At 41.5% G+C, this 897,978-nt stretch overlaps 7 protein-coding genes and 1 long non-coding RNA gene across 26 annotated transcripts; 6 read left to right on the top strand and 2 right to left on the bottom strand.

Moving 5' to 3' along the window:
* Window positions 1-54,475: 54,475 nt before the first annotated feature.
* TMX4 (thioredoxin related transmembrane protein 4) lies at window positions 54,476-80,166 on the top strand. 3 transcript variants are annotated; one of them, XM_064446813.1, is made up of 8 exons: window positions 54,476-54,711; window positions 63,453-63,568; window positions 67,767-67,812; window positions 68,922-69,050; window positions 70,023-70,068; window positions 72,228-72,329; window positions 74,640-74,703; window positions 76,035-80,166. In XM_064446813.1, the coding sequence occupies exons 1-8, from the start codon at window positions 54,515-54,517 to the stop codon at window positions 76,319-76,321; spliced, it is 987 nt and encodes a 328-aa protein (XP_064302883.1). In that variant the 5' UTR covers window positions 54,476-54,514; the 3' UTR covers window positions 76,322-80,166. The 3 variants fall into 3 exon arrangements, with proteins under 3 accessions (XP_064302883.1, XP_064302884.1, XP_064302885.1); XM_064446815.1 differs by lacking the exon at window positions 54,476-54,711 and adding an exon at window positions 62,170-62,277; XM_064446814.1 differs by lacking the exon at window positions 72,228-72,329.
* A 977-nt stretch (window positions 80,167-81,143) lies between these two features.
* LOC135312545 (uncharacterized) lies at window positions 81,144-89,166 on the bottom strand. Of its 3 annotated transcripts, none has more exons than XR_010372124.1 (4): window positions 89,127-89,166; window positions 88,254-88,489; window positions 87,797-87,887; window positions 81,144-83,173 (listed from the first exon to the last, which is right to left on the bottom strand). It is a non-coding gene; the product is annotated as an uncharacterized LOC135312545 (long non-coding RNA). The 3 variants fall into 3 exon arrangements; XR_010372122.1 differs by having other exon boundaries at window positions 81,144-83,833; XR_010372123.1 differs by having other exon boundaries at window positions 81,144-85,029.
* On the top strand, window positions 85,847-506,570 carry HAO1 (hydroxyacid oxidase 1). Of its 5 annotated transcripts, XM_064446809.1 has the most exons (24): window positions 85,847-86,021; window positions 93,977-94,128; window positions 102,996-103,251; window positions 106,667-106,842; window positions 107,780-107,871; window positions 111,035-111,193; window positions 111,477-111,546; window positions 111,938-112,271; window positions 139,331-139,498; window positions 152,068-152,202; window positions 153,213-153,362; window positions 161,357-161,434; window positions 172,254-173,689; window positions 178,936-179,146; window positions 322,807-322,979; window positions 444,379-444,425; window positions 448,127-448,211; window positions 450,175-450,314; window positions 454,192-454,583; window positions 456,910-457,072; window positions 464,684-464,807; window positions 503,006-503,152; window positions 504,556-505,093; window positions 505,575-506,570. In XM_064446809.1, exons 1-8 carry the CDS (start codon window positions 85,885-85,887, stop codon window positions 112,006-112,008), a joined length of 1,113 nt encoding a protein of 370 aa, XP_064302879.1. In that variant the 5' UTR covers window positions 85,847-85,884; the 3' UTR covers window positions 112,009-112,271; window positions 139,331-139,498; window positions 152,068-152,202; window positions 153,213-153,362; window positions 161,357-161,434; window positions 172,254-173,689; window positions 178,936-179,146; window positions 322,807-322,979; window positions 444,379-444,425; window positions 448,127-448,211; window positions 450,175-450,314; window positions 454,192-454,583; window positions 456,910-457,072; window positions 464,684-464,807; window positions 503,006-503,152; window positions 504,556-505,093; window positions 505,575-506,570. The 5 variants fall into 5 exon arrangements, with proteins under 5 accessions (XP_064302879.1, XP_064302880.1, XP_064302882.1 ...); XM_064446810.1 differs by lacking the exon at window positions 139,331-139,498; XM_064446812.1 differs by lacking the exons at window positions 111,938-112,271; window positions 139,331-139,498.
* On the bottom strand, window positions 427,853-551,401 carry BMP2 (bone morphogenetic protein 2). 7 transcript variants are annotated; one of them, XR_010372121.1, is made up of 7 exons: window positions 551,312-551,401; window positions 549,999-550,357; window positions 547,250-547,487; window positions 475,328-475,462; window positions 441,179-441,319; window positions 431,194-437,302; window positions 427,853-429,785 (listed from the first exon to the last, which is right to left on the bottom strand). XR_010372121.1 is itself a non-coding variant. In XM_064446807.1 (5 exons), exons 2-5 carry the CDS (start codon window positions 550,348-550,350, stop codon window positions 429,764-429,766), a joined length of 747 nt encoding a protein of 248 aa, XP_064302877.1. In that variant the 5' UTR covers window positions 550,351-550,357; window positions 551,312-551,401; the 3' UTR covers window positions 427,904-429,763. The 7 variants fall into 7 exon arrangements, 6 of the variants coding, with proteins under 6 accessions (XP_064302877.1, XP_064302878.1, XP_064302874.1 ...); XM_064446807.1 differs by lacking the exons at window positions 431,194-437,302; window positions 441,179-441,319 and having other exon boundaries at window positions 427,904-429,785; XM_064446808.1 differs by lacking the exons at window positions 427,853-429,785; window positions 431,194-437,302 and having other exon boundaries at window positions 440,979-441,319.
* Window positions 551,402-752,733: 201,332 nt separating this feature from the next.
* On the top strand, window positions 752,734-776,158 carry FERMT1 (FERM domain containing kindlin 1). Of its 4 annotated transcripts, none has more exons than XM_064446820.1 (16): window positions 752,734-752,824; window positions 753,147-753,295; window positions 756,550-756,722; window positions 759,536-759,769; window positions 761,308-761,454; window positions 762,005-762,218; window positions 763,232-763,334; window positions 764,883-764,990; window positions 765,884-766,015; window positions 766,164-766,213; window positions 768,835-768,959; window positions 770,282-770,388; window positions 771,127-771,348; window positions 772,515-772,639; window positions 774,285-774,426; window positions 775,711-776,158. In XM_064446820.1, exons 3-16 carry the CDS (start codon window positions 756,572-756,574, stop codon window positions 775,882-775,884), a joined length of 2,034 nt encoding a protein of 677 aa, XP_064302890.1. In that variant the 5' UTR covers window positions 752,734-752,824; window positions 753,147-753,295; window positions 756,550-756,571; the 3' UTR covers window positions 775,885-776,158. The 4 variants fall into 4 exon arrangements, with proteins under 4 accessions (XP_064302890.1, XP_064302889.1, XP_064302888.1 ...); XM_064446819.1 differs by lacking the exon at window positions 753,147-753,295 and adding an exon at window positions 753,350-753,480 and having other exon boundaries at window positions 752,735-752,824; XM_064446818.1 differs by lacking the exon at window positions 753,147-753,295 and adding an exon at window positions 754,924-755,023 and having other exon boundaries at window positions 752,750-752,824.
* Window positions 776,159-781,144: 4,986 nt separating this feature from the next.
* On the top strand, window positions 781,145-790,864 carry LRRN4 (leucine rich repeat neuronal 4). Its single transcript, XM_064446821.1, has 5 exons — window positions 781,145-781,482; window positions 783,216-783,939; window positions 785,161-785,365; window positions 786,904-787,041; window positions 788,210-790,864. Exons 2-5 carry the CDS (start codon window positions 783,252-783,254, stop codon window positions 789,540-789,542), a joined length of 2,364 nt encoding a protein of 787 aa, XP_064302891.1. The 5' UTR covers window positions 781,145-781,482; window positions 783,216-783,251; the 3' UTR covers window positions 789,543-790,864.
* Window positions 790,865-800,043: 9,179 nt separating this feature from the next.
* CCT4 (chaperonin containing TCP1 subunit 4) lies at window positions 800,044-807,700 on the top strand. Its single transcript, XM_064446824.1, has 14 exons — window positions 800,044-800,355; window positions 800,747-800,799; window positions 801,043-801,132; window positions 801,858-801,966; window positions 803,290-803,432; window positions 804,083-804,204; window positions 804,293-804,425; window positions 804,786-804,925; window positions 805,224-805,320; window positions 805,619-805,729; window positions 805,990-806,120; window positions 806,227-806,461; window positions 807,054-807,167; window positions 807,481-807,700. The coding sequence occupies exons 1-14, from the start codon at window positions 800,238-800,240 to the stop codon at window positions 807,493-807,495; spliced, it is 1,611 nt and encodes a 536-aa protein (XP_064302894.1). The 5' UTR covers window positions 800,044-800,237; the 3' UTR covers window positions 807,496-807,700.
* A 130-nt stretch (window positions 807,701-807,830) lies between these two features.
* Window positions 807,831-823,008, top strand: FAM161A (FAM161 centrosomal protein A). 2 transcript variants are annotated; one of them, XM_064446822.1, is made up of 7 exons: window positions 807,831-809,671; window positions 811,021-811,268; window positions 811,705-812,889; window positions 813,297-813,464; window positions 816,507-816,606; window positions 817,647-817,801; window positions 818,391-823,008. In XM_064446822.1, the coding sequence occupies exons 1-7, from the start codon at window positions 809,552-809,554 to the stop codon at window positions 818,857-818,859; spliced, it is 2,445 nt and encodes an 814-aa protein (XP_064302892.1). In that variant the 5' UTR covers window positions 807,831-809,551; the 3' UTR covers window positions 818,860-823,008. The 2 variants fall into 2 exon arrangements, with proteins under 2 accessions (XP_064302892.1, XP_064302893.1); XM_064446823.1 differs by lacking the exon at window positions 813,297-813,464.
* Window positions 823,009-897,978: the final 74,970 nt, after the last annotated feature.

The raw sequence follows: 897,978 nt of genomic DNA on the forward strand, positions 1-897,978 counted from the left end.
AAAGCATCAGATGACATAGCAGCATGCAAGATTTCCAGTTTTTCTGTAGAGGTTTCCAATTGACCCTCACGACTGAGAAGCAGCAGTCAAACTTCTACTATAGACAAAGCCAACGATGTAGAAAGAACGTCTTTCAAGAAAAATTGATGTAGTTTCAGAGGAATGATGTTTCAAAAACTTACTAGGTAAAAATATATACAATCGGAGTAGAAGGATGTTCTTTTTTTCATTAAAAAGCTACAAAAGTGGCATATTGGACTCCCGCTTCGCTCTCACTGTTCGTTACAGAGTTGTTAAAGCTCTTCCTCTGGGCCCCTTCCAACTTCTTCCCCTTCAAAACGAGACTTTTCATTGCCTTTAGCAGGAGCTGAATCTGCTCCTTTCCAATAGTCCATCCAGGCAGCATACCCCTTCCAAGCCAATTAATCCATTTGAACTATTCTTTATTCTTATCAACCTTCCATACAAATGCAGGTGTCACATCAGTCAGGATGGAAGTCTGCTCTCTATCTCTCTGCTGTGCTTTAATTTCTGTTCATTTGCCATGGCTTAAAGAAACAACAACAAAGTTGGGGTTTGGCTGCACTGATGTAGGTGCAGAATTGCTTTATCATGGGCTAAGGGACAGATTTTCAGTACCATTTTCACAACTGCCTTTTCATCCCGATATATGGTATACAAAAGAATAAAAACAAAATAATAATATTAAAATCCCCCAGAAAATAAGAGCAAAGAGCACTGACGCTCCAGTGCTTATCCATGATCCTGAAGCACTTGTATTCCCAGCAGTCTACTGAAATCAACTGTTTGGAAGCTGTAAAACTGCCATGGGTGGTGGCACCTCGGTGGCATTTTTTCAATGAGTCCACTATATATTTTCACTTGGCCTAGCCTTCTTTACAGTCTCTGTCAGGGAAAAACATCACAATTCGTGATGATACCTCGTGATCCCTGATGAAACCATCGACTCCTGGCAATCTTTTAGCCTGAATGTGGAGGGGTGATCCTATGGATCAGTGGAGGCTCTCTACTGGTATCTGGTATTTCAGATAAGGATTGTTTGGAGTAATTTTGTGGCTTTTCAGACTTAAGTATTTTAATCTGATGGTATTTGGCTGAAGAGAAACATGCATTTTCTATAGCAGATATCTAATGGATTTTGCTTCAAAAGGAAGAGGAAGCACAAAAGGACATGGCACTATGACTGTGCCTTTTAAACAACAGTTCTGAAAAGTGCTTATGATTCAGCTTTGCTGAAATCCTGGGCTCGGTGAAATCAGTGGGACTTTTAGTTCCAACCCAGATAACTAGCTTACGTGTTATCACTGTTGCTTAATTAGCATCTGCTCCAGCTAAGAATACATTTCTTGGTACGTAGTACATATTGCAAACACTTAAATTCAACGTGCATCTAAATTCAAGCTTTCTTTTCCAGAAAGCATGGGGTCGCTGACCTGGAAGCCAGCTACACTCAGTGGGATCGCTATACCTGAAAAGATTGAGTATCTTATCATTAGATGATTGGACCAAGACCTTTATCCAAATGTGCAATAAGCCTCACTAAATACCTGAAGTATTATGCTTATCTTCTGTTTCTTCTTGACTCAGCCCCTTTTAGTTCCAAGAAATAAAAGATGTACTATTAGTAATAACTCGGCACAGGGCTTATTCAGGTAATTATTCAAAATTGTACATATCCGATGCAATACATACTGGTCTTATATTGCTGCAGGAATTGATTTCTGTATGTTTTCATTTTTGTAGGTTCAAAACTCTCAGCCTGGACAGTAAAATGATCGCCTTGTGCAAATAATACACATTATTTGAATGCAATATACCTGTAAAGCATTATTTTTTATATAATGCCCTTAAGTACCAGTATTTCATTTCCAGGGGATTAAACTGAGTACACAACGTTTTAGATTCACATGTGGAAATGGATGTGGACAAATCGGAGGAAGGAGCAATAATGGATTTAAATAACAGGTGGCATTGATCAAAGTCAGGTTAACTGAAGACACGGCAAAAGCTATACTGAAAGACTGTATTATGAGGTGATATAAGAAACATTAAAAATAAAATCTACTCTTTTGAATTTTATTTCAGAGAAATAAATATGAAATATTTCAATGTTGCTTGCTATCCTGAGTTTATTAGTGTAAGTCCACATTTTTAAAAGAAGTGGTGGCCTCAGCCTTGAAAATGCTTCAATGCAATGATGCATCTACCATAGGAAGAGTTAAAAATAAGTGGCAGTGTTTGCAGGATTTGAGATTAAATATAAACTCAGCTTCACCAGAAGTATATCATCCTAACTGCATTTTAAATTGGGCCAAATTATAATTCAATTATCAGTGGGAGCGGGATCATTAAGTGCTACGGAACAACTCTCTGGAAAAGAACTGTAGAAAATTTTACCCTATCTTTCTGATAAAAGCTCAGTCATTCTGAGAAAAGTACCTTCCAAATCATGTAGACAGTAGAACACAAATCTTACCAATGAGAGACAAGTGCCACAAGGTGTAGTGAAACTGCCTTGTGTATGACTGTCACATTAAGAAATTAAACCTACCAGATACAGTAGTCCCAAGAGAGGTCCTAATTATTTTTTATCATTTACTGAATTCACCTGTTAAATTAGTACTTCCATAAACCCACAGCCAGTGACCATTGCAATATGTTTCTATTCAATTTGATCCATTTACAGATGTCACACGTACATAATGACAGCAGTCAGATACACCCTTTATCTTCATGAGTGAGACTGATAACTTATGTGGCACAGCCACTCAATCAGGTGACTCTTGAAGAGTGAATATAAAATTCTGGCACACAAAAAACCACCATAGCAACAAAGACAGCCTGGCAACAGCAGCTGCTGCACGAGAAGAAATTGGAATGGGAGGGGGAATCTTGTGCAAAAGTCCATTTCCTGTCAAAATAATTTTTTCCTTTTTCATATCAGCATCACAAATGCCTTTTAAATACTGGGAGAATAAAGATTAATGTACAACATTTGAAATTACAACACAAATAGTGTCTTTGTGTGTATGGAATGACCCAGTCACTGCTACGCTCACTGGGACCATATTTTACTCTGGATGGATGGACCTGCTACGCAGCTGGCACCTATGGATCTCTGTGCCACAGGAAACAGTCCATGTTTCTCCATACAATGCCCTGTATGAGGAAGAACAAACCCCTGATGGTCTGGACAGAAGATGCTGCCGAGCAGAATTCCTCACCCACTGACACCTGAAACCTCCACCATGACTCTTTTCGTGTCATGGTAGGATTAATCCATTACTGTGGCAACTAGCAGAGCTCTGCCCACATGCTTTTCAGAGGTGTGTTTCACATGCAGAACTAGAAGCTGAAACTGGTCTGGATGGAAATACTTTACCTTTTACTCAGAAACTTTTCTACCCCTCAGCCTGTCACAGCCCTGAGGGCACTAACAGGCTATGATGGTCCTGATCAGTTCTTCCCTGGGGGCTGCCTATGGCCCAGGACCCCATATCATCTCAGCCTGAGGCCATCAGTCCCTGCCTTAGAGATGCTGCAGGATGCTGGTCCCCAGCTCCACCATAGCCCTGCCCGGCCATGGGCCCACAGCCCTGAGCCTGCCCTCAGCCCAGCCCCATCACCACAGCCCTGCCATTCTGGGGCTGTGTCTGACCCTGCTTCTTCTCATGGGGCCTGATCCTGACCCACACACACAGGCTGACATCCTGCCTCAGCCCCATGAAGGTGCCTGATGTCCTGGTCTGGGGGCTGTCCCCTCAGCCTGGCCTGCTCACTCACTGGGATGGACCCCAACTGGTAAGGTCCTTCCCTGGTGCCCCTCCATCCCATGGGACCCCACCATGGCCCACAGCATTCTGGCCCTTGCAGTGCCCCAACACTCCCTGCCTCATCTCTACATTAAAAATACTATTACCAGAAAATACTAAATTAATGCAATACTTGCACAGTTAGAATCACAAGTCAAAATGTCGGTAGGTGCATTCCCTAGAAAGTGTTAATTCCCCCTTTTTTATGTAATATAACCTGTTCTTGCTTCCCTGTTAAGTTTATAGCACATTACATTTTTGCAGATTGTTAAAACCAGTCCATAAAACATACAATACATTTAAGAATGCTCAAGTTAACTGTGAAAGGCTTCACGGCCTACCAGCTTTGTTAAATCACTGCTGTTGTAAACTGTCAAAGGTCCACTGACTTCAAAGCTGTGCATTTATTTATACCAGTGTAATGTCTGCACCTTTGCCTTTTTTTTTTTCCCCCTTCTAGCTCTTAACTATTGTCCCAGCTGTGTAAGACAGATTAAAACCAACTGGAATGCAGACTATATCACCTGCATTTATGTACATCAAAGTTTAGCCATGAGTTCAACTAAAAGACAAAAACATTAAATGGGTAGCAAAGCAGAAATTGCCTGGAAAAAATCCCCAACTCTTTTGGAAAACAAAAATTATGTGCTCTGGACTCTAGCTGTCAAATGAACAGGACCTCCGTGCTTCATGCAAAGAGGAGGCTGCATGGTTTATGCTTTTCTTGCAGTGCCTTAAAATTACAGAAATCCACTCATAGTGTCTTTTGGAAGCATAAGGAGAGACTCAGTGTACGCTTTCTCTGGATTCCTCTCCATAATTCCCACAAAACTATTATGCGTATCACTATAACAGAGCAATATTCTGCTTCTAGGAAAAAGGAAAATATCCCTCAGCTGTATTTCCCATTACCACAATGGAGTCATGTCCCATAGAAGATAAGGGATTTAGGCCTAGGTTACAAGTTTGGTACAGTTTTAGAAAAATTAATATAGGAAAACTGGAGACAGGATGGTTTGTCTTCAGAAAGGATGTGAGATTATGGGTCTGAAAAAGTGAGTTCTATTCTCAGGTCTGCCCTGGTCTTCTTTCCTTAAACTCAAATTAATTACTTAATCTTTCAGGTCCCCCTAGGTGATTCTGTTGCCTATTTAGTACCTAAAGGCAAACAGCCCAGCGTATGTGTGTCCTGGATTTCTAGAGACCACCAGAACACAAGGACTTGGTTTAAATAGCTTAAAAATGAAGGGTCTGTACATCAGCAGATGCACTTAATTTCCATTAGACATTTATAGAAAGGGTTTTATAATTCTTTCAGATAAATAGTTAAGGAGAAATTTTGTGTTGAGTTAGTTGCATTGGCAATTTGTCTTTTTTTTTTTTAAAAAAAAAAGATTTCCCAATTGCTGTTGTGCCTTTTGGTACGGCTCACAGATTAAGCCAAAAAGATTTTGATGGAATACCTTATCTTGAAATAAAACAGCTAATTTAAAATTATATGTCTTGCTATAATCCACTAATGGTTTTCTCTATTCTTTTTTTCGGAAGTATTCTTATAACACACTATTCTGAATCATCACAGTCTCTCATGCCCATTCTGGCTATTTTACAGAACTTGGAGTTGTAAAGGGTGGAATTCCACAACTGACAAAACATTAGTCACAAAGCAACAGAACACCATTTACGTAGTTGAAAACATTTGCTCTAAACTATATTTCTATAGTTGTGATGTAAATCTTGAGCCACAGTATCTCTTGGAATGAACTGTAAATCTTAATGGCAAAAAAAACCCAACTCCCAGTTACATTTCAGAGAAGCTGATTTAAATTTAATTCAGTTCTTAACGTTGCTGATCTGATCACTAATAACATATCTAATGGAAAAGAGAACTAGTTAGTCTCCTACAACCTACTAGCAGCCTAAGCATGACTTCCAAAGTCAGACTAAGAACAACAATGTCCTTTATGGCCATAAAGCTCATGCTGAACCAAATAAGCTAAAGGCTATTATGGCCTATCCAAACTCTTCTGCTGCCTAATCATTAATATTTTTAGTAAGGATTTTTCAAGATTTACTGCATTATCTAGAAAAAAAAATAGACCACTATTCACCAGGAACTAACAGTAGCTGCTGCAGTAGTCCAGGATTTAGGTAAAAGCTATGAAGCTAGAAATACAGGTTCAATGAATGGTTTGGTTGTTAGTACTATCACTCTGTGGCAAGGAAAAGAACTAGCAGGTAAAAAACTTGACTGTCTGGGAGGCAATCTGCTCTAACAGGATGCCTGCTGAGCAATCAGAAACGTTTACCAACCTCCCAACCAGAAGACATTGTTAGAAGCATAAAGACGTTGTCAGAGCAATGTAGGAGGTTAAATGGAGGAGAAAAATGCCTTTTTTAAAGAAGACCACAGGCTACATCATGGTATTTAGGAGCAAAACATAGCTAGCAGGAAGAGGAGAGGAAGAAACAGCCAACATCTGCCTATTCCATAGCAGTACAAGATCACCAACAAACAGTGCTGGTCACCTTGCTCCCATTTTCTCTTTTGTATCAGACAAAGCTCCACAATACCCAAAGTCTTCTTTGAAGATGAAGATGAAGAGGACTAAAGGGTCAAACTGAAAGGGCTCAGTCACCTTTCCGTTGAAGTCATTCCATCAGCCTTGATGGGAGTTCAAACGGGCCCTTTGAAAGCAAAAAAATAACAAATTATTTTGCAATTATCTTTTTATGAGATTATGCACCAGTTTTGATGAAACAGCTAATGATTAATTTAGGATTCAACAACAATTTTCCCAGTAGTCTTGTAAATATATAAAAGGTCATGACATAAAATTTCAAATAAGGAAGAGCAATTATTGTAAAGACATCTCAGGTTTCAGAGCAGCCAGCAGATACAGAACTGCGAGCAAAACAAAGCTAACAGTGAACATTACAGGCTATAATAAGGAATACCTCTTGACTTCTCTCAACACAGTGAGATTTGCAGTAGTTGTAAGGAATATCTGGCACATGCACTGATTTGAATTAATATTCCCACCGTCAGTGTGGCCAGTATTTCACAGATCACCTGCATGCAGACTGGCTGCTTACAAAACTAATCTTAATGTAAATGCGAATTAAAGAAAGTATATTTTTTAATTATTCAACAGAAGAACCAAGAACAATAGACATTATTTGCTTTTAAAGTGCCAAGAATGTGTTAACTTATTTATAATCTTGTAATACACCAAGAATTCAACCGTGAGCATAGCCTCATTTTGCACATACACATTGTTAGCTGTTTGGACGCGGGCTGTTCATTACTATCTAAGTCAGCAACATTGACAGAGAGAGGAAGTGTGCTCAGAGTGAGTATTTTCACTCCCCTAATAGACCACGATCTTACAAGAAATCTTGGAAATCTGGACTCAGTTCTCAGCTTGTCTAAGAAACCTATCAAATACTGTTTCTCTGTTCTCCTTCATGCCTCACAGCACTGATAAAAACACACAGATGTTTTAGATATGATGCAATAGTAAGAATTAACAGAGCAGTATAGGGTGGGGGAAAAGTTCTTGTGATTAATGTTATATGAACATCAATCGATGGTAAGCATTTAATATTATTTGGTACCAGGTTTGTCAATAAATTCTAACCATGGATACTATCTCAAAGCTAACATAACAGGATTTATTCTTGAAGAAGTATTTCAGTTGGAACACAGCTACTGTGCAGACTATTTCAGGAAAAGTATATAAAAGAAAGCAGAGGAGAAACACAGAAATGTGACTTCAGCTTGGTATTTTCAAAGTCACCAAAAATTCCCTAATGTGAGCTCATCACTACAAATCCAGAGCTGCATTAGTCCCACTTCAAGATAGCTTCAAATCCAATTGCCTGATCACACACAGCACTGATCTCCTTTGGCATTTCACTGATTTCCATTGAGCTGTAGGTGCTGATTTCTTCTTGGAATCAGTTCATAAAAGGTGATTTTCACAGACAGAAATGGGATAAGGGAACTCAAGAGGCCCTTCGCACGGAGACTGTGTCTGTTTAAAAATCCAGACTTTTACAAGCAAATTAATGATGGGCACCTATTTTTGAGAGGAGACACAAAATGCTAACATATGACTATATTTGCACAAAGGTAGGCTCTATACTCTGTGAAGCAGACATTTCAGAGTCAGAGCTCCTGCTTCTTTCCTTACTCTACCACTATCCATCAGTAAAAACCCCCTCCTACCTCAAATTACTGATCTAACAAATGGACATGGGTATTACCTGATAATTGCACCACAGAACGTTGCTAAAAGAATGCTAGCTTTATTGTAGAAAAATATAAAACACAGTAAATTTTGGCAGTGGAGACAGAGGCACTGTTTTGGGATCAGTTTGCTTCCCTAGCAGAACACTGTTTCCCTCTATTTTGTGGAAATGGTCAGGCCTTTTAGTTACATAACAAAAAGTAGAATACGAAGGTGACAAACCCAGTCCCCAGATTCTGTGCCTTCAATATCAACTCTGTGTCTTTGTCTCTACTACAGGGAAATTCTCCACATCAAAGATCTCCCTACATATTTTTTCACCATCTTCCTACACCAGGGAAGAACATGCGCATCTCAGACCATCCCCATGCTCCAATATTTGGCATAAGATCATTTCATTTTGTACTAGAAACATTTTAAATACCAGACTGTTAATACAGGTGAAGAATTCCAGTTATTCTGTGTGCAAGCATGGAAAAACTTTGTAGTCAACAGAAAATGCAATGCAGCCTGCAAAGGAGACAGAATCTCAAAACATTATTGCAGTGATTGTAGAGAAAAGTTCATGGATAGATTATTTCCTTTTTGCAGTGTGTCTTAACAACATGCATCTCAGACTGCTGTATATGAAAGTTAGTTACATTAACAGGTAATACGAAACATGATCAGAGTTTCTTAATGCTGTGGCAACACATGCAGAAGGGGAGGGGTTTCACTAAATGGAAGCAATAAAATAATAAATCTTGTAGCATCCGAGCAAAACTGGATGGGGGGCGGGAAACAACAACAACAACAAACAGAACAAAGATCTGTAGAAAGAGTTTTGCAGAGCACCCTGAAACATTTAGGATCACTGAAAGACTAGCAAGTTCAAACCAAACTGCAAAGACACAAGAATGACTGATTCATATATAGCCCCTAGCAGGATACCCCAAAAGGGATCTGCTAGGAAGTGGCTGACTTCTAATATGCTATGGAGATGCCACGGTTTTCACACTTTCCTTCCTGAACTGCTTTGGAAGAGAACAGTTCTCCTCAGACTTGGACAAGGTTGGAAGGGCTGATGGGCTTTGAAATCTTCCATTCTTATTTGGCGGGTGAATCACTGTTCCTCAGTGCTGTACCGGCCTGAGCAACTCCTTATTCACGTTTCCTGCCAGATGGGATTCCATCTCCCTGGGGAGAGTAGGCATTGTGTTTGATAAGCTGTAGGAAACACTGGTTTGCAGGCACTGCGTACAGTGGCCTGGGAGGGATGGGCAACAAATTTCCAGTGCGATTCCTTTCTTGTTTCTGGCAAGATGGTGTATTGTGTACTCTCAAATATCTTCACATGTTTCTGAATGCTTTCCACCGAAGCTAAAAGTGTAATAATGTTAGAAACACAGTTTACTCCTCCATATAGAAAAAGAGCATTTCATGTAAGACTAGACTGTGTTCCTGTTTAGGTTGCTGAACAATTTTTTTTTTCAGCATTCTGTTCTCATCTCTTATAAGAGTTAGCATTTTGGGATAGTATTTTCTCAGCCTACTGGGTTGGTTTTTGTTTTTTTTTTTTAATAAGAACATTGATTATGAGCACATTTTTAGGTAATTTCTGAGGTATGAGAAAGGGAATTGATAAGCCTTTTTCCCTTCATGTGGATAAAATAAGTGATATAGCTATGTTGTCTATGCATGCACACATTCCTACTTACATTGAACTTAAAAACGTTGTGCTTGGAACACAACACACCTTTATGGAGAATTAGGCCTCCTGCTGCAATTTTTTTTTTCATTTTCTAAGTCAAATTATTTGAAATATTATAAATCTTCAATAGAAGGAATACTTCTTTTCCTCTGCAGCACTTAAATCCTCAAGCCCAATTACAGCTCCTTTTGCCAGCCTCTTAAAACTCATTTCTGCCCTTAAAGAACCAGCCTGCTAGACTGCAGTATAGACAAATAAATCACAGCTGAGAGCAGTTTATGAGGCTGTCAGTTTAGAAAACTGCTAGCCACCACTTCCCAAATGAAACAAAATCCATCAGTTCTTCATTTCCCTCCTGTCTTTAGGAGGCAGCAACTCACCCTCGCCATGGCCACCTCTTACTGGGGCCTGCACCTATCACCTCTCAGGACCTAGTGAAAAAAACTGGAATTTATATGTGGCCATGCTCTAGGCATAGTGGGGAGGTGCTGGGATTGTGACTTTGCAACAGTCTGCTGCACCCAGCTTGGTTCCGCTCCACTTCACCTGTGCGCTTGTCACTAAAAAAGGCAATCGATCTGAAACCATGCATGCAGCAGGCAAAGACAATTCATATATGTCAAATATTAGCCTGGTGATCAGAAGGCAGGCCTGGCTGAAGCACATGGCAAATCTGTGAGGCATGGAAGGTGCACGTTCTTCAGAATTCTGGATGCTGCTGCCAAAACGTGAGTTTGGCCCCAATATATGATCGAGGTTTGGTGGCAGGAGAAATGAATTAGCCTTGCCTTTTGGTACTTCAAGCTGAGAGATTGTCATGGTTTAGCCCCAGTCAGCAACCAAGCACCACGCAGCCGCTTGCTCACTCCCCCCTGGTGGGATGGGGGAGAGAATCGGAAGAGTAAAAGTGAGGCAACTCATGGTTTGAGATAAAGACAGTTTAATAGGTAAAGCAAAAGCTGCGCACAGAAGCAAAGCAAAACAAGGAATTCATTCACTACTTCCCATGGGCAGGCAGGTGTTCAGCCGTCTCCAGGAAAGCAGGGCTCCATCACATGTAACGGTTACTTGGGAAGACAAACGCCATCACTCCCAATGTCCCCCCTTCCTTCTTCTTCCCCAGCTTTATATACTGAGCATGACATCATATGGTATGGAATATCCCATTGGTCAGTTGGGGTCAGCTGTCCTGGCTGTGTCCCCTCCCAGCTTCTTGTGCACCCGGCAGAGCACGGGGAGCTGAAAAAGTCCTTGACCAGTGTAAGCGCTATGTAGCAACAACTAAAACATCTCCACATTATCACCGCTGTTTCCAGCAAAAATCCAAAACATAGCCCCATACCAGCTACTACAAAGAAATTTAACTCTATCCCAGCTGAAACCAGGACAGAGATGGAGGACAAGACTACTCTCAAACTCACCAGGAGGTAGTGTTTTAATCATACCGATGCACAACTGTTATATTTTCAAAGTTAATGCTGTATTTCCAAATAAAGGTTTCCTTGTCTGACAAATCAAGTTAAAGTCTGAGTGAGAGGATGCCTGTTAAGATAACTGGGGAATGTATTTGGAGATACTTGACATTCTGGCAAAAGAGGAAGATTCATGCTAGGGTAGCACATACTATATATAACAGCTATTTGTATTTGGCTGTACTGTTTCCAACAGTTTAGCTTCAAGAAGCTTTTCTGCATAACTCATTTTTTTAAAACATCTTAAAAGCTTAAAAAACAGATAGGAGTTAGATTTTTTTGCTGGAATATATATAGTTGCGAACTCTAATGAAGAGTCTTAACCCCTGTGGAAGACTTCCTTCTTTCTAAGAGATGATACAGACAGGCATAGCTCACCTCTAATGGTAGCATTTCTATGGTCTGAGAAAAGGCTATTAGGAAGATACTGCCTTACAGTGCTATAAAAATGAGTTAAAAGCCATTTTGCTTCTAGGTGTTTTAGATCTACAGCTACTCAGAAAGAAACCTGTCGTCTGTTATAAATTTGAGAGACGGAAACACGTACAGCACATCTTTATAAGTAAAAAATGAAAAAGGTTGGTTTATGTATAATGTATAAGACCACTGACAATTTTCAGTGTATGAAAATACTATTAAATATTTAAAGGGATATTATGTGTGTCCCTTAATACCAAATGATGCAAGATGAGCTGTGCATGAAAAATAATTACATTCTCAAAGCAAACTGTATCTACTGAAGATATTGTGTAACTGTTTTAGAGTTGTCTTTGGAGATATTTTCATTCCAACTTCCTGATCTTGGGTGTTTAGTTGTCTGCAATAAACACCCTTTGGCATGACATTTCTCTGCCTTTCCTGAAGTTAGACTTTCAGAAATGGGCATGCTACCTGCATAGAGACTGTTTTGCTCTCTGGGGGACTTTGTTATATTGCATTATTTAATCCATGAAGACTCTCTAGGGCTAGCTAGGTTTGACACAGTGGCAAACGGGTGCTTTGTCTGTGCCATGGTATACAAATGAGTTTCCCCAAGTACACTAAGAAATTGCTACATTGTGTTTGTGATCATTTCCCATGGCATTACTATTCATCCTTGATTTGCTCTGCTTGCTTTACCTGTATCACACATTTGAGTCACAAGTTCATTTCATATTGCAGGTAAGCAACTTTGTGGATAGATAAATATTAGTGAAGTGTCTGCAAAATATACTCACATTCCCCCTCCATCTATAATTTAAAAGCCAACTGTTCTGGCACAGTTGTAGCCCACATGGAACAAAAAGAGGCTACCAAGCAAAGTACATACGGAGTGCTGCCAGAAACTTTGTGAGAAATTGTATAGCATCTCTACATCTCCATCTGCCCATCCCCACATCAGTAAGCAAGAGAAAACTTCATGTTCTTCTGTGGCAACCAGTATAACCTGCCACAGTACACAGAAACTGGTTTAGATACCAGAGATAAAAGGGAGGTTGCATTTTGAAGCCCTTACCCTCTTACAAGCTAAGCTTAAACTGCCCCAAATGCCCTCTAAACCATCCTGGCTGGGTGTGCCAAAACAGCTCTGGTGCACTCCTAAAATACATCCAGGTGACACTGCTGCAGCAAAAGCTAAAGAGCTAGGCCTTAAAGATGTGCCTGATTTAGCAAAATAGTCAAACATACACACTGAAGCATAACAGTAGTCACCCAGTGAACACAATTCACAGGCTTACTAGTAAACTGCTAAATAGCCTAGTGATTAAGGAACATAGTGATCCTCATACCCTTGTGCAATAAAACACCCTAGTATTTGTCTAAATTCAGGAACCTGCATGTTATAAATGTAACTGCCATGGTTTGTGATCCGTTAGTGAACTATTTTATATAAAACACCATGATAGCTTTGTGTTTTACACACTATTTAACTCTTTTTCTAACAGCAGTATTTTGGCAGCAATTTGCTTGTTCAGTGGAAAACAATTTTCTTGCAGTCAGTAATTGCCACATCTCAAATAATTCTAACGTTTTAGTATTGATTTTAAGAGAACTTTATGAGGAGTTACATATGAATATTCAAGAAGTATTGTATTATAACTATAAATGGTGGAGTACAATATATCAGATTAAAAGAGAAAGATCCTTACACATTACAGTATACTTCTAAAATACAGCAATAATAATTCCTTTTATATTTCAGAAGTAGGGCTCCAAGCACTGACACTTGGATTTAAATCAAATTTATTCTCAAATGATCAAAATCTTTGTAGTATAATTCTGGCATGTATTATTTTTAGGTTGCATTTGTAATATGCATTTTCTTAACTCCAGGTTTAGCCTTGATGATTTTCATAAATCAGTTAGTCCTTCAGCTGAAAGTTTCCTTAATGACAATAGAATCAGAAGCTAATGCATATTTATTGTGAATAACTTGCCAGCCAACAGGCATTTACAACAGACAAGTCTTTTGCATAGGAGAACTGCAAAGTGTAAAAGAAAGGATGGATAACCAGAGCTTGTTTCCATTAATGGGACAAGTTTCTCAACTGTTTAATCAGGCTGTACCCCAGGTTTTGTGGCTTCACGTGACAAACTCCTCACAAATGTATTCTTTTGAGAAGCACGGGAAAAGTGCAAAAATGGAGTTTGTAGAGACAGAACTTGTGCAAAAGGACCAACTCCAGAACAGTAGCTTCACAATTTGCAAGATTATAAGATGGCAAGAGCAAAACCACAAAGGGGTACTGAAAGAACTGACTATAAAAGTGTATAGTAAATGCATGTTTAGTAAAGGCTTGCTGACATCTGCAAAGCACATACAGCCTTCAAAATTTCATACAGAGAGGAAAGCAAGAGGTGAGAGCATGAGCATTTACCACAAGTCTTCTCCCAGTAATATTTTAGATCTTTCTCCATTAAAATTAATTTGCCACTTAGAAGTAAACCAAGACCCTCAAGTGATACAAACTGGTACAAAGCAACAGAGCAGTACTAATTCATAAACACCCAGAGATCCAGGAAAAATCTAGCTAGTTTTAGTCAATAAAAGCTAATATTCTTACAAACTTTCTTACAAAATATTCCCAATGATTACACAAAAAACCTTCTGAGACAAAACACAACAGTTAAAAAAAGGGCAGAAGCTGAGACTTAACATTTATGGCAATAATTTGGAAAAATTATTAAACAGTTGTGATCAGCATACGAATCATAAATAGAAGCACCATCTGTTATTGGGACAAGAACAGTAGAAGGACCACAATGCCGTGATGACATGTTCTAGCCCATCTTTTACTCATTTATTACATTTGGAAGAACACCACACACTTTAGCATGTGTTATTATCTAAGGGATAATTTGTACGATATCCTGAAGCTAGAAACTTATATGTGAACAGAGATAAAAGAAGATATCTATATTGATAAACAATCTTATTTGGAACAACATTTGATAACTGATATTGCTTTTTCAAAGAGATGTCATAAAGATGACAAAAAATGCAGGATATGCCTCTCAAGGATCCATGCTTGCATGGAATATCAAGACATTAGTCAGTAGCTAATCCTATAAATTACTGTTTCTGTTTAATGCTGTTTATTAGAACAATATCACCAACTGGCAAAGCAGCATAAGCATGATTACAGATATTCCTGTTCTACTGTCAGCTACTAAAGATACTAATTTTATTCCCTATTTTATGTGTTTGTGCTGACATGAATAAGCAATGCATTCTAATATACCAATGATTTCACCTTTCTCTTTCTTAAGCAAATAATTTTGAGACATAATTACAAATAAACATTTAAAATTTTCTTAGAATATAAAGAGAGTTTAAATGTATAAATACACAATTAAAATGTTTAATGTTTCTTTACATTAGATACTTCTGAACTTACCATATTGCAAAAAGTAAAACAAATTCAATTTCCCGATCCATTTCAATGTTATTTAGGGAGACACAGAAAATTTCCCTCTAAAATTTGTTCACATGGCATGGATTAAATAAGCACAAAACCTGCTGTAATTACCATAAGACAGCTGAAAATAACGATCTGCCTGTGTGTAGCTAAGTAGGATTAAGTAAGCACTGGACCAGATCTGCACATGCTCTGTGCATGTAACCAGATCAAGACTTTCACAAGACCTCTGATACCCAGTAAGGGATGTCCTGAGGTCTGTATCTTCGTGAATACTCAATGCTGAAACATCCATTGGAAAACACTGCCAGGTATTTATCTCCCTAGGCTGTAGAGAGAAATTCGGCTCTGATTTGGATGCTGAGCTAGTCTTTGAAAATGGAGCTCAATAAACTATTCAACATCTCTGATTTGACACTCTGCCTGCCACAAGGATGGGAACAAGTAGCTAGAATTCAACTTAAATTTGCTTTAAAGTTCTCTGGGTTCTAGAATACTTTTCCTGGCTTTCACATTCCAGTGGCTGTGTTTTCACAAGTAACACAACAGAAAACCACAACAGAGTACTCACACATATGCCAACATGCACACACACATCCAAGAGGGGGTGTCCCCTACTTCTGCGCTCTGTACTGGCAGTGCCCTATCTTGATGCAGGCTGCTCCTGACGTCCATCACAGAGGGTACTTGGCCAGGCCCAGGTGGGCAGGTCTTCATGCCACAGGAAAACTTCTGGCAGTGCCAAACCCAGCTCTGAGAGCTGCTGTTTCCGCTTCAAGGTCTCTTCCCCACTGTTGCAAGTTTTTATGCCTTTTTTTTTTTTTTTTTAACACTACTTTTAAAGCTGCTGCCTTTATTTCAGAACTTTCTTGATAATTCAGACTGACAGTTGTCTTCTGCCTTCATGAGAGCAGTTTTGGACAGGTGTGCTCACATCCCTTTTGTGAAGCCCAGTCACACACCCCATTTATGCTGCTGCTGCTACCTTGTCAGGTTGTGTTATACAGGCTGTTTGCCATGGGTAGGCTGAGCCAGCACACTGTGTTTTAATTTTTGTGGATACAGACATTTACAGGCAAACATCAGTTAGGTGAGGTGACTTATTCTACAGGCAAGAATGGGGGAAATGATGATTGATTAGTTTAATTTTTTGATAAAAATCTACAGATTTTGCTCAGTGAGCTTTCTGTGTAGCTCAGCCTGTTTTGAACAGCTAAGTAACACCATACTTAATATCACAATACCACAAAATCCTGCATGAATATCCAAGGATCTGTTATTGGTTTTGACAGCAGAATTGGAGCTTTTCTTTCTTTTCTATAGAATATCTAGTGACCGTTTTGAAGTTTGACAGTCCTTCTGTACCACAGGTATGCAAATCTGAGAATCCAGGAAACTCTTCCCTTGCAGTCACGCTTCAGTTCTTTCCCCTCCTCCCACCTTTATTTTATCTACTAAAATGAATATATGCCTTGTTCTCAGAATGCTTGCTCCTCACACAAAAGTGCATAAAAACCGATGGGAATGCTAAGTAGCATGTGAGATCATCTTTGAATAAGATTGAGTCTGAAAGCTCTTCAGAAGTTCAGACTTACTCTTATAGGAAAAAGAATATAAAATATGTCAGCCCCAGCTACTGTGACCACTCATTTATGCTAATGGACTTTGATGGGAACTTCTCTCATCAACAATTTTTAATGCCTCTTCAGAGTGTTTCAGATTCTTAATAGGCCTAATAATGTGGGGAACTGAAAGACATCCAGATGAATTATGCTTTCACTGTAACATTATACTGTCATTCTCTCATTGTTATAACTTCAAAACAGTACTTTGGGTTAGAGTGACCTCAAATGCACATCAGATCCTAAGCCATTTTGAGATCCTTTTAGCTTTCATTACAATTCGGTTTATCCTGCAGACACAACTTATTCTAAAGTCTAATCTAGTAAGGAAACAGGAACTGGACTTTAATGTGAATATGAATAGCCACAGCAATGTTGACTGGAATAAATAGCACTTAACAAGGAAAAGACATTCATCCTTTAGAACAGCCAATGTCCTCACGGGATGAAGAGACTGTCACAAAATGTTGAGACAGATCCCAGAACAGTCAGCTTAGGCTGCCCCATGCTTTAAGAGGAGGAAAACTACCCCTTCCTACGATTCCTAAAATGCACAAAGCAGCACATAGGTAAAGAGAAAGACAACAGATCTAAACTGCACCCCTGCAATGCTGGAGTCAGGGCAGGACTTTCAACTTGCTCCAGATCTCTGAGCAAGGGCCGAGCAACAGCTCTACAGAGATGACTGCTTCAGCTCACTGAGAATTGTGCCAGGCCAGAGCAAACAAACTAGCAAGCTAAACAAAGTTAAATTTATCCACTTGGGGTAGTATTTCTGTCTTTCTTTACTGATTTTTTTATTATTACTACTACTACAGAAGTTGGGGACAAAATTTGTTCTGATTTGGGTTTATTTTACGTTTAGGGTTCTTTTGCATCTTCCTGTGGAGTATCTGCCTGTTGCTTGGTGTAGGGGAAAAGACAAGAGCATCCCAATTTTCCAAAGATATGTTGGCTTAAAAGTGAAATACAGACTCTAAAAGAATTGCTCAAAAGCTCTTTTCCTGCACAATTTCACAGATGAAAAAGGAAGAGGAAAGTTTAGAGGAGCAAGCACAAATGTTATCATAACCCTTACCAATGTTTACAAATAAGTAGAAACCATGAGAGAAACAGAAAATGACAATGTATATAAATAATAAGGTCAGAAGAATCCATGCAAATCAAATCTCTGAGCCAGAGATATTTTTTTTTAAACTAAAAATCAAACCAAACTAAACCCTTGAGGGAAAACAAACTGTCTGCTTCCTGAAGGCAGAAAGATACTCGTGAAAAAACCAATCAGGCAGTTATGGAAAGCTCAGCAGAAGCAGATATACAGTATACACAAAGGACAGGCAAGTGATTACTTCTATTCCTGCAAGCTTGGATATGCAAAGAATAGATGGGTCAGAGATAGGTGCATATGTGCAAATTTAGAAATGTACAAATGCTGAGAAAGGAGCCCATGATAGTTTGCGGCACACAGCAGCAGAACCTTACCAGGTTGGTGTTTGGCGGCTAATTCCTCTGAACACAGACAGAACCACTACATACTGATACACAAATCTTATGGATCTATACATGCTAATGGGGAGAAGGTTTGAATTAAGAACACTCAGGAAAGAGCACCTTTTAATACCCAGGGTTGCAAGCCATGAAAAAGAAATAATGAAGCAATGTGCTTATCTATTGTACACATATTAACGTATTGAAATCCCTCATACGAAGGATGCAAAACCTAGCTTTAAACAGTGTTCCAGCATGGGTAACAGAAGCCACAAAGTAACTGGGGTTGTATGTGTAATGCAGAGAACCTAACTAAGCGCTAGATGTCACTTAATTTGTGTCGGTGTTTTTTACTGGTTGGTTCTAGCACTTCACAGCAGCTTGGGAAACACTGGGATTTAGATATGGGTTAGATCAGGCAAATCTGTGCCATCGGGTCTAATCGCATTTATTCAATCGTGTCTTACACTGAAAATACACCCTGCAACATTGAAATATCAAATAAGAATACCAGGTGCAAGTGCATTCAGCCAGTGGAATCACACAGAAAAAGAGGTCGGAGATTCTGATGCCAGTGCAGAGTCTACAGCATGGCAGTTTTGAGAAATGCATTGTTTTTAAATAAAAAGCTTTAAGAGTTTCCAAAAAGGACACTCTACCCGCCCTCTGAAGAAGGCAGGTCTTCTGGTAGCAAGCACAAAGAAAACAGAGCCGTCTAGGTTCTAAAGATCTGAAGCTGTTCATTCTCACTTTTGTAGTATGGGGCTACAAGTTTACGCATTAAAACCATAACTGGTGTTTTCCCAAGAAAGAGAAGAGGAATTGGCTTTGTAAGAGGTGCATTCCTACAGTCATAGGTAATTAGCAAACAGAAAACTGTCAGAAGATTTTGGCAAGCCCAGGCAATAATGACTCACATCAACAATTTTTTTTTTTTTAGCCGAGACGCTTTTTCTATACCTTGTCATTCCCTCCTTTGCTATTTTCAGTGTGGCTTTCAACTTTTCACTTGGTCACCTGCAATTGCTTGTCTCATATGTGTTTGAGGAGTACAAAAGTCGACCAAGTAGGGTAAATTTATAAAGAACAAATAAAACCCCACTCCCCTGGCAGCTGTGGGTCCTTGCTAAGCAACAGCAGGGCATTCTCAGTGTAAGACCTGATGACAGGATGCTTCCATTTGATATTTACTTACTCACCTCTGTCATCAAACTGTAATATCCAGGGTGTAAAGCCCTCAAATAAGCCAGAACACACTTGGATTCTACTAACCCAGTCCTTGTTTTAGCAACTCTTTATTAGACATAAAGGAAGGCCTATTAAATTGATCACAAGGCAAACAGTAAGCAATTTGAGGTTTAATTCTGGCTTTGGTATTAACTTTGAAAAAAATCACGTCTTGTAACTGTATTTCACATCTGTGGTAACAATTGTGCTCTGTAGATTTGCAAGGGTTAATGAGTTATAATTCCCCTTGAAAAATGTAATGTGCTACATAAGTGCTAAATACCATAATTTTTTCCAATAATAAATTGGCATAATTCCTAGACCTGACCACAACTTGTCCAAAAACCATGCATAATGCATATGTACACAAAAAGGCACATCATCCATTATATGTGACCTTGAGCAGCCTAGAGAAAGGATATTAGCCTAAGTAATCCACTAAGTAGTTTGCTTTCTCTAAAACGGTCCAGAATTAATAGATTGTAAAATATATAGCTTTATTCACCTCTAACTTTGCTTACAGTTAGTATGGTAAAAGTTGTTTCTTTAATAGAATATGAAATATGAAAAGTTCACATGCATCAAAATTAAATTGGCATTCATTCAGTTTGGACAAAATGAAAAAATAGTTAAGAAATAATACTGCTGTTCTGATTATAGAAGTTGTATGCAGATACTACAGAGCAATGCAGCTTGAGAGCCTTACAGCAGTTAACAGATTACATCATCCTTCTAAAAGGGTATGATCCCCATGTTTACAAAGAGTAAAAGAAAAGGATGAAGTGAACTAAATTAATTGCCCAAGATGAAATAAGGGCCAGACTGAGCTAGAAAACTTGGTCAGTCTCCTAAGTTGTTGGTTAGCAGTCACACCTCCAGCTCTGTCTTATCAAAGGATTTCCTTTTGGATTAGCTATTGTTTTTTCTTGTTATTTGTCAAGAACCGAAATTTCCAGAATGGTCACATGGAGATACATAACTGAAGGAAGTAGCTATTAGTATTTTAAAAAGCAGACAATGTAGTGGAAAAAAGGTAAAGGAAACAAAACACACCAGACTGAATTTGCAACAACAGAAACATAAATGTTTGTGGGAAGAAGTCCCTAACAGTAAGTTCCCTGGATTGCCAAGACCAATCCAAAAAAAACAGTCTTGGAAGAGAGGAAGCATAGTCTTGAAAGCCGTGATTTTATTTCACTTGCATAATACCACAAGAAAATCTGGTGCGTCAACCATGCACAGTAACTTTTGTATTTATAATTGCAGACAATAAGGACTCTGGCTTCTGGGAGAGACTCAGCTTCTAAAATAAGACCCTAGACATTTGTGGAGCCACGCAGTGGGTATATTTCCTCAGCCAACTTACATTTCTCTCTTTGAACAGCTAGCACTGCTAGGAAATTTTGGGAGAGATTGTCCTGACTCAGCTTCAGCTCTGGGCTTGCTTCAATGAGTGATATTTCTTTAGGACTCTCATCCACATTAGTTGTAATGAAGAGCACAAGGTGACAGAAGGCTCTTGTCATCTTTGCCACTGCATCGCAATGCCTCATGAGTTTCAGGGAGCAAGTCATTCTGAATCCCTGAAAAGGAAGATCAGGACACAGGAATCCTCCTCCCGGGCTTACACTACCTGAGCCTGTAAACATGAGAGACCAGCAAAAAGCTACTTGCCTGTTTGCTGTCCTGTTAGCAGAAATGGGTCAGAAATGAAACTGCATGCCTCCTCCATTCCTCTGCTCATTAGTCCCCACCTCTGATTTTGTTACTGTAATTAACAGCTACTACATGCTCAGACTGAGGATGTTAAACCTTAAGAACAGGAAGTATATGATTTAGGCATATCTGTTTCAGGCCCTTCCTAAATTACAGTTGGACTGGTGCAACTTGTAAGCTGTCCTCAGACTGCCTGCAGCTCTTAAACCTTTGCCTGAGCTGTCAATGCATTTGGCAAAGTAAGTATCACTCCAACCTGACTCTTATACTCAGAAAATAATATTAATCTGTTAGTGTCATGCCAGCTGCCCAGAACACCTTCTGCAGATGGCAACACAACCTTTCCCACCTTCTGGCAATGAACTACACCCTGACCTGGACACTGCTGCTTGCCATGAAGGCAATTAATCCTTCATGACTATTTGGTCCTTGGCCTCTCTGAGGTTTCCACAAAATGTCAGGTAATGCCAACTACACAGCTCTTCTAAGATATGCCACTTGCCAGCTAAGAGAATGGACTTGATTCTCGCTATTTTCAGGAAAGACTCTCAAATAATACTTTAATTTGCTTACAGCTTGCATCTCAGTTCAAACCAGAGCCAAGAGAAGGCACTGGAGAACTCTGCCTACCCTGTTAGCAGCTCTGAGTCACTCAGATTGCTCTGAACCCTGCATCAGAACTGTTCATAGAATCCAGCTTTATTAACATGCATCTGGTGAGAATTTGGCAGACAACTTTGCCCAGTGGCAAAAGGAAAAAAATCTATTTAACCCTTGGAACATCTGCAGTCTCCAGACAGCCGACCAAATGAATACTTAGATGCTTTTCCTGAATATGCGTTTGTTGGTGGTTTCCAAAGGGTTAAGGGCTAGATCTAATTGCTCATAAAGTTGAGCAAAATGTTGTCAAGGGCATTAATGGGAACTGGTCCAGGCTCCAAAACAGTTAAACCAGTTTTTAATTAAAGAACATTTAATAAATAGCATCTAAAACAACTGAGCTGCTATATCAAGGCTTATTAAGTAAAGGCTGATTCTTAAATTTTTATATTTTTTTGCAGACTTACTGGCTGCATCACAGAGGAGGTTGGACTGAGCTTTTATAGTAGAATAAAGCATTTATCTTAGTGAGATCAACCTGGCTGTGACAACCCAAATGAAATCAATGTTATGCCAGATTTGCAGCACATCAGAATATTTGATTATTTTATAGTACTATGAGCTGATCTCAATGTAATAATGTGAGAGGCTCTTGCTTACATATAGACTTTCATATTAGTACATCTTCAAATGCAGCATGTTGAGACTGTTAAGCTCTTGGAGCTGGGACTGTCTTTGTTCTGTTTGTGCAGCACCTAGCAGAGTGCAGTTCCAATACATAAATAAGGCTAATGGCTATTCCAGTAATACAAACTATAAGTGATTTGCTTACATTTCACATGCCTTCACATCACAGAACAGATGCTTCTTCTGCCATGGGCAAAGGGTTGTATGTAATATACTTCTGACTAAGCAAGTGTGAAAGGTGTCAAAGACCCACCTGATGAACCATATGGCAGATTTATTTATAGAGTAGTGTACTTTCACATGTACTGCCTGAGAACACACTTGTCAAACAACTGTGTGGTCTACAAACACTCAATAATATTAATGTGGTGGGAAGTGTAGATAAAATGCATCCAGACTCCACTACTCTCGCTGACTCTGAGTACCTTACTCCACCACAGTCCCACTGAAATTAGCTATTCAGTACACCAAATGACTGTATCACCAGTTGGTCATTAAGTGTGCTAATTCTGATATTACAGCATAAGCCATCTTAATCTGCTCGCCCTGGTCATACCTACTGGTATAATTTATGAGTCACTGCCATGCTAACTTCCCTAATTATGACAATCGCTGAAGAAAGTGGGATTATTATCTCGGAAGCCAGCGCGCTGCCCAGGCCATGTGAGCTGCCGCCATTGACTGGGACCTGCTCAGAGCTCTCAGCAGTGATCAATGTCCTAGTGACAATATTTCAGTTAAAATTTGTCAACGAAGGGATATGTCTTTTTTAAAGTTTTAAAACATCAATGGTCTGAAAAGGGTACTAAAAACCACCAAAAGAAATTAGAAAGAGAATAATTCTATTCACACCACAGAAACAGCATAAAACTTCATTTTCTCCCCATAATACATTTTTTCCTTCTGATAAATGGGTTATTTAGTACTGCAGACATAGAAAATTTAATTCAAAAGGTCTATTTAACCATGCTAAGTTTTCATTAGTGCAAGTAAAACAATGATTTGTGTACATTCAATACCAGAGCAAAATTCAGTAGACCTAGTGCATATTCTATTGGATTGATGACTGCTCTGCACAATGTGCAAGGAGCGAGCATTTCGTGAGTTAAAAGCAAAATGGAATCCCAGGAATTTTCTTCCTTTTTATTTTCTGCCTATTTACTCAGGATCTTGATGTCAGGGCCTAGAGCAATCTCTCTCCCCCCTAAATTTCTGAAGGCTAGTGAGCTGGTAAGCTCTGTGGAGAAAGCCAGGAGTTGCCTCAATAGCTCTGCTAACATATCTGGGTGGGGGTTCCTCCCTTCCTCCCTTGTAAGCTGAAGCTCTCACCCTTGTCCTCTGCCTGAGCCATGTCTCAGCTGTGTCACAGTCACACCCGTGCCTGGCCATGCATCCCCTTGATCCAGACACTGATCCATAGACTGATTTCCCAGATGACCTTGGCCTGTCCCCAGAGGGGCCTGATATCCCGGGCCAGGGGCTGCTCCCCTGGCCTGCCCTGCTCCCTTGCTGGGGGCAGTGGCACAGGCCCTGGCTGGCAAGGAATGCCCAGGAATCCCCTGCAGCTCCTGGCTCCCTGGATAGCTATCAGCCCATGCTGCACCCTGATATTTCGTATTTAACAACTGTATGTCAACTTACTTAAGTTCTAGGAAATACACATTTCTTAAGTCTTAAAAATAAGCTGAAAGGAAGAAAAGTAAAAAGCACCCAATACAGATATGCATAGCTTCCTAAGGGGCTGGGGCAAATATCTTTTTTAATTGACACTTTAAACTTTAAGAATGAATTAATAACCCAATTACAACGCTTAGTATCTTAATACTTTCATCTGAATCCTATCCCTAACAAAAGTATGGAGGCTGGGATTTATTGTTTCCAGTTGAAACCTGTTGTGATTTGCAGTCAAAACAACATCCATTCCATCAACCATCCTAACCGCAGGCAGAAGAGGTTCTATTCCAGAGAAAATTACCTTTACATTCGCTTTAGTTGTGAATGGCCAAGACACTAAAATAGTATGCTCTTTCTGGTGCAACAGGGTCACAGCAGAGGTTTCAGAATGGACAAGACATTAATAGGCCATTTCTGCTTGCCTTCCTAACAGAAAAGCAGTTACTGAAGGCATGTTCTTCACAAGGAAAAAAAAAAAATCAAGACGTTCTTGACCTAATGCAATAGTACTTTTTCTCCTGCTCGCAGATTTAGGCAGTTACCTTACAACCTTCTCAAATTATTCCTACATCTGGAAAGCATAGTAAACATTCAGATATCTCCTATTACAGAATAGCTGGGAAAGCACAATAAAGAGGAAGGTTCAACAGTGGAGAGTATCACAGAAGCTGCAGGCTCTGTAAATAGTGTCTGACTAAGGGACTGCCCATCACTGCTGGAACACACTTTAATTTACTTTGGAAACCGAAGGGCTTATTTGACACCTGAAATAGTCAATATCCTCATAGCCCTTCAGAGAACACTGGCTAAATTCCTATTCATGCATTTGTTCTGGTCACACTCAGTGCAGGGCTAGATGACAACCACCTCACAACAGTCAGTGTAGCAGTTTGCTTAAAAGAGACCTGCTTTTGCAATTCTTTGCTTCCTAATGACATTTACCCAGTTGATGGCAGAGGCAGCCATACCGCAGAGTGGACAAGCTATACTGAAACTCTTCCCGCTGCCTCTACGCAGGCATCGTTTGAGTCAATATTAGTGCCTGCATACAAGCACTTGTCATTGACTAGTCTTTGCCTCTTACAGACACTCACCCCGTGGCTCTGGTTAGCACCCACCCAGCAGCAGGGTCCAATCACTGGCAGCCACACATGTCCAAATGAAACATCTGCAGCCACCCACCAGTGATGGCTGCTAGACTGAGGGGACTTGCTTCTCCATTTAGAAGGGTAAAGAGGGCCAATTGCTGCAGCAATTCCTCAGTGCTACATTGGATATTTTTACCAGTGGCAATCCTGCCAATCTCAGCTTGGCAAGCCCTGTTTTATAGCACTGTTCCTCTTTAAATCAGAGAATGTATTGCAAAATCATATACAGGCATCTGAATAGGTAGCGTGAATTTCAGCGAAAGGTTGATAAAGTTTCATTCTAAAGTGACATCCACTCAAGCTCATGGAATGGCCTTCATGAGTTTCAACAAGTACTGTATCTACTCCTCTGTCACCTTCACACTCCGCCTGTTAAAGACAGATCTGAACAAACACTTAGAGATGTGTTATGGTTTAGCCGGCAACTCAGCCCCACACAGTCGCTCGCTCACTCCCCCCACCGGTGGCATAGGGGAGAGAATCAGAAGGGTAACGCTCGTGGGTTGAGGTAAGAACAGTTAAATAATTAAAATAAAACAACAAAAATGCAATGGAAAGGAAGACAATGAGAGGCACGAAACCCGGGGGGGGGGGGGGGGGAGGGGGGAAGGAAGGGCTAATAAACCACCAAAACAAACCGCACACAACGCAGCATCTCACCACCCGCCGACCCGGTGCCACTACTCCCCAAGCCGCAACCACCCCCACGCACCAACTGCTCTGGTAATATACTGGTCATGGCATCACATGGTATGGAATGAACATCCCATTGGCCAGTCGGCATCAGCTGCCCCGGCCGTGGCCCCGCCCCTCCCAGCCTCCTGCCGACGTGGCAGAGCGCAGGAAGCTGGAAAGGACCCTGACCACCATAGGCACTACAGTGAAGAGAATTAACCCCTTCTCAGCCAGAACCAGCACAGGTGTGAGAGCTGTGCTGTGAAAGTCACCATGGATGCCAGAAGAGGTATACAAATGCCCCAGTTACTAGCCTTTCACCACACTATTCATACACAAGGCTGGGGATATTCTGGGTGCAATACCTAAGCACTGGGTGAGGGCCAGCCAGTGCTGCTAGAAACAGGTCAAGGCAACCCCAACTTCAAAGGTTTTATTTCCAAGATTAATATCAACACTTTGAAATGCATCATTCAGAAATCATGGGTTGATTGGGTAAGTACTGAGAAGTTTCTGACTTCGTGTGTCGAAGACATCACAGAAACTCAATAGTGACTTGACAGAGAAATGAAAAAATGGGGCCTCAATACAAGCAAAGACAGTAATATTTTTCAAAGCACCGCTTCCACTAAAGGCTCATTAAAAAGGGAGAAAAAAAAATATTTGTCAGAACTAATGGTAATCTGGGAGCACCTTCAGATCAGATATCTTTGAGAAAAAAGCATTAAAAATATTTGAGACAATCCTCAGATCATCCACCAGGAACTACAGGGATAACTTCATTTCAGAATTTTAACTAGTTGCTAAATGTGCTACATCTTGGGAACTCTTTGGATTCCAAATGGTTGATGCTCAAATAAAATTTAGATAACCATTAATTCAAATGCTCCAGATTCATACTCTATATTTTTACCTAACTTTTCCTGAAAGTAGTCAATGAATAATCTTACATTAGCATGGCTACATATACGTTTTTCACAGAATATACTTCAAGTTGTTATTGAAGAACAAGCTTTCTCCCTCTACCCAAAAGACATATGTAAGATACACAATTTTATAGAAAGTCTCTAAAGAGCAAGCTATTTTCAAAAAATTTGAGATCTTAAATCAGATGAAAATTAATTGCATGCAAATGTGTGATGCAACTCCAAGATTCAGCTCAGCCCTCTTGTATCCAGCTGCAGTTGATTTTTGTCCCCTTCTAGGTAGTCAGGAAATTAGCCTGAAGCATGCTGCTAATACTTCAGTTGGGATTTTAGGTTTTGAGGCTAGCAAGTGAATAAATCTTTGATGTTTGATATATCAAGCATGGGGCTTGAATCACTGAAGTGATTAACTTTTTCCATCAAGGCAGCCCTAAGCCTTCACACTGAGCTTTTAAACTTGTGGAATGGAGAATCAAAATAGGACAAAATACTTAATGCATAGAAATAACTGGTAGTACACTGACAGCACAAAACTTTGAGTCAACACACCTCTCTGTAATTCACAATAGAGTTCTCTAGCTTTATTAACTGGGTTAGTAGTGTCATATCCTGGGACTGAAGACTTTCAGAAGTCAAGCTAAAAAATGCCAATGTCTAGGAACAGGTATGCTAGAAAAGCTAGGCAAAGTCTCGGTGGTGGTGTAGCTGACAGGACTACACATTAGCAATTGCACTGTTGTTCAGCAGTTCTGTCTGAGCTTCTAAGAGGAAAGTCTAAGGGGAGAGGGCTGCAAAGAGGATAAGGAGGATTAATTCTAAATGTGCATTTTATCTTTTTACTCAGAAAACCAATGTTCAAATAATAACATCTGTGCTTAAAAGATAAAGGTAAAGCAGCAGAGAAAAGCCAAAAATCTATTAGTACAATGAGTACTTCCAATTTTAGTAGTAAGAACCAGAGCCCGTTCATACAGAGGTTAGCTAAACAGTTATTTTAAGGACTCACTGTCCTTAGTGGAAAATTAATAGAGCAAGTGTCAAAAGCCTTTTATGATTTTAAAAATTAGAACAGACTGTCTCCACTGGGTATCCATCCTGCACAGAGAGCTTTCATCTACTGAAATGTAGAGTGTGAAGTTTATTCAGCCCCTAGAACTTAGCACAGCTGTCCTGAAATCAGAATATCTACGTATCTCAATCACACATGGCATTTAATGAGTATACTGGCTACCTAGAGCAATACAATTCCTCTGCTCAAGTAATTTACATCATTCACAGCAGTGGAAAATTTAAAATACAGTCACTTAGAGAATCACAGCACACTTCAGAAACCTCCCTTTCTGGAGGGAAGAACTGGGGGCATAAGCAGTTATTAAAGATACAAAAGAAAACAGTGGAGGAAGGAGAGTGAACGAAGCACGAACATTTGCCAAATTTGAACTTAAAATCAAAAACCCAAAACCTGAAGTTCTGCATTTTGTCAGGCACTGAAAGTTTTGCTAATCTTTTTTGGGGGAGTCACATAGGTATACTTTAAGGTAGAACTATGTTTTTAACATCCATGCTCAGAGGATCACTTGATGCTCGCTTCTACACGTCATTTGACTTTTGCAAGAAGCTGAACACACTTGTCAGTCAGTCCCCCAACCTGCAATGGCAGTTTTCACTTGCTGTTCAGCCCAACATACGTAAATTTAGTTTTGGACCCCAGCTACCATCAACTCCTACTTGTCTGTGGGTGGTCTGCCCAAGTTATAAATCAACCGTGACCTATTGCACATAGGTTCTGATGCAGACATGAGATTTGTCTCTGGGTGGGACTAGCTCATGTTCAGCACGGTCCTTTAGTAGAGGTGCAGTGCTGCACAAAGTACTTGGCTTCCAAAGCTGCCACTGTCTTTGAAACAGAGCACCAGTCATGGCCCCAACTTGGATCTAACAGGGCTCGTTTACTCTGGTTTTAACCAATTCCACTGGTCTTTCATGGGTTCTGGAAGAAGCCACTCAGTCCCTTTATACTGCTTTTCCCAGCATGTCCCCTAGTGACAGGATCATCTAGTTATAGCATTCTCCCCTTATATCAGGCAACAGAGAAACACCCTGCACGCTCTTGCCAAATTTCTGACACAAGTTTCTGATTGCTTTTCCAGCAGTCTATTAGAGATGGGAATTTAAAGGTATGAGAGATAAAGGAATGCTGAGCCCTTCCAGTATCTTCTGTCACAGGGCAAGCTCAGCTGGTTTTGTCCATAATTGCAACAACAGAAAAGAAGGAAGAAGCCCTTTCCTGTGCTGTGGCAGACTAAGAAAGTCCTGCTGTCTCCAGAACTGTCCCCTTATGGCTGTTGTCCCTGGGTCTGTCACATTTACTGCCTGCTCTGTCCCACTAGGCACTGTCAACTGCCCAGGGACCATGATCCCCCCAAGCATAACACTATGCTCAATAGCCAAAGAGCAGGCACTAACAGGGTCCTGTTGTTGGAAAGCCAAATAAACCTCCGTCAATTTCTTTCCCTTATGTACACAGGCAACCACTTTCTTTTACATTTTATCTCCTCATAACTCTTCTACTAGCTACTGTCGTGTATTTCCTAGTCGTTCGGTTACTCTACCCAACCAGAAAGCCTACTCACAATCACTGTTCATTAGCAGTAGTGCTACTACAACAATGCATTTAACTGATGCTGTATATTTTTAAGCACTATACCATGACCATTCCTATCCTGCACATCCTCACCCCACAATATTACAGGTAGCTTGCATGGACCTCTTGTCTTATTTCTTCAACAGGCTACAGATATTCTAGTCTATTATCCAGCTGCTCTCAGCTGTACTCTCACATTCCGTATTACACCATCAACAAAACTGCAATAACATTTATTTTTCAGGCCTACCCCGAGCACAGCTTTAATCCTTCCACATCAGTGCAAGAGAAGGCCAGAGCCTGCATCCCAAGCGGTTCTGTTTCTTTCAGGTCTGGGCTCTGATGCATACGTACGTGATGAGGATAGGGAAAAGGAGAAGAAAAGGTGCTCTCTTGTGGCACTACTATCCTCAAGGCTGTATCTATTATCCAATATTAAGTAGTTAGTTTTAACAAACTGAATGGAATTGTATTTAAATCTTAATTAAGCTCCTCAGGCAGAAGGAAAGGTATAGTAAATCTTTCTCTTGCCTGTCCTTATCCCTCACCCACTGACAGTAGTCAAGATTGACTGGAAAATAAACTGGAATTGTTCCTTTTAGTAAAAATTTGAGTTAATACCTTATTTTGACAAATCAATACTTGCCGAAGTTATTTGGAAAGTACTTTTTTATAAATAAAAAATAAAAGAAACAACAGGTTCCAAATTGTTTTTCAGACTCAGGTATATATTCAGCTTCACTCAATGTTTATAAGGAGAAATGATCAGGAATGTTATATGACAGTACACTCAACTTCACCCTGATGAACGTGACTTTATAGGTAATCTGATTATACAGATTGGCTAACAAGTGCAAGCAGAGGAAGACGTGTTATCATTAAGTCTCTCTTTCTTGTTCCAGCATCCAAAAAGAAAAGCCCCTTTCCCTTATAATCTGCTTGAATCTTCACATATCTGTCATCTAGCTTTTGGTAGTAAGTAGTGCTTCATTTTAACCTCTGATCAGACATACGGACAAGATTTTTTTAGGCTTGATGTTCCTTAGTGAATCTTTTATTTATTTTTGTGCATCATCTCCACAATAACCTATAGTTTTTTAAATTCTCATAGGAAACTAACATTGTTGGCATAACTGTAATTTAGATTTAATGTTGTTGGGGAAATTGTATTTCACAACAAAGTGAATTTTCGGATATAATAACTATTTGTATATTAAAGTCCAAATGCCAGTGTTATGCACAGCTGCACTCCAAACCCATTTTCGTTCAATTACTCAAACAATTTAAGTCTAAGACAACAAAACCAGCAAAATCCCCACTTTTAAAGAATAAGCCTCAAGAATTCTCATTGAAAGTTAACCTTGAAAACAGTTTTACAAGTATTTTGAATTAGATTTCTATTTAGCAGCTAAAATAATTTCCCATAAATTACCTTATGGCAAATGTGGTCTCTATTGCCTTTTTAATGGCAGAGAACTTATGACTAAACTAAGTGAGAGAATTAAAGGCTGTAGTGTGCTACAAAATGGTTCCTGGGGGAAACTAATAACTTACTGTGGAGCTGGAAACTAGAATACTTTTTTTTTTTCTTGACCCCACGTCTTTTTTCCCTGAAAGAACAGCAGTAACTATGCATCCTGGGGATACTCTGCACTTGTTTCTTCTGAACTAAAAAAAAAAAAAAACAGGCTGGATGAGCATGTGATGAAATTGCTCAACACTAAAGAACAGCACATACATTCTTTGGGATCTTAAAATAATCTCCCAAGGGAACATTGTGGTAGTTCTTTGAGGCTGAAGACTACATAAATGCCAAATAAAGTTTCCTAATCCACTAGCTATCTATCATTTTGCCGGCCTGCTTCCAGTTGTAATTCCCTTTGTCTTTTCTTGGGCTGACTGAACCACTCTTTGTCCTTTGGAGCTACTACATACACATCAACAACAGGTTTTCCTCTTGGGGAATCCCCCATTAAAAGACAGTGGCCCCTCTTCTACCTTTAATGCCCACGTAACAGCCTTACCCCCAGTATTTTCAATTTGAGCTATTTTAAGCATTTAGATGCTGCATTTCTCCATGCGTAGCTGTGAAAAGATAACTTAAGTGAGGTGTATGAGGCTCTGGAAAAAAAGCTTTCTAACTGTTCATAATACATATGGAATAAAATTTCTCCTATTTCTAGGCAAGACAGTTCTTCAACTAGAACTACAACTGCAGTGGCTTTAGTTAAAATAAAAACCCCACACTGTATCATAAAAACATACAACATTGAATAGTCTCACTATTCCAAAGGAATAGATCGGCTGTGACTCATGAGCTGGCAGAAAATTTATCAGAAGGTAAATTTTTCAAGGGAAAGCCAGATCTTTAAATAAGATCTTTCATGGAGACTTTTTTTGGCAAAATTTCAGTTTCTGAATAAACACTGAATACTTGAATCGTGGTAAATATTAGCCCAAAATTAAAATACAAGAGAAAGTTCCACTACGCATCTTTGATTATATAAAAGACCAAGGAGAGATAACTTTGAGGCTCTTTGGTGACAATTCATAGCTTAAATATATCATTTGAGTTGAAATCTTTTTATCACATCTCAACTTCCCTTGTGAAGATAGGCCTAATTTACTGATCTTCAAAGCACTATTTTAAATCCTTATAGTTTTGGCCTCTACATTTTCTATGAAGTGATTTTTAAACTTCTTAAAGTTCACCATCATCTCTACGTGAACCAAAAAAAGCAATAAGAAAGTCACTCCCCCAAGTCCCACACAACTTTATATTAACTGCCAGAATCTTAGAATCTTTTTTTTTTTTTTTATTAGGTCTAATTGATTATAAGTTCAATGCTTCAGAGCACAGTGGTCTTAAATGCTAGGTTTTGATCCTTTCAGGGATTGTGAAAAACTAAGAGAACTGTAGTCTAAAACACCGGCAGGGCAATGGCCAATTGAACTGTGCTGCAACTGTTGCCCACAGTTTCTGACAGTGATATCCAAAATATTAAACTCTTTGAAAACTCTTCTTATATGAATGTAGCAATTGCTAAGAATTTAAACTGGTATTTGTGGATATACAAACATAGAAGGCAGGAATAAAAGCAGCCAGAACATATTTCAATTCTAAAAAAATACTATTCTGGAATTTTGAATATTATCACGCCTATAGTATTCATTGAAGGTTCAGCAAAGTCAATGAAAGCAATTGTTCTCAATTAACTCTGAACTGGATCCCAAGCATTGTCAACAGCAACTACTAAAAATATAGGTAGGAGGCAGTAAACAAAATGCTGTGTCAATCTGATTCTACTGTAATTACCTGCATTCTTGGATTATGGCAAATTACATGAAACATCTTCATAGTTGACATACATACATAATTTAGAAATTAAAGACCCTGCTGTCAGACCAGAGCACTTTCCCCTTGTCGGAGTGCAAATTGGGGGAATTAAGTAGTTTAGCTGGCTAAGTCCAAGGGCAGTTCCTCTGCTGATAAAAGCTGTTGTGAAAAAAGCTAGAAATGAGGGCCTGCCCATCCTTTCCTTGCAAAGTGATTTTAAGCAGAGGCTTTGCTGGCCCCAGCCTCTGCTCCATCCCAGCTGTGTATCTCATCCCATCCGAGACTCACATCTCTGTGACTCTGACAAACACCCACTGCCCAGGTTTCTTGCCTCAGACCTGCCCTGTCACAGCTGGTGGTCACTGGTCTCTCTCTGACCCTGATCCCTCCTGGTCACTCCTCCTGCCTGCATTATCATCATGCTTCGCTCCTGGCTCCTCTCTCCCTGTGGAGCAGCCGGTTCTCGCTGCTCCCTCACACCAGCTTGGAACAGAAGGGTTAGAACATTCTTAAACTTTAGCACTGACAAAAGTAAAGCCATTTGTGGTTTTTAGAATCCTCTATTTTTCCTGCTGGAAATCTTGGGCCACTCTTTATGCCTATACACTGCTAATGTATTCCCAATACACAAGAAATGGAAGAAGCCTGCTGCAAAAAGGAAAAATCTAGTTTAAGAAGTAAAGCCTTGAATGTCAAAAGTTGTAAACTTGCCCATGTTAGTGCACTGTAGACTGCATTAGCTCTTAAGAGTAGATTTGTAAAACACATTTTAAATTAATTTGTCTATTTCTTCCCCTCAAATGCATTTCTCCCATCCAAAGCTTCAGAAGTATCCAATATCCAAAGAATTAAAAAAAGCTGTATGTACTCAGAGCTTTAGTTTTTCCTATGCATTTTGAATCCATTTCTCCTTTTCCTAAAATTAATGGCAGTCTTGCCAGAGTGGGGCTGGGATCAAATCCTTTAATTAAAACCAAGCATTTATTCACTTAGGTTTGGCAACAATTAATACTTTCATATTCCCATTTGCATGGGCTAATTGCTTTATGCACATAAATTAATACATTCCAAGTCAAAACAGTATCCTATGTTCCGCTGCCCTTTTCCAAAGATAATGTGATCTATTAAAAAGGACTTGTTTCTACAGGAGAGCCAGTGGTGGGACAGATTTTCATTGCTGGCTTTCATTTCTCCTTGGATGTTCAAAGGGAACATCCCTCTTCTTTCCACCTCTTATTCATTTTTAAGTACCTCTCAACAGTTTGCAGGAACTTGTGTACATCAGCAAATCAAGTAGAACTGATAGTAGTGAATATGCAAAAAGTGCTCTAAAAGGAAAAGATTAGCATTTTTCAGTACTCCTTTCATTTTAACATCTGCATACAGCATTTCACTGGAGTGGATGTTTCTCTATTTTTCTACCATGAATCCAGCATTTTGCCACAACTATCAGTCCCAGATTGCTCATGTAAGAACATACTACTAAGGGAACTAGTGACTATTTGTCTTTATTTAATAACAATGAAAATTGAAGAGCATAGAGCGATAGGGGATGAACTGTACCATCCATTTCCAGGAGAGAGGCAGCAGGAACTCATTACTTTTTACAAAGAGTTTCAGTTTTCAGAAGATAAAGAGCCTAGCACACTGTCATTCAATAAGTACACTTGTACATTTATTCGAAAAGTTGTTTGCAATTTTCAGAGAAAGCTCTTTTTAAGAAATTATTAATTTCTATAGGATGCTTTGGGCATTGGTATGTCAATGAAACAAACCAGGAATACATAGTTTTCTTAGTATTTAAATAAAGTTACTCTGCACTGAAGCTTTTAAAAATAATTTTTCATTAAGGTATTTCAAGAACGATGATAGTCAAATTAGCATGCCATCCACAGACAATCACACTAGTTACTTAAAGAACATCCTGCACACCTACCTTGAAAATGCCAAGCGACTATATCACTGCTACTTAACTATACTCTTCCTAAATCAAAAATACAAGATCTAAGTGTAAGGGCAGTAAAACCTTTGGGAGTATATCATTGTTCTCTCATGTATCTTTTACAGAGAGCTTTTTATCTGCAGTCCTCAGTCCTTTTGCAGACAGGGAAGCAAATGCACCAGAAAGTGAGGTAAATCGTTCAGAGTGGCAGCAAAGGGACCAGAACCCGTTCTTCTCGCCCAACTGGTAGCTTGATCCCCCCTGCTGCACACTTGAGATGATGCAAGCTCAAAGCTAGCATCAATTCAATTAATACCTGTCCTGGTTTCAGCTGGGATATAGTCAATTTTCATCCTAGCAGCTGGTACAGTGCTGTATTTTGGATTTAGTATGAGAATAACACTGATAACACACAGATGTTTTAGTTATTGCTAATTAGTGCTTACACTAGTCAAGGACTTTCCAGCTTCCCAGGCTCTGCCAGCAGAAGCTAAGAGGAGGTACAGCCAGGAGAGATGACCCCAACTGGCCAAAGGGATATTCCATACTACATGACATCATGCTCATTACACAAACTGGGGGGAGTTGGCTGGGGGCAGCAACCACTGCTCAGGAACAGGCTGGGCATTGGTCAGCAGGTGGTGAACAACTCACTGTGCACCACTTATTTTGTATATTCTTTTATCATAAATATTATTTTCCCTTCCTCTTCTGTCCTAGTAAACTGTCCTTATCTCAACCCACAAATTTTACTTCTTCCCCAACCCCCAAAGAGATTCTCTCCCCCATCTCACTGCAGGGTTGGGGCAGCAACAGAGAGGGCAGTGAGCAGACAGCTGTGTGGTGTTTAACTGCCTGCCAGGTTAAACCACACATATCTTAACAGAAATGGGCTAATTTTATCAGTTCTCTTCTTTTAAAATATGTACATGTGTTCCATTGTATGGTCTGACATTCAAAGCTGACTAAATTATACAGGGATCTGAAGGTATTTTTAGTAACAGTTATTTTACAGCTGGAACATGCCTCACAAGTAGCCTGCAGAAGCTTTTCAGCTCAGACCTTATTGTAGTCCCCAATTTTTTTTTTTTTTTTGACTCCTTCTTACCCTTTATGTCCTTGTGTAATATATTCAAAGTCAACTGTGTTTGATTTTTAAAAAAAGAAATTTAAATTAAGAATCCAAATTCACACAGGAAAAAGCTTGATTTCTAATGCTCAGCCTGAGTACCTTTCTAAACCTGGCTAAGAGCCTAATTCTCTTGGGTTTCAATAAGATGCAGGATGCAGAGTGCTCAATGTTCACTGAGCTTTTTAAAAAACACAGATTATATCTGTAAGAGCTTCCTGGTTGTTCACCCACCTTTGGGCCAGAGGATAGGAGAAGAATTTGAAGATCTGCTTATTATGTCCATGCTCCTGGAGCAAGAAATAGGCAAGCATGCTTGCTGCCATGCTTCCAAGCACATAGTAGAAGCTGGTGGTTGAGAGTGAAGGGGCATTTTCACTCCTTCCAAGACTGTACAATAATTCAAGTCTCAATCTGTCACCATGCCTTGCAGAGTTTTAATGTTCCTTTTTTAGCATCTTTTTTTTCTTTTCCTTCAATTTATTGTAATGGAAGTAAATGCATTAAGCAGCAATGTTTTGACAAGAAATTCAAGACAAAACTATAGAACTGTTCCTTTTAAAATAATTATCAAAGTCCAAATTCATTTTAGTAAGGAAATCCAAGCTTTAACCTGGTAATTAATGGAGATTATTCCAGAAAATAGACTCATTTTTCATATGAGAGATCTTGTTTTCCATAAAAAATTTGAGAAGGCTTGTGAGCATTCTGCTAGGTTTCAGGCAACATAGATTGTTTAACACCAAGGCCTCCAAAAAGTAATTTTATTTCCTATTTTTATGTGCAGCTGAATTTTCTCCAGGTCAGAGAGTATAGGCTGATAGAGCACATTTTGCCATATTCAGTTTACCCACCCTGTTTTTTAAATAAGAGAAAATGTTGCTGAATGTGCAGGAAGATAATTTGGTTTGTGTTATTTTGTTTTATTATTAATTGGGATTGTAATTTATAATGTGTACAAGGGCATAAGGTAAAACAAGTTCATTACTTCTGTAGAGGCAGCAAAAGAGTTTTCTAAATACACATTGGAACAACAGTCATCAACAGTCCAGTAATGAGCTCACACATGTCCCAGGAAGAAAGCAGCAGGTTATTAACACACTATTTAGTTTTAATAAGATTTTCTTACATCTGTCTTTATCACTGAAGTCATCAATAAAGTTTAACTGCATCGCAAGGCCTACATGGAGCTGTCCCTTACAGTTTCTACTCTCCAGAACACACAAGTGGGTAAACAACTGGAAAAAAGCTGAGAAGAAAATTCTAGTCTATATGAGAATTCAGGTCTAGTATATCTAACAATACTGACCTCACTGCTTCGATGCCATTAAAAATGGCAATGTTAGAAACCAGTCCACTGCAATCAGTGGATCTCCATCAAGGTAAAGTGTCTCTGAACATGGGGTTCATCAACCACCCAGCATGACACAAAGATCATTCAAGTTTATACCTGTCCTATAGCAATTCTCCTGGACTGGAAAAGTCCCATTAAAGTAAATTGCCATAAAGGACTGGGGAAGAGAAGGAGAGGAAGGGAGAAGACATCAATAAAGTATTCAATAAAGATTTAATTGTGTTGCATAATTCTAAAGTGACTTGAAATGAGGTTCACCACCACATTTCTCTCACAAAAGCAAGTCAAGACAGAAAATTTCAAAACATTAAAAAGCTCAGGTCAGGTCTCTGAATGCCTAGAATGATATTGTATTTTTCTTGAATCAATGGATCTTGAAAGATATTTAGGGCTGTATCAGGGGTTATTTTATCCCTGAAGGAGAGTATGCTGATATCTGTTCAATATGCTTTCATGTGAGCATACAGATATTACGCTTTTAATTGCTTCACACTAAGCCTTCTGAATAAGTCTTAAACGTTTTGGGTCATATGAACTATTGTAAGTAAACTCTTAGCCTGTTTCCCTTCAATATTCCTTCCAGCCTCTCTGTCCTATACTATTCCCTAACAAAAGGGGAATGTAAACTGTACATAGCAAGCCACGTAAAGGAGATAAGCAACATGAATAGTGACAATAATCACACAGATGGTAACTCCTGCTTCTGCCCTCAGCCATGCAGAGCTTGTGCATGTGCAGAGATTGAAGGATGGATGTGAAAGGCTCTCTAGGCAGCTTGGCCTTGAGAGCCTGCCTGAACTCCAGCAGCATCTCCAAACCCAGATATGGGTTGCAGTGATGCTTAGTGTTAACAAAGTTCAGCATTCTGCCTCCAGCCTATGATGATGCTTTTTACAGTGCAGCGTATGAGGAGAGTCTCCATGGGCAGCTGCCATTCCAGTTCCAGGCTTGAGAAAGTTTGCCCCCTCCCGCCTCTACTCTGGCAAGATGGTGGAGAGCAAAAAGGCAGTGGACTCATCTTGAGCCCATGCACTCAATTTATACTAGTGACCTACAATTCCTAGACAGAGGAAGTCAGGAAAGCCATCTTTCCTTTGTACACACAATCAGTTAACAATGTTCTCACAGGAACCAAATGGCCTCCCAGGAGGCCTGGGCGCTAATGCATACCTGGGAAAAGTGAGCATTAAATGCTGCCTTCCTGATTTGGTAGTGGTTTTTTTCCCCCCTCTCTACTTTGTTGGAAATATTGGCCATAGCATTAGCCCATACAGCTCTCATTGCCTTGCACTAAGTGCAGAAATGGAAATTTCCAGAGTTTATTACTATTTATCCTTAAAGCACTCTATGCTTCTATTTGTCTTTTATTATAAGGTAAGGAAATGCACAGTCAATTGCCTGGTACCTGACTCTTGCAGAGAATTGGATCCATAAGTATACACTGTAAATACTACAAATAAATAGAAGATGCTAGAACACAATCTGGCCACATTGGAGCACAGACTAGAAAAAACAAGCATCAACTTAACATCAGAAAACAACTAAATGAAAATTTAAAGGGTGTCTAGAAATATAGGTATTTCTTAACAGTGTTTTGGAAGCAAGCATTCACAATGAAGGGAGAAAGAGCCAGTCATTCTACTTGCGGCTATAGAGATGCCCCAGGTGCATCCTAAACAGGCAGCTGAACACTTGGGAGTAAAGCCTTGTGGAAACAAGGACAAATAAAAGTACTCAAAAGCCTACAGTTCTGCTGAAGAGAAAGCACATATGCCAGTCACGTATGAGCTTACAACACACAAGAAAGCTCAGTCAAGTTCAAGGCTCCCCAGGGATGTGGTGGAGTCACCATCACTGGAGGTTTTCAAAATACAACCGGACAGGGTGCTAGATAATCTATGCTCCTTTTTCCATGAAAAGTTGGATCAGATGATCTTTTGAGGTTCTTTCCAACCTAGACTGTTCTATGATTGCATGATTAAAACAGCCCCTTCACTTTCCATGAAGCAGAATATTTTCCCACAGGTTACAGTGACTTAAGGTTTGATTTGTCACTGAGACACCTCAGGGCCAGCATTAGTTCCTTGTCATTGTGAAGGAAAATTGAGAAAACCTTCAGAGTCTCAGAAACTGCAACAAAGCTGCTGTTCAGACTGAGGCTCTGCACAGCAAGAGAGGCTAGCAATACCAGCGAGGAAACCAAGCTCAGTCTGGAAACAGAATATCATTACCAAGGTGCTGATATCCCAAAAGAAGCAAAATCTACTTAGCAGGAGGTGCTATCTTAATTTTGCTATTCTGTAATCAGCTGTTGACAAACTGTTAATTGACTGAGCACAGCATCCACCAACACAAGCACATGTTGAGGAGGACATGGGTTGTCTAACTGGATGCATTCCCAATCTGTCATCATGTTTTCTAAAGATAAGTACACAACTGGTTCATCACACAGAAATGGAAATCACACCTGCTCCAAGCTGTCATTAACATACTACAACACCAAGTAACTGGTAGAGAGGTAGAAAATGCAAGTTGCATTTGCATCTAGAGCAGGCATTTGCTTTCACTTTGTAGATCAGCAGCCCAAATTCCACCACAGCCAGTGGAGCAGCACTCAGCCTGCAGAATCCTAAAAAGGAGGGGAAGGACAAGTTTGTTATCTATTTCTCACAGTACTAGATCTAAGAGGCAACCCACTGGTTATGAGTCTGTAGATCTTAAGCAAATACAGAAACCACTTATGCAATAGGAAGCATAATTAAGTTGTGGAACCTACTGCTAAAAGATCCAAGAACTATGAACCAGTTCAAAGAGGGGACAAGCAAATTCACAGAAGTCCATTGCTGACAATTAAAGATAAATTAAATGCTCCATAAACCCCTAGTGCCAGGCATTTCCGAGATAGAAAAGATGGTGCACACAGCCTGAGCCTGTATTCTTTCTCTAGGTATTTTTTCCTAGCCAGTGTTGAGACAGAACCCTTGGTTTGACAGAAATTTGTCTGATCCAGCCTTGCAATTCTTATCTTTAGGTTTAGTCAGATGAGAAAGAAGAGTCTGGTCTGAGAGTCCATGAAAAGGTAACTAAAGGAAATTCCACAAATTCATTTAATCTTAGAAACTTTTTTCTTTCAACTCCGTAGATTCAGGATGAGCTGTCACATGGTAGTTGCTCTACTTTCCAATTGGTAAGCAAGTACAGCAACAGTATTAACATCCCTCACTAGGGGTACTCACTAGGGTATTCTGGTACACAAATGTTTCAAAAGGCACCCACCTGTACAAAGTGTTAGTGATATGTAAAACATTAGTGACCAGTAGGAATGAAGGGGAGGTAGTAAAAAAAAAACCCTTAGCTCTCTTTTGATATCATACAGCTTGTCAAGTACATCTGAACCCAGAGGTAGAACACTCCCAAAAAAGCCAGTGTGTTTCAAGCCAAACTACTACATCTGTCAGGAAAATCTTTCATAAGGAGGAAATAAAAAATAGGCTGCAAAAATCCTATTAGCAAACACAACAGTACATTTGCCCTTACATGAAGAATGGCTATTTGGAGATTGAAGAGGAGTAGGTATTTGTTTCGTCCAAATAAATAAAATACTGAGAAGACATGCAGAAAATACTGAGTTGTTAGAACAATACAATGAAGGAAGCAGATTTAACTCTGTTCTACTCAGATGAGCTTGGTGACCCTGGGCTACATTAGTCATTCTCTATCTGCATCAGTTTCACTAACCTGAGATATTCAGGATAAAAATAAGTTTGGGGTGTACATACAGTATTATGTGTAATAGGGCTTACACAGGCCTTTTCAAGCCTTTTAAAACCAGAAACCACAAAAGAAACTTTGATTAGCCCCTTTATCTTCATTAACATTAAACCTATCATAATGCTACTCTTACCTAGATGCCCTGAGAAACAGACAACTAAACAGGGACTGCAACGCAGCTCAAAGATAGCAAGACATACTGAAAACTGCTACAAAACATCAAGATGTACTGTAAAATATGCTGGCAGAGGGAAAGATATTTGTTTCAAGTCAGAAAGGAAGGAAAGTTTGATTGGAAGAGACTTTTTTACTGAGCAGTCATCCTTAGAAAGTAGATGAGACTTGCACATTCCCATTGTTTTCTTATGCCTCAGGAAAGCTCAGAAGTCCAAACACCCCCTCTAACTTTTTTCTTCCTTCAGCTTGTATTAACAAACAGCCTTCCATTTCTTCAGAACAAAAGTAGGTTGACAGTTAAAGCTGTGAAAGCAGCATGGCAATCTTATTAAGCATGTCAGCTTTGCTATGCTACCCTGCAGAAAAATACAGTGACACTAACTAGAAGCCAACCATAAGTAGCTGAGTGAATCCAAGTCAGTAAGTACTGAAACTGCAACACTGCCAAAAGCTTTAACTGCATCTGGCCTAGGCACAGCAGTATAGATACTTTTCTTATCTGATTACTCCAGGAACCTGCTGCTGGCCATTCATGGAAACTAGATACTCCACAAATGGGTGTTTGATCTGAATGAGACACTTATATTCATATTTTCTGGTCAAGCATACAAGATATGCAAAAAGCTCTAACTATAGACAGCATTAAACATCTCACTTCTCATCCCTCTTCTCTTTGAGGAAGAGACAGTAATCTCCATGTCTCTCCCGGCTAAAAGTAATAGGTTCTTTCAGAAGATTAGCTTAGCATCCAGTAATCTGTTTCTCTAAACAGCCTATCCTGAACTACAGAAGCAAATCCCACTCGCTGTAATCCTGTTGGTTTCATTGACAGGAATCTGTGACGAGCATACATCCTATTGTAACAAAATACCATGCAGCAGTTGCCGTTTGACAAACAGTACTTTCCTCCTTTGCTTCTTAAGCCAACTAAACTAAAAAAAAAAAAAAAGTAACAATGGGTTGCCCATTTCTAGAGAATTTGAAAGCAAGACTAGATGCTTCTCAGTATTACTAAAATCTCAAAAAATTCTAAGTTTAACTGTTAAACATTACACTAACTTTTGCTCTCTGTAGTTTCATGCCAGCCTAGTCTACCCATCTTCCCACTCAACACATCAGGTAACAGCAAAAACAGTGCAGCCCCATGAGCAGGGGTGAGACAGGACCCAAGGGTGACCCCTGCACAGACCAAACCAGAACACCACCCTGCAGGATCTGAACATAGCACACAGTACCAGTTGCAGACAACAAGATCCAGCAACAGCCCCAGACACAGCAAAAGGACGAACCAGGCCCATGGGCTATCCAGGCAGCCCAGACAGAAGCATCAGGAGACAAAACTGCAGTACAAACCCTGGGAACAAGCATAACATGCAGCTAGAGACTATCACTACCTCAGCACAGCTCAAACCAGTATATAACACCCAGGCTTGAGCATAAATAGGGCCTATGGGAAGGGGTGTGGGTAGGGGGTCTCAGGTGATGCTGGTCAGAGCTAACAGAGCCCCAGCATTGCTGTTTGTAAGAGAAAGGCTTTTTAGAGTAGCCAGTTATCGTAAAAGTTTATAAGTACATATACCTGAAAGGTTTTTTTCTATTTGGGGAGAGAAGTTTTAGGCATGCAGGGAGCAGTTCCATGTATGGTGGGCTAAGGCTTATCACAGGTTCTTGATTTGCTTTGTTGAAATGTAACTGAAACTTGCTTTTTTATAGCTGTGTTCACTATTGCATCCAGTAAACTTTTACTTATGTCAGTAGCTATGAACTCCTGCCAACAATCTTAGTTCTCACTGTTGGATGTATGAATATGTAATTAATTTTATAACTCTGAGAATGAAAATGCTATTTTCTAACTGCCATGGCTCTTCACTGTATCTGTTGCAACAGCTTTTAACATTAGGGGTTTTTTTAGCTTGCCCACATATTGCAGTGGTTTCTACCTTTCTATGGAAGCCTGGATTAACAGATAATGCTCTGCACATTTGGTGTCTGTAATTCTAAGATTCTCTACCTAGTCAAGCAGACCTCAGGAAACTAAAAGTAGTGGTTGGAGTAATTTGTTCTTAAGCCCCTTCTGTAACATACCTTTTTTTCTATCTATAGAAGGTTCTGGTGCTTATTTTGCTGATAAGCAAATAGAACATAGAACATGAGAATTAACCCTTTAAAAGCCATCTGTACTTCTTTCAATGACCATTGGAAAATAAGGACAGAATGTAAAAACAGCAGAAGATTGGTGCTGCAGTAACCTTGTAGGAACGGCTACCCCTTCCCTGCAGTCCCGAAGTATTATTGATATTTTATATTTTGTTTTATATTTATGTTAAGGGATAGTACTGGGCCTCAAAAGAAAACCCCCAATTCTTCTTGGGCAGAGGAAGCAGTCAGCACCTGTTAGCAGCCAAAAAGTGGTTCTAATAGTCTGGCCTTTTTGTTCACAGAACTGATTTTACTGGTAAATAACTGAACCACAGGTAGTAGCAAATGGTAGGCAGACCATTAAGAGGACTTGCAAAAATGTCTGTTATGTTCCCAAATGGCAGCCCTCTGTTTTGGAGAATGACAGCAGAGCTCATTTCTTGGGGTGTGGTGGGACTTGGGTGATTCCCTGCACATTCTTATGGCTTTTTTCTGCCTTCTGCGGCAGAAATAATTTGGTTGCATTTAATAAATTGCTTGAAGCGTTCATCATTTAAAGTAATTTTTGCTGTTTTCTAAACTGCAATGAAGTATTTTTTTTTCTTCTACCTCAGTGAGGCACATAATTCAGCTTCTTCACAAAGATGTGTGAAAGGAGAGACAAGAGTGTTGTTGTGTTAGGAGTTGTGACTTAGCAAGACATATTCCATGTGTATGGATCTGTATTTAGATCAAAACGAAAGAGGTAATTTATAGCTCTGTTCTAATAGCTTGCCAAAAGTACAACTCTCTATGAAGCCAAATCAGAAAGTAATCTTCCTGTTATTAAGGCCAAAGTTCTGTCAGTGTTACAAGTATAAATGTCTTCTTGGCCATTTAAAGCGGCTGTTTCAAGATACCTTTTGCTTCAGTTGCCTTCAGGTTTAGTCTCGGTGGTTTTCTTACATTAATGTGTCTCTGAGACAGAAGCAAAATGTCTGCCTGTGGGGTTTTAGGTATAAACCAAGAAGTCATATTAGGTCATCATTGTCTTATGCTTTCCCATTTTTACCTATTCATTTATCAGGGAAAAAAAATCACAGAAATAGGAGAATGAAATGTAAAATACCAGCTTAAAGAATATCCTATCTCTTGTGCTACAGAAGCACTTGGATCAAAAGCTGTTCTGTTAGGCAAGGCACAGAAATATGAATTCCACCCTTTCCCAGTGTTTTGAGCAGTGGGACAGTAACATTCCCACTGGGTAAGAGTTGCGACATGAGCCAAATGTATGCCAAATGGTATATTTCCTTGAGGGACAGGCTGTAGGGGTGACTGGAGAGCCAAAGGACTTGGATCTACAGTCTCCCTGCCAGAGACAGGAGGGTCTAAAACCAAGGCAGGCTTGCTTTGGTGGTTGCTGCTTAGCAGATCTCCACTTTACAAACTGCCTTTTTCTCTGTGCTTAAGTGTATGCCAACAGCAGGTTATTATAGGTCAGGCCTGAGTCCCGTAAAATTACTTTTCAGTAACTTTGATATAATAAACTATGTACCCTTTGCAAAGCCAGATAACTTGTTTCTTACTCAATCAAGTTGATACAGATGGCAAAAAAAGACGTTTGAGGATAGGTCAACCATTAAAAGCGCACAATGTATTTCAGGTTTCCCTCAAGGGGAAAAAGGCATCCAGGAAAGCCTGGTGTAAGAGTTTATGGATGAAGCTCAAAGACCAGAAACACTTTTCTTGAAACAGTTGCCACACAGAAAGCTGCACCATGGCTAGGAATATTTCAGCAATAAAAATGAACTTTCAGTCTAGGGCTCTTCTGGAATAAGCCTTTTAAGACTGCATATTTATATCCTTAAAGCATCCTTTAGATTGTTACCATACATAATCCATTTTTTTTATTATATCTGGTTTATATTTTCCACTTGTGGAGCTGAACAGTACTTAACAAGAAAAGACTGGCAAACAATGCTCTGAGCACTTACCAACTTCAACATTCATATTCTGTACAAAATATGCTATTTCCAGATATCTGCTAATGCATTCTTTGGCAAAAGGGTAGCGCTGAAAAAAAGCTTTAAATAAGCCCTATCATCATCCCACACTTTAGATAAATGTGCACCCCCTACAGTTTTTCTTCTTTCTTTCAAAAGAAAAATATTATCTTGACTTTGTGCCTGACACAAAGTATTCTAGGGCTGGATCACACAGGATCTGCACAGGAACCCCCCAGAGAAAAATCAATAATTTTCTTTACACTGATCACCTTAATTATCAAATGACATCTCTGAAAGTTGCAACAGGCTTAAATATTTATGGACATTTTGGAAATCACATGTAATCACAGGATGATAACTGGTCGCTCATTGTCTTTGTACATTTGAAGACTTTTGTGGCCTTGGCAAACAAAATACTAGAATTTCAGCTTCCTGGAAGCTTGATCAGTCTGAGAAAAAGACAATGTGCTTTTAACAAGACCTCTGCTTTCATATGTCCCAGCAAAAAGAAACAATTTTCCAATCTAACAAACTGTAGCCTAATCAAGCAGCAACCCTTCAAGCAAACTCCTGCCACATCTAAAAGAGTTTTTCCTGAATAGGGCCTACCACAGCAGGCCCACGATCACTGTCCCACTACCTGAAAGGCAATTGCGACTCCCAGGTGACAAACTGCCTAAAAGGGGTGTCCAACAGCAGCAGCGTATGGGCCTCTGGGGGCTGTCACAGGCGAGGAGCTGCCCAGTGAGCTATGGGGATGCTCTTTACCAGGTGAAGACTAGGCTGGAAGAAGAGTTATCGGGATGGACCATTTTCTTTGGCAACTGTAAGACCACTTAGTCACCAACAGCAGAGGCCCATTCATAAATATGTCCTTGCAGAGGCTTATTGTCACCTCTTAGAGCAGAAAGAAATATTCCTATGGCCACATAAATCACTGTGAAATGTAAACTATCTTCTCATTCCATTTTGCTGCAATGCTGCAGAGACAATCCAGCCTGTCAATGGTAATAAAATCTCCTTGTTTTGGCTGGCTCTTCATTCACCCGGAGTTTTTGGTTATGAGAAAGACACTGCCAGGACCAATAATTTTGAACTCAGCCTGCTTTAAATTTGTATAGAATCCAATTTTCATTCAAGTAACTAACCTCTCTAAAATCAGTGGGGTGATTTTATGACTATAACTGAAAATGATGTTGTTCCTAATATTCCTGGAACGATTTGAGATCATTGTCCAAAGAATAAATGGTCTGAAATGTCTGTTGGATGCTAGTGATGCAAAATGAGTGATGACATAAACTCAGATCATATTGCATGTAATTCTTCTTTCAAGTGACTTACTTTAAACTGTCCCTGGGAAAGGGAGAGCAAGGAGAACTACAGTGGCAAAGATATGACAGAATGCAGTTACATAATTACATGTCTTACAATTATCGTACATTTTAGTAAGTTTCTCTGTATAGGTAGATTTGTTCAGTGCCTTGCAATGTCTTGTGTATTTGTTTACCTTCTTTAAACGATTGCCAGGGGAAAAAAAAGGGCGGGGGGGGGGGGAAGACTGAGCACTGCTGATCCATTTTCTTTAGCCTACATAATGCACAGGTCAGTGGAAAAGGAACAGGAGAAACATGTGCAGGGTTGTAGGTAATCATTGGTAAAACAGGAGGTCCAGGATAAGGATTTTAGACCTGTTTTGTAATACTGAAGGAGACAGGTGAATGTCACTTTATTAAAACTTGAAAATTATTAGAAAATACTCTTCCCACAGAAGTCTCAGAAATACTGGCATGCATATCAGGCCAACATACCAACTAACTGTTCAGGTGGGGACCAGAAATGTTATTTTTTCACTGCATTTCGATGAAGACATTTTTTCTTACTGGGGGAGAGAATGAATACAAACTCTGAAAAGGTAGTGCAAATATAGTGATATGTTGGAAAATACTTCTTCATTGTTTCAAGTTTTTCTTGGTTTCATCAGAAGTTGCTTATCTCAGCACTAAATTCAGATTAATATATAAAGATATTTGCAAAGGTTGGAATTTGTGGAAGCTTGGCTTGAGAACTACGTGCAGTGGCATCTGGATTTATGCCTTTGCTGCAGTATGTCTTTGAGACTTAGGCAAAAATTGACTACAAGTAAGATCTTAGCTTATGATATGACTAAGTTTGGTTTATGTTTTCTGAAACATGCCATCTTTTCAGGTGAGCTTTTATTCTTTTCACAGGAAGTCTTGAAGTATTGCAACCTTTAAAAAAATTACAGCATGTATTTTGTGTGTTACAGAGTGCACAGTAGATACTCTGCCATAGAACATCTGTGAGCTTAGCCTGGGTTTTTAGCATGCCTTTGGGCAGCTTGCTTCACTGCTGAGCTCCTGAAGCATTCCGAGCCAGTTTAAAATGAGTATGACATACTGTGAAGAGAGCTGCCTACTGTTAGTGGGATTATCACTCTGCCTGGAACAGAAAAAGCACTTGCTGTGTTTGCAGTACCTAGTGCAGCTTTCAGATACCCAATTCTTGTGCAGTCATTAGAAGATCTCCATGTCTACCTGACTTTAACACAGTTTGATTCACCACTTTACCTCAGCTTGCAGCTCAAGAAAGGAGCCAAAAGAGGGTTATTTTTGAAGCAAGAAATCACTGATGGTAAAAAAGCCATATATAAATAAATATCCATGCCATAAAGTCTTGCAATAAAGGCCTGAATTTTTGAATTCATGTATTGTTATTCTTCCTTATACTCCTTTGCCTTTAATAGCATTATTTCTGATTTAATTTGGGAGAACAATCAGAATTATTCTATGTCAATGACTGTTTGTGTTGTAAATCATGCCCTGTGTACAACCCCTGCCCTTCCGACAATCGATAGAGGGGAACCAGTATCACAGTAGAGAGGAATACTGACCACAAACAGCAACGTGTATGAGAGCAGAATTTGGCCACAGATGTTTGCACTAGATTTACTGGCTGACAAGCCTAGCCAGCTTGAGCTTGCATCATAATCTAATAAAAACCTAATAATACCTTTCCATCTAACTCAGCCACATATATCAGGCTTTGGAGGTGTCAGGTCTAAAAAGACAATTGTACTTCTGCCTTGGACATATTTTTATTACTGAGGAAAAATTTATTCAAAGAAACAGTTTCTTACACAGCAGGAGAATTCCACCTCAGAAAAATAAAAAAAGAAAGAGAAGTCAGGCAATAAAAATTCATGTTTCTTATCAGATCTGTCCTGATCTGTTGCACTCAAATGTGAAAGCTGCTTCTCCTATCTCTTGCAACTTCTTTCTTTTAAATTCTGAAAAGGCTTGACAGGCAGAAAATGAACAGATGCACATTAGAGGTGGGAGATAATCTTGTAGGAGGTCTATGCTTGAGTTATGCAAAGATAAGGATGCGGAGGCATGCCTGCATGGTGGAGCGCTGTGTGGGTAGAGACATCCCCCAGCATGCACCACATTATGGGACTGGGTATTACATAAGGCTTGCAAATTACTTGTGCCTTTCCATTTTGTACCTTGGAAGACATGTAAAGATACCAATATGGAGACGTTTCACCAGAAACAGGCTGCACTTAAGCTTCTGAATCTCATTTTTCTGTCCCAGTTTTCCTGCTGAGCACTCTTCAAAGCCAGCAAGCAAGCTATTCCTCTAGCTCCCATGCAGGCATTGTACATTTCCTGAACCAGGTTGCCTCTGGCATCTCTGCTCCCTGGAGGTTATGGATGCCTCTGCCTGCAGGAAGCACTCTGAGCACTATTGTACTCTGATGCACTACTGTTCCAGCCTTTGTAAGACAAACTACATCTTGGTAGCCAAGTGTCTTCTGTAGATGAACATGCAGGCAAGATGAAAAAGCGTATTCTTTATATTATCTACTACTACAAGATCAAGAGCAGCCATGCAGGAAGGTAGGACAGAACTGTTACTGCACACTAACGTGCTTATAGCAATGCACATTAACTTCCCTGTATAAGAAGCATAAACAACACATTAGCAGTGAGGTTTTTTTATAATAAGCTACATTTTTCAACGCTAAATACCTTTGATAACTTATCTTCAAATAGGAGTGCTTGACAGGACAACTCCAGTTCTTCGCATTTACTTAGGGCAGCAAAACTCGAAGTTAGTCAGAGATGTTCTCAAAAACTACATTTAGCTAGAATTATGGATACAGTATCTGCACTGGCTTTCTTTATGAAGATGCAAAATACCATTTCCTCTTGTCATTATATATCTATCTTTTTGGCGGGTGCTCATTAGATTCATATGAACAAGAAAGATCTTGATATATTTCTTTAAATATTCCAATGAATTTTGTAGTCTTATTTATGAAGGACAAATATGAACATTCCTGGTCAAAAGTCAAACACTTGTATAAAAGTTTTTGTTACTTTTAAATAAGTATCAAAGGCAGGGCCATGGTGAGTTTACAACAGCTAGTTACAGCACACTTCCTTACAGGCTAAGGAAGTGTGGGTTGGATGAGTGGACAGTGAGGTGGACAGAGAACTGGCTCAACAACAGAACTCAGAGGGTCATGATCAATGGGGCACAGTCTGGGTGGAGGCCTGTCACTAGTGGTGTTCCCCACTGGGCCCAGTCCTTTTTAATATATTCATCAATGAGCTGGATGATGGGATAGAGTGTAACCTCAGCAAGTTTGCTGATGATACCAAGCTGGGAGGAGTGGCTGATACACCACAAGGCTGTGATTCCATCCAGCGAGACCCAGACAGGCTGGAGAGCTGGGCCGAGGGGGACCAGATGAAATTCAACAAGAGCAAGTGCAAGGTCCTGCACCTGCGGAGGAACAACCCCATGCACCAGTACAGGCCAGGGGCTGAACTACTGGAAAACAGCTCTGTTGAGAAGGACCTGGGAGTGCTGGTGGACAACAAGCTGACCCTGAGCCAGCAATGTGCCCTTGTGGCCAAGAAGGCCAGTGATATCCTGGGGTGCATTAAAAGGAGCATGGCCAGCAGGTCGAGAGAGGTTACCCTCCCCCTCTACTCTGCCCTAGTGAGGCCACATTTGGAGTACTGTGTCCAGTTTTGGGGCCCCAGTTTAAGAAGGCCAGGGAACTCCTTGAGCAAGTCCAGTGGAGAGCTACCAAGATGATCAGCGGACTGGAGCAACTCCCATATGAGGAAAGGCTGAGAGACGTGGGTTTGTTTAGCCTGGAGAAGAGAAGGCTGAGGGGGGATTTCATCAATACCTATAAATATCTAAAGGGTGGGTGTCAGGATGATGGGACTAGGCTCTTTTCAATAGTGCCCAATGACAGGACAATGGGCACAAGTTGGAACACAGGAAGTTCCACCTCAACATGAGAAAAAACTTCTTTCCTGTGAGGGTGACAGAGCAGTGGCACAGGCTGCCCAGAGAGGCTGTGGAGTCTCCTTCCCTGGAGACATTCAAAACCTTCCTGCACAGATTCCTGTGCCCCCTGCTCTAGCTGTGCCTGCTCAAGTAGGGGGTTGGACATGGTGATCTCCAGAGGTCCCTTCTAACCCCTGCCATTCTGTGATTCTGTATTTACTGATCTATCTACTTTAAACTACACCCTTCTCTTTAAATATAACAAGATTTAAGGTTAATAAATCCATGTTGGAGAATGCATGCAACACTTATTTCTGGCCATAGATTGTTATTTTCACCTATATTCTACAGTCTTAAATTATAAACCAAGTTTCAAATTCTTTCACCATTCACATAGTGAAAAATCTATTGCAACTATTATTTCATTAGGCAAATGTACAGATTAAATTAAAATTCGAAATATCAAAATTGCTATTGTCTGTGTGATAATAACTTCTTATTTTCTAGTTTTACCAACAATCCATCAAAAGAAATTCCAAAAGTTTAGGAGGGTAGTTCTGGTATAGAACTGAAAACATTGCATAGATGGTGATATTAGGAATTTTAGGATTTTAGGAAAATGAGTGTTACAATAATTTATTCTGCTCTAGGCAATGTCTTGAATCCATCGTGGCACACAGTGAAAGAAAACTCATCAAGAATGCTGGCATACTTTTCTTTACCATGAGACACCCACACAAACTAATAATAGGACAATGTTCCATAAAGTAGAAAATAAACCTAATAAAAACAAACTTACAGAACGGTTTCTAACTACACACCCTATATCACACACCTAAAATCAATGAGTCTTAAATTCCCTTCTTTTCCCAGTGAAAAGCCACACTATCACAAGAGGCTAAATTTTAGTTCAGTGTCTAAGCTTAGAGACTTGACACAGGGAAAATGCCCATGAAGCATAGAGCAGTCTTCATGTCCTTCAAGAGAAACACTGAAATTACTCCTAGGGAAGCTAGGAAATAATGTACTTTGGTGGTGTCCTATGTGCAGAGCAGGGACTGGTCACCAAGGTAAATTATCATTCCAGTATAGAAATATTTGTGCCATGAGTGCCTGTAGTATCACAGAACCGGAGAAAGATACATTGTTGGCACCTCTCATTCAGGGCTGCCATGCTTACTTCTTTTTCCATACTAGAGTTGAACTTTCCATTTTATAATTAAGATTAAAACAAACAGCTACAGAATTGAACCCATAAATTTTTACTGCCAAATTCTGTCCAAAACTTAACTCTGGCTAATGGATACACTTCCATCAACAGCTGTCAAAACCTAAACCAACAGCTTCACTCCTATCCTTTTCTGTAACAGAAGTAGAAGCATGGAACTTGGAAAACTACAACTCTCAAGATCTATGCAAAGCCAGCAGAGCAACACACACACACATAGGGTAAAAGCTGAAGATGCGCAGGTTTAACAGAAGCCCAATGAAGCTAAAGGAGAGTAAGTTTTGCAAGGGACAGGGTAATTAATGTAACCACCAAAGTAATAAATGGTCTGGCCCAGACAGTTCTCTAACTGCCTGTCCTTGTTTTCTCTTTTTATCCATTTCTCATTTCATGCTCCTAATCAGGTTCAAACTAGGTGTACCTTCTCCAGCTTTGCAAGCCTGACCTATTTCAGAAGGATTAGCAGCACTATGAAATGTCTCCCTTGTTTTAGGAACGCTCTGTTCTGTTTTAGGAATGTTTGCCTGAACTGCAAACATCCTCTGTGTTCAATATGGCTAGAAATTACTTATAATTTACTTATAAAGTAAGTCTTTTGCTCTTTTCATCCCCAGCTCTTTCTTTCCTGGTCCTTTGGAATTCACAGGAATGCTCCCATGCATTTGGAGTCATCATTTTACATGTTCCTTCTCAGCCACTTCATGGAGATCTGTTTTGCCACCCCTTTCATTCACATGTTCTTTGAGGACACAAATATTCAGCACCTTGTACCACACAATAAAATATTCTTCGACCTTCCCTTTCGCACATCAGCTCTTTGTCAAATAAATTCTCCTAATTTGGCTCCACCTGATCTCAAACCTCTCTCAGTTTTGGCCAATCACTCTGCCCCTGTCCCCCCCACAAAGAATCTATAGAAAACCTAGCATGTTTCCCCAGTTCTTACTGAGCAGCAGAAAAAAGTCCTTTCTTTGCTATCTCCTTACAAGGGAACTTCAGCCCAGTGTCTTCTCAAATAATTTCTACCACTGTATTTCTTTCTCTTCCCTACATATCTCAGGTCTAAATGTTGCTAAAATACCACATCCAGTTTTCAAATTATCCATTTAGGAAGGGCACTGATAAATTAGGTTTTTTTACAAACCACAAGAATAGCTAAAGGATTAGAAAAATTGTAATATACTTTGAGGTTATGTGTATCACATGGAAGATACTAGAAGATATATGTGTTCTGTGATGTTCTTACTTAATCCTCAGCTGGCATTTTGTGGTAGCAAGAAGCTTACAGCTCAGAAAGGCAGGAATCTCTACCATACTGAGAAGCTGTCAACAGAAATCTTTGTTGGTAATGGCAGGTACTGTTTGAATACCTAGTGAGGAGAGAAGAGAATATCACTGAGTCACTGGGAGAGGTGACCGGCTCCTGAGAGGTAGCAAATGAGGAAAGTGGCTGTCACTGTTTCATTTCTGCATAGTGTGAGTGGTGCTGCAGGCAAGCCTGTCTCCCTGCTCACTCAGTAGAAGCCCATAGCTGCTGCTAATCTCCTGACTAGAAGCAATCTTCTGCTTCTGTCCCCAGATATAATGCTGAGTCTGCTTCAGTGTCAATAAATAAAGGCCTGACCTATTCTCAGGCTTTAAGGAATGGTTTGATCAAAGCCCAGATTCCTATGGAGAAATATGGGAGTAATCTAAAGAAGCCTTGTAAGACAAACTGGCCAAGTGTGACAAAATCCATGACTCCTACTGTTCCCTCTGCTGGAGAAGGGGTGGGGGAAGCATGTAAATATTTTAACAACAGGGCTTATTAACTTCTGTAGTAACTTGGAAAAATTAATCACAAGTTACTTCCAAGCCAAGATAGTCTTTGGCAACAAGAACTAATTTCCCTATCAGACAGGAAGGCAGCTCAGATCTGTACTGTGATTTCTTATTTTTTCTGGTCAATTTACCAGGTTAAGTAAGGAAGTTGACTGTCCTAATTACCATTAGTTGAGAGTGCAGTCATTCCACTCAAGGCCAGGGCTGCTCAGAGGGGCCTGGGCAAGCCAAAGGAATGGGGCTGAGAGAAATCTCATTGAAGTCAAGGTAAAGCACAAAGTCCTGTGTCTGGGATGGCTAAAGAATGCATAGGGTTAGACAGGCTGCCTGCCTGGGGCAGTCACTTGAGGCCTTGGTGGACGCTTGATGAAGCATGATCCCTCAGTGCAGCCCCACAGGGCTGGTGGCTAACAGCATCCCAATTGCCAAAGAGGCAATTACTGCTTTTTATTCAGCACCCATAACCCAGCCCCTTAAACGCGGCATCCCACTACGGGCACCGCAGTACAAGAAAGACTCGTAAACCTAACCGAGCGAAGCCACCACCATGGTGGGGCCGAAGCACCTGCCCTGTGGGCTGTACCCCTGGGCTTCCCCCGGGGCTGTAGCAGCAGAGCTCTTCCCCGTGACGAAAGGCAGAGCCGGCGGTGGGCGCCTCGTGCCTAAAGACTCCCGCCCAACGACGCCGGCCCCGCCCCCGCGACGGCCGCTCGCGCCCTCACTTCCTGGGGCGGGTGGGTTGAAACATGGCGGCGGGTGGCTGGCGGCGTCTTTCTGACTCCGCGGCCGTGCTGCTGTTTGCGGCAGTGCTGGGTCCTGCCGCCGTCTCCTCTTCCTCCTCCTCTTCCCGGGCGGGTAGTCCCGGCGAGCCGCGGAACAGCGTGCAAGTGTTGAGCAGCTCCAACTGGAGCCTGGTGTTGCAGGGCCAGTGGATGTTGGAGTTGTGAGTAACGGCCGCTTTCCCTCAGAGGCACCGGGATGGGGGGGTGGCCTGTGCTCAGCGCCTGCCCCGGGGAGGAAGTAAGGCCGGTAACGCCTGCCCCGCAGAGGGGCCGGGGGTGCTGGCTTCCCTGCTCCGCGCGGGGAAGTGCGGGAGCGGCCCCGCACCCTCCCCGCCCCTGCAATGGCTGCTCCGGGGCGTGGGGACATGGGAGTAAGCCGCCGGGCCGCGCTCATGCAGGGACACCTAGCGCCCGTGGTCCCCTTTTTCACCAAGCCCTGTGGTCCTTTGGCCTGCGGGCACACGCTCGTATCACGTGAGGTGGACTGATAAAGGTAACTTTCCTTCAGGTGCTGGTGGTTCTGTACGGGCACGGAGCCCGTGAGCGCCCCAAGGTTAAACTGGGCACGTCTCAGTAAGCCCTGGTGTCACTGATGACATTTAAGCGCCGTTATTCCAGGCAGCTACCCGCTGGGGAGCAGCGTTAGACACGGCGCCTTCCGCTGCCGACCTGTTTGGGACTTTCACTGGGTCTGTGCAGGCTAGGAATCTGGTAGGTAACGTTTAGTAGGAGTAGGCTTCCAGAGCAGTGTTACATAATATCCTGGTACACCCTCGTTTCCAGCTGCCTTGCTCCTAGAGTTCTTGTTGTTCGAGGGAGATGCATCAGATTTCATTAGCTTTTCAGTGCTGCCTTATGCTGGTGACAGATACAGAGGTTTGTCTATTGCAGGCCAGGGTTTTAAGTGCTGTTAACTAACTGTAGTGGTGTCATGGCTTTGCTTGTGACATGATACTGTTCTTGAAATGCCTGTGACGTTTTGTGTGTGGAGGCTAGCTCACCTGCTTGTATCTAGAAGGGGGAAAAGAAACTTGAGGGTTTTTCTAAGATAGCAGTTAAATAAAAATAGTTTCAGTGGGCTATATGCTCACATGGTATGTGTGCTGCGCAGCTATGAAATGGGATTTTACTGTGGTATGTGTACTACTCCTCTGTGGCAGTGCTTGAGTTTGAACAGGTTGAAACAACTAAGTTGCCCATCAACATCTGGACTCGTGCTCCCTCATAAATACTGACCCAGCTGCTTTAAATTTTTAGTATTGAATTTGAGTTATCTGTGGTATCTTATTAGGGGAGGGACTGTCACTTCCTCTACGGCTTGACTGCTCAGGATCATACTGGGCACCTGGTGTTAATCAGTGAATAGATGGGAACAGTCCTGAAATAGCTGATTGGGAGACCTGGGGCTGCCCACTGTTGTGACTAACCATTTGGGGTTGATTTTTGAGTCTTTTTTTTCCCCTTTTCACTTATTGTGTTCTAAAAGGTGGGGGAAGAGATGATCTTGGAGTTGGAGAAAATAAATTTATTATATTCTAAATTGAAATTTTTCCACTTCTGACGTCCTAGTCCTATGTGGAAGCTATTGTAGGAAAGTTACCAATTCATACACGAGTTGATGATTCTTAAGGAGGAAAAAAGGTTATTTATGGTGACTCAAAGTTTTTATTTCTAAGAGAAAATATTTAAATAACTAGTGGTGCATGCCCCTGCAGAAGAAAGAATAGAGGAACTGACTGAAATCAAAGTGGTTGTGATAGCAAACAGTTAAAATACTTTGAGTCTTTATTCCACTTGAAATGTTGCCATCTGGTTTGGAGTGACAGGTAGCTGATAGTAGCAATGGTGGAAAAATTAGCTTTAGTGCTAGCTGAGTATGGTACATGTTGCTACATTGCTTAAATTAGACTTATTTTTATGTACAGTGTTTAGTGTGTAAAAGGTCCTTGGTTCTCTGTTCTGCTTTCTGTTTTATGTTTCTAGTACTTTCTGCTTCTGCGGAGAAGGAGCTTTTGATGTTATTGAGCATGCTAACTCAATGCTGCTGTTCTTGAGTTAGTGAGAGTTTGAGATTCCCAACTGTGTCTAAACAGGAGTTTGAGATCTAGTATTGATTTCTTATGATTCTTGCATCTGTTTTCATGCTGATGGATTTTTGGCTTCTACTGATGCTTATCTGGTTTAGAGCTGGTGATCCGGACAAGAGTCCTGCATGTCAGTTCATTGATTCCTTCTGTACCATGTGGTAGGTCTGTTGGCAAGACTGCAGTATTGTTTATCAAAACCTCGTTTGCTCGAAGAACCTTCTGTTTGTTATAAGACCTTTGTTTTCCAAGGAATACTTGGGGTTTTTTTTGATGCAAATGTTGTTTATAGGATCTTTATGGAAAAAATACTTATTTTGGTCCCCTGCTTTAGTTTACTGGCTTGAAGCTTTCTGCCCTGGTAGGAACAGGTACTGCTACTTCTGTTTAATGTCAGTGTTTCTATTTGTGAAGGTAGTGTAGGCAAATTTACTGCATGCTACCATTCTTCTGTTGTTCTCAGGTGCACAAACAGAGAAGATTAAGTCAGAAATTACTTGTGTGGGATTTGTAGTGGAAATCAGCTTTTTCTTCCTTCATCCCTCTAGGCTGAAGTGTGTATGCTTGGCTGACTTTTTGTAAATATTTGGTTATTCACAGCTGGCAAAATTGCAGGCACTGGAAGCACTGCTGTATTTCATTGATAAAAATGTTCTGGATAACTTTTGTCTCTGAAAGACATTACAGTGCTTTTTGCTTACTGTTGTTATCGCAGCACACAGATCCTTGCTGAAGGAGTGTGATGCCTGAATGAACTGTTATAAAAGATTTCCTTATTGACTTATTTCTAATCTGTAGCTGCATGATAATAATTCATTAATATGAGGTACTACTTTGTCTTTATTTTTAATATTGTCTATCCTGAATATTGAAAACTAATTTCTGGTCTGTTTATTTAAAAGTGCATTTCGCATTTGTAAACACAGCTTGTTCCAAGCTTGACTGATCTTAACTTAACATCTGCTTCTTTTTGAAGCAGATAAAAACACACACAACCCTTCTCCCCCGCAGTAGTACTCTTGTTGTCTTTATGCTTCTGGTTACAAATGAAACTATTTAATATGTTCCTGTTGCACCTGCAGTACTTCAGGAACTTGCACAGCGAGAAAATCTCTAGTTTAGTTCCTACACAGGACATTAAATGTTTTGGTTCCCGTTTGTTTCAGCACAGACTTAGTCCTGCGTGCACTGAAAATAAAAGAATATCTTAATTTTCTATTTGAATTCTAGCCAGGTGAAAATTGGGGTAATACTGTAAGTAATAGTCATGTTTTCAAGGCTAGCGTATCATACCTGTAGCATAGGCTCATATTTCATTTTCTTATTATCTTTTATCATTAAACATTGTCCTGCTATCTAGTAGTTCAGGTTATTGCAAGAGCTTAGTCCTCCCACTGGCACTTTTCTCTGTAGTTGCAAGGGAGTGAGCTAAAAATCTAGCTGTATGTTTTGATATTTACATGTTTTACTGCTTTTAAACACTTTCTGTAAATAAACTCCTGAAGAATTCCATAAATTATTTCACAATGACTGTAGCTTAGATCGAGAGTTCAGTAAGATTCAGAATTTTCTGTTACTTATGAGAGTATAGGCTCCTACTTCCTCTTGATTTGTTAGTATCCAGGCTTTTCTTGGTCCTTTTCTTAAAAAAAAAAAACAAAACAAACCCAGAAACCAGAACAAATAAACCACACACATAAAAAAGCCAAAACACAAAAAGCAGGGGGGAAATTAAAACCCTGTAGAATGATGGAACTTAATCTGCTGAAGTTCTAGAAGATTTCACATAATTTTTCAGTGATCGGCTTTCTATTTTAAAAATAATTTCTCCATCTTTAAAAAAATATTCTTGTGAATGGAAAGTTGGGGTGTCCATTTTTTATTGCATATGGTACGTTTACCCTTTCCTTGTTTTTGAAACTAGAGAGCTGAAAGATTACGATATATCCTCCGTTGTTTCCTGTCTTGTTCTTGGAAGTTTAAAATGCATTTCATTACTGAGCTGTAGAACAAGTGGAAAGTAGCTCTTGAATGTTGTCTTAGAGAATACAATTTGTTTGGCTTCTAGTGCATTACACCCAATGATACACCATTACTCTCTCCCTTTATTCAGGTATTATTGGAAAAGATATGATGTCAGGTTGCTCAAGTAGGTACAGTAGCATGGGAATTCATAAGGTTGAGCTTGCACCCTGAAACAAATTCCTCAGAACATTACCTCAGTGTATTGTCACTTCAGCAGCCTGTCTGTGATTAAGGCATTTGAGTGAAGCTTTGCAGAGGAGAATGCAGGGAAGAAACCTCCTTTACTTGCTCTTTGAGATAGCTAGGGCTTTAGGGGTTGTACAAAAAACAAAACCAAACGCACCCTCAAAATCTCCCACCAAACACCCCCCCATTCCCCCCACCCCCCCAAAAAAACCAAACCCCAACAAACTTGCTTAGCTGATGTGGAGCAGCCGTTTTTGGGTGGGGAAGTATTGGTAGATTACAGGGACTAACTTGTATCTTTGGCTACCACCTGCCCACTTGAAAAGTAGACTAAAACAACATAGTTGACTTTCTGAAGCTTATCTTTTGTTGAAGTTACAACAATGCCTATCCTGCCTCAAGACCTCTCTGTGTTTAGAAACAAGATGAAAGCCTGATAACACCCAAAGACGAAAGGCACTCTTTTTTTGTGTTTATGAACTCTGTAGCAATAAGGCAAAACTACTTAAAAAAAGAAAAGTAATTATTTCGTTCTGATATTGTTTTTACCATTCAATTAGGTACTGTCTCAATATTTGCACCTCTAATTTTAATACTACTCCCAATCTGAAATCCAGCAAACAGCTTTGGTTTAATGTAAGCAGTACCTTTTATAAAGTTGTGTCTTGAATTGAGAAAAACTGGAGTAAACAGGGAAACTTCCATCTTACCTATTTTGCTGTTTTCTCTTCAGCAAATCCTCTGACGCCTGTATCTGTAAGCTGTTTTTCCTTTGTTCCTAGATTCTTGCAACTTTGTGAAATTTCTATCAGAGCAAAGTGTAGAATGGTATTGGAGGTTACATCTGTTCAATGCTGAAAGTTACTGACTGTGGTAGTAGATAAATGGAGTCAGTTGCATTCACTTGAAAATGAGTGAAGTGGTGAATTCCCTAGCCAAGCAGTTACAAGAGAGATTGCTGGCTTGGAATTAGAAACTGTGTATCAGTGCACCTTATTAAAAAAATTCTGTGTTTACCAATGACTTCTGTAGTGATATGACTGAATGGCACGTTTGCTTAAACTGGTTTTAACTTCAGTATTTATTTATGTTGTATTGCAGTCATCAGGGAAGTTGCTGGTGTTTGAAAGCCAAAGCTTGGTCTTTTATGCTTTAGATCAGAGATAGACCAAGACTTTGCTTTTGACTTTTTAACAGTTTAAGATTTAGTGTTTGGATTGTTTTCTTTACACCCTCTAAAAAAGCTTCAGGTATTGTAATGACTTGGAGTAGGAACTAGAACACACCTGTCTACTTTGAAATAGTGATTTGAATTCACTTATGTCAACTGATCTTGCAGAGGGCCTGACCAGCAGATAGATGTGAGTTGCCTTATTTATGGAGGGTAGTGCATGAGGATATTTCAGTTGTAAAACTTAGTGCTATGTAATGGCACAAAGGAGGTGTAAGTTGAGAGATATGTGATACATGCTTGCAGTGAGTAACCTGGCAGTGTGTAATTTATAGGTATGTGGTGTTTCCAATCTGATATTTTTAATGGTGGAAATCAGTAAATTGCTTTTTAATATGTGACAGACTACTGAAAACTTTCTTTCCTTAATTGAGTGCCCAGGTCTTGGTTTAAATTCGAGTGGACTTTGATTTTTAAATTGGAAAGACCTCAGTGCTGTTTTCTTGGCACACTTGTAGGGTGTAGGGCACAGCACAAACAACAAGTTAACAGTTAAAGGTACACCCTTGTGCAAAGGGAGAAGCTAGAGGAGTAACAGCCCTAATTTGGTGGTGTTAACGAGGTGCTAATTATTTCCTGGTCTGTCTGCAGAGTATGGCAGAAAAAAATTTGATTACATCTGCTTTTGTAACCTGGTCATGCATCTTGTGACTTGCTGAAATGTAGTGAAGACAGGTTTCATGGCACACGTGGATTTGCTTTCGTGCTCCTGCAGTTCTTTTCTGGGGAATATGAGTGGTAGTTGTACCACGACTCCTGTACGAATACAGATCAGCCACAGTTCTAAAAGATTGATTAGAAGCCTACTCGAAAGTGTTACCTCCTCAGGCTTCAGTTCTTCACGGTACAACAAGTTTTTTGAAACTTTTGCTAACCTAAGTGTGAAGTATTTTACTCTTCTGTATCTTAACAAAAGAGAAGGTGTAAGGGGTGTATTGTAAGACTGAGAGTGAGACACAATAAAGCTTTGGCAATAGAATATTTTTGGTATTTCCAGGAGGCACTCCTGAATCCCATAGTGCTTCAAATGCTGTGTAACGAATGCAGACATTAAAGCTTCAGAAAAGTGAGGATGTTGCAATAAACAGCAGTTAACTCTTGCAAAAGTCTGTTGTCTGTTGCAAGTTCTCTCTTGTATATGTGAGGACAGGGTGTTTCCAGGTTGGCAAAAAATGGATGTGTGATTTCAGGAATGTAAAGCAAATATTTTAATCCTGATTGTCTGTGCCAGTGTTCAGCCTGAGTGGCTGGATCTTGTAGCGTTGTATATGACTGTTGCAATCCCACATCCAATATGGGTAATAAAAACTAGGAAGCCAACAACTAAGGCTTTTTGTGAAGAAAATACATAACATTGTTATGTTCTGTCACTACCAAACTGTGATATGGTAGATTTTAATGCAGCTTTGACTTAAAGAAACTATTTATAGTCGTATTCATATTAGCCATGTGTAGTGAATTATTTCACATCATTTCATTTAGGAGAAACACTCATGAATATCAAATGTAAACATAAATATTGATAGGGCCCAAATTTCTATTTCATGATCAGGTAGCACCTTAAACAGGCTAAAGGGTGTATTAGTCTTAAAAATTGCATGGCATGAATTTGACATATCTAGAGAAGCTGAATTTAGACAACATTCTAACTTCTGTCTTTAATTTTAGACCAACATCAGCAGTGTTACCTGATGGATGCATGCAGTATCTTACTGATAAGCCTTCAAGCTACTGTAATAAAATAATACTGTTTGTAAAGTGCAGTATCTGTCAAACTATTATTAAAACACCCCTGTAGGCCAGCAGCACAATGGAAAATAGCACTGTGTGTGAGACTTGTTTCCAACATCTTTTTAAAAGATACGGAGGGTCTGTTTCTTGGCAGCATAAGATTTATGTACTTTTTTCAGATGTTCTCGCACAGAATAATGCTGATTCAAAAACCCAGGATATTGGCTTTCATACTTACAATCATAAATTGCTAGTACAGTTAAATACAGTACATATTTTTAAATCGTATCTTTTTGACTTCCAAATGACAAGATTTCTTTTTTTTAAATACTTAGGTTTCAAAACTACCATGAAGCACTCAGACTAATTTTCATTTTACCTCTTCTGTGAGAAATTACCTGTTTTAGGTTCAGTCAGTACATGAAACATCTGTGGGTGGCTGGGGAGATTTGTCTGCAGCCAGTAAGAAAGTAAGTATTCCTCATCAGAAGGCAGCCAGAGAATAGGAAATGCTACTCTTTAGGTCAGATAGTAGTACTGGCAGACAAACTGAAAGAGTAAGGGAGCTCCTTGTAGAGGTTCCCAGTTAGAATGTAGTGTTATGTTGGCTGTAACGGATATGGGACTCTGCCTATGAAGAAATTTGTTTTGATTGTTAACAATGGATGAGTGCGTATGGAGTACTTTGAGAAGTAGTGCATCTCTAGACCCACTACTTCTGGTATCAGAAACCTGCATATCTACATTTATACTTCCACCCCCACCAATAAAAGCCATGTAAAGGTCCCTGTTCATTTGTAAAAGGGTAAATCTGTGTATGGGCAATTGCCATGCTGAGTTACACACTATACCTAGCTGTTCTGTGTTACCTTGATTGCATATATAACAGACCATTGCAAGCTGCACAGGTTTGACACAGTCTTTGTCAACCAAGTGAGGGTAAAATGCATAATGATGGCAAATAAACACTTACCAACACTTAAGTGTTATCTGATTTTGTCTTTTCATATTAGCTGTCTCCCCGCTGATATTATCAATAACAACTACAAACTTGGTTTGATTATTGCAGTTGGTAGTGTAGAAAACTCAGCTCTTGAAACATGGTTTCTTATTTTGCTGAAATTAATCCTGAGGGAAGAATAAAAAACCCAAGACTTGAGAAAGACAATCAGTATGAGTAGTAGGAATTTGATGTGCATTCTTTTTAAATCTTTAAAAAGGGCGTGCCTTGATGTATTGAGTAGTGGGCTAAGGCAAATGTAATTTATAAAAGTTCTGAGGTGTGGGAAATAAATACAGAATGTTGCATTGAAGGATGCTGCTTCAGAGGACAGCCTGGCTTCAGTAGTTCAGATAGCTGCTATGGAAATGGATTTATTTCATATGTAAATAGAAAAAAATCAAAAGTGGTTGTGGGTTTGGATATGAATTTCTCAAATCTGGAGATATGCTTTTGTTTTAATAACATGAGCAGGAATGTAGGGATGGATTAAAAAATGCTACTTGATTGTCTTAGTAGACTTGATTAAGAAAGACTGTAGGCTTTTTTCCTTTGTGATTGATGTGTTTGTATTTTCTCTGTATGGTAAATAAATTTGAATGTCTATAAGAATATTAAAATATTTAACCTATTTTCCCACTTTAGCTATGCTCCTTGGTGTCCAGCTTGTCAACAGATTGAGTTGACATGGGAGAGTTTTGCAAAGGAAAGCGAACGCCTAGATATCACTGTGGGAAAAGTGGATGTCACTCAAGAACCAGGTATAGTATGAAATAGTGTGTTTTAATAAAAGGAACTATTCAATATAAGTACTACTTAATATCTGGGAGTGGAGTGTGTTTTATTTTACCGGAGTACCTGGGATACCAGGCAAGTCAGAAAAGAAGTTTCTAAATCAAAATAACATTATCCACATTTGTTTCTCCATATAGTTCATAGCTGTGAGCCTAAGTTTATAAATTCAATCTGAAGGATTGGGGGAGTGATCTGGCTTAATACTGTATTAAAAGGGACTTATTCTCTATTTTAATCTACTTCACTGAAAGCTGCTGCCTGTCTCATTCCTCTCTCTTCCAAACTGTCTGGAAGAATCCAGTTCTGTAGCCTCCAGTTAGTGACAGTTTCAGGGTGTGGTAGCATTACCACAGTGTGAACCTTCTTAAATAAGTTCTTAACTGTTCCATGATGGTGCTGGTTTGTCTTGTTTAACTGTAGTACTGCTTTAAAGTACAGACGTTACTGTTTTTTTGATGCTTATGCACATATGCACAGATGCATGAATATGATGGTTTTTATTCCTTTTAGTGACTCCCTTCAAAGTTTTGAACTTGTGTTTGTGTAAGCAGTACCAATATTGTTTAAACCTCTGCATCTCTTGGGACGGCCTCATGCTTGTTTTGGCTTTGAGAGGATAAAAGATTTTATCAGAAATCTGCCTAACAGAGTTAGGCAGAGATGTTACTAGAATAAAAAGGCTAAGCTTTACTGAATTTTTTTTCTCTTCTCCTCCTTATAAAATGTGAGGAAGATGTAATAGTTACTCTGGAGTTCAGGCTGCAAATGGGGATCCATTATAATCCTATCCTGTTATTTTCTCCCAGTTAGACAGAGGTTCTTTTGCTTATGCAGTGTTCATTTGGATATGACTAACTTAAAAATGCACTTTCAGAAGCGAGGCTGTAAAAATAAATACTTGAGATCTCAAAAGAGTTTTTCTTCCTGGTAAAAACCTTCAGTGGCAGTGTTGGGACCTGAAGGGGTCTCTGGACTAAATTTGTCTAACTACTGAGTGATCCAGATTCTTAAGATCTTAGAAGTGACTTTTAACCAGAAGTTCCTTAAATATTTCAATTTCTAATGTTGATGAGAGTCTTGACTTCTGAAGGTGTTTGACTTTGCAATTCAAAGAACTCCCCCCAAATGAAGAATTTGTACCAAAGCATGAGGAATATACCTACAATACTCAGTTCAGCACAAAGCATGAGAACTGTAGCCACTTCTAAAGCTAATGAATACTCAGACTGGAAAATGAAGATTTATTACATAGTTGCCATTTAGTGCTGATGTAGTTTTGAACGTATATAAGCTCCTTTGGAAGCTTTCCAAAGTTATTGAGGTATTTTTACTATAGGCTTATGTTTCAGCCTTTCGGTTGGCATGCTTTAAGTGCTCTATCTCCTGTTCTTGCTTGCACAATGGGTACCTTAATTAGCTTTGGTTATGTAACCGCTTCATCAAATTGAGAGTAGTCAGAATGTGTTAAATTAGGGGAAAACCACCAGATGAGTGCAGAGTTGCGTAAAATTGGACTTAAAATCTGCAGGAGAAACTAGCCATTCATGGTGCTTAATTACGGCAGATGCCCAAAGAATGAATCCACCAGAGCCTTAAAGGTTTTGCAGTGTATCTCAGTCACTTGATGAGGAAAGAAGCAGCACTTCAGTACATCTTTTCTATTGAAACATTCAGTATTTCAAGAGCAAGTAATGGAGATGCTTCTGGATCTCAGTTTTGTATATTTGTGATGCCTTTCTTAAGCTCCCTATCACAACATTTACCTGTGATTTAAAACAAGACTTCCTGGATCTTCCGTAATCATCTTTGAGTATTCGTTTGATGCAGGCAGCTGTATTTTTAGATGGCACCTATATTCTTTAGTCTTTGGGGTTTTTTTGGAGGTGGGGAGTGGGTGGTGCAAATACGGAAGTTTTTTCTCTGATTAGCTGTTGACTTCATAATAGATGTATGTCAGTTTTTGATTTGCAAAGACAGATGCTAAACTGTGTTTCAGTTCAAGTTTGTATTAAATATGCAGCAGAACAATTTACTGTCTGTTCTTAGCTATCTGGATTTACTGTTCTAAGGAGGTGCCTTAGATAAGCAACAAACCTCCAGCTAAAGTGTTGGGGATGCCTAGACGCATTTTGGAAACAGATTTTATATTTTATAGATTTAATTGTTCATTCTGAGACCATTGGTATTTGTTCTAGGATAGACAAGTGGTAAGAGAGATTTAAGCTAACCATCTTGTTTTTTGTTTCTCTGACTAGCATTTTTAAGACCTTTGGAGAGTCTTTCAGTGTTCCCATGACTTTCTCTGCTCTTATGCTTATGTTCCTTATGGCTCTCCACCTAGTTTTCCTTGTGCAGCTGTGCTTTCTGCTTGATTAATTGTACTGTTGCACTTGTGTTTTTGTTTACCTTATACCTCCCTGTGCTAGTTCAGCTTTTAGCTGTTTTACAAAGTTTTCCACCACCCTGCCTCTGATAGCAATAAAGGCAGAAAGCTGAAGAATTGAAATTAGGAAGACTTAAAAGATGCCAACACTTGGTTTGATTTAAGCATCTTCAAAAAGAAAAAAAAACCAAAATAACAAAAAAACCCCCACAACCCTTTTTTGCCTATTCCATAGGGGAACTCACACTAGGAAAAACATTGCTACTGAAACTTAAAAATACTTGGCTTAGTTCAGTATCGCTTGTCTTTGTCTCTAAAGGCAGAAACTCTGCTGTGACAGTACTTTTCCATGACTAACTTCCTGGTGCCAAAAGATGTTTGCTTTATTGAAAGCCAAATAAGGACTTAGTTTTCCAAAAGATTTTCACAGAAATTTGTAAAAGGAGAAGTAATTGATTTGTACTCTTTACAGTGATACATTACATGACTGGCAATTGCCAGTTAGAGGAATGTAACCCTTACTGATGGAGGTAGTGAAGAATAAGGTAAGCTGCAGAATGCAGCTCTTTTCCAATTAAGCTATGCACTGGGAGATCTTTGATGGTGTACCTAACAGCAGTGAAGCTGGAAGCACTCGCACCTATTACTCTGTAGCAGTACTTAGTGGAAGGCCAGAGAACTTCCAACACCAACTCCCTATACAAGCTGCTTTTTGATTATTTGGATAATTTTTCTGTCCTGTGAGTTCCATTATGTTGTCACTGTCTAGGGTGATGCTTGAAAAAAAAATAAAATTACTTTAGATGTGCCAGTCAGTGAAACACCGACTTTCAGAGTAGGGATCAATTCCAGTCTGCCTCTTGAAGCACTACTTCAAACTTTTTGGCCTTTCTTCTGTCTTAGTCTGATGTTCAAAATGCTGATATGCCCCACCCTTATAGATGATGTTAAAAATTATTCTTGTGGCTTAAACTTGGAATATTTTAGAGAACAGAATCCTGAGACGTCCCAAGCTTTATTATCAATCTGTTGGTATACCATTTGTATTTACCTGTAGAGGACTGATGTATGGGAAGGAAGAAAAAGAAGCTAGGAACATCCTAAACATTGTCTTGCTCCAGATATGTTTATGAGAGGGACTGAGCCTTCCTACAGGATATAAGAACAGAGTGGTTGTGCAGTGTATGTGAATTATTTGGAAGAAACAATCAAATGCAAAGATTATTTAATGACTTGAAGTACTTGAGATCTGAAATGTGTGGCGCTCAATCATTTAAAATCAGCTAGACGATGAATTAAAATTGGGGCCAGAGTTTGTAAAGTTTAAGTCATTGCTATCATCGTTAGTGGCCCAACCTTCTAGGTGAAACAAAGGTCATCTGGATGAAACTACACGCAGATGCAAGGACTGGAATATGGGTGCATTTGTGTCGTTCTTTTTTCTCTTGGTTGGAGGGGCACACTGCTGGTCTGGTCAAAAACTTCAGCTGTGTGCAAATATTGATTAGTGAAATCCATGTAGAAAAATTACCCTGTAGTAAGCATTCTTCAATGTAAGCATTTTCCCCTAATTTGTCAAGAGTATTTAATATCTATTACTATTTGTAGCATTTCTGAAGACAAACTGTAAGCCTGTATTTACAAAACAGTGGTAAAAGCTATGTGGTGTGCTGCTTTCTAGTCAACAAATACAGATCTGTAGGTATTTATAGATAAGTCAGAATGCTGAGAAATTTCACTTTTACTTAATGGTTTGATGTGGTTTTTTTCCTCCCTTCTAGGCTTGAGTGGTCGTTTCTTTGTCACAACACTTCCTACAATTTACCAGTAAGTGTGTCATACTAGAAGGAGTTGTCTGTTTCAGTATGTATTCTTTTTTCCTGTCCCGTTCAAACAGTGGCATGGAAGATATAATGAACAACTGACTTATTTCACTTCTGTCAATCTCTAAAACATTTCTCAGGAGCTCAAAGCATTTAATGAATGTCAAGTATGTATTTTTGACTTATGGTGGAAGGTTCTCCTGACAGTTTTGTACCTAGATAAGTGATGTTTTTTCAGTCTGGAAACATTTAATAGCATTTGTAAAAATCGGTGCAAGTTTGCCGTATTGGCTTCTAGAAACCTGACTGTATGTGAGCAGACATGCTTGACCTTATGTAAGTGTCACTAAAACTTCTCATTTGCATAACTGACTGCATAGGTTGCATGTAAAACAGTACAGAAACTTTCCACTGTTGTACAATCGTAACAATGACAAACACAAACATACATTATCTTACTGCTAGAACTCTTCATGTGTTGACTAGGTACCAATATGTAGCTGTTGACTCATAGTTGTCACTTGTTTCAAACTGTAACTCTGAACTGTGAATGAAAATGAAGGTATAGTGACTTTTTATTTGACTTGAGGTTATTGTTTAGAGCTTTGCATTGATTATATTGAAAAGTCCTCATCTGAGGCTCTTTAGTTTAAGTGACTTTACTCAGTTCCTCTGTTATCAATACTGTTAAAAACAGATCAGGAAAGATGTTTTCTATAACTCTTATCCAATAAAAAGATATCATCCTTTGAATATTCAACCCTTTTTTAAGTCATGGTATTCTGAGTTGTGCATGTATATACACACACATATGCACACTTTTAATTTTGAGTTGTGTTTAAAAAAGGATTTAGTTGTTAACCTCATGTGCTTTGTATTTGCTGTAGTGCGAGTGAATTTTTATTTAAGAAAAATAGCATGTTTTAATAAATGGCAAAAGCTCATGCTGTTTAAAAGCTGAGACCTTCCATTGTGGATTACATGATGCTTAGGTGTTCAACTTGCTTAGAAAGCCAAATACATAATGTTTGTGAATTTTGGGGGTTTTTTTTGCTTTTTACCATAGATGCAGTTTAAAGGATGTCTCTGTTAATGCGTATTTTTGGTTTTTAGTGCAAATGATGGAGTATTTCGCAGATACCGAGGCTCACGGACATTGGAAGACCTTCAAGGTTATGTTTTAGAGAGAAAATGGGAAGCTGTGGAGCCTGTAGCAGGATGGAAGTCTCCATCTTCTATAATGTAACACTTCGTTTTTATTAACAACAAACATGCTTTATAGTTCATTATTCATTAAGGGTGCTATTTTGACAGCTTAGAGACAAAAGGCCTTTATTCCCTAGATAGGTAGGCTTTGCAGAAGCAATCTATATTGACAGCCTGCTTTCCAGATTCTCACCTTCAAAAGCAGGTTGTTTTCTACACTTGCTTTTGTTCATGTTCATAAGGCTTGTTTATATCATCTTTGAAAAATATATAAAGAAAAAAGTACAGCCATTGAGCACCATGTAACTGTCAGTTTCAGTATCTTTAAAATGTATATTTATGTAGAATTTTACTTCATGACTTCTGGCTACTTGGGGCAGACAGCCTTTAGCTTTAAGAATTTCTTGCTTCTTTCTTTACAAGGAAGTCTTTTGTACTCCCTTGGAATAGGAAACATTGTAGTGCTTACACAGTATATCCGAATTTGTTTTCAGAGCGTTGGATTTGCTTTGAGGTAGTGTAGAATAGGTTGCAAGATGTAAAAGATGAACCAGAGATGTGTAATGCCCTGCATTTCATTCTGGCTGAAGCTGTTATGTGTAAACTCATGTCAAAGATACAGTGGGTATCCTTATTTTTCATCTGAGGATGAGGAAGAGCTGTAGGATATTTAGTAATGGGCAGAGGAGCTACAGGGCTGCATACTGCCGTGAGCTGGGGAAAAGGTGGTTATGGCTGTGCAGGGTTAAGCTGTGGAAAGGGTATTTCTTGATTATGCTCAGATGTTGTCTTTCAAGTCACTGTTTCAGTGCGTCGTGTTGAGCTGGCTTAAATTAATATAATACAGAGAAAAACTACCTATTTACAGTAACCTTCTGGCAATTACTAGGGGATGAATGGCATTGAAAGTCCATAGATGGAATCTTTTTCTGGTTTCTGGGACATTTGCTGTGCGTCACAACTTCTGTCTGTCTTAGAACCTGTTCCTTCCTTTTCTTTGTTTTCTAGGATGCATGGCATGGCAGGACTATTTCACCTCTCTGGATGGATCAGGGTAAGTAGCTGTGCGGTAGTGTTTTCCATACCTCCTCTTTATGCTTAGAATAATCTATTTAAAAGTCAAAACCTACCTGAGTATTTTCATTATCATTTTGAGAGTTACATTTTCCTTACATTTACTGTACATTGGGTGTATAGTATCTTTGCACTATAAATTCCATAGTACTAAGATTATGGAAAAATGGTGGTTTGATTGTAAAGAGTATCATCAATCTGAAAAATACTTACACTCTTATTTTCTTGGTATAGCTAAAATGTTCTATCAGACTGTGCGAACACAATAAATTAGGTTTTTTAAGAGCTGCTGCAAAAATGATTGTAAACATCAGGAACGCATTTAGTATCTACCAGGTTCTCTCATTTAATACTACTCCTAAAAATTATACCCAGGTTCATTTTAAGAGTTGCAGATGGACTGCAGAAGAGCATAATATACATATAGTGTGTCATGCAGGAGAAGAAAGGGTAATGGTTTTATTTTTCAGTAAGACTTTATGCATCTGGATTTTAAACTGTCAACACCATTCGCATAGGAACATGACAAATTTGGACAGTGGGGTAATTATCAGAAGTAAAGGAGAAATGCTTACCATACACTGAAGTATGCTTTGAGCTTAAAAATATTTCAAGACACTTTTGTTTGGGAGCTATCAAAGTTTTTCCTGTCGCATGCAGATGCTGATAATTTTCAGAGCTTTCCAGTTTTGGTCAGAAAACATACTCCTCAAAATCTTGAAGTATAGCCAAGATTGAGAGACTCTAATTGTAGCAAAAGGTCTTAACATGGTAACGTGCTACAAAAAAATGAATGTAGTAGTTTAAACTGAGTCTGTACCGCTTCCAGTAAGCATATAACTAACCCAGAACCAAACAAAACTTCCAGTTATTAGGTTTCCTCTGTGAGCTATCTTTGATTCCTTCTTTCATTGTATAGTTTTAACTTTTCATAGCCTTCTGGCCTTTCTCTTCCATGGTTGCTGTGTAACGTAATGCTGTTGTCTCTGTCTAGTTTCCTTCCGGAAAGATTAAATGCTCTGGGAAGAAACCTTCTTTAATTTGCATTCTGCTTTGATGAATATTTCAGCTGTGCATTTCCTCAGTCGTCTTGCTGTGCTGTCCTTGCATGTACTCCAGTAAATGTTGGAAGCTGTTCTGACATTTAAAAAAAAAGACCCTGGAATTTCAATATTTAAACTTTTGTAAATGTTGATTGTGGTTTGTTTTCTAATGGATGTACTCTTGGAAGAGATCTAATGTTGTAGCTTATTTCCTATCAGACTATCTGATTCTGTGATGCTTGGTTAAGTCACTTGAATTTGCAGGTTTTAAGAACACTTCAGTTTCAAGTGAATCTTAATATTGTTTTTGGATTATTCTCTTTAGATTATAAATGAAATCACTTATTCAGTATCTGCTTAGAATGGGTGGCTCACTTAAGAACTAAAGAGCTTGACTAAGAGCTAAATGGCTCAATTCTAGTTAACAAATTAATTCCCAAATTTAAGTATGTATTTAGATCTTGTGCAACTTTAAGCATCTACCACTCTGCTTCCCAGATGTGATTATGGGGATAAAGCTCTGCATGAGGTTATGAGATTTTTTCCCACTTGGTGATGTGCTTGTGAAGGGGGTATAAAAGGACACTTGCTTTTAACCTTAGTTGCTTTTTTGGTTCTGAAATGTTGAACGGTCTCCTTTCTACAACAGAGGCCATAACAGATGTGCAGATCTTCATGCCATGGGTTCATCAAGCCCAATAGCCTGTCTCCAACAGTTGCCACCCTCTTACAGAATATAAGGATCAAGAATGTTGTGATACTTTCCTGTATGCTCTGAGCCTTCCTCATACATTAATCCGCACTAAGATTATGTATGGCATTTCTAATGCTGAGTACCTTAGCAAGAAGGAATTGGGCATCCTTTGCTTAAAAAGCCTTTTAACGTGAACAACTTGGTAAAGAAAAACAAGATTTAATGTATCAAAAGAATTATAGTATCACTTTGAAGGATGACTAGGGCTTGAGAGGGAAGACTTTGGTATAAATACTGTTAAATGAAAGGTCTTGGCTAGCTATCAATTCATATAATGGTGACAGCAGTATAAATCATAAGTGGTGTTAGGTGTGAGGTTAAGTATGTTGTTCTCATTTCCAGCAAATTCATAGCTACCTCACTGGTACTCTTGGAGTTCATGCCTGGATTTCTTATGCAATCTTCATCTTAGCTACCTTATTGATTGGCCTGTTCCTGGGTTTGGTAAGAAAGCATTTTACTTTCTTTTTCTGAGTTACCCTGAACTTTTGCTTTGCATTAACTTGTGGAAAAAAAAGAGAATAAACTTCACTGATAAGATGTACCAAAGTACCTTATTTTAATGATGTAGCTCTTCTCCCTGATATCCAGTGATAGGATGCATGGGAGTGGTTCAGAGCTGTGCCGGGGAGGTTCAGACTGGACACGAGGAAGCATTTCTTTACTGAGAGGATGGTCAAACACTGGAACAGGCTTCCTAGAGAGGTGGGTGATGCCCCAAGCCTGTCACAGTGTTTAAGTGGCATTTGGACAGTGCCCTCAATACCATGCTTTAACTTTTGGTTAACCCTGAATCGGTCAGGCAGTTGGACGAGATGATCATTGTAGGTTCCTTCCTACTGAAATTCTCTAGTGTATTCTCTTCTATTAAAATTACTTAAGTATTCAGTACTGCACATCTGCTCTCTAGTGTTGTAACTTACTTCTGGTAAAAGTAAAGACTGGTTCACTCAGATAAGTTAACCTTTTTATGACATTCATGCTTCATATTAGACTTGTTTAGTCCATCCACTAAACAAGTGATTTTTATATTGGCCTTTTATATCCAAGCCTTTTCTACTTAAGGCTTGAATGTGCATGGTCAGACTTGTGTAAAGACTCTAACTTTCTCAAAACAATGGCTTTGTGGAGAGATTTTTATTAGCTGGAGTGGGATTGTATTTGTGGGAGTTAGCAACATAAGTATGCTGCTGCACTGTTACACGAAAAGATGAAAATATTTTTTGAAAGGCTTTGAAGGTTTGGGGGTTTCATTGATTTACTCTCTTCCAGGGCATAGCTTTGTGGTTACAGCTTGGTTTTAATAAAATCTGACTTCACTTCTTTCTCCCCTGTGTTCTTTTCGTTTGAGTTCTCATTAGCAATTGAAAAATCTGACCTTTCTTGTTACTAACCAGAACTGGTACATTCCTGTATCAATCTTCAAAACATCAAGGTTATTCAAACAAACCTGTTAGCTATATATGTGAATGTTAAGGAACATATCCTAAGCCCTATGTTGTTTCATCAGTGGAAACAGTTCAAAGTTGCTCTACTTGTGGAGCTGGCATTATTTCCTCTCAGAACATTTGAATGATGTGGCTCTATGACCTCTCCAATATCAAAATCAAATGAGAAACTGAGCTGGAAAAGGAGCTATAGATGGGAATAGAAGTTCTTTCAGATTAGTTGTTTGGTCCACAAGTGTGTTATACAACTGCAAAGACAGTTTAAAACAGTTATGCTGAGAAGTGGTTTAACTGACTACTAAATTGCTGGTCCATGTAGGAAGTGTAAAGGTTGTTTCTGGCACTTGGATCTCTGCCCTTCAGCCCAAATATTAGCATTAGTGAAATAAAGAAAAACTACATGAGTGTTTCTCGATAGTACAGAGAAGTGATTTAAAAGTAGAATGTGTGTATTTAGGCAAAACCACATTTTTATACACAATATGTGTACAGAAGTTACACATGAGCAAATGGCTTTCATTATACAACTTAAGCAGCTCCATTTTTCTGGATGGTAGATTTTTATCAGCAAAAATGATTGCAAATCAAGTTAATGTAACTAGGAGCAAATTAATATGATGATTTTAAAAAAATCTGTCCTCCTTCCTCCTTCACTAAAAAATCCCAAGCCTGGAGAAGCTGAAAAAAAGTAAAGTTAATCTCTCAGCTTTTTAGAAAAGCTTTTCAATGATTGAAATATATTTCTTTAACATCATCTGTCTCTCTTCTTTCCTTTGCATTATTCTTAGCACATGACAATGAGACACAAATCTTCCTTGCATTTTGACTGTATGTGTTCTACACTAGGCTGCTTTAAATAACAACAAAACCCTAAAAGACAGAATTGAGCACAAAAGGTGGAAGTGCACATCGTGTATTGGGGAGATGGGGTAGGAATTGAATAACATCGCAAAATATAGAAAATCTTGACCAAGAAGGTTTCATAAGTTCTAAATAAATAAAAATTCCTCAACTGTGTTCTGGGCTTCTTCTTAAGGTGCAAGCCATTTCAATACTGAATAAACTTACGGAAGTAGGGGGCAGAAAACTTGAAGAAGGCAGAGAATGTTGGTTGGTATGCACTGAGAACATGTGTCTCTTCAGTGTTTTTATTTAGCTCCTTAGGACAGCTCTTATCTCTGAGCAAGATAATACAATTTTCTAAATTTTTTAAATGTCTATCTAAAAAGGATGAGTAGGAAAATACTTAACAGCGCAGGGGCTGCTGGGATGGTTTGCTAATAAATGCCTTTTTTCCTTTACACAGATACTGGTTTTGATTTCAGACTGCCTTTGCCCATCCAAGTCAAGATACAGAGCTGAAACATCTGGTAAGAATTCTTAAGTTTAAACGTACACTTGTAGGAGGGAGAATTTAGATGTGAACCAATGACAAGAAATTCTTAGTTGTCAAGAAGTTAGATGTGAACCATTAATCAGGTATTCATTTTAATCACACTGATAAGGATTGATATGTTGGGCTCTAAAATATTGATGTCAAAGCACCCACCAGGAGAATAGCAAAGCAGGGAAGAAGAAAAACCAAAAACCCACAAACAAACCCAAAAACACAAACCCCAAACCGATAGTAATTTGTTCTAGCTTCCACAACTGTGAAGAGGCTAAATGCATTCCAGATGAGGAACTCGGGGGGGAAAGATACTGGGATTTGTGCATATTATGCAGGTGCGTATTCACTAGACCTGTTGCTTAAATATGGAAAGGAATTTGCTTTGGCAGGATACTTCCACATCCTAATATACACTCTGTATACTGCATTAGGAGATGCAACATCCTGAACCTGCAAAATTCTCTACATAATTTGTGGTTGGGGAAAGGAGAAGTTAGAGGGAAACAAATTAACCTAGAGACTGCAGGTGTGGGGACAGGAAAAGGTGTTGCATCTCCTTCAAATAAAAGAAAACCTATACCTTTCTGATCCTTAGTGAGAGGGCATCTGCATAGTATTCTGCTCTCCATGAACTTGGGAGGTAAAAACTTGCACATGAAATCAAGTTGCTTGTCAGCACCAGATGTGTATTAAGCTCCAGAACTCCTTTTGGTATGTTTGTGCTATTAAGTGAGAGTCAAAACTTAACTGTAATTTAAAAAATTGTTTTATTTGTGTGTATTTGTTTGCTGTTGAAGATGAAGCAGCATCTGTGACACTTGTCAACAAGACTTTAGCCAAATTAGAATTCATAAGGGTGAAAAATTATCGGCAAAATCTTAGATATTCATCACTATCAAAATAACAAGTACACATACGTGTGTTTTCAGTATGCTATCCAGCTGGCTGGTGGACTCAACAGCAGCTGTTACCTGACAGAACTTACCAGTATCGCTTTCCCACTGATTTGTTTGATAATGATACCTCTTTAAGGAGCCAAGTAAAACTGATCTGTCTTTAGTTTGTAACTTAGCTTTGGTTTTGTTCCACCATCTATGTCTGATATGCAAGAAGACCAAATGAAAATGGAGGAGAAATACTACTGAAGGTTTATTTGAAATAATTGGAAAAAAGGAAAATACAGTCCCATACAAGTCTTCAGTAATAATGTTAATGAATATTTAGAATACATACATGGTGATGTAACTTTTAAAAAGACTTTGTTCTGAGATTCAGTCTAACTTCAGTATTTGAAACTCTTCTTTCATTTAGAGGAAGCCATTACAAAGGATAATGTGGAGAATGCAGCATTAGAAGAACCGGAGGAGGCTGCAGAGCTTTCCGCAGAGGATGTGGAAGAGACTGCAGATGTAAAAGATTTCTCAGAAGGAGAAGATGCAGCAAATTCAAGTGCTGATGACTCAGAGGAGGATTTAGCACTTGATAAAGAATCAGGGGAAGAAGAAATGGAAGACTTAAGTGAACAACCTTTAGCTGATTCAGAGACTGAAAGCTCACTAAGACAGCGTAAAAGTCAGGTGGCTGATAACAGACTATAATTGTTTTGGTGGCGTGTTTTGTACACTTGGACCAAAGAAGTGTCAGACCCTGTGTCTGAAGCTGAAGCTTACACTTGATTTGTCATTTGTGTTTACGCAAAACCTCTGCTCTGTCAGCAGGCTTCTGTTTTTTTAAGCTAATACTTGCTCATTGGGTTTGTTTTATAAGCACATATGCTGTGTTGTACGACTTTAGCCGTGACAATCAAAAAAAAAGTGTATCTTATCGGTTTGAAGTCTTCTAAGAGAAAAGGGGTGGAACAGAGTCTCAGTTCACCAGCTATAAAATGTGCATCTATGCTTGTGTTCCTTTGTAAGTAGTAATTTAAGCAAGATCAAAACTTTGAACTCTTTGCAGTAGCTTGGCAGGACTGTGGCTTTTCTGTCTGAAAGTGTGTTTCCAAATGCCACAGGAACACCAGATAGTGATACAGTAGTGAGAGAAGGCACCTTACTAGTCTTCTATTAAAAATGTGTACGATGGGCTTATTTTTATCGCTTTCTACTGAAGCACCTTTCTCTTTCATTTTATTAATATTTGTTTTGAAATTTTATCATACAGTATGCCCCCAGATTTTTCAGTTTTTGGTAATTTGGAGGCATGCTGCAGAGCTCAAGCTTGCCAGCTGAGTTTTTTTGACTCAAGGAGTTTGAGTAATTGAAAACCTCAGGCTGAGAAAGAGTGACAGCTAAATGTTTAAAATACGTTTGAACTTTTAGAAGGTTTAAAGGACATCATTTTGGTCAGGGTTTTTTTTTTTTGCCAAAACATGATTTTCACCCCCCTCCCTCTACAAGAGGTTGTAGCAAGTCACTTTGCAGTCTGTAAGTTGTATATTTCTTGCCAGTACGAGCTTGTCATATGCAATGCGGTTCTTCCATTTCCAGCTCAGAATACTTTTGGCAGAACTCAAACTGCTTTAGTAATATTAACTGAAGAGGCAATTAAGGTTTTACCTTTGATCACTTTTCTACTGGAATTGACATGCCACTGGAATTGACATATTAGGAAATGAGGAAGGCACGGGTGGGTAGTGTTGGAGAAGCTTTTGGTTTTGCTACTTATATCAAGATAAATGTCTATTGAACTGTGTAAAGTGAAAATGGCTTGCCAGGTAGACAGCATTAGGTATGGTTAGCAGACTTAAGTCATTAAAAATATCAGTATTTACCTCCTCTGACTTGGTTAACATATAAGGCTTTTTTTGTAAGGAATACCTAGAGTGAGGTCCTGAAAATCCCTATTTTGTTGATGTGTGATCATGTGCGTAAGATGTATCTTAATCTTGGGGTTTTTAATATATATTGCATAAACCTTGCTAACATGCATGAATTTCATCTTGTTCTTCAAGAATAAACAGATGAAATAATCTCATGAGAAGAGACAAGTTGCAAGTGCAAAATGCTGGTTTCCTTTGAGACCGAGATCAGTAGGGCCAATTTGTGTTGAAAGTTGTTTTGGATTTTTGTTTTGTTTTGGTTTTAAATGCTCATAAAGAGCATATTTACTAAGAAAGCATATCTTTTCCTGTCTGTGTTCTATTGTATATTTGTGTCTTGGAACCATATGGTAGAAACTTTGCATTTGTCTGTTAACAGCTGTGCAAAGGACAAAATTGTGCTGCATACATTGAATATGAATTTTCTTAAGGGAAGTTTTTAGTCCGGAGCTTGAATTTCATGTAGTGGACATGTAAATATGCTTTCACATAGTGCAAACATACAGTTGATAATATATGTTTTCTGTTATTTGGGCATTGTCCCATGTAACTGAGCAATCGTAGAAGCTTCCTGACAGCAGAACTCAGGAGCAGTTGAAGTACATAGCAGCTTTTAAAAAAAGAAAAGTAGAAAAAACCCCAAACTCTAGCTAAGCTTTTATTTGCAGAAAGAACAGAACTGTGGCCACTGTAGTCTGCAGGGAAGAACTGTGCACATAAAAGCACAGAGTACAGATTTGTTGTTTCCATGATGTATTTGCTTTTTTTATCTGTGCATCAGGAGCTCATAAAAGTCTATGGTTAAAATCTTGTTTGCATTTTATTTCATGAGATGGGCAGCAGTCGGTGTGTATATTCAGTTATGTGCACTTGCGTAAGACAAGAATAGGCATATCCCCTCAGTCATGGATCCAAAACTGAGATGCTAAAAATATGTGGGACTGTATCCAGCACAGATTGAGGGCAATGGTGACTTTGGTTACGTACCGAAGAGGATATTTTTATACTCTATAGGGTCTTGTGATACTCTGTGTAGGAAGGAGCATGTCAATATTAAATTCTGTTGCAATTTCTCTTTGCTTTTGTAATAATGTGGAGCTAGTAATCTAAAATCATCTTTTAGCTGTTTAAACAGGTTTTAACTTTAAAAGGCACAGAACATCCTTGTATCTCATGGTGGCTTTGTTTGTATGCTGTTGGGAGTATGAAGTATTAAAAAGTCAGGTATACCTCTCTTCAGTGCTCAAGATGAGGTATTTGAGCTTTCTGAATGTTCAAACAAATAAGGTGCTCTCAAGAGTTGAATTTCATTACAGTGTCTTTGAATTTTAAAAACCCACAAGTTATACTTTGTCCTACAAGATACAGGGTTTATGAGGTGCTGTGGGAAAGATCAGAAGCTCCTGTGTGTGGTGATTCTCTTGAGTGTCTGCTTACATTTCCTCTGTTTTTGCATGTCATTTAAGTTTAGATTATTTCAAGTGAAGATATTAAGAATTTTCCATCCTAATAGACCTAACTGCAAGATCCCTCTCTGATGGGCAAGGATTAAGTAAGCAGGTGGCAAGTCACAGCAGTTTCTCTTCATAGATCAGTCTTGTGAATATGGAAATGAGCAATTTTAGGCTTCCAAGGTTTCTTGAACATGTGTATGTCATTGCTCCTGTGTTTTTATGAATAAAATAGGGAATAATGATGCTACCTTGGGTTTGACTGTATTTGACGTGTATTGGAGTATCTGATTACAAAGATCAATAAGTTGTGATTAAGACTTTAGAAAAACAGGTGCTATGCAACCATTGGTATCTCCAACTTAGTTGAACATTTGTAGGATAAATATTGTCGCATGATACTGGACATAGTCAAGTGTGACTAACACTTGTAGCAAATGCTGTAAATGCTAAATTTGTGTTGAACAGAAAGACCACTAGCTATGCAGTGAGTGTGGTGTTACCTTCCAGAATTAGGGTTATTTTTCCCCTAAAACATATTTTAATTGAATCATGCAAGTATGGAACTAATTAGAGTATTACAATAGTATTAAACTTGGTCTGTTTCAAAAAAAAGTCGATATCAACCTCTTTTGCAGTCTGAGTCTCTCTGCCCTCTGTTATGATTAATTTTTAAAAAATGGAACTTGTTCTTGCAATCTCAGTATAGACAAAAATGCCCTTGGAGAAGCTGCTGCTACCACTGTTCAAAATGTTTTGAGTAAGGATAGGGCTGTAAGGCTTGTAAATTAGAGCTGTAAGTCAAAACTGACTTAAGATTTTTGAGAACCGATTTAAATTTCAAATGGGATGCATGCCACTCTGAAAACCACTCCCTGATGGAGCTGAACACGAATGCTTAAAAGCAAGTAATTAAAAAGATCCAGTGGGTTACTTTTTAAAGAGGCTAGAAATACATATAGCCTTTCAAAACTCCTGTCCTTGGTATTTGTGTGAAACTTGCAAGTGTGTCTTGGAGTACTCTGTATATGCTGCACCTGTGCTGGGCAGCACTTGTAATGTGGGCTTTCTTCGTGGAAATGTTATACAGGCTTGTCTTTCATATGAAAGTGTTGCAAATTTATACTACTGGTATTTTTACCAAAATTCCATATAAATTTTGTATTTATGATCATCTTGTAGTTAGTTTTCATTTTCTCAGTGTGTAGATGGCTCATCTGTGTAATTAACAAAAGGTATTTTTTTAATACTGGTCTTCTAGTTAGTAGTAGAGTCTGACTGGTGAAGGTTCCTTAAACTCTCTAAAAAAAAAAACCAACCCCAAAACAGAGAAATCCACCCAACAAAAAAATAACCCACCCCAAACGAACACCCCTGTTTTTTAATGAATTAATGGTAATGTTAATGTAATTGCTTCTTCCTTATGTGAGTGAAAAAAATGCTTGGAAGAAGCATACCTAGACTGATGGTTTCACTGTAGTAACTATGGGCTGAGCAGTACACTCTCAAAGGCATAAAATGCAGCTGGGGCTCAGATGCAGGCTGCCAGGCAAAATCGTGTAACTCTAAACCCTTGAGGGCTTCGCCTCTATACCTCTGTGTTAGGTTAGTTTTTCCCCCGCCTTGAGAAATCCACTAACTCTGCAAGTTGTGTGCTGAGTCCCTCTGGGATTTTGAGGAGAGCAGTACATTTCTCCCTACTGATGTGGTTAAAAAGAAGTGTACAGATCTAAATGGCACATCTTCTGATTGTAGTTCACAGCAGGCAGTCCTTGCTAAAAGAAACAGACCTTAGGGTCAAGTGTGCTGGGAGAAGTGACTACCAGGAACCATTGCTGTGATGCCTTTGGATGATGTGAACAGCTACTGGATCCAGCACACAGATTCATTCCCTTGAGGTGAGCTTCCTCAACTGCCTTTCACTGTGAACAGGACTGCTGCATGGGTTGGGTGATTTTACATTCACTTTGGTTTTCTTCTTCTCTGTTGTATTGATTTCCTGATGTAAAGTTGAAGGGGGAATGGTATCGAATGAAGCCCTTGCGAGCATTTAGTTGTTTTATTATTTAAACAGCTGCTTCTTGTTCTGTCTCGTGATGTGAGTATATGAAATTTTCCCCATGAAAACAGGCAGGCACAATCTAATTGGGTTTTGAAAATTACTTTAATCAGACGAACACAAGCTCTATTTTTTAATAGAGAAAAATATGAAGATAACTGATGGCTGTACTGGAGTGGTAGAAAAGCTTGCGTTTCTACCTTGGAATTTTGAACTGGACCAGTGGTAACTCCCAGCTCCAGCACCAGGGCTGCTGAGTAGTGTGTGCCTCCACCTATGAGCTGATCAGACATTGAAAATGAAAAGCTGCATGGCTTTGCAGCAGGTCTTTTGGCTGCAGTATGGTAGTGGGAAGGCAATGGATCCCTTCCTTTTCCCTTTTATGGGTACTGCCCCCCCCCAAGAAAATATGGGGATGCTTGGCTGTGAGGGGCTGCCCGGGTGGGAACGGTGCATGTCTCGTGATGCTTTTGCAGCTCTTCCTAGGAGCTGCCAGCTTTTTCTCCAATTTTCTGCTTATGTTTCCACTCTTAACCCATCACGCACCAGCGGTTCCTTTGTAAGCTAGCTTGCGAGGGAACCGAGTCTGCTGATGCCTTTCTTGTATTGCCTTCCCTACAGGGGAATAGAAAAAAATGTTGCTTTACTTTAATGAAGACTGTGGTGACTACTTTTAACCAAATATCTTCACTTCTTTCCCAGTAAAAAAAAACCAAACCAAAACCACCACTTGTGAAACTGTGCTTTACTTCCAAATTGTCTTTCCTAAGGAGAAAGGAAAGCTCTATATTTAAACATACAGGGAACAAATGGGGATTTAATAAGCAAACATTTTCATTTAAATTTCCATTTTTATATGGAAAGGCCATTTTTCTTGGCTTATTATAATTTCTCAGAGCCTGCTAGTACTTTAGACTTTCACCCTGCTGGAACAGATTGACAGATGTGAGAGTGCTGAACCTAGGCACCGCCAATCGTCTTGGCACAGGCTGTGCCAGCAGCTCATGTGCTTGCAGACAATGCAGAAATGACAGTGGTTGTTCAAAGCATTTGACCGTCAGTCCCCCATCAAGGACATGCAAACATCATGCTTGATAAGGGCACTTTTTTCTGTCTGGTTATTGCTGTGTGGTGGGGGGGCAAAAATGGTGCTGAGACCCTCTCTGTAGATCTCCCCTGGATTGTTTTCATTGTACTCAGTCATCTGGATCCCCCCAGAAGCACTGTTCCTCTGTTGAATGCTCCAGCCTCCCTCCACCTCAGTGGTCCCCAGACTTCCCAAACACACTCTTTGGGGCTTGTTAGATAACACCTGCTCACTGTTCATGCTGAATGGTCAAGAAAGTGTCCTTATCCATGCAACAGGTCCATCGTTTTTGACTTGGTCTCATGCTGAAGTCACAAATATTTTCTGTTGATTCCTCTGACTGACTTGGAGAGGCCCAGGTAAATTGGTTCAGCTATGATTGATGCAATCTACTCACTGAAAAGGTTTCGCCATACAGTGTTCACAGTCTGTAACTAGGTATTTTCTGACTTTATTTGGAGAAATTCACAAATGCTGACAGGTAATTTGGAAGTCAAAACAGCCACTTACGTAAGTAATGTTACTTGATAAAGTGGCTCTGCACAACAGTCTTGAGAAATAGGTAATCATTGGGACATTGAAATATTTTAGTTATATCCTGCAGTTAACTTTTCCAGTTAATCTTTACTGCAGTTAACTGAAGTGAGAAAATCCCAGCTGACTCATCCTTCACCTGTGGAAGTTTTTGGATGTTGACAGGAGGCTGTCAATGTTGTCTCTGATCCTGCAGTAGGACACAGTGGTTTGGACTAAAATGCTGTGTAGAGACCCCCTTCTCTCTAGCAAATAAGATATGTAAGAATAAGCATGTCATGGAATTTCTTAGAACACTTTTTTGGCTTTTGATTGGAGCACTTCCTAAGTCAGAAGCTGAATCTCTGTGTTTAATAGCCCTCTGGGGTTTTTCCTCTTGGAATTTGCAATACCCTTTTTTTGAACTAAAGTGCAAAGAGTTTCCTTAGCAAAGTCTGGTTCAGCTGACCTCCAGTTAGATGGACACAGTTATCCATTCTCTGTTGGCAATTCCTTGGTGACCTGCCAAAGGAGCAAGTGAGAAGCAGTAGATATGGGAAAGGATGTTAATGCTACCCTGATTGTGTTGGGTGGGCTGTTTGTTTTTGTTTTTTTTCCCCCCCTGTGCTCTCATCACATCTGAATGTTTCAGTTGAATCCTGCATTGACTTATCAATGAGGTTTGCCGTGGCTGCTTCGGCAAACTCTTTGCTTTTAAGTCAGATGTTATTCTTTTGCTTCAAGGTTAAAGATCAGACAGCTGATGCCTCATTAAGTGGCTGGATGAAACCTCTCATCCAGAGAGATTCATTAAAATGAGGAGCTAATTACTTGGAGGGAAGCTGTGTCAGAGCTGGTCTGTATGTCAGTGTCAGATGTGTTGGGGAGATGTTTGCTGTGCTCTCCTAGGGATTATGCTTACACTACCTGTAAGAGGCCAAATAGTCCTAGTTCAGCAGTGGATTAAACTTCTTGTTTTGCTGCTGTTGTGCTGATATTGGCAGTTTCTGCCACACCCCAGCTCATAAAGCAACCAGCAGTGGGGAAGGGAGGGTATCCTTCTGGAACAGGAGTCCCCAGCTCCTGGTGGATTCATGGGCTGTGGAGGTTCCATGGGCATGTTGGCTGGGTAGCAGCAAGAAGTCAGTGTCCCCAGATGGGCTTGGCATGTGGTTGGCACATCTGGGGGGGATTCGAGAAGGGTGGTGTGTGAGCAACTTTGTGATAGGGGAGGGAAGAGAAGCTTTCAGCATGAGTGGCAAATAATCACCAGTAAAGTAAAAGTGGTCTGATGTCATGTGAATGTGGTACATGAACATATAAGTAGAGAGAGAGAAAGATCAAGGTGGGAAGTGTTTTGGAGAGTTTAACTTTTTTTAAGTGAATATAGACATTATAAAAGGGCGGGGGGAGATACTGGTGCAACAGTAGTGTTCCCTTCAATTTTTATTCAACTCAGCAACACTAAAAACTTTTGAATTCATTAAGGTTAAATTCAGCTGTATGTATTAAAATACTTAGCTGTCATGCAATGCTTACTCTCTCATGCTCTAGGATAAATACCTGGTTTTAGCACAGGCAATGCAAATTTTCAATAAATGAAAGCAGATGTGTGCCCAGTTTTGTGCTGGGAGGGCAGAGAAATGTCAATGTTAAGCCAGTTTGCATTTCAATTGTATCTGATGTGTGATAAATGCCTCATAGTGTAATTGTATGTATATTGATATGCCTTTCCAGTAATTCCTCCCATGAATTTTCTGACCAGCTATAAAAATAACCCCAGACACACCCCGTACATTTTAATCTGAGATGCCTTCATCTGGGAAAGCAGTTAGAGAAATGGCTGCAAATCTTAGTGCCATCATTCCTTTTAAACGATTCCTGAGACTGAGCTTACAGCTGGCACCATCCTTCCTGCCTTAGCCCCTAAGATAGTTCTCCAAAGATATTTGATGATCTCCTTTGAATCTTAAGCATCTTTTCCTCGCTTTCTGCAGAATATTATGTTCCTAGTTGTTACTTTTCAAACAGCAGCAAGGAACATGGCTGTGGTTTTCAGAGGTATATGTGTACTTAACTTGATGTTATCTGAGTTCTTCAGCCTTGCTGAAGAATAATAAAAATCAGCTCACTTACTGAAGAGGGTGAGGGATGGCCATACTTCTATTGTATTGCATTTCTTCTTCTCAGTGCACCACAAAAAATGAGCAGTGAGCAAAATACAGGCTTTCTGCTCTGCTTGCACCAGAGAGGCGTGCAATGGGCACAGTGCATGCTACTTTGCTCTTGTACACGCTGCAAAGTCTGCCACACCTTGCACTGTGCTTTGGGGGATTTCTTTCTGATGAAAGCATCAATTTCCCGTTTCCTCCCAAAATCTGGTTTTAATAAAATGACCTTGTTAATAATTGGAATGTGCACAGCCGGAAAACTGAATCATATATACAAATGATGTACTTCTAAGTTTTCCCTGTCAAACAAATACTGCATATCTGTTGCAAATCATGTACATTTGCTAAATTTTAAGTCAAGATTCAATCAAGAAATCTTAACCAAGACTGTTAGATTTTAGATGAGTGTCATCTCATTGATAAGCTACTTTTATTTCCAGCTGGTGAGTACATCTCACTTCATAACGTTTTAAGAACAACTAGCACTCTCTGGGATGTGGAATTGAAATTACCTTGAAATCAGGAGCTGTTTGCCTGAGGACATACTAGGTGCTCAAGCTGCCTGGCAGCTGGGTCCTTGCAGCTTGACTTGATATCCAGGATTTTAATGGAAATAACACTTAACACAAGTGAGTTTCCAGTTATCCTAAATGCCAGTCTGGGACCTGCTTTTATAAATATCTAAATTAGATTTTGCTTGTTGGACACAGTATCTTTCTTGTCTGTCTCCTGCATATTTTGGATGATAAAGGCATACATCAGAGACAGTACATTCCTCTTAGTGCAGGTTTAAGTCATGCTTGCTGCAGCTACATATTTCTGTCCTTGCTGATTAGTTTTCTTTTTGCCATTTTTTACTCCATTATTGTCTAGGTTGGCCTTGGCCACATGAAATGAAATGTGGTGCTGAAGTCCAATATGACACAAGAAGTTGGTGCATTTTTTTAGTATGTAGGTAAGTTAAATCCTGATGAGGTCCTATATTAATGATTTACAGACAAAAATACAGGGTTTAAAAGAGAGGGAAGTTAGAAATAAACTAGCCCTGTGAGATCTGCAAACATGTCTGGAAAACCAGTTTGCATTGCTGATTTTGAAGAGTATGCTAAAAAATTCCTCCCCAAATCAGTATATGATTATTACCGATCTGGAGCAGATGACCAGGAAACACTAGCAGATAATGTAGCAGCATTTTCAAGGTAGGAGGATGATTTAAGGCTGGAGCGGGAGGGGGAGTTGTAAATTCTGCATTATTTGTAGAAGTGGTGCAATATCAAATTTTTCTGTGAGAACAAAACTCAATTTTTTTGCAACTTGTTTGGTTTTTATCAAAAAGACTCTCTAATTCCTTTTCAGAAAAACTCTCCCCTTTCACTCCTCCACCTAACATTTTCTGTCGAAAAGCAGTCCCTAAAATCCGTTAGCATCTTTTTAGCTTTACCTGCATTTTCTTTTGTTAACATAAATTCTTTAAAGGGTCTTTTGGCTGCAATATTTAATCAACTGATGAAACCACCATTTCTGCATTTTGGGCTGTAATGCTGGCAAGGAATTCTTGTGGTGGGGTTGTACCTTTTAGGTCCTGAGTCAGTTTAGCCTTTTGCTTGTTCTTCCTAGACTGGATTAGTTACACAGCCTGCCCTGGTAAGTGCTTGTGCAACACTGCTAGATCAGAGCTGCATAGCCTAGCAAAAAGGAGTTGCATATCCTAGCTGTGGAGTGAGCTGTGAAAGCCAAGGCTCACTACTGGGTGGCCAAGCAGTCTTGGGTGGGGTCTCCAGCTGAAGGTCAGTGCTTCACCAGGAAATACGGTAAATAATGGGAACTATTATAAACAAGTTTTTACTTAGACTGGCCCAGTGTACTGTTGTCAAAACCTGAACTTGGGTCCCCCTTGCCTCAGAGGTACAAAGTCAACACAAAGTAAGTCAGCATTTGCTGTCAGATTCAGTGGAAGTGTCAAAACTTGCATCAAGTCAGTTGGTTCCCCATCCCCTCAATGTCCACTGTTGCTCTACCCCCAGAGCATCAGCCCAAGTGCTGCAGAGGAAAGGAGGCAGCTGGAGGCTGATTGCTTCAGCCTGGCTGAGCCCAGTCAAACTGCTTAAACAGCTGTTGGCTTCCCTTTCCTTTGGGTGCAGTGTTGGTGCAGACATTTAACCCCCCTGCTAATCTCTAAAGGCTTTGTCTTAAATCACTCTAACAAACTAAAACATGTTTTTTTCCAATTTGTCTTTAGTCCTTCTCCCTCCCTACTTTGCTTTTCTGCTGTAGAGCAGCAATCCTACTTATCGCTCCAGTTGCCTTTCCATAGGCTATAAGCAGCTGGAAAATCCTATGCAACTTTAAGGTTGTAGCAAACGCAGTGATAGCTCATTTAGTGGGATTGCAAAGGTCAGATTGCAGAAATTAGCTCAGAACCTTAATTCTAGGGACACACATATAAAGGCTTTTTAATCTCAGGAGAAGAAAACTAAACCTCCACTGTGACCACTTATTCCAGGCAGAAGCCCCCATCACAGACTGGAAACCCCTTGTGCTTGGGGCTGCTCAAATACAAGCCAAAGGACCGCTCCAGCTCCAAGGAGTAAATGGGAGTAGGAGAGGATGGAGTAGTGCTCACCCACTCTTTTAATGTTTCTACATGCTATGATGTTATTTGCTCTCATAAAACCAAAATGAGATGTTAAGGAAAGGGCACTCGAAGGAAGTGCTCAGAGGCAATAAGCTGTAGAAGTAGAGAACTTACTACTAACAGCTAGAGCTAATCATGATTAAACAGAAGTTGGATCTAAACTGCCCAGAGAAAGACAAAAAACTGGGTATGTCCACTTGCTGTTTTGGCATTAGCAGGGCTAGATGTTAGCGGTGAGATAAGAGCAGCTCTGCTCTGAAGCTTTTTCTACTGCAGGGGCAAATTCCTCTGATAAGATGCCCCCACATAGGGCTGGTCACCTGTGGCATCCACACTCACCTCATCTTTCCTGGAATCTGCTATCGTATTTTCAATAAGAGCCTCCAGTTTTAGGTGTTCAAAACCGTGGAGATTGCAGGCAGCCTGGAAACTGAAGGAGATATTAATTAGCAGTGTCTTGAACAGCCTGACATTTTAAAAATAAATGAAAATTGCCAGGTCCTGTGTGGCTCAAAGGCCCTCAGTTGCTGGGTTCCTGCTCCTCAGCAGTGAAGGTATGCAGGGGATGGAAACTCTGTTTCTGTTTCTGCTCCCCCTCCCTTTGTATATTTGTCTTAAGAAAGCAAGAGCTAGTTTCTGCAGTAGCTTTAGGCCATTTAAGTCTTCCAAAAAGGCGGTTAAAGTCTAAGACTTGACAGTGGGGTTTACTCTATTAAATCATCAAACAACAGAACTTGTTGACAGTGAAAGAGAGGTCGCAGGGCAGAAATGTTGAAGTCAAAGCTTTGCTTGTTACCTTTCCGTTGCTGTACATCTGTCTCATTCTGGGTGTCCACCAAAGTACAGAAAAGCGTGGTGATGTGCTGATGGTCACCCAGCAGGTCAGCAGGAGAGCTGGGATCAGAGCCTGAGATGCAGCTCCCCTGGTGAGGCACGTGGTCCCTCTTTTCTGGTCGCTGCAGCACTAGCACAGCTCTTCCAGTGAGGGTGGGCATCGCAGCTGAGTCGTCTGCTGGGGCTTACCATCTTTACCTGTATGAAGTGGAAAGGATGCAGAGCTGGAGTGTGGATATAATAACTTACAGCTTCATGGACAAATGTGCTTTTATATATCCATAACAACAGGGAGATGATACAAAGGTGGTCAGAATTAAAAATAGCCCTTATGTAGCACTGAAAAACATAAATTATTCTCAACGTTTCCAGTGCCTTCCTGTACCTGTCTATTTGCAAACTGAAATATTTTCAGTAAGCAGTGTGCACTTTCTGCCTGCAGCCAGGTGGATCTCCCTCTCTGCAAAGGTGACCCCCTTTAATGGACTGTTGAACCTCTTTGCAGCTGTTGAGCACAGGACTCCGTGGACTCTATCTTGATAGCTACAGTGGGTTCCCACTTGTCACTGCTGAGGGACCAGAAATGATGGTGGATTCCTATTTTCTCTGCACATGGGCAGTTATGGTCAACGGTTTACTAGACCATGTTTGCAATGGCTTCTTGGCAACACATGTAGAAAAGATATAAACCTGGTATAAAGACTTCACAGTATTTTGATTTATACAACCTATTTGACACAAGCAGCTTTAAAAAAGGAGAATCTTATCTTTTTTTGATGCTGCTGGGAGAAGCATGGCCATTAAGGATGCACGACTGCTGCCCACTCTGGCTCACCTAGTCCCTGTGTGTCTCTGAGCACATTACTGCTTTTTCCTCCCTGTTTCCGAGCAGAGCTTGTGGGTAAATATAAAGAAAGATGGACTTTACACCCCTGAGCCACAAAGATCACAGTCAGATGACTTTGTGAAAGAAACAAGTACGTTCAGTTTCATGTCCCATTATTTTCTGCTGTCAGAAGCTCAGTTGCAGGGTTCAGCCCAGTTTAAAATGTTTATAGTTTATTTAAATACTTACATATATGTGTAAATGTTTAAATGGAAGAGAAGAAAGCACAAAACTGAACCAGAAGCATGGATTGTTAGCCCATACTTTTGTGGTGCAAGATTATTTGGGTGAGTGACGCTCGTAGGACAGATTGTATTCGGAGAAAATCAGTGTTGGGTTTGTCTGTGAGCATATGTTTGTTTTTTTTTCCAAATAAATCTTGCATTTATGGAGAAATAAATAGATTAAGGACTGATCTAGCAAATGAGTGGTAGTTTTGATAGATTCTGGAATACCTTTGGAATGGCCCATACAGTTTTTGGTGCAGTGCAATCCATACTTATTAGATAATAAAATGAATGTCCTGGCCTTTTGACAGCACAGGATTTTGAAGTACTTTGGACCTGTGATCATATACTAGAGCATAAAACGTCTCCAAAAGGCCAGTGTTTAAGATGAGGCCGATGCCAGATACAGTAACTCCTCTCTAGCTTCTGGCTCTGGGATTGAGGGAAGAACCAGAGCTCATGTTTCAACATCAGTGTGTTCCTGCTAAGGCCAGATAATTATGTTTTTTTATTTATGGTTTTCAAATGACATGGAGATGGCACTGGGGTAAGTGAGGGGTTAAGGCCAGAGATGATTTGGGATGTTGGAGCATATATTTATTCTCTATGGCTTCTGACTGCATTCACCTTGCATTTGCTCTGCGTCCCAAAGCATTGTGTGTCCTTCCTGCACTGTGTTGCCTGGTGATTAAATTCACACTCAAGTTGTCAAGGAACCAGGGGGCCTGAGTGGAGAATAGATTTTATGACAAGGTCGGGACGCCTTTAGCTTGATAACATCCAAGAAATCAATCTGAAATCTCCCCTCTTGGCACTTTAATGAAGGGGTGTGGCTGTGTATAGGAACATGTTTCTGCTAATCTGCTGTGACACTTTCTGCCACTGACTCCCTGGTGGCCTTTAGGGAAGATGCGCTTTGTTGTCGCATATGAGGAACAGTAGTCGCTTGTTTATCAGTGACAGCATAGGTGCGTATTTTTCTGCAGATGTATTGTTGTCTTGTAGCTAGGTATTAAGGGTGTTAAAACAACTTGGTGCATAAATAATTTAAATATTGGTTAAAATAGCAAGGCTGAGAATGTGATTAGGGTCAAACAAGCATGTGAAGTTGTAGGAGGGAGAAAAGGAAAGGAATGCTTGCAATAATAAGGCGATTATGTTTCTGCAATGTCTTTCACCTTGGATTCAGAGTGCAGCAATAAGAATCACTGTGTGGATGGCAAGACACCCTGGGAGAAAGAATCTATTTTCCTCAAGGAAAAGCAGCTGTTGTTTAGCCTTGCACAGCACTAGCGCCTGCCCCTTGTGATGGGAAGTGGAGCTGTAGGGGAGACTAAGGTAGCAAAAGGGGTTGGAGTTGGGATGGAGGCTGCCTGAATGGTGGGTCCTTGCCCAAATGCGCCACTTGCAATGCAGCACAAAGGGATTATTTAGCACAGACTTGGAAGGGAAACAAGAACAACTGCTTCAAAATGTGTTGCAGTTTGAAAAACTCAGCATTTTTCACAGCTGAAAATGAGAGGGGAAAGCATTGAGTGCTTCCTTCTTACCCAACTGCAGGATAATTTACATTCTGAAATATTTGAATAGAGAGTGAAAATGGGGGGACACACGAATCTCCCCTCCTTTCCTTTCATCCTTCTTTCAAAACAACATTTAGCTGAAGTTGCCAAAATCAGGAGGGCTCACTGCCTTCCCCACTGCGGCATCTCCCTGCTTCCAGCTGGGAAGAAAGATGCCCTTGCTTGCAATTACTGATTGTAGCATGCGAGTGGGGACATGGCTGGAAAAAAATACAGGTGATGAAGAGAAAATTAATTCAAAAAATTTACAAGGTTTTTACAAAATATCCAGGAAATCTTTTCACTCAGACTTGGAGGAAGCAGGTGGTGTGTCACAATCTGATGAATGCACACTATGATTGGTGGGAAATACTGCTCTTGGGTTTTGCTTGCTGTTAAGGGCATTTCCCTATGGCTCATCCAGAAAATGTCTCGCTTCAAGTGTCTGGGAAACTCACAGCTGAACACACCCATGTTTCCAAAGCAAGATCGGGTTTTATTTAAAGAGTATAATACAAAGGCAGCAATCCATTTTGGTGTATTTTATGGGACCTAGTAAATGCTCAGTTCTGAGTATCAGTTTGATGTTGGTCTAGAAGACACAACCTGATAAGGTGTGAGGAGAAGACTCATTTAAAGTCTGAGGCTAATGAGCCTGAGGACCCCCAAAAGCTCATGGATGGAGTAGTTTGATGGTACATAAAGGTGAGTGGTGAGGAGGCTGTTTATTGATGGTTGAAACAGCATCATTTTTCTTGTATTCGCTATTGGGAGGATTTTTGCTGTTTCTGTTTTTTTTTTTCCAAGCTGAAAGTACTAAAGGGATGTTGGTACCTCAGGACTGACCCTCGTGCCTATGCATTGAGATGGCAGTGGCATGCACCAGGTAAAAATCTGACAGGCCCAGGACAGTAGAGAAACTGGGAGGCTGGGGAAGAGCGATATACTTCACATCCTTATGCTTTTGAGTTTTAGCTTAAAAATGAGCAAGGCTATTAAAGGATTGTTTTCTTTGCTGGGAAAAGATATCTCAGAGCTGGGAGAAAGCCTTTGGAATGAGGGTTAGGAAGAAAGGAGGGGGGGAAAAAGTCATGTTTTCTTTGTCCCACCCTCAGCCCATCCTCCCCTGAAAAATAACAAACTGGTACAATAGCCTGAAAACAAGTCTGAAGAGACATGCTTGCAGTGTGTGTCTTGGCATCAAGTAATACAGCTGACTTCCATAACTACATGTCTCCTTCCAAGCTTCATAACCACCCTTCTCCTCCCTGGGGAGCGCTTCCTGAAGAGCTGGCATGACCCAGTGCTCAAGGGCTGCAGAAATTTGGGTTTCATCCTGGCTCCATCACAGGCTTCTTAGGGAAATGTCTTTTGATCTTTCTATAACATGGTGAGATTGTGTCTTATAGTCTTTCTTTTTTTTAACTTGTCAGCTTAATATATGCAAGCTCAAGCTGACCACTGCATGTGATCAGAGCATAGCCCAAGGGTAAGTGTCTTAGGTTGCTATCTCCTTGCTAGTAATAATACCGCTCTCAGGCTTTCTAGTGCTGAGCAGGTAGCCAGGTTCAGCAGTACTACAGCTTAAGCTTTTAATTACTGTCTATTGAATTTTAATTACAGAAATAATCTAAAAGTTGCAGAGCCCTTTCAGAGGGAGGGATGCCTTAGAGAGAAGTCGAAGCGTACCCTACCACTGCTTGCGGAGAGGGTTTGGCCTGGCTTAGTGCACATCCCTGTGGAGAAGCAGCCCTGACTATTGCACACCCTCTTGTGGCTTGTAGTAGCAGTGTCTGTGCTGCAACGTCCCCTGGATGGGGAGGAAAAACTCCAATTTCACAGATACCGCCAGGAACGCAACCCTACTAAGACAGATTTGGATATTGTGGTGTCTTCTAGTTGACCCTGTAATAGGGATCATGATCCTGTTATGCTGCTGTTGTGGGCAGGAAAGAAGAATTTCTGCATGTGCAAGTGTGTGATGTCCAGCCTGACCACAATAAATTGTAATTTCAGATTAAGTGTTTTAGTTTGCTCTGTTTTGGAGTCAGCTTCTGTTTGTACCTGGGCTCAAGACCCCAGTGGAGAATAAAGCCCATCTCTAGGTTGATGTGGTTTCTGGAGGATGTGTTGAAGGCAAAGCAAGGCCAGGAATGGTTGAGCAGATGCTGGGCCACATCATTCAAGGACTAGATTGTAATTTGCCGTAGTGGGAAAGCAGATGTGCTACTCCGGTCTTTTCCTGCACCAAATTAAAGTGGCTGCATTTGGTCTTTTCCTGGAAGTGTGGAGTCCCTGTGGTATGATGGGCTGTCCCTGGGGCTGCCTGCAGCTGTAGTCCCAGGGACTATGTGTTGCACAGCAGCCGGTGACTTCTGGGGATGGGACCTCTCTGAGCAAACCAACTCTGTGCCAGCAGAGATGTGGTGCAGTGGATTTGCATGCCCTGCTGAGCTGAGGAAAACCAGGGCAGCCATCCTGCTCACCTACTTCCCACATGGCAGCTCGTTTCTGTGCAGTCTTACTGCAGAGACCCCTGGCACAGGGACAAGGAAGGCTATGCATGCTGGCCAGGCACTTTTATCCCAAAATCCCATGTCTTTTGGCTCCCTAGTCCATAGTAGGAATAGCTGAGTGGGGCTGATGACTACTTCTGTTCCTGCGCACCCTCTGTCATCCAGTTCTTCCCCAAGACTTTTGAGGAGGCCAAGACTTACTATGAATCTTACTATTTTGCAGGTCCTGTCTTTTCTTTCAGATGATACCCATCAATAATGTTCAAAGGCTCTTTGCCTTTTTTGCTCTCCATGGACTTCAGTCCCTCCTGGCTTTATGCATTTTGTGGTTCATGCTGCAGGTTTGGGTCATGCAATGAGGTTCTGCTCCAGCACAACACAGGTTTCACCATGTTTCTCCTGACAGCAGGCTGAAATCTGCTCTTGCCCATTAGGAACTGTAAATAACCCCAGTGATGCAGGCTTTTTATTTTCTTAATTTGTCTCTGTGCCAGATGGAAGCTGTACCCTCGGGTGCTCAGGGATGTGTCCATAATGGACCTGTCAACCTCAGTCTTGGGGCAGAAAATTAGCATGCCAGTCTGCGTTGGAGCGACGGCTATGCAGCGCATGGCTCATGCTGATGGAGAGACAGCTACTGCTAAAGGTAAACCGTGCAAAGTTCCCCCTGCAGTGAGTTAGAGATGAGTAGAGTAATGCTGTGCCTGCTGGTTGTGCAGCCTGGCTTGGTTTCTTGCTCCTGATACTGTGGCTAGGATAGGTTTGAGTTGCTGCTCAGAGTAATTGGGTTTACTTTTTATTTTGGGTTTTTTTCTACTGTTTTCCTTTGCCTGTTTTGTGTCTGGGTTCTGCCTCACCATGAAACAGGGATGAGAAATGCAGTGTGTAAGAGGGGAATAATTTGTTACAAATACAAGACTGCAAACTACCTCTATATCTTTCCATACATTCTATAAATATAGCTCTATATATTGTCATGGCAACATTCATCCTGTTACAGAACTGCCTCTAGAATTTCAGAAGCCTTTGTTTGTCTGGGAAAAATAGTTGCTTTGAAAAGAACTCTTTGAGTGCATCCCAGGGAGCCAGTGCGATAAGGGCCCCTCTGGGCTAGCTGCTACACAGAGATGTTGCCAGCATGGAGGCTGCAGCCTAAAAGGCTGTGAGAAATGGGACATTAACCAGAATTCAGCTGTGAAATGGTTTCTTGCTCCTTTAACCCGAGCTGCAGAATGACACAATCTGAGAAGGAGGTCACACGGTGTGCCTGTTGCATACAAAAGGCATCAGGCTATGTGTTTCAGTGCTCCAGCACTGAATGAAAAAGGATACAAAACCTAAATAGGTAATAGTAAACAAAAAATAATCCTGTGCATGGTTGAGTGTCGTGGTTTAGCCCCAGTCAGCAACCAAGCACCACGCAGCCGCTCGCCTGCTCCCCCCTGGTGGGATGGGGGAGAGAATCAGAAGAGTAAAAGTGAGGCAACCCATGGTTTGAGATAAAGACAGTTTAATAGGTAAAGCAAAAGCTGCACACAGAAGCAAAGCAAAACAAGGAATTCATTCACTACTTCCCATGGGCAGGCAGGTGTTCAGCCATCTCCAGGAAAGCAGGGCTCCATCACATGTAACGGTTACTTGGGAAGACAAACGCCATTACTCCAAAACGTCCCCCCTTCCTCCTTCTTCCCCAGCTTTATATACTGAGCATGACATCATATGGTATGGAATATCCTGTTGGTCAATTTGGGTCAGCTGTCCTGGCTGTGCCCCCTCCCAGTTTCTTGTGCACCCGGCAGAGCACGGGGAGCTGAAAAAGTCCTTGACCAGTGTAAGCGCTACGTAGCAACAACCAAAACATCTCCACATTATCACCACTGTTTCCAGCAAAAATCCAAAACATAGCCCCATACCAGCTACTACGAAGAAATTTAACTCTGTATCAGCTGAAACCAGGACATCGAGGTATTCATCTAACAGTGTTTTCATGACCAATGCAGCAAATGCTAGTGTGAAGTGAGACTACTTACCTGCCCTGAAGTGGGAGCCAGTCACAATTCTCATTAAAAAGGCACATTGCTGCAATGTGCACTGTGATGGGCCGCAGCACAACTCCAGCAGCAATTTCTCTCAAAACAGATTTCTCTAACTTTATACTCTGTTTGGGGATAGATTACACACACACCCTTCCCAGGAGATTTATTAGGAAGCCAAAGATTTTATACCTTTTGTATGTGCAGGCACATTCCACACGATGGAGCTCCAATACCTTGAATTGGTTTGTGAAGTGACGTCCAGTGGGATGCCTTGGTGCTGTCCTGTCCTTTGGCAGCTCTTGTAGGTTATTTTTGGTCCCGGTTATGCTGGGAGGAAACTCTGAAGCATTATGCTGTAATGTTAAATGCAAACATATCAATGCAAAGTTAAGAGTGAGATTTGAAACGCAGAGAATTCAGGATGTTCCTCAACAAAAATTCCCACCAATACCATGGCCCGGCCACGTTTTAAGGCATAAATCTAAAATGGCAAGTAAAGTTGAGTGGTACGATAAGGCTGACTACCTGAGTTATGGCAGTGGTAGATAATTTTGGAATTTCCTGGCTCTTGTGCACTTAAGTTTTCAAACTTTAACATATTACTGCATTTAATGTTCTTGGGTTTTCTAGCTAGGAGATCTTGGTGTACTGACAATGGTTTGAATGTGCAGTCAAATAAACATATCCGTGGGAGTTGGTAAATTTTTCATTGCTTTCAAAGGAGAGCATAATTAAAATCACACCCTCTGTATTGCATTAGTGTTTCTTGTAGAAACAATACAGCTTCGTTTTTGTGCTCGGTTAGAGGTGGAGTGGGGCATTCAGTGCCAAGCTTTTCATCTGACCTTATAAGATGACAGGAATTAGCTGTAAAGTACACGTTTGGCTTAAAGGTTTCCTTAAAATTGGGACAGTTGGGATCGGGGGTTTGCCACACCCAACTTCTCTTAAACTCTGCCATACCTCTGAAATACAAGTGAGCAGATTGTTTGTTGCTCTAATTCAGCTTTTGCTTCAGCTGCACCAATTCATGCAAGCCAAGAAAGTCTGACCTGTAGTCTTGTGGCTTTTGCAAAACCTGGTGTATTTTGTAACCTTGACTTTTGGCTCAAGTACGTAGGAAGTGACGTATGTGGTGGTGCCTCTGCTGTTGTGATGGTCCCTGAAAGCATGGCATGGTCTGAATCATGCCCCTTCCCAACCAGGGAAGCAGGTGGTGGGTGCTTGGGCTTGCGTCAGGGGGCACAGCAGCTGCACAAAGGAGCACCCACAGTGTGCACATGTGCATGCGTGGGCACTGCACAGCAGGTGCCACAAGCCACATGCCTGCCTGGTTGGGGTTAAACCCCAAGAGACAACCTTGGCTTCACATTGTGCTCACCTGCAGAGCAGGGTGGTGCAGGTAGCAATAACAACTCCTTCGCCTACGTTTTTGTATTTTGAGAACGGTGCCTGATCCTGTCAAGGAATTCCCTTAAGCAAACCCCCCTCTTCCAGTGGGTTTGCCTGCAGGTTGCAGCATACATGTCCGCTCTAGGGACAAGGGCATGTCATGGGGTCGCTTGTGAGGTGAAACTCCCTGCCCTCATGACCCCTTGCTTTGGAGCTTGTCAGGGTTTTAGGAGCTTCTGCCCTCACTGCTGCTCCTCTGAGGGATGCTCTCCTGCAGCAACTAAGCTGGTGGAAAGGAGCTTCATCTTACCCAAAATAGGGTAAAGTCTGTCAGCTTGCCTTAAACACACCTTCACTGACAAATCTGTTCATTAGCAAAAGATCTTTTTTTGGTAAACACGTTCAATGGTAGTTTTAAAAGTTGCTGGTGACAGGCCATCCAACACGATGTAAGTTATTCCAAAGGTTAACTAATTCCACTCTGAGCAGAAAAAGCTGTAATCATGGTCAAAACTTGTTCAGCTTAAATCCAGATGTTGGATTTACTTATAATTCTGTTAGCTGGACTTAAATTAAAACATTGTCCGTATAGGCTGTAATAATGTTGCTCTTCAGTTTTCTTTGACGTGTCTAAATGGACCTGGAGTCCTTCCTTGTAAAGAAAGCTCTCTTGTCCTTGAAACAATTTCATGGACCTTGGCAGCTGTCCCAATTTTTTCAAGTCTTCAAGTATATTCCCTACCATTTTAGCTGTAGTTCATCAGTGTAAATGGTAATTTTCCAAATAATAATTTTCTGTTCAGTAGAAACTGAAAAATTGGGAGGAAGATTGTTTCGGATTAACAGAAATGTTTAATTTGACCCAAAAGAGTGTTTTGTTTCACTTTCCTACTAGCTAATGCTTTTAGCCATAGTTCTGTTCTGAAACAAAAGTGTTAGCTCAGAAGAAAACATTTCCATTTTGAAAATATCAACACATGACATTTTGACTTAGGTGAATTTTTCTCATCCTTCCCACTCCAATTTCAACCTCTTGAACTAAAATATTTGCCAAATTTGATGAATAATCTTAGCCACCAGTAAAGAGCAAAGGGCTGTTCTCTAAACAGTTTTCAGCAGAACTCGTGTGATTCTACATATTTTTCTTGTTTGTCCACCAGGAGATTCACTATTCCCCCATACAAAGACATTCATTTGCCATCCCAACCTCATGCTGTGCTTGCAAAGCAATGTGATCCCCATGTCGTCTTCAGTCAGCACTCCCTGCAAGTGCAGTAATACTTGTGCTCCTGTAAATAGGACCCACCTTCAAGTACACAGAAACAAAATCTTGTGCACTATCCAGCTGCTTAGCAAGAAATAGCAATTTTTTAAAACCTTAATTGATTATAAACAGATATGTAGCATAATTTTGAGATTTCTATTCTGTTTATATTGCTGCTAATTACGTAATGCTCTCTTGCTGACCGATTACCTTACACCCTTGTGTTTTAGCCCAGAAGCAGTATTGCAATACCTGACTTCTCTCTGACTTGCTGAAAATCAGGCTGGACAGCCTGACTCTGTTCTTGGCCAGATCTTTTGAAAACTTAGAATAATAGTTGTTCAGATCTGATGTTTTTATGTTTACCCTTTGCAATTGCTCTCAAACAACTTTGAGTTACTGCTGACGCAAGAAGGGTTTCACCATCACCTGTGATGTGACTTGCACCATTTGCTTTGCCAAATAGAGAATAGGAATATTGACTGAAAAGCTTCCCCCCCACCTCGTTTTAGTTGAGTTACTGGCAGCTTTATCATTTCCATTAGAGAGGGAGCAATGCCTTTGTTCCTTCGGCTCTTAACAGACTTCTCCAGTGTTTTTTGTCTGCTTTGCGGCTGAGCATCTGAATTCAGGTTCCATGCGCTCAGCAGACATGCCCATGACTGCAAAGGAGGGATTTTGTGATCTGTTGCTTTTTGCTCGGCCATGTTGAAAATAGCAGGACTTTGTACCCATTTTTCACCTGTTATCTATGTGGGGTTCCAAAAAAAAAAAGTTAATTCTGAGCTACAGATACTCCAGAGTCATTGAGAGGACAATATTCACATGGGACATGGGCTGGATTGGCTTGGCCCTGAGTTCCCCCAGAGACAAGCGTGGCCAGAGGACACTCTGATGCAAGTGTACGCAGGCAGTCTGGCGTGACAGTGCTCCTAGACCAGCCAGATCCATTTTGTCCACGCGTATTTTTCCCTGCTGGCTCCAGCCTTCCTGTACAGCTGACAAAATGCGTTGTGTCGACAAAATGTGTCGTGTCAACAAAATGATCGTAGGCGCAACTCGCACACAGCATTTTGTAAGGGGTAAATGAGGTTAGGCTGGGTAGGGGATTTCTCAGCCAAGTGTGTTTCGTCAAAAGAATAATGTTAAGTACTTTAAACAATCCTGTTTCTTAGGAGATGCAGCTTCAAGAGCATAGCTACTTCTCTTGAGAAATACCGCCATGCCAAAAGGACATCGTGTTAATCCCAAGTAATGTCCTCTGGCCCCTAACCTGGGGACAGTGGATGTGGGGGAGAATGACCACAGTGGGGCAGTTTGGCTGCTGTGCTTTGGAGATGCTCCTAAAAGGGAAACGATGGGAATTTGCACAGCTAGAGGAAAAATAGCCAGAGTTCCCATTCCCATACAAGGTAACCATGACAAAATATGCAAGCTTAAACCGGGCTTTTCTCCAGCCTCCTCCCCTGAAGTATGTTGCCTCTGGGTTGCCCACAGGAACACACTCCATACCCTTCCCATACCAGTTAATGGAGTAATGTCCCGTCAGAAGCAGGAAGGAGACTCTGAGGTTTCAGAATGAAAAAAAGAGCTAAAAATGTTATTGCTCTGTTCTCCTGTCGACTTCCCAAGTGGGTCCTGTCCAATGGTCAACCTTGATTTGCTGCTATGGTAAAATACTTCAGTTGAATGCCCCAAGAATGAGGAAAGCCCCATTTTATTGAGGTTTATGTTCTCTGGTGTGAAGATACACCCTTGCTCAGGAGTTCCCTGAATAAAGTACAGGCAGGTAGCAGTAGCAGTGGGGCTGAGGCACCTGTACCTGCTGAAGGCAGCTGTGGAGCAAAGGCTGTGAAGCTCCCCTTTCCAAGACACCCCACCATATCCCAATTTTAGTTGTTTGGCCCTGAAACAAGGTAGAGTACAAATAACTCAAAGCTTTATTGTCCTGATATGAAAAACTTCTCCAGCCTCCTGTGTTTGGCTAACACCATGCTCTCTGAACTGTCATTGACCTCAATGGGAGCCTCCAGTGTCTACAAAGGTAAATGTATGCTTTGGGCAATGCTTGGGATTAAAAGAAGACCTGGTGGGGGGGTGGGTGGACCAAACCAAAACAAAACCTAAAAGCAATCTGAAATGGCATGAGGAAAGGCTGTTTTACAAAAATCTGATGTTTAAACTCTGGCAAATGTCACATATTGCTGCAACAGTGTCCCATGGGAATATGGATCCAGTACTGATTAAGAATAACATTTGCAGCACCCCAAAATTGAAGTGTAAAATATAGTTGTTGGAGGAAATTAATTGCTTCTGTGTTTTAACTGCAGCTAAACATGGAATAAATGGGAGTATAATTTTAGCAAAACCTGATGTGATGTAGGAAAAAAACCCCAGAACCTGGTAATACTTCAGGACTACGTATCACAGTTTTTAAAAATCTAGAAGGTTGTCAAAATAAGCTTTTAAAATTATCAAGGTAAAGTACTGATCAACAAAACTGGAACTTGGGATCTCTAAAACTTTGAAAAACTATTAATTTGACCGTGCAGGTTCAAAATACACACGTTGAGCTGGTGCTTCACCAGAGAGTTGTTAACTTTACACAATAGACGAGGAATTTTGTGAGTATGCTTTTGTGAAAACACCATAATCCAGTTTGGGATAGTTGAACTCTGATTGAGCCAAAGCCCTTAAATCTAAACTTAAATAAGAGGAAAGCAGTGTCTTCTCTATAGCCACGTATGCAGGTAAGTTGAAAGGATATAGTGTTATTTTGTGTTTTAAGTCCTCCATTCACTGAGTATATTTTTCTGTGCAGTTTCTATTTTAATTTTTGCCTTTGCAACTTTTCTTGTGTCCATAGGGCTGTAGAGGTAGGCTTGAGAATAAAAGTAAAAATGGAGATAAATGGATACCTAAAAGCAGATTGAACCATAACATTTACATTTTTCCCCTTATCTGATCTGAGGGTTTTGTAATTACTGGGTTAGCAACTCGCCCTCTCATTCATGAGTTCATGTTTGACAGAGCAAAAGGAATGCGGATCCCTTGTTTCGTAGCATCACTTAATGGACTTGATTTGGCAAATCACTTATTATGGGATTTGCAATAACCCACTACAGCTGATTTTAACAGGACTTTAGGCATTCAGTATTCATGGGTTCTTCAGAAGAAACTAATTTCTGGTACTTAATCTGCGAGAGGGAACTCTCTTCAGTAATTTTAAGGGAGCAAATTAAATGGCTGAAACGTAGAGCATTTTGGTTCATTGCTACTGTATTTTCACTGCTTGAAAGCTGCCTGGTGGCTGTGGGAGGGTGTAACTAACTTGTTTGAATAAGCTGTTCATAAGTTTCCACTCTGAGAGACCTGTAATCCTTATTTAATAAAATGTTGTCATAAAGACCACTTTTTAATTCCTTGATGGGCTGGGGATGATGTTTTGAAACAGAGGTCCATTTACATTAAAAATATGCATACTGCGGTAGACCAAGAAAAATAAGGCTTTATATAATATTTGAGTTTTACAGTGTGTTTTCCTTTATTTTACATTAAGTGACAGATTACACCAGAAAGAATAAGTGATAGATTCATAAAAATATAGTTGTATGAGGTTAGCTGGTTTGTAGTGCAGCCCAGGTTGGAAGTCACCCCCGGGGAGGCAGCTGGTACAGAGCCTCCAGCACCTTGGTCCCATTTGGAATTGTTCAGTGACATTTAACCTTGGGGCTGCCCACACCTTGGGAATGATTTCACTCGCAGATTTTGAAGGTAAAAATGGTGGTCTCAAAACACACAGGGCATGAGCACCCATCCCTTTGGTCTCAGTGAAGACTCTGGGGACTGCTTGGCTGTTGTACTGGCTCATCATTGTATTTATTTTGGGGTCTCCTGGGTGGGGACTGCCACCTGGGATGTGTTTCTCCCACTCTCAGTGAGATCGCAACTCCTACTTTTTGTTGGCAGAAGTGTGAAACTTTGTGTGGGATCACACAATGGAAGTGGGGTGCCTCTCCTTCCGGGCTCGAGACAGGCACCAAAAGTGTTGAAGCAAAGTGGAGCTTCCCTCTCGAGCCTTTAAATAAGGGTGTCTTCCAGACTGGGTCCTTCTGTTTTATTATGCCACAAAACACTCTGTAGGGATGACAACAGGCAGTTGCTAGAAGAGCATTTTAAGAAACATAGGTTTAATGCTAGTGAACATTTTGGTGGTGGGAGAAAGCAGCCAAAATGCCATGATCAAAATGCTCAAGGGAGAGTGTGTGGCAGTGGTGAGGAAGACTGAAGAGCAATGTTGAGAACGACAGACCTGAAACACTGATCTGCTAGCAGTGTGGCAGTGTACAAAAAGTTGGAAGCCTTAAATGCATTTTTCTGATTGTTTAAAACTTTGCACATATGTGTATGTCCTTAAGCACATGTGCCAAAATTTCTGACAAATGGTAGCCAGACACTAGGGGCTTACAAAGAGGCTTCCCATAGGATAAAGAATTAATAATATTGGTTAGGCTTTGTTTGATTATAATCTCTCTTCTTTCCAGTATTGGAGCAGGGATCATCCCAAACATGGTGCAGATAGCGGTCATCAAAAATTTGCCTATAAATCCAGAGAATAAGCCAGGGAGCTCTCATAGTAGCCCACTGCTGTTAGTAACTGCTAACTATTAATGTAGCCTTCCCTGGAAAGCTGAAAATGTGTTAAGAACGAGGAAAGGCAGTGTGGAGTTACAGGCACCAACACACCCTGGTGAGGCAAGTGATCCTGCTTAGAGAAGCCTCTGTTTTGGATAATCTCAGATAGACCTTGTGTTCCTCCAGCCTGCCAGGCAATGGGGACAGGGATGATGCTGAGCTCCTGGGCCACCTCTACCATTGAAGAAGTGGCTGAAGCAGCTCCAGCTGGCCTTCACTGGCTGCAGCTATACATCTACAAGGACCGGGAGGTTACCAAATCTCTCGTGAAGCGTGCGGAGCGAGCAGGCTACAAAGGGATCTTTGTGACTGTGGACACGCCATTCCTCGGCAGGCGCATTGATGATGTGCGCAACAAGTTCCAGCTTCCTCCCCACCTCAGGTATGTGCCCGCTGGTGGGATGTGGGACAGGTGTGTGGCAGTGCCGTGGTCACCATGAGGTGCTGTGAGGGAAATTTGTCTCTGGCACAAGGGATTTGTCCCAGGTGCCACACACCGCATTGGGCTATAACACTGGGGAACTGAGCATGTGTATCTCACCATGCTTACGCGATGATCTGCTCTGGGACAAAACTAGGCTTTCTTGACCGCAAACTGTAGAAGACACTGCCAGGCAATATGAGGCTGCAGACTGACAAAGTTAGAGAGATGGGGCATTTCTTTGTGGCTCTGTCTATATATTCTTGGATGTTTTAAACTCAGCTAGGCACAGCCCTGTGCAATGTTCTCTGACTTTGAACTTGAATCCAGCTGCAGAGTTGGCTGTGCTCTGAAGGGGGCCCTGGACTAAGTGGGCCCAAAGGTCCCTTCCAACCATCATTATGGTCCCTTCTAACCTATGTTATCTTGTGACCTTGCACTGGGTCCAGGGCCATGTTGCTACTGATCAGAGCTCCTTTCCAAGCAACTTCAGCTCTTCTTTTAGTCAAACACAGAAACACATGGGGATCAGCCTTTCTAGATTCTCCATGAGGGCAATTCCACACACCCACCCCCCACCCCCAACCTGTGTTTTGGGACATTTTCTGTATCTCAGAAGAATTTGTGGCCTCGTGATTGACTTCAGTACTAATTCTAGTTCTCTACTGCAGGGCCTATGGAGCATTTAATTTTAAGCGAGTTATCCTGTGGTATTGCAAGGACAGTGATTTCACAAGCCTTTTGCAAATATAAATTGGTAGACTGTAGAGACCAACCTGATAAACATATCCTGAAGTGCTGGCACAGTGTTAGCAGCCAAGGAGTGGCTAGAAGAGTATTTAGTGGATGGGATATCTGGAACTTGGGTTTGCAAAATGGAGCTAAAAATCTTGTGAGAATCTTGCAGATGGGTCTTGGTAGTGACCACAGTCTGCCATGGCATGTATTAAGACTACTGTGTTTGCTCTTATTCAGAGCCTGCAGATGAACACAAAAATGGAGAGAAAACAAAGGATAGCTGAAAGTATTTTGAAGCAGATTAACTTTTATTTTAGTTCTTTGTGAAAGCTAGTTTTGAATATTTTCAATGGATCTGAAGTGCTCTTCCTATGTCTCCTAAGTCTGTTATGTTATACTATGTCCATACGGTACATAACATGTACACAGCAAGAAATATAATATCACATCCTAAGGTCTTGCTTCTTTTTTGTAATATTCAAATTGAAGGTAAGCCATGGAACTCTGCAATGAATCTGATTCTTCACCTCACAGGCAAAAACACCTCCAGAGCTTGGGGTGTGCATCTTCCCCATATGCTTGTACTTGAAGCTAATAGATGATAGTTTGGAGGTTGACAGAGCAACCTTAACGCTGCCTATGATTTCCATATTAAGTATGATCTTAGAGGAAAGCACCAGAAAACAAAAAATCCCTGAAAAATTTAACATTAAAATATGCCCCATATGGTAATCCTGCTGAAGATCTATGATTGACAAAACATTATTAATACATACTGTCCTTTTACATTAAAAAAAGTTAAACAATTCTTTAAATAGCTTTTTTAAGGGGCAGTGTCATTTTAAGGCCTGGGGTTAGAGTTTTTGAATGTGAGTCAAATAACCCAAAAATATTTGAGGAAAGTGATAGACCGTTTCTGAAACACTTTGATGCCACCTCACTGAACTGTAACAAGGTTTTGAGTGAACGGTGTGAAATAATATGAAATTGCATTAATCTTTAAAGGTTCAAATTAATCACTTGAGATCTCAGAATGACCCTCGGACAGTTTTGTTGCAGAGTCGGTGGTGAAACTCTCCTAGCATGGGGTTCTGCTCAGTTATGTGATAACTTTTTCTTGGCTTCAGGATTTCAACAAAGTTTCAAAGCAACAACAAGGTGCCATTGTGCTCAGAAATGTATGTAAGGCAACATTCATTCAAGTGTTGATCTGCATTTCACAGGCCAAGAAAAACAACAGTTATTTATATAATCTTATCCACAGTTCTGTTTTTCTCTGGGTACCCCACCCTCTGCAAACCAACAGCTGAAAAGCTGGATCTTGCTGACAGCCTGTGCCTTTCTCATTTTCTTCTGGGCTTGGAGCTGAAGAAAAAAGCCATGTGAAACACTGCTTGTTGCAGGCATGAAGTCAGCAGTGAAACTAGCCAGTTCCCATGCAAAAAGCCCTGTGCCTTTCCCAAAATGTGGAATATGAGTATGAAACAGTACAATGTGGAATGAGACTCTGTTTCCAAAGAACAGAGCAATTAGCCTCACATGGGGCATGGTGTCCTTGGCAGTAGTGGTGTCACCGATTGTGGTTTAATGCTTGTGAGCACTTGGGGCTGCTTCAGCTTTCTAATACAAGCACAGCCTAAGTTTCTCTATTCATCCTTCTTTCCCCCTTCTGCTTTGTCCAGTAAGTCTGTGAACTCTTTAGTGCAGGGACTGTAACTTACCATTCAATTCCTAGAACCTGTGAGATCAATTTGATGCTAAAGAGCAAATAATAGCTAATGTTTTCATATGAACTTCATTTCCCCCCCTACATTTTACAAGGAGACATACAAAAAAGACACAAGGAAAACTGGCTGGATGTTAGTCTTGTTGGACAGATGAAACTTCTGAATTCTTTGCAAGGCTTCATGTAGATCCATCTAATTCACAGAGCTTAACAATTTCCCTTCCTTCTCTCTTCCTACCTACCCACCCAATCCCCTATTCCTCCAGTAGCTGAATCCCCTGGATTTAAAAAAAAGCAAAACCACATTTGCTGCATGAAAGGTAAGGGGATTTGTGCTGGTAAGTAGAGGTGTGCCTCTTGACTTCAGTGGGTCCTGGGTTATGTCAAGCAAGATTGATGCTCTCTTCTCACATCCAGCCTGTACTGCTCTAGGGTCTGAATGTCCCACAGCCTCTGATGATCCTGCTCCTGGCAGATACTTTTGTTCCTCTTTTATGATGGGGAAACTGAGGAACAAGCAGTGGCTAAGTGTGATGTCTGAAGTCACACAGGTCTGTGGGAGGATAGATGCTTGAGCCCAAATTAGTGCTCTCGCTGCTGGGTTTTCCCTCCTGATGGTAGATTTGACACTGAACCTGTAGATTTTTGGACTTAATCCTATTTCTTTTGAAAGCACTAGGACTGTTGTCTTGGGTCAGAGAAACCTGCACCAATGTTATCATAATGCTTTGCCAGCCAAAGGTTTTGGCTTACTAATGGGTATGATCTGATGTTGGGATAGGCTTTTTTGCTCCTGCCCTGCAGCACAGCAAAGGTTTTAACACAGGTTTATGGAGTGCTGGTGTTAGGGATGGATTTGTGCCTACAATGAATCTTTCTCAGACTATTTTTCTGTGTCTTTTGTCATTTTAGATTAAGAAACTTTTCAAGCAGTGACCTGGCATTCTCCTCAGGGAAAGATTTTGGAGAAAATAGTGGACTGGCTGTGTATGTAGCCGACGCAATTGATGCAAGCATCAACTGGGATGACATCAAATGGCTTCGAGGGCTGACCTCGCTGCCCATTGTCGCGAAAGGAATCCTCAGGGGTGTGTAGCTCTGCTGCTTCCCATGGGGGAGGCACCAGGGAAGGAAAAGTGCTTGCACTGGGGCAACTTCTGTAGAATTGCATAGAATTACATTACTTTTTAAGGGCAAGCATCTGCTTTGCTCATATGGAGTATGGTGGGATACACGTTCATATTTCCGTGCTGTGCTAAGCAGGAAAGAGTTGCCAAAACAGAGCCAAAAACAATCGAGGGGGGGAATCTTCTTTCCCATGCATGGTTAGGAACCTAGCACCAGCAACCAGACACTTGCAGAAGAGCTGCTTAAATAAGTACCTGGAGCTGTCAGATAGTTTGTATGGCTGTGCTGCAGGGTGTGTCTACCTTGATGTTCATTAGGTAGTGACCTGAGCCACTGATCACTAAACTAGTCAGCTGACATCGCATCAGTTATATCTGAAATCGGATGCAGCTAGGAAGATTGAACTTGCCCTGTTCACTGTGCCTGTAAACTCTAACTCTGATCTGAGCTGCATACTACTTAAAGGAAAGCTGGATTTCATTTCTGTGAAAAGAGCACTGAGCACAGTGAAGTGGTTTGGTTAAGTATGGATTATTGCTGTAATCACGCCCATAATCTTGGCTTGAAGAAAATCATTTAGCAAAATAATTTCTTAGTGATGAGTTGTGGGACATGGTAGAGAAAATAAAGGCTAGCAACCAAAGTGGCTGCTAATCCAAAGAGGTAAAATGTTCTGCTCCAACATTTCAAATTACTTTTCTGATCTTATTGCTTAAAGATAAAACTTTTTTCTGTGTTAAGATGGGGCTTTGGAAGGATGAAGCTCTAAGGTGGTTTTACATGAGCTGGTAATGTTGTTTTAGTGATCCCAAAATTTCCCTCATTATGTTGTTGTTAAGCTCCCAGTAATGGAAGGGCATATCTTGTTTGTTTTGGAGTTCCTCTTTTTCTCTTTAGCTGATGATGCCAAAGAAGCTGTAAAGATTGGGGTCAATGGTATCCTGGTGTCAAACCATGGAGCACGACAGCTTGATGGGGTCCCTGCAACAGTAAGTACCAGTGCAAATATGCACCAGCAGTCTCTGGTTTTCTCTACCTTTTGACTACTTTTTTGCTTTCTCTGAGCACATAGTAGCTGGAGGAAAAACCTGTAAATATATGTTATGCCTTAACCCATGAGCAGTAATCTCTCTCCACTTCTCTGTATGTCCCATCATACTCTGAGTTAGATGCAGTCTCCCCTTGGTCAGATCAAACAAAAAAAAACACAGGAAGGTTTACATATTGCTGTTTCTTCAAGCTGCCTGGGCACCCTGTCCTTGGCTGCAGCACCCTGCATGGAAATCTAGAAGAGCAATTTCAGATAGTGTATTATTGTCAGTTAAATGCTTAGAAACTGGGAAGCCTTCAAGAAATTTTTTGAGTCTTTTTTTATTTCTCCTTTCTCATCTTTTTTTGAAAACCCCCTGTTGCCATTTGCAGTTCACTGAAGGTTGTACTAGAGCTGTTTTTTCCCTTTTAAGAAGTTCTTCAGAGACTTCTGAAAAATTAGAGTTACAGAACAGCTAAAGATAAAATGAAACTCTCCATTTTTCTCCTTTCAAACATTCTCACCTTTGGAAAATGTACAGGGTGGTTAAATTACAGTTTTTTCCTTTTTCTTTTGTTTGTCATGCTACCCTGTGCCTTTTCCAAAGGTGAAAATGGACTTGAGGTCTCAATTGGGGAAAAAAGAAAGAAGTAAAGGCAAATGAAAAAGTATGTGTTCAGGCTGAAGGAAAACCCCCAAAATTCCAGTCATCACTCATCCTTCTTCATATGGTGTGGGAAAGTTGAGCAAGTAAAAAGAGAATGAAAAGGATGAGAATCTAAGCCCAGTTGTGACTGTTTCAGTATTCCTAATATGTCCTTGATGAAAACCCTCCTGTCTTCCATTATTTTCTGAAGGGAGAGGGGGACAGGTAAAACACTGCAGAATGTTTTGCATGTGAGGTCTTACCTGCTCAGCTCTGCTGTCTCCCTCGTATGTCCCCTGCTGTCCTGGAGCGCTTCTGCTTTTTGCTTATCTCCTTGGGGGCAGCTGAGGATTTCCTTAGCCAAATTCCTTCACCCAATGATTTTCTGAGGTCTTCATGTGGACCCATTGGTCTCCTGGTTTCGCTGGCTACTTCTTCACCAGCCAAGCCCTGCAGTTGGGAGCCAAAGGCCAGCACAAATGGTTTTCTAAATGTTTAATGAAGTTGAGACGTTATCCTCTGAGGTACTCCTAGGGACTAGTTGGAAGAAGACCCCCTGATGGCAGGACTTCTTCAGTTTCCAAAGAGACACTGAGTTTTCTTTTTTCAAATGTGATTTTGTGCTGTTGGAGAGTTGGCAGCTATTCAATTTTAGACACCTTAAGAGGAACTGAATTTTCAGGGTGTGGATGCCTAACAGTTCTGAAATTAATTTTTCTTATTTCCCTCCTCTTCGTTGTCTTGTCACCTTTTGAGAATGTATTCCCCAATTTCACTAACAGTATTTGAAAATCTTGGGCAAGTCTGTGTCTGAGGCGATCCAACTGGAAGAATGTATGAGGATATTAAAAACATCATTTTAAGAAATAAGAAAGCTCAAGAAATATGAATTGATTTTTTGCCAGCTGCAGTAGAACAGAAATTAAACTTGCAAACTACTTGCTACAAATTATTCCTTTGCAACACCACAGTGCAGAGAAGGCACAATTAAAGCTGATGTGTTCACTGGATTTCATTGTACAAAGAACTACATTTCACAGCGCAGTTTCATAATGTAAATATCTGTATCGGATCATGGTAAATGTTTCTGTTTTAGAAACATAATTTGCTTTAATTTCATGGGTTTTCAGAACGTGAGCTGAACCCAAGCTGGTTAATATTTCCAGTGTCTAGTTACACATTGAGGAAATCTGTTTTAATTATGGTTTGCATCATACTTTAGTTATTATAGCACTTTAATGCTGTTACAGTTTGTCAGGATGTACAAAGTGGCCTCTGTATATGGAAATAAATCCAAAGTATGTTTGGCAAGAGAGCAAAACCAAAGGGGGGGGGGGGGGGGGGGCGGGAATCACAGCAAGTGCCAAACTTCAAGAAAATTTTAATCTAAATCTAAAAACAAACTGCACTTTCAAGTTGTGTCCCCCCCATCTCCTAGTCATTTTTTATCCATTAGAAGGGAAATTAATTACATCCGTATTCGAAAGACATGAGTTTGTGTGCCTTTTGTCTTACTACCACACACTGTTTCCAGTCTCCTTAGAACTTGGCTTCCAGTTCTGTGTCTCCTGATTTTTCTTGAATAGGAACTATTTAGGCATTATAGGAACAGTTAACGCTTGAGGCTTGGATTCAGGAGGCTTGTATCTTTGTTGGGACCTCTTGCATGGTGTGGACATGTTACTTAGGTCCCTGGTTACTTACTTGTAACTTAGGAACAGTAAAAGTCTTTTTCTTCCTTTCCTTTATCACTGGTGTAGGGGATAAGTAGAGCTTGGTGAAAGTAACATATCTGTGCATTAAAAGAAAGCATTTCCTCCTTTGCTCAAAACTCAGAGGAAAGCTAATTTTTTCTCATATGAAGAAGATTCCTCTGCAATTATTCCTGTAATCAAGATGTATTTTCAAAAGGGAAAATACATTCATTAAAACTTGTTAGCCAACTCTAAGTTCCTCAGGGCACACCTTTCCCTTACTCCATGTCTACAGGTACAATGACTTCCTCTGAGCCTCTGGATGCTAGCTGGTCCTTAGTATAAAAGAATAATAAATTGAAGATGGTTATTTAAAAAGTGACAGTGATTCAGTTTCATCCCCAGACTAGTGAACACTGGAAGCTTGGGGGGTGATATCAGGGAGAGGCCTCTTCTGTGCTTGCTGTTATCTTATTTTTCCAAAGTATCTGGTACTGGCCTGGTTTGGATACATGTCATGGGATCAGATGGACATTTTGTGTGACCCTGCTGATTCTTGTTCTATTTGTGACCCTCCAAATAAATTTAACCTTTGTGTATATCTGCTAACATGCTAAGTCACTACTGTTTTTCAATACAAAGCTGTGATATTTCTGCATAGTTAGGCATGCAATTACTCATTTAGCTTCTTTAAAGCTTGGATCCTGTATATGAGAGTCCATTCAAAAAATAAATAAGGTTACAGAAGCAGACAAGCTGTATTCCTGGTTTCACTCTTTTAGATTGATGTCCTGCCTGAAATCGTTGAGGCTGTGGAGGGGAAGGTGGAGGTGTTCCTAGATGGTGGTGTAAGAAAAGGCACAGACATTCTCAAAGCATTAGCTCTTGGTGCCAAAGCTGTATTCATCGGAAGACCTCTCATCTGGGGCTTGGCTTATCAAGTAAGTTAGAAAAAGCTCCAATTTCTGTTTTTAGATGGCTGGACTCACTGTTTAGGCTTAGGGTGTGTGTGTGCATATATGTGCACATAGAGGGTGCATGTATGATGGTGTCTGTGTGTATCCAGACCATCTAATCTAAAATTTGTTGTAAGAAGTACTCAGGAGTTATGCTTGAAGATCTCTTGTGGAAGAACTAAAACTTTTTTGGCAAATGTATATGTGTGATCTACACACATGAGCTATATGTACACAGAATAGTACATATTGTCTCCTAATCTCCTAGGGTGAAGAAGGAGCAAAAGAAGTTCTCCAGATGCTGAAGGAAGAGTTTTGCCTGGCAATGGCACTGACAGGTGAGACATCAATGTTTTATCTTGGTAATAATCACCTCTGTCTCACATTTCCCCATAGATTTTGTTTGCCCTAGGCAAGATGCTACAGTAACCTACAGAAGGGAGATGGAAATGTTTGCAATATAAACAGATTAGGCTATGGAGAGGTGGGAAAAGGACTACTTGTTATTTCTGTCTTATAGATGGGGTACTGAGTAGTTTCAGTAAAAAAAAATAAAAATGTTTTTCACAAGGAAAGCAATAAATCTGTAGAAAAGTAGCAGCAAATCCTTGGTCACTAAGGGGTGGGTTTCATCTGATAGAATGTAGATTTCTATGGAATACTAAAAGAAAAGGCTTAGAGTGGGATAGAAAAGCAGGCCTTTCAACAGATATGTAACTTCTCCTCCAGGATGCCGGAGAGTAGAAGAAATCAGCAGGACGCTGATACGAAGACATCAAGTATTATTTTCCAAGATTTAGTTCTGAATACTATTGCCTCATGTGTTGCCTGTTGTATGGAAAGTATGCTACCAGACAAAAAGCAACTGAGTTCACTCTTGGAGCCTCATCCTACGATCCAGACTGGGAAGGGGTGGTCTGTAGGAGGTCACTCACTGAAGAAAGTACTTGAAGCAAAATTTACAGGTGTTTCCATATTCTCTGAGGCTCTTAAGGAAAGCTGCTCTACTGGGAGTTGTGATTAGAGCTGGGCCTTCATACAAGACCAACATAGAAACTTCGAGGTGTGTTGCAACAAATGCTAATATCAACTGAAATGCCTGGAAGTAACTTAGCTGTTAAAATGAAACTATAAACAGAAATGTTTTGATAGCAAATGGCTATCAAGATGCAGAAATTCAAAATGTAAGAGATACTTCTTGCTGACCATTTAGAGAAACTACACTGTAGATTGTAGAGATTAACCCTTGCTTTCTTATGAACATAGTGTCATTTCCCTAGCAACTGTGTGCTATTACTTTATAAGCATGTGGGCTTGTAGTATGTGGGGTGTAGGAGCTCAGAGGACTCTTAGTTGTAAAGAACTGAACAGCAAAGCAAAATTGGGGAAATTTTGCTGTTGAAGTGATACAAACCCCTTTGCAGTCGGACACCATTATGTATGTGTATTAGGTATAGGTCCGATATTTGGCTGGTGCAAAACCTCATAGCCCTATTGCATTCACCAGACTGCCGACTGCACGCAGCTGGAGACCTGAGTCCCATTTTTTCACCTGGATTCATTTGCTGACAGTAGCAAGTGAAGGCTGATAGTACCTGGGAGCATCTGTAGGACTTGTAGCCATGTGCAAAAGAGAAACTTGAATACTTGAGGTATTAACTCATGACTTGGGAAGATCCTAGTAGCTCTATGCAGTTTCCATGAACACCCTTCAGACAGGTAAATCTTATGAGTGTGATGAGGATAGAGACATACAGGATCTGCTCCTCTACTCTCTGAACAGTCCAAATACCTGCTGAATTCAGGAGAAATTTTGCAACTGTAAAGAACAAAGGAATAGCTTCATAGCTTCTTATTGCGAAGTGACCTTTCCCGAAGTGAGCAGGCAGAGGAGGTATTACTCTACTAATCTCATCTTGGATAAAACTAAGGGCGGCTCTTCATCTGTCTCACTTCAGTCGCAGGTATAGCAATGTTACTAGGAGCAGGGAAAGGCCATTGAGGGAAGGTTTTGAAAATCTTGTGGAAATTTAGTGTTCGTTTTTGAGGATTAAAAAAAAGTGCCTTGATTTCACTGTTACACTGTCACTGACATCACTGGCTCCACCATTTGTTTCCCATCAATGTCAGGAGGACTCATGCATTCTGACTCTCCCTTTTTCTCTGTTTGAAATATCCCTTACTGAGCTCCAGAGGCAGCTTTGTAATAAATGATAGAATATTACAATGTGAACTAAAGCTGGGGTTGGAACTCCAAATGGGGAGAAACCCCAAAAGGCCACATGCTTGCCCTTCAGTTGTAAAATTTGTACTCTTATTTACTGCAGAATGTAGTATGTTGTGTGAGGGTTGCATAGCAACAAAATAAAGTTTATGTGTGTAAGGAAATATGAATGTTTCTCAGAGCATAGAGAAGCATAATTTCTGCTGTTTACTGCATTTATCATATCTGTTGCAATGTGGACTGTGTCAGATGTCAATTACAGGCTAACTTCAGAAAGACTGTTTATTTTAGATAATATAAATGTTACTTAAAAGATAGGGACATAATATCTTATGTTTACATGTTTAAGATCTATTTCTAAAGTTTAGAAGATGCAGTTTCCTGTCTTTGCCCCAACCAGATTCAAGGAAAGTTCTGTAACTCTGTGGTCCAGGATAAATTCTGATGGTGAGGAAACTGGTTTTGTTACTTTTGCGTAATTAACTATTTCTAGTTCCTCTGGGATAATGGGTTTACACTGTTTTTTCCTGCTTGTTATCTGAAAATTGTCTGACTGCCTTCCAGTTCGACCCTAGTAAGAATAGACATGCATTAAAAAGCACAATTAAAGCCAAATACTAACAGGCCGTGAGATGGCATTAACAGAAACGAAAGCCTGGTTGACTTCTGTTTTTAAAATATTCCACAGTGAAGAGATTTTCCCTTGATTTTGAGACATCCAAACACAACTGCTTCTGGAAGTTATTTTTAAAACCAAACAGAATTCCTGCCTTTTTTTATTTCAGGTTAGAAAGCAGAAAGACTGAGTGCCCTCAACAATTTTAAAAGCTGAACAATGTCCAGTCTAAGCATAATTCTACCTCACAGTTCCTTTGCCTGAAGAAGCTGAGAAGAAAATGTAGCACACATAATAGGTGGTGGTAGTGGTAGGTCTTTTTGCAGTTTGAGGGTGTTTCTGAAGAGAATTAAGCAATATAACAGGAGAAAATAATAGGTCTTTGGGATGTGTTAAGTAAAAAATACAGTATTTGCCCCCAAAGTAACAAATGAACACAACAAACTCCTGGGAACAATAAATTGCAGTCTTCAGATCAAGGCATAGAAGTGGGGGTGGGGGGACAGAAGGTGTATTTTGCATTTATGATACTCTAGTATATCTGCCTATCTGTATGACAGATAACACAGTGTCTCAATGGTTTTAATTGTGAAATTATCCTGACTTTACCTTGGCTCCATATTAAGCCATGGATCCCAGGAAAAAATGTGTGTATAGAAAAAATCCTAACAAGGCAGGAACGTTAAGCGATATTTATCTACTCAGAAAGACAGCTCTTAACTGATGTGCTGGGTGCCTAGAAATTACCAACCCATTCGGGAGGCTGGTTCCTGAACAGCAGCTGAATGGGGTTCCCTAACCACCTCTGAGGTAGACCATGAATATTTCTTGGAAAAGGAGTTTGCAACTCTTAATGAAGGAAGACTTATCAGATCTTTTGTGGAGAGAGAAGACACCAAAAGCAAAACCTGAGTGTGTTGAAGAGGAGGAGGATCCTGAACTTTTTAGGAGAAAGTAGTATCTTCCAAGAGGATAAGATGTGAGGCTGGCTTTTACATGATGATGTTTCATATTTAGCCTACAATGTTGGTTTCTCTGGTGCTGTCAGTTTGGAAGATCCCATTTTTAGAATCATCCCCACTGGGGTGTCTCCTTGGCCTCTGTAAGCCTGTAGAAGATTAAATCCAGTGAAGAGAATATGGAAGAGAGCAGCATTCCACAGAGGATGTGTAGAAACCACGTGGGAGATTTGGAGAAGCTTCAGCCCTGGTTGGGGATCTCAACAACTGGACTCCAGAGACTCTTTTCTAGCAAAGAGTTCTAGGGAAGACAGTCTGTGTCTAAGTGACAGCATCAGTGAAACAGCCTGTGACATTGGACATCTGAGAGAGCACATAAAGGCTAGAAATGCAGGGAGCAGGATCTTCCTAAGAAAAAATGTGTCTGCAAAAGATCCCTTTGAGCTGCAATGCATTGGCGGTCTGGGCCTGGAGGACAGGTTTGGCTGCCTTGGGAACATATTTGCCATGAGAGCCTGGCAGTTAAATACAGTAGAGGAAGAGCACCAAAGCGTGGAGGTGCAGGACTGCAGGCACAGCAGCCTGGTGAGCAGAGGGCAGCAGACAGTTGTGAGTCCATCTGATCTTTCAGATAGAAAGTGGAGTAGGAGGTTAGTGTAGCTTTGGGACAGATTTAACTCTCTCACTTATCCTGTCAGCTCTTTGAAGCAGAGACCTGCTGCTTTTTGAATGCTTGGAGCCTGCGTACAGGGTGGGAAATCCAGTAAGTAAATGATAGGAGTCATAATTCAATGACCTGAAGCTGAAGAGCTGTGAAAGACATGATATGTTTTCTTGTGACCTCTACCTCTCACTGTGACTCTGGGTCAAGTTATTGTGTTTTATTTTCACTAGTGGCCAAATCAAACAAATGCCTCTGGAACTGGTAAGAACTCCACCTCCATCCCCAATTTTTCAGGTTAAGTACGAAACTTGTCTGTTTTACTAGGAATTTCTGAACATAAACAAACAGACACTTACAGTAATTCGCTTTGATGAATGGGCAGTGTAGGCTTGGGCCTGTTGGATATGTAGGCGACTCAAAGATGAAGCAGAGCTGGGGAAGTAGGCAGGAATGGTTCTGCTTTTCTTGGCTTCTCAAATGGCTTTCAGGCTGAAATCAAATACTTGAGAGCACGAGGAAAGCTGGTTTCTGAAGTCATGATTTTACTGAACCTCACTGTAAGGATATCTCTTATAAAGCTACTTTTGATGTGGAAATTTGGCTCCAAACCACACTGAAGGCCATTATAAATAACCACTTCATCACAGGACACACAGAAGTTGGCTTCCTTGAACACTCCTAGAAAGCAAGTCTAACCTTACTGAGCCATAATCTCAGCTAGTGTAAATCAGAGAAGCTCCATTACTTTGTTAGTTTATACTGATTTACACCAGCTGTGACTGTGACCCACAATGCAGCAAGATATGTCAGCTTCTAAATTCTGTCACTGAGTGTTGAACAAAACTGTTTTAAAAACAAGATTGGCAATCCCAAATTTAGATACTAATGAGACACAGCACTGTAATTGTTTCATGATGCCTATATGCTCCATTTTGTTTTCATTTTGCCTTGCTTCTGTTTTTCTTATCTCCTGCCAAACAGAGGGAGAGTACCACGTACGTTAAATTCATAACAAAGATGCTTTGCTGCTTTGAGGACATGTCTTCCAGATGCAAAATGCCTTTGGTGTAGTTCAGCTTGCTTCTTTGCATAGGTACCTTGGTTTTGTGCTAATATAAGAATGCCCTTGAGCTCCAGCTGGGACAGCCTCTGGGTACCCCTTCAGAACTTCAAAGATCTGATTCTCCCTTAGGGCTTTTCAGCTCCCGAGTCATAATTTCAGATGGACAGAATGAATTGTGTTCAGGAGCACCCTGATAGGAATGCCCTGAGACCATCAATACATCTCCTGTCACAATCCTGCAGGGTTCTCATGTAGTTAACCATATTGAGTAATCAATTGCACTGGTGGCACCTTTATGGTAAGCAAGGCTTGTAGATACATACAGTTGGTTTGTTCAACCAAGGGGAAAATGTTCATACAACTAGACTGCCAATGATTAATATTCATTACTATTTTATGAGAACAGCAGCTCTTAGTTCTGCTCAAGGTAGCATTGTGCACTGCAAAGGTGTTTTTCTGCAAGCAACGGTCTTTACTGATCAGAGTCTGAAGTGTAAATTGGCAGGCATAGAAACAGAAAGTCTCCCTCTAGAAAATGAGGATAGAAACAAACAGATTTCCCAAGTTAAGTCCCTTAAATTTCCATTCCACTGCCTTAATTATAAATCATATTGTTCTTCCTGAAGCAGGTAACTCTGGGGTGGACATCATGTATCACAAATACCCAACAACCATGGGAAAGGTCCATAGATGAACTACAGAGTAGAGGTAAAGTTGGGCCACAGCAGAACCTTTAACCTGTGTATATTTCCTTGCAAAAGGGGAAGCTCCTTGGACAACTGACGCTATATCTTATGCTCTGTCAGGTTGCCAGGCAAAATCTAATTTTGGTGGCTTTGCAGTATGGAAACGGAAGATCTCTTATTTCTTGCTGGTTATCTAAAATTCAACAGTATAATGTGATTTTACTTGGGTTCTCCCCAGGCCCCTCAGTATACTAACCCCTTTAATCCTGTATACTCTATATTAGATTTTCCAGTTAGGAAGACTGAAAGTAGTGGATTTAAACAGTTGTCATTAAAAAGGTTCCTGCAGACCAGGTACTCATGGTTAGGCTTATTTCACATGAGATTTGTCTGATTTTAAAGAATGGTCACGAAGACTTCAAAGGAATGTGCAAAAATCCTACAATAAGGCAACATGGCATAAATTTAGCTCTTATATGAATTCAGGATATGTATTGTACACATTTGTGTTTGGTTAACATAGAAGTTCAGCATGTATTGTTGCTGGACCCAGAAATGTAGCATGGATGTGAGATAAATGATCTTTAGCAGGTGAGACCTGAATGCTGACTAGAGGTGAGAATTTGAATAGCTGGATCATCTCATGTACCTAAGCTTTCCTCTGCATCTGTATGCATGCTCTATCAAAGATAAGATAGCCTGGTGTGTTGAAGGGTGTAGGTGGGGTCTGTATTACAATTTTAATACAAACTCTCACTGCCTCTGGAGTTACACATCTACATCAGGTAGTTAACAGCAGCAAAAAGTACTGAATTTGGTACAAGCAAATTCCTTTTTGACAAGCTTATGTCTCTACCCAGGAACCTGGAAAAACTAAAAAAGTGCCCTTCATACAAGAAACTCCACTGGCAAGCTCTTTGAAAGAGTTGCAAACACAGAAATTCATATTAGGAAAAGAAAACTCTGTCACAGTCTTAGGAAAGTACAACAACAGAATATATCTGCAAAGAAAGAATAAGAGCTGGCAATAATCCACCTCATTTCCTTACTGCCTACTGGTGAGTTTGTTCCACAGCTCCTAATCCACGGCTGCAGGTCTGGGGTGCCAACATCCATCCCTGCTTTGTTGTGGCATTGTAACTCATCACATCCTGCATATTACCGCTGTGCCTGTACCAGGCTTTGCTGCAAAGTCCTTGGTTTTGATCTCACAGGGAAGCTGGAATGAGAGAGATGCCTGGGACCTTTGGCCAGAGTGTTTGCTGTTTGGAAATACTTTGAAATGAGGTGTGGGTGTTGGTGAAGGGCTTTTGGTCAGAAGGTAAGAGCTCTTTTTCATTTTTCAAGAGTCCCTTACTCAGGATTAAGGTTGAAGTCTAGTTATAGTGGTGTGCCAGGTGGGACAAGGGAACCTGCATAGGTGGGAGTTTGGTTTAAGCCACAGGTGGCCTATGGTGCTTCAGCAGCATTTTATGTCAGTAGGGAGAGCACAGAGTGCCTCCTCAAGGCAGAGAATCCCAGTCCCTGGGTTCCCAGGCTACACACCACCTATAGTCATGGTAAAGAAGTTAAAAAGGAGGCTAGTGAAGACCTTAAAGTCTCTTGCCTACATCATGTTACTTGTAGTGTTAGCTTAGTAGTGTTGACCTCGGGCCAAGGAGGTTAGGGCTTGCTATTCCAGAATTTCTGCTGTAAGGGTCATGCATTTGAGTAAATAAAGAAGCCCACCACCATTACAACATTCTTTCCACTTCATCTGTTTAGATGCTGATACGATCTTTGTACAAAATGTTTAGGGCCAAATCATGAGCTAGCATAGCTCTGTTGCAATCTGTAGAGTTGTACTGATCTATGTCAGCTGAGAATCTGAACCTACAGGCTCCTCTCTCCCTGCCCTCCCAAGAAGCCAAAGTTCTCATTGGTTTCACTGGAAGTTTTGAGTGCATCCCATCAGGCCCATAGAATTTGCATTTGTGGGACTTGTAGCTGTTGCACAAGGTGCACGATTGTCACTTTTATCAGGAATTTTGAGACAGCAGCTGGAGGGAAGAAGCAAGTTTTGCTGCAAGGCCGTGATGAATGTTCTTAGTTTGGCAAGGCTTGTACAGTTACCTTGTTAATGCTGCTATATTTCCGAGCCAAAGTTGTCCTGTTACTGAGTTGAATACCGAGTATCAGACCACCTTGTGTGATTGGAAAAACGAACAGCCCTGGTGCATGACATACACACTTTTATGTATAAATAAACAAGTACTTCATGACTTCCATACTTCACTCTCAATGGTATCTACCCATAAGCTATACCTTACCTGGATTCAGTCTCTCAACCTTTGTATTTTATGTGCTTGCTGCTAGCCTGGAAGATTGCCACAGCTGTACAGCAGGTCCAAAAGACTTCTCTGATAGTTCTAGCTCCAGCTTCTTTTCTGGTTATTCAGTGGTGCCAAAGGAACTCGGAAGACCTTGTGGTGCATCATTAACAGTGTCTTCTCATGTTAGTCTATGAATACTTGCAAGTAGTTATGTGTATGTTTCTAACTGCTGCATAACAGACTACAAAACCACACTCAGCCTAAATAATTTGCTGGCATGCTAATGAACAGTCAACCCAGACAGTTCAACCATCTGCCTGCTCTGCTTTTTATCAGTTTCAAGTGTGTTGGGTTTGGGTGTATGCGTCCTTCCCCAACATAAAAACACACTTTTGATCTATCACAGAAAGGCCCATTTACCATAAAGATAAAAAGATAAAAAAGTATTCCTTTTGATTCTCAATCCTTTTTCCATTATTGCTCTGATATGGATGGGAGTTGTATCATCAAGTTATTAGAGAGGATGTAGAGTGTGTTCAAAGACCATGGAACTGTAGAGTACATCCAGCCCACAAGCTCATTTATTAATTTGTGTTGCTGTTTACTGATGTGTTTGGAAATCTTCAGTACTATATGATGAGCAAAGATGTTGGCCACAACGTAAAACATCTCTAAGCCAACACTGCGTGCTGCTGCCATGATCTCTAGAGCTGTGACTGCAGCACAGTCATGGAGAAAGATTTCATTCTGACCGAATCTTCCCTGCAGTGCACTGGATGATCTTCCTTGGAGGATTTTTATTGCCTCTATCAGAAGCTTTTTGGTTATTAATACAGAAAAGTAGTATGTATATTACTACATATATTAATCCATGGGAAATCCAGGAGAGAATATCCTGAGCTTTGTTGCTTTTGATAGTTAGAAAAGGTCAATGACTGATTGGCATTTTCCAATAATACTGATATCTTTATAAAAGCCAAGTATCTGCATGTCATATAACATGATGTATCAAAGTAAAGTTGTCTGGTTTTTTTTTTGCACAGGAGATAGCCCTGTTAAGTAATATTTCTTTCTCCATAGCTAACCATTTTCAGTCTCACCTTCCCACTCTCTTGAGAAAACAGCTAAGGAGAAATTCCTTGAAGTTTCTCTTTGCTTTTGTACTCAGCATTGCTGTATGTTCCCTTCCCCACTGCTTCATGAGTGGTAGAAAGGTGTCACTATGTTTTTTTTCTCCTTGTTTTAGTTTCTAGTGCTGTCAATAGTTAGACTGTCCTGTGGTGCAGCATCATCATGGTAAATGCCAGAAGAGTTCATCTCAATGTTAATATGTTCAATGAAGTATGTCAATTAATTATTCTTCACTTACGCTGTCACAAAGACACTTCCATTGCTGCAATAAGATGCTTTTAAGCAGCATGATAGTATGTAAACAGCTGATAAAAATGGGGTCTTTAACCCTGCAAGAACTTCAGCTTTTTGGGTGTAGTGTAATTTGCTGCAAGAAAACAGTCAGTCTGTAACTTTACGGGGCATTTGGCGTCAAAAGCAGCAATTCCTAATACATTATTTTCTCTTTGTGAATTAAAATCTTCCAGGTCAAGTGATCCTGAGTCAATTACAGCAGGTGATTTAGGTCTGCAACACAAAATTTTGCACATGTCTGGCTAAGGGGCTGCCTTTTGATCTTACATGTATAAATACATCCCAGACGTGCACACACAAAGTGGTTACTTGTATGTGGAAGCAAAGGAGCAATGCTAAGCTAATGTCTGCCTTAAAATTTTTCCTGTCCTGATCATGGCTTTTTGGAAATCATTTATGTCCATAGTTGAATGGCTCTAAAGAGTAAAGCCCTAGCCAACATGCAGCTCCTTGGGCTTATTGGTTTTACTGTTCTTGAGGCACATTAGCTAAAGGCTGCCCGAGGTCCTTACTTGAACCTGCTGGTGAACTTGCATCTGATATCATGGAGAAGAAGCCTGCTTTCTGCCTATATGTGGAAGCCATGCAGGACCTCATATCTTTGCAGGCTTTGTTTCAGTGCAAATATAGCAAGAGTGTACATAGCTGATTATTAAGAAGGTGGAGAGAGTACTTGATCTTGGTTTGGAGGTACCAGTGAGATGATTTTGGGTCTCTTTCATCTCAAAACAAAGATATACAGGATCCAGTGGCTGAAAGCTGAAGGTATTAGGAACAAAATGTGGGGGTTTTTTAGCAGCAAAGTTTATTAGTATTGGAATGTTCCCAAGGGATGTGGTAAATTGTCCTTTGTAGTATTTAAATGAAAAATAGATATATTTTTTGAGAAGATATACTCTCTTTTGGCCACAAAATATTGGAGACTTGTCGGGTGAAAAGTTTTGGCTTTTTCACGGTTAGAATCAGATTAGATGATTGTAACATCCCCAAAACTTACTAAGCCTATCACTTTCCTATCACTTTCTTTTTAATGTTTTTGGTGTGGGTGTTTTTTTGTTTTGTTTTAAATTTGTGGCTGAACCTATGTGAATCAGGCAAGATAGGATAGTTTGCATGATTGGTATGTGCCACCCAAGCTATGAAGAGCTGTACCTGTTCACTGATCCTGCAAGCTATCCATCAGTACAGCTCTTTTGGTTGGATTGGTACGTTGCTGAATTAGACTCAGAAAGGCTCTGGGCTGTTCTCTTGTTTCTCTGACATCTCTGCTTTTGACTTTGCTGGTGTGGATACGTCAGATGCCTCTCTGTCTTGCTGACCCACAGTAGGTTTGAGAGCATAATTCCAGGCTTTGTAAGAAGGGAACATTTGTAAAGCAGCAGCCCCTTGCTAATCTGTAGAGGGAAAGCACGTATGACAGGCAGTGGGGATTCCATTTTTCAGGATCCAGGGTTTAAGACAGGCTTAAAGGAGTCTTATTAAAAGTGTTTTCCAGTGCATGTGGCTCCTTCTGACAGCACCCAGGTGGCTAAGAAACCAGCATTAAGAATAAAAGCTGTTTCTCTTTTCTGCACAACAAATGGTTCAAGTGTCTGGTATTCGATTCAGAAAGGAAACCTGCAGCAGTCATGTCCCCTGAAATAAACCCACCAACATTTTGAGCTGCCAACACTTCTGTCTATTACGTCAAGGCATTGCAAAGTTTAAAGCTTAGAAAAGTAATATATATATATTTTTTCAGTAATCCCAGGGTAAATATTAGGTAGACAGTATTTCTGCTTTGTGCATTAAAAACCGGACTGAATTTGAAAAGCCTGCAAGTGTACTTTGGGGATTTTGGAAAGTGTCGTTTGGCCATGAGCTAAGACCAGAAGCTGCCATTTTGCAGATGGGGCAGGAGGGAAAGGCGTTTGGCCTCATTCATAACTTCACAGCTACTGCAAATATCAGCTGATGAATATTTATGTTATGACTGGCAGAGGCCCGAAAGGCAAACGGGGGGAGGAGCGGAGGGGGAAGCTTAAGTTAGGAAAATGGTTGTCTGAACTCTGTGGGATTTCTTTACCAACACTTTCCATGCTTGAACAGTAGCTGCTGAATGAAATCATTATGTACTGAGCCCCTGTGCAGGAAAACAAGGTTTGTCAAGTCTCTGTTCGTTAGCACCTCGTACTTTGTTTGAACCTTGGACATTTGCTGGGCCCTGTAAAGGGAAACTTTTTTCTTAAAATCAAACGCACTATACAGCTAGCCAGTTTTCTTCTGTCTAGTCATTGCTGTGATGGCACTAGTTGTAAAACAGGATCTTATCATTAGGAAAATACAGGGCCAGACAGGAATGTGAAGTTTTACAGGGTGATGTAGGTACTGCGGAGGTGCTGCTGCAGATATTGGAAGGGTTAAATTAGAGGTCATTATTGAACAGACCTGTAGTGCTTGACTGTGCCCAGCTGTGTTGGTGTCTGTAGGTTCATCCCCTGAGCCAGGAAAACATTTGAAACTGGACCTCTGCCATAGAAGTCACTGCACAGCTATTGATAAGCAGCGGAGATGAGAGGAAATGCAAATTAATTATTTGGGCACAGAGCTGGGAGAGACTAAAAGCCAGGTATGCTTTCCTCTTTGCACCAATCCTCAGCACAGAAGTTGTGGAGCATTTAACTGCTGCAGGCAATAAATGTTTGGTTAAAATGAAAGTTGTGTTTTTTTGCAAGACAGTAGTTCCCCAGTAATTCCTATATGTATCAGCAGTCACCAGTGGTACTGGTTTAGTTAGTATTGCACTTGAATTTTAAGGAAACAAGAGGCGAGTGTCCTTCCTCTATATAACATAATTTCAAAGTAATGTATTTCTTCATATTTATATTATCTCAAGTCACTCACTGAGAGGGGAAAAAACCCCAAATCTCTTCGTTTTGCCTTCACCAGGCTGTAAATTAACAGCAAGGAGCAACTTTCAATAAAGTTCATGAACATGACTTCACTGTTGGGATGAATCGAGCCCAGGAAGGAAACTGGCTGAAATAAGTAACTGCTGAAAGCCAGCTAGGGCTTACTAGTGTGACGGTCAGCTGTGGGTAGCCAGGCTGAGCCCCTGTCACAGGACCATAGGGTCAGAAAGCAGCAGCTTGGGACTTGATGAAATGCAAGCGCCTTTAAAGGCAGGGAGCCTGAGTTAGGTATACAGAAAAAAACACAAGTGCCCAGAATTGGTTGGTTGCTTCAGAAAATCATTTCCCAAGGGCTCTGCAAAATTACCAGGCTCTGCTTTAGAGGAACAGGGGAAAGCCTAGATTTTGCGTATTGTACTTCTTCAGAGAAATCCCTAAACTCGGCACTAATTTGTCCATTGTTTCTCTGGGAGGTAGCTTTTCTTAGACTGCTTATTTAAAGGTACCTTAATTCCTTTACAAAGAGGGAAATTTTCAGGAAATGCACACGTGCAGGAAACTACAGGGGCCTTGCACCCCACAAAAACCACTTGCGAAGCCCTTCTGCTCCTTCTCGCCCTGTAGGGAGATGCCCATGTGTCTAATTTACAAAAACCAGCAGATGGTGCTGCAATACATCAAGTATTTATTTCCCTGGACAGGAAAAACTTGGGACAGATTTGCTAGGGGCTGCCGTGGCCACCCCCAGCCCCTGAGGCAAACCGCTCTCCCCCCCGCCTCCCCCGGCAGCCTTGTGCAATTGCAAACGCAGACGTTGCAGCTCCGTCTCCCGCCCCGGAGGAGGGAAGCCCCGTTCTTATTTCCAAACATGCAAAGCGGTTTCTGATGGGGAAACAGGCTTCTTCCAGATTGATCTTCCCTCATGAGAAGCGAGATGGGGTGGCCATGAGGGTGCCGAGGCAGGTTGGGTGAGGGGAAGGTGGGTGCCTCTCCTCAGAGATGGTTGGTGTGGGGATGGCAAGGCAACCATGATCCCCTGGCACTTTTCCCAGCTTGGACTTTCACATGGTGAGCGGTCTGCCAGGCAGGGAAGGTCCTCGTTTGGCAGGTGTCCCTCAGAGCAGGCAGCAATGGCTCAGAGAGGGTGGCCATGGCTCACTCCTTCCTTTTGTTGGTGCCAGGTTTGTGCCCACAGCTTAGAGTGGAAGTGCTTGGGGCATAGGGAAAGGCCTGGTTTTCCTAGAAAAAATTAAAAATACCTCAAAAAATCCAAGAAACAATGGTGATTTTGTGCCCAGAACTGCGGCTCTGCTGCCAGCCCAGACCAGAGCCATGGAACCTTCTGGTGCCTCCCCTCTCAGGGCAGCAGGGGCCACCCAAATGCTGTCTCCATCACCTGCCTCCAGCCTCTGCAGTGAAAATAGTAAGGAAACCCCGCCCCAAAAAAGGTCAGCAGAGGTACAGGGGGAGTTTGGACTGAGGTGTAGAAATGCATGTGATGCACGCCGAGCAAGCAGGGCATGTTTACGTGCAGAGGGGCCTCTGCAAAACATGGCAGTGTAGACTAGGACTGGTGTGGATGCAATGCATTATTTTTCCCCTCCCGTGTGGAAAAAGGGAAGTTCTCAAAAAGTTTGCTGTTTGTTTGTGAGATTGGCCCTGGCAGCCAGCACCTGGTGCCCTGCAAACCAATGAGGAGAAGGGCTGAGGAGCTGCTAACTGGCAGGCAGCAGCAGCAAGGACAGGGAGAAATATGCTTGGGGAGGGACCCAACAATGCTGTGCAGCTGTTTTTGTTATACCACCGAGCTGTAAAGTTGAAAAATGATTTGAAAAGCAAGGGATGTGCCGGGAGTACTGGCGTGTCCCACTTATGGGCGCTTGGGGCATTCTGTGTAAATTGAACTTTTTTCCCCTGTTTTTTTGGATGGCTTAATATCGCAGCAGTGGAAGGGAAGAGCAACAACACACTTGGAGTGTGGAGCCTCTTCCCTGATCCCTCTGGCACCAAACTGCACCAGAGTGAGCTGAGGACAGAGGTGAAGCCTGGCTGCTCCCTGTCTTTTCGTTGCTCTAATCCAAAATGCGGAGGTTATTTCAGTGCGGAGGTTGCACATGAGAAGGCGCTCAGTTTCTTTTATTAAAAAAAAAAAAATTAATCAGCTGGGACAAGGAGAATAACTTGCGTGTGATTTACCGGACGGCAGGGGAGTGAGTGAAGGAACCTGGCACAGAGTGGAGGGCCCTTGCTGGATATGGAGCCATTTGCATGGGGGGAATGTCTGGCCCATCAGCTGTACCCAGCCATTTGTACGCTGATGCTCTGCAGACTGCAGTCATAGACCCTGGGAGCGAGACTGCCTACATACCTTTCACAAGTAAATAGCAATATGCAACTTTTTGCTGCAGGATTATTTGATGATTGTAAGTCAGGGGTGCGTGTTGAGATTTCTGGGCTTGGTTGTTTTTTGTCTGCTTGGTAGCCTTTTTGGAAAGTGTTTCTAACCAAAAGCACCTAGGAAGACCTGTCCCCTAAGAGGAGTTATTCATCTCAGTGAGAGGAAAGGGATGGAAAGACAACTACTGTGTCTTGTGACTAATGTAACATGTGACTCAAAACATTAAGCAAGAGTGCTGACATGATAGTCTCTTGCCCACAACTTGAGTTCAGTGTTAGAGGCGGCAGGTTGAAATGTGAAGTAGTTCCCCTGAAGCCAGGTTGCTCTGGCTTTGTATCCAAAGCCACTGGAGTTGGAAGTTAGTCCATAACCTAGGGAAGATAGAACTGTTTATGGGGCTTATTCCTATTACAAACACAAAATTTAGAGTTCTCTGGTGAAGTCTTTGTGTGTTGATTTAGCAAGTAGAAGGTGGATGTTATGCAAGAAAGCAAGAGGGTGCTGTGGCAGTGAAGCAGCCTCATGGTGTCAGAGCTTGCGACCTTACTTGGAGGCTCCTGCTATGGCTCAGGCAAAACCTGCAAAGCAATCTCATCTCTTCCTCCTCACCAGCCTGTCCCCTGTCATTCTTGGATTTGTTGTACAATGCAGATTTAGATTTCATCTCTGTGTGGGAACGAGTGCTGGTGTTCCTTTTGCAGGAGAAGATGGCTGTGAGGTGGGTTTTCTGCCCTTTTCTGATGTGCCTGTCCATGTTTCTACTCCAAGAGGTTTGAGGAGCTTTGAATCAGACTGTGAAAGGATGGTTCCTTGCAGGGAACTCCTCATGTGCAGAGTCTGGAGAAGCTGAGCTCTGTGGAAAGGACAAATAATTCATTTAACTTGGCATTTTTAGATTTCAGAATGGCTTTAGGCCAAGTCTGAATGACAATAAAATAATTATATGAGAAAATTGGACAGTTAAGGGAAATTCAGTTAATCTCCTAGAAAACTGAAGTTTATTTTGACAAAATGAAAAAAAGAAGGGGGGAATTGGTCTTTTTTACCTTTGTGTTGAAATTAGTAAAGGGAAAAAAAAAGAGAAACAAAAAGTTACTATGATGACTTATTTTTTGATGCATTTTTCCTCTAGGAAATATCAATATAGAGAATTCTTATGCTACTAGGGGAATCTTCTCTTCCTGTTCTGCACATGAGCAAAATCTTGATTAAGCTGACTTGTTCCTTTAGGATATTCTGTCAGTGGTATTCCTCCTGGAGAGCAATTGCCTACTGTGGTTGGCTGGATACTTCTTGTGAAAAGCGATGCTGTAGTCCTGCTGAGGCAGGGACCTATTGCTACTTAAATATAGTACTATCAGTTGGAAGAGGATATTCATTGAGAAAACAAAATGCACTATTGCTGCTGTTAACGGCTCAAGTCCGTGTTCATGTTCAGGAGTGGTTTCCCTTGTTCCATCTGTACTGCACTGTCTCACTGAAACATTATTACCAATTTTATTGGTGGTATGTACTGAGGTGACCTTGCTATTGGAACTGTCTGCATGCACTTGGTTTCTCTCCATTGTGTGCAATGATGCACTAATCTGGGTGACGCTTCTGACACTTTGCATATAAAAAAAAGCATAGCTGATACAAATGCGTCCTGCAACACATAAGGTTTTTCAAAATTACGTGTTGTAAACAGTTTAAAAGAGGTAAGACATTCGGGCTTGAAAAGGATGTGAATTACAGAAATGTCCCCCTTTGTCATTACTTTCTTCCTTAGCTCACCTCTTCCCTCACTTCTTCAAATCATGCATTTATGGTTTTGGTCTCTGAGCTTGAGCACAGTTATCTCATTTCTTCAGGTAGCAGATATGGAAGGAAGCAAAACTTTAGATTGAGAAACATTCATTTTGTTGTGGAAACCATGCGCTGCCTTGTGGCAGCACGCTGCAGAAAGTGCCTTAGAAGAATGCTGGCTAGATCATCCTGCCTGTGGGAGAGCTGCCAAGCGGCTGAGCTCCTCAGCATGGGGTTAGAGGGATTGCGGTCTGACTCAGGAGAAACCAAAGGTGAGAAAGCCCATCTGTGAGCTGATGTCCCATAGAAAAGAACGTGCTTCCTCCTGTCCCCAGAATGTTTTGTGACTGTTTTCACTCTTACTTCAGAGCCAGTCACAGGATGTAGCACATTTGTGTGACTCTGGTTGCATTGTACTGCCCTAGATGATGTTTTTTTAATGAAAAGTCATTTCCCAAAATACGTTGTACTGCGTTTTGCAACAGGGTGGCAAATACTGCTTTGTTTGTCAACTATGTACTGTGGATGGCAAATGATTCATTGCCTAACATGCAAGAGTTTCATTTGTAAGAAATGTCTTTAGTTTGGCTTTAAGAAATCTGTATATTTTTTTGTACAGAAGTCTTGTGAGGGTGATAAGAATTTGGGTGAACTTTCACGAAGGTAGTTAAGGTAAGTGGGAGATTAGGCATCTAAAACCTTGGCAGATTTGGCCATAATTTTGTGCAGTCACTTAAAAAAAACGAAAACAACCCCTCAAACAAAACAAAAAACCAAAACAAAACACAACCAACCAACCAACCAAACAAAAAACCCCAAAACCAAAACCCAACAAAAAAAACCAACATAGCTGTGATTTTGTTTCTGACTTCAAGGAAACTTAATTTTATACTGTGCTTTGGGATGTGACATCCCTGAAATTGCGCAGAAGCAAAGCAGATGGGTCTGCCTTGGAAGGGATTTCAGTTTTCTTTTGGAAGTCTGTGAACTTTAGCAGATTGCAATATACACACAACGCTTTCCTGGATGGGAGGGTTTGAGGTTTTATTATAGACTTTTTCTACAGCTCCACTCAGGGTAGATTCATGCTTAAATGGAAGCCCAGCAAGGCAAAAGCCAGGTGTTTAGGATGTGGCATTGGTGACTCAGTAGGTGGTACACTTCCTTCTCTGTCAACATTAAACAAGTGCCCTTGTGTGGTAACAAGGATGGGTTATTTCTTGGCTGACATGAAAAAAACCAAGGTCACTACTAAGACTTTGGGACTTGTACAGGAAGGTCTTCTGTTCTCTGTAGTGAATGGGAAATTAGCCTCAGGATCACTTCAGCTGAAAAGACCGACATCCTTTAAAAATGAAAGCTGTAAGTGTTGCATTGCGATAGAAGCAAGAAACCCCAGCTGATGTCAGGGTCCCATCGTGCCTCATGTTAACATAAGGATGGGTAAATGGGGAATTCTCCCTGCTCTTGTTCAGATGGAGTGAGCACCAGAGTCACCTGAAAGGGCACGGGTAAACTTGGAGCCGGGATCTCTGTGGGGTACATAAGCAGAGCTTTACTTTTCCTGTCTCTGAGCAGGTATGTGAACAGTATGGTCCACCCAGTTATCTATCACTTAGATGTTTGAACTTGAACTCATTGAATTGGATGCTGCCTCTGCAACTTGCTATTTGCTACCTATTTGGGGACTGATTTGCCTGGCAGAAGGATAAGGGAAGAACAGATACTATTCTGGATGTTCAGTTGTGATGTGGCTGGGCTTCGTGTGTCTGGGAAGTGAGAACTGGATTTTACTGTACCTCTGAGCTGCACCTTTGGGCCAGTCTTGATGGTGCTACCATTCAAAGTCCCCTGGTGCTGCAGTGCTTGCACCCTGTAGAGAGGCACAGGAGAGGTCCCTTCAGCTCTCAGAGGTCTCCCTGCAGCAAGCCTGAGATGCAGGAATAAAACTGCATATCCCACAGTTTCAAACCTCTCTGAAACCTGCCAGGGCTCACAAATGACCAAAGCATGCATGACTCTTGTTCTGCTTTAAAAAAAAAAAAAAGTAAAAATCACATCTTGGAGCAGTAAAAATGAGGGGTTTTTATTACCTTTAAAGATTGTTATTTCAAAGGATGTTTTCTTAGTGACTGGAAAAGGAACTGGAAATCCCATATTATTTCTCCTTCACTCCCTCAGCCAGGTCCTTTCTGTGCCCAGAATTGTATCTGGTGTGAGCAAAAGGCTCCCTGGATAGACTGTGAGATGTTTGAAGACAGAGCGTTTAGGTGGTGTTTGCCACCTAGCCTGAGCACAGCTAGATGGCTGCGGCAGTGGTTGGTTAGACGTGAGATGGCGTATGCATTGCAGATGGCACAGTTAGGTGTTTTCTTTTCCAAACTCTGCTTTAAGGGACAGAGGGGAAAATCTTTGAGAATTTAACTGTAAAATGGAGAGAACAGTGCTTCTGAAGTAAGCACATCAAGTACAGAAAAGTACAGGGATAGGTCAGTGCTCTGTTCTTGTTCCCACAGACAGTGAAGTACACCATTGTTTCTCTTTGGCTACAACTGGACCTAGAACATGGAATTAAACAGCAAAATTTGGAGTCCTGACAAAATGAAGAACTTTTCTGTGCTCAGTTCATATTTAAAATCTGCCTTATTGTAGCACAGAAGCCAGAAAAACATCATAAAGAAAATCTCTGATTCTACAGCACGGTTCTACAGCAAATAGCACCTTCTGTATCTCCAGAGTTACAACCTACGCAGGCTCTTAGTCTTGTTAGAAAGATCACAGCACACCTTTTCAGCATAAGGGTTTAAGCCTATTTGCCTGTCAAGATTACAGTAGATATGTGTTTCTTTTTCCTGTGGAAATGACATCTGCATTATTTTTTTTACTACATTTAATCATTACGTGGGATTATGTAGCATTACATTAAGCAGTTTCAGGAAGAGGTATATGTCTTTCTGAATCCTTACATGGCCTCACTGGTGTTTCAGTGGCAATCTAGATGCCCTAAATGTTTGTGTTATCAAAGAGAGTTAGATCCTTAACCTCTGTAGGGACCTTTGAAAACACCGTTAAGTGTCTATTTGTGCTTAAACAATTTTGAAAAGCTGATCCTTAATCTCTCTGCGCCTCACTTGCATTGTTCTGTAGTAACATAAAAGAAATACTTAGGCTAATATTGTTCAGTTCTTTCTTAGAGCTAGCGTCTTCTTGACTTCCTTGAAATTGCCCACAGAGAAATATTTGCTGATGAGTGGAAATAAACCTGGTACCTTTCCCCTGTATTTTATAAACAAAATAACATGCAGTAGTTGTGCAGCTTGAAAATATTTACAGAAATACAGGAAATATTTTTTTTCCTACTTTCAGACAGCCAGATGAGAAGCAATATTATCATTGAAATGTTGCAGGAGTGTATCATGTGGCTCTCTTTTAAGAAAGAGGAGTGGTAAGTTACTAATCTTGGGGGTTTTGCCATCCCAGGTGGTGGGGGTTAAAAGGTGATACTCTAATTTAGTGGGAGTTGAAAACCTGTGTCATGGTGGAAGCCAGGCTCATTTGAAAGGCAGACCAGGAAAACAGGGCATGAAAGAAGGTAATATAGAATCAGGAAATGCTGGTTGTGATGACTTTTGTCACTTGTTGGTTCATAGCTGGAAACAGCTCTTCTGGAAGCACTAAATAATCAGTGGTACCTGCTATAAGCTGTTACAGTCAGGATGGATAGGAGGAAAGGAGCATGTGTGCCATTACCAGTAACAGTAGTTGCTGGAGTAATGTTACCACTATAATGTAACTGTCTGTACAGCCTATATTTTAAAAAGAGAGGGTAGGAAAAAATACCTTGAGTTATATCCTGATTAGTCATGTACAAAGGAACAAATGCTGAGGAAAGTTTTCACTGAACTTTGCTTACTCACAGTGGGTGTTATGATTTCTTAGCTGGAGGCTCAGCTGGGGATTAGTGCTACAGAGAGACACCCAGTGTATGACTACCAAGGGAAACAGTGGCCTGATTTGTCTTGGGCTTCCAGGCAATTTGTACCTGGTGCTGATGTTGGACATATTTTATTTTTCTAGGGAACTGTTGTCTTTTTGAAAAGCTGAAAAAAATCTTTCTGCTGGGTGGATTTTTAGCTCTTCTGATGAAAATTTGCATTTTGCTATTGAAAACAAAGCCTCTACTTGGAGAGAACTGTTCTGATGGACATACGTGGTTTAGATGGAAAAATTTCCTACCAGCTCCACACATTCAAAAGAAACTGTTCCTGAATGAGCTTCCCTAGTGACAGTGAAGGTATTCCAGTAAGCTTCATGCAGGCAGAATGTCTGTGGATTGGCACATGTCCAAGTTACTTTTAAGACAAGTGATTTTCATTCTAGGACTCTCTGCATTGTGCAGGAGCAGCACAAAACACCTTGTTTTCAGTAACAAATTTACTGTGATCTATAGTAACTCCTGTAATGTGAGGCATTATATTGAGCTATGTGATCTAACAGCTATGATTGCTAGGACCTACAGTAAACAAAGTGCTAGTGGGTTTTTTTTTGCAAAGAATGAAACTGATTCATAGCAAAGTTTTATGAGTTTCTGCATGCTCTACTGGTGATGATTTGAAGATAGTTTGTGAGCTTTCACTCTCACTCAAATTTAAATGCTTCTCAAATTTCCAGCAGAATAATTTTTTACATTTGAGTAGTGATAGACTCAGTTCTTTAAAGCTTACAGGAGCTGGGTAATTTGAGTGGCAGCTGAACCTCCCTTCAGTAGAGAAAAAGGAAGGTGAACTCCAGAGGATGCGAAAGTAATGTAAGATACTAGCAAGCAGTACATGGCAGGAAAATCTTCTCTCAGGTTGGTTTGGCTGTCTGGGGAAGTGCTGGAATACAAACGATGAAAGACATAAAGGTCTTAAACAACTGGGATCTGCAGGAAAAGAAGGTTGGAAGGTGAGGGGCGGTGAAGAAGCCAGTCCACCAGGGAAGCCTCACTGCCATAAGCATGGCTGTTTTCTCCTTACACTCTTTCCTTGCCATCATTCAAAGCAGATGTGTCTGTTTCTCCTGGCCTACTTACTTTTCCTCCTGAAACTGCTAGGGTCACAGCTGAAGAGCTGTTGCTGAGGATGTGCTATCTGTACTGGGCTCTAATCCCAGCCCCTGCTGACGACAAAGGGCCTCATGGCAATCACAGTTATATTACCATCAAAAGAGAGAGCAGAGGTCAAATGAATGCCTGGATTAACCCAAAAGGCTCTCACACGGAAGCAGCAAGAGTGGTGTCCTGGCGTGTTGTGAACCTGGATTTACTTTTAAATTTTCCAGTACTGCATGAGCTTAGTATTGAGGTAGTGCTCACCTTACAGAGCACAGTGAGCCCATCCGGTGCAGGCGAGGAGTGTTGGGTGGAGGTGGATGGGGGAGAAGGGATGGGAGCCCATAGCTGACAGACACTGCGCAGCTGCAGGTTTTCCTATCTTCGTCTCAGTCATCTGTTTGTGGTGTTGGTGATTCCCATGACCTTGGGATTTTGCTGTGAAATGAAAGTTTTAAAAATTACCGTCATTTATAAATAGTAATAAAAACAGAGACAGTTTCTGGGCTCAGTAAATTCCTCGCAGCAGGATTCCCCCTTGACACTGATTTCTGTTCCAGGCTGCCCTCCATTCCCTTTCTGCACTAACCTTTCCCTCTTCCAAACAGTAACCCTGTGTTGCTCCCAGTAGCTCAGCTGCACCATAGTGCACCATGGTGTTGGTCCCACTGTCTCTCCTACTCCAAGGCCTCCTGCATTATTGCTGTGGGGAAGGATTTTAAGCAAGAAGAGTCTGGAATATTTAAATTAATCCATAAATTCAGTTCAGAGAAGTGACCCCCAAATTCTACATATTTCCAAACAAACTGTGTATTTTCTCAGAGATTTCAAAGCAAGCTTTGTAGGCTGATTATGGCAAAAATCAGTGGGATCAGCAAATACCAACCTTTATGATAGAACAGGATATTAGCTTCAGTAATTGTGGCCTGGGTCAGGTGATCTAGAGCTGGGAAGAAAATAAAGTTAATTTGCCTCTTAATGTGATCTGATATTTCTTAACATCTGATGTCTAGGAATGAATGTCATGTCATAAAATGACAAAGTTTTGACCAGAAAAATAGCATGGAGGTTTTAAAGTAAGTGTTTTTCTTCCTTCACTTTGACCAAAACCTTGTGATATTTTTAAAACAAACAAACAAACAAAAGCTATTTTAAGTATGTGGTAATATGGATCTAATAACTGCCTGGAACAAGGAATCAGATCTCAAATGCCTTGTACCTGAGTTGTTACTTTGAAAAGCATACGGTTGGTACATATGTTTGAGCTTTACTGATTCACACCAGAAGAGAATCTGGCTGTTTAGTGGTTTGGGCTTTTTGGCTGAGTTTTGTTATGAGTGTGAAAGATAAATAGTAATATTGACTCAGTCAAGGCATTGTATAAGCCTTCCCCTGGCCCCTAGATTTGTTAATATGTGTTAGTCTGAACATTCTGGGAGTGACTGACATGTCTCGTTTTGATATTCGTCTGGATTTTTTAGGACTAGATTCTTTTAATTGAAGTAATTCATTTCTACCTTAGAGAGCAGACCTGGGATTCTTGCATCATTTTCATGGGAAGCCCTACCAGTGAGAGTCCACCAGTAATCAGAGCAGGTTTGCCCAAAATAGAAAGGGTGGGGAGGACTCTCCTCCCTGAAATGAATGTATCTTGAGCTTTATCAGCTTTCATTTTTAATACTTAAACCTGCACACCCTCAATATTCATTGAAACTACCATCCTTTAAACATCAGGCAGCTCTGTCAGCCAGTACAAGAGGCTGCCTCTAGATAGATTTTTGGCTTCAAGCGCATCATCAAGTTGCCAGTCATCAGCTGAGCTGTAGCAACCGATCACATGTGTTTTCTTAGACAAATGCTTACAATTAATATGAATGGGAACTGCATGTACAGCTTCCCCAATGAGACTTGGACTTTTTGTCCAATTTTAAAATATTTTTTATTTTGTTCATTTTACTCTGGAGACATCTGTTTACTTTTATTCCAATGGAAATTAAAGAGCTAACCTTGGTCAAAGTTTAAATTTGTTATTAGTGTTACATTATATTTTCAGAAATTTAATCAAGCCTAAGTTCACTCAAGGAAATCAGCTCCTCTTATTAGCTCCTCTTATTAGCCTAGCCTCCTTTTACTCTAAGTTCCTAATTGACAAGTTGTGTGGCATTTTAGTGGGCAGAATTAAAATTAACCTCCTATTCATGTGAATTCAAGACAATGCAGAAGCTAAGGCAACACAACTTCATACAATCTTGGAACTGGTTTTGGGAACATATGTTTCTAAGCCATTTCATTTATTGCCCCATAGTATCTGTCAGCGATGGTACTCATGCTTATGTGATGTTCCAATTTCAAGGCCCCTCCAGAAGAAAGGGGAAATATTGGATTGGATTGATTTTAATTCTACTGAAATGCTTTGCCATTCTTTTTAATTGTCAACATCTGGATGTCTCTGGAATTGTCACTGGTGGAAAAAGAAGTTATTTCTATGGCTGCACAGAAAGAGTGATTTTAACACAGGACTGAACTGAATTGTTTAAGTATTGTACAACTGGGGACTTCCAGAAATGCCATTAAATTTTCTGGGTGTATGGATGAGCTGAGCGTTAAAACAACTCTCATAGAATAATAAACACTGGTTTTTGAAATTAAGAAAGTCAGTCAGCCGATGGAGCCCATAAATGGAAGATGGGAAATTCACTCTGTATAGCTCAGTAAACATGGATCTTGCTGTGTATTACTAAGAATATGTCTTTGCAGCTTAACATGTGCACTTCTGAATTCTTACATCATACATCTTCAGCGTTTCCTCTATAAAAGGGTCAGAAACTTCTGTTAGAGCTGTTTGCTTTGAAATAAGTTATTCAGTCTGGCATCCATCTAATCGAAAGCTTTTCCATCAACACTAGACTGAAAGTTTCCTGTTCTTTGGTTTTCTGTGGTCTACCTTCTTACTCACCGTAACCTCTTGACTGCCAGGTCGTGCATGACTTGTAAGTTCAGACTTGGGTTTGATTATAATATGAGCTCCTAAAACCCTTAATTTGGTTATGAATTCCATTGGGAAAGACTGAAATATGACTTTGAAAACAAAATGTTATCTATTAAAAAGCCTGTTTTACTAGTATATAAAAAACCCATCCAGTTCTATCTAAAACCAGCTTTTTTTTGTCTCAGGATATAACATTCTGGTGACATCAGAGACACGCTTACTATATTATTTTTGGCCCATTCACAATGGCTTTAACTCTCTGTCTTGTCTCAGCCAAAATTGTGTCAAAAGGGGTCAAAAAGGAGGATATAGTAGCCACACTAAGAAGGTCGTTTTTGCTTAATATGTTGGGTGTGCTCACTTAAACCCTGGGGCTTATCTGAAGAACATTTGATTAGCTTGGATCAAGTACAAGTGCTTCTATACTGGAAACTAATCCTGATAGATTTTACAGGATGTTTCAAGTTACTAAAACACAAAACTCTGGATGACAGCAAATTAGAGGGAAGGAGGACCCTGCTGGGCTTGCCTCTGGAAGAAACGTCAGATGTATAACGACTCATTTGCTTTGAGGAGGATGAGTGAGGGGGCATTGGGACACTGACTAAGGCTGACAGACCCTTGATGGCTGGGGAGATGGGAGTTACATACTGTTGCCATTATGTTAAGGTCAACTTAAAACCACAAATATCAATCTTTGTAACTCTCCCTGCTCTGCATAGCTTTCTAGCAGCTAAATACAAGTAACAGCCTAGCTGCCGTGTTCCCCCTTCCCAAACTCTGTGTGGCACTCTGCTTTTAAGTTATGCCTTTTAAGGTAAGTCCCCACCACTGGATGGCAGTGAACATTATGGGCAGTAGGGCACATATGCTTCATACAAAATAACGTGAAATCTTGGCGAAGGCTATAAAAACCTTCCTGTCGCTCCCGCTGAGAGTTCCTTGAGATTGGGAGTGATTGTTGCAGGGGAGATGTTAGAAACAATGTGATAGACAAGGGAGAATTTTTAGGTTTGTGAGAGGAGAAGGAGAACTGGCTGAAGCACATGTGATGAAACACCACCAGAGATGGAGTGAGAAAGAGACGTGTAGACCAGGAGCCTGCTGCTGAGATACCTCTCAAACTGTATTTTCTCCACATGATTCTTTTTTTGGGAACCTGCATGGGCTTCTCTATCTGGTGAGTTGAGAAGGCAGAAAAATGCAGCTGTGCACTGGAAAGCTCATGCTGCTTGCTTGTAAAGCAGTGTGTGGCAAAGACATCCCTTCTGTTTTTAAATATGATCAGTAATGAAGTCTTGATGTAAACAACACATTAAATAATTCACTTTGACCCTGTTTCAGATCTACTTTAAAATCTTTGAATAATTGATGTTCATTGGTGTATTTCCACTAAATTTTTTCCTTCTACTAAAATTTTCCTGAGCTTTTTTTGCCATACTATTATTCCTATGTGTATATTTAATAAATTAGGTAACAAAATATTAGGACTCTCAACTATCAAAATTCACTAGAATTTGAATTATGCTAGAAGAGGATGAACAATATATTTCATTTTACTTGCTACCTACTATTTGCTTGTTCATCATCTCAGGCTGTATTTGGATAGAATTTGGAATTAAACTGTAAAACACAGAGACCACCAAAATGTTCTGTTAGTTGTTTAAAATATCTTAAAGTTCCTGACTATATATGAAAGAAATTATCTGAAGATATTTTGCATGTGAAACTAACCTGTAAAACACAAGTGTAAAGAAATTAAATGGTCAGCTTCTGGTAATCATGTTCTTCAATGTTTTGGAATTATGAGGCAGCATCTTCTCATAACTATGTTTTATTTATGTCTAAGAGGAAACCAAGCTTTCTTGTTCATGGATGGATTATAAGAGGAAAAGACACTTTGCTTCTTTTTCAAATCTCAATCTCTTTACCAATTCTGAATGAGCTAGTCATTTTAAAGAACTGATTAAATGGACAAGAATATTTCTTCTGGTTTTTTATGGAAGAGCTCTGTCCTGGTTTAGCCCCAGTCAGCAACCAAGCACCACGCAGCCGCTTGCCCACTCCCCCCTGGTGGGATGGGGGAGAGAATCAGAAGAGTAAAAGTGAGGCAACTCATGGTTTGAGATAAAGACAGTTTAATAGGTAAAGCAAAAGCTGCGCACAGAAGCAAAGCAAAACAAGGAATTCATTCACTACTTCCCATGGGCAGGCAGGTGTTCAGCCATCTCCAGGAAAGCAGGGCTCCATCACACGTAACGGTTACTTGGGAAGACAAACCCATTACTCCAAAACGTCCCCCCTTCCTCCTTCTTCCCCAGCTTTATATGCTGAGCATGACATCATATGGTATGGAATATCCCGTTGGTCAGTTGGGGTCAGCTGTCCTGGCTGTGTCCCCTCCCAGTTTCTTGTGCACCCGGCAGAGCACGGGGAGCTGAAAAAGTCCTTGACCAGTGTAAGCGCTACGTAGCAACAACTAAAACATCTCCACATTATCACCGCTGTTTCCAGCAAAAATCCAAAACATAGCCCCATACCAGCTACTACGAAGAAATTTAACTCTATATCAGCTGAAACCAGGACAGCTCCTGCTATCAGAAGCTAGCTATCAGTTTAGTAAGTGTTGGCTGCAGTGATGTCGGTCTACTCAGTGCTTTAACTTTCTATATGGGTTTGATAATAAATACATGTACCTCTTAATACTATTTTAAAAGTGTAATTTTAAAAATTTTAATAATTTTTGGGTTTAGGCTTTAGTATGCATTTGTCATTATTAGATAAATATTTCTTTTTAAACAGGAAAAAATATTTCAATGACATTTAAATGGCCAAATTGGTCTTATTTTATTTTTAAATGGCTTTCAAGTCCTAAAGGACAGCATCAAAACTAGGCCTAGTGTTGATGTAGGCCACTTTATCATACAGGGGATTCAGAGCTAAACTCGCAGGCTTTTCCTGCCAGTGTGAATGTCAAATGAAACGATTCTTATGTTTGTGCAATGCTTTTCTCACCAGGGTTCCTCTGAATCTGCTGTGGCGTTTGTGGCTATTGTCGTAAGCCTTGAGGGTCTTCCAATCTGTGTGTACTTTGGTGTGAGGATGGAAGCCTGTTCATTGAACTCTTGAAGTAGAAAATCAGGTCTTCCTTCTAACAGTCTTTGGATGGCCCACCTAAGCAAGTAGGTAGGTTTTTGAAAGAGTTTAGAAATATATTATTTTCTCCTTGGCTTTTGTTACTGGTAACTGGTGGTTTCAACACCACTTCAGTAATTTCATGAGCTCTTGTGTTACTGATGCTCTGTTTGCCAAATGGTCAGTTTTAGGTGCCATTTTATTTGTTAATAATTCACCATCAAATATAACTTGGCTCGTGGTCTCCAGATTGTGAGCCGAATGCTCATTCAGAGACTTTTCTGCAAAGGTCCTTCTACTCCTGCTTTTTTTATGTAATGCCTCAGTGAACAGATGGAAGCAGCATGATTTTTAAAAATTATTTCTATTTCTGTTAGTGCCAGATCTGAAAAGAGCAAAGATCAATCAGATCTCAGAATTTGTGAAGTGGGAGTCAATGAAACTGAAATCTTGTGTGAAAGAATATGTTCACATTATAAGTTTGGAAAAAACCTTAACAACCCCCTCCCCTGAAAACTCTGATTTCTGTTGTCTTTTTGCTTTGAAACAGTTATGTATAAGATCTTATACTAAATTCATTCAAGTTGGTTTCAAGTCTTGTACTGATCTCAGCTGAAGAATCAGGCCGTAGTGAAAATAATAACATAAACAATGCCTCTAGGAATAAATGCCGAGGAAACAGGAAAAGAGGGCTAAATTTCTGCGTCTTTGAATTAGGTCAGGAAGAAAGAAAACAACAGGGGCAGTGTTCTTTTCACAGAGAAATGGACAGGAAGCATGAAGTGTGAAATAAGTCAATTATGTATTTCCATTGCTGTTTATTGGAAAGCAGTGAGAACCTTTTTCCTGCCTACTTCACCATGAGGAAGGAAGGGCTGAACTAGAACTAAAAGAATTTAAGTTTTAACTTCTAGCTTTTTTACTAACCTTTTATGTGACCTTGAGTGAGTGATCATTTTTTTAGCCTCACTTGTTCTTATTTGCAAAATGAGGATAGGAAGTCTTTTTTTGTTAGCCTTAAAAATAGGATTTTTCTTATTTAGCACTAGTCATTGCTAAATGCCGAAAAAACCTAAAAAAGTTAAGTTTTTGTCTAAGTTACTCTCTTCCTAGAGAGCAAAAAGAGATAGCACCTACAGAGCCGAGCCATCCCATCCCATGGATGGGATGACTTGTCATTTGAACATGCCCATTTCCTTTGACTGTACAATGAGACTTTATGACCAGTTCTTAGTCAGTGACTCCTTTTTACACAGGGGACTGTAAGCATGGACTCTCTCTGTACAACACCTAGCATGTCTGGGGACCTGTTTTTATTTGTGCTAAGAAATATGAATTGGAAGAAATTATGTCATGGGAGGAGTAGTAGACCCTGTCTGGGTAGCTCCTAAGACTTATGATTTCCTGGGATCAGTAAGACAGGATCACTTGTTGTATGATACTCTCATTAAAAAATGAATTCAAATATTCACCCACAAGATTTGCAGACACTTGGACACTAGAAGGTTAATGAAAAAGCATTGCTGGAATCAGACTTGTTCTCAGAACATTTTTTTTTTTAGGCCAGTTTTAGCCAGCATCATTTTGCAGGTAATTTGCACCGCTCTGTGCATGTACAGTGTGACGTGTTTCCACGAAGCCCAGACCTGTTTCCATTTCTGTGCTGAAATCGTGTCAAACACATGGTTTGGCACAAGTCAAAGTGAAAGCATGAAGTGGGTAACCAACTGGCCTTCCTACCTTGTAGGTTAATTCAACTGGAGCTGAATAGGCTTGCTGTTTTCAGAAGACTGCTTTTCTGAAGAGAGTACTGTATAAGAGTTGTAATGAAAGACAGAAAAAGTTTAAGCCCTCAGCTTTGCTTGAAATAATAGGAATTAGACCATAGAGTCACCACCAGCAGCTCTATTGACTAGGAATGCTGGGTGACATGGTGTCCCTGCAGCAGTCTAAATATCCTCTGTTTAGTGGCTCAGGATTTCACCCACCTCTGACCGCGTAGCTGCAATATTGAATCAACTTGTGTTGTCCTAAGAATATTTACAATTGCAGGAGCAGAAATCTTAAAAACAAAACAAAACAAAAAAACCCAAAACCCAAGCTGGGATTTTCTTCTGTGTATGTGTATTATTTCTGGCTACCATGACATTTTTCCTATGAAATTTGGCTTTGTTCAGTTGATAGTATCACTTTGGTCAAACCAACTACATTTCCAGACCTGGGCTGCACAGACCATTACTGAGGTGAACAAAGGGGTTTTTAACAAATAACCTTAAGCTGTTATGCTTTTTGCTCAGCAAGAAAATGTTCGATGTGCAATGTCACAGTTCTCTGGGGTCCTCAAACCAAGTGGAATTTGCCCACCTTTTCGTGAGGTGCTTTTTTTTCTCCTGTCACGTGTTCTGGGCTGTTTACCACACATGAGTTACAGATGGTAATTTTAATTTAAAAATCCAAATGTAATAAATTCAACAGATTACTATTTGGCCAGGATTGAGTGCTGAGATTGTTCAATTGACTATTATGGAAAACACATCAGCCAACCTCATCCCTGACCAGAGAGCAGTGGTTCCATCCCCGTACAAACAAAGCCTTTGTTTTGTCTTCCTTGCACTGTGACTCTAGTCTCTACTGTGCATTTGTTTCCAAAGCAAAACAAAGAATTCATAATCCTTGGCAGTTTGAATATTTCAGCTTGGATATTCTTGTTATACATTTTACCTACTAGCTGATTGAATATAAAAGATTACCTCACTGCTGAGGAACAGTATGTTTTCAGATGCCTTCAGCCTTATTTGTTTCTAGTGCAGCTTTAACTAAGAGAGAACAGTAAAGCAGAGTCTAAGGATCAGGGTGCTAGTGCTGCTACCCCACGCTCTATGCTATAGAAGGGTTCAAGCCTGCTCATTTGGATATAGTTTTCATTAAATCCCAGAGTTTGGCACTCTGTGGTTAAGGCCTGGGTTATAATGCTGTTACACATTCAAGAAAACAAGAGCTTTTTCTTTTCTTGGTAGGTTTGGAAAAATTTACTTGTTATTTTCATTTGGAGTTTTCAAACATAAATAGGATAATATATATACATGCACAAATATTTATTACTAGATACATTATAGTCTATTATTTAGTTACATTTTACAAACATGAACATACATAAATGCATTATTTATATTCACTGTGATGAAACTGTAGAGGGGTATGGATAATCAACATGCATCATACAGCTTTTGACACTTTTAGCTATATTCAACCTATTGCTTTCCTCCTGGTTATTTATAACATGTCTAGATTTCTATCAGATTTAATTAAAAAAAAATCATAATGGCAGCAAAGATTTAATTTCTCCTCCAAACGTGCACCAAACTGTCCCTGGCTTGGAGTGCAGGATGAACACCTTCCTGCAGTGCAGACAGTCTGAACATCCTGTCATGTTGCAGTATATGTACTAGGGAGAGATTTGTGTATTTCAGTGTAACCCTCACAAAGCTTAATTTTCCAGTGATTTGTGTGATATCATTTCCTTATTATTTTTACCATTCTGTTTAGACAGGTTTATAAGTGTTTCAATTTTTATCCCCGGGAATTGAAAATGAGATCCAAGATGTAGGAGAAAACGTTTTCTGTCTTTTATCAGTGTAAACTGCATGATGTGTTAACTGTTGGTCATGATGGGGTCTTCAAAAAAGCAACTATTGATTTAGAAAGTGGGTAGCCTACCCAAGTAAGGACTGCACTGGTATAAGGCCTGAAAGATGAGCAATGAATGACACTTACTTTTGGGATTAATATTTGTAGGATTAACATATAAAGTTGAAAGTTGAATGCAAGAGAGGAAGTGAAAATGGAAAGAATGACAATTCTGTACTAGCTTCTCTGCCAACCATTTGGTTTCTCTGAGAATGTATTTGTTGACATTTAGTAACAATTACTTGGTTTATTTTGTGTTTGAGGATGTCAAGGCCCTGACCAAGACTGGGGATTTGTTATGCATTACACCCTGCACACATAGGGAGAGCTCTGCTCATAGAAATTGCAAAGCATAGGAACAGAAATAAAGACACACAAAGGTGCTATTTGTTTCCACTGGGTGATGGAAAAGGTCAAACAGCAGGTCACTGGCATAGCCAAGAGTAAAGCCCAAGTGTGCTGACTCGTGGTCTTGTGTCCTGCTTACTAAACTTTGCCTCCTTTAGCAGGAAAATGGCAGCCAAAATGCTGCAATAGTCTGGGGTGGGAACAGGCGTGGGAAAGATGAAGAGAAAAAAACATGTTCAGCTTTTTATGAAGCAACCATATTCATGATTTGTCACTAGCAGTGAGAAAACTGCCTGTGCAGTATTTATCTATTGAGTTCTGCTCTTCACCCAAATTTGTTAGTGGGTCTTGACTTCTCATACTCCCTCTGTTTCAACATTTTCTCTGTATGGTGACTATACAGTCTGATACTTCATTTGATTGTTTTATTACTTTCCACTGATGAATAATGTATATGTCCAATAGCAATATATGAAATTAGGCATCTTTAAGTGGTGAAGTGATGGAAATTTAAAGTCTGGCAAATAATCTTTTCAGGAACAGTTGGACAAACGTTCCGTCTGTTCTCCTGAAGCCTTTGCATGCTGGCACAGGTACAGTTTTATTTGAACTGTTTTTCCATTTCTGACAGCGAACAATACCATGGTATCTGCAGCATTCATTGTGTTCTCTGTAGGAAATGGATAAAGCACACTATGTGTACAGTAATAGAGCTAAGTGCCTCCCAGCTCCAAAGATGGCTCTTAAAAGTACTGGATGGGTAAGAATTAACTTGCTCAGAGTGTGGTAGGAGTGTTGGGCTCAGAGCTGTTCTCCTGAACAGTGAGTTGATTTAACTTTCACCATTTACTACTGAGACCTCGATTTATGTGTTTATAGTCATTTCTATGTCAATACATCAGTGCTTAATGTGGATCAGTTCCCTCTGAAGTAGACAGGAATGAGCAGATTTCCTCTTTACTGTTGGGTGAACTGGAGCCACAGAAAGACTTCATGATTTGTTCGCTCAGCCAGCCAAGATGAAACAAGGGATTCCCAATTCCCAGTTTGTTGTTCTAGTGATTGGTGGGGTCTGTTTCCATTCCCAAGCAGTAATGTCAGTCCTAAACCCATTAAGAACACTCCTTCCTATTCTATATTCCAAACTAGAACAAACTGTACTGATCTGACCCCGGTTGTGAAGTTATAAATTTAATTTACAAGGTCATTTATATGGGAGGCGAAGTAGTGTCAAAATACAAGAATCTATGCAAGGAGAAAACAGAAGAGGCATAGATAACCCCTATAAAATGTCTCCACATGTGATTTGTGTGGAAACAGTTGCTCTGAGATCAGAAGGAAATCTGTTGCGTTTGGCAAAACTGGTAGTTCTACAGCTCAGTGGTTATTAGGGCCTCTCTGTGATACTTTCTGAGCTATGGACTTATCTTAAAGACTTCCTGATTTCAGCTTTCAGTCCTGTCAAGATGCATGCCTTAGCGTGATTCAGGTCTGTTGTTATAAAGATACAAGACTTGCAAAAAAGTGATAAAAGATTAAAAGATAGCATGATACCAAGTATAAAGGTGGAGATAGTCTGGAATGGAAAGAAGAAAAGTACAGAAGAAAATGTCAGACTGGATTTTGATTTAACAGTATTTTTGGCACTCCATGTTTTCTGTAATGCTGTCAGCCCAGTGAGCCTATCTTCCCCATAACACTTGTCAGCACTAAAAATCCCTTTTCTAACCGTCAGTCAGCTGTTGTAGGGCAGCATGGTCCAAAACAACTGCAGGAGATAGACGTTACCAAATTAAATTTATCAGATCTGAAAAATATTGACAAAGTCATTAGAGAAGTAACTAGAGGATATGATATCTAAAGGTCTTCTGTGCTAGGTGCTGCCACAGTTCAGTATGCACACAGAGATGGTCTATTCATTGGTAGCCACTCTAAGTGATGTTAAGATAGGGAGCAACCATCTCTGTTCTAAGTTGTGGGCCCACATGGCTTGTTGTGAAGCTAATAAAGACAATTCTAGCTTCATTCCTGTGGAACTGGGGAGAGAGCTGAAAAATAAACTATTAATTGGCGAATGGATCTGACCACACAAGGTCTTCCACAGGCAGTGAAGGGTCTGACCATCAGTGGGAAACACTACAAAATCTTCCTCTTTGAAAAGCGTGTGAAAATAATACAATGCTGACAGTATCCTATCTCAACCCTGCCCAAACCCAATCTACCTCATACTAAATTATAATGAACAGCCATGAAATACATTGTTCTTAAAATCACAAATCAATGCACTCGAGGAAAAAATGTCAAACCCAAGTTCTTAACTCCCAAAGACAGGGCAGATAGAAACCCACCTTCTGCGGATGCTGGGTGTGCTTTCAATTTTGGTCAATTTTATGCATCAGGGTACTCTGGTGCTACTGAAATTTGGCACCATAAAACAGAGAGATCAAGTAAATAGCATTGAAAAGCACAGCAGAACCAGGTATTTTACTAGCAGTGCTTGAGGTGTTGGACAGCACTTTGTGTACAGGTTCAGCTTTCTTTCCTGAGTAATGCAGCATGCATCTCAAGGAAATAGATCCAGGCATGAATAGAGTTCTCATATGAGGTTTCTCCACACTCTAAAGAAAACACTAGCAAGCTAGGGAGAGAATGGGCAATTCCCATTGATCTGCAAGGCAGACCAGAAGGGGCATGTCACACTTGTACGAGCTCTGTGTTAGAACCAACAGAAATGTTAAAAGATGAAATTGTTTCTGGTGGAATGCACACAGAATGGAACACTCAAAGCAAGAAACCTGGAAGCAATCTGCCCTTCCATACAGCATTACACTCCATAATTAATACGCGATGCAGCACAACTCTAGTATGGACCTAAGTAGCACGTGGGCAACTATTTTCTCCAAAGCCACAAGTGATGACCGGAGTAGTTGATCTAAATTCAAGCTGTTCCTTGTGAGGCTACAGCTTCCAGTCTGCTTGGCAATGTCTTTGGTAAAAGACGCACGCTTCAAAATTAAGACTTCTAATGCCTCTAAATGATGACAGTTACGCTATTTTACCTGTCTGTAGAAAGAGGAAAAAAAAGCCCAACAAACCCACTTAGAACTGCTGCTTTTCTACGCTTCCTTTTCTTAGCTAGGAGATATGAGGAGGCAAACCTTGGTTCTGATGAAATTTGTGGGACTTTGTCTTCCAAGGGGCCAAGATTTTTACCCAGGCCTCAACAGCAGGCAAATCTGAAAGAGAAGGTTCAACAGTGTAGGCAAGCACCAGCCTGAGCTAGCTGATCTGGGCATACTTCAGTATTTCTTCTCCAGCCACTGGAAGGACCAGGAATCTTCAGGCTGTTTTGGAAAGTGGAGTTCTGACTTAAATGTCCAAAATAAAAAACAAAAGTGTGAGTGGATGAATGAATGATGGACTAGCTCATAAACTTACAGTTACTCACCTGGTCTCCTCCACAGTATCAAATCACCTTCCTCCTTTCAGTGGCAGGTTTTGTTGTTGCATGTAGTTAATAGTCTAATTAAATAAACATAGATTTGACATGAAATTTATGCTGGCCTCTCACATTCATGGAATAAGTGGAGAGATACCTATCTGACCTGGCCCTATGACACATGGGACCAATCAGTCAAAGGGTTTGCTTTATAGAACAGTTGTTTAGATAGCAATTCACAAGATTTACAGAGGAGATAAATTAGACTGGACTCCAAACCACACCATCTCCTTTGCTTAAGGTCAAAAGGGGGAAAAACATTTACTACCATCCGGTAGTAAATGATCTGGATGGGAGCTGAACTCTTCCGCCCACTCTGCCACAGAAGTACTTGTATGTATGGTTTAGGTTGCATTTATAGCTGGTTTAGGCTGCATTTACATATATAGGAATCAGAGACTTCTGGCTGCGCTGCTGAATTTGGTGCAAGCATGGACACTAAGAAAGGTGCTGATTTAATAACTCTTGAACTCTGTAGAGGTTCTTCAAGGGATGATGAAGCAGCTTTGGAAAAAACTGGTTTATTTCTGTTGGTTTTGGGAGAAGAGAGTTTCAGTGGCAGCAAACATTCTGTAATAGACTGGAATTTTTTTGTGTGTGTTTGAAAAAAAAAAAGGAGAAAAATCTCTGTTTTGAGCTGTTATTAATTGTCACTGTGCAATTGAAAGGTCAAACCTGTTGTTCTTGCTCAAGCAAAACCTTTCTCAAAGCTAATGGAGTTTTGCCTGAAAAAATACTGCATATATGCATGCACAAATGTCAGCATTGTGACTGGATTTGAACTGTATTCAGGCACTGGTTAAGAGAGTTCCATAATAAGCTCTAAATTTAGAAAAAATGCTATCTTTAAAGGGTACTTTTACATAAGAAATATGTGGTGATAACCTCAATTTACAAACTCTTAGGAAGGAGAAGCAAGTGGCTGTAATTTATAGCTCTGTTCCTTTGGTCCTAGAGGTGCCAATTGTCAAAGTGTTAACAAATAAGTCTAAGGTCAGTCTAAATGCTACTCCAAAATGTGCCAGCTGCCTGTCCACATCCTGACCCTGTTCTCCTCTCCTGAACAGGTGGTATAAGGCTGACTTTCAATTCAGGTCTGTTCACAATGCCTTTGCATCCATTTTTCTTGAATATGCATGAAGCAGCAAGAGTATTTAGTGTTATTATCACTAGATGATGCAGCAACCAGGAAGGGACTGGAAGAAGCAGGGTTTCATTTGTTTAGCAGCTGCACATGCAGCTTTACTGCTTGTCTCTTTTCATCCTGAGCTTACGGTCCCACACCAGACCGTGTGCCTCCTGCTGTCTGATCTCTTCTGCTGTGATACTTATTCTGTAACATTCACAAGATCATTTTATGTGTGACTACTAAACACTGGCTGAAACACTTCTTATTTCTGTGTAAAGTTCTTAATTTGACCTTCGCAGATCTAGTCTAAGCAACTAGTCATGGGACAGAAAAAGTAATGACTAATTTTTGTAAACAACTTACACAATGCAGTGTACTAAATTAAATACCAAATGTTAACAGTAAGCTTCTTGTAAGTTATTTTGGGAGGGAAATGGCAAAGTAGTTCACAAATCCATTCAAATAAATCTAAGAATATCTCAAGCTATTCACAAACAAGAAAAGAGATGGAGATTTCCCAATAAATTTATTTTACTTCTCAACCCTATTCCTGTCCAAAAGTTTGAAAATGAACAGTTACTTCTTGCTTTCACAGTTTTAATTTCTGAAGAGGATGGGATGCAGAGTATTGAGTAGGCTGCGGGTATTCCTGCATTGAGTGATGCCTTCTGGAAGCAGAATCAAATGTCTGCAAGTCTCCTATCATCATGATATCTATGAACAAGATGCTGAGTGTCCATATTGGTATTTTATCTGCTTCAGTTATGTTGGAATGCATGATGGATGGAGGTGAAGGCATATGGAGGGGTTCTTGACTCTTAAAATAATATGAATAGTAATGATAATATTAAAGGCTGGCAGGACTAAAACCAGATGTCATCTATCCTTGCGGTAAAGCATGACATAGTCTCTGTATAAAGACTATTTCCATACACTGACTATTTAAAAGGCGAGATAAAGTAGAGTAAATAACAGTCCTTTGCACCAAAAGGTGAAAGAACTTCAGGCTCTTCACTTTACTGAGAAGTGCCTTGCTCACAGGGTACAATTTTCTAACAGTCAAAAGATGGTAATTGTGGAGTTTTCTTTACTCTGACAGAAAAAGGTATAAAAAGAGCCAACAAATAGAAGGAAGATCCATTCAAAGTAGGGGTAAGGCTACATTTTTAACAATGAGATTATTTAACAAGTTTGAAAAAATTTATCCAGCAGCATAGTGGATCTCCATCACTGGAAGTCTTTAAATCTAGAATGGATGTCTTTCTGATGATTGTCCTTGTCGCCGTAGCAGGAGTTATAGGCTTTGAAATTCCACAGCTTGTGTCATCCAGGAAGCCAGACTAGATGATTGCATTTTATCCCTAGTGACCTTCTAGTCTCCACAAAGCTTTCAGCTGGATTGCTACTTGTAGCATGTGTGGAAGAGGAAAAGCAACATTTCTCATATCTGGACAATAGATGACAAGTGGTTTCTACTGGAGTTACAGATCAGGTTTCCTTTCATTTTCCAGGCAGTGCACTAATTTTTCAGGGAATAAGGAAACAGGCAAAGGATTCTTTGGTTATTTTAAATTACATTATAGCAGCTTTTCCACTCCTTCCACTTGTCCTCCCCTACAAACTCAGTGTAGAGATAAACAATACATAGAAGTGGTGTACTGGTCCAAATATGAAAACACTGGCACTAAATATCTGTGTTTGCGTTGGGCATCCTTTAAATGACATTAATAAAAAGTTGAGTGAATTTCTCTGAGTGGTCTGAAATGAGTTTTGAAAGAAAACAGCTTTCAACAATTAAAAAAAAAAATTCATTTGCAAATGGCATGTATTAACTGAGGTTGGCCATAATATTTATGAATAACCATAGAAACATGATGAACAGGATCTGCACAGTTACTTCCAAACTTCATTGCCAGAATCAGTATATTCATATAACACTCTTAATCTCATACACCGGGTAATGGCAAATATTACATACACGGAAGAGAAGAAACAAACAGAGGCATTCCTTAGCAGTGGTGTTCTGCAAATAGACCAATATTATGCACACTCTTTGAGCAGATCATAGCCAAATAATTAAACCACTGAATATCTGCAAATATTTACTTGATTGCTGTGGTTTTAAAAAGCTGTAACAGTACATAAAATAGATTTGCTTTACATTTCAACAGACTTATTGGCAAGAGTTAATGATAGAAAAAAAGAGGAAAAAGCTAAAATGAAAACAAATAGATTATGTTTCCAAAATCCTACCAAATATGTAATCCACAGAAATTATCGGATTGTTAACTGCTTGTAAATCTGCCTAGACTGGGGTTGTGAAATTATTTTTATTATGACAGCAGAAACCTTTCTAACGCTACCATTGTGGCACTGTGTCAGCTGAGTAAGAGGCAGCAAAAATGGCGTAAGTGTAAGCTGGGCAACCTCAGAACAAGGCAGTTTAGCGATGCAAAATTTTCTTTCCAAACAGAGGAAGAAGTATACTGATGTAATTGTATTTACAGCCTGTGAACTTCTGTAATCCTAGGGAGAGTACATCTGAGGACAATGCAGTGGCTTCACATAGTCCAACTAGCGGCTACATAATTTTTGAAAAGGAACATCAAGAACTCTTGCTCAGCTGCTTCACAGAGTGTGTTAGAGCTCTGCTGTCCTTAGTGGAAGGGGTCTTTTCCCAGCACAACAGTTTGGCACCCATCATTGCCAACCTCAGCATCCCCCTGCCAAGTCATATGTTATACCTCCATAAATTGTAAACTTGTTTCAAAATGAAAGAGCTTCAGATAAATGTCTCACAGTTATTTTTGTTTCCTGTCTGTTTTGCGAATTTGATGTTGGTAGGGAATAAGATTTTTGTGGTCTCCGATATATACTTTCTCCTGTAGGAGCTTTTGCATAACCCATGTATCAGGCTGAGGCATGGTGGCAGCAAGGAGGACTTTCTCTTTGAAAGAGGAAGAAGGCAGGAGATGATGTTGTTGTGGAGGTGTTCTGGTGATTAGGAAGGCTTTACTGCCCTCAGCTGCCTTTTGTGTTTTCAGTTCCTGTGTGAACTACTCTACTGTTTCCACTGAGTTGTATGGACAGCTACTGGGTACATATTAGGATTTTAGAGGGATTTTTTATGGCACTGAGGAAAAAAATGGTGGACTGCAGAAGTTCAGCTGTAGAAGACTCAACAATGTTGACACAGACTGTCATCTTCTGGTTTCAGATTTACTCCACCAGGGTGAGAGACAGGCGTTCAAATCTCTCAGATCTATTGTTTCAAGGTATCTACAGACTAGCTTACATTTTTATGGTTTTGCTTGTAATCACAGAAGGGGAAGATTGAATTTTTGAGTGTTGATTTCAGTGGGAACAGAAATGCAGAGGCACTTTGGAAAATCTTGTCTGCAATTTATTTTAAAAGTAAATCTTTAGGGTTTTAATCTCAGTTCTGTGAAAAATGTCAAAGGTGGAAAAAAGTATTAGGCCCTGTGTATGTGCAGAAATAGATATGACAGTTCTACCTGATTAACTCTGAAGAAAACCAGTATAGCTTTATGCAAATGAAATTGCTCAGAAGTATATGAAGGCCTGAAAAATTAAAGTAAGGGAGGTGAAAACTGGCTTTTGAACACTAAACTAAAAACAACTTCTTACTTAACTTTACATCATAACAGTTCATTTCTCCAAGCTACTCAAACAAATTGAGCTTCGTCTTCCAGGCTAATGGAAATATATTATATGGTGCTGTTGCAAAGTGAAATGGCTTCAGCGACTTTATGGAAAGAGGAAAGGTTCCCAGGCTTTCTGTTCCCAATCCAGTTTAATTCCAAGTCTCATGCTTAGTTTCACTTTCAGAGTGCCCTAAGAGAAAATGTAATTTACACTAGTGCTGCATTCACAAGTTAATGGCACTGACTGTTATCCTTCAAAATGATGGATACTGATATTTTTCCCCCTTTACAGGAGGAATTGTGTTTCTCAATGTCACATAAGGAAAAGAAACATGCAGAAACAGCAACTGGCTCTCAAATGTTTGAAGATACAGTTGTGTTTCCTAAGCTGAAGTAATTTTCCTGCCAGAAATCCCCATGACCTAAGGTGAGAACTCCTGTATCTGTGCCCTTTGTACTGTGTTGACCTTGTTAAACATACAGTTCCATGTATTACAGAAAAAATGGGAATAGCGGGGGAAGCAGAGAGAACATCAAGCAGGCTAGGGTTTGTCTCTTGAGGTAAAGAAAAAGCTTAGACACAAAGACTGGCTTCTGTTATGCGTCTCGTGTTCTGCATGTTGCAAGGTATCAGCATATGTTTGAACACGAGTATTTATTGGTTTTGACCAGTTTTGCAGTATTGTATCTGCTTTTGCTTTATTTTGCATATTTTTTTCTTTACTGCTGTTGCTTTGCTACATATTCACAGCTGTTCTATGCACACAGAGGTCCTTGCTGAGAGGTGATAACCTCAAAATGTTATTCTTCAAGAACCTTTGAGTGTAAGAAATTGATGTTTTTGCCTGAAACAGGTGGGTGGAAGGATGATGCAGGCCATTCTGATCTCCGTCTGGTAGTACAAACACTAGTAGCAAGAAAGGAGACCTAAGAGGGATCTACCTTTCACAGACAATACGGGGAAGGTTATTTCACTTAGACTAATCAAACTACAGACCTCAACTCTGCATCTCTGCGAAGCTGTGTCCTCTGTTGGAGCTAGATGGGGAAGGTCATTCTATCTCTTTGAGACTATCGGATGGGCACAGTCCTCACTCCTCAAGCTCAGCACCATCAAACCAACAAGGGTCAGAAATCCCTACAAACATTGAAAGCAAGAGCTGGTAGAACAGCAGCATGTCTCTCCTGGCTAATAAAAGCAGTCAGAAACAGCTGTGTGTGCTGCTAAGGGAACTGCTCAGTGTCTCCTTCAAAGAAGGTGCACATCAAACTCATGGATAAATATAAGTGTTTAGCCACTCAGACTATCAACACTCAATCCTAATGGACTAAGAATCATTAAGTCTTTGCAATGCGAGGCATAACTCAGCTTTGACTGGATGCTTGTTGTACTCAGAACTAGCTATTAGAGTCTTCACCAGCTTATTTCTCTTCCAGATGACAGTTATCCATTCAGCGTTAATAGAAGCAGCATGCCTGGAGACAGTTTTGTGTCACTATACAGTGTCTTATGGCCACAGACAGAGCTGAAACCTCTGTTCTTATGTTTCTGGACTTTGCTGCATCTTCATCAGAGTGAAGTACAAGGTATTACTATTATGATATAGTAGGGGCAGTATCCCCAAGGATCTGGACAAGAATATTAACTGGAATAATATTAGTAGCTTCTCATGCTCCTTTTGGTGCTGGTGTATCTAGTCTGAGGCATATCCCATTGTAGTAAGGTATTGCAATACTAGGAGGAGGCCTGGCACTGTCTGTACATTTCCCTTATATGTGACTGCCATGATCTGGAGGGGACAGAAGGGGTGAAATAATCAGGTGATTTTCCTGGGCAGTAACAGGCATTGGGTTTTGTTGATGTTTGTTCTCTGCTCCTCTCAGGTGCCCCCCTCCAGAAATCTTCCCTTACCTGTAGGTTTGTTCCCTTTAAACAGGCAGGGAATAATACCAGGAAAATCATAATAAAAGGAAGGCCACTTCTTTTTTTGGTGTTTTGGGGAACACTTTTGTGCAAAGCCTTTCAAAGTTTTTTTTTTTACCTTAAAACACAGGTGATTGACAAACAAGCTAGAGTAGGTTAGTGGATTTTATCAAGATGTGATGAATTAACATTTGGTGTCATGTCTCCATTAATCAAAAGTATTCTGGAGGAAATTCTTCCTGGTTCATTCATCCACAAATAATTTACACTGGGAGCAGTGGGTCTAAACCTCTTTGGCAGACTAAAATCGAGGAGCATGATAAACAGCTAGCCTGGCTCCTGAGTGACCAGACACCAACTGCTTACCAGGGGTCTCATTTTTTTTCAGACATGCAGTTAGTCTGTTGTGCCTGGAGGGAGCTCACAGTAGATATTTGTGAATGATAAAATAAAAAAGGGCTGAGGGCCCGGGGACTCAACAGATGATCTTACGTGAAAGAAAGCGCAGTTGTTAACCTTCCTGTGCCTGATATGTGGTTTGTCAATTAGGCAGCAGAAGCTGAGTTGGTTGTATATTGACCTACAAGCATTAAACAACTGGCTGGGAGCCATATCCTGTGAAGAGTGTACTGTCCTTTTGATTTGAAAAGCAGCACCACAGTTGTGGTTCCACTTAGGGCTTTTGAAAAGCAGGCTTTAATAAAAAATAAAAAGAAAAAAAGAGGGGAAGAAAATTATTTTTCACCAGGTGCACTTTGACTACTTATTCGGAAAAAAATAAAAAGGATTTTGCACAGAAGTATCAGTAGTTTTCCAAGGGTTATTAACATGCATAGCCATGCCTGCCTGGCTTGACTGTGCAGTATGCTCCTAGACAGAATGACAAAGCTGGAAAAATGAAGTCAAGGAAATATGAGCTGATTTATTTTTTATGTGTAACAAGCTAAACCTTGATCCAGTGCATCTGTGGAGCAAAAGAATATTTATTCAGTTCCACGATTGAAAACACTGAGAAACACATGAGGTGAGTGTGAATTGTCTCAGCTGAACTCATGTATTCTCCAGATATAATTAAATACTGGCCCAATTTTTAATGTGGGCTACTTAATTGGATGTCAGAAATTCCACATTTGGAGGTTCAGTTTGACCTTTAGTTACATAAAAGAAGCATTTAAGAGTCTCCAGTGAGTGTCAGTGTCTGAACGCAGATGCCTTATTTGAAAACTGTGCTCCTTTACAATGATGCATTCCAGGAGGAGAAAGCCCTGATCCTGCAAACAGTTTGAAGCAGGCTTCAGCTTGCTGCCACTGACACCAGCTTGCTGGAATCCACTCGTTCCAGGGAATGGTACGCTAGTAAAGACAAGTGCATGTGGAAGTGGTTGCAGAGTTCAGGTCTAAATTAGCATGAGATTTTTCTCCCATGTAAGTGCACTATAAATTTGAGAATATGCTTTAATTTCAAGGTGGAGATTCAGAAATGAAAGAGAAAGTGCTCAGATAACCACCTTTCTCAAATTCCAGAGGATTTATAGAGAAAACAACCAAATCAGTTACAATGAGACTTTCAGTAAGTGGTAGAGCTTGCTAAAGATGGTGTGACGGGGTGAAAAGGGGACTTTGATATGCACACATGATAATTTTTAATCCAGCCAGCCTGGAGAAGATAAACAGCACTGAAACCTGGCAAGATCACCTGTAGCTCACACCATCCACCTAGGAAAGAAGCAAGGGATGTAGACAGGTATTCTTGTGCATAGCTATTGGAGAAGTCAGTAATCCCTAGTGAAGTGCTCTGAAGGAACACTTGTGGAACATGGAAGTCTTAAAGCATCTGAAGCTGTTTGCTCAGTGAAGCTTTATCTGTGCCCCAAGACCTGGAGACACTCTTGCAGCTCCTGCTGTCTCAAGCTTGACCTCCATCAGTACGTTGCACAGCAGAGTTAAAGCTAAGTGAAATAGGCAGTCTGCACACTGCTAACACTGCTCCAGTAGGTAGGCTCATATAGGCTGTGGCTCCCTTTCTGTGATTCCCTTTCTGTAGAGTAAAAATTAGTGATTAACTTACAAAGGGAAATTGTTTGCTCACTAGTTTTGAAATCTGTGAGCTGCTTACAAGGTTTAGGAATGATGTGAGAATCTCCAGACTTAGCTTTGGTTTCTGATATTGCTTGGATGTGTATGTACAGGTCCCCATTTACTATGACATTATTCTGAAACATGCAAACTGATGCTCTTGTTCCCGTATTGATTTGTGTGGTCAATTAAATTAATGTAAAAAAAAAAAAGTAATTTTAAGGGTAAAAATGTCACCAGTAAAAGGCATTGCTCAATGAAATGTGTTCCTCACTTGCCAGCTACTACTTGGCAGGAGGAATGAACAGACAAGGTCATTAGTTTGGTACTTTCTGGAGAAGGATGCAATGTACCTCATACAAACTGCAAAATCCAGGGGGATGCCAGACTACCAGCGTAGAGTTACTGTGTTTGCCGAGCTACAGGGGATGTTAAAAACCTGTAGATAACTTCTACACTTTAAACAAGTGTTCTTACTGTGGATGGCTTGCAATTCACACAGGACAGGTGTCCACAAGAAAAAACTGGACTGTCAGCACTGAATGTGGTCCTCTAACTTGAATTACTTCCACAGTACTTGCTAGTGCAACTGTATATATGCAAGACAGTTTAAGCTGGCTGGTCTAAGTGTATAAAGTAATCTAGCAAATGGAATTCCCCAGGATAATTGTGTTTGTCTTTAGAAGCAATTCTTTGTCTCATTGTATTTATTTAAAAAAAAAAGTTTCACAGATAAAGAAATGGAAGTTCTTTCCAGAGAGAAAAAATATTGCATAATAAATAGGTGGATTGGATAGTTCTAGTGATTTGGATCGTACCTTGTGGAATATACAAGGGAGTGACCTACAATCTTTTTATTTCTAGTGGTTCTTAAACCACAGGTAACCCTTGCAATAGGCTTCAAAAGGAAAGCCTGTTATAAAACATTTTTAAGCAAAAATAACTTAGGGTTCATGTTTCCAGATTTTTATCTGTAATTCTGTGGACTAGTAGCTAAAAGAAAAGGAACACTGAAGTTCTCAAGATTCCAGGAGCTGGGTCTTTCTTTACAATTTTCTTTTTATAAAAAGCCCACCCAGTATCAGAATAAGTAGCAGAAAAATAATGAATGTGGCAGTCCTCTTGTCACACTGAATTTCCTGCACTTTTTTTTTTTAAACAAATGATGGCCCTAGTGAGAGGGTGAGACTGTGTACAAATGTTTGTGGTTTAGAGCCCAGTTTTCCAAAGCAAAGTCCAGAATACACAATACGTCACCTGTTTGTACTCCAGCTCCATGAGGCAACTAAAACAGAATTATACACCGTTTCCAGATCAGCTCTCCCATGGGTCTTTAAAGCTGAGTTTTGGTCTCCACAACACACAAAAATGTTTCCCCACATGAATTCAAATATTACTTCTTGGCTGTACAGCATGCTACAGGCTTTATCCACTGGTGTTACACTTTTATACTGTTTTAACCATTCTCAAACTAAGGTGGGGAGCATGGGTTTGCCAGAGTAGTATTAGTCTGCCTTTGGCTAAGGAAGTATATGCATTTCTTGCTATTACTGCTAAGCAGATTATTCACTGTTTATGTGAAGAAAATTTATAATGTCTTGCAAGGTTGTAATATACTTAATGAGAGACAGAGGGGATTTTGCCAAGTGGGGTTCTTCCACCTCCAGTTTGATCCACTTTTATGACTGACTTTATGACTGAAATCAGACCCTGTGTGGATGTTTTGATTTGATGATATGTGAGTTTAGAGCCCAAGCGAATACCTGGGCATGGCAAAAGAAGGATTGCCGTTGTCTTCAGTAGCATTGGAAGATATCCAGTGATTAGTACCAACAAAGACTTTACTGAAGTTAGGACTGATGCTGGCATGTAGCTCTTCCTCTGTGCCTTTCTCCTAGAGCTTCCAGTCTGTGAAGGGAAAGCTTACCCAGTGAGAATGAAAAATGTATGATGGTACACAGGTTCTCTGTGCTGATAGTCAGCAGGAGAATCGGCCAGTGTCAGAAGTCCCAATGGGTATGTTTGTTCTGTGCCATGGTCATCTGGATTGGGGCATTTATTGGCTCCTTTCCCACTTGTGGTCCCTTGGCCCTGCTCTGGAGACATACATGACATGTAGGCCAGGTGCTGACTCCCAAGACATGGAGTAAGTCCAACAAAGGTAGACTTCAGTAATCCTTCTCCTCTGTTGGATTTCTGAATACAAAATCAGAAGGAGCACAGGGCATGACTGCTGCATATAGAAATTAAGAAGCTGGCAATAGATAGCTCAGTTTTTTATTACAGTTTTTATCCACTTACGTATCGTGTAGTTCCGTTGATTATTACTACATTTTTAGTTTTGACAACTATTTCTAGTTCTTTAGTTGTAAAAGGTCTTTGGCCAGGTGGCTTTAAGCTCTAAAGTAATATTTATATTAGAGACAAGCCACGGTCATATTTTCAGACACATTGTGGTCATATTTTCAGTCAGGAATTAGTGCAAGAGTAGGATTATTCTTCTCCCTTCTATAGTTATAAATGTTGGATAGAGGTATCTTTCTGGTGTTGTTTCATGTTTGTTCATTTTGGTATGGACAATGGATAGTGTCAATCATGCCGCTGTGTCAGTAGAGCAGAAAAACTAGACAAGGAGGGGAATTGATGTGCATGCTTAGACTCAAGGGGACTATATACAGTGCAAATAAATGGAGAAGGCAGGCTACTTGGAGGCACTGAGTGTTCCCTTTGTACATCAGATTGTGATTTTTGGCTTTTGAAGGCAAGTAGGTGGGCAAAATAGAGCAAAGGAGAGGTTTTTCACTAGCTAGCTCCAAGCTCACCTTTGCCAAGAAAATAAGTGCAAACGGAAACCCAATCATATACAACTGCACTTTGAATTTCAAGGGATGGAAATGTTGTGTGAGAGTCAGAGTCCATGTTTGCTTTCTTGGTGTGGTTTTTTCCCACTCTTTTGAAGAGGAGAATGGAATTTAGAGTGGGGGAAAGAGCAAGCTGGCAGAACTGATAAAGCAAAACATATATTGGCACTACCTGACAATAATATGCATTTAACTGCCAACAAAGGGAACACTAAATAAATACGGAGTGCTTACCAAGTGCTGCTGGCTAGATTTATTTTGGTTTTGTGTTTGGATTTTTTTTCCCTGCCCTCAGTGTTTTTGCTAATTATAAGTTGCGGCACCAAGAATATTTAATTTTGTTGAAAGGATGTGTGGTTTTTTGGGTGGAAGTAGCCAGTCGTACTACAGAAGTAAAATGTCCTAAAGTAAAGGTTTTGAAGCATTCCCTGTCCATCTAAGCAAGCACCTTATGGTGTTGGAACTTTATATATATATCAGCTTTACCACTGAGGCCATCTTTAGGGTGTTCTCTGCACATACCCTTATAGTTTCAGTGATAAAACTTCATAGTTCAGCAAGATGGATTCAGTTATGCCAGGGTAAGTGTCCTTATTCCAATTACATTTATTTTGCTGATTTATCTTCACTGATTTTAAAAAATAAATGCAGAATGCTGTTATAAAAAACCAGTGACCCTCATGAAAAGCTGTGGAGTCTGGACCTGCGTGGATATCTTTGTTGAATACCCTTTTTCCTATTGTTCTACACTGTGGTCACATCTATCTGATTCTGGAGGCATCTGCTGTAGCTTAGAGGAGATTTCTGGTGTAAATGGGGGGCCTCAGCTTTTCTGTCAGCCTCTTTGGGAACTTCAGATATTTCTTAGAGCAGAAAGGGAAGGAGAAAGCTGGGACACCTCTGAGTTTTCAGCAGATGTTTAAGCCATATGAAGCCTTAGGCAGCTGATCTGCTTTCACATCCTTTATACAATTTTCAAGGCTGAGACTGGCACTGGATGCTCTGGGAGCCTGAACTGGCCCTTTTTTTCCCTGCCTCCATCTGGATACCAGACAGGAGTCCTCCTGAAAGGATGGTCCGTAGCAAAATAAGTCGGTCTTAATTCACTTGGCTCATTCCACTGCAGCCAGTTGAATCACTGTGAAAAGACAACCTGGAACGAGTCACATGGGTACAGACTTCTTGTGAAGTGCTGAGAGACAAGGCCCAGAATCTTATACCCTGCTGCCCCCTTATTTTTTTACCTGGAAACTCCTCCAAAGACTTAATGTCAGAGAAAAACTTATTCTTTCAAGGTTTGCTTTTTTAAAAAATCTATTTATGACTCCTTAGATAATGCATGTACAGAGCTTATCTATTGGCAGGAAGCAAGACAAAGTTCTCAATCTCTTTATTTTAATTCTTGTTTTATTTGTGGGGAGGTGGCTGCAAAGAAGTAATGTGGCTTCTCCAGTGAAGGTGTGTGCTTTGGGATTGCCTTCAGGAGTCCCATTAGTTGCTCAAATTAAAGGTTCTGGTGTGTTACTAGGAACAGCTCTTCTTATTAAACTCATTCATTCAAGATAAAAATGAATCAGCTTTTAATCTCATCTGTTGATCAGTGACGAGTCAGCAAATTCATTTACGGTACTACCAGCTGAGGTGAAATGTGTGTTTGCTGCTGCTAACAGAGTCAAAAAAACAATGGAGAGGTTTTCTTTATTGACTTTGAATTATTCTCCAAACTGTGAAGTGGTTCCTGTCCCAGACTCATTTTGTGTCTCATCTATCATATATCTAAAGGCAATGTTATAGGTCACAGGTAGCAATCGTTACGGCTTATCAATAACCTTGGATTTTGTGGGGACAGGACTTGGGCATATCAGTTCAGGAGAGAGTCTATGGCATGTAGGGATCACAGTATTCTGAGTGTTAGAAGTGCTGACACAAGACTTATATTTTTTAAGTCCTTCTATGGACTTGCCATGTAATTCTTTCAGGCTTCAGTACCACAAGAGCTGCAGAGCAGTTCTCACAGAAACTCCCACTGAAATACTTGCTGGCAGAACATATTTCTGTTGTAGGACAAATTAAATTTCTGTTATAACTGTGTGTGTATAGACAATGATCTGCTGTTGGTGAGTAGTAATCTATAGTTATAAAGCTAACTGAACCAGCTGAGCCAGGATCCCTGTAGTCCAGGAATTCTTCTATTGTCAGAGAGAAGTATCTCCAGAGAATATCTCAGGTGGTAGATGTTGTCTGTCCCCCTGCTGACTACAAAGGGATAGGACGCTCCAAACTTAAGCGTGTCCTTTACAAGTTTCTAACCGTAATAGCATGAAACTGGAAATAGGGTTTTCTTTTTTTCTCTCCTTTTTTCTCCTTTTTAATGTAAAAAAAAAAGTTTTTTTAAAAAAAGAGACAGTATTTTCACAACTAGCAGCCAAATTATAATAGCATTTTCTGCTTTCTCCTGCTACTGTGAGGAATAACACAATTTCTTTTTCTTTGTACAATGGACATGAAGTTAAGCAAACATTAAGTTTAGAGCAACTATGGCTGGAACATGTAAGAACCAAAGTCATGCTGACCTTTGGGATTCAGATTTGGAAGGAAAATGGGATGACACTACTCACAGCCTTGGCGTTTCAGAATCAGAACTGTGGTGTTTTAGGGTCACATCTGCTCAAACAATCTTCAACTAGCATGTTAACAGCATTGGTATTTGTATTTTCCAGGTTGATTCTACCTTTGATGGCCTGTTTATCTCTACCTGTACAGTCAGGAAAAGACAGCCCTGCATCGCTTCAGATTTGGTAAGTTTTCTTTGGGATGGAAAAAACCAAAAGCCTTAAGCTGAAAGCTTAAACCTAACATGAATCTATACCAAACCAAATAAATGCACTGAGACAAGTGTCCATCTGTATCCTGATATCTCTGAAGAACGGCAAAAAAGTGGAATATCTTGGATACAGCAATCCAGTGAGTCTGTTGTATCTAGGTAGGTTTTTATATGACCGACCAGCTTCATGGTGTCTTGGTGCCTTTTCAGTTCCCACAGATCTGCTTAAAGTTAAGGCTGGTATTTAAAAAAAACAAAACAAGGCAGATACTGATCTGGTGACACACAGTACAGCGTTTATTCTGCCAGCATCTTGTCAACATAAAGGCTTTCAAAACAGTAGGCCTGGAAATAGATGTTTCTTTCATCTTAGCAGCGCTGGGTGGTCTGACTCCTGAACATTTGTTACCCATTATTGAAGACCACTGAATAAAGGTGAGTGTCCACAAAAATGAAGTACTGGAGCTTACACTTCCTTACATAAAAGTACACTTGTTTATACACTTTATAGATTCCCTACATGGTTAGATTCCCTGCATAGTTAATAGTAATTCCCATATATAATGTTTAATGGTTTGGGTTGCTGGAAGTCCACTGAAACCTGGTCTTCAAGGTTAAAGGGCTAAAGCAGAGCTGGTACATTGTCGTCATTATTACCATTATGTTGTCTCTAAAGAAAGCTAGCATCACTTTTATAGCTGAAAACTATGCTTTGCATGGTTATAAAGACTGCATATAGGGCTGGTTAAAGAAATGGGAGAACACTTTTGGGAAGCAATTTAAAATTCCAGAAATGGAGTAGTGGTGCTTTTTTCAGGGTTTTACATAGAACTGTTATCTTGCTATTCCTTGTTTGGGAAAGGTACCCCAAACTAAGTACCTAATAAAATGTAGATATTGAACCAGTTTATAGTTTTTAAAACTTCAGTAACCATGAAAATTGGGAAATGTTAGATATGTTTTTGTCGAATACATATGTTTGTACTGGAAAATTCTGCCAATTTTATATTTATGTATGTAGAGAAATACATGTAATGTGTTTGCATTGATATCGATGCATACAGGCACTTTTGAGACCTTATTTGTTATCCTAGTAATGGGTATAGCAGACCAACTTAGGAGAGTCAAGTATGAAAATATACTTGTAGTGGCACAGTGACAGCTTACTATCACTTTGCTCTGCAGCATTAAGGCATAGTGGAAGAAGCTACATGTATAGACTGTGTATGTTATACAGGAAACATAATCTAGCCAAAGCTGAATCATCTAAAGGGTTGGAAGTGACCTAAAGTGGGAATGAATAAAGTGGGTATGCTTTCCAAAAAAGTCTACTGAAGTTTTTCTCACATCAATTGTCATGACAATAGGTGGCACCCTTATGCCAAAAAACCCCACCTTTTTTAACTTAACTAGACTTCCTTGGACTTTATCTAGTGGAATTCCTTTAACCAAAATTGTTGGAATTAAAAGCAAAAGCAAGTCATCAAAGCAGAATATTCATTAGGGAAATTGAGGACATGCCTGGAAAACAAAAGTATAAACTCCATTCTGACTGTTGAGTTTAACACATGACTTAACAACCAGTACTGCTCTGTTGAGAAACCTGAGAATTTTGAGTATGAGCATATATTGAGTGAAGCAGACAGACTGTGTAAATTTATAGTTTAGAACTGAGGATTTTGAATTCTTTGGGATTACTTCAGAGTGCAAGAGAAACAAAATGTGTCCTGTTTTATTTGTCCCGGTGCACAAACCCTCGGGTGCATAGGTTATCTAGACGATCTGAAACTCACACCTGTGTAAAATCAGAAAGGGAATCTTATAAGAATGGATTTCTTTCAGTGGAGTTTTTGTCACTTTTACTTCCAAAGTGAACCAAAACCTGGAAAAAAATGTTAACCAAACTTTGTCAAGCCACAAGCATTTTGGCTTGCAGTTTGGATAAATGTTCAGGACACTTCTTACTATAGCCTGAACAGACCTTATTCACTGCTCCTCTGCTGAGATTGGAAGGAGATTAGGAAGAGGCAGAAGCAAGAACATTAAAAATGCCTAAATGCGTTGTAGAACGATGAAAGGCCACCACATATTAGGAGTGTGAAAAGACAGGTGCTTTTATTGTATACTGATTTTGCTGGTATAATTGGGTATAAGAAGAGAAATTTTGCTAAGCATAAATTTTATGCATATTTTATTTTCCCAAATATAACATTTAAAGATCTGGTGTAATTCTGAGGTCATAAATTGTCTTAGGCCTGCAGATAAAATTTGCAAAGCCTCAAACATTTATAATGGAATTGTATCAGAAGCAGCTTCAGGATTCATTGAACTTTGATAGTCTTGGCAATGTCTCTGTTATGCTTTTGCTGGCATTTTGTTTCATCTTTATATTGCAAAACATTGCAAAAGTAATATCTTAGGGTGGTAGTGCAAAACTGAAGGGGAAAAAGAATTTTGAAAGAATTGATGGAGCTAATGAAATTCCATTCTAATTTATGAGACTTACTTAACACAGCTGTTCTCTAAAAGTTTGCTGACGTAGCTATGATGCTGGGAAAATTAAAGTTTCCAGTGTTTCATGAAATGTTATTTATTTGGACCTCTCTCCATTTCCTTTTCATCATCTCATGCTGATTTTTGCAAAGTTTTTTTGCAAAGCAGTTTAATACCTGGACAAATTGTATTGTATTCATTGTGTTGTATTCATTAGGATGAATGCTGTCTCCATGCTTTGGTGCCAAAATGGAATTGTTGACTTCTGCGTAGCATTTGCTCCTCAGCAGCAACGGATCTGGGTTTAAATAGGTGGTTACAGAGCCAATAGGACCAAGAGACTATTGCAAGTCAGTAAAGTCTATAATATTGCACTTAAATGACATTAAATGAAGATGATTTACCAAACACTTTCATATGCTCATCTTGGACAGACAAATATTCTCTTGCCGCTGTTAAGTGTTTCTAGTCCTTGAATTTCACAGATGGGAAAACTCATGGGTAGAAAATGAAGTATCTTGTAACACTGTCATATTTTGCAACTTCTTATGAAAATACAAATCCTAAGCCTGATTGCTTTATGTTTTTTAAAAATATATCTTTTTTTTCACCTGCAAGTTCTGTTATAGCATAAAACCAGCTTAAGAAACTGTACCCCTCCCCAACACTTCACATGTGTGACTCATCACGTGCGTGTGAACATGCTCATCCTGCAGAAAAGATGCATGTTTCTGGATAGAAATCCTTGTAATACAGTTTGAAGCCTTTGGTATTATGCTTTTTAAACTATCTTTTCAGTATCAGTGCGAAAGAAGGTAGAACTCCTTGATGGAAGGTCTGTGTCAAAGTTGCTGATTGGACTCCAACTTGTTTGGAGACCTGTGCCAGCAGTAAAGAAAAAAATATATTTTTTTTTTTTTTTGTTACCCTGGTTTTAGGGTAGGCAGAAGCCATTTCAATGCAACATGTATCTTTGGGGATGGTGGTGGGAAAGGCTTGCCAATCCAAAACTCTTCCAGTGAGGCTGTCATGTGGTAGAAGTATATTCTGCTTTTTTGTGGGCAAATAAATGAAATTGAAAAAGAAAAACCTCAATTATCTTTTAATCGTTCATAAACTAACTTTAGAATATTTTCTGAGAGCATAAAATGTTATTCATCCACAGCTTCTGAAACAAAAAGGAAGAAAAAGTACGCTGCATATTCAGAGAACTGTGCAATGGATCTGTATGGAAGAACCCTCCCAATTGCATTTTGCTTTGATAACTAGAGTTCTATTTATCTGGCTATGATTATTTCCCGGGTATTTTGCATATAAAATCATTCATATCTGGCATAAGCTGTGAGAATCCTGAAAAGCAGCGGTAAAAAGTGACTTTGGGCCAGAAGGTGCCATCTGTCTTTAAATAACACTTTTCCTGAAGAAACTGTCTCTTCATACCAATGTATGATGAAAAGTGCACCAGTCATGCACTTGTTTTAAATTTCCTGTACTGTCTTGGTGGTAGAAGGACTGCCAAAGCAGTGGTGACAAAGTCATCAACATGTGGAATACTTAGTTTTTGGTCCTGGAGAATCACTTACTGTGTGGTCCAGGAACTTGTCCTGTTTCCACTGGAAAAAAGAGCTTCTGGCAGAAGATGTCAATTGAAAGGCAGTTTAATTTCTGGTCTGCCAACTGTTGATAATGAGGTGTAGGTTTAAATTTAGACCTCTGTGCTCCTTACTGAGTGGACAGTGGACTCTGACCTTGATTTTTGATATATATGATATATTAAATTTTTATTATATCTTTGTGTCTATATAAATATATCCCAGAGAATGAATCCCTGAGGTTCAAGCTGAATATTCTAAGGTGACCTGTGTGCACATTGCTATGGGCTAAGTGCATGTACAGCTGACTTTCCATGTTCTCATCATGTGATGAGCACAGCACTTTGTTTTGGGCTTTATATTGTCTCTCTGCGGTCCAAGACATTGCAATTACTTATTGGTATTTTTATAACTCAAAATGTCTTAAATACTGTATGTAGGGGCTGTGCTGCAGCCCACCAGAATGAGGTTCTTAAAGCATGAAATTTTCACGGATCCTGGTACCTGCAGTGTTGTCCAAGGATAGAAATGTCACTGGAAAAATGGAGCCCTACATAAGGGACTGAAGTCCATGAAGTGAACTGTAGCCAGTTAAACCTGGATTTTGTTTCAGAAGGAATTAGTCAGCTGACTCCAGGAGACAGCCTGGAAGGAAGCTGATGTTTATAAAATTTGTGTGATTGAGGAGCAGGACTTGAGGCTGAACTGGGAATTCTTTATTTTAATGTGTACTTGTACCCAGTCAAAGCTTTAGATAAGCTCAGTGAAGCAATGGAGCACTGCTATTTCAAGGGACAGGAGAAAGGAAGAAATGTGTTCCCATTACAACTGATAAGAAATGAAATATTGTTTGCATTAAGCAAGATATTGTTGAACTACAGACTGAGTTCTGGGAGGGTAGAAGAACAAAGGCTCTTAAAATCTGTACTTTCTACATGGCTACAGAAGCACTCTTTGCAGTCCTCCCGATTTTAATAGTTTTTAACTGAAGTCCACTAGGAGTTGAGTCCAGAAATACGTGATTGTTTGTTCAGATGTGTAAGTGAGGTATCACTTGTCAGAGCTACATAAATACTCTATTTTATACAGGCTTGGAAAAGTCAACTGGTTTTGAGGGACCTTGCTCTCTAATGGTTCAGATATGGGACAAATAGGCGGATTATTTTTTTCTGTATAACACCTTCTCTAAAGCTTGTTTTTCCTAATCTCCCAAAGTAAATCAGTATCAGAACAGTATATTGGGGATAATTTGCATTATTTCACAAATGTTTTAGAATTTATAAAATCAGGATCCTGCCTAATCTAATGGATTAAGCATTAGAATTACAAACAATATGGTGGTTCAAAATACTATTTTTGACCTTGCTCTCAATGGGACAGAATTTAGGATTTAGAGCCTATTGCATGCTGACATTGTCCTCTGTCATTTTTGTAGGTGCTTTATAGATATATAATTCATATATACATTCATAGATACATTATTTAGATTTTTCACAATGCAGTAATCTTTTTTATTTTTTTTTAAATCTCTGAACATAGACTAAAAAAATTTTACTGGTTACTATATGAAGATTGTTCTAAATTACAGAGTCCAAAGTTTAGGAGTAAAAAATATTTACAGAAGTAAATGCCCTGGTGTATCAAGCACTTGAAGAACCTTTCTTCATAAGAAAGAAAGGGCCTATTTACAACTCACTTGTACATACACAATGTATGAAGTATTCTGGCTCACTGGTCAAATTTTATAATACAGAAAAAACAGATTGTGTGGTTTGCAGGGAGTTGCAATACTAAATGAAGCACATTAAAAATACATTTCTGGCCTAATTCCATTTTCCAAATCCACATATTAAACATGAATATAATAGCCCACGTTTCAAAACCGACAATGTTCTCCTTAGAACCCAGCATCTTTTTTTTCAGAGTGTTAGGAGTTTCCATGAGTTATGCTGTACTCATAGCACACAGAGATGGGTGTGGGTAGTAGGACACTGGCCCTCATGGAGTGTTCTGAGAACCCAGGAAATTTTGAGCAATATGAAGGTTAGAGATAACGTCCATGTTTGCAAGCTTCAGTACAAGTTTGTCAAGGTTTTAAGTTTCTCAGCTGGGGGCTTAGATTTAAATTCCAGCCTAGACTTCTAGGTACTTGTCTAGAAATAGGTCTTAATATCACTGTGACTCACCTCTCTGTTTTCTGCTTGTGGGCTGTGCCCCTTTGCCTGCTGAGACAGTAAGTTATTTGGAGCATAGTCTCCTCCTGTGGATACATACAGATCCCTGTGTAAGGGACTTCTGAGCTCATGGGGACAGGCCCTCAAATTTTTTCTGTCTCATTGAACATCTCTCTCTGGTAGAAAAATGGAGATGTAAGTCAGCCAAGTGTGTCCCGGTTTTCAGGCTGGGACAACCTGCTCAAGCCTGGAAGCATTGCAATGATATGAATAAGTAGTTGTGGGAGATGCCTAATTACCTGGTGAAGTAGTTGCAGGAGTGAGGTATGCTTAGCCTTTTGTAAAGAGTATACAGCTTCTGATGTGCTTAGTCAGGCAAACTTTTGGCTTTTCCTTATTTTGTTTCTAGCAGTACAGCAGAGATGCTAAGTACTTTGTTGACGCCATGGAACTGGTCACGTCTTAGTATCTCCCCTTTCTGTTACCTCCATGTTTAGCAGCAAATGGTTAAATAAGGCATGATAGCCTTGCTAATCTTCAGACAACCCAAGCACCTTCATGCATCAGACGTTTCCACAGGACCTGTGGGGAGAAAACAGTAGGGTTGACCACTAAAATGTGCTATTTTATTGGACGTGGGCAAACAAATATGGTTTTGGTCAAAGTGGTTAACAAAGACCAAACTGGTCTCACTCATTTTTCTGAAAGTTTTGTGTGTACTAGGGAGCTTTGGGCTTAGCTGGAAACCTTGGATGTCGTTAATGAGCCGCCATGCTTTATTTACAAGCCTTCCATGTAAGGTTGGAAGGTGAAAGAAAGAAATCCCAGACCTGTGAACCATGCTGCAGAATGCACATATTTATCATGCATGGATCTCTGGAGAAGTCTTCCACCAAGCTGACACTAACACTGACAGCCAGATGTGCAATTCGGAGAAAAGCAACAATGAAAATAGACTGTGGTTTACAACTGCTTGCAACAATAAACAATGCATATCAAAGGATCCCCCAAAACACACTTTCTCTGCAGAAACCTACATGGTTTTATTATTCTAGTTTATAAAGCATTTTTGTAATTTTTTGTAGAAGAATTAAATAGTTGCAGATTCCTACCAGGGACAATTGTCAAGGACTGGACTGGGCTTACTGGTCAACCACATCCATCCCAAAGAGACTGGGTGCATAGTCAGCAAAAACTTCCTTAAGGAAGATGTTACTTGCCAAAATCGACATTCTTAAATCTGCACTGCATTTTTATAGGGGCATTACTTACATAAGGCTCTTCCACTGCCCACTGCAAATTGTTACAGATGTCATTTTATGTAGTGTCAGTTGGACTGTGCAACATTCAGTTCTTCTCTTAACTGATGGTGAGTTCACCTATATGGCTAACAGGATGAAACAGGAGTGTCCGTCCCCTCCAAGCACTCATTAATTGCTTTTTACAGGTAAACACAAATATCACAATCTGGCATGACAAAATGCCATAAGAAGCCTTTGAAACACATTTCAATACGTAGCCATTTAAAATGCGTAGGGTGTAAATTGGAAGTGTTGCCCGGTAGAAAAATTTATTCAGCTTTGCAAACTGATCTGGAAGAACTGACATGTGAACAGGAAAGTGACAAAATCAGCTTTACTATGAAAACAAGTAAAGCCTCTGTTTCAGCTTGCTTTTTCCTGAATCTATTTTAAATCTTTAGCATTCTTTTAGCCTCCAGCTTTCTCTAAAGTTGAAAGATGCTCTGTTCTCCAAGGCGCTCATCACCTTACTAGGAAAGCCATAGAAGACGACTCATAATGTCTTCTATTATACAGCTATATCTTTACTTAATGTTGAGATTAAATTCTTTGTTAAAGTTCTAGCAATAAAGTTGCAGAAACCTATTCCCTATATTGTTTCAGCTGATCAAGCAATATTTGGAATTCTCTCTGTGTCCTGAAACTTCAGGAAGTTAATAGTTTGTGTTATCCTAACACAGTCAAACTCTTGTCACTTTCCTGGAATCTTTGTGGGCTGAAATACTTGGGTAGTTTTACTTTTGCAGACATCCGCAGTCTACCATGGAATAAAATGTGAGAAAATTTTAGTTGTATTTTATTACTTCAGAATAGTTCTAGGTGGAAAAGAGCAGACAAAATAATTGTTCTTGGATTTATTTCTTCTATTCTGGCCATTCCCTTTTAACCTTGGTATATTACTTCTCCAAGGTTCTGTATTTTCCTAAATCAAGCTAGGAATAGTCATCAGGGAACAAAATATATAGGTGATAATTTCACTCATGCATGCTAGGTCTTCAGATTTCAAATAACTATGCACAATGTCATCATTTATTTGCTTCTTAGAGGTCACAATTTGAGAAGCCAGTTGTTAAGGAAGGATATCAGAAATGGAATGCCTGCAAAGAAATCTGTGAGTTCACTGAGTTACAGGAGAATTAAGGAAGGTTTTGAGCACATTGCTGAGAAGCTGAATGATATTCCTTGTAGGAGCCTTTGTCTCAGGTGGATATTACCCCATGATAGCTAATCTGAACCTGCTCTTCTCTAACACTAAAGATGAAGTTTTCTAAGAAGGCGAGATGCAGGAAAAAATAATAAAAAAATAATAAAAGCAATCAAAACAGATCTGCCCATCAAAGTTGGTGGCTGTGAAATTCTGGGTGTGGACAACTGTGACCTTTTGAGTTTTAAGATGAGATTAAAATATTCAGAAAGTTCAGACAAGAACTGTGTGCCCTCCTCTCCAGGCTATACAGACACTTTTGTTTGCTGTCCTGAAGACCCAGAGAGCTTGACACCCTTTGTTGCACAGTGGCAGGGCTACAGAAAAGAGGAGAGTTAGTTCTGGCTGCAAAGTGTGAATATAAGCTTAAACACGACACTGAAGAAAACCTAGAGCTTGTGCCTCCCACTTTCTGGGACTATACTGTTCCTGGTGTCACCTGTGAGAAGGGTAGATAGTATTTGCTTGGGAGTCTTTATCATCGTCTGCATATTTAGCATTACTGCTGTATGTAAGCCAGTAGCTGTCCCACTGTGGCCCTCTTTTCCCAGTATTTCTGATAGACTACAGACTCTTCAATGAGTGGAAGTGGGGTGGAAGCTGGAGTGCTTTCCTAATTCACTGGCTGGTCTTTACATGCTGTAACGGACAAGCTCTTGTGGTAATGGGATTAAAATGTTACAAGCTTTGTTTTGAAACAATGACAGAAGGAATGTTTGCAATGATTCCTTGTGCAGTGGTCTGTGATTTAGCTCATGTCTGGGAACCACAGTTTCTAGATTGCAGGACAGCTCATAGCTTGGGAATTTCCAAAGCAGCTATTAACTGGAATGTCAGTTTATATAACCGTGTCTGTGTAAGTTCAAGTTTTGTCCTCTTACAGGTGGCAGCAGTGCTGGACAAGGGAAGGGAGAACAGGAGAAAAACTCTTACTGTTCATTTTGTGTGGGTGCGGTGGAAATTCAAACTTTGACTTTCACCCACCATGTCTGGAATTAATCTATCTGGCAAACCAAGTACAATCATGGCAAGAAATTATATTTGCTACACTGAAGCCTTTCTTAGGGGCTGATCCAGCTTCTTATGAGGTCAATGGAAATGCCTTTGTAGGCTCCAGTGGCTTTCCGAAAAGCTCTACGTGGGCTCTGTAGGTTCTTAAAGTCTTATATGGATGCAAGGGCCTCTGCTCCATTCTGAAGTTCATTCTGAACTAGACACTGCCAAATGGATAGGATCAGAAAGCATGTAGGAGGGTGTTGAGACCATTTGCTGAGAATGAGAAATACCACCTCTGTTGTGTCTTGGTCATATTTTTTATTCAGTGATTACCTAAGGTGAAACAATTAGAGAGTCCTTGGAGAATACTGTGAACTAAATATGTAACAGCAAGAAATTACTTCAGTCTGACCCTATAGTCCTGTAGAGGAGCCTCACTGCATCTGTACGTTAAGTACCTAACCTCAGGCAGGAGGTACGGTTTCAGACACACCTCCTCAATTAAATGGTTTGCACAGTGGCTGTTAGAAATCTCAGGTTAAGATCTCTGCTTTTTTTTTTTTTACTTCACTGTCATTGTATATGAAACTAAGGTGCAGCTTCAGCACCATAAATGCCAGCCTACACAGTGGTGCCCAGCTCTGCTGTTTCCTTATTGGATACCTGCTGAAGCAAACCCACACAACTTCAGTTCTGCAGAACAGGCCAGCTTCTTAACATGGGACCACATAAGGTCAAAGATTGAGAATGAGAGACCGTTATTTGCTGAATACACCATAAACTGCAAGAAAATGTGGACACTCCCCAAAACCCTCGTCCACATTCAGAGCATGTCCGAGCTGACTGGGCACTAATGAGTGAGGAAAAAAACATTAGGAAGGAATGACAGGCAAGAGACTGTGTTCAGAATGTACTTCCTTTGCTTTGTTTTGCTTTGCTTGGGTCAGTATATCTCCGAGATGAAGATGAAAGATTCTTCAGGCACTCAAAGGTGTGTGTTTTTCTTCTTTCATTGCCACTTTTTTCCTGACAGGAGTGACGTCTGCTGCAGATTTGGTGCTTAGGAAATGCAACAAAGAAGCCAAGAATAGATACAGTACTGAGGCACACTTAGATCGGTGGAACATAATGAACTTGTGGAGGAGGTGCTTTCAGAGGACCAAACACAGTAACCTGGGGGAGACCCAGCTGTGGGCGAACACACCAGGATAAGAATTGCTAACCTGAATTTTTCCAAAGTTGTATTCCCAGGCTCTCAGAAGAGCAATACTGGCCTCAATATTCAGAAATACGAACCATAATATTACCACTGAATTATTTTTATTTGTCTTCTCATCTCTGTCATTTGAAGGTGGCTAATTGTGTGTTGTTTTAACCCTTTTGGAACTGAATGCTCTTGGACTCCCATACAAGAGGAATACCTAGCTTTCTCTAGTGCCTAATTAGTGCCTTTTTCTTTAGTCACCAATGATTTGAATTTTAACTCATATCTATCATGACTAGAAAACTATGCTTGAAAGGTGAAAGTTCTGATTGCAGTTTAGTGTCTTTGACTGGCAGTGCCAAATCTTTTCAACAAGAACCACAAAAATTGAAGGATTGCTAACACAGTGGTGAGAAATGTTAACATTACAGACATGTTTACTGAAAAGCGGTGCAAGTGTAGTAAAAATGGGTGGTGAAAGCTAATGAACCCTGCTGTAGAAAATTAAAAGCTGCATTCATAGTTGAGACCTCTGTGTCAGGAACTGTGGTGACATGCTTTCTTCATAACCATGAGTTAGCAGAGTTTACAGCAACCTACTTCTGAACCTGGCATAGATATTTTCCAGAGATAAACTGCTGCTCAGACTCTGTGAATCTGAAGGTTATTGGAAAAACAGGAACAGCGATCCTTTCTTCTGAGTAATCTTAGATTACTTTGTAAAATGCAGAATTGTGCTGATACCTTAAATGTAAGAAAACAAAATGAATGAAAGGATTTTGAGATGGATTTTATCTCAACAAGTGAGTTATGCAATTTAATGCACCATAAACATGTAACCCTCACCTCTTCTGTATTACGTTTTGTTTTCAGTTTACCTCCCACCCTCTAACTGTTGTTCTGTTTTCCATTACTACAACTTGCAGTGTAACAACAGAATCATTGAATCATATGAGAAGGGTCCAGCAAACCTTATTTGTTCCACCAAAATTCCTTCCATGTGTTGAAGCTTCCTTTTTTCTTTTGCTAATTTTTGTAATGTGCTTAATTTTAGTCATTTCTCCCACACATTGGAGACCAGCATCCTTCCCTCACCACTGACAGGTTTCAAGGCCATACAAGAAGTAACCAAAGCCTGTTGGACTTACCACATCGTTAGAAGAGTGTGATCACTGTGCATAACTAAAATCTGCTCTCAAAAAGAGGGGAGAGGAGAAGTGCAAAAAAGAAGAGCAAAAAAGAAAAGAGGGCTTGGACCAGAGAAGGTAATTGGTGATTCAAATTAGAGATGCTAAATGGTATAAGAGAGGAGCCAGCCCTCTCTTCTCCTCCTCACATTGGAGGAACATATGATTTCAAAATGGCTAACAAGATATAAAATCAATTAGCTGAGTTCAAATGAGGGGAAACATTGCACCTCCAGGATAAACTGAGCAAACTCATGGGAGAGTGCAAGGCAGTGTGGGATTTTAAGCAAGTTTCTGCAGTAGGCCCTTTGAAGTCTCTCAGCTAGAGCTCGGAATCATGCAGGATTTCATCATGAACTACTGTGTGCTTCATTTGCTCAACAGTGCATTTTGTGCATAAATGTTTGGGGGCAGGTTTCCAAACATTTAATACCTCTTTCTTTCCTTTGGGAAAGGATAATTTGGGTCATTGGTCTCTAAAGATCTCTTTCCAACAATGGTTTTGATTTGCTCAAGGAAAGTGAATGGGAATTCTATTAGAAGCAAATGCATAGCAGAGGCATCTACTACTGCCCTTTAACTGCTGGAGACTTTGCTCTTGTGTGTTTTATTCACCTCATAAAAAAAAGCTTAGAACCTTGTAAAAAATATATATCACAGAAAAGATGTGAGACTTAGCACAAATATATACCACACACATAGGGTGGTCTTTTCTTTGCGTGTATCCAATAAAATTTATTTTTTTTCATGTTGTTTTTGCCAACTTCCCATTGTTTCCTCGTATATGAATTTGCTTTGGCTTGGGCCATGCTACCTCCACTGTTGTCATAGGCTTTTTCTCTCTCTACAAATTTATAGTTACCCAATAAAAAACAGAGTGAGGATACACTTTGTTAGCAGAGCCAAAGTATGTAAATGTTTATAGGAAGTGATGCTTACATTAATCTTAAGTAAACTGTAAGTATTTATAAAACTTAAAGGCTTAATACTTTCTGGAAACTACATTTTGGTACAGGAGTAGAACTTTTTCTAGCCAAAATGCCAAGGAGTAGAGAACTGGAGCTGAGATCCAGTGCTGTCCCATATAGGTTTTGAATATGGAGGCTTTTTAAAGCAGTGTTTGGAAAAAGTATTTGAAAATATTTGGTGCGTATTCATAGCCAGCCCCCAGAGGGATGTTTGCATTCTTCCATTGGGTCAAAGGCCTATATTCAGAGAGGTGGAGGCCTCAATGTGCTTCCCCACGGCTAGTCATCCATCAGTACAACTACTGTCCTAACTGTCTCTGCAGTTGCTGTTCCTCATTCACATTCTCACTGGAGGAGCCAGAGACTCTGGAATGTGGATGCTGAAGCATGGTCTAAATTATCTGTCTTTTGCAAGGCAGAAGTTTGCTTTTCAGCACAGTCTTTAGTTGCACAGAAGAAGCTAGGCAGAGTATTTGCACCAGCATGCTACTTATTATCAATATGGTTTTCATTTGAGAATTTTTTTTTAAATCTATTTGAGAGTACTCTCCTTTTTTAAGACGTTGGACTTTATTTTCTTAATCTTAGGATCATTTCCTGTAGAGGAAGAATTTATGCATGACCCTACTCTGTCTATTTTATTGTGCTGTTTCTCATATGACACGAATTTGTAGTGCTGCCTTTTAGTATAAAGGAAAGCTTCCAAGGGTCAGAAAAGCCCATGAAAATCACTATTTTGACCTGCTGGGTATTACTGGCCTTTGAACATCACACCTATAATCCTTTCTGGGCCCAATAGCTGCAGCTAGAATAAAACATTCTGGAGAAAATTATAGTTTGACCATTAAGCCTACGTTACCATTCTTATGAAGCACTGCAGCAGCCTCTGTAAATGGATTTTTTATTTTTTATGCTTTTTTTTTTCCTGAAAATGATTTTTTTGTTAGGAGAAAACACTTCAAATGAAAGTTACTACTTTTTCAGTTTTGTTGCAGTTTTGTGTGTGTGTGTACAGGGAAATGCTATTTGGCCTGTCCAATTAGGTGTCCTTTGCATAGCCTGTGTCTGAAGAAATAGAGTGTTTACTGAATAAAGGTTTCAGCAGTTTCTGTTTCATATCAGGACATTTGGAACTCTGTTTCTACATTTAGAAATAGGGACATAAAGACAAAAAAGTGCATTTCTTCCTCCTTTCTCACCTGTCAAGTTTATGACTGTGTATTTCACTAAAATACAAATGAATCCCAGTGAGTTTTTTAAAGAAGTTGGTAAACTGTGATTTTTCAAAAGTTAGTGGTATTTACTATGTTTACTTCTGAAGTAATGATTTCAATAGAAACTTCATGGGCATTTTGAAAACATTGCTGCTGATGATATTGAGAGATCTGTAAAAAAATGAAGGAGTTAAATGAGGTTTGATGATGCACTGGTGCAATATAAAGTGAGATCAAGGAGGCCACAGAGCAGGTTGTAACATGGAGGTTGAATACTTATATGAACAGCACAAACCGCTGGTTGTGAATAGCTGCTTTCCCAGTAGCCACTGCTCTGTAAAGCTTTTTGGGAAGTAGCCTGCTTCCATGGGGTTCCTCTTCACGGGGTGCTGTAGTAGCTTTGCGCTCATGAGTTAGTTCTTATTTGTCTTAGCAATGACATTTCCATCTCATGACAACTTCCAGGTGTCTGAAATTTCTCTTTATTTTGCCTTGGAATGAAGACAAGTCCACCCAAACCAATGGCTCTTTCACATGCTTTCACGAGAAGCAACGACTTCTGTTTCAAATTGAAAAACTGAAGTTCTCAAAGAAACTTTCTCTTTTTTCTGAAAGTGACTAGAAATCCCTCCTGCATGTTAGGAACATTACTGTCAAAATCTCTTTCCATGGATCATTTTACAGAACTGTATTCTTTTATGAAGAAAAGCTCTGTCAAAAATATTCTGACCGTCTCCTGTAAATGTTTCACAAACAGTTTTTAGGCATCTTAGTTGGATTTGCACTTTCTTCTGTCAGGGTTATGTGTCTGAAGTGTTCTGTTATTCCTTTGGACAGTTACTGTTTCTGTATCAAGATAGTAGTATTACAGCCTTTAAAGAACTATCTGAATCCCTCTTGCGCCTCTTCTTACCTCTTTCAATTTAAGCCTTTCTTTATTGCCACCAAGGCAGTCCCCACAATGAAACCTGTCTGTCTTTATCCATCACAACTTAATTTCCATGAGATCTGTACTCCTGTGTCCAATTCAATTGAAATCAGCCAGTGGGTTCAGAAGTTCCTGGTGGGGGGAGAACAGACCCACGCCCACAAACACAACATGCTCTCATCAGCCTCATTTCCTTTGAAAACCGGCTAAAAACCACAGAAATGCAAATTACTGCACGTGGTGAAAGGCCTGGACAAAAAAGGCCCCATGGTCCAGTCTGTACTCTGAATCACGTTAGTGTCAATGCAGATGAGCTGCAGAGACATCAGGGAGTCCAAGTCCAGGTCCCACAGACTCAGGAGTAAATCTGTGGCCTTGGGGGTTAAGGTTATGACAGAAGTTATGACAACTCCTGGACAAGCAGCCCACATGTCTTTGGCCTTGTTGGCAATTTATGCTAGTCTCCGTGCAATTTTTGCAAAGAGTTAACCCTTTCTGACTGCAGAAACACTGTTAAGACTTGAACAACATACTGACCATTCCTTGCTTGGGTTTTTTCTCAGTGTTCCTGTCTGTCCTAAACACAACCAAGGGAAAGCTGGTTTTACTGAAGCTGAACTTTGAGATCTTCCTTACTTAAGTAGGTTTGATATTGATTTACAGTCAGATAAAAAAGAGTTCACAAATGTCCACTAATAATATTTCCTTTTCACTCTCCTCAAGCTGTAGTTGTGTCTCTTTTACAGCCTGTTTCTCTTTGGTGGTCTTAAACCCAGAAGACTCCTTCCAGAGCTCTGCTGCTCACGCCAGATGCCTGCAGAGAAATTCAAGGGTGGTAGGAATGGGCTCCAGCCATTATACAACCACAAAAGTCTCCTGATGATTCAGAAATTTCATCTAAACAATAAAAAGCAGGGTATAGATATCAGAGAAAAGAAGACAAAAAAAGATGCAAATGTCTCTCCCCTTTACATTTCATAGCCTACATCTGTTGTAGCTAAAGATTTCATTAGTGCAGCTGTTGTCTTGCACTGTCTACTTTATACTTAGTTCTTCCTATGAAAACGAAATACACTAAATCCAGGCTGACTGTATTAGATGCCCTGTTCGTAAGATACTTGGATGACTAGGGAGTGATTCTGTCACTTAATACATCAGGCTATTATCTGTGTAGAGCTTTATAGGATATCTAGCAAAAAAGGGGTCGTGGTGGAAGGAAGTTACTTGAGTCAGCAGCTGTGGGAAAAAAAGAATAAAATATTGGAACACTTCTTTTTATATGCTTGGCAATGAAACTGAGACCAAAGGCCAAACTAGCAGCTGCTCATTCTCATTGAGATGTAGATATTTCTTGGGGGGATCCTGAGTCACATTCTCCCCCTGTGACAGCCACACTAATCCACTGATTTCAATGAAGGAGGCATCTGACTTTGTGACTTTTCATTAGCGATGGCGTGGCCACAGAACTTACAAGAATTGCCCCTCTAGTGCAGGAATCCTCCCCTGAACACTCAAAGATGTGCACAACTTTGTTGATAATGCCTGCGTTACTGTCATTTTAAGTCAGTCATAACAGAAATGGGAGACTTAGCGTGAATCAGATCCACAACTGCTGTGAGTCAGTAGTTTACCTAATCGAAGGTGTAGGTTTGCTGCACAAACTAGTGGACTGAAGGTAACCAGCTCAAAGTTTTCTCTTTCAGCCTTTTTTGTGCACATCTGTTGATGTGAAGGAAAGTCTTGATGGTGGGAAAGGGAAATCAGAGCACAGGAAAATTGCAGAAACTTCAAGTCAGTAACTGCCTGATGCTGGAGAATATTTCATGGATAATCTTAGTGAAAGAGGCAGGTCTGATGATGATGATGAAATGACAGGCTTTTTTCTAAATTAGGAGGATAACCTTGGTCTTTCTAGTCTTCTGCAACCTGTGCCCCTTTCTTTGTTATTCCTGTTTCAGATGCAGCTATTAGAGCCCCTCTGGTTGCATTTTCCAAGAAATAGCTCACTATGTGCCCCAGTGTCAGTTGTGAGCAAGATGTCTTGTGAGTCATTGTCATGACTGTTCACAGTTTGGAACAAATATTTAGACATATAGAGAAGCTGGTAACGGAGTGTTATAAACCTGCAGAATTAGCTGTCATATGACCATGAATTTTGATGTGAAATTTAGGTCAAATGGAAGTTAATTGCCTAAATCCTTTTTCTGGCTCTAGCCTTGGTGCCCCAACTCCAACTGAATTGGTTGCTTGTGCTCCTTTGAAAAACCAAGCTGATGACTGTTAAAAGACCTGGAAATGTTTTGCCTATGCAGGAAAAAAATATTCTGAATGCTAACTTAGAGCTTTGTGTGCTGCTATCAAGAATGTTATCACATAATAATTCAGGGAAATTATCTCCACTCAAAGCATCTTCAAGTGACCACAGGTATGTTCTATCACGTTCTTTGGTACATCTTTAATGTGTTAGTGGACTTTTATATCCCATTCCATTTGTGCCTTTCCCCTTGGCCTGTCACGAGATTCTTTTGTTTCATCTTATTTTTCAGCTAGCAAACAAGGTTATAAGAACAAGATTTGTAAAACTATTTGCTGTTGGGAAGTAAGTTTTAATCAGTCAAATGCCTTGCATGTATAACAACTGTTTTAAAATAAACAAAAATTTATGGGGAAAATCCACACAAAAGTAATGCTGGGCTTCAGTTTATGTTCCTTATTCAATTGAAACACCACTGAAGTAATTCATATTTTTGCTGAAGTGAGAACACAGAATATCAAACTTTGGTTCTTGTAAGTATGGCTTTTTACCACATGAACAGGAGCATGTCTTACTTTGATATTTAGGTTCTGGTGAAATAGTGTCAATTGGCAGCAATGTAATTAAGGAAAAGAACAAATAAAGTTCTCTACAAGCTTACCACAGGCTTTGGAGAAGGCATAGCAACGATAAAAACTTCTCTACTCAGCTACATCAATATAAAGCATGATGTATGTTTGCTGCTGTAAATGGAGTTCATTCACATCTACCTTGTGCACTGCATGAGGTTCAAATGTCCTTGAAGAACTTACCAATCAGACTCCTTTACCATCCCAATATATTTTTGGCTAATACAATGTGAAAGTTACCACATAAAGTGAATCTGAAAAGTTTTCAGGCAGATAGCCTTCTAAAGGCGTTATCTTCAGTGGGATCTAGGAGAGAGAGCTCATGGCTCTTTTCCTTATCCTTAGAACCTCAGTGCTTATAAAAAATTAGCTTGAAAACACCCTAATCAATTAAGAAGAGGACAAAGCAGGAATTTTTCAGGGAAATATAATTTCAAAATGCTGATTTTTTTTCCAAGCCAGAACAACTTCCAGAATAAAAGTCAGTTTCAATTAGTTTCTGATTTTCACACTCAATTATGAGCAAAAACAGCAAGAAGTTATACTTTTGGCATTATTTAAATGAATTTTTTTGTTTTCCAGGGCTAAATGACTATTTAAGATGCAAACTCCTGTTAAAACAAAAAGTTAAAAGCTCAACATTGAAATATTATGTAACCTAAAGAAGTCCTTTGATTGAAAATTGTGGAGAACCTTCACATTCATTCAGACCTAGACAGTAGCAAATAGAGAAATGGAAATCTTATGTATTAGTAAATAGCAAAAAGTTATATCTTGCTGCCATAATTATTCCCATTTTTCAGATGGGAAGATGGAGGCAAAAGAGGAGAAATTATTTTTTTCCTAATGCCTAAAGGAGATAGGAATCAAAAGGTTTGTCAGTAGGTTCATTCTATTTGTATCATATCCTGACCAGAGGAGCAGCAGTTCTGCAAAACTGCTGAGAGAGAGGGTATATTTGCTTGGGCACAGCTCTTGGAGAACAGGCAGATGAGCTTGTATTTCCTTGTCTGAGTGTAGGTAGCAGTACCCTGTAGAAGTTGCGCTGTGACCCACAAGGGTTAAAAAGATGTTGTCTTTTCCACCCTGGTGCTTATATTTGGACTGCTGATAGCTCTAGAATGGGTGTACTTGTCTGGAAGCAAAAACAGCGTTAAGAGTTGCAACTTAACATCTATTTGTCTAGACCACAGAATAATGACTGCACAGGGACTTCTGGAAGTCATCTGGTCTAACCTCTTGCTCAAAGCAGGTCAGCTTCAAAGTGGGATCCACTTCAGAGTTAGATCAGGTTGCTCAGGGGACAGAACAATTTACAGGTTTTGGGTGATGCTTTAAACAGATTTGTACTCCAGCTCTGTGCTCTTGGAGAGAAGACATTTTACAACTAATTTGAATAATGTGTGCAGTAGTGTTTCAATAGTAAAGAGTAAAAGTCTTGCAAACTTTGCCATTTGAACTTCTGAGACTAAGAACGGAAGTCATCACTGTTCAGGCCAATATGTAATATCTATGCAGGCAGACAACTGACAGAGCAACAACAAATGCCACAATAAATAGCAACAGCTGATTTGCCAGAAGGAGATACAACATGGACAACACTGGCGGACAGTGCAACAAGCAGTGGCCATAATGCAATGTGTGGTGATGCTGCCAGCAGCCTAGCACAAGTGTTAACTGGATTAGTGAGCCTTTTAAAGATGGGGACTACCAGAAGTATACTTTGTTCTCTGTGTACAAATGGTGGCATTAGCTAAGCCACTCACTGATGAGATGACCAATCTCCCTGTTACTTATGTGGGGCCCAGCCAGGAGCAGGCATAGCCCTGACCACATAGCTGTGATGTGATGCTGGAGCCTGGCACCATACCAAGTGGTCATGAGTGGGACCAACCACCCCCTAGAGCATCTCCTCATCTTTTCTCTGGTCCGCCTGAAATTGTGCCCTCCTGTTCAGGCTGGCCATACTGAACTGATGTGGCCTAACCGAAGAGATGCTCTGACAATGATTCCAGGAAGAGACAGATCCCTGGGGAAGCTGGTTGTATATAATGGCTTGTGACCTCTGGCTGTGGTTGAAGCTGAAATGTAGCAGGGTGTGGGTTGCAGAGCTCATGCTTGTGGAACAATCTGCTCATGCAGTCCTGGCATGGGATGGGGATTTAGCACTGAAGCACCATGTTGAGATGATAACTGGCTCACGGGGAACTATGCAACGCCTGTGGCAGCATCTGGATTGCCTCAAGAAAAGTCACAGGAAGCTTGGGAGGGGGTGAGAAGATTTGTCGTTTGCAGGCATTGTCATTGTCCCTGGTTGTGCAAGCCTCTCTGGGGCCTGGCAAGCTTGTGGCTTCTCTGCTGATGGCAGCGGTATCCTTGTGGCTACCTGAGCAGCTGCCCCGCCTGCTCGCCTCCCCACTTCCTGGAGTGGGGCAGGAAAGGCCAGCAGGGACTAGCAAGGATCAGATGCAGCCCAGAGCTGGGTCTAGAAATGAGAAGGCTATGAGGAAGCAATCCACCAGAAGTTCAGGATCTGGTTTTGTGTCTTGGTATAAAGGGGGCACCTATTGCAAATAGCCCCTGCAACGTGTGCTGCTCTGGACATTGGGCCATGCCCCAATGGCTGTGGTGGAGCTAAAAAAGAATGAGCTGAATATTTTTCTTTTAGAAATGTCCTAGAGGATTAGTTTGGTTTGTGGTGATGGTAATGTAAGTATTCAGAGACAATTGCTGGCAGAAGGGGAAGTAAATGCAGCCCAAAGCATTAGGAATTTCTCCTTGAGGAGAAAACGCACACATTTAGTGATCTTGAGGCTGAATTAAAATCTGCTAGGCAGTAAAGGATGCAAATAGGAAAATTATCTGTAGCCTCTGAAAAGTACCAACAGGACAAGCTCTCAGGCATTAGAAATACATCTGCAATTTTAGATAGTGTGATGGTTAGGGTAATATTAATAGTAATATGAAATACCTGATCAGAGGGGCTGGTTGCTTACTTTCTCAGAAAGGAAGGCAGGGATTGATTTAGATAGGTAGGAAAGGATTTTATCATAGCATACATAATGAAACTGGAAAACCCTGTGCAACCTATGGGACATACAAAGCCACAGCAAGCTGTGTCTAGCAAGTGCCGTGATCTACTCATAAAGCATTTGGTCTGCTGATAAGTAAGTACTGATATCAGTACCTTGATATGTTTCAGCAATGTCAAAAGGTGGGACTGAAGGAGAACTGAAAGAAATTTAACATTACAATCACTCACAGATACTTACATGAGTTTAATAAGTTGTTGCAGGAATTCTGAATATTTTCTGGAGACTCACAGTAAATGTGTCACCACTTAGCACAGGATAACCTGTACTGAGTGTCAGCACTGGCAGAAATAATGCTGAAAATGTATCAGTATTAGAGAAAGAGCTGTGAAGAGAGAAAGCAAAGGAATTAATGTTCTACCGAATCATTTTTTGTTTCCTGGAGATGAGAAATAATGTCTGGGCTAGAAACAGTGTCTTCCCTAGGGAGGGAAGGTGGAATCATGGAAACGGAATACAATCAAGCCATGGAATACAAAAGAACTGTCAGCGTATTTCTTGTATAGGATAATGTCACATGTTTCTTCCAGAGCTTCAGCCTTAGAGTCCTCGTGTCAGCTTCTGAGGAAGGAGACAGGAAACGTCTGAAAAGCTATTTGAATAGTTTAATCTCCCTGGTGGCTCTCTGCCCTAGACAAGGATTTAATCTGTTGTGTGGGGCATTGCCTGGAGGGTAGGGGTTGTCGTGTCACACTGTTGGAGCAATTTCAGAGAATAACAAGCTGGATATGCATCCAGATACTGACTAAAGCTTGAATGGAGCAACTTCCAGAGAGAAAGAGAGCATCTGTGTTTCATTTGGGGGAAAAAAGTATACCCTACAATCTTCCATCTCTGCCCCCCACCACCCCTGAACACTGTCTGCATGGGAAGCCTTCTAGTAAAATGACAGAGATCAAAACAGCTGTGAACTTCTCACCAGCCCTAGCATCCTCCTAGACATATTGCTGAACTTCTATCTTACTCAAGAGGGACAACAGCACAGAACATGGGATGCCAGTCTTGACGCCATTGGCTATATTTGTACAACAGGTAAGATGGAAAGTAAATTCATGAAACGCTGAATGGTAAAAGCTTCCCTGAAAAGTGAAGAAAAGCCAAAATCCTCTCCTTCCTTGGATCTGGCAGCATCTGCTACAAGGCTGGGAAAGCCTGGTAAGGGTGAGACATTTTGTGAAACATGAGGTACTGTACTTCAGTGGGATGGGATCATGTTTTCACAGGGTTATGTGAAGTATATCCTGCATTTTTTCATGTAAAATCTTTGGCTTGGAGCTATTTAGGTCACCAGAAAGATCTATAAAAGAATAGTGAGATGTAATCAGTGTCACCAGTTATGCCAGCAGATCATCATGCTACAATTTGTGTTCTGTGGAAATGGCCTGGACATCTGTGATTGAAAGATAAACACTCAGTAGCCTTCTTCCTGGGAAAACAGTTGGTTTTAATCAGCATATACGCACACTTGAAATAAGTAAGAGTATGTAACAACTTTCACTTTGGAAAAACTCACCCATCTTCTCACCAACCATGGGCATGACACTCACTGAGCAAAAATGAAATTAAATCTATAGAAAATTTCCATGTCATCCAGATTGAAATTACTAGGGAGGGATAATCTTTATAGTGGAGATGAAAAATAAATGATTAATGGGAGCTCGGACATGATTTATTTGGAAGGCTATAAACCCAGCCCAGATTTTGATAGGAAGGAAAGTTAGGTTCTCAGCATGCAAGTGGGTGTGTAAAGGAAGTAATCTTTTGAAAAATAGCCCTGGGACTTATACCAGAGACCAAAAGTTGTTTCTGAAGTTGGGTCAATCACTAGTAGAAACTCAGTTTCTAGGCTGGATGCTGGAATGGCTTGGATTCCTGGCTGTTAGTGATGATCACAAGATAGGTTGATACCAGGATTTCTTGTGAATTATGTAGGAAAAGCAGACTCTCTGCACTTGGGTGGTGGCCATCTGTGGGAACAGAGGCCAAGATGAGATGACATTATTTTGGGAATGTCCAAATCAGACACATCTAGACCCGCTCTGCCAGAAGATTGCCTGAAGTAGGCCTCTTGGCCTAAGGACAGATCCAGTGGCTGTGTTGAGGCCCTGCCTTTTGAAAGAGATGTCTGGAGGTAAATGTAGAGAGGAGGCATCAAGTAGAATACTCATGTTATCCAGAGTATTGCTGTGTTATCTAGAGTATTACAGAGTGGTGCCATGCTTTGTTCCTCCCACGTTTACCTTCTGTTTTGCAAGTGGAGCCTCAGCTTCTCCTTGAGGCACTGCTGAGAAACATGATGCTAAGGTCCTGCCTGGGGTACTCTGAGGGAGAACTTACGGAGAGAAGGTGGGCTGTTCAGATGAGATTTTGTGCGTGTGTGTGTAGGGTGCCGTTAAACGAATAAATCTCATTGCTTGCTCCGTAACTGAAAAACAATCTCAGAAAAAGGTTTGTCAACAGGGAAAGAAGAATCATTTGGAAGAGCAAGAAAGGTCTAAGGAAGGCCTCCATCAAGGAAAAGAAGGTAGTCAGCTTGCTGAGATCAGAGGGTATCTTTAGTTAGGGAACGCTGAGTAAGGAAGTCCCTTTCTGCATGTCCAGTTTTGGCCATGCCTGTGTTTTCCTAAACCTTTTCCCTGTGCCCTGTATAAATAGAAATGGTCCTCATGTCAACTGGAGGTGATGTTATGTGCTGATCAGGTGGCAAGTTAATACACGGGAGAAGGCAAATTCGAGCACGGTGCTTTCTGGAGCTGAAACATGGCCAAAGTTCAAGTGATTTTGGTATCCTTCTGCTGTTTCATTTTTTACACAGATGAATTGCATATTCCAATTGCAGGCTTCTGCAAAACTGTCAGTGTGTAGCTTGTGCACAAGGCAAGGTGGAGGTGGCCTTGACAAATACAGTCTGCTGTGTATAGATTCTGTCTGTGAATGGTTCGTGTTCACTGAGTTCTGCCTCACTTAGACTCCCAATGAAGAAGCATCTGGCTATTTCCTCTAGGGGTGTGCAGTATGAACTGACCAAACCTTACCTTTTGTCATTTTTAAACAAAAGAAGCCTTTACACAGTGTGTTACAGGACATTCAGGAAGGAAATCTGTGAGAAATGTGTGATGACTACTCATGATGTTCAGGGCAGGAGAGTACAGACAACCAGCTGCTGCAACAGTTGGCAAATAACTGGAAAAGCATATTGTTTACTATAAAATAAATGAACAAAGTACAAAAGCCATGACCTGCATGCGTAGGAGTAACTTTGACTTTTTAAAGCCTGCTTGCAGAATTCAGCCTGACACTATGTAAGCTGAACATCTATTATAAGATTTAATGGATTTTCTTCAGTGTTGTCATAGTTAGCAATAGCAGAACTGGCTTTATCAGGGAGAAGGCTGTATGTGAGCACGTAGTGAGTGTACTGCTGTTATCACCTTTGCCTCTCCTCTCACAGGCCCTCTGGAGCTGTCCAGCAGAAGTCACACAGGTGCTTTGTGGCCATGTCTGGTAGGAGGACAATCCTCCAGCTGATCTCAGCCAGGGCACCCATGGTTGTTTTCATGCTCCTTATGCACAGAGGAAGCCCTAGCATACTTCTGTTTAGACCATCATTTATCTTTCATGACAGCTAGCAAATAGAGCTGAGTAACTTTCCTCAGGATTTCCATCTTGAAGAAGTCCTGAGAAGCTGGTATTTGTTTCAGTTCCAAATCTGAATAGACAATATAATGGAAGTTTTTTTTGTGGATGAAAAGCTTGAGGAGTTTTCATGAGAAATAACTATTTGACAGAGTGAAGCAGTTTAGTCAAAACCAGTCTGTCCTCCCACAAACTTTGAACAAGTCATGGGCAGCTGTGGATTCAGGGCCGTTAACTTATTATTTTGCTTTTCAAGTCACAGTCTTGGTTTTGTTGATGTATCTTTTCACGTCTGTCATTTCCATCTTTGGCCTTATCTCCAGACAGAAGTGTTGTTGGTGTGCAGTTTTACTATCATGAGCTCTGTACAAATCAAGACTCACTACGTTACTGACAGTACAAAATGTTTTTTTTAAACACATAAAATGAAACTAGACTGAGAGCGCTTTGACTTTCTCTTCTGATGTTACAAAACAGATGAATGCAATTCATCCTGTAACTTTGTACTTGAACAATAAATGAGGTCAGAAAAGACAATTCAGACTGAATATTTCCCCATCAGAAAATGGGATTTAGTTAAAATAGAAATAAATCTCTACATCTGTTTTGTGGTGTTGTCTCATGGGAGCCATAGTTCCAAGCCTCTTGTGTTTTATTTTCTCCCCCAGGACCTGGATGGTATCTGCATTACACTGCAGGATCTGCTCTGATATTGCACTCTTTTATAAGTGATAAAGTCTGGCAAAAAAAGCAGGTTTTAGGGATGCAGATGCTGTAAGACACCCAGAATTACTCACCTCCAGCCATAGAAGGGATTCATTTATTCAATGAGATGGATGTGGACATCCTTAAAAGTATTTGGGTATGATTTTTTTCCCTGATGAGAATTCTATGGCAGTCAATTCTTTCCTGCAGAATAAGAATGGAGTTACTGCTTATTTTTCAATGGAAAAAAGAATTAATTGGTTTTTTTTCTAATTTGTTATTATTTGGATTGCAGTCACACTTACAGGTCCTTGTATTTGATACTCATTTCCCTAGGCACTATGCATCTTCTCAGTAAGAACCAAATGAAAAAGCAGAGTTTGGGAGGGACTGAACACATAGGCCTTTTACATTTCCTTTCTGAAAAGAATATGTAAGAGCTGGATTCAGAGTTATTATAGCAGTAACAGAAACTGAGGCATTTGCACCAGGTGTTCTACGATCTTAGGTAAAATAAATTGTATTTATTTAAAATAAACTGGTTTCAGTGACATTTTCTCATTTGTCAAATCACAGAATCACAGAATCACAGGTTGGAAGGGACCTCAGGGTTCACCTAGTCCAACCTTTCTAGGAAAAGCACAGTCTAGAGAAGATGGCCCAGCACCCTGTCCAGCCAACTCTTGAAAGTGTCCAACGTGGCCAAGTCAACCAATTCCCTGGGGAGATTATTTCAATGGTTGACTGTCCTTCCTGTGAAAAATTTCCCTCTGATGTCCAATCAGAATCTCCCCAAGAGCAACTTGTGTCCATTCCCCCTTGTCCTCTCCATGTGACTCCTTGTAAAAAGGGAGTCTCCATCTTCTTTGTAACTACCCCTTAAGTACTGGTACATGGTGATGAGACCCCCTCTGAGCCTCCTTCTCTCAAGGCTGAACAAACCTAGTTCTCCCAGCCTGTCCTCATATGGCAGGCTTCCCAGTCCTTTGATCATCTTGGTGGCCCTTCTCCGGACCCCTTCCAGCCTGTCCACATCCTTTTTGTACAGCGGGGACCAGAACTGTACACAGTACTCCAGGTGTGGCCTGACAAGCGCTGAGTAGAGTGGGATGTTGACTTCTTTCTCTCTGCTGGCGATGCCCTTTTTGATGCAACCCAGCATCCTGTTGGCCTTCTTGGCCGCAGCAGCACACTGTTTGCTCATGTTGAGCTTTCTGTCCACCGGGACGCCCAGGTCCCTTTCCACCGAGCTGCTCTCCAGCCAGGTGGATCCCAGCCTGTGCTGTACTCCCGGATTATGTTTTCCCAGGTGCATGACCTTACAGTTCTCCTTGTTGAACTTCATAAGTTTCTTGCTGGCCCACTCTTCCAGCCTATCCAGATCTCCCTGCAGAGCAGCTCTCCCTTCTGGAGTGTCTACTTCCCCACTCAACTTGGTGTCATCAGCAAACTTCATCAGGCTACACTTGATGCCATTATCCAGATCACTTATAAAGATATTGAATAACATTGGGCCCAATATCAATCCCTGGGGGACTCCACTAGTGACAGGTTGCCACTTGGAAAGGGAGCTATTTACCACTGCCCTTTGGCTGCGGCCTGTCAGCCAGTTCCCCACCCACTGCACAGACCTCTTGTCTAGGCCATAACACATTAATTTCTCCAGGAGGAGACTATGGGGGACCGTATCAAAGGCCTTGGAGAAGTCCAGGTAGACAATGTCCACCACCCCGCCCCATGTCAACCAGGCAAGTCACTTTGTCATAGAAGGCCACGAGGTTTGTCAAGCACAATCTGCCTTTAGTGAAGCCATGTTGGCTTTTCCCAGTCACGGGCTTCATTTGACTTGTGATGGCCCCCAGGAGGATTCATTCCATAACTTTCCCAGGGATTGAAGTAAGGCTGATGGTCCTATAGTTACCTGGATCCTCCCTCGAGCCTTTCTTGTAGATAGGGGTAACATTTGCCTTCCTCCAGTCCCCTGGGACATCCCCCGTTCTCCACAACTTCTCAAAGATTATGGATCTTCACTCTGGACTGGAAGTTTCTGCCATCCAGCTCACGACATTGGTCTTTGACCAACCCAAATTACCCCAACAGCTGCATGCTCCTGCTAATGTCTCTCTTTTCAGATATGCCAAGATAGGGCAGTTTCTTTACCTCCCTCACAGTGAGGAAACCCAGAGTGCTAGAAATTCTGCAGTGGAAGAAACCAGCAGGGGCTGGTCAAGTGATTGACCAGCTTTCTTTCTGGGTTACTTGTGTCAGGGACAGATTGACGTTAAGAACTGAGAAAGGATGCTGTAACGTGCCTGAAAGGGGAGGGTGAAAAGATTTTTTAGGTTTAGGAAAGAACGCTAAAACCTCTACATGCTAAGCTACACTTTATCAAGCCTTGAAACCTTACAGTGCTCACTCTTTACTCCTCATTACTCAACAACATGTGAGGCCTGCCTGTTTTCTGTGTTGAGATGATGAAATTATTGGTACTGGGCAGGCTGCTGGAGATAACTTGCCTCCTTCTCATAAGCTTTCTTTGTTCTAGTATGTGTGCAGTCTTGGCTCAGTATTAAACCTATTTAGAAAGTGATTATGTAGCTTTGAAATGTGATTGGATGATATTGCTCATTTCGTGTGTGCTTGAAGGGGGAGAGGGAAATAATTGGCTACTCTGTTAGGTCTTGAGGAACTGGAAATGAAATTGCTTTGACTTCTGCCTAAAACAGCTCAGACCTGTTTTCCCAATATGCTGATATAATATCAAAATACCTCTGTTGAAATCAGTATTTCAGAACAGTCAAATGAAGGCAACCTGTGGGTAACCAGTTTTAAGTATATAAGGTACAGGCAATTCCTGAAGGAAGATAAGTCTTTAGTGAAATGTAAATATCTCAGTATTCCTTATTCTGCACTGTTACCAAATTCTTCTCAGTTGTGATTTCTGTGGAAGGCTGATTTTCTTGATCCCCTTCTCCAACAAGTTACTATTTTCATTCACCCTAAGAAAATAAACTCAATGGAAGTATGTATAAACATTTGCTTCAAGCTACTCCAGTAGAATGCAATCCAGTACGTACAGAAGTCTCTCTGGTGGCTGCAGTTTGATCATTTGCATTCAGTCCTGTAGTGAATGACAGTTTAATTTAGAAAAAAAGAATAGGAAGAAGGCTTTGGTGAAAACCAGCTTTTGGTATTTGTAAAATGAATCAAAGTGTAGCTGTTTTTCTGTTTGGTTACATGTTGTGTTGTGTGTTGTACTTCTGGCAGTTCACGTGTTCAGAAATATTGATCTGCATTGAATCCACTTTGATTTTATCTCCAGCTGCTTGTTACTTACATACCTATGTAAATTCTTCACAAGAATGATTTAACCTACTTGATTCCTAGCAAATTATTGCTTTCTCTGACTGCATCAGGTTCTTGCTATTTTGCAAGTGCATATGCAAAGGCATCCGAACAAAAGCATATAATAAAAGCGATCTTGAAGAGTCATTGTTAAGTCTGCTGGGTTCATAGGGCACAGTTCTTCCTTCACTGGCACTGTGTAAGTCAGGTCCACATCGTGTGATACTGATTTTGAATGAGGGTAATAAAAAGCCAGATCAGACTCCTCAGCTGTGCAATGAATGGCTTTACATGGTCATGTTTTGGTTTGCTTGTGACACGAATACATAACTGTACACTTAATCAATACTTCTGAATTTCCATGACATAAATGTGCAATTACTTGAATGCGGCACCAATAGAAGCAGACTGCATGAGGAGTTAGACATATCAGCAGACTCACTCATCCTCCATCTCAGGATAAATAAACCCATGTGTCACCATGGGATGAGACAGCTCAGCCTCTTACTTCATGCTCTTAAGCTGAAGCCTGAGCAGGACTGTGTGCTGCAACTTGTCACGTTCTGTGGCCAGGGGAGCACCAAAGTGACCCTTGGAGTGACAAGATCTTTCTGTTGCGGTTGCTGTACAGATTGTCAGTTGAGCAAAACCCAAGTAGCTACAAAGTACACCATGTGTAGGACTGGTCCCATTAGATTAGACATCTAATTTCTCTTCCTGCCTTCACATTAATCTCATAGGGCTTCTTCTCTACATGCCAAATGTTTTGCTTTGGATCTCGTTCTTTGCCAGTCAAACCAAGACTATACAAACTCCATGTCTGGGCAGGTTCTCTCTTGACAATGTGTCGTGGAGCATGTCCCTTTGCTCTAGCCAAGCTCAGATCATACGTCAATCATAGGGAGTTAAAAAAATATATGGTTGAACCACAAAACCAATTTCCAAGACAGAAAATAAAAAATAGAGATGTTGCAGAATGGGATGCCAAAATATCCAGCCATCTGGGAAGAGGCCGTTGGGCAAATTAAAGAGAAATTTTCTGTGGACGTGTAACAAATGGCAAGTGTGTTGACCTTGATTTGGGTGAGTGATGGACTGGTCTTTGAGTGGCTGTTTGATATCCTAATTATTTAGAAAAGGTAGCATTGTTATTTCCCAATGATCTTTGCTTAAGTGTTGCTTTTTGGTTGTGTTGTCACTCACATAGGAGTTATTTGTGTGGAGTGAGAGCACTAATACACAGGAAACTGGAAGCATCTGGTGTATATGTTTCTCCTTACCCTCCCTGCTGCACATGTAGAAGAAAACGGCTTTTAACTCTGGTGTTAGCTGACAGTAGTGAACAATTGCTGCCTGTATTGCTGATTCCCAAGGCTTGGTCCATTGTCAAGATGATGGGACATATATTCACTGCAATGTCCCAGTATCCAGAGAACAACTGAAAAAAAACCAGTCAACAATTCAAAAGGAAGTTTCATTGCTCTTTTTATCTTTGCTGACTATCGGAAGTGTAAGATGCCATTTTTCATCATGCCATTTTTTGTCATGCCTTGGGCATTAGGTGTGGCGATCTGTTTAATAGCGCTGTTTTTTAAGAACACAGTCTAAGGAGAATGATCCTTTGGTATAAATTGGTTATTAGAAATCATTTCACTGATTTTGCTAGTGAGAGAATAATTTGTATGAAGTGAGTATCGTACTTACAGTCTGTATTCCCAAAGATCACAAGTGTATGCCAAAACACCTGAGCCTTTTGTGCTCATAGTTGGTGCAGAGGTCTGAACACTGCAGCGTAACTAGGCTGGTTTAAGAGGACATTACGTTCAGAGATGTGGACATACCTGAGTAGGCTCAGGCACATTTGTGGATTGACGGAAGTATCCCAAGATTACTGAGCAAGGAAAGACTCTATAAATCTGTCTACTGGACTCCCAGTTTTAAAAGAAATGTCTGAAAATCTGGTTCAGTTATGTGTCTTTGCCAAAGGAAAAATGGACCTGAAAATTACATTGTGCTGAGACTTTCTTCCTTCTTCTCCTTTTACCTGGAGCCTTAGAATGGGTGATATAAAAATGTTGTGCCAGAGCTACATGAAGTTTTTGCTGTCTCTTCTGGGTTAAAACAACCCAAGAGGCTAAGCTCGTGTATCTAAGGGAGACCTTCCCCTTATACACACAATTCCAAAATGCTACTTTTTCCTTTAGAATTCAGTATATCTGAGAGGGAAGAGGAAGGGTGTTATTTCTCACTAAGAAGAGCACAGCTCTCAGCAGTATTGGCTTTTTTTCATCAGAAGAAGCCCAGGGTAAGATGAGCACCAAGTTAAAGGAAACAATGGGAGTATAAATGTCATTTGAACATATACATCTGCAAGCCATTCTCTCCTGAATGCTTGGAAAGTTTGCTGTCTAAATATTATTTTTTCTTACTCTTTCCCTGCTCTGTCTAGCTCTGATTGTTCTCAGCTTCAAGACAGAAGTTGGGTGTGGCACACAATACCATGCAGCGCACCACTGCTGCAGAAGTCTTTAAAGTCCAGATATCACTCTGTGCAGAAAAGTTGAAAAGCTCTGCCATTAAACAGGCAGGTGGAAGCCTCGGCAAGGAGCCCAACATGGGAACTAAACCATTGCATGCATGGCCCCATTAAAGTACCTTTCAGTTTGGAAATGAGAAAAATGCCTTAGGCAGACCATTCTCAAAATAGCATTGCGGACACAAAGCCAATATAAACATTAGAAGCTCTTAAAGTGCATTTGTTTGAATCATGGGTTTGAATTGACTCCTTCACCACTGACAGACAGTGCATATATCTCACTAGCAGCTCTCTGGAGAGTTCTCACCTGTTTGCATGGAGGGACTGTTCTTTGGGGATGTTTCTGTAACATGGCTGTTTCCAGAAGGTAAAAGGTCAAAAGCAAAGTTCTAGAAACCTAGCAAATAAAATACTATGAGAGCCCTGCCCATCATCTGTGTTGACAGAATTGTCCTGGAGTTATTAGTGTTATTTATTTGTTTTTACAACAGCAGCACTCATGTATTTTTATTAGAAGCCCCAGCTGTGGTTGGGATTCCATTGTTAGAATCAGTGGAGGGTCTGTGGTTCTGTGAATAGGCAGGCCCTCTCTGAAATACTAATGCTTTATTCTGAGCAGCAAAACAGTGTATGGGAGGTAAGAGGGATTCTTCTTCCTATTCTACAACTGGAAAATGGTGACATGCAAAATTTCACAAGTTGTCCAAGGCCAAGGCCAAGACCACCCACAGTCCAGAAACAGTAAGCTGGGGATTGTAAATCTATCAGCTTTAATGAGGTGTCTGGCTAGAGAGAGTCTCATATGAATCTAAAAAAGAGAAAAAGCACTGAAAATGTACTATAGCGAGCATATCACGTGCATGGTCAGTACTGCTGAAAGCAGTGAAACATGTCCATGTACTCAGAATGCACATATGTGTACACTCACCTTGATCTAGACTGAAGCAGAAAAATGGAAGATTTCAACAGAGAGAATAAAGTTTGCTGAAAATGCAGACCATACAGGTCTGAAACTATGTCTGCCTCCTTTCTCAAAAATGAAACAGTTATAACCACTTTTGCCACCATGAGTAGAATTTCTGGCATGTCCCTCCACCACTGCAATGACAACGAACTTTGGCTGCTTTTCCAGGGCATAACCGGTCTTCGTATTGTAAATCAGTGCGGAGTTCCTTGACCCACTGAGTTAGGTGTTTCCCCTCACACCTGCAGCAATGCAGGTGCTTGCAATTAGTTGAATAATGTTTCCTGACTTTCACCAGGAGGTCAAATACAAAGTGCAATGAGAGGGAAAATAGCGTAGCATATGGTGGTAGAAGGGGCAAAAAGGAGTGGAAATGAAAATTATTTCCATTCTGAAGCAAAGAAATTTAAAAAATTAGTTTATGAACTCTTAATGGCTGGATATTTCCTGTCCCCTCTCATTCCATATTTTCTGAAATATGAAGATAGGATGTTCCAGATGGAACAAAGTCACGAGGACAATGGAAGGTTCTTTGTGCAAACTGAAAACGTTAAATGTTTTTCTTTCTTGGGCTTAGAAGGATGGCATTCCTGGGTAGCATTTGTGTTGCTATGACCCCCTGAAGGTCTAAATTCCAAAAGTCACACAGATAATCACTGATGTTGTCCCACTTTAGTTACTGATCAGCTAGCTTAAGCTACTGCATGGGGAAAAGCAGCAAACTGAATAGGAGAAAGTCTGTTTTCCCCCAGAAAGAGGGCAGAATGCTATAGAGTGGAGCTGCACTACTGAAGATAAAGGAAGTCTAATTTCTTCTATCGCCTTTCATCATTCTCCATTCCTTTAATGGCAGTATGAACTAATGATGTTAGGGTAAAGATGCTATCACAGATTTCCTAACACATGATTCTAATGCTTTAAGGCTGATAATGAATCTGAAGGGAAAACAAGGAACTCTTCTAAGGTTGAGCCTGATTTATTGCCAAGGGAAGTCAGTGAAAGACTTCCATCAACTCCAGTTAGGCGTGGTTTTGAGTGTCATAATTAAATGTACGTTACAGTTCTGCCTTTCTGCTTTACCTTCCAGCAGAAAATAATCCTTTAAAGTTGCAAGCATTCCCTTTACTGCCAGTGCTGCTGTTGTTGAGCAGGATAGGAAGTGCAGGCTTGGAGTTTGACTACATCTGGCCACTTGATGTTACCTGACCAGGAAGAGACTTTAGGGCAGGCTGCCATGACCCTGCCATTCCTCTCCACTGTGCAAGGACCATGTGAATGATGAACGCTTCTCTCTGTAGCAGTTACATTCAGTGTGATCTGAATGCAGGTGTCCTCTGCACATTAGCAGAGCATCTTGTCACCAGGGACATGTTTGATCATGGACCAAAGCACATGCTTGTACCTATGGCTGGACAGCTTTTGTCTGTATAGAGTGGGGGTGCAACTGAATCTCCTAGAAAGAGGCAGAATAGCTTGAATGATTCCTCACTGTTAGCATCTTGGGGGCCCTCGGGATATAAGACTACAGAAGAGAAGCAGGCTGAGAGAGCTGGAATGGCAGCCCAGCCCAGGTCTACGGCACGCAGATTAGCCACCTACATGCAACCTACCAAAACCCTTGATACGATAAATAGGGAATACATCTTGTATTCTCCATCTTGTCTGTATATACTATATTAACAATTCACATTGCATAGAAAGGAAGATACTCCTTTAATTAGGTGCTAAAGCAGGCTACTTCAGGCCAGTCCCATGCAATTGGAAACTTTGTTCATCACTATCTAGTTTTCCTTGAACTATTCATCATGTTTGTTCTTGATTCTTTGCAGCTGTTAAGTAAAGGAACTCCTTCAATTTTAAATGAAGAACATCCTGAAAGTAGCTTTGATTCCTATGACTCAGAATACTGCCTAAAACATACCCAGATAGACTTTCCCCCAAATTCATTATGTTAGTGGGCTCTGAAAGCAAATCCCCTGTAGTCACCGGTAGGATATGGGAGGTGTTTGCATCTTTTAAGCTGTGGCCAGCCCTGCTCAATTGGCCACAAATGCACTAGGTTTTTTTAGGAAGGAAGGGGCTAAGCTTGTAGGGGAAGGGTGCTTTGCAAGTTCCTGCTGCTTTTATGGAGAGCTGTAAGATATGGAAAGGCTAGACTGGGAATATACAACTCTTACAGAGTTGTAGTAGTTCTGAGCTTGGGGTAGAGTTTTTTTATAGGGTGAGGATGTCAGCTGAGGAATATAGCCTTGTATGAAAGCTGTTGCTGTGAAGGTGCCTCCTGAGGAAAAGGAAACAGGGTGAGGAAGCAGTGAGGACTAGGGTTCAGCGGCTGTGCACAAGTTTTCCTGAGAACTTTTTTTCCCCTTGGAAAAGGAGAGACTCCTGAGGGTGTTGCTGAGAACAAGGAGTAAGAATGAAAGACTCGGCAATGTGGTTGCAGATCTGGTCCTCCAGTGAGTCTGGTGGCAGAGGAATGAGGCTTGGCAAGCTTGCTGCATTGCCTGGTGCAGCTGAAAGGCAGTAGCAAAGAGTCAAAGTGAACCCTGCTGAGCTGGGCTGGGTGAGAGATCCAAGGTTGTGGTTTTTTTTCTTGAGAATATCCTCCTTTGAAAGTCTGGGGACTTGACTAATTTGCTTGCTGTTACCTGTTTACAAATGGCTGGCAGATGAGATCTACTTCAGACACGGGCAGCTTGTAGAAGTGATGCAGTATTAGAAGGTGCTCCAGAATAGTGGGGGCGTCCTATGGGACCTGTGTTGGGTCTTAAAGTGCAAATGGCTTTCAAAGGCTTGTTTGGGATATCACAGTCTATAATACCCTTGGCAGAGATGATGGACCCTGGATAGCATTATTTCATGTATATGCATACAAGAAGGTACATGACAAGCTACTGCAGAGCTGTAGTGAGCCTGCCTACTTGCTTTACGTGGCTGTGTGTGCCCTCTGTAGCTCACCAATGTACATCCTCTGCAGCTGAGGAGGGAAAAGAAATAGACTGACTCTTGTGATGCAGGCTGATATCTGAAACTTTTTGTTAAACTGATGGCATGCTGTTGGGGTAATGTCTGTGAAGTTAAAGGTTTTATCAGAACAAGCAGTGGTGCTTTGATTTAAATACAAGGAGGATGTTTTAAATTCTGGAGTATTGCAGGTTCAGGGAAAGAGTGACAGGTTAGACCTGCTTTTTAAGCAGGTTTACCATAATCTGCAGACACTTATTGGTTCAGATGAGCTTGCAAGTGGCTAATGTCTGACCTTCATTTCTTTTGCTCTTTGAAGAACTGAGGCAGACATACTGTTGTTATTGACTGGAAGGAATGGTTTGCAGTCCTTTGTTCTAGGATGTGAAATTTCATTTTCCTTTTGTTGCCAAGGCTAGTTAAGACACACATAACTCCTGGAACATCAACTATGGCTTAACATATAATGTGCAAAGTGATGGCCAATGTGTTGCTGTGCCACAGAAAAGTCTGAAACTTGCATAAAGCTTTTATGTACCTTTCCAACTGCTTGTGCCTAAACTGATTTATAGGAGAGTGGTAGCAGTGCAGGTGCTTAGCGTTTTGCTAGATCACCGTGAAACATCACCCTTACATCAGTAAGGGAGCTCTTCCTTGCCCAAGCCAGCTGCAGATCCAGACTGTGTTGGGCTGATGTGTGTTATGTTAGCAGCAGACTAATCAGTGTATGAGATTTGCCTTGAATAGTCCCTTCTCTGTGATCATTTGAGTAATCAAACTAGTGAGGGTGGTGGTTATAGCACTGATGAACTTACTAGCCTTCTCTGTTTCTGTGCTTGGCGAGATAAACAGAATTCTTCCCAGTGTTTCACATGCTCAGCTAAGGATGAGTCTTCCACACCTGATTTTTGTTGCAAGTCTGTAAAATGTTGCTAAATTAATTTTTGGCTGCTGCTTCTTCGTAAATATCCATCCTTTCATTATAAGATGAGGGGTTGGAGTTTGAGGAAACCAAAGAGGCATTTTAAAGCTATAAGATCCTCCTCTTCATTCTATTTAATTGATGTTGGCTACTGGTATTTAGCCATACCTTCCAACTAATGGGTCATGCAGAGTGATGCCTAACAGTCCAAGGAGTGCTAGCAATTATGCTGTGCAGTCCAATGTCCAGAAGAGTGAAAATACTAGTAATGTTTTGCCTGCTCTAAGTGATGCCTGATTAAATTAATCCCTCCTTTTTGAAACAGACTGTGGTTTGGGCAGGACAGGGGGGTAGAAATTGTTTATCAAATCCAGCACTTTTTGAAGTTAGTCTGTTCCCTCATGTATGTACAAATTGGGACAAAGGAAGACTTACCATTGGTTGAGAAAGACTGGGTCAGAGATCACCTACGCAAACTGGAACCTCGCAAATCCATGGGCTCCAATGGGATGCACCCGCGAGTGCTGAGGGAGCTGGTGGATGTTCTTCCCGAGCCACTCTCCATAATCTTTGAAAGGTCGTGGAGGACAGGAGAGGTGCCCGAGGACTGGAGGACAGCAAATGTCACTCCAATCTTCAAAAAGGACAAGAAGGAGGACCTGGGGAACTATAGGCCAGTCAGCCTCACCTCCATCCCTGGAAAGGTGATGGAGCAGTTCATCCTGGAGGTCATCTCCAGGTGTGTAGAGGACAAAAAGGTTATTGGAAAGAGTCAACATAAATTCACCAAGGGAAGATCATGCCTGACCAACCTGATAGCCCTCTATGGTGACGTGACTGGCTGGGTCGATGAAGGGAGAGCAGTGGATGTTGTCTATCTTGACCTCAGTAAGGCATTTGATACTGTCTCCCATAGGCTCCTCACAGGCAAGCTAAGGAAGTGTGGGCTGGATGAGTGGACAGTGGGGTGGATTGAGAACTGGCTCAACAACAGAACTCAGAGGGTCATGATCAATGGGGCAGAGTCTGGGTGGAGGCCTGTCACTAGTGGTGCTCCCCAGAGGTCTGTGCTGGGTCCAGTCCTGTTCAACATATTCATCAGTGACCTGGATGATGGGATAGAGTGTAACCTCAGCAGGTTTGCTGATGATACCAAGCTGGGAGGAGTGGCTGGTACACCACAAGGCTGTGCTGCCATCCAGCAAGACCTGGACAGGCTGGAGAGCTGGGCTGCGGGGAACCGGATGAAATTCAACAAGAGCAAGTGCAAGGTCCTGCACCTGGGGAGGAACAACCCCATGCACCAGTACAGGCCAGGGGCTGAACTACTGGAAAGCAGCTCTGTTGAGAAGGACCTGGAAGTGCTGGTGGACAACAAGCTGACCCTGAGCCAGCAATGTGCCCTTGTGGCCTTCATGGCCAATGGTATCCTGGAGTGCATTCAAAGGAGTGTGGCCAGCAGGTCGAGGGAGGTTATCCTCCCCCTCTACTCTGCCCTGGTGAGACCACATTTGGAGTACTGTGTCCAGTTTTGGGCCCCCCAGTTTAAGAAGGCCAGGGAACTGCTCGAGCAAGTCCAGCCGAGAGCTACGAAGATGATCAGCGGACTGGAGCAACTCCCATATGAGGAAAGGCTGAGAGACGTGGGTTTGTTTAGCCTGGAGAAGAGAAGGCTGAGGCGGGATTTCATCAATACCTATAAATATCTAAAGGGTGGGTGTCAGGATGATGGGACTAGGCTCTTTTCAGTAGTGCCCAATGACAGGGCAAGGGGCAATGGGCTCAAGTTGGAACATAGGAAGTTTCACCTAAACATGAGAAAAAAACTTCTTTCCTGTGAGAGTGACAGAGCAGTGGAACTGGCTGCCCAGGGAGGTTGTGGAGTCTCCTTCAGTGGAGACACTCAAAACCTACCTGGACACAGTCCTGTGCCCCCTGCTCTAGGTGTGCCTGCTCAAGCAGGGGGGTTGGACAAGATGATCTCCAGAGGTCCCTTCCAACCCCTACCATTCTATGATTCTGTATCTGCAGGGATGCTGAACAATGTGTGCATGGTCTAGAAGCTGTTCTATCATCTGAAGTGATCACTTACTGGCTTGTCTGGAGTTCTGTGGTGGCCAGGATTTCTCAGTGGATTTTTTTGTTTCTTTTTAGTTTTTGCTTTCATTCACAGTAATGTTGTGGTCTGTTAAAATTGGGTCCTGCTAAACTCTGATTGGAGCAGGTGATAATTCATGCCTGGAGACCACTAAATCTACTTGAAGAGAGCAGGACTGGGCAGGTAACATCTCATCAGGGGCATAAGAAACCTGCTTCTCAAGGAGAAACCACTGCTTGGGAGTAGCCAGCCAAGATTAAGACAGCAGAATGGAAGACATTCCTAGGGTCCTGGGCAGAACTTGTAAAACCTGTTCTAGAGGGGAAGGGGAGAGGAGGAAAGGTTGGTGTACAAATGTCTTGGTCTTGTATGGAAGTTCTCTATAGGAGATAATCTAGAAGCCAGACTGGATGGATCAGGTGCCTGCCTCTTGCTATTTCCCTCCAGGGTGGTGGTGCTGTATCCCAAGACCTGCAATCCATTAGGAAGTTCCAAATCCTTCACTGAAAATGTATGTTCATGTCCTGTCTTACTTTATGCTTTTTTTTAAACTAGTGCTTTGGCTCAAGTGATGAATTGTCTGGTAGGAACCTGTCTTTTCTTCCTGAGGGAGGCCTCTGCAAAGAATTTTTTCATCAAATATTTTTTCTGAATCTCAGCAGAACAGCTATAAGGAACAGAAATGTTGGGGAGTAGTAAATGTAATTTGCATGTGGTAATGGAAGAATAATGTTGTTTGACACTTGCAATTTAAAAGGAATATTTTGTATAACCTCCTGACTTAAATTTTGTGGAATTTGTTCTTGGAAATGTTGAAGACTCAACTAGACAAGTCCCTGAGCAACCTGGTCTAATTACACCTGCTCTGAACCAGAGGTTGGAGTAGATGACTTCCAGAGGTCCCTTCCTACTTAAAGTATTCTGAAATTTTAATAAGAGTATCCCATACATTGGTATCTTTCTGTGTGTGGTGTGTGATATATGCTACACTATTTTGGTGGGGATTTGCTGATTCATTCAAGTCCTTCACACTGAAATAATCTTTGAAAAGTCTAATAAATATTAGACCACACTATATCATTTTACCATGTGTGCTACTCTTAATATCAGTGCTTGGCTGAATTTGTGGCTGCTGTAAATCACTTCAGCCATGTGGATAGTTAGTTGCAACACTTTAATTTCTTTTATGTATTCACATCTGAGAGTTGTTTTTCTTAGTACTGTGTCCAATGTGCGGTGCTTAAAAGGAGAGATTAATGTTAGGGAGTTATCTATTAGTTTTAGAATTCATAATGGGCCTTCTTTCTAACTTGGGCTAAGTCTCCTCAGGGGCAGCCAAATAAAATTAACGATTGCTTCTAATCTTATTGCTACTATGATTTAAAAGATCCTCTATGTACATGAGAACTGGGCCCTAGAATGCTTTCTTTTTAAAATAGGAGTCCAAAGTACGTACTTAATGTTAACCGCTTTCAAGCTGGTGAAATGTCACTGATTTTTATTGGCAGAGAATTTGGCCTATTCTGCAGTGTTTGAAGGTTGACAGATTGAAGATCCAACCTCTGCCAGTTGGCTAGGAGGGAACATCAAGCCTTGGATGCACATAATCTTGTGGGAACAGTCTACTTATGGAAATCAGGATATATTTCCTTAAACTGCTGATTGCTGGGAGACTATACCACAGGAAGGATAATTCACTTGCTTTGTTTCTGTTTCTAAACAGCTGTTTCCTGGACATGGCTAGAAACAGGGTGCTGGACTAGAAGGACCTTTGATTTAACTCATTATGGTTGCTGTTATTTCTCTGTAAAGTATTATAGCTGCTTGGAGCTATGCCTAGTAAGGGTTGGTAAAGGAGGACCCAGACAAATGATACAGCTGGGGATTAAGGGAGGTTGCATTGATGAAGAGTGATGGAGGTGGTCATACTTGACTGTTGAAATGAGGCTTAATTGCTGCTGTTCAACAAATACTGCTGCTTTTCAACACGTGTTGCTGGCTAAAATCTCCCTTGATTTTAAGGTCTTAATCATATTGCCCTGACAATCAGCAAAATGGCCATATTATGTGGACCACAAGATGTCAGCAAGACACACCCACTCTCCACATTTGGCAGCTTTTTTAAAAAAGTGAAATAACAAGCTCCAAGAGAGCCAAACCAAACCAAAATGAAGACAAAACCAGAAGGACCATCCAAATGGGTGTGACACTGTGTCTATTATTTGAAACAGACCTTTTTTCAACAGGTCTCATGACACAGTTGTCCCAAACTGTGGACAAACAGGACAAGTCATCAAGTTCATGGTAACAAATGATTCGAAGTGAGCAACACTGTATCCTTCTGTATGTTCAGGTTTCTTTAGATTTCTATTGTGAGATGAAGGAGGAAATCTGTGGTTGTCTAACCTCAAACCTCTAATCCAGAATTTCATTACTAGTGATGGATAGTGTTGGGGGCATACTAACTGCAAAATATATTTATTAGGTCGATGCATGTCTTAATTCAGGGTTGTCTCAGACATACCTGGGGCACCCAGGTCACTCTTCTAAAGGTTTTAATGGAGGCTTTCAAAACATGAAAATCTCATCGTGTCCTAAAATATAAGGACTAAGATGATCAGGGAGCCCTTTGAAAATATAACTATGTTGCCGAACACTCTCTGCTTACTCTTTCACCTACTGCATGACTATAAAGATGTATAGGCAGTTAATTCTTTATAACCTTCCTTTTCATGCACAACTACCTATGTAGAACTAATCATTTAAAATTAAACATTCTTGTTTATTACTGAATATTTAAAGACATTTTAATGAAGTATTCCAGAGTAGAAATCAATAGTTTAGTTGTCCATAAACAAAACTTGTTGTTAGATATTATGAATGGAGGAGCTTTTGAGTTTTTCCTCTATATTGAAATATCAGCTAGAACAAAAATATCTGCTTAGCTTTTTTAGTTCAGTCTGACTACTGTAGTACTTTATCTGGCTTTCCAGATCTGCTGTGGTCAATTAAGGTTCACAGCTTATTTTGCTTATTTTGAGTGAAATTTTGGAGCCTATGGGTTATTAGAAGTGTGGGTTTTTCCTCTCTCATATATTGGTGTCATGGATGCTACTACTGTGTGCTCTCCACATTTGGTCATAGAGAACAGAGTGGGTAAGCAAAACTTTCCATCTGTTTATGACATGCGGTCAAAGTTGCATTTCAACATGCACTAAACAGATCTTATTCTGTTTAAGTTGGTTGTCATTCAGGGATGGAAATAAAATTATAAAAATGATCCCTTATATATATATATATGTTAAAGATGTTCTCTTCTGCTATAACTTCAGAAAGGATGTTAATGTTTAATAGTACGCTATGTGTTAAAGCAGTGACAGCTCATCTGAAAATCCTATCCTATCTGAAGGAGGATAGAGGTGATTTGCTCTAAGCACACACTCAGGACTAATATGTAAGCAAGGCACTTTAACTGTTTTCACATATTGAAGACTTTAGGCAAAATTTGAATCCGTCGACAGCAAAATAGGTTGTGGGTTTTTTTCTTCTGCAGAGGAAAATTTCAAATTTCTGTTTTGCAAAGTTCTTCTCTGCAAAGCAGATGGTATTTCACAATTAATTCCCATACATTTCACAATTATACCATTGAACCTCAAATTCTGTTTCTCCAGTACCATTTCTTCCTATACTAAACAATTTCATATTTGTGATTTATAGATGTTAAAAAAAAATGGTAGGCGTGCGTGTGTGGTACTTTTCTAGAAAACTACTCCCTAAAATACGGCTTCATGGGTTTAAAAATATATTGCAGAAGTGCCTGTGGGACTGTATCACGGTCTAGGATCCCTTCTGTTAGGTGTCATGTAAGTACAGTTCTAAACAGTGATCCGAGTGGAATGTCCTCCATTGAAGGATGTGGTTTTAGTCTTTCCTTTTGAATTTTCCTACTAGGTCTTTTAAAATAATCACTAACAGCCTAGCTCTTTTCCCATGTACGTTACTGGAGACATCTTGGTTTTTAAGGACTTCACTCTAGCTTCTGCATACATAAAAAAGAAACTTGTTTAATTAATGAATAACATCAGTGTCTTTTACTCATTTCGGGTTAGTTTGTGAGGGTTTGGGGGTGGATGGGGGAGAGATTCTACTAGACTCTGAGATTTTTTTTATTTTTTTTTTAAGGTCCTAGCAATATTCACATCTTATTTCTCTTCCTATTCCTTTTCCTGCTCTGCTCCCTAAGGAAACCAGTGATAGTTATCCTTCAAAGGGAGACGAAATACACTCCTCAGCCTTGATTCCCTTTCTATCCCCTCAAATGAAAAAGACACTAAAGAAGGCTAGAAACAAAATCTTCTGGATTTGACCATCCTTCTCACTTGGAAAGGTGGAGGGGGAACAAGGATTCTGAGAAGATATGATTGAAAATAGAGACATCTAATCAAATTTCTAATATTGGTAGTCTTTTTGCTCTCTTACAGCACAGGTTATACTGAGTATGTATATAGGGTGACTTAGTGACAACCAACTCAAAGCTGTTTCCATAATGTAAAATTATGATAGTGCAGGAGACAGTGCAGTACTTCCAGTGTTGATCCTTAGTAGATTTTCAGAATCCAACTACCTTTTAGGTGTTGTGGTGTCCTTTGGCATAGAAATTAAGAAAACTTCCCTCATTGGCAGCAAGGCTCCCTGTGTTTTATAGATGAAGGATTAATCAGTTGCAGTGGCAGGGTATCAGAGTAAATATGGATTGGAAGCTATCCTGGCTATCTCAGAAAAGGGTCACAAGATCTCAACAACCTATAGGAGGTTAGTAAATGGACTGTGATGGCATACACCAACAGTGACAACTTTATTTTTACGTGATTGGCAAATCTTTAGGAAAGCTGAAAGAAATGTCTTTTTAATAGTGGAAAGAGTGGTTTTTCTCTTGCACTCATTACCTTTGGTGGATGAGTATGTATTTCCTTAGGAAGATGCTCTGTATTTGCAGACTAGCACGTTTGCCAAGTACTGCTCTAATTAGAATAGTAAATATTTGTTTTTGATTGAAAGCCCAGTAAATATTTGTGTATAACCCATAAAAATGGCTAGAGGCATTTTATAGCTACAGCTGAGCAGACACAGCCCTGCACTGGCCTTTCCAGAAAGTTTTCCTCTTTTTCTGAGAATTTTCTGAGAATTAAGTCATATATATTCATAGGATAGAACCAGAAATAGCTGCCATGCTCTTCACCTTCCAGGGAACTGGAGATGGGGTCAATGAAAAGAACACATGAATAAAGATGATTCCCTAATGTTCAAACTTGTCTGAACTTTAATGTTGAGAGAAGTCTTGATCCAAGTCTCCGCACCCCAGGCCCATCTCTAATTTTAAGATTACTTTGCACAGTACAACTTTAAACTGTTGGGATTTTTTTTTTTTCATGGGGAAGGAAAGCAGTAGGACTGAGGGGTCCTTTCTTTATGATGAAAGGGGTGGTTGCTCCTTATTCCTTAGTTCACTCTGGGAACTGTGGTTCTTTCACTCTATTTCCTTGCCAAAAGTAGGGAGATGCATCTCTCCATCACTATTTTAGTAACCAGGGTATGGTTATTTTTGTGTTTTTCAAAATTAGCACCTGGGTGACTTATGTATTAAAATTTAGCAAGAGTTTTTGTATTATGAGATAATTAATTACCCTCATAAAAATTTCAAGCTCTTTGTTCAGACTTGGCACTTTGGATCCAACTCTCTAGAGTATTTTGGTTTTTGAGTTGGAGTCTTTCACTGATGGCAACATGAAGAAAATATCTAGCCTCTGTATTACAGGACTTAAGTTTTCCTGAAAGACTTCTGCTAAAGGTGTTACAAAATCACTACTCAGTGTCTCTTCCTATGGATTTATCAGCCAGTTCTGAATGAAAATAAAATAATTTTTGCAGTATTCATTACCACAAGGTCATTAAGGCAAGACATTTAGCATGACTTTAAAAAAAAAAGGTGCAGGGATACAATACACCTGTGGATACAATGGATATCTTGAGTCATCTTATGTTACATACGAATCTTGCTTACCCTGGATGCTTGAAAGGTAAACTCTGTTCTCTCAAACTTTCAGAAATAACTGGCTGGAAGGTGTAATGTAACAATAAAACATTTATCTTGAATATGCTTGTGGTGAGACTCTTCCTCTAAACGTAGGGTCTGGAACCAGACCTGAGGAAAACCTGAACCCAGAGAGTTTTCAGGTACATTAACTTTATGAATATTTCCATGATGTGGACTTTGTAGGTAACCAATCTCTACAGAAATGAAAGAATAATAAAAAAATGCAGCTGAGAGGAATGCGGTTCTTCCAGGGCATCATCTGACTGTGAGCAGGAACAAATCAAACCATGTCACTCTTCACAGATTTTCTTGTAACCTGTCCTTAATTCTCCTAATGGTGGATGTTCTGTCCAAGGAAAACATTCCTGTGCTTCACTTCCAATGTTTTTCTGAATATGTGTAACTTAATCATATTTCTGTTTGTTCTGACCACCATGGATTCTTCCCCTTTTTTCAGCAGCCCATTTCTCTTCTCTTTAAGCAACCCTAGTTTCTCAGTCTTTATTGGCAGCTCATGATTTATGAACTTCAGACCATTCCCATGATTCTTCTCTGGAATTTCTTTAAATGGTCCAAATGTGGACATAATTATTCAGCTGAGGTCTTGCAAAAGCTGAACGAAGTGGGCACTTCATAAGCCTCACAGTTTTTACTCCTGGTTATTGGTTCCAGGATGATGGTTACAGCTTTATTTAGCCAGAAGTCTGGTTCCCTTCATGCAGCCAGCAGTTCTGCACCTCTTCTAGCTGTAAGTGAGTATTCCTGCTTCACTGTAAAAATATTGCACTTATTGAATTTCCTCTGACATTGTTTTCACCACATAATTTATTAATATAATTTAGGATTCTAGTCCTGTCCTCCAAAGCAGATTTACCTGTAGGTGAGATATCACCTGTCTAAGTTATGCTGTGTAGGCCAGAGAATCTGCGTAAGTTAATGCCAGCTTAAATCATAGAAGAAAACCAAAGAATGGGTTGGGTTGGAAGGGACCTTAAAGACCATCTAGTTGAAAGCCCCTTGCCATGGGCAGGGACACCTTTCACTAGATCAGGTTGCTCAAAACCCCATCAAACTTGGCCTTGAACACTTCCAGGGATGAGGCATCCACAACTTCCTTAGGCAACCTGTTCCAGTGCCCCACCATCCATCTTCTAAGGAAGAATTTCTTCCTTAGATCTAATCTAAATCTACCCTCTTTCAGTTTAAAGCCATTACCCCTTGTCCTTTCACTACATGTCCTTTTAAAAAAGTCTCTCTCCAGCTTTCTTGCAGGCCCTCTTCAGGTACTAGGTGGCTGTTATAAGGTCATCTTGGAGCCTTCTCTTCTCCAGGCTGACCAACCCCACTTCTCTCAGCCTGTCTTCAAAGGACAGGTGCTCCTGCCCTCTGATCACCTTTGTGGCCCTCCTGTAGACTTCCTCCAACAGGTCCATGTCCTTGTGGGGAACTGTGGTTGAACTGCACTTTAAAAGACCCATTTTGAATTAAATTCCTGGCCAGTCCCTACAGGAAAGGTATACTAAGAGATCTGCACCCCATTCTGAAGATGAGAAAACTAAGGCCCAGAGGAATTAGCAAGTTGTTCAAGGTCATGAAGAAAGATGGCAGGGGAGCAGGATCCAGTCTCAGCTGTGTCAACTCCCTGACCAGTGCCTTAACCACAAGCCCATCTTTCTACCCAGCTTTCCAGTCTTTCTGTCTGCCTCCTGGGAAAAGCCCAAGACCTTGGTGAAAGATCAAGATACAGTGTAAGCAAACTTGTGTTTATTTTAAAATGTGGTACTCTGTAGGCTCTCAGATAGTCGGCATGGCTGCTGAGCTGCTGGAGATGTTGGTATGCATCATGAGGTTTGTGCTACATTGGTATGTGCATAAACCCTGTGACAAATACCAGTGTAGCCAAGGCAGGCTTTAGGAAGCAGGAGGCACCTCAGCTGGAGTTGATTACCACTTCTGTATATCCTGTTGGCTTGGGGAAAATCTGGCAAATACATGTTGGGAAGAGTGGATAGTGAGAATAAGAAGGAATTAGTGGTCATAGAGAGGTCAGAGTGAGTGGCACAGTGGGTTAATATTAGTTCTGAAGCCAGATGGGCTCATTAGATATATTGACTTTGGGAAAGGTGAGGAGTACTCCATTTGGATACCTCTCCTATGGATTCACTCTGAGATTTGGCTAGACCAGCTTCATAACGATCCCAGCTGTCTTGCCGTAACATGTGTCCTGCCCTTTTTTGTTTTTTTTTTGGCTAGTTATCACAGGAAATGTATACCTACTTCACTCATGGCCTGTTGTGCAAATATTGTTGAAGTCCTGGGCCCTAGAAGGGTCAAGCAGATGTCAGTGAAGGATAGAGTTTCTGATTAAGAATGGCATCTCTTGTAACTAGGTTAATTCTGTTGTCAGGGGATTATCTTTGAGAAAAAGGGACATCTACTTCAAAGAATATCACCCGGTTTAGTCTACTTGGATATAAATCCAGAAAAAGAAGGCCATCTCTAAGAAGAAGCATCTAGGAGTGAAGTGATTCTCAGGAAAGATCCTTTCCTAGCTGACTTAGTCATGGATCAGGCATCTCTGCATTACCTAACTATATAAATTGTGAGGATTAAACTTGTGCTGCACGAGTCATGAGTGATGTTGGAGTGTTCAAAATGGTAAGAAAGAGAGATAATGATTTTTGTGGGACATGCTGTGATGTTTAGAAGTGTCTATGCTCAAAGATCCACTGAGCAGGAGAAAGAAAGAAAGGGTTAATGTCACTTGTGGGGAAACAGGAAATGTCCCAGCTGGAACTGATTAATCTGCTGCGTAGCCTAAGCTGTTCAGATGGGAGACACATGGCAGAGTAAGATGTGTTACTTAACTCCAAGAATATGCTATCAGTAAATGGGCCTTTTGCATTTGTTAGAAGCCTCCCTCCGTGGAGATGGATCTTCTGGGCTGTTGGCAAAGTGTCACATCACGTTTCCACTGCCCAAGAAGAGGTGTGTGAAGTAAAAGATGCATGTCTTTCTGCCTCTGGCCAGCAAGCCTGCTGCTGTGTGGTTTTAGAGCCACCTAATGCCTTGCTATCCCTGCCCATTTGCCTCTATCTAAAGGTAAAACGATGACATGAATTGGAGAGACAACATGGAATATTTAGAGATGGGAGCATGACCCAGGCCTACTGACAGACAGGCTCATAACTTGACAACTGCTGGGGGCATGTTAGTTATGGCTGTATCTAATTAGCAGGTCATGTGACCCCTGCACAAAGTCCTAGTTCATAAGCAGTTACAATATGTACAAGTTTCTTCTGAGTCATTACAGCAAGCCCATGCTTCTTGTAAAACAAATACAGCCATGGGCATAATCCTGTGTCCGGTAGTGGTTAGTACCAGAGTCTGTGCATAATGCTTCCTAACGAACATCTGTGGGACAAGCCATCTCCAAAATACTTGTTTGTGGCTATTTGGGTTTTTTTAAGAAGTATTTGTTACAGAATCTATCCTTATTTTCTTTTTTTTTTTCCTGTTTTTACATGTTGTAGTGCTGAGGCAGGAGTTTCTAGAAGCATTCCATGCCAGGCACCTGCTTGGCTAATTTTCTCCATCTTTACAAGGTGCCTTGCAACCTCTGTCAGATCCTGGAGTTTTTTCTTGGACTCTGTATGCAGCAGCTGGGGAGCATCAAGGCTCATGCACTAAGGCAAGGCTTTGATGTTGCTCCAGTGATACTGTTGATAACACCTGATTGTTTTCCATCTAGACCTCCTCAGGAATTGAACTTGATCGAACACATGTTAGGCCCTGTAAAACTAGACAAAAACTTCTCCAGTGGGGCTAAACCAGCAGTTGCACAGCTTTGCATTTTTCTTTAATAAACTATTTTTCCTTTTTTCTCTCTTTTTGCTGTGGGGGTGGGGGAAAGAAGCAGATGTGGGGAGAGACAGTTCACACTGGGAGAGAACTGATCGCATTCCTGATGATTAGAATGCATAAAGCAAGTCATGTTTTTATTTGAGTAGGAACTCTGGAATTACTACAAGAAAACTGCAGCTGAACACTATTCAGTGGCCCGGACAGGTTTGACTCCACTTTTATAGCAGAAGGGCTCTTTTACCAAACTGTTTCCCCGTTCCCTAGAGAGCTGTGTCCCTAATGATTCAGGCTTTGTGTCAGACCCTGGCAAACTGGGAAGCTAGTGAAGATTTGCATTTTGAGCACACCTGATGAAGTCCTGGGACTGAACAGATTTGAGCAGGTACAGTTTTTCCTTGATTCTGGGAAACACAATGAACACCTATTCTTGCAAAGGAGGGCATTTGTCCCACAGCTTTAATAACTGTAATAGCCAGAGGCAGTTGTTCCAGCTGATATCGGTGCTGAATCTGACCGTGGTATAAAATGTGCCTGTGTAACCACAGCTGGGGACAAATTGGTGCATTTTTTCTTTTTAACTTGAGAGTATTTTTGAGGTGACATTTAGCATTTACACAACACTAACCATAGAACTTCAGAGTCCTTTCTCCAGAATGAAACCCACATACCTATGGTCTGAGGAGGCTTTCATACACATGTGATAGTCTTTGTTTCTCTTATCCCTCATGTTAAAATTGAAAGGGTGGAGAAGATTGCACACATGAGGATTTGACGGGAGACTCCAAGTTTGCCACAGACAAGGGAAATGGTTTAGTGGCCACATAAAGGTCTCAGAGTGGAGGTCTTGCTACCAGCCACCCAAACCCAATGGGAGGATGAAATCCTCCCCTGAGCAGGGGGTGGGCACTTAGTCTATTTGCCACTTAAAAGGGCTGAGTTGAGACAGAAGTGATCCATACACCCTGCTGCTCAAGGGTGGATGATTCCTACTGAATGGTACTACTCATGATAATTCAAGGTGGCAGCGCTGGTCCCATTTGACTTTCATCTACCCAAGCAGTTCATGATGTGTACAGCTTCAAACCCTGCAGTAGTTCAATTTACTTGATCCTGTGCTGCTGAAACCAATGGCAAAGCTCCCATCTTGACTTTCATTACAACAGGATCGATATTTGTGGGAGCCCCTTGGGATATGAAATGCAGCAAACACTGCATTAGTGGGAATTACTCCTGCACTTGTGAAATACAAGTATGTGTACTATAGTGCAAGGCTAATGCTAAAGTTTCCATTTTGTTGTTCTGACCAAGAATTCACATTAGATTTGTAATAAATGGGAAGATAGCTGGCAGCACAGGAGACAGTGTCTATACTGCTCTGTTCATTTTTAGTCTGCAGTAAAGTCTGAATACATGACTCCAACTTTTTCCTCTGGTGGAGTTTGCCTTGGCTTGGTGACTGGGATACTTATTCTTCTCTTCCCTGTGAGTTTTATCAGGGCTCCAATGCTCTGGCAAATGCATCTGAAATATTTGAGGGTCTTGAAATTTTTCTTATATTTGTTTAAGTGTGATGACACAAATGATGTAAAAGCTTTTACTAGGTAATTATTTGAGCCTTAACATCTTTAAGTGTTTTCTGATGTTCTGCAGCTCAGTATACAACTTGATTTTTTTCACAATCTGATTTTATGGAGATCTTGACATCCTCTGCTCATGACGAAACAAATCTGGAGGCAGAACGTGAATCTTTACAGAAAACATGTTTGGTTCCCTTGATGATGATTTAAACAGCACTGAGAGACAGCATCTAAATGACTTGCTGGAGTTCAGAGCAGGTCTTCAAAAGACCAGCAGCACTAATGATTGAATGACTGTTCCTATTTAAATAATATGCAAAAATATACTAGTTAATAGATTATGAGAAAACACCTGAAACTTTTTAAATAGCTTTTGGGACTTGGTGCAAGAAGAGCATGTACCCAAAATATGGTCTATGGAGTGTCTGCCCTTGCACAGTTGCAGTAGAGCTCTGCTAGGTGAGTGACACAAGCTGGAAGAGCAACCTGGCTGTGAGCAGGTGTAAAGTGAAGGTGGTGTGACCTCCTGGCTCAACCAGATCAAGGAGGGGAGGTGATGATCTGAGCTACAGGCTAATTTTCTCACCACCCACCCTCCCCCTCTTCTCTTGTCTGCTGCAGTAGCATTTGATTAACAAATCTTGCTGCTAAAGCCAGATGAGACTGTAACACACATGGGAGGGAAAGAAGGAAAATAATTCCATTTTGAGTTCTCACATATGATTAGTCCCACAAAATGGGAGGGAGGAGGAGCTACTCAGTATAGCTTTACCTAATCATAGGTAACTGAGGTACTCAGTGGTCTGGACAATTGTAATGGAAAGAAAAATATCATCAACTTTTTAGCTGATCTTATTCCCCATTTGACAAGAAAGTCCTTTTCTCTACAGATAAGCAAACCCCAGTCCAAAACAGGGAATGCATTTCTGCATAAATGTGGCTTAAAGGATAAGAGAATGTAACATTTTATATGCGATTCAGCATTCTGGCTCCCAAAAGGTTATTCAGCTAGTCTAAAATATAATATACTTGGAACAATGACAGCACCCCTTCTGTTATATTGTAGAAACTTTTGCTGTATTTTGTTAAGGATCAGTGAAAAATGAAACATTACTCCTTAATCCCTAAAGAGTCATCTAGCAGAGCAGTTGAAATGCACAAGGAATAGTTATGAAGAAGAAAATAATGGACTGGCTGTTTCATCCAACAGAAAGCTTTAGGTGGCAACTCCTGTTTTGCTATGAATAGCAATTTCTCTGTAGCCTTTTTATTTTGCATTGATGTAGGTTAGTAAAGCAGCAAAACTTTATACACAGCCAGAGCTCATACTGATAGTTATATACATAAACAGAAGAGGTTTGCTTTCTATCTCTGCACTCATAAATTATGAAATGTTTTACATTGAGAAGATCAGCCTTAGTGTATGGAAGTAGAAGACCTATATTTCTGAGGCCATCCTATTGGAAAGGAAAGGCATTATCAGTACAGTGATCATGAACATCTCTTGTATTTTCTTTTGGATTCACTAGCAAGGAACTAAGCAGATACCACTGGCCTACTGGTCCTTATAGTGTGCAGATGTTGCACCTGGGGAAAAATATTCAAATCTGCATAAGGTAATGGGGTAGATGTTTCTTGCCAAGGTTACCTTGGGGATTGGCATATCTGGTTCTCCAGGTGGCTCTGAAAATTGTACCCTAACCAGCAAACATATGCCTTCTTTCAAGAGCTGCCGAGATCTATAATGTACCATAAAATATTAACAGAGGCAGGACTTTAGGATGGGTTGCATTTGAGGAATATATTAGAAACATAAGCTCTAGTGATTTATTTTCTGCCCCCCCCGCCCCCTTCCCCCCACCCCAGCACAAGCACTCCTAAATCATTTATGTGCTTAAAATTCTCACCAGCAGCCTATATGTGGGGTTAAAACACTGCTGTACCTTATGCTGCTGCCACAGTTATCAAACCCTGGGACAGGGGAGGAAGCAAACATTAAACACTGGCTTGGTGTTCCTCTTGGGAAGAGCTATGGGCTGTGCAGATCAGTGTCCAGAGGAGCTGTCGTCAGCTTAATAAACTGACTAATGCTATCTCCCTTTTGCCTTGAGTGGACTCTGGGCTGGAGGATCATGTATCCAGACCATGCCTAAAAGTCAGTTTTGAGCCTGTGCCAAATAATTAGTGTTCAAAAGGCAATTCCTTACTCCCACAAACTAAGAGTATCGCATGTTGTTCTGCCACTTTTTTAATAATATCGTGGATCTCATTAAAAGGTAAACCAATATCATACCATGCTGTTGACTTACTGTGGTATGTCCTATATTTAGAATGGATGCCACAGTATGGTATTTGTGCTGTATCCTGGCCAATGTTTACTTTTAATGATGCCATCTGTGCTTCAGTGTTGCTGTCTCTCAAATGCTTTTAAAATGAGTGAAAGAAATTCAAAGTAGAAACTGGTAGTTAAAAATTAGTTGCAAAGTCTTTGACATACTACCCATTACCAAGGTGTTTGCAGAGTTGTGGAACTCAAGACACAGTGATGGAACAGACTATAAACTCCAGAGAATTAACTCAGCTAAAGGAGACCCTGGCAAGAAGATAACAAAAATAAGTAATCAACAGTGGTTTTTGCTTTTAAACAGAAAAGTAAAATCACAAAACCTTCCTTTCCCAAATGGAATAAAAATCATTGCAAAACAATCAATAACAAAAATGCAATGGTTACAAAGGGGTCTAGACAGCTAAGAGGAGGGAGACAGAAACATGTGTTAGAGTTCAGTATGTACAGGCATGGTCTTCTGGCTGAACGCATCCTTTAAGGAATCTTCTGCTCACATGAGCAGTATCTGCCATTCTGGGGACCATACTGCTGCTTTGGCAAAGCATTGCTTGGAAACTGGAGGGAAGATGGACCTTGTAGATTTATGATTTTGGGACAAGCAGCTCTTAAGACACTATAGGGTTACCTCCAAGTAATACCACTAAGGAATGTAGTGTGTATAAACTCCCCCATGCCACCCTGGATGTTATCCAAAGTCTGTTCCCTCCTTTGACTTGAGTTGAGAGAGTGGTCAGCGGGTGAAAAGCTGAAGGTGCGTCTGCTAGTTCCCATAGCAGAGTTCTCTGCACAGCGCTACTCTGCTGATTGTGCTGTGCAAAGACAACCTAGGGGAGAAGTGAATCCAGCCCAGGGTATGCATCATGGTGAGGAAGGTTGAAGAGGTTTCATTTTTCATTTTCATTTTCATTTTCATTTTTGATGTGGTCTGTGCTAGACAACAAATACCAGAGTTGCAGCACTGGGAGGTTTCGACTGAGCACATAGCTTGCCCACAGCCTCACTGCATTGGTGGATGCAAGATTTACCTCAAGGCACATAAAGTCTTGGAGCCAACATAGCGGATGACTTGACTGGGCCTCTATCTGAATACCCAACAGCAAATTCTTCCAAGAAGGAAATGCAGCAGGCTGTCAGGATCTAAGTGCTCTGCCAGATGCTTGCAAAATGCTTCTGGGTATACAGCTGTTTGCAGCTTAAAGTGGGAGAGACCACTTTTCAGATACTTCGAGTTGGCAAGTCATGGAAGACCAAGGCTTGCTCCAAATGAGAGTATGGATTAAAACATTGTTACCTACAATTGATTACTTAATGAATCTCCTGCTGAAATTTATGTATGATACTGGTTTGTATGCTGCAATGTTTTAGTACTTTGATCCAAAACTGTAAATGGAAATGTGAGTTTGTGTATGGTATCATGTAAGTGTACTGTTGTTCCTTCTGATTTTGAAATTATTCAGTTTTGATTAAAATATTGTGACTTATCAGATGGATAATAAATAAGCAAGCTGATCATGTTGACCACCATTTTAGAAAAAGACATAACTCTGGAGGGGAGACATCTCCAGAGTCTTGTCCAGCTGCCTGTTAAAATTTTCAATGGTGCACAGAAACTGCAAATAATATTTAAGACTGATACTTTTTGCAGGCACTGAAGAGGTGTCCCATGAGTTGCTTACCAGAGAAGAGAAATGTTACGCTGGCAGAATTCTAACACAAACACTGAGTTGCAGTGGGCCAACGCTGGACAAGTCTTCAGCTATTTGTACACCTTCTTGGCTTTATAGGTGGTCTAGATCTATGGTTAGTGTAGTATAACAGTAACAATTATGATATTTTTGTCTTGTAGATCTTGACATAGGTGGGAAAACCAAAGAAAAAGGGCTCCTAATGCTTGCCAGCAAACTAAACGTGCTTATGCAACTTATCCTTTGAAAACCAGACTTGTGCTAAAGAAAAGGGGGTGTAAAATGCTAGTCAAAGATCTGGTCAGGAATGTTCTCAGGTGGTTAACCAGAAATATACTTCTTAGCTGTTTTTATTTATTCATTTGCTGAACAGAGTGAATAACTGCAAGTTTTCAGGGCTGGAAGGAGAAAGAAACTAATTCTGCTTTCTGTAGATAACACTTCTTTGATTTGCTGTGCTCTGCCAGACTTCTGGCTTCAAATGGAGTAGAAGGACTGTGCACCATGTGGTAGCAAATCCTTTAGTGGCACAGGTTACATGGAAAAAACCCATGTGGTCTGCAAGGGTATGAGAGCAGAACTTAACCTGGGATCACCACCACAAAGTCTCACTGGTATCTTGTTCATGTAATTCCCTTCCCCTGCTATATCTCCAAGACAAATTGCATTGGCATGGCTGGTGTCTTTGTTTGGAGACAAAGAATTGTTGAAGTGTCACTGTTCCAGTGTTTGCAGTTTTTTCTCAAGAAAACTTCATCTCCTGGAAGGCAGTACTTATAAATAATTATAAATAAGGAGAATCTCTCAAGAAGCAAAATTAAACTTTCTTATGCTTCTTACTTCTGTCTTCTGATTGTGCCAGTGGTTTGGTGAACCCTGGACACAGGGAGGTTAAATTCTTGAATCTCTGTGTCGCAGAATATGTAATACTGAGCAACAGGCTGAAGCTCACTTAAAATGCTCTTGACATGGAGTTAGGCTGACTAGCTTTGACCATGTGAAATGTTAAATTGTACCATGCTCTGCTAGGAAATGAAAACTAATGGAATTGATAAAATTTGGAAAGGATATGGGATAGCAAAAAGAAGTGAGCATTTCCTATTGCCTTATATCCTATTAGTGGTGAAATATAAGCTGCTGCTGAAAAAGGAATTTACAGGAGGTCAGCAGATCACATGTAGCTACTGCAGATAGACTCAGTGCTGCTTAACGGTAGATGATGGGGAAAAGTGAACTTCAGAAAACCCCTGGCTCCTTTCCTAAGTGTTTAGGCAGCTGAGTTACTGGACCCTTGCTAGAGGCTGGCTGTACATCAGACCCCAGTGGGTGAAAAATTATTCATTCAAGTTACTTCCAAGAAACTTCACACTTTGCAGTGCTCCCTGTTTCTTTCTGTACCAGAAAAATGTGAATTAACTCTGATTAAACATTGCTGATGGTATCTAAATTATGAAGTGCCTTGTTAGATTCATTGGGCAACTTGGGCAATGGAACTGATGGGAGTTTCCTTCTGAGAGAGGCCTGAGGCCTTCAAAACCAAGGGACTTTTGGCAGGACATCCGGTGTATGTCTTAATGGGCTTTTGTATTTTAGAAAGCTAATGAAAGAAATGAGCATAGGAACAGCCCTAAGGACTTTGTCACTTACTGGATTTGATTTGCTGGAAAATAAAATTGTAAGGGTTGATCCTAGGCCTACATGTAAGAAAGGATATTTAGGTGAGTAAGGAGACAATGAGGGCTCAGCCTAGGTGATTTTGCTCTGGGCAGAACTTGGGAATGCTGGTGGCTATATGCAAATCCACTTTTGGTGGCCAGCAACGATGGAGCAATGAGTGTGCTTCCCATTAGCATCTGTTGTTACACAGAAGACAAATTGCTGCTTTGGCAAATGACATGGATCCTCTGCCAAAGAAAAAGTTTTGTTCTACATCAAAAACTGAGACATTAATACATTTTTTTCTTGTATGTAAAAAATTATAATTCCTGATTTTTCTTTGCTATAAGGTTATTTCTAGCACCGGGCTTTGACATGGAAGGCCCTGTAGGACTGGACAGCTAAAACAAGACCTATTTTTATATAGGCCTCTTGTTTATCCCCACCTCTTTTTGGAAGATCGTGATGGTCCAATGAAAGTTTTGTGCCAAAACATTTGCAGTTCAAATTATCATCCATGATCTAAAAAGAATTAATAGGAAGGGTAGCAAAATCACCTCTGATAACAAAGCTTATGCAGACAGTCAAAACTAACACTGTCAGTGGAAAAAAAGGAGCAGAAAGATCTTAAGACAGTGACTGACAAAGTAAAGTCAAATATAAATAATAGGTCCTCTGCTACTGACTGCTATCCTGCAGCCTATTCCAAACAGGTCTTTTTTCCCTTCCCTAAGGAGCCAGCTCTGAAGAAGAGATGCTAATATAGTGTTTAGCATCTCTTGCACCTAATTCCCTTTGGTCTTGCAGCAAAGTTCCCAAGATCCTGCTCTGTTGGTGGAAAGTGAGAAGGCCTCTCCAGGCCTGAAGCTGGCAACAAAACATACACCAGCTGCTGACACAAAGTGTTATCAGCTGCCCTATCAGCCAGGTCATGTGCCTTTCCACAAGCATTTAAGCGCTAATATTTTCTGTGGCTTGAAATGCAACTTGTGGGAAGTTGTGGTTGATATCTCTGTTGCTGGCAGTTTTGTGGCTGTTGCTAAGGCCAACATCGCCATGGAAGAGGTGGTGGGGTCAACCATAATTAACCCTTTTCCAGGAGGTAATGCTTTTAATGCTAGCATTGGGAGGAGGAAAAGACGGGTGTTTGGCAGCACTGCCATTGATGATGATCGTGCTGCCTGTCCTGCCAAAGCTAGCTCATGTAGTTGGGACAAATGCGTACTTCTATAAGCAGCTCAGAGAGCTCTCAAGGCCTGAAATAGGACCCATGGCATTTGTATGCTCCTTTATGTTTAGTCTAACCTTTGTGTGAATTACATTATGTCTTGCTTTGATTTTCTTCCTTCATCCCGGTACAGGATGTTCAAGATGTTTAAATATAATGTAATGTTACTGGGTTTTTTTAGTGCTAGAGCCTTGTCTTGTTGCAGATTTTGCTAATGTCACTTTCTCTTGCTGGCTGCTGTTGAGACTTCTGACCAGCTGCTGATAGACACAAATCTCGGCATGATTTGTTACAACGGCTGGACTTAATTCAGAGCAGAAATAGATCTCAAAGAATTGTTGTTTCCCCTTGTTCCTAATAAAGAATGTAGAGCTTCAAATGCCCAAGAGCACGTATGGCTTCTAACCGAACAACATCCTGTTTGGATCCATCCTCACTATTGATGGCAAATCCTGTGGCTGCTGCTACTGTGGTATGTTTCCTTCTCACTCCACCCACTCCAGGCTGCTGCTGGTGGTCTCCAGCTCCATACTTTCTTCATCAAAGACCAAAATGTCCATGTCACAGATGGTGTTAATAATAGCAATTGTGCCTCCAACAGTGCTAATGGCCATGGGCTTCCTTTCATCCATCTCAAATGGTTGAAATCCTCTTCTAGCACTGACCATCCCTTTTTCAGACAGCTCAGTGGGGCGGTTTTGGCTTATGTCAGGAATACCAGTGGGCATACTGATGATGAAACAAAATCTTAATTGCAGTACCGCACAGATTCCCCATTTCCACTTCCTCCTCACTGCTAGCTGTGGAACGAGATAGCAGCTACGAAGCAAGGTCTTAAATTATGGACACAGGAGTGGCCCGTTGACCATGTTGGCCCATCAGATGTGAGCTCAGAAACTTGTTCCAAGGTTTTGTTTGAAAAATGAATTTAGTTCTAGGTTTTTTATGTGCTACAGGGAAAACCCGGAAAATGAATGGAAACTTCCAACTGCACTTTTTAAAATGAAGGTCACATCTTGATTTAGGAACAAGCTTTTCCATTTTAATCCTTTTTTTTACTGTTCTTCTGTTTCTCTGATGTATTCAATCTCTCTAAAACCCATCTTCTGTTTTTCCAGTGTGTGAAAATAAGACTGGAAGGATGGGGAAAGTTGCTGACCCTTTCATGAAAAACAGCAGGTTTTGAAAGAATAACACTCCAGTGATAAAGGCCAACATGGCCTGCAAGTCACAGAATACTCCAAGTAAATCAGTAAATGTGACATTCCTCTGTGCTGGGTCTGGATCAGTGCACAGCACTATAGGGCCTTCCTCTGGGCAACATTTTTCAGCCCCCAAACCATTATGGGAAAACATGAGATAGTTCTTGGAGTTGTCTCATAGAAAATTGGGCCAGGACTCAGCCGACCAACGTCTTATTTTAGGCTTTTCCTCTGCTCTGCCTGATGTTCATATGGCTCGTTTTCTGTCTACTCTTGCCCATGCCTCCTGAATTCTGTCTGGTTTCATAGTCTCATCTACTTTCTGGTTTACTTTTTTGGGCTGCTGTGCTGTACCCAGTGGACTGGTCAGGCTTTCAGGTGATACCAAGATGATATCACAGACTGAACAAGAATAACTTGAGAGTACAATGCCGAAAGCATACTGGAAAGTAACCCCAACAAAAATCCAAACAAACAAACCCCTTTATTTTCTGATTTTCACAGTATCAGGATGTCCCTGATTCAGATTTTATGGGACTTTATTGAGACATATTGGAGAAGGGAGGTTTTTTAAAATTAGGTAAGAGAAATACCATTTAATGATTTCTGTGAACTTTGAAACTACTGAAAGGTAAGCATTACAGGTCTCAGCCTTAATCACAGAATCATAGAATGGTAGGGGTTGGAAGGGACCTCTGGAGATCATCTTGTCCAACCCCCCTGCTTGAGCAGGCACACCTAGAGCAGGGGGCACAGGACTGTGTCCAGGTAGGTTTTGAGTGTCTCCACTGAAGGAGACTCCACAACCTCCCTGGGCAGCCAGTTCCACTGCTCTGTCACTCTCACAGGAAAGAAGTTTTTTTCTCATGTTTAGGTGAAACTTCCTATGTTCCAACTTGAGCCCATTGCCCCTTGCCCTGTCATTGGGCACTACTGAAAAGAGCCTAGTCCCATCATCCTGACACCCACCCTTTAGATATTTATAGGTATTGATGAAATCCCGCCTCAGCCTTCTCTTCTCCAGGCTAAACAAACCCACGTCTCTCAGCCTTTCCTCATATGGGAGTTGCTCCAGTCCGCTGATCATCTTCGTAGCTCTCGGCTGGACTTGCTCGAGCAGTTCCCTGGCCTTCTTAAACTGGGGGGCCCAAAACTGGACACAGTACTCCAAATGTGGTCTCACCAGGGCAGAGTAGAGGGGGAGGATAACCTCCCTCGACCTGCTGGCCACACTCCTTTGAATGCACTCCAGGATACCATTGGCCATGAAGGCCACAAGGGCACATTGCTGGCTCAGGGTCAGCTTGTTGTCCACCAGCACTTCCAGGTCCTTCTCAACAGAGCTGCTTTCCAGTAGTTCAGCCCCTGGCCTGTACTGGTGCATGGGGTTGTTCCTCCCCAGGTGCAGGACCTTGCACTTGCTCTTGTTGAATTTCATCCGGTTCCCCGCAGCCCAGCTCTCCAGCCTGTCCAGGTCTTGCTGGATGGCAGCACAGCCTTTGGGTGTATCAGCCACTCCTCCCAGCTTGGTATCATCAGCAAACATGCTGAGGTTACACTCTATCACTTATGGGGACTTTGATTTAAAATATATATTACCCCCTTTGTTTAATCTGGGCACTGTGCTTTCTTAAAGCTTTTGTTTGCCTTGGAAAATAGGTTTCAAATGAGGATGTGTCTTCTGAATGTTGATTGCAAATGCTAACCTTGGTTTGAAATAATTGCAAATTGAGAAAGAATGAGTCGTCCATTTTGAATCGCAAACTATTTACAGGAAAAGTAGTAATAATGCTTTCAGTATTCCTTGGTGACCCCAAAGCTTAATACAATCAAGAAATATTCTGGTCAAGGACATTTGTATAATGAATTGAGTTAAGCAAACTCTCCCTGGTGAAAAATGGGAGGGAGGTGACATACAGAAAGATCCCACCAAGGCAATGGTGAGTTAGGGCAAACTGTTCAGGAGCATTCAAAGCAATCCTTTTCTTATTTGAAGTTTGCAACAGTACTCCTTGCAATGCAGAATATCATTTCCCAGTTAACTGGAAGGTGAGGGATAGGCTGGATAGAGACACAGAGAGCATGGAAAGATATGTATGTAAGTGTGTATGCATTTACCTGGCCTGCAAAGCCCTTGCTGTCTTCTTCCATGAGCTTCTAGTTTCGTTGTTTTGCCTTGGATCTTCACATCCATCATACGAGGCTTAAATCTACAGGCCAAAATACCAAGCAGTGTAAAGAATGGAGTTTCCTGAATAAGGATTTGAATGGTGCCTCTTCAGGGAGGAAGACTGGGTGTTAAACTGCTGTCCCTCTGCAGGGGCTTTACTAGAGCTGTGAATTTCTATGCTCAGTAGTACCAGCCTTCATGGGATTTCAGACTCAGCTGTTACAAAAGACAAATGACCCTGATTTGAACTTCCTCTAAGTCTTCCCCTTGTTGTTCGAAAGCCTTTATTCCAACCAACTGAACAACAGTTCAGTCCCACTCCTTCTCCCTCAAACACTGCTTCAGTCTCTGAAAACGCTCTTTTGCATCATATTAGATACAGTGTACATTAGATATCTTGAATTGAATCTTGCTACTCCTGGCATTTCTGGTAGAAGGGCTTCTTGATTGGTGTGTGAATAGTGCCCAAGTTTTGCTGCTGCTGAAGGAGAGGTGCTCTGAGAGCCGCCTCATGAGCAAAGATTTCACAGCAAGGATGTGGAGTTTTCAGAGCCAGATGGCAAAGATTGCTAATCTCTTCGGGGCTTGCCTGGGAGAGGGAATATGAAGGTATTCCTGTTAACCCCCTTGGATATAAAGGTTTAATAGAAAGAAATGATGCTATTTCAGTCTGCTCCCACATCTTATTGTGGGCATTGACTCTGCTCCTGCTCCAGGTTTTTTTAATTATTTCTGTGGTCCCAAAAAGTCCTCCATTCTTGCTTTTCGCATTGCCCACTACTGTTGGTTTATTCTTTCTTTATGTGAGATGGGGCTACAGTTTAACTGAGCCATGTTCACATTTCCTTCACAGCTTCCCCTGAAGTATACTGGGACATGAACATCTCCTTTTCACAAATGAGTATCTGTGGCTTTCCTCCCTCTTTCTAGCTTCAGCAATCCCTATAATAGGCACCTAGATCAACCCTTTTTAATCACCATCAAACACCATCAGCTCTATTGGATATGGCTTTTGTCTGAGGGCATTAAAGTGACAGGATGGGAGCCTATTTAGTCCTTTATTTTATTAGGTCTTACAAAATCTCTGATAACTGGAAGCGAAGAATCTACAAGTCCATTGTGAAACTGCATAAATTCAGAACTTAATGAATTGTAATTAGTGGCATCATAATGGGCTCCATATGTTAGTAAGTCATTTAGGAAGAAATACAGTTGTTTGCCACTCTGCACAGCTCTGACAAATTAGGATTCAAACCATACAAGCCTCTGTCTTTCATGGATCTCTTATACAATATGTTTGTCAAGAATGTACTAATATGAAATGATGTGCAAAGCAGGATGCACAGAACTGTTCTGTCGTGTTTCCATGTTGCCTCGTTGTATGTGAGAGAATCAAGGATGTGCATGCCTGGTTCTGTGTTGCAGGAGGTTCAGATCATCTTAAGGCTTGGATAAAGGAGTGCTCAGACATAGGTTGCCTTCTATATTTCAGTACATCCTGGACTTAGAAAATAACTGCTTCCCAGGGAGGGAAGCATTGTCTAATAGATTCGGTTGTCATGCCTGAAGGTGCTGTATAAATGACAAACAGACATATGTTTGTATAATCTTCATTACTTATAACACAGCTCAATATAATTTCACAAAATGTTTCATTTATTTTTATTTCAAAGATTGTGACAGTTAGGATTTTGAAGTACAAGTTGCCATCTGCAATCAATTTATGATCTCTCCCTAGTGCAATTGTGGAAAAAAAGAAGAGGGAAAAAAGAGAGAATTATTTAGAGTAAAAAGCATTGAAAAACAAGTAGAGTGGAGTAATAGCACATCTGTTTTCGTAAGAAATCATGGAACCTGGACTTTTTTCAGTGTGGTATTTTACTACCACATGGCTTTAATCCTACATCTGGGCCTGTTGTTTTATGAAATATTTCCCACAGATGATGTCAATTATAATTTTTGTCCTGCTCGTCAATTTACGGACTTTTGGAATAAGACAAAATGAAACAACCAGAAAAAGAACAACTTATGTGGTCTACTCTCTGACAAAATTATAGCTGTGTGATACACTTCTAAAATCAATAACTCTGTTAATGATTAGCAGAAAACATTGCTTAGTTTATGAGCAGAGATGTGGCCCACACTCGCCAGATGTTTGGCTCTAAGTTGCATTCTTGTTTGCTGTGTATTTACCAGCAGATGTTCAGCAGTTTATTTAATACCTCTTGTATGAGCCAGTAGTAGGTCTAAGTCTGTGTGACATTTATAAGCCATCTGCCAGCAATACAGGTGGAATGCTTTTATGATTTTTCTCTTCCCTCTCTCTCTTTTTTTTTTCCAGTGATGATCTATCAGATCTATCAGAGGTAAGTCTTTATCGATTTATATAGCTATTAGGAAATAGAATGCTTATCTTTGTAGAAAGACCCTAAAATGTATATACCTTGGCAGATGTATTTTCGCCTGTTCTTTAGTTATTATTTTTACACTTAACCTGCAGTACTACAGGAAAGGACTGATGAAACTCTCCTCCTCAGAGATATTCCAGCTGTTTTTTAAGTTTTGACCCTGATTCAGGTATGAATGTTCTGAAGGCTTATGCTTATTGGAGTCTGAACCTTTTTTGAATTGGCCTTTGAAAGAAGGGCCTGGGCAAAGTAAAGATCCAGCTTGTGTTCCTGGCTTCCCAGAGCTGAGGAGTATTTGAGTTTAGGGTTTACAGTGAACTAGACTCAAATTGTTTCAGTGCATGGGCATGCACAAATTCCAGTGCTGGTTTTAGTTGGAAATGCTCATGGGGTCTGATCCAAATCCTATTGAAGTGAAAGACTCTTGCTGACCTCAGTGGGCTTTGGATCAAGTCCATGGAAAAGTGTTTCTATGAAAAGAATGCATTTACTGTGGCCCTGATTCAGCAAGGTATTTGAGCATGCACATAGTGTTTCAACACGTGTATGGTCCCGTTGGTATACACGTGTTTATTGTTATGCAGAGCCTTGCATTTCTTCTTGAACAGAGGCCCTCAAGAGCCTCTACCCTGTCCGAGTTGGGCAAAGATTCCCCTGACTCCCCCCATAGGAGGGGTCAAGAGGCTTAGGCCCAAGCTCTATAGAGCTTCAGAAATCAGCTCTATATAAGGGGAAATCCATGCAAAAAGCTTGCATTCCTGGCTCAAGCCTATCCTGACTGGCTCTCCAGAAGCATAGCTGGAGTAGGTAATAGGATATTGTCCTGGTTTTCATGGTATGTGGACTAGACTGTACTTCAAGAAGATGCTCCTATGGGAGAGGTAGTCAAGGGAGTACAGTCGGGCAGGGCAGTCCCTGGTGCATAATAAACTGGAGGTCCATAAGATATCCAAGGCCAAAGCTACCAGTAAACTGCAGAATTATATCACAAATTACACTAGTACATGAATTTAATTTCTAGGCTGTGTATTAATATAACTTGGATATGTGCTCCTCCTGAGTGTTTGCTGCAGTATCCAAAGCTGGTGCATAAGGAACTACTTTGGTATTGCATTAAAAAAGGTTTATTGCTCTATTGGAGGAAGAAATATCAGAAGTAGACTGAGTAAATAAGGGTAGCAGACAGAAATAGAGTAGACATTCAAAGGTATATGGTAATTGGAACAGTCATTGATATTATCACTGGCTGTTGCGTATTCTGGTTGTGTAAAGTGTTGCAGTGTTTTCTGAACTTCGTTCCTTTCCTTGTCTTTACCGTCTTTGTGCCAGCCCTGGTCAACCCCAAATCAGTTGGATTGAAAAGGAATACTTGAGTTTTCAATAAATAGTTTAAGGTTGGTAGAAACCATCTGCTGGAGGTGGGAAGAGTGTGATATGCGAAAATACTTCTAAAATATTTCTTAACCTTTTTCGAATTAGAAGTGTCATGTCAGTTAACTAGTTTCCACATTAATGAAGGTACAAACTTGATAAAGCTTTCAACTTCTGTACTTGGTTCAGTTCTGTGGCAGGTGTGACCTTTGAGTGTATACAAAAGTGTATAACGGCAGTGCTTTTGCTTCTCTATGCCACATTAAGACTTGCAAGAGAGCCATGTCATTATGTTCCTTCATGAGTATTCAGTGTAATAATTTTCAGAGAAAGTCTCAAAAATTAGTCTAAGTCTAAGCATGGGACTTTTAGATCTCAATTTATTTAGCTATCACAGATGAAATTGAGGTGCCTCAAGCATCATGTAGATATTTACATGTGAAAAGATGCTGGGATGGTTCTGGTTTGCTGATGTGTGCAATGAGATATAAAGGCTGGTCAAAGTCAGACTGCTTCAGCCTAGAGTGAAGGAGAAATTTTATAACAGTGATGTAACTAAGCCCTGGAACAAATTAAGAAAAGAAAAAAAATGTTTTCTCAGCACTTAAGGTCCTCAGAGTGGGAATAGGGACTTGATTCAGTTTCTTACAGACAGAACATCTCCAAGTCACTTAGGACCTAAGGTCTCAGAGATCTGCCTGAGACTGGTCTGAAATAGGACTGTAGGTACTCATGCCCTTCTGGAGGAGCAGAAAATGAGATCCCACCTACCCCCCTCCCCAGCATCCAAAATAGCCCTAAATATATCCATGCAATGGAAGCAAAACTTACATGTCTGTCTGAAGGATACCGATACTTTAATCCAACTACAGAGAGAAATTATTTGGTATGTGGTAGTATTCATTCCCTTCTTAGGGAGAACAGGAAGATCTATACTGGTTTCAGTGCGTTCCTAACCCTTTTGAAATGGAAAGCTGTAACCAAATCTCATGTTTCAGGGCTTCAGCCTGCAGGACTTGGGAAGGATTTATTGTTTGCTTTCCTCTGAGGCACCAGATTTTTCCCAGCTGGAGACATGACACTGGAGGTAGGCCAGTGCTTGGACGTGGTACATAAAATCCTGTTTTTGCAGATGACTGGCTGGTCAAACTGATTTGATTACCAGATTTGGGAATAAATTTTCTTCTGCATCACTTGGTAAGGCCCAGAACCATAACAAGGCATTTTGGTTGGAAGGGCAAAGCAGAGAAGGCCCCATGGTGTGACAACTTAAAGGAAGTAGCTGAGCCCACTGACAGAAAGTCTCAGTTGTAGACAGGACTTCCAGGGGAGATGGTCAAATTCAACCCAACTATGAGTTCAGTAAAGTATCTCCCAACCTTCTCACCTTTCCTGTCCCTAGGAAAGAATCTATAGGCTGGGCTTCACTTAGAGTCCAAGGCAAAGTTTCTAGCACTAAAATTAATGGCTCACAGAGACGGTGTACTTCCCCCTGAGGGGCCTCTTGGATGTCCAAGATTGTACTGGTTAGTTTACCTGTTGCTAGATAAATGATTTGTTTCCCTTCCTCCTCTGGGGAACGAGTCTCTCCTAGCTTGCCATGCAGTGGCATGAAGAGGTAAGAGCCTCAATAAAGGTATAAAGAAGTTCATCTTCCTCTACGTCCAAAAGCTTCCTCAGCAACCAGGGAATGCTCTGGGTTCTGTTGGCAACTCTGTGTGCCACGAGGTAAATCAAGGCTGGTGTTTACTTAGATTGATAAGCATTTTAGTCACTACTACTCAAAGGCATTGGACTCAGTGCCTTGGTAGATGCCTAGTACCAGACTAGATTGCTTGGCATTGCCCTGTCTGAATAGCAACAGTGGACTGAGATAGTGCCGCCTGCAGGATTGGGATGTTAATTTCAAAACTCACAGAAATGGAGTGCCCAGATCTTCTAAAGCTTTGGAAGTCTTACTGCCTATAGCTAACTGCACTCAAGCTGTATGGAAATCTGGAATAAAGCTCAACAGCAGGATCTTTTCAACCAACTGAAACAAAATAGCTGTCTTAAAACTGCTTGTTGACAGAAATCACAGGTTTTCAATTAAGCTTACCTTGAAAAAAGGCTTGCTTTCTAGGGAAGCCTTTTTCTTGAAACCTATTTCTTGAAACCCAAAATGTTTCCATCTGGATAAGCTGAAGCAGTGGTGTGGGAATTTGTTGGTATTCCGCAGCCTCAGATCCCCATTCATTTCTCTAGTGTGTGTGTCCCACCAGGAATTAGGAAATACAAATTTGGTGATGCAGCAGCTCGTCTGGAAAAGAGGAAATCAGCTGTATCATGGGGTAGAAAGGGAAATGAGAATATGAGACCTGGAATTCCATCTCCCAGGGCACCACACAGCAGCATTTCCTAATGGAAATATTTTGGGTTTTGGTTGAAACATTTTGGTATTTGAGTTTCAGCCAAAACATTGAAATTTTTCCTTTGAAAAATTGAGATGAAAACTATTTTGTATTTCCATTGAAGTTTTGCCCAGGAAAAATAAAGTACTTTCTAACCAGCTCTACTGAAAATCACAAAAATCACTCTCCCTTCTTTTTTTTACCCATTTAAGCAGCTGTTAGAGGATTAAGGTGGATGCTACAAGCAAGAAAAAAATTGAAAAGGCAGTCTATCAAAAAATAATGACTGAATGTTTTTTAGAACAGTGCTTCAGCTGTGTCAATGAATTGTGTATATAAGTGCAAAGCATCAAATGTGCCTCCTAAATAGAAATTAAGCAGTGAAAGGTTATGAAGGCTTGTCTGCTTTTTCTGTTTTGCATATGCTACTATTTGTAAGCAGTCTGTGTCAAGATACATACACTTCAGTATAACTTGGTTTTTGAGAATGTGGGCCATCTCACCTAGAGTACTTCCTGGATCCCCTTTTCCTCAGCATTACCAACTAAAGAAAAGATCAGAGGCTTAAACTCTCAGCCTTACACCTATAAGTTTTACCTTATCATGAGAACGTACCTGCCTGCTTACAATACCAACAGATCAGCATGGCTACTGTTTTTTCTCCTTGTGTACATTCCTTGTATCTTCGAGTACCAGTCAAGTAAGTGTTAGAATAGATAAGTGGAATAAAGCCTAAAATATGAACATCTCTGCTTTACTATCTGAGTCAGTTCATTACAAACAGAGGGGTACTTAGCAATGCTAAGAGCGAGTGACCCATCCAGGCCCTGACACAGGCAACAGAAATTGTACAATGTTCCTTAAGTATGTTTTGACTTGCCTAGTGATTCTTACTGCTCTGCACTCAGGCATGAGCCGAAACAGCAGCAGCTCTGTGTGTGTGTGTGTGTGTGTGTGCACTGCTCTGATGTGTCATTTCATACGTACCTCACAAGCAAATAGCTTGCACTCTCTAAGAGCAGGGGTTTTGCTGTGTCAAGGGTAGAAGGTGCAGGAAAAGGGAACTGAGGAGAGGATTCTTTGAGGGAAAAGGTTTAGAAAGAGCTCATCATTGTGGGATATTTGAGTGGAACTATAGTTGTATAACTTGTGCAGCTGCAAGTCCTTGTGTGGACAGCTTAGTTCCAAAATAAGTCTTTTTCTGCTTAAGGCATGTCACCAGTATACAAGGAAAAACACTAATTTTTCAAAGCTTTAATGATACATTGTGGCCATACCATTGATCATTATGGTCTACATAAATCCTGAGACAAGGTTGAAGTTATCCTTAAGGCACCCGGACCACAAAGCATGTCACAATGATACTCCTTTCTGAATATGGTCAGTTGTTATTATAGGTTTTTACCTAACATAGCAACAGCAGTTCATCCTGAGCAAACTGCTGCACAAGAAAATGAGATGGTATCTATCCACAAATGCTCGTGACAGTGCAAAGACACAAATGTTGTCTGAGATGTTCCATGTGGTTTCAGTGCACCACTGTCTGCATTGTGGCATCTCCCCATGAGAAAGACTAAATAATTTTATATGGCAGAAGGCTTCTTGTCTTGGGCTTTATATATTTCTTTTTTGTGGTGTAGACCATCATGAAATTGATAGAAAACACCTGAGATTCCACTAAAAGGTTAAGAATTATAACTCTGCTCACAGGGGAAATGCTCTACAACCATGCAAAATGACCAGCTCTTCCTTGTTATCCTAGGCATAGGGGCACTTGCCACAGGTGTAGCATGACTAGAGACAGGCAATATTCTGTGGTCACTGTTAGAAGACTGAAACAAGAATGTACTAGCCAGTGATGGTTGCATTTTGTGCCGCCACTGATGGAGAAAAGGAAGGGTACGGATCTAGAGACAGTATCCTGGGTTGTGCAGCTTGAAGACTGGTAATAACAGAAGCCAGCCTACCCAGAGCTGCTCAGGTTATGTATCTTACAAGAAGTATACATAAGCTATTTGGGACTTGGAGACTGATATAGGTATGTTAGAGCACTTACAAGAGGTGTATTTTTGAATCTGCTTGATGCATGAGTAATGTGCAGGAATTCAGATAGTCTTAGCTCAGAAGACGGAAGAGTTATGGCAGCTCAGATAAAAAAAATTTACAGTGATTTACCCTCTAAAGGATCCCAGTTTGCTGTCTGCTCTGTGAAACATCTTGCATGATCTCTTTTGTAACTGCTGCAAATGGATTGACAGGTATATCCTAATAATCTGTGCTATGGGATCTGCTGCAGGAATTCAGATAATAATATTACAGATAGCATGACAGTGTATTCGTAGGTCATAAATTAAACTCCTGCCTGGACTTGCTTTAGCATGATTCACAGAGGTACACTGGGTTTTTTTTTATTGTTTTGTGCTTTTTGTCTTAGAAAAGTGACTTACTGGGCACAAATAATTGCAGTTGGTGGTAGAGTTCTTTTAAAGGAGAAAGGTCCTGAGGTAAATTGAGTAACTGCATCAGACTTATCCTCTGAATATTTAGAAATGGCATTGAACAGGTGAGTGTTTGCAACACCAGCTATCAAGCACAATCTCAAAAGGACCTTCTACATCAGTGCTGTGTCTTCAAAGCGTGGAGCATATGGTAGTCACCAATGGTGATGGGATATTGCAAGTGAACCTCTGCTATGGTAGAGACCAAATGCTACAGAGTAGAATTTTTATTGAAAAAGCTCCACTACTAAGTGCAGGCACTGCTCCGCATGCCTGTGAGACATTATTTAGACAGAAGTCATCATTCACCTCTTGGAATTAATTTGTGGATGAAAATAGTAATGCACTTGTAACTTTTTTTAGTTTTTCCATTAGGACATAAGGAAAATGTAGACTAGGTAATAGCTGGGTACCACAGCTTCACCTGCATCATAGGCCCTCTGGGACACTGCTCTGTGCTTCCAAAACCAAGTGGAGCATTTCTGTGTTCATATCTGCATGTAGACACGTAATAGCGCCGGTGTGAATTATTGAAGTGTGAGCAAATTTTAGTGATTTTTATAGTCTGCAATACTTTTTCTTGCTCTGATTGCCTTGTTACTACTTAGTATCACTAAAACTGCCTTTTGCTTTTAGTCCCTTTTGGTTCCTCCTTACTGATCAAGATCAAGCTCCTTCTGCTTGCCCTTGTTGCCTTGCCTGGACACTGTACTTGTGGAAAGGTAGCAGTACAACAGATGTTCCAAAACATACCAGGATGTCTTAAATGCCCCTTTGGGCAATCTTATACAACTAGAATCTTTTACAAGTAGAATTTCAGAGGGGAAAAAAGCCTCTTCAATGTTACCTTCAAAGTTTAGTATTTAGCAAATCCAAACCATGGTTCTTACCATTTTTCTTCCTGTTTTATCCAGTCTTTCAGCAATTTAGTCTGTGTTTCTGAATAGACTTTCTTTTCCCCTGCTTGTTGTTCCTGAATAGCCTGTATGTTCAAAGTTAATTTTCCAGTCATGAGCTATTCCATTATATCTGTTATGCCAACTAACCTATAATTTTGATTATGTACTGATGCTTTCAGTTCCTCCTTTTCATTTCCCATACTACTTGCCTAAACATGCAGACATCAGCAAATCGACCCTCCATTTCCCTTTCTGTCCCTTGTACAACCCTGTTATCACTACCCACATTCCCTTCCCAAAGGTTAGGCTTTTTTCCAGGTCACCACGTTCTCCCTGGTTGCCCCGACATTACTTCAGCAGTCAGTCATACATGCAGAACCCCAATCCAAGCAATCACTTTGCTGAACTACTCAGTAAACTTTTTTTTGCTTGATGGTTCTTCCCACCCATATACTTTGGGAGGGACTGAAGAGTCTGAGAAGGAAAACAGAATTGAGGAATGAGCCAGCAAGCTTAAGAAAAATCATTGGGGTGGGTGGGAGGAATCGATAGTTCAGTGTTAACCAGTGTTTGTGATTTGTTAGGCGAGCTGCTGTATTTAGCCTGAGTTATTGGAGTGCTGTAGTGTACCATTACCACTGTCGAGTATGTCTGCTAGTAGGTCTAGGAGGTTTTATAGTCTGTCTTGCACCTAAATTATTGCAAGTGACATAGAACCCCTTTAAACGGGGCATTTGCTAGAGGACTAGCGCTAATGACATGGGTGGTCTGGGGATTACTAAAGTGACTCTGAGTCATTTTAATTTTCCCTTTTATGTCTACCTGTGTGGCCCTACAGGAAGGAGAATAATGAGGGAAGCACTCATTAAATGTGGAAAATGGATCTAGTTACTCATTTTCAGGTGTGTCGACATGCGTAGATCCTATATGGAAAAGTCAATGTAGAAAGCAAGGAAAAATACATTAAACATGAAATTTTAAAATTCTGCAATCCTTGAACCTGCCTTGCAGTGTAACATGTGACAGGCAAAGGGGAAAATTCACTGAATTATGCCAATAAAACACTTGAAACCTGAAACAGTAGTAAGAATTTTTATGCATCAACAATCCCTGTACCGTAGGAGTTTGCTAACTGCTTGGGGAATGGGGCTTTTTGAAACCAAGGGTTTTCCACATGTCTAGTAAGTGTGTGACCTCTGTTACTCTAGTACAAGGACTCGCAGCAGTGTTGCTCATGGTCCTCTGCAGGCATCTTGGTATGGGAGTGCCAGTGTCTTAACTTTCTCTTTTGCAATGTGAGATGGGGAGAAATGAAGTGACGTGACTTATCCAAAATTAGCTATGCAGGTGTTTGGAGGTGTTGGGAGTTTCTCACATCAGCTAAGGCACTGCGACTGTCACCCATGTGCACTCGTTTGAGACGGGCACTATTCATGCTGAGACCTTTAGATGCTGCTAAAGTGAAGACATATGATTCCTGGGCATATATACTTTCCATGTGCTTCTATCAATGCTTCCCCTAACTTTTTTAAAAGGGACAGTCATAAGGACCACATTTAGCATTAGCAAGAAGTTAGTTCACCCCTTCGCAAGTATTGGCTCATAGTAAGAGGGTAGCATCTCCTGTATGATACATATTCTAATCCACATACAATATTTTTTCATGTTTTTCACATAGTTCTCACTGCAACAATTTAATGTACCTACATTTTATGAGTCTACCCACACCATCTGTCCCTTTTAAAGCTCCTCTTTTCCTTAGTGGTGCAGGATCAGGCACCCTCTGTGATGAAGTATGCCAGCTACAGTTTCTATTCTATGGCTATTTCTGCATGGAAATGCACCAGCAGGTAACACAATAAGTGAACGCATGGTAGGAAAATTGTCCAGTGCACAAAAGAGATCCTGGATGACATTAAACAAATGGCCTAAAGTAGCTTTAGAAATGGTTTCATGCATCTTGGGCTGTTAGCTGTTTTATGTTTCCTGTCTGGAACGAAGAGAAAGACAGGGCAAAAGAGTCGGGGCCTTGTTTATGCTCATGTGTTTATTGTATCAGAGACATTTAAGTAGGAGGATATGACAGGTTTTCGAGGGGACAAGGTATGACTCAAATCCAGGTGCAGCTTATTTTCCATCAAACGCATCACTAGCCTATTAGACATAGATTGGCCAAAACAAATCTTGGCAAAGTTGGCATTCTTCTTACCGTAAATGAATGGCATCTCAGCTTGTTATTGTTATTTTACAAATATAACAGGTGTTGCTGATTTCTGCTTGATAACCTACTGTTTGAGGGGAATTATTTAACTTAAACCCACAGATAAGTGGGCTGCTAAACCAAATTCATCCCAGGTGTAACTGCAACAATATTTTTTGTTCCTAAACTACATTCCTATCCCAAATCTTATTTATTAGAACTGAACGGATGTTACTGTGTTCTCCTTAAAATAATGGATTTTGAGGTGTGTGTGCTTCAAGGAATTGAGCTTTTTGCGCACACACACTCCCCACACACACTTCCTCCACTCATTCTGGTGCCTTCTATTTGCATTTACTCAGGAATAAATGTCATGCTAAGCACATGAAAGCGTATATCAGAACTTCACATTCTTTGAAAAATAGACATTGTACTGTGGACATGCCAGGAATCTAAGTCACAAATGGGATTTCAGGCTGCAAATGCTCCTGTACTGTGTAAGGTAAAAGAAAGATTATTGGAAGAACTTGGAGGAATTAATTTGGATCATAAATATGGTTTAGAAATTGGTGTCCTTTGAGAGATTAAGTTAACATGACCTGTTTAAAGAAGCACCCAAGCTACTGCAATGTTTTAAAACTTTAGCTAATGAAGAACTATCTATAGACCTTAGTGATTCTTTTGGGGGGGTGTGTAGGGGGGGACGACACACACGGGGACACACAACGACAACAACGCCCCCAACAAACAGTTCTTTAAATACTGGAAGTTAAATCCAAGGGAATGGTATTTCCAGGTAGCCTGCCAGCATTGGGTGCTTCATACAGCACAGCAGATAAGATCTGCTACACAGTTTAAAGATATTTGAACACTCCCAACATTTCTGCATGCTTCCAAAGAGAGAAATACCACAGACCTGAGGTTATGGGTGTCTGTGTTAGGTTTGGTGGGAGGGAACAGATTCATCCAGTCACCCCACGGCACTGAATCATTATTTCCAGAAATGTTACCTCCTGAGTCAGTCAGTAATTTGGGGGTATCCACAAGTCCATGCCTGTAGGTGGGTATGTAAGTACCCACTCACATCTAGTGTAAATACCACTGGCTGGATAACTTTTGCGTGAACTACTATTCAGTAATCCTGTAGAAGCTCAAGAGTTAGTGTTGCCTCAATGGGTCCTTGGTTATGCTAAAAACTGTCCCCCAATTACTCCCATCTGTGGATGGAGACAGCCTGACTAATTTACTGTTTTATAATCTGAATCATGGTAACAGTTTTACAATTATTTTAAATTCAATCTCTGACATGATTCATCAAAACGGCGTGCAGTGTAGCCCCACATGATGATGTTCCTGGCTTTTGTATCTCTTGGTACAGTTCTGACTATGATCATTGGTCTTTCCCATAAAAGTTTCTTAAGGTTTTTTTCCCAGAAGAAATGAAAGTGGAAGAGACATGTCTTTTAGCGCAGCTTTGTGAATGAACGTATGCTGCTGCTGCAGGCTGCTAGATCAGTTTTGTTGTTGTATGTGCTTTAAAACATATACCATAGATAAGGGAGGCTTGATTGGTTTGTTTTTAAGGGGCAGACTCCAGATGATATGGTAGCCTCTCGTGCTTGATGCTGTATTTATAAAATTGAGAATGGTTCCTGGGCTCCGGAGCTTTATAAACTCAGTAGATAAGACAGACAATATGATGGAAAATACTATTAGCCCCATTTTATAAATATGCAGAAACCTTACAAGACAAAACGGCTGGCCAGTAGGTGACACAGAGAAACTGATTTTAGAAATGAGAGGAAATTTGGTCTTTTACTTAAGTAGTCACAGGTTTCATGCTTTACGTTCTGAGTCAATATTTTGGTACTTACTGATAAAACATAGCTTCTCTGGTGAACTTCTAATAGGCCAACAACAAATAGGATGCCAGCAAGAGCCTTGAGGCAAGTGTATCCAGTCACGCTGGATATGCAAACATAAAAAACAGTTAATGAAGCAGAAACTTTTTTTTTTATTCCTGAGCAGCCCACAGAATACCTGATCCTAATATCTTTGTTGCATTTAGTGGTTTGTTGCATTGTGTTGTGTTTACTGGTGTAGCATTCCAGTACCAATTTTTACATCTCTGTAAACAAATGTGTAATATATATTAATATGTAAATAAACATGTAAAAATAAATGACCATATTATCAGTGATATCTTATGGGATCTCTTCAGGAGAGTGATGTATGGCTTTGGATTCTACTCTCTGTGCCAAGTGACTAACTGGGCTTTTCAAATTTGTTTCTAATCCCTGATTTACCCCAATGTGTTCTTGCCCTCGTTAATCCTCTTAGGACAGTGAAGAGTGAAGGGAAAAGTATTTGTATGGTTGCTGTGTTCTCTTAGCTCCTTCTTGGTGTGCTCTTTGAGAACAGATGTTCAAACTCTGACTTTGTATTTGGACTGGGAGAAGTGTGTGTTCTGGTAGGGATCTTGAGCTACTCCCACATGAGAGCTTCCCACCCAGAGGCAGCTCTTGTGGTGATGTCTGCAGCTTTTCAAAAAAGCTGCCTCCAGGCTCAGACACCCAGCAAACCCAGCTTGAATTCCTCATTCTATGTCAAACCATAACTAAATGGGTTTGGGTGTCTCTGTGAAATGACCTGGCAATTCAGTTGTGGCAAGCTGTTTTCTTTTCCTATGTGACTAATTTGGCTATTTTCCCCCACTCCCCTTGCAAATTTATAATGGTTTCCCAAATAACTTTTCCCTTATTGCTTCTTACTGCCAACGTTTCTCCTGCACTCCTTGTGTATTGGTGATATACCTACCCCCTTAGACAAAAACTGAGGTATTGAGGCTGACTTCAGATGCTCTGCTTACTTGGTAAATGCAGCTGTATAAACTAGAAGCAATCTTTTCCTTCCCTGAGACATTCTTTGGGTTCTACATCTCTCTTAGAGACAGCTGTTGTCCTTCTCTGTACCTTTAATCCAGTTGCTTCTTGCTCTGGGAGCTGCCTTTCTCAGACAGGCCTTTTTTTGCATGAACTCAGAGTTCATGTTGCAAAATATGCCTCCGTGAGACATACTGTGCAGATGGCAAACAATAGCTGTCTCCAGCCGGGGAGGAAATCCATTTGTCACTGTTTCATCATCAATCCCCATTGTGTTGCCTTCAGACAAACCCATTCATCAAGACAAGTTCCAAAGTGCTGGTGTTTAGCAGAGACACTGCACAAACCCAATCTGTTTAAATGCAAGTCGTCCCTCTGCATTTTCTAGCATTGCTATTTATTTGTGTTAACAAGGCTGTCTAGAAAGACTACCTGAGGTCAGTAACCTGTTTGAAGGTGATGCTTAGGTTCGAACCCAGAGTGGGTTGTCGGCAATAGGGACAGAATCTGGGACATTTTCCTGATAGTGTGTTCAGCCTAGGTGAGAATAGGTGGCTTATTGACTAACATGAAGTAGAATGTGAACTTACATGTGCCATCCTCTACACGTTGCCCACCATACCTGCCAAATACCTCACTGAAAAAAACAACCTTGCAACCTTTGTGGAGAAGATGTCTTTGTGTTTATCAGGGTAACAACAGAGCTGGGACTGGACCTAAGTTCTTCTTTTCATGTCCCATCCACTCCTTAAAGCTTTCTTCTGAGACTGGGTTCTTACCTGCAGATGTACTGATATCTCCAGACAAATGCATGCTCTGAAGGCCAGGAGGAACTTCTGTGGTCATGTAGGCAACCTGCAACACACAGAGCATAGGACTGGATACTGCAGATAGGGAAAGCAGTGTCCAGGATCAGGTGGCTGTGTTGCTAGACCCAGTAATAAATGCCAAGTGCCCAACAAGCTCAGAAGGGCTGGTGGGTACTGCAGTGTCTGTCCCGCTACCCCATAGGATCTGGCCCTTCAGCTAGGGACAGGGCTTGGCACTGCATGCGGAAACATTTTTGCTGGCACCAGATGAGTCTGACATGTAAGTCTTTGGTCTTGCAAGCTTGGCTTGTTTTGATTTGAGGCATTTTCAGCCAAATTTCTACCATTTGTGGGGTAACAGTGAGAAGTTGCCTGCCATGGAGAGACTGAAAAGAGACTAAGAACTGTTTGGAAAAAATGTTCTTGAGATGGCAACAGCAACCATATAAGCAAAATCAGGTATTGAAAAAAAGATGTAAGAAAGCTGAAAGCATTCAGTTTTGGGTGACTTGAAATCATGAGAAGGAGCTAGAAGAGGAAGGCTGTGGAGTTAATGCACAAAGCCAGAGTGTGCTGGGGTGGGAGAGTTTATCCGGATATCGAAGCAAGGATCAGTCAAAGACTGAGGGTTATCTAGGAACACTGGTGTGGGGACTCGGTCTCAGAGGCACTGAATTAAGGGTTTTCTGGCCAGGGTGTTTAGTGAAGGAGTGTTCATAACAGTAAGCAAGCGGATGCTGTTAATCAGAACAATATGGAGCAGGCGGGTACCCTTTGTACTGCAGGGCTTTTCTTTTTCCTTTCTTTTTCCCCCTCTCCTCTCCCTCCCTAACCTGTATACCATATACTATATAGCGGCTTGGTGGTTTGAAATCAGCGAAGATAGGCTGCATTGTGAGAGCTGAGGATATGGCACATGTAGACTTAATTATGAAACCTGCATATAAAAGAAGTGTTCTGTATACCCGAGAAATCACGGAAAGGGTTAGTGTTTCACCAGGAAGCTGACAGCACCACAGTGGACCACAATTAAGACTTCAAAATATGTAACAGCATTTTTATGACATCAAAGTACTGTTGCCGCACAAGGCAGCGTTTATGAAAAGACCCCTGCTCTTCACCCTACAATCATGATGTACATATTGGCAATAAGGAAGTCAGCAATAGCTATTTACTGCTCTCCTGCAGCTGTGGACTTATAACTTAGGTCCCTAATTAAGTAGAAGCAGGGCTAACCACGAAGCACACCACAGTGCCTTAAAATGGCTTTCATACTGCGGAAATCTGGTGTTTGGTTACTCCAGAGAGTGTTGTTTTTTTTTTTTTCCCTTGAAAACTATATTTGCACATTCAGAAATAATTATCTGAAGATTAAAAAAAAAAAAGCTGTCTTGATGCACCATAAGATCTAAAGAGCTTTTCATGGAAAGCATTTAAAAAAAAAAAAATCCCATTCTATATGGAGATATTGACACCAGCCCCATCTTTGTCATCAAATGTGAGTGATTGTTCGCAAAGAAACTAGTCATGCTGCACAAAAGAGATTGCAGTGTGTCCCTAAATCTGCATAACCTAATTGACTATCTTGGGAACGTGATCTTCAGCTGTAAAAACCCGCTTTTGACAAAACAATAAAGTTAAAAAGGAATGTCCCATCATTATGTTCCTTAAATGTCACAGGAACTGCAGTAAGTGCATCTTGGCAGAGGCGAGCCTACATCATTAGTTCCTCTCCTGGTTGCTTTTAGGTTTTTTGTTCCACATGGCCTGACTTGACAGGACAACAAATAGGCCTTTGCATCTGTACACATTTATTAGTGGATTTTATCATTGGACATCAAGGAAATTGAGTCTCATCTAAAGGTTTATGACTGTACACATCTGTGGATTTTACTACCCTCCTTTCAAACAAACAAACAACAGCACCAGAAAATTATTTTTGGAAAGTACAGTTTAAGATTTAATAATCATTTGATGTTCTGAGAAGTCCTTGGCTGTTTGTCCAAATATTTGCTGAACATTTGCTGAGTGCTTCAGTTATTGGGGGGTGGGTAGGGAGCTAGGGGGGGCAGGTTTGCTTCTGCCTTGCATGAAGATGTGGTTTGTGTAATCACAGCCTTCCTCCCTACCCCAGCATAGCTAGCTTTTGTTGGATTGTGTATAGAAATGATTTATCATTGGGAATAACCACCTTTGTACATACAGAAATTCTGTCTTTAGCTGATAACACACAAAGGAATCCTGGGGGGGTTAAACTGGGGCATAATACTGCCCTGTGCTGCTTTTGCTCTTGTCTGTTAATAAGTAAGATTTCAACATGTTCCAACTCTGGTGGTTGACAAAAGAGAGCCTTAAATGTAGGTAAGTTAAAGCAAGGCCTGAACAGTCTGCATGCCTTGCTCATTTAAATTCCTGATGAAATTAGTGGGCTAAAGGATTTGTTCAAGATTTCCTCATAATCAGTATTGCACAGTTCTTATGCTGGGAACTTCACACCCAGATATAGTCTGAGCTGACACATTTGAAAAAATAAAATTAAAAACCAGAATCCTGAAGCAAATATTGGAAGCAGCAGCTGGGTGTAAAATGAAATGGTGCACGCTTAACATTTTAAATGGGCTTAAAGAACAATTTTAAGTGAATTGCTGCCTATTTTTGCTAAATGCTATCTTTATGCGGAAACCTAATGATGACAGCTTACAGGCCAACAGTCTGAAATATTTTGCTGATAATAATTTGAGGGTTGTACCTCCCTATCGTGTTTCATTGGAAGAGCATTGTCCAAGGTGAAAAATGAGGTCTTAAGTTAATGGAGCCTGTTTTGATGAATTTTGCTTTGTTCATGAATATTTTAATAGCTTACATAAGGGAGGACTGGAAGTTGTTTTTGTTTAACTCCGTTTTTTCAGACTGGGAAGCTAGATGGAGAAGGAATTTTGCCTGACAGGAGATTCTTACTATCTTACACAAAGAGTGCTGTTTCATGAAAACACGTTCAACCTACTTTATTTCACCTCATGTTTCAGCTGAGATTAACTTTTTAGATGGAGAGATTGATGGGTATAAAGGGTCTGAGAAGATGGTGCTTGTTATTCATTATTTTGTAGTGAGGAAATAGGACTCTCAGTTGACCTTACAGATTGATTCTATGCTGATGTATTCACTTTGAGGTAGGCTTTCATACACCAGTTCTTGGAGGAAGTGCCTGGAGAGAGAGATGGGATGCTGGGCTACACAGTGCTTCCCTGAAGAGAGGACTCTCATCTCTTCCTGCTGTTCTCATGGTGACTCTGTTTTGAGGCCCGCTTTGGGACAAAAGCCATGTTCAGACTTGCTCCTATGCAACTGTCCAAAGGTTGTGACAGAGCCTGGAGCAGGGCCAGGGCCTCCATACGGACCTCCCAAGTCCCCGTACTGCGGCCTGACCTCAAGACCAGATTGCATTGTCATTGTTCTGTTTAAACAGTCTTGTCTGGAGAAAGAGAAAGCTGCATGTAGGACTAAAATAATAATAATCTTAGAGGAACTGATGGGTAAACATCTTCATTGGACCCAGCAAGGAGCCCCAAGAGCAAATCTTCAGGACAGAGGATGGGGCACTACTTATTCCTTTTGGTGAGCTATTGCAGCCAGCTCACTTAACAGTTATGTAAAGGCAAAGTTTAAAGAAATAGTTGCTTGCTGGGAAGAATAAATATATGTTTTCTTTATACCACACAGGGTAAGGGAAACTGCCACTGAGGTGAAGAAAGCCTGTGGCAGTCCCACTTCTCAGTCATCTGTAAACCTTTGAATGAGTTCCCAATGTGAATTGTTACTCCGCTCTGTAGTGGGCTACTTTTTGACCAGCCCAAAGAAGCCCCAGAAAATATTGCACCCATATGCGTTTTTTTTTTTACATTCTCATTAAGTTTATAAAACCCACAAATTTAGACCATCTGTCCTATAAATGTTTCTAAACTACACCAAGATGAAAAAGCTGTTCTAGCTTTTTGATATAAGCGGTCAGCAAACCAAACACAAAACCAGAGCAAAGCAAATATTTTCTTGTCATACATGCTTCCCAACCGTGACGGATGAACTGTTATTTCTGATGTGTGTTTGGATCCAAATTTTGGAGAGAAATGCCTCCTAGATATACGCACTTAACACCAAACCAGCTTGATATGAAGAATTCTTGTTGGGGAGGGGGAAACACAGGGAAAGTTGCACCACATGCTGCCAACGGACTATATTAAAGAAGCTGTTTCTTCAATTATTCCTCTTCCAACCGCCCTGCTGACTATTAAAACAAAACTATCCCAAGCATGGACTATGTCAGCCCATTCTCAGGGTAAAGTGTTCACGCTTCTATTCAACCCACCTCTCTCTTGGATGTTAATCCAGGAATATTTAATGCCTCCATGTGAGACTCCAAAGTGGGGTTGGAACATGATTTTGGCAGGACTGTTGATCTGTTTGAGGGTAGGAAGACTCTGCAGAGGGATTTGGACAGGCTGGATCGATGGGCTGAGGCCAGCTGTATGAGGTTCAACAAGGCTAAGTGTCATCTCCTGCTCTTGGGTCACAACAACCCTATGCAATACTAAAGGCTTGGGGAAGAGCAGCTGGAAAGCTGCCTGGCAGAGAAGGACCTGGGAGTGCTGGTCAGCAGCCGGCTGAACGTGAGCCAGCAGTGTGCCCAGGTGGCCAAGAGGGCCAACAGTATGCTGGCTTGTATCAGGAACAGTGTGGCCAGCAAGAGTAGGGAAGTGATACTGCCCCTGTGCTCAGCACTGGTGAGGCTGCACCTCGAATACTGTGTTCAGTTTTGGGCCCCTCAGGACAAGACAAACATTGAGGTGCTGAAGTGTGTCCAGAGAAGGGAAACAAATGTGGTGAAGGGTCTGGAGAACAAGTCTTGTGAGGAGCGGCTGAGGGAGTTGGGGTTGTTTAGTCTGGAGAATAGGGGGCCCAGGGGAGACCTTATAGCTCTGTACAACTACTTGAAAGGAGGTTGTAGTGAGGTGGATGTCAGTCTCTTCTCCCAAGTAACAAGCAATAGGACAAGAGGAAATGGCTTCAAGCTGCATCAGGGGAGCTTTAGGTTGGATATTAGCAAAAATTTATTCACAGAAAGGCTTGTCAAGCCCTGGAACAGGCTGCCTTGGGAAGGGGTTGAGTCACCATCTCTGAATGTATTTAAAAAACGCATAGATGTAGTGCTTAGGGTCATGGTTTAGTGGTGGGGTTGGCAGCGCCCACCATGGGTTAATGGCTGGACTTGATGATCTTAAAGGTCTTTTCTGCCCTCAGTGATTCTGTGATAAAGAAGAGAGGCTGTTACCAGCACTTGGCTGACAGGTGGGATTAAGCCCTGGTCCTTGTTCACAGGCAAACTCAACAGCAACCCATGTAATGAGAAAAAACTCAGTAAAGTAAGTGGTAGAAAGTGGAAGTCTCCCTTGAGGTCCTTTTTCCTGCTGTTTCCATGGACAAGGCAAATTCCTAGTCTAAACCTGCTAGGAGTGAGAAGGCACTGTTTAAATTGTACGCTCTGGGTACAATCCTGGGTTTAAGGAGGTCTTGTTCTGTAGGATATACCCTGATTTTGTATGCAGAGATATTCTCACCTGTTTGCTTTAGGTATATTACAACACTTACTATGCAGTTCCTGCAGGCTTAACCTATTCCGGTTAGTATGGCTATATCATGATACGCCACTTCATATTCATGGACATGAAGTGGCCTATTATGGAACAGCTGTGGACCTGTCTTACTGGTGTGCTGAAGAACCATGAATGGAGCAGTTTCAGGGGACCCGTGAGCGCTCAGTACACCTGGAAAGCTGTGTCGAATTATCATTTAAGTCTTTTTTGTGGATGAAGAGGAAGACGAAAATGGTGGCTGAGCTATGCAAACAATGAGGGATATATTGTTGTGTGTGTGAGCAGTGCTGGCTTTTTGGTGTCACTGAATTCATCTTGCCTACCTTCGGCTATTTTCTGTGCAGATATCCACAGCTGACACAGTCCTTTGAGCCCTCTTTGTGATCAGTAGGAGTTATAGGCAATACTTAGGCACAGTTCATCTGACTTCTTTTAATCCTCTATCTTGGAGGTGAAATGTGACTTAAAAGCATATTGTGCTGTGATTGTAGGAGCAATTCAGATAAATGGCGTGTAGATGCTTAAACTTGTGCTGAAGAATGCAGCCTACTTGTCACTTCTTCACTGTACTGCTGTCCATGAAACTGATGCAAAAAAACCAAAGTCCTAGGTAAAACAAGATAAAAGCTGAGCAGTGTTCAACAGTGCCATGACTTCCTGACTCTTTCATGGTATTTGAAGTTTCTCTATCTTTGCTTGCCCAGCCCAAGTGTTCCAAAATGCTTTTCTTCCAAACCTTTCCTGACAGTTATCTGTAGGTTAAACATCCTGACTTTATAGCTGCTTTACTCCAGGAGAGCAGGGACTAGTGTTGTAGGACACACTAAATCATTTCCATGCAGCAGAAGGTATGGTGTGCCAACTGCAATGCAATTAGCGTTGGCTCCAGAGGAGCTGCCTGCCTGTACATCCCTAGGGTTGGTGGCCCACATTCATTCCTGCTATTTGTGCAAGACTCTTGCAAAGAACACACAAATGAAAAAAAACCAAAAACCAAAACCCCTTCTCCCATTTCAATACGCGGGATCACCAGAGACAGGTGAATAATATTGACTAATTATTTAAATTCAGTAGCCATTTGTGTGATGAGTAACATAGTTCTGTGTCAGCAGGTGAATGAGGGGAGTGCATCCACAGTGAGCGCACTCCTTTTAAAGGTAAAACAAGGTGTGAAAGTTTCAGTGTTGCTGTTTGCCTTTTTGGAGTTTTCCCACTCTGCTCTGCTTTTCCTTTAAAAAAAAGAAATTAATGAATGGGGAGAAATTGTATCATTTCTTCTAACTCTTTACCTGTTGTTGCACATGCCTCTGGGTCCTGCCTGCTGATCTGGGAGGCACCAGATCCCCTTGGTAGGCTGAGCACCCAGTCCTCTTGTGCTGGAAATGGCTACCAGGGAGTGGATAGATGAGCACTGCGACTACACTTTGCAGGTAAGATGCCTGGCAAAAATGTGCTGGCCTCTGTCAGAGCTCAGCTGGAGAGTCTTGCAAACACAGCACCAGTTGTTTTCTTCCATCCTTCCACTGCTGTGATATTTTAGTCTGGTCTTTAACCCCAGGGTACTGCTCTACCTGATTGTCTCAGAAGAAAATGGCATGGTTCGTAGGCAAGCAGCAGTATTCCTCTTTGTAAAACTTTGCGGTTTTTTAGGAAAATGAAGGTTTATTTTTCCATCCTGGGTTCAAGCCTTAATGTGTGTTTCAGTATGTCAGCTGAAGTGTTTGTTGAGCAAAACAGTTACTTCAATGAATACCAGATCTGCTGAAATGGATGCATTCTCTGTAAGGTTGGGACAAACTGGTAAAGTATTTTGGTTAAAAGCCCTGTGTGGATGGAAGAGATGTTGAAACTTTCAGTGCTTTATCACTATACCTATATTTTTGGAAATTTGAAGTGTCTAATATAGGTTTTACCTGCATAGAACTTTTGGCTTTTTAATCTCTATATCAGATTTTGAACATATAAAGGGACCTAACTAAAGAGAAGAAAATTGTAAAAGGTTACAGAACAATTCCTTTGGAAAACTTAGTTTTGTCAAATGCAAAATTTGATGTTTGTAGTCTAAAGCAAATATTATTTGGAATCCAATATTTTAGGATGATTGGGAATGATTTTTTTTTTCTTTTCATAAACCCCAAAGTTTACATATGACACTACCAAGCTAAGCTTTCTTCCCCCCACCCTGGTCACCCAATGGAAATGTTCACTATTTCTGCAGCCTGAGTTATAACTGCTGTGGAAGAAATGATGCATTCTGCATTTTGGCTCTGTTGACAGAGAGGCTGTGCAATGCATTGAGGAATGATATGTCCTGTATGATATGTCCTGTTTCCTACTGGGTGCTCCAAGATCTATAGGAGTCTCTGTGGTGACATCAGAGGATTTTAGATTTACAACTTGGTGGGAGTTGCATAGAAAATCTGATTTCTGTAGCCTTCTGTGTATTTCTTCTAGTGTTTTATAGGAACTGGAATTGCATCATCAGGCTAAAATTGTGGACTTAAAAGTTATATATACAAGGCATTAAAAATTGTAAACTAATGTACATGTATATGGAAACTTTACATGCGCATATATGCTCACATATCAAACAAAGATCTGAATTCACTACTGAATTGCCTTACTAATCTGCCAGACTCAGCAGCCAATCAGCAGCTCTTGATAAATCAGGTTAAAAAATAAATAAATAAAAATTTTGGAACACACAAAGAAACCATTTTGCAGAAGATTTGGAGAAATCATTAACTCTGCCCTTTTTCTCCCATCTTCCCCCCAAAAAGTTGAAATACAAATTGTCAGTGTTCTTTTCAAAGGTTTGCAAAAGTTCAGTGTGTTAGGCTAGCTGGTGAAACTTTTCATTCATTTTCAAAAATAAACAGGAAATTTTGCATTTTCATTCCATCCAGCAAAACTCCATTACAGAGCTTTATTACCAAGCTTTATTACTTTTACTGATTCCTCCCCCCGCATCTCCAAGAAAAGGTGCATGTAGTATTCAAACAGTACTCAAACAGCTCAAATGAATGTTTGAACTTGAAGTGGGGTCATTTATGTGAGTGAGAGTATCACCTTGGTTTTTTTCTAGCCAGACTTCTCCAAAGCAATATAGCTGACTTAAATCCCAGGTTCAGATCCAGATGTGCAGTCATCCCAGTGCCTTGTGCTCTGTGGAGCATCCTTTGGACTTTGGCGACTTGGGGGGGGGGGTTTCCAGAGGAGGCCTGGAAGGGAGGAGGAGCAGAGGTGTAGCATACTCTGTCTGCTTATGAATAGCTTAGGAATCTGGGACACCAGGGAAGCTGTCCAGCTGGTTGTCAGTGATGTCAGCTAATATCTTTGCAGTAATGCCAACTAGCTGTCTGCTGTATTTCTGATGCATTGACAGACAACTTCTAGCAAGCTGGATTTCATTTTTTACAGCATGTTTCTTTAAACAAGTAGAAAACTATTTTATTTTACTGCAAGGGGGAAATATCCTTTTTAAAAAGAACTCAGCTACAGTAAACTAATACTGTTGGACCAGGAAAGCATGAAAAAATGAGTCTTAGGAGCTGGATCCAGTTGTTGTCTTGTCCATTGCATTCATGTGCCTGCAACTGATTCATTTAATTGCTTGTCCCTGTGGCCAAATACTAATGTTTGTATTCTGCAGATCCTTATCATTACTCCTCTGCCTAATTGTGTTTTACAGTGAGAAGGATGCTTACTATATCTGTTGTTTATATCTGTTTTACTTCTCTCTTGAACCTTAGATGGCCCTAATTTCAATGCGTACAATAAATCTTAGTTGCTGAGTTTGAATTTTTCTTCTGTTGTGCTGCAAGAGAGCAACAAGATGTGTCTGTATATGTGCAATTAAAGCAGAGGCATGCTGAATTTTTTCCCGCTTGTTCCTCACCTCCATTGTGGACATAGTTATGCTAAGCAGATTTGTGCTTGAATAGTTATTCCACTTCAGTGAAATGCAGTAAGATATCCAGGTGTTTGAGGTACCATATGAAAACAGAATGAACTGGTATGAAATGTTGTACTGTAATATTTAAATATATGAGTTAATCCACATAGTTGAATTGTACAAATGAAGATGCAATTCTTTCGGCTTTTACATTGCTTTGTGTCATAGCAGCATTTGACTACTTTGCACGGAAATCAGTAGCTCTGGCAAAGCCCTAGAATAGTCTGTCGTGTCTGATGCAAAGTTATTTCCTCATCATGGGCAAAAGTCAGTTTGAGCTGCAGGTTGTCTTTAGCTGTTACAAGTTTGCACTTGTGTGCCCTGGAGACATGGGGATAGGAAGTCATAACCCTGCAGCTAGTTCCCCATGATCTTTGGACCTTCTGAGCCATCAGGTACTGTATGCTTGGACAAAATCAAACTTCTGTGGCAGCACTTTCACTCCAAGTACCACAGAGACTAGCATTTATTAGTTATTAAGTTGCTTGGAATTGTCTGTGCCCCCTGTCTGTGGTGTTAGGTGAGCAAACCAAAAACAGGTATAGTTTTTTTAGTCACCCTCAGAAGAGTATTACTAAAAGTATTGCTATTAATAAGGAGAAATAATGCAAAATTTTGGTTTCTATTTCTTTCTGAACACGTTTTCTCTCAACAATGCGTTTGGCTGCACTAGTTTCTGCACTAGCGGAGGACCAGGCTTCTTGGTTACTGGATGTATTTCCAGTTACTCCTATCTCCAACGCACAAGCATCATTTCAGTTGCCAAACACAGGAATTGATCCAAAGGTCAATTAACAGGCTGCATTTCTGTTAACTTCAGTGAAATTTGTGTCAGACTTTTGCTTCAGAAAGGCTGTTTTGTTTTCCTTGCCTCCCAAAAATAAAACAGGTAACTGTTGCGAGCAGCAGTGATAGCTCTCGTGCAGAACTGAGTCTTCTCCAAGAGGCACACTCTCTGCTGGCTGATCCATCCTCCAGTGAGAGGTGGTTCTATCACTTTTGTTATATCTGCAGCGTTTGCTTTTTGCAATCTTTGTCTGTATATAGAAAGCAGTGGTTTCCCTGTCACATGTCAGAAGAGGACCACCAACTGACCCTGTTGTATGTGGTTTTAAAGAGGCAATATTATTGGTATGCAAGCTTTCCTATTGACAGAATAACATCAGTTCACTCAATCTTATTTACAGTGAGTTAGATAAGCAGAGTTGTAAATAAACGTAGTAGTTAAAGTGTTTCACTAGGACACAAGCCTAGCAATTTTCTGAATTCAATATGATTTTTCAGCTGATGAGAAACTGTGGGTAACAGTGGTGGATAATGTATCCCAGTAATAACGTTTCCTATGCTGAATACCTCTTAAATATAGTCATCATGCCTTTGCAGGTCAGCAGGTAAAGGATTCAGGCTGTGATGTGAATGAAGTTCACAAAGAGGTTAATAATTTTATAATTAGCAGAGGTTGGGAGATAAGCAACTTGGCATTCAAATATGCAAAGTAGAGAGGAAAAAATCCTGTTGGACTTATCAGGGCTTATTTCTTTGCCTTTTTTGATGAGGAACAGCTGTGAATTAGCACAGGGTAATTGGAGACAGTAGACAACCTGGTAGGGTCATTGTGCACTGCTCCTTTGAAATGCTCAAGTTTATGGGGTGTCAGAGCAAGCCGGGGCATGAACCGGCTGGGCTGAGTTATAACAGCAGTTTGAAACGCAAAGGGCTGGACCAATAGCTGGTGGACATCACTAGAGCTCTGCAGCGCAGATAAATTCATTTCTTCCAGGTGGGGACTGGCCCCCAAAAGCTTTATCCTTGTACGAGTCAAATTTCTCTCAGCACAAGATTTTGATGTGATCTTGGTTGGGTTTGGTCCTACAGTCACCCCAAATGAGTGTCTCTGTAACAGAAAGGTTTTAAAAGGTGACCATGCTGAGCCATGAACTCGCTTTTAGAAATAAGCAAAGACTGCTGGTTTTGTGCAGGCTGTGTTTTGAAAAGTGACTTGTTTGGATTTTTTTCCCTAAATAGGAAATTACTTTCTGAAAAAGATAATTTCTTCTTTAACTGATATATGAAAAGTGAGTATTTTCACTTCTGGACTTTGTGTTGCAGGGTTTGTGGGTTTTTTTTTGTTTTGGGGTTTTTTTTGTTTGGTTTGGTCTTTTGGTGGGGTGTGTGTGTAATTCCTCCAGTTGTACGGTTTTACTTTTTTTTTCCTCCCTTCCCACAGGTTGCTCTTTCTGGTTTGTCTTTTTTAACTATGTAAATTGAAAAAGAGCAGTGGGGGGAAAATGTAGAGAAAAAGGAAAAAAATATGGAAGAAGAGAACCCTAAGAATGTTTTGAAGGGGGTGGTGGGAAGCAAAATTTAACTAAAATACCAAAACAATACTGATCAGTTAAAGAAAAAGTAATTGTTAAAAGCCTGTCACTGAAAGTATATTCTGATTTTTCCACTAGGTCTACTTCCAGTTTATTTTTTGCACAGAAAATATGAAACCTTGCCTATGAGTGTATGATCCATTTCAACATTTTCAAAGTGTTTGTGCATTGCTTACTCTCTGCCATGTCCTCCTGGGATTCAGTGTTTTGGTTTCTGTTGTTGGGTTTGGGTTTTTGGTTTTTGTTGGGGTTTTTTTGGGGGGTGGTTTTGGTGGATTTTTTAATTTTTTTTTTTTGTGGGTGGGGGGAGTTGTTTGGGTTTCTTTTAAGCTCATTAAGTACTCATTAAGTTCAGTGGGAGTTGTGTGAAAAAAATTCCTAGACCAGACTGAACATCTCAGCTAAGCACTTTTGGAGATGAACCAAATTTATTTAGTGTTGTTGCCTCCTTGTACCAGGTTATGGACCCTGAGGTTCACTCCTCCAGGATGTGCAGCAAGTTCAGGAACAAGCCCAGTCTGTTAACACAGGGCTTCTGCATTCACTTTTGTTTGGTTTCTCTCACCTAAATAAAACCACAGATAAGTGGGTTAAAATGCATAGGGACCTTTCTGTTCCTTTTCCAGCCATATTTGAAATTCTGTGGATTTGTCCCAGTATGGAACAGGAATAGTTTTTAAATCATTAAAAAAAACCCAAACTTCTCATTAAAAATGGACTTTGATTAGAAATTCCGTTTCTGGTGGAAATTGTGACAGGTTTGATACACTGGCTTTTCTATCATAGCTTCTCCCATGTTAGCTGTCTTAGGCACCGAGGATCCATTCTGAGGGTAGACTCTATTGGCTTTCCTTAATAAAATTCAGGTCTTTTTATAGATACTGCAATGCTCCATGTTTTCTGTGACTCTCTGTCCAGCCCACCATGTCATCAGTCTTTCCTGTCTCTGGATAGTGAGAAAGGAAGCCAGTACAGAGTTGGAGGCTTTACATTGATACTTTGGTGAGAATTTGCATTTCCGTGTCTGAGCTTTCAACAACACAACTTTGCCAGACTTCCTCAGCCTTATTTCAGGGTTTAGTGGCCAAAAACTACATGTTCAGATCTTGTTTCCTATAAGATTGGAAGGAAAAGTAATCATAAAACATTGGTATTTTATTTACAGTTGGCTTGATCAGAATCAAAGTCGTGTTTCCTTTTAGCTTAATGAGTCCACATCTGCCGTCCAGCAGGCAGATCAGTCATGTTGGAGCAGGAGTAGTGCTGATAAGGGGAAGAGCTAAACAGCCATGTCTCATGTTGGGAGTAAGGTCAAACGCTGGGACATTTGCTGTCCCCTACTCACTGGAGTTTCAGCTCTGCAGAGAGGGTGATGTTACCAGTGCCTGTGCAGAGGCTCTGAAATCCCTCCCGGTCCAGTAGCATAGTGTAACAGGAGGTTCACTGGTGAAAGAAAGTGCAAATTCTGGGTCGGACTGTGTCAAAGTAAAGAGGATAAAATGAACAGGAATGATGGCCAATCTTTTGAAGGAGATTCTCAACTTGTGTGAATTCATTCTAAGTTTCTTCTGGTTGACACCAGCTAAAGATCTTGTCCATGGACACCTTTTGGGCACATCTGAACAGAGTGGTCCTTTCTTTCATGCAAAATCGGGGCTTTGGGAAGAGCCATTTGCAACAGTTGAGTAAAGATTTGGCTAAGCTTTCTCCAACATCTCCTGCTGTTATCTTTAGGAAATGTACCAAAAGCTGAATTTCCCATACACCACTTCAGAGTCCTATTCTGAAAAAATCTGAATTATAGCCTGGTAATTTAAAAAAAATATTTTTTTTCTTGTATGCATATTATGTGGGGTTGTGGTTTTTCAAATTAGCTACGGCTAGCCATGGGAATTTATGTGCTCTTAAAACTAAAATATAGAAAGAACTGAAAGCATCCCAACTATTGTTATTGTTATTAGGTTAATATGCTAATTGAAATGTCAGTATTGTCTCCTATAACTAGTACTATAGTTTGCTTATTCTTTTTTTCTATTGCAAAACTTGTAGTTTATGCAACCGATGTCAGTGGAGCTATGCTAATTTATGTCAGCTGGTCTGATATTTTTGCTTATGATTTTTGCCTTGGCAAAACACATCTATAATATTGTTTTTCCCAGAAGATTGGCTGAATACTCTAAAAGTCATTATTGACTAATACTGGGGTTAGCCAAGTAGGGCTAAGATTTCTTTCAGTAGTGGAAACATCTATCATTAGGGTGAAACAGAGTGTATTTTGCTGAAAGAAAAGCTACTTCTGTTTATTTGTGAGGCATAAACATCCCGTAGGTCTGTTTAGAGTTATAACAGTGTAAATCCATTATAGCTGAGTGGAGTCTCAAGTCCATTATTTTTCAATGAGTGATATTCACCTGTTTGCTTGAATGATGCCAGGTGGACAGAATCAACTTTTATAACAAATTTAAACTCTGCAAAAACAGAGCTTTAACTTCCTCTCTTCTTTGATTTTGTACTGCAGGCCTTGAGAATGATGGGGACATCTGTACCTTTGTGGTGAGGCATAAGAGCAGGTGAAGGAAAAATCATTAGTCCTTATCCTCACCTTATTGAACAGATTTGCCTGCTCATGAGATCACAGATCATCTGAGGGGGGAATTAATTACATTAATTTTTGAAAAGTTAACAGTTTCTAAAACTCGAAACTCAAAGCCTGGCCCCATTTTGCCCACAAGACCCTTTTGCAAACAAGTGGCCTGAACTTCAACATGTGTAATTGCCTTCTGACTCCTCTGAGCGATGCTGATTTATAACAGTGTGATCACGTAACACACAAGCTGGTGTGAGTTTGGCCGTACTGTGGTGGAGCAGGATATGCAGCAGGTAAGAAATCTGGACAATAGATGGAAGCAGCACTATTTACCATGCTGTGGATGGTGATGATGGAGAAATGGGTATTGGGTGGAGAAAAAGGCCAGGTATAGAAAATCACAGTAATTTGGATGTTGGTGTTAGACCTGTCTTCTGAATTCATCTGAGGGTACAGAGTAATGAGGAAAGGTGATTATGAGAGTCTCTTTTCCTGTTGATATTTCAGAACAGCATCTGGCTGAAGTCTGGCATCAGTATTTTGATTTTGCGGGGCATAGGTCTGACTTGTTCTTTAAAGTGCCAGATATTCCTCTCACAGTAAGGTCTTCAGCTTTATTCTGGGTGAATTGAAATTTCTGTAAAAATAATAAGACTCAGGAGAAAGAATTACAGTAATCCTTCCTGGCTGTGACAGAAACAGGTCCAACTATTTCCAGGTCTGCAGAAGCCTGGCAGGATTAAATGTTAGCCAGAGTCCTAAAAAGAGAGCAAGCTGTTTCAGTACATCTTAGTATCAGGCTTCCGAACAGAGTTGTGGTTCCAAGGTAGACTCACATGTTTCTTACAGATGTGCAGACAGGTAGTTAGTCTTCTCCAGAAATTGCATACAGCAACGTTCGGGTTAAGCGATGTTTTATCTATGTTCTAAGTTTGCACATCTGACCTTTACTGTCTGTTTAAAAATCAAATGGAAAATTGATGTACAAGCATCCTGTCCACACAATTGTGTGAAGGTCACCCATTCATGCTCAGAAAAGCTGTCCAGTTATGATGTCTTTCCTGTAGAGTCCTGATTTTGGCAGATACTGTGTGGCCGGAACTCTATTCTTTTTTGGTGCGCTCTCATTCTTTCAATCAGGACTTCTTGATTAATTCCTGAATTCTGGATGCGCCCCCTTTACTCCTTCTGTAACCTGGCCAGTGTCTTCAGGTGACAACGCACAACCTAACCCAGTGTAAGCTGTGAATGTTCTCAGTTAGATTATTTTCGGGGCTTTTCCTATGCAATGAATGGAAGTGAAACAAAGAGCCAGACATCTCAGAAATCACCCCCTGGTAGGCTAATAGTTTTTCAGCTCTTCCTTTGACATATCCACAAGCTAGGCTATTTGACAGGGAAAATTCAGTGGTGGTACAAAAGACAAATCCTTATCTGACACCCCCATCTGCCCTGTCTGGTGTTCCTGTGTACTCTGGCACTGTGGATGAGGTTTATGGGATCTGTTGCTGTTGGGAAAATGTAGCAGCTGCTCCTCTGAACCCATCCAAGACTGCTGCCATGCTCCTGGCTGCAGGAGGAAAGAAAGGCTTCTCTATTTAATAACCTATAAGCTAAGATGAGCCAACAGAGTGGGGATGAGCAGAAAGCCACTAACCACATCTCTTTATTTAGGCTCATGTTTTAATTTAGGACACAGTGCATTTTTGCCAGTTCCAGGGTATTCTCACTCAACCCATTTTGGGGGCATTTAGAAAACATTTTGTTCCAGCCATGATCAGGAGGTGTCATTATCTGATGTAAATCTTTGGCCAGGCAAACTGGTTTTGGTGCAAACAACTGGTCTGTAATAAAGCACACTTGACCTTCTTTGAATTCTTCAGATCAAACTGCTTAGATGTTTTTCATTCTTCTTCCTGCCTTTTGGTGGTAAGATAACCAGCATCAGACTGTTCTGTACAAGTTCATAAAACTCCTGGTGTCCAAATGGATTATTTTTATGGTTGATGTGATGTTGTCAGCAGTGCTGACACCAATTTCAGCAAGCCAGGAGTTTACCCAGTGCAAAGTCCATGATGACCATGCAAAGTCAGGTCTTACAGGCAACAGTTGATAAAGGCTGATGAAGGCCTGACAACAATCCATGAGAACTGGAGTTTCTAGCAAGGACAGCTTCCCAAAGGAAACTATCTGTCTCCCCTTATGTTGTCCTGTATGCTATGCTCCACTCCAACTCCAGTGCGTGTAGCTGATGATTTCCTATCACTCCTGCAAGGTGTCCTGTATGTTGAGCCTTGGCAGCCCATGCCATCTTTACATGGTAGATGGATTTGGCTGGAAGACTATGGCTTACTTCTGTTCAGGTTTCTTGTACTCTAGCTTTCCATAATAAATGTCTTACTATAAATTCTTGGCTGACCAAAGGAGTTTGGCTAATCCTAACTTCTGGATGCTTATCAAAACCAAAGTTTGAATTTCATCCACTGTGAATCCTAGTCTATTTTTAATGCTGCTGTTTGGGAGCATGGCTCCATGTGCTCTTAATAAAGTAGTGGAAACAACATGCGGCAATTTTGTAAACAAACTTAAAAACTATTTTTTTTTAAGAGAGCCAACTTATTTGTAAATAATTTACACCAGATGTTGGCCATGACATACATTTCCAGTATTAATATCTTTTTATATGGCCTTGGAGAAATCACAAGTCTGTGCCTCGGTTTCCCAGCCAAAAAAAGGTGTGGTAGCTTCTGAGGACATTAATGCTTCAGGAACAAGGGTTATTTAAATAACTAAGAGACATTTGTGCTTAGGCTATAGTGATGAGTACTGGAACCTAGAGGCTCTTAAAAGCATATTTCTAATACTTACACAATTGCCATGATTGTAGGACTTGTAGAAAAGGCACAGCACAGTCCAGTCTATGTGTATATATATTCAGTATAATTTTTGGATACTGCTACTTGTAGTTGTGTTGAATTCACTGGGCTAATAGCTGGGACCGAGCTGGCTTATTTACGCTTACAGGTTGGCTTTTCTAGAAAGAAGCCGAGGTACAATTACTTGGAATATTTCCAGGATGTAATTCTTATTTAAGGGCAAAATTTTCCAGAACTGGAGCCTGAAGTCAAGATGCTGGGTAAGATTTGCAAAGAGACATAGATTTCTTCACCATCAAAAGGTGCCAAGCTGCCAAGCTGGTTAGAGATTACATGCTTTTTAGGGTATTGGACCTAATTACCTCAGTTGTCAAAGGCAACACCATGGTGTTGCCCCAGCTGTCAGTCAGATAGGTGAGCAGCCATAAGTATTTTCAGCTCAAGGTTAGTGGCAAAACCCTGTTGTTTGCTTAAGTGTCATCCTGGGGCTGCTGATCCTCCAGTTGTAGTTGTGTTGTAGTAGTGACATTGAGAAGCAACAGTGGAAAGGAAATATATATTATTTCTGCAGCTAAAAAATTAATCATACAAGACTAAGTTTTCTTAGATCTCTGCTGTCCCTCTGGCAATGCAGGAAGAGTTGTGTCCAACCTTCTTGCAGGGTTTTGGGGCCTTCCTCCCTGAAATAACAAATAACACATTTCCAAAATGGTCAGTGCAAGTTCTGCTCCACTCACCAATGGGATCTCTAAGGCATAAAGTGAGGCACTAGCTTGAATGCATGATTTAAAAAAAAAAAAGTGTAAGTCTAAATCAGTATCTTCTTTTTTTAGTGAAAGTGTCAGTACTTCTGCATACCTTGCAGCACTTGTGCTGGTTTTATTGCTGAGCATTCCTTTCACATAAAGAGCTTCTCTGTATTCTTGTAATATTGAAAATATCAAAACCTTATTCTAGTCTCCTTTCAGAGCTGACTTGGTTTTTATTTCAGAATAGTTTTTCTTACTTGCTTTTCCAACACTGTATGCAAAAATGCATGAAAACTAAAGGAGGACAGACCAGATTTACAGATCAGCTCTAATATAAAGCTTCCCAGCCCTGAAGTCAGCAGGACCAAATGTATCCGACAGAGCAGCAGCTGAGCAGCTCCCCTCCAGCATCCCTCAAGGAGAGATAAAAGAGCCTCTGGATTGTTAGGCAGAGTTTTTTAAACTCCCATGTTTTCATTCATTACCACAAAAAGCAGTGGCATGGACTGTAGCCGCACACCTGCAGCTGTGTTCCAGTTTGACCTTTCTTGTTATCCCTGCCAAAAAATAGATCGTGACAATAAATTCAGAAGAAGCTGGTACAGTTTAGAAAACAATAGCAGTGTCTCATTTCTCCTTTATTATTTCCACATCTGAGGGCTGAGTGTGAAAGAGGAAGCAAAGCCCATGTGCAGGTGGAAATAGAATGGGTAAGATTTAGCAGTATGCATGGTGGAGCAGGTTGGATGTAACTTGCTTCATTTCTGAGGGCTTTTTCTGCCTGAACTAAGCAGTCGTCTTAACAGGGGGACATTCTTCCTCATAGTATAGCCTGTGGCCACTTTTTTCGCTTTCACAGTTAAGTGCAGTGTGCTGAAAAACTTTCAAAACTCTTTTTTGTTTCATTCGTACCATGGACATTTTTTGTTAAAGCATAAAGTGCTGACAATGGCTATTCCTATTAAAAAGTGTTTCCTGGGGGCAAGAAAATGAATGTTGCCTAAGCACTCCTAAGCTGCCATGCTTTTAGGCCTTATTTAAAGTGTATTTGCAGTTGGATTTTTCTCCTTTTTGGGACAGGGGTGAGGAACAGGATGCAAACACTGACGCGAGCTCAGGACAGGTTTTCTAGAACTGGTACTCAGAAAGGCTAGCAGCAGCAGATTATTTCAATCTATTTACTGATAATTAAACAGCTTAAGAGGGACCGGGCTGCATCCTTTCCCCTGGGGTTTGAGTTGGGATGCAGGGAGGTACATCTGGCTCTGTGCATCCAGCACTGCAGAGCGCACAGGGGTTTAGGGAGCATGGTTTGGGGCAGGTCTGTCTCCACCAGCAGTGCTGCTGGCAGGTGGCTCCAGCGAAGGGCTTACCTAACAAAGGATATGTGTATTTCCTCCCCTTTTGATGGTTGTCTCTGGTTACTGGATCCTCCATTGCTGAGCCAATCCAGACAAGCTGCCTGCACTATTTCTTTATCTTCTTGCAGGACCATGCCATTTTTCCTCCTATCATGACTCCATCCCTCAAACATCTTTCAAGGCTTCTTCCATATGTGTTTGCTTGCACTTAGTCCTGTTTTTTTCCTGTGTCCCCTCTCTTCTCAGAATATAGAAGAAAGAAAGGCTCAGTTCTACCCCTTTTATTTCTAGTGTGCAAAGTTGCATGTCTAACCTTAGCTCAAATTTTATACAAAGCCTGCTGGATTCAATGAGTCCTTGGCTCACATTGTGAATTGCTTGAATTCCCCCTCTTCCTTTCTCCTAGCTACCACCTCTCTTTTACCCCTTACAGCTCATTGTGTCCTGACCATATCTGCAGTGTCTGCTTCCCAAAACATATTCATTAGCTGTGGTGGAACATATGCAGAAAGTTTCAGGAGCCATGCAAGAAAAACATTAATAATAAACTCTACTAATGGAATTCTCAATTAAACATAGGTCTAATTAATCTGTGAACAGGATGAAGTCCTGAACACAAGATTGACACCTGGGGTCATCATATGGTTGCCACTGAGACAGGTTCCCCTTGGAACAGAACATAAAAAACAGATGAAAATTGCCTCTGTATTTTGCACACCTGCACCAGTCCTGGTTTATGGTGAAGCATGCCCAACCTGTAAGTAACTTTACATTTTCAGAAACAAGCCCCTTTTGCTCTTGTTGTATTTGTAGTACTTTAGCCTCAAGTAAAAGTTGGATTCAGGCTAGGTCTGTTATTTTAGTGGTCTGGACTGAACCCTTTGTTCCCATCTTTGTCATCTATACAACCATATACAGCACTGGAGGGACTGGTTTTGCTCTCGTTGAAGTCTGTGAGACTGTTACTATTTGCAATAGTGGAGCTGAGTTGGGTTTCTTGCTCCTGGATTGAAAGCACTTAGTGATCCTGTTTTTACAACAGAGGTTTGGCTTGTGTCTCAGGCTGCCTTCAGGAAGGGTCATATGGATAAATATTAAATCAGTGAAGGTCTGCCTTAGATACCATCCACAATTTCAGAGCAGAAATCGTCTTGTTTGTGTCAGCTGGAGAATTATATCTGAGGTCAGGGAGGAGAAGAATGGGCTGGCTTGTACCACGGACCAACCCTTTCCTTGGGGAGGGAAGCGTTCACCAAGTACTAACATACTTGAGTATTTGATTTGATTTTTCAGTGTAATTTTCAGACTTTACCGCACTCCTTATCTCAACATTTTCAGGAAATCCAGCCCTTTATTTCAAAACATAAATGTAGAAAAACTTCCCCCTTGCTCTCACTTATCTCTCCCCCTGCCTCGTTTGGGCAAACAGGAACATTGAGGTAAAACTTTCCCAAATGAGCTTTGTGACTAGAAGAAAAAAAAATGTTAATTGCTATGTTCAGGGAAAATAGACATTTTCCTCTAATTAAAAATCCAATTTTCCATGGGGTTGGGGGGAAAGTAAAGTTCAACATCTCTAGTCACAGTATGTGCTTGAAGTGCATGGAGAAAATTGCACAGATGGCAGCTCTGTGAATGAGCAAGTGGAGACAGCTAGAAAGCTCAAACTTTGCAGGCTGCATGTACATAGAATGTTTTTAGCATCCCTTGGAGATGTTATTATTTGGCATTTCCTCCTTTTCCTTTTCTATCCCTATTTAGATAATTTAGAAAAAATGTGAAAAAGACAGGGATAGCAAGGTCAAATAAAACTTAATTATTTTTGAACCAGCTTCTTATTTTATTTTGAAACTTTCAGAAAAGACTACTCTCCTGTGAAGATCTATACTGGCCACCTGTAACTGTGCTAATCCAACATCTAGCTGCCATAATAGTCTGCCTGATATGCGGTAGAGTTTCAGGTGATTTAAAGGTGTGAACTTGGCTCTGAAGTTTCAGAATACAGATACAGAGCCAGGTGAATGACGGAAGTGACCACAAGATCTAGTGAATAACCACAGCTTCCCTCCATCCTGCTATGTGTGTTCATGGCTAAGACCTTGGTTTGGAGGGAAGAGCAAAGGCACAAAGAATGTTCTGTAGCTTTCACAGTGGTTGCCCTCTTTCAGGGTGGTTTTTTGCTGCTCTGAAGGCATATTTCATGGGACACTTCACAGAATCAATGCAACTCATCAGCAAATGGGTGCTATGTGCACCAGGCCTGTAAGAGGGCAGGCATTTGTTTTCACTGCACATCAGGGCCTTTCAGCCCTGCACCAGCTCTGAATGTCTCGTCCTTCTGCAGATCAAGAGAGGTTTTTGCACAACCCAAAATTGGTGCAGCAGATCGGAATTTATTCTATAGATACAGTTGGTACTTATCTCTTATTAAAATCCTGGCAGAATATTTTTTGATTCTGCCAACATTGCAGGCCACAACTGATTGATAAACATCAGGTGTTAAAGTTCAGAGATGAAACTCCATTGATGACAGGCTGAATTATCCTCTTTCCTATTTATTTTTTCCTACATGTCTGAATGTGTATAAAAGCTCTGGCAAATGCACCAGTTTAGCATTTGGAGATAACATTTGTTTAAAACACTTCAACTACCAGCTCCACAGGGTAGGCTTTCCTTTATAAAATAAACAGCCACCAATTTGATAACTATTAGTGCGTAGAAACTTAAATACAAGAAACTTGCAAAACCAGGCCAGTGCACAGGCTCAGGCAATGCATGGGTGTCTGTGCCTTGCGCTTTGGTAGGAATTCTGCCTGTGTTACAGAGTCGGCCTCAGGCTTTCTAGTACGTTGGATCAGCCCCCAGCAGCCCTGAGAGATTGGCTGATGAAACATGAAAATCTTCTAGAAGTAAGAGTTGGGGGGGGCTCACTCTTTGTTTTCCTCTGCCTTCTGAGCCTTTTGGGTAGGGCTTGCTTTTGTGTTCTCTATAGTCCCAATGGCCAGAGATCCATTTTTCTACTTACTGTGATTGGAAAATATTAGAAGGGCCAAAAGATCTGACTAGAATGTGTCCAGCAAGAGGAACAGTGCAAAGAATTGCACTACCATATGATCAGGCTGTGTGCGCCTCAGTGGCCAGTGATGTTACGTCAGCTTGCAATCCATGGATGATCCACAATTGGATCATTTGGTTGGGTTTTGTTACCTAAATTCCAACTAATTTTTAAATAATAATAACAACATTATTATTTTTGTTGTTGTTGTTGTTGTCATTATTAATTTATCTAGCCCTGTATCAGTACCTTCTTTCCAGGTATATATTTTCACTGACTTAAGCATGTGAAAAGGAGGGCCAAATAAGTTGTTCTGCATGCATATATAGCAAAATGAGTACAATGTAGATATTTCTCCCCATCTTGTCTGTTTTAATTGTTGACTTTTTGTAAACCTTCCCCAATATGTTTTATTTTGATGGGTTTATTTTTTTATGATGCTTCTTTCAGTAGGAGCATTCTATCAGTTAGGACCTCTAGGAACAGCTGTAATATAAATATCAGTAAACAGAAATGTGGAGAAAGAAGAAAACTGACCTACAAATGGACGCAGGCTGGAATTTGAAGCTTCTGTGGTTCATGTGGTTTGTTGTCATCTAGGGAAGTGACTATGTTCTTCTGTTGCCCCAGCTCCTGAGTCACATCTGCTTTAGACTTGCATGTGGCAAATGCAGTGGTGTCTTTTATTTTAAAATACTTTTCTACTACTTGAGAAAAAGCTTGCACAGACAGTGACACCAACTAAATCACACTCTCACTGGCAGTTCAGGGAATGATATGTTATTTTGCTGGTTAAACTTGTTCCTCCTCTAGGAGGGTTTACTTCAGTTGTGTTCCTGGCACAGCTTTTTATTACTGACTTCTAAATGTAGATAGTGTTGCCTAACCTCATGTTAAGGAAACCAGACCCCAGCTGATTCCAGGTAGTATAGAGTCAGGGGACTGTAGTCTTAATCAACACACACTAACTGATTATCTGGTCTCTGCCAGCTTGAAATACTTTGTTCTAAATGGCTTATCAAAGATTAAATAACTAGGTAGTAACAGGCTAAGGAATGAAGCCTGATCTTTAGTCCTCTGTTTTTGTTGCTCAGCAAGACAGTCTGTCTTAAAAGGAGGATAATGTAGACAGAGCAACAAAGCAAACTACTAGAGACAGGTATAGTAGAGACACTGTCTCTAGAGACTAGAGACAGTATTTTCTAATATATCTGTGTATGGAAAGCCAGCAGGAGAAATTCTGCCCACATTTACACATATGCAACCCAAGTTTGCAGTTAACTGAGTGTAAAATGCTGTCCTGCATACACAAATATATTAGAAAACGTGTGTTTTATAAGGATCATACTACTGGTTTTCAGCATGGTTTCAGTTAATGAAAGTTAACATGATATATGGTAATTGTTTGTGCAGTTATGAGTCTTTGTTGATGTAAGCATGCAGTCATGAACCTACTTCTAGCACATGGTTTTAATTTCTTCTTCCTTTGTTTCTTAATTTTTCTTTTTCACTTTCATGATTTGACACTCTTAGCCAAATAAAATATTTTTTGAGAATTGATTAATGAACATTCCCTGATTTATAACAAGACTGATTTATAGAGCATTAATAAAGAATAACAAAGTTTACCCTAAGATGACTTAGTCTTTCATTTCTGGTCGCTTACTAATGCGGCAGGTGGTAGAATATAGCGAAAATATTGTAGAGAAAAAGTCACAGCAGAATTCCAGATTTGTTCCACAGGAATCCAGGAAAGGGAAAACTCTTACTATATATTCTAATGCTTGTGCAGCCCCAACTTTCAGATGACTGCAGCAGGTCTGAGTAATCTGCTACAGAAATAGTAGTTGTCATTCTTTTAATGCAATTTTCTAGTGGTGCCTAACAGTGTAGGTGACTTGCATCTTGCCTGTGATGGAAGTGAACTCAACTTGGTCATCTTATGAACCTTTGTAAACTGGCAGCGTTGTTGTCTACACATGTGCCTTCACTGAGATGGGGAGAATTAAGCAAAATGAGACACCTCATGATCTTCAGAAATCAATGCATACTGCAGCTGGCACAGCAGCAAACAAGTACTAGTCTAATAGCTTTCTGGCATGCTCCTTCTGTAGACATGACGTCTGTGGAAATGTAATTACATGCCATAAAAAAAATTACAACAGAATGGAAAAGAAATGCCGTGAATAAAGAAAATCTCCTGTAAGGCTGAATAATAACCATGTTAGTATCAATTATATGATAATTCTTACTGTAGTCCTGCTTTTTGAGTGTCTTATCAATTTAACTATGTAAAAAAAATTCATTATTTTGATCCTTTTCTTCCTGCAGCAATCAAAGTTTTTTCTTGAATTTTTGTGCCAGATGACCAGCTTAATTTGTTCATGTTGCAGGTTTAGCAGACTACAATAGTGTGAGCTTCCTCCATGTGCCTCTTTCTCAGTGTGCCTTCATCCCAACTTGGTAAAACATCCCAATCTCAGTCCAGCACTATGCCCAGCTAAAATGAAATTACTATAGATAACTGAGATTTTGGAGATGTTTCTACCTGTCTGTTATGGTCTGGGCTGACAGTGATAGCTCATGTCACAGGAGCCAGCTGACATCTGCCAGATGGCAATGGCTCTGTCCCTATCACTTGGGTTAGATTCAAACCAGTGACCTACAGCTGAAAAGCAATGCAGGCTGCAGCCAGCTCCTTAGTTATGCAGACTTTCTGTACAGTGGGGAGTGAGCTTATAAACTCTTACTTAAACTTACTCACTTTTGCAGTCTCATTTTCTTGCTCTGTGCTTTTGGGCAAAATTCGTAAGCAATTTATGCTCTGTCTCATATCACCAGACTGAAAATATCGCTAGAGATTTCTGCTAGGGTAGCAGTTCTCTAACTTGCTGTTTTGCCGCTTCTCCCATTTTAAACCATAGAGAAGCTTTCATTTATTTATTGTAAAAAATCAAGGTTTCAATCCTCAGAAGATGCTCTGGATGAGTCTGAGACCGACAATTTCAGCTGCAAATCAGTTCTCTGTGTTGGCTCAGTTATGGATGGGGGGAAGTATCTGAGTATAAGCTATAAACACTATCTTACACTGGGGTTAGTTAGAGCCATGCAACCACCTGCCTTCAGATATTTGCTGAGGTTGTGATGCCCAAGACAGCCATTCCCCCGGCTCAGGTTCTCTGCCAGCTTTCTCCTGGCCATAGGGAAGATCTAGCTATGAGCTGCCTCTTCAGGGCAGCAGGTGATTTCTCCAAGTGAACCCTGCACCTTACACAGCCCATTTGTGAGGACAGATTCATTATAATGCTCAGCACTCAGGCATCAGTAGAACGTCCCATTCCAAGCCAAAGTGTACTCCTTGACACTGGTTTCCAAGCTTCACTCTCTGCCTAAGGAGGGATTATTCCACTAAGGCTGCTTGTCTCTCTGTGGTGGCATAACTTTCAGGTGTTAGCCTGGTTCTGTGCCATCAGAAATAGGTTTTTATCTTGGCTTGCTGTGATTTCTGGTGTTTCAAACAATATAAACCTTCTGAGGTGGAAAATGAAATATCAGGGAGAAATGCAGAGGTGAAAGAGGATACATGTTTAGGTCTTTCCTGGAGGGCTTATTTCTAAATACGGGGCAAATCAAAGTCACAAAGCCCCTGTGTAGATTCTGAATGCTCAAAGCGTTAATAGCGAAGCATGGAAGGGCTGTTTTCAGGGCTTGCATCCTGAAATGGCTTTGCGTTGGTATTCGTTAGACTGCAGCTCTGCCTTTTCAGAGCACTGAAAGCCTGGGGAAGTAATTTAGGTCAGCTGTTGACCAAAGAGCCACAATAGGCTTCACTGTGATGCAGCCTGTTCTGCCAACTCGTGTGCCCAAACCCAAAAATACCCAATGGAAAGATCAGTGTTTCCTCACATAAGACAGCCTAAGCAAACCAGTAATATTAAAAGTAAAAAAAAAAAAAAAAAAAAAAAAAGTTAATATAAAAGTAAAAAACCCACTACACTCATACTGCACCACAGGCGGCATGTATTTACTCACTCAACAGTCTGTGTATTTACTTGCTCTGTGCCTCAGTTTCTCATCTGTGAAGTTATTAGAGTAAGACCTCTATTGCCTTGTCTACTTAGATTTTGAGCAATTCTGAGTGACCTGTGCCTTGTATGAGACTGTGCATAAGCTGGAAGAGAAGGGCCAGGCTCTTTCTGGGTGCATGGTGGTGCAGGTGGTTGTACTTCTAAAACAGATGCAGCTGAGACCTGTGGTTGTGTTACCCAGCTTGCTGGTTATGGGCAAGCTGAATGCAAATGCCGAATCATGCAGCAGTGTACTTAGGCGTAGCTCCAGTGCTGATGTTGAGAAGGGATTTGTAGCACTGCTCGTTGTAACAAGGATTACAATTATCAGCATAGCAGAACACCTACTTTTCATCTCAAATTGCAAAACTTTGCTATAAGTGGCTATTGTCCCTTTACACATGCTTGGTTCTCTCTGGCATTAAATTCTCTGAGCAGCAGTGGAATAATAAACTTTGGTGTATGTATTCTGCATTAGTCCCTATTCAATGCTTAAGACATAGCCTGGAAATAAGCCAAAAAGAAATGTGAATTTGTGATCTGGGTGATGGTTTCTCTTTTTTCTTTTTTAATAGCTTCCCCAAACAACTACTTGCTCAAATTTGAGATTCATCTTCCATGTCTGTGTTTGTCTGTTTGGCATAATTGGCATGTGAATGCATGCTTAGAGAGCTTGTAAACACTGCAGTGTGATGAGAAGAATAGAGATACAAGGTGCTAACAGATTTCAAGAATAATGCTTGGAAAAACGGTTCAGCTTGACCTACTTTTCATCAGCTTTCTTCTTTAAACACAAAGCAAAACTGAAGACTCAACTATTATTTAATTTTCTGAAGCACATGAAGTGCCTGAAACATTCCATCTGAAATGGAAACGAGGAGAAAATGCCTGAAAGCCTGACCGTGTGATACAGAAAGCAAGCATATGATGGTGATCATTAGTCAGAACAAGTGAAATAATTATATAAAATCATCCAGAAAATAAAATTAAGAGATACTGTATCATCGATTATAATAATAGTTGCAGTCCATGACAAAGAGTATCACACCTAAGTTACTTTCAATTGCTGTTTGATACGAGTAGAGCAATAATATACTAAATAACATTATTCTGTTATTAACAGATATGATTCCAGACCTAAAATATCATATGGTAGGCCTCTCAACAGGTTACCATAGAGCAGTCATAGGAAATATCAGACTTTGCTTACTTTTTGGATGAGAAAGTTTTCAAAGGTGCTTGGTATTCTTGCTAGAAGACATTGCCTGAGCACTGGGTCTACTACCTCCAGGACCTCAGCTACTTTGGAAATTAAAATACTACATCTGCCATCCAGTGACAGGCTTACCACCACACTAAAAATGCAAAAATTGGCTAGAGTGCTCACTATAGAAAAGTGTCTGAGTTGCTTAATTGTTTTGTTGCCCTAAGAAAGCAATCATGGTAAATTATGTACAATGGTATGGGAAAGATATGGGGGTCTTTGCTGTTGCTATAATTTCTGAATGAACAGAATTAAGTGCCAAGGGAGTCAATAACAATAGAAAACCTTAAGTAGGTTGTTTTTAATGCTGTAGGAGTTTACAACTCCTCCAAAGGCAGAGCTGATCCAAGGGATAGTGGAAACACCAAGAAAGTTCTGAGTCAGCAGGGCTTTGAATGGCTGCTACATCAGACATAGACCCAACCATATGAAAGCACTTAAACAAGCATGTAGTTGTTAGCACATGAACAGTTTTGATAATAAGGATAAATATCCTTGTAATGCTATGTTGAGGCCTCATGAGATCTCAGAAATGTTTTACTGAAGTTGAGCATTTCTTTAGTTTTAGTATTTGGGCTACATCTCTTGAGCCTTTCCTACCTGTGTCCCTAGCAAACCTGCCTGTTACAGGATGGAAAAAGGCATAAAAGGCATTTCCAGACTTGCCTCAGCCAAGTGCTGGCAGCACATGTCTTGGGAATGAAGACAGTAAAGCAGAGGAGCAGAGTGTGCTGGACCACCATCTATAGTAGCTGCTTCCAGTTTACTGTTTTGAAGCATCTCCAGCCCAGCCCTGCAAGAATGACTGGAAGCATGAGCTGTCATGGAGGCAGGTGTTGATAAGATTGAGCACCCAGTTGAGAGAAACCTTCTCTCCTGACTCACATAGAGGTCAGGATGCATAGAGGAATTTTTAGGTTTTCTGCCCAGCACTGCTCCCATCCTGGGAAATGGTGACAGTATAAGGAGTGTGATCCAGAATTACAAACAATAGTAGAAAGGAGGAGGAGCAAGAAAGAGGATTGACAAGGGAAAATGTGAAAGGTGGGATTACTAGGAGAGAAAAAGAAGAAATCAAGAGAAATTAATCAACTGACAAACACACTCCAGGGGTCTGAAGGGAGCCAGTAGGTGCTGTCTTTCTGCTCTGCATGTTCACAGGGCTCCAGTCCAGCTAAGTGCTGTCCTCTGCATACCACCACGTTACAATTACTGCTTAGAGTGGCTGTCTCTCTGTACGTATGTGCATGTATATGTACAAGTGAAATCAACTTCCTTTTGTTTCCTTTTCTTTTTTCTTCTGAGGTTGGATGCAAATGTGCAGAGCTGGGTGAGAACCAGCGCTGAAGGGTGGACTGTGCTGCTCCTTTGTAGTGGTCGCAGTGCTGTGTACTCAACTGGGATGGGGCGGGGGAAGGCACAGACAAGGCAAATGCTTGGCAGTGATTACTGCAGTTCTAGACTAGAGACCTCAGCATTACAAAAAGTTCTCTGGATGTTGTGCCGTCCTCTTGACACTTGCACAAGTGCGGGATATCCGGCATTCCAGTTTGCTGATGGAGAAACTCAGATGACCTATCTCGTAAGTGAAGGTCCCGGGGACAGTCAGTGCTGTGTTAAACAAAAACCTGTTCCTCAAGTTAATGTCCTAACCCCTGCATATTGCTTCCTACTAAAGAACAGATATGATGCTCGAGTGAGCCGAGCTGTTATCTTCCAGGTGTCATTTTGTGTATTGGTATCCTTAAGAGACCTAATTTTCCACTCTTGGGGAAATGCTTTTCCATGGGTATTGGCATGGAGCAATGAAGACATCCGGTGGCTGGTTGTGTTAATGGCAGGTGAGTGCATGGTACTCTTGGGGAACCTCCCTGAGGTTTTATATAGCCAAAGGTGCTGCGCCAGATCTAGTTTCATGTTGCTGCCACCCACCAAGGCTGGAGGCACACACCTCCCATGTACAACACTGTGTCCTACCCCATGGGGTCTGAGTTACCAAGCTGCCTCTCTGTCCCCCGTTCCTGTATTCCTGAATCTACTCGTATACAAAGGGGGTAAGAAGTTTCAAGGTTACTGTATTTTTAATCCCTGTCCCCACCTCCCCCTGTGGCTTTTAAGCAACAGCTTGTGAGGATTTCTCCTTGAAAGCTGGTAACCAGCAGACCAGATGCTCTGATCTTTTCCTCTGGGACTCACCGATACAAGTGCTACCAGTGACCTTTGAGGATTCCATAAAAAAAACCAAAACAACCAAACCAAACCATGCACTGTTTTCTCATAGACCGTCACTGTGGAAACTACAGTCTTTCTTTGTGCTTCATTCATTTTCAATTTGGCCAGCCATGCCACTGGTATATGGACAAATGAGGAAGTGGCAGAAGAGAAAAGAATACTTGACAGAGGAGACCGGCAAATAAAAACTGTTACGTTATGCTGTCAAGCTCAAGTGTGAATAGTGCTGCACCTGGAGAGCGCTGACAAAGAGGCTGCATTCATGCCCAGTCCCTCGTGTGTGGGAAGCCAGCAGACGTAAAGGAGTTGCTGTGTCGAGAGCATGATTCAGAAGACCTTCCTTGTTTGGGATTAATCATATAAAAAGGAGGCATGAGTAAAAATATCCTGTTCACAAGAATATCCTGTCGGCTGGATGTACGTATTGATATTAGCTGAGCAGAGCTGTGGAGAGGTCCGAGACATCTGGGACATGAATCATTCCATCCAGAACTGGAGCAATTAGCTACATTTAGACCAGCAAAAGGCCTTGAAAGGTGTCTAATTGAGTGGCTTGCAACTGCGCCAGGAAACAATGTGGATTTGACAAGAATCCCACAATTAATCGCTGTATTGACCTAGTGAGACACCATTTGCTAATGTGGACAGATTATCCTAGATAACTAATCCAATTCTTACAGCATCTACTGCAGACATAAATGTTCTGTTAACTAGAAGGAAAGTAAAGAAGGTAGTTAATGGCAAGTCTTTCTTGCAGCCCATTATTAAATCTGTGACCATTTAAACATAAAATGGAGTTTTTGGCAAGGTCAAGGCCATAGGTTTCTTGGAAGCATAAAGTTCAAAACTCCACCCTGGCAGCCCCAATGGTTTTGAACCACCGTGTTAAACTATTTTAAACAAGCACACATTTACTCGAGGACAAATTTAGAACTTTAATAAAGGAAGACATGTCAAATCCAATTTATAGGTATTAAAGAAAATAGAAGCTAATTATGTTCTAGGTAGGTGTGCAAACTTAATTTCCCAAGAAAAATAGCAATCACTTCCTTCATAAATACTAAAAATAAAAGCTTTTGAGCTTACTTAAAATATTTTTTTTATCAGTGACAATATTTTTTAAACATCAGTCTTTATTATATGGAATTGCAATGTAAGTACTAAAATTCCTGCTTTTAGTTGGACTAAAAATGTGATGGCTAGACTTGAGAACTTGTTGGAAGATTATGATTGGCAAGATTAAGCCAACATTAATCTGTGAAATCCAGAGCTTCACAATTTATTAGTAATTATCTGTGTTTGTGTATGTGCAGTGGTCCCCAAGAGGAGCAGCTTTTTATATAAGAAGTCAAGAAAATAAATAGTAGTGTTCTGGGGAGAAAGGTCTAACTCAATAAGCAGGGAGGCAGAAATAGGTTCCTTTTAATGATGGTGACTTTTGCTTTCTCCTTGGTGGTCGTGTTAGAGGAACACTATAGCTTAACTAATCCTGTTGGACCTGTGGCTTTCCTATCAAACCCCTTTTCTGAACAAAAGAAGTTTGTATACAATTGGCCCTTACAAAGCAGAGAGGCTTGTAGCTGCTCCTTCACTGTGACCAGATGCAGAGATGGTGTGCAAAGCAGCGTGAGTTACCTTTGGATAAGTAGATGCCAACAGGCCAAAACTCATTGTCTGAGCCAAATTGTGAGTGAATAAGCTGGAGAGGACTATCCTTGTGATAAGTTGCAAGGGAGGTACCTATTAATACAAGGGATGGCTTGTTTTGTTATTTCGGTAAATGCCAAGAAGCCCTAAGGGATATCTTCCCTCCCACCCCCATCAGCATGAATGCAAACTCTCCTGAACCCCATCAGACTCAGCCCTGAGTCTGGATCCACTTCTGCCAGCTCAGTAAACTCTGTCTTTTGCTCAAGGTTTATGGCAGTAGTCATGATTTGAGATAGTTCTGTGTTTTACTTTAGGGAGGAGGATTAGGGAGGAAGGTTAGTTTGATGACAGAAGAAGGATTAACAGGATTATTAATCTAAAGGTTTATTCCTGAAGCAATTACAGATGAATACATGGCAGATGCTTCAAGGTTTAAAACCAGCCCTGCTTCACACCTTGCAAACAGCTTGGTCTCACTGAGTGTTTAACCAGCTCTTTGCCTGTGCATTACAGCTTGGAGTGTGATGAGGGTCACTGCTCTTTTTGGTGCAGCCACGTGCAGATACTGCTGCTGCGGGGCAGTTTCAGTCCTGAAGAACTTGGACATTCAGTAGACAACACAGAGTACTGAGGGGGAGGCAAAGGGGCAAGCTGGAAATCAACCTCCTCTCCAGGGCAGAGCTCATCCCTACTCACCCCTGGGTCTGTCTGCTGAACATCTTTTCAGTTAGGACTGAATCTTCCCCTGCTTTGCTGCAGAAGGCAATGAGGAAGAAAGCATGAAGTCCAGAAACTTTTTTTAGAGAAAAGCCATATTTGATTTTGACAGGAGTCAAAATCTTCAAGGAAGAAGTCAAATTTTGGAGCAGCTTCTATGCAGTATGTCACTAGGAATATCAGTTTGGAGTGTTTTGCAGAAATTTCAGTATGAAGTGGCAAGGCCAGTCCAAACAGCAGGAAAGGCTGGAAGGCTGCTGCATTAGCTTGTGTTTACCAAGGACTCCTGACTCTAGATAAAATCTACTCTGTTCTGAACAAATGCTGAATTTTAGTGACAAGAGCTGCATAAGTAGAGGGTCTATAATGTTTTCCTCTGGAAGATTTTTTAAGGTAGTACAGCTTTCTGACACAGAGGATATTTCCATTAAAAAAATGTCATTTCCCCTTTTCCTCCCCCCAACCACCCAAAAATGAAAGCCTTCAACGCTCAAGAACAAACAAGAGCAAGTTCTTGGGTCTTGTGTTGCCTTTAATTTGTTTGTTTAGTTTTTCTTTTAAAATAAATTATTTCATCTCGCAGGTCGAAACAACAGAGTTGCTCTAGAGGGGAATAATCCCTTTTCCTGACTTGAGCGGCTCTTTTAAAAGGTTGTTCACTGGACCAGGACACAATTCATTTAAGTGACCAGATTGTTTTTGACATCCCTAATATATAAGCTTATAAAAGGAAGTCAGACTGATTCCTGTGACAATTGGTTGGGCCCCAGAGAATGGGATGGCAGCTTGTTCCTGCTGAGGAGTGGCTGACAGAGCATTTTGGGGCCAGTAGCACTGGTGGTATTTTGGTATTATTAATGTGTTGGGGGATTATGTATACAATGCAATGGTGAAGTTGCTCTTGACTCTAAGTAGTTTCTGTTAGCAGCAACCAGAGAAGAAATTAAGAATGAAGTAGCCATAACTGGTTTGAGTCCAACGAGTAGCTGAGGCACTTGGCCCCAAAGACAAATTTCAGCCTTAGCATGTGTCCTTCTGTAATGCACAACACTAACATGATGTCAGAAAAGTGTTTACAATTTATTTCCAGTTATTTATTTTAATTATTAAAGTGGAAGTTTGGAGGTTTGCTTGCTTGTTTTTTAAGCAAGCAGTTGTAAGTTGAAATTTAGTGGAGCTAAGTGAGGGCAGCCAATAGGGCAGGTGTTATTGCTGTACACAGCAGGAAAGCTTCATTTCATCAGGCTCTGGTAATGCAGCAGCAGAAGGTTGGCAGAAATAGGCAAGATTTCTGTTGTACCCAAGCAGGTTCTGAATTTCTTGGATATGAAGAAGAGATAAAAAAAAATAAGTACTCATGCATGTAGTTGTTGAGTTTCTGCTTAATATAGTGACAGATATAACGTAAAGGGTCTGGCAGGTTTTACTCCATTAGATTTCAGAAGGACCTTCCCCATGACTGCTGTGGACTCTGGATGTGGTCCCCAGCTCTGTGGTTAGCTGTGCTGAGGACACAAAATGAGTAAGAGGAAGAGATTGTGCAAGATCTTCTCCATTCTTCTCTCCATGAGGAGAGAAGGGATGTGAGCTTGTTTGACTTGGGTAGACAAGTAGCCCACTTATTTTGCTGTAAGGACAAAGGCTGAACTTCTTTTGGGCCCAGAAATGACACAACAGTTCTCCTGGAAATCCTGATGAAAGAATTAATTCACAGGCTCTCAGTCCTTCAAGACAGCTCAGCTGGGCTGGGCTGCTCTACTAGCTGTGTTTTAATGGATCCAGGAAAACTTTGTTGTCCTTCCTGCTTCCCAGCAGGATTTATGGGAAAACACTGGAGAATTAGCGGTACTCATCGAGTCATTTCTCAAATGTCTTGTCTGTGGGCTAGCCAAGGCAAGCTAACAAGCCCACCCATTTAAGTTAAGAATTCCTCTTCTGTGTGAGGTGGTAACTCAAGTTACAGCATGAGCTAACTTAGCAGTGAAAAAGTGTTTAAAAGGAATTTTCCTAAGGCCTTTCAGATTTTGGAGGAAACATTAGAAATAGGTCACTGCTTCCTTTCACAATGAGATGATATATGTCAATAATATTACTAACCAAGCTTGTTTAGATGAAATAGGAAACACAAAATAAAACAATTGCATTTTGATCATTCATACTAACAGCTGCAGAAATGATTGCAAAGCGTGGGTTTGGTCCATTCTTGTGTGAGTAGACTTTGTGATGATATCTGTTTGTCCTTCATGTACAGGAAGAAATGTCCAGGAGTGTGTTTTGTAATACTCCTGAACTCTTGGTAATGTGAAACCTCCTTAAAGCAATCTAGTAAATCTTGGCAGAGAAGGGGGAAGAGACCACTGCTTTCTGTGTGTGAATTATGAGGTGTGCGGCTTAGCGATGGGAATATTAACGAGGTTTTACTGTACTACTTCACACAGTGTGTTAGTTATCCTGTCAATCTTACTCCTGTGGGAGGATACCAAGTCAAATTTGTGAGCAGACTGGGAAATGGGATGGGTGGCTCTTCTACTACAAGAGTTGAAGTTTCCTTAAACTTAGCTTTCAAATTGCTTGATGCAGGGCATCAATGAATAGCTTTGATTCCTTGCCCACTCACCCCCCAGTCAAGCACCTGAATCAAGGCACTTCAGTGGAGCTGTCATTTTATATGACAGTTATTATAAAACTTGTCAAACAGCTTAAAAAAATAGCAGTTTTGGTTTTCGAGTCCTATGTGATGCTCTTTATTGTCTTCCTAAGGGCAGAGCTACTGGAAGTTCTTACTGAATTTAGAAGTGATAGAGCTGAAGGCTGTCACTTGGTGGATTTAGGAGACCAATTCAAGCTGCATGTCTCTCAAGTATCTTCCTGGAGGTCACTTGGTCTGAAAGTCTGAGAGTACCCCTGTAAACTGAGGCAAGCTGGTGAATCCCAAGAGTTGTCCTCCAGAGGCTGAGCCGTCCTTTGTAAGAGCTCACATGTTATCGCTAGCAGTGCAGATATTGCTCAACCCACAGGTACAATTCTCTGAGCTATTTTGAGCCAGCTTAATGGGAATCTGTATCAAATAACTAGTAATGATGGCTAGGGGGGGAAAAGAAATTATTTGCCTGACAACTGAGTCATCTTTGTTTCATCTTCCCACAGCTATTAGTTTGCTTAAATTCCCCTCATCCTTTGTATGACAGTTGTCCTCCCACCTCTGCTATTGATTCCCATATGTTTTACCCCTGGACTGGAAGTCCACTTGTATACAGTTGAATTCTTTTTCTTCTTTCTTTGCTGCCGGGAAAATGAGGTTGTTCTTGTAGTTAATTTATTGTTTCTTTTCACCACATTATATCATCTACTTCCAGATGTCTTTTTGAGTAGATATCAGTGATTCAGTCCTATCTAAAATTGGCATCTGAGTCTTCCACACGTGAAAAGGAGCGTGCACTGGGAGGCATCATCATCTGTTCATAAGACTTGAGTAATCTTCCGTGTGCTTGGCTTTTGTTGTCCTACAGTTAGAATCCTTTCTTAAAGATAATAACCTAATTACAAGCTTTGCTTCAGCAGTTCAGTGGAATATGTTCGTGAATCATGGGTGAAAGGGGCAGAGGAAAATTCTGCAGATATACAGGTAAAAGGTTGGGATATGACAATCAAATACCTTTTCCCTACCTCTTACCTTTTCTCCTTGATTGTAGTCCTGTCCCTGCTTGTTGTGTTCCTGGGAAGAGATTAGTGTGACTTTCCTCAAAGGCTAAAAATGCATTTAATGCATCATTTCCCTTCACTGTTTATACAAATTGTGTCTAATCGCAGAAATATCTCTAACATGTATCTTATAAAAAGTAATTGTGTGTCTTCTGGCTCTGTGGACAACTTTTCAATATAAAAAGCAAATGCAAGTTACCAATTATTTATTTTGTGTTTGCTTTGGGATTTTATTGCCAAATTGTTATTCTGATTTGTCATGGAGAATGCATGAAGTTATTTCTCTAGCCTTAGTCAAAGAACAGCTGTCATAGTGGTACTCATGGCATGCTAGTTCCTACAGGAGCTGTATTTAATGCACAACACTAGAATCTTCTTGAAAAAGTGACTCTGCTACTTCTCATATACTTCCAGTTAGCATCAGTCATCTGCATTTGGACAGATCTGTCCCACCCTAAAGACAGACAAGTGTGAGAAAAGAAAGGGAGGAAAAGAAAGAAAAAATATTTTCTCAGGGTCACCCAGCAGGGCTGGGAAGATAACTAACCTGTCCTGTTTGCAGGGGCTTATTTCTCCTGGAGTTGCAGATATAAATCCTGATCTGTGGGAGGAGGAAAAGTGCAGTTATACACATTCATCTGACAGGCTTTAGGGCTCACAAGCTAAAAGGAAAGTGAGACCTTGGCAGGTGGGGCTGGTAGGTGTGATTTCAGGTGCCAAACTGCACTAAATGATTGAGAAAACAGACATTTCTAGAGCTGTACATCTGCTGGACACTTCAGTTTCTTTTGTGCCTGCATGTTGGATCTTAATGCTTCCCTGGGTATGTAATATTAACTTTCTGAAGCACAGAAATGCTTGTGGATTTAGAAGCCCGGGTCTGTCTTTAGCCAGTACTAGCTTATCTTTGCTCTGGATTGCTCTGAGGTGTGCCCAGCTTTCCACCTGTGTATACCTCCTTTCAGGGGCTTCCTCCCCTGGCTGCAAAAGTGAGCCAGAGACCTGATTTTGTCTCCTTTAACTGTCCTGATAGATCTGGGCACTTGTTACTTAGGAAATAGTAATTTGCCTAAATTCAGGCCTCAAGTGACAGGTCTTGGCAATCTCTAAAAACCCCTGCTTGAAAACATCCAAACTTTTCCAGCTCTTGTACCCAGTACACTCTACAGCCAAGATCATATTTCTGAGAAGGTATATCCTACACGCACAGCGTAATGCAATGTTTATCATGGAAGATAAAACACATTTGGGCTTTGTCTTCTGTTAACACACTCTTAAGCAGGCTAGATCCTCACCTGATATAAATTAAAGTAGCTCTGTGCAAATCAATGGAGAAGTGCCAGTTTATACTGGTTAGGTAATACCTGTGCTTTATTAATCAGGGCTTAGATAATGGTTGTAGAAACTTCATTCCTCAGCCAGAAGATGAATAGCTAAATAAGATGTAAACCAGTAATGAGTGCAGTAGGCCAGAAATACATAGTGATGTGGAAATGTCTGAGATGTAATTGTTGGCTGGGATAGTTTCCTTTCCTAAAGGCCAGGTGGTACCTCCAGGCACAGGAGGTTAGTTCTGGGATTCAGGGTCAGCAACCCATTGCAGGCAGCATCAGGAGGTTAAATCTTAAGGTTTGTCTATGCCTGGAAATTAACCAAAACACCATTCCAGAGTTTCTGGAATAGTAGTTTTGGTGTGTTTCCAAGTACAGGCTGCTTTGAAATGCTAATGCTTGAAGCTGTTTAACTTTTACTTACAGTAAGAAATAAAGATAACAGCCTGCTAGAAACTTGAAGGAACGGGTGGATATTTGGAATTAAAAAAAGATCAGGGGTGGCTTTTATTTTATTGCAAACACTGACTGAGCATTGCTGGTTCACAGAAAGGGATAAGATGACACTGTGGCAGTGAGTTTTCTGGTTGTGCTCTGGAGGTTAATGGCATTCTGTAACAAGGATCTTCTACCAATATATAGGCTTTTGCAGAACAAGGAGGGGGAAATTCAGTTCTCGTAGCAGGTAGGACAATTAGTGGTGAGATCAAATTACATCCAAAAAGAGTCAGGCTAAGTAGCAGGATGAACTTTCTGGCATTAAGAACAGTACGCTGCCAGGTGGTCTGCCAGGGAGGCTCCATATATAAGAACTGCATGTATTTGAGAACAAGACAGAAAATAACTTTTTCAAACAACACAGGAGCAATGATTCTGCCTTGAGATAGTGAATGGGTGCAGAGTTGTGCTAGCACTACTTTCTGGGATCTGTCAGGTGTATCTGGGCTATGGATGTGCCCTGCAAACACAACATAGGATGTCTTGCAGTATACTCGCTATCTGAATACATCTGTCCTGGTCCACCTGTATGCTTAGGGTAGATGCCTGCAGAAGAGGCCCCCAGGGGCTGTGGGGATGGGAAGAGGACCCTGCCAGTTGAAGATGCGCTTTTGAGTGTAAGACAAGATGTTCTACAGAGAACTTGTTGTGACCACTGGGACATCCCAGGAAGCTGCTGTAATAAAGGCTCTAGGAATAACTGAACTATTCTGCAAAGACCCTATGGGAAGGCAGCAGGGTCCCACCTGTCTGTGTGCTGCTGACAAGGGGCCATAGCTGTCTCTGTCATCCAGCTCCACATCAACAGCAATCTGCAAGGGGTTGATCATCCAGAGCATTGTACAGGCCAGTCTGCAGGGACTAAGGGCTATTTCTCTTTTGGACAACTGGAATGCACCATTTCAAACAGATGGATCTATCTTCTGGAGGTATTTACTGACAGTTTCTTTGAAACTCTGATTTGAATGGGCATAAGAGACTTAAATTTCCAGCAAAATCCTCACTTCAACCTGAAGGAGGGCTCTGAAACACTTAGTCTATGTCTTTCCCCTGAAATGGGGGTTTTTATATTTGTCAAACTGTGTATTCACAGCTCTCTGAGCAGACCACACATGGTAAAATGGCTGCTGCCATTCCTGCAGCTTGACTAAGGGGTAGCCCAGGCCTGAAATTCCTGCTTCACCCAGGAAACCTGTAGCAGGGTGCCTGGAGTCATGCTCGGGCTGGCCAGGGGTTGTTCCATAAAGTCAGTCTGTGCAGGATGCCCTGTGGGTCTGTTACTGCCCGTGAAGGCTTTTTCAGCATCCTGGGTGGGACAGGAGGAGAACTGGCAGGCACAAACTCCTACAGCATCCTTGCGCCCTCTTTGGAAAGATGCGTGGTGGCTCAGTCCTTCCTCAGCTGCAGATCCCCAGCCTTTGGGGAGAAGGAGAACAAGCGTTAAAAGGACTATCGGCTAAGGTAAGTGTTGACTGTAGCAGATACCGTAATGATGAATGGCATGAATGGCCAATCACTCCTGCCATGGCAAATAAATCCTGTCACATGGAATCCAGCATTTTCCAGGGAAATCAGCTTTCACTGCGGGCTGCCAGCACCAAATGAGCTTCATAAAGCACCTGCAGATCTGAGCGTCAAGCAATTATTCCACTATATTGCCTAAAAACAAAAAGGGCCCTGCCCTTCGGTCACCTCCGCCCTTTTCCAGCTAACATAAACTAATACTTGCAGCAGGGGGAGGAAGAGGGGTAAAACCCACCACCCCAAACCTTTCTGTGGGTCTTGCGGGGGGCTGTCAGCAGCACTGCTGGGTTTGTGGGGTGTCTTGCGTCTCCTTCTTCAGCTCATAATGCCGGGGAGCTTGTTTGCCCAAGCGCTCAGATAGATCCGGGGGTGCTGAGCCCCATCCTGGAAGGAGCGGGGCTGGGAGCATGGCTAAGCCCCAGCCGCCCGAACAAGAGTGCCTTTGTTCAGCATCACTTAGCAGCAATTACAGCCCGTCAAAACAGTTTTTGTTTTACGACAACGTGTTAATGGGCCCACGGTTGGGTGTGAGAAGTAACCCAAGCCGCATGCACTGAAGCAAGGTTAGAGGTTAATTGAGACTTTCTAACACAGCGCATGAGATTTTTGCAACCTTTTGCAGTGAGGGAAGTGGGGAACAAAAAGGAGATAATGTGATACAATTAGTTGGAAAGCAGGAAGGTCAAAATTCCCAGATGGAAAGGAAAACTGGCCAAGTGAATCAGGCCAGATGGGCCACCTGGACCATAACGAATGCCAAAAATAGCTTCGGTCCTTCATCTGGTGGACGAGGCAGTAGGTGGTATGTCTGTCCTTCACAGTAGATTTTAAATTTAAAAGAAAAAAAAAAAAAAGACAAGTTCAACATAAACAGCAGCAGCCTGTTGCAATTTGTATTCCAGATCTATGATCAGTAGTGTGAATCATATTTTTGAATGTATTTTCATTATTTCAAATGCATTCGATCCTAACCCAGTAGCCCCCTTCAGACATGCTCGTGGTATTACTGTGCTGATAAACTGAGATTTCAGTCACTTGTGTTTCTTTCCCCTGCATGAACCTCTGGAGTGTTATTAACTAAAACATTTAACACTTGAAGACAGGTTTGGCAGCAGGGGTTCCCTGTGGTCAGTGTAAGAATGTTTTGGTGTACACAAGGTAAGCACCTGCTCCTCACTCACCTTCCTCTGCAGCCAGTGACCGTGTGGACACCGCATCAGGAGCTGGGGATGATACTGGTTATGGTGCCCAGAGATATGCCTCTGGGTCTGCCTTCCTTGGAACACCACTAGGGCTGATACGCTCATCCTCTTACTTGGTGCTGCTTCAGCTGCTTCCTTCCTTCTCTGTACTTTGTACAGTACTCTGTACGGCTTTCAAGACCTCTGCAGGGTGACATGGATAAATCAGGAAAAAAATTTCTTGTATTTGCTTTCAGCTTGCACTGGAAATGAACTGCAAGGTGACTGGAAGTGCCAAGTCATTTTTGGCACCTGTTCACCACTTATTTGTTTTCCTAGAGCCAGTGTGATTAGTTTCCTTCACAAACTCGAGACCATATAAGCTTCCTCTATTGAGGGTGAATCATCTGCTGCAGGTGCCTGCAACTCCTTTTCTGTGTCACATCCTAATGTTTGGGGAAACCGCACATAATGAGTATGACATGCAGGAAATGGTGCTACCCGTGTGTCCGTTGCATATAGCTGCCTTTTCCTTGCTGTGTCAGCAGCTTATACATGCTGGACTTGACAGCCCTCGGTTGCTGCCTTCACCCTCCAGTGGGCTGAATGAGGCTGATGTCTAACGAGAAGCCTCTGCCAGCCCTGGGGTACCTGGTACAAGGTCAGTGAAGCCCAGCTGGGCTTCATTAATGAGGACTGGCCTGGTGGAGAAAGGGTGTTGGCAGGGGATAATGGCCCCGTGCAGCCTTCAGAGCCCAAATCACCAGCTCAGCAGCAAGGGAAAAGCAGCAAGTTAGTAGGGCAACTTAGTTAGGATTGCCAAGACTGAGCCCAAATTTGCTGACCCCACCCCCTCTCCTTTTCCATCTCTCCTTACCCCTTCATATGCCCAAAAGCAAATGTGGAGAGGACAAAGGGGTAGGAGGAGAAACGGGGATGTAGAAAAACTCAGGCAAAAGTGAAAGGGGGTGACAGAAGTGGGAGAAAATGGATTACATTTTATATCTGTGGATTACCTAATGTGGCTGGTCTAATTCCCAAGTGGCCAGTTACTGCACAGAGAGAAAGAGTAAAAACAGGAGGCTTGAAATAAAAGCAGGGCCCAGCTATTCAGAAGGTTTAAATGAGAGAAGTGACTGTGATTTAGATGAGCCTGGCTATGCCCTAGCAGTATCTCACTGTGTAACCAGAACATTGCTAGGTGTTAGAAGTTATATGTATCAACCAGACAGGTCTAGGAATGAAAATCAACAGGAAAGAAAATAAACCACTAAGCTTTCATGGAGGACCTCAAGCAGACAAATCTTGTAACTCTATGCTCATCCAGGATCCTTTCCTGTGCTGTAAATGTTGCAGAGAACCCATTGCAAGTGTAATTACAGTACATAATGTGTTAGAGCCTGTGCTCACCATAATTACTTTTCTGCCCAGGTGCGAATCTCAAATGAACACTATCCCTGACTCTCCCCCTGCTCCAGCTTGTGCTAGTAGTCGTTTATAGGGCAGTACCTACCTGGTGACTGGGGAAGCCACAGCAGAATAAAGCTAAGGGAGCTAAAAAGGCAAGCTTGAATACAATACAAGGCAAACTTGACCACTTAACCACTACTGCAGGACAGTTCTTGTCACTGAGCATCTCTAAAGAGGGAGTGGGGAAAATACGGGGAAGAACCCAGCTGCAGCTTCTCATACCGACACGCTGCACATGCTAAATACTGTGTATGCGGGAGCACCGGCTGGGATCATCTGCCTTCACCTGGGTCACAACACAGGGCAGTGGAGGTGTACTTTTCCCCTTCAACTCTACTCTGCCACTAACAGCAATGCTTTTATCCCAGGTACTGTATGAGATCTCATGACACTGCTTCAGAAGATACTCAGAGAATAGAGTTCAAATGCATTATTTTTAATTCTATTAAGGCAGTCCTAAGATTGCCAGCGTAGCTCACAGGAATCAGGAAGACTTTCTTTTCCTTTCATTTGAACAGTACGGCTTCTGTTTATTGTTCTTGCTGTTGTTGTTGATGGTTCATTTGTTGTTTTATTTGTGGGTGAGGTTTTTTTCCCCTTCTCTTTGAAGCATCAGAGATTGGCTCCAGCTGAAGGTAGGATGTTGGGTGACTGATGTGTGCTGGTGTTCCTGCTGTTCCTGATCAAACTTCCCAGTATCTGTCTTTGATATGTCTTACACTCTTTTGGCAGTACTTGGTACTATTCTTGGTTTTGTGGTAGTTTGTACTGAAAGCATTAGATTTTTCTTCATAATGCCAGGAGGGTTCTAGGTCTTTTGGCACGTGGGACAAACCTTTTGGGGATTCCTCTTGACTCGAGTCCACACTTGGCTGCAGCGTTGTAGGTCTGCAGGAGATTGTCCTCTTCAGTCTTTTGTTCCTTTCACCCACTAATTTTACAAATACAGTAAAAAAATCCAAACCAAACCACTTTTGAGCAAATAGTTTGGGAACTTAAATTCTCTGCTGATCCTGGCTATTATCACAGATCACTTCAACTTTCTTTTCTCTAAATGTCTTTTTCCAAGGTCAACTGCTTTTCCTTTGTGATTTGTCATTCTTTACTGCATTAAAAATCTCTTCAGTGTTTCAGCCACCAGTATAAAAAAGAACCAATGCCTCATGCTCTACCAACCTATCTGAGTAGATAGGAACGTCATGCCTATATTGAAGATCAGATTGAATTAACACTGTGAAACACAGCACCTATATCTTCAAGTTGAGTAGCAGCTGGAGGTCTGGCTCCTAGGAAAAATATTGCTTGGTTTAAGCTAGTTCATCCCATGATTTCTGGCTGGTACAAATTGGCTAAAATATTACAATATAGAAAACCAAAACTTCTCTGAGGCTGTTGTGTTTCAAGCATAGTTTGGCACTAGAAATGGGATTAGTTTAAGATACAGCTACTGCAAGATATGGTGTAGCTTTGAGTTTGTTGGCTGGCTGTTGGAATTGGAAGAAATTGTGTTTAAACATGCTGGTGTGAAGTGCTTTAAAAACATGCTTGCAACAGCTATGGTGTGGATTGCTTGAGGGTCCATCAGAAAATATATCCACTTATCATGAAGGTCATGCCTGTTGATTGCAATGGACATGCCTCAGGAGAGGACTGTAAATAGCTGGTCTCTGTATGTGTGTGTACAAGATGGGAAATACTCCAACTACTGATCCTCTTGGTTTTGTACCCCAGGACTGAGCAGTCATAACCTGGCGCTGCAAACTGGCAACTCAACTGCAATTCCTTATCTTTTGGATACAATAACTTGTATGTTGGTTTTCTTTTGAATAGCTCTTTAGGTATTAAAGCCATATGATTTAGTTCATTTGTCATCAGTAAAGGTTAAGATTGTTGCTTCAACAATAAACTAGTTCAGATAACTTTTGAATCTGGAACAGAGCAGTGAAGTAGGATTAATGGTCAGCTCACTTTTTCTGCTGTGAAAGTTCAATAGTAGCTGAAGATTTCCAACGGTAAATATCTGGTTTTAAAGTTTGGGGAAAGCACAACAGGGAATAAAAATAAGGTTACTTAACCAATGAAACACAGATCAGTCATAACACTTTTAAGTACAGGAACTACAGGAATACTTCTCTTGTCCTTGAGTTGCCTGCTTCTGGAATGAAGGCTCAACTCGATGAGAGTTACTGTAACCAAGTGCTTGTGCTACCTTTTATCTGAACATCCTTTTGAAACATTTCTTGGTTGCCAGCATCAAAAATAAGGTGAAATTTAAAATTTGAGATAAATTAAAATTTATCCTGCTCTGACAGGATAAATACAGAAAGGGAAAAAAATCTCCACACAAAAGAGTGCCATTGACTTTTTTGTTTAGTGGTTGGTTGTTGGGTTTGGGGTTTTTTTTCAGTTATTTTTGTTAATTTGGGATATTGATGGCCTTTTATTCCCCCAAGATGATGATCTGGCTGATTTTAACAGAGCTATTCCACGCTGATTGTGCTGTAAATGAGGGGAGAGGCAGGCATATCACTGGAGAGAGAGAGAAGAAAAAATAGGCAAAGTGGTTCTGCTATCCAGCACTGTACAGTGAAGCTCCTCCAAGCAGTGGGTAGGGATGCTGCACCTACAGCATTGCTCATGCATTCAGCATAGGGATCTTCTGTGGAAACTCTTTCTTGAACTCCTGAAAGCTGGGTGTAGGATAAAGAACAAGAAAAGTACATTTTCTGAAAGGTAAGGGGTTTTGAGTTTGCCACCTCAGTGAAGTCACTGACAGCTGCACTGTTAAAAATCCCGGGCAGACCTGACAGCCCCAGTGCTTTAGTTTGAGGTGTTTCCAAACACACCATTCCCTGCCTCTTGCCTCAGAGGGAACAGATGGAAAGCGTTACCAGTAAAGCACGTTTTCATAGGCTTTCTGGTTCTCTTTAGCAAAAGCCTTACAAAAGTCTTCAGACAAATTAGTGCCTGAAGGTAGAGGAAGTCTTTAGCAGTGCTGTAGAACTGCTGACTCAGCCTGTTCTCAGAGCTGTGTCCAAGGGGACCTGCTTTCTGCCTTCGGCATTTCCACTATGGATAGTGACTCCTTCAGAATCAATTACGTTACTCTCAAATGTCTTCTTAATTTTAATGAGTCCACTTAAATCCAAAGAGTTACCTGTGAGCCATAGTTCAACTAATGGCAGGCACAGCCAACAAAAGTCAATATATGACCGAAGGAAAGATTGTGTCAGATAAGCCTGATCTCAGCTGGGATGTGTGCCCCTCCATTTTTCTTCCTTTTAATCTCACCCTTTCCTGTCCTGCTTGTTGCTGGGCCAGACCATATGTGTGCCAATACGGGGCATAGAGGTGCACGTTTTAGCTTGGCCATGTGTTGACCTGTTCCCATTCCTGGTTCAGGAGCACATCTTCCCCTGCCACAGGTCTGTGCAAGGACCAGGAGTGTGACTGCGCTGCCATAGCAGAGTGAAGGGCTTAATGGGTGGTTAAATGCATACATGTGTCTATTTGTGTGACCATTTGAACACTGTTAGCTGTAAAAGTTCAACAGAGTAATGTACATACTTACAAAATACAGAGTAATTTAAACTACACTATTTTAGCCTATTTTGCATTGTTTGGGCTAGATACTCAATGAGCAGAGTTAGCATCAGTGTAGCTAGTCTGATGGATTTGTTCTTAGATGGTTTATTTTCACCTGTGCTGTGCTGAACATCATCTTCTCCCATTCTCTGGGAGGGCAGGTCTTCTCTCAAGTTTGGTGATCCCTGCTTGGAGTGACTCCACTGGTGCTTTAGGCTGTGTGTTTGTCATGGCAAACACAAATACATGGATATATAATGAGGCAGGGCCAACAGCATCTCTGTCACCACCTGCTCCTTGCTTTGATTTCATCAAAAGCCCAGAGATGCCATAAGGATGATCTCTGCTGGTTTGTTTGGGCTTTGGAACAAAAAAAAAAGAGTGAAATTTCTGACTCCTGTGTGGAGTTACTTTAACACTGATACTACTGTAGCATGAATATTGCAAGGCCATACATAATATGCTGTGAAAGAAGGTGTGGTAGAGGACATGGAGACCCATAATCGGGACTGTCTTGGAGAGGCACAGGGAGTGGTTCACCATTTCTCACAATACTGCAGTGATATGTCATCTGCGGTGAGTTCAGGGAGTCCTTGCCTGGGCCACCTGGGACAGAAATATTTCATCTTGGGGCTAAAAGGATTTCATATCTCCTATTTGATTCTGCATGCAAAATCCAGCTTGCAGCTGCAATATATGGCATCCAAGAGATTCAAACCCATGCTTTGCATACCCAGAACATAATTTTAAAACAATAATTATTTAGAAAAGGGTTGGGTTAGTGGTTTTTTTTTGTTTGGTGGGTTGGTTGGTTTTTTTTTTAGGGTTTTATTTCAAACTGGGAAAATACTTAGTCTGCTGTTAACCACTTGGCAAGTCCAGGTTTGAAGAAACAAAGCTGGTTTTAAATCACATGAGAACCAAAAGAAGAAAACGTCTGGAATCTCTTAATATATTCTTTGTATGATCTATAAAAGTCAAATATAGCTGAACTAAATTTTTCAAAATATGTTAAAAAATTTGTTTCCAGGCTTGAATTGTCTCTGCCAAATCTCATCTCAGAATGAATTTCTATCCTGATGTTGATTTAGAAACACATTTAAGCAGATGTACTAATTTAAGCATTTTACGTCATGGGGACTATGCATGTGCTGAAAATCAAGCATGTTTTTAAGTCTCTGGCTATGATAAAAGGGAAATGTTTCATGCTGATGAAATTCAGCATTCAGAAATGCATGAGAATTTTTTTGAAAATAAATATCCTGAATTTCCACACCTTAATGTTGGAGGGGTCTGTTTCTCCGAGAAAATAAAATGTGAGGTAATTAAAGCTTTTTGCATAGTGGAGTAGTACCACTAATAATTAGAGAAATAACTGGTCAGGATCTTGTTCTCTCTGATTTATAGCCAAATGAATATAGCTAAAGGGAACTGTGCCTGGAGGTATGCCTCTCAGACTATGATTTCTTGTGGTACTTAGAATATGCTTAAATTTCTTTGTGTAAATAGTTTGATTGAATGGAAGACTTCAGAAAGATTATCCTTGCCTTGAAAGTTTAGCACCTACTTGATTTGAAGCACCCCACTGATTTGAAGACCTTAGTCTCTGGAGACAGGAGAGAGCCCAGTTTTTCATGTGAACTCACTAGAGCCAAATCAGATCAGCAAAAAGAAGGTTAGAGGTGGCTGTTTTATGGAAAACAGGGCACATATAAATGGAAGGGTGTTTGTTTCGTAGCATGTGACTAATCAGGGAAGATTTTAAAGGTAGATGTTTGAAATCAGTATAATTCAAAGCCCACTGAAGTATCTTTGACTTTAAAAAGCTTTTGGTGGAGCCCATAGTGAGCACACACCTGAGCTGTGGAGCTTGGGTGCTCATGCTGCAGAATCTGCAGCTTCTTATCTCAGAAAATGTGGTCCCACACTCCAGGCACAGAGCTGGTGCTTCTGGGAATGCCTTGGGTCAACCACTGGGGTACCAGAGTTTTCTGGTACCTTGCCTAGAGCTGTTACTATAATAACTGGATCAGACTTCCTTTATTTATCCAGGCTGGTGGAATGCAGCATCTAGTGAGCAGCCTATCTGGTTTTCCTGGTCATCTCTGCCTTCTGTGGAATTTTGTGAAACCATTCATGAATAAAGCAGTACAATATTCCGTGGTTTGCAATAGCTTAAGCTAAGTAGGGTACTTACAAGGATTTAATACATATTTCCCCTTTGCTGATGGATTTTTCTTATGTTGAGGGAAAGAGATCTTGGTGTTGCAAATGCACTGTATCTGCTTAGGTGATTCTGATATTCTCATTTCTGTATGGAGGGTGGTATCACATGCCATTTTTTCTTTTGTCATTCTGTAACGCTTCAAAATTTACCAAGATTTGCAAAAGTGAAATAGGCAAGTACAAAACACAAAAGCAATTTTGCAGTTTTAAGTATTGTCAGGCTTTCAAAAACCTCAGAGCTGTTTGAAATACTTAAAGGAAAAATCCCTGAAGAATAGAGCTGAAAAAGCGGGGAAAGACAAGAACAGTATTTGCATTAGCTGAGAAAAGGAAAAAAAGTGGGGAAAGGAAAAAAGAAGCATGCATACTTTCAGAAACTGGGATTTATTTCTGGTTTCAGCCTTTAAGGAATAGAAACAGCTTCAACATTTTCAACATTTTTTTTTTTGCCTCCCTGATGTGCACTCGAATCTTAGGGAGGCAAGAAGAGAGGGACTGACCCTGACCTGCACAACAGGGCTGAATAGTAGAGCCAGTCTTGTGATATTGATACCAGACAGCACAAAATCAGTTTGCTGAATCTTTTAATCTGCATCTATTTATTTCAGCTGCACTGATGGTCTTTAAAACAAGACAGGATGTATTTTTAAAGGTCTTCTGTGGCTCAGCTGTCTAGCATGGGTTTGATGCAGGAACGGTGGGGCAAGCTCCTCTCTTTTGAAAGATATCAGATTGACCCCTCCTAACCTCAAAACCTTTTTAGCTCTACCAGCCACTGAAAAGTCTCCAGATAATGCTGACTCCAAGTGGTACCATCTGGACGTCATTTGAATCAAAAGTCAGAATGGAAAATCCTTGGTAACTGTCGGACCCAAAAGCCAAGGCTGGAAAAACAGAACCCACCACACTTGCAAGCAGGCAACTATTCCTGTGCCTGTGAGCACTGATGTCTCTCTGTTACTGGTGAGAAACCACCCACAGGTTCAGAAGTGTTTCATGTTTGGGTTTGTTGCCCCCCCCTCCCCTCCCAGGGTAGCCAGAAAGGCATGTGTGGATTATCCTTATAATAGAGCAGTTGGCAGAAACAGACTTGTATATATTTAGCAAATAATGTATTTTGAAATTAAACATAATGTATTTTTAAAACTCCCACTTAGATTTTTTTGCTAAAATCGGCAATTAGAGCACATACTGATTTTCATGGTCAGAAAAGAAGTTTAAAATATTTATTTTCTATATCCTTCTCTTTGGAGGTACAGCTAGCTGGTGTTTATGTTTTAGCTCTGTTAGTTAAGAAAAAATAAAAGGGTGTGATTGGAAACTGAACAATATTACTGAACTGCATGAATTAATTATTCCAAAGAGGAGATGTTTTCTTGAATGCCAGTCCCTGTGGGTTTCCTCGGTAGCTAAGAAAGGAAGTGTTAACCAATGTTTGCAGCAAGTCAGGTCCTGTGTGCTCACTCCTGACATTGGTAGGTTTCTATGCACTGTTTACATATGGTTATATGTAGAGATGGGTGGACCTCGAAAGGTTTTGGAGATTCAATTCTAATTATTATAAGCACCTGAAAGGCTGAATGCTTATCTGAAGCACAGCAAAACCTCAAAGCCAGCTGGGAGGCTTCTGGGCAGAGCCTTCTGCTTGCCCCCCAGCTCGTACTGATGTGTAGTGCTCTCCAGACCTCCTGGGAGCAGCAGAATGTCTTTTGGGAAGGTTCTGTGGAGCAGGAGCAGGATGTCTTTGATGTGGGTCTTCGTGGTGTGGCTTGTTGATGGAGGCTGCTAAAGGTGGTCACACAGCTGTGTTGCTGAGCTAGGGCAGGTGACAGGTCTGAAGGGACAGAAATGGATCTCCTTAAGTGTTTGTTATAGGAAGTGTTGCAGCTAAGGGTAGTTATTAGGGAAAGGAAAGGGTTTCCTGGCCCTTCCTCCCACCCTTAGCGATGGCCTGAATTTGGATTATGCTGGGCTACAGCGTCATATTGTTATGCTGCTGTAGGACCACCAATGGCTCATTTCAGTCTGCCTGTACCTCTGGCTTTGGCCAGGCTGAGAAACAGACAAGATGAGTTGCAGTCAGTGTATGAAATGAAGCTGTTGAGTAAGCAAGCACGGCTGATCTTTACAAAAGTGTCTTTGGTGAATAACTGGTTGTGTTCCTCTTCCTTAGCATTAGCAGATCATTATGGAAAGTTACTTAATTCTGTGAGTTCTTTTCTGATACACTTGACTACACCACCTTTGTTGCCACTTTCAGATGAAGAACATGTATTGCAGTCCTGGTCTTTAGAAATGAAGCTGGACTTGTGTTGCCGAACGCTTGGGAATTTGGGATGTCTCTAATGGTTTACTTAGATGCTTTCTCTTTGTGATAATTATGACTCATTTTTCAATAGGAGTTGGAGGTTTTGTCTGAAAATGAGGATCCCGTAGCGTACTGTCAGTGGCATCCAGACCCACTTCACAACCATGCAGTTAAAACAGATCATATAGAGAGAACAGGAGCATTAGTCAGAGCCTTGGGATGGGAGTGGAGCTGGGAGTACAGTCCATGTCTGGCACAGGGATGCTGCTGCCGAGCTGGGAAATAAAGTCACTTTTCACAAGACTGTCCTTCCTCTTGATGTTCCAAGTATTATAGAAAAATATCAACGTAGTAAGTGTTGGTGCTGGTATCCCTTTGTCCAGCACACAAATAATCTTGGCTGATTCTTAAAAGGCAGAAAAAAACAGAGTAAAGTATTTTTTTCTTGTTTGCTTTTATTTTATAGTAGAAATAAATCTTCAGCATCTTTCATTTGCATGATGTAGGTTAAAATAACACCACCATAGCCAGGAAGTTTTCTGTTAATGTGTGAGAGTTATTTCAGGAGTATTATGTTATTTAAACATAACCAAAATGTGCGGGTTTATTTTTATCTAAGCCTATTGTTTCTGTGCACTGCTCTGCAGAGTAAATACTGTTCAAGAATTTAAATATTATTTTCCAAGAGAGAGACTTTAGAAAACTTTCCTAGTCATTCCATTCATTTTTTGATCTAACACTTTTCTCACCAACCTTTTCTTAATCTGCAGTGGTTTAGGTATATCTAGCATTCTGATATTCTAATATAGTTTTACAGCATCCAGGTAACATTGGGTCTCTTTTATGGCCAATACCATTTCTGCGTCATTTCTAGTTGAGTTAGGAAGGTCAAGGCAGAATCTAATCCCAACCATAGCCACAAAATCTGAAGTAATGACATAGATGATGTTGTTCTGGGCCAGCTGCATATTGAGCTGAGCAGATTCTGACTGTGAGTCTCTGACTGCAGATGAATTTTTGTAGTGGAGTTCCTGGAGACTCCTCTGTAACGTCTGTGGGTCTGTTGGCAGAATTTCATGAAATCTGTCTCAAGTGGTTCCCCACCCCACCCCCTCCTCCAACCTGGATATTTGTTTCTTGCGGCAGGGTTTGTGTGGAGCATGTTTTCCTATGCTTTAGTATGCTGAGAAGATAAAACAACTGGGGACAATATTGCATGTCCTTGGTTGCTTGGTGTATTGAGTGATAGACACCTACCAGTGGAGGCTGTAAGTAAGATGTTCTGGCATTTGCATGACCCAGTGCAATAGCATGCAGGATGACAGTGGCAAAGGAAGTGAGTCAGCATCCTGGGGAACGATGACCCTGATGGTGGTTCAGCACCATGGGAACAGTGCACTTTAGGATGTCATCTCCAAAAGCACCTCATTAAGTAGACCACCAGAGAATGATGACAGCAGAGGCAATATTTTCAATTCCCTAGAGGAAACACAGCTCCCACAGAAAACCTCCTTGCTCTCATTTATAGAAAAAATATCTTGATCAAGATTTTGCTTTAGCACAGGATTTCTGATCAGTTCTCCTGTCTTCCAAGCCTAAAATGCCCTCTTGATCTGGGATCCCAGTGACTCTGTGCCCCTGGAATAAATGCCACCTAGGAATATTGTGCTTCCTGCTCTGGATTTGCGGCAGCACTGCTGTGAATGAGGATCACAAATCCAAGAGCAGCTGTTGCTCAGTGCAGCAGAGCAAGACAAGGCATTGGGTTTGGTCCAGACCTGATGTAAGCAAGTCTTGCAGGGCTTGCAGTATTGTTGAATTTGGCCTATTATTCTTGTTCAGGAATGGACTGTGCTGCCTACTTGGCTGTCCCAGTCCTTCATCCTGAGCCAAAGGAGGCTAAGACTATTTGTGGAATCTGAAACTGAAATCCTGGCCCTTTTCAACTCAAGGGGCATTTTGGTGTTGACTTCAGCAGGGCGGGAATTTCACCCTCAGTATCCCAGATGTCAGGAATACTTTCTGTTTTTGTGATTCTTTGTGGAAGATGTTAGATGATGTTTTCCTTAGCTCTGCTTCTCTGCTCGGGCATAAGGGACCTGCTTGGATTATTGTAATTGGCAAATACATTTTTCCAGTGTCTGTGGCAGAAATAGCTCAGTGCTATTTCTAAGTGCCAGGCTAAGTAGCTCCTGTTAAGTAGCCCCTCTGCAATCCTGCAGTTAACACTGGTTGTTACTGCCAGACCACTCTCTGTGGGTTGTGTAATGTCCAAGTTTTTGGTGGCTGCTGCTGTTCTACTGTTGGTTGTGGGTTTTTTGGTTCCTGGAAGTATAGCCTTTGTTTTGGGGGTAAAACAGGAACAGTGGTGCCAGCATAGGTGAAGGCAAAGCTTCTATGGGTTGAGGCAGGATAGTAAGAATTTTATCTGAGAAATCTGAAGGGAGCAAACAGGCCATATTACAGTCCTGATATGTGCTAACACTTGATGTTGTCTCTGCTGGTGTCAAACCAGGAAGCATCAGGTGTGGGGGGGTTTCCAGCAGGGAGCTGCATAGAACTCCAGAGCTTTGAAGTGTTTCCATGCTGAATTCAGTATAGAAAGGAGGATGTAGTCTTTAGGAGTAAGTAAACTAGTTTTAGGTATTATGCTGGGCTCTGGGAGAGCTGGATTCATTCCTGGTTCTCACCTGGACTCCTGATATGACTTAGGGCAATCACTCCAGACTAGAGTTTTTGCATAGCATATGTGACTCTGTGGACACCTCAGAGGTGACTTAGAATCCCAGCTCATAGAAATCTGAAGGTTTTAGAAATGTAAACGTTCCTGAAAACCCTTGAAGAAGTCTTGTCTCCTTCTTACAGCATTTAAATACCTTTAGATGCTTAATATATCTACAGAGCTGCCTTCTTATCCCTTCATTCCACATCTGTGAATGGGAGATCTTTTGCTTCTTTCATCCCATGTTTGCCAGGTCCATGCTAGAAATAAAATGGTCCAAAGGGGTCTCATCTGGTTTTGAATGCAAGTGGTAAATCAGCAGCTCACGTCTGTGTAACTAACACTCCCCCTATAAAAAACCGAAACTGGCTCAGGTTCATATTGCTTATTGAAAGTGGTCAATAGCCCATGCTGTTTGTGTTTTCCAGATGGCTGCAAAGTGTCATGAGGCAGGACCTGCCCCCAAGCAGACAAGCATGCAGGTGTGTAGGCAAACACTTGCAGTGCCAGGGCTTTCGGCCCTCTTGGCTTCCTAGCAGTGGTGTAGTCTTTGTAAACCCTCAGGGGTAGGTCTGGGCACACGAGCAGAGGGGTAGGGAGAGCCACTGCCTCAGCAGAAAAAGGGCCATCAGCTTCCATAGTAAGAGTTTTGCTGATATTCTTAGTGTAAGAGAATGTGGCTGCAATATGGAAATATTCGGACATGAGAGTTTCCCAGAATATTGGGTTTTTTTCTCCAGTGCAAGTCTTACTGTTCCTAAAATTTCCCAGAATATATATCTACTGTAGGAATACTGTTTTTTTTGGTAGCTGTGGTTTAATTGTAAAGTCATTTTCCTGACTTGAATATGCAATCTGTTTATCAGCCTTTTGATACTTCTGGCTGGGCATCAGGGTGGTCTCTTAAAGAGTTTGAAGAGTCCCTATGCTGCAGTTATTGCATCCTATTCTATAAATATTCACCTGGAGACATAGAATTGTTATTATTATCAATTTTTAGGTCACAGTGCCCATTCCACAAGGTTTTGTGTGCCCAGTTTCCAGATGAATTAAAGGTTCCTTTTCTATTTGGTAATGTTTTGTAGCAATTAATCTTATTTTTTTAAACATCAGCACCTGTTCCGTGACAGCTTCCTTGCTTCCTCCCCCATTTCTGACAGAAGTAATTTATTTATTGAGGTTTTATTGTATTTCATAGTTGAACTTAACTTTGAAAATTTGTTGGAGAGGACCTAAATAAATCAATAGTCCACTCAGCAACAACATTAATGTGGTTAATAAAACAAATTTTATAAATTTGTTGCAGACTTTGAAAGTGGTGCCAAAATGTTTTAAATCCAAAGCACTACTTTTCTTCCACACAGCCCTCCTGCCACCCTGGACACATTTTCTGTTTCTGCAGCAGGGTGGCTACAACACTAAAGGCAGATTTTAATTCTTCATAATATAGTAAATATACAAAGCCCTAGGTCTGTTGCCCAGATGCCAACATCCTGTAAAACCTGCCAACTTCACTTCTTTAAAACAATTTGTGGTCTTTAATTGAAGGACTGAATTGAACTAAGTAATTATTAAAACAAAAAACCAACCAAACAAACAACCTCTTCTATTGTTTTTAACAAAAAAGAAAGTAGAATTTTAGGTCTTGTTCATTCATTAATATTGTACTTTTTTTATGGTACAGATAACAGCAAGCCCTTCATCCAGGCTCAGTTATTCCATCTGAGAGTATTTTTGCAGAAATAGCTGTTTCCTGTGAGGGAGGGGAGATCTCTTTGCTGAGAGAGTTGAGTCCATGCTGCAGCCTGTCCTAGTGTAGTGATGCTGATTAGAAATAAGAGGCCACAACCCTAAATAAACCAGTTGTAGCATTATGGAAAGTGTATGTGCTGTGGAGGACCCTTGTAGAAAAGGATTGATCTCTGCAGTCAAAATTAAGAGTGAAAATCAGGGATCAGGCTTGGGCATGTTGACATTATTTTTGCCTTACTTGTAAGATGTGCATCATCTGCTTGTGCTAAAGTCATCTTAGCACAAGAAGATTCTCTTTGGGGTTGACACCAGTCTGTAAAAATGCATGTAAAGGCTGCCAGGGACTTCAGCTTGAATAGGGAGAGGTTTTCATGAGCAGTTCATATCTTATGTACCCAGCCCAAGCCACCTGGTTTAGAGCAGAGCCCTAACTGGAAGTTGAAGATCATGAAGATGAAATTGTGTATTTCAGGACAATAATACAACCTCTGTGTGGCTGCTGTTCCTTGCCATGCAGAAGTGTTTTCATTTGCCAGTCCAAACTCTCTCTGTGGCTCATTTTCAGCTTCTCCTCCAGTCAGTTGAAGCTGTTCTGTAGCTGGCAGGTCACTTTGCAAAGCCCTGGGTGTGATGAGGAGACTGGAGCTGTACCTTGCTCCTCCAGTCTTGGCGCTCGTTTTGGAAGTGCTTCCATGCATGTCTTTGCAGAGCTTTGTGTGGTGTTTTAGAGTGTCTTTCCACCAGTTTCAGTGGGAACTGTACTGTGTTCATGGATGGCAGAAGGAGGCCAATAAAGTCTACAGCAAAATCTCAGGTGCAGACAGTCAAAGACATTATTAAGAGGCAACTTGAACTGTACCTTCAGAGTGGACTGGGGCAGTCTGCGGAGCTCCCCTTAAGGCTCTTACTATCTGAATGGCTCTAGTGTTATCTCTTTCCAGTGCTCCATGCCTGCTCCATTAAGAATTGTGTGTCTTTCCACTGAACAGCCAGCTGATCATAACCAACAGGATTTTATTTTAATTTCCCAATAGAGTTTTTGTTTTTCTTGAAAAAATGACTGAGACCAGAAGGATTTTCCAGCTGGAAAATAAGACCTGTCTATTGGAAATTCTGATGAGATCTAAGTAGACACCTGTATAATACTTTGGATGTATTATGTGGCTGGAAAGGAGTGTGAAGGTGCAAGGAAAATGGAAGGGGCAGGAGAAGAACTTAGGAGCCTGTTAAGTTCATAGCTGTTTTGCATTTTTCCCTCTCTAAATAAGACTTACCTTTAGGGAGGCTTAAAAAAAAGGTCAAAGGAAAGTAATAGTGACCACAATAAATTGAAATATTGAGTGACAATGGAATTTATGCTGGACCGTAGCATGTGCTGATGCTGTGCTGAAACCAGTAACATCCATGTGGTGCTGTTGCTATGGCAGAGGGAGATTTCAGGAAAAGCCCCTGGGACTCAGTTATTCCTTTAGGTCAGTGGACTTCCACATTACAGGGCATTACCATTAACTGACAGCCTGCATCAGCTCAGCTATTTTGGCTAGTTGGGGAGTGGAAAAGAGTGTATGGAGGAAAACTGAGGTTAATTTACCTCTTCATCTACCTCCCCTTTTCTCACTTTTCTCCAGTGGGTTTTGTTACCTCTCCTGGTTCACAGTATTATACATGGAGGACAGTGTTTTTATCTAAGGAAAATGCAGATATGAAAATGTGTGGGTATTTTCTCCATGATAACTTTTTTTTTTGAATGCAGGTAACATTTTTTGTTGTTGTTTTTAATTGAGTATGAAATAAAACTGTATTTTAAAAGTCTGTTGGTATCACTAAAACTACTTCAGATCTCGCTGAGTTCTTCCCTTTAAGTTTGATGAAAAAATAATACAAGAATTTAGTAAAAAAATATCATAGTGGAATCCAAGCTATGCTTTACCTGCCCAAATATTCATGTTGGTCCTGAAGATTAAATTTACTAAATATGTTGCCTGCTTTGTTAAGGTTCCCAGAGATATTTAGGTGAACCTGGGGCTTTCCTTTATCGGTGATGCAGGTAAATGGTACAAAATTCATCTTTGCTAGTTTTACTTCTGCATGACTGAAGGTTTTTTTATTAGTTTCAGTGTTTGTTTGAAACTGAAATGGGGAGACAATTTGGGGATTCAAAAGGATTGTGGACTGAAACTGAAGGAAATATTTGTACAGCCTGCTGTGACCTGAAATCCATTTTGGAGTCTATTATGTTCAGACATGAATATAAAACACAACCTCTCAAGTGCATGTCCCAAGAATGAAGAATTAGGCATTTAGGGAATGTGTTCCCAGCAAATATTATTTATACCTTTATTCATCAAGAAAGAGAAACTAAATTAAAAGTCCGGGCTGAGATTTTTTGTCAGTTTGTACTCAGGTAGTAAGTTTATGATGTTTGAGAAACACAGCATGGAGGGCAGGGGGGCAATTTCCTCAAGTCCTTGCACTGGTGCTGGAAGAAGGGCTGTTTCTTATCCTGTGCCTGTTATCCTGAGTCTCTGGTTGCAGCTGGGGCCTCTCACTGAAAGTTGTCCTCATCCACACCCAGAACAAAGCTAAAAATAATTGTACATGGATAATGGATTGTGAAATAATTATAAAACATTTTGAATTATAGCAAAATCAGCATGGGTCTAGAGATTAGCTGTGGTGCAAAGACCTAAAACAACTGGAATAATCTGGAACGAAGACCCTACTTTAACTTGTTATTTCCATGGTTTAAAAATACACCTTCTGACTGCTGAGTCTTTGGTGTTGGTGGTTGCATTGCATCCTGTTGTTAGCACCTGGAGCCAAGCTGAGAAAATCTAGCTCTTGGCATGTAGAAGCTAATGCTTTGCATTGATGTGTCATTGCCAAATTACATGGAAATCATTCTCCTGCCAGGTCACTAGAAATTAGATTAATTGTAACACGGAAACCACAAGGAGGGAGAAAAAAGTAGTGGTATGCCTCTGAATATCACTGTACACCTTAATTGTACAACAGGAGAGTTAGTCTGAAACAGAAACACTGAGCAGCATGCACAGAAGTATTTTGCCTGTCTTCCAGGCTCTTCAGTGGTGGGATTCAGTATGGAACTGATGAATGTGCTGGTACCAGTAACCACAGGGACCATTAAGCAGGATGGTAAAAAGGGGTATGCTTGACATAAGTAGATATTAATCAAGTTTCCCACTATTAGTTTATTGTTCACTCATAGTGTAGATTGCATCTGAGCTGTACTCACCGGGACTAAACATGTGAAAATAAGCATTGCTCCCTCTGACAACATCACTTTAAATTATGTTCTTTTTCTGAAATAAATTTGTGCTCACAGACCACACGCCATAAGTGCTCCAGCTACAGCCTCTTAGAGGAGGTCAAAGATGTAGCCAGGCCAAGGTCTTTGGGAAAGTACAGAGCTGTGTTGTGCCTAGCCCTTGTTGAGGGGCACAACTGTGGAAATGTCCTCACATCTCACATTTTCCATGGTGCCATGTTGCGCAACTCTGCAGGAGATGGACATCGTTTTCCAGCAGGTCTGATGTTCTCCATATGACCTGTCCAAACACCCTGAGTCTCAGCTGCCCTACGCAGGGCAGAGTGCAAGGGTGTTCAGCTTGGCTGCCTGAGCAAACCTTCATCACTGAGATACAGAAACCAGGGTGTAGAATAGTCGTCTTCTTATCCTTTCTGTTTTTGTATGTGAAAACGTAAAATTTCATTTTGGGCTATAGCCTCTAGGCAATTTTTACCAGAGGTAGTTAATGCAGTTGATCAGACAAACACCTCTGTTGCAGAATATTTCCTCAAGTGGAGGAGAAGTCACTTGTGGATTTTTCACCAACATTGACAGTTTCTTGTGTACTAAGAGTGATGGTTTTCAGGTGTGTTCAGCTTCACTGCCCTGAGCTTTCCCATTGTTTTTTCCAGGATTAAGTTTAGGTTAAGTTCAAGTGCTGCCGTATGGGCTCTTCACCAAGACAGTGGTGAAGTGGAGAGGTGGCAGGTGAGCATGCTGAGCTGGGAGGCAGGAGGCTGTTAGCTTGAGTAAGAACTTGAATACTTAGCTTACACAAGTCTTACCTTAAATAGCAAGATAAAAACAGTCTTTAGCCAAATTTAACAAAGAACAATTTTTGAGGAATCTTCATCTATTGTGGCAGACTAGTGTAATTGTTTTGAGGGCACAAAGGGGAAAAGCTTTGGATGAAAGCTCTGGCCCCAGGCCCGCAAGAGCAAGTCAGTCACTATCTCTGCTTTGTATGAGGAAGCTAATCAGGCAAAGTAGTTCAAATAAGATTTATTTATTTATTAGATGTGCTTACAGTGTGGATTGCTTGAGAACACAGGCTTCATTTTACCTATGTGTATCTTGAAAGAAATCTAACTACTTTCTGTTGACTTTGGCCACGAGCAGTACCTGTGGAGCAATCTCTCTAAGTCATGCCTCCTGCAGCTGCAGAAAATCCCTCAAGGTTAGCAGCTTTCAGATGCTTAAATGCTGTAGGATGCCTTTGAAAAAACAAATGGTTGTCCAAAAGCAGTCAGCATATGGGTATAATATTAGAGCAGAGATGGGAAGAGAGGAGGATTCTTCAAAGAGGACCCTTATATTCTTCCCTATTTTCTGCAGAAAATATTTCCTGTGCTATAAAAAGACAGAATGCCTAGTGTGTAACATAAACCCATAATAGAACAAATACTTCAAAGACACCTTGGGCCTGCTAGCAAATTCATGCTACCCCTTGTCCACGACAGTAGTTGAGAACATTGTTGAGCAGTTTACATCCGCACATGCTTATCCTTTTTTGACATCAGTCTCTGGTTCAGGAAGCTATAGAAGCACATGCCTGATTTCCAGTACATGAAAAGTCCCATTGATTTCAGCCTGCACTATAAAACTAGTAACTATCATAACGGTTATGATGCATTCCTGAGTCCTAGATGTTCAGTGATTTATCATCTAATGTGCCCAACTATTTTTCACATAAGCAGTTTCCTTCTTGCAAAGAAAGCACAATAGCTGATTTGTTGCCTATAAATATAACTAGTTTGTTATTCAAAACTTTTCTTAGGTCTAGTTATTTAAAGGTCTAGCTGATCACCTCTTGCATCCTATTAAAAGCAGTCTGCAAAATGCCAGCTGTGTGGATAAAATCACGTGCCTTTTTCACTTCCCGCAGGTTTCCTCTAAGTCTTCAGTGCAAGTGAAGTAATAACATGGGCTTAAATTTGGTCGTTGTTTTCTTATGAGGATAGAAGCACTCTGATGCCTCCTGCATAACAGATGATGCTTCTGTATTGTTGCAGGACGTTAATAATTAAAGCGTGCGTCATGTCTTAACCGTTGCAGTTTTAGAGAAGGGGTATATTTGTGGCTGAATACTTTTCTTAGCTGCAACATAGAAAATGCATGTGCAGTAGACTTGGCAAATAAGTTCAAAACTTCGTAATTAACTGGCTGTCAAAAATTTGGAAGCAAAACACAGGAGGTGGTTAGGAAATCAAAGTATGATATGTTTTTAATCACAAAACACAAGGAAATTTTAAAAATTTATGAGTAATAAATCTATATTGTTGGTACCAAATGGCTCCCTTTGCAGTCCTTTAATGTAACACCTGCGCTTCCTCTCTGTGAGTAACGACCCATTTTTTGACTGCCTGAGGAGCAGTGCAAGAGTAGGTTTGCAGGCTCAGGAGAACAAAGCCAGGTTCCCAGACTGAGCTCTGACTGCACTTTAGGATTCCGTTTACAGTCTGTTTGGTTTGTAATTCAAATAGCTCCAGACCAGAGTTAATGTTTAGACCACAGCCACCTGAAATTTGCTTCAGGGCTGAAGCCCAGCCAGATTGCAAATGGAGGAAACATTTGAGGTTTGCTAAATACAGTTAATAGGGGATTAGAGGCTGTGTTTTTTATGGTAGCACAGGGAGGTCTGTAATAGAAAAAATATTAAAATGCAAATATACAACTTCAGCTGTGCTGAGCAGGATGCAACTGATTGCACTCTAGCCAACAAGTAGCTATTCTTCCTTTCATTAAGCAAAGGGAAAATGAGAGGAAGAAGATAACAGGGCTCTGATATAGTTTTTGGCGAAGAATGGTCTATTACAGCCAGCAGATGGGAAATGGCCCAGTGGCTGGGTGACTGGACTATGAGTTATAAGATTCTGGAAATGATACCTGTCTGTCTGCTGCTAATTTGTTCAATGCGCAGACTTGAGCAAATCTTTGATTTTGTTTTCCATTTGCCTTTTAGACAGCCATGCCAATTTAGCTCCTTGGGCTCCTTTCTGTGTGTGTGTGTGTGTGTGTTTTCAACACCTCGTGCAGTGAGGTGTGGGTGTACCCATCGTACAAATATTTACCACTGCTCTATAAATCACAGTTGCAGAAACAGAGAGCTGGATGAAACAGGATCAAGTATAGCTAAACCATACCTACCAGACATTTGTCTTAACATTTTCTTTAAAACTCCAGAGAAGGAAATTCCACATTTCTGGGTTGCCTGTTCAAATGGTATTTATCTAAACTTTGTCTGCATAATTTCAATGGAGGAGATTCTACAGTCCTAGGTTGCCTGTTCCAGTATTTTACTGCTGTAGCTGAAAAGTTTTTCTAATATCTGACCTAAGTTGTATTTGCTAGAGATTATGCTGATTCCTCCTCTTTCCCACTGACTATGAAGAACAGTCAATCATTCATCTCTTCTTAAAAGTCCTTACACATTGGAAGACTCGTTGTCACATTCATTCCTCAGTTTCCTCTCCTCAAGACTAAACAATACCCAAGTCTTTATCCTCCCCTCAAATGGCCAACTGAGAACTACAGCTGGCCTTTAGAGTGATTTCCATATTGCCAAAAACGTATGTAGCCCTTAGTTTTCTCTCCAGAGCCAAGAAGATTTAGCTTTCTGGAACTCTGCAAATCTGGTCCTGAGATTAAGAGGTTCAAAAGCTGTTGTGAATGTAGGAGAGACCTCACAGTTGATATGGTTAGAAAAGGAACATCAGAGGACTCTGGGCAATTCCACTGGTTTTAGGGCTTGTATGTGAGTGAGAAAGCATGTGTATGTGTGTATGCAATCAGTTTTTAATGTGACAAAACTAGATTTTAAAGGTTTAATTTTACTTAAAAAAAAAATGCTTTCCTGAAAGGAGGAACATGGATAGGAAAGGGCTGACCACTTGAGTTGGGGAGGGGAGCCAAGGGCTGGCAGGGATCAGAGGGGACACAGGTGGGGTGTGTCTGTGAGGATCACCTTGGAGATGTGCACTTGCTCTGAAAAGCCCTTGCCTGCCACAATTCCCAAATTGAGAACTGGAGGAGTTTGAAGGCCTTTATTGGCTTGTTTGCTCCTTTCCTCTCTCCTCCTTGCCTTGCAGCTCAGTTTGTTATTTTCTGGTCCTGTGTGTGCAATTTCACAAAACCAGAAACTCCAAAAAGAACCAAAACTTCCAAAATTCCAAACTTCAAGGACCTTTGTTTCCAAATTTTTGCTCTCAGGGAAAAGAAGGACTGTAAATCTCAGACACGATTCTCACAATCCCAGTCTGACTTTTTTTTGTGCTTTCTAGAAAAAGGAAGACTTCTAACTGAAAAAGAAAGCAAACAAAAAAGCCTCAAATCTTAAAGGACTCCCCCAAAATCTAGACAAGATGGCCAAAGATGAAGTGGTCGATGTTTTTTTTTTTCTCTGAAAGTCATGTTGCTGCAAAAGAATTTTTCTTGTCAGGAATCATGTTTTGCTTTAGAAGAGAGATTTGCTCAAAAAAATTTTTATTCAGAAAAGACCGTAGAGAGCTTCTGAGCCACTTTCTTTGGAAACTGCAGGCAGGTAGCATGTAGCATTGGAGATGTGGGACAGGAGCTTGGCTCTGCCATTCCATCCTGTGGGGGCAGACTGTCATCACAATGTATTCCTCTTTCTGCCAGAAGAAGAAAGTAGGGGAGGCTTTTCTGCACCTGCAGCTGACTTGGTGTATCTCCTGCTAAGTACAGAAGCAGCCAACAAATTTTATGGGGCAATGGCTTGGCTAGGTTTTTATTCTTTCTTTAAGTCCAAGAGAGGAAATATGCAAAGCAGGATGCACATATGCATCTTCTTTGATATCCATGGGGAACGCTCATGCCTTCTGCCCGGCGCTAAGGACATTGGCATAAGAGAGAGGATGGTACTGCAAAGCCCTTAGCTGTCTCCTCAGTCAGCTTTTGAAGAAATCTGGATGATAGGCATGATTTTATATGCAGTTTTAGCATGATCTCAGTTTTTCATACAGTGAAGGTGGGCAATGTCCTAACTTACGTGTTGCCAAACTAAAACACTGGCTCTGTAGGATCTTGTGACTGACCCACCTTGTCCATGAAATTGTGGGAAAACCAAAATCAATCTAAGGAAAAGACAAGATTCAGCACCTATCATCCCACTACTCTACACACTATTTAAAAATCTTCATTTTCTCTAGAGGAAGATAGCAATGAATCACAGCCAATGCCTTACTCATCCTAGTACTAAACAACAAGCTCCTTCTGTGGTTAAAGCAGACCTGTAAGTGTAGTATTCTCAAGCTAATGTCAACCTAGAACAGTGTTGTGAGGTGGTTTTGTGCAGCACAAATTTATAGCTCTGTCTTCCAGCAGGGTTAACAAGCCAGCTTTCATGACTGTCCTGATACAGTTGTATTATTTAAGTATCAGAACTGATTACTGCTTATACCCCTTATATTGGGGACCGCTGCCCTGTGCTTTAGTTCACAGTGGAGAACTGGCTGGAATTGTATGTTGTTAGAAACATCCACCTTTGGAAGCTTCATCTTTGTGCATGTCTCTGATATCTCTACCCTTGTGACCTGTTAGATGGATGATCTTCATTCTTCCAAAGACTTCTGAATATCTGAAACGAACCTGGCAGAAGTAGCTGAAAAAATGTCTCCCCTGCTGTGTGTAAAATATATGGTAAATCCCTGGTATCTGTTTAAAGAGAAACCCTTACCTACGGTACTGACACTGAAGTTGATTGCTTTGTACCACAGTAAAAGATTGGAGCCAAGAGAATTCCTAAAATCTCGCTTGTGAAGTGACTTAGGTTTCAAATACCTCATTGCTCTGATGATATTCATGCCCTCCTTCACTGCTTGCAAACAGGGTTTAAATCAAACACAGGCACACACTAATTACTACTGTTGTTGATGATGGCAGTGAATTCAGAATTCCTCAGGGACTAATACAATTGTCCACTTTGACCTGCGGTGTAAAACTAGCCAAAGAATTTGACCTTGCTATTTTTACATTATTCCCTACCAAATACATGAACTATCAGTGACATTAATCTGTAACTGAGCCATGAGTGCATCTTTTGGAAAGGCATCCAATCTTGATTTCAGATTCCAAGTGATGATATAATTACAACACCTAGGAGGAGTTACTCTTATGTGTTTAAAAAAAAAAAAGTATTTCCTACTTTAACAAGATGAGCTTCAGCTTCCCATCAGGAGTTCTGCATGTCCTGTTTGCTAGAATACACATCCGATTAACAGCAGTTCTCTGATTTAGCTTTTGTAGAACGTGAAAGAATTGTTCTTAAGAAAAAATCTTAATGAACTCTAAGTGTTTCAGAAAAGATAACTGTTGATATTGGATTTTTTTAAAAAATTGGCTTTCTAAATACTTTTTTTTTTTTAACTGGAGTAAAAAATGCATGACATTTCAAAGAAAAGGTACGTGCCCTCGAATGTTTTAACTTGAGAAAGCTGTACTGAAAAATTACAAAAGAGAAATTGCGTCCATTTTAAACATTCTGAAACAAAAAATATATTTGATACCTTTTAGCTGTGCTGAAATCCTTCCGATTTTAAGCACATTCAGACTTCCTGGTTATCTGTCACAACTTTAGATTCTAAAGCCCTTGTACAAAAGGATTACCTTATTAAACTAATGCCTATATGAATACTTTCCTCTGTATAAAAAAGATGGGAGACAATTTCTTTGTGCAATATGAACACTGGTGATTTGCATGGATTTAAATGATGTAGAAAAGCCTCAGAAATTTTAGAAGTGCTAGAACTAACAGACAAGTTGCCATTTCCCTCAATTGTGATTTTCTTTGGAGTTTCTGTACTAACTTTAGAGCATCCTCGTTGTACTTCTCTATCTGTAAACAACCTTCAGATTTTTCTTCCTGAAAGCAGCCACTGCAACTTGAAAGCTTTAATCAGTGTGATGAAGTAAAGCCCAAAATCCGTATGGTGAGAAAACGGACAGTTGACTAGAAAGTGGGTGTTTGTAAAATACAGATGCAAATCCCAGACATTTTCCTGTTTTGTTCTGCTGTTGGATTTTCAGAAACTACTTTTCTAGCTATTTCCTTGCCCATTATTCTTAATAAAGATCTTACTGGATTATGGACTATTTTCTTTGGGCCAGGTGAAAGGTGCTAAGATGTTTCCTCTGGAATTTAAAGATTCTTTTTTTCTGAGGGTAGGTATGTTATTCTGCACTGAGTGGGAAGTCTGATTGGGAAAAGCTTACAACTAATTAATTTGAGGAAAGGTAAAATATTGTTTACCCTTTGATTGACTCCTGGAAGAGGGGAGGCAAAAATACATCAAAACATTCCACTCTGTGAGTTCTGGCTTTTATGGATTTCCTATTGGTAATGTTTCACTTTCTATGGTTAAGGAGTTTGTGTAATGAAGTAGGTTAATATATATAGGAAAGCATTTAGGCTGACAAGGTTTGCTTGATCCTGGACCAGTAAACACAAGGTTTTCTGTTTAAGCCATCTGTGCCAGCCACCCCTTTTAGACTGTCTATTTCACTTCCACTGCAACAGCTTCATTTAAGCTGTACCTGCCAACTTGTGACTGAGATCGCAAACTTTAGCATTAAACCAGAAAACGAGAAACTTCCATGGCTGTTGTTGCTCTTTACTTTTCCCATGTTTTCCCATGGTACCAAAAGGAGAAAGTGGACAGGGAATCAGGAAAAAAACCATGCGGGGTGTGCATGTGTGCGTGAGAGGGATGTGAGCATGGAGCAGGGCTGTTGTGCTTCCCAGAGCTGGGGCCAAGCCTCCTGCTAGATGTTGCGCTACCACCATCCACTATGCTGTTGATACACAGTACCTCTTAACTGACTTTAATATTCCTCTGCTCTGACCGCCTTATTAGATGGACTGATTTTCTTGTAAAAGTAGGGGAATGAAGGAATAAAAAAGCAGAGATAGCCTTCTAAACTGCTGATTCTTCCTGGCAGGTATATAACCCACTGCCCAGAATTCCTCTAGCACTGGTGTCTGTTGAATTCCTCATATTCATAGTCCAAAGAAAACTGCTGCTGTTGTCTTCAGCTGTTGCCTCTCTTGGAGGTCATCATAGAGAAGCCAAGGGCCGGAGTGAATAAAGTCTTGTAGTTGAGAAATAGATTGCGATTTCTGGGCTCTTTTCTGGTCTGTGCCATTAAATCCCTACATGCATTATATTCATAAAGTATATATGAATAGAAATGTAAATACATTTGTGTAAATAAAAGTACATGTAAATAATATAGGTGTATTATAAAAATAAGAGTTGAAAGAACTCAGGCCTCTTCCTCCTGAGCTAATGCTGAGGCACACACATTTCTTTTGAGGTTCATCAGGGAAAACTGGAGGAAGGCACAAGTCAGTCCGTCCATGTGATAAAATTTCTAGGATGCCACAGCCACATTTTCTCAAGTGGGAAAGTGACTAATAATGCTGAGGATCCAAATCCAAACCCTTTTGTTGAAGTTGCTAATGTCTTAGCCAGTTGCTAATGCTGATGGTGCCAGCATCTTAACTCAGCAGAACTGGGTATGGAGTGATCTCTTTCCCTGTCAGGTCAGGATTCGTTTGAGTCCTTCCTTCTCCTTTTATCTCTCCTTCAACTATATTTGTGCAATGAAAGGATTTTTCTGGGAATCACTAGTAGGCACACTTCCTTGTAATCTTCCAAGGCTTGCTCATTTGTGTTATTTTGTAAACATTACGCAAAGTTTCAAATATATTGAGTTGTCCCTAGGTTGTTGATGGAGAAACTGTCACAACCAACAGGGAAGTGTTTTCCCTTCATCTCTTTCTGGTATGTCCCTTAATGCAAGATTGCTTATGGGGAAATAGGCCTCAGTATTTCCTTCAAATTTAGTCAGCTTTGCCAATATGGTGTTCTGGATTACGGGTATTTGAGGGCTGATGTATACAGTGTAGATCCCGGACATCACTTCTAGTGTGGTGAAATGTGGTGCATGTTGGGAGACAAACAGGACTGTAAGATACCTGAGGTAGGCACTACACTTTTAGTTTGTGTTTATTTGGTGGCTAACACAATGGGTATCTTGTCTGTGAAAATGGTTCCAAGGACTCACTTAGATATATGTCATGCTTAAAATATAAGAACCTTTCCTTAACCTGAAGCTTTTCAAAGGCAACACTTTCTTCAAAAACAAAAAACTAAATTATTTTCCCAGCAGCAGTTTACAAAATTTCTTTTTTAAACAATGGATACTGCAGTATTAAATCTACACTGTAGTGCTGTCGAATCACTGTATTTTTTCTAAAAGACTTTTAATCCTTTTCCTAGTACTGAGCATCATATAATAATATTTTACACGCTCTTCTTTGAACCTACAGCACAGAAAATTAAAGTGTAAATATGCACGCAAACCACCCAGAAGTCATAATAAGATTATATGAATGTCTGCAACCACACAGCAGGAACAATGGGGTTGCACAACTCCTCTGCTCAGGCGCTGCTGAATTTTAATGAGGGATAGTCAGTACATGCTGATACTCCTATAGCTACCCTGGAGCCAGTAGAGTGATTGAAGATGCCAGCAACATAGTGTGTAGGTGAATCTTAGCCGTAGCGTGCCTAGGAGAGTAAAGCATGATATAGCAGGCTGAAAAAATGGTAGGGAAATAAGCTGATTAAATTAGAGTGAGAAATGGGACTGGTAGGAGAAAGAATCACTTAAAATTGCCAATCACCTGTACTGCTTTCATTGGCTGTTTAGCTCCTGTTGCAGAGAATATGACACTGTACACCAATAGGAATAATAGGAATAACCCAAATAAAGAATATATGTTGTCGTGAATCAAAAATCTCATGCTGCAGGGTTTAAAGCAATCTCTTAAATATCAGGGATTAAGAGGGGAATTCAGTGAAGTTCTGTTACCTCTCTCCCATGCCAGAATTTGTTTTTATCTTCTCTATAATACCACTGGTAACCTAGGTACACCTGGGAGCCACTTGGAAAGCATTAGCAATAGGTGTACCTCTCAAAATACATACTTTTCAGATATGAAGATATCCCCCTCGATTGCAGCTAATCTAAGAATAAGCATTGCTTAGGGTGAGTTTCTTTTTGGGCAGGCTGGCCGTGTTCCTATTGCACACCATAGGGTCCACATCTCCTCTGCGTCCCTGTAGGCTCTTACAAATATTTGGAAGAATGTACATGTGTTCCTCAATGCAAAATGTTTAAAATAATGTGAAAGGTGTGTTGGGGTTTATGAGGGTGTGTTCGCATAGCACAATGACAAGGAGAAGTATGATACAGCCTGGGATGTGGGAGGGATGTGTCCTGGGACATGGAGGACAGTGGGGGTCAGACCTGCCCTGCTTAGGGAGAGACCCTGAGCATGAACTATCATAAGAACCGGAGCAGGGATTAATCTTCTGGGGAACCTGTTGATTCATTACAAATGAGGGTTTTGGCCAATTATGTGTTGTAATTTTTCTTGTTATTGGAAATTGTTTTCTGTGACTTTGTGTTTGAGCTTACAGTCTGTTTTGTAGTGTCGAAGGAGGAAATCTTTTCACCAGTAGCCAAATCTTTTCTCCTTCCATTTCAAATCTCCTTGTGAACAGATCCTAGATGGAGATGTAGCCGCAGTACATACTCCCATAATTCTCTCAATTACGGGAAAGTTTCTCACAGAATTATCATTAGCGTTCAATATTTTGCTTGGAATAGTAGCTCAGTTTCATATGGGAATTTTATTTTGCTAATACCAGGTTATGAAATCTCACTGAAGTTGTGAATTCTTCCTTGATTGCATCCTTTCCAGAAGACAAAAGCTTTGACTTTTTGAGGCAAGGTGGTGGGTTTTTTTATATCAGGTCCTGTGTACTGGATCTCATCAGTTGTTTTCACATTGTTCTCATAATATCATGCCAGAATATGATTTTGTAGCCCAATTGTAGCTGTACTCACCTGTCCTTCACAAATGTTTTCACTAAAACAACAAAAGTATGTAAAAATCGCCCTTGTCAGTTGTTCTAAGTCAAGTAAACCACAGAAAATTGGACTGACAGCTCCTGCCTTAAATCTCTGCCCAGGAGTTAGAGAAGATTGTGTATCCACAACCTGGTCTGCCTTGAACAGTAATGTTTAGTAGCCTTGACCAGGGATTGCTGTGCTCAATTAACCAAAACCAGAAAAAAAGATATTGCTCATCCTAAAGGTGCTGCCCACTATATAATTTATAGAATGTGTTACATTTTGATGAGATGTCCTCTGTTGATACTGATACCAGCCCAATCTGCACACTGTGTGAACATTTTTCAAAGATGAAGCAATTGAGCAAACGTCTCTTGAGTTTCTCATAAATTAGATGGGACAAACAGTTCCTTAATTAATCTAGCCTGAGTTTGCCATTCCTTTCCCCTCCCCCCTCCACTAACTAAGAAAATGTCAGCCCTTTTCTAGATACCAAAGACAGATTTAAATCTGTAGCATGGTTGACTTAAAGTTTTAAAACTACTTGATCCTTTCTTAAAGACTACTAGGTTATTTTATGAGGTTATGTGAAAGGGATTTCTTTTAACAGATCTTGAAAGGGAAAACATTTTTTTAACTTGGTATTTTGTGCATAGGAGCAACAAAACAAAAGATCTGTTAATCATGGTCAATATGTGCATCTGGCTTTTCTTGGGGTTAGAAGCTGCCTTTCTGAAACACATCTTCCTACCAAGAAAGGAAGGAAAAATTCTGGTAAAAGTACAGCCACGCCTCTAAATTGATTATTCTTGTAGGATTTGCTCATTCTATTTTGGCTGTGTTATAAAACGCAACGGGAACAATTCTAGCTCAAGCACATCACTTCAGCGTCAAGCAGCCCATGATGTCACAAGGAATTCCTTGTCGTAAGGGATGTCCCCCAAGGAGTGTGTTTGCTCTGCTGGAAAATGGCCATCCACCCACATGCTTGTCTCCACCCAGATGCTCCATCCAAATAACCAAACCAAAGGGAGTGCTTTGACTAATCGAGTGAGTAGGAGTGATGCCATGACAATACAATAGTGTGTCTGCTGTAGACTGTTCTTGATTTGCATTTGATTGTTTGCAGTCCTACCCATCTGTAGCCAAAGGCAAGAAGTGATAACCTGTCATGTTATATAAAAACATGTTTGGAAAAAAGTGCAGTAATGCAAGATAAATAACGTATGTTCTCTGGGTCTGTTCTTCCCAAGCAGTTCTGAGCTCATTCCACAAGTTGCTGGTTTCTCTTTTTACTGAAGGATTTCTTTCCAGATAGTTTCCATCTGGGGGGGGAAGGGTGGGGGAGGTAATTTGAGTGAAAAAAAGCACAGCCTATTGCAATTTGAAAAGAATTACTAGGTGGAGCATTAACACAGTATCAGGCCCTTAGCAAATGGACAGGAAAGCAAAAGAGTAAGTGCCATCAGTCACTCAGCAGCTGGACAGAAAGACTTCTGCTAATTTGAGGCAGTAACCTGCCTGTATACCTTAGCTTATGTCACACGGACCACCTCTGCCTTCTCCTGTTTCTGTGGTGGTGTGACACTGAACACTTGAGCTGGAAACAGCAGAGAATTGTGTTGTATGGCTTGAAAAGTTCCCCTCTGTTGTTCGACATATCCTTTGTTCTTCTATAGCTGATTGTCGGTTGTTTATGTTATGCAATATAATTAACCTACAGATAGCAAAATCTTGTTGTCTCTGTTTAAGCTCATTTTGTTAGGATTTTTAAGAGGTTTTCCCATCATGTGTACAACATAATCTCAGAGGGAGAGGGCTTTCTGTCCTATAAATACAGAGATGCAAAAATATAGTCTGGAAAAGCCCTTGACAAATGGAGGATTAAATACTCCCAGATCTCAAAATTACCTCTAAGAGTCATGGTATCTTAGGGGAGATAAAAGGTAATAGGGTCAGTCAAAGTGTAAAACATGGAAAGTCTTCAGTGAAGAGAATGGGAGCCAAGCCTCACTTAAAGGTAAATACTTGTACATCTAACTTACTACTGAGCTGTCCCTCTGTTTTGGACTGAGTCCACTTCACCAACAAGCCTGAAAATATGAATTCTTCTCTCTGAATAGAGAGCATGGTGTAGTGTGACAGCCTGAGGACTCATTCTCCATGAGGATACCCCGTGTGGGCCTTTTCACATTAATCCCACTGTGTTGAGAGGTTTTCTCTAGTGAATTTGTTGCAGTGTGGTTTCCTTTACTCATCCTTCCCACACTCCATGAGGTCCCTCGTCACTGCTGTCCCAGCAGAGCAGTGATGAAAGTGGAGACACATAAACCTGCACTGCTGATGGTCCTGTTTTTCATACACACTTGTATCCTGCCCAGGTTATTTCATGATGGCTGGCTGTACTGTAAAGCTGCCTAGTGAGCCTTCATTTCTTTGGTGTCAGACCTGTAAAATACTAACTAATTATGATAGGAAGACATGGCTGAATTGATGCTGGCAGATGCAAAGGAGCTCAACCCATCATTTGGACTTGTTCCAGTCTTATTTGTACATGGTATCACCATGTTAATGCTGCCTGCAATCCAAGCAAATCCCTGTTGAAAGACAAGATATTTTAGTTTAAGTATGGCACTGTGTGAACATGACTTGCCAGCTCCCAGTTTAGACCTAGCTTGCATCTAGCCAATGCAGAATGCAAAGCTGAAGAGCTGTAATTATCAACTAAATGGGGGTCTGCACACTCATATGCACGTGAATGACATGTTAAGGTTTAGGTTCCTCTGAGCTGCAGCTCTGGTGCCAGCTCATGGAAGCCTGAGAGACATCAGCTTATTCATCTTTGTTCTGAAGTATCAGATTTCTAATCCTTCAGTCTGAGAAGAGCAGCCTGAAAATGCAAGTTACTTTTAACTGCTATGGAGAGACACAGGCAATTCTCATCCTATTTGATGAACTGTGCTAACATCTTGTGTGGCCATTTTGGCTCTGAAATTCACATAGGGACTTTTGCTTTAGCTTAACCTCCTCCAAACGGGCTGAGCTAAACCAAAACCTAATCCTTCTGATGCAGTAAGAATTTCATTAGATCTCCATCAAGACAGTTTTAACAGTCTAAATTTACATCTCAAGTTGTTCTGATACAACTGAGTTCTGCAGATGCCTTGTGTGTGTTTAGATAGTTTGAAAGCATAGCCATAGGTGTGGGATTGTCCTCTGCATGAGAAATGAGTGTTGGCTTCAAAATCCAATTTTCTTGGGGCCGTGCCAAGTCAATCCTAATGGAGTTCCAGGTGTATGGTTGTGTGTATGAGCAAACGTATGTGCATGCGTGTGTAGAGACTTAAAGCTGAAAATAGAGATGGGCAAGGAATGCAAATAACCTTTGAAAAAGAATTTTGCTTTTGCTTTGTTTGGAGTGAAACCTCACAAATTGGTTAATTTCCCCCAGATAATTCTCTGAGAATAAAACCATCAATCAGGAGATATTTTGATTTTTTTTCCTTTTAAAAATTGTGACAGTTTTTTATACTATAACATGTAATGCAAAGTTATTTTCAAGTTCTTAGATATTCCCACCACCCTTTCTTATACACCTCAATGAAATGTATGCAACATCAAAACTGTATTTTCTGGTGGCCCTCCTCCTCTGATTGCAACTGCTTTCTAGAGGGATAAAAAGTGTCACCTGACCCTCCTTTCCTTGACGGGAAAGGGAAGACAAGAGGCCAGCTTTGGTCAAAGGAATGTTCAGGAGGGGGCTCTGGAAGGGCGAAAAAAGGAAAATTTTTCTCCTCTGAAAACAAAGAGGGCAAGGGAGCTGCAAGTGTCCTGTCTGCACCAGCTAAGGCAGAGCAGTGAAAAACCCAGCAGACCTGTCGGTGGTGGGGCACCAGATGGCACTTTGCTTCTCCTACCTGGGGAGGAGGCCTCTTCCCAATAGAGGGAGGCAAAAGACAGACAGCGGAGAGCTATTGCTTCAGTGGGAAAGAAGATGTGTGTGGGTGTATAATGAGGGGACTTTACAGATAATTCCTTGGTGATTATTCATTTTAAAGGGACGTTCAGTTGCCCTAGAGATATCCCATGGAGCACTTAATGTCTGGAGAATTCTGGAGAATACAGGATTTTGATTCCAGTGCTTTTTTGTTTCCTGACCAATGGCAAATAAATTTCTTCATCTGCCCTGGGGATTGCAGTATGTCTAATACACTGGTTGTGTACACAGCCCATTTTGAAATACAACTTTTTGCTTTGAAACTGAAATTTTTCTAAGTAATAATACCTTCTCTTCAGATTTTCATTTTTCAGAAGTGACCCACCCACTATTGAATAATAGAGCTTGATAACCATAGTTTCTCAGATAACATGCAATAGGCTGCCAATACTGCTTTGGGATTAAATCAGGAAACCACTGGCTGGTGTTATGGAGGAGTCAGTTATCCAAATGGGATCATCTACCCTTGAAATCTTAAATAAGACTGTGGGTTAGAGATCACCGTTTTTTTAAAGTTATCCTGGATTCATAACAAAATGATCATACAGATTTAAAGAACAGAACAAAACACATCCATTTCCAGTCGAGAAAAACTGTCTTTCAGTCCAGAGTAAATTAAAATCACACAGTTATGTGAAATCTGCAATAAAGAAGGTTTATAGTGGAAACATTGACTGACCTTTCACAATAGCAGCGAGGCCAGCTCTGCTGTAACAACAATTGGAAGTAACAGGCAGTAGCGTTACAAGGCTATACAGGCTAGGGAAAGGTCTTTTTCTTAATCTATCCAGAACATTCAAAGAGAAAATCCCAGAGTGGTTGACTGAATCTCATATTTTTTCCATTAATTGGCCACGGCATAGTACTCTGAAGTTGACCGAAATAACTGCTGTGATATTAGCCCAAGTCTAAGCATTGCCAAGACATTTTATTTCAAACTGCTCTGAATTACAGTATAATTTCCTATATTGCTTACCTAAGAGACAAGGAAGTTGGCCATCCATCTGCTTAGCAAAAGGCTCCTAGCTTTATATGACATAAAACTTTATTTCTCCTCTCTGTGGGAAAATGAAGTCAGGGGACATCCAGCTAGGAGAGGATATGGGATGGTAGATTGAGCTTAGAAAGATTACAGTGATCCAGTTTTTGGATTCAGGGCCCTGGCTGCCACTGTGAGCATCTCCTGGAGACTGCACAGCTGGAAACAAAAAGATCCAGCTCCTGGATCTTCTTGCTCTACACCACCCTTGCAGGTAGGCTCTTCCTTTCCTTTCTCACCAATGTGTGGATGGTGTGAGGAAGCAGAGACAAGCTATGTGAAAAACATGTGGTGACATGTAGCTCTCACATGGTAGGATAATTTGAACTTTAGACAGGGGCCACAGTTCAGATCTTTGTGGTATTCCTGGCTCTGGAGTGTGTGATGCTGCAAGAGATACATCAACAGTCCCACTCCTGTACAAGCCTCAGGCTCCTGAAGGCAAGGTTGTCTCCTGCTCAGTGGCTGCTGCTCCCTAGCATAATGGATCTCAGAGCTGCAGCTGACAGAAAATAAGTGACAACACTGATGTTCCCTGATTACAATGGAACTTCAGCTTTTTGTGGTGATCTAGATTAGTGTTCCTTGTGATAATTTAGAGGCAATACATACGTTTCCGTAGCAGAGCTTGCTCATTTTTTGGGAATCTGTTGGGCTATTCCACTCATTTAGATGTTTAATATTGTTAGTGACCTGTAGCTAAGCCTCTCAGACAATTCTTGTAGGACTCACTCACCTTGTTTCCCCAAGAATATAAAGTGCTATGTAGTCAGTACTGTTCCAAGGGCCAAACTCAGAGGTGAATGTAAGTGAGTTTAAGCAAGTTGAAATTCAGAAGACATCTAGATTAGTGCAACCTAATGCTTTACCTGAAGACCTTTAAATTATGTGTTCAATATGTGTATCTCTCAAATCTTCAACTTACTGAGTTAGACTCTTTTGGATTCACTCAGCCAAATTAAAAGCTGTTATATCCATTATTTTAATTTGTTGCATTCATTTCCACTTCCCACAGCTACTTCTGTACCAAAAGCTTCAAAGATATGAGATGTAGTATCTTCTCCCCTAAAAGAATTTATACTTTTATTTTTTATGCAACAATTTAAATTCCCTTAGATGCTGGTATAGTGCTTAGCTATAAAGGAGTTTAAGTTAAACATTATCTGAAAGTGATAATGCTAGTGCAATATGAAGCTTACTGTTGTGTTGACTCCATTCATTATTACTTTAGCAAGGAATCCTTGAAGTCAGAGGTATGGCTTGATCAAAGAGATTAAATGCTACATCTCAGCCACCTGTCGTCCTACACTGTCTCCTTCCATCAAGAATAAGTTAAGCCCCTGTGATTAAAATGAGTTTAGGCGTAAAATATTACAAGGCTTTTTGTAAAAGGCAAAAATTAGAGAAGTCTGGACTGTATGTATTGCAGAATACTTGAACGTTACCTCAAACATTTGGGTCTTTTCTGTCTTTTGATAGAAAATTAATTGAGAACCTAATGGTTTGAAAAGTAGGTTAAAAAAAGAGAAAAACATGCTTAAGTTTTCAAACTTGCATCCTGATTTTGCATGTCTTCATTGTTGCTTGGCCATTCTGATGGACATCAACATATTACCATATGATGCTGGTAGCAGCTTGTCCCTCAGACTCAGGACTTTTTAGTTTGGATACACAGGGCACCACAACAATTATGACTAGGAATGCTGTCTGTATTTTTAAGCAGCAGAACACTATGTTTAATAACATATGTTACTTTAAATAATTCTCTCTTAAGTGGATATTCTTTTGTTGTGGATAGAAATCCTGAAGCATGTTGAATTTTATCTGAACGTTAATACTTGATAGAATGGTAGTGTTTCTGATCTCATTTAATAATGTTAAATATCTTTATATCTTAATACATATTATTAAGATAGCTGCTTTTTCCAGTAGGAGTATTCCTATTTGTGCATGTTACATTTACCTTACTTTGTATACCTCATTTTTTTTATACCAAGAATGTCAGCTCACCTTGAGAAAGCAATCGGGAACATCAGTGGATAAATATAGTGTGATACAGACTATAGTGCATGGGATTTTATGTCAAAAAGATAATTCTTGCAGGAAGCAGTATCACATTCTAATACAATTTTAGAAATTACTACTCAATCACTCTAAATATTAGTATCATAGAACACCAGTAATGAAGTTTTAGGTTTTTTGAAAAACTATGTGCATGTACATTTTCTGCTGTAGATATAATGTTTAGACTGAACAAGGAATTTAAATCAAACCAAAATAAAATAAACTGAGAATTGGCCATTGAACATCATACACTGATATTTTATCTTCAGTGTTTATTGCAATATTTTCCAGGTCTTTTCTCTAACAAACTAGGCATAGTATAAATTTTTTTCTTGTTTTCTTGTGGGTGCTTGAGTAACTTTAAGATAAGAGACCATTTCCAAAGGACCAATGAATTATATAAATTTAATATATTACAATAGAACACACAGTAGGTAGTGGTAGGTGTACGGTAGAAAAAAAGCAGTCTTCGTTCCATATTGGGATTATATATACATATATGCAAACACACGTATCTACAAATGTACAAACATATATATATATAAAAGATTATTCTATGAGTAAAGTGTTCCAAAGTCACAAAATAAATGCCTATTTTTTAGATCAACAGCTGTTGCACAATCATCAACAATTTATGTAACTCCCACAGGCTTTCACTAGTAAGATACAAGAGTAGATGGAAATTATTTGTCTGATTCCAGTCTTTCCAGCTACCTTGCTTGAATGCAAGCCAGAAATATTGAGAAAAGAGAATTATTCTGGGCATTTTAACTTCTTGCCAGAATCGAGAAGGTGAATGGATATAGGAATTTGAAATAAAAGCAAGACAAATTTAATTCTTCTGACCATGCAGTTCTGTTCCAAGTTTAGGGCACAGATTTAAAATATTCTATTGTCTGAACTCTTATCATCTGGTCCCTGGAAGGTAGCTGTTCTCTACATTGCATCTGAAAAAAATATTTAAAAAAAAAAGAAAATTGAACTGGCAATAATTTACTCATTCAGATCCTAGTCACTTTGGTAGTAGGATTGTCATTCAGGTGCTATATGAGTGCTGAGTCTTTTTACATATGAGAAAAGTAATAGCTGGAAGGAATTCATGCAGCTCTAAACATATTTGATGTTGAAATCTCTCAGCTCTGTCCAACTGGGCTAAACACAGAAATCTGAAATGGGATCCAGTGTTCACCCTTAAAAGGTGCAAAAGAAAACTTCTGGTCCAAGAAAACATATACAAAGGTTGTATAGTATTTCTGAGCTTTCCTACACTTCTAATCCTGGATTGTGCATAAAAGTCATCAGTGGCCCAGGTCTCTGGGTTGTGCAGCTGGGAAAAGTTGATGAATTAGCTTGAATTAAATCAGGGATAATCCAAACTGAGATCAAAACTGATCTGAGATTAAAGGAGAGTAGGCAAGTAATTGCTAGTGTTTTGGAGCACCTCTTCACTTTTTCACCTGGACATGATTGTACTATTTCTTCAAAAAGCAGGAAGTACAAGATAAACCTCACATGAGAACCTCTTCCTCTGCAATTTCTAAACTAATTTTGTTGACAAACCGTATGTATACATTCTGACTTGGAAATGTCAAAAGGTTTATTTTTCAGTCAAAATGTTTCAACATTTCAGACTAAAAACATGTTCTGAACTTTTGATTCTGTGGGGCAAAAAGGTCTGTGCATTTAATCTTCATTTGAAATGAAATTCATAATTTCATGAGGTGGACACCTTGATTTTTTATCAGCTCTATTTGGTGCTTTATTGAACTACTGTCCCTCAGATGTGTGCTCTCAAATTTCTGCCATGTAAGCTGAAAAATTTATGCATCTGCTTAGTGTTGTGCAAATGTGGGTTAGACATGTCCTGTTGGGTGACTACTCAGTTTTGTGAATAGTCAAATAAATAATAGGCAGCTGAAAGGCTGATTTCAGGCTGACTGAGCATCTAACCAGTAACTGAAGTTTAAAAGATGCCAGAGTCTTAAAAACTTACATGTGTTAAAGCTGATTCTGATCTAATTTATACCTGTTTATAAAAGCTTTAGATCCAGTTATATTTTTTCAGTTATTCTAGATTTACATTACCATAAATGAGACAAGGATTTGGCCTATTTTTTCCCCCCCTTGTTTAAACAGAAACTACTTTCTCTTCTTTCTGGATGGGATAGGTTGCTTTCTGACTTGATTAAACTGATTGTGTTTGGGTTGAGAGGAAGTCTACATTTCCATGACTGGGTACTTGGGGTATTTTTAGCAGTCTACCCACAGAAGCAACCCCTTTGAGCAACAGGCTGAGGTCTGGGATAATTAGGCAGTGCTAAGGATCCTTACTTCAGGATGGCTCTGGCTGGCTGAACATCAGAGTGGGCAGTGCAGCGCTACGCTGTTGTAACAGCAGCAGAGATGTGTTAATTATGGCCTTCAGATCTGAACTTTCTGGAAGGACATCCTTTTCTTTGTAAAAACCCCTTCTGTGAATGACCTGGAGTTTGCCTCTTGAATTCATCATTTGTGGCCGACATCAAAATGGCAGAGCCAGCACTGTGTGTTAAATAATACGATCTACAGGGCACAGGCTGGACAGGGAATACTGAGATGCCAGCAGAGGAAAGGCCTTTGCTATGGTGTGCTCGCAATAGGGGCGATTTTCAGCGAGCGAACGCTGTTGTAAACATTTAGGAAGGAATGGGCAGCATGCCAGCAGGGTTTGTGAGTGATATACAAGGTACACACTCAGCTTTTGGCTTTGATTAATGTGTCAAGAGATATAGGCAATCAATTGCTGTCATGCTAATATTAATTAATGAGCAGCAATGCCTAGCTCACAGTGTCTGATAGTGGAGACCTGTTGATTCACTTACTCCCAAGGTTTGCTTTAGCAGATGGAAAAGGATTATTTTACCATATTTTCAATGGCAATTCAAGTCTATTTTTATCTCTCTTTTGGCTTGCATGAAAGGAGACTGCCACCTGTTTTTTGCAGGTTGTTTTCAGCACTGCAAGCCAGATTAAAAATTGGCCTATTTAGTACTTTATGGAAAACGAATTTGCTGCTCTAGCACAGAATGATGAAAGTATCCAGGGCCAATGCTGGCGACTGGCCCTCTGTAGTTGTGTGAACTCCAGCTCCAGCTAGCTCTTCTGGGTCATCAGGATCCCTACTGCCCGTAGTACTGTCCGCTCCATAGGCTGCTCCTGCTTCCTGGTTTTGACATGAAGTGCAAGAGAACAGGACGCTTGCGTTACTGTTTGCATGGCTCCATTCAGTACTGACTTAAATGTCTGGGAGAGTAAGGATGATTTAGGAGAAGATCTAGAGAGTTATAATGACATTTGGGAACATTAAAGTTTTTAGGCAGACAGCCTTTAACAGGGATTTACTCACTTTCAATCTCACTTGGGTTTAACAGTGTCTGGTTTTAGATTTTAACATTCTTTTCTCTTTATGTTAGTGAGGACTGTAAATGAATAACCCTTAGTTTTCCTTGCCTACTTCATCACCAAGACAGTGGAAGGCTGTGTTTTGCTTCAGCTTGCGTAAGTCAGACAGGCCCAAGTTCATATCCCCTTCCACAGCCTCAGGTAGGTGGCCACCTTCTCCAGCTGCTCATAGAGCTCCTCATTATGCCTTTTGAGAAATTTAAGAGCAAATAACCTTCAAAGCGACTTGTGATGTTCTTGCTTGAATCAGGAGCTCTTATAGTTATTTGGGAGGTTCACAGCCTCTCTAAGATATATTTAGATCATTTTCCCTCTTTCAACTTTCACACTGATTTGGTAGGCGTGTTACATATGGGTGTATTTACAAGCACCTGACTCAGAGCTCCTTTTATTCATTACCAGGAACTCCACCAGAAGAGCTACATCAGAGCTCGGCAGTGATGTTATTTACTCTGGCTTCTTTCATGGTGGCTTTCAGGGTGGGTTTTTTGGTTTGTTTTTGATTTTTTACTATTCAATTGTTAAGCTCTTTTTTCAGTTTGTACTTCTGGATCTACTGAAGAAGTATGAGCACCTGTATATTATGGGGTTTAGGCCCTCTTGCACTAGTTAACTTGTAACTTTATATTCAGTTTTGCTAGATTTGGTACTTATTTTGCTGTAAACACCCATTTGTTCCACTGGGTAGCACAGCTCTCTGAACATCTGGGAATCATCATGTGTCACGAATGACATGATGTATCCTCACTGTTAGACTAGCACAATGCTAGATCTGATGGATGGAAGAAATGTGTCAGGGTGAAGATTAATATACACTTTGGTTTGTGACTTGTGACTCACAAGGTAAACTTCATTCTCTCTTTGATTGTATGAATCCAAGGTCTCCTTTTTTCCTCTCCCATTTTGGTCCTGGTTTATAACACAGAAGCTTGCACTAATGAAAATAGAGTTTTGCTAGCTGGATCAGAACCCTCCACTTTTGTCTGGACCAACACATCTAAAAAAAAATCCTCTCTTTGTATGCTGCAGCTATGCACAAGGCTCTCCTCTGTAGGTGGTTGCCACCCTTAGGCGAGGGTGAGAATTTGGTGATATTTGCTCCTTGCTGTGCCTTTGGAAGTGCACATGGTGCAAAATCCTCTTTGAGAGCCCTCCAGCTGGAGGATTAAAGAACAACCTATTCTAACAAAACAGGGCAAAACAAAGGCATCAATATTTGATTTCTCCATTAAAGTTTCATAGTGATATCTCTCTAAAATGCCTCTTTGTTTATTGTCCTTGCACACCCATGCTTCAGCAATGTCATGAGAAGGCCCCTTGGGAAACAGCAGGATGGTATCTTAAAGGGAGGGCTTTAACTTACCTTCCTAAAACATGTATAGATACAGGGGATGTTGTAAGAAGCATATTTTTATAAGCATAACTGATACCATAGGAAAGAAAATACACAACTTCTGGGTGCAGAAGCACTTCTTCAGGCACACTAGATCTAGGCAGGGTTTTTTGCTGCAGTCACTGGTTGCCTGTCAATTGTACCATGAAGCAGATTCGTGGCACCTCCTTCAAGAAATATTCATATATATTGCCTTGACTGGGAGAAGAGCAACCCGGAATATGGATCAAAGCCTCTCATGAGGGCAGTGACTACTTGTGCAGGCACATGTGGGCTGCCCTCTGCCCAGGACCATGGGTCCGCAGGTCCAAGTAGAGAAGGGATTTTATTTTTTTCCTGGTTAGTGAAAAGTCATTAAGCTCCAAGTACATCTCATGAGGAAATAGAGACAGCAGCCAGGGAGAGCCTGAGGCAGGGCTAGAGCTCAAAGAAAGCCTGGAGTTTCAGCAGTTTGTCCCCAGACTGGCTTGAGCAAGAGCTCCAGTCTGACCAGTGGCAGCACCAGGAGCAATGAAGAAAGTCAATGCTGGGTCCCCTCTACATTTCACAAACAGAAATTAGGGACTGAGACAGAATATATGGGCTCTGCAAAGCTGAAAGGTGCAGAAACAGGTGCAGAAACATTCATAAATTTCCAGATGGAAACTCTGGGAATGTTAGAATGTCAGTGTCTTCAGTTATACTCTTGTTGGGCGTGGGGGTTCCTTTTCTTTCTCCTCATTCCCCTCACCACTCCCACCCCCCCACCCCCCCCCTTATAACTTTTAGCTGGACTTCTGGATTTTTCTTATTTGATTTAACTTTTTAAATAAGATTTCCCTTTCTAGGTCTACTTTCAGTCTGCTGGATCACTATTCATTATTACATATTTGGTGAGCAGTGAGCAGGAAAAAAATTGAGAAATTATTAGAAGCTGTTCAGAGTTGGAACTGTTGGGATGGTCATTAGAAGGGAAATGTGGCATTTTGTCTGAGAAGTTTGTCAGAATGAGGCCAGGGACAAGTGAGCAATAATGAGGCTCTTGAAACCGGTCTGCAGGTGCGTAGTGGTAAAATAACAGGCAGGTGCAGAAAGCTAGTCTTTAATCAGAGTCTTGGCAGGGATCTTGTTCAGGATCTGCCATGTTTGGCTTCTGTGCAAAGAAGAAAATTCAGTGGCAAAGGACTCAAGTACAAACTGCAACTTATGCTTGTGCATCACAGAAAATTCAGGGTTTTTTTTTTCTATTTTCTTTGTAATGCCCTACCATCCTAGAAAGCTGAAAGCTTGTTTCTTGTAGCAGGAATAAATTAGTATGGCTCCTTGTCCTTCTGAGCATAGCTGGCTCTAATTCTAGAGACGAATGCATATGTCAACATTTTCCATAAATACTGCAACTTAAAAAAAAACAAACTGTTTTCAGAGAAATTTGCTTTAGCAACAGTTGTGATTTATTTTGGGTTCCTTACCAGTAAGTATTTGAGCAGGTGAAGCAACCTTTGTGTCTCATTCAAGGACTATGCAAGGTCCCAGACAGCCTTGGAAATGGTTGGAAAAAAAGGCAATTTTAACATCACAAAAATGCAGTGTTTTGTTTAACAAGTGTATACCAAATTAGGACAAAGAGTAAAAGTATTGATATCTTCTGTGTTCTGGGAAAAGTGAAGGGGTTGTAAGTATGCAGCAAGAAAAGATTGTGGCATATCATGGGAGATACAGGGCAACAAAACATACAACTGATCCAGAACTGCATTTTCTACAAAGCTTCTTTGTGTCTCAAGATGCACCTCTGATTTCTGAGCTGAAACAAGCAGCAATCTTTCCTGACCCCCCTAGCAGAGCTGTCCCACCACTTCCAGTCTTTCCTCTGAAAAATGTTAAGCCCTCTCTCTTTCCCCTCTCAACTGCCTCCTTTCACCCTGGATAAAATTCCAGTTTCTAACAAGGAAAATTTCTGTTTGAGGCAATGAGGAAATGAAGATTAGCTCAAACCATAAGCTCCTGTGCCAAAAATTCAGAACGTACTGAAAAAAACTATACCTATAGCTTGTGTGTCTGGCCAAAACTAACCATCCCAGCACTAGAGCTGAATTTCAGCAACCACAGCCCAGACATACTGGCTGTGGTGAACTTTAAGACAATAACTACGTTTAGCTATTACCAATCACAAAAATTTAATTAGTTACTGCTCATTTTAAGACACCTGCGAGTCACCTGTGGAAAATTTGTAAAGAGAAGAATGATGAATTGCCCTATTCATTTATTCAGCTCAATCTCCATAGCATGTCAGTCTGCTGCCTTCAGGCACCAAACCTGGAGCCTCTGCTGCAGCAGCAACTTGTCTTTGTTGACCTGAAGGTTCAGATGCAGGACCTATGAAGGGTGATGTGCAAAAATTTGTCACATATATACTGCTGTCACAAAGCCCCTCTTTTGATGCTTTCCATTTCCATCAATTTTTTCATGAGTCCACAAGTTTTTGTTAGTGAAGCTCCGTAGTTAAACTGCTCAAATCCCTAGATCTTGACTCCACTATGCTACTTGGTGACCTGACAACACTAGGGCTTTTAAACCAGATATTTTCCCTTCCTTGCTCACTTGTGGGCATCTTCAGAGTCTTCTAAAGTTGGATGTCATGATGGTTTCTATGCCCTATTTAGTCATCCAAGGGGAGATGCAGTTTCTTGCCTTGGGGAATGACTAGGGTTGAACCCCACCCAGCTTGCTGTGAAGCAGCATCCAGGACCCAAGACTTTCACAGTGGCTAGGAGACTCCCTTTACTGGCAACCTGTTAGGTACTGGGGTGTGAACTTTCTCTCTGCTACTCTTAGCTTTGAGGAGGGCATGTTGCAAGCTGCAGCAAAACTAATGTGGCTATCTGATTGACAGAGATGATCCACAGCTCTACACCCATCCATATGGGCACAAAACTCACTGCATGCTTTGCATGGGGGATTCTTGGAGCTGCTGTGAATCTGTCTAAGCAGCAGGTAGTTCAGACCCCCTACATCTTTAAGCCCAAAGGACACTGCAGAAATCTTCTGTGTGGTCTAACCTCTACAACATTATTTGTAGGGGTTATACTTGTCCTTCTGGCCTGTTTGCAGTAAAAACTCTGTGGTCTCCGAAGCACTTTTTGAAATTAACCTGGAGTCACAAGGACACAATTATGATGAGCTCAGAGAGGCTGATGACAGGTGAAGCTAGAACATTTAGGAGTATAACTGGTCTTGGTGCTTACTGCACATATCATGCAGAAAAGACAGAAAAACACATGATAAGTTATAGCCATGCCTGAAAAGTAGCATGTAAAAATATTTTAGTTGAGGTTAAATTTCTGTTAGGCAACACCTCTCAGAGGCAGAGAAATAAAAGCTTGGAGTACCTACACCTGAACTATACCAGGCTACTGGGTGCTTGCTATGCATTTTGGGCAAGAGGACGAGTGTGAATATCCAGCAAGGCTGGAATTTAAAATCTTTGACTAGTTTTGATTTCTTCATGTTCAGCTGGTTAAAGTGTAATACACATTTTTAGATCCCCACTCTGCTCCAGAATTTCTGGCATCTCCTGGGAAAGTCATTAATCTTCTCCACGTCTCAGTGTTTCATGTTAGATGAGGATTTCAGCACCACAGTGGGCCAAAAACTCTGAGGTGTTCACACTAAGGTTATGGGAGCTACAAAAATGTTAAATACTTTGGTTTGTATTATTTTTATGTTGCTAAGGTGAATGTATTCATCAGTCACATCAGTACTCAATTTAAATATATAGTAAATGATAATCACTCTTCAAAAGAAGACTTCCAGTAGGGCCAACTTGTGATGGGCTCTCAATTATCTTTACTGCTCTGTCCTGGTACTATACCATGGCTCATAGATCCCATTGGATCCAAGTAGTTCCTTGGCAAACTTAAGGAAAGGGAAATTTGGATGTCTCAAGAGAGGTAAAAGGTGTTTGTGCGGCAGGGGGAGAAGCAGAGTGATTTGCTGAGAGGGATTGATTATAACAGCAGAAAGGAAGCTACTTTATTCCAAGAATAGTATTGGAAGGATGCTGGTCCTGCAGTTTCAGACAGAGAAGCACTTGGAGGGATTAAGATAAAATGGGATTATTTGGCCCACTTCCTACAGACAAGCAAAAGGAAGGAGAAAAGTTAGCAGTGGCTCTTGAACTTTGCCAGCATGCAGCCTAGTTACACACAAGGGGGAAAACACTTCTATAGCTATCCCATGCAGATTTAGGAGACCTCATCAAAAATATACAACTTAGAGTCCATGAAGTTTTTGATTAGTGTTTACGAGGATAAATTAAAGAGTCTACAGAAAATGGTCTTTCCTATGAAAGTGAAATACAATATTTTCCCTCCATTGCTATAGTTCTCTAATCTGTCTGATAACCCCCTCTCTAAAAGCTGCCTCTCCTACCATGCTGTACAGAGCATATGAGTGTAGAAAGTAATTTTTTTCTTTATAAGTGCAAAGTGAAGCTTTCTGTTATAGATTGCTTTGTAAGGTAACCTCAGGAAATGACAGTGAGTATTAATAAAACCTGCTTAACTGATATTAGCATAAATGCAAAGCCAAATAATATTATAGCTATCAATGCTGGAACAGTTCCATCACGTGCTCTTCACATCTCTGTTTATCTCTTTTAGGTGATCTCAAAGGAGAACACTCGGGGAATTCAGGGACCAGAGATTTAATGGTTGCAGTTTTATAGTCTTTATCAGACCATCAAGGCTGTAATCAAAAGATAGGAGTTATCACCTCCAAGAGTTCTGTCATGTAAATCAACCTTTGAGGGAAAATCATAGCAAGAGAGCCTCTGGTAAGTCTATGAATTAATCCAGATTTGGAGAATGTTATATAGTTGTGTTATGTTAACACCTGCAAGCTCTATTCACAGATCAGGAATTTTCTGTGATAAATACTCTAAGAAAACAAAATTATAATAAAGTCCTTTTCCCAAAAACAAACCAGCCAAGGAACCAACCCAAAAGGGTGGTGTGTTACCTAGGCCATTCTCACATGTGTTTGTTGCATAACATGATTACAGTAAGCGTAGAGTCAACCTCATCTTTGCAGGGAGCTAGAAACTCTGGAAATTGTGATAATCCAGGCTTTTCCTGTGGAACAGAGGACTTGGAGAATGTACATGTCAGCATGTATCTGTGGTTTGATTAAGAGGGAAGCAATCATTGGGCCTAGAGATGATTGGTCATTAGGAATGTCTGTCTTTAATCTCCTTTCCTGACAACATGTACTAAACACTGTTATGTGATGAATGCTCACTGTGGACCTTAGTACAATAACCATTGATCTGTAGATTTAATTCATTTCCATCTGTTTATCTAATATAGTGGGAGGAGGTTGAAAAGATATTAGAAAGTGGAGCGTGGCTGGGTGTCTGTGGACTTTGCAACCTTGGCCATTAATGTTGTACCAGAGCACTTTTGGAAATCCTTCCTCAGCTGTGCCTGATTGTCTAAAATAGAACATGAGCTAATTCAAGTTGTGGCCAGCAACAGCAGAGAGGGAAAAGGCAGTTCAAAGGATCAGTCCTGCTCAAGCATTATCTGTGATTAGGTACTACATCCCCTGTATTAGCCATCTGAAACAGATGTCTGCTCCTATTGGAAGTGTCCACGTTGATAGCGAGGTTGCTGTGGGAGTATGCTTACCGTGCGCTCAGCTGGGTATTGCACATCTGGTCAAGGTCTTGAGCTTTATTTCGCTTTCGCCTGATTTGGGACTTCAGAAGCATATACTCAGTATTAAGCCAAAGGCTGTCTTTGTTCCATGAGGCTTCCCCAGCTGGAACCTGTTGCTGGTTGACACAGTCAGATCTTATATTGAGACTATTATATTCTTTGGCATATTACACTGCGTTTACATCTTTTAATTTACCCCAGTAAACAGATGGGTTGTTTTAAGAACCATGTGTGAGAGCTTTCATTAAAACCATTACAGGACACCAGATGGGGATGCAGAATAGTCAGCAACAGGGCTGCTTGCTACCATGTTGGACTTCCTGTGACATGTTCAGAAGTGCATGGCTCTTCTTGCTGCTCAACTTGTCTGCTTTCCTGCATCGTGGTGACCCAAATATTTCTGGGTTTGAGTTATATTTCTATGCACCAGTTGCCAGTCTTTGCCAAGCAGGGTGAAATGCATCTGGATTTCTTCATCTGAGTTTTCCAGATCACATAATTTCTGAATTATGTTTGCTATGGCAAATATGATTTCAGAAGGGGTGTTTTACAATAAAGAAATGTTAAATGAAATGAAAATTACAGTTTTGTCCCAAAAGATTAATTATTAAGTTTTGCTTTTAAGTATACAAACAAGAAAGGATTTGGCTGAGGATTTTCAGTGCCAGAGTAACTTAAGAGACAAGACTCATCAAAGAAACAGTGTCACTGAGGTGTTCTCATGTAAACTAGCATCTTAAGTATACTAGCATCTTAAGTTCACTAGCATCTGGAGAGTATGCCAATGGTCTTAAAAAAAGAGTGATATATTTCAAAAGGGAAATAGATCAGTGGATCTAGTAAATCTTGTCCTATTTGGTTCAGATGTTTAACTGAAACAGATTTTAAAATCTCTGATCTGTAGGGTTTGGGCTGGAAGTCATGTGAACTAGATTCTCCTGTTAGGTGTTCTTCCTGCTGCAACAGTTCCTGAGAGAGTGCCAAAATCTTTGTGACAGTAGTTGGATTTTTTAAAAAATAAAGCATCTGACATCTGCCAGAGTGAACGCAATAATTAATTAATAGTAATTTTTATAATACTTGTGCTGAATAACAGAATTCCTAAAAAAATTAGGTTCGGGGCCACAGGGGCTATATCTGAAATCAGGTCACTTTTCACAAAGAGATTTAGGGCACATTTAGAAATATCAAAACAGTTCATTTCTCTCAGATGTCAGTCTTCCCTGTAGGTTAAAACACAATATTTTGCTTCAATATTATCAAAAGATCATGTGTAGTCTTTTGTTTTGAAGTTATTTTTACCTGAAAAATGATGCCAACTTTAAGAGGTTTTCAGAATGATTAAGTAACCTGAAAGGAAACTAAATAAAACAATTGAGGCTCTGAACATGAATTTATGTTAACATTTTTTCTGAGTGGAAAAAATAGTGTTTTGGTTCAACAACTGAATCCCTGAAATCTGTCCTAGCCCAAGGGATAGCATGGCTATACTTTCCTATATCTACAAATACTTGCTTCAAATTTCTTTATAACTTCATAATAAAATGCTTCATTGTACTTTATTTTAATTTATCCATCTAATTGATGGATAATACAACCACCTATTTATGTTAAAATTTGCAAATTCCGTAAATTAAACCTGTTATAGCTGAGAAGAGAAAAATTAAGAGTTTCTATTTAACATCCCTATCGCAAATAAAATCTGAGTAGTTCAGCATTCAGTGGAACTGGAATTCTGTAAATTTTTTTTATCTGAAATTCCCTAAGGATAGGGATGAAATACTGAGATTCTTCAAATCAAAATATTGTAGTTTTGTTTGTTGATATGACTAATGCATTTTCAATCCTGTGAGTTAAACTGTATTTAGCCATCTGTATTTAGGGGTATGCCAAGTCTTGAGGCAGCTTGAGAGTCTGATCAACTCATTCTTTCCTATAAGTGTGGTTCACTGGCTGGTCTTTCCCCTATACACACACCCAGCTGATTTATGTGACACCCAACATCAGAGTTAACCATCCCTGTGTAGCCTCACGGGAGGCAGTGTGCTCTATGGATTCCAGCCTGGTAGGAAGAGAAATATTAAAATACCTGTTCATTATAGATCTGCAATTTAATAAATCAATGAACTTTTAGGTTTTAGCTTTAAATGAAAATCTGTAGTACATTTCAGAAGCTTACAATACTGAACTATGTGACCTTTTCTAAAGACAAATCTTCACCCCTAGCAGTCACCTATTTTGCCCATCAGACTGTTTTAACTGTTTTTGTAACTCTAGATGCTCTCTCCTTGCAACATTATCTTAAATTCCTGTCTATAGACTAGTCCTGGCAGTGTGAACGGAGAGAGTCCCAGCTGCTCTCTCCCCAGGAACACATCAGTGGAGATCTGCATCCACAGGAGCAAGCGCATAAACACAAAGGTTAGCGCACAAACCTTGCCTCCCAGTCAACTCTGCTAATTTATCCCTGTTCTAATTTTTCTCTTGTGTTTCCCTTTTTCTGTGATTTCTTCCTGTAAAGCCTGTGTGGGCTGGCTTCTAGTTCCCATTCAGTGCAATCTTGTAATACAGCAGTTTCACCTCCAGCTTTGAACATAAATCAGCAGAAAAGTCCCACAGGTTCCTTGTGTTCTGTTTGGGAAAGGAAGGAGGAGTAGTGCAGATACTGAGCTAATGCTATCAAGCTGCCTAAAGCGAGAGAAGAGATTGATAAGAGAAAGCATTGTATTTATGGTTTCTGGCATATAGCACAGCACAAGTCCTGTTTGAATTCTTCAGAAATTAGTATCAGATGACTTAGGAACTTCTGGCGTATTTGAATCTTAAGTGGTTACAGATAGTTTTGCTCAGACTTTCCTTCAGTAGTTATATGTGCTACTTTTTTCTGTTTGTTGGAAGCAAGTTGGGAGAGTCTACAAATTCTCAGGAGAGTGGAAATAAATTCTGCTCTTGCTGAGGCTGAATGGCAACAGGGAGGCAGATCTACCTGAGATCAGTGGTAGCCTCCCTTCTATATATGCGTGTGTGTCTGTGTGAGATCACGCAGAGAGATTTAATCTGCATGTTTCAGTCTGATTCAGTCTGATGTTGCTTTTACTTTCCAAATATGCCTGATCTTGCAGCCACCATGATGTGTACATGGTAGACATGTGGTCAGGTAAAAGGTCAACTTCGAATTAGCAGAGTTTTTGTCTTCAGAAATGGGTTATTGTATGAAGCACCTGAATGAATAGAGAAAATGAATAGAGTAGAGAAAATGAAAAACATAAAATAAAAATTACTTTTAGAAAATTTAAGGCATTTTTTTCATGAAAGCATCATGAAAAGCATGGTGCAAAGGGTGCCCCAAGATGCCTCTCAATGGGTGAATCAGTGCCTAGGCAGAGACTAGAGAACAGAGGGTGCCCATGCATTCTGTGGGAATGGAAAGGTGTTTTTCCTCTTAGACCCATCTACATACTACCATGAATGTGGCTCAGTGGTTGGGCACACTCATTCTACCACGAGGAGAACAGCTCAGAATGCTTCCTTCCTTCTTTTTTTTTTCTTGATTGAATTGCCTTCATCTGGGCTGAGACCTAAGTCTGCACCCTGATGGGCAGATGCCCACTCCACCAGGTGTTTTGGAATTGAAGCCTGTTCCACTTCTGCTCTGCTCCCACCCAGCAGCAGCTGAGGCCCAACCTGTCTTCCCAGGGGCTTGCAGAGCAGTTCGGTGCACCCTGCCAGCACCCTACACTGCCAAAGCAGCCCTGGTCAGCCAGATCTACTGCAGGTTGACATGCTAACCAAGCTGTCTGCTGTGAGTCCAGCCCCTGCCACTGCCTGTGTTATGGAATAGCCTGCATTTTTCTTCTCCAAGCACCTATGTGTTTGTGCAGGAGCAGCCTGGCTCAGACCAACATTTCACCAGGCCTCCTGGCGAACCTCCACTGTACTCCAGCTGCAGCTGGCACAGCAGCTCATCCTACAGCCTGCCAGCAAGCAGGCAGTCCAAATGGCCAGGAGCACTCTGGGAGCCTCAGCAGATGGGGAGAGAGCAGGCTGTGATCATGCATGGCTGTGCAAATGCTGCGGGAGGGACCACCTGACTCCCGCCTTCCCAGCCACCCACTCTGTGGCCTCACTAGGCTCCCACAGTTTCCAACCCCAGCTTTGGCAAAGGATGCTTCTCTGCCTGTTCACTGCGGTTATGGGCTGGGTCATTTGTAGAAGGAGCAGAGCTTTTCAATCTCCCTGAGGTCTCTTGAGTCCTAAGGGAATAATAATTCATTGGGGTGGTTGGAGCTTGACAGGGACCTGGAGGTTTATTGCTGTAATTCCCTGGCAGTATCTTTTACCCTTGGGGCAGGACAAGTAGGAGTTTCTCCCACAACAGGAGTCAGAAATCTTCTCCTACAGGAAACACCCAGGCCAAGAGGCCTCTATCCAAGCTAGTTCTTTTGGAGCAACATGCTTCTCGTTATTTTTTTAAGGGAATCTCTAAGCTAAGTAAGAAAGAGATCTGCTAAATGGATTTCTCACTTGTAGACTCTTACAGCTGTATCATTACCATTGCCACTGATTAAAAGATCAGATGCAAATGCAAATAAAAGTAAACAAGTGAATAGATCTTTGTGTTTAGAAATAATGATGGTTGGAGAAATCCCCTTCTATTCTTAATAATCAACCCTAAGAGATTTTGAGGCTGATTCTCCTTGACATTGAGTCAGTGTTATCTCGACACAAAGGCAGAGAGAACAGAAAGTTGTTTTTAAGCGTATTTTATATCCATCCTGGGCTGTCGTGGCTGATGATGAGAACTACAGAATCAGGGTGTCTTACTCTATTTTATGGAAATACAGATCTTGTTCTCCTAAAAATTAATTGTTACCATACATAATTTCACTATATTACTCAACTCTCTTTACTATAAGTGCAGGTTTTAGTTATGGTAAAAATAGCTATAAATATATTGCATTATCTCTAAAAATTGGATCTTACATGGTTTCAAAGAGAGCTCTACTGTCCTGATGGAAACCAACTCTGTCTGCAGCAAGGCTTCTGAGAGATGCACAATATCTTTTTCATTATTATCTCACTCAAGGATGTTTTCTCATGCGTCTAAGAAAATGTTTTGCATTACATAGTCTGTAGGGAAAGAGGAAGCCTTTTCTCAGGCCCTAAAGTGGAGGCTTTACACAGGTGAATGCAAGTACGCAGTGGTCAGAACTGCCGGATGATGTTCTGCATATCATAATAAATACTATAGTTCAGATTATCAGTTCAGACTTAATTTTTTAATATTCTGATTTCTGGTTGCTTACTTCCATGCGTTCAGGTAGTCTTTTAAAGTTGTCTGTTGATTCAGTGTTACAGATACCACTACCAAGGGACCTAAGTCATGCAGGGACCTGCACCAGAAGCCACTTTAGGGCTAAATCTTATTGCTGTGTTTGGTGACTTAAATTGTGACAACCCATATCCTTGATGCTCTGGTGCATAATCCGTGTTGGAAGTTGTGCCCAAATCATTCTCAGTTAATTCCTTAAAAAGTTCCTAAATACCTTATGGACATCTGAAGAAATAATCTCTGTTCAATGCATTCCTTCAGTTTCTTTTAACGAGAATATTAATATAATCCATGTTAGAGTCCAGTGGAAGTTATGTGGCTTGCTCAACAGCACATGTGCATAAATGTGTATATAATTTGCAGCAGAAATACAGATTGTTTACAATATGCATTAAAATACATGTAACTAGTAACTTTTTTGCATTTTCAACTGTTGTGCAAAAAATATCTATTTTATATGTATATATATAGTGTGTGTGTATGTGCATTTTTACTAGGAAGTTATCCTTCAATGTTTCTGTGCATTCAGTGGGTTGAATGAAACACCCATGGAAGCTTGCCAGCTATGCTGACGCAAGCTCCAGGCTTGTCCTGTAAACATTTACGCTTCTGAGTAACTTCAGTCACGTACAAACGCTGGGACAAAAGAGACCTCATGGGTCACTGATTCCAGTCCTGTGGTATGACAGGCAAGGCTCAGAACTCTTCTCATAAAATGGCCAAATTTTATTGTAGAGCTTTCTGAGTTTTCGCCTGCCACCCTTCCTGCTGGAAAGCTATTTCTTTACCTCGTTCAGTTGATGGTTAAAAACTCTTCCCTCATTTTCAGCCTCAGGTTAGTCATGGATGGTTTCTACCGATTTGTTCTTATGTCAATATTGTAAGTACCTCTTCTTCCTCCCTGATGTTTACCCAATGAGACCAGTCGCGCAGCTGAAGTTATTTATGTGCATTTGCAGCTTTGGGTCCTTGGGGGTGGATGTCCGCATGTATTTTACTTACGTACAGATAAACAAGCAGAATGACTTTACAAGCCAACCCTGTCAGAGTGATTAAAACAAAGCAGGATCCTGAAGTAAATGAGTCTCAGGTTGATAAGGACTGTCTCTGAGACAAGTGTCCTTCGGCGTGCAGCTATTCCTGAACAAATGCAGTCGGCTGGCTTTGGTGTTCTGTGATTTATATCAGGACAAGTCTCTTGCTCACATAAAACATAGGATGCCACAGTCCAGTATAGATCTGTTCATCATGAAAGAGGATAGCTGAGTCTGTCTTTTATTTTTCTAGCAGTAAATTATACGGAAGCTAGCAGAGCCATTCATTTCCACTTTGGGTCTGAACTGAAGGGACGGTTTGTGCTTTCGTATTCTTCAGTCCAGTGCTGCACCAAATGTGCCATGCTGGTATTCATCCTCTGCTAATTAACTTTACAAAGCATTTTTTTCTTTCTTTTATGACCCTGCAATTTTCTGTATCTTCTAGAACTGAGACAAGTAGGATTTGGAATGTTAATTTAAGGTCAAACGTGTTTACTGGGAGCAAGGCAGAATGGGCTACGGGAGAGTTGGATCCCCTTTCCCCTCCTTCCCTTGGCTGGTCACTCTCAGCAGCATCCCACACAGGCAGACTGCTGCGACTTGTGGCACACTCTGGACAAGGAGGAGAGGAAGGCAGACACTGTATTTCATATGAATTGGCCACCCAATTTCTCTGTCCCTTCTCTGGGAGTTACAGTGATGTGAGAACATACAGGACAAGAGCTGGTGAAGCAGGGAGTGACATGGGAGGGAGAAAGACATCTGAAGTGTTACAGGCAGGGGAGTAAAAGCTGCCATGGGAGATCATGTAGATGTGGAAATCACATCAGCTAACAAACTTAACAAGGAAAACAAAGACTGAATGGGACACAGACACATCTTTTTGAGGATGCTTTTCATAAAGCAGGGTTGACTTGCCATCTTCCGGCTTGTGCCTAATACCTGGTTACGTTTGGTCTTACTCTAAAAAACTGCTGCACTAGCATATTTAGCTGGCATTAAATAACTCAATATTAAAGAAGAAGGAATTCCTAATAAACCAAATACTTCTTAAATTACTGGAAACTGAGCTGAAATATAACATGGATAGAAAGCTGTTTTGTTGTAAGAGGACTGAAGAAAGAAACTTCCTCATAGCTAGCTGTATCAACTCCGCTGGTCGCCCAGATTCAATTGTGAGAAGAACTCAGAAGCAGAAAATTGCTGGTAGTGCAGCAGTACTGAAGGTGGCAGTTTGGACAGCACTACAATACACTCAGAATAACCTCATAATTGAAATAAGATTTTCATAAGAATGGTAGCATTGCAAACCTGCTCTCTGTAGCTCTAGTAGAAAGGTTGTTGGCAGCCTCATCCCGCAGGGCCAGATGATTTGTGCAGAAGCCTGTAATAACAGTTAAGCAATGAAATCAGGTGCCCTTCCCTGAGGCTACAGATGAATCACTGAATTACAGGGAGGGAAATGAGACTGGGAGTAGAGTAGACACACACCAGTGAAGAAAGGAGATGGGAGAAGCTGGGGTGGACAGTCATCACTGAACCCAGCGAATGCGTCTCAATGTTTTTGTTTAAGCAAAACGTAACTAGTGGTAACTGGAGGATAAAGATCAGAATCCCATGTCAGAAATTGTTTGGGCAGGTGTCAGCTGGGAGTAGCTTAGTGGATGGATGCTAGCAGAGTTGCGCTGATGTAACATTCTGTGCGATCGGAAGGAGGCCCGAATTGTTCCCCTCCTCGTTACCTGGTCTCTAAATGGAGCTTCCTTTGTCAGTCACCCGTAGCTTCCCAATATTCATAGTTTAAGACACGTGAATAAAATTCAGTTTTGCCACTGTAAGTGTTGGTTAGTATTCACAAGGGTTTATCATAACTGATTCTTAGACATAGCTAGATAACATAGAAAACATCCACTGTATTTTTCCTCCACATGCTTACATAGTCTGGGTTTTCCTGACAGATCATGCAGATGTTTTTCAAAATGTGACCTGTGATCTGTGATCTGTGTTGTAACATCACAGCATAAGATTCACAGGATGGGATATTTTAAAACTATTTTGCACTCATACCACATTGTCAAATGACTGGTTGTGACACACTTAATAAATCCAGCCCTGCTGACACTCTGACAATGATCCCTGATGTGACTTAACAACCAATACAGCCTCAGGCAATGAAGTAGGAGGACGGAGGCTGGAGCTGAAGATGGGCCTGGGTTTTCTAACTTGGTGCCTAAAGTTACGCCTCCAAGCATGTCGTTGCACACTTTCATTTAAGGCTTCAGAGAGTGAAGTTTCTGTATTCTGTTTGGGGAAAGTGTGTGAGAATTGGTTCACTTGATTAAAATGCAGCCACCAATGGCAATAGAAGCACTGAACAAACAAATAAAATCTGGGATGATTGCCTAGACCAGGATTTTCTCAGAAAAAAATAGCTAACAACTTCATTTTGTCCAACCCTGCACCAATGTGCCTTCCCACCACGAGCAGGTGATTTGTTATATGTTTCTACTGATAGAGTACAAATCCAGAGCCTGGTGCTCTAATGTTTTACCCAGTCATTCAGTCAGGTTTGATGTACTCAGGAAGGACAGCATCTGTTGGACGTTCTGCCGCCTTCTCCCAACAGTCTGCCAGGCATTGGGCATTTCGCTAACCCTCCTGTCCTTAGTTGGTTGGTAAGATCTGGTTGTATCAAAGGTGGAGATCCTCTGGCCCATCAGTATTTGTAATGAATACATGTACAGTCTTTGAAGTGTAAATCATCCTAGAAACATACTGATGTGCTTTATTATGCCCACTGTATTTCTTACTTAGGCAAACCACATATTTAATAGTTTCTGGTAGAAAAAATGATGATTGCTTTTTGCTTTTGGTAGCACTTTCAATTTGTCCATCACATCTGATATAGTTTCCTAGAATAAGTTTCAACTCCTATGTACTGAAATGAGAAATCCATATAAAGCATGAATGATAAACATTTTTAGAAATTAAATAGGTAACATTTATGCTCTTGAGTCCATGTTCAGCATGGCATTTAGGCTCAAATTCTTCATTACCAAGGTTTTCCTCTTTGATATGTGTTAAAAGTTGTCCAGTGGTTTCAAAAGTGACTGTCTTTATTTTGTGTTCTTTGTACCGGTTCCACATGTCAGCCCTACGTTCTCCTTTAAACATCATCAGATGTTAGGCCTCAATTCAGGAGACACTCACTCAAGTTAAGCATTAAGAGGCAAGGAATAGAATCCAAACTGCCAATCTGATGGGTAGATGTGTGGAAAACTATTAACAGAGGAGTAGTATCTTTAAAAATAGTGGGAACAGTGGTTTCTTTCATCAAAATTTACAGAATAGGCGTTTAGGTTAAAAGGAAAAAAATACTGTAGCCTACAGATATTACTCTTTTGTCTCTGCAAAAGATAGTTTTGTTATAAATAAATTACCTGCTTTGCAATACGGTGGCTTCATTCAAATATTATTCTTTAGCATAACTGAAAATCAAATGCCTTATACAGTAGCTACAGAGTCACCTCTTTTTTTTATTTAATGTTATATTGATCTGTAGGTACTGTGTATTTCTATGATACGTATGAGGTGAAATGTTCATAAGAGCCTACAGGCTCTCATTCAAACCAGCTAGCACCAGTTGAGTAGTCCTCAGAGCTCTTGCAGCTATTGTAACAGCCCTCCCTCTACAGATTTCCTATCCAAAATAAGGTACTGTACTTTCCTTTTTCATTGATAAGATATTTTTGAGAAAGTTTTCACATCCCAAGTGTCTTTGCAAATCATTCTTGGAAGTTATAAATTTTTTTTTTCTAAATACTCACAATGATGTAATACTGAAACAACTGAGCCATTGGCAAGAGATGTAAATCTGCACATCAGTGGCAATTCTGAATAGGGTCTGTATTATTCATGCTATAATTAAATGAATAAGAAAAACCTCTGCTGATGAGTGTCCCTCACTGAGAACAGGGATTTCATAACTGGGTACTCTGTGGGTTTAAGGTAAGTCAGAGTAACTTCATGATGAACAAAACTGCAAATCATAATGAGAAGTGTTACTAGTGGCAAGGTTAGTTCATTTAATCAACTCCAGTTTACCAAGCCCCATCATAAGTACACGTAGATCTGGTTTCCTTTGGTAAAATAAAGCAGGAAGTAATTTTTGAATATTTTCTAAAATATGTCTAAGAGATAGGGTGTGATGATATGTAGATAAAGCTGAGCAAAAGGGATACAGCTGGTTCTCTGTCTCTTGCAGTGGACTAAAAACTGAATTGCTACCATGGGGAGGTCACTCTGGTGCTCTGAAAGTGGGTTGGGACTTAACATCAGTTATCCAGATGTATCTGTAATATTCCATATATCATTCATCTTTTTATGCAACAAAAGGAGCACATTGAAGTAGACATGATGTGAAATTAGAGCTATTGGGAGGCTCTTCCAAAGAACAATAGGAAATGTTGCTTTTATTTCAACAGGACTGAAATATATCCCATTTCTTATATGAAAGAGCAGCAAATAATATTTATTATCCTTTTGATATGGAGCCATTACTGGAAGCCATTATCATCACATTTCAGGTTACTTAATCAGCTCTGTGAACTGATAACCCACATAAATAATTGCCTCACTGCTGCCAATAGTACTCTTGGCACACTATGAAAATAACATTATTCCTTATGAGTTAAACCACAGTGAGATTTTAACTGACAGATTAAAGGCTTTCTTTAGGTACCTTGAATACTTCCAAACTGAGCAAATGAGACCTACCATTTTGCAGGTATGCAATATAGGTGAACTACAGTTGAGCTCCCTGATGGCACAGAAATGAGATGCATGTGTCCAAACATGCCAAGCAAATGCAGATGATGAAAAAGAAAGATTAAGTGCTGAAGAGCCACCTGCTCTTCAGAGCATTCCAGCTATCAGGCACACCCCAGCTGATACTGTAATGCTCGGCAGTGTATCCGCAGGACTTCAGGCAGGGACTCCATTATCTCTTTGGCTCCTTTCCTTTCCTGTGCAGAGCAGCTTACATCTATGGCGTTGTGCAAGATGTTCATGTTTCATTAATATCCCCCACTTCTGCAATAATTTCTTTTAGTTTGAGCCTTTTCCCCTCCTCTTCTTCTTTTTGGAAATGTCCAAAAAGAAGCCAAGGCTCAAGCAAAATGATTGGTCCCAATTATTTTTTGATATTGCATTATTTAGTTTTCTTTGAGTGGATGTGTGCTAGTAGCCTGCCTTTCACTGCTAGAGGTGAGAGATAGCATCTGTCCTGAAAGAAGTTTTGATACATCAGTATTTCTTCTCATCCTAAATTATGACAAGAAATCAGGAGATGCCAGTCTTCCTGGCACTACCAAAATCTGTCCATGGATAGGAGCTATGAGACACTTAATGTATATATAAGGCAGCTGAGGAAAGGTAAACTCTGCTGTGGGGATCTCTAGACAGGTGGGACAAGGTCTTTCCAGAAAAGGCAGCCACTCTATTTTTGAACAGCCTGGTCTGAGTGTCACTGAGGAATGACCCAGCAATGTAACCCAGAGAAGTTCAGCTTGATGCATTTGCTTTCGTAGCAGAAGGCTCAAACTCCCCATGGATGGGCAGGGAAGCTGACTTGAAACCCTCCCTGCACCACGCGGGTCTCAGGAGCCACAAGGGTGAGAAGTTCCTTGAAATTTCAAATTGGACGTGGCATAGTATATTTGGCCGCTTGTTTTCACTAAAGCAAGATCAAAAGATGGAATTTGTGACTGGACTTAAGTCCTTTTTATGTTACACCATACTCTTGTATGAAATCTCACCATCTTTTGTGAGTTGTAGCCCAGGTGTTTCAACCCTCCTTCCTACCTTGCATTTATGTGGCTTTTCTGATATTTTGTGTGGGAAAAAGAAGAGACACTTGATAGTTTGGGAGATGAGATCTGGCCAGACCTGCAGAAGGGAATGAGGAAGGAGACACCTGAACTGAAGCTCACTGCAGAGAAAAGTGATTTCATACTTGACTCAAGTGGAAAGATTTCATTTAAACTTTTTCACTTTTGTTTTGCAACACTGTGTGGGAGGTTCTACAGAAACTAATTTTTCTCTGAAAACTTTCTGGCCTAATCTACTTGTTAAAATCTGTATTTCATTCCACTCTCATGGTGTGTTCAAGCACTACCTATGCTGGCAAGTGAGATGTCAACACTTAGGGCAGGTACCTGAACCTCAGTAGGCAGTTGCCCCAGTCATCTTAAGGAATTACCTCTAGATGTCACTCATGAACCCTTCTCTTATTTGAGGGATTTAAATAAGTAGTTAGGATACCACTGACAAAGAAACCCTTCAATCACTCTGCTTGCTTACCAAAATGTTTGCATTCTGTTCTCCTTTTCTGCACCAGTAGAGTCAGGTATAGGCTGAAGGCAGAGAGGGCACTTCTTCAGCAGTGCAGAGGTGCCTTAGCTCACACAGAAAATGAATTAAAAGTATTGATTAGAAGAGAGAAAAACTTAACCTTAGTCAGAATATCAGAATAAATAAAGACTTCTGTAGTCTTTCATGCTGATTGAACATGTTGGGAGAGCTTAGTATGAAGTTGATAGTCTGTTGATTTATTTAGATAACTATGTCCTGTTAGTACTTGCTTAGCAATGGGTACAGATGCTTGGTATAACATTTTCTAGTCCTCTATTAAAATTAAGTGGCAATTTCCACACTTGGTAAGGCTCAATAGAGCAGATCCCCTCCAAAAGGTAAATAATTTATCAGATTATTTCAATGGATTATCATTTTTTTCTTAAAACCTGAAAATTCTTTGCCTGCTTCTTTTTAGTAATTAAAAAAATAATCCATTCAAACAGATCTATGCTATGCCTTCAATGTGGGGAGAGTGCTCGTATGGAAAATGCATCTCTATATAAAAGAAAGAAAAATGTCAATGGGAAAATTTTGGGCACCTTTAGCAGTAAGTATGGTTTCTGAGGTTTTGACAACCTTACCCATAGTAAGTAGAGCTTTATTCTGCAAATAATTGAGCTGAAACCAGAGAGTCTCCTAATGGAGTAAAACACTTCTAGTGTGTATAAGAGTCTGTGAATTCTCATACGAGCTGTGGCTGATAACTGTTCCAATTTATCTCATGTTTGGAAAAAGTTTGGCCTTACCATTGTTCCTGTTCAAATGTTGAGTGAGTGATGTGGTTTCCCACAAAACCTTCATTAAAGCTTTTGGGGGTTCACTTAGTCCTGAACTACCTAAAGGACCTTTTCTTCAATGTATCACATCGTTAATATCCACTTGCCATTGAAATCAAAACTAATATGTCTGATGTCTGTGTTGCAGCCAGGACTTCCAGAGGGCTGGCAGTCAGAATGGACGAAATACTGAAAAGATTCCTATCACATAGTAAACAAAGCTTTTAAAAATAAATAGGGGGTAATAAATGTCTGACAGCATAAAGCAAACACACTTGCAGATCATGTAACAATAAAGACAATTTGAGTTTATCGCATAATTAACCTCTTCATGTGTGTAAGTGGGTATGTATACATTTATATAGATATAAATAAAGGTGTTGATTGTTGCCTTTTTTATAACCATCTTGCTTTGAAAGACAAGGTACTATATTGAGACTTCAACAGCTTAATAATTTGGTTAAAATGTACTTTCATTATTAGAAGTGCAAGGGAAAATAAAACACTTGCAACTGTACTTGAGCTGCTTATGGCCAACAGGTTTTACGAGTGTGATTTAAAAGTAACGGAAGCTGCACTTTTATGTCATCAACATTTCAAACTGACTTAGGTTTTATCTGTAAGGCAGTAAAAATATTATATTGGATTGAGAGCATCTATAAAAATCTTCAAAATATTTCTAAAGAGTTAATCTTACAATGTTTATATCTGTATATAAATATAACCAGACTTTTCTAACAATACTGTGGAGAACAACAGCAGCATTTCTCAAGTGTTGAAAAGTGGTAAATATTTGTCTGTGCCATAGGAAAAATTTGAGACGTGTTGATGGATTAAGCCAAGCCTTTTGTCTACCTGTGTCAATGCCCCCAGTCAGTTTGTTGTTGTGCCAATCTGGTAACTAGGAGGTTACCCATAATGGTTTTAGGACCAAAGTTAATTTGATCTTTTTTTTCTGGTTTGATTATTGTACACCCAGTCAGGCATTTGCTGTTATGTTTATATTCCCAAATGTGTTTGTAGGCCCCTCTATGGCAATGGCAGGATGTTGCATATGGCTGAACAAGGATTTTTGGAGGTATAACAGTTTGGCAGAAGGCTTCTTTGGGGCTTGAAGACTCTCACTCACTGCTAAAACCCCCAAGGCAGCTATCTGATTTCCTAGGGTCCACAGGGAGATGGTAAGAGTTTTTATTGCTGCTGGGGAGAAGGATGGAGTGATATCATCTTCCTATAGCTGCACCTGGAAGAGAGGAAGCTGTCATGGCTGTTTTCTCAAGCACAGAGACAGAGGGAGAATTATCACTTACAATAGGCAGATCCACAGATTTTTTTTTTCTGCAACTTCACCTCTTCCATGTCTGTTTTTTTGCTGCTGTTGTATGGCAAACACTGGCTCTGGTCCCTAAAGATGCTTGGCTGCTTTGCTCACGACAGTGTGAGTTAGGCACCCAAAACACCTCTGGGTCTTAGTCACTAAGTGCTCACAAATCAGCTATGGCAGCATGAAAAGCAGAGGAGTCCTCCATCCGTATTCCCGAAGACAATAAATTGTTAAAGAGGTATTAAGCATGGCAATACACAAGTACCTGTCTTGCAAATTATACTGATATCGCTCTACTTCAAAAAAACATAGGTGTAAAGAGAAATTTGGCAGGAATTAGAAGTCTGATGGTTAAAATATCATACATTAGTTAAAATAAGAGCAAAGTAGAGGTAGACCTTGGAGGTACAGACCCGGTCTGAAACTTAGGAAAAAAATCAGTTCATATCTACCCTGCAGGATGCCAGTGTGATGTGAGAGAATTTATATTCTCTGTCCAGGGAGGTGCCCCCATTGCTGAAATGGTTCCTTCTTCCTGCTTCCAGAAATGGTTTGCTCTGTCTGGGTTTGACGCAGGGAGGTGGAGGCTTGAGCATTCACAGGGGAATTGTGAGGTCTTGAGGATACGGCAAGGAAAGTTAGTTCATTTTACTTTTAAAAACCTGGAAGTTTAAGTATACAAACAAATGCCATGCTGGAAAAATATTTCATTTGCAAAGTTAAGTGCTCCAGATTTAGGACATTCCTGAACTCCACAGGATTCATCCTTCTCTGCTATGACTGATAAATGGCCAAAGGGTGTGTGAAGAATGCACTAAGGAGGATGAAACTAACCAAATTAAAAAATAAAAACTCTGACAACAAAACTATCTGTTCATTCCTGTACCACAGAAACGATTAGAAACTATTTCCAGGTTCCTGGCATGATTTCTTTTTGGAAAAAAAAACCAAAACCCAATCTGGAAATAGTACAAATCTGGTTCACTATCTTATCATAATTATGCAGTTACTCAAAGGATGAAAACTGGTTCTGAAATGATTTGTTGACGCAGCAATCTTTGAGGCTTTTGCTGCTGTGCAGGGATGCTGGGTTGATTTTAGCATAGGAAGCTGAAGAGGCCAATCAGACACCCCAGGAAAAACCTTAAATAAAAAGGGACTATGTAATTAGAGAGTATATCACATGAATGTGCACAGAGGGGACAAAATTAACCTGTGTGCCATCACATGGGCTTGAGCCACTTGACTGTCTAAGTGTCCCCAGTAGGTTACTGGGGAGATAAGCAGCTGTGAGCAGCAAAGTGCTTGGCAGGGGAGGGGATTCACGGGTCTCTGCTGAGCCAAGAATGGTGGGATTCAAGGTCTCAAGGTCTCAAGCCACTAGAAACATGCAGGAGGGGACAATTTTGCTTATTCTTTTATGGCTGACACTTCTGTGCTCCTCCTCCCTCCTTTTTAGCCTGTTTCACCCTTGCCTGTCCCACCACTGGTGCCCCTTCCCAGTGTCCTCCATTCCCAGACTTCCCTTATTACACTGACATTTAACAGTGCTTGGCTGTTATCACTAATGCAATGGAGAAATCCTGCGGTGGCACAAAGCCAGGTCATACAGGGGTGGAAAGGGAGAAGGGAGGTGAATTTTGTATTCCAGTGCAACCAAAAACCATGGTTACTTGTATGCAAGCTCTGAGCGGGTACATGGAGGTTCCAGTGGTGGAGGAGATGCTGGACATGCTCTTGCTGGGGTGCTGGCAGGGGTGACATGACGAACCCAAGTTGGTTGTGCTGCCATAGAAAGCATTGACGATAAGCACAGCCAAAAGCAGGAAGCGCCTGGCTGCATGCCTCAGGCATGTACTGGGGATGGCACTGTAACCCGTGTTCCTTCAGCCCTCCCAGCCTTCCGGCCATGCCACATCCCTTCTCTGCCCTGTGATGTTGTGAATGAGGTGGTGGGTGTGTGAGATGGAGGGCACGGGCCTTCTGCACAGCATGTGGGGTTACACCCAGCGTTCCAGCTTTTGGGAATATGCACTAGCAGCATGCGCTGTGCAATGCCACTTCAAAGCAGGCTCTGGCAGCGAGGCAGAGAAATGTCTGGTGGGATTAAACCACATTGGAACCATTTTGGAAAGGGTTTGAGTCTTTGATTCTTTCATATACAAATCTGACATCAAAGCACCGTCCTGGTGTCTGTCAGATATGTCCTTCATCTCTAGATAGAGATAAAACAGCCTCCTGTCAGTCAGATAACATGATAATTAGACAGTGTGATAATGCATTTATCCTGGTGCTTACAATCCTTGATCATATATTGCAATTATGTATACAGACCACAGCAGCCAGTGTCTTTAATTATGACCTTGATGACAAAACAATAGGAAGAAGGAATCTTCCTAAGGGTAGAAAAATTAGTCTTTTAATTCATTTTTATAGATCCTCAATGAATATAATAGAAGGGATTAATATGAGAGTCTTTAATGGAGTGTTTGTGTGAACTGACAAATATGTGTTTATAAAGAAACAGTGGTGTGTGGATATTACATTAATATAGGCCAGATATTAGAGCAATATGAGATAGGTACCACCCTAGATAGTAACAGCAGATAGCACAACATTTAATTTTTATGTTAATCTTCTGCCCAGAAAATTCATTTGTAAGTGCATATAATATTATTATTGAGATTTATTAAGGGTAGGTTTTCAAAGATAAATAGGAGACTTAAACAAAGATTTCTCATTCATTTAACCAGTAGCTCCTAAGTTGCTTTGCAAATCTCAGCTAGAGAAAACCAAGTAGATTATATTATCCCTGCTGCAATCCCTCTGTACCTGAGTGGATAAGGTTCCTGGACCAGGAACCTGACAGCTTGCACCTAGTCTAGAGTGTGTTTTTTCTTGCATATCATTTAACTGCAATTATATTTTTTGAGTTATTAATGCATTGTGAAGCCCTTGATTGAAATAAAGGAAGCAAGGGAAGGCAGTGGGTGTTGGGAAGAAGGAATTGGTAAAAGGTGTCGGTCTTTGAGCCCATAATTCTGGTGCTTGAGGTTTATCAAATTTCCACTGCTCAGTGTTTGGAGTCACAAAAAACCCACGGAGTGGTTCCTGTCTGGCTGCTGGTCCAGCCCAGATTCTCCTCAAAATCCATTTCTGTTCTCATACAGAAACATGACCATGTAACAACATCCTTTGTGTAGGGTCCTGATGAGCATGCCTGGGAGAGCTCCAGGACTGGAGGCACCAGAGCCTGGACATCTGTCTCACTCTCAGGAACAAAGGGCAGAAAGATAGAGGAAAGGGAGAAATGTAAAGTGAGGATTTTCCCAAGGGACCGGTGGAAGAGCCACTGCTGGTTCTTTTGGATGCCGAGTAGCTGAGAAGTCTCAGCTGTTAGGAAGTGCTGAAAGGTTACACAGTGAAAATCAGGCCCCTTAAAATAAGATACTCCAAAACTGAAACACATGGGAAAAATGGTCGCTTTGAGAAAACTTAAGTGTAGGTATAATCAGCTCATTACAGAAGGCAACTAAAGCACGTCTAGATATGTTAAAAAATGAACTTACCTGTGTCAGTACAGGAACTACGTCTGAAGCTATAGGCCCCCATTAGCATCTTCACTCCTGTAACTGTCCCAGCGCAATTAGTATGTTCAGCCACAGATAAACGCAGTGCAAGGATGGCGTTAACTAAGCAGGATGAAAATAAATCCTCTTGGCTGTGACTGTGCGTTTGCGTAGTAATGATCAGCACTGAGAGTTCTATTGGCATTGTTTGTTTCTTGTGTGTCAGTACAGAACTATGTGTTTATCAGACTAAAATGGCCCCTCAAGCACCCCATCAGGGGTTGGGGGGTCCTTCTCTGTGTCTTTTATTCTTGCAGGGCCACTCCTCTCTCTCCTTATGCCACTGCAGGGCTTTTCTCTATAGCTTCCCCTTAGGCCTTTCCTAGCAATATTGTTCTCCAGCTTATCCTCTATGCCTGCTTAGTGCCCAAATAATGTAATTCCTCATAGTCAGCAAACGAAGATGCATGGCATATTTGGGAAATCAGGCTTGCTAGGCAGTTGAGCCCCTACTACCCATGCCTCAAGTCCAGATTCCCGGTAGGTGACTGCTTCAGTAATTTGCTACCGCTCCTTGAATGATCAGCAGATCTGAGGAGCCTGGGTTGCTAAGCATGCACAGTCAGAATAGACACATGAAATACACTGTATGTTTGCAAAACAACTCTGCCAACATGGTTAATAAGGCTTGTGCATAGGAAAACCCTTTTCAGGTTGAAGGGTCAGGATTTGGACCCTAAGGACATACAGATGACACCATTGACGGTCTTGCAGTTCTTCTGCAGCAGTCCTTTCTTTCTCCCATCTTTCCACCCTAAAGCACCAGCCAACGTGTCTGCAGAACCTCAGAGGAGATAAAGATTCCCATGGCAAATCTCTGTGGAAATCCCCCTCCAAAATTAGGAGATTAGTCTCTGTATTAGAGCTACATACATGCATGGGAAGAAGCTATAAGGCTTTTCTTACTGTCTTACTCCGTTGGTGTATTGTTGGAAGCATTTTCTCCTAGAGTTTAATCTTACTGTTGTATTGCACTACCTAAAAGATAGTGGTCACATCATTTACTTATGTAAAATTTCCTTTTTTTAATAGATTAAAATGGCTTATGTAAAAAAAAAAAAAGAAAAGCCTTTCAACCTCAGTGGTTTCTTTCTAGAAGTTTCTATTATAAAACCCTAACCTTGTCTTCATGCTACTGGCAACCTAGATTAAAATTTAAAAATCAGCTGAAGTACACCACTATTCAGCAGTCAAGAAACCAGATGAAAACACATGAAAATCAGAAAATGTTTGGGGCAAGGGACATTTATTTTGGGGGAGAAAACCTGAAGCAGACATTGCAAATTTCTATTCTATGAAAAATAGTGATGGGAATTCTTTAAGTAGGTGCATATTTTGGTACATTATTGTTGACTCCTTATTGCAATATCAAAGTGTCAAGTGGATTCAGCCAACTAATGTAACTTTGTACGCCACCTATAAGTATGTATATGTAAATATATATGTAAATATACACACATATACATAAAAGCAACTGGTAAATGCAGTATTTCATGTTACAAGTCGTTCTTTCAACCATCCATTTCAATAATACTCAATGCTGCAAATCATACAGAATATTCTTACTTGGATGTGGGTGTTGCCTTGCCTTGCAGTCATGGCCCTGCAGGGATGGATTAGCCTTCAAATACAAGGAGCTGCAGGGAGAACACCACAGCTTCAGCTCTCGAAGTGAAGCAATGGGATATTTATCTGTAGCTTCCATGAGGTTAGAAATTGCCTCATGAATATTTACATGTGAAAAGAGATAAACTGTGCAAATGTATCCAGGACACCAATTTACCACTCTGGCATCTCTCTTGATTTGAAATAAACAGAAAGCTCCCAGACAGGAGAGCACTGTTCCTGGTGGAGGTCAAAAGAGTGAGAAAACTAGCATGTGAGCATGCCAGAAGGAGGCTGGAGTAGGTGTTAATGCAGGGGACGCATTTCCATTGCTCCTGGAAGAACTGGAAGAGGAAGAGGTAGCAGCCATTTGTGAAGGCAACAGCAGATGCAGTCATAGCTTGAAGCAGCTGCAGGGGGTACAGGGCATAGCTCCAAAATGCTGCTCTATATATAATATAAAAATAATGATAGTAGTAACAACAGAGTAAAGCCAGGGAAATGTTCAATTATGGGGCTGTAATTCCAACAAGGGCTTCTGGGTGACTTAACAGGCAGTGGAGTTGTGGTTCTGTAGTTCATAGCTGCAGATATGAGTTTTTAATATGAATCTTTCCTTTTTTGCTTGGCAATCACTTAGTAGAGATGACCTGCCATTATACAATTAGGTACAAGCTGCACAGCACCACCTAAAAGAAGGTACCTCTATTTTACTTGCACTTAAAACCGGTAAGACATACCTGGCATCTTGTGGGCCTGTGCAGGACTATAAGCTTTGTTCCAAAAGCACTACAGTATGGCTCCATGCCTACCCTAATTAGGAGTAATTAGCTCAAGCACTGGTGCAGCTTTTTGTGTCAGAGCTACACCACATACCTTTTTTACCTCTGTTTTTGCACTGATGCTCCACTGTCTCCCATTTTGCAATGTGGACTCTTCCATGCACAGCTGGGTATTTGCCCACCAAAGCCTTTTTGCACCTCTTTGCATTCCTGGGAGGAGAGTGCACAACTCTCAGGCCTTTCAGTCACAGCTTTCCTGTCCTCTGCCTGGGGGTGGAGAGGCTGGAAGGGGCCAATTCCACATCAGAGCCATCTGGTGAATTGTGATAAACCATCAGACTATTTACCTTTATCATTCCTCTAAGCTGGATTGCATGTGTTCTTGGAAGTCACCATATTTATATTTAATTGGAGATGAGAAGGATTAAATAAAGAGCGGTGGTGGATTTTTAGCCCTGGTAAGAAGATCTGTGGGGCTAGAAGCTTTCCTTCGTCTGAGATCACGTGGTCTTCTCAGTTAGGCATGTATCTTAAGTAACCATAAATCATTTGAAAATGGGATCTGTCCCTCAGTACGCTACTGCTTTCAGTTACTTTTTGCAGAGTTCAGCCTATCTTTTACATCAACCAAACAAATCACAGTTGTCCTGAAAAGCTCCAGGTTTTGCTCAGCACTCTGTGAGCATGTTCCACCAGCCCTGGGGGCCTCTGAAAGTGGAAAAGCTTTGGCACCAGCAGCTGTTTTCCCAGAAATACTTTAGGTATTTCCTCTTCTCCAAGCAGTCTTAGACTCCAGACCCTTTCCTTTTTTAACTGCAGTACTTTAGAGCTTCTCTACTCCCCTTGCCTTTCTCATTACTACTTGTTGCTACAGGCTCTCTGAAGCCTGCTGTGTTTAAGGAGGATCTTTGTGTTTAGAGCCCCTCTTCAGCAGCCTTTCCGCCATTGCTTTTTAAAACATGTTTGCTGAAGTTGATCCAAGGCTAAAGATGGACATGAAGAAGAACAAAGTCCATCCCAACCAGCAAATACATCACAGGTTAGTTTTCCAAGTCCAGAGATGCACGCACTTGGATTTTGTTGCATTCACAGCTTGGACAAGTTGTGAATCATCAGGGAAAGCTCTGCTGTTGCTGCGCAGCCCCAGGAATGTGCAGGGGAATATCACGTGGCTTCACTGTTTGACAGCAGATGCCTCCAGAGCAGTGTTCAGAGAGGCCAGGAGAAGGAAGTGGGTCAGCTCCTCCTTGTGTGTTAGGGCCTTAGCTGGAAGTGAGGGCAGCTAGCAGGGAGTTACGCTGTAAAATGAGAGTTGGTAATGTCCATCAGCTTCTGTGAGGATGTTGAGCACTTTCAGCAGATCCTCAGGAGTGGTATTCCATAATGGGAAAGGACTCCTATTCAGAACTCGCCAACATTTCAGACATTATTGAATCTGGTTTTTTGTTCGTTTGTTTGTCTGTTTTGCTTTAAAATGCTTAGGTGACTAAAAAATTCCAAATATGTTTCAAGAAGCAAGGCTAATTAAAAACAGGCCATATTTAGATTTCATTTTTATCTGATCCTTATAGGTGCAGATGTTTCACATTTCACAGGGGAGGAACTTTGGTACAGGCTATTTTGTTAGGCATGCTACAGAAATATGAAAGGAAGGTTTGGCTAGGTGAGAAAAAGTGGTTTTGAAGTCAGCTAGCTTGCATCTCTTGAACATCAAGTGGCAGACCTCTAAACAAATAAGATACCTCCTGTTTGAACTTCACAATAACTGGTCGTATTGCTTTGTGGTACTCTTTAATGTATCACAAGTCAGAAAATCAAGGCTTACAGCAATACCAACATGACAAATCGGGGCCTTCGGCATTTCTACAATTGCCTTTTCCATGTTTCTGTTTTTTAAAACAAAATTTATATTTGGAGCCCAAGCAAACATGACAGCATCCCTTAATCACCATTCCAATCATTCCCTTTAAAAAACGATTCCTTTCATTTCATCCTCCAGTCAGGAGAATTGAGTTATAAAACAGCTTAACACTAATTCTTCTTACTTTGACAAGGGCTGATTAAATTCATACCTCTTTGAGTAAGCTGTTAAAAGACACAGTTAATCAATGTTTTGGCCGATACTTCCTCATTAAGAAATGTTATTTTTACAAAAAAATAAACCACACTCCTTAAAACCAAGCACATAAAGTGAGCACACACTGATTTGCTTTTGTGATCTTCACTGGAGTCAGAGTACTTACACAGCACATAGTTCACCTGGAGTTGTGTGAAGTGGTTTATTCTGCTGAAAATGTACTTTGCCTATGATTCTTCTAAGAAGAGGATTATTGCCCATGGGGCATTGTATTAGCGGGCCTGAGACATCCTGATTCCAAACAGTCATTAAGCAAATCGGAGGTAATTTATACTGTGGTGAGCAAGCTAATGCAAAGCCTGCCAGCTGTCTGGCCCTTCCAGTATGCCTTCAGACAAAACTTTGAAGGTTGGTTTGGGAGCATTTTCCCTTACTTTGCATTGTTGTTCTGACTAGAGGAGGACAGTCAAGTTCAGAGCCAGGCCTCGATCCAGCAGAAGTTTAAACATCTGCATAGTTTTGAGCATGTGAGCAACCCCATAGGAGTCAACAAGGCTACTTTAAATGCTTAGAATTAGGCATGTGCTTAAGAGCTTTGCTGGACAGGAGCCACAGTAAGAACCAGCCCCAACTGCGACCTAAAATTAAAACTGGAGCACTTTAAAGATTGATTAAGGCCTTGTCTACATGGGAAAAATTGTTCATCGTGGCATGAGAAACTTTCTTCCCATGGCGTTTGTGGCCCAACTGGATTCAGACCATTTACAGTGGAGTCGGCTCTTATGAGGTTTCCTGACCGCATCTGGGAGGTGTTGGAGAGTTTGGGAACGGACCCAATGTTTGGAAGTGAATCTTTCATTCGCCAGTGCACATGAAATTTGTATGCCTTTATAGTCATTTTTATGATAGTATCACCCTTTCAACTCTTGGGAAAATGGCACAACCATTCCAGTAGTCAGAAAGCAAACAAACAGACACATTACACACCTCCATTCTTCACCACAACTATTGAAAACCCTAAATACCGCAAGCCGGAACTATTCTCCTTTAAAAGCTTAAGGATTTGAGGGCTTTGGAAATCTGTGGATCTCATTCTCTTTCCGAGAATACATCTTCTTTGGCACTCCAGAGGGGTGTAAAGTAGACATGAATTACACCTGCATCACTTTGTTGCCCCTTTTGACTGCCAGAAGAGAAGGGGAATTGGTGTGTATGACCACAGCATTATGGATTAATAAACATCATGTCCCAGCAAAGGAGAAAATCACTTCATGCCTGTGCCATACTTGCAAGTCCATTCAGCAAGGGAATGATGGGGAAACAAAGATACCTGTACCTGCAAGAAACCATTAAGTATGACAAAAAGGTTTTTCTTTTGGTCTTGGATAGAAAGGACCTCAACAACTCTGAATGGGAACAGAGAGTTTTGTACATGGTGTTTTCAGCTCTCCTACCATTTTTTTCCATGGGAGGACTAGGCCTCATTTTGAGTGTCTTTACTGTAAAAACTGAAGTCAGCTGTTTCACTGTGGCATGGACAAGGAGCCTTCTTCCTTCCCTGTGGTAAAGGAGTACTGTGTCAGTGCTTTTTGGGGAATGGTATGTGTATATCACTTCAGCATTCAAAGAAAGGCAGAAAGTATTTAGTGGTTGTGTCTGTTCTGATTAGAGTACATTGGAACTTTGTTTCTTGGAGGTGGGGCTCTTTCATCTGTATCACAGCAGAGATGGACAAATCCGCCGGAGTGGCCAATGGCCTCCCTTCACCTTTAGAGACTAAACATTTGCTCACAGACAGGGCTAAGTCATCCTTCAGCTGAAGAAGCCTCTCGACCTGAATTAGCAATTCAGCTCTGCTCTGGCCTGAGACAGCTTATGAAAGAAAAGGAGTCTCTGGATAGCTGAAACTATATGTGTTTGTATTTCCAATACTTTTATATTCGTTTCTTTACAATAGTTTGGCTATTAGCTGGTATGAAAAAGCCAGCTAGTGGGTAAGTAGAGAGAAATAATGATACTTAGTGCTCATGTGCTGCCTTGCATTTGTAGTGTTTTGCCGACCCGAGGAATAATTAATCTCTGCTGGCTTCCATGTGTGCGTAAATCTCAAATCACTTTGTACAACTCATGTACAATTTCATCCACTAAATAAATGGGTCTCAACTGTGCCATTTAGGCGGTGTTTCCTAGAGGGGGCTGGAGGTGGCAAATGGAGCAGTTTGCTGTGAGGTTACAGAAGGGCTGAGTTCACCTTTCTGCTGTATATCCAATAGACAGAGGGTCATACTCCCAGCTTTTACTGCAGACCTCATGGGAACTTTTTCTGTCCCTAAATTTCCTACAGTAAAGGCTGGCTGAGAGTTACATGAGCTGTTAAATGCCCTTGTAAGGAGGCAGAAGGCTTCTTATGGTTCTGCTACCTGCTCTGAATTCGGATCAAGCTATTACACCACCTCCCACACCTTTTGTCTCACCACTAACAGTTAGAAATGGAGAACACCTGAAATAACTCAAAAAAAGGAGGACTGCAAATTCTTCCTCGCTTTCGTCCCTTACCCTTCCTACAGTTTGCCTGCATAAAGGCTAGGGAGACTGAATTTATGGGAATTTAAAAAAACAACCAGCCAGGCAATGGAGATAGTCCAATAGACAGCCAGCTAGTGATTTTTTTCTTTTGCATTTCTAGCCATAACATTGATGGACTCTAAAGCTGCATACCAAATACACCAGGTTGGAAAATTATGTATTTTATATTATTTCTGTTTTGATTTTCCTGTAGAAAATGGCAATATTTCATTAAAAAGTGCAAAGTAAAAATTGGTGAAAACTCAAGTACTCTCAGCTTGAAAGCTAGATTGAATTGTCCATTTGGGCCAAAACATTAGAGATTTTCATTTTCTGATGAAATAAAAAATATGGGGACAGATTGGTAAAAGGAGTCATGTTCTGCACATGTTTTCATCTAGTTAAAAATAAATGGTATTAATCTAAATGTGGCTCAACTTTTCATCTGCCTCTAATGCTAAAAGCCCCGTATGTTGTGCAGGACCGGTGTTTTCTACGTGCTCTGATCAACTACTTAATTGTTAAACCAGCATTCATGTTACTGATGGCTATTTGAGAACAGAGTTTCCAGAATATGTAGGAAAGTCTCCCATCACGCATGGGGCTAAAAGTAATGGAAATTAACATCAAAAGGAGAAAAATTAGTTAGGCAGATTTGTTTATATAAATGGTTACACCCAGCATTTTGAAAAATAAGTATGCTGCTCAGACCCAAAAATGAATTAATAGTTAATTGAAAACAAACAAACAGGCAAACTAGCATAAATAACTTCACAGGTATTGAGGATTAAAATCTAAGCCTGTCTGAAAAAGGAAGGTGGATAAACAGGCTTGGGTGAAATAAAAACCTATGTGAACCTTTGTCTAAAATTCAAATTCAGTCAAACTCAAATGTTTTAAGGTTCAAAAAGATCTTTTTGCCTTAATTATCACATGTGTCTCCATTCCCTGGCTTAAGTTATGACTAAAAGCCATGAGAAGGCTAGTCATGAAAATTTTCAGCTGTTTCTTTGGTGTTAATACAACGCTGGTGTCTTTCAGCAACTGCTTATTTTCACATCCATGCCACTGGCCAGGCAAGTTTCCCTAAAGAGGAACATCATCTTAGTGGTGCAGACGCCCAATGCTACCTCTGCAGTGGGATTCAACCCACGGCCACCTTGTGAGACACCAGCTCTAGGTACAGACTGACTGTGACTGTCAGCCTTTGGCAATGTGGAAACAGGAATTTTTTGTCACATAGGATACATAAGTGGTGCCCAGCTTACGTGCTACAGTCTCACTGACTCTGCAGTTCAGGTTAGTTGTGTTTCAGCAGTTGTTGATTCACTGCATGTAGGTGCTGGAGGGTCCACCATAAATGGGTGGGAATATTTTGCAAACCAGAAAAAGACTTTGGCATGTCTGACACTGACCTACTTAGCAAGAAGTCAGCATTAAAATGGAATAAAATGGAGGTACCTTGACCTCAATTAAGCAATACATTTAATTATGTATGTCAGAATCTGACTTTTAATGGGAATTACGTGTTCTCAGTGAGTGGCACTTGCTAGAGCACAGAAGAGTCTTCATTTGTGACTGGAGACAGGTATCTATTGAATGGAAGAAACAGTTGCAGGAAGGTGTGATATAGCTTTACCTTGTTTTCCCTTTGGTGTTCTTCCATGGGGACAAACAAAACACAATACAGCAGAAAGCATATTGGCTAGGAATACTTTGTCAGTTATTTAGCTTTCTTGTTTCAGAACTGCTTCTGACTAGACTTTCATTTTCCCATTTTTTGGCATTACCTTGAAATTATTGGACCATTTTAAATGCAAGGGGGAAAAAGGGTGGTTTACTCCATGTATCCCTTTCTGTTCCTTTTGACTCTCTGGTGTTGGTGGTATATTTTCAGTTTTTTGGGTCACTGGGTGTTGCTTCTATTTCTTGACTGAATCACTGCAACTGTTAAGTGTCAAATGAAAGAAATCAAAGGGATTTAAAATATCAACACAAACTTCCAGGAAGGATTTGCCTGACAGTTCAAGTGAAAAACATGGCACTCTGGTCATGAAAAATGAGAAATAAGTTCACAGGTATGAGTCATCTTGGAAAGAAAAATTGTAAATTGAGCCTTGAATATTGCTGAGGCAAACCTGTGAGTGTGGGGTCCTTGTGGCTGTTTCTTGCTATCCATTAAGGAGCTTCAGTCAGATTTTCAGTGGGTATCAAAACTGCTAAGCAAATTTACATCAGCTGAGGATCTGCCCCCTTATATGCTGTAAGGAGGAGTGTGGAGAAACTTTAATGGAGGATTAGGGACAGGATAGCATTCAGCAGATTATTTGCTTATTAAGCAGATTATTTGCTTTCTACCAAAAATGGGGAAAAAAAAAAAAAAAAAAGACCAGGTAGGAGTGATAACATTGGCAAGCCTGAAACCAAAGCACACAAACATTAATTCAAGATTTACCATAGATTTTGTGTGTTATGATAAAGTTATGTTTTCCAACCATGTATTTGTACTTACACGTGAGTTTCCAAGACCAACATTTTTAGAGGTGCAAGGACAAATGCGCTGAAGCCTGGGTAGCTTTAAAAACATCTCTGCCTATCAGAAGGTTTTGAGCATGGGGGCTCTGACACAAGCTTTTCAGTATTTCATAATTCTGGAAAAAAATGAACCCTTCACCTCTGCATAAAAGACTCCATTCAGTTTACATTCCTGTTTGGTTACCTTATTGGTTCACTTTTTTCCTTGACCTATTTGCACATCACCGGAACACTCTCCTGTAGCTAATGCTATGCATCAGTTTTGCTAAAATGACTGCGTTTGAGGCACTCAGTAAATCTTCCAAGCAGCTCAGAGGTCAAATTATAAGAAATATCTGAAATAGCTCTCCAGAAAATTGAGAAGAACTCAGAATGTGAGAGCCATAACATTTATCTCTGGCAACCCATGCTGTTTTGTTTCTTTCTGCAAGGTGTGTCAAAATAAAGCATATGAGTACTTTGAAATGAAGATGTAAATTACCATCCCTCTGCTATTCCCCCTGCCCTCCAGTTGTTTTTTGCTTTGTTCTTCTTTTTCTTCTTCTTCTTTTCATTTTTAATTTCCCCCTGCCTTCTCCTTTAACTCTCCCTGCCAAGGGGAAGGTTGCTAAAATTGCCAATCCATACTGTATATGCAGCTTTTCCTATTGCACTCCCCTTGCTTTTGCACAGAACCCTGGTCTGAAGCCCATCGCAACTCCAGGGGATTCTTTCCATGTGCTTCCATGGGCTTGAGATCAAGTTGAGTAAGGAGAATTTTTTCCCAGTGTACATCTTTCAGCTTTTGCCCCACCTGTTTCCCACCAGACCCCATCATGGGTATTAAATATAATTCATGTCTAATTATTGGTATTTACACCTTGACCTCAAAGCCATCTGCTTCCACCTGCACCCTGGCTGCCGTGGGCTCAGTGAGCGGGCAAGCGGCAAGCCGACTGGCAGCAGGAGTGACACAGGAGCAGCTGTGTTTGTTTGATCTCCTCGCTGCCAGGTCTCTGCGTTTGGGGCTGGAAGAGCGGGCGGAAGCTACTAATAGAGGCAGAACTAAAGAAACATACAGAGCAGCTCCAGTGTTACCAAGTACACGTTCACTGTTCAAAACAAAAGAATGAGAACAAGAGGGAGAGAGCATGAGGAAAAAGCCCAAGGAGGCTCTGGTAACTACAGTGTAAATACAAACAGACCTTGTGTTGCTATGTGTTCCCTTTGGTTTCCAAAATGTTGAGAGAGCTTGGCTGTAGGCTTTCACTTCCTCTGAAGGCAGGGGAAAGGAACCACAAAAGGGCTAAGGTGTTTCTGCAAAGACCGAGGCTTTCTGCGTGAGGAAGGGAAAACCATGGGGGCCTCCCACAGTTTTGGGTAAGATGGTTTGAGACAGCAAACAAGTGCAAAACAAATGTAAACAGGTTATGTGGGGGAGGTTTAGTGGGTCTGGAATCAAGAGATTCTTTTCAGGTGCAAGACGTGGTGGCCTTGGGGATTGCTTTGAGCTACCCAAAAGGGCTAGGGGATGAAATATGGAAATGTTTAGGTTTTTTCACAGGGAAGCAGTGACTGGGCTTCACATACAGTCAGAGGGAGGTTTATGGACTCAGTAACTAAATACCAGCTGCTGCTGCAGAGCTTACCAAACTACTATAGCTGTGACTTTCCACCTGTTTCAGTACCTGTAGGCACCTGGGGCTGCTCAAACCTGACTTGTGAAAGCTAGAGTAAATAAATCCATTTATTTGGGGACCATATTTTCAAACCTAGCTCCCTTAAACTGGGTTCCTAATCTTTGCATTTATAAACTTCATTTTAGAAGTCTTAAATTCTGGGATGAGACTCTTGAAAGTGCTCTGCTGTCCAGGCATTTGGGGTGAGCACAAAGGGACAAAAGAGCAAGGGAATGGTCATACTGGACCTCACCAAAGGTCCAACAGGAGCTGTCTGTGGATGCTCAGAGAGTCAGCAAAGAAATGCTGTTTAGTTTAGGTATTCCTGAAGTTGACTATATCACTTTTAAGTCAAGTTGGGGAAAACCCGTGGTTACATACATGTAAACCTAGTGTCATCACTGGAATATTGTCCAGTGATTTACACTGCAGTCCAACTGGTGAGAAAATGCAGAATTGAGTTCTCCCAATGAAATTTTTTATCTGTTATTCACCAAATGTCACCAAAATGTAGCAGGAGTTGCCCTTAGAGTTCCTGCTGTCATATATGCTTATTTTTCACAAAGTATCTCAGCTACCAGTTCATATTTAAATATTCCTAGCAAGTTTGAGAAAAGAGCCAGTAATTTAAAAAGCAAAGGAAAGTTATGAAATACATTGTTGGTTACGCAAAGTTTTGTTGAGTGTCTTTCCATTTAAGTGAACAATTTTGATGATTTAGAAACATGGACATTTTTCCTTTTGTTTCCAATTTTCAAAACCCTCAAAAATATCAGGAGAAATGCAGTAGGGAAATTAATGTTTCCCTGCATTTTTGCATGGAGAAATGTATCTATCAAAGTGTGACAATGGTAGTTGAATATCTTGGAGGGATCTCAAAGGAAGTGTTGTTACCCCTCATATTTTACAGAAAGGGGAGAGAAGTGCAACGCACTCACAACCTTCCAGATCAGGAGGTTGTGGAAAAAACCCTCTGTGTCCAACTGCCTGTCCATGCTGGCAGAATGATGCACCTTGATTACTGAAATGAGAGGCACTTTTGAAACCTCTTTTTTGGTGAAGCACAAGAGGGAGGCAGATGTTTCCCAGGCTTGGTCTGGCAGGGAGTGACAGACTCATGATATAGAGGGCACATCCAAAGAGCCTTGTCACTTATCCTAGGATGGGATGAGGACTTGGAAAACCTCAGTTTATCCTTTCCACTTATAAATCTCTGATCAGATTACATGATGGTCCTAGCCCTACCTAACTTGCTGAGCAGAGGGGTGATGAGCCAGAAGGAGCTGAAATCCAACTGCAACCATTGCAGAAAATATCACTTTTCTTCATCTCTCTTTCTGTAGCATGATTTCCACAGCCATGTGTTTCTACAGCGCTCTACTGGTGTCTTTTTCTCTCTATTACTGAGAGGAGGGAAGGGAACAACAACAAAACTCACCTGAGCAAGGTGTTTCTTGGAGGGATACAGGTGCTGTTACCATGACCTGAAATAGACTCTAGCAAGCTCAGAGCCCAAAAAACAGATCAAAGGGAAAATGCTGGGAAATACAAATGTATGGCCTGTTTTTGGCAGCCTCGCACCACACCAGCTAGCACCTCCGTAGCTGACACAATCAACACTGAACTGGAGGCACATCCTACACAGATGAGCAAGGTCAGAAATAGCAACTCATTACTGTGAATGGTTTTTAATAGGAGAGAAAAATTCAAGTAGCAAGTTGTCAAGAGATTTCAAGGGATCACAACCAACTTTCCAGAACCAAAATTTAACTTGCAGTTCTTTTCTTCTATTTTTTTAAGAGTGTTTTCTCATTGACTGATTATGATCTTTCCAAAAGGGAAAAAAAAGGGGCCCTGCAGCACACTTGGTCTGAAGGGCTCAAATTAGGAGTTATCAAGAATCTCCCTGTAGCCAACCAACTAATTTCAGCAGCAGAACAAGAGGGCTTCTGTTAACATGCTGCACTGAACTCCTGCTGCTCTTTCCATGGCAGATGTGGGCCCAATACCTGTTTATCAAGAGTCTTACTTATATAAAAGTAAAAGGTTCAGGAAACTAAAAAATCTGAGTCACTGTCTGCTAAACTCCCAAATAAAATAATTTTCTTTTCCAACCAACCCAGTTTTCCTTATTTAAGCCCAAGGAAAAGAAAGAAAGAAAAAAAAAAACTTGCTGTGAACCCTGACCTTTGGAGGTGTATTCCCCCCTGAGTGATTCATCTGTTTACCTTAGGACAATTAAATGTGAGTCAGTTTAAATAAACTTTAAAACCAAAGGAAAAATATGCTAAAAACAGACCTGAACCCACCCCTTCTCCTACTAGGGACTAACTTAGCAGTATGAAAAAATGCAATACAGATCACATTTTCAGGAAAATCTTAAGGAATCTGGAGCAAGGCAGCAAGTCACGGTGGCTCTTGTCCCCAGCCAGGAGATGGAAGGTGCAGATGCACCAGGATGGACCATGCAAAGGCTGTCCCCACGCTGTCACCAGCAGCAACTGGCCACCGCTAATAAGCTAATGCAGGGGCCATCAGAGTCATTAACCCCAATGAAATATAGTTAAATGCTTCACCTTTAGGCTACCTGTGGCTTCGAGGAATTTTGGTTTAGTAATGTCCTGACAGCTTGAAATATTTGGCACTGATAGCAGCTCTGCTAGCTGGGTAAGTACAGCAAGAACCCAGAGTTTTATAGCAGATGAAAAGGGAGATAAAATCCCCAGAGAATTATTAACTGAGGCTGATGGGGAAGAGCAAGAACAAACCCCCCTTAAATAAAGCAGCGGTAAATGCTAAGTGTCAGGGTTTATGCCTGCAAGAAATGTGGCAGCTGCAGGGTGCAGCTCTTAAGAGGCCATTAATGGAAAAAATCAAAGCTGCTCTCAAACACTTCAAGCAGGATTGCCAGTGCTGTTAACAGCCATTGTCGGCTCTGAGACTGCCCTAAAAGTGGTGGGATTAAACAAAAATAACCCTATATTTGGGGAAGTTTTTAACTGACTTTTGTTTTCTGAATTGTTAAAGTACCTTCAAATCACATTAAGACTAAAGAGAAAAAGTGAGTGTGAGAAAAAGCAGCAATATTCTGGAGGACCTCATCCTATGGGTCTTGAAGGAAAACACCAACCACTCTCTGAAATTCATAGTGCGACCCTGAGAACTGGGGATGTTGCTAGGAAGAAATGTGGCCTACCCTTCTTTCACCACAAACAGGTAAAGGCTTGAGCAATCCCTCTCTGTTGCTCTGAGCGTGGACATCCTGCAGTGCCTCTACTTGGAGAGGGACACATGGCTTCTCCTCTCCGAAGCATCCAGAAGTGGCAGCAGGGAGATGTTTCACACAGGCAGGATGCAGGTGGGAAAGAGATCCAGAGAACATTCTTACCTTGGTCAAAACCACTCTTTGTATGGAAAGAGATCAGACTGTTTTCTGCCAGGAGGATTTAAAACAGTCCAAGGGGTTTTTTCCATATTATTGACAAAGGTGTCTCTAATATGTCAATTGACTTAAGGATGATATCTGCTGGGTGGTTCAGTCCTGCATTGCTTCTGACATTGTGATGAGTTTTGTGCTTTCCACTGACCTTGGGGTGTAGAGACTCTTCTGGCTGTGGCCACCAGAAGTTGCTATCAGAAACTTTGTACCATGTACATGAAACAGAGAAGCAATGAGGACCCACCAGCGCTGGCCGAGGCTCTTCCAAAATGCTTATTCCTCATCTCCCCACCACCACTTCATGCTAGAGAGGAGCTGCAGGAAAGTAGGATGAGAAGGAGGTGCTCATAAAGAAACTACATGAAAAATTATCTTTGGGAGTCAGATCTGTGTTTTTGTTTTGCTGTTGTCCAGTTACTTAGGGAAGTAGGACCCTAACTTGCGCCTCGGGTTGGTAAATGTTCCAATGAACCAACACACAAAGATTGTGGAGGTGTTTTCAAATCACAGACAAATCTGAGAAAATGTATCATGGTTTAATACCAGCTGGCAACTATGCACCACACAGCTGTTCACTTGCTCCCCCCCTGCTGGGATGTGGGAACGAATCAGAAGAGTAAAAGTGAGAAAACTTCTGAGTTGAGATAAAGACAGTTTAATAGGCAAAGCAAAAGCCACATGCACAAGCAAAGCAAACTGAGGGATTAATTCACTCCTTCCCATCAGCAGGCAGGTGCTCAGCCACCTCCAGGAAAGCAGGGCTCCATCACAGGTAACGGTTATTTGGGAAGACAAACACCATCACTCCGAATGTCCACCCCCTCCTTCTTCTTCCTCCAGCTTTATCTGCTGAGCATGATGCCATATGATGTGGGACATCCCTTGGGTCAGCTGGGGTCACTGTCCCAGCTGTGTCCCCCCCCACCTCCTTGTGCCCCCCCAGCCCCTCACTGGTGGGGTATAGTGAGGAGCAGAAAGGGCCTTGACTCTGGGTAAGCCCTGCTGAGCAGTAACAAAATCATCCCTGTGTTATCAACACTGTTTCCAGCACAAATCCAAAACACAGCCCCATACTAGCTACTGTGAAGAAAACTAACTTTAGCCCAGCCAAAATCAACTCAAAATGGCAATCTGCTGGTGGAAGACGTAAGCATAGAGAAAGGAATAGCTTTGCAAATAGGATTCTGGAGCTCTCTTGCAAGGTTTTTGCAACACTAATGCACATTGTTCGGGCTTAGCAGTGGTGTACATGCACTATAACATTTATGCTCCTGCCCTCTCATCCCAGAATATGAAGGTGTGGGTTGTGATGGCATTTCACATGTCACAGTCACAATAACCTCATTGACTCCCCAGAAGGCTACATATTCCTACTTGTCAGTAGATGGCACTCTTTCTATTGCCTGTCCATAAATATGGACACGTCTCTTTCCTAGAGCTCCCTGTAACGCTGAGGATGAGGGGGGAAATAAAGCTCCTCCAGGGAACCGCATTTCAGGGACCTGTGGCCAGGGCTGCTGGAGACAGGAAGGCAGAGGGACCAAGTGCAAATGGAAATCCCCCTTCTAAGAGAGCCACACTCTCGTTTCAGTTTGTTTCTGTAGCTGGTAGCCTGTGGGCCATGTGGATGAGGTGCCTCTCTTGGGAGAGCGCTGCCTCCAGTGCAGTCAAATGAGAGTGTTATGATTTCTATCTGGAGCAAAGCAGGATCTCAGGAGCTTAAGCAGACAAACGAAGGCTCCCTGCAGGCAAGCAAAAGGTACCAATGCTGCTCTGTGCCCATCCAGCCACACCATGCTGGGCTGCTGTGATTTCACCCAAAGGAAAGACCACTAGATACCAGGAACCTTCAAGGTTCCCAAGAGGGTCTCTGCTCAGCATCTGCCTGTGGTAGGATCCCCTTGAACTTGTGCTTAGGACTCCTTCCCCACCGTGCTGGCTCAAGGATGTGAACTAAGGCAGACTTGTGGGCCCACGCATGCCCGTCCTGCAGATGTCAAAGCAATCACAAGGGGCTTATGTTCGGATAGTTTCAAGGTGCCAGGTATCATCAGGGAGGCTACAAAATAAGATATTTGGTCCACCTCTGTGTGCAAATGAGCTCAAATTCATCCCTCAGCATTTTCTCCTCTAAGTTCCTTTATGCTATTCTAAAAGTATATAATTTGCTGTCAGCAGCTCCTCGATTTGTTGAGACTCCACACTAGCATTACATTTGAAAATTGTTTCAGGCTATTTGCTCATCATCACTTATACAACATGGATCCCAGCTCCTCATCTACAGAACTTCCAAGTATGCAGGCTGTACAGCTTGCTGCTTCTGAGCACATAGCCCAATTTGCAAAGGTGTGAGTGTGTGCAAGTGGATAAAATGGAGCCCTGAATCTTGGATTGCTTCCATGCCCTGTGGGTTTATGATGCACATCTAGCAGAGTGACTCCCAGATGGGTCTATGGACTGCATTGTAATGTGTTCCCTTACCATTCATATTTACTGTGCCGCATTAAAATAGTCATCCTCTTAATTGGAGATAGCATCCTGGGATTAAAGCCCAAAACAACTATTGGACTGTTATAAAGCTCCTTTAAATAGTCCTACCCCACCATTTCTTCATTAGGTAATGACTAGCTAGAATGTTCCTGCCTTCGTTTTCAGACCTCATCATTAATGACCTCAAAACAGGTGAGACTGCAGCTTCATGAGATATGGGAGTTTTAACATAATCGTTTTGCACTCAGCAGCCATTAGGTCAACAGAGCTTTACTAACACACTGTGTGTTTACACAGCTTCCAACAGTTCAAAAAGCCTAAGGAGGATCATAAGTCTATCTTCAAGACAAAGGGGGAAAAGATTGACACAGGGTTGTAATCATCAGTGTCTGAAAAAAGCCTTCTCTTCTGTTTTTAAGCATGTTCAAACAAGACATGACTCTTCGTACAACAGGGGTGCAGGGAAGGTGGGCAAATGCCATTCTTGTGGTTTAATTAAGGACCTCAATGAGGATCTAACAAATGCAATGCAAGTTGTGCCTAGTGGGTCTCACATGTGTGTCAAGAGGGAAGGAGGGAAGGAGGGGGGATACCGGGGAGGGTGGAAGGGGTGTGGGATGTGAAGGACGGTGTGTGGCAGCTGTTCACAGCAAACACTATTCTAGCTCATGGCTATGTGTTCCAGGCCGGTTGGAAAATTACATCTAAATAACAGATCACGAAAGAGCAACCCTGACAAGGCCTGTAATTTAGTCCCAAGAGGAAATTCTTCATTCATCAACTCTACAAGAGACTAAATAAGTTCTCTGCTGGACGAGGCTTTGCTGGCAGTTTGCTCTGTGGGCCAGTCCTACCTTCAGAGCAGGTCCCACTAGGGAGCCACTCTTGTTAGGGACAAACCCGCTCCCAGCCCATCATACCTAGAGGGACGCAACTCTCCAAGCCCGGGCAAAGAGCTTCATTCTCACATGTGTTTTGGGGCAGTAACTGGCACTGTCTGACGTTGTTGAACAAGCGGGTTGCAGTGAGGGTGACAGTGTCTTGCCCAAGGTGGAGTATCACCAGCTTGACAGTGACTCTCCCTTCCCACCCAGAGCTCCTTGCGGTGGACTTTGTTGCTCAGGTTAAAAGGAGAAGGAAGGATGCTCTTCTGCTATAGCAGGGCTGTCACTGGAAAGCTCCTACGCAGCTCAGTGCATGCGCTGGTGTAAGATCTCTGCTTTCTCGTGTTGTCTGGACAGGGAGTGGGCACCCAAAGGGTCTCCTGGCCAGAATAGCCGGTACAACACAGACCTCCATAACCTCTCGGGCTCCATTCCTAAACATGTGGATAGGCACAGAGATACAGGTGTGTTTCTTTTTCTCATTGTGATAACAAGTTTTAAAAAATGACGACTCAGTAGATATCCCATGAATGTTTCCCTTGCACGTGAAAGCAACGTTTGTTTAGTTTCTTCCTTTACAGCAATCGCTATATTTGAGGTGCAGTTAGCAATTCTCCCATTTCCAGAGGCCTGAGGTGTGGGTGTGGGAAAAGAAATCAAAGAGATCCAGATCTGTAAGAGGTTTATTGGGCAGTTAAAGTACATCAAGCGTACTTTTTTCCTGTTTGTGCTTTGAATCTTGTTCTGCCACTTTTCACTCACGCTAAGAAGTATCGTCCTCCAAGAGTCATCCTCTTTGTATCAGGAACTCAGGAAAGCACCATGGAAAGTCAGGAAGTTTTACGATCAGTCCCAAATTGTAACCATATTACAGAAGCACAGAGTACATTAGTGCAAGAGGCCTAGCTGTATCTGGTCAGATATTGGCGAAATGCTTCCCCTGTACCTTAAGTTCCCTGTGTTTAGAGACATTCTGCTATTCTAATGCAAGTCACGGGCTAGTTTGTATGTTCAAAAGTTTATTCTTGATAATACTTTCTTCACCATCATCATCAATAATGTTCAGTACTTATGCCCAATATCTTCGTTAACCTATTAATCAGTTCCAGTTGTTTTCAGGATAGTACAAAAAAACATATAGATAATTATGGATGATTTCTGCCAGCCTATGTTTTGTTTGTGTCTGGAAATATGGAGACTTCTGTCTGCTTAGAAACAAGTTGGTCATCTGCATGCCCTTTTTCTTATAGCTATTGAATCCTGTGTTGATGGTCTCAGTATTTGGTCATGGTTATTTTCTGTAGCAACACATCTTCCAGGTTAGCTATAAATGAAGGCATTGCCTTTTCTAATGTTGTTTTCTTTTTTTTTTTCCTTTCTTTTTAGTTTCACTGAATACTTTTTTGCCCTTGTGTTAAGGTATGCAAAATGCGTATGAGGTGCTCCCCACCCCCTTCCACTCTTTAGAGGAATATTTCTTTTGCATCCCCACTTATTTGCTGTATTTACAAATGAAATACCCCTACACTTTTCAAACTCTCTCTGCAGAAACTTCTCTGCTGCTTGTCATTTTGTTTCTCCTTCCTGAACTCCATACCTCTTTTGCATTTATTACTTGCTTTTCTTCAGAGATAAGGGTGTGTTAGCAAATATAGTGAAGAGTTTACCTTTTGGTCTGAGAGGTAAATCAATATTTAAGGCCTTGCAGCATTTATTCATTTAGGAGGAGAAACACAAGCCAGGTATGCACCTTGACACAACCTGTTTATTTGCCAAGAATGCTCGTGCCTACTTGAGCCCCAAACACAACAGGAGCAAACAGTGGAAAGTCCTGTTGCTCACCACATTTGAGTCTGTTCTGCCAATCATTTCAGAGCTGAAGGGAGCTCTGCTGTCCTGCAGCCCATCATGTGTTGGGTTTACTCCTTCCTCTGCCACACACCCCCTCCTAGGGGTGTGCAATGCTTGCATCCATTCAGTTGCAGTCGAAGTAACCACCTCTGCCCAAAGGTTTGTCTCCAGATCAGACCTTGGCAGACACAGCGACTCCTATTGTTTTCAGCTACCTCCCTGCATAAATTAATTTCTCCTTTCAGACAAACAAAAAAGAGACATCTGACACTCAGTAGTTTTGCGCAAAGCAGTTATTTGCTATAGACCAATGACCCAGTTGAAGGCAGCCACTAACTCCTTTCTCATTAAAGTAACCCTGTTACTAGAATACGTTCCGTCTGGTTTCCTGTCACATCCTTCATACTTCTTAATACTTTATTTACTTATTTGGCTTACTGTACCAGGTATGGCAATTTTTGTTTCAGCTGTTTAAGCTTAATTCTCCCTGGCCACAAGCAATGACAGATAATGTATATGCCAAATGCAAGTATGAGCTATTTTTCATTGTACTTTGTAGTAGGCATTACCTACAGTTGTCATCAGTGAATTTTGTCTCACCATTCACCTGCTTGTCTCAGACTGTTCAGTTTCCCTGTAGTTTTCACTGGTGTTAATGATACTAAACCACTGGTTCCCATCTGCAAATGTTGCTATCTCAAGGTTGACCTGTTTTCTGGAGAAGCTATGACTGTATGAAAATACACTAGCTTTGCCTGGAAGTCCATTTCTGGGCAAAAGTAATTTATAGGACTATTCTCTCTAGGCCTGAGGCTAAGTCCAGGGCCCTTCTGATGTGCAGTGAGCTGTGTAATGGGACCCTTTCTCTGCTCAGATAACAGAGGAAAGCTGTTTTGTCAGCATAGTGCAAGGGAACAGCAGTGAAGTCTCAGGAGGCAGGAGGTGTTCAGATCAACTCCACGGCCCAGTCACTTTGTGGGACTTTGCAAAGTCCTGCTGTAGTTTCTCAGCCCATTCCCACTTCTCCCGTCTCGTAAGGTTGTCCTGAAGCTTAACCATGGGAGGGACATCGTTTTCTTTTGTACTAAAAGAATCTTAATTATGTCTACATGAAAGAGTCCAAGGTGGAACAAAAGTGACCTATATGGGACTGTATGGTAGCATTGCAGCACTGAGGATAAGTTATAGTGTCACTCAATGCCTGACAGTTATTATAATGCTTTCTAAATGCAAACAATTATTATTACTACCGACGGAGAGGGCAACAAATCCTCCTGTGTCCTCAAAGTTACATTGTTTTTGTATTGTCTCATACCTGGCAAATCTAACTGTAGTACCTTATGTTGCTTGCTTTTTTTCCAGAAGTATTGGTTGGACTATGAAAAATGTCGTGGTTTCAGCTGAAGGTCAGGCAGCCCACAAAGCACTGAGAAAGTGCTTCTCAAATTCAGTTCTTTACCACATTTACTGCACGGAACTCACTTTCATTTTTGCATTGGCCATTCAGGAGAAAATGAACATCCCATTTCATAAAACTGCAATCGAGGGCACAATTCTTGCCTCTCAGAGTTACTCGATAGAGTCATAGGGTGCAATAGCATCATCACAGAATATTAAAGTAAAATGGTAAAGGCATGTTTTACTTTTTAATCAAGAGGGAGTAACTGAGTCCTGGGATTCTAAGACTTGTGCTGAAGGTCACATACCTTCTTGTCACAGGGCTGAGACCAGATCTCCTAAGTAATGACCTCTGCTCCCACCACAAGAGCACTCTTCCTTTCGAGACAAGAGCTGGTGAAAGCTTATTTCACACATCCAGGTGAAATTGTTACCAAGCAGCTCCTTGGAAATATGAGTTACTCCTTTTGCTGGAACAACTGAGGGTAATACCTGGATTTTGTGCTGTTCTTTTAGTATTGAAATTGAAAAAAAAGACGTGGGAAACTGTTTAAGCTGCTGACTCATAACCATACCCATTACATGGCTAGCAGCTTTCATTTCAAATTGCTTTACAGTGTGGACCAGATGTTGTACTCAAACTGAGGCCTGAAAAGTAAGCACCTCTTGCTAATAGATAGAGCAACACCAAAAACACCAGCAACCCCAACACTTTCAGAGCAGCTCATCAGTGTGTGCATTGCCAGTGGCCATAGGAGCAGCAGCCAGGCATCTGATATCCACAACCAGGAGCTGAGCTCTGCAGGGTTGCCTCAGTGACTGTCTCTGCACTGGCATGTTATTTCATGGTATGGCTTCATCTCAGGTTTTCTTCGTTTGTGCAAAGAGTGACAACCTCCTGGAGTGTAATTTACTTTATAAAGGCTGAAAAGTGCCCAGCTGGTGTCAGCTCTGGGCCTTGGCCAAGAGGGAGTTCATGAACTGGTGAGCTCGTAACTGGCCCCAAAGCCTGTAAAAATGCTATGCAGAAATATGGTCTGTGTGCTCCTAGCAGTTGAACTACATTTTACCATTAGGCAACTAAAATTTCTTTTCCTTTCTTCCTCTTCTTTTCATCCCAGGACACTGCTATGCTTTTAATTGATTGCTTAAAAAAGGTGGCAAGTCAAATCCCTGAGGTGACATTTCTGGCTCCAAGCTAAAAGGCCATCAGCTGGGACGTGTGCACAGCACTTCAGGGACATGCATAGATCTATTCGTACTTGGTTATTTATGCCTGGAGGAGTGAACTGTCTCATAAGAAGTTCTCCAAAGGGATGCAGCAGGAGGGATGCTCCTGAAGAGCTTATAGTCCGTGCACACCAGGGGGACTACAGCAGTCATGTTGCTTAAAATGTGGTGGAATAGGCAATAGTAAAAATCTGTGACAGTGGGAACTTGGAGAAAGATTTTCTGTCCTTGCATCTGATAATATGACCACAGCCTTTTCTTTTAAAACCCTGAACATATGCAGTAGTTGCAAAGGATAAAAGGGTATCTGTTGCCTTCAGCTTAGAGTGAAAGTTTCTCTGGGCAGTACTTACAGCATCTAAATTCGTGAGAGCTCACTTCAGCTTCTGGGTGGTAAAACAGCACATATGTGATTTCCTGAAGGAGATCTGAATGGCTTACAGGGAATCATGTGGGGAGGGACTAAAGGAACTCCAGTGTTTTGCTGAACTGGGATTCCCATGCTCTTCTCCCTCCCTCTTTTGCCACACCACTGCAAATGTACGTAGTAAAAATAATAGTGATGACTGGGGCCATGTCTAGAATAGAAACGCTTTACAACATGTGCTATAATGGTCCAACACTCCTCGCCTGAATGCAGCTATACAAGGAAAGCTGTACTTTGTAGCTGCACACAGTGAAACCACCCTGCCACCCACCATCAAGCACAACTGGCTGCAGACTGGCTAATGTGCCTTAGCCATAGCTGTCGTCTGCATAGGGGACGGGGCAGCACAGCACAGCCCAGGTGCTGACCTCCCTGCCTGGAGCAGGGTGCTGCTGGGGTTTGGAAGTACAGCTGTGCCAGAGACAGCCAAGCCAGGCTGGTCACATCCTGGTCAATTGAATGATCACTCTGGCAAACAAATCCCCTGAGCAGCTTGAAAAAAATCTCAGGTAACTCATTTTTTCAAGAGTTGCTATGACACAAATGCTGCCTTTACCTTTTGGGAATAAAGGAGGTAACCATATCTGCTTGCATATGAAAGGCATAGAGACTCTGGACTTATAATTGCATGTACTCATGTTTAGCATCATTATCTTCTCTCATTTTATCTTTTTTTTTTTCCATGAGAGCTTACCTCACAGAGCCTTTCCACTGCCAGATCTGTAGCATTTGTGTTAAAGCACTTTAACAAGACAGAAGTATGTGTCAATATATGCAGGTTGGATTGCAGTGACAGCTCTGGAGGGACTGTACTCTCCTATCTCCTCTTGTGATCCCATATGTAAAACAGTTTTATATATATATATATAATGCATGGCATGAATCAGCCACGGCTCTTTCTCAGCCAGGTCTCTGTTTCCTTGGCACGTGAGGACTAGATCCCTAGGCTAGGGTGTTTGTCTCTGTGGTGACTCAGTAACTTAGAGCATCCCAGGGTATTTAGGCACGCACCTCGCTTTGATTTCAGGGAAGGAGAAGCCTAGTTGTTTTGGAAGGACTTGCACCGTGTTTCTCTTGTGAGCATGCTTCAGAAAGTTTTTGTTCCACATGAGCATGTGGAGAAGCTGATGTTTGTCAGAGTCCAAAGATAAGTTGGCTTTGTTGCTGATTATCTCAGATTCACTTTTTAGAGGATGGATTACAGCCGTAAGAAGAATATTACTGCCGGTTGTTAAAATAAGAATGGAGGGGAGGGGACTGTTGCCTTTTGGGGGAACAAGATAAGTTTCCTCTACTGATGTCGATGGTTCAGGCAGACTTTCCTGTGCACACTCTATTCATATGCATTTCCATGACCGTAAAGAAAAAAAGCTTTATACATACAAAAAGGCAAAGGGTGAGGTAAAAATTTTGCCAGCTGTCATTTTCCACTTGATTTCCTTATTTCCAACATCACTGGCTAGATAAGCCTGTCATAAATATGCCTGTGTTTGCATATGTGTATGCATATATGCACAATTTTTGTATTGAGCCCCAGAGGCTTTGCTAAAATCTTCAGGGTTTACCACCAGATTGCTTGCTTTTGAAAGAATGAACTGGTGTACCAACTGGAATCTGCTCTCCATCCCAGAGACATCACTCATTGTGTAAACAGTTAAGAGATAAGAGGAGATGATGTTTGGATGCCAGTGCCTCATAATTTGGGGATCAGGAAAGGCACCAAATGTAACTTTTCTCCCTAATCAGGCTAAATATAAATGTTGAAATAACAGAAATTTCCAGTGTTTGGCTAGTATTTTAAGCCTGTCAGAAAACAAATTTTGTTCTCATGTCTGTCCTTGCAATCCACTACCTCTAGCAGGATAAATGAATTAATTTGAGAACAAAATCTAGTCTTACTTCAAATGAGTCCTTTAACCTAACTTACTGGCAAAGCCCAGGACAATAAAGGTGAAAATTTGGGTATTTTTCAAATTTGGGTGTTTTTCAATTATTATTCTTTTCCTTGTTATCATTAATGAGAAATTATTAGTGCACCCTGGGGGAGGAAACCTGACTGTACAGTTTGAGATTACATTCATTCCTTCGCAGGGCCTACAGAGAATGGGGCTGTGTGGTTCAGCCAGGGATGCAGCTGGCCAGGAGCCACCCCTAAGAGCAGTCAAGAGAAACCATTTCGGGAGAGGAAAGGGTGCAATAAGCACATAAAAGTTAAACCATCCCCAAAGCTGTAAAATGTAGATTTTATGCCCTGAAGATTCAAAGGTTTTATGCATTCAAAAGCTTTTGTTTACTTTTTAAATACTTAACTATTTGTAGCTATTATATTTCTATAATATTACCCTTTGTATCTATTCCGTTTATTATTTTCCCAAAGATAGAGGTTTGGCTGCTTTTTTTTTTTTTTTAATTTTCACTGCATTCATGATGGCAAGGCTCATTGCTCATGCTATACAAAAAAGAATAAATAGTTGTCCAACCTACTTTCCCTGTATGGCTCCTTTTTTTATTTATCTCCTTTTATTATCTTCTCATTCATAATGTCCCTACCTAGGAAGTTACGGGCATTTGACATTGCTGGTATATGAAAAGCTAGGCAGCCCTCTTAGAGTAGATGTGGGATACATTCCAGGATGCCTTTTTTCCTCCATCTGGAATAGGTTAAGCCAATATAAAGCAATTAAATATATTTAGAAGTTAGGCTTTAAAGTATGAATCAGTTTTAAGAGAAATATCTACCAAATCTCTTTAGGTTTTCTTGATGTTACCTGCATAAGCTATAGAATTAGGAAGCCTCCTTTTCACCAACAGAAACCAGAATATCTATTTCTGCTACCAGAACCACGGGACAATTTAGGCTGCAAAACAGAGATACGCATGAATCTTAGACCAAGCTTGTGAAAATATAAACAGTATAAATTAATCGAGTTAATTTCAGATTTTAGAGGTTCGTTATTTTTAGTAAAACTTTTGTTTGCACTTGGGCTTACAGGTAGTGCTTCATTAGGCTTATTCGTAATAATAAACAACATATGTACGCTTATGGGTTGCACACATCTATGTGCCTCAAAAGTGTTCCTGGTTTTGAAAGTTTTTTAAAGGCTTTCCATATAAAGAAAGCAGCAGAATAAGTCTAAAAGATGTGCAAAAGCAGCAGTTGTTAATAAGTACTATCACCAATGAACATGCTTCTTCATGAACCCTGCAGTGTCCACAGCTTGGAGGAGCAACTAATGAACCTTATCTTTGCGTGAGATAATGGTTAGGACCAAACAGGGGAGGTGGAGGGGAATTTGACCACCCACAGAACAAACACCATTATCAAAGTGCAACTTATGCCCCAAAGCGAACTTTACTTGCTGGAGTGACATTTCTTCTTGGCATTTCATCTGCTTTGCTAGGTGAGGATTGGGTAGGAGGAGGGGAAGGAGAGACGGAGGGAGGTGTAGAAACAGGAGTAGAAAAATAGCCCAGCTGACATTTCAAGCAAGTAAATAACCTCTGTGGGAAGCCAGCTTGCATCATGTTTCCACGCGAAACGTGTAATTCACATGCCACTTAACGCAGGTCGTGCAGAGCTGGGTGCAGAGGAAGGTGAGCAGGGCACCGTCCCTGTCCCTGGGGTGGGCTGGGGAGCCTCTTGGCAGAGCCGGAAATCGGGGATCAGCCTTGTCAGGTCATATCTCATCAACAGCAAGGAATTGCAAGAACAGGGATTTCGTTCCCACTGAAGATGCCATTGATTCCTGTGCCCCTTGGAACATGAAATCAGCTCAATTGAGGGAAAAAAGCAACACGTCCTTGCACTGCAAAAGGCCGGGATTCAATCACCCATGACTACTTCTTGCATAACCAGAGAAGCCAGCATTGAGAAGTGCTAGCTGCTTCAGGAGGGAAAAAAAATGAACACTTCAATCTTTCTTGGAGGTCCTGTAGGATTATGAGAGCATTTGGTTTCCCTGTGCATGTTCGAAAGGAACGTCCGCTTGTTTGTACCAGCCTAGGAATCTGCCTCTATCTTCTGGTATCTCTTGAGAGGATATGTGCTCTTATGAAGCAAAATATTTAAGTTGTGATCAGTTACCCATAACAATGCAAAAGATGGAGATAAAACAAGGTATCGTTCCTCAAGGCACTCAAAAGAGCATCTCGCTTTTGTCTCAGAAATGCACATCTAGATATAGCACCGTCATGTTCTCCATGAGCCTGAGTCAGTTCTCAAATCCACTGGGCATGAGATTTTCTTGCCTTGACTCCCACGAAACTGCAAAAAAACGATTGCAAACATATGCCATAAGAAATCACAATATCAGTTTTCTGTGCAAACAGATAAGAAGGAAAATGAGGCTTAAGCTCTCAAAACACCATCAAAATAAATATGAGATTAGGGTTATACACAAGATTACTTGGCGGTATGTGTTGTCTTAAACACATAAGTATTAATTGCTGTATGAGCAGCAACAAGGCTCAGCACAGGTGAATCTGAGGATATTCTGCAGGAAATGTGCCCAGTGGCAGTACAGTACTGTTGTCACTCACATTATTTCTGCTAAAATAGTGCCCTGTCAACTGCAGCTTCACAGGAAGAGTGGTAGCGATGCAGCACTGAAGAAAGGAAAAAAAAAAGTATTGATCCAAAAAAGAAAGTGGACTGGGAATAGACGGTCTATGTGCTTGGTACCACATCTGGCTTCTGCCTCCGGTTCCTCCGTGCTGCTTGTGGACATGTAGGTATTTGCCCACTCCCTTATTACAGATTTCAATAACATGAATATCAAATCAAGCTGAAATTTCTAGTGCATCTCATTGCCTTTAGATTCTAAACTCTGCCATCATTCAGTTGCTTATAATGTTAAAGGGCTGCAGCAGTATTTTAGTGGGATGTAATTCTATTCTTCACCTTTGTGAGTTTTATCTGGACCACAGTTGCCTGCTGTTATGGCAGTCAGCTCATGGATTTGGGCCCCAGTGATTAATATTGCTTCAAAATAAGACATAGTCTGTATCCCAGAGGCCTTCCACTGGGCCATGCCATGCCCAGTGCTCTGTGAAATGTCATGATATGTGGTACAGTGTCATAGGAAGTCACTCGCCAATGGGCTTGCTGAAGTGCTCATTGTGGAAGTTACTGCGAACTGATTCTCCTTCATGGATTCATGCAGTTGTCATGAATCATTCTTTACTTGAGTAAATGTTTGTGATAGTCAAAGGTCAGGAATTATTTTCTGAATCTTGTTTAATGTCCTGTTCTGTGACAGTTTTAGAGTTACTTGAAATAACCTTTAATTGAAAATAGTTGTAAAAACTGGTAGTTTTCAATGTTTGCTTTCTCTTTCTATGAAGCAAAAAAATGTGCTTATAAAATAGTTTCAAGCTTTGCTAAACATTCTTGTACAATTCTAGTTGTTTTCCATTCATTCTTTCACAAATTATGGTCGTTGTCCATAGTAATGGTCAAACTGTTTTCCACCAGGAATATATTGACCCACAGGGCTTTGAGAACTAAGATTACTCTTCATCTCAGTGCAAAAATCTTACCTTTATCAAATAAAACAACCACCACTAGTGTTTCGTCACAGCTATTACTCAGAAATAGCCTGTAAATGAGCATACCAATTCATGTATGAAATGTTTTTGATGAAGAAGTAAGAATAATCATCAAGGAATCCGCTGAAGTATGTAGTACCAATAAAGACTGTAACCTGCTGCTAATTTTTTGAAAACGTGATTGAATGAGTTATCACTTGGGAGAAATAAACTTCATTTGTTATGTCTGTTAGCTATCTTACAGCCTCCACTACCCCAGTAGCTGCAAGTATGTTATAGTTTAAGAAAAAATATACTTTCACAGGACAGATTTCAAATTAATCTTGACTGCAAGGAAATTGGGCTTGTTGCATTTCTGCAATTCTTCACCCTTGAAAGGCAGCAATGAGAATATAATGAAACTCTCTTCATCTCTCTAATTAAACAGCTTGCGACCAAACAAGGGAGAGGTAGGAGTGGAAATACCCAACCCAGTTAGGTAATTACTGATAATCACAAACCTGCTCTCTGTGCTTGAAAAACTGCAGGCTGAGGGCTTAATACCTGTGCAGCAGCCTGGGGCTGCGTGGGACTAGTTATCTCATCCACATTCTGCAGCCTTGCGTGAGGGTGAAAGGGAACCACCACCCTGCATGCAGAAACACAGCCCTTCAGGGAGATAACGAGGTATCCGCCAGATGAAGAAAAGCCTTTGTGCTCCTGTGGGAGCACAGGAAGGCTGGGACATGCTTGTATTGCCCACTCCGCTGTTGACCAACCATGGGGCTCTGAGGGCTGCATGGCATATTAGGCAGTCTCTACTTTTTAGGTCCAGAGGTATGTTTTGCAGATGGGCTGAAAAGCTATGGTTACAAATGATCAGGTCTACAGGAATTTGAATGGCTGGGGATCTTTGACACACCATAGTGGTTTCCCAAGAAAGGTGAATGCGTTTGGGTATGTGTTTGTAGCCTGTGATGTTGCAGTGTGCCACCTGGCTCTCCAGGATGGCAGGGCAGCATAGAGGATTATAGATGTGTTTGTGCCTTGCAGCCAGCAGAGCTGCTGCACTAGATAAAGAGCGAAACAGTAGTGTCAGACATTTGACCAGTCAAAGTGATTTGTAGTCTTACCCAAACTGTTAAGACCTTCAGGCCGGGAACAGTATGTTCACCTAAGGTGGGAGTAACTCTGTAGGAATTATTTACAGGCATTCTGTAAACAAACACAGAAAATTACTCTAGATTTTTTATCTTTGTTTCCATAAGCATCTTCCCATATTCCATAACTCTGTAGCAGTTACATTAGGAGGAAACACACTGTCCAGGACATTTCTGCAGTGCCAGTAAACATCTTTATGAATCCTCAAGCAGAGCTGCTAAACTACACAGTGCTGAATGCAAAAAAAAAAAATCTAGTTTAGCACATCTAATTAAGAAACAGGGAGAAGGTGCTCTTGGCAGGTCATTCAGGCCCTAATGATGCTATTCCCTGCACAGGATGGACACAGAGGTCCAGATGCTGCTGTTTTCACCAGTCAGTTGACCTGAGCAAGACAGATATGACCATTTTGGAAAGGAGCTTTCTGCAGGGCTTTTCCCAGCAGTTTTGCTCAGTCACCAGAGGGCAGATATCTATAGCTCCCCTTTATTCTCCATCATCCTTCTCATCCTCATGCAGGCTCACCAGGGCAGGTTGGTGACTTGTCAGCCATGTAATTTGAAATGAGAATGTGAATCTTGAGAAAGTCAGCAATAACCCCTTCCCCATCATTTCTGACCATTTCTGGTGAGCCTGTGGCATTGAATGAGAAACCATTGATCCTAGCGAGGGAAGGAAAACCCCTGTCCTCTCCAGAGTGGTATCATAGTGGCAATAGGGAGACAGGTCTAATCATCTGTATAAATCAATGTGGTTATTAAGTAGATCCCTCTCACTATGTTAGTCTGTTAAATATCCTTCAGTTGAGCACAGAAACAACAGTTCTTGGTGTTAGAGAAGACGAGAAAATATCAAAACTAATAACGAGAGGTTTTTTGTTTTCCAGCATAAATGATTTTCATCGCACAATTGGCGCTGAATGTTCTGTATGTCTCAGAGACATTTCATTGACTCCTTTATCTGCAAAATTCCTTTAAAGTTTAACAATGCAGAACTAATTTGGATGACTCAGTAGCATGAATATTGTTATTTTAAGTGCCGAAAAGGTATTTTCCCTGTGGATTTTCTAGAACTGAGGCAACATTCTGAATGTTTTGACTGCTACTTTGGCTGACAATGTAAACAGACAGGAATAATTTAATGATTAACTCGTTATCCTTGATGCATGCCTTGATGTCTCATCTTGTTATTAACAGTTTGTCCATGTTTTGAAATATATATAATATGAAGCAGAGCTAATATTGCTCTGGAATGCTCCTTAATGCCATTCCACAACTTTTTCCACCCACCAGCTGAGCTTGGTCAGTGAAGACACTCTCTGTTAACATCGCAGCAACTCACTCCGGCACTTTCTGCTGGATAAAATTAAACCTGCTAATAAGAAACTGTTCATCAAAGAACTTGAATATGTGCATAAGTCTGGTCTTATTCAGCCTACTATTTAAGCATATGCTTAACTTTACTACCCACTTGCAAATTTTGCTTAAAGCAGCCAGACTCTATTTTGCTGGTTGAGTCTTTGAAATACTTCCTGGCATCATATCCTCTTTCTGTCATCTTTAATAGTTACTTGTCTATCATTGCCACTTCCACATACATTCCTCCTCGAAAAGCCTTTTGCAGAAGACTGCAGCCTGATATAAGATCTTGGAAAAATCAAGTCTGTCTTTGAGCACAAGTGCCTTCTTGTTTTCTGTACAAACTGGAATGTCAAAAAAATAACAGAACACTTTTGCCGTCAGGGAGAATTTTTAATGCATTTTGTCCCCAAACTTTCAGTGTGATAATACCATTATGTGCTGGGGTTTTTTTTCATATTCGTTGCATTTATGAGATGAAGTGTGCGCTGCCTGTGAAGCACTGAGTCTATTTTAAATATTATCAATTCACCACATTAGCATCCAAACAGCTAACTGGATAGGCTACATTAACAGAGCCTACACTGTGAGTGACACAAAAGAGCAGGAAAATCCTAAGAATCTCTCTTCCCAGTCCTTGTAAAAACATTTTAAAAACTCATCCTCTGCTAGTACTGTATGAATTGATGCACCTGAAAGCAATCAGTATGTGAAAAATGGAAACTCTGGCATTAAAACCAGCAGTAAAATAATCATAAAAGCATAATAGGTAAAGCCCTAACATACATATCCATTTCCAGCAGATGGTGGCGTTAGCAATTTCTGTGTGCACTACATTGTCTTCCAGTGGAGAATTGCCCTGGTCCTGACGTCAGCTCTCTCACTTTATGTGAATTCAAACTGGTGAAACAAATAATAGTAGCATGGTTATTAGCACATTTCCTCCAGAAGCCACTAATAAAAAAATGCTTCCCCTGACATTTCCATTCTACACCAACCAACTTCACAACTGTTAGAGTAACTCAGGCGAGTAAAATGAATGACCCAGCTTGATTTAATTCCTATCTGGTGACTGCCAGGCAATGGCAAAAAGAAAAAAATTTAAAAGGTAGAAAGATAAATACTGCTGAATAGTTGAGAACATGTTGCGTCTTTCTCCAAACACACTGTGGTACCATTATCGGTTGTCAAAGCAGCACCTGCTCTTATTTTGTGACATCTCAGCTAGGTTCTTCTCTTATGCTATTAGGATTTCCCCTTTCCTTTGGTTTCCTAATAACTCAGGTTGATAAAGATGTGTCTTTTCTGCATCTGCTAAATATCTTCACAGAGAAGATGAGGTACCATAGTTCCTTCCTCTGTGCAGACAGTAGCACTGCACCTTGGGGGTGGCATGTGGGTCTGATAGAGGGAAACCTCTCTGCCTAGGGAGGATGAAGAATTCATTATTTTTATTTTCTCTTGTCTACATTATGGAAAACTCAAAGTAAAAGGGAAAACTACACAGGCAGTAAGCACCAGCCCCTCCATCCACAGGTATCGTTATCTGTAATTGAAATGAATGCATGAATATGAATATACATATATTTATATTTCCAAAGTTTGCCCAAACACCCTTGATTGGAAAGTAGGAGTCTCGTATTCCAAAAGCACTTTTCCATGGCAGATATCAACATCTGCTGCAGAAATGTGGAATCACTAAAACTTTCTTGATTTAAGATGAAACGTGAAGTCTCAGCTACCTTTTGGCAAGAAACCATCAGAGACCTGGTACCTTTTAAAAGACATTAAAGGCAGTTCAACTCTGTGGGAACATTAAAGGAATTTAAACTGTGCAGGAACTGTGGAAAACCACATTCAGTGCATCTTCTTCAGGCACGTGCTGTCTTCTCCAGCATCAGGCTTGAGCCCCTCGGTATGCTTAGTATCTCTGATGGCTCTCCTTGTCCTTCTTGCCAGCCTAGGAGAGAGACCTGGGGTGATGACTGGGTGCAAAGCCCCTCTCTGGGCCAGAAGTGCTGGGCAGAGGAGCAGAGGTGCTAAATGTGACCCTGTGCCAGATCAACTCCGACTGAACTGCTCCTCTCTCTGCAGGTGGGAAGATGGTCTGTCACAGACAAAGCCTGATGAAAATGCATCTGGGGTAGCTGAGTGTTTGTATTGCATTAGCTTCTGGCACAGCCTCTACTGTATTTATTCTTCCGCCCACCTACCTTCCACAGAATAGGGATGTATGCAGTCACCGATCTTATCACCGCCAGACTTTGATCCAGCTGGGATGTTAGGGCCTTTGGGAATTCCCCACGTTTGATAATTCCTGATAGTTACTTTAAAAAAAATACCAGCTGAAGGATGGGGAGGGATTCTTCAAATTCCACAATGTGAGTGAATGGTGGAATTTATCAGGAGTCCGAGCCAGATTTCCTTGGAAAGAACACTTTTTTTTTAAGTGTCACATTTTCATTGTATTCTGCAAGAAATATCACTTAAGGCCAAAGAAACCCAGTCAAACAGGACATTACTAGCATTTTTAATAAGCACAGGAGCCAGCCCTGATAAAAACATTATGAGACATATTTAAACTATGAATAGCTAAGGACCTGGTTTATCCCAAGTGGTAATTCATTACCCCTTTATGTTTAGCTTTCAAAATACCACCTTGAGAGAAACTTGACCCCAAGGAAATCTATTTCAGGAATGTGTGTGGCCCCCAACCCAGCAGGCTATGACTGTCTTACCACCTTTATTGTTTTTTTCTCACAACCCCCATGCGAGGTACGGCCCAGGCATTACCCCTACTTTACGAAGAGCAAATTGAAAAACGCTCATGCATCTCACTCTCATTAACATCTAAATTGTGGTGGTAAAGCGACTTTCCCAAGGTCGAGGAGGAAGTTCATGGCAGAGCAGCTCATGAGACCTGGTACCTGGTGTGCTCTGTGCCTGCCCGAACCCAGGGGTAATTTTCTACTCACAGGGTGTGGCTTCCCACTCCCCAGTAGAAGCCAGGTTATGGGGCTGTCAGAAGGTGTGTGTGTTTGTTTGTTTTTCCACGGGTAGCATCAGGAGAAAATATCCATCATCTCCTGAGACCAGAGGCATTCCTGAGTGAAAGTGTGGGCGGTTGCAATGTCACACCGTGGCTCTGGGGAGGCGTTTGCTGTGGGTTGTGCTGAAGCTGTGTCCAGCTGGGCCCATGGCAGGTTTGGGCTTGCAGATGTGGAGTATCTCATTGTGGATTTGTCTGGCTCTTTGGGGGGGTGGGGGGTGGGAAATCAACTCTACAGCTGCTTGTAGCTGGTCTGTTGATCTTGTCAGATAGATGCTTAAGACGCAGATGAACTAATTCAGAAGATTTAAGACTTGAGCCGATCATTAGGAAGTCTGTTCTGACCTCCCAAGAAACAAAGGGTTTTCTGCCGTGTAATTTCTGGGTGAAATCTCTGGTGGCAGGAGTGGCTTTGGGTTTGTGTCCCCCGCACCTGCCTTCATGCTCCTGGCTGCTTTGTGGACTTTCCTATATCCTGGAATGTGGGAACTGGGCATTCAAGTAGGAAAACTTGATTTATTCTGATAAAGACAAAGTGCTATGGGGAAATAAGATAATTGGAGGAGTTGATTAAATACCACATACAAGAAAAAAAAAAAAAAAGAAAAATACTCTGAATTTTAAAGGGCTTGTTTTCATGTCATTCTTACCTTTGTTAGCGCAACATGCTCAGGAGCACTTAGTGCTGGTCTAGCGTCTTCTCTGAGAGTCAGTGCTTTTTTCAGGAGACGACTACATTCGAGCAATTGAAAAAAATATTTATTCCATCATAGGTGGCAAACAAAACAGGGATTAGAGACACACCAGAGGAAAGAAGAGCAGGTAGTGGTGAAGCAGGATGGAAGGATAGGTTTGCACTCGTTGTTTGGTGGTCGCAGCTATACCAGACAGCAATGACTGGAATATTTGCCTTTGGTACTTTGGTTATACTCACCATCAGCTCCTGCCTCACCTAGGAAATATGTCTGAGAAACTCCTTCCCACCAGGGAGCAAACACCTATAGTCCTGTTCATTAGCGAAAAGAAAACAGAACCATTTCACTTTGTGTACATATATTCCCACGCAATTTAAGCATTACCTGTTTATAATTGCTTGAGAAATGTTTTACAAGCATCTGCACCAGGTGAAACATCTTTATTGTGGGAGTCTTTTATGAGGAGACTTCATGTGCTGCTGATCACAGGCCCTGCTTTAAAGCCCACTGCAGTCCATGGGAGGGATGCATCTTTCCTGTGACTCCAACAGCCACTACATGAAAACGTTGTATGACACCCTGAAGTCTCTTCCTCCGAGGCATGATTTCTGCATATGCTGGACCAGATACTCCCAGCCCCACATTGTGTGTGGTGAATGCTCCATGAGATGCCCAAGAGCAACCACAACCAGTGAACAATGTGTGAGGCAGGTGCATGAGGTTAAACCTAGATACTCTACAAATGCTGCAGTCATGGAGTAGCCCCTTCTAAACACGTGAGGCATTTGAAAGTCCTGCAGCTCTTTGGCTGGGCCACAAGACATGGAGTACGTTGGGTCTGCATCTCTGCCCTTCTGGGTAGGGCTGCAGCTGTGCTGTGGGTAGGTTGTCTTCTCTCCCTTTCTCCTTGGAGGCACTGCGTCTGAGGCAGGGTAGTCCAGGAGCCTGCCGGTCCATGCACATGTGAGCAATTTGGCAGTACCAGCTGCCCTGCCAGGAGCCAGCGGCTCAGGTGCCTGGGTTTTCTGCTTGCTCTTGCTTTTCTTCTTGCTCAAGCCTCTTGCCTGCTCCCAAGTACTGGCAGATACCAGGTCAGCCTCTGGTATAGTAGATGGGGGAAATTTTTTTTGCCAGCATATTTCACTGTAGACCCTTGGTCTACAGTGCTTGCTGCAGCTGGAATCAAGGGGGGATGGAGGAGTAGCTCATCTCCAGGATCGCGACCTGGGTGCAGGAGAATGCATGATCCATTGCATGATTTCCCACTGACTTGGAGACAAGTGAAGCTTTAAGGATGTTCCCTAAAAAGCTACGGCACTGTCCAAAGCTGGATGTGCCACTTACCTGGTATAAATCACTGAGGATTTGCTGGTAAGGATAGCATTCATATCAAACACACCAGAATTTTTTTGCAAATACTGCAAAACTCCTTTCCACAACTAGAATTACTCATGCTAAGAAAATGTGTGATGTCCCAAGGACTGACTAATTTGGCATCCAGAGCTTCTAGCCCAGTATCTCTCCTGCCAGGACTTTTATATTATCAGTTCCATTCATTCCTACTGAAGGCTGATGGGGTGCGATAAAGCAGATGGCCAAAGTCCCAGACAAAGGCCAGGCAGAACAATTAATGACAAGCCGACAGCCCCACAAAGGGCATGAGCCTGGGATAATGCTAGCTCTGGACGGCTGCTGACAATAACATAAAGCCGCTCCCCTCACAATGGGGAGATAAGATACAGTACTGTAATAGGAAAGCAATCATCACAGAATGCCATCAATTATATAAAAGCTGCAACAGTGGGGAAACTGCTTAAATATGGCTCTGTTGATGCCTCGACATACCTTTGCTGCGCTTTTTGCGTGGCTTCTCACAACAAGTCTGGTTGGACACTGGAGTGGCTGAGGCTCCCTTACCCCAGTTCTTTCATCGGTTTTTGGCTCATGAAATTACACTGAATAATATGCTTATTCAGGTTTTTATATCTGTGCACCTATTTTATTACCTTTTATAATGCATACAGGGTCAGATCATCTTGCAGCAGAACAAAGCTAATTACACCTTTCATTACCTAAATATAGCATAATGACAGAGTGTCATTCAAGTGTGGCATTGAGCTGAGAAACCTCATGGCAGGCCAGGACAATGACAGAGGGTATTCAGCTCAACCTGAATTGCTGCTGGTGCAGCAAGAGTGGGGCAGGGTTAATAGACAGGTCACTACATAAATTACAGTATCGTATTGAAGCAGTGAACTGTTAACACTGCTCTCATCAGCAACTGTATCTTCCAGAGTTAGTAACCTCCAGAGCGAGTGTTAACCTCTTGTGTTCCTCTTGTTTTATACATTTGTGTGTATATATGTGAAGCATATGTTGTTAATTGTAAGACCTGAGAACAGAACAACCCATTTACATGCTCTGTAAGAAATACATAGTGCTATGTTGCACACCAAACCATTCATGTTTTGGATGGTGTATAAGCACCGTGTCTTTTCAGTGAGGCAGGACAGCTGGTAGCCATTACTAGCATGGTTGGTAGCCATTTCTAGCATCAGCTCCAAGTCTATTATGGTATTCTTTAAACTTAATTAAAGGCTCATACCCTTAATGTTTACCATTGCAGGAAATTCTCAGCCATAAGCTAGCCAGTGGACAAAAGCTCGAGGGGCCGAGCACACAGGTAATAGCGGTGGTGTGGTCCCCATCCCCAGCCAGGTTTTCCTTGCCCCCTGCAGCTAACTAGTAGCCACTGCCTCTGCAGTGAAACTCCATATTAGCTGCTGTTGGAGTCCTGCCAGTTGAATTTTGCCCTCAGTGACATGACAGGGTTTTTCTCCTGCTTTGATTGGAGGCCACCTCCTTTACATTTCCGCTATCCGTTGATGTCTCATGCAAACAGAGAAGGTGATTTGCTTTTAGCTTGTTTCTTTACACATCTTTTAATAAGAGGCTTCCCTAGTTTTTAATAAAGTAATGGTGAGAGCAAAGGCCGGTAAAAACAGTGTTCATAAAAATTATTATCAGAAACTATTTCATTTCTGCCAAAGCAAGCAAATCACAGAAAGTTTCTACTTTCCTTGGAGTGTTTCTGTTTTTCATCAAAACCAGAAAATGAGACATTTTAATTTGCAGATATCTTCAGGAGTTGAATATTCATTCCAGTTTTCTTAGGTTCTTGCTGAGTATTTGTGTTGCGGTTAATGTTTTTCTTTTTCCTTATCTTTTTGGCTGAAAAAAAAAAAAATTTCTGTCTCAAGTCATCCTTTCTGTCCCTAGTTTCTTCCTGAAAGGTGAAATGCTCTGCCGGGCTGTAATTCCACTGTAGCAGTGCTGCCTACATGAAAAATTGTTAGGGCCACAAACCTACAACCAGAGACAAATGAGATTGTCTTATGCCTTGCATGAATTTCCAGCTCCATGAAGAGAGACGTGATCTCCAGTACTTCAAGAGCTCATGCTGATACTGGTTTCATTTCTGAGCACGGTAAAAATGTAGTATATTCTCTTTTGATGGACTGATATTTTTTTGACACATTCGTTATTTTGTGATTTTCTTTATACGGGTTGTAACATTAGTGTTGAAGCCATTGGTTCCCAGTTCCTGCTCCTCTATTTCTAATGTACTAATACTTCTCTTTACTAGGAATTTTATAGTATAGGGGAGGATACTTGAGTCAAAGACGAGTTTGACATGCTAAAACAGATGCTCTGCTTCTACCTCCTCCCTTCGCAAAGATGCTGGTGAGGTGCTTGAAAAGTCCTAAATACAAACTGAACTCTTTTGAAATGTCATCATTTCTTTGGTGTTTGAGGGTCCAGAACTTCCTTCAAAAAGCTGGAAGATAAAGTTTTCAGTGGCCACAGGACTAAGCAATACATGACAATTCCTAATATTGATGTTATACCCACCTTTAATGTCTATCAGAATAGTCCCGTGACCACTGCTTACATTGAGATATTGCTTCTCATGCAAGCTACATCTTCTTAGTTCTCCTTGATAGTTGTTTATTCTTCCTCCTGTATGCATTCCTCTGTATTACTCAGATTGCTCCTTTGCTTAGGGCTGGACACAAAGCAGGACTGAGGTCAGCACAAAGATCCTTGACTCTGTGGTTGTAGCACCAGGATCATAGCTGAAAGTAAATGAAATATATTTTGCAGAAAACCAAAATCCAAGGTTTGGAGGAGCTGAGTACTTTGAACAAGGCAGCAGAGAAAGTGTCTGATGGGGTAAAAACTGAACTCAGTTTTCCAGAGCTGTGGATTAGCACCCCAACAGCTGCTCACATCTGCAGGAGATGCCAGAACTGTATCTCTGACCTGAGCCAGCTCAAAGTGTTGCACAAATCTGTCTGCTGCCATCAAAGTCCACATCTGGATACAGCCCCTCCCTGTCCATAGCACGGCAGCCTCCACCCTCCCCAAGTGGTTTGTTAGGCTCTGGGGAGGATCCAGCTTTAGAAAAGTAGGAGTTTATCTCCTTTGTTGACTCCCCTATAAAAAACAGTGTCATATCTCATTCATTCACCTCTGTGCTTCCTCAGTGCAGCAAAGAAAAACCTCATACACATGCTTACATGCAAACTTTGAAATAGCTTCAGAAACTTTCTTGAATTTTTAATTATCAGGCTAGACACTTGGGCTTTTTTTTTTTTTCTGGTGTAACAAACTAAGAGGGTCCTTTCTGCCCCTCCTGCACCTCCATGAAGCTCAGCAGGGTCAAGCCCCATCCCCGTGAGCAAAGCAGGCACCCTCCAGCCAGGTCCCCGGGGTTAGGGTGCCTCTCTGTTTGGCTCCCCTCTGGCACCTGGCACGGGAAGCACAGGGAGTCCACCAGCTCTTGCCCTCATGTGCTCCAGGGGCCACTTATTCCCCCATCTCCGTTTCAAACCGTGACTGACTTTGCAGTTGCTTTTGTGAAAGCCTGGCTGGATCAGGGGACGCTGGTGGGTTTGGCAGGTTTTCATGCTCACTCTCTGAGCTTTAAATCAGCAAGGGAAATCCCACCGGTTCTGAAAACATACATAAACTCTTTTTTTTCCCCTTCCTTTCCTCTTTTTTCCTTCCCTCGGTCTGCAAAGGCCTCCCAGCCTCCTTTTTTCATTTCCTTTTCTGCTTTCACCTTTATCTCTCCCCACTGTTGTAGTTACATCCTCTGATGATAGCAGCAATGACCCCATGGGGTGACCCTGGAATATTATTACATTAGCTGTAAATTTTGAACCCGGGCCAGCCAATACAGTAGGGATTGCAACTCCCATCCTTTAAGTGCAGGAGGATTAACGCTCGGGAACATAAATACGTTAAACCACTCTACAGACACTAGTGACCATTCCTTTCTCTGCATATCTTTGTATTTCTGCCTTTAAGACCAGTTGGGGAATAGATCTTTGCTATTTATGTTGAGGTGGTGAATGGGAAGAAAAAGACAGCATTCATGACAGTCGGGGCAGAACTGCATTAAATAAAGCCTCCATCCTTCATTCTTAAGCTCAGCTCTAGGTCCTTGATGAAGACAGATTTTTCAATTAGACAGGCAATGTTTGTTCTAATATTTTATATATGAACCGCTCAGCTGACATCTTACCCAGATTTATGAAGGAAATCGAATACAAATGGGAGTTTTAATATAAATTTATTATTCAAATTTATCACATATTTCCGCAAATAAAAATTATGGTTGCCTCAAAGAACACATTTAGAAAAAAGAAAGAAAGAAGTTGATAAAGTTTCTTTCTACCCAGTGAATAACAATATTGTAAGTTAAGAAAGATCTGTCATAATATAAATTATAACACACATGGAATACATTTCCCATTGAAGACAATATTTCTTTCTTATACAAATGTTGCACTCCTTCGTTGGACTGAAAGGAAGTTCAGGAAGGTTGGCAAAACAAAGTAGCCCATTTTTAACACTATACAGAACAAAGTGTATTCTGCTGCCAATTACCCTTAACTGAAAATGACTGCAGCTTCTGGGAGAGACAGCCAAGGGTCATGGGTGGTATAACTGCTCCCCAAAGAAAAAGAAATGTCAAGCGACATTCACACTTCAGCTATTTAAAGAAAAGGATGAAGAGAATTTAGGGGAATAAAAGACCATGCAACACCCATTTTTAGCCATGGGGAAATTACTGCAATTAATGCTAGGCCATTTATAGCACACGCTTCCATAGCTTTTTCCTTTGCAGATGGCATACCTAATCAAGAAGAGAGTAATACCGCAGGAGTTTTCATCTCCCATCAGACTGAGAAGGAAATGTAGGAAAACTTTTCTTTTTTTTTTTAACATGAAAAGTTAAAATTAAAGATTTATATATTTTGGTTTCTATAAACTGAAACATTTTAGCTTCCTTATTCAGCTAAACCTTCCTTATTCAGCTAAACCATTGCCATGGTTTAGCTGCGTTTCCAGCCTCTTATATTTCATTTAAGATTTCCCTGTTTTCCGGCTTTCTTTGAATGGAAAACAGTATGACATGTGAAAGGCAATCAAAACACATCAAAATACTTCCAATGTTTCTGCATTTTCGAGATGAAAAAATAAAATAGAGGTGGGGAGAGCATGAAAGATCCTAGTAATAATGTAAAAAACATTTGTATTCAGTGTTTCAAAACCTGAAAGGAAATGCAAAATCTCAAATAATGTTTTTTTGACAGTCGACATGTTTCATTGGATTTCTATTTTTCATTGAATTCTGTTCTAATACACACAGGCATGCATATATGTGTGTATTTACAAGTTGCTGTGTCTGATGTACAGGTATTTCCATTAGAAGTTTCAACCAGCTCTACCCATACTATGAAACAACCTTTGGTGCCCCAGTAAACCAAACACCAAGGAGTCACATAGGAAGACAAAAGGTCATATATTAATGGGCATTTCCTTGTGTAAAAACCAACGGTAGAGACTGGTTGGATATCCAAAGCATCAGGGTGGCTAACCCTGCTTGATTTCAATGGGATATGGTACCCCTGCAGAAGGGACAGAATTTGTCTCACCTAAATTTATCCACTTATAGAGGCTGATCCCCTGAGACACATGTCACTATGGTGCTCCTGGTGCAGAGACATGGGCACCATTTGAGCTCACCCTAAAATCGGTCAAATGAAGCCTTCTTTTGCTGGCCATGAAGGTCTACTTTGGGTGAGGTGGCTCCCACTTGATTATCCTATCTATAATTAGTTGTATCAGTGGGCACTTAAATGAATGAATGAACAGGCCCAAAGTTTCTGTCCCAAAGAGTACAGATTTTAGGTCAAGGTGAGCATTTTCTCTTTGCTGTTTTAGATGCATGCCCTTCAGTACCAGGGGGAAATCCCACATGAGGTCCCTGAGCCACATGTTTGGGTATTCCCTGCTCAGTGCTGCTAAGTGTGAATGCCACCTTTCCTGGCTGTGTAGGGGGAGATTTTCAGCAAGTTCCTAAGTCCAGATCCTTCAAGGGACTGAGTCTTTGAGGTTTTTATGCCCAGCACCAGTTTGTTTCATGATTTAAACCTCCTGATTCAGAGGAAGCATCCAAAGATCTTTGACAATCTGGGTACTAACTCCTACCGAAAGCAATGAAAGCATTGTTTGAGAAGCTTTTGAAAATCGTATTTACCTTCAATTTACAATTGTAGTTGGTCAAACATCTTTAAAAACACCATCTGAAAATCTGGGCAGCACAGTGCTGAGCTGCACTTGCTTAAGTACCTGTAAAATCCTGGAGGATATGCTTAACTTCAAAGAACAAGACTATTCCTGGTGAGGTTTAGTAGTTTTAAATCAATTTCTGTTGTCTGTGCTACATTTTATCATATATTTTTTTGTACAGGAACACTTCTAATGTCAGTTGCACCCATAAATCAGAGAAGGCTATTGCTAAATCAATATGCTGAGGTGTGACAGGCAATGTGTGGCTGCAAAGCCAGACCTTCTGCCCTGAGATAACAACGTAGGAACAGCAATGAGAGGATTAGAGGTCTCTCAGCTGTTTCTTTCACTCTGAGATGTGCTGTAAGGCATAGCAGGGAAATAGAAAAAGAAAAGAAAAAAAACCAGGGAAGTAGACTATATAGTTGTTCGGTTGTTTCTGCTTATCCCATTGCATGGCCTTGAGGTTAAAGGCTTGGCTGAGAAAGGTGAGGGCCTCTGTTCTGCTCAGATAGAGGATTCAGAGAGCTCCCTATCAACCAAGGAGAATACACTGGGAAGGAGGAGGGGAAGGGAAGGTGGGGGTTTCTTTCTCCTCTTGCTCCTTCTATCCTGTTGATGGAGACAGAGCAGTAGTGCAGCACTGAGCATGGCTTCGCAGTGCCAGGGGATGAAGGAAAAGGGGTGTGTAACGCAGCACCCAGGGCACACAGCCAGCAGGTAGGATTCCTGGCTTCTCATCCCAACTCCAAGATTATTTCGCTTGGGTTTTGTTTTGTTTTATCCCAAGACTGTTTATTGTAAAATACATAAACAGTCCTGGGAGAGCTTCCCCACACACAGCTGAGAGATTTGACCACGGGATGGTTGTGCAAAAGGCAGGGCATTCCCACCCATGTCTGTCTGCACTTGGGAAAAAGCAAGCCATAAATACTGACCCTCCCAAGAGGACTCTGGGTCTGAAGTAGATGGTGACACCTCCCTGGCTGCTCTGACTCAGGCGCCTTCGACACACCGGTGGGGTGGCAGTTCACACACAACTCTGTGCTCAGTATTTTCCATTGACTAATCCTGCAAACTTGCCAAGGCTGGAAGGACCTCTGGAGATCACCGTGTCTACCCCCTTACTCTGGGCAGGTACAGTTAGAACCAGTTTCCCAGGCCCATGTCCAGCCAGGGTTTGAACACCTGTATGGATGGAGACTGTGCAACATCTCTGGACAACCTACTCTGGTGTCTGGTCACCCTCTGTATTCCTCCCAGGTCACCTGTCCCTACTTGCACCTGTTGTACACTTCTTTTTTATGTCTCAGTTTTGTCAGGAGCTCCCTGATCATCCATATAGGCTCCTGCTGCCTTTGCTTGCTTTTCTACTTGGTGGGATAGACCATTCTTGAATGTGGAGAATGTTGTCCCTGAAAACCAAATAGCTTTCCTGGACTCCTTTTCATTCCCAGGCAAGACCTCCTGTCCTGCTCCACCCACTCCCAACAGCAGCCACCTGTGTGCCCTCCAGCAGCAGATCTTGCCTTACCTTCAAGGGTTACCACAAAACCATCACTGCTGAGAGAACAAGGCAATTGCATCTTTTGACTAACTCCAACCCCCAAAAAATCAGGGTTATCATAGTATTTTTTAATCTCAGGAAGGATTTACTCTTGAAATACCTGAAAATTAGAAACCCATCTATCTTTGGGCCAAGCAGCCTTGAGCTTTCTTTGCTGGGCTGGCGCCTTTGCGCTTCAGCAGCAACTATTTGTCATCCAAACAAACTTAATGTTTTCGTGTCTGATATTTGCCAGGCAAGACTGGTGGCTGAGGTCAGGCTGCAGGAGCTTCCCTACACCCATCTCACTGCAGGGCAGGAGTTGTTTACTGCACTGTTTTGACTGCCAGCAAAGCCCCAGCTCTTGGAGAGCTGTATTTTACTAGTGCCGGATGAGTGGTCTTCAAAGCTACGTGACATTGTGTGTTTTGTCAGGCTACTCATCTGCATTATTTCTTCAATGTCTATAAAATTCATTATCATTGTAGCTCTAGCTAATTAGCCCATAAATGTTCCAACATAGTCAATAAATTACCCTGGCCTTGAAGGGCTTATCTGGTTGGTGTAATAAGTAGGTCTATACACTTTTTTTCTATTATAATAGAGTATTATTTATATGACTGGGACTGAACTATGCCTGAACTATGGAAGAAGGACTACACTATAAATAAAGAGTATTTTACTGTCCAAAGACTTTAAACCTAGTTCAGAGCATGTTAGCATCTGCCTAAACCATCTAATTTTGCTCACTCTTTGCTCTAAACAAGTAGAGGGTAGACTGACAAAGTATATCCAGAAATACTAATATATAGCAATCTACTGTACAGACAGACAGTGTTAAAGGTTCTGAGGATATTTTATATTTTGAGAGGTCAGTGCATGGACAATAGCATGCTAGAAGGTTTCTAGAGCTAAGTAGGAGCTGCTGAATTTTGTTGTGGAGCTATACCATGTATGGTTTAACATATACATATTTTGCCCTCTCCTCTGCGTTGATCTGTAACTAATTTGGGAGGAAAGGGAGTTCTATTTCTAAAAACATGAAGGAAAAAATGATAAACATTTTTAAAGCAGATTGTTCTAAAGTTAACACTTGTTAAGTGGTTAAAAATATCAACTCTGGTCACATATGGACCACAATGGCTTTATTTTTTTCTTTCAAAATAAACACTTCCAGCCAATTCCATTATTTTAATGTTTTAGTACTTTAATGGAAGGTAATTTTAAAAGGTTTTCATTTATTTATTTGTGTGAAAACAGCATTTTAAAGGGAGTTTCTCTGAGACATCCAAGGCATGCTCCAAAGCCCAAATCCAGATGCATGCCTAGGGAAGCACACAGTAAGGGAGAGAGGCAGGTCTCTGGCAGTGCCCTGGCTCATTTGCTGCTCTCATTAGAAACATCTGCACTCACTATGCAAAGAGTCACCTGTGCACCCACCCACACACCACAGGTGCAGGACACTCACCTCCACATTAAACAGTGCTTAAGAAAAAGCCATAGCAACCAGCTATATTGCTGTGCCTTTAGGACAAATGTCTGGGGCTTAACCCAGCAGAACAAATGTACCTAACTAGATTTGGTGTTTATTCAGCAGCTGATCTCAGAGCAGTTGAGAAATCACCAGCAAAGGCATGTGCATAGTTAACTTCTACAGGTGGCATAGTGTAAGGCAATTTATTAGCCCATGGCCAGGGGTAACCCCGGGAGTTTGTGCCACTGATAAGGCTACCTGCAACAGCAGCTTTTTCTTTCTTGTTTTCTTCCTTCTTCTTTTCCTTTTCATTCTTTTCCTCCTTTGTTTTTGTAAGAAGACTGAAGATCTGTCCTGCTACCAAAACCAAAGTATGGTGCAGACACTGATACTCAAGGTATTGTGCTACAGTGGGGGTACCATGAGCGCTTGTGTAAGGTGTAATATTGATGCTCTCTCTAAGGTTCTATGGAGGGTAAAGGGGAGCAGAAACAAAGTCAGCATGTACAATCCTATAACATCTCTGCCTTAGAATAGTTGGTACTTTGGTGACAAGTTAATAGTGTGAAGGGATTTTCATCTGATTTTATTGATGCCTTTACCAAGGCAGCTCAGCCATTGCGAGAGCTCAGGTGAGGCCTGATGCATGTGAAGTGTGTGCTGGACCATGGCCTGTGGTGATTAATTGTAGGCTTTTAAATAGCATTTTGTAACTGTAAGGCTTTTTAAAATAAATTAAGTGTTCCTGGGATGTAACAGAATTGTACACTACAGGTGTATTAAAATACTTGCCCACTTTTGTGTCTTAAACATAGGAATACTGACCCATGTTGCCTGTCTGAGGAATACACTCCACTGTGTATACACAAATAATGCAGAGAGACGGATTTTATGCAGACATGGCTCTTAGCTCTGAGTCATTTCTCTACCTAGTAAAAGCTTGTTTTCTGTGGTGAAGGCAATGCAATGAGACTTAAGAGGGCTGGGGTTTGCTCTTTTTTCACTTCAGACAAGTTGTTCTCTACTCTGTGTTTTATTTCTCCATTGATAAGATGGCAACAGTGATGCTCCCCCACCCACCACTTGTCTGCTTTAGGTAGTGAGGTCTTAAGGTTACTTGTTACCTATTGTTTGCACTGCAGCATCATGCGTAGTGCTCACTTGCTCAGGCAAGGCTGGGGAATTTAGGTATCTGTGCACTAGACAGAAATAACAGCAAGTCTGTCTGTCACCTGCTGGGAATTATTGCTGTTCTTTTAATTTCATTTTAAAAGGCTGAAAAAAGGTAATTTGTAGGAATATTCATGTGGGGGATAGTTTTGCTCTTAAAAAAAATCAGTTTTGAAAACAGCTCAACATTGCTTTCTCAAGTGTTTCCTCTCTTTCCCTCCCGCTTTCTTCTATCCCTCCTTTTGACAAAATCACCCCAGACTAAATGAGGGTAGAAAACATAAGACTGAAGTGGAATATGTTTCACAAAGCAAAAGTAACAGTATCACAGAAAGTTGGTTTTTTGTTTTGATTTTTGATTTTTTTTTTTAAACTGGTACTCGAAAGCATGCATATTTTGTAGTGTACATTTGTAGTTTTGCAGCTACAAGCAGCATCTCTGCACCCAGAACTTACTAGCGTTTGCACAAAGCTTGTGTTGTGATATGTCTAGGCCAAAAGCTATAGGGGAAACTGCATTCAGCCATGTCACCTGCATTTCCTGTGTTGTTACTGCTTAGCTGGGTGCATGTATCATTGCATTGGGACAGAATTGATACATGTAGTTTGAGACTTGTTGGGGTTTTTTTGTGGGGTTTTTGTTCTTGTTTTGAGGTGAGAAGCTAAAGAAAAAGACTGACAAACACACAGAGCTCTACTAACACACAGCACTGAGAAGAATCCACCTCTGCCTTGCTCAGACTGGGGTAAAGGAAACAGTGATGTGTTTCTTACCATCACTTTTCGTGGTCTAAGAGTGCTTAGCTGTTACCAGCACAATTCAACAACCTTCCTTTTCTCAAATATTAACTAATTTTACTTCTGATGAGCACAAGATTGTTCGTGAACAGTGATGTCATTTTAGTGTAGTGGAATGTGTTTTCTGGTCATATATATTAGCATTCCAGCATCTCCTGCCTTGCAAGATGAACTCTGATTCTGCATGTTCTTGCCTCTGTGTGTTGGACTAAAGTGATTATACATTAAGCTGGTCTTAGGAGTTGTTGATCAGAAACACGCAGAACTTTTTTGACTTCAGGCCTCAACACTACAAAAGAAGTCAGGTTTGGAGAAAATCATTTGAGCAATGTAAATTCACGAAGGCAGATTTTACAGGTGGGGCTTTTAATTATTTGTAAACAAAACCAGGTGGTGTATCTCTGTTCAAGTACGCATCAAGTAGCAAAGATTCATCTGTGGTTGTGCAGTTGGTGATATTTAAATAGCTGTGAATTTTGGTAACTAGAAAGAATTTATTTTCTTGAAGCAAACCAAGTCTGGATTCTTCTATGAGAGACCAGGTCGTGGCTCATTCAAAGTCCACTGTTGTTTTGTCTAAGAAGTTGGTAGGTGTTAATTTATCATAGTTAGGAATGAGGAAGACTTACCAGGGTTATGTTTAATATGCTCTGTTCCTGTGATGTGAACAATGACATTTATGGTTCGCAATTTAGATGCTGGATTATGTCTATTTTCTGGCAATACTATTCACTTTAGAGCTACACTAAATATTAACCTTTTCACTTCAAATACTTGGACGTGATCATAATGACATAAGTATTTATTCTGTATGTGACATGGTCAGCTTCTGAACTGGCTTGGCTGGGAGAAAATTACATTTTGCAGACCCCAGAGAAATTATATTCTAGGTTTACTTTTCTCCTGTATCTCACGAACAAAAACAAACTCTGTGTATTTTCCATCTGTGCTGCACTCCAGCGGAGCCCTTAGCAACTTTTCACAGAGAACAACTGTCACCTAAAACTGGTCCTGGGTAGATGTTTCCCAACATGTCTCAGCAGTGAATATGGCTATGAATTATAAATTCTTACTTCACAGAAAGTATTTTAATTTTAAGAGTGGCAAAACAATACATTAAAGCTATATGCTCTGATTGCCACACCAAAGTCACTCTCATTCCTTTAGCAGGAGATGGATAGAACCCTTATTTTTTGTCAGAGGATTATGAACTGACTTTAGCACTTTCCCAATCTTTGAATTCATGCAAAGACAGTACCATGGGATTGTTCTGAAACAGTGTGGATAGATTAATTGCTTTGGTTTCATTTCCTTTTGTTGTTCCCTTCAATATCTCTCTGTTCTGAGCATCTCTTCTATCTATTCTTTTCAGATGCCATTGTGTTGTCAAAAGAGACTTTTCACAGGACAACGAGTCACCAAGTCCTTGAAGTGAATTAAGTATATTTGCTTTCAAAAGCCTTCAGCAGTGTCCCCCCACCCACCACCACACAGAGTAATCTAGTCTCTAATAATACAGGAATTTCTCTAAATTATCAGATTTGTCTTTCCATTCTCTTTTGGATGACACATTTATGGAGATTCCTTCAACCTGTTCACCTCCCCTGGGCTTGCCAGCATGTTGCGAGCCTGCGAACAAATCACCTCTCTGGAGGGGTCACTGATCCCTGACAAGTGGCTCCAAACAGACCTGGGAGGCTGGAATAGGATCTGGTACTGGGTTGCTGCCCTGACATCCAAAAATGTAACTGGTGAAATCCCAGACCTGCCTGAAGCCAATGGGAATTTTGCCATGGGCTTCAGCAGAGCCAGGATTTCACCCAATATATTTCCCAGCCTCCCGTCACACGAGTGCGTGAGGTCAGACTCTCATCGCGGTCACACCATGCCACGGTCTGGAAGCCATTTACTGAGCCTAGTGGAATTGCTCCTTGTTCTCGGTAATGAAATTCAGCGGGAAACCTTGCCTGCATTTTCATGGGTAGAAACCAGCTCTTGGCCGATCAGCACGGCTCCCACTGTACGCACGGAGGGTGGATTTGGAGGCTGTGGAGGTGTTTACTTCTTTCAGAATGCTCACCCCAGTGGGGATTTTTTTGGGTCTTATTTCTAACAGCTTCTTTTGGAACCTGCATATGCAGAGAATAAGAATTTGGCCTTTACAACAAACCTTAACTCTTGCAGGGTATGTGCATGTGCACTGCCCTTTTTTTTTTTTTTTGGGTAAATAGGCTTGATCCAAAACACTTGGATGCTGGAATTTGGATGCAGCTGTAAGTGAAGGAACTGGCTTGGGAGGGGTGTTGATCCTGCTTGCTCCATGAGCAGCCATTAGCTGACTCTTTCCTCACCTCTTGGAGACGTTCACAATGGCCAACTTGTAGGGTTATTGTCCAGCTCTCCCTGTTGATTTCTTTAATAATATTGAAAATTCAGTTTAAAATATTGTTACTTTGACCAAGAAACCAGAATCAAACTAAACCAACAAAAACAGGAAAGTTCACTCTGAACTTCTGGGATGAGAGCCAGTTCTCAGCCACATGTTGTAACTGTATTATTTATGTTCTTATTTATTGACTACATTGGCACCTAGAGTTCCCCATCTCTGCCTGAGGCCCTGTTGCGGTACATGTGAGAAACATAATAAGAGTGAGTCCCTTGCTGTGAAGACTGTACAAAAGATGACAAATGCACAAAAAAAATGCTACTAAAAATTCCATTTTACAGAGCAGGAACTGAGGCTTCTCTTCTGCAAGGTTGCACACAGAGATGAGAGAGCAGGGGAAACCCAGGGTGTCCTCCTGCATCCCAGGTAGGGGCTTTTGAGACAGTTACAGCTGCAATAATACTCTTCCCCCTCTCTTCTTTTTTCAGGAATAAATCTCTCTTCAGTTTTTCCCCTGTACCCTGCTCTTCATTGTCAGAAGCAGTGCCACCTCTGGCACTGTGGCCAAGAGGATTAAGGGAAGGGCAACGTCCCATTCTGCGTTCCCTTGCTTCAGTGGTTGAGGGAAAATGTTAGTATTATATAAAAATAGTTTCTGGAGTTGAAGCTAATTTTTCAGTCAGACTTCAAATACATTGGAAGAAAAAAAAAAGATGGACACCAGCTATTGTGGATTGCAGTTTGGAATTGTATTTCCTATCACTCGGGTACCTGCCATTTCTTTTCCCCCTTGAGGCTTTCAGCCTCTTTCAGCTCAAACTAGTAAGGTATGAACTTGGGTTTCTTCTAATAGCGAAATACAATACTAAATTGGGAAGCTTCTTGAAAGGCTTGTAAGGGAAGTGCACAAACATCTGGTTGACATTTAATCTAGAAATGTCAGGCCTCAGCATTTCCAACCCAGGCTGACAGTTCCTTGGGTTGAACACCAGAACATACTTATTGAGAAAATATAGGGAAGAGGTAGATCAGAGACCAAATATTAAATTGGAAGACTTTTTTTTGTTGTTGTTTAAAAAAAGTAAGCATAATCTCTATGTGTGGAAACCCTTGTGCATTCTTGATTGTAATCAGCATATTATTAAAGGAAGGCAGTTTTCTGTGAAGAAAGCTGGGCTTAGGCTTTTTGCTAAGAAAAGAATTACTGGAGGTCTTCCTTGCATCATTTGAATAAGTCAAACCTTACAGCAGCTGGCCAAACCAGACCTTAGGGCTGAGAAGAAGGTCCCAAACCCTACCTGCTATACTCAGACACTAGGCATTGTAGTGTGCTTGTGGTACCTCATGGGACCAATTTGTGCCCTGGTGTATGCTAGAGTTTTCAGTTTAGCAAAGGATTGATTGAGATAGATGCAGAGCCTGCATTTCACTAGTGCTCAGGATTGTCTCAACACAACCTGATGGTACTTTCCGTCTCCCTAAATCCCAGGGCCTGCTGTTTTCTATCTGCTGGCTGTGTGCTTCTTGAGGCACATGGCTGGTATGGGACACTTCGCTGAGCTTTTTTGGTGGGGCTGAAGACATTTAGTTGTCCAAGTCCTGGAAAAACCCAACTTTAAATGCTTATTTTACTCCCAGTTAAACCCATGAAAATTAAATATATGTCTAGAAAATGCACTGCTTGCTTGCTTTTGAGACCTGGCATGGATTGAGGATGTCAGGTTTCAGATCTGATTGGAAAGTTCAGCAAGAGTTTCTCAGCCTTAGAAAAGGACAGAAGTTTCCTTTTCTCAAAAAAAGTAAAATAAAAATAAAAGTAAGAAAAACCCTCTCCTAGGAAAATACTGTTTTTAGAAGAGGCTAATTTTTTTTCAAAAGGACAATTCTTTTTACATTATCTGCTGAGTGCATTCTTCTAGTTTTTCTTTCTACACCTCTGTCTTTAATTCCTTCCAATCTACTTCATCTTAAGGAAAAAATGAACAGATGTTCACATATTATTCCAGATGAGGTTCCACTATCCGCCTGTGACATAACCAGGTTTGTGTTACTTTACTATCTAACCTCACATTCCCTTGGCTCTCCTTGTTCTTGCTGCCATGGAGCAGAGATGCTTGTCATGCTGCAGACAGGGATGCCTCACTCCATGTCCTGAGCTTGATTTTAACTCTCCGCTACATATAAGTCGAGACAGTCCCCTCAATGTGCTGTATCTAGCAACAATCAGCAACAGACCTTCTCTTCCACTACACCATTCACCTTCCTTTGGAAAGTCTTTCTACTTAATGCTGTGTCCTGGTCCTGAGTGAATTAAATAATTGCATGAGTAGTTTTCTTCTGCCCACATCAATGATGCATGTTGCAAACAATATCCCAGGGCATATTGTTGTGTTACTTATATCTAGCCATGGTAAAAACAGCAGACAGGCTGATTTTTGGAAGTAAAGATATAGAACCTGATCTGGTTTTCTTTATTGGAATTGGTGGTCAACTTCCTACTTCAGCAAAACTCATGACTTGTGCGTGCCTCACAGCATTTGCACTGAGTTAAGACAAAAGTCATTAGAAAATGTACCTATTTTCCTCTTTAAATACACATTAAGAGATGTAATATTTGAGGGAAGTGTTGTTAAACTGAGTAAATCTGATAGGAGACCATGTCACCGTGGGTTTTAAAGGATGCCTCTGAGCCTTTGTTTATTGTTGAGCTGATCAATAAATGGGCTTGGTTTTGCTGGAGCAGTAATGGTGGGGTGAAGAGAGGGATGGAAGGGGAATAAAAACAGTTCATTTCAGGAAACAGTTTCATGTAAGCTCAGCTTGTAAGAATCACAAATTGAAAAGTTCACATGACTGGAAGGCAAAATATTCTGGCTACATGCCAACTAGGGAAATGAACAGTGTTTGCTGGAGGAACTTAACCCTATTTGGGGACAGGAGGAGTGGCTGTTGGGGAGATAAGCACGTACTCTCTGCACCTGTCTGTGTTTCTACCCTTCTGAACCCACCTTGCTGCCTCTCCTCCCAAGGACGCTGGATATCTTGGTGATGATCCCAAAGGGTGCTGTTTTGCACTGTTATTTGGGGCTGTGTAGAGACTCCTTACAGAATGTGTTGCTCAGACACAAGCCATCGACATCCTGTTCAGTTGCTTGAGCATGTCCCTTTCCAGGTAGTACAGAAATCTGAGAGCCATGCAGTGCTGGTAGCTGTGGGATAGGCCCTGCTGTCAGCTGGTGCCATCATAGCCCCATAGTGCTCCTGCACACTTGAGCTGGGGCTGAGCAAGACATCAGGCTGATGTTTTGATGTCTGCAGAAAGATGGACCTTTCCCTGATCATGATCGTCCCCTGGTGCATGTGGCATCCTGTTCTCCCTTCAGCAAGGACAAAAAAAGGCTGGAAGGGCTGGAGAATGGAGGGGCCATTCCCTCTCCTTGTCCCCTAGAGTGTGTAGGCTGTTAAAATAAAAAGATTAAGTTGGAAATGTGTAATGGCCTCCAGCAAAGAGGGGTAAAGGAATTCTGAAAAATGTTCAGGTTTAGTTCCTGTCTTTCAATCTTGGGTTGGACAGGAAAGAAAGAAACTGGAACTAACTTTCCATGTAAAATTCAGTTGGTGGTTAAAATTTTCACTTTGGGGTTTTGTTTTCATTAAACTCCCAAGTTATTGATTGTAGTCAAACCTCCAAAACTAAAAGGAATTAGAAGCTGATTACAGAACATGGAAGAAAATGTTGGGGGTATTTCTTTGTATCATCAGCAACACATTAAAAAAGAATTCCCAAAAGAGGTATATTTTTAATATATTAAATAAAAGGAGACATATCTCCTTTTAACTTCCACACAAAACAATTCTAGTTTTCCAACCAATGATACTCCAGCTGTTACACTAGAAGCATTTTTTAATTTTGCCCTGAATTCCATGTATATGTTGATACAGGATTCAGTCTGACAAGTCCAACCTGTAAAAGTCATAGACCCAGGTTTAAGTTTGTTTTCAGAATTTGGATGTATTTTGACGGGGAGCTGGATTGAGCCCAAGCTCCAAGCAATATCTGCCATATGGAAGTATTTGCAGATGCATGTTGGAGAATGTAGAGCTCAACCATGGCTCCAAATCGAGGAGAACTGCTGCCTGCTGAGCATGTTTAGATAGATATCCAGGAGTTTACTTGAGTAAGATATCTATTTTCTAGATCAAAAGGATGCATAATTTGGCACCCAGCTCTGGTGGAAAGTCATGGAGAACTGGTTTCCCACCTGCCCTTTGACACTGAAAATATCTCCTCGAATGACTGAATTCAAGAGTTTAATGTTAGACTTATGGGGGGTTTTTTTACAATCTTGGCCCAAATCACTTGCATGAAGACACCAAAGGGTGGGTGTCCTGGGTCAGTGCCAAAAGGTAGAGCTAGGCGAGAAGGTGTCAAGATGTCACAAGAAGTTGGTGTGTCAGCACTTAGTATAGCCACAGCAGACAAAGCCTCTGGACACATGCTTGTCCCATGCAAACCTACTTCTCTTGCCCTGTGTGTCTCTGAACTGTCAGTTACCATGGAATATGGGAAATACAACTTCTCTAACACCAGTTAAAGTTTAAACCCCATCCTTTCAGTCCTGCATATATCCAGCTTTGCCATATGCGAAGCATAATACATTACCAGGTACTTCTTTCTCTTTTTCATGCTATATACTGGTGATATACAGGTACATCCAGAGAAAGTGCTTTTAGGGGCAGGGGGAGTTAGTAAGGGTGTTCTTGATTTGTGAGTCCTTTGAGATGCACAGGCTAGAGAGAGAGAGACTTTGCTGGGCAGCTTAGACAGACTTGCTTTCTCAGTCTCTTTTGCAGACTCAGTAGCTTAAGATTGTGAATATGCACTTTAGCTGAAAAGCTGCTGCTATAAGGCAATGATATGTGATGGTAACCTGTGGTGTGTGAGGAAGGTGTCCTTCAGGAGTCTGCCTTCTTGAGCATGCAGCACTTAATAAAATTGTTTGCTTAAATGACTTTAGAGATATGAAGTGAATATTGTTAATGTTCCTGCAAGAATGTACCCAAGCTTCTTTGATCCTGAAATCAGTGTAGAGCTGGAGAAGCACCACATCTTATGTCATGCTTGCTTGTGGCTTAAATAACCAGAGGTGGTTTGCAGCAGTTAGTGAAAGAGGTAGAAGAATGAAGAATTAGACCCCTATGGCTAAGCTGTCTGAGCAAGGTTAGCACTAGATATAGTACTTAGGTCTGTTCTCTTAAATGCACAAACAGTGTTATTTCATGGAAGATCCTCCACACATTTTCACACTTGCATGTAAAATTTCCACCCCTTTGGCAATGGTTAGGCTCATGCTGTTTGACAACACGCACACATGCAAAATCACCATGTACTGTGCAAAACCAACCGGGGGATGCTATTTGTGTCTGGTTGAATGTATTTAATCATTTTCCCAAAGATATCCACCTGATATGAATGGTAACAGGATGTTTATAACAGAGATAAGGCTGGGGTGAAATTCTATCCCTCTCTGGGAGCTAATAAAAGCAAAGATTTGGAATTAAGTATCACTTTCTCTGAGCTGCACACCAATGAGGAAATGGGGTCAGAAGGGCAAGCTGCAACATTGTAGGCACTTTATCTAAAACATAAACATTACTAGAGTGCATTCTGACCAAATTAACTCTCTCAGATCTGCCATGTTAGCATTCCTGTAGTACTTAAGCCTGCCAGCTTTACTGCTCCTCTGACTGAGGGTTGAACTCCAAGTTGGGGTTGACACTTGCAAACAGGGCTCTGAGTGGGGAGGGTCTGTTGAACCCTTCCACAATTAAATATCTTCCAAAGAAATGCCAATGTAATTAAAAAAAAAAAAAGTAGCATTTTCTTTGCACAGCCACTAAAACCCAGGAGTATTTGCTTTGCTACTGTTCACTGCAAAGCACTTGGATTGGAGAGGCTGGGTCTGAAATCCCAGCTGCCCTTCAAGTCCAAAGTGAGCCTTTTAGTATCAGACTGTGTGGTTTAGCCCTGTGTGATGTCAAAAGCTTCCCAAAATCAGGACAAAACTTTGGGGTGAGAACAGTTTGTCAAGGCTGTTGGGGCAGCTCTGCTAAGTCAAAATCATCTACGTTTCTTAAGAGATGTCACGCAATTCCTGTAATAGCTACTCACAGATGCTCAAACCAAAAGCAAGATCCCATTGTGCCAGGCAGCATCCTGATATCTCATCATAAAACGCAAAAAGGACAGGAAGCGCATGCTATCCCTGTACGTGCCACAAGGGATTGGTGGATCTGATGTTATCTCCACCATGAAATAGAGGAGCAAAGTCCTGGAAAGAGGAGGAGGAATGTAATATTAAAATTAGCACCTCCCAAAGATCAGACAAGTGCTTGGGAGCTAAATTGCTTCCTTGCTGTGGGGAGGCAGCAGAGGAGAGCAGAATGTGCTCTACACCTTTACGTGGACCAGATGGCTCCCTGCAAAATTCACAGACCTCAGTCAGGAGGAATGGGGAAAGGTCAGCTCCTTCCAGGCCTGGCTGCAGTTGGTTGGGTTTGAAGTATCTGTTCCACTTGAAATTCTGCCCTGTTTTTTTTTTTTTTTTTTCAAGTTTTCATTCTGATTCAAGATTTAAAAAAAAAAAGAGTGTTTTCAAATCTTACTGGGTAAGAAGTTTTCTGCACCGTTTTTACAAAAATCAAACCATGCCAACTCTTTGGAGAGAAGGGACTGCTTAAGTTTGGGGCTTTTTTGAAGGAACAGATCCTCAAGCTGTCCTAAATAGCTCCACGGTAGAGTCCACTTTGCTACCTTGAATTTTGCAAAACCCCAAGGTTGGCCCAAATCTTGGGTCTTCCTGGGATCCTGGAAGCGTTACAGCAGAGAGATTGATAGGGCTGGCATTGCCACCTCCAGGACAGTGTGCATGTGGTGAGGATGCCCTGGAGGTGTGAGACTGAGGAAACCAGACATCCTCACATTTCCCCTTGTAGGCACCTGAAAAGCATGGCAATTTTCCTCAGTTCAGCAGCGTTGTCTACAGTGGATTTTCCCAGAACCTATCCCGGGTATCAGAAGAAGGATATAAATTTGAAATTACTTCTGTAAAAAGCCCTTGTTTCAATAGAATGAGATTTTGTGATGATAAAATTATTTCTTATGTTACCATTCTTCAATTTCCAATCACCTCAGTTCTCGTAGAACTGAGAGCTGTAATGATCCAGAGCTAAGTGAGTTGCCCAGAGTCCCACAGGCAACTGGAAGAGGGACAACCCAGACTCAAAGTCCCAGTCCCTGCTTTTAAGCCACTAAAACTACCTTTCCCCCAGCTCCTTCCTGAGAAACCTCTTGAATTGGTAAACCCCCTGGTTGGGGCTGTTTTTTAACACAGTCACTTGAATTCTTATCATAATTCCTTATCTATGGCAAAGAGCAGTGTAAATACCTAGAGTAAGATCTCAGCTCTTCTGGGAACAGTTAGTCCTTTTTAGTTCATGGTGGTTTATGTTGTAGACAGCACAGCTATCTGAGGAGCCTTTATACAGCAGCAGGTCAAAACAAGTCATCCCTTTGTCAGCTGAGGTCCTTCAAAGCCCTCTGGAGGACTTTGCTGCTGGAGCACCCCCTGGTAGGGCACCAATGTACCAGTGCAAGGTGCATTGGCAGGAACTGGGGCAGTGATCACCCTGAAATCTGACCTCTGCAATGCTGTGAATTAGAGGGGAGTATTGTCTCCAGTGGGAGCTGCCAAGGAATCATGCTGCCAGCTTACTCTTTTCCTCATTTTGTTTCCCAGCAGACCAGCTTCCAGCTGGATCCCAGCCCTTCAGAAAGGGGAGGAGACAGAAGGCTGTGATTTGCTAGAAATCATAAAGGGGGGGGGGTGTGTGAGAAATGAGTGGGGCAAAAAGAGCTGAAATAATTTCTGCAGGTAGCATAAAGCCACATTGCTGTCTGGAGATGGTGCCAAGCACCCTGCAGGGTAGGACCAATGTACAACTATCCATTTTCTCGTGTTGTTTGCTCTGGTCTAGCATCAGACACTCTGAAACAGAGACAGATAGGTTGGTTCACACCAGCCTTTTATTTTTTCAAGGGCACAAAGAGTTCCTAATGTTTAAAATCATGCGGTGAAGCTACAAAACTTCCCAGGCTTGTCATGAGCTGTGTAACAAAGCTGCTGGTATTCAGGAGGATTCACAGTGTGTTAATCCCTAGCACCTGCAGGGGTCTTGTTAGGCTATATCTGCTCCCCTTTCAACATGTTCCTTTCAGATTTTTCAAATCACATTCAAAACTCTCCTGTATTTTGTTTGAGATTTATAACAGCCAGTGATACATTGGTTTCATGTAAAGGGCTTCTGAGCAGGGGACTGTACATCTGCTAAACTACTTAGGGCCAGTTGCCCCTTCCTGATGCAAAGCCCCTGTGAGGAGGCTGTGGGGTTTCCACTGTAGCCACCCTACAAGGGGAGTGAAGTGGTCCTGGTGCTTCCAACAGTGCTGGTGCTTTGGGGTCTCTGGTGAGCTGAGTGAGGCTGCTTAAATGGGGAGAGCCAGCTAGACTGGGGCAAAAGCCTCTTTCCCTTTAATTCCATGGCTGGGGTAGAGACCTGGACTCCCAGCCACATGCCCATGGAAGTGTCCACCTCCTGCCAGTGGTTCCTCAGGCTGTGGCATGTCTGGTGTGTTCTGGGCAGAATATCTGGTGTTCAAGGTGAACCTGAGGAACGCAGTCTTGTGTTACACCAGTCTTCGTTGAAGTATCTAATATTTTGCAACCCCCCTTGAGGGGGCATTAAAGAAAAGGTCCAGTATAGCTTCCCAGCTTGCCTGGAAGGTGTGTGTAGGGTGAGGTCCCCATGCCCTTGTCTCTGATCTGTCTTCACTCTCTCCTCGGCAGCTCACTTTCCCATTTGGATCCCTGTGGCTTTGACATAGCATGGCATGGTGTTCCTCAGAGGAGCTGTCAGGAAGTTGTTTTGGAACTTGGCAGTGCTTTGGGTAGGAAGCCAAGCTCTGTGTCTGAAATAATCAGTACAGTATTCTGATAAAGAGGTCTGATGGTGCTTCTGTATTTAGGTTCCTGTTCCTCATGGTTGCACAGAAATGCTTAAAAACATGCACTGTAGAGACCAACAAAACATAAATCTATCTTATTTAAAAATTGCAACTGGTAAGCCAATCTCATCCTTCAGTGGCTAAGTACGGATTTTTGAATGCATCGTTCTGGCAAAAATGAATACCTTATTATAGCTTCAGCAGATAAATTTACACCAGCCTACCCCAAGTGACTGAGTTACCACAAAGGTCTGCAAAAACTACTTTGATTTTAAAAATAATTAAACAATAATTTTAAAAACTGTGCAAATAACATCGTTTTATTTAACTGGTCTGTGTTGCATGACACATTTTCCACCCCAACCACCTTTTTGTAATAACAGTGGGGTATTTCAGTTTGAGTATGTCTTGCAGATATTATTCTCTCCTCCTGAACCACATTCATGAAAAAGTTAGTTTACATGGGTGGAAATTGTGCATGGAACCCTCTCAGTCTAAACAGTGTTGCAAATGATTCTGTATTTATTAGTTTAAAACTGTATAGGTACCATGGATTTAATGGAAATTGACAAAACTCCGCTGGCTTCACATTGTGAAATCAGCTGAGAGATCAGGCCCCAAGGTCACACTCTACCAAAAGAGTTAAACTTGGATGGAGGGTGCATAAAGTAAAGGTAACCAGAGGTAGTGGCAACTAGGACCCACTTTGTCGCTTCTACAAGAATTACCAGGTAACTTGTGCTAAGTGTAGTTATACTTGACCTAGAGTCTATTTTATCCCAATCCCTTTTGGGCATTTTCTCTGCAATAATTAACTAAGTCCTCGTTAGGCAAGAGAACTGGGTTTGGCTATGCGCTAATTTCTGCACAGAAGTTGTTTAGTCAGACAACGCTCTCCTTAGAAATGGTGCGTACCCATGGTATCATACTGCTGCTTGACAACCCTGGCTGGCAGTACCAAAAGTGTCCATCCAGCAGTCAGATGGCCTTCATCCATATTTATTTAGCCTGAGAGCACCTCAATTGTTGTGGAAACACCTCAGGGTGTTTCCTGATTTGGTCACTTGGGCTGAAGATGCACAGCTTTCCCAGACTGTAATGGGACTGCATTGATGCAACTCTAAGGAGAATTTGACCATATGCACATTGGAGATCATGATACTATTTTTCATGTTCAGCATCATGTGTACCCTCCTCCTTTGGAGGATAGGTGGTTGCTGTAGAGTGCTGAGAAGGAGGTCTGGGCTCAATTCCCATTTCTGCCACTGGCTCCCTGTGCAATTTTTCATCAGTTGTCAGAGGTCATGTTCCCTAGAAGAGTGCAAGGGCAGATGACCGAATGCTCAGCTCTCCATTGTTGGCCTCCCTGGCCTTTGTTTCTCCCAGCGTAAGAAGGGGCCTCCCACCTGTAGATACCTTTTATTTGTATGTATGGGACAGTGTTTCAGATTAAGGCTCTGTGGTTTTCTGTTTTCATACAGTACCTAGCACAGAAGAGATCTAACTGTAGCAGAGAAACCTCGGTCCTGCCATTAACGGCAGCAGTAATGATAACATGGGAATTGAGACCCAACTTCTTAGTGACAGGTTATCACTCCCTTGTAGTTCTTTTCCTGAACTATTTCCAATTATTTTGGCTAGGAAAAAGTCATTAATGTTTATATGTGCTGTACAGTTTTGGACCCATCGCTTTTCTTCTCTTTGTCTAAATGCACATTTATTTAAAAGTTCAGTGTGGGTATAACAAGCCAAAACCCTGACGTGTGCTCCAACTGAATGTGCTGTAAACATTTCCCTAATACACTCTAAGGTGCCCTTTCTATCTGGACTTCAGAGCAGGTAAATTTCCCAGAAAATATTGTAATTGATGAGGTTTTACATCACAGGGTCTCTCTCACACTCCTTTCCTGTGCTTTTTTTTCTCTTTGCCTTTTGAAGTGGAGACTGTATTCATTTTTAAAGTAGATATGTGCAGTCAGCAATGATGAAAATGAAGGTAACTGTCAAAAATCCTGCCAGAAGGGATTTCTCCACTTTAATTTCTGCTTACATTATTAAGACAAGTAAATTATCTTTTCATGGAATGTTTCCTTTTTTTTTTCTGGAAACACTACTGATAAATGATGTAATATTTGAGGCCCCTTCTCAACAGCTGTTGGAAGCCCAAAATTTCTATTCCCTACACTACAAGAGATACTGATGCCAAGTAAAACCTTAACCTGACTTTCATGATTAAACATGATGGTATCACAGAGGGAATAAGGAATCTACAAATATTATTCTGAAAGTAATGGATTGATTGAGCTCTTATATTTTTTTCCTGGCCATTTTTAGGAGCTTGCCATTTTTGTTACAGGGATTAGGAAAAAGCCATGCAGAGTCCTGAAATAGCTGAGAGGGGCTTTCTGTAGCTGTGACCTGAAATACTATTTTAAAACCACCTTGACAGAAACAAGGTATAGCTGTTGTGTCAAAGAAGAAAGCTGCTATTTTTATCACTGAAATTCTAACCTGTTCTCAGGAAGGGAATTCTTTCTATGCTGCTTTCAGATTGTCACTTTCAAAACTTGGAGGATTTTTATTTTTTAATATATAATTGAGGAAGATGGAGTACCCCAGGCAGAAAAACCTCATAGACTGGCAAGATAGTATAGTGCCTTTTTGTGAGAAAGGATCCCTTTGCTTTCTTTTTCCTCCCCTAAGCTGTCCACTGAAATTCAAATATCAGGGGCCACTTTTGCTCTGTATCTTAAATAATTTAAGTCAGTTGTTGACATTTTAGCACAAGTAGCTTATCTTAGGGGTAAGAGCTGCTTAACCCATTGCAAGGGGGAAAGAATACCTTCCCCACCACCCCAATATAAACAGTCCCTGGACTGTTTGGAAAACAGTGTTTGGGAAGTTCTCTTGACATCTGACACTGTGCAATTTACTACTCTTGTCAGGTGAATAGGTTTGTCCCTGGTGACCAACACTGGTCCCCATTGCTCTTCTTCTGTGGACAGAAGCACCGACTGCCTGGGCTGTGGGGGAGTCATCTCTGCGCTGCTCGAGGGCTTTGCCCTTCTGCTTCAAAGATCAGGAGAAAAATGATGCCATTTAATCTTTATAATTAGTTCGAGCCTCCTTGTTTTTCTCTTTTGTATCTAGATAAGCAACCTTTAAGAGGCAAGATGATTTGTAAACTCATAGTATTTTAAGCCTAGGAGTCTGTTATGGCCACAGAGTAATTAATAGATGTGGGATCACCTAATAATTCTCATATTGATGTGAGGAGAGAGTCAACCTGTCTCTGGTTGTTTTTCACATTGAAAACATGCAGCTATGCTGAGTTCACATCCCATCACTGGAGTTCTGCCTGCTAAATGTTAGCTATATATTGTCAAAGGGGTTCTGGCAGGGCAGAGAATTTTAGACCAGGATTCAAGTGCATAAATAGGGTGACTTTTAAGTGACCTGTAATTGGTTAACCTTTACTGTTGTTCCTCTTAACATTGCTCAGAGGAATGGATTCTTACTTCTAAATGTGGACATTAAACTTGAGGGAGTGGGAAGGATATACAGAAGCAATTACTGAATTTTAGGGATTCAGAGCTAGGTAAGTTTTCTCAGGTTAACTAGAAATTACCCCAGCTAGGAAGAAAAACAAGTATTACTTTTCTCTGCTATGTACACAAAAGACCTTCAGGTTCCAATCCAAATACACTGGTAGGACATACAAATGAGAAGCTTTCCCAATACAAAAATGTATTTTTTAACTACTTAGGCTTTTGGCTAACATCCACAACCTTCACCCCACTTTTGGCCACATGCAGTTAGTAAATTGCTAAAAGCAAATGCAGCAACATACCCCAAACAACAAAAGACCATCTTGAAGCATTGCAAGTGGAAAAAGGAGAGGTCTGATTTTCAGATGATGATGCTGCTCTGTGCAGGCAGAAGTAAGAGAGTGTTTGAAAATTGGGGAGCTTTGCAAGGGGTCTTCTCAGACTTGTGTCAGAGGTGGGCAGCTGCTCCATCCAATTTGATTTTTAGTGTTGTTGATGAGAAGCCTGCAAGGAAAACCAGTTAACTAGTCTGTGTGCACATACACTGTGCACGGCACAGTAAAAAGGAGGAAATATGGAAGTGACCGACTTCTAGTAGGAGCTGCAGAAGACTGGCAGTAGGCAGAAGTGCTTCGTTAAAACATTACAATGACATGGGAAAATGCATGTGGGTTTTGCTCTGCAGGTTAGTACAAACGGGAGAGGAACTGCTCAGTTATTTAGAACTTAACCAAGCATTTCCAAAGTACCTGTTTATGTGAGTGCTAGTTTTCAATACGAAAATGTCATTTGTGTGGGTAAAAGGAGGAGGAGGGGATAGGTTGTTATTGTGATAGGCTTCTCTGGAAATATCTAAATCTCACTCATAGCATTCAAGATGCCACGCAAAAAAATGCTGCATTTGTTCAAAAGCAAATACTCGACTTCCCCAAGGCACCAGACAACCAACTTCTGACAATTAACACCGTTCAGTTGCTGTGCTTTGGGAGGTAGTGGCCTCCAAAATATTTGGTCTTGTATGAAATGTACTCAGGACTAATTAAACGCCAGCTTTTCCAAAAGCAAAACAAGAGATGCTAAACATATGTGTGATTCATTGTGCTGAGGGAGCCCGACTTAAATTTGGGGTTGGACACGGCTGGTCTAACTTCCTGGTGTGACAGTGCTCCCCAAGAAAACTACGTGTTCTAGGTGGAGGTGCTGATTTCAGTGCATGAAGTCAAGTGATGTTTAGCAACAGTCTTTGGGAGCAGGACAGCTTCTGTCAGATCCCGAAGACATTACCTAACCATCTGCTTTCTAAATTCCTGGGAACTGCCCAGCTAAGGACTAATGGAGCCAGACAGACACATGCACACACCAAAAATGGGTTTCGCTAAACACCTGGGGCCAACACATCAGCTGATGTAAATGGGCAGCAATGACACTAAGCTAATTTATAGCAGCTGAAGATTTGGCCCAGGAATGCTATTATTTTTCTATTTAGAGCAGTCCTAGCAATTTGCAGGAGTTTGTTATTAGGAATGGGCCAAATATTTCAGAGGAAATTATGGAGTAATAACAACCACAGAACCTAAATTAGTTGTTTTTAAGTTATAGGAGCATAAAGTAATAGCATCTGACACCACTAACCACTATTCTTTTTTGCACTCCGTAAAACTTCAGATGCCCTTTGCCAAACCAATTGTTTCCAAATTCTGACAGAAATATTGTCCTTGGGCAGAAAGCTTGGATGCTAAATTTCAACCCAGAATGATTTTTATGGCTGAGTGACAGAAACCTTGAAAAGGGGATTTATAATGAATACAACCTTAACTACTGTGGCATGAACAGTGCTGCAATTCTCATTAGCTGAGCTGCTTTTTCCCCCTTTTTTCTCAGAATTTCAGAGGGTGGGGCCAGCCATAGGAAGTAGTTGACTTGTGTGTATGCTTCTGTCATGGCAGGAAAGGAACTCAGCAGCTTCATTTCCCCTTTCATCTCTGGACATCTGTCTGGGTTCAAAGACTCTTGTGGATCTGAAGCAATAGGATTTCAGCATGGTTTTTCATGCCGTGGCCATGAGCGTGGGCAGGTGGTGTGACTGTGGCATATGAGCTGAGAGGTTTCGGCACCAGGAGTTGACTCCTGTCCTCCTCTTTAATGAGGTTTATTCACTGGGGGATGGTGGAAAGGCTTTGAACATGAAAACAAGCCTTAGCAAATGAGAAGGCAGGAGGACCAGCAAGCAGAGGATGTGCCAGGTTCGTGTCCTGCTCAGCTTTATTGCTAAACTCCAGATTTCAGGTTGTGGGAAAAGGAAAGATATTCCCTTTGTATATGTTAAACACCAGGTGTGCAGGGTTGGGAAGTGGGAGTGGAGAGCTGGCTGGAGGATTTTTTTCTGTGTATTTGGACTTTTGTTTCCCATGAGCAGCGAGTGCTCTTGTAAAGCTCTTGCAAGAGGCAGTACAGCTGCATCCTCCATTTTAAGGTATTTCCTCAGCATGGCACAACATTCAAGGCAAAAAAAAAAAGCACCTTTAAAAATTGTTTGCTATAGAAACACAAAGCTTTATGGCTGCACATAGCCCTGAAGTAGGATTGTGACTCTTCCTTGAGAAGCTCCCAGTGTAAATATCGCCTGAAGTTTCCAACTTAAAAGCTCTCAGGTTGGGACCTTGGCCGTGGTGGTGAAAACTGCATGGAAACCAAAAGATCTAAAATAATAAATGAGTTATATAGTCCACTGGATCTCCCCAGCACAGTATCCTGGGGTTGGAAGATGGCACATGTGGTGAGTAATATCATAATCATCCCAAAGTAGAAAACAAACCCAAGTAAAAGGTCTTAGAAGTCTTTCATCTCTACTTTCCCAAGCCACAAATGGTGAAATCTTCACATGGCTTGCTCAGATTGCTTTTGAAAGATGAGAACTTCCGTCCTAGCTGGGAGAGGCAGAATGGGACTCAAATTGCCTTGTTAATGAAGAAGCCATTAATAATAACTGACTCTGCTAGAAGCTGTTCTCTTGGTGCCTTTGGTAGTTATGGAGAAGATTTTGATGAACCTACAAGGTCTCCCCTGTCTCACTTCAAAACTGTTCAAATTCATTTAAGATGAAGAGAAAGCACTCCCCCAAAATGAATATCCCAGTTCACAGCTTCATTGTGCATGTGCTTTGTAGCAGATGGTTTGAAATGTTTTATCTGGCTGCTGGCACACTGCCTTTCAGGAACCATCTCTTTTTTTTTTTTTTTCTTAATTGCTTTTTTTGTCTTTAAAAAAAAAACAACAACAACAGAGGAAGCTTTCCTTGCATCTATTTTGCGGGTGGCTGGGATATCACTTCATGCAGTTATATGCAAATGCTTGCCACGGTGAAGCAGCTCCCATAGCCCAGTACAACACTGATGTATTCAGTTCAGGAACTGTGAAATTTTTATTTATTTTATTTTTAGCTGGGAATGGTCATTTAACACATGGGTGCACCCCTTAGTCCTCAGCAATTTTCTGTCTTCAGGGCCTGACCTGGTATCTGGGTGATCTCTGTTTGACTTATTAAGGACAGATTAAGAGAAAACACCTGCCAGCATAAAGGTGTCAGCTACACGTGCTCTGTCTGGGCTCTTCTTTTGGACCTCCTTTTCCATCCACCCTGCGTTTGTGTAATCCAAAGAAAAGGCTGCACCAAGCCAATGCAGGGCAAGGGGAAGAGAATAAACACAGTCATGTTTGTTTTCCATCCTCTTACTATCAGATACAAAGAACAACTTCAAAGCAATACATAACTAAGTTAAGTGATACACCAACAATAATTAAAACGCCCCTGCAGGAAGTCAAGTCACTGAAAAAACCCAACTGCTTCAGAAAGCAATAATATTTTTCTGCCAAAGGCATGTGAAACTACTGTATCTAGGCCGTGACTCAAAAAAACCCAAAACATTGGCACTTGCTTTAGCCTATCCCTATTCAGGACAATTGAACTTAATTCTGAGACTGAGATGGTTACAGTGGGACAAAATGAAAGCACAGCTAGGACAGAGTGGCTTTGAGCCATCTCTGAGCAGAGGGGGGTTATGCAAAGGAGGAAAAAAGGCTGTTGGAGATGATCTCTATGGGAGAGCCATGCACGGGCAGAGCACAGCCTTTGCAATTCTGTTGTACTCTGCAGTTTTATCAAATCTTGTGTCACTCGTCTCCTACATCCAGGTGGTACCCCTGCAAGAAAAACCAGGGCACTGCACTTCTGAAATGCAGGAAAAACTTGGGGCCAGTGGAAGGGTGGTGTGACCCCTGTCTTTGCTCTCTGAGCACAGAGGAGGATAACGGTGAAGTGCCGTTATGGCGCGTCTGCGTCATAAATCAGGGATGTTCAGGTGGAAAATGTATGTAGTTGCCCCCCATGAAGCACCATATCAGTGATGATTGGTGCAGAGGCAAAGGCATCCCTCCGTCTGTGCCAACACTGGTCATTTCAGCATGATACCAACTTGCTCAGGTCTTTATCACAAGCAAGACCCAGAGCTCACTAAAGCCAACAAAAAGACCCTCCCCAGCTCTGGATCATGCTTTTGTGTATTTCTTGTAGCTAGAATAAATGTTTTTTTCATAATTATTGTGGGGTTTGCTACTATTAAAAACACATCTGCACTGCCTGCTTTATGGCCTGTATAGCTGCTCTCCTCTGTAGATGCTGCAAATGTCAGTGGTGTCCTCAGTGCTTTCTTCTTTCTTTTTTTTCTTTTTTTTATAGTTAGGATTGGAAAGGATAAATGTTGCCAAATGATTATTAAGCTGATGTTGGAAGACTTTAAAGTCAAGTTACAGTATTTAGAGAGTAGTAATTCAAAAATGGAAAAAAATTGCTGAAGGGATTATCTGTAGGAAGAAGAAAAAGCAGATGCTGTTGTTTTCTAATTTATAAAAGTAGCTTTAAAGCATAGATGCTTTAAAAAAAATCCACCAAACCAAAAACCCCAGAAAACCTGAATACATGCCACTTTGAAGAGAGGAGTTATTCAGAACTGGAGCAATAAGCCCCAACAATGAAGTTAAGTTACAGACAAAACCCATGTTTTATCAATCAACTGCTACTTTCAAGTTTGACAGCTTTTGTAAGCAGGAAAATGTCAATTACATAAGATATTTGAACCTGTGGAAATAGCCCATGGAAACACAAAATGTCCGTTCACACATCAAAATGATCCAGACTTGAAGGAAGTTAAAAACCAGAATGCACTAAGGAATTATCTGATGGAAAAATGGAAACTTTGTTATGAATTTTCAAGAAATATTGGCTAATTAATTTCTTTGGTGAGTTTATAAGGTTATTTAGGATTGGAGAAAGTGAGGTAACTTCCCTATTTTTCCTGATGTGTAACAGCTATGGAAACACTTTGAAACCAGTGTCCCATCATTATGAATTCATTTGGTTATCCTTTAATAACAATGATCAAACTCAGGCTTTTTATATGAACGTTACATCCCATCTTTCAGGTGCTGCTTGGTCACTTCACTGAACACTTGTCAGCTGGGTCTTATTAAATTCCCATTAAGGAAGGAAGAGCTAAATACCTAGTAACAAAATTGAAAGGGCTAAAAAATCTTAAAACCATGTAGGCTTGGTCCTGGAAAATTAGTTCTTAAGGAGTAGAAAATGATCTATTTAAGTGGACAAAAGCACTGAAATTTACTGCTACCATCTATTTCTACGTGCAAAAAAAAAATTGTCAGGAACTTGATTTTTGCAAAGCACAATCAATTTATTCAATGCTCATTTTCTGCAGCAAGATGTGATCTTTTGTAACGTGTTTTGTTACATGGAGCTGATGTAGCTAGAAAAAGTAGACAAAAATATCCAGGCTTATGAGTTCTTCAGGTCTGAAGAAGTGTGTGATTTAATGTAATGCATTTTGGAAAGCATGTTAAACCAAACTACCAGCGTTTCCTAGGGCCAAGTAAGATTGTCCACATGGGGACCTAATAACTAGTAGCAAGTTTGCTTGACTCTGAATTCAGATGTCACTTCACGTTGCCTTTAGTTTATGAGTTAAGATTAACAAATTGGGATGATTTTATATTTGCACAAATGGCCATACAGAGTTTTGATGCTATTTTACTGGTCTGATGAAAATAAGCAATCTCTTGTTAAAACTCCAGACTTACAAATGTTAAATTAGTGCCCAAAATTATATAGTCAAATGAACATGTTTCCAGCAGTAAGGAATACAGCTTGTTGCTTATTAACATATCTGGGAAACATTTCTTTTTTCCATGGAAAATTTAACATTGTCATTAAACACTAAACATTTTTAGTCTAACCTGGAATGTTTTCAGCACGAGGCTGAAATGGGGAAGTTTTCAGCCAAATCTTCTTCGTGTTGTAGAATTTTTTTTATATATTTTCTGTGAAATATTTCATTTAGCTAAACAAGACATTTCCTGTCTAAACCCAGAAATAATAGCCTACTTAAGATTACTTAGTTTAGGAGGGCAATAAGCTAGATGGGCTGAGGACCCTCATGTTGCATGTGACTCAAGCATCACTGTTCACCAAAAACTGGCATTCCTGCCTTTTTTGCCTCAAATTTCCTTCCTGCCAAGGGAACAGTATTATATTGCCAAAATCTTTTGCAAACCCCTGGCAGCCCAATGACACATGAGTGACTGAATGTAAAACAATTAAAATATTGTGTTGTTAACACCAAATATTTCACAGTGAAATTAAGACATTCCTGGAGTAAAATTCCTGACTGCCCAAGACATTATGTCTTTCTTGTTGAGCTGGTTGTTGCACAGTGCCCCCTCCACCAGCAGGAGCACAGGGCCAGCATGGTTTTGCATAGGTGCTGTAAGTGGTGTAATGTAGAGTGCATCAGAGCTGTCCCCACCTGTTTCTTAGGCTGATGGAGACAGCAAGGTCTAAAGGGTGTAAAAGAACAGCTCCGCATCTGATGAAACTGTGCAGCAGGCGCTACTCGGAGGGGTTGTGGCAGCTCCCAGGGCTCAGGGGGGAGAAGCAGCACTTCAGCCCTGCCTTCTGCATTGGCCTGCCCAGGAAGGGTGGTTGCGGGGCCACACTCAGCCTCTGGGTTTCTCAAGAAGTGACTTAGAAATTATGCTGGGAGCCTTGGGCTAGTTCATGCTAGTGGAGCACCCCTGCACCAGGAGCCCTTTCATTACCTCTTAAAGTAAAATATCTCTATGGCTTCTTACCCTTGGTGACTGGCATGAATGAGACATTGTGCCCATTTGATTTATTCAAGTGGTGCAGCTCTGCTGAGCACAATCTCCCGTAGTGTAGCTCATGTGTGTTTCAGTGGGGAGGGAAGCACCAAGGGCTAGGCACTTGCTGGGGCGCTCTCAGTCACATGAGCAAAGGGCCCTCGCATGGAGCAAACCCCAAGATCTTAGTGGATGAGCTGCATTAATGGGATTTGCAGAATTAACCCTGGTGGATTATGAAATATCCCAGATTCTTGCTCTTGTTTATGGTGGTATTAACTAGCCCTCACTATCACATAGACAAATGCACTGTGAGGCTGTTGCTACCTGGGGGATAGCCTTTTTATGATCATGGAGCGCCGGCTCAGATAGGCATCTTAAAGCGAGTTCCCATCAAGCTGCCTGACATCATTGGATACAATTACTGACACCTGTTTAGTAAATAATAAAATTACATCAGATCTTTTCAGCACCAGGTTGTTAAGAGAGCTTTACTGCAGATGTAACCTGCAGCATGAATAGGAGAATTCATTAGACATCAAGGTCTTTAAACTCATCAGAGTTAAACAGCAATTTACCTCACACCATAACTGTTAGCAAGTGATTTAGTGACAAGGGATTGACAAGGTACATTTCCCTGGAGGGCACAATAAATAATTTTTTTCATCCCAAAGCATTTTTGCAGAAATGTTTATGTATTTGGGTATTCAAAGTTAATTAATTTTTAGTAGTTTGACAGAGGGCTTTTTTTAATGACCAACAAAAATCTTGTATGAGTTCATCTCTTTTTTACAGCATTATTTGGTGAACTTTTCCTGCATGATCTAATCCCACAGTAGAAAAACAAATAAAAATTTATTGGTAAGCAGGAATGAGTTCACTAGCCTGCTCAGCTGGCATTATAGTTGAAGACAATGCTTTGATGTTTTGGAAACAGTACTTTTCCTTGGTTTTTGAAGCCATGACAGTCATATTGAGCAAATCATTAGCAGTGTTTATTGAATTGTGCCATAGCTGTCCTTGGGCAGACCATCATTATGATCTTAGCTGATCTTCAGACTTGCCATTTCTATTGCAAATTTAAAAAAGAACCCTTCATCTTTTCTGATTGTCACACAATATTTTTTCCATTACTGTATAAGAATTTTCTTTATCATCTCTTAGGGGGGGTTTTTTTTTTTGGCACATTTCATCAGGGGCTTGTTCAGGTATGAGCGATAATGAGAGGTCACTATGAGGCAAAGACATATTCCTCCAAACATCTTCCAAATGGCCCAAGGTAGGAGGATTTTGGTGTTGCCTCTTGGATAGTCCAAGCAAAGAGCCCAGTTCACCAAAAAAAAAGCAGATGTTTTAGTGATCAAAACTTAGATTTACATCAGGCAATATGTCATCCTAGATGAACATACCTGTGTGGGTTTTTTCCATTAATACTGAACTGATTAAAAATGAAATCTTTTTGCCTTAAGGTGTTTTTCTGTGATTTTTAGAGTTAACAAAATGGAAATTTTCATGGAGAGAGTTTTTCAGCTTTCATCACCCCAAAATTTCTCCCAGTGGAGCATTTCCAGCAAGCTCTAGCTATTAATATATGTTAAAGCAAATGGCAGATTGAAAGGTATTTTAAACACTCATGTTAAGTTTTCAGTCCTTAATTAAACAGCGCTTTACTGTGTGCCATTAAATTCAAATAATGCCACTCTGACCACTGATCTAAGGCTTTTAAATGACAAAGTGTTTGGCCTGCAGCTCGATTTGTGGTTGTTAGCAACTTCACTTGCTGCTCTCCCTTTCAGAACTGTTTCGGACTTCAGAATCCAAGCCCTTTGGGTTTCTCTTTTCAGTTCAATTTTTCTACCTACCCATGCTGCAGACTAACCTGCTAAGTCCTTTACTAAAAAGGACATTAATTTCTCCTGCTTTTCGGTTACTTTTTTAAGCGATTGGGATTTATGGTAATTTCTGCCAGGGTATAAGCTATGTTGATCTTTGCTAGGATGTTGGCATAGCAACTCTTCCTATTCACAGCAAAGGATTTCAGCAGTTAATTTCTCTGAATTATAATGGCAAGAAATTGGAGGATGGTAGGGTCTTAGGAACAGGTCTCTTGCACACAGCTGGAGTTTTAACTGTGGCAACAGCCTCTCTGAAAATTGTTTTAAGGCAACTATGTGCAGGTTCCATGGTAGCACAACTGTCTCCCAGGGTAGGTCTAATGCAGTACATCCTGGTTGAATCACTTGGGGGCGGGGGGGGGGAGAGAAAGAAAACTGTAATCCTATTTAACCAATGTGGGCTGAAGCCTCTCATTCTCTCTGCAACTGTTTGCTGAATTGAATCAATAATTTTCCTGTACTATGTGAATGTCCTGTTCCTTCATAGAGTTTTGTGTACAAGCTCAGTCTTGGGGCTGACGACTTTTGTGGTTTCTTTATGGGCAAAGAAGTTTGTATGTTAATTGTTTCATACACATGCAGTAAGTTATCTATGTCCTAAAGGTATAGCTCTGTCCCATTATCATGGTCTCTGATGTTGCTGCCAGTCTGGGATCTCAATGTTTCCCACCTTAGTAATTATCAGACTTAAGATATCGCTGTTTCAGCTCATTTTGTCTGGGAGGCCTGAGTGAAGGTGTAGGGGTTATGCTGGAGGAAATGTGTTTCACAGGGTCTTTTGGTCTCCCGCAATAGGTGTTGTAGCAGGAATTTCTCTTTTCGAAATTCACAATCAATGACTCATTTCCATTGAAAGCTGCACTTTCAACAGCCAGCCCCTCAAATGTACTGAGATACCTAAATCACTTTGTGGTGACTAAGCCCCTTTGAAAGCAGGATTTAGACTTTTTAAGCCATGTAAGTGTTTCTGCAAATCACATGTTGGTTCATGAAGTAATGGGTTCTGATGCTTTCTTTGGCAGTCACGCTGATGGTCGTGTTCAGAAAGCTTCAGCCAGTTGTTTTCCAATCCTCACTAATATTTTGGGTCAACAGTCATGTCTGCCAAGCCTGTCCTATAGCACTTGCAAGCCTGAAATACTTTGTACAATGTTAATGAGGATGGGAGAGGACTTTTCCTGTGCTGGGAACAGACTTAGCATAATAGTTTTCTTGTATCCATGTAAGATCTGTTCTGCCAATGGGGTGGAAAGAAAAAGGCAGGTGCAAAAATAGTGGTTTGATTTTTGCTGCTTTCTCTGTGCACATCCCAGTGGCAAATGATGTCTCTCCAAATGAAAGCTCATGGTGAAAGAAGTAAGCAAGAAAAGCACCAAGGTAATTCCTTCTTCCATGAGGGAGGTGTTCTTTCTTCCACAAGGCCTGTCTAAATCCCTGCTGAAATACAGCGTATCATGTTTTAATCCCTAAAGATTTCCTGCACCGTGTTATTTGTGTAGGCTGTTCTTTTCCAACCCACAAGAAAAAAAGAAAGAAAACACAGGCTGCTGCTCTTAGAAGCTTTGACTTTTCCCAAGAGTTTGGAGATTTTGACTGGGACAAACTTCCCACTCAGTTGACACCCCCTTATCTGAAGGCCAAGTGCTTGGGTGGAGGGAGGGGGAGCTGGCATGTGAATGCAAAGCACAACACTGTCCAGAGTGGATGGTCCCGCTCAGCTGTCTTCTGTGGATTATTTAATGGCTTTTCTCCCAAGTGGATTAAGCTGAATGCGAGAAAAGTGCTATCAGTATCCACCCATGCAGATATTGATAAGTACCTGTCCCACGATAGCTAGCCTAATTGGTTTTCCAACTGAGACAAGCCTCAGGGTGAAGACTTTTGAAAGCCTCTGAGAGGTTTAGCAACACATAAGCTGTTTGATTTTATTTTTTTTTTTCAGCAGGATTCATGGTCCTCTAAAGATAGGTGAAGATGATGAAGTGAGAGTTTGCAAATATTCATTCTAGTTCTGGACAGCTATTCCAGTCGAGCACTTTGTGCCTTCTTTCTTGCTCAAAGTGTTATTTCTGGTTTATGAATGTTTGTGGAATTCATACCAAAACCCATGCCTTCACACCAGCACCCATGGTATTGTGACACTCTTTCCTAGCACTCTGGTGGCTAGCCAGGGGTTCAGTAACTAATAATGAATAGCCAAAGTAAGCAGTTCATTAGGATCCCGTAAGGTGTAACAGATAAAATACCTGACAAATGCTTATGAATCAAGTAGGATTTATTTTCTTACTTTTCTAAGGCAGATAAAAAAGAAATGAGGAATTGAAATGAAATGTCCAAAATTCTTGTCTTTACTGCATTTGCATTTTTCTCATATACTAGAACCATATGGATATACTTAGCTGACATTCTGAAAATTAATTCTCTTAACTGAGATGGGAAAAATAATGTCTTTTTAAAGCAAATTGTTTCCTTTTCTTTAATTGCTTGCTCTTAAAAAGAGCATTTACTCAAAATATAAATTTGGGAAATAATTGAAAAAGAGGCAGAATTCCACTGGTTGTTGTTTGTTTGTTTTTTTTTTTAAATTAACCAGCTCTGATAAATTAGAAGTCATGTGTCTAGGAAATTATGCATTTAGGCTTATTTTTCCCTCTAAAGATGTAAATTTTATTTCTTCTTACAGGTCCATTCATAATAATGTATTTACTATTTTTTTGCAGTTACTTAGAGTTGCAACCAGTCCATATAATTGGAAATTAAACTTCTATGGCTGAGTTACTTAATATTATATTTGCTTTTCACAGGCATCATTTTGGAAACGTAGGGCACAACTGGAATGCAACCAGGCCCTCATTTCACTGTGTAGGAGTTAGTGGCCCTGACTTAAGCCATATCCACAATTTTTCTATACAGCACCTGCTGCAATGTGGCTACCACTTTGTGATGGCACCATGATGTAGTGCCTGTACAATCTTAATATAACTGAGGCCATTGTCTTTACAGTATTTCATAGAAATTTTCACCTTGCATATAATTTTCAGTGTAATTAGCAGGATTAGCCAAAGGCCAAAATAGGATTGCAGGTCACACATGCCAAAATCAGCTGATTTTGAGATGCATGCTTGGCCATAAATGAGAAAAGGAAAAGAAGTCTGTAAAGAAACACCAAGCATAAATTGTTTGACATCTCTGGAGCAATATGGCAGTGTAGCACCATGAATACCTGGAGGCAGTTGTACTGCCTGCATATGGCAGGATTGGGCCCGTGGAGTGGCAGAGAAAGAGCTTTGTGTTTTTACTCCTGGGGCACTACATCTGCCGTGCTTTGTCTTCAGTGATTGGTCTATGATAAAACCATGTTTAATATAGCTGGGCCTGAGTGCACTTATTTTTATGAAGCAAAAATTCTGTCGTAAACAGGTTTTGATTGTTGTGGGTTACAGCCACAGTCGAACGTTTGCTCAACAATTGGCTTTGCTGCCTCTCAGCTCTTTTTATATAGCACTGCTGAGGTTCAGTGCTTGCGTGGGTTATACCAGGTCAGCTTTTAATTTCTTTCTTTTTCTTTCCCTTTCTCAATTTTTTTTTAATCAAAGTTTTTTATTGGTGCTCTGGAAAAACAAACACAACACACTGCTGTAAGTTTTGTAACTCAACCAATAAAAAATGAAATTCACTGATGGATTCTTTAATAGCAGTAAGTAAGCCCAGTTTCTAAATGGGTTTTATATTGTGCCGTGGTGTATAGACAACATGCAATGCGATAGCCCTGTGCTGAGGGGGCTGCACCAAGGCGAGTGCCCCAAGGATGGGGGAGCCCTTCCAGGCCTCTTGTTCCTTGTCCCAGGGGGTTCAGGTGTGCTTTTGGGTTAAATAAGCTGAGGAATGGAAGTTACTGAGCCCAGGTACCCTGACCCCACTTCAAAGCTTAGTGTATGCAACCTGTCCCATTTGGTATCACCTTTAGTGGTTGCTTTCCATGTGCCCCGCTTGCGTCTGCTCAAGGTATTGCTTTCAGAGCCTCAGCAATTTTTATAAAAGCAGTTTTGAACACTTCCACTTAATGAAACAGTCCCAGAGAAAACATTAGAGCAAGGTTTTCAATGCCATTTAGGAACCTCTAGGCAAGTGAAGTTGCCAGCCTGGACTCTTGAAAGCATTGTAGCATTTTGTTCCCCGTCATTTCTTTGACGCCAGTTCCAGAGCTCAGTGAGGGCAAGGGACAGGCTCAGGTTGACTTCAGGGGGACAATCTCTCAGGACCAACGCTGAGCAACACCATCACCTTGTACTGGACCCTATCCTTGGCCAGAAGATGCCTATGGGGAGCTGGTGTGCCGGGGCCCTCCTGCTTTCCCCGTGGCAGAAAAGGCAGTTCTGCCTGCTCCCAGGCATCAGGACATGGAGCACGACAGTAAGTTCCTGGACATGTGTTGTCTGGCTCCAAAACAGAGAGATTTTTGTAGCCTTTAAAAACCAGTGTAAGATCTTGCTCCACCAAGTGCAGTGGAAGTTGCAAAAAGCACTGGCTGGCTGTTGGCAGGGCTGGTTTATAGGAAAATAACTGAGGATAAACGCGACTGTAAGTCCGTCTGTCATTTCTGTGGTCCAAGGCTGGGCAATGTTGCCTCGGAGACTGCGGCTTTGGGACTTAGGTCCATTCACTCTTTTGGTGTTTCATCCCCTATGTGTTTCATGCTGAAAGGTGCCAGCAGGGATCTGGGGAAGACCTGGAGCAGTTCTGCCTGTCCTCTCCAACTCACCTGGGGCTCAGGTTTGGAGAGTGATGGGCAAACGGCAATGCGCTGAAGATGGTGTCTTGCCCTAGAGGACCTGTGTCAGATGGAGGAAAAGGGCCCTAAGGAGAGGTGCTCATCTGTCATGGAGTGCACTGGATGTCAGGAAGGGGAGATGTCAAGGCTATGCTGCTGACTTGATTATGCAGCGCTTATCTGCCCAAAGTTCGGGCTATTATCTGCACTGTGTTTTGCTCAGGCTTGGTCCAAAAATAATACATAGAACAGCTGTGGGGCTGTGAAAATTATTTTCATCTGTTTGGCTTTTAAAAATGAATTTACATCAATCTTTCCATGGTTCCCTCCCACCCACACCCTCCCCTCTCGTCTCAACTATTCTTTCAGAGAGTCGAAGCAGGAGAGCTGGTCCAGGGGAACATCCCCATCCTGCTCTTTTTCTGTGTCACACCCAGAAAATGCTAAATGTGTTACCAAGGCTGCTGAGGTGGGACCTGTGCACAGGCTCTAACAGAACCGTAATTCTCCTGTCTGGCAGGATGGTATAGCTTTTTCTGGTCCTTTTTAATCTCCCCTGTGCAGGGAGGAAAGTAGTGAATATGTTGAAGACCTCTTGCTGACGCTGCAGGACTGGACCAGGGAAGGCAGTGCTGTGGCTTCCACTTCTGTCTCCCTCGTCAGCAAGGAGATCCAAAGCAGAATGTGTAATGCCCAGAGGAGCTGCTGCAACCTCTCTAATTCCTTTGACCCATTGTTTGTCGGGTCTGTTCCTCGGGGGTGGTTCTAGGGGGTCTGTTCTGCCCTGATCCAGTTACGTATCAGCTCTGCTGGGTATTAAAGTCCTTCCTTTGCATCACTATGCAGCAGCCACTGCTCACCCTGGGGCTGCTGAGTATCTTTTAAAAAGAATAGTCCCTGTGGCTTTGGATTATTTCACAGCATTTTTGTCCTTTTTGAACAGCATATTTTTTTCTTTGTGCCCTTAAACCAGTGAGAAGAGAGCTCTTCTACCCAACTCCTGTAAAAGATGGCTGCGTGTGCATGCATGTTTGCACGTGTGTGTTGCACATAAATAATCGTAGCCTGCAGAAGTACTGCTGGCTTCAGGGAAAGCCATGCTTTTGCTCATGGCATTATTGAAATTTATCTGTGGATTGTAATTCCTAGAATCCTAGGGAGGGAAGAGAAAAATAGTATCAGGTGGTTTTTCTTTTTATTCCTTGTTAGAAGACCATTTAATCTTTGTTGTAGGGTGAGAAGGTGAAGCACCAGACCTCAAAGTAGGCTGCAATAGGATCCTGGCAAAATTCCCACATTATTAAATCCATCCATAGGCAATGCTCGTTTTGTGCCAAGTTTGCTTAGCTAAAAATGACTGGGCCCAAGTTTCAAAAATGGATATTTGGCAACAACTAGTACTATATTATTTTTGTCTTAGCAAGGAGAAAAGTCACCTTGTGAACAACAAGGAAAAAAGTGTTGGTGTACCTCTTTCTGGGTGAATTGGTGTGACTTTATTTCTGTGATACTGACCTCTCTTGTAAAGTGTTTTTATATCCCAAGATGAAATGTGTAAGATAACAGCCTGGTATTACTATCATGAGGCAGTAATAGTAGCATGCTCGTATTCTTTATGCAGCGCTCATCGCCCTGCTCTCTAGGATCAGTTGAAGTCCGTGGAGTTCTGCCAATTTTCCTTGGCTTATCTGTCTTCCTATCTTGTTCCCCAATTAGAGGAAGTAAATGATCCTTTTGTTTTCGTCTCCCCTTTCTTTGGGAAATTTTAAAGAAGGGTTCAAATTGCAGTGGAGCTGCATTGCTGGGGAGCCAGATGGCCAACGAGGGATCTGGAGATAATTCAGGGGCTCAGAGCTGATGACTGGCTGGATGTGTGCCGGGGTTACTGGAATCTGGATTTCTTGCCTGCCCACTTCACTACAGGTCTCCAGCTTTGCAGTCTTGCCGTGAGCTGGAGCATTGGAAGTGGAAGAATCAGGTTCAACTTCCTTGCTCTCCTTGCAATAACACCTGTCTACGATATTTGGCAAGCTCCAAGAGTTGTGTTATATGTAAACTTTAGTCTGCCTTCACAAGTATCCTTAATTATTTATTAAAATAATAAATGAATAAGAGGAATAAGTGAGTAGGTGCTGGCCCTTACCACATGTCACCCTCAGGTTATGCCATCTTCTAAAGCATTCAGTATAACCCACTCTCGGAGAAACTTTCAACAGACTTCCCCATAGTGATAGCTGAGTTAGGTGAGGTAATTGAGAAGCAGAATAAATTAGCTCCAAGTCTCTGTGGCCAGATTGCTCCCAGTACCAGAGCTAGGCTTTCTGAAAGGAACTGGTGTGCCCCGTCGCTCTCATTGCTGAACAAGGCACTGTCAGTTGTGGTTTTTCCTTTCCTAATAATGAATGACGTTCCCAGTATGCCAACAGATTTTGGTGAATGCCAGGAGCTTTCCCACTGCCTTGAATGGGAGTTTACTCTCAATGTACTGAAAAGGATATGAAGGGCAAGACTTTCCATGGCTAGAGATGTGGGGTACTTTAATTTTAAGACAAAAATGCATATTTTTAAAGGAGGCACAACCTGGGGGAGGGAGGGCAGTTGTTCAAGTCTTGTTAAAACCTCATCCTGCTGTAGGGTCTCAAGTCTGGCATTCAAAATCATTAGCACTCTTTAAATTTGGCCTAAAAATCCCTATGAAAAGTTACAGCACGTGCTGAGTAACTACTTTTCACAATGTAATAACTTGGCCCTTTCAAAGAGTAGGTTTTAGAAGCATATATTACTGACTAAAGGCTTGCCAAATTTCTTTTTTCCTTTCCAAACTCCAAGTAATTATTCATGGAGACTCATTGATTTTGTTTCTAATAAGGTGCTGCTCTCCTGTTCATGAAGCTAAGGGGAAACAGAGCAACATTTTGAAGAAATATGTTTTGTCTAGGACTTGAGGCATCTAAAGCAATACACGAAAAGCGTTTTGAGATTTAAAAAAAAAACACCACATGGTGTTATGTTAAAAATTGTATTTTAATGTGAATTTAGCATTTGCAGAAGTTTCAGGTTGATTGCCCTGAGGTCTATCATCCTCTATTTGCAAGGAGGTAAATCAACTAGCTATCTGCTAACACACATGTACCTTGTGTGTGTGTACATGTGTACCCATCACACTCACCTGAACAACACTAACAGTGGGCTGGGCCCACTGATGAAAGTCAGTGAGTTCATTCATGGTTTACTCATTAGTAAAGAGTTATTCATTAATAAAATCACTGTAGCGTATGATAGACCAAGGACAGGCTCATCCTGAACAAGCATGGCAGCATCAGGCCCCTGGTGCCAATTCCTAGCAGTGCCTGCCTTATGGGATGTTTCTCGGAGCAATCAAGTGCTGGAGCATTACCTCTGTATGGATTAGATCTATCTGTTCATCTGGGCTGGGGCTTGTGCTCAAAAGGAGTCCAGAAACATCAGAACCACAAAACACACGGAGGTTAAATATGAGCAAGTTCAAAAACCCCTTTAGTTCCTCTGTGAACTAGCCATGGTTGCTGCAAAGAGAGAGCCTTCTTTCTCTCAGTGCAAAGAGAGAGACTTCTGTCTTTCAGTGCTTTTTCTGATAGCTCTAAGAACGATTACTTGAGATAAGAGTCCAGCTCATCATCATGTCCTCAATCCTTTCAAGGCTCTGTTAATGAAACCTGACCCAGACCCATGCAGCTTGCTGCTCTATTCTCCAGAGTCTGAAAAAAGACCGAGTCTACCTCGCTAGCAATCTTTTTTTTTCTAAGTCTGTGATCAGCCGGGCAGTTTACTTCAGGGTATGATCAGATTCCAAGCCACAGTGCGAAAATGTCAAAGGTCCCTGGAAAATATGTAATTACATTTCAGATTTGGAGGAAACAATTAATGAAATGGAATTTCTTGGCCCTTTGCTCTGTCGGATGATATGTAGTAGCTTGCCTGTGAGCCGAAGCCTGAGTACACTTATGGCATAGAAGAGTTTTTATCATTTTAAAACTTAATTATATAGGCTGTAATTAAGCTATATACAAAATGTCTGGTTCTTTGAAGTATATTAATTTTGGGGAAGTTCTCAAGCACCCAGTAGCTGCAGAACAATCATGAAAGAAGACAAGGCTTGAATAATGATGACAGTTGCAAGCCACAAATAATAGGAACAACCTTTCCAAAACAAAGGGTTTCACATTTTCCAAAAGTACGAGCATTATTATTTGTGTGTATTTGCAATTTGTACATGCCTTGGAGGGACTAACCTCAACTATAGTGCTTGAAATAATTGTGGGATGACATAAATGGGCACTTTTCTATTGAGGCAATCATTTTTCTCACAGCATGCCAGTTTTTGTTTACTATTCAGCAAATCAAAGTCTCTGTCTAAGCCTAAAATAATCAGAACAGGGTATAGGGCGTAAATTAATTTGGTTTGGGTTTTTTCCTTAAAAAAAGGGAGGCTTAAGTGGAAGTTTTTTGCATGTATTTCTCTAATCTTTGCAGTGATTGAGTGGTTCAGGGGGGCTGCCTGTTGCTGGTTTTCTGTACAGTACCTAGGAAAAGTGATGTTCCTGCAAGGGACAGAAATATATCTAAAGAGTTTATCACTGGAAACTAAAATACCTTCTCATTTGTTTCAGCATTTACTATGTGGCCTGTATTTTAATAATAAGTCCCCCAAAACACTTCTAGGCTTAGGTCTATATGCAGTTGGAGATGAAGGACTTTATTTCTTTATTTAAAGGGCTACTGTGAGCTTTAAAATAAATACAACTCTCCCTGGAAACTTTAACTATTTCTTGTCCCTTCAACTTATCAATGTGCATCTGGCAGGCCACCATGTGTGGCCCAGAGTCAGGATTTCAGAATCTTCAAGTTTATCACCCGCTGTCCTTCAGTGCCAGCTCCCATCTCAGCACATCTTCCTTTTTCCAGACTGGTTGACAACAGTGAAATTTAAAAGCCTATCACTAAGTTTCCACATGCCAACCCCTCTGGGGAGCAGAGGGGAAAGCCCTGCCTCCCTGAATAAGAGAGCCGTGATGCAGGCAGACGCTCATTTTGCAAATATCTGTGCTGGTTGGGACACAGCTTCCCACTCAGGCTGCTTATTCCCACTCGCTGCTGGAGGTTTGCAGTCCCATCAATTTGCTAGTGGAAGAAATCAGTTGTGATTTTCTTATGCTGTGTCAGGCAAAATCCTGAGCTTAACTTGTGTGCCAAACAAAGATGATTTGCGGGCCCTTGAATATTTCTCTCCATGTAAAAAAGCTTCCCAGGCGCACCCAGGATCCTTCCTGGGATTCAGCTTCCCATTGCCAATATTCGTGAAGCCTTCTCTTTACCTACTCCTCTCCAGAAAGATTGACTTAAAATAACTTATTTTCATTTTACTTCCTCTGAAATTACTGAAAAGTTTTGTTTAGCTGTGGGCTTTATAAATAGTTCCCACTGTAAAATCAAAAGCAAGTTTTTTAGTCAAATAGACTCCTTAAAACTGAGCCCAGGTATGGAGTGAGGAGTCATTCCTTTCCCCTTCTGTCTGGGGGAACCATCGCTTTTTCTGCTTGCTCACAGCAATGGGGAAGTTAATGGACTATTCCTGGCTTGCTTTGCCATATTTCCTAAAGGCAAGTTATAGCCTGGGAAATTGGCTGTCAAGCCAATAAAATCATATGGTTGCATTAGGCCTTTCTGCATTTACACAGGCTTAGAAGCAGACATTTATGTTTCTTTATTTTTTCTTTCTTCCTTTCCTTTCTAAGGGAATTCTGGGGCCTGCGTTGATATAGAAATGGCAGGATACTACCCAAAGCTTTGACTTTAAATTAGAAGGGTGAGGTCCTGGGGATGCTTATGTGAACTCAGGTCATTGCCTTAATATGCACACCTCCAAAGAGAAAAAATATTGTCAAAGCAGAAACTTAAATAATCTCTTCACCAAAAATGCCCATCAGATATACTTCCATGGATTTCAAAGTCCGTATATGTTAACTTTATTAAAACAAGCAGGTCTGCAGTACCACACTGGAGGTTTATTGTACATTAAGAGTTGCATCAGGGCAGCTGTCTGCATGTGACCCAAGTAGGAATGCACTTTTATGTTTCCAATTACAGACAATGAGCAATTAATGTGCTGAAATGGAATGAAAGGGAGGGACTATTTACAAAACCCCTGCTTCTTTCTCTCCCTATAACCCATAAATCACTTTTAAAAATTGAGGAACAATTCAAAAATTGTTCAGAAGCTGGAGGAAATTAATAATAACGGGTCTGTGCGCCTTGCAACAAACCTCTGTCATGGCAGCAAGCAGGAATCCTCAGACCCGGGTACATGTCCACCAGCAGTGTCCTGCAGTGTGTCTCTTGGGCTGTAGCAAATAATCCAATCGTTTAGATGAGTGTATAAAAATATCCAAACCTTTTTAGCTCCCCCACCCTCCCTCAAATTTGGTTTATGTAATTTTAGTTTAATTGAGGGAGGTTTTGAAAGGGACAAATAGAAAGCAAGCACCCTTTCTTTTTTTTTTTTTTTTAATTGTCTGCAATATATTGTTACTTCTAGAGGTAAAAACCAAGCTTAAAGTCTTGCTGTGCCAGGAATGTCTAAATACACAGTTAAAGCAGTGGTGTTGTGGTAGCCTGGACTGTCTACAGACATAAGGCAGGCAATGCTCTCAGGTACAGGTAATCTTGTTAGGTCAACTCATACAGCTGGAACAGCTTTTGGGCACACAGACCCACATAGAAAAGGCTCGTGTGTCTGAAATGTGATTATTTTTTCCAGCTGTTCTAGCTCATCTAATTAAGGTTTGTGGGGAGAGTTACCTTCTTTCTCTGGCAAACAGAAAGTAGAAGTAGATAATACATTTTTTTTTTAAATGTTAGGAAATATCTAGCTGGACAATCCATATTTCTGGCCTACTGAATTTCATTAGGTATTGGAGCACAAGGCTTGTAACAGTGTGTTTGACTGCAGTGCATCATCCAGAAAATGCCTCCTTGGTTTTGCTTCAGGACATGTGACTCCGGGGATTCAGGCAGTGAATCCAAGAAAGGGGCTGTTTGCTCTCATTGCTAAGACCCTTGTCTTCATCTGAATGGGTCTTGTCTTGCTTCTACCCAGTGCTTCTCGCTCACCCCACTGACAAGGATTAGTATAATGACATATAATAAATCAGGAACTGAGCCTGTGAAAACTCATCATGCAATGTGTGTTGATTTTTCATTAAATATATAGATGATGGCTTTTAACCTGCCTTCCTCATTTTCCATTGTGTTTCTTATGGTTTTAATTGAATGGCATGAACTTATGTGACTTTGTAAATGCCTGATCTTAACTTAGAGCTGATCTTCATCAAAAATTCTATCAGCAGTTGGAAGAAGAGACTATTTCTAATAGCTTTACAGGAAATTTATTCAGGGGTTTTTGTAAAGGCTTGAAGGACAGGGCTAGGTTGCTAGCTCCACCAAGCAGAAGGCTAGAAGTGGGTTTTCTGTTGAGACAGCAGCTTGCGTGGGGGACAAAGGGATTATTGGCATGCGGCAACCTAATACTGGATCCATCCCTAGTGATCTCAGAGCTGGAAGGGAACAAGCAAAGAGCAGTACAAGTTCATAGCGACTGCCCAAGTTTGATTGAGTTGGTTATTTTTTTTTCAAAGTAAATGTGTTGTACTTGGAAAATGCTGATGTGTCAAATCTGAAATGCCGTACAAGGAAGGCTCAGCTTCAGTCAATTTTTCATCTGAAGGCAAAGCAAGGTAGCAAAGTTCAAAATTGTCAAACCAAAAAAATTTTTGTATTGTTTAGATAAATGTTATGGGTTTCCTATCTAAAACAATACATTGTACAGAAATATATTCTCATTGTAGTAAAAATATTTAAAAATAGTTTTATGTCCAAATCCTGATGAAACATTACAGAAATGAAATATTTCCGTTATTTTAAATTATTTTTTTAAACTTTCACAGTACACAAAATTACCAAGGTTTTCATCAGAACTCACGATGGGGAATCTTTTCAATGCATTAAACATTATACATTCAGTGAAAACTGATTCTTAGCATGTTCAAGGTCATCTTGTGGCATTACTTGTTTCAATCCAACAGTACAATGTTAGCTTGAGGTTGGCAATGTCAGAAGCTTCTGACTTCTGGACCTTCTGTTTTGAGCATGCTCTGGCAGCAGGGAAAATCTTTGTCCTATCCTAGTGGTGTAGGTCTTCACTGTTTTAAACCTGCTGTCCTTGCAGGCACAGCGCTTCAAGGGCCTGTTTCTGATGCCAGGTAGAAAGAGGTGTAGATCACTTCTCTGAAGGGAAAGGGCCTACAATTGCCAACAGGAGCCATCGGGGCCACAACCTGCTTTGCTCTTTGTTCCTTTCCTGCTCTGTAGACACTGAAGCTGCTGACTTGCAGCACATGGTTGTCATCCAAGCTGCCAGTGAACATCCTCTGTGTCCTAACCCCGAAGCAGATTTCTTTTTCCCAGTGGCTAACGTTGTTCATGCAAGGAAGAAACATTAGAGAAACACACAGGTTTGAAGCAGTCCACTTGGCTGACAATGGAAAGCTGAAGTCAGCCAGGGAGAGGAAGAGGAACCAGATGGTCTTGGGGATTGCATCCCACTGAGCGTGGAGCTGGGAGGAGAGGAGAACCACCATGTCTGGTCATCGGGATGGGGGCAGACCTGTCACTCACAGTTTGCCCTCCAATAGATATTTTAGCAAGTGGAAGAGAAGTGGGATATAGCTGCAAAGGCAGGTTCCTCTCTTGTACTTTTTTACCTGGCCAGGTGGGATAGGTGAGCATTGTCCCCAGCAGGAATTGCTTGGGTTTGGCCTGTTGAGCCAAGCTTTGACCTTGGTAATGCACACAGAACTCAGCTTTGGGGGTGGTTCTTTGCAGTTTCTCTCTTTCCAGGTCTAAGTCACCAGAAAAGGGGTGGTTTTGTTCCAAATAATAACCTGGTAAATCAATAGCTCTTCACTCTGAACCAAAAGTGAAGGTTAAGTAAAAGGGTCGGAGTGGGGAGTGTGTTTGGGTTTTGTTGCTTGCTCTCGCAATGCCAAATTTAGCTAGGACAGACATTTAGTGGTTGTCTTAAGGGAAAATGGTCTGTTAAAGTATCTCAGGAACATTGTTTCACTATAATCAGTTACACAAGTTTAATAGCTAGAAATGGTTTCAATATTACATTTTTTATTTAAATAATAAAACCATATGTTAGAGGGATAGCATCATAAGGAGATAATTTGGTGCAGGGAACTGTTACTTTGTTTTGGAATTAGATTAAGTCATAAATAAATACTACTTTGTCTTTAAGTTAGAAAATCGTTCCCATCCAAACAGCCTCTTAAGACATTTTCCACCTGTTAAAGGACATGTAGTATTGGGAGTCTTTCATAGCAGTGGAAACTGGCTCAAATTTTCAACGGGTTTGTAAAAAATAAACCAGCATTGATTTATGGGTTGAACTACGACAGGGAACATGTAAGCAAATAAAAACAATGAACTGAGAAAAAAGCAAATATACTGTTGATTTGGCACCACATGAATCATACAAGCAAATCTGAGAGGAATAGGAGGAACGAGCTTCGGAGTGATGGATTGGGAAAGGGGATCTGATCCCTGGGTAATGAAATGTGAGGGGGTCTTGCCTTATGCTATTGACCTAGAGGTAGCCTGGAGGAAAGTGATTCCTTCTGACTATACAGTGTTAGTTAAAACAATCCCCTGGGCTCAAATATCAGCTATTAAAATAAATTCAGGAGACAGAGGAAGCAATGTTTATAAGTTGGAAGTTTGAGCTGCTTTTTAAACAATTGTGGATCTACAAATTCTGAACTGGAAATGTGATATGGCGGGAAGAGGGCAAGAGGAAATGACAAGAGGGTAAACTGGGGGTGAGGTGGTAAAAAGCATGGAGTTGAGAGGAAAAGTGGTCTTTCAGGGGTGGAGGGAAGAGGTGTTCTTTCAGGGCCAAGCAGAGAAACTCCCTACACAGATTCTTGCTTCACCTTTCTCCATTCAAAATACCATGGCTGTATGTGAGGGCCCCACAAATACTCGTACATCCCAAAGATAACGAGGGCATATGCAGTACATCTGGGTGTGTTTGGATTTTCAACCATGATTATAAGAGTTGGTCACTATTTTCCAACAGAATGTTTTTCCTCCAGAAATGATTTTCATTGAAACTGAGGTCTACCATGGAAAAATGGATGTGGCTTAGTTCTGGGGGAAAGAATTGAACTATTTATTTAATCAGTAATACAAACAAGGATGTTAACATCATAATAGAAACCTTTCCATTTAATTGCAGCAGCAGCAACACCACCACCAAAAGAAATCTCTAATAACAAAAGAAATCTTTCAGCTGACCACCAACCAATTTTGGTTTTGGAACGAGCATTTTTTATAATAGCGGCATTTCCCTTAAGTAATCACTTGAGTTTCTGCACTACTCCCAAGTATTTTTGGAAAACTGAAGCTCTAATTTGGGTAGCAGCATGACCCAAGCATTATGGCGATGCACTTGAAATGGCTTCGCCTCTCTTCTCTGGCATTACTCTGTGATCTGATATTCAAACAAGTGGCTTTTCCTGCTGTTCCTATTTCTTCTAACCTGGAAGCTGATTAAAACGGAGGATCTCTCTTCTGCTGAGCGAATACAGTTATGCAGTACTGATCTTGGTTTGGTTTCTAACTACTATATGTAGGTTTATAAGTCTATATTACATAAATGGTAAAAATGTAGGTAGGAGATGTTATTAGTGGGTTTGGTCCGCTTACAGTTATTGTCTTGCTTCTCTAGCAGGTGGCTTTGATTGTTATTCTAAATAATACAGTGAGCCTCAGAGTGTCAGAGCTTTCTTTTTCTTCTCTTGATGCTAGAGGTGTCCCATGACTTTTCCAAATGACCTTTCACCATTTAAGATCTTGCTCATGTCTGATAATGACACACAAGCAAATCCCCATCTGTTCACATGCACAACCCTGTCGTATCTTTTCTTGTATTCAGTATTTCCACACAGTTGCTCCAGCAGGAGTGTCTCATGCTGAGACTCACCTCATGTATTCCTCTGCAATTTATGAGCAGGATTGGTGCCTGGAATTTCCCGAATCTCTGGGTGAAAGATAGGCTCAGAGACCCTTGTATACAATTCTGAAAAAAAAAAAAAAAAAAAGTGAAAGGCAATGAAATCTGAGCTCAGGCTTTCAGAGACAACTTGACAAGTCAATTGCCCTGTTAGGAGCTGACAACAGTGACCCTGATAGTAGAAATGATCCGTTTCCTCTGGTTTAATTTATCACTGCAGGATTCTGAGTGGTCGCTCAGTAGCACAATCTTCAGATACTGATATAGCGTCAATCCCAAATGGGACATTTTGTGAAGGGAAAATTTACAGTCCTCCCCCCACCCACCCCCAAAAAAACAACCCCAGAAAAAAGTGCCCCAGGAATGCAAAACATGTTTATTGCTCAAAGCTGAAACTGATATATGTGAAGCCTTGTGTTTTAAAATTCCTTGCAGAATATTGGATGCTTGTCTTTGTTGCTCCCTCTTTTTAGGCATTTCAAGCAACATGCTCATATAATTTCATTCTAGAGACACAGAGAGCAATGGTCTCAATTATTCAGAACAAAAGGTGAACGAAACAGTCCTTACATAGTATATCTGGGGAAGAATACTCAAATAACAGAATTTGAATTTGCTTCAGTAGCATGCACAGGCTACTTCTTTTCATTTCAAAAACACCAATAGGAAAGATGTTTAGTTTTGGGGGCCTGTTCATGAAGCTCAGAAAATTTGTGTCAGTATTTTCAGAAACGACACCAGAAATATTTTTGCAGTCACACTGCATTCTCAAGACCCTAGGGAGAACTAACAGGACAGAGAAAAAAAGAAAAAAAGCAAATTTATAAAAAGGTACTTGAAACATTTTCCTTTTATAACTTTCGGGTTTGTTTTTTCTTTTTTAAATCAGAAAGTAGATAAAATTTTTTCATTATCATCTGTGATTTAAATCAGAACTTTGGCCTTGTGTGTTGTCTCCTGCATCTCTCCTGAGCTGCTAGACCAGGAGACTGGTGCTCAAGCTCAGTTTGGGTACCACTTTCTTCATATTGCTAATCTAGGACATATTTCATGAGTGACAAACTGAGCCCCAAGGACATCAGAAAGGCAGAGGTGATTTAGAAGTCTGCTTTAGGCTCCTAAATTAGGAACCTATGCTCCCTATATGGTGGGTGAGTGCACCACTCCTGGAAGTGCTCCGAGTCACCCCAGCCTAGCTCACTCCACTGGTATAATGGAATCCTGAGCTCTTAAAGTAGGCATTGAAATTAGATGTTTTGAGTTAGATGGGTGAATACCTCCCCGCCTCCCCACCCCGTGCAGTGCGTCCAGATTTATACAGGAAGTCTGTGGCAGAGGCAAGAATTGAACCCAGCTTTCCTGTGACCATCTTTTTATTCCCAAGCTTCCAGTTAAACTATAATCCATCTTGAACCACTTACTGGAAATAGTTCCCTAAAAATAAATTGAAAGTCTAAGTGATCAGGAAGTTTACCTAAACTTCAGAGGCAGGTTAATATGAGAGTGCTTTGTACTGACTCATTGGACTGGGTGTTCTTGCGGAGTACAGAGTGTTAAGGGCACTACTGCTCCTCTGCAGGATTACTTCATTAGCCTGCTCCTGGAGATCAATCGTTCCTGCAAGATAGACATCCTTCGAAATTTCACTCATTTGGCCTCATGAAAAAGAGATATTAGTGAGGTTTGGGCAAATGATTTAAGAAAGAAAAATAGAGGGTCTCGGATGAGAGAGGGCCACTTTGCATAAAGTACCTAAAAGCTTCTATTCTGAAATACATAGCAAACAGATTTAATTCTTCAACAGCTGTAGGAAGACATTTTTTGCAGCTCACGCATAGCAGCTGATGGGAGAAGTCTCTCTATAGCCAGCAGGAGAATGATGTTTCTTGCCAAGCCCTCATGACCAGAAGGGAGGTTTGCAGCCTGTCTTCATGTTTCTCTAACAGGAGAAATTAGCCCATATCAAAGGTCTAATAAATTTGAAAGGTGATATGGCCTCTCATACTTGTGTTGCTTTACTCCTGAGCACAATAGGTGTGCTACTAACTGAGACAAGACTGTTAAATAAGGTGACAGGACAGAAGTTAGCTGACATAATTAAACTGCTGTAATTTTTACAGGTTGGGGATTTTGGTTTGTTGTTGGGGGGTTTTTTTGGGTGCTTTTGTTGTTTTGTGGTTTGGGTTTTTTTGTTTGTTTGGTGGTTTTTAATTTAGCTTGGCACAGACTTGGAGCAAATGCAGGCAGGTGTGTATTAGCAGCACAACAACCTGGCCTGATGTGGAAGGTGCTGAGCTTGCAAATGTGATGCCGCTGGTCGCAAGCTCTGCTCAAGTGATCTTGGGTCTCCCACAAAGCCATAGCATGAGCCTGCGGTGGCCCCTGGGACTGGTGCTTGTGGTGGGGTTAGGAATGTGGGTTCGAGGACTCCCTGTGGTCCAGGAGAAATCCTGATGCCTGTTGGTAGTCTGTCGGTTGCAAAATACATGGAAATCATGGATCTATGCTGTGGTGTTTGCTGGGTGACATCAGAATGTGATTCCTTTTGGGGCCACTGATGGGAATGCAGAGAGTGAGAGCTGCTGAACCAGCTTCGAGCAAAGAGCATTACGGGTCATCCACTTTCTCAGAAAGGATCCCTGATTGTCAGTGACATAATACATTATTAATATGTATTTTGTTTTGACATTACACATGCATGTAGACATGCTTTTTGACACATGTGTGGGTGCAATATGTTAAGATTACTGAATACAAAACATCTAAAAGTTTAAAATCCAGTGAGGACACCAATTGCATTGCATTTTATGGTTCCTGTCTGGAAGGGAATCGTGGATTTTGGCTATACAAGGGAGAAAATTGTCACTTTTTCTTCATCCAGAGGCAGAGCTGTCCTTTTTAAAAAGAAAATTCTTAAACCAACTCCATCTAGTCTGAGTATATAAAGTCAGATGTTGCTTAAAACCGGTTGGAAAACAAGAAAAGGGGCTTTTTTCCACCCTAATGTGTGTAAAATCTCCATGGGAAAGTTTACATTAGACAAGTTCCTGCCAGCTTTACTAGGACAGCTAAATCCCTTTTGGGGACTTTGTGTACCACTGAGCATATAGACTGAGACAAGTTCTCAGCAAAGTATGATGCAGAGCCTGTTTCTTAGGTTTAGGAAGCAAAGTGGCCCTGTTCTCAGGGATGCTACCTGTTGCTGTCTCCCAGGGAGATCTGGAAAACGGAGTGGGAAGGTGGGCTTTTTGCAGATTATTCAACATGATGTGATGAACCCCATCCTGACAACATACAAGCCCCACTAAAGGTAGTGTGAAAACTACCTGAGCTGGAAATCTCCTGAATCTGGACCAAAAAATGCCATTCCCTGTGTATCCTCCATGGAGAGATGTTGTAAATTTTTTTATTTCCTATGCTTCTCCCAAAGGGAGCACATGGAGAGCTGTGACCAAGCTCCCCAAGGGCAGCCACAGCTGGCACCCTCCATCTGACAGGAGTGGGACTTTGGTCAACAGCGTCTGGCTGTGTTTCCCTGTGCAGCAAGTCTGTTGCTACCCACTTGTACAAAATGGAGAGATGTGCTAATATTGCCTGGTGTTTCCCTACCACTCTGTTTTGGCAGAATTGCAACATGTACACACCCAACAGGCATTAGATGGGCTTCATTATCACTGAGTGTTTGTAGGTAGCCGTATGAAGGAGTTAGCAGCGTTGTGTGGTGCTGCTCAAAGCATGTCTGCTTCTAATCAAAGGCAATGGCCCACTTGGAAAATATCCCCTTTTACCCAGCAAGCAACGGCATGGGTCAGGACTGCAGGAAAAGTCTGCATGTAAGACAGAAAGATGCAGGTGTGGGGTCAGTGGAGAAAGAAGAACGATTAAAAAGGAATAAGGGCAGTGATGTTTAACCGCAGCTATAGGAGTAACTCTCCAGAGACAACATCTTTTTTCTAATCTTAGACTTCCTTGGGAGTTATATATGTCTGTGCGTCTGTATGTATAGGTATATGCACAAAAGTACACTCATATAAAAAAGAAAAAGCACCCACAGCACTTACCAACCACTCTGCTGAGGGCTGTACACAGCTGTCTTCTGAGGTTTAAACCTGCTCATGATAAATGTGCTGTTATTCTGGCTGCAGATTTTTATTTCTGGGGATATCAATTGAATTCTTATTATGAAAGCAGAAAATTGGAGTTACATCTGGTGACTGACGCATGTGACAGTATCACTGCGAGGAATTCTAGTTTCCTGAAGCTTTTCAATTAACTCAGTGCACTTTTCCTCAGGTGCTATGCACTCGGTTTTTCAGTGTGTGCCTGCTTCCAAGTTGTAAATCAACGAGTAGGTTATTGTACTTTCATAGGAGCTCTTGTGCCAGTAAAATGAAACAGCAAATAATAAACCCCAAGGAGATTTATATAGCCTGAGTTGATGAAACGATTACTTTCTCATTCCTAGGCTTGCTCAGAAAGGTGGGTTAAAATAACTGAAAATTTACAAGAGCCTAAAACTGAATCTGAAAAGTACAACCTCAGCAACTTATTGGGCTCAGTCTAGCAAGCGCCAGATTTACTGTTTGCAATTTCTTCAACTTGTTTGGTCATTTTTATTTTATTTTTTTTTTCAACTGCCCCCTCCCCAATTTGATGACAAGCCTTGGCAAAAACATCTGTGCAAATAAAGCAGGGGAAAGAGTGAAGGAACCTGGCAAAGAGACCCCCTGTGACTGCTGTGGCAAAAATGTTTGATAAAGCATCCTTTCCCCCAATAGCCTGAAGTCTCCAAGGGTCACAACTCATGTGGCCGATAAAGAGCCTGCTTGAGTTACGGGTGCCAGGGACCTCAGCTGGGCTTCCCCAGTTTTCTCACCACAGGTAAAGTTTCAGCAAGGGGCTCAGAAACTTTCCCTGCACTTTCAGAGGTGAATGAGGAGTCTGAACTCCAGGTAGGGTGGTGACATCTCCCCTGCAGCTCCAGTCCCTGTGCCCAGCACTGTTAACGGCTTGTGCATTGTGGTGGTTTTTGTGCTAAATGCCTGTGCAATGATGGGAGCAGAGACTATACCTGTTCTCTGCAGAGCTGTCCCCACCTGAGCCTGACCAGAAGCAACTGAGCCTGACCCATGGAGCCCTAGTGTGGAGAAGCAACTGATGTGAAGGGTGCATGTAAGGCTTTACATGGCAGGGGCCTAACGCTCTGACAGCAGGAACGTACAGCTAGGGCATCAGCAAAATGCTTGCCATCAGCACGTCTAGGACCAGGGCAGGGCAGAGGGAAATAAGCAGTGATTTGGGAGTGACGGGAGGACTAACCGCATTGCTCTAAAGGACGCATGTTGTTTTTATTCCTACCTGATACATTGGCTTGATAAATGCTCTGCTGACAGCATCAGGATTAAGCTGACAGCACTTTCCATTCAGAACATGCAGGGAGGTCCCACATTCGGCTGGAGCACTTGGGGTCAGAAAGCAACAGGTCAGTGGCTGTATCCCTCTATCCCCACTGATGATGGCAAAGCCCTGAAATACTGCATTGCCCCTGCTTTTTGCTCTGCTGCTGCTAGTGAATAAACTCAGCAGCCTCTCCTCTTGCACAACTAAAATGCCTTCGTGTCCTGGTTGTCCTCTTCCTCCATTCGAGCTTCCTGAGTGCCTGAGAACAAGTCAGTCCTCTTCATGAGTCATTCCTGACTCACTGCCACGCCGAGGGCATACCAGGTCCCCACGCACCCAGAGACAAGCAAAGGCAGTTGCCTTTGTGTGACCCCCACAGACTTGATCAAGGGGGTGCAGGCCCCTTGGAAGCCACCTCGTGTTCTACTCCCTGTTGAGACCACCTGAGGAAACGATGACATGCTCCAAAGCTCCCTCCCCTTCAGTGAACAGCTTGGGGTTTTACGGACTTTAAACAATGTTTGGTTGGTTTTTTGGTTTTTTGGTTTTGTTTTTTTTTTCTCCTGGAAGATGTGCAGGTGAATAATGCATTCCAGGTTGATGCAGTGAATCCTGCCCCTCCAGCCCTGCGTCACACCATGTCCCATCTTGTACCTGTGATCCCAGCAGGACAGACCATGATGGGCAGCCAGGACACCAGCACCTTCCCATCACCGGCGAAAACCTTGAGTCTACATTTTCCTGTACAACTTCGGTAGAGTTCATTCCAAAGGCAGAGGGGAAATGAAGATATTTGTTTGTCTTCCAGCCACAGAGATATTTTTGTCACAAATCAGGAAGAACAAAAGAACATTAAAGTGGGCTTTTAGATGGAGGTAGGACACTTTGGTCCTTCCAAGGGAAAGTTCTTTCCCCAAAAAAAAGACATTTCTACAAACACGTTTGATTTTTTTTGTTTGTTTTTAAAGACACTGCTTTTAACTGAGAACAGTGTCAACACGTTGCTTTCAGCTGGCCCTGTGACTTCCCTGGTGTCGTGCTCCATTCCCCAGAGAGGTTCAGCCCTCCCCAGCTGGAGGGTGTTCCCCAGCTATTGTCAGTCCGCATCTGTCAGTGCCACAAATCTTCAAATTAAAAATGGTGGCTAAAATAAATAATGATACGCATTTTAATGAGCCAATTACCCTCTGAAGGTTTACATGTGATTCTTATTTTCTGTGTTATATAAAAGCTAAGGGTGGGATTTTCAAAACCACTCAGTGCTGGCCTAATTCCGCTCCCATTGAAGTCAATGGGGCTTTCTTACCCTTAACTGTAATAGGAGCAGAGTTAAGCCAGCGCTGAGTGCTTATGAAAACCACATCCTAACTATGCTCCCAGACCTCACCCATATTTCTGCTTTCATGGCATGAAATTTGTTTTCATCATATTACATGTGCTGGAATGCTGATGTCTAAGGGAAGCTACTAGGGATTGAGTTCAATATTAATTCTGACCGGGCTGGGCTTTGTGGGTTACAGCTAAAGCGTTCCTGTAAGTGCAGCATAGAGGCTCATCACACAAATAAAGTCAGCAGTGTCAGGACAAGTCAGAGCTGGGCCAGGCCCCAACTTGTTCCAGGTGCTCAGGGTTTAGGGAAGGCACAGGAGGCACCTTGTCCTCCAAGCAGACACCTCCTGTGAGGACCAGACTCCTTCACCAGCCATCTCTGTACCTGTGTCCTTGCTCCTGGAGGAGGCAAGTCTGCTGGGAGTGTTTCTGGGTGGACTATGCCTGAAACATGCTGCCATCCTCATGGAAGTCAGCGTCCCAGATCTGTTTTCCTGAGATGAAGGTCCTCGGCCATGGGTCCTTGGAGCTCTGTTGGCTCGGGGCAGGACCGGCCTTCTGAGAACAATGCTGGGAAACAATTTCTGCAGGGTTTATTTTTTTAAGATGTTTGGACTTACCTTCTGTCCAAATGGTACTGTGTGGAATCTGTTTCACTCAGAAATGCCAGCTCTTCATAGAGTAGTGCTAGATTGTTACTCTTTGTGAGCTTGGTCAATTTTTTTCTTTTTGTTTTTTTTTTTTCCATTTTCTCTTCTTCTTTTGTTTTTGATGTGAGGATGTCGTTTGCGGTTGCTATAGAAGTTCTACTTTGATTCTCAGATTCTTGATGAAAAGTTGACCTCTATTCTACTCTTTTATGGGAAGAAAAAAGAAAAAAGGAAACAACAACAAAAAAAAAACCACACAACAAAACAGTTCCCTAATCTTACCCCTTCATGTCACTATAGCACATCGCCCATCAGGAATTCTGGCAAAATCCTGTATTTTGTGCTCAAGTTAATTTGGAAGTGTCTGTGCAGGGGGAAGGTGGCTGTGCCAGGTGATTTGTTTGTGTGCAGCAGCAGATGGGGTGTGATGGATCCCATCCCAGTGACCTCTGCCATCTTGGGATTTTGTTGGGAACCTGGTGGAGTCTAAAATGACTCCACCATTGAAAACTCAGCATAGGGAAGAGGTCCCACCCCAGCCTCCATATCTCAGAGATGAAACCAACTGGAAAGAGCTGCAATCTCTTTCTCTGTGGCCAAGAGAGTCATTTTGCATTCCTTGCACAAGCTGGGCTGAACTTGGCCCATGGACGATTGTTGCTGTCGATCCAAATCTCCCAAAAGGCTGGTGTATTTTCTTGCTAATAAATGTTCCACAAATGTTTTGAATTTCTGCACTCATTAGGGCTTAGGGAGGCTATTTGTCAGGACCAAAGACGTCTTCTACAATAAAGCAGCAGCTGTCTGCAAAGGGTGAGGAGACATTTGTTGCTGTGAGCTGAGTCTGCTGTCAGCAACCAGGCCCCTGACCAGCCCTAGTAAATGTTTTATTGATTTAATATTAAATTAACTGCCTGGGCATAAGGAGTGCATTATTTTTAATGGCATTCTGATATTAGGGACTGCAGTTTGCTAGAATGCACCTGTAAAATTAGTATCCCCTAGTATTCTGCAGGAGCCATAAAATGTAATGCTCTTTGTGTGCAGCGCTCTGAAGCTCGACATGGGTAAAGGTACATGGCATTTGCTTGCGGCCTATCTGATGGCTGCACAATTTCTGCTGTGAGAAGAGGAGAAGTTAAGTCATCTTGGAAGGCTTAGTCCAAGTTCATCTCTCCTTTACTCTGGAAAGGGATATATGGAGCCTGTGAAGCCTGGGTCCTAATTCTAGAGTATGGTGTCTGCCCAGGCACAGTAACTCACAGCAGTTTGCCTGCAGGGCACTCGGAACAGCAAGAGTAGGACATCAATGTTGGAGCAAATTATTTTCCCCAAGTTATTAGTAAATGAAAGAAAGGGGGAAAAAAATTATAATTAACAAGTATCACTTGTTCAGCCCCAAATGTGCCACCTCGGAATTTGCCTCTTTTAGTGAAAGAAAAGGCATTTGGAAACTAATGTCATTCAAAACTTAAATAAACAAAACACATTCTTTAGTGTAAGAAGGAAAATATTTGTTAAATCCAGAATTCATGTCCCTTTTTTTTTTTAGCTGGACTATGACATTAACAGAGGAAAAATTTCAGCCCAAACGAAAAATTGTTCAAATAATATCACCCAGCTGTCAATCATATCATTCTTCACCTCTGGAAACTGGGCCATAAAGAAAGCAAATGCATCACCAGGAGCACACTGCTCTCTTCCCTGTGGGTAGGGCACAGCAGCCACTGCTGCCTCCCTCCAGCAGTGGCGCTCAGAGTAGCTGGGAATGATCCCTACAGCAGTGTTTTTAGCTCAAGCAAACACACAATGGATGTGTCTGTGCATCAGTTTTACCTAAGTCCACAGCAGTTTAAGTAAACTCAGGGCCTTTTATGAGTGCTCAGATCATGGTAGATGGAGATGCTTTTTGCATAAGCTTTGCTATCTAGTGAAAAAGTTGCTTTTGGTTCCTGCTAAGCACTGCAGCCTCTTTCCATGTGGTGATCCCATGTTTTTGTCAAGCTATCCTATTCAAGTACAAAAAGAGAATTTTTCTTATGCCAATAGCGTGCACCTTGCTGCTCTACAATTACTGTTGGTTTTGCTTAAAATTACAGTGATTGCTGTTTTGCTCTAACAACCTTTTTTTTTTGTGTGTTAAAATGTGCACCTAGTAAATGTTGCATTTGGTTTTATTAAGGTTGTAAAAATGCCACATTTGAGATATTTATATTTTTTTAACTCCCTCAGAAATGGTTAATTACAAAGTCAGATCTTCTTAAATGGCATTCAGATGGGGATTCTTAGAAATCCCAAGATTTCTGAGAAGTTTGTTTCACATTGATTTCACAGCTATGAATCACAATGCTGAAACAAAAATGGATCCAAGACAGACCAACAAGCTTAAAACCATGACTTTAGTACTTCTAAGTATTCAGTTATAAAAATAAAAACCTTAAATTAGAAGTTCGAAATGTCAGGGGATGAGATAGGATACCAAATTTTGTATGTTTTATCATTAAATTAAAGTTGCTTATAAAAACTGGAGAATGAAGGGGCTCGACATATAATTGAGTGACCAAATTAATTTCAAGCAGCAACTGTATAGGTAGGACAGCAGTCTTAGTGGGTTGATTGTGATCAAAATGGGCACAATGGCAGGATCTGATACAATGCACTTCTCAACAGCTTCATTAAATGAAAGATCACTCTCTTTGTAAATCTTGTTTGTAAAGCCCCTAATGATCTCTCTTCTGACTGCTTTCTTGGACGTATCAGTGAATGAAATCCATGTTTTATTACTCCTATGGCAAATGTTGACAAGAAATGTTTTGGGGTGGGTTTTTTTTGTTGTTGTTGTGACTGTTCAGCGGAAATACAAGCTTCCTTCCAAAAAAATTTCACTGAACTTTTTCTTTAGAGTTTTTGAGGACAAAAAATCAAATACATCTTTTTTAGGAAAAAAGAGGGAAGACAAGACAGAAAATTGAAACATACTTTAAGAGAATTGTCATTGTCTGCAGATATTGTGAATTCAACAGACATAGTTTCTGTAGGAAATTTCAAAAGAAAAAGGCTCATGAGCTTTCCCTGTGAGAAAGCTCTTTTTTTTCTGATAGCTGTGACCATGTTATAACAAACTTCCCAGAAGACAACGTCTACCCCACACCTCTCCAGGGCTCTGAACCATGGGGGTGAACCAACGGCATAGAGAAAACCATGTAGAGTAGATCTGTGTAAAGGTTACTGTTGACTTCAGTAGGTGCTAGATCAAGACAACCTCTAGGTTTTCTTATTGTAATGTCAGTGTTGTTGTTCCCACTCTTCTGCCTGTTTTCCCTTGCACTGTTTGATACTAATTTGCCACGTTTCATGGAATATTCAGAGATGGGTGCTTTGTAAGGGGGCCCAAATTTTGCATTTTGGGCCATTTGAACAGGCTTTGCAAAGACAGGGGAGCTTAGTGCTGGTTTTAGGAGCTCTTTATGTGAGTGACCTGCCCATTTTGTGCTGGCTCTCAGCTCAGCTATGAGACTGAAAATTCAGAAATTTGGAAAAGGTGGGTGTCTGCTGGATGATCACTTTTTAGTTGACAAATACAGATAATTCATTGCCCAGGCAACTTGGGTTGACAGAGTCAAGCCATACTTTTTTCAAAGGATGTGGTGGATTTACTTATTCCTGTTTCTGTGTTTGATTTACTACCACATGATTTCATTAAATAAGAACATGGGGATTTCTGCCAAGCAACTTTAGGCAAGGCCCATATTCCACAAATCCCAAAATTTGAGGGTGGTGGGTGGGGGAATCATCGTATTTTTCTAGCAGATGTCCATTCTGCCTGTGGACTAGAGTTTGGGGTGGTTTGTTACTACTGTTGTTGCTTTAGAACCCTTATAAAATGATGCTTATTTTCCTCCCATTAGATAATGAACTTTAATTTTTCCATTCTGTGAAGGTGATGATAACTTTAATAACTATTAATTCACTAATTAACAACAACGTGGGAGAGAATAAAGGAGAAACCTTCAAACAGGCAATGTTTCAGGCTTGAACTGGTTTCAAATTCAGACAGGGTTACTTGGAGATCTCTCTTACCCTTATCCAATGTAAGGCCACACAGCACGTGTTTGTTGGTATTTCTAAGTAGATAAAAGTGTGTAAGGAAGTTCCTCCCTTTAACTACCGGAAAGAAAATCCATATCCTGGTAGCTTAACTGTCCAGGTCATGTTAAATTTCTGTGGAAGAAAATGAGAAAATGCAAAGAAAAAAATGCCGAAGAAAAGAATTATGTAAGTTGGCCAAGAAATAACCTACACTTCTTGGCCCAGGCTCTGAGGTGGTATAAATCATTACCACACAGTCTTGGTGTAGCCATTCTACTTCACTGAAGTTTTCAATTTGACCTGTTGTCAACTTTGCTTAAAGTGATAATAGTCAATTACACCAGCCCCAAAGTAATTTTGCCCACTTTTGTATGCTGATCTTCATCCTCAAATGCTATTTTTGTCCTAGTCCTCAGCGTTAGGGTGAATATGATGCAAACTGAGATCACAGGAGCAATGCCACTGCTGAAGGTCTGGCTTGGGAGAAAGGAACACCTGGGGCAGATCTGGGTCTCCATTTCTGAGCTAGATAACTCCTCTGCTTGAGAAGGATTTCTAGATAATACCTATCAGTGAGAGGTTTGAGGCATTTTAGTGATCCTTGTCTGCTTTGAAATGCTTCAGATGAGCCTCTGGAGTTGTTTTTGGGAGCTGCTTTTTGGAGCAGCCCACCTGAGCTCAGGGGTCCGGGCCAGTGCATACAGCCCCTGACCAGAGCAGGCTGGGAAGGCAACCTGCTAATAGTTAGCCTTAGTACTTCTTTTTTTCTTCTTTATTCTGGTCTCCTTTCTTGGCTACTTCAGGTCTCAGCTTCAGGTGACAGCACCATCAACCATCTACCATCCAGCACCTCATGCTGCCACTCGCCTTTGAAACATCTTAAGTATTCTGGTCATTGCCCCAAGAAATCTTGTTTACATCACCTCTGAGAGACATTCAGAGTTAAGACAAAAAATGGCCAAAACAGCTTAATGCTTTTAACTTATTGTTTGAATATTTAAAGACATTGCATCTGGAAAGTATTCCATTAATTTGTGGCTAGCACCTATATATCAAATCCATGAGTTTCTAAGTAAACAGCTGTCGCTGGAGCCGTCACAGAGGGAAACTGGCACTGTTAGCTTGTGGTGAGCAGAGAGGGAACACGCTGGTACAGACTAATCCAAGGAAGAAATATTAACCCAGATGTGTAGAGGACAATGAATGAACTGTTCCTTAGAGCTTCTCAGCTTCTCAGCTGTATTAATATGAAACACAATGAAGGCCTCATACTATTATATTCACTCACATTCATAGGCACATACATAGCGTCATAGCCAGAGGTGGGGTTTCATACTATAACTATATACCATAAAGCAGCCTCTGAGTGATCCCCAAGCATATGGGGAGGGGGACATATGTTTGAGAGAGAGAGGAGACTGTCCATGTGGATGGTAACCTGTCTTTAGGTTGGTTGGATCACATAGTCATCTTTTGATGTTCAGACAGCTTTGAAACACCAATGTTCATGGCTTCCTTGCGTTCCATCCAGGCATTGGTGGAGCAGGGGATGCGTGGCATGCTTGGAACAAAATTTAAGATGCTTTGGGGCTGTTGGCAGTGCTGGCAGCCTTGTCTGGAGTTGTGATTTCACATACAAGCAGCTCAGGGTGGTGCACAAAGTTCTACCTGAAGCCAGGAGAAAGCGCTGAGGCAAGGACTCAGCTTCAGTTTTCAAATGCTGCTGTTGCTGGCAGAGCTGTTTGTTGTGCAGCCCAGGGCAGTGGGGTGGGGGCTTTTTATTTTCAATTACATGTTTGATCAGTCTGTTTTCCATGCACTGCTCAAGTAAATTAATTAATTAAGAGGAATTGTATACATGGAAGTGGAACAGAAATGACATCGCTATTTACATTTTCTTAGGAGGGGTGTTAGAGAAGTGTTGAAAAATCCCATGGCAAGATCAGGGTCTCTGGTGGCAGGTGCTGTGGGGCATCTGGGGAGCTTCCAGCTGAAGTGGAGGAAGGGCAGCAAGAACTGTTTCTCATCCTCTTTCCGGAAGGGAGGATGTGAGGCCGAGGGAGATGAGGTGAGTCCCCGGAGGAGATGGCCACGTCAATCCCAGGAGAAGCATGGATGACATGGGACAGAAGGGGAAACCTTTTCCCACTTCTGCCCAACAGCTGCTCTGGCATCTACTCTAGATGCTTGGCACTCCACTGGACTCAGGTTTTGCCTTCTGTTTACTAACCAACCCAAAGTGGGTTTGAACTGGTGACCTAAAGGTGAAAGGCTCTGCATCTTATTAGAATTACTGTGAGCTGCTGAATGAGTCCCCCATGGCAGTTAAGATTTGATTATGGTTCTAGAAAATGTTCAGCTTTTACAATTAGTGTCAAAGCAGTGGTAAGCCCCTCTTTGATTCCTGGGTGTAGGCTCGTGCTTTTCTTAACCTCACACATATGCTGGCATATTTACAGTAAGTGCTCAGGGGTTTCTTTTTTTTATTATTATTATTTTTTATTTTTGAATTAAAAATGAAAGTTCCCTAGGGAAATTATGCAATGGGAAATAGCCACTTCAATAAACTTGACTCACACATTTTATTGATTACGGTAAATTTAATTATTCCATTTAAACCTTGCTTACACACAAAAAAAACTTTATTCTTTTCTTCGTACATGTTTTTTCCTGGTTTTGTATCCCTCTCTACAGACCAAAGGTATACTATATATTATTTTAAATATTTTAGAGAAGAAATACTCAAGGCTACGCTTGTCCCCCATAATTATAAATTAAAAATTAGGAAACATACCATAAATCTTATTCAAAACATCTTCAAATAGAACTACTAATTATTAAACAGCAGTAATTATAGCTTTTAAATACTCTTTTCCCTCTGCCATATATTATGTGCACCATTTTTGCTAAGGGAGACGATTATTCAAGTGCAAAAGATGTTTAAAAGAATAAAAAACCCCAAAGTATAGAGCAAAAGAAGTAATTTTCCTAGTGAGTACTTCGTTAGGCAATACTGTTCGTTCTCTTTGTACTTGGATAATACCCAGAGGACTCAGTCTTGTTTGGAGACCACCGCACCGAGGTCGTTAGAGGCTACAGTCCAAAAGGCAGTGAAAGAGCTGCAGGTCACTGGGTCTTAACCTCATTTCCCTCCAAACCATTACTAGCGGGTGTCCATCTTTCTCTTTCAGTGAGCTGCTGCTCCTGCTTCTGACCTACCAAGCTATGTTCAATCCAGGTAAACATCTTTCTTCTTAAACTTAGGAGTGGTTTCTTCTTCCTGGGGGAAATACATTCATTCATTACCTTGTGACTGTTCACATGGATGGGGAATGTTCCCATGGATACAGGTCTGTGGGAGTGAGGGCAAAGAAATTCATTGCGGCTAGAAATTAGGACATGGGAAGAGGGATTAACACTAGAGATGAGGAATCAAAAGTAATTCACAAAGTTGGTACTCCCTCTTGTATGGGTGGACTATGCAGAGCCAGACCATCCTAGCAATGAGGCAAATCATGGTTGGTCTTCCACCCTGAAGCTGCAAAATTCAGTCTGTAGAGGGGCTATTTGGGGTTCTGGAAGCTGAGGCTTCCAGAACATTTTGAAAGTTGACATGGGGTCCAGGGTTTGTTCCAGGCTTTGTTGCTTCCAGATACATCTTTCATCCATTCATTATGGGGCTGTCAGACTTGGGCTTGTTGGAGTCCCATGGCCAAATCCACATCTGGTATAATCTGAAAAGGCCCCATTTATTTTAAGGGAGCTGCACCTCCTCAGTCACTGGGGTCAGTCTGGGAGAAGCGAGAGCTCAAGGATGCTGAAGGAGAAGCAACAGGGCTGGGATGTTGGAGGTTCTGGAGACTGCAGGTGAGCAATGTGTCCTTCATTTTCCTCCAGTTTCTCACCTGGTAGAACATTTGACTGACATTGCCCTTAAGCATAGTGACCAGCCTAGCACCCTTCTGGATGTTCTTTCTTGGCAAAAGATGGACTGGGGAATACTCCTCCATGGAGACCTCGATGCTGTTTATATCCTTGGGTTTCCTGCATTGCAGTGTGATTCAACATAGGCAGTATTTGTCCCATGGCTTGGAGGGGGGGGGGGGGGGGAAGCACCTATGTATCCTGGTAGGTTTCAGATTTATTTGCTTTATTCAAAAAGTATAGCTGGAAATAAGTACTTATATATTTCTAAATGACCTACCCTTAAAAATAACCACAATGAGATGCAAACTGGCAAGAGTCCCTTGAATTAAATTGATTCACTCCAATTTGCACCAGATGAGGATTAGGCCCCAAGATTCATGCAAGCCCAGTTGTGATGACCTTGAAAAGAACTTAGATTAAGATGAGTTTGGAAGCAATCAAACCAAATCATAAGCTTGGCTGATTTCATCCATTTTTCTGGCAAGTCCTAGTTTTCTGAGGATATGACTTTGTTGCAATATGTATTACACCAAATCCTTCACTTAATGAGCCCATTGCCTCAGATGTCACTCTCCATGCCATAACTCCCCAAAACATTTCAATTTTCTTCCCTGTAACTGTCACCACGCTTGCTCTGGCTGCCACGGGGAAGGAACTTAGCCATGTAGCAGATCCCAGACTCAGCTTTTGGCCTAGATGACATGCAGGAGAATTATTTTGCAGATGGGCCAACCTAAGACACATGTTCCTGCTGAGATCGGTGCTCTGCTTTCCCCCTTGCTGCTTCCTTAATGAGTGTGCGGAAGCTCGAACTAACAGCCAACTCCTCGAATGGCAGCAAGAAAAACCTCCCAGCCTGACTGAAAGCAGAGTAGAAAAGGGGATTTTCTGCAGAGCTGCAGATCACAGAATCACAATATACAGCTCGTCACCTAGTGCTGTCAGCGATGCTCTCTGTTAAACTATAAAAATCACCTACTTGCTCCTTGACTCAGTTTCCACAACTGTGGGCCACAGGCTCTGTGAGGATTAGTACACCAGGAGATGTGATGTGTGGCTTCTACAGTGATGGTGGTAATATAGAGACACATATAAGCAATACTTCAAATGGAATGCCCTGACAGGAAGGAATTTTGAAATTTTACTTAAGAGTTCAAGAATTACCCCAGGAAAAAAAAAAATTCTCTTCCACCTTCCCTCCCAAAACGTGACCCCCAGTCTGTTGTCTCCATTCCTGCTTTTTGCAGTCTTGCATAATAATCTACATGAAAACCTGAAGGTGAAAAAGCCAAATGCTTCATGATCTAGATTTTGAAATGGCACAATTGCAGTGTTCTTGGCATTTTTGGTTTTTTCCTCTGGATGTTTTCATTTTAAAGCAAAGTGCAGTCAGAAAGGGATTTGCTTTTGATAAGTGATTCCCTTTTGGTAGAACAGCATATTCTGAAGAAGTATATGTGTGTTCCTTATACTTAACCTATATAACCACAGACATATATGGTTCTTCTGAAGTATTACCAACCATTTCTATTTACTGCTTCTTCAAAGAAAGTAGAATCAAGTGTCTTGTGGAATGCTTGCTCTCCCAACATACACAGACCTCAAAGTTGAAAGGAAGTTGCAGTATTATTTCTTCCCCTGCCTATTATTATTGTTGTTGTTGTTGTTGTTATTATTATTACTACTGGCAATAGCATGTGCTGGTCCAGTGAGGAGCTGCATACCTTCATCTCCCATGGCAGTTCCTGACAAGAACAAATCTTTCCATAAAAGGTATTTGCCTGTGATGTACAGGCACTCTGGTCAATCCTAGCTGCCTTCCAGCCCTCCTCCAAACACAGGAGGAAGAACGGATTGCACAGAGGGGAGACCTCCAGGGGGAAAGGTGCTCCTCATGGCCAGGGGATCCCGGGGTGCTTTGGGAACAGGTTTAAGTAGAATGTTTTCTGCAATGCCTTAACCCTGGTTAGTGCTGAAGATGCACAGACACAACACGCTGACCACCTGTGGTCACACTGGCACCATTGCACTTCTCTTAGAATAAATATTTCCTCTCCCTCTCTTTACAGGAGTCCCATGATTTCATGGGGGTAAAAAAGTCTTGATTTTTTTCCACATCTCTTCCTTTAGCCGGTTTGATTCACTGATTCATTTTGTACACTGGGAGAGATGTGTTCAATTTTTAAGCTTTATTTTTTTCCCTTTTTCTGTTTATTTTTACTGTTTTTGGTTAGTTCCAGAAAAAGCAGCCTGAATGCCTTATCTGCCAGAATGCACGTGTGCATGGGTTTTTTTGCCAGAAGATTTTGTTACATTTGCCTAGAATTTAATCTGTAACATACACTGCAGAGCTGGTCCCAAGGCAGTGGCTCATCACTTGACATCCTTCCTCTTAAGATCCTGATTCCTTCTGCATAGCCCCAGCTAGATGGGTTGGAAGAATGGGTTCCCCTGCTGTGCTAGTTTGACATAATCACTGTAGTGCCACTGAGCAACATGTGGCAAACAGCTTTATCACTGAGGACAGCCCAGCAAGCTGGGATGCTCCTTCATATTTTAAGCTAGTCTTTCTTGTAGAACTGGAAAAGAGGAGATTGGGGTGGGTTTTTTCCCTCCATGTAACTCTCTGATGTTTGTAGTTGCACAGAGTGACACCAAAAATCTGATTTACAAAGTTGTCCTCCAGGGTTATCCTGATGATCTCTTGATCACTGAAAATGCCCAAGAAAGCCTCAGAGTCCTCATGTCCCAGCAGCTGATCTGAAGCAAACCTAGAGAGGACAACCCCGTGTCCTCAGAGCCCTCACCCAACCCCCTTTGCCATTGAGACATCACAGCTGATTTTTCAGTAGTACAGAAGCCGTGTCTGTCTCACTACGGAGCTCAGGCATGCCTTGAGACAAGAGTAACTAGTCATGTCCCATCTATCTTATACACTCTTTTTCTGAGCACCTCCCAGATTTTACTACGTTTATCCTCTTAGCACCTCTGTAATTATCTCTCTTGTAACAGATGAGCAACAGAAGAACATGGAGGTTTTGCAATTTGAGCTGAGCCATGCAGGAGCTTTTTGGCAAAAGAGATGGTCTCCTGAGGGGTGAGTAATGTTCTTTTGACAATCCCATTAGACTTCTGTTTGTATCCTCACATACCTAGATACAAGCCCAAAATCAAGCCCAAGGTGTCTTCACAACGCAAAGTCATTCTTTGAACCTGACTCCTCTGGGACTGATGGTGGGCTTTCACCGCTGTCCTTCCCAGTCCCATCACAATTCCCAGAGACCAGATCTGCACAGCAGTTCCACACTGTTTCAGTTTGAAGGATGAGGTCTTATTTATGCAAGCAATACAAACATCATTTTAGCTTGACAAATATACAGAAAATTGAGAACAGCTGCAACCATTGTATGCAGTGTCCTGCAGAATAATTTTGTCCAAAAGCACAGAGTGCACTCGCAAATGTGTTTTATCTGGTGTGACTGACAAAGTGACTCAGAATGGCACTGGGTTTCAAATGCTTATGGCCAGCCTTATTAACCAATTAAATCAATAAGAACTTTACCATGAACCTGAACATAACTTTAAACCCTGAATCGGCAGCGGTAGTTGGCTGTAAGAATTGCTGAGTGGAGAGGCAAACTGACAGGGGAGCGTGCTTCAGGGGAGGCACATGCTTCACTGAATGGGAGGCTCTGGGTAAAACCAGGTGGTACAGTGGAAATCAGATCGGCAAGACAAAGTCTAGCTGATGACCATCCTTCCTGGCATGTGAGTCAGCAGCAGGTTAATTAGGCATAGCTATGCAGGGAGCAGTGGTTATGACAGAAGAGACTTTAATTGATAGGATCATTTTCAGCACAATAATATTAATTAGCAATTGCGATAGGGTACATGAAGGCAGGCGGAGCACTTTCTGTCAAGGTATTTTTATAAGGAATTAGCCTGTATAAACACCCATTGTAAATACATTGTCCTTGTTAGGTGTAATAACTGCCTTGGCACATAGCATCTCTTCTCAAAATGGAAGGCTAATTAAAGACACAGTTGCACACTACCGTGTTTCTCCCAGATGCTAATTGTGTCACTGGAGAGATCTACACAATTATATTAGGAAAACACTGGATGACTGTTAATAGTAATTTCCAGAATGCAGACAATAAATAGAGAAAATGCTGTGAGTTTTGAGCCAGCCTTGGAAAAAGCTAGAGGAAAATTTGTATTTCTGAAGGGAACATGGAAATTTTAAAGGGGAGTTAGGTGCCCAAACATCTTGGAGGGACTTAGACCCTGAGCTTACTGAAGCCAAATCCTGCCCTAGCCTACAAATAATTTCATATTTTACAGCCTTCACATTTTCCTCATATGTACATTGTCCTTAAAAGCTTAAACAAGGAAGGCCAAACCCTGAAGACATACTTAAAGGAAATTTCTATTCATGTCGCTGAATATTTGCTACTGATAATCCTAGTAATAATTCTCAAGAAAAACTGCGTTATATTACCTGTTGCATTTTATTATGTATAGCATATATAATATATTGTATAACTATATTACCAGTCTACATTACATACCTGTAATATTACGCTTTGGTAATTAAGCTAATTAAAGTGCAGTTATGAGCTCATTAAACCCAAGAAATATGAGCTGTCAATCAATTCAGTTTTTATCTAGATAAAATTCTTATCAAAGCCAAGCGATTCAGTCCTTAAAACCAAGTGTGTTTTTATGTCTGTTCTCCACTTATGACACATAGATACTCACAACCCAGAAAATGTCTGTATAAGCATATGTGATCTGCATGCACAGTTCCTATTGTGGAGCAAACTGCTGCTGGATAACTTTACCTCTTTTGTTCCCATGATACGTCTGAGTGGGCTATTCTGTTACAATCATAACATTTTTAATATTTAATAATATTCTTTACCAGTTTTTACAAATCTAGTATGGCAATACATAGTCCTCTGTCAGGTATTCAGGTTTTGAATGTTGTCTCTCAGAGGATGCCAGAATGGCTTAGACATGCCAAGTTATCCTGATGTGGTCAGATGCCTTTTTTCCAGGTGCTGCAGTCCCTAAACTCGTCACACAATCACAGAGTCACAGAATGGCAGGGGTTGGAAGGGACCGCCAGAGATCATCTTGTCCAACCCCCCTGCTTGAGCAGGCACACCTAGAGCAGGGGGCACAGGAACGCATCCAGGTAGGTTTTGAATGTCTCCAGGGAAGGGACTCCACAACCTCCCTGGGCAGCCGGTTCCACTGCTCTGTCACCCTCACAGGAAAGAATTTTTTTCTCATGTTTAGGTGAAACTTCCTATGTTCCAACTTGAGCCCATTGCCCCTTGTCCTGTCATTGGGCACTAATGAAAAGAGCCTAGTCCCATCATCCTGACACCCACCCTTTAGATATTTATAGGTATTTATGAAATCCCCCCTCAGCCTTCTCTTCTCCAGGCTAAACAAACCCACGTCTCTCAGCCTTTCCTCATATGGGAGTTGCTCCAGTCCCCGATCACCTTCATAGCTCTCTGCTGGACTTGCTCAAGGAGTTCCACGTCCTTCTTAAACTGGGGAGCCCAAAACTGGACACAGTACTCCAAATGTGGTCTCACCAGGGAGGAGTAGAGGGGGAGGATAACCTCCCTCGACCTGCTGGCCACACTCCTTTGAATGCACTCCAGGATACCATTGGCCATGAAGGCCACAAGGGCACATTGCTGGCTCAGGGTCAGCTTGTTGTCCACCAGCACTCCCAGGTCCTTCTCAACAGAGCTGCTTTCCAGTAGTTCATCCCCTGGCCTGTACTGGTGCATGGGGTTGTTCCTCCCCAGGTGCAGGACCTTGCACTTGCTCTTGTTGAATTTCATCTGGTTCCCCTCAGCCCAGCTCTCCAGCCTGTCCAGGTCTCACTGGATGGCAGCACAGCCTTCTGGTGTATCAGCCACTCCTCCCAGCTTGGTATCATCAGTGAACTTGCTGAGGTTATACTCTATCCCATCATCCAGGTCACTGATGAATATGTTGAACAGGACTGGACCCAGCACAGACCCCTGGGGAACACCACTAGTGACAGGCCTCCATCCAGACTTGCTCCATTGATCATGACCCTCTGAGTTCTGTTGTTGAGCCAGTCCTGTTGTTGTTGGTCCTTGCAGAGTTGGCAGGCCCAGCTCTCCCTCTCAGCTCTTACGGGCTAAGAGGTGATCCCGAATTAGCTCTTTTGAAGTCACCCAGGACTAGTGCCAGCCTGCCTGGAGCAGAATATTATACTCTGGAATAAATGTACTCAGGGCAGAAATCTTCATCCCACTCAAGTCCTCCCATGGCTCTTACAGTGGAGACAAGATTTTTGGCAAAACCTCACTGCCATCCCAGTCAGTTGCTAGGATTGTGTTTCCTGGAGCTGAGCGATGGCAATTCTGGGATTTGCCCCTCAGATTAAGAGAAGGCATTTGGTACAGCCATTCTGATGACCAGCAGAGGCTGCAAAAGGAATAATTCAAATTATGCAGAGAGGCAGCAGAGGATTGGCAGTGACACAGGATTAACTGAGCTAGGTTCTGGTTCGCACACTGCCAGTGTGCCTCACCCAATGCTCTGCACTCCGTTTTGTGTCTGCATTGGTCAGATATGTTTCAGGCTGTTGAGGACAGCCTTCTCGCTATCTCTGCACAGCATCTGAACAGTCATCAAGCCTTGACCTTGGCTATCAATCATCTCCAAGGGGGACCCTAGCATAAGCAATAATAATAACAACTAATATCAGTAATACTGATGATAGTTACCCTTTAATATGGTCCAGAAAAGCCCTACACTCCAGGTTCAGCTCATCCAGAGCAGAGAAGCTGTTTGCATTTTTATTGGTTTTCTGGTAGGAGGAGAGTGTTCATGCCCAGAGTTGGAGAGTGTGGGGAGAAGAGAGAATTATGGAAGGATATTTTTATTGTGCCTAACATGATTATGATCAGAAAAAGGAGGAGGGAGAGAGGAAAATGTGGATGATGATGTTATTACCAAAATGAAAGAATTTTAATAAAATCACAGAAGTTGGGGATACGTGTTTTTAAAGACCTTGAGAGAGGTCATAACAAGAGTTTACTTTGTAGATCTAATCACAGTTTACAAGACTGTATGCCAGTTCCCAGTGGTGACCCTAGTGAACAGCAGGACACCAGTAGTTTTCCAGATGTGACTTCACCACCAGAAGAAGAACAAAACCAGTGAGAAGAACTGGAGTGACCCAGTGCTGGGGGAGCCTCTGAACTCCTCTACATCTTCTGTCTGGGATGCCCTCATGGGCAGTTTGGTTGTTGCCTGGTAACATTGGCATAAATTCTTCTACAATGTGACTGAGCCCACAAGAGAGAAGGAGAAACTTGGAGCGGGATCATAGGATCCCATTTTATGGAAATGTCTTCATGAAACAGGGATGAAGCATAATTACCATGACATCTATCCCAGATACCTGATGAGTATTTGGGGCCACATCAGTAGTGGAGGCGAGGGGAAGGACATTGGGGGCCAACAGGCCATTACTACATTGTGAAACTGCTAGTGCAGAGATCGTGGTCTCAACTTCTGCCCTAAGCTTCCTGTAACTTATGTAAGCACTTGCATATTTGGGCCCCTTTGGTCAGATCCTTTCACCATCCACCCTTGGGTCTCAGCATTGCCCCAATTGCACTGCACCATGAGCACTTCCCAGATAAGAGCACGCCAGCAATGGGAGAGCTCACAAGGGACTGTGGAATCACCAGATCTCCCTTTTTTTTTTTTTTTGAGAAAGTAGTTGTTGTGGATGCCTTTCTTTTCGAAGGGTGGACTCAAGAGGAAAAAGATGTCCTGATGAAGGTGAAAAAATTATGTTAAACAGGAAAGGAATCTGTGGAATCGTTTGATCTCTCTGGAGGTTGTTCTTGCAGCCATACACCCTTGCTCCAGGTTGCTCTTTACCTCTGTCTTGTATGCTTTGTCCCGTTTTATGATTGACATTAGCTTGGAGAAAGGAATTGTCATGCTCTGTTGATAACACAGAGGTTTCTGATGTCTCCTGTAACTGATTCATAGCTTACTTTGGAAGATTAGGGAACAGACTAAGATCCACCAGAAGAAGCCAAGTGCCTGCACAATATCTTCAACTCCGTAGGCTCTAGCTGAGGTCTAGGCATTGCTTGTACCTTCAGTATCAGTGAACATATTGTCATTTCCACTAAAAAAGCATAGATTGTGATAGCCAAATCTTTATGCAGGAGGAAGAGGTGGAGTTTCCTAAAGAGCTGGAAATGGAAGGAGGAAATTTTAGTCAGCGACACTGGTCATCTCAGAGCAATAACACATCAGAAGACACCGAGGCCTCGCTTTGCTTGCCAAACAAGCTGCCTGCCCTCGTTGCCGAGCACAACAGGAGCTGATGAATCAAACAAGAGCATGGCTCCAGCTAGGGCTGTGCTGAGGAGGAGTGTGCTGCTATACACATTACTAAGGATTGGTTGAGAGACTTGGAGAAGAAAAGGAAAAAGCCCTCATGGGAGATGGTCTATTTTTAATGAGCCCAAACCTCTTCCACAAATTAAGTGAAATATTTTAAAAGGAAACAATATTACTTTGGTTTTATTTGTTTCAGCTACTTAGTTACAGCTCCACGTGGACACAATTAATGGAGGAAATAGAGTATTTTATAAGCCCAGGACTCTGAGATACCTATTTTGTGACCATGTGAAATTCTTTGCCCTAATCACCACACATTCCTTGAAAGAAGGTTGTATATTGCCGAAGATTATTAACCTTCGTTCCAAAAATGTTGTGTCTAGTCATTGAATGTCAAAGGTCAAAAATTGTTATGGCATTACTCAGAGGTGAATTTTGCTCTCCATTTTTCAGTAAAGTCCCTGATGTCCACCTCTGGCTCAGGTCTGTTCTAATTCTGTTCAAAGTATTACCCTGCAAGAGAGAGAGAAATGACCTTTCAACTGAAGCTAGTTTTATTTCCCAGATCCCTTTCAGGCTCCCCCTGTGACTTCATGTAAATCACTTGGATGTTCAGTGCCTCATTTATCCTTTTTTTTTTTTTTTAATAGAAAGAATATGGTTTCCCCTTTATTTCCCTATTTACATGATTAATTTCTCAGGAAAATGAGTCATCTCATTTGGGTGGTTTTGAACATCAACCCATCTAATCTTTGCTGGTCAAAGAAGAAAAACAGACTGAGGTAAAACCTGGGGATGACTGTTGTTTAGATGAAGAGTTTAATTTGTGCCCTGCCCTGCTTTCTTGATGATAGGAAACATCGAAGAAGTCACCCTTAGAAAAAAATAATGTTTTTTCAGTCTTCTGGGACTGCCTGAAATATCAGAGACAGGATCCATAAAATACGAGGTCTGGGCTTTCTGGTAGGAGTGAGTGCGACAGCAGGGTGTGATTTCTGGATTTCTGAATGGAGACAATTGATCAGTTGCTCAGATGATACAGGTACCTCGTTAATCAGATATCCACTTCTCATAGATAGGCCTAAATGTTTTCCTTTTTTAGCTCTCAGACCAGTGCTGCTGAGAAGATTTCATTGTGGTAGGCTATTACATGGAGGTAAACAACATCTCATCAATGCAGTAATCTGTACAAATATCCTGATAGCTAAACACAGTGGTGGAGTAAATAAACCACCCCAAGGCCTCTTCCCCTCCACCACGCCAATAAATATAGTTTACTGTACACATCATTCTTCAGGGCCGTGCAGGGATGGTGTGAATCCATTAGTAGGGCAAGGGTGAGTGACTTCTGACTTCAGTGACCCTTAAAGTTAATCCAGCATTGTAGGGGCAGAATTAAACGTGATGAGCTCAGAAAGTGTGATAAAACCAGATTTAAGTGCACAGCTGGGCAGCAACCTATAAAGGCAGAATTTAAAACCGTAATAAAAACTTTGTAATCTAATTACGATGGTAAAGTTAAAGGTGAGGTATTTGCAGAATGATTCACATGCACCACGGCTAACCTCTGACATCTTGAATATATTATGTGGTTTCTTCACTACAGGAGTAATTTCTGAGTTATTGTCTCACACTACATGGTTCCCTACATTTTATTCTCATGCCCTGTCTTTGGAGGTTGCAGGACAGGACAAAACTTCAGATCAGCATTTTGCAAAGCATCTGCTTTCCTGTGCTTCTTGCTTGCAGCCTCTTAGAGCTGTACCTCCCCATGATCTGAGCACCAGGCATGCAGGCAGGGATTGCAGCAGGTGCACAACTCCTCCAAAAAAATGCAGCTCCTAAGAGAGTCTGAGGAGAAACCACAGAAAGAGCAGTCATGTCACAAGCTGGTTTTAGCCTAGCTAGTCTTTATACCAACAGGAGGGAGGATGCAAAGCAGGTCTGGCTTGGACACAGGATAGACAGCCAGCTCCTGTTGAAGCCCATGTTGTCATGTCTTCATTGCAATTGGCACCTAATTAACGCTACCTCAGATATGCAGACAACTCTGATTTCAGTGCTGGCTTGTACAAAAACCAAACTCATGGGAAAAAACAGCCCTATGAACCCTGCCTGGTTCTCCTTCACCCCTGCCAGTGGACAGGGCTTGTTTTGGCCAGCTGGTGGGGTTCAGAGTACTCTCACCAGGATGGACACTGTCAAGTATGACAACAATCTTAGATCCAAGGCTAACACCTTTCAGCAGAAAGACCACACAGGGCTTAAATATTCTAAAATAAAGGTGTTTTTCCTGGGCCCCATTAAGTGTTGTCCAGCATCCCAAGAGAACTGCATGTATGGGGGGGTGCAGTGGTGGGATTCAAACAAGTTTGCTCAAGCTGGTAACAGCTGGGCAGTTGCTCTAGGAAAGGCAGCTGGGGAGATCACTCTGTCTTCAGCCAGCCTGTGTCAAGACAGAAATTTCAAGTCATTTTGAAATCTACCCTATGTGATAGTTCTGACTTTTTTCCCCTTACATCCCAAATGGCAATTAAAAAAATGGAGCAGAAATGTCAGAAGAAAAACTTGTTATATGAAGCCTGAAAAATTCTATATTGTTGGTTTTTTGAACTAAAAGAACTTGGTGCCATTTCTGAAATCAAATCACATTTCATTTCATTCTGTTTGAGTTTAACCAAAAGGCTTCCTTTTAAGTCTGATAGACACCAAGCTATATTTCTATAGTGTAATGCTCACAGTTGTTGTTCAGGGCAACGTTGTTTGGAGAATCAGCATCCCAAAATAAACTATGTCCTTCCCCAACTCAGTGTGAACTCAGCTAATAAATCTCCACAAATGTTATTCTTAAACTGATGAAATATTTACCATGTTTGTGAAATCAAACTAAAACAGATGTGTTGCTTAGGTTTCCTCAATGGGGAATCAAATAATATTTTTTTCTGAAGGAAATTAATAATTTTAAAGATACTGCATTTCAGAACCTGTCCCCCTTTTTCCCCTTTTATCTGGCTTGGAGGGAACAGCAGCAGCATTGAGGACACCCTCTGCAGGGTTCACAGTGATGGGAAGAGGAGGGTATGAGAGCCATTGGCTGAAATAGATGATTGGTATCAGCACTGGGTGGGAAAGAGGTGTAGGGTGCTCTTGGAAAGGGACTGCTCAATGTTTCCAAGGGCAGCTTGCATTTGTGATTGTGTGCTTATCTCAATATTGTTATTTAGAGAGACAGAGAGATGCCTTCTATTTTGGAGAGAGAGAAGAAGACGTTGTGTATATATATATATATCTAGAGAGAGAGAGGCACAATATACACTTCTGCCATTCCTGAAATAACTTCTTCCCAAACTATCTTTCTCCTCATATAGCTGTACAACAGCTACACCAGGGTAGAACCCTCCACAGGAGAAAACAGCTTTCAAAATGCAATCAGGGACTAGCAGAAAACACTACAACAAATGCCCCAAAACACAGGAAGGATCCCACCAGCTGCAGAAAGCCAGCATCAGGATCAAAAGAGCAACATCCCAGGTACAAATGGGGTGAGATCCTATCAAGCCCAGGCCAGCAGCCACCCACTGCGTGCTCCAGTGGGATTAGAAATCCCATCCTGTATAGCAGCTCCTACATGCTTGAACTCACTGTACCACAGAGAGAGTAAGGGAGCGTTTAACACCCTCAGTCTGCGAGGCACAGGCAGGAGGTGGTAAATACCTTGATAAGGGAACGAGTGAAAATACAAGCTTTAGGCAATCCAGATTTTATCAGGGAAGCATGCATGGATGAGTAACTACCTGACATGCAGATGTGCCTATGCACAGTGCCAGCAGCCTGCCAGTCCACACATCTGGCCTCGGGCATCATGCTCGTGTTTTCAAACACATGTGATTTCAGGGCATGGTGAGGGTGTATTTTTGCATGGGATTCTCACACAATGGCAGTACCTAAAATGACTTTGCAGCTCTATGTCTGGAAGAATGTATAGATTTAACAGTGGAGACCTGTTTTTTTCTGCTGTAAGAAGCTCCTCAGCTTCTCAACAAAGGTTATTGCTCTGCTTGTCAATGACGTGTATTTCATTGCATGGATATCCACGTGTGACATGTAAAAAAAAGACCCTGGGATCCAAGGGCTCAGTGAAATCACAAAGAAATTAATATTGCATATTACTCAGTGAATGGATGGTAACTCACGGGCAAATGCTATTGCTGTCGGCATGGAAGCTAGAAAAGACCTGTCAAAGTCTCTGCAATAGGAATCACAAATTTAGCGAGGCTGGTTGGAAACTGAAGAACTGTGACTGGCACAATGTATACGTTCACGCCTGAGGAGATGTGGGGATGGTCTTATACAGGCAGTTTGGAGAATTATTGCCAGGTCTCTTACTCTTGCTCTGGACCCCAATATAAGACTACAGAGCTGCCTGTTGGCCATTGTCCCTCATGCTTTGGATTGCCAGGGAAGTCATTGCCTGGGTTGTCATCAACTAAGGTAAGAAATGTCTGTTCAGAGATCCACTTCCGGCTCTGACAGTGCTCTTTGGGTGTTGTACAGGCTCTTGGACTTTTCTGTTTGGTTTTTTTTTGCATTGTTTCTTGATCAAGTTTACAATACAGCAGTACAACCAGCTCTATGCTTGGTAGGAAGAGAAGAGTAGGAAGAGCTTGGCAGCTCAGAGGGATGGCCTGGAAATATGAAGAAGGAAGAAAGACTGTAACCTCGCTGGAATGATAAGGGGTTGGGGCAGCGCTTATAGCAAAGCCACACCAGGGCTTGGCTGCCAAAGGGGTGGGGTTGGTCTCTTTCTGGGGGTGTTGCTTAGTGTGGCTAATGACAACCATAAGTAGGAAAAATATGGACTCTTATTGGAGAGAGAGGCCCAGAAATGGATAAAGAATAAATTGGCTATGCTGCATACAGAGAGGGCCAAACAGATGTTGGGCCTGATCCAGAGCCCATTGAGTTAATGGAAAGGCTCCCTTTGGTTTCATTGGATACTGTCTCAGACCCATTACAGCTTCACAGGAAGCGGTGGAGACCAAGAGTAATAACTTGTGGTAACTGCAGTGGTGTGTGTTGCATAGGTGTGGGCTCTAAGGTTTTCATGGTGAAAACAGATGGGTCTTACAGATCCATCCATTTGGCCTGGGTAACCCTCCTATCCCCTTGCTCCCACCCAATGGTAAGAAGTCTCATGTCGCTTTTGTCCTCTAGCCAACCTTTTGGCCTGATTCTGTGCAGAAGTGCCCTTCTGCTTTCTGTATTCCCCCTCCTACTCAAGGACGTTCGGGTGTGATCTCACATCAGCCCAGGATTTAGAAACCAGTGACATGAGCCATCCATAGAGAAGGAGGAAACGAGGCCTGCTGAAAACTGTTGACCAGGGAGGAATTTTGTTGTGGACCAGCAAGAAAAATAATGTAAAGCAGGTGTTTCTGCAATTGTGAGACATTTGTAAAACTAATGTTGTCCAACAATTCTCCCACTCACATTCTCATCCGTGTGATACGCAAGGTCTCACATGAAGGACCACAAATAGAAAACATCTCTCTGTACTAGCTGGCGTACAACCTGCACTAGGGTCTCCCTCCCCTTCTGCTGTCTGTGCTTTTCTGTTTATTTAGGTGTGTGTCTTTGTTTCTGCTTTTACATTTAGCACAAGTAGAAAGGAAATGGGATTTCATACAGCTTAAGAGACTAGGAGCTCACCATGCTTTGGAGCATGAGCCTTTATTTGTGCTCACACCACAGGTGCGTTTGCAGGCCAGATCCTCCACTAGTATAAACTGCCCCAGTCTCCATAAAAGCTTCATCCTTTTAGCCAGCCTGTTTGAGGAGGTTTGTGATATCCAGAGATGCAGTCACAGGCCATACTCAGGCCAAGCTGGTCTCAGGTTTAGGAGCGAGAACTTGAAGCCAAGCAGGAACTGTTTTCTCCTGGTGATGCTATCAGGAGGAATGGATGGACCACTGCACACAAAGATGCAGCAACAAACAACAGATGCCGTTTCATTCAGGGTCATGCCTTTGATGGAAATGTAATTTGGGGAACAGTTTAATTTAGTCGAATTTAGGCCAACTTGTAGAGAGGCAAAGAAGTAAGTTATAAGGGTAATTTCAAGGTTGTTCTCAGGACCACGCCTACCTAAATGTAGATAGCTTTGTCCTCTCTTTTCCTGTTAAAGAGGGAAATCCTCACAGTGGAGTGGGATTGACTCTAGTATTGCTGAAAGAAAAACTTTGTCTTTCTCCTGTGAGAAATTGCTCTGAAAGGGTCTAATAGTTCACAAAGCTAGTGTAAACTAGCAGATTTTGCTCAGTATCAGGACAATTATACTGATTTATTTTAACCGAAGACCTACCCTAGTTTCCCTCGACACCACATCAAGCTCCTTGCAATCCATCTCTGGATTTTCAATCGTCCATCAGCAAAGCAGCCACTCCCCAGTCTTTTGTATCTTTTGTAAAAGCTATCAGTCTCATTCACCTCCAGGTGTATTCATATAAGCTTCATTCCCCTGTTCAGGTATTCCCTTATCCATGGTGGCAGTAACATGTACAGGCTACAACAGTGCCAATCATAGCACAGGCTGAGCTGGATTTTAGGTACTTAACACTTTTAAAGTCGTGACCCTACAACACCCAATCTCCAAAATACAATTTCTCACTCTTACTGATAATAATGCACTTCTAGCCCTGAGAAGAAGTTGATACTGAAAGAAGCCGCTGAACTTTCTGTGTGAAGTAAGGGTCACTTTACAGCAGGATAAATTGCCTGGCAGGAAGGTTGTGTGGCAACTTGGCAATTGTACCGTAACACAGCTGAAGGAGAACGCCTGAGCCCTGTCTTCTAGTCCTCTTTTTAACCATGCCAGCTTGTTTACATTTGGGTGGTAGATGGGTGGAGCCGTTATTCCAATTTTTGGCTCTTATCCGTCCACTTGGATGTCAGTGTAAACTGCTGCAATTATATAATAATCATGTCCTGCTATTGGAAATGATTAGTCTGTTCATTTTCCGTAAATACTGGCTGGCTGGCTTCACCTGGCAGTGGCTGGGAATTGTCATGGCAGATATGAAAGCCCAGAGAATATAGGGATTCATAACTTCATGTGAGTTATGGTGTTTTCCAGATGGCAAAGTCTAACAAGACTATGCTATTAGATTTAGATATAAACAGGATACCAGAGGAGAAATGTCAGTTTTTAGACTAGGATTCAGGTAGTAATAGAGAAAGTACAGGTATTTTGAAACAAGGGCGGTCTTACTGTGCTATTTTAGTCAGAAAGTTAATTTCTTATTAAAATAAGCCCTAAACTAATGGAGGAACTTTTAAATTTCAGATGAAAGTTCAAAAATATTTAGGCTTTGTAATTAAATAGCACTTCCCATTCCAATGTCCATACCATGGCAGCTTTGCTCTTCCATACCCACCAGTTCTAGTGGGTGGAACCAAATTAAAATGTAGCCCAGTGTGTTAACTTCAAGACTGTTTATTCTACAAGTGGGCTCTAATTCCAAATAACGCTGATGCCAACCTTTTTTTTTTTTCTCCCAGGACTCAGGCATACAACACACTTTCCTCTGTTGGAGCTCATCATTCCATAACTCCAGAAATTGCAATATAAACCTTGGCTACTATGCACACTTCTACTTGAAACATAGCAGTGATCTGGGATTTTAATTCAAGCAAATCTGAAAGTGGATTAGAAATAGTATCCAGCTGCATCTCTAATAGTCAAAAGAAAAATTAGCAGAACATTGGAGCTGAAATAAACTCTGTCTTTCTTTTAGCTTTTTTCCTCCCTTTTGCTTTAGAAGAGGAATTGCATAGACCTAAAATACCATAATTAAATTGTCATCTGTCCCTTGCCCTGGTAGAAGCTCTGCCCAGGCGAACACATCTCAGTTTCCATCCTAAGCATTTACCTACAGCACAGGGTTGGGGGATGAGGGGTTTATTACTTGTTTTAAGAAATTAGAAATCAGAGGCATGCATAGTCTGTCTGTTATAGTCTTCAGCAAGTGTGTTGCCAGGCTCTACAGGTTATACATCATTAGCACACAGAGTGTCCAGGAGAGCCCAAAGCTTGTGCAGGTGTGTTGGCAAAGCTCGCACCACTTCCCTCCCTCCTCCCTCTCCACTGCACTTCCAGCAAGCTGATACTTGAAACTCGATGTGGCAAAATCACAGAGCTCTTCTAAAGTTTGTTAGCTCGAAGCTCACCCAGCAGACGTGACTATAAGATGGCGCGTGGAACCTGGAAGGGACTCGCTGGAAAAACAAAACCATTGAGTCAAAAGCTTAGTGTGTTTTTCCATGATTGTATGAAAAAAAGTGCATGTGTGTTTTCTTAAGCCCTTTCAGATATTAGAAGTTTAGTGAACACAGAGACAGCTCCTTTTTTTATTTTTTTTCTTTTCCCCTGCCCTTGAACTTTTGGAATGACTATAGGGAATATATTCCAGCCTGTTTTCAATGACCCATTCATATGGTGGTTTTATTTCAGCTTTTCCCAAGAGGGAGCAAGCTTCATTCGATCTCTGCTCCTGGAATTAGCTGCCATTATTTGCGCATCCCACTCAGATAATCAATAAAGTGGATGGCATCTGAAAATAATTATACGCACAGCTCTTCTCCAGCTTCCAAGACAGAGACAGAAGCTGGGAAAGGAACCTTTGCATATTCAGCATTTGTTAAAGGAATGAACTATAGCACTGTGTGTTATTGTTGTGTCCTGCAACCTGGGCATTCGGCAGAAGTTTCTTTTGACATTGCATAGCACTCTGGCCACACAGCACCTGATCACAAAGCTAATCACCTTCCTCATCTTTCCTGGCTTTGGTAGAAAAGTTCTCTTGTCTGCTTGTACAGTGCACCAAAGGGCAGGAACTGTCAAATGGGTTGCAAATACAACAGTGGCATCTGTGGTCTCCCTTAGGGTGGAAGGATCTAGCTGAGTTCAGTATCCCCTTTGTTTAGAGGACACTGCTGCAGTCGCATTTTAACAGCCAGAGGCCCTGGCCCCAAGCTAGACTGTGGTGACAAGTGGGTGGCCTGTGCAAGGCACGGTGTCTCTCTGTAGCATGGGATGAGCTTTTCCAGACAAAATTGTGTTCAACCCCCCTAGCTAAAATGGCAAGGCTCTTTCTTTACACTGCTCATGGGAAAGCCGCTTTCAGATGTCCGAAAGGCTGTCATTGCCTACTGAAGAACATGATCAGGTTCTTCATCACCTGATAGAGTCCTGCCAGCCAGAAAAGTATGTCAGTCATCTTGGATTAGAAGATATTTAATGACTGTTTTAGGAGGTTTGCAGCTTCAGTCTCCCCTCTTGCACCGGCTAAAATGAACCATTGGCATGAATCCAAGCATTTCCACTGCAGCCTACATAAACAGCAGCTGCACCAGGCACCAACACAGGGCCTCTGAACCAAGCAGGTGGTAGAAAAAGGAGAGGCACAGATTTTTGCCAGGGCAAGTTGCAACTGCAGAGTAAGGCTTTGTCCTTCAACTCCTGCAGCTCCGGAGAAGCTTTGCACAGCACTGTCACAGTGGGGACTAGACCCTGGCTATGACCCTACACAGGTTTTAATGGCCTTTTCTAAGAGTCTACTCAAGGTCTGCATTGAAGACAAGAAGAGGGGTGAGGTGGAGCAGTGGCCTGACCCGGTGTGGCCATTCCCACATATTTCATTTATACCTTTCTCTCTTGAACTGCAGAGCCAGGAGGAATGCTACGGCTGTACAGCCTGGGAAAAAACCTGTGATGCCTGTAAGAGCTAGGGACATCCAGACTTTGGCAGCTGCCTCCCCAGAAATGAGCTAAGGACATCAAGAAACTCCCTGCTCCAAGCTGTTGGGTGCCAGGAGGGCTATTTTGCATATCCAGTTAGCAACAATTACAGGGGAGCGATTATTTTTGGCCACTACTACAGGGTCTTTGCTATCTCCTGATCTAGGCAGCAAGCAGAAGTGTTTGTTCATGGCCTGCTCCATTATCCATCCCTAGCTTTTCTCCATGGTGGTACATTGTTTGCGATGCTGTTTAAATCCTCCTGCCAGCCCCAACAATGCCTCGTGCAACCCCAACAATGCCTCGTGCAACCCCAGCATGTCGGGAGCTTCCAGGCCACAGAAAAACCTATCCTGCTCAGCCCAGCTCTGTTTGTTGCAAAGTATTTGTTTAGTGATTAACTTGTGCACAGACATACACAGCCACAAATCTCTAGGTTGTCTCACAGCCTTTTAATTCAATTAAGTCTGTTGACTTAGTCTCATTTTGAGCAGTAACTGGATTTAGATAAGGCAGTGGAAACCAAAACATCAATTGTGTGATTTCTGGCCCAGCCGGTATGCTGATCTGAAGGGAATGTTTGTGCGGGCGATAACTGAGGTAGTGCAGTAATTAGGATAAAGTCATTTAGTGTAAAGGCTTCTATAAGCTAAACCACTTTGCATTAAGTACAAGCACTGGCCAGAGGAAGCAGAGGGAGCTGCCTGCTTCCACAAACTCCTTCTTTGCTCCACTTGATGTGCCATGCTGTGAACAGCAGCCAGTGATGGAGAGGTCGTGGTCTGTCTGAAGAAGCAGTCATGGTTGGGCTGGGGCTGGCAGCTCCCACTGGGTGAAGGGGCTGTGCTGGAGCCTAACTGATATAAACAGGACCCCTCCTCTGAAGCCAGCAAAGCTCCACAGGGATGTAATAATTTGGGATTTAGCCAGTTACTTTTTGTCAGCAGTAGACAAAAGTTATTTTGGGATAATTTCTCCTCGTAAGCCATAGGACATGAATTTACACTTAGTTCCTTAGGGGCTTGATTTGCCAAACATGAACCAGCCCGCATCGCACACAACCCTGGGAAGAGGAACTGCAGGCGGCACACCATCAGCATCTCCACTCATTAGAAGACAGGTGCCCCAGATGGAAAAATCCTCTATACTCAATGGCTGATATTTCCCTGTATAAGCAAGATAAAAGAAAGCTCTTCTATTTGCAAGCATACATTTTTGTGATGTGCTCCTGTGTCTTCTACTGCTTACACATTATAGTCAGAAAACACATTAGGTAACACATACTGTTATGTATTTGTCAAAAGCACATTTCAATGCATGACTTTCTTGGTCACCTCTTTTCCAGATAACTCTTAAGCTAACGGGGACCACAGGGCATTCCTGACATCCTGCAAATCTTCAGCAAGGAACATGGAAGAGTGCAGAAAAAAGCAGCGAGAAGACATTACTTCCTATGCACATGAGATAAGGTACAGCATTGGAAGATAGCAAATGCATTACTGACTTTTTCTTTTTCTCATAGTAGGGAGGGTTTCTTCCTCAAATTGTCCTTTGTTTCCTTCTGACATAAATCTGTGACATAAGGCCATCATTCTAGCTTGTTGCACCTTGAGAACTGCTGATGGACAGTGAAAGGGGACAAATACATTGTTGCTGGTTCACAATGAGCTGTGTGCAGGCTTGGCACATATATTCCTCAGAACAGCATGGTTTCACCACTGGAGGAAGAGGTGAAGGTGTTGCTTCAAAGGACTTTTCTTCCCAGTTCCTCCCACACTACTTATTTTCCTTTTGGGCCATGCAGCACTTTTCATAGAGGTGACATTGGAAACAGTGTAAAACCAGCATTTATTGAGAGAAGTCCTGTGCCCATGTGCATCCCATGGGACAGTGATGGGGAGGAGGTGCTAATCACTTCCAAACATCAAGCCAATATTTCACATCATCACTCCTGGTTTGGAATAGCAATCACACGAACCAGCCTCAGCGGTAATACGCTGCTATGTGCACTTACGGTCCTGCTCCTTATTTGATCTTCCTATACGGAGTGCACTGGCACATGGGAAGCCCACATTTTAGTCCCTTCAGACACTCAGATTCAGTATTTCTATCAGTGACTTCGATGGCAGAGTGCTTTCTTGCTCCAGGACATTACAGGAGTGGTGGAAGTGCATCATGCGCTGCAGACTCACCCACTTGCTCCCCATGCAGACACCCTTAGCCTGTGACTCTTTCTGTCACAGCTGCTGCCACTGGAAGCAGAACAAGCATGTTAAAATTTGCTTCCTTTGAGCTGCAAAGGCAGTAGCTACTGTGGTCCTGTCACCCAGCAGCACAGGGCCCCACGATGCAGCTGAGCACACAGCAGCGTAGCGGTGCCCAATGCAGTGCTCTGCTCTGGCACAGTGGATTAGTGCAGTACAGCGTGCAGGTCCTGGGACCCGAGCAAGTGGCTGTGCGTGTGTCTACACACACACACACACACAAACACTTAATTGCTGGCAACTTAACATGTATTAAACGTCTTCTGGTAGCGATGAAAGATGGCATCCTCCCAGAGTTTTGCATACCTGTGAGCTAATCTGCCCTTTGTGTGAAAGCGTAGGTGGGGACTCTTCTAACAATGTGAAGTTGATTAGCTCATCTTGGCTTTAGGGGCATACTGATGTGCCCATCCTGCCTACAGAGCTATGAATAATTCGGCTTAGCTGCTGTCCTCTTATGAAAAAAAAAGAGAGAGTGTAGTTTTAGGGCTTGGTACTCAAGCCTGTTTCTCAGGACAGGTGATGAGTAGGTATTTGCCTATTTTTCACTAGTATCACTCTTGGCTTCAGGTCTCCTTTGGAAAGCTGTTAGTATCAGAAATGATATTTATCTGACAGAAATAATTGCTGTGTTTCAACCATTGATTGGAATTACATCCTTGAAGATTAGGCATGAGTGAGTCACTGTCAAAGTGAGAGGACCATCAACAAAAGTCTGTGCTAGTCATGGTTCATTTAAATCTCTGTTAACAGTGTGGACGGTGGAGCACACAGGACTCTTACAGTAGGTTAAAACAACTAAATATACTGGGATTCTAACTTCGAGAGATGAGGGAAACTTATTTTAAATGTTCTGAATAAACTTTAGAAATACTCTTGCATGAAAGAGGAAGTGCATAATTAGAATACACATAAGGAACCAGCTTATGGTACTGGCAATATGCTAGGGGAGCTGGTAGAGGACAAGCTCAAATATAAGTCTACCATGCGATGCTGTGGCCAGAAAGATACTTGTTATTAGAAGAAGTATTAAGAACACCCTTTATGTGGAGGGCATTCTGGTGCTGGAGAGGCCAAGACCACAGATCGGCACTCTATACTTCAAATAAAGATGTAAACACAGGTGGAAGTCTGGAGGAGAGCAACAGGACTGATAAGAGGTTTCAGAAAACATGACCTGTAAGGAATTTTTTTTTTAATTGGCTTCGTTTAGTCTGGAAAAGACTGAGGACAGCTATGAGAGACTTCATGTGTGATGACAGTAGCTGAAAGGGGTATGGTAAAAGGGTATGGTGATCACTGGGTCTATTTGTGTGGGGAAGGACAAGATCTAATTGGCTTTATTTGCAGCAAAACAGAGGAGGTGAGCGTTTAGGAAAGCTCTATCCATAAGGAGAGGGAGATGCTGGAACTGATGGCTTTGGGATCTCCGTTACTGGGAGTTTCCAAGAGTTTAAACTGATATGCAACAGGAGTGGCATAGGCACGGGCACAGAAAGATGCAGGAGGGTCTCTACTTATCTACATGACTTTGCTTAAAGCCATTCTTCAGGGTTTGTTGCTTTGGCAGCGGTAGCAGAAGGCATGTTGGACTCAAGTTTGGTTGCTAAAACGGAAAACATGCTGATAGGTGGGTACGTTTGCACAGAAAATGTTGATAAGAGGAAAAATTATATCGTTGTCAGAAACAACAGCCAAAAGTTTTAGATGTTCTGCTTCAGAAAAGCATATTTAAGGAAAACAGATCCTTTGGCAAAACAGTCTTTCATCAAACAAAAGATTTAGATGGGAAATTTTGCAACGAGCTCTGTTGATTAGCAGCCCGGCTAAATCCCAAGATATCTGAAGTGTTATTACTGAGCCTGGAAATGGTTGCTTTTTGCCATTCAGGATTAAGCAGATATAACACAGCACCTCTGTGTGCAATGGAAAGATGGGTGAAGAGATTGTCAGGGGAGCCTGAGAGTAGTTTCACCTGCAAAAATGGCAGTACATGAATAAGTATCCAGAAAGGCCCTGTGCAGTAACTTGCCAAATTAGGAGGGAAATGGTGTCTCTCACAAAGTCAAGGAAGGACTGTGGTTAAGGGATGAGAGTCAGAAACCCAGCATTCAAAAACTGCTAGATCTCACAAAGCCTGCACTTATATGTACTCAATCCAGGAAACTGGTTAGTGGGATGAGAGACTACCATATGTTTTTGCAGATGCTACAAGTATGTGTGCTTTCCTTATGTATATATGCTTTATACCCACTTTTGAAAATGGGTCAAAGCCTTCCAGTGCTCCAGGAGGAAAACTCTTGAGAATTTACAGATCTGAGATGATGTGATTAATGTTTCTGGACAGCAATTTCACTTTCCTCTATTGAGGCTTGGAAAAACAAAGGAGAGTGCAACAGGAGATCCACACCAAAGATCAAGGCAGACACATCTGCCTGGCTGTCAGATTTCACGCCAACAAATTGGAAGAAAATTAAAAAACCCAGGCCAGATCTAGTCCTTGCTCTGGGAGTGCAGAGAGGTCTGAAAGACTCCTACACAGGTATTTATGCTTGGCATAAAACCACCACAGAAACTCCTGGGTTTCTCTCTCTGCTTTTGCCACCCCTTTAACAGAAATACGTCAAGTGAATATGAAGGAATGAGATCTTCTTGTTAAAATAGTCTTGAGTTTGTATCACTTCAGTTAAGAGGAGGTTGCAATGTCCACCTCTGCCCACCACAGCTCATCAGCTGCCTTCCAAGTTGTAGCCTCACAGCTTAAATCAACAGTCCTGCAAGTGCGGGAGGCGGGGGTCCATAAATGCTCAAAAGTAGGGTTTTTTTCCCCAAAGCCCCAAGGAGATGTGTGCCCTGAGACACCATCCTTCTGTCAGGTATGGAGGATGAGCTACCTTCATCATTGTGTTGCTCTTAATTTAATATCCAGTACAAAAAGCCCCAAACCACTCCGGAGTGGGGGCAATAAGACACTGCCAGATGATTACACATTGCCTCTTAATACAAAGCCAATTGTGTTTTTACTCCACTACTTAGTTCCAAATTACAAGTCTTATCTCACAGGAAGCTTAGGATGGCTCTATAGTTTCAGAAACCTCATGGTAAAAGGGTCAGTTTTTAAATATAGTGTTTTCCAGAAAGACAATCTTAAAAATATAGTGCTGTTCAAATCCTCTGCTTCCTTTAATGCTATTTTCAGGTTGTTTTTTTTTTTTTTTTTCAAATTAAACATTAGGCTTAGCAACATGCATGAGATGTTAGATTAAAGGGACAAGGCTTGGGTTTTCCGTGTTCGTCCAGAAATAGCTATTCCCTGGGTGGGCCAGGTGAAGTTCAGCAAGGTTGTTGTTGCACGACTTCCCCCAGCTTTCTGGGTGGGGGAGAGAGAGAGATGTGTCTGGCTGCTTGCAGAAAAATCTGGCCAAAAGCATTGGGCCACATCCTTTGTGGAGGTAAATCAACATTGTCTGAGTGGCACTTCTGGAACCATGACTATTTTCATCAGAATCAGGCCTTTTACATATGGTGAGGAAGTGGTAAAGATCACAAAGGGAGGGAAAGATATACATGCATGGCAATAATTGCAAAAAGCTATGGGGTTTTCCTATGTAGGTGGTGTCATTTTCTCTAAAGAATTAAAGCGTGGCTTTCCCAGCACTCTTCCCCTTTAAGCAGACATGCTGAGCAGCGCGTCCTGATAAGACAACAAACCCAGATGCCCAGACGAAGAACAGTGCTGTTGTGAAGACACAGGCCCAAAAGACAAAATGTCTGGATTTTATTTGCAGCTCTGCCACAAACTTCCTGAACAATCGTAGCCAAGTTAACCAGGTCCATTTTTTTCAAGCGGCGCCTGTGCCCTTTCTGCATATGCATGAAGCATACGTTCACCATTCAGGGCTTTGTGCAAAAGTCCAAGAAATGCAAAGCTGCAAAGAAACACTGCCGCCTACACACTGCCCTGGTTTCCCCAGGCAAAAGGGTGATGATCTAGTGAAGCTGCTGGATCCCTGCCAGCAGGGATTCAGATCCAGAAACAGGCAAAAGCATCACAGCAGCTGTGCTGCTCTGAATCAAAGCCCACCTTGCCTGATGGCCCATTGCTGGCAGATGGTGGAAGTAGGCACCCAGGAAGGAAAGCAAAATCGGGGTGAGCAGAGCTGGACTCATCTGCACTGTGCTTTCCCAGCCTCTAACCATTTGAGGCACAGGGACTGCCAGAGCTAGGAGTGGTTCGTATGAATTTAGCAACCCTCAAAGGATTTCTAAACCTGGGAGCGTGAGTAGTCCAGGACAAGCTCTCAGGGAACCTTGGGATTTTTAGCTTCCTTGGAGCAGGACTCATTTCTCCAGCTCTACATCAGACTTACTGGGTCACACAAGGCTTGTGTAGCTGCTACAAAGGCCAGCCTTCCCATCACTGTCAGCTCCCTGCCTCTCACAAGGAAGTGATGCCACCTGCCAGGGAGTTGAGGCTAAATGCACTGATGTTTCCTCATGACTTGGAAGGAAAGAGAAGTCTGGAGAGAATTATTGTTCTAATGTATAGGAGCTTTGCCAGTACAATGCCCTGTAATAACAGCTACTCTTCCTTCAGGTCACTAAGTTACCAATTTTTTTAGCACTCTCACTTATGACAAGTAGATCTTGAGTTTAAAGAGATGCTTTCCTTCTGTTTCCTTTTTCCTGACTTACTAATACATTGTGGAGATCTTCTTTCTTTATGGCAGTGTATCCAAATATCCCTGTTCAAATCATCATCTTCCAGATCTTTCCTCAAAGGAGCCATAAGGCTGCAACCAGATAACCAACACATTTGTGCCCTGTCTCCATTGCTTACTGAGCACTGAAGCATGAGGAAATACTCTGAGGGGCACTACAGATGATGAAATGGATTTAGAGTAAGGTCTATCTACTCTCACAGACAGTCTCACATCTGCTTTGTCCATGCCCCATGAGCAGGCCACACCCTGGAAGCCACAGAGCTAAGTTAGAGTGGTGGTAGGTTGAGCTTTCACCCTGACTTGTGGAGAGGTTCATACACCTGGACTGAGGACAGTGTTAACGTGGCTTCACAGCTTCCTTCTAGAGATGGCTTTTGTCCAGTTGGCTGAGAAGGGGGCTGGATTGACAAGCAGCTCTTTGCATCAACCGGTGTAGACATGCCCAAATTCTCCTGATGTACTACTGGAGGGTACTCAGATATTACAGTGATGAGGGCAGTCTGAGAACATGTTTAGACCAGAATATGGGTTTCAGTGGCAGTTTTCTGGCTGATTAATTGGGTGACTTTGTGCAAGTCTCAACTTGCTGTTGCCCTATCCAATAAATGGGAATAGCAGCATTTGCCTCCCTTCATAAAACACTTTGAGGTCTAGGATAATCCTCCTCCTTTTTCCCACCCATGATGATGGGACCAAGTGGAATCTTACGACACATTGAGTTTCTGTGGTCTAGGGTTTGCCAAGCATTTGAAAATGACTCTTTGGCTTGAGTTTACAATGTCTGTGATTGCCACGTGATTTCTCATGGAAGCTCCTAGTTGAAATCAGGTCACTATACAACTGAAAATGCATGGGATTACGAGAGAAACTGAAGTAGTGTTTAGGAGTATACAGCCCCATGATGACCTAAGTGCCCTTCCTGGGGCACCCTGCAGGCAGTAACCACACACATCAATACTCTCATCAATAACCTACTACAACATTTTGTGGTTCGAAGATCTGCAAACATTTAAGAGCGGAAAACTCTAAGCAAGAGAAGATTCCTCTTGACTACCACATTGCTGTTTCCATTACCCAATAAGCTGTGCATGCAGTAGACAGAGCCAGAGAAATACATCTCCACTGGGCATTTGGAGATGTTCTCACAGCATAATGTTCAACATTTTGAATTCAATGACCTTGCACTGCTCTGGACAACTGATATTATAGCACAGAGTTTCTTCTTTCCCTGGATTTTGCTTGGCCAGGGATGTTTTCTCCTACACTGGTTTTAAGTCCATCTGTAGATCTCATCCCTAGCAGGTACCAAAGGGATGTGTTACAGAGGTTATGCTGCTTTTTACAATGACCCAAAAGAAAGCCTAAATCATTGCAGATAAACCTTACAAGTGACTTGGGAATTGAACAAAAGAGTAAATAGTTAAGAAAACAGGTCACCAATATACAGAGATCTCCCCAAAGACCATTGCAAGGCTATACGAGCCTTGAAGAACTAGGAAACCAGCTGAGATTTGTATCAGGAAGCACGAGCTAACGAGCTTACAGAAGAGAGGCTAAGGGATGGCTTGATCACAATCTCTAAGTACTCACAAGAGGAAGAGAAATGTGGAAATAAGGTAGATTTTTGCAGAAATCTTATGGATGAAACTTCAAGCTGACCAATTTTCTACTTTTTGTGGAGAGGGGGAACAGGAGCAGTAGCTAACTTTACAATAATGCTCCAAAGGCTTCTATAATAGCTCCCGTAGTCCCCAAGCAGCTGGGGGCAGGTGTTTTAAAAAAATAAGCTGTAGTTCTAAGAGGAATGAACTGGACGGTGTCCAATGGCCTTTGCCATGTGAGGTACCAGATTATGTGGTCTTCCTGAGTCCTGTAGTTTGTGAACCAGTGTTTTGGATTTCTTCAGCCACAGTAACAAAAAACAACTCCATCTTCACATCTTGCCAACACTGAGAAGAATTAGTGATGGTGAAAGCATTTGGGAGGGAATAGCATTTTAAGACCCCCCCTCAACTCCAAAAAGCATAAGCTATTTGGGGTAGTTTGAGCTACCTCTTATCCTGTCCTTTGCCTCTACTGTATCATTACAGGGTGACAACATCAGAATTACCTGCTCACATATCTCCCTTTAAATCAGAAAAAAAACAAGTAACATAAAAAGAGACCATCAGTGAGTGCAAATAAAAGGCTGCTCTATATGCTGCTGCAATTTCCCAGAGCAGCACTCAGGGTCTGCTCCTCAGACCAGGGGTGTGAGGGACTCGGCAGTGGGCTGGCCTGGACCCAGTGGCTCTGTATTTCATGAGTCCTATCAGATATAATCTGTCCATACACAAGCCATGTTTTACTTATAAAGTAAATTACATTACATGGGCTGTAATGTACATTTTCAAAGGGGACCCACCTTAAAAACATTTTGTTTAATAAAATAACTTAATTAGAAGAGAGCTTCTGGCTGATGTGGTTGAGGCTGTGATAATTTTTCCTTCTCAAATAATTTTCTGTTTATTATACTTAATTATAGTGTAATTATGTATCCATCCTCTAGGCAAATTATGAAATCAGAAAATGTGAGTGGTTCACTTGCCACTGCTGTTGGGACCAGTGTTTACATCCCTAGTATAAAATATGAGCATCATTTCTATTATTTATAGTATATACGTATATACATATATAATAAAAGATGTTTCACACAGAATGAAGAGTTGGTGTAAATATTTTATTGGCAGTCATTTTTGCATCATGCACCTAATTCATTTGTGGCCTACTAATAATGAAACCATCCAAAGCTCAGATAGCTAAAATCTTTACACCCCACCATGAATTTTATCCAACACAAAACATACACAGCTGAGGAACGTGGAAGATCCACAATTTAGCTTTACTTTTGGCAGGAGGATTATTTTTACTTTCAAGAGCTTTTTTTGCATTTCACTTTCTAATATTCTGGCCAGAATTTCTTAGCACAAGAGAGAAAGGAACCCCACAATGATCGGTTATGGGGTGTAGACTTGTGTTCAAGTTGTGGGTTCAGACTAATCTTTTTTCTCTTATGTGCTTCATGAATTTTCTAGCTATGGCAGAACTGACTTTTACAGGCTAGGCTATTCTCCCTCTTGTTTTTCTTAATGGGAATTGACAGATCGTGTTCGAACATAGTGAAAGGTGAAGCCAAATGCCCAAATCTTGAAAACCCTTTTGAGACTGATGTTTTCTCCTTCTTTGGCCAGCTCTCAGTGTGAATACAAACCGGATTCCCACTTGGAAATTTCAGCTTCTTTTCATGCACTTATTTTGCAGAGATGAGGCCACTCACACCAATGGGGCAGGCAGGGAAAAAACATATCTGTTGGTGAAGCTCAGCCCAGCACTCTTGGCATCAAGTGCCCATGTTTATTACAGTTGACAAAGAGGTGAGCCATCCATGCTAAATGGCAAGCCTACCTAACTGTCACCTGGCCAGCCCTGCAGCTGATGGAAACCTGGATAACTATTTGATCTACCCCCATTCCCCCCTACCTCGCTGGGGAGCTGGCCCTGCCTTTCACAGAGTCGTTCATCTGCATAGCACTCTCCACCAGTGTCTTGCAAACATGCCTTTGCAGGAAATAAAAGGCCTCGACGTGGTCTTGCTTCCCCTCGTTCCCTCTAGGCGAGGTGGTATTTTTATGAAGAGCCAATGTTTCTCAGCCTCATAGGCAAAAATGAATTTTGCCACACCGCAGCTGAAGGGCCAGGACTTGCCTGGGGAGTGGTGGGGAGGCTGGGGTAGAGCTAGGGTGGCACAGCTCAGTTGGGAAAGCTAGGAATGGGGGACCTGGGGAGGGGGGCAATGGAAGAGCCAGGAGTAGTGGTCCCCCAGATGGAGTTAGCAACCCAAGCCAGGAGAAATAAGATGATCCCTGATCATCCTCACCAGCCCTGCAGCTCTCCCATGCAGAGAGTGGCCTCAAACAGCCTTTCCCTCTCCCCAACCTCAAAACACAACCACTGCCCCATTCCTCCCTCTCCCTGAGAAGAGAGCTGTCAGTTGTGGTCTCTGAGGGAAAGGCGCTACCCCAGCCAGCCTGGGATAAAGCTATGGAGAGGAAAATCAAAGCCCAGATCCAGGCAGATACTTTGTGGTAATCTAAGATCCAATAAAAATCCAGGGAGATTTTTCAAAGGAGCCAGTGAATACTCCCAAGTAGGTGCTGTTGCTCCATCCTGACCCACTGGGGTGGTTGCATGTTAGTTCACATACACAAGTAGGCCAAAACAGCCAAAACAGGGTGGAAATAGCTAAGCCACTGGTTCACAGTGTTGGCTGTAAAGTTCTCGCACGCAGCAGATAGATAGGATGAGACATGCCAATACCCTCAAGTCTGAAAGCACCCAGTAGCTCCACAGAGTGCTGAAGGACCACAAGACCAGGGACTGGCTCAGTCCACAGCAAGTAGGCATCGCCCCAGAGTGGGATGAGATGGGAGTAGCAGGTATGTTAGGTGTTCTGGGTTTTTTCCTGATGTTATCCCTATTTTCCCAGGTCCCACCTTCAGACAGCTGTCTGCCATCTGCTTTTGCCAGGCACCAAGATGCTAGCTAGCAATTGCCTGGCATTACTGTCGTGAGCAAAGGTACAGTGCTATGAACTGTCTGAACCTTGTCAGCCTTTTCCCACAGTGATTTTGCATGGTGGGAAATAGGTTGGGACTCAGTGAATGGTGCTCTGAGTGACCGGCCTGCTGCCAGAGGAGGATTTGTCCATTACAGTCTCACTTGCTTTTTGGGTGTGGCCTGAAAGGGAGGATTTGAGCCAATATTTGTTGGGGTTTTTCCATGCTTTGTTATGAAACCTTTGGTTTTCTCATGCCTTAATTTTTGGAGTATATGCCTTAAAAAGCAATATGACAAGTGCTTAGATCCAAAGCAACACTTTCCACCTGTTGGTTTGTAAATGCTAAGAAAAAAATTGTGTATTTAACTATATTTGAGTGATGGGGAAGCTGTGATGCAATTTACCTGAGGTCAGGCAGTAGTCTCAAGGAAGGGCTTGGAGCAGGAGTCAGACTGCTAAGTCCGCAAGCAGCGTGCCAGGCACAAGCAGGGCTCCTCCATCCCTTCCATCCTTCCCTGGTTTTGTTACCCCTTGCGTTCCTTAGGGAAAAATGAAAAAGGGGAAAATTAAATGTGGATTATAAACTCCAGTATCTGTGCTAGGGAAGTCTGCAGCCAAGTGAAAGGTGGCTGAATTTGGTCCAGTACTGTCCGCTGATTCTTAAAGAACTTATCACAGAGTGAACTGCTTCAGAAATCAGCCCAAAAGCTGCTAACCCACAGCTCTGAGTGAGAACAAGGGCCACCATTTCTAATCTGAGATTTAATGTGCTGAATTTCAGTTATCAAGAATACAAAAGGGGAGCCTGACATATTTTTATATCTTGCACTATTCCAGTGAAAGCTGCATCTGAGAGAAATTATATGTGGGTATGAGACCTGTGTGATGTCCTTTTTAAAGCCTTCAGATGATCATGTAATGCACAAACCAAAGCGATGAGTGGCTTGGTTATTTTTTGTATGGATTGATGACATTATTAGTGAAATTAAGTCTGTGCATCCCACCTGTCAGTGGGTTCGCACAACAGGCAAGAAGGGGGCCAATCTAGCAAGGCAATAAGAGAAATATTCACTTCTGTATGTGTTCTTAATAGGTGTTAATGCTGTGCTGAGGAGCTCTGCTCATGGACTAGGACTATTGTGCAAAATAATTGTGCAGTCATGAAGTGGAGAAAATATTTTCATCCCCCCCCTCAGGATGGGTATGTCTGTGCTGCAAACAAACTTGAGATTGAGAGGGCTTGCAGCCAGTCGGTGTGGGGCAGCAGAAGCTCCCTGGGAAGGCTTAGCCTCAGAAATATGGCCCAGTGCTGCTTCAGCACACGCTGAGCTTCCTGCTCCCAGGGGAGCATTGCACCGATATCTGAACTGTAATAAGTTAAAGCCAGCAGAAGCAGCTTTCCATTCACACCTTCAGTTTTCATGTCAACATGCCATAATGACATGAGGCAGCAGATGGATGCAGACCAGGACGAATATTGGGACATATTAGGCAATGGGGATTGGTTTATTTAGCTTACACACCCCCACTGTTACTCCATCTGAGAGATCACAAGTCAGTGGCCACAGCTACAAAGGACCAAACTGAAAGCTTCTCCTAAGTGAGAAGCAAAATGGGCATCTCCCAGGTTTATTGAACATTTTATTTAAACCACTACCTCCTGGCCCAGATTACAGAACCTAAACCCTGATGTTATAAATTACTGCTCCAATTCTGGTTTGGTTCCCGGTCTTTCTGCTCCCTCTCAGAGGCAGAGCTGACACCTCTCACCTCTGGGGAAGGGTTGAACGACAGGCATCCAGCTGAAATCCCATGTTACCAGCTAGAAGTAAAACATGCCTTTCAGTCAGCTATGGGACATGTTTCCCAAATGCTCTGGTATCTCCGGTCCCCTCTACTTTGTGAAACTATTACTTTGCATAATAGAAGGGAGAGACACTCCGACCATCTGGTAGGCAACGCCATGTATAATTTAGGTTGCTTCACTCACTCTCCCATCAACAACAGGATGTTGTTTCCCTTGATCTCTTAGCCCTTTGCTAGAAATGCAAGGTCAAAAGCAGCTGTAGGGGAGTACACTGTATCCTGAACTGGGTTACAGAGTTTTGAGGGATGCCTCTACTTGTGGGTGACACTCCTTCACAGCCAGGTCATTTCTTGATTCTGTGTGAGCAAAGGGATAAAGAACTCACTACATCCCAGTCAGGAGAGGACAGCTGGTATCATCACATACACAAATGCCCCTTTCCCCTCCAGGGAAACCTGGTTCCCCTCCAGGAAAGCCTGGGGACTGGAATCACATCTGGGCATTGCGCTCTGTGGAATCACCACCAAGGTCAATGTCACTGTGGTCAGCTAATCAGCCCCTCGCATGCATCCATCAGGGAAATTGTGAGGGAGGTGGACGAGTCTGCTCATGCCCAGCATGGAGAGAGCTCCATCCCCAAGTCACCCCCAAGGCACCACTCATCTTGGGGGCCGAGCCACCTTTTCATCCCCATTGGTAGCTCTCTTAGACAGAAACCTGCACCAGGGAAACTACCATTTGTTGCTATTCCTCTACATCAAGAGGAACATCTCAAGCTTATCCAGACCTGTACTCCTGTTTATCCACTCTTGGTGAGCAGAGTCAGGTGGCTAAGGCCCTGATGCTGAAGTTTATGGCTTAAATCAGTGGGATTATTCATGAGTTCAGAGATAACCATGTGCTTTTATACTTGGCTGGAATGGCGTCTAAAGCTGACAGCTGGGAGTCAAAAGCTCTGAGTCACCAGGTCCCTCCTCTCCTTCCTGTGTGACCAGTCTACCTGTGTCTGCTTCCTTGCCTGCCGCATAAGGAGGATGACAATTGCTTTTATCTGATGGTTACTTTCAAATGGCCCTAAAGGCCTCTTTTGCTCTGAGGAAAATTCAGTAGGAGCTGGACTAGCATAGAAAAGACAGGAGGACATTTAACTAATGAAAGCACTGGAGCTCAGGAAGGCAATTACATTCATTCTTCCTCCCCACATTCCCACACAGGTTAATTGGCAATTGCTGCAAAACATTCTACAGGCAGAGAGGAGAGGGAGGCCATGAAAAGGTTGAGACAAGTCCCTTTGAGCCCCTGGAAGGCTCACGTGGGGTGGTGGTTTGGGTGCCCACTACAGCAGATCATTATGCTAGCAGGTTCTCAGCAGTGGTTACACCTTAAAAGAGGCCCAGTTCAATTAAAAATGGTGACTTTAATTCTGCAAACCTCTTCTTCACCTATGTGGTTTGTTAAACGAAAGCATGCACAAAAACTAGAGAGAAAGAAAGAGACAAAGCAAGGACTAATTGCATATATTTTACACCCCAATATCCAGTAAGTCCCCAGGGAAGCAACTGCAAGGGCTTTCCACATTTGGCATGTACCTCTTTAAATAAAAGATGATTTTAAATATAGACTCCACTGATTATCCTACTGTTCCTTTCCCGTGTCAGCCAGTGATGCTCTGGGATTTCTCTCCTCTTGGACCTGGGCAAAGCAGGCAGGGCAGCACTGTCTAGTGGCACACAGTCAGTGCTGAGTTTTAGGCGAGACATGCTGCCCAGGATGCAAAAGGCTGAATGGATCAATGGCTGATGACCGGCACCTTTGCTTGGTCAAAGTGTCCCTTTGGCACCATTACTGGGAGGAGAAGTTGCTCTTGCAATGCTGCTTCAGTGCACCCACGTTTTGCGGGGGGAAGCTGGCTTTGACATGCCTTTAAGATAGGCCAGTCTACACCTCCCTGTTGGTTAACAAGTCAAATAGGATCATCTACCTGGCTAGTGTGAGAAACCCTGTGCAGCGCAGTGTACAGCTGCTGTATCCATGTGAATATGCAGGCTGAAACCCTGCAGAGGAACTGTGGGTGCTCCGTGCTTTTGCAGGCATTTGTAAATACAATTGCTCTCACTTTCAATTGATAGAAATCAAAAAGCAATTAAGAATCAAGCTCTTCAAATTGATAGGTCTCCTGAATTTGAAACATTTTTCATTCTTTGGCTGGTATCACTACCTAGATTAGATTATTTTTTAAAGGGAAGATTAAAATAAACAGTATTTATGGTTTAATTATTTGAATGACTAAGAAGCTCCAGCTTTATTTTAACTTCACAGAAGACCAGGAGATGTTTTTAATGATATGTTTTACTCACATAGCATCTTTCATCCAAGGATCTCAAACTGCTTTTCAAATAATTAAATAATCCTTGTACCTCTCCATGAGACAGTTATTATCTCTGATATTACTGACGGGTAAACAAAGGCACAAAGACGTCAAGGCACAAACTGTTTTCCAAATATTAATTAACTAATTCTCACACCATTCCGTGAGACTGTTACTATCTCTGCTATTACCAATGGGTAAACTAAGGCACAAATTTGCAAGCACCTCGCCCGAGGCCATGCAGGTGAGTCAGTAGCTGAGCTGAGAATAGCATATGACCAGTCTAGGTCTTAGCTAATTGTTTCTAGCAAGTACTACGCTGTATTCCTGAAAATGGGCAATGCAAGCCCCTACGTGAAGCACAGCTGAAAACAGCTGGGTTTCTGTAAATATTTCCTCCGATCTACCTTCACCCACTGGAGATCATGTTTGCCCACGTTAGTTTGCAGCTTCTTTTGAACTCATCATGACTGGCGGAAGCCAATATAACTATGACACGAAATGGTTGGTTTAAAGTATCTGAGGAGTTTTGAGATACTTCAGTGATAGTGGCTGTCCAACAGCTCGAAATTTCGCTAGAGTTTATCCCTGGACCCATTCTGTGTGGCATTCTCAGGCCAGGCACAGAGTGCTACACAGGCACAAGATGATGCCATCACTCCTCTCTCCTCCATCCAAGCCTGCAGCCCTGGAGTGAGCACATGCCCCAGGGCAGCAGTGTGAGAGCAGGGATGGCCCCAGGTGTACTAAGAGGAGCTGCTGTAACTGTGTGTGTACCTTCTTCCTTTGGGCCATGACAGGGTGTTATTTCTAAGGGTCCATGCAAGAGGTCTCTGGAGGAATGTGGAGACCCTGCAGAGCAGGGCCCCTCACCAGCCAAAACCACCTTGCCTCCTTGCAATCGATCAGCTCAGACTTCAGCATGTATTTATACCACGGAGCAAGGGCTTTCTGTCCTCCCTATGAGGAAAAGAAAAAGGGAGGAAGCTGAAGGCACTCTGCCCTCAGGTAAGGTGTCCTGTTTTCCATCCAGCTGTAGAGATTCTCTGCACAGGCACCTGAACCCTTACCACGCGCACATCCCAGCTGAGCTATTTCAAACATGGGCTTGGCCTCATCAAATGCAGTCTCATTTCCACATGAAAGGGCTGGAGGAATATGAAGCCAGCTCATCTGTATTGATAAGAATTTGGCATTACTTTCCCTCAGTTATCTAAGCTTTCTGTGTACATTAATCACAATGCAAAAACTGGGAGGGGGGATGTGTCTTCTCAGCTGTATTCCGTGAGCTTAGGCAATAATCTGGTGTTGGTTTTTTGTGGGTTTGAGGGTTTTTTTGTTTTGTGGGGTTTTTTTTTGGTTGGTTGGGTTTTTTTCTTTTTTTCCTAAACTTCCTTTTTCCAGTTCCACTCTGCTGGAGTCTGATTGTCCCTCCCCTCTGCAATTTGGATGCCTCACTCTTCTTGCTACAGCTCTGATGCAAGCACTCTGTTGCCCTGTTTGCCAAACCTGGCATGAGTACCCACTGCTAGTCTAGACACCAGTCTAACTGTAGCACTAATGCTAGGGTTTAACAGACTGATCTCGGCATTTGTCATAGCTCTGCCCACGGTCATCGCTTTGATCTTTATCCTTGAAAACCACAGTCATTGACAAAGGTAAAATGAATTTCTGTCTTTGAAAGACTTTGATGGCATTCTCTTGTTTTGTTTTGTGTTTTTTTTTCCTCCTCTCCTTTGCTCTTCCAGCTGAACTTCATCATAAAGCTTCTGATTACAGCTGCAGCTCCAGGACCAGATAGAGTTCATGCTTTCTTGCTTTCTGCCATGCAGCTGTTTAAAAATCTAAGGGAAAAACCCTGGGATGATACTTCTGAGAGAAACTGCCAGTGACTGTAATGTAAACTTTGATGGGAATCAGAGAGAGAGGGCCCTCTGGATTTGGTCTTGTACCTTCTTAAAAAAACCAAAACAAAACAAAATCATCTTGAATAGGGCCAAGTGCCAAAAGCAGGAGAGAATGAGAACTATTTGGTATTAGATTTCTAGTTTGAAATCTGAAGTCTGCCAAGTACTACTATTTGCCTTCATGTAGTACCTAGAGGTTGAGCTGAGACAAGGGCCTTCTATTAGACATTGTATAGACATGTTATAAGAGATTGCCTCTGCCTGGAGGTGTGCATAATTTAAATAAACATGATGAGCAAATCAAGTGTTACTAGCTCCATCTTCTAGAGCAAGGAGTGTATGCACCTTGTCCAAGGTCACACAGGGGACCTGAAGTCATTGTAGGGCTCCAGGTTGCCTTCATGGCAGCGATAATGTCATCTTCACTGGTGAGCTCAGGGCTCCAAAAGTGACGGCTGGGCCATCAGCACCCAGCTAGATAGAGGTGTCTCTTGTTTGCAATGATTTATGACACTTTTTCCTGCTTTGAGTTGTAGGGTTTGGCTCACTGAGGGGGAGTGCTACAGATCTCTTAGCAGCTCAGCCTCTGCTAGAGGAAAAGTCAACAGCTTTTGAGCCAGACTTCTGTTTTTTTTCATAAGGTCAAAAAAGCCAATTGTGAGATGTCTTATCCCTTCGAATTTGCTGTAGGAAGCAACCTACATGAGGGACCTTCAGCGAGGTACTTCCACCAACCTTGATCAATTTCAATGGAAACAGAAGTGGGGGGGCTTCCACTGGGTCTGAAATAAGAGCAGGAATTTAAAGAGCTTGAGTTTAATATCATGCACAGAGTAAAAGTAAATAAACTCAATAGGGGAGGCTTTGATTACGGGATATACACAGTGTGTTATTTGGACATCTGTAAAAATCTTCCAAGGACTAGGGGTGACATCCAGGTTCATTGAAGTCAGTGGGACTTTTGCCATGGATGGCCATGGGGCCAAGCTCTCTCCCTAAACGCTTGCACAGAACTCAGCAGCTGCTGGAGTGAAGGGCAGTACACCAGTGAATTACAGCAGCTCAGTGAGAAGTCCAGAGGACTTAGTGATGGTAGCAACTCTGAAAGCACCAACAGTGATGTGCCATCCCAAAGCCCATCCAGAATGGCTTTCAGAGAGGCCATTGGTCAAAATGGGTTTTGTTAAGCAAACAAACAAACAAACAAATCTGCCTTCAAAGTGACGGGCTCAAAACTGGACCTGTCTGGGAATTTTCCTGTTGTCATATATAAATATCACATATACAAACACACATAGTTGGCAAGTGGAAAACTTTGTATATAGGTAGTATGTATATTTTAGATAGAAAGATGCATCTATTTTATGTGTAGATACACACATAGATATATATTCCCAACATCCATAAAATTGTATTTTGCTCATTTTTCCAACTATTTCACCAGTTGATTCACAGATGTCAAATGTTGACACAATATGCTAAATAGAAATGTTGACAGTTTCCTGTTAAGAGTTTTCTGCAGTCTTGGAGAAGCCCTACTCAACATTTCTTTTGAGATTCGAAGGAATTTGATTAACATTTTGCTGTTGCCCATTCCTGACTATTCTGAGTTCAGCCAGGACTCGAGGAGCACTTGATGGGTAAGGCTCTTTTGTTATTTACAACCTCAACAAAACAATTAAGTAGCAGGAATCTCATTGGAAAGCAATGTATCACAGCATTTTTCAAGATTATTTCCAAATCAAAGATGACTTCCAAGGAGCAGCAAGGGTGTAATCCTGGAGCCAATCAAGCCAATGGCAAAAATCCCAATTTCTGCACAATATTCTTAATGGAGCTGCTGAAGTTTTGGAGCTTCATATATTATGGCTAAAAAGTCCTGTCCAAATTCAGCAACTGTGTGCCTTACAGAGGCACGGCCCTAAAAAGAAGTGATGAAAAATGTCTATTTTAAAAACAAATATCCCGGTTTATAATGAGACCAAAGGGAAAATGAAGAATTCAGTACTTAATACTGATACCTGCCACTTGCAAAATCTCTTCACCACTAGAAACATATATCTCTGAAAGTTTGAAAAATTTTGGTCACTCATTTTTTTCCTCCTTTGCTTCCATTTCACTTGCTGGTATGTCTGTCCAATAACAGCACTGACATTGCTAAATATCATGCAGTGAAGTTGAAGTTTCTTCATGTACTGATTCCAGGTGAGATGGCAACAGGAACAGCTATAATTCTTACCAAATTGAAACAATGCAAAATAAGACAAAAGAAGAATTTGCAAATGTTTTTGGATATAGTTGTTAGGTCCCAAGCACAGAGATCAGTCAGAGTATCAATAAAGATCACTGTCATTGAACTCTGATTTCCAAGTTCTTCACCTCAAATACCCACCTGCTGTGAAAACCCAGTTGAGCTCTGGCTGCTGAGCTATAAACTCCTTCTGGGCTTTGCTCAGCTGTTGGCGCAACAGCCACGGGTCCCTGCCAGTGCAATTGGGAGAGCATTTCAGGAGGGGAAGCAAGAGGCACATCCCATACAGTGGTAGGGTAGGATTTACAGTACACTGTATATCATATGGTGCAGGTGACCCCTTCAATCTTCATTCCTGTTGTCACAGCCTCCAGTCACATCAGTAGGAAGGGGTCAGTCCCCAGTGTGACAGAGGAGATGTGGAGGCTGGCAAACTACCCAGGGCAAGTCCCATAAAAGCTCAGGTTAGTTTTTGCTCTTCTCTGCATGCCCCTGTTGGAAACCAAGCTAGACAGATTCTTGGTCCCAATAAATATGGCAGTTCTGACACTATCATGTAAGAAGATCCAGTTTCCCTAGAAAACCTCAGACAAAATAGCCAACCCAAGATATTTATCACTTTGGACCATGTTAATGCAAACAAAAACAATGCATGCCACAATAAATCCATTGGTGAGTTTTAACAGAACAAACTGATACTCCTACATGACTGATTTCAAGCTGGAAACGTTTGGGGTTGGGTTTTTTCTGTTAATGCTTTTTTGTGATGGAGAAGATATTCTTCAATTGAATGAAAAGTTTTGCCTCCAAAAACATCCAGTTTCATTGAAAGATTTAAAGGTTTTGGTACCAAAAAAACGAGACCAGCAATTCAATTATTGCCTGAGTGAGAGGTTTCTTCAGTATTACCCCTGTCCCCATCACCTCAAAAAAATTAAAAAGTAAAATATTAACTGAAAGAACAAAATCCATCCACATCACCAACATTTTTAGTGGGGGGAAAGCAGTGGTCCCTGGCTACTTCCATCATTTACTCCTTATAATTAAATCTGGTTTTGATCCACCCGGGACAGCAGCACCCCAAAGCCACACAGGGCTGGATTCGGAGTTGAGCACAGACTCCAAGCAGACCACTGCAGCTCAATGCCATGCATTAATAAAAGTAATAGCAGTATGCTTAGAGCCTATTTAAACCCAAAATTAGTTCGGCTGAGCTGGAAATCCCACCAACAACGATACCCCTAGTGATGTATATGAATGCACAGCATGGGACTTGGTGCAGTCAGCTTTAGGCTGGGCCAACACAGGAGAAAGTCCATTGGCTTTGCAAAAGTGACCAGAGCTCAGCATATTGGGGTAGAGAAAAAGCACAGCTGAATAGCACCATTTAAGCCTCCAAGGAGCGCCCAAGTGCCAGCCAGCACAAGGAGATAAGGAGCACCCCCGGAGAAGGGTACAAAGGTAGCACTAATGAGCAGCGCTTGGCTTTGCTCCCACAGAGGTCACAGCTGGGTCCTCTATTAACTTTTCTCAACACAGCATTATTGAGAATTATACCAAGCTACTTGATAGTAATGCCTCCCTCCCACAGACCTTTCACAAGAAAATATAAGTATTTGACATCCCCAGCATAAGCAAAGACAGTCAAAGGCTCTGTTATCTTCTTTTGTAAGCTGGAGAATTTGGCTATGAGTAGACAAAGGTCCATGTCTAGCAAAGCATGTGGGTAGTATCACTTATGTGAGTAAACTGATGCATGAGCCTGCAAGATTTGTCTAAACAGATCTCTGAAGGTGTTTCCTGGGCTTAGCTACAAGAGCCTCCATCTGAAAATACAAATAATTGGTAAAAATATGTCTACACTGACTTAAAAAAGAATATATCTATATTAGTACAAGGGGAAGTTCTTCTTTATTACTGTTTCATTACCAGTATCCTTTCAGAGCTGATGTTCCTGTGTGCACACGCAGCATCCAGGTTTATCAGACAACCAAATCTTAAGCATGGCAAAGTTGTTCCCATTCATTTCTCTGTTTATTTTCAATTTCGCATCCTATCAGCTCAAATGAATTAAGGTGGGAGGAGGTAAAGCAACTAGAACAAGCAGCTTTTAAGGCTGCACTGCATAGAAGGTAAGAAAATATCATAAATTTTATTTCATGCCTTCTTGCCAATTGTTAGAAATGTGCAGTCCATATGAATTCATATAACAAGGAGGGAAAACCAATAAAGATTTTGTGGTCTTAACTATAATGAATGTAGTTTGATATAGAGTCTGTTTTTCACTGCATGGCAAAATGAATCATAAAATACTGGACCTTGAAACTCCTGCATTTTTTAACAATAGCCTGGGGACAGTTTACAGTGTAATGAATTGTAATTAACCCACCTTCAAAATCTTTTATGAGTATTTTGCCAATTAGCTTCGCATGCTTGCTAATGACTCATGGCCAGCGCATGTCTTTACAGAGCAGGCTTTTACAGCACACACTAGCCTGTTAAGTCAGCAGAAGTATGCAGGATGGTGAGGCAGACACAGGTAAGACCCAGCCGGTCCTAGCAACCTACATATTTCAACATTCAAAGAGCCCTTGCTGGTCTCTCAGACCCAAAATAACAGCAATAATGTATAGCAACGTCAAAAGGCTTTGGTTTCCAAAGGATTGCGAGGAATGCAAAGGGCTCAAGTCCTGACATCTGTTGTTACTTAGTACCAACATATATAATGCTGCTAATTGCTGAGCCATCTTTGTTTTCCTTACTTAGCACTAGGGTTAGAATTATTTTATTTTTGTGGTTCATGGCTTCCTGCCACTTGCAACACAAAGTCCACTCTAAAGGAAATAAAAGAACTACCAGGCTGCCTACTAACAGTATGTGGAGGGCTGGGGTTGTTTCTTCCCCCTTTTCTGTTTTCAGTTGTGTTTTGGTTTTGTTTTCTTTTTTTTCTTTTTTCTTCATTAAAGAGGAGTAAGAGCGAAATGCCCCAAACAGACCCAGCAGAGCTGGGACCTGACCAGTGTCACACCAAAAGGCCACATGGGCCAGTATCCCCTCTCCCAGTATCCTGTCTCCCAGCATAGGCAGGAGAAAATGCAGGAGGAGGAAATTCAAGGAGGAGGTTCAGCGCAGTCCCTCCCCTGCTGTACCCTCCTCGCTTCAGGCAATCCGTGGTTTATGGACTTCCCAAATCAGAGGCTGCCTCCAGACCAGTGTGTTTTAACAGCCACCCATGGATCTATCCTCCTCAAATGTTTTTGATCCATTTCTCAAGCCATTTATAACTTTTGGCCTCCGCAACATCCTGTGGCAACGAGTTCCACAATTTAATTATGCTTTGTATGAAAAAGTACTTCCTTGTGTTGGTTTAAAACTTCTTGTGCAACAGCGTCATTGGGTGCCCTCTAATTCTTACAAGAAGCAGTGAACGACCGGCTTCTATTTGCCTTTTTCTATGTCAGTCATGACCTGCCAGGCCCTTACTGTACCTCCTGCTGCTGTCATCCCTTTCCACCCTGCTTATTTTCCACCTTTACAGAGGCTGTTGGCCATCTCTCCTCATCCTGATAGCTTTCCTTCCTGTGCTTTCTAGTTCAGCTCAACTCTTCTGGTGTTAGATAGCCAGAAAACACACTACCATGGAGATGTAGTTTCATCAAGGAGTGCTATAATGATGTTTTTCTGATTTGTTTCTGCCTCTTTGCCAAACAGTTCTTAACATGATAGTTGCCTCTTCTGATGAACTTTAAGTAATATTTGCAGAGGCCTCCAAGCTCTCTTTGCTAATTGTTACATTTAGGGCTCATCTGTGTTGAAGTATAGTTAGGGTGAGTTTGCTGCATGTGCTCGGCTTTTGTCGACACTGCACTACATCAGTCATTTTATTGCCCAGCCACTCAGGATCATGAACTCTTTCAGCAGTGCTTTGTGGCCAGATTTAGTTTTACAACGCTGAATAATTTGCATCATCTGCAAAATTTCTCATCTCACTATTCATCCTTTTTACTGGACTATGAATATGCCTGAACACTATCAAATTAGTATTTCAACGACCTCAGTTCTAAGTAATGCACAAAAACCTCTCTCTTGCACAAAGATGTGTGGCAGACATTCTAGCCAAAGCCTTGAGGGGACTCACCACTAACCTCCCACAATTGTGAACAGAGCTTTCTACCCATCTCCCCAAAAGACAGCTTTTAATTTCTTATAACTTCAGGAAGGAACTTTCTTTTCTCATCTTTTATCATGAAGCCTTGTTCCAGACAGTTTTTAGGCATTTGTTTTATTGGCATGACTCTCCTGACTCCTCTGAGCATGTTATCAGTATTGAGTGGGTAAGCTGGAGAAATCAGTGATAAGAAGGCCCATCTGGTGTGTCAAGTATTTAATTCCCCAGCCAGGGATATGTCATTTGTTGGCCTATTATTTTTAATAACTGTCAGATCATCTGTCCATGATGATCAGGGTTTGTCTGTAAACCATGCAGACCATCAACTGGAGGGACCTCAAGTTGGTAAGAAAGACTCAATTTCAACAATGGCTTTATTTCCCAAATATAGACTCACATTTACAGGTGCGTCGCACACCTTTTGCACTGAATTTCTATAGTTTATCAGCCAAAACCACAGAATCTGTCCTTAATGCCCTATTGAAAGAGACCACAGCATCCTGAATGGTGGGCTTGGTTTCATGTGTCTGAACAATACCTGTTGCTGCTCTCAGCTGCCCTCCTCTTGGGGAATTCTCAGCTACACTGAAGAGCCAGTTCATCTGAAATTGCCCTGCTTGTACACACCAGCTGAAGAGATTTTTCTCTTTACCATACCTGAGTATAGAGCCAGTTCTCTTGGAGGATTAACACTCATGGCAGTGTGAAACCCAGCAAGGCAGTTAGCATTAGCAAGCCATTTCCTTGTTTCACAAAATATTGCCACTTCTCTGTTGTCCTGGATCATTCTCACTCTCCCGTCAGTCAGCTGTCAGAGTGGTTTAGCAGGAAGGGCCAAACTTGTGATAAACTTAACCTGAGACTTAACCTGTGCCTCATCCTGGAAAGCTGTGCATTTGTGAGGCATCCCTGTGGCCTGTGACTCAGGTCTCCCTTGGCTCTGTTGTGGTGCAGGACCTGCTACATGAAGTTATCAGGAGTTTCTGAGTGTTACCCCTCTGGGCGTTGTTCTGTGCACCACTTTGCACCTGGAAAACTTGTTTGCTGGACATACAGGTAATCCACTGCAGAAACTTGTCATAAACATGAGAGCCTGGCACTTACGGAGAGCGTAGCTGGAAGGGGAGCCAACCCTTACTGCAGGAATTGTTCAGTTCTTGCTGTGAATCTTCAGGGTTGAGATGCATGTTTGGACCACAACTTTTTTCCAAACAAAAACTGCAACAACTACATATTTCAGAACTGCACTGATCATGCCATACTGACCTTAATTGCAACTACAAAGTTTCAAACTGTTTTATTTGCTTCTTAATTCAGCGGGAGCTTTGCCTGTACTATGCAGGACTGGACCATCTGCACGTGTCCAGGTTGTGGAAAAATATTATTTCTGTACCAAACAAGTGCAACATGTCCCCAAGCTAGAGAGACTGTATTTACAGTCCTGGCTACTTCTACACATAGTGTGGACTTTTCTTCAATGGGGGCCTAATCCTGAACCAGTTAGGTCAGTGGGACTGGTGGCACTAAATTCAATCAGAGCAGGATAAGGCCATATGTTATTTTAGCCAATCTAAAATGCCACAAAGAATGTGTTGAATCATTTTTTTTTTTAAAAAAATGAGAAAAATAAAACATATGGTTAGATAATCAGTGGGAATCACTAGACACCTACACAGGAGAGTTGCAAGCTTGGAAATACTCATATACGTATTTGAAGTTACACCACAAATTTCTTGGGTGGGTTTTTTTTGCCCTGCTACACTATGTCTGGACAAATAATTTGGATGTTGATCACTCAGGTAATGTAATCCGAAATCTTGTTGCCTGTGCTGCAAACAGAAGTGAGAGAGAGAACATTTCATTCCTGTCTAACACAAAGCAAAGTTCACAGCTGTGGCATTTCATTCCAAGCAACACCAGTGCCTGTAACACAGCAAGGCGTGCGTGTGTGTGTTGGCGGGGGGGCATTGAAATTATTGCTCTTCTGCCAAAGAGCTAAGGCAGGACTATTTTTTTTTTACTCTTTTTTTCCTTCTCATTGACTCTAAAGCATAAAAGCAAGCAGTGTTCCTATACTGCAACAGCAATTGCACAGCCCATTCACTCTATGTAACACCAACATACTGCCATGCTTGGAGCCATTATTTTTGTGCACAGTTGAAAGAGAGGGAGGTCTACCGTGCTAACTGGCTGGGAGGCGATGGATGTGCAAAGGACTTTCAGACTGGCCAGCTAAATTTTCCCAGCAGATGTGTTCTGCTGCTCTGTATGTCTTTCATCAGCTGCAGGACAGTGATCTGAGGATTGAAGCCAATCCAGGTATATTGAAGATGGGCTAATACTTACAATCCTATTCAAACTCTTAAGGCAGATGAAATCCCACCACTGATTAACATCTCTATCTTCTTTAGCACTTAGCCTCTAAAACTTGGTGGAAATTCGAAAGACTGGAAGTGGCCATTGCATCCTTGAGTAAAATGCTGTCCATTTTACAACAGGCCAATTCATGCATTTGTCTGTAAAGTCTACAGTGGCTTTTTGTTTAAGTGCTCACTCCTTCTTTAGGATTATTCACTATAGTCTTGTATTCTTGACATCACCCACAGTTTTAAAAATAAAACTTCCTCCATGTTGACAAGCTGTATGTGAAGCAGCTCCTCAAGCTGGGGCAGCACAGTGGCTCCCCTTGGGTGGTAACGCTCAAATAAGGACAGTTATTTGGCGGGGTGGTGGTGGTGGTGTGTTGCGCTGTTATTTAGCTGCTGTCAGCCTTGCATGATAAATCTGACTGCTTCTGGGTACAGGGCGGTTATGAGGCTGAGAAGTTGTGGGGGCACCTCCCCACACACAGGAGCACATTTCTACCCTTCTCTCAGAGTGACTTTCGGTTCCCACCCACTCCCCGCATCACACACAGGCAGGTTGAAATCTCGAAAGAATACCCTTCTGAGCAGCCCTCTCTGCTAATCTGGATGTTTGAATGTGATACAGACAAAACCACACAGCAACATCTCCCCTCTGATTTCCCAAAAAGCATTTAATTTCTTCATTGTTACCTGCATTATTTTGGTTTAAGCACACATTTCTTCGGCAGAAACATACTTTTTATATAATCCCTATCTTTTTTCCCTGATAAACAGTTTTTCTGGTGTCCTTTTCCAGACCAAGAGACAACTGCTGAGAGCCCACAGGTGTGATTCCTTTTGGGCCTTGCAGCTTAAGCAAGAAAAGATTCACAGCATTGGAGTGTTTGTGCTTGCTACCACCAGTAGTTAGGAAATCTTTCTCTAATTCTCATTTTCTTTCTCTAATTTCAGCCTAAGTCCATCCATGGCAGGTTATATTATCATTCTCGTACCACTGCACCCCATTGCCTAAGAAGTTCTTAACCTTCTTTAATTTTTAGCTATGACATAGTTATAGGTAGAAATCTCAGCTATTGCTTTTCTCAACTCTTCCCTCCCAGTCTCCTCTCCCAAGACAGGCCCACCTGTCCTTGCCATCTCACCAGCACTTTTCTACTATTTCTCCTGCTTCAGCTCATCTTCCTTGTTTCTTGGTGAGCAAAGTAATGCACCATGCTCAGGCCAAGCTCTCATGTGCTTGGTGCGCTGTCACTGTCTCATCTGTCACCTTGGATTGTGCTTCCCTTTCCATGGCTACAAGGTAGCTGTGTGTCAAAGTCACCCTGTGACTGAAGTTCACCAAACTCTTCTTCCTCCCTGAGCAACTCTGAGTCCATGATTTGTTACAGAATGTTTTCTTAGTAACGTTACCCAGCTTTGTGGTGATTTGCATTAGCTACGGGTCTGGGCTCTCCAGAAGAGCCGGGACTTTGCCAGTTGACGCTAACAGAAGAACCAGCTCTTGGTATTCAATACATTAGGGGGGAAAGAAAAAAGTAGCAAAAGAGAGACTGAGCTACAGCATATTCTGATAAGTTACAGCACTACCAACCAACCTAGGGACTTTGCCTGCCAACTTGGAAACAAGATACGAACTAGAGTGTTTCTATTTTTGCATTAAAATGGAAACAGGTGGGAAGGACGCATGGGATTTATCAAGCCAAAGAAATACTTTTTTTCATGTTAAAATTTGAATGGAATGGAAATTATAATCTTCCATTGTAACTGTGGAGCTGCAATATTGGGTTTCCCCTTACTCAGCGTTTAGCAGTAAGGAACCAGCTGCAGTGGAGTTGGAGTTTTGGAGTTTGCTTTCTAACCCAATCTAACTCTCACCCAGGTCTGCCTTATTTTGAATTGTAACACCACCTGGCACAGGGTATGTTATTGACTCTGGAAAGAAGAGTCAATTTTATAATAATTGTATTATAGATTGCTAACTGAAAAATAAGAACAAAAATGAACTGCTGGATAGCAGAAACCAGTGCTTTATACTATTCCTACCTAATTCACTGCAGTGAACCTCCACTCCCACACTAATTTAGGTGCTTTGGCTCAGCTCAGGTATTTATTCTGTGTCAGCACCAAGCCCGGGGGGTGGTAGAGAGACTGGAGCCACACCAAAGCCACGCATTTTGAATCAGATTGCTCCTACCCCTGTCCTACCTCCATGTCAGAACAAGGGCAACTGAAGCTGCCCAGAATCTGAGAGAAGTGACCCAACTGAGGTGGGACATGTTCTTGAGATAACATATTAAAGTAAAACCCAAATCCAAAAACTTTTTAAAAATGATGATGTAGTATAAATGGGACAAGCTTTACCATAAACACTTGGTAATTCATTGCATAGAGGGTAGGACCATCTGCAACACTGGTTGGACAAATAGGTAATAAAATGGATTGACAGATAATGTAAGAGGCTCTTGATTGCCTTCACTTACCCTTAATTATTTTTTAATCGTTTCCAGTAAATATCCCTGACTCTGTAATTATTTTAGAGCAGGAAAATATTTATTAGTCCAAGTACTGAAAGGTTACCATCACCATTGCAACAGACTTATTCATGCATGCACAATCCCACTGAAATCAAATGGATTTGACTAACTGCATTCGTTCAGTTAAACCCATTTCACAGGACTACATAACCTCTGCAGTGTTACGTGCCATAGACATCAGGGCAGCATGCTACTGGCTGTAAGCTCCTGGTCTAAATGAGCTTAAAAATGGACTGAAATATCTCTTATTTTCTCAAACTACTTATAAGTTTCTTTGCATTTTTATTTTGAATGAAGAACACTTTTCTGTTATGTTACGGTTTGGAGGGTTGGGGGGAGCATGTGTATATTTATTTATTTATTTATTTACAGTTTTGTGCTTCTTGGTTTGAGACAGAATCAGAAATCCAAAGAGCAAAGGATTTGCAAAAGCTCTATGGTTTGAGAGGTCTCTGAACTCCTTAAAACCAGGAGCAGATGAAAAGCTCACAAGACAAGTTGCTCTCTTGAGGCTCTCAGCTCATTTACCAGTAACTGAGGCAGGTTGAGTGCATTCAGGAGGATGGACTGAGGGAGGAAACATTCAGGTACCTTTCAAATATGCAAACAATCAATCTGAGGTTTGCCTGTCACTTGTCTAGACACATGTTTCAAAAGGGAATAAAATAAAAGAAAGAAAAATACTCTGTCTGGGAATTCTTACCCTGTGATTGTTGTGCAGCAGAAAAGCTGGGTAATTCTCTTCAACTGAATAAACATAGGAGGGAGTCTGAGAGCAATTTGGCTCCAGAGCAAATATTGTTACCAAAGTCTTTGCACCTGCAATGGTCAGGGAAATTACAATACCCCTCTCCATGTCTTCCTATACCACATTTTGGAAAGCAGCCATGTAGTATCTCACTTCTGCTACAGCATAAATGTTTGCAAGAGCTGGGCTTCGGGCACGACCCTGGTGGTAGGGTTACAGCGCGTGCCACAGCCCAGCCCACGAAACCCACTCTCATCTGAACCTCAAATAAATCTGACACCTCTTGACAGCAGCTCTACTGCTGCCAGGGCCCCTGCAGCACTGACAGCTGCTGTGGCAGGTATTCAGGTGGTACTGCACCAGCTTTGCACAGCACAGCCCTGCACCGTGGCACAACTTCGCCAAGTTTGTCACAGCATTCATTGACTAAGCAGGTTAAAAAGACAAAACAAAAGTTAATGGCTTTGGCTGCCATAGCTTCTGGTACTGTTCTTCCAGCATAGGCACAGATACCCAGAGAGAACACATTTTTCCTAGTATACTATGACTTGCCTTGGACTAGGTTTTATTACTGGTACAGAATCAGGGTACTGAGGCTTTAATCCTCTAGTGAGGAAGTATCCCTATTCCAGCTGTGCCCTCAACCTGCACCTTCAGTAGCAAAGGCACGGTGGAGATGGGAGTGTGTGGCAGCTCTGGTCCCACTGACACCATGGCAGCAGGAGGAGTCAGGAAACGGGAAAAATGGCTCAATTCAGCCACCAGACCCTTCAGCTGGACCAGCAAGCCAGGGGCACATCTGGGAACAGAAAAAGGCACATTTATGCTCCTTGCACAACACAGGGAGGCAGGTAGGCATTTGGATTGCTACCATGGGTGAGATGATTTTTCTTGCCTGTTTCTTGGGACACATAGGTCTGTGCCTAGAGGAGTGCAGTGCCTTGTCTATAAAATGGAGAGCATTCCTATCCCCCCCATCTTGTCACACTGGTGTGGGGCTTAGTACAGCCACCCACCAAGAAGCAGCTGAGAGTTGGAGCCAGCAAAGCAGAGCAACACCAGCAACACCATCCTGGAGGGAAAAGGCCCCCATTTGTGTGATAAGCTTCATACAACTGGGCTGAAAGAGAAATGAAAGGGTTGGGTCAGACTCACAGAGAGGAGCTACCTCCACTCCTGCCATTGACGGCCTCCTTGAACAGGGATTTGAGGACAAAGCAAATGGAATGGCTAAGGAAGACATGAGATGTGAATAACACCACAACGATGGCTGACACCTCAACATATCACCTCTGTGTGTGTGCATAAATTTGAGTCCATCAGCTCCATGGTTTCTCAGCTAATAAAGCCTCAAGACAAATAAAAAATAGGGGATAAATTGTAATACTTGTAATATTTTAAAACGTTCCTGCCGTAGAAGTATTTTTTTCACTGGGACAATCTTAGGCAGAAATCCAATTGTCTTATAAAGAGTTCTTGCATCACACTTGGAGATTGAATTCAGTCCTGAGGCACAAGTTACTGGTTTTATGCTAGTATTTGAAATATTTGATTGTATTTCCCTTAATTTTTAGTAACTGCTGTACTTCTTTCTTGTGTAGAGAACTTTTCAAGTTATTTTGTATTTATCAAAAGCACAGAAAAAATGGGCCAGCTCTGTGTTCCACTGGAATGGTTTGTCCTCAGTACATCAAACTGTTAGCATCATAATTTGCCATCCTGCATCACACTAGCCATAGAATTCAGCCATTTAGTCCGGTACAAAGCCCAATAATTTGCATTTAGAACAACTACCCCACACCCCTCGGCTGTTCCCCCCTATAAAGCCCTGCATTAACAATTGCTGTGGGTTTATCAGGAGGTGAAGGAGCCCTGGGCAAGCACACATAGTTCAACAGGCTAGTATTGAGTTAGCTTCACTCATAGTCCCTGGACTTCCGCTCAGTAAAAATGTTTCATCTCCATGGGAAGTTCTACAGTGTGAGGAACTCACTGTGTAATGCACTCACTGCATTAGAAGTTTGTGTTGTTTTTTTTTTTAATTATACATATATACACATGCACAGGGGTCCTGCCATCATGCCTGGACCATGTTTTTAATAAGCTATATGAATTATTCTCCTCCATCTTTGCAACAGCAGGCAGGTTTAAGAACAGGTGACAACAAAGCAGTTTGGGCACTCACTGGGAAATAAATGTAAGGTAAAGAAGAGAAAATTCACCACAATGTGAAGACAGCGATCAGATTATTGGTAAAGAGAACAAAAAGAGGAGACAACACTGAATTACAGAGCCCAAATTCAAATGAATTATGCCAATTTCTGCGAGCTAAGTAGCTGTAAAGACTACCAGATATTTCCTTAAGATTACTAAGCATATTAACTGATAATTATTGGTATCTGTCCATGAAAATTAACCTCCTTCAACAGGACAGTTTAATCACTGCAAATTCGGATTGGCAGAAAAAGCGTTCTGGTTTTTGTATCATTTGACTGAGCTTAGTAAATGAAAACACAGGAGATTTAGCTGATCCTCCACAAAGTTTTTGGACATGACGTGATCAGAAAGGAACAGGACAGTCTTGTGATTAGGTTTCAATTGCAAGATAGTCCTGTGCACTAAACTGGACCTGTGAGCTGTGCTACTTCCAAGCCCAGCTGTGCCACGTCTTTGCTGTGGTGGTTAATGAAACCCCTTGACTCCAAGATGAGTGCAATCCCTCTTTGCCTGTTTCATCCATTTGGACAAGGAGAGGTCCTGCCCTGGCAATGTATGAATGCAGTGCCTGCAGCAGCACACAAATAATTCAGGCATGAACCTGAACAAAACCTGACATTTTTGCTCCACTAGGGATGACATGGAAGGCTCTCCCCCAAACCCCAATGCATCAGAAAGTGTTTTGCTCCTCTCACCACACTAACAGACCCAATCAGCCCCAGTAATCTTATCCACCCTGGTACACCCAGCCATTAATTTCTGCTGAAGACAAATGCCCACAAAGGCACAGAGTAAATAGCTGAAGCGTCCCAAGCCAGCGTTGTACCATTGCCCTAAAGGAGCAACCCCATTAGCAGAGCCTCTGTTATATTCAACCCAGACTTCCTAACAGTATCACATCATAAAACCATCATGCATCTGGCCCAAATTTAAGGCACAGTTGGCAGCATTTGATACGAGAAAGAAACCAAGGACTGAATTAGTATCCCACGAGGTTGTTTTTTTTTCAAGTCACAGATGAAGTGCAGAGCCATGTGGAGAAGTCCTCCATACGCCTACAAACCCTTCTCAAACGAAAGAAGGGCTGTCTAGGTTTTATGTTCTTTGAAAATACCACGTCATTACCTCCCTTTTTTTGTTGCCAAGAGAGGTTAACAAAATTACTGAGGGATGAAACATTTTTTAAACATTCTTTCTGGATCATCAAACAGGATTAGCATACGAATTACACTGGGTGGTGCAGCACACCTAAAGGAGATGAGGTGATGGGGCTGCACGCTCACCTTGTCCTTCTCTTATGTTAACAAGGAGGAATTGCAGTGCGTGGTGTGTGCACATGTGCATGCACGCACATGTGGCTTGTTGGTCACTGGCTTGGGTCTTTGGAGGGGAGGAAAAGGGAAAAAACCAACCAAACAGAAGTGCTTGCTGCTGAGGGCCTGAATGATGGTGTTGCACTTCACTGCTTCTCAGTGCATACTTTGAGTCTTGGTTTTGGCAAAGGCTTGGCTGGTGCCACTCCAGCCATGCCTTGGGTGGCACACACAGTTAGAAATCTTCACCAGCACATGCCTGAATAGACTCGCCTAGCTGCAGAAGGGCCAGGTAAGACAGCAGGCCAGAGCTACATGCTTTGGAGAAGCTCAGCTCTCCCCGGTCCTTTACCTCCTCCTGGGAAAGTTCATGCTCCTTTGCAGCATACTGACATGACAACCAAGCAGTGATAACCTTCAGCAGGGAACAGCTTGGTCTGCCTTCCCCTATGAAAAATGGTGTTTCCAGCTCCCCACCAGATAAGGACTCTTCTTATGGATTTTTTTTTTTTAACCTATCAATAAACTGCACAGATTATCAAGAACCTTCACATTTTATGTAGCACAGGATCCCACCAACCTTTGCTCTTCCAATGTCCTGGCAGGGCTGCCTCACCTACTGTTACCAGTGTTCTCAGCATGGTAGGTTTCTTTTCCTTCTTTTTGTCTTTACTTTCTGATCTGCTGCCGCTACTGGGTTACAAAAATAAAGCCCTGCATACATCTAGGCATAAGAATAATAACCTTGCATGTAAAAAGCATTTTAAAACAGCACATGGATCACAGTCAGAAACTGCTGTTGCACAACAAGATGGCATGGTAAGTTTATTCTTCTGGGTTAGGATTTCTGATAGGCACATGAAAACCACACCAGCACAAGCCAGAGTATCCACTGTGTTCAGTCAGCACTGTTCCCTGGGTTCTGAGCCACATTAGGGGTTGGTGGGAAAAGTCTGTAAATTCAGCACAGAAGAAAAAGCACCTTTATGAAGATGGCCCACACACAACTTAGCAACAGCTGGTTCCAAATTCAACAGCATCAGATCAATCCTCAGTTTGATATTTCAGGGTGAGCATCACATCTCCTAACCAGTACTGTGGGATATGTACGAGAAATGTCTTCTACCTTCAGCTTCTTTTTCCCTGAAAACATTAATTTGTGAACTGAGCAGGACTGTTGCAGATGCAGGGATCCTGTGCAGCATCTGTACTCCATGCCAAACATCCACATGCTCCTGCAAGTCTCCAAGTATCAGTTGGGACATGGGAGACTGAGCCTTGTCAAATAGGAGGCAAGAGGAAAATAAATGCAACTAAACATCACATTGTACTCTTTCAACTCATTTAACTAAATCAACTGATGATTTTAAAACATTAAATTGTCATTCAGTCCAAGGTTCAGGCTCAATTGTTTTGCTTGTGCAAACTGCATGGTTTGGTTCTCCCTATCTTTGTATTTGCAGTAACATATCTACTCCACCGACCAAGTGGCTGAGCACTGAAAACAGGAAAGCAGGGATTATCAGGAATAGGACAGCTAAAAGAGATCAATAAGAAGGAGGCCAGACTCAAAACTGATGTCAACCAAAATCTCCCTGTTGCTTCTAATCACCAACTGGAAAACAAGGAGCATAAACCACTTCATCCTCCTTTTCTTCTGTCTGCTTTGTGTATTGTTCCACTATAAACACTTCAGGATAGGGATTGTCTTTTACATACATGTGCACATCTCCCAGCACAAAAGATCCCAAACCATGCTCAAGGCTTGAGGCTGAACTGCAATAGTAATCACTTGATTTCAAGGGTTTAATTCAGGTGCACCAGCTTTCCAGTGATGTCAGAGAAAGTATTGCAAATCGCTGCTGCCCACTAAGAGGAGACAAGCGCTGGTTAATCTATGGCATTTTTCACTGTCTTGTGGATTTTTGTGGTGTGTGGTTTTTTTTTAGTATCTCACTTCTCTTTACTAAATCGTTTAGCAAGTTCCCTTGCTGATTAAAATTATTTAGACCACCCAAAACATTTACAGTCATTGTAATTTAAATCTCTTTGTTATAGTCTTCAGAATCTCTAAAAACAGACATTAAAACTAGAGGGAAACACAAATGTTTTCTAGATCATATGCATGTCTTTACAAGATAGTAGCCAGCTAAACAGAAGGTAAGGGAAAAAAGCAGAGATCAAAATCTAGGTCAGAACAAATGCTAGACAAGAGCCCACGCTGTCAAGTCCCAGGCATCCCACAAGAGAAAGAATGAAGGAAAATTAAAAAAAAAGAAATAATTTTCTTTTTTTTAAAGGAGGAATAATAGCCTTTTCAAACATCCCATATTATGGAAAAAAAGACATTTCGGAAACACTATTGCTCCATTCCATCTGTTTCTAGGACAACCATTATTAGCCACTACTTTTACCAATGCTTCGTTACTTGTGTCACTGGCTTGTGCTTGCCTGGCCCTGCCTCTCCTTCAATCCCAGCCTCACCTCAGGCTTGCTCCTCCCCAGTGCACATCTCACCTGGTCCAGACGCAGGAGAGAGCCACAGAAGTCCAAGCCCCACAAAAACAAAACAAAAGCCCCTGTCCCTTTCCTCCAGAGCAGCCAGACTCTCGTGTTCCCATCCACAAGTGGTCACCAGCGGCAGGACCTGTTTGCCCTCCATATGCTTTTCTTTCTCATTTTTTAATAAGCCATATAAGCACAACAGCTCTTTTGTCAGATGCCAAATATTCAGGCGCTGCAGGTTTTATACCAGTTAACCACACTGAAAAGGGAAAATGAGCTTTATGGCTACAGCACAGGATTGACCACAGGAAGGCTGTCAGGACCCCAGCAATTGCTATGGGGAAGGGTGCAGGTTATCAGTGTGAGTAAAGGCAAAGCCCAGACACCAGCCCACACCTCTGCCAAGCCCACTGCTGCCTTCAGTTGAAAGCATCATTAAATGCAAGCGCTGGCCTTTCAGGTGAGAAGACAACAGCCACAGCCATATAATACTGAGGTGAATGCTTCACTGAAGTCATGTCCTCAGGCTACATTTTTTCAAAAGCAGCAGCATTATTTTAAAAGCTTCACTTTCAGAAGTAACTTAAGCACTTAAATGGTAAGTCTTATTGGCTTACAGTGAGGTTTACACCCTTAACTGCCTTAAGTTACCCTTGAAATAAGCTCTAGGCTCCAGCCATTTCACTACTTGTCTGATTGAACTACCAGATCTTCAGGACAGGGACTGCCATCTCTCACTCCATGAGGTTGGGTTTTTATGCCCATGCCTAAATCACTTGCATCTTTGGGTGCCAACATGTTCAAAGTAATAGATGGGCTTTTTATTTAATAGCTGGGCTTTTTGTTCTGGGGCTGACACTGCATTCCTCGTGGAGTTAAAGCTCCCTTTACTTTTGAAAGATGCAAAGAAAAGCAGCCCACCACCTTGTTGCCAAATCATTCTCCATGGGAGATTTGATTTGAAACTCACAGAATACCAGGATTTATGAGAGGAACTGGCCACAACGTGATCATAAGTACATACCAATGTTGTAGTTCCCCACCCTTTGATCTCGGCACTTTAATGATTAATTAGTGCTAAAGTACTGGAAAAATACCTTACTTGAGGGAGTTTAAAGCTTCTCTTTGTATGGATGAAAACTATGACTTACATAAAAGGATAACCCGGAAATGCAAGACCGAGAGGGTAAGATTAAAGCAGAAGCCTCTGTTCACATGCAGATGTTTGCCCAACAGGACAAATTAGAGAATCTGTTCGCTTTAGGGACTGCTTCCATTAAACTGCCTAGATTTTCCAGTCCATGACTTGCACTGCAATAAAAGCTAACTGTCAATAAAGGCTAACTGTCAATGTGGAGGGAAATTAATCCCTTAGAAAGATATGCATGTGTTTAAGGAGGCCTGAGCTTTAAGAACCATCACATCCTATGGCAATTTGCAAAAAAGTAATCCTTGCCTCAAGCATTTGAGGAGAAGTCATTTCCCCCTTCTACTGTCGCAGCTGCATGTTTAAATGCTTCCAAATATGCTTTGGGATGTAAGGCCCACTACCACCAGTGCTCAGGGCAAAGCATAACATGGGAGGGAAAGCTTTTCCTTGCTTAATCCTGCAGAGTTTACAAGTACTGCACCAAAAATCTGGTGCTGACCTTATCAAAGGCAATGTACCCAGTGATAACACTGGCTCTCAGCCTTCTTGTTTGGCAAACTGCCTATCCCTGTGCATGCAAACATTGAGGGATGCAGAAGAGGACAAGACTACTCAATCTAATAAGAAACGGTTTATGTGCCTCCTCAGCCAAATACAACTGCAATGGGAAGAGTCAAGAACCAAAGCTGACTGTAACCTGCCTTCTTTTAATGACCTACAGGCCAGATCCCACCAGCACAGGGCCTGGGACAGGGCACTGCCTCCAGGTTGGACTTCCACCGCTGCCTGCTAGTGTCAGGAGTCACAGCTTCCTGGAGAGGGACCTGTGTGCAGCAGCTGTACTTGGCCTAATAAACAATGAGACTCTTCTGAAATAAAGTAATACATAGCTCTTTCCTTAACCTGATTCCAGTTGAGTCCTGCAAACACCTGATTTATGTCAGATTTGTAACAGTACGCATGGAGACTGCTGCTTGCAATATGCAAGTGGAGTTGACTTTTTTCAGGGACAAATTTCAGGAAAGGTTTGTTTGAGGTCTCTTTTCTATACAGGAATTTTAAAACTAAGCATTTGACTTTACCCCACTATAGCATTAAAGAGCATTTTCCAAAGATTCCATAACACCAATAACAGTTTGGATACTTTGCACCTCCATCACCAGGCTACTGCACCTCAGAAGCAGGCACCATCCATTACGGCACAGCCCAGAGCCTGGCAGTGCAGGGGACCAGGAGGTATATGCACAGCACACAGCACGAGCGGTATAATGTCATTTGGCCTGATTTTGAGTCTAACTGATACACAACTAAATGCTGTGACATTTTCCGGGAATATTTTTTTCTTTTATATACTGTGTTCCATAAACACATCCACTATAGCAAAATTTTGGTCTTCCGGATGGGGAAGAAAACAAACATTGATATATCTGACTTTCTCAGAGGGACAGAAATTCCAGTTTTCACACCCAGTTTGCCAGTGATTTTAGGATTCCTTTCTCCATACATTCAGTGTTTCCATCCATAGTATGGGTGTGGGATAACCCTTAACTGATTTGCTTTGAGATCATCACATCAAAGGTGCCCTTGAAGTACAGATCATTAGTGTTGTATTGGCAGTAAATAGATTGTAATATTAACTAGCATAGCTACTGGAAGTGCTTTTGGTGGAACCTGACAGACCGAAACATTGGATAGGCTTTGCGTTCATTACAAAAACTGAAACTGAGCACAGGTCCAGTAAAAGGGCAGCTAAACCTCTGAGGTGAATCACAGCCCATGGTTAGGTAACCTAGAGGCAAGGCCAAATATATTATTATACACCCGCGTCACATGAAACAGGAAAATTGTTTTATGGTTTTGACATCCAAAACCACTTGGCTTTAGATGAATTCCACACAAGCCCCAAATTGAATCAAAATCTGAGGTAGGAATACAGAATTCATAGCCTGTGTAATGACAGATCTCTGCTCCCAGAGCTTTGATCCTATCCCAGTTAAAGCTGAGGGGAAATGTTGATATAAATAGCATTAGCTAGAAAATAAGAACTCCAGCTAGGAGGATTTCTGAGCATGGAACATTAGGTGTCCTGTGAATTTTGGAGAGAGCAAGGATCCCTTTTTCCCTCAAAACAGGAACATTAGGTGTCCTGTGAATTTTGGAGAGAGCAAGGATCCCTTTTTCCCTCAAAACAGGACATTTGCCTGGGAGAGGTGGATACCCAAGGCCAAGTCACTGATCTCAGTCAGCAGGGTCATTGCTTGGACCCTGAATTCCCACATAAACAGGCATGTCAGACACCAGGCTGGTGCCTACTCATATACAGAAATATAGGGATAAGAAAGGGGGCATCCATCTGCTTGTGTGTATAGGTCTCTCTATCCCTTCTTTTCCTCTCCTCCCTCAGTTTCACCTTGGACTAAAGACTTTATCCCTCCAAACAACCTGTCAATAAACAAACTCCTTCTAGGTAAAATTTAATCTTGAGTGATTAAATTCTCTAAAGACAAGAGAAAGAAAGACGCTTAAGAAGTCTAGGACTAAAGACATGAAGATCCTTATTATTATGTATAGAATAGCAGCCGCTAGAGCTCCCAAACCTGGATGAAAATTGCAGGATGGAAAATGCAATGCACAGATTAATAAGAAGCAGTTGTCCTGCACTGCAAACTAAACAAAGCAAACAAGCCAAGGGAGACATGAAGTTATGCACAACATTAGCCAGCGGCTTTTGTATCTCCCTCATCACAGACCAGGAGCTCTGTCGCTTACCAAAGAACCTACAGAAGAAACAGTTACCTTCAAGCTTGATTAACACCTTACAAAAGCAGAAGATGCCTGTACAGAACCTACAGAGCTTTTGGAGGAGAAGAGCAACAACAATGGACACCCGCAAAGGTGAGTGGCAGCACAAGGACCATGCAGGGTATGCTCACCTTGTCCTTGCAGGTCATGGCTGCTTGCAGTAGTCAGGGGAGGCCACCAGCTTGATCAGCTTCCAGCTCTCCTGGCTACAAGGTGCTGATGGGGCAATACCTCCTGGCCAAGAGTTGGCCTTTGGAGTAAGGCTGTGCATGGAGCCCAGCATCAGCCCCATTGCTTGTTGCCTTCACTTCCAAGCTATCCATTCCCATGTCCCCTTGGTAGCTCCTTCATTGACTGTGATCTGAGCTTTGGGTCTGGAGTGAAACCTGAGGTCTTGGCAAATTCCTCATTCTTCTGGATTTCAAAGAGGACACCTCTGCAGGTCTGGGAGTCAATACTGAAAACTGGCCACTGCTAATAAAACAGTGAGCAGCGCATACAGAACTAGGGTAAACAGAGACAAAGCTTCTTAATTCAGCTCTGAGCATTGTTTACCCCTTAGGATATCCAATAATGTTTCCTTCCAGGAGTAACTACTAGAAGATATCCACACATCTGCCTGGCTTGCAAGGATGTCAGGAGAAAAGCTCTCAACAAAGAGCTGTATCTTACATCACACCCTAAATGCAGGAAGCCTCAGGGCTTTGGCATACCTTTGTGAGGAGCAAATTCCTAAGTCGAGGGCTCTCTCTGTGCAGGAACACCCTATCCTCCAGCATCGACACACTTAATCCACAGCCCCATCAGCCAGAACTTCCCACCACCCACAATTCCCAGGTGATGGAGTGAATTCTGTTTATACCCAGATACACCACTGGCAACCAACTAATCACTTCTGTGTAGCCCAGCAGCAAAAGCAATGGAGCGAGATTCAAAAAGATGCATTTGTGGCTGTGTCATACCGGCACACTTTTCAGTGCTGTAGTTCCCCATATCTCTCTCTCTTAAGGGGGGGAGGGGGAATTATTGCATGCATAGCACATTTGTGAAGTGCTCTGAGACTTACAACTGAAAGCCTGGATCCACTTATTATTTTTCTTTTCAGAACTTAATAAACTGGGATCTGCCGGTATTTCCAGACACAAAAATCCAAACACTGAATCTTTAGCTCAGTTTTGCAGTTCTGGTGTTTCATATTCTAGGTGTTCTTGCATATTTCCTTGTTACAATTTCAGTTGAATAGTCCCCTTTCTTGTCCTGGTTGTCTTCAAGAGATTTATCAGAACAATCCAGACTAGTTTTGTAAATTTAGGTACATATTGATGAGGCAAAACAACCTCAGCTGGACACAATTTTTAGAAGGGGGGGATTCCATTTTCTTTTTTTTTTTTAAGGCTCATTCAAAAAAGAAAGCCAATCCCAGCCCCATTTTGGACAGGTGGAAGAGAAAAATAGATATATCTTTAAATGGACATGTACCAAAACATGTGCTGCAGGAACCAGGCTTGTTTTTTCTGGCCGGAGGCTCTAGAGCATCTGAAAAACCAGAAGGGAAGACCTCCAAGCCCACCAAGAACAAAACCAGGAAAACCATGGCTGTTCAGCTCCTGGGTGGACCTGATACTGGGAAGACGCTGGAGGCAGTTCCTCACCATTCCACACCTGCGTTACCAGAGGTCTCAAGAGCGACCTGCCAGAAGGTACCACAGGCTACCCAAAAAACCCAGTCTGAAAGGCAAGAGCCTCAGAACACTCCTGCCCTGTCACACCAGCAAGAGTCCACTCTCTGTTTTGAACACCCTGCGTGCAGGTGTTGGCGGGGAAGAGTGCGTTGCCTTTGGGCTGTGGCAGGCAGACAGGTTTGGTGACCATTTCATTTGCTTTTCCCTGGCCCCTGCATGCCAGGTGCTGCCCCTCATAATCCTAATCTGTCCCCGCACTGCAGTGCCCCATCCCACCTTCCTGCACAACAGTGCAAGCAGCTTCTGTGTTTTCACTATGATCAAGAGAAGAAAGATGATCTTATGGCCGCAGGTAAGGATTAGAGGTTGGTATCTCTGTCCTATTTCGGGCTATGCTGTTGGGCAAATTATTTAAGCTTTCCCTACTGCCTTGTAAGGAAACTTTACATTTAGAGATGAATAAATTATCATACTTCCTTCCCTCTTAGAATTAAATATCTGTCAATTCTTTGTGAGATGCAAAGGGATCAAAATCCCACACAAACATGCCTGCAGATGCTTTTCACTGGATTCTATACCTAGAAGGTCCCATTGAAATGCAAATACCCGACTCTTCCCAATTAAGCAAGGTACTTGTTCCTATACCTCAGATAACCTAAGCTAAAGGAAGTGGAATAGTCTCTATGGAAATAACCATCCTATTCAAAACTCTGTCTGTTAAAACTAATACCTTTCATTGCACCTGGAAAGGAACTGCAGACTGCAAAGCACCAATGTAACATGAGGCCAGAGGGAAATGCCTCTTGACAAGTGCGTTTCTGTGCTGTCTCAAGGTCTCAGGAGTGCTTGAGAGGGACCAGCACAGCCATAACCTGCTCTGAGCTGGAAGAGGAGATGGAGGACCCCAAGCACCACAGGTGAAGGGAACAGTCACAGCTATCGTAGCTCTCTCAACAGTGAAAGCTAATCCAGTTAAAACTGCTTCATCCCTCTGTGAACACCGGTGGTGCGGCTGGACATGGCAGAGGCACAGGCTGAAGCCTGCCTGCAGAAGTCGGGAGACAGGTGAAAAATCTGCTTTCTGTCTCCTGTCATCGAAACTGTGTCAGAAAACTGGGTTTGTGTGTGTGTTTATCTAAAACACAAAGCCAGCACATGGATGCAGCTCTGCCAATCCCGTTTTAGCCCATTTAAGAGTCCAGCCAACAAAATCACTTTTGATTCAACTTATTCCTGGAGCAGTGTGTGGGGCACTGACCACAATATCTCAAAGGAAAGTCACTACTGTTTTGCAAAACCTGGGCTCATTTTTTCCAACTGGTGTCCCATTTCAGCTATAGAAAATTGCTGTCTAAAGGTGCAAATACCATTTTTTTTTGGTCAGCGTAACATCAAACAATGCACAGTTGTAGCTCATTTAATTAAGGGGGCTAATTTCCCTCAATTGTCTGTTAAGGCATCACACAGGTGTTCCATTTCAGAGCATGCTGCTCTAAGCCTAAAAGCTGATTTTTAACTTAACCTAAAAATGTCAGTAATAATGACCTGTGATTACTGCCTTGTGAATCAGAACCTATGATACTTAAAATGATTAGCATCAAAGCCTAACCAGTAGCTTGCTAAATTCATTATCAGCCATAAACCATCATCACTGAATTGAACTTTAAACTGAACATTGGCCATGGGCTCAGCCCACCTGTTGGAGGCAGCATTTTAACAAATTTAATTTGGAAATGTAGTTAAAGTTTTGGTCACCAATCTCTTCTTGAAGGATGAAACTGTGGTATTAGCACAAAATACAATTTGATTAAAAACAACAAGCTATTTTATGTGGTCCCTGTTGTGTTTGGAGCACACATTCCCCCAGATTGGAGAACTGCTACAGGAATTACTACACTGATCCAAACCCTTGGCAACCCCATTAACCTCTCAGTAATCATCACTGGGGGCTTCAGAGGGTGACAGCAAACAAGCCGGCTTAAGCAAAGCAAGCTTGGGTAAGCCTTGACACAGAAGATTCCTCAATGCCTCTTCACCCCAAGAGGTTATCCTCATATTTTTTACATCCCTTCTTGACAGTCAGCCTGCCCACCAAGGTCAGATGGAGACTCAGCTGTCCTTTGTCTCTGGAAAGGAGATACCCATTTCTTAGGAGGTGACTGGTCACTCTTGGTGAGCTGGCGAGTGAAGGAGTATGAACAGAGCCCTGCTTGCACCAGGGACAAGCTCAGATCAATAGCTCCTCTTTAATAGCTAAAGAAGAAGCATAAACCTTTCCCAAAACAAAGTCAACAGCAATGAAGGAGAGAGAAGCGCTTTGAAGTGTAGCTCTTCCTCTTGAGTAAAGTGGGAAGAGGTGGGATCACAGTGAGTGCCTATAAGCAGCCAGTAATTATGGACATGAAAGTGGGATGACTTGGAGGAGGTCAGGAGCCCTTGGCTCCCTCACTAGCATATGGTTTGTAGACTTTTCCCCAGCGACCCTCCAGCTTGCCCATAACTATCTCATTTTGTGGCTAACGCGTCTGTTGCTAATAGCTGCAAGTCTCATTTGATGCTCAATGTCCACCACCACAATGGAGGGGTTCGGAGGCCGCACCCTACCCCTGACAAACAGACACATGACCAAGGCTGGTGACTGCAGCATCCATGCTGGCAACTTCAGCTGGGAACCAGAGAACAAACGAGAGGTGAAGGCTACCCTAAACTGGCAGGAATCACTTATCCTGTACATGTGCCACTGAGCAGAGCAACCAGAACACCAGTCCCTACGTAACAAACAATATTTCACGTATTAATAACATGTAGAATAGCTGCACTGATGAAAGATTTGTATTTATTATTAATATATGTTCAGTCCAAGCTGAGACCTGAAGCTCGGTCTGCATTTGAACCTTCTCCAGGTACTCAGGTTTCCTGATTTAGATCTGCCTGACAAAAAACAACAACAAAAGCCTGAAAACATGTTGTTGATTTGGAGAATTTCCTCCTTGCACCTAGGAAAGTTCAGAGAAGAAAATCGCTTGACTGGGATGTATAGCTGTTAATACCTTCTCACAAGCTTTCCCACCCACAGAATGAATAGCAAAAACCAGTTGGCTTTGGGGTATAAACCAAATTAGAAACAGGGAAGGGAAACCTACCAAGTGCCCACAAGAAGTTTGGCTAAAGAACTGTGATGCTTCTGAATATTTGACTTGATATTCTCCCACAGAAAATCAGAGGGAGGCCAAAGCCTAAACATTCAATTGCTTTTAAAAATGCTACTTTAGGCCTTTAAGCCAATTTAGAAGATTTTTAAAATTTTGTCCTGATGCAATAAAAAAAACCCAAAAAAAACAACAAAATCCCTGGTGCCAATCACATTGGAATTCAGATGTCCTAAGTGTCCTCTGTCTACTACTTATCCCAGCTGCCACATTATCATAGCCTGATGTGAGCGAGTCTCTCTAAGACCAGTACCTGGGAGGACGATCCTTGAAGAAAAAAAAAATCTCCTGGACTAAAAAAGTCAGAAAATATTTTTGGTGACTTGATGCAAGATTCTGTAGGTCATTCCCAGTTTGTAAGGGCATAGCATTGCTACAGGAGGCTCTGGCTGTGCTGCAAAAGGCTCTCTGAGCTCGGCTGTGTTCATGAAAGATCCTAGAGGATCTCATTAATTTTTTTATATGATTATGAGCATCTTAGCCAATATTCACCTTGGATTATTAGAATTTTATTTTGTTTCTATCATTAGTTACATTTTTTACTATCCTTTATACCAGGAGAAGTTTTTTGCAACCTCATTTGAAACAAACAAACAAACAGTAAAAATAAAGTCCTTTGCTGTTATTCAAATGAGAATAAAGTAAGTCTAGTAAGTTTTCAACTCTTTCCTCTTCTGTTATGGTTTTGGGCTTTATTCAATACTTTATACTCTTTTGCCAGCAAGAAAAAAGATCTGGGGTGGGAGGGATGCAGAGGAGGAGAAATGATAGTCACTCTCTTTAATAGAATATGAAAACGCCTTTGTGGAGATCGGTTATCAGTACCTCAGAAAACTGCCCAGCTAGTTTTGCCATTTTCCTGTTCCTTCACACTTAGCAAAAAAGGTCCTTTAGTAAACCCTGCAGCTTGTCTCCTAAGGCTGAGAAGTAACAAGGACACCGCGTGGGCTGACAGGGCCAGCATAACTCACCGATACCCTGGTATCGCTAAAAAGTTGCAGTGCTGCTTCATGGGCAGCAGCTGCTAGACAGGCATTTCTCCCCTGGCCCAATCTTTCACTGGCATTACAGGACTGACTGTGGAAGCCAGGCTCCGTGCCTGCATCTGGGTTTTGTCCTGGGCTGACGTGAGATGAAAATTTCTGCTAAGGTTAACAACATAATGAACATGAAAATGAGACAAAGGCTGGTGACAACCTTTGTATGGTCCTATCTTGTTTTTTTTAAATACTATAGCCATTTGGTCTGATTTGTTTAAGTACCAAAGCACCAATCATTTTAAACAAGCGGGAAAACCCACTGGCAGTGTCCACAGCTTTCAGCCCAAGCTTCCTGCACAGCCCTGACTGCTCCAAGGTTTCCTTCCCTCCAGACCTGTCTTCTGCAAAGCCTCTCAGCCAAGGAGGTCCTCCACCTTCCTTGCTACTAGGTGGAGTTTAGAGCATTTCACCTGCCCTTACAAGTCAGCAAGCAGTAAGTCTGCAGCTCCCTGGCAGGGCTCTAAAACCTCCTGCAAGGGTGGAGCAGGAAGAGACTCCTGCAGTTCTCCTGCCAGCCACCAGGAGAGATGTGCAGCACAATGAATGACAGTCGGGCAGCCGTGCATGGGGAGGGAGAACAGGTGCTCAGAGGAAGACAGATGAAAGGAAAGGAAGGGGAGGAAAAGGAAAGGAAGGAATAGAAAGAGAGACGGGGGAAAAAAATCTGGGGCAAAAGATTTTAGGTATTATCTAACTACTGGAACACGCTTCTGCAGGGTTTCATAGGGGTGGTACATGCAGAACAGGAGTAAGTATGCTATGAAAACAGCATGAGAGCTACACTACAGAGGAAAATGAAGACCACATCTCTGGTTCACCTGGAAGGAGGACGGTGCATAGGCACTTAGGTAGCCTGTGGGAAAGAAAAAATCTGCCTCTGAAGCATTTGGCATCCTCTCCTCTATACCTCCACAAGCGGATTTCCAGTCTTCCTGTAGAAATCTTTGCATCCTCCGTATACATAGCCACACCATGAGTTACATGCAGGACTCTTTGGCAGCCACACAGTTCATAACCCCATTCCTCTTCCTCCCAACAAGATGATGTAACCAAAAGGTAATTCATTGCAAATCTGTAGGATTTTACTCAGCATGAAATGAAAATCATTTAGCAGAAACGTAACAACTTCCATCAGTAAGAGAAACTGCCCACGGAGATGACTTTGCTCAGGGTTTTGTTCTCTGGGCACCAGGAGAAATGGGATGGGGTCTGGGGAGAAGAAAGTACTGTCCACAAGAGTTAGTGTCATGTTGCTAATCTTCATCTTCAAACTCATCTTTGAATAGCAGTCTGTGGGAGAAACTGAATCACGGGACAAAGCCTCATGTCTAAGTAAATAACATCAACAACTGAGGCTTTTAAATGATGTCTGGCATTGGCCAGCGATGAAGGATTTCACTGCAGCCACAAACCTGTTTTCCACCTTGCTCCATACACACACATATGCACAAATACACACACAGAGTTTGGTGGCTAATTCTTACAGGTTAGCCCATGCTCTCCCCTGTCACCCATGTTCCACAATGTCATTGCCTGGCTTTTGAGTCTGCACCTGACCCCAGCGCATGGTGGCTCTCAGCTGCTGTCTCAAGGAGGAAAAGGACCAGGCTGCAGCTCTCTGGGCTACACCTCCCTCCCAAGACTGCCCTGAAGTGCTTAGGCACCCGTCTTCATTTAACCTGCCAGCACTAGATCAACCTTCACAATGCCCAGGGCTCAGATCCTCAGGAAGGGTGACCTGTTGCCACCTTGCTGAAGAGCTATTTTGATGGCTCCATGACACGGTGCTGGTGCGAATGATTCTTCAAGAATCCTTTCAGGTGCACTATTCACAAGGAAACCTGTTGATAGATTTTCATTGCATAACACAGCCAACCTTAGGACCAAAAATGAATGGAGGTGTTTAATCAGAACAATCCTCTCTAGTTCCCACGTCAAGGGGCCGAGCCAAATCTATATCTGAACTCTGCAGCTTGGGCCTGCTCTTAGCTCTGATACTCAGCAAGCCAAGGGGACTTGGGAGGTTCTCCATGTTGCTTATAAGCATCCATCAAAACTACTGTAAATGAGTTATGTTTCAAGTATGCAAGAACTTGCTTCTCCATGCCAGAAAACGATTAGTGTTCTCAGGCTTCCAGCAATGCAAAGCAGAGTCTGAAATGTCCTGATGAGAGATATATGAATTTCCTCTTAGACAATTAATATTAGGGGTGGGTTTTATTGCTATTCTTTTTTATGTTGTTAACATCCTGCCCTCTTTCCTGGTTCCTCCCAAAGAGCTACAATGTAATTTGCAAAACTCCCCTTTGTAAGATGTAAACATTTACTAAACATTGTCTCTCCACTTTGTATTATGACAAAAGAATAGAAGGCAAGATGTTAAATATATTTCTGTATTTGCATCTGAAAGCCCCAGGCCTTCCTGAACATACTTGTAGATAACTTCCATTGTTTAAAGCATGTTACCTTTTCTGTAGATCATCATCTCCATGAAAATCCAAAGGCGAGGTCTTTGCTGAAACACTGCATAGGACCCACTTAGTACCCAGTGCCTTACAAATATATTAATGCCATATGATGATCACCCATGTTATCCCACCTTATTATTTAATATTGAGACATACACAGCCTGGCTCACAAACACACTGCTGGGGATTAGAAACGAGTGGCTTATTCTTCAGTGCAATTATAGCTAAATCAGAGGTTGAAACTGAATGCAGAGGTCATTCCTAGAGCTGTCACGCGCTTTGGCAGCAAAGCCTTGGGTGGTTAGAGTGATCCACCTGTCTTTGGGGGTGGGTCAGGCTATATCAGCACTGACGGGGTTTGTGCCTGCTGCAGAACAAACTCACGTGCTGCCCAAGCAGCCTGGGAGGGCAGCGAGTGCTGGCGAACCCCGGGTCTAGCATACAAACCACCAGCAAGCTGAAAACTCTCCCGAGTTTTCTCTGAAGCCAGAAACACCTGGAAACACTTCAATCACCTCCCTCACATCTCCACTAGATAGAAGAAATCCAGTGGCTTCATCAACTCTGCCTTTGCCAAAAGCCTTCATAATGAAATCAGGACCTTAAACCTAGTTTTGACAAAGTGTGAAGTACCCAAAGCCTCCTTTTCCAGCCTTCTTGTTAAATACCTATCTGTGGCCCCAAGCAGACCTTGGCCACCTCAGCAGTACACAGCGGCAGACCCAGACCGATCTTGTTTTCTCTCCTTCTGTGTTTGTTTCTCTCTCTGCTATAAACACAGTCCTGTATTTCACAGATGGTAAGAAATGGCTTTACATTAATTAATGTTGTAACGTTCACCAAGGGCTTAAAATAAAACTAGTTTTCAGAATTGCATTTCATGTCCATAAGCAAATGCTTTTCCTTTTCCTTTCTTCCCCATTATTTTGTGCATCTGTGTGCACACGCTTTTTTTCACAAGTAAAAAGCACGGTTTACCCCATTGCACACACATACACACACATGCATGCACACACACACAAATTCTATAAGCGTAATTATTTGGAAAATTTCCAGTTAAAAGTCCCACTAAATAAGTAAACATCATTTAAAGAATTGCTTAGTGTCACTTGGTATTTCATTTCAAACAATATGAAAATCCATGGGGGTGTAAGAAGAGATGCCAAGAGTGACTCCCTAATACAGATGTGACTTTGGGATATGAATTTGCAAAACTGATTGAGAAAATGGAGCAAAGTCTAATTTTTTACTAAAGGTATAGGAACAGTTTCAATGCAAACCTGCTTAAATCTTTTTAAAATCATACTACCACCACAGGGGCCATCTTCATGAACTTTTTGGAGGGAGGTGGGGCTATTTGTTTGTTTAAAATAGCCTGTTAACCTCATCTTCTGCTGCAGACAAAGCCTTCAGGCCAATCCTGCAAACACCTCTGGTATTGTTCAGAGCAGTCGCTTTTGCACCTGCCAGGAAATTTGTAAGATCAGACATGCAGATCCACCTCCTGCAACCTCTTTGCCTTCCTGGAAACTCCCCCAAAATAGCTGACTGTGTAGGATTAGGCTCTTGCTTTGGAAGTTGATTATGTGATCTCTGTTTCTTTCAGTCTTGCCAGCCAGGGCTTACCTCCAGATGAGTATTTCAGCACGTGCTTATAGTTAAGTATAGGCTTAAAAATTTTGTTGGAAGCAAATCACAAGCACATTCTTACATACTTCTCTGGGCTGGACCTAACCATAGTTCCCCCGTTAAAACAGTCTGGGTTGTTTTTTTTCCCCAACGCTTACCCCACCACTGTAATTTCTCTCTTCAACTACCCTCTCCAACTGCTTCATTCCAGTGAAACCAAGGGGAAATGACATTTTCTTCTATGGCAAGTAAATCATAATTGACAACAATCCATTAGATTGAGCACAAATTTGCAGGACGAGGTAATATCTTTTATTTAGATCAACTAACCCAGGCTAACTATACAGATGGGCCTGTCCAAGATCTGGCTCTCCCTAAAACATTGCCTCTCATAGATCTTGTATTCTCATAGCGCTGCACACACTTGTGCTTTACCAAGGTTTTATGGGGTTGGGGGAAGCTGCCTATTCTGCTAAGAATCTGGGAAAACAGAAGGAATGCAGTGTACTGCTCCTGCTGCGTTGGGCTGCCTAGCAGAGAGTTAATATCATTGCACATGAGCCATTTCACCTACAGCAAGAAGTGAAAGCATGCGACTACACCCAACAAGTGATCACAGAGCACCCTGCAGGGAATTTGCTTCTATTTCAAAGGGAGAGATCAAAACCCACATGGGGGTGGGGGTGGGGGCAAGGAAAGAAAGGAAATAAAAGAAAGAAAGGAGGAAGGGAAGGGAGGGAAGGAAGGAAGGGAGGAAGGGAAGGGAGAGAAGGGAGGGAGGGAAGGGAAGGGAAGGGAAGGGAAGGGGAGGGGAGGGGAGGGGAGGGGAGGGGAGGGGAGGGGAGGGGAGGGGAGGGGAGGGGAGGGGAGGGAGGGAGGGAGGGAGGGAGGGAGGGAGGGAGGGAGGGAGGGAGGAAGGAAGGAAGGAAGGAAGGAAGGAAGGAAGGAAGGAAGGAAGGAAGGAAGGAAGGAAGGAAGGAAGGAAGGAAGGAAGGAAGGAAGGAAGGAAGGAAGGAAGGAAGGAAGGAAGGAAGGAAGGAAGGAAGGAAGGAAGGAAGGAAGGAAGGAAGGAAGGAAGGAAGGAAGGAAGGAAGGAAGGAAGGAAGGAAGGAAGGAAGGAAGGAAGGAAGGAAGGAAGGAAGGAAGGAAGGAAGGAAGGAAGGAAGGAAGGAAGGAAGGAAGGAAGGAAGGAAGGAAGGAAGGAAGGAAGGAAGGAAGGAAGGAAGGAAGGAAGGAAGGAAGGAAGGAAGGAAGGAAGGAAGGAAGGAAGGAAGGAAGGAAGGAAGGAAGGAAGGAAGGAAGGAAGGAAGGAAGGAAGGAAGGAAGGAAGGAAGGAAGGAAGGAAGGAAGGAAGGAAGGAAGGAAGGAAGGAAGGAAGGAAGGGAGGGAGGGAGGGAGGAAGGAAGGGAGGAAGGGAGGGAGGGAGGGAGGGAGGGAGGGAGGGAGGGAGGGAGGGAGGGAGGGAGGGAGGGAGGGAGGGAGGGGAGAGGGGAAGGGAAAGGGAAAGGGAAAGGGAAAGGGAAAGGGAAAGGGAAAGGGAAAGGGAAGGGAAAGGGAAGGGAAAGGGAAGGGAAAGGGAAGGGAGGAAGGAAAATGCTCCCAGCCTGTGCATAAAATCAGTGTCTGGCCCAACCTCAGAAGTTTTCTAAGAGGAAGGGAAAGATATGGATGGAAGAATCACAGAGCACCTTCAGTGCCTGATTATTTATGTGCTGGGGGTTTGATCCTACCCACCGAAATAAATGGAGGTTTGCCACCAACTTCAATGGAAGCAGAAACAGGTCCTATCACCTTGAGGTTTATTGGCTGTCTGCAGAAAGTTTTAAAATTTATATAGAAATTAAACAGAGGATAATTTGACAGCTTAATGGTGACGTCGTGGTTTTTACATTAAAAGAGACACAGATTTATCCTTTGGGTTTTATGGGTAATTATTCCTGCCTGTTGGTTTTTTTTTGAAGAAAAATTCTCATGTTTCAAGGGAAGACTGATAAAAATAGGATATTCCTGTGCATAAGAAAAAAAGAACTTAAAGCTTAGTCTTGTCTTCCATCCTTCACTCAAGGCGCAGTTGGCATTAGCTGTAGCAGCAAATTAGCCATCCTGTAAGTGCTCCACTCCTGCACCAATAATAAAAAAGGCTGTCCTAATTTGAACTATGACAAATAGGGCATTTGACCATAAAAAATTACTTTAAAGAGCTGGAAAAAAAAAAAAAAGAAAAATTTGCTGTAATCAAGTCCTGTGTTTGGCACCCATCAACTGGTCCAAAAAGTGAGGATTCTGCCACCCAGGGCAGATTCCCTCCAGCTCCTTGGGCATTCCAGACCCAAACTCATGTAGGAATGCCTGAGAAAATGACTTTCCAGCCCCTTGGTAAACTTGGTCACTTAATCATTAATTATTAAATTAATTCACTCACTGAAGCCAGTTAATGCCAGTGCAATGAGCTGGTCCACTCTGACTGAGTTTGGGCTCGGAAGCCTGGTTGCAAATATTTAAAGTTAGGGCAATGATTGCATTTCCATCTATGAAGCTTAATAAAATTATCTATCTTAACCTGATTTGGTACATTTCTTTGGAAAGCCAAAGTACTACAAGTGGCAGCTCTTTATCTCCAAGCAGATCGAGACAGGACCTGACAGTCCAGCAGCTGTAATGCATAGGGAGGGCAGATGGGAGATGATGGAGCTGGTGAGCAACGGGAGAAACATAAGAGCATAACAGCTACCCAACACCACCAGCCACTTTAAGATGGCATTTTCCAGCCATCCTTGAAGACCCTTTGTTAAATAAGTCATTCATTGGTCTCTGCTCCAGTACTTGCAGGGAGGTGGCTGTGCCCATAGCTCTCTTACCCCAGATCCCACCGGGACATCTCCCTGCATCTGCCTTCACACATGGGAGAGCTCAGTCCTGGAGAAAACACTAATGGCTCATTAGCCTCTGAGGTGTGGGTGCAGACCCTGGAGGAATGGCAGACAGGAGGGAAGGGTGCAAGAGGGACGGTAGAAAACACTTGAGGTTCACACAGGAATGAAAAGCTTCTGGTTCTTCCTTCTCCCACAATAAGCTTCCACCACCTAGGATTGTGATATTTCTTAGGAAAATACAGGAGAATCCTTGGTCTGGGCAACAACAACAAAAATCTTTAACTGTGAAAAATAGTTTGACCAAAACTATTGAATTTGTGCCATGTTCTGTGATGAGGTTTTTTGGGTTATTTTTTTGATTGCCAGTGCAGGGGAGGAAGAAAGAGGAAGAACAGCAAAAACTTTTCAAATCGACTTGAAAGGACTATTTTTTCCCCTCCTGAGATTTTTCCATTTCAGTCAGTGTGCTGGAGAAATCGCTCACTCCCATAGCCCTGCCACTTTGAGCCCCCCGGCAGCTCCAAGGGTTTTCTAATGCCGAACGGCTGGAGCAGACACCAGCCCCAGGGCAGCGGGGCCGGAGCTGCCCTCCATGGGCCACTGCGTTCAGCCCCCAGATTTCCCTGCCAGAGGCCTGGGCTCCTTGGGCAGCAAGCTACAGCTGGTAGCTGCTCCAGTAAGGAGACAAGCCTCTGCTGCTAGATGCATAATCTCCAATTTATACAAAGCTTTGAAAGGCATCCAACGGTCTAATTGGGAGGCCCTTAAATTAAAGTGGGGATGGGATTTGGAATCCACTTTAGAGCCTGCGGTTTGGAGGGAAGCATGGGGATCCATTTCATCTGTGTTGATATCAGGAGAGCCCAATATAAATGTTTTCTGGTGCTTTTATTCCTCCAGCCCTGGGGTTTACATGAGGGTTGGCTTTTTGTTCAGGTTTTTTTTTTTTTCTTTCTCTGTTGTTGTTCTTTTTTCACTCTGAAGCCTCTTCCAAGTGTAATTTTAGAAGAGGCACATTATCACAGTGTCTGGGGCACCACCGTTTTGCTCTCAGGTCTGGCTGCTGGAACACAGTGCAGTCCCCATGCCTGTCACATCACTGGTGACAGCTGCCCTGCCTGAATTCAGAGGCTAAGGTGGGACATCGGCAGTACATATAGGAAGGAAAGTTGTGCTTCTGGCTGGAGCCTGGCCACCAGCTCTGTGTTGCCAAACTGACACCATCTGGGGAAGGGGATGTGGTGCCAGAGGATGGAGGGAGAGGGGAGATGTGCCCATTGCAGCAGCCTTGGGGCTGCTCTCAGTTATAGCTCACTCTCCTCAAGCCTAAACAGCACATTTTCACAGCTCTGGTGTTAAAAGCACAGCATGCCCTTTGGCCTCAGGCTTGGGAGACATAGCTCCAGGATGGCTTTATTGGCCTGCCCTTGGCAGGAAAGCTCTGCTGCCCTTAAGCAACAGCTTCACAGCTGAGTCTGAGGAGGTGAGCAGCGGGCAATTCTCCTTTGCACATCTGCTTTTAATTGGACTCTGCTAGAATATTGCAGCCATTTTGCCTCACTCCTAATTTGGCCCACTGACAAGGACCCTGTGGCTGACTACACCTGAATGCTGGTTGCACACCTTGTGCCCCGTCACCCTTCACTCCCAGTGCAAACCAGAATTTTTATTCTCTAGCCAAAGAAATACATAGATTTCATTTTCATGGGAACCAGAAGCCAAAGGGGACACATATTTTCAACTTGTCCAACTATCATGAGTGGCATACACCTAAAGGTAAGAGCCTGTGAGGAAAAAACTCACCATTCCAATATGATTTTTGCTTGTAGATCTGATAGATAATCTACGATATACTAGGAGAGGAGGGCTCCAAATGGTCTTCTCCACAAGCCTCCTCCTCAGCTGCCATAGCATGGCCAGGCTGCAGTGAAGTCTGGCTGATTTACAGCGCTTAAGAGCTGACCTCTGCATTCTGAGAGTGCTGAAACCTGTCAGCAGCTGCTAAATGCAGCCTCTTCTTCTAATCTTCTAATAAAATATTCAGCAAGCCACCAGAAGTAAAATGATTTGAGGGAGTGGGAGTTTTCCTTTGTATTTTTACTGCCAGAATAGCATATAATTTCTCCTTGTCACTTGAAGTGGTTTGTGTTCACAAAAGCTATGCGACAACAATACCGTGCATGCACAGGAAATTCCCTTCACATCACAGTGACACGAGGGGGAGAAACGGGGAGCATACAATACATGTAAAAATATAAACACGAGAAATGACCTCATTTGTGCCAACGTTCAGACTGATTATATAGGTTCATGGCCGGAATTTCTTCTGTGGCCTTATTTTTGCTCTCCTTTCCAGTCTACTGTATGATCTGATCAAAAACAGGATAGCATCATTAAATAAGACCTGGCCTCATGTCATGTGCTTTCCCTCTGACTCCTAAACCTCCTCCCTGGCCAAGCACCTCAGTCGCTCCCATTCTGCTGGAGCTGGGAGGGCAGGTTAGCTTTGGCCCTGGCCCCATGGAGAGCAACTGTGCAGGCTGAATGCTCTGGCAGAAATTTCCTGGTGAGAAACACACATGTATGAAAATGAGGGATAGGCTTGAGGCTAAAGTCCTGGCAGGAGATGCAGAAAAACTCGCCCTCACCTCCCAGCTCTTCCTCTGTGACATCTGGCTAATCTTGGGAGCACACAGATTACCTTTGTCCCCCAGCAGTGGCAGAGCAAAATGTTCCTGATGTTTCGCACCCCTCCAAAAAAGCAGGCTGGGACTCTCCATCCCCCTTTCCTGTGAGTGACCCCAGAGCTGTGCATCAATTTGGAATGATCCACCAGTGAATGTACCTTAGCCTTGGACTAGCTCTTTCTGGCCAGCAAGTCACAAACCCATTGACATCCTAACCAGATTGGAGATGGCTGAACTGCCACGCTTCTATTTTGCAAGAAGCTGTGACATTTCGTGAGTGTTTGGGGGGGGGACTAGCTTCAGAAATATAATTTCCCACAGAAAGGAAATTACTCAGGACTTTTTGTTTCGTTCTAAGGGGAAAAAATGTGAAACCATGCTACATGATTTGTTTCCTTGTGAAATAAATAAATAGCTGCCTCTTCCAAAACTTGAGTACCTGCTACTTCACCCTGCCCTGGGGTCACAATAAGCATCAGGGACCTTGACAGCAGACTCAAAGTCCCAGGACTTTAGGCCCTGGAGCAGGACACAGAGCAGGAACATGGGGAACCCGCACTTGCATGGCTTTTTGGATTGCTGCCCAGGGTCAGTGAAGGTTGAAGCTGTAAGATCCCCAAATCCCAAAGCTGTACAGATGAGCTGCATTGAAACTACACATCCCAGAGATCTTTGTGCCCAAAAAGTGACCCTGAAACCACAGCCCTGAGGGAACCTGCTTCTTCAGGTGAGACACTTGGCTCTGGAGAGCCTCAGTTCAATGATCGCATGTTGGCCAACATACTCCACATCCCCCCAGCTCCTCAGCCCAGGACCATCCCTGCCTGCTGTGCAGTGCACAGCGCCCGTCTTCCTCCACCATATAGCAAAGCAGGACAGCATAGCTGCCCTGTCCTCCCAGGGAAAGGTGTCTGTCATTTGGTTAGTTGCCTCCTGCATCTCTGCCAGTCCCCTCCTTCATTAAATTAACACCTCGTTATAAAATGCAAGCTGCTTTGTTCCTACAAATGGTGCTGGAGGGTGTTTACTTTTCTAATGAATATCCTGTGTAGAATGGAAATCTGTCCCTGGCAGTCCTTAACAAGTGTTTCATTAAGCTGTTTGAAAAATGTTCCTTTCTGTTCTCCTTTGAACAGGTTAGGCTTTGCTCTTTTAAGCTAGTTTTTGGCTGCCTCCCCATACCTGAGAGGATGGGTGGAGAGGTGGCCATCTGCTCCCAGAGCAAGCAGCTTTTTTAATCCTCAGCACCAGAAAACACACTGATAGTGCAGTCTCTCTACAAGGTAAAACAGCATCCGTCTGCTGACAGTGACACCGTGGAGATGGTCTAGCATGGCAGTGCCCGGTACAGCACAACGAAGAGAGCGGCATTCACCTGCAAGTGGAGTTATGAGGTTCATGCTCTTAGACTACTGTTATGAAACTATGGAGTTCAATAGCAAACTGGAAATGTAAAGAGGGGTGTGGTGGATGTAGGGGCCAGATTATCAAAGCAATGTAAATTCTGCTTGGAATTAGGCATCTGCTTCAGAAAAAGTCTCGCAACACCAGCAGGGTAAAACTCTTAACAACAAACTCTTGGGTTTAAATATGATTGTGTCCATGTTAGCAGCGACAACTAAAATTGCTTATAATTCTGTTGGATAGAGCTCCATTTGAAAACTGTTCAGTAGAAGCTTTGGGATAGAGTGTTCAGTGAAGCTTCTTCCCCTATCAGTAAATGGAAATAGGTACCACATATGTTGCCTTCCAGCCAAAATGTAAGGAAAGCTCTCAGAATGACAGAAAACACAAGGATCGTCTTTACAGGGCAGGAGACTCATTGTTGTGCCAGTGAAACGGGACTGTGGAGTCTCACCGCAAATAACGGCATGTTCTGACCTGATATATTGCTGCTTTCTGTCTCCAGTCAGTGCTGCATACAAACCTGGAGCCTTTAAAATCCCCCCAGCCTCCAATGGTATTTTCACAGGCTTCTCTTTCACCAGGCAGGCTGAACATTGGCTATCATGGCTGCTGAAACGAACTACCAAAACACTGGGTTTGGGATTTCCTTCTGGATTTTTGCTAGTATTAAAACCCCTTGCTAGCTTCAAAAGAGATGGACTATATTGTTTGAGGGTGAGAAAGCTATAGTAGTTCAAAGCTAACGCAACCTCCTTTGCCCTAGAGCTACTTCAAGGAGTCTCATTCATCTGGATAAACAGGTAACATACTAGAAAAGTGTATGCAGCCATGAAGAAGAGAGCTCGTTCACCAGCAAACCTCCAACCCCAGGAGTTCTCATTTTGCCCCACTAATCTAACACAATTCCCCTCAGGCAAGAAAGTTTGGGAAAGGCAACAGTGTTGGAAAAATAATCTCTCTTCCCTCAGAGTAAATGCAGGTCCCTCTTTTAAGAGGCCTAATCATCCTTCAGCACAGTGATGCCAACACAATGCAGGTATGTCAAAAGCACAGAAAACACAAGTTTCAGAAAAAGCATGTGTTGTTGCAGTCACTGGTGGTTTGGCCATTGGTATCTTCATCATACAGCTTGGTGCTAGCTGCACAGCCTTGATCTTGGAGACTCTGCCCTTCAGACATTTGCTTTTCTGAGCAGGCAGCTTACAAACTTAAAAGGAAATATTTGCTCTGTATTGGACCTTCCAATGGCATGTAAATCCAATGTTTTAATGGAATAGCTTTTTTTTTTTTGAGTGCGGTTTGGTTTTTTTTGTGTATTTTGGGGGTGTTTTGGGGGGTGGGTTGTTTGTTTTCTTTTTTAACTACTGCATGGTGAAAGGCTGCCATCCAGGTCATCAGGCACCTATAAGCACAGGCGAACTGCAGTGAAGTCAGTGTGGATGTACATTAAGCTCAAAATCTGGACCAAAACATGCTGTCATCAACATAAAACCAGTAATAGCATTTGCAGAAGGAGGAAACAAGCTAACTTCCTAACGAGTCATCCCATTAAGACAAGTTCCCTTGTTAAAACTATATTGATAGAGGAGTTGATAATTAACCAACCAATGTCTGTACCGTACTAGCACATTGTCCAGTGTTATCTGACAGCAGTTGCAGAGATAACACTGGACAATGGCCTGTTTGGAAAGGTGGGTAAACTGGAAAGAAGTACTGGAATGTTTGCACGGGAAAAAATAATGCTACTATTCAGACATTAAGCTACTAAATTCAACCACTCCACATAAATACTCATTTGACTTGGACAGCTTTCCTAACAGATGATACGTGACTTTGACTGAAAGACTAGTAGTCTAACAGTGGCTTCACTTTCACTTTGCTCAGTCTATTAGTCAGACAGTTCAAAGGAGAGAAAAAGGAATTTGTCTGCAGTAGCCATGGAAAGGAGAGGCATTTAGAAACCACAATGTTGAAAGCAGAGGAAAAATAGCTGAAATACCCCAAAAGACCAGGGACAGAGCAAGACAGATCCTCTCAAGCATTTCTCTTAGCAAAGCCTGAATCCATATTCTGGCCACTAATCTGGGAGAGGAATTGCTCCAAACTGAGGGGAAAAGAAAAGCTAGAGAAAATAATTCCTAGAATAAACACGTGAGTCCAGTCTAACAGTCTGCAGGCCTGTCTTAAAGCTGAGAATCTCTGCTTTTCCTGTGGCCAGATGATTCCAGCTGGCACGTCCATAGGCTGCCTCAAGCACTTGGACCAAACTGGCATTGCCTTCATCTATTATTACATATGAACCGGGATTAAATACTTGTAAAACTGGGTGGGTTTAATTCTGCCCTAAGTGACCCATATCCATTAGGAATAGCTTTACCAAAACCACTGGAGTTGCATCTCTTGTAACTGAGATTAGAATCTAACTTGATACCTCTGAAGATTTTTTTGTTGCTCTCCACTCTATACAAGCTTATGGGCAGCTTTGCCTCTATCATAAACTCTGACATATGTGTAACCTAAGGAATTATGGTTGCATTTCTACCTATTCTATATCTATTGGGTCAAAAATAATTTGACTTTACATCTACACACAGTTCAGTTTCCCAAAAGAGGTTGGAAGAATTACATTAAGACTTGCTTAAAATGCTATTTCTAAGATGTTTTCCTCTGAATTACAGTGGCTGTTTATCATATGTGCTGTGAGAACAAGGGTAAAAAAATGTCATCTGAGGTCAAAAAGTTTCATTTTATATGCACTTTGCTCTTACTCTGTAGTGTAAGGTTATGCAGGGGGGACAGAACAGAGGTGGACCTGTCTTCCTTACCATCCATCCTGCAAGCCCATCCACGTCAGAATATATGGCTGAGCACTATTTAATATACATAAAAAAACCTAGCTTCAAAGGCAGGCAGGAAACAGAATTTATCAACCCTGTTCCTGAAGAGAAAGGGAAGGCGTCACATTGTAAAGAACCTCTCGCTCCCTGTTCCTGCACACCTTTCAAACCAAGATCCTGAAGAGGTTTTATTGAATCTCTGAACATCTCTTCAAGGATGAATCACAGCTAATGCTGGAAGCATTGGCAGAAAACCTGTTGATCTGCTTCACATTTTGTTTTCTTGCCATAAATTAGGGCGAAAAAATGGAATAGTGCATGCAAAGATCTCTCCAAGGTTTTGGAAATTCATATACACTCCTCACCCAGCCAGGCCTGCAGGAACTTCACGATAATTACATTAAATAAATCCCCAGTGACCCCATCAGCAGCAAAATTTGCTTAGTCAAGTTCATCCCTGGGACCATGATTGAGAGCTGCCCCAGCATCACCAAGGGTGTGTGGAGACCTCCAAGGCCAATGGGATCAGCAGTCCTGTGGCCAATGCTGCTCCTCTGGGCAGTGACAAGGGCCATGATCTCAGGGAAGTAGGAGTCTGACATCTTCCATTTGCTCCAGCTGGGCAAATCAAACTGCACAGAGAAACTGGAAGAAGGGATGGAGTAGGTCACGAGAAATGTCCAGCCTCAGATCAAGGGCAAGAGCCAGGCAAAGCCTCCCCTCTTACCTCAGTTCTCACAATGGCTCTTTGTCCCTTGACATCTCACTGGTTTGACATCCATGTGCTTTCCACTGCGGGTGCTCCCACTGATCCAGAGCTCTCCATAGCTCAGCTCAGCCACCTTCCTCACTCAGAAGTGGCATTTGTTTCAACTATGTTTCTCCCTGATTGGAACAAAGTGATTAAGTATGGGGATACCACCTGAATGGAGCTCCTTGGTATGCCTGGGCATGACTCGCCATTCACTCGCAGCCTTTGTAGCCAAATGTGCCAGTGAAAAAACTCCAGTACAAAAATCCAGTCAGAACAGTAGTGTTTTACCTCCAGCTTGCACTGTTGATGACAAGCTGCAGTGCAGAAGCATCAAAAACTAAGCTGTCCAAACTCAGAAATTCAGCAGAGAATGAGGTTTAAACACTATACATTTCAAGGGCCCTTGCAAGCCAATGCAGTAGAAGAAATACCCTTGTGTTCATCTCATCACTTACAGCCCTGTCCTGACCCACCAAATGCTATCCACTGGCACAGGAAAGCTGGGGAGGAAGAACACAGGTATATTTAGCCTCAGGAGCTGAGTTGTGCCTGATGGTCTCAAAGTAAACCAAGGTTTACTTTGCTCTCTACTTCAAGAAAAATAGCCACCTTTTATAAATATAATCCTCTTCCTCTCCACAGCATGCTAATTGGAAAACAGCTGATTAAGATCACGGAGTTTGCATCTGGAGCAAAACTAAAGTTAAAAACCAACAGGGCCTGATGTGTGCAGCTGGAAAAAAAACCAGCCCCCAAACCAAACCAAAAAACCCCACCAAGCTAGACACCCCAAGATCCACAACTGCTTCAAGAGCATTTCAAAAGCCCACCCACTTACACAGGACATGAAAATCTGAGGCCAAGATAGCAGAAACCAGAACTGGCCTCATTTGCATTGACTTTAGGCCTTCCTTCTACATGGTGGCACTGTTGCACACTAATGGTGCATTAGGGTAATAAAAAATGCTGCAGCAGCAGTAAAGTCTGTTCCTATAAACTTCTGTTTCTTAACAGGAATATGCCAGATCATGGGTGTGGCTTGAAGTAAGTCCATATTCACCAGGCTATTGACAGAGCCAACAACCGCATTGAGCTTTATAGCTGTATCGTATCTGGAAATACTTGGGTGCCACTCTTGGGGAGAGAGAGGGTGGAATTGCTTGCTTTTAATTTCTGTGAAAAAACAGTATAAGAAGGGAAAGAAATCAAGCAGGCAGGCAAGCGACAAGCCCATCAATAAACAGAATTGATAAAAGAAACCGGCCAAAGACTGACCCAAAGTTGTCCTCACCAACAGCAGAGGAATCCAAACACCACCTCAGCATGTTTATATCAGCAGAGAAAAAGAACACAGTAATGGCACTTTGAGCCACCTTTCTTAAACTGAATTCCTACTGACTTCCTGCAGCTGTGTGAAAAAGGTATCTTGAAAAGCACCACTTTTACAGAAAAGGGAAGACCCCAGTATCTCCTACAAAGAATGATAGAAACTTCATGTGCTCAGGAAATTGGAAAAGCAGGATGCTGTATGGTAAGGGAGACAAAGTGTAAGCTTAGAGCTACATTAGAGCTGTCTTCAGCCCTTCATACGCCATATCTGGCCCCATTCCCATTCCCCCAACATACCACCATCTCATTGTCCCTCTTTCAGCTGCTCAGAAACATTGATCAGAAATTCCACCTGTTTCAATCTCAGGAGGAGAGGGAGCCCATAGTCTTCTACATAATTTTGTAGGAAAACAGAGCAACAAAAAGTAACAGTGTAGGTTTTCCTATATTGCTGCAGGAGAGCCCCTCTGCTATTGTGTCAACTTTCAAAAGGCATATAATATGGGATGAGCTTGCACCTTCACTCATGCTACTTCTGCCCCTCCACAGGCTGTGCCTCATGCCTTGCACTCATCTCCTGCACAGATCCCCATGCTGCAACCACTGCATCTCCTTGAGGCTGTACCTGCTTCCACCTTTGCCACTCCTCAGCTAAACTTCACATCTTGCCCCATGTCCTCCCCAGCTAGGATACTGCTACCAGCTTTGAGGGTTGGTCTTCAGGGCCTCCCTGACGGCCCTGGGTTTTAGCTGGGGACAGGAGCAGTCCGGGACACCCGATGAAGGAGAGGCTTCTGGCATGGCAGGGACACCTGCCCTGGGGTGACTGTTCTCAATCAAAACCACAGCAATGCCAGAAAGTCCGAATCCTTTCTTTCAGCCTTTTCCCCCCCCCCCTCCCCTCGCTGTTGTTCTTTTTTTTTTTGTCAAATTATTCCAGGGAACTCTTATTTTTGTAAGAACTCTGATATCATTCCTATTAGATGATAAACATTTATAAGCCAAAGCATAATTCCAAATACTTAGCTCTTAGGTAAACACTAGAAAGTAAAGGTCAAACTGTAAACATCAGTATTTTTGTAAAGATTGTGCACATTCATGTTTTGAATTCTTGTTTTCCTTAAGTAAACCCCAGGCAAGAGATAACAGATGCCTAATTTCAAAGATCCTGAAAGTTATAATTTGGCACGCAATGGCATGCGTCGTAATGAAGTTTACAAAATCGCTCTCTGAAGTGTTCACACATGAAAAATTAAAGTGGAGATAGTTGTTTTATTTAAATCAAACCTATTTTCAGAAACCTTTTATCCAGCCATAAACTGCTGTGCAGTTAAAGATCAACATTTGTGCCTCCAAGTTTTCTTCCTAATAACAAGCCACTAATGCAGCGCGTTCTGCCTTAAAGGACTATTAGGAAAGCATTCCTTTGCTGAGGGGTGCATAGGGATGTTTGTTAATCACAAAACAGATAAAGAAAACTTAATGTTCTTGCAAAGCCGAGTACTCTAAAGTGAGGAAAAGACAGAATTACAGTAAATGGAGCAATTTTACCTCCCCTCATGCATGCGCATGATGACACATCCTGTAGCGATATGACCACACTCCTATTTTCACCGCAGGGTGACTGCCCCAGCCTCGAGCAGGGTGAGGAAGGGGCTGGTCTGACCCTGCAAAGCAATTCAGCAATCAGTTTGAGCCTTGGTCCGCACTGCATGCTCCCAGGCCTGCTTTGCTGCACATGACTCAAACCCAGCTGCAGCGGCAGAATTAGCGATGTCCTCATCTTTTTTGCTACAGCACTCTTGACGTTACTACTTAGGCACATCACAAACTTGAATTTAACTTTGATGTTTCCTAACAAAGTGAAGGGACAACCTTTCCCCAATTTCACAGGCTGGGAAGCAAGGAAGGAAGAGAGGAGCTGAAGGATCCATGGCTGTGGGGACACTGCAATTGGGCATGGCAATGGCTTTTCATTTTCCAGAGCGCTACGATGATATTTTCTATGCTGCAGCTCTCCTGAGCTTCTGTTGCAACTGTGGCTGCTCAGGATTTCATGTCAGATCCCTGGTCTCAAGTCAGATACCCAGAATATGAGGAACACTTAATTAGTGACCACCCATGAAGAGTTTGGTTTAAGTAACTTGCCTGGAATCACTCTGGCAGAAGCACTGAAAGTGCTAATTCTCTAGTGTACTTCTTAACAGTCTTTAATATTTTTTCCTCTTTCCACAAACCTCCGTCTCATTCACCATTCATCTTTCCACTTCTGCCAGAAATGGGGTAGAGACCTTTGGACAATCGTGTCTTTTACCACACAACCCTGATTCATTCCCCAAGCAGGTCTGTAATTGTAGTGGTCTAATTAAAGACTGTATCATAACACAGAAGATGGGAGCAGGGCTGGAAAGAGAATTAAAGTTGCAAGATAATTTTGGTATATCCAAAGCATTTTTAAATACAGTTTGCACACACACATGTGATGTCCTTGACTTCAGGGGGTGTGTGTGTCAAAATGAAGCTACAAAAATCCACTGCATAACTGGGAGCAAATTCCAGCAAGGCTGGGACCCTTGGAATTACTGAAGAGACCTCCAGTAGTTAAAGCTAACAAAGTACCTGCGTGAAGGAGAGCACACTGCCTTTTGCTGTGCAGACAGGGAGCTGAGCACATGCTTTGTTTGTCTGGGGACTTTGCGGACACTTGCTGAGAAGGGCAAAATGCAGGAATTACCAGCTCCATTTCAAGTTTCTGGAAGGAAATATGCTGAACACAAACTTTTCTACCACCTCCCCAAAATACAGAAGTCTCCTGCTCTCTTTTCTGCTCTATTCCATATGTATCTATGCATCAAGGGGACAGAGGAGTTCTTTGCAAATATCTACCCCCCGTCCCATGAGTACAGAGGGAGATACTCAACCAGACATGCAGGCTTTCCTGAGATTACTCCCATCCTGAAAATACAGCTGTGATTACAGAGCAATTCCTCTCCTGCCCGTGCCCCCCCCCACCTCCCCAAGGGACAGACCCAGCATAGGTGGGGGCTGTGGGAGAGCAGCCCCTGCACAGCAGGGAGAAGCCCAAGCCGGCTCTGCAAGGATGGGATTTTTCCCTCAAACATCGGCCGAGCACGTGTAAGCTGAGAGGTTTGAAATGTTCATTAAGTGGCCAAGTTTGGCAGGAAAACGAAGTGAAAGTCACTCTCCTGCCAAATCTCAACAGCACAGTGGTGCTAGAGCTGCTCAAATTGGCAGATATCTTACTGTTTCAAGGCAAGCAAAACTTTTTTCCTTTTTCCAAAAATCTAGTGGTGCCAGCCCCACATCAACCACATGCCATACACGCATACGTGCATAAACACACACACACAGCAGCACTGCCACTGAAATTTCTACGTTGTTAAGTGAAGAGACGGGTTTGTCCTCATTTACAGCAAACTTCTGGGAAGTTTTATATTTCATATCCACCCATCATAAGAAGAGCAAACCCCACGAAGGCTGAAATTCCTTCCTATAATATTTTAAAAAGTATTTCTTTCCAATATATTTGCCCACGTGCCATCAATAAAGATGACTTTTATACCAGTCTGGCCGTGGGTGTGTGTTTGTTTTGGTTTTTCAGTATTAATACTTTTGATCAGCTGTCAGGCAAGAGGTTTTTCTTCTTCCTGTTCCTTCACCTGGCTATGGCTGAACAGCTCATCACCTGTCTACCTCAAGCGGACAACTTTCATTTTAGACATACAAAGCTGCACATATTCGTTGCAGACCTACTATATGTAATAGACAAATAACAAAATGTGCTAAAATGAACTGCAAGTGGATTAATTGGGAATAGACACAGTAGACAAGAGTACACACCTTTGTGTTTAAGTTGTGAGGAACAAATACCCATCTTGTTAAATACAATGTACACCCAAAAGCAAATTAGCTGCCCATATTTGGTTCTACAGAAGGAAGCCATCTTGGAGACTGGGCCTACCAGCAAAATCTGGTTTTACTGGTCTCATGTTGGACAGTAAAGTTGGCAGCAGCTGCCAAAGCTGATACTTCAAAGAACAGAGGATTTGCTGGAAAAGATTCAACCATGTCCATCCCAGAAGCTCTTCCCTGACCCTACGCACCACCAGACATGCAAGAGAGGAGGAAAAATATTAATCTTCCTATTATATCACTTTGGGGGCTTGAGAGTCCCACAAAAGTGGTATTATTTTCCTGAATAATTATAGAATTCATGACTAATATACACACCTCTGTTAATTCAGACTAATTGCTTTTCATAGTTATGTTTAAGCTCTGAGAGAACACTGTCCACAGGTGTCTATTTTCTCTTTGGGATACAACTACAGGTCAAAGAAGTTGAACCAAATATAATTAACAATGGCTAAGGGGAGTATATAGTTTCACCATATATAAACATTGATAAATAATAGTATTCATCTCTCTCTTTTCTATCAAAGGAATTTTTTTAGGACTAGTCAGAAACCAGCTATATTTCCAAAAGCTTTAAAAACCTCAGGTCATTTGCACCTCAATTGCTACTAAGATATTAAAGACATATTCTGAAATTCATGAAACTTTTAACTTTGGTGACTGGTTAAACAATTCACTAGAGCAGCAGCACATGGAAGTGTTTTCAGGAAACGGACAGGAACTGACAAACAGAAAAGAAAAACCACGGAGTTCTACATAAAATACAGTATCAGTTGAAAAAATTCCAGGGGAAAATTTTCATTCAGTTCTCCATTGAGTTCTCCTAGCACCTTCCTCCTTTCTCAAAACAAGTATTTCCACTTCAAGCAAAGATAAAATGGAAAACAAGAGGCAACATGAAGGAGCCTGATTTTCTAGGAGATCCAAATCATGGCAATCAGAAAAAATTACACTTTGAGCCATGTCCATCTAGACATCCAAACATTGAGACACTCCGTATTGCTACTCAGATCTGAAGTCTTGGCCAAGGTTTTCATTTCACTGGAATAATATTATTCTGAGGCAGCAAAATATGCTTGTACAACCATCTGGAAACCCATGGATCCCTGCTGGCTTGAGAGTCTGGTAGGGAGATGGAAGCAACCAACCTTTGTGATAACACATTTTCAAGTTTACAAGTCTTCCATCAAAACTCTGAGGGGAAATGTTTGGCTATTTGCTCAAGCATACACCACCTCAAGTCCATTTTTGTAATAAAAGTCATTAACGTTGTGCACCTGAGAGGTCTTGCAGGCTGCAGAGAAACCTTCCAAAACTCTGCTCAGTTACATGCTAACTACATGAGCAACGCTGAGTTGGTTTGGACTTCACTATATCTGGTCTGAATGAACCAAAACCAATACAAAAACTGCCTGGTGTGAGCCAGTACCAGCTAGATTCTCAACATTTCAGTAACTAACATTTCCCTTCAGTGTCACTGAAGTTTGGGAGGTTTGCTTTGGTGACCTGTGGCCTTTCTTTCTTCCCACCCGCCTCATTCTTTGTTTCTTTGCTATGTATGTTAATTTGGGGAAAATCATAGCCTAGGGCAACACACCTGACTGCTTCCCACCCCAAAATCATTTACCATTTAATGCACGGTTACATTCATTCTTCTGCCTTTATAGTTCCCTAATGAGCTTGAACTGCAATTAACAAAATGATTGTGTTCACTTTAGTACAATGCACCTGCAAATACCAGGATGGGAAGTCATACTTAAAACATAAAAATACACTCCGTACATACTTCAGCAGAAGCTGGGTACTCTAGCATGGACCTGGATTTTAACAGGTGTCAGTGGCTGCAAATAGTTTGCTGTCTTTTTAAATTTTTTATTCTAATTGGACAAAGATGTCCTTATATCATCTTCTCATCCATGCTGCAATGATTTTTGTGAGAAAACATACAAAATACTTCAAAGTAAATTTTTCTACTGAAATAATTTACTATCCGGTACTGAATAATTTTTGTTATAAAAGTTCATATCAAAGCTAGCATCATAGTCTCTTGTCTACATGAAGATCTTTTTAAACCTACTGTTAGGATTCATTCAAAACTGATATTTATGAGAAAAAACATGCCTGTCAGAAACAAATGATCAGTTGTTTCTTATCTTAGTTCATTGATATTGGACACAATGTTTCAACAAATATGATGTCCTAATCTGCATACTGCAGCAGACCTCCTGCCTACAAATCTTTGATGATTTGGGGGTGGGGGGTGGGGGGGTGAGGGGAAGTAGCATGCTTTACCTTTTTCTCTGCTTGTTAAATGGAGCACAAACTAGAAATAACATGGTATGCAGAGAAACAAGAACTCACTACTTTGATGTTCCATCTATTGCTCTTGCTCAATGTTTTTTCTCTATGTCACAAAATCAGAAATATTGAGGTTGGAAGGGGCCTCTGGAGGTCATCTCATCCAACCTCCAAGCTCATATAGAGGGGGTCCAACTTTAGGTTAGATCAGGTTTCTCAGGGCCTTAACTAGTCAAATTCAGGAAATCTCCAAAAAAGGAAATTTTACAACTTCTCAGGGCTCAAGTGCTAAACCACTATTGCTGTGAAGTATTGTTTAGTTATATTCAGTCAGATTTCCCCTTGATATAATCTGTGGCAGCTGCCTCCTGTCCTTCCACTCTACACCACTGAGAAGAATCTGGCTTCATCTGCTCTATAGTCTCCCTTGGGGTCATGGAAGCATGGAATCATATTCCCCCTAGCTAAATAAATTAAGGTTCCCCACCTCTCCTCATGTGTCACACAGTCTAGCCACCTAACCACCACAGCTGCTCTCAGGTGTCTCCAGTTTGTCAGCATTTCTACCAAAGAGTCCCAAACCAAGCACAGTACCCCAGTGTCATCCTAAGAAGTGCAAGTAGAGGGGAATGGTCAGTCCCCCCCAGGTGGCCCAGCACACAGCTGGCTTTCATTCCTGCAGGATTCACGTCACTGACATATGTTGGATGTGGTGTCTGTCTGTCAGGTACAGGTCCGACAGCTCCCCGGGTACAGAGATGCTGCCCATAGCTGGGCATGAGGCGTTTCTGTCCCAGGAGCACAACCTTGCATCCATCTCTGTTGAACTTCAGGAGATTTCTGTTGGCCCATTCTTCCGGCTCATCTCTCAGATGGTTCCTTTGGCCAGCAGACTTGCTCTCCAGCATATCAACCACTTCTCCTGGCTTGATGTCACCTGCACTCTGACTCTTTGATCAGGTTGCTGATGAAAACATTAAACAGTATCAGTCCCTCAGCACCCTCTGATGCATCCTGTCCAGCCCCATGGGCTTGTATGTGCCACATTTACCTACGTGATCTTTAATTAATTCAGGTACCACCTCTTCCCTTAGACTCTGCCACTATGCATAGAGGCCCGAAAGCAGATCTCACCAATAAAGACCAAGACAAGACATTGAATACTTCAGCCTTTTCCTAAGCCTTTACATCACCTGCCACATTCAGCAGAAGGCTCACATCTTCCTTGGTCTCCCTTGTGTTGCTGACATACACATAGAAATGATCTGCTTATACTCCACAAACCTCATCAGTTCCAACACTAGCTGAGCTTTGACTTCGCTAACTCTGTTCCTACATGCCCAGGCAACATTTTTTTATTCCTCTTTGGTTGCTTGTCCCTGCTTCCATCTCCATAATCTTTCTTTTTGCATTTGAAATCAGTTCCCTGTTCAGCCAAGCTGGCCTCCTGCTATACCTGCTCAGCATCCTGAACATCAGGATGGACTGTTCTTGTGCTTTGAGGAGGCTGTCCTTGAAGATCAAGCAACTTTCATGGGTCTCTCTGCCCTCCAGGGCAGACTCCCAGGATATTCTGCCTACCAGTTCATTGAACAAGCTGAAGTCCACATGCTTGAAGTTTTGAGTGATTATTATTTGCCTTTCCCACTTCCCTCAGGTTCTTAAACAACCATCTCATGATACTGCAGCCAAGTCACTCCAAAACAGTTTTCTTATTTGTAAGCAGCAGGTCCAGCACAGCACTTCCATCACTCAGCTCATCCAGCACCAGCATCAAAACGTTGTCCCTCACGCACTCCGTAATTGTCCTGAATTGCTTATACTCCATCACACTGCCCTTCCAGTAGATGTGGGGAGGGTTATGGTTCTCCTAAAAGGGTTTAACCTAGTGTCAGAAAAGTGAACCCACTTCTTGACAACCAGACTTTTGCACATGTTAACAGAAGAATATTCCTATTGTGACTTTATAAGCCGAGGTACTATCATCGCAGGTACACTGTAGGATCACAGTTGGAATCCATACCATGTAAATGCAACAATTACAAGCCACTTTCAAAGGGGTCCATTTTAACAAAACCAGCTGTGGCGTCACTTGTGGAGGATCCCTGGAGTATTTTACACAATGTAGAAGCAGAGGCAATGCAACTCTTTACAACAAAATTAATGCCTGAAGTATTCACTTACAGCCAATTTGGGCCTGCAAGTGAGCAACACTGGCTCGTTTCAGGACCTGGTAAGAAGAGGCATAACATGACCTACCTGAATGACAAAAGCTCCGAAGCCAGACAGTCCAGAGGGCAAGGCCAGGAAATGAGTAAAGGAAGAAATATTTCTGTACCTTGTGGGCCCAATCCCCAGCACCAGTCAATTCCAGTGACTGCCAGGGACTTCAATTCTTATTAAAAAAAGACAGGATCTGCAGAACTGCAACTGAATAACATTAGGAACTTGACACTCTCTTTCTAATGGATACTGGCTGCATGTAGCACCTTTGCTGGTTTATAAATCAGGAGGCAAGTAGTTTTTTAGACCTTCAGTCAAATTCCCACTCATAATCCTTCAACCCCACTGAAAGCAGAGTAAGCAAAAGGCAAACCTGGCCTTCAGTATGAACTACAGCTCGTAGTTTGCACAGGCTCTGAAAAAGCCTGGTGATGTAAATGAGTGCCTGTTTTGACTGTGAATCATTTACCCTGTCAAACAGACCTAAAGACTGGCCTGCCCTGGCTCTTCGGCAAGTAGGAACTCAGAGGAACTTCTCCTGTCCATACACTGACAATTAATACATTCATATCTCCTGATCATTGACCTCCTTCCTACATATCAGAAGTCCTTAACCCCACCGACACTACCCTTGCCACCATTCTTATTTGAGCACCTCATGCATTTTACTGAATTTATCTTCACAACAGCCATGCAGGATGGATTCCCCCATGTTAATGATAAGGCAATGATGGGACAGATTTTTTTTTAATGGAATTTAGTTCAAGTTAATGCAAGTTTCAATAAACCTTTACTTTGCCTCCGAGCTGGTTGAGCTCATAGGATCTCATTTTGCTTAGTGCTCCTGGAGTCATCAGGGTTCAGGCCATGTGAAAGTGCCAAGTTTCACACTGTTTTGTACTTGAAACCATAAATCCCTCTCCAAAACCCCAGGGGCATGAGGGGGACCGCTGTTCAAAAGGTTCATGAACTTGGATAAAGTTGGGCAGGCATCAAAGTTTGTAACAATATAGTAATTAAGTTTTGCCCAAAAGTTTTTCATGGGCCTAGAATACAAAATAGCTAATAAGAACATAAGTTTTTGCAGAATTGGGCCACTGGTAAAAAACAAACAAAAAACCCATTAACATATTTTGTTCTTAGCTTTATCTTTTTCAGTTAATTCAATGCATTATTTTCTCCTGAGAAACCCAAGCCCATTTTCTTTATACAAGGTCATTTTAACTTTTGGTATCTAGACATGATTCTTTCCTGTTTTGTTTGCTTTTATTTTTAAACTATGCATTTACCAAACAGACAAATGACCACCTTCTCCAAGGTGAAACTACCTGAAAAAATGTTTACTTAGCCTAATCATAAAATAGTATGATATTTGCTTGTACACAGTATGAAGCAATAATTTGTCAGCATTTCTTACCTGTTCTTTCAGAAAAAAACTAAATCAAAGTAATAGGAAGATCTTGGGTAATAACAGCTACTTCCCCAAATCCATTTTATAACACTAATCGCTGGTTTTCAGTGAAAACTACAACCAGAGTTTTCACTATCTTCTTCCACTGAAGATTTGAGGGAAAATTTGCCCTTCAATATTCAGGATGTTCATAATACAGATTGTAGAATACAACTGAGAAATATTTGGTCACCTATCCTGCAAGCATACATGTCAGCACATTAAAGCAGCACTTGGTTCATGGTTGCTTCGAAAAGTACATTTCAGGAGAAAAGCATATCCTGACAGCCAGATTTGAGACTTCCTTATGATAGATAACAAGTTACTCCATTGCCACCCTAGCATAATGCTACTAATTGTAACAAGAAGTGAGTGTGTCATATTTTCTTCTCTACAAAGCAGCCATTATAATAAGCCAGTGCACGGAGCAATGAAAAGGACTCTGATTTGATCCATACTGAAGTCACAGACGCAATGCATTCAGTGGAAGCTGTTTAAATCAGCAGTCGCCTTCTCTTCATATCTAAATAGTGAAACCTCATTTCAACATATATTTACCACTGATATATCAATAACTGTTGTTACAAGCAGGATCAGATGTTCTGGCAGTATATAACACTATACAGCATGCAACTTGCAAAGCACTACTCCAAGGCCACTCTCTACTCTGATTGACATTCTTTTGGGAAAAGCAGCCCCATACGGACAGGCATCTCCTAGACATCCATCATTCGGCTCTGGAAGTAGCATCAACGGTTACTGAGGATAGCTTTTCATTTCCTGCCTGCCCAGCACACAAAACTGACATGACTAAAGAGAGTAGTGAAAAAATGTAAAATCTGAAGGAACCTTTAATCTCTTAAGTTAAAAAGGAAAAAAAAAAGCAATCACTTACTAATGGAATGTTAAGATTGTGTATTAAACCCACAAAAGTCAGAAAATGAAGGAATTAAAGACTCCCTCGGCTCTTTTAACCCTTCCCTCTGCCTGTGTGCATTACAGGCTTTTCATTACACAATCATGTAACACCGGGCAAAGGGACATAACCGTAGGTGATGTTAAAGGGGGAGTATGGCTTGTTATAAAGTAAAGCTACAGAAATGGAAATGTTAATAACTAGTCATTTTCTCTCATAAAAGTTTAATATTCACTATTAAAGAATGGCAAGACACTAGAGAAACAGCAAGATGTTGTTATGGAGCTAAATGAAATATTGAATAAATGAGCTGTTCCTCTCAGTAAATATTTTGGTCGCAGTTTACTCCCAGTGGTATTTATCTCCCATGAACCAATATGACAGCAATATATCATGGTAAGTAACTATCCCCCAGTTTATGCCCACATGTAAACAAATCTCACTGAAATAGGCTAAGTTTGTCCTGCACGCAGCACCCATATATGTATTTGAGCCCCACGCCTGCAAAACTTAGCATACTCCCCACTCCCTAAACTCCTTGCAAGCTCCATATCTGCTGCATTTTGAGTAGCTGCACACTTCCCAATCATTAATGCACACATCCTCTTCATGCGCAAGGAAATATTATTATCCTGATTTTACAAATGAGAATCCTAGGCACAGAGAGATTAAAGCTGAGCATTTCAAAGCATCCCAGTTAATTAAAATGGCTGGAAAATGGGTGTCCAAATTGTTTAGATACCTTTGAAGTCTCAGAATAATTATATTGCTCAAGGTCACACAGGGAGTTTATGGCTGACCCACAACTTGAACCCAGATTTCTAGCATCCCACTCCAGCACCTTAATCACAAAGCCATCTTTGCTTTCCAATTTAATACTGGCCAGACCTGGTCCACATGCAAACTGGTTACCAACGGACGAAATCTGTTATTATGCCATATAATGTAGCTATCTCTACGCTACAGGATAAACAGCAGTGCATTTGGGCATCTCCAAATTCTCTAAGGTACTTATAATTAAAAACATTTATGAGGCAGGGAAGAGCTATTTGAGAATTAGCACACAATGACAGCGAGAGACTTTTCCAATGGTGTATCCAGCTCCGTGGCAGAATAAAGCTTCCTGTCTCTACTATCCTTAGTCTGGTGGCCCTGCTGCTACATTGCCCCTTTTTTCTGATGCAGTATTCGACTAGCAGCATTTCCTTTTAAGAGGTTTAGTCACCAAAGCCCGTCTCGTTGCTATCAGCTTAGCTGTGAATTCCGCTACCTTTTGTGACTAAGCCCACTTGACATGACAGCCACCAGTGATGCTATGTTTCTTGCCATCAGGCTTGCTAGACTACAGTACAAAAAAACCCCTCAAGGTCATTCAGAGTAGCACTGAGACTTCAGCAACAGAGCATATGGTGGAAGAGTCCTCTCCCACAGAAAAAGCTCAGAAAGGACGTGTAGGAGAGGCCTCCACACCACAGAGCCAGAAGAGCTTCTGCATATGACACTGTCAGACATCAGCACTGTATGACACTCATTGGCCTTTCTCATGCCTCTGTGGACTTTGCATAGAAGAGGACTGTACAAGACGGTGTTGATATCCATTAATAAACCTGATCTCAGCTTAATTTCTCCTGAGCATACACTCCAATTACACACTCCTCTCATTTAGAGCTGCAAGTCAGAAAGCTGGGCTTTCCAAATTCTGATCCCTATTGTCAGCAGCACAAAGTCTTCGGGCCTTGGTATGAACCAATGCAGTCACATAAAGTAAAACTTCCCAGGTAGGATTCAGGCTCACGTTCTCCCTAGACACACCAACGCCCTCCAGAACATGGAATGCAATGGAAGACAGAGATCAACATAAAACACGCGCTCACACACACTTAACATGCTCACTTTTTATCACGAAGGTTGCTAATTTCCCATGCTAAGAACAACCTTTGGGACTAAAATGAATTATGCGTCTCATTCTGAGTGCATCAAAGAGTAGACAGCCTTTTTAAAGGAGTCAAGATCACCTCAGCTGTGCTTTTGTTATCTAGCCCAAGGTTAAGGATTTGGCCTTGGGCTAACAATTGACTCAGAAAACCAGGATCATGTAATGACAGTTCCAGGAAGAGAGAAAAACCAAAGCTTGGTAAAGGCACACTCTTCAAAGTGTCCCGGTATTTGACCCTTTTTTTTCCCCACCTCAGATTAATAGCACAAAGAAGAGAGGAATGGAGCCTGAAGCCCTGAAGGAAGTACTCGCATACAAGAGGAGCTGGAAAGACCTTCCCAGATGCTCAGGCTCACAGAGAAAGGCCTAACAACAAATTTTCCTCACCAGTTAGATGGAAAAGTTGGCAGTAACCTACTTCATGGCTCAGGTCTCAAGAAGGCTCTTAGAAAGGGCAGCACCTGGTTTAAGTTCTTTAATATGAAACATAAGTTAACCTGCTTCTATTTGAAAATTAAATCTAACCCTCAAAAAAAGGCTAAGACCCTCCAGCAGGTAGGAGCTGCAATAGCTACCAGCGACAGAATGTCCTGCTGGGTTATATGAGTTGTTCACAAGCTACTGATTTTTTTTAAATGGTTTTTGTTTGGTTGGGGTGGGGTTTTTTTGTTTGTTGTTGGTTTTTTTGTGTCAGAACCTGCACACAACAGGGTCACAGGCCACTTACTTTCTCAACTTTTGCTGCTGACAAAAACCAGAAGGCTCCACCCACACTCCCAACACCATTTTCCCGGGGCTTGGTCCTTCTCACCAAGAAACTCTGCAGTGGGCATGAATCAGTAAGTTAGCAGGTGTGCAGGATCTCTCTCTAAATGACTCTGCCCTCTAGGGTACATTTGCGTTATATTTTCAAAGACAAAAATCTTTTCATCTGCAAACATGGGAGACTTCTTTGCCCAACGTGTCAAGAAGTAGTTACAATTAACTATTTCTAAAAAAAAATAAAAACTAAAAAAAATTTTTAAAAATCACCATACCAGGAAATATGAATCAATTAGTCTTTGATCCTCCCCTCATCTAGATAACATCATCTAGAACATGGGTTACTGCTAATCCTAAGAAACCAAAAATGTTGATGGCCTTTAAAAATACCAGTGATTAAGAAAAGGGGAACTTGAATTCCATTTCCTTCTGATCTTTGAGTCTCGAGGTGGCATTCTGAGGCTTCCCCCAGAGACTGTGAGGAAATTTGCTTTTTAAGAATCTCAGGCTCCATGTCTCCACGACATTCCAGCAGGGGAAACTTTAAAGTAACCCTGCAAGATCGGTACACTGAAAGCAGTAAAATGACAATGTACTTGCCATTCCAGTCATGTAGGCCTTGAACACCTAGATTAAAAGAGTATTTTGCAGAACATAACTGCTTACTTTTCACTTAAAGCTACTGGGCCCACCTTGTATTTACAACCACAAGGGCTGGGAAGACAGCCTCCACGTGCATTACAACCTGGTTCAACAGCAACACTTTGCAACATTGAAACTTCCTTCACCCTAACATTCTGATGCCAACTAGGAGATCAGGATTCTTCATGAAAATGGACAAAAAAGCTGGGCCCTTAAATAAAGAGACTGCTTTTAAGTAAAAGATTTTTTCTTTCAAAGGAAGAGAGAAAATGCAAGCATAAAAATATGTGTTAGAACTGTCCTTAAAATAGAATAATTTAAAACAACAACCAGAGTGATGTTTATAAGAAATAAGACATACCCTGTCTCTCATCCTAATTCCTAAGGAGTCAATAATTCCTTTGGTCTATGAAGTCCCATACAAAGTTATCAATAAGTCATGAGAAAAATGCAAAAGTCAAGATTACAACGAAATGAATCATTATTTCTGGCTGCAAAGCAGAGGCACTCTGCTCAGCCCATGTGTTTGGTGCAGCCGTAGTCAGATATCCCTCCCCCCTCTCATCACCACTGGCCTTGCAATTAAGCTTCAGTATGCCTGTGTGTATATTATTGATGTGGAAACAGCTATTTCCATCATGCTGCAGACATTCTATACTTTTGAAGTCTGTGGTTACAGAGTCATTATTCCATACAACACTTTCCCATCACTAGGGTGTGCAGGATGCCATAAAAATGGTTTTGTGCAAGTTCCAAGCTACTGGAGTTATGTCAATAGTTACCTTAAATACATTATTTTTCATACGTGGTCACCCTGCCTTCTGAGGCTTTGCTTTAATAAAAGGACCGGATCGTCTGAGAAAGAAGTCAGTAGGGCTGTGCTGATTTGCAGATCTGGTTGATACTTCCATCTTTTAATCTGCATGTTGTTTCCAGGATGATGACGATGATAGTAATAATAATAGTAGTAATAATAATAATAATGATACATTTGCTTCTGTTTGTAGTGAAACACCGCTGGAGTTGAATGCTCTGTTTTAATGAGGCACACTGAATGAAACAGTATCCTGCAGTGCAAGAAGTACATGTCAGCTGTCCATTGCCTTGGCATTACAACCCAAGCTAAAGTACAATATTCATAATTTTCTTGGTGATCTCCCAGAAAAACCTTCTTAATGTAATCTCTAATGGGATTATCAGCCTCATTAAATAGTAAATTTGCCACAGTCCAGCTGTTGTGGGAACCTGAACTTTCAGAATGTTATCAATTAGCTGCTCTGATCTCTCTACCTGAAGTCGCTCTAGAAACTTTTAACACTTTCAGCTTCACGAACCTGAAGGGTCCTTCCCCACTTCCCTCACCTACAAATTCTTTGCACAGAAATCCCTGCCTTTTTTCAAACTAAAAAGCCACAGGTCTGCTTCTTTCCTGGAGTTAAGCCAATGCACCCAACTGTAGGCCTAAGCCAGTGGCTCCAGTCTAATTTCTTTATGGGCAGCCAAGCACATTTTGCAGAAGCCCCTACAAGAATGAACTCTGAAGTGCAAAAATCCATCTCATCACTACCCTGCCTTATGAGCTGAGAACCAAGCTAACCCACTGCAAGTTTCCTAACTCTGGAGAAGTCAAGCAGTATCCTGGGATTCATTAAAAAAAGAGTGCGGCCAGCAGGTTGAGAGAGGTTATCCTCCCCCTCTATTCTGCCCTAGTGAGATCACATTTGGAGTACTGTGTCCAGTTTTGGGCCCCCCAGTTTAAGGACAGGGAACTGCTCGAGCAAGTCCAGCCGAGAGCTACCAAGATGATCAGGGGACTGGAGCATCTCCCTTATAAGGAAAGGCTGAGAGACTTGGGTTTGTTTAGCCTGGAGAAGAGAAGACTGAGGGGGGATTTCATAAATACCTATAAACACCTAAAGGATGGGTGTCAGGACGGTGGGACTAGGCTCTTTTCAACAGTGCCCAATGACAGGACAAGGGGCAATGGGCACCAATTGAAACACAGGAAGTTCCAGCTAAACATGAGAAAAAACTTCTTTCCTGTGAGGGTGACAGAGCAGTGGAACAGGCTGCCCAGGGAGGCTGTGGAGTCTCCTTCACTGGAGACATTCAGAACCCGCTTGGACGCATTCCTGTGCCCCCTGCTCTAGGTGTGCCTGCTCAAACAGAGGGCTTGGACACAAAGATCTCCAGAAGTCCCTTCCAACCCCTGCCATTCTGTGATTCTGTAACTCTCAGCCTCTGTTCGTCTATCGAGGGCAGCACAAGCCCGGACACGTATTACAGCTGAGTGCCTCCACAGCACTATGTAAATACAGATGCAAATAAGCTTTGGCCCTCAGACTTCTGGCAAGTTATAAACACCATCCCTGGTGTTATGAGGTGTCTCCTGCTGCACGCATCAGGTGCAAGCCTTCAGACCCTTTCCAAACTAAGATTCTTGCTGAAGGCAGGGACAAATCTGCCTCTCTAAAGGACACAGAGCCAGGACAAAACCGGTGTACCTGCTTTTCTAAGTGACCATTACACAAGGCTTGTGGATGGAAGGTTGCTAAATCCCGGAGGGCACTGACAGGTGACTAGATTCCAAAGAGAGGAAACTCCACCTTAGGAAACCATTACTGCTTGTTGCAGACAGGCTGTCAGGAATACAGGTAATGAAGGATTAGTACTGGAGAGACAGGAAAGAAGTAATCTTACAATAACTTTTTGAATTCTTTTTATGCCCAAGCAAGGCACAAATGTAGCAGAGACGCACAAATGGTTACTTTCTCATGCACCTGCAAAATCTCTTAGGAGAAATAAACAAAAAGTTTGGGGTGCAGCAGAGTAAGGATATATTCTGAAGGAGCTGGGATTTTCTCCTTGTACATAGTAGTCTAGCAAAATAGAAGACTGTCAGCTTTATCCAACAATTTCCTTACAGAAATAATATGTAAAATCCAAGTGTCCTTCTGAACCTGGCTTCTTTTTTCTTTCCTATGTAACTAAAAAACAAAGTGGTTTGTGCCTGTAACAACCATTTATAATGTCCTTAAAAATACATTTTAATGCCTTTGGCTTTTCATCATTATTTTGAGCAGCTTAAATCAACTGGGAACACGATTCGTGGTTCTCATGTTCTCGTGTTGTAAGAACACAACAAATCAAGTTATCAAGTTCTCATAGCAGCAGTCTGCCCTACCAAAATGGGTAGCCTTAATATAAAGGAGAAGAGAGACATTCCATATCCATAATTAGATAAATAATACTTCAGGCAAGATATGGCACCTTTAAAAGTGCCTTTTCAGTCTTGGATTTTTCTCTGCTTGTTACTACAGAAACCATGTAGCAACCAGAATCTAAGACAGACTCCACCCAAAACAGAGAAAAACAATATAGACTGAGTAGACTTTTCCTCATTTTTTCCCCCTTTTTACCCCCCCCCTTTTTTTTAAAGGGTGGGAGAGTGCTAAGGAAAAGTATCTCACTGTGCAAAGGATAGGAGTATTTTGCATGCAGTTGAAACAGTAAAGCTCTGATTACAGATGGCAGAAATGAAAGCAGGGAATGAGTAATGAGCAATGAGAAATGCGTAATGCGGGATGAGGATATAATTTCCACACATCGGCTAAAGAAAGGTTTACACTCTTAAGCAATAAAAACAAACCATTAAGCCAGACCTGCACTGTCAGGAAGTATAAAACAGTTCTTGAAACTCTGCAGTTACTATACAAAAGCTTTTCATAAACTTTTGTTACCCTGATCTTCATAAAACATTAACATCAAGCTGCCATATGGCAATTAGCTGCCTCCTGAAATCCATAAAAACCCCCCAAAAATCAACAATTTAGAAAGAGCTGTACAATAAAATAGTTCAATAATTACCCTCTTCCAATAGTGTAGCAAAGTGTGTCTAATATAAATGCAGTCCAGATGAGCTCCTTCTTCAAAGCTGAGAGTACAATAAATCATGTTCCTCTCCAAGCCTCATCAGTACTGACTGCACAAGTAAGACCTCTGACTGCCTAGCACGGGGCAAAGCAGGTGATAGCCTGTGGACACCCAAACCCCATTATCATATGAGCAGGAAAGGCCTCAGTGCCTGATCATGATGAGCCCAGGTGAACACAGCGGAGCAGATCCTGCTCAGTGAAAATGGCCAATGCTCTCGGGAGAGCTTACCTCAACTGAAGATCTTCCCACGTCATTTTTACATGTTGTTGACCACAGAAGTCCAACTGAATTTTGCGCAAAAATTATCAAGCCACTCGACAAAGCTGTTACTGAGTCTCAAAAGGACAAGGAGAGATGCTGATCACATTTGTGTTTAGAGAGATGCTTATCTGAAATGCACAAAGGGTGACATTATCTATCACAATCTCTGCCTTTATAGATTATAAAAGTGCCTAGAAGCAATATGTTTAGGGGAAACAGGCTATAGGGTACCACAGGCAGTTTTGCCTTCCAGATCTTCTGCTTTTTCTCCTCTTAAGAGGGAAAAAAAAAAAAAAAGCCACATTTCTTCTTGTAGACCACTATAACATTAAGAAGAACTAAAGAACTAAAATAAGTACCGGACTACTGTGGTAACAGCATATCTTTAGTATTTAGAATTATTTAGTGGTCATTATCAGACTTGGATGATGTCAGAAAGCCCAAATCTTTTAGAATGACTGTCTGATCATCAACCCTATTTAGCAGAGTTCAGGAACCTAACTGATCTCTAGGAGACTTTTCTCCTACTCATGTATTAAAGTCTGGTGTGTTTATTTTTTTTAATCCTAAACAAACTATTCAGTGCGGCACTCTCACATCTCCAGTCTAAAGAGAGAGAGGTTAAGGGTTAAGGATTTGAAGATACATTAGAAAAACCAATTCTGCAGTTACATGTGAGGGACTAGATGCTGTGAAACTTAAGCCTTGCAACACTGGAGTTTAGGATCTGGTTAGAAGTGCCATGGGGTCTTTACTGATTTCAGCAGGTTTGGGATCATACCTTTCCTGCTCACATAAATGGTGCAATCTTCAATTTTTCAGCACTTTATGTCCAGCTTTTGCAAGCTCAGGTTATAAATCACAGCAGCACTAGCGTACTTGAACTAGCACTACCATGCATCGCAAACAACCAATGAACTCTTTAAGAACCTTCACTGTGGCATATCCTGCAACTGACAACCTTCCCCAAAGCACAAGCCATAAACTCACTCATCACCATTAAAGATGGCAACAAGCAAAAGGCAAACTAAACTTCTGCACGTATAATGCTCCTCGCTAAAAACATTAGCCAATGAAACAGCCCTGGTCTTTTGAAAAAGCAAACCACCCCGTGAACTCCTAGGATACTATGTAGTATCAGCATGACCAATAACATCAGCTACCTCTCAAAGATAAGCAGAACCAAACTGCAGAACGGTGGACTGCTCTCTACTAGCTATTAAAAATACTTCTGGTACAAAGAAATCCATAAGTTTTTAATCTCGCCACAGAAACTTACACCCAGCCTACGATATTTTTAAGCTCACAAAACTGAAGCAGCCAACAGGAAATTAGTTTTTTCTCTCCTAACCCCTGTACCCATTGCTTTTTGTGATGATTAACAGTAGAGAACTGTTCCATAAGATGACCTATGAGACATCATCAAGTCAGCCTTTCTGAGCAACAAACCCATTAAGTACCTTCGCTGTAACCCTAATGATTCTGGTAAAAAAAAAAAAAAAAAAAAAAAGAGGAGTTTAGGGAGGGCTCTGAGAGAGAGGAATTTTGTGTTAATAACAAGTTAGGCTAACAGGAGGCCCAAATCAGAGATTCCCAGGGTTGACTTAGAGAGGTCTCTAATGGGCCAATTCTACACACAGCTTTAGAAGTGCTGCCTCAGCTTACCAAATCCAGAAATGGATCTACCACGGAGTGTGAGGGGGTTCTGACATGTCTGGAGGTATCAGCGCAGAGCCATTATATATCCACTAAAGACACTGGAGAGCTCCTGAAATAGGCAGGAACTTACCACTAAGCAGTCTAACACAATTTCATTCTGTTCCCGGCTGCAGGCGATCACCAAGAAGCCAACTTAAGCTACTTTCCTGCTCTACTATTTGAGCACAAATTTCACACAACAAGCAACCCAGCCTTTGCATGCTCGTCCCACATGTACAGCTAATAACCTGGCTGCCATACCAGTCTTTTAACGCACAACAGGCACAACTAAGTATTAGCTTTAATGCTACGTTTGCCAAATGCAACCTTACACAAAGGATTTTAAAAGTAAGGAGATGTAAGCACAAGTTACCCTAGCGATGACTGCGCAAGTGAACCATTTTTTCTTACAGACTGGACTTTTCAGAAAGAAATACGAGAGCTCTGTGATTTGTTATCTGAAATAAACATTTAAGGGTGGGGGGGGGGGAGCTTTCAAACATAAAACCCTGGAAAGGAAGACAAGCTAATCTGCAAAACCACAAAGCCATCAGCTGAGGTTAGATAGGATCCTGCATATGACAACAGCTTGCTGTATGTAGGGCAAAAATTGAAGATTAATTTCACTATAACTCTCCACAGAAGTGAGCTCTCATCTGAGGTGAGGAAGCATGCAATACTTCTCCAACTGTTAAAGACAAGGGCCGGTACAAATAAGATAATTATTCCTCTTTAGCATACATAACCACAAAAAAAAAAAAAGGATGACATTTTAGTTTTTATTATTTTATATTTGGCCAGGACTTTTAAAGGAAGGACTTTTAAAGGAAACATCAAACATTCAGTTTTCTGTAGGTCTAGAAAGGATTCAGTCTTCCCCCACCCCCACCTCCCGCAGGATCTCTATTGGCCCTTCTTATATTCACACTGCAAATTAGTTGGGAATAGCAGTATTTATACTAGATCAGCAACGTCTGGTTCTTATCCAAATGTTCCACCTAAAGAGGATGCCAGTTCTCATGGATTGGACAGCCCACCCTGCAGCATTCCTGAGAATTGTACAATATAATAATCTTGAAAGTCAGCAGAGTGGATTATCCACTTTTTTCTGGACTTGAACTTGTGACCTTAACAGTAGCACAGCAGAAAGCAAATGTGCTATGCACTTTGCCATAGTAACCTTCCATGTATTCTTTTCAACTTAAATACACACAATTGAAACAGCTACAATTTTGGAAAATTATGTACAAACCCTATATTTTTTTCTTTTTGATTACATATAAATACAAATTAGCTATTCTTCTAAAAAGTGGTTATAATAGTAAATAAATACAAAATAAGAATCTGACCATTATACTTCATGTGCTGGGGTTAAACCCATATAAAATGTACAACTAAAATACATTTAAAATCTTTAAAGGAATATTTCTCTGATTAAAATATTTGTTTTCCCAACTTTTTCGTAGACATAAATATATTTTCAAAATAGTTGTGTTTTTTTTTCTTTCCATTTCATTACATAAATAAAGTCTTCATTGGGAAATATTAAAGTGTCAGCTTTTCTTTTTTTTTTTCTTTTTTTTTTTTTCTATTTTTCTTATATATTTGCTGTGTTAGCGGCACCCACAACCCTCCACAACCATATCTTGATAGTTCTTTAATACAACTTTTTCATTCTCATCAAGGTAGAGCATGGAAATAGCACTCAGTTCTGTCGGCACACAGCAAGCCTTGGGGATTTTGGAATTCACTGAATTGACCAAAGTCTGAACAATGGCATGGTTTGTTGAGTTTAGATGATCTGCCAGTGGAAAAGGACATTCCCCATGGCAGTAAAAGGCACTATACCCCGGTGGGGCAACAATCCAGTCATTCCACCCCACATCATTGAAGTCCACATATAACGGATGCCTTTTGCAACTGTATTTGTGGCGTTTACGCTGTTTGTGTTTCGCTTGACGCTTTTCTCTTTTATGAAGCGGGTGTCCCTTGCCATCATGCCCAAACGTTACTAATAATGGCCTGAGCTGAGACCAGCTATCTTCATCCTGATGTAAAGACCTGCTAATCCTAACATGCCTCTTGGAGGCACTGTTCTCTTTGTCCAAGTGAACCACCTCTACCACAAACCCATGATTAGGTTGTCCATGTGCAATCCACCTCAAAACAGCTGGCGTTACATCAAAACTTTCCCATTTACTTGCATTATGATGCACCAACCTGGTGTCCAAAAGTCTTGTGACAGGGTCCTTAGAGGTGGATGTGGCTGGCTTTATAATTTCATAAATATTAATACGGTGATGGTAGCTGCTGCTGTCCTCAAAACCTCCGTGCACCTGTTTCCGAAAAATCTGGAGTTCAGCTGAGGTGATAGACTCCTCATTAGGAATGGAAGTTAAATTAAAGAAGAAACGCCGTGCTGTTTTCCCACTTGTTTCTGGCAGTTCTTCCAAAACTTCTATTTTGATTAAACAGGGAAAATAAAAAAAGAAAGAAAGAAAGAAAGAAAGAAAGAAAGAAAGAAAGAAAGAAATCAGCAACTGAGACAAGCAACCAAACTCCTCAGATAGTCTGCTGCTGGCAACTTTCAAATGACAGTTAACACACGTGACATAAAAGGTCTGAAAGACTTTCAGGCAGAAAATACCATCTCCCTCATCTTGCTGTTTCTTTATGCAAGCATGTATAGCACGAAGTGAAGAATGCTTCATTTATTGTTATGCATTTTGATTGAATACTGCTGCCCCTTTGCATTCCAGGTGGTTATAATAAGTGGCAAGAAACACGCAGAATTATTTTGGAATTCCAGGACATTAGCAAGAAAACTCAAGCACTATAGTTAGCAGGGGTCTGATGAGAATCATTAAAACTGATTGAGGACTTAGGGTAACAATTGCATTTCTGCTTTTTTCAAGAATATGGCTCTAACAACAGTCCCTTGAACTCCATTCTGAAAAATGTCACTCCACAATTTAGGTGACTTACAAATCTTAACGTACAGATTTCATATCTTAATTAAGGATGGTAAACTCAACATCTGTAAGGGCACTTTACGAAGCACGCCTAATATTTAACCAAAAGGGCCATAAAGAATGGCAAGAAGGTTCAACCGCTAAAAAGGGGTGGATGGTAAAGGAATAATGAAACAAAGTAATTTCTGAACAACAGGTTTTCAAAATGACACAAGCACAAAAACAAAATTTAAAAAGTCACTAAATAAAGCTCATGTCATTCTTACCTTTCAGTCAACAAATAATTGAATGGAGCTTCAGAGGGAGTAAAATTTATCTAGGGTTGCTAAGTAGTACATCATTGCTACAGACATCAACGAATTTAAAACTATTTGCCAAAACAAATCTCTCTTAAATCATGGGTTTTAAACTTTTGTACTAAGCATCCTGGAGAAACATTCAGTTTCTGAGGGGAAGCCATAACTGCTGTTAGCAGTTCTTAGTCATGTAACGATTCCCTATTGATTCCCATACAACATTTTGCATAAGGTCAGGCTCAGCTTCAGGGTATTTCAGGACCAGGCCAATATTTGTAAATATGCAGATGTTTTGAGTGGGCACAAGAGAAACTTCTGCTTTCATGAAGCCACTACCACAGGGTGAAAACTCAGGGAAAAAAAAAAAACCAGACACACAGATTTTCTTCCAAACTTTGTGAAAATTAGAGAAGAGCTTTTATGTCATAAACAGTCTTTGCTGTAACAGTGTGACTACCCGATACTGCAGATTTTTACATTTGTCTAAAAATTATAAACTTTGCCCCTTCAGCTCCTCTTTTGCTCAGGTCCTTGCCTACCATGCGTCAGTTTAACGTGAATGACCCATGCACTGGCTTTTCCCCACTCACTGCTAGGTGTTTGCTTTCCACACAGGGAAATACAGTCGATGAGAGGTTACATTTCATCATTCATCTCCTGTCTCACGATAAGGCTTTCCACTAAATGGCACCTCCCTTTCTCCGAGGTCACCTCCTTTACCCATCCAAAACATTAAATACTAATGAATTCTTTCATCAACACAGTTTCACATTAAAAGCATGGATAAACTGCATTTTCATTACTTTTACAGTGAGGCCACTGCACACCAGCACCAGAGACTAGCAGTCAGGAACGATTACAACTCAGGGAAACGTTTCCCAAAGAGCACACGAGCGATATGAGTGCCACTGTCTCCATGGGCCTACCCGTGCCATAGCTAACTCCGCAGTGACTGTTTCGGCTCTGTAAGCTGGGAAATGCACCCAGTTGCTCAGCAAGGGCCTGTCCCAGAGGGTCCACTGCCTCGGTGGGCCACAGGAGAGGAGGGGTGGAGGGGCTACTGCGCACCCCGCTCTGCATTTGGCTGGGTTACCTGCAGGTGAGAGCCGAAACCCGGCCGCAGGGCTTTTACCAGCCTAGGCGCTGACGGCTGAGGAGGCGTAGTGTGGGTCCAGGCTAAACTGCTCCTTGACGGCGGGGAGAGCCCACGATTGATCGTTTCATCGATCTCTCACGGGGATTAGATAAGGATTAGAAACCTCTGCAGCGGCCCTGGCTCAGCCGTACATTATGGTCACTTCCCTGCTCTTTAGCCTCGCAGAAGAAAACCTATCTGTGGGAACGCTTAATGCGGGGCCGCTCTGGTTTAGCGGGAAAAAAAAAAAAAAAAAGTAAATAAAACAGGAGCCTCCCGTCGCAGGGAGAGGGGAGGGGGCAAAGAGAGGTTGGCAGAGCAAGCGTGCCGGAGCAGAAAGCCTGAGCCTGCAGCCGGAGCGCTGGAAGCACAGCGGGCTGGAAGCAAGCACACCGCCGCCCCGTTGAATTGAACGAACCCCGCGGTACCGGCTGCCGAGGCCAGGCGCTCCCGGGGAGGAATCCGCCCCGACGCTCCTCCTCCGGCCCTCCCCTTTCCCCTCCGCGGGGCCGCCGTGCACGGAGCCCGTTCCCGGCCCCCCACCCACCCCCGGCCCCCTCCCCTACCTTCGTGGTGGAAGCTGCGGACGGTGTTGGCGCGGCTGGCGGCCCGCTCCAGAGGGTAGCCGAGGGCCTGCGGCTGCCCCAGCTGCTGGCCAGCGTGCAGGCGGTAGAGGTCCAGCATGTAGGGAGGGATGACGACGTCCTTGCTGGGGCTGGGACGCCGCTTCAGCCCAAACATGTGGAGCAGGCGCAGCTCGAACTCGCTGAGGAGATCCTCGGGGCGCTGCGCGGCCGGGGCGGCGCGGCCCGGCTCGCTGAAGCGCCGCCGTCCCACCTCCGGCATGAGGCCGGCCGCGCCGCCCAGCAGCACCTGGCAGAGCAGCAGCGCCAGGAGGGAGCGGGTGGCGGCAACCATGATCAACCTGCGCGGAGGAGGAGGAGGCGATGGGAGGCAGTCAGCGGGGACACCGCGCCGGGGGAGCGGGGGGGGGGACGGGACGGGGGACACGACGACATACACGGGGACGGCCCGCAGGTGGGTCCCACCCCGGAGCCCGGCCTGGCCCCCGCGGCGGAGCGAGGCGAAGCGCAGGCCGTGGCCGGCGGGGCGGGCGCGGAGAAGCCCCCTGCGGGGCCCCCGTCGGGCCGCTTCAGGTGCTCGGCGGGCGGCGGAGCGAGGCAGGAAAATCCCCGTGGCAGGAGATCAAAGGGAGCGAGGCGGGACGGGACGGGGCGGGGGAGCGGAGCGGGGCGATCCGCAACAAAGGAGCGGGGAGGTGAAGGGGAGAAGGGGGGGCGGCCGTTGTCAGGGCGGTGGGGACACGGCCGGGACCGGGCCGCTGCCCTCGCCGGGGCGCAGGTGTGCGCCCGCCCCGGGCCTCCTGTCGGGACCGCGACCGGGACTGCTCGGCGGGGACAACTGCCCGGGGAGGGAAGGGGCGGCTGCCCAGCCGACGTGCAAAGCTACCGTCCCACCCTGTCCCGACCCCCGTGCTTCTTCCACCCCCCACGCCCGCCCTGCACGCTGCGCTAAGCCGAGCCAAGCCCAGCTGAGCCGAGCCCAGCTGGGGCTCGGGGCGGGCTCCGCTTCCCCCGCGCCGGGGCTCGGCCGCTTCCCCCAAGGGAGAGAAGCTATTTTCCCTCGGCGGAGTACAAGAAGGGGCAGGAGGAAAGTACAAATCCTGCTACGTCCTTAGCCAAACCCACAGGATATTCTTCTCCCCGTGAAACTCTGCGCTGGATTATTATTATTATAATTGTTATGATTAGTGTCCCGTCCCCCCGCTCTCTTCCAGAGCGCTAGCACCTCCGCCGTGGCCCACGGAGTCATCCTGCGGGGAAGGCTTTCAGCGGATCTGCGACCGCCGGAGTTATACCTGTGTGCAGCAGCAGGGGTTGTGTCTGCAGGAGGGTTTTCTGCTCTCGGGGTGTTTTTCCCGCATCACTTGGTGTTACTCCAAACTTCGCTGCTGCTCCTCTACAGCTGCCGAGCAGAAAATAGAAGTTCCCTGAAGTACAGTCCGCCTCAGAAACATACTTTTAGCAGCTGGAGGAGAAGGCAAGTCCCGGCCAGGGAAGGGCTTCTCCCTTTTAAAAGCAGCGATCGAAAAGTTGTTGCTTCTTCTTCCTCCTCCTCCTCCTCGCGTGTGTGTGCGTGTGCCTGCCCGTGAATGGGTCCCTATGTGTCTATGGAGTTAAAAGGCTCCTTTTAAAAATGTCCTTTGCATCACCCGTACCAGACAGATGGACATTTACTGAGACTCCCGCAGCAACATTAAGATGAAGCTTGACTTTTTTTCTCCGCTCCCTTAAAAAGAAAGAAGAAAGGAGGGAGGAGGGGAAAAAACACCAAAAAAAAAAAAATCCCAGAAAAAGGGTGGGGAGTAGCTTGCTGCCGGCCCGCGTGGAGCGGCCGCGCTGGGGGACCGGCAGCGCTAGGGGACTGCGCCGGGCGCCCCACCGGCCTGCCCGCCTCCCGCACCGCACCGCACCATGGCCGGGGGTGACCGGTCGCCGCCGCCGCCGGGTCTTTTTGTTGCTCGGCGATGTCACGACCCCGGAGGCTCGCTGGCCCGCGCCAATCACAGCCGCCCTGTGGGAGCGGGCTGCGGCCCCGCACGGCTTTTAAAGGAGACGCCGCCTCCCTCCTTCGGTCCTTCCCTCCCTCCTTCCCTCCCTCCTTCGCCCGCCCGCCCGGGTCGCGGTGCCGCCGCGCCGGGATGGAGGGACGGCGGCCCGGCCCGTTAAGCCGCGGCAGCCGGTGCGGGGAAGCGCCCGCCGGCCCGGCCCCGCGTTCCGACACGGGCGACCGTGCCCCGCCGCCGGATCGGGCACAGTCGCCCGTGTCGGAACGCGGGGCCAGGCCGAACAATGATCCATTGTGCGGCCCCCGATCGCTCCCGGGCTCCGCCGCCGCAAATCGGATTAGCGCCGTGCCCCGGACTGCCGGGACTGCCACCGGGGCGGTAAGGTGTGAAGGTCACGTAAGGTATCGGGAGAATCCCGGCGCTTTGAAGGCGGGTTTTTTTTTAAAAATAAAATATATATATATACTTCTTTATCTTTCTACCCCCACCAGCAGCAACGCGCGGGAGCCCGCTGCCGCCGGGGCATCCCGCGTCCCGGGCGTGGGGCTAGAAACCCGGAGGGTTTCCTCACTCTCCTTCCCGAAAGCCAAGCGTCCAGTCTCGGGAGGAATTTCCTCCCGGAGGGCTGCTGCGGTTCATCCGACTGCGGGCTCAGTCCCCGGACTTCGCACGGCCGGCAGAGGGTTTGGATTTGCGTTTGTTGATTTTTTTTTTTTTAATTATTTTTTGAAGATGTGGCTGCCCTCCAGTGGTGGAAATGCGGCGGATCTCCGGCCCCGAAACGGCAACCCCATCGCAAACCACCTTCGTCCAGTCCTCCAGGTCCCTCGCCTCCTCCCGGCACCTGCCCCGGGGCCGAGTGGCGCTCCCTGCGGGACCAAGACCGGGGCCTGTGGGGTGGGCGCCCAGCCATGACCATGCCGGCAACCCCTGGGTTTGCAGCCTCGACTGCCCACCACGTGCCCAGCATTGCCCACGGGCCCAGAGGAGGATGGGCTGAAGGAGGCAGGGCTGTGCTCAGTAGGAATGGGCTCCCAATCCTCCCTACATCCCTCACTCTCTTCGCTGATATCAGCAAATCTCTTGGTCCCCATAGAATTTAGGAATTCGTGGGTAGGGATGCATCCTTTGCCCCATCTCTTGTTTGCCTGCTTGGGCTCTGCGGTAGGGCCTGGCCCTTCCTGCATAGGTATGTCATACCTAGCAATTTAGGGTCCTCATCAAAGCCGAAGGCATTGGCACACCATCATTAGCAGGGGTCCCGGTGCTAGCCCAGGCTGCTTCCTGGCAGGGTGAGTGCCCTGTGCTGCACCTCCTCTTCCAAATACCTCTCGGGGGCTTCATTTGCAAAAGACACAGACAGCCTTTGACACCTTGAATTACTGCGGAGGAGGATTTAAAGCAATAACAACTGAGACAGCTCCATTACCAGCTCCTCCTTTGGGAGCGGCCTTTTCCCTCCATCTTAGGGCTTTTCAACGTAGGAAAAACGCCGATTTGAGGCAGGGATTCAGCACATTTGGACCGGAAGGATTTCTCCGGTGGACCTTCTTCTCTTGGTTTTCCTATCACATTAGAGCAACTTCAGCTATACTGGCAAATTGTCACTGCTCACACGGGGAGTTACATACCAGTGTAACAAACCACTTTAGAACTACACCAGTGTAATTAAAGAGCTGGTAAGGCTCCTTCATACCAACAGCTCCCAACACTTGTTAACCTGATTTTTCACTCACTGCCACGCATCTGGAGGGAGAGGTGGCACAGAGCAAGGTGAAATCCTGCAAAAGTTTAGTTACTTTTCCCTTGCATTCCAGCACAGATAATGTTTAATTTTATTACTTCCTGCAAGTCTTTAGCATGAACTGCAAGTGTGTGCAGTGTGACTTCAGGGTATGCCAATTATGTAAATCAGCACTAAAATAACAATGGCAACGTAGTTTACACATCACTGACATTAAATGAGCACTTCAACTTCTAATTGCCATTCCAGTTCAATCTGTAGTGGGTCATGCCAGGAAAAAGTCATTTCTTGCCTCAACACTTATTCACTGTGCCTGGAGCATAGGCTGTACTCTATGCCCAGCTCCATGTTATCTCTAGGAGCTTTCTGTATTAGGATGATGAGCCTTTCAAGGGAGAAACATCTTCATGGCCTTGTTCTGAAGGCCCACATATACTCTGACCTGATACCAAGAGGGTCTTGTAGGTTTGCCCCCTCTCTGATTTTTAAATATAAATAGGCTTTCACAGTCTTCCATTCTCGTGGCCATAAAACACATTTCCCCTTCTAGTTTGTGATTTCTCAATCTGTTTAGAACAGGAGCTGCTGAGGCAGTGACTCTGCCTTCCTGTCTTCTTTCCATGAGGTCCCAAAAGACAACACTGAAGCACTTAGAACATGTTCCCTGAATGCGCTGGCACCCACACCAGAACCTCAGCCACGCCCCAGCACCTTCCCCATGCTGCCTGCCCCACGCAGAGATTTCTCACCAAGGTGGGTCTAGCTCCCTTTCAGCCAGTGCCCTGGTGAATATGGGAAAATAGGCCCTCAAAGCATCATCCATGAAGGTCTGTTTATGGGTTGTGCCTCATCAGCACAACAATCAACTAAACACCCCTCTGCAGAGCCCACTGCCTTTGCATACTGCATTCAGGCCTGCTCCCACTGCATCTGTAGCATCAATGCACCTGAGGTCACAAGCTGAGGAGCATCTTTATCATGATGGAGAGCATTAGAGACAGGTGTATTTAGTTATAATGAATACAGCACTTGGTCTGCGGAGCCCAAACACACCTGGACATGCCCACCCAGACTTCCAGCTCCCCAAATGAGCCTTTGCAGCAGGTGTAACGCCCTTGTCCCCTTCCCACCCTTCAGGTGCAGCAGTGCACCTGCGATAAAGAAACTGCAGCCCAAGTGGCTGCAGTTCCTGGTGCTGCAATTCCCCATAAGCTCCATGCAATTGAGGAGTTGAGTGGTACATCAGCTAAAGATCTAGCCCCATTGTGGTGGGCTCCCACAATGTCACTTCATTTTACAGAGTTATTTTTCAGATCAAGCCTGCTCTTCAGCTAAACCCCTGCCAGAGACAGAAACCGCCATTTACGCTGAAATGATCTGCTACAGATGCAGGGTTTTAGGAAACCTGACTGTGCATATTTGTTCATCTCCATTGTGAAACTTTATTTCCCTGCTCCTGAACTTTGTAGAGTTGACTGATTAATTTCTTTCTTCTTTCCCATGTGCACTTTTTTTTCCTTGGGTTTTTTTTTGTTTTGTTGTTTTGTGAGGGGTTTTTTTTGTTTAGTAGGGGTTTTTTGAGAGGTGTTGAGCCAGAAAATAGTCAACTAGTGGCACCTGCTGCTAAGGTTTCAGATCCAGGTGTTTCTTTCCAGGACCCAAACACAGCTGATAGATATCAACTTCAGGTATTTTTAGGTTTTCTTAAGAAAATTATAGAAAAGTATCAAAAAAAGGAGTGGTTTTACAACTCAGTGAGAGTCCTTTTCAAAGGCTACAGGGGGAAAGAAGTAAGTCTTTTTTCCCCCCAGCATTTTCTTCTTACAAATACTACCCCAAATCACATTTATATACTGCCACCACATAGCGTCTTTTTTTCCAGCCTGGTTAAATTGCAGCTATTGTTGATGGCTAGGGGCAGAAGACTTCAGCTGGAAGACCTATACGAGGAATGCTCACCAGGGTCTCTGACTGTAACTTGTAATCTGTAACAAAATGACCTAATTTCTGGTCCAGTTAGAGAGGCAGGTCTGCAGAAACACTCTCATCGCTCTATGCATGTCAATAGTAAACAGTTTCGCTACTCATTTCAGCAGACCAGTTAGACCAATGCTGAGCATTTTTGAAAATTCCCACTATAGACTACTGTCCCCTGGATAAGACAGGTATGAGATACATTAAATATTGAGTAGTGAGCTTTTTATAGATGTTGCGCATTTTAGTGAATAACCCTCTTGACAAAAATCTGTGCTAAAGTGTGAAACATATACATCGTACAGCATCAAATGCTGGAGGGGCAACTTACGAAAATGAGTTAAGATGTGTTAGTGATGTTGAGGTTTTGGCTTCATAGCAGGTGGAGATTATCTGAAAGCTTTTCTGTTCCTGAACTGTGCTTCCTGTTGACATCTGTGTGAATATGATGTGTGGCCATTCTTTAAAATATTACTTAATACTGTTTCTGAAGACTTATTTGTCTTTTGGTGGTTTGTCTTCTAACATCTATTGTCTCTGCTGCGCAGCCTGTCTCCTGTTCCATGAAGGATGGATTCTCACCTGAGAAGATAATTTACAAGATGGTGATTTGTTTCTGAAGAGGGGAAAGGCAGTTTATTCAGAAATGTCTATTTCTTTCTTATTCACCTTTGCTGAAATCTGGCAGCTCTTCAAAGCTCTTCCTCTGTTTCACAGTGAGTCTCAATTTCATTCATCAAATCTCAGCTTTCCTTCTGTCATAGTGGCAGGGAAATCGGAATTTATCAGGAAATACAATGCAGACCCAGTATTTTCTATATTTCCAGTATGTCACCATTGCTAGTGAACGGTCACAGTTGCTTATCACAATGTTACCTCTGCAAATAATCAGTTCACCTGGCTGTGCAACTTTTACATTTTAAGACAAAGTCCTACAATGTGTAACACAACTGCTGGGAAAAGAGGAAAGAGGGAGGCTAACATGATAACTTTTTTTATTGTTTCCCCCTTGATGCTACAAACTTCCAAATTTCAAAATCCAGTATTTGACCTGTGGCTTTTATCTTTAAGAGGTAAAAAAATGCCATAATGCTTCTGTAGAGCCTGGAGAACAACTGGGCCATCACTGAACAGATTCCCAGGTGCCACCACCATTTACGTACATTTCATTACATGCAGTATGAACAGTCACAGACTGTCAGGCTAGGGAGGTGCAAGAGGCAGTGAACTAAGATTCAGGAGACTCAATTCTCTTCCCAGCACTAGAAGTGTTGTTTTTCTTCCCTTTGTGCTCCAGTTTTCCCACCTTGGAAATGGGGATGATCGTGCTGACCCCCACTTGTAAGTCCCTGCAAGACCTTCAAGTAAAAGCACTAAGAGTTAGGCACTGCTATTGTTTCAGGCTAAATACTAGGTTAATGCCAATAGTAATCTCAAATATCTGGAATCCCAGGGCTCAGTCTTGCCTTAAAGACAGTGGCAAAATTCATACTGGTTTCTGTGGTACAGGCTCACATGTTTAAGTGATGAAGAGGCAGGGATGCCGACTATTCCGGTCAGAAGATTCGGAGCAAAGAGGGATTTTTTAATTATATAAGTCTTGTTAGGAAGACAATGAGGTGAGGGTGTTCCCCCACATAAAAGAGAAATGGCTGCGTCATAGATGGTCCACTTCAGGAGCTTATAATTTCATCACTGCAGAGATATTGACGTCAAGTAAAATGGAGGATAATATAAAGTTACGCATATTGCCTTAAGAAGTGCATATTTCAGCAGTGAAATGGGATAATGTTTTGCAATTAAAGGCAAGCGTGGCGTTCTGTTTAAGCAGATTGTCTGTATGAAGGCTTTATTGTAGCTGCAGATTTAGGGCATATGAAAAGGTTTTCTGTGCTCAGTTGCAGGATGAAAAATATTGCATCACCAGGCATTCTTGTTCTCTAACACTTCTTTGCCAGTACGCCTTTGATAATGAATGCTTGCAATTTTATTTTCTGGTGTAAAGTCATGTTTTCTCAGGTCATTATCATTCCAATTTTTAAATATCCTCTTAAAACTAGACAGAACTACAGAAAGTAATAGTAAAGCTTTGTGCCTGCTCCATGGCATGTACTCAGCACAAGTGATCAGCTGCTGCACCTGCTTCATAGTGGAAGTAAAGCTATTTGCAAGTTGCTTTCAATTACGTCCCTTGTTCCCAGATCTGCCCAGTTTCCAGAGAATCTCTGATGGGCACAGGTCTCTGTTCAACCACCACCCTGTAACTTTTACATGGTAGCTTGTTGCTTGTCTGCTACAAAATTTACTGACTGGGAGGGGTCTTGCCTGCTCCCAGCTCTTGCCTGCTCCAGCACTGCAGCGCTCCCTCTGGAGTGTTCCAGAGAGCACGCTTGAAGTTTCAGAAACTAATTATTAGCGGCACATGCTGAACTGCTTCAAGGTATCATTTATCCCCGGAACATCTGTAGCCCCAAAGTCATAGTGCTCTTCCTGTATTCAGCCTTCCCCTTCCTCTCCAAGAGGAGGAAGAACTGCTACCTCCATTTTACAGAAGTGGAAAGGGGGCAGAGAGCCGTGGTGAACAGCTGTTCTTCTACTGAGGTATACAGGGGCCCAAAGATCTACATAAGTCACACGAAGATTTTCAATGACACAGAATCAGGTTAGATACAGTTTTGGGGATAAAATCCCAAAACTTCAGTAAGATGTTAAGTACTTAGCTCATGTAGACATTTTTGAAAAGCCCAATACCAGATCTATTACCCAATAGCTTCCTGATGAATTCCTGCAGTGCCTTGTCCACGGTTCTTACTGCAACCCATAAATCCTAGCAGGAATATAATAATCTCATTCAACTACGGAAAAATCTCTGATCTTGTAAAAGTCAAACTGCACAGAAGAGAGAGGGTTTTTTACAACCTCGGTCAGGACAATAAAGATACTGGTGAGGGTATCAACATAGATTTGTTCCTGAGCTGGATCAGTCACCTTAACAGAGGCACACAGTGAATTACCTCACCTGCTGTGCCATCACCTCTTCCCCTTTTCTCTTCTTCAGGCCCCACTGCAGGATGGGTGCTGAACAGCCAATCTGCTAAGCACTTTGGGGAAGCCAGGGCCAACCTTTGCATTCCTTCATACCTTTTAACTACCTTCCTACTTTTTTTCTGAAATTTGCAATGACCTATCTATCTACCCTTAGTTTACGTGCTTGTAAAACTAAGTATGTCCTTCAGCCAGTTCAGGGTCAGGCTGAAAAAGCAGTACCATAAAACATTCATGATGTGCAGCATTGCCCAATGATTAATTCCATTATTCCCATCAATTCTGCATCCTCTAACTGGACTTATGCAGCCTTGGCATTGTATTAGTGTAGGAGGTTTGCTCTTTCTTATGTTTTCTGTTTTCTATACAGTATTCATGGGTATAGACTCAGTAAACATTCACATCCACTTAACGTGAGTATACTAAACATTGAATACATTCCTTTAATCAGCCGTGGAATAAACTCCTTTCAAATAAATCAAAATCCTAAACAAACAAACAAGCTGGGAACCACAGAATAAACTCCATTTATTTTGCACCTTTGACCTTCTCACTTGCTCTCTGCTCCCCTGTGCACATCCCAAGCCTCTGCATACAGCCCTGACAGCCACTGCCTTTTGAAAAAGAAAAAGGAACTGCCCCAAAATTTCTCCTGCCCCTCTTTGTTTGCCAGAAAAGGCAGCCAGCGCATGAATCAGGGAATCAAGATCGCCGCAAGCCCAAAATTGCTACCTCAGATAATTTTAAACAGGCTGAACAGATTCTGTAAGTCCTTGTTCAGATGCTCACACAGCGTAGGAAGAACCCTGAGGACCTAAAAATTAAGTTTATGAGTAAACCCTTGAAAAATCAGGGCCATGCTCTCCATACCAGTGGAAAACTGAAATTCCAAGTTGCACAATCAATTGTGACATTCATTTCTGCAGCTGGTGGGAAAATAGTTTCCTTACAAAATAAATTTAATAAAAAGTAGACTGTTTTGTATCTATTTTTTCCCTAAGCAACTTCTAAAGTGTCAGACATTAATATTAAGGAATTTTGATAAATTGAAAAAATACACCACTGTAATAATATGTAAATATTATTTTTTCCTTCTTTCCTTCCATTCATTCATAATATTGGACACATTCTGATAAAACAAGCTGAATTTACCAGGGCTAAAACTGTGAAAAAGCATTTCTACACACTCTCCAAATGAAAACATATACATACAATAAAATAAAGGTTTACTTCTCTTAAGCCAAAGTGATTTCACAGCTAAGCCTGACTGAATGCCATTTGCACCACATTACCATGTGTGTTCAGGCAGCTGTAGACATACTTTACATGTTTGCTTTCATTCAAAATAATGAATTCTAATTTCATTAGAAATAATGAATTCTAATTCCATTAGAAGTACAAAATTCCTCTACACCAGATCATGATGCCAGCTTCTATTTGAAAAATTTCTCCTGTAACAAGCCTTGTAGGTTGTCAGATTGAAAAACCCCGCTGTATAGAAGAGCTAGGGTAGCTCCCATGTATCACGTAAGTTAGGCCACTAAATCTGGGCAAAGTAGCACACGGGCCCTGTACTGGCCCACTGTGTGCATATGAATTCTAATGACTGCACATCTCAGCTGTATTGCTGCAACGAGCTATATGTGTGTCTATATCTAACAAGAACTGGTTGCTTTTGCTACGAATTCCAAAGGAATAGCAAAAGGCAGGAACTGAGGTCTTCATTGACGTGTTTAGCCTTACAGCTCAGGGGAAGTTGCCCTGGTGCACTAAGCTGCCCAATTTATCCATTCTGCAGGCAAAGGATGTATACAAGCTACCTAAGTAACTCAAACAGAAGCTGCCGATATTCTGGTGCGTTGTCAGTCCCAACATATTGGATATCAGCTCAATATTGCAGCAGTTAGCTTTAGGGTCTGAAGTCCATTTCTTTGGCTTTTGATCTGCTCTATGGTTTTCCCAAAACCCCATGTGGAAAGGCAGCTTCTGAACTGCCACATGGTGATCATTTAAATTAAACACTTTTAAGCAGAGCAGCAGCTCAGCAGAAGGAATATCCCCATTGTGTTCAGAGAAATAGTATTTTTCAGTGTCCCTCAAGAGGGGTATAACTGCTCCTGGCAATCCCTTCATTAGCCCTGCTACTGACAAAAGGGTTTGTAATACCACTACTTCGATATAACCAATGTAATAAAACCAGGAAAGGCTATAACCCACCCAAATGAGGGGGCTTTAGAGCTTTTCTCTTACTGTAATATTTCACAACCTAAAAGCAGAAGAAACCTCAGCGTTGGATCCTGCCTTAAGGAGGAAAATGAAACCCCAAGTTAACTGTGGGGAAGTGAATCTCTATCTCACCCTTACTAGGCCAGTGGCGCATAGCACGGGCATTTGGAAGTTGGCACCTGCAGCTTGGAAGGCTTCAGACACCATGCTGGGCTTGCAAAGCCAACACAAGGCAAGGCTTTCAGGCCAGAAACTGGAGTTCAGGGGGCAGAGTGTCCCTAGTTTCTCCCCGGTTTATCAAAACTGCAAGTGTTCCTTCATCTGTGTTGAAAGAGCCATTTACACCCACCTTAGGGCATTAACGAGAAAACCAGGTCCAACAATACCACAGCAACCTGCCGTATCACTGCCCAAGCTCAAAGATGAAAAATGGATCATATTCCCCACTCCCTCCTCTTCCCTTCCCATCTTTCCTTCCCACAACACATCACTCCATGTTCCTCCTGGGCCCACTGCATTTCCAGAGAAGCAAAATTCTCTTCTTCCAAAGCCCAGGGCAAAATTCCATGGGAGCAAGCTAGACCCACAACCCTGTTTATATCTCTTCCTCTAAGGCTACATCTCTACTAGTAAATTAAGTGCACCTGAGAACATTCCTGGGCACAGAGCTGGCATGGAAAAGCCTGCTTCACTGCTAGCTTCCACACCAGGGTGGCTGAACACAAAGTGCTGCTTGGGGATGGCCCCAGGAATGCTAGAAAAAACTACGTCTGGAAACTATTTGGGAGAGAGCTTCTTGGCCTGGCCCAAAAGCATACCAGGGGTATCCTGACAGTGCAACCAGTCACTGGCTTTTAACTGGGCCCAAAATGTTCCCAGGCACTGCGTTATTTACCAGTGCAGGTGTAGCTGAAGGCCATGCCTACCTCTGCCTGCCCAGGTACCACGAGGAGGATGCAGGACCTAGATTAACACTGTCATCACTTCAGTCAGCTGACAGTGATTTCATACACTTGTTGAACGCACCTTTTATCTATATAGAAGTTGTTGATAAGAGAGCGTTTAAAGCACCCTAGAGGGGAAACCACTTGAAAGCAGAGTTGCAATGATCCAGAGAGCAGCTCTGGGGCAGGCCCAGACTGAAACAGGGTGGGATCCCAGGGTGAGGCAAGAGGACTCCCAAGGACGCCTGCAGGGCCAAGCCCTGTGCTCAGCCATTCCCACAGAGGGGCCAAAGGATCCTTGCTGCAAATTGTGCACAGGCTTGCCAGGATCTGTGGAGCTCTGCAGTGGCACACACCCCAACGGAGTTTTGCATTGCGTTTGGACCACAAGGTGGTCCAAACTGGCACCCAACTTGTGACTCTCATCCTCTTTATTAGGGTGTCACGCTACAGCCATAAACCCTGTTCTGGTTGCAGGGAGCAGGGAAAGGGATTGACTTTTCTTCCTACATCCTTGCTGAGAGTTAGCGCCTCTTCCACATGCACAACCACTCCCTAATTCAGGTCTCCCCATATACTCCAAGTTAGGATAAAACTTCTCCATGCATTTAAGCTAACACCAGGTTAGGGAGCAATTTTATGTGCTGTTCTGCTGGCAGGTAAAAGGGGAGAGGCACCTCCGGGGAGGGGGAAGAGGAGAAGGGGTGAGAAGCTGGCTTGGCAGAAAGCACTGGTGCCAGATGAGGATGCGTGACCACAACCTCTTCAGGCAGGGTTTTATCTCAGGGTTTTTTTTTTAAACAGCTCAGTGATGGGAGTACATATGTTTTTATCCAGTTCACAAGACAAACACATTGCCCCAAATCCCTCCCCAAAAGCAATCATCTGTCCACTACAGACAATTATTCAGGCAAACCTCATTCAAGTTTTATTCCTTCACTATCAAGCCATAAACTGGGCAAAAGATACCAGTGATCTCCACTTAAGCACTCCCTGTGCCCAGGGCTTCTGTGCAACCAAGGCAAAGTCACTTCTCCTATATATGCTGCAGCTCGATAACACCTTGTTTGGGTTTGAGGCTTGCATTTCCAGTGGCTGATCTATCCTGGAGATGAAGGACCCTTCCCTCCTCTCTCCATCTGCCCTCTATTCAGCACAAAAACTTTCTGAAGTAAGCCCGGCTGCCAAGAACACAGTCCCAAACAACTCAGCTCATCAAAGCGCAGGCTGCCACCATCCCTCCCTTCAGATACCTCCTTCCCAGCCCTAGCCACCTAGCCCTGCTCCATCTCTTATGCCAAACCTAGTGCTCCTGCAGTAAACAGGTTCAAAGAGCTGGTTTGTCTGAAAAGTAATCCCTCTCTTACACAGCACTTCGCACTTAGTGGGGTCCTGATCTTGGTTGGAACTTCTACATTACAAATCATTCCTCCCCTTTATATTTAAATGAGATGTAAATTAATTTAATAATTAAATCTCAGTGAAAATCTTTAACTTGTAAACCAGGATTTAAAAATGTGTAGGAGCCACATTCCCTTCCCTGCCATAGCTGAAGGTACAGTAGCTAATTTTTCAGTTCACGTTGTTTTGTTCAAAATCAAATGAGGTTCATATTAGACCTACAGAAGGAAATCATGATTGATGATCTGGCCTGCCCAACTACAATTCCTTTACTAACAAAAATATTTTGTAAGTTCATTTATTATTGAGATCAAGCAATAAGTCTGGAGCTACATAAAATGGTTCCAATTAGATTTAAGTAATTACCATTTTGAATGAACATAAGCTTTTCTGGATTAAAAAAAAGGGCAATAAAAGCTCAAGTAAGCTCACATCTGAGATTTAAGCCTTCAAAGCTTTGTTGCCTTCCACCCCCCCTTTTTTTTTTTAGTGTGAGAGAGAGACACATACACGCACATACGAGGACAGGGGGAGGAGGAACATGGATGTATGAAAAAAGAGGAGTGATGTTCCCAAGCTGATTTCTCTTCCTGGGCGACCCAGTCTCCCTGGGAATGCTGCCCATGTTATCTGCACCAACTGGATCAGCAACAGCACGAGAATGAAGAGCTTCTGCAGCATCATTAAAGTAAGTGCAAAGGGGGGAAAAGCCAGCAAAGCACAAGTTTAATAATCTCACTGAAACCCTCCTGCAGATGAGGGGAAAGTGTCTTCTCCTGCAGCAGCAGCTTTCCAAGGAAAAGTTGCAGCGTATAGTAAATGAAAACAATTTCAGCACAGCACCAGCTGGATCCCTACAGCAGCTGAATTAGTCAACCAGAGAGAAAAATGTTTCATATTCTGACAAAGGCGCTTCCTTGGAGCCATGGAGACCCAATTCAGAGCAGAAAGTACTCAGGTGCCCCTTAACACTGAGATTTAGGATCCCAACTCACAGTTAAATCCCAGGCCTACACACACTTTTCATGCTGTGCTGTGTGTTGAAGCGTAGCTTGAAACTATTTTTTAACCAGTGATGGTGGGGGCGGGGAACCCACCTTCCATGCTGTGAAGAACATCTTCCACCCATGGACGTATGGATGCAAAAAGAAAAGGATGGGATAAGATAATATTTCCACACTCTGTGAGCATCAGCCACATACATATTCCTCACAGAGGCATTCATAGAGTGTGGTGTCATCACCCACTATATTATCTGTCTCTCACTACAAATGTTTACCTTCAGCAAGGTGTTTCCCAGGAAGACCATGAGTGATCAAGGAGTTGTTATTAGTGAGGGAAAGAAGATGGATTGTTTCTGATTTTAATACATTTATTTCCTCTTTTTATTATCCACATGTCATCCTTAGATACTCAATTTCCTGTGTCCACCCAAAGGTCTACGAAAGTTCTCTACTGCCTCTACAAATGGTTTAATCTCTAGAGTGCAATTTGCTAATAATTACAATCAATTCATAAATACAGATTCACATTTTTATATAGCTTCATATAGCTTCTTTTGGGTCTGAATGTGTGTCAATATAAGAGAGGACAGTTTTTGCTTTAGCTCAACTTTGGTTTGCAACTTTTTAGTGTTTCTGTCTCAAGTCTTGGAGAGGAATATGAAGTCTAAGTCTAGTGAACTTGTATAGCTCAGCTGAAACTGTACTGACGCAAAGCAGCTGAAGACCTAGGCAATCCTAAAAACAGTTGGTACAATATCTTGGCATTTCTGGGATTAGTCCCTGATTAAACATGACAAAACCCCAGTATCTTTTCCTTAAAGACAGTCTCCCATGATTCCCACAGGTGCTCTGGATCCAGATTTCATTCTAAGCTTGTAAATATTTTTCCTTAACAATGGTTCAAGAACAAAAGTTTTAACAGGCAGGAAATGTCAATATTTGGTTTTGATGAGAAACAAGTGCCTCCTTTCTCTTGCTTTTAAAAGATTTTCCTTCCCCTCAGAGCAGTTCTCCCAAGAAAGTAGGTGAACACCTGAGTGCCAAGACAGGTGAGCACAGCCACCCAAAGCACTGCTCTGGACACCTCCAACTACAGCCCTGTCTTCCTCAGAAAGTTGCTTCCTGAGGCTGTGAGAATGAACTTGGGTGCGGCGTCACACAAGTTTCTCTCCTCTGCCAGAAACACAGTGCTAGACATCAGTCTAGTCTGGGTCATGGCTTGTTCTGTAGAGCCTTCTGGTGAACACACACAGAACTAGCTGCAAGGCTTAGGTCCCTACCAGATTAATTCCTGATCTGGGACTGGAAACCAAAAACAACAGTTCACAGCTGCCGTTGTTAGATTCTCCTCTGCCATGGGAGACTGGGGCTCCATTTCCTTGCTGTTCTGCTACTTGCAAACATGAGCTGCAGTCCCACAAGACCACAGCTGCTAAAACCCCTCGAAATTCAAAATAATTGACCTCTTCCCAGCTCCCAAGGACCTAGCTAGTGCCCTCCAGGCATTCGTAAACCCTGTAATTCTAAGCCTACGGGCAGCACCAAGGGGTCTGGTGTGCTGGCCCACTCTCTAAATACCATCTTTCACTACAGAAACTAATAACTTTGTTCAGTGAGTCTTTCCCAAAACATGGGAGTGCCAAATTCACCCTGTCCTGCAGTAAACTCTGGATTACCTACAATAACATATAAACCTCCTCTGAGATGGGCTGAACCAGACTGACCCACAAATTTCAAACAGGTCTGATGACCCCCCCCCTTCTTTTCTTAGAGACTAAAAAAGAAAAAAAAATAAAAAGAAAACCACACACATTTTCTGCTCAGAAGTCGTCAGTACCCTATGTAGAGAGTGTGGGGGGAATGAAAAGCTCATTACCCTTGGTTAGCAGGAACTGAGGCACAGAGAGGTTTAAGTCACCCCTTCCCACCATGGTCCAGGAAGGCTGTTTTCTGTTTGTGGGTTAATGTCCTTTTGTTTTCCCTATTATCCCTGTAAAAAGGAAGCTCTAAATGCAGTTGGTTGTCTGCTTCACCAACATTGAAGTCAATTGACTGCTGGGTAGTCTCAAATATTTTATTTCCTCATAAATTATCTTCATTAGCTATGTAAATAGAACCCTAATGAGATACTAATTGGTTGTTAAGATTTCAATCTCAAATAACAAAAACAGTTTTGCAGTAATGCCTGTATTTGTTTTTGCCAATGTGAAAGCACGTGCCATCAATCTGCAAATAACATAACACTCCTGCACTGGTTTATGCTGCTGCTGTGTACTGTACACATGGTTCTCGGGCATCTTTGATATGCAGTGGAGATGATCAGGTTTTGATCAATTCCTGCAGCCTTATCCTTAAGGTAGCATGGCTGCTTCTAAAGTATATGCAAGGCTACATCCTTACATGAGGTCATTTGCCCTTGCTTCTCAGGCTTCAGAAAGTCTTTCTTACAGTCATTTTATTAGGAGAACTGAATGAGTACTAAGCGTAAGGAGTTTGCAGACTGCCTAAAGGAGGATTTCACTGGTACCAACACAAGCAAAATTAGTCAACTGAGAGATCCCCTGCAGGAGCTAACATTGATGTCTATCTAACTAAAATGAAGTATCAATAACCTGGCTCACACCTGATGAAAGGGCCATTCTGAATTATTTACTCTATGTCATACTTCAGGTTTTAATTTCAATATATTGCGAGATGTACAATAAATTATTTAGAAGCGTGACAAATGAAAATGCAGTTTCAAATCCCCTTGCATTTTCTGCTCTTAGGTAACAGTCCAGTTTGCAACAATGATCACAGAATCACAGATTCACAGGTTGGAAGGGACCTCAGGGATCATCTAGTCCAACCTTTCTAGGAAGAGCAGAGTCTAAACAAGATGGCCCAGCACCCTGTCCAGACGACTCTTGAAGGCGTCCAACGTGGCCGAGTCAACCACTTCCCTGGGGAGATTATTCCAATGGTTGACTGTCCTCACTGTGAAAAATTTCCCTCTGATATCCAATCAGAATCTCCCCAAGAGCACTTATGTCCATTCCCCCTTGTCCTCTCCATGTGACTCCGTGTAAAAAGGGAGTCTCCATCTTCTTTGTAACTACCCCTTAAGTACTGGTACACGGTGATGAGATCCCCTCTGAGCCTCCTTCTCTCAAGGCTGAAAAAACCTAGTTCTCTCAGCCTATCCTCATATGGCAGGCTTCCCAGTCCTCTGATCATCTTGGTGGCCCTTCTCCAGACCCCTTCCAGCCTGTCCACATCCTTTTTGTACAGCGGGGACCAGAACTGTACGCAGTACTCCAGGTGTGGCCTGACAAGCGCCGAGTAGAGCAGAATAATGACTTCCTTCTCTCTGCTGGCGATGCCCTTTTTGATGCAACCCAGCATCCTGTTGGCCTTCTTGGCCACAGCAGCACACTGTTCACTCATGTTGAGCTTTACGTCCACCGGGACCCCCAGGTCCCTTTCCACAGAGATGCTCTCCAGCCAGGTGGATCCCAGCCTGTGCTGCACTCCCGGACTATGTTTTCCCAGGGGCGTGATCTTACACTTTTCCTTGTTGAACTTCATAAGGTTCTTGCTGGCCCACTCCTCCAGCCTACCCAAATCTCCCTGCAGAGCAGCTCTCCCTTCTGGAGTGTCTACTTCCCCACTCAACTTGGTGTCATCAGCAAACTTCATCAGGCTACACTTGATGCCGTTATCCAGATCACTTATGAAGATGTTGAATAACATTGGGCCCAATATCGATCCCTGGGGGACTCCACTAGTGACAGGTTGCCGGTTTGAGAAAGAGCTATTTACCACCACCCTTTGGGTGCAGCCTGTCAGCCAGTTCCCCACCCACTGCACAGACCACTTGTCTAGGCCATAACACATCAATTTCTCCAGGAGGAGACTATGGGGGACCGTATCAAAGGCCTTGGAGAAGTCCAGGTAAACAATGTCCACCGCCCGCCCCATGTCAACCAGGCAAGTCACTTTGTCATAGAAGGCCACCAGGTTTGTCAAGCACAATCTGCCTTTAGTGAAGCCATGTTGGCTTTTCCCAATTACGTGCTTCGATTGACTTGTGATGGCCCCCAGGAGGATCCATTCCATAACTTTTCCAGGGATTGAAGTAAGGCTGATGGGCCTATAGTTACCTGGATCCTCCCTCGAGCCCTTCTTGTAGATAGGGGTAACATTTGCCTTCCTCCAGTCCTCTGGGACATCCCCCGTTCTCCATGACTTCTCAAAGATTATGGAGAGCGGCCTTGCTATGATGTCAGCAAGATCTCTCAACACCCTCAGATGGATGGCCTCAGGGCCCATTGATTTGTGGGGGTCAAGCTCCTGAAGTAGTTCATATACTAACTCTTCCTTCACCGATGGTGGGTCGGTGTTTGGTTCAATTGGCAATTTTGTTCCCAAAGCCTGGGACCCTACAGTGCTGGTAAAGACAGAGGTGAAGAAGGTGTTGAGGACCTCTGCCTTTTCTGCATCATTGGTGATTGATTCTCCTTTTCTGTTTAACAATGAGCCTATGTTTTCCTTCTTCTTCTGCTTGTGGTTGACATGTCTGAAGAACCCTTTCTTGTTATTTTTTATGTCTACTGCCAGTTTCAATTCGAATTGAGCTTTTGCTTTTCTGACTGCGTCTCTGCACTCTCTGGCTATGACCTTGTAGTTCTCGGTGGATAATCCTCCACTTCTCCATTTCCGGTGTGCTACCCTTTTGGATTTGAGTAGACCCAGGAGGTCATGGTTGAGCCATGGGGGCCTCTTGCTCCGCTTACTTCCTTTTCCTTTGTAGGGGATAAATTGGCTTTGTGCTTCCAATAGAGAGTTCTTGAAGAATTCCCAGCTCTCACTAGCTCCTTTGTATTCCATGGAAGCCTCCCATCGAATCCCTCCCAATTGAGCCCTGAGTGCACTGAAGTTTCTTCTTCTAAAATCCAGAACCCTTGTCTTAGAGGTGACCTTCAGCACACTCAGCAGGATCCTGACCTCAATATGACCACAATATTGTGGTCACTGCAGCCAAGGCTATCACTAACGGAGATATTACAAAGCAGGCTTTCTCAGTTTGTGAATAGCAAGCCCAGCAGCACCTCCTTCCTGGTTGGCACTTCTATCATTTGTATCAGGAAACAGTCCTCTATACATTCCAGGAACTTGGTAGATGACATGTAAGCTGATGTATTGTTCTTCCAGGAGATGTCTGGGTAGTTGAAGTCACCCATCAGGACCAGGTTCTGTTGGCCAGAAGCTTGCTTTAGTGCCCCAAATATCGCTCTGTCGGCTTTGTCACCATGGTTAGGAGGTCGATAGCAGATGCCCATTGTGAGGTCCTGCTTGGATATGACCCCTTTGACTTTAACCCAGAGGCATTTGATAGAGCAGTCGCAATCACCATAGTTGACGTCGATACATTCAAGGTGTTCCTTGATGTAGAGTGCAACTCCTCCACCTCTTCTACCTTGCCTGTCTTTACGAAAGAGCTTGTAACCATCCATTGCAATGCCCCAGTCATTTGAGGTGTCCCACCATGTTTCAGTTACTCCTATGATGTCGTACCCTTCTGAGTGGGCATGGAGCTCCAGTTCCTCCTATTTGTTACCTAAATGATTTGTTAATCTAGTTTTGCAAATGGTTTTTCAACTAGAGAGGCATAGAGGCATACAAGTTTTCCATTGCAGCAAATCTTATCCAGCTTGAATCATTTGGCAGCCCATCCTACTTGAGATATACTAATGAAATACAGCTTGGGCAAAAGGGTCAAATGAACCTGCAGCAGAATAGCCTAGGAGCCTGTGGTTTGTCTTTTCCAGCCTTACCCAGGGACATGCAATGGCATGAGGGCTCTTTTCCTCTCACTTAAATTATTTTCGTGTATGTCAAATAGCTTCCTAGGAAGAGATGTTTTATTTCACTTTCTAACTTTTTCTCTTCCCTTTTCCAGGATCAGTTTTGTAGGAAGATCTGGGAAACATAGCTGGTATTTTAGCTCATCCAGGCATGTTTCTTTGTATTGGAACAGTGGGGAAGAATGTTGTCTTCTTCTACTCCAAGCTGTCATGGGTTCAATAAAGGAGTTGCTGTTTTGTCTTGCAACTCATTTTTAGACCAGTCTTGCAAAGTTCTTCATGCCCACTTGCCAATGTATTCTTCATCCTCTTTTTGGCAAACAAAGTAAAGAAATACATGTCAGTATTCCTCTCTGGGACCTCCTTGGAGACATCTTTAGACATAAGCCCAGATGACAGTGATTCAAGCTTTGTTCCTCAATAGGTAGCACCTCCACAAAACTACAATCTTCTGAGCAACAGAATATGCAATATTCAGTCTTGCTAGATTGATAAGTTTAAGATCCAGTATTTCCTGATGCATAAGACCTTACAACGGAAAGCTTTGTACTGTCTGAGGGGAGAAGTTCCAAGTTTCTGTCCATGAAAGAGCCTAAGTTCTTTAAAAATCATGACATGTTTATGCAGAGTAAAACAATTTTAGGCCAGTTTAGGACATTCTGTCCCTCTAAAATCTGTACTGATGAATTTGTGTCTAGATGATAGGAAATCTATATGTTGTAACAAGAACATTTTACAATACCCAACTATATTTAAAACAAAATCTTCAAAGCCTTTGACACATACCCAAAGCTTTATACAATGGTCTGCAAACAAAACCTTGTTTGCAGTTTTGTTTATAACTGACTCATGGCTTGGCTATTCTGAAATCACAGGACTACCCCAAAGGTATGATGAAGAAAACTGCTCCCAGTTGAAAAGCTCTCTATGGAAACAAACTTACATGAGACACGATGGTGTCTGAAGGAGCCTCAAAAAGTTTCATTTGAAATATCCTGCATTTGATTCACTTTTGCCCTACCAACTGCAAAGCAAGGATTTAGAAAGAGCCCTGCCTATATTGTTGGCATACCTGTAAGCAGCAGACAGTGTGACCCTGAAATGGGCATCCTCTGCCTTGTGCAGGGAAATAGCAGAAGCTCCTTGCAGCTCCATGGTGCGCTGGGATCAGCAGCGAGTTCCCATCACCCAGTCCGTAGCACAGCCACTCAAATACCAGCAGCAACATGGCGAAAGGCTGTCAAGTTGCTCAAAGTATAACCACTGTCAAGACCGTCAAGGCATCCAAGTACAGCCTCAGCAGAATTGCTACAGAATGGACACTGAGCAGCTGCCAGATCCAAGAGCTGCTGCTTTACCTGAAGTTAAAAAAATAAAAGAAAATGTAGTTTATTTTGGTTTCTTGGAATAAGAAACCCTGTATTTCTGCCAGACCTTAAGAGAACCCTCTATGTATACTGTTATGTATAGATAATATATCTCTACGGATACCTTTTCTCTGAGAACTCTCCAGCTGAAAAAGCTTGGCTGAAGGGTGCCATATCCATTTTAACATCAGTCCCCAAGGTGAGACAGAGATCAGTTTATTTCTTCCTTAGCAAAAGTGAGGCTTCAGCATAGGGGAGCGTGAGATGACTGCACTTCTAATTCAGGGAAACATCCCATCAGACTTAGATCCAGTTACATACTGAGTCTACAACAGGTTGCATTTAGGACCATGGGCAAATCATTCCTCGCAATGTGCCTCGGTTTCTACACCTGAAATACTAAGTCAAACAGCTAGCAGGCATTGCATAACCCAATGTATATATTTTAGGATGTACTGACATGCCATATTGCCTGAGCACTTGGTCAGAAAATATAACAAACACTATTGATATTACAACAACACTAGCAAATAATAAACGTCTGCCATTACATTAAATTAAAACCTGCTGTGGTTCACAATAGTCAGATGGGGTAGCATGAAATGGGAACCATATTACAATCAAACCGTTTCAGCTTAAATATTTGAGGTTTGGGGCATTTGGAATGAAAAAACAAAAGCTCAAATCTGTATAGAGACCTTACGTAGTTCAGCTGAACCAAACCTTACTTTTTACAAAAATATAGTTTCCACAACAGATTTTCTCAGTCAACTGTGCTGTAGTGCAACCCAGTTTGTCAGACTTATCTCCCTGATACTTCTGGTGTTACTTTTGATCACAGTTCAGATTCTGACTCTGATTCCTTCCTGTCCAGCAATCATTTATACATTCTTTCTTAAAATCAAAGCTAGAATTACACCATGAACCAATTGTGTTGGCTGAAGCACTTTACATGCAAGAAATAAAGACAGCAGCATATGCCTGAAGTTGCTGCTCAGAGCTTAATTAATACCAGGGGTTTTCACCCTGGTATTAATGCTTTCCTCTTGAATTGAATTGAAGTTGGGACTTGACCTTGTCACAACAAGATCAGGGCAAGTCTGTGAAAACAATGTTATGACATCAAAGCCAAAACAAAGGAATGTCATCACATGTCGGAGGAGGATATGATAATGTCAGTATGACTCCTGAGAAACCTTCTTAGCTACCACGTCTCTCAATGGAAAGAGAATGCAATGGAAGAACCTGGCAGATGGCAATTTCTTTAAATGCCAGAAGATGCGGATGCAGTCCTTAGCTGGAGGAAAGAGGTTTTACTGACTTTAATGTAGCTGGACAGATTCGTATCTGGTAGAGATCTGGTCCGCTGCAGCCAAACTGAGGAAAGGATGTATAAATTAAAATACCACCTCACTGAAGGGCACATAAATTCAACAGCAGCGTGCTTGGGCATTGCTCCCCATCCCTCATCGTGTAAAGAAGGCCACATAATTTTCATTTGTGGGTAAGAGCTCTCAGTTCCTCATGCCCCTCTTCAGTACGAAAACCCCCACTTACGGCTAGTTACTTTTCCACCTGATGCTTAGCTGGAAAAGCCACACTGTGAAATCCCTGTTCCCAGAAGCTACTGCCTTGTACGGGGGGAGTTCCCCTGTGCCCCCTACCCTCTACTCCAAGACTTAACAGTACAGCCTTAGAAAGGGGATTTTCCAGTATAAACAGAGCTAAGCCAAACTCTTCTCCTGGCCTCTCTGTGCCCCAGCCCATATTTGCCCCACATATAATTACCTCTGGATTTCACCTAGAAGACACAGGATTTCACTTATAACCCCAAATAGGCAGGCTCTGACGTAATGGCAGTCTGAGGAATATAGGTCAGGGAGGTGGCCTGGCCACTGGAAATGAATTTCTGAAGCAGAATGAGCAACCTTGTTAGAGGAGAAGATAGTAATCAGCAGTGGTCCTTGGATCTAAACATTTCACCTCCAGCACCCTTGCAGCTACAGCCTTCATCTGTTTCACTTTCCTATTTTAAGTTCCTGACTCACATCCTAAATATTGACTTCTATTTTTCTATTAGCAGTGGATTTTCACCCTCCATATTGACTTTGACTGTACCTATGGTTGATACTAAGCCTCTCAGGTCAACAAACTTTTATAGCTGTTAGCGGCTTAAACCACATTGGGCAGGAACTGGCACTATAGAGCAGTAGCTAGAAGCAATATTATTGGGAATTATAAATTATTCCTCTGCCTGAACTTTTCCTCTTCTTCACATAGCTACATTCATTTTTAAACATGTGGCAAATTAATCGCACAGGGAGGACAATTGGGACTCTGTGATTTTGGGAGCACCCGCCACCACTAGCAGGGCTGAATTCTCCTCGGGGAACAGTGGAGTAACGCAGAGAAGCTGTAGCAGGGGTACAACAGCATAATCTGGGCTGGTAATACCTGTGAGGACAGACAACACTCAGCCAGAGGATCAGAAGCCCCAAATCCATCTCAGGTGTACAGAGACGTCATCTCCTTCAGCTAAGATTTTAGCAGTACACGTAACTGAGCTGTTGCAACCCAACATCAGAGAGACCTGGCCATCCATCATTTGTAAAACACTGAATGTATGTAAGAAACAATAACAACATTAAAAGAACATTACAGTGGCAACAAAGCCAAGCCTAAAAAGTGAGGAAACACAGCAATTAAGATTAACTGATGCCTCACAGTATAATATTTTTCTGCAGACCACATACTATTTTTTGCAATGGGACCCATGCTTGGGAGCAGGGACATGGAAGGTCCAGCTAGCCACAAGCTATGTCAAGTATTTTACTGACATAAGACAACTGCAGCATTTAGATGTGAGAGGGATTGTATATAGCTGCATCCCTTAAAAGATGCCCCTTTGGGCACTGCTGACCCTGGGGACTTGCCCAGCACACATCCCTGCACAAAGAGCTCACAGAAATGGATCATTTCCTGCCATCCCCCCTCTGCCACTCAACCTCACAGAGAGCCAAAATGTGACACGGGTTTATCTTAAATTTTAAGTCCATGCCATATTCAGTTTAATGCTTTCTAAAAAGTGGTTATCACTGAGGAAATGATTACTGGGATGATAAGCTATGAATGACTTATTCATGCAGTATTTTCAGCCCTTCATCAGTCTACTAGATCTTGTGCTAACGTTCCAGTCCTTCACACACTGATTAATTTTTCATGTGCTACCAGACCTTTTTCAAGCAAAGACTGCCAAACTAATGCAATCTGGCTGTTTAGTAAGCTGTTTCTTTCCGGTTTTGTTTTTCTTACCCCATACCTTGAGTACAAGCCTGTGGAAGGAAGGAAGGGTCTGTCAGAGAACTTGTATGATATTTGTGATTTATTATTAATTGCTGGCACAGAAGTCCCTGCAGGTCACAGGACCCTGCCTGTGCTAGGCAACGTATTGATGCCATGCTAGGCAATGTATTGACTAGGAAGAGGGCATCCTTTTCCCAAACCTTTTAACTAGGCAGAGGTATTTTCCCCCTGCCTGTGTAATGGGAAGGGCAATAAAGGTGCTGGCTGATCAAGGGCACGGGGGGGCATACTGCAACAGAAACCATGCAAGTTTCTGGAGCTGACCCCAGATCTACACAACACCATGATGCGTCTCTTCCCTGCCCCAACAACATGTTCCCGTTCCTCCCAGCTCTCACTACAAACCTGAGAAACACACTTTTCCCTTGCCTAAAGTCTGCAGAATTACAGTTTTCAAGGATTTACCACTTAATGGCAAAATTCTGGCCCACAGTTCCACTGTGTTCTTTCTGCCAAAGCACATACGTGAGTTGTAATCAGAGAGCCTTTTTTTTTCCCATCCTCCCTCCAACTTTGCCATGAGGTTGAAGAAACTGTGATGGGTTGCACTCACTTTCCCCTCCTGTGCCTGGAATGACGCGTGCCTCCTCCCAGAAAGTTGTAGCTCAAATCCTGTTGCAGAGAAGGCACCATACTTGCAGCACACAGCCCATGACCCCACCAAACCAGTGGCCTTTCTTCCACCCGCACCTTGTGGCAGGATTAGGGCCATGAAGTACAGGCCGTGCAAAGTGAGCAACACATTAAATAAGTTTGTGTTTTTCAGATAAAGTCTATTCTTCACCATCTCCTTGATACAGAGGTGGTTTGGATGTTAGACTGATGACAACTAGATGTAATGAGAAAGTAACATTTATTCTACTCATAACAGTTCAGTTTCATTTGTAACTCCAAAATTGGTGTCTTGAACATGATCATCATATATTTTCTCTCTTGCAGTAGGTATGAACTCTTCCTCCAGCATTTTTGTGAGAATACGCCAGTGTCAGTGGCAATGCAGATCAGGTGACCACAAGTGCCATACAGGAACTGGCCAGCACCAGTGCTTAGAGTGAAAACCTAACTCTGTTTTGACAGAGATTCCCTGTACAACATTAGCCAAGTCTCTCGGGTATTTGAATGTTGTACAGATTTCTCATCTGTACAACACAGAAAAGGTAATCCTGCCTTCAGCAGAGAGCTCTGAGGATGACTGCACTGGGTTTTGGGAGGGACTCTGATGTACAGCATGCATAATGACCTCCAGATACCTAAAACCAATCCTTCAGATGGAAACATTTATAGCCCTTTAGTTCCTAATTCCAGCTATACATTACCACATCAGCAAGATGGAGCAAGATAAGCCTGTTGTCTTAACCAGATCTCTACTACCTGATCCGTTAGCATTTTGACTGTGCTAAGCCAGCACACTTGCTTCTTTGCTGCCCCCCCATTCTGCAAGTGATGCAATTATCAAGCATTCTAAAAGAAAAAGAAAACCAAACACACACACACAAAGAGCAGTGCTTTGTGAACTACCTGCTGCCATCGTGGTCCCAAATGACCCGGCCCAGCTCTGCCGTGCGCCTGCTATCAGCATCACTTGTGTACTTTGAACAGCTTGTCCTTACCCCATCACTCCACACATGGGAGACTATCCCCTTATTACCCTCACCCAGGGCCCTGACCTCAATTATTAACTGCGTTTAGCAAGGACATTATTAAACCTGACTCTCTGCTCCCAGATGAGCTATCATGTGTCTCTCTTTAACCCAGCAGGAACCTTTTTCTCAACCCATGCCCTTCTTATTACCCTTTAATGTGCCCTGAAGCCTCTGGAGTGACCCCATCCATCCCCGATAATGTCATTTCTAGGAGGACAGTAAAAAGCCCAGAGAAGTCCATTCCTGAAGATTTTTTCCTAACTGGCTCCACAACATCTTTCCATTTCCTATTTCAATCACCCATCTCTAATAACAAATTCTAAAAACCAGCAGGTCTCTCCAGTCACAGACAACTGCTCAGCTGTGGATTAAAGCACATTACAGTTTTTAGGAGGACACTAGTTCTTTATACCCGTAAAAACTGATCACAACTGTCTATTATGATTAAAAAGCAGGTAGATATTAATAACTAACTACTAATTACCTTATATTTGAGTGGCTTTTTCAAACAAAACCAGGAGTGCCACTGAAACATAATATAAAATGTGAGCAAATGCCTCCACTTCTGTGCTTGACAAATGCAGTTCGCAATGTGCTGATGACATTAGGGCACTGGGGGGCTCTGAGCAATGCTCCGTGCTCCTCTCTAGCTTTGGCACAGGAAGAGCTCTGTGCCAGGCTGCGGCTGGGACATAACCCTGGGTGTAAGTCTATAGGCAGCTTTACTTCATAAGCAGCAGCAAAATCCCAGTGGAGGCTGTTCCAGTGGCTGAACCAAGGAGACCTCAGCAGCCTCTAATTCTGTTTTCTCCTTCCTCGCTCCTCTTCTGGAGGCTTTTATACAGTGGGACCTATCATGGCTCATCTCACACTGGCAAGGGAATGCCTCTGTGTCACCCTCAAAACCCACAAGCATGTGGGATACTCTGGGTTAATTGGTAATCTCAGCTGGTTAGCGATATCTGCAGTGTATCTGCATCTCATAGCAAAGCTGTAGCCTTTGCATAACCTATTCAGCAGCAATGGTGGCTGCCCAGCCAGGAATGCAACTCTCCTATCTCCTTCATTTCCAGCACCAGACACCAAACACTATACCAGCAGTCCTCGCTGCAGTGCCCCATGGCTTCACTCAACCATACTTCACGCTAGCGCTGTCTACCTTGCCCCATCCACCCAGCTGTGCAATCTCACATCCCTCCCAACACCACCTTGTGCAAGAAAAACTACTCTGGGGTTGCACTTCTGAGGATAATCACCATATTTTTCAATTTCCACTGCTGTCCTCTACTACATGTTTGTACAGTGCCCAGAATCCCAAGGACCTCATCTCCCTTTGAGCCCCCAGGAGCTGCTTTATCACAAAAAATACATACCAATGAACAGCTGGAGAGCACACCAATATTCACCAAACCTCCCCTTGGACTTATGGTAAGCAGCTGAAAAATGCAGCAGCCTTCAAATAAAACTCTATGACTGAATATTGCAAGCACGATGAACGTTTTGTGGATGAGAATGCTCCCTCCCCTCAAAATATTTGTTTTCAATACCCACAAAGTAGTATAATGTCATTTAGCGAGGAAAATTCTGGCAGTCGTTGCACAATCTGGCAGAGCTACAAGTACTGTAGGTGTTATGATACACACACAACATGTTTTACAAATAGAAAGTGGTTTCCAGAATTCTTTAATATATTCTAATTTCCCCACCTCTTCCCAAAAAAGCTGCAGTTATGAAAATACTGTTGCATACTGAAATATTAAACTAGAAATCTGAAGAGAGTTGCTTTTTCAAAAAGCTCTCTTTTCAGCTATTCCTTCTTCTCTTTTTTTTAAGTCAGGTATGTTTTTAGCAACTTAAACAGGTTGGGTTACCCACAAGAAGTAGTAATTTTTCCACCTAGCAGATTGAGGTATTCATACCCTCTTTAAACATTTCTAAATTTATTCTCCAGTATTATTCAAATAGAAATATTTGCATGTACACCCTGAATCAGATAAAAACCTTTCAGTACTAACCCATGGGTAGAAACCACACAAATGAAGATGATTAACAAAATGCACCTTCTTTGAATCCAGACAGCCTTTGGAAGAAATCCTCCCCCAGATCCATCCTGTCTCAATTGGTTATTAATATTATTTCTTCATTTTACAGAAGAATCCTTCTCAAGAGCAAACCTAGTATGTATACATTACACAATGAGATATACTCCTTACCTGAAGAACTTGCTGGCTAATAGCCAGATGGGTAAGCAGTTATTATCCTAATTTACAGGTGGGAGACCAAAGAAAAAAAGAGACTGAATAAACTGCTCAAGGCCACCCGAGACACCTGTGTCAGCACCAAGAACTGAACAGTTTTCTTGCACACTGGTCCCATGCCTCAGTCACAACACAAGGCTTCCTTCCCAAGGAATCACATCAGCTGCTTCTTGTGAATTTTCAAGGTACAGAAAAGCTGAGTTTGAACTTTTTCAAGTCTCTGAGATGACCAGCTTCACTCTCAGGTGGAGTGACCACACTCAATTTCAGGAACAAAAACCCCTTGCAGAGCATTCAGGTGTGAGCAATGAGTCATGCTGCTGTTTGTCAATGACTGCCCCATGCAACCTACCCATCCAAAGAGAAGCACGTCTATTCTTTGTGTGTGGGTACTTCCAAATGAGACCTTCACACAAAATCAGAGTGGAGACACCAACCAGAGCCCACAAAGAGTATGCCAAGGACATATCATGTAGCGCTAACAGTAACAGTAGTACTGTACTAGCATCCTACACCTGAAACAAGAAGTGGAGGTGTGGGGGCCTTAGTTCCTTTGGGCAGTGCCACAGGGCTGTAGGCATGTAACAAAGCAGGTCAGCACAGAATTGCGTAAGTCTTACTGCTTTGGTCAGCACTAACTACGCAGTGCTCATCCGCACAATGAAGATATGTCAGAATTTTCTTCTGGGAACCTAAATGGCTGGGCAGATATCTGCTGGTGACAGCCGAAACCAGTGTCATAACAATTTCATATGTATTTTCATAATCCAAATGAAGATGTTTGTGGTTTGTCTTAGATGACAAACTCTGGGGAATACACTGTTCTCCGTTCTCTTTCTTGGGATGGGGGAGGAAAACTGCAGTCTGCTACCAGGTTTGGCAGGCTGCACTACCCCTAGTACAGGAGGACCTCAGCGAGCAGGACTTGGAAGCTACTGGGGTTTCTCAGGCTCCGTGACCTGATTATTCCCACAGCCTACAAATGTACCACGTTCAATCCAATACATCTGTTCCACAAAGAAGAGCAGCCTTTCCAACTGCAAACACCCATGCTACCAGCATGGGACATCTCCCAGACATCTTTTAATTGCTACACATGAGGCAACCATGGGGCTTCATGTAGGTTGTGATAAGGGAGAAGCTCTCATGCTGCACTGCTACCGAAGAGGGGACAATGTGATGCTGAGGACAGGGCTAACAGTGTGGTACCTGTGCATCAGCTGCAGATCACGACCACAAGGTCTCTCTGTAGCCTGAGGACAAAAACTGTGAGAACAAGCTGGTGCAAATTATATGAATTACCTGAATAATGCTTGCTAGAAGATTACATCCCCATTCTGTCATCCGTTAGTCTGCAAGTAGCTCCACAGACAGCAGAGGAACTAACACTAAAATAAAATATTACTCAGCAAAAGGTGGGGCTGAGTGATTGTGCCTTTAGCATTTCTCACCTGTTTGCAAATAGCCTCCCATCTTTACAATTCTATTTATTGGGCCAGATCCTCACCTGGCCAGCTCCTCTGAGGTGAACTCAACAATGCTGATTTAGGCTAGCTCTGAATTCATGATTTATGTGCATTTGCTGATAGTTACTGCAGCCTGTTGTCTGTCTCCAGGTTGTTTGCTAAATTCAGTAGTATTGCCTGTGGTATTTCCACCTCCTGCTGCTGCAAAGGTGCCCCAAGTCATTGGGTTATGAAAGGTGAACCCATCAAGCCATTTGTGAAAGGCTTTTTAACCTGGCTCTTCCCCTTGAAAATTTGACCTGGCAGATGTAACCCTGACTGTCAGCCCAGTCCCCAGACAGGCTGAGTCCCAACCCAGCAGACCATGCGGTTAAGTCCTGAGGGACTTAAGCATGTGCTTAAGTTCTCTGCTGGATCAGTGCCTTTACAACCAGTCCAACTGCTTTGTTAGTAGTGCTGAGCACCACGGCTGAGCTCCAACAGGAAACAGCAGCTTCCCTTTGAAGTCCTGCCACTGATGTTCACGTAGGTGGGACTTCAAAGAAGAGCCACCGCTTCCCCTCCCAGTATCGGAGGCCCCAGTGTCGGAGAAGCAGTACTGCTGGTTTCAATTGCATTAAGGGATGCTTTAGGGTGGACGATTCAGCCCTTCTCAGAAAAAGGACAATTTAAAAAGGTTCCCACCTGCTGGCAATAGACCCAAGGAGACGTTAATTTGTACCCCAAAATACCCTTTAAACAAAGGTCTGTGGAAAGAAATCTCTTCCCCTTCTGTTAACTGCCTACCCTAGTGCCACCGAAAACTAGCTTGTGTGCATCTGGTTTACTCCAGAGCTGTCCTCCTGGCCATCATGAGGGCCCCTTGCCAACTGGGATGTGGATGAGGAATGGCCAACCTCAGCTCCCATAATAGAGATCACTGGAAAAACCGACCTGAACAACAGCTAAACTGAGCCAAGATGAAGAAATACCCCCACAGGCAACCTACGTGGCTGATTCTGCTGCTGACTGACTGTGCAATCATACACTGGAACTCCTTTAACTTCTCTGTATCTCTTTTCCTTGAGGGAAAACAAATCAGAGAAGTCCACATCCTAGATGGTGTAAATAAACTCAACTGATATCAAAACACGGCTTCACCTTTTCTCTTTCCAGTGTTGCAGATTGCCAATACCCAGCTCTTCTCTAAATCTTCAACCAGAAGCAAGACCCAGTCAGATGGGAGGGGGATTGGACCCCTAACACAGAAAACCCTGAGAACCACCGAGTACTGAATGCACTAGAGAAGCAGTCAACATGCCCAGGGAGTAAGAGAAACAGTTCAGGGTTCACAGGGATTTGCAAAGCTATTCCATGTCCACATTGCTTGTTTTTCTCTCTCCTGGAATTTACTCCATAGATGCCATGTATTTCTACATTCAAAAGCTAGCTCTATAAGTAAGCACGGATTTTGAAGGAAGATGAGTAATTTTGTATTATTTGAAGACTGAGCACTTTGTGACCTCACTACACAGAATTCAGCTGAGCTTTGCTATTCCGGGTCACTGACTTACCATAACCTGGTCATCTCACCTGGTCATTTTGTATTTTGTACCTCCACACACAACACTTGCACATTGTTTGTAGAACAAATGTGAGTCAGCAGCGAAGCAGCGTAGGCCAGTGGGGAGTAATAAGAGGAGGAATTTTGCCCCAGTAAAACCAGCTAATCAAAGATGTGCCTCGAAAGTGCAGAAAGAGCTTGATGCCAGACCCTGAGGGGCTGACAGCAGCAGCTGCAGTATGGTGTGACAAGACTGGACTTAACCACTCAGATCATCCCAGCCCAAACCCTGATGTCTCTCCTGGTGTGAAGAATGACCACAATGCAGAACTGAAACGATTTCTGGCTCAGGAAGAAAAATATTAGTATGGGAATTCACTCGTGCCTTTCAGCAGCACAGCCATGTGGCTATGGCTTTGCTCAACCAACTCAATGGCAGAACAGCTTGCACAGAAATGCTTGAAAAAATGTATCTTTTTATCAACAGAAAAGTTATTTTTTTTAAGACATATCTCTTAAAGTGTTTGAGCTTCTACCAAAAAAAATGCTAATGTGCATTTTCATCCAATATTATGCAACTATTCCATATCCAGCAGTTTCCCATTAAAGACTCTTTGGATTTAGGAGTCTGGGGGTTTTAATCACTATTTTTTCTGAATATTTAATCAACATTTTCCACTGGCCAAGAGTAGGTTCCCTTGCAAGGTTGAGAAGGGCACAGGGGAGGAGGGGTTGCTGTATTTTTCCTTAAAGACACAAACATTCTTTTATAACTTAAGTTACCGCTGCACTTGTGAGCCTGACAAATTTAGAGGACTTAATCAATAAAAAAAGAGCTTGACCACAAAGGAAGTTCTGGTCAACCCTTCAGCTTTACATCATAGGCAACATTTATTTTATCACAGCCTTAAAAAGTTAAAATAGAAAAATGCATCTTCTTGGAAAACAGCAGTTATTTTCTTCCACTGCTCAGATATTTTTATAAGTCCAGTTCCACCAGCCTCACTCATGTTGAGAATCACCTTACCCTGCAGGGCAGACCATTTATTTAGAGGCAAGATATTATATCCCAAGCAGGACACTAAGATGCCTCCACCCAACAAAAACCCTACTGTGCAGCTGAGCTGGACCAGCCTACATCCCAGGTCCAAGTCTGGTTTCAAGCATTACCCATACTGTCTGGATACTGGCCTCTATAAATAAACAGGGAAGAAGGTTTGGAGAAGAGGTGAAGCATTTCTCATTAGTCTTGAGCAAGGAAGGAAGTTGTACCTTACCAAAGACTGCAGGAATTCACAACTCACTCCTTCCCTTAATAGCACCGCTGGAGGTGGAGGGGAACAGGGCAGAGTGGCCTTACACAGGGATGGTCCAGCAATATAGCTGAGATAACCTGTGAAATGAAATACTGCACGTAAGTAAGCGTGGCAGAACTTGCCTGACAGGCACCTTTCTTGCTGGCTAATCCTAACCACAATTTGTAGCTCTTTCCATTAAATCTTAGCAAAAGGACACAATGACACAGAGACTGATTTGAATTGCTAGCAAACATATGTCTTAACCCATATTTGTTCACAGAATTGGTTCTGATAGTTTGTTGTGTCCCCTCACAACATATTTTTTTTGTTGTTTATACATATCAGCTTCAGCAAAACTTCCACTGGGAAAAGGTTTCTCTGGTCCAGGAGAAAACTTCTGTTCAAAACACACATAAACAAACCTGCCCAGAGCAGCCAATAGTTTCAGCTTTCAGCTGAAACACAGAAGACATACACTTGAAGACCTGATACAGATCAGGGAGTTCAACTTGGATCTTCTAAATCCAAGAGGAATATCTTAACCCCCAGGTAAGAGTCTTCTCTTGGATGTTGCTTTCCTGTAGGAGTCATTTCATATTGTATGTAAGTCATAAAATATTTGCTGGTCTCAGCGCTACCAATTCTGCAGCCCAGAGGCCAGAACACTGAATCGGAAAGAGCAGGAACATGACGCTGGGTCTCCCATATGCCAAGCAAGCAGCTTGGCTATCTTTTGGTTTATTGCGGTAATAAGGAAAAAACAAACCCTTTATGGAACCTGTGTCTTTCAAAGGGAATGGAAAAAACTTGAAATCTCACATCTTGTGCTGCCGGAGAACCATTTCCTACCCACTGTTACAGGGGGGTAGATCTGCAGTGTTTATCACCTCTTGTCGCCAAAGTCAGAATCTGGACTGCTGCCTTCCACCCTAATTCAGAATGCACTTTCATCTCTAGTATAAACACGGAGAAATATCAAAAGCCCTGTTGACAGTACCGTTCTCATTTTCTGCTTTAAGAAGTTGCCAAAATGTACAAAATTAAAGTCTCCGAGTCACAGTAGGCTGTTTTGTCAGTTTACCCAATCAGTAACGTAATACTATCGTAACCTCTATCATTCTCGGTTTTTACTTTTTTCTTCCCCTACCCCCCTCCTTTCTTTCTTTCTTTCTTTCTTAAACAAGAATTTCCCCTGGAAGGGAACACAGTTCCTCCAAAAATTAAATCACAGCATCAAATTTCAAACCCGCAAATATAAATCAAATATCTTTCTGTTAACACTGAGGAATATTACTCTGTGCAATGCATGCTGCTGAAGCTTTGTCCAGGCCACAGTAGGTAGACTATGGATATTACTGTGCTAAAGGAGCTTCTCTGGGAATTTTCTCTGAAATTTCAGGAGTCAGGAAGAGGCACGTGCTTCATTGCCTCTTACCTACTACCTCAAAGAGCACATCTGAGGACTGACCTGTACTTTTTCTTTTCTTCCTTGTTCCTTTCAAAACTAATGGGAAATTTCAGGCCTCAAAAAATACAGAATTAGGTCCTTTCTTATTTCATTAATGAAAACAAGAGCAAAATAAGTAGCGCCATTAAACAAACTGCAATTCTGTGGAAAACTTCTAGGAAAACAGGAGCAATGCCAAATGTTTCTCTAGCACTGGAGTTCCTAAGCAGGGAAACACATCCCTGCAGTAAGCCATGCACGACATTTGCAAATGACCTTCACTTGAAATCAGTGTGTAACATACATTACCACAGTACATAATTAATTCTTAATCTATTAATGATATGATTCATTAACATATTAGTAGCAGTAGCGGTGTTAATAGGAGTAATACTAATAGTAATGTTATTGTAGTGCTAACAGGTTTCAACATGCTAGTTCTTCTACATGCACATTAACAAAAGAATTTGTGACCCAGCACCACAGAGGTGGTGAGACGAGAAGTTTGATAGCCCTACAAGTTACTTCATGGTATATGTGGTACTATCTCTTGTTATCTCCCTGACGAATCACAGTAGTTCTACATGTGCAATCACAAGGATTGTTCAGGTGTAAGACCCCTGATGGTATCTTTGCTGGACATGGGATGAAACCCTAAAGAATAGGCTTTTTTCATATCCCTTAAATGTTTCTGTTAGTACCCGACAAGGTGTGAAATGCCTTGTAGGACCTACCGAGCTCTTGTAGAGATTTCTGCTTCTCCTGGTTGCAAGAATACTCTCACCTCAGGGAAAGGTTTTATGAAGTCATTCTGCAGAACCTGTCAAGAACTACTGGGGAGGAATAACACATAGCCTAAGAAAAGCTGTATGTCTTGTTTTATGTTGTATATCTATGTTTTAAGAATCCAGCTTTTGGAGTCAGGCCCTTCTTTGGTTCTAGAAAACTGACTATGAAAAGAAAACTGGACAATATCCCTGGCTTCATGCACAGACAAAATCCGCAAGCACAGGTCTGTCTCTGCACCTCCATAGTCACAGCACAGGAAAAAATGAGCCATGCTGTTATATCTTGCCATATATCCCTGAATCTGTGGGATCCAAAATACACATTGCAATGGAAGGTAACACTGGGTACGCTGGGAGCCACAGCTGGGGTGGAAAATATCCTCAGTAGCATTATATAAGAACAATAAAAGCAAGACTATAATTACCTTCCTGCTCACCTTCATCATGCTGCAATGAAGTCTGTGCCATTAACATCTAATCTATATACAAAGGTAGTGCATCTCTGAGTATATTAGAATAGAGAAAGCACTATAGTTCTCACCGTAAAGAAAAGTCATATGGTATAAGTCACTTTGTCACCAAAATAACCGCATTCACATGAGGTCTTGTCCCACTATAATCAGTGGTAAAAAAAATTAATACAGAATTATATCCTAACAAAAAAAATTGTATCAAGGCAATTTTTCATGTTAGCGAGACTAAAAACAGTTCTTAGAGTAGCTGCCAGGAAAATTGCCTAATATTCCAACTCTTCCCCAAGCCCCATGGTACCCAGTACAGCTTTTAAAACCATCCTGTCCTTGCAATGGCACCAGCTAGCCATGGGGTCTGCCCAGAGATGCTCAAAACCAGCAATGCTAAAGGTGCAAAACCAGGGAGCTGATGCAGACTCCAAATCCAGAAACTTAAAAGAAGGGAAACACTGTAATCATAGCCTATTCACCACTCAGGTGGGTGGCTAAAGGACACATGTTGTGGTTGATGATGACAACGTTGCTCTGGTGCTGCCTCAAGGGAGATCTCTGGCCCTGACAAGGTCAGACAGAGATGGGTCTCCAGCCCCACAGCCGAGGCCGCCACTGGAGATGGCTGGGGCCTTCCAAGGAGTTGTCAATGTTTACCTTCACAACTGGTTTATCTGGCTCCCACCTGATGGCTTTTCAGAGCCCCCAAACTATTATTACCACGAAAATTGTATTAACGACTACGTGCCCAAGTGAGTAAGTAGACAGGCTCACCCACTGGGAATGGGAAAACAAATTCTCAAAGGCAGATCTCTCCTCCTCCCTTTCCTCAGGCTTACCTTTATTTTTAAAGACAGAATCAAAACCAGCCCAGGTCACCCCATACCAGGTGGGAGGGACAAGGCCCCAGGATCCTTCTTGCCTGTTTTTAGCCTCTTTCAGATTCATCCAGATTACCCAGATAACGGACAGAAAGCTGCTAACTGTGCACTTGCTGGAGTAACCTTGCAACCTTACCATAGCTGCCTGCCTTCCTCATCCAAGTTAAACAACCCCCTGCAATCTCCACTAGGATGAAAGGTAGCAAGTGGGTTCCCCCTTCCTCACTATCCCCAAAGCAGGAAAAGCTCCCTGATGCTTCTCTCCCACTGTACTACTGGCTCTTGATAACCTGTCCTGTGCAAAGAATACATCACAGGCCCATGTCTCAGCAGGGGAAATGAAATAAACTATTTTGATCACACAGTGACTCCAACAGCTTTTTTGTGAGATCTGCAGAGGTGTGAACTTTACCTTTGCAGTGCTTTTGTGAAGCCTCTGGTGCTGAACTTTACTCCTCTCTAGAGGCAGGGACACTCTTCTCAATGCTTCTGCACTGTAAGAACATGGGCTTATATATTCAGGCTGCTTTTATGGAGGCTTTTGAGAGGAGAGCTCCTAAATTGAAACCACATTGCCCAGCCTGAGCCAGAGCTTGCTGCATGAGCCCTGTCTACTCCCCAAGTCTTTCCAGTGCTGATCACTTCTCAGCAAGAGCATGAAACAGTGGGGCTTACAGCTCCCGGGAATCTGCCAGCCTGGAAACAGTACTTGACTAACAGCTTGCAAACCTCCACCAGAGCTCTGGGACACTCTTTCATCTTTCCTCGGTATTGGTGGGTGCAAAGCAGTCTGAACAGCTCTTTGTGTCTGTAGCTGCCACAAGAGAAACACACCTTTCCCTTTTTTTTTTTTTTTTTTTTTTTTTTCCAAAAGAAAAGCTGTTGGGACGTGCTCACCATCTCACTCTCTTCTGATAACCCTTTCGGCATCCTTCCGTTTTCTGGTTATTCATTTGTTACCCCTGAAATCTGATTCCTGATCTCAGCCTTCTCTTATCAGCCCCTTTCGCTGAGGAGTTCCAAAGCAATGGGTTAGTTTTAGTCTTTGCGCTCTTTCTCTGTCCCCCAGGCCTCATTTTGCTGGGGGAGGAGGTGAGTGATAGGACTGATGTTTGTGGGGGGAAGGGGCTGTCATCCATTACATTGCTGTTATCTGTGTATTCATCTACCCAGCAAAACAAAGGTATGATTGTTGCTCCAGCTCACAGACCTGCGCTGGCTTCACTCCACCTACTGTGGGTCATAGGAACAGAGGAGATATGGAGGCGCGGCCTGAGCACAGCCCAGCCACCAGAATGTAAGGCCCCCTATATGGGCTGTGTGCTGAGGTCTATACAACCACATCCTTCCCGACAGCTGGTATCCAAGCTGTGCTGCTGAAGCAAGCAGGTGAGCCCTTCCTAGCCATAGGCTTCCTCCGTTTGGGTGTATAAACCCACTCCTAAAACACAGGATTGATTCTGCACCACCGCAGCATCTGGCAAACCCGTTTTGGGCTGTGTTCTCATTTAAGCAATTATATAGGATATAGGGTGCTAGAACATGAGTTCCCTTATCTCTGTTTCCCACATTACACCCTTTCCTAAGGCAAATTCATGTAGCCCCATTGAAGCCGAGGCACTGATTGACACTAGCTGAAGATCTGGCCCTGATTCTGCTGTGCTTTGCCTCTGGGTAGTCATTTACACCTGTTCAGAGTGCAAAAGGCAACCAGCAGCAACCGCTGGAGCTGCAAACCAGTGAAGTCCCATCCCATCGCCTTCAGAGCCCAACATGCCATGCACTGATCAGTGGCACAGGGCCCAGTTCCCCTTGCATCTAAGTTGGTTTTGGCGTTGCACATAGGCATCCTCTCTTCAGCTTCTAGTAAAACTTGAGATGTCTGCCAAGCCTCATGAAAGAAAAAGTTGTGACCCAGTTCATGGAGGGTGACTTAGGGTAAATAATTTTCAGTGGCATGATGACACGGTCATGAAATCTAGCAGTGCACTTGTCAGTCCAGGAAATATGGAGCCAAGAACCAGTCCTGATCCAGTGTTACATGGTGAATATATCTTTTCCTTTCCTTGCACATGCAAAATCCCTGGTGGCTTCCAGAAGAACTACAGTTGTGCAAGCCAAACAGGGCTTGGCTTATTTTCTGAATCATCAAAATAGTGCCAGTTTGCATGGACAACGTCAGCTTTTGAGCAAAGCTTGCCAATACTGAAAAAAAATTTATGCCTGAATTAGACCCCAGTTCACTGCAGCTAGCTACCTTTCCTGGGTTGCCTCTTCAGCCAGCTTTAACCTTGTGGCCAAAGAGTATTCCAGGGACTAGGCAGACCAATGTCCATTCACTGCTTGCAATACACCTGCAGGGAATTGAGGCTGAACTTTTCTTTGTCATTTTACCTATCTCAGTGACATCCTGTCTAGCTTGGCACTATTTGGTGGCCTCAGAAGAGCCTGTGCAAATAATGGTAAAGCTGGACAGCCACCAACACATATCCTCACAACCTCCATTTTTCTTGGATACTACCAGGCATGACAGTCACTCTGGTTTTTTCCACCGCCATCCAAAATCCAGTGAAATTACTGGAAGGCCTCCAGAACCAATTTCAAACAAAATGGATCCAGCATTTAGATCTAAGGCACCATGTTTAGATCTGTGGGTTGCTTTGGGCTTCTAATTTCAATGGGGATTTGCATAATAAAATACAGTGATAGGCTGGGCAAGTACATTGAGCAGTGGCTGTGAGCCAGGAACTAATGAGCTCCATTGCAGACTATTTAGCTCTGGACAAGTCACTTGACCTTCAGAAGTCACATCATCCCCATCTGTGAAAGGGGGATAGTAATACTTGCCTCACAGGGGTGTTGTGAGGATTAATTAGTTGCTGCTGGTACATTACTTTGATGATGATAAGAACTACATGCCTGCTAAGTATTGTTATTGTATCATGGCTGGGAAGATATTGCAGTTAGGGATAAATTCTGCCCTTGGAAAAATATGTGTCTTTCCCCACGTCTTGTAAAATCAGCTGCTAGGCTTGCGCAAGTAGCGTTTATATAATGTTGGTACCAAACATCAATATGTACCTTGTACCTTTGGGTTGCCAAATCCCCATAACAATAGTCTGCTGGGAGACACGTGATGCACCATCCCGGTGCAAACAGCTTTGGGCAGGAGCCCAACTGCAAACTCTTTTTCTCTCTTCCCCTACAAATTGAGATTAGTAAATGTTTCCATCAGGCTTCTCAGCGGTGACCTCAGGTCTAGAGCTCGGTGTGCCATACAAAGCCCACAGGCACACCAGCCCAGGCAACACATGCTACGTGCTGCCGAGAGGACAGCCCGCGTGGGACGGGGCGCCTGGGACAGTCAAGCACACTCCTGCACACAGCAAAGCCATGAGGGCTGCGGTGAGATGGGATGGCTGCAGGAAGACATGAACACATGCACGAGCATGGACAGAAAAGGTAAGATCCCCTTGCCTAAACTCTAACCCTTAGGTGGACAATTCCTCTCCCATGTGCTCCCCTGAGAGCCCCTTTTGCCCCCTCAGTATTTGGGCCCAGAGAATACCAAATAGCGTACAAAGAAAAGAATTCCACTGACTGCAACGGGCTATGGCTGAGGATCATTAATAGGCTCAAACCACAGTCTCCAGCCTACTCAAGGAACACATAGGAGTTATGCATCCAAATTTCAGTGACATTTAGTGGAAGTCGGCCAAATGGCTCCCTTTGATTCCTTTGAAATTTGAGCCATAACTGTCATTGTATCTTAGACGTGTGAACTGCTCTGAGAAGTCTCCCATATAGATTAGACTGCGATCAAAGAGTTCCACTAAACTGAATTTTATGAAGACGGAGGGTTGAGGTGAGGCTGATCGGCAGCAATATTATCTGAAAAAAACCCAAGTTTTTTGGGGGCAAGTTTGAAAGGGTAAAAGAAGAAACTTGTTTGGGTAGACAGTGTACATTAACTATCATTTTCAGTTAGCATGCAATGACTAGTTAGCAGGGCTTATCATCCCCAGCTATGTGAGGAATTACAATAAATGCCTGAAATGCAAGCAGGTTTCTGGCTTAGGTAGGTAAATAATGGAAGTCACTATTTTTGTCTGAGTTGCAAGAATTCCCTGAACACAGAGGCTCCCCACCCCCTCCCCACTGTAACACAGCTAACTCTACTCCCTGCTGTTTGGCAAAATGAAGTCCTTTCATGCATCCTCAAGACTTTTGATTTGTCTGCAGAAGTAGCCGACTCATTTTGGTTTTGGTGGAAAACGAGAGGTAACATTTTCTGCATTCATTTGTTTTAAATACTTCCAGAACGTAATGACCTATGGATGAGTGGAAGGAGATATGAGCTGCTCTCAGACAGGGACTGCATGATTTGTAGGGAAAAAGTAACAAAACAAGCAACCAGAGCATAATTCTGGTGCTGTCAAAGCCCAGTAGTAATCCTCCTGTTGCTTTCAGTGACGTGAGGCTTCCCCTCTGCAGCACCATCCCATGCAGAAAATACTCGCAAACTATTCAGCAATTCAGCTGCTATTTGATCAGTCACTGGAGAAAAACAGTGGCTGCCTCTGCAGGATAGAAACAGAGTAAACTTTGGATAGCACTTAGTAGTAAATAGGGAATAAAGTCATTACAGTCGGGGAGTTTATTCTCATTTAGCCCAAGGCCCTTTCCCCTGCCCTGGCATCCCCAGGCACGTGCCTGACCTGGCCTTTCTTGGAGGCCCCTTTGAGGTTTGTGCAACCCAGCCTTCAATGAAGGAAATAGCGGGCTGCCGCCACAGTAGGGGAGTCGGGGTGGGATCCTGAGCCTTGTGAAGTCCTGTGTTGATTTGGCCAAGCTCCAGATAAGCCTATGAGAGCCTCAGCCCCTTCTGCCAGTGAATGCATGTATTGTTTGTGAACTACTGCTGGGGGAAGCCCGGCAGAGGCATGGAGACGATGGTGCCAGGGAAGGGTTAACCAGCGCAGCGCCACTGCTCAAAGAGCATCCTCCCTCGCTGCTTCACACATGCCATATTTCTTAGCAAAGTGAACATATTAACACTGGCATGCTCCCACACACCGCCTTGGCTCTCCTCCAGGAAATCATAACCCAGCTATTTGGCACACAAGGCCACAATTTTATTTACACAATCAACTTCTTGATAAACATAAAACTTACAAAATATACCACGCCCTGAAAATAAAAAAGGGGGGGAGGGGGGGGAGAACTGCAGTAACCTGACCTTCTTGGCCAGAAGGGCCAACCTGCTTTGATTTGACACCCCCATTCCCAAAGAAATCACCTGTGGATACATGAGGGTTTGCCTTGGCTTTAAGGCAGGGTCCTGCTTGGGGGAGACACAGGGGGACTCCATGGGGCTGGAAGCTGCCAGAGGGATTTGGGCTGACTCAGGCAGGCTTCCTCCTGGGCACCGGGGAGTTCAGGCAGGGCTGCCAGCACCCGCAGCACCCATGGCCCTCAGGCCCCCATCCTCACCTCTTCACCTGGTGCCACCACTGCTCCTAGCTAGCATAGCTGTCCCCTCAGGAGGGGAAGAGGGCCCTGCTCTGCCACTAACACCAAAACAGTGGGAGCCAGCCTTCTTTACTGCTTTTATCCTCTTCTTGATGTGAATCTTGGCAAAGGTGTCTCTAAGACTTGTAATTTTCACTCTGTGTCCCTTAGTCAATTTAACCAACTGCAAGGGGAAGTTGTAGGATTTCTTTTGGGGGGAAAACATTGCCGATTTCATGTGCCAACCACATTTTCTGGAGACGTACTCCACTTTGCCAGAGCACCAGTCAATTCAGCCAGGAAGCGGGAAGCTGGGAAGCCTAAACCTTCAGCAGCCCCACAGGGCACCCACTGCCTTGGGTGAAGTTCTGCCTAAACATCAGACACGACTGCATCAGCCTTGCAATGAACTGAGAGGCACACATATGCGTGCTGCTTATAGCCAGGGCCACCTGAACTCAGCTTCACCATCCTCTCCTTCACCTTTTGAGCTCACATGTCTCTACTGACCCTTCAAAGCATTTGTCTCACTTGACTGCTTGACAAAAGGCTCACAACCTCACTCCATTGACTCTGTAGGTGCTGGAGACCAGGGTGGCATCTGGTACAAGCTCTCCAAGAGCCAGGGCTAATGGTTGTTCTGCTAAGTTTCAAACTGGGCATATGAAGACAAGGAGATGCTTAAACATAGCCTAAATCCCACTCGAGAGAAAGTGCATGAGAAAAAATAATGGGCCAAGAGCACTAAACTGATTTATAGTGGCTTAGGATCTGGGCATATCTGCTTTATTGCTTGCAGATAAAAAGTTCTGCCTGAGGCTAGTAAGCTTTTGATAGTTTGGGAAACAAAGATTGATTCTTTTTTTTTTTTCTTTCTCCCACAAAAAGGAAGAACCACCTTCAAATACCTGAGACACACTGCAATCATTTAGACAGATAAACATCTTGATTCCTAGAGATAACAAGAGCTGAATGGTTGGCCTCAAAACCAAGCATTCGTGACAATTCTTGAAACAAGAACGTTATTACTCTCCATTTCCACAATGATTTACATACAACTGCAAAGAAAACCCCTCTCCCTTTGCAGCTGGAAAATGTACTGCAAACGTACTACCCAAAGACTTGCCACAGTTCCTGAATACCCGAAGGTGGGTGGGTGAGCAGGTTCCCAGGCCATTCTCCTGGGTGCAGCTCAGGGTCTGCATTGGAGCCCAAGGCACTGGTTCCTTTGGACGAATACCCAGCTGACCTCCATATAAACATCCGAGATGTGAAAGAAGGTCCACTCCCAGGAAAGGATGGGAACACTGGAGATTAGAGCCAAAGCCAAGGGAAGAAAGTCTGCAGGACTGGGTAGTCTCACATTGCGGGAAAAAGCACTTCCTTGGAAGGACAGCAGGGAGTTTCTGAAGTAACCTAGTTGTTGCCTGCCACACATTTTGTTTCTCTTCACAGGCTGGGAAGGAGAACATGGGCCCACCTAAGCAGATTGCAACTGTGATGGAAATATCTCAGGCTATCTATTAAAAAACAACTACCTTACATTTACTCCTTTCTCTTCCTCTCTAAAACATAGCAGCTGAAATAAGAGCCGCCAAGATCTGTCAGGAGGAGATCTTGCCCTTCGGGGACTGCACCTTGGCTCACGTGGTCAAGTCACAGCGATTCTGGGGACACTGCAGGAGGCTACTCCAGCCAAAGAGCTTGTGGGTGCCCTCTTATTTTTGTGGCATCCATCCCATAAGGGTCTTGTACCCACCACTGTAACAAATCATTTGCAAAGTGTAATTTAGGTGTGCCTGCTACATATTCAGCTGAGCATGAACAAGAGGCTGTCCTTGTATTGTGAACAATTTCAGGTGTCACCCGATTTCTCCAGGATGGCCAACTCCTACAATTTTATAGTGAGTAGTACTACATATAGTGACTTCCCACTAAAATAATTTTCATACCTAAGAACCTCATCTCTGATTTAAAGTCAGTTTTTATCCTCTATGAATGCAAGGACCTGAGCGCCTCTGACGAAAAAACCAGAATGCAACTTTTGCCCAGCGCTACGTACTAAAATCTCAGGATTTCTAAAGCCAATCTCAAGATTACACTTTTTTGGATGCTGACATGACTACTGTCATATAAAAAAGAAACAGCTCTCAGTATGCAGGCGGCTCATATGAGAAGTGCTGTAAACAGACAAACCAACTGAACTGGTTTGCTGAAAGCATGTTCTACAAAGAGCTTCCTTAGTCCATCTGTTAATCTTACATAATATACATTACCTCCAAAAACTAAATGTCTTGTCAGGAATGACACTTAGATACCAAGTATTTCCAGTTGCATGTAACCACTCAGCACATTGCTGTCACTGCCCTTTCAGCCCAGGCATGTAGAAGTGTGCTCCATCCGTAGAGACAACAGCTCACAGTCTGCTGTTGGCTGTGTGCACACTCCTGTGTAGCTGCAGCAGCATCGGCAGCTTTTCTCATGGCAAAGGTGGGCTGAGGAGAGCTTACAGCTGTCAGTCCAACCACCTCATCTAATGCAGTCCATCCCAGAAGGATTATACCATCAGCCAACAGCCTAGAGTGGCTCCCGCACCACAGCTCTCTGTTGCTAAACATGGAGACAACACTAGCAGGATGAAAAGCAGCAAGTACTTGGAGCTCCCTTAAGACTCCCAAGTCCTTGCCACCATTTGCAAAGCTAACAGGCTTTGCAAAACTGAGCAGCCATCGGGATAACATAATTTGGACTGGTGACCACTGACCCTGCAGGGTAACACTGGGATAAGGATAAAATACAAGTGATCATCTTGCCACCTGACCTTCATACCTCACAACTCACATTGTGTTTGCCCCTCTCTCCTCCTGCACTTGTGCCCTCTAAGACTGAGAAACAAAGACCAAGCAGAGTCAGGGCCCAAACTAGAAGTATCACCATTCTGTAAGAAAGGAGAGGGACCTGCAAGTTAAGGGACATTTCCAACAGAAGCACTGATGATTTCTCAGAAACAGGCTCCAAATTAGCCTCGTCAAGCCAATTTCAGAGCCACAGAAGGGCAAGATGTGGAGGAGGACTTCAAGGCTGCTTTTAAACAAACTGAATCAGAGGTTTACCCAACCCCACTCTTTCAGAAGTTTCTGAATAACGCACCAGCTTGAACCACTGGAAAGAAACAAATAAATGAGCTGGCAACTTTCACAGGGAGGAGCCTTGAAGCCCAGTTCCCAAGACCACGCCAACCAGCTCTGTGTGACAGCATACAGGAATGAAAATAGGTAGGTAACATTAACAGAAATACACTGAAACTTAATAACAGCAGCTTGTCAGGACATGCACCAAAGAGAAATGGCTCATAATAGCTACAGCTTGTATTATGAATGTTTCATAGCCACCTGGCTAACAGAGCTGCCTAAACTCATGATATTTTGTGTGCACCGTGGATTACCATGCTCTGGAAGGAGACTGTCAAGCTGAAGTCCTACCATGTGCATTAAAAAGAGACACTGTTTCTCTTGTCAGATGAAAATGCCTTAGATTAACAACACAGCAATGAACAAAGTCCCTAACGAGCTATGGCTCATTACACCTCCTTTGGTGTAAATCAGCAAAGTTCACTCAGGACAAATGGAGTTATCCCAGTTTACACCAACTGTAAGATTCAGCCCCATTGTATTAACCTCTTCTTGGTTCAGTCATAACTTTCATGTCTCCATCAGTAGTTTAAAGCAAAGGCACAGTTTAAAAGAAAAAATAATCCCCCTGCCTTTCCTCTCCTGATCTGATTCGCATACAAAATGGGCTTATGAACTCAAAAATTATTGGAGGGATTCAGGGAGGAGGAAAGGGAGACACAAGAGCCCTTTTATTTTGCGTCTTATTCACAATGAAAATTGGCACAGAAGCCAACCACATACATTAACATAGTTTGGGCAAGTTTAACTCTCATGAATACATTTCTGTGGAAAAACTATGTGACTATGGAAAAATCCCCTCTCTTTTGCCATTTGAAAAGATAACAGGCTCCTATGTGGAACATACCCAGAACCTGCCTGATTCAGAGACATGGAAATACAAAGATGAATAAGGCTGAGTTTCCCATGCTAGGGGCCCATGGAAACTGAGAGGGGAGGAAGGAGTAAGGAGGCCCATTGACTCAGGAGAAGGACTTTCATCCTACAGGTGAAGGAAGTATTTGAAGGCACTAGTAACATTGCAGTCCTGTTCCAGAGCCCATTACAGTCACTGGCAAACATCTCATTGACTTCACTGGGATGTGGGTCAGGACTAAACAGTTTTAAAATATAATCCAAGGCTATTTCTACATCACTGTGTAATGAGTGGGATTCAGAACAGTTCAAGTGTGCCCAGCCCTGTGACTTACCTGCTTTCTGTCCACATTTCTGGCTGCTAGCCCAGCTGCTGCTTGGGCTCAAAGTCTCAATATTGCACCGAGGAAGAGCTGAGTTCAGGACATTTTTGGAGGACTGTCTTGGGCTGACGTGCACACTAGACTGCACCCATGTCTAAGTCAGGCAACCTGGAGGAAGGAAAGCTTTGGCCAAATGTACTGGGGCCTCAACTGCGCTTCTTTCCTCTCCTCCCCTCCTGTATCTCCCTTCCGCCTCTCCAAACTCAGGCTGAGGGGGGCTCTCAGTGTGAGCTGGAGGGTTTGCAAAGAGCAGTGGGCTTATCTGCTGGACAATATGGGCATTCATTTGTCTGATGATATAAGTGCTGCTGGCACCCAAAATCTGGAATTTAAAGCTAGCCCAGCCACAGCGACTTGTGCTGGGATCCTCTGACCCAAGTGCTGTCCAGCTGCAGCCTTAAGAGTTCTGTGGAATTTCAGTTACATAAAAACAGTGACCCGGCCTCATACATCCCTAATTGCAACCTACAAGCTATTGCCATTCCCCTAAAAACCCTTTGCCTTTGCTCACTGACATCGAACAGTGCTAGCCTTGCTACAGCGCCGTGTTCATGGCAGAGGATGGTAACCTCAGAACGACTATTTTCCTTTGAATGAACCAGTTTGCTTTATTATTAGCCTATCTGATACAATAGTTTGCATTACAAGTCCTTAATCAGATCACTTCAGAAGCACGTCATTGAACTAGGCCTTTAATATCTTGCTAATTAGTTTCATAAATTACTAATTGAACCCTTTAAATGACTCATATTGGTATGCCAAGTCTCACCATACAAAAAACTCAGTGATCTCAGAAGAGGATACAGCATAGAATCATCCTCTCCTGCTAGGTAACACAAAATTAAACAGTGGGGTAGGAGCAGGACAGGGAATTTTCCTCCACGATTAGCAGTTCAGAGCCCTTATCACTGCGATGCATCTAAGTACCACATATTTTGCATCTGTCTAAACGTGGAGTTTCCACTGATGTCAGTGTGTGGAAGAAGCGAAGTGTACAGATCCACACATCGAGGGCAAAGGATCTGCAGAGCAGATCAAAAGGGAACATTTTCCCTCTGGGACAAGTCCATCCATAGCACTAGCTCTGTTGCTTTAATGACACTTAATGTACATCACCACTGATGTCATTGCTAAATTTGACTCCACTGGAGACATGGGGTTTGGCAAGGGATCAGCAAACAAGGTTTTTTCACAAATTGTCAACTGCTGACCACTTTCAGCCATACCAAGCAGCTATCTTTGCCTTTTCCAACCCAGCTGTCTCCAAACAGCCTAGAAACAATGTGACACCCAGCACTAGCTTGGCAGTTGGAGAAAGGTAACTGAGTACTTCAGTTCTCCAAATGCACAATTCTGTTACTTACTGGGCTAGGCTAGAGAGGAGTCAGCAGGGCTTCAGGCAGATTTGTCTGACTGACCCTTCACTCATTGACCTGCTGTTTTTCCCTAGGAGCCAACCTCATTACCACTTGCCTTGTAGCAAAGGATGGGGTTTTTTCTCACCTAACTCCCAACAATGTTGGTATCTACATCTGTGCAGCCACATCCACCAGAGTTAATGGAGTGAGCAGGCACTTTCTGGGGAGTAAATCACCTTGCCTACAGCAGATGCCTCCCTTAAGATGAGATCAGTATCGCTCCCTGACAGCTGCAAAGACCATTTAGCTCTAGATCAGCTGTACATGTCCATATACAGCCAGAGGAATCTCATCCCAGGTGAATGGTCAGATGCTAAGCTGCTACAACAAATTAAAAGCACAATTTTTTTACACACACAATTGGCCTTGTGTGCATCCTTTGCTCCTTGTTCACCTATTTGCCCTGTCCTAACCTGCCTTTTACGACTGACCCAGGAAGAGGGAACCCGCTGATGCTCCTACACTTCCAAGAAGCAACAAGAACACAAAGACCGCCACATGTGTACAGACGGTGCTGCTCTAGCACAAAGGCTTGAAGCAGAACTGGTTAGCCAAGTTCTTACATGTAGACATAAAGCCCCAACAGGGACCTTTGCAAACATCTCTGCTGTTCTCCTGCATTACCGGTCAGTGTCTCACCCAGCAGATTTCTGAACTTTAGAAAACTATATGGTTCCCTGGTATAATTACAGGTATATTCCCATTGGACTTGGCACCACTGGTTAACTAAACATCATGCATTAGCTCCTAAGAGAAAGACGTTATTTATTTTACCCACACAAGATTTATCTTGTAGTAGCCATCAACTTTTCATGGAAAGATCACACTCTACAATTATATACATCAGTCATTAGAGGCAGCTTCTAAACTTTAATATCTCCAAAGGAACAATAATTGTGACCCCTTTCAGTATTTTATATTTGCAGACAAGCAGACTGAATTCACTGGAATCAGCGGGTGGTGTATGTTCAGCTGCTCAGAGCAATATTCGGCTTGCCTGTTCCCAGCGAGAGCAGCTGACATCAGAGAAGCAATGCCCTGTGAATATACCATTCAATGGATAGGAGAGCCCAGATTTTGTATGGTAGACATCAAAGCGTTGTGTAACATGCAGATGTTTTCCATGCAGAGGCTGAGAAAAGTGATGGACAAGATTTTGTAAATCCTGTGCTGTGGTTTTTTTTCTTCATTTTCTCCCTCACATACCCCCATTTCCTTGCCTTTTCCTATATGGAAGAATGATACCACTAAAAGTTATGGGTTATATCCTTAGCTGATATAATTCAGCGTGACTCCACTGACTTCATAGAGCTATGCCTGTTTACACAAGTTGCAAATTTCTCCCATCAACTTAAATCTGTACAGATTTACATCATGGGGAATAGTGCCACTTTTTTTTTTCTATAGATAGTAAGCTTGTAAATAAAAAAAAAAAAAAGAAAAAATAGATGCTTGATTGACACCTATTAAACTTGTATTTGGCGATTAAGATTTCAGAGGATGCCTTCTCCCACCCTATCTCATGTCCTTCAGCCCACTCCTCTGTTCATTAGAGGGTCCTCCCAGTGCCATGTGAGCCAGAGCTGAGCTGAGCTGCTGAGGGTAGTGCCCACGGATGAACCCACAGCTGGATCTGCTTGCTGACACATAGCTCTGTTCCCTTTACATCTCCCCAAGTAACACTGTGAATACAACCCATCCCAAAGGTCCCTGAGTTCTGCTGAGGACAGAGCTCTCTTCACTACCACCCAGGCCCACACATGGGATGTAGGTAAAAATTCCTGCTCTGTTTGATAGAGGGCAGCAAGTTCAACGCACAGCTCCCTCTGCCCACGAGTTCTTTACCCAGCAAGCTACTAGCTATTTTTAAAAAGTTCTCCTTCCCTTTCATTTTCATTTCACAAAACATTTCAAGAGGCCTTGCTTTCATCTTCCTATGGAATAAAAACACATTTTGAAACCTTACCGTTTTCTATTAAATTAAATTCTTGTTTTCCCACTTGCCCTAACCAGAAGCACTATACCACCACGTCCACAAAACATATTGTATTGTGCTATGATCTTGTGCCGTTCCGCAGAGAAACACAATGAGGTTTCACATGACATTACCAACTGACCTAATGCAAAACTTCCCTCCCATAAATAAGTGCCCATCTATACACACAGCACACATGAAGACAGACGCTTCCCATTAGGAAGCAGTTTGCTGAGCAGGTTGGAGAGCTTAAATGCTTCTGAAAACTCAACAGCAACAACTCTTCTGCTGGACAATATGCTGACTGAGCCTGATTTTGGGATACACTGAATTATCCTGAAGAGCCAGGTGACTTAAGTGCCAAATTCCTTACCACATTTACTGATTTAATTTGACCACTGAGGTTCTCCAGGCTTTTTTGGAAGCCCCAGTTGCGATTTCAGGAACCAGTATGTCCAAGACAATCCCACAGGTTGAACATTGTCATTAAAAGCATAACCTGTTCCTGCCTGAGGCAAGTGCTGGAGTCCCTGCAGGAGTGGTAGTGAATTAAGTGGCTGTATCATCCATCTCAGCAGTGGCTCTGTACTATGAAGCACAACCCAACACCACTGGAGATCTCTGAGGCCATGGTAAAAGTCTTCCAATACAAGCTGAGCTTGATACTGCCTAGTGATCTGCAAGACACGTGGGGGATATGTCTTCTGGATGAATCATGAAGAGAACAACCAAGATGATCAGGAGCTGGAGCTCATGATGACCAAGGAGACGCTGAAAGAATTAGATTCTTCCAGCCTCTGGAAGAGAAGATGAAGGGGAGACCTTATTCCTGTCTCAGCTACCTCAGAGACAGTATCAAGAAGACAGAGCCAGGCTCTTCCTGAAAGTGCACAGCTCTGCTGGTGACTGTACTGATAATTCACATCTCCTAGAAAGCAGCCCAGTAAGGCTCTCCTGTAACCTACCTTCTCCACCATTATGCACACGTGCCACTCTATATGCTGCTTTCCATATGATCACCTCCTCTGAGATCAACATTTCCATCCTGTTCCTCTCTCCCCAACACTGCTAACTTGCTAGATGTTAAGCTACCTCTCAAACAGCCCCCGTCCCACTTAGCCTGTATCCCAGGATTTTCTTTCATGAAAAAGGCACTGTAAAGGCTCTGGACCCTGTGCTATGATTTACACTTTTTCATCTCCTGTAGAAAGCCTGCCGTGTATGTGATGATACCATTCAGCTCCGTTTACCTGAGAACTTAAAAAAATACCATCAGAGGTTGTTTTTTCCATATGGGTAAATAGCAAGGGTGGGAGTATTCCTTATGGGAAACCTGGAACAGTCGCACTCTGTAGGCCTGACATTTCCTGCTGTAATTGAAACTTTTGATGTTAAAAATTCCATTTACACAGTGTCTCTCTAAGCCAGGCGGGGAGAAGGGCAGAGGTGGGCGCAGTGTTAGCACACAGTTTCCCCAACTCCCCCACTGCAGCCAGTTAAACTATAGCAGGTGAGATGCGTAGATGTAAGGGAAGGAATATGAGGAAGGAAATACCAGCTGAGTTAGGTAATTTGGGTCAGAGGAAGCCAGGCATAGTTACAGAGGCAGGTACAGATTAAATCAACTTGAGGCTCTAGGTCTCCACTTCTGCCCATACCCCTGCCCAGGAGGGCAGGTAGAGGTGCACCCACATGGTCCTGTGCTCACAGGGGATGTGTATCTTGGACATCTGGGCTCTGCCTTGAGAGGACAGAAAATAGCTCCCTCAGAAGTTATGGGGACCAACGGGGAGAAATAACTTTGCCGTCTTGCAAGTTAAAGGATGTTTAGCTGTCTTTAAAAATCCGACCCAATGCTATACAACCTAATCCTCAATGAAATCAGCCAAACAGCCAAATTCTAACCCAAATCCCAGCCATCCTGCAGTGGAAATCCAGGCAGAGGAGCCCACTGCTGCCAAACATAAGCTTATCCCAGAACCAATTCCAGACTCCACCATAACCTTATGCCTGGGGACCAGCACAAACCTGGTCCCCACTCAAGCCAGCCCAGCAGCCCCAGCCAGTGTCAATCCAGTTTATCCACAGGGCTGCTTCCAGCTGGGGACACAGCTCATAGGTCCGTAGGGGTTTCACCCAGCACCACTCGCCCAACCTCTGCCTCAGCTCTGCAGCAGCCACCAGCTCAAACCCTACCTCTACATCCAGCTCTACCCCACCCTGGGAGCTCCTGTCATTCCCAGCCCTCAAGCGAGCCAGATGCCTATGCCTCCTCCTCCGCGAAACCTCCAGCAGACTCTTCAGGGGTGAACAGCAGCAGAAAGAAACATCTGAATGTTGGTATCAACACTGGCCCCAGCTCCCGCTAGCAGTAAATACATTAATAAGACAAAGTACAGGACTAAGTGGAATCCCTGTGAGTAATGGACATAATTACATTAGCTAGTCAAAGTAACTTTATGTTAAGAAATATTTTTGGCATGCCATGAAAAGTTTAAATCCTGTCACACCCCAACAGTTACAAAAGTCAAAGGCAACATAACATAAGCTTTATTTTAACTGTTACATGCATTTGCATAAAAATGCTTCTTCAGAGTGATAATGCAACCATGCTTCCCTGTTTCATTTTTTGCTGTTTTCCCTTTTGATGTAACTTTCTTGCACCCTCAAAGGCACAAAGTAGAACAGGAAACAGTTGTGCCTGCAACTCTTTTCTCAGGCACCTTAAAAAATTAAGGCTCAATGCTTTGAGTTTCTTTCACATATCCAAAAACAAGAGAGTGAAAAGACAAAGTACCTAGACTTACCAATCATTTCTGAAAATCTGGATTTTCATTGTCAAATATACATCTAACCCTCCAACCATGACAGTGACAGACACAATAACAAGCAAATTACATGAATCATTATTCTTCCTAGCAATCCTTACAAGCAATGGGCAGCATGGAGTGAGAAAACCAAAGCTGGATCTACAAAAACAGACATTTCAGAAAGGAAACAAATGAGATATTTGAACAGCTGTTCAGATTAATTCTCATTTTTAACCCTGTAACTTAAATGACAACCGACTATAAACTCAATCTACTCCTTGGAGTTCCATAAGAAGTTCATTCAGGAACAGAAGTAGGGAAAAGTTTCAGGTCTCAAAAATACTAAAACACATTTTATGCTGCTGACTTTCTCAAACTCTGTCACCAAAGTAGGCAAAACTAAAACCTAAAGTTAACAGCTGTTACATTTTGATGCTAAATCTAATGTACAGACACTCAGTTTTATTTAAATATTTAATTTAGATATTGCTGGAGAAAAGTCTTAATTTAAAAGTTTCAAAAAGTTGCTTTACTTTTAAATTCACTTTATTTTTTGAAATAAATAAATTTAAAAGTTTCAAAAACAAATAAATGTCATATTTCATTTCATATTGCACAATACATGTTATTTGAGACAAAATTGATTTTTTAAAATTATTTTTTTGTTTTAGTTTTTGACAGAATATCTTAGGGGAAAATTCATTTAGGAAGACCTAAAAAACCAGAACCACCAGTGATCCCAGTGCCTAACAGTTGTTCTTGTATCTCCCACCAAAGAATCTTTCATAAGAAAACTCATAATAGGCGTTCCAGTTTTCCCAGGCAAAGTTAGGACGATGACTTGCACAAAGCTAATTTTTTCTACTACAGTGGCATCAAGAAGCCTCCTAAGACTGTGGCTCGTGGGTGCCCCATTATGCAAAAGACTGCCCCTTACTTGAGGGGCTCACAATTAATAGAGAAACAGAGACGGGAAACCGAAACTAAAGAGACTTGCCCAGTGCCATAGAGCACAATCATAGCAGTGGTGCAAAAAGAGTCTGGTTCACCTCTACTCTTCCTTCAGTGACCTATCTGATAGGAGCGTATGGTCAGACTCGCTGGATAAAGCCTTTATTTTGGTTTCTCCAGTCTTATTTCTGCTTCACGGGCTGGCAGAGGGTTGCAGAACCTCAGCAAGTACAAATGTAACGTCTTCAGCAGATACCTAGGGGGAACCAAGGAAGATCTTTATCTTGATCTTATATTGATCTTGATTTTTGTCCACCTGGAAGAAAGGAGAACTCCCAGTGTGCACTAGAAGCCACATACCTCAAATTATCAACTGTGAGATAAAGAAAAAGACTGAGGAGGAAAAAGAGATATCAGATAAACAGAAAAAGAGAAGTGCTGTCAGGAACCGATGGCAATACTTAGCGTAAGAGTTGAGGGAGTCTCTGGTCTACTGCTATGGGTAAACATTTGTCCAAATGACAGCACATGGTGGAAAATTACGTGAGATGGGCCAGAACTAAGTCATGATTGATGAGCCTTGGAAGAGCAGGACCTGGCTCTCCAGTGTTGGTTTTGCAACCTTTGATCTTTATAGCCACGCGTTATAAAGCGGTCTCAACTTGTAACTAAATTCCTAACATACTCAGCTGTAAAATCCAGGCATATCCTGAGTAATAAAACAAATACATAAACTGGAACTTAGGTGAGAGTCATCTTTTACTGTCGCTTAATGCTGGGAACACCTAGAACTTGTTATACTAGATTCAATAGGAAAACGTAATTTTAAGAGCAGCATGAAGGGATTTGGGCTGGAAACAAACTAATTGGGCCATACATCCTACATCATTAATCCTATCTGGATGATCAATTTACAGTGCCTCTAAAGGGCACCACAGAAGAGGCACCTTTCAAACTGTTACACGTACTGTAACTATACCGCAGGATTTTCATGAAATACAACTTCTATCGCTCCATGTATCAGAGCCACGGGCCTTCTGCAAAAACGTCATTCTGCAAACAGTGGATATAGCCAATAAATCAAGGCGGTTGCACAAGCCACAACTTAGGTGGCATTAATTAGATCAGTGGAAGTTATGATCCAACATAATTATCATTGCTACCCCACCTACGTTTAATTTCAGTGTTTCTTCCTATCTTTCCCCCAGAGGGTCAATAGGAGAGTTAAACTACATGCTTCAACAGTGTCAGTCTCCAGAGGCAGCATGAAAGAGCAATGTTTGGTAATTACATGAGTGCAAGTAAGGGGAGGGGGACTATATGAGATGTGATCAGATACCATTCAACAAGGGGAGAAAGACAGAAATTCACCCTTTGCCCCCTAAACACCTCATAGCTTTGCAACTGTACAAGAGGTCTAGGTTTTGTGATGCCTGATCTGACCCACCAGTCCCTATTTAGCAAGGTATTTACATACAGACATCACTGTACACATACGGAGAGTCTTATTGAAGTAAACCTGATCTCCCAAAGTCTTACATACATGTTGAAAATGGCCTGAATGGCACAGCCTGGAGCAGCAGGAAGAAGGGTCAATGCACTGAGATGGCACTCGCGGCATCTCAGACCACATCTACAATAGCAAGTAGCACAGAACAAGAGGAATGGGTCCATGGAGAGAAACAATTGGTGCCAAGGACCTGTCATCCACATGCTGCATTTTCACACTGTACATGCTTTACTTCAGACTAGCTGCAGTCTAATGGCAGTAGCAACAAGCATGAGCTGTCCCATGCCAAGTGCAGTCCTGAAGCACATCCACCACTTAGTGCCATCCCAGAGGAATCCAGTTCATGTCCTCCACGACTGCTCTGTGACAGAAATGTGCAGTTATGTGGGGATCACCGGGAGACTCATTTCAGAAGCACACTGTTGATCTCAAATAAAATGCTAATGCAAGTTTTCCCCTTAGAGGCATTTCTGTGCTGGTCATGGACAAGTGTCCAGGGATACACATGTGCTGCTGACCACCCAGTGCTTTTGAAACATGTGAGCAAACATCTTCTGAGATAGCTACAGAGCGAAAGCTGCAGCAGTATAACCAAGTCAGCGTGACACTAAGCCCAGGCTATTTTGTCGTGTTGAAATAGCCTAGCGTAACATGACCCTAATGTAGGTCTGCACAGGATGGACACAAGTGTCCCCGGACAGCACTGTGTGGCTGTACCAACACATGGGTAACCAGCTCCCCTGTGCGGTGTGTGTGTGCTGTTCATCTCTGTCACTCCCTCTGTCAATAGGGACAATTTTACAAGCCTTCGTCTCTGAGGACTGTGCTTCAGGAAGTGAGAGTCATACAAATACAAATATAAATGGGAAACCAAGTGTTTGCAGGACTGAGCCCTGAATCACAGTCCAGGAAACAGTTGTAATGACAGTACATGGATGAAGAAGAACTACTGCCTTTGAACTGGCTGGAAGGACTTTATACAAAAAGGTATCGTATCTTTCAGGTCACAGCAGTTCTTTCTGATTGAAGGTTGCACCATCACAGTGCTTGGAAGACAAAGAGGTTTTCTGCTAAAAATCCCCAAAGATGCTCTGTTTTAGCAGGTCACTTGATTCTCTTCTTCTTTGACCTTTCTTCTACGCATCTGCTCTTCCCTACACTTACTATAAAACATTTTCATTGACATTGTGCGGGGCTCTGCTTAAAAAGAGCTTGGTGTAATCAGGTATGTTCCTAGTGAACTGTAGCCTGCAGTACAAAGACACCACTGTTTTTCAGAAGGCCATTCAGTAATGTTCACTCAACAGAAGAGACCAACAGTATGGCAATATCCATCAACCCCCTGCATTTGCTTGTAATTAAAGAAAGGTCAGTAGCTGTGCCTTTCTGAGAATCATGCTTACCTTTGCACAGTCTAAAACCAAACATATACAAATTTCACAACAGAAACTTTCATTGACATTCAAAAACATGAAACCTGAGACATGAAAAATATTAATCAGCCAACTGGGCTAATCTAGTAAGGTTTCTGAAACCGATTCACTCCCATGGTTGGTTACAGAACTGTTGAGATAGTATTTGGTACCTAACAGCAAAAGCTGTCATGTTCCAGTTTTTTCATGCTTTGCTGCTACAGAAAGGCCCTGATTCATACCACTTCATCATCTTTCCTCATTTTTATAGGCAGCCAGAGGGCATGCTGGTTCCTCAGTTTGTTTGTATGGCTCCACTCATTAGTAAATTACATGTAGTGAGCAATGACATGCACCTGGACATTGAGTCTGAGTAGATTCATTAACATTCGAATTGGTTGTGCTACTTAGGCAAAAAAAAGCAACAGCTTTCTCTGAAAGGTGATTTTTTTTTCTTTATGCTTTTGTATTTCTAGGAGCCTTATCGTCAGTGGAGCAGAAGCACCAAAAAGCAAGAATGAAAGAGAAGAAAGAAAAGCAGGAGACTTCTCCCTGTGAAGTGCTCTTAACAAGCATTTTGCAATGAACACAGGATCCTGTGGCCAAGACCACAGCCCCATTATGGTGACCATCTGAGTGGCAGCATTTGAAGTTTTGCTGTACTGCTAGACAAGAAATATTAGAGAGGAACACAGATATGTAGAGATTCAGCTGGGAAATTTGCAGCAATGTTGAGTGCGAGCCTGATGTGTTGCTCTGGAAATGGAAATGACCTAGAAATCTGCTTTTGGGGACCAAGTCTTTAACCACTCCTTGGTTCTCTTGGTGGTATCACTACATATAATTTTCTATTGTAATGAAGGGAACTGGGACAGAGAGGGATGGATACAGGGTACGGACAAAGCTTGAGGTATTCCAGCAAATTCTTTCTGACGTACAACACTTTGAGACCATGGACAACTGGTGCAAGAATCACAGAGACACAATCCAACACAATCCCCTGCTCTACTTTTCCCATTGTTAGCTGGGTACTGCAGAGAACGTAGTTTAAAATGTCTTCTAAAATAGCTTTAAGGATTGGAAATCTGATAAGGCAAATACAAGTGGCAAAGCTCCACTGACGTCAGTGAGACTTATATAAGGGAAGATTTTGTAATGGTAAAAGTAATACTGGAACTGAAAAGTCCTGCACACTGAACAAGGAAGTTTTTCAGGTTAACCTCAACACAAGCCACATATTTGTCCTCAAAACAATTTCCCCCCTGCCCTGCAAATAAAAACTGAACTAGGAATAAGCAACTGAGATATTAATATTGAATTATATTTTTAAAGGTAAATTTTGAATTTATACATATGACAATTTTAATGAAAAGATGTGACTGTAAAATGCAGTACATTTAGCCAGTCCTGGGACAATATGGTGTGGAAGTCATTCTTCCTCCACACAATTCTTCTTTTCATGACCATCTAGTAAGTTGGTGTGAATTAAGACTGGTCATTTGAAATCAATTGAAAAAAATGGAGCTATGCCAAATTACATCAGTGAAGGATCCAGCCTTTTGACTTCAAGTTATCCTCAGTTAACACTGGTGTAATCAGAAAAAGGCAACATTTACTTCTCTGCCCAATGAAAATAGCCTGGGTATTGGCTACTTTCAGAGAGCTGCCTGAAAACATTCCACAAACCATGAATTATTCACAGTATTAAACAAATAATTGTGACTAGTAAATAAATATTTTAAAGTAATGGCTGGTTCATACACCATTCAAACATAGTGTAAGGGGGAGATATTCATCATATGAATTACCCATTAAGAATTATTGGCTCAGCTCTAGTTATAACTGATAAACAGTCATGTGGATAACAAGGCAAGTGTTTGGCAAGTCTCCTGCTTTCATTCTCAGCAATATGGCTTCCTTTTCAACAGACACATAAGCTGAGCTATTTATCCCCTCTTCTACCAGAGAAACTAACTGCCTTCAGTGCACCTGAAAGGCGAGAGCTGGCACACAGTTTCCCCAAGCCCTACTTGTCTGGTTAAATTCCAGGTCAGCAACAGCCCTCTGACAGAACCACATTCCTGCTGTAGTTTCAATTACCTAAATTATTCTTCACCTCCTGTCCTAAGCATGGGCATATTTTTGATGGCCTGAGCTGGGAAATGTGAATGCAAACTGCTACCAGATGTAGAGAGGAAGAATGATTTCATATCGGAGGCACTAGCCTCCGAGTCAAAATATCTGAGTCTCTGCTGTGCCACAGGCTTTCTGTAAGCCACTTAGGCCCAAATCCCCAAAGGTATTTAGGCTTTTAACTCCTGTTCATTTCAGTGAGAGTTAAAAGCCTAAATACCTCGATGGATCTGGGTTTTAGCTTCTGTGGTTATGTCTACACAGCACAAGGGTATTCATAGTACCGAGTGGGCACATCAGAGCAAACTCTTAACCTGGCTTCAGTAGAAGAGCAATATTCTGGTATTGGTCTACTATTCAGCCAAGAGTGGAATATAATCTGATTGTGGATAGCTCTCACCACAGCATTCCCAGCTACAGCATGCTCAGAGCTAGCCTGGGTATCTCCACACAGCGCTGCATTCTGCTGGGTGGGTACAACCCACATGCCTCAAAATTACACTGCAATTTGGGTAACAGCCTGCCTTGTCAGGTTGCGGGGAGAATGAGTGCATCCCATAGGATCCACATAATGCCTGGGCGTTCTGCTGGTGGGCAGCACATAAAGCACAGGGAGCCAAAAGGCTTGGTTCAGCTGAACAATCCTGCAAATTCCATTTTAATTCAGCTCTTCAGAAAGCAGCTTCCCCTGGCCACAGAAAGGCAGCAGGGGACTGTGCAACATTCTCCCATTTAAATATCTGGCATCTTTCACTTATAACACCAGTACAACATCTGACTGCATCTCCAAAAAGAATCAGAGCAAATGGTTAATGCGCAGTTATGGTAGTTAAAAAAAGAAATGCTTTGCTGCTGTTCTGTTGCCAGTTTTGGCAAGCAGCACTGGGGAAGCAAAACACTGATAACATTGCTTTATTGTTCATGTAGGTCCCAACCTTAACATGCTACATCTGTATCTTCTGTCTCAAGAAGTTGCTTTCTTTTCATCAAACACATTCCAGAAGTCAACAGTAAAAGCACTGACAAGAGACAGCAGATTGATCCATTAACTCTCACTCACTGCTAACAGTTCCTTGGCTGAAACCGGACCCTGCATTCCACTTGGGAAGATTTGGTAAGTTCAAAACGTAAACATGCTTGCAGGATTTGGTTACTGCTCTCATACACTGCAGCTCCTGCCTCAGCTTAACAGGAGGTGCTGGGAATCTCTACAGGTGCTGTGCCTCGTACTTTATACATGTGTAATTAAGTAACAAACAGGACAGGCCAAACGAGTCCCGTGTGCCTCGTGTTAATATTGTACTACATTCTCAGTTAGCGCTAATCAATGTGGTTGCAATGAAGGATATTATGGCATATAGCTCCTTCTAATACGTCTAACAATAATAATAAATAATAATAATGCACTCTCCCTTTGCCAGAAAAGATGCAATTAAACGAGCACATATTTTCCCTTCAGAGATAGGCCCTAAGCATCTTACATTTAGCAGCAGATAAAATGAAAAGTCTTGCCTGTCGTGGCTTTGAATTTGAGTTGCAAAACTAGCCTTTATTTTAACTTAGATTCATCTAAAAACGCTCCTTTGTTGAACTAATATTCTCCACCTATACTACCAGAACATACAGGGTCTCTGCTCACAGACCAACACTCCCGTGCATCAGTCACTGGAAAAACACAGAACAAAATGCCATTTCTTACACATCTGCTAACAAAGCCGTAAAGCCCAGCACGGGGTTGTCTCCTAGTGTGGCTCTCTGTCCCCCTCTACTGACTACAACAGTCGGTCCCGGGTTCAATTCCCGCATCCAGGGACTCAGCCTAAGGTGCTGTTACCCTTGGAAAGGTGACAATACACCTTCTGAGAGGCAGCAAGATGCTGGCTTATACTGGGTAGAAGCTGATTTTTCCTGTGCAGCAGCTGGACAAACAGGGTTTTGTCCAAGCAGGCCTCCAAGTTCGGCTTCTGCATTGCTCACAAAACAGAACGTGGTTTTGTGCTGAAAAATTTGACATGGAGGTAAAACTTCACTGAAGCATTCCAGCAAATCCCTTAATATTGTGATTTGAGATTGTGTCTTTGGTGCCCCATCAAAAAAGAAATTGTGCTCCCCTTTGTCTCTACGGGTCAGGTTTTTGAAACAAATGACATTTTCCAGGATGATCATCTACTTCAGCTGGAAACCTACTGCTTTTCACGAGTTTCATTTTTTGATGTGACAGTGGCGCTTCCCAAAGAAAGGAAGCACTTTTCAAATGAAACACACCTAATCAAAATATCATGTTTCTGAAGAAAAACGTGCTTTCAGTGCACACATGAATTTACCTATTTGCTTTTCATGCAGGCTGCAGTAGCACATACAGTCCCCACAGCTCATGAGCAAAACCAGTAGAGACTGCTGTGGGTAAATGCCAGGAGCTGCTCCACTGACATCACCGGGATTTTTGCCACTGATTTCAGTAGATCCATTATTTCATGCAGGACTCTGCTGCCATTAGACTCGAGGTTTAATTACACAACTTTACTAACTGGCTCTCTAGGTTTCTACAATGCTGATTTCCCTCCAATCTCACTCCAAGGGTTAGTTCTGACTTGTTACAGGGGCCTGTTTGAAAGCTTCATGTTCCTTATGCTTCTCTTTTTCCTTTGCTACTGTACAATCACAGACACAGTTCCCTATTCCAGGCATATCTGTGTACCCATCATCCATATTTACATCTTATCACTTCAGTTTTATTTCCTTTGTTGTCCCAAGTTTCAGATTTTTTTTCCCTTCCTCTGCTTTTTTTCTTCTCCATGATCAGGTCTTCTGTATTTAATACCCTTTTGTAACATAGGTCTATAAACAGATCCTAGGTATCAGTGAATGATCTAGGGAAAATGATTTGTTGTTATTCTTATGGGTCTGGATTGGCAATTTGGTCTAAGTTTCCAGATCATTTTGGCCTTCTGGCATGCCCATTAAAAATCCATTCCACTGCCAGACCCACCTCTGCCTGTACAGAGATGTCCTGTGCATTCGGACTGCAAGTCCCTCAGGAACTAGTGTGGGTTTTGCTGCCTGTCTGTGCAGCACTGAGAGAAATGTGACCTGAGGTTTGTACAGAACTGGAAGCATCTTCATAGTAATTCTGGATGGTGAATACCTATTGCTCAAGTTAATTCCCAACACCTTAATTTGCAGCTGTGACTTTGACCACGTTGCAGTCAAAGACATGACAGCCACACATTGACTGGCTTCAGTCTAGCTCCTTGGATACCTTAAGCAGTGGAGACACAGTGTTCAGGCACCAGCTCTCGGATATGCATGCCACATCCTGGGCAGGCTTGTCCAGCCTGCCCTAAACCCTGTGAAGATTAAAGCTAGTTGTTATTTGATTATCTGCACTGCAATGACACCTCCCAGTTGCAACGTAGGTGCACAGTGGGTGACCAGGGGACGGTTCCTCTCTCTATGCTGTATTGTCAGAAGTATGCACCAACTGTGTGAGAAGCAAGGGTGCTGGAAGGCTGTACTAACATGGTCCTCCCTGCCTGCAGCCTGCCTGTTCCATTCCAGGGCAGCCGTAGTTTTGTTAGCAGCTCACAAACACTGTGATATCTCAGTCTCCCCCTTTCCTCCCCACGCTCTGGAAGAGAAGACAGACTTAGGACTGGGATAGCTTGAATTTATTTTAGCTGCTTTCTCAACAAGTGATCTGTTAATGGGAGAGAAACACACTTTTCTATGAAGTTTCTATTTGCATTATGGATTTTAAATCCTGGAATGAGCATGAGATGAGCTATCATGGAGATATACAGAAATTTAATTACTGCCTTTCTTATACTAGTTCAGATTTTGCAACTTCTTTCCACTTACAGAAGAGATGTGAACATCTTTAGAGTGACTTTATGTCTTCTGACAGGTTTGCTTTATTGAGCGTTTTACTTGTCCCAGGTCCTGCGGAGGATGCCTGGGGCCCTGGAACCAGATGCTGAAAATCATTGCACTGCTATCTGATGTGAAGAAAAGTGCCACCAGCTGCAGCTGAGTTATGTGTGAGCATAACTAATGTCAAATACGAATAAAGCCTGTAAGTACCTAAGTCTGCAACTATGCTGTAGCACAGCTAGAGCATCCGCAAATTCAGATCCATAGATATAGTTATGCACCTTACCGGTACACAGAAGTGCAATAACAAGTAAGAAAATGGTAAGAGCAACTTGAACTCTTCAGTTTTTAGGGGCTACACTGAAAGGGTCTCTGAAAGCTAGACCCTTTGAGGAAGTCTCAAGTCCCAGACAGAAAACTTCAAATTGCAAACTGCTTCTCATGATCTTTGCCTAAATTTGCAAAAGTCAAGACAGGGCTACAGCTGACAGAACACCAGCTTCCCTAATGTCTGGACCTGATTATTCAGACACATTTTCAAAATGAGAACTATGAAAAAATTAAGTCCAAGCACTTGTGAATTCCTGCTGACCTGCCACATAACTGCTTGGTGTCGCACATTCAAAATTGTCCAACAATGTACGCGTTAGCAGGGCTGTATCAAAAGCTTCAGTGTCTGAGTTTGGCTAAGCAAGCGTAAGGTTGGATACTTATTTAAAACTTGTTTGTATCCCTTAGTCCATGAAGCCAGGGTGAAAATTTTGTTGGAATAATCCTTCTCATGAGGTCTCCAATAATACCTGCATCCAGCTGGGCTAGAAAAACACCCAGAGTAACCTTTCAGAGACTTTCCTCATTTTGCCTTCCAGTTCCAGCTGAGACCCGGAAGAGCAAAGTTTTGTAAGCAGAACCAGCAGTGGGGGAAAGAAAAGTTTGCAAAGTCTTGGTAAACATATCCGTATGAGCCAGTGTCGAGTGCCTGCATCTGCACATACCCGAAAGTCCAGCATCTGGGAGAACCACAAACAAGTGTAACTGGCTTTATGAATCATATATTCTCTTGATAGAAAAATACAACTGCCTATGTGCTTGAGCCTCTGCAGTTAAGTAATTGAGGAAAATAAGCCACTTTTAATTTAAAAAAGCTCTCAGCTGTGTCCTTAGTAATTAAGATAGCATGGATGCAATAAATCAGTCCATGTGCCAACCCACAGAGGTCAAATATAACCAGGGAGCAAATTATAGTAAACATTTATGAATCCCTTGTATACGGCACATGACCCCACCCACTCTTTTTGGCACAGACGTTTGCTGTTGATTGCACTGGTCCTTCTGGCATTTCATGTCTTCATGCAAGTCATACCAAGTAGCCTCCCTGAAATATTGTTCTTGAACATGATCAGACTCATTTTAATCATTGTGCGTATTTTAAATGATGACTAACAGTCTGAGAGGATGAGAGAAACCAAAATGGTCAGGGAGCTTTTTTTAAAAGAGGAACAAGGAAAATGTAAATTGAGGTTTCTATTTAAGCAACAAGAAACTCGATGCATCCTTCTGCAGAGGAAGAATGGTCTTGTGGCTGAAGCACAGGTCTAAGACCCTGCTAACCCACAGTACGTCTCCAGGATAGCACAGAAAACCCACAGGAGCATCCCTGTGTGACCAGAGTTCCTCAGCTCCCCATCTGTGAAATGGGGATAATTATGTTTTCTTACTCCCATCCTTTATCTTCCTGCCCATCTATACCAAAAAACACTTCATTGAAAGGGACTGTCTTTAATTAGGTGTCTGTGTGTGCTTAGCACAATAAGGTGCCAATTTTAGCTGAGGTCCCTGAGTGCTCCTACCTGGCAAATGAAACAGGCATTTACTGCAGGCTTAATGACCAGCTGAGATTACTTGATATTATTATTTCATTTGTACCGCTGTCACACCTAAGAGCACCAGCCACAGACCTGAACCTGTTCTGTGTTTGCATTTAATGCATACAGAACATAATGACAGTGCTTCTCCCAAACAACTTAAAATTAGTTTTACTCTCCCTTCCCCCAACACTGACTTGCACTGCGTTTGTTCCAGGGAATGCTTTTCAAATACATCTGCCAACATGACAGCTTCAAGTACCTCCTTGTGTTCAGATTAGATATAGATTAACACCTGAGAAGTGCAGATGAGATTCTGATCACAACTAGAAGGAAAGTGAGAAATATTTTCTACCAAAAGTTTTAAAGAAACAAAGGCATTTCCTGTGGTCTTAAATGCAGTAATGTCCTGCTGATTTTTTTTTTTTTTTGACAAAAGGAAAAAAAGAAAACCTAAATAAGAAAGACTGAGGGAACAGTCTGATGTTTTGTCTTCAGAAAAGCAATGGTCTTCGAGTGAATTTCAGTGTTTTCACAGAAGGTTGTCTTGAGAAAAAGCATTCCTACTTTATTTCCCTGTAGAAAGCTTTGACCATACAAAGTCCATCTGCTGCTGTTCTCAGTCCTCCTAGCAAAACAGAGACTTCTACACACAAGTGCTGTGGGTTTGGGGTATGAAATCCACCACCTAACCATCATCTTGACTTCAGTCTAAAGGCCTTGAAGCTCCTCTTGCATGTTACAGTATCTAGGGAAACCTAATACAAGATAGTACATGCTGCATTCGAGGATACTTCAGGTACAGTAGAGCTTCTGGTAGGGGATGAAAGAGATGGAGATGTGAGATGTCTTGTGTTACAAGCCATTTCCTTTCCCTGTGGTGGCACTGATCCTTGAGAGAGACTTTCTTCTAGTAAAAAAAAATTTTTTCAAAGGAGGTTCCTTACCAACTTCAGATGAAAGGACAGGAGCTGGCATGAATATCTCTTCAGCATCAGTGCCTGTTTCATACTTTGCACACACCCGGAGAGTCCTGGAATACAAGAGAAACCACCTGCACATCTTTGGTTACCAGAGAGGTTCCCAGAGCAAGTCTGAGACTCTTCAAAAACTGGCATTTTACCAATAAGTCACAGGCAGCAGGAATTAAGTACTTTCTCCCTTGCTTTCTTCAAACTGGAAAGAGAGCTTGGAGCTTCATTTCTTTTATGTAGCCTCCTCATCTTGTGCAGAGGTGCACAATGGGGAGAGCAAGGACTGAAGAGGAGCCTCATCCCAACACCATTCAGCTTCTCACAACTATCAAATAATGATACTTTCTGAAAAGGAAATCCCTTTTATTTAAACAGTCAGCAACAAAAAGAGAAAATAACAATGTGGCCTTCCATTCTGCCCTGCATTAGTACCTCCCTACTATAAAAACTGCCTTTCAGGCAGAACACCTTCCTGAATATTAAGGTGGATAAAAGCTGGGAAAAGAGAAGACCTGTGAGGAAAGCAAAGAATCCCTTTTAGAAGGGACATTGTAGTGCTTGTTATATCACAGAATGTTCTCCTACAGGTGTCACCACTTGCTATTCCTCACCCAGTGCTCACCAAAACCCAAATTCAATGAGCTTGGAATATTACACAAGAGCAGGCCTACTCAGACATCATTTTGGAAATGGTCATCCCCTTGAACTGAAAGATGTGCATGATTCATAAAGTATTCACTGCAGGGTGCACTCACACACAGATGGGCTCACCCACAAGAAAACTTCCAAGCCCCTCAAGAGATCCCTTCCACATTCCTTACTCAGGCAAAATTTCTGTCGAATTTGGTCTAAGAAATGATGTAAAAGTTTTACAGAAATAGGCTCTGAGAATATTGTAAAACAACCAATATTTTCTTAACAGGTTGCCCAGAGTTGCTCAACTAGAGTATGTATTTGTAGATATGCAGCAAATTATCTCACAAAGATGCTGGATGTGCCCCATGGGTATTCATGTTCTCATCACTGCCTTCACTGGAAGCATGATGTGCTGGTATCTGACACACATTTTAAGAAAGCATGGCAGGCTTCATTGGCATACTTAAGATGGATGATACTCACACTGGACCATATAATCTTCGCAAGATTACATGATTTCCTAGATTGTAATCTCTATCTCATGCCATGTGAACCAAGTTAAAATGAGAAGGAATTGCCAGCCCCGTAACCTGGAAATGTCTAAACCAAGTATCTTCCAAATTACCCCAGATGCTTGTCTTCAAAGTTTCCAGGGCAAGTTATGCTCAAATTTGTGAGTAAAACTTGAGAGGCCAGAAGGCAGAAACCTCTCTGCCAATGTTACTTTTAAAATCTTTATGAAGACCCTATGAATGCAGACATGGGTATGACAATCTAGGGGGTGATGATCAGAGCTGCTATTAGGAAAAACAAATAGTAAAAGTCTAATTCCCACAGCTGCAGAAAATGAAACACAGAAACATGAACCCGAATAATCACCAGTCAAATAAAACCCCAGAAGGCATTATTTACAAAATCTCATCATTTTTAACCAGTGGTATGATTTGAGAGGCTTGACTTATGGCTTATTAATGCTTTGGGTTAGCAATGCTAGTTGACTGTTCTAGAGGCTGAAGTGAGCTGTACTTACTATAAAGTCAATCATCTGTCTACCTGGCAATTGGCCAGGAATCCTAAAATTAACAGCTCATTAGAAACCTGTCTGTGACATATTATTCACATGGACAAGTCCTTGCTAAGAAGCAATCCCTCAGAACCCAGTGCAGGGAACAAGGGAGAGGACCAGTATGCAGCACACATGCTTCCACAATGGGGTGTGCTGCTTGCAGTAGGGTGGAGAGCAGATTTCAGTGGGCAGATAGGTTAGAAATGGGTCCTACTCATGCTACAGCTCTCTCCTCCAAAGGAGAACTAGATGCAGGATTTGTGAAATGTTTCTCAGTTGTCCTGAGATGTTTTTCTGGAAATTAACCTCATGTCAGTAGACATTACTATTTACAAACACTGGGTCTGCTCCATCAGTGCTATAATGCACCACTGGCAATTTCGACCCCACATTGAGGAAGGTTTGTTCTCAGCAGGATCATCTGATAGAGCAAGAGCAACGTTGGCCACAGTTACATAAACAGAAGCAAGTCCAGAGCTGATTGTCTTTTCATTGATTGAAGGGGACTTCTGCAGGATCCAATAGTTTTTCCAGCATTGCTGATTAGAACTGGGCAAGATTTTTCTGTTGAAGGATGTTGGCTTCTTCAACTAACACAATTCAACACTGCTGACAAAATTTTGGAGTTTTCATTGAAAACTCAACTTCAGTGAAAATTCGAAAGTAAACACTTTGCTTGTGGATCACAAAGTTATTTTTGACAAAAAAACAAAACATTATTTCAGTTGTTGAAATTCCCCTTTATGTTGGTTCTTGCTTTTGTTTATTGTTGCAAGCCTCTCACAAAAAAATTTGGGTAAAACATACATGAAAGACAGCGCAGGAAGGGGTTTTTGAATTGTTTTCCGCACAGAAAAGACATCTCTAAAGCAGTCCCATTGCTAATACATGTGGAGACAAAGCAGCACTAGTAACATTGCTAACACTTAGGAGACACAGATACCATTCATCTTGAGATCTTGGAGAACATGCTTTTTACAGATATTCAAAGAACTTCAGATGTGGGACAGCAATCCTTGGAATAAATCCATGAAAACTATATGAAAATTAAAGAAGGGAAGTACTGAAAAAGTAATACCGAATTAAAATCCATTGGACTTGATTCTGCAGCTCAGTTTGAATGTTCTTACCGGCCCAGAAAGGCATTTTGATTTCAAGCCACTCCACTAGTGATCTGTGGGTGCTATTTAGGAAGAGTAAAGGCATTGCATCCTGGCCCACTGTTATTTAGAAATAGAATTGTAATTGTGTATTGAGTTCTTATCTTAGGATGAGGTAATCTACAGTATGCTGATGAACGTTTATCAACTGGGCTGGTAAACCCCCAGGGAATGACAAAGGGAAGAAAGAATGGGAAGGAGACACATTGGCTATGAAACACTCCTTGCTAGAGCAAGAAACAATAGTGTGCTGCAACTGAAAAAGAGAGACAGACACTTCCTGGGACAAGATACCTTGCTGAAGTACATTACTAAAAAGAGATAAGCATATTTTCAATTACAGGTTTGGGCATTGAAAACACAGCAATTCTTGCAGCAAGACACAAGGTCTTTCTAAGCATTATGTTTAAGGCTTCTAAGGTCAAGTGACTCTTACTTCAGATAATCAAAGTATTTCTTTCTCAGGTAAAAATGTTTAAAACAACTTGTTAGAGAAAGAAAGTACTGAGCAACTCTTGAATATCAAAGACCTGCAAAATCTCTTAAAATAGACACCCAAAATAGCACACCACTTTAAATTTCTCCATGTTTTTTCATGCAGTTGAATCAGTAACTTTCCAGCCAGAAGCTTATCAAAGCATCACACCTCAACATTTTAGTTCTTATTTTTTGGCCACTCTTAACTGACTAATGATAATCTCAATATTAAAAAGCAAATTTATTTCAGATCTGCTGCTGGAGTCGAGCTCTTCATAGAAAGGGAGTACAAATTCCAACTCAGAGAAGGAATAAATGCTATTCCTACTCAAGTATGCCCAAAAGGGGCTTGGGATGGAAAGAGCTGCCAAGCCACAGGCAGAACATGCAAGAACTACAGGAAGATGTTAAAAGCAAGGCAAGAAGAGTTTCACACTCAAAGCATTTCTTTTTTACAAAAAACTTTGGCCAGTGCTGGCCAGGAAGTGTCACAGAACAGAACAAGAACTGACAGCACCTAGAAAGTACGTGAGCTGCTTGTACTGCTGCCCATCCTCTTTCAGAAGGAATTCTGCACACTCCCACCACCAAATTTGAAGATCTTTGCTTTAATCCTTAATGTAATTTCTATCCAATTTCTGTAACTTCTATACAGCCTCCCCATTGACTCAAATAAGCACCAGGGTCCTGGTATAAAAATAATTTCCAAAGAGGAATACGGACATCACATGAACTAATAAAGCACACAAAATGAAGGTGTGGAAGAGAACACTTTCCACACCTTTACCTACAGAGCAGCCATGCTGTCATATTGGATTAAGGCTCTTCACTGATCACATCACACATGGTGCAAAGCATGTGTAGTCCCGTTATTCTATCCATGATAAAAGGAAAACCCACAGCCAACCTCTTGCTGCAAAACCTGCCCTTAAGCAGGAGTGAGGCTCACCGAGGATTCCCTTGCTGAAGTACCATGAATTTCAGTTCTTTGGTGCCTGACACAAGATAGTTTAAAGGGATCTGAGTTTTTATAATCCAATTATCCTGCATTGAGCATCCAGACCCGAGACCTACTACTTCACTAGTGACAATCATGTTCAGAAATACGTTCCCTCATTTCCAGCCCTTATTTTTTGTCAGACAGCAGGCTGCAAAACCAACATCAACCTCTGCCAGCTTGTGAGTAACCCCACAGAAATGTGTACGTGAATTTCTCCCAAATCCCATACATCACAACAAATAATTGATTCTCCTGGTGATGTTTACAACTCCTTGTCAATCTGACAGCTCTTTCACAGGCTGAACAAGATGGAAAATAAAGAGTAACTTAGCAGGACTTGTGCTCGTTCATGCAGGTGACCACTGTGACAGTCACCCAGCCACAGACAAACACCCACACATATTAACAGCTCTTTGTACTGCTGAGCTGGACTGCCAGCTGGTTACAAAGGGAGCTACATTGGCACTCAAAGAACTTGCTGAATACCACCATCTACTGGCATAAAATGTGGAGGAAGGAAAGGAAAGGATGGGGACAGCAGGGAAGCAAGGAGGGTAAAGTGGAAATGGCTGAAGAAAAATTAATAGCACGAGGAAGATAAAACTAAAGCCACCTATCATTAAATAAAAGGCCATTTATAGGAGTATCAAAGAAGCAAGAGGCAAGGGGGGTAAAAAAAGGAAAGAAAAAAAAACCAAAGAAAGATGGTGGGAGCTGTTTTCCTGACAAATTGCCACATGCACCATGCAGCTGGCTATGAGGGTGGGCAGAAGCCTGTGGACACAGCACCCAGAGCCCGGCTACTGGGACCCAACACAGCTCTACTGCAATAGGTGCAGGCAGGCCAGCCCCTACCAGTCCGGCTTCTCCACAGCCTACAGACCCTTAGATTATGGAGGCTGATGTCCTGGGTATCACATCTCAAAATCTTTCTTTATTTTAGTCCAAAATTTTGTGTTGCTTCAGGTAGTGAAAAGAGTACCTAGCCTTAAATGAAAGCCACCAAGAGAAACCTAGAGTTTGTTTGAATGGGTGGTCACCTCCTTCTCGCCCCAGTTCCCATCCATGCCAGTATCTCAACAGGAGGTTGTTGCCCACAGAACCTAATTGCTCAGGCCTGGCTTCCCACCTTAGCCTGCTCCTAGACCTGGCAGGGCTGCGGCCAGCACCTCCTGACATACCACAGCCTCCGGATGTCTGTGTTACAGAACTTCTCCACAAGCAATAACGCTCACCCCACTATTGATCCGAGCTAGATAGGAATGTGCCTCCAAGATAGGGAAGGCTCCATATGTCATTACCATACTGCTCAAGTCATCCACCCACTTCGATCTGCAAGGCTGTTATCACACTGATTGCTGTATGTACACTTTCCAGGAGTGACTCTAGAGTCATCTACTCAACCAGAGTCATAATTAGAGACAGGAACATACTATTGCAAAAGAGATTTAATATTCATTTGAATCTTTAACATAAATTTACTTCAGCTGTGTGCCAACCCCCTTTCCATATTTGCTTTCAACAAATATTTTAACAAGTTAGTTTTCTGGCAAGAATATTTGTGGAAACAGTACATTTTAAATCAGTAATGGTGAATGCTCCTGGGAAAGAAATTTAGTGTCCACAGTTGTGCGTATTCTCAACAGAAACCCAATATTAAGTGTTCTGCTTATCCAATCCCATGCACTGGGCTGCGGTTCAAGAGGCCTCCATGCTCAGTCCCTGTCTCTGCCAGACTCCCTGTCTGATCCTGGGCAACATGAGCAATCTCTCCAGCTCAGTCTGCTCCTGGGTCAGCACAGCTATGCATGAGAGCTCAGGGCTTGCAGCACAGCCAAAGCCTAACCCTCCAATGGTGACTGTACAGAGATGCTTCCTCAAGCTAGGTATGGCTGCCTAGCACAGGGCGAGTCTACAAATATGCACTTTTAACTGGGGCTGGTCAATTCAGGTTAAAATAACAGTGAGGGCTCTCAAATTGCTTTGGTTTATCTGATTTAATCGGAATTATCTAGCTCAGGTAAGCAAATCCAAATTAAGAACACACCTGCATTTTTTGCTATGGAAATATCCGTCAACCCTAACCCCACAACATTCAGGTCATACAGGCTATAGGAAAGCCTTTACCTTTTCTTCTCATCCCTAATTACGCCACAATCTATTCCCTTTCTAGACCACAATCGGCCCTGAAAGCCTACCTCTTCCCCTAACAAAAGACCAAATTCTAAGTTAAAAAAATGGATATCTCAAATCCCTTTGCAACGAAAGGGCTCAGCCACACAATCAGTGATTTCATCAGTTCTGTCTGCAAATGCTGGGTTTTTTTCCTCTATATCAGAGAGGTTGGAGGATTAAGGAAATCATATTCCACTTGAACTTTCTGCTGCTGTGACTCTTTCCTCTCTCTCTGTTATTTTATCTCTTTCCTTGTTCGGCCTGGCAGCATATCCTTTCACTTTTTTCTACATTAGCCTTTTCTTCCTGTGTTTCCCTCATTAATTTTTACCTCCTTTTTAGTTGGCCCTGCTCATCCTTACAGCAATGCACGTAGAGATGGTAGCGCATTTCCAATTATTTCTTTGCAGTGATATGTCAGACCTCACCAGATCCTGTGGCTGGCTGCACTCTGGCTTTCCCTTCTCCACCACCAAGTCGCAGGATGGAATATGACATTCAGTCTGTGTCATCACATCCTCTGTCCGTACACTGCCACTACTCCTCCACCTCCACCACAGCCAACTTTCTGTCCTTTCCCTCTCTGTGCTCATCACTCTCTCTGGTTTTCCCACTTCAGTCAGACTTTTCCTCCTCCTTATTTCCCTTTCTTCACCCTGGGCTGTAAGCCAAATGCCTCAGGTCTGATAGCAAAAAAAAAAAAAAAAAAGAGAGAGAGAGAAAGAAAAAAAAAGAAAAATATCCAACTCCAAAGGTCTCATAGGATTAAACCCTATTTGCCCCAGATGGTTTGGAGACCAGAAAAAAAGAACTCAGACACAGCAAGGTCTACCAGCAAGTAATGCCAGAAAACATACTGGGCTAATTTCATTCACATCATACCCACGCAAATTACTGGTGGTAGGGATCAAGGCTGGGATTTTCAAAAGGGCTAAAGCTCATGTTTTTAAAAGCTCTTTACTGACTTAGGAGTCAAAGTGCCATTTTCAAGAGGAAGTTAAGAGCAAAAACTCCCTTCTGAAGCCAGTCCTAATTCTACCAGTCAGACTGGCATTCCCAGATCCTGACTTTGCCACCACCTCATTTTCATCGGGAAAGTCCCCAAGATCTCTCTCTGTAGGTAGGCACAGGCTATGTCTTGGCAGCAGCAAACAGCTCAGTGCCCCCCTCCTGCCTAAATCCCAGGCTGAATCAGAAATCACCCACTGGATCTGGTTGTAACACAATGAACACACATAAGCCTCATCATATCCTGTGCTTAGTGTTACCCCACATGATGGGGCTTACTGATACCGGTTAGCTGTCGCTTGAACACCGCAACCAAACTCCATCATCAGCCAAACCTTGAGCAAGATTTAAATGTGGGCTTTAGCAAAGAGCGTCTTCCCTGGCTGCAAGGCATACTGAAGGGTCTTGCCATGCCCCTCCTGCTGAAGATCCTCTGATCTGTGTAAAATACTGAAAGATTCAGTGAGGCCGAGAGAAACCCAGAATGATTCCATAGCCTAGAGATCAATGTTTCCCCAGAGATGGGAAGCTGGTTTTCAGAGGCCAGCCTTAAGATTTAAAGAATGCTTTGGGAGAGGAAAATGCATCAGATCTCTTCTGGTTTTCTTGTGGTTTGTTTGTTTGTTTTTTATATGAGATAGGACTTAAGACTTAACTCTAAGAGAGGATTAATGGCAAGGTGAAGGAAGAGTCAAATCCAGAGGTAGACACCTACTTCGCTTTGGCAATAGGTTGGACAAGATGATCTCCAGAGGTCCCTTACAACCCCTATGATTCTGTGATTCTGTAAATAGGAAAGTCCTGTCCTCCCCTCTCACCATGTATATGTTGGTCTGGGCATGCCCAAGATAACTTAAGAACTCTAGCAGCTCTATACTGTTCTATAAGTGTCTACATCTCCCTCACCAAAAGTCAGTGGCACTTGCTATCTCCAAAGTCATTTAGGGAACAAATTTCAGAGGTATCTTAGAGCCAGATGTTTACAGGTACTTACATCTCCAAACTGCATTTACATAAAATATTCCTCAGTGAATTAGGAACACAGCCTATCAATTTTCAATTGAATTTGTGCCTCTGAGTCCCAGAGATGCTTTTTGAAAATCCTAGTCTTGCAAGTATGGTTAGCAAAAAGCACCAAAAGACTGATTTTGAAACAACTCACCATCCACACTCAAGGATACATTCTCACTCAGTTCCCTGGCTGAAACACCAATGAAATGCCCAGATTTTCAAGTATGCCAAGCACACCCAACCATTCTTCATCACTCTGTATTCTCTTTGGGAAGTGCAGAATTCATCACTGCTTTTCAGAAGTGACCTTGGTGTTGAGTTCTTTTGAAAACCAGGCCCTGCTATTTGCTACTTCTCCTTGAACAGCTTCAGTCTTTTAATATTTGCTGGCAGAAAATGTACCTCTGTCTCCAAGGTAGCCTCATCTTCATTCCCAGATATTCTGTCTTCAGTAGCAGTAAAGGTAGATCAACTAGTTATTTTTGAAAATCCCAGTCTCTATACCACGTCACAGGAGCCCAACACCAGCTGAATTTTGGATCTTGAATCTTTTCAACAAACTGGCAGTAAATGATCTATAAGCAAAGACTGTTCGACAAGCATGACTGAAATGTAAAGCCGTATGTGAAAATCACCATCTTTTCACATACACTTGTGAAGAGAGAAAGAGGAAAATATGAATCAAATTAGCTATCATTATGAATAGTGGTCTGGAAATGAATCACAGATGTTTTGATGGAGAATGGGTTTTTTTGGTAACACAATTCTTCTGAAAAGTGCCCATTCTGCATGAAAAGGATCCTTTCTTCCCCTGAAGAAACTGATTGTTCAAAATATTAAAGTATTCCAACCATGCACAAAGCCATTTCTGCATGCCTTTGCAATGTTCCATGGGAGCTGGATTTTGTTCTATGATGTTCATCTAAGCCAAACTCCTTAAACAAATTACATTTCAAATGTCATATATCTATCATCTTTAAGGGAGGAGACCGCAGAGGATCAGTCCAAATAGAAGCCAGGTTTAAAGAAGCATAAAGAACAAAGTTTAAAGCCAGGTACTGTGGCAGCTTTTCCAAACAGAAATATTCTGGTCTTTCACCTTACATTTCTTCTTATTCATCCTTTTCTTTTTTTCTTCATGGTAGTTACAATTATTTGCTTTACTCAACGTTTATGCTATACATAAGTCAGTAACAGTCATGTGATAAGCAGAAATTTGATAAAAGTCCACTATAATAGGTACACATTTGGCCAGCAGCACTTGGACCCAGGTCCATCTCCGTGGCATAATCCTCTTATCCCTGCACAATTCAAATAAGAGCTAAGAGTAGGTGAAATTTCCAGCACATATCCATATGTCCACAAATAAAAATCTCCAGCTAGACAACTGCTTTCTTACTTCTCCTAAAAGATCAAGTTTTTTCACTTTTGTGGCCATTCCTCCCACACCTTCCTCCTTCACAAAGCCACAGGTATTATGCAAGAAGAATCACACTAAACCAAGATTCAGGACATCTATGTTCTGCATGTACAACAACTAAAAAGTCTACTAGCTTGTCTCTCATCCAAGCCAGCAAGATGCAGTTTGTAGGTTGAAGGAATTTACCCTATTAGACCAACTAGCGTTATCTGAAGAAGCAGACAAGCTTTCAGGACAGTTCATGGGCCTTTCTTCCAGATCAAGAACATAAGCAGCAGAATTCAAAACTAAATGCAAATTTTAAAAAAACTGGCTGGAGTTTAATTTAACATGTACCAGTCAGACCATCTATTTAAGAAACAGTAAGTGGTATATGTGGGGGATGTTAGCAGCATAAAATTAACATGGCAAGGTGATAACCTCTGCAGGATTGGGGAGAAGAAATAAATTATAGCCAGTGGAATATGAAGGTGCTGTAGGTGGGGTAGGAAATTCAAGTGTATCTTAAAACCTTTCACATTGATCACTTACAAATTTTAGTTTTCCCAGGCATGACAATGGAAAAAGTTGTTTTTTGAGCAGAAAAAACACTTTAATGATTGAGCTGGGAAAGGTCCACAAGATTAATTATCAGGCTGGACCAGTAAATTTGCATGTCTCATTTTTGGGGGACACACAGAGGGATTCTGAACTCCAGGCACCAGTAAAGTCAATAGCAAAGCACAGGCTTGTCCAGATTCCCTTGCTGACCCATGAAATAAGATGCCTGCTCTCCTCTGACATGCCATGCGGCTATAGCATGAAACATCCTTGCAGTTCCTGATCCCTCCAAATGAGGAACACTACCTGTACAGCCACTCCAAGCAGAGAACCAGAACATTGCATAATATAGCATGTTTCCTTCTGAAGAGTTTCTGAATCGAGTAAAACAGAAAGGTGGTTAAGTCCAGAATAGAGCTAGGCTTAATATGTTTTAATAAGAAACAAAGAAAGCACTGTTTTGTACTGTACTGTTCAGGCTTGCCTTTAGGCACCTGTGGAAAAATGTTTACTAAATAACTCAAATATTTAGCAGTGAGATGCATTTTATTTAGAACTAAATTTTCTGCAAGTGCACACACGCCAAAAGGGAAGCAAAAGGTCATCAAGTTATTCTGGGTACCAAGTTATCAGCACTGTTCTGCAGACACAAACCTCTCCATTTGGACAGATTCCTCTCTCCAAAACAAAACCAGAAACAAAAATAGAAAGGTGTATGTACCATCCTGCATTACAAGCAGGAATGGCACAGAGGTGACTCATGATTTCAGTCGTGTGTTGTAATCATCCATAAGGGGATTGCATCTTCAGTATGCAACTAGGGCCGCAATCTGAGTTCAATCCTCACTCTACCAGGTGAGTAAGGACTTTTGAAAAGTGCCTGACCAGAAGAACTAGATGAAAAATAGCTCCCTCTGCCCTACATAAATTTTCTTGATATACTTCAAGCAACACACTTCAGTACACTCAACCCTTAAGCCAGTCCCAAAACCAAATGAAAAATAAGACATAAATGCTCTCCCATCTCCTCTCCAGTCCTTGCCAAATCAATTGTGATGTTTATAGATGACTTAACTGAGTTTTCTTTAAAAAAATATAAAAGATTACACAAAACAATACATCAAAACTGATGGATTACTGCAAAAGATTTTCAATTCAGGTAAATGTCTCATTCTTTTCGAAAAACATCTCTCAAAAAAATGTCTGATCTACTTTGCATGGGACTCTACGTCTTGCCAATGAGACTGAAACACGTGCATCTCTAAGTCACACTCTAGAAAACAGAAGTAAGGTGCTTTTTTAAAAGCTGTTTTTGTATATCAGATCCCCCACCATAATGATATGGTTGGAGTTTGAAACTAATGCCAGGAAAACTCAGGCAGGGCTGAAAACATCTGTAAGGTACAACATGTACCTGCCAACTGCACTATTTCCAACTAAAGTCTATGGCCATTTTAAGTTATCTGCTGCCTTAGTACTTTCCCATTTTTCTACCAGCCAGAGCTAAATCTCAAAGACTTTCTTTAAAAAAGGTAGCAATTACACCACACTCAACCTTTAAAACACATGTTGTGGAACAACTTGCTACCATTTCAAGTAGAACGATCAAACATACTAATTCCTAAGATGTTATAAAAATAAGCATGCTGGAGTGACATATTACAAAATCTTCTGTTGTTTAGAATAATCACCTTCTGAGAAGAAAGCAGCGATCCAAATCCCTGCTAGTAATAAGCAGGAATGCTGCCTGAGTATTATCAGCGATCCTGCAGTCACCATCCTAAGATGTCTATAATTAACTACTGCCAAAAACAACACCACTTACCCATTCACAGAATATTCCCAACAACTGCAAGTTTGTTCCTGACTTCAATATCCCTTTTAGTCTGAAAAGAAATTACCACACTGATTTATTCAAAAGATGTGCTTCCTGTGGGTAATCAAAGTCTTTATAAGCATCTGCAGTTTCAATTGCTTAATTTCTACTGCTGTTAGCACTGGAGAACGCACATGTATATAAAGGAGCCAGCTGGATTCTTCTAGCTGTTTGTGCATCCTCATCAAGAATCATTCCCATCAGTTACAGCTAAACTGATCTATACTGTGGTAGGCCCTAGGGGTACCAGGCAAGACCAGAGCACTGTACAAGCATGCAGCGAAAGACAGTCCCTGCCCTGAAGAGCTTACAGTCTACATGCACAAAGAATGGCAGATGCAGCAAGACACAGTGACTCATGAAACATCTGGCAGTAGCAAGCTGAGAATGAAGGTTTTCTCGCGAGGGAGTTTTGTAAGCTTTGTCAGCTTCAAATAGCCTCTTCCCCAGGATATGTGGGTGGCAGGTCGAAAGCCACCGCTCTAGATGCTAGGATTTCTCCTTTTGTGGAAATCATTGCAAACCATGATGGTACTTGGGGAAGATTGCAGGAGAAAACCCAAAGTAAGATTAGTTGCTACCGGCAGAGCAAGGACAGCAGCTCCTGTAGCACTCCCCTTTCTAGTTGGGACTAGACAACCTGATGTTACAGCCCTTTAGAAGATGCAAAGCAGAAGGACTGCTTTTGCATATGTGATTTGCCAAGCCAGGACACTCTTGAACAATAAAGCTGCCCTCATTCATGTGGACTAGATTCAAAGAAAAATGTCAGATAGAGCCACACCATTCCTTTAGTGGATTTGAATTAGAAGAACGATTTAGAAAGACCATTTGTTTTTCTCCAGTGACAAGACTACATGATGTGTCTTTTAATGCCACTTCCCCTAATTCTGCTTTAAAGTCTGCTACCTTTTCTGAGTTAACAGGAGCTGTGCACTCAGCTGCTTTTCAGTATGTGAAACTCACTCTAAATGAAATGGGAAGACATTTGCCTATGAGGTCCTTCCTGGGAGGCAGTATTTGCCATTCTCAATTTCTGTCTCTTGACATGAAGAGAAATGGATTTATCCACAAACTAGAGAAAATAGCATTTTGCGTATATTTGTACAAAACAACTCAAATCCTGAGGAAAAGCGAAGCAGTTTTTCACGGTCTAGAGGCAGAACTAATGTCCTTTGGATACAATGGCATCTGAGGGACACTGTCAGCTGCTCTGTGTTTAATATGGGACTCTGGTAGCTGCTTATGGCTTTTAATGTGCATGCTTGCAGTCAAAGACATCATCTACCTGCCAGTCTTGAACTGTAAAAATTCCTCGATTTTTCATTTAAATACCTATAGAAGGTTTTTCCCACCTATTGACCTGTTGAAATGAGATAGATTTAATTCTCAAGTATGAGATAGCTCCGTATTTCCAGGAGCACATGCTTAAGCTTCTGGTGAGGATGGTAGCTTAGAACATATCATCACTACCTCTGTTGACCACGACCTGAGTTAAGCTTAGGTGTGAGCAGCCACACTACAAAGCAAGTGTACCCTAATGATCTTACATACCCCAACAGCTGCCAAGCCTTCAGGGAGTGCATCCCCTGGCTCTCTACAGCACCGCGTAGCTCTCACCCAGGGAGTCAAAGGGAACTGGTCTCCCCTTTTAGATGCAGGTTGTGAGCTGTAAAAAGGCACTGAAGGATAAGGTAGGCTGGAATGACTCACCTTCCACCTTAAGTGTGACTACTCCAAATAAAACCAAAGCCCAAATTCTAACTCTCGTTCTCAGTAAGGTCTGTCCCTGTTGATAGAAGTGCTAAGCTCACTGCAGGGTTTTGCATGGGACAGAGAGAGGATAAAGTACAACAACCTACTAAAAGCCCAACCTGACTGTGCAGTGAAGGTACAGGCTGTAGATCAAAGGTGCCATGATAAAGGAGAGTTTGAACATTTCAGAGCTTGCAAAGTGACACTTGATTTTTTTAGAAAGTTAAATCTGACAAAAGCATATCAGCTTTCCCACAGAAACATTACTGAGAAAGCAGCTGGAAATGGATATTCTACAAGCAATCAGCTGTGGATCTCCACAAAAAGGAAGCTCCAACAACCTTCTCAGATCTCTCTTCAACTTCTAATCAACTATAAAGAATAAAATTACAGAAGCAGGAAATCATGCTTCCTACTCTTTCACAAAAATCCTTTGAAACTCCTCCACTAAAGCGAAGATTTAAATAGTTTCCTAGTTATAAAATAATCTCTGCTTGTTTTCATCAGCATGCCAGTTTCAGCCTCTTGGAAAACTCTTCTCTCACCTCAAGCAAATACATACCCACATACGTTTACTGAGATTCATTAGCTAGTTACCTAGATTCATTAGCTTTTTCTTTGCTACAGGAAGCCCTTCTAGTGCTGCCCAGAAAAGGAAGGGCAACTCAGGAGGTCTGAGTCAATGAGTTAAACACAACTCAGAGGATGCAAAGGTGGGTTTTGATTCTGTCTCAGGGTACCTGTGTAATACTGATCAGGTCATGGACAACTTTGCTCTGCCTTAGTTCTCCAGCTACAAAACGGAGTGGTAATTCTTTGCCTCAGAGGAATCCTACAGTGCTGAAATCATGAAAGCTTAGCTACTGTGTGGCTGCAGCGCTCATAAATATTTAAAGAGAATAAAATCAGGAGGGAGGAAAGAACAGGGGGTTTTAGTCCACTTCAAATTTACTTTTTTCACTATGAGTACAAGTATGGAATTGGTAAAACCAAGTAATCTGATCTTACTGCAATGATACCACAAAAGGCAATGCTAATCATAACATAAAGGCAGCTGCATGTAGAAATGTGTTTCTTTTTGGCACTGTCTGTTCTGTTGGTTGTCACACACCTACAGGAGTTGAATGAGTCAAGACATGGAAAAAAATCCCATCAACATGACAACATTCAGTTTGCCTGCTACTTTCATGAACTCTTCAGCTAAGCCACAGGTTTTCTAACTCTTCAACATATGGACATAACATGTTTGCAGATACCTCCTCTTTTCTCACACTAGAGCTGGAACCTGACACCTGATGGCATAAGTAATAGGAGGCTAGAAATATCTGAAATGTAGCTTGATACTCAAATGTATCCATATGGACTACATGGCACACCCCATCCTGTCACAGACCCTGAAAAGGGTCACACCTTCCATTTCTAGCATTGAAATTAGCAGCAAAGCCTGCCTCTAACATGACACAGGTGTTCTGGGAAGCCAGCTGGAGGTGTGGACAGTTACTTACCTTATGTCACATCCTCAATTGATATGAACTAGTGCTGAACTTCCAGGAGGTTACAGCCCTTAGCTATGGAGCACCCAGGAGGCATTCCCATGCAGGAAAAGGTGGGCATGGAGTTGTCACAGGCAGTTCAAGCCAAGGCTAGTATTGATCTTGCTGACCAGGCGTTATTCCCAGTTGCCCTGTGGCAGGGGATTTCTCTTTGGAGATGGCAACCTGATGAAGGATAATAAATCTGCAAAGACCTTTCATTTAAGTGCGATCTGGAAGGACACTCACAGACACGTATCCAAGGCTTTTTTCCACTGACTTCCTGGGAGATTACACGGTACCATGTCAAAGAGCAAAGACTAATCTTTTCTCTTGCAAAGAAAAAAAAAGTTTAATGCATGTAAGCATACACAGGGTAACAGTGAAGACTAATGAGAAGTTTGGCCAAAAAATCAAGTGATCAGTGATAAAGACAACAGGACGAAAGGCTTTTACTTACTTGGACTAGGACTCCTAGTGCCTTGGAAGATAGCAGTGTTTGGTAATTTGATATCCAACACTTCCAGTGGTTAAACTGAAATCTGGTAGCAATGCTACACATGTGTTTTTAAGGACACTAAAACTTTCCACAACTTAAGGAGTCATCTTCTGAATTTCCTTCTTCACCACAGAAACGCAAATTCAAACCACCTTGATACAAGGTCAAGTTGATGTTACTGCTGGCACTCCAGCTTCTGCATTTACCCAGACTGACTGGCTCTTCCAAGTAAAATCTCTTTAGGAGAGCTCACACAACTCCAGCAAGAGCAAATTCATTAAGGTGATGCGCAGCCATATAAAGTGCCTGCCTACACGCACCAAATGCAGCCTTTGTGGCAGTTCAACATGACAAGATCCATGCCACTTCAGAGGCAGGCACTTGATGCCGAGTACTCATGTAGGTCTGCTCAGTAGATACTAAGCATGTGTTATTTTGTAGAAAGCATAACACTAACAAACATAATGGATATTTTTGAGAGATGTGCCATGACTGCTTTTTCACCCAGTGCCATATGCGCAGAGCTTTTCTTTTTGGCAGTACAACACCCAGCATTTCAAGCTCAATAGAGTCAAAATGTTTATTGTCTGCCAGATGGACTGTGAAATGTATACTGTTCATAATGGATTATGCAAGTTGTCTATTGTTTGAAAAAATAATCTGAGCATTATCCTCTGTACCCTTTTAATGGGTTTCCCTTTTCTACAAATTAGGAAGTCCAATTTTTCTTTTTAAATACTTGTTGTAGATATCTGCTTTCAGCTTTAAAAATGACATTGTATTAGCCACATACTTCAACAGTATTAAGGGAAAATAAGATTTTTTCGCATGAATGGAAGCACAAAGAACAAATTATTGTTTGGAACTATACATATTAACTCTGATTACATTCCTGTTTTTCTCAGGGTCCCAGAAATAATAAACAATAATGAACAATATAGGATGCAGTTGCTATGAGTTACAGCTGTTAGCCCCAGTACAAGGAACAACTACCTTTCTGGAAAAAACCTGACTTGGGTATATGCTTGCAGTTCATGAAACCAATAAAATTGTGCTTAAATGATTATCTGAACTGCAAATTGTGCAGCTCACCTAATCTTCACAATGTGATGTTTTTTTAAATTATTGACACTTGCAAGGATCTGACGGGTTTTAAAGACAGCCAGCCTTCCAAATTACGTGATTCATCATCACTTGATGGGCAATGTTGTACCAGATTTTCATATTCCTCCAATCAACCATTGCACCAGTCACCAAGAAACTGTGACTGCACAAATAAACCTATATACCTTAAAAAGCAAGACTCAGCATGACTACTGTGGTTCCTCGAGTTATAACCACTGATGTCACCCATCTATCAAAGGTCTGCCTATTTCATACTCATCCCTTGCTCATCCTCCTCACTGAATCCTGACAGGAAGAGCCTTTGAAATCCAAGCACATTTCATTCAGCAGAGAACATGGACCATGCAATGGGATATGTCCTCAGTTCCATGAGTGCCAAGCAGGGCAGATCTGTGTCCTGCACTGCACTCCCAGATTTCTTGTGGGATCAAATGGTTTATGTAATTGATTAAGCTCTGTGGCTGGTTTTAACTTATGAAATTTAGCGTTCTTTGGGAATCAGTGCTTTGGAGGACTTCCAAAGCTCACTGAAGGAAAGATTAAAAGTCCTGTTGATTGCCACTGAGTTTGGATTAAGTCTTCAGGAGCCACATATCTTCTTATGTTGCCACAGTTGCAGAAATTAGCTAGCACTCTTGCTACAAGTTCCCAGATTCAAGCTCTGTCCTCTGCAAGACACTACTGAGAAGACCTGTAACATACTATTTCAATATGAAAAGGTCCTCAAGCTCTGCCCTTCAAGGCATGCCAGAAGTCAAGGATACTCGTTGCAACTTTCACCTGTATTGTCTGCCATACTACTTTTTTATTACCTATAGCTTGATCTAAGCTTATTAACACTAATGTAACATCAACCTGAAGGTCAAAGGGTTAGAATGCCACCATCATGCATATAACTAATGTGACATTCCTAAACAAGCATGAAAGAGCTTTGAAACAGTACAAGACAGACATTTGTATCACTAAGAATCAAACCAGCAATAGAAACTCTTCCCTTTCCCCCTACTCTGCCATTAAAAATCACAACTCGGATCCACCCACAGGTGGCAGTACTTCAGTGGCAAACACAATCATGCCATAGCCATGCTGGGATCTTGCAGAGCAAAATTAGTTGCAAATGAACATGTGTACTTATATCGGTGTTAATATGATTCCTTAGGTAAAGCAGCGGTAAAGTGAGTGAAAAAAGAGAGTGAGTTTCTTTGGGCTAAAGATATTACAAGGGAGAACAAAAATGAATAGTGGCCTTTAGCCACTTCTAGCAAGGTAAAATGTGGAATATCACCTGATTTAAAATCATGAAATTGAAGAGAATTAACTGATTGACATTTTTCAGTCCCTTTCCAACTAAGAGGAACGAAAGGATTTGATAAGCTACGGAAACTCACTTACAAAAACCATAGCATTAATTCTTGTGATAAGCAAGTAGCAGTTATTTTTCTTGAAAGAGCTCATTGTTCATAAGTAATTTAAGGACATAAGTAATTTTTAGGTCCAATTCTTGAGGTTTATTGTTAATGTTGATTCATAAAAATGTTGCTTTAGTCAAACATTTTTTAAGCTGTGATTTCCTAGTGGTTTGGCTTTTTTGGGGAGGGGGAGAAATTGGAAACATTCTTGGCTTGTCCAGAAGGCTGAACTTGTTCTTTCATTTGACCTCCTCTGTACAGCATGGACTCAAATATTGGTGCAGCAGAAGCTCCCTGAAAATACACTTGAACAAGGCTCTGCTGTGTTGTGTGGTGCATAACAGTGTTGAGTTCTCTGTGTTGGCAATAATCTGAACATCTCCGTCTTTTTTGCTCTTCCATGATCCTCAAATAGCGCTCAGGACTTCTTAAGGTGTTGACTCTGTGTCTTTTTATGTCCTTCTGAGTGAGCTTTAAAAAGTCTCGTGTTTTCCAGGTTTCCTCTACAATCATTTAAAATTGGAAAGTTAAACTCTCCTCTAACTCCTGGAGTTCACGTGCTAAGAAAGACCATGACAACTGGTAAAACATGAAATAAGAAATGTATGGCAGATACATCCCTGTGTTCTTCTATTATAATCTGCACACTGAAGAACTGCTTGGGCCCTAGTCAGTTGGAGGCAGCTGACTGAGGGAACCTACAACACGGCAGAATCACAGTCCCCAGTTGCAGAGCAAGACTGGCACTGCCAGAAGAAAAAACTCACCGTGCTTAGCACAGCGCAGAAAGCACCTCCCTTATACAGGATGTCAACAACCTCAGAAATGACTGCCACCAGCTCAGGTTCTTCCCGTTGCACTGCAATTTGGCAGGGCCCTCTTGGAGCTACATAATCAAGCCCTTATTTTCCTGCTAGCTTCATGATGACTATGTTTCTGCCAGACGACTCCTTCACTTTCTCATTTTGCCTCTCCATTTTCTACCATTCCTTTAGTAAAGGTTAAGCCAATTTAGAGCTTTCAATAGGCAGCATTCAGTCACTGAGGAGCCTGATCGCGTCTGCTTGTCCTTGGAATGGGCACAGAAAAGGCAGCAGCAATGGAAGCTTTTCCATGCACTGTCCCACCCAGGATGCCAAGAACCTTGACCTGCAGGTCTTCTCCCATAAGGACACGAGGATACTTCATTATCTTGAAGCATCATTAGGTTGCTCAGTGAGAGCTACAGTCTCAAACAAGGGTGGGTCTGTCAAATGCTGCCAGTAGGGATGAGATCATCTGGCCAATGAGACAGCCCAGAGACCATTTGCTTTTACCTAGACTTCAAAGGCCACATCACTTCCAACCAATAACCAAAGTCTACTTGATTCACGCAAATGACCTACAGATGAGGTACTTCACATTTCATTATTGAACCTCTACCCACCCACTGTCCAGCCCCTATTTTTCCCCTCAACTGTCCAACTGGATACCCCAAATAAGTTAAAGCACAGTGCCCAAGAGTCACAGTGCTGACTTCTGACTGCTCTAAAAGGCAAATTCTGCACTCATATAAATATTTCTAAGCACCAACTCAATAAACAGGTCCTTCATTGGAGTATAAAAATAACTGAGCCATGCTCCAAGACCTTTCACATTGCTGGAGAGGTGCAAAGGGTGTGCAGCGTAAATAAGAATCCAGTTCATAATTTCTGTGCACGCTTGTGTTTTCAGTTACACTTAGATTTGTTTCGGCTTTAAAATGAGGCTTGAACTGATACCAGATTTTTTTTTCTTAAATCTCAACACATTCCAGATTAGCTGTGAACAACAGCTACTCTTTCCCATTCTCAGCCTACCACTTTTAAAAGGACACAAAAGAGGAGCTCAGGTTTAGGATCTGGCCTAGTGGAGAGGACCTAATCTCTTGCAATGAGCACAGGTGCTTCTGTGTTGAAGTATTAATCAATCAAAGTCCCATATGACCCATTTTATTATGTCAGTATGGCAAGCAGTCAGCTGTCGGGTTTCTTTAGAAGATCATGAGGTCACTCTGTCTCTTTAAAGCAAAAATAATGACTCTCCAGCAAATTGTAAGAGTTGGCAGTGGTGATGTTGAGATGATGTAATTGTACACAGTGGTGATGTGAGACTTTTCTTGGTTCCTAGAAGCCAATACTGCAGAGGTAATCATAATAACAACAGTATTTGCTTAAATTTTTTGGACAAGAAAGGAGACCAAGTTTCTTGCAAAAACGAACTGTGATTATAGAGAGTGAAAGGTCAGAAATTGGCTGCCAGAATTGGAAGCAGTTAGGGCCAGGCTCTGGCACTGAAAATGCAAGGTAGCAAGCAGTGCAAAGAGCTGACTATTTCCCCCATACTAACACGTATATCTTTATATTCTGAGCAGCTTGGGCTACTTCCCTCTACACACCTCCTCTGTTAACAGCTGGTTATCTCCTTAGTTTTGCCATGGGAAAAATGATGGTATGGAATTATTTACTATTAGTAGGTTCCCCTAGGGTAAATATATGGCACTGTATACCTTGGCAAAATGGGATGGACACTTAACACTGAATCAGTGACTCAAAGAACCAGCTTCCTTGGTTTTATTGGTGTTGGTGAATTTACTGAAAAATAACTTCTTAAAAAAGAGCTATGTTTCTTTTTTCTACAGCTAAAGAGAATGGACTGGAAGGACTAGGCAGGTTGATCAACTGGATAATGAAAATATCTGGTCACCTTAGTCTGAGAGCCTTCAGGAATTCTGTATCTTGTAGTACCTCCATCCTTCTTTATTTTTAGGTTTGAAATATAAGAAAAATGCTATTTAACTGAAACACATAATGCCTGTAAGAAAATGCAGGGCCACACTAGTCTGGAAAAACTACTTTCACAATGTGGTCCCTTCCATTACAGCTCCTAGTTAGCGCTGCACAGATGCTGCTATTTATAAGCGGGAGTACCAGGCACTCTGCAGCTCCTCTGAAGGTTTCCTAGTCTGCTCTGTTGGTGGAGTTTGATTTTGGAATAGTTAGAGGTGGACTCAGCAACACAGCAAACAAACAAACAAAAAAGAACAAACAAACAAACAAAAAGAACAAACAAAAAACCAGAGGTTACTTTACTAACCCTTAATAAAGTAACCGGGAAATGAGTGTATTTTCTGCAATGATGGACACTCTGAATGGCAAATAAAACTTCCTACACTGGGTCACTGTCTCTCACTGCCTTTTGTGCTTTAACAGTTTGTGAAGGCAAAACGTCATGTAGGTATACACAATTTTGGTCACTCTAAACTCCTTCCAGATTCACAGGCACTGGAAGTTGTGCCTTATGTCATCCAAGAGGTAAAAACTCTCAATTTGAAACAAGGCTGGGATGTGACCTACCAGTAAGATTTAACATCACAGGGAACAAAAAAACACTGTAAAAGGGGGGAAAAAAAGTTGGCAAACTTTTTTGGCTGCAGATTAGGAAGAACTGGATTCATTAGAAAGCTTTTGGTTTGTTTAAAATCTGAGAGATTATCTGCAAATTATGGTAAGAATGCTCTTACTTGTTCCAAATTTGCTTTGAGTTGTTTTTAGATTTTGTGTGATTTTTTTCCCCAACATAAAAGTTAGCTCTAGTGACCGTAGAAGTATTGAAATGCAGATAATGTAACTAAGAGGAAAAGTTAACTTAAAATCTTTTGGGTTTGGTTTACTTTCATTGACATGGATGGTTAGCATTTCTGATACAGGAAGTCCGTCAAAGATTCAAGTTTTTTTTTTCCTTTCGATTACTTTATTAAAAGCTCCTGACATATATGTGTAAATATATATTTATAAATATATATATATAAAAAGCATGACCCCTGCCTATGTTTCAAAGCCAGAGGATATAAGGATTAAACATTTATAAAGTAAAAGAAGCAAAAATCACACTTGAAAGTAATCTTTCCAGCTATCTCTAAACATCACTCAGATGCAAAGATGACACAACTAATTTTTTGCAGGAAGAGCTTTGAAAAAAACAGTTGGCTCTTGAACTGGCTTTCAGTTTTGATGGGACTATTCTGGCCAAAATCTCAAATCTTTCTTATTGAAAACATAGGCTGAAGAGAAGTTCTGCTTTAGTTGCTTTGTGTCCCCGCTCTCCTCCCTGGGTCAGGCTCTCCCTGGTGCTCATAGCTCTCCCCACCCTCTCTCCAAGGGCATAACACAGCAGGAGATTCTCGTTCAGCTAGAAGACATCCAAAGTATTCAGAGGGAAAGCAATATCTTTGTATAATCCTAATTATTCTAACCATTTTTACCATTGACACAGGCACTTATTCCAAAAACTGAGCAAGGCCAATGGATGTAACAGGTGAATCGGCTACTAAAATACAATAAAATTTAAGAGTGAAGGATCAACTTTTCTGGGTTGAGAACCTCCACTGGACTTTAGCAATTGCCATTCCCACTCCAATCTCTCATGTCGATGGGGCATGGCAGCACCTTTCCCTTCAGAAGGGGAAAATCCAAAGTTCACATTAGCTGTGCTCTTATGATTATTAAACAAAGAGTCCTGGGAAAATCCAATATATGTAGATATTTCGTATTAGAGCTCAGGATACTGATGCTACGTTGCTACACCACATAAATAGAAGTAAGAGTTATGTGGGTTATTGACCACTGTATATTTTCCCACTGAATCATAATTATAGATTCTCTTTTACTGTCGCTGCTAAGTAATGATGTGCTGAATCTGATTCACTGTGCAAACACAGCGTTCACCAGACCTCAGAGTGTCTTGTGTCTTAATAGGGCCAGCCTGGGGCACATGCCAGCATGCAGTATGCAGTAACCAGGGCACAGGTCTGAGACAAAATTGCCTGCAAGGTCCACCTCTGGGGACAAGGCTGCATCAGATGTGTCTTCACATCACAGACACCTGCAGTGTCTGCAGAAATCTCTTATATACTGGTTCCCACATACACTGTGTGAATGAGAAGATACTGCCCTGATACCACAGGACTAGCAAAATAGTGAGTACCAACCACTAACGCACCATCTAAAAAGGAAGCACCGTCTCACATCCAATATTGTTATCAAAAGGCCCCTAAAATGTCTATTTCCAGGGGAAGGCTCCTGCCTCTGAATTCCCATGGAGGTGGACATTTTGCAGAGGGCCAGGCTTACGCACTTCCTACTGCCCAGCTCAAAGCGCACTGCATGCTGGCACGTGCCTCCCCTGGGCCACGCACAGGGACCCCACACTCCTAACCTGAGGCTGTGGACACTCAAGTCCACTTCTGGACTCCAGCTACTCATGAAAATTTTCCCATTACTTCACAAGCTAAATCAAATTAATTAATACGCTCACAGTTGCTTCTCTCCGGTTTCCCTCCCCACCATGGAGGCTCCTGAGCTGTCAGAGGCCAGTGTCATTCCACTGCAGTCAATGGAATGATGCCTATTTGTATCAGCTGATGATTTAAACCTCTAGACTTTCTCTCTGGCACACATGTCTTTTCCCCCGAGCCTGGATATAAAGCAGAGTCTAGAACATATGGAAGTGAAGACACCCACAGCTGGTTTAAACTCACACTTCCACCCTTGCAGCTGCATCACAACAGTAGGAGATTTGCAGAAACTACTTCAATGCAGACATGTCTCCAAAGGGAAGGTAAAAAAACCCAGCACGTACGTCAATGGTAAATAGATACCAGCAAGCAGCAACAGCACAACTGGCACCAAGGTGAGGTTCCACCTATCCCACCAACTTTTCCAACTTTACTTTTTTGCACAAGTAAGCACTAGAACAGCTACAAGGAAGACTCAGCATTCAGAAGCGGGGAAGAGACTGTCTGAGGGGACCTTCCTTGTAAAGAGAAGCTACACTCTGGAAAACTCATGAGAACTGTTGGCTGAGGTAACTGTGTAATGCTGTAGCATGTTTGGGGAGGAATTCCAGCTTGACTTCTGCAATAATTGCCTTATGCCCTCAAGCATGAGATTTTATTACCCTTATCTTGGCAAGCATGACATTTACTTATTGGCCACAGCCTTCCTGCAGAGAGGGAGGACTGGCTTGCTACCATTCCCAAATGGGTAGCTGCTAAGCCAGCTGTCCCAAAAGTTGGAGGGAAAAGAGAAAATGTTGATGAGACCATGCCTCAGCCCATCTACTTCCAGCTGAAGTCACAAAGGAGCACAATCTAAAAGGAAATAATTACCCAGGGAACCTAAGTGACCAGGCATCTCCTGCATTTGGAAACCAGAGTCACCTGGCTGGTGCACAACTGACAGGGACATTCCCACCAAAAGCAGACATCCAAGGCCAGTTCTGAGATCCCATTTCTGGAAGGTTGAATTTCTGAAGGCTATAACAAACTGTGAAGTGCATCCTGCCCTGCTGCTCAATAAATGTTGCTTCAGCCACATTTGAACATGGAGCAATAGTGACATAAAGTGGCCTGGCGGGTTAGTCACTGGTAGGAGGTGGAAGCACTTCCCAGGAGACCAGGCAGTACCTTATAATGTTATTCTAGTGTGGCATGCTGTAAAGAAAAACAAGCCCCAAGTATTATCTTATTCCTTAAAGAAAGGATACCAGAGCCCTCCTCATTGGTAATGGTAAATAGCACAGGATTGCCTGGGAGGTGTTATCTCAGACACTGCCTGCTCCTTTTCATAGGCAAGGCTGGCAGAACAAGAGAGGCAAGTAGAAAAGCACAGGTATAAATACATGTGAAAATATGAAAGGTTGCAACAATATTGTTCTCCACCCAGATGTCAGGTTCTCTGAAAACAAACAATATGAACAATAATAAGAAAAACTCAGTATCATTTCAGTCCATACGCCCACAGCCTGACAGCCAACCACCACCTTAGGGATTGGCACATGTAGAGTGTATCTTCAGAGCAATGGGAACGAAAGGAAGGAAGACATAAAAGAATCATTCAACTGTCTGACCTTCCTGTCAGGACCATCTGATCAGTTTAAATTGTCTGCAAATATCGATCAATATCTCAGTATTAGATGGCATTATTAAATGGCAGCAGAGACATGCCTATTTTTCACCAGAGCCCTTTGCTGACTATTGTATCTCCAGATGCTTATTATTTGTGTGGGTTTTATTCTAATTCTTGAAGGAATAGATTTGTCTCCAGGTGCCATACAATGCACAAGACAGAATGATCCCCATGTCAATTAGGGTTTCCTCAAGATAATTTGACACACATTTTCTCAGTTAACAACATCATAAGTATTAGATCTAATTACAGGGAAAGCCATGTACATTACAAAATATAACTTAAGGTTTGTTTTATAGATTAAAACCAAATCAATATTTAGCAGTAGCATTCTCGAAAATATTTTCTGTAATTATAGTATGATGCTGATTAGTAATTCAGGCTGGAATTATGGGTCTTGGATTTATTATCTAGTAAACTGATAGGGAAATGTCTACCCTATTAAACCACAGTTCTCTGGGTGTTTTCTCTCTGGCCATAAAAGATCGCAGCTGGGCCCTTGATGGCTTCAGGACAACTCGACACAAGTAGTACCACTTGTGTGTCAACAGCATCATGAGAGTTCACTGGTGATGCTGGCAGTTTCAAAGATTTGGAGATTATTTTTAAAAAAATATTTTAACACATTTTGCTTGTCAAAGCTAAACTTTGTTTACTTTAAAAATTTGTACTGTACTATATATTGTTTAGGTAGCACACAGTACAGTTGTAAACACACATACAAGGAACCATATCATACTGATATCAAGTAAGCATAAGTTATTTTTAGCTAATCACAAGTACGCATGCTCTCAGAGATGCACATTAAAGTGCTCATGTTTGCCTCTGGATATCTCTAGATTTAGAAAACAAAGAAAAATTTCAGAAATAGAAATCAACAATTAATACTGGTGACTTGTAATCAAAAAGCAAAATTATAATTACAAAAACCAGAAGTGGAATGTAAAGAGACAACCACTAATAGAAGCTGTTTCACAAATTTGTTTTGGTTTTGGTCTTTTTCTTCTTCTCAAATTTCCAAATTGGTAGGGGTTAAAACAGAACACAAAAATAAAACCAATTTTTTATAAGTCTTTCTTTCCTTTTTTATTTTTTCTGGAGAAGAAAGACTCTGTTGCTTTGCTACACAAAGACTCTTTCATTTGCTTGGATCCTGAAGTGTTAAGCTAGATACTCTGCTGTGCTATCTATTCACCCTGTCAAGAATTCCCTAAAATAAATCTGGTGTAAACAGGGTCCATAGGTCCTGATGGTTGGACATCTGTAGGAAAGCGACATGAGCGAGCCAGAGCTTTGAGGTAGATCTACCTCAACCTTCTCAGAAGCTCCCCCAGTAAGACTCAGAAAGTCAAGTTTGACTTCAGCAGCAACTAAATATTTTCATAGTGAAAACTCAAGGCAAGTAGAAGATGACAGGAAAGGACATAAAACCTGTGATACAAGAATTATAACTGTAAGTCCCCATCTCTGTCTCTTCTTCCTTGGCTTCAACAGCCTTCTGAGCTGCAGCAAATTGTGCCCCACAGACTCTAGGGACTCTCCACAGTGCCCTCTGCTCCCTCAGGGCCTGACTGACAGCTCCCTGATCCCCAGAGTATCCTCTCCTTCTCCCAACTACTCCTCTATCAATGTTTCTCTCCCTGACCATGCATCTGAGGACACCATGAGCAAAAGTAGTATATACCATATGTCACAACATACAAACAACTCAGGGCATATTAGTGCCCCAACAGGACTCATTGGAGATGTTAAAACAACAACAACAACCACCCACCAAAAAACACCACAAGAAGGAGCAGGGTGTAGGATCCTTGCAGTGTAAAAGTGCCAAGACCAAGGCCATAAAAAGTCGTCTCATTTTTTCTCCTACGTCAACTACAGAACATGAACATAAAGATCTAAGCATGGAGAGATGCCTCACGCCCCTGGTCCTTGGTATATCTCTGCCAGAGGTCTGCCCAACAGAAAAGGACTTAATTTGAGAGAATGTTCATCCACTGAAGTTATGACAGCAAGCTGATCCCTCAAATACACAAATACGCAGAGAAGCTGTTAAACAAGACTGGATAACAATACAGATCACTGCTATGATCCACAGCTTTACAGGCATGAACTGGTTGCAATTAGAGGCTTGATGCAGTTTTGACCGGAGAAACGATTACATCACAGTGAAGGGGGAAAAATCCAGAAGTCACAATATCTCGCTAACCAAAACCCCATCCATTTTTTTCCTGTTTCCTCAGCAGAACATCCAACATACCTTGTTCTACATTGCAACAGGCCTAACTCCAAAGAGGCTGGACAGCAGAAATAATGACACAGGTTTAAGGAGGTAAAAAATCCTTCCTGCTCTTTGATTAACTGGGCTTCTTGATGGAGTTAAGTGCAAACAGCTGCCTGGACTTCAACTGAAAAGCCTAAATCTAAACACTCAGTGTTTACATAACCCAAACTTCTAATCAGGCAGCTGGATAATCCACCCATTTAAAGTATCCCTAAGAGTTTCAGGGAAATGTGATTTTTCTTACAGCTAAGCCAATCAACAACCACTTTAAAAAACTCTAGCTACCGAGTTACTACTTTGGAACAGCAGTCTCAGCAGGATAGGGTCACGACCCCACAGTGAATCACAAAGCAATTTTGGTGGGATCCTTCCCCCTTTCTTCTTTTTTCTTTCTCTCTTTTTTTTTTCTTTGAGAAGTACAAATCTGAATCTCTAATTTCCTCTGTATTCAGGTGCTGCAAGGTAATAAATTAGAGAAGGAGAAAAGCATACAGCAGTCTTACATGCATGCTGGCATTTGCTCACAGGACCTTAATCTAAAATCTCGTGAAATCTTGACCACATCCAGCCGGAACCAAGGAAACTGAGAAAGGTAAAGTACAATCAGTCACCACCACAGTCCATATTTCTTAGGGGGGAAAAAAGGAAAGAAAAGCAGGACCTAGGAATGAGATTTCATGGAAGAAGGCAGTATAGATATTTACAGGACCACTTTCAGGATTCAATACTCCTTAAACTGACAGACACATTTGTAGTCAATAACTGGCCATAGCACTTCCTGTGTAGGGTCCTATCTCACCTCACAGTAGTGTTTTACCACCATAACTCATTATAAGGTCAGGCTCTGAGTTTTGTTTTTATGTTTGGCTGAAATATTTTCACCTTAGTGCAGTTTATGCTTACTTCCAGATATCCCAATGTTTGTCTTTCTATTCCTAGCTTAGTAAAGTCCCTATGCTAAATCACATTGGATCACACCTGTTAGACAATGAGAGTCTGAACACAAATATTTGGCCTGGCCAATACCAAAATTAATAATCTGCTTATCCACACAATCACTAACAATATATCTTATAATTCAACTGAATTTTAAGTGTCCCCCAAAAAAGTGATGCTTCTTGGACTAAGCAGAGAAACATGGGTTTTAATTCTGAGTCTACTGCTGAACTCCAGGGTGATCCTGGACTACTTGTTACTTCTGTGCCTCCATATCCCTACCTGTAAAAGGTGGCTGGTGTTGTTTTAGTATGTAGTTTTAGTGATGAACCACAGTGCTCAAAACTGAGTAAAGCTGTATTTTAAAACTAGTGAAATAAGTTGAAAAAAAGAAAAAGGTTTAAATTTTTCCAAGCAGGAAGTGATCTTTTTAGAACACATGGTAATACAATAAAAATAAAAGGACATGCTTTTAGACAGAGCTGATACAATCTGGCCATAGAGGAAATACATTTCATTCAGTGTTTCTTCATTTTGCCAAGACCCCATCAGAGCAGCTGAGATACAGCACTGGAGGTCCAACACTGGAGAAACAGCACTACATAATCCCTTTCAGATTATATGCCAAATATTTTAATTCCTAGCCAAAGAGGTTGAAGGGTTTGGGGCCAAAGCTGAGAAAGAGCTTTTTGATTTTATCAATAGCGCAATGTTGGAAGGAATATGGCAAATTTCAATCCAGATCAGACTACACATATGAAAATTTGAATCATAGAATAAAATCATAGAATCATTAAGGTTGGAAAAGATCTCTAGGATCATCAAGTCCAACCATCAACCCAACACTACCATGTCTCCTAAACCAAGCTCTGAAGTGCCACGTCTACACATCTTTTAAATACCTCTAGGGATGGGGACTTCCCCACCTCTCTGGGCAGCCTGTTCCAAAGCCTGACCACCCCTTCTGTAAATAAATTTTTCCTAATATCCAATCCTAACCTGCCTGATGCAGCTTGAAGCCATTTCCTCTTGTTCTATCGCTAGTGACCTGGGAGGAGAGACCAACACCCACCTCACTACAACCTCAAAAGCACAATTTCTTGTGCTTTTCAGTGATAGCAGAGGTCCCTTTCAAATAATTTGAATACCCTAGTAGAAAAATGAAGAGCAGTAAAAGCTTGGCTTAACTTTTTATTATTGAAGGTTTCTAAGAATTTCTGCTGCTTATGGATAGGTGTCCTTTCTGTGAAGAAGCCAAGAAGAGAGCTCTTGCATTAATATCTGCTAACTCCTGCAGTACTAGACACTGTAACAAACACACACTGCTCATTAAGTCCTCAGCCAGTCTCTCTCATCTTTATCAAATGATCTAATCGCTAACTGTCAGTGGACAGCAGCAAGAACAAAAATATTTGATTTGATAGAAAAACTTCACATCCTTCACCTTCATACCAAGAAGCCAGCTGTCCTATTTGCTCTATTCTTTGCTCTGCCTGGTTCCTATTGTGACTACATAGCAAATCAGCTGCCCTCAACTGAATTGCACAGGCCACTCCTACATGCATCCCTAGCAAATTCCTATGCCTGTTTTTATGAGTCTATAGCTCCTTTCATCCTTCCAGCTTCTTTTCCACTCCTGTGGCTGATCAGCACAGAAAGCAGAAAGTCTGGCAGGAAGAGTAGCAGAGTCCAGCACTAAGCCCACAAGAGCTGAAGTGGCAAGTGATAGGAAATTGGAAGATTATTTATAAAACACCAAAATAACTTCAGTTCCCCCAAGTTCTAATCCTGTTTTTCATCTTTAGGATGAGACCAACTCTATTTGGTTTTTTGGAGATGCGTTTGAGTTTAAGGTTCCCATTTAATTATTTTTAAAAGGCTGAGAGGAAGGTTGGAAAGCAATGAGCTGCAGAAACAAAAGCAGTCTATATTCTCCTCTCCGTGTGAGGCTTTAACGCTAAACACACTACAAGGCGAGCAAGTCACTAAGCATGGCTGTTGTGTTGAGAAGGCATGGGTGGCAGAAGGTGACATCTAGCTCACGGACTAAGCAGTAAAACACAACATCAGACACCACTTGCAGCCTTTGCTGGGAAACACATCCTGCACTGAAAGTCCACGGCACAAGGCAAGTGCATGCAGCACAACACAACGGGATACCTGGAAGTCGCAGTCACAGTCCAGTTCGTCTGACTCTAGTCCATCACACAGTGCCACCCTTCAGCCACAGGCCTTCAGGCAATGCCATCAGGAAGCTCTGTATTTATTACCATCACAGACTGTAGCGCTTTCTTCCTTTGCTAAACAGCATAAAATATTTTCATGAAGAACAGCTACAACATTTGTGACCAGTTTCCCTCTTGAACATCTTTTTAATAAGGTGGCTTTTAAGATAAAACGTCTCAGTTAGGCAACTATTTCTTTTCTTAAAGAATTCAGTTTGGCTTCCTTCCCAACAACCTTCCTGACAACCAAAACAATAGAAGTATTGCAATTCAAATAACTGTGTCCTAAAAAATAAATACAACTGGAGTATTTGTTGAACAAGCAGCCAAGCCCAAATATTATCTAGTAATTTTAAGAAAAAAAAAATGTAACAAGTTTCAAGTAAAATACCCCTTCTGCACTCACATCTTTCCACAGTCTTTTTTCTATATCTTGAAAATGCAAATACAGTTTTATAACAAGATGCAAATATCACTTTTTCAGCAACAAATATATGAAATCAGACTCATGTAGCCACATACTCAGACTGTAATACACTCTCTAAAGCAAGAGCAATTTTTCAGTGTCTTAGCATGTTGGCATTCATCCACAACCTGAACCTACCAGTCAGTAAGAAATTGTATGTGAGAATCTGAGTAACAAAGCCCATGAAAGTGAGCCCACTTTAATCTTTTCTAAACCTTACGTAAACCTGTGAAAGACAATGTAGAACAGAAATGTTAGTCTGTATGTGAGAACGCTAGCCACAATGCTATTGCAACTGTTCGCATGTATTCACCAATACCCATTGAATGGTGTCATTGCAGGCAGCGTAGTCTGGGTTTTTCTTCTTGTCCTGCTATTTCTTAGCTGTGTTAAACTTGGACAACATATTTCATTTTTCCCTTGTCTGGTGAGCAATAACTTGTTACAAAATAAAAAAAAAATTTAAAAGGCTATCTTGCATATGCTTCTGTACAATATCTAACCCACAAGCAGCTCTAGTTAAGACTGGAAATTTACCTGCCAATGTGAGAAGTAATAGCAGTAGCTCTGTCTGCAGAAAATGAAGCGCAGAATAGGTGGGTGTTTTAAGACAGAAACTTCCCAGCTCTCAAACTGGCAGGCTCAGCCCTGTGAGCTAACATACCGCCCTGCTGTCTGCTTACAGCTGCTTCGGCCCTAGTTAAATCAAGTTGTTCGTCCACAACTCCAAACCCTATTTAACTTCACTGTATATCTCTGTATTCACACCAGTGTGTAAAGAGCTCCCAGCCAGGGGTATGGTGCAGAACTTGATACTATCTGCTCACTGACTCTCTGCGGCACCATCCACAGCTGCAAGGCAAACACTGCTTTCATTCTGTAGGCGTTTCTAAGGAAATTTGTTTGAAGTCTGAAAGTGATAAAGAATAGTTATTCTGTAGAGTAAACAATTTTCTATAGTAAACAATTACATATTCAGCATCTGCTTATCTTGTTCAAAAAAGTTATTTTAAAACAAAAACAGTAAGAACCATATTGAAAGATCCAAAACTCAGAATTTTTTTTAACAAGGTCTGCTTATAGAAATTGGAAGGCCATTTTTTCTAAAAGGATAGTATAATTTTATAGAATTGCAAGCATCTCTACTAAATGTTTGCTTGTGTTTCTGTGTACCCGAAAAGAAAATGGTTACAAAGAACAACCTCACAAATGCAGAATCACACTGCCAAGATTAGGTACAGCTTGCTCGTAGCTTGAGTGGGTGCCCCATAGGACTTCTGGGGGCCACAAAACGTACTCTGACCCAGGCACTCTAAAAACAAGCAAGTGTGTCAGGCCACAGCCCCTGAAACAAAAAAACAAAAAAAAACAAAAAACCCTAAGGCAGAGTTTTTAGAATAATCAAAAATACCATCAAACTATTTCACATGTGCCACATGTCCATGATGGAGTATTCTGAGCAACTAGTAACAATAGGAAAATTAAAAGAAAACCTTTAACTATTTGATGTGCATAAAATAGGTTCTCACAAAATAGGAGAAACACAGGGTTATCACAGGGATTCAAAGTTAAGCTATCTACTATCCCAAAGGACAACTAGCTACTGTCTGTCATCAGTGCACTACGAACAGTTTATTAGTCTGCTGACATCTCCATCTAGAAAAAAACTGGTAAATTTTCTCAGGATGAGAGGCAACAGTGAGTGAAAAGGACTTGCTGTGATGCGGTGGTGGCAAGCAGGATTTTTTAGACATCTACACTTACTTCATGATAAAATGCTTCTAAGATGGTGTCACTTCCCCCCCAGACAGCCCAGCTTTTCTTAGCACCTGATACTGAATCAGTGACCTTCTGTGAATCAGAGCTAATCTCAGGATATGTCACATCTGTAGCAGGAGGAACAGCTGAGCAACACTTGTCCAGGCATAATTGAGCCTCCAGATTGAAGAGCGGTGCGTGATTAATTGGCTGAAGGATTCCTGATAAAGAGGAAGAGAATAATGACCTGCCTGGGTCAATGGGTGGTAGTCTGCTTATCTGGAAGCATAACAGGCATTAAAAGAAATGCTCCTGATCAAGGTCACAGGGAATGGTGACAGATTCTGTGTGAGTGTGAATTTGAGGCATTTCAAAATCACATTCCATAGATGTGCACAGGGGTAAGTGTACTTAGGAAGAGTATTTTAATGCCTTTTATGGTTCTGTTTTCACCATCATTATTCACAGAAGTACTGCTAGGAGCCTCATCTTGAAAAGATCTACTGAGCAGCTTTTCAAGTACTTCCATATAGACTTGGAAAATGTAAGCCTAAACCAAGGCAATTATCACTTGATTTTCATGTGGATATTCTAGTTTCTCCCAAGGTCCTCTTAGAAGCACACAGGCAATGCCTCCCCATTGGAAAAGGGGAAAAGCCACCTGGAACTGGTTCTGTGGACAGCAACAGTGGTGATGCACACATGTGAGTGTTGCCTTAAGAGCTACTTTAGCTCTCTAGGATGGTTCAGCTAAGCTGAAAAGAGCAGGTGTCATTTCCGCTCCCCATATCCGGCTTCTCAGCAACCATGACAACCTCCTTGGTGCACTCTCAGTGAAGGGAAGCCTTGAACATTTCTAAGGATGGACTTTAGAGCAAGTGCTGATTGTTGGTCCATCGCAGTCTTGTGCTTCAGTCTACCAGGATGCCTTATGCAGCTCAACTACGTTGTGTGCAATCAGTTTGCAGCAGCAAACTGCTGTAAATATCAGCTGGGTAAGTTCAGGCAAATTTAACAAAAAGATGCTAAACATTGATTTAGAATAATAAAGACAGCAATAAACAGAAGATACCTCCTTACAACATAGCAGCAGTCTGTTCTGCCGTCCAGGGGACTCCCTGTGTCTTTTGGACAGTGCATCTTCTGGTACCTCTCCCTCAACAGCCTAAACAAATCCGACTGGATGGAAATACTCCAGGGGGTTCACAGTTGACTGATCAAGCCAGACATCTTCACAGGGAAGGCTGATTCTTCCCTTCCTTACTCTTTGGCTGAACAACAATTTGTTTAGTCAAACAGCTCTCACTCCCTCTTTCCTGGTTTGATAAGAATTCCATCTCCATCAAACAGCTGAGCAGTTTTTTCTCTTAAATTCTGAATTTTCATAAAAGAGATTCTATGGGAGCTGAGCTCTTTATGCTTCATGACTGCACGCCAGCTGCCTCTAGTTTAATGATGTTTTTTTCATCTGCCACACAGATTTTCATGCACTGAGGTTACCGCTCAATTACACTGTTGCTTGTGGAAAATTGAGAGGATGGCAGTTTATTGGAAATAAGTGTGAGGTAGAGTCCTACAGGGAGGAAAGTCACTCTTTGAAGCTTCAGTCAGCGTCGGTTTATATAGGCCACACAAGAGAAGGTGTGGTGGGTCACCAGCTGACATATGCTCAGAAGAAATCAAAAGTCATACTGTTTTTGGCACAAATACAAATGGGCAAAGCATCAACTAGAACAGGATTTTTAGTCCTTAATGGAAAGTTTTCCACTTCAAACAACCACAACAAGTAGGAAAAGTGAGCTTAAAAGTCATTCAGGAATGAAATAGTCAGAAGATGAAAAGTAACAATGAAGAGTTTGCAACCTACAGCATTTTCACGCTTTTTAAATTCCCTCTCTGGGCAAATGTGACCATTCCAAGAAATGAACTGTATGCTGCTAATTGTGTAAGCCAGGCAAATGGGAGTTCATGGTTTCACACAGTTGTCCCATCCCCTGACAGGCCCATCTGGCAGCATGTACCTTCTGAGCAAACTGGAAACAGCCAAGTTGCCATGAGCAAGCCGTAGCTTCACCCTGAGACAAAAAACCAGAATTCAGCTTGGGCTGCCCTTGAAAAATGGCATGAGAATTGCCCATCTCCAGAGAGAAAGGACTTGCCTACTTCCTGTTTCACTCAAAGAAGTTTATAGCTGATCATCATACAATAATTGCTGGGTAAGGGTTATTAATCCTTCCAAACCCACTTCACAGTAGTGACTAATCCAAACTTATTTGGTGCATAAATCACAGGGTACTAAAGCATTATGTTTTCCCTCCTCTTTGGCTGTAATTCTGAATCCTTGAGGGTGTTCTTTTACAAACCCCTAATCTATTTATGTGGCTCCGAACGTGCTGAGCTGAATTCTAATTTATAATCTCACTTCTTGCTCATGCAGCACTTTCCCTTTCCCCAGCACCTAGCTTTCAAGTGTCCCACTTTGTAGTGCACTGCCCTCCGATGAGTTCTCAATAATAGAGCTCAAATCCAGCTCTAAAAGCAGCCTCCCTGCTGAAGCTCGCTTCGTGCTACAGAGCACTACAGAGCCCTCATATGCTACTGAAGCTCAGAGCTGAGAAGATTAACTAAGAGAATTTGCAAGGTGGGACACATGCGGAAAAGCTCAGCAGTATTTCTGTCTGAGCTTCCTTCTCATACAAATAGTTCAGATCCATTAAAAATACAAACCAGGTTATTGAAGGCATTTTTCTTTGTGCTCTAAGGACTACAGTGTTCTCTAAAATAGAAAGTGATTAAATGAACAGAAGTGCTCTTCTCCTCCCTTAGACATGGCTGTTCCCTTTCACACTGAAACAGCTCCCATAGCCAGAGCCATCCACACATCCACAAGAGTAAAATGCTTCTCCCAAAGTGGTGTTTAAATTTTTGCACAGCAGGGGATGTCTGTCACTACACATTTGCACAGCAGTATGCACAGTGGTCCCTGACTTTGTTTGGTGAATCTAGGCGTGGCTTTAATGTAATTTCTTAAAACCTTATTCTATTTTTACATCTTTTCTTATGTTGTCTGTATTTCTGTTGAGAAAACTAGTGTGGCCAAAACAGCCTGTGTAAAACATAGGAGTTTCATGTTCTCAGAGTTAATCAAGCTTCTACACAAAGACTAATATTCTGATGCTGCTATTTTAATTCATGTGAAACTATGCATAAATTGTACTGCTGTGAGTGAGGTCCTTCTTCCCACAGCCGCTCTTAGAAACTTGTAAAAACGCACATAATTCGGCTTCCCATTAGGAGGTTGGCATTTATCATAAATACACTTTGTCATTAGAACAACAAGCTCTTCAGTTTCCTCTGGAGCAGCGCTTGGTTTTTCATACTTGTGAGTACTGTTCCAATTCACCAATCCAATCTATACATAGAATACAGTCATCAATTAATCCAGCCAACAACTCTGATTCAAAGATTTTACATCACAGAAAATTATTCCACAGATTCTCTCTACTATTAAAAAATTGGTACATTTTATTTTCTTTTATAGTCTGTATTTCACAGAATCACAGAATGGTAAGGGTTGGAAGGGACCTCTGGAGATCAGCTTGTCCAACTCCCCTGCTTGAGCAGGCACACCTAGAGCAGGTGGCACAGGAACACATCCAGGTGGGTTTTGAATGTCTCCAGTGAAGGAGACTCCACAACCTCCCTGGGCAGCCTGTTGTTTGTCATGCCTTTGCTTCTATTTGAGCTTCTCCATTAGACTAAATAGGGCACTAATATAAAAACTTTTCTCCTATTCCTCCATCTCCTATTTCTCTGCTATCTCTCCATTTTCTTTTAGGCAAATCAAAGTGAGTTGAAGTATAGCTGCGAAAGTGACTCCTAATTTTTCACCACATCTAACCAGTAGGAAGTCCGCTGCAGCTGCATACTGCCAGCCAGGGCAGCTGTTTTCTGAAACAGCAGTATAAAACACACACTAGGAGCTTTTATTAAGACTCCATGGCAAGATCTAGGTAGTCACAGTAAACTCTCTTTGTGAGCACTGGAGAGAACAGGCACTTCAAGACAAAATTAATCTTGCCCTAAAGCAGGCATCTAAAATGGGCCACTTGAATCATCCTCTAAAGTCCTCCTTCCTCCCTGTAACACGAGCCCAGGATAAGTAACACACATGGAGATACCAAAATTATAGCTACTTCCAGCAGTTTCCATCCAGGCACTGTATGTATATACCATCTACAGTCATCTTTTGTCTACAATAAAGAGACAAAGCCACTGTCTATCCAGGGTTTGAGAACTGCACTGGGAGAAGGGACACGTTGGTCTTCCTAATCCTTAGAATGAGAAGCATGCAGGAAAAGTCTGGCTTTAGACTAACACCTCTCTCTTCTCTGGTATTTTTCATCTGTGGATCTCCAAGTAAGTCAAAAAGCAAATAAATTTTATTATTCCTACTTTACTTGTCCAAGGTCATCCAGCATAGATACAAGCTGAACTCTAGTGCTCTGAAATGCTGCCCAGTACCACACAAGCCACACACTCTCCCCTAAAAAAGCGTTAGAGTAATGTTATCTCCAGAAATATGGAAATTTGGGATTCACAGTATGAATCTAAAACTAAGTTTCTAAGATAAATGAAAATAAAATAAAAGCAATCATAAATGTAAATTAAATACGAAGCAACTTATCTGGACTATTTTTTTAGGCATCTGCCTTGAGATTTGCAGTGCAGAAATAACATCTCTCTGACATCACAAGTATGTACTTCTGTGCATTGAGAAAATCCTGCTGTTTACTGGGATCTTTTGAAGTCTAGTATCAATATAGCTTCTTGGTCCCCAGAGTGTCCTCAAGGTTTGAGATGTGTATTTTTAACTTCTGTACTTACTGACATTCCATTCACGCTATTTGGCTGTTCTCCCCATAAGGGCTTCATCAGCTATCGCTCTGATTTTGGCAGCACTGGGCTTATTTGCTTTGCCATTTCCTAACTGTCTGTGTGAAGAGGTGTGGCCTGCTATGCTAATTAGTTCACCCAGTCAAAAACTGTTAACTGAAGAGCCAAAGCTCTTCGAGTGCATTTCCTATCCATGCAATCAGCATAAACCAAGGAAATCATCAGTTAAGACAGCACTGATGCTCAGGCCAGGTATACACAGCATGTTTTACATGCCTGCTCCCCATGTGCCATAATACCTACAGGCTCTTACTGACCCTGCTTCCACACAAACTCACCCTCACTTCCAGGGTTCAGCCACCCACAGTGCATCTACTCGGTCCCTGAAGCGCACACACCTGCCATGTTGGGAAGTGGAAGTAGCAGGAGGGAAAACGCCCATGGGGATAGCAGGAAGCAGCAGCTGAGTGTCAGTGGGCACAGGGAGGAGCAGCACTCTGCCATTCACTTGCAGCGCATTGCATCCTTCTCAGAGGCACACTCCTGCAGAGCTCAGAGCATGCAGAGACTACTGTTTGATTCCACTTTAAACAATTTTAGCTGTACTCAGACAACAGGCTCACTTAAAGATTAAACAATTCCTTAAAAAATTCCTTTGCATCTGTCAAAATTTTTTTGCTGTTGCCAAAAAAAGAAAAAAAAAATTGATTCAAGGAATCTAATGGTTGGAAAAAACAACTTTTTTTAGTCTGAATCTAGAATATTTTAGAAAGCTTGTTATAAAACAGGGTGATGCAGGAGGAAGATAGAATGTGCTTCATTTGTAATTTATACTAATGTTGGATTTCAAAGGTGCCATAAGGGAAGTACGGGTAGCTCCTGTCAAATAAAATGTCACCATTTGGTTTTAATAAGGCAAAGAAGATTCAGGGCTTTCAGGGCCTGGTATTTTATGCTACTGTCAGAAATCAAATGTGGCCGGGAGACAGCAGTCCTCATGATAGCACTGCTCGAGTCCTCTATGTTTCATACCTTGATGGTGCATTGAACAGGAAGATTATGACCACATGAAATTTTGATTCAGTCTCATTGGCAGCAAGTCTTGATGACAAATACCTATTTTCCCAGCAAAATTCTTGCCTCTGTATGACATCACTTACAATATACCCACCCTGATACTGTATGGTAAAGTACCAGACACAAGAGGGGCCTGCTCTTGGTGGGGGTAGCTAACTAAGAAAAAACACAGTTTGGAAGTCGGCACTGTTAGGCACTGTAAGGACATCACACAGTGTCCTTACAGAGCAAAAAACAAAGAAGAAAAGCAAGCTGGACACACTAACCAAATTGGCAGGAGCACAGGAATTATTTTTTTTTTTAGCTGCCATAAAGACCCACTGAAACAAGAGCTTCCCAAATCTCTGCAGGTATGTCTGTGACTTTTCCATCATCAGTAGCCTGCTGCTAAGGGAAGCAGAGCATTAGGCTTTCTTTAAAGGAGTTTTAAAAGCCCCTCTGTTAACTTTCAACTATTCATCACTGTCATTTGAAGTTCTCTTTGCACCCCTCCTTCTTACTCGCATCTGGTGCTGCATGTTACTAAGCTGCAACCATAAATAACGAAGGAATGATATGGAGATACTGGATGCTCTGTTCCAGTGTCCTCACAGCCAAGCATTCAAAGTTCCTATGTTTCCACTACAATATATATATAGGAGAAGGGGGTGGAGGGACAAAGTTCCCCATTCTAGCATACAGCTTTTAAATAGCACTTTATTAGCAGGGTCAGAAAGCGCACAGGCTTAAAAATAAACAGCATATTTTAAAAAGAGGATTTTCTCCTTCAGTGAGTACATTTGCATTAAAAACTCCAGAACAGATGAGATTTAGCAAAAGCATTTCAGGAAGGGATGATCTCTGTCAATAGTTGGTCTCCTGGCAAAATCTGGCATCTGCTTCCCCTACATACAAGAGGCTGAAGAGGGTGAAGGCTGTTTTTAATCGCCTTTGCTGCAGGTATGACAGTGTGTTGTCCCAACACAAGAATTTCTTACAAGGTTACATGGATCATATCAGATAGTACTCTGCACTTCGTGAGCATTTCTGTAGCCATGTGATATTCCACCATTCTTGATCTCTGCTGTGCAAGCATATCCTGCTCCACGACTGATTTGTCTGATTATGGAAATGGGGGGGGGGGGGGAAATGCAAACAGTTTTGCAATTTTTCCAAATGACAATTGAAATCACACTGACAGCATTAGGCCTATTACCTTCCATTTCCACCTGTACCAGAAGCTCTTTACTGATAGTGTAGAATTTCTCTGGAAAAGAAGCCTCTTTAAGTGGAGACTTGAAGAAATGGGGTTTGGCAGTGGTTGTTAAATGGTTCTTTAAATGCACAGTTATGGAAGATGGCATTTCCAGGGGTGTAAGTAAGCTGTCCAAGTACAAGCACTTCAAAGCCTAGAAGGGAACTGTGAAAACTGTTAATCTTCTTTCAAAACTCTTCTTCCTGTACACTTATGATGAAAAAAATCTGCTCAGAATAAATACATGAGGGCCTATCTTGTCTGTAAAAATAATTTTTGGTTAATCATTAAAGGTAAATAAATTTATTCTGGGTATTTTCTGATGATGTTTTTGAGTTCCAGTGTCTTAAAGACAAGTACCACTGTAGAATTTACATACTGGTGAGAACTAACCACAGAAAAATGTTCCAGTTCTACGATTCACAACCCCATACAACCAGGTCTTGCACACAGCTGAAAAAAAAATGAATCTCAAGAGCCTGTCATCACCTCTACAGTTCCCAGGGAAATCACAAGAAATCTTTTCAACAGTCTCAGTGGACGTTAGGCCCTTACCTTTCTTGACTGCCCATCTTAATTTCTCAACCTTGTTTTACTTATTACCAATTTTAAAAAATTTCTTGCATCCTCCACATATAAGAAGTCGCCTGTGCCCTCAGACAGCAAATGGAACACATGAAACTCTAGAAAAAGGCAAAAGCTGTAGTAATGCAAGACAGTAAAGGTTTGGAGTGCCTCCCTGCCAGGGGTTAAACTGGACTACAGTGAAAGAAATCACTGGTGAAGAGTTCATTTATTTACATTCCCATTAGAGGAGTCTACAAAGACATACATCAACAGAAACAAACCATTTGAGTATATTCATTGACTAACCATCTGTCAGTGAACGTGACCCATGCCAGCATGTCTTAAGAGTGACAAGATATTATTATTGCAGTGCCAAAGGAGGAGGGGGGCAGGGGAATGAACAAAAGGGAGTGCTGATCCTTGCCTTAACAACAAGCCCCTATTCTCCTTCACAGCACCTGAGCTCTATGGCTGCAAAACCAATGAACTTTTTTCATTGGCCACTAACAGATATGCAGTGGTTTGCTTCACGCCTGGCAGTATACTAGCCCTCAGTGGTGTACTACCCTATTTCCTTAATGGGAGCCCTTCCTCTCATAGCATCTCTTGACTACTGTATCACCTCTGCTAAAATAAATGACATCATCCCACTCATCAACCACATGCAGCTTTACTCCTTCCCCCTTCCTTCCCACTGTTTGTGCTCACTATTTTTTTTAAGCACCTAACCCCCTATTAATCCACCAGACAGTACAAAAGATCCATTTGTGAGAGAGAAAGATTAGAGCTGTAAGGACTCAATCTTTCTGTGAAACACCTGTTTAATTCAAATAACCACATGGAAAAAAGCAGAAACCAAGACAAACTGCTGGTGGAAACGGAGCTGGGAGAAAACTCCTAGTGTGATGAGAGCTACCAAACTTTGGTAGCCTTCTTCAATCAGTAGTGCAGGAAACAGAAGCACCATCTACATTACCAAATCCACGTGCCTGTGACACTGGTAGACTCATTATTGACTACGGCCTTGCTCTTCACTGCTTAACAGAGTGGAGAATGTGCAAACTACTTAACTGAAATATTTTCTGCAGTTATTTTCTTTATTATTGTTTCCTGTTGTCCAAAATTCAAATAAAAAGGGCTTACAGCACCTTAAAATTGAAAATATTTCAACCAGCTCCATTTCTGAAACATTCTCAGCACCAAAAATGGCCCTTTCCATTGTCCCAAGTTTTGTGTTTTTTCTTCCAACAGCACCAAACATCTGTCCCGATTTTGAAAAATGAGTGCTTTAAGAGAGCATGAACATGACTTTGAACTTTCATAATCATTTTCATACCTTTCATATATTTCAACATCACAGTCATACAATCATACAAATGTAACAGCAGCCTTTGTATACACCAACGCGTACATATAGAAAGGGACAGTAACTAGATGTCTGTTGGATTTATCTTCTTTGAACACAAAGGTAAGTGACAATATACAACCAAAAATACCAAGTGGCATAGCATAGCTCTGAGTCATTCTCTCTCTTTTATGAAATGAGGGAAAATTATACACCAAACAGATTGTATAAGCACCACAGGCAATAACTAAATCTGGAAGAAGGCCAAGCTACATTAATAGCTGCTATTTGATCTAGTTCAAGATCCCTAAACACCCAATACCTGATGAAGTCAGTGGAAAGGCTCCTATCAATTTCAAGAGGTGCTGTATTGGGCCCAACAGGATTGGCAAACAACAGTGCATGGAACAAGGAACAGAGCTGACGCTATAGCAATTAAGTTCATAACCACACTGGAGCACAGGCTGTGGTAATACTCCCAGCAACCGTATTTCAAAACTGATCAGGTTTTCCTCTTTCCAGGGGAATCCGTCCTCTTGAGTACTTTTAAGCCTCTGAAATCAGTGGGATTACTCAAGGAATAATGCACCACAGGACCTGAATATTTATGGTAAATCTACCGCAGTGATTTCTAATGTACGGTGATCCAAGAACTCTGAATAAAACATCAACAATGCAAAGATCTTCAGCTGATATAAATCAGCTGTCTCCCTTCGAAAGCCATGGAGCTGCAACAATTTGCAGCTAACAAAACCACAGCCTACCTTTTTCAAAATTGAAATAATTTTTTGCAATATTTACAGCTAAGAGCAGACCCTTGCTTTTATTTTCATACCATATAATAATACCTTATTTATTGTAAAATAATAGATCGTTTCTGTTGCCTCAAAGTGCAATTTTTCTTTTCTTTTTGCAAAACTGTAGGCATTGTAAGAAACTATTTAGATTCCTGTTGGTTTCTTTTAAGTTGCACTACTTATACATTAGTAACTTCTTCAAGAAGTCCCCAGAGGAAACAAAGCATGGATTACATAAGCAAGTGTACACACAAGAATAATATAAAACACACCTTTTCTCCTCTTTTATAAACACTTTTTGGAGCCAATTCTGTTAACAACACATAGAAACAAATACATACATGTGTGTGTGTAATGAGTATTTGTGTATGTAGATACACAGCTACATCTATCTACATACATCGTTATAGTAAGTCATCCTTTCATACAGCTCGTCAATAGCAGGTTTTACTCACCTGATGGGCAATTTGCCATCGGGGCCGTCCTGTCTGTCGGCACACCTTATCTGCTATCATGCCTTTCTTCAGATCCATAGTTACGAGTAAGAAAAGGTTGGATATCTGACTCCTCCTAAACACAATAAAATTAAAGCTGTAATTAGCAGCCTGCCCTGGACAACCAGGTTACATTCCACTCCCCATGTAGAGCCTGTGCAGAAGTGACAGGCCCTCTGGGGAAAATACACAAGCCAAAAGGAGAAAGCTAGCCCTGATGTGTTCAAACTCAGAACCAGACTAAAAATAAAAGAAAGCTAAGCTCATTTTTCCTTCAGGAGGCAGAATTATGGAAAGGAGTTCACGCTTGGATGGCACCAGGATTCCCACAAAGTAGGTTGGTATGAAGAAATTTGGCTTCAGAAAAATGAACTCACATAAAGTATTTTCCTATGGATACAGACTAGTTCGATTAAGGTGAAAATGAAGAACAAAAATAACACCAACAAAATATTATTACCTTTCTGAAACAGGAGATTTCAAAAATTTCCCCCAAATTGAAGGAATTAATTAAAAGTACTTCAAATGTTATTAATTCTTTTAATTCTGCGTAGACACTGTAGAGAGCTGAGCCCTCGGGTGGAGCTGCCAGAACTGGCTGGAACCAGCCAGAACCAGCTGTGCCAGGCAGGGGCAGCCCCCGTCTCTCCTCACAGCGCAGCCGATGCTGGGCACCCACAGCCAGACAGGAAGCAGCAGTACTGCCACTCAAAAATAATAAGAAATTAGCCACAAAGCGGTCCTGACAATTTTCAGAGAAACCAGGGCTCCCAGCGGTGACTGAAAGCTGCCCCGTTCTGTGTTATCACTGATAATCTGCTTCACATCCCTCACCTCTGCTATACAGACCCCTGTCCGAAGGTACTCCCGAAACCTAGCAGCCCAGGAAACACTGCAGTCTTAAACTGCTAGCAGAAATTTGGGTTCAAATTGATGCCACTTCTCAGCCAATACTGATCATCCACCTTAATTATCCAAACTCAAGCAGCTATGTCAAGTCAATGAGCAATACGCACACAATCCCTTCACACATATTCTCATTAGAGTATCTGCGCTTCAGCTGACGGATCTGTCATTAACGCAAACATACTTTAGCTCTGCTTATAATTGAAACCTTACTTCTGGCCAGCCATTCGGCTGGGAGAGCCAGGAGAACTACTCTTTCGATGTTCACAAACATCTCTGCCAGTCCTTTGTGTCACCACCTGATTAGATATCTGGCACTGCTGGCTCCTCTTTGGCAATACAGAGAGCATCATCTCACCAAGCCTGTGAGCCTGCATTAAAACTTGGACTTGAGATTGAAGACAGAACAGAAAGAATGGCAGATGTCCCACATAACAAACTCACTTTTCTGCAGATCAGCTGGTTTTTCCTTAGTAAAAAGGAATAATTGACTAATGAGATAAACCAAGAACACAGGGTACCTGAAGCTACTCTTCCTCTCAAACCTTGCCTACATATTTGAACAGTAAAAGTGATAAAAAAAACCCGATACGAGTCCCTGGTTCCACCAAACCCTCCTTGAGCCAACAGAGCTCAGCTGCTGAGCTCTAACACAGAAAACTACACAAGGTCACAGGTTGGCCAAACCAGGGCCAACACAGAAAGTCCATCCCAGTGTCCTGATTTCCAGTCAGTTTTAAGGCTCTTCTCTGAAACAGCTGTAACGTATTTGAATGTAAGCAAAATAATGTATTCTTCCCTGTGCTCAGTCTCAGAAACTGCTGAAGCATTTCTGCTGATCATTTCCAAAGAAATTCAGCCCCAAGCAGACCTCAGCATGTAGGATTTCAGCACGTATGGTAAAAGTTTAACAACATTAGAGGCTGCCACAATGGAAATTGTTGGGCATTGCTGGTTTCACTTATAATAACGAAACTCGGTCAAAAGCTAGGAGCATTTTGATGTAGTAGTTTTACATAATAAATACCACTTTTTGGAAACCAAATTGTTTCAGTTTCAGCTACATGTTTTACCTTTCTGAGTTAATCTTGACTCATAGGTTTTATTCTCACCTTATCACTGTATTTCATTGTTTCAATTTATACCTATATTGGATGAAAACAAATGTTAATATATATCACGTGTGCATACTGTTATACCCTATTCAGTATTACACTGATACACTACACTGTATGATAATATAAAATCAGTATTATCAAATGTCATCTTTTCAAATTTCAGAATCAAAATGTTTTGACACCTCCAAAGTGAAACTTCTCACAATATCCCCTGAAAATCAAACATCCTCAGAGAAGCAGAAACCTGGTCTTGTGAAGCACATCTAGAGGTCATGTTGGCATGGAAGGAGGCTGAGGCCATCCCTGCAGTTGGCTGAGAGCACCTCGGTCTACGGTGCAGCAAAAATTGCCCTGGCTTTATCGCACCCTTCTGTTCCAACAAGTTCTTAGTTCTTTTCTCACATCTGTCACTCACACTGCATGGGCAAGTCTGCTCCTCCCTGCCCATTCCTAACGCCACGGTATCAATGGCAACAGTGCAAGGCAGGAACCACCTCTGATTTTCTGAACACAGTATCTTGGGCATTTCACTAATATAAGCCACATCTAATGGAAAGCACCCTGCTATCTTCAGCATGCTGTTGATCAGGCCTTATACCACATTTAGTTCATCCCTGTAAAGATACATTTTGATTCAAACTCATAATGAAATACAGAGCCCACATTTGAGTATTAGTGTAAGGTAATAATGCACATAGAAGTGTACGTAATTACATTTATTACTTTAATATTTTACAGATATCTCCCTTATGTAAATACACATTAGATGTTCTGTGCAGTTTATTCATGGCAGGTTATTCCATACGCAGCTCCATGCAGTGCCTGCTGGTAACATTCACTGCTTCTGCTAACAATTCATAACTGAACTATCTGCATATTCTCCTCCAGGCTGCTAACAAGGTCCTACAGTGCTCATTCTTCTATTATTACCACACAGCCAGTTCCCTTTAGACTTTTTAAAAAAAAAAAAAAAAAAACAACAAAAAACACAAAAAACCCAAAACCATCATCTGGGAGAAAATAAAAGCCATACGGAACAGCTCTGCTGCTGGCATGGAGCATCCTAACTCCACTGCAGGCAGTGGGCCAGATCTTGATGTTGTGTAAATGGTCACAGTGCCAATGAAACCAAAGCTCTTCTCCAGGGTCCAACCTACCAGCACCCTACCTCCCTGCTCAAACTCCCTTTTTTTTCATCTAATATCAAGAATTAGAGTCCATCCAGTCCTCCAAGCTGACAGTTAGGGTTATTAGCATGAGACTGCAGTCATCTTGGACCAAATTTCTGTCTGCGACTGCTTTTGTGAACACTTCCTTGGAGGCGCAATTCCGCTCTCTTGCTTTCTAGCTAGGTGAGAGTTGTCTATGCTAAGCTGCATCTCCTCCAACAGCAACAAATAGAGACAGATATCTACACCTCTCTTGAACACCTGTGTCAGATGGCTTCTCCCTTCCAGGTAAATAGCTCATTACTCAAATCTCCTTTTCATCACTTCTTACATCTCCTTGTTTGTCTTTAAGGCTTTCCCCAGGCAGACCTGTTGTCCACTTCTCTGGAGAATGGTTTATATTAGCGACTCCCTATGTACTGGGGTGGTAGATGGTGTCTTAACTTGTCATAGGCTGCTGTTTCAAAAAGCTTAATAAACTCAACTGAATAACAGTCTAAAAAAGGAAATAAAAGATTTAACAGGCTGGTATTTCTACCCCCTTCTGCTTTCTAAGAAAGAAAAAAAAAAAAAAAAGCAAGCAAGCAGTGGCCCAAACTGGAGCGCACACACAGCTCTCCCCAAGAATGCTTCCCCATTAACACAGTGTTTGTCCGTATTACCTATGAACCAACATGGTTTCAATTTAGCTTCTTATTAATCTTGTGCATTTCTTTCAACTGCTATTTTAAAAATAGAAACTTCATGTTGAACATTTTAATAGCATTAAGTTTCAAAGGCAACAAGCTGCTGCACTGATTTTTTTTCCAAAAACTTTATTGCCAGATGTAAGTACGTGTGATTATTGATATTCTTTGTTTTCCCACAGGTCTCTCTTTTCCTTATTAAACAACATATCTGTAGTTAAGCAGCTCCATGAAAGTTTAGTGAGGTCCACGAGAAATCACTAGTCACCAGCCCACAAATCCATCTCACCTAACTTCAGGCACTTCACTAAACTTCTTAAATTAGGAGTTTAACCTACGCTGAACTCCCCCTACAGTCAGTAGAAACAACTACAGGAGTGTGAAGACTATAGGTACTTGCATCCCATCTAAATTTCTGAATGCCTTTCTGCAAGTAACTGTTTTTTCTTCACTGATTACAGGGAGCTCCCAGGCCCACAGAGGCTCCAACTTAAACAATTAACTAAGAATCCAATGCAAACTGGGATGAATCCAGACTCCGGGGTCCTTAGCACTATCAGCAAACAAGTGGAGGACCAGCCCATTTATATAATTTTAAATAAAGATAATTACTATACTGCAGTATTTAAGTGACTCATTTAAATGACATTTTCAATGGTCTTTGGGTAAGATCGAAAGCCAAATACAGTCAACAGAAATACAACTAAAGTTTTGGTAGGTTTCAGTGCACATCAGCTCTGTTTTCAGCTCTGCCCAGCCTTCTCCCTCCCTCACAGAGAAAAGCTAAAGAAACCACGCCACAAAAGCCACTAGTAACTTAGCCATTGATTTCATAAAGAACAGGATTGAATTCTCTGTGAGCGGAGAAAAGTCTGCTAAGAAAAATGGGTATTAGCTCACGTGGGAATGTAAAAAAAGCAGTGAATTCCCACCCATCATTTTTGCAGTCTGGGGAGATGGAAGTGGATAGTACTGACCCTGGGGAGCTAAAGGAAATCTCCTCATACAACTGTTAAATACTAACTGGGTGATCAATGATCACACTAATTATAACATTTTATTAGCAGTTGAAGAGATTCCTTCCCACCCCATCTGACAGTTCCCATCTCTTCAAAGAGGCTGCAGCCACACAAACAGTGGATTCAGCATCCAGCACAGCTTCTTCCACCGGCAGCAGCTCTGCTCCAAGGCTCTGGCCCTTCCCCCACCACCTCCAATAACTCATTCCCACCACCCTGCCAGGCATTTCCGTTCCTTCCCTTCTGCTAAATGCCAAATCAGCTGTTTATGTAGCTGTGCTCTGAGGGAGCAGAAATTTCCAGTGAGGAGATGGGAGCAATAACCGTGGTTTCTATCAGTGTTTCCCAACAGCTGCCAGGGATCCTTACAAAGTAAAACAAACAACCCTCATCTCAAACTGTATAGCTTTCCTAATACACAGCATGGACAGGTAAAGGGAGCATTAAAAGACAGAACTATTCTTTCTAGTGTATAGGAAAAAATCCATCCACCTAATGGGATGGATCCAAAGCCTGCTGGAAATTGGTAAGTGGACTCCCACTGACTTCAGTGAGCTTTGGATCTGCTCTACAAAGCCAGCCAGCTGCAAAAGCTGCTAGAGTCAAAGGAAAATATGCTACGAAGGAATGGTGGCCTTGTGGTTGAGGCACTGGCATGGTTTCAAGACACTTGGATTCAGTCTTCAGCTCTACCATTCCTGACCCTGTGCAAATCATTTCATTTCTCCGCACATCAGCTTCCTTTTCGTAAGTTTAGGTATGTAACCTAATGAGCTCACATGTGGAGAAATTCAGAGACATCTGAGACAGGAGACAAATGCATGGAGACACTTAACAGCACCATCTCAGCAGGTGTAACTCTTCCTCTACAGGCCCAGTAAGGTCTGTTACCCCCACAACAGGGTACAAAAGTGAGCATCAAACCAGTATCCTTGTTCACTTCAAGCTCGTTGAGCATACCTGGAAGCTACGACTATAGGTTTTATCAACCTATCCTTACCTAGCTGGCTGGATGCTGGGATGTGTGGCTAATGCAGCACAGGGCTCAGTGCAGGTTAGCCAGATCCTGGTACCACACGCTGAGCTCCAGGTTCCTGCGTCTGCATTAATAGCAATACCCAAAAGACTTCATGTAAAGATAGACTGAGCACATTTACATGAGCTGCACCCCACAGCAACACAGACATAACTGTGTGACTCCAATCCGGCCAAGCAAATGAGCATTTATCTATCTATCTATCAGTCTCCTGAATATGTGAACAGACCTATAAAAGTCAAGGTAATAGAAACATAATTGCTCTCCTGGACTGGAGGCCTGGGAGAGGTAAGCTATGTTTTCATGGAGATTCAAGGGAGCCTGTCAGTCTTAACATTATTTACACACTTGCTCAGAATATCCTCCTATCAGCAGCTGGGGCTTCTGGCTGCCAAATGCAAACCATCTATTGTAATATTTTTCTTCTGTTGCAGGAAACAAGCTCTTCCAAGAAGAAGAAATTCTTTAAAAAATAATCCAAGCAAAGGCACAAATTAAGCCCCAGAAATTAAATACTGAAATAATTTTTACAGCATAGGAAGATCAAACTCCAAACAAGCTGCAAAAGCCATTACTAATTTAACATTCCATTATTCCTTTTTTCCAAAGTGTGATTCTTTTCTTCAAGCCAAGCATACTTTGCTGGGACCAAACCTTCACATTAGATTTCCTGTGCTGTGGACTTGATGAGATAAAGCAGTTACTTAGGACCAACAAATCACTTCATTAAAGAAGCCCATTCATAAATATTCTCAACAGCAATTAACATCCTGGTGTAAGGAACTCATTTTGTGCCGCATTCCTCACTCAGGCAAGACCTCTCCTCTAATGCCATGACTGCAGGAGAGGGTCTTAATTTTGAAGTAAAGAAGGAAGCCATCCTGGCTCTCACATCGCCTCCATGTTAGCTATTTTGTTCCTTCTAGGCAGGAAAAAGCAGCTGAAGGTTGGACAGAGCTGCTCAAGACATGTGAAATATGGACCATCCAGTGGTTTTCCAGCTGCCTCTCAAAACTCTGGGGAACCAGGATAACTTACAGCATTTCTTCTCAGGAGAGCAAACAGAATTGCTGGTGTCACCCAGGATCTGGGTGGCTCCAAATGTATTTACTCATCTTTGCAGTATCAGCAGTTTATGATAAAGGTATTCTCACCCCTGGTATGTGGAGGAGGAAGGAAGTGTAGCTAAAAAAATTGAAACGGAAGAGGGTTTTTTCACATCACTTTGCCTCATGTAAGGGCCTGTCTAGGGAGTGTAACAGTACACTGACCGGTAGAATATTAGTCAGCCCCAATACATCTCTCAAGGCTGTACAAAATCCCAGAGTCAGTGTGGTCCCTGCTAAACAAAGATCTAAAGCAGAAAATCAAGATGTATTACAGAAAGCTACTTTACGTTTTTGTCTGCAGATATTAAACAAATATATCCCATTAAGATGCAGTATAATTCTGTTTTGACAGGAATATGCAGGCACCATTTTCAAAGTGTTAAATTGAAAGACAATATGTAATATTCTTCAAAAAAAGCCCAGCTTTAATCCTGCTCTTGTGGAAATGAGCATCCCCATCTTATTTGAGTAACCCAGTACTACAACTCACTAAAAAATACAATATGCTAGAACAGAAAATGAACAAAGCATCAGGATTCAGCAATTTATTTCAAGCCAGTGTTAGCCTACCAATTAAATTGCTTCTGAATACTTTACGGGGCTCTAACCATATAAACAAATCTATGAATAATCATAAAGGTGCAATTCTTTAAGATATGTCCATCTTTGGAAAGACCCTCCATTTCTGTAGGGAAAATCATCTCCTTGCCATTCAGAAGAAGGAGCTAAATAAATGTGAATACATAAACTGATTATAAAAAGCCTACTGAACTGGAGAACAATAATGCCTCAGTCTTGAAAACATAGAAAGTAAATGCAATTTTACATTAAAGATCTGAAAACAAACTCAAGACTAATATTTTCAGGGGAAAAAAAAACTTTGATCTCTTTTTCTTTCCGGGGGGAAGCCAATATCAACATGAGTGATTTTGTACTATATTCAGGAGTCTTTATGTGGGTTAATAATGTTAAAGTTATTCCACTGCTTTTTCAAACTTTTCTGGAATCAGCTCCTTGGTGAAACAGGGCCCTATTGAAGACTCTTGAATTTGCATAGCATGTGCAAGACATTTAGATTTATATCCCACGTTAGGCTTGTGTGTTTAGAGTTTACCCAGGCATATGCAATTCATTGGCTGTATTGTTATCTTCACAATGAACAAGCACACTCACTTCATCTGCAAGAAACACAGCTTTAAATGTAGAAAATTAGATTTCCATGAGAAAATGTGTTCCATGAAAATTTCCATCAATAAAGGCTTAGCTCAAATGTACTGAGGTCAAAATACTTTGAGCTGAGCCTACCTCAGTACTGTGTGACTTACGTAGCAAAACCATAAAATCATTTGAAAATTACTATTTTTAAAGCGCTCCTGTAATGACAATTACCCACGTTACAGTTCTTTCTCTCTAAATGTCTTTGGTTGTCATGATCGTGTTAAGTGATGAATCTGCCCACAGAAACTGGCAGATTCTGCCTTGAAGACTACAAATTCGATAGGTAAAGGAACCATAATTATCTTGAAAACAGAGAACAGTGACCTTAGTGATGAAAAACTGAACCCACTGAAAGACAGAAACCAATAAGCACAGAAATGAGCCATCCACTCAGTTTCCACCCATATCAGATCCTGAGCCCTGTGTCAGTGGCGTGGCCTTCTTGCTAGCTGGGAGAGCCACACATTGTGTTACAGAAACCATCGCGTGCAGCAGCAACATACTTCGCAATGTCTGTGTGGCAGGGTTTCCCCAGAAATTTTAGTGCCCAACACAAAAATTCATCTAAAGAAGTATGTAGTCAATGGGCTTGGTTTGGTATTTGTGAGACATCATAGTTCATTTCACACTTGCTGTCACCACCAGAGTTTGTTGGGCGTGGTTTCCAAAGTGACACTAACATTGGTGTCACCTTATGTTGTTTTCCCCTCTTCATACTAAGTAGAAATTCTGGGACAGGGACAGGGCAAAGTTGCCAGAACAGTTGAAGCACCACCCCATGGCAGACGACCAGAAGAGTCTGGCTGTTATGGCTGACAATGCAAGGCAGAGGGAGTGTAGCTGGTGTCGCCATGTATATCAAAGGGATGCACAGCGAAAAGGGAGATCAATGCAAGCTAAAGAACAACTTTGGCTCAAGAACAAAGCGGCATCTACAGCCATGAATTAATTTGTGGAAAAAATGAGAAGAAAGTGGGTCACTAGAAAAGCATGCCAAGGGGAGCTGTGAGGACAAAGAAATCTGACGATCAGTGATGGAGGTTTGAAAAGTTTATGGAAGTGATTTTCTGGTGCAGAGCCCATGATAGCAGAAGGGTGGATTTATGTCTTAGCAGGTCTTATCTACTATTTCTGTTCCCAATTGCCTTCCCAAATCCCTGATCCTGCACCATTACATTGAACAAAAGATTTGCCAAGAGGATCAGCCCAACTACCACAGAACACGTGCTTTCTGCAGGGCAAGAGAAAGGAATTCATGGATCATAAAGTACTGACTACTGTGTGTTTTTCATTTTCATTTCTTTCATTAAGAACTTAGTATTTGTTTTCTTACTGTTTCATTAAACTGTTAAACTTTCCTTCAGGCCATTGGCCTTTTCTTCTCAAAGAGGTGGCTAATTTGGCTGTGGAGCTGGTGGTCCAGAGGAGAATGAAATGCATCTCTTAAGAAGATATGGGAGATGTGCATTGCAGCATGCTTTATAACTGCTTCTGTCTTCACACAGGAGTTGTATCCACCAAATCAGATCAGAAGACTGGATCAAAATGGATATATATGGCTATATGTCATGGTGGGACACATAACATATGAATTTAAAGCAAGGGTAATGCATCTGTTCTGAACTACTGCCATTTTGGATCCAAGTGAAACTGTGCTTACTCAGATGGAGCAGTCGGAGATTTTAATACCGTAAGCATTTCAGATGTTCAGCTACCAGTGAGAAATCAGGAAGCAACCTCACCTTCAAAACCACAGCCTCTCATCAATATAAATAATAGTCTTAAAGACTCAGGAGGGCTACTTGCTCCTTAATTTACTGCAAAATCACTCCAGATCTGTTATTTGCATGTTAGTCACCTGTATCATGCTGAGCAGTTCTTCTGTGAATAAAAGACTTTGTGATTATTTTCCAACTATGCAAAATAAATTAAAAGTGAGGATATGGAAATAGATATTCCTGTTCTGACAGGTTTGGACTACAGGAGGAGAAGGTGGTAGCTCTGTGTCCAAGGGGGCTGCCACCATGTCATGTATCTGTTTATTTTTTAATATAAAATAGTTCACTTACTTCAGCTTTTAGATTAATCTCAGATGGAGGTCTATAAAAGGTTTTGGGGATTTTATTCTTAAAGAATAAAGCTAATAACCTTTAGCATTCCCCAGCCCAACTCACTCCCTCCACATTTGTAGAAAGTGGCTACCCCAATATTATCTGCAGGTGTCATCAATAAACAATGAAATCCTACAATTATAACAAACCAAAATGCCTGGTTTGCCTTGGCTTAGAGAGGTCACCAGCAAAGCATAACTGAGGACACCTAACAAAGAACATGCAAAGTATCACCATCCCTCCCACATCACAAATCTGGTGACTATCGCAGCTATGACTAACAGCTTACTATAAATTTGTTGTTGTATCATTGAAACATGTACTAATCTCTTTAGTCTTTTAATAGAAAGTATATGCCAATCCCAATTTTAGTTTTAATTCTAACTAATATTCTATTTTCCTCCAGATCATTAATGAAGAAATCATAGACATCTACGCACCATGACATGTCTCACTCGTGTCAATCCAAAAGGAGACACAGTCATGCTAAATTTATGTTTTTCCACTAGACCTGTTGTTTTTTGTGATCTGTGCTGCCCTAAACTTTTGTAAATACTGTTTCAGTACGTATATCATGAATACACTGAAGACTTTTTACATAATGAAACGCATTGGAGATGCAGAGAGGAAAAGAACTGTAAACGGCAAAGAAGGAAAAGAAATTATACAGTAGGATTCAGAAGGCTGAGAGATATTGGAAGAAAATTACTAGAAAGAACACAAGAAACGTACCTGAAATAAAATAACCAGTAATACAAAGAGCTGATGGATATAGGAAATTGCAGCAAAATCCTATCCCTATAGAATCAGTGAGAATTTTCCACTCATTTCATTTGGGTTGGGATTCCTCCTTTAGAAAGCAACAATTTCAAAGTAAACTTAATGAGAAATAAATGAGAAAATGCAGCACAGCAACCTAAACTGCTGATGAACTGTGACGACCATAAAGGGGGGGTTCATTGCTGTAGTTCCAAAAGCATCATTGCTTGGAGCCCTTACAGTAGGAACATATCTGGGACGAAGCTGCTGGTGGTGTCAAGGTTCTCAGTGAAGACACCCTGACCTGATTTCAAATGCACATAACACCAGCCTTAACGCCCTGTGCAGCAGAAGACACTGCAGAAAAAAGCTTGCATATGAACAGCACCATAATAGTTTAACCCAGTGATGTGAGATTCAGGGACAGATGATAACTGTTAACATTAGGTTATATCTATACAAGTAAATTAAGTGTGCCTGGGAACATTCCTGGGCATGGAGGCCAGCTGGCACAGAACAGCCTGAGTCTCCGCCAGTAAACACCCTTAACCTTCAAAGCAGGGAGGCTGCATGCAAACAGCCGACTGAGGACGGTCCCAGGAATATGCTTGCTGCCAAACCATACTCGAAAACTACCTGGGGCAGCACTGGTTGGCGCATGCCAAAACCTTGCCAGGGACTGTTCTAACCGTTTACCGGGGCGGGCAGTCACACTCCCGGCCCAGGAACATTCCTGCACATTGTTTAATTTATTATCAGAGATATAACTAGCTCCCTCCTTCCCCCTCCTTGCCTAGGTGAAGCATTCCTCTTGAGAAGAAACATTTTAGGAGCCTTTTTCACTGCTCCACCCCTTCTCCTATCCCAAACCATCTATCCTCCTGTCCCCACATGCAAAACATACATAGGAAGGGCTGGTTAAAGCAATGGGAATGGTCCGACTGGAATTGCTGGTGGCTTGCCTGCTCTCTGGTTCACAGAGAGTGCTGAAGGGTATACCCACATTATGAGTAAGGAACGGTTATGCAGAGCACGGCATGTTTCCAAACTCACTCCACCTCTTGTCCACACAAGGACCTCACTGCACAAAGGTGTCCAGTGATACTTCATGATTTTTTAGATCATTTAGGTACTACTAATATCAGGAGCACTCCAAAACACAGCCTAGCTCATGCTCTTGGAGCTACGGAGGGGCTGGTCCATCAGCTTTGCTACTTGGACAGTTCTTCAAAAGACAAAGAAATGGTCAATGAAGCACATCTTGAGACTGTTGGCTGCAGGAAGAATGCCTGGTTTTCTAACAGCCATTATCTTGATGCTTAAAACCAGTAATGCTCAAATAATTTTGTTTGAAAATGTATTTTGATTAATAAAAAGAAACATAATCCCTTCCTTTCTCTGATTCACTAGAAAAGATAGTATTATTGCCTTATACAGATGAGGACAAGAACTTGAATGAGAATCTTATACAAAAATGTGTGTGCACATGTGTGTTTTTACAAAACCCTCATCAGTTTAAACTGTATTTTCTGTTAAGAAGATCATTTACCTTCTAATAAATCCTAATTAGATCATAAGTTCTAAGCCTAGTGAAATAAATGCGTATTGACAAGTATATTGAGTGCTGGGAATTCACAAAACTCCTACTTACAGTTTGGGATATGCTGATACATGTTGCATGTGTAGGTTAACAATGCAAGAGGTTTGCTGCAATATACGGCGGGTTGCTAGAATTCATTACCAGGAAGTTTTTTGAAATGGGAGAGGAACCCAAGCTGACATGTGCCAGTGACTCATGGATGAAAACTACCCGTTTCAGAGTTGTTCTTGGTGCCTTGAATTTAAAGGAGCCCTCTCCCTTGCTGAAAGTCTTTGGACATCTTTGTGTTAGGGATTACTGTTCACCCACAGTCATACAGAAGGCCAGCTTGTTTTGCACATTCTCCCCATGTTGCTGCACTGAGGTTTGATAAAATCCCTGATATAAAGACAGAATAACCTGAGCTACCCAGACTCCAGAGATGACTCTGAGAAGTATTAGCTGGACATGCACCTATTTGTGAAAGACTTGCTAAATTACCCTAGCTCTCTGCAAGGTTTGCAGGCTCACAGTGTGGGTGCCCTCCTTAAAGTCTTGCTGCCCTTTTGGGGAGAGATGAACCTACCAGCCCAAAATGGTGCAGAGACCTGGGATCAAAGCAAGGGTTTGATGTGCTGTCCTGTGTGAGACAGTGCCTCCTGTGTCTCCCCGGGGAAAAAATCTCCCCAGGCCATCTCCCTGATACCAACTGAGATTCACTTTACCCTGCAGGAACATACGTGTTTATATCACTGCAAGCCCAGGGGCAGGTGCTACCACTGTGGTTTGGTAGTGTAAGAACCACCACGTATGTGCTGGTGTGAAATACTATGTGTGGTGCAAGAGAGGGGAGGGGTGAATCCAGTGTTTATGAGTCATTCAGGTCTGTATCCTGATTTAGCAAGCAGAATTTGGAAGTTCTTGGTTTTTTCCTTCTTGCTTTCTAATTTTGTGAAGATTTCTCACGGTTTATGACAGCTGACGTTGGTTTGGAGTACACCTGAAAGCAGACTATATTTTAAAAAGACCCCTAGTCATTAAGACACAGTGCAGCCGGAAAGCCATCCTTAAGACTAGCCTAAGGTTACATTTACATCAGCAGATATGGTGGAGCAAGAGGATCTAGGGGAAAAAAAAAAAACCAAAAAACAAAACCAAAACCAAAAAAACGGCATTGAGATCTACCTTTCTCCTAAACCTAACCTATGAACTGAATGCCTGTCTCCATTTAGAGTATGTTATGTGCATATGTTCTGGTTTAGCCCCATCCAAAAGCAGTCCAGGACAGCTCTGTGATGTTAACTGAAGTGTGGTAGTAGAAAGATTCACTTCAAAAGCTCCGCATGATCCAAACTGAAGCACAGTTGCAGATTCCCTCTTGGCACCTGTACAGAACGTCCCTGGCAGAGCTTGTGGACAAGCTCCATTTGTCCAGCCAGACATGCTGAGCAGATCACCTGCACAGCACCTGCATGGCCAAAAAGCAGAGGGGAGTTTCTAGACTTAAGATCCTGGGTCTAGAGCCGTATCTCGGCCATACCCCTGGAGATGCAGCAATCCACTCCTTCGCCCCCTGGTGACTGCAGAGAAGGAAGAGGGTGCACAGGCCGAGGTGGGAGCTACACAGGCTGCCGTTCCTTTCCCATCCATCTGCATGATCAGCACGCCTGCAACTGCAGTGGAGACATAGCTTATGTGACAATCACCTATGTCCTGCAGACAAGCAAGGGGATGTGTGGGGCTCAGACAAAAGCTGGCAGAGCAGCAAACATAGCACAACTGTTAACAGTCAGGCTGGAACATAAAAATAAGCCAAGAAAGCAGGCTGCAGGTAAACTTGAATGTGCCTGGCTGTAAATGGTGGCGATTCCCAAGAAGGTCAGACATCACTGTCTCAGGGCAACGATGTCCATCAGAGGAGCAGGGCAGACACCTGTGGGCAGTAATAACTTCAGCTGCCTAATTTTAACCAACTATCGTATGTTGGTCAGAAGCTATAGACTCCCAAATCATGCAGATGCTTTTAAAATACTTTACCTCCAGAGCCTACACCAGTACAGTGTGCAAAGGAATCTGCACCATTCTGTCTAGGAAAACAGCTTGCCACAGCAGAACAGCCCCTTGACTTTGATAACGTTGTACCTTGTTTCCACATCTGTTCAGAACTGGACACTTAGGGGTTAAAATATTACCAGGACACAACTTGGGGTCAAACTGTGAGCCTTGCATTTCCTCTGCTATGCAGTTACTTTCACAGTGGTCCCACTGACTCCTTCTGTACTACCCAGGAGAATAACTCAGTCATCATCAACAAACGTTGATGGTTGATACCCCTGAGGGAGACCAGTCCTCCTACACCTAGGTCTGTGTAAACAGTCTCTTTGAACTTTTAAGTCATTCACACAAGAAAGCAAGTCTGACAAAAGCTGTGGAGTCTTCTGAACACCTCTTCAGACAGCAAAACTGAAAGACAGACTTCCTTTCCTGTGTCATTACATACACACACACCCTGCCCCAGAATCTGAGTTTAAATTGAGTTCTTTGACACACATCAGAAACCTTCAGTGTAGAATTTCTGAGAGACACCAAAATCCTTAAAGACAGACCTAACGCAGACAACCATCTTCAAATTGTTTAATTGCTTTCATCAATTGAAAGTATCTTTTGATTCAAGAACAAATGCTTAGCAAGAACTTGGTGAAAATAGACATAACCTTAGGGCTGAAAAGCTGAGCTACATCTATAATTTTTTTTCTTTACAGGTAAACGGAACTGCTTTTTAAGTAGCTCCTGAGAAGGACATCTAAGCATTGCTCCCGTGAATAAAGCAGACAGTTCACATGACGACCAGTTCCTGCCTGCATGCAAAAGCTGCACGCCAGCAAATCTAATTGAAAATAATCTGTGATCTACACTTAGCATTCTTCAGGAAAGTGCTTTTATCCCATCTTTTCCTATCTCTCCTCCTCCCCTCCAATCTTAAATGAATCACATATTGAATCACTGCAGCATGGCTGTATTTGATCATGATTTATAGGGCACTGTCTGCTTTACTCAGTATGCAGTCTTCGTAGGGAGGAGGTATTTTGGACAGAGAAGAACAAGCTGTCAGCACTCAATAAATTATTAGTAACAGCCACTTCCTGAAGTAAAGACTGATATAAGATCAGCCTTCTAAGTGGACAGGTGCACAGAGGTGTCTTACATCAACAGCTTGCCCAGCACATAATCCAAATTCTTAGTAACTACATTAAAATGTGGCACTGAGAAGAGAAAGGTTTTACTGACAGTTGTTAGTAAATAAATGGAGAAACTATAGGCACTGCAGAATCTGTTCAGGGACCAGACCCCACTGTGTTGTACTGCACTACCGTAGGTAGCATAGATTAGTGTCTCTAGTTTCCTGAAGGTGATTACACAAGGCAGGCCTTTTACAATAAATCTTCTGCCCTCCTTTGACAAAGATGTGCAACATGATGAGGACTGAAACTTCCAAATCTGCAAACTCAACATGCAAGAAACATGAATGTAATTTTTTATCATCTCTTCTCAGTCATCAGCATTCCCCTGCCTATTGTTTCCCCTGCTTTCAACCTTCAGTTATCTCCATCACAAACAAGCCTATGAGCAGCAGCATGCACAGGCTTCATTGCACGCTAACATATTGATACTTGTACATACTGATCTGTAACAGTCATGCTTAAATTGGTCATGCACCATAAGAAAGGAATAGTTGTAGGAAACTGTCCCCAGACAGGACCAGATAAGGATTACTTAGCTGTATCTTACCAAAAAGAAGGGTAGTTAATTTGTTTTGTTTGATCACACTCTAATACAGAGTGAAGCAATGAGAATAGATTGAATAGTCAGGGCTAAGAAGCAACATCAGATCAACTACATGACAGATGTGTGACGACTGTAAAGCTCTTCAAAGTTTTGGGTTTGGTTTTTTTTTATATATACTGAACAAGGAACATTATTAGGAAAAGGGAAACAATGGGTCTGTTTTCTTTCCCTTACCATGGCTTTCCTATGCCCAAGCTATTGTCTGAGTTATACAGAAGTAGCACACCCAGGTGCTTCCAGGCACAAGAGAAGGCTAGTTTTTCACCTCTAAGAGGGACAACTCATTCCCGATGCATCCTGAATAGCCTCAAGGCCATTACACCAGAGATTAATTTGGCTGACTCTTACAAAGGCTCTGCACTGTGTTTTTTGTTTGCTAACACCACCAGAGGGCTCAGCACTGTACAATACACAAAAATAAAGGTCCCGACCTGAAAAACCCTACACTGAGAAACAGTGATTTTTTTTTTTTTGAAAACCCTCTGATAATATCTTTACAAATTATAGTTCTTTTCAAAATATGCTCAGTTTTCAAGAGGAGTTACTGTCTTCCTGGCAGAATCACCTGGGAAAAAATTATTCCCTATTGCTATTTAGAAGGTCAAAGCAGACTATCAGACTTAAACTACTTATAAAGTAATAGTAAAAATACATGTAACATGCTTCCAATAAATACACTTTCTATCAGAACACAATGACTGAGAGCTGGTAACTCTTGCAAATTACTGATAAAACTACAATCTGCCTACTTCTGCTATATATGGTCAGTGTATACGGACTAAGATTTTCCTCCCCCTGGAGCTATACATCTGGACACTACTCACCTGTACTAAATGTCTCCAATTCCATCTACTCCATTGCATCTATGATTTCTGATAAATCTTACAAGTGAATTTTTCATCCTGACTTCTGAGTACTGTGTGATGTATCTGACACTAACAAGACAAAAGTTGGCCCCTTGGGGTCTTGTCAAAAAGCTAATGTAAGACAAAATGCTTGTAAGCTTTGATTGAAATACTTCCTCTCTCCCAGCACCAGCTAATGATTGAGAACGATTTTGTTAAGTGTATATTTCACTACCTTGAAACAGATATTGTGTCAAGTAGGATTTATAGGTGATTTAACTCAATCATGCCTTCAAAGCAGCTTCAGCAGGCAACAAACGCTATTATAACGAGCAGGGAATATTCAGAGGCTGAGCCAGGGTTAGAGAGAGCATCTCTGATCACCAAAGTGATGAAAAGTGGTCAAGAAAGGAAATCACTGCAACTACTTGTCCTAAGCTATTGTCTTTCATATTGGAACTGCCAGAACATGCAGGATTTAGAGATGGAAATGACAGCTTACTGTTCTGATTCATCACCTGGTGCTTGGAGAGAGGAAGTATTTGAATCAAAGTGTTCAAATGTTTTTGTTTTACAACAGCATTTGCATGAAAGGATGGTGGGGGAGCAGAGAAATTGCCCACTGCACAGAACAGCATGCTAAGGTTAAAATAAACTGAATCCCATGCTTGGCTGCACCAAGAACTGCCTTGTGACAGTGGGTAAATCCCTTCACTCTTGTTTTCATTTGTTTTCCTTTCCCACTGTACATCTGCCTTGTCTATTGGGAAAGAGAGATTTATGAGTGTCTTAGGGATTTAGAGGAGCAAGCACTTCTCTCAAATCTCCAAATGAAGATGAAAACCCCACCCTTTGGCTCAAAGCCTGTTGTTGCAGAGACTTGTACAGCACCTGGTACGGACCTCAGAGGGGACTGCAGGGGCAGATCATAAAAGTAAGAATAATGACCATAACACTATCGTCACCATCTATATACAAGCATTTATGGGAAAATGGTGTACCATCAGTGTCCACTCAAAGTCAATGTGGAGGTTGAAGCAGATTTCAGCATGAGAATAGCGTAACAAGTCCCAGCAAATGTCCATCTAACCCCTGATTCTGTCTCTGACCACTAGCAGGTACCTAGAGAACAATAAAATAGCCAGGGTACATATGCAGTATTTATCAAAAATATTCTCCCAGCATCTGTGGGTTTGTGATTTGTGAATTTCCTGAGCCACAGATGGTGTATTCGCATTAAACAGCCTTGGTGGACTTCTATTCTTGAACTTTCCAGTCTCTTGAGGCAAGTTAACATGCCTTCTTCTAAAGAAAGTACTGAAATATAATCTAGTGAGGTAATGTAATGCAGTACAAACCATAGGCCAGAACAACAGTTATTTTCTGATCATCAAGTATTCAAGGTGATGTTTCAACATCTTTGCATGAAACACAAGTAAAAGAATCTGTTTGTGAAAGCTGAACACACTTAATTCCTTTAGAAAGCACTTGGAACTTCATAGGTATCACAGCTCACCACTATCAGCCATTTGCATTCACTGGAACAGTTCTGTCCCAACATGAGTACTCTGAAGCCACTATGGAGTTTGGCTCAGCTGAATAAAAAGGAAAACAAAAACCCTCTCCTTTCCTGACACAATGCATTTATTCTCATGGATTTTCAGCCAGATACTCTCCTGAGACAATGGCAGTCATGAGTATTGAGAGCTGTAAGAGGTGTACACATAACCTCAGAGTCCCTCTCTTTATACCCTCATTCTGTTATGTTTTGCACAGACACACTGCGAGAGATCATCTATTCTGTCCAAAACAGCCTACAATATTCACAGGTGTGCCAGGCAATTTCTCCTGAATTTTAAAAGGATTTGACCAGGATTAACATCTCTCATGTCACATGGGAAGTTTAGGACAGAAAGAATATTTGAACTTAAAACACCAGCAGAAAAACCTTAAATTGTTAAACCTATGCCTGCATACACTAATACCATGCTGGAGCCGACATCTGCATTAGATTCAAAGGGCGTAGACCATACAGTGCCATGCCTGATTAGACTTTTTAACAACCCCATGTCAGTGCCCCTTTGCCATGCTTCTGGCCCTTATTTAATAAGTATGCTTCTAGTACTAGATTTCTTTCTCTAAAATATATACATATACATAGTAAGACCAACAACTCCTGTGGTCTAAACCATCCTCAGTAAGACACTGTATTTACCTCTTCAGCATTCCTGGAGAATGAAGACAACATTCTATCAGCATTCATCCTCCTAATCATAAGCCAAGATGAAATGTTAAGCCCTGAAGTAATAAATTTCACCCAAACTGAGAGGCAGCCAATTTAATGTATTCTACATTTAACGTAATAGCCATCTAAGAGATAAAGAACAGAGCTATCATCACCAAAAAGAGATGAGGAAACATTAGCCTCAGTGGGGAGAGTCTGAAAGGCGAAAGGCACAAGCAGGAGTATCATGACCACAGACTTGTCTACATGGGCACAACCTGAGGAAATTAATTTGAAGTATAAGTTGAACATAAGAAGGGGTTTATTAAACTGTGTTAAATCCTTGTGAGAATAGACTGGTTCTGAATTGGTGACCTCAAATAGATTTTTCTTCTTTCACTTCCAAACTTAAGCTGAATTGAATTAAAGTGCTTTTTCTTTCTGAAATAGATTGTTCAACAATGGTTTAAAGCAGGCTACCTACCTCACTTTGAATTCACACCTACAACTAACGTGAAAAAATTTTTCTGCATTCTGATGTATGGAGACAAACTTTCACTTTCCAAATTTATTGCAGTGTATTTCTGTTATTAACAATTATTATACCACAAAGTCACAGCTGAGCTCAAGAACACATTGTGCCAGGACTTATATAAACACATAGTAAGATTCATAGGCCAGATTAAGGGCCAGAAGAGATGATTTAGATCATTTAGTCCTGACTTTTTGTTTAACAGAGGCCTGTTTTTCAACATGGATTCAACTAGCTTATGTCTGGCTTGAGTATATTAAAAAAAAAAAAGAAATTAATTCATTGTTGAAGAAGAAACCATTTCACAAGGAGAATCCACTCTTTCCCTTGACAATTTGCTGAACCTCCATCTAGCTAACCTTATATTTTAATAATATTCTACTTCTCATTTGAATTTGCTGAGGTCAGTTCTAAATCCCAGTGGTTCCCTGTTACACTTTCTTCTCAGAAATTAAAGCACTTTTAATGCTGGTATTTCTGTTTTGGAAGTCTCAATGTGGAGCAGCTTTAACTATCCCCGCCTCCCCAATTTATTTTAGGTATTATCAAAATACAAAACACAGCAGGGCTTGTGCTGTAAATAGAAACAGTCCACCCTTAGCTAATATTCATCACTGAATTTAATGGCTATCACTGATTTACATCATGTGGAACTCTGGCCTATATAAACATATGTATCTAGAGACAGACAGGGTCTGATACTCTGCATTTCTTTCTATAAACCAAAGCTACTGCTACCAGGCAAAAGAGGGTTATGGGCTTACATAAGTGTGCACCTGTATAAAAATATTTACATGCGCACATATCATTTAAATGAAGATCTAGTAAACTGGGATATTGTCACATATATTAATTCGTAACTGCTTACTAGTGCCCTCAGCATCATCCAGTCTGGATCCCATTGCAATTAATAGATCTATCATTCGCTGCAGATTTTCGAATGGAAATCTTCTCTCCGTATTCCTTCCCCTGCAGTCATTAGGATTGCATTCACCAGTGCGGAAGCTCCCTGACCTCAGACATATTGTGAACATTAGCCATCAGTAACTGAGCTCGAATGAACTGGGAAATGGGTTTCTCAGATACGCGATGACACCTTGGTACAGCATGCTGCCTCATGTGGGACACCTACAAGATTAATTTAGTATTAAACCTTTCTCCCCCCAGGTCAGAAGTGAGACGGAGAATCAGAGCAGATTATGGAGCTGTTTCTCCTCTTGCATACACCCACAAATATAAATGAAATAAATCACATGCAGATCAACTAAAAACGCAATCAGGACTGATGATACTGACCCTAGGACCCAGAAGGCACTCAGCTTCAGCTCACCACATTCTCCAGTGCATTCCCCGTCATTCTCACAGCTGGGAGAATGAGCATCCAGACAGGAAAACCTATTCAACTGTGAGATACTCAACTTGAAATGTCTCCTGAATTTAGGATTCATAGAAGGTCGTTAATTGAAATGGTGGCATAGTACACCCCCAGATTAGGCTGAGATGTTTAAAAAGCTACTCTCACAGTGAGCGGGGAATTTTGGTTGGCAGAATTCCCAGAAGAAGCTGAGGGCAGGCACAGAAAGGCTGCACGAGGCCAAAGCAGCACTGAGCTCGAACTGAACGTCTCCCTTTTGTGCTCAGTGTCATCACAGATTCCTGCCCTTGCTGCAATAATCAGTGGTGTTTGGCTCTTGACCTTAGCTTGCAGGCCCTGGAATTGGACTCCCTCTTTTGGACCCAGGTGAGGGCAACCACACATTATATTCCACTTTTCTCTCTTGCACATGGACACAAATATTTTCAGACCTTGATACAGTATTCCAGGTATGCACAATCTCCAGTGGAGAAGTAGAGAGGTATAAAATGCCACCAGATGTCAAACTGCAAAGCTCGCTACCAGGCTTCTGGCTCATGAAATCAGTTCTTCTGCAAGGGGCTGGAAAAAGTTGCGTAGGGAACAAAACATGGTTTTTTCAGAAAATTACTATGCTTGCTGTGGGCCCTGTCCTGGAGCAACCCTCACCATCTGCTCTATCCTCTAACCAACACCACCAACAAGCTCTGCTTGAAAAGCTGGGTACAGTGGGCACTTTCACCCAAATTTCCTCTTTTATGAAGTACTCCTTGCCATGTTGTGGGTTTAGTTGCTATGGTGATTGATTTGTGTTTAATGAGCTCATGTTATTGGTTGAGATTTTTCTAGGGTGAGTCACGCAGGTTTCATTTGGTAAAATTCACATGGAGATATTGCCATCTAGATCAGCACCAGATTAGCTGAGGACTCCAGCTTCAACTCATGTACTGTAACATTCCCAGGTGAAGTCAACTTTCTGATGAGGAAGATAATTGTCTGCAAAGTAAATATTCAGTTAACAATCTACCTATTGTACTGTTGATTGCGATGACACGGCAGCAGCAGCCAGTTTTAATTTAACATGACTTAACTGTCAAGTGATTCCAATGATATTACAGGAGCCTGTTAAATGAAAATAACACCATTCACATTTGCATCTACATGTGCAAGTTAAAAAAAAACAACCCAAAACCAAAACCAAAAAAAACCAACAAACCCAGCTGCTCCTGGGCTGGCAGCAACTGGAATGATGTCTTGTTTGATTCAGTGGCATTGACTTGCACCAGTTGAGCTACTGTACCATGAAAATGCAAAGACTCGACTAAGCGCAACCCAATGGTTCTGGTCCAAAGGACAGAACATTTGGCTGGGAAATCAAGATACCTATTTCTGAGTCCAAACTTGATAACTCTCCTAGCAAATTACTTCACTTCTTCATGCTTCAGTCTGTCCATCTGTTAGAAGGGGATAACAAGACTGAACTGCTCTGCATAGTGCTTTGAAAATTGGTCATGAAGGGAAATACATGAGCTAGATTTTATTATATTTTTGTTTAAAGCTTTTCATTACTTCAGATTTACTTTCAGTGTCTGGGCCAGATTAGCTGTTTGTCCTATTTCTGTGGGTTAGGTATTGTTTCAAGTAAATAAATAGTTCAAACTGCAGGGGAGGCAGAACATGGTTCCACATTAAAATGTCATTAAGTTAAGCAGATGCTTGACTGGCCAAGGTTGTGTTTTCCATAGGGAATAAACCATGTAAATCATGTGCTTAAAGGACACCTGCCACTCAAGGCAGTTAGTCCTCTTCTAACAAGGCTCGCCTGTCCTTTTGGTAACCCCCATCTTATTATCTTACACCACAACCTGCAACAGGCCTTCTTAAAATCCATTTTCTGTCTGAATTCTGGATGTTACAATTCCTATCCTGAAGAGCTGACAGTCTGAACAAAGAGGAGGAAGAGTAAAAGAAGTGACATTTATCGCAGTTACACAGATGATGAAAAGTATGCCAGGGGAGTTCAAAGCATCACTGCAGAGTGCCCTGTTACCTGCTGTGGTCAAATTTCTACTAGATCCCACCAGAGATGGAACAAACTTTATAAAAGAAAAAAAAAATTAAAAGCAGCATTTCACAAGTTACCTAAATAAGAAAACATCCTAGATGGCTCAACCTAGGCCCTCTAGGAAGCTCACGGCAGAGCAAGGACTTAAGCCCATTATCCCCTGAGTATCTCTTTCCCTGGCCAGCCTTCCTCACAGAGTTGTCAACCACAACTCTTAAGGGAATAGCAGATACTCTTGTAATTGCTGAAGCAGCTTGTTTCTACTTATATTTTTCAGTACTCTTTTTTTTAATCACATTGTGAGCCGAACCTTAGATAAGTGCCAAAGAGCTTCTAATTACATAGTAACAGTAGCAATTGCATAACCCTCTTCCAGCTCCCTGCACAGCTCAGCTCCACATTTGCCAATGGAATGTCACATTTTTCCATGCTTTAAGTGTCTCTTTTCACTAACGCTGCAGCCAATTGCTTCTAATATTGCAGAAAGGAATGAAAAATGCTAGGATTAAACCTCTACAAACCCTAATAGTGTGTTTACAATAGTCTTCAGGTTCATTCTTAACCACTAGGTCTATGACCTTCTAGTAAATTATACTACACTGGAAGGTTTTAGCTGCTGTTTCAGCTCCACTGTAAACATGTAAACTTGAGCCATCTGTGCTTTTTTAATATTTCCTGTAAAGCCTATCACTACACCAATCTGCTGTTTCAATTGGCGGCACAAGAAGTCATTGTGTGCTAATTTTTCCCAAGGGCACTTGATGCACTTTATTAAATAGAGGTTTTTTTCTTCCTCATTAAGGCCTTTCCACAACAATAAAACTATATTTTGGATACCCAGGCCAGCAGGCATTGTGCTGTTTTGTATGAAAAAATTATTCCAGCCATGCTTTGCTTTTACCAAAGAACAATATGGAGGGAAAGAAAGTTTTTAAAGACATTGCAACCTTTTCTTCCAGGGCGCCTGCAGGGAAAGCATCTTGAAGGCAATACAACAGATGATAGGAAGAATTTGGCTGAATATCCCAGAAACAGACAAAGGATCAGATTCTTTCAGAGGCATCAAAATTTTGCTGGGTCATACACTTCTCACACACCTCAAATTGCTGTTGACTGCTGGAGTTTGAAGTGTGTAAGGGGGAACTAAAATGCCAAACTGGATCAGACCCATGGTTCGTCTAGTTCAGTATCCTGTTTCTGGGAGTCACAGAACAGATGTTTTAGAGGAAAGTGCAAGAAACCCTACTGTGGAAGTACTAAGGTTTCAGGCCTTTAAAAAAACCCCTTATTTTATTATATCCACTACTAGACTGTCCTGACCTTTAATAAGCCTAATTTCTTCTCCTCCTCTCCTCCTGTCTGTTGTCATAAAACCTGTTAAAATATTGCTCTGATTGTAGAAGCTGTTTCAAAAGACCAAGGCAGGCATTCTATATGGAGAAAAAAAAGTAGGATTTTTTAGTAGTTTTAAATTATATATGAAGTGTCAGAATAAGTAACTCTCAAAAACCAGTACAGTATAAATAGGAAGTATGTATAGGATAGTCTTTGTCGAAGATTTCATATTAATTAATTTTAAAATCTTTGTCTGTATTTAAAATATGCAGAGTATGTCTTTTTATTCACTTCTCAGTGATTTGACATGTAATCATGGTAAGAGAGTTCACTAATACACATGGGGGATTTTTGGCTAGGTTAGTTTAAGCAGATTCCCAGAGTTTAAGATCAGAAAGGACAATTGTGATCCTGGAGTTTGACCGGCTGCCTCACACAAAAGACCTGTTTATAATTTTTTCCCAAAAGCCATCTTTGTTTTCCTTTAAAAAAATATTACTGACCCACACTACACACTCGCTATCGGTGATTTTAACATATCTCTGCTCAAAAAACCTATGCCAGAAGAGGAGGTTGAAGCAGGTGTTCAAATACTAAGCATTAGTCAACTGCCCATAAATTTAATCTGACATGCTGATCGGCAAATGCTGGGCAAAACAATTGAACCAAGTCCACACACTTTGAAGCTGCTGCTACAAAAATCACAGCTGAAAGGAGAGGGAGGGAGCTTCCTAGCAACAAAAATGCTCCTGAGCCTTGCAGCTGAAGTGTGTGTCGCAGAACACCTCATGGAAGCAGAGGGTGGGTTTTGGGGTGGGGGGGGAGGCTTAAAGCTTTGAATTTGTCATTTCTTTCTCAACTGGCTTTTAGTTCTGATCCTGACCGAGAAGAAAGGGGTCCTTGTTTGATAAGAAGGGATGATAACCTGCACCCAAGCCAATAAAAGGGATTAACCCGAGACTGAAGGCTCAATACTGGGTTCTTGCCGATGCATGGTTCAATTAGACTAAAAGCTGTCCTACAGCATTAAGGCAAGTTACCTTCATTTTCAGCTTCAGTGAAACAGACCCCAGATGACAGGATAGGCAAACAAGGACTTTTTCACTTTTCACAATTGCTTTCATCCCGCATTGCCAATATTATTAGACTTTAAAGAAACTAGAAAAATCAGAGGAGTGTTCAAAGTAGGTGGTCTCTGTGTATTCATTACATCCGGGCACATAAGGCTGGATAACGCATTTTGTAAGTGCAGCAATATGGCTTGCAGTTCATTTCTTCAGTTCATTTTCATTTTCACCTAATAAAATCAATTTTCAAACCAAAGTGATGGCCTACAGATATTACTTTAGAAGGGCAGGATGTAAACACTTCAGATGGTCAAGCACCTCCAGCAACACCAAGCTCCCCAAAGAAGGGAGCCTGTTCCTCCAAGGCAGCCTGCTTTTATCCCATGCACCTGGGTAAATCATGAAGAGGAGTGTCTGGCTCTTTTCAGCAGCAGGGGTCAAAATTCTTTAAAAAAAAAAATCATGACTAGCTTTTCACACACATGGAAATGGAGGCGCAGCTAAGGTCATCCCTGGCTGGACAGAAGAGCTGGGAATAGCCAGGCACAGGTCCAAAGCATCGGTCTGTGCTCTCTTAGCCAGCTACCCAGGTCTAAACACAGCAAGCAAGACTAATCAGCTGATTTACATCTTAGACTTTCATTTTTGTTTTAACCACGTTATAAACAGAACAAACAAACATCAGACTGAAGCACCAGAAGCCTGTTTATAGGCAACATGAACAAATCTTTTGCTATTTTCATGATAAACAAAGGTTGGAGACAATTCCTGGAACTATAATCTCTCCATAGACACTACCAAAGAGTGCCTGTTGACAGAGTACAAAGCTCAAAAAAAACCTGTAACGTTTATCCTACATTTCCCATGGAAGCTAGCTAGTGGGTTGTTTTCTTTTTTCATCATTTCTTTCCTCTTCAGCCCATGGTAACACACTATCTTCAACATACAGAGGGTCACAGGCAGGAATTTTGATGAGCTCCATACAAAAAATTAAAACAGAAACCTTGAACTGCCCCAGGAGCCATGAAAGAGCACACAGGACTAGGGTGGGAAAGGGCAGAGAGGGAGGACTTGCTTACGGCAACCTATAGAAACTGCCTTATCCCAAACAAGCTGGAAATAGGCCTTTAATATTAACATAGCAGCAACAAGAAAAAGCAAGCCTGAAAACCTGTGAAAATACTCCCAGAGCACAAGCACAACATGAAAGACAACCAAAAGACTTTTTCCCAAGCATGCCCTTGAGATACTGGCACTGAAGCCATAGCAGGAGCACAGGGTGAAAGAGAGATATAGGCACAGGACGCAACCTTGCTTATAAAGTAAGTAAACTCTCCAAGACCTGGACCACTGTATGTACAACCAGCACTATTGGGTCCTACAGTATTGACAGAAATTGGCTTTCTTTTTTCTTTCACCAGTCTGGATCTCTAACTAATGGTAAAAGAGAAAGCAAGCTGCAGATTTCAGCTTTCATCACCTGTCTTACAGTGGATGAAGGATCTCTTCAGAATGCTCTGCTCTTCCCCTGCTTTTATTTCAGCTTCATCTGATTCAGTCAAAGCTAATTTTGCTCAATCCCTGTCATCCTCCTGGATGCAATGTGTCTTACAGGGAAGAAAACACTGTAGTATTCTCAATGACCATTCACAACCCTGGGGATGTTATTCTTCAAGAAATTTGCTCCAGAATTCATAAATCCAGAATGAGTCAGCAAACCACTAGGCATTAACCAGATGGGCATGCAGTGAGACTGAGATGCTGGAGGAACTGCATGAACTTGTGCATCTCTGCTGAACAGCAGTGAGGGCAATGAAAACTGCTGGTACCATTGCAGTACACAGCCTTCTCATTGTTGTATAATTATACAGATGAAAGGTGGCAAGGATTAAACGAATGTAACAGCATTGTAAGCACTAAAAACAGTTCAGAAGGGGCAGTTGTTTGTAAAGAATTACATCAAGCAAGGCAAATTTAGAGTTATTTCATTTGATAGGGGGCTGCACTGACCATTCCTGGAAAAGCGGTAGTTGGAGAACTCAGAAAACCGACTGACCACAACTGGAGTACTTTCCACTCACAGTTCTGTAAAATGACTGCATGGCAAAGATCCAAACTTTTGATATGCAGGAAAAATATGTTCAAAACTTAAGCCATCCTGATAGCCCAGGACAGCCTGTTTGCTTGCATTTTATTGGTGTAAATAGAACCACCACACAAGAGCGCAAGGACTGTCCAAGCAAGACTGCCAAAATAAACAATTATTTTTTACCCAGATCATTCCAGAAATTCCCTTCTCCTTGGCCTGCAAGTGGAACAAACATCCTATTTGCTGGAGCATCCCTACCGCTACAGGCAGGACTCAGGTCTTCCATATTAATCAACGGTCATCCTGCCCTGGGCAAAGGTTTCTGACTGCAATGTGTGGGAAACAGGAAAAGTAGCTTAAAATAAAGTTGTGGGACGGCTTGTTTCATTCAGGCAGACCTGTCTGTGAGAAAAAGAATTTAAGAAATGTTGATTTTTTTTCTAACTCTTAAAACAAATTGAAGTGTGAAAATTTGCTGGAGCAACATTGTTTTTATAGCCTACCATGTAAGCACCCCTGAGATTATATCAATACAGTTGAACTTTAAGCTGGGTAGTGTTCAGAGCAGAAAGGTCACCACACCCAGAGCTGACCCTGCCCCACACTCTGATTGAAAACTATTTTGGTAACTTTGACTTTCTCCTTCAAAGCATCACAACAAACCACAGCTTAACCCCTCAAAGGTGGTTTGATTTCACGTATCCATCACCACCGGCAACAAGACTCCTGATAGCGGATCACTAGCTAAGAGCAGCTTTTTGACTACAAGAGCACAGTGACACATGACTAAGCAAGACCCTCCCATTTTCATCTCCATCACTGCAGCAGACAGCAATGGGCAGATGTCATCAGGTGGCTCTGCTCCTGGCTGCCAGCAGACCTGTTTCCTAGCACTGCACAAACTGTAAAGAGGCCCCATGCCCTTGCATGAAGCTCATTAGAAGGAGGAGAGATTATGCCCAGCAAGTGAGCTTGATGTAGAAAACACGACCATACTACTGCCTGGAAAGTTGATCTGCAAAGTCATGAAGATATGCTGCTGTTTAGCCTTGGCAGCACCATGCTCGACACCAGCACCAGATGCAAAAGTAGCAGAATACAGAGTATAATTAGAAGATAGCCATTAGTCACATTTCCAAGGAGCAGACGTTAATCACAGCCTACAAAGCTATAATTCTATCTTTTTGAATAACATCTCTGAGTCCTGGGTAGAGATAACATGAAACGGCCAGAAGTTTGGGCAGCCCTCATGGTACTGCACCATTCAGCACCACCTCTCTGCTCCTTCAGGTCGAACTATTTTTTTTTTTTACTAAATATCTAAAGTGTCTCATACTATGCAGCTTCTGAGCATGAATTTGGGTCTCAAATCATTATTATTTGTAATAATGTGTTTAATTTCATTGTGCTAGCTAAACCTCAATATAACACTAACGTTTGCATGGTGCCTGAGATACCACTCTAAATTGGGAATAAACTGATGCTTTTCACCTGGCATACCTCAGGATTAAATCTTTCAGAGAGGTAAAGTAGGTAGACAAGCCAGTGGAGAGTGCTACAATACCAATGTACATACACTACAGAAATACTGTAAAATGCTTCAGAGCTACTTACTATACAGAAACACAGATCCTGAACACAAACGAATCAACCTGATTGCTGCAACTACCAAATTAAACCCAGAGCAAGAGAAGCTGCTACTTAAATGACCATCTAACAACCAAAAGCCCCATGGAACTGGGAGAGAGCAGGAAAAGTCTAATCTTCCTTTTTAATTTGACAATCTATGACCTGTGGCCATGGCAACATGTTCCAACTGAATTTTTGTAGCAGGGATGTGAGAAATAGTATGACCTTCACATTCACAGCTTTCTGGCTGATCATATGACAAGAAACAAAGGTACAAAGAGGTTAAGTGCAACAATGCTACAAACATACAACCTTGGATCTCAGTGGACACCCACAGAAATAGCCTAGTCTTTTCCTCTCCCCCTCTCATGGACTTTTTTACCGCCTAGTAGTTTGGAGCTTCCCTAGTAGCTTTAAATTCCTGTCGTTATCAAAAATTACAATTTCTTCCTCCAGCAAGAAACTGCCAAATTAATTTTGGCTCTTCAGGAAGTCTCCCCATTTTAAGAAACTGGCCCTTAGACTTGTTTTTGAAAAAAGCCTGTTAAGTGCTGGATTTGTATTGCAGTACACCTAAATAGGAATAAGTGTGCCTGATTTCAAGACTGCAAATCTGTTCTCTCATTTTGATTTTAAGTCAACACTAGTTTGTGTTTTAGTATTGCTACTGCCTGGCCTTCTGTCATGCAGCCTAATTCCTCAATCCCCTAAAGGCCTGATGCATGAAATCACCCATGTTATAAATGCTGTACTTAAGTGCAAACACTAGGATGACCTTTAATAGGAGAGTCAGAGCCGACCTCTACATTTATTCACATTGTCAAACATGCAGAAGATACAGGACTAACAGGCACACTAATGCCCAAGGAAGAAAGCGAGTCCTTCAAACCCTTCTTAATGGAGTTAAAACACATTCTTTAAAAAAAAAAAGAGAAAGTCTCCGAGAATTTGGCCTTTCACTAACATATACAGTTTCAAAGAATGGTTGTGGCACAGAAGCAGTGACTGGAAAATTGGAAAATCTGTATAAGAACCGTTGTTATAGTGGATTTCCCATAGGAATTATTTTAATCTAGGGAAGCTATTAAAGACATTGATTTGACTGGAGAATCTCAATTTTTTTTTCTTCCCCCTCTCCAGACACATACATCAAACTCTATTGGGCTGTCATGTTATCTCCAGTGGTTGCTGAAAAATCTGTGACAGTATTAAAAAGAAAACATTTGATGGTCTTGTGAACTGCTAAAAGTTATCAGTATTAAGGTGTTAATAATGCCATAATCTGAGGCTGATAATTATTCTCCCAATTGGTAATACAATTTAGCTGCTTAGCACATGGCAGCTATGATGCATACCAGATTCATTGCAAAGGTCTTGGAGGAAATTGTCCTAGAAAAAATAAAATCCCCCAGGATTTCAAAGCCCAAACATGCATGACATTCAAGGGCCTAGAAATGCAAGGAAAGGAAAGTGTTATGTACTCAAATTTTCAAAGAACAGATCTGCTGAGAAGGAAGCAATATAGGCATTGGTAAAAAAAAAAAAAAAGAAAAATCAGTCCAAATGTTCACTGTGTGTTTTGAGTCTCTCAGTGGCTGACATTTGCACATTCTTTATTTGAAAGAGGGTTTTTTTAATCACTTAATTGTTATTGTCACAAAATTTCAGGTAAGATATATTTTTCTTTACACTGTACACACAGAGTTAGTCAATTAACATGGGAATCACTTCCCAAAACTGATTTTTCTGATCCTTTTTCTAGCTGCCCCTAATGTGATCCAAAGGAAGGGTTTGAACAAATCCCACCAAAGCTGGCAGGAAACTTTCCATCATCCGTTCAGTGGACACCAGACAAGTTTAAGAGAGGTGCACATTAACATTCGTTCTGGACTAGGGGAGCCAGAATCAACGGTGTCATCAGGTTTAACTTGCTTCCAGTGAGTAAAACGAAGCTGACTCTCACCACCCAGGAAATGAGGGAGAAAACAAGAGAATCTAACACAGTCAAAGGCTCATTCACCTAATTCAGTTGGGAGCAGCAGTTGCAGAGGGTTACAGAGGAGAGTTACTTCCTGCTGGTCCCAGGGCGAGCACCCCAGCATGCATTCAAGCCATTCAATTCTTCTGCATATGATATAGATGAAAATGTAAAAGCTGTCACTAAATCCAAGTCAGAAAAAAAAAATGGCCAGAAGCACAAAAAATTCCAAATATTAACTTTCCAGCCACATTATACATCCTGTCTATTGTAAAGCATAGATTAAATAATAAACAGTAACACATTACATTTAACAAGGAAAACTGAACTGGAAAATGCCTTCTAGTCTCACTCTGTGTTTGTGTACCATGGCTGAGTTAGCGATACAAACAACATATTTTGGACTCTCCTTGCTCTGAACTTTGGACTCCTCAGCTTTCATATTATTCTAGCACTCAATTTTGCGATTATTTAAAGCATAGGGGAATTTCCAAGAACTGCAAAATCTCGATGACTTCTTTCATTCATTGTAATGGTACAGTGTTTTAGTAATCATCTGATAGAGGCACAAGTAAATGAAACATTTTTAACTCAAGCAGCTTCACCTTGGCATCATTAACAGACCAAGTCATCTTGCGTTTGGTAGCCAAGTGCCTTGGTGGAAATTCAGCTCCTCTAAGAAGGTTTACCAATAGACCTCTACTGGAAAAGCAGAAATGAGAAAGGATAGTGAAAGACAGTAGATGACACAGGCAGTAAATCTACTTAGTCACAGATTTACTTCTGCAACACAGAAGACTCATTTCAGATCTCACTGATAGCCATGGAAAGTCTACAGGAGCCACTGAAGCAGCACTTTTTGTGCTTCGGGTATTGATGGCATCTAAGGGCTTTAACAGACAAGCTGAAGTGGAGTTCAGCTGAAGCCCTTTAAGATATCACTGAAATTAAAAACAAACCGTGTTTAATGGTATACATAGACTAAAGTCAGATACAGATTGTAACACTTTCCCATGTAAAGATTTGCTTAAAAGTTTTACTTACTCATCATGTTTAAGACTAATGTTTCAAACCTTTAACACAGACATGGGATTGGACCAAAGTGGCTCAATGTTTTGTCAGGAATACAGAATATTTCCTGAATATTCTGAATGTTCCTGAATCTACTCAACGCTACACCCACTAAAGCACACAGACCCTCACAGGAATTGTAGCTGAGGACTTCCATCCTTGCACAGAGGAGAAATCCTTCACTGCACACTTCCAGCGTTACACCATGGTCTTCTATATGACTTAGCTGCGTGGTACATCATGGGAGCTGCGTAACTGTGGTGAATTAGTAGGTTCCTCGTCCAACATGGGGATGAAAATAACCCCATGCTTCTTGAAAAGAGAAACGCTTCTTGCCCAGCTCTACTGAAACAGGCTTTTACTTTCAAGAGCAGCAGGCATGCAGGTGCCTCGATCCTAGGAGATTCTATGACATTTAATCTCCTAAATGTCACTGTTGCTTTTGAAATGGGCCTAAATCATTAGATACTTTTGAGAATGTCATCCTTCATCTTTAAAGTTGCTGTGACCACACACAGTCACCACAACTCTTGCAGTTCCATGAACCAGGATATTCTGCAGACATCAATTATGCTGCTTTCTTTCCTTACTCAGGGCTACAAAACAAATCTGGGGTTTCTAGCTTCAGAGACTTTCAGAATGCAAAAGTTTCATTAAAGCATGAGGAGGAAAAATGTATTTTATTCATGCTCTCATAATTCAAAATCCTCTCAGACTTTCCAAAAAACTCACCTTAGGGCTAACCCCAAGCACGGAAAATTTCAGCACAAAAAGAATTTGAGAAAGTTATTAGCAAAAAGTTATTAGCCAAGAGTGGGGATTAGAAGTCAGCCTTAACAACTACATTTGCTATTGCAACTACTATAATAATTTTACAGAGGGGCTGTACAGCAAATTAATTTTCCTACGGCATTACAGTCAAACTTAGCAACACTATGTTTGTGTGTGCTGACTTACATATCGCCACCTCATCCCCATCTAACACAGCACTGTTTTGGCACACAACACAAATAAATGACTCTTACATGGGCTGCTATGCATTGGGCTTAGCTCTTTGTTCTCCTTCCCAGACACGTGCAAAATAAATAATTTAGCTCTAGGCAGTTTACAAAAGTTTTGCTGTTTCTAATAGGTATTATCTGTTTTGCAGCACAACCACAATAAAACAACACTGATATATACCAACGACATCGTGAATTGTGGCAATGCTGCTTGAAAAAAATACCTTTGTCTTTTCAGTTCCTTGAGGAACATGGCAGCCACTGATACATAGACTATGGACATCCCTGAAAAGGATCCCCACTGACTTCAGTCACTCTGTGTAAGAGCTTCAGCCTGCAGCTAGGAGCAGCCTATAACCACTGTTTCAGAGGAAGGTGTGATGGGTAGTCCAGAAGTCTGGGTGCAACATGGGGGCTCGGAAAAGCTCTCTACTTTACCATGTTCCTATGTGACCTTGGGCAAGCCACTTCTGCCTGAAAGCTTTGAAGTACCCACAGATGTATAGTGATCTGTGCCTTAGTTCTCCACCTGCAAAGTTAGGAAATTATATTTGCCCTACATCTGAAAGGTTTTGGGGAAATAAATATATTGACAGTCATGAGCTCCCATGAATCCTCACATGAATAAAACCCACTACTGGTGACTGTGGAAATCACAGCTGCCAACACAGAAAATTTCTGCCCAGTCTCTGTTACTCAGATACTGAGTTTGTGCCCTGAAGCATGAAGACTTCTGTATTTTTCAAAACTTGAGAGGGTTGTCCCCGCCCCCACCCCCCTTAACACTGTTACTGATGATTCAAAAAGTATCAGATATAACAAACTATGATAGATAATGAAAATTTCTGCAGGAATATATCAAGTTTCAGGTTAATTTCATCTCAGATCTCACCAGCCTGAATCTACGCAGTAGAAATTCAAGAATAAAGTTCACAAGCCACTGTGAATTCATTGTACCTTACCCACAATATCAGCATCTCCAAAGTTACATTCTTTGGCAAAAAAACCCTACCTCTCTCCATGGGCATTACTTAATCACAATGTCTATTTATTTTGTATTTCTGTCTGTTTTCTTGCATTGTTAAAAAAGTCTAAATCCTACTTGAAAAATCTCCTTTTACAAGTTAAAAATCTCCAAAGACTTATAAGCTGATGTGAAGGATTGACTTAATTGAGCAGTATATTTTTGATTTACTAAAGAAGCCTTAATCCTTTGATTAAACTGATGCATAGACTTTAGAGAGATTAGCAAATCTAAAATGCATTAAATTCCAGAGCAAGAAAACCATTCGGACTGTATTAACATACATAAATGTAAAACTATGCAAAATGCAGCTAGTGTTGCCAATTACTGTGAGCTCTGATTATCTTTGGGTCTCAACTAAATTCATTATTTTGCATAAAACAGATATGGCATTTATTTTACTGTAGTTGTTAGAATCATATGTTACAGTAGAAGTACTTACAGAAATTATCATAAATGTATTGACATCAGTACCAGAAAGCCATTGTGCTAGCCATTTACTGAGAGAGTTCTCTTTCCTGCAAAATTTCCGTCAGAAGTTGTAAGTGAGCTAGAGACACAAGAAGCAACTCATTTAAAAAATTTTAAAAAAGAAAATCACAGGACACATCTCCAGCACCAAGTCTTGTATGTGCCACACAGAATAGCAGTTTTAATTAAAAGTTATGATGGCAAGGGGATGGAAGTGGAAGCAAGGCCCATGCAAACTGGAGGGCTGCCAGCTTTCCGGAGGTCAAAAAATGTCTAGGGAACCTGTGTTTTAGTTTACACCTAATACCACTAGAGGAATTGGAGGTTTTCTTAAGACTTGATATCAAGCACAGCCATGAGGACCAGCAGACCCTGTGCACAGCCCTGGGCTGTGCCAGCTACCTCACCAGAGAATGCTTCTGTGTGCTTGACTGCAAGCCAGTGTTGGGCTGTCAGGCTCTGTGACAGATCTCCGGCATGACTTTGGGCAAACAGGACAGCGGCTCACTCTGACTGACACCACCAGAAGCACTCTGCCTCCTCACAGGAGCCTCAGGATAAGCATACTGATGATTACAAGGTTGCCCAGATTCTGTGGTAATGGAAGCCACGCAAATACCTCAGATAGACGCTGTCCAAGAGCCAGATAACATTTCCGTCTACGATTCCTCCCCAAAACACCAAATAACTGGCCCTGGAGTTATTTTTAAAATATATGTTTTTGCATCTGGAGCTATCTGCTGACTGATTGAGTTAGCATTCTCTGCTGTGACAGGGGCTAGGAAGACAAAGTGACTCAAGGATCACAAACTCATCCCCCAAGGTTGCCAGCTCTAAACCAGGTCACTCGCTGATGCAAGGCAGTTACCTCATAGCAAGTTTGTGATCCTTGTATCATCCCTAAGGTAATGTGACCACCTCCGGTCACATCACAAAAATTACATGTTAGCTTGCAGAGAGATAAAGAAAATATCAAAAAAGAAAAGCCCAAATAGAGATTTTTGTATTCAAGCTCTCTTTCCATCACACCAGATCTTCAATTACCTTTCCCTCACCATGACAGCATAGGGAGAAGCAAATCAGTGCTGCTCCTTTGGGTATAAATATGACACATGAAATATAATATTAAGTAGATCCACCGTGCTACCTTTGGCAAAAAAAATAACTCAATTCTGAAGAGGCTTTTCAGAAGAAAGCACTGGCAGGTAGAGTCGCATTCCCAATACTTGCGTGGCTGATGCCAGGAGACCTCATGTTGGAGACTAAAGCACTGGCCCAAAACTTTTACACCTTCTGCGTGACCTTGAGACTTCCAAGTCTTTTTCCTCCTCTCCTGTCTCATGGTCACTTAGTTTCTTCAAAGTAGGAACTGTCTCTCACTATGCAGATATGCAGGCTCTAGCGCTATGAATTCATAATACCAGCAAAGGCCCCTCTATTCCACTGGAGTGTAAATAAAACCCAGCACTTCTCCTGGACCTCTGCAAGTCAAATAAAAGTAATTGCACAGCCCTACCACCAAAGCACATGAAAAGGCAGTAAGAGATCGATTCTGGTTTGTCTTTGAACTTCCTGTACCCTCATCATAACCTTCCAACCCCTTACTGATTTATTTTTTTAATCTTTTCACCAAAACCTGTTTTGGAATACAGAGGAACCAGAAAAGGGGTACTAAAGAAAAACAAATTAATAGACTAAAAAATATTCTTGCCAAACATGCAGAAATATAAATAGGTGGAAAATTATCCCAGGTCTCTTGAGGCCAGAGCACTACAGCACATACTGACGGGTCACAGGGATAGCTGCAGTAATTACATTTTACATTGCTTTAGGTTTCATTTATGCTGCCAAAACTGTTTTGTCACACTAGATTTTTTTTTAATGCATTTCAGATTTTGCTAGTCTCTAGAAAATCTATATATCAGTCTAATTAGAGGATGGGGGGGTTCCTCTCTGTGTCAAAAATATACTGCTCCATTAAGTCAATCTTTCATGGTGGCTTGTAAGTCTTTGGAGATTTCCAGTTTGTCAAAGCAAGGGGTTTCTTTTCCTCTTCATGTAGTTAAGTTTTTCTAACGATGATCCTTAACAAAAAAAAAAAAAAAAAAAAAAGAGTAGACTAAAACTCAGTCATTTAAAAAGCCTGCATTGACCAAAACTTAGCAAACAAGTGTCTGAAATCCCTAATATTTGCACTAAGAACAGAAAAGAATAATGAAATGGTCATACTCTTTGGTTCATCCTCTTATGCTGCATCAGACTATTTACCTTCATTTTCAGGTTCCTCTTGGCCTAGTCTTACCTGGATTACCATATATCCAGATTTACAGTCAGGTTCCAACTCCCATTGGTCAGCAGGAACAGCCCCATGCCCACTTACAACTGCTCCAAAGGAGCACCTTCATGCTTTCCTGCAAACTGCTTCTCAAGCATGGAAGGTATTCATTGTAAACAAAACAAATCCATTCTACTATCAGCTTTCAAATCCCACCATTTAAGCTCTCTTCTGCTCCAGTGACTACAGAAACACTTGACTTTGGCTAGGCAGCTTGTGGCCCCAAGCTACAGGAGGGAGCACTTGGAAGACCTTTGGAGTGAAAAGACCCATGCATTTGGCAAACAGCAGAAGATGGTGATCTTCTCTTCCTCTTCAGTGTCCACCACCATCTCTCCTAAAGGTTACAACCTTCTCAGTGGCGTTGCTCATACAAACACTTCTTAAACCACTACATTCAAAATGAACCAGATTAGCAAAGACAAACTAAACTGGCTAGTGTGGATTGAGACAGAGTGGGGATTACTGACATGAGCAGCTGCCTGCCTTTGCTGTGGGGTCAGTAGCTCCAGCAGAAAGGCAGCAATGAGAAGTTGGGACAGGCTGTGAGCAGTGACTTCTACTGCAGTACAACTGAATAAAGAGGAGAGCATATACTCACAGCTGTGGGCAGCCTGTAGGCCAAGGGATAAAGTATGAGCTCTAGGAGGAATGAAGACACAGAGCGAGTGTCACTGTTTAAGAAAGCCTCCAGGATAAGAGGACGTACACCAGTGTTCAAAGAGAGGAACTCACACCAATTTTTCTTGCCATATTTTGTGACTTACTCTCTTTAATGCTAGTTCCTTTCTGCTCCTAGAATAACACCTGTCATGCGTACTTCTTGTTAACACAAATAGACTAGAATCTCTTTGGACTCTCCTGGTATGTGTTTGTAAAGCACCAAGAAAAATGGAAGCTTAGTCTCGGATTGTCTAATTGAATCTGAGCACAGAAAATAAAAGAATGGCAATAGAATACTTTATCATCATACTAAGGCACAAACTGCCTGCTGGTCTGCCTCGAGTTTAACTCTCGTGCTTAATAGCCCAGAGAGTTACTGATGTACAAGCATAAATTCATTAGTGCCAGTCGTTAAGTGCTCTGTCACTGCAAGGTCAACACATTAGCACAAATACAGGATCTCAGCTACACCCTATGGTAAATCCCTTGAAGACTTTACCCCAAGACTCTTCCAAACAGAATTTCAGCTACACAGTGCTTCAAAAATCAGTGTTGGTCAAGAATGACTAAAGTCTGGGGAAAATCAACAGAAAATTCCCCCAGCTTTGTTATAGGCTCAGGTCCTCAAAGGACAAACAACAGAAAACCAGACCATGCTGTACAGCTAAAAGGGCAGGTGGCATCACTGAGCAGTAATGAAACACCCACAGCCACAGCAGATGAAATATTAGCCTCTCAGTCACTTCTCGCTAACTGAAATCCATTGAAAGCAAAATGATTAAAGTCCACCTGGTGGATTTACAGGGCTTTGTACTGATATGAGACTATTTAGTCATGAGAGGCCACCTTTTGACATGATTCAGTTGACTGCCCATGGCATTTGACACACACCTAAGGAGTCTAAGTGGTTACTGCTATTAGCAAAGACTTGAAAAAAGACACTTGTCACATTAGGTCAGTTATCTCTTAACTTCATCCTGTGAAATGTTACCAGTACCCCCAGGCTTCTCATTTCTTATCAGTCTTTCAGATATACCTAGTTACTCTTTTAAAGCAGTATGAAACAGAGAGAGAGAAACAAAGAAAGAAACGTGCGAGTTATTTATTTTCTCTTCCATAAATGACAAATCAGTTCACAAACTTTTAAGAACAGAACAGACCATATTGGATTTGTGTACTATACTTTTATGGGGACCTTTTAACTGTGACAGTTCTTCTTCAGCAGCAAAGAGCCTGTTCAATCTCTTTGCAAACAGGCAGCTGAAGATTCCCTGCTGTGGTGGGGCTGGCACTGAGACCAAGGGGGCAAGGTCCACAGACCTAAACTGATGCCTTCGTGCTTAAACAAGCATCAATGCTGACATAATTTAGAGCAGTCTCGAGGGTGCTTTAGTGTAGAGCAAAATCCAGACTGCCCAAGAGTACTCACAGGAACAGGGAGCACCTTTGCCATTCTTACCCCTGGAGGCATAAGGGGCATCTGTCAGGCCCAAGGAGATAGCTAGGCGTGGGAAGCGTTAGTGGACTGGTGATGTACTTCACACAGATATAAGCAAGTACACTGGGAAACAGCAACAGGAGTTGTCCTGACTGCGTTCTCACCAGTTGCTGTGGCCAAATTCAATTTCTTTGAGCCTGTGAAGAGTTTCCTTTATCTACACAGGTTATGCACATTGTAAGCCTCATTTTAAACAAGCATTAGTTTGCTTTGCTAATTCAGAGCCAAGTTGTCCAGGCTCTTGCAGAACCAAACTAACAGAGAACTACATCCTTTATGTTGAATCCTCACCCATTACTGTTGCTCAGTAGCACAATAACTACAGCAGAGGGTTATCCAACAGCTCATTGTTAAGACATTGATATCCTTCTCATGGATGTGGCTACACTCAGAGGACATTTTAGGAATCACGTATTAAGACGTTGCAAAATCTAGCTTTTCTGCCTCGTTTAAGGCCTAGAAAATCTAAAGCCTTAAACTCTTGCTTTGCCACAGGTTGAACCTCTAAATTACAATGGAAGAAGGATGGAAGTGTGCAAAAAAGGAAAGAAATACAGAGAAGGCAGGCATAGATGAAAGTATTTTATAATATCTTGGTTGGACAAGTTAGTGTTTGACAGCTTGAATTTATGTGAACATTAACAGGATTGATAAGTCAGGGTCTTGCTGACCTTGGTAATATTCCAGAAGTAATATTTTCACTAAGGTGAACTATTTCTGGACATTTCTCCAATGTTCTGAACACAAACAATTTTTTTTTTTCTGACATTGGAGTGAGCACAGCTCCATGTTTCTGTTCTCTGTTGAATGAGAACAATATATTCTTATTGCAGCCAAGGTCATCTAAATTCTTGCCCCTTGGCAGAGATTCACTATGTTTTTCCTGCTAAATAGTTTAATAAATGGATCTTGCTTTTCTTTCCTTAAGCAGGTTACATCTACCCCACAGACCAACACCAGTAAAGCCAGGCTTCTGAAATGTGTGGTCCTGCCCGCAGGCACCTTGACTTTCCAACAAAACTTCGCTTTTCCTGTTTTACCTTGTTGTGTCCCTATGCTGTCTTCCTCAAGCAGCACAAGCCACACCTTTGCTGTGCCTATTTATCAGCTCTCCTGATGAATTAAAGCACTCCAAATACAAGTAATTTTTCTTGGGCTGTGAATGAGTTCCCCAAGCACATCAATAAATGGGATGGAGCTGAAACCAAGACTTCCTGAAATGAAAGACCATCTATTTGGCTTTTGGAATGTTTTATTGAGTAAATGAATGTTATTCCTCATCAGTATGATTGACACCTGGAAAGCAAATAGTTCCCAAGAGCCCAAGGAAAATAAGTGCCGCCTTCTTTCCATTCTCAAGTGCTGAGGAGCAGAGTCTCTTGGCCTGACCATGCTCCACTGACTGACAATAAAAGATCACAAAGTCCAGAAAACCCCACCGAATGCAGCTTTCCCTGGTGTGAATCAGCACAGCTCCCTGGCCTGGAATGACACTGATTTATTGCAATTGAGAATGTAGGCAGTTAAATTCATTTAATAAGCAACCACAAAAAACATTGTATGCAATCATCTCAAATAATCTGTAACAACAAAACCTGTATGCTCAAGAAAATTGCTTGATGATACCACAGATATATACATTTATACAAGCTAATTAAAAAAGAGCTACTGAAGCGGTAGAGAACATATCTTTAATTACTGGCAATACTCTGAATGGCCTATGGCCCACAAATGTATCTCTATCATAATCATACTCAATCCTTCTCCTCTTCAAAGTGTATCATAATTGTTTACTAATTAATCTTTAAGCTCTTGTACCACACAGCATGTTTTGTCTTCTATAAACACTGACTACACAGTTCTGGAGAAGGAGGATAGGATGATGTGTTAAAGAAATAACTAAATTTACTGAAAAACTCACTACTTAGCATTTATTTTTATTAATATCTGTTGTGTCCTGAAAGTCCACTACTAAAAATAGAAACTTACAGTCAAGTTTTGGATAATACTTAATATCTATGGGCACAGTCATTATCTACCTTCCTAAACTGCACTCAGGCAAAACACCTCAGGCTCATGCATCGCTGAATCCTGCCTCTGCTCAAAATAACAACTATTTAAGATTTTTCTTGAGCAGAGCCTTAAACTCTACTTGCTCTGGTTACAAGCAGTGATATCGTTACTGCTGACAGTAGGAAATGGAGTAAGCCTTTAACATTAAAGGTAACAGTAGGTAATATTACCTAGCCCAGTCTTGTTTAGAACATGGTACAACTAAAACAGCTGCAACTGTTAAGGCTGATCATTTCCAAGTTTTATACTGATCTCAGGCTGAATTCTTCAGAGAGATCATTAAGTCATTTCTGTAAATAAAGATAGAGAATGAAGTAATTTTGCTGCCAGGTCAAATAACTCTATCATGATCATGGTCAGAAATAACTTGAAATTGCGCAAAGGAAGTAATGTTCTTTCAGGGGAAATTTTATTATGGCTGAGTTACAAAACAAGACAATTATTAGTTTGAAACTAAATTTTAGGGTTTCTGTGTCACCTCCAACATACACCCCAACTTAAGTCAACATTCAACATCAAACAATTGAAGTGAGGAAATGCTGGAACTGCAGGTTGTTTGGGCAAGTTCTGCTTAGTTGCATTGTCAGTTTTCACCAGGATGAATACACTGAGACCACCACACACTTCCCCCATGCACCACGCTGCTGCACCAGGTGTAGGCAAAAGGAAGTTTCATGTCTTACTCCCTCATTCTGAGATTACACACAAATAAATACCGTCTTCCACATGAAACTCAACGCAAATGTTAGGAGAAAGAAGTCAAGAGTCCTCACTGTCCTTCTCTTCAGTAAAGACAGAAGCAAGGCAAAAGAACTGAAATCACATACAGCCTGAACAAGTTCTGTACATTGCAGGAGTTACCCTAGTACAAATAAAGTCACAGTATTATGCAGTGACTATAGAGTGGGGCTTTACAAGACAAAAAAAAGACCAGATCTGACAGGAGGGAGACTTTTACTTCTATGAATAGGAGTTTTCAAGGGCATACAGCTGCTTGGGCAGGTACGTGTCTTCACTCATGCACATATGCGAGAAAAGAGAAAGATTTCAGTAACCCAACTGCAGCTTTTGGACTATGTTGTGGTCATGTGTTGCTAAAGCCAGTATGAGCCAGCTCATCAGATGGGCACAAGCTTTCTCTGTTCTTTCCTATGAAGGTGGCAGATAAAAGACAAGGCATTCAAGTAGCTGACAGGGTAACCTGTAAGTGCCTGTCCTGAGCAATCTACTTGTCAGCTTTCCTGGCTAAGAGAGGAGACGTGTGCCACAGCTGTCAGCTTTGTCTCATCTTTCCTCTCTGCCTTTCATCATCCTTCGACCCATGAATGGAGGTTTTATCTAACTTTCCTTTTTTGGCCCAGCTCGCAGGAGGAGCTTCTTTGTCCTGCTGCCCTAATGTACCTTGTGAGTGTGTAAATCTGGCCAGTTCCAGGAATGGCTAAATGAAAAACAGGACAGAAGACATAAGGAAGCTATCATCATTCAACAGGCACACTGAGGCCTGGTGGTGTAAATTAGCATGCTACTCCATAAGTGAGCTAACAGAGTCCGCCCTTTGGGGCACTACAATACACTGACCACCATACATGAAGCAGCGTAAAAAAGACAGCACTCTCCCTTTTTTCTTCTGGGTGATTCCAGCAAGCACTTCTTCACCACAGCAAGTATAAATGCCTGTGAAAAACAGAGAATCTCAAAGCTGCTTTTATTTAACAGTTGCATCAATAACATCACAGATGAAACTAGCTTCCAGATCTGACAGGGAAAATATCTGCACCTGGTCCATTTCCACACTTCTCCCTGGAAAAAGCTGTCTAACCCGAGCACTCCTTGTTGTTGGAGATCCTTGTGGGTACAGTGAGCACTTAAACCTCCACCTGCTCCTGAAAGACAAAGGGCTAACTCCTCAACACTCTTTCCATCCACCACAATTCTCTAACAGAAGATGTAGGAATGGCTTATGAAAGTCTCTGGCTTTGAACAGAAAAGTTTATCTAAAACAATAACCATTTTCTTCAAGGCAAAGGGCATCTCCTTGATTCCCCAGGATTGCCAACACGCATGCAGGAAGGAGACTGTGGAGCTCCTGTGGGATTTTAGAGGAGCCATGAAAGACCAAAGATTAAAGTAGCTCTAGAGACTGGCAAGAGCTCATATTTAATTTTAGAAAAACAGCATAGCTGTGATTGCAAGACATGAGGAGAAGAAGGAACATAATCAGAAGTATAACTTGGGAAGCATGGCACACTGGGAAAAACAGACCATCAGCAGCTGGAACTACAACTCCAGTAAGAGGCTGTGGTATCACAAGCAGATGCATTCTATTGTCAAACAGATTCTAATGAAGTGCCTCAATTTAAGAATGTCAGCAATATTCTACTTTGATCAAGAATATTTCACCGTTCCCAGATCAAAGGTTTTTTCCTGAACTTTTTATTCCCCCCCTTTTATAGACATAAAACATCAGATTTAAAGGAATATAAACTTTGACTCTTTACTCTGACTCAGAACAAAAAAGATCTAACTGTGAAAGTGTCTCTACTCTGAGTACAGGGGTGGACCCGGTGACGCACAGAGGCTGCTTCCAACCTGCGTTACAATTCAGTTCTGTGAAGATAAATGTCAAAGTAAATACTGAAATGTAACCCTGAATGGACATTCCAATTTCTGTGCATCTGTCCTGCTGGTTTCTGGGAGGCAGCAGGTAAAAGCATATTAAGCTCTCCTCTTCTTTTCAGATATCCACTAGCTAGCTGACATTTGCTTCAGTGTTTCAGTATTAAGCAAGGAAGCCCAAGCCCATTCTGCTTTCAAGCATGGACAAACCACAAGAACAGGAAAAGGAGAACTGAATGAGAGAAAGCATGTCCAATATCCTTTGGAAAGGCACGTGTTCAGGTTGGCAAGCAGCTCTCAGTTTTCAAGAGTTAGTCGTCAAAGATGCAAGTTCCTGCATGCTGGCCTCTGGGCTTTTTTTAAACTATCCATTAGAGAGATTAATTTTTAGATAACTAACATGACATTTGTTAGGTTCTAACTGGTCATTCTGCTTGGGTGTTCCACCCCTCCTCTCACCCCATGTTGACCTGGCTACCTCTGCATGTAGGTGCTGCCGTTCTCTCCAGGTAAACTCTGCTGGTGTTTTTCACAGTCACTTGCATAACAAAGTGTAACTCTTGGTACCTTCTAAACACCTCTACAGCCATCATGGCCATTGCAAAGTTTGGAAACAAGAAGGAAGTGAAGTAAAAAGCACATTTTACCTGTCTTCGATATAATTACAAAAAAAACTTCGATATAATTATGATTCCCACTTGCAAAAACTTATACTAGCTGACCACCCCATGATCTTACCCTGTCAGGGAAGTTAGGCATAGAGAGTCTGACCAGAAGATCTGCAAGGTATTTATAGTCCCTGAAATGCCCTTTGGAACTGACTTTCACAGAATCATCCAGTGTCCTAAAGGAAGTCTGTTAAAGGGTAGGTAAAGAAGCTCCTGAGTAGTAACGTTTTCTAAACATCCTGTATTTCTAGAGGAAAAATGTGGGGGGAACAAAAAAAATCTGGATTCAAAAATAATTCTATAGCACTTCTACAGCAAGGGTCATTTTGGCTCTGGCTGGAGAAAAAGATTTCTGAGTGAAAAGCATATTATGGTTGAGGGCTTTTTTACATACAAAATATTGCTTTGCATAAAGTATAACTTACTGCTATTATTTTGCAGAGTAAGATAATTCAAAATCAAGAGAAAGTGAAACTGGTATTTTATAACTTCACTGAACTTCACTGATTTTCACAGGTACCTGCTCACTGTTTTAAACAATGAAGGCCATAGCTGGAGCATAGCTGATAAATGCAGAACATTCTTAAAAGATAATATCCTACTTAATACGTCATTATTACTTAGCAAGAAAACAAACAAATGTGGTGGTTTTATCACAGCACTTGCATTTGATCAAGAGCACAATAATATCATTCAAATCAACACCATAATTAGAAGGTAATTGCTGTATAATCAGACATCAAACAGACAAAATCATCCTGGCTGTTTCTAACAAAATCACTTGATGTCGGTTTAATTATTCTCCCTTTGGAGGCTCTACTCAAGAGGTGACAGTACTGAGACTTCCTGAAGCCCCTTCCTAATTCTTTCGTTACAGCAAGATGGGGGAGATGCAGAAATCCAGCGCCAGACAGCTTCTGAACCACAAACTGGCATTGGTGCGTGGCACGATGGACCACAGCATATCGCTGCTCTCTGCTACAGTGACAGAAATGTACAGGAGCCCAACTTAGCACCATTCTCCATCTTCACACCCCAGATTTAGAGACTGGAAGACTGCAACACTGTACTGAGAAGCAGAAAAGAGGGGCTAATGCATGAAAAGTATCTAAGCCTCTTCCCAACTGAATGAGGGATGTTCTCCTGTGGACCTTATATGGAAGCTCAGGCTTCCCTAGCATCCTATCTGATGCAGTGCACTCTCAGTGCAGGACCCAGCACAAGCAAGTGTTCCATGATGCATGGTGTGCAAAAGCTTTACCAGCACTCTCCAACTGATCCTTCCTTCTGTCTTTAAATAAAGTGCTAGTAGGCAGCAAAATGCTTGTGTAGAGCCAGCTTTTATCTGTGGTCTCTTATTCTCAAGATCAACACAATCTTGGTCTGGAAGCCCTTTTCCTTGGTTTCCTTCAGGCTGATCAGAAGAATGGAAATCATGGTAGGTGCCAATACAAACTCCAGTCAATTGTTATACACAAAGGGACAGTTCTGTGAGAATATTCTTTTGTACTGTGCATCAAATAGCCTTGTAATAACTCTATCTTCTTCTCTGAAGAGCCTCAAAGCAAACTATTTCAAAGGCAGGAAGAAGTGAATACCTGAATCTCTCTAATTACAGAGTCTGAGATATGCATGGCAAAGTATTACAATAAATGATATAGATGAATTATCAGAGAAGAGAGCAGGGCTGATAAACCATATCCAGTATACTAATCCCAAATGTTTGTTTTGCATTCTTTGAGCCTTTCAAGATGACAGGTTCTGATCAACTGCTTCCCTTAGAGGTTGGCAGCTTTCCTGCTCTAGCATTTAATTTCTGTTTGATGTTCTCAACTTTGTGTCAATGTACAAACTACTGTTAAGATATATAGCAGTGATTAAAATAATTCATCCATCTGGTTATAATTAAAGACCTAGTTAAACGTAATGACAACTTGATGTAGCAAAGCCAGCTCTCATCTTTTAAAAGGGCTGTGTACATTAAAAAAATAATGCTGTAAATGGGTGACAGACTATTGCAATGTGGCCATTAAATTCAAGTGAATTAATTAAACTTGTTTCATAAAAAAGTCTTAATGACATTCACTGGCAAGACAAGTGAGGTAGAAATTGCAAGTATCTGCAACTGCTCCCTACAGTATCTCAGTGCCTCCAGAATGCCTCAGCAGACCCCTCGAAGCACCACAGCAGATACTGGAATTGAGGCAAAAGGGTTTTATGAATTTGCTATCCCATGAGGGTGATAACTGCTTAAGTAACAACCAAACAGTACTCTCTGCAAGACAGCAGGATGGCTAAAGGTGTATGCAAACGAATCCTTACATTGCTGACCTTAATGGTAAATTTAAGTCAATACTGGCTGGTATCAACTATGGAACAGAAACACGGGGAGAGTACAAACATATGTACATGACTAATTTGGGCATCATGAACACCGATCTGCTTGAATAAGAAATATTTGTGAGTATAGAAAACACATCAGAACCATGGAGCTAGATAAAGATTAATTAATCTAATGAAATAAAGCAAGGACATTCCCCATAGACTGGAGGAGCTGGCATTCCACTTCATGGCTCTGCCTGCTGGCAGTTGCCTGCTGGCAACAGGAAAGATGTCCCATTTATGCAAAATATTGTCTATCGCAGCAGAAAAAGCACAGAGGACTACCATCACCTTATGTGAGGTAAAGGATTTCTGTTGTCTTGAATAAGAGTAGGCTCATATTCAGGAGCTGAACTATGTAAATAACTGACTTTGACTTTATGGCAGTCTCTAAAAACTGGAGAACATGGGTTTGGATCTATTCAATCCAAATGTATTTCAAAACTTCCAGCAAAGCAGGAAATTGTAATTACTCAGTTTAGGTCTAAACTAAACATTAACTTGATCTGAAGGGATTACTTTATTTCAATTTTGAAGTGTTTTAAAGAGGCAATTTTGAAACACAACCCTCCCTTGAATTGTTAGATTTCAAGATCTACCTGATTTGGGTGATTTATTCTGTTTTTAATGGAACAACAATTTGGCAAAAGTGATATATGTTTGTAAAACTATTACCATTTTTGCTGAAAACCCTTGTTTCCACTGAAAACTTTAACCCAAGCCACGAGTTGGGAATATTTTTCAGGTTTCACCTGTCACAAAGAGATTTTTGCCTGATTCCATCACACCCTTTTCAATGAAATCTGCAACTATAAAAATGTACAGTCTTCACAGAAATCCAAGGCAGTAAAAGAACCTAATCAAAAATCTTACACACTTCACTTTGTGATGCTATTTTAACAGGTGTGGGCAGTGAAGCCCCCTCTAATCCCCACCTTCGATACTCATTCCAGGTCTAAAACAAGATATTGCTGAAATTTTCACTGGTGTTTAAAAGCTTTTTCCTCTTTTGTCCCGCTTGCAGTTAAAAAAAAAAAATCCACACATAAAGCTTTACTTTCAGCCTGTGTCTTGACTTTCTGCTCTTCAAATCAATATATTACTGATTGATTAGTCTGCAATACCTAATTGATAAAGCCACCAATGCACAGTAGAAATAGTGATCTTGTTGCATCATCACAATGAGCTTCTGATTCTACTTTGAATTAGCTTTAAAGTCTCTTGCCAAATGATTTTATTTTAGGATAAGACTCTGAAGAGGGACTGCGGTTTAGGTTTTTTCTTTGCTTTACATACATATTTTAATTCTTTTCTCTTTAACTAGAGGACTATAAGCAACCTGTCCTACTATTTCTTTAATAGACGCTGAAGCCTTCTTCACTTCCACACATATTTTGCTGTTGCACCTAATATTATGAGATAAAATTGGCAAACTACAATCCTTTTCCCCATCAAGTCCACTCTATGGATCATACACTACAATTACAGTTTTCTGCAGCACACACACCTCTGTTCTTATGCCTGGTCAAGGTCCAGAACTAGTGAAACAAAGGCAGCTGTTAACATTTCCAATTGGCCAAGTGAAAACCTGAAGAATAAGAAATCTCCTGAGAAGACCTGGAGTCATGAGATTTCTAGTTAGATAGCCAGACCAACTTTCAATGACCTTTCTGAGAACTGAAAACGTCTGGCCGCTTGTCAAAACTGAACATGCAACCCTATTGCTGAAGGAAACCCATAATAAGAGATAGCCAAAGCAATATCAAAGGCATGAAATCCATGAGATATAAGTAATATAGTTGTTTTGGGAATAGCCTTTTCTGCACTGCATGCTCCATACTGCTTCATAATTATATGCAGACACACTAGTTCCTGTTCTGCCCTAATCATGATATCACAATACTTACTGCCTTGAACACACAACATCAGTGTCCCCTTTCAGACATCTCTAAATGGGCTAAAACTGATCCAAAATGTCAAAATATTACCGGGGAGACCAAAGGGACAACTGCCAATAGTAAGACACAGCAGCTTTTCCATCAGTCCTGCTCTTGCCTCTCTACATTACAGGGACAACTGCCCCCCCAAAAAATTATTTCATACTATTGAACGTGAGCAAGGACATGATCAAAATCTAGCTCCTAACCCTTCCAGACTGGTGGTTCATAGTCTACCCTAAGTATAACCATTCCTAGCAGCATAAGCCCATTTTCTAAGCTGTGAGACAACACATCCAGCCCCTGACAATCACAGCGCACCTGGATTTGGGATCTAGAGTAAATTGATGGTACCGACAGCTCTGGAGGAACATCCAGAGATGGGAGAGAGCTAAGGAAGGTAGACAAGGTGGTAGGTTCATTAGAAGAACAGCACTAGGGAAAAGAAGTGGGGTTTGTGGGCATACAGCTCTGAATTTCTACACTTTTGTGACATGGTGCCAGTAGCATTGATGTTTTAAGTGCAGAGACAAATTATCTGCTGTGGGAACTAGATTCAGGGCCTGCTGCTGTCAGTTCTCCAAAAACAGACACTGTCATTGCCTCCATTGCTCTCAGAATCCAGAGCAGCCACTGGGCTTTGACCTGTCTCTTACTGGTAAAAGTTCCATTCTGCAAAGAGCCGAAGTCCAGGGCATCATTCTCCCCACCCAGCATAAAACTCTCCCCAAAGACTGATGCCAACGCAAATCAGATACCATTAGAAAATGACATCAGATGAGCACAGCTGTACTTCATTCTGGGGTTAGCATACTTCAAAAAGTGAATTCATGTTTAGCCTAGAGTTTTGTATGAAACAGGCTTTGCTGCAATCACACCATCTCATTCAAAACTCCCAGGATAAGGTTCATGTCTCCCTACAGCTATGGTTCTCCAATCCAGTCTGCTCCCTGATTCCTTGTGATTCTTATTATTTATGACAAAGCAACAAATAGAGGTGAATGGGCAGATAATCAGAGGTAAACGATATAACTAAATGACAGCAACATGTCCACAGAGAACAGGCAACTGCACAAAACACTGGCTGCTCCTCCAAACACCCTACCTTCTGCAATGTAACAGACCTGCATTCAGAGGACTCTCCAAAAACCTACCTTCAGCCATGAATACAAATGCTCTAGGAACCTGACTCACTTCAGCCATTCCAGTTCTTAATTTATCTCACTATTCAAAAACGAACCACTTGAATTTGTAATTTTTAGTCCAAACAAAAGGCTCTATATTTTGCATCTGGGGTGGAGGAAGGAGGGGAAATCTGGCTCACCCTCAGCTACTGCAGAATTAACCAGCACAGAAGTCAGGGTTAATGTGCAGCAGGAAACAGAGAACCTCAGCTGCAAAGCAAGGCCTGAGTCCCCTTAAGCAGCTGCTGTACACCCTCCTCCTTGGATGAGAAGGTCCACCACAGGCTGCCATTGCAAACCTTTCTTCACAGTTTTTTCTCCTGTCTCTCAGAGTCCAGCATTATTCTGCTTCAGATGAGGTGCCGTCTAAATTATCTTGCTTAGATTACTGTCTGGGACAAGAAAAAATATTCCATCTGCTAATTTTTATTACAGCAAATTGAAACCAGTCATTAAGATTTACCAAATCTAAAGGGAACAGATATTTTCCAGGAAGTTTCTTTATTGGCAGTCTCAATGTAATCAAAAATTAATTATCCTTGGGAAGTGGTGCTCCTAGAAGTCTCCCAAAGATAAAGACAGCATGACCCAACCATGCCTGAAGAAAGGCTGACTCTTCAGCAAAGCTTGACAAATCTGTGGCACCTCTCAGCACTCTCTGCCTCACAACTCTTGCCTCACTGAGATGCCCCAGGACACAAACACTGGCACCCCAGGGAGGCAGGGCTATAGCATTCACTAGATTCATCTGCCACCCTTCCTCAGTGTGACACCAGGGAACTGGCATCTGAAGTAATTCACCAACACCTCTGTGGGACCCTGTTGCTGAAATTCAGCTGGACTTTTACCCTAACATCCCTTCCTTTATGCAATTCCTATCTCTTTCTTCACAGGACCTCCTCATCAAAATCTCCTTGGCACAACCCAAGTTGGTCTTCTATCGCTGCAGGAAGAAAAAGCTCAACATAGAGGCAATTCGTACTGCAGAGCATACATCATTTCTCTAGTCAACGCATGCATCTGGCCAGGGTTTCTTGGACTGCTTTACAGAGCAGTGGACACTGTCCAGAGCTCTCTGCTCAGTGTCCCTGACAAGATGGCCATCAAAGACTAGGTTAGGGGTCAGTCACCCAAAGCCATTAGCACTCCAGAGTGATTGATTATCATCATGTGTGGTCTCAATCAAGAGCCGGTAATGAGCTGCATTCATTAATCCCATTTATATGTTTGCATACTCCAGTCATGAATTTCAGAAAATAAAAACACTTCATACTGAGATCGGCACATTGCACTACCTGGCAAGGAAAAGGAAGTCACACAGTGGATCAAGGATTTGCATATAATTCCATATTTTGAGCATTTCAGCCCAGGTATTTCTAAATATTAAGTAGACTGGATCCACAGAATGATCTGCACACCTCCAGGCGGCACCGTGTCACAAGCTCTCTTCCACAGCTCTGTACTGCAGTTTCATCTGTACCTACTTATTTTTACATTTTCCTTGCACTTTTAAAATCACGTTTTATGAACAGAGCTACATCCAGTGTTACATCCACTCCAAGTTTCTGTTCCTTTTTTAGACCATTACGGGTTTTCTGTTATTTTGTGTTTGACAACCCCTTATTTTCTTCCTATAACCTACATCAAAAACCTGATGTTCTGAATATGCCACCACCACCTCCTTGATTGTCCTGTCTTCTTTAAGCCATTCCCCTCCGATAACCTTCTGCACAGAGCCCCATCAGCAAGTAACTTGACTCCATGCCCTACCCTCAGACACCATTTTGAATTCCATCATCTGCCAAGCCTTACACATGAATCCAGGCTCCTTTTGCTAGCATTAAAGCCATACTTTCCTGCCTCCTCTCCCCAAAGATCCCCTTAAGGAATTATAAAAATAAAGGGTGAAATTCTGGCTCTGCTGAAGTCAATGGGAACATTGCCACTGACTTTAATAAGGCTAGGACTGACCTCAGCACTCGGAGCTCCAGCGCAAGGCTCTGTGTTTCACACAGAAGAACGAGGGGGTTTCAGCTTCACCACTTTTGAAAATAATCCACAGATTCTCAGTGAGGACACCTTCAATTTATTTTACTCTGTCAGAAGACATTCATATGGATAAACTCACTGACCAGAACAGAAGAAACATGTCAGATCTCAAATCCCTTGCAAAATACAGTAAATTTGAACCAGTTAACTCTCAAGTAGAAACCATATTATCTGAGAAGATGACTATGTTGGAAACTGCACCCACCTTAGATAGCTCAAGGAATTAGCTAATTGCATGGTTGGCTGTCCAGAAGCTGTCACAACTTTTCCAAGAATAAATTTAACACTCGAGGTAAAGAACAAAGTCCTTTCAGAATGGACAGTTTGAGAAGTTGAGAGGAGCCTTTTTTTTTTTTTAAGAGGGTATTAGTTGGTTAAAAATAGATCTGAATAATAAATGTCTTTAAGTGTTTCCAGGCCCCCTTTTGTAGAAATGTTTTTAGCATTTCACGTCGGGGAAAAGAATACGTCCCAGTGAAAGGTAATGATATTTAGCCTCTCAACTGCAAAAGAACAGTAAGTACGTTTAAGGTGACCAGCAAATAATTATTTAAGCAATTTAAAAACTTTACAGTTATGCACTGAAACATAAAATAAACAAGGTAAAGGCAATATTGACTGCACAGTAAATTTAAACACATTTTTCTTCTGCAAATCCCTTAAAGACTAGTCTCACAGGTTCTCCCTCCACGTGATGCCACAGTGATGCTCTATGCCACAATGCCCTGCTGGAAGCAATCTGTTGGGGTAGGCTAATGTCATGCTAAACACAATATCCTTATTTTGCATCCATAAGCCAGAACAAGGAATTCTCTATTCCTTCAAAGGAAAGGCCACCTCTGCTGCACACTCTTTGACTAACAGCAGAAAGGTAGGAGAATGCCCAATGGGTGCCAAGATGAAAAAGCACTCCGTGATGGCCCTACAAAGCACTGTACTGTTAGTAGAAGGAACAAGAGGAACCAAGCTCCTGGAAATGCTACCTCAAATTATCTCTAGGAAGGCAGGATCAGGCACAGGCATGACCCCCAGAGTTTCTCATAGGGCAGGAAAGAAATTGGAAAGATGCAGAGCTGTAAAATAAAAATACTGATCAGAAAAAAAATGTGACAGGACATAAGACTTTGTGATTGCTCAATGGAGAGACAATGACAAAGAAGACAGAACTGATCTTCTGAGGAGTTTTTTCTACTGGGATTCAGTGGTTCAGGAAATCACCCAGTACAAGGTTTTATAGGCTGAGCTACCTGCTTCTTTGGACACACAGGAATAATTGGTCATTCTTCATAAAATGCCAGATGACCAGTTATCAATGCTGACAACCAGCTGTTGCCATCAAACCCATCTTCTAAATGAAAAGAGCTAAAAAAGTTAGAGTTGAGCTTAGCCTTGGCATTAAAGAAAGGTCAAGCAGAGTGAACACAGCAGTTGCAGGTGTACACCAGGCCACAGCCTGGCCGTATGACTTCAGGCAAACTGTTTTCTCTTCCTTCTTGCTTCTCCTAGTTTGAACAGTTTAAACTAGCAGCAGAACCAGCTTTCCTCTCTGATCACAGCCCTCTAAACTCAGTTTTAGAGGCAGTTACTGGAAAGAGCAGTGCTGGAGCTGTGTCAGTATTGCTGAAAGAGGGTTTTGCCTATGTGTTATCTGACCATCTCAGTTCCATAAATGGGTTTAATAGGTACGTGTGAGTATACAAATAAGCAAGCATTTCTAAACATACATCCTTATTTCATTAACTCAGAGGGACTAAAGGAACTGTAGCCTCCCCCTCTCCCTAAGCCCACACAGCAGTTGGTGATTAAAACATAAATATGTAGCAGATCCCATGACTCGAGAGCTATACACCCTCCATCTGGCTGGTCTGTTTAGCAGTGATCTCCCTTCACTTGGGAGCTGACTTGCAAGGCCCCAGGTTACAGCTATCCCATACCAGATTAGTATAAAATTTACTCTGACGTTTAACATTTAAGAGCTGTGATTAATTAGTGTTCCATTTATTGGCAAGTGAGCAAATAAGGAGACAGGAAAAAATTCATACACAATCCTTCATCAAAAATAGGAGAAAGGCAGCACTACCAAAAATAATACAGACAAAAGGTTTTAACTACAACACTGTAGCAGTTTAATGAATGAATCCACATAAGAATTCACCACTTGCTGGCTCATGTCTGGAAAAATATCTATCACACTCCCCAAAGTACAATCCAGTAGACTCTTTAAAAACTCATATGGTGAGGCCATACTACAGGCAGCACGAGCTCCCAGTCACTTTGGAGAAGAGCACTTGCATTCACTCACGTCAGAGTTTGGAGTTCATACAGCTGTTTTAGCTTAAAAAAAAAAAATCACAAATGGCCCTTACAAAGCATGAGACACTAATACCTGCAGAAAGTTTTTTTTGTGTTTTCTCAAACTCAGGTCACAAGACCCCAAGGAGATAGCTGCCTGCAGGCTTTACCTTCAGCAGCACCCAAACACCATGGCATGTGTCACTAACACCACAATTACTCCCTAGCAGAAGAACTCACTCCTACTGTAGTGCACCCCTTAATGCAGGCATAGCTGTTAAGGCTAAGAGACAAGCGTGCTATAATTTAAACACCGAATAATAAACAGGGCAAGACCCTCTTCCTGATGTAAATTTACACAGTGATTTTTATAAGCCAAGTTCTGAGATTCTATTTGATTTGGGTTTTTCTTCTTTAAACAGTCTTGTAACTGGCTCTACTGGTGTCCAACTGAGACAGTCTGCACAAACTTAAACTCTGTAAAGCTGAAAAGATGGAAGTTTGTAAACACAATTATTTTGATACACATTCATCTATCTTCTAAAAAAAAAATTCAGGAATCTTCTGTTTCTCAAAGCTCAGAGATACAAGAAAATGCAACATAACACAGAAAGTTTCTGAGTTACAGATCTTATAAAGTGGTTCCTACAACTTATATCATTTTTCATCAGGGTTCAAGGAATTCCAGCAGGACACAGGGTAAAAATGAGCCTTGTTTGGTTCCAAGAACTCACAGAACCCACAAAATTTATAATGCTGCAGTTAAAAATGGAAAAGAATAAAATTTTTGTTAACAAATAAGAAGACATGAAAGGGTAAGATGCTCTCCCTAATTAAAAACTAATCTTTCAAGTCCTGCCTAAAAGATGATGGAAATCTATGGTATACAGAAATTCTAGATAACGGATAATGGAATGAGTTCATATTTAAAAGATGTACAAAACAACATTTCTTATACAAATTAAAAGTTAATATATTTACAATTTTTAAAATTCATAATTTTAAAAACATGGAAAGCTATTACTTTTGACCTTTCTTAGTGTTTCAAATCATGTCTAACATCACTGTTGCTGACTATAACTTCTCTGATTTACTTCTCTCTTTCAGCTTTTTCTTAATTTTTTTTTAAGTTTTCTAGACTTCTTTGTCTTCTGAAACTTTTTAATGTCCTTGTTCAATTTCATTCAGTTTCAATAAAGGAGAAAGAGGTAGAACTAAAATATCAAAATTCCACAGGATTAACATTTCTATTTTTAATTAAAAAGCAAAAAAGGTATTGTTTCTAATCTAGTAAGAAGGCTGTCTTTCATCACAAATGTTTTGAATGGGAAATGTGAACAAGATATACTGACAACATTTAATTTTGTTTCATCTAGCTTAGATACATAATGCTTAATGTATTAGAAAACAGCTTGTACAAGAATTATTAGTGTCGGTGTAATTAAACTAGTGCAAGCCATTTGGGGAATAAAAAAAAAAATAAAGAAGTCTGTTCATATAAGGTGTTTCTACAGACTCATTTACCAATTAAATATTTCACAGCCCTAAAAAGTATATTACTAAATTAAGCTCTTGCTACTCTTTGATGACACGTATCGTTGAAGAAACATCTAAACTGAATTACAAGAATTTGGAGAAGAAAGCTATGGCAGGGAATTGACCTCTTACGAAAAAGCAGAAGTAAAACATAAGGATCATGTTTACTCTGTATGAGTTTCCTGTCGACACTGTTTATTATTGAGCAATACACACACTTGGATTGTAGAGATATATCTTTAGAAGAGGTATTAAGAATCAAACAGTTTCTGTAAATCTTCTGAGTGGTATTAACATTCAGTTTTAAACAAGGTTCCACACATAACACGCATTTGATCATTTAACAGGTCCATGTCCAAAATATTTCTGGCTGCAGAGGTACAGTTAGTATCTGATTCTTCCACTTCACTTAGCCAAAATGCTGAGATTTAGTCTTATTTTAACTAAACACATCCTTAGTTATTTTTATATGTGTCTCTTGGGTCTCATTTTCACTGAGGCAAATTTCTGCTGTGGTGATGGGCTGTAGATGTTTCTTTCTTCTACTTCCCCTCATTTATCCTGCTTCATGGCATTATCTTATAAAAATGCTGTGGACACCCTCACTCCCTCATGCAAAATATAAACAAACAGGACATTAAGAAAATGCACCACCACATCCCTGTCCCAGCACTGCCATTACAACTGGTTGGAGTCCCTAGAGTGATTTACAGCACTAAGATGGTGACATTGAGATAGTTAGGACTAGATAACATTGCTTCCTCAGCACAAAGCCCCCACAAAACCTCATCTGTTAGCTTCAGCGCATGTACATGATCTACCAGAGCCTGGATGAGGGAATGATCTAGGTTTTTTTTCCCCAGGTTATCCATTCTAATTGTTTAGGGTCATCCTAAAATCAAAATGTCTGTTTTCTTATCAAAAGATAAACTTGGGAGAAAATGCATCTCAGACTAAAAGAAATGTTTCATTTTGTTCAAAACTGGCAAGTTGTTTTTTCTACTTGACAACGCTTCCATACTTTTAAAATTCTATTTATTAGGTTTAATTGAACCTGATCTTGGAAGCCCATTTTGAAACAAAGCCTAAACATTTCATGTAGAAAATGCCGAAATGACAGCTTTCACTTCACACATTTTTTTCCAGGGTGGAAAAGTTTGGCCAAAATTGTTTGCCAAGTTTGACAAGGTTGACTGCAAACAGTTTCAGTTGAACTGAGTCTGATTTTTCAGCAAATAAACCAGAAGAGTGACTATTTGTTTTGCCTATAGCTGATAAAACATAACATACATGAAGACACAATGGACACAGCTCTGCTTTGACAAGGGTCTTGGCCATATGGGAGTGAGTGTGGACTGGTGCTAATGAGAGGTCTAAATGCTTATTAACCCCTCCACTGTGTTGTACTTGTTCCCTACAGCAAAACGCCACAGCCCAGGGTGCCAGTCAACCTACCTTTGCCCAACTCTGCACTGATTTACGTCAGCAGGGACCCTGGCTCCAGGTCCTTGTTATCTGTTACAACTATCGGTTACAGTGCCCAGATACCACAGAAGTGGACACTTCAAACTAGTTACATATGTAAGAATAGTATCTAGCAAGTGTGTGTATACAGCCAACCTTCTCCCACTCCTCAGAAAGTCAATGTTCAGAGCAAACCCCTCCTCTGACTTGTCAACACACACTGCCTCACTGCTTGGCCTTTTGAGATTCCAGGCCTGACGGAAGGTGATGGAAATTGAACTTCGGCTCTCAGGAGCACCTGGCTTTGTTATCTCTAAGGGCTCAGGAAGATTTCAGGCACTATCACTCCATGCCATGTCCTGACACTTGACTCACAAAGTGGCACTGGTGTTGGCTTACCTCCAGGCTGTAGATAGTGACTGTCAGCAGTGAGGTGAAAATGAATGGGAGTGGAACAGAGGCAGACACCCTACTGCTTCTTTTAGGAAAATGCTGCATCTGAGATTGCTGAGGAGTCCTCTCTCTTCTGACTCTCTCTGAACATCAAGATCTTTGCATAGAGAATCCAGGAGGTTGAGTTCACACATGCTTTTTTAGTCCATTTTCTCTGTATTGGTGGCCACAGGAAAAAAATATATATCGGTCAATACTAAATAAAAACTGATGGATTTCATAACAATACTCCAGGTGGATCCCAGAAACATAGCAGAGGTTGGAACATGTATCATAGGATACATGTTCCAACTATTGGTGAAAGCAGGGAAGTTCCTCATTTCCCCGTGCAATTTGTCTCTTCTTCCAGAAGACAAGTATACTTCTTATGTACAGTTATATTCTATATTTACGATTCAGAATGAGGAGAATGAAAGTCCATAACCCTAGACAATATAACAAATCACAACTGAAAACTTGATTTGTTTTGAATACACTTGAGCCAGAAGCTATAGCCTAATGATAATAGCATGACATCTCTCTGGAAACAGATACCAGACTACGAAACTGATCTTCTCCCCATTGTTGATACTGGCCTGTGTTACGTGCATAAGACAGATGTAGGAATGCCCTAGGAAGGAGGGAGATACTGCTTTCAATGAGAAACCAGATAACAGTGAAGAAAGCAGCTGCTTTAGAGAAACTTCATTGCTTCTAAAGCATTCAGAACTGTAGAGGCATTTAGTGTTTGCTCTTTTATCAGTGCAGCTGCAAGTGATAATTCAACCTCCAAGTGGTCTGCGCTTTTGTTCCATTTGAATTGAAAAATGCCCTAACAAAAATCCTTGCTTTGTATCAGGATTATATGCTTGAAAAGAACTGAACAAATTGCATTTAGAATGATCAAAATGATCCATTTTCTATACCACGTTGCTAGTAGACAAAGGTTGATATTTGGAAATAAAATTTTACCGCTATCAATATTACTGCCTGATGCAAGTGTAGTGATATAGCTTTATCAGTCAAATGCCAAGACAGATTTACCCAAAGACAGTTATCTTTATTATCCTCATCTCACAAACAGCAGTTGCCAGTGTCACAGACTGACAACACTTCACTAGACAATGTAAGCATCTTTATCATCTCAATATCCCAAAATAGAATGACTTCTGTATACTGATGTCTCCACAAGACTACACTTGCAAATGCTGTTTCTCCTGTGGAAAAAAAAAACCCGAACCAAAAAACAAATAAAACCACTCTTCCAGACTACTGCACCATGAATATTACTTCTCTCATAGCCTCGCTCCTTGTACATTCCGGTGTCCTACAGAGCAGCCAATGAGGCAGTAAGGAGCAATATGTTGGAGACAGAGACTAAAGCCCAGCTTCTTGTATATTTAGGAACCTCCTAATTTAGGAACCATCCTAATTTGAATTAAATGTCACCATTTCTGAAAGTGGTACCACTGCGTATGTAGACTAGAGCTCTCCTGCTAAAGAAATCTACAGCACAACATAAGGTTGGTACTCTATCTCGTGATGTAGTGATCTGAACTCACTGCCCACCCCAACGAAACAGCATAGCTAGTGTTAGGGAGCTGTATTTAGACAGGTATTTGAGTCTGTGGAGGGACTCAGCAGGAAAAACATACTGACAGACACGCCTACTGGATGCTCCCCATTTCCCAAACAACAATTTCCCCCAACAGAAATGTTGATTTAAACTATTCATGCTAACGTGAGTGCAGGATAAGGTTATGTGATTCTTGGAGCCACCACATCAGGTCATGAATGATGTAGTAATGAAAAGAAAATTCCTTGCTCATTGCACAGCAAATAAAGACGGGATTGTGAAACCACTCGCTGCCATGCTGAGCTCTGCCTCTGTGTATGCACTGAGTCAGATCCTCAGAAGAGCCCAGCACAGAGGATGAAGGAGACTTTTGAACACCATGTCACAGTCATTTCTCTACAAACTGAGTGTTAAGCACTACAAAACCCTGATTATGAACTGAATTCTGATATTTACACCCCTGCTTCAAAATCCAGGCACCTTACCTGTTCACAGAAACTGATGTCCCCTTAAATTCTGCTGTGCGATGCATCTGTGTCCTGGGTCAGAAACTACAAAACCTGCTTGGGAATTACCCTGGGGCGTGATGAAATACCTTCCCCACAGGCTGGCAAGCTTTAACTCTCCTAACCCCTTAACAGAGATTAATCCAAAGAGGTTGTAAGATAACCTTGTCATAACCCCAGGTTTTCCCTGCTTAGCTACCGTACTAAAATCTCTCCTGTGAAGAAACAGTGACCACATGGGAACAAACAAGACTTTTTGAGCCTGAGTTTCAGGAGTACTGCATATCCACAGTTTCTACTACCTTCACTTTAGAACTAAAGCTGCTCAACGTCTCAAAAATTCACAATAAAGGGTCACCTCCTATGTGGAGTTAAGATTATTTAGATTTTTTAATTCTTTACATTAGCACGTCAAGAGGGTTTTTTTCAGGACATCATTATCTCCAATTTCTTAGGCTTTCAATGTTTTTTCTAGGGATAATCCCCTACAATGTGGGATTTTTTGGTACACATGCTGAACAAACTCTTGACTAGGTAGTTTTGATACATGGAATATAGATTGCTTTTTACAGAAACTTCCTAAAAAACCCCAAAGTCTTCAGTTTCAGCTTGGCCTTTAGAGACGTGCAAAAGCTTTGGTGGAGGGAGGGTGTATTTTTAAAAGAAGAGCATTAGAAAGGATTGATTTTTTTTTTTCTTGGCTTAACTGACCTCAGACTATAACCTCAGCCAAGCTGATAATTGAGAAAATAAACTAATTACCACATATGTCCAGAGCCTGCCCTGCCACAACTTCACTGACCCAACATTATCGCACTGCACCTTCTTTTCCACACTTTCTCAAAATTGAGTTCAATGAATCAAAGACACTCCCAGGCTGTATCATCTGCTACATTTAGGCATTGCAAGCATCAGCCCAACACATCTCTGTGCAGTGGTTTTAGAGCATCCGTTGTCTTTGCTAAACAAGCATTTTCCCGACAAAAGTCAAGAAATAAACAATTTCAAGAAGTTCCTGAAACCTCTATTTAAAGTCCCTTAAGTTGTAAGTGCAAGGAAGGCAATGCCTTTGTGACAGCACAGCTGTAGATTAAAAAGATTCCCAGGGCCTCCTAGCTATTCTGACTCTTGGTCTTTAGAATTATATGAATATAGGCTTAAGACCACCCAAATCCTTTTTTTTTTTTCCTTTTTTCTTTTTGAGAGGGAGAAAGAAAGAGACCATGCACACAAGGGCATGAAAAAGACAGAGAACATTACCCCTATGTTGGACAACTGTAGTTTTACAGTAACAAAGATCTGACAGGCAGTATTGACCTGTGACAGCAGCTGTATTTACATTATAGCCTAAAAGGGAAAGCACGCTAGAGGGGATGGTATATACACTGCATGATGCAGTGGCCTTTAGAGAGATACTTTAACCCACATGTGCAAAATCCAGTTGCAGGAATTTAAGTTCCCTTCCAAGGCAAACCCAGGGGGTGACTGATTTTTGTCTCTTGCTTAGTAAGTACATGGCTGATTTTGCACCTAAATCTCAACTCTCCACCAGGAAGCATTCACATAGTAGTAGGACATATTCTTCTGGGGAGCCAGCATTTGTCCATGACCAGACAATCCTACTTGCCTCCTATTTTCTTAGGATCTTCAGCACAACCTATGAGCTGAAAGGAAACAGGATGACAGCACACAAGCTAAGCAGCCTCTAGTCTGCATGGCAAGTTTAGAAAACAAAAAATAAGATCTTAAAACCCCCAATTCATTCAAAAAAGCTAAACAAACTAGTCTCTTTTCTTAGCAGAAAGGAAGGAGGTAGAAGCATTTAAAATACTGCAGTTTAGCACCTTATTGAAGCTCATCTCCCTAGGCTTCATGGCAGTCCAGAGAGAGAGGAGGGGAGGTTCCTCTGAAGATGATCCAGAGCTAGAGCCCCCAGTCCTCCACTGATGATAAAGTGAGCACAGGGACCTGAGATAAGCACCTGAGAGGCAGGGGATGCACCCTTTTTAGGTCCAGGCTGAAAGCAAGCAATTTGTATTGGGTCTATTCCAAACTGAAATTCATTATACCACCTTTTGACAACATTTCTTTGTTTTCTAACTGATTCAGGCTTTTTAGACTGATCTCTCAATACAGAGTCTAAACAGACAGAAACGTAATCAAATGCTTGCTTTTTCAGCAGGGGGGAAAAAAATCATGAACATTGCGCTGTCTCACGCTGTAGCTTTCCTGTGCTGCTCCCGTCTTTATTTATTGTTCTTCCTTCACACCATGGGTTCTTGGATAGCAAAGAAAAACAGTCCCTGTCTTTAAGAACAAAGGTTGGCAGGGAAATCAAATTAAAAATGGCAATCACATTTGCAGCAGTGTAGTCAGCTAAAATAATCAACTTTGTTATTTATACTGTGGCTTCACTTCAGGTATCAAGTAGCTCAGAGCCCTGTTTTGCCAGCACCCTGTGAATGGAAAGTAAACAGCTATCACAAGCATATGGAAAGCATACCTGACCAGTACCTTCAGGTGCTGAAGCTTTAAGCATATGCACTGATTCCTTTATTACCAGCTGCTTTTAATCACCTGCCAAAAGCAGGTGCTTATATAATTCCCTGAATAACAGCTGTACTATGTGTTTCATGAATCAGGGTGCAAGAGTCAAGATGTGACAGGCAGATGGGCCAGCTTGGTGGAGAAGGGAGAGAGGAAGAGAAGACAAAGTTCAAAGTCATAGGAAGATCTAGTATAAACTTGTCACGTGCAAGACTCCAGCAGATGGTTCTCAGTAGCGGCAAATCCAAACCATGACACATTTGGACGTCAGTTTTCAGCAAGGGAAGTATTCCAGTCTGCACAACCTGAGCAAAGGCATTGGTGTAGTCAAAACAAGAATGTGCAGCAACCTTGGTTCAAGTTTGTTCTCTGCCACAAGCTTTCATATCACTTGGGTCCAGTCACTTAGCCTCTGCCTGCTTCAGCCCCACAAAGGCAAAACCATGCTGATACTGACCTCTTGCTCACAGGCTTCCGCCAGTAAAGGCAGCATGGATAGTACTCAGGTCACCTAGCATCTGAGGCTGTATAGCTTCCTTAGATGTAACTGGCTATCCTCACCCATCTCTAGGAAAGAGGATAATTACTCCAAAATAACATTAAAGCCTCTTCTCTGATCTGTGAGCTTTTCACTGCGTCTAGCTGAGGCACTTCAGGCCAGTCCCACAGAGCCAGGTATGCACCAAGCCCTTACACTTGGTTTAAAGAAAGATATCCTGCTTCCTATTATCCACATCATTCACCTTGAAGAACCTGTGGAAGTTTTTCCACTCATTCAATAACATACAGCTCCATCACACTGGTCCTGGCTTAGGTACCTGCTCTATAATCAAATCTTGCACTTCTAGTGAAATAAAACAGAAATGCAGATTACGAGGGCAGTAGTGACGTGCGAGCTTAGGGGCCCAATTCTGGTTTCACATACAGTATTAGCAAAAGCCAGTGAGTCAGTGGATATCGCTTCACAACAGCCGCTCCTCCCATCCATGCTTTCCTCATATACAAGGGTTTGGCTGTGCAGAAGGGAGCAAGACAATTTCAGGTGACACAAGGACCCTCCAGACAACAAGAACAGTCTTCCAGAAAGGCTTTACCCATCCTCTTCACCTGGACAAACAGTGCCTGCAGTTTGTAACTCCAGAAAGGGCTTAGAGAGGGGAGCAGGGAAACTGCTACAGCTCAGTCATTGACGTAGGTAAACCCACCACCCCTGCTGACAGAAAGAACCATTTCAGGGGCTCCTTTCCACAATATTGGGAATTCCTGCAAAACTCCCATTTCTGACGTGCTGTTTTTATGTGAAATATCCGCACTGTTTGCAAAGAAGTGATTATGAATGACTAACCAGCCGTGCATATATTTCAAGTAAACTTGGAAACAACCTTGTTATTTTTGGAAACACATACACTTGTTCAGGGCAAGCTGGCAAGGAAGAATTACTGTGGAAAGTTACCTACAGAACAGAGAGTCTGTAGTGCCACCTACTGCTTTGCTCTGGATTTTAACTTGTGATTTCAAAAAAACCTCAGAGACAAAAAGTGCCAGCCCAGAGTAGACCCAAGCTCAGACAAGTCACCCAGATCTGACAACCAACCACACCAGATTCTCCACCAGAAGGTGGACGTAAGAGCTAATCCCACCTGTGAGCTTTGCAGCCCAAAGCATGACAGCCCTTCAAAAAGCACTGTTACTTTTTGTTATAATCATGCTGGGTATTCTTGTTATGCACATGAATACCAAAGCTGATTTGGACTCTTAATACGTCCTCGACTTCACTACAGATTAGCAGTAGTATGTTCCAAAGATGCTCCAAAAGATATTCCAAAGGTACATTGCATGAAAGTATGGTTAATTTATATTTCTTTTCATAATTTAACCTTTTCATGTAATTATAAGCCTTCTTGCTACACAAGACAGAGAACAATTTCCTGGCCTCCAGTCTGCTGGTCAGTCATTACTGTATAGTCTTTCACTAGGTTCACAGCTTCTCAGCGCCATTTACACAAAATCAAAAAAAAATAATCCCAAAGTAAAGTCCAAAGTCCTTTTGTGTTTATTCTGAATTTCCCAGTCAAATATATGATGGTTCCTTGAATACATTTCCATTTTCCTAATGACAAATTCATAAAACATGTATGATTCCACAAAGAAAACAGATACTCCTTTCGAATTATGGACCAGGAAACAACATGTGCAAAAATGCAAGTGGAAGGTTGCTTCTCTCCCTCAGCTAACACAGTATCAAAGAACCGTAAATAGAATTTGCTACTCAATACAATGTGTTACCAAAATCACCAAAGAACATATCAATTTTTTCATAAATGTGGTCTGGATTATACAGGCATTGTAGTTGCTTGGTTGTACGGTGTCTGGTCTGTTTTGTGTTTGGTTTGGAATCCATTCACTTAGTCCTTAATTTGCCATTAAGGCACTTATATAGCAAGTGGGCACATTAAACATTTAAACACAGGTGACTAGAGGCATACGTAGTTAAACAACTGCAAGTGGTTTTCACTGGAAGTTTAAGCGAGTGACTTTCCTTCCCCTACAAAGATTAGGTTAAAGGTTGGACTAGGCAACCTCCAGAGATCCCTTCCAACCTAAATTGTTGTACAATTCAAGCACATGCAAGTGCAGGAATAAAAAATGGACAAGTAGGTGCAATGTAGAGTATAATGCTCTGGAACATCACTTCTCATTTATACTGGGACAGGACAGAGTTTATACTAAGACTGGTTCATACATACAGATCTTGGGAGACTTCAGTCCACAGCTTCAAAAGTATTTAGGGGAGAAACTGCCACTGGCATTCATAGGACTGGAGCTCCTACGTACCTGGGGGGAGGCAGGACCCAGGGTCTTGTACAAGGTTCCAGATTACAGACCTATTGACAAAGCTCAGAGACACCAAGTTCACCACAGTCTCAGTGTCATGACTTTAAAGAGTTATCAGTCATCTGGAGCATCAAACAACACAAACAACATAACCCTGAGTTGTCTGAAAAGCCTTCAACTGCCACAGTATACTATTCACTGAAGAAGGGTTAAATCCATTGGAGGGGATTTTAATAGCTACTTTATAGAAACTCACTAGTTATGTTTGGTTATATTGTATCTATACCCTGTAAAAATTGACCTGAATCCCTCTTGCTCCAAATGCAAAAGTCCTTCTACACAGAATAAAGGGATTTAATTCCATGGCCAACAAGTTTTCCCCATTTATCTTAGCTAAAAGAAATTCTGCAGGGATCTTAATAAATGTTGAATACTATCACACTACTCAGAGTGACATTTTGGTGGAATATAGCAGTAGGAAAATATATCACCTTTTGTAGTCTGTCCTTCCAGAAACTCCTACAATTTGGCCTGTGTTAAAAAAAAGAAAAAAGAAAAAAAACCCTGCTTCAGCAATGCCAAACTTTTAACAGCACCCCAAAGTAATGCAGCTTAGAACAGCAAGTGAAGAACATAAAAGCCATACAAGAGAAGAGTTGGGACAAAAGACCTTAACTGTAATGGAAGGAAGACAGCACAAAAGGATCAAGAACATTTCCCCTCCACTCAGCACTGGTGAGGCCACATCTGGAGTATGTGCCCAGCTCTGGGCTCCCCAGTACACAAAAAACATGGGTTTACTGCTGCAAGTCCAATGAAGTGTCACAAAGATGATTAAGGGACTGGAGCATCTTTCACGTGAAAGGAGCCAGAGAGAACTGGGACTGTTCAGCCTAGAAAAGAGAACATTTAAGGAGATCTTATCACCTGGTATAAATATCTGATGGGAGGGAATGAAGAAGGAGCCAGACTCTTCCCACTGGTGCCCACTGACAGGACAAGAGGCAACAGGCAAAAACTGAAACACAGGAAACTTCATCTGACCATAGGAAAAATACTTTTTTTACTGTGAGAGTGGTCAAACACTGACCAGGTTGCCCACAGAGGTTGTGGAGTCTCCATTCTTGAAACCAGAATTCCCAGTACTCCTCAGTTTTCCTTGGTTCTTTTTTAAAAGTGCTGATAGAGATAAAACTCTACTCAATTAGGTCATGTCAGAATCACTAAACTGCAATAAAGATCAACAAAAATTAAAAACTCCAGACCAGATGTAATACATGATGAAGTACCATGACTCTTTGTCTACTGAAGGCTGTTCTCTACCTGATCCCTTCGTACGTATAGGAGAAACTTTAAGAAGAGGGGTATTCAGACTGAATAATCCCCAACTAAAAAGTTATTGCATAAACTGGACTTATTCACCCACTTCAATGGCAGGCACGTATACAAACAGGTATCATGGACTAAAAAGACTTGCTTTTACCTCTGTTTCTGAATCAGAAGGAATGACAACTGGTTTTTGCTTCTGAGTAGTACTGAATTTAAGGTTTAGAAATGGGTCTGATCAAATACAGATTCAAAAGAACCTGCAGATGAAAGAAACATTAAATACTGACATGAACTCCTCAGTTTAATTCCATTTGTACCAGTCTTTTGTGCAAAATGCCTAATTTAATAACAAAGCTTCCAGAATAGAACACATAAGTAAAAGTGTCTTGCTTCTACACAGGAACTAGATCTGATCCTGCATCTATTTAAGAAATTGGCAGGATATATTAATTATGTCCCCAAGAACAAGGTTTGACCAACTATCTTTAGTGCCTCTGTGTAACTCAGCTTTAAATAAGTCTGCAGTATGTAGGCAACAGTGTGCAGAAGTTGGCAAGTGGCACTTAAAAAGCACAGCATCAATTTGCAGTACTTAGCAAACATCCATGGTTTCTGTGGCGGTTATAAGGAATTTGCCTTTGAATCTGCATTAAATAGCCAAATTTTCTACATCCTGTTCAATGCATTTAGAAAACATCTGTTTTGATTAACTTGAAATCAGTGCAGCACGTTAACATCTCAGAGGAAATTAGGTTCATTTAATACAGATTTTAAGGCTACGTTCCCCTTGCTCTAGTGATATCGGAAGGGACTTTATGTTTAGGAGTTGTGCTTCTGCAACACCTAGCAATGATGGAAACAGCACTCTCAGAATAGAGTAAGATATGCTGAGCCAAAATATGCCTTGATTTACTTCCTTGGGTGGTGGGTAATAATTCAAGGGAGAAACTGGCCAGATGAGAGTTAAATCCTGTGTGATCCAGATTCTAAATGGGATCCTAAGTGGTGTAGCTTCCCCTTTCCTGGTTTCCCTTACAAAGGCAGACAACAGCAGGAACCTTCACAAGCTGATCTTCTCATCTTCAGGCACCCAAGGAAAGGGGCAACACCAGACAATTCTGAGAAGAAAAGGAAACAAACTGAATCAAGCTGCCACCATCTTGTGGGTAAGAATCACTCCCAGATTAAAACAGCTTACCAAATGCGTCTCTTGGGGTGCAACAAGATGAAAGACGGGCTTTCTCCACAGAAAAGGTAATTTTATTCTGGAGAAGAGGGAAAAAAAAAAACCAAAGCCACCAGTAAACCCATTTGGAAATGCCACTCCCGTATGTTGTGTTGTAATTCAGTTGCCTCACATTCCAATACTCCTCTATAGGCAGCTATCACTGGTTTGATGAAAGCCCTCAGTATGTACCGCTGTCTGCTCCCAAGGAAAAGAACAGCACAGGCAACTTGGGAATCTTCAAGTGTGGGTCACTGTGCACACCTGGTTAGGCAAGCCTGCTCAGTGGGACCACACAGGCACTGAAACAGGCTTTTGAGCCTACTTTATTAAGCAGGTTAGTAAAATCAAAATAATATAGAAGTACCAGTGTTAGCATCTATGGAAAACCTTCAGAAGGCTGTGACTAAAATATAATGAAAATACAGTGTTAAGAGTATTGCAGGCACAGCTGGGAAGGTAGGGTCTAAAGCAAATGCCTGAAGATGTCCATTTCTAGCTAAAGTACATTTTGATCCCCCATTTTTTCAGACCACTCTTGCTCATGTTTATCTATTGGATGTTAACAGACTCCTGCAGCTAAGATTTTCAAAGCAGCTTAAAATTATGAATGAGTTTCAATGAAGTTTGGGTAACAAAGCTCCATCAAGCTGACTTGAAAAGCTCTCCTCTGCCTGTTCAGCCTTCTGAGATGAGGACTAATCTATTGTGTATTTCCTCATATAGGGTCCAGCTCAGCAACGAAGGCTTCGACTGGGAGGCTCTACGTGTTGCTGCAGTAATGACGGCTAGTCTGAGTTCTCTGATGAAGCTTAGCAGTTGGTGAAGTTTCCAGGGTTTAAACTTCCTTACTATGGCAATCACAGTAAGGCAAATTTGCAGACCTTAGTTTCATATTTCCCCTCTCTTTTCAAAAAACCGTCTAGTTTTCAACACAGCTCTAACAAAACTGTGTGGGTTTGCTTTGTAGATTATTTAAGTATTTTGTCTCAAGTTGTTCCACAGTTCTACTGTGTCAGCTCCAAACAAATCAAAGAAATCTCAGAGCAAAAGCTGTTTGAAACTGGTAATATTCTTCTGGATTCTCAGTGAAACCATGAATTTTGCCTGATGAGGTTCACTCGAGTTCTTCATTGACTTAAGCAAATCTTTCAACATGCATGGTAGGAGTTTAAAGTTTCTAATGAACCATGAAGCCAGGCAAGTTTCATAGGAGCTTTTTGAGAATGCTTTTCTTAATTCTACCTCCACATCACCTAACAATTTTGCCACCAACCTCATGATGCACAAGACCCATGGGAGAGTTGAACAAGCTGTTGAAGAAAGCTATGACAACCATATTAGAATATATGGCAGGCCCAGGGAGACCAGAAGTTATTCACTATCTTGTAAACCAGAGCTCCAAGGGCCCATCAGAGAGCAAGTACTGTTCAGAGCAATATTAATCTCCTGTTAACAAATAAGAACTATTTTTTTTTCTTTTTAAACAGGGTTTTGTCGTAAAATGCTGATTCATCAATACTATCAATGATGTACTTAGAGCCAGGATATGATTTCTGTATGGAAAGAGGGACTCCGAATTGCCATGTATTCCCTGGCATGTTCCTGAAGTGTCTTTTAAGCTTTTTTTTTTTTTTTTTAGAAGATTAAAAGCTACAGAAAACAATTCAGCCACTGAAATCCAGGATCAGCGTTTTGCATTGTCACAGTGTTCCTACACTGTTAGTTTCTCTGTGCTCTACCTCATCATTTTCCAAGCAACTGAGACTTCCTACCTTATGGAAGTCATGTACTGATAGAAGCTTTGAAGACTTTCCGGTGTTTAGCTGTAACATGAAGTATTCATATTCCTGGTTCTTGTACATTACCAAGAAGGTATAAAATTCAGAGTGAGTCTCAGCAATGCTATCAAAACATGCTACTGGCCACTGGTCAACACAGGCATTTTGAGTGAAGTTGGAGGCTTGACCACGTTGAAGCCAGGTTTTAGTTTTTGCCTATGCTAAGCATAAAAAGAGTGATTAATAGTTTTATGTTTGTTTTGAAATACAGAAAAAAAAATGCGTCAGCATATGGCACTTATCTCCAAGCAATGAAAGAACAATCATTTTTATTTCTAACTGAAGAATTCACATGCAGATTCTTCCACAACAGAGCTTGGAGAGGTCTGTTTAGCAGCAGACCTGCTGAAGATCTGCTACTCAGTCACAACTGATACGGTTTAGTGGTGGACTGGCAGTGATAAGTTAGCTGTTGGACTCAATGATCTTAAGGGTCTTTTCCAACCTTAACAATTCTATGATTCTATGACTGCCCTGTGTTCAAATACAAATTTGATGCAGCTCCTAACAGCAACTGCATTTATCCTTTGATTACAGAAGTGGCAGCTCTACCAAATTCCAGTTCCTCTTCCCTAGCCAACTCTGGACCAATCTTACACTCCCTTTTACTTCAGTTTAAACATTGTAATCTGTATTTTCTTTACTTGTTTCTCAAAATTCTTCTGTATCCATATAAAAAAGATACATGAAGAAGAGAAGCTTTATGTTCTTTTTAACATATTAACATACAGAACAGAGATTAGAAACCTCTTGGTGACACAGACTGGAGCTAATTACAACAAAATATTCCATGTGCATACTAGCTGCAGATATTGCCTTGAGGAGAGTATGTAATGCAAACCACGTTAAGCAGCTATGTCTAGCCTGATTTCTGTCCAGCTACCAAGGATTCTGACTGAATTTCACCAGACAGAAATGTGCAATTTTTTTGTCATTAGAGCGCACCCAGGGAAGTAGCACAACAAAATGCTTCCTGCTGCTGTTAAATGCAGGAGGCTGTGATTTCTGCTCAGTCATCTGCTCTCACGTTGAGTAATCCACAAATATTTGAGCATTCTGGCAGCATAAACCCCCCCACAGTAGCAGAGTCTTTTTCTCTAAATGGTCTGAGACATTTCCATGTTTGCCTTCCCAGGCTATTGACAGTAAACTGCTTAATAGGAGAGGGCATCTGTGATGCTTTTCCTGATTATTGATAACATCTAGAAGGCTTAAACATAGCCTTTCCTGCTTCAGTTTTTAAAGGAGGTTAATTGAGATCAGATACTTAAAGCTGAACTTAATAGCAACAGAGTAAGTGCACAGTCTGGACTATGGAGAAAAACATGTTAAAAAATATTTGGAATAGTTAAATGTATCCAGATCCACCACACATGATAACTTCAGAGCACTTATGCAGCTAAAGGAAGGACCCTGAACCATTCCTGTTTATCCATAGAGTACTCACTGAAGACATGTATGGAACTCCAGGAGACCAGAAAGCATAATTTTACTGATTTTTAAGAGACAGGGAACAGTTTGGGAACATTTAGCCCAGTCTATATACCTGATTACAACCCCTACCACACAAATAAGACTGTAAGAAATACCTTGTATACATGCAACAGAACAAATGAAAATGTCACCCTTTACAAGATAACTGGCCTAAAGTACATAAAGAGGTTATTCAGAAGCAAGCAAGGCTTTGAGTATAGCCCTCACAACACAGCTCCTCGAAGAAAAGAGGGAAAAAACCATGGTCTTTGTGAAATGATTATAAAGTGGCAAAACAAGTGGTTGAAAAGTTGCATTCAAGTGAGTCAGGGAGACTGAGAGAATGTATTCGCTAGGGTCTTCATCCTACATAGCTGTCATTGTGCAATAGTACTCAGAAGTCTTTAGAGTGCTTTTGAGAGAGACTCTTTTTATTTAAAAAAAAAAAAAACACAAAACCAAAAACAACACTGGATGATACCAAGCCAGGAAGGAGTGCAAGTACTTTGGAGGACAAAATCAGAATTTGAAGTTATATTGGTCAGCTGGAGAAAAAAAAGTTCAGAGACCTGTTAGACACCTTTGGAAAACAGTAAATCAACAGATGTAACAGCCAATTTTAGCAAATCAGAAGATTCAGAGAGTAGGGAGAGGGAAAAGAAGGGGACATCTTTCAGGACACCAAATTTGGCAGGGGAAGTCAGTTCTCTTTCTCCCCCATGGACAGGACAAGAGTAAAGGGCTTGAGAGGTCAAAATGATTTTTTAAAGTTAAGTAATAGTTACTTGGAGAGATTGTGATATCACCTGTCACAGATTTCTAGAACATGTCAGGGTGGTTTAGGCTGTTTACTTGATTACAGGTATACCTTCCAGCCCTCAGTACCTCCCTCCTGTCCCAGCACCTCCTCTTGCCTCTCCTTGTCCCTGACACCCCATTTCATTTCTCCTTGTCTCACAATCTCTTCCTTGCACCACTTCCCCCAGGGATCAGGAGAGGGGCCAGGGTGGGGGGTGGAAATCAGTCTTTAAAGAATTCTGCCTCATATGACTAATGAATTAAGTTAGAATTAGTGTCATTAATGAGAACATTTTTCAGCATTTATTAGACCAGTGGCTACAGTGACCTCTTATGCTAGCTCTGAGCTCTTGTTCTGTGGCTTCCGTTCCAGCATCCCTAATTTCACAAATCATGAATAACTTAAAAATGCATACATTTTGGCTGAAATTTTCTAGGCATGAGGTAGATTTCGTAGGGACATCAATGGCTCCTGCATTATGCAGTTTCCAAGCTTTTTCCAGTTTGGAAAAAAATATTGTGTCACTGGAGAAATAACCCGTGATCCTATAGTTAAAGTCTGTATGATAATAATGCATGTGTACAAGGCAGCAGAATTATGACCATACGCTCGCCATGGCATTTCTTACCTCTGAGAGCTTAACTGTGTACCTTTAATGTTGTATTACCATCAGCTCTTTCTATGGGATCTATTTTACAATGAACTTACAAATGGCATGTGTAACAAATGATATCTATTGCATTTTATTATTCATCTTTTTCCACATATTGACATTTGAGATGTAACCAGGGACTTTGCACAGAATATGTCTGGCAGAAGTGGTGCGTACTGATTAATGTCCTTTCAGTGCTGATATGAAACACATGGGTTATATTAGCAAAGCGATGTATGAAACGATACATTGGAAATTACTTACCTATTCCATGAACATGACTTACCAAAGTCAGGAATGTTCTAGCGATTAACTCTTACGAATGCATGTGAATAAAACTACTGCTTTCTGGAAAAAGGGTAGCATTATCAACTACCAATAGGCTGCAAAGGGTCAACCCTAAAATCTTCTGAAGTAAATGGCTCTGACAGTACAGTAGCAAAATTGTTTATTCAGACAACAAGTAAATTAAAACAAACAGCTATTACTATTTCTGTTCACTTTGACAATTTGAAGTTACTTCAAGTTTAGGCCACGGCTGAAAAAAGAATCCCTGTAGAAGTCCTTAGGCATATGCTTAACTCAAAATCAATATCCCACTGAAATTGTTAAAGTTGAGCATGTGCTTAAATATTTTCCTCAATTTGGCCAGTGGGTACTTACTTGCCAAATTTTTATTTTCTTTATTGATATAATATTAACTCCAAAATGCTGTGGATGCATAAATATTAGCCAAAATTATTAACTTTTTCTGGATTTCTTAGCCTTTCAAAAAAAAAAAAAATCTGGTCTGGCTAGAAGACTGCCTTATCATTAAACCAACATATTAAATTTCTCTGACAGTAAAATCTATCTATAGACATACAGTAACAACAAATTAACCTCAATCTGACATGAATGAAAACAGTTTCTAAGTGGTTATAGTTCCTAAAACAGAATCTATATGCAATAAATACAATTATTTCACTGAAATTGTTAGCACATGTTTTTCTTTTGCAACAGACATGTTCGCCGTACCATCTTTGTTGTATTGATATGTTCTTTAGTAGCCCGTTCTGTGCCTTCATCCTTGATTTAAATTTATCGTGACACATTTTTAAACAATAGCAGGAAACCTCACTTATGACTTTAATTATAAAATGGTGTTATAAAATTATATCCACATTTTACTTTTGGCAGTTGGCAATCCTCATTTAACATAAATAACCCTTCTTGGCCTCAGCATTTCTCTTTGGTTGATTTCAATGCTTACTGTATGTAATTGATATAAAAACACAAGGTTTAGGAAGCAGTTATTGGAACTTGTTAAAAGAAGTAGTCAAGTTCATAAACGCAGTCATTTTGCTATGTTACATGCCAAGAGAATTAATAATGTACGTTTGGGAATAAGGGAGAAATTCTGGCTTTTTAAAGAAAGACTGATGTAACTGCAGTATTCCACTCCTATGTTAATTGTTTGGCCCGCAAACCCATGGCTTTGTTTCTCTTCCACCCACAGCTGCTTCCAATAATCTTCTAAAAACTGACACATACATACACACACATCCACACTATATGCAGACATCCATTTTTAACTACACATATGCACTAGTACCAAAATAATTCTGTTGCTCTATATTAAAGAATAAGAGTAAATATGTATAAATAAAAGGAAGAGGCAATCACATCAGAAGAGGCTGTTCTCAGAAGACTGAGCTTTAGCAATACTAGAGACGAAGCTACTTCAAGTCACTTCGCAAAGCAAATTCCCAAGCAGTTCACACCAAGGGGCCAATTTTCAAGTGAAGACCCCCGAATTTGCACAAAGTCACCTTTGCCTGTGTCACTTTTGCATACTGACAGCACTGGTACATGAACATGCAAGAAAGTTACTTGTCTCCACGAGCAATTAAGTAACTCTGAAACTGTATCCTCAGATGCACAAAGGTCACACAAGCATATGGAAAGTAACCTGTACCTGATGCAGAAATAGACCGTCATTTGAAAAACTGAAGCATAATATCAAAATGCAACACCTTCTTAACTTGTGTTTGACCATCACAGAGCATTACTCACAGGATTAAAGATGTGTGCTTAAAAGAGTTTGACAAACTGGAGACAAAAACCAGCCCAGTTCTCGACAGTGCTGGGCCCTCCAAAATCTTCACTGAGCTGATGGGAGCTACTAGTTGTCCTTCACTTTTGAAAACAAAGCACTCAGGTTAGGGCCCACTTGAAGTTTTTCTATCTGCCATTTTAAGGACCCAGCTTCAAAAATTCTGACTTACTAACGTTAATTTATGAGAAAAAACTCAAAAACATTGAGAATGTTATTTTTAAGCTTCCTTTTGGCTGGTTTTTTCTCATACCTCAAATAAAAATCAGTTTAAGACACAAGAAGGGGGACTTTGTGCTTTTTGCATCAGGATCCACCACCTCTGATCATGAGAGGGATGTGTCCCACAAGCCGAGTCACACAACGGGATGCAGCCATAGCACAGGACTGTGTTTGTGGGCAGCCGGAGATGTGTGATGCCATAGATTGTCACTAACAAATGCCAGATGTGAATGGTTGGAAGCAGAGGCAGCTGGGGAATTCAGAGGAAAGCTGAGATGCTTAAAACGTACGTGCTGTCAGTAGTATGATGGGAGACCAGGACAGAGGGGCCAGATGTGTAAGCCTCACACAGAAAGAAAGAGACTAGACAAGCCTGCAAGAAAAACCTAAATAAAATTATTAAGCAAATGAATGTTCCAATTATGGGCTATTACCTTGGGATAAAGGCTCAGCTTTAGAAACATGGACGGGACAAATACTTTTCCTGCCTCCTCTGACATATCCACCCCAGCTGTTTATATACATCCAAAATATGACACCGTTGATATTTGCTTAGTTGAGGGTGTAAGTACCCGTCAGTCATATATAAACCAGTCTCCTAAGCTCGATCAGGTGCCAACGTGCCTCCTGTCCCTTCCCAGTGGGATAATAGGGAGAACACACCAATGCCAGCAAAAAGAAATGTCTCTCATCTGTAACTTGCCACTTCCAACCAGTGCTGGAAGCAAGAGCCAGCCTGTGCCTTTGAGCACTCATTAAATCACTCATCCAGGAAAGCTCAAGGACACTGGGATTTCAAAAACTTCTTGTATTTTCCATTCTTAACCATGCAAGGATGGACATGACAGAGTCTCTGGGACATAATAAAAGTTCATTAAGTAAATCAATCTTAGGAGTTTTAATCCTTCTCCATCACTGAACTATAACATCCATTCCAACTTCTCAAAACTCATCCCTAACCAGCTGAGACCTACTGATTTTAACTGGGGCTCTGCCCAAGAGAGAGGGTGCCACATCAGCCCTGCTACCTGTAGACCTGTAGAACAGGTCCCAAAGCCAGTGGCTCCCAGCCTACAACCAGCACAACAGCTGCCAGCTCTTTGGTTTAAGTAGTATAGACTGCCCTCTTTCTTCCTTGGGCATTGCCAGGTTTGTGCAAGTGTTAAAAGCAAACTTGATAAAACAGCGTGAGGGAACACGTCGCTTTTTTCCCCAACTGCCAGGCCCTGAGGTTCAGCTGAGGAGGCCACACATACTAGCATGTCTTTCTCTCTCCTACAGATGTTACACTGTTTCTGAATAAATAGGAAGCGGACTGTACCTAGCAGTGGAAGAAATTACTTCAGAGAACACTGAGACTCATGGGACTTTCACATTTCCTAACATAAACTTTGATTTTGCTATTATTATTGAAAAGGGGGTGTTCAGCAAAGGAGGTAGTGCTTCCTCTTCACACTTCCTATTGCTATATGCAATAGTAATACTTTAACCTTATAATTAGAGATGCTCATATTTTGTGGAACCTGAGGTTTTGCAGACCTCTTGAACTTCAGGGTGGGGGGGTAGTAGGAAAGGGAAGCTACAAAGAATGAAGCTCACCACATCTTTCCTTACAAGCCTGTGATTTTCTTTTCCCCTGTGAAAGGAGATACAGCTTTTTTCTTTTTAGCTGTCATATTTTTCTGCTTAAAGACCTCTCTCCAACACTTGGCCTAGATATACTTTTGAGGCCAAGCCCTAAACTGCTGCAAACTGTCAGCATCCCCGATATCAGTGCTGCCAGTCTATACCAACAATCAGCCCCAGTGTGCCTGCCTCCGTGCTTGGCAGGATAAGAGGAAGATCAGTCTGCACTGATGAATTCACCCATCATTCTGCAGAGATCAACTACTACATCTTCAAAAAAAAAAAAAAAAGAAAATTAGAAAAAAAGCAAACAATTGGCTTTGCCAGCATTCAGGAGGCATCTGGCCACAAAATCCCAAAAGAGAACTAATCCATCAGAACAGCAACATTCAGTCAGTTACACTCCTTATTTAAAAGCAGATTCCATGCAAATAAAAAAAAAAAAGCATCACAGCTGAGAAACCTAGGTTTCCTGACTTAACCAACAACTGAAATCAAAACCCAAAGCCACATCCTCAGCTAATATAAATATGGTGCAACTGAAGCTGATAGAGCAAGGCCTGTCACACACATCCCAGTCGCGCCATAATCCTTTTTAACAGTGTTGAGGCAGAATAACTTTCCTAATGCACAAGAGAAGGGAACAGTATTGCCCTGTTTGCATGCTTGGGACAGGAGGCCAGGGTTTGGGGTTTGCAGTGGCATCAGGGCTTTTTCATTCAAGTACTCATTAGAAACAAAGTAATGGACGATGGTAGGCATTAGAAGTGCTGAAGGAGAAGCAGGACAAAGAATATGTTCATTGGCTCACTATCAAAGAGTTGGATCCTCCCTGTTGGCCCAACAGTCTCAGAAGTCAAAAAACATTTCAGCTGAAGTCAGTCAGCTTAAAACCTTCCCTCCCATCTTAACTTTAAAACTTAATAGTGAATTAAAGGATTGTTCTACTATCATGAACAACAAATATTTTTTATGCATCAAGTATTTAGCTTTCACACTACTTTTATTTAGCAAATAATTTGACAAAATTAAGGTGAATTCTCAAAAAAAATCTAAATCTCTATTTTAACCCTCAGAAGAGGGTGGGATTTTTTTCAGTTGGATTGTTTGGTTTTGGCAAACAAGATATTTATACTCTTCAAGAGTCCTCTAATTATGGGGCCCGCCTCCTACAGAAGACACTTGGCTGGACACATGCTTTCAGTTCAGGGTACGGCTAATTACACATAAACAAGGACTGATTTCCAGGTTCATCAACACCTCAGAGCACCTACCCTGTTGTGCATATGACTCAAGGCTGCTCTGTGGCTGCAGGGACTCCCATTTCTGTTGCTGGCCCAAGAAAGTTTCCTTTATATAAATAGGCTGGTTTTTCTGAATTGTTCCTCAGCTCCCACCTCCACGCCAGGTATCAGGGAATGGCTGAAGAAACACGATTCCCCACCCCACCCCCCCAAACTTTCTGTGGCAGCATTAGCCCACTGCTGCCATCGAGAGTTACACTCACACATGGCACGTACACGTTCACTTTTCTCAAAGCCATGTTTTAAGTCCCTCCTTGATTTTAACTTTCTGCATAACACCTGCTTATCCCTTATGTGCAGGTGAAAGTTTCGCTAATAATAGATGCATAATGTTTCCCTAGATTTCAATTCCTCCTGCTGATTGCCTATCGGACACACAGTCTCTGCAGTACTGGTGACAATCAACAGTGCTTGTATAAGCAGTGCTTTACTGGCTGAAAATTGGCATGACAAAAAGCACTCCATTTCCAGGACCTGGGAGATAGTTCAGTTGCAATTTGTTTTCTAAAGTCTCAGAAGTTTTCACTCTTCCACAAAAATAGGCTCTTTTGTAAGTGTAACAAATTGCCCAAAACTCTATAAGCCATCAGGCTAAAGATCCACAGCAAATACCAAAAGACAGCCTCTTGGAGAAATTTATTGAGCAACGATGTCCTCTGCTGGCAGCAACTAGACTCAGCTCGTAGTGCTGAATTGCAGTACCTTCCCCATGATTCTGGAGACATCACCATGAATATATCATTCAATGGCCTGAACAGGAAGCCAAGAATAGAACAAAATCAACACTACAATAAAGTGCTATTTGGATAGTCTTATCTGGTTTACCTCAGATGAGGACAGAGGTCAAGGTATATTCAATGCATAAACCTCTGATCACAGGAAATAAATTTGAATATGATTAAAGATTAGCCTGTGTGACTTCATGCTCCAGTGAACATGGGAATGGAATCCAGATTCTCCTCTCAACCTTACTGCTTGTCCTCTCCGTGTCTTCAGGCAAATCAGGTCTCTTCCATCTATTTAGATTTGAAAGCATCAGAAGAGCAAAGACATTATTTGTCCAACTAGACCTCACCACAAAAAGGAGCTGAGGTACTTTCAAGAGCACACAAATGACACAGGAGTCTGGGATTTCTTTACAAGTGTTACACACACACTAAAGACTAGATTTTCAGAGTACTCAGGTTCCTAAAGGGGCATACAGGACCCTACCTGACCTGGGTGCTCCCAGGAACTCCAGTAACAACCCTACTCCTGTTAATCCTCTAAATGCAGTTGAGTTGACAGCTGCTTTGTTGGGTTCCTCCATGCCCCTAAGTGCTGATTCTGAAGAGCCTATGCTTTGGTAACACTTCCCTAAACACCTGCTCCAATTCTCAAAATAAAAACTATTGTGGCTGAAACGCAAGTTTAGGTCTACTGCACCGGATCGCTTCTGGAAACAGAGGTTTAAAAAAAGCAGCCAAAGGGAGATTCTCCATCTTCTTTCTCAGCAGACAGCTGACCGGTGTTCCTCATACCCTTTTTATGCCTCAAAGGGGCAGTCACACAATCATACATGAAAAAAGGCTTACGAATCCCAATTATCATCAAAACCAAGCATTGATATAGTCCTAGTTAGTTCTAGGATCTAAACATAATCCTAAAATCACATAATGAGACACTTTTCCCATCCACAGAGCTTGGCAATTCTGTTGAAATTCAGGAAGGTAAACAAGAATTATCCAACACATTTAGAAAAAACGAACAAACTTTTCAGCTCAGATTCACTTTGTCAGATCCCTTGCAGTTCTGAGTCTGCTTTTTCCAGCTATACAAGCTGATCTAAGAAAAGCCGTTACCTCTCCCAGTAAATTTCATTTCCTTGATATCCTTAGAGTACTGCAGCTATGCCACCACTACGACAAGAATTTTTCTAACTTTCTTCAGCAGCCAGTAGAAGTCATCAGTGGAAGAAACCTCCAACACCTGCAAAACTACTACACTATTGCTTAATAAAGCAGAAACCAGGCTCAGGATATGAGGATTGTGAATCAGTGCAATGGCTCAGAACTGGCAGATTTTAAGTGTCACAATGACGGTATTTTGGCAAGGAATGGTGAAAACTGCACTGTAAGGTTCTATGAGACCAGGTGATCAAAATAATGCAGGCAGATTTAATCATGGAAAAAAGCAGAACTATTTCTAATGATCCTTTAGCTTAGTCACCAATTCTATTTATACATTTTAAGGGACCATAAATATTTTTATCTGTGCTCAGGACACAAAAAGAGTTTTCCAGTTTCTATATAAAGAAGTCATTTTGGACAGATCAAAACCGTAAAGGCGCAGGACTCCTGGATGACAGATGCCAGGATGTTAGTAACCATAAATGGTTTTCAAATATGGCCCCATCACCATCCCCCACAGTAGCCCTTTCAAGTGGGAATTACAAATTGCTTACTTGGAGAGGAAATTTCAAACAGGCCACTTATCAAAAAGTGCCAAATAAACCTGTCATTGGGATAGAAGCTACAAACCATTCCTAAACTCTGCAGACATTTCCTGAGCCTGTGAACTCTGATCTTGGCTTCTAATAAACATGACATCAGCTCCCCAATACTGCAGACACAAGACACATGACCCACCACTATGTTATCGCTTCCTCTGCAGTTTCTTCTAGGATCTGTTCTAAGGCACAACATCAATGGAAGACTTTCCGCTTATTTCAAAATTGGTTTTGGATCAGGTCCTTAAAGGGAGATCAGAACAAGCACAGCATGGTAGCAGTGTGTAAGCTACAAATATTATTGCAAGTATCCACTTAAAAGCAATGCTGAATCTGAGACCTTGAGGAGTTTTCCAGGTATTGAATTAGTAAGTGGGTTAAGACAAGACTCCTGTTCCTGTCGAAGACTTATTAACTGCTAACCTCTCATCCTAGAAAGGTAACTGAGCCTTTAAAAACTCTGATTAAACATGTATATACCAGATGGCTACTGAATAACATCTCAAAACATCTTAAGAATTATTACAATACGCTAGAAGACTTCAAACACTTGAATGACAGTCACTTCAATTTCCAGAGAAATTCTAGGGAAGGATTAAGATAGCTAAAGTTCTACAGTCTACTTTTTCCATGTAGGCACTTCCTTTGTAGCTAAGTTTTTGGTTTTGAAACTGAAGTTGGAAAGTAGATTTAAAAGAAAAGTTCCTGTTTATCTCTGGGCTGGAAACTTGACTAAGAAACTTGGGCTGGAAACTTGACTACCTGATACACCAGACAAAATGGGCCATCAACTCAACAAGCTAAGACGTCAATAAGCACAGAACTAGGGCGCTTGGGAAAAGTAAATTTAAAAACCTATTATCCAGATAAGATACTTGCAAAGACTATGGAATATTGGTCTAGAAATTGAGCCTCTAATTCTGCCTAAAGGACAGACATTTCCTCAGTACCTGGGTATTCCTAAAACAATTCCAGATCAAATATGGGTCAGAGAGGGTAGGTTATAATACACAATGAGTAAGAAATTTTGTTTAAAGGTTTCATGATTAACACATGAATCCTGCTGGAAAGAACATCTCCAAAAGCCAACATGAATCCTCACAGATGGTAAATTAGAGCAGACACAGATCTAGAAAGCTGTCCAGAGTCCTGGGAGCATGACTGCCCATTTCTCATTCCTCCGTTTTCCTCTTCCATCCTCATCAGTTCAAAGTCTGCAATTTCTAAAACTAGGGAAGTCCCATTGGTCTGTATAGGTAAGAAAGCAGAGCTAGCTGCTCCATAGTGTAAGCTGACCACCAACATCTCTAGTCAAGCAGTTGTGCATAAAAAGCATTCTAGCACAAAGCTGCTGAAACATCCTCAAGTCACAGCAGTCTTGGCACGTGTCTAGCCCACTAGCTATACTGCAAACATTTTGCCCTTCTCATGGCAGGATACCACCTGCAGTTCACTGGGACACAAAGAGGAGGTCATTCTGTGAAAGAGAGACACAGGAGATGTAAACATATCTACCACTATCACAAGATTGAGCAGGTCCTTGGGAATCTGCAAAGCTCAAAGCCCCTCCATGCCCTACTGCAGGGAAAGGGAAACTCCTCCTTGCTCCTGAAATGGACAAGAAATGCTGGATTTCACTCCAAGGACTTTTCTTAGGAAGGGAGAAGAAACTCACAGAAGGCACAAGATTCCTGGCCTGTGTATGCTGACAGTCAAAAGAAATTCTCCAGTTCACATTATCAGATTATTTAGCCTCCTAGTTTCAGAGCTGTAAAAACACATGCATCTCCCAGTACTAAAAAGGGCCAGCTATTCTATACCAACATGATGAATCTGCAGCACTCCAGCAGGAACGCAATGAGCAAATGATGAAACCAGACTGCCAGGGAGGGGATGGCAAGAGAAGGAAGCTTAATGGAGTCAGGGATTAGTCAGAACAGCCAGCAAAGCCGCGCTTTTACTAAGGGAGCCAAGTGATCTTTAATGACCAGGAAAAATTCAGTGCTTTGGATTTAATGACTCATGGAGCAGTGCAGTACCTCCTACCAATGTGCTGTGGCATTCATACCCAGAAGGAAGTGTGTCAGCTACTGAGTCATACAGCTCCGAAGGATCGGCTGCCGCCAGTCTAAATACAAACTATGCCCAGCCCTGTTCAGTTCTGACATTACCATAGCCCAGGGTTAAGCTCATCTCCCAAGAGCTTTCTAAAATAAAAACCTTTCTGATTATAAACAAAATACAATTTCTAAACCCAGGCTACTGGGACCATGCTTGAAAGCCCAGCAATTTCTCTGCACACACCTTTAGCCTTCTAACATCAAAGCGCCTGCAAGACAACCTGCCCAAGGGACTGGAAGCAAAACTGATTGGCCACTTAGGAACAAGCTTTAATATAGGAGTGGGACTTGTGTTTTTACACTACTGACCTATATTTGCAAATCCCTGGAGGCAATTTTGTCCAGCCTATAAAAAGGAAGAGCTATAAAGCCAGCTATATTAAGTTGTTATGCAATAGAAAGCACAGCTGTGCTTAACAAAAACAGCCTACGACAAGAAGACCAAACAAAAGCCATGAAGTTCCACATAGGAAAAACTAATACATTTCAGCTAACAAGAGACTTTTAATTAACTTGTTATCATTGAGTGCAGAGATAATTAAATTACAGAAACAACAACATTAGCGTAATCAGTTCAGAAGAACCCACATACAGACACAAAGGATTTTTCAAGATCCGTCAATTAAAAAAAAAAAAAGAAGCTCCATTTAAACTGCTTTCACTCTTCATTAAATGTGTTCATGTGCTTTCTTTTAGAGGAAAAAAGATCCTAATTGATTTTAATCAAATGCTTGGAAGACTACCACAACTTCTCATCCCATTCTTCAGACATTTTGGTTTTTTATGATTATTTTTTTCTTCTATTGATGCAATTACTCAGGAATCTCACTACACACTTCATCAAGGTATATCTCCCTTCCTTTCAGCTGCACAGTAAAGACTGACAATATGACTTGCATACATCACAAGGGCTCAAAATGACAGGAGACAAATACAATAATGAAACTGGGCAGAGCTAATTTGATAAAGCCAAAATATTGGGGTGGGATTTAATTTTTGGGAAGGTGCAGCTCACAACTTGAGACCTTCAAGATGTGATAATGGGGGCTTGCTTAATGCTTCAAAATGGGGTATATTTGTTCAGATTAGTGTATCTGTATCAAATCATGAGAGATCTGCACTGTATGAACTGCAGCATTCTTCAGCCAAAACAATAGCCCACCTTTCCAGTGTCGGCCACAGTAAAAGTCACCCATGGAGTCATCCATGAAGGCCCAGCGAAGTGTTCATACCAGGCCAAAGCACCAAAGGAACACCTTCAACAGGACTATTCATATCCTTAAATTAAGCATCTGTTGAAGTGCTTTGCAGAACTGATCCAGAATACATAATCTTACCCTTAGGAAAAAGAGCTCATGTTAAGAGGAACTCAGGCTAGGAAAAGAGACTCCACTGATTGTGTGCTTCTTGAGGCCCACCCAAATGCGTTACAGGTGCTCAGAGCAGAGTTTCTCCATGAGCAGCCACAAAACCCCTGCCCACACCTGCCTGGTAGACATGATAAGACGCGACAGGAAGGAGTCATTTTCCATCTGAAGTAAATTGGCTGGAATAGCATCTGCAAGCTTGTAATACCCCAAACAGAGATCAGTGCAACAGCCAACTCCTTTTGCCCTTAATAAATTCCACACGAAAGCACGAATGACGCAGACCCGACACCACCACATCCTCAAGTTCTCCTGCCATCTGTACGGTACAGCTGCACTGGTTCTAATCCCAGATACCCTCACCACAAGTCTCCTCCTCGCAATTTAAGACCTCTTATGGGGATATGTTTTCTATGAGCAGCAAGTTCTATACTTGGGCTTAAGAGGCACTTTTTAAATAGATAATGCTCCAGACAGACTTTATAGTCAGGTGGGTTTAAAAATATAGATTCAAATACACATAAAAATTAGAACTACAGTAGAAGCTGTGTGGCTTCCACTATTTGCTTTTCTTTAACAAAAAAAAAAAACCAAACCAAACTAAACTTATGTATGTAAAGCTATTATCATAACCTATATTTTTATTAAATAGTATTTCAAGGAAAGATCTTTTCTCCCAAACACCATATTTATACTTTCAAAAAAAAGCCAAATACAGGTGGCTCACACTGTTTCATGAACATGCAACAGCCAGTGTCTATCAAATCCCAAACCTGATGACAAACACACCTATCAGGATAGAAACCTTCAGTGCTTGCTGGGCCCAAAGCTCTGGTAACCTGGGAAGAAATATAAATTGTACTCTTCGATGCAGGGACAGAGATACCACCATGGATCTCACTTTTATCATCAGGCAAGGGCAAGCTTTATGATAAAAGACAGGAAAAGCAAGCTTTCCACAGAGTCCTAAACAGGAAGTGTGTCATCTGCCCTAATAATTAATCACGCGGATGCATACAAAAGGTGGGTTTACCCCATGTCTATCTCATACACCCCTAGCATCAGGTGGTGTGGCATATGCTGTCATCAGCTACCATGACTAAGAAGGCCACCAGATGTCCCCCTCCTATGCTGCAGTTATATCCACGCTGCAGTGACCCCTATTAATAAGGCTGCAGTGGCATCTACTGGTCACAGCCCAGCTAGGCAGGTGGTATCTTTGTCAGCTTCAAAAGTTTCTCAAGTGAGAGAAAAGCTTTTCAGGCTTCTTTCACGTACTTTTTTTTCCTCTACTGCTATTCCTTACTGTTGTTATTATTGTTCCTTTGGAGATGTTACAGCAATGGATACTACAGCTGCCTGTCATCAATGAAGAGATGAGTAAAAACCTCAGGATGTGAATGTATAACTCTGACCAACCCACAGTTAGTCTGTATCCTACAAGCAGTACAACAAAAGTCATTGCCATTTTATGCCTGGATTAGCTGGGCTTCTGGGAAGGCCTACACAGCCAATTACTTCCAGCCACTGAGCTCAGACATTTGGATTTGGTATATTTCTATTTACCACACTGTGCAATATTTTTGTTTCTTCAGGTACTCAGCAGGTCTGCATGAGTGAGAGACAGGATGTGATTCAGTTACAGGCAGAGAGAAAAAAAGCTGAACTCAGGCTGGGATGAACAATTAAATGAGACTTGTGTACATGCGTATCAGAGCAAGAGAGTAGTTTGCCATTCAGGAGTTTCTCTTATCAGTGCTCAGCTCTAAATGCAAAGCAACACTAAATGAGAGCCAAGTTTGAAGAATGCAGTTAAGCATCACACTACAGCTCTCATTCTGTGGAAATTCAAGTATCCAACACTCACTTGATCTTACAAAGAAAATAGGGCTTTCCTCTGTCACAGGGAATAAAATAATAACTAGTCCAACCGCAAGTGCAAGCACAGGCAAGAAGCCCAACATTGGGTCTGGGCCAAAAAACAAGAGAGATGCAAGTAACGCCACTATTATGACAACTGCCATTTTAGTCATCTTCAAAGATTACTCCTTTTTAAAGAAATATTTAAAGCAGTACTTCAAGGCTTGAAAGGTTTGCCAGTTTTTAAAAAGCCATGCCCTGACGAGATTTTTTTTCCCCTTAGTTTTTAAATAAGCAATACAATATTTGCTGTTCAGTTTGGAACACACCTGAATCATATTTTCAATTATTCCTTCACTGTTCTCAAAGTCTAGCCTTGCTCTCAAAGATGAAGCTCCGAGAAACATGAATTAACATGAAGGTAACAATAAAATCATAAGAGTTGGTAATCCAGTCAGAGACTGGGGGAGGAAAGGGGGGACAGGATAAAAAAGAAAAAAACCTACCCTTAAGCACATGAATCTGCAACATGATTTTTCATAGGGTTAACTATGCTACAGCTTTCACCAGTCAATCACAACCCTCTTGGGGAACTCCAGGTGCTGCTCAGCCCTTTGGAAAACACTGACACCAATGAAGTCTTACTTAAAGCTTCCTTTTTTAAAGGCTGGGTCTAGCATTGAAAATAAATAAATAGTTGTATGTTTGGATGGGAGAACCAAGTTTATCAACACAGCATTCGCATAGCTTTCATGAAGAATTATTCATTCAGGAGAGTTGCACAACCCACCGTCACAGAAGCACTACACATTGCTTCATAGACAGATGCAGCCTTCTATTCCACACCAAGTTGTATGGACCAGGAAAGATCTCTTCACTTGAGATCTTCTAATGTAGGCCCACAAACCTAATCCAGCCAACAGGGCACACTTATGTGGCCCCCTCAGAGGCAGAGTTGTTACAACTCTGCTCTCTCCAGGGCTGTGGCCCAAAGGCCAGGAAAACGGTAGAAGCTGCTCACAGGGCAGGGGCTCCTTAGAAGCCAGCACAGATCCCACCACCACAAGTCCCCTGTGAGCCTCAGGCTGTATGCTCAAACCCTGCCCTGAAGCAGCAGCACTTGGCTCCTACCAGCCTGACCCAGAGCTGGGGGTCCTGCAAGACCCCCCAGACCAGAGCTGGGGAACACCTGTACAACTCTGCCTCTACCACCTGTGGCTCAGGAACACCTGATTTACAACTGAACCACTCTGCAACCTCCAGTCATTCTTCTTGTGCAAACGGAATAAGGACACTTTTACCCTGAGAGGTCCCTCCTGTTGCAGCTCCAGTCTCCTTGGGGCAAAAGGCTTGTTTTAGTCAACCTGCTCAGGCTTATAACATTCAGTTTCATTTAGATCTTGTAAGTGTAGCTATAAAATTTAAAGTGTCAAAAAATGGGTGAAGAATGACTTAGGGTAGTATTAATATGAACAATTTTAAACCGAAAAGGTCAAACAAAGGTGATTCTATTCATCTTAAAAGCTTCCATCCAAACAGCCCCAATCCAGCTTCAGATAATATCTCAGAATGTCACTCCAACTGAGAAATAGTATCCTAAAGAAAACAGTTATAATAAGAGTATGTAATCAAATAATTATTTTGAACCCAGACTTTCACATTGCAGTTTTGGAAGGAATAGCACCAAATCTATGTTTGCTTTTGGGACTTTTTCTTCACCTGTTCCTACAGCTAAGGGTACAACTGCTAGACATCCCCATCAGACACGATCCAGTGCCTTAGTAACAGACACAGTCCAGCACACCACAGGATAATACTGTGTAGTTTTCCTCATCCTGAGATCTCAGAATAAATTTTTTAAACATAAAAGAACACTATTATCAAAGTTTGCAGGACAGAAAACAGAGGCTCAGTCATTTGTTTGGTAAGCAGCAGACTCCAGATCAGCACACGTAAACCCACACACAGTTCTGCAGGATACAGCCACTTTTTATTGCTAACAACTCATGCTATTTCTGAAAGGCTGTTACAAACAAAAGATGTTCAGGTGTTAGTTTTAGGTACAAGAATTATGATGTGCATGGCCTTCCAGATAAAGCTCAAGACTAGACATCAGGATTTTAGCCTTAGTTCCACCCTCTGAGAGGCACATAACTTTGCACAGACTTGTGGCCACTCCAGACCTCCTATTTTCTACTTGCAGAATGAGAACTGCTCCTTTTCTTCTCACATCTGCAACAAAGCTGTCATGGACATATTAAAATGTGACTTGGGACCTACAAGAAACACAACACAAGTGCAGACTAAATCCACTGGCCAACATGTTATATAATGCTGTATCCTATAGCCTGTAACTTTTATGTACATAGTCAGGCATAATAACTTTTCACTTATAACTTTTACAACTCCTTGGCAGGTGTTTGGACTCTAAGGGTGGAGAAGGAAAAGGTATTTCTTTTAATTAACCACACAGATATATGTTTAATGGCAGAATTTTTGAAATTGGCCAGCATTCACTTGTTGCCACCTCCTTATAGCCCTGACTTGACAGGAGCACAAAGTATTTCTGAAAGTCTTATACCATCTAGCACATTTGACAACCAAGCCACTAATTATTTTTTCAAAAAGCCAGAAAGACAGTCCAAACCACCATTTTTTTGCTCTGTGCTGCAATCACTGAACTGAAGGAAGGTAAAAGGCTGAACAGTAGGATGAGTTCATCATCGGTCATGAAAAAGCAGTTCTGCTTGTGACCTCAGATTGGCAGAACATCATTGCTTCAGCTGAAAGCAGTATGACAGTGGTCTGAGTCATTAAATCAGCTGTCTGGGGAAAATACCCATTGTTATGGTCCATTTCAGGCATTACTGTCCTCATTCTTTGCCTGTTCTACTTAGCAAGACCCCTCCCATTCACCCTCCTCTGTTCCTCATATCAAAGGGGTTTTTGATAACACTGTTAAATGACTCAGACTTTGCACTAGACACATCAGCGTTTCATCCTGAGTTGCTTTTCAAGCATGAGACAGCCAGAGACACATGGTCAACTTTCAAAATTCTTCAGAAGCAACTGCACCCAGAGGGCAGATACGCTCTTTGCAAGCTTGAATCATTACGGATCATTGCTGTCTGCTCTGCACTGAGGGCAATCAGTCACATCAACCTCAGACCCCAGTTCAGATATGCAATAGAAGCTTGAACTCTCCAAATCCACAAGGAAGACTAGGGATTTAGTTATTGTTCTTAATCTGAGTACCACCTAAGCTTCAGAGCTGAGTTTTTCCAAAGTTTCAGATATTTAGACCATGACTACTGGGTTCATCAGCTGGCAGTATAGCCAAGGGATACCGAAAGATAAAGTATTACTTGGCCATTTGTTACAGAGTAGATTTTAAACATGGAGGCCTGCAGATCCACTGTGGTAAAGATCAGCTTCTCTCAACAGCTTTATCAGTATTGTCCGGTATCATTCCAGGGTTTGCATTGATTATATTTCTTTTTTTTTCCCCAGTAATGAGGGGGATACAAGAGATACATGCATTATTTCTTTGCCTAGACCAAGTGAAAAATATTTTTATTTAGCACAACAAAAATCATCTGCCTGCCTAGTGTGTCTCAAAGGCAGGCTTCAGAAATCTCATTAGAAAATAACACAAATTCTCCATGGGGAGAGAGGGCACCACTCTTTAAATCTCAACTTTTTGGTTTTGATGCCATTATGTGAAGAACAAGTCTCCGATGACCAGCTATAGGACATAGAAACATCACACTGTCATTATCTTCTCAGCTTTATCAGAGTCTTCACCTGGAATCTAAGCCAAGATACTCAGAACAGCAACAGTAACTTCTTACTTCCAAGGCTTTAGTAAACTCAAAGGTGTCAGGTATTTGCAGGGACGAGGTATTTGTAAATATTTTACAAACGTCCTTATGTTCCTTCTGCCTCAAAGGCTATGCTCAGAGCTCACCTACTGCCCTCCAAACTCAGGGCACTCTGATGAGCAGTTACTTGGAAATGCTGAAGTGAGTAAGCTTCTAAAGATACTGGGGGGAAATACAGCACTTGCAGCAAGTTGATACTGTCCCCCTCCCCCCCGCGGTTCTGTTCTGTATCCGCTTTTGACACAGCCTGACACACCCCAAGTGGGAAAGTCTGCTTATGGAGAAGGAGGAAGTATCACACCTATTACATGGAAGATGTGAAGAGAATTTAAGTAAGGCAGGTTGGATAGGAATGGGAACTGGGCAAACAGAGGCACCTGTGAACAGAAGCGACCCCAACAGTACTTGAAGTTTCATACTGAGCATTTTTTTTTTCCCCATAGTTAAGGTAAAATCATAAGAAATCTAGAGAGGCCTACCAAGAAAAGAGAAGACACTTTCCCTACACCTTGTCTTTGTTAATAGGAGCATAAACAGAAGAAACAATAGGGCCAGTCTTACATGCCCACTTGTTGATAGTTTAAAACACTGGCCTAGTAAAAGTACAGAGGAGCTATAAAAAGTGTATTGGAAGAAGAAATACATCTTTTATAAGAGATTAAGTATTTATTATTCTGTCTTTGTCACATTACATTCCCGTGCTCTCAAAATACACACTTGTCTACTAAGAGACTCTTAGCTATAAGCATTTAGTAGACCCTATAGGAAAAGCAATCAAACTTTAAACAGATCATGTTGAATCTTAGCTGACTAACTCCAAAAATGAAGTCACGTGTTACCTATACCTGGTAAGTCTCATTCTTGACTAGAGGAGGGTTTTAGCACATAAACTGATTAAGAAGGTGCAAATGGAGCTTTCCTGTCCTTTTTCCATGGGATCTCTGGAAGAGAAAGTTGTTGCTCAATTAGTTTTCCCCACTCACCATCTCAACAGCCAAGAGAATTACAGGTCTCCAAATCTGATTTCCTCAGCCTTTGTGAGATGGCTGAAAATGAGCATGCTGCCTCCAAAACATACCTTAACTTTGCAACTCTTAGAAGTAAACCATCACTGCCTTTAATGCTGTGGATATGGTCAATGCTGACTGAAAATCAACCCATTTCCTGACACCTACACCTTGTAACAGTTTATGCTAGATACAAAGAGAACTTACCCAAACTTCTTTGTCTTCTGGCTTTTTTCCCCCGATCTTTTCCTCTTCATCCAGCTCCTCCAGCATACAGCAAGTGCATTTCCCTCTCAAAGGGATCTGGTGGATGGGTAACACAGAGTTTTCTCCAGCAGTCCCACAGCAGTTCAGAAGGAGCATGCACCATAGCCCTCCTGGCACAGCAGAACAAGGCTGACATCCAACTCCACAGTCTCTTCCCTCAAGTTAGTTATTCACAGGCAACTGCGGGGGGCGGGGGGGGGGAGGGAGGGAATAATGCTTGCACTTAGAAGAGGTCAAGACTTAGACCAACCTGGAGATGAGAGTCAGTGTTCATTAATATTTCTGGCCTAGCAACCACATCTGCTTGCATCCATTATCTCCTGAGCATCTTTTTTTGCCCCATTTAATCAAGAGCCTGCAGTTTTGCCCACCAAAGCGATGCTTTATTTGTTTAAACAAAACACAAGGGTTTGTTTCCAAGCTGAGCACCAATAGACTCAGCTGTTTACAATCCTCCCTGGGCCTCTGCATCATGTCTCTGCTTAGGCTGACTGGAGCACTGGGAAAAGCTCCTTAGTTTTGTGTGCTAGCTCCATAGGTAAGGCAAAACAAGCTCACAGAGCCAGGAAGAGCACACACCAGAATATTCTGGCCCAAGAACAACCTTTAAAGTTTTTCTAATTGCTTTTCTAACTATTGAAAACAACCCAGACCTGAATTTCATATTATCCCATTAAAAGTTATTTGCTCATCTGCACAAATACCTGTATTAAAAAGCAAACCAAAGACAAACAGGTGGCTCACCAAACTGCCCTATGAAAAAACTAAAAGTCATTGAGTGAAGGAACTGCCAAGGAGCAGCAGATGCAGAGCTGCTCCATATGGAAGGATAAGCCAGGACTGGAAGGTGACCTCCTCAGTGGTCTCACCAACCAGGACACCCACATTATTCAAGCAAGGACTGAAGACCTAGGCTGAGCTTAACTAGAGCACCTAGAACTGTTCCTACGTGAGGCTGGTTGGGGCAACTAAAGGCCTATCTGTGCCCTCAGGTGACTGAGAGCCCTGAAAAGCATGAGCTCTCAAGTTCCTACCTCAAAGGGTGCCTGACACATACATAACTGTGGTGCATGCACAGACAATCTGAAGAAATGAATGTGGCCAGAGCAGCTCAGTGACTGTGTCTAGGACATTGATAAGGGGAGCGGGTATCCTGTGATTTTTATCTCTGTCTCAGCAACTTCACACCTGCTTTGTTCTAATGAAAGTAACTGTTTGTTGCCCATGGAGTGTCACAAGTGCATCTTTAATACCTCTGTAGCCTCTGGGGGCTCTTTTTTTTCAGAATATGAGTTTAATCTGAAAGAACTTTTTCCTTTACTTTCTCTATTTCTCTTTCCTGGTTTTTTTTGGGTTGGTTTTTTTCCCCACCATTTTTTATCTAGTCACTATACCACCAAGCAAGTCAAACGTTTAAGGCAAGAAAGGCTTTCTGTGTGACTCTGCCTCTTGGAGAAACACTTGCCCAGTTACAGTCAATTCAACCCACTTTTTATTCTGCACATTGTAACACACCCCTACATCGTAACTATGCCTTTCTATTTTTTGGCATTGCACCCTCAGAACTACGCTTATTTTCTCCCACTAGTTTGAAATCTCTCAACAACTGCAGCCTAAAAGCAACAACCCCTTGTACACTCAACGTGGCTCAGTGGCCTCGGGGTTACGGCGTTGCGGTTAAACATGAATCAGGTGGAGTCCCCCAAGAAGCCCTCCTTGCTACAGCACGCGAGTGTGGCACCAGCGGGCGTTTCACTGTCACTTCTACCGGTTTCACACCCAACATCCAGCGCCAGGCAGGAAGGCTGGCCGCCTCCAATGAGGGCAGGGGAGGACAGCGCTCCCCTCGGCTTCTCCCTCCCCACCTGCCGGCATGGCGGTGCCCGCCGAGCGGGGCGTATGAAAGGGAAGGAAAGGGAAGGAAAGGGAAGGGCAGGGAAGGGCCGGGCCGTCTTGTCTTCCCCCGCCGGGGTACCGGCGGTAGGGCCGGGCCGGGCGCTCCTCCCCTTCCTCCCTGTCTCCCAGACGCCAGGTGGAGGAGAAGGGAGCGGGAGCCGGGCAGGGAGGCGAGGGACGGCGCTGCCGTCGGAGAACGCGAGTGAGTAAGGGCGGAGAAAGGGCTGTTGGCCGCCGGCGGGGAAGCGCTGGGCGCGTGGGGGGGAGGGGCCGCCGGAGGGCCGGGGGAGGAATAATGCGGGCAAACATATTTTATTTATTTTTAAATTCTTTTGGAGTGCTCGTGACGGCTGCGGTGTGACCCGATGCCGGCGGCCGGAGGGGGCCCGCGGCCCGAGGGGGGCTGCGTCCCCGGGCTCGCTCCGGCCTGGCGCTTCCTCAAAGGGCGGCTCAGCCCCGGGAGCTGCACAAACCCCGGGAGGGGGCACAAACCGGTGCTCCATTCACCCCTCGCCTCCCGGCAGGTACTTTCCGAAAGGTGCCAGGGCAGCGCTACCTGGCGTAGAAGCGCTCGGCGAAACGTCGTACGCTGGTTTTCCCGCCTTTACCTTAACGCGGATGTTTTCCTGCATTAGTATTTCTACCCAAAGGTTGAAGTTCGGGGCTGCGAGGGGTAAGACTTGCAGAGAGCTCGATCTGTAGAGTAATCATTGCTCTTTTTTTATAGCAGTGTTGGCTAAAATGCTGTGTAGAAATACTGACTAGAGTCAGCAGTAGCCTGAAGACATGTTTCTGGCCTTTTTGATCTCCCTGTGCCACGCTGTACAGCTGCAACCCTCGTGGAGCTCAGGAATTGGGGTGCGTTCCTGGAGCAGATCCAATGTTGACCTGAAGGTTTTAAGACATGGAGTGTGCACAGCCTGCCCTGGCGGTTTGTGTTTGTTTGGGGTTTTAATACACAACGGTTAGTTGTCCTTGCTCCTTAGCTTGCAGCTTTTTTGAGACTAGACTTTCTTTGCGCTGCTTTCTGTGATAGATTTACTAGTGGTTGTGTTTTCTTATCATAGGACTAAAACTTTCTGGTTTGAAGAGGAAGTGGGGAAGAGAGCAGCTTTAGGGAATTATGGAGCGCCAGGATTAGCTGCACTGAAGCCATGCTTTTCTAAGCCAGCGTGAATGAAAGAAAAAGTTTCACCCACCCCTTGGGCTGCTCGTTTTCATCCATGTCAGCACAAGTATTTGTATGCAGAATTAGACTGGGAAGTTAAACCAAATTTAAAAAGAGAAAAAAAAAAAAACCAGATCAGCTCCCAGATGTTTTTGCTGGCACAAGAGGGCAGATGAGACAGCTTCTTTTCAGTAACAATACTGGCTTACAGCAGATTGTAGTGTAGGCAAAAGAGTTCCCCTGCCAGGTTTCGTACCCATGCTCCTGAAACGAAAGCACATAGTTCTCATGCTTAGGCCAGTTGTAGATGTATTTATTTTTAATGCTGTTATTGATGCCTAGGGGAGTGACTAGTGGCATTTTGACTTTTCTAAAGCTAGGATTTTTTGTTTTGCTATGAATACAGTGCAAAAATAACTGTTCTCTACACCTTGTACTGCCCTTGTGCCAAAAGCCTCATCTGCTGGGGAGGCCATCTCAGGAGCTGTGTCTTGGACACTGTGCCTTCAGGAGAGGCACAGCCCTTCCCCTTCACCAGGTACCCCCTGGTCTAACGCATACCTAAGCCTGTACATCCATGTGGCACACTGCAGCACAAATTCAAAAACCCAGTTCTATCCCTGAGGCAGGACAGCCATAGTATTTTCCAGTGTCCAGCACAAATGTCATTATTTACTAAAGCAAAACAAACAAACCTCTCGGATAAGAACGGACTTTTGTTTGTTTAGTAACTGTTTGGTGAAAAGGTGTAGGCTGCCACATCCAAGAACATAATTAACAACAGCATTTGTTCCTCAGCCTAAATTAGTCTCTTGGAGTCATATGATTGTGAAGCTGCAGTTTTCTGAGTTAGGGCTGTCTATAAGTCATCGTGATTTTTAGAATTTGAGGGCAGACTCCCAGGACTGTTCTAGTGAAACTCCCTGGAAAGGTGACTTTCCCCTAAAAGGATGGTTTTGAGCTGGACAGATTGTTTTGTTTATATTGTCATTCATTTGCAGGGGGATCAATCTAATCTTTAACAGATACACTTTCATTGCCTTCACCTTTGGAATCACTTTTCCTAATTAGCAGAATTTGTCATTACCGCCACATTGCTATTATCCTTTTGATATCAAATTTTATATCCATAGGTTTGACACCATCCATGGCCTAGGCCCAAAGGAGTTCAAGGAACCAAGTCTACAACTTTAGTATTCTGACAACAGATTTTAGAAGAACTTCGCTGAAACAGTTAATGACTTTGATTTACATTGTACTCCATAATACAAATACTGCATGATACATCATTTAACAAAATACCAAACGTCTTCATGATGAAATTCTTAAACCATAAGATGTTAATATACATGAATAACACCTGAAAGCCTGGGGAAGGTTAAGCTGTAATAGGCTGGCTGTAGAGTTGCAAAAGCCTCATCACGCCTCTGGAAGGGAACCTCAGAATGAACATTGAACTCTGCCCTGCAGTAGTATCCTTTGGCACTAAAACCCTCTTTTGAAGCTTTGTTATTATAAATTTGGTAAATAGATGAACTTAAATTTTCATCCTGTTTCCAGGCGTGCTTTATTTAATTTTACGTCAGTGTAACCTAAACTAGTCTGGTCTTGTCCTGCAGCCAGTCCTATAAAAGGTCATTCCTTCTCTCACTCCTCACCTGTGACAACAGTTCTTGATTTTTCTGGGTTTCACCTAACTTTTAGGCTAAGGCATTTAACTTATTAAATACTTATTTTTAAAAAATCTATTTAGAGAAATCTGTTAATACTGTTACATCCCCTCTAGCCTTCTTTGTAAACAAATCTTAGTTATTTTTTATGTTAGAAGCAGTCTGTGTACGGCACCTTTTACAGAATCTCTGTTTTTGCTGAAGGTCTGCAATAAATGGAAGTCATCCACTTGACTGCCTAAGCTTCAACTGCAAAGGCTTCTTTCTTAGGGTTCAGTTTAAAGGCACACTGCTACTCTGGTATCTTCTCTCACTGGTTAAATATCCCAAATCCTTCCTGCAGCATCACCTTATACCTACAAGATCTTTCTGCAGTAATTAGCAGAACTATGATGATAACCACAGCTTCTACTTTGAGCATCTTCTCTAGTTTGGCTTGGTGTGATTACTGTTTACCTGTCCTGGCAGGAGCCTGGTGGGATCTCAGACAATTCACCCTGCTGAGACAGGATACATGCCTACATCTCTGTGCAAGCAGACAATCAGCAGAAACTGCAGTTAATATGCCTAGATATTGCTGGCAGAGAGACATTAAAGTTATTTGTCTCCCCTCGCATCTACCCAAAGGTAAAACTACTCTCTGGTTTTGGTCCTGTGGGGCCAAGCTGGCAGAACTGCAAGTGTCAACTTTCATTTGCAGTGAAAATTACAGCTCTACATGTACAAGTCAATGAAATTCTTTTGTTCACTGGACAGATTGCCAAAACAGATCCCACCCACAGGCTTTATGGTGTCCAGACTGGTAGATTAGCATTGCATAGCGGGGAAACCCAGGTAAAACTGGGCTATCTCTACCCAGCTGCAGACACTTGAGTTGTGAGGGACACCAAAAGCAGAATAAAACAAAAAAATCCCACATGCGTATGTCACACGAGTAATCACAAGAGCAGAGTCTAGTTCAGAGGTAACAAGATAACGCATCGGAAGTTCCAGCCAAGGTCCCTGCGAAGCGAGACTGTGGAGAGATACATTTGTTGCAGAGAGTGGAAGAAGAATATCCCTCTTGCTTGTTTGTTTTGTTTTTTGCAGAACTTACCTAGACCTTTCCAAAATGATTTCCTCAAGTGAATATGGGTCTCATTCCTGGGAGCTCTTTGTGACAGTAGATCATGAGTGTGAAAAGACACAAAAGGAATTTTTACTACGGGTCACGGGGGACCTTCATATTGGAGGAGTGATGCTGAAATTAGTAGAACAAATTGGTGAGTAAAGACCCGTTTAATTTACGTGGTGTTATTAAAATAATACATGTTGCTTTCCTTCTGCAAAAAGAGGCTCCTGTGCATTTTGAAACAGCACTGCCTCACTTCTTTGTAACGGCACACCGAGCACATAGGTGCTGCAGACTCAGGGTTTTTGTGTTTCCAGAACCCTTCCCTGTCTGTGACTAAAGCCCTATACTATCACAGTGCAAACAAAACTTTTGTTTTCATCTTCCACCTAGACAAACATAGTTGGACTAGACTAGCTGTTCAACTCCCTTTCCAGGTAGGCTTTATAGGTGGCTAGTTTGAGGGGCAGTAAAGGTAGCTGATAGCCTATTTATCTATTTGTAGTAGAGAGACATGAGTAGTTGTTACAAAGGTGTTTCAGAAGTTCCTGTTTCCTCTGCTATCATAGCATTCTGGTCAGAATCTGAGGCACGTTATCCATTGCACCTATCCAGTAGGGAGAAGCTGTGAAGAGCAGAGACTGGCTGAGTCAAAAGTTAGGAGATGAAAGGTAAAATACCCTGTGTTCAATCGCAGCAAGTCAGCACTACAAGCAATGGGAGAAATTAGGTTTCTTTAACTGAAAGCCATCAAAGGGAGCTGCCTCCCCAAATCATCATCTGGACTCTGAGGCTGCAGAATGATAGATACAGACAAGATAGTATGATATTTGATTATTACATCAATGCCACATGGGTTTCATATGCAACTCATTCTTCAAGTATTGTTCTTTTTCCTGGAATTCTTAAATTTACAAGTCTTCAGTTGACAACTTCACACAGAAAGGAGCCTGTTTGCTAGGTTAGACCTGCCAAGTAGGAACACTGAGCTTTGCATTTCTAGATTTCTAGAAATATAAGATTTGTGGCAACAAAAAAAAAAAGTCAAAACCCCTCCTTGAAAATTTAGTCTTTTTTACGTAGCTTGACTTCAGGCAAACAAGAAGAGGAAAACTGAACTATACCAAAACCCTTCAGCAAAATATAGTGTTAAGAAATTTAAAACCGGCAACTTAATTTCTGAGTTCTTACTGCCAAATGAATGGCTTTGTTTTCAAACATTAATATATCCTTTGCATAGGATATGCAAAAGGAGCAAAAAGGCTCCCATTCAATGGAAGGACATCTTTAAATGACAACCCTTTGTGATGAAAAAGCTCTGCTTGGAGATAGTGATTTTAGCAGGGAATCCCTTTTCCAGCATTAAAGCAGGTAGCATACCTGTGATACATTTCTACAAACTTCTCTGCGCACTTACACACACACAATTCAGTCAGCAAGCCAATGGTAGCTGGAGTTCTCACTGGGTCAGAAGGCTCATTTTTCACAGCATTTTTATAACTAGTACTCAACTAGTGCAAAAAGCTTTCTATATTAAATCATATTTAAAGCAAATCTGTAACTAAGTGATTTATGTCAGCAGCTCTGTTGAGACACAATTTTTTACCAAAACTCCAAAATAGGTCAGGGCTCTACTGTGGTATAGACATGCTGAGGAATCACCTCTACCTGGCAGAGCTGGTGAGGAAGAACGAGACATGACGCAGAAGACCAAAACAACTTGACTGAGATCATGCAGAAACTTCACCTGCTACTACCCTGCACTGGCATCTTGGAAGTCATTTAATCTTGGAATTCCCCATGGAACCGAGAGCAGCAATACTTTATCTCTTTCCTTACGCATGTGCTTCTCATGCTGATCTAGTCAAGTTTTTGACACCTTTCAGATCAGGATAGCTTTCTGCTCAAGAGTTATCAGACAAAAGCCACTGTTCTCCCCCTCCAAAACTCTTTATATAAGTCATGAACAAAGTCGTCTATCTGTTCATGATTCAGCAAGCCTTACCTCATCTGTATGTTTTCACAGTATGAAATAAGCATTCTTTACTTAAGCAAAACAAAGGCAAGTCTTTATTAGTGAAACAAGACAGTCATCTCTTGGCAGGCCTGTCTTCTCTGAGAAGTTTTTGCAGGCAACCCTTGTCAGTCTCTGGTCAGTCACACCAGCCTGCCCTCCTGCACAGACTAATATCTAACTGTACCATATTGCATCATGCCCATTCTACCTCCCTTAGAAGTTTCTACCTCTTTTACATGTTTCTGATCCTGTGTGGTAGAGAAGGTCATCTTCTTTGCTAGAGAGCTTGTTAACTCTTCCCTGATTGTCACAGGGCTTACTTCAAAAACAGTAATTCTTTTTGTTCAGTATTTAAAGAATGTTGCTACTGCAAAATTGTAAGCAGGCTGAACTCCGGTGAGCATCCTTGTTAGTCCAACTGTGCAGCCACAGAGAAGAGCTGAGAACAGCCCTTAGCTGTGTGTCACCAAGACTTCAAGGGACTTATTGCTGGTTCTTAACACTCTAGAGATGAGCTGTTCAATGGTGATTCCCAGGAGACTGTGGAAGAACTTGTGCCCATCTGGGCATGCACAAGGTTTGTGGGAGGATTTTCAGCTTGCACTATCAAGTTGTGAAGTGGGTGCCCTTGTTATTAGTCTGTATCCCAGCACAATCCAAGCAGCATTAGACCATGTATAGCACCAGATTCAGGAGATGCCGTTTCCCTGTGGATGTCTGCAAGGTTACGGCAGTGCCACAGTCAGCACCTAGGTTAACTCTTCAGGGAAAACAAAGTTCCCAGTGACTGCCACAAGTATTTAGCAAATCGGGTCTAGGTCTCCAGAACTGTAGTTGCTATTTTAACATAAATAAATTCTCCTGTTTGCAGAGCACCATTTTTCAAATGAATTTTTTTTAGTATATTTGCTCCATAGTTTATTAATAACCATTTTGTATTTTCCTAGAAACACAACAAGATTGGTCAGACTATGCTCTTTGGTGGGAACAAAAAAAATGTTGGCTTCTGAAAACCCACTGGACACTCGATAAATGTGGGGTACAGGCAGATGCTAAGCTGCTCTTTACTACTCAGCACAAAATCCTGCGGCTCCGCTTGCCAAACATGAAGACTGTGAGACTGAAAGTCAGCTTCTCTTCTGTGGTATTCAAAGCTGTCAGTGACATCTGCAAAACTCTCAGTAAGTAAAGCTAAATCCCATCTGGCAGTGAAGTTGGAGCATCTTATTAGGTGACTTTGTTTTGATGTGAAGTCCTTATTCACAAAACTGTTTAGCTCCAGGAGAAATTTGGTTGGGTTGACCCAAGATCAAAAGACAGATTTTTTGGGGTTTTAGTATCCAGTGAATGTCAATGGTTCTCAGTCTTTGTGATAACTGATGCAAACAGTGTCAGAAATGCATCCCATGTACTTCAGGAGTACTGAATAGTCAAAGCCCTGTTGATGGTTTTGTTGGGATCCTTGTCCTCCTTGAGGGCTCAGTCCTGCTTATTCCATGCCGTTGACTAAGAGCCTGAGCTTATCAATCTCCTAAACCAGCTTCCACCGTAGGCAGTTTTACTGCTGTCAACTGATTTATCACCTACTTGCACTAGCATTAATGATACTCAACCTGCTGTATTGGTTTTATGTATTTACTTCAGAAAGAGCATGTTTTTAACAACCAGAACTTTTATATGTCCCAACCTCTTCAGGTCAGGCCATACCCAACTACCCCACACAAGCTTATCAGTATGTTGCAGCACTGAGTCCCTGTGCCTCTGCTCTTTCCAGTAATGGAGCACCTCCAAGCAGAGATGAGGTTCTGGAGCATGCCAGACCTGTGTGTCTGTGATCCACAGGGATAAGTCCAGCCTGTAATCAGTCTTCAGAATCCCTTAGTTCTAGGGATTTTTTTTTAATTTAGATCTTCAAAGTTTAGGCCAATAACACATGCATCTTCAGAAGGAATTTACCACCTAATATTGACCACAGTGTAGCTTTCAATTTCATCTTCTAGCACTGGATTGTGAAAGGGATAGTATGTCTTTATCACATTTAACAGCTCTGATTAAACGGTGCCACAATTCTTCAACTGACATTTGGCCGAATTCAGTATTTCTACCCACATTTTTCTTCCAGACTGAGTCAGTACAGGAACCCTGTAACTTTTCTCCTGAGTGAATACTGTCAAAAATGTCTTTTGTTACCCCAGGATAAAAGTATTTTTCAGAAACAAAGTGTCAGGTTTGCAACTGCCAATACATGTCTGAATCAGTAGTGCATTAGGGAATGGTGTATAGCTAAGACAGAATAATGTATGTGAAATATAAAATTCTTAAAGTGAATAATAGAAGGCATGAACTTCAAATACAGAGGTTCCATTTCTGGTTTTGCTTGTTCATAAGTCAGACATTTCACTGAGGTTGTTATGCTGAAAGGTGATCGCAGAGCCATTAGGGAGAAAGAGTTTATCTCTGGTGTTCTAAAATGCAGTTATGCTTGTTACAAAAGCAGGGTTAAATTCTGTCAAAACTCACTCTCACCACCCAAAGCCTTTGGCCTTGTTATTGAATTACTGGGTTTTCCAAGGCTACTGCTTTCAACCTGCTAAAAATAAAATTCAGATTGCAACATGGAGCTTCCCCAAATGCTATTACGAATCATGGGCTTTTTTAGATGTAAGCTGCTAAGTTTCAAATGCTTCGTCTTGCTTCAGTTCCCAAATTGCCGTTGTAGATATTAGACGGTCAGAAGAACTCTCTTTGTTGAAGCCATCAGAAGATGCACCCAAAAAGAAAAAGAAAAAAGACAAGAACAGCAAAGAACCAGTTACAGAAGATATTTTAAACCTGTGCAATTCTCCAGCAAGTTCTGGATTACCAGGTAATGAAAAACCAATATGATTTTGTTCTTCTGACTGAGAGTCAAAAAGAGGAAGAAGTTCTTTGCTACGCAATTAAAACTAGGGAGACCAGTTTAATGTAGAATGGTGGTCAGAGACAGACAGTTGGCCTGAAACTAGTGGCTTCAAAAAGTTACTGAAATCTCCAGAATCTCAATATGCGAAAGGCTATACCAGAAAACAGGTGATCACTGTGGCCCTGCACACAGGATGTGCTGCTGCTCTTTGAAAATGCAAGACTGCTCTTAAAATATTCAACAATTTTGGCAAACTCCAAGGAAAAGGAGGAATAAAGGCTTGGAAGTATGTGTTTCTTATCTCCAGCACAATGGAGATATCTCTCAGAACAGGGAAGAGTACTTCTGTCCCTGAGGTCATTTCACCTGCGAAAGGACAAGGCCTGCTGTAAAGAACAGAGATAGAAGACTGTCTTGAAAGAAAAGGGTTAGTCTTTCATGATGGAAAGTGGTAGACTACCTAAGTCTGAACGCAGTTTTCCCTGGAATAATACATTACTCTCTTAACTTGCAGGAAGTCCAGGTTTGTATAGTAAAACCATGACACCCACTTATGATCCCATCAGTGGGACACCAGCTTCTTCTACAATGACTTGGTTCAGTGACAGTCCCTTGACCGAGCAGAACTGCAGCACCCTTGCCTTCAGTCATGCCAACTGTTCTCCAGAAGCACTAGCAGAGATGTACCAGCCTCGGACTTTAGCTGACAAAGCCAAACTCAATGCAGGGTAAGATGCCTCTCTTTGAGATCTGTATTAGCTGGCTTAACGAGGGTAGCATTAATCCAGCTTTTTTAAGTGTAAAGCAGAATTTAAAAACAAACCCCTGCTATATGGCTATATCGATACTTAAACATATGCTTCGATCTAGGTTTTGGTTCAGAAAAACTTACTATTCTTAATCTTTTTTCCTTACTCAACATTCTTGGTTAGGCAATTTTGTTTTAAAGTGATGAATGCTGTAATTGTGCTGGCTCTGGACTGAATTCTGTTGTTAGATGAAGGCAAATCCAGTTTAGGACTGTGGGCACAGCTAAAGGACAGTTTGGATAGCAAACTCTAAAGGCTTTACATGGAGAGTGGAAATACACATGTGGATAAATGCAGTAAAGCTCTAATGCATTACAGATAGGTGACTTACTGATTTATGCACAAGCAAACATTGTTTATTGTACACCACAGGAGAATACAGAACACTAGAGGGTTTAGTGGTGTGAGTGTTTGAGAGGATTGTCTCTCTAGCATTAAAATATGGATTGTCATTTTTAGATCTGTAGAGCATTTAACAGTGACTTTGATGTTTTCATTGGATTTCACTGGAGAACAGAAGTAGCTAGAATTATAAACCAGCAAATAGTGAAATGAAAAGTGGGAGGTCTAAATATTACAGACAGACTTTTGGCCTGGCTGCAATGAACCTCCCATTTCTGGAGATCAAGAAGAAAGAATCTTATTGGCTTAGGTCACCCCATACCTAGTTACTGCTCAGTTTCTGGCATCTACTCCTGATATTTTGAACAGTGCTGGAGAAAAAAATAGGAAGACTGTAGGTACTGTGTTTACACAATGAAACCTGGAACTCCACATGAACGTTCCACCTTCTCAAGTTATGTGAATTTTCCGCAGACTTGCAGGAATTACAGCTGTTTAGTTCCCACTGTTGTTTCACAAGTACATTGGAGCTCTGCAGGTGTGATAGTTTTTCCTGTACAGATGAATCTGTGGGTTGTTTTCTTCTGCAGCTGGCTAGATTCATCTCGATCACTTATGGAACAAGGCATTCTGGAGGACGATCAACTACTTTTACGCTTTAAATATTACACTTTCTTTGATTTGAATCCAAAAGTAAGAGCTTTGTTTTTATTGCTATTCATTGTTTGCCTGCTTTCATGTCAAGGAGCTATAGCACAAGGATACTGAATTTTAGCTAGGATTTGTTACAGGCCCTTCAGAGATCATATTCTACTTCTTCCCCCCAGCTAAGGCTGCACTTTTCCCCTCTGGACACTAAATCACTGTTCCTTACCTGAAATATGATCTTAAGTACAAAGGTGAGATCTTAAGAGCACCAGAAACAGTATCCAGATTTCCAGAGGGGCTGGTTTACTTTCTGCCTCTCTTTTAACAAGAAAAATTAAGGGGAAAACTAACCCAACGATATCCTAAATGATGTAAAGGTATAAGCCCTATTTTTGAAAATGGACTTAAAAATGACATCTATGTTCCACTGCTCTTCACTGAATATTCAGCTTTTCAGGGCTGAAGCCCTCAGAAGCACTCAGGCACTTAAATTTGTTTCAATGTGACCGGGTGATTAAATACCTTTGAAAAGTTCAGGAAAAGCATTTAAGTCTCATTTGGAAACAAGATTTAGTCTTCAAAAATCACTTAAATATTTTTCTCAAGTTGCCTCTCAATTGCCTTTATTTTGACTAAGTCACAGTGGTTGTGTCAAGCCAGCGTTTTTAAGGCTTGTGTAGTACATTTAGGAAAATTAAAGCGCGATTGTTGACCAGTGTAAATGAACAAGAGTTCAAATGTGAATTTTAGAGGATTTGCCTTTCATGTTGCTATTTTCTGTAAATTCTGTAGAACTCTTCCATTTCAGGCATCTCACAAACATCCCCACTAAAATTCAAGTACGTGTCTCAATGTCAGCAGCCCAAACACTTCCCTTCTTTGCCCCAGCCAGCCATGGAGCTGTAGGATGAAATAACCTAAAACAGGTTCAGGCAACTTAATAGCTCACCACTGTTGGGAGGGGTCACACTCCAGGGTTTACCCTCCCATCACCTACCTTTCACCAGCTCTGGGGCTTGAATATTTCTGCGAGTCACTTCAGCTTATTAACCAAGTAGATAATAAGAAACAATCACTGTCCAAAAAATGGATAGTGAATTAAAGCAGTTCACAGCAGGACCTGTCAAATGTCAAGCCAGTGCAAAGACACAGCCAACACCAAAAAAGCCAAGAGCAGAAGAGGGGAAGTGAGGAATAAGAGTTTCTGTCTTTTGGCAGTAGCAAGCTGTCGAATGTCACATTCGTATCAGCTGTGTCATGTTATTTTCACGCTCATAGTGTGCTTTCACATTTCTGTTAAGCCAGTCCAAGGCCTACTACCCCAAAAGGGGATGTCTTAATCTCCTCTTCTGCTTCAGCCAGGGACTCCTGATTAATTTTCTGCTGGATCAGCAAGCCACCGTGACCCTACACACACTCACACAAGCTAGTACAAGAGAAAGCAGAAAGATGGAGAACATACAGCAGGGGAGAGGTGGGGGGAGGAAGGAAACAACCTTTGTGGCTTCAGCCCAATGGTAGATCAGCTGCAGCTGAACAGGAGTCTGTATCGTGACAGTCATTGATAACCAATGTTTTTCTTTTTTGCTACAGTACGATGCAGTGCGAATAAACCAAATATATGAACAAGCCCGTTGGGCCATCCTGTTAGAAGAAATTGACTGCACAGAGGAAGAAATGCTGATCTTTGCTGCACTACAGGCATGTACTTGATCCAAGTTGCAAAACCTGTTTCCTCAAGAGGCAGGCGCAAGCTGGGACAAGACCAGGGTAGAGCCCAAGCCAATAACTCTGTTTGGACTGGGGGTCTGCTATCTGAGTGAGAAACAATAAGCAGCATCCATCAGATAAACCAACTAAATTCAGTTGCACCACACCATTATTCAAACTCATGCATACGATCATGGAACCATTTACTAAAATTATCTAAAGGATGTAATTTTGATCCCAGGCTATTCTGAGGGGGATTACTATGAAGTGTTGTTTCCCATACCAGCTACCACCCTTTCACATATTCCTGAAAATTTCTCAAATACATCAATACATATGTTCAGAGCGGACTGAAAAAAAAGCTATAGCACAATGTGAAGGTAGGGATGCTATGGAGTACATAGAAATTTAACATGACTTAGCGTGACTTAGTCCCTGACTGTAGGAAATAAGGCACAAATGTTTATTAATAATAAATTATTTCCCTGGAAATGTAAACAGAGCTGCCAAAACATTCACAGCCTGCCACTGCAGAACAGCACAGAACCTTGTTGCCAAGTGGTTGCCACCTGGTGTGGATGGCACTTATAGCTGGCAGGACTAGAGATGGAAATGTTAGCATTCAGTCAGCCTCACAGAACAGGATGGCTATACAGTGAAGGAATACAAACGCTGGCAATTAAAATAGGAAACTGTTATCAGTACTTGCACCAGAGATCATAGTGGACATACCTGTTTCCTTATGAAACACCTCACAGTTCTGTGCTGCAGAACTTTACACAGTTGTCCAAGGCCCAGAAGACCAAGTGGCCTATTTTGATATGCTGTGATTGTGTGTTGCTAATTGATATATTGACTATTTGAACTTTGATGTTCTATTTTAGTATCATGTAAGCAAGTTATCATTATCATCAGAGGCACATGATTTCACCCATGAGTCAGAAGTAGATGAAGTAGAAGCTGCACTTTCTAACCTGGAAGTGACACTGGAAGGTGGAAACGCAAGTAACGTTTTGGTATGTCCTTTTGGATCCCAGAATTGTTTTCGCTGTGCCAAATGCATTGGCTCTGATGAGCCCACCTGGTTCCTGACTTTTTTTAACAGAGTTGACAGGCGATTACAAAGTGCGTTGTACTAAAATTGTTCCTAATTATTCCTGATAGGAGGACATCACAGACATCCCGAAACTTGCTGATAATCTCAGGCTAGTTAGGTGAGTTATTAAAACTAATAATAAAACACACAAAACAAGAAGCTTAACAATACAAGAGATTTCTTGAGTTTTCATCCTAATCTAATGGTAGATCCTAAGGTTATAAATCAACAAATACACCAGATAGATAGGTCTAAGCAGCCTAATATCATCCTCTTCAAATCTTTCTCTTACTGCTTCTGAGCAAGATGCTTAGCAAATCTTTCTAGCTTTTGGGCTGCTGGGGTAGCTATACTTACACTTGTTAAAAGACCAGGCTCTTTATATTTCCTCGTGCTCATCAACCATCATCTGTAAACAAGAGAGTCTACAATTTTGGTTTCAATCACTCTTTACTGGGTTTTGCCAATGAAAACTAGAAAAAAATTTTCAGCTCCCCCTGAGAAGAATTTCTAAAAGCAACCCTGGGGGTATTTTTTAATAAAAAACAAAAGAAATTACCCCTTTCTAACCAAACGTGGAGTCTGTTTCTAATATCAAAATGAGGTTCAAGCTGGACTAGCAGTATGGTACACCAGATCAGTAATACCTCACCTAAATAAATAAACTGAGGAAAGTACAATTCTGTGATCCCACTGATACCTTGATTTATGGGTTATTTAAATGACTGCAGTGACCTCAAGTCTGTAATGCCTTGCTTCACAAAACAGTCTTAATGTTTTAGAAAGATAAAGATTTCTGTTGCACAAATATTTATCATTCATTCTGTTGACAAATCATATTTGTAGTCAGCAAACTGAAAACAGTTAACTGTTGTTAAGAATTGTTAATTATTAATTCCCAATTAAGACATTTTATTTGACATTCAAATTGCTTGGGTGGCTAGGGTTACTAGATAAAAGAGAATTTAAGCCTTTTAAGTTCTATCGGTTACTTGCCTCTAACAATGCATTGTTTATTTTTCCCTGGCAGTAGAGCAGTTTGCTTTTAAAAGTATTCGGCAGTTATTTTTCATCATGAAAAATTTCCTATATCCATGATAAATCACTTACTAAGCCCAAGACATTGTAGAAACTAGGTAAGGTGTAAAACATTTCTTCAAAGGAACAACAGCATTTTGTTACCGTAATTACTTGCTTAATTGTAAAGGTAAATGCAAAGCACTGCACATCATACTGCTGGGTCTGTTCATATAGTGAACGTCTATTTCACATTTATTCACAGTATGCACCACATTAGCACACTAGTAAATACTGCTTTCAGGTGGGTGACAGTATAGTGGAGAATTACTTTTTTTTTTTCAAAAACAACTAAAAAAGTTTTCAGCAATTTTCTTTTGATAGAAAAATAATTTTGTTGGTCTAAAAAACTTAGAGTCTCTTATTTTTGAAGAACGTCACTGTATTGGAAAACTAAAAGTCAAAACATTTGGCAGTTTTGAAGATCCAAGTTATTTTTTTCATTTAAACATTAAAATCATCTCTTTCTAGAAAGGATTCAAAATAAGGATTTCTAGAAAGGCTCTGGTAGAAGGCAAGAGTGGGTATAATAAATCACTGTTTTCCAGATAGCTGTATATTCTTTGTACCATCATCTTAGATTTAAAGGGAAGCACTAAATAGACAGTGGAATTTTTTTTTTTCTTCTTTTTAACTTCATTGTTGACCTTTGTAGCTATTTGTGAAGTATATCTCTATTAAAATAGTACTAATATCTCTGGTTTTCTCTCCTGGAATACACTTAACCTGGGACTTTATTCCCCCCTCCCACCCCTTGTGGTTGTGTTAGTGTATTCTCAGTAGAATTTATTATGATTTTTATCTCTTACTGAAGAGAGGTGGGGTGAGCACAATGATTATGTTTGACCAGTAGTATCTATCAGTGAATTCTCAATTCCAAAGTAGGTATTTTTAAATTTATCTATGAAAGAAATCAGTTTGCATTAGCAAAGTCTTGAAATTAAGTAAAATAATTAAAATTATGATTACGTCCATCTATATACACATGTGAGGAGCTGGAATAACACTGCCCTAGTGGAAGAAGATGGTTTAAACTATTACCTTTTCTTGGAGCGCCACAGAACCTAATAACCTAATAACCTAACACAGAACCTAATAACCTAAGCTTATAGAACTATAAGCTTAGTGAAGGAATAGTATTTTTTTGTGCTAAATACTACTCAGATAAAGCCAAAAGGATGGTCTCTACTCCCTTAAAGTTTAATGAATACAAGTTATTTTTATGGGTGCAAATCTTCTAGATAAGGAGCTATGAAAAACTGAAGCTAATTCTAGTGTGTGAGAACAAACAAGTGAGCTATGTTAGCGTTACTGAGTTCATGTAAAAAACAGAATTAGTCTTTGTTAGAAGGGAATGGTTTTGATTTAAGAGTGGAAGGAAAAAATAGCAAGAAAAACCACATAGAAGAAAAAGAAAAAATGGAGAGAAATCATAGATGGGGTTCAGCTAGAAGCTGGGGTAAAAACACAACCTTACCTGGGGTAACTTGAGTGCAGTGTTGGTCCCAGGCGTTTGTCACCCCACCTCGTTGACCCAAGTATGAGTAACCCAACAGGTCATGTCATGACCTCAGCAATTTGAGATCCAGAGTAATATTTGTGAGTGACTTAGCAATTGGTACATTTCAATATAAACAAATGTGATTTCCTTTTTTCTTTCAGGCCAAGGAAGCTGTCACTCAAAGCTATCAAGCCATATTGGTTTGTCTTTAAAGACACTTCAGTATCTTATTTTAAAAACCAGGAATCCGCACAGGGAGAACCTATTGAGAAACTAAACCTAAAAGGCAGGAATTTTCTTTTCCTTTCTTTCCTTTTTCTACTGCATTTGTGAAGTGAATAGATCAAGGAATCCCTGCAAGACTCAGGAAGGCAAGCACAGTAGCATTTAGTCTTGGAAATTTTTCGGTTACCAACACTCCTAAGCAGGCAGACCGCATCTGCAGAAGAGGCCTAAACAAAAAGGATTCAATAGCTTAGTCCAAACCAAGATTATCTGGACCTGGCTTGTAAAATGCCATGTACTGCTGAATTCACTAAAGATGAGTCAGATAGAGAATGTGATCTGTGTGACATTTTCATTTCCAAACATTTTACTCTGTGTTAAATGGCAGTACTCACATCTGTCTTTGGCAAATGCACACTGGCAGCAGAGGATTACAGATGATGCAGCGGACAAGAATGACATAGGTTGCACCAACAGCTCCAAGACCTTCTCTGGGCCTTGTTTGTTTGATGCATGGGGATTTCCATAGCTACAGCCAGCTTTAGGTACTTCTGGAGGAGAAACCCTGGGTGTACATATGGCAAGCACCAGCACCATACATAGCCTCCATCTACATCTACTCCTGCAGGGACATCATTTGTTCAGCGTCAGGGAACCAGTGATACCCAGGATTCATCCTAGAAGAAACCTTTGAAATAAAAAGAAGATTGACCCCTGTGAACAAATGGCTCTGCATGCCAATCTGCATATCCTCAGTGGGTCAGATAAATGGGTGGTAAAACTAGCCAGGGTGACTGGAACCTCACCAAGTACCCCACCGCCTTGGTGTCCCGTAACACAAAAGCGAACTGTAGGCATCCACGACTCCAGCTGAATCCAGAAGGCCTGTAATAGCACCATCAACGTGAAATACCAGGTCCCCAGAGTTCTCTGGGACCCCTGAACTGGCCATGGCCAGCCCGGTTGTAGATGTCACCTACATCCCACTGCCAGTGCTAAGTTGCTTCTGAAAATATAGTCCAGGCTTTCAAGACAGTTAGGCTAAAATTTCCCCAAATGCCCATCTCATGAGCTCCTCTATATCTGAAGTGTTGAGCATTTCTGAAGATCAGGCTGAGGTTTTGAGAACACCACTCACATCTTTTCTGTTTCACATTGACTATCATGCTCTTTGAGCTCAGAGCATTGGCATCACCCTGGCAAGACAAACCAGGCAGTGGACTAGAACAGAAGGCTTGAACAGGCCTAATCCTCTAATATCTTGGCCCTTGATCTCAAAGAAAAACAACCAATTAGGTATAGTTCTTCAGTATTGATCAGGACTTAAAGTTAGTGATGTAGTAATTAAATAAACTCATTTCTTTCTTATTCTCTATGATCTAGGATGTGAAGTTTTACCAGATGTAAATGTTGCTGCGAAGAAGTTTGGAATCAAACTACTAATTCCTGTTGCTGATGGCATGAATGAAGTATATTTAAGATGTGAAAATGTGAGTAATAAGACAAGGAAAAGTTTGTATTCCAGATTTATTGGCAGATTGTGTAGAAATCCCATTGTTCTGTTCTAGAATTTGTATAGAAAAATAAGGATGCTACAGAGAGTTTATTATCTACATGTTCAGTAAAATTTAAGAATGGTGTGTTGGTCTAACAAGTACTTTATGGTTGAGGAGACAAAAGGACAGTAATTCTATGTTATTGTCAGTTTCCAAGTGGAGCTGCTGGAAAGAAAAAAAGAACATCCTACCAAAGAAGTAAACAGAAATCATAATATTTTGCTTCAGTGTTTTCAGAGGACTGGGGTTTGGGGTTTGTTCTCTTCTTTTTTCTTGATTAGAACTCCCCCATTCAGATTAGGGTTGTGTGATGAGGATTTTACATTTGTTTTCAATTTCAGTTTATTTCATTTTTGTTGACATGTATCAATCCAAATTGTGTAAAAATATTCATTAGGTAGAAAATAGTCATGCAATAACATTTCCAAGAGAACCTATTCCAAAGTACTGGATTTCTTTGAAAATTTAAAACCTAACTGTCCTGCAAAGGCAGTCCTGTAGGTGGAACTAGCCCAGTCAGGGAAGAACAACGGTGCTGTGGTAACTACACATCCATGCAAATTAAGCAGAATAACTCCAGAGTGATTTTGTTGCACAGTGAAAGATGTGTGAGCAGTAGCCATCTTCATAAATGGTTTGTCCAAAAATACCAAACCATTGTCTTTGTTGCAGGAGAATCAATATGCTCGGTGGATGGCTGCTTGTGTTTTAGCCTCAAAAGGCAAAACAATGGCCGATAGCTCTTATCATCCTGAGGTCCAAAAGATCCTTTCATTTCTAAAGATGAAGAACTGGACCATGTCTCCCCACGCTGTATCTGATCCAGAAAGCATAGATATGAAACCTGAATGCTTCGTCTCACTACGTTATACCAAAAAATACAAGTCCAAGCAGGTATCCTGAGCATGGCTTGATGGTTGGGGATGGGTGGTTCTAGTGGTTGCTTAGGAGTGAGGCTGCATTGACGCAGCATTTGGAAACCATACGGTAGAATCATCTTGCAATCCTCGTTTGTCCCTTTGCTACAAGATGAACACAAGGACAGGTCTCTTGACACTTCTTCCAAGTACACCTCCTACATCCACACAGCCTCCTAAGTCACTCATGTTCTCCTGACAACGCTGTCCCTGAAAGTCTCTTCAGAGTAAGAAAGGAAGGTTTTAAGGACAGGAAGTTATTGTCTTCATAGAATCATAGAGTGGTATGTGTTGGAAGGGACCTTTAGAGGCCATCTAGTACAACCCTCCTGCCATGAGCAGGGACATCTTTAACTAGATCATGTTGCTGCTCAGAGCCCCGTCCAACCTGACCTTGAATGTCTTCAGGGATGGAGCCTCCACAACCTCTCTGGGCAACCTGTTCCAGTGCTTCACCACCCCCACTGTAAAAAAATGTCTTCCTTAAATCTAGTCTAAATCTACCCTCCTTTAGTTTAAAGCCATTACCCCTTGTCCTGTCACAACAGGCCTTGCTATCTTATCTTTCCTATTGTCCCCCTTTAAGTACTGAAAAGCCACAATAAGGTCTCGACCGCAGCCTTCTCTTCTCCAGGCTGAATAACCCCAACTCTCTCAGCCTGTCCTTGTAAGAGAGGTGCTCCAGCCCTTGTATCATTTTTGTGGCCCTCCTCTGGACCCGTTCCAACAGCTCCGTGTCCTTCTTGTTTTGAGGGCTCCAGAGCTGGATGCAGTACATCTTTAATAATGGTGTCTTCCTGTCCTCACCTGGGTGCCTCTCCTTCCTCTCCACCTAATTCCTTGTCCACTGCTATTGCTGAGAAAGAGTTTAGCCTACCCATCCTTAGGACCCAGTCTCCAGCGCAGTGTGCTGGAGCTAGACGCAGCACAGCACAAACCCAGACCCTAAGACCTTCCTGCATTGCTCTGCCCTTGTAGCAGAGGATCTGACCCCAAGTGCTCTCTCTGCAGTAGATCTGCAGGAACAGTGACAACTAAGTGTCTGAACATGGCATCAGAGCTAATGCTGTTTGATTTAGTGAAAGCAAGGGTATTTTTGTTCTCCAGTCAACTGAAACCTTTCTCTCTCCCTGTGTTTCCCAGTTGGCTGCTCGTATTCTGGAAGCCCACCAAAATGTATCCCAGATGCCCCTAGTGGAGGCCAAGCTGCGTTTTATTCAAGCATGGCAGTCTCTCCCCGAGTTTGGCTTATCCTACTACATTGTAAGGTAATCACACTGTTACAGTGATGTCAAGCTGCCATAACGTGTTCGTGGTCAGTGATTTGTAGGAAGTGCTTTGACTGACTCCCTGTTCTAGAAACATTCTCTATTTTTTCCCCCCACAAAGCTTTTTTAATTCTAGTAACTTCAATATTGCTGTTTTTTTCTATAGCAGTAGCACTCAGTAGCTCCACTCCTGCCACGAGACTCTGTTATGTCTGCCTTCATACAGACCTGTCGCATTTTCCCTGAAGTAACATCACTAGGGTTAAACCCTTCTTGACATAAACTCAGTAAATGTAACAAAAATGCATGTCATGTTGGCATTCTCAGGTTTGCAATATATTTGTTCACTCCAACTCTTGCTCATTGGAATATGATAAAATGCTAATTTCATTGGCATTTCATTAAGAAAAGAGCAAATGATCCCTTTTTTTGGTTAATCTGGAAAAGCAGTCAGCACAGGAAAGGTCCTGTTGTGTTCACAGCAGTTCCCCTGGAATCTTACCTTGAATATAGCAGGGTTCTGGCCTGCATTCTTTTCTCTTGACAAACCACCAAAAAACTGAAAAGTACTGACACAACCATACTTGAAGGTACCTTCCTTAATTTGTGCTTAACACCTCTTCCAGGGCTACTTAGGAATCACCTGCAGTATAAATTGAACCAGCTGGGAGCCCACGTCTGTACTACGAAACATTCTGACTTCCCAAAACCCAGTAGCTTCATGTGAACTACCAGATCATGTTGGTCCCTGGATGTACCAGCTCCTGAGCCGTACCTGGCGGTCATCTGAGACAGCGCTGCTTGGTTAGCGCCAGGATTCTGCCTAGGACTCTTGTAGTAATTGAACAGAACATGAGTCCAGTGCCTGGAAATGTTCCCTGTCACTATTTAATTTACTAACATTGGTACAGATATTTTGCCGCATCTGTCAGCACTAATTCTGTTAAGTAAACAAACCAACACCTAAACTGCATTTTGTAGCATGAGCAAAACACCTCGTAGTGAATTTCTGCAAACCTCTGGGCAGTATCTTAGTTGGGGGCATTAAGTAAGGCACAAACGGTGGTCCAGGTCACATTCTTTCCCTGTGAGCCATCTTCATCTAAGCAGAGAGGTTCAGAAACAGGATCAAAAATATTGAAAATATTAACAGCAGACAGGTGAGATTTCTTTCAGCTTTCATCATGAGGGTAGAGGAAGGTAGTTTCTTTACCAGAGTAACCTTTCCCTAGCTACTCCTATTATATGCTTATGTAATTTAGGTGACTGTAACTAGAAAAACATGTTTCAACATTAGTGAAATGAAGCAAGGACAATTATTGTTGACACTTTTCCAGTAAAAGTATAATCAAATTCATGCATTTTGGCAGAACAGTATTTTTTAGCAGAAAACAACAACTTGGAAAGATTTCAGCTGGATCTACCTGCCTGATTATTTTCCATCTTATACCATGGTTCACCAGCCTACATTTTTGCTTTATAACAAATACCATTCTAAAGAAGGGTCCAAGCTCTTCTCAGTCACAGGCTGTTGTGACTTTTCCCACATTTTTTGTGCTCTCAGAGGAGGGTGCATGTCTCTAGACAGAAATCACTGCAAACTAGATCGTCTCAAAGGCTTTGTTGGGTTTGGGGTTTTTTTCAGGTTTAAAGGAAGCAAAAAGGACGATGTGCTTGGGGTGTCCTATAACAGACTGATACGAATAGATATAGCCACAGGAGATCCTATCACAACGTGGAGGTTCTCCAACATGAAGCAGTGGAATGTGAACTGGGAAATACGCCAGGTAAAACTGGAACAGCTCTCTGCATTCAGTCATTACATTTCAGACACTGGAGGATGCTTTTAGGAAATCTTTTTAAACGTCAGACTGAAAAGATTTTGAATGTGCTGTGACATGTTATTGAATAATCTGTCTAAATTTTTTTCTTAATGGAGTCTGTAGTCAAAATTCAGAAAGTAAAAGGTCTCCAGTTTAAAAGGTTTGTACCAAGCTTATTCTTTATAAGTTGCCCTTGATTTTGATGGGATGAAATACAGACACTCAAAGGTAAATTCAAATCCATTATGTTTGCCTCTCTGTCAGTAAAAATCTCATTTTAACACTCTGTATAGTCTATCTCACGCATCATTCTCTAAATTGTGATGATTCAGTCTCCAATACAGGCTGAGGATACAGGAAACCAGTTTGTCTTTCAGAGCCCAGACTGAGATTGCAAGACCAGGGCGCAAGCTCCTCTGTGTCAGTATAAGGTCCTGAGAAAGAAGCTCCGTTGTGTGATTTACACCAGGGCGCTCCTGACCCTGATGAAGGCTGCTCAGTGGGGCCGGCTGTTGCCCAGCAGTCTACTGGAGAGCTTAGGTTTGAAAGCTTGAAGCCAGCTTTGTACCTTGTATATTTCTGGGGTAGAACTAGCATGACCTGAGGTAAATTCAAGGAGCCTGGAAAATGCTCCTGCTTACACAGTTTTCCGCATCCACCTGTAGGAGCCAGGAGAGATCAGATACAACCCCTAGTACTCCCCTGCAGTACTCCCTCTGCCAGAGCCTCTAATGCTGGATAAAACTGTTGGGTTTGCTTTATATCTCTCACAAAAAAAGGCAAAATCCACAGCTAGCAACTAACTTGTTTGCTGGATTTTAGAACTGACAGTAGTTGGAAATCAAAACCTGGACCACAAAAGCAGATTTAAGGTCAGCATGTAACAATGGAGAGTATTAAACATTAATGGTTAAGTGTACAAAGAGTCAGGAGCACCATTCCTGATTTTCTCAGTGTTCACTTTATACACCATTAGAAAAACTAGTTAAAAGCATGGTTTTGTAGCCTGCCTAAACAAGCAACAAGATTTTGACCACAAGAGGGCCCTGCCACAGCAGAAAATTAAGAAACACGCAGCCAAACACTCTGGACATCCTGCAGACCCAAACATCTTTATAGCTCTTGGTTAGCAGAGACAGGTACTGCTTTGTCACAGTACTTGTGGTCCAGCTGTGCTCTGATATTTGCTCTTTTTTCCCAGATGCAGCTTATCTCTGTTCCCGATTTTACCCTATGTATTTTTTTTAGGTTGCAATTGAGTTTGATCAGAACGTATCTATCGCTTTCACGTGCCTGAGCGCAGACTGCAAAATCATCCATGAGTATATTGGGGGCTACATCTTCTTGTCAACCCGCTCCAAGGACCAGAACGAAACACTGGATGAAGATCTGTTCCATAAATTAACTGGAGGTCAGGAATGAGGTGAAGTAAACTCTCTTCCCTCTGCCTGCTTCTCCCCACAGCTAAGACGACCAGAGGATTGTCAATTGTTGACTAATAAATCTTGTACATGTCAATCCACCTTGTGATATGACTGCATTATTTACAGTTATTGTTAAATATTGAAGCCAAGGTCACTGGATGCATTACAGCAACTCCATCATCAACACTAGGAAAATTACATTGTCTTTGTTTTCCTGTTGTACAGCTAGAAGTTTTTAAATAAACACTATCTAGCCACTGGGCATTTTTTAATCTAGTGTTTTTAATTGGATCCAGAACAAGTAACTCCAGGGTATCATACAGCAAATTTTCTTCTCTGTTACAGCAGTGGAACTCCCACTGTTGAACTGACCATTGTTAAAAAAGCCAGCGTTTAACAGAACTAAAGCTGAATAAATACGTATTTTAAAGCTACATTAGCTGTCTAACACTTGTGCTGGGAACAGAAAACATTCCACCAGTGTTCCAAAGTCCTGCAGACTGAGCCATCACAACCCAAGTAGTCATTACACAATTGTTCAAAAATGTAGCACCTGTGCCCACCTTCATCCACTTAAGTAGTTCCCTTAAAGCTCGAGGAGCTACCAGACACCTAAACCAAAGCATTAATCTTGGCAAAATTGGATTCAAAACGTTGATCTTTTGAGGAACTTTGTTAATTTCCAGGTTGAAAAAAATACTTAAGGTACTATTTGAAATTATTTGCTTCTTAACAAAGCCCCTGAGTGTGGGCCTTTCTACTTTCTGTCCCGTTGCTCTGTTTCACTGTGACATCTAACTCTAAACTCAACTGGTTCATGAGTTGAGTAAAGAGCTGACATGCCTGTATCTTATGTATTTAATGCAGAATACAAGGAGATTATTCAGTGACGCTGTGCTGGAGGAACCATATCTGTAGCAGCCAGCTCTGTCTGCTGGAAAAAGCCACACATGTCCCCCGAGTTGAAAGAAATTTAGTTCTGCCCTGCAATGCGCAGTGATCAGTAAAGCAAGGAGAGAATGGAGCTGGGAGGATTTGTGAAACTGCTGGACAAACCAAAACTGGTTTCACATAGAATGGACAGGTGTTGTTGTATCACCAAGATAGGTTGCAGAAATCCTAACTGGGACTGGATAGCCCTCATTTTTCTGTCATGTCCTCTGCTTTTCTCTAGTGCTGCGGTGGAATCGCTCCAATTTGTCCCAGTTTAAACACACTATAGCTTTACATTTTTCAAAGGAAAGAGCCGATACAGCCTGCTTCCCAGCCCTCTGTACTTCCCTCTCCTCAGCCCTTTGTACACAGGCTGAGGGACCATCCACTTTTCCTTCAGTAGAGGACTGACTTACCCACTTCTTACTTGCTTGATGCAGGCCAAATTTCTTCCTCAGAGTATGAGAACCACCTATAATGGATAGTCCAAGTCCAAATACACTTGCAATATTTAAAACCTGCCCAAGGGTGCTGTGGGAGAGCTGAATGCGCATCTCAGTGCCAGCACTTTTTCCACAGGCAGCCCTTTTCCAGACTCAGCCTCTGCTTTGGCTACTGATTGCAGTCAGGATCGTGACTGTGCCTGCATTAAAGCCCCTCATTTAGCACAGCCCGGTGCTTGCCACTCTCAGAGCAGAGCTTGTCACAATGGTCACAGGGAAGCCCTGTGGTTGCCACCTGTTTCTAAACTATCTGAACACACAAATGCAGAGATATGGGAACTTTGAATGTAGTTCTCACTAGCAGAGCATATGGCTCATTTTACTGCTAAGCAAACGCACCTACTTGCATCCCAGTTGTCTGTGCTGGGATTTCAGAGAAATTATCAAATATTTCCGTTTCTTTTCCTGCCCCTCCCCATGTGTCACTGCCTTTCGAGAAAAGACTTGCTGCTGCTCTGCAAAGAGCTCTGCCAGCTCATCCAGGCTGGCTGTAAGCCCCACCCTTGTAATTTTAGCTTGAAGGGAATGATCCCTTGCTTCTGTCCTGTCTCCATGTTTCTCTAAATCATCACCTGTCTTTCTTCCTGCTCCACTCACCCTGCAAGGCTTTTCCATGACAAGTAAGGAACACTTAGGAAAGGAATCTGGTTTTATCCAGCTGTCTTCAGTACTGCATGGGGGCAGTGACTGCAGCTCCGCTTCCTACAAGCAGCCCCTGAAGAGCTGGGAGTGGGAAGGCATGACCCAGGGCACTCCTGCACCTCTGTAATTCCAGGCTGGACACAGTTGGCAGCTCCTGAGAGGAGGCCTGCACCAGCCTGCTCTGCCTTGTACCTGCACCAGCCCAGCTCAGGGCCGGCCATAGCATCGAGTAATCTTTATCCCTCCTCACATCACTGAGGGTCCCTCTTAATGCTTACGGAGTACCACACCCTCCTCCTCATGCAATAATCTGATGGGACTTGCCTTCCCCGTGTATGTACCACCTGATTTATACATAGGGTTAAAGACCATAGGCTCAGTGGTCTATGGTAACTGAGTTAGTAATTGCACGGTGCCAAATGCGTGAGACATTTTACAGAGAGAATGAAAGCAGGACAAGGGTGTCTGCCCTGAAATTTCGCAATGCAGAGACCAAAAACCCTGGACAGAAACGTTGTTTAGATGAAAACAAAAACCTTTAGGAAACTAATACCTCAGCTCAGCTGCAACCCTATCCTCCACATCGTGCTTAATTAAACCAAAGTCAGGTCAGGGTAAAACACCACAGATGTCAGATGGCTGCTGTCTGTTCTTACAACAAATTCCGTAGGGGATTTCACTGCTGCCTTCAGCATGGGTTATTGCAGCAGACAACATACACACCATGGTTTTCTGAAACCTCAGACTAAATAAACCCATTCTTGCATTCTCTTCCTGTTGTCTGTAGGAAAATGTCTTGCTTGTGCTTGCTCTGTGAACTGACCTGCAAAATTCTTTTTTTTTTTTTGTTGGCCTTAAAAGCCATTCTCCAGATTTTTTCAGGATCGTTTCATTCTTAACCATTACTTGGATCACAGCCAGTGAGAAACATTCATCTCTTAAACTTCACAGCCTGGTACCATCCTCACCTTTTCCAGCTCTCCCTGTGCTTCTGCTTATCTCGGTGTCACTAAGGAATGCAGTGCTCATCCCCAGCATCCCTGCAGGCAGAGGGGTTTTGTACAGTACTGAATCAGCCCCGGAGAGGGGGCATCTGGTTCAGCTCTTTGTGCATCATCCATGTGAAAAGGCTGACAAAAATGCCTGCCTTTACTGAACATTCCCCCAGGTTGCCACTGAAACTCTTAGAAAAGTAGAAAAAAAGGAGAAGAATAAGCCCAAGAAACAAAGTGACGTGAGAACAAGACAAAGTGATTCACAAAGGGGAAATGCCTGCCTGCTTCTACCAAATGATTTCATAGAAACTGGTGAGAGAGGGTTGATGTATGTTCCTGGGAAATCTTCACCAATACCTGGGCAGCTGTTTGAGACGTAGTACCATAGCAGGAATATTACAGATGATTAAAGTTTGCAGCTAGGCAAAGAGCTGGGAAAATACAATGCCTGCCTCAAAAACTAGGCATCCAAAAAGCAGAAACAAAGGTGGAAAATAAAAATAACAGAGCTTATTTTCCAAGGGCGCTCTGCTTCTCGCAAGAGGTTCCCCGTATCACTCAGAAATCAAGCACCTCTGGGCACAGTCTCCATTTCCCTTCCACCTTCACTTCAATGAGCAGCCCACTTGCTAACTTAACAGCTGGGCTGCTTTTCCAGTCTTAAAAGGCTGCTTGTCTCATTCTCCAAAATTAAGTCAGCACGGTTGAACACATTAAAAGTGAGGCCACATTTGGTTCTCCAGGTTTCATGGAGTAGTTTTTAAAGAGATTAAAAACAATACAACAACCAACAAAAATTCACTGTCTGTAAATACTGAGCTAAGGGCAGCAACCACAATATGGATACTTAATAGCCCAAGGCAAAGCAAGGCCACCTCCCTGCTCCCCGGCTTCTCTCAAAGAGGAGTTTGCAGCCAGCAGGTCTGCAAAGCCAAAGGGAAGGCAGGGTTTCCACGAGCCTAGCCAGGGCTAGGCTCTCCTCCTATTATAGCAAATTCTTCAGATTTTTTTAACCTGCTCCAATGTGCCCTTTGAACCTGAGAGAGCGCAGATCTCCAAAGGTACCTGTTAGTGCCCACGTGCCTGGCCTGCACGCTGCCCTAAGTGCAGGCCTGCCAAACTGCTCCACCAGGGTTAATCTGTGGGATTAGCCCCTCGTTCAGGAAGCTGTTTGTCTTGCCTTAGAGTCATCCCACAGGGGAAAAACATGTACATCTTGCCCAGCCTCCAAGGAACGGCAATGGCTCCCGAGAGTCCTACTAAAAAGACGGTATCTTGTTCTGTGGATGTTCTGGTGTTTTTCAAGGCTCTCTCCCCCCACAGATAATGAATGACAGGGTCAACAGATAAGGCCTGCGTACATGCAGACTCAAGGTTTTTAGGAAAGCAAGACCTTTATCTGCACTTTAGCACCAAAGCATACGGGTCTGTGTTGCCTTTGTGTCACAGATCTGTTTTGTTGTCCTGACAAATGAAAAGCACTGACTACTGTTCTCCCTGGAAATTTTAATCATTAATTGTCTTATAGTAGCAACGGAACAACCACCCTTTTGCTTTTACTTTGGAACAATCTCTCTCAATTCATCCCTTTCCAGTTCCTGGCTTTATTCTCAGCCCTTGACCAGCCTAATTATTATTTGAATTGTGGGAATGCTGAGAAACCCAGCTCAGGGCAAGTCCCTTGGTGGGAGATGTTTCACATTGTTAGACTTAACTTATCCAGTGAAGGATGAGAGTAGGAGCTGAATGGGAATTCTCCCAAGCCACGCGGTATGGCAGATGCAGAACAGAGAACACAACCCACACACAGTGGGACTGGGAGAGGCCTCCCAAGTCTGTCATGTGCAGCGTGAGATGCCACAGGCCCTATCCATCGACCAGGAGAATTCCACTCCACAGGAGTGGCAGGTGAGAGCATTGCGTTTGACATTTCCCAAGGGCCTCCTTAGAAAAGTCATTTGTCCTGTGTGAATATTTCCAGGACTTACTCCCAAGTGCAAGATTCTTAAAGAGAAATAAAAACACTTGAAGCCTTTTACTGTTGCCTAGAGAGCGACCAAAACCCATGTCAGCAGACAGAGCTTTACATCATCATGACCTGTCAGCAAAGAAACTCGGTAATTTCTCTCCCTTCCATCCCATCAGTGGAAGACGTGAGAGTAGGAACTACAAACACTGATCTCTCCCCTTTACCCCCCTCCCTGCTTAGACAAAGACAGACGGAGTAGCCCTGCTTGAGCGCTGGGAAATCAGAGCCCTCCCACCCACCTCCTGCTAGGGCCAAGGGAGCGGGGAAAGCTGCCTGGAGCCACCCCCTCTCCAGGCAGGGGAAAGCTGAATGCGGGGGAGCAAGCCTGGAACAAACCTCGCCTGCGTTTGTCGGCAGAGCTGCGAGCAGGGAAAGCTGGGAACAGAAAAGAAGCATTTCACGCTCTCGGCTGAGTCACCGAAGTGTATAAAATCAAGGCCCAGCAATCGGAGCCACACAGAGCGAAGGCACGAGGCATCAGGACTTCTGGACAGGTATGTACAAGCGGATGCGGTTTAAAGCCAGGGACTAAGATTAAATCTAAGGCCAGGATCCAGCAGTCCCATTTCTCCCATCCTCTCCCTGCCATGTGCTGGGAATCCAGCAGCTCCAGTGACCAGAAAGCCCTGAGGCTCCTCAGCTCTTGCCCGGTTCCAGACGACAAGAAGGACATGGGCAACTGAATTTTACTATTTTGCTGGTCCCTACTTAAAACCTGGGATGGCAGCAACAGATGACGGTCTGGACCAAGACCTGGCACCATTCAGGGAACAGTAAATAGCTATAAAGGTTTGCAGTAAATCCAAGCTATTTCATACTACTTGGAGTTTCTGTGTCCCCGTGTCGTCATCCCCCCCTCCCCCCCCCGTAGTATATTTTTGGATGAGGAATGATCATTATGATGCCTGGCAACACAAACGACAGCTCAGTAAGAAAAGCACTAGTTTGGGGCTGTGGTTAATTCCCTCTTCTGACACAGATTTCCTGTGCAGCCTTGGACCAGTCATTTAGGACTTTTTTTCTTTTTTTCTTTTTTTTTTTTTATGGCAAAAGACAAAGCTGTGGTAGGACAAGGAGAGAGCACAGAGGGAACCATAACACTGAATAACATGCTTCTTGGTACCCAGGCCTTTGGGGCCCTGATCCAGGAGCACACTCTCCGTTTCCTGACCACTTTGACCTAAATGTGGTTCAGGAGCTGCATTTTCAGCATGTCCTTTCCCCAGCAGCTGGAGCGCACGCCACGCCTGCGGCACCCACCTGCAACAGGGTCCCAGCCCTGCCACAGCCTGGCAGCCAGGCTCTGGGGCTCTGCCAGCAGGTCAGGGCAGAGAGCAGAGGAGGAGGGCGAGTCCCAAAGCACCTTTGGGGTCCCCACCATGGCTGTTGCTCAGAACAGGGCAGAACTGCCCTGGCAAAGCCCACGCAAGCCCCGGGCTTCTGCTGTTCCAACTTCTGCTAAGGGAAGGAAAGCCCTTCATAACATAGGAAAGGCACTTTTACCTACCCACCCCATTGCAGCTCAGCCCAGTTAGGTCTCTTATATCCTTCAACATTCAACAACCCTCTCCTGCCTTTGGATCTATGCATTTGCTTTGTACAGACAACCTCACAGAAATAAAAATCCCCTGCCAGTCACACCCAACCCACCCCTGTTGCTTGGGTACCATCCCATTAGATAACTCTTCCTGGTGGGCTGGCCAAACTGGTCACTATGCAGCAGGGCAGCCCTGTGGAGAGCAATACACAATCAGGTATAAAAGTCAAGTCCCATAACATGGCAGCTTGTCCAGTATAGTACCAACTGGTATTTTTATACTGGAGTAGCAGTGGCAGTCCCTCACACCCCCATCCTGCCCAGAGGCAGCTGAGCAGGGCAACGGAGGAGCCCACCTTCTGCACTGTTGCTGTTCTGTGTACCAGGCTGGTACTGAGGGCGCTGGCGTGGGAACCAGACGCACGATGATGATGATACAACTTGGTTGTTTTCTGCATGAAAAACTGTAGGTATGCTTAGACTAAGATAGCATGATACTTCTGTCCCCAAGGGCTCATGTTTACTTAGGCTGAATTACAGAAAAGACATTAATTTACACTTCCTCTGGATGCAGTAGGAAACGACTTACCAATGTTTCACTTTTAAATAGCTGTAGCTGCCTGGAGGGATTTAATTTAGCTCTTAATGCTGATGTTTTATTTTCCCCTCCCAGAAACAAAAACCAAACAGATCTTGCAAGTTAATTGCAAGCCACTTAGGAAAAGGATGTTTTCACGCTTGCTCGTCCTCTCTCTGCTGGTGGGGAACGCAGCCTTGGGCTCGGTGAGCAGAGCAGAGCCTGCAGCATCCAGGGACATCACCACCTTTTTCCAGCTGGCTCAGGAAGACTCCTGGGAGACCATTAATCTCACCAGCATGTCCTGTGAGAATCGGAAGAACAGGACCTGGATCACCCTGCAGCTGACCAACAGCAGCCTGACAGCTTTCCCCGTCTGCCTTCCGGAGGCCCTGGAGACCTTGGATCTCAGCAACAACCTCTTAGAAGAGGTGAACGGCACGGAGATAGCAAACCTCCCACGGCTGCGCACCCTCTCGCTGAGGCAGAACCATCTCCAAGCAGTTAGATGGGGATCTGAAGCCCTCAGCAGTCTCCTCTTCCTGGACTTAAGCTTTAATAAACTGTTGTCTGTGCCATCATGCCACAGCTCTGCCTTGCCTAACTTACGGTGGTTGTCCCTGGCTGGAAACCCACTGATTGAAATCCAGCCACTGGCTTTTTCCTGTTACCCTCAGCTACAGTTTCTGAACCTCTCTGCCACACTGCTCGGGCAGGATGACAGCAGAGGAATTAGGGAATCTGCTTTTGCCATCAGCACATCTCCCAGTGAGGCCATGAACATGCCTGGAAACACCATCACCATGCTTGATCTGAGCGGGACCTTTCTTGAGAAAAGTAAGTTTCTGGATTTCCCACTATAAACATGGGGCTTGGTCAGGCCGGGGGGGAGCAGAAGCCTTGCTGGGATGATGGCTTCCATCCTGGCTGAGCCCCCCGGGGTGGAGGGGGAACACCCTGTTCTGACAGCTGCAAACAGCTGGTCCAAGTGTGCAATGCACCCTCCAGCTGTGATGCAACTGCTGAGTGGAAACCCTCACAAAGACCAGCTTCCTGAAGGAAGGGCAGAGAACAGACACCACCAAACAGGGCTATTTGTCCCACTGTAGTCCCCCACCTCTATCCTAATTCCACTGTTAGCCCTGAGATCAGCTGTGGGACATGCAGGAGGAAATTAATTTCCCTTTCCAGACTGACTACTGAAATCTTTCTTTGTCTGTTGCCACAGTTAAGCTCTGCTTTATACTGCTGTATTATACCACACAGAGAGAGGCTTTTTGTGTCAACCACAACAAGCCAAATACTTCCGCACAATCCCTGCCCTAAGTGATTCACAGCATCATTTTTTCCTTTCCTCTGCCTCCCCTGCCAGCCTCTGTTTATAACTGAGGTGCTGAGCTGGACAGATGTTATATGCATTGCCCAGCTGCTTTCAGCCTGGGGCAGAGCCAGGACCTCAGGGACCCCTCAAACAAGAGGTTTCACCTCAGCTCACATTTAAGAGACACCCCACCAAATTTCCTCCATGAATTTGCCTAATCCCTCTTGTGATAATGAGTTACACAATTCAGTCATGGGATGGAAAAGCACTGTTGGATAAGACCTATTCTTTCAGTTTCATGCCTCTCGGCTCTTTTTCCTGTGCTAGGAGAAATAAATTATTTGCCATTCTCACACCAGTCAGGACTTTGTAGACCTCTCTAACCTCCCCCCACCTACCACTTTTCTGGGCAGAGAAATCCTTGTTCATTTAATCTCACATAATAGGAAAGCTATTCCATATCTCTTATCAGCTTTATTGCTGATATTGCTTCTATCTTCCCTTCTTTTCCTCTGCCCTACGACAGCATGACCTGCAGGTAATCTTACAAAAATGTGATTGCATGCATGTTTATACACTGCTGCATTGATTTTTGTTCTATTCCTTTCCCAAAAAGGATAGCTGCAGAAGACTGCAGAGGTATTTTATATGTATGAATCCAAACCTTTTTTCTAAGCAGAAATCCACAGGAATAGTCTATTTGGGCAACAGGTATAAACCCTTTTTTTCTGCTCCAGTTCAACCAGAGTGGACCAGAGACTTGCCCAATCTCAGATCACTTCACCTGACAAAGATGACACGATTAAGAAACCTCGATACTGACTTCTTCAAGTCCATGCCTGGTCTCCGAGAGCTGAATTGTCAAGACTCCCGCTCACTGGGTTTTGTGAAGACAGAGATGTTTGACAGCGCTCCTCATCTGAGCCATCTCTCGTTTGAGAAGTGAGTTGTTTTCTTTTTTGTTCTTCCTCACTTAACATTCCCCTTTGCCTCACAGCACCGAGGTGCCTGGGAACCAATTTTTATGCAGTTTGCTTGTTATCAAATATTCAGGAGGGAGGTATGGGCTTGCATGCCATGAAGAAACACGCTGTCGTGTACTCAGATATGCCATGCAAACCGTGTGATGTAGACCTCATACAGCAGAAGAGCTGATACAGCCCAAAGAGGTGGCATGAGACTCAGCACAGTTACTGGTTGCTTGAGATCACATCCAGTGATTCATCCAGCAGTGTTAAGATTAGTATAGACCCACTGAAGCCCACTTGCGATACAGACCATGCTTCCAACACCTGCAATGGCAATGTCTCACCAGAGGAGAAGCAGGTCACTGAAGATGCCTTCCTCTACAAAGGATGAATGCTGACAGTGTCCTAAAATCTGCACCTTGGAAGCAGTCAAGAATCCTGTCCCTCCCACTTCTAGTATGAGAGTTTAATATAGTTCCTGGTTTAGCATTAGTAAAAGCAATAGTGTAGTCTTTATTCTAGAGGTAACACCTCAGTGTGATTTACTTGCTATGTCACGCTCCTGTTGAGATACTAAGGGAAACAAAAGTCTTAAAGTGATTTATAAGAGTAGGTGAACTGCACACAGAACGGTCAGCACAAAGGAAAATATTTGGAGAGCACCTTAAAAGATTTCTATAATACAGGCCCAGATTATAAACATATCAGAAAACAAACACTGGAGCACTGACTGTGCTCTAGGAAACAGTTTCAGGAAAATAAATCCTGAATAATATAAATAGCGAAAAAACCCCAATGGATTCCATCCCCCACTAGACTGCCACACTGAATTTACACAGCACTTTACCTGCAGGAATATCAGTGCTAAAGTGCTGAAAACAATCATGACCCAAACTTAAAAACCAAAGGAGTAGCAGTTAAAGCCATAGGCAAAAGAAGGCATCTTCTGAGCACTCAGACTGCAGGGGGGATCACATTATCACACTCTTTCTGCAGCTGGGACATCTTAACAGTAAAGACAAGCAAGGTCTTCCGGTATTAGTCATATGACTTTAGTAGGTGAGAGTCTATATTATGAAACAGGCAATTAACGTGACGAGGATGATTGGCATAGAGAAAGTCAAGCCATTACAAGCAGACTGAGAAAGAAGCTAGAGAAACTGTATAGTATAAAAGTGCAGCTGAATGCACGACGGCAGAGAGATCATCTTTCACAGAAGACCCTTACCAAACGCTAGCTCATTTCCCTTCCAGTTCCCATCTCTACAGGTGTTACCCCCTTAACGATGCTTTTGTTATGCTTTAACACACAGCAGCTACGCTCTGCAAATTAGAGAGGTGGGCAGGTATTAGCCTGGACTTAAAGTGCAGAATGGTGGTGTTGATAACCAGCTGCTTCCAAGGGAACAGGGAATAGTGCTTTGTGTCTTACAGAGTCTGGGACACTAAGCACACTCTGGTGCTTGGAAGGTAGCTCAGCGTTTGTTAAGTATTACATTTCTCATCTTGTAGCTGTAACCTGAGTTCCTTTAATCCTTGGAATACCAATTCATCGGGTAACATCATCATCAACTTGTACGGAAATCCCCTGTTATGCGACTGCCAGCTCTCCTGGCTGCTCTCCAAGCCCAAGAAAGTTGTGCTGCAAAAGTAAGTGAGTTCAAGGAGATAAAGTAATGCTCTTCAGACACGACTTAAATGTGTAAGTTATTTGGGGAGCAAACATTTGCTACCATCTAAGTTATTCAAATTCCTTGTGTGCTCTTCACTTCCACAAGAGGTCGAAATGCAAAATAAAGTCCCTTTCAGGGACAAAGCATGGCTGAATTATACTTGAATGTGGACAAATGCGATGGGCACATGCAGAACAGTTGAAAGTGTTATTAGCTGTAGATTCTACTTTAAAGTGAGAAGAGCTTATTTTCTCTGTTTTGGTTCGTATTTCTCTATTAGCTGGAGATAAAAAATGAGCTGGCTTGGTAGCTTTGATGGGCCACCACTGGGAGCAGAAACTGGAAGACTTTGCATGAACTTTAGCAAATTATTTACTCTCTGCCTTTGAATTCCCAAGCCTAGATCAGCACAGGCAGTCAGCAAACCCCCTTGCAAATAGCCCCATTTGTCACCTATTGTTTCCATGCTCTCCTACAGTTTTACAGACTAATTATAATAAGCTGTACTTAAAAGAAGTGCTTTGCATGTGTATGATCTCTCTTACTTTTAAAGGCCACCAAGAAGATTTGTCATCCGTAGAGGAGAGAGTGTAGAGGAGAGAGCGGGAAGTAGACTGTTAAAATTACATTGTTTCTCATCAGGATGGGCTTAGCAGTTGCATTCTTTACAAAAACATGCAATGTCTGAGTAAAGAAAGAACGCTTAGTCATTTAAAAGCACATTTAAAAGCACAGCTTCAGCTGCCTAAACCAACTAGCTTAAGGATCCTGGGGACCCTGTTACATCTCTCTGTGTATGTTTTCCTCCTAGGGCATTAAAGTCTGACCCTTTACAACAAGGTGTCTTCAACCCCAACACTCTTGCTAAGGTCCTTGTAGCAAGGGATGCTTCCCCTCAGGCAAAAGATAGTCCTGCACTTTACAAAACCAAAAAGCCAGTCAGCTAAGTTCCCAGTGCTGTATAAAGCCATCTGTCAAGCACAGGACTATCGTTAAGACAAGCTAGCTTTGGTTTAGGTTTCATGTCTTCTTCAATATAAAGACTTGTTTTGGGACAGCAGGTTGCCAATTCCTATCCAAGCAGCCTTACAGGAGCCTGTAATGTTCTCGTGGAACTTCTCTATTCTAACTTGTCCCCTCTGCAGGGCTTGGGAGACCTTTTGCAACACATCCCAGGAAGATTGGGGCAGACCTTCAACATCTCTTTCACTGCCAGAGCTCTATGATAAATGCCAGTCCAAGAGAAACGTTATGCTGCCTGATTCAAACACACCCTCTCCTGAACACCATGCTTTCAGCCTTACCAGTTACGATGCTGCTACTGAAGTAGCAACAACAGACTCTGCTCTGCTAACCAAAGACATTTATACCAGCTCTCTTATTCAGAGGAATGTAATGAGCACAACTGCAGCCAACCCAACTGAGCTGATGTTCACAAACACCAACGGTTCCTCCCAAAAGGAAGAGGCAGTTTCCGAATCCATGAGCCACCCCCCTTCCTTGGCATCCATAACCACCTCCCCAGGTTTTCTCAAAGAGCTCTACAGTGACTCCTTGGATTATGGCTCCACAAGTCCAACTGAAACGGAGCAGCTAAAGAGAGAGCTCAGAACGACCGATGCGACCGTTCCCCAGGAAGGCCCATTCAGCCAGCCCACTAGTGATTATTCTACTAGAGCAACAGGAACCCCCGATGCCACTGACCATTATATCCACTCCTTTGCCACTCACACTGGGGAAAGTACACTGCAAACGAGCCTACCACGGCTGAACTCCACGGGGACCAGTGCTCGGCCAGAGCCTGCATCCACCAGATCACTGATACAGTATATAGATGACTATGATTACGATGAACAGTCGACTAAAACCCCAGTGCAACTGGCTTACATCCCCTGTGACTACAACCCTTGCAGACACCTGCAGAAGCCATGCAGTGAACTTCAGAGTGCATCCCTATGTTTATGTCCCGGCGTGTCAAGGGAAGATGAGGTTCCAGATCCACCAAGGCTCAGAGAGGTGTCTGAAGTGACAGACAGCTCTGCACAGATACACTGGTGTGCCCCAAATTCCATTGTTCACACCTATGAGCTGATGCTTCGTGCCCAAGGCAATGAAGACAGACAGGTTATCCTGGACAATATTTATTCCACAGCAAGGCAGTATACTCTGTATAATCTATTGCCATACACCACCTACCACATTTGTGTGACTGCTTCGAACAAAGCAGGGTCAAGCCAGACAGCAAATCAGAACACTCCAGGTAATTCGTGCACTAGATTTAAAACAAAACCCAGCTACAAGTCTGTCTTTGCTGCTCTGTCTGCAGCAAGTGGACTCTTTCTCATTTCCACAATTATTTTGTCCATATGTCTGTGTAAGGCATGTAAAAAGCCTCAGAGTGAACAATATGGTACACATTTAGTGTCTTATAAGAACCCAGCATTTGATTATCCGTTAAAACTACAAACCACTAATTAGCTCTAGGTGATTGTTCTACACATTCAAAGCTCACTGTCTCTATCACCTTGGTATGTTTTCATGAGACTCTCAAAATGTGCTTCAGCAAAACAATGAAACATCAGACTTCATAGTTTCTATAGCTTCTATGTTTCTAAGGGAGAGAAAAATACAAAAAACTAATAATGAAGGTAGCCAAATAGAAAAAAGCCTTTGGGCTCTTGTTCATGTGCTAAGCATCAGCAAACCTGGACACCAACCCTGAAAAGTTGTTTTTATAATCACCTACAAATATACTAGCATCCATTTCACACACTGAGCGGCTGCCTTGCCAGCTGTCTGCCTTCAGTATCTCTCATGGATACAGTCTGCTGAAAGCCATGATCCAAGATGCATCTAGCTAAGGCAGATAGACTCTGCTTTTATTCATGTAAGTGAAGCTGGGTGTTCAATTTGTTCTAATGTCCATATAAGGTACTATCCAAAAAGAGAATATTACTGGAAGGAGTGAGAGGAAGGTCTCCTTGGGCTCAGCGGCAAGGTGCTATGCAGATTTAACTACATTAAATAACTCCGGTGACTGCAACTGCTCAGCACAAGTTCAATTCAGAAACAAGAAACATGAAGATTAATTGTAAAACAGAACAGTGCAGGATCCCTAGGGCAGGGGTAATTGTTTTCTTCGGTTTTCCGAAAAATGTTTTCCACAACTGAGGCTTCCAAGCACTACCACAGTACCAATTTACAGGCAGTACATTTTACAGTACAATTTATAGTTTGCAGTACAGCCATAACCCACAGAAGATGGGAGCACATTACTATTTGCTTCACAATTGATTTTAAGCAGAGGTGATTGCTCAGTCCCATCCACAGATTTAGCAGGCTGATGATTTACCTCATACAGAGGCAAAGAGCCAAGTAATGAAAGAATTTAATGCCTATGTTGCTGAGACTTGAAAAACTGAAATCCCATCCACAGCAGCAGACAATTATGCAGGCGTTTTTCAAATGTACTTTTGGTTGCTGATTTCTGCAACAAAAATAATCAGAGATGCTGAGAATCCCAGTTCTTCAGCAGCTTTGAGCTTGCCATTAAAATTCAAAGCGATGTTTGTGTAAGGGGTAGCTTTTGTCCCAACTGAATACTTCTTACTCAGAGACCCATAGGTTTATGTTCCAGTAGCTGTGTTTCTGCTGCTGTATACTGCTGTATAGATACAACATGCAAAATCCCCCCAGATCTCAGAGAGTGAAAGATGCTATACAGTATAAGAGAGTCTCTATTCTGTTAATCTTTTAATACTTCCAGTATTAATGGAAATAAAAGCTACAGATCTTTGTTACAGACCTAGATCTTTGTGTTGTCTTTACCATCTAGAACATTTAGCCTGATAAATTTACTGAAACATTTTGTTGTTTCGGTACAAACTTTCAGCCTGTAGTAAAACAATGGTTTTATTATGGTAAATTTGTGTTATCTGATGTCGTAAGAGCTTTAATTTTGTATGTGCATAAGGTGGCCTGTGCCATCCTCACCACTACGGGCTTGCGGTCCTTTCATGCAAGTTTGTCCTTTCCCCTACCCCAGTACTGGGAATGACACCATCATTGGACAGATGTCTGTTGCAAATTCCTACCGTGCCCATCCTGAGCTGCTGAGCTGCACCTGTCACATTGAAAATCTCTTTTGTTTTCACATGCTGGTAGTTCAGACCTTTCTTTGTTTGGACTTAGTTTTTCATATTTATTTCCAGCCTGGTTTTTCCCTGCATTTTCTGGAAGGTCTAGTGAACAGGCACAGATGATACTTTAACTTCATTTGAAGTGAGCAGGAACCTTCAGTCTTTGACTCATTATTCTAAACTGGGGCAGAGATCATATACTCCCTTGTGGTTGCACAACAAACCTCTAAGCAACCTTGACTGGGGTCTTTGATATTACCAGAAGCAGAAACAAAAAGATTTGTGAATAGCAATTTATATAATCTTGAAGATTAGCTCTAGACGGGGAGGACAAAAAAGATACTGCAACTGAAAATTAAGATTGTTCCAGCTTAACTACAAGTTAGTCCAAAGCTCTCTTAAAATAAGATTTTGAGAGGATACATCTAACTACCCTTTACAACATTGCAACTCATAATCACGGGAACACCTAACTAGAAAACCACAAAGCTCAGCAGAAGATCTGCCAGTAACAGGATTTGACTTCCTCAAGGGTCAGTGATCAGGTTCACTCCAACCTGACACTACCCAGAAGCACAACCTTGTTTCAACCTCAGTCTCCTGAATCTTTTCCCACCATGAGGTGCAGGTTTATCACAACTGATTCCTCCAACCAATTCTCACTCCAGCCTCTCCTGACTTTTCACAGGTCTTCACTGCCTTCAAGCCAAGGCAACATGTCAGACCCTCCTGTTCTTTAGAAGTGCCCTTCCTGGGAGCCAAACAAATATATAAGTCCCACTCCCACATCCCCCACTTGCTCCAACTTAAAGTAACCCTCAACAACCCAGTTTCATCTGGGCTGATAAACCGTCCTGAAGCCCAGATCCCCTGGCCAGGGGTAGTGCCACTTCCTCGCCCGATCACCCTCCACCCTTTTACAAGTGGGATTTAGCAGCATGATTCAAAACAGAGGATTTTTATTTATCTACACCTATGGTAAGTATGAGTGCTCAGGCGCAGAAGTTCTTTCCCCCCCCCCCCCACTACCACTTTATAGTTTCACCAGAGTTAATTTTAGTAATGACCAACTTTACTCTGTTGTCTTATTTTCCTCTCTTTGAATCAGTGCTTCTCTTACTTCACTTTTTCCTGATGTCTGTGCTAAGCTACATCCAGTCTTCCTTAGATATATTATATACATATATATATACACACACACTCTGAAATAATTTTCAAGTTATGAAAGCTAATGGCTTTATTCTGCCATGTTTCAAAATTTCCAGCTTGGATTAAAAAGTCCTCCCTATATTCCCACCCAGAACTCACATGTCTTGTAAATAGCTGCTGCAGCCCAACAACAGGTAAAGTGACAATTATTCAATTTCACTTTCATTTGAGTAAGTCACAATATTTTCAAAATAAGTATTCAAGTATAAAACCTTTCTTTGAAAGCACTGCCTACTGCTAGTTCTTAATACCAATGTATACTTCTAGAAAAATTGGATCACCACATTATCACTTACCAATTTAGAAAGTAAACCCTAAAAAGCAAGCAAGATTTTAATCAATAGGGTAAAAATATCTTGAAGCCCATTTTCTGGTTCCTACATAATCCAAGTATAACTGCCGAGAAAAATTAATGTCATCCCCATTCCCCAACCTCAAAACCCAGAGCTGTCATTCTTGCAAACACAACTAACAACCAGTTTGGACATTTCCTATATTTTCATTACTGTGGATTAACACAAGCAACAGATCTGGCTCTCACAGCGCTGCTTGGGACTGGGGCAGTGAGGACAGCAACCAGGGCACTAAACAGAAACTTTCCCACCCATGGTAAAGCTGTGTGAGAAAGTTGCCCAGCTTTGCTCCACCTGGTTGTTCCTCCCCCTCTTCCTGTTAGTACTTAACAGCAAATCCTGTTTGTACCTCCAACTCCAAAGACATAGACCTTTAGCAGCGTGGCTGGGATATCCACACATCTCTGAAACAATTTTAAATGCTAGCAAAAGCCAACCCATTAGAAAAAGAAAAAAGTACTTGTAATCCACTTACTGTTTCACAGTTCAACTTGCCATGTTTCTCTGTGAGAGGAAGATCACTTGGGGGAAGTGCAGAGAGCAGTAAAATATGTTTTTTAAAGAGCTTCTGTTATTTTTTTCCTGACTTTTCTTCCCAAGAAGAAGTTGTTATCTGCATTCCTAAGAACATTCTCCATTGACTTGTCAGTGGTTTTCTTCTTTCTACAGGACTAAGTTCAAGCAAAAGAAGTCCAGAATAGCCAACAGTGCATCTGGGTGCATCACCTGGGTGTCATGGCAGAGGTACGTGCTGCTCCGTCTCCTAGCTCAGCATTCAAAAATCAGTGACTGAGTCTCATGGAGTCTCCCAGGAAGCAGAAACACTCTGGGAAAAGGAGCTGATCCCTGAAAAGGCCTCCATACAGGAAAAAAGAGCAGCTCTCCAAGGGCCAGAATGCACGCAGGCAAAAGCCTTGCTGGCTGCAAGGGAACAGAGAGGGAGCACCTAGCCTTTGGTGCAACAAATGCCATTTAGACAAGCAGACACCAAGAGCCCTGTCCCGGGCAGCAGAAGCGGGTGGGTGGGAAAGGCCAGAGCAGCAGGACAAGGTGCTTCAGCCTGATCCGCCTCAGTGACAGACAGGAGCCTGCTTTTGAGAGTTGTCCCTGGCCACAGGCTTGAGAGGCATTTAACAGGCCAGCTGGCAGACAATGCAGCCTGAGGCAGGAAGCTCACATAATACCACTGGCTTCATCAGCCTCTTCATGGAAGGATGCAAAATCAAACCTCCATACTCATTCATCGAGCACTGCGCTGGCACAGGCATACCCCTCCACAGGGGTCTCCAGGAAAAGGCATTCATGTGGTGCTAGAAATGAGGATGTCGCTGAGGGTTCAGGATCTTGCTTGTCAAGAAGCATCAGATTTGTGCTTTACCTGTGAAATACAGAGATACTTATCACAGGTGCGAACGTGTTTCATGTTTGCGGAAACAGATATTCATAAAAGAACATGTTTAAAATCCTGGTGCTTTTTCTTTTTATCAGTTGTCCAAAGTATGCAGAGTTTGTTCTGAAGCAGGGCAATATATTACAACAGTAATTCCAACCTCTTTAAAAAGTTATTAAACAGGACAACAAACAAAAATATTTTTTTAAAATACATCCAGGAAACAGCCCCTTACAGCAAGGCTGGTGTTCTGCTGTCATCTAGAGGGAGAGGACGGAATCATCTCCCCAGGTGCTAACCCACATGGAAATACTCATTCTTCCACCAAATAACTTCAGCCTGCACCCTACAAACCAAGCTGTTCTACACCACCCATGTGCCTGCCTGTGTGCATCTGTGTGTCCTTACCTATTAACATTTGAAGGGGAAGAAAGCAGAAGTGCCAAGAATTAACAGCAGCAACAGTCCCAGTCCCATAGACTGTTATTCAGCATCTTATCTCTCCCTGTCTCTAATACTTTTTGTAGCCTTATGACAAGGAGGTACTCTGCCAACTTGACACCAGGAAGGAAGAATGTAGATGAAACTGTCTGTTTCTTAAGGGCAAGGAGGGGATTACTGTCTGAGAAAACCAAGACTGGTAAATCAGTCTACAAGTGCAACATGACTTTTTAAATATTCAAGATTTTGGAAACAAGAGATCAGATCACATTCACTGCACTTACAGAAAAAAGAGGCAAGAAATGGTTTGGTTTTTGACTCAGTGAAGATTGGTATCAAGTATGTTTACATAATCTGATATCTTGAATTTCATTTTGCATATAATATTACTGTGGAATATTGGAATAATTGGATAGCGATCTTCTAAGCAACTCTCATCTGCTTCAAAAAACACTCATGATTCAACTGATGCTTATGGATTTTGTAGGTCCAGGGCACAGCGGCAACTTGTGTAGCCCTGGGCTGACAGTTGGGCCATGCACAGCGCCATTCCTTAGCACCTACGCAGTGTGTCCAGCCAGCCACAGCGTATCTGCAGCATCTGGTTACTCGGTACATGAGCAGAGCGGTGCTCTGGGCCCACTGATACATATAATTTATCTGGCCGTATGCAAAATATAGATTTTTGCATGCCCCAGCTATAGTGCCCCTGCAGAGTCAGGGGCTGCCAAGAAAGCATGAAATAAATCATCTCCATTTTCACCGCTAGAGGTGACCAACCCATACCTTCAAGCTGACATTTCCCATGCCACAACATTTTTCAAGAGTACTATGACAATATAGCTACCTTTAAAGTACAGTCTTCAAAAAAAGGTCTGATTCCATAAGAATCACTCATAGCAAATTCTTCACAGGATTAGCAGTGTTTCTCCTAGTGTCTTATCAGAACAAAATCACTGTAAACAGGGTATTTTTCTTCTCTTCCAAACCACAGTGGAGCACTGTATTTTGTGCTGCTACCTACTCCTCACACTTCAGTGCTAGGCAACATTACCTACTACTACATGTAAGAAGACAATACTTGTATGGCACTTTGTGTATTTTCCGACATTCTACCACGGTATATATCCTCATTTTTGCGACCTCCTTTAATGGGTGAGTGGCCTCTTCAACTGCATACTATGGTTTTCAGATTACTTTTTTTTTTAAAGGAACATAAGGGGGGAAAAAACCTCAGCAAATACTAAGAAGAAATGGAGGGAGTGTGAGAAAAGGGACAAAAAGTCTTCACAATACATGGTCCATTGGATACACCCAGAGCAGGAGAGAATCAAAGGAAATCAAAAGAAATTAAGTAAAAGAATCCCAAGACAAATCCATAAAACCCAGGATCCCTTGTTCACTGTCTTCTCCAGAAGGTGGAAGCAGCGATGTAGCTATCCCTGCCACGAAGGCAGGCGCAGGGCTGGCAGCTCCTGCAGGGCTGTAACCAGGGCGCAGGGCTGAGACACCGAGAGCAATAACTTCTGGGATGAAACTCCAGATGGAAGAGAAAAAAATCACACGCTCAGCACTGGGTAGAGACTTTCTTCTTTGAAAAATGAAAATCTACTTGCTGTGCAAAATATTTTTGTGCTGGGAAGGCATGAGTATTGCATTTATTAAATGTTTAGAAACTACTCGCTCTTGTCAGAGCACGATTAAGTAATGGCACTTAATAACTTATCTAAGGCCATTAGGTGAAATAGTATCACTCTGTCTTTGGCAATCATTTGCTATGGTGTCATCACTACTGCCTTGAGAATACTTCGCAAGTTATCTCCATGCAGAAAGAAAAAAAAGACGCTACATGAGACTGATGCTCATATCCAACATGACATAAGGGCAGTAAGTAGTAAAAATCCACATCTCAGGCATTTTCACCTTGTAAAAAGGACAGAGATGCAAATATTCCCTGAAGCCTCATTTTGTCCTAATCATATAATTAGGCGTCCACTGACGATATTTATGCTCTCTGCACAAACAGCTTTAAACAGTTTATCATCCAACTGCACCAGAGTAGAAATAGTTGGGAAGAAAAAACGGGAGACAGAGAGGTGATGTGATCTGCCCAGAATCACAAGCACCTTACACAAAAGTGATTGTCAAAAAAGTTTCACATTGATAGCAGTTCATTGCTATAAAATAAAACTCTGAAAGCCACAAATTAACATCCCAGCAGGACTGAGCTCTGTCCTCCTGTACTGGTTTTGGCACTCTGTCCCCACCAAAACCAGCACACCTCAGTGTGCTTTTAACTAAAAATCTCTCATCTCTGTGCAGCTGCCTATTTATACAAAGCCAGAAAATGCGGTGTTTCTACCACATTTAGTCAAAATTGGCTATAAGTCCAAATCCTACTTGAAGGACAGAGTACTAAGCACACAAATCTTTTTTTTTTTTCCCAAGAAACTAAGCTAAAAAAATATTACAACCCTAGGATCATGTGTGTGTGTTTTCTCTATGATTTGTTATCGTCTCACTGCTCCTTGGAAATGCTGGAAAGGGTCAGAACAGCCAGAAATTATGATAAGAGGGTAAGAAAAACAATGTAATGGGCAGGCAACTCCGAGTCTAAACTCAGCTCTAAAACGAGTCTGGAAGGCTTCTGTGAGTGTCGGCTCTACACATGACCTAACAACAAATGTGGTCCTTCGAGTCTGCTGTCTGAAACCTCAAACTTTGCCCTGATATGAAGATGAACTTCAACAGCAAGTCTGATTGATGCTAAGCCATCTCAGATAACTGCCCCACAAGCCACACTGAATGAGGAATACCTAAGAAATGCCTCTGCACTAGCCTCAGCTTGGATCAACATTAACAGGCATGCAGGTCAATGGGACATTGCAGGAGGAAGCCTAACCATAAGGGTGCCCTTAAATACACACCAGTAAAAAGAAAAAAAAAATCTCTATTTCACAAAGAATGAAGCAAAAAATGCAGTAGTAGTCAAAGCCCTAAACAAAAGTCAAGACCCTGCTAGCCCTACATATCCGCTCACCTAAATTACAGACAGCAGACCCAAAACAAGTGAAAAAACCATAATGCACACTCCAGGTCAGGTTCTACTCAGTGACACCTTAAAACCTGCAATCTAACCTCTAATCTAAAACCTGCTAAGATCAAACCAAACCCTACCCAGTGAGTTTCTATTGGACGTGGAACGAGGTGGCAGTGGATGCAACCTTTAAATCAGCCAGACAACTCCTTTTACATCCAGTGCAAACCTGATCACACAGACGGACGCTTACAAAACCCTTAATCCTAACTCTGCCCTGAAGCCCAGCTCCAGAGAAGCAACCCTGCCAGACCAAAATTATTAGTAAGAAGGTAGCCGCTAACCACAGCAGCCTCAAACTTAGGTCAGCAGCTTGTTACGTACCAACTAAAAATCCAGGGTCTCCACCCAGCAATGGAACAAACTCCAACACCAAATTATTCTTAATGCTGGAGAGGCTGCTTTTGCCAAGCACAGAGCTATGTGTAACAAGGTGGCTGGGACAGCATCACTTCTAACCTTCCTTTCCTTCAAAATACTGAAAACACCTTGCTCCTAACGCTAACGCAACATTGAGCAGCATGTGCTCACTGACTGTAACAATACACTGTCTGCCTTTTCCTGCCAGAAAACCAGGTCCTTTGTGCCACCCTCTGGCACAACCAAACCCAAAGCCCGGTTCAGCACTGGAGAAGTAACATCTGCCACCACCCAAATTTACATAATACCCTTAAATATAACTATACTACTTACTATATACATCCAGGAGAAACCAGAAACTTCCTGTGATACCACGACAAACTCTAAATGATCCCTAACCTGAGGCAAGAAGGAGGTTGCCAGCTACAACGACCTGAACATGCCTCAATGGCTCTTTTAAAAGCTTGGCTCTCTACTGATTCTAACTTTAACATTGCATTTGTGTTAAATGTACAGGATTTAGCACTCTTGCCATGGCTGCTTGATGTACTTTAAGATCAGGGTCCGAGTGATTTTGGTCATTTAGGATGCGTGTCTGGTGGTTCTGAAGGTGATTAAATCCAGGTCAAGCCTCTTACTGGCAGACCTTTCCCATCTGGATGCATCTCTACCTTTATACTTAAAACTGTTTTCTTCTCTGCCTGTTAAAAATTGAATATAAACTGGCAAAGACCGTTCACTTCCAAAACCTTCTCTCTATAAACAGTCTCTAATGGACATCAAGCGGTTATCTATGTTTCAATGGTGCATAAATCCAGCAAAAAAAATTCAAAAGCAACTGTTAAAAACAGTTCGAGGTGATAAAATCACATGAATATGGAGTCTTGTTTCCTGTCTTTTTTCTGACAAGAGAACTGCCTAAATGCTTGATTTTCATGTATCACCATGCAAAGCTGTTGCTGGCACTAGAAAACCGCTCACCACGAGGACACATTTAACATGCAATGAACTCCTGATATAAATGCAAGAGCTTGGAGAATGAGCTGAACAGCTCGCATCCTTTGGCCCTTTCTTATGACGTACTGCCTTACATCAGCAGCACCTTACTAGTGCAGGGATGTATTTCTTGTGTCTACACCTGCTTCTACACGGGAGCACTTCACTGGCACTGCCGTATTATAAATGCTGACTTTCCACATCCAGTCAGAAAGACATATGCCATAAAAATTACATGGTTTAGATATTACTTGGGCATCTTTCTCTCAGCCAGAGCTCTCTTGAGCTGCTGTGTCTTACCCTGAGCACAGTACAAAACTAATTCGCCTTGCGGATTCATGTACATGCTTTGCATCTAAACTGCATTGTTTGTATTCTGCTCAAGGGGAAGAAAATAATTGAATAGCTATTCAGAAATCAAAAAAAAAGACAAGGAGACAGAAGCTTCTTGTATCAATACAGCCACTGAGGTAAGATCATCCTAAGAGGTATAAGCTATCTTTGAACTCTAGCGTTATTTTTATTAATAATAAAGCCTACCTTTTTGCAATGGTGTTACAAGCTGAAAAGTCCCTCAGACAAGTAAGAAGATCAGGACATTACAAGAAAATATATTTTTTTCTGCTCTTTTTCTGTAATTCAGCTGTGTCTAACTTCACCTCTGATAGACCTGCTGCTTAAAATCCTTTTGGGTAACAGACTCTCCAAAACATGAGAAAACAGGTGTTCAAAAGCCTTCTTAAAACAGGGGAGATACGTTAGCAGCACACCCGCAAGGCGCCACACCAGGACAAGTAACGGCTGCGACGATCCCGCCTTAACGCGCCACCCCGGCCTCGCCCCTCCGCCCCCCTGGCGGCGGCGGCGGGGCCCAGCCGCCCCATTGGCCCCGCCCCGAGGCCAAACCCCGCCCTGAAACCTCCCGAGGCCCCCGCGCGGCTCATTCTAGAAGCAGCGGCGGGGTGCCTTTAGGTGTCCTTGCCGTTCGCCGGCAGGCGACGGGAGGCCCGTCTCGGTTGCTGGGGCGCAGGCGCGCAGCTGGCAGCTCCGCGCGCGGCCGGAAGGACCCGGCGGCGGATCCGCTGGTGGCGGCGGGGCCTTTCTGGAAGGTTCCTGTTGGGGCGTCTGGTGCGGCGGGGCTCGGCTCTTTTTTTTTTCATCGGGGCCCATCCGTCTCCATCGGTGGCCATGCCGGAGAACGCGGGGCATAAAGCCCACGGCGGAGCGGGGAACAGGGCCAAGGGCACCTACCAGGACCGGGACAAGCCCTCCCAGATCCGCTTCAGCAACATCTCCGCCGGGAAAGGTGAGGTGAGGCGAGGCGAGGGGGGCGGCGGGGGCTTGTCCGCTCCGTGAGGGGCCGGTTCGGCGTGGGCTGGGGGGTGTGGGCTGCGGGGCTCGGCACAGGCCTTGGGTGGGGCTCTAGTGTTACTCGGCTTTAAAATGGTCGTAGTCGAGCGATCGGATGCAAATTGTTTAAAAAAAAAGCTGTGGAAATCAGTCCTGGTACAGCAACGCTTTATATCATTCTATTATTAAAGATGATTCACTGCTGGCAAAATAACCGGGAAGCACTTAATACAAGGAGGCGCTTTCCTTCTCAGAAGAAATGTTTGCAACGACAGAGTGAGTGCTTGTAGTTATTTAGATCAAAATGTAAACGTGTTTGTTTTTTTTTTTCTTCTTCCGTTTCCTAGCTGTTGCTGATGCAATTAGAACAAGCCTTGGACCAAAGGGAATGGATAAAATGGTAAACCAAACTTAAATTTTAAAACTTTTAAGCTTACTGGAAATAAAGTCAACATGTCTTATATAGGACGCCATTTTTGCCTTGAAATTTTTTTCCAAGTTGCATTTATTTAAAGGAGAGCGTGAACTAAATGCGCACATCAGCTTGAGAAGTAATGGTGTCAGGAGAAACATTTTACATTAAGGATCAAATTAAAGATTTGTAGGTACTCATCAGAACTGTGTTCTTCCTCCTCCCTCTCAGATTCAGGATGCTAAAGGAGATGTGACAATCACTAACGATGGTGCTACTATTCTGAAACAAATGCAGGTTCTGCACCCTGCAGCCAAAATGGTAAGTGTTTTTTTTTCCATCGCACGGGCAATTATGTGTTAGAGCTTAATTTCTGGTACAAAAAACTGTACTAACATTTCACGTGGATTTGAGGAACATTACCTGCTTGTGATAGAGCAAGAAGTTTTTGTGCAATGTGCTCCAGGAATATTTTGATTGTAAGATGTGCTGGAGAGTTCAAAGCCCTTATTCTTTATTCCTTATTGCTCTGGACGTGTTTTAAGACATAAAGGAATCTAGCTCAAACTTTCTTCTATAAGAAAAGTTAGTGATGTCTTAAACTGCTAGGACAGAAGAGAATGTGAAAGAAGAGAATTAATTGCATTATGGTCAGGTGGTCTGAAGATACAGTAGCCTGGTCTTCTGAGGAGTTAAATGTTGATCTCTCAGATCTGATTGGGGTTGGAGATGGAAATGAGCTTCCTGTGGAGAAAAGGAAAAGGTAGACCTGCCAGATAGGTGTGATTAGTTTTAAGCTTGGGAGAAGAGTTTCTTTGCTTCTGTAAGGGGTCTGTTTCACAGTAGTTGTACTTTGCCAGATAGTGTGCAAGTACAGAAAGCACGGTGCAAAAGGTACTAACCTCACGTTAGAAAAAGTGTGATTAGTCCTAATAATTAGGCCTATTTCAGTAGTGCTACATTCTGGAATGTCTGTTTTTTTTAATTGCCAGTGTTTGCAAGGAAGTAGCATTATATATAAAATTTTACCGTAATTTGTCATTTAGTTGGTAGAGCTGTCAAAAGCACAAGATATTGAAGCTGGTGATGGCACTACATCTGTTGTTGTAATTGCTGGAGCTCTCTTGGATGCCTGTTCCAGACTCCTTCAGAAAGGTAAACATATATATATATTTAATATAAAAATACGACTGGACATAGTTAAGCCCCCTGTCTGCTTACCCCTGTATAGTGAAGCTTAAAGTAGCTGTTCCCAGTTTAAATGTGAAAGGTGACTTGAGTCTTCATGTTCAGCTTTCACTTGTGTTCCACTTGCAATTAGAAATCTGTTTAGCTTTTTATTTTGAGTGGAAGACATTACTGTTCGTACAGGAAATAGTGCCTAGGTGGTGTGATAAATGTTGCCTTGTAAAAACTCGCCTTGATTATACTTGTACTTCTCTCCTGGACAGAGGAATAGTGTAAGAAGATATAAATGGCATTTAGAACCAGTGATTCTACAGTTTTTTAATACTTGGCAAATTTATCACCTCCCATCACTTACAATATAGGGACCTTGAGAGAATCTGGTCAGGAAAATACATGAATTATGGAATGCAATGATTAGCATAAGTTCTGTTCCATTAGTTCAGGATGTTCTCTTGTAGTCCACTTCCATGCTGTTCAGGAGCTTTTTTAGCTGTCCAGCCGGATAACACTCAGGCTTTGGTGTGCACTAGAAATAGAGCAGTGGTCAGACCTGCAGAGTTCTTGTCTGTCTCATATCTGGACTTCATAGTGGTTTGCTTGCGCTTGCCTCATCTCGGTATGCACCATTTGGCTGCTTCTCCTCCTTCTGGTCCCTACCAAGGGTTCATTTATGTTTACTTCCTTTCCTGGTACTGGTGGTACTGCTGGACTGGCAGCCTGGCACCCTCTACCATAAGAGGTAATTAGAAGATGCCTGCCTAATGTTTGCCTGTAAGCTGCCTGCTTTGAAAAGGTAAAGGATATAGCACATGCTCCAGAGAAGTTGGGGAACTTCATGAAAAACTGTGGGGGACCAGTCTTTGAAAATGTGAAATAAAATCACTGTCGGGCTCCTCCTCACAGGTATTTCCTGGCCAGTGACAGCTTTGAAAATGCCAAGGCAAAAAAAAAAACAACCCAACCAAACAAAAAAAAAAAAACCAAAGGAAAAAAAAAACCAAACCCCAAAACTTTGAGCAAGTATGGGTTGTCAGACATTACAGGGAAATGTGCTGTACTTGTCTGTGAGGACAAATGATTAGAGATGTTACAGCTGTTTTCCTCAGCTTTAGCAGTGGAAAGTAATAAGGGAAGTAATTTACTTGAATGTGTTTTGCTAAAATGTCTTCAGTTTCTTCTGACATGAGAGTCTCTCTAATCTTAAAATGGGAAGAGGGGGTGAGGGAAAAAACAAGAAAAAAATTTCTTTGAAAGCATGACTGTCTAACAGCGTTTTTACACTCTCCACAGGAATTCACCCCACCATCATCTCTGAGTCATTCCAGAAAGCTTTGGATAAAGGTATTGAAGTACTGACCAACATGGCACAGCCAGTTGAACTGAGCGACCGAGAAACCTTGCTAAATAGTGCAACTACTTCTCTGAATTCAAAGGTATGACTTATACTTGAACATAGTTCCTCCAGACTAGTTGACCCTTCAGCTTCTCCCAGTCTGCGCTACCCTTCACTCGGTAAGAACAGCCAGAACAGCTGGCTACCTTGTCTTAGACTGACTTCTCAGAAAGCCATGGTTGATTGAGATTTAAAGCGAAGCACTCAAACTGAATTTCAGTCTGAAATATTTAGCAATCTTAAATATTAACTGTAAGTGTAAATTAAGCAAGCTTCAACTGAAAAAATCAGGTGGGATACTGAGAGCTTTTGCCAACTTTTTGCATTGGTGGCTCTTGTTCATGGAACAGAAACTCCTGAAATTGCATCGAATTCTGGAGAAGTGTGCAGAATAATCTGGGAAGCTCTCAAAAGTTTTAAGAGTCTAAGAAAAAGAAATTCAATTTCTTCTGTAAGTCCCTAAGCATGGGTGTTCCCACCAACATAGTTGCACTTTCCTTCAAATGGAGTAGCCATTAGGAAGATACCATGTTAAGACACGTGGTTGATGGACAGGGAGGGGAAAATTACCTTTGTTTTGAAATTCAGAAGTCAAACACTGAAATACAATGACAATATTATTTTGAAATCACTGTTTTATCAGTGTTGAATCTCTCACCACTTTATTTTCTTTACTATTAAATCCTGCAGGTTGTGTGTCAGTATTCCAGTTTACTTTCTCCAATGAGCGTGGATGCAGTGATGAAGGTGATTGACCCAACTACAGCTAATAGTGTGGACCTCAGAGATATTAAAATTGTTAAGAAGCTGGGGTAAGAAAGAATGTGTAACTAAACAAATTTTGTCTCGGTGAAATCGGCTTCCCAACTTGCTAGAGTCACGGATTGGTTTTGTTTCCAGAGGCACAATTGATGATTGTGAACTGGTTGAAGGGCTGGTCCTGACGCAGAAGGTGGCAAATACCGGTGTAACCAGAGTGGAAAAAGCCAAAATTGGCCTCATTCAGTTCTGCTTGTCTGCTCCAAAGACAGATGTAAGTTAAACTATGTCTAGAGTGAAACCTTTTGCTGTAGTACTCAGGAGATGCAAATGTAACAATAATATGTTTAATATGTTGGCATGTCAGCTCTGTTCCACAGCTCTAACGAAGCTCTGCTGAGTAATACGTAGATACTTGTAACGGTACAAGAAAGAAAATAGTTCAAAAGTCCAGTATTCCTCATCATTTAAACAATCTCTAAGAGATAATTTACTGTTCTGCTTATTTGCTTTGAAACACAGGCTCCCAAGTTAAAGAATGTGGAACACCTTGACACTTGCTTCTAAAGTCGGCAGTTGTTCCTAATGCTTGCTTTTCTCCCTTTTTCTGGTGTTTTTTTTTTTCTTTTAATAGATGGACAACCAAATAGTTGTTTCTGATTATGCTCAGATGGACAGAGTACTGCGTGAAGAGAGAGCCTATATTCTAAATTTAGTTAAGCAGATTAAGAAGGCTGGATGCAATGTGCTGCTGATTCAGAAGTCTATTCTGCGGTAAGTTAATACTGATTCACTGGTTTACTCTGTGTGTTTGAGGGAACAACTGGAATTATTTGGGAATACCTGGAAATTCGAAGCCAAATACTAAGTTACCCCTGGCAGAACGTTAGACTGGTTGTAACGGTGACCGGACCTTTAGAAAGCACTGGGCTTGGCTTATTTTGAGTTTAATGATATCCCTCCTTTGCAGTCTGAAGAATTTCGGCGCTGCTGGTAAGAAGCATGCAACTGGCTAGTGTGACCCAGTTACTAAAATAGCACAGTGGACTGACTGCTTCCCTCTTGTTTTTAGGGATGCTCTTAGTGACCTAGCCCTCCATTTCCTCAACAAAATGAAGATCATGGTGGTTAAAGACATTGAAAGAGATGACATTGAGTTTATATGTAAGGTAAAGTGAGTTATATAAATGGCTGTTGAAGTAGCAGCAGTGTTTAAAGTCTACGCCAAAACTACATACCCAGCCAGTGCCATTTTATTATTATAACTTTCACAAGTTTCATGTTCTGACTATGACGGAAGAGCAGACCTTTCCCTAAAAAGCATTCCTGTTCTGTTGCGCAGTTCCATTTCTAGAAGGATGTGGGACAGATGTAAAAGCCACAGTCCTAACTGCGTTGTACCATAATATGCAGAAGAATGTGACTCTACAGTTCAGGTTCTGGATTTTTTTTTTGTTACTTTTCCAGACGATTGGAACTAAGCCTGTTGCTCATATTGACCAGTTTACTTCTGATATGCTGGGATCTGCTGAGCTGGCAGAGGAGGTCAACTTAAACGGTTCTGGGAAACTAATAAAGGTGAGTGAGTGACAAAATGTTAATACCTACTTAACATTTGCCAATTATTTTAATAACAACTGCTAACTTTAATGTGTGTTACTACGTTTAAGTACCCGCTTCTAATCCCCCAGTAGCCACTGACTCGGGAAGCATAGTGGTTTTGCTTAGCCAGGCGTAAGTACTGTTACAAAACTTGCAAATACCAACTGAAGTCTTCTTTTTATCCAGAACCTTTTTTTTTTTTTTTTGAAGTCTTAGTATTTGGTTTTATTTTTTAGATTACGGGCTGCACAAACCCTGGTAAAACTGTAACCATCGTGGTACGTGGATCCAACAAACTTGTTCTAGAAGAAGCTGAGCGTTCAATTCATGATGCCCTGTGTGTCATAAGATGCTTAGTTAAGAAAAGGTAATGTCTTGGTTTGGTTAGTCATTTATTATATTCATAGTACAGAAAGCTAGTCATTTATGCACTTAGGTAAAAATGAGGTTTGACTTTTAGTTTCTGTCCTCAGAGCTTTAATTGCAGGAGGTGGAGCACCAGAGATAGAGCTGGCTCTGCGCTTGAATGAGTATGCCCGCACTTTGCGGGGTATGGACTCATACTGCGTCCGCGCGTATGGAGACGCCTTGGAAGTCATACCGTCTACGCTGGCTGAAAACGCAGGTCTCAATCCAATTTCAACGGTAACGGAGCTGAGAAACAGACATGCTCAAGGAGAGAAAACAGCTGGCATTAATGTCAGAAAGGTAATGAGGAATTGTACAGGCATAGCATAGCTTAAAAAAATAGTTGGGCATTAAAAGGAAAATGCATAGCATTAGGGCTAAACTAAGGAGAGGGCAAGCTTGTGTCTCAATGGTATTCACCCTAAAATTAATGCTTCGGTAGATTATGGCTTGTTCTCCAAAGCTTTAACAGCTTATCTGGAGTATTGATAATAGCAGATACTTAAAAAGCTGGAACCGCAGGACGAGAAAATTCCTGTATATTCAAAAGCACTCTTTCAGCTACAAAACTAGACCCACTTAGAATAATCCATCAGTTTTACCTGCAGTGGGAGGTGCTCGTGCATTATGAGTACTGTAGCGGGCTAGCTTCTTTTACACTGTCGCTGTGTTTAAGCTGGCCTGACTATGTTTATCTTCTGGCTAATTTTGACTGGATACGTCAAGGGGGGAAGATGCGTACCATAATGTTCCTGTTGAGGATGGAGGAGCTACAAGCCCTTCGACAGCCTCATTGAGAGTTGACTGTCCTTCTCGGGGTTCTGCTAACAGAAAGCTGCTAAATCTAACTGCAGTCTGACTTGCACAAAGTAAAAGCTACTTGTTCTTGTAGGGGGGTATTTCCAACATCTTGGAGGAGTTGGTTGTCCAGCCGCTGCTGGTGTCTTTGAGCGCCTTGACTTTGGCAACAGAAACTGTGCGCAGCATTCTTAAAATTGATGATGTGGTGAGTAGCATTTGCATCATGTTTTGTTTAGTTCCCCCCCCCCCACCAAGCACCAGGCTGGTGATTGTCACGCCCCTTGCTTGTGTTTCAAAATATCATTGTTGTGTAATAGTTGTCTCAAGTATACATGCTACTGGGACCATTTGGCCTTCTAGTAACTGTACTGGGAACAAAAGGAAATGCATTATAAATACTGTACCTTAAAGTAAGGAGTAAAGAAAGTGACTAAAAACCCTAGATCTTTAAGCAGAGAAGTAGTTGTTATGTATCCTGTAGACTTCCTATGCCTGAGTGTGTGACATCTTCCTTGCAGGTGAACACACGATAAGCTGAGCAAAGAAAGCTGGGACTGTGCCCTAGACCTCTCCTTCCCTGGAGCCTGGAATGTGGTTTCCTCACCAAAAGCACTGGTGTGAAGTGTCTTAAAGTTGACAAAGGTTTATGTACTGTTTATCACCCTAATTTAAAAAAAAAAACCACCACCCTGTTTTCAAAAATGAAATGCTGTTTATCAATAAACAAGCACTAGTCTACCTGTCATTGCTTTTATCATTTTGCTAGAAATAAGGTAAAGTTTGTTACATTTGCTTCTCTGTGCTACATGATCCTACTTGGGTTGGAGAAGTTGAACAGCAAGTAATTAGCCCTTGTAATATATTGTAAAAGCACCCTTCACTTTTTTCACTCTAGTAACGTTAGTTTAGAGTTGCTTCTCTTAGTTTTCCTTAATGGAGTGGTATGGAGGGTAACTATGATGGGCTAGAGTGAAGGAGTGTCTTTACAGTGATAGCGCTTAAAAGAGAGCAAAGAGCGTGAGTGTGTGCTTGTCTCCTGAAATCTGCAGTGGTTTCTGATGCCATCATGTGATCTGGAGCATTACACAGGGCTGACTTCACGTGCTCTTCTTTGTACTTCATCCAAAGGTGAATTACAAATGTCAAAACTAAACCTAGTTCTATAAAAAAGCAAGGATAATATTACTACAACTAGGCTTATCTTTATTAATAGGGATTTGTTTAAAATCAGTTTTGGATAACACATGCTGTCACTGTTCTTTTGGTCACTTCTATGGTGGTGGTGTTCAACTCCCAGTCCTGTTCAGGAGAACCCCAGGAGAGAAACTTGGGCAGCTAAGTAATAACCCAGTTACACGCGCGCGCACACACCCCTTCCCCAAATGAGTTGGTTTTCCTAAAACTCGCTGAGAAGTCAAAAGGTGTACTATTTTATAATAATGCAAATGACAGTTTTCTAAAGTCATAAAACGGACATTAAAATGTGTTAATACCTGAAGGAAGTGGGTGCCCTGTCTCCTGTGCTGGCCACTCGGCCTTACCGGAGTCACTTCATGAGGGTGAGGTGTAAGGCCAGGGATCCTGGCTACGAAGAAAATACCGGTTGCCCCAGGATTCATTCAGGGTAGAGTTAATTTGTTGTTAATGTCACATTTCATAGTTCAGAACAAACAATTTTTAGTTTTTGGAACTTCGAATTAATCTTTTTATCTTCATTATTGCTCTGCTGAGATGCCCAGATTCCTCTTCATGTTTAAAAGAGAGTATTATTTCATGGCCCTCTCACATTGAGCAAGCTTCCACCACAATGTCAACCAGCTACTGTTGAAATATTTTCCTATGACTTGGCTATCAAAGCAGCACATTCAGAGTAATTCAGACCCTAAAATAAATTAGAAAATTGATTTTGGCATCAATATTCTGCATGAATTATTTATTGCCTGTTTAACAAATTATGCCTTATTCCACAGGGTAACATCCAGCAGTGACCTTTAGATTAGGTATTAACTTTGATTAAAGCTTTTCTTCCCTATCATCACAAACTTCCAAGTCTTGACCAGAGTTACAGCAACTATGGGGGTGATTTAATCTTTTCATCCGTTGCTTTTCATAAAAAGTATTTGTAATTTCACTGCAATAAATAGGCCCATCAGTCGTTAATGCCTCTGCAGAGGTGGAAGAAGATTCCTGCTGATCCTGGTTTGCTCTTATTCTGTAATTACATATTTGAAATACAAACTTACTAATGAAGTTTGTGTAACTTGACAGGGTAGAAAAAATGTGGGCTTATTGAGGAGTGAGTTACGATTTCCAGCTAATAATTCCGCAGAAAGTTACCTGGAAAGGGGTGTGCAGCGCAGCCGCTGCAGCCGCAGCCCGGCGCGGGAGCAAGGCAGCCTCTCCGGCGCGCCTCGGCCGGAGGCTGGCCGGGAGGTTGGGCGCCCTGGCCGTCCCTGGCTGAGCGGCCCCGGCGGGGGATAAAGCCCTCCTCTTCCTCCTCCACCCGACGGGCCGCCCCCGCGGAGGCGGAGCGGGAGCCTCCCGCCGCGGGGCTGCCTGTCTGCCCGACTCCCTGCCCATCCGCCGGGCATGGATGCGGCTCACCGAGCAGCGCGGCTGGCCGCCTCCTGCCTCCGCACCCCCCTCGACCCCCGCACCCGCGCCCCCGCCGCGCTTTACGAGCGGGGCCCGCCGCCCGCCGCCCCGCAGGTACCGCCGGGGGTGGGTGGGGGTGTGTGTGTGGAGGGGATGTCTGGGGGTGTCTCCGGGGACCAGAGCGCGGCTGACGGCGGGCAGGAGGCGGGAAGCGCCGGTAAGGGTTGTTAGGCCTGAGGGCGGGTGATGGGCTCACCCGAAGCCTGCCCTACCCGCCGCAGGGCGCCCTTACGGCACCGCCAATCCTGTCCCCGGGGGGCAGGGGAGCCCGAACGGCCCTTCGCACGATTTTGGGCCTGTCGGGAGCGGTGTGCGGCACAAGCAGGCACAGGGGGAGAGGCAGAAGAGCCTGACAGATGGTCCTGCGTGACACCAAGCGCTTAATGAGCTTGTTCTGCGCCGGTGGTTGAAGAGCGGATTTAAGAATCGGTGATGCCCAAGGCCAGGGAAGAGGCTTGGATCGTTCTGCAGGTCGAGAACTGAAGCAGGTTTATAGGCAATGTAGAAAGAAGCAGAGTCAGAAAGAAGTGGATGTTGCCTTTCGCTGGGCGTTCTGTAACAGCTTTTTAACTCTGCTTCTTTGGTCATGTAACATTAGGTTATGTTGTATTAGGTCTCTACGCTATGGAAAAAAACGAGTTGGAGGTTTCTGCAGTGAAAACCTGACAAAACATAAACAAGACTTTGTTAGAATGTCAAAGCTTATTAAAATACCTCTGTGTGGACATTATTGTAATTTTTGGATAATGAAACTAATTTTTTAGAACATAGTGCTTAAAAATAACATGAAGGAAGCCTTTGCAATATAGACTAACCTGTTTTTAATAACTTCTCTAACTCATGTAAGCTTAAAAATATTTAAAGAATGCACTTAACTGCACACAGCTGCAAGCTGACAAACAGGGTTGGAAGTATAAGTGTGCAGCATCCCTGTCATGTCACAGTAAGTTATGGAAACGGGAATAAACATTTATAGACAAAATATCCAGTGACTTGTTTTTAGAATGCTTGTGGAAATGCAAGGCAGAGAAGTGTCTGTTGTGTTTCAGTTTGTTTTTAAATAAAGGCTTTTTTAGAGCTACGTAGTAATCAAGGAAAAATTGCACTTTACAAAAGAGTGAAAACTTTTTTTTTTTTTTAAGTCCCATTGATCTTATTTCCTGGTATAAATATATTGATTACAGGAACAGACTTGGGAATTTTACTTGCTTTAAATAGGACCCTTAAGATACAAATTATTATGTAATAAGATTATTCCATGTAACTCTGCATTAATATTTGTGTACAGGTATCTCTAGTTGCTGTTACTGTATCATTCATTACGCTTAATTAGGATAAAGTAGTATTAAGAACCTTGTTCTACTTTCTTCTAACAGTCAGAAAATCTTAAACATCTCTTCTAGGATGGTTTTGATTTGGATTCAAATACTGGCAGAGAGCAGACCCTCCTGTTAAATGGAGACTCCGACAAGTGGATAGACTTTTCCAAAATGTGGAATTCAAATCAAGAATATTACTTGAAGCTAGAAGAGTTGAAGAATGCCCACTTGGAGACCATGGCAAAATTAGAAAGTATGTATCGGAATAAACTGTATTTAAAAGGAGTACAGCCCTTGGACAAGAAAAACGCTGCTTCTAACGTATGTTGTCGGTAAGTTGGGTCATACCTTTTATCTGGAGATTCTCAAATGCTTTGCAGACATCTGTAAAACAGCAGGGGTTTTTTTTCTGGGGCTGGGAAGTGTTACTCTCCTCACTTCCTATAAGCAGATAATGACCAAAAAGTTCATTTTAACAACAAAAATGCTTATTCACCTTGCTAACGGTCTGTGAGATTTACAAATGTGTGTGTAGCAGAGACTGGGCAGCTTGTTTAGTAGAGTATGGTGCCTTTCCTTAAGAAGTGCTGACTCGGTGTGACTGCCCACTGTGCTTCTCTCTTCCCTTCTGTTCCCCCCCTCTTCTTCCCCACCAGTTCTGTTCATTTTTTTTCTAATGATGGTATCTTAAAATGAGAGTTACTGGCTTTGCATCAATGTTGGACTGGACTCAAAACAACTTTTTTTTTTTACCTTTTTTTTTAAAAGGCCAACGTGCGAGAAGAGCTCGTATCAGCCTCTAAATTTGCACACATCCTTTTCAGACTCTGACTTAAGTGATCCCTTAGGCTCAAGTAGATCTGACGGCTCTGACAGAGAATTAGTGTTTGAAGAAAATGGTAGTGAAACTGGATCATCTGCATTTGCTAAGGAACGGATTGAAAAAATGTGGGATGGGTTCTCTGTGGAAGACTACATCTCCCGCACCAAGCACAGCTTACCAAGCTCACCACCCTTCAGAATGATACGGAAGAAACGGAAAGCATGGTCACCAAAAGTCACTGTGCCCAAGCCTTTCCAGATGACTATTAGAGAAGCTAGAAAAAAAGAACAGAATGTCAAATCAAAGTCACAGACTGAAATGGAAAATAACTTACTGAAGAAGCAATTAGAGGAAGAAGCAGAGTGTCAGAAAAAATTCCGAGCCAATCCCGTGCCTGCTGCCGTCTTCCTTCCGCTCTACCATGAAATCCTGCAACGAAACGAAGAGCGCAGGAGATCTGTGAAAGAGAGAAGCAAACTCAAGCTCTTGGCTTCTCAGAAGCCATTTAAATTCATTGAACGAGAGAAGCAAAGGAATGAAATTAGGAAAATGCAATTAAGAGACCTTTCCACACCTGAAAAGAAAACAAAACTGTTCAAAGCAAAACCAGTTCCTAAATGTGTTTATAGTCCAGCTGTTAACAACAAGCTGAAGGAGGAAGAGCTCTACAGAGAAATCAGGATCAGAATGAGAGCTGAAGAGTTGCTACGTAATTCGTCTCTACCCAACAGCAGACTGGCTTTAAAAGATACCACTAAAAAGAAGAAACACAAGTGCACTGAACCAAAGGAAGCAGAACATAAACCCAAGGTCAGATCAAGTGTTCCAGATTTTGAACTGCTACACCAGAAATTTCAGAAACGGCTCCTGCAACGAAAACAAGTGAAACACCTTACAGTCTGTGAACCTTTCAATCTTCGTACTCCATATATTCCCTCAAACAAGGGGAAGGTTTTAAAGGACATTCAAGAGGACCAAAAAAAGTTGAAAGAAACACGCTGGCCATATGCCTCTCCAAGGCGTAAACCTGAAATGAGACATTCAAGTGCAAATTCACATCTCTCAGGATTTGGAGAATCTAAATCACCAAAAATTACAGAATCTACAAGGCGACGGCTACAAGCCATAAGGTGACTACTTTAGCGACTCTCTATGTTTTATATATACTTTAAGAGTAGATTTCTTTTGTATTTCTGCAGATGTAGTCAGCTCTTCCATGCAGTGAATATAGGACTTAATACGTTAGTATAAGGACTTAATTATAATAGAAAAATTAATATATTTAAATATAGGACTTCATTAGTCTTTGATTGTTAAAGAAACAGCACATTTTTTTTCTCAGCATACCCACAGGAAAGGGACAAATGACTGCTTTTTCCCAGGATATGCCTGAATCCCTTAAAATAGCACATAGCTCGTGTCCTCTTGTGCCAACCCTGTTTTCACCCTGTTTTTTGAATCTGCTTTGCCAAAACTTCCTTTGAAGTCTTGCTCTTGTTTTAAAAAGAATTCAGCCTTAGTTTATTTTTCCACCCAGGAATTCACTTGAGGAAAAGAGAAAGCTGGAAGAACAACAAAAAAGGAACAGAACAAAGCAGAAACAAAGAAGGAAAAAACTCCAGAAAATTGTAACAACTCGGGCTGAGGCCAATGACCCCCATCAGAGCCTAGCTCAGATGTCTAAATCCAAACTTAAAACATTCAGGTATTCTGTTGCGTTCCCCTGAATCCCGAACCTTTCATTCTACACTGTATGTTTAACATACAGTGTAAAAAATAGCATAGCCTAAGTTTACATAATTATATATTTGACAAATTATACACTGTACAAGTAGCTGGTAGAAAAAGTGGCCAAGCTTAGTATTTCAACTGGGAAACTGTTTGCCTGTTCTAATGATTTTGATATGTTCTACCTTATAGTATTATAGATTAGCTAACAGGAGACTCCTGCGTTTTCTCAACTGACATATCAACTAAAGAGGAAACTGTAAAAAAACAAAAAAACAAAACCAAAAAGAAAAGGAACAGTTTAGGTACAGAATATCCTTGCACTGCTGGATTGGTAGGTGTTGGTGCAATTTTGGTGCTAGCTGTCTCCTACAGTGGTGAACATTTCACAATTCACTTCTTTGTTCCAGAAGGTCCCCAGTTAAGAGGGAAAATTAAAGCAGGAATATTATTTCAACTTAGCACATGTATCAGCAGCTGCTGGTGCTTAGGAGGAATGGGATCCAAAGTTACCTTTAGCAGAGATACAAATTCAAAGCCCATTTCTACACAACTGAGAGAAGTAGTACACAGAGAAAAACATCAGGGCCTTCTCAGTGTGCTGTAAGCCAGCAGTGCAGATGGCTCCAGCTCTCTGATGCTGATCTAACTCCCGAATTGCTGCTTGACCTTGTGTTTGTGGCTAATTTAACCATTTCTGCTTCCTGTTCTTTTTAATCCTGGTGGGTGTGGGGTGGGGAGATCAGTCCTGTTTGAATGAGTCTTTAGTGAGGTTTATAATCTATGGTGGCATGATGGCACCACAGCAGTACTGTCTGTTTAAGGCACTGTTACATGGAGACGGTGAGAGGTACTGCCTGCTCTGCCCCTGTTGCTTCATGCATAGGCAGGATTCTCAGGCAGCAACTACGGATCCTAATTTCCAGTAATCAGGCAAATTGTCAGAGGCTGACAGTAGTAAGGCAAAACAATACACGGGTGAATGATCATGAGATACGCCTGTTTAGAAGATTCATAGTGTCATAGACTAGCAAGTTTCAAGTTACCATACTAAACTTTAAGGTGCTTAGAATATGGTCCAGGATAGAGATCTTCCTGAAATGAGGGTGGAGGCTCGGGCTGGCTTTATGGCTGGGAGTTGAAAGGCAACAAACAAGGTTTCCTCATTCTTTTTTTGCTCTACATGGGTCTCTCTTTATAGCTAAGTAGAAAACGGAGGATTTATTCTTAGTAGACGTAAAACTCTGGGCTGTTATAAGCAAATTTGCTGAAATGGCGTGGCACCACCTGCAAGACAATACTGCACACTCTTCAACCAGCAAACTTTGCAATGGTTATTCACTACCAATGTTGCTGCACTGTGACCAGAAAGAGAAAAATGCAGCAAAAAACAAAGCATGTGCATTCTCAGATGCTGAAAGTGTGAAGTGCAGCAGCTGAGTACATGTAAGCCAGAATACACCAGAAGCAGAATTGCAGCAAATCTTTTGCTTGGCCACGTGGGCAGTCGGTGACTCTCCAGCATGCATTTATGCCCACCTACCACCTCCCCCAAAGACAGCTGAAGCCAAAGGACACATAGGAAGCAGCAGTGGTCTAGAAGCAGGGTTAAACAGCATCCTGAAGAGCAGAGATGCAGTGGTAGAGATGCAGGTAGAAGAGGGCAGTCTCTTCTATTTTAGTTAGAGCCAGAGCTCAACTGCAGTTGCTTTTGCAACACTACCAGCAAATACTGTTAATGGGAGTTTTATAATGAAAGTGTCCTTGGGCAGATGATCTGCTGACTCTAGGACAGAAGGAGAAAACAATTTGAGTTACAGTAGCAAGGTGGAGAATTGAGACAGTGGGTGTGCCGCTTACAGATTTGATTTGAGTTCATTCAACAGCAAACTTCACATTGCATTATTTAGCTTAATCAGATTTCAGGAGTATTGTAAAAACACTCATGTTTAATTCTTGTCTGCACGTAAAATCATGCTATTAGAAAGCAAGTTTACTTCCCTAGTGCTGATGCATTAAGGCTGGTACAAGTGCTTAACTTGATAATGCTTATTTCAGCCTAGGGTGGGTAATAAGGTATATTAATGTAAGTGCTCTTCTAACAGATAATTAGGTTTGTAGAAAGCCACCTGAGAGAGCAAGCAAGTAGCAACAATGAAGTTCACTCACTCAAAATGGTGAAGAACTTGCCTTAATGCCCAGTCATACTGCAGGAATTCAGACAATAAGGGAAAGAGGCAGGAGGAGACAGAAGTGTAAAATGCCCCCTAGCTCTCATGCCTGCCCTGAAGTGTCCGACTTAGTAATGCTAGAGCTGGCCCAGTACAGAGGCAGCATCACAAAGAGGCATCTTTGTCACACCAAGGATTACAATCCATGCTACCCAGATTATCTAGTGCTTGGCATGATCTGAGGTATCGTTTCAGTTGACAAATCAACAGTTTCATCATCCTGCTATATTGACTGGGCTCTTGACAAAGCAACTAGGAAAGAAGTGTACCATGATCCAGAATGTGGCCACCCCTCTTGTGAGATAGACTGATAAAGTAGCAAGTTTCTTATCATAAAACTTTACCTTTTAAAATACTAGTTTTTATTTAATGGTATTAATTTCCTATGGTGTATTCTGCTTTTATCAGTCACCTCCAACTGTTTAATTTTGCTTAGAACAACTAGCATATCTGTATGAAATCAGCATTTAAAAAAACCCTAGGTATCAAAAAAACCGAAGAATCCAAACTCAGCCCCTATTTAACCTCACTACGCAGGACCTCTCTGCTTATCCAAAGTGACTACTTCAGAGGCAGTTTTGTTCAGTACTTACAGGCAAGCAATTGCTGTGAAAATGAGACAATATACCTCAGACCCTGTAACTAGCATATAATAATTTACCTTTTATGGATCTTGAAGGAGGACAATATTTAGTTTGTTATGAGCAGTTTAACTTTCAGCTGCTGTAGAAAATTACTTCTTGTTTTATAAATTAATAATAATTTCTCTTGTTCTCTGTTTCCCTTAGGAATTATGAGAAGCAGAGAATGCAAGAATATTTGGAAGAGTTGCAAGAAATGGAAAAAAGAGTAAATCAAAGGCCGTTGCTTTTTGAAAGAGTCACTCAGGTTGTCTTGCTTCTGTTTTACTTCTTAATCTTGTCTTCAAATACTGCATAAGGTATTTGTAGTCAAACACTTCAAACATAGAAGATACTTGAAAAAGACTTCTGAGGCCAGTATTTGTCCATTTCAATCTCTATTGCCCCATCTCCATATAAATATTAGTAATTTTTGTGACTAAGCATTCATGGCTTGCTTACGCAGGGAACTGAGATGGCTGTTCTAAACGCCTTATCCAATTCAGTTATAACAAGAGTAACTAAACACAACAAAAATTTACAGCAAAAATGTGAGAGGTTTAAGTTGGGAAGGAAGCGTTAAGAAAATTTGAGTATTTTTACTACTTTAAAGCTTAGGTACAGTTTTCTGTCTTTTCATTTCAGTACAACCATGGGCTGGTAGTGTGGTCCCTGACCTGTTTCCAAACCCAGAGAGGCAGCAAGTCATAGATCACTGGTTCCCTTGTCCCTTCTGTCTGCTTGGGTTTCCTCGTCTGCCATCACTGTGGGGCAGGACCATGTCATCTGTGCAGATTGGAGGACAAGTCCTCCTCACTCGGATATTACCTGGAGGAATGGAATTCACATCCTCTGTTTCAGAGGCAGAGATACATATCTATATAATTTGTTAAATAGCAATGTAAGAAGGTGAATCGATACTACTTTTTTAGGTCAGCATCTCCCAGAGAGGGAAGACAAAGGAGGAGGAGGAGGAGAGGGGATAAAGGAGAAGCCCTAGAAAGACTACATCTGAGTTTCTACGTGTCTGCATCTTCCCCCTCCTCCCTCAATAGCTATATACAGAATACATAGCTCTTCATTAGCTGGTGGGCACAGGGAGCAAACCGGATTTAAACTAGTACAGAAAAGGAAAATCTGGTGTAAAGTTTTCAAGTATGATTTCGCCATTCTTACCTGCAGAGAATAATCATTTAACTTGTCAGGTGCAATTAATGAAACACAGTATTAATATAAAGGAACAAAAGCATCAAAAGATAGGCATGTAATGCATTTAGGTAACATGTAACCACTGTGGTTTTCCTACAGAAAGATGCCAGAATAGCTGCCGAAAAGCATTATTCTAACAGACTGAGGGCACTGGGGATATGCCCAGAGTTTGTTTCAAAGAAAGGACAAACAAATAAATTGCTACAATGCTCCAGTGCTGAAGATTTTAATAACTCCACTGATGCCAGAAAAAGGTAGAGATTACTGAAGGCTTTTTTTTTTTTGCCACTACATACCTAGTAATTAGAAAGTAATTTTTGATTTGTGGGTTTGGTTGTTTTTTGAGTTTTTAAATTATTTTTAGTATTTCCCAGGTAAACATTTTACTATGTAGCTTTACTAATGTTAGCATTAGTATGCATTTTTAAAATGGTTTTAACTGTTATTATTTTATAAAAGAGGAGAGCACTGGTAAACAAAGAAAAACATTTTTTCATTTGTTCCTTTCACCAAAAATTCCTGCAGATTGCTATTAAGTCACTTCATTCTGCACTACCTTTACTGGATTTTTAAAATAAGCCTATGAAAAGTATTTTTCAAGATCCATTAGGTGTTATGATTTAAAAGGAAGCAGAAATTAAAAAATTGAAATCTTTAAGCAATACTATTGAGTTACTTTCTAGCGTAAAAGGAGACTCTAGTGTCCCCCCTTCCCTTTTCCTTCCCCAGTTCCACCCCAGCCAAGTCTGCCAGGATTTGTTCTAGATTAACTGAAGGTAGTTAAAACCTACTGGAAAGTGTCTTACCTGAAAATAAAATCACACACGCCAATTGTCTTTTCAGAGTCATGGATAAAGTGAAAGAAAGAGAATCCTTTGAGGAAGCAGCTGATAGCAGTCCTTGGTCTGAGCAGTCCTGTGAGGACGAGGGAGAGAAGAAAAAAGGTGTCAAAACCTCCAGCCAGGATGGCCAGTCCAGTGAGCTGGAGGATGAGGAAGAGGCAAGAGCCAGCCTTTATGCTCATCAGCCTTGCCATGCAGAGGAGGTTGGGTCCAGCCCTGCCTCTGACCAGCACCGGAAAGAGGAGGAGGCAGAGGAGGAAGAGGAAGCAAAGACAGGCCTGTTACTTGGCCATTCCCAGGAGGAGGAGGAGGATGATCAGTCAAGACCCAGCTCTCAGTCTGACCAGTCCCATGAGCATGAAGAGGAAAGTCAGTCTGACCCTGAAGCTGAGGGTGCCTTCAGATACGAGGATGAGGAATATGAAAATGATGATTCAGAAGAAAAAGCCAGCAATGATGAAGCTAACTGAAAGGAAGGTAGACAGGATGGCCTGGGGCTAAGGAACCTATTTCATTGCTGGCAGTGAAAACACCAAAGAAAAACTTGACGCTTTGCTACTGATAGAAAATTCTGTGAATTTAAACCTCTTAGCTTAACAGTCTTTCCAGTGCAGAAATTTTGTCTGTTTTCCAGTAAGAAAGATCAAATTACTAATTTCCACCAAGAAAATAATTTACTTCTAATATTATTATTCTTTATTCTAGTCTTCTGTGACATTAGTGCACCTCAGTTCACAAAATGAACTGCAACCACCATTTAATAACAACATCTTGCATGTGGCATTGGTAGGTACTGAGGTCTTATGTACAGCTCTTTCTAGGTGCTGGCAAAGCCAATGAGATTTTGGACTAGTAATTTACCATTAGCAGTTCCTCCTAGTCTCAAACATTTCAGTACTTCTGGGGCATGTTCCTGCAGCATCTTCTAGGATGCCAATGAATAGACAAGGGTTCATTGTGGAAGACCTCTGAGTGTTTTTAGGACAGCAGCTGCTAGGAAGACAACTTGTTGTGCAGTTAGACAAGATGGCCAAGTTAATATGCTCAGTCCCTCCTTCCTCATCCCCTGGGTTCTTCTGCCAACTTAAGTGAGCTGAAGTGGCTCAGTGATGGGTCAGATGAGTGCCAAGGCCAGAAAAGATCTGTGCTTTTGGAGGAAAACAATCTGTTAGTATCAAGTCAACTACTTTGTCCAACTAAAGTATTAACAGTATTGCAGTTGCTCTCCCTAAGTGGAGAAAATGCCTATAATACACTGAGAGGAGCCACTTAAAGTTTCACAGATATTTTTAATGCTTACAGACAAGTAAGTCAGTAGAATATGTTATGTTGCATATCTTGTCCTACTGTCTAACCAAGCCCCAAAACTGTTCTTTCAACTCCATTTTGTTTCGAAGAACTCTTTCCATGTTCATGTAAAATCAGTCTTCATAACATCATAACAAATGCTGACATTAATCTTCAAATTTATTTATTGAGACAGTAAACATACACTGTAAAGACAGAATCTTATTATTTCGGATAAAAATACAGCCCAGCAAATCTAGTTGCATGAAAGTATGGAAAGAAGGTGGGGGTTTTTTATTATTTTCTTCCATGCTGCGTTCAAGAGCATTAACTAAATCTGTTGTTATTTCTTCCTCCTGACTTTGAGAAGTTGTGTAACAATTTCTGGAAGATTTTTATCATTATTGCTTTTATTTATTTTTGAAGTGTGAGCAAACTAATATGAATTTGAAAATTTGACTTAAACTCTCCATTGTATATGTCATATTTGAAAATATTAATCATTACTTCACAAGGAAAATCACAGTTTACAATCTCTAGTTATTCCTGACAACCCCACAATACAAACTCAAGGTTGGTTTGCTCATGCTTGTCAGTATTCTATAATTCTGAAGAGCTGTACACTGTGTTATTGAATTCCTAGTCACATATTACTCGTATTTGCCTCTTTAGTAAATAAGTTTTTTTGAAAGAAGGCAGAGGAGCTCTAAATTATGGTTTTGTCAAAGATTATTTTGAAGAGGCTTCGAATCAGAAAAAACCCGTTTTTAAGATCTGACAGGACTCAACTAAGTGTGCTAAAAGAACATAATATATAATTGTTGAACTAATAAGACAGAGACGAAAAATGTAAAACTCCTTTGAGCTGGAAGGAGGTAGCAAAAACGATGCTTTTTTTTTTTTTAGGTTTTAGGAGGAGGAGTTGGGGACCTGTGTATAACTTAGATTGAGGTTTTCACTGAATTTTTACTATATTAACCTTCATAGGAACAGAATTAATGACCATGCAGATAAACGTGATATAACAAGGAAGAGTTAGTACAGCTTTTGGAGGTTATGCCTCAACTTCTTTAGCACATCTGAAAACGTCAAGCAGAACCACATGGACTAAGGTGATCCAGTTGATATGGTTTACCTAGATTTTCAGGAAGTGTTTGACAATTTGCTATCAAAGGATCTTAAAGAAACCAACCTTTTTGTAGGACAATAAAGTTCTTAATGAATTAGTAACCAATTGAAAATTCAGGGAAGAAGAGGTCAATTTTCACAGTATAAATGCAGTTATCAGGAGGCATTCAGTGAGATTCAAACCCTTCAGTATACTCAGAAGGGATCTGTAGTACCCATACTTAAGAGTTTGTTGCCACAGAGTTGTTCCATGCTGTCAAAAAATGAAACTGCAAAGTACATGCCAAAGGATCTTATGACACTGAATGGTAGAACAGATATCGTTCAGTTTTGCTAAGTGCAAATAAATATATGTGAGGGTAAAAAAAAATACTCCCAAACTATACAATACTATACACTAAAAAATAAAAAAGCAATTCCATCTTGAATGCTCCATGCATTCCTGGGTCCTCCCATCTTAAAAAAGATTTATTATGTAACTGTAAGAAGGCAATAAGAATGATCAAAGATAAAGAATGGTTTTCAGATGACAGGAAGGTAGTTTGCTTTTCATATAACAATATAGGCTAGGATTCTTTGACTGGGAAAAGATATGAGAGATCAAATTTTAACATATTAAAAAGAGCTATTTATGGAAATCACTTTGAGCAGCACAGATTTCCGAAGTGGAAGAATAATGAAATTTAAGTCAACTGTTCAGAAACTGCGTTACAAACAAGAATGGGATAAGCATTCCAATAAGGAATTAAGAAGGAAATAAATAGCAGAGAAAAATCACAGATGACAGAACAAAAATGGGGAAAGAAAGGTAAGGATGAATTAAACCTTATGAAGCAAAGTACAGCAGTGAGAAATTCTTCAAAGAACGAGGCATATACACCACACAGTCTTGAGATGAACAAAAGGCTGGCCTAAAAGCCAAGCCATTATCTGACCTCTTTTTTCTTTTTTGGCAAGGAAGATGATTTAAAATGTAGATAAAACAGGAAAAAACTAATAGGACGATGGCACTGAAATGAAGGTGACTATATTTAAAGAAAAAACCAGTAACTTCAACATGAAATGCGAAATCCAGGTGAAAGATTTTGGTAAGTTACCAATATGCAGAGTAGTACGACAGAAAGGAGACTATATAGTACTTTCTGTCAGAGCTCAAAATATTTTGATGCAATTAACATGAAGGAGAAAAAAAGTAATTTGATTCACAGAGCATGATACAATGGAAGCATTTTAAGGGGAGAAGCTCATGGAAGGAGAAATGATGATGAGTTATGCTTTCAGGGAAGCTACACAGCAGGAGGGAGATGAATAGAAATGTTTCTCACAGATCATTGAATATTCTGTCTTTAATATTTCAATTAATGGCCACAGCTCAAAAGTAAAAATATGTTCAAAAATTTGCAAAGAAAATGAGAAAGGTGTATCCAAAAAAAGGACTAAAAATACCACATGGGAGGAAGAGAATAACTTTGCATGTAGGCTGTAGTATTAAATAGTAAATTTGAAGTGCAAGAATAACATTTCTTTGATGGGAATTCATCACCTGAAGCTGTAAGGAGAAAAACCTAGATGACTTGGTGAGCAACAGATATTGTACCACAAAATATGGTCATAAAAAAGGTGATGGAATTGAAAGATGTGGCAGGTACAGTGTTTCCAGCAGGACTGGAAGAATGGTACTTTTAAGTCCACAAACACTACAGATCCCATTCTGGGTTTTTAAGTGTTTCCTGTGGTACTGAATGGGAGCAGTAGCCTTCATTGGAAATTTTGTACTGTTTTCCTCCCTCTGTGTATCTGCTTACATCTTCAACATGTTCCCACTGAGACAGATCCACCATGCTGGAGAAGGCTGATGCTACACAGGCAGTCTGAAGGGTCTGCATTATCGCTTGGCTGCAGTGCACTAGCTTGCAAGTATATATCATCTGTAGGGGATCCACATCCCAGGAAAGGGTTACAGAATCTGGAAGTTTAGTGCTTACAGACAGTGCAGTTGCTATGGAAAGGCCCAGGCTGAAAATGGACATAAGGACATAGTACCTACACTATAATAAGCCAGCTGCATTTACTGAACTTTAGAGACATCAGAAATGGTATGTTTTAGCAGTAGCAAATGCCACAGGAAAAGGAATATCACTGCCAAGTAAACCAAATAGAAGTACAAGGCCTACGGAGAAATAAAAATTAATTTGTTACAGCCAGATGCAGCGCCCTGTGTGACTGTTCAGCACCCATGCCCATCTAGCTTGCATTGAATACAGTCCTAAAATGTTAATATTGACAGGTTGTACATAAAGCCTGTTTATATATATTTCTAACTCTCTATATATTTATCTATATAATGATATGTATTTCTATGTTTTGAATTAAGAATTTTAGATATGGTGGTTCTTCTGGGTGCAATGCAACCTTGCAGTATTGTTCTCAGGAAAGTCAGTAAGAATTTTGAAAGCTAACACAGAAGTGCCACCTGGACACTTCTAAAAACAAAGCATCCAGCTTTGAAAAACAGGCTCCAAAAGCCCGATACCCAGCTGGACTTCAGTGAGACTACGGGGGCGAGAAGAGTTGCTACTGTGGACTGTTACACATCATCTTGAGCTTGGGCCAGACAATTACCCCTCTTCAGAGGGTGTTTCTCTCTTTTGTTTGCCTCCCAAATTTACCTGCATTTCTCAAGCGTTCTTTGTATATATGATACCGCTTCCTCTAGAAACCATCTTCTTGTGTATATAATTACTATAACATAAAGCAGGAGGTTAGGTTCTCTTTTCCTTTGAGGGAAAACTTTTTACATTGTTACCTTTTACAGCTGTTCCAAACACAGAACAACAAAATCATTCAACTTCTTGAAGAAAATGTTGAAAATCATCACTATTTTGAAATTATTTATATTATAGTCTCATTTAGTATCCTCAGGCTTCTGGAATGGCAGAAGGCAAAATATTTGCCTGAGCTTAGCAGATAATAGGCACTCTAGAGATCAAAAAATTATTCCTAGAAGTATGCCTATACAGTTGCCCACAAACTTAAGTTGGATACCAGTTTTGTATGCAGAATACATTTGTCCAGGAATACTAACTAGTCCATTATTACAAGATACGGCAGCTGCACGCTTACAAATGGTAACATGCAGGTAAAATTAGAAACAGTTTGATGTCTGTCCTCTTCACCCTTCAGTGGAATTTCAGTCTTACATCACTGGCTGTATAATATTTGAGAATTACTTGGCTTTAGAGAAAAAAAAAAAGTCCTTGCATACTCCTTGCAAACTCAAAACTGCTTCTTTCTTCAGTAGGAATTCCAGGTATTTGAGGAATGCCAGATCAGAACTAAAACTTATAATACTATCAGAAAAAATTCCTGTCCTTACTGTATCCTCAAAAAGAACTAGCACTCAGATGAAGCAGCAGAGAAAATCAGGGATCACATGAGTACGGCAGACAGGTACAAAGAAAGTTGTAGGACCTGGTGTACTGCTTTAGGTACTAAAGAATAACAGCATTAAGAGGCTTCCACTGTGCTAAGTGTGCTCAAACACACAGAAATAAATTCCCAGTTCAGTCTTACTGGGCATATGCATACTTAAGAGGAAGTACATCATGTTTACCCACAGAGTAAATCCTTTCATAGACAGCTGAGCATATAAAACAGCTTGCTTGTGCCGAATGAGCACAAGCTTTATCTTCCCCTATCCTTTCGTTTCCTTATTTTTCAGACCCTTTCACTGAGTCAAATTAACCCACTAAAATAGCCCAGCCAAAAGGAGGGGGTGAGGTTAAGAGGTGATGGGGACAAGCAGGACTTCACCCTTTTAGTGCTGGCCAGTTAGGATCAGTGTCTCACAGAACAGCATCCCAGGATTAGCCACATGAGAAAATCCCCCACATGCTTAAGTGGCTGTAGTACTGAGTAAAGAGATGTTTACAGGCAAGAAATACTGTTATTTTCTGATAATTAAGACTGTAAACGAGACCATGTTTAATGTCATGAACACAAATGGTACTGTGGAAGCCAGTTGCCAACAGGACTAAACCCAAGCATATTTGCATTTGCACAGCTCAAAAATTGCTACTAACAGGGCTTACTAACAATAAGCTGATTACTAACAATAGTTAGGTAGGTTAACAATAAGGAGGTTAGTGAGATTAAGCAGGTTAGCGATTAACAATAAGTAACCACACTACTAACACAGCTAGGAAATTCTAGTTGCCAGCATAATGAGTTGTTACAAACCATCCTGTTACCACATTATTCACATAATCACTCTGTTTTCAGGCATAGCCTTCCACAATTACAGAAGCGTAATGTGAGGTTCTGCTCTGGGGAGCTCAGTCCAGTAACCCCTTTATCCCCAGAGGTACTGGAATTGCCAAGGGCACCATCACAGCTAGTCAAGCAGTGAGCTCTCATATGTAATACTGAAGGGGCCACGCAAGTTCCTAGGTGTGAGTTAACATATTCCTTGACGACCAATTTGGGGTTTTGAAAAAAGAGCAACTCCAAATATTACACGGCAGAATCTCAGCACAAAGTGCTCAGGCTAGTCTGACTGACACAAAGGGCCTGCTTATCCTGTCACTGCAAAATATCCATTATATAAGAAACACCTATCAATGGGTTCATAGAGTTTATGATATTGCAATACTGTGATACTGCCTGAGGCAGTCAGACCAGAAGCATGTGAATGTCAGAGCGGAGATATTAAGCAATTAAGACTTAAAATAAAAAACCAGAAAATAAATTTGCAGAGTTGCCCACTTTGAAGACTAGAAAAAATTATTGCTTCCTGCAAACCCCTGTCCATTTCATTTCCTCAGTGAGAATTTCCCATCTCTCTTGCTCATTAATTAGATTCATAGTTTATTCCTGGATGAAACCTTTTTTCCTCCTTATTCTCTGTTAATGCTGAGTTCATTCAGGCCTAACAAGCTGAGGCTGAGTTTAACTCTCCTCGTGTAGCTGGTTGGGTCCCTGTTTCCTGCTCCAGCTTGTTTCTAACCCTGAGAACTAGCAGGCTACCCTTGTAGCATGCAGTACTTCCTGTTCACACAGCTCCCTTTCTTCCCTTTCCCACTGAAAGGCAGGTCAATGCTGCACAGAAATAGTCTTCAGCTTCAAACCAGCCATGCAACTTCAGTCATGGGGCTGAGCAGCTTCTGAAAGGAGTATCTAGACTTTTCTAATTGGTTGTAATAGTTCAAGCTATTGCGTACACCCATTCTTCACTGGATAATGTAAGTGCATGTGTAAAATAATGAAATGGTTTAAAACAGAAGCAGCCAAGTTGCACTGCTTCTTTCAGAAGCCAATAATCACCATATACTGGGTAATACTCAACTTGGTATAAAGAGTACCTACGAAAAAGTTGCTCAGTTTTATTCAACAGCTAGTTCTCTTTTAGACCCCTTACAGACGGTACAATACTGAAGTCTACAATCTGTCCCACTCACCCTAATGCAGAACCAGCAACTCTAAAATGCAGGCCAAACTCTATTTTAGGTCACACAGCTGAGCTCAGCACTATTTACCTGTGAAACGTACTCAATTTAACACTAAATTAAAAGAAAATCCACTCTGGAAGATGTTTCTGTGAAACAAATACCTGCATAACTCCTCTCTCCAGGACAGAGTTGCTGTATTCCAAAGAAATTTCTGTCCCCTGCTGTGGCTGGCAGCTGAAGGGTCAGGAAACCCAAGTGGGAATGTCCATGTAAACCAAGGGCCTTTCAGCATGCAGCCTTCAGAGCACTTCCCACATCATTCTCACAAGGCCTCTGTCTTGACACAGAGAACTCCTACCATACCTGCAAAAAGCTTTGAACTCCTCAGGCAAAAGAAATTCTGGAAGGGCCAAGTATTAGGAAAAAAGAGCGAAGTGTGTCTTCATGGCAATTAACCTGTAGGTAACCTCTAAGTGAAATTCCTAGTGGTTTCTCAAAAGGGACCACAAAACAATCCAAAGAAACTGCACAGAATAATTTTTCATCTACATTCGTAAATCACCTTGCAGGAAACCAAGTAGTTTCCATGATGTGGTAAGATAATTATTTTTAAATTTTTTACTAATAGTTTTATCAAAACTTCAGTAAAACACAGTATCTAAACAGCACAGAGATGCTGAAAATATGTTTCCCTTTTCTGCTTAAATTGTGTTCCAACCTAACTCATCATCACAAGCACCCCTTTCATACATTACCCATTACAATGCAGTCCTTCAGCTCTGATATTTCCTTCAGGCAGGCACCCTGTAAAATCATGGAAATGATCATAACTTGATAAATTATTTGTGCATACATGTCTGTGGATACCATTCACTTGCCATAAATGAGAATGAAAGGGCTGAGGCAGCATGACATACTTGATAAAGTACTTGTAAAATTTTTTTTATTAACCAACCTATGGTTTCACAGAACAGTTTGAAAAAGTTTACTTCAGGTAAAAGGGAGCAGTCCCCTCCCTCTCTCCTGGCCACTTACTATCGAACAGGGTCCAAGGCTTGTAAAGTCCAGATCAAAAAGTACTTCTGAGCACCCAGTAAGCCTATTCAACTTGCTAAAATAGTAGAAATAATCTCAGCAGAACACTCCATGCCACTACAAAAGCCCTTTCCAGCCATTTCGGTGAGCATCAGTGCAAGCACAAGGGGAGGGAAGATCAGATGACTGCTAGTAACAGCAGGGGAGGTAAACAAGATGAGCTGTTAATTTGTGTCAGCTGTAATACCCAAGGACATCCCAAGTGTGTGCGTATTACTTCTTTACTGTTCAAAAATCACTTCTCAAATATACTGAGGGATCTGACTATTATTTTTCCCAGACTTCTGATGTAAGCCTAGCATAGATATTTTTACAGTCATTTTGAAAATCGCACCTTCAGTGTTCATTACACAGTTCTCCCTTATACATAGCTCAGCTGGGAGGCACGGGCCAAAATAGGACTATGCACGCAGAAACAACTTTTTCACCAGCAATACTGTGTTGCTGGGAGACATACTTGGTTATAACTTTTTGGGGTTTTTTACTAGACTAGTGCAAAATGCAATTTCGCCAGTAGCCACATAGTACACTGTGCTATACCAGTGTGCCCCTGGAATCCCTCATCTGGATGCAGCCTTAGTACCCACAAAAGAGGCTGAACAGACAATATTTCTCTTTCTACAACATCTACAGTACATAATCTCATCTATAGCAGTACTGCAGCCTCCTCACATTGTCCTGCCACAAAGCCTTGGATGAAGTTATTTTTGAGGTGCAAGAAAACAGTCCAGCCTCCCCTCTAGCACTGGTTAAAACCATTTGAAATTTAGCGATGAGACGACAACCCCTCCCAAAACGCAGCCTCACTCCCCAGAAAGGTGGGGAAAGGAGGTCAATGGAGAATAAGAAATTTTCTGTTGCCCCCCACTCCTCAATTCAGTTTAATTCTTTTAAATTTCTTCAGATTTTCATTCAGTTTAATTTCCTGATCTGTTCCCTTGCAAGCCATGGCTCTTGTGCCATCACAAGGGAGAAATAAGAATAATAGCAAAGAGGAAATAAAACAACCTCTTTCAGCAGTAATACCAGCCTAATATGTGTGTGAAAGCCTCCCTGAAGACTAGGATGGTCTGCAGTCACAGAGGTCTGTTTGGGTCCACTGGCTGTACAGAAGAGCAGAATTGACAAACAGAATGCTGACCATTCAACACCAAAAAAAGCAAAAACATGGCTAATGGAAGACTTTGTTTTAGCAATCAAAATCAATACCCTCAATTCTGATCTTCCAAAAAGAAAGTATCCCTTTTTAAAAAGAATCCTCACAGAATAGATACAAAAGCTACATTCGAAAGGATATAATAATTTTCCACACAGGAACTATGGCAGTCTTCTATGGTTTTTGTTTGTTTGTTTTGTACAGGTTTTTTTGGGGGTGGGTGGGAGGGAACTTTGTGAGTTTTTTTAGAACTTCCTGCTGCACAAGCTCTTTGGATTCTGTATCCCAGACATTTTCCTGCAGAATGTCCACTTATGTTCCAGTCACACAAAGAACAATCATAACAAGTAATATTGTACTCTGTACTATAAACACTGGTAGAATGAAATAGAAAGATTAAGGAAAAAAATAATTAAAAATAGAACTCTTTTCTTTCCAAAGGAAATACATGATTTTTGCCCCAGTGTCTTTTGTCTTTGTTGTAACAATAGTTCATTTTAGGCCATAACTCACTGCACGTAGATTCAGGAAACACTGGTACAAATGTACTACAGCAATTTGTGCTTTGCACTGTATGTCTGGGACAGCATTGCAGATTTCAAGGGACTTGCTAGAGATTAACATAGCTGTTTCAGGGGTTATGTTTTCCTAGAGCACAACTCTGATCATACCTGTAGCACTGGAGAACTCTGCAGGTTATGAAAGTGAAGGTGACTTGCTGGAACATCTCAACTCTCTAGATAAAGTCATCCATTTTGCAATAGGGCAGGTTCAGTGTCCAACTGCTGATCAGGCCCAGATCCTAGCTTGATAAGAGGGCTATGTGGCAGAAAAGCACTCAGCAGTACTTTTCCAGGCACTTTTAATCCCAGCAAGACCCTTGCCTTTGACTTTAAAGGAACTGCAAGAATTCAGTTCTCAGGATATGACTTGCTAGAAGAAAATTTTATCCCACTCCCCGTAGTCACAAAGCACTGTTATAATCTGCAAACTCACAGCCCTGGAGAGCATGGAAGTGTTAAGATGTCTTAACTGCTTCCCCCAGTGTTTTGCCAGGAAGAATACATCTCCACTACCAAGAATAATACAGTATTTCTCTTTACGCTGTAGCAAACACAAAGTTCACATTGAGGTTATATGCTTCTTTTGTAACGGGAGTGCCAAGAGATCACATTAGTTATTTTTCACTGTACAAAGCTAAAAAGCTGTTTCTCTCTCTGGTCATTACCAATGGACATTAAGGGAAACCCTGTGCCCCCTGCAACGTCAATGGCACAAAACCTGCCCCCTCTTTTTTTTTATCTCTCCCAATACAGGAAACAAGCAACAAGCCACCTTTGTTTTATGTATTTCAAAAGTTGAAACACTTCAGGGTAAGCATAGGAACTGGAAAGAAAACTGCTGCACACTGACGTACATATATCAACACATCCACATTTCCTTTGATAAGCACCTTCTCATTTTCCAGAATCAAGAGTTTTCTTTTTTCCCTTTCTTTGTTCTTTTGAGCTTGGTTTTTAACTCTTTTATTTCAACAGCTTGCTGTACTTCATGTTGATCCTCTGGGTTTGCTTCACCTCTCCATACTGAAGTCCTTCCAAACAGGCTCTTGACTCCTCCATTTTAAGTAGCAAGCTGCCCTGGGTAGGGGGAAAAGACACAGTGTGCTCCATGCTCATTTTGAGCAACAGCTTAAATGGTTTCTGCTCAGCCTCAAGAGTCTGAGCACTTGTTTGAAAAAGTGAGGTGGAAGGCCAGGTCCTAATAAGGGAAGTAGGTGCTTCGAATAAAACAGGGACCAGAATTTCACCAACATCTCCCTCAGGCATCATTTTAAACAATTAAAATAAATGTTATGGCTTGGCATTTTCCACAGGTCACCAGAATCCTGTCCAGCTCTAGGAATTGGCTAAAGCTGTGCATTATCTTGTCAACATGTAGAACTCTTCTTTAGTAAGTCCATTAATATTAACGAAATAATGTTTCCCCATTCCTGGATCTGTCCAAGTCCAATGCTAATCACATTCTGACGAAGGAAGCTGTTGGAAGACACAGCATCCATCATGCCATAAGGCTGAGCGCTTCCCCTCTTTTCCAGCTGTGCAGAATACAAGAGAGACCTATCTTTCTCCAGATAAGCAGGAAAGTTAAATGCCCAGGGTCCTCTACATCTCTCAACTGCAGGCCACTGGAGGCTGTAGCTTTTCACTAGCTCTCTTGCTGTCTCTCCATTAGGATTCCTTCCCAACTTCCCTATTTTCCCAGCACTGTAGGGGAATACTCTGGCCGAGAAATATACTCATTTCCTGTATCATCTGAAGAATATGATGCTGGATCTTTGTGCCGTGATGATTTAAAAGTATCTCCAAACCTCTGATTCCTTTGAAATAAAAAAAAAGTTGTAAGGCTATGTTTAAAAAGCCAAGACTAACTTTACACCTGCTCAAACCACTCCCCTAAGGAGCAACAGCAACGTAAAGGCTCGAGTTCACCTGCACTTGAATTCCTCCCAGCTGGTTAAAGGCATTATCAGTTCTGACAAATGCTTCCTAGACAAGGAGAGCCTGGAGTTCATTCTAGTGTGTGGGTCACCACAAAGAACTCCAGGCTCATCAGAAATAACATCGGTGAATATCCAAGACAGACTGCCTTCGTTCTCAATGTATTTGGCCCATGGAAAAAGTATAATATGGAGTGGTATGCTATTTAAGTGAACAGATACCAGGGAATTTTTAGGATGATGAAAAGAACTGGTTGTTTCAAAGCACCGATGTGCAGTGGCTGTACATTGACAGCATCGTGAACAAAACAGTTTTCTTCAACCCCTCTATCAAAGATATAAAGTTATTGTCAGAGTCACCTTACAAGGAGGTGCAGGATAGTAGACACATTAGCAGAGGAAGGAATCAATTCAGTCAATAAAGGAATTGATACCTGTCTATAGTTAGAAAACGCCTTTGACAGAACAAGCTGTTCTTCTGAATCATTGAGAAATAAGTGTTACTGAGTTTCTAAATACACAGATACATGTATAATTAATATTGTCTAACTGCCAGACATTAAGAGTGTCCAGGGTTTTAAATGTTATCCACTTCTGTTCTTTCCTTCTTAAGAGTGCATCTAACAGCTATGTGGAAAAGAATAGGCATATCAAAGAGTTATGAATTCCCTGTATAACGAGCAGGTGGCTGGTGTGCAAAGCTTAAGGTAGTCAGCATAGAGGTTACTCTCTCACAGGATCTATTGAGCAGGAAAACAGGATTCAGTCTTCTCTTTCTGACACACTGGTGGGTGGCAGGACAGTGGCTTTCTGCCTTCTCTATCCATAAAGTGCAAATAATATACCTCCACATTTCTAATACTCAGATTACTGGGCAGAAAGGCCTCATACATGCAGAAGTACTAACTAGGACATTCTAGAAGAGAGATGGGGCAATTTTCACTGTCTCCCAGAAATCCAGCTTTTGCCCAGGACAGGCAGTGAGGCAAGAACAGACGTATTCACAGGCAGGATTGTCTGCATCACATCTCTCTGGCAGTGTTAGCAGAGTCTCACTGGGCTGGAAGACTGGCTGCCTTCAGAGATCAGAACAGCCTTCACGAGACAGGCCTGTAACATGCTGGCGGCACAGGCTCTCCTGCCAAAGCCTGTTCCATACTTGCAGGCCATCCACTGAATGATGGTGAGCAGGCATGCCTCAGTAGAACTAAACTGACTTTGAAGTTTTTGAAGCATGTAACAGAGGTGAAACAAATCAAAGGGTACTTCTATATCACCATCTCAGCTTGGACGCAGGGTGAGCTTGATGCAAATCTTCCAATTCTCCATGCATCTTGCACTGTGGTTCGTATCACCAAGTAGTCTGGGAAAACACAAATCGGATGCCTTTCAGATTAAATCGACCAAAAGATACATCCCAGCCACCCACGGGTGGCTGGTCCCAAGGACTATAGAAGAGCTAGTTCAAAGTAAAACCCTTGAAACATAGGCAGAGCAAACATGAGGTTGTCACAATGAGAGTTCCCCTCTCCAGTTTGCCACACCTGCTAAAGAAGATGCAGGTAAAGCCTGCAATAATAGACCAAGGACAGCGTGGAGGGCATCCAGCAGGTGGCAATCTGCTGATAGCAGTGACAGCAAAGAGTGAGCAGAAGGCCCCACTTCTGACACAGGGCACAAGGACAAGAATGTGGAAGGAAGGTGGCAGTGCAGAAAAAAAATGCTTAAGCTTTACGTTATCCACTTATTTTTCTCTTTTTAAAAAATTCAAACAAAGCAGGCACCAGCTGGACTGAACGACTTACTTGGTGTTATGGATATTTTTTTAACAGTGTAAAAGCACACAATCATTCCACAAAGGAACATCTAACTCAGTATTTCACCTCTTCCTTGAAAAATGTTTTATTAAGATGGGAATTACAGCATGAGACAAACTTAGTGGTATTACTCCAAGTAGTCAAGTTCTGTCAGCAGGCCAAACAAAAATGAACTATGAATCTTTTGTTAACACTAATGTCATCAAGAAGTGAAAACATTGACAAACAGCTGTGTTTAATTCTTTGAGAATGGCCATTAAAAAGCAAACCAAAGTACGTATCAGAAATGATCCATACTATCAATACTATAGGTTTGTATCCCTTTACCTTGTCTCAAAAATAATTAGAAAATATGTGGTTGTCATAGGAACTAGTCATAACTCCATACAGAGGGAATAACTCCATATAGAAGGGACAAATTCCATACAGAATGGAATATAGCCATTTCTATGTAGAATTCCCTCCATCATGAAACACACTCTAATGTACACTGACAAGCAGCACAGGAAATTAATAAGAAAAGGCATAATCCTCTACAGCTGAAAGGCACAAGACTTACCTTAGGAAAGCAGATCTCTTCATTCTTTTGGTCTGGAGGTGCCACGTGCTTGCATGTTTCAGTTCAGCTTTTAGTTCCACAATGCTTTTCTTCAAGGCCTCTTTGCCTCTTTTTGGACGTAAAACCAATTTCTCATACTTGTTCTGGATCCTTCTATCATCTTTGCAATTGGGACAGTCTGAACCTTGAAGTGCTTCAGCTGTGGGCCCTTAAAAGGGGATCTTTGAAGTGGGCAATTAACTTGGATTTGTTTTCCAGTTTACTCTCTCTAGTACTACCAAAAATAAAGCTTCTAAACTCCGACTTTTACGGATATTCACCTAGGTAGTAAACCTTTTTCTCTAAAGAAGCATTCACAGAGTAACAGAGAAAAAACAACAATCTTTTTTCCTTTTATATATAGGGAAACAGACTTAGAAGCTGCATGGCTTCTGCGGTGTACAGATTGTGAATCTATACATCAATTCCATTGTTTAATTGGGAACAAAGGTCAGGGACAAAGTTTTAAAGCATTTAGAAGGCTTGTAGTCTGAAATCACCTATATGCTTATGAAGACACATCTCCAGCCTTCCTAATCTTTCAGTAATATCTGAAGAAGTAGTTGCACCCAAGAAATAAGTGTGGGTGCAACTTCACTCATTTCAGCATGTCCTTGACATGATGCCTGGACCATTGCACTATAAGTACCCTTCAGAATTATTGGAAAAGAAAAAAAAAAAGAGATATATAATTATGTTATGGTCTAATGGGTGAAAAAAGTCCACAAGGCAGGGAGTGAATTCCTCCCTCTAGGCAACAAAAATGTTCAAAATGCCTCACTTATGACTGGACATTACTTATAGCCACATAAGTGCAAATGCCTATATAATGCAAAAAGCATTAGAGAACATGGCCAAAGGTTCCCTAAACTAGTTTGCACAGAAAATAGAGTTTAAAGTCCAGGCCTCCCTCTTTCCTGCTCCCTTCTCTGCCTGCTAGTCCTTCTACCAACCATTCTTGTTTCCAGAAAAATCACCATCTTCCATATCAGATGACAAGTATAAAGGCAAAAAGCAAAAATATCTCTTAATATTTTTGAAAATAAGATGAGGGGAACACTAGGATTTTTGTAATAGATGAAGATGACCCATAGAATCAAAACAAAATAAAATTAAGATGCACAAACAGAATTGAGTTGATATTTTTTATACCGTCTTTTTCTTCATGACTGACAAACAGCCTCAGATTTACCTCGGTCTTATGGAGCTTTTATAAATCTCAGTTTGTACCAGTAAAAGTCAGAAATAGCAGTTTGAAATGAACAGAATTACACTCTTCAAATGTAGCACAAGCAGCATGTCAGCACGCGTCCCTGCTTGCTATTTTTTGGAAGAACAAAAAGGGTATTTACCAACCATAATTCGATTACAATTAGTCTAATGGCAAAACCTTTGGCTTTACCTTTCTTTCATTTGGATTTTCAAGTAACCCTTTTTTTTGCCTTGGATTCTTCTGAGCAGAAAGTGCACATTTGTCTTCGATTAAAACAGAAATAGCAGAAGTTCAATAAAGATTTTCATCAGAATAACAGTAATAATAAAATCCAATATGTCTCACGGAACCATAATTTATGCTTTCCACAGAGGTGATTTTCTATTGCTAAAGTCAGTAAAATACTTTCTTCATAAATAACTTTCAGTTACAAATTAAAAGACAGCCTCATGAAAGCATCTGTCTGTAGAACTGGCCACATTCTACAGATCAAGTGACACTACAAAAGTATTACTCATTAGACAGGAAGTTTTTTTTTTCCAGAAAGCTTCATGTCTCCTACAGAATTTAACCTAAATAAAAAGTAGCCCAGTATTATTTCCACGTATGCTGTCACAGGATTATCAGAATCAGAGTTGCTAGAGTAACACCACAGCATTGCATCAGCGTTTTGCAACACTATAAATCACCATTTAAGGGCTTTAACTGATATATTTAACATTCAGGCTCCAACCCAGGATGAGAAACCTTCCCGTTTCTGTCTTCAATCTAGTCACACTTCTTGCAACATACAGGGGAAGGACAGCATGTTATACCCTGTTCAACATTATGCAATTAAAATAATCTTTCTCTCATCTCCAAACCCTTAAATGGCAAGCTATTACTTAGTAGCTATGGGCCAATTAAGAGATGACATTGGGAAAATGCGTTGTCTTAAAACAGCACTTAGGTGAGAGACCAAACTCCACGCAGCTATACAGAAAAGGATGGATGCTAGGAGTCCTCTGGCACACTGTTTTTTGCCTTCCTAGTGGTTCTATCAATTTTTTAAATCAACAGTGAGTTAGTAGTTGTGTCATAAACATCAAACTCTGCTAGAATGGATAATTTCCCATGAAGCAGGGTAAGAAGGCTCTGATTTTTGCCATCTTTGCAGCTGCCTATGCTTAATACAAAGAAAAAAAAAAGTAGCTTTAACTGTGTGGCATCATGTGAAAGCTCTAATGAACAGCAGAGGCTCTAAGGCTGCCCTTTTGCAGACCCAGGAAGAAACTACATCATATGCTTGCATACTGCCTACATTTATATGCATGAGAAATGCATACCTAACTCACTTTTCACTTGTGGTATTTTGCAATTAGAAATAAAAGCAGTAGGGCTTAGAGAAAGTTGGGAGTATTCAAACCTATTCATTTAGATCTACTCATTAGAAAAGAGAATATTTTAGATTCTGCAGAAGTTGGGTGAACTCACCTGGAAAAGCCACATATCTACCACACGTATATGAGTTTCACAGTCTGCTGCTAAAACTTTGCCAGGAACAGGAAGAAAATATCTACATTATACCTGACAAGCATTATCTTAATAAGGGAAGACTTTATAGTTTGATTTTTGATCCATCTCACTTCACAGACATAGCTCTGTACTCAAAAAAAGTGCTAAAAAGCAGTTTCCAGGAGAGCTGAAAAAAAAGAAAAAGTGTGTAAGTTTTGATACTGACAAAGACTGTTCAGCATCATTTCAGGGAATACAGAGCAAGACTGTATTAGCACATTCGGGAAACCATTTCGGAGTTGCAAATGCTAAAGTAGAGAAGTATAAATTATTATTTCTACAGCACTTACTAGAAAATATTAGCTAGCACAAGGAAAGGAGCACTTCTGCAGAGAAGAAAACTAGTGTTTTGCCATGATCTTCAGTGGATCATCATCCAAGAACCAAGTTCTGCTTCCTTAAATAAGATAGCCCAAAAGGTCTTGTATCTCTGTGGGACTGCTCCTGAGAGTACCCTGAGCAGGACTGCGCTCCTGTTTACCTCTGTTCAGAAAAGATGCCAAGTGATGTTTCTGGAATCTCAATCCAAATTATCATTGCTGTATGGGAAAGGTTTGCATATGACAAAATTATCATGATGAATTGCATCTACATAGCAGAAGTACTTCATGACCACTGAGCCTGAAGCTGTGCTAGGAACTTCGTAGTGTAAAAATAGTTCCCAAGAGTTTACCATCTAAGCAATTAAGGCAGAAAAAGCTCCATTCTTATTACAAAATAAACCTTATAGGCAAAGTATAATGTATTTTCACAAGGACTTATCTATGATCCCAAACTGATTTTATCAGTGTTTTTACCTTCTAATTCAGAAAAATCCTACATTGTGACTAATTCCTCCCAGGTAAAAAAGAAAATTAATTAAGAACAGTACCTTTTAATAGGAACAGTACTGCTTAATGCTTTAGTGTTTTATCAAAATTCCTGCTATTAGGAAAATGCCAAAGTCCAGATTCAAAACATACCTGCAGGTCTTCCTATTGCAATATGGTTTTCAGTAAAGAAATATGCATTTTTAAGTCGTCTTTTAATATATTTTTTTAAAGGGTCCTTTAGGCCAGCAGTATCCTACATCAAACACTGAGGGTACAAGTCCATGCTTGTAAAACTGCATTAGTAATTTTCTTTCCAGTGGTCTGGTCTGACTTCAAAGACCTATGTGAAATTTAGGCCTCAAATGTGAAGTTAAGGAATCTGAATAGATAAAACAAAGGATATAATGTGTATAGTTCTTCAATCAAAAGAAAAAACAATGCAGTCAGAAGTGGAAAGCTTGGAATCTCCTTGAATAAAAATTCCTAACTGTCTCAAGCTTGCCTCCTCAACAAAAAGAAAATAAAAATGTAGGAGAAGTGTCTGGACCAAACAGAATCAATAACCATGTTGAAAATAATAAATATTCATCTTCGGAAGGCAGAAAGACATACTGGCAATAAAGTGGTCAGTTTAGGTTGCTTTTTAAAGTGATAAGGAAGTATGATGATAATAAAAGACTTTCTAGTAGTAAAGATGGGTTAGACCTTGCAAAGTATACTTTGCAAGAAGATAGGAATAAGTTCTTTGCACTTTTAATAGACCAGCTCAAGGAAAGTAGAATTGAAACCAGGGTGGGGGAAATAAAGGTAGGTAGAGATCAAAGATAAACAATGAAAATAAAGACAAATAGGTTTCAAAATTAAGATAAAACCTTGAAAACCCACATGACTATCTATGCTGAAAATGGTGGTACCTGGGACAAAGGCCAGAGTGGTTCAGGAGAGTGGGATCAGATAGAGATTACCACTTCCCAGGTAGAAGCAAAATCTAAAGATCTTTATGCTTTTAAATGGAAGTGCTGGGAAATCTCCATCCCAGACTTCTAGAAGAACTGCTGTATGAGATTACAGGTCTGGCAGTAAACTGTAGAAAATAATTTGGGGCCAGTATCATGTGATGAGAGTTGCAAGTATTGCATCTGTATTTAAGAAGTGAAGGAAAACATGACAGCCCACTGTGCTTGGTTAACCTAGCCTTGATGACATGCAAAGTTTAAAGATATATCTCCATGTTTTTAAAACAAAGATACAGTTTACTAGGAAAAACGAGATATAATGCAACACAGATTTGTAAAAACCAGTTCTCCACTAACCTGGCATTTGCCTTAGATTAGATCTACTTTATTACCTATATTTAGAAGAGTCACTTTCCTTATCAGTCTGGACTACAGAAGAGCACTTCATGTGAGGAGTTAGTTAAAATGGAGATATTACTGTAAGACGGAACACAGCAAGCCAGGGAAGAAACAAAATGGAAAGCATTAGGTCAAGGGAAAGCTGAAATCGATTTTGTTTAATAACCTTTGAAATAAAGAGTGGAGAGAGAGAAGAAAAAGAAAAAGGAAAGAAAGAGTGCTAATGGCACAGGCTTGGGAAGACTCCAGAGCTAGAAGGCTGCAGTTTGTATTCAAACTTCTAGTTGCTAAATTTTTTCAGATTTGATACAGAGTTGCCCAATAACACACACTGTTTAAGAAAAGAGTCAGAAATAAAACAAAAGAAAAAGCTTAACAAAATTCCCTGTCCTTTCTAAGTGAGATTGACAAATTTTTAACAGCATGTAGGCTCCTAATTTCCACACCCTCAAAACATATAGTCTAACCTCCTACAAAGCAGCTATGAGGCTAACACTCCCATTTATTCCATGGAAGCAGGCATTTAAAATGCTACAAATATGCCTTACAGGTCACCAGTTATTAGGAGGTAGAATTATTTCCTATATTTTTCATGTATTGAACCTAAACACATGGGAACTTGAAGGCCAGTGTTCCTAGACACTACAATGAAATAAGTTCAGTTAAAATCCTGCCCCTAGAAATTAAATAGAAATCAATGTTTCTGAAGTCCTACCCAGATTTAATTTTATAGGCAGTATTAAATAACATAATGAAGAGTTCTGTTCAACAGCTGATATTCCCGATTTAAACACCATTGCATACAAAATAAGATTTCAGTATTAATAGTAATCACTGCTTCTCTGGAACGATAAAGTGTTAGCACACACACACACACAAACCAAACTAGCACTCTGAAGTGCTGTGAGAAGAGATTACATCATTACTACAGACCATCTGCTAGGAAGAGCACAGAGCAACAGACGATGAGCCAAAAATCACTTCTGGCACAAAAGCATAGAGTTCCACTGACTTCAGGAAATTTATCTCAACATTCCTGTATGTTACAGATTAATAAGATGACAGACACTACAGACTAGTAGAGGTGAAACAAGGTTAAAACCAAAGATTGATATAGCATACTCATTTCAAGCAATTTATTCTTTTTGCTACAAATATATTTGTAGACGCTAAAAATCAAGACAGTGACAGCTACTCACATAAGTCAATATGTTAAAAAAGTAGGATATTTCTGCAGAGATAAGAAAGAACATATGGCCCGTATTGCCAGCTAAGGGTCCCTTTTAAAACAATTTTCCTCAATCTGATTTACTTTACAATTACACTAAATTCTACCATGATTGCTCTCATAGAGCACTTACAGAATTTGGCTTCCCTCTAAGAGGTATTTTTCCTTCCCCTAGTTACCGCCTTCATTATTGATTTCTAGATAATCCCTGCAGTTAATAGAACAAGGTTTTGGCAAGTTTCCCTGGAAGCCTGCAGATGCCTATTACCCTTATCAATAGAGCATCCTTTCACCCCCTTAGCTACAATCCTCAGTTACTAACTGTTTGACTATGCATATATTCTGTTCAGGGACCAGCAGGGAAAACATTTAATATCCTCTCACTAACAAACAAGAAAGGCAACAGCTGCTGGCCTCAGCAGAGGGTCTGCTCAAGAAACCTGTACCAGAGAGAAGTCTGGCTGGACCCAGCTGCAAAGAAGCAATTCCCCCTCCCCATGACAAAATGCACTGTGAGGAATTTGGCCCATTTTGTACTCTCCTTACTGGAAGGAGATTATACTATTTGAAAAACCCTTTTAATCAATGCAGAAAAACTGTAATCAGAAAAGTACTTCCATTAACACCTCAGACAGAGAGGTCATATGGGGGGTGGGGTGGGTAAGTGTCTTTTGTCAGAAAAATAACAGACTAAATACTCTGTTAACAACTAGAAATCACACCCCTGAAGACAGGCCTGCGAGCATGTAGGCTGCTTTCTGAGAACTAGTTGATTGGCTAAACTGGGGAAAAAAAGCTTAAAGAAACTTTTTGAAGGTACTAGAGTAAAATTCAGACCTAAAACCTGGCTAGAGTTGCCTGTGTGAGTTGTATGGGACTCAGACATGCCTGCTGCTCCTGCAACAGGGGTAGCCAGAGAGGCTGCTACATGTCTGTCACTGCCAACTTGGTTAAGTGAACAGCCACTATGGTTAACTTACTTATTTTGGTGTTTTGTATTTTGATTGGTGTTTTTTTGATTGGGTTGGGTTTGGGTTTTTTGGTTGGGGTTTTTTTTGGGGTGGGGATTGGTGTTGTTTTATGTTGGTTGTGGGGTTTTTGGGGGCAGTGTTTTTGTTTGTTGTTGTTGTTTTTTTTTAATTGCGGAAAACATCAACTGTGGATTATCTTTTAAAACAGAGAGGAAGAATTGGATTATGGCCCCAAAATTTTCCTCCAAGTGAATGCCAAATCTCAGAAACCACAAAGCAAATACAATGATGCCAAGGCCTATTAAACATAATTCAAACATTTTCCCTTTTATTTTTGGGATTTGCAGTCCTGTTCAGAAGATGGGACATTTACACTTTAGAGTGAAGACAGAGAGAGAAAGACTGAAGGGTACCAGAGCTCCTCTGAAGAATGGAGTTGTACCTTACCTCCAAAACTGGGTAACAGGCTCCTTTAAAAGGAGCTGTGCTCTCCTTAGTCTCCAATTGCTCCAGCTGCCACTCAGGAAAAGGGACAGAAATGCTTAGAGTTAAAAGCTTCTCCCCTCCCTCCAGCCCAAGCAATCGGGAGATGAGATGACATAAACTCAAACTGTGGCCACAAGCCAGTCCCTTAAAAGGAAGCCAGAAGTGTTTAAGGAAGACGATAGCTGGTGCTAGGATCTGGCTACTGCCCATCTCTCTCCAACAGCAGTCACTGCAATCCCAGGGCTGTAGAAACTGCTCTGCACTGCAGGGAAAAGGGAGTGTCGGCCTGTTCTCACATTGGGCAGATGTAACACTATATCAGTAATTTTGCTGGCTCTGTTCTTGCCCCGGCTTGCTCAGGTCCAGCAGGGCTGGTACAGAGCTGGATTGGAGTTGAGCAAATACCATTGCAATTCACAGCTCCTGCTTTTGTTCCAAGGAAAACTGCTGGTTTTCCTCTAACATGAGTACAGCCAAGTGTGGGCTGCTATCTGTCTGATAATGAGTGATTAGACTTGAGTGTAACGAAAAATGCAAGCCTTTTATTTTGGGGCTAATTAAATTATGGATTTATGTCCATTAAATACGTACTAGAACTTCTGGATGCTGGTCACATGCCCAACGGGTTTTGTCCCTTTATGGCCACAGTAGCCCCTGTATGACAAATATTCATACTACTTAATTGTTACTGCAACTGCACATAGTTACCTGGTGATAGTATGTGCAAGTGGCCAAGGGCTGAGCAGAAGAACCCAAACTAGCTGGTGATTGAGAAGCTGTCACCAAGGACTAAGCCAGTTGACAAGATCAGTGGAATTCCTACTGCTGCTTCTCTGTGGATTCACATGAAAAGGGGGGGGGGGGGGGGGGCGAAAAAGCTCCAAACAACCCAAATCAAAGCAAAAAAAAAGAAAACCAAACAGTCCAAGAGATCAAACAGGCATTTTTCCCCACAGTAAGAGCCTTTGTTAAATTATTTTTTAAAAATTTAAGCATTTGACAGGAGAATGAAAGAACAAAATACTGGTGCACTGGTGCATGGAGATGTTTTTGACTAAATCCATTGGAGTTTATTTTCTGTGCAAGATATAAACCTGTGGCACTCTGGGTATTAGAAACAGAAAGGCTGACAGATTTAACTCCTGCACAAGTGGTTTCACTATAACATGATACAATACAATAAGACTGAAACCTGATCACAGTGTGACTTTCATACATTAGAATGTGAATCCTGTTACTACTGTTAAAGCAGTAGTTAAATGCTATGGATTGGATTCAATTTGAGCTAGAAAGTGGCTAAAAGTGGTTAAAAGCCTCATATGAGGATTTTGTTTATTTATAGGCAAAACAGCTGTTTTCTGCATGCCATGACCCAGGCCAAGGTCTGCTGCATGTCCTGCATGTACCAAGACAACTTGGGTACAGGGTTACCTTGTGTGGAAGCAATACGTGGAGCTCCTTACCAAAGCAGTGAACAGCGCCTTTTTCACCATATGCTGACACCTCCCATGGAACATAGCTTTACTGGTGATTTTCTTTAATCACAAGAAAAGTTATAACTTTTGCTGGTGGTGGCAGACTAACCCAGGTCTAGTTCATTTCAGAAAACAAAGACCTTCCACAGCTGCTTTCCTCTCAATTTCCCTCCTGAAATGCTTATCAAATATGCAACAAGCAAAAACAAATAATAGCCTCCAGCCAAATTAGCCCATTCATCTAGATAAGATGTATATTCCTCATCTATGCACTGAAATGATTCTGCTCATATCACCCATGTACACAGATGCAGTAATTTTCTACTTCAGCTCACTTTCATATATCTTACTACACTGTTAGGTGCAGCACATCCTGCTGTGTGTCTGCCATCTTGTAACTGAAGTATAAAGTACTACGTACTTTGTTAGTTAACATTGGGTACATGAATATGTATTAGTACATATAGGCAAAAAACCCCCATATTGTTGCATATACAAGCACCTCCTTTGTAAAGATGCACAAGTGATGAGTGCTTTTGCATGTTATCTATATTCTCAAGTGATAATATTCATAGAATCATTAAGGTTGGAGAAGACCTCTAGGATCATCAAGTCCAACTGTCAACTCAACACTACCAGGCCTCTTAGGAAGTCTGTGCTGGAGTGCCATATCTACACATTTTTTGAACACCCCCAGGGGTGGTGACTCCACCACCCCTCTGGGCAGCCTGTTCCAATGCCCGACCACTCTTTTGTAAAGACTTTTTTTTTATACCCAGCCTAAGCCTCTCCTGATGCAACTTGAGGCCATTTCCTCTTGTCCTATCACTAGTAACTTGGGAGAAGAGACCAACACCCAACTCACTACATCCTCCTTTCAGGTAGAGAGTGATAAGGTCTCCCTTCAGCCTCCTCTTCTCCAGACTAATCAACCCCAGCTCCTTCAGCCGCTCCTCATAACACTTGTGCTCCAGGCCCTTCACCAGCTTCGTTGCCCAATGAGAAGCGATTGTTCCTTGCAACTAGAAGTTTCCAGCTCTGTCTAAACATTTGTTCTTATATGAATTCACACTCTTAAATCTTAGCATTGAGACAGGATACACTTCTGCCCTTTTATATTTTTAAGTTAATATCCTTTTAGAGGAGTTTTGCATCATTTATTTAGATTCATTACAGCTTTTCTCTCTTAAAGTCCACTTCATTTAATATAGCTGCCCCTTTCTTAATTTTTTTTAATATATAAATGGGAGTGCATGTCCTGTTCTGACATAATTATCAACATTTTGCCAAGCAGCAGCCAATAACTGCAATTTTGCCAACAGTCTCATGCTGGAGGAGAAATCAATGACATATACTAGTTTGCTTTGCTTTATATGCACGCAGATTACAGAAAGTCAAATAAATGTAAGCAAGCAATTCCTTCTCCCAGGAATTCCAGTCTAGTATCTGTGCCTGGTTCCCAAAGGCCAAACGTGAAATCAAGAAAAACTCAAAGATCATGACAGAGAATAAGACTGCCTACTACTTACACAGTTTCAAATCGAACCTCTACAGTCAAATAATCCCAAATGAACTACCAGTACATCTTCCCAAACCAGAACATTTACACACATACTGAAGTAAAAGAATGTGAAAGACTGGTTGCTGGCTGTCGTAACTGGTACTCTCCAAATACATTTGGCAATATTTGCCAATCCAGACACATCTGCTCTGTAGTTTACAGGGGCACATAAAATTCACACAAAGAAGTACAAAATGATACACACACACACTCAGGTATTAACACAGATTTAAATGATCAGTTTAATTAAACCAGGAAAGTTTAAGCACAGGCAAGCCCTGCAGAGTATTTCTACTTACTGAACATGCATTAAAAAAAGACTGGGGGGGGGTCACACACCACTAAGTTTTAACTCTCTTCTTCCCCTGTCGTTGCCCAAACATACTCATCCTGCTGCTCGGATAATATGCATGTTCTGTGCTGAGCCACTTAGATATTGCAAAGTAGCTGTTGGATGGGTTTACTGTAGGTGTTTTCCTATAAGATGTAGTATCTCCCTGCATGTAACAGCACAGCCCTTGCTACTACGGCCTTCTTGCTTTGACAGCCAGCAGGTGCTTTAACTACTGACTGAGCTAAGCCTGTACTAAATTGAGCCGTAGACTGAAGCAGTCCCCAGCTGGCTCCAGGACTGATAACAGCAGGCAAACGACTGACAGCCAACTTTTCACCGCCCTCCCCTTATGTTCTGAGCATAACCCATGTGAAGTGGTAGGATGTGGCCCCAAGGTTTGTAAACTTCAGTCTAGTCATGCATAGTATATCCACACAAGAGCTCTCTCTGTCTTTTTCTTCTCTTTGTTTTCTTTGCTTTCTCAAAAGCTGTAACCAACTACTTGGCTCTTTTTCATGCAAGGTTGCCAGCTTCTATAAACAGACCCAAAAGCTGGCAATCGGTATGCAATTCTGGTTGCAATATCCCTGCTTTGCTCTCTGTTTTTGTAGACACTTATTTCAAACGCTTGCAAGCCAAGGGTATTTTCCTTTGGTTAACTATTCCATCTTAAAGGGAAGATAAGATAAATTCCTTTAGAAAAGATTCCAACTACCCCTCAGGTGATTTGTACTACATGAAAGAGACTTAAAAAGAAAGTTTTTCTGTCTCTGTCATTGCCAGATTTGCAAGTCAGTATTCTGCACACAAAAAAATGCTAATTTATTCAATTCTCTTATCTCCCTCCTTTCCCTCTCTCAGCTGATACAAAGCATGCCAAGTTCACCGTGCTTCCCTAATGCTGCACTGCTGTTCACTTGCTCTTCCAAAGGGAACATTCTCTACATCTATTTAGTGAGATGGCTTTTAAAAATAGGAACACAAAATCCAGCGCTGAGTTCAGGATAATTATGGGAGATACAGCAGGTGTGAGTATTCTCTTACACAACATTTTCTGCTGATAGGACAAAGAAAAACTTTACTTGCAAAGGGCTTATAGAGGGACTTTTCAGGGCACTTCTGTTGTACAGCTTTTGAGAACTACAGTAAACAGCCTACTGTAAACAAGTTTGGCCAAGCTAGTAAGTGGAAGTGTAATTCCTGAGTGATGTTCAGCCCACTTGATATGCCAGGCAGCATTTTTCACTCAAAAATCCACGAGGCTCCTGTCAGATGAACAACCTAGATTTGCATCACAGAGCACTTGGCCCACACTCAGAGTATATAGGCTCCTAATTTCTCCCAGGTCTAGGAGTCAGGATGTTAATTCCTTTACTGAGGCAAGTGGCAGGCTTTTGCTACAAGATCTTCGAAAGCTACTGCTTTAAGTCACTGCCTGAAGGGAGACAGCTAGCCAGGAGCAAATGCCATAAGTTTTTTTTTTGGATGACATAGCATAGGAGCAACTGAGAGTCCCCATAACGGATCTATCATTCAAAGGGAAACTATCACCATCTCGCACTAGCACCTGAAGTCAGTAAATTCATCCCGGTGTTTTCCAGATATGGCAACCAAAATCCCTTTCACCCTATGAGTACTAGAAAACATTTTTGATTCAGTTTCAAAAGGCCAAATTATACTAGCCAAGACTGAGCTTTCTGAAGAGGACCAGCAACGTGTCCAGGCCTGCTTAGTTGCACGCTGTTCTCAGACTTCCCACTTTCATCCACTTCTTGCTGTCACAGAATTCCCAGTTGAAGACAGGGGATTTAAGGACAGCAGGAGTTCAACAAGTGGAAATAAATTCAGAGAGATACACACCTCAGTTTAACCTGTGATTTACTGAAATTTGGATTTGGGACCAGAAGCATAGCGTTACATGCATACATAGCCCTGTATTTTGATTGTGTGATGATTCCAGAAATTAGTTCATGGTGTTTATACTCTAAAATACCATGGAATAACTTTTCTGGATGAGAAATACGTTACTGTTTAATTTGGATATTTCCCCCCCTTTTGCCTGATGCTGAATACAGAAGAGTTATTTGGAGATGAGCTTTTAATCTTCCAGCACAAGAATTTTTCTGTATTATTGTATTCAACACATTAACGTAGTAGTTGGTTGATCCTGTTGAACCTGTTTCAAATCCAGCCAAAGTCAGTCTAAAGATTTATCTACTTTGAAGTTAGTTTTATACATCCATTAGATTTTTCTGTTCAACAGCAGAAGCATAGAGGAACATGTTTCTTCTATGCAGAAGCAGACACAAGCTTTTGACATAAGATAGGGATGCAACCTCCTCTTTTAATGAAAATTTTATATTTAAGTGCTGCCCATTTGATGGGCATGCAAGTTCTATCAACAACAGGTGCACAAACTGGGAAGCCTATCTGTTTCAATCCTGACAAGATTTCTGGCATCTTTGATCAGACACCTCTGCAACTCACTATTTCCAGTGTTGCAAAGCTGTAGCTCAACAAGCCATGCTTAAACCTCTCCACTTCCAGCTGACACTCTCTTGACTGGTAACTGTCCACGCCATTCATCTTTCTCAGACAGGAAACACTCTGTCTTTGCTACAGCAATATGTAATACAGTCCTTTTATGCCAGCCTTCGTGCTGGCTGTACTGCTCACCTGATATCCCTCCAGGGAGCTAGTTCAGGAAACTAAATGGTCAGAAACAAGTCCCACAAGAACTTTTCTATGTTAGCTTGCTAGACTGTCTCATTCTTCTTCCAGAGGTAGCGCAAGGCAGGGGATGAGCCCTCTCAGGGGCAGTTAGCCATCCACTTATCCATATATAGCTATAATATTGAATTTAATCTCATAATGCGAAAGTACTAACACCTCTGATCACCCTTCAGAGAGTCATCTACCACCTTCAAGAGGCGATACACTAGATAAAGTCACCTTATGCATTCTCATGTGCATCTTACTTTTGTCCTGCCTTGGTGTGCGCTACAAAGAACACTGGTGCTGAAAATATTTGAGTGTGAAAGATTTTTACCATAAAATAGTAAAGGTGTCATTTTCAAATAACAGAACAGTACTTCAGAATATAGTATAAATGCTATAAAAGACTACTAGAAAGAAAAAAACCCAGATGTTTCTTCAAGTGTCAACAGTGAATATAACTCATTCACACAGGTTCCTTCTAACCTCTCCCTTACAGTTTTGTTTTTTAAGACCTCAAAAAACCTCTTGCTTCAACATTTCAGGAACAGGCATCTCCTCTATTACAGCACAATAAAACACCAAATCTAAATCAAGCTCAGCTCCATATTTTTTTTTCACTATCAGATATGGCAATGCTGCAAGCTAACAATTTAGAAGCAAGTTTTGGAACTAAGACAATGCCTAGCTGTAAACAATTATTAAATACAAGCTAATTATGTATTGTTTCCACAGTTTTCTGGAATGCAATCTGTCTTCCTAGACCTTTTTTTCCCCAAACTCTATCAGGTACTACGAAGTTCTTAGTGTCATTTTTCAAGCTAAACAAAATGCACCAAAATGGTCTCAAACTACAGATTTAATTTTTTTAATGACAGAATGATTTAGGCATATCAGTGGTTTTCTAATTCCTTTTGCTTAAAATATTCTATTGAACTACTCAGAATACAAGAAGTTTTAGAGAGGCCATATTTATTAATGCTGACACATAGCAAAAAGCCAAAGCCGCCTCCTCTAGACTTCAGAAGGTCAAACAAGAAAAAATGCAGCCAAGAATTAGCCCTGAAATTTGGAACTAGACGATGTGCAATCAAATCTTAGCCTCATTATAGTCATTATAACAAAACTCCCATCAAACATCTTCAGTGGGTACAGGGGTTCTTCTTTCCTCCAAAAACATCCTGCTTCAGGCACTAAACACTCAAATTTCCAGCACTGCAAAATACTGGATCTCAAATCCAGCAAAGCAAATTACTAAATACTTTTGCAGGGCTGCTCTGGTTAATGTTGGCAGCCAGCATGCCTGAAGTATCAGACATTTCTTACTCCTTCATTTTCTTACCTGACTTTGCTGACCCCAATTGTGATATGGTGAATCACATCTTGTCCCCAGGCACTCCAGTTCTCCTAGTCCTTCTCTCTCAGACATCCCCACTGAAGCTGGAGGTTTTATTCAGAGAGACAAGAGTTCAAAGAGGTTTTACACCTTTCTAATAAAAAGAGATTTACTATAACCTGCAGGTAATCTCTGATCAGCATGACAATTCTCAAGTTCCTGGCCTGCCTCACAGACCACTTGTGCTGTGAACTGGATTGATCATTTTGTTGGCAACCTGAAAAGTTTGTATAATTAGCAGTTCTACTCAGCTATTAAGAGAGCCAACAGACAGAACTGACCCCAAGAACGTATGAGACCAGTTTCAAGAGAACTCACAATTGTTACTGCTAGTTCTTCAACAACAAATACAGAATATGAATTTAACATGCGTGTTATTGAAATAACCTCTTAAGCATTACTATACAGGCAGTAATCAGTGGCTTCAGTGATATTTTCTCCTTCTAACACATTTAGTGGAAGCTTGAAATTATTTTGCTAGCTAGACAGAGGCCTCTTTGTGTTTAAAAATAGCAATAAAAATATTTTGATTCCTCAGCACCCAGTCCTTAAGGTTGTTTTCAAATAATTGATAAAGCCTAACAACCCAGCATGTTACCTTTCATAGAATCATAGCATCACAGAATCATTACAGAATCACAGAATCACAGGTTGGAAGAGACCTCAGGGATCATCTAGTCCAACCTTTCTAGGAAGAGCAGAGTCTAAACAAGATGGCCCACCATCCTGTCCAGATGACTCTTGAAGGTGTCCAACGTGGCCGAGTCAACCACTTCCCTGGGGAGATTATTCCAATGGTTGACTGTCCTCACTGTGAAAAATTTCCCTCTGATATCCAATCGGAATCTCCCCAAAAGCAACTTGTGTCCATTCCCCCTTGTCCTCTACATGTGACTCCATGTAAAAAGGGAGTCTCCATCTTCTTTGTAGCTACCCCTTAAGTACTGGTACATGGGGATGAGATCCCCTCTAAGCCTCCCTCTCTCAAGGCTGAAAAAACCTAGTTCTCCCAGCCTATCCTCATATGGCAGCTTCCCAGTCCTCTGATCATCTTGGTGGCCCTTCTCTGGACCCCTTGCAGCCTGTCCACATCCTTTTTGTATGGAGGGGACCAGAACTGTACACAGTACTCCAGGTGTGGCCTGACAAGCGCTGAGTAGAGTGGAATAATGACTTCTTTCTCTCTGCTGGCGATGCCCTTTTTGATTCAACCCAGCATCCTGTTGGCCTTCTTGGCCGCAGCAGCACACTGTTCACTCATGTTGAGCTTTACGTCCACTGGGACCCCCAGGTCCCTTTCCACAGAGATGCTCTCCAGCCAGGTGGATCCCAGCCTGTGCTGCACTCCCAGACTATGTTTTCCCAGGGGCGTGATCTTACACTTTTCCTTGTTGAACTTCATAAGGTTCTTGCTGGCCCACTCCTCCAGCCTATCCAAATCTCCCTGCAGAGCAGCTCTCCCTTCTGGAGTGTCTACTTCCCCACTCAACTTGGTGTCATCAGCAAACTTCATCAGGCTACACTTGATGCCGTTATCCAGATCACTTATGAAGATGTTGAATAACATTGGGCCCAATATCGATCCCTGGGGGACTCCACTAGTGACAGGTTGCCGGTTTGAGAAAGAGCTATTTACCACCACCCTTTGGGTGCAGCCTGTCAGCCAGTTCCCCACCCACTGCACAGACCACTTGTCTAGGCCATAACACATCAATTTCTCCAGGAGGAGACTATGGGGGACCGTATCAAAGGCCTTGGAGAAGTCCAGGTAAACAATGTCCACCACCCGCCCCATGTCAACCAGGCAAGTCACTTTGTCATAGAAGGCCACCAGGTTTGTCAAGCACAATCTGCCTTTAGTGAAGCCATGTTGGCTTTTCCCAATTACGTGCTTCGATTGACTTGTGATGGCCCCCAGGAGGATTCATTCCATAACTTTTCCAGGGATTGAAGTAAGGCTGATGGGCCTATAGTTACCTGGATCTTCCCTCGAGCCCTTCTTGTAGATAGGGGTAACATTTGCCTTCCTCCAGTCCTCTGGGACATCCCCCGTTCTCCATGACTTCTCAAAGATTATGGAGAGCGGCCTTGCTATGATGTCAGCAAGATCTCTCAACACCCTCAGATGGATGGCATCAGGGCCCATTGATTTGTGGGGGTCAAGCTCCTGTAGTAATTCATATACTAACTCTTCCTTCACCAATGGTAGGTCAGTGTTTGGTTCAATTGGCAATTTTGTTCCCAAAGCCTGGGACCCTACAGTGCTGGTAAAGACAGAGGTGAAGAAGGTGTTGAGGATCTCTGCCTTTTCTGCATCATTGGTGATTGATTCTCCTTTTCTGTTTAACAGTGGGCCTATGTTTTCCTTCTTTTTCACTGTCCTGGTTTCAGCTGGGATAGAATTAAATTTCTTCGTAGTAGCTGGTATGGGGCTATGTTTTGGAGTTTTGCTGGAAACAGCGATGATAATGTGGAGATGTTTTAGTTGTTGCTACGTAGCGCTTACACTGGTCAAGGACTTTTTCAGCTCCCCGTGCTCTGCCAGCTGCACAAGAAACTGGGAGGGGACACAGCCAGGACAGCTGACCCAAACTGACCAACGGGATATTCCATACCATATGACATCATGCTCAGTATATAAAGCTGGGGAAGAAGAAGGAAGGGGGGACATTGGGAGTGACGGCAGTTGTCTTCCCAAGTAACCGTTACATGTGATGGAGCCCTGCTTTCCTGGAGACGGCTGAACACCTGCCTGCCCATGGGAAGTGGTAAATGAATTCCTTGTTTTGCTTTGCTTCTGTGCGCAGCTTTTGCTTTACCTATTAAACTGTCTTTATCTCAAACCATGAGTTACCTCACTTTTACTCTTCCAATTCTCTCCCCCGTCCCACCAGGGGGGAGTGAGCGAGCAGCTGTGTGGTGCTTGGTTGCTGGCTGAGGCTAAACCACGACATTCTCCTTATGGCTGACATGTCTGAAGAACCCTTTCTTGTTATTTTTTATGTCTACCGCCAGTTTCAATTCAAATTGAGCTTTTGCTTTTCTGACTGCGTCTCTGCACTCTCTGGCTATGACCTTGTAGTTCTCGGTGGATAATCCTCCACTTCTCCATTTCCGGTGTGCTTCCCTTTTGGATTTGAGTAGACCCAGGAGGTCATGGTTGAGCCATGGGGGCCTCTTGCTCCGCTTACTTCCTTTTCCTTTGTAGGGGATAAATTGGCTTTGTGCTTCCAATAGAGAGTTCTTGAAGAATTCCCAGCTCTCACTAGCTCCTTTGTATTCCATGGAAGCCTCCCATCAAATCCCTCCCAGTTGAGCCCTGAGTGCACTGAAGTTTGCTCTTCTAAAATCCAGAACCCTTGTCTTAGAGCTGACCTTCAGCACACTCTGCAGGATCCCGAACTCCACAATATTGTGGTCACTGCAGCCAAGGCTATCACTAACGGAGATATTACAAAGCAGGCTTTCTCAGTTTGTGAATAGCAAGTCCAGCAGCGCCTCCTTCCTGTTTGGCACATCTAAATGTTGGAAAAGACCTCCAGGATCATCAAGTCCAACTGTCAACCAAACACTACCACGTCTCCTAAACCATGCCCTGAAGTGCCACGTCTACACATCTTTTAAATACCTCCAAGGATGATGACTCAACCACCTCTCTGGGCAGCCTATTCCAATGCCTGACCAATGCCTGGCTTCCTCTTATTTCCAAGCAGTTAGTGCCAACACTTTCAGAAGCAGCTTTCCTTGGTGCATTTTTTTAATCCAGCTTTTACAATCCATTGTGGTTACTTGTTCCAGACACTTAAGCAGACGTGACATGTGTCACGATCCACTGTCGGGTTGCACAATTTGGCAGAAGTTGAGCCCCCTTGCTTTCTAACCAACCTCAGATAATTCTGGGTGGCTAGGGGTGGCTGGACTTAACTTCTGAGTGATGTTCAATTGGATGTGTTATTGTGACCAGGTTTGTGGTATTCTTGGGAACAGAATTAAGATTCAAAACGGTGTCAAGTGCCAAGACACTTTATTTGGCCACCAACAAGTATGCAAGAGAAAAGGAGAGAAAGAGGAAAAAAAGGAAAAAGAGAGACAGAGAGTTACAATAGCTACCACCACGGATCTGCGGCATCCCGTCAGTCCGATGTATCTTCAGTCCGGTGGGGGAACGTTCCAACTGGTCTCCGCTGGTTCTGCCTTTTATAGCATTGTCCCGTTGCATAGTCAATGAGCTGGTTTTCATGGCCACATCTCCCACTCGGCAGTGGGGCGCATGCGCAGTATTGTCACTAGAGGGTGCTCGACGGTTCCAGAGGGTTCCAGGGGGTCCAATCCCCCCCTCCCATATGTTGTAAGATGACTCTGGGGCCAGGCGCATGTGCAGAGGACTGGGCCTATGTGCTCTGAGACAACAAGATATAGATATATATATGTTCCTGTTGGGTAGAACTTCCTCAGTTGCCGTCGTGGTGAAGCCTTGGTAGTCAAGCCATTCTGCCGACAATGTTGAGACAAGTTTCTAGTCCCTTACAACATGTATGCAAAAAAGATTAGCCATGTAAATTTAGGCATTCAAAGTAAGGGGATCCCTCTGAAATTTTCAATGTAAAGGACCAGCACATGCGCACAGAGCTATTTAGTATCCTTACTGTTGGATTTTCAAAATACTGTTATTCTGCTCCTCTATTCCGCAGTGCCTACTACACCATAAACACTCAAAATAACAACTGACAGCATAAAATATTTCCCAAAACAGCTGTTGTTTCTAATATTCAAAACTATCCAAATGCAACTCTCCGTTTTAAAACAAAAAAAAAACCCATTTTTCTGAAGTGCTTCAGTTGACGACAGGAGAATGATGTCCCTCCAAAGGGGATTCAGCCTTTCAGCAGATGGTGTTTAGTTAAAACACAGCAGGAAGGACCACATATGTAATGATCTTTACTTTGTTGCCTTTCTTCTTACAAAGCATTGGTCCTATCTAAAAGGGAACAGTCAGATTTGCACAAAAGGCTTAATACCTCACATTAAACTAGGATAAATTATACTGCCTGCCAAGCAGCCACAGACAAAGGAAGTTTATGCAATGGGTATCACCAAACAAAACCAAAAGGGTGTGTGCTGTCAAATTACTGCCCTTGTTCAGGAAGGGAGAGCAGTGTGGATGGCAGATTCTCCAAACTCACCCTCAGCAGAGGCCCAGTACAAAACACACCAAGGCCGTGGGAAAGGATCCTGAGGCTTTGGATCAACCCTGTGAGACTCTGAATTATGGAGGAGTTGTTGAACTATGATTTCAGTTAAACACCAGTGCCAGGTAAATGCTCCCAGGCTGTTGTGGTGACTCCTCACCTGCAACGAGCTCTACCAGAGGAAGTAAAGAGAGGACTGATCTGCTTCCACAGCCACATAGTGTTATAGGGGGAATGACTGTGCCTGCAGAGATAACCCCATAGCCTATCCTAGGGCCCAATTAAGCAGCAAGCACCCCTTACGTATTATGTTATTTAGAAACAAAGTGACAACATTCATGCAGCCTGAAGGAGAGCAACATCTGTAATTTGTGTCATTTCAACATAACGCACCTATTGCCAGATTCAAAGGTACTGAGCTATGTGGCAGGGAGCAGGAGCCAAGCATCTGTGTCACTCTGGAGTGCAGTGCTGTGGTGGGAGGTAATCTATGCAGGACAGCCCGTCCCTCTATACCAGAGCTGCTGCAGGTGAGAGGGAGAGGGGAGAATTGCCCTTTCTAGGGTAGTCCAGGGGAATGAGAGGGTAACTCAAAAGCAGAGAGATTAAATAACTTGTGACTTGACAATTCAGTAGAACAGCCAGACCAACATCATAACCATTGCCCTATTCTGCTGTAACATCTGCTTGTGACAAGGTGATTTATATTGCAAGCTATGATGAGAATTATTTGCGTTATCCTTGGAAAATTAAAAAAAAAAAAAAAAGACAGAGAGCAAAGCGAGTTGTCCCTGACAAGAAAGATAAATCTCCTGAAGATGGACGTTTCTAGGCCTGCATTCTCACATCACCACCCAGGTTTCTGGAATAAATGTCATGGTGTATCAAAGAAGTATTTCTTTGAGACACTGTACCAGCAGTCACCAGCATGTCTAGTATGTGAACCACGGATGCTGAAAAAGGGGAGGTATACCAGGCAGAAGACAGTGCACAGAATTTTGTATGGGATGCTAACAAATAAGAGCTGGTCATGTCCTTGTTATGAAACAGACAGGATCTTAAATTGCAGGTGTGTCAGAGTATACATGCTTTTTAGCTCCAAAGAAAGCAACTGTTACATATGCTTGTCAGAAGTTTTAATGCAAAGACACTTGAGGATGTTATGAACAGCTAATCCAGATGATACTGAATTACTGCAAATATATGAAAATGTGGACACTCCACCATTCATGTAAATCTCCAAATTAAGATCTGTCTTCACCCAAGTAAAGCCTCCCTAACAGCTAGTAACGAACCAAAAACATTTCAAGGTTTCCCCCTCCCAACTGTTGCTTTAACAGCAGTAGACAAACATCCATTTAAGCTATATTGCTAGCAAATATATTTTTCCCAGATCCTCTGCTTATTTTCTGAATAACCTCTTAAAAACAAACAAACAGGAAGGAGGACTACATTTTAAGGATGAATAAATAAGCCGTTATTATTATTATTATACAGTGTTCTTATATCCCACTGATGAGGGTAAAAGCCAAATAATTTCCATGGAGGAGGAAGAGAACTAATAATACACTTTTCAGCACTTAACATAAACATAATTTTAATTGTAGTGATGGAGAAAAGCAGCAGATTTCAGACTACATATTGGGAGGCAACTTAAAAATTTGTTTTAAAAAGAGGTGACGTACACAGATATTTGTACTTGCAAGCCCCTCCACACTAGCATCAAGTCACTCCACTCAAAAAAGCTGATCCACCTCCCTAACTCATCTTCCCTGTGCTTTTGCGCACTTGCTCAGAGGTGAGTAATCTTTGCACTGGGTGCAGACTTGCAAGTGAAAGACATTTGTCTGTTCTGTCCTAGATTCATGATTAAATTAAAGTAAGGTTTTTTGAAACAGTCTCTTTGTGAAACCCCATAAAAAGGATATTCCCATTTGCTTTCAGATTTAACCAGGGATCTAACTGGAGCAAAGGGAATTTTCAAAGACTGGCCCCATTGCCACTGAGGAAGAAAATGGACTGGCTATCACTCTGCAGTTCAACATGCTACGAAGCCAAGCAATACGAACAGGAGTGTGCCTGCAGAAAGAGCTGGAGGCCAAGTGCAACTAAAACCAATTACCCACCCATGCCTCCCATGATTGCACCTTTAATGGAAAGTCCTGTGGAGCAAGGAAGAAAATGGCAGAGAAAAACAGATGCCAAGAAAATAAATACATATAGACATATTCTTACTTTTTCGAGCGTTCTACCACACAACATACCTAAAAAAACATACCTCGCCTCCACTACACCTCTTCCTACCAAATGCAATCACAAGCCTTTTACCTTCACAAAGATTGATTGTGCAGCACAGCTGGAGTCTGAACTCACAGCATCCTCACATCCAGGGATCCCTATGCTTACCACTGAAATACGCAACAGGCTGATCTTTCTGCCCCTCCTCCTGAGCAGTCTGGAGGTAGCAAAGATATGTGTGCTCTCCTCCAATAAACACAGCTGTCTCATTACAGACTTGGTAAATTATGCATTGGTGGACTGGTAGAGACAGCAACAAAAGTAAGAGTTGTGGAAAAATGTCAGGAAAAACAAATCTCAATAGCCACAGAAAAAGTTGTTTTGTTTTGCTTTGGGTTTTTTGTTTGTTTGTGTTTTTTCTTTTTACCTGAAACTGATGCGTGAACATGCACAATTCAAAAATTAAAGCAACTCTGAACTAATTTCAAATGTTCTCACCCAGCAATTTCTGTTATGGTTGTATCAATGATAGCTGCAAAAGTTTGGAGAATGAAAATCACACATCTTTAATAAAATTTCTACGCATGGGTACTCACCAAGGAACAATCAGAAGTACATTAGAAGTACAGGGTCTGACAGATCTGTTCAAATAAGGACATCTGTTAATTAAAAAATATACATCACTCACTGGAATAAACATTGCTCCTTGCAAACAGAACAGGAAATAGAGATGGAGTGAGACAGAACTCAGAAAGATTAAAAAAAAAAAAAGAAAAACGGAAAAAGAAAACTTTAAAGAGAAAAAACAGGTGAAAGAGCAAAATCAAAAGAGTGACCACCATAAAGCAAACAAGGGACTGAGGGGAGAGGGGAAGAAACATGAGGACAAGTGAAAATGCAGACTCTGGAACAGACTAGAGCACCACAAAAAGGAAATAGGAGGTCAGAGAATAGAGAAAGAGCAGACACAGGGAGGTAATGTTTTTGTTCAAATTTTACTGAAAGTCTGTTTTTTTACAATTACCTTGATTATTGGTTGGTTTAGTTGCTCTAGCAAAACAAAAACAAAACAGGAAATTCCACAGTTGCCTGAATCAAAAAGCGTATGGAAGAAAAGGGAAATAACAAACATTTGATGATTTTTGGCAGAAATTCAAGTGGGAAAATTGCATCCAGTTGACATTTTCATTTTTAGGTACAATGATTTTATTTTAAAATTGACTTTGAGAGATTTTTCTTAGTGGTATTTTATTTCAGTCGTTGGTTGGGAAAACACTTTGCACTGACATATTTGATCATAATACTAGGGCTTTTTATCACTTAAAACAGTTGTAAATACTGTACTAGTAGTTGTCTTTCAGTACTTACTAACCTAAAACTTCAAAATCTCAATGAAATCCATCCACACTGAATGCATGACAGCATCTGTCAACCTGAATTAATTTAGAATCATGCAATACTGACTTTAAAAGTTTATGCACAGGGCACAGTACACACTCAAGCAAACAGCATGAAATATGCTTTCAAATATAGTTGACTCTACAAGCACATAAACCACCAATAACATTACAATTCCCCCGCCTTTAATGTGAATCAAAGACAAAAATAAAAAATATTGAGCCTTGAGGTTTTGCAAACACAAATCCCAAGAAAGTAAATGTTCTGAATTTCTCAATGTCAACAATCAGAATTCGTCTTTAATGCATAGGTATAGAAAATAGCATTTTATATGTGTGTATCTATGCATGTAAGAACTAAAGAAAGTGCTGGATACATTTTCTATGCATATAACACCTAGTCCTAGGCTTTTCAAAGAAGGAAAGAGCACCTTCATAAATAACAAACATTTCTTTTTCTGTTTTATAAAATCTGAATTACAATGTTATCTCTCACAACTGCTATCATTATTTTTTATATATGAAACTATGTTAGCAATTTAATTGTGTGATCATGTTGACCATAATATGCTAAGAAATGCACTGAAAAATGTCAAAGTAAATGAAATTACCTCTTAATAACGAGGTCTCTTCCCCTCACCAACTGCTGATATTTCCTTGAGGACTGGGCAGCTAGAAGCTTGATTTGTTTCAAGGCTGCATTTTTTTTGTGCACTAAGAGCACGTATTGACTTCAGACAGGAACCATGGGACCTAACATGCACATGGAGAGGACACAGAATCAATAACTGTGTAACAGTGTTGGTTGATTTAAATGTAACAAGCAATATTACTGCATAATACTTGATGACTGGCAAGAGAGAAAATATGACTGTAAGAAAGTGTCCTTGTACTTTAAGCGCAACCCCAAAGGAATTTACGAACTATGGTTCTCTGTTCAAGTGCATACATCTGTCTTAACACCATTATCATAGGGCTGGCTTCAATACAATAAGCCAAAAAATGCTGTTATGTGTGAGTTTCACAAGAGGTACGTTTTGTGAGTATTATATTTTAAGCTCGTGTGATGATCAGTCTTACACTGTGACCCCAACACTAGAGAATTGTGCCTTTTATATTTTTGCCAATAAGATACGCAAGACAAAAAAAAATGTTTCTCTAAGTAAAATAAATGAGAACAGCTAGACAGATCTAAAATATGGCAAAACAAAAAAGTCCTATCAGCAGCTAAAATATGAGATGAAGTTAAACAGGAAAAAAGTAGAAGAAATCTAAATATTTTGATTTGAACAAGCAATCATGTCTTTACTTTTCACCTGCCAGCTCCAGCTGTGCACAGCAATTAAACATATATACTCACAGGCTGGCTCTTATTGTCTTCTGGGATTTTTGTTTAGTCTGTGGTAGATGGCTGCATTTTAAATTAATAATAAAAGAGAACTTTGAATTATCAGAACTCATGCCAAGTAACTCTGAAGAATTTTGATGGCTCTTTCATTTCACATGGGGCTCTAATCTGCAACAGTTAGCTTCTTCCAGCACATGTGTGCTCTCGCTTTGTGACTGACAGTGAATGTAAAAGCCAGGATAACTGATATTGGCTACAATCCACTTTGATATGACCTTTTCACTTAACTATTTAAGGCATTGGCCACTCCTGAGGTTTAATCCTCAGTTCCTCGCTTGGACAGAATGCTTACAGATCTGGGGTTTTTTTCTGCAATGGATTGACCCATTTATTTCTGCTCCCTTGATTTCCTAGACAATATGATCTCAGCTGCAGTTGACTCAAGCACTCACCTTCATGAGATGAACAAAAATAGTGAGAGTTACAGTTTTTGTTTTTATAATTCTTACACTTAAACTATGACTATCAGGTACAATGTAACACATCTGGTACAGAATTAACATGTTCCAGGTAACACAGGATTTTTTGCAAAAATATTCTTCCTATAAAATAAAAAGTCCCTATTTGCGTCTACTGCTGGGCCCACAGCTAAAATTACTATTTTAACAAGATATCATTGTAATTATTTTGTTGCTAGTAACTTCTCAGGGTTTTAGATGCTATTTTAAAATTGCGTAACTAAATTAGCATAAAAGGAAAAAATATTTTACTGAGACAATTCAGAGCCCACTAAATCAAAGTAGAATATTCAAGAATCACTGCTGGGTACCATTTTCAGTTTATGACTGATTTGTTTTTCTTATACCTCTTATCCAAACAAACCTAGATATCCTTGGCTTCTGAGGAAGCTGGAAACCACAGAATTTGAAAGATGGCATGATTCTTTCATAACCAAGACTGAAAACAAAGCTCACAGACCCAGCCTCACAAGATCACATATCAGGAATTTGCACCAATTCCTGCAAACACAAATTCCAGATAGTTGTAGAGTTAGGCAATATCACAGCAGAAATGAAGCTGATGGGTTTGTACATTACTAATAAAAAGCTCCCCCCAAAGAACTCAAAAAGCCAGTGCTATCACTGAAAAGTAGCACTGGGGGGAAAAAAAAAACAACTGTGTAAATGAAATGATAGAGGAGAGTTTAATCTATACATGTCTACAGCTGAATGGAAACCTTTCCTCTAAGCTGAGACAGATAGTTCTAGAGCAGTACTTTCTTCCAGGATATGTACAACTACATAATCTGTTCTGCAGGGGAAAAGGATGTTTTCCAAATGGCTGCACTGAATGTAATTTTCTGTGCAGTTTTAACAGACTGCAATTACTGACATTGCTGCTGCAAGCAAAGAAGGTGAAAGTTAAGTGTTATTTTGTAAGATGTGCTAAGCCATTAACATAATTGCCTTTTTGCAAAGGCACAGACCTTCAGTCAGCAGCAAGATAATTTAAGTTTTGCTGACCAACTAAAGTTACAACAACTAGGTAGATTACTCTCTTTAAATATTAAAATATAAAGCAGAATATTTGAGATATTTTCTTCCTATATAAAAATTCTGTAACATAAATATATGCCTATCTCTACTAGAAGAACTATTCTCCCAGCAATTACCAGAGCATGGTATAAAAAAAGCCAGCAGAATCAGATTAGGATAAGATTTAGTTCTTCAGATTTAGAAACAACTGGTGTTTCAGCTGAAACACTAATCAGCAGAATAATTGTCAAAGTTTAACTTTATTGATGTCGGTGTAGTTAAGTTACACTGGAATGTGGTGAAAAGGGACTCTACCTCAGAGCTGCTGCTTGTTTGTTCCATTCTAGACTCTTGATGAAATACTTTCTCTCTAATAGAGACTAGCAGTTCTTTAGTGACGCTTTCAAAGCTTTTCTGAAAAGCTTAATAGTACAAGCATTTAAGAGAGGATTTCTGAAAGCTCAGAGGTGGCTTTCAGTGGAATTTGTACTTCTGAATCACCAAGGAATCTTAAGAAACTTCCCCAGGAACTACAGGGGAATTTTTTGCTACCTTACTGGCTCAGTGTGATTTCTGGTAGGAAAACTGTTCTAATTACAAATCATGTTTACAGGTTCAAAACACTACTCAGTGTGACATCACCCAACTTTACAGAAGCTGTTACAACTTTAAATCTTTGTAGTCATTCAAATCTATTTGAACTCCTGCAGTCCACTGAGAAGGTGACAGCTTTGCACGAAGGCTTTACCTTACCATACTAATGCAATTAAGCCTTCAAGCCCAGATCTTTTAAATTATTTCAGATGGACAGGCTGCCAGTCTGTACAAACATCTGTCACAAGGGGCCTCCAACACTGCAAGGCCTTATTGAGACAAAACAGCGTACAGGACTGGACCCCTACCTTTGTATTGTAGCAAATAGGTACTTAGGATGTTTTACATGTAACAAAACATTAGTGGGCTAATAGCTGAGCAATGATTTATCCAAAATTCTTGTCTTCTCATGTTTTTCAGTTGTTACCATGGGAGAAACAGAGCACCTATCCAAAAGCCTCTCTCAACAAAATACCATGAAGTCTTCATTACTTTTAATCAACCATTCTTGCCTGCACCTTTCTGTTGACTTACACAGTTGTGTGCCTATTAGACAGACTGGCTTTTTTGATTCAACTGAAAAATAAGACCTCCTTAAGAAAAGAAATTTCCAAGGAACTCAGTCGAAGGGGTGGTCCAAGTTACTCCACAGCTGCACATGAGAATCTATATCACTACAAGGGAAGGAATGAGCACACATAACCAGATAAAAAAGAGAATCAGTCTGAGATAAACACCTGTTGACCATAAAAATTGCACTTTCAAATTAATGATAGTGCTAAACGGGTCATTTTGTAGGTTGTTCTCAGGCCGTGTAAGGCCTTGTCTTCCAAACCAGATTCTGTGATCTACTGCCAAATTTATTCTAGTGTTGACTTAGAAAAGAGTTGGAAGGCTGAAAAGGCTTCATGAATTATTGATAGTGAACATTTTTGTACAGATGCATTCTTGTCTACAAATATTGTCAATATAAAAGGACAAGATGTATTTCTTAATGCACCAGTTCCTATCTCCTAGTCAGTCAAGAAGCCATGTGAAAGGAACAAGATAGATTCAATTAACACATAACTCAGGATGTTTTATAAAACAGAACACTTAGAGAATAACCCATTTAACCTACTGTCGTTTTAGAAACTGTAATAATTTTTACAAATTTGAACATACCTACTTTTTTTTTGTTTGTGTTGTTATACTTAGAGGCCTATAAAACTAGAGATTTTAGGACAGCAGACTAAAAGTTAAGTATTTGGTCAGATACCTTGAATGCATCAATTCAGCCTCTCTCTAACTAACTCTCTCCAAATTTCAACAAATCTACCAGTTCTGTCTAGTTCATCAATTTTCAATCATTCCTCTAAAGTTCCCCCTCATTATGTGATTTCCTTCATAAAAGCTCACATTCACGTTACTGTCTCATTCTCAGATATCCTCCATACTCCTCACTCCCCTTTCTACAGTTTTCTCTATAACAAATACCAGATACATGGTTTGGAAAAAAAAATTAAATCACCAAATTTAAGGAACTGCATCTTTAACATGCACTTTTAATATTGTTAGCCTAATAATAATAACCACCCTCACAAAACCTGGTAATACTTACCAAGGCTTACCATCTCTGGTCACACTAGAATTCATCAAAACTCTGTAATTAATCATCTTGATGCATATGAATATGGCAAGTGTGGATACTGTCAGACACACCTACATACACAGTGAAAGGAAACTTCTACCATTATTTTCTTTACTTCTATAAAAAAATCTTTCATTTAAAGTGCTTAACATTTTTGGCTTGTAAATGTAAGATACTGTAGTAATATAGCAGCAAGCAAATTTATACTGTAAGTCAGAGCCTTCAGTTTTTCTCCTTGTCCATGAGTTATATTGCTTATGTAATGGGAAACCTCAAATGTCACACTCTAAAAGATCCGTCAAATATTTAAACTAACAACTAACTAACTAAGCAGCTAACTAATCTGTATAGTGAATAAAGTTACCTCTCAATTCTAAACAGTGGAAGACCTCAGGTTTACATTTATCACAGACAAACTTCATTTTTTCTGTAAATAATTTTTTTTGATGCTCAGAAGCTCAAAGTGCTACTAAATAAATGCAGCGAGTATCCCTGCCTGTCAGCTTAAATGCATTTGAGAGCTTCTCCATGATCTAAATAGAAGTTTTCTTGTCAGTCTTGCTAAAAAGAGTAGGACTAAAGAGTGGCACTCAAATTACAAACATATTACGTGTTTCCTCCTCATGATCCTAGAGACCAGGGAACGAAAACAATGAATTACTGAGCTGAAATTGAGAACAAGTTCTAACAGCCTCGCACACTTTGGCTAAGTGTCTGCTAAAGAGTGAGAAAGTCACTAGTATAAAGCACTTGAATCCATCTGCTCTTTTCTCTCAGCAGGGGTTGTTTTATGTGGCACAGAGAAGAGACTTGGATGTGGGAAAACATCCTATTCTAAATATTAAGCGCTTCTGAAAACTGTCTGAGGTGTCTTTCTGTGTCTAAATACATCTCAAAATGTGACCACTGAATGCCACTTTTAATTGGATTTTTGACAAAATAAAACAGGAGACAAAAAAGGTGGTTGGTTTTTTTTTTTTAAAAAGAGAGTTGTATGAAATCCACAGAGTTACACACAATAGGTATTTAAAGGTTTAAGCTCAGAAAAAGACCACAGGCATGTCCCACTATTGTATTTGCCCAGGAGGAGCCATTTTAAGATCCCACATACAACTTCAAAATAGCCCCCAATTCTAAATTACAGCATTACATTCTTATATACTTTGTTATATATTAAGTAATACACTTTTTTGCAAACATATTACATAAAATCTCTGGTCAATTTTTTTTTTTCAGAAAATACTGTTTTCCTAGAAATATGTCAGAAAGAAGAACAAGTGAAGGAGCCTCCTTGAAAGGCTGACACAGGTGAGCAGAGCCTTGCTGTGCCACATGCAAACAGGCTGCAGGCCAGGGCCATGCCTCACCTCCCCTCTGGACACAGCACACCAATGGGTGGCTCCATAGGGGTCAGCCCTGCCACATGGGACACCTGGTGTGGGACAGGGACCACGGTGGCCCTGTAAACTGTTCTGCAGGCTTTTCAGGAGGCGGGGCACCTGCATGGGAGTCTTAACTGGGACCCAGGCAACAGAACTGGTGCTTCTTCATGAATTAGAGCAGTGTTCATCCAGCCTCCATTCCTGCAAGGCCATCGGCTTCATGGAGTAACAAGGATGCTCAGCACTGAGTGAGGAACTCGATGCCTTATAACATAAGGCCCCAGCCTCTGAGTGATCATTCAAACAAATGTCCTTACCTACGAGTGCAGTCTCTGCAACACCAGTGGAACTTCTTGTGTGAATATATTCCTTCAACTAAAAGATATTAAGAATGGGAAATATTAAAAAAAAATTAAATCCAGTCCTAGTCGCAGAAAAAAGTTGGAAACAATACACTGCCTCTGAGTATTTCCTCAAGAGTAATGCCCTGTATATAACAATCACAAATATGCAACACTGGGTGTGACTGCTCATACTTCTTTTGTTTTGATTTGTCCCTGACTGTCTGGGGAAAAAACTCTACTATTCTGTGCTGTTAGTCATCTCAGAAGTGACATATCTGTTAGCATAGAAACTCAAGCCATGCAAAAACTACTTCTAGTAAAGAGACCTGGAGTGAACCTATAGTTCATGTTATAAATTACGTTTATAAACTACATGTGCTCCAGTTCTCAATGTGAAAGTAAATTTCTCATTGGGTTTGCCGGCCAGCTTTCAAAATCACAGAAAAGGTAAATGACTAAGTGGTTAATACAGTCATATATATGTCTAATGGGCACCTCATGCCATGAGTATTTTTTCCCCTCCATTGAGCTTTATTTGCTTGCATCCTTTTGCCTGCTGTTTGAAAAGAACTAAACCAGAAGGATTTAGAGTTGATGTGCACACACATACACTCATTCCTTCACCATAGACTTGTGTACAAATGAAGAGCTAGCAACACACAGCATCTATTTTGGCAAAAATAATAGCACTTTTCCTATGTTTAAAATAATCCAATTCCGAGAGAAGGCTCAAAAACAATAACTCAAGCCTACAAAAAGCAGACATTTTCAATGTGGCCTCTAACATAGCTGGAAATTCTGCAATTATGTCCTTACTATAACTGCACTCCTTCCCTTGTGCCATCACCACTCCTGTGGGTATCAGTAATCTTCATCTTAACACCCCATTTTCAAGTCCAGAAAAGGTCTACACTTGTTCCTCCCACAGCATGCAAAACAGATTGCAGGGTAACAGCTATCAGAATTGCCCTTATTACCAGCAGAGGGATCCGTGAGGGGACTGTGAGTTAAGGTTTGTATGAACCAATGAATATCTTAGTTGGTGACATCTGAAAACACTTTTTTCTTATCCTGGCTGAGATGCAACCAACTGCGTCAGAACTATGCTGCAGTCCAAGGCAAGCGAAAGAGCAAAAGAATTTAATTGCAGGATAATATGAACAAATAGCAATATTGAAAGCTGGGTGGCACAAGCACTATGGCACTATCACAGGTGACAATAGTTATTGCTCATCTATATTCTCAACGCTCTGCAAGGCCCCAATCCCACAACAGACAATTTACCAAAACAGGAAGATCCAAGTGGCCGATCATACATCCATTCCACAAGGAATCACAAAATCTCCTCAAAACCCACTTCATGATCTACTAGATCACAACATTACTTTGATGTTTAAATATCAGACAAGCTCCTAACCTACTTTGAAAGTACCTAGCGGAGCATGTGTTCCAGTTCTACAGGGAGTAGAAAAGAAAGGAAATCAAAGGTCTATTCTACCCAAGAAAACAGATGTGGTCAAAGGTAGCACAAAGCAAGAGGTTAAAATAAGGCCACACATCTTGCAAGCTCCAAGCTAACCATAGCTCCAGCCATGTGTACATCTGCAGCTCATACTGAGCGGCATAATGCTACTCATCTTCCTTACTGCTGCAGAAAAGGTGCTTCTCTAAATATTTTTTGACGTCAGGGGAAGAGCCAGGAGATCCCGAGGACTCTGGATTCCCCTCTACTTCCCAGACCTATCCCAGTGCTAGCATTTAAGGCTCCTTTCTGAGCAGTGAATGCAACATCATTACACCCATCACTCAGTGAAGTTTGGAGCCCAGAGGCCTAAGGGGAAGAAGTTGAAGATTTTATTGTGCTCTGCTTCTTTCTGCATTAAACAAGGGGCCCCAACCTCCCAGTCATTTTCCCTAAGAGTGAATTCAGCAGCTTGTAATTATTTTTTAAGGTTTAATGCCAATGATGGCTCTCAGTTCCTAGGTTGGATGTAAGCATATTTCGACTTGGTCAGCACTTTCCACAGCAAATTTGACAGAAGTTTGCCTCACGCTAAAAAACAAGAAACTTTTTTCCCCTATTCTTTCCAGTAATATCCACAACAGTTTGGAAACAGGCAGTTTCCAAACACCCTGTTCTTGCCTTGAGAAGTTCACTATGCACGCAACAAAAGGACATAGGATAGGCACACCCATACCACTGACCTAGACAATAAATGTGCACACAAAAATTTTATCTGGATTTCATGGAATTCCTTTCTACTGCAGAGAGCGGTACCACTATCATATCCCACTCCCCTGAGCAGAGCGATTCTTATCTCTCATAGATGCCTAAATAAGATGGGACAATTCTGTTGTGACTAACTTTCACAAAGATGATAACTATTCACAAGTTTCAGTCATCATGAGTCAGGTCCCTCACCTTCAGTAACTCCACAAAATATTCTTCATTGTGGTCTGTTGTCCAAACAAAGAAATTAAGAGACAAAATAGGTTAATCAAGCAATGCATCATAATGTGAAGAAGTGAATACTCACACAAGTCATCAACTAGAAATTATGCTATCCTCCACTTCATCTTTTCAAAATGAAGTTAATGTAGTTTTGATCCCTCCTCTACTCCAAATATCATTTATGTTTGTGTTGCAGAGGGACCTAAATTAAAATGTCTGTCACTTACCTAACGTACAAAACCAAATCCTTTCCTTAAATCAGCTTAAATCTATTACTTGCAATTTGCAAAGTAAACCAGTCTTTCCTAGAAAAAATAAATGCGCTAACACAGACACCAACCTTTCCTCTCCAATAGCACAGGTAAGTGTATGCAATGCATTGAGACTGATCTGCAGAGTCTTGTCGTAATTCCTTCATCATTCATGACAGATCATAAAGAAAAAGGATGAGAACTTTCCCAGGAAAAACATGCATACTGCACTTTGGAGATGATGTGAAACGTCATATATTTATCCAACCTCTGAGCCTTTAGAAAGAGGTTTCTTGCTAGTGGAGTATTAATAATGCTGAAATAGAGGATCAAAGAGCTGTCCAAATAACCAAATCAAGATGCATTCACATTTACTTACTAACACCGCACAAAAATCTGAATCAAAACACCATGAGGCAAGAGCCTGTCATAAATCTCTCCTATGCAGGTAATAAAATATAAAACAATGCCTCAGTTCTAATCAGATTATCATATGAAAAGGTAAAGTTTTAAAGGCAAATTACACTGTTTAATTTAATCTCTATTCCCCTTTCAGAATTATATTAGAATTTGATTCCACGAGTGAAGGTGAAATCCATTACAACCCCAGAAGCTCAAGTTTTCTAAAAGCTGAGCACCAACAGTTTCAGGGTAAAATGCTGGTGGTTTCTTCATCCATTTGGATAAAAGAGGTGGATCACAATGTGACTTCATCAGAAACCGTCAGGCAATTTTAGGCCAAGAACAACAATTTGTTTCAAGGAAATTCTTTTCCTTATTTAAAAGGAAAAATGCATCAAATGACAATAGCAGGGTAGAGCTAGGACTTTGCTGCCTGCTAGCAGATACATCACAGCTGTAACTGGAGGGAAAGTCACCTTGAAGCGTAATGCAATTCCCAGGCCATTCAAGGTCCAGAAGAAATCCATTTACAGCTAAGAACTATATAAATATCACATGCAAGAGAATACCAGGACAGTAATGTGAGAAGGTGAGAAAGGAAAATGGACTATTAAGAGAAAGGAAATAAGGAAATACTGCTCAGGGATTCCTTGGTTAGAAGAAAAAGCAGTCGTGAATGAAGCCTGACGGGGGGCACTGTGTTTTGAGACATTCCTCAGAGGGCCAGGGAAGAGACTGAATTGCCTGAAATCAAAGAGATTTTCTTGCTTTTGGTTCTTCATGATTTCAAATGGAAGCTGGATCTAACAGAAGGTATAGTAAATATAATCTTAATAAAGGGACTCCGCAGGGAAGATTACAAATGGTGGTATAAATGAGAATAAAAGATTTTCTTCAATAACTACCCATTTATCTGGATAATCCCTGAGGATTCCTCAAATCCCAAATAAATTCTTGCTTGGCCTAAATCAGAGTACCTTTCAAGCCTTATCTGTACCCTTTGAGAAGTGCTAAAGGGCCACTGCAGCTGCTAGAGGTTTCAGGGACCTTCATCAGCGCTCTGTTTCAAATGAACATCACTTGGCACTCGTGAAATAGGTGAAAAATGGGAATAATATAGGATATTCTAAGAACACACTGCATTGGCTCCTATACTACCTCAAGGCTTACTCTGTCATAATTACTGAAGACTATTGCCTACTTCCAGAAGTGGATGCAAAACTAGATGTCATCTGAGAACTGGATGTGTACAGCAATCCCCAAAACTAGACTACGCAAAAAAAAATATCCTCCAAAGTCAGGGTAGAGCAGTGTTATCAAGAACTGTCATTTGGAAGGGCAGCTCTTAACAGAGCTCATCTCATGAGCCACTTCTAAACCTCTGTGTAGGCATTTAGGATTCTACAGTACTCCTGCGCCAACATCTCTGGTTGCTCCAGGGGAAAAGTGATGTCAGGCAGTCAAGCACCTTCACCTGATGTGCTAGAGGAAGCCAAAGCAAGGCTGGCTGATTTTATACAGACTACTAGCAAGTGCTTCTGTGACTACCTGTGAGCCACACAAACACATTATGCAGTCACACAGTGAATATATAGCAACAGACAACTAAAGAGACCTCTTCCATGTAGGGATTTTTTAGCAAAAGTTATAGTGAACTAAAATTCAGCTTAAGAATTGCCACAAGAAATCATCAAGTTGGAGGAAAATTCCTGTACTGCCTTCCACAATGTACCAATTTTCAATCAATTCTGTGGCCCTCCAAGCATTTGTACTTTTAAGATTTTAACTTGATTGTAGGAAACTTGTGTAGCAGAATTCTGTATGAGATCTTATGAAAGGGAAGATGGTATTTATTATCGTCTTCTGACTACACTGACTACTACCAATCTCTGACTACACTGACTTTACTCATACTTTCACACTTACATACCCACAAGAACCAAGTTTTTTTTATCGGAATATTTTCTGGCTCCAGTTCAGTTCCCCATCTTCTTGGCACCTTATCTTTAGGTTAGTTCCTCCTCTTCATTTTAATGAAATCACACATCTGGCATTCTGTAGCCATTAACATACCTTTCCTTTTAGCCCTTGTTCTACTGTTTCTTTCAGAGTCATCACAAATACTTCTTTTTCCCCATTCTAGAGTTAATATAGCTCAACATATTTTTAATTTAAAAAAAAATTCTACATGTTAAGTTCCACAAACAATTATAAAATTAAATGCTACAAGCAACTGTAGTTACAAACAATTAGAAATCAGGATATACAAAAATCAGCAAATAAATTCTTAAAGTAGTATTTGTGATGTCATCACAAAAAGCACCAAACTGTTCTGTGTTTAAAAAAAAAATCTTATCTACTAAACACATTTGTTCCTTGGAACAATTCTGGACACATAATATTGTGCGAAGAAAAAGCATTAATAGTATCTACCAAGGCTGATCTCACTTTTTCAAAGTGCTCTAATGACCACCAACTGGGCAAAACAAGAGATCCTAAACTTCTTATTAGGGGAAAAAAAGTCAATTTTGTTCAAAGAATGCATTTCTGCACATAAATTATTTTAGCAAAACTATAAAGTCCGTAGCACCTGCATAACAGAGTGTTTCACTCATTTGCTCAGACCAGTTCTTTGTTTTGGTAGAAAGAAGTAGAAATCAATTCTATGTGAGGAATAAATCCATAACAATGCTTAAATCACCAGCAGAGCCAGGAAACAGCAAGGTATACAACAGCACCAACACTCTGTCCCAGTAAGGACACCTGACATGCAGATTAGTCCCAACAGGCATGTTTTATTGATTATAGCCTGTCATATGACAGTCCCTCTGCTATTTATGTACAATTAGCATCAAGTTTCATCCTGGGCTATTGCCACTTTGGATTTAATTTTACTCGGAGCTGGCTACACATGAATGCATCTTCTACAGTTGTATTCCTTGGCATGAGAGCTGTTTTCTCTTGAAATGGATGGGAGAGATTTTCATTAAGAGTATAAAAGTGCTGCTATTCATAATTTGTGCCTTTAATCCACTGCTTTCCAAATGCACACATCACTAGTCTCAGGCTCAAAAAACATTTCAGGCAAGGACACAGACATGAACTCAGATTAAGGCTTTCTTTAGCTTTTCACCCAAAAATGAGCTAGAGTTAATACTTTACAGTGTTAATTTGCACCTGCGTTACGGCCAGCTCAGGAGAAAGGCATGCTAGCTCTGCCAGAAGTATGAGTAATCTCAATATAAAATTACATGGGTGGGTCAGGCAGCTCTCTCTTAAAATGCAGGGACCAAGCCCCCCTGACTATTAAACCATTTTCTCAAAGGATGTCACGTTACTCAATGCCTGAAAACGCTTGAGCTGCAGAACACCAGCCTTGTGTTGGTAAGAGAGAGCCAGTGAAGCCCCACAGGTAGCTGTTTGAATTTCTTCAGAATTTGAAAAACAACATTTTATGGGTCTCTAACAAAAAAAAAAGTCACATTAGACCTGTATGACAGTATTTGATTTTACCATTTTAGAGTTTACTAAAAGGTGGCATACAATACAATTAAACATCAAACTCCATAGACATGTGGATATCAAGTACTACAATTAACAGAAAAGCTTCAACTGGCATGAACAGTTAAACAGGAGACACAAACCTAGAGGAAATCCAGGCCTTGCTACTTTATAGACCCAGCATAGTGCCATGCAGAGTTAACCAAGATACTTTTGGATACTGTCTCTTCCATATAGGCTTCATGTCAGGTTTATCAACATGGAACATCTCCAAACTTGCTCTTTTTCCTTCACTGCCCTGCAGTCACCACAAGTTTGAGGGCATTTAGAACATCATGGGAGACAGTGTGATGCAATAGGAACAGAGGACAGTATATCGTATTGCAATATAATATACTAGTATGTTAGCAGTACTGTGTACTAATATTTTGTATTTCTACAGGAAGCACAAACGTTATGAATCAGCTTCGAATGTCAGGGTCTTTCACATCACTGTGCCGAAATCCCTAAAGAAGTAAGGAGGTATAGGCAGGGAAGAAGACAAACCTGAAATGTAAACACACAGGAAGAAATCTGCATTGGTCTACAAGCTTTCTGGCTTCAAGTATATATACACTAACTGACTGTTTGCTTAAAAACAACTGAAGATATTAGACTTGAATGAAATCACAAAGTTAGCTGCTCCTGATACAGTAAAAGGTAGGAAAATAGAAAAGTGTGTGTTTTCTTGGGGTGGGGGTCCAGTTTAAGAGACTTGAAGTCTTCCGTCCAAATGCAGAGTTTTTTACTTTGAGACAATCTGTTACCCTAAGCAAGATTTCTTCCCAGTCCACTGGCTGGCTATGGAGTAAATTCAAAACAATTTTTACCATCTCCAGCTGAGAACTGATGGTAGATCCCTTTTACCTCCCCCAAGTAAGTCATAGGAGTGCTCTTAATCAGTATCAGTGTGTTGTTCTTTTCATCTGTGGCCACTTATTTGCCAGGAATGGCTTTTAAGTAAAATCCATAGACAAAACAGTGTTGTGAACTGCAATAAGCTATGCAATAAGCAATATACTACTAGAGATGACCTTGTGCAATCTTAAGGAAAGTTAAACAAACAAACCAACCCACCCCTGCAAGTCATTACCACTCGGCCATGCTCACACTGAACAAGCTCATGTACACAGGTAGCATTCGAGTTACTCTTAGAGCAGCCTGTGCTAATATTGGCAACTGAAGCTCCATTGAAACACAGTTGTAGCAGAGGTCACAGCTCGTCTCTGGCAGCATGCAGAGAGTCTGCTCAGAACTGGAAAAGTAATGCTTATTGGCAAGCTCCTCATTTCTTGCTTTGTCTTGAAGGTATCTAGCACCACTTAAGCTTTAAGAAAAAGAAAAAGACTTTGCCTTCAAACATTCTCAGAGCTTGCCTAAAGCCTAAAAAGCAACAAAAGATCACCCTCCTGTTTACCTTTCTTAATGGAGCTACGTGTTCAGCTAAGCAGCATGTTTCAATATCACCTCTAAGGGTGTTCTGCTCCGCAAGTCTGACATATCTTTCTATAGTCAGTCGATACTACAATAAATTTTGTGGTGATGCTACCAAGGGCAGCCAGAACCGAGAACCAGATTTTCAAATTGAACAATAATTTGTATCTAAGGCCCACAGGGGAGAAGGAGAGAGAAGAGGGAGATTAATTTTTTTTGTGTTTAACCATCTGGTTGCCGGGCAAAAGTTCTCTTTTCACAATGTAACTGGCTGGTCTGTAAGAGAATGGAATTCCCCACACAGCAAGGAAACTTCTAGAGAGGTTAGATGGCATCATTTGCATCTGGCATTTTTTTTGCCCTGTGAGTTTGTCAGAAAACACACTTCCCTGCATGTACTGAGGCTTCACAACGAAGTATCAAGTGTCTTTACCTCAGCCTTCATAGAAAAGGCTGGGATTAGATATTTACCTAAGTAAATGAGGGCAGAGAGTCAGTTCAGAGTATTATTTTTATCCCTGTTTCACTGATATGGGAATAGAGCTCATGAAAAGCAGTCAGAGTCCATTCAAAGGGTCAGAAACAAGACTAAAAAACAGGTCTCAGCCCTTTTTCCATGACCACCTGATGGTCACCCATGGACCTTACCACTATGGTATTTTATGGAGCAGTTCATGAGGAAGGCCTAAGGCTAAGAATCTCATGGGCAGTGCAGATCATGAATAGCATAGAGGTTTGGAGCTGGTTTGATGCCTAGAAGTTCTCTTGCTCCCTTTACCACAAAGCTGGGTAGCCATTTTAATTAGCCTAAATTAGCCTGCCTAAAGCTGTCTTTCTGTGTAAAGAGCAGATTAGAAGCACTGAATAAAAGCACTTAAGTAATATTTGAAATGCTGCAGTTCTTGCATAAGGTAGTCATTAGCGAGTCAAGTAATTTCTTCCTAGACCCAGTGCTTTGCCTCTCACAAAGCAGTGGCATGCAGAACAGCAGCAAGTGATAAATACTGCTTTTCATTAGTTTGCAAGACATTTGTAAAGTATATTCCCAAAGCTTGACTAAATGGTTTAATTTTAATATCTGCTATCAGCTTGTTCTGACCAGTACTGCAATGCACATCTATAGTGATAACCTAGACTGCTCATATTTTGAATTTTCTCTACTGCATCAGAGTATCAGACTTTAGTCATCAGTTAGTGATACAATTCCCACTACACTGGTTGCCCTGTATTTTAAAAACACCCTGAACTGATGTGCAGCATCTGACTGAAACTTTGAATTGTTCCAACTCTTATCTTTTCTGATACAAGAGTTTCTACAAAGATGCAAGTATTCAAACCCACCACAGAGTATGTTTATATTACAGGGTGTATTTAAGCACAACAGCCAAACCACTTTCAGCTTCATAATAGAATAGATTACTGCTGGTTTAGGTCTCACAGGGTTCCCAAGATCAGCAAGTTCCTGACCACTTTCCTGTCTTATTGCTGCCTTTGTAAATTGCCAGAGATTCATGGCTGGGAAAACAGATGGGGGTGGAGGGGGGCAGGTGTTAAGCCTGTACATTTGATAAAGAACTGCATAGATCATTACAAGGTATGCAAAGAAGAAAAGCTGTATTTATCAGGAATTAATTTAACGTCTTTTGCAGGAAGGACTTTGGTATTATATAATATTGACAGAATAAGGATAGATAAATGTAACCCTTCCTTACTACTGAGTCATCTAAAGAAAAAAACAATGCTCAACCTATGCTATCAGGTCTTTCTCCATTGGAAATTATCTTCCAGGGTAACTTTCTGCAGGACTTCAGCTAAAGGTGAGTCAGGTATAGTTGTAGTGGAAGATGCCTGGGGTCTGTGCACCCCACACAGCAGTTACACCCTTAAGCCATGTGATATGGCTGTGGATGACTAATTCCAACTAAAGGAAGACAGGCAGGGAAGCAGAGGGTCTTGCAGCTGAGGAACCAGAACAAAGCCTAAAGCTTGCTTCTACCAGACGACTTCATGATGGTGATTAAAAGTCACTTGGTATGCCCGACCCTTAGCTCCTCATCCCCTCAAAGTGGGAACAATAAGGACATTGTACCTCATTAATTTAAACTACATGCTTTTTGTGGCAAGAAAAATTATGTCATAGCATGCCTGTCAGAGGGCAACACCTGTTAGAATGAGAGTTCAGACTTAGGATATCACTGAAAAATAAGCACCAACAGTCAGTTTACGATAAGGAGAAGCCCATCCTTTCCAAACAGCCAGACCCAAAACATGATGCATGACCCACAGCTCCAGCTACAATTGTTGCATTTCACGAGGTTTTTTTCTATACTTCTTTTCATTTTGGAGGTTCACATTAGTTAATGAAACTTCTTTGTATCTGTAGCGCATTCATTCAGAATGCATGGGGGAATTATTACCTCATGCTGGTCAAACAATTCACTGATTTGTTTACAGAAAAACTGTGCTAAATAGCTGGACTGTTGTCATGACCCTTCACCCAGATCTTTTGATAGTGGTTACTAGAATGTCATGTAAAAATAAATTAAAGAGCGTTGACCGAGTTCCTGCTAAAGCAGTTAGTGTAAGTAGAAACATAAATTTGGTATTATGCCTAGCAAATGAAGTTTTGACAAACAGCTCTTTCTTGTGGATGAATGACAGTTTTACACTTGCATTTACCACCGATTACCATTCTGTATCCCAACGAAACACAAATAGCTACAAGCAAATATTATTGCATGACTGCGTACGTATGCTCTGCTACAATACACAGTACAGGACTAAAGACTCTGAAGTCAGTTCTTAATGAAGCGCATTCCTATTTCTGTAAATCACTTTTCTCATACTGAGTCACACTTGCTACAATTTTTCTGCAGAATTGTCATGCTTAAGATCCTGATACCTTTGAGTGAACAACTAATGGTAAGAACACAAACGTTTGCAGAATCTGACACTATAAATGGCAGATTTAGATTAGGGTGATTAAAGCAAATTTCCTTTATTAAAAGTATATGATAACCCCAAAGTCTCCTCCTCTCCTCAGATGAAAACAGCCCTTGGCAACACCACTTTCAAGAGCACTCAGTCTTTTCTACCCTGAATCTCTTCAGAAAGTATCACATTTCTGAACGAGCAGGGCAGTTTTCTTGCAAGAGAAGCGATCTGCAGCCCAGCTAAGGGCTGTAAATTTCCACTGCCCAGCCTGCTTGTTGCTCCTCATTGTGTGCCGCCAGGCTGGCCTGACCTTTCAGCAGCGCAGCCCGTCTTTGTGCCGTGTTTATGTGCATTCCAGCAGCCCGCCGCGGTCTCTGTGCAAGGTTAAAACCGGGGGGACCAGGAGGAGGAAAGTTGATGAGACAAAAAGCAAGTGAAAGAATTGAAACAGGAGATGAAATCCGGAAGTGAGGCTATTTGCTACACAGTTCCTGCTGCAAACAAGAGACTGATAGAGTTTCCAGCGAAGTTTGTGTTGCAGTTACTGTACAGCAAGGCAAATCAGGCTCTTAGCCAGCTATTTTCTCATGACCACAGAGCACGCTGACAACATGCCTCTTTTCAGTCGAATCTCTTAATTGGCACATGCAGACCTGTAACTGATTTTGCAAATCAGAGCCCTAAATACAGAGACCACTACTGAGGGGTGTAGAAATATTTTAAATCCACATAACATTTTTGGTTTTTTTTAATAACCCCTCATGCACTTTTTTTTTTTTAAAGACAACTTCAGAAGGAAGGATACACCTACTTCACCCTTTCCTGTTCTTCCTGTCACCAAACCTTCTCTTCTGATATGCGAAAAATCCATCTCCTGCTCCCTATCCTGTCAGACCCCCCGGGACAGCAGCCAGTGTCTGCTCAATGTGCTATTAGCCCCACCATAAAGAGAGGGGAGCCAGAAGAGGGGCAGAGCCATGGGAATAACAGGGCTGCATACGCTGTTCATACTGTGCCGAGTGCTTTGCTCTTAAGTCCAGGTGAAGACAATCAGATGTCTGCTTTGAACAAATGCTCAGTCTTTTGTCATCCTTTACCTTTCCTTCTCTCACCTTCTAACATAACAAGCCTTCCGCAAAGGGCTGGACTCTGTGCTAAGCTCCTTTTAGCTCCCAGATCAAGGTTATAAATTGTAGGAGCAGACCAAAGCCTGACTCAGAGAGTTTGCTGAGCTTTAAAAGCCAGCTGCCTGCTCCCTGTTGTCCTGGAACATGGAAAGCGGTGGTGGTGCCATGCCAGGCGTGTGCAAGACCTGGTATAGTCTTTCTGTATAAGCAGTAACAGAAGCCATGTGAGGTCAAATGAGGAGCTTGGGATCACTTTTTTGGACTGATGCTAAAAGCAGGGCTGTAAAGTCAGTACAGAAGGAGGCAAAAAAGACAAAAGGAAAGTTTAACGATTAACTTGTCTTTCAACCTCATGACTAGATGATAGAAGGTATTCGGATTCATTGCACTAGGCTCTTCATAGCCTTCTGCAGTATCTTAGCTGGTCTTCATCATGCTAGGCTCCTTCATTATGTCCCCGCAATACAAAATAAACTGTGCATTGACTAATCTAGGTCAGGAATTGGTTGTTGTCACTTCTTTACTTGTCTTAGCAAGAAGAAAGCCTGCTGTGTGCCACAAATCCTTCTGTAGATGTTTTTACGGCAATAGTGGACCTTGGGACCCTGCTGTTGGAATTAACGAGAAACTGACAGTTCCTGGTACAAAGGCAGCCTGTCTAGAGACAGGTACCACTTTTTTATCCCTTTGCTAACAAAGACCCATCACTGAAACAACAAAATAAAAGATGACATCAGAAAACAAGGACTTGAGGGTAGGGTTAAACGAAACATAAAAACAACACAAAATAAATATTTAATACCACATTGTCTTGAAATGGATGGAATTGCTAGGAACATCCTACCTCTGTTGTTATTTAGTGTTCAGAGAGTGCATCCCAATAGTGCCCCTGGACTGGAAGGGGCCCAGGCCCTACTGCAAAGATGCCAGCAGCTGGCTACATTGTGGTTTTATTTCGTTCTTTATGAGCCGCTTTGTACTTCTGAAATTATACGTGGTGGGGTTGGGTTTGGATTTGCGGTTTTTTGGTGGGGGGCAGGGAGAGATTACAGAACTCAAAGTAAAAATTAGTCAGCAAAGCTTCAAACATGCCCACCCAGAAGAAAGGATAAGAGGAAGATATCTAGCAGGAGATAAACAGTCTCTCTTCATTCCTTGAATTCCTAAAGGATGGTCTAAGGATATATTCTGCTTCAATTCCTGGCTTCTCTAATAAAACAGAAACCACCATGAATCCACCTGTGTTGGGAGCATGTGCAAGAAGACTGTGCTTTGCAAGGACACAGCCCATAAAGTAAGGGATTAAGGTATTTTACTCAAACGGAAACTTGGTCCATGTTGTATTAATGAACCTTACAAATATACGTACACATAGTATGAATAAACTGTCTGGAAGTTTTGCCAATTATATCCATGACAGCAAGACTGAAGTGCAGAGGAACAGAAAATATATTTGTAATTTAGGAAGAAGAAATAAAATTATTAGTGAAAAAGCACTCCCCATCTGAAAGGAATTTACTGGAAACTAGGTAAATAATGGTACCTGTCAAATTAAGGGTCTTGTCTTGCAATGAATAGGTGCAAGCGTGCTGTGTAGGGATTTTTAAATCCACAGGATTAGATTGAGCTGCATACCCTTTGAAATTCAAGCCAGCAACACCCTTGTATAAATTTGTTAAAAAACACTACTTTTGAATAATTGTGATGCAGTAGTATCTGCAAGAAAAGGTTTGCATAAACCTTCAAATTTTGGATCATTTATAGCTGTTTTCTCCCAATTTTCAGGAGGCTGCAGACAAAGCATAGTTAATATATTGAAGAAGGTAAAAGTTAGCTTCAAAACTAAGCAGTTTCCAACGTGCCCAGAGTAAAGAAATGTTCTTTTCTTCCAGCAGTACAAAGTAGGTTAGATTTAGTTTCCTGCCCAAAATAACTGTCTATAATACTTCCCACCATAGTTAATCTAACCTAAATTCATAGCCAAAATTTAAATATTACAAAAACCATAAAAGTATTGAGCTACCAAGATGATCAGGGGACTGGAGCATCTCTCTTATGAGGAAAGCCTGAGAGACCTGGGTTTGTTCAGCCTGGAGAAGAGAAGACTGAGGGGGGATCTTATCAATTCTTATAAGTATCTGAAGGGTGGGTGTCAAGAGGATGGGGCCAGACTCTCTTCAGTGGTGCCCAAGGACAGGGCATGGGGCAATGGGCATGAGTTGGAACACAGGAAATTCCACCTGAATATGAGAAAAAAATTCTTTCCTGTGAGGGTGACAGAGCAGTGGAACAGGCTGCCCAGGGAGGCTGTGGAGTCTCCTTCCCTGGAGACATTCAAAACCTGCCTGCACACGTTCCTGTGCCCCCTGCTCTGGGTGTGCCTGCTCAAGTAGGGGGGTTGGACAAGATGATCTCTGGCAGTCCCTTCCAACCCCTACCATTCTGTGATTCTGTGATTAAGAAAAGTCATTAAAGAGGGGATAAGGAGGAAGGTAGGAGGTAGGAGCTCCTCTGGTTTAGACAATGAAAAGGTGAGATGGGCCAGAGTCCTACTGGAAATACATTTTCAGCTTTGCTACTGGTTGGAGCTGGGGCCATGGAGCTGCAGCAGTCTGGCCTCTCTCAGGCTCTCAGACACAACTTGATATCTTTTCCTCTAACAGTAATATAAAAAAAACCCAACTCCTAGCCAATTCCGTCAGACTCTGAAGGGAAAAATCTATAAAGAAGAATTATGAAGAGTTATACACAGGAACGAGAACGGTGGAACCTGACTGATGTCAAACAAGTTACATGGACAATTATATACTTCACTTGTATGAGCCATTGCTCTGATCATAGTAGCTATAATGTCGCAATAATTAACTATTTTCTTCTCCCATTAAAATTTATGTTAACTGGGCACTTACTGCAGTTCATTGTCCCAGGCATAACAGTCAGTCACAAAGAAGCAAAGATGACTGAGGCACCTATCTGCCAAAAGAAAAAAATCGAAAATTTTAATAACTTTCTATATCATTGCATTTAATACGCATTTTCATACTTAGATAAAATCCTGCCCTTCTGAAATCATTACTATTTTTGCTTAAATTATTTATGCTTTAAAGTGCAATCTAACATCAACTGTTAACCGATACTGTATTAATTTTTGTACCTGTGTTTGCAGCAGATAATGTGTATATATACATACATACACATTTAGATAATTCCAAATTAACTAGAATTTAAAGGTTTTGAATATTCTGCCCCTCCATCTTTTCAAATTATATACAGTTAGATCACTAGCTATACTACGTATCCAAACTAGCTCAAAAAGATACTATTAGCTGTTTATACAGTATTTTTAGTCAAAAAACCTAAAAGCCCTTTGCAAATTAAGTAAATACTTATCTTACGCACAGGGTTAACTGAAGTAAAGTGAATGGAAATGTTTTACTAGAAGCAGACCCAGAGCCTCCACATTCCTAGCCCAGGTGTCTATCCTGTAGGCTACACTTCATCTGAAAATGAGTCCTTGATCATGTAAGCAAGTGAAGTATCTGGACTCCAGACCATGATACTGACACATACAATCTCCTCTAATGTGTAAAGTTTTATTTCACTAATACTCTCTCGGATTTACTCCCTTTGTATAGAACAACCATAACTAGAGGGATGCTTGAGCATTTGTGGATCCACTGTTTATGCCCTTGAGAGATAGGTAAGTAAAAAGCAACCATGAAAGAAACAAAGGTCATTGCAGAATAATATTTATAATCAGAATGTACACAAAATGTATTAAATACACAAGCAATAACACTGATGATACTGAAACAACTCAGAATTGAATGTGACATCTGAGCTTTGTAAAGATCACAGAAAATACAATAGCCTATTATCAGGCTGTAGGATACAAAGATGGTTCAGCTAAAAGGCCTTATGTAACAATGCACTGTGCTATACTGAACTTCCCCCCATACCAGCAGCTTTATTACTCCAGGCTTAACACTGAAATAAACATCAGAGAAAATCCATAAGGGAGAACATGGGGGGTTTTATACTCATTAATATAAGTAAAAGTGATAATGGAATATATTGTAATTATGAATTATTATAGAAAATATGACTCCCACGAACATGCCTAGACAAACCACATTCAAATTCACAGAACAGGCTACACCATCAACTTCGACTGTTAAATTCTGTTAAAACAGGACTGACCTACAAGAAACATTTCTAGGCTCTATCAAAATTAGGATAAAGATGTAAGGGGGCATGGTTAGGAAGGGAGGGCTGGGAAAAGGGTTAATGTACTAGTTTGCACTTCGAATTAGCACACTGAACTTTAGTTAGCACTTAATACAGAGAAGACATAACAAAAAAATTGTGCTAGTTATTTATGGTGATTTTCCTTCTTTTACCACACTGTACACTTCAGTTAAAGTTACAGTTCAGCCTCTGAACTGAAATGCAGATCCTATCCAGACCAGTAGATGGCACAAACCATTTATTTCACTATATTCATCACAATATTTATTGTAATGTCACATAATCAGAGAACCACCTATTATATTCAAAATAGTGTTGTTATATATCCCTCTAACCTAAGAGGGGTCCATCTTAAGACATTATAATCTTTAAAAAAATTAATAGCTAATTCTAAAAACTCTCAAAGATAATACATAGAGCACCAGACAAAAATTATATTATATACATGTCAAGAGCAAAGAATCCTGCAATAAAGTTAGTAAGCAAATACATTCTAGGTTTTAAGCTTGTTGCATATTCATAACAATGGGTAATAATCTCAGATACCATGTAAGAACTTGTTCAACACTGCAATTATGAATCTGACATGAAAAGGCTGTACAGTGATATGTGTGCAAGAGATAAATATGCTGGTGAAACTTTTCACTTCACCGGGTAAATCTGTAATTAAAAAGTGACTATAGATTTCCTACAATGAAAAATGCCAGGAAACAATTATAGCAATTGCTAAAATATCTTGTGCCTTAGAAAATACAGAAAACTTCAGAAGATTAAAAGTAATACAATCAGGTTACTCACAATGAGGGAAAAAGTAACCATTTATTTTAGAACTAGGTAAAGATTTAAAAGAAACAGCAAGTAATCAAACCTTTAAAAAACCCACAGAAATTTGACAAGGACAAAATAAGTCAAGAGCTGTAAATATTTGCCTAAAGCAAAAAAAAAAAACTAATAGCTTATAACCAATTATACAATAGCTTCTATGAAATCCACATCATTTTGGTGCCAAGTCAAATAGACTTATTATCCAGTGTACAAGAGAATCATTTTTAAATGCCCAAAAAACGCCTAAATACTTGCAGCTGAATCAGGTCATCTACAGGCATACTTCTGAGCCTACTTCTGTATAAATCATTCATGAGAGAGGCAGTCATGGGCTATCAGGCTCTACAGAGGATCTTTCTAAACAACATGAAAAACAGACACTAGAATGTAGATAGACTGTTTTTTTCATTATTTCAGAAAGAATACACACTCCTGAAACATACCAGTTGTCTGCTTTGCTATTACAAATATTTTGAAAAAAATCTTAGTTCTTGGAAAGAAAAGAGAGCAAAAGAAGTGAGTTACACTGAAATACAGGGCTGGGGAGATCTCATGTTCTGTAAAGCATGATGCTTGCTCTTGTACAGTTTTGACAGAATTCTTTGAATACTACAGAAAGAAGAATCAGGCTACCCGGCTCCATTTTCTAAGTAGCAAAGATAACCTATAGCTACATAATTATAGGATTTAATGATACTTAATTTTATATTTTCAAAGAAATATTATGACATCATGTCACTTAACAGGGCAAACCACTTAGCTTTATAGCTGTTATTCACTGCAGAAGCACATATTAAAAACTATGCAATCATAGGGTAAATTATGTTCATATCTGTTGCTCAAATTACAGTTTAATAACACGAGAAAAATTGTAAATAATGTGAAGATTCATGGTTTAATTATTTTAATAGCAAGTAATTTCTCAAATAATTATGGAAAAAAAGAGAAGCAGCCAGGTCTAATGGGCTGGAATCTACAAGAAAGAATGTTTTTCTGCACTGAGCCAAGAACTCCTGAACTAAAACGCTAATAGTAAGAGCATCTTGATTTTTTTCCTTTAGTGCTTGTCCCTCCCACCTCTCATTAGATCTAGTGATCACGGAGATCAATTCAACAGGTTGATTTGAAAGGAAAACTTTGGTTTTGACAGATTTGTTTTCTGCTGAACCAATCCACTTTATGCCACATGCTTGCTAGGTCCAAGGTGAAGGGAAAATAGGGACTATGCAGCCAGCAGTGGAACAAGTCCTTTTCCACACTAAACCCTAGTTATACCAGATGAGGTGTAAAAACCAACTTATGACTCTGATGAAAAAGTAGGACAATTTAGTCTGGGACATTTGACAAGAGAATATTTACAATTTTACAGGTAAAACCAGAAATAACAGACATTTGCACACTGCTGCAAAGAAACCATATTAGCATAACTAAATGACTTTATTAAATTTAGCACCATGTTTCCAAAGCAATATTACGATGACACCATTTTGCGGGGTAAAACCCCTAGTTTTATTGCAGGGATGGACAGCTGGGCTGTTTGGCATAATTCCTGAACAGCTCAGACATTCTCAAAGCATTTCCAGGTTGAGATGGAGAACAGTAACCTGGTCAACAATCATGAGAGAAATTTTCCCACTTGTCACTCCCAGCCATCAGGCCAAGGTTCTAAATTCACTCATCTTGGCTTACCTGGCAGTACATGTTTCACCCTCATGAGCACAACTACTTCTGTTGTATTAGCGTGAACATGTGATACAGTGTTTACGCCTACTGCAGGAAGACATGCTATGCTTGGTTCAGCATAGCAAAATTTTAAAAATACATTTGATCTGGCAGAGTGAACTTGAATAAAGCACTGCTTAGCATCATGAGACTGCTCTGTTTTGACTCAGCCCTAGGTGCATTAAAAACAGATTTATTGTCCTGTGAAGCCACAGTTCATTCAAATGCTGCTCTCAAAGCAGGTTGCAGGAAAGCACATGCTGCTCAACAGTGCCTTTTGAAAGTCATACACCTTCAGACTGACTGATCATAATATCTTACCTCAAGTGACAATCCCCAATGAAGATATTCCAGAGGATTTGGCTTACCTATTGGTTGAGCTTTGAAAGCCTGCTACCCTTTCTCTTGCCCAGCTGATTTCTGAAAATAAACTATGCCCTCCCTTTTTCTTCTGCATCCTTCTGGAAGTGGACCTTGATGCTTTGCTGCTATCAAAGCCTAGAGAATCCGTGGTGGTGGCAAATACCACACATTACTGCTTTTACCTCCCTGTCACCTTCTCACTGCATGTCATCTTAAAATTCAAACTGGAGAAGGCACAGACTGGTTGAAATGTAACTGCTCCTCCTCTGAAGAGGACCTGCTCCCCCTCTGGAAAGCCGGTTTGCTGAGAAGGCAATGAAGGCAGCCTCCACAATTTTTGTTCATCCCACAAAGGGCTGAGGAGGGAATTGGATACCAGAAGGTTAACAGGAAGCTGAAGAAAACATCTGTCTGTCTCCAGGACATGTGAATTCACTCCTGACTGCAGCTGTTCCAGCTGAAGAGGCTACACTGTCACACCAGGGTAACCTAACTCACACAATTTCTCTGTAACACATTTCACCTAAAATGAGCTGCGCTGGTGTACACCTGCTACTAGAGTTGTTTATAGTAACCCACCTCATTTTGATTTAAAAGGATTACAGAATGATCACAGAAAAAGCTTAGCTGGTAGTTCTGAAAAAAAGTAGTAACAGGGATTAATAATATCTTTACCTGGTATGTAACAGTACTGATAGTCCTTCACAGTGGAAACAAATGACAGTCACTGTACTTGCCCTCAAGATAAGAGAAATTTGTTTCCAGACTGAGTAACCTGTCAGTCATCCACTCTCAAGAGGCAAAACAGTTACCTAGTGTTGAGGTTTTGCTTCTAACAAGGCATCCTGTCAGTGGCGATTTCCTGATGTTGCCAGAAAGCAGAGCACAAACAAAAAAAGACAAACTAGGTATCTTTAAGAGTCAAGTAAAAGAAAAGTGGTAGTAGTGGACATTTCTCTGATGATTGCACCAAAAGAGTATCTTTGTATTTCATGACGGATGTCCACATAAACACAGAAATGGATTGATACATAGATAACCTTGTCACAGCTACTGAGAGAAATCCTGGCCCAAAAGCAGCTGGTGGAAAAGCCTCTTTCAGTTCTGGTAGTATCAATCTCAGTTCAGGTGTGACAGTAGATCTCATTCTGTTAAGACAAGATTAATTCTCAGCTAATCTGATCTCCATCCAACTTCTGGGACAAGAAGATTGAGTGGATTTCTCCTTAAGTTAAACACGATATAGCAATGCCTTTGCTAAGCCTACACAGTGATTATAAGCCCAGATTTACAGGACAGGTTGAATTTCATGGGACAGGACCCAAACACTGTTGACAAAAATTGCTGGACTGTAAGACATCAACATACTCAATATTAGTGTACAAACAGTGAACTTTTACTTCAAAGAGCAATTTGCAGTTTTGCATCAGTAGTAATCTAAGGGTAGACTTGTAGGTGAATCTCTATAAGCCAGAAATTTTGGGGTTTTTAACCGCACAAGGAGGAGAATGGGAAAAGATTTGTTCAAAATTCAAATCCCATGGTTTCTAAAAAAGAAGGAAACTGCTGGATCAGAAACAGGCCAGAAAGACTACCTCAGCAGGAGATAGGAGGATCAACAAGTGAAATTGCTCTTTGACAATGAGTATTGCTGAGATGGAAACCACAAAGTACTGGCTGACAAAAAGAATAATGATCATTAGAGTCACATGTGCTTTAGATACAAGATGGAGCAGACTGATTTATCCCAGCTGAACAGTAAAATACCCTTGTTATTGACTATTTCCTTATAAACCTGGCTGAAAAGCCCTATCCAGGCTCCAGAAATGCTACACATCAACATTTGGTGGGCAGTTTTCTTCCAGTACAAGTAATGCAACTACTATCCTCCCAAAACAGCAGTAAAGATCTCTGTATTAACTAAGGAAATATGAACTGCATTACAAAGATAAGTTAGGGTAAAAAAAAAAAAAAAAAAGCTATTCTAGGTGACTATATAGGTATGAATCTCTGAGAAGTCTTTAGAAGTTCCTTCTACCAACACGGTAACATAAAGAGGAGGGATACTGGTCAGCAGCAAGTTCCAAGAACTTTCCAAGGTCCTCAATTTTATTTTCTGAAGGGACAAGACACAGCATTTATTGTTTCTGAAATTAGCTTCCCTGGGTCAGGGACTACTATTCAAAGACAAAGAGCAGTTATAAACTAGAGGGGTTTTCTCTAGTCAAGGAAGGGAAACAAATACCATACTTCAGTATTTTAGCAACTCTTGCCAGAGACAGTTTGTCTCAGAACAACGAACATAAATACAAAATGTATGAACTCAATTGATAAATGTTGGCTACAATCTCCAGACGACAAAAAAAAAACAACCCCAAAACCCAAACCTAAGACAACCCCAAAACCAAAACCAGAATAAAACCTACTCCTTTGGAGCCTTGTCAGCTTCTCTCTGAATTACTGAAATATGCTGATTTTGAATGCCTTCCAAGGCTACCATCTCACTTGTTGTGACAGTGGTCTTTCAGCTAACATGTTTGACTTCACGGTTTCAGGTCAAGAATATTTCCTCTGCAAACATGGGCAAGACAAGGTCCGCAGACTTCTCAACTCTCACTTTGTGTGAATGTTGTGAGACTTCTTTCCTACATTATTTTCTGACTTCATAATTTTTTTGGAGGGGGGAATAGCATCTGTCTTTAGCTGTGTGTGGGTGCACAGTGTCTTGAACTACCAGGTCCTAAAACTGGTGGTACCTCAGATTGTAGTAAAAAATTATAAATAAAAGTTATAGCTCAGAAGTAGAAACACTCTTCTCCCCCTTGTGGGTAGCTATTGCAGAACTACAACTAGCCTCAATTAATAGGAAGGGTAAACTTCATACAAAGATTCTGTTGTTCAGATGTTCTTAATGAGAGCAGCACTTGGCACTGTTTAATCTGTCTGTAACAGGGAGCTCTGCTGGGGTGTAAATTAAAGTGGCTAAAGTTTAATCCAAGAAGAAAGTAGCCTTTTTCCCCCATACAGAAAACAATTCCTCTAATAAAAGCTACCTAGAAAAGTTAAGAGTCTATTTGGATCTTGAGTGCATCAGTAGGCCTTAATTACCCTAAGCAGCCTCATCTGAGCCCCCATCCACACACACTGTCTACTGGCTCATTTAAGCTTACGCTGAAGCCCCTAGTCCTTTTCTGAGTTGTGTAGGCAGGTCTGTGATCAGTCCTGTCCCCTGCTGTGCCTGACTTGAGAGGACTTCCTGGATTCCTGACCTTCAGCTTGCCTTATCCCAACACATTTGTGCCATTTCTGACATGGTCATCACATTGCTGATGATGACTGGGCTGCACACAGAATCTGTTAGTGTCACCAACCTCATCCAGCTAATAGGAAGCTAATTTTTTGCAAAACTTATATTAGGCAGTAGTGTTAACAATTAAGGTCTTTGCCATTGCTCTTGCTGTGCCTTCCTCCTATTAAAAGAAGAAATATTCGAAGTGCTAGCTTACACTCTACCTACAAGATTGGTGGAACTGACAAAAAAAAGATCAATTTCACTAAGGATAAAAATAAGGGAAAATTACTAAATCCTGTACAGAACTGTCCCCTTTATAATTTCTACTGTATTAAGATTTACATTTTCAAGTAATGAAGTTTCCCTCACATCCCTTGAGGTACATTCTATATTCCACACACAAGAACTATTTCCTATTAGCTTTCTCAGTGCTATCACAGTTCTAGTAATAGCTGGTGGACTATACAAAAAAAATAGTGCTCCATGCGTGCTATTTTTATTGATAACTATTACATAGACCAACAACATTTACGTATACAGTTTAATCTTTAAGCCATCAATCTAGGCTGCTAATCATTTTCATTTACCAATGAATTTTTAATTAATAGTGTTGCCCAAAGTAGAATATATTGGATGGTGCATTATAGAAAAATTACTTCCCTTGAAGTCAAAGGATTTTGACTTCTGAATTTTAGGGTTTTAATTGAAAAATTCCCTGTGTATCTGAAATTACTGTGTTTGTATGTAACTTGGCTTTTTAGCTGTATATTTTTGAGGGGAGTTATTGCATTATATTTCTGACGTACAGTTAGCTCAGTATGAAAGAAAGAAGGCATCACTACCTCATTGGATGGCTGTTGACCTGGGAATGTCCTCATCTAACCTGAACGGGCAGGTACAGCAGAAGATCTGAATAAAAGTCTGGGTAAAGTAAGGGTTTGAGTAAGATAAAAAGTTTCAAAACCAAGAGAATACATTTTATTGTCTCATTTTCCCCTTAATTATTCATATTCCCAAGTTACGGTTTTATATACAGTTTAAGTCATTATAAACCTGTACCGCTGCTGAAAGACAGAGTTCTGTCACCCCTCCTTCCAACTTACTCCTAGCTACTTACCCGTCCCTACTGAAAAAAATGTCTTCTACAGCCACAGTGATCCACATCCAGGTTAAAACTAATCATTTTGTCAGGTTAGATTTCAGTGCTGGCTTAAAGCGTATGTAAAACTATGGCCTCATTAATCAGCAAATTTTATCTAATTACCAGAAGTCACAAGGGATGACCCTGCTACTGTAACATTTCACAGCTTCCATTCCCAGACTTTACGGGTTGTGTTCTCCCCTTTCATCAGGCTTGTGACCCAAATACTAGCACATATGAACAAATTCCTATCACCCTTGAGACCCAGTTTGTATCTGCAGTGGCCCCTGGCTCATAAATTACTGCTGAACTGCAGAGCAAAAAGTTCTTAATAGATATTTCTCACCTGATTCTGCAGACTTTGCCTTACATGCACCTTATTCCACCTGGTGTCAGGAGGCAGAGGAAGATGTAGTGTCAGGCTGGGAAGATTCAAACATGTCCTTCCTCCAGGCCCCTCTTGTAAAGCTGTTCCCGAATCCCCACTACAGGCAATACAGGTCAGCCTAGGAGGTGTCTTTTTCTGTTGCTTTGAAAATGTGTTCCATTCAGGATTTCAGAAAATAGAGTCATTTTATTCCAGCTAAACTAGATAGCTTGGTTTGTCTTTCTGTGACAAACTATTAATCTATCTTATATACAACAAGCATACATACTGCAGAGAAGAAAAGGTTTGCTTCTGGATTACTTATGAAATAACACAGGGCTTTTACAAGCTCTTATCACTAACCCAGCAGAGTGGGGCTAACAATAGCACAGTTGCTTCTAGAACAATTTACTGTATCCATTTTTTTTTTCCAAGAAAGCAACTACATTATCCTGAAAGGTTATTTCAAATAGATGAAACATTTTAGTCTTCCCACTATCTATTTCCATGAGAAAAATCTCCATGATTTCCCTTGAGTTCCCCTTTTGTGTATAGTCTAGACTGTCATAATAGATTTTACAATTATTTTTATTACATAACTTTGAAAAACAGACTGTCATAGAATTTGGTTGTTAAAAAAATTCTGCTTTGAATAAGACAGGACAATGTGTGGTTTTTAAAAAAAACGAATTCTTCTATTGTTGGTTTGCTTTCAAAGTTGATTTCTCAGTCTAGAAAAGCTAAAGCCATTAAATATATTTCAGTTTGTGCCAAGCACAGTGATATCTATAGGAAGATTTCCCTTTCCTACGCTTCCTCCTGTGCATAAGGAAGTAGCAGAATTCCCCATGCAAGTAAAAACAGAATTTGGCCTTAAATCACTATTCCAAATGATAGCAAAGTGATCATCCCAAACCAACACTCAATAAAATTTGTAGTCACCAATTCACCAAACTATCTGATTAAAAAGAGCCACATCAAAGTTGTACATTCGCTGCTAGTCACTCACAGTTAAAAATTCTGAAGTACTTTTTTTGTTCTTTCTTGTTATTTACTCCTGCAGGCAGCATACATTTCATACTGCTCTGAGGAATTTGGTGTAATAAATATTTGTTAAGAAATGTTGTTGTATTCATGGCCATAATACTGCACTATTTACTGAAGAAGTGTTCCTCGCTGTGCCTCTCACCTAAACAGGAGAGACAGGCAGGCTTACATGACATACTAGGTTTTTGTATTAAAAATATGGTTGCTTTAGATGTGGTTTCCACTATGTACCTTTATATTTAACCATTTTTAGTGCTCTTTTGACCTCCTCCACAATTCAACCTTCTGGACTACTTCTCTATACTGTTTTACAGTTGGAAAGGATAAAAAAAGCTTGTTAGTTGTGTTAAATGGAAGAGATTCCTGCTAATGGATTATTGATCATACTTGAGCGATCTATTGAATATCACAAGCAGAATGCTCTTCCCCCCTTTAGGTTTAAGATTCCAATATATTAAAAATATTAACACTCCATGCTAATTATTTTCATGAGGGAAAGTATTAAGGTGGGATCTCTGCTGTAAGAGGAGGTGGCATCTCTTTTATTTAACCAAAGGTTTTTATGGAGTATTTTATCAAACTTCTAGAACCCCTTTACCAAAAATACCAGTATAAAAGTTTTTCATTATCCCACCATAACCACAAGCTTTTCAGCTGAAACATTTAACATAAAATAATTTTCTACCTCCCTGCAACCTTAAAGATAGCAATTTTAAACAAAGCAAGAGTGAAAGTCTTAGCACGTGAAAAGTGTAATTTTATTTCATGTACATTGTCCTAGAAATCTTTTTTCAGTTTTGTAGGTTGTATGCTGACATGCGACTTAAAACTAAGATTTGGAACCTAAAGTCCTTTTCCATCTGCAATCTAGGACACATTAGATAGATTTGGGTTTAAGGCTAATTGCTGTTAGGTGACACATTAGCTAAATCATGCTGTGTTTCTTTCCTACAGCTAGAGTCAGAAATGCCAGCATTTTAGTTTTACTTTTTATAAAGTCACTTCTCAGAAATAACTTGTGAAACGGGTTGGTCAGAAAAAGTCATCTTCGCATAAAATCCTGGTGGGGGAAAAAAGACACAAACTAGAGACCCTATGAATACACAAATTTTCAACTAAGTTTGTAATGAGATTAAAATGGTTAAAGGCACATCAGGACTGCATCCATACAACACGGTCACACTGCGTTAATCTAGGCTTCTATTCCAATCCAGACAGTTCACTGGAACAGTTACAGAACACATGCTTCTCATTATCAATTTTCTCTGTGCAGGAAGCTCTCAAGACCTGCATTTCCCAAATTATTGAAGTCTAGTTCCCTGGAAAAGAAAACACATCCAGCCATCTTTGCTGCAGTCCCCTAAGGAAAGATGAAATTATAAAAGGCCTGACACATATGAGCTGGCCATCTATACCTGCTCTGGCCTTCTTGGCATGTTTCACTTTTTGGGAAGCAACGGTGGTTATTTTGACACAATGCTTTCTTATAGGGAGAAGAGAACTTAACTTTTGACATTGAAGGTGTCACTGACATCCCCCCTTGAAAGCGTGGTGACCTCTGTCACAAAAGGAATGTGCAGCAGCTTCTCTTACAGCACTTTTAACCACATGGAGCACAAGGTTCATACAATGTCTCCTGCTCTTGAATTCATTCTTTGAAGGACTTGAACTCTCCTTGACCACAGACCACCCTAAACCAATGGCAAACTTCTGTTCTGCAAGGTTTCTGAGAGTCTGTGTCTTTGCCTTCATGCAGAGAGGTACCTAATCATTAGATATCACCACAGATCATGGTGGAGTCCAGTCTACTCCAGAACTGTGCACTGACAGGGGCATTGACACCCTCTAACCTACTGTTTATTTAGAGCAGCAAATTTCCAACTGTTTCAAACTCACAATACCTCCATTTGCTTTGGGGTAGGATGATTTTGTTCTGTGTCCTTTTTAGGCTACAACTACAAGTTTCTCATTCTATCCTGCCTATAAAATCAATTGCTTATTGGTACCCAGACACATAGAAGCAGAGCTTGCAGGGATGCTCCTTTAAACTAAAGCTGTCCATAGGATTCTCACAAGGGAAAAAGGATTCTAAGGGTAGAAATATTCCCTTTTTTTTTTTTTAAGTCCTAATTTTCCCTTCACCGTGGAAAAGGACAGCCACAAAGAAGAACAATCAAAGATTAAGTTTAGTCACAGGTATGACAGAAAAAAAGCGCAGCATTTTAAAAATATAGCTTGCCAAAAGCTGAACATTAATTTATGATGGACTGAAAGAGAGAGATGAGTGAAAAGATACTAAAACTTACAATAGGAAAAACATCCCTAAATCAATGATTTCACTGTGAAAACCTGAAAAAAGTCAAGAGCCTTGGTGAATTCGACCAAGATTGCTTACACATTAATCATTTACAGCAGCTATACTCGGGGAGCTACAAGCTCGTCTTCAAAAAACTTGGGAAGAATGTTAGAGCTTTTACTTCAGCACAGAGTCTTATTTGCCTAAAACAGAAAGCTGCAGTTTCCGACAAATTGTTTCTCAATACCATCTCTCCAAGAAAAGCCTAAATAGCCGTTTGGCTTCTACTCCCTTCTTCTTTCTAGCCCTTTCTTTTTCCAACATAAAAAAATTATTTATTGATTTCCAAAATGAGCAAGCTAAAGGTACTTATTTTGGAATTATAGTCCTGTGCTCATCACTTGGGGAATACACTTTAATTTCACAGGCTATTCAGTATAGAACTGGGAAAGTGTCCCGGCGTATGAGGAGCCAAGTTGTATATGGAAGGTAAAGACAATGCATTAAGAACATGTGGAACTGCCTAGAGGCAGTACAGAATTTAGGCTCAGCTATAATGCTATAACTGGACTGAGATGAATCAAAGTTATACAGCAGTCTGACTTGGAGGTATAACCTTTATTGTATCCTGACGCTGATACGCTTATGAATTTGGCAGCCACAAAATGTATCGATTGTAATGAAACTGACATCTACCACAGTCACATTCATACCTTTGCATTCATATTCTGTGATCCACAATCCCAGTTATGGAAGGATGCAAGAGACTGACTGTTGTTCCAGAGGGGGTGTTACTGTTATCTGTGGATAGAAAGTGTTTTTTCAGATATCCCTTCCTCTCTGTGGGCAGTTTAAATTAGATTAATGACTGAAAGACATGTATGGTGAAACTGAAGAAGTAGAGAGAACTGGAAAAAAGATTAGCCTAGATAGATGAAAATCAGGATTATGCAGCCATTGAAAAAAGAGTGTGAAGTGCTGTAAAAGTTTCCAAGCAAAAAACAACAAAGTTATCAAATACCCACTGACATCATAGAGAGGACAGAGAGCTTCACCAATCTCCTAAATATCAAGAATTTACTGAAGACACATCAGTCATCTTTGTATATCTGTTCCTAGGTTGCAATCTGAAGTTATTTTACCTGTTAGAGAAAAAAGGTCATTGTCTCAAAAGTTAAAAATACTATGCAAGAGCACGTAATACCCCAAATTGATACGTTAGCACAATTAAGTAATAGCCGTTCTGTTTTAAATAGAAAGCGGACTTAAGTAACAGAAAATTGCCCAGAGGCAACTGTTAGATTAATATTATGAAAAGTCTATCTGGTAGATTCTATGCCACTGGCATTTAGAGCCCTGGATGCTATGGACTGTTTTATCACAGATTCCCAAACCACCTTTACAGTTTGATTCTTGTTTTAGAACACAAACCCTGCTAACTACCTTTTTGTAATCCTTAAGGTGCTTGAAGAGTTGCAATAGATTAGACCAAAAAACAAGGCTAAGAAATAATATCAAAAGCAGATAAGCCAAAACCCCCCTACTTTTAGAACTAGTAAATGTTTCAAAGTTTACCAGATCTGGTTTAACAGAAGGGTGACAACTTTGGGTTTACCTCCTTGCAAGATTTTTTTAACATGGCTTTATGTTAGTCGCTGTGTTAGCAGAACAGCTCTGGTCTGGGACATACACCTCAGGCTTAACATCAGTTTTCTAATGTGGCTCACAGCTGCAGATACTAGAAATTCACAGAGTTAATTTAATAATTTAACCTGTTAATATTTGGGCAAGGTTTTTTACAGTTTAGTACCTCTTGAAGAACTTAAACAACTTAGATAAGATTTATTTCTCTGAGGTTAGTATTACTATTCATAAATACTCCTTTTGCCTTCTATAGCTATTTCACTGGGTTCACTTACATATTTACATACTGAGTTCCATTTTAAAGGTTTTCAGTAAAAATCTTGTAAACTCACTATTTGAAGGACTAGACTGGGGGGAGGGGAAAGTTTATTATCTTTTCCTTTGCCTTCTGGCCACATTCAGGCATCAGCACTCTTCACATGAATATGGCAAGCAAGATTGGCTAGCAAAAGAATTCCATAATCAGTCAAACACCACAAAGATGGAGAATTTCTGCCTTGGAATATACAGAAGTTTATCCCAGTGTTTCGTTTGTTTCCTTCTTAGAATGTGTTTTTCATGGACTTGTACATACTGTGAAAAGTTATTTTACAGTTTTAACTTTAATGACTAATCCTGATTTACAGTTATTTTAATTATCTTAAAATCTTTATAAATAGTGTTTATAGTTTATAGCTTTAGGAAGTTCATTGATTAATATGTGTCCCCCTCAGCCATGTTTTATATATATCATACCTTTACTCTCTCTTTCTGACTGTTAATTAGTGATCATCTCCAAAATCGTGCTCATCTGTTCACAACATACTGATAATGGTATAACCAGACTTAGCTACAATATTCTGAGTGGTCTCAAAATTACTTTAAGGTGGCCACTACCCTGCTGCTGTTCACAGTGATACCTGCAGATACTCCCTAATTATATTGTCCTTTCCTTTGCCCAGTCACCAAGCAAAGGCATATCTAATTTGCTTTCCACTTTCTCCCTCAGCTATTACTATTTACCAAGTTACCTTGTACTGAACTTCTCATTTTTTCCTGGGACACATCAGTTTATATTTTTCCTCTCTACTCAGTTATTATCAATTTTCTGTTTCTGAGATTTTTAGAGTATGCTGCATTATTTCTTCCTACTCAGTGCTTGTAGCACCTAACTTAAGGTAATCTGCAAATGCTGTTTATATACTTTTTACAGCCTCTCTGAGACCACTGATCTGGGACATTCATCAAAACAGACTAGTTGCTTTCTTCCGTACAAGAATAAATTACACTAAATGCAAAATTAATTTGGCCAAAATTAGACAGTGCAGAGTAAACAAAAGTCATCAAAGAAAATATGTACATTAGAAACTCTCCCAAAAGAAAAAATATAAAACAAATAAGAATAAAAGGTGCCCAATGAGAAGAGGGACACTAAGGCAGGATTTATTCTGCCACTTCTAGCATGACATGAAGTAAGAGTGTAAGGACAGAACAAGTTCTCTACATTCCTTTGATTAGCCAAACGTATTTCCCGGTCCTACCACAGCAACAATCCTAGAACTAAGTTGGACAGCTGCATGAGAAAGTGGGAACCACAAGGCGTCTTTCCTTGCTTTCAGGAGGAAGCTTTTGCAATGGACGCTGCATGGTAATGTAAAAACTTAGCAGTCAGTCGTGACAGACAACCCCCAAGTGAATGGTTTGGGGAAAGGATCTGTGCTGAACGAGGTGGTAGAGGCTGAAGCTGTTTACAATGGCACTCATGACATTAACAGATTGTTTTAGTTGAGGACTGCCCAGACATCAGTGAGAAATTTACAGCTGGCAATTTCCTCTGAATGCCTCTTTCCCTTCACTTCAGCCTCACTCAACACCTGCCTTCTCTTTTCCTTTGCCTCACTCCCCGTAGCTGTATTTTTCTCCATTCCCTGCTCATTCTGTTTACTAATGCTGCTTCACCCAGTAAAGAAATTATGACACTAACTTGATGGTTTTTTCTTATTTGTAAGACTCCTCCCACCTTTAGAACATCAGCTTTTGTAGGTGCCCACCACCCAGTGCTAGTACACCACCCAAGAAAATAGCCCTGCTTCTGCAAAGCCTCAGGAGACCAAATTAACCATAGCTAAAGATCTTCTGCTAAACTGATAATCTATGGGAAGGGTGTTCAAAAACCCAAAAAGCATTCAACAGTAAAAAAAGTTATTTGCATGAGAGAAAAAAGGAAGAACACTACATAGCTCTCTAGCACATCCACATGATCTTTATTTTGTGACAATCTCAGACTACAGTAGCCCATCCCAGAACCCATGAACAGTATGCGTAGGGATTAGAGCAGCCTTCAAAATATATTAACTGCCACAAATTGTAGGGCCCTTGTGAAGAACAAGCAGATTATGAAAGCTTATTTCCTTAATTCTGCCCGTATACTTTCCACCCCCAGCCCCATCCTGGGTTGGTAGTTTTTATGGAAAGCTAGGATTTCCTCAGAAAAGGTAGAAAACAGCTCCTCGAAGTCTCTGAAGAGGTTGCTGTATGATATTCCCATCATTACGTCCATGGGATTACTTTAGGAAAACTAAAGCTAAATATTCATATTCGTTTCCAACTTCATTCTATGTTATGTATTTCTTCCTCTGCCTAGTGAGTAGTATCAGTGATATTGGCATACATTCATAGACACCTGGAAAAAAAAAAAATCAGCTCAGAGCACCCAAATTTCAGAGACAGTAAAAGTAACAAAGGTTTGAATCTATGTCAAAGATCCGTATATTAGATGTGTAAATGCTCCTCCAGTACGACTCTGTCATATAATACTTACTTGTGGGGTACAAGACAGCTAATCATTTCAGCCTGTATTTCATAGGCCACAAAACATTCCCGACAGTATTTAGTAAACTAAAAATTAGTGATGTATGTCAAATGAAGAAAAGGATTTGATCACATCAGGAGTTAAACTGTGTTCAAAGAGGCCAGAAGCAAGGAACATTTTCACATACAAAACTATTAGCGAAGAATTATATCCACTAATACATAACTTCCAAGTTTTTTCAAGACTCTCAGGTTGGAAGGGGCCTTAGGACATCTATTGTCCGACCTCCTACTCAAGGTAGGATCAACACTTAATTCAGACCAAGTTGCTCGTGGCTTTATTGTGCTTAGTTATCTTCACAGTGAAAAATAGCCTCCTCATCTCAGTAGGACAGAGTACTTCAATTTACACCTATTGTCTCTCCTTGTCCTACCATGCTGTCAATAATGCTCACTCTTGTAAGCTCGACTTAGGTATTGGGGCTGCTAGTAGGTCTCCCCTCACCCATCCCTCTTCCAGGCTGAAGAAGTTGAGCTCCCTCAGTCTCTCCTCCACCTTTGTAGCTGGCCTCACCATGGAATTTTCAACATCTTTCTTGTACTGATGGACCAAAAACCAGGCACAGCGTCCCAGATGCAGCTAATGAGTGCCAGGTAAAGAGGAACAATCACTTCACTTGATCTACTGGTTACGCTCCTGTTGATACAGCTTAGTATGCAGTTAGCTTTTATCGCTACCAGGGCACACTGCTGACCTGAAACCCAAGCAAATTTTCCTATTGATTTCAGCAAAGCCTAAATACCAGACTGAACATCTAATAAAGGAGCCATCAGACAGGGAACAGTGATAACAAAACCAGCAAGCATAAGCTTACAACAACTATTGATAGTACGCGTGTCAGAGAAGTTGAGATCCAGATATACTGATCCTGTTAAAACAGCTGCTTTTTACGTGACTGCCCTCAGTTTCTGAACCAGCCTTTACCTAGCTCCTTGCAGGAAAGAGATGAGAATTATTTTATTTTCTCATACTACAGCACATTCAGCCATTGCTTGCATAAAGACAGGAGTGCCATTTCTAAAAAAGGTTAAAATATATTATTCGAGGTAAGCAGAGCCAGTGATACTGCTTCCTACTGCAAAAGAGCTAGGAACTATCCCCCTATTTAGCTAACAAACTTGCAAAACTAAGGCCTGTTTTGTTTGTTACTATTGCAGTTTATTAAAAACACATTTCATTCTGGGGCATTACCAATAGCTGATGAAAATGTGAAAAGCTGCACCTACTCTTCCCTCTTAGAGAGAAATAGTTAACATTCAGTTTCAGAAAATGATTTCAAGGATTTAAACTCTTTTCTCCTGCACAAAAAAAAAAAAAAGAAAGAAGAAAATCAAAAAATCAACAGAAGCGAACCTTCAGCGCAAGCTGAAGGAGTTAAAAAAGAAACTGACTTTTTGGTCTCTTACATCAGTTTGTTTTGAACACCAGGGCTAGCTAGAACATCAAAACATACATACAGACACTGTTTATTCTAAGTGCTAGGGTTACAGCCCTGTTTTTAACCCATCAGCAGCATGCTGTGTCTGTCCATTCTATTTGAATCACTTTCAAATCCAATCCCATCAACTACAATAATATCTTCACTTATAAATCACACTGCAAAAACTACAGATCTTTTAATTCTTACACAAGCCAACTTACCAGAGCAAGATAAACACAGTGAGTTAAACAAAGCACTTTGTTACCATCGTGACAGAGATGTTACATTATGCAGTTATTTTTATGCATGATAAAAAGAGTGTTCATATCTGAGCTCTTCAAGTCCTAAAATGCTGCAAAAATTTTCCCAAGACATTTGACTTACTAAGTACAGAAAAAGAACCCAACAAATAAGTAGCCCTCTGCTGGGACTGCTTTAAGACAACTAT

Source organism: Phalacrocorax carbo, chromosome 3 (assembly GCF_963921805.1).
Source record: "Phalacrocorax carbo chromosome 3, bPhaCar2.1, whole genome shotgun sequence".
Classification (NCBI taxonomy): domain Eukaryota; kingdom Metazoa; phylum Chordata; class Aves; order Suliformes; family Phalacrocoracidae; genus Phalacrocorax; species Phalacrocorax carbo.

Excerpts from the sequence above, each read along its gene's own strand:
- TMX4 (XM_064446813.1), top strand. The coding sequence starts at position 54,515 with ATGGCGGCGGGTGGCTGGCGGCGTCTTTCTGACTCCGCGGCCGTGCTG. Across the intron at positions 54,712-63,452 it reads GGCCAGTGGATGTTGGAGTT|CTATGCTCCTTGGTGTCCAG; the intron begins GTGAGTAACGGC and ends TTCCCACTTTAG. Across the intron at positions 70,069-72,227 it reads ACCTCTCTGGATGGATCAGG|CAAATTCATAGCTACCTCAC; the intron begins GTAAGTAGCTGT and ends TCTCATTTCCAG.
- HAO1 (XM_064446809.1), top strand. The coding sequence starts at position 85,885 with ATGTCTGGAAAACCAGTTTGCATTGCTGATTTTGAAGAGTATGCTAAA. Across the intron at positions 111,194-111,476 it reads TCTGGGGCTTGGCTTATCAA|GGTGAAGAAGGAGCAAAAGA; the intron begins GTAAGTTAGAAA and ends CTAATCTCCTAG. Across the intron at positions 111,547-111,937 it reads CCTGGCAATGGCACTGACAG|GATGCCGGAGAGTAGAAGAA; the intron begins GTGAGACATCAA and ends CTTCTCCTCCAG.
- BMP2 (XM_064446802.1), bottom strand. The coding sequence starts at position 550,350 with ATGGTTGCCGCCACCCGCTCCCTCCTGGCGCTGCTGCTCTGCCAGGTG. Across the intron at positions 547,488-549,998 it reads CCGCAGCTTCCACCACGAAG|AAGTTTTGGAAGAACTGCCA; the intron begins GTAGGGGAGGGG and ends TAATCAAAATAG.
- FERMT1 (XM_064446820.1), top strand. The coding sequence starts at position 756,572 with ATGATTTCCTCAAGTGAATATGGGTCTCATTCCTGGGAGCTCTTTGTG. Across the intron at positions 766,214-768,834 it reads GATAATCTCAGGCTAGTTAG|GCCAAGGAAGCTGTCACTCA; the intron begins GTGAGTTATTAA and ends TTTTTCTTTCAG. Across the intron at positions 771,349-772,514 it reads AAAAATACAAGTCCAAGCAG|TTGGCTGCTCGTATTCTGGA; the intron begins GTATCCTGAGCA and ends TGTGTTTCCCAG.
- LRRN4 (XM_064446821.1), top strand. The coding sequence starts at position 783,252 with ATGTTTTCACGCTTGCTCGTCCTCTCTCTGCTGGTGGGGAACGCAGCC. Across the intron at positions 783,940-785,160 it reads CGGGACCTTTCTTGAGAAAA|TTCAACCAGAGTGGACCAGA; the intron begins GTAAGTTTCTGG and ends TTTCTGCTCCAG. Across the intron at positions 787,042-788,209 it reads AAGAAAGTTGTGCTGCAAAA|GGCTTGGGAGACCTTTTGCA; the intron begins GTAAGTGAGTTC and ends TCCCCTCTGCAG.
- CCT4 (XM_064446824.1), top strand. The coding sequence starts at position 800,238 with ATGCCGGAGAACGCGGGGCATAAAGCCCACGGCGGAGCGGGGAACAGG. Across the intron at positions 804,205-804,292 it reads AAAATTGTTAAGAAGCTGGG|AGGCACAATTGATGATTGTG; the intron begins GTAAGAAAGAAT and ends TTTTGTTTCCAG. Across the intron at positions 805,730-805,989 it reads GTTCTGGGAAACTAATAAAG|ATTACGGGCTGCACAAACCC; the intron begins GTGAGTGAGTGA and ends TTTATTTTTTAG.
- FAM161A (XM_064446822.1), top strand. The coding sequence starts at position 809,552 with ATGGATGCGGCTCACCGAGCAGCGCGGCTGGCCGCCTCCTGCCTCCGC. Across the intron at positions 813,465-816,506 it reads TCCAAACTTAAAACATTCAG|GAATTATGAGAAGCAGAGAA; the intron begins GTATTCTGTTGC and ends TGTTTCCCTTAG. Across the intron at positions 817,802-818,390 it reads TCCACTGATGCCAGAAAAAG|AGTCATGGATAAAGTGAAAG; the intron begins GTAGAGATTACT and ends TTGTCTTTTCAG.